The sequence below is a fragment of the Muscardinus avellanarius genome, assembly GCF_963383645.1.
Source record: "Muscardinus avellanarius genome assembly, chromosome: 3".
NCBI lineage: Eukaryota > Metazoa > Chordata > Mammalia > Rodentia > Gliridae > Muscardinus > Muscardinus avellanarius.
This window is the reverse complement of record NC_137788.1, coordinates 62,406,669-63,560,101: the sequence shown is the minus strand read 5'-3', so window position 1 is coordinate 63,560,101 and position 1,153,433 is coordinate 62,406,669. Positions and strand designations below refer to the sequence as shown.

General features: G+C 34.6%; 1 protein-coding gene and 1 pseudogene across 2 annotated transcripts; both read left to right on the top strand.

The window, feature by feature from the left end:
* Positions 1 to 239,697: 239,697 nt before the first annotated feature.
* NEGR1 (neuronal growth regulator 1) lies at positions 239,698 to 1,128,669 on the top strand (the record flags this gene model as incomplete). The annotated part of the gene is made up of 7 exons (XM_080692943.1): positions 239,698 to 239,873; positions 619,036 to 619,268; positions 761,908 to 762,033; positions 832,642 to 832,773; positions 927,186 to 927,306; positions 942,233 to 942,384; positions 1,128,545 to 1,128,669. The coding sequence occupies 7 exons, from the start codon at positions 239,698 to 239,700 to the stop codon at positions 1,128,667 to 1,128,669; spliced, it is 1,065 nt and encodes a 354-aa protein (XP_080549069.1).
* LOC308261190 (ribosomal biogenesis factor-like) lies at positions 808,079 to 808,382 on the top strand (annotated as a pseudogene). The gene has a single exon. The product of its transcript is annotated as a ribosomal biogenesis factor-like (transcript).
* Positions 1,128,670 to 1,153,433: the final 24,764 nt, after the last annotated feature.

The window sequence follows — 1,153,433 nt, the reverse complement described above, 5'->3', positions numbered from 1 at the left end:
GGATCATGGTTCACGGACAGTCTCAGCTACTTAGTGAGGCTTTTTGCAACTCAGTGAGACCTGGTTTCAAAATAAAGAATAAAAAATAGGGAAGAGGGTGTAGCTCAGAGGTCGAATGCTCCTGGGCTCCATCCCCAGACCTGCAAAAAAAATAAAAAATAAAATGGTAAAATAAGGTATAAAATGTCCACAATTTCTGGTATATTTATAATATTCAACATGTATACTTTATTTTTGCAGTTTCTAACATAGAAAAAATCAATGTATATTTAAATATTTATAATGTAGGTGTTTATTTATTGATATAAAATTTTGATTATAGTATGTATACTTTATCATAAGGAACATCTTAATATGTACATTATCATTCAATTCTTTTGAAAAGCTAATATGTTAGAAAACATTTGGAAGAGCATTCATATAATCAATAATGATTATTATTGAATGTGGTATTGTTCTATGCAATCCTTTTACTTATATTCATCTTTTTTGTGAATCTTTAATAACAAAAGTTAATACTTACATCTGCCTCAAATTATTTTAATCAAACTCATAGGAACTTAAATTTTAAAATAACACAATACAGCAAAAACCAAAATATGATCCACAATTGAGTTGTTAAATGAAAACTGAATGGACTAACTTAATAGAAAAACAATGCAATGTTGGCTAGTCATTAATATTTAGTTTTGCTTCATGCTTTCTCTCTGCTTATTTACATGTCATATTCATGTGTTCCTAATTTCCACCTGGCTCCAGTTTTTCATAATAATATACATCCTTATCATGTTAATGGGGTTCAGATTTCACAATCAAAGGGAGCAGAAGACTTGATGAATAAAGACAAAGAGTAATGTAATTCCTTAATTTGTTATATAAATGTAGTAAAAGTTAGAAAAGGTAGAAGGAAACTTTAGAGTTTTGTTTTGTTCCAATAATGAGGATTGAGCCTAGGAGCATTCTACTTCTGAGTTATACCCCCAGCCCTTTTTTATTTTTTATTTTAGTTTGAAAGAGGTTTTCATTAATTTGGTAAAGAGTCTTGCTATGTTACAGAGGTTGTCTGCAAACTTGTGAACCTCCTGTCTCAGCCTGCCAAGTACTGGCATTATGGGAATTTTCCACCACATCTAGCTTGATAGAATATTTTAAAATATCTGGTACAAATTAAATTTTAAAATACTGAATTCATGAAATATTGTGTGTAAAAATAAGTTTTCTCAAAGCTCTGTGAGGAGAGAAATAACTCAAAGAATAAAATTTACTGAAAACAAATAAAATGAAGAGAGATATGTTCACTAAACTGGCATAAGACAATATAATAAAATTTTTAATTATATTGGTGCAATAAAATTGTACATTGTAGTAAGATTTTGATGGGGTGTGTCCATACAGCGCCTAAAGAGATGCAGCTTCCCTCGGCCTGAGCAGCCTGCAGCCTAAGGCAAAGCTTTAGGTAAAGTTTAAGAACTTCAGCAGTAAAATGATTCAGCAGAAAAGGGGCTAAGATGGCGCCTGGAGGAAGCTACGAAGGTGTGGTTTCCACATTCATTATGGGTGGGGAGACTGAGCAGTTTTTCCCTTTTTGCCTTTAAAGGAGCTTCCGCACACATGAATGGCTCATGTACTGGCCTGGGATTGGCTGTGAACTACGTGCTAGTGATCTTTATCCCGATAGGCTAGGCTATTTCCCATGGGAATTCCCCTCATGGTTTTGTGCTATATATATGATTGCTTGGAGAGGAATAAATGAGATCTTGCTTGACTTGACTCCCGGCTCGTGTGTGTGTGTGTGTGTGTGTGTGTGTGTGTGTGTGTGTGTGTGTTTGAGCTGCTGGCACTCCACCTTCCTGCTCAGCCCCGTGCCACTGACGACAGGCAGGACCCCCGTCAAGATTTGAAGTGATGTATTTATATATACATACATCATCTCTTAGTGTGGTTACCTTCTATCCCCATCTGACTACTCTCTCCCCCCTTTCATATCTGGACATAATATTTTTTGGTTTGTTTCAATTCTCAAGCCTCCTTTCCTTCCTCCTCCTCTCTGTATCCTAATCCCCTTTCACTAGTCTACCAGTCTCATTACATATTATCTTTAAGTTTCTTTTCTTTCCTATTTTCCCCTCTAACTCCCATATATGAGAGTATAAATAACCTTGACTTTTGAGACTGTTTGAATTCACTTCGCACAACATTCTTTAGTTCCACCTATTTTTCTAAAAATGACATAATTTTATTCTTTATGGTTGAATAAAACTTCATTGTTGAATAAAACTTCATGTTGAATAAAACTTCATACCACATTTTCCTTATCAATTCATCTCTTGATGGACACAGAGAAAGTAATTCTATCTATACATAATTATTTTTAATGTTTGAGCTAGGAAACAAAGTGTTTTCTAGGTCCATTCCTCCATCTCAAATACAGGCAAAAAGAAATTGTGAAGTACAATCTCAAATCATCTTGAATAAATCTCCTGAAGAGGTCCAGGTCTAAGAAAATAGTGAAAGGTGCCACTTAGTGGCACAAACCTACCCTTGATCACTATTTTTATGACTGGAGCAATTACTCTTAGGAATTACAGAAAATATGTTTGAATTTGAGAAGCATCCACAGTGTGCAATGTTTCGATCATTTCTAGGTAGATTTCAAGGCTCCTGAGAGTGTACAGGCAGCAAACATGCACTCCACATGCCCTGAGCTAACACTTTTGAGAAATGTTTTATGATCAAGTTTCAAATAACCACACAAGAAATGTCTGATACACCAGGAAGTAGAATGAAAAATCAACTGGAGACCTGAATTATATGCTAGCTTCTCAGTAAAAGATTATTTCTACAGACAACTACTTCACCTAAGAGAAGACTGAGACAATTCACATAAACAGTAAGTGAATTTGCATTCAAAAGTCACAGACCTCCTACTACCTGTCACATACTGCTCTATAAACATAACTCATAGGAGGATGCTAAAACATATATGTGTCTATTCCAAAAGGCAAAGTTATTGAGCAAATACTACTTATATTTAGTGGAGAACACATGAAAAGCCAGCCCAAAAAACAAGAAAAATTTAACATCAGAGCTGGGTCTCCTGTAAATAAAATATAAATGGCAAAAGGTAAATAAACACAAGAGGCTCATCTCTAGATTTCTGAAGATCAGGACTCTCTTAAATACCCTTCGCTGGGATAAGAGGTTGTATACAGAGACAAAAGCCTCCCAGAGAACAGAGTCATGGCTAGTGATACAGGCCTGTTATCTCAGTACTTGGGAGTCTAAGACAAGAGTATCACAGGTTCACCAGGCGTGGTGGTGCACGCTTGTAATCCAGCGTTCAGGAGGTTGAATGAGAGGATCGCGGTTCGCGGACAGCCTCAGCTACATAGTGAGTACCTCTGCAACTCAGTGAGACCCGGTTTCAAAATAAAGAATAAAAAATAGGGCAGGGGCTGTAGCTCGGAGGTCGAATACCCCTGGATTCCATTCCCAGACCCCCCCCCCCGCCAAAAAAAAATAAGAGTATCACAGGTTCAAGGACAGTTTCAGCAATTTAGGAAGACCCTTAGCAACTTAGTGAGACCCTGTTTCAAAATAAAAAATAAAATAGGGCTGAGTGTAGTTTGGAGGTAGTATACCCCTGAGTTCAATCCTCAGTACCATAGACATACACCACACACACACACACACACACACACACACACACATTCAAGAATGTTATAAGAGCTTTATAAAAATGAAAATCATTATTGTAGATTTTTTAAAAACTTCAAAGACCTTGAACAAGCTGAGGACCAGATCACTTAGGTCAAAACCTTCCCTTCATGTATTCATTCTTTCTTCTACATATAACTCTGTTTCTGGATTATATAAACAATATTTATATAGCTTGGAAATTTAAATTTTATGAAACATATAATTGCATTGGGATAATAGATGCAAAAATTGAAAATTTTTGTCTTATAAATGATTTTTATATGGATAATTGGCTATGACCTTTCTATTTGTATGGTCTTTCTTTCTTTCTTTCTTTCTTTCTTTTTTTCTTTCTTTCTTTGTTTCTTTCTTTCTCCTTTTTTTATGGTACCCTGTAGTCATACATCTTAATGGAGTACAAGATGGTAGAGGCATACATGCACACATCACTCATTTACCCTTCCCCCAATGTTTACCCCATTCCCTCTCCCTTCCTCCTCATGTTTGACTTACTGATTGACATGTTTGTCAATGTACATCAAGTACATTAGGAAATTTCCCTCTTCCCCCTCACATCCCCCTCAGTTAGTTCACCTTATTTGCTCATCTATGGTTCCTCCTTCTTTATCTAGAGTTCCTTCTATGACACTTTTACTTTTTACCTTCCACATATTAGGGAGACCATAGAATTTTTACTTAGAAATGATGAGCACTTTAGGCTTCAAGTAATTCAAACAATGGGAATTCCTAACAGAATTATTTTTATTCCATTGCAAAAAGTGAAAATAACCCTATTCTCCTGGAATGAAAAATTCACACTTTTGCAATTGGGAAAATGTACATGAAGTTGCACATAATCATTTAATCATTTTTTTTTAATCAAGAGAGTATATTCAAGACTAACCAGAAAGAACAAATAAAGTTTTACCTACAGCAAGATCAGAGATATGTTCTTTTCTGTTTGGGGACATCGTTATTATCTTAATAAAAGATACGTAATATAGGAAGGACTAAAAAAACCTTTTTAACAATTTATAATCAGTAGTTGGTTTTGCTGTTATAAATTATACACGCCCTTTGATTTCGTGAATTGCTTGGAATTAAATAGTTAACTGGATTTATTTGATTTTAGCCAAATATAGTCTTAAAATGTATTATAGTAACCCATAATATCATTTAATAAAATTTCCACACATAAACAGATGATAATGCATCACAATAAATTATATCTAAAAATGGCAAAGATGATAAAAGTCACTGGAATATTTATATGGGCAGATTATATTTAATTGGTATGATCAGAATTATTAAGAAGACTTTAAAAGTATACTTCTGAGTAATTTAGTCTTAAGTACCATTTTTAATTAGTTCAATCAATTAAGAATCGAGTCATAATACTTCAGTGGAAAGAAAAAAAATTTAGAAAGTCTTGAAAATCAAAACTCTGTCTCCTCTGATTTCTAGACTTATTCTCTCCATGCCTAAATTTTCCTTATATAAAAGGAAAATATACATATTTAATTTCTAGAAATGTTTATGAAAATAGATAATCCATATCTCATTGTTGTATGGGTTTTTATTTATCAGCTATGTATATTGAAAATATTTTATCTTCTTTAGATTATTATTTTCTCCTTCAATTCTCAGTTTTACATGACAAATACCTGCCATTTTCATTGAAAACAATTTTTAAATCAGAGTAGGATTGTCAGCATAAAATCTCACAAGATACCTGTTTTGTCTCAGAACTCTATTGATTTAAGGTTTCATTTTTGTTTGTTTTTTTTTTTAAGGTTTCATTTTGTTTGTTTTCAGTTTTGTTTCTATGAAAAGTGTGTAAGTATTTATTGTAAATATAAAGCTATTACAGTGTATGGGACTTTGATGTTTTTAATTGACATAAACATAATAACTAAGTTAGTTGAATGTGTGCTTTAGAAAATGATTTCACAATATTTGAATAAAATCATTTAAGTAGGGGAGTATGGAAATGAATTGAAACATAGACTAGAATTGGCTCAATGAGCATATGCCAGTTTTACTATAGAGACGTTGTCTTTGAATTCTTGGTTCATCGTATAAAGCCTGGAACATACTTGATGTTTAAAACAAAGCAAGTTTGTGGAACTGAAGTCACTGTGTTCATCATATTTGTTATCTCTATATTTAATCGACATTAATTGGTGCTTAATTAGTGTTTCTTGGGATTGTAATTAACCTGAATTAAATTTGAGTATTATTTTAATGACTTTCTTTCATAATCTGTAGTTTTTTTTTTTTTTTTTACTCTTGCTAACAGGCTACCTGATTCTTATTTATTGCTATTTTTTTCTGCACTAGGGATTAAACACAGAGGCATTCTACATTTGAGCTATAGGTCTAGGTCTTTTACTTCATTTTATTTTGAAATAGGATCTTGCTAAATAGTTGAGGCTAGTCTCCAACCTTTAATCCTCCTGTCAGCTTCCCAAGTATTGGGATTACAGGCATGCACCGCCATGACATCCTCTTATTACTGCTCTTTAATCATTTTTTTGTCAGTATACATTTTTTATTAAAATACCTAAAATCCTTTATAATTAGACTAATCACAAAACAAACTTTCAGGTTGGTTCTCATTAGCTTCAAGCTTAGTTTTTATATCATCTTTTTTTAAAAAAATATTTTATGTATTTTTATTTTAATATGATTACTGTGAATTGTAATTGTACATGATGGTGAAATTTATAGTGACATATTCAAATGCACCTACCATTATTGGGACTGTTTCTTTTGCCAAACCTTCCCTTTCCCTCCCCTCCTCCCTCCCTGCTCATAATAAAGAAATTTGAAGTGCTACATTTTTCTTTTTTCTTTTTTTTTTTTTTTGCGGGTCTGGGGATGGAACCCAAGGGCATTCGACCTCCAAGCTACACCCCCTGCCCTAGTTTTTATTCTTTATTTTGAAATTGGGTCTCACTGAGTTGCAGAGGGCCTCACTGAGTAGCTGAGGCTGTCCGCGAACCGCGGTCCTCCAGGTATCAGCCTCCCGAATGCTGGGATTACAAGCTTGCGCCACCACGCCCAGCGATACATTTTTCTTGACTGTAGGAGGAATTCATTCAGACTTTCTCCATTAAGTACAAAATTAGCTGTAGCATTTTTCCGGTAATTCTGGGGTTGAACCCAGGAGTGATCTACTTTCAAGCCCAACCCTTTAAAATTTTTATTTTTAAACAGAGACTCATTGAGTTGCAGAGGGTCTTTCTAAATTACTGAGGCTGGCCTCTGACCAGAAATCTTCCTGTCTCAACCTCCCAAGTACTGGGATTATAGGTATGTGCCACCATGCCTGGATGGATTTATTTATTTACTTATTTATTTATCATAACTGCTTCTTATCATGTTGAGTAAATTTCTTATTACTCTTATTTTTCTAAAGTTTTTCATCATGAAAGTATGTAATCATCTTTTAAAATAATTGTTTTAAAATAAAACAATTGCAGGCTAAGTGTAGTGGTGCATGCACACTTACAATTCCAGTACTTGGAAGGCTGAGACAGGAGGATTTCAGGTTTGTGGACAGCCTTAGCTACTTAGTGAGGCCCTATACAACTTAATGAGATCTTTTCTTCAAAATAAGAAATAAAAAACAGGGCTAGGGGTATAGCTTAGAGGAAGAATGACCCTGGTTTCAATCCCCAGTACTCAAAACAATAAATAAAACTGTTGCAAAAGAATTATATTTTAGTTTTTGTGCATCTTTGTATTCAAATAAAGGGATATGTTTTCTATGGGCACTAGTGTTATGTTTGTCACTGGTGGAAAGAAACCAGGAAATAAGTTTTATTGGCATAGTACCATTAACAGAAGGCTGTAGTACTGACTCTGTGATTCTCTTAGTTCTTTGTGTGTGTGTGTGTGTGTGTGTGTGTGTGTGTGTGTGTTGTGTGTGTGTGTGTGTGTGTGTGTGTGAGAGAGAGTCTAGGGATGGAATCCAGGGGCATTTGACCTCCAAGCTATACACCCTGCCCTATTTTTATTCTTTAATTTTTAGAAACAGGGTCTCACTGAATTGCAGGGGGCCTTACTAAGTAGCTGAGGCTGTCTGCAAACCCAGATCCTCCAGTCTCAGCCCCCCCATCCCGACAATGCTGGGATCACAAGTGTGTGCCACCACGCCGGCCTCTCTTTGCTCGTTTTGAAACACCTTGTAGGAAAAGTAGATGCAGATTCCTCTCGTAACTTTATGAGCAGATATTCTTTTTAAATTGTTTTTCCCTTAGTGGATACTAAGTAGAAAGCTTCGAAATAACTTTCCCTTGTCTACTTAGCTATCCTCTCATATATCTTCCTACGCACATTTAAGCCCTATAATTAAGACCTGATTTTTGAAGCAAGGAAAAGAGTAACCTATTTGAATGATGGCCTTTTAATTAGGTCTGATAAGAATGGAATAGACAAAGCACTTCTGAGGAAGGAGACTTAGATTAGGAAAAACATATTCAGACAAGAAATCTATCTATAAAGCAATCATTAACCACTTGCCAAAAAAATTCTTCACATTATTTGAAATGTGTAATATAAATATTATTGTAAACATGAAATATGAAGCATAATTCAAATGAACTAAGTCTTTGTGTTAGTATTTTTATCCAACCATTCATTGAACAGATATCAATTATATAAAATTATAGAATAGAAGCAATTATAGAATGGAAGCAAATAAAACAGAAGATCAAATCTAGATTTCATTACATTCCAAGAAATATAGATGTGATATTTGCTAACAGATTTTAAAGCACTATTGAGACTTGACAATGCCACTCCCCTGGCTGTGTATTAGCTTTCTGGAAACAATTGGCTCCCTTGTCAGGTTATATGAATAATCTTGTAGAAAGTATTGTTTTTCTCAGTGGTCCACATAGCTTGAAGTTTTGTAGGTGGTTAATATGGAACGTGACAAGACAGTTCATAGAGGGTAAGAACAAAATAAAATAAAACCAAACAAAAACAGGATTAATTGGTCTTGGATTTTAAACCAAGCGAGGAAATTTGGTCTTTTGAACCCTTAAGCCTTCACACCCCAACATGCACACCCTGCCTCTGCCATTCAGAAGTGCTGTCATCAAGCATAAGAAATCCCAACCAGTGAGAATGCCGTGGTTCTTGTAGGTACAGTAGTAGGCCAGAATGTGGTCTTATAATTCCAAGTCACTACTTAAAATCAATCATATCTCTCTCTCTCTCTCTCTCTCTCTCTCTCTCTCTCTCTCTCTCTCCATATATACATATATACATACATAATATATATATATATATATATATATATATATATATATATATAATTTGTGTGTGTGTGTGTGTGTATTACTGAGGATTTGAGGATTAAGCCCAAGGGAATTCTTCTTCTAAGCTACATCTCCAGCCCTATTTTACTTTTTTATTTTTAAACAAGGTCTCGCTAGGATGCTGAGAGTCTTGCTATAGTGCTTTGGATGTCCTTGAACCTGTGATCCTCCTGTCATAGCCTCCCAACTACTAGGATTACAGATGTGCACCATCATGCCTGGCCAGAAGTTATATTCTAATAGTCTAATAGACATGTTCTTATGCAAACTACTTAGAGATCATGGTAATATTACTTGCCCATCATTTCATTTATTTCATAATTTTATATTTAATCTTATTTAGCCAGATATATACATATATAAATAAATATATCTGTAATGCATGTGTATTAGTTTATATTCTCATAAATCTTTTGAGAGTTATGAAGTCACAAAGATTAACTTGGAGAATAACCTAAACCACAATACTATTTGTGTAATGAAAAGATTTCCAGTTTCCAAACAAATGACTAATCAATGTACTGACATGATTCAACCCACTTGTTAAATAGGAAACTGCTTTAAGTGGAGCTACTAAATGAATTTTGCTAAGATGTAGATAAAGAACATGGGGAAACATAATTCCACAAAGATCACAAAAATACAGCATCATTCTGTATCAAAGGAAGAAATGAGAAAAGGACTAATTTTCCCTAAACAAGTTAAAATGATAAACTACTTCATAGTTGCTTTCTTGTATTTTTTTCTTTCAAAATTTGTTTAAAACTGTAGTATCAGGGATAAGATAACTTATAAAACTTTAATATCATGAGTTATTTTGTAGAAAAAATTAATTCACATATATTACCAAATGGAAGTCCCGAATGGTAAAGCTCTTTCTGGAAAAGGTTATTTGTAATGACCATATTCGTCACTGTTTGGAACCTCGTAAAGGTCACAATAGAAGGTTTTCACTTGTTTTAAATAAAATTCTATATTTTAAAAATAAATACGCCTTTCTTCCATTTCATAGAAATATCAATGCTGTTTGCACTATAATTTACTTTTTGAGCCTCTGACATTTACCCAGCTGACTGTCTTCGGAGAACAATCTCTTGACTGAGAAGCACTGTAGGTAAGAAAACTGTCAATTACAAATTACTGTTTGATGCATTGCAAAGTGCAGAAGTCTTTAGATTTAGAGAATAACCTTGTTAAATACTTTTCTGCCTACTACTTTAACTTAAATCTACAGCAATGCCTTTATGCAAATGCAGGGAAGTTGACTAATAAAGATAGAACCAAGGAACAGCAATGCCTTATTTGAAATAGTGATTATACTGTAGACTCAAAATTAGGATTTATTTCTACTAAGTTTATAAAGAGATAAATCGTATTTGAAATATTTTCAAAGCTTCAGTATTACAGACTTGTCTTATATTGAGGTAAATATAATTTTATTTATAAAAATGAGGAATTGAAATCTTGAATTGGAATAGTATGATTGTGGGTGCATATATACACACATATATGTGTATATATACATATATACGCATATATAAAACTTGAATATATTTTGAAATGGACACTACATTTATGCTATAGCAAAAAGTAATGCATAGCTCATTAAGGTCTATGCTTTATATTTAACCCAAACATATTTTATAGATAAAATAACAAAATATCTTCTCCAAAATTAAAGCAAATGTATGTATGTATGTATGTATGTATGTATGCATGCAGGTATTTATTTATTTATTTTCTGTACAGAGGATTGAACCCACATGCATTCTACTTTTGAGCTACAACACTAGTCTTTTTTATTTTGAAAGAGAGTCTTTTTAAGTTGCTGAGGCTGGCCTTGAATTTGCAATCCTTTGTTTAAGCCTCCCAAGATTGGGATTACATTCATGTTCCTCTGCAGCAAGTCAAACTAAATATTTTCTAATAGTAATTCAAAGTGATATTTAAAAGGGGGTAGAGGGCAGCCAGTGGTAAAGGCTATTTTGAAGAGCTTATGGGACTTAATTGAATAAGAACATATGTCTTAAATCTATAACTTTGAAGATTTCTACACTTTATTAAAATTTAATTATATTTTATTTTATAGAGTTGGTAATATATATGTACATATATATGTATATATGTATATGTGTGTGTGTGTATATATATATATATATATATATATATATATATATATATATATATATATATGTTTTCTTACCCACAGTGAGCGCTTAAATGATTATTTCTATGTCATTTTTCTTCACATATTAAATGTATTATGATAATCCATATTAACTTGACAAATATTTATCTCCAAGTATTTTGTTTCATCCTAAAATATGAATGCTATTTCAGATTATATTCCAATTATTATTTAACAAATCAAGGCTGGTTTTCATAACAAGTACAGTCATTCATTTATACTTGCATTAATGCATTCACTCAAAAACATTAAGTAAGCTGAAAAACTCTAAGATACAACTCTAAATAAACCAACAGTTGTCTTCTGGGAAGTTATAATCTCACTGAGACAAAAATCATAAACAGGCAATGCAGATCATGGAGGGAAATTATAAGGCATATCAGAGAGGCAGTGAGGAGCTTAAAGAAGGGTTTACTGTAAATGATTAGCAAGATTCAGGTGAGCAAAACATTTGTGGTTTTGAAGTAGACAAAAATGGTACCTGCAAGCAATATTAATAGTTTTGAAATTAGAAGGAAGATTAAAACAAAGAAGTAATTTACTTACACATTTTCATTTGCCTCATTTCCAAATTCTTCCTTACAGATAGATAATCACTAATTCTAATGTTTTCACCTAAACAAGTTGATGGACTTGAGATTACAATTTTCATGTCTAGACTGTAATGATTTCTACAGATTCCTATATTGACCTATTCCTGATTTCTCTTTGAGCAAGTGGAAAATTTAATGTTTTTTTATTTGGCTTGCTTATTCTAGTGAAGATATTTTCAACTATCAAAGCTATAGTAATAAACAATTCAGATATGATTTATTAAATCAGATTATCAGAATCAAGATTTTCCTTTTAAGGGTAATTTTATTGTGGTGCCGTTGCCAAATGCAAGTTGAAAATTGGACTTTCCCTTTTTCTAGGCCTAATTCTATGTATTGAATACTGTTTGAGGACACACAATTATTTAAGTCACACACCTGCCATGTGCTTCTATGCTATGATCAAAAGTGTGTTTTCTTTTATCAGTTTGTTCTTCCTTGTTATTTCCCTGTACTTTTGGTAGCATAGAGGGCATCCTTATTAAAATGATCATCAAACAGAGGTTTCAGTGCTGCTCGTGTTAATAAAATCATCAAGCATTCTTTTATAGGCATGACAGGGAGACTGCTCACCTATCAGGAGTGCTTCATTCTGTGGCTCAGAGCCAAGAAATCTAGGAACGATGCCAGATTTTAAAAACGAGAGACAGAGAGAGTTTTAGTATCATGGAGTTCCCCTCATTTCAAGGTATTTCTAATTTGTGGAGTTGCTCACCTGTGCATCCACATAGATCTTTGCCACACAGAATTCACACATTTTGATTAGAATTCTTTTGTATTTTTGAATGGATATTTCAGAGGGAAAAAAAAATGCTCCAATCAGTAACTGTTCTTGTCACTCAAAAATGGACATAGAGGAGAAAAAAATCCTAAGTCCCAATTAAAACCCCCTCTACAAGAGCCTTCACACAAGAGCTAATTTTCTTTCAATTATAATTTCATTTTAAGATAGTATTTATGCATATCTTTGCAAAACTCATCAACATAGTATTTATGCATATTCTTGCAAAACTCATCAAAAGTGGGTTATTGCTTACCAGTTTAACCAAAATATTTATATTGAGTTATAGCATTCTAACATCCATTCAAACATCCATAGGTACATCGAGATGAACCACCAAATGTTAGATCCTCCATGATAGAATTATATAACAAAATATTATTTCAAAATAGATATAGCAAATAATTATGTGTATGTTGTCTTTAAATCAATGTAGTCACATCAATAATCTTTTATAGAATGCTATTGGAATCAAATGAATCAAATGTTTCTCTCTACAATCAGTGATGGGAAATTGATCATGTTGAGCCCACAGTTGATGCCTCCAGGTCTTTCCCATGAGGTTTACATTAACTAGTAAAGTCACCCTCCCAAACACCTATCCATTGCACTCTGTTTTGTATTTGTTCCGGTAGTAGAACCTCCAGCGTCCTAGAAAGAAATTCCTAAGCAGGGGTATCCTGAAGGCTGGTGTCTGACTGGTAAGCCTTTCAGTGACAGAGTAGCTGACAGCACATTCTGGGATAAAAGCTTTGTCCTTGAAACTATTAGGAAATATCACAAATGCCTACCACTGTTTGGCTTGGACTATTGCCAGGACCAAGTCTTACATGTGCTGTGAAGCCAGACACTATCCCCGATAGCAGATTTACATTTGTATGTACCTATAACCAACTTCAGCCTCTATTCTGAATGCTAAAATTCTTTCTTTAATAGGTTTTAAGTTAGAAATCAGACTAATGCTTTTGTCTTAGTAGTTAGCTATTATGATGCCATGAGGTAAGGAAAGAGATATGGTTGTGTGCTATATAATAATGTTTCAGTCAGTGACAAATCACAAGTCCAATGGTGGTCTCATGAGATTACAATATAAGCTCAGTGTGTCATCAGTTATACCATTTAGATTTGCGGAAGCATACTCTATGCTGTTCACAAACCAGTGCAATTACCAAAGAGAGCATTTCTCAGGATGCAATCCTGTTGTTAAGTGATATGGGACTATATCAGCGAGGTGAGAAGATAGGATTTGATCCTGAATCTAACACTTCTAAGGAATAAACTATTTAAAATGCCATGTATCATTGGAATTAACACTAGACAAAGAAAGAAATCAAACTTCAATTTGGCCCATAAAATTATCTAAAAACTATAAAACACAGTAAATAATAAATACAGGTTGCATGTACTTAATCACATATTATTATACAACATCCCCTTATCCACAGGGCACACCTTGTAGATGCCTGAACCCTATAGATTTTTATTCTATAAATACATACTTATGATAAAGTTTAACTTACAAATTAGGCACAGTAAGAAATTAACAACTAGTAAAATTAAATAATTATAAGAATATTTTTAATGAGTTATATGACTGTTCTCTTTCAAAATATCTTGTTCTATTACACTCATACTTCAGTGATGATATGAGAAACTCTAAGAAACCAGCTAACGCTAACATGAGGTGAGTGACACAGGCATTGTGATGTAGCATTAGGATATTACAAAAGGGTTACTTACCTTTTGTAATTTTGTAACTACTTCTACAGTTGATCTCACAATTGAGAGAGCTACTGAGTGACTAAGAAAGGGGTTGCATACAGAATGTAGAAACATTGTACAAAAAGATGATTCACATCCTCATGGGTGAGATGGAGCAGGATAGGATGAAATTCCGGTATGCTACTAAGAATTGTCCACAGTTTAAATCTAATGAATTGTGGCCGGGCATGGTGGCACACACTTGTAATCCCCGCGCTTGGGAGGCAGAGACAGGAGGATCGCACAGGTTCGAAGCCAGCCTCACTGGTTTAAAAGACCCTGTTTCCAAATAAAAATATAAAATAGGTATGGGAGTGTAACCCAGATGTAGAAGGATTTCCAGGAACCCCAGAAACAAAAAATAAATATATAAATAAATAATAAATCTAATGTATTTTTTATTTTTATAACTTTTCCACTTAATAGTTTCACTTGGAGGTAACTGCACACACAGAGTGTAACATCTACTATTTGTCTTTGGTTGATCATACTCAAGGATAAGGACTGTGTGTCTTTAACTTGGGTGTCCACAATATCAAGCTATGGGACTGGGGCCTAAAGCTATATAGGTAAATATTTGACAAATGAACACAGTATACCAGGGCCAGCAGCTAATTGAAAATTATATACTCCTAAAAATATGTAGCTTCAGTTTACCCTGAAGCAATATATAAACAGATGCATATACTTACAGCCTGTGAACAAGGGTTGTGTCCAAGTGTTCTGGTGTTCTAAAAGAAAGTAGGCATCAAAAATCAGCTTCCTGGAAGACATGGTCTTTAAACTGAATAAAATTCAAATTCAGTTTTGAATATATTTTGAAGTTTAAACAGGAGCAAGGTCAAGAAAGGAAGAAAATTTACTATGTCTTGCAAACAGATTTGTGAACAACCAAAGAAAGAAAACAACATGAAGCATGCACAGTTGTGTTTGGTTGGAGAGAGAGGTGGTATGTGCTTATTAATGATTTCTTAACAACAGCCAGAGATATAGGTAGATTCTGTGTAGGTCATGAAGAGTCAAGATTTTTGATTGAAGAAATTAGATACTGACTGATAGAGAGAAATCAAAGAACTTTAACAAAGTAAAAGACACAATCTGATTGGCACTTAGATCACACTGGCTATAGAAAATAGAGCTTTGATATATTCATAGGAGATGGCAAGACCAGTCAGGAGAATAAATGTTACCTTAAAATTATATAAAGAGTAATGTGCGTTTGCTCATGATTCACTTTAAATTGTTTAATATAATTTCATTGATGTTCGTATTAAAATATTTATTTCAAAATCAATGTGGCAATTTTAAGGGCTTTTTGTAACCCCTTCCTGTGATAATAAGTTTCTTTTTAATTAACGAATATTGACACTCATTTTTATTTAATAAAAAGGCAATGTTGTATTTTCAAATTTTAATTATAAGTGGTGATTAATATGGAGTGTGCAATTTGGGTGTTAGCTACCTGGGATTAGATAAAATTTGTAACCTTAACCAGAGCCTTGCCATACTTTTGAATTTTCTTCCAAAGCAAAGTAAACAGTTTTTCTTTCAAATTTCTCCCATCAGTGACTTTAATTAGTGATTAGTGGTTATTGCTTGTGGTTTCTGCATCTCCTCTATTAATGAAAGGTCACAAACTAATGATTACTTTAAAATGTGCTAAAATGAATCATCCTTAAAAACAACTTTTTGTTACTGCTCTATGTGTGCTGCTTTCAAAAACAAAATGTGGGGTAAGCTGGGAAGAATGAATAATGTTATATTGAGTTTTCATAACCACTTTTCCTTCTGGGGAGTGGGGGAAATGTATTCATCAAAACCATACTCTCAGAGTGTGACAGCAGTAGTTTTTCTACTCTGAGAACCCGAAGTTTAATATAATGTAAAATGTAAATGATCAGTCAATTCAGGTCAGTCTAAAAGGGACAACAAAGTGACATTTCAATTTAAACAAAAACTAGTATAGCCAACCTTAATCAGATGTTCTAATAAATGAGTTGATGGACAATACTGCACATTTACTAATCCAGAACAAAACAAATTTCCATCACTCTTGTGCAAATGCCACAAAAAACAATATAAAAATAATCATGAGCAGAGCCAACCTGAATATAAATGTGTTATTCTAAATTAGGGAGACTACTCTATTTTTGTTTTCTTATAGATGTCAATCATTCAAAAATTGTGTATTACTTAATATAATTTAACATCAATTCATATAACTTTTACAACAGGTAAGATATTACATTTTGATTAATGACATAGACTGAAAGAGGAATTTGTCATGTATCAAAGTTATTCATTCACCAAACATTTATTGAATTACTGTTATACATTAGGTTCGGTAGAAGATATCTAGGAATTTATTTCAAGAAAGGAACGATCTTGTAAATAACTTTAGAAAGAAATAGAAATATTAATCAAAAAGAAAAATTACCTCACCAACTAAGACAAATTGATAACTACACTAAATACTTGAAAAAGAGATATATACTATAAATAATGTAAGGAGATATTCTAGAGAGAAAGATCAGGGCACTCTTCTTGAGGATTTGTTTCCCTTAGCTGGCATTTGAAGTGTGAGTTGGACTTAGCAAACTACAAGGGGAAAGAAAGGACACCTAAGAGCAAATTAAAAGATGTATAGTCATTGTATAGAATAAACAGCAGGAATTATAATAATTACTATGAATCAAAAAGGGATCTGGGTGATTGGCATGCAGAAACTTGGGGAAAACATGTACATGAATGGGAACTTATTAAAGAGGTTTAAGCAGAAGTAGGAGAATTGGGAGGAAAGGACCTTGAAAAACAATATCAAATTTTAAATTTTGAAAATTCCCTCTCTGGTTACCTTGTAAAAAAATAGATTAGATAAGACTCAGAGTAGTCAGTCTAGTTCAGAGGAGAAAGGGGAGATGCAGAGAAGATAGGTGGTTATTAATGCCCAGGTATGGTTGAGATTATCTAGGAAGAGAATATGAAGTGAGAGAGGAGATGGCTTTGGGTTGAATCTTCAGAAATCTTAAATTAGGAGGGTATGCTAAAAATGTTCTAGGGAAAGAGTAGCAAGCAGGTTAGGAGAAAAGAATGCCAAGAAAACGGAGGGAAACAGAGTGTTTAAGAAGACGGGAATAACTGTACTAAATGCCTCAGAGATTTGAAATAAGGTCAGTTATTTAAAAATATCAACATGAAGTTTATTGGTAACACTGGTTTAGTTATTTTATGAAAATATGACAATGGAATCCATGTTAAATGGATTGAACTCTATGTAGAAGCAAAGAAATTTGAGACTCAGTATAAGCACTATGTAACCTGCTTTCAAAGGGGAGCAGAAAGATGTACCTGTAGGTTGAGAAAAGTGAAAGAATACAATTTGTGTTCTCTTTTTTATTAAACTTGAGTTACATTTAGACTTTCTGGGATGATGACAAGAAGAAAGAAAACATAAAAAATAGAAGAATAGACTTATCTGAGAAGGACAAAGAGCCTATGAATATAGGTGTAGAAGGTATTCATGGACAAGAACAGGCTGGCTAATATCGAGATTGCACTAATAAGTGGGCTCTGTGGATACACAAAATCAACCAGGGAGACCCTTCTACTTATTTCTATTCTTTTTATAAAGTAGAAGATGAGGCACAGGGAGGATGGATCATTGCATCATTTAAGGCTGAGTTTAAAATAAAGACAAGACCTGTATGAGACATGAATAACATTAAGAGTTGTTATAAAGTTCTAACTGGTGAAGAGAAATATACAGCTGAGATATTTAAAAGATGTAGTGGGGTCAGTATCAAAAAAGAAAGCAGTGGTTACATTGCAAAATAATTGCACTGAGTGTACTTTAATGAGAACTCTGAAAGGAGAAATATAACAAAGACCCTATGGATTTTAACAAGGAAGTCTCTACCAGTGCCTATATATTGGGAACTTGGTCCTATGCCCTCTTCTGACAACTGTAAAGTAACAAAAATATTTATCTTAAGAGACAAATAAATACAGCCATAGTTCAAAGAATGGAAAAATATTCAATAAAAGGCAATGTGGTATTGATGAAGTTGGAGGATTGAACACAACATACTTTAATCAATAGCAACAGAACTTGAGGTTGGGGTTAGAATGATGTTGCAAATAAGGAGAATCCCAGTAAAAGGAAGGCAAGTAAGAAAAAGGAAGAGAAGGGAACAAAAGGGAAAAGAAGGTAAGGTAAGGCAAGGCAAGGCAGTCTATCAAAGAGGATGGTAAGCAGTTCCCTTCTGAGGAAGCAGTGGACACAGAAGCAAGCAGTGAAGTGAAGCTTGGTGAGGTAGCTGAGGAGACAGATAAAGTGGGGCTTTCAAGAAACCTAGAAAATAAGCATAATTCATTTTTAAAGGCTTCTGTAGTAAAAGGAAAGTCGGCAGAGATTTCCAAAGAATGTGTGAACAACAAGTACACCAAAAAAAATAGAATGTGTTTGGCCAGATATTTTCTGGATCAAAAAAGGCCAACTGTGGGTCTGCCAAGGAAAGAATGATCAAGGGCCACAAGAAAAATATCAACACAGACACATTTGTTTCATTAAACACTGATTTTCATTGACAAGTGAACCAAAATATTGGCCTTTCCCAAATGGAGTGTCATATAAATTTCTGAAGCAAAAATAAGAAATTTGATCTTTAAGGCAAAATCAGGCATGTAAAAGGCATCTGCTAATTTTAATAAGTTGTATCACAAAGCTTCAAATGAGAGGCTGCTCTCAACTAGAAAGTTGAGGTTTTCAAAGTAAATTTACCTTGGAATCTATCAAAGCCTTTGATGAAATCAGTAGTTCCATTTCCCCTTTTCACATCAAGAAGCTATTGGAAGTACGATGTTGAAGAGGCTGACCATAATTCCCAGGTCTTCCAGATTTTGTCCTTAATCTGGAAGCAAAGACAGAAAGAACGATTCAAATTGCAAATCAGACTGGGAATCTTAGGTACTTTTGCTTTTTCTGGTAAAATGCTTCTGGGAAAAGAAATTGAAATCAAGATTAAAATGAGTCCTTGATAATCCTGAACTGACCATTTCTGACAGGTTACAGGAGATGAATTGGCAGAGTAAATGCAACCCATTTTTTTTCACTCTTACATACTCAGAGAATGCCATTTTGTCTAAAGCAGGTTTGGGAAGATATTGAAGGTCATTTCCCTGCTCATATTATGTGGTAATGGAAGATGAATCGATCTACATTCCATTCTCTTTTATCTGAAATAGTTTCCTTTTAAATAGACATTTAAATTTGACTATGAATTATTATCTTAACATTGAAATATATTTCTTTTTTCATGATCAATGTATTTTTATAGAGATATCATAATATAAAGTATACAAATTCAACTTTAAACTTTTAAAAAATCCATGACAAAATTTATCTGAATTGTCTTTAAGTAAGACAATAAAATATCTGCCTAGTTATTTAAAATGCATGAGAAACTATTTGGAATGTCAAACTTATCTAAGAAATTTCTTGCTCTTCATTTAGAATTATTTGCTTATAAACAAAAAATGTATTCAGATGATGTGATATTTATGACACTCTAAAGTATTTTTGAGGTTCCTTAAATTACCAATACTTTATTAACCACTGGCTTACATTACAGCAGATACTTGAGAAGATATGACCTGCTTAAAATCTCTTTTTAATATTTACTTTAAGCCTCTTAAAATATTCCAAAGCTTACACAGTTTATGAATTCATTTAGGCCTTATTTACTAATCAAATTATTTGATTCAGTTTCACTATATACCACAGTAAAGAGAAAATGGTTACTTTCTGAAATTAATTTTAAAATTCTGCCATTCTTTAGAAAATGCATGTAAAATGACAGCTCTGGAATTTTCATTCCGGATGAAGTAGCACTCACTGACAATCTTAATTTAATAATTATACAAACAAAGCCAATTAAATAAATGCTTAAAAATCCTATTGCTTTGAACAACATACAAACTTAATATATTGAAAATCAAAGTTGGAGTTTTATGAAAGATGCCATTGGGACGTAAGCAGGAGCTTGGTTTTGATGCATCTGAATCTGAGTAGTCCATCAGGCAAAGCCAAGGAAACTCTGAAAACCACATGCTGACAGTGGCCTAGAGTGACTGAAACAGTGCAGAAACTTGACAAAGAACTCTACTACCAAGAGTTACTAGCAGAAAAAAAATAGAAAGTTGCCTTATGTTAGATCATTACTCTGCCTCCTGAAAGTGTCATTATGTGGACCAGTTATCTCTGACAGGTATGAGAAGAAAAACTGTAAAATCTCATTAACAATTTTGCAAACATATAAATATTCAGAAAATGATTAATAACCTGAACTCTTTTACCCACTGGGCATGTTTACATTTGAGTAGGCCAATCAAAGAATTATGTTCACATCTTCAACATATGGAAGTTTCTGTCAGAATAAAGCAATTACTACATTATACTGTTCAAAAGCCTGCTTTGGGCTACAAAATAGCATTAGTTGATGGAGAAAGAAGCATTAAAAAATAAACATACTGAGATTTCTTTGAAAATTTATTTAATTTAAAACAAAATGTTGAAAGAAATGATCTACTTTGCATTTTAGATACTTTGAAAAAATCAGTCATTGAAAATGTCATAAACATAAGAAGTTTCTTACTTTAAAATATTTGCCAATTATTTTCCTCTTTTCATTCCTTTCTTGGCTTCTGGAGTTAAATTGTTTAGTATAATACATAAGACATTTTTTTTTTCTGTTCAGCAAGAGGGAGTTGAAGTAGGGGAAAGTATTGATTCAGAAAATTATGAAGGAGTCTTTTCTGTATGTAATACTGAGAAATTAAGATCATAAAGATACACAAATTATATCAGCCCTTATAAACTTTATATTATATATATGTTCTCTATGTATTTCACATTATATGTTCAATGTGTACTTAAAAATCTTAGAATTATTTATGTGTAAACAATTTCTTTTATTGTGGAATATGAGGAATGTTCTTGATTAAAATTTACCTTCATCCCATACTGCAGTTAGTATTTTTCTACTTTTTAACATAGGGCCTTACTTGATCATTTCAAGAATCAATGCTAGAAAGGTCTCATGGAGTTTTGTGGCTTTATTTGTTAATTTGTTTGTTTGTTTTGTTTTTGGTTACTATAGAAATTGATATTAAATTTATAGTCATCTCTCTGTATCCACAGGCTTTACATCCAAGGATTCAACTAACCGCAGTTCAAAAATATTAAAAACCAGCATTTGTACTGAACATGTACATATTTTTCTTGTCATTATTTCTTATACAAAACAGCACCATAATTATTTACATAGCATTTTCACCATAGCAGGTATTATAAGTAATCTAGCTCTGCTTTAAAAGCATACACAAAGATATGTACAGATTGTACAAAAATATTACATTATTTTATATAAGTGACTTGAGCCCCAACCCAATTTGCTATCTGAGGGGGTCCTAATACCAGTCTCCCACAGATATAGAGGAACTGTATTGAGGATGTATATTTGTGAGGATTGGTGGGAAGTAATTGCCTGTTGGTTATTTTATTATGTAGTATTAACTTTTGTAGAATGCTGCTGAGAAGTTAAAAAGGAGATGACAAAAATCCTTTTAAACTGAAACATGGAGACTGCTGATGGTTTTAAGGCAGATATATTAGTGGTGTGGTACAGTGGACAAGCAGGTGGAGGAAGGGAGGGAGTTAAAATGCTTTTTATTTTTAGGAGACATTAGTATGTGCTTTAAAGTTGATTATGAAAGATCGAATGGAGATGAAGCTATTCATGACATCAGACACAGAGGTTTATAAACAAAGAAGGGAAGACTTGAAGGAAAGAGTCAGGGGTGAGGTGAAGTGAAGCATAACTGGTGTATAGGCACAACATTAACAGATGCTTTGCATTTGATGGTATGAAGTGAAGACTTTAGCTTAGAATGGAATAAGAAGATTGTAGATGTTTGAGGATGTAAGGTGTGTACTTGTACTTGATCTCTGCCATCATAACTATTTTCCAAAGGGGTAAATTTACCACAACTGACATTTGCATACCCTGACCTCTTCTAACTCACTTTAGTCTTTCCCTAGGCCACAAAGCTTCAGCCATACCAATCTTTCTTCTGTCTTTTGATAGGATATGATTGCTGTGTGTGTGTGTGTGTGTGTGTGTGTGTGTGTGTGTGTGTGTGTGTAATGGTACTAGAGATTGAACCCAGGTGTATTCTAACTCTGAGCTATACCCCCAGCACTATTTTTTTAAGCAGGCTCTCAGTAAGTTGCTGAGAGACTCATTAAATTGTTGAGGCTGGCTGAAAACCTGTGTTCCTCCTGTCTCAGCTGGCCAAGTACTGCAATTAAAATAATTCAAGGATTTAGAAGATGAATCTTTCTCCACAAAATAGTTTTCTTTCTATCCTGTATGTGCCAAATCTTAGCAAACAGCTTTCCCTTTTGAGGAACGATTGTAGGACATTTATAATTTTCCTCTCCAGAACCTTTTATGTCATTATTTTATTTTATTACTTTTATAATATTATGCCTGACAGATATTAGGTACTCAATAAATATTTGGTGAATGTATAGAGCTTATAATAATATTCCCCCAAATTTATATTTTCTATTTAGTTTTAGCCTGCTCTTTGCTCTAGATCTAAGTGAAATAGAAGCAACATAAAGGTAAGATAGATTTTGAATCTTTCACTAGTAACGTTGATTCTTGGAACAGCTCCTGTTGTAAAGGTTACCAATGCATATTTGTTATATTTAGAAAAGTGAATGAATCAGGAAAGAATACCAGTACATTTTACAATGGTTTTGTTAAATTTAGAGTCATACGATCAGCTTAAAATGATTACATGATTTTTTTCTCCAAAAAGTAATTGAGCTATTTCATGAATTAACCATGAAAAGGGGTGGGGATTGACCAGTAGGTGAGACAAAGGGAAGGTGGCAAGTTCCTGGTGTTTTCACTGGAACAATTTTAATGTATTAGAAAATAGAACATCAAGATAAGAAGATAGTAGCAGAAAGCATGAAAGAGCAACACAGAAAAATCAACATAGTCAACTGGGCGTAGTGGTGCATGCAGGCTTGTAATCCCAGAGTTTGGGAGGCAAGACAGGAGGATCGCACAGGTTTGTAGCCAGCCTCAGCTACTTAATGAGGTTCTCAGCAACTTAGTTAGACCCTGTTTCTAATAAAATATATTATTTATTTATTTATTTATTTATTTTTCGTGGTACTAGATTTCCTGGAAGCCCTTCTACCTCCAGGCTACACTCCCAGACCCATTTTATATTTTTTATTTGGAAACAGGGTTTCTTAAGCCAGCCAGGCTGGCTTCGAACCAGCGTGATCCTCCTGTCTCCGCCTCCCAAGCGCGGGGATTACAAGTGTGCGCCACCATGCCTGGCCGTAATAAAATATATTTAAAATATATATATAGGTCTGGGAGTATAGCCCAGAAGTAGAAAGCCCCTGGGTTTCATCCCCAGTACTACACACACACACACACACACACACACACACACACACATCAACATAATAAAAAAAATTTTGTTGTTGTTAAAGGTTATAAAACAAGTGGACTAAAATAATAAAACAAAAAATATTTTTGGAGAGATTAATTTTGGAAACTAAGGACTAAGAAGTGGCAGTTTCTTGTAATGACAAGAACTGAAGATAACTCACCTCCTAGAAAATGAGCATCAGGAAAAAAATTGAAGAATTGTTCATTGGAGGGAAAGAAATAACAGGAGCAAGAAGACAGGATCTTAGGATTTCACCTACATAAATATTGAACTCACAAAAATGGAAGCAGGAATAGGGATGCAGAAAGATTATGATTTATACATTGAATTATTAAGGTAATGAGAAGAATGACTAAGAAATCAGAATATGAATAAAAAGAGGAAGGGTAATGGGTAAGTAATTTGAATACCACATGCTACAATACAGTGATTTTGCTTCCATTGTTATTTTGACTTTGATGTTTACCTATTTTGTATACTTTTAAAATGGGAATTGAAACAATTTGAAGCTTGCAACTCTGAGCAAGGAAGAAAATATGCTTATCTCTCTGACTTGAAGTACAAGAAATAGAGAATTAGAAAATAAAAGCAAAAGCCAGATGAAAAGATAACAACAAGAGATCGTAGAAGTAAGGTCTCATACTCTAGCATAGCAGGAGACTGGGGGTGTGGATGAGGGTTGTCACCAGGCCTTCTGGAGTGGAGGTAAACTAACTGGCTTTACTGATGAAAACACTGATAGGATAAAAAGATCCAATGCCCATCAGTGTTCAGAGTGCACTCAAGTATTGAAATGATAAATCATCAACCACAGAATAACAGACATTGCAGCATCAAAAATTATTTGCTTTCTTCTTTTATACTTATTTTTCCACTCAATGCAGAGAATATTTTTAGGCATAGAGTATGACCCAGAAAGCATTTTCCAATAAATAAATATGACTTACCATTATCTTCTTTCTTGATTACATATTCTCTTGTTTGTTAATAAATACCATGGGGGGAGCACAAATTTTCCTAATTCTCAATATATTATTTTCCATCTAATTTTATATGCCAATAATTTCTTATCACGTTAACAGATGCTGTTGTTGCTTTGCATTATCAGTGCCTAATTTTACTAAAATTGCTATCCATCATCAATTCTAGGAACCCTGTGGCATCTTGTGACATTTGAAGATCAATTGCTACTAGAATCAATTATGAAAAGCTTTGTTTTAATGGACTTATAATTGATATTAGTATTTTCTATTTTTATGATTAAATCAGAATATCCAGATCATTGTTTGCAATCACAATATATAAAAAAAGTTTAGATACAATCTCAAACCAATACTTCAAACTCTCTTTTCAAAGAATGTATTTGCATAAAGGACTATGTACTTCTCTGAGTACCAAACAGGAAAGAAGTTACTGTGCTTCTGTCGCATTCTAATGCTTTCTTTTTGCATAAAAAAGCATTCTTTCTCATTCAAATATGATCTAAAAATGACAGAATGAATCACAGTTTAACACTTGTCGGTGTGTCTTTAAGAAAACTGGTCTAATGGAGATTTGAGTTCATGGAATGATCCTCTAATTTATGTTTGTTGTAGATGGGTAAGTTATTTTTGAAGTAGAAGCATTCATATTCCTGTTTTTGTTCAGGATTAACTGGTATTTTTGTATTTAACAAGTATTCATATTTACTAGATGTAATTTTCTATTGCTATGATTTAGAAGCAATAAATGCAGTGGAAAAAATAAATAGAAAGGTGTTACTATTAGTCATTATTGCAGTCTTTTATCAAGTATTTTTGAGTCCCTAGCACTACTCTAAAAGTATTAGTAACACAATACAGAAGAATTGAAACAGGACACCTGCCTTTGGAGAATTTATTGTTTATTAAGAGATAGAAGCAAATAGCCAAAAATTCTAATTGTGCTATGACAAATTACTTGGGTAAATGTTAAGAGTTTTGAGACACAAATAAAATTTCCCAGTTAAATTTTGATTTTAGGTTAACAAAAAATATTTTAATATAAGTGCAAATATTAAATGAGAGATTTACTAAATATCCTGAATCAAGCAATTCTAACACATGCAGAAAATGCATCCAAGCTAAATTTTCTGTATAAGAAAATGTTCACCAAAAAAAGAAATATTACATTTAGTTGGAGAAATCATTCACTTGATAAACAGAGATGATAGGTAAAGGGGGTGTAGTCTTGGGGATTGATGTATCCTGTCTCCTCTTGCTCACTCTTTCTGCTTCTGGCCTTCACGATGGGAGAGTAAGCCTGTGCTCTCCCTCTCTCTGTTTCCCACTGCCATGCCCTGACATCCACAGCCCCCAACCACCAAGGAAACTGAGCAAATAAATCTTGCTTCCTGTATACTGTGTGGTCCATCATTTTAGATTATAGCAGTGAGAATGTTGAATGAAACAGAAGTTGATACCAGAGAAGTGGGGTCACTGCTATATCTATGTCTGACCATGTGTTTTATGAGTCTCTGAAACTGGTTTGTGAGAGGAATTTCAAAGGGCCAGAAAGTAACTAGAAATATGAACAGTGGAGACTATACCCAGGAGATTTTGAAGGTCAAAGAGGACTCCATAAAAAAAATGGAGTAGAGGTCACACATGTTATATACTGGCAAATAACTTATGAGCATTTTGCTTCTGGCCTGAAACTTTGTGTGAGGCCCAATTTATAGATGATGTGCCAATTAACCTGGCAGAGAAAATTTCAAAACAGCAAAGTACCCAAACTGCATTATGGATATTAATATCCATGTTCAGCAAGTTATGCACAGAATTTCAGGAGCAGAAATCAAAGCAGAGACCTAATAGATTTGCAGTTTGGCCAGGAAGACAAGTGGAAAGCTGGACCCAGAAAGATAGTGCTGTGATAGAAAATAAGATGACTGATAGGAGGTAGAATGCTTTCATTAGAAACAAAACAAAACAAAAAAAAAAAAAAACAAAACACAAAAAGAAATACACTCAGGGCAGTTGAAGATTTGCATAAAAAAGAAAGGAATGTTGTCAGGGCAATTTGTAACCATGGAAACAAGGGTGGCCATTTTGAAAAAAGGCACTCAGATTCCTTTCCTGTGGCCTTGATGGAACCAGGCCCTATACCATTCATGATGAGGACTGGCTCAGCCAAGGTCATGGTGGAGGTGGCTCCAGCTGCTCTGATTGAAAAGGGCATGACCATGTTTGCTGCTAGTGATCAGTTTGAGTTCTCACATAATGCTGGTTTTGCTAGAAAAAGGAGGTCATGTAGGTCTCCCTCTAGATTTCAAATGAAGGCCTGGGAAGCTAGGCAATGTGTTGCAGGGTTGGAATTCTTACAAAAATGGAGCATTTTTTTTTAAACTGTGAAGGTGAAGCCAAGAGTAATCTTTGCTATTTAGAAATAAATGCCAGAAACATGGAACAACCATGAGAAATGGCTGCAAGCCGCAAGCCATGGAGCTGGAATGTAAGAACCAGTACACTGCCCATTGCAGCAAACCAGGCCACAGGAGCAGAGCTGCACAGGCCCCTTGAAGATCCCATCTCACCATCATGTGCCCCATGTTAGGGTTTGAGATAATATGGTTTGGGGGAAACTGTCCCCAAGGACCCCTGTTAGGGTTCTGGACACAATTTCCCTCAAAACGCATACAAAAAAAACCCTAACAAAAAAAACAGAAAAACTGTGGGTTCTTATCCTGAGCTAAGGGTAAATACATATTAGCCTGGACTCTTGCTGAAGATTTAAAGAGGTTTATAAAAGAGATAGAAATACAGAAGACAGTTAAAGCCCTATGCCATTCAGAAATGGCACTGGGGGGCTATTCGAATGAATTCACCAAAGATACAACATGTGGACCCGGCTTTTTTATACACATGACCTCCATCTTGTTCACATAATTCTGACCTAGTAAAAACCCTGTAAGGGTCCTCCCATTATTTCCTGCCAAGGTGGAGCCCAGGTGTCCTTTCTGCCTAGGTCTCTTTTCACGAAGGTCATGATCAAAGATCAGGTCGACCCCCTCCTCCCATCCTAGCTAGATTATCTAATTATTATGTAGATCTGTCCTTAGAGAAAATCCTAGTTCCCCTCTCCTTTCGACTTGCTAATTACTTTTAGCTAAGTCAATCTAAGTTTCCATAGTTGTTTGCTTCTTGACCGAAACCAAGACCAAGTCTTCCTTTCCCCAGGTCTGCCATCTTGACACAATTATTTTTGAAATATATCTCTTAATAATCAGAGCTTTCTCAAATCTTCCTGAGCCATTGCCAATACTGGTACACCCCAGATGCCAGAAATGGAGCTATAGGATTATATGCTGACCCTGCTAGATGTCAGTACTGATGTTATATCATTCCTTTTTTCTATGACCCTATTCCTTCCTTTTGGAATGCAAATGTTTATTTTGTGTCATAGTACACTGGACGTATGTAACTTTTTTTTAATAGAAGCTTTTATAGAAGCTCATAACTAAGAGAGTACCTTGAGTCTCAGAGAAAGCTTTGGACTTTGAACTTGGAGTGATGCTGCAATCATTAAAGACTGTCAGAACTCTTAGAGATAGACTAAATATATTTTGTATTGTATGATAGCTATCAAATATAGGGGGGCATGGGAAATTGCAATAGTTTTGATTTATAATATACTCTTAGCCCTCACAGAAATAAGGTAGCAATGTGGAAAGCAGGGCTTGGTTGATAAGGAAAGAGTCTCTGGGCTTGTGACCTTGGGGATAATATATCATTCCTCCTCCTGCTTGTTCTCTCTGCTTCAGGTATCCATGATGTGAAAGTAGACCCTGTGTCTCTTTCTCTTCTTCCCACCACAAATACCCTGAGTTCTGCTTTCTCAGCCTCACATAGACTGAATGCAAAATCTCCAAGGAAACTGTAGGCAAATAAATATTTCTCTAAGTTATGTGGTCAGTCATTTTATATAATACAAGGATGAGCACTGACTGATAATCAGAGAAGCCCAGAAGAAAGAGCTGGGCTTCAACAACAGATAGGTAGTATTGTTAGTTCAAACAAATGCTTCTAAAAGTTAAAATGCATCAGAATCACCAAAAGCTCCTATTAATATTTCTGGATCACAACCAGAGCTACTAAATCTAACTTTATCTCAAATGCTTATATAATTATTGCATATCAATGAAATTGGATAATCCCTGATAAAGATGAGGGATTAAGAAGTGTACCTTCATAATTAATACATGTCAGGGAAAAAGTAGTATGACAAGAATATATAGTTAAGTTCATGTGGAATATTATCAAAAGAAATCTAGTCTAAGAAACCCAGACCTATAAAAAAATATCACAACAAACAGATAAGGATGGTATCAGGGAAACCAAGGTTTTAGTGTTTCAGATTTATGTGTTTCAAGGTAAATATAAAATGCCCTATACTGAATATATATATATATATATATATATATACATATATATATATATATATATATATATATATATATATATATTCTTCACTACATGTTTAGGCTATGTGATTCAGAGACTTATAGTGCAACCTCTAAATCCCAAGTATCTAACATATAATAATACTACTCCAAATTTTGTTGATTAGTGAAGGAATGAAAATGTTTGTCTTAATGATAATAAGCTGAACAGTTTTCCATTAATAATATTCTTTTAGATGGAATTTGTCTGAGGAAGAAAATACATTTTCTTCCTTTAAATAGAAAATTTAAAAATTTTTTCTATTAGACAAGTGAGATAAATGTTGTGTTCTAACTTTATATTTTGTTAGCATACATTCTTCAAGTAAAGATGGTTATTTTATATATACATAATTGGACTTTGATTCTCAGCATTTGAATAGGCCAAAATTATATCACTAAAATTAAACTATCTTTTAGCTATAATTTAATATATGAAGAAGTCATTTAATAAGATGCTAATAGTACTCCTATACAATGATTTATCTTCACTTTTTTATTTTCTCTGTGTTATAAATCTCCACATTGGAGATAAGTGTAGTAGCTTTTCAGGTATACATTAGATGAGCTGGCATGCATAACCCAAGGCTCTATATTTTATAACACTCTTAGCAGGATTCAATTTTTAAAGGATTAAAAAAAGAAAGGAAAGGAAAAGGAATAAAATAGTTATACATATTATATCTCTGTCAGTATATTAATGCACCTAGCTTTTCAGCATCCTCTATTTCAATTTTGATTTGGTCATTCTATGCTATTTAATTCACCACATCCATTTTAAAATTTCCTCACATTTTTCTTTGCCCACTGAAGGTTTAATTTTTATTTATCTCCATTATTTAGCACATAAAATTGTAGCATACAGTGATGAAGTATAAAAAGGCTATGAAATTATTGCAATGAATATTATAAATATCACAAAAATAGTCCTCCTGTCCTGGGAAGGAAGAAATACTCATGTAAATGAAACTTTTCTGTATATTAGTATTTGGGGCAAAAGAAATGACCCTCACTTCTCAGGTGGAAATTCTAAATCTGCATGTAAATAGAAAGATAAGGGTGTATTCATTTCGAGTCACCCCCTCATGCCATTTTGGCATGGGGCTGTATTTCTATTTTCTGTATTTATATCTTTCTAATAAACTTCTTTAAATCTTAAAAAAAAAGAAGATAAGTCCTAATTCCAAATAATTCAGCTACTGGAATCAACAAAAAATAATCTAATGTTGGTTAAAAAGTTGTCTTTAAAGTTATTTTTGAACCACACATAATTGAAGATGTAAGCCTAATCAAATACACTAGATAAATTTTCTCAATGAAATTTCTAATCTTTAATTTAGCCTATGTATTCCCAAGAATAGAGTAGTTTAAAATATTCATTTTAATTTCATTTTGTACATTTAGTTTTGGTTCTAGGTTATGAAGAAAATGTGTCTTCTAAAATAGCTTTTATATGAACCTTGATTTTATGTCTTATTTTTCATAACACTTATCACTGGAAAATCTTCCAGAAACCTGTAAAATAATGAAAATGCCTCATGTGAAGAGATTCTCTAATAACATATCATTCCTGCTTATGTTATCAATATACTTACTTCCAAATTAAACCATCTGTCTATTTAGAAATTATTCCCAACTCTTAAAATTACAGATGCGTAAGTTCCATGAAAATTGAGCTACTATCTAGCTTTCTGGCATCTCATCTCTTGCCCCAGTAAAATAATTTAGCATATTGCAAACACTATGTGATTGGATAAACAATTTTTTTCTTAGAACTGTCCCAGAAAACACCAACATTGACTTTAATAATTTGATTAATTATGTGTCTGCCCCCCACAGAAGAATTAGAAGTTCATTTATTGCACAGTCTGTATTTTGCTAAACTACATATTCTCCACTTGCAGGCTAAAATGCTGACCACATACTATGGTACTCAGTATTCTCTGTTTAAACCACATTTGACATAGGTGATAGACTCCTCTGAGGGGTGTGTGTGTAATGAACTCAAGATGCTTGTTCCTCCGCACTACACCCCCAGCTCTGTTAATTTTTGTTTGGAAACATAGTATTGCTAGGTTGCTGAGAGTCTCTCTAAGATGCTAAGGGTATCCTCAAATCTTTAAACCTCCCGTCTCAGCCTTACAAGTGCTAGGATTACAAACCTGCAATCCTCCTGTCTCAGCCTCCCAAGTACTGAGATTATAAGCATGAATCACAATGCCTGGCAAGATGTGTCAGATTTTTAACTTACCAAAATGTATTTGTCTAAGTTTGACCCTATTTATGATATAGTTCATGCTACTTCTAGCTTAATACCACATATACTCACATAAGGAATTTTTATGAGTAAAGACAAAATTAGTGAGCAGCATATAGCATATTTTTCTGGGTTTTTGAAATATTTGTTAATCAAAGGAATTTTTATTTAGAAAATAATGGGTTCTACTACTATAAGACTACATCTCCTACAATTATTTGTAAGTTCTCCCAGCCTGTATTTTGTCAATTATCCCAAAGTCATTCAATGTATGGATTTATTTGAAAATGTCTTATATAAGCATCAAAATTAACTTTCACACTCATTTAGAATATATATATTACTTTGTAACCTATGATTGATTATGATCTCTTTTAATATCATTATTATAGAAACAAAAAATTAACAAGTTAAGATGCTCAAAACTAAACAGGAATAAAAGCAAAGACACAAATTGAAATTAAAGAAAAAGTTATTTACCTAAAGGAGTAGATTGCAGAGAGAAATAATATTAGTAAGGAATTCAGTATGAAATATTAAGAAAAACAGAGAAACATTTTGGGGCCCTGACTCTAACTCCTGTTATCTGTACCTTTAGGAAATTATACAATTCCTCAGTTTATTTATTTTTAAATAAGAATACTAGTATTTGCCTCATAATCCTTAATGAGATTCAAATTAGGTCATTTAAGTGTTTTGTATACTGCGTGCTTCCTGATAAGCTATCAATACATGTAAGCCAAAATGGATTTTGTTTCCTGGGATAATTTATGAATTTGAAACTAAACTCTGCGTGTAAAAGATTTATGCATTTGAAATATATATTTAAAACACTTAGTCTTTTCCCTTCTAGATAGATGTTAGATGTCCCTAGATAAACAGATAGATGAACATTAAAATGATATCAATTTACAAGATGGATTTTTCTTGACCCTCACAGTATGTAAATTCAACTCCATAAACTTGCATGATGTCTTCAAATTTCTCTTTGGGAGAAAATGTTACATTAATACAGCACATCTGTTATAGTGACCTACCCTAAAATAGATGAGATACAGACTAGATTGTTAGCTTCTCTTTTGCCATTAAGTTGCTAACCATATTTGGGTAAGTTATTTAACCTTTCTGAACCAGTTTGCTCCTCTAAAACTGGCAATCAGAGATATAAATTTCCTCACAATTTGGCTTCAAGCAAATATTAATATAAGCCATTTTAAAACGACTTCTGAATACAAAATGTGACATAATGCTCAGCCACCAAGAACAGCCCCAAATTTTAAGATTATGTTTTTTTTTTATTTTTAATTGCTATCTGCTACAGGGACTATCAGAAAAGCAAGTTGACTGATTAATTAGTTGATTTATTACCTTGTCAGATTAATCTGGAAATGGGAAAGTACGCTCTTATATCTCACCTGGAAGACACCCGCATCAAATTTTCTTCTACTTGAGTGTAAAGTGCACCTATGTTAAAGTACCTCATTTGCAGGGGAAAGAAAAAAAAATAGCGTCCTGCCAAAAAAAAAAAAAAAAAAAAAGTAATGTAACATAATTAGTCATGGCTTGGAAGCCTACTATTAGTTTATTCAATGACATTCCCAAATGGTGCTAGGCGAATTTGACATGAAACATTTCTGTTAGAAAATGCATCTTTCAGCATATTTATAATATAGACACAATAAAAATATGAACAGTGGAAATAAGCCTACGTTTAACAGAGACAGAATACATGCCATGTAAGTTTCTTGGATTTCAAGTCTCTGGTTCTATTTTGGGATTGTGAGTGAGTGATACACAGTATCACACTAGTTTCTGAAATCCAATTAGAAAACAGTAAACTGGATCTCTTCTGCTGTTTGATAGAATCAATTACTGACCTAATCAGATGGAGCAAAAGGAGGGTAACTCCTTTAGAAGAGGAATGTTCTGGATCTGGAAATGACCCAACATTTAAAATCTGGCAATTATTAGTGTAAGATGAGAGTAAGTATCAGAAGAATATAGTGATAACTAGCAAAAAATATAGCAAAGCAATAAATGTATTTATTTATTTATTAATTTATTTATTTATAATATGAGGTCTCTATAACCCTTCTGGTAAGTATATTGAGCTGTTAACACAAAAATTCATGGTTTAACCCTGTGTAGGGGCAATATTCTCCTTTATGGATACAGACAAACTACTTAAAATCTTAGCTTAGGAGGTTGTACAGCCATTGATTTAAATCTGGTTTTGTAACTTTGGACAATTGAGTCAAATTTCTCAGGAATTAACTAAAAAAAGAACATAACAATGATAACTAGTAATGATAACTAAATCTGGAATCATGAAAACTAAACAATAGCCGGGCGTCGTGGCGCACACTTATAATCCCCGCGCTTGGGAGGCTGAGACAGGAGGATATCGCAGGTTCGAAGCCAGCCTCAGCTACTTAGTGAGGCTCTCAGAACATAGTGAGACCCTGTTTCCAAATAAAGTCTAAAAAATAGGTCTGGGAGTATAGCCCATAGGTAGAAAGCCCCTGGGTTCCACCCCCAGTACCACCAAAAAAAAAAAAAAAAAAAAAAAAAAAAAAAAAAAAAAAAGAAAAAGAAAGAAAGAAAAAAAGAAAGAAAACTAAATAATATGCAATTTTCTCACATGGATGGCACATACTGATGCTCAAAACATGATTTTACTGATATTATTATTGTACAGATCTGCAGCCTATACTTTATGAATATGGGCAAACTGTAAAAGTATAAAATATAAAAGGAATGTAGCAAGAGTACCTCAAGGACTGGCAAATGTAAAAGAGAATTTGACTCATCATACTACAGACTTGAATTTTAGGCAGTACAGCAAAGAGCCAATTATAGAAAATAGAATCACATGTTTACAGTATGAACAACAGAAGAACTGATTTAGAAGCATGGGATTACATTAGTAAAAGGGGTAACAGATTTTGTTTTCTTAGTTTCATCTAAGAGAAGAAGAAATACTATGGGGAAATAATAATTGATCTTTCCACAATTATACAGGAAGTCTTGAGACCAGGCTTTAAAATCAATCTAAAGAATATATTCCTAATATGGTATACTGATTAATTGTACTCTGCTAGATTAAAGGCAAAAGCAAGGGGTGAAGATAAGAAAGCCCAGTTATGGAAATTACAAGAATAACATGAATTGGGACAAATATGAGTCTCCAGAAATTCTACAAGCAAAGGATACACCTAAAGATTTTAGCCATCTTGAGGTGTGAAAAGACACAAAGAGTGAGGTATATCAAACCTAATAATAATAATAAAAAACAAAAGTAATCTATACTAGTATAACTACATCCATATATGTTGTCATCGCTAATCATCATCATCATCATCATCAAATAGCATTGATAGAAATATATTGCTTGAAAAAAGAGGGGAGCTGATAATCTTATTTGCTTCTGTTGTCCATTTTGGTAACTACTTTTAAAGGATAAATTTCACAAATTAAATGATGATCAAAAGTCATTTTCCATATACTTTAAAGTGGATCATACATTGCTTAGAGAAAACTAATGTGAGCATAGTTTTTAAAGGGTTGTCATGGCCAGGTGTGGTGGTGCATGCTTGTAATCCGCGTGCTTGGGAGGCAGAGACAGGAGGATCACGCAGGTTCAAAGCCAGCCACGCGCACTGGCTTAGGAGACCCTGTTTCCAAAAAAAAATGTAAAAATAGGTCTGGGAGTAGAAGGGCTTCCAGGAACCCCAGTACCACCCCCCCCCAAAAAAAAAAGGTTTGTCATGTTGAACAGTAATCTATCCTATTGTATTCTTCTACAACATAGAAACTCAGGACTAATGGGTTAATTATGAAGATTAAAATTAATCTAAGTAATATTTCTAAATAAATGGCTACCCAAAACAACAAATAAAAATAGTTGGTAGCATTGAATATGCTTTATTTTCATTTATTTAAATTAACAGTTATAATTAATATTACTTGACAGTTTAGAGATAGAAGTTAGAAAAACTGGGATGAATGATATGGAGGAAATTCAAAAAGATCTGACTTTATAATATCTTCCCATTTTAAACATCATTTGTTAATAGCTAAACCTTATTTATCAATCTAAAATTCTAATATAATGAAGGTACATCTAGTTTACTCTGTGTCATCAAATTTATGTGTAAATGAGCAATATACCATGCAATCATTTTCTTGCAAGGAAAATCTATTTTGAAAGTGCCTCTAAAGTGCTTTATAGTAGCTCAGAGGGGAATATTGGAATCTCTGTTAACCATGCCCACAGTAATCTGCCTTCCCAGGTATACCCTATCTTTGAATCTTGCTGCCCTGGGGACAAGCTCTCCATATCAAACATTTGGGGGCACATTTTAAAGTACGATCATAACAGCTAACGGCTCAAGCTTGAAGTCTCAGCCTGACTGCTAGTTCATCTGATGCTCTCCACCATCATCAACTTGGTTAAGTCGTCTCTCACATGATAGCTCTATCTGCTTCTTTCTCTCGCATTTTCTCATACCACCTACCACAATCCTTACACACAGTAAACAGGAAAATCTGTTAATGACAAAATTAGATTACACCAAAAGCCTGCTCGAAAATTCCTGGGACCTCCCCTAAGCTCACATAAAGAAGAAAATCCAAATCTTTATCAAACTTTACACATCCCCATGTGATCCAGTGCCTGTTTATCTCCCTGACCTCATCTCTAAAGACCTTCCATCTTATCCTGCAGTAGCTACTCTGACCTTTACTCTGGTCTCTCTGTTTGGAACACTGTCTATTCCATTAGATCTTCAAAAGACCGACACTTTTACTTCGCTCAAATTGCCAATCAAAATCGCCATTTCAGATAAACCATTCCTGCTGATTTTTTAAAATAGCATACCACTCCCAAAACCCACTCTTTTTATCACATACCCCACCTTTATTTGTCTCATAGGATTTACTATTACCCCAGATACATTGTTATCCATAGCTTGTGTTCTATCTTTTCCACTAGAACATCAGAAAAAAAAAAACCCTCTATTAGAACACCTGGGATATCTTAAACACTATTATATTTATTAGCAATACACAGTACTTGTCACATGGTAAGAATAAATAAATAGACAAATAATAAGAAGTTTGGTGCTATATGATTTCATGCAGAAGATTATATTAATGAAAAATCAGGATAAACAGAAAATTTATCTTTACCTATATTACAGTTAAATATCACACTCAAAAAGACAGCATTACAGGATAAAGTTTTTAAAATGTACCCTTCTAAGCTGGGGTAGTGGTATACACTTGTAATCTCAGTACTTGGGAGACTGAGACAGAAATAGCATAAATTCACAGCCAGCCTCAGGTACTTAGTGAGGCCCTCCACAGCTTAGTGAGACCCTGTTTCAAAAAAAGAATAAAACATAGGACTGAGATGTAGTTCAGGTAGAATGCCCGAGTTCAATCCTAATACCCCCCAAATATGTATAATATTATATATATATTATTATGTTATACACATAATTATACATATTATCATATATTTATTATTATATTATGTACAATATTATACATAATATTTTGACAATGAGAGAAAATAAAAGCTACCTTTGTTGGGTCAGGACAAGGACACTTTTTAGTCACAAAAATAGGGTAATTCTCCATCTTTTCATTAACACTAGTGATTTATTTTGTAGCCATAAAAATTCTAGGTTCCTTCTAATCTTCTCCCCTTTTGTACATACATTGTTGTTTTCAAAACTATAATACTATTTTTAGAAGAGGTTATTTTTAAGGCTGATAGTATAATTGAATAGGAGTTACAGATTTCCTAACATAGGTGTAGCCTTCCCCATTTTCAACAACTCCTACCAGACTGGAAAAGTTGTTATAACTAACTAATGAATATACTTAGACATATCTTAATCACCCAAAGTTTATAGTTTAGATTAGGGTTTACTTTTGTACTTGTGCATTCTATGTGTTGAAAAAATGTATAATAGCATGTGTTCACCATTATAGTATCATGCAAAATATTATTACTGCCCTAAAAATCTCTGTGCTCTCTATTTATCCCTCCTTCTCTTTTTTCTCTAAACACTAGAAACTACTGGTATCATTGTTTCCATGTTTTTTTTTAACAGAAAATCTATACTTAGAGCCATATATTATGTATTCCCTTCAGATTGAATAATTTTATTAAGTAGTATGCCTTCAATCTTCCCCATGTGTTTACACAGCTTGATAACTCATTTATTTTAGCATTTAGTAATATTCCATTGTCTGGATTTACCACAGTTTATTTATCTACTTATTTAATGAAGAAAATTGTAATTGTTTTGGACTGGATATATATTTTTAAGAAAAATCACAGTATTTTACTCACCTACTCACTTCCTGAGACCACCTAATTCTTCTTTTCTTTTTGCTTGATGTATCAGTGAGACAGCTCACTTTGTTTTCATATAATTTGATAGACAATGTTTTTTCAAGCTACTGATATTTCAAACATTTTAATATATTTTTATATTTATATAAAATATTATATATTTTTAATGTACTGGTGCACTGTAATCATACATCATTATGAGGTACAGGATAGTAGAGACATACATGCACACATTATTCATTTAGCCCTTCCCCAGCTCCCACCCCATTCCCTCTCCCCTCCCTCCTTCTTGAGTTAAGCTTGGTAATTGACTCTGATATGTTTATGAATGTATATCATGGGCATTAGGGTACTTCTGTCTTTCCAACTCTCATCTCTTCCAGTTATGTCACCTTCTTTACTAATCAAGTTTCTCCTATTTTGCCTAGAGTTTCTCCTGTGTCCCATTTTCTCCCTAGTTTCCGCATATTAGGGAGAGTATCTGATTTTTCACTTTTTGTGACTAGCTAATCTCACTCCGTATAATGTTCTCCAGTTCCATCCATTTCCCTATAAATTACATAATTTTGTTCTTCTTTATGGTTGGGTAAGTTTCTATTGTATACATATCCCATAGTTTTGTAATCGATTCATCTGTTGGTGGACATTTTGACTGGTTTCATAGTTTGGCAATTGTGAATTGTGCAGAACATAGATATGCATCCATGAGTTTGATAGTTTAGTTTCAATTCATTTGGATAATACCAAGAAGTGCTGTTGCTGAATCAGATACTAGGTTCATTCTCTTTCTTCTGAAGATCCTCCATACAGTTTCCAAAATGGTTGTACTAATTTGCAGTCCCACCATTGCCAGTATTAGTTGTTGTTTGTATTTGTGTGTGTGTGTGTGTGTGTGCGTGTGTGTGTGTGTGTGTGTGTGTGTGTGTTAATAGGGATGGAACCCCAGGGCTTTCTACCTCTAGGATACACTCCAAGACCTATTTCATATTTTATTTGGAAACAGGGTCTCATTAAGTTGCTGAGAGCTTCACTAAATAGCTAAGGATGGCTTTGAACTTTTGACAGCCTCCTGTATCAGCCTCCCAAGTACTGGGATTACAAGCATGCACCACCACATCTGGCTCAGTTGTTTGTATTTTCAGTGATTGCCATTCTAATTGTAGTTAGGTGAAATCTCAAGGTAGTTTTTTTTTTTAATCTCTTTATTTTTATTTATTTTTTAAATTTTTATTGGTGCATTGTGATCATACATCACATTGGAATACAAGACTTGAGAGGATATACAAGCACACACCATCCAATTAGCCCTCATCCAATCTCCATCCAATTCCCTCCCCCTCCCTGAATACCATGCTTGATTGGTGATTATCTTTGATACATTTGTTTATGCACATCCTGAGTTTTAAAGAGGTTCCATCCTCCCCTATCCCATACCCTCTGATTGGTCACCTTAATTGCTTCGCTCCTATTACCCTTTTTCTCCTAGTTATTGTTAATTAGGGGAAGCATCTGGTTTTTATTTTCTGTGATATTTCTCTGTGCATGCCGCATTGCAAGTTCTGATTCCACTCTTGAGGGCTTGACCACCCGGAGGACTCTGATCCCGACCTCGCTGGCTCCAGCATCGGCTTTGCCTCAAGGCAGGCTCTGATCCCAGCCTCGCTGACCCTGGCACCAGCCTAACCCCTTGGTAGACTCCTATCCTTGCCTCGGAGGCCCCAGCTCTGGCCTTGCCTCATGGCAGGCTCCAATCCCGGCCTCACTGGCCCCCGCACCGACCTAACCCCTCAGCAGGTTCCGATCCCGGCCCCTAAGGCCTTAGTCGCGGCCGTGCCTCAAGGCAGGCTACGATCCCGGCCTCGCTGGCCCCGGTACTGGTCTTACCCCTCGGCAGGCTCCAATCCAGGCCTCGAAGGCCCCAGCACCGGCCCTGCTTCATGGCAGGCTCCAATCCCGGCCTCACTGGCCCCAACACCAGCCTAAACCCTTGGCAGGCTCCATTCCCGGCCTCCTTAAGATAGTTTTGACTTACATCTCTCTAATTGTTAATGATGCTAGCCATTTATATTTCTTCTTTGTGAAGTGCCTATTTATTTCACTTGCCCATTTTTAGATTGGGTTATTTGTTTCCTTAGTGGTGAATTTCTTGATTTATCTGTATATTCTAGATAGATATTACTAATTTCTAATATGATTATTACTTCCCCAAAGTGTAGAATCTTTTAGCACAAACTCAAATTTAAAAGAGACTTTCCTATGCCACTTTAAGCAATACCTATGTGTACTCTGGGACACTTTCTCTATATGCAGCTGGCTTTGTTTGACTACAGGGTGTTCCTGGCCATGTGTAAATGGTGGGCTTTAACACAAATGGAAATTCACCAAAATTCAGTGAAGTCACTTGTTTCTGTACACCAGGACACCCACCGCATTGTGAACGAGTGACACTTTGTAATAATCCATCTATTCAAGGCCGAATTTTTCTGAGACACAAAATAAATTTATGTTGAACCTGACAGATAAGTATTTAATTCATACCTCTTTATTTTATAATTTAAATGAATTTTGACTAATAAATAAATGTAAACATCATATATTATTTTAAACAGAAACAAGCATATGGTTTTTCATAATTACATTATCATTAAAATTATACAAGAGTTCCCATTTCTTCACTTCTTCACCAGCACTGTGAAAGTCAACACGTGTTTTTATTGATAATAGCTACTGTTAGTGGTTGAGATGATATCTCATTATATTTTGTATTTGCATTGCCTCAATGGCTCCTGATACTGAATACTTTTTTCATATACTGGTTGACCATTTGGATGTTTTATTTTGAGAAATGTCTATTTAGGTTTATTGTCCAACTCTAATCAGGTTAATTATTTGTTTCAGTACTGAGAATTGATGCTAGTAACTGAAGCATTCTAGGTAAGCATTCTATCACTGTGGTACATTACAAGTCACAGAAAATATATAAATATTTATATATAAATAAAATATATAAATAAAATATAATATTTATATATAAATAATTATAAATAAATATTTATTTATAATATATAAATAAATATATAAATAAAAACTTTATAACAAATATATGTATATACATTATATATATATATATTTATTATATAAAGTTTTGCAGTTCCTTATATATGCTGGATATCAACCCTTTGTGAATATATAACTTTAAAGTATTGTCTCCTAATCTGCAGTTTTAACTCTCTCTCTCTCTCTCTCTCTCTCTCTCTCTCTCTCTCTCTCTTTTATTTTTGCAAGTCTGAGGATAGAAGCCAGGGGCATTCAACCTCCGAGCTACACCCCCTGCCCTATTTTTTTCTTTATTTTGAAACAGGGTCTCACTAAGTTATGAAGTGCTTCAGTGCTTCACTAAGTAGCTGAGGCTGTCCGCGACCCACAATCCTCAGGTCTCAGCCTCCCAAATGCTGTGATTACAAGTGTGGGCAAACATGCTGGGCTTGCAGCTTTATCTCTTAACTCTGCTCATTGTTGCTTTTGCTGTTCAAAAGCTTTTTGGTTTGATGTAACCTCACTTGTTTCTGTTTTTATTTTTGAACTTTGAATCTTGTTTAAAACAATCTTTGTCCATGATAATGTCTAAAAGTGCCATCCTCTAGTAGTTTCATAGTTAATAGTCTTAAATATAAATCTTTTTATATTTTTATTGGTACTTTAGTATTACATCACAATGTAGTTCATGGTTATTTTGACTTATTTTCACACAGCACTTTGTGAGTGTTTTCCTGGGTCCCTCCCTATTCTCTGCTTCCCCATACAAGATACTAAGGTTGGACTTGGTATTCTCACATATGTATAATAAAGTCAGTGAAAGTGTTTCCTTCACTAATTCTCCTTTCCTCAGATTACTTTCCTCACTCCATGGACTTCTCCTTCATTATCTAAAGTCCTTCTAGTATCCTAATTACTTCCTAGCTTCTCATGTGGGAGAAAATATATGACCCTTCACTTTCTGTGACTGGCTAATATTACTTAACATAATATTCTCCAGGTGTATCATTCTTTGCAAATGGCATGGATGTATAAAAATGCACATCATTAGCAATCAGAGAGATGCAAACAAAAACTGCCCTGAGATTTCACCTAACTCTAACTAGAATGGCAATCATTCAAAACAAAAACAACAAATGCTGGCAAAGATGAGGAGAAGTGGGGACGCTAATACATTGTTGGTAGGATTGAAAATTAGTGCAACCACTTTGGAAAATTATATAAAGGATCCTCAGAAGATTGGGAACAAACTTACCATATGATCCAGCAATACCACTTCTGGATATCTACCCAAAATAATGGAAACCAAGCTACCAAACAAATGCATGCATATCTATGATCATAGCTACACAGTTCACAATTGCCAAACTATGAAAATAGCCAAGAAGTCAATCGACAAATGAGTAGATTACAAAACTATTGGATATATACAGAATGAAATTTTACTCAGCCATAAGTCCTAGGAACTCTACCCTTGGCATATGTTATTTATTTGTTTGTTTGTTTGTTTGTTTGTTTGTTTATAGTGCCCCAGGTTTACTTTACAGTGACATTCTACCTCCAATCTACACACCAGCCCTTAATTAACTAGTTAATAATTACTAATTAATTAATCAACTAGGAACAACATCTTACTAAGTTGCTAAGGGTCTTGTTAAGTTACTGAGGCTGGCTTCAAGCCTGGTATCCTCTTGTCTCAGCTTTCCTAGTACTAGGGTTATAGGTGTGTGCCACCACACCCAACTCTATGTGCCTTTTTTATACCAATACAATGCTATTTTAATTATTACAGATTTGTAGTAAATTTCAAATTCAGGCAGTGTAATGCCCATTTCTTTGTTCTTTTTGTTTATTGTGGTTTTGAGTATTGGGGGTTTTTTATATACATTATGGAATGATTTTTTGACTTATATTATTCAGCATTTTCACACATATAATCTAACAGACCTGACCATGTTACTTACAGGAAGGAAGATTCATTAGCTTTTGGTTTCAGGTTTATTCTATGTGAGACCAGGAGGTGTGGATCTCAGAATATGAAAGCAGAAAGTAGAGGAAAAGCACATGGGCTGTGCTCCTCACATCATGGAGACCAGTAGCAAGAAAGAGAGTTTAAGAGGAGAAACCATGTAGTAAGTCTCAAGACCACAGCCCCAGAGATCCATATTTTCCAGCCATACTCTACTAGGCTGGCCACCACCAAGAGAATGCAACTCTCATGACTTAATCATATCAACCCCAAATATAAATAATTGAGCTCTTTAGGCGACATTTTTATCTAACTCTAAAATTAGGTTTGTAAAATGAACTAGTCTATAAAAGGTTGTGGCATTTTAATAGAAACTGCATGGAATTTGCAGCTCTTTAGGTAATATTATGGATATTTTAACAATATTAATTGTACAGTCTATAAATGTATCTTTCATTCTACATTGTTCAATTTATTTTATCAGTATTTTATAATTTTCGTTGTACTATTTTTACACATTTAATTATATTTATTACTAGGTACTTTATTGTAGATATTATAAATGAGATTTTTTTCAGATGATTCACAGTTGCCATATATCAATGCTACTATTTTTTGTATGTTGATTTTTTTTATCCTACAACACTGCTGAATTTAAAACAAATATGTGACAAGAAAAGAAACTATAGGCGAATAACTGTGATGAACATAGATTTAAAATTCTTAACACAATCCTAGTAAATCTAATCAAACAACAAGTAAAAATATTATTTATTATAGTCAAATTAGACTCATCTCAGGGATGCAAAGATGGTTCAACACATGCAAACCAATAAACATTATACGATACATGAACAAGAAAAAAGAAAAATCATATTCTTTCAATAAATGTGGAAAAATTTTTATAAAATGTAATGTATTTTAAATCCTTCAATAAAAATGGTAAAGAAAGAATATACCTATAATAATATAGGTCATTTATAATGAGCCAAAATCTATCATTATAATGTGGGAAAGAGTTGAAAGCTTTCTTTCTAGGATCTGAAACAAGACAAGAAAGCCCACTTTTATCTCTCCTACTTAATATAGTGCTGTAAGTCCTAACCAGAGCAATGAGACAAGGAAAAAAAAAAAAAGAAAGGGCATCACCATTAGATAAGAGAAATTCAAAATCTCATTTTTGCAAAAGGCATGATTTATGTATAGAAAAATTTAAAGGACTCACTAAAAACTATCCGAATAAATAAATTCCACAAAATTGCAGCCCTATAACTTTAAGTTTTTGACTTTGGAACTTTAGACTCATGATCAAATAATATTTTTACCCCATAAAACTTGATTTAACATGTATCCTATAGTAGATATGGTTTTAGTTTCTTAAGTATTAGTTGTCTATAAAGGAAATTCAGTACTGAGAGGCATACATATATTCTAGTTCATCACAGAGCCAGCCCCATGTTCAGAACATACCATTAGACTAGTATGTCTTAGACATACTTACCTCCTGTGTCAACTTATCCAAACCTTGTAAGAACTATCCTCAATTTTGTTCCTGTGTTCATTAGAACTACTGAGACTTCTATTTTTACAATCCCAGCATAACTCTCACTAGACAGGATAATTTCACTTTGGTGAAAGACAATTTCAGAATATAGTGGACACTTTTTGGAACTTTTAAATAAGAAAAAGAATATTCATTTGAGAAAAGTCTTATATAGGAATAAAATTCTGACTACTCAGTTGTCAGCATGCCTTAATTGGTAGGTGAAGGCTTTTGAATACCATCTGAACTGCAAAACCACTCCCCAAAGGACTTATTAGAGAATGAGAGGAAGAGAGACAAATTCAATTCTATCTTGTCTATTGTATCCACCACTCCCTTACAACCACCTTCTCTGACCACAAATTTAATTTAACCTCCATGTATTTCTTATACATTCTTTCTGTTGAAGTATGAATTAAAATTTTAAACTGTCCATGGAAGAAATTTTTGGATCCTTGACTTCAAACCACAGTCATGTTCATATCTCTTACATTGTTGTGCACTTTTCAGATCCCAAAATAAAAAAGAAAAAGAGTTTTATGGAAATATTCAGATATGTTGTAGATACATTCACTAAGGCCTGACTTCCATCAATTAGTATATCTTTGGGTAAGACCAGAAAAGGCAAGTTTGTTTAGAAAAGATCAATAGATGAACTCTAAAGATTTAAAGATTCATACTATAAACAGAACTGAAATGGAATCAGTAAGGAAAAGTAAAGTGAGACAATGCATTTTTTTATATTTTTATAGGTAAACTATAATTATACATTATATTGAGGTCCAAAGTGATACAAATGTATTTTGAGATTCTACCAAGTAAAGTAATACTAGTTGAAACTTGCAAACGGTAAAATAGTGAAATCATAAAAGAATTTTCAGAAATAGGTTAATTAGTACTGTATTATGATGTTCACTATTAAGTCTGTCTGAAGTCATATATCCCTCACTACTATCTCCAATGTTTCTGTAGGTTTCCTAAAACCAGAAATTGCATATTTGGTATGAAAACAAAACACTAGATGGCAAATCACACTCTGTTATATGAACTCCAACTGCTGGCTTACTATATTGAAGAGAAATTATAGAGAGATTAAGAAAAGAATCTCCAACTAAACATCAGGATAAAAATAAAAAATAAGTATAAAACTTCAATAAGAAACAAAAATCCCTTGTTTTGCGATATTTCACTGGATTTTTAGGCAAAAGGGCAATTAGAAAAATTTTTTTATCTTAATAATAAGACTATAAAGCCTTGAATGTTATAAAAGGAGTTCCAAAAGAAACAGTATCACCCAATTCTCAATGATTTTATTGAACCATAAAAGAGATTTTTCTTCAAAAATAGGGCAAAAGCAAAACTTTTTACATAGTATGGGTGGTATTCAGTCAATTAGAAATCCTACCACTCTGAGTCTTTAAAGCATGATATTAGAATTTTCAAATACTTCTTCCATTTTCCCCTTCATTTCAAGGTACAAAAACAACTTTTAGCGATGTGAGCTAAAATTTATTCTACCTGTGATAACATGCAAACAGTTTATACTGAGAATTCCTTTTATTTTTTAAGATATTTGTTTTATTTCAGTGATGATTGAGGGCATACTAATACATGTCTATCTCAAAATAAAACTGAATTATTTCATACATATTAGTATAATAGTCACACAGATAATAAGGATAGGACAGAAACTACTACACTAGAAAACACCTGTATTGCACCTCAAATTCAAGGGCAAATATTTCTCCAAGTATTCTGAAAGGGAAAATACCCAGCCAGTTAAAAGCTATAAAACTTTGTTTAAGAAAAAAGTGTGTACAGAATAGGCTTAAACCCTCAAAAACCAGGTAGAAATCAGCATTGTAAAACTTCATTTTAAATATAGCTACCAAATCAAGTATTCTTCAGATGGGTTGTCTTTCAATACATGAAATCTCTTATGTGTGATACACATGCCGTTCACATAAGGGGATCTTTGATTTTCCATTCCTGTGTACTTAGCCCATTTCCAATGTGAAAAATTACTTGAAGTTTCTGGCAACCTTTGGGCCAAGGAATTTCTTGACATCTTCAAAATAATAAGGGTTAATCATACCTAAATAATAAGTGATTTGTTATAGATATTATCCAATCTTATTTAATATTCCTTGAAAGCCAAAGAATGAGAAGGACTAGATCTGTTTTGGAAAGTTTATCCCAAGGTCATCCTTTTAGGATCTAGGGATTTAGTGCAATAGAAGAGTGTTGCTGAACATGTACTTCCAACTTTAGCACCAAGACAAACAGAAGAGAGTATTTCATTCTTTGTCTAACCCCTATAAAACTCATGTACTGCTTATAGAAAAATTGAATATGCATGCATATGTTTTAGTGTTATCAATGTTATGACTCACTATTTCCCAGTGGTCTCAAACTCAAACATCAGTTAGTTCTCAATTCTACCTGAAGCCGTCTACTTTCTTATTTTGTACTTGCACTATTTCCTTTTGCTGTCCCTCCAGATCTGAAAAGTCAATATTTATTTGTCTTGTCATGGGAAAATCAGCAACATGCCAGATCTATTTACATCACTGATTTACAGAAGCCCTTTATACTTCTCTTAGCTAAATTCTAGAGAATATAAGGACATTGTGACTTCTTTTATTATATATATATGATCTTTCTGGGACCCTAACATATCAAGTTTTAAGATTATTGACATCTACTTATTAGAAGCATTAATCCCGAAGCCCCGTAAAGCCTCCAAAGAGAACTTATAATTGCAGCAACAAAATTTATTATGAATTACATGATTTTTCAGGAAGGTAGCTCTCTAGCCTCTGATAGGTATACCTATTTAGAATTTTTTCTCAGTCAACTCTAAGAGACAATTTTAGAAATTTTTATGACTAGCTTTGTGTTGAAGGTATGGAATGTCAAGTTGTTTTGAGATCACATCTCATTTTTTTTTTTGCTTTATTTCCAGGCTTTTAATATTCTCCCAGGGAGAAAACATGTGAAAGCTTTTAGAAAATTAAATCATGTTCATGGTTAAAAGAAAAATAACTTTTGGATTGTCTGACTTTTCACATACTTTTTTCCTTGTTAACCATTCATGTGCTGGTCAGATACTAGATGCACTATGCTAGAGGCATATTCTATTAATTGAATCACTACAGTAGCAGTTACAAAGCTTATGGTATCTATAGCAGATTTACTTCAGTGTCCCCAAGTAATTTACTGGTTTCCACTGTGTGCAAACTGCCATTGACAGAAAACATAAAAATATTCACAGTTTGTTGGCTTGCCTCCTTTAAAATGTTTTTGCCTTCCGTATTTATAAATGATTAGCCATTTTTGACCCCCCAAAATTATTTCCTCTTCCTCTATATGAGAAAGAGAAATAAATTTTTGATTTTAGTCTACTTTAAGGTAACCAAATCTGTCCCAAAGATTATGAAAAATTTTTTAGGAAAACTCTGTTTAAATTTTATTTATTGATGATATACACTGAATATTGTTGAACATGTCATGGTGGCTGATATCTATTAATTAATTTCAAATGTCTGAGTTGCTCACTCCCCATAGATTTGTCAGCCATTTGGTAAAACATTTATAAGTAAGCAATTGCCTTATATCATCTTAACCTGGTAGAATTAATACTTAAAGAAGATATATTAATTTATAGATCTTTGATCTGTTTCAGTTGAATTTTGTGCAGAGGTGAGATACAGGGATGCAGTTTCATTTTACTACATATGAATATCCAGTTTTCTGACATTTGTTGGAAAGATGTTTTTCTCCGACATTATATTTTTGACATCTTTCAGAAATCAGCTGGCTATTTATGTGTAAAATGTCTCTGTGTCGTTTATTACATTGTTTACGTGTCTGTTTTTGTGCTGATTCCATACTAATTTTAGTACCATAGCTCTGCAGTATAATTTGAAATAAGTAATGTGATTCCTTCATCATAATTATTAATGCTCAGAATTACTTTTACTATTCTCTTTTATATTCCTTATGAATTTTAAGACTACTTATTTCTAGTTCTTGGAAAAATTACATTGATATTTTTATAAGGACTGCATTGAATCTGTAGGTCACTTTTGGTAGTATGGCCATTTGATGATTTTTTTTTTCCGTCTATGGGAAATCTTCCCATCTTCTACTGTATTTTTCAATTTCTTTCTCCACTGTTATATAGTTTTTTTAAAATAATAGATGTCTTTTACCTTCTTGGTTAGATTTCTTTTAAGGATTTTATTTTTTTGAAGTTATTGTGAGTGGAATTATTTTCTGTATTTCTTCATTGTTCATTGTTGATGTATAGACAGACTGTTGGATTGGTAAGTTTATTTTGTGACTTGCTACTTTGCATAACTTATTAGTTCTAGAAGTCTTCTGGTTGAGCTTTTCATATCTTCTAAATATAGGACTATGTCATTTGAAAAGGTGTGATAATTCCACATTTACTTTCCCTATTTATAAAAGGTGTGATAATTCCACATTTTCTTTTCCTATTTTAAATTGCCTTCTTTTTTTCTAAATCTTTTGCTAAAATTTCAAGTACTATGTGGTTTATGTGGGTCATATTGAGAATTCTTGTCTTATTCCTAATTATAGGAAAAATACTTTCAGTTATTCTCTATTCGGTATGGTGTTGGCTTTTGTCCTCCAGAAAATATGAAATTACTAGAAGAAAACATAGGACTAATTCTCCAACTGTTAAGACTGATATAAGCACTGGTAGAAACTTCTTCAATCAGATCTTTAAAGCTCAGGAAATAAAACTGAGAATCAATAAGTGGAAAGACATTAAATTCAAAAGTTTCTACATATCAAAAGAAACAATGAAGAGGTCAAAGATATAGTCCAAAAAATTGAAGATAATCTTTGCTAACTACTCATGTGATAGAGGAGAAATATCTAAAATATATAAAAATCTCAAAAACTTAACACTGAAAAAATAAATAACCCAAATAATTAATAAGCAAATGAACTTAATTAAAAACTCAAAAGAAGAAATACAAAGGGCCAAAAACATACTAAAAGTGCTCAACATCATCAGCAATCATGGACATACAAATCAAAACTATAAGGTGATTCCATCTAACTCCAGTTAGAATGGTAATTATCAAGAATACAAACAATAATAAATTTTGGCAAGGATAAGGAGAAAAAGGAACTTATATACATTGTTCATGTATTGTAAGTTAATACAAAACTGCTATGGAGATGAGTATGGAAATATGTGACCCAGGTATACCAATCCTATGTGTCTTTCCAATAGAATTAAAATTAGAATACTATAGGGCTGTATGCATACCCATGCTCATAGTTCCACAATTCACAATAGCCAAATTATGGATCCTAGGTATTTGTTAAAGATGAATGGATAAAGAAAAATATGGTATATATACACAGTGGGAGTTTTAATCTGCCATGGAAAAATAAAATTATGTCATTTTCAGTAAAATGGATCAGTCATGTTAAGATCATGGTAAGAAAAATAAATAAAAAAGGTCTAGGGGTATAGTGTAGCTTGGAGGTAGAACGCCCCTGGGTTCAATCTTCAGTACCAAAAAAATTCTGTAATAATACATCTTTAAAATTATCTGAGAAAAGGAGCTGAAGCACACAAGTGAACTAAACCTATAATTAGATATATGATATACTAGAAACAGAGTAAGAATCGATAAAATATAGTCATTTAGTTAGTGTAGTTAAAAAGGATTCCTATTCATTTTGCTACAGTCAAAAATAAGAAAATCTATAGACCTATGCTATAGAAAATTACAAGAGATAAAACTGTTTAAGGTAAGCAGAGCATCTCTACAAGGACTCTACATCCTTGTGCAATTCTAGACTTGCTTAGAAAGATGAACCCAAGAGAAATGGCCCAGGCCCATGTGGAAGTTACTATTTATTTCCAAACCTCCAGGTTGGTTGCCACATTTAGAGACTCCAGAATGTTAGCTTTCAGTAGACGCTAATGTTATCACCAAAGGGATCATTAGTACATAATCTCCAGCCAACTTCTTGGCTTTACTCCATCAGGAAGACCTAGCATGAGAGAGTAATGCTACAGCTTTCCTGAAAACTCCTCGGGATTTATTCTAGGATAAATGCCAACATTTGCTGGTACCTTGTTGCTGTCTTTAGAAATATGTCCTCACTATCAACTTCACTCATTTCCACAGGGCATTTCCTATACAAAGAACCTACAGATCTTTAAGGAAATTTCCCTAAAACATTTTTATAAATAAAAATCTTCCATTACTCACAAAAATTGATACTGACTTTTTTTAAACTAGAATGTGAGCTTAAATAAAATAATATTCACTGTATCATAGAAGTCCACAACCCAAAGAAAGTAGTTAGGAAATAATTTGACTTTTAAAAGTGCTATATTATTTTATAAATTTATGGTATATTAATTCTAAATGAAATTGGCATAAAATGTTAATAAATGTTAATTTAGAAATCTTTGTGTATACTAAAATAATAAGTTACAAATGTTTGATGCTAAATGAATACTGGAATCACAAGAAAGCCTTTCTTTAAAATTGAGAAATGCAAAATAAATAAAATAAAACTGAGAGATGCAATATGAACTCTAAAACACTTATTTATAAAATACATCTATGAAATGATATAAAGAGAGGAACTGAAGCACATCATAACCTAAATCTGTAGTTGGAGATATTAGATCCCAGGAGCATAACAAGAACATATAAACATCACTTAGTTACTGGGTCAGTATAGTTAAAAATGATCCTAATTCTGCCACAGACAATAATGAGAAATTCTCTATGTTTAAACTGTTAAGAAAAAATTGTGACTAAAATTTAAGTCAAGACAGTCAGAATATCTCTGCAAATATTCTACACATTAGAGATATTCTTTCATAGAAAATACTAAATGACAAATTGCTATGTGGTTCATGCATAATCTCCATTCAACATCCAAGGAAATATTAAAATTTTTATTATACACATAATTGTAGTAACTTTATATTACTAAAAGAAAGGACCTTTACTTGTACTGGCATGTAAACTAGCAGAGATTGTCAGTTTTGGGCTTAGTTAACCTGGAGTAGTTGGGCAAAATGGGAATGGGGTGACAGAATAGAAAATTTGGCTTCATTGTGTAGAAAATTGTGATTTGGTAGGTCACTATATTAACTTATATGCGGATGTGAATAAATGCATTTAAATATAAAGGTGGTTGATAGAAAATTCCTTACTCTTCTATTGTTAAGAAATTACTGAGCTGGATTTCTACAAATATTTGTAGTTCAAAGTATAATTACTTTTATCCAATGATCATGTTTTAAAAAGATAAGTTAGTGAACGTCTAATTTCTGCCCAAGTATAGGATAACTCTAAATACTTATACTTTATTATATTTCTTCCCTTTCATTTCACAACTAAATAATAGTAACATCAATATTTAATTGTCCATTTATTTATTTATTATTTATTTTTGCAGCACTGGAGATGGAGCCTAGAGGCATGCTACCTCCGAGCTATACCCCCAGCCCTATTTTTTATTCTTTATTTTGAAACAGGGTCTCACCGAGTTGCAAAGGGCCTCACTAAGTAGCTGAGGCTGTCTGCGAACCAATATCCTCCAGTCTCAGCCTCCCAAATGCTAGGATTACAAGCTTGCACCACCACGTCCAGCTTTAGTTGTACAGTTATATTGTTTAAATATTTATATAACAATAAATATTTCGGTTCTTTTAAATTGTAAAGACATTTCACCTATATTTATATGGTTTATACATATATGTGTGTGTTATATATCTATGCTATAGTAACATATGTATGTTATATCTGTTATATATAGGATGCTATATATAAGGTGATATATATAACACATTTTCTTTTACCAATTTATACTTGCAAATGCCTAAATATTTACATGCTACATATATCTAGAATCCATTTATCAGCTATAAACATATATGTATATAACCAAGAAATTTATAAGTAATTTTATAAATAATTTTCCTGTTGATGCTATATAAAACAATTTTAAAAGTATACTGCCTTTGATTTGATACAAAAAAACTTCTTTTATTTTAAGTAAATGAGCTTTAGGTAGAATATTTTCACTATTTTTATGTTTATTTAGATTTAACTACAAGGCACTATACATACACATGACTGTGTGCTGCTAAAGATCACTGTCATATTATAATTCCAAAGATAATTTTTCCTTCCTGATGGATTAGTCCTGATGTGTCCCAAACCTGTCACAAATCACAAAAAGGTTAAAGATCATGTAATTTCTGTGTTGGACCCTCTGTCAAGTCATGTTTACTGTCACCAAAAGGTTAGGCTAGAGAAGAAAAGAATGAGGTTGATGAACAGTACAGAATGTGTGTCAGTGAAATGAAAGAGATGGTGTGCACCTGTTCTCAGCAGTGATAAGCCATCCAGGCTTTCCCCTGTCACTTTTAGTTTTCCAGGAACACATTCTTTTTAAATCTGGGTCTTGTACATGCCTTAAGGCAGTTACCTTTGAAACAAATACCTCACTAATATGTTTCCTGCCAGTTCTTTGAAGATGAGAGTCTTTTTCTTTGTTGATGTCTGTGTCATCTCACTAGTTATTACCATCTCCAAAATCTATGAGTAAACAGTTACAATTATATTACCCTTTCATAAGGATATTGGGGGGAGTGAAAAACAGAAACAGTGAAATTTATTTCATTACTATTTATATGTAAATTCAAATACTTCTGAGACATGTTTTCAAAATAAAGTCATCCTTTCATCTCTTCACCTCTTTTTAAAGATTTAGTGAAGGATACAGTTCAAATGATGTTATATGAAGTTATCAACACTAATCTCAATAACATGTGAGGATGGAATGAGGTGAGATTGAGAGGGTCACACTACCTGCAGTGTGCATGTATGTTTCTATCACTCTGAATTTCATTATAATGCATAATTGCAATGCACCAATTAAAGCATATTATAAAAATAAGTTTTGTAAAATATAGATAAAATTCACACTATATGCACTATATATTTTTGTACAGTCACAAGTACACAATGAAATGGAAAATTTCAAACTATAAGGTATCAGATTAAATCAAAACTATTTTTGCATAATTGAAGAGAAGCAAGATTATGATGTCTATGGCTTAACTACTCTTAACTATGTCTTAGGCTACCTCACAATAGTAGCAGGTGGTTTAGGTTACTATTGTGATCAGGTTAATTTCCCCAAAATTTTATGAGCAATTTTAAGCCTTTCCATCACAATAATTAATACTAAATGATATAGTCTTATTCCTCCTGCCCTGTTTAAAAAATATGGTTTCCTTCTCTGTGTCTGTTTTTAGACACACTACCTTGTTTTTCTTAACATCTTTCTGAGATGATTCTCCTTACATCAATATCATTGTGTAGATGACACCCACATTTATTTATTTAAGCTTTGACCTTTATCTCAAATTCACCAAACTGTATACTTTTAAAAAAGTATAACATTGATCAAAGCACAGTACTTTGCACTGCCAGAAAAGTAATGTAGCTTCAGAGTGAGGAATGGATTTTGAGACTGGATCAGGTTGAGAGTTAAATCTAATTTGAAAAGAAAGGAATAAATAAGATAAATATCCCAGGACTGGAAGGTGGTTAGAGCAGAGCAGGATTGGGGCTGATTGGCTATTGTAAGCAGAATTTCTGTTGAGATATCAACAGTTAGGAAGAGGCCAAAACAGGAACAGGACTTTCCAAGATACCACTAAAAGAACGGTCATGAGAGTCTCCCATGCCACCCAATCTTAGGAGCAGAGAAAACAGAGCGAATTCACTGGAACTTGGAGAAAAGTGTATCTAATGTTGAATAGCCTCTTTCTTTACTTGAAGGAGAGGAACAGTGCTCTAAAGAAATTTTGTGACTTTCAAAGTTTAAAAGTACTCATGTGCAGTTTACTCAAAAAAAAAAAAATTGGGATATATTCACCATGTGATCCAGCTATGCCACTCCTGAGTATCTTTCCAAAGGAACTGAAATTAGAATATGATAAGAATGCATACATATCCATGTTTATAGCAGCACAATTCATAATGGCCACATTATGGAACCAACCTAGGTATCCATCAACAGATCCATGGGATACAAAATTATGGGCTATATACACAATGGAATTTTACTCTACAGTAAAGAAGAACACAATTATATCATTTGCAGGAAAACAGATGGACCTGAAGAACGTTATGTTAAGTGAGATTAGCCAGGCACAAAAAGTAAAGGGTCATATATTTTCTTTCATATGTATAAACTAAAGAGTAGTTGGATACAAGAGGGACTTTAGATAACAGAGGAGGAACTACAGTGGAGACAGGGAGATAATCTAGAGAAAGGAGCAGAGAGAGAGAGAGTAGACCAATGATGGAAACACTTTCATTGACATTATGAACATATGTGAGAATATCATGTCAACCTCAATACCTTGTATGAGGGAGGGAGGAGAGAAAGTGAGCCTGGGGAAAAGCTCACCAAGAGCTGTGTGCATGTATGCCACCATCACTATGAATTGCATTATGATGTAAAAATATATTGCACCAAGTATGAAAAAATACTACCAAATACTACAGTGAGTTATTAATACTACCGTCTTTGACTCCAATGTCAGCTACATCGTCTTTAAGCTACATTGCCTGGACCAATAACATTAGGATCACTTACAAACTTGTAAGAAATGCAAATTCTTGAGGTTATCACAGAGCTGATTAGAAAATATAGAATATACTCCAAAAAAGTGTTTTTAACAAGCCCATCCTGTTGAGTCTGACATATGCTAAAGTCTAAGGCCCACTGTAGTATGCAAATCACATTGAATACTCATTAACAACCTCAAGATAATTAGGTAGAGTAGTAAAACAGAGCCCCTTCCCTGATGACACACAGTGAAATGAAGGTTCAAAGAAAAATAATATAGAATAATTAAAATAATCTTATCAATTAATTGTTTGTTATACAATTAATTGTTTATTATACAATTATAATTGCATATTATAATCTTATTTTGGAGCTAATATTATTTTATTTGATAGATTAAAAAAAACCTGAAGTGCTGTAACAAAATAAAGGATGCCCAATATACATAGTTGGTTAAAATAGAAATCTTTGTTTCATTTTTGTTCTTCATTTTATATTGAAATTGGCTGAAGTTAGATTCCCTTATCAATTATGGACACGACTATACCCTTTAAGCATCTCCTAGAGATAGTTTAAGATCGGGAAACAAAGAAGATATCATGTATTCCATTTCTTTACCCCTCTGATTTCTTCTCATCCTTTTGTGAGTGCTAATATAAATCAATCTTTACATGTATACCCACATATTTTGACACATGGCATTTCCTTTTACACAGTATTAAGTACCCTCCAACAATAATAGCTCAAGGTCTAAGTATTTAATCAACTTATGCTTAATATCATGTGACTATCTCAAAATGACTCATTACTTAGTTTAGGCACAACATAACAATTTTGTAATATTACAGACTATAGTCACAGAAGAGATTTTGGAGGTTTCAGTCAGGTCTCCACGTTTGCAGAGCATGTTTATGTATTCTTATTTTTCTAAGACTTCTTTCAAATGGTACTGCATTATCCATGTATAAATATCACCTTGTTACAATAAGATTTTTTTTTATTTTTCTTTTGAATGTATATATTCAAAAGGAAAATATCCCATACCTTTTAGATGCAATTTTTTATTTGTAGTGAAGAGCTGGTTCTTGAGGACGAAGCCAGCAGAACATCACATTTGTTCCTTAGCAGCTCCTGAGCATGTAGATGTCACATGTCTAAAGAAAATTACCATTCTCAGAAGATCAAATCGACCTAGGTCAGCTCTTCAGAGTTTTACCAGAATTAGCATTCAAATGACTCAAATGGAGATGATAGCAAGCAAATTGTAATTTTTCTATTTAATGAGTGGAAAACATAAAACTCATAGAAGCTATGTAACTGGCTAGTCCAGCTAGTAAATTGTAAAATTGGTATTTGATCCTCCAAAGAAAATTACCATTCTCAGAAGACCAAATCGACCTAGGTCAGCTCTTCAAAGTTTTACCAGAATTAGCATTTAAATGACTCAAATGGAGATGATAGCAAGCAACTGTAGCTTCTCCTTCCTATCAAGTACGGCAATGCACAATAAGCTCCATGAAATATTATGAGCTTAACAACAAAACAATACTGTGTGTTTTGGAGACATGCAGACCTATCTGTAGACCTCAAAATTCTTCACAACTCTCCTTGGTTTTAAAGTTTACCTAGACATGATGCAAAACCTTTGAACATTATGATGGTCAAAAAAAACCCCATAAAGAATTAAGGTATTTACTTACTACAAAGCTTTCCTTCCTTCCTTCCTTTTTTCCTTCCTTCCATCCATCTTTCTTCCTTCCCTCCCTTACTAACTCTACTCTTCCTTCTTTCTCTTCCTTTCTTTCCTTTTTCCCTCCCTTTCCTTTCTTTCTCCCTTTTTCGTTCCTTCATTACACATTTACTCAAGGAAGCATTCACTTAAACTCTTTCATATGGGGTCTCAAGTTTGGGAGCCAAGTTGTCAATCCTAGCACCAATAAAGTTAATCTTGTGACCTGCGTAAGTTACTTAACCTCTCTAAGGCTGAACTCTTTCTGTGCCAACCTTAGGTAATGGTGGCATTTACCTCCAGGAACTGTTTTAACAACAAAATGAGAGAATACAGATACCATTGCACAAAACCCGCATGAAGAGTTTAGAAACTGTTAGCTAATTTTAATTATTATTTTATAAGTAAAATTTTTCATTATTCTTTTTTATAATTTTATTATTTCTTTCCATTTTTTTGTTCACTGTATCTCCACTGCTATTTAACAGACCTCTAAAAAATATTTCTCTACACTGATAGAAAAAAAGCAAATTAAAATAGTTCTCCCTGTGCTTAAAAAATTTATATTCTCTGAGTAAACATAAAATATACCAAGAAACATTATTTAAATATGCTATTATTATGCTTTTATTGGTGCATTATACTCTCATTATAATGTAAGTCACATTGAGAGTGATGTACATGTGCACAGCACTGGGTGCCCCCATCCTGGACTCTCCATTTCCTCCCTTCCTAATACAGAGTACTGGAATCGACATTGGTATATTCACTTATGTATACATAGTCAATCATAGCATATCCATTAATGAACCTAAGTCTTCTTCCTCATCTTTCCTTAGATCACTTCGGCTCCAGTGAGGTTTCTATTTTATTGTCTGTAGTCTCTTTGGTATCACAATTACTCCCTGGATTGTGCCTATTAGAGAAAATAAATGCCCATTCCCTTTTTGTGATTGCCCAATCTTACTTAATATAATGTTCTCCAGGCCCTTCCATTTTCTTGCAAATAACATAATTTTATTAATTTTATTGCTGTTTTTAATTGCTGAGTAGCATTCCATTGTGTATATTTCCCATAATTTTGTAATTTATTCATCAGTTGATGGATACCTAGGTTGGTTCCATAATTTGGCTATTGTGAGTTGTGCTGCTATGAACATGGGTATGCACACATTACTGTATTCTCTGGTTTGGGCCCCTTTGGAAAGATACCTAGATTATATGGTGGGTCCAATCCCAGTTTTCTGAAGAATATCCACATTGATACTCATAGTGACTGAACTAGTTTGCAGTCTCACCAACCAACAGAGCAGAAAAGTTCCTATTTCCCCACATCCTTGTCATAAATATGCTATTTAAAAATAATTATTTGAAGGACAAATTTGTGGGGAATAATTGAAAACTGAAAGAGAGCAACTTATAGATGTGTTGGATGGCACTGTGCCTTTTCTAGGAGGGATTTCTAAGGCAAGACTAAAAAAAGAGCTACATGCAAAAATAAAAATAAAAATAGAGGAAGCCAGAAGTGGGAGGAAACATCGTGTTAGGTCTCAGATGATGCCATCGTCCAAGGTAGGGAGCAAATTTGATCTTATTTAAAGCATTTCCCCTTATTTTCTAAAGGATTTGGTGTCTGTTATACTTCTTTATAATCCTTAAACCTATTGAAGTGTTTAGAGGGTATTCTGTACTGAATATGTACAAAGACAATACCTGCCACAGAAAAAAAAAAGAAAGAGGAATAAACTATGCACCAAACAAAGAATTCTAAAATCTTTGAACAATGCATCAGTTAAGATTTTAATTTAGTAAAGCTGTTTCCTTAATTCTTTAGGCTTTGCTCACAGATGGTAATATTTAAATCATGGAGTTAACATAAAGTGATAAAAGGAAAAGATCTTGGTGGTGTGATGTATCCAGTAAACCAGAACTGTGCAAACTCACCAATTAAATTTGACAACTCCTTAAAACATTTAATCCCACAGATGCAATATGACAATCCCAAAGTGGGAAGCATACATGAAATATCACATTCTGCTCATTCATTTAGCTGTTCTTTCTTAAGGCGGCACAAGCATAGTCGCATTTAAGGAATAGATTGTGGAAAATTCAGTTAGTGTGCAGACGCCAGATGCAAACTCTTGTTTCTGTCACTTAAAAATGCAAATGAAAATCTTGGGATCTTAAACATTTCCAATTGCACCATTTATATTTCTTCCCATCTTCTTGTTCATGTTAAAATGTAACAGCATAAGGGGATCCAACCCTCCTCGAAATTATTATTATTTTTTTTACTTCTAGGATATTTTTCAAAAACACAATAGAAAAATGCAATCTTATTTGGCTGTGACTGGATAATACTATTTATATTTTTTAAAGCTCTTTAATAGTAAGCGCTAAGACTTAAATTAAGCTTTCTAGGAAAGGTAGTTTTCCATTCTCTTCGGGTAGATGGTTGTTCAGGGCTGTGATTAATTGGTAAGACTGATTCTTTATATTTAGAGCCCACTTGTAAGTGGAAATGAGAAATGAATTGTGCCAAGAGCCTTCAGTTCTATTTTTATTAATAGAGTAGATTACATAGATCATGAAAACAATCTTCTAATTTATAAGAATCAGTCTAATATCTTGTTAAACAGGAGTTATCGTTACTGAGCTTAAACTATTGAAGTGTGTTATACTAAAGGGCCACTTCCCTCACTGAAGTACACTGCTGTGAACACTAGCATGCTAACCACATGCTAATGGGCTCTCCGCAGCCTGATAAGTTATTGATTATCTCAGCTGGCACAATTCGTATCAGAAAGAGACAGTGTAGTTAACTGGAATGTGAGCCCTCCCTTTTTGCAACTTAAAACAGACTTGCATGCTCATCAGTCACTTTAGTCAGGGCCATGGTAACAGACAGAAGGCTTTGTCCACAGGTGGATGGGTCTTTTCAGAAAGGAGCAGTGCTGAGCACCATTAAACTCTGGCCCAGAAAATTTCCACTCCTATTGTACCTATTAATCTAAACAGTCACTGAAATGCCAGATGGAAGAGCAGTTCAAAGCCACTTGCCATTGTTCTCTTGCTAATGTGAATGGCAAAAATTATACTGAATTTTCTATTTTGTTCATTTTTACCAAGATAGAACTGAAATGAAAAAGGATAAAGAGTATATGTGATTATAAAAGGCTATGCTAAAAAAAAAAGCATTCACATGGTAACAGCCAGCCATATTATTTTAAAGCATTTCTATAGAAGTGATTTTTCTATTGTAAATAATATTTAAACACATGCAAAAAAATAATTTTATGGAGCATTTTCCCCACACAAAGTTGTGATCAGTGTGGTTTGTTATGTTCTATGGAAATTGGAACCCTTACAATCTCTGCTTCGGCTGACACCTCTCTCCTCATATTTCTGATTTTTATAATGGGAAGAGAAATGCATGTTGGAAATTGTAAAGAGGCAATAAAATAGCTTTTAAATAAAGAAATATATTATTCTGAAGTTATGTAGGCATTGTAAGTTGGCAAGATTTCATGACACACTGCTATGTCTATTCATTTGCAGAAGTGTTTGAAATTGCTCAAAAGGGCTTAGTTTCATGTTTTGGAGGAATGGTTAAGTTCAGTGTGACAGTTTGCTAAAAGAGAAATAGTAAGAAGAAAAAAATATGTTCTCTTAGTGAATAACTCACCTTTTAATAGTTTCTTTCCAGACATATTTTATGTAATATTTTCCCAAATAGAGAATCAAATTTCAGTTGCAGCCACATATGATAGCTCGATGAATTTTCTTTGCCTAGCATTACTCATTCATATCAGCCTACAGGAGCTTGCTCCATTGTTTTGATCAGAATTTTTTCTCCTTTTATTGAATAACTATTATAACATTCACAAAGTTGTAATAGTAACTCATGAAATATGTAGATTGGAATATGGTGATATTGGCAGCATTGTGAAATAATGAACCACTTAAAGCAAGACAGTACGGTATCTGGGGCTCATTGGTCAGAAATGCCTGGGCTGATGTACTAGCACAGTGGCCTGAGGCAAGGTAATTCAGTTTCACAGCTCTCAATTTGTTCCACAATATAATGGGAATAATTAAGGTACCTACTGTTTTACAAATTAAAGTGGATAATGCATATAAAGTATTTAGATTGCATTTAGTATGGATTAAATGTTATTATATTAGCATTATATAGTCAATTTCTTGAGTTAACAGTGCTGAAGATAATATATTCATATTTAATCATAATTAATCATACAGTTAAGATCATACAATTAATAGCAATGTCAGGCCTTAAATAAGCCTCTTTGAGCTGTGTTGCATTTTACTCTGCTTTACCTACCACATGTGAGACCTAGGTCTTTATATACAAAGGAGTATATTGCAGAATTTTTTTTACCCATATACTTATTTGCCTGTATTATGTATGTACAAGATGTAGAAAATATTATATATATATATATATATATATATATATATATATATATATGTTTAATCATCTGTGATCAGCTATGACAGTCTACAAATGTTAATAGCTTGTCAATAATCTTATTAAGGTTCTTATTAATATTCTTTTCCCCTGGACTCACTGGTTACAAAAGGATAATGTACAGTCTTTCCTTCCCCAGCTCGGTCTTGTTTCTGAATCATTCATACCCTCCACTGCCAACTAGGTCGTAGAGGTATTATATTCACAGGCTGACATCTCATTTTTTTTTTAGTGAGTGATAAAGCTCTTATTTCTGTATATAAACTTTGTTTCAAAGACTCAGCACAGGATAAAGTTATCACACCTGTCAGTAGTTTATGTCTTTAGTGACAAGTGTGCCCTGACCTTTAGTCAGATCAACTGATAGAAAAACCTAAGCCTAAGCCATTTGGTTTCCTTAATATAGCTAGACGATGATGGCTTTAGCACATTCGGCTGAGATTGTCATATCACCTTTGAGCATGTAGTCATTCCTTTTATAAAGAGTAAGAAAGCAATATTTAGAGTAGATTAATTATTCAAAATCTCAAATACAATAATAGGGCAAAAATTCAGGCCAATCAGGTGTAACAATTTGGCAACTCAAATCCAGCACGTCCAGAACCTTAAAAGTGTTTGTTCTCTACAGTAGGATATAGAGTTATTTAATCCAACAAGTCTTCACTCTCACCAATAGTCATGTTAGTAGACTCTAAGAGACAGTGAGGATTATTTATAGTGATTTGTTTAGCAGAAATTTTATGTTTTTACTATTTAGTTTTATTGTTCTACTTGTATATTCTCTTTATTCATTAGTATAAAATCCAATTTAAAAGTCTTAAATAAATCCTCTCTCTGAATTCTGATGGCACAAATAATTCTGTGAAAAACCACAAGAATCATACAATGTATGTTCTTTTTTTCATGCTTGTTCATCTTCCACATACTAGATAATATGAAGTTATTTCGTATGAATGTAACAGTTAAGCAATACATACTAGTGGCTTACTTGCATGTGATAGATAAATTGTTAATTTTGCTGACATTTTTAATTAAGAGCAAAAAGAAAAACTCTAGGAGATAAATTGAATCTTCGAATTGTTCGAAAAGCTTTCACAGATCAACAACTTTCTAAAAGAGCAAAGAATTTAGGAATAAAAGATTTTAATTCAATAAAATCTTCACATGCCAGTGGTTCCAAACATTAATTAATAATCAATAAGAATTAAGCTAGAATATTATGTTGGAGACCTTGGGAAAATGTTATTATCCTGCAGCCTGCTAGTTTCTAACATTGCAATAATCAAAATAGATACTCCTTTGTATTCTGACTTGTAGTTTCTCTTTATTCTTCTCTGTGACATTAGGTGATCTAGGTCTTTATAACTATTAAATCCATAGCTTCTGAAAAAAAAATATGTTTCCCCTCCTCCTCCACCTGCCTCTCTTCCTCCTCTTCTTCCTCTTCCTCCCTTTCAATGACACTGGATTGAATAAAGTATTATCTTAGTGAGCTAATAAATTATGATTTTTGTAGTCTATGCTAACACACATATTTGGCATATTGTTTTCTTAATCTCTATTATTATTTTGCTGTTATTTTGAGATTTTGGTATTATGGATATGGTAATCATCAAAAGAACTGATAAACACTTCTAGAAAAATTTGTTAAAAATAATAATTAAGTATGGCTTAACTTTAAAGTAGCCCAGTTACTTAATCTAGTTACCTTATTTACTTAGTCCTTAGTAACTAAAGTTAGTAATGACTTAGTTATTTGAAATCATTTAGGACTTGAATCTCTTCCTTTTTTTTAAGCCTACATTTCTAGGTTACAGAATCACTGTATAATTCCCAGATACACTTAGAGGAAGTGGATTGTATGTCTGACTTTCCTCCAGGAGAATATGAATTGAAATTTTGTGCAGCTTTTCAAGCCCAAGGATGTTAAGTAGAAAATGTGACACACTAAGTCTCTTTCTCTTGTGCTATTTAGTTACAGATGATTATTTTCAGAGAAGGGAAGATTCTAAAATTAGGGGGGGAAAAACCTCAGAGTTCCTAAAGCAGGATAGGAACTCCCTCCTTTTGAAGTGCATGTTCTTGGGATATATGCTTATTTACTATTTGAGTAATTATATGTGTTGAGTCTAAGTGTTAAAAAAATGTTACTCAAGCCAGGCATAGTGGGACAAACCTGTAATCCCAGTACTTGGGAGGCTGAGACAGGAGGATTCTAGATTAAAAGCCAGTTTCAGAAACTTAGGAAGGCCCTCTGAAACTTAGTGGTGAGACACCTGTTTCAAAATAAAACTTTAAATATGGCTGAGGATATAGATCAGAGGCAAAAATGCCTCTGAGTTCAATCCCCAATATCAAATAAAAGTACTATTTCTACTGTTGTAAAAGCTGAATTTTAAACTGAGATTTTGAAATAACAATAGAAAATATGTACAGCATTGGTCTGGCAATCTAGTGGAAGACACTGAGGTCACAGACATGGCAGACTGGAAAGCTGAGAATCTCAGTCATGCTCTAGCAAGACATTTAGTAAGACCATAAACTGAAATTTTTTTCAGATTTGGACAAAAATGCCTCACAACTTCAGGAAATGTCAGTGTTTTATTTATTTAATAATTTGTTTGTTTGTTTGTTTACTTACTTTTTATTTATTTGTGGTACTGGGGTTCCTGCAAACCCTTTTACCTCCGGGTTACACTCTCAGACCTATTTTTATACTTTTTTATTTGGAAACAGGGTCTCTTAAGCCAGCGTGGCTGGCTTCGAACCTGTGAAAACCTCCTGTCTCTGCTTTCCAAGCGCGGGGATTACAAGCATGTGCCACCACGCCCACGAAAAAGTCAGTGTTTTAATACAGATATTATTTATTTATTTATTTGTGTGTAGTACTAGGGATCGAACTCAGGAACATTCTACCTCTGAGCTACACCCCTAGCCCTATTTTATTATTTTATTTTGAAATAGGGTCTCACTTAATTGCAGAGGTCCTCAATTGTTGCTGAGGATGGCCCTGAACCTGCAGTCCTCTCATAGGCAATCCTCCCATCTCTGCCTTCCCATTTTCTAAGAAAGAGAGATGAAAGACACACAGAGGAGAAAGCTTGAACTCAATTCTGGATTACCTATGCCATAAATTCCCTTCTCTGCAAAGTAATACCCTGTCACTGTGCTACCTTCTAAATATTTGTACAGTAAACAAAATAAAGCAGGTATTATCGCATTGAAAAAAATGAAGAAAGAACCAGAGGTATCATCTTTGATTATGTTTAGGGACCACATACTTATTAATGAAGGAAGGATGATAAATAGGGCCTCTTTGGGGGGAAGATATAAGAAATAATAAAATTATCATGACATAAGTAAAGATTTAGGAAGAAATGTCTTTTCTGCTATTATGGAACATTTTAAATGAATTATATAACATGGATGAAAGAACTAAGAGGAGGTGAAAGGTCAAGTTCGACTCTGGGATTTGGATCAGATGTGCCGAACTGAAGAGCAGAGGAGACAAACAGTAAGTACAGAGGCTTAGTGAAGAGAAAGGATTTATTTCAAAACAGATTTCAGGGGATACTGTCAACAGGTTTAGATGACTGGAACACGGATCTAAATATATTATTTCAACCTAAAAATAATAATTGGGAAGGAGTACATTTTATGAGATGGGTCAAGGGAATGCAATGCAAAACCATTATAGTGAAGGCAAGTCTTTAGAAGAAAAAGAAATTGTAATGCCATGAAAATAACAAAATAGAGAATCTTAGGAGAGCTGAGCATTTAAAGTTAAACATGACCCGGGCGTGGTAGCGCACGCTTGTAATCCCAGCTTTTGGGAGGCTGAGACCTGAGGATCAGGTTCATGGACAGCCTCCGCTTCTTAGTGAGGTCCTCCGCAACTTAGTGAGACCCCGTTTCAAAAATAAAGAATAAAAAAATAGGACAGAGGGTGTACCTCAGAGGTCGAATGCCCCTGGGTTTCATCCCCAGACCCGCAAAAAAAAAAAAAAAATTAAACAAGATGAAAATGAGATAGTAAATATGAAGTCTTTTTGATATTCTGAATATAATAAACACTATGGAACCCCTGATTTTAGCAACAAATAAAAAATATATAGCTTTAGTAGGGTGTTGGGAGTTATAGCCAGATTTTAATGGCCTACCAATTTGGAGGGTGTGGGATAAGAGTAATGTAAAAGTGAATAGCTCGTTTAGCAATGCTAGTTCTTTATTTTTAATTTCTTCCCTTAAGTGGTACCAATATCTGGAGCTGATAGAAAAAAGACCTTTCACATTTTATTTAGTTCTAGACACTCCCCAAAACCATCAAATCATATTTTGCAGGTTAGAGAAAAAGATTGAAAGAGAATTCCACCTGGCTGAGTTTTCCTTAAAACTTGATTAAGTCTTAAATAAAATAGTTTCTAAATCTTATAACATGTTAAGTTGAAATATAGTTTATCAACAAACCTTATTTCTTTATCTGAAATTATTCTTTAAAATATTTTGATTCATTTTAGAAATTGCTAGATTTATATCTGTTTATTGTTCTCCTGTGGAAACACATAACTAAGCTATAATTATATATACTGTTTAAAAGTTCCAAACCCGATCTTAAAAATAAAGAAAAAAATTTGTGAACCTAACATTGCTCTAATAAATAAAGTCTACTTTTAAAAAAATACAACTTTAGGAATTAATATTGTGCACTCTGAATTTTTCTCATAGAAGTCTCTTTGTATCCTATATATCTGGTCTCTGCTAGGGTTAGCTGTGGGTATAAAAGTTAACATCAGCATTAAGAAATGTCTTCCTAAGGGCTTTCTATAGGAGAATATGTCAAAATCACCTTATGACAATGCATTAACAATTTTCTTTGGGACATATTTTTAAAAGATTGTGTATTCTTATCTGTGCTTAATATCTACCTCACAAAGAGTACTTCTCCTTTTCTGTTTCACCTGACTATGTATAATTCAATTTTAAGATGCAGCTTTTATCATAGAAGTTTTTCAGGAAATAATTTATAAGTTTGAAGTAGCACAAATCAGCACTTATCAATTTACTGGCATTTTTAATGCTTTCATAATGCTATGCTTTCCTGAGCCACCTATGTATATCTAACCCAACATATAATGTGTCTTTTTCTATGTCTGAATAATGATTCCATTTCAATGAGTTCTTTTCCTGAAAGTTATATAATAGATTTATTTTTCCCAGTCTTTTAACCTTACCAATAACCAGGCCACTTCATGAATTTCTTATCAGAACAGATTTTGTGCAACAGAAGAAAAAGAGTGAGGTACTCTTGCAGGATAATGAATACAAAAACCTCTCTGATCTATGTTTGGAATAATTTGAAAAAATGACTCTTCATATTTAATTACAGAAAAAATTTGAATGCCACATAAAAATGGTGAACACCCAAAGCCATAAACCACATAAATGGTTTGTCCTTTCACTTATATATTTTTTTCTTTTGCTTTGCACATTTTGTGACCATTCACTGAAGATCTTAGAAGTATTAGACATACTGGCTAGTGACTCTTTCTTGGCATTTTCTAGGTCTTTCTATGCCAACAAAAGCTCCTGAGTGGGTATTTTTACTGAGTATTTTGTGAATTCCAATGAAATGAATCATACAGGTAAAAGGCCTTACATCATTTTCAACACTTTTCTTATGAGATATTGGTTTATCTTAAGCTATCAATAACCAAACGTCTTCAAAACTAGACATATTGACAAATCTTACATGAAGCTTCTTGATTTGTCACTTACTATATTCACTTGCTTTGTATTGAACCACTCTTCAGCTTTCTTCTCTTTTGTTTCCTCAGACCATTCCTAAACGGAGACATTGCTCAAAGTTTTTTATACAGTCGTCTTCTCCTCTATCTTTAAATTTACTCAGTGGATACTTATATCCATATCTCCTGGCTGACTGGCTATAATTCCTTAATCATAACTTTTGTCTCCATTCATTTTTAGTATAATATTACTAAAATGGAGCATATAAGTCTTAATACTATACTTACATATAACTTCTAAACCTTCTGCTTCCTCCTTATACTTAAATGTTACTTTATAACATCATAGAAAAATATTAGCAGCAGCTGGCTGTGGTGGCACATACCTGTAATCTCAGGAGAGGGCTGAAACAGAAGAATCTCAGGTTTGAGGCCAAAGGCCAGCACGCAAGAACTTACAAAAATCCTGTTTCAAAATTTAAAAAGGGCTGGAGATGTAGCCGAGTGGTAGAATGCCCCTGTCTTTAATTCCTACTACTTCTCCACACACACATGTACACACAATTTAGCACGATATTGGACAGATATATGAAAATGGTGAGTCTTGGTTTTACTTTAAAATTCTAATTTTGATAATCTTTTCTACTCAAATCTCAATTATTTGTTTCTTCTTATTTTTTAATATATTTTGTTTTTGCATTATGACCATACATTATATTGAGGTCACGTGTGATAGAAACATGCTTCTTATTTTTCCAAGAAACTATAAGCAATTAAATAAAGACTATCTCTCCACCACCCAGTTTTCCAACCACTTGTATTAATACTTTCCACCATCTTTATATGTTGCTGTGCAATTTTTTCCTATTAAGATTGACTCTTCTACTTATGCTTCTTCAGCTCCCATCAACTCTAAATAAGAAACCTAATTCTGCTGTTTATTGAATCATCCCTATCCTCTCATGGAAAAGCTCCCATTTTAAAAAGAAATAGACAACTAGCTTGATAGTACGTCACTCTAGAGATCTCTACAGATACCTTCCATCTCTTTGTTTCCTGTGGAACTGAATCCTAGAGTGGCCTCCACACTCCATTGTGACTGCCTTGCGTCCCCTTCTCTCCTCCTGTTCTGTACTACTGTACTCATTCATCTACGCAATGTAATCAGTTTGTTCAAGAGGACAGTGAAAGCATCCCGCTGGGTCAAAGCTCATTGTACTAACCCCCTCAGCAAGTTTACAAAGATCAGTTAATCCTTTCAGAAAGGTCCAATTTTGGGCCAGATTCAAAATGGTGACTGTGGGACATAGTAAATCTCAGTAGCTGGAACAAATAAAGTTCAACTATTGAGAATGCAGCATCTTGACAAACAAAATCAAGCAGTGGAAGATACTCACAAACAAAAACAAATGAGAACCACAGCGGAAGAAAATTCTGAAAGCTCTGACAGCACCATGTTTCAGGGATGCAGAAAAAGATCCAAAAGCCCCTGCACTCACCAGAGGCAGCCCCCACAGTGGCGCACTGTGCCCTCCAGAGATCTGGCCCGCAGGACAGTAAGGTAACCATGTTGAGTTACTTGTTACATGGTGGAAGACTGCCCAGAGCAGCCATGGGATTCCGGCAGGCTACAACCTGGTGGCCCTTCCCAGAGGTAATCGAGTTCAAAACTTCAGAGACACAGGAAAGGCCCATAGCGCTTAAGGCATAGGTGTTACCGACGAGCTCAGTCCTTGTGGGGGGGGCAAGTCCACTCGCGGCCGGGAGCCTCAGAAAGATGGGGCAAAAGGCAGGTGATGTCCTGCAGAAACTTATCTGCAGCGATTCTTTCCCCTCTATGAATTCCCTAAGTTTTTAGGTACGACGTTTGGGAAAGAATCTGAGGCAGACAAAGGCTTCTTGAGCCAATGACACTTTATTATAAAAACTCCAAGAAATGTATACCCTTCACCAGTAAAGTTAATAATAAGAGAAAAGGGAGGTGGGTGTAATCATTGTGAAATAATAATGAATGACATGTAAACAAAGGTAATAAAACTAGTCCTTCAGCTGGCTGTTGGCCTTCGAGAGATTGCCTCCGGATTCTTTTCCAAGGTCTTTGCAGATAAGCAGTCCCAGGGGGCCACTTCCCAAAATAAACAAGCATGGCCAAGGCTTGGGGGTTACTCGGGGAATCTTCTTTGGCTTTCTTGGAACTTTCCATCTTTTGGGCTCAGTTCATATAGCAAGTGTGGGGAGATGTGGTGATTCAGGTGGATGTGATAGAGTTTCTCCAGGTGTTGGCATTTTACCTTCTAAATCTGAAAGCTTAAGCAAACTCACAACACAGTTTGGTAGACAAAATACCACAAACAACACCACAAAGTTCTTGGTTTTAACTGTCAGATGTATTTCCTTAACTGCTGAGCACTCTTCTTTAGACAACAGGCCTATTAAAAGCCTACTCATCTTTAATAATCCATTTCTCTGTCACAAACCCTCTGCAACTTGCTTCTAACTTTCTAATTCCTTTCTTTCCCAGTTGGGACTTTCTTATGATAAGCTCTTCTTCATGCAAAAATGCTTTTCTTACTCTTACACGGTATTTCCTTTCCTTCATACATATATACTTAAAACGTCTGTCCTTTATTTTGTCATATTCATTTCTAACCATGCGGTCCGCCTCTCTGTCTTCAGGAATATTTACACTGGGCGTAAAAGTCACCAATCTTTTTCCTTGAGTCTATTGTATTTGGGCAACTAAGTTGTTTATCAACTAAATTGCTTTAAGGTCACACACAAGGTTTTTATCTTTTCTGTCTCTAGGCAGGATCTCAAGGGTAAACAAAGTTACCTTAAACTGAGCTACCTTACCGGAGTTAATAGCTTAACCTATGTTAGTGATAGTGAGGGTCGGAGACCCTTTGTGATTGCTGCAGCTGGAATGCTTATCACAGCATCTGAATTCTGGCCAGTTTTTATTATTATTGAGCAGAGCCAAGGACGTTTAGGCAAATTATTAGAGATTTTATTTCCATGGACTCAATTTCATCATAGTCCTGATTTCACATCATTGGAGCAATTCGTGTAGAGAGTAAAAAGAATAATAGTAAAAGTGGGGGGTACTTTGGCCAGAGACGACACCTCCTTCTCGGGGCTTTTTGCCGAATTAACTATGTGGAGTGGGGTCTCAACACATAGATGCTGAGGCAGCAGGATGTCTTGGCACATAGGGTCACAGGGGGTCACTCCAAGACTATACTGGACACCCTCTGCCAGTGCAAGTAAGGATGCACAGGCCCAGGATGGAAAGGCACAGAGCACATGACCTGAGCTCACAAAGCCCAGGGCAGAGCGCAGAGCCAGCACCAGACAGCGCGGAGCCCAGGGCATGAGAGTGTGGGCTCAGGGTAATAGGGCATGGAATTCAGGGCCAGAGGGTTCAGAGCACAGAGCTGGAAATCATAGAGCCCAACGGAGGAAATGTGGAACCCTGAGATTACAAGGAACTCATTAACAGTGACACCTGATGCCCTTAAACCTAAGCAAAGCTATCAGAGATGAGAGAGGGGCACAAACACTCATAAAGTGATCCCAAAAGCTGACAATAGGCTAAAGAGCAAATGAGAGACATTGGAATATACTCCACAATCTACCACATACAGATATTATACAAGCCTGGGCCCTATATATGTAAATTAGCAGGACTGCTGTTTTTTGTTTGTTTGTTTGTTTGTTTGTTTTTACTCACACTGTCATAGTACCTTTTGTTCTTTTTATTTTTTTATTTTTGTTCTTTCTATTTTATAATTCCTTTTTTTTTCTTTTGGTTGGTGTTTTTGTCTTTGATTTATAATTGTTATTTTTTGTTTGTAACTTGTTTTGTTGCTTTGTGCATGTTTGTTTATTCCCTCCCCATTCCTTTTACAAAACTTCCTCACTCTAGCCTATCTACTCTCTTCTTTCAAAACTTTTATTTTCTTACTGTACCTCCTTGTTTTATATTCAAACTATTTCATATCTCCATACTTAAATACTCTACTAACTACAAGAATCCCACTATCTAACCTTCTCTCATTCTCAACCAGATACTACCTTATTGCACTTAAATTCTTACTCAACACAATTATACCCTCTACTTTAACTGACTCCTGTACACATCATTCCAGCTCCTCCCCCATTACTCAAACATCACCACTGAACAAAGCACTGCATACACGGGCATGAACTTGCTGACACCTCTAAATTTCTACTGCTAAGATTGGATCAGATTACACACAGAATCACACACAAAAAAGAAGATACCAAGACATTAGAAAAACAAGCCCAAGAATCCTGAAAATATGAGAATTAGGAACTGTGAGGAAATAAGGGAAATCATCAATACTGATCTACAAGAAATGCAAGAAGGAGAATTATGAATCCTGATCTTCAATATGATGAAAGGCCTCACAGAAAGTGTACAAGAAATGAAAGGGGAAATGGAGACATTAAGAAAAAAATCAGAAAGAGGTATGAAATGAAATGAAGACAACAATAGAAAGAAATTCTGGAAGGTTACATGAAATTCAAAACAGAATATCACTGTTAGAAGACAGAAAAGCAATGCTGGTTTAATATACGCAAATCAATACACATTATTCACCACAAATAGAAATGAGAACAAAAACCACATGATCATATCAATGGATGATGAAAAAGCATTTGACAAAATCCAACACCCATTCATGTTAAAAACAACAACAACAATGCAGAATATTGGAAGAGAAGGAACTTATTTCAACATCATTAAGGCAATATACAATAACCCCAAATCCAACATCATATTGAATGGGAAAAAACTGAAAGAATTTCTTCTAAAATCAGGAACAGGACAAGGATGCCCACTATCACCACTTCTTTTCAATATAGTCCTTGAGACTGTTGCCACAGCAATAAGACAAGAGAAGGATATCAAAGAAATACAAATAGAAAAAAATAATTAAAATTATTCTTGTTTGCAGATGACATAATCCTTTATCTAGAAGACCCAAAGAACTAAACTAAAAGACTACTAAAGCTGACTGATCAATCCAGCAAAGTTGCAGGATACAAAATCAACCTTAAAAAATCAGTTGCTTTTCTTTATGCTGACAATGAATCCAAAATGAAACAAATAAAGAAAAAAAAATTCCTTTCACAATAACCTCCCTGAGATCTACTGGGACTTTCTAAATCCAAACCATAAAAAACCCAAATGTCACCTTGACCCAAATCAGGTTTCCATGAGTAATAGAACCACCGCACTGCTCAATTTCACTCAGTCTTTCTCTGTCTAACCTATTTTATCTTTCTTCATATTGCTTATGAGAATCTGAAATTAAATATTTTACTTGGTTTTCATTTTTCTCTCCATTAAAAGGAAGTTTTCACTAGAAAAAAAAACAGTATTAATCATAAAGTCATTTCCCTGCCTCTGATAATGTGTATGAACTTGTATAAAGTAGATTTTTCTAAACCTAATTTATAATTTTGACCTCTTTCTTCTATTCTCAATTTTTCTCTTTCAGTATCACATTTATCTATGGAGACTTAGTAGAAATGATGCAACATTTTTGTGATAAAGTTTTCCATGATTCTACCAGCTAAAAATTTGAGCCTCATATTTTTATACAAAACTTCTTTTTGAATTTCTATCATGGATTTATTGCTCTCTATCTACTGACAAAATATATCTGCCACTGCTTTTCTCCCTCATGCAGTTCTGTTTAATTGTATTTTCTATTCTGATTAACGGACACTTGCTGACCCTCTCATAACTTCTTTGTGTGGTAAATTTGCTTCCATTATTTATGCCTCCCAAAGGCCAAACACAGTAACTTGCACATAACAGCCACACAATAAATAACTGTAAAACTGGTGAATCTTTCTATTCATGAAAAGCACATTCACTTTTTAAGTAAATCATAAAGCTTAATTCCTATATAATTTAATTGTTTGAGGAGAAATCTGTGATTAATACTATGGCAAAGCAAATAATGTTTTCTGATCCATTTATTTTATATATTGTGATTTTTGCACACTGATTTCCTTAAGGAGAGAGATGACTTTCTATCATCTATTTTCCCTGGTATTTTGCCTGTGGAATACTGGAAGCCAGATGATGTGTACTCCGTTCTGAGTTTGTATTTATTTAGTGACCCACACTGACTCAGTCAAATTCACAATTGCCATTAACACCCCAGAGAAGCCCAGGCAACTACACTTTCTCTGCATTTAGCAACTGCCTTCCAAATCTCCTTTCCTCTGACAATGACAGGCAGCCTACCTGGAAGTCCCTTATGTCCCCTGGACTTCATCTTCTTAAGCTGACACTAGCCTTGCAGATTAGTTTGGCACAAGTAACAAATGCTTTAGCCTCTTGTGATGTAATTTTTGACAAACTATCTGATGTCTTATCTAAGAGAGAGGAATAGAAATAACATCACAGGGAGATTTTATTTTATTTGTTGAACTAGTGGAATCCAGGATTTGTATATAATCCAAAAATATCTGTCAGAAATGTCAGATGTTTGTTTGCTCAGAGAAACCAATAATTTCTTTTTCTAGATGCATTACATTTTACAAAATCTCAAAAATGGAATACTACAATTACTATAACTTATTAAATTTATATGTATGCCTTATGTCATGTGCTTAGCACAACAAAAATCATCTACAAATTCAAAATAACACAATTATGGCATATACATTTTTCACCCAATAATCCAAATCATTCTCCTGTCATTGTTGAGTGTGTTTGGAAATGGGATTGAATAAATTATAAAATGTCCCTCCTAACTTGCCTACTGGGGGAAAAAAAAAACTCTTCAGGCTTGTTTATTCTCTGAAATTCTTTCTTTAGTTGAGAAATTCCTCATACTCTCTAAGTGCAGCTTTGGGTTGAATTATTTTGACAGTTGTGTCACACTGTTGGCTCCTGAAAAAAGTGTGTGCCAGTAGAATCCATTTGTGTACATGCACATATGTAAGTGTGCTTCTTTTCTCTTTTTACTTTTTTTAAATGCAAACTGCTATGTTGCAAGGTCTCTATAAAATATGGTATATATAATAGATTCATTTTAACCTGAATCTTAAATTACTAGGTCCATCATTCTAGGAAACCAAAAGTTATATTGTCACTTAATTTTATTACCTAATAAAATGGCCACTCCTTTCCACTTTTTGTCATGGGAAGGCCTAATAAGGATAACTTCCACCTATGACTTTTGTGAAATTGCTGAAGGCACAGGAAACAGGACACAAAACCTTGAGGAGCCACTCTGGATTTTTACCAATATATATTAGCTAGATCGATGCCAGGGAAGCTTCCAGGTCTGCTTCTACCATGTTTTGCTGTGTCTGTCTGTTTGTTTCCTGGAACCTTATTATGAAAGAAGATGGAACTTGTCTCTACTGTCCAAAACCTTCTTCTCATTGGTACTCATTGTTAAATCCATATCATATCTAGTTATTTTATCAAGAAAAAAACAATAGTTTGCTGGCCATTGACCCATGCTTAATTCAATGAGTTGTTTTAGTTTCTTTCTGATTTTAAACTTCCTAGAATATTATTACAGTTCCCATATATCCACTTACTTTTTAATATTTTTGCTGGTACATTATAGTCTCACATCATAATGTAGTTCACAGTGATAGTGGCATATAGGCATACAACACTTGGTCGGATTTTCTAGGCTCCCTTCCCATTACCCCCCTTCCCCATACATGATATTGAGACTGACATTAGTATTCTCACATATATTATGTACATATGTCAATGGAAGTGATTCTTTCATTAATTCTTTTTCCCCAGCACCACCACTGTCCCCTAGACCAATTCCTTCTCCCCTCCAGAGTTTCTCCTTCATTATGGAAAATCCTTCTTGTATCCCAATTATTCCCTTGTTTCCACATATGAGAGAAAACATATGACCTCTAACTTTCTGTTCATTGCAGAAATTGAAAACAATTAAAAATCTGTGAAATAAAATGTACTTATAATTCAGTTATATAAAATTGGATATATTTCTTTCTATATTTTCATAGAGAATATAATACATATATTTTATAATGTGTAAGGCTATTACAATAACGTCCTGTAGAGTTGGTTGAAAAGCATCCTCCAAATCATGTCCATCTGGAAATCAGAATGTGATCTTATTTTGAAAAATATTATTTGCAGATTTAAACAGTTAAAGATCTGGAATTGAAATTATCCTGAATTTACAATGGGTCCTGTATTAAGTGACTGGTGTTCTAATAAGGGATAGATGCATAAAGGTAAAACAAGAAAGTCATGTGAAAATAGGAAAAAAAAATAAGAATTATGTCTCTACAATCCAAAGAGTACATGATGCCACCAGAAGCTGGAAGAGCTAAGCAATGATCTGTCCTCAGGCCATAAGAGGAGGCATGTCCTGCTGAGACCTTGAGTATGAGCTTTGGCATCTCGAACTGAGATTGAAGGGCAATCATGCTGTCTTAAACCACCAATTCTAGTGCAAATTTATACAGCAGCCCTAAGGAAAAAAAAATACACAATATAAATACTATTTATTTATTTATTTATTTTGGTAGCACTGGGGATGGAACCTTTCTACCTCCGGGCTATACTTCCAGTCCCAGATCTATTTTTTATATTTTATTTGGAAACAGGGTCTCTTAAGCTAGCAAGGCTGGCTTCGAACCTGCTCGATCTTCTTGTCTCCACCTCCCAAGCGTGGGGATTACAAGTGTGCGCCACCACGCCCTGCCTTCAATGTAAATACTTTAGCATAACTTTTTTAACTTGTGTTATATTTTCCATTCCCAAATGTTCTTCCCCAAATGCACTACTGGTCTCTTCCCCGATGAAAAAAATGTAAAAAGTATTGGAAAAAAGCAGGCTGCTCTAAAGAATGAAGATTTTTAAATTAAATTCATTAAATGATTATATAATAAAACATGAATTATGTTTACCACCTAATACCAAAATCAATTTACTTCTGGGTACTCTGAGAAATTTTCTTTACAACGTGTAGGGCTATCTATGCAAAACTATCAACCAAATGTAATATGTAGGCTAATTAATTTTACATTAAAGGAAATGGAAATATGTGAGTCATTTATTTATTTATATTATAGCTCTTGTTAGGGTTACCAGAAATTCACAAAAAGAGTGTTTGACAATACCCAAGGATGAAGCCAGACATGGTGGTATACACTTGTAATCCTAGTACTTGGAAGGCTGAGACAGGAGGATTGTAAATTCGCAGCCAGCCCCAGCTACTTAGGTCCTCTGCAACTTAGTGTGACCCTGTTTCAAAAAAAAAAAAAAAAAAATATATATATATATATATATATATATATATATATATATACACATATCTCCAAGGTTGAAAAGCTCCTTCACATGTATTTTCAGATTCTGTCATTGTGTAGCTAGTGGTGACCTCTGCAAAGGGAATGAAGAATGTAAGGACTTGTCAGTAGCCCTGTCTGGGGGCAGCTGTGGTTGTAGGCAAGTTTTTGGAGGTAAGATCTCCAGGAAGAACTCACCCAGAGTCACAACCTAGAGGAGAACAACAGTAGCTTTATTTTAAACACTCATCCCTTTTAGGGTGTTCTGAGCAAAATGGTGCACATCACATCAACATAATGTGCAAATTTACATTGTATTACATAATTATAATTGTGCTTATGTAACTATATACAGATCTGCTACTGAGCAAGATGTGTATACATCTACAGCTGCACAAGATGAGTAGGGTCACTTCCTTACCTCCAGAGTCTACCTCCTCTGGGGCCCCATGCTCCACCCCCTACAGGGTGGTGGTACACAGCTTGACCCAGAAAACATTTACACTGAGCTCAAATACCGCAATAACAATAGAGGGTACAAGAGGTGACTATTAATCCTCCAGCCATAGAGGTGAAGATAGTCCATACCTATCTCCAGCAGGAGCCCAGTAAATTCTACCAAGTTGTAAGAGGGTCTTCATTGTAAGACCTTAATAACCTGTACCTTTGAATTCATCTCTGCTAAGACTTGATGTTTCTAATGCTGGTGGTCTGGAATGTATACACAGCATTCTACATTAATAAGAGCACATGTTCTACTCTGTGCAGCAGTGATCATATCTAATTCTATTCTATTATGCAAAACCACCTTTCATATTTGTGTGATTTCGTCCATCAAAAGGGAAAGAGCCCTATAGGATGTATTTAGAGTCAGAAGCTTGTTAGGCTAAGACTTTCACCTGTTGTTCTATACCTATAGCACCATCCCTGGAACAAATGAACCTAAAGAGTAAAATCACTATGCAGCTTCATGTACATGGTGCCAGTGGTGATATACAGGATCCCCATTATTAGACTTGCACTTTAAATAGTTCTTGGGCCAACCATCCAGTGTTTTGATTGAGCAGTTCACTTGCTCTACACAAAAAGGTGCTATGCTTATGAGCTCTGTATGTTCCCTGATTAATAAGCTCCACCTGTCTTCTATAGTATATCTCAAGAAGGGTTAACAGGTACATTACTGCAGTTTTGTCACAAGTAAGTCTTCTACTACATGCCATCATTCATCTCATCCTGGGCCACTGTGGTTCCCGGTTTAATTGTCTGCAGTAACAGGGGTCAGTCACCATGGGAGACCTTTGGCTGCTTCCACTGATAGCTCTATGCAAACCCAGCGATGGGAGGTGTTGTGCAGACTTTAAAAGGTGTGTGCCAGGAAACCAGGTTATTCTCTGTCATTAACCTGAATGATAGGACAAGGCAGAGAAAGAGATCATTATATGTAAGTTCTTCCCTTCTGGGAAGAAGCAAGTGACATGATCACCTTATGAGAGAACAGTAGCTGCTCCAGGACAATGGTACCTCACCAAAACACCCTGAGTAGAAGGTAATTGGTTAGGTACACCCTCTATAGCATAAAATGGAATAGGTCATAATCTTATGACCTGCATATCTTCCAAAATAACCTAACCTTTGGGGGAACCATGACCTATACCAAGCAAGGCCAGGTCACTGTCCAAGTGTACAGTTGTAACTGGGCCTTCTGTCCCAGTGCAATCCATGGCTACTCAGATACCACACATCCCAGGGCCACTCTCAGACATCTTGCCATTTTAGGGCCAAGGAATTAAGTGCAAAGACTAAGAAGGCTTCTTTTCTCACCTCTTTTTGGAGCTGAGGTTCCTCAGAGCTTTCTGTTACCTGCAAATTATGAGGCATTCCTATACAATGGTATATAAAAGGTCTTTCCAGTGTAGTGAGGTAGCTCATTTAAAAGCCACACTGCCGCCGGGCGTGGTGGCACACGCTTGTAATCCCCGCGCTTGGGAGGCGGAGACAGGAGGATCACGCAGGTTCGAAGCCAGCCGCGTGCGCTGGCTTAGGAGACCCTGTTTCCAAATAAAAATGTAAAAATAGGTCTGGGAGTGTAGCCCAGAGGTAGAAGGGCTTCCAGGAACCCCAGTACCAAAATAATAATAATAATAATAATAATAATAATAATAATAATAATAAATAAAAAATAAAAGCCACACTGCCATGAGCACTAGTTCCCTCATCTCTCCAATGGGGGACCCAGGCCTTTAGTTTCTCTTCTAGGAATCTGTTAAAGCATTTAATCATTCCAGTTGCTTGGGGCCAGTAGAAAAAATGCAACTGCCAATGCTTATCACTGTCCTTAGTACAGTCTAAACCTATTGGCCTGTTAAATGAGTATCTATGTCATTTGCCATTACCAAGTGACAATCAATTGTTGTTGACAGCTGTTCAAGCGTAGCTATAGTATGTTACCGGTTGGCCTGTGCTACAGGGTAGGAAAAACCCAAACATATTGCTATATCAATGGCAGTCAGAATATACCAGAGTTCATAATCCATCAGCAATGGGCCAATGCAGTCAAACTGTAACTCCTGCAAAGACTGAGTACTTCAAGGAACCTATCCCATGGTTGTAGAAACCCTACGTCACTGAGGGTGGTGTTCTGCACACCAAGCACACTATCATACAGGATCTTGTGCTTGAGTGTATTTAAGAGGCAATACCTACTACTGGGCTACAAGCCTTATGGTGTAGGCATGTATGTGTCCTGGCTTCTTATGTAGCTATGGTGCTACTGACAAGGGTTCTAGGGATAATCAATGAAGCCAAACTCTCTATTAAGCAATCAGCAGCAACATTATCAAAGGCCTTCCAAGGCCTCTGCCCTGGAATATAATATATAGTAGTTCCTTCCTAGAGGCTCCATTTCCACAGGTCTTCTCACATATTCTTTCCTCACGATGGGTGGTACGCAATCAACAAGTCTTGCGCTACCCATTCAGGCAGCCACAAAGTTACTCCTCATGGTAGACTGAACAGCTATCTTTATAGATATGTAAGCGCCCAGTCTCCTTCCAAGAACTAACAAGACCACTCAGAACTCAATCCCTTGGCTGAAACATCCATCATTGGTCTTATATGAAAATGTTTCCATGGTGGGCTGTAAGGTCACAGCTGCCCAAGTGAGTGACTGATGATGACATGGAGCCATCAGTTTACCAAACTTCTGCAGAAAAAGATCCACTCCCTTCTTCTAACAAATTTGGGGCATCTTCTACTTCTTTAGGTTCTGATCCAAGCTGCCACTTGTGCTGGGGTTCTCTCTTCCTCATAGGGACTTGGCGCTTCTCTCATTTCCGTGGGTTCCGATACTATGCTCCTAAAGATATTGGGGCTTTCCCTTCTTCAAATTGACTTGGGGCATCTCCTGCTTTCATGAGATCCAATATCATCCTTCCATGAGTATTCGGGCTTTATTTTCCTTATGGGGACTTGGGGCATCCTCTATTTCTGTGGCTTCCAAGGGGACTGTCACTTAGAAATGCACCAGGCTCATCAAAGCATTCTTTTCCACATAGGAACTTTGGTCTTCTCCCACTCCCATGGGTTCTGAAGGGGCTGTAACTTAAAACTATACTTGCCCTAGAAAGTATGTAACTGTTTAGACAAAGGACTACTATAAAATCATGCTTGTTGCTCTGAGTATTATCCCTACTTTGTCAAAGTGGGCATTTGGGTTATTTCTGTCTGGGGAGTCTGAGTCCAGGACTTCAGTCAACTTTTAACTTAAGTACTTAAGTATACACCCCACTCTGTCAAAGTGGGTGTTTGGACTATCCCTATCTGGATAGGGGGTCCAAGTCCAGGACCTCAGCCAGCCTTCAATAGGGTAGCTGGTCTGCCCCATTGCTGACCTAGTATCTATAATGGGCCATAAGCTAAGAGGGCTGCATATGCCTCTGTCCTTAGCTGTAACCTTTCCTTAGCTGTGACCAAAACTCAATTAGGCCATTCCTAGTCCCATCTAAAACCTGCATTATCCACTTGGACTATTAGAAATAAAGAAAGGCCAGAGTTTATGCTGGCAGTCTGTGCCTGTGCCACTGCCCTTCTGGTGGCAGTAAATGTAGTTTCAATTTCAGGAGTCCAATCCCAATTTGCCCCTTAGAACAAAGCATTAAAAGGGTTGCATAGGCATAGCTAAGTGCGACATGAACATTCACCCAAACTACCAAGGAACCAGATACATCTGTAGCTATCTGACCAGTTTCAGCCAAAGGCATTCTTGTATCTTATCTAGCACTTCTTAGGGTATCATCTTTGTCTTATTTCACCATAAAATTTTCAAGAATTTGTCATAATACCTAGTTCTCTGGACTTTGTCCTCATTGACAACTGACCGCCTATTCCTGGAGAGTGGCTTGGAGGCTGCATGCAGCTGCTATAACTCTGTAAGAGAATCATAATAGCATCATGTCATCAATATAATGACACAACCATACAGCCTCAGGCTTCCACCAAGCGGCAAAATCCTGTGCTATCCTGTGCTACCAGAACACGACACAAGGTAGATTTATTCAAGATCCCTGAGGCAATACCAAAAAGGTCCATTACCACCATTCCCAGATAAAACAATTTTTTCTTGGCTTTCTGGGATAATGTCATTGGAGAAAAAGACATTTCCCAAGTCTGCAACATAATGCATCTGTTTTAGTTCATATGACAGGTGATCTGAAATTTTGGGTACCACTGCACACAAGTATGGTGTCACTTTATTTAACTTCCTGTAGTCCATTGGTATGTGCCAGGAATGGTTATGTTTTTGCAACAAAGAGTTGATTTGTTTATGAGCTGGGAACCACAGAGAGGCCAGAGGACATATCTCTTCCACCCTGAGTTGTTTCTCCTGGGGCTGTTTCTCCAAAGAGGCACAGAGCCACTCATCTCATCCTGCCAGCTATGCTAAGGGGCCAGGTGTGGTTTCAGGGGGTATTTCTGCAGTGAGATTCCAAACAAGAAGATTGCATGCGTAGTTACCATCTGGAGAATAACAATAACATATTTATTTTGCAGACCCATCCCTTATATAGAGATTCTGGGCTAAATGGCACACATCACCCAGCATAATGTACACATGCTTGTTGTATATTACTTATTCATGCTTACAACTAATCGCTAGTGCACAATTGACAAAATAGAGATTTTAGCACTGGAATATTCTCTAAAAGGTATATTTCTATATATGAACTATCAAAGGAAAGAATACCTGGGCCTTTGAAAACACTGTAGTTATACATAGGAAAGTGCCATAACATAGCAGCAACGGGTTGAGAACCTGCATTCACATTCTACTGCAAAGCATTAGTTGAACAAACTTGGATAGCTTCAAGTTTCAGGATCTAATAAGTTCATAAATAAAGTTACAAATAATATTGAAAAAAGCTGTTAACTAGAAAGTACGATATGAATTAAGCTTCTTAGTGTATGTTTTTTAAGTGAAAAATATTAAGATAACTTATAAAAGATGATACATTTTACATCAGAAAAGATATACTTTCATCCTTAGTGTTTGACCATATTGTTGACATATCTGTTAAATAGGTCATATAATCTCTATTAAAACCAAAATTTGTACATCTGTAATCTTAGCACTTAGGAAGCTAAGACAGGATGATAACAGGTTCAGGGCCAGCCTCCACAATTGAGCAAGGCTTTCTACAATGTAGTGATATCCTATTTCAAAATAAAAACATAAAATAGGGTTGGTGGTGTAACTCAGAGGTAGAAAACCTCTGGGTTTAATCCCCAGAACCACAAAATAAATAAAATAAAATAAAATAAAGTAAGACGGGCGTGGTGGCACATGCTTGTAATCTCTGCGCTTGGGAGGCTGAGACAGGAGGATCACGCCGGTTCAAAGCTAGCCTCAGCTGCCTTAACAGACCCTGTTTCCAAAATAAAATATAAAATAGGTCTGATAGTGTAGCCCAGAGGTAGATGGACCCTGGGTTCCACCCCCAGTACCAACAATAAATAAATAAATAAATAAATAAATAAATAAATAAATAAAACAAAACAAAATTTGTTGGAGTTTTTGCTTCTTAAAAAATAAATGATCTTTTTGAAGTTCTGTTCATGACTCTTGTTTAAATACTGAAAGAGATAGAAAAGAAGAGAGAGAGAGGTGATATAGACATAGAGAGGAACTTTGTGTGTTTGTGTGTGTGTATGCATGTGTGTGTTCATAAGACCATTTAAATATAAAAGATATGTTTGTGATAAGCCTGCCAACATACAAATATATCACAATCAAAATGGCAAATATAGGTAAAAATAGTACAGAAAGTCTTAAATGGTATGAGGATAATTGTTCCCCTAATGTACATGATGTACATTTACAAATTTATCAAGGCCAATCAGTAAGCCAAACATGAAAAGGAGGGAGAGGGGAGGGAATAGAATAGGAACTGTGGAAGGCCTAAATGAGTGATGTGCTCATGTATGCCTCTATCATCTTTTACCCCTTTAAGATATATGACTACAATGAAGCAATACAAATTTTTAAAAGATGCAAGACTATATAAATATTATTTTCAATCAGTAGGTATTTACTATGCATATTTTAGCTGAGAATATATATTATGGATACAAAACAAGTTTACCTATAGGGAAAAGACTTTATTCCTAAAAACAAGGTGGGAGCCTACAAACACTTGAAGCCTGAAAATAGAAGAATTGCCTTATCTAGCATAATTATTGACTTGGCCATTCCACATTGTATTCAAAAGTCAAGTATCACTTTTAATCCCATAAATATGTATAGTAGTTTCTCATTCACAGTTTTACCTTCCACATTTTCAATCACTAGTAGCCTAAAAATATTAAATGGCAAATGCAACAAATAAACAATTCCTAAGTTTTAAATGGCATGCCATTTTTGTGGAGTGTAATGAATTCTCAAACTGTCCTGATGTATCCTGCTCAGAACATGAGCCATTCCTTTCTCCAGAATGCCAACACTTAATCTCTTAAAAGCTATCTGAGTTATCAAAATGGCTGTTGTAGTATCACAGTGCTTGTGTTTAAGTAAAGTAAGTGTGTGTGTGTGTGTGTGTGTGTGTATGTGTGTGTGTGTTTATAGATTAAACCCAGATGTAGGCAAGTGCTCTACCTCTGAACTGTATTCTCAGTCTTTTCAAGAAACTTTTTTTTATACTTAAAAATGCCCCCAAAGCACAAAAAGAGTGATGCTGCAATTTGGATATGCAAAAGGAAAGCTCCATTGTACTTCCTTAAAATGAAAAGGCAAAAGATCTCAAGTTGATAAGAAAAGAAAAAAAATTGTGAGCTAAGGTTGCAAAAATCTGTGGTAAGAACAAATCTATCTGTTAAATAGTTAAGATGGAAAAATAAATGTGCTAGTGTTGCTGACATACCTCAAAGAGCAAAAGTTACTGCCTCACTGTGTGATAAGTCCTTAGTTAAGATGAAAAAGTCATTAAGTTAAAACATTCAGTAGTATCTATGGTTTCAGGCAACTACTCAGATTGTTAAAAGGTATCTCCTGCAGAAAAGACTGTTCTGGTCTGCATGCTCAAAGCCATAAACTAAAAACCTGAATTTAGAGAAAAAAATATTTATTTTCTTACAGATTCGGGCTCAGTTCATGTGACTGCAAATCTCCGGGTATTGTGGTAGGAGGTGGAGAAAGGTAGAGCACATAGGCAGTACGCCTCACATCAGGAAAGATGGAAGCAATAGAGACAGCAAGGGGAGAAGCCATATATAATTCCCAAGGCCAACTCAGCCGGGGCCACCTCCTCCAGCCACACCCTACTGGCCTACAGGGTACCACCCAGGTAAATCCATTACAATAGATTCATCCACAGATGCTGTTACAACCCTCATGGCTCAAACATATCAATGCTGAATATTAATCGATATGCTCTTTAGGGAACATTTTGTATCTAATCATAACAAGGAGACTACTATCCAACTGACATTTTTTTCAATATAGAATAAAGAATAGCTAAGTACACATTTTGTAGGTCTTCAAATATACTAATTTATTTTTGCCTAACACTTTCTGTTAATCAAAGCCATGTTCAGGAATTTCACTAACAGCCTTTGAATATTTGTTTTATAAAGAAGGCACTTAGCTGGGTATGATGTCACACATCTGTCATCCTGGTTCTTGGGAGGCTGACACAGTAGTATTATAGATTTGAGGACAGCCTCAGCAATTAGTGAGACTCTCAGCCCCCCAAATTAATTCCCAGTACAAAAAAAAAATCCCTTTAGCTTCTTTCCTGTTTTTAATGAATTTATAACCTTGTTCTTAGTAAGAAAAAAAGTTAAAATGAAAAGCAAAATACCTGTTGAATTAGATTGGCAAAACACTTAAAAAATCAGGAGTACAAGAAGAAAAGGGAAAAAGGGAGTTCTATATTGTTTTTTAACTTTTATTAGTACATTATAGTCTCACATCACAAGGTAGTTCACAGTGATAGTGAGAGTGACACACACGCACATAGCAGTTTTTGAGTTTTCCCCCAGTTGCATTCTTTATAGGAAACTTTTATCTTGAACTTTTGTAAGAACAGATGTGATTGCAAACATTACATCTTGTTACTTGTAAAATGCACTAGTGACCAAATGTGGGGTTCTGGAAATACATTTATTAAAGACAAAAAATAAAGTGCCTGTGTTGTTAATCTTCTAATTGAATAAGAACTAGATATTTAATTTTATCATCTTTAAAATTATAAATTTTATCCTGCATTTTAGCTCTGACTCCTTGTTTGAGAGTACTGAGAATCTGTGTCAAGAAATTCAAGACCTTTCACAGGGAAAATACAAAAACAGGCTGCTTAAGTAAGTGTTTGCCAGGAATACAATAAGCAGGGCTGGCACACAAATGACATTTAATTGGTAAATTTATGCCAATGTCTAATGTACATATGACCTAAAAATTCCATGGCTTCATAATGGATAATACAGGACTTTGAAGGTAAGTAGAAACCACTGTGATGGGGGAAGATATTTTATAGGTAATAGAAATTGAGCTGAAATAGAAAATGAATTAAGTTCAGAAAGATAAAGATCTAAGAAATAAATACAAAAAAGATATCAATGCCACAATAACTATAAGAAAGCCTGAGTACTACATGGCAAGTTATGACATTCAAGGTGCATTGCACATAGTATTTAAGCTGTCAGACTCTGGAAACAGAATACCTCATTTGAAATAGTAGTCCTGTTGGTTGTATGGACTGCTCCACTGATTCATCAAGAAAACAAGGAGGAAATCTTAGTAATGACATAATAAGTAGATTAAAGAGGAGAAAAGTAAATGAGATGACAATCACTTGATTAATGTTGGCAATTGTGACTTCAGGGTGAAGTTTTATGTAGGGAATCAGTAGAAGTTAAGTAGGGAAAATCAAGTTGCAGTCAGATTATGAATTGTTTTTAATGTCTGGCTAAAGAAAATTGCATTTCTTTTTAGCATTTGTCACATTGTGTTTTCCTGAACAGTGGATGCTAATAGCTTATTACAAAAATATGCATACTGCTGTTTTCTGTAATGGCAAAGTTTCAGATCATTAAATGTTTTTTTTCATCTGCATAGATATAGTTTATTTCAGGGGAAAATATTATGAATGATATTTAATATCAATGGACAAATGTAATTTTAAAAGCCATGTTTAAAACTTAACCCCCCTTGCCAGGCGTGGTGGCGCACACTTGTAATCTCTGGGCTTGGGAGGCTGAGACAGGAGGATCGCGCAGGTTCAAAGCCAGCCTCAGCTCTTTAGTGAGGTTCTCAGCAACTTAGTGAGACCCTGTTTCCAAATAAAATATAAAATCAGTCTGGGAGTCTAGCCCAAAGGTAGAAAGCCTCTGGGTTCCACCCCCAGAACCACCAAAAAAAAAAAAAAATTAACCCCCCCTGTCCTACTGTAGCAATCATTAGACCTCTGTTTGTAATAGCACAATGTGTCAGTAACAGGCACTGGAGCCAGGTACCAGGCTGGGTTCAATACCAGTCACATTATCCTTATCAACAGGCCTAACCTACCCAACTTCTCAAACCCTCAAACCTTAATTTTAAATCGTTGTGCACAGACACACACACACACACACACACACACACACACACACACACTATTTTGCTCCATGATTTATGGATTTCTTTAGTTTCACCAATTTTTTGGTTTTATCGTCTTTACATGGAAAACTTATGAATTTTTGCCCTTTTATTCACCTATTATATCCATCTGGTCAAATCTTAGGCTAAGGTAAATCCAACTAACTGCATTATTTTTCCTCCAAAACCCAAACTGCAGACACACACACATACACACCTCTTGTCATTATCGGAGGCAACAACATTTCGAATGCCAGTCTTGAGCTCTCTTGGTGCTACTCTTTTTTTGGTGCTACTCTTCTTTTATATGAAAATTAGAAAGCCAGGTGTAGTGACCAGGGTTTGTAATCCCAGTACTTGGGTTGCTGGGAGCAGAGGATTACAGGTTCAAGGACAGCCTCAGCACTGTAGTGAGGCTTTCAGCAATCTAGTGAGATCCTGTGTCCAAAAATGAAAAAAAAAAACCAACAACAGAAAAAAACAATTATGTCATTTATAGGGAAATGGATGGAACTGGAGAACAATATGCTAGGTGAGTTATACAAAATAAGAAACTGGATGTTCTCCTTAATATGTAGAAGCTAGAAAGAAAATGGGTCATAGTAGGAACTCTAGACTAAGAAGGGGAAACTATAGATGAGCAAATAAGGCGACCTAACTGAGGGGATGGGAGGGGGGAAGAGGGAAATTCCCTAATGTATATTCACAAATATATAAAAGTCAATTACTAGGCCAAACATGAGAAGGAGGGAAAGGGAGGGAATGGGGTAGGAATTGGGGAAGGACTAATTGTGTGATGTGTGCATGAATGCCTCTACCATCTTGTACTGCATTATGATGTATGACTACAATGCCCCACTAAAAATATTTTTAAAAGAAATAAAAATATCAGTCTGAGGACATAGCTCATAAGTAGAATGCCCCTGCAATCTATTCCAGTAGTACCACAAAAACAAAACAAATAAACAATGACAACAAAAAGAAAGATAACACTGGGGGAATGTACTAAGTTTGAAATAATAATTTCATCATATCCTAATCTGATGTCATCTTTTCAGTGAAGGCCTCCTTGTGTTTGTGTTAGCTCCAGTCACATCCACTAATCTATGTTTACCTTGACAGCTGAAATTGTGGTTTTATATACCTTTTCCTGGCACTTACCATGGTATGTGTCATATGCTAGAGATTCAGGATATATTTACAGAATGGAAAAATGAATGCATTTTGCTTTGTAAAGGGACTCCATCTTACCATATCTCACATAAGCTAAATATGTGACTATTCCTCATTAACAGTGTTCTGTGTCTTCTCTACCTTTGGGGTATTCTCTAAATTCTTGTTATTTAAAGTGTGATCATCACTACAGAATTGTCTCCTGGAGCTTATTATAAAAAGGCTTCCACCCCAGACCTATCAAATGTAAATCTGTCGGGGCCCACTCGGCTGGACCGAGATGGCACACAGGCTTGTTGCCAGCGTGGATTCAAGATGGCGCCTAGGCTTGCAGCCAAGTCATGAGACTCACAAAATGGACGTCTCCTTGAGCATGCGCAGTGTGCCATGCTACGTGCCTGCAGAGTGATCAGTGACGCAGCACCTCGTGCTGCCACCAGCCTGCCTATGAGAGAGTCAGAGATGTGCATGCCCTAGCCGTGGGAGGCTTGGGGTTGGTGGGGAATGGAGGGAGGGATTTTGATGCTGATATATATTGTGCTTGTTGTACGCATTGTCAGACATATTCAGAGACATATTATGAAGAAGAAGAGACATATTAAGGATCCATTAAAGAAGAATTCATATTTCAGCTGAAGAGGTGTCTGTGTCGTTCTCTAAGCCCCTGCGGGTCAGAGTCTTAGGGGACGATAAGTGGTGCCAAAACCCGGGAAAAACAACGTAGCAAAAAGTTCGCAGGTAAGTGACAAAATAAGATAAGGCTTGCGGATAAGCGAGGGACAGCTGTGAAAGTTCGCAGGTAATTGCGACGATAGGCTCGCAGGTGATTGCGACGATAGGCTCACAGGTGATTGCGACATAGGTGTGTAGGAGTTTGTAACAAAGTAAAACTTATCATGGGGTCTAAGGTTGCTACCATGAATGTCAAAGAGGCTCTTTGTAACATTCTGTCTAAGGGAGGAGTGAAAGTGAAAGCAGCCACTTTAGAAACTTTTCTTAACACAGTTAAAGCGATAGCTCCATGGTTTTTGGAAGAAGGATATGTTAACATTTCTCAGTGGAAACGTCTCGGTCAGGATCTTCTTAAGGCCGATGCTGAAGGGGCTCTCCCACCTGGGACATTGGCTATCTGGAGTTTAATTAAAGCATTCCTGGCAGATAAAACAGGGAGGTATAGTCAAGTTCTGGCTGAAGGCTCTAATGCTTTAGAGGAAGCAAAAGAAGAGATTTCAGGGCAAGGACAACAGGCAGATTCTCACAGGGACGAGGAGTCCTCTGAAAGCAACTCCTCCAATTCCTCTGAGGAACAAGAGACATGGCCTGTTCCACCAGAAAGAGATAAGGAGGAAGAAGCTTTGTTAGAATTTTGGCACAGATTCCAAATGTCTTATAAAAAAAAAAAAAAAAGGGAACCTCCTGGACCTTTCGCTCCTCCCCCTCCCTCCCCTAGTCCGCCGCCGTATCTTATTGAGAAGGGAAAGTTTGACAGACAGAAGAAACTCAAGGTTAACCCATGGGCAAAAAATTTTACCCACCCCAGGGGCATTTCCTGTGTGCCTTGAAAAAAAAAATGTTGCCATGGTATCCAGCCTGTGTTGCACAAATAATTATTAAGGCACTAAAGGCAACTCTGACTGTATTTGGAATGCAGCCTAATCTTATCATCACTCCATATACTAAAGAACAGCTTGCCACTCTAGCTGCCACCAGTTCTGACTGGGCCATTGTCCATGTAATGGCCACAGGACAATTCGATAATCATTATCCACAACATCCATGGCTCAGGTTTGTTTTGGCTCATCCTATTATTTTTCCTAAAATCCCTCGATCTGCACCGATTGCTGGAGCGCCAAATATTTTTACAGATGGATCCAAAGGACGTATGGGAGTGATATTTAAAGAAGGCTCAGATCCACAAACTTTTCTTTTTCCCCATTCATCAGCACAGGCAGTAGAGATTTTGACAGTGATTCAAGTATTCATGCTCTATGATTCCACTCCATTTAATTTAATTTCAGATAGCTTATATGTGGTACAGGCACTTAATAGCCTTCAATGTGTAGGACATATTAAGGGACAATCTACTATTCTTCTATTATTGGCTAAGTTACAACAATATATTTGGAACCGAAAATGTTCCTTCTATGCAACCCACATATGAGCTCATTCAGGACTTCCTGGACCACTTGCTGAAGGCAATGCTATTGCAGATTTTCATACTCGAACTGTACTTATTTTTTCAAATGAAGACAAAGTTTTACAGGCTCAAGAATTTCACAATAAATTTCATGTAAATTCCCAAACGCTGAGACTAAAATTTAAAATCACTAAAGAACAAGCTCGACGCATTGTATTGCAATGCAAAAATTGTTTGACATTACTGCCACAGCCTGCTACAGGAGTAAATCCTCCAGTTTTGCGACCTCTTCACCTATGGCAAATGGATGTCACACATGTTCTTGAATTTGGCTCTCTTAAATATGTACATGTTTCCGTGGATACATGTTCCGGAGTTATCTTTGCCTCTGCTCATACTGGAGAAAAGGCCCAACATGTAATTTCCCATTGTCTGCAGGATTTTGCTGCCTGGGGCATCCCTCACCAAATTAAAACTGATAATGGACCTGCTTATGTTTCTCAAAGATTTTCTCATTTTTGTGCCCAAATGGCTATACAATTAAATCATGGATTACCATATAATCCACAGGGCCAAGGCATAGTAGAACGAGCCCATGCCACTATTAAGTCTGCTTTACTAAAACAAAAAGGGGGGATAGGGGCTCTATGGACCACACCAAAAGATAAACTAAATCTTATATTATTTATTCTAAATTTTTTAACGTTGGATGCCAATGGACGAACAACAGCGGAAAGACATTACAGGCCTCATGAGCGCTATGCAGGGCAAGCAATGTGGAAAGATATTCTTACAGGAGCATGGAATGGTCCGGATCCAGTGCTAACATGGGCTTGAGGGTCGGTGTGTGTTTTCCCACAGGACAAAGACTCGCCAATTTGGGTTCCTGAAAGATTGGTGCGCCATGTACAGGAACCAATGGAAGATGCCAAGCAACAAATGGATATGGCTAACTCTGTTGGTAATGTTCAACATTGGAATGGGTGAAAAAGATCTTTGGGGAATTATTTCTGCTTTCCCTCTTCCTTTACCTGTGTCCACCACTGCCACCATTTTTCCTCGGTTCTTTACGACCAATAGTTCCTTAAATTTGCCCTGGATTCCCTTTGAGGAAGAAATTAGGCCTTATGCATTTTTTAATATAACTTTAAGTGGCAGTTTATGTTTTTATGCTAATAAAATTTTGAATGATACCTATGATAGTCCTAATCCATGTGTGCAGTTATATAATCAAACTATGGGAAAATTTCAGCCATTTAATGATTCCAGTCCCATAGGAAATGTTACTGTTTTAGAAGGATATGCTCCTTTAGCATTTTCTAGATATGAACATCCCGAAAATAAGACAGCTCTTTTGCAGCCACGGTGGGCTCCAAAATGTTATAGCCCATGTAGCTGGCCATTTAAATGGACTGATTGCCAAGACTCTAAGGTAGTCTGGGCCTCTTCAGGCTATGATTTAAGTTTTTCTCCAGGCATATCTACTATGCGCAATCATATTTGGGCAGGATATAATTATACATATCAAAATCCTATACAGTATAAGCCGCCCAATTCTTTTAATATTTGGCTTCTCTGTGGGATAGCAGGAGGCTGTACTGATATAACAGCTATGTCTATGATTTTAGGGGGAACTGTAAAAAATTGCAGCTATTCTCAGAATTTTTCTGATACTTTTGAGGATAGCATCAAAGTAAATTGTTCAATGGGACCACAACTCCCGTTTGGACCCACTCCTGTTTGTGTAACTACTCCATTTTTTTGGCTTGTTTCTAATAGTTCCTTGGTTAATGATAGTCTAGGTTGTTTTATTTATACCTGTTTTCTAACTTTCTGCTGGAATGCTTCTATGCACCCTTGGGCAGTAGTAATGCGACTGCCTATAGCAGTTCCTTGGCCAATAAGAGTGGATGTAAATTCCCTTCCAGTTTTGCTGAACCGAGAAAAGAGAGATTTTGGAATTTCTGCTCTTATTGCTGTAATTGTGGCCTCTGTGACCGCAGCAGTTACAGCTGCTGCCGCTTTGGCAACGTCTATAAATACTGCAGCCACTATGAATGCCCTATCCTCACATGTGGCTACTACCATGGCTCAGCAAGCTCAAATAAATGGACAACTTAAAGCTGGCATATTAATGGTAAATCAAAGAGTAGACCTGTTACAAGAACAGGTTGACATTCTAGGGCAAATGGCGATGGTACCATGTATTCATAAATTATCTGGATTATGTATAACGTATGTGCAGTATCAGAATTTCTCCCATGCAGGCAATTTGTCTTGGCAATTAAGCAAGATGCTTCTAGGGACTTGGAGCCATGAATTTGAACACACCATGATTGAGCTTCGAGTGTCCATCGTTGCAATTAATTCTACCCGTGTAGAAGTCACCACAGTACAACAATGGATGGACTTGATACATGGAACATTGGGTTTCTTAAAAGATTGGGGTGGCATGGTATTCTGGGCATTCTTGTTGGTGGTAGCATGCTGTTTCCTGGTTGGATATATCAGGCGAACTCGACAACGAACACTGCAACAACAGCGCATATTGGTGCAAGCTATGGCAGCCCTTGAAGCTGGCTCATCTCCCCATGTATGGCTCAGTATGCTGGATCGGTAGTCAGTGACGGGTAAGATCATCCCCGGGACCATATCAACCTAAGACAGGGAAACAATCATGCTATTGTTCTCCCAATGACGGGTAAGAATGGTCCTTGAGGGTCGACAACCTAAGACAGGCACGATCCCGAGCCTTATTTTAATAAAACAAAAAGGGGGAGATGTCGGGGCCCACTCGGCTGGACCGAGATGGCACACAGGCTTGTTGCCAGCGTGGATTCAAGATGGCGCCTAGGCTTGCAGCCAAGTCATGAGACTCACAAGATGGACGTCTCCTTGAGCATGCGCAGTGTGCCATGCTACGTGCCTGCAGAGTGATCAGTGACGCAGCACCTCGTGCTGCCACCAGCCTGCCTATGAGAGAGTCAGAGATGTGCATGCCCTAGCCGTGGGAGGCTTGGGGTTGGTGGGGAATGGAGGGAGGGATTTTGATGCTGATATATATTGTGCGTGTTGTACGCATTGTCAGACATATTCAGAGACATATTATGAAGAAGAGACATATTAAGGATCCATTAAAGAAGAATTCATATTTCAGATGAAGAGGTGTCTGTGTCGTTCTTTAAGCCCCTGCGGGTCGGAGTCTTAGGGGACGATATAAATCTGCATTTTAATAGAGGTTATTCACATGCAAATTAAATACTCCAAAGTATATTGAAAAATTAAATGCCCAGCATACAGAAAGCTTATCAGAAAAGTGAGTCAAGAAAGCCAAAACAATGGCTATGACGGGTATTGCTATATGATATCAGACATCATCTATTATATCAGAATGTCCCAGAGCCATTGATGTTCTAGTTACATGAAGAGTTCTAAACTCTGTGTTGAGAACTGAACACCAAAACAGAGAATAGCATCTAGGAACTCACAATATATTAAGCTATTCTTTTTCTGTTGAAAATTGCTCCAGATATTTAGGACTGATGTAGAGAGGTCATATTTAAATAATTGATTAAGTAGTATTTTTAACTTGAATCTTAGTGACTGGAAATGAGAGAGAGAGAGAGAGAGAGAGAGAGAAAGAGAGAGAGAGAGAGAGAGAGAGAGAGAGAGAGAAAGAGAGAGAGAATGAACAGAGGCACTTTGTAATGTTAGGTATTTTGTTTATCAACTTGACTCGAGTTGGCCATAGGGTGCCAAGGTAATTAATTAATTAATTTATTATTATTATTATTATTATTATTATTATTTCTAGACTTTCAAACAATTCAAAATCTGACATTTGAATTATTAGGCTGAGTAAAGTAGATTATAGCCTCCAATGTGATTATACATCTTCTAATCCCTTGGTGGTCTGAACAAAACAAAAAAAGATTAACAAGAAAGAATTTGCTTACACTGCCCTACTCTCTTTAAACTAAGACATTGTCCTTCCTGCCTCAGGACTCAGACTGGGACTAGAACTTACACTATCAGCCCTTCTTAAGCTCCCACACTGAAACCTGAACTCAGACATCAACTTTCATGGGTCTCCAGTTTGCTAAATGCACATGAGAAAATTTCTCAGACTGCATAATATGTAATCAAATATTTTATAGTAAATGGAAACATATATAATTGTGTGCCACATAATGATGTGTGAGCCAATGCCAGATTGTATATATAATGGTGGTTCCCATAAGTTTATTATGGAGCTAAAAAGTTGCTATCATGTAGTGATATCACAGCTGTCATAAGATCCTGTTGTAACACATTACATGTTTGTGAACATGCTAGTACAAGCAAATCTATTGTGCTGCCAGTCATATTAAAGTATAGCACACACAATTTAGTATTGTACTAGATAGTTGATAATAAACAATTGTGTTGTTGGTTTATGCATTTTCTATGCTTTTTATGGCTTCTTTGATTGAATTCCTCCCACTTATAATAAACAGCTCTAAAATAATGCATGAATTATGTTGACAATAATATCATCCATCTCAGGTTTATTGTCTCTTAATTGCTTCAATAGACCATGCCGTGTGGATGACCTATACCTTCTAGGTTTGTACAAGTATACTCTTATGTTTACATGATGATAAAATCACCTAAAACTCATTTCTCAGAAAGTATCCTCATTGTTAAGTGAAGCATGACTATATACCAGTAGTCTAGTAATTGTATTTCTCTGGAGATCCCAGACTAACACACCAACTAAGTATGGTTAGATTATTTTCATAGAAGATTTTGAGTTTATTATAATTAAAATTGATGGTTAAATCTTTCAACCATTTAAATAAAATTAAACACTAGGACCATTGCTCTTGATGTTTTTTTATTTCACTTGCATAAATTAACATGACAAGTAATGATGAGATAGAAAATTCAAATTCAAGAAAACCATGTTGATCACATTTGTATAGTAAATATGTAAATATGTATTGTTTATTATTGTATCCATTAGCATATGTGATTCAACAGATTTATATATATTGGGGGGTTAGGGATGGAACTCAGGGGCATTTGACCTCTGAGCTATACCCCAACCTTATTTTTTATTCTTTTATTTTGAAACAGGGTCTCAATAAGTTGCAGAGGGCCTCACTAAGTAGCTGAGGCTGTCCACAAATTGTGATCCTCCAGTCTCAGCCTCCTGAATGCTGGGATTACAAGTGTGCGCCACCATGCCCGGCTTACAGATTTATATTTAAACTAGAAAAAATTATTAACATTAAAATTTTACTTTCTCTGGCATATGAATACATTTCAAGTATTTAATGATGTATGTAAACAGGGCATGGTGGCACACAGCTGTAATCCTAGTATTGTGAGGCTAAGAGAGTAGGATTGCAGGTTTGAGGAAAACATCAGCAATGTAGTAAGGCTCTCAGTAACCTAGTGAGACCATGTTATGAATTAAGCAGGGCTAATGAAGAATAAAGAATATTTTTACCACTAAAGAAAATTCCATTGGATAGTATTTCTCTAAATTATAAATGGAAGCTTTGGGCACCAAAAGTTGTCTTAGAAAATATGGTGAGGTTTAAAAATATTAACAATAATAAAAATAATCTCCTAATTTTGTCTGGGATTTAATGTCACTTTTCATAATTTTATCAAAATGAAAAAGTATGTAATATAATTGTATATGTGATTAATACATGTTATCAAGAATTATTGATAATTTTTTCAAGAATTCTTTAAGAATCATATTTGCTCTTTAATAATGATGACTTTCTTATTAAAGATGGATACCTTAATGTCAATTCCTTTTCATCTTCTTTCATTGTCTAGAAAAAAAATATTAGATAATAACCATTTCAGACTATATAATAATCATTTCAAGCTTTTATTTTATCAAATCTGATAAAGTAAACTATAGAATCTAGACAAAAAAATCAAAACAAAAGCAAAATTTGGAATTAGAAATAAATTTTAGGGGTAGGTTTCTGAGTTCTTAACTACATTTGAAAATTTATCCTAAATTTTAAACCACATTAAGAAAATCCTTTGTTGACTCTTCTAAATTTTTTTCTACAAGTGATATTTTAAAACAAATTTCAATGATTGATTCAAAATACTAAGTGACACTAAGCAATAAAATGCTTTGTGATTTAAAGCTAATTTCTTATTTTCATGGGCTCGATAAAAATTAAACACTGAAATATTATAAAGATTACAGTTAGTTAAATAGAAGTATACTTTTTTCTTTTGAATAAGAATAATTAGATATTAACAACCTCTAATTCTTTATAGTCTGACGTAGAGTGAACTATCCTTGGTAAAATTTCTCAGTGAAATTTATTTATTTTTCTCAATTGAAACTAATCCAAATTCTTCTTGGTCAATTTTGAAACACTTGCTTTCCATTTATCTATTATGCAAATCATGGTTGTAATTCTTAAACCCATTCATTATTGATTTATTACTATTGGTCTCTATTCATCTAGACACTTAAATACTCATGCCTTCCTCTTCTGTTATTTTTTTTCAGAAATTAATTACATTTATTTTACTTGTTTGGTGCAGTGATCTTAGTTCTGGTCTTCAAATCCAGGTTTTGCCCTTTTATTACCCAATTTAGCTAGAACAAAAGGAAGACTGACAACTTTCATTTAAATCTCAGGCCCTGCTAGTGTCCAGTGGCTGCTGTAAAAAGACTACATTGGACTTAACGAACCATGAAGATAGTGAGCCCAATTTAAAAAAAAAGTTTTCATGCCCTTAGAGCAGGAGGCTGGTCTCATTTTCTATTAATACTGTTTAACAGCCCACAACAACTGCCAGACATGGGGGAAAGGTGAAATGGTGATGTAACTGAGCTACTCACTTCCCATAATGTAGCATCTGTTCAAAAATAGAGTGCTCCATCGCAAGGAACTCCCAAGGCAAAGGGGAGCCAACCAGTAAAGACTCAATTAGCTAATATGTGTTCTAATTGCAGGTTAGGAAAAAAAAGTATCAAGAAAATGAAGGGAGCTATTTCCCCAATTTAAATATTATTCATTAGTGAGAATGAAAAGAAATACACAGCCTACCTACTGTTAGAGCAATTAGGTTCCACCCAATTTGGCAAGAATAATATTGAGCAGTAGATGAATTTTCTGTTTGGTTTGTAAACACAATAAAAATCCCTGTATTGTTTCTATACAGTGCTGGAATTTGACTCCCCCCTCCTAGGAATTATTTCTCCTCTTTATGTTTGGGCATATTGGCTATTAAAGAAAAGAGAAAAATAATAGATATGAAAACAGTTATCATTGTGCCTTATGAACATAGATATACTCTTTTCCCCTGGAAGACTTTTAACATCTTATATTTTCTTTCATTTCCCATGGTTTTATTCACTTCATTTTAATTCTGTAAGACATTTCAGTGACTTTTTTACCCAACAGAAATAAAAAAGATGATTATATGCTCAGTTTATATCTATATATAGTTAATTAAATAAACATATAACTGATAACCAGTGACACTACACTATCTAGAGCTCTACAAAGATTGTCATCCTGACTTTTACCTGTACATCAAATTTTCTACTGATAGGCTTGATTCTTTGGATTATGAAAGTGAATTTTTCAGAACTCACCTGTTAAACGTTACTTTCAGAAGATATAATTAATTAAGTTAAACTGTAATTAAGCAGGGGTATTTTACAGAAATTTAATTTCCAAAAGGCATGAAAGTTATTTCTTAGTTAAAAAAAATAATAAAAGAGGCAGAGGAAGGCTACAATAGGCGTCTGGATCAGGGACACCACTGGCAGTCACTGGAAGGGGTATTCCTACCTATAACTCTTCCTGTAAGTAGGTTCCTGATTCAGGGCACAGTCTACACAACCCAGAACCAGGGAAAGATCCAGCCCATGTGAAAGAATTGGTTTAGAGCCCTAAAATACTTCAAAGTAAACATGTTGAATATGGGGCTGCTAGAATGTCAGGCCTTACTATCAACAGTGAATTGATTTTTAAAATTATCTAACATCCATGAAAGGTAGGACAATAAATCGGACAACCAATTTGGTGAACAGTAAAGCAACAAATGTTGACTATTTTAAAATTTAATTTAATTAATTATATTTTAGTGTATGCCATAAATTTGCAGAGGGCTCCCCCTGTGGATATGGGTTCTTTTCCAAAAGTTTTTCTTTTTTTTAAATAGTGAGATTTATTTAAAAGATCTTTAAAGCACATTGGCATCATTCTGAAGGATATAAATTCTATCCTCAAAAGAATATACAGAGTGTAATAAATAGTAATTTTATTATGTTGAGTTCATGTTTTCTAATCAAGCTTATCAAATATCTGCCTTTAGCTTCCTAAAGCAAATGAAAACAATTCTGTTATTTTGCTCATATGGAACTATACATGCTAGTGCTTGCATAATTTCTTTTTGCATTGTAAGTTTATATTAAGAACCCTTTATGGGTGATGGCACATGCCCATAATTCCAGAATTTGGGAGTCCAAGAGAGGAGGATCACAGGTTCAAGGCCAGCCTCCTCAGCAATGTAGCAACACACTGTTAAAAAAATAAATAAAAATAAAATAACACTGGTGGTATGAAAATAGAAATGCACTCTATAGATTTGAATGGCATATGTGTGATCTTTTAAATATGTATCCAGAGATTTTATGGTTTATGTTGTTTATGATCTATCATCCCACAAAAGTTTTACTGATGTCCTAATTGTAAAACACTTGACCCAAAATTTACATTTTCATCTAGAGATGAAGGGCACTTAAAATATCCCTTTAGCTAGTGGCTTGAATAATATAAAATATTTGTTTGGCCTCTAGCTATATAAATGTAGTCAATGTTATTTGCCCTTTAAAATTCTTAACAAGAAAACCATTCATCTAATTTATAGTGAAGTGTTGTACAATAGGCTTAGTATATAATCATCTGCTAGCACCACAATAAAGAGCTGCTATGTATTCATCAGAAGTTATTATTAATCATCAGCTTCTTATAATGGTTATGCTTATGCCTCTCTAACAGCTTCACTTTGTCAATGAAATTATTGTGGACTAAGCTAAGAATTTCATTAAGTGCCTATTTTTTTAGAAGCAATACTTTTGTGAAGAACATGTAGACATATGCACATAGGCAATACATAATTGCCTTATTATTTTATTTCCATAATTATATTTTAGAGCAGGTTTCAGATATTCATCTTTCAAATTAATCACATTGAAGAAAACTAGAGATTTCCTTCATTTTAAAGTGCATCAAAATATTATATAAAGTAGAAAAAGTTTTATAGGAACAATTCTGCCTTAATTTGAGTCAGTCTTTACTCCTTTTAATTGCATTTAAATAGCTAAATGGAATGGATGTTTATAAATGCCAAACAATGTACTTTAAGCCAGTGAATTAATACAGAAAATAGATATAATATCTTAAAATTTAATCCTGGAGGTGAGGGGAGAAAATGGCAGCTGTGGGGCAGCACATTTCAGTAGCTGTAACAAACAAAGTTCAAATACCAAAATGGCAGCTCCTTGACAAGAAAAACAAAGCAAGAAAGGTACTTATGAATAAAAACACAACAAAGGAAAAGATGACAGGAGAATATCCAAAACTCAGATCACGAGATCTGAAGCAACAAGCCCAAGAGCACCACTGACCCGGTGTTGTGGCTGGCACCATCTTGGGCTGCGTCTCGAACTGTGACTGCTTGCTCTGCAGCCCCAAGAAATTCCAGCAAGTAAATAAAGAAATCCAAGTGCAGAAAGTGGTGGTAAAGCTCCAACATTGTTACCAGCACCATGCTTGAAGAATGGAGAAAAAAATCCAAAAGCCTGTGCACTCACCAGAAGCCAGCACCAACAGCAGTGCATTATCCCCTCCAGATCCAGCCCACAGGACAGCAAGGTAACCGCATTGTATTACTCGGTGGGTGACTGCCCAGAGCAGCCACGAGGATTCTGGCAGGCTAAGCTCTGGTGGACCATCCCTGAAGTGGTTGTGTTAGAACCTACAAAGACATAGAAAGAACCCATAGTGACTAGGGTACAGTACCGGCACAGAAACACAGGGGGTCACTTGGAGACTACACTGGACACGTTCTGCTGGAGAAGGTAGGGAGATGCAGGCCCAGGGCTGGAAGGCACAGAGCCCACGGTCAGAAGGTACAGAGCCTAGGTCCAGAGAGCCCAGAACCAGAAGCTAGAAGGCACAGAGCAGAGGGCCTGAAAGCTCAGAGCTCAGGCTTGGAAAACACAGAGTTGAGGGCCTAAAATCAGGGAGCCCGGGGACAGAAAGTGCTGAACCCAGGGTGGAGATCATGAAACTCAGGACTGAAGAGTGTGGAACCTAGGGTTGAAGAGCCTAAAGCCAGAAGGTGCAGAGACTGGGGCCAGAGAGTTCAGAGCATAGAGCCGAAAAGTGCAGAACGTTGTACCTACACAGGAGTGTAGCCCGGAGGTAGAAAGGTTTCCAGGAACCCCAGTACCAAAAAAAAAAAAAAAAAATTAATTGGCTGGCAATATGGATTAAAAAGCGTAATCCAAATATATGCTGCTGCTTGCAAGAAACTCACCTTACAGCCAAAGATATTCATAAACTAAAAGTGAAAGGATGGGAAAAGATACATCATGTCAATGGAGACCAAAAAAAAAAAGTCAGGGTAGCAACACTGATATCCAATAAAAGAGACTTTAAGCTAAAAAACATCAGAAGAGACAAAAGAGAGCACTTCCTTTTATTAAAATGAGTAATTCACCAAGAATATATAATGATAGTAAATGTTTATGCCCCAACTGTGGGTTCTCCCACATTTGTAAAACAAACCTTCAGAACATCAGATCTCAAATGGATCCAAATACAATTATATTGGGAGATCTCAACATACCACTCACTTTACTAGATTGACCTTCAAGGCAAAAGATGAGTAAAGACTCCTCAGAACTAAAGAAAACTATACACCAAATTGACCTAATAGATATATACAGAATAATTCAACCAGAAACAACAAAATTCACATTTTTTTAAAGCAGCCCATGGAACCTTCTCCAAGATAGATCACATCCTGGGCCAGAAAGCAAGCATCAGCAAATTAAAAAAATGTAATATAATTTCCTGCATCTTTTCAGATCACAATGGAATGAAATAGAAATCAACAACAGGAGGACCAAAAGAAATGATTTAAATACATGGAGATTGAATGGTACACTATATAATGAGGAGTTCATAAGATCAGAAACAAGGAGAGAAGTAAAGAAATTCCTGGAATTAAATGAAAAAGAGATACAACATATCAAAATCTATGGGACACTTTGAAGGTAGTGTTAAGAGGAAAGTTTATAAAATTGAGTACCCATTACAGAGAGTTGGCAAGTAAACAACGTAATGACACATCTCAAGGACATAGAAAAAGTGCAACAGTCTAATCACAAAGCCAGCAGAAGGCAGGAAATAATTAAAATCAGAGCAGAAATAAATGAAATAGAGAATAAAAAAATACAAATGATCAACAAAACAAAAAGCTGGTTCTTTGAAAAGATTAATAAAATTGACTAAACACTGGCCAACCTAACCAAAAGAAAGAATCTGCTCAATTAAAATCAGAAATAAAAAAGGAGGCATCACCACAAACAGTAAGGAAATTCAGAGGATTATAAGAAATTATTTTGAAAATTTATACTTGAAAATACAGAAAAGATTGATAGACTTCTAAGCACATATAACCTACCTAAATTGAATCAAGAGGACATAGCAAAATTAAACCAATGAATAGCAAGCTATGAAATAGAAACAACAATAAAACTTCTGTCATCAAAGAAAAGCCCAGGCCACGATGGGTTTCCAAGCTGAATTCTACGAAACTTTCAGAGAAAAACTAATTCCAATACTCCACCACTTCTTCTGGGAAATTGAAAGAGATAGAATTCTTCCAAATTCCTTCTACAAGGCCAGTATCACATTAATACCAAAAACAAGTAAAAATACCTCAAGGAAATTACAGTCCAATATCTTTGATGAACATACATGTAAAACTTCTAAACAAAATACTACCTATACACATTCAAAACCATATCTAGAGAATTATATACCCCTACCAAGTTGGTTTCATCCCAGAAAAGCAAGGCTAGCTCAACATACACAAATCAATACATGTTACTCACCATATATATAGAACTGAGAACAAAAACCACATGATCTTATCAATGGGTGCTGAAAAAGAATTTGACAAAATCCAACATCCATTTATGTGAAAAACACTGCAGAAAACTGAAATAGAAGAAATGTATCTCAACATCATTTCAATATAGTTCTTGAGACTCTTGCCACAGAAATAAAACAAGAGAATATAAAAGAAATTAAAATCAGAAAAGAAAAATTTAAATTATGCTTTTTTGCAGATGACATGATCCTTTATCTAGAAGACCCAAAGAACTCAATAAAGAGTACTGGAGCTGATTAACAATTCCAGCAAAGAGGCAGGATACAAAATCAACCTAAAAAACAAGTTACATTTTTATATGCCAACAATGAATTCTACAATGAAGGAAATAAAGCAAACAATTCTATTTACTACAACCCCAAAACCATTTTTAAAAAACCCTAGGAATAGGCCTAAACAAAGACATAAAAGACTGTTACAATGAACACTATTAAAACATTAAAAAGGGAAATTGAAGACGACCTTGGAAGGTGGAAAGATCTCTCTTGCTCATGGATAGGCAGAATAAATATCATCAAAATGGCCATTCTGACAAAAATTATCTACAGATTCAACACAATTTCTATCAAAACACCAACAACATTCTTCATAAACCTCGAAAACCAATAATGAATTTTATATGGAGAAACAAAACACCCAGAATAGCCAAATCAATTATCAGTAATAAGAATCATCAATAGGCATCTCAATCCCTGACTTCAAATTATACTACAAAGCAATAGTAGTTAAAAAAGCATTGTATTGGCACAAAAACACAGAACAATGGAACAGAATACAAAATACAAAAATAAACCCACACACTTATAGTCAGTTGGTTGTTGAAAAAGGAGCCAAATTTATATGCTGGAGAAAAGATAGCCTTTTCAACAACTGGTGCTGGCTATCAATTTGTAGAAATATGGAATACATCCTTACCTGTCACCGTCCACAGGAACCAATTCGAGGTGGGTCAAAGACCTGGAAATCAGACCAGAGACTGTGAAGCTATTAGAGGAGGGCATAGGTTCGACACTCCAACATATAGGCACAGGTAGTAGCTTCCTCAACAAGACCTCAAAATGCAGAAATTTAAAACAAAAATTAACAAGTGAGATGTAATCAAACTAAAAAGTTTCTGCTCATAAAAGGAAACCATCAAGACCCTAAGGTGAAACCCTACAGAATGGAAAAAGATCTTTACCAGCTACCACTCTGATAGAGGGCTAACATCCAGGATATACAAAGAGCTCAAAATACTCTACACTAGCAAAACAAAAAACCCAATCAAGAAATGTGCTACTGAGTTGAATAGACACTTCACAAAAGAAGAGATACAAATGGCCAATAGATACATGAAAAAATGTTCAACATCATTAGTTATAAAGGAAATGTAAATCAAAACTATGCTGAGATTCCTTCTAACCCCAATCAGAGTGGCAAGGATAAAGAAGTCAAACAACAACAAATGCTGGCAAAGATGTGGGGAAATAGGGACTCTTTTACACTCTTGGTGGGAGCACAAATTTTTTCAGCCACTATGGAGATCAGTGTGGAGATTCCTTAGGAAACTGGAAATGGATCCACCATATGATCTGGCTATACCAATCCTGGGTATCTTTCCAAAGAGGTTGAAATCAGAGAATTACAGAAACATATGTGTACCCATTTTCATAGCAACACAATTCACAATACTCAAAATATGCAATCAACCTAGGTCTCCACCAACAGATGAAAGGAGTGCAAAATTATGGGAAATACACACAATGGAATTCTACTCAACAATAAAGAAAAACAAAATAATGTCATTTGCAAGAAGATGGAAAGACATGAAAAACATTATGCTAAATGAGATTAGCCAAGCACAGAAAGAGAAAGGACATATATTTTCTCTAATATGGTCAAGCTAGGGAGAATTAGGGATACCAGAGGGACTCCAGATCATGGAGGGGAAACCTCAGCAAAGCCAAAGAGAAGGGGCAGGAAAGGAAGGCTGCTGTGGTTAATTGATGAAAAAGTTACATTCAAATATGTGTATACATGTATACATGTAGGAGGTGGGTGGGAGGGCACCAAGTACTCTGTGAAGGTATGCCATTGTCAACACGATCCACATTATGATATGAGACTATAGTGCACCAATAAAAATTTTAAAAATTGCCCGGCGTGGTGGTGCACGCTTGTAATCCTTGTGCTTGGGAGGCAGAGACAGGAGGATCATGCAGGTTCAAAGCCAGCCATGCTGGCTTAAGAGATCCTGTTTCCAAATAAAAATATAAAAAATAGGTGTCTGGGAGTGTAGCCCAGAGGTAGAAGGGTTTCCAGCAACCCCAGTACCACCAAATTAATAATTAATTAATTAATTAAAAATTTAAAAAATACAAATAAATAAAATGAAATTTGTTCCTGGAATAGTAGCCTCTAATTCCAGCACTTGAGAGACAGGAGGACCGCAAGTACAGAAAAACAGATGGATCGGGAGAATAATATGTTAAGTGAGATTAACCTGTGAAAGAAAGTGAAGAGTCACATGTCTTCTCTCATATGTGGAGGCTACAGACTTATTTTTGTTTAAACGCCCAAACGGTCTTTTTTTCTTTTAACAATTTTGTATTGAACATAAATAGTATACATTTAAACTATATTTGGTGCCCTCTCCCCCACCGCACCCATTTTCCCTTTCCCTCTCCCACCAATGGTTGTCCAGGTTAACCATGCCATATTCATAATTTTACACATGTTCAGATATAGACCCTCATTAATCAAGATCAGCTTTCCTCCTCTCCTATCTTTCCATTCAAACTCTGCTGATATTTCCCCTCCATTATCTGGAGTCCCACTGGTATCCTCTGTGTTTCCTAGTTTGGGCATATTAGAGGAAACATATGTACCTTCTCCTTCTGTGCTTGGCTGATCTCACTTAACATAATGTTCTCCAGGGCTTCCCATCTTCTTGAAAATGATATAATTTTGTTCTTCTTTATGGCTGAATAGAATTCCATTGTGTGTATTTCCCAAAGTTTTTCTATCCATTAATCTGTTGATGGAGATCTGGGTTGGTTCCATATTTTGGCTATTACAAATTGTGCTGCTATGAACATAGGCATGCATATGTTGCTGAATTTCTCTGAATTCAACCCCCTTGGAAAGATACCCAGGAGTGGTATAGCTGGATCATATGGTGGATCTATTCCCACCTTTCTTAGGAATCTCCACACAGATCTCCATAGTGATTGAACTAGTTTGCATTCCCACCAACAATTTAAAAGAGTTCCTCTTTCCCCACGTCCTCGCCAGCATTTGTTGTTGTTTGATTTCTTTATGCTTGCCACTCTGACTGGGGTTAGATGGAATCTCAGTGTAGTTTTGATTTGCATCTCCCTGATAGCCAATGATGAAAAACATCTTTTCATGTATCTATTGGCCCTTTGTATTTCTTCTTTTGTGAAGTGTCTATTTAGTTCATTTGCCCATTTCTTGATTGGGTTGTTTGATTTGCTAGTGTAGAGTATTTTGAGCTCTTTGTATATTCTGGATATTTAGCCCCCTATCAGAATGGTGGCTGGTAAAGATCCTTTCTCATTCGCTATAGACTTATTGAGAGACAAGAGAGACCTTAAATAATAGAAGAGAAATTCCAGTGGAGTAATGAAGGGGCCTAGGGAGGGCAAATAAATGAAGAAAACACATCCACTAAAGTTATGTGTGCTTATGAAATTACCAGCACCAATCTCAGTATCATGTATGGGGAAGGGGGAAAGTGAGAAGAGAGCAGAGGGAAAGCTCACCAAGTTTCGCGTGCATGTATGTCCCCATCACTCTGAACTACATTATGATGTAGACTGCAATGAATCAACAGAATTATAGTTTTTAAAAAGTTGATTCGGAATAAATAATGATAGCACCATGACTAAGAAACAGAGCTCCAAGCACTTCAATTTTTGTTTCTTGGTAACAACCTGGAGTTTTTATTTATGTTTCAAATTAACAAAGCCAACTATCAGCTGAGAGACATTAAAAGAGCAGCTTCAGCTATTTAGTGAGACTCTCAGCAACCTAGTGAGACTCCGTTTCAAAACCAAAATTTTAAAAGTCTGGGATATAGCTCAGAAGTGGAATGCCTCTGTGTTCCATCTCCTGTATCACAAATAATAATAACAACAATAATATATTAAAACTTAGCAAAAGCCTTGTGCATATTGATGGGATAAAATTAGACAAGAAAAAACAGTTTCAATCTATTTTAACTTTTAGTGTCTCTGAAAATGCAATCTCCAAAAACACAGCATGCATTTACACGTACTAAGTATGCCAATTCTATACCTAGCACCTTGTCGTAGTATAATGTATGACAGGAGAGAAAAACATCCAACTGGAGCTTTATTTCAAAATACATAGTCTTCCATAGTAGCATTTGCCTGTAATCCCAGTACTGCGAAGACTGAGACAGGAGACTCAGGTTTGAGAACAGCCTCAGCAATGTAGTAAGATTCCCAGCAACATAGTGAAACCCTGTTTCAAGTTAAATAAGTAAGTAAATAAATAAATAAGTAAATAAATAAATATATAGGGTTAATGGAATGCTTCAGATGTAGAAAGCTCCTGAGTTTGAGCCCCAGTACCAGAAACAAAACAAAAAAAAAAACAACAAAACCCAGATTGCATCCTTGCCATGACTACAAATGGATAAACTGATTTTGTGCCAAATGCACAAAGACACACAAGAAACTTTTGGTGCAACTTCTAAATTTAGGAAATAAATCCATTGCTACAAGAATTTGATGAAAAGGAAAGATCAGTGTGGCCTGGAATTACAAATAGAGATGAGATGGTGTTAGGGTTTGGTTTTAGAATGTGACCCTAGACCTCATAGAGACAAAGCAGCTATTCTGAAAGTGGGTCCCTGGGGTGTGGCTTCAGGAATTATATATGGTGCTTCCACCCCTTGCCAACCTATGTGTCCTCTTCCTCTCTCTCTCTCTCTCTCTTTCTCTCTCTCTCTCTCTCTCTCTCTCTCTCTCTCTCTCTCTCTCTCTCTGTCTCTGTCTCTCTCTCTCTCTCTCCCCTCCCCCCTCAGCCGGAGCCAGCCGGCAAAAGTACAGATTCCTAAGAGAGGAATGAGGATGGAAATTATTCAATTTTAAGAATTTGATTCAAAGAATATTTAATTCTGTCATGGAAGGATCCCCCATACAGTCCCAGGTCAATATCTCTACTGACCGATCCCGGGTTTATCACTCTTGTCCTATTTATACAGCTCCAGCTCAATCAACCCTTCTGCAGTCACCACCTGTGCGCCCTGTGCGGGTAACAGTCAAGTCAATCAATTCCACCTGAGCTTCTCTTGGACTTTGAACTTACCATGACCCCAAACCTTATTGGCTCTGGGCAAAGGACAATCAGAAGTATTCTTTTAGGGGAAAACCTTAATGGCTCCCCATACCCCTCCTGTTCTCTGAGCCATGACCTAAGCTCCACAGACTTCATCCAACTTAACATGGACTGAACTCCTAAAATCTGCAGAACTGTGAGTAAACAAGTCTTCTTTCCTCTGAGTTGTGGTCAGTGTGATCAGGTGTTTGGGGATTCCAGCACTGAGAATGCTGACTGAACCAAATGGCAATTGTTTTTAAAGGATTTGAATGGTAGGAAGAAAAGGATTGACAAATGCCAAACAGTCAGAAGAAAAAAATTATTCTGTTGTGAAAAAGTATTTTAAGGAACAAAAGGTGACTGGAAAAGTCTGTGTGCTGGTGCGGGTGTACACTAGGATGTTTTGAGAGAGGATAAAAAGTCAAACTTCTCATTTATTCACAGCCAAATTTTAAAAAATATCCTAGAAATTAAAAATAGAATAAGAGACACTATTAAAGAAATACCTATATTTTCTTTTATCTCTAACAATATATTTTGGCTTTATTTCCTATCTCTGCAATGATTTCCCTGTTTCTTTTTATTTTTTTTTCAAATCTGTGGGGTTTTCTTCAAATATTGATGCTTGATACTCTTTCTTTTTAAATTTACACTTTTCCTAAGGTATTCTAAACATGCTAATTCCTTAAATGACCTTGATTTTTTAATGACTATATAACATTATATCTCCATTCATGCCCTAGTTCAGATGCCTATTCATGCAGGTTTTTATTTGGATAGTGTTTCTATGTAGATGGCATATAATCTTCAATTTGCCAAATTCAAAATAAAACTTACTGAGCTTCCTCAAATCCAGTTGAATAGTAAAACTTCTGGTTACTAGAAAGATACTAAAAATTGTATTTTTATTTCTTTTTTATATTATTTAAATTATGCTTTTTTGTATAATCATCAATGACTTGTACCCTGGTCTAGGCCTATCCAATGATAGTTCTATATACACAATATTGCACACTCACACCACCATACATAACAATAGAAATGTGATTCTCTATTAAAATATCCCGTGAATTTCTTATTATTAAAGAACAACTGAAAACAAAATAATCATATATTTTAAGATAATTAAATCACTGGATAGTTTAATTGCAAATTGCAATACAGAAAATAGTTGTGAAGAACTCAAAGTTTATAACAGTCAATGTTATCTTCATACAGATTGGCAGTTAGCAATGCTAAATTCTCAAGAAAGGTATAAATATTTGTTTATATTTAAGAAAATATTTTTATTTGCTTTCAAATTAGGGTATCAGTATATTCACTATAAAATTCTCAGTTTACAAAAACTGGATCAAACTTAGCCAGTGTTACTCAATATTTCAAAATATTATACTGTTACAGCATGGTCAAACATCAATATTTAATGGGTTTAAAAAATTTTTTCATGCCATGCATGGTGGCACATGCTTGTAATCCCAGCATTCAGGAGGCTGAGATCGGAGGATCACGGTTCATGAACAGCCTCAGCTACTTAGTGAGGCCCTCTGCAACTCAGTGAGACCCGGTTTCAAAATAAAAAATAAAAAATAGGGCAGGAAGTGTAGCTCTGAGGATGCCCCTGGGTTCCATCCCCAGACCCTTAAATTTTTTTTTTCTAATTTTACTGTATTGCCTTGCAGATATGTCTACATACTTGGAAATGTACTATCAAAGTATCTGAGGTATAATAGTGCTTCAAATTCTGTGTATGTCATCTTCCTTTCTTCTTGTTTATAGCATTAGCAAATAGGAATTTTTAATGCTATCATTCAGATTTTAATCTTATTTTCTATGAGAAAACTTCTTCTTATACTATGTCAAATTTTTCAGTGTTTCAGTCTCAATTAAGGCCCTTACATAGAGAAAATGATTGTATACCAATAAATTTTATAAAAGCTGATATTTGAAATTTTATTTTTATTTAAAAAGAAAAACTTGGTAATTTTTCTTTTCCCTCGTTGTCTTTTTCTGTCAATGGAGCTATCTAAATGGTACCTTTATTGAAAGAATATTGCTGTGTTACTTAAATACTATAAGAACACTGTAAATTATTAAGAACTATGAATCTACTATGAAAGTGAGAGAGAATATATCTTGAATTTGCTGTAATCAAGTATTACAGAAACTAAATAGGGAATAAGTAATTGAAAATTCTCAAATTCAAGACAAAAGTGTGATACATTATCCAGGTTTTTTTTTTTTTGAGAACCAAATGCATAATAACAAAATTTCTTAGTTTTTCCCAAAAGGAAAAGTTAAAATGTATGAAAAGAAACTAATAACCCTAAAAGATGTTAGCAAGGTAAAAGTTTGGCCCCCAAATCAAGGAAAAGATTTGATAATAAATGACTGAACTGAAACTACCACTAACAGCTTTTCAAAGTATCATAGATATCATAGAACTCCCTTATATTTTTATCCATACAACTATATGTATATAACCTGAATCCTGATTTTGTATTAACATGGATGAATTCCCTTAGAAAAATTAATTATATTTATTTCACCAATTAGGATCCATTATTCAGCCTCTAAAACTTACAATAATGTGGCAAAAATGCATGCTACTTTACAGTGTTGGACACTCCATGAGTTAAATGAGTTCTTATTGTTATACAAATCAACAGAGCAGTGATGAGTTTCAGCACCAAAGAAATCTGCAAACCACTTAGCCAGATGTATACAGTGAATAAATCATATTATATTTATTATATTATATTATATAAATCATATTATATTTCATCAAGAAATGGGAAATCCTTAGCAGAGAAAAGAATCTTGGCATTATTAGCAAAAAGTGGTCAATGCCCCAGCTGAAAGAGTGTCCAGGTGATCAATATGACTGCCTTCATTGTGGGAACAGTATCTTCCAAACAAAGCAAACCGTGCATGTCCTTTTAGCTAGAGGCATAGCTCCCAAATCTAATGAAACAAGGCTGGAAGCATCAAACTCAGAATCAGAGAGTTTTACTATAAAATAAACCAACAATATATTAAATATGTTTTATATATTCAAGAATATAAAAACAACTCATTAGAGAACATTACTTTTCTGCTCATTCATTTTTATTTCATCATTCTACAAATTTAAAAATAGGTAAGGCTTACTGAAATTATTTAGATCATGTATCTGGAGATCTTAAAAAGTGTTCATTATTTATTTCCAAATTTAAAAAAAACCAGAGTGATAGTATGCATTTGAATAATGTTAGACTAAGCTAATAAATTTCAAAGTAAAGAATAAATATTTTAAAAATCTCTTGTCTTAACACATTGATATAATAATCGCTATGATTCCTCTCCTATGTTTCACCCTGTACAAGCATTTCTATAATCAATATTATATATTATTTTGTATTCGACTTTTTCATCATCTGATTATAGGTTTCTTATACTATATTCTCATATATTTAACATTTTAAACATAATGTACATCAAAGGTATGCCAATAAGTGTAACATAATAGTCTAGAGATTACCCTTCTATCTGTTTCCAAAGCCACTACTACAATTATTGTCACATGTGAATATAAATATCTGAGTTTTGTAGGTTAGTTGGGGAAATATAGAAATACAATAAATTTCTTTATGAAAAACATGATGAGTTCCAAAAACTAGTATACAAATAAACTTTCATAATCAGCCCATAGATGTTAGACTATTTTGCACAAAACATGTCTACAAAAGGTGTTCATAAAAAGAATGAGCTAGTGAGCATGGTGGTCCCTACCTGTGGTCCTAGTACTTCTGAGCAGGAGACAGGAGAATCACAGGTTCAAGGACAGCCTCAACAACAACAACAAAAACCAAACAAACAAACAAACAAAAAAAAAACCTCAGCAATTTAGTGAGACCCTGTTTCAAATAAAAATTAAAATAGCATTAAGGGTATAGATCAGAGGCAGAACACTCCTGGATTCAATCCCCAGTAACAAAACAAAACAACTCCAGCATTTTCTGTTTTTATTTGAAAAAATACACTAATCAATTATAAATGGAAAATATACTATGTAAGTCAATATGTAAGTTAGTTTTAAAAGTGAAATAGGTAAAAAATGCTTATATTTTTCATATACTTTATGTTAAGAATATCCCTCTTTGTTTTTTGTTTGTTTTTTGTGACACTAGGGATTGAACCCAGGAGTGTTCTACATATGAGCTATACAGCCAACCCTATTTCATTTTTTTATTTTGAAATAGGATCTTGTCAAGTTTAACTTCAAACCTGCAATCCTCCTTTCTCAGCCTTTTCAGTACTGGGATTATAGGAATGCACCACCCCATCTGGCTCTTCCTATTACTCTCTTTTTTTCTCAATTTCATTTGTAAATTAAAATAGTTTATAGTGGCAAATGTGTTCTCTAAGTGAAATAAACAAAGACAGAATTCTCTGAGTTCTCAGTGAATAGTTAGATAGAACTTCCATAGTTAAAAAAAAAAAAACAGAATTCAAACTAATAATAATGAACCTCTCCTAAAGAACTATGTGGCCCAATTTTTGCCAAAAGTATTCATTTTAAAACATTGGCTTTGGTCGCTGGGCATGTGTGGAGCACGCTTTGTAATTCCCATGCTTGGGAGGCAGAGACAGGAAGATCATGCAGGTTCCAAGCCAGTGGCGCTGGCTTAAGAGACCCTGTTTCCAAATAAAAAAGTATAAAATAGGTCTGTGAGTGTAGCCTGGAGGTAGAAGGGCTTCCAGGAACCCCCGTACCACCAGAAAGAAAGAAAGAAAGAAAGAAAGAAAGAAAGAAAGAAAGAAAGAAAGAAAGAAAGAAAGAAAGAAAGAAAGAAAGAAAGAGAAGGAAGGAAAGAAAGAAACATTGGCTTTTATATATAATACCATATATTTATTTACTTTTTCTCTGTTGTTGTGGTTCTGGGGATTGAACTCAGGAGTGTTCTTCTGAGCTACATCCATAGCCCTATTTTATTTTTTTTTATTTTAAAATAGGGTCTTACTAACCTGTAGTCCTCCTGTCTTAGTCTCCCTCAGACCGCAATTATTGGTTTGAGTCACCACAACTCTAAATACAAAATTCTTCTTAAAAATTGATAAGGTTAGCCAGGCATGGTGGTGCACGCTTGTAATTCCCACGCTTGTGAGGCGGAGACAGGAGGATCAGGCAGGTTCGAAGCCAGCTGTGCTGGCTTGACACCCTGTTTCCAAATAAAAGAGGTATAAAATTAGGTCTGGGAGTGTAGCCCGGAAGTAGAAGGGTTTCCAGGAAACCCAGTACCACAAAAAAAAAAAAAAATTGATAAGGGTAAAATTAATTTTAAAATATTTGTAAATATCAGTTGTAAATTTTCAAGACCCTTAGTTCTCAGAGTCTAAAATTATTAATGAAATAAAATGTTACATTGTTTTCATTACATATGACTTGCTTGTCCTTTTGTCTTGCCTAGACCAGAAAATAAATTAGAATTATTTAAGCATTTTGAGTCAATGCTTAGCATTTTAAAATTTTGAAAGCTTAATCTGATATAAATATACCTTACACATTAAATGAAAGAATTTGGAACTTACAAAGATAAAATAGGCATATTCATTATACTGTTTTTGTTAGAAATAATGAGGAGCAAGAAACTAGAGTCAAGAAAAGAAAATTATATATTACATATGTAAATTATATATAATTATATATAATATAATAAAATGTATGTAAACATTGATAAGTGAGGATATGAATATAAATTCTAATGACAATATTTGAATATAAGTAAAGGTAGGAGATAATGTTTGATTATCTTTGTTGCTGTAAGTTACAAAAATAAAGAAGTTGAAAGTAGTTCTACATAGAAAAAAATGTTAGTTCAATTCTCCATGTATTCAATTATTTTATTTCTCTGTGGTGCTATATTCATGATTATAATTCTTAAATATTTATGTAATCAGTATTAGAAATTCAAAATTAATAAAATACCCATGCAGAAAATGTCTATAGATAACACAATAGTTCTAGAAATATAGCCTTGAAGACAGAGATGGGAAAATACAAAGAAAGCTAGAATGGTCAAATGATTAACAAAGAAAGGCAAGAAAAAAATGTCAATCAAATATTAAACTACATAAGACATATAGCACAAATAGAAATGGAATAATTATCATTGTTTTATGACAAATATTTTACAACTTAAGGCTAGTGTAACAACTTCATGCCCAAATAAATAAATGAAATGGGGCTAATATAGAAGTGGTTTTGAAACCCATCCCAAGCATTACAGAAAATATTTAGCATTGTTTCTAGAGTATACATTCTTGAAAATCATTATGTTACCTTTATGGAGATTAATTTTAGATAAGTGTTTAGGTAAAAAGTCAAGTAAGATTTTATTAAAGTGGTAAAGATATATTAAATCAGGTGGGATACATTTTAATTTTTTAAATTTAAATACATAAATAAAATTTGTTTTTTTATCCTTATTAATGTCAAAGATTCATATATTTTATTTAAAACCTTACTCTTCTATAAGTTTTTGATAGTGTATCTCATAAAACTATAGAATAAATTGGTTTAATATATCAAACAAAACACTCAGCAATTATAATATTAAATCTAATAATTGCCATTATTTATAATCTCATTTAAAACATAGAAATACAAATCAAAGTCAGCAAGTTAAAAATTTATCTTGCAGTATTTCTCTATGATGGCATTAATGTTAAGATCTTAGCTCTGTGGCTAAATTAACTAACTTTGATTCTTTGGATTGGTTGCTTAATCTCTGTGCTTCATTGCTTTCTTCTATTAAATAAAAGTAATTGTGATAATATCCTTGTAGTGCTGTGTCTAACTCATGAGTTTATACAGGTAAAGCAAATACAAAAGTGTATGGTATGTAGTACATCTTTCTCCAACCCAAATGAAACGATTAATTCTTTCCCATTGTGTTAGAACTGTGTATTTTCTAACACATTTTAAGTTAGCATTTTTATTCTAACTTTTGGGATATTAGTGATCAAACTAAGTATAAATACTCATACATAGAACTTTTAATTTAGAGCTTATATAAAAAAGTTTCCAGTTCCTCCTCCACATCTCCACTCACAATTATTCAAAAGCCTTAATATGCTCATCATTTGCTCCATTAGGATATAGTTTCTCCTTGTGTTATGAAGATCCAGTGTTTCCTCCCACATCTTCTCAATCAAATTCTACTTTCAGAAAACTTAAAAAAATATAAGAAAGACATACTAATTATCCCAACTGTTGTTTTGTATTACAAATTAAGAGTTGTAATGAATTTTTTGCCTTTCTTTCATTTGAGAAAAAGAAATCATTAGTGTTTTCACTTTCAAAACATAGTGCTGTGCATAGTGGTGCATGCGTCTAATTCCAATACTTAGGACAGGTGGATCAAAGGTTCCAGGCTAGTGTGCAGTAACTTAGCAAGACTATGTTTAAAAAGAAAATAAACCTAAAATAGGCCATGGAGTGTAGCTCAGAAGCAGAGTACCTCTGAGTTCAATGGTTCAATTTCTAGTATCACAAAATAAGATCAAATTATTAGTTAATTGGGAGATGTTGATAGGTTAACTTTAACTATAGCATGTTAACTTTTCTCATTGTTGTGTTTTGCCATTCATAACTGATAGGCATGACATTTCAAGTGACTATGCCCTTTAACACAAAAGACAGACTTTATACAGAATTGTCAGAAATTGGAATCAAGTCATAGCCTGATTTAATATCTTTATATTTCACATCATTCCTCTGGGTCATTTGCCACATTCTATTTTGCATTATAGTTTTTCTACCCATTAATTCCTTATTATTAATTACTAAAATAATTAATTTTTTCATCACTGTTTACTTAGGGAACCTACCATAGTATCTTCTCTGGTGTGTCAAAGTCAGGTAAATATTTGTTGAGTGAAGCAAGGAATAATATGCTCACCCTCATGCAGAATGACAGTTCACTTAGTAAAGTTTGTGTCTCTTGAACTTGGTAACTACATAATTTATTTCTGTACCCCTGGCATCCCACAGTTCCTTAAGATGCTGAGGACCTCCCTAAATTGTTGAGATTGGCCTTGAGCCTGTGATCCTATTGTCTGTTATAAAGGCATGTGATAAGACTAATAAATACCACATCTGTTAATTGCCTTTCCAGTAAATTACATTTTCTAGTCAGATGCAATGTGTGTAAATAAAATAGAAATACATAAGAAATTATTTAAAATTATGACTATTGGTATTGATAGATATAGCATGGGCTCTTCTTATCTGTAAGTAGTGCAACTACAATGCTGATAAAAGTGGTCAAAATATTTCCAGGTGGCTATCTAGATTCCTAGAAATAATACCCTGTTGGGGATTAATTAGTCTTTTCTTTTGGCAGATTAGGCACTAAGATCATCTTTGTTTAGAGAAAATTTCTGTTTTTCAAGGTTCATATACTTTCCACCATGACTATTTTGTTTATGAGCATTTGAGATAAACAATGTGACTGAGGGAAAGGCACACTGTGATCCATACAGTGGCCCAGTTTGTCTACCAGGTTACTGATTTCTTGCACCAAAGTGGAATTTCTTCTACCAGTAATTTAGATAGGACTTGAATATCTTCAAACTGTGTTCAACAAGTGTATGTATGTATGTATGTATGTATACACACACACACACACACACACACACACACACACACACTCTAGAAATCAGAAATCTTTGGATTTGGAGATCATTTATATCTTGGTTTTAAAATTCTTTCCCAAATCTATCAAGGATTTTAATAGAAGACAGTTAATTATCCACTCCTCATAACTCATCACAGATGCCTAACTTAGACCATCTTTCCTCCTCTAGGCAGTGAAGTCGCATGGATTTCTATTTGCCACTGTTTTCGAAGGCTATCACAGGGTACAGATAAAGGCAGTCTACTTTCAGCTAAGTTCCATGTATTTGGGACATCTAGCTGGAATAAAATTTGTATTTCACTAATTGGTCACAGGAAGCTCCCTATGAGGTCATATGTGCGGTTTGGGAGAGGCCGTGTAGTAACAGGAGCAGGTTCCATGGGTGAGCCATCTGTTCTCATGGCTTATTTGTGCCTTCCCATACCACTGAGGCCACTCTTATATATATATCATTTGCATTTTACAATGGAATGCTGCAATATGCAACCAACTTTATGGCTCAATGGATCAGACCACACAATTCATAAATATGGTACAAGTTCCAGAGCTGTGCTATTCAATGCACAAGTTTATTCTACAAACTCTAAGTAACAAGAAAGAACTACATTTCAAACGGAGAATGCTTGTTGATGGAAGAAGAAATGGCTTTACTCAAAATATTAGAGGTCTGTACTATTATATTTTTTGGTATTAAGATTGAACCCAGGGACTTCCTACCTCTGAAATACATTTCCAGCCCTCTCCATTTTATTTTATTTTGAAATATTGTGTCTCTAAGGTGTTGAAAATCTTGCTAAATTGCATATTATTGTTAAGATATATTTTAAAGGACATAATGTATGCACAGTTCATCCTCTGTCTATTTGCTTCTCTTCACATATTGATGATTTTGCATATTATATATCTTATCATTACAAAGCAGAATGTATCAAACTATCTTGCCTGGTTCCCTTGCTACTAGAATGCATTTGAGTAATGTGGGTTTTGGAAATCATGTGGCTTAGTTCACAACAGTAGGGAAAGAGACAGGCAATGAGTCATCTGTCTCTTTATGCTGATTTTGGCATAAAAGCCCATTCTCAAATCTACAGCTGGTCTATCAGCTATTGATTTAACAATATATGAATTGTGGCAAAAGTGGTGTAGTTCTGTCACAAGTAGCTAAGGCAGTTCAGTAGCATTCTGATGACTTGGAGCTTCCTGATTGTGATAATAACATCATCTCCAGTGGAGGGCTAATGCTTAATGTAGCTAAAATTTATCTCCCAGTGGGTCAGTTAGTTATATATCTTCATGAAATACTTTTTTATCAAAAAGTTGGTTCTGTTGACAAGTGATAAAACTAAATAAATAATTTTTCATCTCTACATATTCATTTGTCTAGAGACAAAATGTGACACTACAATGGTTTTGTTTACTACATGATTTAAAATCATCTTAGTTTGAACTGATATTTTCACATTCTATTTTAATTAATAATCAAGTATTTGTGGTATACTTTAGGAGAACGTTAGTAAATGAAAGCACACTCATACAATAAACACAAGGGTGAAATCAAAACATAATTGAAAAAAGTTGTTATACTTAGGAGCTTAAATATAATTAGAATAAATTTGAATATTGTTGCAAAATATTTGAAAAAATAATATGTGGAATAAATTTATCTTGTATCATCAAAAAATTGTGACAATTTATTGTTAATATGCAGACAATTTTTTGGCAGTACTGGGGATGGAATCCAGGGGCATTCTACCTCTGAGCTACACACTCTGTTTTTTATTCTTTATTTTGAAATAGGGTCTCACTGAGTAGCTGAGGCTTCCAAGAACTGCAGTCCTCCTGTCTCAGCCTCACAAATGCTGGGATTACAAGTGTGCACCACAATGCCCCGCTCAGGCAATTTATTTTTTATATTGATTCTTTCTCCAGCAACCTTTCTAAAATCAACTTAACATATTGCAGTAGATGTGCTCAGATTTTCTTAAGTGTTTTACATATATTGTTGTTTGCAATGAATCTAATAATACTTCTTTTCTTTTCCAGTCTGTATGACTTTCTACTTTTCTTGCCTTTTCAAACTGGGTAGAATATCTGGGTCAATGTTAAAGTTAAAAAATAAGAATATTTTTAAAAAATTTCTGACGGGGTTTACTCCACATTATGGGTAGTATTTTCTTGATTTAAATAGTTGGTAATTTTATTGTAATTTATATACTGTATTTGTTTTTAAGATTTTATTGGTACATTTTAATTATTTATCAAAGTGAAGTTGAAAGTGAAACAAACATATATACAGATCACACTTGGTGTATTTCATTCTGCGTCCCATTCCACCCTCTCCTCCTCCTATCCCATACATAATAGTTTGGTAGCAGTATCTATATATGAAAATAGCATTATTTTAACTGTTTCAGTCTTCAGTTCCCCTCCCCTTTCTCCCTCCCTCCACAATCCTCTTCCACTATTCTACTGACATCTCTCCTTATTTATATGAAGTTCCTTTGTTTCCTGTTTTCTCTCTTTCACATAATACCTATGATTCTTAAATGTCTAAGACTTATCATGATATTCTCTATTCTACCCACTTTCGTACAAATGGTATACTTTTATCTTAATAAAATTTCTTTTGTGTTTACCTGCCATATTTTCTTTATCCATTCATATGTTGATGAACACCTTGGTTGATTGCAGAAGTTGCAATTGTGAATTGTGCTGCTATAAATATACATATGCCAGTATCACTATACTATTCTGACTTAAATTCTTTTGAAAAGATAATGAGGACTTGTTTAGCTGGATCACAAATTGGTTCCACCCCTAGTCTTTTGAAGAACCTGTGTACTGATCTCCATAGTGATTGTACTAATTTACAATCCCAGGAACAGTGTATATGAGTTTCTTTTCCCCAGCTAGGTATGGTTGCACATACCTGTAATCTAGTATTTGGGGTGAGGGATAAGACTGGAGGATCACAGGTTTAAGGCCAATCTCAGTAAATTTAGAGAGAACACAGTTAAAAATTTTAAAAAAGGGGTTGAGTATATAACTAACTTGAGATAGAATTCCCCTGGGTTCTATCCCCAGTTCCAGAAAGAAAAGAGAGAGAGAGAGAGAGAAAGAAAGAAAGAAAGAGAGAGAAAGAGAGAGAGAGAGAGAAAGAAGTTAGTTTCTATTTATCTACATTATAACCGACATTTATTATTGTATGTAGTCTTGATGTTTGTCATTCTAACTGGAGTTAGATCATATCTCAGTACAGTTTTGATGTACATTTCCCTTATTGTTTATTATGCTGAACACTTTCATATATTGGTCATTTGTATTGTATTTATTCTTTTGAGAAGTGTCTATTTAGTACAATCGCCCATTTTTAATTAGGTTATTTGTTTTTATAGAATTAAGATTTTTTTAGTTCTTTTTGTGTTTTAGATACTGTCTTCTATCAAAAGAGTAGTTGGCAAAGATTCTCTCCCACTCCAAAACTCATAGAAGCTTCTTAATTGATGCCATCAAAGTTTTTTGTTTGTTTACTTTTTGCAGAACTGAGGATGGAACCCAGGGGCATTCTACCTCTGATTTACACCCCGAGCCCTATTATTCTTTATTCTTTATTTTGAAACAGGGTCTCACTGAGTTGCAGAGGGCCTCACTAAATAGCTGAGACTGGCCGCAAACCACAATCTTCATGTCTCAGCCTCCCAAATGCTGGGATTACAAGCGTGAACCAACACACCTGGCTATATACATTTTTTTTATTCTGGTATCCTATTTGTGAAACACCTTGATCTCTGAGGATTCTCAACTTCATCTCCTGTATTCATAAAGTTTTGTTATTTCTTTGCCTGGATTTTTCTCTCTTCTACATCCTAGAAACTCTGATAACATTGAAGTGCTACCTTCATTGGGTTCATCTAATTGTTTTCCATTTCTCAATGATCCTTGTCATTTATTGCTTGATGTTCAGTTTGTTGTTGTTGTTGTTGTTGTTGTTTTTGGTGGTTTTTTTTTTTTTTTGGTGGCACTGGGGTTCCTGGAAGTCCTTCTACCTCCGGGCTACACTCCCAGACCTATTTTATATTTTTATTTGGAAACAGGGTCTCCTAAGCCAGCGCACGCGGCTGGCTTTGAACCTGTGCGATCCTCCTGTCTCCGCCTCCCAAGCGGGGGGATTACAAGCGTGCGCCACCACGCCGGCTCGGATGTTCAGTTTTTTAAAATCATGTTTTTTTGTATTTTACCTGATTTTTATTTCAGACATTGAGATAAATCCCACACTTTCTGTGTTAGTCGGGTTTGTTGTTGTTGTTGTTGTTTGTTTGTTTGTTTGTTTGTTTTGTCCCTGTGTCCCTGTGTCAAAATACCTGAGGAAAACAACTTAGAAGAGGAAATATTTATTTTGGCTCATAATTTAAAAGGTCTCAGTCTATGGCTGGCTGGTTTCATTGTTGGGGCCTGAGGCAAGGCAGAGCATTGAGCAGATGGATATGGTACAAGAAAGCTGATCAACTTCAGGCAGCCAAAAAGAAGAGAACATAAAGGGCTAGGGATCACAGAAGTCCTTCTAGGATATGCCCATTCAGCCACTTTCTTTAGAGAAGGCCCATCTCCTAAAATTTTTACCAACTCCCCATAATATCATTAAAGTATGGATAGCTATGGTTAATTATGATTATAATATTATTTATAATCAATAAATTAATTAAAGTCACAATGATCCAATCATTTTCCAAAAGCCCCACATCTGAACATTGGAGATAAGCTTTCAACACATGAAACTTTGACAGACACTTCATATCTAGAGCATAATATCATGATGTCTGTGGAGCTCAGGACATGGTGGATAAAAAGTAAACAGAGGGAGAGAGTTAAGGTCTACTCTCACATCATGGAAGCTGGAAGCAAAGAGTAAACAAGGGGAGAAGAAAACCATGTACAATCCCCAACGCTACACCCCCAGGGAACCCTCCTGAGCAAACTAGCATTGCTACCTTATTCTGTGAAGGCTAGTAGGACATTCTACGCCCAAACCAGTACAACTTCTAAGCTCTAAATTGCAGAGAGGGGTCATAAATTCAGCCTTAAAATATCTGAGAAAACACATGCAGTTTAATATTGAATTATACAATAGTCTGCATGCACTAAAGATGATGCCTAAACTTTCTACATGCTTTAAACTACATGCTTTAAACTGCTTTGACCAGCATTCCATGGCCCATTCTTATTTCTTCCCACTGTTGTCTAAATTTGCCCTCTTCACTAGAAAAAAAAAAATGGATTCCCCTAATGAAATACCATTTCTCACGTCTTTCTTTACTTAGAACATGCTATCTCACCCTACTCTCTGTTGATACCTCTTATTTCCCCCATATTCCTTAGTTCAAAGTAATCTCTTATGGTAAATGGTTTCTTGACACTCCCTACTCAGTAGAACAGTTTAAGTGTCTGCGTTATGTATTAACACAATACCTTGCAGTATTCTTATAATCATAGACACCACATTATATCATGGGTTCTCCAATTTTTTGGTCTTTTTTTCTAGGTTGTTTTTGTTTTCTAGATCATTTAACCTAGAAATGTCTAAAAGTAGCCGGGACTAGTGGCACACACTTGTAATCCCAGCATTTGGGAGGCTAAGACAGGAGAATCAAGGTTCACATACAGCCTCTGGAACTTAGTGAAGCCCTTTACAACTCAGTGAGACCCTATTTCAAAATAAAAAATAAAAAATACCACTGAGGTATAGCTCAGAGGTAGAATGTCCTTGGGTTCCATCCCCAGTACCACAAAATAAATAAATGAAATAAAAGTGCCTAAAAGTCCAGAGCTTTCCTCATCTTCCTTGTTGGGCAGTTATCACCAAATTAAGCTACTGGTCCCAGAATTGATCTGTAACCATATATAATATATAATATATATATATATATATATATATGTATATTACTAATCATTTTCATATTCTATTATATATATAAATATATAAACACACATATATTACTCATCATTTTTATATTCTATATATGATATATAATTTATATATATAATGCATACTACTCGGCATTTTCATATTCTATTACATCGTATTTTAAAGCCTCAACTAACATCTCAATAGTTTCATTGTTTTCATCATGTTGTATCACCACTCAATTCATATCCTAATTAAATAAAGTGAAGTTCTAAATAATATCTAACTTGTTAAGTTAGAAGAAGTAGTTCTAGTTATTTTAATTAGCATGTCTTCTTCAGATAGCAAGGTAATCTATTAGAATGCAAAGTATGGATTTTAATGAAACAACTGTTTTCAGAGGAGTACCCTTTTGACACATATTTATTAGGTTAATCAGCATTCCACAGAAATACAGGTATCTAATGCTTCCCCACTGCTACCCCTACCTCCCCGGGAGGTTTGTAACACTAATGAGCAACAATGACATCGATGTATGATTCACAAAGAAGCTGGTAATTTAAGCATTAAATCTAGAGAGAAGAAACCAATGTGATTAGAAAAAAAAAATTAACTTCTCCATGTCTCTGTAGTCTTAAGTGTGTTCCTGATTGTTTCCAAATAAGCCTCATTCTTAAAACATCCTTAATTCTCACTTACTGTTACTCGGGAAGCAATGAAACAATCTTATGAAGGGAATGCTAGACAGCCACAAGGTGCTGTTTGTCTTCAAATGTCCCTAATACATTAATTCAGAGTGAATCAGTATCATCAACATTATCCCAAGTCTCCAGTAACTTGAAGACATCATGACTCCTCTACTATTTCAGTTGAAGATGTCCTTTAAAACAGTATCTGTAATTTAAGGCTTGTAGGTTAATGGTGTATTTATTTTAAATAAATTTATAGGCATGCTTTTATTCATCTTCCTAGTTAGAAAAAAAAGCTTAAGAAACTAAAACTCAAATATTCTAAAGTAGCCGGGCGTGGTGGCACACACTCGTAATCCCAGTGCTTGGGAGGCGGAGACAGGAGGGTCGCACAGGTTTGAAGCCAGCCTCAGATACTTAGTAAGGCTTTCAGCAACTTTGAGACCCTATTTCCAAATAAAGTGTAAAATAGGTCTGGGAGTATAGCCTGGAGGTAGAAAGCTCCTGGGTTCCACCCCAAGTACTACAAAAATATAAATAAATAAAGTAGGACGTGCAGGCGCCAGCCAACATATACACATTCCTTCATTCCTTATGTATTATGCAGGGGGTGGAGGCTGCGTGGACATTGAGCTTTAGAGCCTTGAGGTCTTTCTTTTCTCAAGAGTCAGCTCTGTTTTTCCACCAAACAAGCAAAAACCCTGGCTTTTCTGAAGTGAGCAATGTGAATGGTGACTTCAAAATATTAAGCTCCAGGTTTATTATCTGTTTTAGTCAAAATGGCTGAATTCTGACATCTGGAAAATAAAAGTTGTTTTATTTTTAATTTTTTTTTGCTGGATCCTGGATACTTACAAACTATTTTTATTATGGTATTTCTGGCAACACACACTCATGCATATTCATGGCTTTGGAAATGCTTCCTATTTCTATAGATCCCTTCCTCATTTGCAGGTGTGATTATGGATTCATGAATGCAGCTAATCACTTCTAATATGTACAGCAATCCAGTCAGTGCATTGAAATTTTTCTTGATTTAGTGATGAAGCTATGGTCCTGAAGGGAGCTCACCAAATTATGTAATCTTGAATAGCCTTTGAGAATAACAATAGCTGTATAAAGGGGTTATTTAATTTGGGGTTCACTCCTGATTACACTTGGGAAGGCTCTAGCAGACTCTCTTTCCACTCTCACTACCCCACTCCACCTCCCCACTATGTGCAACACAGGAGCAGTGAGCATTCACACCCACATTCCCACATCTTTATGCATTTTTATAAGAAGAAGACAGACATATTCATGTTATAAAATTGATAGCCCATTTATATGAGAAACAACAGGACATTTCATCTACCCCAGGTTAAATAAGATTCTGACCCTCTTTCCATAAAGTCTAATCAAAGTCATTGCAGATAATGTGCAAAATCATGACCTCAATTTACATCCTGGCAATTTTTTTCTTCATTTTAATCAAGAAAAAATAGAAATTTACCTTGCTCCTTTCTGATAATCACTGCATATATGAAATTTCTTTTGATGATAGTGTGTATCTCAACAAAGGGGCAATGAACAGAGAAGGTTTTTCCTTTTATCTATGTCACACAATAGATCCTTCAAATATTTGGAGCTCATAGAATGAAATGTACCCTGACACCATAGAAGATGGCCTTCTGCCGTGAAAGGAAAATGAGAGTCCTTTCTGTGATTCTGTGACTTTCTGATGCTACATTGGTGCAGTATTTTGGAGACCTTGCTCTTGTTAGGTGCTGGGCAGCACCTGAACCACAATGCTGCCAAAGGAGTCAGACACCACAGGCTCCAGGCTCATTAAAATTGGCTTGGGGCAAGAGATGTCAGGCTGCATAAATGAATGGCAGTAGTGATTGCTTCCCCATCAGCAGCTTCCAGTCATCTCACCTATTTTCTTAGGTAACTCCCTTTGGTTTCTCATTCTGGCTCCTTTTTTGACAAGTGTTTTTTTGATCAAACCATACTCACTGGTGTATGTGTGTCTCTGTGCTTTTCCTCTGTGACTATGTCACTTGGATTTCAGTATTCACTTGACTCTTTCTATACGCCTATCTAGTTTTACCCAGTCAAATAGCATGCTGGACTCAATACCTCCAATACACAATCCTGAACAGAGATAGCACAAAGATGATAGGCAGGAGTTTGTAGCTTTTTTTCCTGTATGTAAACTTTTATATTTTGACACAATTATTGATTTTTCTCATTTAGGCTGTTGATTTTCTCATTCTTTCCCTTAACTTTCTTCAAAAAGCCCAAATATTTTTGTTGCTATTGTTTTGCTGCTAATGTCATTGTTCCTTACAGATAAGCAAACTAGAACCAAAAAGGTTAGTCTTCTTCTCAGGGTCACACAACTAGTGAATGATGAAGCTAAGACCTGACTCCTGCAATTGAATATTAAATCCCTTTACACTCAATATATTTTCATTGAGCTGAATTCAGCTGAGCTAGTCAGAGGATGTCAATAAGAAATAGTGTGGGTGCTACTCACTAAGAAAGGACAGTAAGTAGGAAGTCTGAGCATAGCCAAACTCTGTCACGAAGTAATCAGGTCTGCATCACTGGACAGCAATTTTATATTACAAACTGCTCCTGCCTTGGGATGCTGAGAGTACTGAAGCTAATTCCTGGTCTCCAGGAACTTTTATGCCAAGTAGATCAATTAAAACAAAACTCAAGTGCAAAAAATGAGGCAAGCAGGAGTGGTGGCACGTGCTTGTGGTCACCGTACTTGGGAGGCTGAGGTAGGAGGATCACAGGTTCATGGCCAGCCTCAGCTACTTAGTGAGACCCTCTGCAACTTAGTAAGACCCTGCTTCAAAATAAAGAATAAAAAAATAGGGGTGAGGATGTAGCTCAGAGGTAGAATGACCCTGGGTTCAATCCCCAGTACCACAAGAAAAAAATGAGGTAGATAAATTACCCTAAACAAAGATGAAGTAATACTATTCTAGCAGCAAGAATTGGTGATGATTTTTTTTTTTAGTCCTTTTCCCTCAGATCAGAATTTTTCCTTTGGAACTGATAGTAATGAGACTGTGGGAGTGGGAGAAGGAAGGATTGAAAGCACTACTAACAAAATCGTTTTACTTTCCCCAAGTCATATCAGACCTACTAGCATGTGGGCTCTCCCAGGGAAAAAGTGACAGTGACTGAAGTCTCTAAAACATCTTCATGCCACTCCGGGCTTAGGAAACTGACAGGAGGATCACAGTCTCACAGCCAGTCTCAGCAACTCAGTGAGACCGTCTGTAACTTAATGAGACCTTGTTTCAAAATAAAAATTAAAATAGGGCTGGGATGTGTCTCAGAGGTAGAATGCCACTGTGTTCAATCATAGCATTCCTATTCAAAAAGGAAAAAAAAAGAAAAAGAAAAAAAGTACTGTGTTCATGAGTAGTAAGGAGAGGAACAGTTTTACACTGTTATTGGAACTGCTAAGTAGTACAGCTGCTATGGAAATTACTGTGGAGATTCCTCAGAAAACTGGGAATCAATCTACCATATGATCCAGCTATTCCACTTCTGGGTATCTTTCCAAAGGAACTAAAGTCAGATTATATCAATACATAAATGTCTATGTTTAAAACAGCATAATTCATAATAGCTAAAATATGGAAACAATTCTGGTGTTTATCACCAGATGAATGAATTACAAAAGTATGGGATATACACACAATGGAATTCTACTCACCAAAAAATGAACAAAATTATGTCTTTTTCAAGAAAATGGATGGACTTGTAGAACATCTTGTTAAGTGAGATTAGCCAGTCACAGAGAGTGAGGGGTCATATGTTTTCTCTAATATGCAGCAGAAGGGAGTAATATAAATATAATATAAATAAAATAAAATAAATAAAATAAAAATAAATAAAATAAAACATAAATAGAATTTTGATGATGGAGGATAAACTCCAGTGGAGAAACAGAGGTGGTCTAGAAGAAGATAAGTTGGAGACTAGAAGGGGAATAAATGAAAGAATGACCTGCACTGACAGTACGTTTATATATGAGAATATAAATACTAAACTAAATATATTGGATGGCGAAAAAGGGAGAATGAAGAGGGAGCCAGGGTCAAGCTCATCAACTGGTTAGTGCAGGTATATCACTATCACTATGACCTACATTATGAAGTGAGATTATAATGTACCAATAAAAGTATAAAAAAAGAAAAAAGTTGCATACCTAACCAAAGGTTCAAAAGCCTATTCTATTATTTTTTATTAGTGCACTATAGTCTCACATCATAATGTGAATTGTGTTTACAGTGGCATATATTTAGAGTACTTGGTGCCCTTTCCCCCCATTTTCATTTTTCCCTCCTTCCTAATACTGTGTGTCTAGCTTAACAATATTATATTCACACATATACACATATTGAATGTAGCTCTTCCATTAATTAACCACAGCCTTCTTCCTCCCCATCGTTTCTTTCTGGCTGAGGTTTCCACTCCATTACCTAAATTCCCTCTGGTATCCCTAATACTCCCTAGCTTGAATACATTAGAAAATACATACATCCCTTCTCTTTCTGTGCTTGGCTAATCTCATTTAACACAATATTCTCTTGATCTTTCCATTTCTTGTGAAGGACATGATTTTGTTCTTTATTACTGAGTAGAATTCTATTGTATGCATTTCCCATAATTTTGAAATATATTCATCCATTTATGGAGATCTAGTTTGGTTCCATAATTTGGCTATTGCAAACCATGCTGCTATGAACATGGTTATATATTACTGTACTTCTCTGATTTCAACCCCTTTGGAAAGATACCCAGTAATAGTATAGCTGGATCATATGGTGAATCCATTTTTTGTTTTCTAAAGAATCTTCACATTGATATCCACAGTGACTGAACTAGCTTGCACTCCCACCAACAGTGCAGAAGAGTTCCGATTTCCCCACGTCCTCACCAGCATTTGTTATTTGACTTTTTTATGCTTCCCAATCTGATTGGGGTTAGATGGAATCTCAGTGTAGTTTTCATTTACATCTTTCTGATGGCTAATGCCTTTGAACATTTTTCTTCTATCTATTGGCCATTTATATCTCTTTTATGAAGTGTCTATTTAATTCAGTTGCCCATTTCTTAATGGGATTATTTGTTTTGCTAGTGTTGTCTTTTGAGCTCTTTGTATATTCTGGACATTAGCCCTCTATCAGAGTGGTGGTTGGTAAAGATCTCTGATTCTGTAAGCTTTCTCTTCCAATTCTTGATGATTTACTTTGATGAGCAGAAACTTTAGTTTGATGCCATCCCACTTGTTAATTCTTGTTTAAATCTCCTGAGCTTTGGAGGTCTTGTTGAGGAAGTTACTACCTGTGCCTATATGTTAGAGTGTTGAACCTATGTCCTCCTCTAATAGCTTCACCATCTCTGCTCTGATTTCCAGGTCTTTGGTCCATCTTGAGTTGATTCCTGTACATGATAAGAGATAAGAATATAGTCCATCTTTCTACAAATTGATAGCCAGTTCTTCCAGTACCATTTGTTGAAAAGGCTGTCTTTTCTCCAATGTATAAAATTTTCCCTTTTGTCAAAGATCAATTGACTGTAACTGTGTGGGTTTGTTTCTGTATCTTATATTCTGTTCAATTGTTCTGTTTGTCTGTTTTTGTGCCAGTACCAGGGTTTGTTTTAACTACTATTGGTTTGTAGTATAATTTGAAGTCAGGGATTGTGATGCCTCTTGCATGGTTCTCAATCCATTATATTGTTTTTTTATTGTCTATTTCATTTATTTCTGCTCTGATTTTAATTATTTCCTGCTTTCTGCTGGCTTTGGGATTAGACTGTTGCAGTTTTTCTGGGTCATTGATATGTGTCATTATTTTGTTTACTTGATGACTCTCTGTTCTTCTTATGTGTGCACTCAATGCTATCAATTTTCCTCTTAACACCACCTTCAAAGTGTCCCATAGATTTTAATATATTTTGTCTCTATTTTCATTTAATTGAAGGAATTTCTTGATTTCATTTTTTTTTTTATTTATGATCTTACCCACTCCTCGTTCAATAGTGTGTCATTCAATCTCCATGTATTTAAATAGTTTCTTTTGGTCTTCCTCTTGTTGATTTCTACTTTCATTCCACTGTGGTCTAAAAAAAGGTAGGGAATTATATTACATCTTTTGAATTTACTTGTGTTTGCTTTGTGGCCCAGAGTGTGATCTATTTTGGAGAAGGTTTCATGGGCAGCTGTGAATAATGTGCAATCTGTGGTTCCTGTTTGAAATATTCTATATATGTCTATTAGGTCAATTTGGCTTATAATTTTCATTAGTTCTAAAGAGTCTTTGCTTATTTTTTACCTTGAAATTTGATCTAGTACTGTCACTAAGTTTGTTGAAGTCTCATAATATTTGGGTCTATTTGAGACCTGATGTCCTGAACTGTTTGTGTGGTTGCACCCACAATTGGGGAATAAACATTTACTAATATTTTTTATTTTGCTGAGTTGTTCCCATTAATAGGAAAAAGTGCCCTGATTTGTCTTTTCTGATGTGTTTTAGCTTAAAGGCTCTTTTATTGTATATCAGCACTGACACCTATGCTCATTTTTGGTTTCCATTGGCATGATATATTTTTCTATCCTTTTACTTTTAGCCTATGAATATCTTTGTCTGTGAGGTAAGTTTCTTGCAAGCAGCATGTATTTGGAATATTTTTTTAAATCCACACTGTCAGTCTATGTCATTTTATTGGTGAGTTAAGTCCTTTGACAGTCAGTGTTATTACTGAGATATTATTTTTGTTTCCTGTCATTTTGTGTTTTATATTGTTTGATATAATGTTATTTCTTCTTTGCTTAATTGTCTCACTGATTGCATTCATCTCTTCTCTGATTCTGAAATTTGCTTCTTTTTTCTTCTTTATGATTTTTTAAAGTATTTTATCTTGGGCTCACTTAGGATTCATAAAATTTTTGAGATTCTGCTTATCTTGAAACATTTTTATTTCTTTATCAATTTTGAATAAACTTTTCTGGATAGAGCAGTTTTGGTTGCAAGTTTTTTTCTTCCAGGTTCTGGATTACATTATACCAGTCTCTCCTAGCATTCATGACTTAGGTTATAAAGTCTGGCATGATTTTTATCATTTTGCCCCTGAATACAACCTGTTAACCTGTTCTTTTGTTTTCACTGCTTTTAAGTTTCTTTCTTTCTTTCTTTCTTTCTTTCTTTCTTTCTTTCTTTTTTTAGCCTCTAGTTGGTCATTTTGATTATTATATGGAATGGGAGGTCCTTCTTTGATCTTTTCTTAATGGGGTTCTATATGCCTGCTGTAGGTTGATGTCCAAGTCTCTTTCCATATTTGGAAAATTCTCTGAAATTATTTCTCTGAAGATATTATGAATACCCTTGGTCTATGCTTCTATCCCTTCTTCAATGCTTTTTATACATAGATTAGGATATTTCATATTGTCCCATAGTGTTGGATATTTAGGTTTTATTGTTGTAATTTCTTGGTATACTGCTGACTCTGCTTTTAGTTTTGAATAAACTGTATTCTAACAGTGATATTCTGTTTTCCATTTCATCTAATCTTCTAGAATTTCTTTTGATTGCTGTCTTTATTTCATTTATTGACTATTAATTTTCAGGCTTCTTTCTGATTCTTTCTTAATTTCTCAATTTCTTCTTTCATTTTTTGAACACTTTCTGTAAGACCATTCATCATATTAAAGATCAGGATTCAGTATTCTCCTTCTTGCATTTCTTGTAGGTCAGTACTCTTGATTTCCCTTATTTCCTCATGGTTCCTCATTCTCATATTTTTAGAATTCTCGGGTTTGTGTTTCTTTTTTTTTTTTGGTATCTTTTTTTTCCTTTTGTGTCTGAGTCATTTATAGATGTTCTTCCAGATTCCTAGTGGTAGAGATGGTTCCAGCTATTTCTCACATTTTGATATTAACCCTAAAGACTGTGTCCACTATCATTTCACTCTTGTTTTACCTGTAAATTATCAAAACTGAGTTGCTCTGGGGTACATTCTGTTTGTTGTTACGGTGGCAGTGATGGTTTTCAGGTGTTAAGGTCAGGTGTTCTGTTTGATGTTACTTTTATAAAAAGTCTGCTCAGTGATATAGGCAGAATAGTTTGTGACCTATATATTTTTAAAAACTTGATGTGTGGTTTGTTGAGTGCTTTCATCTATCAGCTTTGGTTAGTTTATCTTTACTGTCTGGTTGTTCTTTCCTGTGGATAACCTTTCTGTCCAATTTTAGCAGTAGGATTTTAGAGGTGACAGTAGGTTAATGAATGTGTAAGTAGTGCTGTTTTCAATGGTGAGGGTGAGGTGAAGGGGGAAGGAGCGGGGGTGATGTTTACAGGAGTAGGGTCAAGTAAAGGATTGATTAATTTGAGTAAGAATGAGATAGTGTCTGGTTTAAAAGAGAGATAGTAATATAGTAGGATTATTGTAGTTATTATACAGTAGATATGGAGATATAAAATAGCTTGCATATAAAACAAGAAGATTTAGAAAGGGGAAAAAAGTTTTGAGAGAATAAAGTAGATAGGATAAAGGGAGGAAGCTTGAAAAGAAATGAGGAAGGAAGCAAACAAAAATGCACAAGATAACAAAGCAAGCAACAAAAACTAACAATAATAAGAGTAAATAAAAAACAAACCAACGAACAAAACTAGCGACAGTGAGAAAGAAAAAAAATGCACTGCTAATTTATACATATAGGACCTGTATAATTTCTGTTCACTGTAGTAGATTCTGGAGTATGTTCCAATAATTCTCATTTTCTCCATAATCTGTTGTCAGCTTTTGGACCTACTTTATGAGTGTTTGTGCCCCTCTCTCACCTCTGACTGTTTTGTGCCTAGGTGTCAGGGTGGCAGGTGTACTATACAGGAGTTTTATGTAAGCACAGGGTTCTGCCTTTTTCCACCTTGGCCTCTGTGCTTTCCAGACCTGGGCTTTGCACTCTTAGGCCCTGGGCTTTATGCTCTCAGGCACTGGGCTCTGCACCTTCTGTCCCTGGTGACTGTGCCTTCTGGCCCTGGGCCTTGGTATTCATACCTGTACCAGTGGAGGGTTTCCAGTGTAATTTCAGAGTGATTCCCTGTGACCCTGTTCTGGTAATGCACCCTGGGCACTATGAGCCTTTCCTGTGTCTCTATAGGTTCTAACCCAACTACCTCAGTGGTAGTCCACCATATCTTATCCTGCTGAGGTCCCTGGGTTGCTGTGATGGTTGTCCACTGGGAAACACGATGACCTTACTGTCCTCTGGGCCCGAGTTTCTGGAAAGCACAGTAAGCAGCTGCAAGTGCTGGCTTCTGGTGAGCACAGGGGCTTTTGGATCTTTTACTACATCCCTGAAGCATGGTGCTGGTTGCTTAAGATATTAGAGCTCTGCTGCCACTTCCTGTACTCCAAGTCCTTGGTTTACTTGCTAGAATTTCTTGAGGCTGCAAATCCAGCAGTCATAGTTTGGGCTAGTGGCCCGAGATGGCACCAACCACCACACCAGGTCAGTCATTTGCTTAGGCTCTTTGCTGTGGATCTTGCATTCGGAGTGTTGGATATTCTTTCACTGGTTAACTTTTTTGTGTTTTTGTTCATAAATATCTTCTGCTGCTTTTTTTTTTTTTTTTTGTCAAGGCACTGCCTTCTCAGTAGTTGATTTTTGTTTGTTACAGCTACTGAGATGTGCTGCGTTCCACAGCTACCATTTTCTTCCTCTCAGGCCTACCATTTTAAATTACTTGGAACATGTATGAAATATGTCACAACCTGTCTTTTATTTCTTATTTTACAAAACAGTAAATTCAGACTTTGAGAAATGAGACTATTAGGCTGTGTATTATTCCACTGAACAATTGACATATGGAGATAAAAGAACCTTTCTCTAGTTATGACTTCCAACAAATGCAGATTTGCAAGTGGGTAGGAATTTGGACTAGAAAAACAGATTGCTTAAGTGGGAACACTGTTCACTTTTACTGGTTATTGATATGACTTTGGAAAATTGTTGAAGTTTTGTGTATCCCAGTCTCCACAATTGTAAACTGGGAGTGCTATAAATATGTATCTCATGTGGTTTCTCTGAAGAGGATAGATATTATGAAGTGTCTGCATATAGCATTTTAAAGTATTATCTCGTATTACAATAGTCAAAAAATAAGCATTAGTTTGCTTATTTCCTCCTATCTTTGGCTGCAAAGATAAGACATGTAAAAAACTATATAAATGGAAAATGAAAATAAAAATGTTCATATGTTTTCTAGATAAAAAGTAACTTGTGTATCTCATAAGGATTTATAACTCCTATGTTTTATCCTATGAACATGATAGAAGGCATTAAAATTCAGAAATCAAGTCCCTCGAGGAACCTCATAGATACTCACCTTTCTGAGCTATCTAAAGAATGAAGTGATCACTGTGTTAAATAGCTTTTGTTGTTTTGTTATTGTTAGCATCTGAAAATATCTGCATTACAATGCTACTTAGCACAAAAACATCCAAAAACACCTTTCACAATATTTTATAACTTTCAGGATAAGAAAAAATGACTAATAATTAGTTATATCCTATAAAACAGTAATCAAAAATAAAAATAATTATTTCAGTTATATATTAAGAAAGGTTTTATATGAACTACATGAGTTTTCTCTTTCTCATCAATTTTTTCAAAGACTAGCCATGCCAATGAAGTAAAATATTGTTAATCTACAAAAAGTTTATGGAAATTTTTTATAAGCAAAGGAGACACCAAAATTTAAAGTTCACATTGTAAGTCCATTTTATAAAATACAAATATGAATATATACATTAAATTGAAATTAAAAGTATCGATTTATTTTCTAAACTAGGTATCCATTCTAAGTGCCTACCTCTCTTGATGAGACAGAATAATAGATCCTAAAGACACCCACATCTTTGTTCCTAGAACTTGTGAATAATTTACATTACATGGGTATTTATATTACCTGTCAACTTACATAACAAGTAGTCTGCACATATGATTAATGTAAGACTCCAGAAATACTAAATTCCCTTATAAAAGAGAAGCAGGATAATAAGAGTAGAAGAGATGTAACCCTTGAAGGCAAAGGCCTGTATGATGTGACTTTTGAAATGGGTCCATGAGCAGAGGAACAGTTATCTTCTAAAAGTGAGAAAATAAATACATCACCTCACATGAACTCTTCTAAAATATATATTTATTAGCAACATCTCAAGAAGAGTCCTGTCAATTCAAGTTGGATTGTTCGTTCAACTCAAATCTCTTTGAATGAAATCAACTTTAACTTGTAGTGTAACTGAGGCACACATAAGTATTTGACAGTAAGTTAACTAATATTCAGATGAGATCAATGAGGGTGTTGGCAAATTAAACTGGATCATCAATTTGAGTCATTGCATAACTTGTTAACACAAAACTGCTTAATTCATAGAGTATTGACTTGCAAATAATATACAAGTATGAGGCACTGATAAAAATGATGATCTGGAAATTGAAGGTACATATGATGTATAAAAAAAGGGGAAAGTAAGTCTGTCTATAGAAAAAATGAAAGTATAAAGAAATCAGAGCTATATGTTTAAGACTAACTAGATGCTGAATATAAATTGAGGTTTGAGGCCTGATCTAAAGCCCTTTAGATTGATACTTGTTACATGATCTGCTGTGATTAGTAATCATTAAATTAGAATGATAGAGAATGTGTTTCTATTGCTTCCATCATTCTCTTTGTGGAGAGCCCAGCTAAGATCCCTGAATACTTTGATTAGTCCTTCTGCTTACTTATTTTTTTAAAATCGAACTACTTTTGAGGTATATTTTTTTATCTTTAGACCACTATAAAAGTGTCAGAATCTAAGAGAAAATTGAAAATAGCTCCTTACTTCCTCTGCCTAGGGATGAGGATAAAATGTCTGTAGTTTCACACTCCCTGAAAAAACATATGATAGTATCTAAGTATGTTACAGATGAGAGTCAGAGATGTTTCTATGCCTACAGGGTCTGAAAGCAAGCTCAGCTTATTTTTCTTACTCTTTAATTGGAAGACCCTTTGAACTCACTACTCAGACTTCAATTATAAATTTTAGCCACTATCCATAGCTTTATTTGCAGTCTATAGTAAGTAATGGGGCATCCTGAGATCTTTACTCATTCATACTTTGCTACAAAATAAGATGACATATCTAGTTGAATGGCCCTCATGGACATTAAGTACTAGGCATAATTATAGACAGAAAATATCTTAGGGGTGTTTAAAATTCTAGACCTTCTTTTTATACAGTTTTTTCTGTTTTCACTAATATTCTTTGCTTATACTGCCTATTAAAGTTGTCCCTGAATACTATGACAAAAGTATTAAATTATTAAATATAGCTACCTACTATTTTAGAAAGGATTATTGTGGATCAGGAATCTAGGCTGTTATAATGTAAGATATCTAGAATTTTTTTTATGAGTTGACCTGTACCTTCTAATATGTATACTTTGAACCTTTATATGGTTACAGTTATTCAGTAACATGATTTGATTTGTATAATGACTATCCATTTGCAATCATGGATTTTAAGTTACAAAAGCTATATAAATATCTAAGGTGAGACTAGTCTAAAAATTATAGTGTTCTGAAGTCTAATCAGGAGCACAATAGATATAAAGTTAGTAACTTATTTGTGTTATATTTATTATGTTTTCGTTTATTCCAATATACACATGCAAAAAAACTTGGTAGGAAAATATCCTTTTTCTGTGGATATATAAAGGATGCAATTTTATACATAAGCACAAGAGACCAAAATAAGGATTCAAGTTCAAGATTCTCTGAATTCATTAGATTGTTGAGGTAAACACATTGATGTAGCTCATTAAAAGGGAAGTAGTGTGGATCATTAAAATCCTTCCAAAATTTATCCATTTATAGACAAATCCATCTGTACTGACAGTCATTCAGCAACATGTTTTTCCATCAACATGTGTAAATGTAGCAAGATTTAAATTGTTTCTCTACAACGAAAACACAATTTTGTTCTAGTTTCCTGATTGTATATTATATTCTGAAAATTTCTGTTTGGTCCTTTGAGTTGTAATTGGCATTCATCTCTCATATGTTGTTTTATCATGAGCCTTTCTCCCAGTTTTCTGAGTTTGACTGTGAAAAATACAATATTCTTAGCATCCAGTATTCATATTTTGGATAATACACTTTAAAACATATTAATTTTGATTTAATTTGTATCTTTTTATCTTGACCTAATTATTTTGGATACTTCAAGAGTTAGCACAAATGGTTTCCTGAAATTTATTTGAAGAAATTACAAAAAACATGGTTAATATGGGCATGTCTAGAATACAGTGACATAAAGAGGGCAGGTGCCAAACAAGCTGAAAAAGGAAAAGAATAGAATCTTTCCTTGGTAGCTTTTATGATTGCACACAAGATCATTTTTTTCTTGCCCAGATGGCATAACTCAGCATTGCAAATCTTCAGCTTTAAAAGTAGAACAAGATCAGCAAGCTAAAAAAATGCATTTAACTACTCTGAGGATAGAAAATACCTGATTCAAGAGCAGCATCCTACCATTATTAAATTAACAAATAATATATAATATAAATAATATATTGAAATCAAAATACATTTTTTTCAAAATTTTGATGTTCTTATGTATGTAAAACTTGAAGAGATGGTGAGTAATATTAAATGGATGGTTAATACAGATTCAGTGGTAGCAAAATTACAAATAATGATGAGAAATTGGTTAACTGATTTAGAAAATATTATCAAGTGACATTTAAGTAGAACTTAAAGTAACATAAAGGAAAGGTATCAGGTAATTAAATTAAAATGGTATATCTTTCTTTGATAAGCTAAAAACTTTATATGTACACAGTTGTATCATATGATATAGTAGCTCTCATAATGATTCATAAGAGTCCAGGAGCAAGTTCTGACTCTCATTACTTTTTATATTATTTTTAGCATTCAGACTATTGCCTTCAAAAATAAAATGTAAGATAATGATTATTCATTGAATGTATAAATGAATGAATAAATGAATAAATGAAGTTAAGTAGGAATATTTTTAGCCACTCATGATTCTCTAAATTGTGAAATCTACATAATATTCTACTCTCCAGTTAACATTATCTTTTTAAATATATTTTTAAAATATACATAATGGTATTTGCATGACAAAAATTAATTATATGATCAGCAATAAAACCATATATCAAAGTTTTATTTTAACATTTTAAAATGTTTTTGGTGGTTTAACACCCCCTGGATAATGCTTTTGTTTTCTCTTTCTATCTATGTAGCTTCTACATATCACCCTTGATTTTCTGAGTTGGCTTATTTCACTTTAACATGATATTCTCTAGTTCCTATAGTTTTCTGCAAATAACAATTTTATTATTATTTATGGCTAAATTAAACTTCATTTTTTTCCATAAAGAAAATGACATTTTCTTTATTCATTCATTTGTAAAACAGTAAGACTAGTTTCATAACTTGGCTATTATGAATTGTGCTGCTACAAATATAAGTATTCATATATCATTTTTATCAAACATGTATGTGTTCCTTTCCCCCATATCCTTGCCAAAATTTATTATTTTTTATATTTTTGATGACTGTCCTTCTAACTGGAGTTAGATGAAATCTCAGTGTAGTTTTGATTTCTAGTTTTCTGATTGGTTAAAGATGTTGAACATTTTTTCATATATGTGTTGACCATTTGACTTTCTTCTGAGAAACGTCTATTCAGTTCAGTTGCCCAATTATTGTCTGGGTTATTTTTTGTTTTGTTTTTTATGTTTTAAGTTTTTTATATCTTATGTTCATTAATAAAGCCAATGTTGAGCCGGGCATGGTGGCGCACACTTTTAATCCCCGTGTTTGAGAGGCAGAGACAGGAGGATTGTGCTGGTTCAAAGCTGGCCTCGCTGGCTTCAGAGACCCTGTTTCGAAATAAAAATATAAAATATGTCTGGGAGTGTAACCCAGAGGTAGAAGGGTTTCCAGGAACCCCAGTAACACCAAAATAAATAAATAAATAAATAAATTAAATAAATAAATAAGCCAATGTTGTTAAGAAAATAATATTTCCTATATTGATCTACAGATTGCAAATAAATAAATAAATAAATAATAACAATCCAATCTAGCTTCTTTGAAGAAATTACTTAAAGAAATTGGCAAGCTGGTCCTAAAATATATAAGAATATAGAAAATAATCTAAAAATGCTTAAGAATTTTCATCTAGATGGGACAAAATAGGAGGACGTACACTTTGTGATTTTAATAATTTATGCAGAGCCCAACAATGAATAGAAGTACTGAGAAAATGTAATCGTGAAGTTCAAAGTGTTATGGTTGGATCTAAAATATCCCCACAGTCTCCTGTGTTGAAGGTTTAGTCCCCAATGCAAAAATGCTCAGAGTTGAGGCTCTAAAAAATTTATAGATTAGGCAGATGCTGACCTCAGCAGTAGATTAATCCATTGAAAGATTCAGAGCTAATTGTATTACTGGGCAGTGGTAGCAATGATAGTCTGTGTGACATAGTTGGAGGGAGTGAGTTGGATACCACAACCATATTTTGTCCTTGATGCCAAATCAAATAATCATAAGCAAGGCTTTGAGAAGGAAAATGGCAAATGGTTAATTCAGTGAATCAGCATTCAGAAATGGTTATGTTCCTAATCCCAAGGAGAAAAAATATGATATTATAAAAGAAAAATATAAAGACCCAGATCCAGGTATATTTATCATGAGAGATGATTCATGTAATTTAGTATCCGAAAATCAGCCTTTCTGAGACCCAGGGGCACCTGTTCTTCATTTTTACAGTCAGTGAACTGATGGAAATGGGATGTGTCACTTTTGGGAACTATATCATCTTCTTGTCCCTTTCATATCTTTCTGTTTTATAGATAATCAGCTTTCCTCTGACATGTCCTTACACAGCGATGCTCTGACTTTCTCTAGGCCCAAGGCAATGGAACCAGCCAATCATGGACTGAAACCTCTTAAACCGAGACACAAACATATCCTTCCTTCTCTAAATTGTTTTTTCTCAGACATTTTCTCTTAGCAATAAGAAGCTAATGTAAATTGTATAAAATTAAAATTCAGAAATTTGTTTGCAAATAGATGAGTTAAGAGCTTTACCTCATACCGCATGTAAAAACTAACTCACAGATTTAAATGTAAAATTTAAAACTCCTAAAAGAAAACAAAGATGCATGTATTTGTGTTTTTGTATTAGATAACAAATTCTTAGATATGACTTTAAATCAAAAGAGATAAAATAAATAAATTAGATATTTACTTAGTAAATATCTTAGATATTTACTCAGAAAGTACAGATATGTTTAAAAGCCACATAAAAATGTGATCAATATTATTTGCCAAAATTCATATAAATATTAAAACCACAGGGCAGTACTATTTTATACCCAATAAAAAGCTAAAGCAGAGAAGACAGGCAATAATCAATAAAATTAAGAATATGAAGAAGCCCTAATTGATGGTTTGTAGACATATAAAGTGGCACAGCCACTTGGTAAAATAGGTTGATAACTTCTAATATGGTTAAACATAAATTGATTGTATAATCCATGGTATCTATCAACAGTTATTGCTGTAACACATTTTCACAAGTTTAGTAATTTAAAACAGCACATATTTATAATTTTATATTTCCGGAAACATCTTACACATCTATTGAGAAGTGACTGCAAATGTGTGAAGAAAATCTAAAACTTGATTGTGGCGATTGTTTTACAATTTTCCAAATTTATTAACAATATTATACTCTCCACCAAAAGCAAGTGAATTTTATACTACATGAATTACATCTCAATAAAGCTGATGAATATTTATATAGTCTAGAAGTATTAGTAAATTTATAAAACAATGAGATGTTAGATTAGTCCATTATAGTCTATAAAATGTTTTTGTTAACCTAGAAAAATTGAAAAATTATTTCATTATTTCAAAGTATTTTAGATATACCTGAAGGAAAACATTTTTACAGTCATATTGTGTGAGTTCTCTCTGAAAATAGCAGAAAAAGTTTTCTACTAGGAGATTATTAATGATTTAAATATTTAAAATTCTGATGTTGCTATGACAGTAAAAATAAACAAATTCCACCACAGTATTAATGACAACCTGCTTCTCATATACATATATATATATATATATTTTTTTTTTTAACACAAGTCTAGTATATATATTTACAAAGCTCACCCTATGAAACTAGACTTCTATATGGGATTTGGAGTCCACTATGTAATTGAATTTAGGAAAGAACTTAGTTCAGCTCGCAGTTAAATGCAGAGTGGAGCCAGAGACAGCATGGTTCTGTACTGAACTAATAGCTGATTTCTAAGCAGCATAGTAGCAGCACAGCTGTCCAATTTGGTGTTAAGCTTCTGGGAGTCATTCACACATTTCAGGCTGCATGAGGATCCTCAGGCCTGACAGGGGTTCTGTAAGTCGCATAAAACCCTAGAAACCATCCTTTTCTCCTTTATCTATTGTTGATTCTCTCCTCTGCCACTGAGTTCTGAGTTATATTATAGGAAAAAATAATGTTTAATTTACATGACAGAGAGATATTACTTTTAATGTAAAAAAACTTTCATAAATCAATAAGCAAAAGACAAATGTCCCAGTTAAATGGGTCAATTTATTTAAGAATGTATATTTATAATGATTTAGATATGAGAAGATACTCAATCACCCTCAAAAATTCAATTAAAACAACAATGTTATCATTTTTCACATTATAAATTAGAAACATTAAGAAGAGAAATATTATCCACTCTGAAGAAAGGTATGAAAAAAGAAAGCAATGTTTTATAGTCTTTATAACCAGTATTAGATATAAACTAATGAAAAATGTTAGTAATTTATGAAAATATTCAGTCAATATTTAGTTTGACCCCAAATTTTTATTAAAAATTTATATAAATAACTATGTCAGTTTCTAATCCCTGGTCCATTAAACAATATACCACTTCTGGAGATACTCAATAAACAGTTATTCATCCTCTGTGGAAAGATGTACAGTAGCTTCCTTTATACACACTTCCACTATGATCAACCACATTTGAAAATAATAAGTAGAAAGTTTCAGATATAATTTATAAATATTAAATTTTACACTCTTCATTGTAGTATCATCAAATATGATACTGCCCAGTCTGGATTTGTGCAGCACATGAATTATCCCATTGTCCGTTGTATCTAAAAGTATATACAACCTGATGATTCATTAATATTCCATTTAATTATCATATTGACTGTTGTCTCAAATGTTTTGAATAAACACATATTGAAAGCATTATTTTAAAAATCATTTTAGAATTTAAATTCTGGTCAACAAACAAAAGAAGATATGATCAATATTAAAGATTAGTGAATTAGAATGTTCAGTACAATGCCTAAACATGTTACAAAATAAAGAAAGAAAATGGAACTAATAATGAGAGAGATGAGAAATGCAGACATAGCTTTGGAAAATGTAGCATCTGAATGTGGATATTACAGAATGAACATAAGGATGATAATAACTAAGCAGATAATAAAAGATGATTTATTTTTATAATAAAAAGACTGGATTTCAGTGTGAAAGGGCTCACTGAAATTTTAGTATGATCCTTTTAAAACAAACAAATACATGTATATTATTTTGAAATTCCTGAGCAAGAAATATAACTACAGAATATTTCCAAATTCCCAATTGGGGCAAGCTACTTATTATGGAATAATGATATTTTTTCATATCTATACAAAAATAGGATGATCAAATGTTATCTAATAGTTTATTATGGGGGATGACTCATTGGTAAATCAGAATTCACTCAAAGGAAAGGATTTGACTCTCCATAAAAAAGAAAAGTAGCACTATACAAATGTTAGGCTCTCAAAGCATACTTATTTCATTCTTTTATCTAAGTAATAATTAGTAAGAATATTGATCTAAAAGTAAGGAAAATAACAATAAGCCCAAACACCTATACTTGTGCATATGTGTGTGTGTGTATATATATATATATATATATATATATATATATATATATATAATCTGCATGTATTTGCAAATGTATAAGACTCATATTTAAAAATAATTTTTTGGATCTTTTGTTCTAACTATCCTGTCACTTTTAAATGAGCTCAATCACCTTGGTTACAGTAAAGGGTAAAGAAAAAATTTAGATTATTGACTTGCATTTCTCTGATTGCTAAAATATTGATTTTTCATGCACTTATTGGCCATTTGTATTTATTCTGTGAAGTGTTTATTCAGTTTTGTTGCTCTTTTATAATTGGGTTATTTGTTTTGTTAATATTAAAATTTTATCTAATTCTAGCTAGAATGGTGTCGCGTCCCTAAGGCTCCGTCCTGCAGAGCCCTGGGAAAGAACACACAAACGCCAAGTCTGTTGATGATGCTTCCTTTAATGCACACAGCAAGCAAATATATATCAGTATCATAACCTCTCCCTCGTCACCCCACCAACCCCAAGTTTCCCACAGCTAGGGCATGCACATTTCTAACCCTCTCATAGGCAGGCTGGTGGTAGCACGAGGCGCTGCATCACTGATCATCCGTAGGGCGCCTGATAGGGCTCACTGCGCAGGCTCAGGGCACCGCCAGCCTCGTGAGCCTCGTGACTTGGCAACATGCCTAGGCGCCATCTTGAACCACCGCCCCATCCTGGTCCAGCCGAGTGGGCCCCAACAGAATGGCAATCATCAAGAATACAAACAGCAATTAAATGTTGGAGAGGATGTAGGAAAATAGGATCTCATACATTGTTGGTAGGATCACAAATTAATATGATAATTGTGGAGATTACTACCAAGGGTTTTTCAAAGGACTAGGAATGGAATCACCATATGACACAGTTATAAAACTCTTTGGTATCATTCCAAAATTATTAAGAACATAATATAATAGTAATACATATATATTTATAGCAGCATGATTCACTATAGCCAAATTATTAAATCAAGCTAGGTAATTCTCAACAGATGAACAAATAAAGAAAATGTGTTAAATGTACACAATGGAATTTTACTCAGCCATAAAGAAGAACAGAATGATTTCATTTTCAGGAAAGTAAACGGAATTAGAGAACACTAGACTCCGTTAGGTCAGCCAGCCTCAGAAAGTCAAGGGTCATATGTTTTCTTTCATACATCAAAGCTAGAGGGAAAAATAGAAAACAAAAGAGACATTTGATAATTGAAGGAAGTTATCGGCAGAAGAGCGGAAGGGGATAGAAGGAGGCAGATTGGGACAGGGAAAAGAACTGATCAAAGAAACAAATCATATTATGCTATGTCTATGTATGAGAGGATCATTAAAAATTTCACTGTTATGTACAAGAAGGGGTGGGTATTGGGGTGATTTGAAGAAAAACACAGCAAGGCTTATTTACATGTTCATTTTCATGGCTTTGAGCCTAACTTGTTACAGTGCACCAGTAAAGGTATAAAAAATATTAAAAGTAGCAAGCAGTCATGTGCAAGACAAATTACAAAGCCTACTACTTCTAGGCTAAGAATTTTCTCCTCTATATCTAAGTCAGTCAGCACTTGTTCATATTCACTGGATGAGTCATTCTATGTGAGATACAAATGTTCTGCCATAACCAAGAAGTTATCAAGCTCCCAGAGATTTAAAAAAAAAAATCTTCTCTTATTTGCAACCACAAAGCATTGCCTGAAACCTCTTTTTTTCCCTCTGAAGTCTTATCACAATTTCCCACAGGAATCGTCCTCCAGCAGAGCTAAGTAGACCATCAATTTACACAAAGACTAGTTTTTTACATGTACCTTTTCTCCCCCCCCCCCTATTTTTTATATAGTGTCCTATATATAACTGTACATTGTAGTTAGGTTTGAGTGGTACCCATATTCACTGTCACAGAATTTGTTGTATTTTCTTCAGCATCCCACCCAACATTCCCCTTCTCGTATATGTTTCCCTTTCCTGTTCATGTGAGTGAGATCGGTACTGATGCCTTCATAATGGGACATAACATTATTTGAACTGTTTTCTTCCTTGATCCTTCTCTTATCTTTTCCCTACCTTCTTCTCCTAGTCTCCTTTTAATATTTACTTGTATCACTCCTCTTTTACAAAAAGTATTTGTTTTCCTGTTTTCTTTCTAGCTTCTACATATGTGCATGCAACTTTTGTTAACATACCAGCACTGACATGAGGAGGAACCTGAATTCAAGGCTACTTGAAGTAGACCTGTACTCGACTACCAGTTTCAAGTGGTTGAACTCTATCTTCTTGATGCATCATTTTATGAGCAAAAACTATAAACCAATTGTGATATCTCCCCTTATAATTGTTTATACTTAAAACTCCCTATTTACAATTAAAAACAAACAAAAAGTTAGCTGGCTATGGTAATACAAGTCTATAATCTCAATACTTAGAAGGCTGAGAGAGGAAGGTCCCAGGTTTGAGGCTAGGCTCAGAAACTCTGTTTCAGAATTTAAAAAATAACTGTGGGTGTTTATCAGAGGTAGAATGTTTCTGGATTCAATCTCCAGTATCAATTCTTAATTTATTTTTACATTTAATTTTTTCATAAGAAAATAGCATTCCCATCTGCAAAAATAATTTTAATTTTTCTTTTTCTATTTGAATTTATTTGATATCCTTCTCTTATTGCTCTGGCAAGAGTCTCAAGGTCTATATTGAAAGTGAGTGGTGATAGTGGACATCCTTGTCTTTTTCCTGGTTTTAAAAGAGATTCTTGCAGTTTTTCCCCATTCAATGTGATACGGGTTTGGGGTTTATTGTATGTTGCCATAATGATGTTGAGATACATTCCTTCTATTCTAATTTTGTTTGTTAGATGACATGATCCCACATAAAGAAGACTCAAAAACATCAACCAAAAGACAGTACTGGAGCTGACTAACCAAGTCAGCAAAGTAGCAGCATACAAAACCAACCTAAAGAAATCAATAGCTTTTCTATATGCCAAAATGAATCTATGAAAAAAGACAGAAAACAATTCCATTTATAATAAACTCAAAATCAGTAAAATACCAGAAATAAACTTAAACAAAGCTGTAAAAAATCTTTACAAGCACAATTATAAAACATTAAAGAGTTGTGTGTGATGGTGCACCCTTGTGATTCCAGAATTTGGGAGACAGAAATAGGAGGATCACTACTCGTGGACAGGCTTAGCTACTTAGTGAGGACCTTCACAACTCAGACTGTGTTTCAAAATAAAGAATAAAAAATAGAACTGAGGATGTAGGTCAGAGGTAAAATGCCCTTGGGTTCCACCTCTAATGCTACAGAAAAAAAAAATTAAAGAAATAAATTAAAGAAGACCTTGGAAGACAGAAAGATCTTTCTTGCTCATGAATAGGCAGAATAAATATTATCAAAATGGCTATTCGTCCAAAAGTGCTCTACACAATCAATGTAATTCCTATCAAAATACCAGCAACATTCTTCATAGACCTAGAAAAATCAGTCATGAATTTCATATGAAGTAACAAAAGACCAGAATAGCCAAAGCAATTCTCAGCAATAAGAACCATGCTGGAGGCATTAAGTCCTGACTTCAAATTCTACTACAGAGCTTTAGTAATTAAAACAGCATGGTTTGGGCACATAAACAGGTGCACAGACCACTGGAACAGTATAGAAGATACAAAAACAAACTCACACACTTATAGTCAATTGATATTTGACAAAGGGGCCAAATCCATACGCTGGAGAAAAGACAGCCTTTTCAATAAATGGTGCTGGGAGAACTGGCTAACCATTTGTAGAAAGATGGAACTAAATCCTTTCACTCTACACACAAGATGGATCAAAGACCTGGAAATAAGACCAGAGACTATGAAGCTATTAGAGGAGGGCATAAATTCAACACTCCAACACAGGTAGTAAGTTCCTCAACAAGACCTCCAAAGCTCAGGAGAGTAAAACAAGAATTAAGAAGTGGGATGGCATCAAACTAAAAAGTTTCTGCTTGTCAAAGGAAATCATCAAGTATCTAAGGAGAAAGCCTACAGAATGGGAGACTTTTATCAACTATTCTTCTAAAAGAGGACTAATATCCAGAATATACAAAGAGCTTAAAAGACTTTACACTAGCAAAACAAATAACCCAATCAAGAATTGTGCAACTGAGTTGAATAGACACTTCACAAAAGAAGAGATACAAATGGCCAATAGTTACATGAAAAAAAAAAAAAGTTCAACATCATTACCCATCAGGGAAATGCAAGTCAAACTACATTGAGGTTCCATCTAACCCCAATCAGAATGGCAAGCATAAGGAAGTAAAATAACAATAAATGTTTGCAAGTATGTGGAAATAAGAACTCTTCTATACTGTTGGTGGGAGTGCAAACTAGTTTAGCCACTATGGATATTAGTGAGAAAATTCCTTAGAAAACTGGGAATGGATCCATAAGATCAGCCTATACCACTACTAGGTATCTTTTCAAAGGGGTCAAAATCAGAGAACTACAGTAACATATGCATACTCACGTTCATAGCAGCACAATTCACAATTGCCAAACTATGGAACCAACCTAGGTTTCCATCAACAGATAAATGGATTATAATATTATGAAAAATAAATACAATGGAATTCTACTCAGCAATAAAGAGGAACAAAATTATTTCATTCATAAGAAGATGGAAAGACCTGGAGAACATTATGTCAAATAAGATTAGCCAAGCATAGAAAGAGAAAAGACACATGTTTTCCCTAATATGCTAGAATTAGGAAGTATTTGGGAAAAAGAGAGGGACTCCAGATAATGGAGGAGAACCTCATTGGAGCCAGGGAGGAAGAGTCAAATAGGAAGAAGACTGAGGTTTATTAATGGACATTCTACTTGTGACTATATATTTAGGTGTGAATATAACATTGTTAACCTGAGCACTTGGTATTGGGAGGGATGAAAACAGGGTGGGGACACCAAGTACTATGTGAATATACACCACTGTCAACATGATATACATTATAATATGAGATTATAATACGCCAATAAGTACATATATGTATACATATGAAAAAGAGCATTTCCTTTTGATTCTCACTTCCTTACAAAGATTTTATACAAGTGCTTATAAACAAAAGAAAAACATGCATAACAATCCTAGCCTGAAATTAAAAGTTGAAAACTATTTTTAAAAACTCAAAATTCAGAGTTATGCTATGTGGTCACATTGTTTTCTTTATTCCAAACAATATTTTCCAGACATTATCACAATTGAATGACGCCACTAATGCAGAACAATGAAGTGTGAGTGGTAGTAAAGCACAAAACACAACTGCTGCAATTTCAGGTCTCTTCCTCTGCCCTGGTGACTGAGAGCCATGGGCTGAGTGGGTCACTGGATTCCTCCTCTGAGGGGGCTCCTCCTTGCAGCCACTAAAGCTACCAGGGACTTTGCATAAGTGAAAACCAAACCTAAACATGCTAAAAAACTGAGATTTTATCATTTTTTACTTCCCAGCACAGCCTACTCTATGTTGAATAATACAGGAGACAAAAGAAAGGAGACGTGGAGAAGCTAATGTTTCTAAAGCTTTTGTCTTAGACTGTGGTCAGAGATATGTCATTTGCTTTCATTACTATCACAAAGAAAAATAATATATTAAATTATGATTATTCAGAATGAAAAGATGAGTGCTACCATATTGAAAAACATAGTAAAACATAATTAGCAAGGCAAAAAAGGAAATAACATAAGTGCATTAAAGCCAACCAAATAATAAAATGGAAAAAAAAATCCAGCAAAGTGAAATGAATAGACAACATAAAATAAAATGCAAGTAATAAAAACAATTATATCATTTATTACACTAAATGTGAGCAGGCTGAATTTTGTGATTAGAGATGGATAATTGTTAGAATGGGTAAAAGCAAAATCCACACATATGTTGTTTACAAAAAGTAAAATAAAAATGAAGTGATAAAAACAAGTTTGAAATAAGAGTTTCAAAAGTTTTCTAAGCAAGTATAAACAACAAAAAATAGTCCAGGAAATATTCACAGTACCGAGTAATCTATGAAAAAAGAACATTTAATAGGAAAAAGGCAAAATATTTATTGATTCAAAAAGTTTACATTTATAAAAATTTTAATATATGTCAAGCTCTCATATAAAGGGCTAAATAAGCAAAATTTGGATTAACAATCATTGGATGGCCAGGCGTGGTGGCGCACGCTTGTAATCCCCGCCCTTGGGAGGCAGAGACAGGAGGATTGCGCAGGTTCGAAGCCAGCTGTGCTGGCTAACAAGACCCTGTTTCCAAATCAAAATATAAAATAGGTCTGGGAGTGTAGCCCAGAGGTAGAAGGGCTTCCAGGAACCCCAGTACCACACACACACAAAAAATCATTGGATGATGGTCAGGCATGGTGGCACACACTTGTAATACCAGCATTTGGAAGGGTGAGACAGGAGGATCACAATTCACAAGGAAAGATCCCTTTGCAACTCAGTGAGAACCTATTTCAAAATAAAGAATAAAAAATGGTCTGGGGGTATAGCTCAGAGGATTCCATCCCCAGTACCATATAAAAATAAAATTCATTGGATAAGATATTAGGCATAACTTTTCACAGTAAATTTAGTTCATTATCAGCTTATGAGTACATTAAGACAGGCAAATACTTAGTTCTTTGCAGTATAATAATTAGAAAATTCCTAATAATTGGGCCTGGTCTACCAAGCAGAGATTAGGAAGTTTATTTTTGATGTACTCAGAACTTTCTTCGTTTCTCTCATTTCTAATCTTATTTTTATGAGATAAATTTGAGCAATTTTCACATTTCATGTTAACACGTAGGAATATTTTGCAAAAAATAAAATTCATATAAAACAATAATTTAAACCAGATTTGCTTTAAAAAAAGACACATTCAAATATGATGAGATTGTCAAGATAATAGATGAGTCTAAGCTTATAGAAACAGTTGGCTGATAGAGAAAGGTAACAAGAATTTACTAATCTTCCTTATATGGGAATTATATTTTTGAAGTTATAAGTGTAAGGCAGCATAGATTTTGCTTTCTTAATGCTAGATAGCCCTGATTTTATTTTTAAAAGCATTCTTAAGACATTTCATATCTCCCAATTAATATGCAGTTTAAATTGTTCTGACTTATTCTTAGAAAATGTGAGAACAGAAAACTTGCGTAGCAGAATATAGTAAAAACCATGATGTAAAAATTTGATTATCACCGAGATCCTACTATCTAATCTAAATGTATTGAGACCTACAAAACACCTACCCTTATTCTGAGTATTGAGAATACAAAAAGAAATAAAACACAATGCTCTTTGCTCAAACATTCTAATGGAAATCTCTGAAGCCTAGAAACAATAAAATTAATTGTTATAAAAGAAGTCATAATAATTTTATATAAATGTATTTGTAATATAAAACTCCAATAAACAGAGTTTATAAAGAAAATGTATTTAAGAACCTACTACAAATTAAGTACATTCAAAATATGTGATGAATTTGGCATCCAAAGAAAGCCAATAGTAACTCAGTAGATTGTGAGTTCAGATTCAGTTGTTACTTCTAATAGATTTGGTGTCCTGTTATTTTGAGGGGTGATTTATCTCATCTGTCTGTGTGCCACATCAATGACCATAAAATAACTAGATAAAATAACTTTTTATATTTTATAGAGCAAGGGAATAGACTTTTAATATGTATCAAATAATTCATAAATAACTTTTTAAAACAAAGAATAAAAATTTTACTCTCTTGATTTGATAATACATCTTTTTGTAAGTCTATATTATGCAAGGATTGGTGAACGTATATGCAAAATAAGTATAATATAGTTTGCTTTGTGGTAGGCAGAATGACTGCTCCCCAAGAGGTCAAGATCCTGTGAACACATCAAGTTACATTATTAAGAGGAACTAAGCTGGCCTTAAAATAGAAACATTATACTTGATTATTTAGGTGTGATAGTGTTATCAAGAATGTCTATAAAGTAAAAGAGGAAGAAGGAAAGAGTACAGAAGAAAGAAATGTGAGCATTAGAAAGAAGAAGGAAATGAGAGCAGATAGAGAGGATAGAGGAGAAATGGGATTCCATGGATTATGAAAAATTTCCTCTAAATTCCTTCTATGTTTTGTGATCTATTTTTTTAGGAATTCATTTTCAATTCAAGCACAGCACCTAAAGTATATCCAGTACAATTATATATTTATACAAGATTAGAGAGGGAGATCTTAAATGTAGAATTCTGGGCATGGAAAGAAAATGTAGATTTTTAAAGTCACTATACAAAAAAGGAGTGTCCCATTTTACTTGAATTAGGCCAGTGGCTAGAGTTTTTGAAATGTGCTTTTAGTAAGTTTTGACCTGGTATTATTTATAATAGCATACTCTAATTGGTAGGAAAAAAAATAGTAATATAGGAGATAACTCTTTCTCTTTCCTATAATTTGCCCAGATTTAAAACTATATTCTGCATCTTAACTTTTTATCATTTTCTCCTTTTATTAATTCTATTTTTGAAGTTATGTTCACTCTTACTCTGACTTAATACCATTTATAGCACATGTTAAGAGAGTGATATTTGCAACAGTTAACAACCCATCTCATGAATATCACAGACAAGAGAGTTAAGTGAAAAAAAAATCAGGTTGCTGAATTTGTTGGCATACATTTTATGAAACTTGAATGTTCCTAGAGAGCAAAGTTTACTGAACTTTAAGCCTATTGATATTTACATATGTCTATCATATTCTCAATAGCTTTGTGAATGTATTTGCAAACCATTTTAAGGTCACTTAAAAAAAAGCGATCTCAATCATAAAAGCACTTCTAGAGCTTATATGAAAAAGTAAAGTTCATTAGAAAGGAAAGTTTTGCAAAATATCTCTTATATTATCATCTTAATTAAAAACAAAAGCATACTTTATACATTGAAATATACTGAAATATTTTACATGAGGTCATGCTTATGCATGTATATAAGTAATTTTAAATAAATAAAATATTAAATATTAGGGAATGATGATTTTAAATGATGTTTATATGAATGTTTCTAAGGAAATCTTTATTTTACTTTCACTATGACCTAATTTATTGTTGCATATTTTAAACAAAAATAGCTATATTCACAGTGATTTATTCCATGAAAATTTTTGGAATCTGATTATAATAATTAAGTGGCATTAAATTAAAAATCTTCTAAGTGGGTTTTTGCTGCTTCACATTAACTGGCTCACATGTATTATCATATATTGTTTCCATCCATGATATCATGCATAGTAAGAATATTCTTGAGTTCTGAATTTTAATAAGATCTCTACAGCTGTTCACTGAACATCAAGTAGCTGATGAACAAACATTAGCTAAAGTGGCTTTTGAATCAAATACTAAGCTATAGTTTTGAATTTATCTTTGCTAAAATTTGATCAACTCCAGGCATTAAAGTTAGTCACTTATATTCTTTGAATACTTTATAATTAATTTTTCATTCCATAATCTTTCCTCCGTTAAATCTCTTTCTGCATAAACTGAAACCTTCTAAGTATTCATTGCATTTATCTTTCAATTAGATGGATGTTTCAGTCTTCCTCTTTTCACAATATCATCCATCTACAGAGTTACACATTTTATATAGGCACTTTTGACAGGTGCCAGTGATTTTTCTATCATCCTGTATATTCAGTAGACATGTACTCAAATAGCAATAAAAACATTTGCTCAATTATTTAGATGAGTGACAAAATATGCTCAAACCTTTTCCCAAGCATCACTCTCTGTGACCAAACTTGTCCCCAAATAGAGAACTCCTGAAAGCTGCACTGGATTGTGTGCATACTATATATAATCAAAATAATCAGTCTAAACCTTAATTCCATGTCTTATCACAGATGTCAGAGAATGCATTCCAGAGAAGACCACAAGTGACACTGGAAAAGAAGTGAAATAAAAAACAGACCATGGCTAGTTATCCCATTGCCTAAAGTAGATCAGCATTCATATGTCCACCAAAAGTCGTTACTGGCATGGAGTTAAGAGAGAAATGAAAGAAAGGAAAAGATAATGGAATGCTCTTCACTTTGGGCAAATAAAGCAAGAAAGAGAGTGAAAGATAATATAACATTATGTGCAAGGTCAAAACCACATCTTACAAACACTCTAGAAGCCTCATGAGATTATCTAAAGATGGAGCTATAGCTAATAAGCTAGTGCACTAACCAGGAATAGAAACATATGCATCCCGAACCACTTACGATTTCAGGATTAATACCAAAACCACACTGACTTCTTTCTACATAGACAGTTGATGTAGGGAATTTGGTGGACAGTATATCTCTTTATCTTAGCACACACCAGTTTATATTTGATTTTCTCTTCCTGTACTAAATTCAATTTGCTCAATTGTAAAACTCAGGTTCAAACAAATAAACCTCAATATTTAAGCATAAACTGACTTCACTTGAAAACACAAATAAGCAGGAACAAATGTTAATTTTATTTATTTACTTTTATTTTTTAATATTTTTTATTGGTGCATTGTAGTCATACATCTTAATGAGATACAAGATGGTGGAGACATACATGCACACATCACCCAATTAGCCCTTACTCAATCCCCACTTCATTCACTACCAATCTCTCCTTCCTATGCTTGGCTTAGAGATTGACTTTGATATGTTAGAGTACATCATGTGCTTTAGAGAGTTTTCCTCTTCCCCCTCCCATCCCCTCAGTTAGATTGCCTTATTTGCTCCTCTGTAGAATCTCCTTCTTCATCTAAAGTTCCTCCTGTTATCCATTTCTTCTTAGCTTTCACATATTAGGGAAATCATCAGATTTTTTCTTTTTTGTGACTGACTAATCTCACTTAGCATCATGTCCTGCAGTTCTATCCATTTCCTTGTAAATGCTGTAATTGTGTTTTTCTTTATGGCTGAGTAAAATTCCATTGTGTACATATCCCAGAGTTTTGTAATCCATTCATCTCTTGATGGACATCTTGGCTGGTTCCATAGTTTGGCTTGGGCAGCTATGAACATAGATACACATGCATTAGTTTGGTAGTTTTGTTTTCTTTTTGAGGGTAGACACCCAGAAGTGGTATTGCTGGATCAAATGGTAAGTTGATTCCCATTCACCTGAGGATCCTCTATATTGTTTTCCAAAGTGTTTGCACTAATTTACAATCCCACCAACAATGTCTTAGAGTTCCCACTTCTCCACATCCTTGCCAGCATTTGTTGTTATTTGTGTATTGAATGATTGCCATTCTAGTTGAAGTTAGGTAAAATCTCAGGGTAGTTTTGATTTTCGTTTCTCTGATTACCAGTGATGTTGAACATTTTTTCATGCATTTATTGGCCATTTGAATTTCTTCTTTCATGAAGTGTTTATTTAATACACTTGCCCAATTTTTAATTGGGTTATTTGTTTTCTTAGTGCTGAGTTTATTTGGTTCTCTGTATATTCTAGATATTAGTCCTCTATTGGAGGAGTAGTTGGCAAAAATCTCCATTCTGTTGGATCTCAGTTGAGGTTCTTGACAGGTATTTTTTTCCTTAACAAAATTTTCTAGTATTCAAACTCAAAATTTTAATTTTTAATGTTTTGTTCTATAGTAGAAACGTGCATATTATCATTAAATATAATTCTATACATGTTTTCACTCTTAAATTTTACCTAGAAGCAAATGTAATAGAATATTTTTTTCACTTTTATCAAGTTTACAGTATCCAAAAGTTCTAAGCAATGATGTTTAAAATTATTTTCAGTAATAAATACTGCTATGCAAGTATTTGTCCAAACACACTAGGTCAGATATAATTTAGTAATCAAGAGTTTACACTAAATTGTAATAAGTAAAAATATATATTTATTACATTACTTTATCAAAAAACTTTCATGGGATGAAGATATGTCTAAAATATACATTAATAATCAAGTTTCAAATGTACATAAATAGACATATTTTATAATATAATGTATAGGTAACAATTATACTAATAAAATGCTATATATGCACCTTTTAATATTATATCTTCATGCATTTAATAAACACTATCTCATAGAACCTGTGTGTAATAAGAACTTTGAAAATAATTTTAAGATTAATAAGAATATACTGCTTTGAAAATCTAAGTTTTTTAAATTTTATTTTAATGATTCAAATCAGATCTTTCTCAATTACTTGGCTCTGTTTCATTCATTCACTGGCAGAGTCATTCATGCATTTGACTAATAGTACCTATGTACTCTGAGAAGGCACTGCTTGAGTCCAAGAGGCAGAGGAAAACAACATAGGCTGCTTATCATCTATTGAGAAGCACAGCTATCTCATAATGATAAATATAAGTATTACAAAAGGCAATATGTTTCACTCAGTAGTGAACTTGGTCTTAAGATGAACAGGGAATAACATATTTTAAAGTAAAAAGAGTACTTCAAACAAAGGGAAATGTGCTGAAGAGTCTCAAAAGTACTCCAGAGCAATAACAGTCAAAGCAATTTTTTTTAAATGGGGGGCAGTATTGCTAAAATAGAGATAGTGCCTAGAGGGATTAGGGAAAATATGTTCATTCTTTAAACAAGTTTTTACTTAATGCCTATACTACTCTTCTAAGTGATATGAATATAAGTGAAATAGAGTCCAAGCACTCAGAGATCTTACATACACTTTGGGGAAAATAGAAAGAGGCAATAAAAATTAAATGGGTAATATATGAAGTAGTAAGAGCTGTGGAGAAAAGTTAAGTGTGGTGAAATGTATAAGAAATGATGGAGGAGGGAAGATGGTTGTTGTTATTTTGGAGTGTGTTCTAGCAAAGTGATTAGGAATGCTAGATTGAGTCCAAATGCTTAGAAGGAAAATATCTTATATCACATTAGAACAAAACATGAAGTACTTATACAAGGTCAAGAAGTATGATATGTACATTTAATACATGACCATGTACTTAACAAACATTGTCATCTGTGTCTTCATCATCATCATCATCTTATAATCATCTTTATTATAGTTGTTCTTTAGAAAGAAAACGGAAGACATTATTTGAAAAGTATAATTTTAAATATACTAAAAGTAAACACAGAAAGACGTCATATAAAAAGGAAAATCCTTGAGAAGAATGTGCCAGGAAGAAACACCCAAAGTACAAAGACCTCAATGCAGGAGCTGCCAGGCGAGGTCACAAAACAACAAAAGACTCCTAATACCATACTGGGATGAAAGAAGAGATCTTTTAAAGAGGTAGGGCAATTTCGACTAAATGTAACTTTGAGAGCCCTTGTAAAGAATTTGGTATATATTAGGTGAGAAGGGCCATCTTGGAGAATTTTAAGCAGAGAAGTTACATGATCTGATTTTTGTGAGGACATTCTTGCATTTTGTGGAGAGAAGTGCAGAAGTAGAGTCAGGTATGGAAGAATAGATGACAATTAGTCTGACTGTATGTTGAGAAAAAATAAAAGTGTAGCTAAGAATAGCCCGCATGGTTTGGGCTTAACAACTGAAAGAACAGACTCACCACTTGTTATGGTTTTGGTTTTGAACGTCCGCCTAGACCTTGTGGAAACATGACAGCCACATGGGAGCTGGGGTTTAGCTTCTAAAGAGTCCTGGGGGGGTGGCCTTATGTATTATGTATGGTCCCTTCTCTCTCTCTCTCTCTCTCTCTCTCTCTCTCTCTCTCTCTCTCTCTCTCTCTCTCTCTCTCTCTCTCTCTGCCTCCGTGATGTGAGAGCAGAGCACTGGTATCCTTCTCTCTGTGTTCCCCTTTTTATGCCCTGAGCCTTGCTAACTTTTTCTGGCATAACATGAACTGAAACACAGAAATCTTCAGAAAAACTTGAGCAAATAAGTATTCCTTACTCTAAATTGTGAGGCCAGATTATTTTTGAGGCTAGATGTTTGGATTATAGCAGTGAGAATGCTGATTGAAAACCACTCATTAAAATTCTTAATTATATCAAGAACAGCAAGTTTGGTTGTGGTGATGGGATGCAGGAATTCATTTATAAATGACATTTTATTGGCACACTCAAATAGACTTATGAAAAATATTCTAATATGGATTAAAATTTAAAAAGGCAAGTCATTTGTATGCCAAATCCTCCTTTCTATGTGTGTGTGTGTGTGTGTGTGTGTGTGTGTGTGTGTGTGTGTAAGTATACCTACAAAATCATGTGCCCCTTAACATTTTTTTTTATTTATTGAGAAGTGCTCCTTTAGGTGATTTCTTTACCATGCAAACATCCTAGAGCATACTTACATAAACCTAGTTGGTATAGGTCAATTATTCGACCTGGCCTCTTGATGCAACTAAGAAAGAAAATAAATACACATATATGAGGAAAGAAAAGCAGATCCATTAAAACAGAGCCTTTAAACACTGTGATCTTACAAAGATAAAGGGGAAGAAAAAGGAGTCAAGAAGATCACTAGGAATGAGTTGGTTTTTTTTTTTTTGGTTCGGTGACAAATTAACTTATGACAAGTTTATTCCTTGGAATATTCATATTTTCTCTGTACTCTTTTTTTATCAGATTTCTCACATATACTGAGATCAAGTTTGTTTCACCTAACTCAAACTAATATAGAAAAAACACTAAATGTGTTAAAATAAGATACAAACTTTTTTTTTAATTGATAATTTTAAGGTTCAAATTTAACCACTAAGATTAGGTACAATACTGTCTAGTAAGTACAAAATAAAAAAGAAGCATTTTCTCATAGAAATAATAATAAGAAAAGCCAAAGGAATAATGAAATCGTTGTTAAAGAGTCTAAGAATCTGTTCACTCCTGTCTTGAAAAATATTATTGTCCAATAGTCTTAAAAATATCTAAGTACGCCAGGCATAGTGGCACACGCTTGTAATCCCAGCACTTGGGAGGCTGAGTTAGGAAGATCGCAGAGGTTCAAAGCCAACCTCAGCTACTTAGTGAGGCTCTCAGCAACTCAGTGAGGGCCTGTTTCCAAATAAAGTATAAAATGGGTCTAGGAGTATAGCCGGGAGATAGAAAGCCCCTGGTTTCCACCCCTAGTATAAAAATATCTAAGTACTATAGAAATTTTAAGAACATAATAGACATTCTGTGTGAAGATAAGGGAAGAAACAGACATAAAGAGACCATTTTATACATTTGTAGAGCATCACCAATTGGATATGAACAGAACTATCACTCTATGAGAGAAAAGTAATGGAGGATCTATTGTAAGAGGATTCAGAAAACAGATTATATTAAGTCACAAAAGGTTTATTTGTTGTTTTTTTTTTAACAAGACTTCTCTTCTGATGCTTTTGAGTAACCAATCTCTCACACTTTAGTGGCTTAAGTAAAAAAATACTTAATATCTGTCATTGTTCTGTGGGTTGACTGGTCTCAGCTGTCTCAGTGGGTAGTTTATGCTTAGGTCTTGCATGAAGCTATGGCCAGTTGCTGGGCAGAATTGGTTATTTGAAGACACAACTGGACTAGACAATTAATTAAGATGGTTCATGTATATGTTTGGCAGTTGGTGATGGCTGTCAGCTCCAAGTTGAATTGGTGGTATCACTCAGAATATCTATCTTTGGCCTTTTCACATTGTTTGAACTCCTAACAGCATGGAGACTGGGTTCCAAGAAATAACATCTTAAGAGGAAATATCCAAAGTAAAAGGGATTCATCTGCTGATGGAGACCTCAGTTGGTTTCATATTTTAGCTATTGCGAATTGTGCTTCTATGAAAATGTTACTGTAGTTCTCTGATTTCAATCCCTTTGGAAAGATACCCAGGAGTTCTAAAGCCAGATTATATGTGGTGGATTCATTCCCAGTTTTGTACGAAATCTCCACACTGATCTATAGGGGCTGCATTAGTTTGCACTACCACCAACAATGTAAAAATAGTTCCTATTTCCCCACATCCTCACCAACATTTGTTGTTATTTGACTTCTTTATGCTTACCACTCTGATTGGGGTTAGATGAAATCTCAGCATAGTTTTGATTTGCATCTCCCTGTTGAACATTTTTTCATGTTGGCCATTTCTATATCTTCTTTTGTGAACTGTCTATTCAATTTATTTGCCCATTTCTTTATTTTAGGTTATTTATTTTGCTAGTGTCAAGTCTTTTGAGCTCTTTGTATATTCTAGATATTAGCCCTCTATCAGAGTGGTGATTGGTAAAGATCTCCCATTCTGTAGGCTTTCTCTTTAGGTTCTTGATGGTATTTCCTTTGATGAGCAGAAACATTTTAGTTTAATGCCATCCCAATTTTTAATTCTTGTTTTAATTTCCTGTGCTTTGGAGGTCTTGTTGAGAAAGTTACTACCTGTGCCTATATGTTGGAGTGTTGAGCCTATGCATTTCTCTGATAGCTTCATAGTTTCTCATCTAATTTCCATATTTTTTATCCATCTTGAGTTGATTCTCTGCACAGTGAGAGGTAAGGATTTAGTTTTATATTTCTACATATAGATAGCCAGTTATCTCAGCACCATTTTTTGAAAAGGCTATCTTTTCTCCAGTGTATGAGTTTGGTCCCTTTGTCAAAGATCAATTGACGATAGTTGTTTGGATTTTTTTCTGTATCTTCTATTATGTTTAAGGGGGGGGGCACCAAGTACTGTGTGAATGTATGCAATTGTCAATATCGTCCACATTATGATGTGAAACTATAGTGTACAAAGAAAGAAAGAAAGAAAGAAAGAAAGAAAGAAAGAAAGAAAGAAAGCAAGCAAGCAAGCTCAGGTAGAAGCTGCAAGTTTATTGTGATTCTGAAATAATACATTGTCATTTCTACAACTTTATACTGGTGGAAAACAAATCACAAGACACTCTCTATACAAACAGGAAAGGAGCTACCTACGGACATGGATAAGGACTTTAGTGGTGGAAAGTGTGGCTCAATGAGAGACTGGCAACGATACTATTATTTTTGTATAATTTAAAATATAGTAAAGAAAATTCATGAACTGAAATTATTTTAATTGTGTTATTTTAACTCACAAATACTGCTTCCCTAATATAATAGTAATGCATGCATTCTAATTGATGAAAAGAATAATTATTATCTCTTAGGAAAATGTCATTGTGTGACTATTGTTCTTTAAAATCATGAAGATAAATGGATCTTTTATTTTACCATATGGCTTTATCGATTTTTAATGGCTTTATAAAATACTCTCAATTTTTTCTAATATTCTATACATTGAAAGCCACTTTCATGCTACTTCATAAAATTATTGAGAACTAATTTCCCCTACCAGAAATTGACAATTCATTTGTCAGGAATTCATTATACATTATCTAAAGAGAAAATGCAGCTCTAAAATTACATATGGTGTCATATCTTATACCTTTGACTGTGGTGTAAGAGTGGCTAAAAGCTCAGAGTAAGAACCTATTAGTGAGAAATCCACAATGATCAGAACAGAATGGTCTCAGTCTTTTCCCTGTCTTTCATGGTCTTGCACTTGCCTTCCTTCTGGAATATAGTTGGCAAAGCTGCAGTAACAATTCTTTGCTCTCTCAACATTTATTTTCAAAGCCATAATAATTAATGTAGCTGTTCTGAAGATGCCCTACAAGTTCCAGGAATTAGTTATGTCAGTTTCAGGCCTGTGGACATCTTAAAAAAAAACACTCTGTTTTATCCATCCTCCATCTTCAACTCTGTTTTCTTTTTTCTTGTTCTTCATTTCTGCAGCTGTGATTATAAAACAGGTGTTTGCACATAGTCTGTCACCAAAATAGTGACAGGTTCAGACTAGGACAGGTTCTCAATCCCTTGATCTTATGAATCAACTCTGGAGGAGGATTGAACAAGTAACTAAAGATAAAGTTAGGCAAAGAAAGGATTATTACTGACAAATGTGAGGAGAGGTTCGCAATGATGAATTATAGTCCTTAGAACAACAAAAATAAACAAAAATCTTAAAAACAGTTGGAATCACATCAAAGTGACTATATGTGAACCATACTTTTTCATTATGAACTGATTTTAGCTTTGTTCCTGCTTTATCATTAAAATAGCTTTGATATCTAAAAGAGAGATGGAATTCATTCTAAAGCTTTATTTTAGATTGATGATTTCCAAAAATAATCAGAACCAATAATTTTTTAATCTTATAGATATCACATCAAAGTATTTGCGTGTGGAGGGGTGATATTAAAGGTTGAATCTAGGGACATTCTATCTATGAGCTACATCCCGAGCTCTATGTTTTTATTCTTATTTTGAAATATGGTCTTGCTAGATTGATGAGAGTTTTACTACTTGCTGAGGCTGTCCTCAAACTTGCAGTACTCCTGTCTCAAGTCCCCAAGTACTGGGATTACAGGCATGAACCACCATGCCTGGATAATGTGATTATTTTTAAGTTCATTTTCTGATAAATTCCATTAATCCATATCCATATCTACATATGCCTCTATTGAATTATATCATTATATATATATATATATATATATATATATATATTCCCTTATTTTTCAAATTTTCAAATGGTCCCCTGATTCCTCTATAATAAAAAATACTTATAAAGCAAAAATGTGACCTTCAAAAATCATATTGTAACATATCCCCTAAGTGTAAAACTATAAAATCACAAGCTTAATAATACAGGAAAAATACATAAATACATAAAGCCTCCTCAGGGGTAGATCAACATTACTATAATGCTGTACTTTTTTCCTATTATATCAGAGGGTATCACAATGGTCTCAGTAGAGAATCATTTTCTAGCTGTTTAATAATACCAAGTAACTGGTAATCCAATAAAAAACAAATCAGCAGGACTATTTGATGTCACATATAACTCCAAGAGAGACTATTTCAATGAGTCCATAACCTACGTCTCTAAGTAATAAGAACATTCCATTGTATTATTCAGTGCCTTGCAGAGGCACATTAAATGTTTACTGAAAAGAATTTAATTGGAAGGAAAGCCAAAAGCCTATTGATAAATGTGAATTTGCAGATGTGGTATAAATTCTACATGTTTAATCATTGCGGTCTCCAATTCCCTTCACTTTTATAGCAACAAAAATAAATTACTGATATATACTACCTGTGAGAAATAATGCAAAGCATGTTTTAAAGAGAAGTTAAATGGGTACTAATAATAATGCATATAATCTTTTCATTATCACTTAAAATGTAGCTCTTATGTCTATAAACATAAAATATAAAGTTTTGTATTCATTGGAAAAGAATTTATTCACATTAGCAAGCCCAATTTCCACTTATACATTCATTTAACTATATGTTTATTATTTATTTATATGGAGATTTACTTAACATCTTTCCTGTTTATCCTCTTAATAAGCATAAAATATAAAAATTACAAACATACAAAAATAATTTGCCTCAGTGTTTTTACAAACATTAAAACAATACAAACGTACAAAAATTATTACTTGTCTCATAATGTTTTTGTAAATATTCAATTAGGAAATCAATATTAAGTGTTTAATATACTGTCCCAAATAGTAAAAACTAATGTGTTAATCTTAATATGTGTTGAGAATCTTGTTTGAGCAAGACTCTATGATAAAAAAAAAATAAAATATGTCACCATTTCCACATTATTTTCATCCTGGTAAGGAAAATGAGAAGTCTACCCACAAAATGTACACAAACAATGTGATGATAGGTTCCAAAATAAGTTCTATGGAAGGCAGAGACAGTAGTGCTTCTTCCCACACTGACAGGTACTTAAAATTTCTTTTGGCAGTTTTTTTTTACTGACTCACAAGGCAGCCCATTCTATTTTGGGATAAGTTTAATTATCAGAAATTACTTTTATTATCATGTGAAAACTGACTTCAGTACTTTTCAAAATATTTTCCATTATATTTCTAATTTCTATCAGGTATATTTCAAGCAAATGCAAATCAGATAGGAAAAAAGTGAAAGAATTTTCTTCAATGTCTTTTTTTTAAACACAGACACTAGTCACTGGTAAGTAAATTCTTTTTTCTAGCATGCTGTTGTTTTTATTTCTGCTGACTTTTAAATAAAATGTCATAAAAGAAAGAACAAATAAAGGGCTGACCCTGCCACTTGTTCCCACTATGTATTTTAACTACACAATATTTCCTTGGGGGAAAAATTATCCTGCTATTTCCTTTACATTTTTTATATCAAGAAATATCTGAATTTTACTTAAACCACCGGAGAGAGCTAAGGAAATAAAACTTGACAAAGCTGAGTTCAACTAATGAGAGGTAAGGGAGCTTAGAGTTTTGCCATAAACTCTGATTTTCATTATAGAATTTTGGGAAACAAGATGTATCAAGGAGAGAGATTAAATGACATAGGAAAGGGTGAACACGATTAGATTTCACTTTTGAAAAGATAGATTAGAAAATATGCTGTCAAAATCTGACAGTATCCTTCACTTTTTTCAGTTATAGGCAATATTGTTTCTCTACATATGACTATTCCTGAATATATTTTTTCACTTTGTGTTTTTCAATCTGAGCAAAATAATTGAGTTGTAGTTGACATTATTTGTTAATAGAAATAAGAGATATGAATGTGATATTGCCTCAGAATGCTCATTCTCCTATTCTGCTATTGTGATGTCACATTTTACCTGTCTACATTTGGTGTTGCTTATTACTGCAGGCAGTAAGAAATGTACACGTCAAACTGCCTCCAGCTAGCAAATGCATTTTTAGGAGACATAAGGTTTTAAATAGAAAACACAAGGCAATCTGTGGACAACTAATAAAGTATTTATATGTTACCTCTAGCACAGTAATTTGAAAGTGAAGCCCATACTAGTAGATGTATTATTAATAGTTTTAATATTTTAAAATCAAGTTTAATGATGACTTGGGCTAAATGCAAATTATTCACCAAAATTACTAAATGTGAATTTTTAATTTCCTTTTATGTCAATGAATGTTTTAATACATGCATAGATAATATGTACTTCTCATAATTGCAGGAATGTTTGTTTGTGGGCTACTACTCTTGTTCAAGTTTTCTTTTTCTGAATAGGGCCATCTCTCAATTGGTTGTGTCTGTCTATAGGTTAGTCTATTGCCAGGTTCCATCTGAGTTTTACCTATTCGTATACTTTCGTACTATCACACTAACTTTTTCTCAAGCATTTGCTTCTGTTTTTTGTGGTACTGGGGATGAAACTCAAGGGCATTCTATCTCCAAACTACACTCCCCGCCCCATTCTTTATTTTGAAACAGGGCTTCACTGAGATCCAAAGGGCCTCACTCAGTAGCTGAGACTGTCCATGAAATGCAATCTTCCTGCCTCAGCCTCCCAAACGCTGGAATTAAAAGTGTTCACCCCCATTCCTGGCCATTAATTTCCTTATAGAATACACCACAGCAATTTTTCTATCCCCTTCTGATTCTTCTCAGTCTTGGACTGTCCTCACTATATTATCTACTTCCTAAATCTCACTCTACAAAATAATACTGACTACTTGGACTTAAGCCTCCAAACCTAGAGTAAAAACTCTGAACTACAAAGATAGAATATCAAGAAACAAATAATCAGCAGCCAGTTCCACCAACCACAGAATAGCCCAGAAGATAACCCAGTAAATTTTATCAATAGACCTCCAGTATAATGTCAGTGAGCACTGGAAAAAGAAACACACATTCCTACAAATTGGAGGAAAATCTAAAAAGAACGGGGGCTTTAAGCAACTTGCCCATTATTAACAAAACAGCCAAGATAAAGATGGAACACTCTCCTGAACAGCTATAAATCCTATCCAGATAACACAATAGCCTAGAGGGGATAATAAGGCAAAGCCAATTCATCATCTAGCATGACTAAAACAATTCAGTCATGCCACATGTTACACCCATTTAAGGAAGCAGTGAAGGCTGAGGTCAAACACCCAATTTTAAAAAGAAGGCATTTATGAACTAATTATTATTTTATCATAAGCACTAATATCCCCCAAAATATGGAGAGAGGGAATTCCACCAAAACTACATCTAATTATCACAATCTCACAACAATAAAACCTACTGAAACAGAGTTAGAGAGGATGCCAGATTGGGAATTAAATTTTTTTTGTGTGTGTGTGTGGCACAAGAGGTGGAACCCAGAGGCTTTCTACCTCCGGGCTATACTCCCAGACCCATTTTGTATTTTATTTGGAAACAGGGTCTCACTAAGTAGCCGAGGCTGACTTTGAACCTGTGCGATCCTCCTGTCTCAGCCTCCCAGGTGCAGGGCTTACAAGTGTGCACCACCATGCCTGGTGGGAATTAAAAAATTTTATATTCAATATGATAAGTGGTAACCTAAAAAAATTAAGCTATACTCTGATTTATGATATTCTGTTTGGTGATGTCAGATCAGACCAGCCTTTCTTTGTAAAGAAAAGGAAGAGGGGCCAGGATGTAGCTCAGTGGTAAAGTGCCTGCTTTGCAGGTGTGGTGCTCTGGGTTTGATCCCTGGTTCAGAAAATGACAAAAAAAAAAAGAACACCTTTAAGAAAAGGAAGAAAGAACTAAATATAACACCCAATGTCTAGGGCGTGGCAGTGTCATGTTTGGAGCACTCTATCACCTTAGTGTGGTATTTGTTTCTTTTTACTTTTTAATAAACCCCTTAGCTTTGCAAATGAAAAAAAAGAAATAAATTCATCAATAAGTAACAGAAAATTTGAATAAACTTAAAGTGTCAATAAATAATTACATTGAAGCTGTTACCAATAGAATAGACCACATGGAAAACAGGGTGGCTGCCATAAAATACAGTACATTTGGCCAGGCAATTTGGCACACACTTGTAATCCCCACACTTGAGATACTGAGACAGGAGGATTGCATAGGTTCAAAGCCAGCCTCAGCTACTTAGTGAAGGTTTCAGCAACTTAGTGATACTGTTTCCAGACCAAAAATAAATATAAAATAGGTCTAGGAATACAACCTGGAGGTAGAAAGACTCTGGGTTCCACCTCCAGTACCACCAAAAAAAAAAAAAATACTGTACATGCAAAACTAAAAATGTATTTATGACTTTAGTAAAAACAACACAACAGCAGGATTAGAATATCTAAGAGCTTTGGGATAATTTTTAAAGACCTAAACTAAGAATAATGGGCATTGAAGAAGGCATAGAATCCCGGACAAAGGGAATTAAGAATCTCATTTAAAAAATAATATTAGCAAATTTTCCAAACTTGGAGCAAGATGAGAACATTCCAGTACAAAAGGCATTCAAACCTAAGTCATACAAGACAAAGGAAAAACATCTCCATGCCACATTATAATAAAAATGTGCAACATTGAGACGAAGGAGAAAATCTTACAAGAGTTGATAGCAAAAAACAGCTAAAATATAGAGATAAAACAATAATAATTACTCCAGATTTATCAACCCAAGTACTAAAAGTTAGGAACACATGAAGTGATGCATTTTAAACCCTTAGAGAAAACAACTTTCAAATAAAACTACTATATCCTGCAAAGCTATCCTTCAGAATTTATGTAGAAATAAAAACTTTCAAAGATAAGCAGAAGTTAAGATAATTCATGATGACCAAACTAGCATTTGAGAAAGAATTCAGAGAAATGAATCACAAGGAATATATTAAAAACAAACATACAAACCAAAAAAGAAACAAATACTATCAGATGAATAAGCCAAGGAGATTCATGATCATCTCAAATAAAATATTTTATTGAAAATGAGAGGAAATAAAAATCATCTCTCCATAATAACACTGAACATCAACAGTTTCAACTTCCCAGATAAAAAATATCAACTAGCAAATCAGATTAAAACTCATAATCCTACTATATGCTTCTTGCAAAAAGCACACCTGATAGGGATTTTCACAAACTGAATGTAAAAAGATGGAGGGAAAATTCTCTGCAAATGGAGTCAGAAGAAAAGCAGGAGTGAAAAGTCTCATATCTGACACAGTAGACTTCAAGCCAAAACTTGTCAGAAGAAACAAAGTTGGACACTTCTTACTAATAAAAGATACTATCCAGAATGAAAATATAACCTTACTAAATATTTGATACTAATATTACTGCACATATCTATGTAAAACAAACTCCTCTTGGCTTGAAGACCCAAACAGACCCTTATACAATGAATTTAGGAGACTTCAACACACCACTTACACCACTAGATCAGTCGTTCAGAGAAAAGATTAGTAAAGATAATTCAGATATAAAGAATACCATAAACCAGCTGGACCTAACAGATATGTTCAACAGATTTCATCCAACAACATCTGAATACATATTCTCTTCTCAGCTGCCACGAAAGCTTCTCCAAAATGGACTATATTTTAGGATATACAACAAATATAAGCAAGTTAAAAATTGATATATAATTCTTTGCATTTTATCAGTCTACAATGCTATGAAAGTAGATAACAACATGAATATACAAAGAAAATACACAAATACATTAAAATTGAATTCTACATTACTAAATAAAAACTAGGTCAAAAAGAAATAAAGGGAGACATTTAAATTTTTCTAGAATTAAATGAAAATAAAGACATAACATATCAAAATCTATGGGACACCCTGAAATCAAGAAAATTTGTAGTATTAAATGCACACATATGAAAAACAGAAAGACTTGAAATAATCTAATATTGCACTTCAAAAGAATAGAAAAAAAAATCAAGAAAAACTAACATAAATTCCAGCAAAAGGCAGAAGATAATCAAAATCAGTGTATAAATTAATTAAATAAAAATGACAGCAACAACAACAAAAATCCAGATCTAAAAAACAAAAGCTATTTTTAAAGGATTAATAATATTGACAAACTCTCAGCCAACCTAACAAAAAGAGGTAACAGACCCAAATCTCTATGATAAGAGATGGAAATGAGGATGTCACTACAAGTAATGTAGAAATCCAAAACATTATTAGAATGTATTTTCAAAACTTATACTCCAATGAAATAGCAAGACCAAAGGAAACTGCCAAATTCTTAGACACTTGAAACTTACTTAACCTGGATCAAGAAGAGAGAGAAAACCTAAACAAACCAATGCAAAAAAATCAAAAGAGCAATAGAGGGTCTCACATCAAAGAAGACTCAAAGCCCAGATGGAGTCCCAGCTGAATTCTACAAGACCTTCATAGAAGAACTAACTCCAATGCTCCTCACATTATTCTGTGAAATAGAAAGAGAAGGAATACTACCAATTCATTTCATCAACTTAATCTCCAAACCAAATAAATATACAACAAAAAAATACAGACCAATATCATTGATGAAAGTAGAATTAAAGCTTTTCAAAAAATACTAGTAATTCACATTCAAAACTACATCAAGAAAATAGTTCCCCATGACTAGGTAGCCTTCATCCCAGGTATGCATGGATGGATGGTTCAACATTTACAAATCAATAAATGCAATTCTCCACATTAATAGACTTAAGGACAAAAAACACATGATTATATCAATAGATGCAGAAAAAGCATTTGACAAAGTCCAATGTTCTTTCATGATAAAAACAAAACACACACTAAGGAAATTAGAAATAGAAGAAAGCTACCTCAACATCATAAAGACTATAGACAACATGACCAAAGCCAGCATCATTATTAATGAGGAAAAGTTGATAGAATAGTTCCTTAAAAATAGAAACAAGACAAGAATACCAACTGTCACCACTCCTATTCAACATAGTACTCAAAATTCTAAACTCAGCAATAAGAGAAAGAATCAAAATAATGCAAATAGGGAAAGAAGAACTGAAATTACCTTTGTGCATGACATGATCTTATACACGGAACATCCAATAAACTCAAAAATATTTCTAGAAGTGATAGTTTTGGAAAAATAGGAGGATACAAATTCACCTAAAAATAAAAGATTACTTTATACCAATCATGAATCTACTGAAAAAGAAATAGAGCAAACAATTCAATTCAAAATAACCTCAAAAATAATAAAATACCTAGGAATAAATTTAACCAAGGAGGTATGTGAAAGATCTCTATTGTGAAAATTATAAACCACTAAAAAAATATTTTAGAATATGAAAGACCTCTCACACTTTTGGATAAGCAGAATAAATAGAGTAAAAATGGCCATACTCCCAAAAATCTATCTATACATTCATAGTGATTTCTATAAAAATATTATTGCCATTTTTCATATACATAGAGAAATTAGTTATAAAATTTATATGGAAAAGCAAAACACCCAGATTAGTAAAAAATTATCAAAAATAAGAACTATGCCAGAGGTATTACAATACCTGATTTCAAGCTGTACTACAAAGTGATAATAATAAAAATAGCATGGCATTGGCACCAAAATGAACATAAGAATCAATGAAATAGAATAGAAGAATCAGGAACAAAGCTCCATATCTATAGCCAGTTGATCTTTGATAAAGGTGCCTAATACTTGAACTAGAGAAAGGACAGCTTTTTCGATAAATGCTATTGGGTAAACTGGCTATCAATATGTAGAAAAATGAAACTAAATCCAAGCCTCTCACCCTGCACAAAAGTCAACTCTAGATGATTCAAAGAACTAGAAATTAGACCAAAAACTTTAAAGTTGCCAGAAGAGGGTATAGGACTAACAATTCAACATATAGGTATATGTAGAAGTTCCCTCAATAAGATTCCAAAAACTCAGGAAATTAATGAGGATATGATAATATTAAATTTAAAAGTTTCTGTGCAGTGAAGGAAACCATCAAAGTTCTACTGAGATAGCTTATAGACTAGGCGATCTTCATCACCTGCTCATTAGACAAAGGTCTAATATTTAGAATATACAAAGAACTTGAAAAGCTTAACACTAAAAAAAAATCAAAAATAGGCAACTGAACTGAACTGACACTTTTCAAAAGAAGAAATGCAAATCGCCAACAAATATATGAAAAAATGTGCATCATCTTTAGTAATCAGAAAAATGCAAATCAAAACTACACTGAAATTCTATCTCATTGCAGTTAGGATAGCAATCATCAAGAACACAAATAATAATAAATACTAATGAGGACGTTGAGAAATCAGAACACTATTATACTGTTGGTGGAACACCAAACTAGTACAACTGCTTTCTCTGAAGACTGGGAATGAAATTACCATATGACCCAGTGATACCACTCTTTGGTATCTTCCCAAAAGAAATAAAATCAGAATCTTATAATCACACATGCTTATCTGTGTTCATAGCAGCCAAATTATGGAACCACCTTAGCTATCCATTAACAGGTAAATGGATCCCAAACTTTGGTATGCACATGCAATGGGATTTTACTCAGCCATAAAGAACAAAATTACACCATTTGAATGAAAATGAATGGAAGTCAAGAATATTATTCTAAGTGAATACACCCACTCCCAAAGACCAAGTAGATGTTTGGTCTCCCTTGTATGTGGAACTAGAGAGACCCTTGGCAATAAGGGTAACATCAAACAGATGAGCAGAGACTGCGGGCAAGTGATCAGGGGTGATTAGGGAAGGGAGAGGAAGGCAAAGTCATAAAGAATACAGTAAAGAAATGATGACATGAATATATACAAAATCGTCAACTCTAACCTTAAAGACTTGCAGAGTGAGGGTGGGGGGACCAATGAAGAGGGCAACGAGAATATGTCCATGTATCTTTCTAACAGTACACCCTAATATAATACAAAATTACAATGCACCACATAAAGGAAAAGATCAAAATTTTCAAAAAGTGGATGGAATTATAGAATATAATGCTACAAGAGATTAGCCAACCTCAGAAAGTCAAAGGTCCTATGTTTTTTCTCACATGTGGAAGATATAATAGAAAATATAAAGGACTTTAGATATAAATGAGGAGAGAGATCAGTGGGATTGTGGGAGGGAGGCAGAAAGGTGAAAGAGGAGGCCTGAGGAAGGAAACAGTTCAAATAACGCTGTGTCCATATATGAAGGATCATTCCTTACTAATCTCACTAACATGTACCAGGAGGGAGGAAGGGGAATGGGGAGTAAATACACCAAAGTGATAAATGCATATCACTTTGAACTTCACTGTGATGCATGATTACAATGGATCTTTTTAATAACACTTTTTAAATAATTTAATGAAAGAATTGTGATAAGGACCTATGGGGCAATTAGGATGAAAGTTCCCCTTTTTTCAGTGCCATAGATGTTAATCATGTGTCCTATGGTGTCTTAAAGAACAGAGTATTTTGTCATTATGATGGAGTGATATGCTAACATTCTTTTGACACTAAGCATTACAAGTTGAAAGATAAATTGAATACCTTGAGTGTATATATAATGAGGCCTTTAAAAGCCAACAGTTATTTGGCTTTTTTTACTCAAAGTGAAAAAATCACTGAAGCATCTTACAAATTTTAATTTCTAAACAAACATCAGCCTCCATAATCTCCCAAAGAAAAAAAATTTCTAATCTTTCTTATTCTTCTTATTAAAGTGGAAAAGTCTTGGAGGCCCAAAAGTGAGACAGCCACAGTGGGCCATACCCTACAGTAACCTGGACATGTGACTGTACAAGAAACCATTGTGAGGAAGTTTCTAGGATTGGCTATGTAAGGCCATCACCACTGCTGGGATTTTATTCATTAGTACAGGGAACTCTTGGTGGGGACGGGTGAGATTTCTAGATAGCATTTTTGGTAGATTGATGGCTTTGGATCTGATTTGGTGTTGGGCTTTTGGCTTTATTGTTTTTGTGTGTTTGTTTGTTGGGGTTTGTTATGTTTTGTACTTTTGTTTGTTATTATTTTGTCTTTTTAGCTCTCTGTTTTAGTTGCTATTCCAGCTTTTGATTGACAGTGTTAGGAGAGAGAGTAGAGAGGCCTGGCTGGGCATTGCGCCAGATCCCCCTGTGAGGATGTCCTCATGAACAATTGGATGGTCCTGAGGGACATTGGCAAGAATGGTTTTGCCTAGGTCAAACTGACCCATCGTATCCTCACCAGGCCCAAGTTGGCTTGCCTTCATTTAGGGACAGTCCCTTGATTAAGTATGTTATCATGCTATCTGCTATCCAGACAGCACTGTAACATCGTCCAGCTACTTGAGACTATAGACAACATCTGATTTTGTCTACCGGGGGAATACTTCACAGGGACCTGAAGGTACCTAACATCTTCCTGGACTCAGAATGGAATGTCAAAGTCAGTAACCTTGGACTGAGCTTCTGCTTCAAGGCCAAGCTGACCACTGTCAATGGAACTCCCAGCTATTCTACCCCAGAGATCTATCTCAGGGCCAAGGTAGAACTCTGAGTCTGGAAGTCATCCTTTACTTTATACTCATTCCCTGGCACCATCTGAGAGCAGCTTCAGGAGAAAGTGCTGCAGGGAATGCACTGGGTACCCCCTTCATATCACCATCCAGCCATGATAAATCCTCAGCCATTTACTGACTGTTAATCTGGAAATTAGGGAGACCATCAATGGAATCCTGGAGCACTCTTGGCTGTGACTGGGTAAGGAGCATTCACCTCTTCTTAGGGAGCTGTTGTCCAAACACCTGAACCCTACAATCCTGAGAGTCATATGTTGTCTGGGTTATGACCCACACAGATTTGGCTGTAAGTGTTGTCCAGGACATTTGACAATGCAGTGGCTAAGTGCTTGCTGATCCAGTGCCATGTGAGACATGGGGTAGACTGCACCTGGCAGGCTGGGACCAAGCTTTGGTATGTCACCCCACTTCCATCCCCAGCAGATCCTTCTGCCTTCCCTTTGCTGCCCAAGAGGTGAGCCAGCAAGCCTAACTGTCACACTTTCCAATTCCTGTTCTCTAAGGAGGACACACTGTCAAGGCAAAAGAGACCACTTGCCTGCCATTCTCCAAGCTGCCCACTGAAGAGGACCCCCACTCTCAGTATAATCCTCCAGTATGGCTCTGAGTCTCCCCATGCCAGCACCTGGCAACACCATCATTAGGCTGTTCATGGACAGGAAGAATAGGAAGGGCTATAGGTAGGTCACCAGGAGAATTCTAGCCCACATCATCCACCCCTATTGATGTTGTGTGCTGGCCACTGGAGCCAAAAGAGTCACTCCAGCGAAAAGGAGGCAGAGGTACCCTGGGCTATTGAGCAGTAGAATTGCTCCAGAGACCAGAGAGATGAGGTAGATGAAACCACCTCCCTAGGTCCTGACTTTGGCCAGAGTGGAGTCAGCTGTAGGATGGATGAGGTGCTTCATCTGTCAACTGCCAACTTCAGTGGACTATTCCACACAGATTCCAGTCCAGAGGTCCCTGCCTGAGAGAAACCAGAGACTATTTTTCCCAGGAAATAATTCCCCTTTTTCTGAGATGATTTTTAAGAATTTTTTATGGATTTTATAATAAAAGTGAGATGCTTCTTTAAAAAAAGTTAAGGAGAAACATAGAAAAATATTTTTAAAAACCCATAGTAAATGTAATAAGAAAACTATAAAGATCAGAACAAATAAATGAAGTAGAAGAACTAACAACAATATAAAAACCTAAACTAAAAAGTTGCTCTTTTGAGATTAATAAATTAGTAAACCTTTTGCCAAACATCATGAAAAATATTTTACTATAGATTCTATAGATATTAAAATTAAAATGAATTATGAAAAACTATATATAAATTTGAAAACATATGTAAAATATTAATTTTTTCTCAAAAGTTAAATTTCACTCAAAAATGAATAACTTGAATATCTGTACATCTATTCGAAAATTTAGCCTGGTGTGGTGGTGCACACTTGTAATCCCAGCATTCGGAAGACTGATACCAGAGGATTGCAGTTCGCCGACAGCCTCAGCTACTTAGTGAGGCCCTTTGCAACTCAGTGAGACCCGGTTTCAAAATAAAGAATAAAAAATAGGGCAGGGAGTGTAGCTCGGAGATCGATTGCCCCTGGGTTCCATTCCCCAGACCCACCAATAAAAATAAAAATAAAAATAAAAATAAAAATAAAAAATAAAATATATATTTGTGGATAAAAGCCTTCTACCTAAAAAATGTCAAACTTGGATGGGTTTGCCAATAAACTCTACTAAAAATTAAGCAATAAATAATATTAATTCAACATAAACATTTATAAAATTTTGAAAAATACTGAGTATTTTTATATTTTCACCTATTTATAGACATTACCCTGATATTAAGAGAAGGCACATGAAAACCACATTAAATAAAACAAAGTAATATAAGTATTTAATTTTGTAGTTTATCTTAGTAGAACTATTGCTAATATTGCACTTTTAAAAATTTTTAGTGGTCCATCAACAGATAAATGGATTGCAAAATTATGGAAAATATACACAATGGAATCCTACTCAGCAATAAAGAAGGAGAAAATTATGACATTCGTAAGAGGATGAAAGGACCTGGAGAACATTATGTTAAGTGAGATTAGCCAAGCACAGAAAGTGAAGGGTCGTATGTTTAATTTAATAGGTGTGAGTGGGTGAGTATTCAGGATGCCAGAGTGACTTTGGATAATGAAGGAGAACTTCAGTGGAGCCAGGGAGAAAGGGCAGGGGTGTAGGAAGACTAAGGTGTATTAATGAAAATACTACCAGTGACTATGTGTATACATGTTAATATACCATGGTCAGTCTGGGTACTTGGTATTGGGAGGGTGTGAAATGGAAAGGTAAGGGGAGGCACCAGGTACTGTATGCATGTATGTCATTGTCAACATGAGTCACATTATTATGTGAGACTGTAATGCACCAATAAAAGCAAAAAAAGTAACAATTTTTTATCAAATTAAGAACACCTAACATGAGGCTTGTCCTCTTAACAAGCTTTTTCAATGTATGACACATTCCTATTCATTATAGGTCCAATGTACAATGTTATACAGTGGGTCTCTAGAGCTTTATCTTGCTCACCTGAAACTTTGAGAGTCCTCATTAATAACTACTGTTTCCCCCATCCCCTTAAAATATCCAGGCAACCACCAACCTATTCTTTGATTTTATGCATTTGGCTCTTTTAGATACCTCATAAAAATGAAATCATAAAATATTTCTTTCTAAAACATGGTTATTTCACTTTGCACAATAACTCCAAAATGCATCCAAGCCATATCTTCTAGAATTCATTTAATTTAAAGGCTAAATAGTATTTTATTGCATATATTTGCCATGCTCTTTATCCATTCACTTGTGGATAGATAATTAGGTTGTTTACACATCTTCAGTACTCTGAATAATGTTGTGTGTGATAAACATTAGAGTACTAATAGAAATTTGAGGCCCTGATTTCAACTCTTTTTATCAATACCAAGAAGTGAGCTTGCTGGATTATATAGTAATTCAATTTTCAATTTTTTTGAGCAAGCTCCTTACTATTTTGCTTGGCAACAAAACAATTTTGCATGGCCACCAACAGTGTGCAAGTATTACACCTTCTCCACCTACTCATCATCACTGTGTCTATTGTTGTATCTTAATTGTAATCTTGACAAATGTGATATATAACAGTACGATTTTGATTTACATTTTCCATATTATTAGTAACCTTATCAATTTTCCCACATATTCATTGGATTCTTTTTTGATTTGATCCTTCTTTAAAAATGTCCATTCAAGCCTATTTTTGAAACTAGGTTATGAAATATTAACAATTGTGTTATAGAGATTATATCTTTATGTAATTTAGATATTAACCCTTTATTAAATAAGTATTTGAAAATGCTTTCTACTATTCTATAGGTTGTGTTTATATTTTATTGAATGCTATGAAGAAGCCTTTTAGACTGATGTAGTCCCACTTGTTTATTTTTGGTTTTGTTGTCTGTGGTTTTTGTGTTAAATCCAAGAAATTACTGCTGACATAAATATCAGTAAGCTTTTTCTCTAGGTTTCTTCTAAAATTTTTACAGTTTTAGGTCTGACATTTATGTTTTTAATCTATTTTAAGTTTATTATTATGTATAGGGTAAGATAAACATTAATTTTATTATTTTGCATGTAAATATAGTTTTTCCAGAACAATTTCTTGCGTAGATTATCACTTATCTTGGGTATTCTTAACATCTTTGTGGCAGAAAAGTTGCCTGCGTGTGTCTAGATTGATTTTGGAGCCATCTATTTTGTTATATTTGTCTTTACATTTGTTTTTATGCAAATGCCTATGATTTTGATGCATGTCGCTTTTTTTGTATTTTGAACCAGAAAATGTGATGTGCTGTGCTCTGTATCAACAGGGCATGAAATGGCATGATGAAAAAATACTCTTGAGAATTTATTCCTGATTTCAAATAGGTGAAAAAGAAGAAGGTAAGAAAGCCAACTCCCTGAGTAAGACTCAGCTCTTTCTTTTATTACAAGTTTACACATTTAACAGTGGGTCATCCCATCATTAATTTTGTCTGCTAAGGAGTAGAACATTAAGTTAGAAATGCTTTAGAAGACAAGTTCTTACTGACAGTTTTGCAAGTGCAACAGAGGTTGTTGTCTTCAGCTTTCCCTACCCTTGGCAAAACAAGCAAAAGGTGAAGCAAAATAGAAGGATATAACTTAGCTGATGAAGGGACATCAAGGTCACTGTCTTCAGTTCCCTCAAGAAAGCAGTCTTCTACCAAAGCAAGTAAGAAGCTATAAATCCTTAAGCTAATATTTCTTAGACTTAGAATAGTTTCCCACAGAGATGCGTTTGCTTTGTCCTGTCCTCCTTTCTTAAGTTTACTATGGCTATTGGAATCTTTTGTGATTCGTTTGAGTTTTAGACTTGTTTTTCTACTTCTGTGTAAAATGCCTTTGGGATTTAGAGAGGAACTATATTGAATCTGTAGATACTTTTAAATAGTGTTATCGTTTTTACAATGGTAAAATTTTCCATCTATGGACATAAAGTATCTTTCCACATGTCTGTCTTATTTAATTTCTTTCATCAACATTTTGTAGTTTTCACTACACAAGTCATTTACCTTTTTATTTAAGTTTATTTCTTAGTATTTTATTCCTTTTGGTTCTATCGCAAATAGGATGCTGTTAAAAACTTTTTTAGATATTTTTTGTTAGTTTACAGAAATGCAATTGATTTTGAGTGTTGCTTTTGTTTTCCACAACTTTGCTTAATGTATTAATTCTGACAACATTTTTATGAAGTCTCCAGTGTTTTCTAATGTATAAGGTCATGTATAAGGTCATGTCTTTTGTAAGTAAGGAAAATTCTACTTCTTCTATTCTGTTGTGTAACTATTAAATTTATTTTCCATGTAAAATCATTCTGGCTAAGACTTCTACCTCAATGTTGAATAAGACCGGTGAAGGTGGAAATCCTGATTTTGTTTCTCATATTAAAGAAAAAACTCTTTTCATTGTTGATGATAATATAAACTTAGCTGTGAGCTTGCAGGTGTGAAGATGTATTTCACCTATTTCTAACTTGTTGAATTTTGTCAAATGATGGTGCTGGTATTGTTTTGCATGTATTGAGATGATTATGTGAATTTAATTTTTTAATTTTTATTTTATTTACTTTTTATTTATTTTGTTAATGCGGTTTATCACATTAGTTGATATTTGGTATGCTTACTTACCCCTATATCCCAATAGATCATGCTATATGATACATTCTTTAATTGTGTTATTGGATTCAGCTATGAGTTGAATGTGTCCCCCCAAAGTTCACATATTAAAAACTTGATCTCCAACTTCAGAGATGGAACCTTGGAAAGGTAGTTAGGATTATATGAGGTCACAAGTGTGAAAGCCCTGTGATAGAATGGGTGGCAGAAAGAGGCAGAGAGATCAGTTAAAGCTGGAACACTCCTTTATCTTGCCCTTTTCAATTTTTTCCCCCTGTGGTACTGGGGATGGAACCCATGGGGTGTTCTACCTCTGAGCTACACCCTCAGCCAGATTTTTTATTCTTTAGTATTGAAATAGGGTCTCACTGAATCTGTCCAAGAACTATGATCCTCCCGTCTCAGCCTCCCAACCCTTTTCCATTTTTTAATGCAGCAAGAAGGCCTTCCCCTGTGACCCTTCAACCTTAGATCAAGAACTGTTAGAAATAAATCTCTGTTCTTTGCAAATTACTCAGTCTTAAGTATTATATTGTAGAAACAAAAAATACAGTAAGCCTTTTTTTCCTACTTTTTTGCCTTCTATGACACTGTTTTTCATCCACTGGGTTCTGCTTTGATTCCTTCCTTCTCTCTGGACAATAGTCTTATTCCAGGCCAGCTTGGGAATGGCTGACTTGGCCATGGGCTAGATTCCAAGTTTAGTATGTTGTAGCTTGTCAGTCCTTCTACTGGTTGACACAAAGTCTTCCCACTTGTAGAAAAGACCCTAGTCTGGTCACTTTTATTATTTGAGGAATTGAGTGTGTCAGGAATATAACTCATAATGTAGTTGAATGTCCTCAGGAAAGTGAGAATAGTTAGGTTTCCCACAAACTCTCGAAAAGAGCAAATATGGTTCCTAGAATGAGGTAAATGGTAATAGATTTATAAGTTGACTAATATTTGTTATATTAATCAGCTAAGAGAGAAGGACTTGGAGCGATTATAATACTTGACAAGGTATCTTTGATAATGATATGATGAAACAAATGAGAATAGGGCATATGAACAATAAGAAAATAGCCTCAAGCAAGAGAATTATCATTGAGAATACCTGAGAACAAATGGTATGTTTTTATAATGGTAACCATTGCCTCTTGGTTTTCCTGATGTGTTCACAATTTTGATGCAGTAGTAAATTCTAACAGACTGATATAAATACACCTTTGTTTATTCAATATCCAGGACGTAGCTTTCATTCTTTAAAAATTAAAATAATGAAGCACTATAAGAAAAACCTGTCTCTTCATGCAAATTAATGATACTGGTTTTTATAAAAACAAAAATTTTGTTGACAATATCATTATCAATAGTTTGACTGAATTCACATAATTGAAATTGACCATGTGTCAACTCATCACAGCAAACTCTTTTTAAACACTTTGAATTGATATAGCACCTATGATTAAGTTGCAAAAAAAAACCCCACAACAGTTAGAGGCTATAGTAAAACATCTTTTCTTAAAGATATGGCTTCAGCTGCAAGGTGACTCTAATTTAAGGGAATCTTTAATTATTTATATTTCTTGGAAATATATAAACTCTCTTCCCTTTGCCCTCAATAAAAATAGTTCCTATAGGCAATATATTTTCTAGTACTCTTATTACTTTATCTCTCAAGAGTTTGTTTAAAAAATAAAAAACCACTAACAATGCCAAATCCAGTAATAAAGTCTGCTGGTGAACTGCAATGCTGTACATCTTATTGACACAGAACAAAGATGTCTTAATAATTGGCTTTAGATGAGTTCACAGAGTGATTTCACAGAAAATAGTTCTTGCACATCATGTCTGAAACTGAAGAGAAATTTATATATTCCAAATAAAAAATATATATTTTGAGCACTCCCTCCTACTGTACATAACACAAGGATAAAGAAAACACAGTTCCTGATTACTAAGAGCTTTCAATCTATAAAGAGGTAAATAACTTCAATGGCAGTTTGAGATAATAAAAAATTTGGCATATTGCCCCATAATTAGCATAAACTATGTAGACAATAGCAGCATTAAGTGCCCTAAACATGATGATTTTACATAAGAAATTGATTGAGAATCACATTGAATATGTTTAAGTTTAGTCTAACTTGAGGAGCAAAGTATATTATAAGGCTTTAGTATTAAATATGCATTGAATTGAGGATAATTGTATACTTATCAGATTACAGATGAAAATATTTACATTTCAAAGTGCTTTTATGCACTAATTGTTAAGAATTAAGCGTCAATGAACAAGACTTACTTCTTTCCGTTTACCCCCATTTTTAATTTTTTCCCTCCATGATACCTAATAGGTCTTTTAAGAGCTTTTTATTAGTACAAAATTAATCTGTTGTGAAAAAGGAAGGGAAGGAGAGGAAAAATAAGTGATATGAATATTTACCTGTTGTTTTCTTCTGCTTCCTCTGTTGCTCTCAATCAGAATCATTTGAAAATACAGAAACAGTTTTAGTTATCACTGTGTTTTGGTGACCAGAGTACATAAGTGCTCAATATGCTACCGTATGTGTGAAAGCCATGCAGACAGAAGAATTTTTCTACTGAAAGTACTAATGAAGATGTATTGCATACTTTGCAGGTGTTTGGAGAAGGAAAACATCCCTCAAGTTTAGTAGATATTCTGATATTTCTTTAGAATCTGTAAGTTAACCTGTACTTTGTGCCTTTGAGAGTTCTACTAAGCATGATGTAAATTAAAACAATGTTATAGTACACTAGTGAAGTTTACAAGATCTTTTCACTACTACCCTGTATCCCCATTACTATAGTAGAAATTATTCTGCAAAAATATTTGCTAAGTTTTTCATTTCATCTAGTCATGAGATATAACTCCAAAGAAATGGCTACAAGTATTGTTATCATTAAACAATGATCAATGATACTCATTTGTATAATTCTAAAGCATCAAAAATGTATGTGTTTACATGTTTTCTGCTTAAAAAGAAGATTGACAAAATCATGGATTTTTATATAATGTGGCATGAAAATCACCCTGAACATTTCAAAACAAAAAAAAATTTTGTGGCATAAGCAAAATTATACTCTTTATGTATAGAGAGCAACCAAGAAGAGGGGAAAGTGTGTGCTTTTTATATTATGCTTTGGAGGTATCTTTAGCATGGGACTAAGAACAGAGTTCAGGAACCCAGCTACCTGGGTTTAAACACCAGCTCTGATATTTTCTTTTCTTTAAAATATGAATACAATTCTTATAAATATTAGCTGTTGTAATACATAGCACTATGCCTAGAAATTTATTTATAAGCAATTATGTCTAAATAAAAATAATACCTGACTATGGCCATTTTACTTCAGCAAATTTTTCCATCTATGTTGCTCTCATGAAGCTAAAAAGCAAAGAAGAAAGAAACCCCCATAGAGGAGAACTCATTAAATGCACAATACTATTAATAAAACAGTGCACATAGAAAGCAGTATTTAATAGCATTTTGTAGACTTCTTGTAGCCCACCTTGGAGAATTACTTTTTAATTTTCCTTTAGCCACCTTGGAAATCACAAAATCTTTATGATGCTCAGCCATGGGAGTCAGTCCCAGTGACGTTGCCCTGGTAATGGTGATGTATTGTGTTCTTTTGGTGTTAGATCAGTGCCTCTTCTTTGTTGACCAGGAAGCCAGAAAGCACATAGCAATTAAAAAGATGTACAGTCTAATATATTCCAATTAGAGATGATTACCCACATCCGCCAATGGGTATTCACAAAGCATTTACTAACCCTTTGAAAAACAGGGCTGATTTGTATTGTTGCCATTCATTTTGAGAGCCAAACAAAAGACAATGAGAATTCTGTTAGATATAGAAATGATTTTTATAATTTGCTTTGTTTTTCTTTCCTTTCTTTTCTTTTTTTTTTAATGGGTGCATTATAGTTATACATCTTAATAGGGTAAAAGATGGTGGAGATATACATACCCACATCACCTAATTAGCCCTTACCCATTTCCCAACCCCTTCTCTCCCTATCCCTCCTTCTCATGCTTGGCTTAGTGATTGAATTTGATATGTTTGTTAAAGTACATCATGTGCTTTAGAGAATTTCCCTTTTCCCCCCTTCTATCCCCTCAGTTTGGTCGCCTTATTTGCTGTCTATAGAATCTCTTTCTTCTAGAGTTCCTCCTGTTACCCATTTCTTCTTAGCTTTCACATATTAATGAAAGCATCCTATTTCTTAGTTTTTGTGACTGATTAATCTCACTTAGCATAATGTCCTCCAGTTCCATCCACTTCCCTGAAAATTATGTAATTGTGTTTTTCCTTATGGCTGAGTAAAATTCCATTGTGTACATATCCCACAGTTTTGTAATCCATTCATCTGTTGTTGGACATCTTGGCTGGTTCCAGAGTTTGGAAATGGTGAATTGTTCAAATCTGCCTCTTCAAATTTGAAGACCTCTTAAAATGAGAAACTAAAACAGTCTCATCTTGTTTGGGGAAAATATTATGTCACAAAGGTAGAAGCAATAAAAGAAATGCCATTAATCACATTCTGGTTAACAATAAAAAAAATTAAATAAAATGAAACATACAGTTTCAGGGAAAATAATGTTGTATATTTGTCCTTAAACAATATAAAATCCATTGAAATTGTCTATTTATATTTATTACTGACTAATCATTGTGTCTCACCTAAGGCATCCAAATGAAGCAGAAAGAGAAGAGGAGTAAGACATGAGTGTATTATAGGTAGTAAGCTATTTTCTTCATATTTTAACTTGATGTGGCCAAATCAAAACCTTTGTCCTTCTTATCACCATTCTTACATTCTTTGTACCACATTTTTATCCCTCCAACTTCACATATCACTACCATCTTCCTCAATTTAGAAACCTTAGTCATCATTCTGGATTTTTTTTCCTTCTCCTAACTCCTGACATTAAATAACTACAAAATTACTATCATTTCTCTCTCAAAAATGTACCTCCTTGTGCTTGTTCCCTTCTATTTATTCCCATACCTATCATTCTATCTGGAATGTAAAAACATTTCTGGCTTTTCTCTTCCTTTCTGCACAGACTAAGGTGAAGAATGTTCTATTCCTTGCTAACATCAGGAGGACACAAGAAAATCGTTCACACAAATTGAATGTGCCTCTAAGCAGAAAAGGTAGTCTTTATCTCATTACCATTAGAGCATTTAGAGTATAGAGCAATGCAGAAAATTCTGGGAAGCTGACATGTCCTCAGGAGTTTGCAGCATTCACGATCAAAGAAAATGATACCTGTTTCTCAAATGGAGAAGTCAGAATGCAAAATATTTTATCCTGTAAGCTATAATAAAACTGAAACTGGCAGGAAAAGAATGATTTGCTTCCTATCATACTTGAGAGGCAAGTAAACTGGGGTCATTTTGAAAAACACATCATGTTTCCTCTTAACCCTCCTACCCTCCTATATCCCCAGACTACTAGCTAGAGAAGCCAGAAGCAATTTACTCAGAGAAGGAGAAAGGCTAGGAGTAGATGGAACACTATACCTGCTGTTGACTACTGATGCATAACAAAGTCCCACAAACTCAACAAGCAACATCTGTGTATTAGCTCATAGTACTGAGACAAAAGCCTGGTGTGAAATGGCTTATTTTGCTGGATAGGGTATATCACATGGCTGAAATCAGGGATTTCAAAGAGTAAGTTATCATCACGAGTCTATGGAAAAAAAATTATCATACTCAACTAATTCTTGCTATTGGTTAGATTTATTCCCTGTGGTTATGAAACCAAAGCTTCTGTTTCCTGGACAGATTTCACTCCCAAATCCTAGAGACCACTCTTATGTCCATTTCATATGCCACTTCCCCCAATCTTCAGGCCACCAATGGCATATTAAATCTAACACATAATATAAAGTTCTTTCTAAACTGTGACTAGCCCCCCACAAAAGAAAAGAGTCTGCTTTTTAGGGTGTTTGTGATTGGGTCAGACCCACGGGGCTAATCTTAAATTTTACTGAGTTGGGGCTTTAATCACATCTTCAAAATTTCTTCATAGCAATGTCTATATTGATGTTTTAATGAATGACCAGGGGCTGGGAATGTTGAGAGGTCATCTTAGAATTCTGCCTACCACACTTCATTTTTTATTACAATTCTTCAAATAGCCTCAAATAGCCTAAACTGTTCTGGGAAAAAGGAGGTGTAAGAATTAAGCTTTTTATTAGCTTATGTTTTAAATGTCTGAAAATAAAGCTGTACTTCAACTCAGGAGAACTGTGTTATTAGCAGTGTACAAGGAAGGATTTCCATAGAGAATGCAGTGATAGTCACAGGTCAATGGGTTCCCCTTACACCTTCACCAGTATGGACCATGTTGCCTTTTCATTAGTTCTCAAAAGAAAAAAGCTCTTTCACTTCTTAGACTTCCTCCCAGTTGTTTCTTCGAGTCTCAATTTCAGCTTCTAAGCAGTGATAAGGCAGGAAGATTTTCATACATTTCTATCAGTCTAAGAACTTTCCTGACCACATATCCTAATTAGGTACTATCTTATCATTTCTTTATGGTAATTATCATGATATCATTTCATCCTGATGCCCATATTTCATCATTTTCAAAGAAATCAAAATACAATTGATGTGTCTTCAAAAAATAATCATAATAAAAACACACATATGTTTTAAAAATGGCCTATTCACCAATTACTTGAGTAGCCATTTCTTTCTTTAGTACTACTAAAAATGCTTGATACATTAAAAGTTTTTAATTTTTTCATGATTCCTTATACCTAATTTAACAAGTGTTTCCTAAGTAAAATGTAAAACCAATATTTACATTCATGAAGATATAAATGTAAAAATATTAAGGCTCACTCAGATTTTTTTCTAAGGATTATCAAATTAAGATTTAGAAATATGAGGATGAAAGCCGGGCGTGGTGGCGCATGCTTGTAATGCCTGCGCTTGGGAGACAGAGACAGGAGGATTGCTATAGTTCGAAGCCAGCCTAGCTGGCTTAAGAATATAAAAATAGATCTGGGAGTGTAGCCCGGAGGTAGAAGGGCTTCCAGCAACCCCTCCCCAAAGAAAAAGAAATACGAGTATGAAACTTTATTTCTTGAATCATTTTGAGAGTACTTTGCTTCACTGATTTCAGTTCAAATATACTTATGCTTTGTTTAGATTTATAAAGACACTTCCAGCTTTATGCCATGTACAGATTTCTCCTATTATTATCTTTATATGCCTACCAGATGAATTTTTGTCATAAAAATGTTGTCCTAGAAAATGTCACATAGAAACTATGGGATACTTTCTTCCCTAACACATCTATAAATTGATGCTGCATGCATTGAAAGAGAAAGATCAAGTTTTTATTTTTATGCTCTCCCCTTCACCATCTGATTTCTGGTTAGACAGTTCACATGAAATTTGTAGACTGAAAAGGTCTTAGCCTTGGTGATCAAGGTTTACCAATTTAGAGAAAAAATCAAATCTCACAAGGAGAAATGAATTGGAAAGTATAAGACTCCCAGACTTTCTTCATGTTCCCCTGCAGTGTGAACATATTTCTATACCATGTAGAGGACACACTCAGAATTTATGTCTGCTTAGTGCCATTGATAGTGAAGGAAATTGTGTGCAGCCCCAGAATGCTCAGCCTCAGTTTCTCCAATGTCGAAATAGAAAGGTCAGGCTTTATGTTGACCTAATTTCCATCATGTCATCTAATCTCCAGTGTGTTTATTTCTCTTAGAAGTGGAAAAAAAAATTGCAAGATGGAATAGAAAACTCATGATTTCCTATGTAACTCACCAAACTCTGAGCTTTGTTCTTTTATTACTTTTTTTTTTTTTGGTGGTGGTGGTGGTGGTAGGGATACTGGGGATGAACCCAAGAGTATTCTAGCCCTTCTTGTGTGTGTGTGTGTGTGTGTGTGTGTGTGTGTGTGTGTGTGTGAGAGAGAGAGAGAGAGAGAGAGAGAGAGAGAGAGAGAGAGAGAGAGAGAGAGAGTGTCTGTGTGTGTCTGTGTTTCTTAATTTAGAAACAGGGTCTCACTAAGTTACTGTGTACTGCTGGCTTCAAACTTGTGATTATTAAGTCTCAGCCTCCCAAATACAGAGATTACAGGAATTCACCACTGTGCTTGGCTTGTCCTTTTATTTCTACTTAGGCTTTTCCCTCAGTATTCGGTTCCTTCAGAAGTGTGGCTATTTTGCTCTTAACATACGGCCACTCTTCAACTTTCATAAATTGAATTACACATGAATGTAATCCATTTTTACCAAACAGCCAAATGCAATATAGAGATTCAGTAATATACAGTGTCGTTATTAGTATGCCCATAAAAATATCTTAATTTTTACAGAGAATTCTTTATAACATATTAGTGATATCTGTATATCTCCCATCTTGTCTATTTCTAAATAAGTAGATTAAACCATGGTAGGCAATATTGCATTACTCCCTTCAGGTTGAAAATTGAACATGTGCCTTAACTGCCTTCTCTCATGAGTAAATGATTCAAAAAATCAACACATGAATAAAAAGTAATCATAGAAGAAAAATTCAGCATTCTTAAACTTTGTGCCAGATGCTTTTGAGGAGATCTTTGGTAAAGCTTCTTATAGCTTTTTATTTGGTATAGGTGACATAAATATTGGTCTATAAGCTAATTACTAACCTTATATAGAATAAATGCTCTATCTCAGAGCTCCAAAATGAAGAGTTAAGCCAATAAAAGCTATCCCACAAATCTGAGGAGTCTAAAAAGTGCCATGGCGACTTTATACATGTGTATGTGCCTTTCATGTGCTTAATTCACTCCTGTGCTAGAAGATAGCTCAAGGACATGATCAAGATTAACTATAAAATACTTTTGAGGATCATCTTGATCTTTGTACTATGGGTAGGGGTCATAAAGCTTTTTAGGTAAGTATACAAATCCAGTCCAGATTCAGTGTAAAATGGTTTGCCTAAAACATATTGGCTCTAGTAGCTAATAATAGATTTACTTGTTATACAATGAAAATAAATATAAAGAGAATGGTAACCTTAATTTTAGAGGATAACAGAAATAGAGGAAATTTATATCATTTTTTTGTTTTCCAAAACGTCATTTATTTTGGTATTTATATTTTCAGATTTTGGAGTAGAAGAGTTCTTGCTAAATTAGGAGCTGGCAGCTTAATTATGTGTGATTGATATACTTTCTTTCAAGAAGTCACTGCTGGAATTTAAACACATCTACCTTTATTCTCACTTCTTTTTATCATACTCAAAGTAACACAAATATTGAATGGATATACTTATGGGTTTTTATTTTGAGTCAGTAAAACTTGTTGGAAAAAATCTAACACAGATAAAATTCTATTTAGCAAGTATTAAATTATCCTGTTCTGCATTCCAAGGTTATTCCCCATATGGTATATTGTTCATCTAAAACTGCTATACAGATGTAAATATGACAAGTACTGTTTTAATGAGAAATTCTTTACAACATATTCATTGTCGTGTCTCTAATACTCAATGTAAGCAGCAGGGAAAAACTGCCCATTTCTCTATCTTAGCTAAATCGCACAACATTGTCTGTAAAGACATGCAGTGCTTTAAAGAATTGTGCTTTTAAATATCTGTGTAGTGCTAAGCGCTCTTCATAAAATACCACCATTCCAGATTATTATATTTTCCCATCAGTAGTAGAGCCAAATGGGAATCACATTGCCTTTGGAATAAGAATGACCTGGTTTGAATCTTCACTTTGTTACTTATTAGCTGAGCAAACTTGCCAATACTGTTTAACTATGAATTTCAAGATCTTTCTCTGTAAAGTGGTAACAACTATCCCATTAATACAAAGCATGCTGAGTTAATCATGGTGCTTAAAAAAAGCAATGGTGAGTATACATTGTTTGAAAGCATGTCTGTGCATTGTACACTCCATAAAATTGGTACAGTTTTTATGACTGAATGAAGGGTTACACTGAAGACATTTGATTGTTTCACTAAGTAGTAACTATCTTTTTGTTAAAGGAATCACATTCACTTAAAACAGAGAGAGAGAGAGGGAGAGAGAGAGAGGGAGAGAGAGAGAGAGAAAGTGGTGAAATTGTATTAGAGGCCTAGGCGACTTTAGAACAGACCAGATGGAGAAGGCTGGGAGATCACACAGATGTACTTCTTTGACATTCAAGCTGAGGAGGCTAGACCTGGGTACACAGTTAAATCAGTTGGAATTCTTAGTTGCAAGCAACAAAAGCCCAATTTAATCTGCTCAGATAAATAGATAATTTATTGACTCCTCAATTTATATGTCAGATGGGTGAAACTGGCAAAAGGAGTAATCAGTGTCCTTATGATTTTGTCTGTACATCACTTTGTTCTATGTTGTTTCCCTTAAGTGCCTTCTCAGAAAGATCTTCCACTGTGGATGAACATACATTTGAAAGTTCTAGGTTTATATAATTTTATAAGCATAGATTACACGACACTGTTGAATTTCAAGACCAAAATTGTCCCTTGGTAAAATGATGTTAATAGGCACAACTTGAAACGTATATCCATTACAAACTATCTATTTTCCATGTTCCAAGAAATAAAATTTACTTATCTATAAGCTATTATAAGAATATTTCTGTGACGGGGAAGGAAATTCCATTGCTTGAAGTTCCACCAAATTCAGATGAGAAAGAAATGGAGCATTTTTCAAAGAAAAGGGACATGGTCAGAGAGTAGACAAAATTCATCCTTCATGCTCTCTATACTCCAAAGTACAACCATGCATTAATTAAAAATCATAATACGATTGATGGTTACAAATAAGAGGTGTGCTGCTAAAATCCCTTTATAGAGACAGATTAACTAGTTAGAATGGTCAGAAAAATTGACTTAAAGGCAAGAAAGTAAAAAAAAAAAAAATGCCTAGACATTAGAGGATAAAGAGAAAAAAGATTCCAAATAGACAATACCGAGTGTGCAAGGTTGTGTCATGGGTGGAGGCTGGGTAAGGGTGACACAATATTACATTTGGCTAACAAAACTTAAAGGAGGCTGAGATAAATGGAAAGTTGCTGCATCATGAAATTTATTGTACCAGTATTGGTAATGGCCGAGGAAGATTTGAGAAAGCTATGATTATTAATATATTTCAAAAATTGGGTGAGGGACAAATCTGTGCAAGGACTTGGTTTCTGCCTGAAAACAGGCAACTATTCCAATGTAAATTAACATAACTAAAAGTAATTAACATGTTAATAGGAGAGGAGACTAGGCCTTTCTCTATCTAAAGACAGATCTACATGATAAGCCAGCTAAGATTGTTTGGAGGGGTTGACCTTCATGAAAGGAGATACCTTGCCACACCTTGCTGGGGGAGGTACCTTATAGGGTTAAGGGAAGGTACCTTACAGGGATGTTCACTATGTCAGAATTACGCAAACAAGATGGAGGTCATGGGTATAAAAATTCCGGTCCATGTGCTGTATCTTGGGAGTGGTGAGTTGGCCCGGGCCACCCTCCCCCCTCATGCCATTTTGGCATGGGGCTGTAAATATTTTCTGTATTTCTATTTTCTGTATTTCTATCTTTTTAATAAACTTCTTTAAATCTGCAGCAACTGTCTAAGCTATGCATATTTATTCTTAGCTTAGGACAAGAACCCACGGTTTTTCTGTTTTTGGTCGTTTTGGGTTTTGTTGTGGTTTGAGGGAAATTGTGTCTGGCACCCTAACAGGGGTCCCCAGGAACAGTTTTCTCACAACCATATTCTCCCAAATTTGTAACATTTATCACATAATATTTCTAAATCACCAATATTCTCCAAGTAGACCTATATAGTCAATGCAATTTTTATTAAAATTCCAATTTTTTTTATGTTGTATAGGAAAATTTAAATCTCAATATTTTTTGAAAATGTAAGGGGCTAAGAATAGGTATAACGATTATGAAAAAGGACACAGTTGGAGGACACATACTTCCTGATTTCAAAACTACAGTAATTGAGATAGTGTGGAAATTCGTTAAGAATAAGAATTTAGATCAATGGGTTGAAATGGAGGTGCCAGAAATAAATACCTATGTCTGTGATCAGGTTATTTGGAACAAGGTTGTAGGAAAAGAATAGTCTTTTCAATAAATAGTGCAGGAACAACAGGGTATTCACATGCAAAAGAATGAAACTGAATCCCTCTTCACACCCCTCCAGTGTGAAATTCTGTTATTTGAATAACCCACTGCTTTAAGGTCAACAGACAAACGTTTGTGTTGCCAAGTATTCCAGGTATTTATTAATTCTGGATATCAAAGTCTATAACAGTGCAAGATATCCTTTTGTGTTCTACATTGTATAAAAATAAACATCACAAGTCCCAAAAGCCTATATTCTAATTTTATATACACATTTAAATAAGTATTATGTAAGTTGAATAGTAATGCAAAGAAGGAACAACACATTCTCTTAGAAAAGTTAAGGATTTAGCATTTCTTTTTATTTATTTATTTATTTATTTATTTATTTATTTATTTATTTTGGTGGAACTGGGGGTGTAATCCAGAGGCTTTTATAACTCCGGGCTATACTCCCAGACCTATTTTATATTTTATTTGGAAACAGGATCTCACTAAGTTGCTGAGAGCCTCATTAAGTAGCTGAGGCTGGCTTCCAACCTGTGGGATCCTTCTGTCTCAGCCTCCCAAGTGCTGGAATTATAAGCATGCGCTACCCTGCCCAGGATTTAGCATTTAAAATGAGAAAATAGAATGGAAAGAATTTTGATTGTAAGAAACCTAATAAGAATAAAAGATAGAATCTATTGCAGAGACTGGTAGTAACAAAGAATTTTGATAAAACAACAAATGCATATAAACTATCAATTGGAAACAACACTGGGGAAGTTAAGTTGAAGGGGTGAGTTTGCATATTATTCAGCCTATAGATGAGAGATATTACAGATATTTTCCTCCCAAATATATTATTAATTAAAAATAACTACCAACTACTTATTACTTATTATGTCATTATATTGCCATAGTGTATAACCAGGAATTTTCATTGAAATTTACATCTAATATATATACATATATTTATATATATATATTACATATATATGCATATATATGTATGTGTGTATATAATTTATATATGTGTGTATGTGTGTGTTCACTAGTATGTTTGTAATTTGACCAATAGTTATTAGATTGTCACATTGGTCTTCTGCTGAAGGGACATCAAATGTCAGATTGTTCTGATTTGAAGAGAGAATAAAATAGTATTTAGTGATTTTTAAAAAGCAAAATATTCTATTTGAGAAATTATTGACTTATTCTAAATTGAGTGGTTTCATGAAAGAATAATAATAATACAATTATAATTGAATATATTTTGGATCTGAGAACAGTTATATGACTGTATAATGAGTGATGGATAGCCACCATGATAATAACACAGAGAGTATTTTCATTGCCTTCTTTGCTCTATCACTTCATTCCTTTCTCCACTCTAACCTCTGGCAACCATTGATTTTTTTAACTGTCTCAATAGATTTTCCTTTTTAAGAATGTCATAAGTTGGAATCATATAGCATGTGGCCTTTTCAGGGTAGCTTCTTTCACTTAGTAATATGTATTTAAGGCTTCTGTTAGCTTTCCGTTGCTGTAACAAATGGTTTGGATCATTTATCAGACATAAAATGGATGAAATCCTGTTATTTGCAATAACATAGATGGAACTGGAAGACATTAAGTAATATAAACTGGTCACAGAAAGACAAATACTAAATGCTAAATGATCTTATATGTGAAATCTAGAAAAATGTGATATCATAAAAGTTGATGGTGGAACGAACAGTGGTCCCCAGAGGCTGGAAGTAGCAGGGGAAAAAGACAGAGAAGTGTTGACCAGTAAGTCCTTAGACACAGTTACATAGGAAATAACTTCTGGTATTCTACTTCAAAGTAGGGTATCTATAAATGATAATTTACTATATTTCAAAAAGAGTTTAGAAGAAAGGATTTTGAATATTTTAAGCCCAAATAACTGATGAGTATATGAGGAGATGGATATGCTTTTTCTTATTGAAATATCATAGTATGTATACATCTATCAAACTATCATGATATCTCACAGAAAGTACAATTGTTATATGACAATTAAAAAGTAAAAGAGAAAGCCAGGCATGGTGGCGCACGCTTGTAATCCCTGTGCTTGGGAGGCAGAGACAGGAGGATTGTGCAGGTTCGAAGCCAGCCATGCTGGCGTAAGAGACCCCGTTTCCAAAATAAAAAATATATAAACATAGGTCTGGGAGTGTAGCCCAGAGGTGGAAGGGTTTCCAGTAACCCAGTACCACCAAAAAATAAAAAATAAAATTAATTAATTAATTAATTAATAAAAGAGAAAAAAGCAGCAAAGTAGATAAAGACTGGAAAGAGGAAAAAAAATGTGGTCAGTCAACAGGAATTGTTGATGAATCTGCTGCTGAACTTTAGTTCATCTGCAGACAGAGTTTCAAAGAATGAAGCCAACTATAACGATACCTGAGGTAATCAATTTACAAAGAGATTAAGAATTTGGCCCATGGTTTTGGTTCATGATCATGTGGCCCTAGTTCAGAGCAAGGGCCTGAGCTAAGCTACTTATCTCATGGGCAGATGAGGAGAGAAGGACTGGGATCCCACATTCTCCTTCTATGACATGCCTTCAGTTACCTGAAGACTTCCAGCTAGGCTACCCCACACTTCTTAAAGGTTCTAATACCTCCCAATACTGCTATGGATTGGAAAATCTAGCTCTTAATAAACAGACCTTTAGGGCACATTTCAAATCCAAATTATAGCAGTACTCCTCTGCTTCCTTTCATATCCTGATAGCCAATTTATTTTAAGCATTGATTGATATTCCATTGTCTGGATATAACACATTTATCCACTCACCTTCTAAAAAGACATTGTGTGTGTGTGTGTGTGTGTGTGTGTGTGTGTGTGTGTGTGTGTTACTAGAATTAGAATTAAAACTAGAGGAATTCTACCTGTAAGCTACACCCTCATAAACTACCAGCCCTTTTAATTTTTTGTTTTGAAAAAGGGTCTCGCTAGGTAACTGAGTCTCATGATGGATGTCCTCAAACAGGAAATCCTCCTATCTCAGCATCCCAAGTAATAGAATTACAGGAATGCATCACTACAGTTGATCCTATTAGACATCTTCATTGCTTCCATGTTTGAGCAATCATGAATTCAATTGCTATAAACATCTGTGTACAGGTTTTTATTTTTGTTTTCTTTTTAATACTTTTATTAGTACATTGTAGTATTACATCATAATGTGGTTCATATTGATGACATACTTGCACACAGCACTTGGTGAGCTTCACCCGCTCTCTCCCCACTCCTCCTTTTCTTCATAGGGGACATTGATATTGACATTGGTATTCTCACATATGTATATAATGTCAATGGAAATGATTCCTTCATTGATTCTCCCTCCCCCACTCTCTTCCCTAGACCAGCTCACTTGCTCCACTGATGTTTCTCTTCCATTATACAAAGTCACTCTGATATTCTGATCATTCCCTATCTTCCACATATGAGAGAAAATGTAGGATCTTTCACTCTCTGTGACTGGCTAATCTCACTTAATATAATATTCTCCAGGCCCATCAATTATCTGCACATGACATGCTTTTGTTCTTCTTTTTTGCTGAGTAGAATTTTATAATGTGTATGTCTCATAATTTGGTAATCCATTCATTTTTTGATGATCACCTTGGTTGGTTCCATACTTTGGTTATCATGAATTGTGCTGCTATAAACATATGTAGGCATAATATAATATTCTGATGTCAGTCTCTTTGGAAAGATACCAGGAGTGGTATAGCTGGATCACATGGTGGATCCATTTCTAATTTTCTGAGAAATTTTCACACAGATCTCTATTAGTGGCTATACTAATTTGCAATCTAAAAAAGCATAGAAGATTTCCTATTTTCCCACATTCACACCAACATTTAATGTTGTTTGAATCTTGATGATTGTCATTCTGATTAGGGTTAGATGGAATCTCAGTGTAGTTTTGATTTGCATCTCTCTCATTGCTAATGATGTTGAACATATTTTCATGTATTTATTGGCCATCTGTATTTCTTCATTTGTGAAGTGTCAATTTAGTTCAATAGCCTATTTCTTGATTGGGATATTTGTATAATGTTAAGCATTTCAAGTATTTTGCCCATATATTGGAGAGTTGGACCTATACCTTCCACTAGTAATTTCAAGGTTCTCTGATCTAATTTTCAGATATTTTATACATCTAAACTTAACTCTTTTGCTGAGTGAGAGGTAAGAACTTAATATTTTTCTAAAAGTGAATAACCAACTTTTTTAATTCCATTTGTTGAGAAGTCTGTCTTTTCTCCTACATATGTGTTTGGTACCTATTTCAAAAATCAATTGGCTATAAGTGCATAGACTTTATATCTTCAATTTTGTTCTATTGGTCTACATGTCTGTTGTTTTGTCAATACCATGCTGTTTTATTACTATAACTCTGTAATATAATTTGAAGTAAGGAATTCTGATGCTTCATGCATAGATCTTATTGTTGAGAATTGCTTTGGCCATTTTGGATCTTTTGTTTCTCCATATTAAATTTAGGGCTGATTTTTCTAGGTCTGTGAAGAATCACATTGGTATTTTTATAGGGATTACATTGACACTATAAACCATTTTTTGTGGAATGGCCATTTTCATAAAATTTATTCTGCCTATCCAAAAGCATAGATCTTTCCATCTCCTAAGATCTTTAATTTCATTCCTTAGTGTTTTATAATTTTCACTGTAAAAATCTTTTACCTCCTTGGTTAGATGTATTACTGGGTATTTGTTTGTGAAGTTATTGTGAACAAAGGGAAAACCTAGATCAAAATTCATCAGTAATTATTTTAATGTTTTTTAATTTTTAGTGGTACTGGGGTTCCTGGAAGCCCTTCTACCTCCAGGCTACACTCCCAGACCTATTTTTATATTTTTATTTGGAAACAGGATCTCTTAAACCAGCGCAGCTGGCTTAGAACCTGCGTGATCCTCCTGACTCCACCTCCCAAGTGCGGGGATTACAAGCATGTGCCACCAAGCCTGGCCTTATTTTTAAAATTTATATGCCAAAAAAACCTAAAAATATGGAAGAAATTAATAGATATCCTGACCCAGGCAAGACAACCTACCTAAATTGAACCAAGACAATATAGAAAACCTAAACTTCAAATTACGAAGATAGAAAAAGCCGGGCATGGTGGCCCAAGCTTGTAATCCCCACGCTTAGGAGGCAGAGACAGGAGGATCATGCAGGTTCGAAGCCAGCTGCACTGGTTTAAGAGACCCTATTTCCAAATAAAAATATAACAACAGGTCTTGTCTTGGAGTGTAGCCTGAAGGTACAAGGGTTTCCAGGAACTCCAGTATCACCAAAAAAAGAGAAAGAGAAAGAAAGAAAGAAAGAAAGAAAGAAAGAAAGAAAGAAAGAAAGAGCGAGCAATAAAAAAGCTTCCCATGAGAGAAAACCCCAGGATTCTCAGTTGATTTTTATAAAAACTTTAGAGAACTAAATTCAGTACTTTACACATTATTTTGTGAAAAAGAGATGGAATCCTTCCAAACTTCTTCTATAAGGCCAGTGTCATCTTTTTTTCTCTTCTTTTTTTTTTTTTTTTGGTGGTACTGGAGGTGGAACCCAGGGGCTTTCTACCTCCAGGCTATACTACCAGACCTATTTTCTATTTTATTTAGAAACAGGGTCTCATTAAGTTGCTGAGAGCCTCATTAAGTAGCTGAGGCTGGCTTTGAACCTGTGCGATCCTCCTGTCTCAGCCTCCCAAGCGCGGGGATTACAAGCGTGTGCCACCATACCTGGCCAGTATCATCTTAATATCAAAACTGAATAAAGATTCCTCAAGAAAATAAAATTGCAGACCAATATCCTCGATGAACATAGATATAAAAATTCAAAACAAAACACTAGCAATACACATTCAGAACACTATCAAGAAAATTGTACATCATGACCAATATGGTTTCATCTCAGGGATGTAAGTCTGGTTCAACATATGCAAATCAGTACATATAACTCACCACATAAATAGAACTAAGGACAAAAATCATAAGACAATCTCAGTACGTGCCAAAAATTCATTTGACAAAATCCCAAATGCATCCATGTTAAAAGCACTTCACAAAACCATAAGAGAAGAAATTTACCTCAACATCATTAAGGTAATATACAATAAACCCAAAGCCAACATCATAATGATGGAGAAAAAACTGTGGAAATTCCCTTTAAAATCAGGAACAAGATAAGAATGCATACCATCACCACTACTTTTCAATATATTACAGGAGACTCTTGCCAGAGTGATAAGGCAAGAAAAGATATCAAAGGGTTCAAATATGAAAAGAACATCTAGAATTATCTCTATTTGCAGATTATGTAATTCTATATTTAGGAGATCCAAAAACTCAACCAAAAGACTTTTAGAGTTGATTAACAAATTTAGCAAAATAATGATATATACACTCATTATAAAAAATACGGTGCTTTTACGTATTCCAAACACAAATGCATTGAAAAAGGTTTTTCTTAGGACATGTTTTTGTCTCCTTTGGGTCAATACCACGTAGACAAATTGTAGGATCCCATGGCAAAGGCTTGTGTAATTCTGTTACATTTGAAAAACTGTCTTACAAAATGTTTATATGATTTTTCTATCCCATCAGCAATTGTGGGAAACTGTTTTAAATTTTAAAAAAAATGGCTTAAGGATTGACAGCTTATTACTTGCTTTGACAGAAGATTGCTCTTGATAAAACTGAGGACAGTCACCTAGATGTCCCTTCCCCATTTAAACTATTTCCTTCTGTTTTGCTTGGTTTGTTTAAGAGTGGAAGACTGCCCTAAAGAGGGAGGAGAAGAGAGCAACCTCTGGTGCTCTTGCAAAACTGCCCGATAACTTATTTTCTAAAGCAGTCCTAACACAATGTTTACTCCCTAGCAAGAGACAGTCAATGATTCAATGTCCTAGCCTTAACTCTGTAAGTTTATAATAAAAGGAACAGTTGAGTTTTCACTTATGGAGTTTGGCTCCCTTGCTCTCTCCCCTCTCATCTCTTCAAGACAGAAATAATGTCTTTTTTTTTTTTTTTAATCCTGTCTTCCTGTGCTCTCCTAGTACAGAGCCTGGCAAGCAGTCAGTGAGAATTCCTGTTCCTCCATAAAGTCACCAGGATGTAGAGTCAGTGATGGGAATTTTTGCCATTCTAATAAATGTGTATTGGCATCTCTTGTAGTTTAAGTTTGCATTTCCCTAATGACATGATATGAAAAATCTTTCTATACTTTTATTTGCCATCTGTATATCTTCTTTGGTGGATGTTAAAACTCTTGGATCTTTCATGAGACCTGTTAGACTTTGGCACATTTTTTTCAATTAGGTCATTTGTTTTCTTTGTCAAGTGTTAAAGGTATTTTGTACATTTTTATAACAGCCTTTTTCAATATATGTCTTTTAATATGCTTTCTCTTAGTCTGAGGTTTATTTTTTTCATTTTCTTAACAAAATACTCAGATTAGAATTTATTTAAAAAACATTTAATGAAGTCTGGATAATCAGTTCCTTCTTTAATGTCTTTAGTGCCATATTAAAAAAAATTATCGCCCACCCCTAGATCGTCTAGATTTTGTCCTATGTTATCTTCTAGGATATGTTGTTGTTGTTTTGACTTTTGTAGTTGAGAATGTTCTCTTTAACTTTGAGAGTAGAGGGACTTGATTGAGCTAAATATAATTAGTATTCTTGGAGAAAGATTATATTTATATAGATATAAATAACTGTATACAAGCCATTTCTTCTGTGGAGCTGGCCAATTATAGAAACCTTTGAAATCCCTAAAATTATAATCCAGTGAAAATTTTTCCTCTCAGTTGCTCTTGCCAGATATTTGGGTCAGAGTATATAAAAGTTGATTTAAAAAGAGTGACTTATACTTTCTGAGATTTTCTTCTTACTCTTTAACATCCCTTTCTTTCAGTTTGAAGAACTTGTTTTAGCACTGATTGGAGCACAGTTCTGCCTGGTGGAGATATATTCCCTGGGTTCTGTTTGTCTGGACATACCCTTATCTTTTCATTTCTAAATCTTTGTTGGGCACAGTATTCTAGGTGGGAAGTTTTTGTTTTGTTCAGTACTGTGAAAACCTCATGCCACTCTATCCTAGCTTATAATGTTTCTGCAGAGAAATCAGCTGTCAGGTGAATTCTAGATATCTGTGTTTCTTTCTCTTGCTTCCTTGAGAATGTTCTCTTTAACTTTGAGAGTAGAGGGCCTTGATTGAGCTAAATATAATTAGTATTCTTGGATCATTATGGATCTAGATAAATGTATCATCCTAGAGGTTTGGAATAATTTGTAATATTATCTCTTGGAATAAGCTATTTTATAATTTTGCCATTTCTGAGTCCTTCTTGAACTCCGATAACTCAAATATTTATTTATTTAATTTTAGATCTGATATTTATCTTTATTGTAGAGGCAAACCAAACTTATGGGACATGGGCTCTTTGATGATCAAGCCAACTGTGTGGTGAAACACCCCTTCTTACTGTGAACTTCAGAACTCCACCCCTTCCTCTCACCCAGATTACAGAGCCCTGGAGGATGCCTTTGCTGCAGTGAAGGACATTAATGTTAACATCAATAAGTTTAAAAGAAGGAAAGACTTAGGAAGGAAGAAATATGTGGATTGAATGTTTCCCATGATTGGACTGTTCTGTTTCTGTTTGTGAGAACCAGAGTGTCATGGTCAATGAATGAGGCAGAATGTTTGAGTACAGCTGTTTGAGATTTTAGAATTGTCAACTCTTTTGAGCTTCATGATCTTATCCTAAACTTCTCTCTCAAGACAAAACTACACTCTCCTCCCTAGCCTCTAACCCTAGATTTCAAATGCTCGTGTTCACTGCCACTGCTATAACCACTGAGACATGGCAGTTCTCACAAACAAATATTTATTTTTTAATGTTATCCCAGACTTCCCATTAGATATTTTCTTCTCTATTTTTTTTCATCCAACTGTGTAATTTCAAATAGTTTGTATTTGTGCTCACTAATTCTTTACTGTACTTGTTAGATTCTGATACTGATGCCTTTCATCACATTTTAAAGCATTTTAGATTTGGCTCACTGTAATTTTTAGCTTAAGGATTTCTGTTTTCCTTAAATTTCTTTCATTTATCTAAAAATTTTCTCTTATTCAATAATTTTGTTCTCTACATATCCTTCAAGTTTGGTAAGGTGAATTTTTTTATTTTTCCTTTTGTGGTACTAGGGATGGAACCCAGGTTGGGGTTCTACCACTGACCTACATCTATTTTATTTTTATTTTGAAATCGGATCTCGCTAAGCTACTGAATGATAGCTGACATTGAATCTGTGATTTTCTGTCATCCTCCCAAGTACCGAGATTAAAGGTGTGCACCACTGTGCCCAGCTGCTTTCTGAGTTTTCCTAAGCAGATTTTTTTAATTCTTTATCTAAGATTTCTCCCATATTGGTTGAGACGTGTTTGATTCCTGACAGCTAATAACGACCATTATTTGAAGTCACAGTTCCATGAAAGTTCTTAATTTGTTGGTATATGATATTATCTAAATATTGAAGGATTAGGTACTTATACTAATGTTCATGAATTTATTTGTGCCTATCTTACCAGTAATGTTAAACAAGCTGCTAATTTTCTCTGAGCCTGCTGTCACTTTAGATGGAACCCTACATTCAGATTTCCATGAGTTCGTATGCGCTGTTGTCACTATTTCAGAATGAGAGAGTGATGTAAGCTCCTAGGACTCTGCAAAATCTACAGTTGGGGTATTATTGGGGTATTGCTCAGCATAAAGTGGAGGATTACCTAAAAGTGTAGTTGATCTCCACAAACCTATTTCAGAGGCGAGTGTAGACACAGAAGCCTTGTACCAGTTCCTGAGTGGGTAATCAGGTACCCTATGGAAACCAGCCCACCCTCCACCTCCTCGGCTGTACATACAGTCACCAACACTGCAGTGCTGTGTCATACACCAAGACCAATTTAGCACTGGGAGTAGGACCAATGCTCACACTGCTATAGGATACCACTGCTGAGCTGGACTCGGGCCAAAGACTTCTATAACCAGCCACATGTGATGCTGCCAGAATGGAAATCTGATAGGTAGGTGCTGCATGACTCCAGTGGGCACTGTGGTGATTCACAAGCTCTGTCCATGGGCACTGATTTGACAAGGGAAACATTACTATTTGTCCACTGTTAGGTTTCACCAGCCTTGCACTGAGGACCAAGACAAAGTCCTGTGCCTGCTATTCTATTCTCTCCTACCCCACTGTGACTTGAGTCTTGCCCCATGCTATGTTACCTGAGGTTGGGGTGGTACTAGTGAAAGCAGTCATTTGACCATCAAGGGTGATTTTAAGCTGGGTCATACCTGAGTATTATAGCTATAAGAATTTGCACAGCCTCAGTGGTAGATAACTGTTAATTCACTTCTAGATATAAACATTGGTTTAAAAATAGTATTTTCTTGTTGGGCACGGTAGCACAGACCTGTAATCACACTATTTGGGATTCTGGAGACAGGAGTATCACAGGTTCAAGGCCATCTTCAGTAACTTAGGGAGACCCTCAGTAACATAATACATTCCTATTAAAAAAAAATAAAAGAGGCTGGGCATATAGCTTAAAGGTAGAAGAGGTAGAATACCCTTGGGGTCAATCCCCCTACCAAAATATATATATTCTAATATGTACATGAAACTCTCAAGTTTGTTTTTTGTTTTTTTTTTAAATCTCTGCTCATTCTAATTTTTCTAATTTAATTTCATTATACATTTTCAGGATAAATGAACTGTTTTATAAGGTAACATTTTTGTTTATTTAAATTATAAGCATTCCTGTGAAAAACAGATAAATGTTCTTATTTCAGATTCTAGTCACATTCATTGCATTAGTAAAATAATTAGTTTAATTTGGGGATGGCAAGTGAGCAATGAGGTGTACTTAGAAATGAATATATTTACTGAAATAGTATCACTATTTCTAAAATTAACCACTCTTGTTTAGTTTATTATTGATAGTATTATTAATTTTTACCAATTACTAATCAATACTATCCTTAACTTTATATCATTACTACAAATATTATTAATGTTATAAATGATCACATCCTAAATTTATAGGATCTTTATTTTTGTCGGCTAAGTTCTTAACATTTTAAGTTCTCATAAAATTCTGTCATTTTACAGTTGGAAAAATTGATCCAAAGAACACACTGGTAGTCTTATTCTTAAATTCTATTACATAGCTCTAAATTCCTTCTTTAATTATATTAATCTTTCAGGCTTGGTAGTGTATGCCTGTAATCCCAGTACTTGGGAGGTTGAAATAGGAGGAATCACAGGTTAGAAGATAGTCTTACCAACTTAGGGAGACTTTCAGCAACTTTGTGAGACCCTGTTTCAAAATAAAAAATAAAATAGGTCTGGGGCTATAGCTTGAAAGTGGAACTTTCCAGGTTTGATACTTAGCACCAACAATTTTATATAAATATATTTATATACATGCATTTATTTAGAATTATAAATAAAAAATATTTTTATATAAAAAGTGATGAACTGAATTTTACATGTATATTCCTAAGGGATATATATATATATATATATATATATATATGAATATGTATGTTTTTATGTATATATGTATATATGTATATGCATATATATTCTATGGATGAGTAAAATTAATTTCTTGGATAAAGTATTATCTTCATAAACTAATCCTGCTGCATGTAATATATACACTATTTGAATAAATGACTTGTTAGCTTTTAGTGTAAAAACAATATACATTTTGGTTATTAATTCAAAAGGTTATTAATTCAAAAACCCTACAATTTCCAGTAATTTATTTTTTTATTTCTTTTGGTGGTATTGGGGTTCCTGGAAACCTTTCTACCTCCGGGCTACACTCCCAGACCTACTTTATATTTTTCTTGGAAACAGGGTCTCTTAAGCCAGCACAGCTGGCTTTGAACCTGTGTGATCCTCCTGTCTCTGCCCCCCAAGCATGGAGATTACAAGCCTGTGCCACCACGCCCAACTTAATTTTTTTTCTATAAAGCACATATTAAAGTTATTTTCTCTTTTACAATAATAGTTATATCCTTATACAACCACTCTAGTGAAAATAAATAATAAAGAAATCAGCATATTGAACCAAATCAGAATCAGCAAATCTTGCAAATCACTATCATAAATGCCTCTCAGCAGCAGGGTGCGATGGTACACACTTGTAAACCCAGTACTTGGGAGGCTGAGACAGGAGGAACGCAGGCTCTAGGCCATCCTCAGCTACTTAGTAAGGCCCTCTGCAACTTAGTGAGACCTTGTTTCAAAATAAAGAATAAGAAATAGGGCTGGGTTCTAGCTCGGAGGTAGAAAGTCCCTGGGTTCCATCCCCAGTACCAATAAATAAATAAATAAATAAATAAATAAATAAATAAATAAATAAATAAATAAATGTAACAGCAATCCTACACATAAAGGTATAGATGTCATTTTGTCTTTGGTTATTTTTGTTTGTTTGTTTGTTTGTTTGTTTGTTTTTGCAGTACTTGGGATTGAACCCAGAAGCATTCTACCTCTGAGCTACACCCTCAGTCCTAATTTTTATTCTTTTTATTTTGAAACAGAGCCTAACTGAGTTGTAAAGGGCCTCACTAAGTAGCTGAAACTGTCTGCAAATCTCAATCCTCCTGTCTCAGCCTCCCAAATGCTAAGATTACAAGTGTGCACCACCACACCCAGCTGCTTTATTCTTAATAGAGAGGCACCATCACCAATCTCACTTTCAATGTAGTTGACACCTCTGGCTTCACATTGCTTAAGCAAAAACATGCTGATCACAGCAAAGGCATAGACAGGCTTGAACCAGAATAGAATTTTGCAGGTTGTAGATATCATTAAATCATTCTTAATTGTTATGCTCTTGTTAGTCAGGAAAGCTCAAGCAATTATAGAACATATCCTCTTGGACATATCTTTTCCTTTCCTTTTCCTTACCTAGCCCAAATTCTTCTTACTTCAGTACATTGATTCTATGTTTACATACAGAAAATTATTCACCTGCTATTTAAGCAACATATCCCACTTTTCCAAAATGAAGCCAAATGATTTTCATGCCAGTAGCAAGTATGTATGTGTATACTTACACATATACAAACATATGTCTCTTTTGTCTTAGTGTGGTTTGGTGAAAATATGGTTAGGTCTGAGAGGAGATTTTCATATGTAGAATAGGTATTATATCTAAGCTTATGAATGGATAATAAGTATCTTTAGTAATACACAAAATATGTGAACTCTGTATATGTTGTAGACAGGTTAGATGTCTTCTTTCCATATAAGAAGTCCAAGTCCTCTTCCTTTTTACAAAACCCTCCACCTACTTTAAGAACAAACTCTATGCCAAGTATGATGGCGCAAACCTGTAATCCCAGTATCTTGGGAGGCTGAGACAGGAGAATTGCAGGATCAAGAACAGCCTCAGCAACTTAATGGGATTTCCAGTAAATTAGTGAGACCCTGTTTCAAATGAAAACATTGAAAAAAAACAGGTTCGGGTAAATTGAATGTCCCTGGTTTAGATTACTAGTACCAAAAAAAAAAAAAAAAAAGAAGAATCTCTACGTACTATATACTTTATCCTGGCCTCATGGCTACGGTTAATTGTATTATGACAAAATTATTGATATAAATTGCATTATTCAAATTCTCTTTCTTAGTGATTTTAAATTACTATCCTGGCTAAATGTTTATTTGTTCCAAAATATAATATATTATACTTAGATATTTATATACTTTAAAAAAAATTTTATTGGTGCATTATATTCATACATCATATTGGACATTTATACACTTTTAAATAGACATATTTTACTAGGGAAACAGAGGATATTCCACACAGTGAATTATAGAAGGTCAATAAAAAGATCGGCATGATAGCACGTGCCTATAATCTCAGTACTTGGGAGACTGAGACAGGAGGATCACAGGTTCGAGGACAGCCTCAGCAAGTAGTGAGACTCTCATCAACCTATCAAGACCTTGTTTCCAAATAAGAAATAAGATCAGTCTGGGTGTGTAGCTCAGAGGTTGAATGCCTTTTGGGTTCAATTCCCAATACCACACACACAAAAAAAGGAGTAAGTGCTGACCACTTTTCATCTTCTAATTGACTGTCTCTAGTTAAGGCCCATCTTTTATTCCTATACTTGAGTGCAGAGAGTTACCCCAGTATATAATTATCAAAGTCATCATGTCCTTGAGATGCTTGAAATTGTTTCAGTTATACACAAAGGGCCATAAAATATGCATGATTTGGAAAAGGTAGGTGTGAGAGGTCACTGTACAGACACCACTCTGGCTGTAAGGTATTACATTACTCCTGATCCACTGCAGTCAATGCCTAGAAGACAGCCTCTTTAGCCTTGCGGAATACAACCAATGTGAGGTGTTTTCTATGGAAGAAATATTTTTTTCTCTTTGCTATTAAGATAAACACTCTCAATGTAAGATGTTAAACAAATTCACTGAGGTAAAAGCGTAAGTATTTTCACAGTTGTAGCACATCTAAAATTCACCATTTGTATTTCTCTTTCTGGTTTGCCAACAATCAGTTCCACTTGATTTCTCATCCCTGAAACAGATGTTTCAGAATTAGAGAAAAACTCACTGAATCTAAGGTACAGAAGTCAGCATATCATAGTGAAGAGAATGCACTTTTGAGCTAGCTACTCTAACTTGAAATCCCAGACCCTCCATTACTATTTGCATGATCTTGGGCACATTACTTTATCATTCTGAATTTCATTTTCTTCCTCTAAAAAAACATTAGATGGGTCAGTATGGGACATAAATTAAATGGGATGGCACTTGTCATGTAGCTCAAGTGGTGGTTGATATATGGTAAGTGCACAGAGCATATCAATTCTGTTCTTTTGCACTCACATAGGAAAACCTGTAGATTTAACTCAAAATTTTATGTTAATGCACAATTCAGTTATTAAGGCTGGGGAGCAGTGACAGAGGTCCCCTACATATGCCTTAAAGGTCTTTTAGTGTTAATAGCACCAATGATGAAAACCCTTTTTATTCATTCTAGAATCAATTTTCATTATGTATCTGTCTAGAACATTCCCTATAACAATAATAAATGCTGGTTTATTGATCACTAACTAGGTAGTAATCAGCTAAGCACTATATGATTTATTATACTTAATATTTGCAACAACTCTCTGAGATAACTACTGCTATTTTATTTTAAAATTGTAAAATCTGAGGTATAGAAAGTTTGGTAAGTTTATCCTCCAAAATCACCAGCCAGAAAGTCAGAATCAGAATTCAAAACCGACTTTGTCTCCAAAGACAATATCATGAACAATATCTTTTATATCTAACCCATTAAAGTCATAGTGGCCTGACTTTTCAGTATTTGACAGGAATCAAGGAGATAAATACATAAAATGAAAATAAGTGATTTTGCCAATTAGCATTTAAAAAATAAAAGCAGTTTATAAGCAAAAAAGCATTTTTATACCCACTCTATCTTCTCAACTAATAATTAAACTTCATAATGCCATTTCATGATGTTTTTTCCAATTTCAAAAATGTACCAATTTCAATTTGATTTTGTTTACATTTCTCAGTTTATTAAAAAGTGTGTGCTTGTTTTTGGTGAACAATTTTGTTTTCTTTAGTGTGCTCTCTTTCTCTTGTCTCTTTTTAATAATCCCAACCTATTTGAGCAAAAAATATAGAAGTGAGTTAGCATCAGCTTTTATGGCTTATCCTTTTTTAAAAATTTTAGTATTATCAGTCAACAGTCTCATTGGTATAATTCAAAAGACCTGACCATACAACATAGAGGAAAGAGGATTTATTTGTTTAGATTCTTGGAGATTCTGGGTTCAGTCCATGTGAGGTCAGGGTCTATGAATCTCAGGACCAGTGGTGGGAAGAAGAAAAGACAGGGAGATTATATGGGCTCTGCTCTTAACATCAAAGAGGCCTGAAGGAGAAAGAACAAACATCAGGATGAGGAAGACTATGTACTCCCCATGGCCACATCTGCAGGGTCTCCTTTGCATCTAAGCCCTGTTTCCAACATTGCTACCTTGTTTCCATGAGGGCTAAGGGATATTCTAAACCAAAACCATTGCAGATATAATAAAAAGGCGTATAATTAGGATACTATGTTTAAAAAATTTATTTGATTATTTAACATTAAAATGTTGTAGAAGTGAGTGATTTATTCAGCAAATGTTTGTTGAATATGTACTTTTTTCCAGATGTTGCTAGATTTTTAAATAATAAACAAAATGATGTTCCTGCCTTGTATTAGGCAGGGTTCTCTAGAGGAAACAACCAACAGGATATGCATATGTATGAATATAAAAGGAAATTTATAAGATTCACTTACATGATTATAAGCTGGATAGTACCATAATGGCCATCTGCAATGCAAGGAGTTAGAGAAATAGTAGCTGTTCAGTTCAAGAAGCCAGAGCCTCAGAACACAAGGGACCAGTGATGCAGCTTTTATCCAAAATAGAAAATTCTGGAAACACCCTAGATTGATGAGAGTCACCTTGGAGGAGTAAAGATGGAGTCCTATTTCCAGTCCTATCTCCTCACCTCAGATGAGCATAGATGCATACACTCAGGAAGAAGGGACTATACCTCAGCATCAGCCTTGCTTCCTTTTTTTTTTCCTATGGTTTGTTCCATCTGGGCATCCAGCCTATTAAACAGTACCATCACACCCAGAATAAGACTTTCCCATTCCCTTTGCTGTCCCATGTTTTCATCATCTATGGAAATATTCTTATCAAAACACCCAGAAGTCACTTTCTTGCTTTTGTTTATTTGGTTGTTGTTCTTGTTGTTTGTTTGTTTGTTTGTTTTGGTAGTGGATATTGAATCCAGAGTATTCTATTTCTGAGCTAGTCCCTTAGCCTTATTTTATTTTTTATTCTGAAATATGATCTCACTAAGTTACCATGCACTAAAGGCCTCTAACTTGCAACCATCCTGTTCTACCCTTCTACGTACTGGGATTACAAGCATGGAACATAAAACCCAGCCTTCCCACAGGTCTCTTGATTCTACATGCCTCTAAATCTAATCAAGTTGTCAATCCACATTAATCATGAAAATACCTAATGCCAAATAGAAGGAAAATTTTAAAAATCTATAGTCTTATTAAGAAAAAATTAGTGTTGCTTTCAAAACAAAGCATGGTACTTCACAGTGGCTTAGGCTCAGGAGATTATCAGGCATGCTTTTTTCTTGGTCCTCTTATGTCTAGGCTCTTTCAGTCAATCTGGCTTATCTGTTATAGTTTCTGAGAATCACTGATGTCTTTGTCACCTCATCTATTTTGGGAACCAAATTGAAAGTGAAGTTCTGTTGCATAAGAATTCTGGGATATGGACCTATCAAGACAATTGTCTGGGCACCATTTTATTATTCTGTGTCATTTAATAAAAGTTGAGAAATTCTCTGAAGAATATATATGGCAGGTAGGAGCACAAAACCACATTTCCAGGAGCACAAAACCACACTAAAGGCAAAGAGATATTTGTTTCTGACCCTGCAAAAAATGAAGGGCTGTCAGGAGTTGATCTTATGTGCAACAACAAAGCCACTCAGATGAGGCATGAGTAGGATCTCTGGCTTAAAAGAAACAAAACAGGGCTTATCCTGCAAAAATGACTGTTATTTCTACTTAAAACCACAATCCCCTATTTTAGAACTAATTTCCACACTGATTCTTCTGTATTTTTGGCATTATTTCCAAAAGGAACAACCTACCAAAGCTCAATTTTATAGAAGCAGTTGTATGGTTCATCTGACATGAACATTTCTCCCTCACATTACCTAAGCCAATGCATTGGACTTTAGCCTTGGCAGTGGTAGGGTGGGTACTGGAACCAATCCTTCATGGATACTGAGGAAAAACATTATCGGAAAATATATTTTAAACTAATTATTTGTTTATTATTTTCCTTCCCCACTAACATTCAAACTCAATAATTGCAACTATAACTAATTCACCACTCTACATGCCAGAACCTAGAATATTATCTGGCACCGTTAGCAACAAAGTGAATCTTCATTATAAAGATAGAGAAAAAGAAATGGCTAGGAATCTTAAAGCCATCCTATGAATAAATAAGGTGAAATTGATTAAGCATTTAATTTATGTATAAATGTAGATGAAATTACAACAAGTACACTGCCAAATTACATTGTCTTTCCATTAAAAACTCCTATTAATTTCTTAGTGGAAATTGGCAAACAGTGGGAACTCAGTTATATTCCATCTATCTTATTTTCTTCCCGATTATTCATTTTTCATTGAAGTTTCTCTTTATTTCTGTGTATCAATCCAAATGACCATTGCTTTCTCATTATATCCAATATTTTATAATTGGCTAATATATTTAATACTCATGTTATTCTGAATTTGAATTATGTGATGTTGCTTTTTATTACACATATCTTTCTCTCAAAAATATGGAAGAAGTGATACTCCGATGGGGTGTGAGGGGATTGTGTGTGTATATTTACACATTCTTCTAACACATTCTGTAAATATATACCTGAAAACATTCAATATACCTAATTTATCTAATATTTCTTATAATACTTCTACTGCCAAATAATAATGGCATTAAGACTTTGTATTTGAAGCCATATTTCAAAATACAAATTAACAATTTTTTTCTGTGCCTCACTTTCTTCACTGAAATGAGTGTAAGAGTTGCCACATCATAGTTGTTAGTTAATAAGAATAAAATGTTTATGACAGTGATAGATGTGTAGAAAAATGTTAATTTTTTAAGACAGTTTTCCAAAAATTTCTCATATTTCTGTACATCATACAAGTAGAAGAACTGAAAGTTTTCTTCCAGCTGATCTTGTATAGATATTTTAGAGTGAAAGTCTTAAAATATAGAGATAGTAATATAATGATACTAGTTAAAAGGTGAATTTATTTACAGTTCATAAAATACATATAACATATCCCATTGTAGTTTACATAAAGTTGTAGCAGATTTGCTATAAGCTCATTATAAAGTTTGGGTCCTCCTTAGCTTGGGGCTCTGGTTGCTACTAATGCTATGACTATAAAACTTTCTTCTCTGTCTTCTTGTCTTCTAGCACTCATGAGAACTAATGAAACATGAGAATTAATGAAACTTCATTAAATAAATTATTATTAATAAATATTTATTAAATTATTAATAAATATTTTATTAAAATAAAATATTAATGAAACTTCATTAAATAAAATAGAGTATTATAGAAAAGTAGAAATACATTTTGTATGGTGTCAAATAAGGTAGAATGTCAGATTCTACACGGTTCTTTTTAAAATTATTTTATTGGTGCATTATAGTCATACATCTTGATGGAGTACAAGATGGTAGAGGCATATGTGCACCTATCACTCATTTAGCCCTTCGCCAATTCCTATCCCATTCCCTCCCCTTCCCTCCTTCTCATGTTTGGCTTAGTGATTGACTACTTCAGTTGTAGTTTTGTAAGTTTATGAGGAATGTAGTGTCTTTGAGGATACTTCTTTCTTCCCTGGTTTTTCACTCCACTGTAATCTCTGCTGCCTTTAGTCTTGTTGTGCAATCTCCCTTGCTATAACACATTGTAGTTTATTGAAAATATTTTACCTTCAGGTGTTTCAAATATTCAAAGAAGTAAAACATAGCCAAGGGCTTCAGATTTCTATTCACCACTTGAGTGATAGCACAGAAACAAAGTCAGCAATATTTGTAGTCCAAGATGAGTTACAATGTAACATTGTTTCTATTTGTTTTTATTCAGTCCCTATTCCTTAAAAAACTCAAAATGTCATGCAAAATGGTCTATATTTAAGTCATTTAGTCATTTTCTTATCAATATTTTATGACTCACATCAACAGTTATAAGCCTATCTCCTATGATGTTTCCAGCACAATAAACCATGATAAGGATTACCTTATCCCATGGCTTCAGCAGCAGTTGTTAAGCTGTTCAGTCAACATAACTTGGCAGGATTAAGGTTTGTTAAATGTTACTGAAACAGTATTTATAAGTTACTCTTCATTTTTTAGTAATTTGTTAAGATTATGATAACACTAGCAATTAATATAGAATTATATTAAGCAGTAGCATATTTTTATTTCATTCAATTGAATTTTAAAAACAAATTAAATTTCTGAATCACATCATTTGTTAAAAACAGGTCACTCCAATATTACTTGGTTCAATTTGAAACAAAACTTCACAAAATGGTGTGTTTACCCACGAACACCACATCTTCCCATGCCTCACACAAACAAAAACACACTCCTACACACATAAGCATATACAGCACCAGAAACACCACTGCAATACATGGAGGTAACACAAAAGAGAGGTGAAATGTGGCATAGAAAGAAAGCAGTTCTTCATTTGAATAAACCATTTTTAAAATTCATAAAAACCTTGTATATTTTACTAGGCAAATTTACAGATGAGGTAGCAGAGTCTCACTAGAACCTGAACAAGGACTCTGAGGCAGGAACAGGATTCTCCAAGTGTCAATATGACTTCAGTAGGCATAATATTATCAGTGGTCTAAAATTGAAAATATTATTATGATGGATATTATGCAATGTTTCCCAAAGAGAATTTGAATTTTTATCCTGTCTTTCTAAACTAACAAATAAAAGAAGAAGTTAAGTCATGTTTCAGAGTTGAAAAGAGAAAATGCAGAGAAGAGTTTCATTTTGAAGATTCTGGATATCTTTCAAATTTGGATCATTATATTCAGATATCCTGGTATGTCTGGGACTCCTCACATACTAGCTATGTGACCTGAGTCTAGTTGATTTAAAACCCTCTAATCTCCAGTGCTCCACATTTGTAAAATGGGACTTAGAACTGTGTCTTTGCTGAGAGCACTGAGAGTTAACTAACATGATTGGATTATTGGCACCATGTTTTTTATAAATACTCAATGTGTTATTTCCTGGTAATTTTCTTTGAATTCAAACTATGATTACTTTACTATTCTGTTATTATTACTAATGCAAATCAAAGAGAATATTAATGACTACTTTGATCATTCTGTAGCAGGCACTAATTTTACTCTAACTAGAGTTTCTGGTAAAATCCTCCAGTTAGTCTAGTCTTTCTGGGGCATTAGTTTATGATTCCTTCTTCTATACTGAATTCTCCTTTGTATTCTCTAGATCCTGATTTATGATTCTGATGTGAAGATTTGGATGTATTACTAGGATATTAATCTATAAATTGGTAATTATCTCCAGGCTCTCAACAGATTTTTATGAGTGGTGTATGCAGTTTACTATGGTATGTAATAGAGAAATCTCAATATATTCTTTTTGTTTTCTCAAAAGAACCTTTATATTTCACTGAAAATATATACAAATTATAGAATAATTGTAAAATTATATGTAGAAATGGAAGGTAAAAGAAATAATCAGTATTCATGCTACTCAGAGATAAAGATAATTAACATGGGATTTTAATTTATTCTAGGCTTATTGCTTTATATAGTATTCAATTCTATATTCCAATAAATAAAAACATATATCTATATTTTCAATTTACCACTTACTTTATGCCAATCAATATGCTTAAACATAAATTATCCACAGTGAGTGCCTAATCTATATTTTACTGGTACATTTTAAATATACACTGTAGTGAGGTTCAGAGAAAAAAGTATATACATGCAGTCAGTACTCACAATGTATTTCCCTCCTCCCTCCAGTTTTCTCCCTGCTCCCCACAGGTAATCTTTACATTAGTACAAATAAAACTATCAAAAACCTAACATTATTATAACTACTTTTTTATGCAAACATTATAAAAGTACATACAATCCTTATTTATAGTTTACATAAGCTATGAATTCAACATTCTTTAATCAATTATCACCAAGTTTAGAAAGTTTATCATAGGTAACACCCCAGAAACTCACTGACTACCTCTCCCTCAGCAAATCCTCATTTCTACGTTGCCTTTGTGCTGACCACTTCGATGCTCTTATTTTTTCCTCATATTTTGTTTCATTGTAGATGTGCACTAAGATTAGTAAACTGAGAAAGATCTGAAATGTTATCTCACTTTGTAATCTAACAAGGTTACCAACCCAAGATTTCATGAATGCTGGCAAAAAGCCACAAAACTTCTATACCATAGACAAAAGACAGCATATTGATTACAGCAACAACAGAACCAGAGAATTGGCATTTCTACAAGTTCCCCAAATATCTTTTCTATATGGGTTCTTGAAAAGAGCCAAATGACCACACTCAGTGAAGTTGATGACAGGAGAGAGACTCTGAGCTTAAAGAACCCAGCTTTGTCTTAGTGAGGACCGCAAGTGTGCTTGAATTTTGTCCCAGAAGGCCTTTTCATTAATACAGTATATGGGAAAGTAAGGAACAGGCCTTTTCTGTTTCTTTTTGTGTCAGTTTAATAAAATTTTTTGCTTCTTTGCTTAAGTGTGGATGAAGCCGATGATTAAAAAGACAGCCTCTGACTCCATGTCCCTTATTTATTTTTATTTCTGCCACTCATTAGCTGTATGATGCTGGTCAGCATATTTAAACTGTTCAGTGATCAGTTAATCAATATCTAAAATGTATTCTCTCATATTACTGGTAGAAATGTACATTACAGAGTGCATCAGAAAACTGAAATATATACATAGATATAAATAATTATCAGATATATCTTTACACATGTGAAATAATATTCATATCAGTTTTATTCATAATAGTTTAATTTGGGGAGCATTCCAAATGTTTCCATTACTACTAAAGTGGGTAAAAAACCCCAAAACTGTAGAATGAAATAGAAAACTTCATAGAGATAGAAATCAATATATTACAAATATCCATTGAATATATATCATAGTGACAGTGAATCTAGGTAAAAATAAAATCATTCTATAGTTGAAACAAGTCAAATTAACTTATGATAATAGATGTCAGAATACTGATTATCCTCCAAAGAACACTGATAAGAAAGGTTTATGAGGAAACCTTCTTGAATGACCTGAGTGGTGGTTATATGGGTGTTAATATAAGCAAAAAATTACTTAGCTGCACACATTAGGCTTGTGAAATTTGCATTTGTAAAATATACACCAAATATTAGGATATTTATAGGAGGTAGGTGATTAGATAAAAATCACGTAGATGATTTTTCTAAAATAAAATATCAGTAATATTACAGTATCCCTATATTTCTATTATTCTGTGTCCTACATAGTCACTAGTTATCTGTGGATATTAAAAATAATTTATATTATAAAAAATTTAAAAATTAGGTCCTCAGTTGTCCTAGCCACATTTTAAGTGTTCAATACCAATTGCTATATAGGTAACATTTTTAGCAGGACAAAATTTAGACTATTTCTGTCATTGCTAATATTTCTATGTGGACAACTTTTGCCCTCAGGCCCTGCAATTCTTAAAATCCTAAAGAGAGAAAAAAAACACATGAAAATATAGTGAAATGTGTCTTGAAAGAATCAAAAATTACAATTTTATAAAGGGAGGTCTTCTATATTCACAAAATAACATTCATCTCCTGTTCTTTTAACTGTCATTTTATTGTGTATTCTGGAAGAGAATTTCTAATTTGTTCTTTATGTTACTGATGTGATCTTAAGCTTTATCAGTTTTATCCCATATAGTGTCTTTAATGGAAATTTAAATTTCACTACTGTCTGTCTGGTCTCCTTGCAATTCTTCAGGATGATTCTTTTCCATCTCCCTTTTCATATAATCCTGTTTGTTTTGTTTATGTCCCTCACAGCATATTCTTTCCATAAGACATTCTGATTTTGTTTCATATAAGCATTGATTTCTTTCATTTTATTGAAAAACCCCAGAGTATTCAAAATATTCATCTGTCTGGAGCAGCTGTTTATAGTTCTCTGTGTATTTCTTAAATCTGTATTTTTTCTTTCGTGTCTAGGATAGTTTTAGCATGACTATAAAGACCTTTTAGACTTACAGATCAAAGGCTGATTTGTAAGAACAATTGCCAATCCAGTTCCATTTTTCTACCTGACACTCACCTGATGACACTTTGCATCTATGAAGACATCTCAATACTTAGTTTTTTGAGCCCACAGAGTGTGTGTGTGTGTGTGTGTGTGTGTGTGTGTGTGTGTGTGTGTGTTGTGGTGCTGTTGATTGCACTGAGGAGAGGAGAATTCTACCTCCAAATTATATCCCCAGCCCGATTGTAATTTTTATTTGGAAACAAGGTCTCACTAAATTGCTGAGACCCTCCCTAAATTGTTGGTGCTGGTTGTGAACCTGCAATCCTCCGGTCTCAGCCTCCTAAATTCTGGGACTAATGGTGTGTGCCACCACACCAGGTGGTGCCTACAGAATTCTTAAGAGTTACATTTTCAAAAAAGTACTTTTATAATGGTCTTTTTGTGAATATCACTTCAAACATCAAAACTCTAATTTGGGAGACTATGATCAGAATATATTATAATCAATTTATAACTTTCTAATCAGTTTCCTCCCATCTTTCCACTTTTCGGAAACTACTCTCTTAGATTAAATATAGGAATCGGGATGATTGGGGGAATGAGGCATGGATTCTGGAGAGTGAGAGAATATTTTTCAAGCCCTTATAAAAGGAGACAATTGCAGATTTTAACATTCTAATCAGATTTCATAATATTGGCCAAGAATGGTTTTTTAATATGAAAAGTAACTCTGTGTTATCAGTCTTGTTAAACATCAGAGATTATAACAAAGCCATAACTACAAAAATAATTTATCACTAGCACAATGTTTAAACTGAAATAAAAGACATTTCTCATATAAAAATCAGTGTCTGATAAATAAGACTATGCAGATCAGACAATAAAGACAAAAAGTCCATTTTTGCATTATTTTATATACCAAACAAATTATTCATGAAGTTAAATATTGATAGATTCAAAAGAAAATTATATTAAGATACATTGTACCATAAGTTATAACTCATACATTATTTCATGAACCAAAGAGCTAGCCAAAGGTATTATTTTTATAATCAGTATTCAAATATTGTAAGAGGAATCATTGTGAAAATAAAAATTCTCTCAAAACTGTAGATAGAATGAAATACCAATCAAAATCCCAACAACCTATTTTATACATGTCAGCAAACTGATTGTCAAATTCATATGAAAAATAAAATATAACAGTTAATAAAATACTGAAAAAGGAACAAAATTGGAGAACTTAGACTATCTGTATGACCTTTTATAAAGATACAATAAACAAGACACAAGATAATAAACAAGAATTTGAAGTTAAAATAACGAAATATCAATTTATAACTATTAGAATGATTAATTCCAAATTATTAGCATTAAATGCTGGCTGGAATGCAGAGACACAGGAACTCTAGTTTATGGTTAAAAGCAATGCAAAATGGCACAACAATTTGGAGAAAAATTTAGCAGTTTCTTACAGAGCTAAACATAGTCTTAAAAAACAAATTGCACTCAAGCTTCTAGGTTCTTACCCAAATGCAGAGAAATCTTACATCAACCTTAAAACGTACACAAATGTTTATAAAACTTTATTCAAAGTAACTTGGAAGCAACCAAGATATCCTTCAATAAGTGAATGGATGAAAAAAACTATGGTATATCCATAGCCTGAAATATTACTTAATTACTTAATATGTTGTTAAGCTATATTGAGTCACTTATGAACCTTGAAACACATTGCTACATGAAAGAAGTGGTATGAAAAGGCTATATAATATATGATTTAATATTTAAGACATTCTCAAAAAAAAAGTAATTCAGCCAGTAAACAGGACACTGGAAACAGTACACAGAATATTGTTTGTAATCCAGGCATGGTGGTGCACACTTACAATCCCAGCATTTGGGAGGCTGAGACAGGATGTTGCTGTTCACGGACAACCTCAACTACTTAGTGAGGCCCTTAGCAATTCAGTAAGACCCTGTTTCAAAATGAATAAAAAATAGAGCTGGGAGTTTGGCTTGGAGGTAGACTGCCCCTGGGTTCCATCCCCAGTACTGCAAAAATTTAAAAAACAAGAATATTGCTTGCAAGGGACTTGTAAAAGAGTCTGCATAGATTAACTTTAGGGCACTAAAAACTATTCTGCATGACAGCAATGATGGATAAATGACATTGAGCATTGTTCAAAACACAGAACTCTGTGCCACAAAAAAATGTGTCATTTTTAAGTCTCATTCTGGAGGTCAAGGAATCTTAGAAATGCAAGCAAATGATGATGACTTTAGTTATCTGAAATGTATAAAAGTCTTCACTGAAGGTGGTAGAGAGAAAAGATGCTAATATCAGAAAGTTTGGAGATAATTGGGTTGTAAGCTCAAGCATACTCTGCTTAGTGGTATATACTAGATGCTGCGGAAGAGCTAAACTCTTCTCTCCAAAGCAAACACTGCAGATTCCTCTGTGAGCCATACTTGATTCCTGCCACTTTTGCAGTAAAGTTTTCTAAAGACAAATAAATGTGTGAGACAATTAGACACTTAAGATCAGCCTGGGTCAAAACTGGAGCTGCTACTGAAGGTTCCAATGAAAAGTGAATCCAATAGGAACTTGGTCCACCCAGAGTCATTCTGAAGGGACAAGAATTATGTCTGTCCAACTCATTTTCTGTGTGTGTGGTGTGTGTGTGTGTGTGTGTGTGTGTGTGTGTGTGTGTGTTTCTTCTGAAATTGAACACGTGTGCATCTTAAAGAGAGAGAAATCTGAACCAAACAATGAATAATTACAACTGTTCATATATTATTTTATGTAGTGGTGTGTGTGTGTGTGAAAGAACATGCTAGAAACCTCTGTGAAAATAGGACCTTTATTTTATTCAGCTCTTAATTTCTAAAGCCTTGTAGAGTTCTTAGGCATATATATTACATGTTGACTAAGTAAACTCATTCCATAATTTTCTCAACAAATTATTTCTTGAGTCTCTGAGATATGCAAATATTGTGATAAAATATAGAGGTAAAAGAAGTGATCAAGACACAAGCTTGTAGACAGAAATTTGACCACCAACATTCCTATGTGGAAGCCCTAATCCTCAGTGTGACTGTATTTGGATATGTGGCTATTAAAAAGGTAGTTAAATGGGGTCATAAGGTGGGCCTCTAATCCAATATAACTGTCATCCTTACAATTAGTGGAAGAGACCAAGGGCTGCCTCCACAGAGAAGCCAAGAAATTACACAGTCTACAAGCCAACAAAACAGGTCTCAGGGGAAACTAACTCTCCAAGCACCTTGATCTTAATCTTCCAGCTTCCAGCACTGTGAAAAAATAAATTTGTGTCAAGTCTATACTATTTTGTTACCCTAGTTAATATCTGTATTTCATAGTACTGTTGTTGCCATGGAAAACAAATACATAGCCCATTCTGAAGAGGTTAGTAAGTAGGCAAGAAGCCAAACCCTGTAGTCTGCAGAAGGTGTTAAGAATTTAGGTTATTTTTTCACAGTATAATGTGAAGCCATAAAAATAAATTTAAGAAGGGCAACAAAACAGTGTATATATTTTGAAAAGACCACCCTAAGAGAATAGGGTATAGGTAACCAAAAAAGGAATTTTAGAGTTGTTTAGTTAAGAAAGATGAAAGATTTTCAATTTCTTTGGCCAAAGACATGGCAAAAGCCAGAAAAGGATTTATTTTTAGTTTTCTAATAAATATTAATTAGGACATGGTATAGCTACAATAAAATAAGCCCAAATAAATATTTATATGTAGAAAAATGATTTGTGGATATTATATGTATACTCATGATGAAAATCAAATGATAATAAATTTCTCATAATTGACTAAGAGGAAAAGAAAATAGGATTTAGAACGACATTAAAACAAAATCCTGTTGATCAAATTGCTTTATAATGGCTGGGCATGGTGATGCACACCTGTAATCCCAGCATTTGGGAGGCTGAGACCAGAGGATCGTGCAGGTTCGAAGCCAGCCTCAGCTACTTAGTGTGGGAGGCCCTTTTCAACTCAGTGAGAACCTGTTTCCAAATAAAGAATAAAAAAAAGGGTGCTGGCGGTGTCACTCAGAGGTAGAACGCCCCTGGGTTCCATCCCCAGTATTACAAAAAAAAAGCTTTATAATATTTATAATACTTTAGAGTTCTGATTAACAAGCGTATTTTAATAAATATGTTACTTTTTAACATATATGATTTTTATAAAAAACTATTGTTATTTGTTAATGTCAAAATTATATAAAATAAGGAAATTAAAGTAAATTTACTTTGGCATGTAAGTTATCAGTGAAGGTGGTGGGTTTTATAATTTTTTCCCGCTTTTTATTTGTCTTAAATCTTGCCTCGGTACAGTATTTCACCTTTTAAAATTGTTTCTAAGGCCGGGCGTGGTGGCGCACACTTGTAATCCCCACGCTTGGGAGGCAGAGACAGGAGGATCACGCAGGTTTGGAGCCAGCCGTGCGCACTGGCTTAGGAGGCCCTGTTTCCAAATAAAAATGTAAAAATAGGTCTGGGAGTGTAGCCTGGAGGTAGAAGGGCTTCCAGAAACCCCAGTACCACCAAAAGTAAATAAATAAATAAATAAATAAATAAATAAATAAATAAATAAATAAATAAAATTGTTTCTAAGACTTGACAATGGTAATGGCATCCAAAGAAATTTTGATGAGAAAATTTAGAGAAATAATTAATCATCTACAACAACACTATTTTTAAATAAATTAATCAATGAGACAGAATTACAATGAATAGAAATAAAAATATTTGAAAATTATTATAATAAATATGAACTCATCATTATTTCCCTGTTGTAATATCTCTGTTTTGCAGTGAACATTTTATAGAACATTAAAAAAATCAGTCACAGCAAAATAGAGTTAGCTTTAATTTTTAAAAACCATGTGAACCCATACTGAAAAATAGTACAACTATTATATATGAATAATCCAAACAAATGGGTCATTTGGGAATGCCAGAAGTGGTTTCTGAATGGTGATACATCCAATTGGAAAAAAGCATTTGGAAAAATGAGCTAATCAGAAAAAATTGTGCTATCGTCTGGCCACAACCCTTCTCTCCTTTCTCAGTGGAGACAGAACTAAATATCATTGAGTTAACTGATAGCATCTGAATTTGCTTTTTAGGTAATGGAAAATTAGATCACCCATCAATGATCACAGATATAGCTTACCTCATAAATGTAATTAAAACAGAGATCAGGGTAAGCATACCTTCTAGGCTATAATTACAGAAAAAATAATTTTGTATAAGACATGATCAATTACATGTCTTGTGTGGAAGTTACAGCATCTGGACAAATATACTTTAGATTCAATATTTGTTTACATTATAAAACTATGGGAGCAGGTCCCATTAAAATGGTCTTTAAAGCCAATGCTAAGTCTTAATTGTCTTTTATTATAAATAAGTTATGTGTGTGCACATGAATGTGGATACACATGGATTTGAATATACATAGTAGAAAAGAATATGTACCAAGATAAAATGATAAAAATATTTAATAATATAATAATAATATTTTATTTTCTACTAATATTACATGCCCATATAAATTGTATTTTTTTCTTTTTCTTCTTTTTGTAGTACTTGGGATTGAACCCAGGGATGCTACCTCTGAAATGCATCTCCAGCCCAATTTTATTTTTTATTTTGAAACAAGGCCTAGCCAAGTGGCTGAGGGCCTCACTAGATTGTTTAGACGGGCCTCATACCTGTGATTCTTCTGTCTCAACCTTCCAAGTACTGGGATTATGAGTGTGCACCACCATGCCAGCTATATGTAAATTCTAATTATTTTAATGCAATAAGTCTAGTTTTCACATGTGTTCCAACATTCATTATTTATCCATGTGTGCAAATTCCTATGTCTTGGTCCCAATCAATTTTTCCCTTAATCTCCAGAAAATATAATTGTGTTTATGTATTATTTACAGTGACTGAAGTATTGCTTACAATATAAACTAGGAAACAATTGCCAGGATAGCGCATATCCAATAATAATATCCAGAAGAACTGAAAGATAGGAAGTATAGCATGACATGAATAAATCTCCGGTATCAGAATGTTCTGTGATAATATACGATTTCATATTAGTCAGCCTAAACATCCAATCATTTAAATACAAAGTCCCTCCAGTTGTTCAGGAAGAAGTCTTAGAGATTACATATTACCCTGGTCTTTTGCCTTGCAAGAGGTGAAATGGGAGTTTAAGGAAACAGATCTGTCTTTTCTCTTTTACCACTGAGTGGCTAACAAGTGACAGGAACCAAAGTCTCTTATCCTCTATTTCATTTTTACTCCATTTGAAATGATAATTAAACCCAGTAGTACTGATTTAAAATTTAATGACATTTATAAGAAATTTTATGTTTTCTTCATTTCTAACCTTTGAGTCTTTTTACTATATGTAGCTATCTCTACAATTTATTTACATGTCCATGACATTTTATTTTCCTTGATGGACACAGATAATCAGCAATGGTTACAGAAATAGAAAAATACAGATTGATAGATCCTTACCTATTTCAGTGGTATCACATAAATTCAACTTCAGTGTTTTGAAGTATTTACCGAGTCAGAGAAGTGCTATAACTAATTTTGTTCTACATTGAACTTTTGTTTTAACTTTTGTTTCCCTCACAGGCATCATTACATTATATTCTACAGTGATAATTAACAAGCACAGCTAAAGTAAAATTATAAGATAGAAGAAACCTATGTTGAGCTTACTAGAAAAAATAAATTTACCAGTGATTTGTGATCTTGAACACCTTTTTATCTACCTTTATCAATTTTTATTTCTTCGCTGGAAAAATGTTCATTCAAGACCATTATCAATTCTTTTAAAAATTTTTTTTATTGGTGCATTATATTTATACAACTTATTGGGGTAAAAAACTTGTGTGTACAAACATGTACTCATCGCTGATTTAACCCCTACCCAATTCCCACCCCATTCCCTCCCAGTCCTTCCCTTGCTTTGCTTAGTGGTTGACTTTGATATGTTTAAGTACATTGTGTGCTTTAGAGATTTTCCTCTTCCCCCCTCCCTTCTCCTCCTTTAGGTTGTCTTGTTTGCTCTGCTATAGGATTTCCTCTTTCAAGAGTTCCTCCTATGACCCATTTCTCCCTAATTCTCACATGTTAGGGAAAGCATCTGATTTCTTATTTTTTGTAACTGACTAATCTCACTTAGCATAATGTCCTCCAGTTCCATCCATTTCCCTGAAAATGATGTAACCATTGTCAATTTTTAATTTAGTTTTTTTCCTGCTATTTATTACATTTTTAAGAATTCTTTATAAGTTTTGTTTATAAAAATGATTAGATATAAAATTTGTAAATATTTTTCCCATTCTGTAGACAACCTTTTAATTTTGGGGACTGTTTCTTTGCTATGTAAAAACTTTTCAAATGTATATGGTCTTATTTATTTTTGCTTTTGAAGTTCTATTTTTTGATATGATAGCCAAAAAAATCATTGTAAATAACTTCAGGAAGATTCTCTTTTGTGTTCTCTTTTAAGAGTTTTATGATTTCAGGTCTTACATATGTACATTTATCCCTTTAGAATTGATTTTCTGTATACTGTAGAATAGGGTCTAATTTCATTCCTTTACATGAAGAAACCAATTTTCCCACCATCATTTATTAAAGCTTATCCTTTTCCAATTGTATCCCTTCTTGGTACCCTTGTTGAAAATTAGCTAGCCATACAAGTTTGGGATTATTTCTGGGCTTTGCATTCTGTTCCACAATTATATATTTCTATTTTTGTGCCTACAACATACTATTTTGATTAGACTTAGAGCACAATTTTAAGTCAGGAAGTGTTATGCTTCCAACTTGATTTTTTTCTGGATATTCCTTTTTTGTTATTCAGTGTTTTAGATGGTTCCATGAAATTTTAGGATTTTTTATTTCTGTGAAGAATACCATTGGAATTTTCATAAGCATTGCATTAAATTTGTATGTTGCTTTAGGTAATATAGATATTTTGAGAATTTGATTGTTCTGGTCCATAAACATAAGATTTTTAAAATTTATTTGTGTCTTCTTTAATTTCCTTCATCAATGTTTCATAGTTTTCAGTTTATAAATATTGTACTTTTTGGTTATATTTCTTACTACATATTTTTTGATGTTATAAAAATCACGTATAATCAGGAAAGGGAAATGCAAATTAAAACCACTATGGGATATCACATCACATCAGTTACATTGGCCATTCTCAATAAGACAAGAAACACCGATTTTGGAAAAGCTATAAATCAAAGAAAACCCTAGCATTGGGTTAGTGGAAATGAAGATTGTTGTAAATAATATGTAACACCTTTCAGAGGTTCCTGTAAAAATTAAACTACTTAAAAATTAAACTACTCTATTATACAGTAATCCATCTCCTGGCTATACATATAAAGAAGGTGAAATCACTAGCTTATGAAGATATCCACACTCCCAAATTCATTGTAACAATATTTACTGTAGCCAAAGTATGCAAACAATTTAAACATCTATTAACAAACAAATGAATAGAATCAAATATAGTATATAAATACATAATGGAACATTATTCAGCCTTATAAAATAAGGAAATCTTGACATTTGCTATGACATATATGAATCTGGAGGACAATATGTTAAGTGTAAGATGCAAAACACAGCAAGAAAAACATTGCATGATCTCTTTTACATGGGGAATATGAGAAAAAGGGGAGAGTCAAACATAAGAGAATAAAATACTGTAAATAGTTTATTAACAGTAATAATAACAGGGGCATGGAGTGGGAAGTGGGGAAATGGAAAAGTGTAGGTTAAAAGATAAGATTCTTAGATTAAGAGATAGTCTATGAAAATTTCATATATTTAGTTCATAGAATTTTATTGGGCATAATAGAAGTGGGTGATTAACCATCATTTCAAAGTTGGGATGCCTTTATACTCTCTTTATAGTTTAATGGAGATTCAAATAGTAAAGTTTTCAAAGGTCTGTACTCTAAATAAATCTAAACAATATCAAAGCAAAAAGCAAGTTTTTTTTTTTTAATTATGTTCTTGATCCAATATTATTTTAGGAAAAAAGCCATGAAAATAATCAAATATTAAAGAACAGAGTATCAAAATAATTTACAATTCAACACTGACCTGAAATTTTAGAATTTTCAAAGGGTTGAAGTAGCAAATAAATAGAGTTCATAAACAGCCAAGGATTAATATCATTTAAAAAATTATATTAAATTGAAATAAACTATCCAAAACCATGAGTGAACTAGAAATAAAGTAGTGTGATGATTAATTTTTGTTATTGTTCTCTTTTGGTGTGTGTGTGTATGTTACTGAAGATAAACCCAGGGGCATTCTGCCTCTGACAGATACCCCTAGCCCTATTTTCTTTTCCTTCCTTCCTTCCTTCCTTCCTTCCTTCCTTCTTTCTTTCTTTTTCCTTTTCTTTTTCTTTTTCTTTTTCTTTTTCTTTTCTTTTGTAGTACTGGGGATTGAACTTAGGTGCATTTTACCTCTGAGCTACATCCCCTGACATTTTTTATTTTATTTTTTATATTTATGTGGATCATATTGAAAATAACATACATTCAGACTATGATTGGTGCTCTTTCCCAACCCCCATTTCTCCTTCCCCCCTCCAAACAATGAATGTCCCTTTTGACCATGCTACATTCATACTTCTACACATATTCGAATGTAGCTCCTCCATTAATCAGCCTCAGCATTTTACCTCTTCTAACCTACCATTTTAGCTTTGCTGAGGTTTCCCCTCCATTATGTGATTCCCTCTGATATTCCTAATATTCCCTAGTTTGCATCCCCAGCCATTTTTATTTTTTATTTTGAAACAAGTTCTCACTAAGTTGTTGAGGGTCTTGCTTTATTGCTGAGGTTGACCTTGAATTTGTGATTCTCCTGTCTTGGTCTCCCAAGTACTGGGATCACAGACATGTGCCATCATGCCTGGCTTGATAGTTAATTTTAAGTGTCAACTTAATTTGGCTATTGGACTCAACTCTCTGGTCAAACACCAGTCTGGGTATTGCTTTGAAGGTTATTATTTTAGCTGAGATTAACATTTAAATAGGTAGACTTTACCAGGCATGGTGGCTTACCCTAGTAATCGCAGTATTTGGGAGGCTGAGACAGGAGGATCGAGTAGTTTTGAAGCCAGCCTCAGCTATTTAGTGAAGCTCTCAGCAACTTAGACCCTGTTTCCTAATAAAATATCAAATAGGTGTGGGAGTGTAGCCTGGAGGTAGAAAGCCCCTGGGTTCCATCCCCAGTTTAAAAATAAATAAAAATATCAATAAATAGGTAGACTGTGAGTAAAACAGATTACCTTTCCAAAATTTGGGGTGAGGCCCATTCAATCAGTTGAGGACCTTAATAGCAAATAGACTTAGGAAGACGAAATTTTGTCAGTAGACTGCCCTCATATTCCAGCTATATTGCCAACATAACCCTAGGTCTCCTGCATAACATCCTACTCTGCAGACTTTGGACTTTCTATCTTTCACAATTCCATAAGACAAGTTCTTAAGATACCCATCTCTCTATCTCTCTGTATCTCTTTCTCTCTGATCTGTGTTGTGCAAAGATGCTTTCATCAGGGATGAATCACATACGCCATTTTCATCCCGTAAGATTATAATAAAGCAAAATAATTCCTATTGCCTAATGATACTATAGCTATTGGAACATTAGACTGCAATATAGGATTCATCATTTGCAATGATGCTGGTATAAAGAAACTATGCCGCCAGCTTTATTTTATTTATTTAATTTTTTGTGTGTGTGGTACTGGGGTTCCTGAAAGCCCTTCTACTTCTGGGCTACACTCCCAGACCTATTTTATTTTTGGACACAGGGTCTCTTAAACCAGCGCGGCTGGCTTTGAACCTGCGCAATCCTCCTGTCTCCGCCTCCCAAGCACAGAGATTACAAGCATGTGCCACCACACCCAGCATGCTGTCAGCTTTATAACACACCTGACAAAGGTAATATGTTAATGGTTATGGTTAATAGTGAAAGTTTGATGTAAATGGTTTATGTATTTACTATACAATTTGTTTTGTTAGAGTATAATCTACTTAGAGGCATGTTTAAAATGGTATGCCATGTTATGCCAGTAGTGACCTCTTACATTATGTTTACACTGTTTCTTAATTTCATCATTTTCTCTCATGTTTGATTTTGTCTTGTGTTGCTTTGTTTACCGTGCCCTCTGAGCACAGAAAATCCACTGCTAATTTTTTCCAGTTTGAGGAATTCTTGAGTGATTGACCTGGAAACAGAACTAAAAGTGATTAAGGAAAATAAAGGTAGAAAATCAGTGATGGTTGTAGCTTGCCAGAATTGTCCCATTCTACCTTGGATGCCATGCTGAAGAACAAGAACAAAGTGATGTAAACTGTTAAGGATGTACTTCACTGAAGGTAATAGAACCAATAGTAATCTGAGAGGAGCCTTCATCAGATAGAGAGGAACTTCTATTAACCTGGATTGAAGACCAGACAGATAAACATATCCCTTCTAGCATCATAATGATCACAATCAATCAAAATATAAAAAGAATAAATAAATGATGTTGAATTCACTGCTAGATCTGAATAGTATAAATGATTAAATTTGTCACTAATTATATAACATGAAAATGAGCAATGAATCTGCAAGTGCTGTTGTGAAGGCACCAGAAAAAAATTTTGATACTTCACATAAGCTCATTGTCAAGGAAAATTACTTGTCAGAATAAATCTCCAATATGAATGAAACTCCCTAACCTGAAAATGGATACCTGTATGTGCTTTCATCCATAAGAAGGCCAAGTCAATGACAGGTTTCAAGGTTGTTAAAGACAGAATAACAGTCTTGTTTAGGGGCAATGTTGCAGGGTATATATTGAAACCCTTTGTAAACTGAGACAGAACTATAGGGTCTTCATCACAGTGATACTGACACATGCCAGTGTACTACAGGAACAATAAGAAATCCTCTATAACCCAGGTCCTCTCTCAAGATTACCTTCTGAATTGCCATCCCAGACAAATGAAGAACTCTGGAGATCAAATACTCCTCAAGATTGTGCTTATTATTGATAAAGCTCCCATACATTGTCCTTCAATCAGTGAACCTCTTCCCAACAACAAAGTGCTAAACAGCACTTCAAAACACCACCTGTGTGGCACAACCTATATATTAAGGAGTTAGAGAAACTTATGAGTTCCAATTGAGAAGGACCTTTGACAAGACTATTGCTACAAATTAAGAAGACAATAAAAGATGTAAATGCAATTATGGAATTATTATAGCTATGACAGCACCAACAATCTTACTTGGTTTGGGATGATGTCATCAATAAGTATATGAATAATACTGAGAAGGAGACACACAATACCTTCATCTACAACATGGCTGTGGTTGTGTTAGTGAGCTTTTCATCACTGAGACCAAAATGCCTGACAAGAACAACTTACAGGACAAAGGAACGTTTTATTTTGGCTCTTGGTTTCAGAGGATTCCGTACATGGTTAGCCAGCTCTATTGACTTGGGGCTGAGTTAAGACTGAATATTATGTCAGGAGGGAGTGGCAGAGGAAGGCTGTTCACCTTATAGCAGCCCAGAAGCAGAGAAGGGGAAAAAAAAAAGGGACTGGGGAGAAGATAAACCCCAACAGGGCACACTCTAAGTGACCTACTTCCTCCAAATAGGTCCCACCTCCCTGAAACCCATGCATTTATCAATGGATGGATTCACCCAATGGATTACTCTACTGATAGAGTGTGCATGATCCAATCATTGCCTAAAAGCTCCATCTTTGTACCCTGCTGCAGTGAATACCATGCTTTCAACATGAGACTTCAGAGACACTGCAGATCGAAACATTAACAGGTTGAGATGGAAACACCTTTAACCTTGGCATGAAGGAGGATGACACCTGGGAGCTCCTAGCAAAAGTTCCTGAGGGATTTCTTAAGGAGAGGTTGATGGAAGTGAACTGGAAGGCATATCTGAAGGAAAGAAAAGAGGAAAGGAGATTTCTGGAGAAGAAAAAGAAAACCCTGAAAGATTTTCAGTAAGAGTTTAGCTGAAGCCTTTTTAGACCTGAACAACCTGCTTAAAAGTTTTAAACATGTACCCCAAATCAACACATATTCATGAAGTAATATACAATTAAAAACAACAAGAAAACCACTAAAGATTTTTTTCTGAAAGGAGTGATACATCCTCAAAAAGATCCTTAGGCACGTCCTTCAGAAGGCAGCACTGTTACCTTAGGAAATGACAAACCTATATGTGTTATGTCAGAAAACCTTTTAGGAGGACAAGAGGTGCAGGTAGAGGCCAATGACCCTGTGTAGGCCTAGGGTAATGTGTGTGTTCATATTAGTTTTTATGTTACTATTGTTCCTGTTATTATTATTGTTGTTGGTAGTGGTGGTACTGAGGATTGACCCCGGGGACATTTTACCTCTATCTATACCCCAGTCCTTTCATTTTATTTCTTTAATTTTGAAACAAGAGTTTTGCTGAGTTGCTGAGGCTGGCCTTAAACCTGTGATCATTTTATCTCAGCCTCAGAAATACTAGTATATGCTATCACACCTACCCATGTACTGGTTTTTAATAAAAGTTTCAAAAAAAGTTTAAAATTTAAATTACTCGAAAGTAGAAGCTTATATAATAATGATATAAAGATAGAAAATGTTTATATGGCTGTAAAATATGGTTGTGTTTCAAGGGCACTATAATAAAGGAGTAAAATAGTGTGGAGACAAGATAAAATTTCCAAAGTAAAAACTTATGAGTGAAGGTTAATTTCATTATGGAAGAAACAAAATTGTTAAATAATTCAGTGTAATCTAAGTCTGTATAAATCTCATAGTAGTATATAATAATTCAAGTTCAGTCACCACCCACTCACTGACTAACCCAGAGCAACTTTCTTTTTTTTTTTAAATTGGTGCATTGTAATTATACATTATAGTGAGTTTCAGAAGGAGGAAGCATACATGCTCACAGCATTTATTGTTTTCCTTAGGGTGCCACCCTGCTCCCTCTACCTCCTCATATATAATATTGATATAAATTTGTATATAAATGTTATTTGAATTATTTCCACCATCAGATATCCTCTATTTCCTACCTCCTTCTTCAAATCTGCTTCTACTATTCTACTAGTGTCTCCCCTCATTTATCTGAAGTTCTCTTTGTTTTCCATTTTTTTCCTCTAACTTCCACATATAAGTGAAACACATGGCCCTTCATGTTGTGAGACTGGCTAATCTCACTTATAAAATTCTCTAGTTTCACCCAATATCTTACAAATTACAAAGTTGTGTTCTTGTTATGGCTAAATAAAATTCCATTGTGTGTATATGCCATAATTTAATAATCCATTTATCTACTACAGACATCAAGGCTTTTGTGAATTGAGCTGCTATAAGCATAGAAATGCACATATCCTTACAGTAATTTGACTTCAGTATCTTTGGGAAGACCCCCAACAGTGTCATGGCTGGGTCATATGGTGCCTCCATTCCCAGTCTTTGAAAGAATCTTCACACTGATCTTCATAGTAGCTGTACTAATTTGCAATCCCACCAACAGTGCATAAGGGTTCCTATTTCCCCACATCCTAACCGACATTTGTTTGTATTCTTGATGATTGCCATTCTGACTGGAATAAGATGAAATCTCTGTCATTTTGATTTGTATTTCCGTTTGCTAAAGATGTTGAAAAATTTTTTTCATTTATTTATTGGTCATTTGTATTTCTTTTGAGAAGTATTTATTCAAATCCATTGTCCATTTTCTGATTGGGTTCTCCATTGTTGCTGTTGTGTGTATGTGTGTGTGTAAGTTTTTAAAGTTTTTTATATATTCTCAATATTAATGCTAATTTTTTTTTGCACATCTGGGGATGGAACCCAGAGGCATTTGACCTCCGAGCTACACCCCTTGCCCTATTTTTTATTCTTTATTTTGAAACAGGGTCTCACTAAGTTGCAGAAGGCTTCACTAAGTAGCTGAGGCTGTCTGTGAATCGCGAACCTCTGGTCTCAGCCTCCTGAATGCTGGGATTACAAGTGTGCACCACCATGCCCAGCTGATATTAATGCTTTATCAGAAGAATAGCTGGCAAAGATTTTTTGCCCATTCAGTAGGCTTTTATTTAGATTCTTGGTAGTTTTCTTTGCTACCCAGAAGTTTTTCAATCTGATGTAATCCCATTTTTAATTTTTTATTTCCTGAGTTTTGGTGGTTCTATTGAGAAAGTCTCTACCAGTGCCTTATGTTAGAGAGTTGTCCTAGGCCCTCTTCTAGTAGTTGTGAGGTCTCTAGTCTCATTTCTCGGTCTTTCATCCATTTTGAAATGACTCTTGTACAAAATGAGAGGAGGTTTTTTTTTTTTTTTCCATTCGTCTACATATGGTTAAAGATATTCCTACTACTATATGATGAAAAGGCTATCTTTTCTCCGGTGTCTATATTTGGTCTCTTTGTCAAAGATCAAGTGGCTATAGGTATGTAGATTTGCATTGAATTCTTCTATTTTTTTCTGTGCCTGTTTTTGTACCAATAAGATGCTGTTTTTATTACTATAGCTTTGTAGCATAGTTTGAAGTCAGTTATTTGATGCCTCCAACATGGTTTTTTGTCGTTAGGAGTTGCTTTGGCTATTCTGGGTCTTTTATTTTCATATAATTTTTAGCACTTCTATTTCTAGTTAAGTGAAGAATTATATTGGCATTTTAATAGGGAAATCCAAATCATCATGGTCAGTGTCCTTTACATATAAACCATTTTTTACTTTTTAAACTGCTTTTATGATATTTTTTCTAGGCTTAGATATTTCTAGATATGCAAATATCACTATTGCATCACAGTTATATACAGTGTTCAGTACAGTAACATCTTGTACAAGTTTGTAGCCTAGAAACAATAAACTATACAAATATGGCCTATTTGTAGTAGGATGTAACATTTAGTTTTGTTTAAGTACAGTCTATGATCTTTACACAACAAGACACCTGACAATTCATTTCTTAGATTGTATGCCCATGGTTGTGATGCATGAGTAACCCTGAGGGAATTTTCCAGCACTGATGTACAAGAATGTTTATAACATTACTGTCTGGAATATACAATATAAAACATAACTGTTTGCCAACAATATAACAAATATATATATACACAAATATACATTTATATACATAGAAATACATGTGTACAATATATATACAAATATACATATATATGTATAAATACATATGTGTGTATATATACATATATACATATAAATATATACACACATATGTATTTATACATATATATGTATATTTGTATATATATTTGTGTGTATATATGTATATATGTGTATATTTATTTGTATATATACACATATATATGTATATATACATATACTTATGTATATATATACATACATATATATATATAACAAACATATGTATATATACACACATACATATACATAAATATATGTAATTGCATAGTCATACTGTGAAATGCTACATAGATACAAAAAATGAAGAAACAACATTGCAAAGTGGAACAGAGTGACCCTAACATATAATGTTCAGAATAAGAAACTATTTTACAAATATATATGCATATATTACAAATATATATATATATGTATGTAGTATATAATGTACATTATAATTATGTAGTATATGATATGAAATGGTTTCTTGAGAATATATGTAAAAACAAACTATTCCTTCAGATTCATGTAATATAAGGTGGCAACAAAATAAAGATGAGGAAATTATGGCTATGAAATAATTATGGTGGCTAATTTCAAAGGAAAAATAAAATACAGACTGTGATTTAGACAGGACTTGCAGGGAAACTGGAGATTTGTGCTTTTCAATCAGAATAGAATTAAATGGATATTAATTCAAACTAATACTTCACTGAGAAGTAATATAAATACTTATAATACTTTATATTTTATATAATTTTTTAAAAAATATATTGCAGACTTCCAGGAAGATGGGACTGAGAGAAACAGCACTCATGAGTCCTGCTAACACTGATCTCCATTGCCTCAAAAACAGTGTTCTACAAAGCCAGAAAATACAAATCAGTAGAGGAATAAAAGCAATAAATACAAAGGACAGAGAAAAAGAAGATTAAAAGACCAACCAGAGAGCAGAAAAGAAATCCTCCCTCCTTGCAATGGCAGTCACCGCAGCAGTGCCATCTTGCTTCACAGCACCAAACTCTAGAGACTTAGAAAAGGAAAACAGTGACCTGAAGTAAGCAGCTGCATATCAACAGCTTGTAAGATATCAGTTCTTCCTGTGCAAATACCAGCTACAACTTCCAGGAGTTGAGCTCACCACACCCTCCAGGGATCCAGAGCGGAGGTCAACACCACAAAAGAAACCCACGTCCCTCGTGGCCAAGGGTGCCACATCAGCACCGTTTTTCCCATGGAAACTGAATGATATACTATTGAATGATGAGTGGGTAATATCAGAAATAAGGGGAGAAATAAAGAAATTTCTGGAATTAAATGAAAATAGAGACACAACTTACCAAATCTTATGGAATACTTTGAAGGTGGTTTTAAGAGGAAAGTTTATAGCATTGAGTGCCCATATAAGAAGAACAGAGAATTGCCAAGTAAACAACTTAATAACACATCTCAAGGACCTAAAGAGATTGCAATAGTCTAATCCCAAAGCCAGAAGAAGGCAGGAAATAACTAAAATGAGAGCAGAAATAAATGAAATAGAGAACAAAAAACAAGTCAAAGAATCAACGAAACAATAAGCTGGTTCTTTGAAAAGATTAATAAAATTGACAAACCCCTGTCCCACCTAACCAAAGGAAAGAGAATCAATTCAAATTATTAAAATCAGAAATCAAAAAGAAGGCATCACCACAGAGGGTGGGGAAATTCAAAGGATTACCAGAAACTATTTTGAAAATTTATATTACAATAGACAGGAAAACATGAAAGAAATCGATAGATTTCCAAGCACATATACTTACTTAAATTGAACCAAGAGGACATAGCAAGCTTAAATCAACCAATAGCAAGCAAAAATAGAAACAGAAATAAAAATTCTGCCATCAAAGAAAAGCCCAGGCCCTGACCAGTACCAGCTGAATTCTACAAAAACTTCAGTGAAGAACTAATCCCAATACTTCACAACTTGTTCTGGGAAAATGAAAGAGATGGAATTATCTCAAATTCCTTTTATGAAGTCAGTATCACATTAATCCCTAAACCAAATAAAGATACCTCAAGAAAAGAAAATTACAGACAAATATCCTTGATGAACATACATGCAAAAATTCTAAACAAAATACTAGCTATATTCATTCAAAACCATATCAAGAAAATTGTACACCACAACCAAGTTGGTTTCATCCCAGAAAAGCAAGGATGGTTCAACACACACAAATCAGTAAATCACATAATAAATAGAACTGAGAACCAAAAACACATGATCATATCAATAGATGCTATAGATGCTAAAAGGCATTTGACTAATTTCAACACCCATTCATGTTATAAAAAACACTGCAGAAAATTGGAATAGAAGAAATGCATTTCAACATAATTAAGGCAATATAAAACAAACCCAAAGCCAACATCATATTGAATGGGAAACCTGCAAGAATTCCCTCTAAAATCAGGAACAAGACAAGGATGCGCACTATCACCACTCCTTTTCAATATAGTCCTCGGGACTCTTGCCATAGCAATAACACAAAAGAAGGCAATCAAAGGAATTCAAATAGTAAAAGAGGAATTAAAACTATCTTTATTTGCAGATGACATGATCCTTTATCTAGAAGACCCAAAGAACTCAACAAAAAGACTACTGGGGCTAATTAATCAATTTAGCAAAGTTGCAGGATACAAAATCAACCTAAAGAAATCAGTTGCTTTTCTTTATGCCAACAATGAATCAACGATGAAAGAAATAAATTAAACAATTCCATTCACTATAACCTCAAAACCAATAAAATGCCTGGGGATAAACCTAACCAAAGATGTAAAAACCTTTATAATGAAAACTATAAAACATTAAGGAAAGAAATTAAAGAAGGTGTTGGAAGATGGGAAGATCTCCCTTGCTCGTGGATAGGCAGAATAAATATCATCAAAATGACCATTCTGCTAATAATGATCTACAGATTCAATATAATTCTTATCAAAATACCAATTACATTCTTCATAGACCTAGAAAAATCAGTCATGAATTTTACATGGAGAAAAAAAAGACCCAGAATAGCCAAAGCAATGCTCAGCAATAAGAACCATGCAGGAGGCATCACAATCCTTGACTTTAAATTATGTTATAGAGCAATAGTAGTAAAAAACAGCATGGTATTAACACTACAACATGTGTACAGACCATTGAAACAGAATAGAAAATACAGAAACAAACCCATAGTCAATTAATCTTTGACTATGGGCCAAAGTCATATGCTGGATAAAAGACAGCCTTTTCAACAAATGGTGCTGGAAGAACTGGCTATCTATTTGTAGAAAGATGGAACTAAATCTTTATCTCTCACCATGCACTGGAATCAACTTGAGATGGATCAAAGACTTAGAAATTAGACCAGAGATTGTGAAGTTATTGGAGGGGGGCATAGGCCCAACACTCCAACATATAGAAACAGGCAGTAACTTTCTCAACAAGACCTCCAAAGTACAGGAAATTAAAGTAATAATTAACAAGTGGAATGGCATCAAACTAAAAAGTTTGTGCTCATCAAAGGAAGCCATCAAGAACCTAAAGAGAAAGCCTACAGAATGGGAGAAGATCCTTACCACCCACCACTCTGATAAAGAGCTAATATCCAGAATATACAGAGTTCAAAATACTCTACACTAGCAAAACAAATAACTCAATGAAGAAGTGGGCAACTGAATTGAATAGACACTTCAAAAAAGAGATACAAATGGCCAATAGTACGTGAAAAGATGTTCAGCAACATTAGCCATTAGGGAGATTCAAATCAATACTACACTGAGATTCCATCTAACCCCAATCAGAGTGGCAAGCATAAAGAAATCATATAACAACAAATGCTGGCAAGGATGTGGGGAAAGAGGAACTCTTGTACATTTGGTGGGAGTGCAAACTAGTTCAGTCTCTATGGAGATCAGTGTGGAGATTCCTTAGAAAACTGGGAATACCATATGATCTGGCTATATCACTCCTGGGTATCTTTCCAAAGGGGTTGAAATCAGAGAACTATAGTAACATATGCATACCCACATTCATAGCAGCACAATTCATAAGAGCAAAAATATGGAACCAGCCTAGGTCTCCATCAAAAGATTAATGGATTGCAAAATTATAGGAAGTACACACAATGGAATTTTACTCACCTCTAGAGAAGAACAAAATCATGTCATTTGCAAGAAGATGGAAAGACCTGGAGAGCATTATGTTAAGTGAGATCAGCCAAGCACAGAAAGAGAAGGGATATGTGTTTTCTCTAATATGCCCAAGCTAGGGACTATTAAGAATACCAGAAGGACTCCAGATAATGGAGGGGAAACCTCAGCAAAGCTGAAATGGAAGGGTAGGAGACAAAGAAGCCTGAGGTTGATAAATGCAGGCGCTACATCAGAATATGTATATAAGTATGAATTTAGCATGGTTAACTTGGACATTCATTGTTGGGAGGGGGAAAAGGGGAAGTGGGGGGTGGGAGAGGGCACCAAGCACAGTCTGAATGTATGCCAATTTCAATATGATCCTCATAAAAATAAAAATAAAAATAAATGAAATAAAAATTTAAAAATTAAGCCAGGCGTGGTGGCACACGCTTTTATTCCCAGCATTCGGGAGGTTGAGACCTGGAGGATCGCGGTTCACGGGCAGCCTCAGCTACTTAGTGAGGCCCTCCGCAACTCAGTGAGACCCGGTTTCAAAATAAAGAATAAAAAAATAGGGCAGGGGGTATAGCTCGGGGGTCAAAAGCCTCTGGGTTCCATCCCCAGTCCCGCAAAAAAAAATAAAAATTAAAAATAAAAATGTGGTGCTATAAGTATATTTCAGAACAAAAAATTAAAATATGAACATGTGTGGCATTATAAATTTGGAAAGATTTTTTATATCATTATTTAAACTTATTTCATTTTAAACATGGATAGTTTACTCAAGTCTTAAGCAAAACTAATTATCTGCTTCCCTATGGGTATCATAACTTACAGCAGGAGTAAAAACCTCAATTGTTGATGGAAATAGTCATGGAATGAAAGGGCTATAGTTTCTTTCTGCTTATGGCCATATCTTTATGCTATGGTTTTATTCTCCTGTTTAATGAAAACTATATTACTAGAGGAAAGTATTCAAGATTCAAAGTTACTTATCTGTCAAGATACCTTCATAAGCAAACACAATGAGGTATTTACACTATACAAATGTAAAATAATCATAGAAAAAAGCAATAAATGTTACAAATTTAACAAGTCAAAGTAGAGTTTGAAAGTGTATAAGTAAACATATCTTCAGTAAGAATCAGAAATTTTAGATAATAAAATGAAATAACTTAATAAATTAAAGTATTTATTTGGAAAAATAAGACTTTATATTCTTCATAGTTGAATAAAAATATCAAATTTCATTTTTTAAATAAATGCACTTGTGGTTCTTAAAGACTTTTGGGAAATGAGGAGAATAATATTAAACTGATATTTTTTTCTGGAATTCATGCAAATGTATAATAAGATGTAGTTAAAGCTATAATCATTATCTTCCAAGCTAAAAGAATAAAACATTCAGTACTTAGAAATTATTTCTAACTGTGCTTGCTATAAGTTTATCTTTCTTGTTTAAGTATTTAGGTAAATTTTCTGTGTCATTTGATGGGGCATGATTTTAAAAACTTTGAAAATTGAGTAGGCATCCCTATATTCTCCAAACAATTCATATGCATACTTACTACTTCTTTGCTTACCCTCAGAGCTGATGGTCAATAGACATGATAGATAACTGGTAACTGAATGAATTACATGATTTTTAAATAGAGTGATTTGTCGAGGAATGACTTTATTTTTCTTCTCCCTTATTCAACAGACATTCCCAGTAGTGCATCCCCTGCAGCTGTCATGGAATAAAGAATATCAAAGTTTATCTAAGTGAAATATGGCTGGGAACAAGTTTACCATCTACTCACACTTTTACTTGGAAGTTAAAAAATCAACAATTTATCTTAAAAACAAGAACTATCAATTCAACTCTGACTTAAAGATAAGAGTTCCCCCACCAACCCTTCATTACAATAGCATTTATACTCAAACCATGCAAAACAAAAGTATGCATTCCAACAATCTAGAAGACATTGCAGTTGCATAATTTAGTGGGAGTGTTGTCGAAGCAGGTCTCCTCGAGTACACAGGAAAAATCATACAAAGATATTTAATATAGTCAGCTATTAATTCAAGGTATCTGTGCTAACCTGGGTTACTCCATCATACAGATAGTAAATGCAAAGAATGCACTGATGAGAAGGGACTTCTATAGTTACAGAATTCAAATACAATTTTTTTTGTTTTTTTCACAAATCTGCTTCATTGCTTATTTGAAAAGGAGAATATGGCATATATTTTTGGAAATGTAGCTTACAGTGCAATGGTTCTTAATTTAGGATGATCTATGCCCCCAATCCACAGAACATAGAGCAGTATCAGGAAATATGTTGGCTATCATAACTACTGCCATCTACTGGTGATGCTGAAGCGAGTGAAGGCTGGGATGCTATAAAGAGTTTCCTATGCACAGGGCAGTCCCCATAGCAATCACATGGCTCAAAGTGTCAGAAGAGCCTAGGTTGAGAAATTCCCTAATTTCCTGAGCTTTGCACATCTCACACTGATTTGAAAAGCATAACTAAAGGTCAGATTTAGTTGGCAAGGTGCTCTAAGCTTAAGGCTGTTTAATTCAAATAGTGAATCAATTATAGACCAAGTTAGAGAGCTATTATTCATATGTCTTGTTTATAAGGGCACCCTGACTGACTTCCTTCAGGAATTATAACGTGCTCATTAGGACATTTCATTGGGTTCTGGGTTCTGTCTTGGCTGAAATTGTTCATGCTCAGATATTAATAACAGAAGAGATGGATAGCTTTATTTATTTATTTATTTGTTTATTTATTATTTATTTATTTATTTATTTAACAGTACTGGAGATTGAAACCAGGGGCATTTTAGCTCCTAGCTACAGCTTCAGCCCTATTTGTTTTTTATTCTTTATTTTGAAATAGGGTCTCACTAAGTTGCAGAGGGCCTCACTAAGTAGCTGAGGCTGGCTGCCAACCTGTGATCCTCCTGTCTCAGCCTCCCACGTACTATGATTACAAGTGTGCAACCACAATCCCCAACTGAACAATCTCCTTTATAGTGCCAAATAAATAAGGGCTTATGAACTATCAAAACTGTATAGCATTGCCTTTCCTAACACCAACATTCCTGAAGGACTCAGAATATAGTTCAGAGGGCATGAGGAAAGGAATGGAAATCAAAAGTAAGTAAACAATCAGATATAACATCAAGCCCCACCCATTTCCTTCTGCACTAACTCCACACTGGTTATTATATCTCTATTATGTTTCTTCAAATACTAGAAGTTGAGGTGTAAAAAAACAAAATAAAGCACACAATTATGGCAGAATTAATATCAATGATAGTTTCTAAAAATCCTGGTCAAGAATGAACCCCATTATATCCAATCCAATCTTCACCTTCTGAAACATTGCCTACTCTCAATTCTAAGAGGTTTTCTTTCTTTTATTTTGTTGTTGTCATTTGTTTTTGTTCTGGCTTTTCCTCAAAAGGAGCCAAGACTTCCAGGATTTATGTCTTTGCTTGTAAGAACTCTAGGGCTTCAAAGCAAATACTGGAAACCCTGTAAAATCCTCTCAGATATATGCCCTTAGAAGGGTCAAGGGGAAAGAATGTCATAAAAAGCTTTTAAAATCATTTCCCTCTTTATTCGCAGTATAGCAGAAGTACAGAGGGCAAGAGGGCTGTCCTAACTACCATTCTTGCACTCTAACTAGTAGTGACCTATCTGTAAATAATCTCTCCACTAGTCCACCTATCTATAATCTAGGTGTAGACATTGCTTTCTTTTGGATGGGTTCTGTGAGAATTAAGTGCTTTTTACTCAGTGAATAAAAGCTGAGATAGATACTAAAAATAAGGAAAGGAACTCTTTGCCTTTAAATAAAAATGGCTCCACTTTCTTTTTACAAGCCTGAGGGGTTGTTGTATATATTAAAACTGCTGCATAGCTCCATCCCTGGTCACAGAAACCCCCTCCCCCCTGAGGACACTGGAGATGTCTGATCTCTGGGAAACAGCAGTTAGAAAGGACGCGTTTCAGAGCTTGTACTAGAAATCGCTGGCACTCCCTTCTCTGCATCAAACAGCGCTAAACTGAGTCACCCTGCCAGAAGCTGCGCCTTCTGCTTCTCTTTCTCAGGACCTAGTTTATCTCTAGCGAAAGCACTGAATGATGCAGGATAGTTCTGCCCATGTGTGTGACGCGTCCATTCTTCTAATCCCTCGTTTGCCCCAGATAATTTAAAGCTTTATCCATCAGTATGCCATGCTCGAAAGAAAAAATGTAGTTAACAAGACGACAGTGTCATCTAGGTATTTGGCATCAATATTAGCAAGAGTCTGTCATTTGACAATTATTTCCCTAGCACACCAGACGGTAAAGAAAATGTTTTCATTCATCCGCAAATGACTAACATTTTATTGACGTTCCAAAATGCGGCTGCATACTATTGCACTTTCAATTTCCGAACCGGTTTTGAGAATTAAGCTGGAATACTAATAACATCAGTGACTCCTGCTGCAAACCTCTTGGTTAATTGCTGAGCATGGGGTGTTAGTTTAGCCCTGAGGTGTTGCTGGTTAGAGACTCTTCAATCTAGTCCGTGTGGGTGGTCACAGGTGATGGGAACCCTTCCCTTTCCTCATATATCCTCGCGTCTGGTGATAAACATCACTCTGAGTACCACAACCACCAAGCAAAACGACTCCCTGCCTGCCTTGTAAAGAGCTCGGGCTGGGGAGGAAGCCGGATGGTGACCCCTGCAGAGTTTATTGCTTTGCTGAGCTCTGCCAAAGGACCCGACTAGCATTATGGGGAAGGAGATAGGATGCGCAAGGTTTTGCTTTATTTATTTGGTCTACGAGTGGACTGTTTAGGGTGAGACAAAGAATATATTTTTCAAGCAATGTTGAAGATGCGGGGAAAGGATGGAAGAGGAAAATAATTGGGGAGGTTCTCGTTTGTTTTTAATTACTTGTTTCTCTCTGCTCCCCTGCGTCCCTAACTCTTTACTAAATACGATTGATTGGCATAACTGCTCTGGACTCCAGCCCCAGCTCTCTCATTGATTTGTAAATGGTCCGGAATAGCTAAAGAATCTTAAATCTGAAAATCTGTTCAAGAAGGCAAGAATAAAAAAGGGGAAAAGCGCGGCCCCATGCCCAGCACCCTATTCTGCCCAGGGTGGGGGGGGGCAGGAAGACAACTGCAGAGTGAGCAGTTAAGGGGCTGCAGCGGTGTGCGGAGCCAAGCTTTCATCTCCGCGAGCCTGAGCCTGAGAAAAAACCTGGAGGGGCTGAGGGAAAAAAAAAGAAAAAAAGAAAAAAAAAGAAAAAAACAACTCCGTTTGGAGGACACAAATATATATATATATATATATATATATGTGTGTGTGTGTGTGTGTGTGTGTGTGTGTGTGTGTGAGTGTGTCTTTAAACTGGGTAACTTGGCGCAGCCTTGATTCGGAGGCGCTGATCCTTCTGCCTGATAGGCGTCAATGGGTTAAACTGTCTTTTACATAACGGGGCTGCCTGGCTCTACACAATTAAAACACTTGATTGCGGTCTCTTCCCGACTCTGCATCCCAGCACGGCCCGCCCGTCCCTCCCAGCGCGCCTGCGCCCCGCGCGTACTACACACTCCCCGTCACGCGCGTGCACACACACGCACACACACACGCTCCTGGTTGGCTGTACTCCCCCCTTTACACACACACACACACACACACACACACACACACACACACACACACACACACACACACGGTGGTGTCCACACGCACAGATGAAGGGCAGGTGTACTCCAGTCCCTGTTGGCTGACCCCACAGACTCGCCAGCTGCTCAACCCGCAAGGCCTCACCCCCCTCCCTTGTGTCCCTACCAAAAAAAAAAAAAAAAAAAAAAAAAGCGTCCTGCCAGTGTCTCTATCCTTTCCCAAAAAGGGGCAAAGGGAGAACTAGTTTGCAGCTTGCTAACTGTAGCGCGATCACCCAGGCAAGATTAAAAAAAAAAAAAAAAATATCAACAACAAAAACTCACAGTCGTGATGGCGCCGACCACAACTTAGAGCACTTTAAACTTACGGAGCCTCGGGAGGTGAAAGGCGCCGCGGAGGGAGAGGAGGGTGCCCCTCGCCTCGCCTCGCCTCGCCCCACCCCGGCCCGGCAGACTTTTCGAGCAGAGCATCCCTCCCGCGCCAGGACCGCGAGGGTCCTAAACCTTCAGCCCTAAACCTTCGGCCCACGGCGCATCTTTCACCCTCATTTTGCCCAATTGTCATACACCTCTAAGCATTTTTTCTCGTTTTCTTTCTTTTTCTAATCTTTTTTTCAATCCCCCCCTCCCTGCTCCATCCTCAGTCTCCGGGCGGGGTTGCTAAGGAAACGGCCGCTTGGCAACGCGCGAGCCCGGGGGCCGGCGGCGGCCGCTGCGCCCCGCGCTGTTTCTGCCTCTGTCGCCGCCGCTGCTGCAGCCGCCGCCGCCTCCTCCCCGCTCGCCGGCGCGCTCGCCTCCTAGCTAGATGGTGTGCGAGCCGCCCGAGAATTAGACACACTCCGGACGCGGCCAAAAGCAACCGGGAGGAGGTGCCGCGCGGCGCCAGGGGGAGGGAGGGGAGGGAGGGAGGGAAAGTGAAGAGGAGGAGGAGGAGGAGAAGCAGAAAAAGAAACAACACCCAACAACTAGGAGGGGGGACGAAAGAAAGAAAAGAAACCCACCCACCCACTCAAAAAAAAAAAAAATCCTGTGGCGCGCCGCCTGTTTCCCCGGAAGACTCGCCAGCACCAGGGGGTGGGGGAGCGCGAGCTGAAGCTGCTGGAGAGTGAGCAGCCCTAGCAGGGATGGACATGATGCTGTTGGTGCAGGGTGCTTGTTGCTCGAACCAGTGGCTGGCGGCGGTGCTTCTCAGCCTGTGCTGCCTGCTACCCTCCTGCCTCCCGGCTGGACAGAGTGTGGACTTCCCCTGGGCGGCCGTGGACAACATGATGGTCAGAAAAGGGGACACGGCGGTGCTTAGGTAGGAAGAACGGCGTGCTTTTCGTACTTGTCTCAGTGTGCCTTTCTGTCTCTTTCCACCCTCTTTACCCTCTTTTAAACCGAGCAGGAATACTGGTGGTGCTCACTATCAAAAGATCACATCTCCAGAAATCCAGGTGCTGACGATCCCCGGAACTCAGACCTCTTTCAGCTGGGGCAGGTAGCAAGCTGGGCTCGGGATGCTAAAGCACTTTCCCGGGCAGCCAATTCGCCCCGGGATGAATGAGGTGTCAGGTTTAGGAGGGGCAGGTGCTACTTTGAAACTCAATTGGAAAGGTCTGTGTTCTCCCATCCTGGGGTACTCTTGCAGAGTCTGACAAGTTTGTCAGGTTTGTTTTTATTTTACTAGAGCACAGGCGACTTTTTCAAACTGCTGGTTGTCTGCTCCATTATTTCCCCTGGCTCTTGGACACTTAGGCTCAGCCCCCCCCCCCCCCCACACACACACTTCAGCTTTCTTTCCTTTCGCCAGCTTTTCACTTCTCTTTCTCTTTTTCCATTTTTCTACTTCCTTCTTTCTCTTTTCCCTCCATTCGCCTCTTTTCATCTTATTTTTTCCCCTGTGCGTTTCCTCTTTTATTCTCCTTTTAAAAAAATCTCCACTAAGTGTCTGGTCCACTTATTTAACCTTCTCTCCTCCTTTCTTTACCCATTCCTTTCCCCTAATGTTTCATCCTCATTAATGCCCTTATTCTATGCCTCGCCTTCCCTTCCACTCCCATTCCGCACAGCCCTCTCCCCACACTCTTCCCTGTCTGTCACACCCACATGCAGGGTCCTCTTTCCCCCCTCCAACACCATTTTCTCACCCTCATAAATCTCACATTCTGGGTCACATCCTCACACAGGCACTTCCACCCTCTAAGGACCACTTTCACTAACGTGTGTACAGGTTCCCTCTCACTGTTTTAAAGGCACACACTCCTCCGCTGGTCCACACACTGCCACTCACACATGTGTACACATTCTTTCCCTCCCTCCCTCTCTTCCCCTCCCTCCTCTCCCCCTTCATCCAACCTTCCTCCTATCCTGGTTTTCAGTTTTACTTTCCTCCCCTCTCCTTTCTTTTGATTGAGCTTGAGCATTGAAATGGTTTGTCATTAATGAAATTCTAGCCTGGTTTTACCCCTAAGCAACAGTGCAGAGTGAGCTTCTGGAAACATTTCCTCTCCTGTGAAAACACATATTGATGATCACCAGTGCTTATCTTTAAACAAGCCTGAATGCTCCATTCTCTCATTTCCCAGTACCCTCCCTTCTCTCTGACACCCCCACCTGACATGCACCTCAAATCTTCTTGAAAGATACTCTTTCTCTCCACTGGGTGGTAGTTGGCTTATAAGTGTAGATGGCACAAAATCAGTGTACATGGCGTGTCTAAGGTGAAAGAGAGTGGGGAACATTTCTGTTTGAATCATGCAACATATTTTAAATTTAATGATGTGGGTGGGGCATACGGCTCATACCTTTAGAAACAGGCTTATGAGTCCAAATTTGCATTGAATACTATTGCAACTTCTAATATTTACTAAAAATGTCTGTTTTCATAGTGTGTATTAATCTTTGTTGTGAATACAACTGAGTATACAGAAGTAACAAAATTTTGTTACACTATAGTAAAATAACTTTTCATTGTTAGTTGATAAACACTTTGTCACATGGGTGGACATAGATTAAACCCATAGATCTATATCTACTTTATATAATGTTTCTTTTGTAAGTTTGAATAACAGTGGTAAGGAAAAATTCTCTTTCAGAACACATATCATGGAAGCTATGAGTGTGTGTGTGTGTGTGTGTGTGTGTGTGTGTGTGTGTAGTTGCATATTGCTTCCATGTAGTGAGCAGTACAATTCTCAACCTAAATGATTGGTAGATTTCTCATCTTTTGATGTTTTATCTTGGCATTTTTTCCTAAAGAGAATTCTAATAAATAGTATGGGTAATTAAAATAGCTGGATCAATGTTTTGCTTCCAGAAGACCTGTGTCTAGTTCACTCTTTGCTTCCAACAGTAAAGCTTTCCTAAGCTATAAGGACAGTGCCTTTCCAGTGTTGTTGGTTTGGTGCTATCCTTGTTTACTTTCTGGACACTCTGCCTTATCCATTTATATGCCCTATTCTGAGTTTTTCAGTATCTTATTTTAGACAACTTTTGATGTTTAAAATTTCTTAAAGAGAATAGAATCTTGTCTCTTACCAGTGTCTATAACTAATTTTTAAGTTTTTAAATAAACAGTCATTTTTGTCCTATGATGCAAATTTTATCAGCATCACTTTTTACCCCAATTTGCTTATTCTAATTTATAATTCTCTAGGAACTATCCAATTGCTGAAATTTTTACATTGCCCATAGCATTAAAATAACTACATATTTATTTGTAAGACATTTTTCTCTGCATAAAGATGTTAAATCATGTCAATTATTTTTCTTAACTTCTTTTGCATCTGGTATTTGCTTTGTTCATACACACAAACAGGTAGGACTTAAGGACTAAGAACATGTGGTCAACTCAGGTGCTGTATTTTTCAAGAGTAAAGTCTTATATTTGGGGTTTTACTTGGGTACTTAAAATAATACCTGATACTATTTTTAATTCATTAGGAAACAAAACAAAATCAACCCTTCTTCTATCAAAATATATGAATTGAGTACTTAATTGAATTACATGGTATAATTTATCAAGTTTTACAAAATATATTCTATTTTTATTGTGACATATTCCTCAAAGTGTCTAATAAAAAAAACAAATAGTGGCATAGCAGTTATCAAATAACTTTAAGTACCAAAGGCCTAAAAGTACAAATATGCTACTCAGTGACTCTTATTGCTTGTGGTTACATTAGTGTGATGGAAGTTTAAAGGTCACATGATACTTCTTTTTAATCTTCTAATTGCTGGAATATCTGTTTTTAAGAAGAGAATTGCAAAAAAAAAAAAAAAAACCCACAAAACTTTCTTTAAGTGGAGCTATAACCAAAGGAAAGTCATTCTGTAATATACTAGCTATAGATATCATTCTGTAGATAATCTTTTCCATTTAGCTTAAATAGAAGATTTATAATGAAATTTTATTTAATAATTTCAGCATATTTATCATCTTTAAATATGAATTTAAAGTGAATTTAGTGAATAATGTTATGCATTAATAAATTTTTGAGGGATTTACTTGACCTATTTAGACCCTCGATATTTAGTGGTAAATCTATTGTATATAATAATGTATACTTCTTTTACCTAAACTTAAGTAGATACATAAATGTAAATTACAATTTTCTATAAACACAAAGTGTTTCTATAAACTTATTAAATATGAACTTAGCTATTACAGTTGATACCTATTGCATTTTATTCTTAATAAAATGTGTTACTCTGTGTATGGAAACATGAACTTTTTCTCCAGTTTTCAAGTTGCATTTTGTACCATATGGGAGGTCAGAATTACTGTGTCAAGGGGTGACAGCAGAGAAAAAGAGGTGTTGGAATCACATTGATTATTGATTATACTTTTGGACCCAGGGAGTATTGAACTAAAGAATAGAGGCAAACATTACTCTGGAAAAATACATATATTTTAGATATAATTTCAGAATTACTTTAATGTTAATCAACTATTTTATTCTTACCTTATTAAGAAGTACTGTTGTACAAACAAGTTGAAAATGCTTAACATTCTTTGGAAACAACACTGTGAACAACCTCATTTATATCCTCCTCATGCCTGCACATTTTTAAGCACATGCCATTTTTAAGCTAATTTTTTCAACGTGTTTCTTATTCAGCCTTTCTGTATGAATTTTGTACATTTTTAGCCACCTTCCTGATATGAACTCAAAATATCCTATTATCTGCTTGTCATGCTTTAATCAAGGAAAGAGAAGAGATTCGTTTTCTTAAATGTGATATTCTCATTTATTTTAGCAAAACTGAACACAACTCTGTCGTTTCAGTGCACTGGATTTGAATGGAAGTCATATGATGTATGACATGATGTTGTAGTATGAAATAGCACTTCTGCTTACAACACAGAAGATTTCCATCTGAACCACAAAACTGTTGCAAATAAATGGATATGACAAGTATTTATTCCTTCTCAGCTTATTTGTCCAATACATTTGGCCTTCTGATTAGACTACACTAATTAATATTGGTTTTAAATGCATGCTATTGGTTATAATAAATTAAATGATTAATGTACAAGAATGCAAAATTACCAATGACAGTAAAAGTCAATTCTACAGTACTCTTGGGATTTCATTAGAAAATCTCACACTGTTTAGTTTTTCCTATACACTGATACACTGAATATTCCAAATAAACTTTAGTTATATTGGCACTTTAAATTTAGAACACCAGGGCATTATTTAAAAGCCTATGTTGTTATTAAAGTATCATTTAATAAATATGTTTAAAATTATGAAGTTGTTTCCTTCTTTAAAGGAAAGAGATAAGCCTAGTATGGTGGTTTATGCCTGTAATCCCAGAATTTAGGAGGCTGAGACAGGAGGATCTCAGGTTCCAGGCCAACTTCAGCAATTTAGTGACATTCCAGGCAACCTGAAAATATTAAAATATTAAATTATAAAAAGGGTCTTGGAAGCCAGGTGTGGTGGCATACACTTGTACTTCCAGCATTTGTGAGGCGGAGACAGGAAAACTGTGGTTCACAGCCAGCCTCAGCTACTTAGTCAGGGCCTTGCAACTCAGTGAGACCCTGTTTCAAAATAAAGAATAAAAAGTAGGGCTGGGGGTATCACTTGGAGGTAGAATGCCCCTGGGTTCCATTCCCAGTACTGCAAAAAAAAAAAAAAGGGGGGGGTCTTGTGGTGGATCTTGTAGGTAGAGTGCTCCTAGATTAAATCCACAGTACCAAAAGGAAAAAAAAAAAAAAAAAAAGAAACAAATATAAGGGAAAATAGATTGCCATAATGAGACACATTTGGAAAAATATGTTCCAGAATATAGAATAAAATGCTACAGTGTTACTATAGTCACTTTTCAGAACTGTTCTATATATGATATGTTATTTAGTACATTAATATACAGCCTTTATATATAACATAATAATTTTAACAGTTTTGATTTTTTTTTTTGGCCAGGGATTGATGTTTTAGCTCAGTGGCAGAGCATTTACTTAGCATGTGCAAGGCCCTCAGCTCAATATATATATATATATATATATATATATATATATATATATATATATATATATATATATAAATTTTGCCCTATGTTTTTAGTGCAGAATAATTGAAAAGTCCATTTTGCTGTATAAATATTTGCACTCAAGCATGTTAATGAACCACTAATTTCAAATGAATTGGTTTTGTAATTAAACTGCTTCATGGAATAAGTAGATTCTGTAATACTCCACTTCTAAAGAATTTAGAGAAAAAAATCACATCATGGTCTGCATCCATAGACTGTGAGGCCCCCTGGCCGGGTCTCTCGCTCCTCTGCTGTTCTGTGCCTCTGGGAGTTGGAGCAAGTTAGAGCTAAACCCGCAGGCTCTATTTCCTCCCTTCCAATGAAACTGTCTTCAGGCTGTGATTGGCTAATGGAAGAGAGTTTGGAGAGAGAAAAGCATGATAGATTGAGAGTCGAGGAAATTTCTTCTCTCTTCTCTCTTTAATTATTTAAGCAATGTCTAGCAGTATTTCAATCTCACCTAGAACCTTAGTGTGCTAGCTTCCACTTGATAGCTAGCTCCTTGACTTGTGTTTACTACCTAATTCTTTATTCCTCCAATCTAAAAGTAGTAATAACTTCCTTTTATCACTATATATAATATATTATCTCACCAATATCTTCAGCTTCTCAAGATTTCCATCTCATTTATAATAAAATCTCAGCATTAAATCACCATTGTTTCAAATATCCACAATTTTAGTGTTGTTTTCAGAAGCCCAATTGATACACAGTGAAAAGTGATCATTTTAGTGATTTTAATTATATTTCATGGAATGAATCCTTTACTATTGTACTGTAAATATTGTTTATTAGCAAGAGATATAACAGTCACTAAAATATGTAGAAATTTAGAAATAACAACATTAAGGCATATTATAAAGGCAGATTTATTTTTTCATACTCAGATTATGGGGAAAATAATAAGCCAAATGTATAAGTTTTGAATTAACATACAATTAAATAATCAAATTCAGAAGAAAATATGTAATTTTTATGAGTGAGAAATAAAGAACTTGATGTATTTATTAACTAAACTCAATAGTACAGTATTATTGTTTATCAAGTAAAATAAAAAAATGCTAGGACTAAACTCAGCTTGTGAATATGTGATCAAAATGCTAAGAAAATTTCTATAGTGTTGTCTATTGAAATCAATAGGAATTAAAGGACATTCTTTTATGTACCTTAATACCAGAGAAGCCACCCAGTGTTTCTCATTTCTTACGATGCATATAATTGTAGCAATGAACATTATTCAAATATTTGACTCCTGGAATCTTCTGATCAAAAAAATTTGACTCTTGAAATCTTCTGATGAAAAATAAGGTCACTTCTCTACCATGTTTTACTTCAAAATGTCACAAATTAAGATATTATTTTAAATGATATTCTCATGTTCTCAGAAAAGTGATAGGAAGCTACAAAAGTGGATATATATATATATATATATATATATATTTTTTTTTTTTTTCTCTTGCGCTTAACTAAGGATTGAATGATGTAAGGACAAGTGACTTCCCCTTTATATCAACAGGATACTTTTTGAAAGACACTTATGTTGGTGTCCAGTGTGGATAAGCCACTTCTGTTGGTTCCTATAAGGATAACCAGTCACCATCAAGAACTACTTCTAATTTATTTCTCTATAATTTTGCAAGAAAATGTGATTTTAAAACTATCATTGAGAGCTGAGAATGGCGGCATACACCTATATTCCCAGTAGTTGGAAGGCTGAGACAGAAAGATTACGAGTTCAAGACCAGTCTCAACTTATTGAGGCCTTGTTTCAAAACAAAACAAAAATTAGTAAATAAAAAGGCCTGGAGATATGGCTCAGAGGTAGAACACCCCTATTGGTGTAGAATTCCCTGTACCACACACACAAAAATTATCAATGAGCCTGGCCTGGTGGTATACACTGTTAATCCCAGTACTGGAAGACAGGAAAATAGTAGGTTCAAAGCTAGCCTCTGCAATTTAGTGAGGCCCTCAGAAACTTAGTGAGACCCTTTTTCAAAATAAAAAATAATAATATTAGGACTAGGTGTGTAGCTCAGTGGTTGAATGCCCCTGTATTCAAGCCCTAGTACCAAATAAATAAATAAATAAATAAATAAATAATCATCATTGATGAAATGATGTTCCTTCAGGGATGCTCTAAAAGAGGATTTCTAAATGGGGAGATAAATTGACTTCCTGATTTCTGCCTTTCTTTCTCAAAGCTTTGCTAATCCATTCATATACAGATTTCTATGTATATAGTCAATGAAAAAATAAAAATATCACTTTGTCTTTCTCTGGGAGCATCATATTACCTGACCATGTGTTTTTCTAAAAAAGTTTTTATTTTGTGTCACATTCTATTTTGTCATATATTTTATGTTTTAAGTTAACCAGTAAAAACCAAAAAAGAACTTTGAATCCTACCAGATCCTTAAAACTTAGGTTTTTCTACATAGGAACAATAATTATCAAATTGGATTTCAATTATTCCACTGTTTCTATTATGGGATAAACAACATAACTTACAAGATCCAAAAAAATAGTAGTTTTTGCCCAAATGTACTTTCTGTCCTTTGCTATATTTTGATTGGACAAACACTTAGATCATTTAGCTGGTATGACTTTGTTCACCCCTCCCCAAAGCCCAGCACAATAGCTTGCACATTTGAATGTAATATCCTCAAATTTTAAAATTATTGCATCAGTGGAAGTATAAATGAAGTAATAAATCACTTTTCCTCCAGGCTTTTTTGTTTCACATTTTAATACTCATAACATCTTTAATACTGGTTAGATCTTCAGTCTTAACAAAGTTTTCCCTAGTTGAATCTGGTCAACAATCTCTGTCTTAAATAATTCCTACAAAAGTCTCAAAAGTAGTTTAAGACATACACATTGGAAACATCCAGTGTCTTTGAATAACAAGAAATGTCAGTTAGAAAGTCTTGAAGAAAATATACTGGGTATTAGTGGTATATTTAATATAAGACACACTGTATAAAGTTTAAGATATTGCTCATAATAAATTGAAATATTGTTTAAGTATTTTGCATGCATTTGTGTGTGCACACACGTAAGTGCTATTAAGATTTGACATTTATTTATTTATTTATTTATTTTTATTTTTATTTTTTTGGTGGTACTGGGGGTGGAACCCAGAGGCTTTCTACTTCCCGGCTATACTCCCAGACCCATTTTATATTTTATTTGGAAACAGGGTCTCACTAAGTTGCTGAGAGCCTCACTAAGTAGCTGAGGCTGGCTTCAAACCTGCGCGATTCTCCTGTCTCAGCCTCCCAAGCGCGGGGATTACAAGCGTGTGCCACCACGCCCGGCAGACATGTATTTATTACTGTGGGTTTTAGCAGATGTTTAAAATACAACAGTCCAGCTATAAGATTTTGAGATGTTGTTATAATTTTAAGAAGATTCAAGATTTTAAATTATATAGGAGGGCATTTGCTTTCTGAAATTAAAATAATCAAGCATCATGAGCAGTTCAAAATAGCAAAATGTTTATTCTGACCTCTTAATTTTTCTGTTTTTACCTCAACTCATGGAACCTCCTCTCCTCTTTCCTAAGGCTTCAATTAAAGAAAATCAATAGAAGTAACAGAGGTAGAGAGTATTGGCAATTCTATGTATGGATGAATAACTCTTAACTGTAAAAAGTATCTACACACTCAAAACCAGAGCAGAATTTTGTATCATTCCAACCTCCAACCATCTCCCAGAGGTAGGTTAACAGTACTTTATAAACCACAGGGTACTGATACTAGCTGATAGAATTTTAATGCGGTCATAAGGCTTTGATTTATAATGTTGAGGAGGTTATCTATTAGCATAGTGGTTTCTAAGCCATATCAAGTTCTAAATCCTGATAGAGGACCTTTGATGCTGTTAAGCATCCCTCTGGCATAAGACCTGGTCTCTTAATCACATTCTCTAAGAAAAGGGGAATAAAGCAAAAGAGGAATTTGGCAGTGTTGCCCCCATAAGTGTTGCTCTTTTGAATAGAAGCCAATGCATTATACTTTCCAAATAGCTAGTAATTTGCTCAATTTAAGGAAGATGTTTATAACCCTTTTCAGTCCTGAAACAAATGAAACTGTTCTTTATTTAATCTCACAAAATCTTTTGGACACAGGTCCAGTGCCCATGCTCATGATGCATGATATATTTTACTTTGTTTTACATTATTTGTTGTTTTTTTAAACTGTTGCTACTGCCATAAAACACGGAGAGGTTCTGTATAACTTCATGTGCCATGAAAAATGTGTGCTTTCTTGTCTTCAGAAACCCATTTCCTCCCATGCAACTAAATTAAATTTAGATATATTAAATTGATTTAAGAGATATTACAAATATAAGAACGGTAATAAAAAGGCACTGTATATTCTCTCCAATAATATAATTTTCTATTGTATAAGATTATTAAAAGAATAAATCAAAGGAACCATAAAGTTTTCCTAATCTTATAGATTTGATATTTTATTAAAATATGTTTAGATATTTTTATTTTATATGTCACCTTTTTTCAAATTCATATTTTGAGTAATTGATCAGTTAAACAAAAAAAATGTCAACTTTGCTGCTCAAAATGGTATTTGGCATAATCTTACTGTTCTAATTCTAAATGTGGAGGGAAGAAATGAAAGAAAAAATTAAAAGATCTGGACACGGTGGTACGTGTTTGTAATCCCAGCATTTGGGAGGCTGAGACGAGAGGATCAGGGTTCACTGACAGCCTCAGCTACTTAGTGAGGCTCTTTGCAACTCAATGAGACCCCGTTTCAAAATAAAGAATCAAAAATAGGGCTGAAGGTTCTAGCTTGCAGATAGAATGCCCCTGGGTTCCATCACTAGTACCACAAAAATATTAAAAATATATAAAAATAGAGGAAAAAGAGAAAAATATTAGGCTAGTTGAGTGGCTACTAATCAAATTATTTAAAACTTTAATTTTTTTTGAATCCCGTAAAATTAAGACCAGAATTTTCACCATAGAAAACTACAAAAGAAGAAATACATTACTTTGCATAAGTTATTATCATTAAAGAAAAAGAATTATTCTAAACCTATATCCTTCCCATGATGAAGTGATATACATCATACAAATTACAACTCTGAAATGACATTTTTTACTCAGGTGTATGTCTTTCTTCCAGGAAAGTCCACTAATTATTAGAGGATAGAAACTTGTCTTGCAATGAAGTCAAGGGATTGGGGGGGAATATAGTCACAAAAAGAAATTTTATATGACTTTCTGAATAATAGAATACTTTTCTACCCTATGTCATTGATTAATATTGCACCAATAGTATGATATAATATAAATTATTAACAGATATGAAAAATTACTTTTGCTTGTACGCAAATGTTTTCTATTGTGACTGTTCAGTTTTATTAAAATTGGCCATGCTTTGTTGCTTCCATAACAGGAGTGAACAGAATTTAAGTTCTTGCTTCTCTACTTAACTGGCTACCTCCCTAGCAAAACTCTGTGAATTAGATGAGATGTTGCATGTAAAATACTTACAGTACAAAATGCATAGTAAATACTAAACTTATATCAGTTAATACTTTGGGGCTGCTTTATTCTCATTTAAATTTGAAGTTTACTGAAGCTTCTTACCTACTAATGGGGTTATACTTTCCCTTCCAATTATTTGCAGCCATATGTAAAATAGTCACTGAACATGTTTTATATTTTAAACATTATATTTAATAGATGTACTTGCACGTGTTTTTGTTGAGCCTAATAAGCAAATAAAATGACTCCACATCTGGAAGTAGAAACACACCAAAAGGGACTTTAGCTATTCCAGTGCAGACCCAGAGCATGCACAGGCAGTGGAACCACAGGGTTAATGGACTGACCGTGACAGGACACACTTATCAGTAGTAAGAGGACTGCTTCTGGGTAGTCACGTGAAATTAAAGGCATAAGGAGCTATGAAAAAAGAGAATAAATAAGAGATTAGAAAGTATGATGCAATGGCAGGAAGGAGTCAAAGGTTGGAGATTAAAATTTGTAACAGTTTAGAATGGGAAAGGTGGTAACTGAACAACATTGGAATAGTAGAAAGAGGAGTCAAATTAAAATAAAAAAGACAGTAGTCATCTAAATCCTGTATACAGTAGCAAATAATTATCCAGCATTTGGTGTATGCTTTCGTTTTCTCCGGTCATGTGTATGTCATGCTAAAAGCTATACAGTTCAGAAGCAGTGTTTACGGGTAAGAAACGTCCATTTGTGACCATTTTAGCCAAAGATAATATGCTGAGTATAAGCTCAGAAATTATGTATGAATGCTTGTTCTAGCCCTGCATATTTGAAAATTGCAGAACAGAATATTTTGTGTTCATAATGATGGAGCCATCAACATTATGATTCAGATTCATTAAATATTCCTCAAGTATCTACTATATACAACATACTTTCACAATAATATCCAATACAGTATTGATTTTGCAGTTTAAAAGCCACTTAAGCCTTGAAATGCAAGATAACCTATTTCAGGTGGTACAAGTAGGAAGTGGTCAGGTTAGAATTCAACCCTAGGTTGTTTTTTTGTTTTTGTTTTTTGCCATGCCTTGGGCCTTATCCATTATTTTGTATCTTTTAAAAAGATAATGAATACATTTATTGTTTATTCAGTAATTAAACATTCATTGAGCACTAACATTGTTTTAGTTACTATTATGTCTACAGTGATAAAAAGAAGAATATATGTTATATATATGGGGATAGTATGAAATAATTTTAAATAAGACCTGTCAACATCATACATTACATAGTCATTACCATTTGCTAGATAGGACAGTAGTCACTTTTTAATATTATATATATCATGAAAAAAAATCTTGTACAAAAATGATCTTATTTCTAACAAGGATTAAAAGCTATCAATACCACAAGAGAAAAAGCAAACAGCTTTTTGGTTTACATATGTTAATTCAACATATCCTGACAACAACTTCTGATTTTTCTACTTTAAAATGGGGATAAAACCTCATAGAAGCTGACTGAGTGCATTTCTGAACTTTAATACAGAAGGCAAATACATGGCCAGGATTCAATCTTAGGCCTGTATGTCTACAAAGCATGTGCTCATTTTTTAAAGTGACAATATTTTCAAAGCTTTTTGCATATTGTAGTTTTTAACAGAAAGGAGAAGCAGTATTGCTTACTATAGTAGTTCAAGTCACCAATCTAATCATTTAAAAGGTAATTCTAGTGTCACTCCAAATAGTTGAACCACTTCGATTTACTCCTTTGAAGAAGGTTAGTCAGGCTAGAGTGTTGAGTACCAATTATCTTCTAATATAGGAAAGTCAAAAAATGCAAGGACCTGTAAAGATGTTTTTATTTCAATTTTGTTAACCATGTCAGTAATAGAATACACAGTCTTATGTTTAACTGCTGTCAAAGAATTAAATCAAACATATTGGACATGATGCCTTTTTCTGCTAGCTAGTAGAAGTATATAGTTTTTATAAGAATAATATTATATATTATACACTACATCAAAATTTGTACAACATATCCTGTATTATGTATATATAATATTCTATGTATCCTCTATTACCATATATATGTAATAGGATATTATTTAGATATATCTTTTTGTGTGTGTGGTACTGGGGTTTCTGGGAGCCCTTCTACCTCCTGGCTATACTCCCAGAGCTTTTTTTTAAAACATTTTTTTTGGAAACAGGGTCTCCTAAGCCAGCACGGCTGGCTTCAAACCTGCGTAATCCTCCTGTCTCTGCCTCTCAAGCGCGGGAATTACAAGCGTGCGCCACCACGCCCGGCCTTATTTAGGAACATTTTGATGTATCTGTAGATCTAAATAGGCCAGTCTTTGTGTGCATACCCAAGAGCAGTGTACATTCATGATGGCTACTGCTGCTTTGTACACTCTCAGTATAAAGTTGTATGTTTTTTACACTGTTCAGGACATTTTCAAGCCTTTGTAGTTCAACTTTAGTGACACTTTTAAATTCATACACCATTTTTATAATGTTTACTATGTTAATTGTATGTCATAATCCTTTGCTATTTTATTGGACCACAATAGAATATAACAACCATGATCTAATATAAGACTTGTTATATATTCTTGAAATTTCTTAACAGAATGTGGCATATTATTGTTTGTATAGAACATATTTACTAAATTAAAAGATCTTTAAACTGATTTTTAATTATTTTTATTCTTTGGAAATGTATTTTTCTTTTTCTATGCATTTTATAGTTTTTAATATTTTCATTGCTGCAGTGTAATTATATACCTTAGTTTCAGAGTCATACAAATGAACATTCACATAGTCTTGGTGTGTTTTGTATAGGAGACAGTATTCTTTCACATTTCTTCTTAAGAATATATGTTTGAGTTCTTATATAGTTTACATTATTATAGGTAATCTTATATTTGGCATAATCTGTTCACTTTCTGAGGCTTTCTGAGGCTTACCTAGTTTTGATTCAAGGCAGCCATCAGATACTGTGAAGAATAGAGGTACTTGGAACATGCAGTGACTAACCCAGTCATATTCTTTCTAATATTTGGACTTACTTTTCACCATCTGACGTATTTTGCCTTCATATTGTTTTCTTTTTAATACTTTTATGCATAAGTTCTCTGTTACAGTATTGTCAGATTTTACACATTTTGAATGTTCATGAAGAGTTTATTTTCTTCCTTCAATTTCTTCTCTTATCATTGAGACCTTCTTACCATTGTAATACTTTTCTCAGGCTACTTGCATTAGATGTTTCATTGGTCGGAATTGATAATATGTGTAAGGAAGATTTTATAATTATTACACAATGCCGTATTTGACCAACAAAGTGAACAGTATTTGTAATTATTCTGTAAATAATTCTTTGAAAGCACTGCTCTGCTTTTTTTTTTTACTCTATTTTCTGAAATGTTCTAACCCTCCTACCCCAAAGGAAAGGATGACACTTCTTTCTAATCTACAAAATTGATGAGTTTATTTTCTGGCTTCTCCTGGGACAGTCTAAAAATTCTCTTCATATTTGACACACATAATCAGTTGGTTTCTGGCAGATGATACCTAGACTTTTCTATAACATCTAGATTTACCTAGCAAACAATATAATAGTTATATGGAGAAATCACTAGATTATAAATTCTTATTAACGTTTTACATTCCATTAAAATTTCTATTCATCTTTTATCTACATAAGAGTATTGTGCTACCTCAAATTTCTCATAAAACCTCTCAATGAATTCACCATTTTCCCATGTCCAGCTTCTTATGCATGTGTATCTGGGATTAGGTCTTTACAAACTAGTGGCATATTTTTTTTTGAATCATTTAAAAAACCTTGGATTTGGATCAAGAAATTAAGATTAATTATCCCCCTATATAATGGAATAATGATAGTACCTAACAAATGTGTTGTGAAAATTAAATCAGATGAAGTTTTTAAACTCTTCAGCATCATGTCTAGTACAAAGTAAATAAATATTAATCATTATACTTTTTATAAATGTTAAAATTAAGACTTCAAGCTAGGCATGGTGGTGCACACTTATAATCCCAGGAAGTGGGAGGCTGAAACAGGAGGATCTCAGGTTCATGACCAGCCTCAGCTACTTAGCGAGACCTTAGATAACTTAGTGAGACCCTATTTTAAAGAATAAAAAAGAAAAAGGCTTCATTGAAAATATAGGTAATAACTCCCAGGAACCTTAATCCAAATTCTCTAGTAATGCAGTTACTTCTATAACTTCAACAAAATTTATGGACTGATTTCTTTATTTTAAGCCAGACTCTTTTCTATGATTTTATCTGCTGTGGGGCTTTCTTAGGATTATCAATTAATTTTCTGAAAATTTCAGAAATTTCAGTAGTTTCCAAGTTCTTTACATTCTATAAATTCTATAATCTTAGATCAAATTTATTTTTATATTCTCAAATTTACGCGCGTGCACGCGCACACACACACACACACACACACACACACACACTGAGAGGCAAATTTATTTACCATGTACCTTGTTAATACTGAATATAACAAAATGTGTTTGATGAATAAAAGACATTCCTTTGTTGTAGTTTATTTATTATATACATGTTTTATTTTTATTTTTTATACAACTTTTTTATTGAAAATAAACAGTATACATTGAAACCGCACTTGGTGCCCTCTCTCCCCTGCCCCTGTTTTTCCCTCCCCCTCCCACCAATGATTGTCCAGGGTAACCATGCCATATTCATAATTTTACACATATTCGGATGTAGACCCTCATTAATCAAGTTCAGCCTTCCTCCTCTCCTATCTTTCCATTCAAACTTTGCTGAGACTTCTCCTCCATTATCTGGAGTCCCTCTGGTATCCCCCTATATACATGTTTTATAAAAAGATTTCTATACACCTATGCCTGGTAAAGATAAAATAGCAACTTTAATTTTCCTGGCATCTTTGGGAGCCTTGACTATACTTGGTATTTAGAAAATTATTTGCAGATAAAATAAAATTACTGGAATACTACATAATTTCCCTGTCTGTGGCTTCAGTTACTTGTGGTCAGTAACTGTTCACAAATATTAGAAATCCTACAGTCAGTTATTCAGCCTGCAGCCTTGGATAGTAGTAAATCCTAAATATATTATTTTTTCCCTATATGCCAAGGTTTCAGGTATCTATCAGAGGTCTTAGAATCCCCTGCAGATAAGGAGCAATTAATGTAATTGAAAGTGCAAAAAAAATGTTTTCCTAAATAGAATCCTTCCATGTTTAGTTTGAGAGGGTATGTACTTAGGATATATATGCATTTTTAATTTGTCATTATAGTTTGTCATTAATTTTTTTACATGGATGCCATTTGTAATAGATATTAAGATGAGTATGTATCCACATCTTCATTTCATAGTATTGATTTTAATGTTAAATCCGTCACACACCAGAAGTTTTATGACGCTCGGTACATGTTTTATTCCTGTAAATATCATTGCCATATTAATATCAATAGCATTATGAACTATCACATGCATGAAAAATGTTCTCGCTAAAGATTATCTGAGAAATTAGGCAATGCGTTATTTTTTAAGTGTAATGCTAAATAAAATAGGACTTTTTGATATTTGATAAAATAAAATTACTGGAATCCTAGAGTGCATAGTATGGTATTTTCCTATAATTTTTTTGAATAAAAGTTCAAAAATTGAATGTCACAAGTAGGGAGAAAGAGTTAACTTTTTTAAATGAACCAGTCAAATAAATTTCAAAATTAAAATATTCAGTTGAATATGGTGATGATATTTGTGATTTCTATATCCCCAAAAACTTAATTTTTAATTCACAAAATTGAAAAGGCAGCTAATTTGAGGTTGTCCAAATTTTCTGTAAGTTTCTAATAGGTATATTTAATACTACATGTTTTGAGGATTTGTAAGTTTTTAGTTTGGTTTTAAAAATAAATTTTTATTTCTGGTATCAGCAGTTCATTGAAATATTTAATAATATGTTATTGATAGGTTATATCACATATACTTGAATGCTTGAGCCTCTGACTCCTATTTCTATGGCAAATTACTCACATACTATAAGATCAAAATTAATTCTTTAGTTGTTCAATTAAATCGGGCATTTCTTTTCTAGTGTTTTCCTAAGAGAAAAATGCAAAGAGGAAGTTTAATATACTCCAAAATTAAGTGGAAATACTGAAACAGATTGACTTTTAGTACCATAAAAGTAACAAAGATTAACGGATAACAAAATCATCTTAATGAAATAATCAATTTATTATCTATTTTGAGTGATTTTCATTTGGCATCAGCAAATAGGCTGATGGTCAACAGGCAAGTAGCTATAATCCATCATGCATAATTAAAACAAAATGATTGTCCAAGAGTTTATAATAAGTATAGCCTGGAGGAAAAATGACATATAAATTTTACACAAATTGGTAATTTTGTAAAAAACATTTCATTAAAGAAAAAATGGCAAATATATACAAATATTTGTGTGTGTGTGTGTGTGTGTGTGTGTGTGTGTGTGTATGTTGAACTAGTTTATGAAGACATGGCAATTGAATAAACACTTAAATTTTACCCTGCTACAAAGTTTATAATAACTTCAACATAATTGGGACAAAATTTTTTAAATTTCAAATAAAATTATTACTAAAAAATTTGCTCTTTACAAAACATGCATGCCAATAGAAGCTATATTTTCTGTCACTGAAAGTAATTGATCTATTTAAAAATATTTTCTTTTCATATTACTTTGTATGCATAGTAATAGACACTATAGAAAATAAAAATGTGACAATCATTAAAATATATTTTATCACTTTTGGTTATTAGTTTTCTGTATTTAGAAGCCTTCAATATAAAGTCTCTAGCTATTTAAAAACAGACCTTAAACAATTCCATGAAAATAGAAATCAAGATTTGATGACAAATATATCTTGTAAACTCTGACTTAAATTCTAAGGACATTTCCCTCATTTATTTATCTTAAAATCATATTTGTATTTTAAAATGTTCTATTGTTTATATGCTGTCTTGCTGAAACATTGCAACAGCCTTTTGAAGGAAGCAGGACAAATGTTAAAAGTCAAGTGTGAAAATGAATTAAACACAAACTTAGATGTTTAAAGTCTTCCTTTTGGCTATTATTAATAAATATGAATTACAAGCGTCAATGCTTGGACTGAAACTCACTCTGAGTTCTGTTTTTATGTACTTTGTTACTGATTGCACGGACATCAGCCACTCAAAGTTACTGACCTTATTTCATCTCCAAGGGGAGGTCTAACAGCTTTTGTTTTCACTGTGGCCTCCATATTGAGCATGCCTGTCACATCTAATGGCACCTCTAATTTCTAGGAACTACTGCTTCCCATTTTGTGCTCCATTCCCCATTGTACTTTACCCATTTCCACTGAATAAATTTACATTGAGTAAATATCAAAAACATCCGAGAAATGAAATCATATGAGGAGGAGGAAATTCAGGTAAGAATGAAATAATGAAAAAAACTTTCTCTTTTTCCACTATTAGGCCACATTTTGTCATGGTCATTGTTTCACCTTTCACTTTGAAATTTAAGAGAAAAAAATACCAAGAGAGGATAAATATCTGCTCAACTTGGGTATTTACTCAAATATGCTATGGTGAAATTTTGCTCTTTCCTTAATTGTAGGGGAGAAGAGGTCCAGAGGAGACATCTTTATTTTTTTTAATTTTTTTTTTTTTACAGAAAATGTCATTGTGTAGCATAATTCAAGAGACAAGGAACAGAGACTATTCCAGTGTGGAGAACTCTAGCTCTTATAGGCCGTTTTGTTTTGACTTGTCTACATTCATCATATCTTTTAAAAATTATTTAAGGTTATTTTATTAATTATATATTTTAATTTGGGTGCAGTTTTTTTCTTTTTAGTTAAAAATAAAATAAGTATTACTTGAGGGTAAAACAAAACCAAGGAATTCTTTTTGGAGAAATGAAGTATCTGATTTATATAGAGAAATTCTAGTAATGAAGAAATAAAACACTTTAATCATCATTGATCTGAATTTTCCAAGTTTTCCGTCTATGTAATACTAATATATATACATGAAAGTATTTATGTTTTTTGGTGCAGTATAATAATACATGGTAGTAAGATTCAAAGTGATACATTCATACATGCATTCATAGATGCCTTCACATATGGACATAATATTAGTTGTTTTAATTCCTTCTTCAAGCCTTTCCTTCCCTCTCTTGGTCCCCTTTTACGGTTCTACTGGTCTCATTATCATGAAGTCCCCTTTCTTTCCTATTTTATTTCTAGCTTCCATGCTTGAGAGAAAACATAAAATGTTTGACTTTTTGGAATTGGATGATTTGACTAAGCATAACATACTTATGCTTAGTCAAAAAAGAAAAAATACTCCTGAAAAAAAAATACTCCAGTATACTGACCTATACTCTTTATTTTCTCTAAAAAATTCCACTGGTTCTCACAGCATCTAAGTAAACTTGAATTTAATATGCCCTTTATTTTGTCTTTCTGTTACTTGAATTCTAGCTTTAGCAGAGTCAGTTAAAATCTGAGCGTGATGAGAAAGAATTTTGTCTCTACAAAAATAAAAGTGAATTAAATATATTCAATAAAAGTAATTGTTAAAAATAGTGAACAAAATTTTCATTTGAGGAAAATGGGGGAATGTTATGTTTAGTCAAATCATCCAGTTTCAAAAAGTCAAGGATTTTATGTTTTCTCTCATACGTGGAAGCTAGAAATCAAATAGGAAAGAAAGGGGACTTCATGATAATGAGACCAGTTGAACCATAAAAGGGGACCAGGAGAGGGAAAGAAAGGCTTGAAGAAGGAATTAAAACAACGAATATTATGTCCATATGTGAAGGCATCTCTAACAACCTAACTAGCATGTACAGGGAGGAAGAAAAGAGGTATCAGGAGGAAACCACAACAAGAAAATATGATATGCATGTATGAATGTATCACTTTGAATCTTACTACCATGTATTATTATACTGCACCAAAAAATATAAGTAAGAACTCAAGCCGGGCGTGGTGATACATGCCTGTAATCCCCGCGCTTGGGATAAGAGACAGGAGGATTGCACAGGTTTGAAGCCAGCCGCGCTGGCTTAAGAGGCCTTGTTTCCAAATTTTAAAAAAGTATAAAAATAGGTCTGGGAGTATAGCCCGGATGTAGAAGGGTTTTCAGGAACCCCGGTACCACCAAAAATAAACAAACAAACAAACAAACAAATAAAAACTCAAAAATAGTGATGTTTAACTAGATATAGATGTAATAGTTAAAATGTTTGTAGAAAAATAATTAAAATTTGGAAATATTCTACACTTAGATAAACGTCTTTAAATTTTCAGTTCACTTTAAAGAGCTAGAAATTTAAAGTTTGGTTAACCTCATTGGGAGCTATAAGTGGTATAAGAAAGATAGTGTTTAATTTTTAGTTTAGCTCTAAATGTTTACTAACAAAAGACATTAGGCACATCTTTAAAGTCTGGCATATGGACCTGCATTTACATACTTAAATGAAAATAAAATATTTAGGGTAGGTATATATGAACTACTTTTGAATCAATATAATCTTTACCTTATCTTATAGTGTTCCTTAAAGAAACATATGCCATGGAGAAAATGTTACAAAATTAATGTCTTCAAATAATGAACTCCTAAGTAAACATGCACTTGTTCCCTATATCCATGCAGAATAATCAAAATCACCTAGTATCTAGAATCTTTCAGAAAGATTTGTGTTGATGTGATAAAACATTTTATAATTAAGCTTCTACTTAAAGTTTGTTTTCTAAATCCACAAAAATTATTTGAGTTATAGTACACTTCTCAATTCATTTATGTTATTATTTTTCTTATTTCCTTTCAGAAAGAAATGTTATTATCCAGTCTGCATGTAAATGTCAGCTTTTAAGAATATTGGCTCCCTTATTGCATGATGAAATAATGAATACAATATGAAGTTTTATTGAATTCCAGTTGGAATTCATTTAAAATATTAAATATTAAAATATTCTAATTTGAACAATTGTTTAATACCAGACCTGACATATGCAGTACATTTCACTGGGGCCAGTTAGTGGATTACCTTACAGGGTAACAGAGGAACAGAACGATGCATAGAATATCCCTAAAGTCAGCCTCTTTGTTCTGAATCACATATTTGCTGCCACCTAAGTGCTACTTTGGGCAAATTGCTTATCCTCTTCTGTGCCAGCAGCACTTGTTTTATAGAATTGGGTTGAGGATTTGTTCTTAGAAAATTTGTGTGTCACTCAACCCCGATCTTGGCTCACCATCAGTGCTTAATAAATATTGATAAATTATTACATATTGTTTGCCTATTCAGTTTATATAATTTAATGAGCGAGGAGCGAGTTCCAGTTACAAAATAGGTGTCATGCATATTGGTGTACCAAGTGAGAATCTGTAGTTTGGATTTGCAATGTCCACCAGAGCTCTTGTGCTGGAAACATTTCCCCAGTCTAACAAGGTTCAGAGGTGGGCATATCTGGATGTAGCGTGTACTAGGAGCATGGTCTTGGGAACTATGTATGTCTGCAACCCCCTCTTCTCTCTGTTTTTGACCAGCATGATATGAGAGCCAAGTCACTCCACCACTGCCACCAGGGTTTATGTCTTCAAACTGGCTGTGTGGACTGAAACCTCTGAAACTATGAGCCTCAGTAATCCCTTCCTCCTCTAACCTGTTCTTGTTGAATACTTTTTCACAGTGAGGGGAAAGCTGGCTAAAACAGAATCAAATCTGGGTTTTGGAGAAGTCAAGTATGGAGGGCTTCTCTATATCATTATTTAGGGCAATGTATCATTTTTAAGCTCTCAGATTTTAGTATGACCAAGATTCTCTCACTTCCTAGATGTTTGACTTTAGGTAATACACTTAACACCTCAAAAACAATTATTCATAAAATGGTGATGGGTCCATTTATACAGGGTTGTTTTGTGGATTAAGAGAAACATTATACAAATGACTTGTGAATGACTGATAGTGTTTTGTTGTTTTAGTTTTGTTAAAACTATGTTAGAAAAATCACATTAAATAGAAAAGAAGAAAATGTAGAAAAAATTATATGATGAAAATTGGAAGAATTAGTATGAAGAACTGAGGAAGAACAACATTAAGAGGTAAACAATAGCAAAAGCTAAACTTTGACAGTTTATCAGCTTTATGTAAGATATAATACAGCTTTATTTGTGCCTCATTATTTTCAAAGAACACTGATCGGTCTTCTCCATCTTCTTCCTATTGTGATAATCCATTAGGTAATCCCAGTACTTGGGAGGCTAAGAAAGGAAAATCTCAGGTCCAGGCCAGCCTCAGAAATTTATCAAGACACTCCACAACTGAGATTCTGTTTCAACATAAAAAATAAAATAGAAATAAAATAGAGCTGAGGGTGTATCCCAGAGGTAGAATGCCTTTGGATTCCATCCTCAGTACCAAACACACATACACACACACACACACACACAGCCTTTAGAACTGTATAATAAGATGTATTTTTTTCATGTTTAAACTCCCTTTTCACAATAGACTTGAGACACTGAGAATCTTCACTGTGCCACAGAGATGTAATAAAATAGGAAACTTGGGATGCAGCCTTTAAGTACTATAAACTGTTACCATCATTTAGGTGATGGCTTTTTGAACCGAAAACATGTCTTCAGTTGCCACAAGGAATCATAATTTGATTGACAGTGTGCAGAAAAATAAGGTGTCTGAGAAACAAATAACAAAGGTATTTCAATGCTTAAACAAGGTGGAAGAGAGAAAACAGTACTATTGAGGAGTTATTCTTTTATTTGTTATTTAGACTTACACAGCCCATTTTATCTTTACCTGATAGCCATCTCTTCAGGAAGCAGGCTGTTTCTCTTAGGAGTCTTCAGTACCTAGCCCAGTATCTGAATTAAGGCTAACGGAAATGAAATGACTTGAATTACAATCCCTAGCTCTTTGTTTATAATGTAATTTTCTAATGCTAAGCTTAGTGATTTGACGAAGGCAGACGGACCCAGAACAGCAAGCTTTGGCTTGATAAGACATTGACAAAAAAATTATTTATTTGGTTTTGTTAGAGTTCAGGTCACATGATACCAAAAGAAAAATACAAACCATTAAAAGTGTGTAAGAATAAAAATGCTTGGAGGCAAGTAAACAAACCTATTTTATATTGAGGTAACACTTGGTAAAGACTTTCCATAATTTATTCTTTCTTGTGATCCTTAGAATAGCTCAATGAAATATATGGAGAGATTTGTAAAATAAAAGAGACAAAATAACCAAGGACATGTAACTTTTTAGTAAGCAACCTGAAGTAAGATTTTCTGCTTCTTATTCATGACTTTTTTCATAAAACTAAAAAACCAGTAAAAGGTAAATTTTGTTCCTAAATATACAGGTTAGTGCATTTGAGATTTAATAAGTAGTTTATTTTTAGTTATTAAATATTTTAACATTTACAATTTTTATTATTTTTATGGAGTATCGTATTCTCACATCATAATGTAGTTCACATAGATGCACACACCACTTGATGAGCTTCTTTCTGACTCCCTCTTCACTACCCCCTTACTTACACAAAATATTGAGATTGGCACTGGTATCCTCACATATGTACATAATTTATTTAATTAAAGTATTTGTTTAATTAATTCTTCCTCTCCTCCTTCCCCAAGACCTCCTCCTTTAAGAACTAATATTGTTATATTTTTTTCATGTTCATTACAAGTTGTATTACATATAAACATTTAGTTATATGACTGCCATATGGTGTTCAGAATCATAGCTACTTTATTTCATAAATACCCATAGCTTATTTATGTATAATTATCTCTTCTTTATTTACACTATATGTTCCTATCCTATTTACACTTTAAAACAGTGATAATCAAACACTTTGGCACCATGTTTGTTTCTGATAATCTTAATGAAACTATGGGGGTTTGGTAAATACAAAGACACACACAGCTCCATCCTGTACTTTTGAAAGTTATGCAGTTTTTCGGTTTCCATTTATTGATATTTTGAGCAAGGTGGTTTCATTGCGGTTGTCTTGAGTGTGAGGATATTTAGCATGATAGCCTTTATCCACTTAACATGAGCTGCACACATTCTCTGAGTTCCGAGAACCATAAAAGTCTATTGTCAAATACTCTTTCATAGGCAAAATCATCCTCAGTTGAAAATCACCTAGTAGGCCAATGGCCTTTTATTCATGGGTCATGGATTTTAAAAATTTGTATGGAAGGAGATTTAGGAAAGATAGAGACTATTAGGAAAATATTTTTTTGTAAACAAATACCATTCTCAATTTAGACCCCATAAACTTTTGACTTTTTCTCTGCCATAAAGCAATAACAAAAATAAACTTTTTTCACATTAGAGTTGTTCATATATGGTTTCTTTGCAAAGTATTCAGAGATTTATCTGGGGGAAATAAAACTTTTTATGTAAAATTTGAGTTTTCATTAATTATGGATTTTAAGATATTATTTGGCTTTATAAGTTTCATTCCAGCAAAATGATGGTCTGGTAACTGTTATAGCTACATGTTACAGTTAACATCCCTCAGGCCTGGGAAGATAGAATAGGGCACAAACCAGTGAGTAGGAAGGAGATGCTTCTTTAGTATTTAGAGATGGATGTTAAGTGGCTTCTCCTATGATATTTATTCCTGATAGAAAAATTGCTACTTTATAGTAAATGATGGGAATGTAATTAGATATCCAAATATATAGAGGAAAGACATATGAACAAAGAGGACATATATCAATATGCAATTAAACATATATATGTATTTATAAAAGTGATATCATAGATTATCATTTAAGTGCTCTCTATCGTCAGGAACAATGTAAATCAACTTACAAATACATTGATTTTTTTTCCTTTAATCCTCCCCCAACCTTTGAAGAAATGCTACTATGTGCAATTCTTAGCTGATTAGCCAAAAAAAACACAGACTAAGAAGTTAAACCATAGGTCCTAATTTGGGTTCGAATCAATGTTTGACAACTTTAGAATGGATTCTATTAATCACTCTATTATATTAACTTTACAAATATATTACATTTTATCTTATTAGTTAATTTAGATCCAAATTTTTATAGTTAATACATATTATTTTAATTTTTAATTTTTATTTTTTTGAAGATTTAAAGGAGTTTATTAAAAAGATAGAAATACAGAAGATAGTTACAGCCTCATGTTAGGGGTAACATGAGGGGATGGTTCAAGCAAATTCACTAAATATACAACACATGGACCAGACTTTTTTATACACATGACCTTCATCTTGTTCACCTAATTCTTACGTAGTAAACATTCCTGTAAGGTACCTCTCCCCCCACCAAGGTGTACTTTCTGGTCTAGGTGTCTTTCACAAAGGTCAATCCCCTCCTCCCATCCTAGCTAGATTATTATGTAGATCTGTATTTAGAAAGAGGAAGTCCTAGCTCCCCTCTCCTATGGACTTTCTAATTACTTTTAACTAAGTCAGTCTAAGTTTCAACAGCTGTTTGCTTCCTGACCAAAACCAAGACCAAGTCTTTCACAGATTTGCCCCTCACATAATTTTTGAAATATTCTCAAATCTTCCTAAGCCATTTCCAATGCTGGTACATTCCCTCCTCTGTCTAGTAACTTCCTGATACCTGTCAGGCCAAAGGGAAATACAGAAAATACATTTTGACTTTTATAATTCTATAAACATTTAACATGAGCTAATTTTTCCATCAATGTTCTCCCATTATTGCTACATACCTGTACCCATAGGAAAGGAATACGGATGATGACTTGATTGAGCTTCTTCAAGCTGAACAGGGGTGACATAAGGGGTCCCCGGCTTAGGGTACAGGTGTATGTAGTTGGCATGGGGGAATGAGATGGGCCCGTGCCATGTGCCACTATGACCATCCAAAGGGCTTCAATAGATGTTCCTCTTGGGTGCGCATACTACCATCTGACATCTGAAAGCTTCTTCAACCTTATGAGACAACACTCACAATACAGGTTAACCATGAAAACCTAAACATAGCACTTAAATAAGAAATTAAAACTTGTTTTGCTGACTTAGGCTGAAACACACAAAAGTGGGATGTATTTAGTTTATTTTGTTTCACGTGAATCCCGGAATTAGTACTATGGAGACCTGAAATAGGCTTTGGGGTATTTGAATAAAGATTTTATATGATTTCTTATATGTTATATCATTAGGGTACTGTTTTTGAATTTTAATACACCTATAGATGTCGGTATCTAATAGAGTGGCTTGAGGCTGAATAATAGAAAAATTGTTATTAAAAAGCTTTGACTGATCCGTTAAATATTTAAATCTTGACTGTTGAGCTATATGAGAAAATATTGTTTCTGTATCTTTTACCCATATTACCTGTCCTATGGGAGAACTATGATTTGTCCAGCACTGTAATATTAAGGAATTTCCTATTGCCACTGTATCAGTAAAGGACACTAAAATTTGAGTTAAGCACAAAGTATGTAGTCTAGCTTTTACATAAAATTTAGCTCATAATTTTCCTCTGTGAACTGCAATAATGAAATAGATGCTAGAAAACAAATTATGTTTGATATTTGTAAAGTAATAAAGTTACATGGTTAGGGTAATTATAAATCATAATTCTATTTTAATTTCAAATGTGTATTTTCTACCTTCTCATCAATTTAAACTAGATAAGCTGGATAAACAAACAAAAAACACATTCTTATTTCCTCTGTTGAGAGCAGGGTAGAGGAAAAGGATGTGGCCAGCTGGTGCTGAGTTACAATTGACAGTAAATGACAATGAAAACAGACTTGTTTGGAACCTCCAGCTGGATGAGCATTGTGTCAACACTTCTGTGATATTTCTTTATGGTATCATGTTAGTCTAAAGAGCACTTAGCAGATACTAATTATCATCTGGTGAACATTCTTCATTCAAAAAGGTGAAAATCTATCCCATATGTGCAATGCATGCAAAATGGTTAACCCAACCTTCACATTACTGAGACAAGGGTGTAGGTGCAAGAAAAATCTACTATGCATTGTTCCATAAAATATGTGTTTCTCAGCAATTAGATCCCAGTTTCTATTATTTTTATTGAGTTAGATAATTTACTTCTTCATTACAGTTTGTGATATTGCACAACTACTGCATAAAATGCAGCAAACTTCTGAACTTGTCTTCAGTATATATTTTAAATTATTATTTAATTTAAGATATAGATAATACATGCTTGTACATTTCCATGGAGCTTTAGTGGTTAAAATTAGGATGTATTTTTGGTAAGTTAATAGTATGGATTTTCATGTGATGGTAAAATTCTGAGAAAATCTTAAAGACCACACATGAGACAGAGGATATTGATAATCAATGTAGGCTAAAATGGTATGCTGATATTTTTTATTATAGTCTGAATATCTACTTATATATTCATTTAGTAGATATTCATTACCTTGGTATATACATGTATGGATATATATATGTATTTTTTTATTTATTTTGCAGTACTAGAGATTGACTCAGAGACATTCAATCTCTGAGCTACACACCACCCATATTTGACTTTTAATTTTGAAATAAGGTCCCACTAAGTTTCAGAGGGTTTCACTAAATTGCCAAGAATGGCTGTAAACCTGCTATCCTCCTGTCTCAGTCACCCAAGTACTGGAATTTCTAGTATGTGCCACCACTCCTGGCTTAGATGGTAGTTTTTTAATTGCCATTTCATCTTGGTGGAAACAATGAGTGTTAATAAATTTGATCCAAATTACCACCATATGTTTATTATTTTATGTAAATTATTTATAAGTGAAATGTTCTCCACAATAAACAAAATTGTATTAATAATTAATGTTAGGCAAGCACACAAGGGGTCACTTAACTTTACCTGTATTAACTAGTCAAAAATAGTCCTCACTATCATTTTCCATAATATGTTCATTTCATTTCTGATCACTTTCTGTAATATGTCCATTGCATTTCGGAACCTACTAATTGTGATTTACTAAAGTAGAATGGACAGTTTAACATAATGAAAAATTTTCTCAAAGTTTGAGAAAATAGAAAACTTTATATGGATAATGGTGAAAAAAAAAGCCACAATGAAATAAAAGGTAGATGGATAGAGATACATTTCTACTACACTAAGGATTTGAATGTGTAACTCATCCCAGGGGACCTCTGAAATAATAAGACTGTCTATAAAATTTTGGGGAAAGTTCAGCCAAAAATATATGAAAGAGATGCATGTTTAAACAAAGAATTTAGCTTTTCTTGTAACTACATGGAAAGGAAAAAAGTCTTTTTATGTAAAATTTCTCAGTATTTTACTGGCAACTTAAAAAGGTTGAACCATATGAGAATATTATGCTTTTTCATAGAGTATATGGGAAGTGGAAGCTAAGGTATCAATTGTAAATCTCAAAAGCTTTCAGAACTTTTACTTGACGAATAGAAAGACAGCAACAAATTTTTCATTCATTTTGTCTAGGCTGCAAATGTTTTCTGAGTGTCTCCTAAAAAACATACATTTCTACTATGTATTGATCAAAAATTATATAGCAAGCTGTCAGAGAAAAATTTTATTGTAGCAACAATAAATAGACCTGTGAAAGAGTTATCATCATACTACACACCAAGTACATTATAAAAGCATAATACTTAAATCCAGAAACAAGGAAGGCATGCAATATAGAAAGTAGAAATGTAAGATTCGAGAAAGTCTGGGTTATATATAGGGTTTAGTTTAGGAAAGGATATATTTCGATCTAGGAACTGTTAAAGTAAGTCATCCAACTGTGGTTTGGAAAATTTTTGTTTTAGGATATCTATTGAAACCACTCCAGGTTTCATTTTATATCAATAAAATAATATATAATTTGATTTCTATCACTGAAGATTTCATATCAATTGATTGTTCATTTTAGTGTTAGCTAGTGTCTCTTTGCTGATGATATTTTCTTCCACCAACACATCCAAGATGGGTTCCCAATTACCTAAACCCCCTTTTTAGAATAACGGAATCTGCATTGCTCTTCTTTCAGAATGTGCTAAAATTTAAATAATACTTTTATTGATTCCAACTAAAGGCATTCGTCATTGGATTCATTTTTCTCTGTACTTTATTTCTTACATCCTTTCAATTAGCATCGTTTGACATCTCTCACAGATTTCTCATTCCCATTTCCAGTGTTAACACAATGTTTCAGTATGTATCTCTTCCAAAAGAATACTTATTCTTATAATATTTTTCTGTGTCTTTCTTCATGTTTTCTGGTAGCTGAATGGAAAAGACCTTTATACTTGGCTGTGCCCCCAAGATATGGCATAGAGATTAATATAGTGAAACTGAGTGTTGACTTATTATTTAATCCCTCCCCAGGCTCATTGTCACTCCATAAAAGTATTTTTAATCTGTTATTTCATCAGAAATTCATTGTCTGACTTCCCTGCCTGAACTTCTGGGCATCTAGCCTAATGAGATGGAAATATTTCCTAGAGAGCCCCAAAGCATCTTAACATGAACTTTTCAATTCTTTAAGTATTTCTAAAAGAGATAAAATGAAAATGGAACTATTAGAGCTTTTTTGTTGACAATGAGAAAGCTATGATGGATGAGGCAATGAAACATTATTGCTCAAAATCTTGTTCAGTATAAGAATCAAGCTATGCTATCAGATAATTTGAACAATTTCCATGTATTCAGATTTATAGAATCCAATGCAACAATTCAAGGAAACTTTACCAATATTTGTACTGTCCCAATTATTACTTGAGAGAAAAAGTTCTTAGAAGTAAAACAACAGCAACAACAATCCAAAAGCTGAAAATGTGTAGTCTAAGTAATTGCTATGGTTTGAATTTAGACTGTCTTCCAGAAACCCTCATGTATTGGCAATGTAAAAATGGCTTAGCAATCTATTCTTATCAGTAGATAAGGTCATTGATGGATTAATAGTTTGAATGGGTATGTTTGGTAGTTAAGTAGGCAGATAGGGTGTAGCCGGAGGAAGTAGGTCACTGGGGATGTGTCTTTGGTATTATATCTATCCCTGGGTCCTTCCTCTGGCTCTGGCTCTGCTTCCTGCCCCCAAAGCTGAGAGTAACTTTTCCTTCACCATAGGGTGCTACCATGAAGTCTACCTTGGAGTCATCTGACTATGGACTGAACCTCTAATACCTCTGCAACCAGAAGCCCAAATAAACCTTTCCTCTTTCAAGTTGTTTCTTTTCAATGTTCCTGTTACAGCTATGGAAAAGCCAACTAAAATAATACTTAGCACCAATTGATTGTTCTTTAATAATGTACTTACTTTATAGGCATAGAAAATTTTACTCTGCTCTGAATATACCACATGAAATTAGCAATTTGAACATGGTGTGAAGTTATATCCTGTAGTATTAATCTACAAATCAGTTTACTACTTAGAGTAAGTAATATACTACTTTCAGAACTTATATGTAATAGGACACCAAATGGAAATGCATTCTGATGAACTTAGAATACTCCAAGAAACATTAAATTGACACTCTCCTCTCCCTGTCTTTCCTTTCTCACCTTCTTTCCTCCTTCATTCTCTTTCTTTTATACACGTATACAGATGCTTTTTATCCTCTCTGAAAAATTTTCTAAAGTTAAATTAATACATAATCTATAGAGTAACTATAAAGTTACAGAATTTATTTTCTGAGGAAAAGAAATCAACAAGCATTTCACAGACATATATTACAATTGTCGACATTTAAGTATATCAAACAAAATTTGTAGTTCTAGGAATTGATATAGTCACATATGAAATGTTTTTTCAGCTATGGGACCAACCTGACATGAGACCAAGTGGTATAAAATACTATTTCTCAAATAAAACTTCCTAATTTCTTCTTTTCTGTGTGTGATACTGGCGATGGGACCCAGGAGCATTCTACCTCCAAGCTACACTCTTAGCCCTATTTTAAAAATTATTTATTTTGAAACAGGGACTGAGTTGGAAAGGGCCTCAATAAGTAGTAGCTGAGGGTGTCCACAAACCACAATCCTCCTCTTTCAGCCTCCCAAATGCTGGGATTAGAAGCATGCACCACCATGCCCGGCAAACTCACTAACTCCTTTAGCCAAACATTTAAGCTGTTACATTGCATATTGTCATGTAAAAATTTATAAATGAGTTATCCATGAAGATTCAAAGAAAATACAGTCAATGAGAAAATGCGTTCTTATACTTAGTTGACTTTTGTAAGCAAAACATCATGATATCTATATAATAAAAAATAGAATGCTGAAAAACTTTTAAATAAAAACCTTACTATTATTAGTCATCTTTTAGAGTAATTTACAAAATTTGACTGAAATGTATCCTGCAGAACAAAGGTAAATTACTTCGAATAAATATTGTAAGAGATAAATTTCATCATAAACATATAATGAAATGAAGCGAAATAGCTGATATTTGCATTTATCTTTGTGTAACATTGTGTTTTCTTTATATACTTTTGTGAAGTAAATACTTATTATTGTCTATTAATTTATTATACTAATATACTACTAATAAAGAATATCATTCATTGGGAAATAATATTTACCTAATTCATGAGGCATATTTTGGTTAAAATAATCCCTTGCTTCAAAAAGCAATTTAAAACTAGTATTGAAAAGGTAGTGGTCAGATACATAGTAAGCCCCCACTGTGGTATCCTATGACTTAACAAGGTATAATATGTTCTTAGGCTACTTTTTCTCTACCTATTCATATGAGAATTTCTAGTAAATTGGAGTCAATTTTAATGTACCATTACTCTGCCCATACATTTTCTATTTTGCCAAAGGATCTTCACATAGGCATAAGATGTCCTCTGGTGAATTTGACTGGGGTTTTCTACAATAAAAGAATTCATGAGTTCATAAATCTTTCAGTCCCTTCAATTTATCTGGAGAGTTATGGATAGCATGCTGGGTAGCAGTACAGGGAGCAGATCATCTTGAAAAGTAATGCCATCTCCATAATGGGGAGGTTGCTATTTCCCAGTGGGGTTGAGTGTTTAGACTGTACTGATAGGGCCCTATTGCAAATTGCTGCTGGCAGGGAAACTCTCATTCTTTTCAGTTTCCATAAAACTTCAAGTATATTTCAGGGCCTGAGATTTTAATTAATTATATAAAAAGAGCACATGTAATTCCTATCAAGGTTCTAATAAGGAAGAAAGGAATTTCACAGTGAATGTATCCTTTTTGTAGTAAATGCCTTTAATATATTTAAAGTATTACAAGATCCTGGAACTATAAAACTATTTTGTGCTATACAAGCTGTGTCTTTAGGCATAATGATGAATAAGAGAGAAATCTTTTTCACTAATTCATTTTGTATATTTTTATAGATTTATTTATTATTTAAAAATATGTTTTTGCTTAAAAACATCATTGTTTTTAAGCAAAATAGCAGCTGCATTTCCAAATAGTTATTTTTATAAGAAATTATTGTTTCTCTTTTGTCTAAATGTCACAACATGCATGTACATGTTAAGGTTTAAAATAGTTATTTTTACTAAGTAGGAAGAAAATTAATTAGTTACAGACATAAAGGTGATATATTAGATTTATCCAGTGAAACAGAATAAATAGGAGATATGGGATGAAAGAGAGAAAGAGATTTCTTTAATGAATTGTCTTGAATTGTTTTATGAAACCATGAAGGTTGGCACCTGTGAAATTTATAATGCTATTTACCAAGCTGGAGATTTAGACACTTTCTATTTTGTAGACTTGAGGAATATTATTTATTTAGAAATCTCAATATTTGCTCTTAAGATCTTCAACTGATTGGAATTAGCCAATGAAGTTTTGTTAGTCGGTTTTTTGTTGCTGTGACCCAATATCTGAAAGAAACAGTTTAAAAGAAGGAAAGGTTTACTTAGGTTCGTGGTTTCAGAGGTTTCAGTCCATGATGGTTTGACTCCATTTTTTTGGCTGTGTGGTGAGGTGAACATCATGAAAAAGGTGTGGTGAATGGAAGTTATTCAGCTCAAGGCAGCTGGAAAACAGAGCAAGAGAGAGAGGGAGAAAAAGGATGAGAAGGAGGAAAAATGGGGGAGAAAGAGGAGAGAGAGGAGGGAGAGGGAGAGGAAATTAGGAAGAGGTCAGAGAAAAGTTAGCACCCACTAGGGCGTGCTCCCAAGGACTCCATATCACTAAGTCTCACCTTCTCAAGTTTTCCTACTATTGCCCTTCCAAATACTTATCCACCAATTGTTGGTCCATTGATGTACTCAGAGCCCTCATAATCTGATTACTTCCTCAGACTCCCTCTTCTGAAAATGGCAGCTGTAATGAACAAGCCTTCAACATATAAATTTTTGGAAACAGTTTATACCTTGAAATCATAAGAAGAAGGAAGAGCAAGAAAGCAATGAGCTCCCACAACCCTACAATAGCACAACCTGATAACATAGAATTGCAGAAATCACCAGAAGGACAAATCAGCAATTTATAGTAGAAATGATACAGGATTTAAAAAAATAATTTAGAAAGAATTTGAAAGAAATAAAGAAACAAAGAATCTGACACTCTGAACAGGAATCAGAAAGAAGTTCTGAAGGAAGTGAATGATGTCATCATTGAAGGAAAGGTATCAACACAAACTATAAACACTATATTAGACCACATGGAAAACGGAATCTCGATATTAGAAGATGACCATTCCAAAAATGAACATATAGGATATAATTTAGAAAAAATAATTCAGTGCTGGGTGTGTTGACGCAGGCTTGTAATCCCTGCACTTGGGAGGCGGAGAAAGGAGGATCGCGCAGGTTTGAAGCCAGCCTCACTGGCTTAAGAGACCCTGTTTCCAAATAAAAATATTTTAAAAATAGGTCCGGGAGTGTAGCCCGGAGGTAGAAGGGCTTCCAGAACCCCAGTACCAAAAAAAAAAAAAAAAGAAAAAGAAAAAAAAAAGAATAAAGAATAGGGCAGGTAGTGTAGCTCAGAGGTAGAATGCCCCTGTGTTCTATCACCAGTACTGCAAAATAATAATAATAATAATAATAATAATAATAATAATAATAATAATAATTCAACAGCATGAATTGGACATCAAAGAGGTATGAGCTCATCTTAAAAAAGCTAACATAAGAATAATCAGAATAGAAGAGGGAATAGATAGTGAAATAAAAGGGATCAAAAATCTCTTCAAAGAAGTAACAAAATTTCTCAAACATATCTAAACCATATCAAAGGCTGACTTTCACAATGCAGGGTTATCGGCCTTCCTCAGTGTCTACTGAACTAAGTGTTAATAACATCTGAGAAATAACCATCACACCAAAATCTAGGCTACTATTTGGTCAAACCACCTGAGTGTCATAATCTAGCAAAATTTACATATAAAATTAACCATCACTTTTTAATAAAAGTGAAGTTTTTATCCCCACTTATATCACTATATATCTTTCACAAAAATTGAAAAAAATGTTTGGAGTATTTGTAACAAAAATATCAGGTATAAAATAAACATTGATTTGCTTTTAATAAGAAAGATTTCAGAATAAGTCTTTTTGTGGCCACATGAGTATTATTCCTTTTTATTTGCCTTTTCTTTTTTCCTTGGAAATACATCACTCCTCCTTATTCAATTTATTTAAATTTAATGCAATTTCAATTTCAATATAAATGTTAACTTTCATTTAATATTTTACGGTTATATTCATCTCTTTCTCTGGAGTCATATAACATGTATAATCTCTTCCAGAGTTTGGTTCTTAGTTCTCCATTAATTTTACATACCTATTTTGTATTTCATCTGTTAATGTAAACTCCTTTGGGTCAGGAGCTTGGATTCACCTTTTTTTCTGGTAGTACCCTAGATAAATCATGTGACTCCACTAGATATTTTTGAAAGTTGTTATGGATTGAATACTATTCCCTAAAATGTTTATATGTTGAAGTTGTAATACTCAGAGCCTCAGAATGGATCATTTTTAGAGATAAGGATTTTTTTAGAGGTAACTTATGTTCTAATGAGTTTATTAGTGTGGGCTCTATTTCAACATGACTTGTTTCATTAAAGAAGAAAGCTAATATAACATAATGGGAAAATAGACACTGATGAAGGAGAAGAATAAACCTTTCCCTAGTTGACTCAGAAGGAACCAGCGCTGCCTATGCCTTGATCTCAGACTCCCAGGCTCCTGAATGGTGAAGAAGCAAATCTCTGGTGTTTAATCCATTCAGTTTTATGGAAGATCTACCAAACAAGGGTCACCAATGTGTAAGTCTTGTACTATAGCAAGATGCATGTTAGTAAAAGGACAAATATCATATACTTCTTTAGCTTTCATATTAGCTACATCTACATTAAAATGTGGATTTGATAAAGCATACTGAAAATCACCAGCTCCTTTGTTCAACCCAAGAGCATTATAATACATAAGACAGATTTTAGAGATAGAAGTGCCAGGTTATAAATATTAAAGCTATGTATCAATTAATAATTAATTAATTCCCTTATTAGATAAAAATAAAGTCTGCTTCATATGGCAGGTACCAGGATATGGAATTTTACTCCAGCTGTAGGTTTTTTTACTTTTTCATTTTTAGAGCCGGTATTAGTCTAAGCATTAATGAAAGTTTCTTAAATTGCTTTTTACCTCAAAAGCAATTCTGAGAATTCAGGTCACAAGGAACGAATTCAAATATGTGATTTTTTTTTTTTTTTTTTACGAACAAAGGGAGATATCTTGGACTCTTCCTTTATTATAAAAAATTCACTATTTACATTTTCAATCTTTAAAGCTTTTCATTGCACATATTTTAAATATTCAAAAATAATCAAACTAATATAGTAAATTTTAATGTGTTTATTATCTAGTTTCAGTAATTATCAGAATTTTGCCAATCCTGTATGCCATAGGTGCATACATTTTTCTCTTGCTGAAATATTTTAATAAATCCTGGATATTATATTCAGCCATCCACAAATTACTTTAGGAAAATATTCACCATCACACTCTGCAGGCAATGTTAATAAGAACTCTGTATTCTAATAACCATTGAATAAATGGAGGAATCTTAAGATCACCAAAAGTATGACTACCAGAAACAACATGGTTCCTGAAATGGTGAAAGAAATATTCAGTCCTAAGTATTAAGTAATTTTGACAAAAACAATGAACCAGAGACATTTCAATGCTCTATAGTTAATTACCTATTTATAAAAATATAGGTTGTAGAAGACAATTTTAAATGAAACTATAAAGACAAAGAATCAGTTCAAAATATCTACTGTATGTGACTAATATTAATTATATTAACTAATATGACCATAACTTCAGTCAATAACAATGCATTCTAGACTTGAAAATTGCTAAGAGAATAGTTCTTAAGTGTTGTCACCAAAATAAGTGTCTGAGGTAATTCATGTCTTAATTCACTCAATTTAGCAATCCTATAATGTGTACATATATATGTTACATATGCATATACATATATATGTTATATATAAATAAACTATATATGTATAATTTATACTGTCAGTAAAATACAATGATGTATTTATCCAAACCCTAACTGGAAAATTTCATATGAAAGTGATGTTTCTTTAGTGACTAAATGGCATGAGAAGGTTAAGCCTGTAAAGGGGTTACTTCCATAGTATAAAAGAAGATGAATAAGTATTATCAACCAAATGCTATATGTGAGCTTTTGTGGATATTGAGCTGAATAATCAGGTGTATACATGAATTTTAAGACAATTGAATCCAAGAATACAAAGAGTGTAATTTAGTGCTTAATTTTAGCAGCAACTTGTTTGTAAGGTTTTTGCTTATCATATTCATCTTTTACCTGTTGGACTACTTGATATGATGATGCTGTCTAATCTTGGACATGTGTGCTATTATATTTCTCTTTATAAACACCTTTGTCTTCAATTTATTTTTGTACTGGTGATAGACATGATAACATCTACCTGATTTCATGCCATGAGGATTAAGTGAATTAATATAGCTCAATTTCTTAGAAAAATGCCCAGCAGATAAAAGCATTCTTCAGTGGCTTCTAACTGTTCCATATGTTTTTCATCTACGATGATATATGTTTCAAGTATTTTCTAAGTAGTTGTTTTATAAATCTAAGATAAAATAAAATGTGAGATAGTTCAACTAGTGATGTTTAATGAACTAATCAAACTGCAAATTCTTTTAAGTTTTGCTAATACATATAATAAAATAAATTCCCTGTTGTCTCTGTTACTACTGAATTTTGTCTTTTTTTTTTTTTTTGGTGGTACTGGGGTTCCTGGAAGCCCTTCTACCTCCGGCTACACTCCCAGACCTATTTTTATACTTTTTTATTTGGAAATAGGTTCTCTTCAGCCAGCGCAGATGGCTTCGAACCTGCGCTATCCCCCTGACTCCACCTCACAAGTGCAGAGATTACAAGCATGTGCCACCTGAGACTGACCTCGAATTATGATCCTCCTGTTTCAGCCTCTTAAGTGCTGAAATTACAGGTTGCACTGCTACAGCAGGCTCTGAGTTTTCTTTTTGAGGAGAATTACCACCCTACTGTCATGTTGTATATTAAACCAAACATAAAATGAATGTGGAATGAACAAAGGTCCCTTTAATTACATTTGTCTCTCAGCACAATTGTTGGTCATATGCTTTGTGATAAGGCTTGTGCTAATTATTTAGGTTAAAAATGTTATAAAATAAATATTATTAATAATTAACAAAACATTCTAAGTAATTTGGAATATTATTACAAAGTAATAAAGGCAACAAAAATGGATGCTAAAATATCTAAAGTAGAAAATTAATCAAACATATTTCTCAAGTTGGCCAAAGCTTTATAGAGAAGAAAATGCTTGAGGTGATTTTGAAATAGTTCTTTAGTGAGAATAAAGGGAAAAGAATTGTAAAATACAGATTTAGGGCGTGGAGTCATTGAAAGTAACCTGATTTGGGGTGAGTTAAAGTAACTACTTTACTGTGTGGACCTCCTGGGCAAGCCTTGAGGACTAGGCAGGGACGAAGGAATCGAGGATGTTTAAAGCTCCTTTGTACAATACAAATTACAAGAGTCTGTGCTTTATTGTGTTGGCATGAATTGTTTCATGCATTAAAGTGATCCATTTAGAATTATATTTTAGAGGAATAAGGAATGGAAAAAGAGATAGCAAAAGACTGGAAGTGGGGTTGTTTGGGTTATTACAAATAAGCAATATAGAGATATTGGTTTAGCATGGGAATTCTCAATGTTTGTTTTTCCTATATTTGTAAAGTCACTATAATTTATCTGTGACCCCAGAGTCACCTTTGTTTACATGCAAAGAGGAACCAAAGTTGCATGCTCATCAATGTTCTAGTTTCCATCAGATGATATCAAATAAGGGTGTACTGCTTTCTTAGGCCAATTCTCATACTGCAAAGAAGTATCCATTTCAGTCTATTTTATGACTTTTTTCTATTTTTGTGCTTTATGTTTGTGAGTTCACTGTTTAAAATGACCCAGATATGCATCTGAAATACTGGCTAGTGTTTCTCAGGTCAAGAAAGCTATGATGTGTATTATGGAGAAAATATATGAGATAAGCATCAGGACGTAGAGTGTTGGGGATAATGAGTTCAATGGTAATGAATCAATAGTAGATATTAAACAAGAACTGTTTAAACAAAGTCACATCTAAAACAAGGTTATATGTTAATTAGTTAATGAAAATACTTTGAACAGAGACTCACAGGAACCTAATAGGAAGTGGAGGAACATAGCCCTGCATTTCTTCCAGAATTGATGGTTCAGTATTTGCTTATGTGAAGTTTGGAATGACTTTAAATAAAATAACTACAATAAGTACTGAGAAATGACTGCTTTTGTAATTCCCAACGGATTGTTTTGGTAATGTGAAATGGAAGGTGAAAATCATGTTCTAATTTTATGCATAATTGTGTGTGTGTGTGTGTGTGTGTGTGTGTGTGTGTAGCTTAGTTAAAAATGTATATGAATTCATATTTTGGGCTATAAAATTCCTGAGTCATTGATCATGTTATATGAAGTTAATAAAAAAAGCATTACAAAATTCAACAAAACTAAAGATAATACCTTGGAAAGTTAATAACATAGAAAGTTACAAGAGGTCTAATTTTCACAATTGTTAACCAAGAAGGTTAGGGATTTATAGCTGCTTGGATTCAGGAATCTGGTCTTGCATCCTGGAAAATATGTATTTTGAATATACAGACATGAACAAAATCACATGTATTTGGAAAGAAGTTATTTACCATATATTGTTACTAAAACAAAAATAAACAAGTTCAGAATGCTGAATAAATAAATAGTGAGACATAGAATTAACTTGGGATCAGGGACTAAATTTGGTGTACTGGAAAATCAGATTAAGATGCTATCCTTAGATAAATCTGAAAGGATAAATCTAGCTTTCCCTATAAATCACCTATTAACCTAAAACAAAAAGAATTTAATTTCCAATTCAAATTGAATTTTAAAACCTTGTTCAAATGAGTTCTAATAGTACATTGCTATTTATCCAAACTTCATGCTATAGATACTAAATGTAATTATTTAGAAACAATTTGAAGTGGAATAAAATTAACACATAGAATTAATGAGTTAATTAGAGCATATACAATCCAAAAATGTATGTACAGCACAGACTTCATTTTTTAGGTTGTGATGATAGTAATTAAGTTATAATTTTATGCTGTTTCTTAGAAAACTAACTTTGTCACTAACGAATATACCTAACATCAAAACTACCTGAAAAGGAGCACACTGAGATAGATTGGCTCAAATTCCATTGGTAAAAACAAACATATAAATTATTCTTAAAATTCCAGATTACTTTTTGATCCTTAAAATCACTCAATGAGATATATATTATTTTTGTTTCACACTGTTGCAGAAAAGGAAATGGAAGTTTATGCATCTTCCTACTTAAGCAGCTTACCTTTGAAGAAAATAAAATAACTTTTGTAAGATTAGCATTTAGAAGAACACTGTTAGTGATTTTAATTGAAATAAGAAATGTACATTTATGGTACACTATTATAATTTGAATTAATTCTTATCATCTATTTTGATTAAAACTTCATTGTTAAATATTATTCTAAATATTATTATAGCCATAGTTTGGTGTTATCTATGTGACCATAGATAACACCAAAATTAGAACATGGGTCTCTCCGTCAACAAAATTCTTCTATTCCACCCAGCCTTCCTAACAAAAAGAATCTAATAAGAGGAAAGTACAAATTTTTTACTATAAACTTTAAATGACTGGCAAAAGGTTGTAGATGTTTCTTATTTTATGGTCTGTAACATATACAAATTGAATTTCCTTAGTCTGATCTATACTTAATTGATGCTATGGTCTGATTTTTTGTGCCCCAACCCCCTATAGTTTATATATTTAAATCCTAACCCTGAACAAGATGGTTTTAAGAGATGGCCTTTAGGGAAGTTCTTAGACCAGAAAGACAGGGCTTTCTGAATGGGATTGGTGACCTTATATTAGAAAGCCCTGAGAGCTGCTCCACCCCTTCATCACAGTGAGGGGATAGTGAGAAGCTGCCAAGCAGAAAGTTGACTGTTACCATAGTAAATATGCTGGCACCTAAAGCTTGGGCTTCCCAAGGTCAAAAACTGAGAGAAGGTCATGTCTTTTGTTGGCAAACCACCCAATTAATGGTATGCTTTCTTACAGCAACCAAAACAGACTAAGTGTGACTTTGAATGTATGATTCTCTGGTTTTAGAATCACTATCAGGTGTCTGCTAATCTATAAATTAAACTTCAAATGTAGGAGAACAGTACAGTATTTAGATTAAAAAATTCCATGGAAACTGATAAAACCACACTTGCTTTATGATTTATAATTCTGACATTTACCTTGAATTTCCTAAGAAGGTTTTACTATGAGAAAGTAATATATATATATATATATATATATATATATATATATATATATGTAGTCACTTTCTTTGAACATACTACCATATATTTTTCTTAAATCTGAACAGTTTCTTCACAAATAGGAATAGGTCTCTGGTGAATCCATGTGCTGATACTATTCCCTATTTTTATCCTTCATAAATTGTGAAAACAAAAATAAAAAATGAATGAAATATGATACATGAAATAAGAAATAAAATGTGGATAGTAAAGATAGGTGTGATAGTTTGAACCTGAAACATGTCCCCCAAAGCTCTTGTGTTGAAGGCTTGGTTTGAAATCAACACTGTTGCCGGGCATAGCGGCACACACTTGTAATCCCCTTGGGAGGCGGAGACAGGAGGATCGTGCAGTTTTGAAGCCAGCCTCACTGGCTTAAGACACCCTGTTTTCAAATAAAATTATTTTAAAAATAGGTCTGGGAGTGTATCCCAGAGGTAGAAGGGATTCCAGGAACTCCAGTACCACCAAAAAAAAAAAAAAAAAAAAAAAAAGAAAAGAAATCAGCACTGTCTAGAGGCAGAGCTTTGGAGGAAGTGATTGGACCATCACTGGATTAATCCATTAATTATTGATGGACTACTGGAAGTAGTAGAAACTAGCCAGTTGAATGCATGTTTGGAAGAATTAGGCTGGAGAGTATGTATATTTTGTCCCTGGTGTGTCTGTCTGTCTGTCTGTCTGTCTCTCTCTCTCTCTCTCCTCTCTCTCTCTCTCTCTCTCTCTCTCTCTCTCTCTCTCTCTCTCTCTCTCTTACTCTCTCTCTCTCTCTCCTGCCAAGAGTTGAGCAACTTTCCTCTGCTACACCTTTGCTAGGATGTTCTACCTCATCCCAAGCCTGAAGCAATGGGGCCAGCTGACCATGGACTTATGCCTCTTAAACTGTGAGGAAAAATAAATCCTTCCTCCTCTAAATTGTTATTCTCAGATATTTCTCATTTTCTAATTCAAGTTAGAAAATATATTTTATGTGAAAAATTACACACAAAAATACTTTCTACCTATCCTAAATAAATATAAAATGGAAGTATATTAATACACTGTAACCTTGGGTTAGAACCCTGACATATAATATCATTCAAATCTTAATTCCTGTTTGTTCATATTATAAATATCTCTTATATATTTGAACTAGCACTAAAACCTGAAGTATTAGAAAAATGAATCTTATGTCATTATACAGGGCCCACACAACTGAGAGTGATGTTCTGGTGCTCAAGTATCTCAGTGGAAACAGAATTGAAATCAATTTGCTAATGCTCTTTATTCCCTAATTTCTCCTTTACAGGAAGAAATAGCCTATAACAAAGAATTAACACTGAAATGTTAAAACTATATTTTAAACATATAATTTAACACATTAAGAAGAACAAACTATTGATTATTTCCAATTATGAACTAGGTATTAGTGTAAGTACTTTAACATTATATCTAGTTCAAAGTCTTCATGTATGACTTTTTAATAGACATGAGTTCATATTAAGCTTCATATATATGATTTGCTCAAGATTATTTTGACTTTTTTTCTTAAATACATATGCCTTGTTAGCTACCCCTTCTAGTAACTTTCCTATTTTTTACCTGTTCCAAATGTTATAATCATGTAACTTCTTACACAATGTAGAGTGTTTTTCTATTATGAATGAAATAAGTACTGGACTCCTCAGAAATTGCTTTGTTTACTTCTCCCTGCATTGTTTATTAAGTCAGTTTGATTCTCAATAAGTAATTCTTTTTACTACTGTAAATACCCTTCTTCCTTTTTGCACCTGCTTATTGAAAACATGAGAGCTATTTTACACATGCTTTGTACTTCATGTTCCACAGAATGTTTTTGCAAAAATTAATTCATACTCTCTTATTATTCTCAAATTTATTCCATATTCTGCTCACCAGAAACTTCTTTAAAATTCATATCCCATTTTGCTTCTTTACCCCATTCAAAAATTAATGAATTTCCATTGCCTACTAAATCACATTTTTTTTTTTTAGTGTAGATGTTCCTACCTTCATTTTCTAAACTCTCTCTCCAGGTTGTTTGTTATCCAACAAACATCATAGATCCCCCATGTTCCAACCACAATATATATTGTTCTACTCTAAGCACAACTTATGCTTTCTGGTATTCTAAAGCTTAGCTAATGATCTTCTGTCTGCTGAATGTACCTTGGTACCTTTCTCCCTCTTATCGTTTTTGTACATTCTTCATATTCAGTGTACTTTTCTAGGCCAAGAAGAAATGTCTTTTTTTTTTTTTTTTTTTTTGGTGGTACTGGGGTTCCTGGAAGCCCTTCTACTTCCGGGCTACACTCCCAGACCTATTTTTACATTTTTATTTGGAAACAGGGTCTCCTAAGCCAGCGCGCGCGGCTGGCTTCGAACCTGCGCGATCCTCCTGTCTCAGCCTCCCAAGCGCGGGGATTACAAGCGTGCGCCACCACGCCCGGCAGAAATGTCATTTTTTTTAATTAAAATTTCCCTGGTAAGGGAACTTATAATGGATTGCTACTTTCTCCTCAAGCCCATCTTAGCTTTTAAGTATTGCTTTTTGCAGGAAACTTCTACATGCACAAACACAAACAGACACATTCATGTATGTGTTATTTTCTCTTTGTAGTTTTCCAATTCCTTGATAATAGAATCTCCATTACATTTCTATATATTTTAATAAATTTGCATTCTTCTGTATATAATCAAATTATAAATTTGTATTAAAATTTAATTAAAGATGAGTTATTTTTTTTCTTTTAACTCCATGTATTGTGAAAATATGGCCACATAGCTAGATGACTATTTTCAAGATGTTATTGTGTACCCTTTTAATTTGCTGTCATCTTCCTGTCTCTCTAATTGTCTCCTGTCCTTTTGTTGTTTTATTTAGAAGGCAATAAAAGTACCTCTGAAGAGGTTGGCTGATTAGCTCTAAATTTGTATAACAGTGAGGTTCACAGAGCCTAAAGATGGGTAATGACCTACCTTTAGAAAATCTTGTACATTCACCATACTTTTTCATTTGCCCAGGCCCCGCAGTATAGCATGTATTTTAACTTATCCTTCCAGACAAACAAACAACACTTGATAAAGATGAAAAATCAGGACCCTATTCTACAATTGAACTATGTTATATTGTTTTAAAGGAAAAGGTATTGCTTATCCATCTTTCACAGCCGAGAGTTTCACATACAGTGTTTTTCAAGGCCAGACTCTAACATAGTTATAGCCATGGTGACAGTTGGTAACATGGCTCACTCGGGGATTTAAAAATATTTTTTCTATTTTACCTTCTCTCTAAGGAATAAAAATACACTTACCTGAATAGATTAAAATGTAACATACACATGTGATTAGATTTACCCTGAATGCTTGTCAAAAAATAATTTTAAAAAATATAAGGCCACTCCATGAGATCCTTATTCAGTGGCCATATGCCATGTTTGTACTTTAAAAATGTCCCCCATATAAGCCAGTATGTAGTAAATTCCCGCAGCATCTGTATCAGGGAGATAGTTTGTTGGTGAATTGTCTGAGAACCTTTACCAAACTTATGCTAAAAGGACCAAGCTCTTACTTTCATGATATATTGTATCCTATTTATTTCCTTATTTCTTATCTGTGTTCAGAAGATTGTGTTAAGTACATAACATGTTTGCTGCTTTCAAGTTCTTCACAGTGTAGGTAAAGAATCACAGAAATTAACAACACAACAAAATATTACATTGCTGTACATTACGGAAAACAGATGCAAAATCATTTGGGAGGAAAGGTGGTAAAAGCATTTTGTCCAGGTGGACAAGATATCATGTAGCATCATTAGCTATAACACAAATAATAATAACAATTACTTAACACACTGTGGTTTTACATGCTTTTTGTTTGTTTTTTTGGTGGTACTGGGGATGGAACTCAGGGGCCTTCTACCTCCAGGCTACACTCCCAGACCTGTTTTATATTTATTATTTGGAAACAGGGTCTCTTAAGCCAGTGGAGGCTGGCTTTGAACCTGTGGTATCCTCCTGTCTCAGCCTCCTACAAATGTGTGCCAACACGCCCAGTGTACATGCTTTTATATATGAATTCATTTGATGTTCAGAACAATCCTGAGACAAGTTGTTCCATTTTTCTTGTTTTAAATGTAAGAAAGCTGATGCAATCGTGGATGGTGGAGCAAGGTCTGCAGGCAATATCGATTCAGAACTTGTGCTCAATTAAAATAATCCATGTAGGAGGTGACATTTGAGCAGGTGATAAGGGTAAGGAAAACTCACTTGACAGAAAGAAAGAAAAGAAGTGTGCAAGAGACTGTCATCAAAGGAAGCTAAGAAAGTTATTAGCTCAGCAGTCTGCAAGAGTAAGAGTAAGGGACTTGATATAAAATGCATGTAAATACATGGTAACCTTTGTTCCTTCTTTGGCCTACTTTCTTAGAGTAGCTTCTCTAGCTAATGACTTTCATGCTTTCATTTGTCATGAATTTGTTATTTTATGGTGGGCACATGAATCAATTCTATGGACATTCCTTATTACCTTTGGAATGCTGCTATAACTTTTACAGATCATACCCAAAAAAGTTAGACATAACAATGATTGTTAGAAAAGTACACATCTTTTTAAAATACCTTAATAATATATATTTATGAACAACTCAATGTTGCCTAAATGGCATATAAATCATAGATGGAAGGATATATTTCTAGAACAGTATTATTTAGTATAATTTATTATTGGGGAGGCAAAAAGGGGAGTATGATTATTAAGTTTTGGATGATAGGAAGTTGGACACAGTTGATAGAATTTAGTGTGTAATAGGATTAGAATTCAAGTTAACTTTGAAAAATTGGACAATACTCAGTTTTATATTAGATGAATACGACAAATCCAGAATGTACTTTGATTACAGAAGAACCAAAAATGTAAAAATATCTAAGAATGATATTTTATAAGAAAATTCTGAGAATCACAAATTAGCTAAAGACCATTAATACTTCATTTGTAAGAAGAAATTTAAATAAATGTTTATAATGAAAAACATCATAATTTATTTACATATTTGATGACTTATGAAACACACTTAAAGTCCATCCAGGTTTACCTTTATCAACAACTCCATTTCTAGAGATAAAACTGTAAAAATAACTTCCCAGGGCCCATTTGTAACAATGAGTTCTTTCATCTACATTTTCTTCTTTTTTCCTCATTGAACACAGGGGCATTATAATTCTAAGCTACACCCTCAGCCCTTTTTACTTTTAGTTTTGAGAAAGTATCTCAACAAGTTGCTGAAGAATCTCACTAAGTTGCTGAGACTGGCCTCAAACCTACAGTATCCCTGTGTCAGCTTCCCAAGTACTGGGAGTACAAGCATGGACTATATACCTTGATACTACTTCTTTTTATTAAGTTGGATGTTAGGTACAAATCATTTCTTGTAATCAATTATCATATTATTTCACCAGTGATAATTTTAGGAATTTAAGTAACCATTCTTCAGGATATTTTAACTTTCAGTGTGAACTTTCGACTGCTTGCTTTGCTAGAATTAGATTGGCAAATGATTCATGTGATATTTCCAGCAGTGAAATCTGCACAGTATCTGACCCAATGTGGTTGCTTAAACAGTTAAATCCTCTGCAATCAGAGAACTCCCACTGAACTAGTGATTATCTGTATGATGTATTCTAATGTACTGAGCAACTGTGTAAAGATCATGTGGATTGATTGTTCATTTTACTAACTTCTTAAAGGGATTGAGTGGAAAAATTACACAGTACACTACTCATTGTACAAAATCTGCTTTTTGATAAAAGCAGAAGGTCCTGGAGAATGTGGAATTTAGAAATGTAATTTTCATTACTTGTTGCAACAGATTTTATTTGTGATAACATCTTTGAAATAACAGTATGAATCTAATTCTGTAAACAAATTTTAATTTAACAGTCTTTTTAGAAATAACATTAAAACCTTTGATCATTAGCTCTCTTTATAAATCAACTTTACAAAGAATAAGAATATATATTGATTGCCATAAATATGATACTCAAGAACTTAACGATTAGTTTAAGCATATACTTAAATTGTAATTTTACTTTGTTCAGACTTGAACACTATTTTTGAATAAAGATTTAAGACTCATAATCAATAACTATATTTGAAAAAATATGAATTATTAATTTGGAAATTTTTGAAATTCATTATATAATTCTTATTTGATTACATTGAACTTCACTATAATATTTAATTACAATGTACCAATAAAAGCATATTATTAAAATTAAGTAATAGAGCTATTTACCATAGTTTTAGAATGGAAATACTACTTTATGTATGTGCAAATCTAGGCATATATAAATAAATATATATTTATTTGTTTTTAAACCAAAACTATTGATTAGAGTTAAAACTATATATTTCTGTATTGACCTGCCTAAGTATTATAGCTGTATGGGGTACTATTTGTGTCAAGACTGTATAGTCTTTTTAAGAAGTTGGATAGGAAGAATAATTTTGGTAATGCTTTCAGTAATATAAAATTTAGGATTTTCTCCAGGCATGGTGGCGCACGTTTGTAATCCCTGCACTGGTTCGAATCAGCCTCAGCTACTGAGTGAGGCTCTCAGCAACTTAGTGAGACCCTGTTTCCAAATAAAGTATAAAATGGGTCTTGGAATATAGCCCGGAGGTAGCAAAGCCCCTGGGTTCCACAAAAAAAGGAAAAGAAAAAAAACTTAGGATTTTATAACCTACATATATATAAATGCAAGTCCCCATATTTGCTCCTTCAACTAAGAATTTAATTTTAAGGGAGTAAACATTGTAACTTGAGAAAAGACAGGTAGAACTGGTGGATTAAAGTCGAATGCTAGTTAGACCCTTCTTTACAATTTGTATTTTTAAAAATTCTTGTAATGGGGACATAATAACAATTTCTGGATAGCCGTATTCTAAGGAAAGTAAATTTTCATCATAATTTCCTTACTCCAGTTTCCATTGCCCTAATTCTGAACTTCCCCTTTAAGAAGGTAAATTGTAAGGAGCAAAACTTTATTGAAATGCCATGAGATTAGATTATTTAAATTTCATTTTTCCTCAAAGAAAGCCAAATGAAGAAAAGAGAGCTTTACCACTCAAAAGTCTCTGATCACACTTTGTTCTTTAGATGTCTCCAGATTTCTTTTTGATAATTTTTTGGAGCTTTAGGCCATTATAAAATAAGGAGATTTATTGTGAAGAATTGGCTCAAACCATCATGGAGATTGAAACATTCCACCATGTATATTTGCCACCTGGAGAACTCAGAAAACCAGTGGTATAATTCTGGTATGAATCCCAAAGCCTGAGAACTGAGTCGATTCCAGTCCAAGGGTAGAAAAAGACTTCCATTGCCATTTCAAGCAGGTAAACAGGAATCAAAAGGGGCAAATTCAGCAGGCGAGGAGTGCACACCTGTAATCTCAGTACTTAAGAAGCTGAGACAGAATGATCACAGGTTCATGATCAACCTTGGCAACGTAGCAAGATTCCTAGCAACTTAGTGAGATCCTAATTCAAAATTAAAAAAAAAAAATAAGTAAAAAGGCCTGGGAGGGTAGCTCAGAAGTAGAATATACCTGGGTTTAATCCCCCCTCCCATACCACCACAAAAAATAAAAATAAAAATAAAATAAAAAGGACACATCCCTCTCTCCTCTACCTTTTGTTCTATTTAGGCTCTCAGTAGACTATAGAACAGGATGATACCCACAACTATTGGGAAGAACAATCCCCTTAACTGAGTCTACCAACTCAAATTTTAATCTCATAATTGTCATATTTTCATTACGTTATAATCACAGCTGTTGTGATAAAGAAGCTGAATGATAGAGAAATAACTTTCCCCAGGACACACTCTAGTAGGAGAAGCCCTTGTTCTAGCTTGGGAGGCTAATTCCAGTCTCTGGAAACTTTTTATTTATTTATTTATTTATTGGTACTGGGAATGAAACCAGGTATTCTACCTTGGAGCTACAGCCCTAGCCCTGTAGTTTTTATTTGGAAACAAGGTCTCAGTGAGTTGCGAAGGGTCTCACTTGGCATCTTATTCATGTGTGTTCTGGATAATGTTTGCTGGGATTTCAAAGCCACATTCTGTGGTGTGCAAAGCTTTCTCCAGTACTCTGAATTACTAGTAAGGTTCTCTCTCTTCTCTCTCTTTCTCCCTCTACACTTTCATGGTGACCTCAGCTTCCTTGTAAGCATAGTCACTTATCCACATGACAACAAACCTGTGTCTCCTATTTGCTTTTGTTTTGCACAAGGGAAAAGCCCTGCTCTGATGAATGTTTTGTATAGATGATAAACGAAGAGTCTAAACTTGGCTTTGCAAAACCAAACACTTCTGATGTAACCCAAACATTCTCATCCGCAGAACACTTTTTATCTCCTTCACTCCAAGACTGCGCTCAGTGCCTGTTAATTTCTTTCCCATTATGATTTCTTTCTCCTTTCTTTCTTCATTGAGGTAAAATGTCTTTGCAACTTTTTCTTTCTTTTTCTTTTTTCTTCAGAGCACACCATTTGTCTGTCAGTCCACCTAATATATTTCCCCCATATTTTTAAACAATGGTATTCCCTCCCATATATAGTTTGGGATTCAGAAAAGAAAGTGAGAAACTGAATTGTTTTTTTGTATGTGTAGTTACTTTTGTATTTCTGAGCTCAATAGGAAACATGTAGCATCAACTCAGCTTCATCAAAATCAAGAGTAAGGCTCATGTGGTGGTGCAAGCTTGTAATCCCAGCATTTGGGAGGCTGAAACAGGAGGACTTTGGTTCTCAGACAGCCTCAGCTACTTAGTGAAGCCCTTTGCAATTCAGTGAGAACCTTTATTAAAAAAATAAAATAAAACATGGGGCTGGGGGTATAGCTCTGAGGTAGAATGTTCCTGTTTTTCATCCCCAGTACCACCAAAAAAAAAAAAAAATTAAAAAACCAAGAGTAATCTGGATTTTTTTCTAATTCTTGTGAAAAAGTAGTTGAAAAACTACTTGTCATATTTTCATTACATTATAATCACAGCTGTTGTGATGAAGAAGCTGTGATGAAAAGTAGTTGAAAAACTACCTTGCCCAAGGTAGTTTCATTTGATTTCTCTATCTTACTATATTTTAGAAAGTACTAGTTTTAAGAAGAAATCAAAATTACCAGTTAAAATAGAATATACATTAAAATTAATTAAAGTATTTCAGTTATTAAATGTCTATTAAAGATGTGGAATATATATTCTAATGTGTATATATTTGAATGTTAAGCAGCCTTAAAACTTCGTAAATTCCCAACCTTAAAAAACTCTAATTCAGGCATGGTGGTGCACTCTTGTAATCCCAGCATTTGGGTGGTTGAGACAGGAGGATTTGGGTTCGCTACAGCCTTCGCTATTTAGTGAGGCCCTTTGCAACTCAGTGAGACCCTGTTTCAAAATAAAGAATAAAAAAGTAGGGCTGGAGGTGTATGCCCCGGGATTCCATCCCCAGTACAGGAAAAAGAGAGAGAGAGAGAGAGAGAGAGAGAGAGAGAGAGAGAGAGAGAGAGAGAGAGAGAGAGAGAGAATATAAAAGTACTCAGAAGGATGCTGTTTCAGTTTGAAACTCCTTTTCTCCTTTTTCTACCATTTATTTGATGCTAATTATTTTTTTGATGCTCTGTTTTACAAGACTGGTTCTCATTCTTACGACTTTACCATTTTTATTTCCATTTTAAAAATGAGGAAACTTAAGTTTCGAGAACATTGCTCATTTTTATGAAGTCTCAAAGCCATTAAATGCAAGAGTATACATGTCAGCTCTGATTCCAAAGCCCAGATTCTTTAGTGGTGTCTTTTCATTTAGGTCATGAATGTTACTAAATGCATTATTTAAACAAGGTATTTCAGTATTAAACATTTTGTATGCATATAGGTTCCATTTTCTTCTGAAGGAAATCAACTTGTTAGTTAGCTATTTTGTAAAAACAGGTGGATGACCATTTTACCTATCCCAGTATTATAATAATTGAACCCTCATATTTCTTAGTATCATTTGTAAAGGAACATTATAGAAACATGACAAAGAAGAGAAAGTTTTGGTTCCTATTGAGCTCAGACATACAAAAGTAAATATGCATATGAGATAATTCAGTTTCTTAGTCACTTTCTTTTCTGAATTTCAAACAACATATGAGTGAATATCAACATTTTTATCAAGAAATTAAATAACCCTTGAAGAGCACACTGGTAAAGATTATTTCTACTAGGCATTTGTAAGTGATAAATATAGTTGGTTATCACCAAAGGCCAACTATAGATTCCAATGTAACTTGAGGATTTTAGAAAATATAAATTTATATATTAAGTCAAATGTAAATATAAAAATATAAAGTTTATATATATATATATATAAATTTAAAAATATTAATAATAAATGAGTAAATATGACTCTAAATAATGAATATAAATTAATACCTTAACTTATTAAAATATTTAAATTTAAATATATTTTATGTGAAATTCTCCCTAAACAATTAGAAATTGAAGATTATGACATTTGCCATTAAGAAGATAATTCTCTTGATATTCAATAAAATCTGTAACCTGTTAACACTGATGAGTCAGAAAGCAGGTATATGCCTTCTATGAAATACTGGTTTTGAAAATAAAGAGGACATGTGTGTCATTTATAAAGTGTAACATTTTGGATCTTAGGGTTCTGATTGCTCTCATGTTTTTATAAGCATTCATTTTGATGTTCCTATATTGGAAAAATCTGTACTAATAAAAGAACATTTTGTAACATGTTTACAAATTTCTATTTTAACAAAAAAAGACACTTTGAATAACAAAAATATCCCATACAACTGATTTTTAGTGATATATAAATATCAATTTCTATCAAAAATCATTTTTTATTAAACCAGTAGGTATATTGACGATTTGTCATTATTTTATCTCCGATTCAAAAATACTTTGGCTTTTTAAATTATAATACATTAATCTTTCATTTTTTTTCTGACTTTTATCTTTTAGCCTGCAATGTTATAGCCTGCTGAGTCATTCCTCTAAATATATATTACATCTTAATACAAAGCTAAAATCATTTTTAAAAACATATTTCATTTCAAATTCACCAAACATCAATTTAGCTTTGTCAAAACAAATAATCTGGATAAAAATTTATTCTAATTTTTGTGAAAAGTAGTTGTCTTGCCTAAGGTAGTTTAATTTGATTTCTCTGTCTTACTATTACTACCTAGGTGATGCCATTTTAGAAATGATCACTTTCTAAAATAAATTATAATTAGCAGTTAAGATATACTATCCACTAAAAATTACTGAGCATATCTAAGTTAAAAAATTATAATATGCAAGGTTTGGGATATATGTTAATATATATGAACATCAGGCATTTGCAGTAGTTGTTTCTTAAATAATATATTTTTCATGTTTTTAATCTTCTATTAATTAGCTGAGCTCAAAGCAATAGTGTGTGTAGCACAATTTATTGTTATGAGAATTCTGAAGAATTTATTTCATGAAGTCAGTGTTGTATAAACTAATAATTGATTTTAAATATATTTAAAACTCTATTTTATATTTAAAATGTGATTAAGAATTTTCAAATTTATTATTAGTGTAGAATCTATTTTTAATTAAAATAATAGATGTCTTTATTTACATGTGACTATCATAAACTAGCTTTATAATATAAAATATACCATAGCATTTCCTTATTTAATGTGGTGTCGATCAGAAATGAGGGTCAGGAGTGATATGAGTCATAATTTACATTTTTTAGGATATCTTAATACAGAGTGTATTAATAAAAGCTCAGATATTTTCTTCTGAAATATTATAATAAACATTGTCTAAACCATATTTCTGTTTGTTTTCAAGCAAATATGATATATTCAACATTTAAAATTTTTTGGCATAGGAACATGATCTAGTATTGATTCTAACTCTTTGTACTCATACAAATAATAGTGAAGATTGTTAAATAGTGTCATTGTTTTAAATATAAACAGTGATATTCTGGACTGTAGAATATAGATTCTGATCTGAAGGCCTCTGCTAATATGCCTGTGTTTAGAAACATTTTCACTTACTCAATAGACATCTGTTAAATTTTTCCCTTCATAGAGATGCCATGATACAGAGCTTGTTCAGGCTGGTATGGCTGTATTCATCAATTCCCTACTCAAGATTCATATGAAAGTTCCAAATAAATATGAACAAAGTTTTTAATGTAATTGAAATAATAATAACCTAGAACATAAATTGCAATTTTAATTAAATAACTAGCATAATCATTCATGTGTTATTCACATAATGCCTTTCCTAATACATTATATATTATATTAAGCCTAGATATAAACTGTCCCAGAAATAGATCAAAATAATCAAGATCAGTAGGTCAATAGATCAATAATATGCTGGTGAGTCTCTTTTTTTATACATTGACTCTGTGTGGGTCTCTGTACCCATTTCTGCCTCTCTTAAAAATCAAAGTTACTGTTAGGACAGGCATGGTGCCCCACATATATAATCCCACTACATGGGAGGCTGAGATAGGAAGATTACAAGTTCAAAACTAGTTTTGGCAATGTAGCAAAACCCTCAGCAATTCAGGGAGAACCAATTTCAAAATTAAATAAATAAATAAATAAAAATGGCTAGAGGTATAGCATAAAGGTAGAATGCCCTTGGGTTCAATCCCCAGTAAAACACACACACACACACACACACACACACACACACACGAATCAAAGGTACTCATAATTTGTAGTTAATATAATATACTCATTTAAAAATTTTTAAAAAGCTTCTTTTAAGCCACGGATGGTAACACATGCTTGTAATCCCAATAACTGAGTGATTGCAGCTACTCAGTGAGGCACTCCACAATTTAGTAACACTCTGTTTCAAGATAAAAGCATAAAACATGGCTGGGGATTTAGTTTGGAGATAGAATGCCCCTACCCCTGGGTTCAATCCCCAGTACTGAAATTAAAAAAAAAATACATAAAAAGGACCTCCTTTTAATCCAGATTTTCAATATGCTACTTATGTAACATTTGGTATATTGCAATATATTTATGTAAATAAGCACGGACACCTTCCTAGACATGCAGGCCTATAGTGAATAATAATTAATAATAATAATAATAATAATAATAATAATAATCAGACACACTTCATAGAGAGGCTATGAGGATTACATTAAATATTGCATGTATGGAGCAATTAATTCTATGTTTTTGCATTTCCATATCCCTTGTGTAGAGTACTCTGTGCATTGATAGTCATCAGAGAACATTTTCCTAGCCTCATTTTAAATAGCATCCTTCACTTTCCCACCTCCTTTCATTACATCTCAAATAACATGACCATACATTAGGAAAAAAGTCAATGAATTTGACAGCTTTCCTAATCAGTTTTCTTACAGGGTCATTTCTACTGACATAGTTCTCAAGAGGAATGTTATTAAAGAGGAATCTCCTTTTCAGAACCTAGTCAGAAAATGTTGAAAACCATACATCAATGAAAACCCAGGTTCTTGGGGGATTGACATTCCTATAGTCATTTTGGTATATTTAAGCTTACAATAGTTTTTAATCTTCATCAAAATAATTTTTAATTGCAGCAGTTGTCATGCAGCCGTGATGTTGTCACTTATCAGCATAATGAATTTAAACTGAAGGCCAGCCTCACTGTGAGGGTGAGCTGATTAACTGGAGAGATTGCATTGGTAATAATTAGTCAGAAAAGTGCAGTGGTGCAAATCAATATCTTGGTGCTGAGACTTCCCTTGGGGAAATCTAAACCATAACAAAGCTGTCAAGCAGCCAGGAGTTGGGGAAGTTGCTGATTTGTGTTGCTAATTTATTTTCTGATACTTTTAATTTCTATACTGAATCCATCAAAAATGAAAAGAAGATATTTGACTTAATAAGCCATATTGAAGCTTTAATTGGTGAACCAATCACAACATTTTTTTGAAAAGGGAAGAAGCATCAAAGAGTACTAAGAACAATTATGTTTTTCTTTTTGTCAATATTTAGCAAATATTCATTGCTTGCTCTTTAGTGTTATAACACTTATAGATGTAATGTTATTTCAAAATTTTGCATTTTTTTTAGAGAAGGCAATATTATAAAGTAGGTAAGATCTTTACTTGACTAATGAAATTATAGTCCTTTTATGGTCATTTTAACAGCATGCTTCAGGAATGAATTACACAGAAAATAACTGTCTCATGCAAAAGTTTTAGGCTACCCAGTTTAATAACTTGTTTTCAAAGCTATTTTGATATTATTTTCAAAACACTCTTTCCTGCTTTATATACTGTTTTATTATAACAGTATAATAATATTATACTGTTAATTTTTCTGCAAATAAGTCACAAAATTCTGTGCAAAGCATACATTTTTGGTGCTTCACTTATTTTAAGAGATTGGAGTTCTATTTGATTTATCTATTGCTACAAAGCAAATTATACCCAACTTCATGAAGTAATGCAAAAATGCTTATGAAATCTCTAGGTTATGAATTTAGATAAGGCAAAAAATATCTTATCTTTGTCCATAGTCAATAATATTATAACACTTATAGATTAGGTTAAATATCTAAAGGCCAGAACTATCTGCCCACTGTTCAGTAAGATAGCCACTAGTAACATTCAAATGTACAGTGAATAAATAAAGTTAAATATAATAAACAAGTTATTTGGTTACACTAATATTATTTTAAATGCTCACTAGAAACACATGCTAGCTACCTATTTAGACAGTACTGATATATAAAACAGTATTGCCATTATAGAAAATACTTTTAGACATTACTAATTTAAGACATTTCACTCATATGTTTAACCACTGGGCTGGGGTGACTCAGAGCCTGGAGCAAGTGAAACTGTTGACTTAAGTAAACAGAGAGTCATTTTCATTTATAGTTGCTAGAGGATGGAAATTGAGTTCTCAGAGGGAGATTTTCAAGAGTATACATTAAAAAACAGAAGGAAACCTGTCCTTTTCTTAATTAGCATTATAATGCACATAGGGTAATCATATCTTGTTTTAGTAAAAAATGAATAACAGTCTTACCTAGATATACAATGTAGGAATACAAGCTCTACCTCTAGAAGTTTTCTGCCTTAAAACAATTCTTAGGCCATTCATGCATCTTCATTTATTTGGGTCAGTTGCTGATGTCTCATTTTGTTCTTTTGGAGATGTCATGTTTCCCTGCATGTTCTTAGCCCTGCACTGGTGTCTAAGCATTGGAGAATGAAGACTTATTTCAGTGTTTAAAGATGTCCTTCATTTGAGAAAGACCTTTACAAGTCAATCTATCCAACAGTTTTGGGCAGAGCCTCGCATAGTGGTGCACACCTGAAATTCCAATGCTTGGGAGGCTAAGACAAAAGAATCATAGGTTTAAGATTAGTCTCAGTAGTTTGGGAAGGCTGTCTGTTATGGGTTGTGAGGGGGTTGTGGTTGAAGTCTTTGGGCCTGGTGTCTGGTTTGCAGGGTTGGGTGCAGAGCCTCAGTAAAATAGAGTGGAACTGTTTATTGGGTTCATGGGGGCTGGCCTGGCAATGAGCAGGCCTGGATATTGCATCCATTAAGGTCAGTCTGAATTCTGGGACGACATATATTGGCCTGATGACTAGGGCTTCAGGAAGAGCCCATTGTTGGGGGCAGTCCAGAGCATGGAGCCACTAGAGCCACTCTGGATAGAGACTGAATTTGTGCTCTAGGTCTGGATCCTGAATGTGAGGGGGTTGGTCTAGTTTTGCAGCAGGCCTGAGGCATAGAGCTACTTGGGCCTAGTTAGCTTTACCTCTGAAAGAGAGGACAATCAAAGATTCTGGAGCTATGATTTAATATCACCACTGGCTAAACATTTTTATAAGTGATGTTTTTGAAAACTAGGTATTAATATCCATAATGGAAATGGCTCAGTGATCAAGTAAAAGTTCTAAGCTTAAACACTTAGAGGGACTTCAAGATTTTTGCATATGTTAGCAAGCTAATGCTTAAGGTTAATATCTGAAGTGACATTGGATGTCATGTTTACCAATTATATTTTATCACTGCATTATTTCTTTAAATAAGACCTATTCATATCTAGTAAAATAAAATTCCCAAGGGCAAAATATGGAAAATAAAGGACTGAGTTTTTTTTGGTTTTAAAAATCCTGATTCTATTTTTACCTTTGTTTTCAGAAAATATTCTATCAAATCAGTTTAATTCAGTTATTAAGAGTGATTTTGCTAAATATAACCACTGACCCTTTTAGATTGAATGTATAGTACCAAACCCTATGTGTACTATGCTTTTTACTACATATATACATATAATTTAATTTATAAAGTAGGCATGGTAAGAGATTAACAATAATAATATAATAGATCAATTATAATACTATAGTATAATAAGTTATGTGAAAGTGATTTATCTCTTTTTGTCATTCTAAATATCATATTTTCTGTATTTTCCCTTCTTGTGAAATGTCAAAGTACATTAGGGTGGGTAAGCATTACTTGAATAAAAGTCCACAGATACTTGAGTGACTACTAAGTGAGTAATGGACTGGTAGTGCATAATATGGCATGGATATACTGGAAAAAAGGTTAATTCATGTTCTGGGTGAGAAAGAGAAGGATGATGTGAGATTTAATTATGCTACTCAGAGCACCTTGGAATTTAATATTTATAAATTGTTTATCTCTGTCATTATTCACTTAGTGCTTTCAAAAACTTTGTTGATGGCAGATAAATGAAGTCATAGAAAGTAAAACTATGGATAAGGGGGAATACTCTATTCGATGGAATTTTGAGCGACAGATAAGATAGAAATTACATGAGAAATCTTAACTGTTACCAATGCAATTTAAATTTGTACTCAAAATAACTAATTGTCTTGGACTTCCTCCACTTAGAAAAGGGTTGCAATACTATTATATCTCACTATTTGGTGATTATTTTGAAATTTCTGGATTGACCACATTTATTGATGTTTGAAATATTTTGTTATCAGTACTTCCTTTCCTTTGTAATATAATATAGCTGATACTTTCTAGTAAGAGAGCAATTTAACAGTTGGTGCTAATTACAGATGTACTTGAAAACAGAAGTATCTCTTTTGCGGATTACATGCATGAGTGTCTTCATAATACCTAAAAGAAAAAAAAATTATTAAGGATTTTTAACTGCATAATTTATCACCATGTCAAACCCATATATATTTATGTTGGGAAGAACAAAAACAAACCAAAAATGTACCTTTTAAGCATATGGAAAGACTGAAACAGTTTTGCAAATGTTTTACAAAAATCAACAGTACAAAAATATATTTTCCTCAATGAGCACTGAATTAGTACTCATTCATTCTTATGAATTGCACCCTGTTTCCATAATATGCTTACCCTGTCTTCTACTCCCACATGAAATTACCAGAAGAGACTATGAATATTTGCCTGCAATTAATAGCCTTAGAAATCTACATAACTTTTGACCTTTTGGCCATGTTCCTTCACCTCAGATTCCTCTTCTCCGTTCTTTTTTATGTTTATTTATTTTTTGTACATATTTTTATTGAAAATATGATATATATTTAAACTGTACTTGGTGCCCTCTCCCCCCACCCCTGTTTTTCCTTTCCCCCTCTCACCAATGATTGACCAGGGTAACCATGCTATATTCATACTGAGGATGTAGACCCTTATTAATCAAATTCAGCCTTCTTCCTTTCCTATCTTTCCATTCAAACTTTGCTGAGATTTCCCTTCCATTATCTGGAGTCCCTCTGGTATCCCCTATGCTCCCTAGTTTGGGCATATTAGAGGAAACATATGTCCCTTCTCTTTCTGTGTTTGGCTGATCTCACTTAACATAATGCTCTCCAGGACTTTCCATATTCTTGCAAATGACATGATTTTGTTCTTTTTTTATAGCTGAATATAATTCCATTGTGTGTATTTCCCATAATTTTGCAATCCATTCATCTGTTGATGGGGACCTAGGTTGATTCCATATTTTGGCTATTAGGAATTGTGCTGCTATGAACATAGGCATGCATATGTTGTTATAGTTCTCTGATTTCAACCCCTTTGGAAAAATACCCAGGAGTGGTAGAGCTGGATCATAAGGTGGATCTATTCCCAGTTTTCTAAGAAATCTCCACGCAGATCTCCATAGTGGCTGAACTAGTTTTTGCATTCCCACCAACAGTGTAAAAGAGTTCCTCTTTCCCCACATCCTCGCCAACATTTGTTATTTGATTTCTTTATGCTTGCCACTCTGACTGGGGTTAGATGGAATCTCAGTGTAGTTTTGATTTGCATCTCCCTGATGGCTAATGATGTAGAGCAATAGTAGTAAAAATAGCATGGTATTGGCAAAATAACAGGTACACTGACCAGTGGAACAGAATAGAAGATACAGAAACAAATCCACACACCTATAGTCAATTTTTGACAAAGGGGCCAAACTCATACGCTGGAGAAAAGACAGCCTTTTTAACAAATGGTGCTGGGAGAACTGGCTATCCATTTGTAGAAAGATGGAACTAAACCCCTATATCTCACCATGCACAGGAATCAACTTGAGATGGATCAAAGACTTAGAAATTAGACCAGAGACTGTGGAGTTATTAGAGGAGAGCATAGGGTCAACACTACAACATATTGGCACAGGCAGTAACTCTCTGAACAAAACCTCCAAAGCTCAGGAAATTAAAGCAAGAATTAACACGTGGGATGGCATCAAACTAAAAAGTTTTTTCTCATCAAAGGAAACCATCAAAAACCTAAGGAGAAATCCTACATAATGGGAGAAGATCTTTACCAGCCACCACTTTGATTGGGGGCTAATATCCACAATATACAAAGAGCACAAAAGGCTCTACACTAGCAAAACAAACAACCCAGTCAAGAAATGGGCAATTGAACTGAATAGAAACTTTACAAAAGAAGTGATACAGATGGCCAATATATACAGGAAAAGATGTTCTACATCATTAGCCATCAGGGAGATGGAAATCTCCATTCTTTTTAACCACCATTCCTTTAACTTTATGATTCCCTACCACAAATAGTTATTCTTATCTATTTTTTTTCTAATTTTCTATTGTGGTATTTATTTATTTATTTATTTATTTTTTTATTTTTTATTGGTGGTACTGGGGTTCCTGGAAGCCCTTCTACCTCCGGGCTACACTCCCAGATCTATTTTTACATTGGTTTTATTTGGAAGCAGGGTCTCCTAAGCCAGCACATGTGGCTGGCTTCGAAACTGCGCGATCCTGTCTCTGCCTCCCAAGCACGGGGATTATAAGTGTGCACCACCACACCCTGCCTATTGTGGTATTTAGTGTCTGTCAAACACTCTACTCATAACATGGCCTCTATTTTGAAGAAAGCTTCTTTGGCACCTTTCATGCCAACTTTTTTTTTTTTTTTTTTTTTTTTTTTTTTTTTTTGGTGGTACTGGGGTTCCTGGAAGCCCTTCTCCCTCCGGGCTGTACTCCCAGACATTTTTTATTTATTTATTTGGAAACAGGGTCTCTTAAGCCGGGCGAGGCTGACTACAAACTAGCACAATCCTCCTGTCTCTGCCTCTCAAGCACGGGGAATACAAGTGTGTGTCACCATGCCCGCTTATTCCAACTTTTTAAGTCTTACCATTCATGTTAAAATGACTTTCATTTCAAGAATTAGAGATATTTTCTATTTCCTTTTGTCTAGCCTGTAGCACTTTTTTGCCCTTTCGAAGGAGTGAAAAAAAATTAGAATTGCTATTTATTGTTTCCCAGATTCATATTTATTGCTTTCCATACCTGTGCATGCTATTTTCATTATCACTTTCTTATTATAAATAAAAAATTTAAACAATGTAGTGCTTTAAATGTAAGTGCAAATAAAGGGTAAGTGTAACTACTTCAAATTATAAGAATACCCTCATAAATTGAACATTTGTTTCTTTAGTAATATTCTTGGATTCAATTGTTGAGTTTTTGATAAATGTGTTGTCCAGCTGCCTACTACCAAACTTGGCTTCCTGAGATGACTTCCAGCCAAATGTGTTAATTTGGTCCTGTCCATTTCAAGATAGCACCTAACCAATGTGCCATCTGCTACCCTAGACGTAAGAAAAACAGAGAAAAAAGTTATTTCAAAGAATAATATGATAATAGTTCTTGCAATATTGGGGCAAAAAATCCATTAATAGAGTTTACTGATTAATCATGATTTATTTGATGATAACCTGACAAAAAATTTTAGGATAAACTATCTTCTTTTTCTACAAAATGATAATCCTTATTCATTTAATATTCTTAAATCCTGAAGTTGAATGAATCCAAACAATGTAAACATCTTTGCCAATATCATCACTTGGTAACTGGCAAGAATCAGAATATGTGTATCACGAACACTTTTATCCAGGAATAACCATTTTATTTGATAATTTTGTATTTTTGTATTCCACAATTCCATGTTTGAGTAAAGGAAATCCCAAATATCTCTTATTCATTCATTACTTTTTGTTGCAAATGAACCTAAAAAATATTTTATTCTAAAAGGAGGTAATAAAGAACTAAGATATTATTATAAAGCATTATCCAGAATTATTGACCTCTTCCTATAGTGCCTATGTTAAAGTGAACTTTTTGCTTCAGCACAGAAGTTCTCAAGTATTTTTGGTCTCATCAGCTTTATACTCTTAAAAATTATTTAAAAAATTAAAATAATTTAATTATTCTTGAATAGGTAGAATGTAATTTATTCAATGCAATTTCTATCAAAATACCAAATATTATTCTTTTTGGATATAGAAAAAAGATATTAAAATGAATATGGAGGTACATAAAACCCAGAGTAGTCAAAGAAATTCTAAAAGTGAGAACCATTTAGGAGATATCACAATACTTTATTTCAAATTACACACACACAGCTATAGTAACAACAACAGCATGGTATTGGCATAAAAACAGACTCATGGACCAATGTAACAGAACAGAAGATACAAAGACAAGTTAACATACTTACAGCCAGGTGATTCTTGACAAATTTTTCAAAATTATATTTTGAAGAATAGAAAGTCTTTTCAACAAATGGTGTTTGAGGAACTATATATTCATATGTAGAAAAATTAAACTAGACCTCTATCTATCAAGCTGCACAAAAATACACACAAAATAGACTAAAGACATATAAATTAGAGGAGAAATTTTTAAATACTAAAGGAAAACATATGACCAAATATCCAACATGTAGTCACAGGCAGAGATTTTCTTAAGACCCCTAAATCTCAGGAAATAAAACTGAGAAACAACAGATAGGATGACATCAAATTAAAACGCTTCTGCACAGCCATGGGGATAATCAAAAGTTTGAAAAGAGCCTGCAGAATGTGAGAAAATTCTTTCCAGTTTCTCTTCTGATGGAGAACTAATATCTAGAATATATAAAGAACTCAAAAAACTTGACACCAACAATAAAACTAAAACCCAATAAAATGTCTGAATAGACACTTGGACTGAATAGACACATCACAAAAGAAGAGATACAAATGGGCAAAAAATACATGAGTCAAAGTTCAACATCTTTTGCAGTCAGGGAAATGCAAATCAAAACTATATTGAAATTTCATATAACCCCAGTTCAAGTGGAAATAATCAAGAATATAAGCAATAATAAATACTTATAAGGATGTGGGGATAGAGAACTTCTCATACATTTTTGGTGGGACTACAAATCTGAACTATGAAAATCACTTAATGAGGTCCCTCAAAAGACTAGAAATGGAATAGCATGTGACCTAGCTATACCACTTCTAGGTATTTTCCAAAATAATTAAAATTATAATACTTTAGTAACACACATACCTATGTTTATAGCAAATTATAATTCACCATAACCAAGTTATGAAACTTACCTAGGTATCTATGAACAAATGAATGGATAAAGAAAATGTTGTGTTTATATATAATGAAGTTTTGCTCATCTGTAAAGAAGAATAACATTGTGTCATTTGCATGGAAAAGGATGAAACCAAGTAACATTATGCTAAGTGAAATTACCATTTTCAAAAAGTTAAAGGTCTACATGCTTTCTCTCATATATGGAAGCTAGAGAAAAAACAGGAATGAAAAGGTACTTCATGATAATAAGGAGTGAAATCAGTAGAATAGTGGAAGATCAGAAGAGAGAAGAGGAATGGTAGGCTTGAGGGAGAAAGCAGAACACATGGTATTACGTCCATATATGAAGTCATCACTAAGAAACTTACTAGAACATTCTGAAAGGGAGGAGTAAAGTTGCAGGATAGGGTACAGAGGAAACCATACCAAGAGATATTGTGTACACAAATGAATATATTACTTTGAATCTCACTACAATATATAATCATATTGCATTAATAAAACTCTAAAAACATTATTTAGGACACCAAATAGATTCTGTTTATGTAGGTTATGTCTATTAATATTTATCTGAGTTGCTGTTTGTGAACAACCTCAGCTACTTATTGAGGCCCTTTGCAATTCAATGAGACCTTGTTTCAAAATAAGAAATAAAATATAGGGCTGGGGGTGTAGCTTGGCCATCTCCAATACCACACACCCACACACACAAAAAAAATTACCTGAGAAAGTAAAATTTGAAATAAAAAAATTAGTTCATTTACAAATGAAACAAATCCATTTTATGTTAATGTATTACAAAATAATATACACACATACATTGTGTACACAAGATGATTGACATTTTCTTAATGTTTTGCATATCTTGTTTACATCTACCTTTATAGTAGACATCCTGATTCTATTCTGAATCTGCATTCACTCTGTGACAATAAAAGATTTGGTCAAGCATAGGAAGAAAATCTGGCCTACTTATTTATACATTTGAAAGAGGATGAAGAGGATAAGTATGTTAATAGCTTTTTCAAAAAATTGTGACTCTTCTCATATATATATAACTTTCTTGAGTTATAATTTGCATATAAAAGTACATAGCTTTAATTAATAGTTTTCTGAATTTATTTGTATTCATACTTCTATGATACCATTAGTACAATCAAGGAAACAAATAGATCCATCACTCTTTTTTATAATACACTAAAACTTGGAAAATAGTTATTTCTAAATTATTAATTGCAATGTTGAATTTCATAGTATATCCGTGAATTCTTTGTATAATTACATTAAAATTCATTGGTTTTCATTGCCTTTTGAATGAAACTTTTACCCAAGTATGATTTTGTAATACTATGCATTGGTCTCCAGTGAGCTATGTAGCTGTCCTATAGCTACATTTACCAATATATGAACAATAATTACATCGATTAATATCACCACCAATAAAATCTTAAAAATACTACAAGAACTGGAAAGTCTTCAATTCCACAGTGGCAGAATCAAGTTTTCATAAATTTAAAATTTTTGCTGGTTTATAGCTTTGTAAAGAAATTCTCATGAAGTCACAGTGCTTTGTAATAAAGCAGGTATCTTCTACATACCTGCATTTAACTTTAATTTTGCCCATTAATTTTTCAAGAAAATAATGTTGTATGGAAAAATGTCACTAGTTCTGTTTATTTAGCAATCACTTGGAAACTGTAATACAAATAAGAGCTGGGCATGTGATACAAATAAGAGCCGGGCATGTGGCACACACTTGTAACCCCAGCACTTGGGAGGCTGAGGCAGGAGGATAGCAGGCTCACATCCAGCCTCAGCTACTTAGTGAGGCCCTGTGAAACTTAGTGAGATCTTCTTTCAAAATAAAGAATAAAAAACTTGGCTGGGGCTGTAGCTTGGAGGTAGAATGCTCCTGGATTCAATCTCCAGAACACATTAAAAAAAAAAAAAATGGGGAGAATAAGGCCAATCCAGGAGATGGGGCAAAGCACTGAAGACATGGAAATCACTGGGGAATAATAGGAAAAGATATTTTCATGTTTCAGAATGGGTTCGTAAAAACGTATTTCTGTCATCCATGCAGTCATGGAGTATTTTTCTAAATCACATGGGCCAATTTATTTTTGATGCATTTTCAAGAAATTAAATAATGAGAAAAAAATTCTAAATCTCTTGATGTTTTGGTATATTCCTATGTATACGCCTGAAAACAAATGTAAGGGTTCAGTGAATTCCAAATATGTACTTCTATTTTTTTTTTTTTTTTCGGTACTGAGGATGGAACCCAGGGACATTCTACCTGGATCTACAACCTCAGCCCTACTTTTTCTATTCTTTATTTCTGAAACAGGGTCTCACTGAGTTGCAAAGGGCCTTACTAAGTAACTGCAGCTGTGCCCGTGAACCATGATCATCCTGTCTCAGCCTCCCAAATCCTGGGATTACAAGTGTGTGCTACCACAGCTGGCTTGTACTTCTACTTTTTCAGCTTGTTTAACATTTTCATGAGATAAATTAAAAGGTAAAATTTGTGAAGGTTTACAAATGATTAGGTTCATCAGTAATCACTGTTTTGAGAAAAGGAGAAACAAGGAAGTATACTGATTTGCTTTGTTTCATTTTTGCTGATTTTTAAATAAATGAATCATGTATTGATTCGGTTTTAATCATTTCTTCATTCCTTTTTTTCCCCTTTTTGTAATTGAACCCAGGGACATTCTATATCTGCACAACACCCCAAGCCCTATTTTATTTTTTATTTTATAATAGGTTCTCACTAAATTGCCAAGGCTGGCCTTAAACCTGGGATTCTCCTGTCTTAACCTTCCAAATACTGGAATTACAGGCATATGTCACCACTCTCCTCTTCTTGATTCATTTTAAACAATGAATCAACCATTGGGCAAGATACTTTCTCAAAGTATGCTGTAAATTGCTAAATTTTGCCCATGTAATCATATATATCAATTTACTTTCTAGTAACACTGAATACAGAAAAGTACTTTGTTGGAATATAAGCACAATTAAAATACCTTATGAAGAAAACTTTAAATCATTGCAGAATCATGAAAAGTAAATAATGATATATTTATACCTGAAATAAGGTTTCCCTCAGGAAGTTGGTGCAGATTGAAATGGAGAGGGGACAAAACATTTTTCTAGTACTTAGTATGACATGTTTTTACATGTGTTATCGAAATAATCATCTATTTTAATGTAACATAAACATAATTTCTAAAATGCTAGTGTTTTAAAATAAGCCTTATTAAAGATAATTCCAGATTTTTAAGTCATCCCATGCAGAAAATATATTGGAGGAAAAATACCTGCAGATCCATATTTGTATGGAGAGGTGAAAATGTGACACTCAACTTTTTTAATTAAATTAATAAATCTAATGTAAAATAAAATTAAATTCCATTTCTATTCAGAGACTTCATAACAAAAATCTCATCACAAGATAACAGAAATACACTGACATAACACTAAAGGTATACTTATTCTGGTTTATCTGGTCTTTAACATTTAAAATTATATAAGCTAATATTTGGATATATCAGTTTCATAGTTTGTCAGGTTCTATAAATATGCATGTGTCCCTCCCATTGTATTACTGAATTCAATGCACACAATATGGCCAGGTGACAGTTAAGATCTTTACTTTCTAGATAAGAAAAATATTATTTTTTTCAGAACCTGCAAAATTATTTTCTGTAATCAGAGTGAATTATTTCAGTTTACTTGTAGTTCTCTTTCATTTGACTGTTTTATTGAATCTCCACCTTTGATTTACCATTAAAATCAATACAATTATTGAGAAGTATTTTTATAAAGGAAACTGTTCGATTTGCTCTCTTAGGTATAGTAAATCAATTGAATAAACATTTGTCTAAAATATAAGAAAATGTAAAGTATTTGCTAGAAGATCTCTTTGGCAATTTTTTTTTAATCCTGAGGATTTAAATGACATTCATTTAGTAAATGTTTTACCTGAATTGACCATTGCCAAATGCTTAGCAACATGACATTATATCTCAACATTTTTCCAACAACCAACTTTCTTAAAGTAAGTATGAGAAGCCAATATATTGTTAAACTTGGACTCCATGCATTTGTAACATTTTGAAATACTTATAAAATGTGATTTAAATCAGTTTTATATTAATGGATTTCAAGTCATATTTTATCAATTATTTGATTTACAAAAAACTGTTTATTTCTCATAGTTTTCCCCTAAAACCTCTTGTCAATCTTAATTCCATAGCTTTCTAGACGTTTTAAAATTTTTCTACCTTGTATAATTATTTTTATTTCTATGTTATTTGGGACGTCCAAGTCCTTCTTGTGAGAGCACTATATAAGGTGTGTGTGTCCTTTACTGTGTTCTCTCTCTCTCTGTTTTAACTTCTTTCTTCTACTTGTGTTAAACTATATGTGTCCTCCAACTTATAGTTTTTTACTTGTCTGATATTCGCTTCTTGGAATTCATTCAATTTCTTTTTCTACTTTATAATAAACATATTTGAAGTGCCTATATATTGACTTGTTTGATTGATTTTGGTCTGTTTCTTTTCCAGCTTACAATGTCTTTCTTCTTCTTTGTAGCCAGTTATTTTGAGATAGTTTTTTCACTTATTACTTTTGTTTATTCATAGATTTGTCCCCAATATCTTCTAATAACATTTTTCTTTGATTCTTCATGGCCCTGCTACTTCCTAGGAATAACTTATGTCTCTAATTTCTACACTTCTAAATTAACCATTCTTGCTCAAATATATCTCATTAATCTTTATAATTAATTTCATGGATTTTCCTTGTTTTAATTCTGCTCCAATCTCCTTTACTATTTATTTTGTTGTGTTTCATTTTTCTCTTTTATAAAAATGAGCATGTTACCAAAGCCAAATTTTTAGGCTTTCCTTGGCCTTTCAACAATTGTGGCCACTTTAATGTTCATCTTTGTGTTGAAGTATAGTGATTATACACCTGTAGACATCATATTTTGGGGAAACAAAGTCTCTGTTCCATAGGAATGATATCCCATTGTCTTAGAAACAAATGTTCAAATCAGATGTCTTCGATCAATCGCATCTTTGATCAATTCCAAATTATTTTCTAACCAAACATTGTATTTCATGTTTTCACACTCTGCGTTAGTGACATAGTGTATGAGGCATTTAAAAAATGAATAAAATCATATCTATTCTATGGATACATAATACCATATCCACTAAATAGTAGCAGCACAGTCATATCATGTCTATAAAAAAAATGATGTGTTGGCTTTTAATCATACCAGCAGTTCAGTCACGAAAATATGTCCACAGATGATTAAAAACAAATTTAACTTGTTAGAATGATTTAGTGATTTTATATGAATTACTTAATTGCTTACTAATGAATTAAGGATTTATATTAAACCTAATATGTAATTTCTTAGAAATTTATATAAGAACATTAATACAAGTACAAATTTTTCAGAAATCCTAGTGACATATACATATCTTTAATACTAGCATGGATTTATTATTTTTTTTCTGTACTGGAGAATGAAGAAGGGGCCATTCTATCTTCAACCTACATCTCTAGCCCTTTTATTTTTATTTTGAAACCATATATTGCTAAGTTTCTGAGAGTTTTTCTAAATTGCTGAGACTGGCCTTGAACTTGTGGACCACATGTCCCAGACTCTCAAGTACTGGGATTGCAGGTGTGCACCACAATGCATGGCTTAGCATGATATTTGACCATTTCTTTCCAATACAGATTATATAGCTGGATTCAGAAATACATACAGTTATGTACTCTTTTGCATTTTTATCTTGATCTTATAAAATGTTTAATAAAAAAGCATCTATTTTGTGATAATTAATTTGTATTACCTAAAGAAAATATTTTAGTAAACATTATTATTGAAATATTTTACAACTTAATTTTTATTTTTCATATAGTTTTCATTTCTGTAATAGTACATATCAAAGGTAAATTAAAGTGAATGCAAGGTATATTTTATACGTTATATTTTTCTATTAATTTTCAACTTGATTATCCAAAGCTCACTTTATTACTCATCTGTTTTGAAACATAGGTCTATATATACCTCCTAATTGTCTTGTAAGTTTGTCCTTAGACTGAACATTCACCATTGGATACCATGGTTCTCTAGTATTTCAACTCAAACTGAATTGCACTGAGCACTCTCTTCATTCTCCAGCTGTGCAGATGGAATATGGAGAGACTTTGACAATTTATATAATCAATTTCTTCTTACATACTTCTATCTATCTATTCTTATCCTATTAATTCTGTTTCACTAGATAACCCTACCTAAGATAGCCTTCAAGGGTGAAGAGGAGGTCATAAAATGTAACAAGACTTCTCCTAATTTTAATCAGTCTTAATAAGAGGACCCAGCATTTCTGGTTTCCAACTTACTCATTGTCTCCATTTACTGAATAAATTCACATTTGAGTTAGAACAAAGTAAACTATGAAGGTTAGTTCATTGGGAAATGTGGCCATCAAATAACATCAAGACTGTAAACATAGAAAGACAGTAAGTCATGGAAATAGGAAGCACTTTTAAAATGAAGGTCACTGAATATTGCTTCTCAACAAATGTCAGGGCATTGTTATTTTTTGAATATTTATTTTTTCTATTTATTCAGGTATTTTCATAAGCATTGCAATTATTTCTGTTTTCTTCTCATAGTATGCCACGTGTTCAGAAATTGATTTCTGCCAAGACTCAGATATAATTGTCTGTTAATAATGTGTAGTTGATGCTTTTAAAAATAACATTTTCCATACACATTCAAAAAATTGCTTGACCTTCCTCCCTCACAGAATTAATCATTCCATCTGTGCTCACATATCACTTCATTATACCTCTAGTAAAACATTTCCCATATTACATTGTATTAGAGTTAGTTATATGTCTGTCTTCTCCACCAAACCATGTATGTGCTCCTGAGAATAGGAATATCTCATTCATCTCTGTATCCCCAGCAACTGGCATCATGTTTGACATCTAGTAGATATTCAATAAGATAGTATCTGTATTGTTATGAAAAGCAACTGAGTAAGTGAATGGAAGCATTGCTAATTAACAAAATCACCGGTTACTCATTCTCCTTAAATATGAACCTAAAATTGCAAAGGATTGTGAGGAGAAGCAAGCTCAGAAGCCTAACAAACTGAAGTTCTAATGTCGGTCTAGTATAAAGATAGCTGGGCTTGAAATTGGAGTTTTAGTATATCCTTGGTCTAGTACTTTCTTGAAGCAATGTTTATGTAAATGAAGACTAGGTTCAGCCCTTTATTTCTCTGGTTCCAAGCATCTTGCTGTGTCAATCCAAATTGGCTTTCCCATTCCTGAACCTTCAAGTAGGGAGTAGCTCTGGAAGGAAGATTTCTGATACCAGTGTAAGGGTTGGGTGAGAAAACTCACCAAGTGTTGTGTGCATGTAGGACACTGTTCCTGTGAACTACATTATGATGTGACACTATAATGCACCAATAAAGGTATAAAATAAATAAATAAATAAATACTATTAAGAAAGTCAAAGGAACCTGCTCAATGCAAGTTGAGACTTGGTAACATAAAATCACTTTCAAAATCCATATTAGCAATCTGATCTAGGTGCTTTTCTTCTCTAAAAATAAAATCGTTTTTGTTCTTACCAATTATAATTCTATGACAGGAACATCTCACATTTGCAATGTAATTAAGTTTTCCATACTTCCAAGCCCTTGGCTTGGACTGTCATCAATACAGTTTTATAGTTGCTTATTATTGTATTCTACATAGGCATATGATTTTATTTTTCAAAATTGTTATATGCCTTTACAGATCTAACAACCTGATTTATAGTTTCCATGAGCAAATGTGAAAGGAAACAAAATAAACCGCTTTTCTCGCAAATCAAAATCTGAGGATTCTGTTATTATATAACATTTATTCTTATTTGAAAATTAAAATTAAGGATCCTGATGATTCTGTATAATAGTTTTGAAGTAGAAGTTACAATACATGTATATATGCTTGTATAAATCATAGCTCATTAATACTGCCTTGGTTATTTTTATACCACATTTTTGTTGCTGTTTTCTATAACCCAAACTATAACAATACTGGGAAGAAGTCAGCATGTAATTAGTTTGGATATATGAAAAACAGATTGCATTGTTTCACATGCTGTGAACTGTCAGTGATCCACAATGCTGTGAAAGATAGCAGACATCAACAGATTTTCCCCCTTAAAGCTCAACATTCTTGACTTTTTACACATCACTGCTTGGGGAACAGAAAAACACAGAGGTTCCTCTGAGATGATGACTATTGACTAAAGTGGCCGGATTGGTTAGTATTTATTGGCTTATGGTTTACCTCCCTAGACATTCTTATATTCTTAAAATCAATTTTATTCTTATATGGCAAATGTATCCTGCAAAGAAAGAAAGAGGAAAATTATTAAGAAAAATGAATAAGGTTTTCTTATTTATTTATTTATTTATTTATTTACTTTGGTGGTACTGGGGTTCCTGGAAACTCTTCTACCTCCAGGCTACACTCCCAGACCTATTTTATACTTTTTTAATATGGAAACAGGGTCTCTTCCACCACGGCTGGCTTCGAACCTGTGAGATCCTCCTGTCTCCGCCTCCCAAGCTCAGGGATTATAAACCACACCTGGCTTTCTCATTTAAATGGGATGGAAGTTTAGTAAAACTAAATATTAATTTTCTTTGTGTTTTCTTTTGTGTGTATCTGTACAGCAGATTGAACCCAGGGAGCTATACCTCTGGCCCTTTTTATTTTTTATTTTGAAACAGCATTGTTGAGGGCCTTACTAAGATGCTGAGGCTGGCCTTGAATTTACAATCATCCTTTATTTTCCTCCCTTCAAGTATTGGAATTACAGGTGTGTGCCACCACTTTACAAGGAACCAATTGGATGATCTTTGTGCTTATAGTCAATAAACACATTATTTGGTCACCAAGTTGTCAATGTGTAACTTCATTTTATGTAGATTTAGGCTTTTAGAAATTTAGCTCTTATTCTGTCATTTCACTGTCTAGATATTTGACATGATTTAATTCAGAGTTGTCTAAAGGGTGGTAGATGTAGTGATTTCGACAATTTCCACTTTTATTTCTCATGTATTTCCACTAAAATTAGATGTTTCATAAAGATGAAGTTAATCAACTTGTGTGTATAAATAAGACAACTATTTAGTAAAAACACATTTCCTGGATTTTACTGTTACTATGACACATCCCTCTCTCTCCCACATGTCACTATTTTTGAAATTGTGACAGATCTTAAAATCCATGTGACCTACCATTTGTGGTTAAACCAGAAGGAGAAACAGCATCAATGTCCTGTGTGTACAGACTGTCCAGGCTACTCTTTTCTCACTTCCTTTGAGTAATGTGCATTGTTGAGAGTGTGCATCTAGGGAGATTGTTTGCCATTTAAAATGTCCTCAGCTACTGCACTGATAGGTCATATTAAAGTAAAATTATGAACATTATGTTCTCAGGAAGCTCTAAAGAAAGAACAAAAAATATAGATTTGATACTAATACAGACAATATTCAGTATTAAAGGATTCATATACTTTCACAACCACAAACAGATAACTCATAAGACCTAACAAAGGTGAATGCTATGAAATGAAGATATATTATTTTGTTACTGAAATATATGTAACATGATTTTTGTCATTTCTAAATGATGAAAGGATGACATTAAATATTGTCTAGTTTTTGCCAGGCATGTTAGCACATTCCTGTAATTCCAGCACTTGGGAGGCTAAGACAGAAAGGTTGCAGGTTCGAGGACAGCCTTAGCAATGTAGTGAGACTTTCAGCAACCATGCAAGATCTCATTTCAAAACAAAATATAATAATAATAACAATAATAATAATAATTAATAATAATAATATAAAAAGCTGGGGGTATAGCTCAAAAGTAGGATGCCCCTGAGTTAGACCTCAAGTATGCCTCCCCCAAATATTCAATTTTTTAGACCAAAGGAAATAGATTTTGAAGTAAGAAGAGCTAATACTACCCATTTGTATTTCAAGTACAACTATTGCTAAGTCATTTTTTAGTAACATAGGTAGACTTTTTTACTAGTGGTACATTTTTTATCATTAGTAGTAAGTATATAAAGATGCATCTTACAATTAAAAAAAATTTAGAATTTGTGAAATACAAGTCTAAAAATATATGTAAGTGTCAAAATGAAAAAAAAAAACTCTGAACTCATTCTTTATTGAAAATTAAGGTTGAAAGTTCATTAAAACTGAAAAATAGCATTCACTTAATCTTAAATTGGTGTCAAAATTCTCAACTGTCTTTAACTTCTAAATACTTGGGATGATTTTCAATCTTGCATTTTATAATATATTTTTATTTAAGTATCAGTTAACAGTGTCATTCATTACCTCTGTTGCATTTGAGAAGCAGCAGGCTCTCCAAATTTATCAAATTAATTTCTCTGCAAATATGATATCTTTCTCTAGTTGACATTGTCGTCAAAGATAGCACAAAAGAGAAAAATATAGAGAAAGGAAATGATAAACCAGAAAACACCTTATCTTTAAGGACAATCAACTTCAGAATTCACTTCTAATTCAGTAGGACATGTGGCTACAAGTGAAACAAAATAGTGTATAGTAAATTATATAATATCATTTTTTGTCACACATTGAGTTCCAGAGGTAGGTGGTCTAGGGCTTGGATGGTACTCCTATCACAGAATTAGCCTCCTTCCACATTGATCCTAGGGCTTGCATTTTTCTTATCCTTAATATCTACTCATGGCTAAAGTTCTCTCTAGGTTCAATATTGCATTTCATTCCAGCAAACAGGAAGACAGGGAAGGAAAACCTCATATATCCTTCCTTCCTTTTAATTCCTTCTAAACAAACTGTTTTTTCCCCTTATTCTACTCCAGTCCTTTGGCTGGAACTTGGTCAAATGTACACTCCTAAACTAGGAAGGAGGCTGGTAAATGTGGTCTTTATTTGAACAGCATTTAAAAACTGGAAGTTAGTTTTCAGCTCAATAAAGAGAAAACTTAGGGAAATAGCATTAGCTACTGCCTCCTTCTTTCACTAAGGATATCTCTTTTAGCTACCAAAATAGCAGTGGAACATTACACTCTCCAAAGAGAGAAGATATTTCATTGTAATTTTCAAAGTATTTGAAATCAACATAATTTTCATAAAATACAAAATTAATTATTCCTTATTGTATTTATGGTCATATGATTCAATAAATATTTATTATTAATTTTATGCCTGGTAAAGTACCATCTTGTTGGATAGTTCCAATACTACAATTCAAATTAATAGTATATGAATAATTCCCTTGTAGTTGTGTATTAAAATGGCCTTGACACTTAAATAAAAAAATGAAAACTAGCCGGACGCAGTGGCGCAAGCTTGTAATCCCTGCGCTTGGGAGGTGGAGACAGGAGGATCTCGCAGGTTTGAAGTCAACCGCTCTGGCTTAAGAGACCTTGTTTCCAAATTAAGAAAAGTATAAAATAGGTTTGGGAGTGTAGCCCGGAGGTAGAAGGGCTTCCAGGAACCCCAGTACCACCAAAAATAAATAAATAAATAAATAAATAAATAAATAAATAAATAAATAAATAAATAAATGGAAACTAAACTACTAATTTGTAACCCGTTTCATCAAAATATCTTTTTGATATTAATAATCTAAACTGACTTCTTTGCGTGTGGGGTTTCTAGAGACTGAACCCATGGGAATTCTACTTTCAAGAAATAACTGCAGCTCTTTTTATTTTATTTATTTTAGTTTTTTAAATTGTATTGGTGTATTGTATTCATACATTATAATGGGATAAAAAACTTGTGTAGATATGCATGCACACATCACCCAGTTAGCTCCTACCCAATCCCCACTCCATTCCCTCCCCATCCTTCCTTCCCATGCTTGGTTTAGTGGTTGACATCAGTATATTTAAGTACATCCTGTGCCTTAGAGAGTTTCCTTCTTCCCCCTCCCATCCTGAGTTAAGTTGCCTTATTTGCTCCTCTAGAGGATTTCCTTTTTCATCTAGAGTTTCTGCTATGACCCATTTCTCCTTAGCTTTCACATATTAGGAAAAGCATCTGATTTCTTTTTTTTTTTTTGTGACTGACTAATCTCACTTAGCATAATGTCCTCCAGTTCCATCCATTTCCCTGAGAATGATATAATTGTGGTTTTTTTTTATGGCTGAGTAAAATTCCATTGTGTACCTATCTCACAGTTTTGTAATCCATTCATCTGTTGATGGACATCTTGGCTGGTTCCATAGTTTGGGGATGGTGAATTATGCAGCTATGAACATAGAAACACATGCATTGTTTTGGTAGTTTGGTTTCCATTCTTTTGGGTAGATACCCAGAAGTGGTATTGCCGGATCAAATGGTAAATAAGTTTCTCAGTGTCTTCCTAAGTTGCCCTAAGTTGCTGAAGCTGGCATCAAACCTGCGATCCTTTTGTCTCAAACCCCCAAGTAATAGGATTATAGGCATAAGAAACCATGCCCAAGTAAATTGGCTCTTTCTTAACCCATGTCTAATGAAAAATGGAAATTTCTTTTATCCTAGAATCTTATAAAATGTAGAATTACCTGCTCCATTACTGAGCAAAATATTTTAATTTATTCATTTATTCTGAACTTCTTAGTTCTAGAGTTGGAAATCAAAATGCTTTTCATGGTTGGAATATTGTGTAGCAGATAGCTTATTAGAGAGATGAAAATAAATTTTCAACATTTGGAAGTACACATACTCACAGATTGGACTGTAATTGGACCCCTGTATTAGTGAATGAAGTGGCAGGTTTGTAACTCTATGTTGTACATCAGTGTTTCAATAATTCCTTTTAAAAATATCATTTTAAAATATTTGATTTTCTGTGTACAATAATCTAATTTTTCTGTCATAAAGATAGCTCATTGTTTCAAGAATTGTGATTGCTAAACAATTAGCTTTCCAACTTCATATATAAATAAGATTTCTAATATTTGTTCACTATTTTAACACTCCAATAATTAAATTTAATTTTAGCACTTATTTTCTTATATCTGGCTATCATACCAGTTTGGGGGAATAGTTATAATATATTGACTGTAAGTGAAACACAAAAAACATACTATTAGCTCTGTGTGCTTTCTTCAGTTTCTTATGGCCCAGGTTTCTAACTGAAATTTTCAGTTAATTTTATCCTTATAGTCTAAGAAATTTCTTATAATTTTCTGTTAAAGTAATGTTTTTCTGCTGGAATAGAATTGTATGCCAGTTAAATTCTCTGATTAATTGTTCCAAATTATATGGTAGGTTGTCCCAAATTTACATGTCACTTTTATATGGCACACAGGAAAATGAGAAAATGGTTATTATAATTTTAATTTCATTCTCAATTATTAAAATGACTTTTTGGGGATGATGTTTTATTATCTCAATTTGCCAGAGATTTTTTCATTATAGTTACATGTATGTCATTTTCTCTCATGCATTTATTATTTTCCTAAGTACAAAATTATTTTATTCAGCATTTTCACATGCATTAAATTAAATTAAAACAAATATAGCATTTTGGAGGTTTTTAAAAATACTTTTATTGGTACATTATAGTCTCACATTATAATATGATAGGTGTTCTCCCAGCTCCCTCCCTATTCTCCCTCTTCCCCATACAGGGTATTGTGATTGACATTGGTATTCTTACATATGTACACAAAGTCAATGGAAGTGATTCTTTGGGTGATCCTCCCTCTTCCCACTCTCTCCCTCTAGACTACCTCCAGGGTTCCACTAGCTTTCTTCTTTTTTTTATTTAAAATCCCTCTATTATCCAGATAATTCCCTAGCTCTTGAATATGAGAGAAAACATATGACCTTTCATTTTCTGTTCATTGTCCCTACTTATATTTAACCTAAATCATGGAAGAGAGAAAAAGAAAGGGAGTGGGTAAAGCTGAAAGAGAAAGCAATAATTTGCTGATTTAATGCTTGAAACATTTGGGCTGCTGCTTCTTGCTCTCAGTCTTCTCCAAATTTAAATCACTACCATCACAACAGTAGAAGAAAAATTACATCAGAGTGTTGATCTTTAAGATTCAGTGTGTAGTACCTTAAAATTAATGCACATATCAGATACTTAGTATTTTTCAGTGTTGATGAAAGATATTAATCATTCCTATTAATCAAAATTATATTTAGAGTTCAATAGATTTTACATTATGTGGTAGATGGATATTATAATATAAAGTTAGAAATACGTGTCAAGCCACATAAAAAAGTTTCTCTGCACCTTATAAGGTTTGACAAAAATATTTTTTACATTTCATTATTTTTAAAGATATATTTATTTTTAAATTTTTATTGGTACATTATAGTCATACATTTTAATGGAATTCATTTAGCCCTTACCCAGTTCTTAGTAGTACTGGAGATTAAATCCAGGGGCATTCTACCTGTAAGCTACAGGTAGAAATATTTTGAAAGAAGGTCTTACTAAGTTGCATAGGGCCTCACTAAGTAGCTGAAGCTGCCTGTGAACCTGTGATCCTTCTATCTCAGCCTCTCACGTACTGAGATCTCAAGCATGTGCCACCATGCCCTGCTTAGAAAATAATTTTTATGTGTCTTTGAAAAAAAAATTATATGTTTGTGGAAAAAAAGATTTTAACTTTGGTTTTGCTTTGTCAAATTGCCCATTTTAAATAAAGGTAATTTATTATAAATAAAAACTGAATTATTATATCTTAGAAGAACAATGCTAAGATTCAAAAGAAACTAATGAGGAAGCTGGGTTTGGTGGTACATGCTTGTAATCCTACCATTTGGGAGGCTGAGACAGGAGGATCGTGGTTTGTGGATAGCCACAGCTATTTAGTGAGGCCCTTTGAACTCAGTGAGACTCTGTTTCAAAATACTGAATAAAAAATATAGGGCTGGGGGTGTAGCTCAGAGATAGAATGCCCCTGGGTTCCATCCCCAGTACTGCAAGGAAAAAAAAAAAAAAAACTAATAACTTAAAACTAAAAATATAGAAAAAAATGAAGACTCCATTACCTAGGAAAATAATGTATCTGTACTGTTTACTGGAAATTTGGAATATATTGAGAGAGTCACGTGATAAAAATCTGAAAATATTAGAACAATACTAAAATACAACCATGGGGGTAAAAATTACATTCAAATGACAATGGGATTTTGGAAATATTTTGGTAGTAAGGGTTTAACCTTCTCATGGGTTTCCTTCAATTAGGCCTTTTTCCTATTGCAATAGTTAAAGGTAGATCTGAATATAGAGCTATGTGATTGTTCTTCATAAATCCCTGTGCCTCGTTGTTATGATAGGACAGAGGTATGATTCACAAAAAGACACCAACAGACACGTGCATGACAGAGAAGTGTTTAAGACAGTGTTTAAGACAGCACAATCTGTGCACTCTGCTGTGTTCTGTACATATGCCAATCTCCAGACACAGGCAGAGGGCACAACAAGAGTCTTTCCTATTTGGGCCCATCCTGTGTGGTCCTTCCACACGTGGGAAGGAGCTGAGGCCAAGGAAAACAGGAGATACAGCATGGAGGTTTGACTAAGAGCTCTGAAAACACCTTTTGCCATTCAAATGACTTGTGGTCATGATACCAGAATTTTTGGGAAAACAGGGATAAAGAAGAGAAATACAGCAACCCCTGCAGGAAGGGCAAAGTGAGTCCCCCTAAAACCTACCCAAATCTTTATGGTTACCAGGTGCTCCAAGTGTACCTGAACCTCCATATGCTGAAGGAAAGGTTCTGCTATGAGCTAACTACCATGTTTTTTGTCTGCTACCCCTCCAAAGGAAAATAGTTAAGTGTGCTTGTAGTCTAGTTTCAACTCGAATAATTGATTTTACATGTGTTTGAGGAAATCAGCTAAGGAATTAGTAACTTCCCTAACTTGCTTGCTCTGGACTTTCACTCCGAAAGTGATTTCTTCCTGATAAAAATCTCCTTAATTTGAGACAGAAAATTTGATGGCAAAAAAGTGTTTATTTAGAATAGAATGCTTCCACTAAAAATAAAAACTTTTCATTTGTTTTATCCTCTAATACTCTATCAAAAATATGCAAGCAAAGATAGTAGCCTACTTCACCTTTATCATTCTTGCATATGTATATCTTTCATATATACACCTCTCTCTCTGAGGGAGAGAAAGGAAAATAGGTCCTCTGCTCACATGTATAGGGAAGTGATACGCAAGACAAAAATTTGGACAGATATCAATGCCACTTATTGTGTTCAAGTATTTTCTTCGCTGAAATCATTTTAATTTTCTTATGATTTTATGCATTTGGCAGCTCTATATTATTTAAACTTTAATATTAAAATTTTCATTTTATGTTCTATTTTATACAGAGATGGTGCTCATTAAGTGAAAGTAATAAAGTAAAATGTTAGACCAACTAATTAACAAATCGAATATTACCTGTAGATTTTATGCTCTTTAACGGTGCTTGTATGATACAATCATAAAACTTCGGAGTTGATACATAGAGCTATGTTCGAAGGAATTACAATGGTGTATGATAGGTAGGTTCTTAGATTTATAACTTGGACTTAGATACTTTTAAATATAATAGAAAAATAAACTATTTAACAAAATAAACATATAGTTTTCTATAATAAAAGAATGTCATATAATCTAAAAATAACCAATATTACTTTAAAATTATAGCCTTGATTCTGGGTTAGAAAAAGAATTAAATGGCATCTCTGTTCTTAAATTATATTTTTGTCTTTTAAAGATTCTTTTTATATAATTATTTTCTTCCAGTAATCCCAGCATCATAGATGTCTTAAGGAGTGATGGTGCTGACGTTAGGAGCTATTAACACACCCATTAATCCTGATTGATAAATAGCTTTATAGTGCACAGATACTACACATTTGACACAGTAATGCAGTCTCCAAATTTACAATTTTGAATCATACCAAAACTAAAGACATCTTACAGACTGAATGGCTATTTAACGGATACTCTATCCTGCATTTTATTTGTATTGATTGTTGCTTTGTGTGTATGTGGGGGAGAATAAACCCAGGAACATTCTACCTCCAAGTTTCATCCCCAGCCCTGTGACATATTTTACTTTTTATTTATTTTATTTATTTTTTAAACAGTCTCATTAAGTTGCTGATGGCCTAAATTGTTCAAGTTGGCCTAGAACCTGTGATTCTCCAGTCTCAGTCTCCTAAGTACTGGGATTATAGGCATGCACCACTATGCCTGGCTAAGATTTTTTTTAATGTACTGTAAAATTTCTTGATTAACTGTATGAAATTATAGCAAAAATGGAAAAAGAAAAACGTGTTTTGTTTTTCAATTACAAAGCACCCTAAAATTAGTGTTATCTTAGTGACACAGACAAAACTAAAGAGCAAATTCAATCACTTGCAAAAATAGATAACAATGAATATTTTATTGTCTTACAGATTTACTTCCTCCTTTTATTAAAAATGTAGAAAGGTTAAGTATATACTTAACACCCAAAGATAGCAAGTGTCTATCCCTTACTAGTTCCATGACCTTATAAATAATATTTCTCTACTTTCTTGTGATATTCAGTACCCATAGCCTAGAAATAAATGTTCTTTTCCCTGTAAAAAAAATTGGCACCTATATTTTTATTATCTAGAATATTGCACTTTTTCTGAAATATATACTGAATGGGAATAACAAACAAGAAATACATAATGGAGCCATTAATAATCTAATATCTTTTAGATGTTAAACATAGGAAATAATTTTAAAACCAGGATCTCAAACTGAAAGAAAACCATTCTACCATTCATTGGTAGAGTCCTCAGACATTCATCAAAATTTGGCATAATAAGACCTATAATTTCTAAACTATGACCTGGTAGAACAAAATAACAACCAGAAAAAACTCACTATTCTATTTTGGCAATATACAATTTGACTTTATACAGGTAATACATAGGAATATTTCAAGCTTAATTAGTATTTTAGTTTCTGAAGTGAAATATTATTCTTCTTTCTGAATCATTGCTAAGAATGTATCTCATAAAGACATATGCTTATGCCCTCCTAGACTGTAATTTACATTCTTAATATTTATAATTTGCAATTAGTGCTATCATTACCTTTTATTTCAGAGGTATACTGGATTAGTACTCTAAAAATTAAAAAAAATCCTTATTTTGTAATGTTCTTCCTGGAGTATATTACACTGTGATGTATTTTACTATCTGCCAGAACTGCTCTCCTTTACAGCAGAAGATAAATTGTTCTTTATCTCTGAGCAGCGCCTTTTTGCTATAGCCAGTGGGATTCAATACCACTGATTCTTTTTACAATCTTGGTTTAGAAAATTAAAGAAACTTGAGTAGCACTGCTGCAATCCATTCATGGCTAATACATCTTGTCGCGCATGACTGAGGACAAGTGCCCTCCAGATTAAATTTTGCTGCTCAGCACCCTGCATTTTCATAAAATATAGTCCTCATGCAGCTCCATGAATATCCCAAGCATGTGGTTTAATTTAAACCAACATGCTTGAGTCACCCATTTAAATAAAATGTTTGTAATGTACCAAAACTATTTTATGAATGTACCTTCTTAAAATAAAACCAGCAAATGCTATAATTTCAAATGATATAAAACAATATCCACACTCAATAAGTAGAGCTATCTTTTTTTTTTTTTTTTGGTGGTACTGGGGTTCCTGGAAGCCCTTCTACCTCCGGGCTACACTCCCAGACCTATTTTTACATTTTTTAAATTGGAAACAGGGTCTCCTAAGCCAGCGCGCGCGGCTAGCTTCGAACCTGCGCGATCCTCCTGTCTCTGCCTCCCAAGCGCGGGGATTACAAGCGTGCGCCACCACGCCCGGCAAGTAGAGCTATCTTTGAGAAGGATTTTCTAAGTTACTGTGGGATTAAATATTTGTTTCTGAATTGACATGTAACAGAGGAAGGTTGCGCTGCTAGCAGAGTCTAGCAAGAAGTCAATGTGCTGGATGAACCTACCCTGTTTCCCTGTGGTTCATGGCCAAAGCATTTGAAATGTGGTTGATATGAATGAATAAGCAAGAGTGACTTTTTTTGTGATGGTATGGGCTGCATAGTACCCAGTTGTATTACAATTTTAAAGATGATCTTGGTAGATGTTGTGAAAAAAATCTTCATGAAATGATAATTTGTTAGTTTAAGGGTATTCAGGACAGAAATAGGGATTCTAGAATGGATTAAAAAATGCCACTAAGGAGTTACTTATTGTGATCTATCCATGTACATACTTTATGCATGGTTCTTACTATAAGAAGATATTCTGAAATCGAAGGAAGCATTTTATACTTGTATGCTATTATTAGAACAAGCCAATTGAAGTGGTCATTATCTGTTATACTCTTACAAGATTCAGTGTGTGTGTGTGTGTGTGTGTGTGTGTGTGTGTTCTGGTCTCCATGTAATTAATTGATCATATGATATCTTAGAATGATACAGTTTTATTTTAGGAACTATTCATAGAAATTTCACAATAATCTGGCTTAGTAGACTGGGGATATTGAGGCAGGGAAATAAGTTTGAGGCCATGCTCTCTTGGCAATTTAGGGAGAACCTATTTCAAAATAAAAATAAAAAAGGGCTAAGGGTGTAGCCCCATGAACTTAGTTCCTCTAAGTTCAATCCTCAGTACCAAAGAAAAAAATTGACTGCATAGAATCACTGATGAGATTAAAATAAATCTAAATGTTTAAGAAAAATCAATTCACATTCAGTTTGAAGGACAGTACGACCTTTATTATTAGAAGATTGTCAGAACTTCATGCAGGAAGCCTGGATATGTTGAGCACATGAAGGAATCATACCAAATGGTCTCGAGGAAGAGGGATTCCCAGTGATTGAGTCATCATGGGAACCTGTAAGTAAGCCTTTGACTCACATGACAAAAGAGTTATAAAATTAATTGAGCCACGATTTAAACATAGTTGAGAGTATCTAAGTCCATCAAAATGAAACAAATAATTAGCAGAATCCAAATAGTGAACATAGAATAATTTGAGTCAAATGCTTTGATAATTGTATATAATATATATTGTTACATATCAACATTTTAACATAATTTTCACATACATATAGAAAACCATTTTAAGAATTTTGTTTCCTAATGGAAACAGCAGGTAATTTATTTCCAAAGAGCAGTGTAGTGGCTCCAATATTCACTTCATGCATAATTATTAGTTACTCAAGTACATTAGCTGGATAACTAACTTTATAAAGTTTCACCAAAGTATTAATTTTATAAGCACAGTGATTTGATTGATATGTTACATTAATGTAATAGGAAACAAATAAATTGAAATGAATGTTTAGAAATAGCATTACTTTGTTGGCAAGAAGTAAAAATATATGATTACCCATGTGCATTATGAATTAATAATACTATTTTTTCACTTTAAGTGGAGTACCAAAATTAAACATACCCTCCCATTTACATATCTGAAGCCATGTTTCTACTTAAGTTTCTCAGATATTGACAATTTATTAGAATTATCTGTAGGTACTTTTCATGTCATTATTTCTCAAATCATCCTAAGTAACTTAAATGCTATACTCTCACAAAAGCTTGTCTATAGTTTTTGTAACTGTAGAAGAAAATACATAAATATACTACACACAAGAATGCTCACACACACATACACAAAATGAGCATTAGAGGGGTTAAATTGACTTTACCAAGAAAATATGCATAATATTTGGTAGAGTTGCAAAAGGAATTTCCATATTCTGACTCTGCTTCTCATCAAGTTCTTTTTTTTTTTTTCAGTACAGGGGATGGAACCCAGGGACATTCTACCTCTGAGCTATACCCTTCTCCCCATTCTTTATTCTTTATTTTGAATCAGGGTCTCAGTGAGTTGCAAAGGGCCTCACTAAGTAAGCTGAGGCTGTCCTCAAACCCCAATCCTCTTTTCTCAGCCTCCCAAATGCTGGGATAACAAGTGTGTGTTGCCACGCCCAGCAAGTTCTTCTTAATATTAGCTATGTTTAACCAATGAAATTCAAATTCCCCATTCATTTGCAAATTATTTCAGATGGTATGCCAATATTTTTTCTTCATTAATATGATATTTTAACATATTTTATTAAATTAAGTGCTTCTAAGTCACTGAATTATTCATGCTATTAATTAAAAAGTAAGTGAGGATTAGGAAAAGAAACAGATAAAATGTTAAATAAAATGTATGCATTGTACATGTTATCACTTGACAATCAAGATCAATATACATTCTTAAGATGATATATCTTTGAATCTTTTTTGTGTGTGTGGTAGTGGGGGGTAGAACCCAGGGGCATTCTACCTCTGAGCTATACCACAGCCCTAATTTTTATTTTGTGAAACAGAGACTCGCTGAGTTGTGAAGGGCCTTACTAAGTAGCTGAGGTTGTCCAAGAACCGTGATCCTCTGGTCTCTGCCTCCCAAATGCTGGGATTATAAGCATGTGCCACCACACCCGGCTGAATCTTTCTATAACTCTTTAAACCAGTGTGCTCTTTAGAAAATGATTTGAGGAAGAATAATCTTGTATAATTAGCAGTAACAATGCTAGTTGTTTATATCATGTGTTTCTACTATTATTCTTATTTGATTTGTAGGTATAAGTGTATGAAATATTGATGCCTCTCAATCACTGGAAACTTTAACTTCCTAGGCATGTATTAACTTATGATTTCACTAATCCAGTCATTGAACAAACACCATTTCTTGAGGTGCTTTAATGGCAATTGTATTAGTCACTCAAAATATAGAGATAAAGAAAATGCATCTGGACATTTAAGAGTTCATTATCAAGCAAGAGGAAACATTTATACAGTGAGAGAAATACAATACAGTACTATTTGGTGTATTCAGAACAAACGTACATACCACAGCATGTGAAATCAAGAAGACTCATGCTGAGCCTCAAATGAAGATTGGAAACATGGTGGCACGCACTTGTAATTCCAGCCTTTGGAAGGCTGAGACAGGAGGATCGTGATTCAAGGACAGCCTCAGCTACTTAGTGAGGTCCTTTGCTACTCAGTGAGACTCTTTCATAAACTAAGCAATAGCCGATGGCGCACACTTGTAATCCCCACGCTTGGGAGGCAGAGACAGGAGGATCACGCTGGTTTGAAGCAAGCCTCGCTGGCTTGAGAGACCCTGTTTCCAAATAAAAATATAAAATAGGTCTGGGAGTGTAGCCCAGAGAAGGGTTTCCAGGAACCCCAGTACCACCAAAAAAAAAAAATATATATATATATATATATATATATATATATATATATAAAATAAGCAATAAAAAATAGGGCTGGGCATGTGGCTTGGAGATAGAAAGATAGAATGCCCTGGGTTCCATCCTAAATAACACACACACACACACACACACACACACACACACACACAATGATGAATTGTAATTGTCCAGGTATGTTGAGATATGAAGTAGCCTGAAATTCCAAGTATATGAATTTTATTTCATAATAAATTATCAGAGAGGGATAAGAAGGGCTGCCTAGATGGCCTTTGGAGAGAACATTCTGTAAATGTTCAAAATCATAATCCTATATTAAAGAAAATATGCAGTAGTATATTTTATAATGTGATAAAAATTACAATTTGTCATTTGACTAGCCAGACTTTTTCTGGAGGAAAAAGATGAGATAGTGGGCCTCAAGCTAGACTGTTGACAAGCGATTAAGAATGTGCAAATATATTACATCAATAAAATATCATATTTTCATGTGGGATTATGAAGAAAAGACTCAGTGCCTAATGAAGATGTATTTATGGAATTAAGAAAAGATACTGAAGAAAAGGTACACATTACAATCAATTACTTCCTTCTTTTTTCTTTGGCTATTATCAAGAGTAGTATATAAATCATTCGGAATTAAGGTGTGCGTCAGGACTTGATGACCCGAATGATCATTGCTTAAATAAGATCACAATACTTACTTAATTCTGATTGGAACAGTAATAATGTAGAACTCAAGGAATTGTTTGCAAATTCAAATTTAGTATCACTATGAAACAAAAAATGTGATAGTTCAGTTTAATATACCAAATGATAGTTGTTTCTTGAATTTTTGTGTATCATGTTGAAATAATATACAATTAGCAAACACCCACTAAGACAAGTAATAATAATATAAAAGGTTCTTCTCTTGTTTAAGCACAAGGCTTTAAATATTATCTCAGATAGTCAATAGAAATCAGTTGTATTGACTTTAAGTAGAAGACACTGAAAATAAAACTCCCTTTTAAAAGTATAAGCACTATTGTGAAGTGTCTATTCAGTTCAGTTGCCCATTTGTTGATTGTGTTGTTTGTTTTGCTAGTGTAGAGACTTTTGAGCTCTTTGTATATTCTGGATATTAGCCCTCTATCAGTGGTGGCTGGTAAAGATCTCCCATTCTGTAGGCTTCCTCTTTAGGTTCTTGGTGGTTTCCTTTGATGAGAAGAAACTTTTTAGTTTGATGCCATCCCACTTGATAATTCCTGCTTTAATTTACTGAGCTTTGAAGGTCTTGTTAAGAAAATTACTGCCTGTGCCTCTGTGTTGGAGTGTTGAGCCTATGCTCTCCTCTAATAACTTCATAGTCTCTGGTCTAATTTTAAGTCTTTGATCCATCTTGAGCTGATTCCTGTGCATGGTGAGAGGTAAGGATTTAGTTCCATCTTTCTACAAATGGATAGCCAGTTCTCTCAGCACCATTTGTGAAAAAGGCTGTCTTTTCTCCAGTGTATGAGTTTAAAGAGATACAAATGGCCAATAGATACATGAAAATATTTCTACAACATTAGCCATCAGGGAGATGCAAATCAAAACTACGTTGAGATTCCATCTAACCCCAATCAGAGTGTCAAGCATAAAGAAATCAAATAACAACAAATGCTGGTGAGGATGTGGGGAAAGAGGAATTCTTTTTACACTGTTGGTGGGAGTGTAAACTAGTTCAGCCACTATGGAGATCAGTGTGGAGATTCCTTAGAAAACTGGGACTAGACCTACCATATGATCCAGCTATACCACTCCTGGGTATTTTTCCAAGGTGTTGGAATCAGAGAAGTACATTAACATATGCATACCTATGTTTATAGTAGCACAATTTGTAATAGTCAAAATATAGAACCAATCTAGGTCCCCATCAACAGATGAATGGATTGCAAAATTATGGGAAATACACACAATGGAATTCTATTCAGCTATAAAGAAGAACAAAATCATGTCATTCACAAGAAGATGGAAAGACCTGGAGAACATTATGTTAAGTGAGTTCAGCCAAGCACAGAAAGAGAATGGACATATGTTTTCTATAATATGCCCAAACTAGGGAGTATTTGGGATACTAGAAGGACTCCAGATAATGGAGGGGAAATCTCAGCAAAGCTAGAATGGAAGGACAGGAGAGGAAGAAGGTTGAGATGTATTAATGGAGGAGTTACATCCAAATATGTGTAAAAGTATGAATATAGTATTGTTAACTTGGGCACTCATTGTTGGGAAGGGGGTAAGGGAAAATGGGAGGGGGAGAGGGCACCAAACACTGTTTAAATACATACCATTTTCAATTAAAAAAAGAAATAAAATAAATTTTAAAAGTATAAGCACTGAAAGAAAGAACATGATTCATTTTACTCCAGTATATAAACTATTGCCAAAAATTAAATAATGCTATTTGACCAGAGATAATAATCTACAGGATAGAAAGATTATCAACATTGAAAAGATGTACCATTGGTAAGAAGAATGGAAGAAAAATTTATGCCATATATTCTAAAAGCAGCCCCCAACTTTTTTTTAACTCTACAAGTTTATAATTTACTGGTAAAATCAAACCTTTTGAAAGGTTCATATTTCTAAAATGTCTGGCTCAAAACTTAACTTTAATATTTTGAGGCACCAATAGAGCAAGAATATGACATAAAGTTGCCAGTATGAGTTTCTTCAAATTGATTCCATGAGAGCAAAGAGGTCATCACTCAACATCAATTTAATATTCTTTTAGATTAAGGAACCAAGAGAATTTTTAAACTTAGAATGATTTGGAATTGTGTGTTAATATTTTACTTCCTTATATATTGATTAAATTCATTGGAGTGGAACAGTAAAAAGCAATACTGCATGAGGCAAATCTGTAAGTGATATAGTGTATCATAGTAGACTTGCTTGGATTTGAATACTGGCACATTCTTCACTCCTTTATGGGTCTAGGCCAGCCGTTTCTCAAAACAGGATTTCAAAACTGAATTGTAGTGAGATTAACTAAGACCAGATAGGGAAGCCTCTAATCACTGTACTTGGCTTGTGGTTTGGTAAATGTTAATTATTATTATTTATTATTATTATTATTATTATTATTATTATTATTCCTTTAAGATAGACTAGCTTTAAATTGTATGTTATAAAGAATGCTCTTTTTTAAGAGCACTTAAAAATAGTTTTTACTATTTTCAGATTTTATGCTTATTTTTCTTTTAGTCTGGGACATTCAATAAGTAAGAAGAAAAATCCAAAGAAGCTCAAAATCTTACTGCTCAAACCAGGAAAACACAGTAAAATGAATAGATTGAATTATAAGTGGGCAGCTATTTTGAGTAGCAATCACAAATGTATGGAGCCCAAATCTTTAGTGATCAAATCAAAGAAGCCTAGAATGAAGATTAAACAGCTATTGAATATTGAACATACAAGTATTTTGTTAATACCTGCCTTATACAATTTTAATATTTTCTAGAAAACTCTAATATAAATTAGATTTAAATTAGAATTTAATGGATGATACAACTTTTGAGTTTGCTGATAAGATTTTGAAGGTTAAAAATTAATATTAAAGGTTGAGCTCTACAGAAGGGAGAAGTTATCATCTGGTAACTTGATAAGGATGAGGAAAAATGCTAAGTAAAGCAACATATCTTTTAATTAAAGAAAAAAAATCAAAACAAAACAAAATACTGGAACAGCACCACCTCTTTTTTACTGTAACAGTCCTCTGTGCCCTGTTAATGCTCCTCTTGAGTGGTTTAGGATATAAATTCCTATAGTAGAGAATCAATGTAATATTCATGATGAACCATTATTCAAAATATTAACTCTTCCAAAGGAGAAATTATGTTTCCAGTGCATTGAGATTTGTCATCTACAATGGTGATATCCTAAATCCAGAGTGGTCGTTAGGTCCCTAACCAAAAGAAAAGAAAAGAAAAAGAAAAAGAAAATAGCCAAAAGAAAAAGAAAAAGATATTTGATTGACCCAGATTTTGCTGACTCCTGATAAGAAGGAAAACTGTCAAACACTTAGACTGCAAGAGAAAGCAATAGCACACAATGGGTATCGCTTCCCTCTAGTGGTGAGTGAAGATTCCACAAAGCACGCCAAGGGGTCTGCTATTAAAGACTGATGACAATCTTTTGTAGAACACTTAATCGTTTTCTGCATTCTTTTAAGTGTGTATCTCATTGCATTTTTAAAGAAATTTGAAAAGATACATTCCACTTTAAAATGAGATAGCAAAATCTGGGTGCAGTGGCACATCTCTAATCCCTGTACTCGAGAGGCTGAGACAGGAGGATCCCAGGTTTCAGCAACAGAGTAAGGCCATCAGCAACTTAGCGAGACCCTGTTTCAAAATAAATAATAGGAATGGGGTGCTGCTTGGAGGTAGAATGACTCTGAATTCACTCTCTCCAGTATAAAAATATTCTTATTATTTTTATATTTCTATTATCAAGGTAACAATAATGATAATGTAACAGAGCATGACACAAAGAAGTCTTAGATTAAGATAGTAGGTGTTAACATTAATTACTTTTTGAATTTATTTATATAAGTGGATGTAATAATCTGGGTAGCATTTTAAGCCACATAGCAATTACAAAATTACTTCACCCTGTCTTGTTTCTTTGTCTAGTAAATAAACTGAGACTTTAGTATGTGTACCATATCATCTGTCCCAATCCATTTCCCCTTATCACTGATTTTTGTTTGAATTGCTCAGGAATATCTTAATTTATCAAGAATTAATGAAATATCCAAGATGAACCAATCTTAAGGTCATAGACACACTAGTATTAGCCACTTAGATTGAATAAGGGAGTGAACCAAATAAATGAGAAGCATTATCTCCTCCTCATTGTTGACTATGGAAACTCAATAATTATATATTCTCCTGAGAAACACATTTCCTGAACAAAGTAAGTCTCATAATAAAATTTATTTTAGTTAACTTTCTTAAAATAATGTAGGCAGTTGTCAAAAGGCATGGTTAAATTTTAGTTGGCCTGACACAAATCAGCAGGTAGAAAAATGATCTAAACGTTGTTCCACAATGTTTTCCAAGTTATAGATGGATAAGAGTTACCTTGACTAGAAAGGTAACTCCTTATTCTGGGTAGAGAAAAATCTACTACTTTCTAAGATTAGTTTCTGGGATGACAAATTACAGAATGAATACTAAATTATGTCTCATGATTGTAATAATTGCAGCTTATATTCTGTACAAATTTAATGTAAAAATCTCATTATACTTGATCTTTTTAGTTCACATTAAATAAAAATTAAAATGTTGTTGAGTACAAAACAGAGCATTTGTTTATTTCACCTATAAATGAGAATATAGTATGACATGGTATTTAATTTATCATTGATACAAAGATTTCATTTATTTCCTCAGTTTAATTGAGTGTAGGAAGACTTACCATAAATGTGGATCTTGGGTGTTTCTGCATTTTTTATACAGCTGAACAACATATTAAAAAATATCCATATAGTAATTTGAGAATAATTCCTACCAGAGACTGCTTTTCATCTCAGGTTCTGATCTCATAAATTACTAGGCATATTTTATTTTTTTTTTCGTCTAGTCTCTTTCCCTCATTGCTGACCTCAAGTAGGAAATATAATCTTAATGGTAGAAAACCCTATTTAATGCATGAAATCATTTCAATGAATTCCATTTCCATTTGTGTGGCTTTCTTCTCACTTCTCACTCAACCATTCTACCACTCTCCTGGGAAAATACGGCTCTTTTTGTTTCTCTAATTTTCAGACCCTGCACAAGTAATTGCTAAGTTTATGAAGTCAGTCACAACAGGTGTGTTCACATTTGATTGATTTTTTTTGGAGACTTCAGCCTGTGCATTAGGCCATATTTTGTCGAACTGTTACGCAGTTTTTCCCTTTGCTTAAAGTTATTTGGCACAAAGGTAAATATAGCTGTAAAACAGCATCATTTAATTTATCTAATTCTGAACACTCTTCATATAATTGTGTACATATAAAGGTTCAATTAATTAGTGACAAAATAATAAAACAATATTAGTAATAAGATTGGGAAGAAGGGAAATGAGAGAAAAAGAAAGAGTAAAAGATGCAGGCATTGGAAGCCTGCCATGTGCCAGGCACCAAGCCAATCACTTTGTCCTCATTTTCCCTAATCTCTACAATAAGTGTTGTGTTATCTTCTCTTTAAGATATTATGCATGGTTATAACACAATAATAAAAGTAGATTAAAAATAAGATAGTTGGAGTTCAGCAAGGTCAAGTGACTTGCTAATTATAATTACACTAATATAATGGCTAACATTTGTCGAGAATACCCTATATGGTATAACTGAACCACACACATTATCTTCTTAAATTCTCAAAATAACCCTATGAGGTAGGCATTTTTTAAAATCCACATGTAGAGGCAAAGATAATACTGTGAAGGATTTAAAGAATTGCTAGTGATATGTACACGTATGCATCTACCATCTTGTACCCCATTAAGATGTATGACCACAATGTACCAATACAAAAATTTACAAAAAGAGAATTGCTAGTGTTCACAAATTAATGTGCAATTTCACAGGAATTCAGAGCTAGCTAGGACTTGAACTCAGTAAATAGTATAAGACCAGGTGGTTCATAATGATCAACTAAACTTTTCAAGACATTTCCTGTAGTTTCTCTCATAAAATTGTCATAGTATAGATACAAATAGTGTGAGTGAATTTTAAACATATATCTAAAACAATAAGAAAAAGAAATCCATAGGGAGGAAAGCCAAGGCTACCCCTCAGGTCGATAACTAGTATCTTTCCTGTCCAGTTCTGCCATCTTCTTCTGTCATTTTAATGGACTGCATGAAGCTGACTCTTCAGTTACAAGGGACACAGTCATTTTTATTTCTCTTACGAGTTGTTTTCCCATAGTTATAGTTTATCATACTCTTTTTTGTGGTACTGGGGATGGAACCCAGGGGCATTCTACCTCCAAGCTACACCCCAGCCCTATTTTTTATTCTTTATTTTGAAACAGGGTCTCACCGACTTGCAAAGGGCCTCACTAAGTAGCTGAGTCTATCCTAGAACTGAGATCCTCCTGTCTCAGCCTCTCTAATGCTGGGATTACAAGTGTGTGCCACCACGCCCAGCTATACTCTTTTTTAATGTGTGTAGGAGGTACAAGGGAAGGCAGAGAGGAAGGAAGGGAGGGAGAGAGAGAGAGAGAGCTCAGAAAGAGGAGAGAGGAGAGAGAGAAAGGAGAGGGAGGAATACATGTGCTTCTTCAACACTTTATATCAGGTGCTTTTTGCTAAGTCTTCTTGTACATTTTCCTAGTCTTTTTTTTTTTTCAGTCTAGTGGTCTTATCTGGTACCTCCATTGCTAAGTGCCTTTCTTCTACCATCTTGTCAATATCTTTTGTGTCCTGTAGTTAGAGCTCCTTATATTTCGCCAGGGTTATTGCTATTGTTCTTTCTGGTTCCATTGAGCTAAGAGAAGAATCGTTATACTGAAATCATTATGTTGTTTCTTTCATCATTGTTCATGAGGTAGGAAGCTCAATGTTATTCCCTGAAAGCTTCATCCAACATTAGTCTTAAAATTGCCCTCTACCATAAAGTATGAGAGCTTTTCATAATTCCAGACTGAATGAGAGTGCTGTAGAGAGAAGGTACATTTGTCTGTCAAGACAATTAAAAAAAAGTTTAAAGACCATAAATCAATTCAAGTTTAAACTTGCAAACATTTTATGTGACTGTTCAGTTATTTCTACCAAAATGTTAAAGTTGTTAGATATCCCTTAATGTAATGTCATTTACATTCATAGGGATTTGTCTATATTCATCTGGATAGTCATATTTTGAATAGCGTCTTTCAACTTCCTTTTCCATTACTATTTTCAATTCAAGAAAATATTACTCAGGCTTGAAGGCCAAACTAAAATGTCAACTAATTTATTAAATCTTTTATAAGCTTCTCCTCTGGCAGAAGAAATTATGCCTCTTCAAGTTATTTTGCAATTTGTAGACCTTTGAATTGTAGGAGTAAGCAAATTATACTTAGAGCTATACAAATAACCAGCATCAATGCTAAATTTTGAGATTCTTAAGTTGAAGTTTTTCTAACTCACCATCTTGTTCTTAGCACCTACTATTACACAGACATAGTTTCAATACTTGTTCAGCACGTTTGTTTATATCCTTCAAGGAGTAGTCATCAATTAAGTACTGACTATATAATGTTGAGAAGTCTAAAGAAGATAGAGCAGAGTAGGCAGGAAGAGAAGGTAGACAGAGACATAGTTCTGACACCTATAGGAGAGACAGAGGATGGAAGATTAAAAAGAGCCTCAAAATACAGTATAGTCCTGAGACACCTTGTTCCTAGCTGATGTGAAGTATTTGAGCAAAGATCAGAAGAATCCCTCAACAGTAAGAGATGTAACAGTTGCAGTACCACCACCAAGGCATCCCTTTAGCTCTTGACTGGAAGGAGCCTAGGGAGAGCTTGACCTTACCATAAATACCATGGTCATAGGTAATCAATCACCTATGCTTCCTGCAGCAGAAGCTCTTACAGGGGGTATTCAATAGTAGACCCCCTTCCCTACAAAGTCTGTCCTTCAAAAGAATAATTTTCTTAAGTTGCATTAGATTTATGTGTTGGAGAATGGAGCTTTGCCACTAAAATCATTGTATAAATAAAGGGAGGTAGGATTCAGGAGACCTAGATTTTGCTCTTGCTTTTACTATGTAGACACATGTTGTCTTTATGTCATATGTACCCTGTACTCTTGATTTCTTTTTTATAATACTACATTAAAATAGTTTGGTTTATAATTATATGTGTATGTCTATCTCACACACAAACACATACATGCATAAGCACATATACATACACATATGCATGTGTCTCTATGTGTGTATATATACATATATATGTATAAATAAATATATATAACAAAATTTTAATTGTGTAATCGTTATTCTTCCCAATTCTTCTCAACAGATCTGGATGTTATGCTTAAGAACTGTATATAGGTTATTCTTTGATAAATTGCTTTATTATGAATGCATTCTTCTCTAGAATACTCAAACTGGAAATAGAAATCACATTATCTTTTGATTAAAAACTAGTATTTGGGAGGCTGAGACAGGAGGACTGTGGTCCGCAGACAGCCTCAGCTACTTAGTAAGGCCCTCTGCAATTCAGTGAGAGACCCTGTTTCAAAATAAAGAATAAAACATAGGGCTGGGTGTAGCTTGGACGTTGAATGACCCTATGTTCCATTCCCAGTACCACACACAAAAAAACCCTAAAGTTAAGCATCTACAATTTTATTTTATGTTAATCTAGTTGATGGGCTCATAGATCCTTATTAAGCTTTCCTAAGAACACCAAATACTTTCTTAGTATTCTGGAAGGACAGATGCAGATAATTAAATAATGCTAAAATATGTATTACGCACATGCCATACTCTACAGAAGCACTTTTCTGAGCCTTTCACATGAGCTAATGGATGTTTCCTAACTATGCTGCATTTGGTAATTATTACCACAAAATACTCCATAGTAACCACAGAATCTCAGAGGCATTTAAAAGTAAGTATATATTTAGACTGAAAATCTCCAGAACATTTTTAACTTTGTGGTTGAAGAGTCAGGTGATCTAGACCAAGCAGTTTTCTCTGATTTCAGTTTGGCTCATTCAGAGGACTATGGTTGTCTGAGGGATGCCTCTGATTCAATCGCCTTTCATCTTACATCTGAAACCACTGGGCTGGCCCGAGCATGGGATTCTCTTGGTTATGTCAAAGTGCAAGAGTCCAAATAAAAACACTGATGCCCCTTTAAAGCCCAGGCTTTGAAATAGCATACTGTCAACCTCATTTATTGGCCACAGCAAGGTGAAGTACTCAAGTCAGAAGAGACTAAGCTGTATCCACAGAGGGGTTTTCTGCAAGTTAAATGGTGGCATGTGGCTATAGAAGGGGATGGATTACTGAGACAAAGGGTCCAATATACTTCAGATGCTCAGAGACAAGGGACTTTTATTGTATGGACAAAGAAACTGTGGCAAAAAAAGAATTTGAAACTTTCCCCAACTCCTAGGAAACCCTACATGTAGTCATATATATTACTGCAACATAACCACAGCATGTAAGTAGTATAAAATTTAGGGCAAAGTACTTCAGAATTTTCATTTGAATATAAAAATAGTTGAAATAACAGCAACAACAACAATAATAATAATAATAATAATAATAACAATAATAATGAAATACAATGATTAACCTTTTTAGGAAATTCTGTCTGATGCACTTTCACAATATTCTTTGGTCTATTTTATCAGATGGCTGAGTAAATCCTATTAAAAATCTCAATATAGAATGTACCTGTCAGATAATAAAAAATGTAACCAATATATCTAGCATGCAGATAGGTTTTAGAGCTAGGGATTCTTCTAACCACAGGAGAAAAGGAAGCATTGCACTACTGCTAGAAGCAATCTAAACATGAAGCCTGTAAGAGACCTCAAGTGTCTGTGAGTCATTCGTGTCCGGATTTAGCCTACTTGTTCATGCGAGCTGTCATGGAGAATCAGTAGAGGACAAAGGAAGTGCCATGACAAGGTGCCACTGAGGAGTCAGCTAATTGGGACTCTGCAAACCAACGGATGTGTGAGAAACAGAGAAGAAGTAGACCAGTTGTTGGGTTGCACTCTCTTTAGGGGCTTACCATAAAAGTCATAAAATACAACTGATCACAGATTCAACATCTGTGACTTTTAAAAATAAAACTAATTGTTAAAAATAAAATAAGGGAAAAGCTGATTATTTTAACAACACGTGATGAATTGTTTCCTTGAGTATAATCTTCTCATCCCACTGCAAGAAATTAACAAAAACAAAATAGGAAAAATTATGTAATTTGATATCCTTGATTACTAGTTTTACTGTATTAATTATTTTCATGTTAGATATTCTAAATAAACTTTCTTCTTGAAGAATTCTGAAAGTGAGTGTAATGCTATCCTTCCTAAATTTTAAAATCTTGAGATTATAGAAAGATAAGGCTGTCTCAAATCCAGTAGTTAGAATCTAAAAGCTCCAGGCTGTACTTCATCTCAGTGAGACATTTTTCAATTCTCAACAGAGATTTTATTATTCTTCCTTAGAATATCTGTATTTCAGGTATCCTATGTACTTGTAACAATAACCTGTAAATGTATTGAAAATTTTAGAAGGGTTAGCCAAAAAAAGAAAAAAAAGATATGTTTGGCAATTAAATTTAAAGACAGTTTTTTTTTTCTTTCTGGAAAAATCTTAATGTTTTTGGAAGGAAAAGAAAAATATAACCAGTGTGAATAAGCTTGTTGAAGAAATTTTAATAAGTACTGATTTATATATTTATATAAAATTAAATAATTTAAAATGGAATTGTATATATACTCTGATGCTCGATGTAGTGTTATGATGATAAAATAGTGTCAAAATGAAATGAATATTTAGTAATAATAAAATGATTAAGTCTGATATGTACTGCACTATAAATATGAGCTTCTCCCATTGCTTACTAACCTCAGAGGGGCACACTGCATCCTATTGAATTTAGTAAGAATCGGGTACTTTGTCTTCTCCTACTTCTTCATTCCATTTATCCCAGTGCTCCTGTCTGGGTTTTCTATGTATGTTGCCTGAGAAATTTTTTCATATTCTTCTCCTTTCCTTAATTTTTTTCATTGGGAAAAGAGTAGAAAGAGCAGTACCTACTTCATTGGTTTTGTCAAGATAGTATAAATACAACACTCATATCAGTGTTTGACAAAAAATAGATGCTCAGTAAATATCAGATTATCACTATTATGAGATCATGATATTATCATCGCTGTAGGTGTTCCATTTTGCATGAAAAATGTTCATTGAATCCATCTTTAAAATGACTTTTCACTATTTCCAAACTATAATCCTTTTACACTAAGATCCAACTCCTATTTTTTAGCCACTAAGATCTAAATCTGGGAAATTCACTTTTTTCATTCACACTTGTCAATTACCAGGCATGATAGCACACAATTTATAATCCTATCTACGGAGCTGGGTGTGGTGGCGCACCCTTGTAATCCCAGCATTTGGGAGGCTGAGACAGAAGGATCGCAGTTCGTGAACAGCCTCAGCTACTTAGTGAGGCCCTATGCAACTCAGTGAGACCCTATTTCAAAATGAAGAATAAAAAATAGGGCTGGGGGGGGTAGCTCGGAGGTCAAATGCCCCTGGGTCCCATTCCCAGTACCTCAAATCATCATCATCATCATCATCATCATCATCATCAATATCATCATCATCGTCGTCGTCATCGTCATCATCATCATCATCATCATTATCATCATCACTACTCAAGATGCTGAGGCAGGAGGATCTTAAGTTCAAGGCCAGCCTGGCAAGCTTAGCAAGATCCTATCTCAACATGTAAAATAAAAATAATTCAGAGTGTAGGCTCAGTGGCAAAGCACCCCTGGATTCAATCTCTAGTACCATAAAAGCAAAAACAAACAAAATTCTGTCGGTGGCTGCCCCTAGCATATATGTCTGCCATTATTTGGCCCTGTTTAGATCTACAAGCATTGTTATCACTGTGCCTTTCTCTTTTAGGTTTATCTAAAAAAATTTATTGTATCCCTTGTAAAATGCTGTGCCCTTTTTTGTTTCTTAAGCCAAGATCTATATCTGTGTCTCTTATACTTAGAAATACTCAACTGCTAACATGACTTTACTCATCTACTAATCATTTAATTCAGTGATTTTGGCCAATTTACCAAAGTGCCCCTTCTCTAGATTGTCAAAATACTGTGTGCCTATTTCTGTCACCTCATCTACTATTTTGTATTTGAATTGCCTGTGTTGGCAATTCAAATTTGAGATATTGATGAAAAATTCTCAAGAAAATGTGTCCATAGTGCATAGCATAGAGTTTATTTAGATCACAGTAGTGTTCTAAAAATACTTTGAACAAATGAATGTTGAGTTCATATAGTTATTGTGAACATTATATAATGATAATTGTGAAAAGTTATACAGTCACAAGGAAATGTTTGTAGTATCCTGTGAGGTGAAACAAAGAAGGTATAAACTTTTGTATATAATTCTACATACTGTTGTTTGAAGTATATAAAAACATCACAGATAAGGTGAATGGCAGTTGACTTACAGATAATTTTATACTAATTTTCCAATTCATTTCCAATAAAATTATTTAATATATAAGTCAGTACTCGTGCAATTTTTTAAAACAATTTAGTCTTTTCAGATTTTTTACTGTCTTCTAAGGCCCACAAAATATCGCACAGTGCTCATAAGTTTTCATTCCTTGGTATTTCATTCTTAAGGTTTACAAATGTGTTAACTTTGTGTCGCTGTGACCAAAATACCTGACAGGAAATACTTAGATGAAGAAAGGTTTATTTTGGCTCACAGGGAGTCAGTCTAAGTTTGGCTGGCTCCAAGGCAGAAACAGCATGGTGATAGAACTTGGTGGAGAAAAGCTCAGCACGTGGCAGCCAGAAGCAGAGTAAGAAGGGGAGAGAGAGACAGAGACAGAGACAGAGACAGAGATCAGAAATAGATATAGTCTGAGGCAATCCCCCCAGTTAATCACCTTCTTCAGCCAAACCCTACCTTTCTACAACTACCACGCAATAAATCTATCCAAATTATTAACCCACCAATGCATCGCTGACAAGGTTAGATACTTCATGATTTAGTCATTTCACCTATGAACATTTCTGTATTGCCTGAAACATGACTTTTTGGGGCAGATTACTAATTCAGATCATAACACATGCATACATTCAAACTGATGGCATATCATATAGGATTATAAAATGTATTGCTTTTTACCAGTAAATCTAAAAACTTAAATGAAATTGATAATTTATGTAAGAGAATGTGTCCAGGGTGCCAATGTAAAAATATGGTGAAACAATATGAAAGAATTAGAAAGTGTTTGGATAAATATAGTAATTGCAGAAAGTTACAAGTTTATTGAGTATTGTCACTAATTGTTGTCATCTATATTTTTATTATTTAGCAGAATAGAAATAACTATTGAAATGATGTAAGGAGAAATGTAATCAAGATTTAAACTGGAAATAAAACTGTTAGAAACTAACCTAAAAATTTAAGGGGAAACTGTCTAATTAGTTACTATAGACATCTTATTTTTCCCCACTTGTAATTCCAGTACTTGGGAGGCTAAGACAGGAGGATTGCAGGTTTACGGCCAGCCTCAATTACTTAATGAGGACTTCTGCAACTTAGTGAGACCCTGTTTTGAAATAAAGGGTAAAAAATAGGTCTGGAGATATTGCTCAAAGGTATAATGCCCTTGGGTTCAGTCCTCAGTACTGTAAAAAACAAACAAACAAATACAAAAAACCTTGAAGCTGGGCATGGTAGCACACATTTTTAATCCTAGTACACAAGAGACTGAGACAGGATAATAGATTTACCACCAGCCTTAGCAACATATCAAGGCCCTCAGCAACTTAGTAAGATACTATTTCAAAACAAAAAACAAAATAGGGCTGGGGTGTAGCTCAAAAGTAGAACACACTGGGCTCAATCTTCTACAAATCAACTTTGAAAAATATCATACTTTAGGGAATACATTTATAATGGCTTGAATTTAGATTGTTCCCCTAGACCTCATGTAGACAAGGCAGCCATGTTGGTGCAAGGCGTGGTTGTTGAGGAGAGGCCCATGGGTAAAGTGGTCTCTCCTCCGATTGCTCTTGTTCTTGCTTCTAGCCTCCTTTATGTGAGAACAGAGCACTTGAGCTCGTCTCTGACTCCTGCCTCCAGGTCCCTAGCTCTGCAGCTCTAACCTAACCTAACATGGATTGAATCCCTGAAATCTTCAAAACAGTGAGCAAGTAAATCTCCTTATTCTAAGTTGTTGTCTTCAAGTGTTTTGGATTACAGCAGTGAGAATGCCAACTGAAACAACATTTATGATCATTTCATGAAAGCTGAAAGATTATATTAGATTACATTAAATTATATTGCATTAAAATGAATTCAATCCCTGGAGCATCTGACTATATTAGTTTATCTAGCAAAGGAAATTTCATGTTTCAGATGGAGTTAAGAACAGTGAAAAATTGCCTTGGAGATGAGGAGATTTTTCCGAATTATCTAAGTGGGCCCAAGTTAATAAAAAATTCCTTAGATGTGGAAGGGAGGTGTAGAAGAGAAAAAACCAGAGAGAGTGAGATCTTTCTGTTAGAACTCGGTTTAGCATTTCTGGTTTTGAAAATGGAAGAGGGATCTATGAATTAAGGGAAATCAGATGCCTCTAGAAGCTAGAAAAAATCAAACAAACAGAAGTAACCTTAGAACTTCCAAGATCAGTGTAGCTAATTTTAGCCTAGTGAGAATCATTTTAGATTTCAGACTTCCATAACTGTATTAAATTCATTCTTCTTCAAGCCACTAAGTTTGAGGTAAATTGTTACTACAACAGTTGGAACCATACAATATGCTGAGCATAAAAAGTGAAGAATATAACATCTTTTTCCATCATTTTTTATGATGACAGATTTTCCATCCCAGTGTGAGGAGTAAAGGAATATTTAAGCAAATTGATTTGATGCTGAGTTTTTATTTATCAAAAAGGCAATCATATCCTCATTACTATTAATATTATATTTACTAATTATATCTGAGTAGAAAATTTTTAAAGTGTTTTTTAACGTTTCATGTTGTTCTGCTAATGTTATCTCATGTTTTGTTGAAAAATAGTAAATTATTTCAGATGAAAACAAATGTGATTTTCTTTTTCATTGTCATGATAAAATATTAAAATACTTGATATTGAAAAAGAACAAGTATAGGTATTTTACTAGACCTGCCTATTGTGCAATTAATGTGGGAATATTCTATTGAGGATGTTTATATTGTAAGACAATAATATTGGTTAAATTAAAAAAGACTAAATCACTAACGTTCTATAATTTATAACCCAGTGACTGCTCTATTCTGCCACCCACTGCTTGTGATTATTTCATTATCTGAAAGTGCTTTGTTTTAATCCACAAGTTTTTTTTTTTTTTTTCTGTTTCCTGTTGAGACAACTTCACTTTAAAATTCATGGCCTGAAATTATCTCCTTAAAAAAAGTCATTTGACCATAAACAAAAATTTAAATATAGGAAATGCAAGAGTCACATGAAAATCAGCTTTTTGGTAACTTGATAAAAATGTTCAGTTACTGAAAGAATAGTTTATAATTTTAATATGTATATCTTATATTTTTGGTATTTATAGAACTTCATAGAGATATTATTACTCTTGAAACAGTTCTTAGACATACATTGACTTTTCTCTATCAAGTAAGAAAACTAAAGTTGTTTCTAATCAAGTTTGGTAACATTCAAGTATTGATGTCTTCATAAATAACCTTTGTCCTTTATATAGGTAAGATAGTGCTAGTACTTTAAAATAGTAATGTATAATATTCTATCTGTGGCAAAAAAAAAACTCAATGCATTAGAAAAAATTAAATTAAGAGCAAATAAAGAACTTCAGCAAAGTTAACATGACTAAACTACAAAAGTCCTTAGAATTACAGCCGACAGAGAACATGTAATTGCCAGTGATATTTCGGCTTCTGAACTTATCCTTACCCGATATGTCTTAAACAATGGCTGATGTGTATTTGCAATGTATATTTATATAATGACCCCATAGATATTTTGATGCTCAGTGTATATTTTCAGTTGTAGATAGAAATGACATTCTAATAACATTACACTGAGATTCCTGCAATTGTAATAATGTTTGAAAGAAAACATTAGCATTTGCTTCTGTCATGTTACTTGTTTTTTTTTTTTTTTTTCTGAACTCGGGAGAAAAAAAAAAATTCCACCTGCTCTGGTAGGAAGGAGCAAAACAGTGATTTTTAAGTAGGCTTAGAGTATCCTGCTTCTCTTAAGAAGGTCTTTCCTCAAGTGAAACTGTTTTGCCAGAGTTTATTCATGTGAGGTTTTAACCATAAACTAAAAAGAAAAGGAAGTGCTCAAAGTCAACCACAATAGCTTTCCCATCTTATCTACCAAGGGTAGAGGAGAGGGTATAGTGAGAAATCTTTACTAAGATCAAAGCCCAGAGCCACACAGCCCACTAACAGACTGAGATCCTAATAAGACTCCATGACTCTACCTGCTCACACATTACCAACACTCCAATAGGGCCCCTGTATAACAACTACATTTCTCAGACTTTATTCAAAAGCCCAATGACAACAGGGAGTACAGAAACAAGGACATCAGAGGAAATATTGGCCTGATACCTAAAGCTAGAGTAAACAGTAAACATGTTGAATTAGCAATCTGAGAACTTTGCATAGAAAACTGTAAACAAATGAATTTTTCCCAGTATTTGTTGGAAATAAGCATTAGACTTTCAAGGTTTTACAGTGGAAAGATAAAATGTTTTCTGGATGTAGCAGCAACCCCCCAAGCTTCTGAGTTCCAAGACTGATAAAGCTTACATTTATCTGATGATTCCACATTTCATTTTGAAGCCCTGTCATGTCTCAGACGCTGGCATGATTGCAGAGAACACAGAAGCCCAAGCCCTGGCCCTTACCTCCTATCCAGGGAGACAGACAATCAGGAACAATGAAAAAAGTAAGCTTGCAATTCTAAATAGATTGGCCAAGGAATTTTTTACTAAAAAGATATTTAAGGATGTGTCTAGAATATAGATGCCTGTCAACTAAAAGGCAACAAAGATATAAGTGAAACATACACTCTTAGATGCATGCAACAAATATCTTCTGAGTGCCTGGGAACAGGAGTCCTGGGCACAATGGAAGAGCACAGAACTCTCTAAGGCAGAGATTAGAAAAAGATTTCCAAACCCTGAAGGGTTTACCATTTATCAGGGTGTATAACATAGCATTTTGCAATAGAGATTTTAAAAGAGGTCTGAAAAATTAATTTTGAAGGTGTCTAAATGAAATCATTTATATTACTGAGCATAAATAAATCTAAGTTTGATTTTCTTGATTAAGTTTTTGCTCCTAAAACTGGTATTCCTGGTTCCATGGTTTTGTAATTATTCAGTTTGAAGGTCTCAAGAGCTCTGTCTTCTCCTCAACTGAACATTTGTGCTAAAGTCTTTCATTTGTCTTTCTACTCACCTCCAATTTGTCAGTGAACCTTTAACTGACATTTGTTAAAGTTCACTAAATTTGGAAGCAATTTTCAAGGATTAGGAAGTGTCAGGCATAATTTTATGTTAAAAACAATGGGTCAGAAAGGGAAGCCTCATCAGTATATATCCATTTAATGGAGAGTTTGGCATAAATCCTTGATCACATAAAAAGCCTCACAAAAAAGGCATTATTTGCATAAGGAGAGCCATTAGAGAATTTATACTTCATTAACCTGTTGAATTTTGTAAAAGGTCAGAGGCAGAAATAATATTAAAAACCATAAAGGAGAATTCAGTAGAGACAATATACTTAATTTCTAAATTATAAGATTACACACTAAGACTAGGCTTGAGGCAAAATATCTTAGAATAGATGATTAACTTAAAATCAGAATTAAAATGCGATAGAGAAATCTATCTAGTATTAAATTAACATATGATTTAATAAGTTGTTTATTAGAGATATATTAAGCCCCTCAAAATTCCAGTGTGACAATGTTTAATAGAATCGCTGAATGTTTTACCTTGAAATTTCTTAAGCTATGTGATAAATATGAATGATTTTTAAGTCCTGATTTATATCTAATACTTTGCTAATATAGACCTGAAAAGAATTTTACTCAACACTTAATGTCCTTTCATGGTGAGCTAGTGAATATGTATGAGTATCTGACGCCTTACAACTTCCTAATTATCCTGATTTTTTTATTGTGGAGAGTTTTTTTATATATTGTTATTTATTTGATATATTTTCTTATGAAAAATATTTATTTTTAATTTAAAAACACTTATGTCATCTTCTTTTTCTCATTTCCATCATTCTCAAGTGATTCCATTTGAGCTACAGTGCATTTGATGAAGTTTCCAAAGCTCTTCATAAAATTTGCAGTTACTGTCCTTTTCTAGGATGTCAATGTTGTACCAGTGAGTAAGGCTAATAGTGTGGGGTACTTTCTTCCCTTGTCTCACTAATTTTACCTAAACCAATATTTAGTATACGTGTGTGTGTATGTGTGTGTGTGTTCAGAGAAAAAAAAGAAAAAATAAGGACACCAATTTAACTTTCATCAGTTTCTTTCCAAAATTTAATGTAAATTTCTGCTAAATATTATTTATTCGTGTCACATTTATGATGAATTCATATAGAACAATAAATATAGAACAACACATTTATTTGAGTAAAAGTGATTGATCTAAATGTGAGAGTTACATATAATCCATAATATTTTGCCTTATATAGATAAAGTTTAATTAAAAACAACTGTGATTTTGGCAAACAAAAAATTTTGTTGAGAAAATATAAGAAACCCCAAATTAGAATGCAGTTTTACAAGAACAATATAAATTACTCAAAAGAAAACTATCATTTAAATGTACCCCATTTGCTTTAGGGATATTCATCTGATTGTTTTATTTCTGAATCATAATTGAGAACTGAAGAATTTTAACAAAACCCCTCTATTTTCTAAGTAAGCAAATGTTTTAGTACATGTAATAAAGTGGTTAATTTGAAGTATAATATATAATGGTATATAATAATTAGATTAATATAATTAAAGCAAAGGGTGTAGATTTAAGTATTTTTCTTTTGAATAGCTGTATTCACTGTAAAGCTGCTCTCTCTTTTGGTGTTTCTCACATCTTTTCAATAAAATATTTTGTTTGCAAAATAACAATGATTTTTATTAAGCTTATCTGTTTTATTGATTGTACTTACAAATTTCTTACTTAGAAAATATAGTTACCTTGTGTAAAAGTATTCATTTCACAATTATGATTTACAATTCAATAATTTTTTTCAAATTGATTCCTGAGGTGTTTTTAACATCTTTATCTGAAAATTGTTGAGAGTAGTTTTTTCAAAATTTTTTTTCTGTGAGTTTCCATCTCTCTACCATAACAAGACAAATCTAAGCAAATAATAAAATGACTAGAAAGAGACTTGGCTTATGACAAGTGGTTCATTGGCTTGTTGTAGATTGGCCAAATGCCTTTCTTATGCTTGGAATAGCATTTTTAATTCTGAAGCATTGCTTTCCACCTGAAGCTAACAGTATCATCTGAGTGATAACCACCTGGATTTTATAAGACCCCATGTTTGTATCACCAGTGATTGGCCAAGGCAATAGTTTCTAACTTAGTCTAGATTAATCATGGCTATTGGCCATTTCTGGCCATTAAGATTTATTCTGGAGTCAGTCATGAAAAGCAAGGCACTTAAGTCTTCTCTTGGACATTATTTTAAAATATATTTTTATTTTTAATTGACATATTAGAATTTTTATATTTGATGTATTTTCAGATCTGATGTGATTGTATGTTTGGATATCTAGATGTGGAATATTAATTAAAGAAAATTAAAAATCATCTTTTCACTAATTTATTATTTTTATGGTGATAGCATATGAAATTACTTTTTTTTGTGTGTGTGTGGGTCTGGGGATGGAACCCAGGGACATTTGAACTCCCAGGTATACCCCCTGCTCAATTTTTTATTCTTTTTTTTTTTTTTTGGAAACAGGGTCTCACTGAGTTGCAGAGGGCCTCACTAAGTAGCTGTCCGCAAACCAGGATCCTCAGGTCTCAGCCTCCCAAATGCTGGGATTACAAGTGTGCACCACCACGCCCAGCTGAAATTACTCTTAATAGTTCTGAAACACATAGTATCTTATTAACTATGGTCACCATGCCATGCAATAGATTCCTCTCAAAATTTAATATACTTTTATTCATGTATCATATCATAATGACGTTTAGTGTGGTAGAAACATACAAGCACATAAAATAGTTATTTCTCCTGTCTAACGGAAATTTGTACCTTTTAATAAACAGTTCTCTACCCTGCACCATTTTCGAGCCTTTGGTGATCACAATTCCTTCTCTCTGCTTCTGTGAGTTCAAATATGTTATATTCTACATGTAAATGGGTTCACATGCTATCTCACTGTGCCGGCTCACTTAAGTTAGCATAATGCCCCTCAAATTCATCCATTTTGTGCAAATGACAGAAATTTCATCTTTTTAAAGGTTACTAGGTTTCATTGTGTTTAAATTCCACATTTTTTAAATCAATTCACCAGTTGATGAATATGTAGATTGATTCCAATCACGGCTACTGTGAATAGTGCTGCAGTGAACATGGGGATATCTCTTTGACATACCAGTGTCAAATCTTTTGGATATAACCAGGATGTGGGATTGCTGGACTAGATAGTACTTCTATTTTTAGTTTTTGGAGCAACCTCCATACATTCTTCCCTAATGACTGTATGAATTTACATTCCTATCCACAGCACAAAAGGAAGAGTTCTTCTCTCTCTTCTCTCTCTCTCTCTTTTCCACCCCTCTCCCTCCCTCCATTGCTCCCTTTCTCTGTATTCTTTCCAAGAAGTGTTATCTTTCATCTTTTAATAATAGCCATTCTGACAGATGCAGGATGATGTTATTTTTTTAACCTTAAATTTGACAATAAGAGTCCTTTTCTTTTTGTTAGTGAAAGTATTAGTACAGAGCTCCTGTCTCCATAATTTGAAGATAAATCTCTATTTTGAGATATCTTATTTGAGAGAAGAAGTGCACAGAGAAAAGTAGAAAAAACATAAAAGTATGTTGTCTCTAATTTCAGTCAACTCTGGTTATACCTTTGCCTTTCCTGATTGTATCTAGTAAACCAGTCTTGACTAACATAATTAAAATTGAATATATGACATCGGGAATCAAAAGAGCCTTAGAACAGCCATAAATTTTCATTCATACCAAACATGATATACTAGTTGGAAGGAGCAATAAATATTTAGTAATTATTCGTAATTCTCCTTTTCCTTCTCATTATCTATCAGGCTATCTCCTCAGCTACTGCCATCTGAAATTTAAGAACAGTATGAAGGATAATTCCCAAAGTACAGAAGATGTTTCACTCAACCACTATAGTGCTATGACTAGTTTTATAAATATATTGGTGCTCAAATGCTCATCTCATCTTGCTAGAAAAATGTGTTTCAAGCTTACAATATGCTAGACTTCTTAACAAGCCTACAGGGGGTAGGGAGAGAGGGGAGGGAGGGAGGGAGGGAGGGAGAGAGAAGAGAGAGAGAGAGAGAGAGAGAGAGAGAGAGAGAGAGAGAGAGAGAGAGAGAGAGAAAATAGTTGGCCAGAAAATAGGAAGAAATATATCCTTTTCTCAAATGGACACAAAAAGGAAACACCATAAAAAACAGCACAACCAGGTATAAGTAGCAAGGTAAGGATGGAAGGAAGATACCCTGTTCCCAGTTACTTCCTCTCTAGAACTCCCAGCCATGCTGTGTGATGATCTTGGAATACAGGAGGCACAGCTTTAGTAGCATCATCAATTCTGAAACTCTGTTGGCGGGTTCCGCATATTTGCCTTCTGCCTTGTCTTTTTAAAGTTCTTTATTAATGTTAACCTATGTATTAATATTTGTTTTGACTATTTTGCCTCTATGTAAAAAATGTGTCTTCTATATATAAAAAATTGTTTCACCAGAACTATTATCTCAACATGAGTGACCTTTCAAATTAAAATTTATAATGCTGTATTCTACTCCAACATGTAGACACCTGCTGATACCCTGTCGTTTCCTTTTCCTGTATTGTTGTTGAAAATGGTTATTTTCTAGAAAAAATTTGTTCTGATAAAGCATAATTGTTAAATATGATTCTCATGATAATAAATTCAACATATTGAACTATGTCAAGATTGTAATAGCCTAAAGGACAAAAAAAGATGGTCATGCTAGTTACTTTTTAAAAATATACAAATTTTAAGAGGTATTTTTAAGAAAAGAGAAAAATATTTTATTCACATCTTATTGGTTGTTGTTCATGATGATACTTAGCATATCCAAAGAATAATTTTAAAGCATTGCACTTTTTATAAGGTTTTCAGTATTATAACCATAAATGTAACCAATACATTAATTTAAGAATCTCCAAAACATTTCATTGTATTCTTCTTACTTTAATTTTTTTTTCCATAAGCTAAAACAAAGAAAAAAATACAGCAAGAAAAGAAAAACAGAGCTGAGTGTGGTGGTGCACACTTGTAATCCCAGGATTTGGGAGGCTGAGCCAGGTGGATCGTGGTTCAAGGACAGCCTCAGCTACTTAGTGAGGCCCTTTGTAACTCAGTGAGATCCTGTTTCAAAATAAAGGAGAAAAATAGGGATGGGGTGAGCTCGGAAATGGAATGCTCCTAGATTCCTTCCGTACTGCAAAAAAAAAAAAAAAAAAAAAAAAGGAAGGAAGGAAGGAAGGAAGGAGAGAAGACAGGAAGGATGTAGGGAAGGAAGGAGAAAAAGAAAAGAAAAGAAAACCTAAAAGCTGTGAATAAAAACATTTGACATACTCATGGTCTAGATAATTATAAGCATCAGGTATTATAAAGAAGTGTAAAATTCTAAAAAATATATAGAATAGCATAAGTTTCATGAGATTTTCAGTTTGATCATAAAGTATACATACATATTAGCAAAATGATAGACATTTGGAAACTAAAAAGCAAAAATGGTTATTATTTGAAGCTGAAACACAAAGTACAAATCAAAAATTTGGAGGAATTTCTGAGCTGCTTTCAGATATTTGTGAGGCAGGGCTTGAGATGAGTAGAACCTACAGTCGAAGAGAGTTGGTGTAGATGATAAATAGAAATGATTTACAGGTAGCAATACTTTATCTCTTAGAGTGTTCAAAGTTACTCTATACCTATCGCAGAAATGTAAATAAATAAATAAAACATTCAGGTTCAATGAGTTACATTTCAAATATAAGCTTCTTCCTCTCAGAATTTCATTAGACATTTTTCAATTTATTTACCTACTTGTTTATTTGTACTGGGAACTTACCCCAGGAAAGTTGTACTGGTAAGCTATGTCCCTAGCCCATTTTTTTTTTAAATCAAGGTCTCACTAAGTTATTGTGCACTGGCCTTGAACTGGCAATCCTCCTATCTCAGCCTCCCAAGTACTAAGATTATAGGTGCATGCCACTGTGTCAGGCTCTTGGAGTATTTTATACTTTTTTTAGTGCGTTCTAATAATAATAAATGATGTAATTGATCCTTACAACATAGTAAGGCTCAATGTGATGCAAATATGCTTTTAGTGTGCCTCCTTCTGCATCCTACCTTGCCATCCCCTCTTCTCTCCCAATAGTGAAATTTATAGTAAAACCTGAATATTTCATAGTGTTATTTGAACTGTTTCATTCATCAAGCCTCCTTTCTTTAATCCCCTTGTACTATTCTGCAGAACTCTGTCCACATGGCTCTAAAGTCCTCTGTGTTTCCCATTTTCTATCTTCCACATATGAGAATAAACATATGATTCATGACTTTATGAGACTGGCTGATATCACTTAGCATATGGTCTCCTGTTATAAGCAATTTTTTACACAAAGGATATAATTTCATTTTTATGTATGGCTGAGTAGAATCCAATTGGCTGTCAATATCACATTTCTTTATTTATACATCTATTGATGGACACCTGGGTTGGTTCTATATTTTGGCTATTGTGAATTGTGGATGGATACATGTACCACTATAGTATTCTAAATTTAATTCTTTTGGAAAATACATAGGAGTGGTGTAGCTGGATTACTGGTGGTTTCATTCCAAGTCTTTTGAAGAACCTCCATACTGATCTTCATAAAGGTTGTATTAATTCACACATTCCAGTGAGAATGAATCATAAGAGTAAAGAAAGTTGGTGGAGACAATTAAATAGGGATGATAAATAGGTAAAAATACCCTCTCTTAAACTGTTCAAGGTTATTCCTATATCACAGAAAAAAAACTATATTGATGTATTGATATAGTAGTTTAGCTTAAATTCTTTTGAAAAAAATCTATGATTAGGATTTGATTTGTATTCATCAAGAATACAAACAATTGTAAATGCTTTTGAAGATGTGGAGAAATAGGAACTCATTTAGGTTTTTACTAGTCATTTATGGGGTGACATTAGTTCATCCCAAGGTAAACTGTAGTTTAAATAAAATTATAGAATCCACCCAAAACTCAAAAAAAACCACTTGTTTAGTGGCTTGCACACATATGGATGGACGTTTGCTTTCCAACAAAGTCCTCTAGTTTCTTTTTATTCTTATGTCCTTTTATTAGTGCATTATAGTCATACATCATAATATAAATTATGTTGACAATGACTTACATTCCCACAACACTTGGTGTCCCCCATCTCTCCGTTTCCCTCTCTCCCAACACAGAGTAGTCAGATTGACATTGTTATATTCACATGTATACACATAGTTGATGGTAGTATTTCCATTAAAGTATCTCATTCTTCTTCCTCCCCTACCCTTAAACCTCATCCCTGGCTATACTGAGATCTCTCCTTCATTATCTGAAGTCTCTTTTGTATTCTAATTACTCCATATCCTGAACATATTAGAGAAAACATATGACCCTTCATTCTCTATAATGGATTAATACCAACATAATGTTCTCCAGGTCTTTCATTTTTTTTTTTTTGCAAATGATGTAGTTTTGTTCTTCTTTCTTTCTGAGTAGAATTCCATTGTGTGTATTTACCATAATTTTGTAATACATTCATCTGTTGATGGACACCTAGGTTGGTTCCATAATTTGGCTATTGTGAATTGTGCTGCCATGAACATGGGTATGTAAACATTACTGTAGTCCTCTGGTTTCAACTCCTTTGAGAAGATATCCATAGTGCTGTAACCAGACCATATGGTAGATCCATTCCCAGTTTTCTAAAAATTCTCCACACTGATCTCCATGGTGGCTGAACTAGTTCCTATCATGTATCTATTGGATATTTCTATCTCTTCTTTTATGAAGTGTCTATTCAATTCAGTTGCCAGTTTCTTCATTGGCTTGTTTTTCTAGTCTGAAGTCATTTAAGTTCTTTGTATATTTTAGATATTAGTACTGTGTCAGAGAAATACCTGGTAAAGATCTTTCTCCGTTTTGTAGACTTTCTCTTTAGACTCTTGATTTCATTTGATAAGCAGAAAATTTTGAGTTTGATGCCATCTCACTTATTAATTTTTTTTGTGAGCTTTGGGGGCTTTGTTGAGGAAGTTTTTACCTGGAAAAAAGTTTGGAATGTTGAACCTATGCCCTTCTCTAATAGCTTCTCAGTCTCTGGTCTAACTTCCATGTCTTTAGTCCATCTCGAGTTGATTCCTGTATAGGGTGAGAAGATTTAGTTTCATTTTTCTACAAATGGAGAGCCAGTTTTCCTAGCATCATTTGTTGAAACAGCTGTACTTTCTCCAGTGTGTGTATTTGGCCCCTTTGTTGAAGATAAATTGAATATAAGTGTATGGATTTGTTTCTTTATCTTCTGTTCTGTTCCATTGGTCTGTGTGCCTGTATTTGCGCTTTTACTATTACCTTATAAAATGTAAATTTGAAGATTTATGCAATTCTCAATTTATACTCCTTATATCCTGGGAGAATCCAATTCCATATCTTTGAACATATAAAGCATATTTTACTTACAGAAATTTATTGACCTTCTATAGTGCCATTCTTATTTTGTAGTTTATATTTCAGTTTCTAGTAGAAAATATAATCTATGATATTACAATTAAATAATATATTATGCTCTATCTTTTGAATCAAAATATATCTCTATATAAATCCATATCTATATCCATATCTATGTGCCAAGAAGTCTATTGTTTTATGTGCTTTAACATTGTTTCACAGAAGGGTAAAATTTATTTTTGGAAATCTTTGCCTGGATTTCGTATAAGCAGAATCTTTAGATAATTTAGCTAAATAAGGTAAAATGTTCACAATCTTTACTGAGCCTAACTAAGCAATTTATTTTATTTTACTTTTATCGAGACATTATAACTGCACATCAAAATGTAGGTCATAGTGATAGCAGTATACATGCACATAGCACTCGGAAGATTTTTTTCCCTGTTTCTCTCCCTACTCCTCATTTCCCCATATGGGATACTGAGATTGACATTGGTATTTTCATATATCTACAATATCAATGGAATGAATTCCTTTGTTGATCCCCCTCCCCATGAACCACCTCCCTGGCTCCATTGATGTTTCTCCTCCATTATCTGGATTCCCTCTGGTGTCCCAAATACTCCCTAGCTTTCATATATTAAAAACAAACACATTATCCTTCACTTTCTGTGACTGGTTAATCTCACTTAACACTATTATCAAGGTTTATCCATTTTCCTGCAAATTACACAATTTTGTTCTTCTTAATAACTTAATTGTCCTAAAAGTATGTTTTTATGTATCCATTTGGTTAGCATGATTTTTAAACTTTCAGCTTATTTTTAGTAATTAATTCTTTCGTATTTGTGTGTTTATGATGCAGGGCATGGCATGAAGAAAACATATTAAATAAATACAAGAAGAAAACATATTAAATAAATATAAGCAAAAATGCCCTCAAAAATTTTTGTGTGTGTGGGTCTGGAGATGGAACCCAGGGTCACTGGACCTCCAAGCTACACCCCCTGCCCTATTCTTTATTCTTTATTTTGAAACAGGTCTCAGGGCAATAACTTTGAAGTGCCTTCTGGAGCATTAAAACCCACTCAATAGGAGATATTGATCAGTTTACCTATAACACCTGAACTACTCCAAGGCAACAAACACCTAGGAATCTCAGCCAACCTTACACAAGCTTCTACAACAGAGAGGGTTTGCCACATATCTTAGGACCATTATCTACTATCTTTGCTCTCCCAGGAATGGGCTCTTTCTAAGTGAACAGGAGTATCCTTGAGTTTTCCAAATTCAGTCTCTCTCAGACACTATCCTGGATTATGATAAAAATGCTTTAGGGCTACATATTCCATTGGCTTGGAAGCTATGGAGTTTCTGAGACAAAATTCAAAGTTGCACATAGAATCCTGGAAGCATATGACAAAAGTATCCACCAAATTGACATTACTAAACACAGCAACTTCTGCTTCTTTTTCAGAATTCAATTTGTCTTGAAAAATGGAGAGATTTTTAAAATATGTAACAATATAAATAATAGTTATACCATGTTGGTTTTGTTTTCCTAAGAACCAAGGGGCTGATAATAAAAATTTTTAAAAATCCAAGTCTTAGCTTTAGAAGAGAGAATTTGTTTGTATATTTTAGTATGACACTTTTTACATTCATATAATCTTAAACTCTAGCCTTAAAAGAAATTTTGTTCTCCATAAAGTGATAATTTTTTAACTTTCTGAGAAAACTCCATTTATATGAGCCTTTCTATTAACTTTTCCAGAAAAAAATACAAGTAAAATTTCTTTTTGTTAGTATTTTCAGTGATAGTGTCATGGTACATTCTTTCTCTCTCTCTCTCTCTCTCTCTCTCTCTCTCTCTCTCTATATATATATATATATATATATATATATATATATTACTGAAAAATGGGTTATTTTAAACTTTCAAATTTTGATTTCAATGCTTTAATTATTCTACTTGTTTCTTCTGCCACTCTCATCTACTATTAAAATAATCTTTTTTATTTTGTAATATTTTATACAGAATTATATAAACAATAAAATTCCTTAAAATATTATTCTCAAAATTGCACTTTAGATTTATAAAAGAATGAGAAGTAATGAAACTACTGAAATATTTTTAGGCATTTTAAAGTTTAATTTGCCTTCCCACTTGGGCACTTTAGGGAATTTAAAAGTATTTTGATATAATATTCCTGTGAGAAAAGTCATCACCAAATGGTCTGTTCTTTTTAGTGCTAATATTGTTCACGCATCAACACCTGCTTCTTCGGAGATGGTAGCAGCTGTTTGAGTTGGAAAAAGGAATGAAACCTTGATAGTTTCACACTCAGTACTACTGTGTAATGAGCTAAGTCAGCTTCTGAAAATCCCTCTTATCTTCTGGAGTTAGACATTGCCTGCAGAAACTCCAGTCATTGAAACAAAAGAAAACAAAAGCTACAAAAAATATAAAGACAACTTATATAAAAATGAATAAATAATTTGTGTAGAATTTATTAAGTTTAACTATAGTTATAAAATATTTTTGTTTCAATGAGTCAGTAAACACTTTAGGCAATTATAAAACACCTTAACTTTAGATTAATCTATAATAAAGTTTGTGTTTTGATTATAATGTTAAATTAAGTAAAATATGCAAAATATAAAACCCCAAATGTTTTTCTATTCATAATATTTATGTGCTCATTGTGGTCATATATGTCTTCTCACATCTCATTTAAATTTTGCCCCAAATTAAGTCTCCCCCAAATATTTCAAAATGCTTAGAAAATAATCATAAAAGGAAATAAATGAATTCAAATAAAATTTGTGGTATCAGGCACAAAGAAAACTGGAATGCACGATGCCTCAATAAAGTTTTGCATTCTTCCACATTATTTAAATTACTGGAGACCACAAAATTTTATTTGCAGAGAATGGGTATTTGGCATTTCTTTAGGGTATTTGATGTTTGAAGTTTGGCAGCAATTGTGTTCCTTACTGAAGCTCTCTTTCACTTTATACTTAGAGTTGTCCTTGAAATCCGTGGGAGGTTTTGTATTGTGCAGAATTCAGTGACCCACTTACTTACAAATGTGAACTCAATATTGCCCCAGGCTCTGCGGTACATGTTTTTACCTCTGAGTGATATTCAAGGTGTGTGTTTAATCAGCCAGGAACTATGTGGCTTGGTCTGGAGTTTTCTTAGTATAAGAGTTTCTTCTCATTTAGGAAGGATAGAGGTTACAGAAGAGCAAGGAGACTTTTGCAGACTCCTCCTACTCATAAATACTATCAATATATACCAGAATTAAAACCTTATACCTGAGAATATACCCTTTGGTTTAAGCAAAACACCAAAATTGGCATAGCAAGCGATATCTACAAACACACAAGGAAATGATTTTGTCTAACCTTTAGTAGACAGTTAGGATCCATTACACTAATTTCACATTATCTAGGCAAAGTGTTCACCACCTGCAGCTGCAGCAGATGTATTTTTCAGCCTCACGAGGACCTTACACCTGTGTTTGATTTTGCTTCAAGTTCAGTTTAACATGTTGAATTAGATTATCTTAGATCTCATCTTTATCAACTGAATTCAACTTTTCCCAACACAGACTATTGATGATTTTAAAAAATCAGCATTATATCAATTCTAATTATAGTTATCACATTTTTAAGCTCAATCAATCTAAAACATGTGAGACACTTGCTCAAATAATATCTATTATATATTGTATGATTTATTATTCATTTCCATATGCTATCTCAGTTTATTGTACAAATGGTCTTCCAATCTGGAATGTGGTGACAAAGAAATAGTCTTCAACTGTATTTCTATACAGACAGCTCTATTCCAGTTCCATCTGATTTTCAATTTTGCACAAATTTTTAGAAGCAAATGCATTAAGCAGGGGCAGAGAAAAAAGAAAGAGAAGAGTAGATGGTACGGGCCATGGAATTGGCTGTGTATAAACAGGTGGGGTTGGCTGGGCCACTGGGTCACATGGAAAACATTAGCTTGCTCCCTGGCACCAGCTCCTTCAACTCCATCATAATCTGTGGGCCTGTTGCCCAAGTCTGATTACAGGGCAAGGTAGTAAGTGGGCGAGAGTTACCTACATCAGACCTTGAGATCTACATGAAAGAGCATATATCCAATGACTCCTATTTCCTGTAGTATGTTATCTAAGATACTTTATGACTTGCCAATATCACAGAATATTATATTCATAAAACACATCCCCAGGAGATCTTTTGGTCCAATGCCAATACTTTAGACACTCAAAGTATCCATCTTTCATGGATGACAGCATCCCCACTCTCTCAGGTGGTGAAGAATGTCTGATATTTGTGCAGAGTTTCTCGATTGTGCTACTAGAGGAATATTCCAAAATTTCGGCCACTTCCATGGGTAATTCCAGCATACGTTTCTCATCTAGACCTACATGGTAACTTTTAGGGAGCCAAGGACTCTATCTTCCATACTTCTGTGGTCTGATGGTGAAAATGGGAGAGGTTTATTCAAGTAAATAACCCTTGATATTTGTTCTGACAATGACTGCATTTTTTATTCTCAGGGTCTCATGTTTGTATCTTGGTTCTTAAGTAGGTATGTGGCAACTGTGTCTATTGGGTTCGCTTCTGTGCTTGACTTGTACAAGGCCTAGAAAAGTTTTCAAAGAGAATCAAGCATCATGTATGTCAGTTGTGAGGAATCTCAGTCCTCACATGATGAGGGGGGTGCTGCTATGGACCATAGCAATTAGTCATCATAGTCAAGATCCCACTGCCCTCCCTTGGTTTATGTTATCATCATGGTCCCCGGCTGACATGTTCATATCAGGTGGAATGTTTAATCTTCCCTGGCTTAAATTTTTAAAATACCATCTTCATAAAGTAACAGTGCTTTAATAATTATATATGAGCTGTAAGTATAAAAGTTGCCTTACAATGGCCACATGGTTAAACTTCTGATATTGAATTCACATATGTTTTTAACAAGACTATGTGAGAGTCATAATATGTAAAAACTTAAACTCACTATCATGAGATATAGTAATCAGAATGCTATAATTAGGGTTTGTACTGACATCTACATTAAATATTCTTTATCATAATGTTTATCATTAGTACGTGAGTGAAAGTACATTTTTCAATTTTGGATATCAGTGTGAGATATTTCATTATATCCAAAACCGTATAAAAACAAACAGATAAGTCTTCATATGGAGTATAACAGGTAATTAAAAGGTAAGAAATTTTACATCAGTTGAGATATAGAAAATTCTTTATTATCAAAAGCCTAGAAAACAGACAATAATAAAAAAATATATTCAGAACAAAAAAAGTAAACCACTTTTCATTAGGCTTACTTATTTGTGTGTAACTATCTGTTTTCATGGTCTAGTATATTAATGATGTCTCATTTGGGTGGAAATTATGAAATCCTTCTCAGTTTGGGTTGAAATGATGAAATTAAAGCTCTTATCACAGACACACTGTGGTTTCTTGATTTACAAAAAGACTATGGTAGTAACAGCAAAGGCAAAAGCAAAAAAAAAAAAAAATCACAAATGTAACTTTTGTAAAAAGCCTGTATGTATAGCAAATGCCATAAATATGGTATAGTTCTATCAAGAAAAGTCTAATTACTTAATAACAAAATCAATTTGAAATATAAAACAATTAATTTAGCTGAAATGAGATGATTTCTTTCACTGCTTGCAAAAAAAATGTGATTATTGTTCTTGTCTAAGACATATGTTGAATAATTGCTTTAAAACCTTGTGAAATGGAGCTATATGACTTTACTGGCACCAAATTCCCATATAGTGCCAAGGGTATAAGAGTAATTTATATATTAGTTTGATATTTAAAACAGGAATCTGAAAGATTGTTGAAAATGTAACACGCATAGCATAAAAATGATAATTCCAACATATAGGGTCAAAATATATCTGTGCTGGTTTCTAAAATCTTGTACACCTGTAATATAATATGCTATAATATAGTATGTTTCTGGCAGAATCTTCATGTTAATTTTTATAGAAGGTTGCAGTTATTAGTATATTTAAGTTACTTTTCTTCCATGTGAAAGTCTTTTATAAATAAGAATACCCTTATGCTTTAACCTAGTCATCATTCTCTAAAGAATTCTGTTTCTCTTTTAGTTGATTATTTGACTTGGCTTTATTTAGTCATCTTGATTTGATTTGTGTGAGAGGTAATAGTTACTTAGCATTAATAAATATTTATCACTTAAGTTTATAAGATTTATACAAGTAAGAACCATGTATGTGTAAGTCATACCTAATACTACAGGCATGAATGTGCATTTTGGATATCCAAATTGCCTAGGACCAAAAATATTTCAGATTTCATAGCTTTTGCTTTTCTAGATATGTTCATAAACATTGCTGGTTGTGAATTCCTAATCGGAAAACATACAAACCCAAATGTTCCCACATCTGAGATTTTTTGAGCATTTTCAATTTTAGATTTTCCAATGAGGGATGTGCAACCTGTCATTGAAATACAATTATAAATGGATGTCAGTTCTAAAGGTTTTTTCCACCATTAGAAAATCTTCAGGCAACAGTAGAGACAAGGAGTCTTTTTAGTTAACTGTGCAAGGAATATCCAAATGAACATGAATAGGTAGAAGATCTGCAGTGCTAAATGCAGAAATATCAAAAGTACACTTTCACTACTTCCCAGTGATGTTGAAGGTATCTTGTTTCTTGGATAAATTAAATGTGACACTTAATTTATGTCTGCTTCCTCGCATTTTCTCCATCTTTCCTGTCAATTTAATGTTCAATCTGTTTTGTTAGTAGCTGCCCACTATTGAGTATGCTCTATGTGTTAGGTACCAAGGTTTTATTACCTTTATGACCACATTTTATATATGTGAAATACTTATCCTCATCTTTTTTTTTCCTTTTTGCTAATAAGAAAACCAAGGCTTAGATTAGATGAGGAATTTGTCCAAGTTCTAACATTATTTTAAAAAGTACTAGGTTGGTGTACAGAAAATCTTCTGATTTTTTAAGATTGATTTTGTATCCAAACACTTTGCTGAATTTGTTGTTCAGTTATATAAGCCTTTTGGTTGAATGTGTTGGGTCTTCTAAGTATAGTATCATCTACAAATAGTAAGTTTGAGTTTTTCTTTTCCTATTTGTACTTCTTTGATTTCCTTCTCTTGCCTTGTTGCTCTGGCTAGAGTCTCAAGTACTGTATTATAAAGAAGTGGTGATAATTGACATGCTTGTCTTGTTCCTGATTTTAGGGGAAACTTACAAAGTTTTTCCCCGTTTAATATGATGTTGGCTGTGGGCCTAACATCAATTGCTTTTATGATGTTGAGGTATGTTCCTTCTATTCTGATACTCTGCAGTGCTTTTAGCATAAATGGATGTTGAATTTTGTCAAATGGTTTTTCAGTGTCTACTGAAATGATCATATGATTTTTGTCTTTGGTTCTGTTTATGTGATGAATTACATGGATTGATTTTTGTATGTTGATGGAACCCAGGAGCATTCTACTTCTGAACTACATTTCCAGCCCTATTTTACTTTCTATTTTTAAATAGGATCTTGCTAAGTTCCTGAGAGCCTCATCAAATTGGTAAAGCAGGCTTTGAACCTGTGATCCTCCTGTCTCAGCCTTCCAAGTACTGGGGTTACAGGTGTGTGCAGCCACACCCAGCCATGCCTTTCTATTTAACACAGCATTATGCTTATACAGATTGAAAACCTAAATTGTATCTACAGATATTGGAATAGATTATTTCTGATTAGCAAATATCTTAAGATATTGGTATAATATGAAAATGAAGATTAAAATGTTCTATTTTCAACTAATAACCTGAATAAGTTAAAAAAAACCCTCAAATTTCTTGTGAACTAATTTGTAGATAATATATCATTTTTGAAGAATTTGAGTTGTGATGAAGTGGCTAGCTATAAAGAAATATGATCCTTGCCAAAATGTTAATTATTTCAAAATGGAAAGCGGATTATTTTAGGATAATTGACTAAGCCACTAGTTTATGTGACTTGGGTACTCATGGCATTTCTTCCTTTAAATTGTGATTTGGAAATATTATGAAGGATGGGCTTCTTTGGCTGAAATTGATAGTTAATTTTACAGTGTCCTTTAACTGCTAACATTTGAAGAGAGCATTTTTATTACTAAGGAGAGAGGCTCTTGGAACCACTACTGGGATAAGAGTCACGGTGGTTTTAGAAATGATAAAAAGGTTAGAACAATTAGAAAGTACTCATCACATAATTGAGATATATAAATTTCTGGTACATCTGTATGAAACAGTTTTAAATGACTTTCAGAAAAAGAAGAATTTAATTTATAAGATAAAAAACTAATTTTAATACACAAAGCTCATTTAAGTACTATTATTTCTACCATGTATTTCCTCCCAGCATCCAGGCATTTGCAGAATTATTTTATATTTGTCATTATGTGTACTATGTTTTTATTTATTATTATATTTAAATACTAGTTACTCATAGTCATCCCTATATAATAGTCTCATTTTTAATCCATCCTACTAAAATATGACATGCTGAAATTCATCCTGAAGCATAATTTTTAATGTATTAATGTACCCAGTGACCTGTGGACATCTAATAATAGCTAAAGCAGCAAGATTCAGATTTGTCCTGTGAGTCATATATAAAAATATTAATTTAAAAGTATGAAGATCTTAGGATGTAACCCTAAGATGTCATTGTAAAATACTACTTCCACTTTGAATGTACATTTTTGCATTTTAGCTAAAGTGAAACTTTCTATGAAATGCATAATTTCTAATAATTCATTGATGTTTAAACCAGTTCAAAAATATTTCAGATTTGGTGAGTTATTTGGTGATATATTTCTACTTGAGTTGGGCATTCCCCAAACATGTCCCAGTAGGATATATGTTAGGATTCTGCTTTAGAGAAGTATATATCTCATTGCCTGGTGGTAATGAATAACTTTCTGAGTTACACTAATGATAACAACAAATTATTTTTAAAAAACTTTTTATTTATATTTTTGTTATTTTATATCTATTTTATTTTTAATTTTTATACTTTTATTGGTGCATTATAGTCTCACATCACAATATAGATCATAGTGACAGTGACATACATGAACACAGCACTTGGGGGGCTTTCCTCTAGTTCAATCCCCACTGAACTAGGCTCTAAGCGACAGGTTCAGTACCAAGAGGCCAGAGACTACAAGCCACAGAGAAAATTGGGGAAGTTCTGATTTGAAAGTCACTTTCATTTATATAAATTCCTGGCTTAAAAGACTTTATAATTTCACATTATCCTCCTCCTCCTCCTCCTCCTCCTCCTCCTCTTCCTCCTCCTTTTTGTATTGAGAAAGAATTGAACTCAGGGCAGTTCTACCACTGAGCTAGCCCCCCCCAGGCTTATTTTATTTATTGATTTTATTTTGAAACAGGATCTCAATAAGTTGCTGAGGGGCTAAGTTGTTGAGGTTGTCTTAGAATCTGAAATCCTTGTTTTATGTCTCCCAATTATTGAGACCATAGACATGTGCTACCACACACATCTGGCTATTCTTTATCCTTTAAACTGTATACTCCCACATCTTAAATTTCTCCCAAAACTTAAACTTATTGCATCCAGTCCATTGGCATGTTCATGTGCTCACGGCTTGCTAAATTTGGATTCAGCAGATTTAGATTCAGCCAGATTTACCCACTAATCTTTTCTGAGTTCAAATCTATACTGGATACTCAACTGCTACCTTATTGGTGCCCATTCATCTAGCAAAAGATGCTCACACCTGATGTCCCCACCCACTCAACTCACATTCACTTGCCAAAGTTTTACAAGATGGCATTTCTTTTGGCTACTACCCAGACACTTACTTGATAAGAATACTATCTTCTTTCTATAACACAAATCAGTGAACACTCTTCAGATTTAGTTTATCTATTGTCTAACAAGTCTATATAAAACATTCCTTAATATTTAGAACTCTTATTCTCATGTCTATGCTATAGTCTTTTAATGAATTTAGTTCCACTCTTCTTAGTGTACTTCAGTATCTTTTATCACCTATATTTTAAAATATTATGCAACCAAGTTTTATTTTTAGTTCATATTATCACTTTACAACATGGATAGTTTATGAATGGCCTCATTTCTATGAATAATTTTAATTGCTGTTTATACATCATATATATGTGTGTGTGCATATATATGCACATATATACATTTATTATCTATTATACTTAAACTGTCATAAATCACCATATCTATACCTTATATCAGTTCTGACCTTTAATTCTATATAGTTAACTGTTTCTTTGAAATCCTTATTCAGAATAAAAATCCAATTTTTACTTATCCAAATTTAAAACAATGTTTCCTCAAACTCTGATTTTCAAATTAGATCTTTTCCTCAAACAATAATACTTATCTAAATTCTTTTCGGAAGTCCTGTATTATTTCTATATACAACAAATGCTGGCAAGGATGTGGAGAAGTGGGAAATCTAATACATTGTTGGTGGGACTGCAAATTAGTACAACCACTTTGGAAAACTGTATGGAGGATCCTCAGAAGAATGAGAATGAACTAACCATATGATCCATCAATACCACTCCTAAGTATCTATTCAAAAGAATGGAAACCAAACTACCAAACTATTGTATGCATATCTGTATTCATACCTACATAATTCGCCATTACCAAACTATGGAACCAGCCAAGATATTCATCTTGGCTGAATGGATTACAAAACTATTGGATCTGTATATAAAGAAATTTTACTCAGCCATAAAGAAAAACACAATTATGTCATTTACAGGGAAATAGATCGAGCTGGAGAACATTATGTTAAGTGGGGAGGAAATGGGTCAAAGGAGGAACTTTAGACGAAAAAGGAGATAAAATAGATGAGCAAATAAGGTGACCTAAATGAGGGGATGGGAGGCAGAAAGAGGGAAATTCTCTAATGTTCATGATGTACATTAACAAACAAATCAAAATCAATCACTAAGCCAAACATGAGATGGAGGGAGGGGGAGGAAATGGGGCCAGAATTGGGTAAGGGCTAATTGATCGATGTGTGCATATATGCCTCTACCATCTTGCATTCCTTTAAGATGTATGATTAAAATATACCAATAAAATTTTTTTAAATAAAGTTAAGTGCAGAAGAATATATTTAAAAATACTACTATCACCATTCAGTTTCCAAATGATGTATCTGTTATCTGTATTATGTTAGACTTACATCTATCTTCTTACTTCCTAAAATTGTTTGCATGCGCCTTTTCTCCCTTTCCCTTAAAAATCTCACTATACATTTGTTTGTTGAATGAGGGCTTTTCAATAGATCTTTGATCATCTCTATTATCTTTTTAGTTTCTTTGCATTTTTTATTGTAGATTCTTTGTGCTTTTCTATACTTGTAGTTTTCTTAAGTAGATATTACTGTTTTCTCATTTATTAAGTTGGATACTAGTTCACTTTTCTTTGCCCTTTTTTCTATTTATTTAAATATATGTATAATTTTTGGTACCACTTTCAGCAAGTTCCTCAACATTTGATCGTTAATATTGAGTTCTCTGCTTTAAAAACTATTGTGATTTCTTTGGTGATGTTTATTTCATACTTATATTTCATTCCCAAATATGTAATAGTTTTAACATTTATTTTGTTATATTTTTAAATTTAATTGGCTCAGTGTCACAAAATGTGATTCTATGCCATTTTCTTAGGTAAGTTTTATGCTTCAGTCCTGTATATAATAATTTTATAATTGCTTCAAATAAGCTTAATCAATCTACTATATTGTATTCCCTCAATGGCCATCAAATCTAAACTCTAAGTTACATTCTTTAAGCATCTTATATCTATATTGTTTCTTGACATGATCTATCTATATTGACATAAATATATTCCTATCTCTTACTTTATTTATTACATATATTTATTCTTTTTTATCAATTTTTTGTGTAAAATTTTGGCTAGTATATTAATTTTAAAAATCTTTGGGATTACCAAAAATTCTGAAATAATTGATCCTTCTATTATTACATAAATGTTCTTGTATAGTAATAACATTCATACTTTTTATGATATTCCTCATTTTTGTGTTATGAATTTGTCTTTTATCGTAATTACAATTCTCTCCTTTTTACTTTTTGTTGTATTAACTAAAATTTAGAATATGCTTTATATAGTAAAAATAATAGCTTATCATTACCTTTTTAAAATATTTATGTTAATTTTGAAATGTTTTAATATTCTTACCATCAAATATCATGTACTATTTGCATATGTGCACCCACTGGGTTGTGAATGAATACAATTTTATGTGTCATTATAATCTTTATTTTCTTTTTAATTTTTTTTTTTTTTTTTTTTTTTGTGTGTGTGTGTGTGTGTGTGCGTGCGCAGGAATTAAACTCAGGAGCATTTTACCATTTTACCTCTGAGCTACATCCTCATTCCTATTTAATTTTTAATTTTGAAACGGTCTCACTTAATTGCTATGGGCCTCACTATGATGCTGAGGCTGTCCTTGAACCTCAGATCCTCTTTTCTCAGACACTCAAGTACTAGGACTACAAGCATGTACCACAATGCTTGGTTTCATTATCTTTCCAACAAGCAATAAAGATGTAAAGTTCATAAAAGCAAATCTTTTAAAACCTATTATATCTGTATTACCTAGTATGATAATGAACACCTGGTATATACAGAAATATTTATTAAATTTTAAAAATGAATAAATTAATAATTTACTTTCAGAAGGAAATGTTTGTGTACTCAAAAATAATATTTGTAAACCACTGATCTTTATTTTGGGAAGGTTTTATGGTAAATTCTTTTTTCTGCTTTTTAAAATTCTTATTTTGTGAAAGAGATGTTTGTCTAGTTGGAAATCTTGTTACTACCTTTTTCTTTTTTGTTTATTCCTTTCTTCCTTCCCTCCCTTCCTTTTTTCTTTCTTTTCTTTTTATGTACTTGCTAAAAGAATTAAAGGAGTTATTGATGGACCAATAACTAGACCAATCAATCAGAAGACTGGAGAATCAGAAAGACGGTGTCTTAGCAAGCTTCGTGCTAATGTATTTTTAATGTTCAGGTTGTTGAATTACATTGTAAAATATATGTGAACAAGTAAAAATACCTCAAAATGTTTTGTAAATATAAATATAAATATATATATACATGTAATTTTTTTTATTTTTTGTGGAACTTGACTATGAAATTCAGGAGCATCCTACCTCTGGGCTACACCCCAGCCTTTTTTTTTTTTTAATTTAAATTTTGAAACAGGATCTTCCTAAGTTGTGGAGGGCCTCATTAGGTTGCTGAGGCTGACCACTAACCTGCAATCTTCCTATCTCACTACTGTCTCAGCCTCCCAAGTACTGGTATTACAAGCATGTGCCACCATGCCCAGCTTAAATGTGCATATTTTAAAAATGTAAAACTTACCAACAAATTGTAGCTATTTTCTGGCCAGTTTGGTTGCAGAAGCCCTGGTTATCAAGAAATAATAGTCAATCATATCCAAATATTTTACAAATAGCCAAATACCACCCAAAATATCACTATTCCAAAATTTAAGATTCAAAATAAATATACTATAACTTGGTGTATCATCTATTACATTTAAAAACATCTCAGGAAAATTCGTTTATTTGTTAATCCCCAAATTTGATAATGAAGAATCATCTTCAAATCTATTTCTGTTCAGTTTCTCAACAGTACATGTACTCATTGTAGAAGCAAAATATCCCATTATAGCTTCTTAAATTTCACACCCTTATGAAGAAATCTCTGCCATATTTCCTTTCTTATTATGTATTCCTTTTTAAAAGAAACAATAAATGTCTCTTCTTTCCAAGTGTGTCAGTTACAAATTCAGAGTATCTTTGTAGCTTGAAAGCCTTGTACTTCGTGTGACAGGTGTCAGGATCACTGGTGATGCAAATTAATAATAGATAATAATAAATGAATGGCAGAAGAATCTGCAGAAACCTAAGGCACTCAGCTTTGGGCCTATTTTAATGCCCATGAAAATGAATTGCAACTTGGCATAGTACAAGGGGATTCAGAGTAGTAATATGTAAAGGGAATAACACAAAGACGCACAATAGGCTTTTGAATATGTCTGATATTTAAGTTACAAACTCTTTTTATAGTTAGTTGTTGTGTAAAGATATTAGTAGTTAGTGGATTTATTGTTTGTTTGTTTGGTGCTACTGGGGTTCCTGGAAGCCCTTCTACCTCCGGTTTACACTCCCAGACCTATTTTTTATATTTTTTTAAATTTGGAAACAGGGTCTCTTAAGCCAGCGAGGCTGGCTCCAAACCAGTGCAATCCTCCTGTCTCCGCCTCCCAAATGCGGGGATTACAAGCGTGCGACACCATGCCCAGCAGTTAGTGGATTTAAATACCAACTTTACAGACTGAGTTATTTGTTTCCCCTTATCTTAAGAAACATAGTTAAAATATGTCATTTCTCAATTTCTATTTTATATTTAATGTAAGATCATTTGGGAATATTCTCTCAATTAAAAATCTTTTTATTAACTCATTTACATTAATTTATTTATTTATTTATCTATTTTATGTGGACTTCTTCTTCATCTAGAATTCCTCCTATAATCCATTTTCTCCCTATAGATGAGCAAATACGGTAACCTAACTGAGGAGAATGGGGGGGGGATTTCTTAATGTACATGATGTACATTAACAAACATATCAAAGTCAATCACTAAGCCAAACATGAGGAGGGAAGGAGGAGGAAATGGGGTGGGAATTGAATAAGGGTTAATTGGGTGATGTGTGCATGTATACCTTTACCATCTTGTACTCTATTAAGATGTATGACTACAATGACTCAATACAAATTTTAAAAAATAAATGTGGACTTCCAAAATGAAGATTTAATTTACTAAGTATGGTATATTCCTTATGCATACAAACAGAAACACATTCATGTGTGCTGTTTCTTTAGAGTAAAAAAAATAGATTTTGTAAGTCATCCAGATTCCAAACACATTTATTAGGACTATAGGTCAATGAATAGTGCCTATAAAGTCCCTGAGAATTTGAAAGCAATTTTACATCATGACATAGTAGGAAATTCAACTTTCCCTAAAATTCTACTGTATATTCCATTTATAATTACAGTCTCTGAATTGTGTGATTGCATATGAATGGCATTTGCTTTGTACATTTATGCCACCTACCCACAACTGTTGAAACATCATTTTAAAACAGATTTACAGACACAGTACTACTATTGACTTGATGAAATAATTTTCTTCTGCCAGGAATTAAAATATGGTTTGTGAAGACACCTCACTCCCCACTCCCCCACCACCATAGTCAATATTAAATAGAAATAATGAGAATCCTATAACATGTGAAGACAAAAGTAACTCTGACAAATTTTTCTCAATAGTATACTTGAACTTACAAAAAAAAATACTGTACTTCAATTCCAGAATAATAATAATATAAGTCATAGAGAGGAAGTTCTTCAATTTGATCAGAAAATCAAGTTGAGTATTTTATTTTTTATTCAAAAAGAGAAAACTGGATGGAGTTAGTACTAAGAGTGGCAATCAGCAGGGGTAATTTTATTGTTTAAAAATGAAATAATATTTTAGAGTCTGCTTTATGATAATTACAAGTAAGGAAAATAGGATTAAGTGAAATAATGAAAGTAGTTTTTATAAATAAGAAGGGAATCACAGGAATACACAGTTAAAACAGTCTTCTGAGGACAATGAACTCTTTTATAAAGTGTGATTTGTACCTCCAGATTCCCGTCCACCTAGGAAGAGACAAAATGCAATCTACCATCCCAGTCTATCTAAACTAAATTGCACAGCACTTGGCCCATCTTGTAGGTAAAAATAACATAAATTTCAAAAAATCATGATGTATACATACTCACCTGTCAGCCTGAAATTTGCACATTGCTGCTTCAGTATCCTGAATAGAACTCCTTTGCATAACACATTGCAAACTTTATCTTTTGGTATTATATTTAGCATTCACAGGCAATAAAAATGCTGTACAACAACTCTACTTAAACTGAACTCTCAATGATTAATGTACTTGGAATAAAAATAAAACTACATAGGTATAGTTTAATGATGTTAGAAGAAGACATATACATTTTTAGTAGTTGACTCTGAGTATATCTTTTTAATATCTCTTTCTATTTACTATTAAAAATGCTTGAGATGTTAGTATCATTTTGTCTAGAATATTTGAACAAATTCTCATAATAACTTTTATTTCTCATTAAATCATTTTTTTATTCATCTGTGTACTACATATACATTTTTTTACCTCTCAGTGAAACCCCAGATTTACTATGGTTAAGGAAACACTTTATATGTCTTTCACGGAATTCTTTATTAAATCTGAAAACGGTGTGACTGACATACTTTTAACATAAGTTCATTTTGTAGGTATTTAAGCAATATATACAGAGAATGGAAAGACAATACAAGCCCTGAGGAATGAATTGTATATCATATTTGCATGAAAGACAAGATCAAGTTTTCTTTTGTAATTTTCCAAGGAGATAATTAGTATGAAGAAATCAAATTATATATATATATATATATATATATATATATATATAAATATTTCAGACATATGAACATATGGAGGATCACTCTAGGAAACAAGAAACAAGAATATATTTTTAAAGAATACAGGTTACTACCTTCTAAAGTATAATTTTTAATAGGCACCTTTAGAAATTTAATGCTTTCTTCTTTTTCCTTAAATTTGACGTTCATCAGAAGGGTGAGAAACTTTCTTTGATAAAAGGGTTCAAATCTGTAGTTTGTTTATATGTTGTGTGCTATTGAGGAATATCAACCGTGGTGAAATTATAAAACATTTCTGTTCTTCTTCCCTCATGTGTGAAATATGTGGCTACTGGATTATGGGCGTGAATGCTCTGTGCACATATAAATTCTAGTTTTGAATTGCCAATTCACATCCCTTAGCAATTACAGTATATGAGCATATATATAGTTAATTGCTGGTCTGTTTTTCACAATGCTTCTTGTAGTTTTGTGATTACATACTCTTCACATCAGTAGAAAATACCTCAGATGCAAATGGTATTAAAAATCAGATAATATTACCGGGCATGGTGGTGCAAGCTTGTAATCCCCATGCTTGGGAGGCAGAGACAGGAGGATCACGCAGGTTCAAAGCCAGCCTCGCTGGGTTAAGAGACCCTGTTTACAAATTTTAAAAAGTATAAAATAGGTCTGGGAGTTTACCCTGGAGGTAGAAGTGTTTCCAGGAATCCCAGTTCCACAAAAAAAATCAGATAATATTAAGTAATTAAGTTTTTTCATTAACCATTATATTCCCATGTGTTTTATAGCTTAGTATATGCCTAACTACTTAATAATTTTAAATGCATGCATGCATGAATGAATGAGATATTATTTAGAATGCTTTAAAGACCTATAAGCTTTAGAGCCAACAAGATAGTTTAGAGTTAACAAGAGGATCCTGTATGTTTCTGAAATATTCTATTCAGAGTTGATTATTCACTTGTTCTTCAGAACTCTATTCACTTAAGTAGTAATTTTCTTTTTTTAAAAAAAACTCTACTCCAAAACACCCCAGAGATACAATACTTCTCCATCAATAATAGAATTGATGGAGAAGGGGAAAGGGCAATGAGAAAGTATGAAGTTATTCTGACAAGTCCCTCCCCAGTTGAAAAGCAGTGAGTTAATGAATATATACATTTAAAACCATTTTCTTAGTTGTCAAGACATTTTTTTCTAAATAAAGACACAGTGACCTCAATTTACAATATAAAGAGCCACTAAAAACTGTACATATTCAATAAAATTTGTATGTAGGACAAGATATTGCTTTTTATAATTATTTAAAATGCATTCACTATTAGATGGAAAATGGCTACATTAGAGAGTATTATTAATCATGTGGATATTTAATCATAAGATACAACACCTGCAAAATAGTTTCTCAGATAAATAATATAGTAACAAGATCTTTACAAATTACATAAATTTTAAAAACTAACATGATTTTCATTTTATTGGAAATTCCTACTAAATCTGTGGACTTAATAATGTTTTGCCAGATTAACTCTTATTTTCCATTCATGATGTTTCCTCCAGCATGGAGGAACATTGATTTATGCACCTTTCTTTGTTCACTCTTTTCTCTCTCTCACTCTTTTTCTTCCGGCATTGTGGGGACAGTAAAAACATGGTATTGGGCTTCTTTTTCTCCTTCTTATAAAAGCCACTGTTATATGAAAAATAACCAAGCATGTCCTCTAGGATGTTATATTGCTCCAGCTATCTGCCAACTTTGTTAACTGGAACCCCACACATTGCCACCTTTGTTCTGCTTTGATATATTAACTAGACAGAAGCTGTCCACTGCCTGGAAGTCCTATGCCGAAGTCTTATAGAGTCTTTTGTCCTTAGTCATCACTGAGTAGAGGAGGCAACGGCCTCCTATTTCAGCACTCTATAACTGGAATAAAAGGCATGTATCATCCTCTTCAGCCCTGGCTTCTTTTTCAGACTGACGGGACCTAACATGAACCCCCCCAATCTAGATTGCACAACACATGGCATAATTGGTAGAATAAGGCACTGTCTAGTCTGTACCCTTCAGCTGTGGAAGGACTGGCCAGGATCAAATGAGTAGCACTCCATGACCAGCCTTCTGAGGGAAGGGGTACCCCTGCAGCCATAACCTCAAGTGGCCAGGGCCTTCATCTAACTTGAAGAGACTCTCTAGTAGCTGGGAGAGATGTGTGTGTGTGTGTGTGTGTGTGTGTGTGTGTGTGTATTACTGGATATTGAACTCAAAGCTATCTCCAAGCTATATCTCAGCCCTATTTTATATTTAATTTTGAAATAGGCTCTCTCTAAGTTGCTAAGGGTCTCCTTAAATTGCGGAGGTTGGCTTTGAACCTGCAATCCTCTGTCTTGGCCTCCAAAGAACTGGAATTACAGAAGTGCACCACCACATCCAGCTTGGGAGAGACATTAGGTACACACAGAGCCCTGGAAGAGGCTGGGGCTGTGGAATAGGTCTTTCTCACAGCCCTTAGCGAGCTAGTGGGTCCCACACTGAAAGAAGCAGAATGCGCAAGAAGACCCCTATGCTGTGGAAATCCAAGAAGGGGTGAAAGCAGAGAAGTACCTGTGTCTGTCCTTCAAACCAAATGGTTACTGGAGAAATAGGTGCACTCAGCACAAGCAGCCTCTTCTTGCTAGTCGGTTGTGTTTTCTGACTCCTCAGAAAAGGAGGAGGATGGTGACCTATCCCACATGCCAGGCATGTGGCCATGCAAAAGTTGAATTCCCAGCATCCCCAGGTTCAAGGGGAAACCCATAGACCTTCTCACCTCATGGTAGAATATATGATGTACCACTTTTATATGTAGGTGGTACTTGTGGGATTGGCAGGCAGTTCTATCAGAAGCTCACCACACCACCAGCTGCTTGGCTGCTGAGAATACGGGATGTCGGAGTGGGTGACATTGTTCTCAGTGAGAGGAGATGAAGAAGCTCATTTCTGTGACAACCCATCCCTGAAAGAGGCTGAAAAATAGCCGTTAGTACCAAGAGGGAGATCGTTCTCTACTCCATTGGTTTCTGGCAACTGTTCACATCATGTGGATGAATGTAGGGCATCTCTCAGGCTACTACACAATTAAGTGCCAAAGTTATGCGAACCTGACTAGGCGGTACAGAATTGGGTATGAAAAAAAGGTCATCTTTAATTTAGACGCCAGGAGACTGGAGGATAAAGAGTTCATGGTGTGAATGAGAGACGCAGTGTTCCAGAGCTCTCCTCCAGCCTAGTTTGAGTCCTTGATATCTATCTCTATCTCTCTCTCTCTCTCTCTCTCTCTCTCTCTCTCTCTCTCTCTCTCTCTCCTAATAACTCACACAGGGCATTTGCAGAAAATGGGAATTTGTGAAGACTGTGAAGCAACTCAGTGCCTCAGCACATTGCCACTTCTGTTCTGCTTTGATATAGAAATTGAATAGGGACTGTCCACTGCTTGGAAGTCCTGTGTGAAAATCCCATGCAGATTTTCTTGCTCGGCCATTTTATACTAAGCTAGTTCTCCCTGAGCAGAGAATGTGGAGACCTCCTATTTCATCCTGTTCCAGCTGGAATAAAAGACATGTCTTATCTGTTTCATCCAACATTCTCAGTGATGTAATTCAAAACAAACTGCCACACAGCTTAGAGGAAGGACAATTTATTTGCTCACAGTTTTGTAGATTTTAGAGGTGAATTCCATTTCAAACCAGGTCTATGGAGCTCAGAGCATTGCAGATAAAGGTGGAGAGAGAAAGAGCATGGGCTCTGTTCTCACATCAGAGACCAGAGGGTGTGTGGGGGGGGAGGGAGGGAGAGAGAGAGAGAGAGAGAGAGAGAGAGAGAAAGAAAGAGAGTCAGTCATTGGGGTTTGGGCCTCTCAGCCACCAACAAATTTTTTTCTTCTAAAACTTAGAAATAATTTGTTTTAAAGAGAAATAGAACTGGGCATGGGGTACACACTTGTAATCGCAGTACTTGGGAGGCTGAAACAGGAGGATTCAGATTCGCAGCCAGCCTCAGCTACTTAGTGAAGCCCTCCACAACTTAGTTGTTGGAGCCAGCCGGCAAAAGTACGGGTTCCGAAGAGAGGAGTGAGTATGAAATAATATAACTCTTAAGAATTAAATTCCAAATGTGATTTATTCCTAAGCATGGAAGGATCGCCAGTCAACTCCCGGGTCAATATCTCTACTGGCCGACACTGGGGCTTCTTCTCTAGTGGTATTTATAGTTTTTTGCTTTAGGTTACCCTGGAGGGAAAATTCCAATGTCCGGGCAGGTCAAAGAATACCCTGATGCAACACAAACCTAGTCTTAGCTCAGACTCAGACAGAACAATATCATCATTAGCATTAGTAACCTTGAAGCTTTCAAGGCCCCAATCCTTGTGGACTCTGGGCGAGGTCAGTCAGAAGTATGTTTTTAGTAAAGATAAGGGGAAAACCTTAGTGGCTCCCCACAGTTCCCCCTTTCTTATAATATACAAAAGAAGACTGTGCCTGTCTTAGGTTGTTTCCTTCAGGTTTCAAGGATTACCCTTCTTTGGATAGTACAGAGCTAAGCTATACTATCCTGTCTTAGGTTTCCTTGTCCTAAGGAAATCTTACCCATCATTGACTATCAGCCTCTTAAATGGGGGTATTTTTCAAATGTAGATTGTGCACTTCTGCTGAATAAAAATGTTCACACCTTGTCCAAGGACCACACTTTGTCCCGAGTCACTAATAAACAAGGTCATACTTGGGGTCAATGTACACAAAGCCATATTAGCAATATTATGCAAAATAGGTATTTCAGTAAGACATTTCCTCCAATTAACACTAGGATTTTTACATGTTAAATCAGCTTAACAGGGTAAACAAGTTATTGGTAGGCTAACATTTTTGTCTTTTTTCTCTGTGTAACCAGGGCCCCACAATACTACACCTTTAATAGCACAATTACTATCAGTCTTTTTGTACTTGTCTCCAATACCACAGGCGTCAACTGCAGACATCCCATCTTTTTGACATTTTTAGAAAAAACATAAGTGTACCAATTCTTTGTCCAAAATAATTAAAAGTTTCCACAATGAGTGTAAAGTTCAAAGCAAGAAGTCCCAGCAATCTTGAGTTGTCACTGAAAACAGTGATCTCCTGTTGTTCCCAAACAGCTGGATGAAGTATGGGATGATCTGGAACATAAGTCCATGTTTCAGTCATCATTGGAGCTGGGAGCATCATCAGCATTAATCCGAGGGTTTTCCATTTTTACTTGATCCATATGTCACACCAGCCGCTCAGGTATCCACCGTGCATTATCTTCATCCTGTGAGAAAACACAAACATGCCCTCGTCCCCATATTAGTACGGGGTCGGGACCATTCCAAATTCCTCTGCAAGGATTTTACCATTTTACTAGAGCAAAATTGTTTTTGGAGGATGGATGCCAGTATCTCTCTGCTGCTGTGCGACCAGTTTTGTCAGCATTTAAGAAATTAAGAATAAAAAGAGCATGATTTAAAGAATTATGTGGTGAACAGGGATATAACTCCCCCTTTTTATTTATTTTTAAAAGTGTTGTTTTCAAAGAATTGTGGGCACGTTCTACAATGCCCTGTCCTTGAGGATTATAGGGTATACCTGTAATATGTTGAATATTATATGTATTGCAAAATCGTTTAAAAGCCATACTAGTATATCCTGAACCATTATCTGTTTTAATGCAGGTAGGAAGTCCTGAGAAAGAAAAACATTTTAAGCAATGGGAAATCACATGTTTAGCAGCTTCCCCAGTTTGGGCTGTAGCCATAATAAAACCTGAAAAAGTATCAATAGACACATGAACATATTTTTGCTTACCAAAGGCAGAAATGTGTGTAACATCCATTTGCCATAGATTATTGGGGACCAATCCCCATGGATTTACACCTAAATAAGGAACAGGCAAATACTCTGGACATACAGGACATTGTTTAACAATTTGTCGTGCTGCTTCTCGAGTAATTTGAAACTGTTTATGCAGACCAGCACTATTTTGATGATGTAAAGAATGTGATCATTGAGCTTGTTCCAATTGAGAGGGGCAGACAAATTTTGTAGCATCACCAGCAATTTGATTACCTTCTGCCAAAGGACCAGGTAGGGCAGAATGTGCTCTTATGTGCCCAACAAAACAAGGATGCTGCCGTGATAAGATCTGAGTTTGAATCTGAAGAAATAAATTACCTATCAATTTATTATGCGTATCAATATATGGTATAGTTTCCAATACTTGAATGGCATTAGCTATATATAAACTATCAGTATATAAATTAAAAGGTGTACCAGATAGACGTTGAAAAACAGCCGCTACTGCATGCAATTCAACAATTTGAGCAGACGTATAAGATGTCTGAATTGTAGTACTATGTTTATTAATTACATAGGATGCCTTACCATTTGAGGAGCCATCAGTAAATACCAGAACCACTTGAGATATGGGAGTAGCATGAATTATCTTAGGAAATATAAGAGCATGTTTATTAACAAACTGTAATAATTTATCACGAGGTAAATGATTGTCAATTTTTCCAATAAAGGATGCAAAAGCAATAGCCCATGAATCAGCATTCTGAAAAAGCCATTGTACTTGCTGTTTAGTAAAAGGAACACTAATAAGTGAAGTTTCTTTCCCAAAATATTTTATAGATTCTGATCTGACAGAACATACCAAGCAGGCAACTAATTCCCAGTATGGCATTAAGACTCTGCTTGGAGTAGTGGGTAAATGTATCTACATTAATGGTCCATCCTGCCACAAAACAGCAGTGGGTGTATGTGCCGATGTCAAAATATAAGCAGCCCACGCTTTAGTATAATCAATGTACTGTTTTCTTTGACATTCAATAGCCAATTCAACCTTTTTAAGAGCAGCACGTCCTTCCTCTGTTAAGATCCGAGAGGAAGTTGGGTCTGAGTCACCTTTCAAGATATCAAATAAAGGTTTTAATTCTCCAGTAGTAATATTTAAAGACGGTCTTAGCCAATTAATATCTCCTAAAAGTTTTTGAAAATCATTTAAGGTTTTTAAATTATCTTTACATAATTAAACTTTTTTTCTTTTTTTGTGTGTGGTACTGGAGTTCCTGGAAGCCCTTCTACCTCCGGGCTACACTCCCAGACCTATTTTTACATTTTTATTTGGAAACAGGGTCTCACTAAGTTGTTGAGAGCCTCACTAAGTAGCTGAGGCTGGCTTCGAACCTGTGCGATCCTCCTGTCTCAGCCTCCCAAGTGCGGGGATTACAAGTGTGCGCCACCACGACCAGCCACAAGCTGTTTTTAATTCTTTGAATTGTTTGAAAGGAAAGGGTCTGTGTCCTCTAAGAACACCTCATTGACCATCAGGGTCTTCAGCGACCAGGAAAACTCTAAACCCTCTAGTATCTTCTCCGTTTTTTGCAGCCCAATTTATAGCGGCTTGAAGCAGGGATAGTAAAGAAAAAGGTCTGGGATTTTCAATACTTTGTTTAGCAAGTGCTACATTAAAAAGTGAAAGCAAAGCACTTTCCTGTTTTATCTTAGTTCTCCTAACACCAAGCATAACTCTTAACATATGTACAAAAAACAAAAATCTAATCTTTTGACCCATTGTATATTACAACTCACACATTAGGCGCCTTCATTTTCTATCTTAGTTTCTCTGTTTATTTTCTGTCTTAGTTTCTCTAGCACAAAGCATCTCTTTTAACATATGTACAAAAAGCAAAAAACTAATTCCTTTGACCCACTGTATATTACAACTTTCATGTTACTCACCGCCACCACGAGTCTTCGAGCGCGCTCTCTTTCTATTCAGCGGTGTCCTTCACTGGGCCCTCAGTTTCAGAATCTCCCCATAGGGGCCACCACCTGCCGGAGCCAGTCAGCAAAAGTATGGGTTCCGAAGAGAGGAGTGAGGATGAAATAATATAACTCTTAAGAATTAAATTCCAAATGTGATTTATTCCTAAGCATGGAAGGATCGCCAGTCAACTCCCGGGTCAATATCTCTACTGGCCGACACTGGGGCTTCTTCTCTAGTGGTATTTATAGTTTTTTGCTTTAGGTTACCCTGGAGGGAAAATTCCAATGTCCGGGCAGGTCAAAGAATACCCTGATGCAACACAAACCTAGTCTTAGCTCAGACTCAGACAGAACAATATCATCATTAGCATTAGTAACCTTGAAGCTTTCAAGGCCCCAAACCTTGTGGACTCTGGGCGAGGTCAGTCAGAAGTATGTTTTTAGTAAAGATAAGGGGAAAACCTTAATGGCTCCCCACACTTAGTGAAACCCTTTTTCAAAATAAAGAATAAAAAATAGCGCCAGAGGTGTAGCTCAGAGGTACAATGCCTTGGGTTCAATCCCCAATACCACACACATACACCAAAAGAAGAGAAATAGCCAGGCATGATAACACATTTCTGTAATTTCAGTATTTGGGAAAATTGAAAGTTTGAGGCCAGCCTTAGCAATTTAGACCCTCAACAACTTAGCAATCCTATTTCAAAATAAAAATTTTAAAGTCTGGGGGTTTAGTTTGGAGGTAAAATTCCCCTGAGTTCAATCCCCAGTACAAAAGAGAAAGAGAGAGAAAGAGAGAGAGAGAAAGAGAGAGAGAAAGAGAGAGAGAGAAAGAGAGAGAGAGAGAGAGAGAGAGAGAGAGAGAGAGGGATTTGTTTTTGTTTATTTGTTTTTAATCAGACCACTATTGCTCATGAATTTCAAAAAATTTACTTCACGCTGGGCGTGGTGGCGCACGCTTGTAATCCCCGCGCTTGGGAGGCGGAGACAGGAGGATCGAGCAGGTTCGAAGCCAGAGGCGCTGGCGTAAGAGACCCTGTTTCAAAAATATAAAATAGGTCTGGGAGTGTAGCCTGGAGGTAGAAGGGCTTCCAGGAACCCCAGTACCACCAAAAAAAAAAAAAAAAAAAAAAAAAAAAAAAAAAAAAAAAAATTTACTTCAGTCAGATTTCTTCAGATATTTAAATTTTAATTAAACTTCAATAAAAGTTTTTTCCTTTGATCTCAAGGAAAAATATGCACAGACAGCAAAACATTTCTGATATACATGTGTGGTGTGAACGTTTGTGATACATGTGTGTTTGTGTGCTGTCTTGATCTCCAGTTTGATCAATGGGAATGGAAAATCTGCATTGAAATAATATTACTGAATGATGTTGCCCTTTTTATCACCTCCTGGTCTTATGCCTCCCAAAATCATATTCCTTTTTCATAAAGAGTTAAATATATGAACACATGTTTTATTATTGTCTAGCAGAGCTGATAAAATCTTGCTAAGCATAGTTTCAAAATGCTGACAAAATGCTTTCCATGCTTCAGGACACATGATAAGCTTTCAGTACATATTTATTGAAATAATAAATATATAAAATAAATACATTTTTAAACTCTGATATTTTCATGAGCACTTATGAGAGAAGAAAATAAACCTATCACCAGTTCAACAACCCTAAAAGTAAAGCCTAAAGATATTGCTATAGCAGATGTTTTTGTGTTTTGCATTTACACTTTTGTTTTAGAAAAAACAAATCCATCATCTTCTATCATAGTATTTATGTACATCTGAATGTAAGAGTGGTGAAAATTCAGCTAAACTAAAATCTACATGTCACCATAAAGTTTCAAAAAATAGAAAAAATCTGGTAAGGATCACAGCATGTTCATCTATAGCTAACTTTATATTTCTGTTAATTCACTTAAACTGTAAAATGTTTATCACCTGCAACTTGAAAATTAATAGCCTCACAAGTGGACCATTTTAAAGATGTTACTTTATTTTATATACAGCCTGAATGAATATTTATGTATCCAAATATGTATTCTCTGCAATATTACTTTGATTCTTGCTGCAATTTTTATCAGGTAGGCACTATTGTAATCCCCAAATAAAATGGGCACTGTCTTAATCCACACAAGAGAAATGCAGACATGTAGAAGTTAATAAGTTGACATATATTTTGTAGAAGTAATTGTTAGTCTAAAATCTGTGATCTTAACACACTAAGTACTACTTTCCTGAAAGGTCTTTAGTAAATATGTGATTGTGATCATGGATGAGTAATGATCCCTCGGTTTTCTTTGTAGACAGTTTGGTTTGTAGTTGTTATGGTTTCTGTTCTGTTCTTTTGCTACTCTTTGTAATAAAAAAGTATCTGTCTCTAAATAATGAGAGGTATTTGTATACTTAGCAGTAATTGTCTTCAGGTTGTATTCGTCCATGTATTTTTACTCTCTCACTCACCAAGTACATCCCAGGCATTCGTCTCTGTGATATGAATTAAGCAGAACAAGAAAGGTGCCTAAGCATCAGTAACTTAAGAGCTAAGGAATATTCAGAGCATTAGGTTTTTTTATTATCAAAGTCAATAAAACCAAAATAAAACAAAATGTAATAATATGTGCAGTTTCATTCTGTATGATGCAGGGATAGTAAAATTAGTAAAGTTAATCTTATGTAGTGACCTTCATACTGACTTCTCTATCATTCATTAGAAAATATACATAAAGTATATATTTTCTTTACTGCACCAGACATTGAAATAAAACAAATATTACAAGATGGATATAACCCTTGTCTCCAGTAATAGCATCCACTAGCATCTCTGCCACCTGTTTCCAATTCATTCTCTGCTCATCAGTGCTTTCCTGACAACCCTTACCTTCTATTCTTTTTCTCGACACAAATACAGTATCTACACATGCATATATATGAGCACACATTCAGGTGTTATAAGTGACCCTACACATCCAGTCATGGCAGGGAAAATTTTATAGAAAATATGTAACCAGAATAATAATTAATCAGAATGTGTTAGTCATACAATTTTTAATAGACCTTAGATCTCTCTTTCTTAGGTATCATGTGCTTTATTTATCAGTCACCTATTTATTTTGTTGGTGCATACTAATTATATATAGAAGAGGGGGATTCATTTTAATATGCATATGTATACATGTATTTATATTCATGTATATATAAACACTATTTGATTATATATGTATATATGTGTATATATATATAAACACAATTTGATAAATTTCATTTTCCCAATCCTCCCCTACCCTACCTTTCTCCTCTACACTGAATCTCTTCCTCTACCCTAATAGCTTTCCTTCTACTTTCATTACATCCCAATTTATTCCTATTCTTTCCTCTTTATCTTCCACAAAAGAGAGAAAGCATATGATGCTTTTCTTTTTATGACTTATTTTGCTGAACATTATGATCTCCAGTTCCATACATATCCTGCAAATGACAATATTTCATTCTTATTTAGGGCTCCATAACACATTTTTATTAATTTTTGATAGGCACTGAGGCTTATTTCCTAACTTGGCTGTTGTGAATTTCAGTTCTATAAATATATAGGATATGCATGTATCTGTATGTAATGCATGCTGACTTTAAATCTTTTGGACAAATACCAAGAAATGATATATATGGATCATATGGTAATTCTATTTTTGGCTTTTTGAAAAACTTCCATGCTGCTTCCTATAGTGGCTTTCCTACTTTACATCCCCATCAATGGTGTAGAAGACATCCTCCCTAGTATTTGCCATTAATATTCTTGGTGGTTGCCGTTCTCTCTGAAGTGAGATGGAACCTCAGAGTTGTTTTGATTTGCATTCTTGTAATGGCTTAAAAGGTGAACATTTTTTTTCATACAGTTGTTGACTATTTATGCTTCTTCTTTTGAGAAACATCTGTTCAGATAAGCATCTGATCAGTTATTGATCAAGTTATGTTTTTAGTGTTAATGTTTTTAAATTCTTTATATATTCTCAATACTAATTCTCTGTCAGAAGAGTAGCTGACAAAGATTTTCTCTCATTTAGTAGGATTTCGATTTACTCAATTATTTCCTTTACCATACAGAACTTCTTAATTTGATACAATCACATTTACTGATTCTTCTTCCTATTTTTTGAGCTATAGGGGTTCAGTTCACAAAGTCTTTTCCTACACCTACATGCTGATGCACTTCCCTATTTTTTGTTCTAATTATTGCAGGTTCTAATCTTAAACTTAGGTCTTTGATCCACTTTGAATTGACTTTTGTAGAGGATGAAAGATAGGAATCAAGTTTCATTCTCCTACATATGGATATACAGACTTCCCAGCACTATTTGTTCAAGAGGCTGTCTTTTCTTCAGTATAAGTTTTTGGCACATTGGTCAAGAATCACATGACTGTGGCTGTTTTGATTTTTCTTGGTGTCTTTTATTCTGCATATCAGTCTGTGTGTTTGTTTTTATGCCTCTATGGTGATGTTTTTGTTACTGTGGCTATGCAGTATAATTTATAATCAGGCATTGGTATCCCTTGCTCATTTTGCTCAGGATTTCTTTGGCTCTTCTGTTCTTCCATATGAATTTTAGGACTTTTACCGATTTCTGTCAAGAAGAGACTATCATTGGTATTTTCATGGAGATTGTATTGAATCTATAGACTGTTTTACAGTAATATGGGTATTTTAACAACATTGATTCTGCCTGTCCATGAACATGAGAGGTCTTTTTTATTTTCTACTATCATCTTCACTTTCTTAACTGCTTTATATTTTGTATTGTGGAAGTCTTTTGCCTCCATGGATAGTTTCATTACTAGATATTTTATTTTTTGCAACTGGGATTGTTTTTCTCATTTCTTTATCAGTGAATTAATTATCAGTGTATAGAGAAGCTATCGATTTTGTATGTTCATTTTTTATCTTGCTATTTTGCTGAATTTATCAGCTTTATGTTTTCTGGTAGAAACATCAAAGTCTTCTATGTGTAGGGATATATATTCTAAATGCTATAGAATAATGTTATAGAATCATACCACATGGAAATAGGGATAATCTTACTTCTTGCTTCCTATTTATATTGCTTTTATTTTCTTGTCTTACCTAATTGTTCCGACTGAAAAATCAAGTACTATATTGAATAGGCATGGTGAAAGTAGACTTTAACAAAATGAATACGATTTCATTAAAATCACTAGATCTAATGCCGGACTTGGTGGCGCATGCTTGTAATCCCCACGCTTGGGAGGCAGAGAAAGGAGGATCGCTCAGGTTCGAAGCCAGCCATGCTGGCTTGAGAGACCCTGTTTCCAAATTTAAAAAGTATAAAATAGGTCTGGGAGCGGACCACAGTGGTGGAAGGGTTTCAAGGAACCCCTGTACCACCAAAAATAACCCACAATAATAATAAATAAATAAAATAAAATCACTAGATCTAGACCAAAGAGACAAATTTAAATTCTCATTAATTAATGGAGTTACTGATGCTATTAGGATTCAGTGAAATTACATATATAAAGTAGCCTGGACGTTAATAGTCTCAAGTTCATTATTTTTTAAATGAGACAAAATACATGAAAATACATTTGTCTACCTGTATCCACAGGCTCCACTCCCACAGGATCAATCAAGTGTGGATCAAAAGTACTTTTTAAAAATTTAATCTGTACTGAACATGGAAAGGCCATTTTTTCTTGTCATTGAGTCCTAAACTATCCAGTTTAACAATGATTTATATTGTATTATGTACTAGAAGTAAAGATGTTTTAAAGTATACAAGAGTATATACATAAATTATATGCAAATAGTATATATTTCATTTTAGAGATTTTGAGTATCTAGAGATTTTGGTATTTGTGGGGGCCCTGGAAATCATCCTCCACATATTATTAATTATTATTATGTTTACTTATATTTAATAATAAATATGCAGAGACAACTGTATATTTAAACTAAGAAAATATATACATAGTTTTATAACAGTATATATAATATATAGTAAATGAATATGCATGAAATGAACTTATATACTTATACACTATATAATACATGGTTGCATACTTATACATTTATATATTTATATACTATATAATATATTTTTATAGTATATAGTTTATAAGTATGAATGTATTTATCTACCTTTTTGTGTCAGTCAGTTTTTCTTTACTGTAATGAATTACCTGAGATAAGCATCTTATAAAGGGGAAGGGTTTACTTTGGTTCACAGTTGTGAAGTTTCTAGTCCATAGTTTATTGGCCTCATTGATTTTGGACTTGTGGCAAGACAGCACATTATAGCAGGGAGCTTAGAGAACAAATATGTTCATATCATGGCTAGGAAGTTTAAGAGAGGAGTAGGAAAAGGCTGGGTATAAATATTGTCTTTAAAGGAATGTCCCAGTGACCAAAAGACCTCCTACTAGGCTCTACTAAACATTCCACCACTTCCCAGTAGTGTTAAGGGCTGAGGACAAACCCTTTAATCCATGAGCACTGGAGAGATACTGGTCCAAAACCTAACCTTGTCAAACTCATAATCCATCAGATATTTGAGTGTCTAAAGTGGCTTGTCTTATTGCAAACTAACATGCTAATTATAGGAAAATCTGTCCTTTACTTTGAAAAGTGAACTTCCTTGCATCACCTACCATCTAGCCAGTGAAAATTGGGTTACTTATGTTAAAGATCAGCCTCACATTTTTCATATCCATACATCTTTATTTCAATGAGTCTGTGATATCATTCAGAATTGCTTTTTTGCTTAGAAAGAAAAAAAAAATCACACTCTGACAGAGTAGAACCTTCCTAATGAAGCATTAAATTATAAAAATCTAAGTACCAATTACCTCCTTGGGCAAGAGGGCATGGAGCTGGAGTGTGGTGAAGTAGAATGAATAATGAAATACAGGTCCCTTCCAGTTCCTAAAGTGCTTCTCTGATATAGAGGGGCATTGTTAAAGGGTAGTTACTCTTTTAGTTTATTTATAAGGTTGCCTGGGTACAGTGTTCATGCACTTACTTCATTACTTTTCTTTATTAGCCACTGACTTTTTTATTATTGTACTTTCCCCTTTTGCTATAAATAGTTAATTATTGCCTTGATGACACTGGGTAAAACTTCTATTAACTGTCACTGTTTGAATAGCAGTTATGGAGATTTACTTTTTGCTAAACTCCTACTATACTAGACAGTCATAAACCACAAAGCACAATGTATTAGAGAAAAGCTTTTCTGCTTTTGTGGCCTTCAGCTCAGGGAGATGTGTATGTTTCCAGATGTATAAATAAATTGTTTATGAGGGCCCTGTATATTTTGTCATGCAGGTATAGTTACCATCATTTAAACAAAAGATTCTTCCAATAGAATCTTAGAGAAATGTGTTGCTTTAATTAAGCTGTCACCTTTTGACCAATATTATTGTCACTGATTTGCTAAAATAAAGTTTAATAAAAGGTAACAGTAAACTGAAAAACACTTCCAATTGATTGCAGAGTGTTTTAACTTTATGGAATAACTTATTCAGATTTTAGTAATCAACTTTTAAATACAGTTCAGAATGGCATAGACCATAAGGTTGCATGACTGATTCTACTTATTGAATGTACAACTTTGATATCTTTTGTTCTAGCTCCCTAGTGTAAATTCATATTATGTCAACATTAGAAAATATGGATAAATTATAGCTTTTCTATTTTCATAATTCCTTGAAAATGACATGTGCATAAATTTTACTCCTTTTATAAAACACTCTTTCCACTCCAGAGGATGGGTTGATGTGTTTCCAATTACATCTTTGATATTAATGGACTGTATATTAATAATACCAAACTTCTTATGCCTCCCTGAATCTATTGTGTTATACATATGAGTCCATTAAAATAGTGAAAGGTGACAGAAGGAGGGTCCTGAGGAGGGAAAAGGGAAGAACTTGTGAAAAAAAGACAGTTTAAATTATGCTGTGCTCATGTATGAAGATATTGCCAGTCTAGCTGTTATGTATGGAGAAGAGTAGGTAGTGAGGTGGGACCTGAATAAAATCATACCAAGACTTATGTGATATCTACTAATATGATTTTGATACTTACTATAATGTAAGTTTAATAAAATAAGACTTTACAGTCTTTAGTAAATTAATGCATAATTAATTATTTACTTAAGGCTTAAAGTCTAGTTTATTTCTTTAGTAAAATAATTAATTTATAGTCCATTAAAATATAATGCACCAACAAAAATATAAAATAAATATAAAATAAGAAAATTATTTTATTCCCATTTTATAATGTACAATTCATAATATGCTCCCAAGTACTTTGTACATTAATGATATGTTAAGATTTATTAAATTTATGTCATAAATATAGAATACTACTGTACATCATGGTAGGATCTTCATCTTTAATCATTAAGCACAGTCAAAAATTGTTTAAAGAAGGAAAGCTTTATATTACTAATTCTACTTGGTATAAAACCAAATTTTCTATTTAAGTATACATATATTATAAATTATCCCTAAAATATTATTACTAGAAACATAAATGTCTTTTTTTCACAGTTGGGGTTAGATCCCTGCCTTAAAACTTACTCCATTTTTATATAACCTTAGTGTTAATCTCATACTCTCTACCATAGTACATATACGAAGTGACAATTTAAACTCCCATCACTTAAAAAAGAGATTTATCATTTTTAGGCAAAAATATGCCTTTCATAATTAAAATATAGAAAAAATTCCAGTAGATGAGAACGTTCTAGTTTCTCAATAAAGGCAGTAGGGAGGGCCCTCAACTACTTTGATATGGTTTGGATGTTTGTTCTTTCCAGACTTACGTTGAAATTTGGCTGCTACTGTAGCAGTATTGAAGGGAGGCATGTTTAATAAGCTATGAGAATTCCATACTCAAGGGTGAGATTGGTGCCCTTATAAAAGGATGTCTTTATCCAGGCGTGGTGGCGCACGCTTGTAATCCCCGCGCTTGGGAGGCTGAGACAGGAGGATCGCGCTGGTTCGGAGCCAGCCTCGCTGGCTTAAGAGACCCTGTTTCCACATAAAAAAGTAAAAAATAGGTCTGGGAGTGTAGCCCGTGGGAGTGTAGCCCGGAGTTAGAAAGGCTTCCAGGAACCCCAGTACCACCACAAAAAAAAAGGATGTCTTTAGAAACCCTGATCTAGAAATCTTTCTCCATCTCTCCTTTTCTCTTCCTCTTTCTTCTTCCCTCCTTCTTCATTCTCTCTCTCTCTCTCTCTCTCTCTCTCTCTCTCTCTCTCTCTCTCTCTCTCTCCTCCTCCTCCTCCTCCTTCTCCTCCTTCTTCTTTCTTTACCATTTGATGAGGCAACAAAAAAAAAATCTCTCACTATGTGTCAACACCTTGATACTGGATGTTCTAGCCTTCTGACCTATGAGCCAGTAAATTTTATTTATTATTTACTTATTATAAAATTATTTATTATAAATTACCTAACCTCAGGTACTGTTGTAGCAGCACAAAGCATATTAAGACATACTCCTTCTATTCTTTTTGCTATTTATCCTAAAACATAGTCCTCTTAAGTCATTTGGAGCTCAGAGAACAACAGAAAAAATTTTCAGTGGGAATTGAAAGAGTGGCTTATGAGTTTAGAAATGAACTTCTGCCTCAACAAACAGTTTCTCTATGTAGACCACTTTGGTATTTGTTTTCAGAATTAGAGGTCTCTCTCCAAATGACCATAATCATGGCATTATTCTACCACAGATTACCAAAGTAGGAGATACTACTTTCTTGGGGAAAGGGTTGCTGAAGCAAAATATTTTGCGACTTAAAGATAGACCTGTTATGTCACATCTGCCATGACTTTGAAAAATAATTATATAATGTTTAAGCTGTAATGGTTCAGATTAAAATATTTTTCTGATTATTAGAAAAAAAGGAAAACTATTAAAATAATAAAATTTCTACCTGCTGAACAGATTAAGCAACTGTTGCTTTGCAATATTTAATTCATATCCTTTGTTGATAAGGAAATAAAACCTATAGCTGTAAGATTATAAAGAATACAATATTATAAATGATGCTAGAAACATTTCAATTCATCTAATTTCCTTCTCCCCCTACTTAGAATTATTTCATAAGCAACGTGAAGTTAGAGTGTATCTTTTCAATATAGTGTATAGTACAAACTATTTAATGTGCTTTTAAAAATATACATAAAGTATACCATAAATAGGTTTATTTTAGACATTTTAATTTTCCCTAACATGCTATTTTGATTATTCATTTATGTTCAAAGTGATGGCTTAATACTAATACTTAATAACATTCATGTTATTTTCTATTTAATATATTAGTAGGTTAATATATAGAATTGTATGAATATTTTCTAGATTCTTTATTTTTGAAAAAAGTGTATTTTTGTTGCTGTTTTTCATTTAATGAAATAATTTTTATCCCTGTTTGCTTTCCTGCACTACCAGTTTTAAATTACAAGTTCTATTTTTGACATCATATTAGTTAATCATTTTAGTAGATTTTTCATATTAATATACAAAACTTCATCAGGGGCTCCAACCTGCAAATTCTAACATCAGAATACTTGAACACTTAACAGGCAGGTACACAGGAAAGCCCTGTTGTTATTCTGTATTGTTTTAATTCTACCTTGTTTTTCTTCCTCTTTTGATAATTTTACAGACAATAACACATGTTCAGATTTACCAAGAAGTAAGAATGTCTTTGCTTATCATTTTTTCATTCCACTTTCTCTCCTGATTTTGATTTCCCCATTTCTTCTTCCAACCTTTATGATATCTTCTACAAGAACACGTGAAGGATAACCTTCCCTCATTCATTGGAAAAAGCCATTATTTCATCTTGACTCTTAAATGATAGTTCAGCTGGGTCTAGAATTCAGTAGTCACATTTACCTTAAGCACCTTGCAAATGACCTTTTAGTATATTGTTTTTTAATGCTGTTGATTAAAGGTCACCATTAATCTAATTATTCTACTATCAGTGCTCTGACCTTTCCATCCCTCTTTGTCCTTGGTGTTCTGCCAATGTTACACGAGAGACTGTCCAGCATGGATTTTTTTCCTTTTGAATCTAACTTTTGACTGAATATGCTTTTTCAACCTAAAGACTTAATTTTTAATTCTAGATCTGCTCTATTATTTGCCTGACCCCATTTCATCTATTTTCACATTCTGGAATATATATTATGTTAATTATGATGTCTTATGCTACCCTTTTGTTTTTTTTAGCCATTCCTTGACTGTTTGCTGTTATTTTACATTTATTTTCTATAACATAGATAATCTCAAACTACTTGCAAATTGAAATATTAATATCAATTATTAATATTAATATAATATAAATTATTAATATTGGTATGCTGTTTGTTTTATTGAATTATAATATTAATAAGACTGTTTTTTTCATTTTTAACTTTTCCTTCTTTCAGTGCCTTGGTTCTCTTGGTGAATTTTTTTGTTTGTAATATTAATGATTATATTTTTATATTTAGCTTTATTCTTCTTTCAATGCTTTTAGTTCATTTGATGAATTTCCTCATTTTGTCTTATTATCATGTTGTATACTTTCTTCATATACTTAATTTAAATGTAAATTATTTCAACTAGCCACAATCTGTTGTATTTTCCTCATACTAATTGTCTTTTACATGATTTTAGATATTCAGTTAATGATGACCAGTATTTTACTTTGTTTTCTATTTGCTTATTTGTTTCTTTGTGAGAACTGGGCACCATGGATTTTTTAAGTGTATTCCAGAAAGGTAGTCACTGTCTTTCTAATACAAGCCATAGGTAGAGAAAATTTCCTAGATCCTTCTGATGGGAAAAGTTCTCTTTCTTTCTTTTCAGTCTTTTTCATCCCTCCAAGTATGGGAATTAAAACTTCTGTTCATATGTACCTTCTCCTTCTGTGCTTGGCTGATCTCACTTACCATAATGCTCTCTAGGACTTTCCCTCTTCTTGCAAATGACATGATTTTGTTCTTCTTTATGGCTGAATAGAATTCCATTGTGTGTATTTCCCATAATTTTGCAATCCATTCCTCTGTTGATGGAGACCTGGGTTGGTTCCATATTTTGGCTATTATGAATTGTGCTGCTATGAACATAGGTATGCATATGTTGCTGTAGTTCTCTAAATTCAACCCTTTTGGAAAAATACCCAGGAGTGGTAGAGCTGGATCGTATGGTGGATCTATTCCCAGCTTTCTTAGGAATCTCCACACAGATCTCCATAGTGGTTGAACTAGTTTGCACTCCCACCAACAGTGTAAAAGAGTTCCTCTTTCCCCACATCCTCGCCAGCATTTGTTGTTATTTGATTTCTTTATGCTTGCCACTCTGACTGGGGTTAGCTGGAATTTCAGTGTAGTTTTGATTTGCATCTCCCTGATGGCCAATGATGTAGAACATCTTTTCATGTATCTATTGACCCTATGTATCTTTTCTTTTGTGAAGTGTCTATTTAGTTCATTTGCCCATTTCTTGATTGGGTTGTTTGTTTTGCTAGTGTAGAGAAGGAGAAGGTACATTTTTCCTCTAATACGCCCAAACTAGGGAACGTAGAGGATACCAGTGGGACTCCAGATAATGGAGGGGAAATACCAGCAAAGCTTGACTGGAAAGATAGGAGAGGAGGAAGGCTGGACTTGATTAATGAGGGTTTACATCTGAATATGTGTAAAATTATGAATATGGCATGGTTACCCTGGACAATCATTGGTGGGAGGGGGGAAGGGAAAACGGGGGCAGGGGGGAGAGAGCACCAAGTATAGTTTAAATGTATACCATTTATGTTCAATAAAAAATTTTTAAAAATAAAAATAAAAAATAATAAAAAAATCTGTTCATACTTCCTCTGCTTCTGCAAGTTAAGCACAATTTTTTAAATGATGTGATATGTGCATGTATGCCTCTACCATCTCCATTAATATGTATGACTACAATGCACCAATAAAAAATAAAGTGTAAAAAAAGTTTAGGATTTCTGTATGTTTGAAATATGAAAGGATGCCATATCAGCTAAGAAGGTCATGCCATTAAGTACACCACATTACAGTTTACCTCTTAGTATAATGCCCACTTCACTGACTGAACAATTCTTGTCACCACGGCAAGTGACATGGTATATATGAGATCCTGAGCTTTATGTCATATTTTATTAGTACATGAGTGTTTATTTCTGAATGAGTGTACATTTAGATCAATGTTTTGAATATTCCTTTTGAATACATATATTTAAAACTTTGGGTTTAGATTACTAGTTCAATTAATCATCAGTATCAAAGCTCTTGTGCTCAGAAATACGCTCTTGGAAAAATTCCCTGAATGCTTATTTATACTGAAATAAAGACTTGTGAAGAAGGGAGGGGAAATCAGACTCCTATATTCTTCTTTTAATGTTATGTTTAATACATATTTGGAATATTCTTAATTGCTTAATGTTATACTTAAAAGACTTTAGAGATGGAGTAGATGCTTCAGCTTTGCTTTTAGCTATCAGTCAAACTTGCATTCATTTATTGTTGGCTTTTTCATAGGAGGAGATTTTGTTTTTGCTAAGGCATACTGACCAACATTTCATTTGAAAGTAAACAGTTTTGTGTATCTGAATGAATATATACAACTATAAGTCATTACACTCATCATAATAAAAAGCCCATGAATCCCCTGAAGTTTCTTCATGCCTCACTATTAATCTCTCCCCTTTATCTCTCATTGTTAAAATTACCAATCTCAGTCAAATGCTGGTCTCATTTCTGTACATAGATTAATTTCTATTTACTAGAATTTTACATAAATAATTCCTTATATTATGTACTTTAATAGACATAAGAATATTCAAGTTATTTGTGAGTATGCCTTGATGGTTTGTATCTTTCAAAAGAGTTTATTCATTTAATCAAATCTTTGAATTTGTTAACAAAAGCTACTCATATTATCCCTTCTTTAATTTAATATCTGTAGAATATATAATAATGTTCTAACATTTATTCCTAATGATAAAAATTTATATATTTTCTTTTCTATTGGTCATTGTGATCAGAAGTCTAAATGTTTCATTATTCTTCTTATATAACCAACTTCTGTTTATCTCTTGTTTTTCTATTTTTATTCATTGATTTTTGCTTTGGTATGTATTATTTCCATTATTCTGCTAAATTTGAGTTTAATTTTCTCCCTTTTTTCTACTTTTAAAAAGAGAAAACTGAATTCATTAGATTAAGATTTTTTTTTTTCAGTAATGGGGATGGAACTCAGGGCATTCTACCTTCAAGCTATATACTTAGCCCTATTTTTTATTCTTTATTTTGAAACAGAGTCTCACTGAGTTGCAAAGGGCCTCATTAAGTAGCTGAGGCTGGCCATAAACCTGAGATTCTCCTGTCTCAGCCTCCCAAATGTTGGGATTACAAGTGTGTACCACCATGCCTGGCTTGAGATCTTTATTTTTAAATAGGCCTTCAGTCTAGGCATGGTGGCACAAGTTTGTAATCCCTGCTCTTGGAAGGCAGAGACAGGAGGATCCTTGGAAGGTGGAGACAGGAGGATCTCGCAGATTCAAAGCCTTCTTGGCTTAAGAGACCCTGTTTCCAAATAAAATATAAAATAGATCTGGGAGTATAGCCCAGAGATAGAAGGATTCCATCCCCAGTGCCACAAAAATAAATAAATAAATAGGCCTTCAGATCAGTAAAATTCTTCTAACTTCTACTTTAGTTTCTTATTTCCTCATAATTTTTTAATTTCATGAGTTATTTATGGTGTATTATCTATTTATTTTCCAGATAGCTTCCTTCTACTGAATATTAATTTAATTTCATTGTAGCAAGAGAACATATTTTCAATTACTTGAAGTTTTTTTAAATTTTGAGACATTTTTATGACCTATAATATAAATGACCTTGATAAATAATTAATACACTTTTGAAAAGAATGCACAGCTTTGTTGTTTGGCAGAATATTCAACAAATGTAAAATTATACCAAGTTATTTGGTAGTGTTTCTCAAGTATTTCATAGAATTGATGATATTATTTCAAATTCTATTATTATTGAAAGATGGGTTCCCAAATCTTCAATTATAAGTGGATACAGTTGTGGATTTGCCTACTTGTTCTTGGAGTATATGCAATTTATCATTCATGTATTTGTGCCCCTGTAACTAGATAAAAATAGTAGGTTAAATTTACCCATTTTAATTATAAAACAACCCTCTATTTCTTTTATATTTTGCTCTAAAGTTATTTTTTTCTGTTTTTAATACAACCATTCCAACTTTTTCTTTCACAACTTAAATTGCATGCCATATGTTTGCCTATCCCTTGACCTTTAACCATTAAATGACTTCATGTTTAAAGTATCTTTTTGCTTGACAGCATAGAATTGGCTCTTGCTTCATAATTCAGTTTCACAATATTTAACTTCTGGTTAGGGTATTTAGAATACTATGTCAAATGTGATTACTGACACAATTACATTTAGATCTATCTTTTTGCTCTGTGACATTCATTTATCTTGTTTCTTATTTCTGTTTTATTCTATTTTTCTTGTTTTCTTTTACTTTATATCTTAATTTGATCCTATGGACTTAGAATTTTATCAGATTTGGCAATCTTTTACCCATTATTTCTTCAAATTTTGTATTCATCTTTCCATTCCTTGGAGATTTCACCAACTTGGATTTAGGCACTTGCAGTTGTTCCCAAACTCATTTAAGATATTTCTTCTCAAGCCAGGCATGGTGGCACACGCTTGCAATCCCAGCATTCGGGAGACTGAAACAGGGAGATAGTGGTGTGCAGACAGCCTCAGCTACTTAGTGAGGCCCTTTGTAACTCAGTGAGGCCCTATTTCAAAATAAAGAATTAAAAAATATGGCTGGGGGTGTAGCTCAGAGGTAGAATGCCCCTGAGTTCTATCCCCAGGACTGCAAAAAAAAAAAAAAAAAAAAAAAAAAAAAAAAAAAAAAAAAAAAAAAAAAACTTCCTTGTCATATATTTCACTTTGGAGAGTTCCATTGCTATCTTTTCAAGTCATTGGTCATTTATTCTGAAAAGTCTAGTCTACTAGTAATGTTACCTTGCCTGTTTTTTACCTTGAATATTGCAGTATGTTTTTATATCTTCTATGTTTCTATTCAACTTTTTAAACATATGAAATCCAACCATATTATTTTAATACACTTGCCTGAAATTCTAATATCCTTTATTTCTGAATCAGTTTTGATGGATATATATTTTATTATATTCTTGTAGATTGATATAAATATGAGTAAATATCCTTGAGCAATGAAAAATGATTTTCTTAAAAGTCAGATCTTCATAAACACATAATTCCCTCTCAAGAAAATTTATTATCTAATTTTCTTTTGTTTATTTCTCATCTAATTATTTATCCATTCGTCTGTCCATTTATCTTTTCCTTCCGTCACACATCTCACAAATGCTTATGTACTATTTGCTAGAAGCCTTTTTAGGTGCTAAAGATAAAGCACACAGATTCTTAACCTAATGCAGCTTCTATTATAATGGGCATGCATGGCAGAATTTGGGGTTATTTAGGGAGTGCTGATGATTTTAGAATAGTTAAAAATAGCAAGAATGTCATAATGAATGGAATTCCAGAAGTAATAGAGGTTGAGGAGTCCAGGATTGGTATTAGAATTAGCCAAACGTACTAATACTAAAGTCACTACAAAAGTGGTAGAAAATGACTTCCTTCAAAGGACTGTCCCAAACAATTTAAATATGTGTTCAGTTGAAAATCCAAAGAAAGAAGCGCTAAGCATCAGGGTGGTCAGCCCAAAGCACTTATTAGGAGACCTTCCTTGCTGCAGCGGTGATGTCTTCATAGCAGACAATGAGAAAAAAAGATGTACCCAAGAATGTCTGTTATGGGCTTCATAGGAATGTTTAAAGACTTTGACTCAGGGTGGATACTCATTTCTACATATGTAGCAACATGTTTGATTGTTCAGTATTTGAGGCAACGGTTTAAACAGCCTTATCAGTGCATGTGAAAATGTGGGAATGTTCAAGGCAAGGGCATAGGTTCAAGCCTTCAGGGAATCGTGCAGCTAACCAGGTCACAGACAGTTTTGAAGCTGTTTCTTCTGTCAGGACAAAGCAAGCAAGCATGGGCAATTGAGGGAAACTAAATGAAGCTCCATGTCCATCATTATAAGGACATATATTTTGAGTAAAAATGAGATGGGACAGCATTGAGAATTTGAGCAGTGGGGGTAACTATCTGTATCACTGATTATTTTGGAGGTGGGACTGAGAAGAGGATTCATGAGTGAAGAAACCACTGAAGTGAGAGTACAAATGACAGACCATTGCTGTCATCAGGCAAAGGGCCATGGTGAATTGGCCCAAAACATCAACAGTACAGATAGTGAAAAGGAGGTTATATTATGTATATGTTTCTAAAGCAAAACATAACGGTATTTTCTGATGAATTCAATATGGAGTGTGAAAGCAAAAAGAGGTGGAAAGGATCACTTCCAAACTATTTCTCCTGAGCAACTTCAAGAGACTAGAAGTATCATTATCTGACAGAAGAGTCGATATTATCTATTTTCATTCCTTTTCATTCATTCTTGTGGACCTTGCAATTTAGATTCTACATCAAACACTCAAATAAATTAGACCTCTAAATATCTTCCTACTTGCCTACCCTGCAAAATTGTATTATTTTGATCCCTTAGCAAAGGATTTTCTCTCTCTAAGTCAAGATCACTACTTTTATCCTTTTTTTTGCCCCAAGTGTGTATGCTTTGTATTTTCTCTCACCTTACACTTGTATCTTCCACTTATTTTGATATATGCCACAAGAAAGAACTTAAAAACTATACACCACTAATAAATGGGGATATTGTAGACTATTATCTGGATAGTCTATTTTATTTTTCTCTAAGGTATATATTGTGATTAACACGATTAAATACATAAAAGTAAATGCATTTTGGAGACATTGCTAAACTGTATATTAATCGAAGTATATAAATGTGCCTTCAGAAGCTCTTACACTTATTTAAGAAATTTAATAGTAGCATTTGAAAGGATTGAGCATGTTTTCATTAGGGTTTTCCTGGGAAACAGAATAGAAGACAGAGACAGAAACAGAGACAGAGACAGAATTTAACAAACTGGCTCTTGTATTAATAAGGCTGAGGAGTCCCACAGTGTGCTGTCTTCAAGCTGGAGATGCAAAAAAGCCAGGGGTGTGATTCTAGCCTGAGTATGAAGGCCAAAAACCCAGGAGAGCCAATGGTGTAATTTCCAATACAAGTCCAATTTCTGATCAACCAGGAGCACTAGTGATGTAAGTCCCACTCTTATGACAGATGACCAATGTCCAGTCTCAAGCAGTCAGGACATTTAAGTGAATTTGCCCTTTTACCAAATTTTGGTTGTATTCAAATTGTATGTTTTATACTTACCTTACCACATTGAGAAGGGAAATACACTTCATTCAATATACCAATTTAGATGTTATGTTACCAGGAAATACTTTCAAAAACACAACTGAAAATAAAGTTTAACCAAACACTTGGACATTTTTGGTTCAGCTAAGTTTATACATGAATTGAATATCATAATACTGAAACCATTACAATTTAATAAATTTTTATACCTTTAAAGACAATTCTATTTAAATATATGTGTGATTTCTGACTCTAGTATTTAGTGTGAATGCTCAGTTTTATATAACTGCCATATGCATTTGCAGATCAAGTTAATCTCATTTTTAACACATATATATTATCTGTTATTATGCTTCAATTTCAAGTTATAACTTTCAGATACGTGTACTTTATGGTACCTGTATTTATTTTATTTCACACTCTGAATAGAGATTTATTTTTAGATGAGCAGGTTTCCTGATTTGTTGCGACACTTTAATACTTTCTTGTTTGTTCAAGTCTTCCACACCTATTCTTTATGAATATGTGTTATTTTTAAAGAGATTTAACACCATTAAAACCTTTTATGTAACATATTATCATGATACAATGTGATTATTTTGTATAATGTATTTTAGCTTCTTATATTTTTATACTATATCATGTGTAAAAATATCCTATGCTTACTTAGTATGGCCATCAAAAGAAGATATGATTTTTGTCCAGATTATTTAATGATCAGATTTTATAGTACTTTTAAGATTTTGCTATGAGTGTATAATTTCACTTTTCTTTCACTTTAGTTTTTCTTTTCACTTTCATTATGCCTACTAGTAATGTTTATAATATATATTACCTTACCATTTGCCTTCTGCCTCTAATTTCATTCCATATTATTCCTATAATATTTGAATATATGAATGTATATTATCTACTTTTGTTTCATAGTTTTGTTTTGGTTTTGTCCTACAATAAGTTAGAAATAATATTTGCTTCTGCCTTCTCTTTGGACTTATGGAAAAGATGATATAGAAGTCTAAATAAAAGTGTGTATATGTAAATATATTCTCTCTTTTAGAATTAGAATCATTGTGAGCCAGTTATTCCCTGATTATGATAAACTGTGTGTCTTTCACAGTCTGTTTTATCTAAGAAGTGAGTGCACTGAGGACAGTTAATTACTTATTTATCTATTTATTTTATAATGAAATATGTTCAAGGTATGTCAAGTTTTATTAAAAATACCTAACAAATTAGATTTATGTCATTTATAGAACCCTCTTACTTTTCCACATTTCATTAAACAGGAACATTTTATAAAGTGGCCATACTACATAACAAATTGCAATGTTCACATTTTTAGGTGGCATTAGTCATACATCAGTAATCAGACTACCAATAGTCACAAAGATGTTACTATTATCTGCTAAGGCTTTTTTTTCCATGACATTTATACATATCTTGGAACAACTTCTGTCCATTTCCTAACAATCTTTTCAAGATGTTTCTAGCAAGTTTAGTGGAGAAGAGTAAGTTTCTCCCTTCAGGGCAAAAGGCAGATTTGCTTACAGACCTGTATAATCAAGATACTGATTCATCTGGGGTAAATATTTGAAAAACCTCTTATAAACTTTGAGTTTGCTAAGTGCAGTGATCCTCAACTACTACACAAGGCTATTGTATAACATCTGCCTAGGCTATTCCATATCACCCTAGAGATGATTCTGGCTTGTGGGAAATTAGTTTATGAGAATACGAAGTTCATGCAAAAATAATAAAATCCTTTGTCAATGAATCAAGAGTCTTAAATCTATTACCTGGTTTTATGAAAATGTGATTGAAATAATAGCATTCAAATAGTATACTATCTCTGACTTTAATTGACAGGACCATCATTTTATAGAGGAAGTGGGTTTAGGGAGAGTGAAAATCTAGCTTAAGAGTTTAGTGACTCCGAATAGAGAACCTAGAACTCTAGCCCTGGGCTAATTCATAATGTGATGCTGTTTCTGGTGAGTGTTCTTTCAGCCAAAATTATTGAATTTATTCTCTCTTTAGAAGTAAATGAAGCTAAATAGAGTTAGGACTCTCTGTAGTAGTACATGTTTTTATAGGTGCATATTTAATCAGGAATGGATAAAATAATACATAGTCTTTAAAAAGGAAAAGTAGAAAGAACTTTTAAACTTATTGTTTCAGATTTTTGTAGATTTAACTTCATAATTGAAATTTGGTTTTAAAATGTGTTATTGGAATTTGCTAATGTCAGAGTATAATATGGAGGTATTAATAAAGAAACTCATTTCTAACACTGCCTCCATTCCTTTTTTTTTTTTTTTTTTTTTTTCTCCAGTACTGGGGATAGAACCCAGGGGCATTCTACCTCCAAACTACACCCCCAATGATATTTTTTATTCTTTGTTTTGAAACAGAGTCTCACTGAATTGCAAATAGCTGCACTAAGCAGAGAAGCTGAAGCTGTCCTCAAACAGTGATCTGCCTTTCTCACTCAGCCTCCCAAATGCTAGGATTACAAGCTTGTGCCACCATTTCTGGTCTCGGTGTCTCTCTCTCTCTCTCTCTCTCTCTCTCTCTCTCTCTCTCTCTCTCTCTCTCTCTCTCTCTCCTCTCTCTCCTCTCTCTCTCCTCTCTACCCTCTCCCCCTCCCTCCCTCCCTCCCTCTTCCTCTCTCTCTCTCTCTCTCTCTCTCTCTCTCTCTCTCTCTCTCTCTCTCTGTTTTTTTCCATTCATTAATTCACACACAAAAAAACACACATGGAAGCATGCATGCACACATGTACACACATAGCCACACACACAAGTATTCATTGATGACTTCAAGAGAAAATTACATCACATAGCAGACTATCCCTACTAAGCTTATTAGTTTCTAAGGATTGTGCATTATTGCTTTTACAAACCAAAATTATTTCTTCATTACGAAATCAAGAAAGCTGTCTTTGAGAAACAACAAAATTTAATATAAATTTTGAGTTGGAAATCTGGACACCAGAGTTGTAATCACACCTGTGTCCTTAGCTATGGGGTCATTGCCAGATCTTCTAAATTTGTTACTTTTTACTTTGTTCTGCTGGGGAAATGAAAGGTTATTACTTTCAAGAATTTAAAAGTATCTGTTCAATTTTAAAATTCTAAGTTTTTTTAATTTTCAATGAGAAATATAAAAACTTTCAAAATGATCAGAGTTCTCATTATCCTACTGCATTTCTTCATACTTTAAATAAAATAAGCATTAGCTGTTATATTTAATTAGTTATATAACATTAGTATATTTAATAATTACCTTTGCTCTGTGTTTTTCTATTTATTTTTTTGTTTGTTTGTTGTTGGATTTTTTTGGTGGTGCTGGGGTTCCTGGAAGCACTTCTACCTCCGGGCTACACTCCCAGACCTATTTTTACATTTTTATTTGGAAACAGGGTCTCTTAAGCCAGCGTGTGGGGCTGGCTTTGAACCTGCACGATCCTCCTGTCTCTGCCTCCCAAGTGCAGGGATTACAAGCGGGCGCCACCACACCCGGCTTGTGTTTTTCTATTTATAGTGATAATATATCTGCTATTTTCATAGAATATGGACCAACTGAACCAACCATTCCTTCGTATCTTTCAAGATAATTAAGACAGAATACCACAGCAACACGTGCATATCCATGTTTACAGCAGCACAATCCACAATAGCCTAAGTATGGAACCAACCTAGGTGTCAATAGAGGAATGGTTAGAGAAAATGTGGTATATGCACATCATGGAATTTTACTCAGCCACAAAGAAGAATAAAATTATATTATTTGCAGAAAAATGGACAGAACTGGAGAATATTTTCCTAAGGAAGATCAGCCAGTCTCAGAAAGTCAAGAAATGTCATATGTTTTCTCTCACATGTGGAAATTAGAGCAAAAATAAAGAACAAAATAAACTTAAGAAAAATGAGTAGAAAGACCAGTAGAATGGTGTTAGGAGATTGGAGCATGGAGGAGAAGAAGGGGGAAAAGAATTGATTAAGGATGTCATAGTGGGCATGATAGTGCACCTTGTAACCAGAATTCGGGGGACAGAGACTGGAAGATTGCGGCTAGCGGACAGCCTCAGCTACTTAGTGAGGCCCTTTACAACTTAGTGAGACCCTGTTTCAAAGTAAAGAATAAAAAATAGGGCAGGGGGTGTAGCTTAGAGGTCAAATGCCGCTGGGTTCCGTCCCCAGTACCAAAAAAAAGAAAAGGATGTTCAAATAATGCTCTTTCCATATATGAATGTATCACTACCATTCTCTTACAATCTCTTAATAATAAGAGGGAGAATCAGTGTAGGATCTGGAGGGAAACACACCAAGTGCTGTGTGTAAGTATGTTTATAATACTTCGAAACTAACTGGTGTATAATTATAAGGCACCAATAAAAATAGGAAAATGTATGAAGAAACTGCCATTGTATTTTGTAATGAAATTTCTGAATTATACAATGTATAAGTAACTCATAAATAATGGGTATATTTAATCCAAAATATAAACTATGAGCTGAATTTAAATTTTTAATTCTAATTTGTGTTATACTTTATAACAGTACAGTATATACATTGGACACTGAATGATGATAGTGCTATGAATAGTGTATTATTCTACTGTTGTTGCTGTGTAAAAAATGTGACTAAATTTATTTTTTATCTTACAAAAGCAGGGGCTATTAAAATATATTTGCTCATGTAGACTATTATTTGGGATTTTAAGTTATCCATGATTAGAATACATGTTTTGTATTTCCTGCACAGTAATATTTCTACCTATTTTTATTAGATAGGTAGAAATTGGAGTGATTGTCATGGAATATTTTAGAAATATATTTTTATACAGTTTTATACAACTTTTATATTTTATTAGTTTTTAAGTAACATGCAATGATAAAAATTGAGAGCTAAGTAAATTAACTTATGATTTATATATAAATCTTATAAATTTTACCATTAGTAAATATTTGTTGAGAAAATTACTACTCATTCTAAATTTTAATTGACCTGGTATCAAATAAATTAACCATTAATATGACTTTGTGTTTACAAATGTAATTACTTATATCAATATTTTTATAGTGTAAATGGTAGCTCAAGAGATTAGTTTAACATCAGCCAAGCCTGTTGGCACACACTTGTAATCTCAGTACTTTGGAGGCTGAGACAGGAGGATCACAGGTTTGCAGGCAGCCTCAGATACTTAGTGAGGCCCTTTGCAACTTAGTGGGAGCCTATTTTAAATTAAAGCATATAAAATAGCGCTGGGGGTGTAACTCAGTTAAAATGTTTCGGTGTTCAATCCTCAGTACTGCAAAAAATAAAAGAATGTAGAATAAAAAATATGTCTGGAGGTGAATCTTAGAGGTAGACTATCCCTGGATTTCACCCCAAATTCTGCAAAAAAAAAATTAATTTAACATCAATGCTAAAAATGAGCTAACATCTAAAATGTTTAACAGACATGAAGACAGTTATTAACCTTACAAAGAAAGGCCAATAGAATTAGCTTTGTTAATCTTTTACTTCTAGAAGACAACCTAAATTCATTTTAATTCAATTAATTCCAAATGTGGTATTTATTTTCTACTTCTATGTGCTTATGTATTACAAAGTCACAGTCATCTTTCTTTATGCATGCATTGCTCAATGATTTTTTGATATTGTTTTCTCATGTTTTGAATGTTTGTTCGTTTTTTTGTTTTTCCTAACCCATTATTAAAGTCTTAGATTTGCTTTGGTCCAATCTTTCTTCAGTTCTCTTCAACTCTATTCCAGGGGCTTCCTCAATATTCTTTGGGAGCAGATTGCGAAGTTTTGATGGTCATAATGGTAGAAGGAGGCCATCTAGGAAATTTATCTTAAATCTGTAGTTAATAGAGAAGGCATACTATATTTACTTAAGTATATATATAGTTAGAATTAGGGAAAATTCTGGAAATTACGGAAGCCTTACAAATCTCCTTGGTGATGGCTTTCACTTTTTAGTAATCTTCAGCAAACTCCAAGACAAGAGTTTTGTAATCTCACACTCTTCTGGCTGTAAGGAGAAATATGTTTTCTATTCTTTTCCTTTCCAATACTTCAAATATTATACCTCCGATTATATAAACTATATAAGGATAAATTTCTAGTTTCAATGAGATGACATAAACATAACTTAAACAGAACATCTATTTCTCCTCATGGCTAAAGCAGAAATACAAATGAGTACATGGATTAAAAATATGTATACTCATTAACAAAAAAAGAGAATACAAAAGGAATCTGTCTACCTATAAAGTGTCTCACTATAGGTTTTTTCTTTAGACCAAGCCTATGGGAACTCTTTGTATTTCTGAAATTTTACTTTTTTTCATCATCTAGCATTGAATTCTTCATCCATTCTCTAATCATTTGCCTTTATCTCTATAGAGATAACTAGAATCTCTAACTAGAATTGATCATCATTATGATCCTAGTGCATTTATGAAGCACTTTGTATCATGTGGTATCAAGCAAAAGATATTTCTTATCCTACTTATATGCTTCTAGAGGAATTTTGTCTTTCTACTTGTATACAACTACATGAATTACACAAATTTAATCTAAAGATTACTCATTATAAATTAATTTTTGTGGTATTGGGGTTCCTGGAAACCCTCCTACTTCTGGGATACACTCCCAGACCTATTTTATGCTTTTTTTAAAATTTGGAAACAGGGTCTCTTAAGCCAGCAAAGCTGCCTTCGAACCTGAGCAATCTTCCTGTCCCCGCCTCCCAAGTGCGGGGATTACAAGTGTGCACCACCAAGCCCGGCATATATTAAAATTTTTACAGGAATTATTTTATTCATAATATTTGTGGTACTGGAGTTCCTGGACACCCTTCTACCTCTGGACTACACTCCCAGACCCATTTTATATTTTTATTTGGAAACAGCGTCTTTTAAGCCAGCAAAACTGCTTTCAAACTGTGCGATCCTCCTGTCTCTGCCTCCCAAGTGTGGGGATTACAAGCGTCCACCACCATGCCCGGTGTTTTATTCATAAATTTTTATATAGATAAAATCACTCTCAAACCATTATTTCACCATAACAGAAGGTGCATGGAAATAAACAATAGCAAATAAAATAGAAAATATTAGAATCTATAATTCCAAATAAGAATATTAGTATTAACATAAGAAACTCGTGAGGAGTTTGAATCATGCTGCCAAAATATAACATTTGAAATGAAAATAACTATTCCAGAAGCTGTTATATGTCTTCAGTGTCTCTAATCAGACATATTGAAAGTATATCTAGGACTCACATGTTGCCATTATGGACTACAGTTATTTTATTTTATTTTTATTTTAACTTTTTATTAGTGCATTGTATTCTTACATCATAATGGGATAAACAACTTGTGTAGGCATACATGTACACATTGCCCAGTTAGTGCCTACCCCATCCCCACCCCATTCCCTCCCCATCCCTCCTTCCCATGCTTGCTTTAGTGGTTGACATCGATATGTTTCTTTAAGTCCATCATGTACTTTAGAGAATTTTCTCCATCTCCCTTCCCATCCCCTCAGTTAGGTTGCATTGTTTGTGCCTCTATAGGATCTCCTTTTTCACCTGGATCTCCTCCTATGACTCATTTCACCTTATCTTTCACATATTAGGGAAAGCATCTAATTTCTTACTTTTTGCGACTGACTAATCTCGCTTAGCATAATGTCCTCCAGTTTTGTCCATTTCCGTGAAAATTATGTAATTTTGTTTTTTTAATTGTGTACATATCCCACAGTTTTGTAATTAATTCATCTGTTGATGGACATCTTGGCTGGTTCCATAGTTTGGCAATGATGAATTGTGCAGCTATGAACATAGGTACACATGGATTAGTTTGGTAGTTTGTTTTCTTTTGGATAGATACCCAGAAGTGGTATTGCTGGGTCAAATAGTAAATTTGTTACCATTCTTTTGAGGATTCTCTATACTGTTTCCCAAAGTGGTTGCAATAATTTGCAGTCCCACCAACAATGTTTTAGAGTTCCCACTTCTCCACATCCTCGCCAGCATTTGTTGTTGTTTGTGTTTTGAATGATTGCCATTCTAGTTGGAGTTAGGTGAAATCTCAGGGTAGCTTTAACTTGCATCTCTCTGATTGCCAATGATGTTGAACATTTTTCATGCATTTATTGGCCATTTGAATTTTTTCTTTTGTGAAGTGTCTATTTAGTTCACTTGCCCATTTTTTAAATTGGATTATTTGTTTTTTTAGTGTTGAGTTTCTTAAGCTCTCTGTATATTCTAGATATTAGTCCTCTATCTGAGGAATAGATGGCAAAAATCTTCTCCCATTCTGTTGGCTCTCTGTTGAGCATCTTGACAGTTTCCTTTGCTGAACAGAAGCTCTTCAGTTTCATGCAGTACCATATATTGATTCACATTTTAGTTTGTTGTGGCTTTGGGGTCTTGTTGAGAAAAATTTTATCTGTGCCTATATGTTGCAGTGTTGGACCTATGCCTTCTTCAAGGAGTCTCAGAGTCTTTGGTCTAATTTCCAAGTCTTTGATCCATCTTGAATTGACTCTTATGTGGGGTGAGAAAGTGGGATTTATTTCCATTTTTCTGCATATGGTTAATGAGTTTAGCCAACACCATTTGTTGAACAGGCTATCTTTCTTCCAATGTATGTTTTTGGCACCTTTGTCAAATATCATTTGGCTGTAAGTGTGTGTATTATGTTGCTGTGTAATCAAACTTCAATAGTTTGTTATTAGATTTCTCTGCTTTTAGTTAGGGTGAGTATGTAACTACAGAGAAGAACTGAACTCCAACATATGAAATAGTTGTCATTTTCTGATATTTAAAGAGTATTTTAAAAGGATAACATCTTCTAAAAATTTCTGCCATGCCAATGAATCTGCTACCAAGCATAGTTTCATTCTATTTCATGCCACACTCGTCTTTTCTATTAACTAAAGAGCTCATTATACCTTACATGCCCTAAGAATTGCTGTTGAATCCCTGCATATATACAAATGTATCACATATATTATACACACACACACATATATATATATAAATATACACACACAAGTGTGTGTGTTGTGTGTTTGTGTGTATCTTCATAAATACACCCAACATCACAAAATTGTGCATGTTTCTGTATGTGAAAAAGCATAAAGTTACTTAATGGTTTGGGAGTACAATTCACAAGTTGCGTTTTTTTGCCTAGTATGAAACATTTGTGCATGTTCTTACAAAGGCCATTTCTTTACAATTAGGGTCCTGGAGAGTTGCAGAATGATGCTTCTTGTTTATTCACTTGTTCTGGGATTTTCCACTTTGCCAGCACAACAAGTGCATTATATTATAACTGAGAACAGCTTGTTGAGAGCCATGTTTTACATGTTCATATTCTGAAAATAGACGAAGACAACATATTCTGACATTTGTAGTAAAATCCAGTTAGGAGCTGGTTTAGAATGAGAATTCTGTGGGCTTGCATTGTTGTTTATTTGAATGAACATAGGAAATTAGGTTTTGTAGTGAAGTCATTGATAATTACAACTTCTTTCTGAATAAGTAATTTTGCATATTTTAGAAGAAACATAGCTTCAGGGAAACAGTTGATATTCAATTTGAAATATAGGAGAAGAGTATATTAAAATGCTAGAGTTTGTGTATGTACCTTACAAATCTTTTGCACTGTCCCTTTAAAATGTGTGAAATTAGTACTTCTTATTGTTATAGATAATTTCGCACACTCTTCTTAAAACTATCCATCCATTATGATAGATTTTTAATAAATAGCCAAAAACTAATTACTTTTCTTTTCAAAATAGGAAGAAGGTAAAGTAAATTCTACTGAATTACTTGCCAACATAATTTGCTTTCTGTACCTTTTTTATAATTTTGGTTTTTTCATAGTCCTGAAACGTTTACTTTTTAAGAAACTTTTACTAATGCCTTTATGGAAAACTAAAGATACCTTTATTTTCTCATAGAGAAAGAAAGCCTAAACTTGATGCCAAGTGCTGCATACATGTATATTCCTATCACTCTGAAATTCATTATGATGTGAGATGAAAATATACCAATAAAAGTATTTTGAAAAAAGATATTATGTATTTATTATAGTTTTAGCCTATATCTAAAGTATATTGACCTTTTCTTTGGGATTATATGTATAGGTTTGTTTACAAATGTCAATGTAAAAGATAGATCAAAATACAATAGTATAATTTTGGGTAAGGTAGTTTATATAAAATAAATGACATAAACACAAAAAAGACTGGAATGTAAAAGAAAAATTACCTCTACACACCCTGAAAATTAAAGTTTGAGGATTGTCTTGGCATATATAAATGTGCCAAAATATGTTCTAAGCTCCTCCAGTGAATTATGTTTCATCAAATGTTGGCACCTCTGCCACCAACCATTTTTTAAAACAAAAATTATATGACAACACTGTGCATGAAAGTGAAGTATAAAATATTTTAAAGCACATAACTTCAGGATGATGCATCATTCACTGAAAAGTGCAAAGTATAAGGGGAAAATTGAAATGAATTTATAAAAGATGTTAATTTCATCTTTTGAAAAATAGAGTTTGTTAAATGAGCATCTTAAGAAGTGTTAATTATGTACAGATATGTAAAACCTTAATAGGATATTTGTATTGAGTAGCTAATTTTGTCCTTAATTACTGAGTTTATTTACAGGATACATGGAACCATTCCAATTTCCTATCTTTTCAGATATACTCTTGAATAACATATTTTTCTAAAAGATTCTACTTCATCAGCAAACCATTCTTTTCATTATAAAATATATTTTGAGGTTGACCTTTTCTCTTTTAAAATGAAGCTAAATACTTGTTGGATGTAAAGAAACATATTTTAACCCTGCTTTTCTAATATGTTTTTTGCCATCACCCATTAATGAAAGTTATTTTCAAACTCTACCATTTCCCCAAAGTTCACTGATCTAGATTCTATGTTTTGTCAATAATATTCCTCGGGAAATAGTTTAGTTATGACACAACCTTAAAGATTTATTTGATTAAGATTATATAAAATCCCAAAGGATCTGAACTCATTAGGTGATGGCTTAAAGTGTCATATCCATGTGACTCATTTCTCCTAATTAGTCACTCATACCTGATTAACTTTAAACTCACCATGAGGCCCAGTTAAGTGAAACTGTTCTTTTCCAGCATAACGGGATACTTCGGGAAATGGGAATGTGACCAAGTTGTCATTTCTCTTGAAGTTCACTGAGAAAAACTCCCTTTGATGATGCTCTAAGAATTCTCAACTAGAATTTATCAAGTATTGACACTTGGAGCTCCTCACATTTTGTTGTTAGGATCACTGCAGGTCCTATAGCAGCATCCAAGTCCTATATATTCTACAGGCCAAAAGCAATCTTCTGCCACATTGTGACAATCGAAGTATCTTCAGCCATTGCTAAATGTCCATTTTGAACAGAGGAGTACAAAGTCATACCCAGTTGAGATCCATTGATATATCCAAATATTCACAACATAAATACTACCTTTGGATATATTTCTCCCAGGAGATACTCCATGTAATTTCTTTTATCGAAGACATAGCAAGTATTTCTTCCAATTTGGCATATTGTCTAGCCTCATAACCACCTGTCTTTTAATATTGAGGTATTCAAATCATCCAGTCTTCCAGATGTATTCCATTTTGAAAGAGTAGTTTTATTTTTTTAAAAAAGAACATTCTTGAAAGTTATTCATATATTGTAATCTAAATACATTTTCTGGTAAATCTTTGACTTTTTAATTTATAAATGAGACCATTTTATTTCTAATAAAATAAGATCTAATATAATATTGTTTTCATTTCAAATTACCTAGTTATTTCTTGAGAATCTTAACTGTTAAGCATAATATAAGCAAGGCACAGAAAGACATATGTTATATGATCTCACCCTAATCTATATGTTGATACATTAACAAATATATCAAAGTCAATCACTAAGCCAAGCATGAGAAGAAGGGAGGGAGGAAGGAATGGAATGGGAATTGGGGAAGGGCCAAATGAGTGATGTGTGCTTGTATGTCTCTACCATCATATACTCCATTAAGATTCATGACTACAATGCACCAATAAAAAATTAGAAAAATAAAAATAAGTAAAATTATAAAATAAGACTTTCAAACACATCACTGACCAAATTTGTTTTAATACCTGTGCTTGAATCAAATTCAGCAATTTAAGTAAATAGTAATCACTTTGGTCTCTCTACTATAGTGTTCAGCTTCCCAACATTTTACTCTACATCAGCAAGTGTATTGTTCATATAAACATTAAAGCATACAGTCATGAAATGAGGCAATTCTGACTCTAAACTATGTCTGTGTCAAAGTACTGTTACCCTTCCCCCAAATATACACACATACTGTTCTTATTCATAGCTGTTCACTAAAACCTCATGTGTCCCTTTATTGTTAAATATGATTGACAACATAAACCAAATATTATAATTGTTTTTTATTTAGTGTTTATCATTAGCTATTTCTTTAAGTTAATAATCCTTAGTTCAATGATTCTGGAATTTCTTTTTAAACTATCCTTATTTTGCATACACACATATAATATATATAAATTATAACTATACATTTATTTGTCATACTTAGTACCAAAAATATTTGCAATGATATTTTATACTTAGGAAAAAGACATCAACTTTCATACAAATTGAAAAAAGATCTCTGCTGAATAAATAAGACCTTTAATAAAGTAGACACAAAGATTAAACTTTCTTTCTACGAATTTACCCCTGAATGATTCCTGATCCAGGAAAAAGTATTTCTTGATGAGTTTCAATGTACCCTTTCATTATTAAAATGTTTTTTTTCAAAATTTTTCTAATGGTTAATAAAACAAGTGGCAAATATAATTAATAATAATAATAATAATAATAATAATAATTACAGAATACAATAGTGGCTTCCAGAAGCTGGGATTGGGTGAGCAGTTTGGAAGAGGGAAGATACTGGGCAACAAATACAAGGTACATGTAGATCTAAGATATACATTTCAGAGTTCTATTGTATATTACATGACTATAGTTAATAATAATGTATTATATTTTCAAGAGTTAAAAGAGAGAATGTTGTATATTCCCACCAAAATAATGATAAATACTTGAGGTCATAGATATAGTAATTAATATGATTTGATCATTCCACAATGAGTGTAGGTATTTAAATTATTACATTATACTTTATTAATACCTACAATTGTTATTTGTCAATTCAAACTAATATAGGTTTAGCCAAGTGGTAGACCTCATGATTAACATGTATGAGGCCCTGGGTTGGATCCCCATCACCACAAAATATAGCAAAGTAGCTAAATAAATAAAATAAAATAAAACAAAAAAGTAAAATAGCCGGGGATATAGATCAGTCTTAGATTGTATGCTTAGTGTACACAAGGTCATGAGTTTGATTCCTAGTACCACAAAACATAAAAATAAAACTATTGTCCTTAGCCGGGCATGGTGGCGCACTCTTGTAATTCCTGCCACTTGGGAGGTGGAGACAGGAAGATCGAGCTGGTTCGAAGCCAGCCTTGCTGTCTTAAGAGACCGTTTCCAAATAAAAATATAAAATAGTTCTGGGAGTGTAGCCCAGAGGTAGAAGGGTTTCCAGGAACCCCAGTACCACCACCAAAAAAAAAAAAAATATTGTCCTCAATCAAGTCCACACACTTTTGTAGACAGGGCACTCAGTTTAGTGTTATGAAAGACACAAATTTTGGGGCACACAGAGTGATAACTTCATGCTCTCCCAAAATGTTTCTAGCTTTAAGAAGCAAGAACAAGAAAGTGCTTTTGAGCTCAATAAGATTTCCTAGCATGGCTCCGTGGCTTCTTTCCTTCCCACCTTCAGAAAAGCAAAGCTGACAGTGTTCTCGAGGGGGTAGCTTCAGTGGTTAGACAGTCCTGCGTAGTCACAAGATGTCTTTGCCATACTTTCTGCCTCTTCTCTTAAATAACATTTGGCTACAGTTTTTAGAGCAGGTGGCACTTGAGAATCAAAAATACCTTGAAGCAAGTGAACATCCCTCTGCTTAGAGTCTGGCCTATATAAAGAATGCTAAACTAGCAGGTGTCCACCCCCAGATGCATTCTGCCTACAAACCAAAAAGAGATACTTCTTTTTCATCCAGGAATATATTTCTGGCTTGCAGGGATTGGCGAGAAGAGTAAGTTCCAGGAATATTAACAATATAGGGTCATCGTGAGTATAAGTGAAGATGCTGTCCCAAATTCAGGATCTCACTGTGGAGAGGAAATCTGCCCCAGTACCACTGGATTTGTTTTCCTCCCCTCCTCCAAATAGAACAGTGTTGAAAATCTGGTTATAGATGTTTTCTTTGTGTCTGGAACACTGACAGATTAAAAGCACAGAAATCATTGTCTGTGCTGTTACATTTAGTTTACCTTAAATCTTTTATCCTAAAGAGATAATTCACTGTTTTGTTCAAAGAGCTGCTGATACACACAAGAGGAACAAATGTAGTCACTGAATCTTGTGTGGAGAAATTGTTGAGGACCCAAAGAAGCCACGCATAAATAACTCTCCTTTCAATAGAAGTAACAGACTTAATTGCACAATCCTTTATAAACCACACATAAGATGTCCCAGAACATGCCTTATAGTATGTGAAAAAATGAGCTTTCAATAATCTGTTGCCTTTAATATGAATTAGTATAATTTATCAATTAGAAATAAAGTGTTGAAGATAGAAAGAAGGAAACAAGGAAACACAAAGTGTGTTATACAATCTTTCCTTTCCTTTTGAGCAAAAATTCTCAGAAAAACACTTAAGCTTTCCTCTGAGCTATCAGATCAGCACTAATAGCCTCAGTTAAAATGTATTCCTAGACAAATAGAATTCTAAGCTATTAGTGAACTATTTTAATATCACTTAGTAAAACATTTCAGCTAATATTCTTATCAAAATCATTGAAAACAGTTTTCTACAGTAGTTATTATGAGCACATTTAATGTTAGCAAATTTGTTTCTAAAGAAATAGGTTGAAATAAATAACTAATATAAACACTTTTAAAGACTCTTTTATTTAAAGATTTAAATGTTAATCTCTATTTATACAATTAAAATGTGTTTTTAATTAAGCTATTATCTGAAAGTCAGCATAAATACTTCACATAAAGCAAACTAATTAAAACAACAGTAAGGGGTTGCAGGGTGGAAATCATGTTGGGATATTTTATTTTCACTAAGTAGGAATTAAATCAACTGTGATTAGCTTAGAACCACTTCTGCTTATTTTCATATAACAAATATTTATTGATTATGTGCTGTATGTACAATGGTTCTGCTAATGATCATGAAGTTAAATCATTAAGGCTATATATGACTTTAAAAATATCCAAATTTCTAAAGCTTGGGTTGTGAATTGAGTGTTATTGTTCATGATTCAAAGGGATCTTTGCCTGGCAAAGCAATTCTTTTAAAATGCCATGGATAATGCATTTGCTGCTTTACAGATCATAGGTACTTTTCAAAGAGATTTGATGGATAGATACATTTAACGTGAGGTTTATGTCTTTACTTTCTTTCTAAAATATCTTTTAAAGTGTACAAAGCTAAAAAATCAAAAAGTATAGAATGTTATTAGATAAAAAGTTAAAGTCTTTCCCTACCACACCTCTCTTTTTACTCCCCAGAGTGGGACTTTTGCTGTCTATGTTTTGAGAATTAAAATATCTATTATCCTTCTTTTGAACTTCTAAACTTAAAATACTATTATAAAATCTTGCAGGTGGCTCCCTAGCTTATAAAATATGCCCCATCTGTTTTAAAGGATCTGATCAACTTTCACATGATTTTTGGTTAAAATACAAATAGCATTGCTATTTCCTTTTTACCCAGATATTTTTAAATAAAGTTCCATTATTGAACAGTAATTGTTTTCTATATTTCAATTGGACTATATTTATGGTATCAGAATGGTTTTATCACCTACTGTACCATCATAATACCATCACAGAAGAAACGATAAGCAAGGCCTGCTCCCTTTGGAAGGCTGAGAGAAGAGGTTGAATCACTGGTCGAGCCCACCAACAATCTAATGAGACTTTATTTCAAAAATAAACAAAAATAAATAAATAAATAAATATATAAATAAATAAATAAATAAATAAATAAATAAAAGGTTCTGTACCATCAACATCAACACTCACACTCTAGATTTGAAACTTCCTTCCCTTGAATGAGTGTCCCATACTTGACTTCAGGCTTGTTGGTGTATCACCTGGACTCATCCTGGATATGGCAGAAGTAGTAGCATCCCTGCTGGACCACTAAGTGCTTAGAAGGCTATCCAGTCAGGTCAATCATACCAACATCCCCCACAGCCATCCAAAAAACTTTGTATGTCGAGATTTTACAGGTATTGCTCTAATGTGAGTCTCTTGTGACTGGCTTCCTTTGTCAGGTTGCTGTCTTGTGTTGACTCTCTTCAGAAGCCATGCTGATGACAGGTCTTCTGGTACAAGTAATGCCATTTGAGTCATTGGTCATAGTTTCCCACTAGCCCTAGAAAGATTCTATACCCACACTATTGAAACCAGGCTGAAATACCAAATAATATTTTTCAGACAATATGTGAAATTAAGAGAGATATAATACCTTTCTTGGTTCCTTTCCTTAAAAACAAAAATGTGGTGTTTTTCAGAATGTCTACCAAAAGCAGAATCTATTTTTGTCTGTGTAATTATTTCAAGTCCTAATTATAACACATAGCATATATCACAATATTGTGATATAACACATAGCGTATTGAGATTTTTTCCCTTAGACGCCATTAAATGCTAATGTCTTTGAATACCCATGTTGTATCTTACTCATCTTTGCATATCATACTTTATGGAACACTGTGCCTAATGATTTAATAAATAGTGAAAGAAAATGATTTAATAAATAGTGTTTTATGCAAGTTGCTATAATTATATTAATGAATCATTTTCCCATAATATCACTTCTGCTCTACTTTGAGAAGGGAGAAAAATAATAAAGCCAAATTATTAATTTCTCTAACACCTACAATGAAATGTTAAAATAAATCTAGTAATTATAACAGCTAGTATTCTTTAGTATTATCTACATGTGGGCCAAATGCTACCTAATTTTTATGGGTTAGTGATTTAATTCTCAAGACAAATCCATGAGGTAGGAACTACTGTTACTACCAGCACCATAAAGAGGAGAAAATTAAAAATTAAAAAGGCTAATATATAGAGAACTTAAAAAACTCACAGCTAAAAAAACAAATAACCCAATTAAAAATGGGTAAGTGAACTAAATGGATAATTTGCAAAAGAAGAAATTCAAATGACCAATAAATAAATGACCAGTAAATGTATAGAAAAAGCTCAACATCATTAGCAATCAGAAAGATGCAAATCAAACTACCTTGAGATTTCATCTAACTCCACTATAATTACAATTATTCAAAACTCAAACAACAACAAATGCTGAGGAAGATGTGGAGAAGTTGTTGGTGGAATTGCAAATTAGTCCAACCACTTTGAAAAATAGTAAGGAGAATCCTCAGAAGAATGGGAACAAACCTACTATATGATCCAGCAATACCACTCCTGGGTATCTACCAGAAGAATGTAAACCAAACTACCAAACTAATGCATGCATGTCTATGTTAATAGCCACGTAATTCATCATTGCCAAACTACAGAACCAGCCCAAATGTTCATTAACAGAGGAATGGATTACAGAACTATGGGATATGTACACATGGAATTTTACTCAGCCATTAAGAAGAACGAAATTACATCATTTACAGGGAAATAGATGGAACTGGAGAATATTATGCTAAGTGATATTAGTCACAAAAATAAGAAATAGGATGCTCTCACTAATATGCGGAAGCTAGGGGAAATGGGTCATAGGAGAAACTCTGGGTGAAGACGGAGAAACTATAGATGATCAAATAAGGTGACCTAACTGAGAGTGACTGGGGAGGAGAGGGAAATTCCCTAATGTGCATAATACACATTCACAAACATCAATGTCAATCAGTAAGCCAAACATGAGAAGAAGGGAAGGGGGAGGGAATCTAGTAAGAATTAGGTAAGAGCTAAATGAGTGATAGGAGCATGTATGCCTCTAACATCTTGTATTCCATTAAGATGTATGACTACAATGCACCAAAAAATATTTAAAAAGCAAGGCTGATAAATAGCCTCAGGCCATGCAACTCATGTTCAGTATATAGTGGAGTTTGAGAAATCTCCATACTGATATATAAAATTACCATCCTGTTTCTGTATGTGGTACTGGGGATTGAACCAAAGGGCATTTGACCTCTGAGCTGCACTCCCAGCCTTATTATTATTTTTTTGTCTCTGTAGAAATAGGGTCTCTCTCACTTACCACATACTGTTGGCCTTTAACCTGCAATCCTCCTGTTTTAGCCTCTCAAGAACTATATTATAGGCATGTATCACAGAGCCCATTTTAAAACTATTAAATTTGTTACTAGCTTTGATTTCTACTATACAAATCAAAATTAAAGTCATAAAATTAAATGATGTTTGTAATAGTATAAAATGACTATATTTCTTCTCCATTTTTGTGTTTCAATAAGTAATACATGTATTTTTATTATGTTTGTTATATCTTAATTGCTATGAATTGTTAGGGTACATATTATTATTAAAAATAACAAATTTTATACCTATAATATAAAAATGTTAAGAATAGAAGTAGAATGGAAAGCTGTAAAAATCAGGCAGGTAGTATTCTTTACAGTCTGCAAAGGTGTCTTATCTCTATTCATAGGTTAAATAATACACCTAACTTTTTAAATTAATAGAAATCTTCTTTGAAGAAATTAAGAATTAATTCTATATCTTTTTTGGAGAAGAAAGCTTTTTCTGGTTTATAATATTTTTAAATTAGGCTTAAAGTGTATTAAAGTAAATAAGCATCACAAAGAAGATAATTTTTAAAAGTAATTTCTCCTATGGATACCATAAAATAAGTATCCTGAGAAATTTTTCTAACTTTTCCATTCTTTCAGTGTTTTGTTAATATTTGAAACCTACCACATTATCATGTGCATTCATTTTAGTGACTACACATAAAAAACAAAATAATTATTCTCACATATCATAGACAGGCATGCAGAATCTTTCCTACCAGAAAGCAAGGATCTTGTGCATTATACATCTTTTTGTACACATACACCTTTAAATTTCTGGTAAAAATATGTGAGTAAATTACTTCCTTTTATCTCCACATTGAAGTGAAAATTAATTGCCTGGTACTTTGCAATTGTCTCATATCTCATGGTTTCAAAGACAAGGAACAGACAAATTCCAGAGGTTTTCATTCTTTAACTTTTGCTTTTTCATCAAGGTAAACAATGGAAATTCCACCCTGTGGAGTTCTACGTAATGAAATCAGTGTTTTAATCCTATCTATGTGCTTGATGTGTGTGTGTGTGTGTGTGTGTGTGTGTGTGTGTGTGGAATAACTTTATAAAAATTCAAATTAAAATTTGAGAATTTTTATTAATATAGATGGCCTTTTTTGTAGAGCCATAAAGAAGTTTGATTGTTACCATTGTTTTATTGTCCCAGTTTCTTGCTTTGAAAATATGATAATATGAAGAAGGAAACAGTACAAATAAAACTATGGCAATTTGTGAAGGTATTGGTACTAATCTTACTAACTTGTATGAGGAGGGAGTGGCAGGAAGCAGGGCAGACTATGGAGAAAATACATAAAGAACTATATCAATATATGTTTTCATCACATTGAACTTCACTATAAAGTATAATTGCAATGATATAATAAAATAAATTCAAAAATAGCAAAACATAGTACTAAATATGTTCTTTGTCAATTAAAATGTTGGTTTGGATAATTAAAGTCAGTTAGGAACTGATAAGTAAAGTCATTGAGTTTTAATGTTCTTCCAGTGTTCTTGGTCTTAGGAAAGAATTAAAGATAATTCTCAACATATTACGCTCATAGTAAGAACAAATGAAGTCTCTCAGGCAAAGATAAAGATGAAAAATATGATACTTATGTATAGTTTTGAAATAGAAAAAGGATCTTCAAAAATAAGTAATCAGACAAAGAAGGAGAAACCTTTGATGAGTAAAGAAGGCAACCAAACAGGAAGATGGGAAGGGGAAGCGGGGATGTGCATGATGTACATTCCCAAACATATTAAAATCAGTCACGGATGGAACCATGAGAAGAAGAGAGGGGAGAGGGAATGGGTGGGAATCGGAGAAGGCCTGAGTGAGTGGTGTGTATACATATGCCGCTTCTATCCTATGCCTCATCAAGATGTAGGATTATAGTGCAACAATAAATTAAAATACAAACATACATACATACATACATACATACATATATACATATAACATTTGCCGGAGAATGGCTCCATGAAATCAACTGAAGGATAATATATTTTAGCTACTTTTTAGGAAAATATGCATTAAAATGCTCATATCTGTAGGTCTTAAAAGATTAGGTGATATGCTTATTGTGCTTATCACATGTTTATAATTAAAGTATTTTTGTTTATGGCCCTTTATTTTTTTCTGATCCATTAACCTCTGTCTTCCTTTGAATGAAAGGAAGGATTCAGATAAAGCAAAATGATAATACCATACACTGAAAAGTTTTTAAATCATCTTGGAGTTGTATTTTAGTATTTAATACAATTTTTAAAATTTAAGATCACCACTACATTTCTCTAAGCTTGTAATTCTATGCTTAGTGCTGTCAGAGTAAGGAATTTTGTCCAGTTAATCTGCTTACTAAATTATTTTTTACTTGAAAGTGTGTTTATGTGAAAATGAGATTAAAGTAATAGAATGTCACCCATTTTCTAGTTATGACAACCTTTGCTGATAATGTCACTTGCTTACTTGGGAAGTCATTGACTCATTACAACCAACATGAGAAGACTTTAATATTAGAATCTATGAAAAACCTTTCTATATTAAGAGGGAAAATATTTTAAGGTTAAAAATGAAATTACTTCTGTTTACCTATAAAATATATTAAAATGAATAAGCAATACAGCAGGCTGGAAGATCTTTCAAAAAATAGTAGCACACCAAAGTTTAGGAAACTCAGTTCATTTTAGTTATGCTATTTTTTACTTCTGAGACTTGGGCTATGTCTATGGATTACTAAGGAGGTTCAGATATATGATTTGTAAGATCTATTCTAATTTACCATGATTATGCTTTTCTTAGCAAATAACTGTTTATATATTCTTGAAGTCTGTAAAATATTTTAATTATTATTTATTCTTATAAACAAGTGTTATGTCATTGCACTGATATGAAATAGCTCTTTTGTTAAACTTATATACAGAGGGATGAATAATGTTGGGTTTTTTTATATACACTCATACTACACTCATATCATAGGTATAAATATGTATTATTTATGTAGCTCCAGAAAAATTAGTCATATTATACTTATTTATCATATCTGCCACTATAATGATATGACTCTGAAAATACACAAATTACCCTATAACAAATATATATAAAACAATCGCAAAGGGTCTCTCTGGATTCTTCTAATGAACTTAGTAGAGAACATAATAATTCACGATATTAAAATCATCCCTTAAATAATGAACACAAAGTTGTAACAATGAGAGAATCTTTCTGAAGTTTTTGTCATGACACATTTGAACTTATGAGTTCATAAGTACGTGAGAGGATAATATAAGATGATTTGCAAAATGTTATTTGCAATCACCCATTCAGTTTAACTTACACATTAAGGTGTTCTAGAAATTGTTCACATATAAATTTTCCTCAAAGCACTGAATTGTACTGAAAACTGTATTCTCTATTCTAGAAATCCTTGCTGCATTAAAAATAGTAATTCAGCAGACTTAACTGCTGATTTCAGAAAAGGAATGAAGTAGAATAAAAACTTAGCCAAAAGCATATTGTTAGTTTTAAAGAAAAAATGTCTCATGTATGGAATGGTACAGACTTATTAAGTCACAAACACATTCACACACACACACACACACAAACACACACACACATACACACACATACACACACATATTTTACATTCTATTGGCATAATTATGTATTTGAATAAGCAAAGAAAAATAACTTCAAAGAAAATGACTAGTTTTAGAGATTTTATATATAAAAAAGAAAAAATAGTAAAAAGAAAAATGAATATGACATCTTTTTGCCTAAAACATGCTAAAATTAGTTTTTCTTTGACTACAACTAGAAACTTAGCCAAAAGAAACATATCAAATTTGGTTTTAAATAGGTAAATATATTTAGCATATTTTACATTTAATGTAAAATCTCCTAAAAAACTTTTATGTATCTGCTATATGTTTCCCATCCTTTTTTTTTAACTGTTATTCAATACAATATTTTTTTCAGAGTAAGATCTTGTTTTTTTATTAGCAAGGCAACACTTTATATTGGACTTACCATGAAATTTCGAGAATAGATTATTCTATTAATAACTGTGGTTTCACACAACTTTATGTGGTAATTTAACATAATGAAATTTATCATATTCTCAATGTAAGTTCATTTCCTTCCTATGTTATCATTGCAAAGCAGTGCTGCAATCAGTTGATTCATTTTAACCTACTTTTCAGAAGATGTGTGATTATTTTCTACCCTAATAATATTTCATTCATATCATTGTATACAGACCTAATAAGAGGAGAAATTGCTTATCAGAAAAATTGGTTTCTTGAAGAGGCTCTATAAACCAAGCTTGAACCTTTAGGGCTTCTAATTTTCATGAGTTGTTGCCAAGTCCTGAATGTATCTGACCTGTTACCATAAGAGAAAATAAGAAATGCTCAAATATCTAGTCTGTATATTATAATGGCACTTGTGATTTCCAATTGTGAAGGAACACTGAAAATCTTAATGATACTTCACTCACAATTGTGCCTAAAGATTAATCCAAAATTTAAAGGTAGTAAATTAGTCTCTAATCTACCATTGCTCCAGGTCAGTCAATTCTTCTTTGTTGAAAAGTTTGATGGAGTTCTTATTCTAAATGCATGGCTGTCTTCCTTATTCATACAGGCAATGGGAAGAAATGTATGACCTGTCATTTTAGAGGTATAATCCTATCATCCTAGAAATCAAAACCTTATTATTCATGTCCATTTTTTTCTTTCCTAGCCTCTTTATTTCATAGTTGAGATTGAGAATTGATATCTGAAATATGTTATGAGTAACTTAAGCTAACATACTTGGCAATATCTACTAAACTTTTTCTATATAATGAGGCATGCCTAAGAGCAAAGGTCTTTGGTGAAGCATACAGTGAAATCTTCCTATCATCATCCTGGGTCACTGCTTCCTCAAAGTGAATTTGAGCATTCAAGGTTGCTTTCCACTGTGCTGCTGAAAAGTGCAACAGAAAATAACTGAGAATGGACTTCTGTTTCTTTCCTCTGGTGATTTTTTTATGTAGTTTTTAAGGCATCAGTCTTCTATGCTACCTTACATTTCCTGTTTTCTTAGAGTTTAAACTCAGTCTAAGCCGGGCGTGGTGGCGCACGCTTGTAATCCCTGCTCTTAGGAGGCAGAGACAGGAGGATCGCGCAGGTTCGAAGCCAGCCACGCACTGGCTTAGGAGACCCTGTTTCCAAAATAAAAATGTAAAAATAGTTCTGGAAGTGTAGCCCGGAGGTAGAAGGGCTTCCAGGAACCCCAGTACCACCAAAATAAATAAATAAATAAATAAATAAATAAATAAATAAATAAATAAAATAAAAATAAAATAAACTCAGTCTATCAGCTATTACTAAATTTTACATTATTATTTTAATTGGTGAATTGTAGCTGTATAACTTAACTGAATAAAAGTTGGTAAAAGTATAATGCACACATTGTTCCATTTATCCCTGCCTCAGTTCAACCCCATCCCCTCCCCCTCCCTCCTTTCCATATTTGGCTTAGTGATTGGGTTTGTTAAGTTTGTAAACATACATCATGTACATTAGCGAATTAATTTCACATACTTACATTTGCTTCAAACCAATGCAATAACTCTAGAAAAGAAGTTTTCTAATATTGTTTTCTCCTGCTCAAAAAATTAAGTTTAGATCCTACTTATTCTAGGGCAAAGTCATATTTATCTTAGTTATAACTAGATTTTCACTGCCATCTGGCATCTCTGATGAATCTTCTATTTTCCATTAAGCCTTTCCAAAAGTCTTCTGTTCTCAATAAACTTCACACTGTCCTCCCTTTAGTTATAAAAAAAACTTTCTTGATTATGATACTAAAAGACATCTATTATCAACCAGGTCAGTACTCCCATTTTTGGCTATAAAACATTGACCTCTCTCCTTCATTCTGTTTTTCTATCCATGCCCTTAGTCCTTTTCTGTGATGGATACTTATACAATTCTCTCTCTCCTTTTTCCCCTCCCTCCCATGGTCTCTCCTTTTTTTCCTCTCCATATTTAATATATGTCCAAGTTTTCCTTATCCTAATATTTATTTTATTGTTTTAATTTCTTTCATTTATTTCCCCCACAGTTTAAAAACTTTATATTAAAGTAATATTTCTGCCAACATTTTCTAACTAAACACTCCTTACAGTCAGATTCTTGACTTTGACTTCTACTGGATTTGTTCTGTTCCGTCAGTGATGACTTTATAATCATCACATATCTCTTGTTCTCTACTCAGCTCTTGTCTCCAAGACATTCAACACTGGAATCTCTTTCTTTTCCAAAAAATCCCTACATCATGTACTTCTGTGATTCTTCTGTACAATAGTATTTTTGAGGACATCCTACATTACATTACAGTAACAGATACCACCAAATCGCATTGGCTTACCAAAGTCAGGTTTAATTTTTACTCATTCTGTACTGAAGTTGGCAGGACTTTATCAAACGCTGTCACTAACATGTCCAGGCTGACTGAGGGTTCATTATCCGAGAGCCTCATCACCTGCCATATGTGGCACTTCAGGAGTTGTCTCAGGGAAAAGACATGGGAACTTTACTACATGCTTTTAAATGGATTCATGCCACTTCTTCTGCAGTCCGCTATCCAGAATTAGTCCTGTGAACCTGTTTGTGTAGCAGGAAATTGAGAATTTGAGGAGGCAAATGGAAGGTTAGGTGATCCCCGCCTCTGCCACACCAGGCCTGTTCAATAGAATTTAGCTGCTCTTCATTTATTTCTGAAATGCAAACTCTCCCTAAGGCTGTGCCTTGGACCCACTTGTCATCTCAATAATTCAACTACCATTTGTATGAAGTAGATGTCCATATTTTTTAATCTAACTTTGCTTTTCTAAGATTGTTATAACTTTATCAGCACCTAAGAACTATTATCCTTGACATCACCCTTTGAAGACAAAACAATTACTTAAATTTTATATATTCCTATTTCTTTAAATTGTCTTCAATTAATGTTCAGTATACTCTCTGCTAACGTTTTTCTACCCCAAACTTAATTCAAGGCTTTATCACTACTCTGGGGGACTGCTAAAATAATCCCAAATCTTCTCTCATTGAATAAATTATTTCCTGACATCTTTTTGTCCTACAAAACAATGCTATTTCAATAATCTTAAATTCCATCTAGAATTTCAAGTTACTTAGCTTGAAAAGAAATGCTGATTTTTAAGATATATAAAACTTAAGTATACATGTTAGTGCTGTTTTACTCTGAAGCGACAAGAGTGACTATTCTGCTCGTTTTCTTCATCTAGAATATGAGGTACTAAGCAATTTTCTTGATTAAATATAAGGGCACATAAACTTCTTGTATTAGTCTTGGCAACCCTTGTGCAGTCTCAAATTGCAGTTATTGTGTATTAGTCACAAATCAAAGAAACAAATATTTTTAAAGATAGGAAAGGACTAGTCAATACTTCTAGCTTATAATCTATAGTAAAATTATGATAAAATAATTTTTGGTTCACAAGTTGAATTGACCTTGAGAAAGAATTATTTACTAGTTTACACAGTACATTTATCTCAAGAGCAGGGGATATGTATGCATAAAGTCTCTCAAATATTAGGATAAATGGTTTTATTGTTGTTGCTATTTACTTAACAATACAATATATATTATGTCCTGGTTGCTGTAAGTTTGGCTAATTATATCCTAAGATGAGGTAAATAAAAGATAGAAAAAGCCAACAGCTTTCTGTCAGTTCTCTTAATGGGTATGCTTTCCCTGTGATATTTATCTCCCATGAGTGTTTAACATATATTTATGAATGAATGATTTTGCACAGTGAAATTGCCACCCCTAATTTTTAAAACTTGTTCAGTATTCTACGTCCTGTGTAACTATTTACATAAAATAAGCATACTTCTTCATGTATAAAAAGAATAAATTAATTAAGTTAATGATTCATTAAAAATCATTTTCATGGGTTAAATAAATTCATTTGTTTGGAACCTAAAGACAATATAATTACAATTAAATAAACTCCCACAAAGAAATTGTATAATTTCATAAAGTTAGAAGCTATAATGTTAGCTGGGTGTGGTGGTGCACACTTGTAATCTTAGTACTTGGGAGCCTGAGACAGGAGGATCTCAAGTTTGAGGACAGCTTCAGCAAGTGGTGAGACTCATCAACATAGTGAGACCCTGCTTCCAAATAAGAAATAAAAAATCATGCTAGGGGTGTAGCTCAAATGTAGAATGCCTTGAATTCAATCCCCAGTACAAAAAAAAGCTACAATGTCGATTTTCATTAGAAAAAAACAAGCCTGTCAAATATTTGTATACTTATTTAGATGGTTAACACATTTCAAAGAAATTCACCAAATATCTATATTAGATCTATCTAAACATATCTTATTTTATATAAACAAACTGAATTAAATATTTAATAATAATAAGTGGTAGACACTTGGATAGGCCCCGAGGGAAGATGTGAACCAAATGCAATTTCCAACTACTTTCAGAACTTTATATTTTTTTGTCCTAAAACAGGATCTTGATAGAGTGCTAAGAGCCTTGCTACACTGCTGAGGCAGTCCTGTAGCCTGAGTTCTTCCTGTCTCAGCTTCCCAAATACTGAGATTATAGGCATGGGCCACCACATGTGGCTATTAGTTCCAACCTTGAGAACTTTATGGTCTCCTTAAATGTGGGGAGGAAAGTGAGGAATAGTGTGAAGTTGTTGTCAGCATTATCACTGCTATGACTCAATTAAGCCTGACAAATACAACCTAGAGGCAGGAAGATTCATTTGCTCACAGTTCTAGAGATTACAGGGGTTCAGTTCATTTCAGGCCAGGCTACATTGGCAGAGCTCAGGGAATAACACTGGGGGACAGAGAGAATAAAGACTTTGCTCTCACATTGTGGAAGCTGGAAGCAGAGAGAGAGCAAAGAGGATTCAAAGACCCAAAGGGGATTCAAAGATCCAAAGGGGATTCAAAGACCCAAGCACAGTCACTGAGGCCACACCCCCAGTGATCCACCTCCTCTAGCCACACTCACCGGCTCATATTACAACCCAATAAATCTATTATAATGGACATATCCACTGATGAGATTACAACCTCCACAATTTAGTTATATCAACTCTGAACATCAATGCATGAACTCTTTCAGGGGACATTCTACATGTAATTATAGAAGAAATTAACAGATAATGATAGGGAAGATCATGGGTCCAGGCTTGCTAAACATTTCACAGAGGAAGTCAGAAATATGCTCTGAATAAGGGAAGTCTAACATGAGCTTCAATGGGTAAAACAGTAGCTATGTAGATATATAGGATGAAAAGATAATGTAAATCAACACTTGTTCTGGGAGACTGTAGAGCTCCAGCAAATTATTAGTATACACTGTATTCCAGAGAAAAGCTGGAGAGAGTTTGTTTCCTATTGGTTGAGCTGTATGTTTATAAATAGTTACATTTTATTTAAAAAATGACAACTTGTTTTTGTAATTAGAAAATTTAGTGTTGTCTTAAGAAATAAGAGACAAAGACAAAAGAGACAAAGCATTATTTCATAAAACTAAATGGGATTATATAATAATTAGAAATTTAAATTTCCTGATTCTACCAAATTAGTTGAAGATGCCATAATCATAGAAGATACTGGAGAGAGGGATCTATTAGTTTTCTAGTGTTACTGTATATAGTGCAGCAAATGTATTAGGTTAAAACAAAAATTATTATTGTATAATTCTGGACGTCAGAAGTTCAAAATTAGTATCAAGGGTCTAAAATCAGTTGTCAACAAGGCCAAGTTTCTTCAGGAGAGAAAGGGCGATATAGTACTTCCTTTTTCTAACTTCTAAAATTTCTCTGCATTATTTGGCTTGTGGCCCTATTTCATCTTCAAAGAAAGGCAGTCCTTTGGACTTCGGTTTCAGTAGTCTTATCTCCTTCTCTGATTCTTACCTTCCTGCCTCCTTCTCTGTGATTACATGGGGGCCAACCAAATAATCCAAGATTATCTCCAAATCTCAAGATCATTAATTTAGTCATGACCACAAAGTTACTTTTCTCTGTTGCAGGTTCTAAGGATTAGGGCATGAACATCTTTTGTTAGGGCCTATCATGAGGAGATAAACACAATTATAAGGAATCTGGATTTAACCTGAAATTCCACCGGGAATAAACCAAATGTATAAACAAAAGAGATACATAATACTGTGGTTGGAAGGAAGGAGGAAGAAGAGAAAAAAGAGGAAGAGGGAAATAATAAAGTAAGAAAAGGAAAGAGGGAAAAAAACAAAGGGAGAAAAGAAGGAAAAAAGAAAGGAAAAAGAAATAGAGGGAAGAAGAAAGGAAAGGAGAAATGGAGGGATGGAAATGGCAATTCTTAGAACACACATAAAAGACTCACAGCCATCAGTACTATACCAAAATGCACACATGCTATAGCTTGTTAGCATGCTTTCTTTTCTTTTGTTTATTTTTTCTTTCTTCTTTCATACATCTATCTTGAAACAGGTTCTCGCTAAGTTGGCGAGGGTTCTCTCTGTGTTTCCAAGGCTGGTATTGAACCTGTGATCCTCTTGTCTCCGCCTCCCAAGAACTGGGATTGCAGGTGTGCTCTACCATGCCCAGCTACACACTTTTGAAAATTTACTCAACTTGATCTTTAAAACAATCATTTCGCCAGGCGTGGTGGCGCATGCTTATAATCCCAGCATTTGGGAGTCTGGGACTGGAAGATCGCAGTTCAAGGACAGCGTCAACTACTACTTAATGATGCCCTTTGCAAATCAGCGAGACCCTGTTTCGAAATAAAGATTAAAAAATAGGGCTGGGGGTATAGCTATACCTATTGACTTATAAGCAGCTGCTAGATGCAGAGGGTGGGCTGTAAGAGTATTTTGTTAAGAGTTTCCCTATTTCATTATCACTTTTCTCACCACACCTACTCCCCGCCAGGACTGGCCCAGTTCCTGGACAGTAGGAGGAAGGGGACCTGAGAATGAGGGAGAAACTAACTACTCTCTCATGCTCTACTGCAGGAATTATTCCAGCTTGAGACAGGCCAAAATCCAGGCTGGAGGTGACTTTAGCACTAAACCATGTCCAGAATGTTGATTAATATTTGCGTTTGACATTCTTGGCAAATTGAGATGATGACCCAATGACTATTATCTATGAATGAACAGAGAATGTGTGCAACATGCTGGGTATTTCACCCATGAAAGGAAATATTGTCCTCATACATCAAGTCTGATGGAATAAGTACATTAGACAAAACATTAAAGTTGCATTTTGATTACATAATGAATGCTTTTTAATTATTACTAATTATGTTATGTCATTTTGCTATATTAGGAAAGGAAGCTCAGGCCCACAGACAAAGGAATTGTGAATAATATATTTAAAATGTTCTTCATTCACTGTGTTGGCTCACAGTGCCTCAGTACAGCACAGCATGAAATAAAATAAAAAATCCAAGCTTTCAGAATCTCAGTATTTTACTGGTCAAGCATCTATGACCAGTACAGTTTATTAGCAGTTTAGTTTTACTTTGTAGCAACTACAAAAGACATGTGTGATACTTGGTAGTGCACACCTGTAATCCCAGTACTTGAGAGGCTGAGATAGGAGGATCGAAGCTTAGCAACCAGCCTCAGCTACTAAGTGAGGATCTCTGCAACATACCCAGACCCTATTTAAAAAAAAATAAAATAAGGCTGAGGGTGTAGTTTGGAGATAAAATGTCCCTGGGTTCAAGCCCAAGCACTGCACGCACACACACACACACACACACACACACACACACACACACTTAATAATAATAAAATAAAGAAAAACACATTTTTTGGTGGTACTGGGGATGGAATCCAGGGTCCTTCTACCTCCAGGCTACATTCCCAGATCTATTTTATATTTTATTTGGAAACAGGGTCTCTTAAACAAGCTGAGGCTGGCTTCAAACCTGTGTGATCCTCCTGTCTCATACTCCCAAGCTCGGAGATTAAGAGCGTGTGCCACCACACCCCGTGAAAAACACTTTTTAAAAGGAAGATAACAAACAGTGCTTTGTGGTACACATCTATAACCCCAGTAACTAAGAGGCTTAGATAGTAGGATCCCAGATCCCAGATTCAACAACTGGGATTTGTTGTTGAGGGAGGCTCTCAACAATTTAGTGATATACCCTATTTCAAATTAAAAAATAAAACAAAAAGTAGATGAGGTTGTAGCTAGAAATTTAAATGCCCTTGGATTTAGTCCCCAGTACCAAAAATGACAAAAAAGAAGGAAGAAAAATACAAATAAAAACCACAGTTGCAAACAATTATGAGAATTGTACCACAAGAACAAAAAGATGGCTTATTGTCAGACCAATGAGATCACGTAGAGGGTTTGCTCATATGTAAACTTTCTCCATTAATATTGACTATACTTTACTATAAGTAATTGCCACTAAGCTAACAAAGCAAAATTTTATTTAAAAAATCATTTCATAAAGTAGGTTGACTGCTGAAGCTGCTTGCCTACCTCTTAAATATTTGGTTCACTTACTGAGACAGATTTGGATTCATTTCATATTCTGTATTATTTCCTCAGAAATAAAATATGCAATAATTAGGTAAAAATAACCATGTAAAGCAATATAAACATATTCATAATTCATATGAATATATTTAAAACTATATAAGTAGAAATATATTCATAATAATAAATATGGATGTGAATATATGTGTTTATATGCAAGTATATGATATATTATTTGTTACATAACGAGACGTGACACTTCATCTTGCTTTGTGAGGATGAAGCATGCAAAAACTTTACTTTAAAAGCTTTTCAGTTATCCTCTCATTAGCAAAAACTTACATAGCTAGCATATTTACTGAGCTAGGCTAATTTTATTATCTTCCAAATGTGAGTAGTTCATTACACTTGATTTTTTTCTTCATTTTATAGGTGCAAGGGCACATTTATAGCATAGAATGGTGCATATTATCATGTTTCTGGTAAAATAGCAGGGACGCATATTTATGCAAATTGTCACTTTTTTGAATTTAGCATTTTAAGTTTGAAGGTCACATTTATAAAATTCATAGAGCATTTTTACCTTTAGGTTTCTGAATTTTTTGGAGGGAGCATAATTGAATTGGGAGTGGAGATTAAAATATCAACCATCTCATCTAAGTTGTCATATTAGACTATTTTTATCATTTAAATAAAATGTTTATAAATATATGCTAGATTTTTTCTTTCCTTCCTCTCTCTCTCCTTTTCTTTCATCCTACCTACCTACCTACCCACCCACCTTTCTTCCTTCCTTCCTTTCTTCTTCTTTCTTTCTTCTTCACTAATGATTGAGTCCAGGTGTTCTCTACTTCTGAGCTAGATCCCTAGCCCTTTTAACTTTTATTTTGAAATAGCATCTCATTAAACTGGTGAGGTTTTCATTAAATTGCTCAGGCTGGCTTGGAACCTGTGATCCTCCTGTCTCAGCCTCCCAAGTACTGGGATTACAGTCATGAGACATTGTCACCAACTAATATGATTTTATTTTGAAAACGATTTAGGATTCTGTGTAAGGCAGGTTTGATTGAGAATCATTGAAAAAACCCAAGTTTCCTTTTGGCTTTTATAATAGTATTTTCTCTAATCGTTCCTCTCATGATCAGATGTTCTTATTAGTCAGTGTAGCAATTTAGGTTTGTCAAGATTAGATTAAAGGTGAGAGAATGAATGGGAAGATTAATAGAGGGATTTCAAAACACACATAAACAACACATTAATACTAAAATAAAATGAAAACAGCTTAAGAAAACTATAGGCCTATACCACTGATTAACTTAGACACAAAACTACTAAACAAAATACTAGTATCACACATTCAAAACCTCATCAAGAAAATCATAAACTATGACAAAGTATAGTTCATCCCAGGGATGTAAGTCTGGTTCAATATACAAAAAAAAAAAATCCATATAATTCATCACATAAACAGAACCCAAAACAAAAATCACACGATCATTTTAATATATGCTGAAAAAGCATTCAACAAAATCTTACACCTATTTGTGCTAAAAGCATTGCAGAGAATCAAAGTAGAGGGGATATATCTCAACATCATAAAGGCAATATACAATAGGCCCACAGTTAACATCATATTAAATAGGGAAAAATTATAAGAATTCTCCCTACAAACAGGAACAAGACAAAGATGTCCATTATCACCACTTCTTTTCAATATAGGAGTTGAGACCCTAGCCAGACCAATAAGGCAAGAGAATAAAATCAAAGGAGTACAATAGGAAAATAACCTAAATTTATCCCTATTTGCAGATGACATGATACTAAACTTAGAAGACCAAGCCTACTCAAGCAAAATGTTTATAGAACTGATCAACAAATTTAGCTAAGTATCTAAATACAAAATCAATCTTAAAACCTCAGAAGCTTTTCTATATTCCAACGATAAATCCACTGAGAAAAACAATCCAGAAAGTACTTCTATGCAGGATGTCCCACAAAAAAATAAAATAATTAGGAATAAACCTAACCAAGAGGGTTAAGAATATTCAAAGAAAATTATAAAACATTGAAAGAAGAAACTGAAGAAGACCTTAGGAGATGGAAAGATTTTCCATGTTCTTAGGCAGAATAAATATCATCAAATTGGCCATTCTTCCAAAAGTGACCTATAGATTCATGGCAATACCCATTAAATTACCAAGGTAATTTCTATTACCAAGGTAATTTCTGTCTGTGTCACAGACATAGAAATATCAGTACTTAAATTCATTTGGAACAACAAAAAATCTCAGAATAGCCAAAGTAGTTCTTAGGGGACATCACAATATAGAACAACAAACTATACTGCAAAGCCATAGTAATTTTAAAAAGCACGGTACTGCCACAAAAATAGAGACATATACTAATGACGGAGAGTAGAACACTGGGAAACAAATCCATACACTTACAGCCAAGTGAATTTTGACAAAGGGGGCAAAAACATATGATGAAAAAAAGATAGCCTCTTCAACAAATGATGTTACAAAACTGGTTAACCATATGCAGAAAAATGGAAATAAATCTCACTTTTTCAGCTTGTATAAGAGTAAGTTCAAGATGGATTAAAGACTTGAAAATCAGACCAGAGCTCTTATAGATCCTTGAAGACGGCATAGGTCCAACACTTCAACACATAGGCACAAATAAAAACTTTCTCAACAAGATCCCAAAGGCGTAAGAAACTAAAAGGCGGATCAATATGTGGCATCGCATTAAACTGAAGAGTTTCTGTGAAGCAAAGGAAACTTTCAAGAACATCGAGAGAGAGCCGACAGAATGGAAGAAAATTTTTGCCAACTATTCCTCTAATAGAGGACTAATATTTAGAATATACAGAGAACTCAAGAAACTCAGTGCTAAGGAAACAAATAACCCAATCAAAAAATGGGAAGTTGAGCTCAATAGATACTTCCTAAAAGAAGAAATTCAAATGGTGAATAAATGCATGAAAAAATGCTCAACATCATTAGAAATCAGAGAGATACAAATCAAAACTCCCCTAAGATTTCACCTAACTCCAATTAGAATGACATTCATTAAAAACACAAACAACTACAAATGCCGGTAAGGATGTGGAGAAGAGAGAACTCTAATACATTGTTGGTGGTATTGCAAATTAGTGCAACCACTTTGGAAAACAGTATGGAGGATCCTCAGATGAATGGGAACAAATTTACTATATGATCCAGCAAAACCACTTCTGGGTATCTACCCCAAAAACATGTAAACCAAACTACCAAACAAATGCATGTGTATCTATGTTCTTAGCTGTACAATTCACAATTGCCAAACGATGGAGCCAGCCAAGATGTCCATCAAAAGATGAATGGATTATAAAATTATGGGATATGTACACAATAGAATTTTACTCAACCATAGAGAAGAACAAAATTATGTCATTTGCAGGAATAAATGAAACTGGAGAACATTAAGTTAAGTAAGATTATCCAGTCACAAAAAGTAAAAAATTAGATGCTCTCCCTAATATGGGAAAGCTAGGGAGAGAAATGTTCATAAAAGGAATTCTAGAGGAGGAAGCAGAAACCATATAATAAGATGACCCAAATGAGGAAGATGGGTGGGAGAAGAGGGAAATCCCTTAGGGTATATGATGTACATTCACAAATGTATAAAAGTCAGTCACTAAGCCAAACATGAGAAGGAGGGAAGGGGGAGGGAATAGGTTGGGAATTGGAGAAAGGCTAAATGAGTGACGTGTGCATGCATGCCTCTCCCATTTTATACCCCATTAAGATGTATAACTACAATGAGCCAATAAAAAACACACACACATAAAGATCTAACATAGATTTAAAAGGACGAAATAATATTGTTAAATCTCAAAATTTTTACTTTAAAACAGAGTCTCACTAAGTTGTAGAGGGCCTCACTAAGTAGCTGAGGCTGACCTCAAACCACAATCCTCCAGTCTCAGCCTCCCAAAAGTTGGGATTATAAGCATGCGCCACCAAGCCCAGCTAAAAAAAAAAAAAAAACACCTCAAAATCAATATATATGGAAACAGAATATCATGACACCTCATTGTAAAAACTGTTGCCATTCATAATTTGATTTCTAAAATTTAATAGGCCTCTATATTACGTGGTCCTTCTACCACCTATCCTACATATGGCCAGACTTCACAGCATACATTCTTGGCTATGTTTTGTTTTTTTTCTTTGTGGTACTGGAGATTGAACCCAGGGGCATTCTACCTCCAAGTTACATCCCTAGTCTGTTTTTTATTCTTTATTTTGAAACAGGGTCTCACTAAGTTGAGGAGGGCCTCACTAAGTAGCAGAGGGTAGCTGTGAACCTGTGATCTTACTGTCTCAGCCTTTGCTATGTTTGAAACCAGAATTTTGCTATTTCTGAAACAAACTGAAACAGGACTCTCAATGATGGGGTTCATCATTCCCTATTAATCATATCTTTTTTTTTAGCCTTTTAAAAAAGCCATATCTTTTTTATTAATTCCAAAAGATAAAAATGACTCTTCAAAACTTCCTGAAATCTTGATGAATTTAATTTAATTTTATTTAATTTGGATAAATCAAAATAATAATGGGTTTAAAAACAGAAATTTGTTCCCATTCTTTTGAGGATCCTCCATAATGTTTTCCAAAGTGGTTGCACTAGTTTGAAATCCCACCAACAATGTTTTAGAGTTCCCACTTCTCCACATCCTCACCAGCACTTGTTGTTTGTGTTTTGAATGATTGCCATTCTAGTTGGAATTAGGTGGACTCTCAGAGTAGTTTTGATTTACATCTCTCTGATTGCCAATGATGTTGAACATTTTTTCACACATTTATTGGTGATTTGAATTTCTTCTTTTGTTAAGTGTCTATTAAGTTCACTTGCCCATTTTTAAATTGTAATATTTGATTTATTTTGTGTTGATTTTCTTGAGCTCTCTGCATATTCTAGATATTAGACCTCTGTCTGAGGACTAGGTGGCAAAGATCTTTCCCATTCTGTTGGCTCTCGTTTGAGGATCTTAGCAACTTTCCTTTGCTGAACAGAAGCTCTTCAGTTTCATGCAGTCCCACGTGTTGATTCACCTTATAGTTTCTTGTGCCTTTGGGGTCTTGTTGAGAAAATTATTATCTGTGCCTATGTGTTGCAGTGTTTGACCTATGCCCTCTTCAAGGAGCCTCAAGGTCTCTGGTCTAATATCTAAGTCTTTGATCCATCTTGAATTGACTCTTGTGCAGGGTGATAAGGTGGACTTTAATTCCATTTTTCTGCATATAGATAACCAGTTTAGCCAATACCATTTGTTGAACAGACTGTCTTTCTTCCATTGTATATTTGTGGCCCCTTTGTCAAATATCAGTTGGCTGTAAGTGTGTGGTTTCATTTCTGAATCTTCTAATCTGCTCTATTGGTCTCTGTATCTGTTTTTGTGCCAGTACCATGCTGTTTTTATTACAGTGGCTTTGTAGTATAGTTTAAAGTCAGGTATTGCGATTCCTCCTGCATGGTTTTTGTTGCTGAGAACTACTTTGGCTGTTCTGGGTTTTATTTGACTCAGAAATACCACTTCTGGGTATCTATCCAAAAGAAAGCAAACCAAACTGTAAAACTATTCCATGCGTATTTATGTTCATAGCAGTGCAATTCACCATTGACAAATTGTGGAACCAATCAAGATGTCCATCAATGGATGAATGGACTATAAAACTGTGGGATATATACACAATGGAGTTTTACTCAGCCATAAAAAACGTACAATTATAGCATTTTCGGGGAAATGGATGGAACTGGAGGACATTATGCTCAGCGAGATTAGTTAGTCACAAAAAGTAGAAATCAGATGCTTTCACTTAAATGTGAAAGCTAAGGTGAAATGATCATAGGAGAAGCCCCAGGCAAAAAGAAGAACCTATAGAGGCAATCTGACTGAGGGACGGGGAGGTGGGAAAAAAGCTTTCTGAGGCACAATCACTAAACCAATCACTAAACCAAGAATGGGAGGTAGGGCTAGGGAGGGAAGGGGGTGGGGATTGAATGGGAGCTGATTGGGTGATGATGTGTGCATGTATGTCTACACAAGTCTTTTTTTTATTATCCCATTATGATGTATGAATAGAATGTACCAATAAAATAAATAAATAAATAAATAAATAAATAAATAAATAAAATTTATTTCTCATGGTTTTGGAGTCTGTTGGCAAGCTACCCAATCTGTGGTATTTTGTTAGGGAAACCTGAGCAAATGATAAAACAGACAGTGTCACCATAATATCAAACACATGTTCTGTAATTATTAGCTAATTTCATTCTCAAGAGAGAGAAGTTCTACATCATAAAAGACATTCACTCAGTAATTAATAATTAAATAATTGTAACTGTTTCATTTGTGAATGTGATGGAAACCATATGAGACCACTTCCACAAACTGGAGCAACTCGACGAATTGCACTTGAAATTGACGTGGTCACACTAAGTAGGTTTAACTGCCTACTAAAGTGCAAGGTCCTAGAACAGTACCAATATATTGAACTGTGCCAATCCCTGAATAAATATGTGGCTAACTAGGTCTTGGACTGGCTCTTTTTGTGAGCTGAGGTATAATAAGTTGATAGTGTTATGAAATTGTAATAATAAAGAAAAAAGAACTGAAATCAGATAAAATCAATATCAAGTAAAAGTTGAACATGCTTCTACGTGGTTTTCTCAGCAGTTATTAGTATAGAACTCTTGTGCTGTATTTCTAAAACTTTCCTGGTGGTTATTTTAAAATTAAGTATTGATTTGGTTTTTAGTTATACTCTTGGGTCCTTGGTCATAGCTATAGTTTCAAGTCTCGTTTTATTTCTCAGAATAGAGAATCAATGAGACAAAACTTATAAGTATATTTCTTAAAGTTATTTTAGTCCTTAGAAGAAAATGAAGTGACTTTATTTTTTTGGCATTACCATATTTAAATTTCAATCTTTTATGCTGACAACGCCAAGATCACTATTTCTGTTTTATTTATATTTCAGCTAGCATGTCATGGTTAAATATAAGAATGTTTGCCACCTCAAATCCAATTCTAGAGTGCTATACCTACAAAAAGATACTCAAATTTTGTTTAGTTAATTTTTTTGTTAACTTTCTGTATTTTTCTATAGTAAGAGCCTTCTGTATTTTTAGAGAAGATAATAAATTTAGACAAACCATATTTAAAATAAAATCTAAGTTTTATAAACCAATTCAGATGCTATTATCAGCAAGATTTAAATTGTCTAGAAAGTCAGACGACTTATGTAAATGAAGTAGAATAAGTCACTATAAAAATTAAGCTAAATATTAGACTTGTAAAAAGAAAAGATTCCACCAAGTTTACTTACTAAGCCCAATGTATATGATAACTCATTTATGTTTACTCCTAAAGAATATAATTTATAAGTATAAAAAGTTTTATTCATTCTGTAAAGCTAATGTCACGTTAAAAATTAGCACACCAAAGCTTAGATAAACATCTGTCCTTTTGCATTTTCCACTTAAGAAGAAAACCACAATCTCAAAACTTTCATGAGTAATAAACATATTCTTTAAGCATCTCCCTCACATTAAAAAATAAAGTAGAATTAATATACAATGCATGTATGTTATGTTAGAAGAAAGCTATATTTTGAAATAAAATCATACTTATTCATAACCAAGAAATTTTAAATTCTTTTTGAAAAAAATAACAAAATGTATAGGAAATGCTATGAAAATTCTTTATTCAGAACAGCTCTAACTTCCTGAATTTTTTCTATGAAACGTCAATACAAAATATTTACATAAAATTAAAGACATTCTTTAATAATTATAGTCTATTTCAAAATAAATGCTAATGATTAGGATACTTTTTGTAATTAAATATAATATTTTTATTAGTTATAACAAGTTGAAAGTATTTTAAAAATATAAATTTAAAATTACAAATCTTACATTGTTTCTAATTTCAAAGTAAAGTAAATTTTATAACCTTAATAACTAAAGTTAAAATTTAGTTTTATTTTTAATTTTTTGTATGTTTTTGAGAGAAAAATGACATTTTATCCATAGGGACTGCAGTCTAACATAGCTGAAACTTTGTGGATGATTTTATAGACCTATAAATTTTGTGTATGTGTATGTTAGGTTGGTTTAAAAAAAGAATTTGTCCTGTGACTTGAGTTGTTGTTGTTGTTGTTGTTGTTGCTGTATTTTGGGGAATTTTTTGTTATAATGAGCCATCTTCAGAATAAAACTTCTTTTGTAATTGCTTATTTTCAACTTACTTGCTATTATTAGTTCTTAAAGGGTGGAGCATTCTCAAATACTAGTAAAGAAACTTACTAAACAAGGTTTAGATTTAATTCATATATTCCTAAAAGATACGCCAAACAGAAAAATCAGAAAGGATATTTAAAGGTATCTGGGTTGGGTGATTTAAAACAGGTTTCACAAATAGTTAAGTCACTAACATAATAGTTTTGGATTATTGGTTAAAAAGTGGCAATATGTTGATGTGATTCATGATAAGAAACCAGTTTTATCTCAAAGGAAAAATTATTTCCTAGGGTAAGTGCCTATAATTTTTTTTAACTGGCCCCCATCTTTAGCAGAAAGAAATTGGATGTTTAAATACAGGGCCAGGAAAGTATGAATAGCCCCAGTATTCTTTTTTATAGATAAAAGGAAATATATTGCCATAGATTTGAGTCTCTTCTTTTGGTTATTATTCAGCCTAAATAGAATAATAAACCAATATATTTCCAAAACAATCTGTCCAGGCCTGCAAAGTTGTTTGACTGTCTCAGTCATAGATGGATGATCTACGGGTAGTTTTCTTCACTTTTAGTTCTTTTTATTGTCAAAAGAGAGTTTATTCTGCCATTTTGTAGAATGACAACAGCATTTAAAACTCTGGAAGTCACATTTGACCATATAACACAGAGGAATACTAAGAGAAGGATTATAATAATAATTTTAAGCCAGCAGCCAAATTTTGGCAAAGTAAAGAAGGAGCACAGATCCCATTTCCAATGCAAAGTTTACACAGAAAAAAAATGTGTGGCACTACTAACACGTTTACCTACATTCTCAATTTCTTTGGCCATTTCCATAGTTATCTCAATGATCTAAAAGGTTTCTGTAAGCATGTGAGAACAGTATTCTTACTGTAAGGATGAGTGAACATGTGAGACCAATATTACATGTAAAGCAGCTTGTCCTATATCAGGAAACTCGCAGGCAAAAAATTGTCTGGTCTTAGTGAAATTGCCTGGTTCTCCTGCTATTCTCTGAACAAAAGCAGGTACTATCCTTCCTAATTTGTGTTGTTTTATAAAGCATGCCATGGGAAGTTCCAGCAGCAAAAGAATACAGTTCAAAATGTCAATCAGTGGTTAAAATGTTGAACTCAATTTAAGGCCCAGCTTACTTCATTTTCTATTAAGCCATTTATGATTTCCTTTTCTAAAAAAGGGAAATTAGTTGGTTAAAAATGGAGCCTGGGCGATACAAGGCACTGTTATACAGGGGACCTCAGAGGTGCAGGCCATGGAGAATAATGCGGCAGGACAGAGAAAGCCTAGCAGCCTTCCTTAGGAAATCTGCATTATAAAATAATCTGTAGAGTTTATTAATGATATTTAGTACTTTACATTTGTGTAAAAATCACATATGTTGCAGCTGCTTTTTATTTAGTATATTAATCCTCACACCAACCCTGAGAGGTAGGTTTTGTTACAATCTCTATCTCTGAGATAGAGTGAAGTTGAAAAACCCCCCACTTTCCACTTAGCTTCTAATCTAGGTGGTGACGGGCAGGTTTTATTTATTTATTTATTTATTTATTTATTTATTTATTTATTTTTGGTGGTACTGGCATTTCTGGAAGCCCTTCTACCTCCAGGCCACACTCCCAGACCTATTTTTTATATTTTTTTTATTTGGAAACAGGGTCTCTTAAGCCAGCGCGGCTGGCTTCGAACCTGCGCGATCCTCCTGTCTCCGCCTCCCAAGCGCGGGGATTACAAGCGTGCGCCACCACGCCCGGGGGGCGGGCAGGTTTTAAACTCAGACACACTCCAGGGTCTTTATTTTTGACCATTATAAAAATATAACCTATCAGAAATTAGCATGACATTAAGATAAAATAAAGTTAAAATTTAAGAACCTGCATAAGACTTTACAGAAATGTATCAAAATTTAACACTAAAAATTGAAAACTTTTACTTGGTTATATGAACTTTAAAAAGATCTTTGTAAAAGAAAATCTAAATTTTCTCTTATATTTGCCTTCTTTTTAAAGATATATTTAACTGCAGATAGAAATGAAAATGTAATTATTAGGTTATTAATGAATTCATTTATAATTTTCTAATTTATGTACAAAACAATATTTTAATATGTAGTTTTATATTAGTTGTTTTGAGTTCATTTCATATGAAAATAAATCAAAGTTATGCAAAACTTGATAGCTTTTTTATCTTTGATTTTTATTTTTTTATTTTTTTCATTTAGTTTTTTTCTTTATTGAACATAAGTGGTATACATTTAAATTATACTTGGTGCTCTCTTGATAGCTTTTAATTCAACCAATTATCTATTTTGAGATTTTTCATATAGTAAAATAGGCAGAAATAATTATTGGCTTTATTATTTCTTCTACTCAAATTTTTGCATGCCCAAATTCTAGGAAATGTTCAAACCCAAGAATGAAATCAATTGGGGCATTTGTCTGTTTAAGAACATTCAAAATAAAGTTCAGGTTCACCTTGAAACATCAAACATCATTTCTAGTTATTTGGTGTATTTTCAACCTTAATTGGAAAATTGATCATTTAAGACTTGTATTTGAAGTGTAAAGAAATGTGATCCACAGAGAGAAGAAAGTTCCTGCAAACGGGTTTTGAGGCCTTATAAAAGTCTTAGTGAGATGCTTAGTCATACTTTAAAAATCATATGCTCTGGATCAAAGCTTAAAGAAAAGGACATTTCTAATCCATGATTTTGGTTATTAAATTTAAATGTGGGAGTAGGGGTAGCAGAGTTAAGATGTGGGAGAGAAAACTGGGGAAGAAAAAGATAATTTCATGACTCGTTTGGAGAGAAAGAGCAATTCTACTTTCATTAAAAATAAACCTTCGTACCAAGACCCCTGTGCATGTGTGGTTGTATCACTTTGAACCTCACTATAATGTGGAGTTTTAATGCACCATTAAAAGTATGTTAATCAAATAATAAATAAGCCTTCATAAACTTTCCTCAACCAAGATTGAATTAGGTTAAGATTTGCTTTCATAATAACAGTGCTTTTAGAGTATGTGGATTTTAAAATTTTATAGCTTATGAAATACTTTTATACAAAAGAATCAAAATATTAGACAATGACATAAAACAATAGCTTCTTTTTTTAAGTACTAATTATAAAATAATGACAATGTGAGACACTGGGAAGACATGTTCTGACTTTGAAAAATGTAACCGGAGTGCTAAACTTAGCATTCACAAAAGAACAGAACTTAATCTAAACAGGATTTTTTAGTAAAAGGGGGTAAATAGAGGGCAGAGGCTTAATTAATTAATATAAAGCATTCCAAGGAAATATACTACACCGATCAATTAGTAGGAGTGCTCTTAAATCTTCTGTTTGATTCCTACCATAAATGAATTAAACTCTTAAAGGTAGTGTAATTTTGCCTAAAAAATACCAAATAGGAAATCATTGATAAAATAAGAAAAATATGACTGCATTCCATTATATCAGGCATCAGAGAATATGATTTCTTGTAGATTTTCAAAGTAATATTTATCTTTGAGTGCAAAAGTAAACATGAATTATTATTGAACAATTTGGGGTTTATTTTTGTCTAAATCCACCATTAATCTAAGTATGCATTTTAAAATGTAAATCTTATAGATAGTTACATGAATAATGTAAAAGGCTATGATGGAAAACTGGAGTATCATCTTTCATATACATACTTAAGTAATTTCATTAATTTTAACTTGCTAGGTTTTATCTTTCAAGCATCTTCAGTTTTAGAATAATTTTGTTTGAGTATGGTGAAGGTTGGGAGATAGTAAAAGTTGCTATATTCAGAAGAAAACCATGAAAATATGCATAAAATTTATATGTAACATTTTTGAGAGTCATGATGTAGTACTAGCTATTATCCTTTGTTAATTGTAATACTTTTAAAGCATATAATTTAATGTTTCATTTATTGCACTGATTTACCCATGTTACCTCGGGTCCACTCACTGTAATTATAAATGTTTTCAATTCCTGGTGAAGATGATCTTTCATATTAATTTTATTTAAGTATCTGTGACTTTCGAAGTTACTATGTGTTAGATAATGATTCTTATGGAGACATTGTTATTGAATAATTGAGCTATATTGTTTGTCTGGTTTTATTAGTTTGAAAATGTTTCAGTATACTCGGAAGGAAGAAAATAGGGGAAAAAACCTCCTGGTCCTCATTAAAAGGCCATTATGTTTTTTTTAAACATGTTTAACTACTGCGACTATTAAATTGAATAAAGTGAATCTGAATTATTACTGAGATATCCTGAATCTGAATAGCTTATATGAGGTGAAAACTGGGGGAAGACACTTGAGTGAGAGATATAGAACTTGGTAAGTATTAAGAATCTTTTCTTAACTGGGCATGGTAGTGCATGCTTGTAATCCCAGTACTTGGGATGCTGAGAAAGGAGGATCATGCAGATTAGAAGCCAGCCTCAGCTACTTAGTGAGGCTCTCAGCAACTTAGTGAGACCCTGTTTACAAATAAAAATACAAAATAGGTCTGGAATTGTAGCCCCAGTTTCTATCCCTAGTGCCACACACACAAAAAATTATCACTTCTTATCCAGACCTGGTAGTGCATGCTTGTAATCCCAGTACTTGGGAGGCTGAGACCAGAAGATCACAGGTTCACAGCCAGTCTCAGCTACTTAGTGATGTTCTCCACAATTTAGTGAGACCTTGTTTCCAAGTAAAGAATAAAAGGGCTGTAGGTGTAGTTCAGAAATAGAATGCCTCTGAGTTCCATCAGGGGAAAAAATGGTATCTTGAGCTAATCACCCAGTGCAGTAGCTACAGATCATCTAATATCTAAATACTGTGTATCCCAGGGCACAGGAAGAAGTGTCTCTAAATTTTGTAAGAGAAGAAGAAAGAAAAGAGAAGCACAGAAAACCATAGAAAATAAAAAAAAGAAAAGGATGCTAAAATAAGTTGATGATTAAATACGGAGAGTGAATGCCAGGTATTTGATTTAAAGCTAAAACAGTATGATTAGGTACTCATAGCTTAGACTATTTTGGAAGAAGGATGAGGATCAGGCTAGCCCTTGTTTAGGGAGGTTTCTTGTGTCTGAAACAGAAAGTAGAGTATTTGGCTCAAGAGAAGTTATCTCTGAGGTTGAATGCCATTATTAAATGAATATATCTGTGTTTCTAAGAAATCAGTTAAAATTTACTGCCAGACACAATCGTCTTAGTGGGGAAAATGGAATTATAAAACAGCCAAAGACTTTCAGAATTGCAATAGAAAAGTAAGAGAGATCTAAAGGAATTTTGGAAATAAAGGTATTTAAAAGCTACAAATGTAGATTTAGGCAATATATATCATGGAAAAACTCAGTCTGTGGTTGGATCTGACTAATCCTCAAGTGTGGCTTTTCTTTCCTTCTTACAACTGCAGCATCTTTATATAAGTCCCTCTTAAAATCTCTGCTGCTGATAAACCACAACAAACCACCCATTAAACACAATTATAATGCCAGCCTAATTCATTGTGTCTGGGGCTTTCATCTGTTAGTCTAGATGAGGGTTACAACATACCTTCATAATGAACATTGAGCTCCATAATTAACCGGTCCAGTTACTGTCAATTCACATAAAAGCTTGCCGTATATGTGAAGCATGTGAGCTCACTGAAGATGCCACGAGACAGAGCAGAAACTTAATTTCTTAGCTAGTTCAGGGCCTTTGCACAAGTTATTCTCTCTGCTTGACACATTCTACCCTCTTTCCTAGCTTCTCCTTATTGATTCTTGAGATTTTTGTCTTTTTTTTTTATTCTTCAACAACACAGAAATTAGTTATCTCTAGCTCCCTCCTCCTCCTCCTCCTTCTTCTTTTCTTGTTCCTTTTCTTCCTCTCCTCCTTCTAGTTTTTTTTATTTTTTATTTTTCATTTCATACTGGAGATTGGACCTAGGCACATTCTGCATCTGAGCTAGACTCCCAGACTTATCGTACATATTTTTTGAACCAGGATCTTACTAAATTGCTAAGGTTGGCCTTGACCCTGAAATCTTTTCACCTTGTCATCCCAAATAATAGGATTATAGGATTGTACCACCACTTGGATCTCTTTCTCTTTCTCTCTCTCTCTCTCTCTCTCTCTCTCTCTCTCTCTCTCACTTAATTGTCTGATACTGTGCTTCATAGCCTTTTCCCTAATTTGTAGTGGTGGTGGATACTTTCAAGAGCTCATTTAAAAGTCATTCTCCTCTATTTGTGAGCACCAGGGGATTTTCAGACTGCCTGAGAAAACTATCTTAAATTATTTGAGGCTATGTATGATCTTTTACTTACATGAAAAAATGATATCATTAATTAGTTAATTGACTATTAAACAGGAAGGAAAAGAGCTGAAATAAGTCAAAATACTTTTAACTAGATGCCTTATTTATATTGACTTTTAAGCAACAAATTTCTACAAAATACATTGTATTACTCATTTCCTCTTTAAGACATGAATTAAGCACATCTGTGATGCCCTTTCTACTTGGAAGCTAGATGGTCATCTTCCCAGAAATGCTAGAATGTATTCTGGTTGAAAAAGAACATAATAATTATCTAACCTTTTTTATTGTAAGAGGCTCACAAACAAATAAGAACATTGAATTGAGAATATTACTGACAAGATTTATAAATTTGATCTAACCAAGCTGTACTTTTATTAAAATGCTGATTTATTAGAAATGGTTTAAATGAGATTCATATTAATAAATTTCTTTCTAAGTAGAAAAGCATTTTACCAATATAAGCCAGTGTTAGGATGTTCTCATATTTCATTAGGTTTTGATATGTAAATATAGTTTGCATTTGGAATAATAAATACCCAACATTAAAATAATGGTCATAGAATTATCTTGCAAGAACACATTTGTAATCTAATGATTATTATTAATATGACTTTCACATACCTTTCCCCAAATCTGTGAAGACTCAGGACCCAAGTATGTAAGGATTTTTTTTACATTGTTAGACTTATAACTCTAAATAAAATTTTTAGCTTTTCCCTTTAACTTCCGGGCTTCACATTTTTAAGGAACTGTCCAAAGTAAAATTAAAAAATCACCAATAATGATAAGAATTTAAGAAAATTGCACACTATAGTGCAACAAAAAGGAAGATCTCATCACTAATGGATTCATTATGGCTTGAAAATGAGGAAAAGCATGATTGCACTTCACTTGTGGATTGCATCCTTTGTACTAAGTAAAACTTTGATAGATAAATAAAAAGTATAGAGCAACCTGCTTTTCCAAAAGCTTGTTTCTTTCAGTGGAGAAAAAAACACAATAAATGAATACATGTTTTTTGCACAGCTAAAGATCTTCCCCAAGTGCATCTCCATCTCCTGTAGCGCTATTAATAAGAAGTGAATCTTCTCAAGCCAGGGAGCTGAACTTTTTAGTGGTTGGTGGAGAAACAACTTGACTAGAAAGAAGCTTGCTGGTGGTGTTGGCTGTGAATCTTGACAGGTACAGGATCCCTCCATTATCCTGAGGAAAGCATTTCAAACTTGTCCCCACTTTTCTTGTCCTTTCTTTTTTTTTTTTTTTTCTTTTAATGCTTGACTCCTGACACTCTCTCTGCCCCCTAGCTGTTCTAAAGGCATGTTATTGACTACAACTTAGCAAACACTAATACAACCTCTGCCACCACTCAGATTGGCTCAAGATTTTTTCATCGGTTTTATGGACTGAAAGTTTTTCTTTACAAAAGTCCTAATGTTGAAGTCACTATATTATAAAAGTAGGCCTATGATGAAGTAATTTTAAGTGAGATAATAAGGATGAGGCTTTGATCCATTAGGATTAGTGTCCTTGCACACACACACACACACACACATGAACACACACCTACACGTATCATGTGAGGACATGGTGAGAAGGGATCTTCTATGACAAGATCATAGAAGAGGCCTCAGAATGACCTACGTTGCTGACATGCTGATCTTTGACTTCTCATCCTTTGGAACTGTTTCTGGTGTTAAATTCCTCCATTCAATCTATAGTATTATAGCAGTCCAAGAAGACTAATACACTTGATCTGGTGATTCTTTAGAAGTAAAAGTTAAACTTTTTTGTAAAACGTATTAAGTATTCCCTGCATTCAAACAAAGCAAAATTACCCTCTCCTCCACCCAAAGTTATAAACTCCAATGGGATTTGAATATAACTATAATATGATAATAAATGTATACTATTATAATTTTATTCATTTGTGTTATTCAAAGATATTAATCTTTGAATACATCAAGCTCACAATCTGGCACAAGGGAAGAAAAGGAGAATAAAAGAAAGTTTGAAAAGGGGGAGGAGAGAAGTCAGGAAAAAAAGAGAGAGAAAAAGGAATGTAGAAGGGAAAGGAGGAAACAGAGTCTAATAGATAAATCTATAACATCATCATCAACGCCATCGCCATAGATTTCTAATGTGCATCATAATGAATACCTTAATATATCTAAGAGAATATATTTTAAACATCTTAAGTGTGTTAAGATGTTCCTCTCTAGATAAACTTTTCTAGGTTTCTAGAAGGATATAAAAGTTTGATTGAAACCATCTTTTGCAATTTGTGGGTAAGAGGATTATCCAATAAATCTGAGATGTATTAACATATCAGAGGCACTGAAGGATATTTATTTTCAACAAACTTCATAGTAAGAAATTACATCTGCATGGATCCTGAAAGCTATTAAAATCAACTCAAACAGAATCCCTAAAATATTGTAAGCACTCTTTCAGCATTTCATGGAATCTCAGTTTGATAGTGCCTTGGATATTAGCCCCATCTCTTATTCTTCAAATGTGAAAACAAGTTCCAGAGGTTTGCATGACTTACCAAAGACCCAGAGCTCTCTAGTCTACTCAAGAAGAGCACAAGCAGGCAAGTGTCCTGACTCCCTCTGAGTGGGCCAATTGCCTGCTGAGAATGTGAGTATTTTAATGTTCATGAATCCAGACTTGTCGTTAGGCAAGCTTAGCAAATGTGCTCAGTGAGCAGGCTTGCTTCCTGTTTAAAAAAATTATCTAAATTATCAGGTAGATGATCCTGGAGTTATTTTAATTAAAGGCAATGGAGAAAAAAATTAGGCACTTAGATATGTTTCTTGGATTCATAAAATTAAAGAAGCTATTCTGTCAATATGTAGGTTATAGTAATTCCTGTAAATGTGAACATAAATTAACTGTGTAAATTTCCCATGCATATTAATTATGAAATAAAGCCTCACTGCATTATCCATTATTTCCATGATGAAAGCACATATTTTTAAGGGAAAATTCTATAAACTAGAGTTGGAGTATTTTAAATCTGTTTCCCTTTTGATCTTCTTTGGATTCAGAATCTGATATATAATTACTCTTTGATGAGCTTTTTGCCTTAAGGCATTCTGTGATATAATGTTAATAAAATACCTAAAGGACTCTCAGTGGCAAATTCTGGGGAGTGATTTAATCTCTAGGCACTCCTGCTCATAGGTATACTTATAGAAATAAATATACAACTATCTTCTTAATAAAAAAAAGATGTGAATTAGTTATTTGGAGCAATAATGAATGATTTTATATTTTTTCCTACATTTTTGATAGAGGTTGATATATAATGTCAAGCTCTTGATCATCTTGCAAATCCCTAACTAACAACATTAATTTCTAGATTGGCCACTTACAGGATTAAAAGACTTATAAAATATAACAGTAATCATCTTTCTATTTAAAAATTACAAGAATCTCCATTCCACAAGTCCCTGAAGTTAAATATAATTCAGTATTTCTTATCTCAACCAAATTTAAACTTAATCACTGAACTAATTAGTTATATATATTTAATAGTCCATAATTTAATCTTCTGTCTTCAGGGCAAGAAATTATTTAAAATGCCCCAAATGGACATAAGACTATAACAAATCAGATGGTATTAAAGATGATATTAAGACTATCAGAAAGATGAAAGGTTTATTTAAAACTTACTGGTAATGTCATTGATGGAGAAAGATGTTATTATGTATATATGATTTGTGCTAGTCAAATGATATTTCATAAAGAATAAACTTTCTTTTTCTACTAATTTAAAATTAGTCATTTCTGCTGTAGAATTTGTTGCTTCAAGTATAATAGTTTTGTTGCTTTATCTGAATTAATTATTTAGCTGAAATCATGCTTAAAATGACTGATTCACTTTTATTGAGAGAGAATTTCTTTTCCTAATGATATTAGCTAAAATTAATGTGCTTTTATGTGTCAGTCACTGTTTTAAGCATGTTGTATATATTTAATCATTTAGTCTGACAACAAATATGAGGTAGACACTTTTTTACTCTCATTTTATACATAGAAAGATTTACTAACCTGCTCAGGTGTACATCATTAGGATTGGAAGCAGGTGATTCTATTCTGGCTCCAGAAATGGTCCTATTAGTCTCTATATGCCCGATATACACTATGGTCCACTGGGTGATTGGCATTTTCTGCAAGTTTATTAGAAAAGCAGAACCCAGACCCAACACAGTGATTCAATATCTGAATATAGTCACAAATTATATAATGACATTGTGGTCAACAATGAGCTGTTTATATGACAGTGGTTCCATGAGATTATATCACATACTGATATTGTAGTCTTCTTAGCTTGTGGAAGTGCACTCTGTGATGCTTGAACAATGTTGAAATCACTTAATGATGTATTTCTCAGAGTTCATTCCCATCATGAAGTGGTACGTGACCGTGCCGTCTTCTTAGCATCTATAACAACATTTGGGCCTATTAAATTGACTTCTAAATAAAAACAGTATTGTGGGATGGCTTTGTTTTGGGGTCTTTTCTAAAAGACAGCAAAGGCTACTGAAAACCAATGTTCAATCAATGTGGAATTTTGTGTCCATTGCTTTAATGGGGACAACTATCCATTCTTTTACCTGAGCACCCAAAAAATCTGGAGATAATGATCAGACCAATAAAGCACTCCTGAACAATATTTAGCTGATAGAACTGCATGAATATTTTTAAACTCTCTTTAAAAAAAAGGCCAAATTGTACTGGTCCAGATGCTGAAATACACTGATTGTCAGTAACTGGGCTTTCCATCCTGAGTTTCATTCCTTTACTTCTTTACTGGCCAGCATACTCAAAAACTGAACACAGATAGAATACGGACCTTCCGGTTTGCAACAAAGGGAAGTCACAGACAGGCAGCAAGATGAAATGCAGCTATTATAGATTATATGTGACCTGCATTTGAAACAAGTGCTGACTCTAGGTCTTGCTGGCAACAACCATGAGTGCACACCTATGTAACTAGCAGTTGGAAAAAGGTGCTGACTCTGTGTTAACTGGTAGCCATGAATAAATCCAGTAGACTTGTTCTGCCCATGGCCATGGGTGAATAGGAGTTAAGTTCAGTACCTAAACATTGTGCTTCAGGGCACTGAGAGAAATTAAAAGGATGCTTTTTTTCTCCTCTGTCTTTCACATTGGAAAAACTCCTTATTTGCCAAAGTCAATAGTACCTTCTTAGATTATATCTTTTAGAACTGTGGGATACATTGACCCCAAACACTAAAGAAAAAATGTCTAGTCTTTGTCTGTGCCTGAGTTTGGTATTATAGATTAAAAAAAAAAAACAGAAAATGTCTATCAGAGGGAAATATAAACAATGACACTATCTTATAGCTGGATCTGTTTTGCAGGAGAAATTCTAAAATATACCTTAAGAAAACACTTTACTAAGATAATGGCATCTGAATAAAATAGTGAGTAGTGATAGCCTTTCCAGGTTTATATTTTTAAAATTATACTATATATGGTTATATAGTTATAATCCTTAATTATATGTTTGCACTTAAAAAAAATTGTGGTACCTGGTATTGAACCCAGGGGCATTCTACCTCAGAGCTGCATCCTCAGCCCTATATTTTATTCTTTATTTTGAAGCAAGCCTTCAATAAGTTGCAGAGGACCTCACTAAGTAACTGAGTCCAGCCACAAACCTGTGATTCTTCTGTCTGATATTAAAAGCCTATACCACCATGCCCAGTTTTTTACTTTTTTAAAGGAACACGAAATTTCCCTGTGGTTAGCCTCTTCAAATTTTGTATCAATTCACACCGGGCATGGTGGCGCATGCTTGTAATCCCCATGCTTGGGAGGTGGAGACAGGAGGATCTCTCAGGTTCGAAGCCTGCCTCGCTGGCTTAAGAGACCCTGTTTCCAAATAAAAAGTATAAAATAGGTTTGTGAGTGTATCCTGGGGGTAGAAGGGCTTCCAGGTACCCCAGTACCACCAAAAAAAGAAAAAAAATCTATATCAATTCAAAGATATGGCCTAGGTGTTGAACAAGAACTTATTTGAATACTCTTGATCATATTGTGTAATGAAGATTGATAAGTATACATTTTAATCCTTCCGAACAAAGATCTGGGTTCTACTTCTTGCTGATTGACTGCCAATAACCTAAACTTTGTTTTCAAAGGTATGAAATTTGATACAAATTATGCCCAGTGTTTCAAAAATATGCCACATGGGGAGCCTCTTCTTTATTATTCATAATGATAGCCTACTTTGATCATCTCTATTAGTCATTCTTTAAGCTATTTTTCTGAGAAACATGGGGCTCTTTTGGACTGTAGTATTGCTTCACTTCCCCCCAAATTTCTGATTTCATTACGTTCGGAATGAGCTCCAAAGTTTCAAATTCTAATGAATCATAGGTGATGCTTCTATAGCTTGTCCAGGGATAACACTAAAAGTCACCTTGCTGCTCTCTGGTTTTATCTATATTGATCACCAACTGCATTTCCCAAGTTAATGTGATTAGCCATTAAAGAAGTCTCTAGGCTATATTAATCTTCTTGTACACAAAACAGCACTGGTGGTAGAAACTCAGTGAAATAAGTCTTCCAAATGGGGTAAACTTTAACGCCTCTTGCGGTCAACCTCCTGGGCACTTGAGGACCACCTAGTATTATGGAGATATACACTTAATACTTCTCTTCAGTGATCCACTTTATCTCTCATGTTAAGCAAATGTGCTCTTATAAAGTTGTACTGATTGTTTAATTTTGATTCTGATTGGTAAATGCTATTTTGTTTTTAAATATTATACATAACATAGCCCTTCCATCATGTGTGTTATTTTTATTATAAGGTTAAGCCATAAATATTCCAAGTATGTGTAGAGTCATAGAATTTTGAGATCCTTGGAATGTATCTATCCTAACTGTTCATATATAAGATGAATAAAATATAGAGAGGAAATCTTATAAAAAACATATAACTAAGTCATGATATTATTTAAATATAACAAAATAAATATAAACCAAGATTTCTAAACTTTACCATGTGTTTTCTAATATAGTTTACTGTACTAAATGATTACCTGTTCTTATTGTCATAAAATATTCATTTAAGTTGATAAGTATGCATAGAAATAAAAATTGCAATATCATATATATTGGTGATTAATACATCTTAGACAAACAAAATATAACTAGGAATATTTTTATAGCAAATATAGTGTCATCTTACATCAAGATCACTACCATAATTTTATGTTTTATATTGTTCTATGAATAAATTCAAGATTCAAAAAATTATCAAATAACTTGAACAACCTTATTTTACCTTCTTAGTATAACATTTCTACAGCACAAATATGGATATAAATAAGTCTAACAGGTTACCTTAATTCATTTAGTAAATAAAATGTGAATTCATATTATGAATAAAGTTGGGCACTCAGTATTCTAAACAACAAAGAGAGTAGTCTAGCAAAGTTTTGAGCTCTTCTTGTTTTTAATTTCTCTATCTCTCTCATTTTTAATCCTTTGCAACTCAGACCCTGTTTCAAACATAAAAAGGACTAAAAATTAGGACTGGGGGTGTAGCTCAGAGATAGAATGCCCCTCGGTTCCATCCCCAGAACCGCAAAAATAAAAAAAAAAGTACTGTAAGGATGCTTATCAGAAATATCAGGAAAACATAAAGTGAAATACAGATAGTGTAAAATTTAAGGACAGTGTCACATATGCACTTGCAAATGTAGGTGAGACTGATGTAAAAGCAAATAACAACTGTCTCTTGAAAAAGCGTATTAACAGATCATATTGGCAAGTCAAAATGTATTCTTATCAACTTATAACTGGTCATTCAAATATTTTCATCTCAATATAAAAATTACCATAAATCATATGGATGCTAACTGTGCACTGGTTTTATAAGTGATTTATGAGAAATTACTGTGTTGAATTTATTAGCTGGGACAATTTGCTCTTGTAAGTCTTTAGTATTGCTGGTATAGACTCTTACTCTGAACTCTATTTCCCAGAAATAAATTCATTGGGAAATGTAAAATTTAAGGGAGAGATATTGATGTTTATAATTTATTTTAGTTTCTGGTCTCCTTATTTGTAAAGTGTTCAGTAGCATTATTAAGAAGGAATATGGAAAGAATACAGATGATGTAGTTCAGAGATGTGTGTAGGATACAAACAATCTGACAATGGCAACTCAGGATATTAAGAAAAAATTGATTAAAACTTATTCAAAACTGATACTAAAAAGCATACACTGCACACATTTCATTTAATAAACGGTTATGTTTATTAAAGCAATCCTACTAATACAAAATCATCCGATGTAAATTGTGTGTGTGTGTTGCCACGTTGAACAATTATCTAGAAGTTGCCTAAAATGAGTTTTATCTATGAAACTCTTAAAATCTGTTCAACCCTCAAGTGTCTTACATGCTCATCTTGACTGGAAATCTATCATGCCATTTGCATAAGGTCTTGATCTAAATCATTGTGTTGATTCCACTTAATTGCCATCCCCTATTATAATTGCTCTCCACAATTCCAAATATGCTACATTATCATTTTGTGATCTTATTAACATGACTTTTAACATATATTTTAGCACATATATGATTTGTATGTGTGTGTGTGTGTTCAAAGGATCATTGTGGGTTCCTCTTGAGATAGTATCATTAATTTAAAAAATGTGGTCAAATCCTACTTTTCTTAAAAGTACTATTTCAACTGCATTAAGTTTTTTGTAAATATTTAATTCCTTTATTAAAGCATTATTATTAAGCAAATTAAATATTAAGCAATAAAATGACTTTAGGGTATAGTCATGAACAATTAGACAAAACTCTAAACCTTCTCAGACGTTCAAGTGCAAAGATACAGACAAAAATGTTAAATTAAGTAAAGTATTTTGATTAATAATTATAATTAAGAATTATGAGTAAAATAACCTTTAAAGCTTTAAGGAAATATTTACATCTTTATATTTTAGATGGAATGTCCAAAGCAGGTTTCAACAAGAGGGCAAGATTTAAATAACTCTGAGAAGAAGGCCAGGCTGATATGTTGAGATGGATCAATAGCTTGTGCTACTGTGAACAAGGTATGATCCTATGACCACTGGGATCAGGTCATTGGTTTAAAGCATCAGAAGCTGTTCATGGAGCTGAAGGTGTCACCCTGTAGCTGAAATGGAGGGGGGGGGGATAAATCTCTCAAAGAAAGGAAGAATAATACTGAAAATCTAAACACATACTGTATGATTCCAATTATGTTTTTGGAAATTTTCACTGTCTTATAGAAACAATAAAATTCAACTTTGTGTACATCTGTGAAAATGCCACTGCCAATCCGAGTAGTCTATATGGGGAAAAAGGGAATGGGGAAGGAGCCATGAGGAAGACACCAAGTACTCTGCATGAATATCACTATCAACATGATTTATATTATGATGTGAAACTATAATGCAGCAATAAAAGCATATAAAAATTCTCAGTGGGTTCTAGAGGTTAAATGGGGAGAGAGAATGAACAGGCAGAGCAGAGGATTTTTAAAACAGTGTAAATCTTCTGTAGTTATAGGATACGGATGGATACATATCACAAAACATTTCTGATAGCTCACAGAATATACACCAACAGTGTACTCCAATGTAAAATATGCTTTCTGGTTGATAACGATGATGGTGCAGGTTCATGGAATCTAACAAGGGCACCACTTTGGGCGAGGCTGTTCATGTGCAGAGACAACACTAATTTAAAAACTCTCTGGGCTTTCTACTAGATTCTGTTGCAAAATTAAAACTACTCTTTAATCAAATCATAGAATAATTCTGGTTTTCTCCTCAAAAATAATGCTTATAAGAGGAGAGGGAATATTTATGGGGAGGTGACTAACAAATGGCCACTATTACTAAAATAAAGTTGGACAATATTTTTATTATTCAACCTTATTCTAGAAGTTGTTATTATGCCAAATTTTAAACTTTGTTTTAAAGACAAACATAGGCTCTACAATTTTATAAAGATGTATCTTAATTTTTGATCCATATAAAATATTTAAATATATGTAGGTAGAGTTAACTTGTTCTTTAATACAAAATGTTGATCCAAGATTTTTAAATCATGGACTATTGATATTTTAATTGATTTTATTTCATGCTGTAGAAAAAAAATATAGCATATTTTGTGTTTTGACTAAAATTATCACTATAATGAAGCAAATGATATGCACTCCATAATTCCATCTTCCAATATTGAGGCATACAATTAAGTATCAAGATTATAGCTTGACTTTGGTTACTATTTTTTGTTTGTAAGTGAAGTTAAGCTTGAAATTAATTGTAAAAATTGGTTAAGAAAACATTTAATTAAGCAATATTTTATATGACAGTACAGTAAGGCTCTAAATGAGATTAAAGTCCCTTTTAGTATGATCCATTAGTTTTATTTTGTTTTTGTTGTTTTGTAAGCATAAAATTATATCATGTATAGTATCAGCATTTATTCTTATCTGTGAATAACCCAGGGAGAAGCTTTGCTGAGGAAACAAAATACCAGTATAATAGATTGAAGATTTATTTTCTGCCAGTTTTTCTTTTTGTGTGTCCTTAGATAACACAATGTTTTCTAATGCTAAGATGCAATTGTAGTTTAAAAGAAGAACAAATGTCTTTATATGGAATGTGGATTCCTTTATATATACAAGGAATAATAAGTAACTTCTGGAACATAAATTTATTCATTAAAATAACATTTGAATTATAGTAACAATGCTGTAGCTTGGTCTTGAATGTTCCCCAAAGGCCCATATTTTAAAAGCTTGGTTCCCAGGATGGGGCTATTGGAAAGTGGTGGAATTTTTAAGACATGGGACCTAGTGGGAGTTCTGAGAGTCACTGAAGGCATATCCTTGCAAAGGTCAGTGGAGCCTGGCTACCTCCGAGCTCTTTCTTTGTTCCCTAGTAATGGGATGAACAGCACTGTTCTACTCAATGTTTTAGCCGTAATCTACATCATCACAGGCCAAACTAAATGACAACACATTGTAATGAATGGCAGCTCAAAAACTGTAGCCAAAACAATCCTTTTCTTTTTACAAGTTGATATTTTCATGTATATAGTATAGTAATCTTAGGGAAGCTAACACAATCATTATTATTCCTTATTTTAATCTCAATTTTTGTTGTCATCTTTTTAAGAATCATTAAACAATTACTGAACAGGGCATGTTTGTGTGTGTGTGTGTGTGTGTGTGTGTGTGTGTGTGTGTGTGTGTGTGTTAATAGCCATCACTAGTAGACTAGTACACAGAATCAGATATTTAATCGGTATTTACAAAAATGACTTTAAAATGTGGTTAAGTGCGCTGAGAGGGAAATTACAGGGATGTGTAACTAAAAGCTGTGTGACGTCTAAGGTTACATAATTGATGGGGATTCTCTTTTTTAGATTTTAAAACATTACAGAACAATAATTACACAACACTTGCTACAGCAGGAGATGCATTTATGTAGTAGGAGGGGGGACACTTCAAGATTTACTCATTCCATTCTTTGGACAAACTTCTGCCTTCAGGCAGGGCAAGGCTTGAGAAAGGACCAGTTATGCTCAATCACTGTGCAGTTTTATTTGATTTTTCAAGGATATACTGAGTTTGGGACTTATGATCACACTGTCCTTCGTGTCATCAATTCCTGGTATCTTCTAAAGGGAACCCAAGTCTTGCCTATGTTTTTCTGACTACTGTAACTTAAAAGGCCAGAACCTATTCACAGTTCAGCCTCACAGATCTTCTCTGTCTTTGAACTTACTTTTTCATCTCCCTGTCCTTTTGGTTTAACCTATCCTGTAATTTTTTTTTATTGGTGCATTATATTCATACAACTTATTGGGGTAAAAAACTTGTGTGTACAAACATGTACTCATCGCTCATTTAACCCCTACCCAAATCTCATCCCATTCCCTCCCCGTCCCTCCCTCCCTTGCTTGGCTTAGTGATTGACTTCGATATGTTTAAGTACATTGTGAGCTTTAGAGATTTTCCTCTTCCCCCCTCATTTCTCCTCCTTTAGGTTGACTTGTTTGCTCCTCTTTTCTCCCTAACTCTCACATATTAGGGAAAGCATCTGATTTCTTATTTTTTGTGCCTGACTAATCTCACTTAGCATAATGTCCTCCAGTTCCATCCATTTCCCTGAAAATGATGTAATTGAGGTTTTTTTTGATGGCTGAGTAAAATTCCATTGTGTACATATCCCACAGTTTTGTAATCCATTCATCTGTTGATGGACATCTTGGCTGGTTCCATAGTTTGGCTATGGTGAATTGTGCAGCTATGAACATAGATACACATGCATTAGTTTGGTAGTTTGGCTTCCTATCTTTTGGGTAGATACCCAGAAGTGGTATTGCTGGATCAAATGGTAAATTTGTTCCCATCTTTCTGAGGATTCTCCATACTGTTTTCCAAAGTGGTTGCACTAATTTACAATCCCACCAACAATGTCTTAGAGTTCCCACTTCTCCACATCCTCGCCAGCATCTGTTGTTGTTTGTGTTTTGAATGATGACCATTCTAGTTGGAGTTAGGTGAAATCTCAGGGTAGTTTTGATTTGCATCTCTCTGATTGCCAGTGATGTTGAGCATTTTTTCATGCATTTATTGGCCATTTGAATTTCTTCTTTTGTGAAGTGTCTATTTAGTTCAGCATAGGTCCAACACTACAACACATAGGCACAGACAAACATTTCCTCAACAAGACCCCAAAGGCACAACAAATTAAAAGGAGAATCAATACATGGGATTGCATGAAACTGAAGAGCTTCTGTTCAGCAAAGGAAACTATCGAGAATCTCAATCGAGAGCCAACAGAATGGGAGAAGATTTTTGCCACCTACACCACTGATAGAGGACTAATATCTAGAATATACAGAGAACTCAAGAAACCTATCCTGTAATTTTAACTAGCTTTTTTCAACAAGAGATTGATTGATAAATCTTTTCATTCATTCATTCATACATATGTAGGTTGATATATATATATATATATATATATATACACAAATTCCAGTCATAATGTCCATACTGGATGCTGAGAGTTTTAGGAAGCCTTTACTGATTCCTCCTGGAAAATTTGGTTATAAATACCATGTATATGCTCATCTATAGTATCTCCTTCTTCATCTAGAATTATTCCTATGCGGCAACCTAACTGAGAGGGATGGGAGGGGAAAAGAGGGAAATTCCCTAATAAACAAGATGTACATTCATAAACATATCAATCACTAAGCTAAACATGAGAATGAGGGAAGGGGAATGGAATTGGGTGGAAATTGGGTAAGGACTAATTGGGTGATGTGTGCATATATGCCTCTGTCATCTTGTATTCCATTAAGATGTATGACTATAATGCAACAATAAAAAAATAAAAAATAAATATCATTTATAGAAGGTTGCCCATGCCTAGGTTTCTGTGATAAGCATTCTGCCTGTGTTTATTCCATCAAAACCTTGTAACAGTACTATGGTATTTCCTTGTTACTTCTTATTTCACAAATGAAGAAAATGCAGCCATAGCTGGAACATGGTTAGACCAGAATATAAATATAGGCATATAATTCTAGAGTCTTGACTCTTCACCATCACCCTTGTCTTCTTTCCCCTTCCTAAGCATTTAGTTCATTGTCTACATGTAGTTCTTAGCACTTATTTCATTATGCTCTTCAAAATTTAAATATCATTTGAATATCATTTAAATATGAAATTCTTGTTAACAGTCCTCATATTACATATCTTATTTTTATTATTTACAGTCTCTGGGAAAGTAATCTTGTATGTTATCCATGAACATGAAGTATCATTGATAATATATATTAAATATATGTTTATGATTGAAGTAATTAGTATCATGAGTTTATTTTAATTATACATATTATAACCTCTCTTATCATATAAACTCTTATAATTTGAATTCAGAAGAATTATATTTTGAAGTATAAAAAAGTTAAATAATATCAATATGTAAGTAAATGAGTATATATAACAAATTAATATAAAAATTAAAATGTTCATATTCTTTTAATTTATATTGATGGTTAATTTCCTCACACAAATAAGTAAGTATACATTCTTCTTACTGATATCAGTCGAATTTGTTAAAATTGTTTCGAGGACAAAATTATATCTTTAGAGTATCCAATCTTCAAGGTTATGGTTTTCACCTATGCATATGGGTATTTGTGTACATGTCTTTTCCAAAAATACTGTGTATGAACTTCAATTGGACGTTTACCTCAGCTGTAAAAGGTGGAGAGATGGTGTGTAAGATTTTTTTCAGTCATTTTTATGGCTTTATATTGAAGTAAACTCAGTTGTTGGAATGCTATTGTTGCTTGTTCTGGTTGAGATGTTACCACTGAACACATTTGACATCTCTACTGTGTCTGTTTTAATACTATGTGGCTTGGATAACTCTTTGGATTAAATTAAAGAGCAATAAATTAATACTCATAGTTTATCATAAATGAAAAGATAGCCTGTCTAATGGACAGAGATGTCAGAAGTATGCTCACTTGAACCAAGACATTGTTAGTTCCAAGCCAATAAACAAGGGATGTGCATCTTCTCAACAAGGCAATCATTAGTTGTTTCCCATTTTTATCATGTTCTTATTTTGATAATTATTTTCTGTATTGGATCTATAGAAAAAGATGTAAACCAATATATGTTTTATCCTAATATCTAAAGACCATCCACAATTCTTTTCTAGATCTTTCTTTCTTTCTTCCTTTCTCTTCTTCATTTCTTTTGTTCTTTCTTTTCTTTTTTCTTTCCTTTTTTTCTTTCATGCTGGATTTGACAAAAACCTTTTTAAGATTATTAAGTAAGTGAGATTGTTATAAGAGTTTATATTTTTTCTTTATAACTTTTTTTTGTAAAGGTCTTATGTGAAGAAAAAGAGAGCTTAAATGATATTACCATTTACTATTAGGTCTATCTAAAAGCAATGGAGCAACTTCCTCACCCCCTCAAAAAAAAAAGAAATACTAGCACTCCTTTGATCTTTCTCTTCCACCACCTTCAATACCTAGTTGCCCATCATGGCTGTTTCAACTGTACATATCACATTAATGTTCCATTAACATGTAGAAGAAAAAGGTATAAGAAAAGCACATTTTTAAATTTATGCTGCCTAGAAATTAGCTATAGATTTTGGTTATATTTCATTTACCACAGTTTCTCATATGGTAACTTAACCAGGATTCAACAAAGAAACAGTCCCAATAAAATTTATGTATATATCAAAAAACACAAACATATATACATATACATACATGAACACATATTATATATGAGGAGGTTTATTATATTATTATATCAATTAGTTCATCCATTATGGAAGGCATGAAATCCCAGTTTGCCATCAGCAAGTCAGCAAACTGGAGAATTGAGCATCAAATTATGTAACTCAAACTTGAGGTCAATGGAGGAGTGGGGAGCAGGTTAAGATTCTGTTTTAGTTATTCAGTTTACTAGGACAAAAATGTATAAATCGGGTCACTTATACACAACATAAATTTATTTCTCACTGTTCTAAAGGCTGAGAAATCTGAGATCAAAGTTCCAGGAGAACTTTTTGGTTGGAAAGAGGCTATTTTCTGATACATAGATGCTGTATTCTTAGTATCCTCACATGGTGTAAGATACTATTTGGGGAGTGGGGTTTATTTTATAAGGATACTAATTCCATCATGATGGCTCTACTGTCATGAACTTATGACATCCCCAAAGCCCCTTTAACTTATACCTTCACGCTTGATTAAGGGTTTATTATGTAAACTTGGGGGAGACAAGTATTCAATCCATAGCATATGGCTAAAGCTAGTTTCAAAATAATGCCTGAAAATATAGACTGAACTGTATTTCCAATTTGAAAATCAGGTCTTTTTACTTTGGACAAGGTGGAAGATGAATACTGGGAGAAAACTAGCAATTTTTTCCTCAAAGTATTATTAAAAATGCCAATCAAAAACTAAGTTAGGACTTAAAGAAAGAAATACAAATAAGAAAGATTGCTGGAAGAAGAGGGAAATGAACAGTCCAATAGAGAGATGGTGCTTCTGCAGGGTCCTCCAACCATCGGATATACAAGCATCTCAGAGGGAAAAAAAAATTAGAAATAACGGCATTGGGAATTGTGATGAGTAAAGATGGACAACAGAGGAGAGAATATTTTATCCTGAGACCTGCTTTTTGTCTGGAAGGACCTTTAAGAAAGGGTCACTTTCTGACTCAGGCTAAGCAAAGACCAAACTTGAGGGGTCTGGGGAAAAGAAACATAACCAATGTTTGATCAAAAATACCTTTTTTTTCTGAATGATCAGAAGACAGGCCACTTATCCAATCTTTAATGGGACAAAGGATAGAAGTTTATAGTCTTTATCTGGCCCTGTCTCATGTAAGTCAAATAGGAAAGGATATTCCTTTCCAGTGAGTTCAGTTACTGAAAATGTAGGATGGTGGGGTATTTCATTAACCTCCCTGTTTGCTATGATCACAGGGGTTCAGTAAACTAAAACATTGTCACTGGTATAATGTCTAAGTCTGCTAATTTAAAGTAGTATTGACCATCACACTGATATGGTGGTACAATTCAACAGGACCTGAAGTGATAGTAGTACTGTGCATTTGTAGTATTTGTAAAAGATGTGAGATAAGTCATCTTGTGAAGGACACATCCTATTGAAGCCATGGGTTCAGCTGATGCTTCTTGGGGCGCACTGCCACAGATCATCCCTAAATGAGAAGAGCTGCCACTCCGAAAAGCTGTAATCCAGACAAGGACAGGAAATCTTCAAAGGTGGAATCTTTGTCTTCTTTTTTTAGTTTACTCAAGGTTTTTTTTTTTTTTTTTTTTGGTGGTGCTGGGGGTGGAAGTCAGGGTCTTTCAACCTATGGACTATACTCCCAGACCTATTTTATATTTTATTTGGAAACAGGGTCTCACTGAGTTGCTGAGAGCCTCACTAAGTAGCTGAGGCTGGCTTTGAACCTGTGCAATCCTTCTGTCTCAGCCTCCCAAAAGCAGGGATTACAAGCGTGCGCCACCATGCCGAGTAAAGCTTTTAAAATGAAGTCATTTCTCAAGTTTAAGCTTTTGCTACGATAATCAAGAGGCTACCATGAGGACAACTATCATGATTGAGAAAGCAGTTGGGCATGATCACAAGCCACCCTTCCCAATTGAAAAATACCCCTGTACTGACAAAGCTGTTTGTGTTTGGATTACTTACACAGAGTTGGCTGTCATTCTTAAAATGACATTTTATTTATGCTGCCTCAGCCAACACATGCTAGTAGAGAATATGAGGGAGACAAACAAATATAGTTTTAACCAATTAAAAGCATGAACCAAAAATTAAGGTAAAAGGAGTTCACAATTTAGAGAGGTACTAGGTTGGAAGACATACTTTGGTATGAATGAAAATAAGTTAGCTAATTCCCTTTCTCTTTGGAATATTATTTAAGTGTCTGGTGGAAGAGTACAAAAAAGTAAAAGATGAAATCATCTACTCTAGCAACCTTAATCAAATAGGTAAATATAATAAAATGGCTATTTATTAATTTAATATAATACTATATAACTATCAAACCATATATTCATATTAACATGGGCAAATCTCAAATTAGCCTGTTGATTGAAACCAATGTCTATTGACCACAGTAAGTTTATATCTATAGTTATAAAAGACAAATTTTTGCCTTCATTTATCAAATGAATCTTGTACCCTTTGGTTGTTATTTTTCTAACTCATCTAATAAGGCGTGGTAGACTCCCATCTACAATTTTTGACCCAGACTCTAAAATAAATAATTTATCAAAGGAGCCCTGGTATATTTTAGTAGGAAATGAAATTAGAAGTCATAACTAGAAACCAGAATAAGTAATTCTAAATATGAAATACTAAATAAGATTTTTTCTAAGTCTAGTTTAAATATTCATAAATGTATGAGTTTTATAACTACTTTGTGTACTGTTTCTATTTTTATACAAATATCTTTTATTTAAATTATATAACAAGTATTCAAATAAAAATGTTGCCATAATATGGCACACATAATCCAATATTAAAATTTTGTAATATTTTGCCAGGCGTGGTGGCACACACTTGTAATCCCTGAGGTTGGGAGGCAGAGACAGGAGGATCGCTCAGGTTCGAAGCCAGCTTCGTTGGCTTAAGAGACCCTGTTCCCAAATAAAATATAAAAAAGGTTTGGGAGTGTAGCCCGGAGGTAGAAGGGTTTCATCCCCAATACCACCAAAAAAAAAAAAATTGTAATATTTCTCATTTGTATTATAACTTATAAACAATGATATATACAAATGTAACTATCCAAAATCTGATGTGAATTATAAACATTAAAATTAATGTGTTTTGTATTTAAAATATACAGAAATAACAATAAGAGGGATCCATATTTTCTCAACTTGATTTTTAGTCATGCTTTAATTGTGATATGTGTGTGTGTGTGTGTGTGTGTGTGTGTGTGTGTGTGTGTGTGGTACTTGGGTTCCTGGAAACCCTTCTACTTCTGAGCTACACTCCGAGATGTACTTTATATATTTTTTATTTGGAAACAGGATCTTTTAAGCCAGCAGCTGGCTTCGAACCTGCGCGATCCTCCTGTTTCCGCCTCCCAAGCGCGGGGATTACAAGCGTGCGCCACCACGCCCGGCTTTAGTTGTGATTTGCTCATGTAAAAATGAAGATGTGATTTGATTGACATACTGTGTTATATTAAGTTAATAAATAGGTTATCTATTTTCATCTGTGAAGGTATCTCTTAAGAGGCTGTTAGAAATGTTTCTGCTATTTTCTCTTATTTAAAGGAGTTCAATAAAGCAATCTATGTCCCCTTGTACTCAAGTATAAGATTTTCTCTAAGGAAGAAGCCTGAAAGTGGAATTGCTGCCTTGGAAAATACATATTATTTACTTTTACTAATCATTAAAATACTTCCTCTACAAGATGGTTACACACTCTACACTCTTACAAGTTTGTTTCCATTACTACAAGTCCTCATTAATATGTATTGTTTCAAGACATTATTATCTGTGGAGTGATACTTTGATTTTTATTTATATTTTCCTTGTTACTGCTAAAACTCTGGAGATTTTTATGTCTATCAGCATTTCTTCATCAAATGTATATTATTTGAGTGGTGTAGCATTAGTCAGGTTTTCTCTTTAATCCTAAATCAATTTTGATAACATATTTTTCTAAAATATTACCCACTTTATTTGAATGTTCCTATTTATTTGCATGAGTTAGTTCTAGCACTTATGCTTTTAAACAATGCTACTTTTATTTTATTTATTTATTTATTTATTTATTTATTTATTTATTTATTTTTGTGGTACTGGGGGTGGTACCCAGAGGCTTTCTACCTCCAGGCTATACTCCCAGACCTATTTTCTATTTTATTTGGAAACAGGGTCTCACTAAGTTGCTGAGTGCCTCACTAAGTAGCTGAGGCTGGCTTCGAACCTGTGTGATTCTCCTGCCTCAGCCTCTCAAGCGCGGGGCTTACAAGCGTGCGCCACCATGCCCGGCTATGTATCTGTATTTTGCGTTTTAGTAGATATCTTTAATTGTTTGGCCTTTTCTACTCTTAATAAGTCCTATAAAGCTTATCAGTGTTGTTAGTCTTCTAAAAAAACAGCTTCTGCTTTTATTATACTCACACTGTTCGATTTGATCTGTAAAATGGTTTTGTTAACTCTGCACTATTGTCCCCTTTAAAAGAAGATGGCAGTTTAGAAAGTTTGATTTTTGTAAAAATCAATAACAATAATCAGAAACACTGTTAAATCCCAAGTCACACCAAGGCACTCTGACTCCAGTCTTTATCATTTTACCAATAATTAGGAAATATTAATTTTGTTTATACTGTTAACAGAAACATAAGTTAATATGGAGAGTAAAATTCCTATGTAAAACATATCCAGGCATGTTTCCACTTGCAGGATGTTAACAAGCGGACTACCTGAGGCTCAACCAAAATATCTTTTTCCATAGCAGCAGGCATAACTTTAGCTCTGTTGAAAGGACCTGGGTAATCATCTGTAGCGTTCATTCATCCAGATGGTCAGCACCATAAAAATTTGGATGAAATTAGGATATGCAGATGAGATGTAGATGCTTCACAGCTTGACACTGCTGAATTTTTTTTTTTTTAATTGTGGCTGAAAGCTCACTTTTTCTTATTTTGAAACAGAGAAAAGCCTCAGTTTAAACCTTACTGGGTTTCATTCCAGTACATAATCTCAATATTTTATTGTTCAGTGCTTAAAATACAACTTTTAAGCCCTTTGTTTGGTAAATAAAAATTTAGAGTAAAAATAGTCTGCCTCATCAAACTGACCAGACTGTTTTCTGGAACACTGTGCAGGTACTTATACTTTTAAACAGTAGACAGAAAGCAGCTTTACTTCAAGAATTTATAAAATCTGTACTCCTATTTGCTCCCTACATACTTTTTCAACATAATTATAATCATGTGGGTCTCTAACTTGTAAAAATAGTATTTGCTAAGCTTCACTATGTCTATTTGGCATCTTATATATAGTAACATTTACAAAAATATCTAAAGTTGTTTCAAGAAGTTTATAGATGAAAATGTTAACTCATTTTCTTCCATGGTAAAAGTGGAAGAGAGCCATGGGGATAAAATTAGTTGAAGCTTTAGTGTTTTAAGCTCAAGATAGTACAAACTCATGTCCTTAGAGTTGAATTTTAATAAGTCTGATAAAATGTGTTTATATATACATTTCCCTTAGTGTGTGTATGTATGTATGTATGTTTGTATGTATGTACATATGTTAAGGTAAAAAACCTGTTTGAAATAATAAATCTGTAATTTAGAATGAAAATAGAGAAAACATAATTAAGTAAGTAAAAATAGAGAATAAGTAAAAATAGAGAAAACATAATTTTTTAGTTTTACTATGAGAATGATTATCTTTATAAATTCCATATCATATGTGAAGATTATTTGAAAATACAGAATGAAGTAAAAACAAAAGCATCTTGGAAGAGTTCATGAAGTATTGAATAATGTTAATAAAATCTGTGCAAATTAATAGGCTATAATAGATATTTAGGATTTTGCCATACAATGCTCAAATAATAAATGCCAAACATAACTTTTCTTTATATATTAACATCTTTGTATTGTTATAATGAAATACTTGAGAAAATGCCCCTGTAAGAGAATGAATTTATTTAGCTCCCAGTTCTGAAGGTTCCGGCCAGAGATCATGTACATTCATGGCATCAAGCCTTTGATGGGGATGATAGATGTCAACGGTGAGGCGCCCATGACAGAACAAACATCTCACCTCATGGCCAGGAAGGAAGGGAGAAAGAGGAAAGAATGTTGAGGTGTGTTGGTTATAGTGGTGAAAATGCCGACTAAAGCAGAAGGCTTTGGTGGGTATTCAAGATTCAAACTATAGCACCTCACTTCACAATGCTAATGCTCTTTTAGTGCTATAAGACTAGGAGCACAGATGTTCCTTTGCACTGCAAACCTGGAGGAAAGATGGCAAGGTTTCTTCTAGAACCTGAAAGAAAAGTGGAAAGACATTGTTTCTCCTTCCCAACTGATATATGTGACACATTACACATAGGTATGCAAAATGATGGTGAAGAATAGTATTTATAGTAGTATAGTTAAGCAATATAAATTTAGCTTGGATACTTGGAAAACTATCAACTGTTTTGTACTAATTCTTATATATGTAACTTAGTTTATAACAGACTGGCCAATTAATAAGCTTGGAGAATAAAAAGTCATTCATACATATGTCAGACCCATTTGATCTAGTTTTTTTATTTCTTTTACATATGACCTTGTGATCTCACCATATTTCATCAAATTCAATATGTTATATATTTTAATATATATTTTGTCTGTCATGATGAAAGAAAAAATGTCCAATTAAATGACCATCCCTTGAATCTAAATTCACCTCTAAAGTTTCTTTTTTTGTGTGTGTGTGGTACTGAAGATGTAACCCAGGGGCATTCTACCTTCGAGCTACATCTCCTGCCCTATTTTTTATTCTTTATTTTGAAACAGGGTCTCACTTAGTTGCAAACGACCTCACTAAGTAGCTGAGGCTGCTGCGAACCATGATCCTCCTATCTCAGCCTTCTAAAGGCTCAGATTACAAGCATGTGCCACCAAACCTGGCTAAATTTACCTCTAATTTCAAAGATGGCATAAGGTGAACAAGAACATCATTAGAATTGATATAGTCTTATCCTGTATTTTTAATACTATCTATTGCTTTTAAGCTCTCATTTTCCACTTGAAATGTTTTTATAAATCTAGGATACAGTACCTGATATTATTTGCCATTCTGTAACTTTCTTTTTCTTTTTTTTATTATGTATCAAATAAAATCCTATAGATGTGCCATAATTTTGTGTTCTTTTTTCATGCCATGTTTTGTTTATAAAACAAATTTTTATTTTATTGTACTATAGCAGCCCTTTAGTTAAACTTAAGAGCATCTCCTGCAGTGCAACTTTGGAAAAATTGAGTCTACATGTCCATTTAAAAATGAATCTTCAGCAGTGATCTAGTTTATTTGTGAGAATATATTGACATTAGGTTTACATCTTGAAAGACAATCCAGACATATTTCTCCACAATACTTCTTTTAATCAAAATATAATGTTTTAGAAAATGCATATATGTGTGGAACTTAACATTAAATAAATATGTTGGCCGGGCGTGGTGGTGCACGCTTATAATCCCCGCGTTTGGGAGGCGGAGACAGGAGGATCGCGCAGGTTCGAAGCCAGCCGCGCTGGCGTAAGAAACCTGTTTCAAAAATATAAAATAGGTCTGGGAGTGTAGCCCGGAGGTAGAAGGGCTTCCAGGAACCCCAGTACCACACTAAATAAATAAATAAATAAATAAATAAATAAATAAATAAATAAAATGTTGTTTAGTTAGACACTTAACTAGCCTTTCTATTTGGGGATGTTGCTTGAGATTGAACCCAGGAACATTCTAACGCTGAGCTAAACCTCTAACTCTATTTTATTTTTATTTCGAAACAGTCTTGCTAAGTAGCTAATAATCTTGCAAAGTTTATGAGATTGGCCTAGAATTTGTAATCCTCCTGTCTCAGCTTCCCAAGTATTGGGATTACAGGCTTGCAACACTATGCCTGGCCGTTGTAATTGATATATCAATTTCTATACCCCTTATAATCATTATGAACCTCTTATAATATTATTGTTAAGGGTTTTTTTTACTATAAATTTCTGTTTCTAATCATATACCTTAAAGAAAATACATGGGTACATAAAAATATGAATAATAAAAGAAACAATCATGTAATGGAAGCAAAAAAAATGGAGTGATTATGGCCAAGTATTAACATAGATCATGTTAGGAATAAAACCTGTTGCCTTAACTCCTGGGATTTTTGTTAGAACTCCTGGGATTCCTCAGTGTCAGCTCATAGAAGAAAACCGTCTTATGCAAGGTCAGGCATCCTTCTATGGAAGCCTGCAACCAAAGGCTGAGCATCACGGAGTATGTAAAGATATCGTGCTTTTGACCCAAATTAGTATAACCAAGAAAGGTCTGCCATGGCTCCAAAGCTCTCTGTACGGTTGACTGAGATCATTTTATGCACTTTATCACTGCTCAGAATCTCTCATTTTTGCCTCCTCCCCCACGCTTCCATAGGCCTGGTGGTGCACGCTTGTAATCCCAGGGGTTGGGAGGCTGAGACAGGAGGATCACACATGTTCGAACAAAGCCAGCCTCAGCGACTTAGTGAGGCTCTCAGCAACTCAGTGAGACCCTGTTTCCAAATATAGTATAAAATAGGTTTGGGAGCGTAGCCCAGAGGTAGAAAAGCCCCTGGGTTCTGCCCCCATTATCACAAATAAAATGAAATAAAATAAACATATGAAAATTTCCTAATAAATAACCTATCTACAAATCTCTATCTCATAATCTGCATCTAGGGAAACATGGACAAGAACAAGCTAATCTAAAATTTATGAATAGAACACATAAATGTTCTCTTCAGCCAGGGATATAAAACACAAGGTGAGGATGTGTTGAGATTATTGTCTATATTTTGAGAGAGAATAAAAGATGTATTTCCTCACCAATTATTAAGCAACATTTAAATTAGACTGCTAATAGTTGTACTAGTAGCAACAAAAAGGGAGTTTTGTTCTATAAACCAATGGATAGGGAGTTGAGAAATGAGCTCACTGATGCATTTGAGAGTACTTAGATAAGGATTTGGAAGGGAAAAGCACCAAGACTCTCAGCCTTTGTGTTATGCAGAAAGCCCAATAGAGTTCCCTGAGAAGCTAGCTAATATCTATTGTTCTTTTTTTGTTGTTGTTCTTTTTCTTAGGAAAGGATTGTATGCAGAAATATTTAATTTGTTCCTCTTAAAAATTAAGAAATTGTTCACCAAAATAATTGATGGCTATAGGAAAAGTGATCCTATTGCCACTTTAGTATCCACATTTTATGTAGGTTTTGTGCAAATAATTCTTACTTTTTGACCGGGCTTGGTGGCATACACTTTTGATTCCAGTACTTGTGAGGCTGAGACAGGAGGATCATGGGTTCATGGACAGCCTCAGCTACTTAGTGAAGCCCTCCACAACTTAGTGAGACCCTGTTTCAAAATAAAAAATAGGGCTGACAGTGTAGTTCAGAGGTAGAAGGCCCCTGGATTCAGACCCCAGTACTACAATAAATAAGTAAAATAAATAAATAAATAAATAAATAAATAAATAAATAATAAATAAATAATAAATAAAAGCCTTACTTGTAAATTGCATGCTATGCTGTTTTTAAATACAATTTTGATACAATAAATAGTTAGCTCCTTTGAATTTTCTCTTTATATCAATTTATCTTTAATATTTTCTTTCTCCTTGTTTTTTCTTATTGCTCACCGGGTAATTTTTTATTTTAGATCTAGCTTTTCAGTTAGCCTATTTTCTCAACAGCTAAGTTTAATGAGATATTGAATATATTTGAGATTTGTGAAGTTTTTATTTTAAGAAATATATTGAGATCCACCCATCGCTCTGATCTTCATTTCTCATTGTTGCTTTTGGGATCTTAGAGAATTAAATTTTACGTTCAAGTTCTGAGTGCTATTCTAGTTGTTAACAAAAAGAATATTTCACTTATTCTTCTCAGGTTGTGTATATAAATTTTAAAACATTGTTTGGGTTTGGAAGATTATGAGCCTTAAAAAATTCAGGATGGATAAGTTTATATAAAATAAAAATGCACTTTGTATGAGAAAGTAGCATAAACCTTTACATCAAATATTTTTACTATACAAATATAACTCTGAGATATCTTAGATTGCAATATGCCACCACATATGCTATAAATTTAACAAGACTTTTGTTTAGTATCCTTAGAAGGTAGCAAATGGCAAAATATAGCAACCAAAGTATAATTAGATGAGTTTGTATAATTGTTATATTTTGTTCCTTATTTTATAGGGAGTCAGGTACTACCATTACCAATGTTCATAACCATGGCATTTTCTGCATTTTAAAGTCATACTGTCATAAAAATTAATATAAATTACCTGATATTTGAATGTTTTATATTTAAATATTTAGATATTGATTTTGGAAGCTGTTTTTATTAATATATATTCACATATATATGAAAGGGCCATATATTTATTTATTCTCTATCATCTCACAGAATTCTACTACATGAAGCAATAAAATTGAAACACAGGAAATTACAATATTAAACATAAAATCTTTTTGACCAAGTCACAACTGATAGCTACTGTTGACAAGAACTTCAAATGAGAATCCTATGACTCTTTTGGGAAGCGAGTGAACAAGTACAAGAAACATAGCCATTAGGAAAGAAATTTCAATTTTGCAAGTGCAAAAAGAAAACATTAAGCTATAATTAAAAAAAAGTTATTGGAGACCGCCAGAAAGCTTCAAGCCAATTTAATTAATGCAACCAATCTCCTTTCCTCTGTACATTATGAAAAAAATAAGTACTCTGAGTACCAGCTTTTAAAGTTTATGGAATTTGGTAATCTACAACTTAAAAACTAAATAAATTTTTGTTTTCTGTAGAATTAAATGAATATTAAAATTATGTCTATATCATAATTATCCTGGATTATATATTATGACATAAATTATAATTTATTAATAAGAATCATAAGAAGCCACTAGATTAATAATTAAGGTATTTTGATAAAACAAAGAAATAAAGGCAGACATATTTGAATTTAACTTGTGAGTTTTATATGTCCATGAAAAACTATAATTACATGTCAAAACTGCAAGAAACATGTAATTCTGATATGAACGGATCATTAATGTATCACAGGTTACCTCACATGTATGATCAGTGCAGTATTCAGAAGTCTAATCTAAAGTAGTTTCAGTGTTAACAGAAGACTTCGTTACAGATACAAATGAATTTATCTTCATTAGATGCCAATTTCCTTGCCCTGAAGAGTACATCTTTAGGGAAACCTACTGGGGAAGAGTACTGAATAGCAAGAGAATCATTTAAGGAAACTATTTTATAATTGGTATTACATTAACTACCAATAGTCACATTCATTTAGGCAAGATATTTTTAGTTTATTTATAATGTCTTCTATTCTGTTCCAATGATGTAATCTTGTTCTTCTTTATGGCTGAGTAAAATTCCATTGTGTACATATTCCATAGTTTTGTAATTCATTCATCTTTTGATGGACATCTTGGTTTATTCCAAAGTTTGGCAATTGTGAATTCTGTGCATCTATGAACATAGATACACATGTATTAGTTTGGTGGTTTGGTTTCTATTATTTGGGGTAGATACCCAGAAATGGTTTTGCTGGATCATATGGTAAGTTCATCTCCATTCTTTTCAGGATCCTCCATATTGTTTTCCAAAGTAGTTGCACTAATTTACAATCCCACCAACAATATATTAGAGTTCCTACTTCTCCACATCCTCGCCAGCATTTGTGGTTGTTTATAATTTTAATGATGTCCATTCTAGCTGAAATTATGGGAAATATCAGATTAGTTTTGATTTGCGTGTTTCTAATTGCTAATGATTTTGAGAATTTTTTCATAGATTTATTGATCATTTGAATTTTTCTTTTGTGAAGTGTCTATTTACTCCACTTGCCTCTTTTTTGATTGGGTTATTTTCTTAGTGCTGAGTTTTTTGAGTTCTCTGTATACATTAGATATTAGTCCTCTATTGGAGGAGTCGGTTTAGATAAAGCTTTATTTACTTCAAGAATTTCTTCTTTTTTTATTGTGGTACTGGGAATTAAACTTAAGGGAGTTCTACCTCTGAGCTACACCCCCAGCTCTATTTTTTATTTTTTTATTTTGAACCAGGGTTTCACTAAGTTCTGAAGGGCTTCACTAAGTATCTGAGTCTGGCTGCAAACCTGTGATCCTCTTGTCTCAGTCTCCCAAATACTGGGATTACAAGTGTGTACCACCACCCTCAGCTTAGGAATTTCTGTCATCTTATGCAACCTTTGAAAACATGGATGTAGACGAGCATGTGCAAAAATTCATGAGTGTTTCCATCCCATCATTCTCTTATCCATCCATATGTCCATTCACAAAATCTATTGTACTGTAAAATAATCAGAGAGCCTCCAATTTTATTTTGTGATTACTGAAGAGAAATGATTTTCCTTTAGATCTTTTTCCTGTACATTGTGCTGTCAAAGAAGAACTTACCAATATATATTTCACAACAGAATGTTCAAGCCTATATATAAGATATAAAGTAGCAACACTTTGGTTCATTCCCACAAATATTTTAAAATATAATTTTCAGCAATGATAGAATTATAATTGAAATTATACTCAGTTCAGCCAAATTTAAAAATGGATACCACCTATTTATTCCTATGTCCTAAGGTAAATAAATCATTTAACATATTTATGTAAATGACACATTTTGAGAATTGCTTTCTTCAGGATGCGAAATCTATTCAAATCCATAAACCTGATATTATTATGCATCACTTACTATGTTTTTTGTTAGATGGACAACAAAACTGACAAGCTAGAGAAAAGATTAGAAAAATCACCCAGTATAAAACTACAGTTCAAGTAGGATTTGTAGCAAGCAAATTGTCTGTAAATTTTGGTACCTTATCTTCAAAGTTTTATAAATTGAATAAGTTATACTTCCTAAAATTGGATGAGACATCTAGTCAAGGTATTTTTTCCTGAAGTGAAAAATGGGTATAGGGCTAAAATACACATTTTATCTCCTGTTTGATCCTTCAGGTATGACAAGATGAATCTCATCTTTCCATAAAATCAAAATGCAGTTCATACTGTGAACTTCTCACAAACCAGCCTGAGCAGAACACTCATTAAGAGTAATGCAAATTGAACACATACAGACTCTGTTACACCACAACAAAATTTAAATCTCTAATGTACAGGATATTACCAAACATGAAAGATTCATGAGTTGAGTTAGGATCTTAAAATTAAAAGATATATAATTTGGTTTACAAATCAAATCGATCTTCCTCATGTTTATAGAACTCACTACTTTGTTACCAAATGTTACTCTAACTAGTAAGGTAGTTCTTTACTGCTTTAGCCAGGTGCAATAGACTAAGCTTGCAATAAATGTAAGGTAAATGTATATTGGGATTTATAGCAAAAATTTTAGTGTGTGCCTCCCTACTCTCAAAATATTTCACTAGCATTCGGCTTACTTTACAAACTTCCTTCTCATGCCATCCTCACCATAGATAAATGTTCTTTAGTTACTAAAATGTATGCTATTTTGCTTATGGCCAAAATTTATCTTAGTCAGCTAGGGCAGCCATAACAAAATGTCACATACTGGGTGGCTAACCGGCCAAGATGTCCATCAACAGAAGAATGGATTACAAAACTGTGGGATATGTACCCAATGGAATTTTACTCAGCCATAAAGAAAAACACAGTTATGTAATTTAGAGGAAAATGGATAGAACTGGAGAACATTATGCTAAGTGAGATTAGTCAGTCACCAAAAAAAAAGAAATTGGATGTTCTCCCTAATATGCAGAATCTAGAGAGAAACGGGTAACAGGAGGAACTCTAGATGAAGAAGGAGATACTGTAGATGAGCAAAGAAGGCAACTTACTGAGGAGATGGAAGAGGGAAAGAGGGAAATTCTCTAATGCATGTGATGTACTTTAACAAACATATCAATGTCAACGACTAAACCAAACATGAGAAAGAAGGAGGAAGAAGGAATGGGGCAGGAGTTGGGTAAGGGCTAATTGGGTGATGTGTGAATGTATGCCTCCACCATCTTGTACCCATTAAGATGTATGACTGCAATGCACCAATTAAAAAAAAAAAAATTCCCTTCTTATAGTGCTTTAGGCTGTGAGAGTCAGATCACAGTACTGTAACTCCTGTCTGTGACTCCTGTCTGAGACAGGAAGATGTTCAAGGCCAGCTTCCGGAACTTAGCAATGCTTTCAGCAACTTAGCAAGACTCTGTTTCAAAATTAAAAAACCAGAAACAATAGCTTAGAAGTAGAATGTTCTTAGGTTCAATCTCCAGAGCCCCTTTCCCTCCAAAAAAAAGTGTAAGCAGGCTTTGTTTTCTCCTGAGGCCTCTGTGCTTGGCTTGTAGATAGCTATCTTCTTTCTGTGTCCTAGCAAAGCCTTTTTCTCAGTGCCTGTGTATCCCTGGTGTGCCGCTCTCTCATCTTGTAATGAGGCCAGTGTATTGGATTAGAGCCCCAAACTTCTGTTCTCATTTAACCTTAATTACCTCCTTAAAGGTTCTATCTCCAAACACAATCTCAGTGGTGTTCAGGGCTTCCATATGGATTTTGGAAGGATACAATTCAGTGCATAATGGTCAATCACTATTTATTATTCCATTTGTTGCTCTAAAAGATAAAATTTGATCACTAGTTCAGGCCTCCAGAGGATGTAGTCCTGAATATTCAGTAATTCTGAATATTTGGATCTTAATATACATGATTATTTTGGTCAGGGAAAATGTATACATTGAAATGGATGCTAATAGCAAGCAGTGTTTCTTAGCTGTTAAGTCTGTGGATCTAGGATTGGCTGTCTGAGTTTACATCCCAGCTTTTATCAGTGAGAGTTCTTGGGTAAGTTACTTAACCGCCCTGAGTTTCAGTCTTTTCCTGTACAAAATTGATATAAATTATGCTTTAAGGTTAATCCATAAGCTGGGTGTGGTGGCACATGCTTATAATACCAGCATTTGGGAGGCTGAGACAGGAACATTGTGGTTTGTGGACAGCCTCAGCTACTTAGTGAGGTCATTTACAACTCAGTGAGATCCTGTTTCAAAATAAAGAATAAAAAAATAGGGCTGGAGGTATAGCTCAGAGGTAATGCCCCTGGGTTCAATCCCCTGTACTGCAAAATAATAAAAAAAATAAAAATTACATTTTTAGTTAATCCATAAAGAATTAAAACTCTTGGCAAACTGTAAATACTTTATAAGCATTAGTTATTAAGTGTTTTTCTGTCTCTCCTGATTATATACAAGTATACTCATATTACTTTGTAAAGTGAAGGGGGAAATTGTAAATGTTTTTAATTTATGGTGATTAATTGTGTAGACTGTGGTCACAGGCTTCCTTGGTTTGTGCAATGGTTGTGTTTCTCCAGGCTGGATGCCCTGTGACAAGTCATTCAACATTTCTAAGTACTATTTTACTTCTGGACAGAAAAACCTAGAATTTGAAATAATGTCTTATGGTGGTCTTGTGGGCATCAAATGCAATAATGAAAATGTGATGCTTAGAGTGTTGCTTGATACAAAATGAGAGTTACTTTTAAATATCTATTTACTTATGCAACTATTAATATTTAAAACACCCCCAACTTAAGTTTTTGCTAGAAGTAAACTTCATTCATTTTTTGTTGTTTGGTTTTAATTCAGCCAAGTCTAAACAATAAGCCACACTCTTCTCATTAGCCACTACGGTGGTTCAAATACTTCTACTTTTTAGTACAGAACTGAGCAGGCATGTGGAGAAGGTGTTCAGCTACCAAAGCAGCCACTGCAAATCGATTTTCTTTGTTTGCTCATCTGTTTTGAAGTTTGGATAAATAAGCAATGGCAATGATTCACATATAAATCTGGGAGAAAGAAACTGATTCCCATTATAATCCAAATTTACCCCATTTAATACCTTATCTAAGTGCAGTAAAGTCCTCTATAAAAATATACAGATTTAGAGGAAGTCTGGGCGTGGTGGCGCACACTTGTAATCCCCACGCTTTGGAGGCGGAGACAGGAAGAACGCGCAGGTTCGAAGCCTGCCTCGCTGGCTTAAGAGTCCCTGTTTCCAATTTTAAAAAATAAAAATAAAAATAGGTCTGGGAGTGTAGCCCGGAGGTAGAAGGGTTTCCAGGAATCCCAGTACCACCAAATAAATAAATAAATAAATAAATAAATAGTCTTTTTGACTCCGAAGTTGAATATCTTGTAATTTATTTTATTTAATTAGTGACTCTGTGTGTGTGTGTGTGTGTGTGTGTGTGTGTGTGTGTGTGTGTGTATGGTGCTGGGGAATGAAACCAGGGACATTCAATCTCTGAGTTAAACTGTGATCCTTCTGTCTAAGCCCCCCAAGTACCAGGATTACAGGTATGTACCATCATGTCAAACTTGTAATTTATTCTTAAAATATAGCAATGTATCAACCTCAGCAACCTAGTGATACACTGTTTCAAAATAAAAATAATTTATAAAATGGGCTGGTATAGCTTGAAGATAGTATTTCTCTTGGTTAATCCCCAATAACCTACAAATAATGATAATAAAAATAGGACAAGTATACAAAAATATATATAAATATAAAGATGTTCAGTAAAAAAAAAGGAAAAGGTAGTTTACAGTCTGTATATGTTTGTGTGCCTGCTTTCAATGTGTACATATATGGAAAATACACTTTTGTATTTTCGTGTATCTACATGAGCCAACCTAACAGTGGTGATCTTGGGATTCTTAGAATTCCTTTTCCTTAAGAATATTTATATTTGATCTAGAGTTAGATGAGAATGTAACTATAATTATAGCAACATTCCCTCAGAACCTGGAGTTCATAATCATTTACAATTCAGACACTGTACCTAAATATTGTGACCTTAAGCCAAGTCGTATACACTCTGTGTTTCTTATTTCCCTCATTTATGGAGAGCAAACAAGAAAATGCAACTTCACTATCTCAACATTGCTGTAGGAATCCTTTGAGATGAAAAATAAAAAAACACTTTACAGTGCTGAAAGAACAACTTAAATGTTAGGTATTAGGGTTTGTAGCAATAAGAAAAATAAAGATGATTTTCGTCCGAGTCGAGGAATGGTTACTACATTTGGGGGATTTTGGGTTGGTTGTTTTGCTTTGTTTTTGTAGAGCATATTTTTTGGTAACACAAATTATATTCAAAATTCCATTCTGAAAGGAAATTTACACTATAAATTGACAACAATGTCTGTGTGGACACCGCTGATCAAAGAATGGGGCCAGCAGAAAGGAAGCTGTTGGGGCTCAAGGCCACTGCGCTCTGGTTTGATCCCAGCTGTCCAAACCACAGGAGCTTTTGCTCAGACACTATCAACATATTGCTTGTTCAGTCAGAGTTTATCTTGCTCCAGTTATTGGTGCACTAACAAAGCCGCAGAGGTAAAGGATCCTCAGCTCCTCTACATGCCTGGAGAGAGGATTAGAGGCTTTCTTTTCTTTAGGTAACTGTGTCTGGTTTCAGTATTTGGAGGGCTTATTTTTAATAACTGAAGAGAAAAAGGCGAAGTGAGAATGTTCTTTCTGAGAGACTGGAAAGGCAAGACGATTTGTGATAAAGGCTTCTTTCTACAAAATAAATGACACAGACTTAATTACCCATCACTTCTCTGCCTTCAACTTAAATCCCTTTATTTTCTGGCTAGCACAATTTTGAGTAAAACAAATGCAAGAAGGAAGGGAATTTTTGGTACCTTTTTGATATTTCTTTTTTGCACCAATATAAAATAACTTATAAAATGTACCTCTTGAATTGTTCTTTAAGCAGAAATTGAGTCTGTAAGCCATCTCATCACTGAGCATTATTTTACAGGATGGTAGTTGTCAAAAATTAACATTAAATCTAAAACTTAGAAGACTACATCTTACAGGGAGATTCTATGAGCATTATGTCTTAGAGATAGCACATAGCCAGGGTGATCAAGCAAGCCATCTTGGCTTTGCAGCTAGTTACCACACTGAAGGCTAATAATCATGATTGCAACTGTGCACATATGTGCATGGTGTGTAATTCCCTGGATGCCTCTTTGAGGATATCATTTGGGATAGATTTGTGAGCTGCTAAAATTTTAATCTATATATTTTATAGATTAAATCTATATATTTAAGTCTATATATTTAATCTATATATTTTACAGATTTAATCTATATATTTAAGTCTATACATTCATAATACAAGATACACCTTATATTCCTAGCATGTTAGAAATAAAAGTGGGTTTTAAATAAGTGAGAATCAGTTTCAAATTCTGGGTGTGACCCTCAACCATTTATGAGCTAGAGAAATTGTGTTAATATCTGAGCCCCAGAATCCTCATGGACTCTTAGGGAGTTTTAGAGAATTAGAGAATATGCATGTAAAAGACAACATCTCTTAGTTTACTGGGATAAAAGATTCTTCAGAGAAAATATTTGCTTCAAAATTTATACATTTACACTACAAGGCTACTTTTCCTAATGCCATTTAAGAAATAATTTGGATCTGGATAGATTTTATTTGTTTTAAAATAAATGACTTACCCTCAATATAGTAGTGATCTATTGGTAAATGCTTCCATAATATTACAACATACATAAAGCTTGGTTCTTTTTCTTTCCTTCCACTAGTTTTAGTACCATTGATAAGCAGAGCTTCCTTCCACATATAATACCTATGTGTTACCTTCTGAACAGAGGAAGAAGACAGAAGCTGGAAGTAAATTCTCCCTGGAAGTGGCCAAACATTTGTTGATTGGTTAATAACACCATCTTGGCAGATCTTGATTTCCTTTCCAGGATAAATTATCTTGGGTAGATATGCCCACTTGCAGTTTCACAGGCATCAAGGACCATGGGGTTGGTTCAGTTGACAAGTTAGCTCTTGCTCTGAATTTTGGAGGAGCAGCTGCTCTGAGCTTACTTATCAGGAAGTAAGCTTGCTATTGAAACACTGGGTACCAGGGATGAAAAGAGTACAACAAGATGCACATGTCTTTGGAGAGCTCATCAGTTTGGTCACTGAGCAAAATATGTATGTCCCCAAAGTTTTTGATCACTACTTTATTTCATGCTCTATTTGTATTTATTGAAATAATTCTACTTCTTTATACTATTCCGGATACTGGGCATTTAAAATCAAGTAAGAATAGCCTTTTTCTTCTCAGAAGAGGGAAGGACAAAAATGAATGCAATACAAAGATATAATACCTAGTAAATTTTGCTGGTACTGGATGTAGTTGGTACTCTCATAAAATTACATAGTAAATATTCATGTCTAAAATTGATATTTCTGGTGGAAATTCCAATTAAATGTCCCAAATACATCCATTTTAAGTATAATTTTAGAACACATTTTTTCCATTATACTTCATGAAATAATAACACAGTGTTAGTAATAAAAGTGATGACCTTGAACTGGACCATAAAACCAATGAGAGGTTAGTCATGTTACTGTGTTATTGTACATCAGTAAATTCTGGACCACAGAAGACAGTCTTTACATCTTTAGTTCAGTGTAGGAAAGAACATGTTTCTTTCTGTTTTTTTCTTTTTCTTTTGCCATAAGTAATTTCTAATAGATAAAACTCCAATGATCATAATGGACCTCAAACATTTCATAGGTGTTGAAGAAGGGGCTGTGTCATAGATCTTAGCCCTCAGTAAGGAAACCCACAAATAATCATTTATTTTCAATTTTCAGATAGATTCTCTTTAAGCCACCAAAGCCTTTATTTTTTCCCCCAGTGGAAGATAATTTGAGAGTGGGTGCAGCATTTCAAAATGCATAATGGAAAACATTTAAATAGGTTTCAACTGATCTATTGCTGAGGTGAGTAGAGGAGTATCCTCTAAATAATTATTTATCCATGAAGTAAATCAATTTCTTAAATCCAGTTTTGTCAAAATAGCCCTGTTTAATAGCCAGAAGTCTGGAGTTTACAGAATGAAGCATAATGGGTGACAGTAATGTATCCATCTTTGTTAATTACATGGAAAGTTTTGGAAATTGAGTAATGTTTATTGTCGATGTCCATCTCCTGCTGAGTACTGCTCCAATTGACTGTCACAGAATTTTATTTATCCCCAATTTTAAAAGAGAGTTCTGTAATCCAGGAGCTTATCGTATTAACTCCTCCTCTAAACAAGGGCAGAGATGCAAATAAAGAGGTTATTAAAACCGGCTGTAAAAGACATAGATCTTTCATTAAAAGTTTCTACACAAGCAGAAACACACAAGCTTAACTCAAGGAGATTAACATGGTTAGGTTAGAGGCTAATTGTGTTTTGCATCTGAAATGTAATAAAAGTTTGTACCCTTCGGGGGGAAATACAGCTAAGGTTCATCAATTTTTACCATCTTTAATTCTGCAAACCCAGGAAAACTAATTCAGAGCAATGGTACAGCTAGTTAAGATGATAAATCTCTAATTAAACAAGGAGCTATCTGCTTAAATGAATAATCTGTATCTAGATCTCAATGTGTCTCAGCATATTTAACTTTCTTTGTGTGGGTTGGTGGGGGCTCAAGGTAGGTTCATAGTCTTGGAGGTAGAGAGCTTGAGTTATTTTGGAAATGCTATTGACATGAGTGTAAATTATTAATACAGTAATTTCCTAAAAGCAATTTTTGCCACTTCATGAATATGAACTTTATGAAAATTTTATTATAATTTTTCCAGCCAATTACTTTGTCAGAGGACTGCAAGATGGATTCTTTAAAACCAGAGTTTCCAACCAAATCATATTGAAATCTGAAATGCTGAAGGCACAGTCCTGGAGAGAGCACTGGTCTGTGTGTGAAACAAAGATTACAGGTCCAGCAGGAATGTTTCCATTGTTTTCCAAATGTGACTTCCCCTGCTACTCTTTTTGTGTTTGCAAAACAGCTATTAATAAGAATGTGATTTAGCATTTGTGTGTATGTGGTACTGGGGATTGAACCCAGGGACATTCTACCTCTGAGCTACACCTCCAGCCCTTTTTATTGTTTTTGTTTTAAAACAGGGTCTTACTAAGTTGCTGAGGCTGTTCTTAAGCCAAGATCCTTCTATCTCAGCCTCCCAAGTCCTGAGATTATAAATACATACCACCATAATCAGCTGATTTAGGATTTAACACGCCTAGTGTATAAATGTATTAAAAGTTGTTGCTTTCTTGATTATTAAAGCATTTTGTTGAATGAATACCCATGGTTATTTTCAATCTCCTATGGACTAAAGCTGAGAACTTGCCCAGTATGTGAATAAAACCAGCCCAAATAGAGATTACCCTCTCACTTTGTCACTGTTTGTATCATCATTCAACCATTAAAAATTATTTGTCCGATTGTCTATTTAGAATTGTATATTGAGTGTTTGTTTAAAGTCAGCAATGCTTAAAAAAGAAACAATGCCAAACTCAAGTAGATAAAATTTTATTTATTTATTTATTTATTTATTTATTTATTTATTTATTTTTGGTGGTACTGGGGTTCCTGTAAGCCCTTATACCTCCGGGCTACACTCCTAGACCTATTTTATACTTTTTTTTTTAATTTTTGGAAACAGGGTCTCTTAAGCCAGTGCAGTTGGCTTCGAACCTGCACGATCCTCCTGTCTCTGCCTCCCAAGCGCAGGTATTACAAGCGTACGCCACCACGCCCAGCAAGTAGACAGAATTTTACTTAAAAGAGTATCTGTATCTGATAAGTAGTAACTTGACATGTCAAATTTAAAAAACTTTGCCCCCACCCTCAAGAAAGAATAACTGGTTTGTAGCGGGCACAGTAGTAGCACATGCCTATAATCCCAGTATTTGGGAGGCTGAGACAGGAGAAGTATAGCTTTGAAGTCAACTTCAGCAATTTAGCAACACCCTATTTAAAAAAAAATAACAAAATAGGTCTGGGATTGTAGCATGGAGAAAAATGCCTCTGAGTTCAATCCTTAGTATCTGAAAAAAACAAATACATTAAAAGAGCTGGGAGTATTGTGCCTCTGGGTCCAATTCCCAGTACCAAAAAGGAAGGAAAGAAAGAAGGAAGGGAAAAAGAAGAAAAAAGGAAGGAAGGAAGAAGGAAGGAAGGAAGGAAGGAAGGAAGGAAGGAAGGAAGGAAGGAAGGAAGGTTGGTTGGTTGGTTTTGAGTCTATAGTAGAAGAGGTTTAAAAAAAGATGGAAGGAGCTGGGTGTGGTAGTGTACTTTGTAATCCCAGCATTTGGGAGGCTGAGACGGAAGAATTGTGGTTCTCAGCCTCAGCTACTTGTGAGGCCCTCTGCAACTCAGTGAGGCCCTGTTTCAAAATAAAGAATAAAATAGGGTTGGGGGTGTAGCTCAGAGGCAGGATGCCCCTGGATTCCATTCCCAGTACCGCAAAAAAAAAAAAAAAAAAAAAAAAAAAGAAGAAGAAGAAGAAGAAAAGAAAAGGAAGGTTTTTAATGTTAGTGTGAACTAGCTTTATGGATAGAACTTTATGGCTTTGGATGCACATAATCCTCTCCTCTTGGTTTAAAACTATGAAATCAAGAGGACCAATAAAGAAGGCTTGCATTGCAACTAGATGCTCGCCTCTGGAGCTGCATTGTTGACATCTTATCACATTAAATTCACTACAAGTTGGAAGAGAAGGACAACAAGAAAAATAAAAACAAGAAGAAATCGACATGTTTCCGTAGATCAGAAGACCAATCTGAACAACAAGAGTCTAGTTGAATTTCCAATGTGCCTTTTCTATTTTGTGCTGCTGTAAAAATAAAGTCTTCATTAGATACCTCTGGTGTTTACAATCCCCACAATAGAAATAAAAAGGAAATGAGATGTTCCATTTTTAATATTACACATACAATCATTTTGGAGTATAGAGGTTAATTCCACCCACAAAAGTGCATGAAAGGAATTAAAAGAAACAATATGAACATTTTAATTCTTTTCATGCATTTCATGGAGAGGAATTAGGCACCAAAACACAAAACAATTATATGTGTAATTTAAAATACATACTGATTTTTTTAGAGTAATAAATAGGGAATGGCACTGAAGTATAAACCTTAACTTCCATAAATAAAACATCTGCTTACAAATAATATAGAACTTTAAGGACAGATTCAGCAGATTTCTAAGCTGCCAACATAATATCCTTGTAATGGCATGGTTCCTAGTCACTGTCATTTTAGGTATACATAAGAAATGAACTAGATGGAGCTAAACCTACCACTTAACATTTTCCTTCTAATCCACTTTATTTCAAAATGTATTGCTGTACTTATTATAGACCACTTGAATTCTCAGAAACATTTAATAGAACCCAAAGTCTTAAACTCTTTAACTTGCTATTAACCAGGTAAAATGCCAGATATCATATAGTAGTATCTAATGAGAGCATTTTGAGTTCCTGAATTAGAGATTATTTTATGAGTGTTTCTTTTAGTTCTCTTTGCCAACTTTCTTTACTTTTGGCACTTTCAAATACAAAAAGAAAAGAAAAAAAAGTTGTTAGCTTCATTGATGATATTTTGTCATTTCTTTTGAAGTTATCAAACTGAGTCATAAGGATCCTTCTTATAGTGGCCATGGTGAAGTTTCATGTGAAGGGAGTAACAGGACCTTGAATCTCAAAAGAAAATGTATCAGAAGAAACATGCACGTTCAATTGAAAATACCAGATGTGTCAAATTACATCACAATAACAAATGTCTTTTGTGTTCTGTAGACTAAATTTTGTTCTCCCTAAATTCATCTTTTGTGGTCCTAACCCCCTTCATGACTGTATTTGGAGATCATGCCCTTAGAACATAAGTAAGGCTAAATGTAGTCAGCAAGGAAGAGCCCTGATCCAAAAGAATTGGTGAACCTATAAAAATAGAAAGGAACCCTGGAGCTTTCTGTCTCTGCCATAAAGCAGGTTAGAGCAAGTGAAGATAAAGCAGGCCAGTAGCACCTGCAATCCAAAGATAGAGCCCTTGGTGGCCTCTCCAAGACACCAAATGCCATCCCTGCTGGCACCTTCATCTTGGACTTCCAGTCTCCATAACCGTGAGGAAATAAACATTTGTTGTTTAAGGTTTCTATTGTCATATTTTTTATGTTATTTGCTGTGACTATCTGGGCAGACATACAGGATGGTGGGCTGTGAGTCTTCCTTTAGATTATAAAGATCTAGCAAGGATGCCTCATGTTCTTTAGGTCCTTCAGGTATTGAGGCACACCTAAAGCCAGGAAGTCAAGAATGGAAAAACATCTTGTTTTAGTGGTCTGCAAAATCCTAAATAAAGTAAATTGCAAAACTGAACCTTGCTTATAGCCATGATCTAAGAAAACTGTAAAACCATGACAGGTATAAGCCTTTGGATGTTTGAGTCGATTCCAGCCACGTGAATCAGTACAGGGCATTATCCATTCCAATCTAAGGTATAAAAGCTAAATAAATGCATAAAAAGCAAGTAAAGTTGAATGTCGATGTGTCTGATAATATGTTATCTGAATTCTGTAGCCAAGAAACTTAAGGACTTTTCTTCCTCTTTAATTTGGACTGCTGTAAGCAACTTGTGTCATTATTTTATTCAACCTTTCATCCACTAAATAAAAACATTATGCATTAGCAGTCATACTACACACTTAGGAGGACTCATACGGTACTGCTAATCCTTTAAGAAGTTGTTGAGTAAGGGGATTTTTAAATCAGAATAAGACCTTTTGAGATAGAAACTGTGTATGGAGTGTTATGGATGGGGTCACAGGGGAGTTGATTGTCCCTGCCTCTATGCTGAGAAGTTGGGCAAAGAATATACCTACATGACCTAACAGTTAGTGGGCATTGAGGAACCTGTGAAATCTACCCATATTGAATCAGAAAAACAGTTCAAAGGAAGTCAATAGAAATTAGTCATGCATTGGATATATTAATGAGCAAGTAAAGAAAATATGGTATAAATAGACTTCAAAACAAAAGTTAACTTTCACATTCTATTAGTTCTTATTTAAAACACTGTTATGTGTAATGAAATGAAACTAATTTAATAAAAATAAACTGCTGGCTTTGTACTGCATTTTAAATGTAATCAAAAGACATGGATCAGTGAAAATAATATTAATGAGCATAAGGAGACTTTTTTTTCTTAAAATAGGAAATTAGTGAGAATCTATTGCTGTTTTTATTATTTTGATGAGCTTCGACACTAAACCATTATAATCCTAGCAGGGCTTTCACCTACCAGACTATTAGATTATTCTAATTTCAATTTCCATCACAGAATCTGGAAGGACACTATTTCTAAGGCATCCACAACAAAAAGCTATTCTCTATACTCTTACCCAAATTCAGCCAAAAATTTCCCTTTCATCCTCTATGTAGACGTGAATAAAATGACCCTCCTTGTGCTGCCAGAAAAAAAATCAATAATGAGTAAATAGATTTCTGATTGAATTAATAGATTGCTTTTGGTAGTACATCTATTTTTCCTACCCAAAAACATGGGTGGTCTTTCTATCTCCTAAGGTCTTCTTCAGTTTCTTTCTTTAGTGTTATATAATTTTCACTGTAAGGGCTTTTACCTCTTTGGTTAGACTTATTTCTTTCTAAGTACATTTTTTTAGGCTATTGGTTTTCAGATTTATCAGTGGATTTGTTATTGGAGCTGAGAAAAGTTATTGATTTCTGTAAGTTTATTTTGTATCTGGTTTTTACTAAATTTGTTTATTACCTCTAGAAGTCTTCTGGTTGAATTTTTTGGGAGGGTATCCTAAGTATCTACAAACAAAGAAAATTTTACTTTTTCCTTTCATATTTGTATTTCTTTAATATTCTTCTCTTGTCTAATTGTTCTTGCTAAAATTTCAAGTGCTGTATTGACTAGGAGTGTGATAGTGGACATCCTTGTCTTCCTTATTTTAGAGGAAATATTTCAGTTTTTTCCCATTCAGTATGCTAATTGCTTTGGTTATCCTTTATTGTATTTATGATGTTGAAATAAATTTTCTCGCTCCTTCATTATTTTTAATGTTTTCAGCATAAATTGGTGTTGGATTTTTATGTATCTATTGAGATAATACTATGATTTTTGTCCTTAGTTCTATTTATGTGCTGAATTGCATTTATTGACAAGAGTATTTTGAACCAACCTTGCATTCCTTTGATGAAGCCAAATTGGTTTGATGCACAATCTTCTTGATGTGACTTTGAGTGTGAATTGCTAGTTCTTGCTGTAGGGTTTTAGGTTGATTGTTTCTTTGGTGAGGGACACTAGATGCTGAGCCCAAGAGCTTTCTAATCTCAAGCTGCACTCCAAGCCCTAATTATTTTATTTTATTTTATTGAAATGGGATCTCAGTAAGTTACTGAAGTTCTCCTAAATTTCTAAGGCTGTCTTCAAACCTGAAATACTCCTGTCTCAATCTCACAAATACAAGCATTACAGGTGTGAGCCACTATGGACAGGTGCTAGATTTTTATTAAGAATTTCTGCCTCGATATTCAAGTTTTAGAATGCACAAATTATAGCTTCTTTCTTTACTCACCTTCTCCCTGAACCAAGAAAGATTTGCACAAGAGAAAAACAAATGTTTAATTTACTGTTTTTTAAGAGTGTAGGTTATTGCCAGGTATGGTGGTGCATGCCTGTAGTTACTGTGTTTGAGAGGGTGAGATAGGAGGATTACAAGTTTGAGACCAGACTTAGTAACTTAGTCTGACCCAGCTTCAAAATAAAAAATGAAAAAAGGCTGGAAATGTGGTTTGGAGAAAAAAAAATATTCCAAGGTTCAATTCCCAAGCCAAAAAAAAGAAAAGAAAAGAAAAGAAAGTACTACATTACTGGCCAAAATAAAAATAGTGCTTTTGTGCTCATTAAACACAATTACTCTTTTAGGAACCATTAGAGATGAATATTTCAGGTTTTGTATAGTTAAAACTCTCAAAAACATTACTAATTTACCAAATTGAAAAGAAATAGGAACTAAATTGAGTGGATCATAAATTTAACTCAAGAATTTTAGAAATGATGGAAGTGAAACTCATTTAACATCTAGATATCTAGACATTTTTAATTTGTTTTCTTGTTCTTTATGTCTCAAAAGAGCTAAATAAAAAGATTATGGAAATGACATGCAGAGTATGAAATTATTTTAAAATAAGATCTTGAGCAAACTATATTTTCTATTTTCCCAAACACTTCTAAATTTGTATTTGTTTTTTTAATCAAATAAAAAAGAATACTGCCATTTTTTTCAAGTAAAATTATATATTGCATATATGTATGCACAATGCACACACACACACACACACACATGTATACATATAGCATTTGATGTTTCTAGGTTTAAAATTAAGGCATAATCTGTGTGGTATGCTGTTTTCACTGACTATCATTTTTATTTCAATGAACTTAAAAATGGTTTCATTTTATTTCCAAAAAACTTAGGAAAATAACATGTTTAATCAATAAATTATATAGTTCCTTAAGCGGCATTGTGAATCAGTGGAAAACTGACAAAATAAATGAAGATAATTTGGTTTTGTATACAGAAAGGCTTTCATCCTATTTGTTAGTTGAAACTAACTGTGAATATCTTTCTCAAAAGGACTAGTCCATTACCCTAAGGATAAAGATGATGTAAGCATTATCTCCAATGTAAACCTATAAACTTTGTCAAATATTCTTACACATTATTCAAACTTGAGATATAGATAGTAGAGATAAAATATAATATTTGATATTAGGAGTGAAAAATAAGTATATATGTTATCATTAACTATTTTATCAAGAAAAACATCTGGTCCACATGTCACTTATCAAATATGTAATCTTGCTGAAAACTTAATATTTGGAAAAGGCTTTAAATATGAGAAGTGCTATACTACATGTGTTAATATTATTTGTGTACTATAGCCTAAATAAATTGAATGTATTTGCAATTAAAATGCCATTCTTTTTATCTTTAACACCAATTAATGGATTCTGCCCTCTTCTGAAATTATAAATCATAACTTCAAAATTTATATTAGAAGTACAGCTTACTAATGCAGATAGAAAATTTTTGTGTATATTGTGTATATTCATATATACATATATGAATATTAGGGCAAATATATGTTATGTAGAGAAAACAGTAGTGTTTTAACTATATGAATGGTATAGATGGTAAGTCAAATATTAGGTAAAATTGGTGATGAAATACCATTTGCTTATGGTGAACATTAAAACAAGATGCAAAGTTTGGAGCTCTAGATTTATAAAATAAATCTGTCATCAAAACACAAATAAATAAACATTCATTGCTAAATAGGTTATCATAGTCATACATACATACATTCATACATACATACCATCTACATGTAAAATTATCCCAAGCACATCTAACTTACATATATATAATTATATATAATTACATATGTATGTATAGTTTGTGTGTATATGTCACAAATTGGATGTGCTTGGGGATCATTTTTAAATAAAATTCTCTTACAATAATTAATTGCTTGAAATTATGCACTGATGTTATTATTTCAAAGAATCTGTTGTCTACAACTGAAAGTTCAGCAAATTGATCAAGCCAAGGAAGAAAAGACAAAGATAGATGGAGAGTGCAAAAATATAAAGATCAACAGAGCTCTACATAAGAATATTCACAGATTCAGACACATCATTTATTTATTCAGTAACAGAGAACTTCCTAAGGGGTTTCCATGTGTGCTGAAGGGTTTCTGATTTAATGTGAAAAATCTCTGATGATTTACTTTACACTAGGGAAGAAACACATTTTCCCTACAATTTTATTTTTTCCACAGCTGTTTTTTTTTTTTTATACAGGAGATATTTTGCTGTAATTTTCTCTAGCAAATGTACCTATTATTTTAAAATTATTTCCCAGAGCTAATTACCTTCAGCAGGTTTAGATTCCCTCATCTCACCTATGGCTTTATACTCTTTTAATTGCCTGAACAATGTCTTCTGCCAGAAAAAAAATGGTTTCATTCTGATCATTTGAAGTACTAAGTTAGGTTTAACAAATATTTAGTTGAGGTCATAATATACCTGAGGTATTAAAAAATTCTTAAACAATTCCAAATATGTGGCAGTCTTCTCACATTATATTTTGGGTAAATACAAAGCAAGAAACCAGTGTATTATTAGACAAGGTTCTAAAAGAAAGAAAGGCATGAAAAACTTGTAATAACTAAGAAAAATATAATTTTCTAATTTTTTATAACTTATTTAATAAGTTATCTAATTAAAGAAAGACTTTGGCTGAGGAAGTATTTTCACATATAAAATCATGTGTCCTGCAAAACAGGCTGCCCCTCAAGTATCAAAACAAAGGAAGACTTGTATTTATTTGCATTTGCATTTATTTGCTCATGAAATGTTTCATCAACTGTTTTGCATTTCTGTTGATGTTTGCTTTTGCTAGTGTGGGGCCTCTAGTGATTCCATCAAGATATTGTAGTATTTCCAAGTTACTTTACTAATTAATATGTACACTGAATATGAATATATACTTTCTTTCCTGAATAATACAACTATCTAGTGACAAGAGAAAAGAAAAGGACAATAAAATCAGATACACGATCATAGAAGTAGAAACGGTGAGGGGTAAGAATGCAAAGGGAAGCAACATCGACTCAGCCTAGAAAAATTAAAGGAAGCTCCGTCCAAAAGATGAAGTATATGGCCTTTAATTAGTGCAGACACCAAATCCATAAAAGATCTGATGAAATCGCTAGAGGCCCCACACTAGCAAAAGCAAACATCAACAGAGATGCAAAACAGATGACAAAAATCTATGTAATGCTTTAGGATGTATTTTAGTCATATGCCAAGTTTAACTATTCATAAAGTCCTTCACTCTTTGTATGTTAAAAGTTAATGGTCCAGTACTAAAAACAAGAATAAAGAACAGGAAATCAAACTTGTACAAATTAAAAATAAATTAAACTTTAATTCTGCTCAAAATGAATTTTCTTGATGAGATAGCTGCTTGAATACAAATTTGAATTTGTGCTTTCTTTGTGTGTGTGTGTGTGTGTGTGTGTGTGTGTGTGTGTGTTCTGTTTTACACACACAAGCAATTGATGGCTTGACATCAGTTGAGATTATCCTCCTTTGAACTGGAAATGTGGGACCTTTAACAGTTGTAATAGAAAATTAGGACTCCTAATGCCAGCTATATCCATGAGGGGTAAGCTATTTTCTACAACAGATTTCTCTCAGAGTCTTCATTTGAATTCATTTGAGCAAACTACTGCGGTCAGATTTGGCTAGGACCAGTTTACTAATATTTCCTATATCAATATTAAAATTATTCAGTCTGTACTCAATTTTAAAGCCATTTCAGTAGGAAGAATAATCACAAGTTTTGATGTGCCAGATGTGGTGGCACATACCTGTAATCTCAGTACTTGAAAGGCTGAGAGAGGAGGATCACAGGATTAAGGACAGCCTCAGCACCACGATGAGACTTCTTGCAAACTACTGAGACCCTGCTTCAAATAATAAAGCTTGAAGGTATAGCTTGGAGATAGAATTCCCTTGAGTTCAATCCCCAGTACCACAAAATGAACAAACTAATAAAGTTATGTTGTAATTTTGAGATATAAAGGCATTTTTCACCTGGAAGAATTTAGCATGTTTTTGTCAATATAAACTTGACCCCAAAGAAACACTTTTTATAGCATTGAAAAGCTCACATAGTTGTCCAGCTTCAAATTTCTATCTCCAACTAGCAGCTTAGACACAAGAGCTCATCATTATTATCAGAGCTCTCTATAAACTACAGAGATACCCTCCTAAATAAGTCAAGGAACCACAAAGTTCTACCAAATTGTTTTGAGAATATGATTTCTAGCTTGAAGTTTGATTGAAAGTTGGAATTAGTGCTCTGGTAAATTGGCAATCTTCTTTTTTGTTTTGTTTTGTTTGATTTGGGGGTGCTGGGAATTGAATCCAGGAGCATTCTACCTCCGAGCTACACCCCCAGCCCAATTTTTTTTCTTTATTTTGAAAGAGGTTCTCACCAAGTTGTGGAGGGCCTCGCCAAGTAGCTGAGGCTGCCTGAGAGCCCAGATCCTCCTGTCTCAGCCTTCTAAGTGCTGGAATTACAAGCATGTGCCTCCATACCCGGCTGGCAAACTTCTATTTGGGACAAACTTAATACTTTTGTTCCATGTTATTGACACGTTTCCCAAAAGGGCAGTGTTTCAAGATCCTAGCTCTGATAAAGTTGACAATCTTTTTTTTTTTTTTTTTTTTTTTTTTTTTGGTGGTACTGGGGTTCCTGGAAGCCCTTCTACCTCCGGGCTACACTCCCAGACCTATTTTATATTTTTGAAACAGGGTCTCTTACGCCAGCGCGGCTGGCTTCGAACCTGCGCGATCCTCCTGTCTCTGCCTCCCAAGCGCGGGGATTACAAGCGTGCGCCACCACGCCCGGCTGACAATCTTAAGGACAGTAGAAGGAAATTCTCTGATGATTACTGGCTGTGCCTTTAATGCCAGTGCATGCCAACTTAGAAAGCACTGAGTCAGCATCTTGTGCTCAACTCCTTTCTTCAACAAAGCAGCAGAGATTGCAAAGGCTCCTAGTTGGTTTTTCTATGCACTGAGTTACATGTCTTTACTTCCACGCTAAGTTTTCCTTGGCAATGACACTTTTCATGCTCTCATGGATGTTATTGGTCCTTCTGGTTTTCAAAGAGGACTTAGAAAATACAAAATCTTTCTCAATTCAATAAAACAATACAACATTATAGAAGTGCCAACAATTTTCTAGATATAATCACTGAAGATATTTTTTTGTTGTTGTTCCAAACCACAAATGAGATGGATTCTTTCCAGGGTTCATAGCCTTACCATGATCACTCCGAAAGAACTGATTTCTTCTTTTTCTTGCTAATATAATGCTTAGAATAAAGATATCTTTATATTGGAAAAATCCAAATCAAAGAACAAATTAATCCTTTTCAAATCAAGTTGTCTTCTCATGACGTTAATTTTGATTTTACTGTATACTTTGATGGTGGAAAATGCTTCATCAAAAATGTTAGTTTTTAGAAACTCCTACTGTGCATTAATGCTAATTATGTGTTCTCTAAAATTTACTGATGAATAGATAGTCATCAGCCATTCAGAGAAAGGTTGGGCTTAAAATGTTTAGGAACCATCACATGCAAAACCATGAAGTTGAGGCCGGGCGTGGTGGCGCACACTTGCAATCCCCGCGCTTGGGAGGCGGAGACAGGAGGATCGCGCAGGTTCAAAGCCAGCCACGCTGGCGTAAGAGACCCTGTTTCAAAAATATAAAATAGGTCTGGGAGTGGAGCCCGGAGGTAGAAGGGCTTCCAGGAACCCCAGTACCACCAAAAAAAACAAACAAACAAACAAAAAAAAAACATGAAGTTGAGTTGAGTGTACACATGGGATTTTAAGGAGAATGGGAAATTTAGTGGGCTGGAAGATTAGCCTATTTGGGGAAGAGATACAAGGGAATCTCAGAATGCAAGACTCAAGGGTCAATGAGCAAGAATCTGAGGTCTTTGAAGCCAGTACCAAGAAATCATAAGTGAGGGCATTTTTTTCTTTAATTAAGAAAAGTAGTTTTATACTAAATGCAAGTTTTATGTTACATGAGTTTTGTGTTAAACGAGTTATTCCACTTCCACTGTATATAATTTTTGATTATCAAGGGTCATTACTACTTAAGTTCAGATCTGAAGGCCTGGTTGGACTGAGGATCTGAATCTAAGAAGGCTCACTCATGTGACAGGCAAATTAGTGCTAATTCTTAGAGGACTTCCATCTATTCTGTGTATACCTCCTTATACAGCTGCTCAAGTATGTTTATGGCACTAGCTTCCTCCCAGAGTAAGCAATTTCATATATCCAGATAGATTCCTGAGTGTTTTTTCTGACCTCACCTCAAAGGTCACATGTAGTCATTTCCCTAATATCCTATTGGTAACACAGTCAGCACTCAGAGAGCCAGGGGAACTATATGAAGGCAAGGATGCCAAGAGGCAAATGTTATTGAGAGCTATTTTGGAGGCTGACTGGCACATCTAAGAATACACAACTGGTGGCATTACACAATAGAATATCTGAAAGACTCATGCATAGATAAGTATTAAAATTCCTTTTTTATATTAGTTATAATTGAAGTGGACAAAATGTTTAGTGATTCATCAAGCCCTTGAAAGTATCCAAGTATGGCAGCTAATAGACTCAAAAAAGTTCTTTCAGTGAAATTTCTGTTCAGAACCCAAATAATTATTCATTTCTTTTTTAAATTGCATGGACTATATAATCTCATAACAATTCTTGGTCACAATTTGCAGTTTAAAAATAAACTTAGATAAAATTAATTATTTGCATTATAGAAATACCTGTCAATATCAGTGAATGCATGTGCGTAGTAACTAATTCATTTACAAATAATTTAATTAATTAAATATTTTATTTATGAGATAATTTTAACATTAATCATTATCATTAGGAATATATTATATCACATGTACTAAAAAGTTATAAAATTTATGATTTTCTTCAGCTATATTATTTTTTCCTTTTAAAATAGAAAATATTAATACCCTATATAGAAAATCGGTGACCTTGAACTGAATCAAATATTATAATGTAATTGAATTTTTACCCTATATTAGGATACATTTTTCTCCATCATAATGAAAATACTTCTATCTATGAATTAACAAAAGACCTAGAACAAAAATCAGAAATACTTTTCTCCACATTAAACCAGAAACTGAGATATCTTACCATAGACTTTGAAAATGGCTATTTCGAAAGCTTCAACCATTCTGGAGTTTAGTCTATTTAACAGAGTAAAATTAGATGTAATGCAACACAATTCAGATTTTACTAATGTTCTACAGTATGATAAAGTAAGAGGTGGTGCTTGCCAAGAAAAAGTTCATCTTACAGTGGGGGAAAAGAGTATGTTCTCAGTTAGGTCACTTCCTAGTTTAAGGTTGTGTGGATTTGACCAAGTGAACAGAGAAAAGAGCTTGAGTTTAAATCCTCTGCACTGTGAGGCTCAGCATACAAATGAAAAATGTGTGCACATAGCATTTCATTCTATAACTTTCTCTGGTTCATTTGTTGCATTTTAAACCATGGAAAAATCCAGTTTCTTACCAATAAGCCATGCTGCCAAATGTGATCATTTGAACATACCTTTGCACATCCTGGTTTCTTTCTCTACGTTGAATAACCTTCCTAAGATTCCTTCTGAGGCTGATGCTTTCATCTTTCATTCTCAAGTTAAATATCACTTCCTCAAAGAAATTTTAGTTTCTATCTGAGTGAGTTTTCAAAGCATTTTCTACTTCATTAAAACATATATTTTCCTAATAAAAATCACAATATGAATAAGTATCTTGATTGTTTTCTATTACTTTGTTGGTTCCTGCATTAGAGTGGAAAAGTTGTCCCATGTGACTTGGAGCAGATGGTATAAGGCTGATACTTGGAGAATCCCTACTTTGGGATGTTCTTTTTGTTCCTTTAAGATTATTCAATAGTTTGATTTAATTTTTCAGAATGTCTCAAATTTATAGAAGAAAAAAAGTCAACCTTTTGAATGAGTGCATCTTCCCTTTGAATATGGCATAGGATTAACCACCATAGTTTAGAAAAGGATAACCATGTTAAAAGCAATATCATTTCTTATCAGATCATTAAAAATTATTTTACTCCCTATTTGCTTATCCCTTCCTTCCTCCATCTAACTCCACTCGTCAAATACTCAATTGTCTTTCCATACAAAAATGTTGCTGTGTAAATATATATTAAGGTGTTATGAAACTTGAAGAAATATTATACATTTAAAATGGTAATGAATTACATATAGAACCTGTTCAAAATACAAGGCAGAACAGAAAGTGAACAAATAGAAGAAATTTAGTCCTTGTTTTGTTTTGACTCTAATGTTGTGCTTTTAAGCAATCTACTTACGACCTGTTAAAAGATTTCAGTTTTCTGAAGTTCTTTAGAAAACAAGAATCATGGGTGAAATGAACTCTAAAGTTGTTTATATATTACAATATGAGATGTTATAAAGAAGAAGATATATGGAAATTCAAATTCAGTGCTTTATGTATCATGTCTGACAGGAAAATAAGAAAAAACTTTAAGAAAGAAATTATTACATTTCAGTAGAGTTTTCAAGTATATAAAGAGTGGGCTAGATTTTGAACACTTAGAGATAAAAGTCAAAAGTGAGAAGCAGGGAAGAAAACTGCAGATGGATGGAAGGACACAAGAAGGGAAAGGTGAAGTCAAAGTAGTAGTTGTTCCATTTTGTCTTCAACATTACCTATCAGGTAGATTCTGGAGGCCTTCAAGGCCTGGTAAGCAAGTTTTATTTTCTTTCTGTACACATAAAATTTATACTTGGTACTATAGTTTTTATATATTTCATCTGCTGAGGGAAAAAAACTGAATGTCCACTAATGTGCTATAAAAATGACAAGTTTAAGTGCTCATAATCCGAACAGTAACCTTTGCAAATAAATACAAACTTCTCAAGTAAAGATTTTTTATTTTTGGATTTTCTGTCTTTGGTGCATGAGAATTGAATGATTGCTTACAGTAGCAACACTCCTTTAATTTTAAAATAAATACTAAACAAAATTAACCTTTCAAGAAGAATTTTTAAGTTTGTTTCAGAATAATTTGTTATAAGGAATTATTTATTTAACATTTTAGGGAATTATTTGTAATACGTGAAATTCATGTTTACTAGTATCTCACTGATGTATGATATAAAACTTTTACATTAGTTTTTATATTAAAATGCACACATTTCTTTTTATTTTTCAGGTTTATAATGTAAAAACCACATATTGAGTACACATTTAAAAAATAGACCATCTAGCATCATTGGTCTTTATAACTGAATGACTCAGCCGGACATGGTGGCGTACACTTGTAATCCCAGCATTTGGGAGACTGAGACAGGAGGAACTTAGTGCGGCCCTTTGCAATTCAGTGAGACTTGTTTCAAAATAAAGAATAAAAATATAGGGCTGAGGGTGTAGCTTATAGGTATGGAACCTGTGGTCCCATCCCCAGTACCACCAAAAAAAAAAAACAAAACAAAAAAAACAAACAAACAAAAAGAAAACCTGAATGATTTCTATTTAGATTTTTTTTTAATGACTTTTTTTCTGCTCTACAGTATCACTTACTTGATTACTGGATAACAAGAGATATTTGTAAATTTGAAATGGTTTTTTAAGGATTTTACTTTGGATCTCTTAATAATATTAAAGCAGATCCTTTCCCTATATGCTTGAAATGCTTCTGAAATGGATGAAAAAAAAATATATATATATATTCAGCTAAAAACAGATTGCTGGTACAAAATAAGTAGCAAAAACTAATCTTTAAAACAAACTTGAGCAGAGGCCAGGAAAAAGAGGATGCTCAACTTAAAAGACTGAGCATTCTTGATGCTAAGTGTGAATAAGGTGGTTAAACTTTTCTTACAATCTGTGTACCAATCTGCCTATTTGAAAATCAGAGATATTAGAAAATGATGTTTAAGCCAGGTGTGGTGGCGCACACCTGCAATCCCAGCATTTGGGAGGCTGAGACGGGAGGATCTTGGTTTGTGGACAGCCTCAGCTATTTAGTGAGGCACTCCGTAAGTTAATGAGACCCTGTTTCAAAATAAAGAATTAAAGGAAAAAAAAAAAAAAAACAGGGCAGGGGGTGTAGCTCAGAGGTCGAATGCCCCTAGGTTTCATCCCCAGACCTGCAAAAAAGAAAATTAAAAAAAAAAGTAAATGGATGTTTATTTGTTATACTAACTGCATCCCAACTAGCCTGGAAGATAGCATTCCCATATTTTTGCCTGCAATTTTTTCTTTTGTTTCTTGTTTTAGAACTTCTGACCATTTTATTAGGATTTATCTTCTATACATGAACTGATTTCTTAAAATGTTTTTTATTTTGAATTACTATCTTCTTTTATAACTTGCATACCTGAGATTTTATTATGATAAAATAAAGCATATTACCAAAAAAAAAAAAAAAAGAAAAAAGAAAAATAAAAGCCGGGCGTGGTGGCGCATGCTTGTAATCCCTGCGCTTGGGAGGCGAAGACAGGAGGCTCGCGCAGGTTCAAAGCCAGCCTCGCTGGCTTAAGAGAACCTGTTTCCAAATAAAATATAAAATAGATCTGGGAGTGTAGCCCGGAGGTAGAAGGGTTCCATCTGGAAAAAAAAAAAAGATATTACATGCATAGAACTTTAGAAAAGTTTTACAAATGTACTTTCCTCTAGCATTAAAAAAAAAGACTTCTTTTTTTTTAAACAACTAAAGATTATGTTATTTGCTGTTAAATAAATTTAATCATGTACCTGCTTTAATCTGTTTTAAAATAGATAGCTGATTGCTTCATGCCATTTATCTGGCTATACTCTTGAACCTATAATTTATTTATCATTTCAAAGGCTTGCAGTGCTCTAAATTCGATGTCATTGAACTAGAGTAAAGATCCATCTCCGTGGAGTTAGCTCATTATTCCTTGTATATTTTTCCTTAGAAAAAAATATTTTTAAAATTATAAGCTTATGCATTTATGTTTCTCAGTTCTTGCTTTGTTTTATTTTTAAACTACTAAGGAGATTTTCAAAGAACGTTCATGTTTTAATTATGAAATGAATAGTTTTCAGTCTCATAGAATTTTAATGCAACCATGTAAAGCTGGGTGAGGTCAGAATTATGATAGGAAGGTAGGGCGAGAAATTCCTTATGCGCAAGAAGGAGTATGGGGACATAAACATTGTTAGTTTTTGACCACATTTTTTTCCTTGTCAGAGAGTGCAGTGAGAACCCATAACTGTACATCTGTTTCTGGTCCTTGTCTTTGAGCACCACAAAAATAATCTCAGATATGTACTGTTATGAAGTAATGCATTAGTTACTTCTATTCTTTCTGGTAGAAAATGAGAAAACTCTGAGGTGTGTGTAGCTTTATTTGCAAGCCATTTGTCAAAAACAAGAAAAGGCCAACATACATCTGATAATTTCCTTTGCTCCAAACAATGCTATATATTATTTATGATTAATCTTTAGTGGTAAATCAAGGCGTAGATTTCTCAAGGGACTATGAAGCATTGGTTTTTAAGACAGTTTATGTTTCTTTATTGCATGAGATCATGAGTTCATGATTTTTTTGGTTTGTTTATGCAATACTTTTAGTTGGTACAACTCCTCTTAATTGTTCTCAACATTGTATGTTTCTTAAATAAAACCTGGATGTTTCCAAAGCTCTGTAGTTAGGATATGGCTACAAAGATAGTGGGTGTACACTTGCTATTTTGGGTTACCCAAATCTATTTATTCAAGTAATAGTAGATAGACTTTTGGAATAGAAAATACCCCACAAGAAAGCATAGTCTCAAATTTGAAGTATTGTTCTTTTTCTTTGCTATTGTCATTTTTGTTTTTAAATAAAACCTTTTCACTAACATTGTTTAATTCGATTTACCATTGAACGTATGAGGTGTTGGTTGAGGCTTTTTACTTAGTAGGCATTTCTCAATTCTTTCAATTAATTCACTAGTAATCACATCTTACTACTATTGACTATTATATGTGGAGGAGCTATATTTTAAACACTGTGTTCAGTACTTCATGAATAGTAATTAAGCTCAGATAAATCAAATGTTTCTCAAAACTTCAATGGCAAAAACAATGTCTGCATATAGATCCGTGTGAGGGGCTTCATAATACACAGTGGTAAAGCCTTTTATTTCTAGAGTATTTTACTTACATATTTGTTTTAACAGTTGCCTTTTAATTTTAATTTTTTAATTTTAATTTTCTCTCTTATATCTTTGAGAAATGAGGGATATTTTTTCTGACATGTTTTTCTTTTGGATATGGTTAAACAGCAATTGTGAAAGTCCAACTTCCATATCTGTATTATCCTTGCAGGTACTTATGCAACATGAGTCACTGAACAGTGTAATTCCCACTGTACTATTCCAAGTGCCCTTACCCAGTAAGTCAGTATATGGCACATTTATCCCAATATAATTCAGACCATTTTAGAACACAACAGAAAACCTGAATTTAAAAACCACAAATGGCATGTAATTGAAAACACCTAACAGTATAGTTCTGGGTAATGCCAACACAATTATACTAGCTTTTATCTGTAGAATATATAGTAGTTCATTTTAAAGAATCCAGTGTTCAATTTGACTTTTAATTTTGGGGGTTGATTTAAAATTGTTTCTTAACATTTATTGCAAAGTCACTTTAAATTTATTTGTAAATGAATAAAAATTTGTCAACATTTATTTCAACTATATTCTCCAACATCTATATTTAAATTCACACATTCATATATGCTATATAACACAGAATTATAATTATATTGCTTTTGTTAGGTACACAAAGCAAGGCTGACTGTTTTAAACAGAGAAAATTTGATAGAAGAAATTATAAGAAACATTGGAAAGACTGCAGGAGAATAAATCTAAGAATGAGAAAATACAGATTATTAATTCCAGGGCAAAATTTGTTAAGAAAACTCAGAGGAAAACTTGGGACAGTTGTTTCCACCTGGATGCCTTAGTGGAATAGTCCTTCTGATTGAAGCAGGTTAAATAAGATATTGAACTAGACAGCTGGTACTGGTTCTTAGGGTTATGACCTGGTAGGCTGACCCAAAAAGAGAAATAAAGATCCATGAATATATAACTAAGTAGGTGTTTTAAAAGAAAAACTTTGCAAAGTGTAGCACAAAGCACTTTTATCACATTCCTATCTCTGTGTCTGTTTAGAACTGCTATAGAAGCTGGGCATGGTGGCACATGCTTGTAATCTCAGCACTTGGGAGGCAGAGACAGGAGGATCACAGATTCATAGTCAACCTCAAAAACGTAGGTCGTCCACAACTTAGTGAGGCCTGTTTCAAAGTAAGAAAAAATAATGCAATAGGGCTGGGAGTAGCCGGACATGGTGGCGCACGCTTGTAATCCCAGCACTCGGGAGGCTGAGACAAGAGGATTACGGTTCACATACAACCTCAGCTACTTAGTGAGGCCCTCCACAACTTAGTGAGACCCTGTTTCAAAATAAAGAATACAAAATAGGGCAGGGGGGTGTAGCTCAGGTAGAATGTCCCTGGGTTCCATCTCCAGACTAATAATAATAATAATATTAGGGCTGGGAGTGTAGTTCCAAGGTAGAATGCCCCTGGATTCTATCCCCAGTACCACCAAAAATAAATATATAAAAATAAAAATAAAAACTGTTGTAGAAGGGGAAATATTAGATGATACCTACTATAGTATCTTTGGATTTCCTGGTTGGTTTACAATAATAAGAGCAGATAATATTTAGTTGGAAAACATGCCTATGCTCATAGCTAGTGTGTACAGAATGCAGTGTTATATGCAAAATTCCAAATTTTATTCTCATAGCTTTGGCTTGTTTCAAGCTTGCAGTCTTTGTAAAAAGGTAGAATAGGTAGGTGACCTTGTATTCTCCTTTTCTAGTTGAGGAGAGATAAGAAGCAAAATGTTATTTTTTAATTTTAGTTTGTGCTTTTATGAACTTGATGATCTGTGTTTGTCAGATATTCAAAACTCATACATTCTTTAATATTTTCCTTGAACCTATTTGGGCTGGGCATATGCCACTGAACTTGTTTGGGATATGCATTCTCTGTCTGAATTACTTTGGCTTCCCCTTATGCTACAGTTTGTGCACGTTTTCCAAGATGCCACAGGCAATTTTCTAAGGAGGAATGCCCCTAAATCATCTCCGGCTGGCTTTCTCTATATCTAATCTACAAATGGTCTAAGCAAAATACTCATCCCCTCTTGCCCTGGCAACCCCAGGAACTAGCCAACACAAAAGTGATACCTAGTGTCTTTTGTGTCTGTGGCTCAGAGTCTGCTGTATGAGTAATGAAGGCCCTCACACGAGGTAAAGAGATGCACCCATGTAGACATGCAAGCACTTATGAAGAAACAAAAAAAAAAAATGCCCTAATCTCTTCACATCATTCCTTTTGTATCCTTAAGTATGAATCAAGAGGCTTCATTAACACCTCGTTTGGGGACATGAAGGTACACCACATGCTTTAGTGCTTAGTCTTTGAGTACACAAACAATTTAAGAGAGGAAACTTCTCATTTTAGTAGAAGGGGACTTCTATTAACTTCAGGGGACAAAAAATACTGCAAAAGGAAACAAACTATAGATTAAAAGGAATATAAAATAAAGCATAGAATCCTGAAAATTTTAATGAAGATAATAAAGTATTCTAAGTCTATAGTAGCAGGTGCTAGTCACATGAGAAAGAAATTTGTAAACACTTGGAAAATATTTTAGAAGAATCTATAGGAATTAAGGTAGTAAAGGGACAAATAATTAGGGTGTTAGGATTGGAACTCAATCTATTACCAACAAATATAAAAAAAAAATACTAGTCAAAGTTAAACTGACATGCATGAGGTACATTTAAATTATTTTATGCTTAATTTAACTTTTAGATTAAATTAGTAATACTTTGTTGGGAGATTGTTAATCTCAAGCAGATTTATCTTTTGTAGCACATTTCAATTAAGCAACATTATCATCGGCTGCTTTGAACATACAGTACTGACATATGGATGAGCTTAAATAGAGACTAGATTATTAGTTTTATTATCTAATAAACTGGGAAGAAGCTTGGCTTAATGTCTAATAAAAAGAGGGATAGACAGTTTCTGACTGGGGTTCCCTTAACTCATAGCTTTTAGTGGAAAGATAAATGTTAAAGATTATCAAATTGATATCCTAGAAATAGTTGCAAGCCATAATTTGAGTTAGATTTTGCTTTTAGCCACATTTAAAGTGCCATTTTTCACAACTTCCACTGGAGTTGTCTTTTATATGCATCACAAGCTACACTTAGTCACAGATTTTATTACAAGAATCTTGTAATGATCATTACATCTTCCTATTTTCTTGCATGCACATGCCCATGTACACACACACACACACACACACACACACACACACACACAAGCCTGCACGTGCACACATGTGCCGGCACTCCTGATTTCTTTCCTTTCACTAAGATTCATAGTTGATGGACTTGTTCTCTGATATTTTTTTTTTTTTGTCAGTGCTCCTACTGCACTTGCCAATTTAACTGCCGAGGGTTCGCAGGCTGACAAGTTCATCATAATCAGCATCTATTCCATTTCCATTTTGTACTCAAGGTCTATTGTTGCCAATTCATTCAAGAAGGTGTTTTTATTTAAGTGGTGCTTAAGTGCTGGCTTCTGTGCTCTGTGAATGCAGTCATCCTAGGGAGTGATACTGCAGAATGGTTCACTCCATGTGATCTGAGGCTCTTGTCTATTTCTATTGCAGATTCATCAGAGAATTTCCTTTCCTCTAATGTAACAAGTGTTTACCTGGCTAGTATTACCTCTAGCACTTTGCAAGATGTGCTCTAGGATTCAGGAGAAGACTATGACAAAGCCTTTGGCATCCAGGTATACTAAATACATTTGGGGCCTGACAATTATATATCAAATAGGTATATGCAGATTAGATAGAGATAGAGATACATGCTATATAATAAATAGTTAAGTTTAATAATATGTGTAGTAAGTATTTAAATTTTTAGAAAACTAAATTGAGAGCTTTAAGAATTTCTTTTTTGTTGTTTATTTGTTTATTTGTTTGTTTCAGTACTAGGGATAGAGCCCAGGGGCATTTTACCTCCAAGCTATACCACCAGCCCTATTTTTTATTCTTTATTTTGAAACAGGGTCTCACTAAGTTGCGGAGCGCCTCACTAAGTAGCTGAGGCTGGCTGCAAACCTGCAATCCTCCTATCTCAGCCTCCCAAGTACTTATATTACAGCATGTGCCACCATACCAGGCTTAAGAATTTCTTAATAACTTATTTTTTTCAGCTGAATATTAGACACACATTATTTTTCATAGCTATGTACTTCTGTCCTTCATTTCAGACTATGTGAGAAATACATTTTTTAGTAAAGTGCTTATAACCAGTGTTTGATCTCACCAGAAACACTTCTTAAATACATATTCAGAATTACCAATGGTTATCAGTGTAAATAAAACTGGAATAAGTCTTTAGGCCCCTCTAATCATAAAAGAATTCCAAATTTTTGTGAATCTACAAGTCTCTTCTCTACATTCTGGGCATGCTATTAGTATTTGCACTTAATACCAGAAGATAGTCCTTGAGTATTTATTTATTCCTTTATATCATAGTCATTCTTCTTATCAAATTGCTGAGAGTTTCTCTATTACCTTTTATATCCTTCAGGGATTCTGTCTAGTAAAAACTCCAAAATCCTCTCTGTTCTCTTGATCACAATATTGAGCCTGCTATCCAGAAACACTAAGACTTTTATTGTTTTCTCTCTCCAACACTCAGAGGGTTCTTACTACTAAATGCAAAATATATTAGTGCTGGAATATTAGAAACCTGAAGAAATATGATTCTGCATTTTATTACTTTTTAGAGGATACTGCTTCTGAAGTATGTTATATGATCTCCAGCTTACCTTTTCATTGTGGTAGCAGAGTCATGCCTGGACTCCCGCAATGATGTCTCCAAGTCCACTAATTCATCTTCTGCCTTGCTTACCTAGTGATTTGGATAACTTCCCTGACCAGAAACCCCAACGGCTTCTCAGTGTTTACAGGAAGAAGCTAACCTTCTTAGCATAGTATTCACATGCCTTCACACCAAACAACCATCATTGTATCATCTATAGTCCCCTTAATATGCACTGAGCTATCATCACATTGTGCAATTTGTTTCCTGAAGCTTTCCACAGTCTACCTCACCTCGCTATCACGAAACATTCTTTTATAAGTGCTTAAAATGGCCATTTCCTACATTGCTACCTGGAGATAGTTTACTAATTCTTCAAAGTATAAGTCAGCTTCTTCTGTCCTTTTTTTTCCCCCCCTTTAAGAAAAATATCTCTTTCATGTACTCACAATGTGTTTTGTTTATTTTCCTAATACAGAAGTCATCGTAATCTGACCTATTGTTATTAGATGTGAATGTTCTGCTCTGCTTAATAGTGAAATCCTCATGAATAGGCAATGCATCTCTCAAGGAAGTCTTGTGCTCAGGGCCTGTGCACGGTGCTATGTTGGAGTCCATTTATTATTAAGATTTGTGGAACATCCATACTAACACCTTTTCTGTTCCTAATTCATGTTTTTTTTTTTTTCCAGAACAGAAAGATCTTTGTGTGCTTAGCTCAGTTTTCATTCCTGCTCAGTGACAAAGTGATTGTTTTAAATGATTATAAGCTTTGGAAGACAGAGTTTATCTGTTTCACCTTTGAATCCTGATGTTTTATGAGCAGACATCATTTTCAAATGGAAATGTTATGTGAAAGATTTTAAAATAATATGCATGAGCTTCTACACTTAATGGCAAAATGTAGTATTTCAGCTGTCTCCTGGCTTACTAAGGAGTTTCCTTGATGTTGAAAAATATTTTTAATTGAAAAATTATGGTATATTGAAAGGAATATAAATTTCCCTTGGAAATATGAATTGGAATAACCCAATTTCATACTAATCTACAACTTGTTTTAATAAATGTAATCATTTATTATGTAAATAATGTTTTTCTACTATCATGGATATTTGATACTATATAATATTACATCATGGATTTTTATCCTTGTTAGTACATGTAGAACTACTTATCCTTACTTATCACCTGAACATTCAATAGTATGGATGTATTAACAGGCTTAAAGATTTTTCTAAGGAAAAACCACTGTACCATAATGGTTAACATCTTTGGTTAGATTCAGACTTGAAACTTTTAAGCCTTCCTACTGACTAGTTATGTGACATATTTGCTATGTCCTGATGTGTAAAACTGGGCAAAATTCACCAATGCCAGAAAAATTCTTAGCCACAGAAACTTTAGTTCTTTGGGTATAAGAAAATACTACCAGCAGGTGGCAGCAAGTTTGAATGTTGGCCATAAACACCAGTTTAGAGTTTGTTAATTACTGAAGGCTAAGGGAGCAAATAAAATAAATGACCTAGCAAGGATATATCTTGGAAGTACCTATGGAGTTCTGTTACATTGTTCCATATTTTGTAGTATATGTAATAATGAAATTGTATCTGTGCAGCTTATGATGGAATTCCATTCAGATGTTTGCAATGGTCAAGATGGAGTAAGAATCCTATACACAGAAATACAGGAAATAGTTTATTGCTAGCTTATAAGTATAAAATGAATGAATTCCATGGTTTTGTTTCTCAGTTAAAGTAAAACTAATGCCAAAGAATAATAAAGTATTTTTAGTTTAAGTGGGAAAAGCAAGATACTGTCTAAAGAATTGCTATAACACAGTTGGTTAATAAAGGGCAAAAGGAACCCTGACGAGGCTAATTGTCTGGGTTTATATGCTGGTTCTATCGGGTGTTACGTGTATGACTCAAATACATGTTTCCTCATTTGCGAAGCAGTAATAATAATATCGATTTCATAATGAGATTATAAACATTAAATGAGATAATTATGGAATAAGTTGTTAGTCATGCCAGGAATATAATAAGTACCCAATAAATGTAGCAATTTTCTTTTGAAACATGGTCTGAAACTGTATTTTAATTTTTTTTCAATTATTTAATATGTGTTCCCACATATCTTTAAAATCTGAAGTCCTTAGAGCCATGTTGGTTATTTACCTTTATTTGGCCTGCTTTCACCGTCTTTAATCATCTTACTCCTAGTCTTACAGCTGAAGAAACAATTTAGAAATATATACATGTGTGTGTGTGTCCTTTGAAACATCCTAATATACTAGCATAATAGAAAACATGTCTCAAAGCAATATGAATCTTTAATATTCCATCTGTGTAATTTAATATATTTTAATGGTGACTCTGTAAATGTGCACATGTTTTATTCTACCATAGCCTAGGAGGGCATAGAACCATATAAGCATTTGTGACATTCAGAAATGTTAAATGCTTATTAGCAATGCTTCACATTTTTCCATGGGGATTTTACATTTCAAGAATAAATTCATATATATCCATATAAATAAGTTATATGGGATATCTAAGCAGTCTAGGAAGATAGATTGCTGGAGTGAGTTCTCTCCTGACAGCTTCACATCAGTACTCACTAAAATGTACTTACACTAAATCAGAATGCAGTCATAGAAATTCTGAGTTGTTGACAGGGTATTTGAAGGAATCAAACACTTCTGGTATCTGAGAGGACAACTTTTGAATCATGTGTCTTTAAAATTTTTCAGCTGTAATGCAATTCCTTACATTCAAAGTTATGTCTAAATCTATCCATCTGTGATTTGTGAAACTACTACAATACAGTGAGTAGGGATAGGGCAAGATCTCTCTTCAATGAAAAAAAAGGATAAATGTGAAGCACTTATAATTTCACCCACTTCAGGGTCAGGTAAGCTTTCCCAAATTATTTTAACTCCTGAGTCTTTAATTTTTTTCATATGTAAAATAGAGGTTATAAAAAGACATAGCTGATAAAGGTTTTGTGATGAATTAATAAAATAATAATGTGCCAAGAACAGGATCTGGCTCCTAGGCATTATCAATTCATGTTAATGTTTTTCATTTTTATAGAACACTTTAACCCCTTTAAACATTACCTTTATGAAGATGCTTCTCACAAAGGAGCCACTGGTATCCCCTTTCTTTCTTTGTCCCTTTCACATACATATATCCATACTCAAACTTCTTCTTCACTTATTTTGTTGTTGTTGTTTCTAGGATGGAAACCAGGGGCATTCTACCTCCGAACTACATCCCCAGCCCTATTTTTTATTTTTTTGTTTTTAAGCAGGACCTCACTAAGTAGCTGAGGCTGGTTGCGAACCTGCAATCCTCCTGTTGCAACCTACCAAGTGCTAGGATTACATGCATGTGCCACCATGCCCTGCTCCATTCTCAAACATCTATGTGTACCATATGGAAATAGCTCTAGACCCACGGTCTAAAACTTAGAACTTTGAGTTTGCACTCCATTTCATTAGCTATTCAAACTTAAGCCAAATATTCAAGCTTTCTAATCTCTATATCTTTATCTCTGAACAAGGGAAATGATGCTTAGCCCAGTGGGATCTTGAGGAGTTAGAAACCTGAGTCCTAATAATGTGAAAAATCATCTGTAAACTATCATTAACTATTATGGTTTCTTATTTTTTTCTTCCCTAATCTCTTCTTTTTTCTTTTTTCTTTTTGGTTTTATTTTTTCTTTATCTTTTTTCATAGTGGGGATTGAACCCAGGAGCATTCTACATCCAAGATACATCCCCAGCCCTTTTCCAAGTACTAGTATGACAGGCATACATCACCATCCAAACAACTATTGCGATTTCTTACTGTAGTTAAGGACCGAGAAAACAGACACCTTTCCTAACTTACTAAAAGGCCTTTTGAACCAGGGAAGTAGCAGCAGTCATCCACTAATTTTCTAGTTTCTTTCAGACAAGAGATATTTCCTATTTCCTACCTGTTCTATTTGACATTCTGTTTAACATATTGTCACAAAGTAAGATTTTATGGATGAAAAGGAAGTAGAATAGGATTACAGAAGAGAGAAACTGAGATTTAGAGCTTGTGCTTTTGCTAAAGTGGACCACCCAGTAAATTAGTAGTAAACAAGAGAGTAAATACTTGAAAACATACTTCTCTTTTTTTTCCAGCTCACCTAAAAAGAGATACAATTTATACTCCACAGTGGGTGATCACACCTGCATGTACAATAGAACCCCTTCTGGTGTTTTCCAAGGACCAAAGAAATAAAACAATACCGGAAGAAGTAACACACCTGTGTGCTTTTGGCTAGTATCATTGTGCATTGTAACGGGCCAAATGTTTTTAAATAAGAGTATTCTGAAGTTAATTTTATACAAAACCCTCAAAACGTCATTTGGTTCTACACATATTACTCAAGGGTGCCTTGGCTATATGGTTACCCTGTAAACTAGTAAGAAAGGGTACAAGAAAATAATTCAGTTCAGTTTGTTCCAACTTCCTGAAATGCAGGCAGTAATTGAGATTTCATTCTTCAATAAAAGGGCAGCCTTTTTTGGCTTTCCTGTTTAAAGCAAAAAAATATGAAAATTAAACAATAATTCATGGCAGGCCAATGTTTCTGGGTGATTATACCACACCTTAGGGGGTATTTTAAAGCCTGAGTCCCAGAGGCTTTTTCCATTTCAGAGATAAATAGTAATAGTAATAGTAGTAATACCCCAGAAATGCACTGCCAAAGTGTTGTTTAATGTCATAAAATAGAATTCACACATAAAAGGGAAATCATATAGAACTGTGCTTTTACTAGGTAATATATACATTGCAAAACAGTAACAGGTTTTTGAAATCCACATTTTTAGATGTTTTGTTCATAAACCCCATTAGAAATCTCATACTGCTGATGTATCAAAAGGTTTAGTGTTAGAGATATAGCTCAGTGGTAGAGCACTTACCTAGCATGTAAAAGGCACTGGGTTCAATCCCCATCAATGCAAAAAGAAAAATAATGAAATAAAGAGTGGCAGAAGTCTGTAATGTTTATTGAAACCAATAAAAGTATTAAAACTAGATAGTTATAAGATGATTGCCTATGTTAATATGGTTTAAAAGTCTTAAGATATATGAATTTACTTGAACACAAAATGCTGCAAAAGCTAATGATGAATGTTCTATATTTTAAGAAATAGCATCATTTGCCGGGTGTGGTGGCGCACGCTTGTAATCCCCGCGCTTGGGAGGCAGAGACAGGAGGATCGCACAGGTTCAAAGCCAGCCGCGTGCGCTGGCTTAGGAGACCCTGTTTCCAAATAAAAATGTAAAAAAACATAGGTCTGGGAGTGTAGCCTGGAGTTAGAAGGGCTTCCAGAAACCCAAGTACCACCACCAAAAAAAGAAAAAAGAAAAAAGAAATAGCATCATTTAAGGAAATACATGGCTTCAGAATACCTGTATAAAAATTTCCCCTTTGACAGTGCTTTAAAAAATCTTTCTATTATTGCAGGGTAATAGCTTGACTGTAATGTCTGCTGCTAAAGAAGCAAATGCCTGTACAAATATTAATCTCACATTATTACTGCTAAATATTCAGCTGATTTGAATATTAAAATAGCCCAAAGGCTCTTCAATAAAATATGTGATTACTGAAATTGTACAGTCCCTTTTATCATGCCGGGCATATCCCATACATATATTAACAGATTTTATAGTTGCTTAAGTTAAGTAAATATATTAATTTATAATAGTGGCAAAGCCTGAAGTCTAATATTGTGCTTTTAGAAATGTTCTTGCTATTATACTTTGACTTTTCTAGGAGATTGTAATAAAATCTTGCTCTGTGACAATTTAACTGTTGAAAACTTACATTTCAAATTGGAGAAATATTTTTAATATTTCTAGAAATGATATAATTTTAAAATATCTTCTTAATAATAATTATAGCTAATGTTTATCTAGGAATTATTGTGAGCTAGGCTCTTTTCTAAGTACTTTAAGATATTGAACCTTTTTATTCTTGCAATAAACCTATATGACAATTTTTTTTTCATTATTCCCATTTTATAACTTAGGAGATCAAGTATGAGGATACTTAGTATATCACTCAAAACCACCCAGGTAAGAAGTGATAGCCAGTATTATAGTCAAGGTGGTAAGAATTTGTATCTTATGTCCTTACTTGCTAAAATTTATTTCATGAAGTTGATTATCAAGTAAGCAGGATATTTTATTAAAGAAAAATATAGCTGTATATGGTGTTTCATTTCTATAATGCCAGTATTTGAAAGGCTGAAACAGAATGACCGCCATTTCAAGGCCAGCTCAGCAACTGGGCACAGGCCCTTTGCAACTTAGCAAGACCCTGCTTTAAAATAAAAATTAAAATAGAGCTGGGAGTGTAGCTCAGAGTTAGAATGCTCCTGGATTTAACCGCTAGTCACACACACACACACACACACACACACGCACACACACACACACACACACACACGAAAACATACGTATGTGCAAATGCTAAGACTGTGTGAATAATACCATCTTGCAAAAGCATTTTATGGGTATGAAATGTCCTCTTTGTTTTGAATGTGAATAAACTGAAAGAAACATGAAAATCAATTGTTGTGCTGAATGTTGGTATGGCATTTTAGAACACATAACATACAGTCTAAAAAGAATCTGTGATGCTGATCAGAGTACAGAAAACTTGAAGAATTTACTATAAGTCCGTGAGGTCCAGTCTTGTCTATGCCATTGCAAGATTGGAGAGTCAATCAGCCAGGATAGTTTGAGTTGGATTTTAAAGCTGGCATGTGTTCCTGGGTCCCTTTCTGCACCCAGTTCTATTACTCTGCACACTAAATTTTCATTGCTTCCTAATCCTTCTGTTCCTGAACGTAGAGTCTTCTCCATGTGATTTTAATTCTTTAGGATATTTATGAGAACTTGCCCCAATGAAGCCCCTGCTCATAGAATACACTTGTTAAGAGACTGAGAACTGGTACACTCTGCTATCTGAACCTGGTGGAGTCAGTTACACAAATGTCTATGAGAAATAAGTAACCTTAGACATGTGAGAGGCAAGGTGGAAGCAGTGTTTTGAAGTCAGACAAATCTTAGTTTATTTTCCAGCTCTTCGACTTTTTAACTCTGGGAGTTTGGGTAAGTTACTTCATCAATCCAAATTCATTTTCTTATCTTTAAATCCAGAGAAAATAATGTCTACCTCACTGAGCTCTGTGCATTAATTATTTTAATGCACATAAATCACTCAGTATTTCATACATACTCCATAAGTGACCCTCCCTATCCTCTTCTAAAGGATTCCCAGTGGTAGAAAACATACCACACTCTGAGCAGTGCATTCCACAGATGGCTAAGGACCAGGCATGTCACTCTCCAGACCATTTCTACCCTTTCCTACTTCACCTCTAGGTCCTGTTTGGCCTCTGACTCACACAACCTCATGCAATCTCCAGAACAGCTCTGTCTTCACTGTTCTCACCTTAAAATGCAAGGATTTCTTATATTGTCTCCTTCTTCTCATCTATAAAATTTGGTGATAGTTGTATGCTCTTTATGTATAAATATTTCTCACTTGTCACTCAATAAGCTGTGACGCTGTGCTCAATGTGCATGCAATTTTGTATTTTTATTTCTGAACCAACCCTGTCGTTTTGGGGATCAACATTAAAGAGACAGTTTTCATGATTATGTTTCAGGTAAGAAATGAATTTAATTTTCAAACAAAATTTTAAGGTGGACTTTTAATAGCCAATACATGTAAAGTGAAATGATACCTGGACAAAGTGGAGTTGGGTTAGGTAAAAGGAGTGCAACTTGCTTGATTTCTTTGCTTTTTAGACTCAGGTACATCCCACCTGTACCTCTTCCATCATCAGTGGTTCTTCAAGCAGTTCCATGGAGACTTTCAATTTCATGAAACATAATTTTACAATACTGCTTTAGGCCATGTGATGGCCTTTATAGGGATTCCTTCCATTTCTCTGGAAAACTGAGATAAGCATCCCCTTTTGCTGGTACTAAAGATACAGGAAGAGCCCAGTTTCCATGGAGATGCAGGTAGCTATGTTTTCTTCTTTCTTACATGTTAAAGAACTGGTCATCCTAGTCATTAATAACAAAGCCTCATAGTGCATATTCAGTTGTATATAATATATTACCATCTTTCTTCATTGAACAGAAATTATTTTTTCTGTTATTATGATGATTGCATATCACAGGAATCCTGTTTGCTTCATCTTACTTGTATAGTTGTTGTATTACTCTATTACTCCATGAATAAAAAAAGAAAACACATTGCATAGAATACCGTAACTTTAACTGATAAAATTTTTTTTCTAATGAGAGTTTTATACCCCAGGTAGCATTATATGGCAGTCTGTCTTAAATATGCTCCCCCATAGATTATTAGCTATTATATTTCTAAAGCTTTAAACAGATGGTAGCACCTCAATAGTATTCCTACTTGTCACCTTACAAGTGAGAATATTACATTCCAGATTTTTATTTATACCAAGTGAACTCTAGAGAATGCTAATTAGACATATTCTGCAGGTACATGAGAATTTGTTTTGTATATTTTACTACCAGTTTACAAAGTATAAAATTTTTCCAGTATTTCAAATATTTTTTGAAGATTTAAAGGAGTTTATTAAAAAGATAGAAATACAGAAGACAGTTACCGCCTCATATTACCCAAGAGAGGGTGCTTCGAGCAAAATCACCGAAGTACAAAACACTGAACAGTGCCAGGCGTGGTGGTGCACACTTGTAATCCCCACGCTTGGGAGATGGAGACAGGAAGATAGTGCAGGTTCAAAGCCAGATGCGGTGGCTTAAGAGACCCTGTTTCAAAAAAAAAAAAAAAAAAAAAAAAATATATATATATATATATATATATATATATATATATATATATATATGTCTGGGAGTGTAGCCCAGAGGTAGAAGGGCTTCCAGGAATTTCAGAACCACCAAAAGAAAAAAACCATGGAACAGACTTTTTATATACATGACCTCCATCTTGTTTCCTGTAATTCTGATGTAGTAAAACTCCCTGTAAAGCTCCTCCCCTTACTTTTCTGCCAAGGTGTCTCCTTTCAGGAAGATTGACCCTGTCAATCAATCTATCTGATCAATCTGTCTGATCAATCTGTCAGTTGATTCATTTTCTTTGTTCATGAATATGTTGGAGATATCCATACTTATATTTTCCAATTTTTATGTTTATTCAATTTTTCTATTTTATGTCATTCATTTTGTAAAAATATGTCATGAACATCACTCTCTGAGTGAGGGCAAGAAGACATGGTTCTTCCTCTTAAGAGTTCAGACTTTCACAAAGGACATAAATACTAAAACTCTCATAATTTTAAAGCTGTTATAATAAGGAGATACATAGGCTACAGTGAGCATATAAAGCAAAAGAAAAATGATGAACTTTGTCTAGAGGTCAGAAGAGTTGACAAAGGTACAACTATTTGAGCAGATTCTTGAAGGTTAAGTAGGCATATTCCGCATTTAAAAGGGTGGGAGAAATCATTGTAGGTAAAGGTATCAGTGTGTACAAGGACAGTGACAAGAAATCACTTAGTGCTCTGAACTCAGTGTGATGTGCCCAGGAAACTATAATTTGTGGGTGAAGTGGTCAGAGATGTAGGGAGAGGTGGAGGAGATGGTTATTTGATCTTTTTTCTATAGGCAGAAATAAGTAATAATTTTATATACATTTTTTTCATATGTCAAATGTTTTAGTATATCAAAATATGATTTTCATATAGATTCTATGTATTTCTATATAAAATTAATATTTTATGTGAAAGCCTTATATCAAAGGATTATAAATAAAAGTCATGTTTCTGAAAAATAGTGTGAAAGATAAAATAAGTATGATGTAGAGTTAATTTGAAAGTTGTTGCAATGGTGAGAGAAAGAACCAATGAGGATTTGGATTACTGCTGTACTGGAATAAAAAGAGGAAGAAACAAATTTGAGGTCCATTAAATTTGCCAATCTAGTAGGATCAGATACTGAATAGGATGTGTCAGATGAGGAGGACTCCAGATAATTGAGAAATATTTTAATAATTTGAATCTGTTGAAATTGAAGTATTATATGATGTGTTGATAGAAAACATAGGTAGAAAAATCTGTTTTTTTTTTTTTTTTTGTAGTACTGAGGAGTGAACTCAGGGACATTTTACCCCTGAGCTATACCTTCAACTCTATTTTATTTTAGATTTTCATTTGAAAATAGGGTCTCACAAAGCTTCTAATGGCCTGACTAAATTGCTGAGACTGGCTGCAAACCTGTGATCCTCCTGTCTCAGCCTCCCAAGTACTGGGATTACAAGCTTGGGCCACTAAGCACAGCAAAAATCTAAGATTTAATGTAAAAACAGATTACTTTAGAATATTGTTCAACATGCCGATTTTCCACTAAATTTGAGATGGGTCACAAAGTTCTGCAGTTATGGTAAATAACCCTAGAGATGGCCATGTAACTGTGTCTAGATCACACTTTTAGAAGCCAGGATCTAGAACATAGATGAATTTACTACTCTGAAAAGAGGTACGAGAAGCTGGAGATAAAAATTGACAAGTTCTTGCCATTTTGGTAGCAGCTAATGCCGGGCTAATGATTCTGTATAAAGTTTAAAATAATTTTAAGAAATCTTTCATGTAAAATCAAAATTTGAGAGATGAATTTGAGAGACAATTTGAAACTTATATTTCAAATTACTCTATTTTTTTAAATTTTAAGATTTCACAAAGTATAATTTGTGATGATTTCTACCTTTTACTCATTTAGCCTATCAATCACAGTGGCTCTTATTTGTAATTTATTTAGGAAGAAATCCATAGATATTTTTAAATGGAGTCTGGAAAGCTAATAGAGCTATTCTATGCAATCAGTAAAGGCTGAATCTTACTTAAATATAATGACATTTTAAAATAATTTAAGTAACTTTAACTCTTATTTAAATATTCTTATATCAATAAGATAAAAATCTTCCTCAACATATCAAAAAAGCAAACTGGCAAATGAAGAAACCCAAAAATTCAGAACAAAAGTACTTGAATATGGGATAATATATAAAATGAAAAGAAATATAAAACCAAAGATGAATTCCCTATGAAGCAAGAATATTTGAGTAGTAGGTAGAAAAAGAATAGCTAGATAAGCAAGTGAAGGATTGCCAAATAATATATAAAGCTAGAAATTAATCAAATCAAATATTAAAAACAAAAGAAAAGGGACATTAAGGAGAATTTATCAACACTATAATATTTGTGAACGATTATAGCTAAATCAAAAAAAGATAGGGAAAAAATGATCCAAGACTCTTGCATTCCGATTTTTGATTTTTGCATTATTCAGTTGATGGTTGTTTCCAGGATTATATAAGTAGAGACAGGTCAGAAGAAGCCAAACCTCTGAAATGTAAGTATTGGATGAGAAGTGAGGAATTAGCAGGAATAAGGGCAAATTCATTTTTTTAAAAAAAGGAATGTTATTATGAATAATATAAAAGAGGAAGGAACCGTGCATACAACTTCTTTTAATATTATATTTTAATTTAAAAGTTCAAGTTTGCTGACAACTTTTATTCTCTTTCATGTGGACATTCCCATAACTTAGGAAAAGAAATAGTCTTGGATCAGAGACAAGAGTTTTAGTTTCTATTTCACCACTAATAATCCATTTAATAGAACTAGAAAATGTTGGAATTCCCCAATCCGAATACTGCATTATGAGCTCTTCCCCATCTTCCCATTCTTAGCAGTAAATCAGCTGAGATAAGAACCACTCTGCAGGTGGAGCAGAAATAATACTTTATGTGACCCAATGAACTATCTGCTTTAGTCATGTCACTCCTTGAAAGTGGGCCTCCCTTCAGATTTGAAGCTTAGTTTTTGGCAGAAAGAAAGATCAAAATTACACTGCCTCTTTTGTGAGCAATATACTTAAATGCTGCTAGATAAAAATCGGATTTGGCAGATGATTCAAGGTAGAGCACAGGAATTAAAACTCCCGCATTCCTAGTTTGATCTCAGGCTTGTTTATCTTTAGTGACTCTTCCAGTGTTGATGCTACTCACTTTCCTGGGATTGATTGTGAGCTCAATTTGGAAGATACTTTCTCAGCTCTTGATTCCTAGGGCCTGGAAACATGGAAGATGTCCTCTAGGCTTACTGAATCAAACAATAAATTATTTTATTACTAAAGAAGACTTACATGTACCATTATATCGTAGTAGTAAGCTAGTTAAAATGAACATTTTTAAAAATGTTTTGTATTGTCAACAGGCACTTTAGAACTGCCTAGTCTCTAATATGACAGGCATGTTATATAAGATAATTTTGGTTCAGTAAAAAATTCAGCATTGAAAATTCAGCATCAACACTATACTTGTAGTGTTGTTTTTAATTTTTATTATTTTATAATATAATTTTTTAAATGTTGTAAGAACAAAGAATTTGAGCAATTTCTTGTTTCTGTGTTAAAGTCAGTCAGTGTGAAGATTATAATACATAAGACATAAAAACTTAGCAATTTGGTGTCTAAACTTAAACATTTTCTTTGAAATTTTAATAGACATTTTTGGTTTGAGGACCATAATTCATTTGTAGAAAAAGTGAAATTGAATTGTTTTTCTATATCTCCCAAGTGGCAAATCATTTCAAGAGTCCTACGAATAGGCACATTTGCACAATCTGATTGGCTACCCTAAAGGCAGAACCAATTATATTATGCTAATGTGCATATTATGTTCAGAAATCTGAATTTTCCATTCTAGAACATCAATGTATATTGTCTTTTTAAGAGGTAAGCTTATAGCTGTCAAGTTTGCAATAAAGAGAGGTTTTAAAGATTTGCAGTTGTCAGGTTTAAGGAGCTTGAAGCATTCTTACATTTTATAATAATGACTGAGTCATTCCTTTGACAGTAAATACAAAGTAGAATATAGTGATAACCTTGATTAAATATAACATGTCTGTGGAAGCATTCTGGAAAAGGCTTTTGCATCTTTATGTGATGGTTTTAACAACCTGAAGAAAATTATTTGAAAATTTGCTCATTAAGAGCTTAGTAGAGAAGTGTTTTGTTTGCATTGCCTAATAAAATAAACTAGTGGATACATAATTTTTCCTAGGGCATATAGTTTATGGCTTAAAATATTGTCGTAATTTTGTGACACAATTTACCAAAGGGTTTTATTTTATTTTATTGCTCATCAGATAGTCTAACATGAAGAATTTCTTCCAAAACTGAGTAAACAAAAGTAAATTCTGCTAATGCTCCTATTTATCAAGATGCCCCAAAACACCCTAGGATGCTCTAATTATCTCAAAAACTAAGAAAAAATTATATAGATACATACGACATATGATAGACTTTTTGATTATTATTTTTTGATAGAGTGAAAGAAAAATGATGTGGTTAAAACTTTTAAACATTAGTACATGTATTTTTCTCAAATAATGTCTGGTTGTTATTCAGTGATGAGTCGTGTGGCCAGATGACTAGATGAAATCACCTGTGTAAAACATTTTAATCTAAATTTTAGCAAGGGTGATGTCTTGAGTTAAAGAAAGTTAATGTCTTTCACACTAGAACTGAGTTATTAATGGTGATCTTAGGATATATGATAGCTTATTTAATTATTTTAAGGATTATCCTTAATATAATGAAAGTAAAAATGTGCACCCTAGTTGAAACAACCCACTCAGTTCACTATGTCTCTGTCTATGACTGTGGTTATTCTTGTAGGTAATACACTACATTGGGGTGGGATAGCACAGCAAAATTTGATAGGAGAATATAATAAAATGTAATGACATTTACAAGTCCCTAATACTCCTACTATGTTATTTTTGTTAGTTCATTAAACGGTTTTCTCTTCCACTTTAATGTTCATTGATCCCCAGTGTATATGAAAGCCTTTACATAGCTCAACTCTAATTCGTATTTTAGTAATTATTGTTCTTGTGTTATTTATTAAGACTTTTTTCATCGAAATGTTTTAAACATGGAATGTAATCTAGTATGGAGGCATGATATTAACTTTAAAAAAACTCTCGCTTTAATTTACAAGATATTTTCTAATCTCATTATGGAGGATTTAGCAGCATAACTCTCATTTACACAGAAACAGTCCTGTTGGCCTCTCTGTGCAGAAAAAATTGCATCTGCATTTTAAAGCACTAAGCCTTTTTAATATTCCCCTGATAAATCAGCTTTTAGGATTCATCCAGCAAATAGGTGTGGAGAGAAACTGTAAACACTTAGCTAAGTGGTTACAGATACACGAGCAATTAAAATGAGGTAATTTTATTTGTGTAAAGGGTTTGGGCTTAATTTGAATCAGACAAGTGTCAAGGGCTCTGCTCAGGCTCCAATACAACCACAACAATAAACCTCTGCATGGGAAAAGACAGAAAAGGAGCTAGACTTCTGTCTACTTTCTTTTCAGTAACTTCCACCCCAAACATGGCCATATTGAGAACATAGAAATACAATTAATTTAAGACATAAAATTCTATGTAATAAAATAATTGAATCTTTATAAATTTTATTCTTACTTCTTCATGTGTTCCTATCATTTCAGGGCATTTCATTGTATAATAATGTCATAGTTTGTGGAAAGGAAATAATATTTAGTGAAAAGAGTAGAATTTTTTTTACTATTTTAGATATTTCTATTGTTTTATTTCATGAGTCCTTATCACCTTTTATTTATTTATTTATATTTTTATTGGTGCATTGCAGTCATACTTATTATTATTATTATTATTATTTTTTTTTTTTTGGTGGTACTAGGGGTAGAACCCAGGGGCTTTCTATCTCTGGGCTATACTCCCAGACCCATTTTATATTTTATTTGGAAACAGGGTCTCACTAAGTTGCTGAGAGCCTCACTAAGTAGCTGAGGCTTCGAACCTGTGCAATCCTTCCTGTCTCAGCCTCCCAAGCATGGGGATTACAAGCATATACATTTTAATGAATAAAGGATGATAGAGGCATACATGCACACATCATTCATTTAGCCCTTCCCCAATTCCAAGCCGAATCCCTATCCCTCCTTCCTTCTCATGTTTGGCTTAGTGATTGCCTATGATATGTTTGTGAATGTACATAATGTACATTAAGGAATTTTTTTTCTTCCCTCTTTCCATTACCCTCAATTAAGTCACCATATTTGTTCATCTATGGTTTCTCCTTCATCATCTAGAGTTCCTCCTGACTCTTTTTCTCCTCTTAAATATTATTAAATTATGACCTTAGAAATTGTCATTATGCCTTGAGAGCTTTTAAACTCAGTGGGTTTATAATTTTGATTAATTTAATTTTTTTTTAAGCAGGAGCGAAAGCATATGGATTTGTTTGTTATGGTTTGATGTAATACAGGAGCCTTCAGGTTGAAGGCCCAGAGGCCCAGGGTGAGCACTGCATGTTTATGCTCAGGTTCAATGATGCCACGTAGAATATGACTGGACCAATAGGAGCCCATGGAAAAGGGCTGAGGGGGGCCCCGTGAGGCCATCTGTACAGGTCTAATTTAAAATCTTTAAACACGTTTTTTAGATATCTTCTCAAATTTGTTCTCAGAAAGGTTATATCTTTTTATTATTATATCAGGTATCATTTTAAAATTAAATTTTATAAATATCTATTACTACTGCACAAAAAGGGAATCTATTTGTTATATTGATTTTATATGCAGCATTCTACTAAATACTTATTGAACTTAATTATAAATTTGTATATTGTTTTGGTAACTCCATCTAGATAATTGTGAATAATGACAACTTAGATACTTGAATTTAAAGCATTTATTTTCTTTTCTTGTCATATATTTTTTATTGGTACATTGTACTCAAACATCTTAACGGGGTACAAGATGGTAGAGGCTGCATATACACATCACTCATTTAGCCCTTCCTCAGTTTTCACCCCATTCCCTCCCTTATTCCTCCTTCTCAATTTTGGCTTAATGATTGGTTATGATATGTTTGTGAATGTACATCATGTGTATTAGGAAGTTTCCCTCTTCCTCTCTAATTAAGTTTCCTTCTTTACTCATCTAAAAGTTTTCCTTCTTTGTCTAGAGTTCCTCTAATGACCCATTTTCTCCCTAGCTTCTGCATATCAGGGAGAACATCCAATTTTCTAATTTTTATGACTCCTCTCACTTAGCATAGTTTTCTTCAGTTTTATCCATTTCCCTGCAAATGGCATAATTTTGTTTTATATGGCTGAGTAAAATTTCATTGAGTAGATCTCTCACAATTTTGTAATCCACTCATCTGCTGATGGATGTCTGAGGTGATTCCATAGTTTAGAAACTGTGAATTGTGTAGCTGTAAACATAGATATACATGCATTAGGTTGGTAGTTTGGTTTTCATTCTTTTAGGTAAATATACCCAGAAGTGGAATTGCTAGATCACATAGTAGGTTCATTCCCATTCTTCTGAGGATCTTCTATACTATTTTCCAAAGTGATTACACTAATTTGTAATCACACCAACAATGTTTTAGAGTTCCCACTTTTCCACATCCTCGCCAGCATTTGTTGTTCTTTGTGTGTTAAACGATTGCCATTCTAGTTGGAGGTGAAATTTCAGGGTAGTTTTGATCTGGATCTTTCTGATTGCTAATGATGTTGAACCTTTTTTATACATTTATTGGTCATTTGTATATCTTCTTTTGTGAAGTGTCTATTTAGTTCACTTGTCCATTTTTGATTTGGGTTATTTTGATTGGGTTTTTTTTTTAGCAGTGGGTTTCTTGATTTCTCTGTATATTCTAGATATCAGTTCTCTAATGGACAAGTAGCAGGGAAAATTTTTCTCCCATTCTGTCAGCTTTCTGCTCTTCAGTTTAATGAAATTCCATATATTGATATGTCTTTTAATTTTTTGTGTATTTGGGATCTTGTTGAGAAAGTTTTTAACCTGTGCCTATGTGTTGAAGTATTGGGACCATATATGCCCTCTTCAAGTACCTTCAAGGTCTGTGGACTAATTTCCAGGTCTTTGATCCATCTTGAATTGACTCTTATGCAGGGTAAGAAAGTGGAGTTTATGTCTATTTTTCAGCATATAATTAATAAGTTTTGCCAACACCATTTGTTGAAGAGGCTATCTTTTTTTCCAGGATATGTTTCTGGGCCCTTTGTCAAAAGCCACTTGGCTGTGTGTGAATTTCTAAGTCTTCTATTCTGTTCCATTGGTCTATGTGTGTGTTTTGTGGAAATATCATGCTGTTTTTATTACTATGGCTTTGTACTATAGTTTGGAGTCAGGTATTGTGATGCCTTCTGCATGGTTCTAGTTACTGAGATCTACTTGGCTATTCTTGGTTTTTAATTGTTCCAAATGGATTTATGGACTGATTATTCAATGTCTGTGAGGAATAACCTTGGTAATGTGAAGTATTGTATCAATACTGTATATAACTTTTGGAAAAATGGCCATTTTGATGATATTTATTCTGCCTATCCAAGAGCATAAAAGGTCTTTTCCTCTTCTAAGGTCTTTGATTTCTTTTTTCAATGATTTATTATTTTCCTTGTAGAGGTCTTTTATTTACTTGGTTAGGTTTATTGCAAAGTATTTTATTTTGGGGAGGGATATCATGAATGAAAGTGATTTCTGGATATTTTTCCCCTCCAGTATATTTATGTTTGACATACAGAAAAGCTTCTAAATATTTTAAGATTGATTTTTGTATCCAGAGATTTTGATGAATTTGTTGATCAATTCTATAAGCCTTTTTGTTGAGTCATATCTTTGTAGCTCAACTCCTTCTAAAATGTTAAGAGAAGTGATAATAGCAAATATTGGTTCATACTCCAAAAATATTTAATTTTTAACTATTAATAATACCTATTGTAGTCTTCAGTTTATATCCTTCATAAATGTAACCTTTTTGTCAAGAAAATCATCCTTCAAATTTCCTTTATAAAAACAGGGCTTGATTTTCTTTAGAGTGCAATGTTTTACTAATGATTTAATTTCTTTAATAGGTGAACAAAAACAATTAAATTTCTCCTTAAACTTTTCAGGCAAGTTTTGAGCCAACTTTTCTAGGGCATTGATCATTTTGTCTGAGTTTTTTTTTTTCCTACAGTTTTGAACATTGATCCAAGGGGTCTCTTATATACCAGGCAAAAACTTTACAACTGACTTACATCTCTGGCCCCTTGCCTAGATTCTTAAATATATTAACAAGAAGTTTTACAGAATATCATTTATTATCTTTTTAATTTCTCCCACATCTTTGTGTACCATTTTATTTACAACATGGTTTTTATGGCTTTTCTCTTTTACTAAGTTTGCTAGATATTTGTTAATATTATGTCTTACTTTTTTGAACTTATTATTTTATTCTTTTACGAGTTTACATATTTAGTTATTGAGTGCATCAATTTTTATCCTCTTATAATAGTCTATATTTTTCTTTAAGTACTAAACATATAGTAGCCGGGCGTGGTGGCGCACGCTTGTAATCCCCGCACTTGGGAGGTGGAGACAGGAGGATTGCACAGTTTCTAAGCCAGCCACGCTGGCGTAAGAGACCCTGTTTCAGAAATATAAAATAGGTCTGGGAGTGTAGCCCGGAGGTAGAAGGGCTTCCAGGAACCCCAGTACCACAAAAAAAAATAAAAAATAAAAAATAAACATATATATTTGCATACATTCTTCAAGTTTTATGATGTAGTATATCTAATTGTTGTTAGAATTCAGTTATTTAAAATATGCATTGTTATTTATTTTTAATCCATATATTATTTAGTAGTTTATTATTTTTGTTATTTTCAAAAGCAATTAAATTTTAAAACTTAAATTTTCTTCAGGAAATCCAGGCATGGTGGCTTGCAATCTCAGCATTTGGGAGGCTGAGACAGGAGGATCATGGTTCATGGACAGCCTCAGCTACTTAATGAAGCCCTTTGCAACTCAGTGAGACCCTGTTTCAAAACAAAGAATAAAAAATAGGGCTAGAGGTATAGCTCAGAGGGAGAGTGACCCTGAGTTCTGTCCCAAATACTGCCAAAAAAAAATCTTTAGTAAAAAATATTCCAGAAAGTTTCAAACATCAAAACTTGAATTTTCTGTGCTCTAGGCTCTACATTGAATATATATAAATAAAGAAATGTGTGGGCATCTACACATCTGCTATAGCCACCTGCTGTGAAAAAAAGAAAATAACATTGCTGCTGGTCTTTGCTTTATATCTATACTGAACAGGACCAATAGAATATAACAACTAAGGTCATACCCGCCTATTTATTGAGATGGACTTCAAAACCCATGTAAACACCAAAATTCATGGATGCTCAAATCCTACATAAAATAGTTTAGTATTACATCTAGTGTACATGCATCCTCTTATATAATTTAAATATTCTCTAGATTTCTTATAATACCTAATATAATTTAAATGCTTTGTAAATATATATACTAAATTGTTTAGGGAATGATGACAAAAACAAAAAGTTCTACATGCTCAGTACAGATATCCATTCCATAGTATCTCTCTCTATGGTATACATCAACAACTACTATACGAGATTTTCTTTCTTTGCTGGCAGGGGACTATAGCAGAGTATGTCTACATATCACTTCATGTGTGTTGCTTCTAGAAGCATAGCAAATTTGTTTTGATTTTGGAACTTTCTGGGATTTTTATTTCAAATACTTCAGCTCATAGTCATTTGGATTTGCAAATGTAGAATCCAGGGATATGTATTTACATGCGTTTACTCTGTATTTGTTATTATATGTGAACAAGAGATGATGTAAAGTATATTGAGCATATGAGTAGGTTATATGCAAACACTGCACAGTTTTATGTAACCGACTTGATCATCTGCACGTTTGGGTGTCTGCTAGGATTCTCTGTTACCAATACTCTATGCATACCAGCAACGATATGTGTTTAATTTTTTATAAACATTTCAATGGCTCTTGTAAATATGTTTCTTTCAACTCTTTGGGGTACAGTTCAGTTATATATTGATTCAGTTTTACTAATTAACTTGTTCACATTTTCTGTATACTTTTCTGAATTCTTTCTTCTTCTTCTTCTTCTTCTTCTTATTATTATTATTATTATTATTATTATCATTATTTGTGGTACTGTAGGTGCAACCCAGAGGCTTTCTACCTCTAGGCTATACCCCCAGCCCTATTTTATATTTTGTTTCAAAACAGGGTCTCCCTAAGTTGCTTGCTAAGAGCCTAAGTAGCTGAGGCTGGCTTTAAACCTGTGAGATCCTCCTGTCTCAGCCTCCCAAGTGCGGAGATTACAAGTGTGCACCACCACGCCTGGCTTGAATTCTTTCTCTTTAAATCTGATTAATCTAACAATGACCAAAAGAATTGTGTTAATATTCACTGCTATAATGATAGCTTTGTTATTGTATTCCAGTAATTTTATCAGTTTTGGTCTAAATATGCAGTAGTTATAAGTCCATCCAAAATTAGGCTGTTTAAGTATTTTCTGTAGAATTAAAACTTATGTAAATACATAGCTTATAATTATTTTATCTCTTCTTTTTTTGGTCGGTGGTAATAGTGGTGGTTTATTTCACTGTAATTTACTTTGATATCAATATAATTATATCAGATTAATTTTGTTCAGAAATTGCATGACATCTCTTTCTGACCTTTAACTTCTAATTTCTAGAATACTTATGTTCTATGCATTTGTTCTAGTAAATAGTATAAGATTGGGCTGTTTTATTTTATCTAGTCACAAATTTTTGTTTGGTCTATTAATAGGGCCTAATATAGCAAGTATCTCCACTATTCCTTTTTCTGGGAAAAAAGAAATTCTGGCATATTTAATGATTGTACTACTTTATAGAATTCGGGGATTATGGCAGAAAACTCTGCCAACCTCTTGGTTCTTTTCCCGTCCTAGGTCTTGTCTCTTGCCTTCAGAAATGGCATGAAATACACAAACCACGCTATTGAAGATTAAAAGAGTATCAGAGTTTATCTCTGTTACTTTAGACATTCTGGAAATTTTGCTTCCTGAATATTCCCTCATCTTAATTCTCTTTTTTAAATTTTTTTATTGCTGCATTGTAGTCACACATTTTAATGGGGTACAAGATGGTAGAGGCATACATGCACACATCACTCATCTAGCCCTTCCCCAATTCCCTTTCCATTCCCTCCTCCTTCTCCTATTTGGCCTAGTGATTGACTTTGATATGTGTTCATGTAAATCATGTATATTAGAGATTTTTCCTCTTTTCCACTCCCATTCCCCTCAGTTAGGTCACCTTATTTGCTCATTTATAATTTTTCCTTCTTCATCTAGAGTTTCTCTTATGACCCATTTTATCCCTAGCTTCCACATATTAGGGAGAGCATCTAATTTAATTTCTTACTTTTTTATGACTGATAATCTCACTTATAATGGTCTCCAGTTCCATCCATTTTCTTGTAAACAATGTAATTTTGTTCTTTTTTATGGTTGAGTAAAATTGCCAACTATTCCTCTGATCAAGGACTAATATCTAGAATATACAGAGAGCTCAAATAACTCAATGTTAAGAAACAAATAACCCAATCAAAAAACGGGCAAGTGAACTAAAAAGACACTTCACAAAAGGAATTTAAATGGCCAATAGATGTACAAAAAAATGCTCAACATCATTAGCAATCAGAGAGATACAAATCAAAACTACCCTGAGATTTTACCTAACTCTAACTAGAATGGCAATTATTAAAAACACAAACAATGGCCGGACGTGGTGGCACACGCTTGTAATCCCCGTGCTTGGGAGGCAGAGACAGGAGGATCATGCAGGTTCGAAGCCAGCCTCTATGGTTTAAGAGACCCTGTTTCTAAATTTAAAAAAATATATATAAGATAGGTCTGGGAGTGTAGCCCGGAGGTAGAAGGGTTTCTAGGAACCCCAGTACCACACACACACCAAAAAAAAAAAAAAACCCACAAACAACAACAAATGCTGGCGAGGATGTGCAGTGGGAACTCTAATACATTATTAGTGAGGTTGCAAATTAGTGCAATCACTTTGGAAAACTGTATGGAGGATCCTCAAAAGAACTGGAATTAACTTACTATATGATCCAGCAATACCACTTCTGAGTATCTATCCAAAGAATAGAACCAAACTAACAAACCAATGCATGCATATCTATGTTCATAGCCACACAATTCACAATTGCCATACTATGGAACCAGACAAGATGTCCATCAATAGATGAATAGATTACAAAACTATGGGCTATGTACACAGTGGAATTTTACTTATCTTAATTTTCTACCAGCAAAACCATACATCTAATATTTATAGGTGACCCATACAGTTTTTCGAACAATCTATGATGATTTATTTTCAAAAACAGATTTTTATGTAATATAAAAATCAGACTCTTAGAAGTAAATTTCCCAACATTTTAATTTGTTGAATGCCTCTGTTTTTATCATTCATAAAACAGGATTTCTGATACTTATAAATGCCTGTGAAGTCTTTGGCTCACACTTACCTATATAAGTACTCAATATGTGATAATTAATAATTAGAACGTTTTATTTTAGTAAAAAGAATATTTAAGTAAAGAATGACTTTTAAAAAAATGTGGTTATGGTGAGACAAACTGTCAGTAACAATATGGATGATTTTAGGTTAACACATATAGCTTCAAATTTACAGAGCTGCATGGAACCAAATGGGGAAATGTGATATCTTATGGCAAATTAGGTATGGTAATGAAGCTCGACCACTATTCAGCTTTCATCAAAAGAGAAGTGGCAACTTAAAATTAAGACAAAGCCAATTTAAAAATTGCCTTCCCCGTCACAAAGCTTCCACTGGGTTGAATGTATTCATTGATCTGATCAAGGCTTCATTTATATCTTCATGGTACTTTTCTCACTGAGGTTTTTCCTAGCTTTTATTACTGCTAAAGAATTTCCAGGTTCATACTGATGGAACCAGCATATGGCACAGATGCATTGTAATACAGTATTGTCCTCTATTTTCTTTTTTTCTGTCACTATTTTCTAACGTGGAACAAGAAAAAACTCTTGATTTAGGAGCATTTTATAGCTGTGCATATGATTATGCAAATACGCGTGTATGTCATGTCCATATGATTAACACTATATATATACATTGGAAATAAAAAGAGAGCTCTAAATAGATGATCTTACCATAGTATTTTAAGTCACTAGGACCCTTGTTCTGTCACTTCAGTTAGATGGAAACACATAAGCACATAACTCCAAGAGTGATGAGCACCGCACTGCCATTCACTTTATTGCTTGAGGTTAAAACTCTTGGAATTAACCTCAACTTCTCTCCTTTTCCCTTACATCAAAACATTACAGTCCATGAAAATGTATTCACCTTTTGTGGGTGGGAGTACTAGGGTTTCTGGAAGCCCTTCTACCTCTGGGCTACACTCTCAGACCTAGTTTATATTATTTTTATTTGGAAACAGGGTATCTTAAGCCAGCTGGCTTCGAACCTGCGGCCTCCTGTCTCCATCTCCCAAGCGTGGGGATTACAAGCGTGCACCACCATGCCTGCAGCCATTTGCTTTTTTACTCTTTGGTATAGAGAACTGAACCCAGGAACATTCTGAGCTACACCCACAGTTCCTTTTACTGTTTATTTTTATAGTATTTGTAATATTTATTTGTTTGTTTATTTATTTATTTATTTATTGTGGTGCTAGGGATTGAACCCAGGGGCATTCTACCTCCAAGCTACACCTTCTGTCTCAGCCTCCTAAGTACTAGGATTACAAGCGTGCACCAACACGCCCGGCTCAATTTTATTTTGAAATAGGGTCTCACTAAATTTCTGAGGGTCCTGCTAAGTTTATGAGGCTGACCTCAAACCTGTGTTCCTCCTTATGCAAGTATGTGCCACCACGCCCAGCCTGTTTTCTCCTTTGTAACATCAAAATACCTATCGAGTCATATTTCTTGATTCCGGTGCCACCATGCCCTCTGAGGTGCCATTATGACTTGTCTCCTAACGGGTCGATGCTGCTTCCACTCTTGTTGCACATTCTCTGAAGAGCTTGAGGGTTGCATTTGAGACCTATGCAAGATTGTGCTGCACACTAAGAGTCCCCGATGTCCTCTTACCACAGTTAAATGAAAGCACAGAATCCTCACAGTGACCCTGACTACTGCTCGCCACGCCTCACTGAGCTTTGCTATAACCACACAGGTTGTCTTGATGATGCTGGAGCATGCCCTGTGCTCTCTTGCAGCCCCTGCAATGCTTTGCCTTTCACCTAACAGTCATTAGAATCTGATATTATATTTTGTGATTTTATGTTTATTCCAGATGTTTTGTGCCCTAAAATACATATCCGAAATATTTGAGAAGTTATCAAATTATATATATATATATATATATATATATATATATATATATATTAGAATTACCCAAGATCCTTTTCCCAGATAAATTCAATAAAAATCTCTCAGTAAAATGGGGAGGGAGAAGTCCTAGGCTTTGATAAATTTTATAAACTCTTCAACAAGAGCCTAAAAACACCATATTTTTTAAAATTTTTGGCTTTAGCTCTTCTTCACTTAATATAGAAGACATGTATGAAAGCAATAATGTTATCTATTTTATTTATGCTATAATCCTAGCCCTTTGAATAATATCTGGGTTATAGTAGGCTTTTTTGGAGGGGAATACTAGGGATTGAACTCAGAGCCATTCTTCCTCTGGGTTATGTCCCCACCCATGCATTATATTTTTATTTTGAAACAGGATCTCACTAAGTTGCAGAGAGCTTAAGCAAATTGCAGAGGCTGGCCACAGACTTGCAAACCTCCAACTACTAGGCCCGTGCCACCTAAATATGTATCATTAGTATAGGCCATACATAATTTAGTAAAATCTATATCTCTAACTCATTTTCTAATCTATGAAATAACACAAGTTGAGAAATAAATAAGTATCTCTGTTATGTGGGGGTTTCATGTTCAGTTCCCTTCCTGGTGGTAAAGTTATATACAAGATTATAGTTTTGAAAATAAGAATATCTAAGCCTCTTTGGGACCAGTTGCAAAATTTCTTTAAAGAATCTCTCTCCTTAATTCAGTACAACTGAAACTGTTATTTTTGTGATAATGCTTAAAACAACTTTCTAAAGTAATTTCAGAAGATTCTTTTTTAAACTATGACTAATTAAAAGAAAGCCAATTTTCTGCAAAAGAAAATAATTGGATTGTAATAGATTTACAAGAAAGACCCATTATATCTGCCTTAAGAAAAGTGCATAGTCTGCAGTATAAATTCAGATGAGATGATAGCTTTGGTATATACTAGATGGTACAAATCTTGGGATGGTTTGAGTTTGGGAAAAACTGATCATTCTTTTTTTTTTTTTATCCAGTCATTCAATAATCATCCTCAAATGCTAAAAAACATCAGGAGTTTTGTCAAGTTCTAAAGTTATACTACATGTCTTAAGGACATACTCTTAAGAACCTCACTTTTTTTTCTAGAAGCCTGACTTTATGTGAAAATAATGATAAATATTATTCTGAGGTTAATATAAACTATAGATTCCACAATGCAAAGAAGCACACATAGTTGGACATTGCCTTGCACTTAAACTCACAAAATATGTCTCTCTGTTGATATTCAGTAGCATTCACCTTGTTTTCTGTTGACTGACATAGTCTGATTTCATTCTAGTTATTTATCTGATTCTGTTTTCTAGCCCTTTAAATTCCCTTTAACTTACACATATATGTATTATATTTTACACATGTATTTTACACTTACATGTATATGGATTCACATTGTATTGTATGCCATATTCCTTGAATGCATATATTTTTATCAAATAATATATAAAAACTTCAAATCACTAAACAAGGTTATAGTCAGTATCATAAACAGCTAGAGCAATATTCAAAAAGTCAAAATGTATAACATTATGCTTGAAGGCTGCCAAAGAAACTAGATAAATTCATATGAATAACTGTAGTTATAATTCAGGTATAAAACAGAATCCAGAGGTTGTAATTAAGTAGATACAAAACCATGATCTCTAGAAAGGTCAACCTGCTTGTCAAATACAATTTGGTAAACTCTGTACGTTATTTCTCAGATAAGGACACACAGCAGTGTTTTGTGAAGTGAACCCAAACATCTCAGTTCTTAGAATGTGGGGTTTTATAAATTGCTTTCCATCTGCCTCTAAGCTTATAGTTTTTTTTTTCCATACATAAAAGCAAGTTATCAGCATTTAAGAGTAGAACATCTTCCATTCCTTTTAGTCCTATTAACTTTATCATGCAATTACTTAAAGTAATTGCACAAAGCATACGTTTTATAATTGATTGCCTTTTATAATTGATTTTCAACTCTTGGTTATCTAGCACTTTTTATTTTATCGTAGGAGAGAAGATGGCTTCCAAAGGCCTGGGTGTTAAACTTGGTTATCATACTCATTATTTTCTCACCTTAGAAGTGTTAACTTCTCTAATTTCAAAGTTATCTATATGTGAAATAGGGACCTATTTTTATATCTTACAAGGTCTTTTTGTTATGCTTTACTTGGATTGACACAGAATAATTGTAGATGCTTATGGGGAATAGCATGATGCTTAATTCAACTATACATTGGGTCATTTTAATGATTGTATTAAGTATCTTTGTGAAGGATAGTAGATAGAAAATGCAAAGTTTCTCTTATGTTTGTCTTGCTTCTACATTTCATCAATTATTACTTTAATCTTTTTTCTCATTTGGGTTAGTCTGGGTTACTCATATCGATCAGTGTTTAATCAAGAAATTTATTTAAGAGGGCATTTAGATGCAAATATGTAAGATGGAATGATCTTTGAATGAAGAACAATTTCATAAATTGAAAAATAAAAGTCACTACATTCTTCTTGCTCTTCTTATTTTTCTTTAGATGAGACAAGATGTCATCCTGGATTGTTATTTATACTTTGAACTGACTCAACTTTGGAGGCATATTTTTTTTTTCTCTGATACTTGTTGAGATTTTTTTGTAATAAAATCCAAAACACATCAGAAATGTCGATGGTCATGTTTTCCCTAGTAAACTCTGAAGGAGAAGGTTATACATTACTTATAGGTCTGCTATTGCCCCCACCATGACTTTAGTAGAATAGTATAGATATGGATCCTCACACATACAGAATGGTAAAATGTGTTTTTTGTGAATATGGAATTTTAGCACATCTATGTGTTTTTTTTGAAGAAGACAGACAAATTTTTGTAAAGACAAAAAAGCTAACAATTTTTTTTGTGTGTGTGGTACTGGAAACCCTTCTACTTCTGGGCTACACTCCCAGTACCTATTTCTATACATTTTTATTTGGAAACAGGGTCTCTTAAGCCAGCGCGGCTGGCTTGGAACCTGTCTCCGCCTCCCAAGCACAGGGATTATAAGCGTGTGCCACGACACCTGGCTAACAAAATTTAATTAATGTTTGTAAAAGCATCATAGTAACAATGCATCTTGTCATTCAATATGTTTCTTCTAAGAATCCCTATTTGTATGATAAATTCAAAATTTTCAACTATTTAATTATAGACATATATATTAAATTATATTTTCTAGTTTAACTCATATTAGTGCTATTCTATGAACAATCTCTTCTGAGTTAACAATAATTGGAACCAATAGGTGTTGTCTTACTTAGTGAGGCTCTCAGCAACTTAGTGAGACCGTGTTTCCAAATAAAATATAAAAAACAGGTCTGGGAGTATAGCCGGGAGGTAGGAAAGCCCCTGAGTTTCACCCCCAGTACCACACACACACACAAATAAATAAATCTTAATAACAACTAAATGCCTAAATTTTGGTGCTTGACTTTATGAAAGAATACCTTTTTCTGGCCTATTTCAGAATCTTCTTGTCACATTTATGCTCAAATTATGAGTTAGGAATAATTTGTCTGTATAAAACTATCTTCATTGTACTATATAAAAAAGTAGTAGACATTTCTGGTTTAATGGAGGAAAGCATAGATAAATGAAGAGCAACCATTAAAACCCAGTGTCCACTCTGGTTTAATGAGAATATAATATGTTAATACTCATTTCATGAACTGGACATAATTACTTAAATGTGTTATTTAACCAGATTTTGATATTCAAATATAAATTATTATGCATTATGATTAATAGGTAGGTGGATTATAGGTAGGATTATAGAAATTCATTGATTTAAAGGTTTCATGCCTATTTTAATGAACTTTACATAGTATGCTGGGTACATGAATATATACTAGTATGGCATAGAAAGTCATTCACTAATGTAAATTTAAAGATAAATTAGAAATAACAATAATACAAATAGAAGTGTTACATCAGTATCTCACAAATAATTTTTCAATTGAATCAAAACACATAAAATTCTTGTAAGTAAAATGGTCTTAGTTACAGGCAAGAAATATAGCTGTGAAACTCAGTAGTTTTCTATCCAAACTTCGCTCTGTTATTTCCACCTGAATTTTTAGGTAGTTCCTTACATTAGGCCTGGGTTTCTCCAATGAGAAGATGTATAATAGCCTGTGAACAACATAATTATTAAACAAGATTGTTTCTGCTGCAAAATACTAAGCAGCAAATAATAACTCAACAAAATAATAGTATTATGATAATAAGTATCGGTTTAAAACAAGAGATGTTATATCTTTAAATCATTTCAGAACTGCTGCATAGGAAAAGTTTGAACAGCTCTTTTTTTCTTCAGTGATCCCTAGAGCTTTTTAAATGCTAATGCACATTGTGAATCTCTTGAAATTCTACAGTTCTCAAACTTAATTAACTATGAAGCAGCCTTCCTTTTTTATTTCACATCACATCTCTTGGGACTAATATTCTTCCCACATGCTTTCTTAAATAATTTCTTAGGTAAACACCTACCTATTAATCATAATGCATGCAAAATTCATATTGCTTAGGTTTTCAATGGCATACATTTTTTAAAAATTAAGTAATAAGCATCAAATATTAGAGTAGGGAATGTTTATAAAACCTTATTCATATATATGACAGTAAGTTAACCAGCATGATTACCATTTAGCTCAAAATTATTTAGAAACTTACCCCTTCTTCTATAGAGAATGAGCTGAACAGAGACTAGCAGGAAACAGTGAATAATTTTTTAGGGTAACAAAATCGGTTTGAATACCAAGGAGTAGAAAAAATCAGTTTGGCCCACATAATCCACAATGTCTTATATATCATTTTCTTTGGGACAAAAATAGAAGATAGTGACAAATGTCTGTCTAGCTCTATCCATAGACTTTAGTCTTTCTTCTTGTATGAGTTTAGTCAACAGAAACTCTAGGAAGGGACCAAAAGAATTTGTTTTCTTCCTCTGAGGCCAAACCATAAGCAAAGGATGAAATAGAAAAGTATAACATCTTCCAGCCTCAAATATTCTCTAATTTTCTTTAACTGAAAACAGTCAGCATGCTGAGTCATATTTGGGGAAGGGTGACAGTACTTGGACTCCTTGTTTATTTACTGTCATAATTCTCTTTAGATTTAAACAATTTATCTTTTTATAAGGAAGAATTATAAAAACTAAGAAATGTAAGTTGATTATTATGGAACCCTTGAAAAAGTGAATTGATTCCTAATATAATTTACTATAAATTCAGGCTGTTAGAATAAGTCACTGGATATAGTATATCAAGTTGAAGATTACATGTTAAAATCTCAACTACTGTCTTTGCTTTTGCTACATTTATTCTAATTGGTCTGTCTATTCTTTTGAAAAATATGCCTTCCACATTGGCCAAAGGGATACACAAAGAGCTGATTGCCTTTACCTTCAATATGACTCAAGTTCTTTAATACAAACTTGACTCTCCACAGACTTGACTGTATCTCACTCTCTATCATCTCCAAAACTCTATTTTATCTCTATATTCTCTCTTTACTTAGGTTTTGTCTGTACACTTTGTGTTATTTTATTGATTCACCACTATGCTTTTGTATATTGGTTTTATTAGCAGCTAACTCCAATTTCATTGTTCCATATAGACATTGGAGTTCTAAAAGCTTTCTCGAACCCTGAATCAAAACCTAGATGTAATGTCATTCAACTATGTACCCATTTCTCATTATCATTCCTACTATTTGCAGAGATTATGCTGTACTATAATAATCTGTTTGAGTACCATTTTATTCCCCAAATTGTCAGCTTTTTGAAAGCAAATATTGTGGCTCATTAAATTCTAGCATCTCTGTGGTATCTTTCTTGATCTGTGGTTATTTTTGTAATTGAACTCATTGTTAGAAAACTTTTCCATTAGATGGATTAACCCTAAAAATCTGTGAACCCTCCGAGTTACCCACCTAATATCTGAGAGTATTCAATCTGACAAATCAATATTTCACTGTGAAAGCTATTATATAGCATTGAAAGATCATCCTTTCAAACCCTAAACTTCCCTTTCCCAAAGATATCAGCTCACCCACTGATTTTCTGAATTATTCTAATGCCAACCACATCTTACTCAGGCACTTGCTGGTAATGAACTTCTCAGACATGCTGAGCCCACTAATATCCTGTGAATTCTTATATTCTCTCTCAGCCTCCTTTCTGGGTAGAGTCTTAGAATGTTCATCAGCCCCCACAGTGCCCAAATTGATCTTCATTGACATGACCAAAATCATGCAGAGGATACTATGTTAGGTAATTAAGGGAAACAAGAACTTGAAAGGAATGCTTAATTTTAAATATGTACTCAATTTTTTCTCTTGTTACTTTATTTTTTAGCCTGAATAAATTCTAGTGATGTCAACTCTCCATTTTCAACTATCAATTGCACTGGAATGTTACTTCTGGGGCCTTTTTTGAGCAAGGGATCTCAGGATGAAGGCAGCAATGGAAGTTAGGGCACATGGCCATGGTTTATCATGTGTATCTGTTTTAATATCTCTTGTGAAATCTAACTAGGGCATCATGGCATCTTGGGCTCAGAGAAACCACTTCCATCCCTCCAAGTCCATCCTAGATTCCTACCAGCAAGCAAATGCCTGAATCCTTCTCCACTTGTTGGCAAGCCCCTTAGACTGGCAAATTCTTTGAGTACCATACCATCCTACTTTCACGGAATACATCCTGCTTTTTCCATCAACATGGTGGGGATGGGAAAGTAGAAAACTATGGGAGAAAAAAAAGAAATATAAATAGCTAAGAGAGAATATTGCAATGCTTTAGTTGAGCCTGGCAGGTACATAGACTTGTTTACTGCACATAAGGCAGAAATTTCATTTTTATCCATTTTCATCACATATTCTTTGCTGAACAGAAGGAGGAAAAAGAAAGAGTATGACTTCCTACTAATTAGAAAAATAAAGATAAAATAGGCATTTTGAAATTGGACATTCTATGGGCAACATTTGTTCTTTCTTTTCCTTCTGTTTTTACCCAGTACTACTTTTTGTCTGAGTTCTTCCCCTCCCTGGATCCTACTCTCATTTTACCAACTGTCTTTAACTGCTTTTGATCTACCTCACAAGCAGGTGATGTGGTGACCACAGGTGTCAGCAGTTCTTCACAGCTGGCAGAGCTGTGCTTTCACCTGATTTCCCCCCATTAAAAAGAGAAAAAAAAAGGAACACCTGTTTTGACTCTTGTCTCTTCCTGTTCTCTGATGGCAAATTAAACTGACAAGCTGGCTGGACAGTGGCAGGGGGGACTTTGTCTTCAGTCAAATTATTTCTAAATCTTTTTTTTTTCCCAGTGTTTTCTCTTTCTGTTATTTCATCCATGTATATTTTTGACAGCTGAGATTAGCTTTATTGTGTATTTTAGTTGCTGCTTTTAAAAGCTAAGATTTAATTTTTTCCCTTCTCAGATTTAACTAGTAGTAGATGGAATTTGCCTCACCTCCATAATTAGCTTTCTCCATGGTTACAAATATCTACATGGTATTTGCTTCTTTCTCTAAGAATGCAAATGCCTATGATATGCTGATGCTCTCAGATGTTGGGGCCAAAGATATGAATAACTCATGATTCCTGTTACTGAATAGCTCAGCATGTGATGGCTGACTGGATGTAAATAGTATAGTAGATAGAGACAATACTGGAAGTCTTGAATGGATATCCCCATAGGCTACATGTGAAGGATCACAGAACATGCCCAGCCCTGAATGTTAGGATGCTACTTGTCTATGTCTAGGTGGTAACAAGTAGAGTCCTTGAGAACTGCTTTGTCCTGAGTATTTTTATCTTAAGCTTGTGCTTCTTATAAACACAGCAAAACTGCATTTAAAAGCAGAATGATTTTAAAAATATGGAAGAAAAAACATGTTTGGTAAAACTGCTAAATTTGGATATAAATGAAATCAAAATTAGAATATTATATAAGAATCCATATGTTAACCTTCACAAAAGCATAGACTGAGAAGAGGAACTGTCCCTGACTTGTCAAGGGAAATGAAATGGCTTGGTGCATCTGATTTTCTATCTTTAATAATGAAATCATTTGAGTTCTCATTATTTTTTCTATGAAAGATAAAGGGTTTAGGAAAGAAATATTAAACTTGTTGATAATCCACTACATAATATTGCATAAAGTATTTTGTCAAGAAATTCAGGTAGGATTAATTTTTCTTAACAATGGTATGTATTGGGACCAGCTTTTAATTTATGTATGTTTGTTTTAATGTAGGTTTGTAGGTTTGTTACTAAAGTACTTGCTGAAGATGTTTTTTTTGTTTGTTTGTTTGTGTTTTTTTTTTTTTTTTGGTACTGAGGATGGGACCCAGGGACATTCTACCTCCAAGATCCACCCCCAGTCCTATTTTTTTATTCTTTATTTTGAAACAGGGTCTCACTGAGTTGCAAAGGGCCTCACTAAGTAGCTGAGGCTGGCCGGGAACCGTGATTCTCCTGTCTCAGCCTCCCAAATGCTGAGATTACAACTGTGTGCCACCACGCCCAGTTTTGAAGATGCTTTCTAAAACATTGGCCCAGTAGTATACCCTTAGCAAACTCTTTGGGTGATTCTAATGGAAATGATGCAGAGGCGAAACACTACGCTAAAATCTTGATTTGCTTTTTGCTTGACCATCAATCTGTCGCCTCCCATCCAGGGCAAGTTACTTTAAGCACTGCATTAATCAGGGAACTATGCACAATATTGAACAAAGATAACCATATAGGTTAAGGCTCGACTTTCAGTGTGTTTACAATCATTGATAGTTATGGAAATTTAGAATAATAATATTTAAAGTGTATGACCATTTACTGTTTCCCAGGCCCTGTAGCAAGCTTTTTTTTTTTTTTTTTTTTTTGGTGGTACTGGGGTTCCTGGAAGCCTTTCTTCCTCCGGGCTACACTCCCAGACCTATTTTATATTTTTGAAACAGGGTCTCTTACGCCAGCACGGCTGGCTTCGAACCTGCGCGATCCTCCTGTCTCTGCCTCCCAAGCGCGGGGATTACAAGCGTGCGCCACCATGCCCGGGTAGCAAGCTTCTTATATATGGAATCTCATTTAATTCTTAAAACAGCCCAGTGTGGTAGGTACCACTGCTATCCCTATTTGTAACTATGTGACCTTAAACACATCATGACTGCTAAACTTTTTCTTTATTCTTAAATGTAGATAATAAAAATTGGCATCCATTCAAACCAAAAGCAAAGTTTTATGTCCACACCATCTTTACTTCCTCATGTAACTAAAAGCAGTGTTTCTGTTGGGGTAACTAAAATTTCAGGGAAACCAAGCCCCATTTATTTAAATAGTAACATATATGGAGATATAAAAGATTAATTTTTAAAAATTTAGAAATTTTAATAGATCTTCTAATATTTCTTTTTTTTCCCTTTTATGGTGGTACTGGGGTTCCTGGAAACCCTTCTACCTTTGGGCTACACTCCCAGACCTATTTTATACTTTTTTATTTTTGGAAACAGGGTCTCTTACACCAGTGCAATTCTCCTGTCTCTGCCTCCCAAGCGCGGGGAATACAAGCGTGCACCACCACACCCCGCTAATATTTCTTTATAACCTAAAACTAGTACCTCGGTCCTTATAAGTCTCCCTATTTACACATAGCATAGCTCACTTGGCGTATTTTACTTGAAGAAAATTATAAGATTTAAAACCTGGACACGGTATTATATTCATATACTTGAAGATAGAGCTAACATTTTCATAGATGATAGAAAATTGCCTTTATCTTCATAGAAAACTTTGGAGAATTAAATTCAGTTTACCCTCAGCTCCCCAAACCTCAAGGACATAACATCTGAACAACAGCAACAACAACAAAAAAATAAATGTTTTTTAATTAGTTCACTTTTATTGAGGAACCTGTTTAATTCTAGCTGTTAACCCTTCTTTTTCTAAACTGGCTGTAATGTTGATTTTTATATGCAGCCTTGCAGCTGGTGGCCACAGGACAATTGGTTACTTAGCATGGCAGTGACAGAGAAAAGCCAGAGCCAGTGGAGAGCAGTGACCTCCTAGAGGAGCACCCTGGCTTCCCCTGCTGCCAGTCACAGAACTCACACTGAGCTTGACCCAGAAAATTGGTCAGCTTAGATAGGAAAGGACGAAATTTCTTTCTTTTTTCTTCGTGTGTGTGTGTGTGTGTGTGTGTGTGTGTGTGTATTATCCCTTGGACTTAGCAGAAGGGAAAAATTTTTAGAAGGATTTAATGCCTGAATTCACTCTGGGATGCTTATTTCAAAAAAGATCTCCAAACTGGGAGAAACATATATGAAAACTAATAAAAGAAACAGTCAATCCTACACATACGCCCAAAGACATTTACTAGGGTACATGAATTCTTATGTTTCCTTCTAGGGTGAACCCAGGTATTTAAGTGACACCTTGAAGAAAATACCCACCTGGTAATGTTTATTCTACTTTTTTTTTTAATAAAAGGAAGTGATTATTTTAGACAGAGATTTTTTGCCTTTGATAGGAATAGAAATAGACCCTACTAACAGTAAAGAAATATATGGAGAAATATAGGCTTATTAAAACACGCAAAAACAAACAAAAGCATTTGCACCATTAACTTTGACCTTGATCTCTCACTTTACAATTTCATCAAAAAACTGTTAACATTGTACTCCCCACTGTGCTCTGTGAGAAAGGTAGGGCGCTGCAGAGACTACTGAACTCTGGGTCACAGGGACTTGTTAAAGACAGTCTAACCTTGTATGTGCAAGCTACCCTGTTTTTTTTTTTTTTTTTCATTTTTCCCTCCTGGAGTGAGTCAAGGTAATCCTTAAGAAATGGAGATTCACCTCCACATTATTTGGGTTGCTAATGCTAATATTTTTAGTGGAACTTTTCTGAGATGCTTTTCTTTTAATGTAATTGTCATGTTCTCCCTCATCACATTATGCAGTTAGGAACTTGGCTAATTACAGTGTGCTTAATGTCAAAATGCATAATGTACCTGACACTTAGAGCTCGTTCTTTCCAATACCCTGAGCTGCATTATTCTGGGTTCTGACCATTAGAAAATGTGAGCTGGACAGTTGGTTTGGTGGTAGTGATGCTTATGGAGGGAAATAATTATTCTGCTGGAACATACATTACATTCTGTGATGGAGAATTATGATTATAGGCATTTAAGATGCATGGAATGTTTCTGCGATACCTACGTGGTTCAGAAGGCCTTTTCTATACAAGGCTTATTTACTCTCAGAACTCTAAATTTGCCGTGTCGTTTTAACACATTCTTGGGGGCTGACAGAGCCAGGGATACTTTCATAGACTAATGTAAGTGGACACACAGAGGTGCCAAAGTGCATTAGGAAAATGGAAATCTATTCTGCTTCACGCTTGAATTTACCCTTCTCTAGAGACTGAATTTATTTGCATATTTTATTTCAAATATATTTGAGTTACACCGAGAAAGGTTTGAAATTAAATAAATGCCATGGTTAAATGATAGACATAACAATGGCAAACCTGGTAGCACATCATGAATTTTCCTATCCATAGGAATTTAAGTATTTGTTACTTTTTATTAAAAAGATACCTGTCCTTTAAAAGTGAGTGAAATTGTATTGGAAAAGGTTGGACAGCTGAAAGGTATATTGGTAATAATTATACACACTATTCTTACATGTAAAACTAAAAAGATATATAGAATGAAAATATAGCTGACTATATAGTTGATTTCCTTAAGGGGTTTTCTTTTTCTAAATATTCTTCTTTGAATCTATGCATGATTGTCTTTAGCTAAATATTTTGAAATATTAAAATCACTAAAAACAGTTTACAGGTGATCATTTTATTTTTAAATTAAAAAATGGAAAATTGGTTTATAAAGCAAACATGTATTTTGATGACCAAGGTTTAAAGACCTATCTCATCTAAAATGATCAAAAGCGGTTTGAAACCAAGTTTTTAAAATAGTCCTGTGTAAATTCCAAATAAGGACAAATCTGTATCTGTTTACTTAAGAAACAAGAATACTTAATTTTTAAGATTATTATCAGCTTTGATACTTTCATATTTTAATTTTATAAATGACAATGAGAAAAATAATATACAAGAAAGTCACAAATATACAAAAAAGTCAATAAGAAATAGTCTTATTTTGACTATCTCATCATAGTCAAAATATGTGTTTTGATTGATGACTTTGATTCATACATGCATTTTGTTTATTGACTTCTTGATTTTGCTTATACATTCTTTGTTTGAACTACTATTCTTTCAATTTTCATGATATATTGGGGTATTGTTGTGCCCTTATTTTGCCTGCTCTGATCTATCTCTATTTGGTTCTCAATATATAGAAGCATAAATTTCATACCTCAGTATGGCCTTGACTTACAAAGCCTAGCTTGCTTTTCCCAAGAAAAAAGGCAAACTGCTAAATAAGTATAGTAAGAAATGGCATGTGGGTACACCAAATTTCCCATGAAGTGGAAGGAAATTAATACAGTAAATCTTAAAATAGGACCACCATAAGATCTATTATGAAGTGCTCCACAGACAGTTGTTAAATTGTAAGATTTTTATTCTATCTTTATTATTAGGGATTGAACCCAAAGACATTCTAACTCTGAGCCACCACCACCCCCAGTCTCCTGGCCCTATGATTTTTGATTTTTTATTTTGAAACAGGGTCTTTCTAGGTTGATGAGATCTTCACTATTTTTTTTCCCCCTGTGGTCCTGGGGATGGAACCCAGGAGTTTTCTATCTCCGGGCTATATTCCCAGACCTATTTTATACTTTATTTGGAAACAGGGTCTCACTAAGTTGCTGAGAGCCTCACTAAGTAGTTGAAGCTGGCTTCAAACCTGTGCAATCCTCCTGTCTCAGCCTCTCAAATGTGAGGATTACAAACGTGAGCCACCACACCCAGCTGACCCTCACTATTTCTGAGGCTGTCCTCGAACCTGCTATCTTCCTTTCTCAGCCTTCCAATTACTGGGGTTACCAGCTTGTGCACCATGCCCAGCTTTTCTTTTCAGACTTTAAAAGTTCTTAAGACTTAATGAAGCCTGAATCATCAGGACACTGAAATGAATTAGGCAATGTGTTTTCTAAGTATCAGGTTCCAACTCAAAATATTTGTTCCTGATCTTCGATACAAAGAACTAACTAGGGTTCAATCATGTACACCTGTAATTCCAGCTACTTGGGAAGTCTGAGCCAGGAGCTTCCCAGCCTGGAAAACTTAGCAAAACTCTGTCTCAAAATAAAACAAACACCGGGCGCGGTGGCGCACGCTTATAATCCCAGCACTTGGGAGGCTGAGACAGGAGGATCACACAGGTTAGAAGCCAGCCTCAGCTACTTAGTGAAGCTCTCAGCAACTTAGTGCGACCCTGTTTCCAAATAAAATATAAAACAGGTCTGAGACTATAGCCCAAAGTTAGAAAGCCCCTGGGTTCCACCCCCAGTACCACAAAAAAAAAAATAATAAATATAATAAAATAAATAAAAACGGCTAGGATATAGATCAGTAGTAGAGTGCTCGCCTAGCATATGTGACACCCTGGGTTCAATCACCAGTACCACAAAAATAAGTAAATACATATATTTTAAAAAGAAATTGTATAAGTGTCAATTATTTTATTTTACCAGACCAAGGACATCATGGTACATATGTGTGTATGGGGGACCATAGCCTGGATAAAATATTCTATATAACTTGTCATGTAGACTTAAACTCTATTGTTACAATAATTTTTCTATTCATTTTTTGAGAATAAGCTCTCTCCATATATACATATATATTAAGTATTTAAAATATATAACTATAATAAAGTGTATAAACTGAACAAAAGAAAACAAAATTAAAAAATTGTGAAGAACTGTGTATCTTTATTTTCCACCTATAATTATCTCATTATTGACCATTCTTTTTTCTTATTCCATGCAAAGTGGTTCATGTAAATCATAAAAGTGGCTCATGTAAATTTGTCATAGCATGTGTTAACAACACAATGCTATAACAAAAATAAATTATATGCTTTATAAATGTATTCCAAAATGGAGTAAAACATGTTAGTTCTGTTAATTCCAATACTTCAGGTGATCCTTATATTAAATTGTTTGTGGAAAAAAGTCCAAAGTGTGTATTTCTTCAAGTTAATTTTTTCTATGTAAGATTTTATATCAGTTTTATGCCCTGTTTATTTACATAAGACTAACTTGACTAGGAGAGTCCCTGAGTATAACTAAGTTCAGTTAATATGGTCTACAAACAAAATTTAACCTTATCTTTCAATAATTTTATGGCTTTCTCCATTTAGGCCTTTTATTTTCCATATTCCCAATTTTCTACCTACTTAAGAGTACCCAAAGGTAAGCATTTTATTTTTTTAATGTTTTCAATTTTATTTGCTAAGCCCTCCTGCACACTTTTCTGGCGGTCTCGTTTTCTATCAATATTTCCTCTTTGGCTATTTAATTTTCTACTCAGATCTTTCCAGTTGCCTTGCATGTTGCTAGCAGGCTACATTTTGCTGTGTCGCTTCAGCTCGAGTTCAGGTACAAAAATGTTTATAAAGCAGTCTGTATAAGTCAATATTGAATCAGACAGATCAGAAAAGTAGTGGGTTATTGAGCCACATCTGCCAGCCCAACACTCAGATAGGACTGCTCAAGAGTGAAAAGAAACCTCCAGCCTTTGGATATTGTTATAGTCTGCACTGAGACTATCCCCTAGACCTTGTAGAGATGAGGCAGCCATGTTGAAGAAGGGCTTGATTGCTGAAGCAAGCTTCCTGGAGGTGTGGGCATGGGGATTATATATGGCCCCTCCTCCCCTCGCTCTTTCTCTGGCTTCTGGCCTCCTCCGTGAGTTGAGAGAAGACCCTTGCTTTTGTCTCTCTGCTCCCCACACCATCCTCTAAGTGCCACAGACATCATCTGGCTTAGCATGGACTGAACCCAATCTCTCCAGAATTGTAAGCAAATCTTTCCACTAAGTTGTGATGATCAGGTGTTTTAGGTTCTATTAGTGAGAATGCTGACTGAAACAAAAAATTATTTTAGTTAATTTTTTTCCCTGAATCAAAGAAAGTTTTAATGGATGTGCCTAGCTGAACACAAACCTCAGTTTCTATCTTTTCTTTAAATCTACAGTTTTTTGGTTGCAATTTACTAGCCATGAAAATGCCTATCTGAAAGTTACCGGATTTTAAGTGCTACTTTCAAGACGCTTTTCAGGTTAATAACAGGTGTAACCTCTCAAGATGTTTTTATTCTTATGATATTTAAATTGTAACCCATTAGCAGCAATTACTTTTGGAAAGCTTAGATGTATACAACATTTTTCATTTGATGTGTCTGCATTGATTCAAGGAAATCACGAGAGATCTGTGGTAAACTCTTTGGTGCAATTTGTAAAGAATAATTAATGAATTGCTGAATTGCATTTTTGAAAGCTAGTATTGATTTACACTTAAGAGTAGACAATCTATATGACATTATTGATTAGTAATAAGAATACTAAATTTTTTATATCATTTCCTCCTGCTATATAGTTTTGTTATTACAACATACCTCTACCCTATTCTTTAAACTCTTATTGAACATTTAGTTCATAGAGTATATTAGAAAATTCTGCCCAACAACTATATGCTTGTTTTTACTGCTATCTAATGACTTTATCTATCACTTCACTGGAGAATGGGCTCCTCAAGGCTGCAGATTTTATCACAATGTAATCACAGCCCAGGTGTTGAAAAGCCTCAGATAATTAGCTGGTATTAGAATCATCATTTTACTTTCCCAGGTAATGTGAATTGTGCTTCACTTGTTTTCTACAGTCTGACACTGCTATTCAATGGGGGAATTAAGGGAGAGTCTTTAACTCAAAAAGGAACAATAGTTAACATCACTATATTTTAAATTTTATTTCATATTTTTATGGTTTTATTATACATGCCCCATGCCTTTTATATTAAAATTTTATTAAAATTATTTTAATAGATCCTCCTCCAAAGAAGAAATGCAGCTGGCCAACAAATTTATGAAAACATGTTCAATATCATTAACAATCAAAGAAATGCAAATCAAAACCACATTGAAGCCAGGCAAGGTGAAGCTGGGCGTGGTGGCGCACGCTTGTAATCCCAGCATTCCGGAGGCTGAGACTGGAGGATTGCGGTTTGCGGACAGTCTCAACTACTTAGTGAGGCCCTCTGCAACTCAGTGAGACATGGTTTCAAAATAAATAATAAAAAATAGAGCAGGGGGTAGAGCAGGGGGTGTAGCTCAGAGGTCGAATGCCCCTGGGTTCCAAACCCACAACGCAAAAAAAAAAAAAAAAAAGATGCCGGGCACGGTGTTGCAGGCTTGTAATCCCCACGCTTGGGAGGCAGAGACAGGAGGATCGCGCAGGTTTGAAGCCAGCCGTGCGCGCTGGTTTAGGAGACCCTGTTTCCAAATAAAAAAATTTAAAAAAATGTAAAAATAGGTTTGAGAGTATAACCCGGAGGTAGAAGGGCTTCCAAGAACACCAGTACCACCACCACCAAAAAATAAAATAAAATAAAATAAAAGAAAAGAAAAGAAAAGAAAGAAAGAAAAACACATTGCGATTTCATCTAACTCTAATTAGAGTGGCAATCATCAAGAATACAAAACAAACACTAATAGATGCTGGGAGAGAGATGTGGGGAAATGATAAATCTTATACACTGTTGGTTGAATTTATGTTAGTACAACCACTATGGAGATCGGTATGGAGGTTCCTCAATAGACTGGGAATGAAATCATCATATTACCCAGCTATATCACACCTTAATATCTTTTTAAGCGAATAAAATTAGAATACTAGGGTGAATGATGCAGATCCATGTTTTTTGCAGTACAACTTACAATAGCCAAATTATGGAAACAGGCTAAGTGTCTGACAACAGATGAATAGATGACAAAAACGTGCTATATTCATGCAGTGGACTTGTATTCAGCCATAAAGAATGGCAGAATGACGTCATTTGCAGAAAAATGAATGGGACTAGAGAACATTATGCTGAGATCATTCAGTCTCAGAAAGTCAAAGTTTGTATGTTTTCCTTCATGTTTAGAAGCTAGAAAGAAAGTAGGGAACAAAAGGGACCTCGGATAAATGAGGAAAGAGATTAATAAAATAGTGCGAGGGGATTGGAGGATCGAGGTGGGGAAGGAAATAGGGGAAGATTGAGGAAGAAAGCACTTCAAGAAATGTTGTGTCCATTTGTGAATATATGATTACCAGCATGTAAGGGAAGGTATGCTGGGTAAACGGGTGGAATGAAGAAAAACCCACCACCTGTGTCCTGTTTAGATCATGCTGCACTTCTCCATGATGTAAATGCAATGCAGCAATAAAAGTATAATAATAATGATTACAATCAATAAAGGTAACACCATTGGTAGACTTCCAAATCACTGTCTACTTGTACTGCATCATAAGTCAACGTAAAGGCAAGAAAGAAATGAGTTTAAGTCCAGATTCAAGTTAATTTTCTTCTAAAACAGCTTAATAGTTTTCACTATAGTAAAAAAAAATAAAAATATTTGAACTTCGAAAAGCTGTGACAAGAAAAACTCCCAAGACTTTTTTTTTTTAATATCCTAAACTTTGGGAAAAAAAAAAAACTTGATTTTAAAAACTGCAAATTCATATAAACTCCTTTGGAAATTGTTGAACTTATAATCAAGATGATTGAGAGCACTCAGGAAAAAAAGTATATGTATAGTGTGTGTAACATAAAAAGATAACTTCCTTGGAATGGGATTCTTAGATATTAGTTTATTTTTTGCCCAGGGTAGTGATGAACATCTGGAATCCCAGTACTTGGGAGGCTGAGACAGGAGTATCACAGTTGGGATGGTCAGCTTCAACAAAAACCTCAACAGTCTCAGTCAGACTCTCAACTTAAAAAGACTTTGTTTCAAGCCTGGCTTGAGGCGCACGCTTGTCATCCCAGCATTCCGGAAGCTGAGACCGGCATCGTGGTTCGCAGACAGCCTCAGCTACTTAGTGAGGCCCTCTGCAACTCAGCGAGACCCGGTTTCAAAATAAAGAAAAAATAGGGCAAGGGGTGTAGCTCGGAGGTCGAATGCCCCTGGATTCCATCCCCAGACCCACAAAAAAACAAAAAACAAACAAAACAAAAAAATAGAAGTTAAAAAGGGTTGGGAGTCTGGGCATGGTGGCACATGCCTGTAATTCTAGTATTTGGGAGACTGAGACTAGAGGATTGCAGGTTCAAGACTAGCATCGACAATTTAGCAAGACTGTCAACAACTAATTGAGACCCTGCTTCAAAATAAAATAGGGCTAGGAGTGTATCTTGGAGATAGAATGTTCCACGGTTTAATCCCTAATAGAAAAAAAAAAAATTATACTTCTTTCGGGATAGCTCTTAAGAAGGTACATTCTAAGACATTTACTGGCAATCACTTTCCCATTCTCTTCAAATCCCTTGGAATTCAGAGTCATCACTGGGCTACTCTTTTTGAACCAATTCATACCATAAAATAGCATACAAAATTTATAAAGCCCTTTTTAATTTTAAGAGTCGAATGCCTCAATAGCTATCTTTTATTTTGTTTAATTCTGCCTTTCCTAGATAGCATATACTATTAAGTCCTATATTTTAATATTTAGCATTTTTCTTTCTTTCATGTCCAGAACATTCATGTAATATTGTGATTATCATTCCAATTTGATCCCAGTATTAATGTGCATGTAAATATCGAGGGAGCTAATTCTGCATTTTTTGTTTCTCTCTTTCTGTCTCTTTTTTCTTTTTCTTTTTTCTTTTTTTTCTTTTTTTTTTTTTTGCTTTTCAATGGACTTTTAAAATAATTTATAATGTGCTTTTACTGGTACATTATAGTCTCACATCATAATGTAAATCACGTCGGCAATAACATATATGAACACAGAACTTGGTGCCCTCCCCACTCCCCATTCCCCCCTCGGTACTAATACAGAGTACTGAGATTGATGTTGGGATATTCACAAATGTACTCATAGTCAGTGGTGGGTATTTCCATTAATGAACCTCAGTCTTCCTTCTCCCCTTCCCTTTATGGAATTAACCTAGGTGTCCTCCAACAGATGAATGGATTACAAAATTATAGGAAATACTCACAGTGGAATTCTACTTAGGAATAAAAAGAACAAAATTATGTCATTTGCAAGAAAATTGAAAGACCTGGGGAACATTATGTTTTTGTTTTTGTTTTGTTTTGTTTTTGTAGTACTGGGGGTGGAATACAGGGACTTTTTGACCTCTGGGTTATACACCCAGACCTATTTTTTATATTTTATTTGTAAACAGGGTCTCACTAAGTTGCTGAGAGGCTCACTAAAGAGCTGAAGCTGGCTTTGAACCTGTGTGATCCTCCTGTCTCAGCCTCCCAAGCACTGGGGTTACAAGCATGCACTACCATGCCGGGCTCTAACATTATGTTAAATGAGATTAGCCAGCCACAGAAAATGAAGGGTCATATTTTTCACTAATATTCACATGCAAGGGATGAGTAGTTGGGATACAAAAGGGACTCCAGATAATGAGAAACCTCATTCTTCATTTCAAATGAGATCCCAGGTGATGAATGTTTTAAATTATCTAGAACCTAAGATTACATAGTAAATGGCAAAAATAAGTGGTAGGATAAACAAGGGTTGCTGCAAAATACCCTCACCTCGGGATAGTGTGATAAATTGTTTATGAGTCCATTGTAGGTATTATTTCAATAGAAAAAGGATTTTGTAGCATGAGTGTTAGAAAATTTAATAAGGTGCATTTACAAATATGAAATGCAATAAAAATAAAAGCATTGCTTTCTTCTGATACAGTGTGGTAACCATGAACTAAAATAAAACAAAATCATGATTTTAAATTCACAAAACCAGCCGAGCGTGGTGGCACACGCTTGTAATCCCAGCATTTGGGATGCTGAGACAGGAAGGATCGCAGTTCGCAGACAGCCTCAGCTACTACTTAGTGAGGCCTTTGCAACTCGGTGAGACCCTGTTTCAAATAACAAAGAATAAAAAATAGGGCTGGGGTGTCACTCAGAGGTAGAATGCCTCTCGGTTCCACCAAGTACTGCAAATTAATTAATTAATTAAAAAATAAATTGACAAAACCAAATATTTTTAAAAGTTGAAATAAGCTTTCAAATTATATACTTAGAGCATTTATATACTTCTACATTTACATACTTAAAGCATTTATAGTTTTGAAGTTACTAAAACTTAAACCACATTAAACTTTTTCTCAACTCTTTCTTCATCTGTAAAGTGGAAAGAATATATAGAATGCATAATATGATTTTACAAGCAATATTCTTAGCACATGATAAGTACTGAAGAAATAGTACTCATTTTGACTATACTCATGATTATTTCCTTTGTCCAAAGTCAAAACTCAAGGAGAAATTTAGGGAATTTGTGAGGCAAAATGTCCTATCTAATGTCTTTTCTAGAACAGTGGTCGCACAGTATTCAAGTTGGCAGAGTAAATTGAAAATCTTTACATGTAGGCTTTGACATTAGGTTTGAGTATACATTTAGGACCTTCATTATGTTGCTTGGCCCTCCTCAGCCACGGCTTTAGCATCAATCTCATAGTGTTATTATGAGAACTAAACAAGACAGTGCACATTTAGCTCACAATACAATAACCAACACAAAATAGAGACTCAATTGTGGATGCCGCTTTTATATCTCAGAGCTTTTCAGAGAAACAGCCAAAGCAGACAAAGAAAATGAAAGCAAATTACTTAGTGACAAAGTAAGCAAAGCACTAAACATAGCTGAGGCTAGATTTTAAAGTTATGTAGTTTTAGTTACTAAAAGTGACAGCCATGAAAGACGAAGGCCCAGAGATCAGAGGGAGAAAACGTCATATTGATCAAGTACAAATTTACCAGAATCACGGGATGAAGAAAAAGGATCTTAGATACTTTCCATAGACAGACTCAATGAACTGAGTGAGAATAGATGCTTAAAAATGGATGAAGAGCTTCAATTCTGAAGACTATACCCAATTGTCAAAGTCTTTGCTTATTCTGATGTATTTAACTTTCTTTAAATCTCTGGTGTTATGTCATCTTCCCAGACAGAAAAAAATGGTGGGGGAGGGGAGATAATGGTTCAATTACTGTGAAAAATAATCTTGAGACTGTCTGCAGGAGCTAATAATGGACATTATTAAACATGAAAGGGTTGAGTGAATGGGGCAGGTTATAAAATCGCATTCAAAGTTGAACTCTTTTAAAATAGAAGATATTTTCCCAAGTAATGATGGCCTCATTGAAGCCTGGAGTGGGCATTCTTGTATTCCTTTTCAGCCCTACAATTTTGTGATGTCAAAATAATTGGGACTCAGAAAGTACATTTTAGAAATTGATATCTGTCAGTGAGGCAAAACTGAAAGCCAGAGGAAAAGACTGGCATTTGTGTTTCATAGATGATGGAATAGAAACCAATTCGTTCAGTCATGTATTTTTGTGTGGAAGGAGCCTCTTTGATCATTTAATATGCGTCAGATGCTGTACTAAGGTATATGCTTCACAGAGCTTATTATGTAGTAGAAGAGAAAGTTAAATGCTAGAATTTTATGTTTCCAAGTGTTTATATGTATTACATATATAGTTTAATATATAAGTGTGTGTGTGTATATACACACACACACACACACACACACACACACACACATATATATATATATATATATATATATATATATATATAATCCTTGGTGTATATAATAAAATGTTAAATAATACTCATGTTTTATATCTATATTATATACAGACATTTATGTATATACTTGGTATCATATATTATATACTATATATTCTTATATATGAAGGGATTATATAAATGTATAATACCTATAGAGCAAAAATGCAAGTCTATATGAGGATAAAACATGAAAAAGTTAAGCTGGGCATGGTGATGCACACCTATAATCCCAGTTCTTAGGAGACTGAGACTGGAGAATCACAGGATCAAGGACAGTCTCAGCAAGCAGTGAGACTTTCGTCAACTTAGTAAGGCATTGCTTCCAAATAAAATAAATTAAAATAGAGTTGGGGGTGTAGCTTGGAAGTAGACTATCCCTGAGTTTAATCCCCAGTGCCACACACACAAAAAATGAAAATGTCATGAAAACAGTGACCTTCTATTAAGCAGTCTTCTGAGATATGAGTAAGAAAATATACAAGAAGCAAAAGGGAGTAGACCCGGGAAGAGGATAGCTGAGAGAAAAAACTCACTAGGCTTTAAAGTACATAAAATTTCTTTTATGTGGCCTCCGCGTACTATATGTAAGATAAACATTATTGATAGCATTACAAGACTGGAATGGTGAATTAGATTCATACTATGAAATGTATTGAATTCTGTGCCTACAATTTTGAAATTTATTTTGTGAGCAGTAAGAAGCCATGTGAACTTTGTAAGCAGGGGAGAGCCATGATCAGGACTGTGTTTTAGAAAGATAACTGTGGCAATTATGGAAGAGATTGGAGTGACATATCTAGAAATTTATTTTGGTAAGTCAGGTTATGGATGATAGTAGCCTGCACTGAGGTTCTGATAATATGAATGGAAGAGTGAAATCCCCAGAATTGAAAATCAAATTCATTTTTATAAACATATTTTCCCTTTTAACAATAGACCTTTGCTGATCACAAGAATTCACAGTTATACAGGGACCTGCATGGTTACCTGGATGCTCCAGCTTGTTTAGCCCCTTAGATGTGATAGTCACACATTATATATACATGAGGCTTTACCTAAATTTAAAACTAGAACAAATTGCTACAATATGAATTTTTATAAACTGGCTTTTTATAACATTATATAATACAATTATTTTCATTGAAACAGTCCCCTGCCTAGAAGATGAGAAGGAGCAAAAAGCATATGTGGATTATTGAACTGTATGCCAAAAATCATGGAAACTACTTTATATACATTATTTTGTTTAATCTTCCCAAACCTTTATAAGTATTATGATTAGCCCCACTTAATAGATATATCCAGAAAGAAAATTTATATAATTTTCAAATATAGGTTATTTATTTGAAAGACCTGGTAGTGGGGTGGAGATACAGCTCAGTGGTAGAGTACTTGCCTAGTTTTCAAAAGGCCCTGGATTCCATCCTCAGCACTCCGAAAACTTTATAAATAAAAATGGACTAGTATTTATCCCTCATGTAGGACCTCTTATCTTTAATTATAGCTTCTCAAAATTATATTCTTAGGGGAAACTAATATCTCATTTCCATATAGTTCATTTTTACAAACAAAAGATAAATCTATTAATGCTAAGAAATGGTAATGCAAAGCTTAGTAATGTTAATTAAATCCATAAAATTTATTTATTTACTTTACTTATTTATATAGTACTAGGGGTTGAACACAAGGTAATCTTACATGTGATCTATATCTTCATCCTTTTTGTTTTTATTTTGAAACAGGGCCTTGCTAACATTGCAAAGCGTCTCACTAAATTGCTGAGGCTGACCTTTAACATGCTATCTTCCTGTCTCAACTTCCCAAATACTGGGATTATAGGCATGTCACCACACCCAGAAAAATTTGTAAATTTATGACTAATGAAACTGTTAGAGATTAATTTGACTAGGCACCTAACTCAATGGCTTTGAAACTAAGGTCACTGAACATTACCAACTTAATTGAGAAATAAGTAATTTATGCAAGGGGAAAAGGAATATTCAACATAAATATTGTATTCATATGTAAGTTCTGGTTTCATGCTACTGTGTGTGTGTGTGTGTGTGTGTGTGTGTTTGTGTGTTGTGTGTGGTGCTGGGGATTGAACCCAGGGGCATTCTACCTCCAAGCTATACCCTTAGCCCTATATTTTAATTCTTCATTTGGAAACAGGGTCTCACTAAGTTGTGGAGGGCCTCACTAAATAGCTGAGGTTAGCTGTGAACCTACAATCATCCTGTCTCAGCCTCTCAAGTACTGGGATTACAAGCATACCCCACCACACCTGTCTTCATGCTACTTTTAAGAAAATTAATCCAATAAAAATTCGAACTTAGTTTTGCAAGGTACTGTAATGGATTCTTAGAAATAAAAATCTTGTGTCTATTGTGATAAAAAAAATCACAAGAGAGTAAAACATTGTATTTACAACAAAGAGACATAATATAGGAGAGAAATTGGTAAAAAAAATTAGAAAAATAAAGACAATGTTATAAGATGTATTTGATGATTCTTCATGAAAAAGAACATTGTAGTTTAGATGACAGTTGTATTTGCACACTTGTTGGGGGTAAGGGCAACGTACTGTCTTTGGTAACAGTTTAAAGATTGAGCCATAGGAAGTAGGCTATGATTTAGGAAGTATAAGGGGGAGATAGTAGTGGAATTTAAATATGAAAAGGCAAATTGAAGACAGATTATGGAAACCCTAAAATAACTTAAAAGTTTAGGTCTTGCCAGGCGTGGTGGCGCTTGGGAGGCGGAGACAGGAGGATCGCGCAGGTTCGAAGCCAGCCTCGCTGGCTTAAGAGACCCTGTTTCCAAAAAATATATAAAAAATAGGTGTTTGGGAGTATAGCCTGGATGTAGAAGGATTTCCAGGAACAACCCCCCCCCCGCAAAAATAAAGAGTTTAGGTCTTATTCCATAGAGATTGTGGTTGTATGGATAATATAGGTGTTTGAACTCAGAGTCACCTGACCAGAAGAATTAGGATAATTACTTTGTCTCTAGGTATAGGAATCATAATATAAAAGAAGATATTAAAGTTTTAAAAATCAGTTGGAAGGATTTTAAATTAATATACACCTGAATTCAAAAGATCCTGAGGTATGAGACAAAAGAAACATGAAAAAGTGAAATTTGTAATATAATTACCTTGTAGAATAGAATTCAAGAACAGTAGCACAGTGTCAAGGTTGGTCGACTTGGATAACTTTATTGGTATTTAGAGAATTTTAAGGGTAAAATGAGAATTTGGATTCTAGACATATTGAATATTAGACAATTGGCAAGTTATTAAACACTGATTTGAGAAAAAACTAAAGCTGAGAATAGAAATATCAGCTGAATATTTAATTTCAGGAGACATCTAATAGAGGTAGAATTAATAGCATACAACTGTATTATCTAGACAAGATTGAGAAAAAGAGAGAAGGGAAAATTTCTGTTTGGAGAGCTCTAGCAGGGAGATGGAAACAGCAAGCAAATGCAATTTGGTAAACAGTCTTACAGAAACAAAGAAGGAGCCTGTTTCCAAAGGGCTCAAGGAAAACAAAGTCTGTAAAAAGGGTGAATTGAGAGATCACGGGTAACTTTAGAAAGCACTTCACTCAGAACATAAGGGTCAAAGCTCAAAAGCAAGATGTGTGTATGACAAAGAAGGTGAGCTCTTTTAACGCAAAGGTAATCTTATTTATTGTTATGTCTCCCGATCCTTTCAATAGTGCCTGGGACTTTGTAGGAAGAAAAGATGAAAGGTTTCCTGAGGTGAGGACTGATGAGAAAAGGCAAGAAGGAATGAGATCATGGTAGTGCTGGATGTAAGGACAGTTCCCTGAAGGGAAGTGGAGTAGAAAGACAGACATACTTCTGAGAGGGTTAGAACAATTGTGAGAATAGCCAGTGTAATGACTTTGATTTTTTTCCCCTGTGGCATTGAAAAAGGAGTCTATTAAAAATGATGGAATTGATTAGGCCCTCGGGGGTTTTAGAAAGGGCTCAAGACATTATTGTGAGGAAATAATAGACACAAATGAATAAACAGAAGAAATAGCAAGGGTTCTTTTGCGGTAAGACAACAAGATCCTACCATGTCTCAAAATAAGCTTGTGACTTCTTCTCATAGCTCTGTTTGGATAAACATGAGTGAATGCATGTTCTTAATTATTTCATTAAGAGATATAAAGTGTGTTTTGTTTTATAAAATGTCAATAAATTGGATCAATTTGAAAATACACTCATATTTATTATACACATTTATTATATGTCTAAGAAATCTGTAGGGGACCATATAAAATAGCTATTTCTTTAGAAAGGCAATGAAGTAGTATTCATTATTTTTATTTTTCATCAAGTTAATACTTATTCCTCTTTGCAATTGCAAAGTTAACAGACATAGGTAGTCCTAATTTTGAAGGAAATTTATTATGTAAACTAATGCCAAATCATTAAAAACATCTTTAACAAAGCAAAGGGGATTTTTATAGAAGTTCATGAATGCCATTAAAAAGAAAACTTCAATTAATTTCATTTAGAAAATTGTTCTGGAATCTTATGTTTGAGTTGCAATTGGTGACTGATGAAGTGATCAGAGAAAGAAAATGTTGATTGCCTGTGGCATTAAAAATGAGTGTAAGTTTGTTGCCATAATTACCCACACATAGAAAGCGCAAGCTGTATCTTTTCAGCATTTTCTTGAAAATGTTGGAGGCCTGAATGATGAAGTAGAACAGAGAAAGCAAATCAAGTTTCATTTAAGTCTTGTACCAAGACACTCTGAATAGACTAATTTCAGTGAGTCCTTAAGTATGATGAAGATGGCAAAGAACAAAGGTTAGAATATAAAAATCACCACCTTTTTCAGACCTATAATTATTTTGCCTGCTATTATTTTTTCTGCTATATATGCTCATATCTTGATTTTTTTCTCTAAAAACTCTCTCGGATGGTATAATTGAAATGCCTAGGCTTGTGTCTCAACTTATCCATGCACATGGTGAGTAGTTTCAATCATCAATTATCCCTAATTAAGCAGAACTGGACAATAGGAAGCAGGGTATCCTACAGAAGCCTCTAATGTCGGTGATCACCCTTACCAACCAATGTTGGATACACACTCTGAAGTTTTCTGATATGGATTAAATCAGCCACTTACAATGAAGGTCGTCTCTGAGGGTATAAGTTCTTCTGGGACTTGTTCATTTTATCCTTGATCTCATGAATTAGGTTTGAATTATAAAATTATAGGCTGTTTGTTTGCCTTGTGGTACTGAAAATGGAACCCAGGTAACTTTTATCGCTGAGCTACACCCGAGCCCTTTAAAATTTTGTTTTGTTTGGTTTTGTTTTGAAACAAGGTCTCTCTAAAATGCCAGAGACCTGCAATCCTCCTGTGTCAGCCCCCAAAGTGTGGAGATTAAAGGTATGCACTACCATGCCCAGCCAAAATTGCAGTTTTAAGGTTCTCCCAGTGTTTATATTACGTTGACACATATACTAGAATATAAATTCCTGGCAAAAGTTTTAGGTAACTACTGATATTACTGCACAATTCAAGGAAAGGATGAAAGTAACAAGTCCTGATGCCATCTGACTCTGGGAAAGACTGACACTATCACAGGAAATTCACAGAGTAACACCATGTTTCTAGGTCCTGAGAATTGAAATAAGCAGTCAGTCTAAGGATGGAGGGATCTTACTGAAAAACTTTCTTTCCTTTACTGCCAAAGTGTTGCAGGTAGATGGCATCTGAAAAATAAACAATGACCCTAAAACTTTTGTAATATGTATTACAAAAAATATGTATTACTATATGTGTGTATATATATATAATTTGGTACTGGAGATTGAACCAAGGGATGTTATACCTGTGGGATATACCCCAGCCCTATTTTACTTTTTATTTAGAAACAATGTCTCACTAAGTTGCTGAGGGCCTCCCTAAATTTCTGAAGCTGGCTTAGAACCAGCAGTTCTTCTGTCTCAGCCCCCCAAGTATTGTGATTACAAGTATGCACCACCATTTTTGTAATACTTTCATATGGATTTCTTGGATTTGAACAGATGAAATAATGATAAAAATTTTTAGTGGATTAGACATTTCAGCATTTGAGTGCTCATGACAAGGGTGTGAGCCTCATATTTAATGCCTGTGGCCTATAATTTATAATTCTATATGAAATGTTAGCTGTTTTGCTGCATTTGACTTTCCTGTATCAGTCAACTGAAGGTTGCCATTGTTGTGAGTTCACAATATATTCTAAATGACAGCCCTTATTCATTCAGTGTTCACATATTCAGAAAATCACATTGGATGTTCCCTAAACTATTAGGAATATAAAAGCAAATTCCTACTATTCAGAGACTTTATCACACTGTAGGTGATATAAATGAAAAATAATAAAAAAAAGCAGTCCCAGGGACCAGGTAGGATATGCCTAAATTGAGAAGAAGGACTCTTCTGAATACTGGTAAGATTTGAAAAGTTCTTTGTATCTCTGGGTGGGCCTCTTATATAGTAGCCATAGGTAAGATAATGACATTGGAGTGATATAATTAAGTCCAGGTCTGCCAATTGGTAATTTGTTTTGAAGGGGGTTCTTTATTCTCTCTTACCTTAGTTTATTAGTCTCTGCCTGAGAGACAAAATGATAATTCCTACTGTTTGGTGTGGCCACATAGATTAAGTAAAATAATGCATTTAACTCATTTTGGAGCACATGCTAACCCCTTAATATGTAGCTATTATCATTTGCACTGCTATTACTGCTGAAGTGCCATTTTCCTCTAAGCAAAGATAATATCCAAGCTCATCTTAGTAAAATAATCCATTCTCATATAATATTTGGCTTGCCAGAGATTTTAACCTTGATGGCTTAACATTATTTTTATTAGTGATTTCTGTCAGCATAGTAAATAAGACATTGTTTTCAAAAGTTTAGTTTTTTTATAGAATGAGGCACAGAGAATATAAATGACTTGAAGCCACAAGTTAACCCTGTTTCCTCTGTTATGCACCCAGTATATCATACATTGCTTGCTTAAATATTACTTTTACACCTGGAAGATTCTTTCAGGCTTTCTAAGAAAGTTGCCAGGGAATAACACACCATCCTAAACATTTAGAAATTGGCTTAGCTCTGTTGAGAAGAGTGTGAACTGCCAAAGTCCTTCACCAGTTTGTCTGGGAAGTAACCAGCTGAGCAATTGTCCCTATAGAATACACCACCTTTGCTGTTATACACTGCCTCCAGAAAGCTCTCCCAGGGGAAGATGGTTCTTTCTAACTTGTTTGGAAGTCTACACTCAGCATAATTGGTCCTTTGGTATAATTTAGGATAACAGAGAAATTTTATGTAATATTTCCTGAGTCACTTTTTTTATCCTAAAGATGTCTTTTTAAGTAATTTGAATTGTGTTTTGGTCAGCACTATTGATACTGAAAACAGAGAAAGGCAACACTCAGTTTCCTAGCTACAACTCAGATTTCCTTCAAAGATAAAGTGTAATTTACTTAATCACTACATGATTTGCACTGTCTATGTGAAGTTCCCAGTAGAGTCACCACAGTCACATGTGACCCTTGAATACTCTAAGTGTGACTACTCAGAACTGAACTAGATTATAACTGTAAAGTTCAGAAGATATATTAAATGCCTAATATAAAATAAGTTGTGAGCCGGGTGTGGTAGAGCATGCTTGTAATCCCAGCACTTGGGATGCTGAGACCCAAGGATCACGGTTCATAGACAGCCTCAACTACTTAGTGAGGCCCTCCGCAACTTAGTGAGACCCTGTTTTTTTTGTTTTTTTTTTTTTTTTAAATAGAGCAGTTGGTGTATCTCGGAGGTCTAATGGGTTCCTTCCCCAGACCCACAAAAAATTTAATAAAATAAAATAAATAAAAATAAAATAGATTGTAAAATACCTCAATAATTTCAAGTTACTATATGTTGAAATACCAATAGTTTGCATATGTTGAGCTAAAAATATTTTTTGAAAATTAATTTTGCCTGTATCTTTTTACTGATTTTTAAAAAATATATCTACTGGAAAATCTAAAACTACATGTAGGATCACATTGTACTTCTATTAAGCAGTGGTATTCCATATATTCTCTTATGAACACTTTCAAGAATATGTTGGTAACCCCTTCAAATATTTAAGAAATTTTTAGTGTTTCAATATTGGGGTCATGTACTATTTTTAATATTTATTTTAGTCTCATTTTTAATATTTATATATTTATGAATTTTCACCTTTAGTTCAATTTACATATTGAAATAAATATGTATACATATATATTTTAGATAAGAATACCTGTGATGATAATTATTCCCCCAAATTATCACAGTCATTTATATCCATATTAGAACATAATGTTGCATACTCGTTTGTTAGTTTACTGATATTCCACAAACAGCACAACAGGTTAGATTTAGAATGTAAGTTGGATACTTGGTTTTTGCTTTCAAATAAATTGCAATCTATTAGATAAAAGAGGTAAGAAAATGTTAGCGAGAATGTTAAAAAAGATGAAATTTAATGACTATAATAGTCATAAGGAGCGTAGATAGGAAAATCTACTCCAAAGGGAAGATGTGCTTGCGGAGCTCCATAGACAAATTAGTGTTCGTAAAATAAAGATTTATAAACACACCAGGTGCAGCATTAGCCAAGGTACAGAAGCATAAAACATGCGGTTTGGCCAGAAAATGTAATTTCTATTCCGCAAACAAAGTATGGGCTTGGTGAGAGGAAGTGGGAGCCGAAAGGGAAGAGCGTCGTGGCAAGAGCTGAGGTTGGATCAATATGCGATTCTTAAATATGAAATCCATTGAAAAGTATTGAGTATTATAGAGGGAAATCTGCTATTTCAGGACTTACTCTAACAGGAGAGTAGAGGGTGGATGCTAGAGTGGAAAAATGGAGGTGAGGAAATCTTTTAGGAGGTCATTACAGCAAGTCTGGACAGGCATTTATAATCGCCTTCACCAGGGAATGTTTATGTTAGGAGAAGTACTATGGGGAATAAATAAACCGGAGAGCATCTAGGAGAGGACTCCACAGGCACTCAGCTTCTAGTTTGGGTCACGAAACATTTTAAAATACAGTAAATAGAAGGAACAGGCAAGATTGGTTCAGGGAGTGAATGTGCAATTGAACGTACTGAATTTAGAGCATCTGTCATATATGTGTGTGTATATATAATCTCTCTCTCTCTCTCTCTCTCTCTCTATATATATATATATATATATATATATATATCCTGTAGAGATATATTGGGGGACTCATTACTGTATTTAATAAATAGTTCCTTTAAATGTGAATTCCATGCTCTCTCAAAAGAAAAATTCAAAGTAGACAATAAGAGGGGCCAACAACTGTATCTTTTGATGAAAAGTAGTAAATATTAGACATATATCCAGAAATGATTTATATACATTTTTTAAATTAACATAATATGTGGCTTTGGTAGGTCAGGACTATTCTAAAAGGCAGCTGTTTTATAATTTCACTAAATTATCATCATTTTACCAGTGATGAGTGATGAGAACCATTATTCAAAATTATGCAAATCAAATATAAAATATATTTGGCACACATTTTACGGCTATGTCCAAGAATTTTCCCATAATGCCATAGTTGATGTGAATATCACATATCAATATGATCTTTAAAGATGAATGGGAAGACAGGATGGACTTATCTAAAGGATACCCAAACTATAACCCTCAACTGTACTATTGGCATACATCTTTGAATAAAAAACATGTATATAACAATAAACAAGAGTAGTGTATGTGTTTCTCAGTACTAAATAATAATATTTTTAAAGAAATCAAAACTTCTGAGATATTCCAGCCTATTTAACCAATTCTGGTAACCAAGACAGATGGAATGAAACTTCTCTATGCAAAATTAACAACTTCTGTAAAGCTAAAATGCTATTTGCAGATAAAAAATAGTGCAACTGTTTTTTGGAACCATTTGGACTGTGAGAAAAATATTATTACAGACACTGAAAACTAATTTTGATCTTATTTCAATAGTTAATTATAAAAGTGTTTTATGCAAGAAGATGAAACTCTTTAATAGTAAATTAACATAATGACTCCATCAAATGATGTACCCTTGTTGTACAAGATCCATGTTAAATTATTTTACTTCAAGATGTGTATCAGAGATCAAGAATGTTCAGAGGAAACAGCCAGGATAGTCAGAAGTACATTCAGATTTGCAGATAATGAGCAATTGGAGAAACAACAATTACAATAATAGGCAAATGAAAAAAGAAGATTTGATTTAGAGTCAGAAATGTGAAATTGACATTAGAAAATTATCCCTGTGTTTTTTTATTTCATTACATAAAAAATAGAGGCCCCTTGTTGAGTTCATTAGAAATGTACTAAGCAATATAATTTAAAGGGAACACTTAGTAGTATTCTTAGTAACATACTTATCAATTCAATTTATGGTCTGCTATAAGCTTTATTTTTCCAAAGTTCACAACACAAGTATGCTGGTAGAATTTATTTAATGGACTTGGGTCATTTTTAAAGACGGATTAAAATCATTAATAACATTTGCAGGTATGTAAGCTTGAGCCATAAAATGCCATTACTCATTTGTTCTACTTAGGCAACACAAAATGCAGTTGCTGGATTGATCAGATCTGCAGCTGGATCACTTACTGGCTCATTAATTTTTATCATATATTGAGTATTCTGACCTAGAGTATCAGCTTTTGAAATAGCCACTTGTCTTTTTTCCCTGGGCAAATTGTTACTGGATGCATTTTTAAAATGTTGGTCTAATTTATTTTGTTCTCATTGAACATCTGTGGGAGTGGGAAGCTGGTAAACAAGTGTTTAGGTTTACATGTACTTTGGGACTCATAGCACCTCTGTGTACACTCCTACAGGATCAACTTAGGCAAATTTGTTTAGGTGGCAAAACAGGTCTTCAATGTTTTACCTCTTTTCTATTCTCCCTTCTCTTTCAGCACCCACCCCCTCCTCCACATTTGGTTTTTGTTCTTTTTGCCACTTGCTAGTCTCAGAGAAAAGTATTTTGGATGCTTGAGTTGAATTTTTTCTTTTTTTGTAATACCATTCTTCTGCCTTTTTATTCTCCCCAAATCTTGTCCTGGGCAAAGAAAACCTTCTTTTCTACCCAGCAAAGTGAAACCCATTGCCTTGATATCATGAAGCCCCACCTCACAGATTCAGTGTCTCCTTCATGGGAGTCCTAGGATGAAGGCCAGTTGTTTGTCACAGGACAGTTTACGTTAAGAACTCCAACTAGCCGGGCATGGTGGCGCATGCTTGTAATCCCCGTGCTTGGGAGGCAGAGACAGGAGGATCACCTAGGTTCGTAGCCAGCCACGCTGGCTTAAGAAACCCTGTTTCCAAATAAAAATATAAAAATAGGTCTGAGAGTGTAGCCCGTAGGTAGAATGGTTTCCAACAACCCCAGTAACACCCCCCCCAAAAAAAATCTTTTGCTGGGCATGGTGGCACACGCTTGTAATCCCCGCGCTTGGGAGACGGAAACAGGAGATTTGTGCAGGTTCGAAGCCAGCTGCACTGGCTTAAGAGACCCTGTTTAAAAAAAAAAAAAAAAAAAAAAAATATATATATATATATATATATATATATGTGTGTGTGTGTGTGTGTGCGTGTGTATGTATGTATATGTATATATGTATATATATGTATATATGTATATATATATGTATGTATGTATGTGTATGTATGTATATGTATGTATATATATAAAAGAACTCCAACTACTTCCACAGCGTGTTTTTGCTCCTACACTGGCCACTTTGATTTGATTTCTCTTTTTTAATTCCAATAGTATCTCTCATATTAATTTACACCAGGCTGTTAGCTTTTCCATACAACTCACTTAAAATCTCTGAAATGGTAAAAAGAATAACCCCAAAGGAAATGATGCTTAGCACAAGAAATGTCTCATGTGATTTCAAGTGTCAGTGATAATCTAAGCCTATGAGATGATATGTCACTTTCCTTCATGGCCTAAACCATATATGTCCACTGGCATGGCCATAGCCATCATTTAACTAAATCATATATTAATATAGCAATGTTTTATTCTATTTGATTTTTCTAGCCATGTAGTTTTTTTATAATAGACATATTTTGTGCATCTAACATTGTAGATAGAATCTCTCTATATATTAAACTTAGTACTTGGCTCCCCTCTTTTAATTTAGCCTCTCCACTTTTTATACCACCTTTCATTTTATATTGGCTTTACCTGAAAAATTATTTCTATTTTCCCTCTTATTTTCTATCCTCTTACTCTTCATTTCATGCCATGACACATTATTTCTCCTTCCTTTTACATAGATGTCTCTGGACTCTGTGTTTTGTGTATCTGTTTCACTGCAGGGGAGAATTGAGTTCTCAGAGGGTACTTTAGTGACCAAAAGATGTCAGCGGTATCCTGAGTCCCCTTTGCTGTCAATAGAACCACAAGAGTCAGAGGTTCCAAGAGTCAGGGGGTCCCAAGAGTTAGGGGTCCCTTTTATGTCTGTTCATCTATAGCCTCAGAACAATTGGTTATAGAGAACAAGAAACAAAATACTTCCTCAGGGCTGGAGAAGAATTTCCAAGTGATTTTATAAACAGCCCCCAGTTCATCCTTTTTGGATGAAGGACTACTATTCGAAATTGCATGTGGCAAAGTTGATTATTTTATACACATCCTTTCAGTGAGTTAATTGTATAGGAAAGGAACTAAGAAAAGATACAGAAAAGAGGTGGCTTTGATAAAAGAGATTTTTTTTTTATGAAAATCCCTCGATTTCTTCAATTCTTCATAATATTCCAGAGATTTTCCCCTGGCCATGAATGGATGCAATTTTCGCTTTTGTGCCACAAACGGGGGTGTTTATTTTCTTCCTGCTCAATAGTAGTTAAAATGCTGTGGGGAATGTGCTTCCGTGGTATCTTCTCCAACGTGCTCTGTGCCTGTACAATCAAATAAATTGGATCATCGAGGACCACTGGGCGCATTCATGTTCCCGCAGTAGTAAGTGAGAGGGTCAATGTCCTGCTTTCTGTTCCTGCCCCTTTCTTTCTTTGCTCAGCAGTGTACTATTTGGCTGGCATTATTTAGTCTTATTTCTGCACTGTCTCCCCCTCTGCTTACCCTTTCCACAGATCACTACCATGTGAGTGGTTTGTATTTCTCCCTGGTAGCCATTGCTTCCCACTCTCTCTCCCGCCTGTCTCTTTATCTCTTTTTTGTGTGCCAGATGTGAAGCTGACACCAGGCCTTGATTGAAACCCTCGAGTAGCTCTTTCAGTACTTGCTATTCCTACATCTTGTTTCTTTTATCTGGATTCAGTAAGTGAAGGCTAGAGAACATACAGGATTAAGCAGGTCTGGGAGAGAATTGGACATTAACTCTTTAGGAATTCTAGTGTGGCCGATAAGGCCATCCTGCTGAAAAAGCAATCTCGCTACTTTCTAATCACCTTGATTCCAGGGACAGCAAAAAAAAAAAAAAAAAAAAAAAAGTGTCCCTTTCTGGAAATCTCTTGCTCACAACACTCAAAATTCAGCTTGTAGAGCACTGAATCTCTGAGTTAAATGTTTCTGTTTCAAAATACCAATATCAAGGTAGACATTGCAATTTTTGACTTTATGGATCATTATTTTGACCTCTAGGTTGTACAATTCCTTCCTGCAAAATTGCCATTCCCTTTTTGCACTCATGACCTTTGCTCTGGGGAAAAGAGTCAGAAAGACTCTTCAGTCATCTCTGACATGAGAATTATAGTATGAGATATCAGCACTTCAGAGATGATGGTTAGAGTGGACTTTTAAAATCTGCAGATCTGACACAGTCCAGTGAAGCCCCTGTAGCAGGTCAGGGTGTCAAGGGAGGATCAAGGTCTTATTAAAAGACAGCTCAGAGCCGGGCATGCTAGCGCAAGCTTGTAATCTCAGTACTTGGGAGGCTGAGAAAGGAGAATCACAGGTTCGCAGTTAGCCCCAGCCCCTTAGTAAGGCCATTTGCAACTTAGTGAGACCCTGTTTCAAAATAAAGAACAAAATAGGTGTGAGGTGTAGCTCAGAGGTAGAATGCCCCATGGGTTCAATCCCCATTTCTGCAAAAAAAAAAAATAAGATAGCTCAAAAAGTCAGAGATTTCTGACTGACCTCTCTTAGAATACCCTTCCCTCTTCTTAGACTACCTTGATTTCATTGGTAATTATCATGAAGCCCATCTGCATGTGTCTCAAATTTGGTACATGTTCTCAGGGGAGAACTTAAAGGGGGGAAAGATATGGGAGCAGGACTAAGTGGTAGAACAGGACAGCTGCAAAAGTAGTGGAGAAGAAGCACAGATCGAAGGCAAGTCTGTAGGTCTGCGTTGGACATGCCAAAAGGATATCTCAGTAATACTGACTTGTAGCATCCAAAGTCATGGCACCCAAAAAAGTAGAAAAGAAAACTTAAATATTCACTCAGCCAAGACAAATGTTTCTTTTAAAGTCTCATAATGCACCATTGTTTGGAACATATCTGGTAGATTAATGACCAGCTGTGGTGAAGGCCTGGAGCCCAAATTTAAGCTAGTGATAAATATCCTGGATTTGGAGGATTAAATGTTTTTTGTAGCTGGGCTATATTTTATGAAACGATAAAAACAATTACTCTACCACATATAGAATTCTCCCACACTGAAACAAAATTTAATTAGCTATATCTTTCCAGAGGAGATTGGAGAACAAATAAATATAAATATATGTATTTTCAGAATCATCAGTACTAAAGAGTTTCCTCCCTAGCTCTTTTCTCAGTATTGTTTGTATACCTTCTCAGTTAATATATTTCAACTACTTTTCTTTCCAATTTTCTCCTCATGAGCAGAGTTATCATCATTTCAAACATAAGAATCCCTGGTGGATGGAGAAAAATTATTTCATCAAGTTTGATGCATTTGCAAGTATGCTAAAGCAATTGCAAGTTGTCCAACAATTAGGGAATGAATAAGCAAGTCTAACAAATACCCTCACTCTCTAGATAATCTGGAGAGCTGCTGATGTAAAATAAATGGAACAAATAATGGATTCAAAGAGATAAAGTACTTTTGCTTCTTTCCTTTACATTACTCTATGGCTACCATTTTTAGAAACCATAAAACTGTGTACATATGTAATTTAGCAGATTTGTCCATACATGTCCAATGGTATTATATGAAAAGCCTAGTATATGAATATTCTTATCCTCTTCCCCTAGAAACGATATAAACCATGACATGCAGTTATATGGACTCTGACATTAGGCTGCTCACATGTAAGTCCCAATTGGAAAGTTTATCTGTTGTATAACCCTGAGCAAGTTACTTAAGCTCTCTACACTCCTGTTTTCTCATAAAAATCCTATGAAAGTTAAATGAGCTATTCCACATAAAGTGCTTACCACAACAATTTGAACATATTATATGGACATACAGGGATATTTTCATGACTTAAAAGGTACAATGAAGAGGAAGGATTCAAAGACTATCAAGCGCCTCTTCACATTTTCACAGTATTCTGAACACCTTCATATGTGTGATACTTTCAAAATTATTATGATTTATGTTCCTTTTTATTCACGATCATGATTTTGCTTATGAGGAGGAGATTATCATTCTTGTAATACAGAAGTGGAATCCAAAGCTGACAGGAACGAATACAATGTGATACAGAGATTCAGAGCACAGATCATAGAGACAAATAACACATATTCAAATTCTGACTTTTCCAGAATTTGAAATTTTTAAAAGGGGCATCTTGGTTGATTAAACATCTTTGTGCTTCAAGTTGTTTATCCGTAAAATATAAAATAAAATACTTATTCTTTATGGTTGTTAGAAGTATTAATTTAGCTTATATATAGTATGGCTCAAATGTAGTGCTTGGCTTACTCCTCAATGGCTCGTTATTATTTTGATATTATAATTGTCACTATTTAAATCATGCTTTACCTCTATAAGCATATCATGAATTTCTCTGAAAAATAACAAAAGGGCTTTTTGGTGGCCTTTCACTATACCTCAAGCACATTCTTGTATGCACTTTATATGATTTATTTTAATTATTCTTTGCCACAGATATGTGAGATAAGACATTATGCCCATTTTATCCAACTGAGACTGAAAGATTAAACTATTTGCCTGAGGCCAACAAACTTCCAACAAAAGTAACCTAATCCCAGAGCATGCATAACTCTAAGCTTATATTTAATTTTATTGTTTTTCTCTATAACTTTTGTGGTTTCCTTTAATGGATCTATGATAGTTTTTACAAGTGAATATTAAAAGTTTTTTCAACAGAATATTTTTTTAAGTGGTAGAAGCCTAAGAGGATTGTCCATAATTGGCAATAATTTATGGAGACAGAAGGTAGGATTATGGGTATGCAGGTGGCCAGGTGGCCATAAAAAAGAAGGAAGAGAAAGAAAAGAAAATCAAACGGTGATTGGCAGCAACTGAAGTGGAAAACTTTAGCTTCTCAAAGTATTTACTAGGAGCTAGATTTACATCACAGAATAGAATGGCACAAAATGCTTCTAAGACATGTGTCATTGTTGATAGACTAATGAAAGTATCGACAATCTTGACATAGTAGTTCTATGACTCAGGACCGTTCATGAATGTTTTAAGTCACAGCTGTTTGAAGAATATTTATTTTCAGCAAAAAATCCATGATTACTAATTTTTTAAGTTATGAATTTATAAAAAGCTAATAAGGGCTAAAGTGATGTGTGCGTATATGCCTCTAACCTCTTGTACTCCATTAAGATGCATGACTACAAGGCACCAGTAAAAGAAAAGAAAGAAGAGTAGAGCTTAATTCAATATACCTTATCTGAATTAACTTCCTATTATGATCAATTTTCTCCATGGCTACAGACATACATGCACTATTACACATGTTTGTATATATCTGTCCAATTCTTTTTGTGCAGTTCATTTTTTAAATCCTTCTTTCTCTCTCTTTTTCTTTCTCTTTCTTTCTTTCCTTCTTTCTTCTTTCTTTCTTCTTTGTGAGGCCCTAGTGGTCCGCAACACAGCTTGAACCTTCTGAAACAAGAACTGTTGAAGATGGCTGAATTGGTTTTAATCGGATTCTATTTGCTGGACGTAAAAGCAATTAAAGTCCAAGCCTCTCTAGAGGGTGTAGAAAATTTTGGAAGGTGTCAAATTATTCTCTGTTCAAAGTAGCCCCTCAGGCCTCCGAGGCTGGGATCGGAGCCTGCCAAGGGGTTAGGCCGGTGCTGGGGCCAGCGAGGCCGGCATCGGAGCCTGCCGTGAGGCAAGGCCGGTACTGGGGCCTCCGAGGCCAGGATAAGAGCCTGCCAAGGGGTTAGGCCAGTGCTGGGGCCAGTGAGGCCGGCATCGGAGCCTGCCTTGAGGCAAGGCCGGTACTGGGGCCTCTAGGCCAGGATAAGAGCCTGCCGAGGGGTTAGGCCGGTGCTGGGGCCAGCGAGGCCGGCAGCGGAGCCTGCCGTGAGGCATGACCAGTGCTGGGGCCTCCGAGGCCGGGATCGGAGCATGCCGAAGGGTTAGGCCGGTGCTGGGGCCAGCGAGGCCGGCATCGGAGCCTGCCGTGAAGCAAGGCCGGTACTGGGGCCTCCGAGGCCAGGATATGAGCCTGCCTAGGGGTTAGGCCGGTGCTGGGGCCAGCGAGGCCGGCATCGGAGCCTGCCTTGAGGCATGACCAGTGCTGGGGCCTCCGAGGCCGGGATCGGAGCCTGCCGAGGGATTAGGCCGGTGCTGGGGCCAGCTAGGCCGGCATCGGAGCCTGCCTTGAGGCAAGGCCGGTACTGGGGCCTCTGAGGCCAGGATAAGAGCCTGCCAAGGGGTTAAGCCGGTGCTGGGGCCAGTGAGGCCGTCATCGGAGCCTGCTGTGAGACATTACCAGTGTTGGGGCCTCCAAGGTCGGGACCAAAGCCAGCTTAGGGGTTTGACCGGTTCAGGGGCCAGCGAGACCAGAACTGGGTCCTCCCATGAGGCAAGGCCGCTGCTTGAGCCAGCGAGTTCTGGATCAGTCCACTGAGTAGCCAGGCCACTACTGGGACCATCAAGAGTGGGATTGGTACTTGCAATGCAGCATGCACAGAGAAATATCGCAGAAAATATAAATCAGACGCTTCTCTTAATCAGCAATAACTAGGAGGAAAAGGGCAACAGGAAGAGGTTGAGCTATAGAAAGGGCCCTATAGTGAAGCAACTAATGTGACCAATCAGAGGGTATGTAATACTGGAGGACAGAGCCTCTTTAAAACGCAGGAGGTACATAAACAAATGTATCAAAGTAAATCACCAAAAGTGTGGGACGGAGGGAGGGGGAGGGAATGGGACGGGGGCTGGAGGAGGGCTAATTGGATGATGTGTGCTTGTATATCCTCTCAAGTCTTGTACTCCAATGTGATTGATATATGACTACAATGCACCAATTTAAAAAATAAATTAATTAAAAAAAAAAATAAAAATAAATAAATTGCCAAAAAAAAAAAAAAAAAAAAACAAAGTAGCCCCTCATGACATAATCCAAAAAATGAATTCAGGAAGTAAAAAAAATCTCATTTTTACTTTACTTTGCAACTAGATTGTAAAACTATCTGATCTGATTTTCCTGTTTTGAAAGATAAGTATATTATTTTCATTTTTTCTGATATTATTGTATAGAATTATTCATCAGTATAATATTAGTGAAATTGCCACATTTAACTTTTTATTATTTTTTATAAAATTAGTAGTTTTAACAATATAGAATTTAATTTTCAATTACAGTTTTTGCCTGGATTTTACAAACAATTCCTACTATAGGCAAAATAATTTAAACTGCAAAGTGCTTAATGATTAACAAATGAGTATGATTCATGTTGTGCTGTTTTCTATATGACTACACAAAACTATTAAACATAGTTTGAAAAGAACAGTTATGATCATAAATTTTATCAAATCCAGCTTGCACGTGCAGGGGTTTTGTTTCATGCAGAGGATTCGTAAAAACTGTAATGATAAGGCCACATGAACACCAAGACAGTTTCTGAAGGGAAAGTTGGGCAAATAATTAAACAGGTGTGAAGTAGGAAGCACCTCTGCTTCCATCTGTGCTGACCCAGGGAAGATTCTCATCATTGCTGGATGTCTACTCCTTCAAAAATTTCTTCTGAAATACACTTTTGGGAATTGTATTTCATTTGTACTTATTGATATCTTCATGAAGAAATCTTTGTGGCAGGAACTCTCTATTTGAAATACATTCAATTAAATAATTTTGTTTCCTTTTGGTTGCCCCTTTATTTGAGTATCTGAATCCACTTGGAGTTTAAATATATCCAAACATTGTGCAGCATGCTCCAAGGAAACATTTATTTGAACTACTGCTACATGCACTGCAATGAAATAAGAATTGTGGAACTCTTGGAAGGAAATAATAGATTTCCTTCTTTATGCAACTGGAACACCAAATGGAAAAGAGGATTCAGATGTTTTGAAATTGATTAGTTATGCTATTTCATTTGCGAAGGCAAGTTTAACTAAAATTTTAAAAGTTAGAATTCTAGTCTGTCTGTACTATGCCATAAAGGTACTGTGTTTATTGTTCTATGCCAAATAAAAGAACAAAGGAATCCCACTCCTAGGTGACTAGAACTGGCAAAGATTAATGAGAGATCCCGTGTGTTGTGCTAAAAGTTGGTTAGAAGAAAATCTGTCATGTAAGTGTTCATAGGTTTAATATTGAGCTTAGGAGCTCAAAGTTTTAACATAAGGTGCTATTTATAGTTTGACTTTAGTCTGAATTATGAAGCTTAAAGAAAAAAAAAGACTTCAATTTTGAAAATTAGGATCTTATGCACTATTGAATTGTTTAACTTATGTATCTTGAAACTCTTATTTTGTTCTATAAATTTAAAGAAACAGTAAACATGATACAAATTAATTTTTATAGGACTTTCTCACTGGATGCAAAGAAACAAAGCAGATATTAAACATTATTTTTTAATTCCAGAACCTATACAATACTAATATACCTAATATATTATTCAAATTGAAAGCCAAATGAATCTGAGTGTGAATTTAAGGTGCTTAAATAATTCACATCATGAATATAAACGGCATGGTGTGTTCCCTCTTTTAACTCTGATGCATGGAGCCTCTAACCTTTTTTACCCTTCTAAATCTCAGTAGATGACCTCATTTTATACTTACTGGTAATTCTGAGGCTATCAGACACAAATCATACTATTGCCCAAGTGCTGTATGTCTTGGGCAATGAGATTCAAAACCTTGGATCCATAATGAATCTCTGTCTCACTAACATTACACTTCCCCAAACCTTGGAAAACCTATCACCTGGCTGGTCTTCCACAGTTATTCTACTTCATTGTTCTCTGCCATTCTACCTTGAAAACATTTTTTTCAATTGTTTTTTCAAGTCTAATTTTCCCTACTTACTCTATTCTCATTCACAGAGTTTCCCTCTCCCCTCCCATCCCCACGTGTCAAAATACTGACTCAAATATCAACTCTGTTCGTGATGTTCAAGTTCCGCCAGGTTATGGAACTAAACCTTCCACCCTACATAGTAGTAAAACTGCATTAGTCCTCTTGCTTTCTAATGCCCGTGCCTACTTGTATCCTACCCTGGGTACTTTATCCTCTACTTAAATTACAGAAAAAGCCTTATCAAAATAGTTCACATAAAAAACCCTCCAATAACTCCTATCTTCTTTTTTGAATATTTCAAAGAATGAGAAACTTGTATTTCTCATGTCACTTCTTAGTGTCTGCATATAATTATAGCTTTCCAGTTTGTCTTGGCTCTGTCTACTATTAGGTTCTAAGTACTCTGTACAGAATGTTGCCATTTGTATACCCAGTTTCACAAAATCTTTTACACATAAAAACAGAAAAATAATAGGCATTTTGTATGTAGGTGATATGGTAGATGAGGACTTTATTGTTAAGGAGGCATAAAATGACATATGACTCAATTTCCAAATTTCTGAAAGCTTCTTGGAAGAGATCACACATAGACAAAATTATGTAGAATTTTAAAAGAAGGCTGAATAAAGTAGGATGGGAAGAACATTTGAAGCAGAGGGAATATCTTGGGACTACAGGAACATGAGGCTTGAGTAGAGAGGGTTTGGTACTAATAGAGTTAATATGAGAGGAAATGACCAACAATAAGCTAAACAGTTTGGACCTTGGGTTGCGTATTTGTGATATGGAGCTTGGTCCTTATGATATTATGTTAAATACCATGGGGCTTGTACTTCAATTTATAGGTGAAGCCACTGAAAAATATAATGTGGGGACTGGTTATAACAACGGGACTTTTAAAACAAACAAATATTTATATTCCTACTTTGACAATGGCTCTGTAAAAAAAGGGAGGCATTCTTTATCTGTAAAATGTGTAGAATAACATTCAATCATTTTAGAAGAATTAAATGAGATAATATTGGCATCACATACTCTGAATACTATTTTTTAATTTTTTATTAGTGAATTGTATTTTTACCCCATTATAGCATAATGGGGTAAAAAAAAAAAAAAAAACTTTTGTAGACATAATAGAGGTACATACCACCCAGCCAGCTCCCACCTAGTCCCCACCTCACTCCCTCTCATGCTTGGTTTAGTGGTTGTCTTTGATATGAATAAGTATATCATGCGCTTTATAAAGAGTTTCCCTCTCCCCTCCCATCCCCACAGTTAGGTTGCCTTATTTACTCCTCTATAGGATCGCCTTTTTCACCTGGAATTTCTCCTATGACCCCTTTCACTTTAGCTTTTACATATTAAGGAAAGCATCTGATTCCTTATTTTTGTGACTGACTAATCTCGCTTAGCAAAATGTCCTCAAGATTCATCCATTTCCCTGAAAATACCGCAATTTTATTTTTTTCATGACTGAGTAAAATTCCATTGTGTACATATCCCACAGTTTTGTAATCCATTCATCTGTTGATGGACATCTTGGCTGGTTCCATCGTTTGGCTATGGTGAATTGTGCAGCTATGAACTGTGGGGAGCCATTAAGGCTTTCCCCTAAAAGAATATTTCTGACTCAGCTGACTGTCCTTCACCCAGATTCAACAAGGTTTGGGATCATGGAGAGTTCAGGGTAAAAGGTTTGAAAGAAGATCAGGTGGTGATGTTCAAAGTAAAAGGTCTGAGGGAGGATCAGATGGTGATGGCATGAGGGTACTGATTAACCTATCTATAATGTAGTGCTTTGGATTGGTCTGTATTGTATTCCGGTGGGGGTAGCATGAGGCTATCGATTGACCTGTAACTGTATAAATACCTCTAGAAAAACAAATCCAGCATTGGTGCAGTACAGAACACTGACCCAGGAGTAGTCGGCGACCAGTAGAAAATATTGACCCAGGGGCAGGGGTCGGCCAGTAGAGATAGTAGGCTGGCGGTCCCCCACACATTATAATAAATTAAGTATTCTGAGAATCAAATTCATAGAGTTGAATTCTTCATCCTCACGCCTCTCTTCAGAACCAGTACTTTTGCTGGCTGGCTCCGGCAATGAACATAGATACGCATGCATTATTTTGTAATTTGGTTTCCTTTCATTTGGGTAGATACCCAGAAGTGGTATTGCTGGATCGAATAATAGATTTGTTCCCATTCTTCTGAGGATTCTCTATACTGTTTTTCAAAGTGGTTGCACTAATTTGCAATCCCACCAACAATGTTTCAGAGTTCCCACTTCTCCACATCCAGTTGTTTGTGTTCTGAATGATTGCTATTCTAGTTGGAGTTAGGTGAAATCTCAGGGTAGTTTGGATTTGCATCTCTCTGATTGCCAATGTTGTTGAGCATTTTTCCATGCATTTATTGGCCATTTGAATTTCTTCTTTCATAAAGTGTCTATTTAGTTTGCTTGTCCAGTTTTTGATTGGATTATCTAGATTTTTAGTGTTGAGTTTCTTGAGTTTTCTGTATATTCTATATATTATTCCTCTATCAGAGGGGTAGGTGGAAAAATCTTCTCCCAGTCGTTGGCTCTTGGTTGAGGTTCTTGACAGTTTCCTTTGCTGAACAAAAGCTCATCAGTTTCATGCAACCCCACGTACTGATTCTCCTTTTAGTTAGTTGTGCCTTTTGGGGTCTTGTTGAGAAAGTTTTTATCTGTGCCTATGTGTTGCACTGTTGGAACTATGCCCTCTTCAAGGAGTTTCAAGGTCTCTGATCTAATTTCCAAGTCTTTGATCCATCTTGAATTGACTCTTGTGCAGAGTGAGAAAGTGGGATTAATTTCCAGTTTTCTGCTATGGTTAACCAGTTTTGCCAATACCATTTGTTTAACAGGCTATTTTTTTTTCCAGTGTATGTTTTTGCCCCCTTTGTCAAAAATCAATTTGCTGAAAGTGTGTGGACTTGCTTCTGGGTCTTATATTCTGCTCCATGGGTCTATGTATCTGGTTTTGTGCCAGTAGAAAAGGTTCTGTTTTTCTCATGATTTAAACTAAACTCAAGTGCGTGGAAAATTTACAGGAATCTTTGTTGAGTAAGCCACACTCCTATGCATAAGAGGTCCTGTGTTTCATGGCGTTGCCAACTAGTAACAAGTTACACTCAAACTTTATTTTTGTAGTTTGAATTTTAGTTTTTATCAAATTAACATATATACATAGCTCAAAAGTCAAAGATTAATACAAGCATTTCCACTACTATGTCTGGCTCCTCGCAGATAATTCTTGTCTCTGTTTCTTCCTGCATGTATGTCCCTTTTTCTACATAATATACATATTGTGTTATTTGGAGATTTTTCAATTTGAAGTATTTATAAGTTCCAGATATGAAAGATGAAATTTTGACTATTTTTTTTGTTGTGTGTGTGGTGGTACTGGGGTTCCTGGAAGCCCTTCTAACCTCCGGGCTACACTCCCAGACCTAGTTTTACATTTTTATTTGGAAACAGGGTCTCCTAAGCCAGTGCGCACGGCTGGCTTCAAACCTGCACGATCCTCCTGTCTCTGCCTCCCAAGCACGGGGATTACAAGCGTGCGCCACCATGCCCGTCACAATTTTGACTATCTTACCCCCTCTCCACTACTATCTTATTTGCCTACTTCTTTTGTTATCCATCTCTTAGAGGTATGCTACATCTAGGGGTTAAATCAATAATCAATGACCTTAACATAACTGCTATAAAGATCATTTGCACCTAAAAAATGTAGCATAATATGATTACATTTTTCATTTATAGCTTTTTAAAAGCACTATATTTAATAGGCATACTGTTTTCATTTGCATAGTTCCTTGTATGTCTGCACTTAAAGTGTCTGAAGGTATTTCAGTTTAGTATTTAAATATTCTAATGATTCTTTTAGCATCTTAGCGCTCTCCAGTAACACTTGCTTATCCATCGCTATAAAATCTAACGCCCCCTTTATGAAGTCATTATTTTTCTATTTTTTTCTAATTATTTTTTTTGCATCAATCTGGAAATTTAACTTCAGCACATTTTATAGTTACAAAATACTTTTACACAGACCTCTTAATTTGAGTCTCACCATGGTTTGGGATGTTTGACAGGTGAAATGGTTATTATATCTATTTGATCAGTTGTGGAAATGGTTTCTCAAGTTGATTTTAGTAGTTGTAGGCTAGAATTTTCAGAACTGTGATTTGTTTTTATCACTATAGCTCTTTATAGTATATCATGGAGTCCAGTGTAGAAAACATGGGGGCATTATTAGAACCTCAGAAATAAATAAGCATAGAAAATAGAAAAATAAAAATTTATCATCACAAGGGCCTTGAAATCAAAAGATCAATCCATTTGTATTTAATTCTGGTATATTCAAAGAGAACAAAACATTTTTCGTATTTAAATAACGTGTTGGTTCTTACTTGATCTCATATATTTTTTAGGCAGCACTTGGACGACACAGTTTAGCAAGACCTGTGTCTCTCTCACCATTTTGAAGAAGTTCCTGATTACTGAAACAAAAGGCTCTTATTATCTAAGTGCCAGAGCTCATAGAAAAGACTTTCAGGAGACCTCATCCTTTCTGAAACACACCTTTGATAATGTAGCTTTCGCAATCTGAGAAATGCTCATCACCAACAAGTTTAGTTTACCTAGCTTACCTGTGCTGTCCTATTGAACTCATCTCTCAGACTTTTTCCCATCTTACTTTAAACAACATCAGCAGCAACCGAGGAGACCCTGCTTGGAGAGAAATTTGTTCCGGCAGATAGTGAAATTGGATGGTGAATTATCCCTTCAAAGGATGTGACTAATTTCTCTCACTTTTTTTTTTTCCTTCTCTTTGTTCTATGCCACAAGACTCTTCTCCCATCCCCCTCTTATGTCACCACTATTTTCCCAGTGTTTTGTCCAGTATGATTTTTGGGAAAGAAAAACTTATGGTAAAAACTATAATGAAGCCAGTACAGTGAAAGTATGTAAACTGATGCATGCTCTATAAATTTTTTTTTAGTGATAGCTAAAAAATAAATATACTTAGATTCATTTATTATAACTTCTAAAGAGTTCACCTAAAAAATATCAGTACCAATCCGGGCGTGGTGGCGCAGGCTTGTAATTCCCACGCTTTGGAGGCAGATACAGGAGGATCCAGCAGGTCGAAACCAGCTGTGCTGGCTTAAGAGACCCTGCTTCCACATAAAAAAAAAAAAAGTATAAAATAGGTCTGGGAGTGTAGCCCATGGGATTGTAGACCAGAGATAGATAGAAGGGCTTCCAGGAACCCCAGTACCACTAGATTATATATATATATATATATATATATATATATATATATATATAGTAAGTACCAAGATATTCCTTTTGACTATTATTTTTATTTTGTGTGTGTGGTACTGGGGTTCCTGGAAACCCTTCTACTTCCAGGCTACACTCCCAGACCTATTTTATACTTTCTTTTTTTTAAATTGGAAACAGGGTCTCTTAAGCCAACGTGGCTGTCTTCGAACCTGCGCGATCCTCCTGTCTTTGTCTCCCAAACTCGGATTACAAGCCTGCGCCACCACGCCCAGCTAGACCATTTTTAAGGTGCCTGCATTCTCCTCAGGTAGAGAGTTTACCTCAACAATAACAAATAGGATCTCCAGAATTTTATAATCTTTGAAATCCAGAGACAGATACTTTCTAATGTTAGTCATTTTTTTTTACTTCATAATTCCTAACATTCTATAAATTTTCCAGAAAATAATTTGCTTTATAAAAAACTCTAAATAGATGAAATAGATTGTAAGACACACGACTTAGTTAAATGTTGCATCACCATTTTTAAACAATATGTATAAACTTTACATTTAAATCTATTGAAGAACATAACAAAAATATTTTTTCCTTTGTGACATTTCCCTCGAAGCATATCCATTACTTTTAGAGGCAGTAAGATTAGAGTGTTTGGAAAGAAAGATTTCTGCTTTAAAACCCTACTGCAAAGACAAAAGCAACTTATAAAAAGAAACTAGCGCAATCATTTTTTTTTTTTAATTTTACTTACAAACGCAGAAAGCATGTTACTTTTTTTTTAGGGTGGGGTGGGTCTGGAGATGGAACCCAGAGACATTTGACCTCCGAGCTACACCCCCTGCCCATTTTATTCTGTATTTTGAAACAGGGTCTCACTAAGTTGTGATGGGCCTCACTAAGTAGCTGAGGCTGTCCGCGAACCACAATCCTCTGGTCTCAGCTTCCCGAATGCTGGGATTACAAGCGTGTGCCACCACGCTTAAGCATGTTTTTTTAAAAGTATCTTTTAAAATTAAAAAGTCAGAGAAAAGGAAGAGTCATATGTTTCCTATTGTATGAAGAAGCTCAGGAGTAACTGGGCTGTAAGAGGAACTTTAGATGATGTAGGAAACTCAAGAGGTGGTCTGGGGTGGGGGGAAGGAGAATTAATGAAGGAAACGCTTCCACTGACATTATGGACATATGTGGGAATATCAATCATGTATGGGGAAGGAGCGGTGAAGGAACCTGGGGAAAACTCACCGACTGCTGTGAGCAGGTATGTTCCTATCACTATAACCTAACATTATGATACAAGACTCTAATGCACCAATAAAATTATAAAAATTTCCAAATCCTCAATACTGAAAGAAAAGTAACTGTCTGTAGTTAAGTTAAAACACATATGCACACACACACATGCATATACACACATACATTTTGTCATCTTTTATAATAATGAGCCCATCTCCCTCAATTAGATTCACCTACCAGGTATTATAAATAAATGATAGGAAAACCCTGTGGCTCAACCCAGTGCTATCCAAGTTTGCATTTTCTCAGGGAATCTTATAGCAAAGCACAAAATCAAATAGTAGCACCAAAATTTCAGAACAATATCAAAGATACCGACCTTATTACTCCTACACATGCTCATATACATACTACGTGAATCTATGAGATCCACTGTGCTTTCTATCATTGGGATAGAAACTTAACTGTGTTACAAGGTCAATTTGTAGTCATGTGGGTACTTGGAGGAAAGCAGAAACAAATAAAAAATGAAATTAAAAATCTTGAAAATAGAAACTTTCCTTTTGGGAGTTTTTACTAATTTATTCAATGTTTTGTGGTTATATATCAGTTTTACATTTATGCTATTCTATTTATGTGAGTAAATATGATTATGGAGCCCAGAAGTAGTATACTAACAAACACTCAGTTGTCTAAAATAATATTTATAGAGAACCTATGGGATACTAAGCATCATGCTTCATGGCATGGCGAAGGCAAAGGCTTTGCATTCAGGAGAAATTACAAATAAGTAGTTTTCTTTTTCCAAAAATACATAATTAAATTCAGTGCTACTCTATTTCCCAAATGATAAATTGATGCGGGTACATGGTAAAAATGTACCCAGGAATCAACAGTTTTGAGATAGAAGGGATCTTGGATATTATTTCATTTTAAAATTTTGTCTTCTAGAGAATAATCTAAGCTACAGGCAAGTGCCTTCAGTTGTTGGGTTAACAGCTCACACATCTGTAGTGAAGAGGGTATGGGCTAGAGTCAAGTGTACTTCCTGCTCTACAGACTCCATTTTATGAAAGATTATAGATAGGTAGTATCAGATCATATTCAGGTTGATTTTATTGCACAGGCTTAAGGAGCTTCTGCAAAAGTAGTGCCAGAATTCACTCTACAAATACCACAGATTTTCAAATTTCCAAATTTTGCATGAGAAAAGGAAAAGAGAGGAACCTATAGAGGTGGGAGAGATGATGATTGAGGGCATAATACTACTCCTATCACATCATTCCTAATCTAATTTTCTATATGTCTTTAGGTTGCAGTATTCTTAAGGTACTTAGACTTAAATCTTGGTATACCTATGGAAGACTATGGAGAATGAGAAAATTAATATAAGATGCCTAAGAAAATCAACAGAAATGTACCATAAAGAAAATAGCCACTATCCATGTTCTCCCTGCTACTTTGTCAAAAAAGGCCATATTGTGTTTCTACTTCTGAGATTATATAAGCTATATTCTACCTTGCCAAAGAAATATATTTGAAATCTTTTATGTGCATCTTTAGAAAAATCTAGATTATCTCATATTTAAAATACTTATTGAATAAATTATTCCACATATTTATGATAGAAATAGCTCTTTCTAGAATAAAGAACAGTAACTGAAGGAAACAGTTGGTATGTCCTCGCCTATTGTCAGGTTTCCTCCACTAGAATTCTGTTATCATGGTATCTTGTCTATGAGACCAAAATGAACATTGAAAAGCATTAGTCAAGGCAACATCAATACAAATGTACATTCTATCTTGTGCTACTCTTGAGTTAGTTAAAAACTTTCATTAATTTTAAAGAGAACTTGAATAAAGATGGTATAATACCATGGTTAAGGTATATACCTTTTAATAGATCACCTATATTAATTTGTCATGTTTATGGAATAAACAAGAAATGATAATCTCTGGTGTTGAGTAAATGAATTCAGATGTAGACATTTACAAAAATAATTAACCTGCCACTGAATATAAAACAGGCTATTCTTAAAATAAAAAGAACTATTAATTATATAAGATTCAGAAATATCTTGCCCTTAAATTTTTAAATATTGCTAGCAGATCAAAACACTCCACTATTACTTTTATTAATTTTAGTGATTATCTCATTAGTGCTATATTCAACACTAATAAATGGTATGTTTAATTATAATTGTATACATCATCAATATGTGGAATATTTTTATTTTGAATAATCAGATTATTCAAATAGTTACATTTAATAGTCTACAACAACTCAAAGAAAAGTATTCAATAATGTAGTTTTAGAAACTATATAAAAAGTAGTCATTATTTCTAAAAGTGTAGAAGCATGATTATTCTACTTCTTTACTTACACATGAACACATGTTATTAATCAGGAGCTAATTTGGTGAAAATATTACTAGAATAGGAAAATGTTCACATATATACGGTAGAAAAAAAGAGATAGTAAGCAATTTAATAAAATCAATGTCAAATCAATAGTCATGAATACCTTGAGGTATTGTGGTTAATGTGCATGAGCCGTGAGGTTTCAGCTGGGTTACTGAGGCCATGCTGTGAGAATCTGCAGGAGAAGCTGAGAGCACCAGGCTCGGGGAGATGATAGCTTGCTAAGGAATCTGCTTCCTTGACCGCTGTCTATAAAAAGCTAAATTCCCATAGTAAAATTTATTTTTCACACTGAATGGTATAAATGAAAATTACAGTGGGGAAGAGAGAAAGAGAGGGAAGGAGGGGAGGAAGAAGAGAGAAAAAAAAAGACAGAAAAGGAGGTAGCAGAAGAATCTATAAGACAAGTGACAGAGGTTTGACCCAGGCAGCCTCTTCAGGACATACTCTTGGTTTTTAACATTCTTGTTTTATACTTTGTGGCTACCTTTCTAAATAAAGGTAAAAATAGTTTCATTTACTTTTTTAGGACATATTTAGCATCTACTTTCTTATCATCTCTTGTGATACTCATTTTAGTAGGAGGAAAAAGAGGATGATCATTCTTCTCTTTTCTTTCCATAATATTTAAATATGGTCAAAAGATAAATGTTTCAAGTAAATTCTCTTATCCCTTCTATTCCGCGTGGTAGATAAAAACTGGAAATGGTTTCTGGATGAAAATGAAAATCAGTATTGGGTTCCTGAAGCTTCTCTAACAAATTTCTACAAACATAGTGTCGTATAGGAATGGGAACTTATTCTCTAGGGGCCTGGAGGCCAGAACTCCAGGTTCAGATAGGAGACTCTTTCTTCTCCTCCTTCACCTCCCAGTGGCCCCTGTGTTCTTGGTCAGTGTGCTATCACTCCAGTCTCTGTCTCTAATCACACTGCCACCTCTACTTTCTGTCAGATCTTCCCTATGTGTGTGTGTTTTTTTAATAAGGCTGCTTATCACTGGAATTGAGGCCCACCTCCATAGTTCAGGATAATCCTTTTGGGGAGGGTCGCTGAGGATTGAACACAGGGACATTCTACATCTGAGCTACACATGTATGCATGTACGTATGTATGTATGTATGTATGTATGTGTGTATTTAGTTGTGGTACTGGAGATTGAACCCAGTGGCATTCTAGCTCTGAACTCTACCCCTAGCCTGCTTTTTATTCTTTTTATTATGAAACAGGTTATCATGAAATCACAGAGGGCTTTACAGTTATCAGAGGCTGGCCATAAACCTGAGATTGTCCTCTTTCAGCCTCCTAAGTCTAGGGATTACACACATGTACCACCATACCTGGCTCAACATATTTAGTTTAATTATATCTGCAAATAATTTTTTCCAGATAAAGTTACATTCCTAAATTCCAAGAATTAGTGGGTGAATACATCTTATTGGGGATCGGATTTTGGATTATATTATTTAAAAATATTTCTTTCTTTAAGAAGATATAATCAATATACCCATAAGAGGCATGTAAGCAAAATGCTGAAAACATCAGCCCTAGACTCAAGAAGAACCCGGGTTTGGATTATAATGTTCTTCACCTCTTAGTTATGCAGCATCAGGTAAAGAAGTCGATAAAGATACAGAGTAGAGCGGTCCAGGCATCACATTACTTGGTCTGAAGCCCTTGAACTATGATTCAAATACCTATGGATACATGATAACTTTCAAGACCATTCAGGTGCAGTTTTAAGCAATTGTTTGATCTTAAATTCTCATATCTAAACTTCCCTAGAAGTGACTTGCATGAGAATAAGCCTTTCACCCTACTATTCCAGGTACCATATCATTGAATTGTTGGTAAAATTAAATGAGATAATATGAAGTACTTAGTACCATATTTAGATGCAAAATATCTACTTATAGAAATATTTGAGTGCTTAACATAAACATAGTAGTATTCATATTTGAATTTCTATTAAACCATTCAAAAACATTACTACATAATTTTGACAACATGCTGCTAGTATGACTTAACATTTGTATTACACTTCTTTTGGTAAGAGGAAAAAAATCAGTATTTGTTGATCAGTTGTGTGCCTGTGTGTGTGTGTGTGTGTGTGTGTGTGTGTCCACACATCATACCAAGGATTGACCCCAGGGACATTCTACCTCTGAGCTATACCTTCAGCCCTATTTTATTTTTGAAACAGATTCTCATTCTTGCTAAGATCCAGAGGGCCTCATTAAGTTGCTGAGGCTGGCCATGAACCTTTGATCCTCTTGTCTCAACCTCCCAAATACCTGGATTACAGGCACTTGTAACCATGCCAAACTTGCTGATGAGTTCATTAAATATATAAGAATATCAACAAAACTGGGCTTTGTGGTGCACACTTGTAATGCCAGCATTTGGGAGGCTGAGACCAGAGGATCATGGTTTGTGGACAGCCTCAGCTACTTAGGGAGGCACTCTGTAACTTAGTGAGACCCTATTTCAAAATAAAGAATAAAACAACAGGGCAGGGGATGTAGCTCGGAGGTCAAATGCCCCTGGGTTTCATCCCCAGACCTACCAAAACAAAACAAAACAAAACAAAAAACCATCAACCAGCCTGGAGTGGTGGCCCGTGCTTGTAATCCCAGTACTTGGGAGGCTGAAGCAGGAGGGTCACAGGTTTGTGGCTGACCTCAGCTACTTAGGTTTTCCTTAGCTTAGTGATATTTTGCTTCAAAATAAAGATTAAAAATAGGGCTGAGGATGTAGCTCAGAGGTAGAATGACCCTGGGTTCAATTCCTGGTACCATATACACACACAAGAAAGAAATTCAGCCAAATCATTTGAGAGGTACAAATATAGAGCAGAATTCTACCTCATCAAATGTTAGCTATTGCCAAATCTCTATTTGTTAGATATTAAATATATTTAAATGATTTACTTTATAAAAATTGTGAAGTAACTTATTGAAAATACTATGTTGAACTATATATACACAGGTAGATGACACATAGTCTCTGCAAGAGACTCATGAAAAATGAGATACATTAATAAAGACAGAGAACTAAATATGATTTGTGCCACAGAAATGTTATATGCATAAATTCAAAAGGAAAAATTTTCCATATAGTTTCTAGAAATTAAAATATATAAAATCACTTAAATTTTAGAAATTAAAATACATAAAAATCACAATACTGTAGCATTTTTTATATATTTTATAGGCAAAGAAATATTGAATTTTTAAAAAATTTCTAAATTTTATTTTAATTCAAAGTAGTATTGCAAAAAAGTGCTTAAATAAGTTTTAAAAAGATAATTGTCTTTTTTCTGCCAAAAATTGATTTCTTAGGAAGAAGTCTGATGTGGAGAGGGGTGCAGATCAGAAACAGAGCACATGATTAGCATGAGTGTGCCCTGGGTTCTATCTCCAGCATTCAAATAAAATAGCTTTAAGGTAATTTACATAAATAAAAAGCTTTCCCAGAAAAAGCCATTACTACTTTGGCACATATATTTTCTTTGTCCTAATATTAACCAGACCAATTCAGAGACATAACAGAAAGGCGGTTTGTGAAAATCAAAATAAAACCCAAGAACTGTAGGCCAAATAGGCAAGTCAGAATAATTAAAAATTTAACAGTTTATAATTTCTCACTTTGTTTTATTGTAAGAGGAAAATACGTTACTTCTATTTTAAAATTTTTGCGGTCTTGTATTTTTATTTTTCCTGTGTATTCCTATGTTCACTCACCTGTGCAAATAAATCTTATAATCGCTCTCAAGATGAGACTTTGGGGAAAACACTATTATTTAAGTCTTACTATTTAAAAATACATTTATTATGTTTCTACCTACCAAGTAAAAATACAACAGTAAGCTAAAATATATAGAATACCTCTTGATGTAAAGAATTGTCTTTAAAAGAAACATCGCTGGTGTAATATCAGTGAGACAGGGAATAAAATTGTACTTATTTTATAGAATTTTGAAATCTTCTTTAGAGAAGCAAATATTTTTTGTTTGACTACCAGACAATGGAAAGTGACTTTTTTTTCACACATCAGAGAAGCAATATAAATAAAATTTAAGATGTAAAAAGGAAAGGATAAAAATGTAGCTGAGATTATATATACCTAGGTTCTTCCTAAAGTTAGATAAAATAATTTAGTTTGATAGAAGTATTTCTGAAGAAAGGGTCCACGTGCAGAAGGATTCATTTTGTTCTTAGTTTCTGATCCCATTCACTTTTTCTACCCACCCACCCCTCTATTATATTAAACTTAAATATGGGAGGCAGGGGTGGTCATTGGTTTTTAAGTATTTTACTTTGTAGAGATAGGTGTCCCAACATGGTGCCTATTTATAAACCTGTCATTTTTAATTTGAAAAGCTTTGTCATACACCAGTAATAAATGCATTCATAACCACATCTTCTCTAATCACTACAGCGCCTGCACTGCTATTTGGCACTCATTAGCTGAAACTGCCATTCACCTATAATTTATGACTAGCATACAATTATGTGTTATCACTACTCCAAGTGATTACTACACTGCATGTTTTTGAGATAATGGTATGCAACACTCTATGATAAATTGTACTGCAATGGATAGTTCATTTCTGTCATTTACGCTATTATTTCCCTAAAAACAGTCTCAAGAGAATTATATTGAAGTTTAAGTACCTTTTTAAAGAAGAATATTGGGTTAATGTTGTTCCTACAAGAAGAAGAGAAAACTACATTTAAGACGGAAACAGGCTTAGTGTTAAACACCTTTGAAAATACTCCGATAAAAGTCAAATATGGAACGTTAAGGACTTGCTTTGAATTTTGCTTTAACATTGCATGATTACATATTGATTAAAATCTGAACATAATCTACAAAGAAATATGACAATGAAACACACATTTCAACACTAAACATCATGGGATGTTTACTGATCATTGGAAAAATCAAAAAGTATTAATCAATTGGGTTGGGTTGTGTCAAATCCAAAATACTTTAATCATTCAAATATTTTGTTTTATTATCTGCCTAATACTTTCACAATAGTTGTAAGAACTAACGAATTGTTTACTTTGTGTTAAGCAAAGTAAGGCACTAAGTATTTCACAGGTATAACCTCATATAGTTCAAAGAGTGACCTTACAAATAAGTATTAGCATCTTAATTTTACAAAGTATTAGCATCTTAATTTTACAAACAAGGAAATGAAGTATAAGAGTGTAGACTCTTCAAGAGTACATGGTTGTGTTAATTTTGTAGAGCTCCTGTACAAAAGTATCACAAACTGGTTTGCTTAAAAAACAGAAATTTATGATACTCTCTGATTTCTAGGGACTAGAAATTTAAAACCAAAGTCCTGCTAGGGCCATGCTACCTCTGAGGGTTCTAGGGAAGAAGCTTTTCCTGCTTCTCCCAGGTTCCAGTGGTGCCAGGCATTCCTTCGCTTGTTGCTGTAGAAACTCTTCTCTACTTGCATCTGTCCACGTCCCCTCTATGTGTCTCTGTGTCCTCAACTTTCTTTGTAGGGACACCAGTTTTTAATTTAGGGCCAATCTAAGATGATTTCATCTCAATATCCGTAACCAATTATACCTTCAAGGAACCTATCTCCAAGTAAAGGTACATTCTGAGGTTCTGAGTAGAATTAAGTCTGGAGTGCACTCTACCTCATTACAGTGGTGGAGCTGGAGGCTGTACTCAAACACAAACAGACTCCAAAGTCTGCTCATTGAAATGTGTGTGGTTGTGCCAGGAACTGAGCTCAGTATATATTTCACTTAACCATCCCAACGCTGTGGGGAAATGTTCTCTCTCATGTACATATACTATTACACAAGGTCATGTACCTCAAAGTAGCATCATTAGGATTCAGAGTGACTTATCTAAAGCAGAATATGCCATTCTCTTGCTTAATTGTTTTGATGCATTACAATTATCTTTAGAATAAAAATTAAATTCCTTGAAGTAATTTTTTGGGCCATCCAGATCTGGTCCCTGCCTGCTCAAGTCTATTTGTTCTCCCAGTACCTCTGTGTTCTCTACCTATCTGGCCTACAAGCTTTCTCCATATTGTCCCCTCTCCCTACAACATACCTGACACTTTTTTGCTTCTGGCTACTCTTTTGGTCTCATGTTGTCACTTTAGAGGGACTGTCTCTTGTGTCTCAAATAGATTTGGTGAACCTTCTTTGGGGTCTTAAAAGCAATCAAGGAAGCCTCTAACCTAACAGTCATTGCATTCTGCAAAGTTTGCTTATTTATTAGTTCTTAACTTTGTGGGAGGAAGTACCAAAACTAATAGTTCTCAGCTGCACTTTTACTACAGCTATACAGCACATCTTCAATATATACTATTATAAAAGAATAGTCGCTGATGCTAAATTATATATTGAATGAAAAAAATGAAGAAAATAAAAGAAAAATTGAAGCCAGGATATCTCTATACAGGAGATGAAGCAGAGGCAGAAAATTGCCTAGGAGTACATGATTCAATGTCTTCATCTTTTTCCAAAAGGGCTTATTCTGAGTTTTCCTCAAGAAGGAAACACATCTGGATTTCCAGGGAACAGCTGAAAATCAAGAGTCACTTGTGGATTCACTTACTCCTGCTGTTGCTTCATGAGTCTAGAACTTCCTAATCATAAAAATTAGAATAAAACCCATTGCACCCACTCTTGCATGGTAAGTGTCGAAGCCCTGTAAGAAAAGCATGCAGTAATGTTTTCATGATGGAACAGTCATGGTAGAAGGGGTGATGGATGGAGTTGCTTGATCAAGGTCCTTTCTATACCCCGAGGTTACACAAAGCTTAAATGTGCCCATACACTCTTTCCCAGGACTCACCAAAATTGCATGATGCCAGAGGCAGGGAGAAACCATATAACAGTATTTAAGTTGAAGAATCTGAATTCTGAGAACGTGATGATGCATCCCACCTGCAACGTCAGATGTGTGGGTGAGCCACAGCCCCAAAGCGTGGGAGCTCTCACTTTGAATTCAATCAAAATAACTTATCAGGAAGACACCTCCCCTGTGACAGAGAGCACGATTCTAAAACATCAGTTCCACAAACAGATTTTTCCATGAGAAACAATAGTGTCCATAAAAGCATCTAGTTCATCCATCTTTTGCTAAAAAATAGCATTTATCAGCATGTAGATTGACTGTAGTTCTAACATGTGGTCTTTCACATGCTTAAAGCCTAGTTGTCCCAATTTAAAAAATACATCAATTTTATAAAAGGACAACTTACACTTCTTTTTTTTTTTTTTTTTTTTTGTATGTGTGGTACTGGGGATGGAACCCAGGGGTATTCTACCTCCAAGTGACACTTCCAGCCCTATTTTTTATTCTTATTTTAAAACAGGGTCTCACTTAGTTACAAAAACCTCACTAAGTAGCTGAGGCTGGCTGTGAACTGTGCTCCTCCTGTCTCAGCCTCCCAAATGCTGGGTTTACAAGCGTGCGCCGCCTCACCCGGCAGGACAACTTACATTTCTAAAATATATATATATATATATATATATATATATATATATATATATATATATATATAAACAAAAGCCTATGAAGTGTTATTGATTATTGAGTTATCATTATACTTTGTAAAACTTTTACACAAAAAGGTAAAACATTTTTATACTTTTCCAAAATTTTCCTATACTTTCTCTCTCTCTCTCTCTCTTTTTTTTTTTTTTTTTTTTGTGGTGCTGGGGATTGAAGTCAGGAGCATTCTGCCTCTAAGCTATGCTACTGACACTATTTTATTTCTTGGAAACAGGGTCTCACTAAGTTGATGAGAGTCTCACTAAATTGCTGTGGCTGGTTTTAAACCTGCAACCTTCTTGTCCCATCCTCCCAGGAACTAGACTTATAGGCATTCACCACCTCACCCAGCTTGTACTATTTTTATATGGTGAAACTTTCTTCCTAAAACATTAAGAAGCACAGTAAATATTATTCTCCTTGTAAGGTGAATTAGAAACTTGTGGATGGAACCTCTAGAGTTGGTATGTAATAGGTACTCAAAAAAGATTTTGAAAAGTAAACAAATATTCAAGAAATGTGCTATGATTTTAACTCATTCATTGACCGCAAAATATATGATATCTCAAAGCCATTTTTTATACTTAGTACATTTTAATTATACATCTTACTGAGTTTAAAATCATACAAATCAATAGGCACATAAGTCTTCAGGTCCCACCCTGCTACTCACCTCTCCCCAAACATAATAGTGAGATTGGTAGTGGCATCTTCATACAGGAGCAGAACATAGTTGGAACTGTTCCTTTCGCTACATCTTCCTTTTCCCTCCCCTCTTTTTCCCCCTCAATCCCCTTTACTATTTTCCTGGCGACTCTCCTGAATTATCTAAAGTCCCTTCTGTTTCCTATTGTCTCTCTAGTTTCCATCTATGACAGAAAACATTTGCTTTTTGACGTCTAAGACTGGCCGAACTCACTTAGAATAATATTCTCTAGTTCCATCCATCTTTCTGCAAATTAAATGTTTTTTTTTTTCTGTAGAGCTAAGTAAAATTCCATTTTGCCTATATACCACCTGTTTGTTGTTCATTCATCTGTTGATGGACACCTAGGTTGGTTCCATAACTTGTCAAAGCCATTTTAAAAACCTTTATTTTTTATATTAACACCAGAATCGGTGTGATGGTCATTAAGTTAACTACCTTTACATACACCAGTGAGGTGTTGTTTTATTGTTTGTTTTTTTTATTTGACTCTTTTCAGAAGGCTTTGTTGTGGTAAAAGATTGATATGGAAAGTCTAAGTAACACCTGCCTATTTCTTTTTGCCAGTGAAACTTGTCCATTTTCTTATAATTAAGAAAAAACTTAGATTCTGAAGGGAAAGTTGATTAAGTTTCAGAGTTATTAGAAAAAAGAAGACAATTGGAGTGAAATGTTAGCAGACTGAAGAGTGAGTGAGATCCTTGAAAGCATATTTGTTAAAACATGACAATCTGAGAAATCCACTTTGCTCTCTTGGAGCTGTTATCCATAGTTGGAGCAACTGGCTATTTTTCAAGTGTTTTGAGTGACTAATCACCATCATTGTTATAAAGTGTTTTCCTTCCTTGCTGCACGAATCTATGAGCAAAATGTGGCCACTATACAATATAAAGAACATCACACATATGCACTGTTCTGAAACTATGTAAACCACTTTGACACATATATTTAGAGTTTTTTCCACTCTTAGGATTAATATATATATATATATATATATATCATCAAATATTTGTACTATATGTTTTATGAAGGAATGTAATGTTATGAATTAAATACATTTGAGGTAAAAACATGTAGGCGAACAAGAAATAATGGTCAGTGTTATCACCTGGATAAATTCATTTATATATTTTGTTTCCCTGAGAATGTATCAAGCTAGAGTTGCTGACTATACAGAGATACTGTTCATTCATCATATGCATAACTATGAAAGCAAATTAATTTTGCTTCAAGATAAAACTCTAAATATAAAATTGTCATCATGTATGTCTTCCAGTTACTGTATCTGTCCATCCTTTTAATAGATTCGGTGTAAGATCAGATCATAGTCTTTAACACTCAAGCTTGTAATTCCTCCTTCTCCACAAAGGCCTGTGGTGATATAAAATTTATATGCAGCATGGTGTGAGAGCATCTTAGAAGAAAACTGATTGGTGTCTGGTGCCTTTGGAGGGTGGTTGGATTGAACTGTTCTATTTTCTTCCTCGAGCTGCTTATGATGAGTAGGAACACCCGGCACAGAATTTTCCCACCATCATAAGCCATTTATTACAGAGATGTGGCATTTATTTGAATTTTGCAAGTATAATATCAGTTCTCCATTCATTATTTTTTCATAAGTGCATCTTAGTGTAATAATCCTCTGCTCTCTGTTCTCCTGTTTATGTCAGAACCTATTACATCAGTGAAGAAATCTTTGTTTCTTTCTTAGCCCTGAATATACTCAGAGCTCATTTATGTTTTCTAAAACTGAAACAAATGCAGCTAATTATTCCTTGACCTGTATTAGCAACCCAGCTGGTTGAGCCCAAATTTAGCCTACTGAATATAAAATTATAATGAAATTTACTTGCACCCTTCTTCCAAGCATGAGCATGTGAAATATTATGAAGAATTTTCAGAGCTGTTGATTTTCTTGTTTTTAGGCATGAGCAACTACTTTTCTATGGTTTTAAACCATATGTTTTTAACCCCTTTAATTTCTGTTTGTCTGCCACAGAACAGAAAATCAGAGGGGAGAAGTTGCCATCTGTATTGGCTGTCATCACCTGCAGAAATTTTTGATTTGCCTACTGATGTGATTGAGGCATGGTTGATTTTCTGTGTGCTACAAAAACAGCCTTTGTTTCACTGAAAACTCAGTAGATGAGGTCTTATATACATTCTAACTCTTTAAAAGACCATACAATTGTGAATTGTGTGTGTGTATGTGTGTGTGTGTGGTGGGGTAGCAGAGGTTTGAAACAAGGAATTCTGCCTCTGAGATATACCCCAGCCTTTTTATTAAAAATGTTCTTTTATTGGTAAATTTTACTTATATATCACAGTGAGACTCAGAGTGATAGGAACATATGTGCAGTGCGCACAGCAGTTGGTATGTTTCCCTCTGGGCCTCACGCTCCTGGTTTTCATTCCCCATACATGTTATTGAAATTAGTTTTGATAATTTTGTATATGTACATAGCATTGTTTGAACTATTTCCTTCATCAAATCTCCTCCCCCTTCCTCCTTTCTTTAATATCTTCCCACTATTTTGCTGGAATCGCTCCGCACTTAACTAGTTTCTTGTTTCCTAATTTCTTTCTAACTTCTACATATGAGAAAAACATACCCACCTTCACATTCTAACACTGAATGGTCTCACTTATCAAAATATTCTTTAGTTCCATCCATTTTCCTGCAGATGACATAATTTATAATTAGTAAAATTCCATTTTGTAAATATACCATAGTTGCATTATCCATTCATCTGTTGACAGATGCCTAGCCCTTTAAAACAATATTGTAACAGAGTCTTCTGAAGTTGCTGAGGGTCTAAGTTGCTGAGGCCTCAAACCTGCAATTCTCTCTCAGTCTCCCAAGTAATGGGATTACAGGAATATGCCATTTGATTTGTTTCTATATTAGAAAAAAATAGAAGTTCATCATTTGAAAAACATAAATGAGTAAAATTTTAGAAATCCAACTATAAGCTCACATTTAAAACCTACTTTTGAGGAATTTTGTAAAAAACGGAAGCCATTGATAGGTATAGGAAAAGAAGTACATAGTTCAGATAAGAATAAGCATCATAAACACTCGTCTACCCAGTTTGGTTGAAGGACCATTAGGATTTATTCTATTTTTCTGCCCATTGCATTGATCACTTTTTTTGATACATGTACATATAAAAATTATTGCTATATACAGAGAACATGTATAATAAGTGAGTGAAACATTAACAAGTAAGTCTGCCTTATTAACTAGCTATTATTTAAAGAGATGGTTGTACTGTGGTGAAACAAAGGATATCTGCTGCCGGGGTCCAGCCCTAGCAGAGTCGAGGTTCGTGTGTTGGTGAGGGAAGCTGAGGTCGAATGAGAGAAGAATTGCCACACGAAATCAGATTTAATCTTCTCCATTTTATTCAGGATTTGTTACAACTTTTATACTTTATTTTTTGGCAGAAAAGCAAGGGCATATAGCCATGCAAGCAGGATCTCCAAGGACAGAAAAGTTTTATTTTTTATATAGAGTTTAGGGCAAGGGTGTCAGACATTTAAATAATCATAGTATACTTTGTCTCACTTCACAAGGCTGACTCAAACCTAATCTTATACAGTGGCTCAAACTAAGGTCAGTTTGAACTTAATGTTTGTCCCAAACTTTATCCTTGGGAAAAAAATCTTTGCTGCCTGAGTCTCTCACAAGCCACTGCCCATCAGTTTTAGTTATAATGCTTATACATAAAATTCCAATTATACATATTAATCCAAATAATTATAAAATAATTTTCTGAAGAAAGGAATGCTACACATACTTCATGGGGGATCTACGCTGTTTGTGGATCCCCTGATCGAGCTTTCTCAAGATCTGCATGAGATGCTGTAGCAATCTGCATTTAATAAAGTTCTAAAAATTATGAACTTCAGTTATATTAAAATTAACAATATATATATATATATATATAATTTCAAGCATGGAACATTATTCTTGGAATCTACTAACAAATATTTGAATGACTGGTGAATTATTAAATTTAGTGGCATAATATTAACATTCAACACCAAAGTTTGCACATGGTTATTTAATGAATGAATAAATCAGAAGATGGAATAATATACTTATTCCTAGATTGACTATTATATCACATGAAAAAATACATAAACCCAGCAAAACATTGATACAGTTATAACCACTTACACTCTAAAAATGCTAAATATATTTTTTATTTTCTTTCTGTACTTTATTACCTGGACAAAAATGGAAATGATATCTCAGACATGGATACAAATTAACCTCTTCATATATTTTCAAATGAAATAGAACTGAGTTCAAAGTAATTTCCCAAACATAACTTTCCTAATTCTAATTTATTATTTTTCCTAATCAAAAGTGAGCCATTAGATACTAACATGGGAAGCAACATGCAAAATTTCAAAGTAAAAGAATAGGAAGAGGTGCAACTTGGGTTTTCTTTAACACTTTTCCATGTATCTATGAAGCCCATCATTGATCTAAAAACTCTATTAAAAGCAAAAAGCCAGGGACTAGGATATATACACCATCTGGGAATTTTAAGGGAAATCAGCTATAACTATAGAAGTTAGGGGAAAAAAAGACTCCAAAGCACTTTCCCAAATAATAATTTTCAAAAAAGAATGATTCACCAAAAATATAAATGTTGGGAGCCAGACGTAGTGGTGCATGCTTGTACTCCCAGAATTTGGGAGGCTGACAAGAGGATCTGGGTATGCCTCAACTACTCAGTGAGGCCCTTTGCAACTCAGTGAGAGCCTGTTTTAAAATAAGGACTAGAAAAATAGGGCTGGGGGTGTAACTCAGAGGTAGTGGAATGCCCCTGGCTTCCATCCATCTCCAGTACTGGATTTGGGCTACCTGCTCCATAATTAAATAATTTTAGAAACCTAGAATACTCTTGACTTAAAAGGAATGATTTTTAATTGCTTAGATGGCATGCTATTAGGAATGCATATAATAATAAAAGAATATTTAGATTGCAGATTACAGGCCTACTGCACTGTACCAATCCAGTGATATTACTCCCATCCTATATCATGAAACGTTGACTCTATGGCTATGTGGGAAGGCTAACTGTTGAAACACAATGATGTATTTATAACAGTAAGCAAGAAGTAGCAGGAAACGTGACCAGAGTTTAATTAAACCATATAGGCATATTGGCATAACTCCTGGTTTATTATGGGAGTTTATTTTTTTTCCCAATTCTCAAGGATCCCATGCCTCTCTACACTTTGGCCCAGAATTCCTACCATTTTCTTTACCCTGCCTTTACATTTACTCACTGGCCCCCACTGTCTTCATATGGCAAAAATTTAAAGTATTAAGGTGGTGATGGCCAAGAACGTTGCAAAATAACTGTGTGAACTTTGATTATTTAATCAGAGAAGGAAGGTATTCCAATTAGTTTTGCCATTGGATCTAGGCTCTGCTTTCTTTGGTTGGATACAACCCACTGTTAAACCAATAACCAACAAAGAGAATACCCTGCTTTACCCAGATCATTTATTAATCACCATCTGGGGTTATTAAGTGGACCACTATCCTATTATACCCCATGTTTCCTAAAGTTGGACATGGAATCCTTTTTCACAAACTTCCAATCCTTAATACACTTTGGGGACTGTTTTATTTTAATGTGACTTTTTATAAATATAATTGGTAAATATTTTTCATTTTTAAAAATATAAAGCAGTATTGCAGTGATTTACCTGTGCACCCTCACATAACAAACTACTACAAATATTGTGTCATAAGATAGCAATCATTTTATTTTGCTCATATATATGGTGGATCATGAAATTTTTCAGGACACACTGAAAGGACACTCAGAAAGATCTGGGGTTTTAGCTAGGGAGAGCTATGGGAAGAGGCAAGAGTGGCTTAGAGGTTGAAATTAACTAGAGGCTTCCTCATTCATACGAGACACCTAGTTGCAGGAATCAAAGGCTCAGCTAGGGCTGTGGGTCATATCAGGGCATTTGTACTTGACTTCTCCCTGGCAACTGTATTCCAAGAAAAAAATTATCCTGAGTGAAATAATGTGCAGAGTGAGCATTACAAAGGAAACAGCTAGAATCCACAGGGTTTGTTTTGACTTAGCTACAGAATTCATGCTTTATTATTTCAATTCTGTTTCACTGGTTACAGGCAAATATACATTTCAGAAAGGAACATGTACTCCGACTTAAATCAGTATAAAGATTTCTTTTTTGTGTGTGGTACTGGGGTTCATGGAAACCCTTCTACCTCCGGGTTACACTCCCAGACCTATTTTTATATTTTTTAATTGGAAACAGGGTCTCCTAAGCCAGCATGGCTGGCTTCGAACCAGCGCAATCTTCCTGTCTCTGCCTCCCAATCGCGGGGATTACAAGCGTGTGCCACCAGGAGCGGCTCAGTATAAAGATTTTAATGTAGAAGAAGTAGAGAAAGATCATGGCCATTCTTAAAAACTGTCTTCCATAGGTCACCGGTGATGGAGGTGAGAGAAAGTGGGAAAAGCACTGACAATGGCACTGTGTGATGATATTTTAAACATTTTAGATGTAAATTTTGTAGAACTAGAACTTCCTTTTTTGCAAGTAATACATGTAATTATCTAATTTTATGTGTGTTGAGCACACTTCATTAAAGATTACTTCAGTTCTCACATTTGATAATTTATGATTATTAAATACCTGCTTTCAAGTTATATTTTGGGAAAGAAACACCACTTCTCATCATCTGGCATTTATATGAATCTAAAGCACAGTGGACTCTGATGTAATAGAGGGCAGGTTTTCTGAGCACAGCTGTGTAAATCACATGAGAGATGTATCATATATACTTTGGTATATTTTGACTCACATTTACTACAACACAAATTTTAGTGAACATTTTCTGTGATATGTATTTGTATAATAACTCTAGTAATGTTAAAACAGTGATTACTAAATATGCTTAATAATACTATCTTAAAGCATTTAAGGAAACCAGATGTAGTCATAGAAATTTTAAAAGTAATTATGTATTATATAGCCTCTCTTTACAACCAACACAATGTGGAAAAGTTAATTGGGCAAAATTAAAGGAGCTCATAGCCTTTGAGCCAGCAGTTCTACCTTTATGAACTCTACTTAGGTTGTTACATTTAAGACTAGTAACTGCATCATTGTGTTATCAAAATATCTCCTAGGAGAAAACTAGCCATTCTCCACCTAAAAGACATAAAGATTAACAGTGTGTTGTATTCTCTCTATAAAATAGAATGACTATTGATGACTCTGTAAGCTAGTAGGGTTCTTCCTCTTTAGTATACCTTCATGCTGATTAACAGATCATTTATATACAGGTCTCCTGTATACAGTGTGTGGATGAATCTTCAGGAATTGAAAAAGAAGGAAGCTGTACCTACATGTGGGCATTATAGAAAGATATACTAGATATATTGGAAATTAAAGCAAGCTATAACATATGTACAGGATAATAGTATTTATGTTAAAAATGTGAACACATAGATACAGAAAAATATTCTTGCTTATAGAATTTCTAGAAATACATGCAAAAAATAGTAAACAATTCCTTGGAAGAGTGACACTGGAAGGCATGAAGTAAAGATTGCATATTTCTATGTGATTTAGCATTCACTACTTTTGAAACAGAAGGCAAGGCTCTTTTTTATACTGCTTATAATGTTTCACAGGTGGTTTAATATTCATTTAGGGTTGATAACAACTGTAACTAATGTAACTCATTTATTTTTTTAGGCAAAAGCAAACAAAAAGTATGCATACAAAAATAATCCTGAGAAAATTTGGAAGCTGGGTGTGGTGGCATATGCCTCTAATGCCAGTACTTGAAAAGCTGAGACAGGATATCAAAGCAGAGAGGCCAGTCTCAGCAACGTAGCACCAACCTGTTTCAAAAATAATAAATAAATAGCCGGGCATGGTGGCACATGTTTGTAATTCCCGCGCTTGGGAGGCAGAGACAGGAAGATCATGCAGGTTCAAAGCCAGCCGTGCCGGCTTAAGAGACCCTATTTCCAAATAATAAAGTATAAAAATGGGTCTGGGTGTGTAACCCAGAGGTAGAAGGGTTTCCAGGAACCCCAGTACCACCAAAAATAAAAAATAAAATAATAATAATAAATAAATAAACAGGGGTAGGGATATAGCTCAGAGGTAGAATTTTGAGCTTTATTCCCAGTTCCACAGAAAGAAAGTGAGAGGGAGAGGGAGGGAGAGGGAGGGAGAGAGGGAGAGAGAGAAGAAGGAGAGGGAGAAAGAGAGAGAGAAAGGAGAGAGGGGGGAGGGAGGGAGGGAGAGAGAGGGGGGGAAGAGAAGGAGAAGGAATAGAGAAAAAGGAAGGGAGGTGAGAGAAAAAATTTGGAAGGAATAAAACTTCAAGTTTTAAAATGGTGCATCTTTTGGCAGGAGACATTTTTATTCTTCTAAATTAGCATTTGTAAATGCAATAATCAGATATGCTTTAACATATCATTATCTAAAAGATAGGTGCAACTTAATTTCTAAAGGATTTTTAAGTATCTTGAATAGAGTCAACTAGGGCAGATTTTTATTATAATGTGATATCATTATACCAGTGATTGCAGGCTAATTCTCCACTTATACAATCTGACCACTGACCATGCTAGATCAAGAGGGTTTAATTTCCTTTGTAAATGTTCATTCCTGCTCATTTTACTTGAGAGCAAGTAAAATGGTAGTTTAATAAGGGAAGAAATCATTTTTAAAGGAAGAATATATAAAAGCAAATGATGTGGATTTTTGTCACAATAATTATACACTTCTCTTTACCAGCATCCCCTGACATATCTGTGTAAAGCCAAAAATAAATCATGTTTTCTGATTTGTTTCCAATAACCTTTTAAATGATGCCCACGATTGTACTGACCTTTAGTGTTGACAAGTGCACATTGGACTCTTGTCTTCAGGAAATAGGGTATAATAATAGATCCTTTTCCCTCTGTCTTATCTGACATTTTGGCATTCATCACTTTTTAAGACTGCTTTGGACTTTTTTCTTGAAAGCATTATTTTATGCTTGATAATAGTCAACTTTGTCATTTTCTCACATTTATAAGAATTTATTAAGAATCCTAAGAATATGAATATTAATAAAAATAAGTTGCCCCCAAACTTGAGGTTATTTTATTAGAAAATGGATATCAGGGTTGTTGCAGTTGTATACACAATTGAAACTAATTGGAGCTCAGAGAAGATAGTGACTCCCAACTCACATTAAGAATCAGTGGCAAAATGAGATTTCAATCTCCGTGGTTTGTTTAACTCCAAATCTCTACTGATAGCCATGCTTTCCTTATAAGGATGATATCTTCACAAAGTACTTTACAGTTTACAAAGTATTTTCATAACCATCATCTTATTTAGTCAAGAAACAGCTCTGAAATCTAATGTCTAATATGAGCATTCTAAAGAAGTATAAAACAAAGGACTGAGGAATGGAGAGAGATGTCCAACATGACAGTAAGTATTAGCTCTGGGATGTAAACTTAGTCCTCTCATTCGCCATGACTCTGCCTATTGTGACCCACCTCTCTTACTGCTCTTGCGCCTACTGTATCACCTAATTCGGTACTCACTACCGCCTACTCAGACCCAGACTTTGTAATCATGATCAGATGTCCTAGGAAATCTGATGCTTTGAAGGATTAAGGATGAGAAATAGTAAGTGACAGTCCTAGGGGCCAGATATTACATCTACTGGCTCCAAAATTATTTCCTACAAGACCTCTGCTTACTTAAGCCTCATTTCTTTGGCATTTTACTCAGCAAACACAATACGGATATATAAAAGCTATAGAATTTTACTTTTTAATCCTACTTTCAAGAAGGTGCATGCCAACTGATTGTAACATTGTATCTAGAATTACAACTAGAAGAGGGAATACTTGACTTGAAAGCAGAACCAAACTTTGGGAATATAAGTATTCAAGGTTGTTCCTTACCTAGACTTGGACATGGCCTTTGGTCCACCCACAGGTAGTGTTGGTGATTTCATAAGGGAGTGATGAGTCTTACTGAGCTGAAAATGTGACTAGATAATTGCCTGGGCAATTCAAGAATGTGGTAGAATATTCCCATGTGTGTATTTGACAAGTCTGATCTATAGGCATAATAATAATTTGTTTGTGGAAAAGTTAAAAGTCATTGGATTATATACACCATGGGGTTAATATCATACTAAATGATACCTGAGGAAAATAAGCATAATTTCATTTTGTATTATGGCTTTTAAAGAATTTTCTCTCATTGGGGGCATCTTTGCATTTCTACAAAGCATACAGCTCATTTTCATAAAAGATAATTTTATAAGAACCGACTGAGTTAAATTTACTACTATGACCTAGGCAATGAAATTATTGAAAATTAGATTCTGCTTATTTCTAAATCCCAGGAAATCAGGTCTTAATGATGAAACAAATGTTTAGCCCTGTGGATTAACTGTGAGCCTCTTAATGAGCCACTAATGTTCAGGGGAATGCTGGACAAAGTTTGGGATAGATACAAGAAATGAAATCCTAACAGCAACAAAATGATTAATATGAGGATCTGTCCTGGGCATTAAAGATTCAACTTTAACAGGAAATAAAGGAAACTTACATCTTCATTTTGTGCTATGATAATTTTTTAGATTTTTTAAATCTTTGCAAAATCATATGTAATTGTTTTTATCAGTTCAAATTCTTGTGACAATAAACCTTTGAAAGGATCTACTTAATTAACAAATAACAATATAACTTTGGCAGTATGATATAAAACAAAGCACAAAAACTGGTGACATAGTAAGGTAATTATAAGGAAATTTTTATTCAAGAATAAGTTCAAAAAAGGTTAATAGGGCAAACATAATGTTTATTTTATTTTTACATAGAAAGTTATGAGTAAATGTTGTTGACCTAAATTGATTGAAAGAGATATGCAGGAGTTTTTTTAACTTTTATGTAAAAATAAAAGATACCTATAAATACACTATGCTTTAAAAAAGTTTTACAGTCTATTTGCTACAAGAATACCATGCATGAATACTAATGGCATTTTTATACAATTCTGAGTGAATACATTATTTCCTTCAAGCCCATGAAATATTTAAATTTGTAAGTCGAGGGCTAGAGAAAAGTCTTTGTACATGTATGTTATTTCCATTTGTATGTTTCACATTTTTTAATTCGTCTTGTATAAAAAGCGTGTGATATAATCTAGACTAGTCATCTCTTCATGATGCTATTTCCAGCTTCTTTCTTGCTTTTTTTCTTTTCTTTCTTATCAAAACTGTTCTTGAGCCAGGCATGGTGGCACACACTTGTAATCCCAATACTTGTGAAGTTGAGACAGGAGGATCCAAGTTCATGGCCAGCCTCAGCTACTTAGTGAGGCCCTCTGCAACTTAGTGAGACCCTGTTTCAAAATAAAGAATAAAAAATAGGGCTGGGAGTGTAGCTTGGAGGTACAATACTCTTGGGTTCTATCCCCACTATAAAAAAAAAGGAAGAAAAAAGTTAATCTGTCAGGAGGCAGTGTTAAGGATGCTTTCCCAGGATAACAACATTAAGACCAAGAGGCTGAATCTTAAAAGATAAATGAGATCTTAGCAGCTGTAGAGTAGTCCTGATGGGAAAGACCATATTACATGAGTGGGTGCCAGTGACATTTTTGAGACAGAATAAAGTGTTCTACTTATCAAAATATTGAAAATAATGAATCAGTGTTGTATTCATTGTTGTTCTTGGCAGTCCTCGAGTCTGAAAAAGTCTCTCCTTAGTCTTTCTGTTTTCTCCTGTATTTCAATTTTAACCTGGATTCCTTTATTTAGAGAGTAGAGTTCCATTTCTGGTTTTAAATTACATTTAAGCAACAAATGTCTGGTTAACATACTGATGTGAATAAATGTATGTTTCAAAATCTGTTCACTCCTACTTTAGGGAAAGTAAAAAATTGGAAGCTGTTGATGCTAAAAGAAGGGATTTCCCTAAGGGAGAAATGTAGTAGAAAGGAAGGACTACACGCAGAAAAATGTGTCTCATATTTTTCTCCTGAAAATGCTATATGTATCCTTAGTGGATGTGGGAGAACAGAAAGATATTTTGCCATGGCCTGTATTAATTGCACATACTTTAGTGGAAATTATGTCCATGCAGGATGGTAAGAAAGAAGAATTTTACAGAGGATATTTAAAAGGAATGTTAAGAGATAAATGAAGCTGGACATGTGATAAACAGAATGAGGATATTTCAGCAAAATCTACCATTAATGGCTCAATAATAACTACTGAGAAAAGAGAAAAAAGACCAAATTGCCTAGTATGAAAAATTTATATTAAAAGTTTCTTATAAAATAAATAGAAGTTGAATTGTAAAATATCTTTGATTCCAGAGTAATGCCTCCTCAGACTTGATTCTGTGGGCCATGAGGAGTCATTTAATGGTACTGAACAAGACACTGTAACCAGAACTTCAGGACAGTTAATCAGATAAAAGTGGGTAGAATGAAGATGAGGCAGTAAGGTTACATGTAAGTCCTCTGAAGGGAGGGACTTTCTATGCCTTGTTCACTGTCTTCCCCTTGCATTTGGTGGAGCCAGTCACAGCATTCTGTTTCTACTTATTGATTTACCAGTATTAAGTCTTTCTTCATATGGACATTTGAGGCATGTTAAACAAACTCATAATAGAAAAGAGATTAGTATATATGGCTTCAAATCCAATAAATATTTTAATATGATTATTATTTAAGAGTAATCGTTGAGAACCAGTTTGGTCACATAGAATGTTAATCATTTACAAAGAACTTAAGTTTATGTTTTAATTCTCTGGACTCTCTGGCTATTCATCTTCAAATATCTTCTATTCAATTCAGTAACATTACTTTTGTATTTATTCTTTGGTGGTGGTGGTTGGTGCTGATAATCAAACTAAGAGCGTTGCAAATGCTAAACAAACTAGTACCTTCAAATATTTTATATTTAATTTATGTTATATTTCTTTATGTAGAATGTATTTCTCTCTCTTTCTCCCTCCCTTCCTCTTTCTTCCTTTCTCTTTCTTCCTTCCTTTCTTCTTTCCTTCCTTTCTTCTTCCTTCCTTCCTTCCTTCCTTCCTTCCTTCCTTCCTTCCTTCCTTCCTTCCTTCCTTCCTTCCTTCTTTACTTTTCTGTGTGGCACTGAGCACCAAATCCAGAGCCTCATGTATTCCAGGAGAGGGATCTACCACTGAATTACACCCCCAGCCCTATTTTGTATATACTGATCATAAATCTTTATATTGATATGCACTTATTCACAAAACTACCAACTATATATCAATCGAGCTCAGTTCTTTTTTATATGGAGTGAACTAATTCTCAGCCTAGCATTGGTTTGAAGTACCTTCAGTGCTTATAAAACTGGATTTTTAAGCTTCAAATTACCTGTGTAGAGCAAATAGCTGATGATATCATTCATACCCTTGAATTTAATCCTAGTGCTGTGACTACCAACATTTAGTTTTCTGATCTATAGAATAAATCTCTAAATGAGTCAGAATGGAAGAAATGAGACTTTCTGAAGTATGCACTGGATTACAGGCATGACTTTGATTTTGGCATTTTTTTTACCCACTTGAAATACTAATTCTGGAAGATTAACTTTGGATACCATGTGCAGAGAAAAAAAAAGTTTAGGAATATATGAACATTAATCCTCTCTTACTGAGTTCTCATGAATATAAGCAAACTGAATGGTCTGAGTATTGCTTCAGTGAAGAAATATCATTATTTTAGTCCATTTATATGCCCATGGGAGTGAAGAGATACTTGACAACATCCTAGGGAAGTAGTTCTATCATATCCACTTTGGAAAATCCTATTTAACTGATAAGGTACATAGGTCTATAGACATTAAGTTATGAATTAATTGGTGCCAAAATAAGTTTTAGAACTCTTTAAGATGCATTTTTTTAGTCTCTTATACTAAGTAATGTTATCAAAAGTCCCACATTCTCAACAGACTTTAGACCAAATATACTTATATAACCATTGGCGTACATATAAGGTAAAATAGGAATAGTCCCTGCTGATATGACTGGTATGTACTGACAGAAAATTTCACAAATATGGTATAACTTTAAAAATATCAGTGTTAAAAACATTGATTTTTACTTCTTGCCTTGGCTTTGATAGCAAATTTTTGTAAATCAAATATCATGTTACTTATTTCTCATTATTTTCATTGTGTATAGAGATTTTACTCCCCAGACTACCTAAAGCTTTGGCAATAAATACTTTTAAGAAAGAAAATTGAAATGTTAGGATGTAAAGGCTGGGGTGTAGCTCAGTGGTAGAACACTTGTCTGAAATGAATGAGGCCCTAGGTTTGATTCATAGCACCAGGGGAATACAAAGAAAAGAAAGGAAAAGAAAAAAGGAGAAAGAAGAGAAGTTAGCATTTAGGTTTACAAAATAGTGCTATTTCATTATCATTCATTTGGTTTCACAATTTCTTAAGTTCCATTATTACACTTGAATATATTTCTCACTTATAGCATTAATAGTCATGGTAGAAGCTAATTTATTCAACTAGTATTATATCAAACCAGTAAATCTTCAGTACTCAATAGATGTCAGACACTGGTAGGCTCTGTGACTATACTGGCTTCAAGAAAATATTTGTACTTAAAGAGTTTGTAAATAAGTTGACATACTGAAGTATGTTTAAAATTGAAATAAATCAGAGAACAACACATTAGTTCATTTTAATAGCATCTGGTTACCCAAAATAATCAGTACTACGTCTGTCATTTTAAAATATTTATCTATGTACTAGAGATATACCTATATTTCTAGAAACACAAATGAGAAGAAATTAAATTTACCCAACTTAATGTTGCCACCATCATCAGCATATCTTCAGTTTTAAAATAGAGCAAATGGCCTGGCGTAGTGGCACACGCTTGTAATCCCTGCACTTGGGAGGCTGAGACAGGAGGATCACACAGGTTCAAAGCCAGCCTCAGCTACTTAGGCTCTCAGCAAGTTAGTGAGACTCTGTTTCCAAATAAAGTATAAAATAGGTCTGGGAGTATAGCTTGGAGGTACAAAAGCCCCTGGGTTCCACCCCCAGTACCACAAGAAAAAAAAAAAAAGAGCAAATGTTTTCTACAGACAAGGCGTGGACATAAGATTCCACAGAGAAGTATGATTTGTTTATAAGCCTTGCCTTTCCTCAGCAGCAGCATGGTTAACTGAATCAGGCTGAAGGTTCTGTGAAAACTAAATTTCATGCTCTCAGCCACAAAATCACAAAAGGAATTGACAACAAAGATGTGTATCATGGTCAGTGTCACTACTGACCTATAATTGAGAAATTTTAACAGGTATTGCTCTAATAATTTCCAGTGCTGAGTTATTTTGGGAAAAGTAAGTGTAAAAGTACAAATTATAAAAGTAATAAAATTTATAATTTTAATGCTTAGACAGAACAAAGGTCCATGCCAAGTGATAATTTTGCATTAGTCTGAAGAGTATAGTAGAAAGGGTCAGGAAGTGGGGTCAGTTGTAAATATGTGCAAATCCCAATTCCAACTATATCTACTTTGTTACTCTGAACTATTAAGTTCCTTAATATGCACCTTTTTTTGTGAAAAAATTAGAAATAGCACTAACTTTATAAATATAACTTTATATTTTTACATATTTTGACTAATGTATATCACTAAATGCTTTTTATAAGATAAGTCATTTCAGTGTTGCTGGTATTTCTCATTTGGTCATTAATGTATGTGGCCAACAGCTACCAGTCTGCAACACTTTTATTACAATTGGTTGTATGATTATACTTTGTATTCTAAGGAATGTGCTTGTTTGATTTTTTACTTTTAATATCTTGATTACCCTATCTTATTTTTTTGGAAGTCAGAAAAGTATCAATTATTGAAAATGATAATTATTCCAACACCTCATTCTCAATAATTCTGAGGCTACTATATGTGTGAAATACCCTTGTAATTGCTTAGGTCAGCAAGAATATTTTTTAATCTCCCATTTTACTAAGGTTTATATCCAACCAACTTTAATATGTTTTCATTCAACTTTTCAACATCTGAATTTATAATATGTAGTGCATAGTCTATCAAAATGTAAAAGTTGGACTCATGATAGTTTAAAATAAATAAATTTGTGTGGAAGTGTTTTTCCTTAAAGAGAATGAGTTCTTTCTTCTTTGTTTGGTTTTCTCCAAATATACACAGAATGGCTAGATTTGAAGTAGCATCTTTATGGGCATAGACTATGTTTATAATTATTTGCTGTTGAAAAAAACCCTTTATATACTAATTAAAAATGTAATGATGAATGGTGATGGTACAAGCCTATTGTCCCAGTACTTGGGAGGCTAAGACTCAGCAATTTAGTGAGACTCTGCTTCAAAATAAAAAATAAAAAGAAATGGGGTATAGAGTGGTATAGCTCAAATATCCCTGGGTTTAGTCCCCAGTTACAAAAAAAGAAGAATGGATGAAATGTTTAACCATGATTCTATTACTCCTCCAAGGTCCTGAATGAATAATAAATAGTGTCAGACTCTATCCTGCTTCCATACATTTAAAATTATTCAAATGAGTCAAAGGAAACTGAAATAAAGTATCCAGCAATTATATTATTTTAAGGACAGCAATATTGATTAGACTCTAAAGAAAGTTTAGTACAAAAATGTTGGTTGGCTGAAGAGAGACTTTGAATACATTTTTAAATAAAATTGTCAGCAATTAAATGATGCTTGCCAACTCAACAACAACCAAATAAGCAGGTTGTGATTTGTAATTTCAGAAACTACAGACCATACAGATCATCTAATTGCTCAGTTTTATCTATAAATAAAGCATGCTATATATAAGTAGTAAGCTAAGGGAAGTAAACTTAGAGACATTAAAATGCAATGAGTTCAAAAAGGAAGAGGATTGGAAAGCTATTAAAAGTTTCAATTTTACATGAATCTCCTTCTGGTAATAAGACTAAGATTGAGCACTGATGAAAGTGGGGTTTCTGATGATCTTCCATCTCTTCCCTAAATATTCTTTAAAGTCTCACATCTTCACATTGCCCCTACTCTGCCAACAATGCTCTCAATAATGACACTGAGAAGTGATCCTCCAGTTAATGACTCCAAGTCTTTTTCCTTGGCATCCCTGCAATGTTACACACAAAAGAATACCCCTTCTTGTTAAAATTTTTCTTGCATTTTGTGTTAAAATATCTTCCTTTGTGTTTGCAACACCAAAATATGCTGTACCTACAAGATTTTGTTTTTAAGATAGTTCTCTGTGTGTAATGCATCATATTATAACCTACTTGACATCTGTTGCAAGTAATTTCCCAATATATCTCTTTCCTAACAACTTAATTTGGACTTACTGGTTGATCATCTCCTCTTTCTGATATTACCTATACCTCAAATACACTAAAAGAAAATAATTATCTAATTAATTTTCCTAGACTTAAGTAGTACTTGAATTTTTTAAAACAACAAGTTTATTTAGTTATAAAGAGTATAATCTATTCACTTTGTTTTTTTTTTTTTTTCTTTTGGTATCCGATCTCTCATCTTTGAAGACTAACAATGCAATCTTGACCATGACTCTCCCATCTACCTTCTTTTCTGAATTTTCTTTATTGATGAATCAGTTCAAGTTTTTGTGACTTCTAAGATAGATGATCATGCTTGTTTCTATCCACATATTCTGTCTACTTTAAGAATACTTATTTCAACATACACCACACAAAAAAGGACTTGTGCATTTACTCTTTCATCTCTCTGGACTTTTTAATCTACCTATATTATACTACTTATACCAGTGTGTTTTTATCATGTTTACACATATGCCTCAATATTTAGAAAATTTCTTGTATTTCTAGGGTCATATCATTACAACTCAGTACACTTAGCCCAAAAGACAAAACTAAAAAAAAAAAAGATTATGGTAAAAATAACAATTGGAAGAATGGATGAATGAATGAATGAATGAAATGAATGAAAAGATCTAAAACTGCTTCTTTATGATTTGATTCCCCTACCTAAAGAAAGTTATTGCCAGCTCTGGACCTTGAGATAGTTATTGCCAGCTCTGGACCTTCCTTTTTAGTCACACAAAAGAATAATGCCCATGGTATGGAAATCATCTATCATTCACTTCCAGATGACTTTACAGACTTTCACTTCTCTCATTCACTCCTATTCATTATATCAGGTTGCACATGATTATACAACTTTAAACCCTATGTTGTATCTTTTTCTCAGTACTTCTCTTGTCTTTCTTACTGAGAATTGTTCTGTTGACAGCTCTTACTTATGCCCCCTTTAAACTCTCTAAATTATTTCTGTCAGTAAAGGACCATCTCACATAGTATTTCTCCAGGTAATCTTCCTAATTCTAATACAGTGAGGTATGCTCTTTTCTATAAAACATCGTGCCAAGCCAGGCAAGTTGGTGCACACTTGTAATCCCACCATTTGGAAGGCTGAGACAGGAGGATCAGGGTTCACAGACAGCCTCAGTGACTTAGGCCCTTTGCAATTCAGTGAGATGCTGTTTCAAAATAAAGAATAAAAAAATAGGGCAGGGAGTGTAACTCGGAGGTAGAAAAAATTTGTTTCTTTTATGATGCTTTTATTGTGTGTGCCATGGTGATCGTGATATATTTCACTTCTCATATTTCACTTCTCTGTCCTTTTAGTGCATTTCCTAGTATACTTACATAGAAATTTTTAAAAAGTTTGTTGAAGGAATTGAAATAGGAATTGACTCAGATTCTAGCTCAACATAAAAATCTTGAATTCATTTGTAATATGGTTATTTCTCAGTAAAAATAGGTAGGTGTTTCTCAGTTTCACCTTGTTTTCTCTGTTTAAATACAAAAGTGGACTTTAATTAGGGGTAATATCAGTGATTCGCCTGTTCTAGTTGCCTGTGCATTAATAGCTCATTGGAATGACCAGCTCATTTCATGAGGGTCACTGAGCATCTGTTAGATAATGATGACTTTCAGCCATTGCTAAAGATGAAAGACAAATGTTTCTCATTATGTGTAAGACAATTTGGTGTTTGGCAAAATCAAAAGTATGCTTTGCCAAAAATGGTTTCCTCTAATTATTGGAGCAGTGTGTATTTCAAAGAAAATTTAATATATTCATTTGCTTATAACTCAATAAAATGCCACTTTAAAATCTATTAGCTGTCCATAAAGCTCTATATTTATTTTATATCCCATCTCTTTCTTTTGTTACTAAGTGCGTGAAAAAGAAATTAGTCCTTTAAAGAACTGTACACTATTGATCTGAAATCTTGAAAACATATACATGATAGACTAATGTTTTAGAGAAAACAAAAAGAAAAATAGGATAGCTTCTTTCAAAGGCTTGTAATTAGAGAGGCCAAAGAGAGAGGGAGGGAGGGAGGAGAGAGAATGAGAGAGAGAGAGAGAGAGAGAGAGAGAGAGAGAGAGAGAGAGAGAGAGAGAGAAGAGAAGAGAAGAGAAGAGAAGAGAAGAGAAGAGAAGAGAAGAGAAGAGAAGAGAAGAGGGGTATATAGATAGTATGATATCCATGAAGTCCTTAAAAATTAAAAGCGAGTAATGAATTAAGGAGCTCATGAGACAAACAAAGCCAGAAACAATAGACCTGTGTGTTTGGTATTGATTGCCAAAGACCATTGTGAAATATTAGTAAGAGAATAAAAGCTAGGGAAAGTGTGGCTGTATTCCTAACGTGATTTTACAAGGCAGTTTGTGCTTAACTAACTTGCTGGGCTGCTTGAAAATAATGCACTGTGAAAGATAAGAAAAGTGGATATAGTACATTTCGATTTTCATAAAAGATTTTGACAGCTTCACACGAGAGATTAATGGCTGAGGTAGAAAATTGTAGAGAACACAGCAAGGAGTTCCTTATAGGAAACCAAGAATAAGAATTCAAGAAAAAAAAACAGAATTTGAGGATAAAAAACATATCAAAGGAATTTCAAATGTAGGAACCATTACAATATTTAGGGCAAGAAACATTTTCTATTTTTAATTTTTAGAAAGCATTCAGTTTCCATTCTTCTTTCTTTCCTTCTCTAATTTATAATTACCACACATTTGTTATATAATTACATTAAAAGTGATTACAAGTATGCTTAACAAGAAAATGGAGGTAAACGTGAGTACAGTGAATGACAGATTTACCTTCGTGTGTGTGTGTGTGTGTGTGTGTGTGTGTGTGTTACTTGAGACTGAACCTAGGAACATTCTATCTTCAAGCTACACTCCCAGCCCCTTTAATTTTCTTATTTTGAAATTGTCCCACTAGGTTGTTGAGAATTTCTCTAAGTTGCTAAGGCTGGTCTTTTACCTGCAACCTTTCTTTCTAAGCCTCCTGAGTCATGGAGTACAGGTATGGGCTACCACATTTGGCTTAATTTACCTTCTTCTAATAAATGAAAGAAAGAAATTTTTAATAATAAAAATAACTTCTTTGAAATAAAAAATAACTAGAATTAATAAACAAATAAATGAAAGACACCTACCCATGAGGTAGAAATTGTGATCTACATCAAAAGCATTCACATTTCACTAACACCAAGTTTATAGATCATCAGAAGAAAGCAAAACAAAATCCAATGCTTGCACTAGTAAGAATGGCAAATTAAGACTCATATTGTTTGATTTAAATGAAAACCAATGAATAAAGTTTCCCCAAATTCAAACAAAATACCTGTTCATTAATCAACTCCTCTTCTCCTCACTCCCTAAGTACTGAACCTTGCCTCTGAGTTCTCTTCATATTTTCAAGGGACATAAGAAACAAGATATCACCATATGAGTGGTGTTCACTTATTTTTTCTAAGACAAATAACAGTTCACCTTACTTTCAGTATGCAAAGTGAGAATTTAACAGCACGAATTTATATTTAGAATAATATTAACAAGCAGGTTTAAGTAAACTGTGTAGATGGTGAGTATTCCTATTTACCTCAAATGCTTCAAATAATTCAGTGTTTTATTTTGGAAGGATAGAGGAAATCAAGAGGAAATCAAGTGCTTCTGTTTAAGGAGGGAATGATGTGAACACCAGAGGAAGGCGGACATCAATGCTGCCTCTGTACTGACCCTGCCCTGACCTATTCCCACCCAGTCTTGTTTATAGCAGAATGTATCTTGTCTTCTATTTATCATCCTCACAGTTGTTTGTTTTTTTTTTTTTTAATTAAGAGTTCGAGCCTGGTGTGGTAGCGCACGCTTATAATCCCAGCACTTGGGAGGCTGAGACAGGAGGATCACACAGGTTCAAAGCCAGCGTCAGCTACTTAGTGAGACTCTCAGCAACTCAGTGAGACCCTGTTTCCAAATAAAATATAAAATAGGTCTGGAAGTATAGCCTGGAGGTAGAAAAGACCCTGGATTCTACCTCCAGTACCAAGTATTTTTTAAAAATTAAGAAAATTAAATTTAGAGTTTCCATTGTATATATTTCAACATCGACCATGTGACAAAAAAAAAAAAAACTATACTCAGCATAAAAATGAATAAGTCTAACACTCTTTTTCAGTTTATCAGGAACAATAGTGATTAAATGAGCGATTTGCAGTACAGTGTAATTAAGTACCTAACATAGTTTGGCAATGCAAGTTTTAGGAGAGTTTCATCAAACCTAGAGGCAAGGAATAGAAATGCCAGGGAGAACTGCTCAAAAATATGAAGGGTAGGGTTAATTGCTTAGATATTATCACATGAGACATTTCAGTCAATCCTCACAAACTAGTCCTTTTCAGTATGTTTCTATCCCTACTTTATAGAAGCAGCTGTAAAGACAGAAAAGTTTCGACCCCAAATCCATAATGCTAGTATATGGCAGAAAGAGTTGTGATTCAATCCAAGGTTGTTCTGAATTCAGAGTCCAATCATCTTTGGAGAAACTCTATCAATCTCTCTTAGATTCTGGCTCACCTGATTTCAGATCATTAGCGTTATGGATGTTTTCTTTGTTCTTCGGGTTTATATTTTCCAGTGACTCAGAGAACTAATGACTATTATCACAAAATTCTGACCTTGAGAGATGATTAGTCATGGGGATAGGGAAAGGCAGCAATCTAATAAAGAGAGGTCCAGCCAAAAATTCATGGATGAAATCTCTGCTCTTCCTAAATCACAGTGGAATTTTACATCCCTTGGAGGCACTTGCTTCCCTGAGCTAGCTAGGCACTGAGATATGACAGGTCCAGCTGTCCACTAGATGCTGCTGCTGGGTGAGTCTGCTATAGGGGAAGGATCAATATTTGGAAAGATTCTACTACTTTCTGTAGGAAAGAATTCCGATTAAAATTACATTATATCTTGGTTACTACTCAAGTTTTGCTTATTTTTAGTATGCTCATACATATTCATTTTTATTTTCTGTTCATTTTTGCACCATGATAGATTCCTCTCTATCCCACATGCCCTCTATACCTCCAACACACACCCTTTCTTTTTGTGTTACTGAAGGTTGAACTCAGGTGGATTCTACCTCTGAGTTATACTCCAGATGTATTTTATTTTCTATTTTGGAACAAAGTCTCACTGAGTTACCACGTGCTAACCTGTCCATTGTCCCGTCTCAGATTCCCAAAGACAGGTGTGCACTACCATGCCAAATTACACACACCCTATTTGAATCACACACATATCTCAATAGCTAAATAGTTGATTGCAGAAAAAGGTAAATTTAAAAATTCTTATATGAAAAAGACTATCATATATTTAAAAGTAAATATTTTAAATGTATGAAAATTGGCTTAAAATTTCAAATGCATTTCACTATTGAGGTAAATTCAAAGGATAATCAAGTTCAGAAGATTTGGGAAAATTAATATTGCACTATAAGTAATTTCAAGGGGTAAGATAAATATTAACTTAGTGATATATTACAATATATCGCTATTCCAGTTTTATTTTTAACACATTTCTAGCTAACTTTAAAGTCTTAACTCAGAATGAAATAAAAAGACTTGTAAAGCAACTGTATTAGAATAGTCAATTTCCTTCTTAAAGAATGTCTTCAGTGTACTGCCATAAATATTTAAACTAATAATTCTCATATGTATGTAGGTTTTTTTTTCTTACTCCTTGATAAACAGACACCAAAGATTCAAAGGGGCAAAATTAGAGGTAAATATACTGATCGCTTAGCAGTAGAAAAACCACAACATTTCACGTATTTGATCAACTTAGTTACATCATACATAGCCTTTGTAAGGGCTATATAGGAGCCACTAGTTCTAAGAAAAGTTTTTACTTTAAATATTTATATGCTTTCTTTCTTAAGATTAGCCTCCTGTGAGTATGTTTAGGGTTTGACTGGTTCCTCTTCCTATTATCTGCTTTCACTGTCTTCCTCCAATAAACTTCTTCAATGTGCAGAGTAAAACCCCAAATGTAAAAGGAAACTAAGAGATTAAGTAAAATATTCTTGCTGAGATAATAAATATCTAGAGTTTGGCAAATTCCTCTATAATATGGGAGTTTCCAACACATCAATGAAGGATATAATGTATTCTTCAACAAATAGAGCTTTAGGAATAATTTCTGGTGATAGTAATTTTTGACGTATCACTTTATGAAGAACTGAGTGTCTTTGGTGTAACAGGAAAACTTCCATTTTATAGACTTATCTATGAAAAAATTCTGTGTGTGTGTGTGTGTGTGTGTGTGTGTGTGTGTGTGTGGTATCGGGGTGGAACCCAGGGGCATTGTACCTTCGAGCTACACCCCTAGCCCTATTTTTTAGTCTTTTTATTTTGAAACAAGCCTCACTGAGTTGCAAAGGGCCTCGCTAAGTATTTGAGGCTATCTGGGAACTTCAATCCTCTGGTCTCTGCCTCCTGAATGCTGGGATTACAAGTAAGCGCCACCAGCCCAACATGTCTTTTAATCTAAAAAGCAAATTTGAGAAAGAATTGATATAGTACACTTTCATGTAAGCAAAAATTTACTCACTTGAGTAAGGAAATTTGTATATCTACATAAAACACATTATTAACACATCCATTGTCAACTTAAAGTTAAATATATCCTTAATAAATATTTATCAAAATGTTTGATATATGATCAACTTTATGCTATCAACAACTACAAAATAATCACTAATTACTTATAGTGATCACAAAACTTATTTAGATTTACATATCTATAGCAGAAAAAATTTATCAACAGAAGACTATAAAGAATAAAAATTAGATTAGGATCAAATTGTGTGGCAAAAATGGTATGATGGTATTAGTTTGATGAGAAAAGGAAATATGTATTTATTTTTAAAAGTACAACTTGCCTATCTTTTCTTAAAGAACATTAAATGAGCATTAAATCACTGAGTTACAGACATTTCTTTGGGCACGTTTAAAATGAAAATTTACAATTTTATTTTAAAATAAACAGATTTAATAATATAAAATGTAGGTTTAAAAAGGTTAGGATGAAAATTTTAGGTGTCAAGTTCAAGGATATACATATATGAAATTGCTTTATGGGCATAAATGCAAAAACTTAAAATTGCTAAACCTTTACATTGTTTCCGTAGACTTAGGAAGATAATTATACTCATTTAGTCTCCAAATACAGATTCAAAACCATGTCCTGAAGTTATGAAAAGTATTAACCCATAAAACATTATAATAATTATGTTATTTACATTTAGAGTTCAGTTTATAACTTCATAATTTTATAAACATATCTGCTATGCACAGACTCTTTGATCTCATACCAAATTAGTAGTCACTTAGTACAGGTGGTGTTATCTCTCCTTTGCAAATAAGTAAATAAAGTCTTTGTAAAAGCTGAATTATTTGCCCAGAACAATTGCTAGAAAGTCAGGGAGTTTGTTTTTGAATGTGGGTTTTGAGTCCCAATATAACATTTTTTTTTTTTATTTTTAAACACCAAGGCTGTTTTTATCAACATGTTCTTCTTAAAGAATGGGGAAATATTTTTTAAAATTAAGACTTTTATGGAAGTTCAAAAAGGATAAGTAGGAGATGTACTTTAAGAGTAAAATCTGATTATCTGCAAAATTAATTCTGTGAACCAATCTTTGCCCTGACAATATAAATAAATAATGTTTTGCTGTATTTAATCATACTCGATGAAGGCCTCTTTTTCTTCTCTGGATTATTTTATAGAACAGAGTTCTGTAATAGATGAGGAAAAATGTAGTTTTGTTTTCTTTTTTAATACAAATTTAACTATAGTAAATTAGAAAAATAAGAGGTAACTTTAATTTCACACTTACCAAGTGCCTGGCTCCATCCTAACCATGTAAAACCAAGTGAATTTTTTAATCCTCATAACAATTTTTTTCAGATAAGTACTTTTACTAACCCCACCTTCCGGGTGAGAAAACTAAGGAAAACTAATTTACCCAAAATTCTGCAGCTTGTACCCAAGAAAGAAGACATTTGAACTATTATACTATGCAACTTGCTGATGATTAATAATAAAAATAAGATATACCAAAGATTCAAAATTGAGATTTTTTTTTAACTTTTAATGTCTTTTGAGAAAATGCAATCTCATTAATTTTTTTTTTCTTTTTTTTTTTTTTTTTTTTGTAGAGAACTAGTTAAAAGTACAATAGCCAGGCGTGGTGGCGCAGGCTTGTAATCCCTGTGCTTGGGAGGTGGAAACAGGAGGATCTCGCAGGTTCCAAGCCATCCTCACTGGCGTAAGAGACCCTGTTTCCAAATAATAATATAAAATAGGTCTGGGAATGTAACCCAGAGGTTTAAGGGTTCCATTCCCAGTACCACCAAAAAAAAAAAAAAAAAAAAAAAAAAAAAAAAAAAAAAAAAAAAAACATTTTTTTTCTCTGGGGTATATTCTCCGATTTTATTTTAAGGCATAGCACACTCTGAATTATGGTTTAATTTCCTCAATAGAGGACCTATGAATATGGATTACTGGCTACTTTAGTTAATGATTGCAGGGCTAACTTTAGTTAGTTTGGTCTTTAGCCATTCTTTATTCATAAAACAAAATTTATCCTCACAATACTTCTTTCTAAAACAAAACAAAACAAAATTGCAGAAAGAAAAATATCCAGTCATGGGCATCAGGAAGTTTGAAGACCAAAGCAAACAGAAAGAGAGAAAACACATTTTGTTTTTTACATGTCTCTATTCAGTAATAATGTAATGTGGCATAGATTTAATTAGGTTAATAAAACACTTTTATACAAAATACTTTTGTATATCTATTTTATGTTTCTTATTTTATAATTTTTTACTTAAATGCAAATATAACACTTTCCATGACTTAGACAAAAGGATGCTTGATGGAAGGGAGCTGAGTTGCTGGTACTGTTTTAATAGAAAATCTATGTTGTTTGTTCCAATGTTTGGGGAATGAGGTGTCTGTACCATCTCCATCCAGGAGGTTGGATAAAAGAGGCTTCCCTGGAGCCTAGAGCTTCATCTCTGTCACATCTCCAGGCCCAACTGCACTCCTCCTCCCTGGGACTGCTATTTTAAACACCTCCTGCATGTATTTTGAATGTAGTGTTCATTCCCTTTATAGCTCCTGAGGTGAAAGTCCAATTTCTCCACGAAGCAGCTGCCAGGGAGACAGCACTGCAGACAGAGCTCTCCCCACAGCGGTTCAGAGCACCTGCCAGTTAGCAAAAGGCTTGAAGCGTTTCCAGATCCAAAGATCTCACATTCAAGTCCATGTGGGAGAAAGCAAGCTGGTTTAGTTGAATACGAAAATTAGAAAGTAGAAATGACAAAGAAATTTCCAACTCTATCCAAGTTTAAAGCTGTGGAACAAAGCTATCTAAACTCTCATCCCAACTCCATGACACCGCCTTATTTTGAGGACCTTTACATTCTCTGTTCCACTCATCAATCGTATATGCACGCACGCATAGTCCTGAAAGTGAGGATAATAAGACCTACCTGCCACTCAGAATATTTTTGTGAATGCTGAATGAGATCACACACTAAAGTGTTTTTCTTGCCTCTTGATTCATGGTAGTTATTCGACTAGAGAAATATATTATTGTTATCAGGACATGATGATGATTATTAAACCAGCTACAGACCAAAAATGAAAATTATTTTGCCATTCAAACTTTTCTGTTTTTTTAGTCATAAAATATAGGGAAAGTTTCACACTATTCATATTTATTTTACATAGTAAATGCTCATTTGTATGTCAAATTATTTACAAATATTCCATTGAAACACCTGAAATATTTGACTTTGCCCCTTCTGAACACAAAAATATATTATTCTATGGAAACTTGAACTAAATATCAGCAGAAAGAGAGAGATAAAGCAATTTGATAGTGTAAGAAAAAATGATTTAGTTATAAGTTAAAGTGAGTGAGTCTAATGTTTGAAAATGTAACTAATCCATAATTAAATTGTAATGCTTTCCTAGGCATTAAACACACACACACACACACACACACACACACACACACACACACACACACTTAAATTTTGTTTTAAAGTAAGACAGTAAGACTAAAGTTAAAAATTTCTACTATCACTTTATTATATTAAATATTTCAGCTTTTAGGAAAGAATAAGATATAAATTTATATACCAACAAACAAAATACCACAAAGTTGTTTTTTTTTTTCAAAATTTTCCTACTACTTTACATTATCAGAAATATTTACAATGTCTTAAGAATTTGGTCTTACTAGCAGATAATAGCTTCTAATACTTTATCCAAGATATTTTAAAGGGTTTATAATCTCAAATAAGTGCTCCAATAAAATATATCAGAAATGGAATTCTTTCCCTTATAGAATAATAAATCAATGTTATTTTTGTGCAGTGTGTTTTTCTTTTTGTTACTATGTAAGAAGAAAATATGATCAACATGACATAATCACTATCATAAAAATAAATGTATATGTTACAATAGTATTACCTAGGTACTTAGGCCTGGAGGTTTAGTGCAATAATGTCATAAAAATGTTATTTATATGCATTACAAATTTCAATTAAGCATGTCACCTATAAGTTACTTAATGTCTCTGTATCGCATGTTCATTATTGTAAAATGGGCCTAATAATAACTTTTTGTGTGGTACTCGGCATGGAACCCAGGGGCAATCTACCTCCGAGCTGCACCCCCAGCCCTAAATTGTAGTCTCTTTGTTTTTGAAACAATGTCTGAGTTGTGAAGGGCCTTGCTAAGTACTGAGGCTGTCCATGAACTGTGATTCTCTGGTCTCTGCCTCCCCAATAGTGGGATTACAAATGTGCACCACCACGCCCGGCCTCTAATAATAATATTTGATAGTACCTATTCGAATAGTTGTGTGAGGCTTGATTGAAAAATATGTATATTGTGTTTGGATAAGTATCTGGCACTTAGTAATGTTTGTAAATCATTAATATTATCTGCATGACAGAATTTAGTTTATACTTGTAGAACTGAATTTCTCACCAGAAGTCTTATTTGAAAAAAGTATTTAAAAATATAATTCATATCTGTAAGGATGAATAGTTCATTGAATAATTGAACCTCATTGGGCAAGTTGCTAATATTATAGACTTCCCACCCTGGACAATGTTTCCTAATACAAAGATGTCTGAGATTAGTTTTTTCTTTTTTCTTTTGTGGTGCTAGGGATTGAACCTAGGAACATTCTACCTCTGAGCTACACCCACAGCCCCATTTATTTATTCATTATTTTGAAACAGGGTCTCACTAAGTTGCATAGGGCCTCACTAAGTAGCTGAGGCTGGCCGTGAACCTGCGATCCTTCTGTCTCAGTCTCACAAGCATTAGGATTACAGGCATGCACCACCATGCCTGGCTTTGTTTGAGATTAGTTTTTAAAGAGAATTTAAAATAATAGGTTAATCAAAATATTTAATAATATGGAATCTGGAGATGGTGGTACATGCCTGTAATCCTAATGCTTGTGAGACTGAGACAAGAGGATAGTATTAAATTCAAAGGCAGCCTCAGCAACTTAGGGAATTCCCAGTAACTTAGTGAGATCCTGTTTTAAAATAAAATAAAATAAGACTAGGGGCATAGCTCAGAAGTAGACTATCCCTGGGTTTAATTCCAAGTAAAAAATTTTAAATACATATACATAAATAAAATGCTATTAAGTAGAAAATATGTTATATGGCTTATATATACATAAATTCTATGTAAATTTATGTAGATTTACACAGAGTGACTTAAAATGAAAAGCAGTTGAGAGAGGAGTAGAATTTGTTCTGTTCCATCTAATTTCCACTTTACTTCTCTTACCTCACTTTGACCTATTAAGATATTAAAACTTCTTTGTGTGCAGAATTAGAATGAAGATTGTACAGGGATCTGAAGAGTGTGTGTGGGTGGGGAAATACTGAGGATTGACCCCGGGGACATTCTACCTCCAAGCTACACCACCCCTCAGATCTTTTTATTTTTTATTCGAAACAGGGTCTCCCCGGGTCATTGAAAGTATCTTTAAGTTGCTGAGTCTGTCCTCAAACCTTTGATACTCCTGCCTTAGCTTCCCAAGTCCTGGGATTACAGGCATGTGCAACTACTCCTGGTTCTGAATTTTTATAAGCTTTTGAAGATTCCCCTTCTGCCAAATTTAGGACTTTGTGATGCAATGAAGTGACAACCATGTACAAAATTGGACAGTCCTTTCAAAAAGCACCATTTTTACACAAACTAGCTTTCAATGCCAGGGAAACTGTACTCTCTTTCTTATATTAATTAGTGCCTTCAATATTTAGGTGCTTTTGTTAAACTGTATATCTGGAAAAGAGCTGATCTAGTTCCATAAAGCTGAGTAAATCCTGTGAATGCTCATCATGGCACTCGGTCTCATGTTTTGGAATGTGTTACAGGGAATTAGTAGTATAAAAGGAGAAACGTACTTAACAATCACACACTTTTTTTCTAAACAGAGCTTTAAAATTAATAAATAACCCAAATAGGCTAATTTTCACTAAACTCTCTGATGCCCACCTTTCAAATGTAATCACTGTGGGAGGTAGTAGCACAGGCAGAGTCTGTTAGTGATGCCAGTGTCAGTTTGAGCAACTAGCAGTCCATCAAATGGGACTTCATACCCCGCTTTGGGAATTACCTAATGTGGAGTAGTAATATGTAGAGAGAGACAGGCTCTTTAAAGGAGTTCAGAGGCAGCAATGCCATCCTTCTTAGAAGAGCCTTCACTTCACTCCTGCAGCCTGGGTTTATATAATTAACAGCTGCGAAACAAGATGAAATATTCAAGCTATGTTTTGTGCATTTTCCAATAGCCAGATGTTTGGCACTATGTATACAAAACATCCAGATGATTGACTGACTATGTAAGTATTTGTCATGATATTTGGTATGGTGTGAACACAGCTTCTGCTGAGGAGCATATTTTTGGAACTTTTTATGCATCTCCCTACAAAGTAGGTAGTCTAGCAAGTTTTTCTTTTTAAAGTGGAAATAAAAAAAAAAAAACACTTTCAAGAAAAGCCAGGCCATACTCAATTAAAGAACATATTCATTATTGAGCACTTTTACTCAGATTACTTCATTGTCTCTACTTCAAAGAGATCATAAGATCACTAGCTGCTGAAATGTTCCATTGTGAAGTGCAGAGTGGGGGGGCATTATCTTAATCTGCAATCAGAGAATGGTGGCTTCATCTTGCTGCATTAGTGAGTGATGTGACCACTCTTCCCTCGCCAGTCTTCTCCCTTGGACTCTAGTGCCTCCATTCGGAGAGAGAAGAGCCTCTCACGTTGGCTGCAGTCAGTGGCCATGGTTAAGCTGCAGGTGACTGCAGTTTTCTTCATGTCACAACCTATTAGTCCTTTGTTTTTCATCTGTACAAGGAAGATAATGGTAGTAGTTGGCTCAAAGTATTGTGAGAATTAAATGAGATAGTAAAAGGAAAGTGCCTAGCAGAGTGCCTAGCACACACTGTGTAGCTTGTCTGCTGGTTTAAAAGAGATTCTGAAGTAAACTCGAAAGGTGTAGCTCTTCGTATTTCAAGACTGTATGTGTACAGCTGGTTCATTCCCCTGAGCTATGCCCACCTCTGCCCCTCACTTAACATATTCCTCTGTTTGCTCGATGCTGAGCTCAGTACTTTCTGGGGTAACACAGATGGCTTAGCACATTATCTGTATCATACAACAGCTATTGTTTGTGCTATACATATTTGCATCTATGTTTTATGTTATGGTATTGTATGTGGGTGGGATTTTGCTTTCCCAAATATGTTGCATTTTGGGAATTTTGAAATACTTTTCTATTTTATTCCTTTCTTGAAAATTATCTGAATTTTGCCTTCATCCCTGTGCTAAACACGTATTTATTATTCATTATGAGTAGGCACTTGAAATATACAGAAACAACTAAATGCACAATATCCATGGACCTTATAGCCAGGAGGGGTAGAAAAGCATCAATCCAGTAAGGAGACAGTGCGTCTAATGAAAGTGTTGAGAATAGTGGTGTTATTTTTGCTTTTTAATACCTTAGGCAATTCACTGAAGATCTAAATTAGATAGAGAAAATGTTGTGTATAATTCTTGGAGAAGAAAGACCCAATGGAAGAAATAGTCAATGCAAAGTTGCTTTGCATTGAGTAAGCATTTCCAGCTGGTTGAAAGTGAACCTAAAAGTCTAGTCTAGAGCAAAGTAAGAGAGAGAAGCATTGGGGACCAGCTTGCAAAGGGGCATGCTAGACACCATCAGCATAGGTGTTTTTCTTATAAATGAGTTACAAAGGCTGGAAATTATCTACTTTGAACTCCAAAAGGTTCATTCCATTTATTGTGGGGAGAAGAACCTGGATATAGGGTCATGAGCAGAAACCAGAGACTCTCAGAATAATCCAGTGGAAATGGCAGTTTAGTTACTACATATATTACTTACACTTCTAAATGACCCCTATTCATGAACATGCTTTGTCATTCTTGCTACAACATAAACTCTGTGTGGACTAGGACTTAAACATATTTGTGCACACCAGAGTTCATAACCCAAGGGGGGAAAAAACAGATTTCGGAGCATAAGGAGTAGAAAAACAAATTGCTTTCATACTATTTTATGTGGCACTCACCCCCACCCCATCATGCCCTATATACTGTCTCTCCTTATTCAATTGTCTAATATAGCAGACATATGTCAAGCAGTGTCTCTTTGTGTTGTAAAGGAAAAAAGCAAATAGGGGAGAAGTGTAGAGCAAAAAGGAGGTGAGAAATAGGTGGCACAGTCCTTTTATTCTTAAGTAATCTTTATAATAATCATAAAATAAGTCAAACATGAGCAAATACACACAGACACACACAGAGATTATTTCATCTATTTTATATAATCATCTCATAAATACTTTACCTTAAAACTATAAGCACATAAGTATCATATGAATTTAGAAAATAGAAAGCCACGACTATTCTCAATTTGGAAATTTCCATATATGGTAGCTTGAGTTATTTAGGTTCTAACTCATACCTACAACTTGAGAATAAGTGTACATAAATGCAAGGAAGCAAGAAAAAGCATACTTTTTTTCTGAGTTTCCTTCAAGTGTACTTCTGAATATATATCTTGAACTACTTTGTATTGGAACCAGTGATCATTATGAAATCTATTTATCCTAACCAAGGAGACATAATGACCCCCTCCCTTCCTCTCCTCTTTCCTTTATTCTTTTCTGTTTCTTTTCTTTTTTATTATTAATTAATTAATTTGTGTATTTATTTATTTTGCAGTACCGGGGATGGAATGCAGGGGCATTCTACCTTAAAACCACACCCCCAGCACTATTTTTTTTTTATTTTGAGACAGGGTCTCATTGAGGCTGGCTGCAAACCGCAATCCTCCTGTCTCAGCCTCCCAAATCCTGGGATTAGAAGCCTGTGCCACCACATTTGGCTTCCTTTTTTCTTTTTTTTTTTTCTTCCTTTCTTTTTTTTCTGACAGTTAAGAAGTTAAAGTCTATTCTTCTTTGATGGTCCCTGACATTCCAGAAAAGAGAGGTAATACTTATGCTAAACTTACTAGTTAATATATCTGTGGTCTTCCTGACACCCCCAAGATATAGGTAAATCTCTTATGTCTCTTGGGGAACGGAAATGCTCAGCATACTGCTCTAAATCAGACGTTCATGGTAAAATATCCATTAATAATTAATTTTATGCTTCTTTTTGAAAAGGACAGGTTAAGCAGTTGGTCACATTCGGTAAATAAGAAATTACTTGCAGTAATAACTGCAACATTCTAATCATTTTTCCATTTCTGAAACCCATTTTAAAAGTCTTTGATCAGCATTACAGTGGAAAGGACATTGAATGTGGAAAGAGAAGACTTGATTAGAAATTCAACTTTACCACCCACTAATCATGGGGCTAGGAAAAGTCATTTAACCTAAACATCTCCATTTATTTTCCAGTGATGAAGGGCATAGCAATCCATACCTTACAGGGTTGTTATGCACACCCAATAGGATAAAATGTGAAGGCCGTGAATGCAGAAGTCACAGCATAAACACCTGGCAAACCCAGATGCCACATGACACCATAGAATTGTCAGTTTTAGGTGTGGCATTTCAGAATCCTCCCTATACCAGCACAAGCATGATCTTGCATGATGAGAAATATGCCCCCTCTATCTTCTTTCTGCATATTATTAAAATTGTAATATACTGTAATTGTTCAATTATATCATTAAAAGGGTTTCATTTTCTTTTTAAAAATATATAAAGAAAAGCATTTCAATTAACAATGACCTTCAGGACTTCTAGGGGTTTGGCGTCTGTCCATGGTGAAGCTGTCTGCAAATTAGATTCTGCAGTGTACCTTGTTCCTTACTTTTTCAACCAGTGATTAGTTTCATAGAGTTGGCAGCAGCCTGCCCGGTTGCCTTCAGCTTGCAATTTTATAGCAATCTCAAACACCGTGTTCAATCCCCCAAGGTATTCTGTAGAAATGCTGTCAAACTATTTCGATGTATGTGTGTTTTCATTCTGTAGCTGTGCTTTGTACTCATTTAAGAAAACCAGTCTTTAATTTGTAACAGAACGTTTTTTAGATGAAACGCAGAATTCCAGGCCTCAGCAAAATCACTGGCATATGACCATAGCCTTCTGTTCTCAATCCTGAAGTGCCTGACTTCTATTAGATACAAAGCTGTGTTTTTGAATCTTGTTATAGGAAATGACTTTGAATAAATGGCTTCAAAATTGGACTTAAAATACATCAATTGTATACATCCGGCTTTAGTTTATCTTTCCAGTCTTGTCTGCCATATACCTCATATGCTTATTTGTACTTCCATGAAATGCCTGGCTCTCTTGCTTTTACTTTTTACCTGATACAGTAGTACTTCTATCAATAGTCCAGTGTCTGTCACTCATTCCCTCAAGCCTTTCCTATTCCAGAGGGCTTTCTCTACACCCTTAACACCTTCTTTTTAAAGTTTTTTTTTTTTGTTGTTGTTGTTGTTTTTTTGTTTTTTGTCTTTTTGGAACCGGGGATCGAACCCAGAGCATCGCACCTGCAAAGCAGGCACTTTGTCACTGAGCTACATCCCAGCCCCTAAGGCCTTTGCTATTTATTTATTTTGTGTGGGGGGGAGGGGTCTAGGGATGGAACACAGGGGCATTTGACCTCCCAAATACACCCCCTGCCCTGATTTTTATTCTTTATTTTGAAACAGGGTCTCACTAAGTTGCAGAGGGCCTCACTAAGTAGCTGAGGCTGTCTGCAAACCGCGATCCTCTGGTCTCAGCCTCCCAAATGCTGGGATTACTTATTTACTTACTTACTTACTTACTTACTTACTTATTATTTATTTATTTATTTATTTATTTATTTATTTATTTATTTATTCTTTTTTTTGTGGTACTGGGGTTCCTGGAAACCCTTCTACCTCTGGGCTACACTCCCAGACCTATTTTATATATTTTTATTTGGAAACAGGGTCTCTTAAGCCAGCAAGGCTGGCTTCAAACCTGTACAATCCTCCTGTCTCCTCCTCCCAAGCACGGGGATTAAAAGCGTGCGCCACCACACCCGGCCAAATGCTGGGATTACAAGCATGTGCCACCACACCTGCCTGCTCTAAGGCCTTCTTTAAATCAAATAACCTTCTTCTGTGTCTCATGTATCTTGTGTATGATTTAATCAAAATATTATCTTTTCTGTATGATAATAGTTGGTGGCTCAACTATCTTCCTTACTAGACAAAACTTTAAGAGAAAAAATAATACCTTTGACTCCATAAACAGGTATTTTATTAATGGTTGTTAATAAATGCTTTCTAGAAAAAAATGTTGGACCATTTATTGAAAAGATAGCAAAACTTTGCTACTGAAAGCATTATATTAGCTTTTCTACACTTAATTACAGCAGCTATCAGAAAAAGTAGTATATTGTTTTTATCAATAAAATGAAATTCATGGTTTTAGTGTACAGGCTCCCACTAGGCAAATATTTTTTAAAATATATTTAATACATATGGCACTATCCTATGCTTTCTATATCTGGTACATTATATCAGAATTGGATTGGATTAAACAAGTCTAACTCATAGACCTTTTCTACTTCTTATAATTTCAAACAAAGAAATCTGTTCTGATGTAGAAAATTGTTATTTGAATGAAAAACCTTATTTAGATTTATTTCTCATTCAGACAGAATGAGAAAGGAATTTGGTTCTGTGTTGAAATATACACACAGACATACACAACACACACTTAAAAAGAGAACTGTATGCAGGTACTATTTCCCATTTGCATTGAGAATTGAAGATGTATTCGTATGTGAGGCCTCTTGAGCTTATGTCTGATGTTTGCATTTGATGCTGTGCTATTTTTCAGCATGTGGGAATAACACTCAGACCAAAGATAATGTTGTCTCTCATTTTCATTTTGATTAACAGTGTTCTATCTCTGGTAATTTGTAGGTGTTATTTGGAAGATGGAGCTTCAAAGGGTGCCTGGCTGAACCGGTCAAGTATTATTTTTGCCGGGGGTGATAAGTGGTCAGTGGATCCTAGAGTTTCAATTTCAACATTGAATAAAAGAGATTACAGTCTCCAGATACAGAATGTAGATGTGACAGACGATGGCCCCTACACGTGTTCTGTTCAGACTCAACATACACCAAGAACAATGCAGGTCCATCTAACTGTGCAAGGTAAGCATTTCCAGAAATTCTATATTGTGAAGGACTATATTTTAAATAGTTATTATTTAGATGTTAACATGAATCAAAAGTAATTAATACTAGTTCTCATCAATTTTAGTGGGCACCGTAGTTATGGAAATCACCACTTACAAAAATAAAAAAAATTCAGTAATACCACATATAATTTATATATATGATTTTATTTCTATTTTTCTTTCAATAATCTCTTCAATAAGTCCTTGAAAACCTATAATTGATATATTAAAATAAATATTTAAAACCCTACAATAGGTTCATTGGAATATTAAATTTTTTGATAAATTCTTATACTGATGCATGTTATTGAAGTAATATATATTATGTAGTTTTAAATATATATTACTTACACAAAATCGTAAGTTTCATTGTGGCATATATTGGTACATACATAAAAATACAATTTGTTCAGTTTTGTCTCCCAGTTTCTCCCCCACCCTTTGGTCTTCCCTTCCATGGGTCCCCTTCCTCTATCTTAATGTTCTCTCAATATTATATCTCTGTCCAACTTCTGTTTACTTTTATTTGAGTCACAATTAAAAGTGCATGCAAACATTCTAAAATAACTTTATTTAAAGTTATAGGGTAATTTAAAAAGAAGGTATGTGCACATGCATTATATTTTTATTTACTTGGAGTGTATCATAAATCATGCTAGCTAAATTATAATCTCCAAATACAAACATAATCATCAGATTATTTAGTTTCACTTGCATACTAAAATATAAAAGCTTACATACTCCTAGTACAAATACTTTATAAAAAATGCAATTATAATGCTAGTAAAGTGGGAAATATATATATTTTTACCCTTTTACATTATTTATTTATAACCTACAGATTAATCATGTGTTGGTTTTATAGAAATACTATGCTCTGTGGGACTCAAAATAACATTGCAGTACTTCTAAATAAGATTAATGACAAACTATATAACAAGGTGGTGCTAGCATACGCATGTTTAATGACTAAATGGAAAGTGAAGTGAACGAGTTTGTTGTGTCATATCTGAGTTTATCTTTCAATTAGTCAAGGGTAAAATTTTGTTAAGTACATGGCTCAATTCTGGATATTGTTAATATTTAACTTTTCTGATTGATCTTTATGCTTCTACCTACAAGTAAACCTAAATTCAAATACAACTTAAATTATCACTAAATATTATGTTGTAATATGATTAAGCTTAAGTAAAGAATTTGTTTTAAGGAGGAAATTATAAACTGAAAAAAAATTAATGAATTTCCTCGATGGTTCTTCTTATTGCCTGCTATAGTTTGTCATAACACTATGATAAAGTTTTCAAGAGTCCATCTTTATTTAAAGATTACTCAGGGATTCCCAAGGGCACGAGTTTGTCCTGCTTGAAAACCCAACATGAGAGTATAAAACACACACACATTTCTTGTTATCCACATCTATCCTCTTGTTTGGTTGTTTGCCTTTTAACCTTAGTTTCCAGACCAAAGACTACAAAAGATTTTTATCATATGAAAAAAAGTGTACTTAGTCATACATTCGCATCACTTAAGATACAGACATTTTCCTCCTTGGATATTATAAAGTTGGGAGTTTAAATGTTATATTCAGAATAATAAATATATTGCAGTTTCCTTTTACTATTTTCTCTCTCTCTCTCTCTTTCTCTCTCTCCCTCTCTCTCTATCTCTCTCTCTCCCTCCCTCCCTCTCTCCCTCCCTCCCTCCCTCCCTCCCTCTCGTTTTTGTTTTTGCAGTGCTGGGGATTGAACCCAGGGGCATTCTACCTCTGAACTACACCCCCACCCTTATTCTTTATATTCTTTATTTTGAATCAGGGTCTCACTAAGTTGCAGAGGGCCTCACTGAGTAGCTGAGGCCAGCCAAAACCTTGCCAAGGTTCAGCCTCCCAAGTACTGGGATGTAAGCATGTGCCACTATGCCGGGTTTACTATTATCTCTTATTCCATGTTATGAATCTATGTTTAAACCAGAATAAGAAATGCAAGTCTTATCCAGGCACATGTTCAATTCTCAAAGGACTTTTTTTATCTTTATGTGACATAATTTGTTTAATACAATTAGATAATTTTTAAAACTATTATGTGACTTATTATTGTAGTACTCATTTCTGCTGGCCATTTGCTAACGGTGAACTTTTGAGCAAGCCAAGAATGCACTTATTGAATGTTTTGTCAGTATATTTTATTCTTCTAGAAAAAGAAAATCTATGCTACTACTTTGAAATTATGTGGTTGGGTCAAATTAAAAGCTAATAATTTTACAGCATTTATGAACATAATTACTTATTCAAATTGATTGACATGTGGGCTATTTTCCAATTACATTAATAAAGTTCAGGGAATACATTAATAGGCTTGTCAGTCAATTCAAGAACTAAATAAATGTCATAAAAAGTCAGTCCCACTTAAGCTACATTTCCTCTCAATGAACAAAAATAAACTGATGTGCACATCCCTTCAATCTCTAAGTATGTATGCCTGGTGCTCAGGTATATCTGGATAGTTGTGAAGCATAAAGCTTTTTGACTAAAAATGTGTCAGTCTTTTATTCACCAAGATAAAGAAGCTCTGCAATTGAGGGAAGCTGGTATGAATCACTGATGTCAAACATACATTGATTGGTCAAAACAAAGCTCATCTTCAATTATTGCAACTCTGTACTCAAGGGAGCTAGTTTTTAAAAACTCACTTTAGAAAGGGGATAACAAAGGGCATATCTTTCTAACACAGCCAATGTGGAAATGTGCTGGTGCTATTGATTCCTTACAGCTATTAATATAAATGGATAAAGCAATAGGGAAAGAAAGTCTAGAGTAAAAGTCAGAAAACCCTAATTTTAATCCTTAATTTTCCTTCTGAATGCTAGTTTTGTCACTTGAGTGAGCACTCAAACCAGGAGAACCTCAAGTCAAAACCAAAAAGAACAAGACCACAAAGAAAATAAAAACAAAAGGCCACCTTACTGTGATTATTTGCTTTAGATTTAAGAGGGTAAAATGTTTAAGTATTTAAGCTAAAAAATAGAACTATTTCGTAACTCATATTGAGCAATTGAGTTGAAAAATTTATGTACTCATAGAAGTTAAAGAAAGTAATAATGTAAAGTTTGGTTTTCAGATGGCAGAAACTGGCATACACACACACACACACACACACACACACACACACACACACATATATATTTATATAAAGAAAAAAATTTTCAGTACCTTTACACAATATGGTGCTGGGAAGTCAAATTAACTATTCAGAATTTGAATTACATGATGAAGCATTTTCTTAGAGCATTCTTTCTTGTTTATAACTATAAAAATGTGCAAGAATGGCTGGGCATGGTGGCACATGTCTGTAAATATGCATATTTACTTGGGAGGCTGAGACAGGAGGGTCACTAGTTCAAGGACAGTGTCAACAAGTAGTGAGACTCTTGTCAACCTAAGGAGACTGTTTCAAAATAAAAATAAAATAGGGCTTGAGGTGTAGCTCAGAAGGAGAATATCCCTGGGTACAATCCTCATTTCAGTAGCACACATACAAAAAAAAAAAAAAAAAAAAAAGAAGATGCAAGAATGGAGAACCGTTTTTGAAGCTAGAGCTCCCAATTTAATACTGAATGATAGGGAATGTGGAATATGTTGTGTTTATATGAATACATGTCTAGAATACTTTCCACTTTCACTTCTCTATAAAGTCTAAAGACAAGGTTACATATAGCATGAAACAGGCACTCAATGATTGTGTATGTTAAACGAGAGTATGTGACATATTCTTTACTCAGCTCAGTCCCTTTCAGGTAAATATACTCTAGATGTTCTCTGGGCAGAGTAAAAGATTTGATGAACACATAGGTCTAAGAAAATAACTTCTTGAGGATATGTGAGATGACTAGTTGAAGCAGAGGGTACCAAAAAACCCTTCCTTTGTAGTCTAATGTAGGAAGACTCTGATGAACCATTTTAGTCCCAAAGCTCCACTGAGGCAGCTGAGACTGTTACCCAACATGGACTGCAGCTCAACCTCTTGTTCTCTTTATAGTTCTATCTTTTTCATTTTTCCCCCAGGGTTTGGTCACAATGATATGCTTTAATAAATATCCTTCACTCTAAACTCTGTCTTGTTTCAGAGTCTGCTACCAAAGATCCCAAACTTTAACACTGTTAATTTCTAGTATGTCTTAGTCAGTGTTCTGAAAAAGGATTTGTAAAATAGAAAGGCAAGACAAGTAACATTTATGATTACCATTTTATTTTAGGTTGGAAGGAATTTAAAGTGGCTTAAAAGGAGTATTTAGTACACTGAGATCTGTAGGAGAAATAGGAGACAAAAATAAAGGAAAAGGTGAAGCTATATTTTAAATTTTATGTCATGATACCCATATACTTTCAGAGCTCTATAAAATACTTAGTTCTAATATTTCGAGAAGCCAACACAGGGAGGAAAAACAGAATCGGTTATTCATTTCATGGTCCATAAGGTTAAAGCATTTTTCTTAGTACCCTGATCCTGTTGTTTGGTGTGGAGAAGTGTTTTTACTGTGAGGCATCTCAAAGAGTCACTGATGTAAGGAGGGTCTCAGCAGTCACTGTTATAAGCATACAGCACTTACTCACCAGGTTTTCCTTCATAACACCTTTTCATAAAATCTAAAGTGCATGGAAGCAAAAATAAATTAAAAATATAAATTCAACAAGATGCTAATCTAATAACACAGAAATAGCTTTCTGATTATTACTTTAGTCTATAAATAAGTTTTGGAACTTATGTATCCTGAGCCAGACCTCCACAAATGTAATTTCTCTCAAGAGTCTTTCATTTTATCATATCAAATGCAGATGTGTTAGAAGTATACTTACCAACGAGTATCAGAAAAGCAACTATTCCTTGTGGACACAAATACAAATATATATTCTTTAAAGACCAGCACATCTTAATTTAATGTTCAGATTTTTTTTTCTTGAATAATACAGCCTTGAAAAAATACATATCAGAACAGGGAGACCCCACATTTTCACTAGGTTGAGCTGATGGACATCCTACGACATTGATCTGCCTTGCCCCAAAGACCCAAAGGGGAAGAATGCTACAATGGTCAGAAAAGCATGTCAAAATACCATGTGCATTAGAAAACGCAAGGCATTGTTCTGCAACAGTGAACACTTCAAAATTTTCAACAAGCAACAAAATGAAACCAAAGGGAAATTATCAATGCCAGGAAAGTTTCCCAGAGCCCACAAATGTCAAATCATCATTGCCTGCATGCAATGAGAGCCCAGGACAAGACCCTCACACTGGTACCCACTCTGTTTTATCTAAGCTCTATTCTACCTGAGAGGAAGATGAAGATTGTACCTAAGCATCAAGTTTTGCACATGCTCAAAAGCGAGAAGGACAAAGATCTCTTATACATGCTTTTAATGTTTTTAGTATGGGAAGGAATAATAAATCACATAAAATAAAATTGGCCCCATAATTTTGTTTTATGTCTTTACCCTGCCCAGATAACCTTTAGCTTTAAAGGAATGTAACTTTATGGCATGATTATAAGATAAAATAGTTACTAAATATAATCTTAGATAAGAGGAAATAGTTGTCAGTTACTACAAATAAAAGTTAGAGGTAAGTTCTTTACAAACTATGCTTAGTTTTTCCTATGATCTATATATTTATAGCATAACTAGATAACAGAGATAAATTTCTAGGAATACTTTACCTGTGCTGATACACACATGATATTTGCCTGTTAGAAAACATTCGTCATTACTTTTTTTATTTATTTATTTTATTGGTGCACTGTATTCATACATCATAGTGGGATACATACTTTTGTAGACATACATGCACACAATGCCCAGTCAGCCCCCACCCGATCCCCACTCCATTCTCTCCTTATCCCTCCCTCCCATGCTTAGCTTAGTGGTTGACATCTAATATTAAAGCAATTTATCCAAAATTAAAAATGATAATCTCACATAACAGTTTCAGTTGTCTGATACCAAGCTTTTGATGACTTAAAGATAACTTTTCAATATTTCTTTTTGCTTTCTTTCTTACCAGAGAAATTAAAAATGACATTGGATAATTAAGATAATAGTTAATGTTGATCAGGAAAACCTATTCGTTGTCATCTACTCCTCAGCAAGGAGTTCTACTATAAAACAACCTTTGATTACTCCCATTCACAGTATATTGCAGATTCCAGTGTGAGCCACAGAATCTAGTTAATACGTGGGTGCTGCCAATCACAAGGCCAAAGATCTAATAAGTTCCACAAATGATATGAATAAGCTCATACTAATTCTTACAATGTAACCATACTTAAAAGCACCTCCATTTTCCTATTTTTGTTTGTCTGAAATATCTATGTTTGCAATTTATGAAGATAGAGACTTAGCAGCGTTTTGGAAGATAAGCTTATCAACAGGTAATAAGACTGTCATTATATTCCCCAGGTCCTTTATCTAGTAAAAAATATTTACTCTGTTGAAATAAATATATGATAGTATTACTGAGGTCTAGAGAGATATTGGTCTTCTATCTAAACAGTTCAGGACAATTATGCCCAATTTGTGAAACTTGGAAAGAATAAATATTTCAAGTATCATTTGTGCAATATGATTCCCCCTAAAATACTTTCACAGATAAACTAAAGCCCACTCATCTATGCCTATGAAATTTTGAAAAAAAATTAAAAATAAATGCTTTTATTTGTGGTACTGGGGTTCCTGAAAGCCCTTCTATCTTTGGGCTATACTCCCAGACCTATTTTTATATTTTATTTGGAAACAGGATCTCTTAAGCCAGTGAGGCTGGCTTTATTTAAACCAGCTCGATCCTCCTGTCTCCGCCTCCCAAGCTCAGGGATTACAATCCTGCCTCACCACGCCCAGCAAATAAATGCATTTTTGTTGTTTTTTTGTTTTTTGGTTTTTTGTTTTTGTCATGAAATCTAGTCTGGCTACAGTAGTTATGGATACAAGGCAGGGTGTATCAGGCCAGCGCCTAGAAAACCATTTCCTCACTTCGGACTATAAACATATTGACATTTTGTAGGTAATTGATTTAGTTTGTATGGTCCATAAGAAATAAGATTAATTGAACTATACTTTCTTCCTTCCTTTCTTTTTTTTCTCTCTCTCATATTATTTTTTTTTAACTATGGATAGAACCCAGGGTATTCTACCTCAGAGCTATACCCTCTATTTTTTGTTTGTGTGTGTGTGTGTGTGTGTGTGCGTGTGTTATTTTATTTTGAAACATGGTCTCTCTAAATTGCAGAGGTTCCCCTTGAACCTACAATCCTCCTGTCTCAACCTCCCACGTACTGGGATTACAGGTATGTGCCACCTGGATTCCTTTCCCCCCATTTTTTCCCCCTTCTTTTTTGGCAATTGATATAAATGAACTCAGCAGAAAGATAATGTAACTTTCAAAAAGTACTATTTTTCTTCTAAAACTATTTCCTCTATAAGTGTAACATTTTTCCTCATGAAATTTAGTACATAAAGTTTTCTTTGTTATCTAGTGTAAGATCTGATATTAGAACACTAGTGTTGCTTAATATTGTCCTAGAATCCATCACATACTTCTTACTGCTTCCAACTAAACAAGTGTATGGTATTTTTATGAAGTTTCAGTGCACTGTCATTTGCTAATGAGAGACAGGTTGGACAGAACAAACAAACAACAAAAAGAAAAAAAACAGCATCAAAGGCTGCCCTGCATTATGGGTGTCTGAGTCACCCCTTTGCCCACAGGAGCTCTGTGAGCTGGTTACAGCAAAGGGCAGCCTGCTGAGATCTGAATTAGCCTTTCTGCCTGCTGGAAAGCTGTGCCCAGGAGGAAAGATTCACTTCAGTGCCTTGTGCTTGCTCCTGAGCAGGTATTTTGAGTTTGTGTAAAAAGAGGGGCAGGAAACAAACACGCATGTAGTTTGTGGTATCGTTTGTATTTAGGAGAAACAATTTTTTCCTACTTTTTCTTTCCCTACATTTATCTTTTTGGGGGGTTTACTTGGAAATGAGCTTAGAAGCATTCTACCTCCCGGCTACACCCCTAGTCCTATTTTTTTATTTTATTTTGAAACAGGGTCTCCCTAAATTGGTGAGAGACTCACTATTTACTGAGGCTGTCCATGAACCTACAATCCTCCTGTCTCAGCCTCCCAAGTACTGGGATTACAAGAGTGAGACACCATGCCCAGATTACTCTTATCTTTTGAATCACCTTGGCAAAAATTAAATAAGATATCAGGAAATAGAATATATAAGAAAGAAGAACATTATATATTATTCATTCTGATATCAAGTCAAACAGTATTTCTTCATTTGATAATATGTACTTCAAGATACAATTTGACTATATGTGTGTATATATATACACACACATATATATACATATATATACACATATATACATGTATGTGTATATATGTGTATATATATGTGTGTATGTGTGTGTGTGTGTGTATATATATATATATATATTTTTTTTTTCAGGACTGGGGATGGAACCCAAGGGCATTCTACCTCTGAACTACACCCCCAGCCCTAATTTTTATTTTTTATTTTGTATGAGCATTACACAATGGCTATATTTGCTACTTGTCACAGAGTATCTCTTCCCCCCTACACAAAATAAAACAAAAACAAAATAAACAACTGAGTAAATACTGCATTATGTCAAATCTCAGTGTAATATGTGTTCTGACTATGAAAACCTCTTTAGAAGAAAAGATAATCAGCATTAAACTGGCCCCTTTATTTTAAGAAACACTGCAAATAAAATCTAAGTCAGGTAGCTGGGCGTGGTGGTGCACACTTGTAATCCCAGCACTCGGGAGATTAAAACCTGGAGGATCGCGGTTCGAGGATAGCCTCAGCTACTTAGTGAGGCCCTCTGCAACTCAGTGAGACCCGGTTTTAAAATAAAGAATAAATAATAGGTGTAGCTCGGAGGTTAAATGCCCCTGGGTTCCATCCACAGTACTGCAAAAAAAAAAATAATAATAATAATAATAATATTAAAATAAAAAATCAAAGTCAGGTAAAATAATTTGTCTTCTAGGAAGTCAGTGTAATGTAATTTAGTCTATGCAATAATTTTCTATTTTCTTTTCTAAATCATGCATAATTAAGATATTATCACAGAAATAAATGTGGTTTTTTCTATTTTCTTTTCTTTTTGTTTTACATTACTAGGAATTGAACCCGGGGCATTCTACCTCCGAGCTACATCCCCAGCCCTATTTTTTTTTTTATTTTTGTGGCACTGGGGGTGGAATCCAGAGGCTTTATACCTCCGGGCTATACTCCCAAACCTATTTTATATTTTATTTGGAAATAGGGTCCCACTAAGTTGCTGAGAGCCTAAGTAGCTGAGGTTGGCTTCGAACCTGTGTGATCCTCCTATCTCAGCCTCCCAAGCGCGGGGATTACAAGCATGTGCCACCATAACTGGCTCCCAGCCCTATTTTTTATTCTTTATTTTGAAATAGTGTCTCACTAAATTGTAGAGGGCCTCACTAAGGAGCTGGGACTGGCCACAAACCTCCTATCCTCTGGTCTCAGCCTCCCAAGTACTGGGATTACAAGCATGTGCCACCCAGCTCAGCATTTTTCCTATTTTCCTTAGCTAAATTCTTAATGACATACTCTTTATAAGCTTGATTTAGGGCAAAATAAAATGTGGAGGGGAGAAAATTTAAGTCTGATAATGATACTATTTATCTTATGATCTTAACAGAAACATAAGAACCTGTCATGCCCTTGGTACAGTTAGTATAGTTGAGACTAGTGGCAGAGTTTTCTTTTCAGGATCAAAGTGCTCCACGACCCAATGCCCATATGCACCACACTTCACCTGCCATTCCTTCCACATCCAGTAACTAATCTAACAAGAACAGTGGAGAGACTCAGGGAGGTCGACTCTGCACCTTCCCTAAGCTGTTGGCTTTCTGATCAATAATGGTAGGTTTGCCTTTATCCCAGTGGTCCTTGAACAGTTTGTGGTCATGAATTCATGTGAAAATAGGAAACATCTCTCAACCTTGTCTCGAGAAAAATAATCATACCCTTAATATTTTACATATTTATTCACATGAGAACAAGATTCACAAACCCTCTAAATCTGTTCATAGACTTCAAGTAAGAAAACACATGAACTCTTTGAAGATGAGGACTGAGCTTAATCTTTTCAGAGTCCCAAGCATCCAGTGTCTGATAAATGTTAATAATCCCATAGAGCTTTTTTGTTAGTTGCAGTACTGGGGATGGAACCTAGAGGCATTCTACCTCCGAGCTACACCCCCAGCCCTATTTTTTATTCTTTATTTTGAATCAGGCTCTCACTGAGTTGCAAAGGGCCTCATTAAGTAGCTGAGGCTTGCCGGAACCCAGATCCTCCTGTTTTAGCCTCCCAGATGCTGGGATTACAAGCATGCGCCACCATGCCCGGCTTAATGAGCCTATAGAGTTTTATGGCTGATTACATGTACATAGTTTGTTGTTGTTTGCTGTTGTTTTCTTCTTTGTGGCTTCCTCTCAATCACTTTGCATAAGCCATGACTTAATGCATTGATGCTATCTTTGGGGCACTAACATCAGGAATGCTGACATAACAAGAAAAAAATTTAAATTAAAAGGATTAGTTAGGTATTCATGAGTTAGGTTACTTATTTTCATTCCAGGTCATAGCATCCTTATCCTCTGCTAATCCTCATGTTTTTACAAATGCTGAATAGTGATTACATGTTGTATTTTTTTAAAAAAGTAAGATACCAGCATTTTACAAAATGAATATTTTTCTTCAAGCAATGGTATTTTCAAACAATATAATTTATATGCCACAGAGTTAGTTATAAAGATTATAGCCAAGGATCTTAATGTCTAACCCACATACGAGGCTGAAGTTTAAAAAGAAACAAGAATTGAACAAAAATGTATCTTAGTACCTCACTCATCTTTTCGGGGTATTTTGGTGTGTGTGTGTGTGTGTGTGTGTGTGTGTGTGTGTGTGTGTGTGTACACATGTTACTAAAGATTGAATTCAGGAGCATTCCACCTCTAAGCTACACACCCTCAGCCCTATTTTATTTTATTTTTTAAATTTTGAATCAGGGTCTCACTAAGTTGCTGAGACTGGACTGAAACCTGTGATCCTCCTGTCTCAGCATCACAACTGCTGGGATTACAGGTGTGAGCCATCATTCCCAGCTCCTTTCAGGTTTTGATTTGAGCTATGGTGCATTAACAACTCTTAAAAATAGGGTGCTGAAGATGAAGAAGGATAAATTTCAGAGCCACTTTCTTAGTGCATGGCAAGGTGACACAAATATATTGCTAATACCTCTGCTTTTTTTCAATCTAAGTTATTCTACCTTAAAACTATGCCTGGAATTAGTGTTTAACTCAGAGTAGGCAGTCAATGGATATTATGATCTTTCTTTTTCCAAAGAGCTAATAGTGTAGAGATAGGTCCGCTTCTCTGTCTTTCTTTGAATTGAGAATAACTGACACTGTTCAAAATGACTCCAAAAGATCTTTAAAACTACAGACAATAAAGTTAATTTGTAAAATATTATTAAAATTAATTATGCTCCATTCCCATGGAGAAATTCTATGTGAAAAGGATATAATAAATTCTTACCAATGTTAAGATTTTGAGCTAGAGTAATTGGAAATAATTTTACCTTTTAGGAACACTAATTGCTACCTAAAATTAAATAAAAGCTATTGTGCATTAATTTTTGCTTATTGGATCTCAAAGTCACTCTTTGTTCCTCTCTTGCTATATTCTGTATCACTCCCAAAAGTGTGTTCCTGGCCTACTGTTTTCTGACTTCAGGCAGGATTTACCCAGTAGGAGACTTTGGCAAGAATCTCTAGGGATTGAGAGAGGAGGAAGGAGGTCAGGCTGTTTTCCCCTCCCTCATTGCCCCAGGCAGTGGTGTCTCCTGCTAGGCTGTTCTCCTCCTAAACTCTAGCTGAGGCTGGACAGCTCAGCTTGCTATGGGAATACTCAGACCAGAAAGATCCATGCTGGGGATGGGACTGCCTAGAAAGAGCCCTGCCTTCAGGCTCTGGTGATGGTACCAGCTTGGAGGAATGTCAGACTTCTTGTTCCAAGTCTCTTGGTTGCCTCCTTTTTAATAGGCTTTGTCTTCTCAGCTCTTCATCACGTATGTAAACAACTACCCCTAGTAGGCCCTATGAACTGAAATACTTTGAACAGTTTCTGTTTTTCTCACTGGATCATACCAGATAACCATCTTTTCAAGTGTTCCCTACTCATATTCTCAAGAGGCCTGTTTCTTAGCCCTGTCCTCTCTATAGATAGCCATTTTATCTCAAGATAATTACCTATTTACCTTCTGGGAAAAATATATATCTCATTCCTGAGTCTGAAAACTCAAATTTAAAAACAAATTTTAAAATTAATTACTCATATGTTGGGAATCTCAGATTTACTAAACTAATTATCAGAAAGTAAGATAAATTAGGAGGGAAAGCTAAAAGTATGCATAATTATTAAATGTTGGCATTTATGTGAGCCTTGGGCTTCTCTTTATTAGCTTTTTGGGTGCAATTATCATTAACATTTCAGTTGCATCTTTAATGAATATTAGAGCCACAAATACACAATGGCATGAGTGGAAACAGCAGTGTTTCATTATCTACACAGACAGCAACTTTAAGAATAACCTAGAGAGAGGATGTAGAGCTGCAGTAGTGTATTTTCCCTGGGAGCTACGAGCGGTCCAGCAATATTCTGGGCCTGGGTTTTTATAGCTGCACCTGCTCCTTGTGTGAAAACTAGTGAAAGCAATTTGATGCTCTTCTCCCGTAAACCAGTGAACACTAACTCTATCGCAGCCTAGGCACATACATTCCTTTGTGCTTAGGCATTGTCATAGATGTTGAAAAGCAAATATCTCAAATAAGAATTAGCCTTTCTTTTCAAACAACTTACAAATCAGAGGGTTAATGATGGCATGAAGGCAAATGAGTGCACTCAAGTTGGATAGGGGCCAGAATGGACATATGTGCAGGGCACATAAGGACACAGTCATCATCTTTTTGGAGGGTCATAGCCACCTGTTTTGGATGAAGTAATTGTTTGGGAGAGGGGCTTGAAATATAATGACAAAGGAGGAAGCGATGGTTAGCTGCAGTAATCTGGAAAGTTGCCTCAGTGTATAAAATAAATCATTCAGAGGTGAGTGAGAAGCTACTTCAAGTCTCAGCAAGTGCTGAGGAAGCCCCTAGAAGGATGAGACAGCATTGTTTTGTTCTGTAAAGTGGAATGATTGGGGGGAGGTGTGGGAACAGGACAACTCCTTCAGATTGAAGGAATAGCTTGATCAGACCTATCTTTTGGAAGCAATGCTGACAAAGGCACGCTCAAATGCGCATCTCTGGAGAGATGGAGATGCTGTTGGAGGTCGTTTGAGCATGTGAGAAGCAATGGGACTCTTGGGGAGCAGCAGTAGGAGGCTGTAATTGCTGGATTCCACTGCTGACTGGAGCCATTCATTGCTGAGAGGAGCAGATGCAGAGAGCTTAAGCAGGGAGCCCTGGGGAGCCACAGCTAGGAGCTTCCCCAGACTAAGAAGCTGCCAGTGGAAGCAACAGTTATAGACTGTCTCCATAGGGAAGCTAAAGTTATCCATCCAGCTCCTCCATCTCTGCAGTTGGTAATGGTGGAAACACAGTCTCACATATATAGAGATATGGTGAAATATTGATAACATTGACAAAATAGATTTGATATTTTAACAACTTTTCTCAAATTCTGATAAAAGACTCCTAAGCTGATATCACACCACCTTTTGTGGCTGTTTTTTATTGAAAGAAAATTCGACCCTGGAAAGGAACTGTTATATTGGCCCAGACAAGAAGGCTCAACTTTAAATTACAAGATTCTTTAACCAAAACAAACAAACATAAAAACCCACATGAGAATATAAACAAAATTTAACACTTTTGACATATTTTTCTCTCTGATTCAAATTTTCTGATACTAAAATAGGCTGAGACACTTTGTGTTAAGAAGACAGAACATAAAGTCAAGCAACAGAGGACTTGGCAACACCTGTCAACTTATCCAAAATGACACTGTTGTTTAACTGAAGAGTTCATGTAATCATTATGAGCACAATCTAGCATTACTATGAGCCTGCCAATTCACATATTATGTAAGATAACAAACTCTGGTGTATAGGTGATTGGATCTACATCTTTTGAGAAGTTTGAGGTAGATTCAGCATAACATTTTTATGGGGTAAGTCAAAATGGTGGTTTAAGGACTTGAGAAGAAAAATCTAGTTCAAAAACCATGGCATAGGTGTATTCTTGAATAGGAGAATGAGAACTAGAGTGGACATTGTAGAAATAAAAGGCAGAGTATGAAGCAGAGATGTTTAACTTGGGAATTTGAACACTTGTAATTTTTAAATTATACCTAGTAATATCCTTTGTATTGTTGAAATCTTATAATACTGTATACTATTTTTTTCAAAATTATTCTATCCAGGAAAATTTCATATGTCTTAAGCCACATGGGAGTGAGTAGCCCTGACTTCAAAGATACCTCATTGCTGCAGGTTTTAATCAATAAACTTGACCTTCAAACTTCTCCTGCTTTACGATCTCTTCTGAGCAAACAGTGGAATAAAGTGAAGTGAGTCTGGCTTTTGAGTGTATTAGTGAACTGGGGTTTGAGTGACCAGGAATGAAATGTCAGGATAACAAACAAGAGAGAAAACACATTTTTTAATGTTCAGCATACTTGATTTTTTTTTTTTTAATTTAGACACAGCATAGCTAACAGGGCATTTTTAACAGAAAAGCTAGGTGCATTTTCAAAGTAACATGTATTCACCCTTGAAGCTTCTGACCTACTAAAGGTTCCTGGAAATAGTCATTTTATGTTTACTCTGGACAAATGAAAAATTGTTCTCAAAGGTATTTATTTAGCTAATGAAGATGCCTTGCAGAGCATCTGAACAATTATTCGAAGGCAGAAAACATTCCAAGGCTCATCCATCTCTTGTGGAAAGTTGTCGGCTTTGCGCACCTAAGAGTATTTTTTTTTCCATCTCCAAAGGAGACACTGTCCCACTTTCTGAGACTTGGCATGTGTGGAGATTACTGCGAGGCTTTTGAGCTTGCAGTTCACACAGCCCACTCGTCTCTGACAGTATGATGTGTTCCTCTTTTAACTTCACAGTACACAGCAGTGAGGTCTTCCTTAAAGGCAACCATATGCAATATGTGCCTTCTGAAGTGTGGTTTGCTATTCAATTTGTCTGCTTCCAAAATATGATAGGGCTTACTTTTTGCATTTGCATGCAGTTAACAAATTGGTGTGGCCTGACCAAGATCAAAGAGAGGAATATATATATATATATATATATATATATATATATATATATATATATGATTCATTTGAACCCACAGAGACTTCTTGGAATACCCCTCAGACTTAAAATACAGAGTTAATCAAAGAGGAAGAGCTCTTTATCTCAGGTGTAAAATTATCTTCTGGTTTCTTCCTTTGAGGTAAGTGAAGGGGTCAGATTTCTGATTCATCATCTTCTGAAGAAAAGAAGGGCTATTTATTTTACTTATTAAAATGTTATATTACTCGTCAAAGATAACTAAATATACCAGTTTGATTTAGTAGGCTCCACTTTTTTTTCAGTTCTTTCCTTTCCTACTGCAGAACTTAACATACCATGTTGTCACTGTCAAGTGATATTTATGAGTAGCTATGGGCACAGAGCAGAACACAGCAAGCTATGCCAAGTGCGGCCTCAGTCCTCTCTGACTCCTACATAAAACAAAGAACATTGACACAGATGCGGGAAGAAAGAGCATGTGTGCACACACATGCAATGCCAAGGAAGAGACTTTATACCCACCCTGCCTCTCACTTTTTTCTAGACTGATTATTTCATCAATCAAATAATCAGAGTTTGCGCATCATTTCCTGCCCCATGTGTCCTTTTTACTTGAGACCAGAAAGAAACCGTTTCATTTGGTTGAATAAAATTCTAGACCAATCATTGGAAATAGTTTGTCTAGTGAAGAGTTAACATTCTCTGAATTGGGAAATGAAAACAATTCCTGGGTTTTGTATTTTGGCATAATGAGTCCACATGCCCAATGTTTCTTAGTGCATTGGTATTTTTTTAGGATCTCTGTGTCATCTGGAATCTTGCTACCAAATTACTGTTTCCTTTCCTAATAGTTAGAAAAGAAGAATATAGCAATTCATTTCTATTGAGACTCTTTATGCTTCTAACTTTATACTCTGATTTTTACATTAGAAAATTAGTAAAGATTTATTGAAGTGTCAAACTGATATAAAAATGGGCTTTTAAAGAAATGACTGGAGTTTAGAGACATCTTTGTGGGAAGAAGTATGGCCAGAACTACATGAGACCCAGCCCCACTTCCCAGCTCTCCCAATGCAATAGCCATTCTGCTCCCTTTTTCTTGGAAATACTAGACATTTTGAGGTCCCCTTAAAGAACCTGAAGTTTCATGAATCTGTATTCTTTCCTCAATATTCTTCCTTTCTTCAAAGAAGAATGAAACATATCTTCTCTGAGTCATCTTTGACGCTTTTTACCCTTCTATCATAATCCATTATAATCAATATGTCTGCTTCTGGACAAGAGGCAAACTACATGAAGGTAGATAATATGTTTGGTTATGTGTTAGCTTTCTATTATTCTAATAAAATACTCAAAATGGTGCATTTAGTCAGATATTTTTTATTGTTGTGACCAAAATAACTAACAAGAACAACTTAGAGGAGAAAATATTTATTTGAGCTCATGTTTTCAGAGGTTCAGTTCATGGTCAGCTGACTCCAAGTTGGAAACTTTATGGCGAGAGGAGAGGAGAGGAGAGGAGAGGAGAGGAGAGGAGAGGAGAGGAGAGGAGACTGATTGGAAAGGGCTAGGAACCAATGTAGTCCTCAAGGTCACATCTCTAAATCTTGCTGCATTCTCTAACATAGGAAGTTTTGAGGGACATTCCAAATCCAAATCATAATAATATTTAAGTTAAAAAAAGAAATATTTATTTTTGTCCATAGTTTTCAAGTTTATATTCCACGGTCAATTGACTCCATTACTTGAACTTGTTGTGAAACAGCACTTCATGGTAAAAGCCCATGATAAAGCAAGTTGCTTACTTCAGGGCAGCCAGTAAGCAAAGAGAAAGAGAGAAAGGGGTGGGGGTAATTCCCTGGGAAACACAGACGTCCATTACCTTAGACTTTTCATTAGCCATCACCTCTTAAAGGTTCTCACCACCTTCCAACAATGCCAAACTAAAGACTAGACCTTTATCACACTTTGGGGGGATATTTCAAATCCAAACTATAGCAATCTATACTTCTCAGTAAAGTTTTTCTTAATGAACCAATCTATGCTGTCAGAGATTATATGAATCATCTAATAGAACCATGTTTTGTGGAGATAGAGCTTTTCCAGAATTATGAAGCCATCACACAGGCTTACACAGGGGAAAGAGTAGAGGTGATAGAGCATGACTACTATAAACATGGGCCTTGACTCTGCCACTTAGGGGCTGTGGGAACTCAGGGTTGAGACACTGTCCATTTGAAGGTTGGTGGAAAATGAATCCTATGTTATAGAATTCCCTTAAGAATGAAGGCATAAAATGGACACAACTCAATAGATGAGATTATTATGATTATTTGCCATGGAAGTCTTTTAAGAAATTTGTATATGTGTTTATAATCAGATAACAGGATCAGTGACCTCTTTCAACTCTTCAATTTCACTTCTTTGTCAGTCTAATTTCTTATTTAATATATGTTTTGAACTACAATGTCATAAATATTAGCAGCCTCTCTCTGACTTGCTGTTATTTATTATATTTAGTGATGGTAGCACAACATAAAAAATACATATGCCAAGCCATTTTTCAACTTTATAATGACAAAAAGACATTTTATCAAATGTAAATATGTTAAAATGCCACTTAGCCACTTTCTTTACTAGAATTAATGAGATTCTTGCTAATCTTTCTTAAAAAAATTTAGGCCAATCATTTTGTAGCCTTAGAACAAGTATTTTTTAATTGGTGCAATGTATCATACATCTTAAAAATGAACAAGATGGTAGAGGCATACCTGCACACTTAACTCATTTAGTCTTTCTCCACTTCCGCCCTCCCTTTTCCCCTCCCTTTTTCTCATGTTTGGCTTACGGATTGATATGTTTGTGAATGTATATCATGCACATTAGGGAATTTCCCTCTTTCCTCCTCCCATCCCCCTTAGTTAGGATGCCTCATTTGTTCATTTAAGGTTTCTTTTTTTTCATCTAGAATTTCTCCTAAGATTCATTTCCCCCTAGCATCTGCATATTAGGGAAATCATTTGATTTTTTAATTTTTATGACTGACTAATCTCACTTAGCATAATGTTCTCCAGTTCCCTCCATTTCCCTTCAAATGATGTAATTTTGTTCTTTTTTATGGCTGAGTAAAATTTCATTGTGTACATATCCCATAGTTTTGTAATCCATTAATCTGTTGATGGGCATCTTGGTTAGCTCTATAGTATGGCAATTATGAATTGTGTGGCATGCATAGTTTGGTAGCTTGCATGCATTAGTTTGGTTGGTATGCATGCGTTAGTTTAGTAATTTGGTTTTCATTCTTTTGGGTAGATACCCAGAAGTGGTATTGTTGGATCATAGGTCATAGGGTAAATTCATTCCCATTCTGCTGAGGATCCTCCATACTGTTTTCCAAAGTAATTGTACTAATTTGGAATCCCTCCAACAATGTATTAGAGTTGTCACTTCTCCACACCCTCACCAACATTACTTGTGTTTTTAATGATTGCTGTTCTAATTGGAGTTAGGTGAAATCTCATGATAATTTTTTTTTTTTTTTTTTTTTTTTGGTGGTACTGGAGTTCCTGGAAACCCTTCTACTTCCAGGCTACACTCCCAGACCCATTTTTATACTTTTTTATTTGGAAATAGGGTCTCTTAAGCCAGCATGGCTGGCTTCAAACCTGCGCGATCCTCCTGTCTCTGTTTCCCAAGCACCGGGATTACAACCCTGCACTACCATGCCCGGCAAAATCTCATGGTAATTTTGATTTGCATCTCTCTTATTGATTGCTAATGACATTGAATACTTTTTCATAAATTTATTTGGCTTTTAAATTTTTTCTTTTTTAGTTCACTTGCCTATTTTTTGATTTGGTTATTTGTTTTCTTAGCAGTGAGTTTTTTGAGTTCTCTTTATATTCTAGATATTAGTCCTATATCAGAGGAAAGTAGTAGTTGGCAAAATTTTTCTCCTATTCTGTTGGCTCTCTATTGAGGTTCTTGATAATATGTAGTTTCCATTTTCCATAATGACAGAATAATTATGGACCAAATTGCTGGGGGGGGGGAACCTTAGCATCAACTAAAGGAAGAGAAAAGACAATAGCAGACAAAGAGACATGTATACACAAAGTGATTGCCATTACCAACAGCTACAACAAGAATATAAGAGCAAATAAATCCACCCAGTGAAAACAATAGGCAGTGATTTCATAGTCTTATGGTGGCGGCATGAGTATATATGTGGAACTCCTTAAAAGGGAAAGACCATTGTTTCCTGACTCCTTTGATATTATGGCATAAATGAGAGAGGGAGGGGGCGGGGAGAGAGAGAGAGAGAGAGAGAGAGAGAGAGAACGAACTGACTTGAATGTGTTAGATCCCAATTCCTACTTCCCATTAGGAGGCTATGCAAAACTATTTTCAGGGAAAACCATATTTTTTTTTTATAAGACAGAATACAGTAATGCAGTAGTAATTGGATGCTTGCATTCACTTTGAGAATAATAAAGCAGCAATCTTATATTTCTGTAGAAAATGCAGAAGGGTATAATACTGAGTAATCAGGAAGAGCAGTACTAAGAGATAACATCGGATTTAAAAACTTATGAAAGATGAGATGATCAATTGAACAGTAATAATTTAGAATATTTAGTTGTCATTGCTTGAACCAGGACCATATCATCCATTGTCTGGACCAGGACCATATTAGTAGCAGATAACCCTCTCATCCTAGAAAAGTTAATGGAAGAGGAAGGTATCCAAACTATATTTTATAACTATACATTTACTTAGTATACAAAGATCCTGAAATGTCTCTAGAGTCATTTTCTATGTAATCTGATTAATGTGGAAAATGTATGTGTATATTTCCTGTTTGTATGGTTTAGTTTGCTTTTCAGTTGTCAGCTGCCCTTATGAGTACTGTTTTTAAGTTCTCAAATTTCCTAAAAGGTAGCCCACAGAGACATTATTACTCTGAAGGCAGATTATGGAAATATAGAAGCAAGTAATACTTCTAGTTAATCTCCACTCATAGCCAACAAATCTGTGTTTTATTTACTTCTTTGGTGAACTGTGGAAGAAAACACAAAAAGGGTGAATTTGATTAGGCATTAAAGTAACAATCACTTCAGTTTTGACTGTTGGAATAAATAATGGATAAAATGTGTCTACAGTGGCTGGCCCCAGGATAAATCTGAACCAAGAGCAATAATATATCCTTATGTTCATGGGTTCCCTGCCAGTGTTTTTCGGGATACAGAAAGTGGCATGGGTTGGGTCAGAAAGAGTTAATTTCTGCTCTGGTTTGGAACTTTATAATCATATCCTAGGTTGACCCAAAACTCTGATCTCTATGGCAAGAAATATCTGACAATCTTCTTTTATTGCTCAAATTAGAATGGCTTTGTTTTAAATTTAGCCATTCTTATGTTAATGTTGGAGCATGTTGGTATTGTGATCAACTCTTCACAAAGGAGTTTAAACCACTGAGGGATTAGATGCATGCTGAGAAAAATAGTGTTTGTCTTTGTATACCAAGGAGTATACTTAGTTATCACTATTTCTTTTCTTTTTTTTTAATCTTTTTTTCCTTTTCTTTTCTTCAGAGGAAACACTTTGTGTTACTAGATATTTCAGCCATGAGTTAAAATAATGGAATTCCGTAATGGCAGCTCTATTTTTTTTTCTTTTATGTGTATGCATTCCTTTGTTATAGATTAGAAAGCACTGAACAACTAAAAATAATAATTGGAAATGAAATCAGGGTAAAATGAATACGAGGACAATTCTAATCAGTTGATGAAGACGTATCATTTGGCATTGGGTCTTTTTATAGTTAACTCATTTTCTCATCCTTCAAAGTCTAATCCTTAAGAAAAAGAAATCCAAAAACAAGAACATCATGGGAATAGTACACACAAAATATGCATTTAGAAGTGATATGCAGAATTCTTTTCTTTTGTTGTCAATACTAAACTGAAGTGGAACATGCATTGCATAAAGGGATTGATTTTATTGGTTAGTGAATATAAGAGAGTAGAAATACATGAATTTAGAATCCAGTGCACCTTTATACTGATTTAAACTAATGAGGATTTTCCCCAGAGAATTTTACTCAATCGTATGTATCAAGCAATTAAAATTAGTGCTAAAGAAATGTCAAGAAAAAAATTGTTTAAAAAGTGAAATTGAGAATTATTACAAAGTATATAAAATAAAAATACATATCCGAATGGTAAATTTGCATATATGCATATGTATACCTGCATGTGCATATATATTCATAATAAACATTTCTATCAATCTATGTATGCTCATATATCCACATCAATTATTCAATCTATTTGTCAATCTGTCCTGACAGTATTTTTTTAAACAAATATATTGGAAAGAGTCTGGTACAACATATCATTTCTTAAAGTGCATTCTTTGGATTAATAGTTTCAAAAATTATCTGTAATAACAGGTAGTCAAATAAGTTTTAAAATTCTGAATACTATATTCCTCTCTAAAATATACATAGTAAATGTACCTAGGATATCTAAGGATGAGTTCCTTCATAGCATAGCCACTTTTGCTGCCAAATGCTTATATACTCATGGTGAAGTAATCTTGTATCTTGGTCCCAATTCCTTCTGGTACTGATGTTCACCAAACAGTACCAGTTCTCTTGGGTCTTAGAATTCATTTCTTAGCCTTACTCATGCTTACAGTTGAATGTGCTTCACATTATCTCAACAACTCTCTGAGGAACAATGAATAGGTATCTTATTTCCATTCTCAGATAAGAAATTGAAATGGAGAAGTTGAGTTTCTTGCTCTAGATCAAAAAGATTAAAAGTAGCAGAAGTCTTATCTAAGTAGATTTTTGTTTCCTACCAGGAGCTCTTTCCTCTATACTACCTTTAATCACATTTTAATAAATATCACAATACAAAATACTTATGAATGCCTTGTGTTTATACCAATCTAATCATTGAAAATTAATACATAACCAGTAAATGAGAACTTTAATAATCAAATACATAGGAGAAATATAATATTGACTGATAAAATTTATAACTAGAATATGATTTAATAAAGGAAAGCAAACAGCATATTTCTTCTACAAAGTTGGTGTTAATATTTGTGTATTTATATTTTAAAGTGGGGCAAAGTTGTACAATCCTTAATCCCAGTACTTGGGAGGCTGAGACAGGAAGAGCTCGAGTTTGAGGACAAGCTGTGGTGGTACACGCCTATAATTCCAGTAGCTGGGAGTCTGAGAAAGGAGGTTCACAGGTTTGAGACCAACCTTAGCAACTCTTAGTAGCCTAGAAAAACCCTGTTTTAAAATAAAAGATAGGGCTTGGAGTATAGCTTCAAGGTAGCATGTCCCTAGGTCCATTCCAATTACCAAAAATAAAAAATAAAAAAAGAGAGCAGTCAGATAAAGGGCTGAGAATATAGCTCGGAGGTAGAATGCCTTTGGGTTCAATTGCCAGTACCAAAATAAATAAGTAAAATGATAAATAAAGTATGGCAGGAAGTTCTGATGAGAATTCAGGTCTCTAGCTGGGCGTGGTGGCACACGCTTGTAATCCCCGAGCCTGGGAGGCTGAGACAGGAGGATCGTGCAGGTTCGAAGCCAGCCTCCACTGGCTTAAGAGACCCCGTTTCCAAATAAAAACTATAAAATAGGTCTGGGAGTGTAGCACGGATATAGAAGGTCCCTGGGTTTCATCCCCAGTACTACCAAAAAAAAAAAAAAAAAAGAATTCAGGTCTCTAGGAGATCCTTAGACAAGGCCATTCTACCTGTTCTAGAGACCTTTATTATTTTTCCTGGATAAACTAAATATAACTTTGAATGACATTTTATTCATTAATTGAATGGTAGGCAGTGCTGTGGAGTAGAATTGGTTTTCAAGTTGAAATGCCTGCATTTAAATTCCCATACCACCATGATTAGCATTATTACCTTTAAAAAACAATTTCAAGTTAATCAGGCTCAGTTTGTTCATCAATACAAAAAAAAGTAATCATGTCTGTCTTTGAGGGTTACGACATTTAATAGGTATCCAGATATTTAATTGCTTGCAGATTTCCAAAATTGATTTGGACCAAGAGCCTTTCTGAAGTCTTCCAATTTTTAAATGCTTAAACGTTCACACTACTATAGCAGTTGCGTGTTTGCCTATTACATACTGGATTCCAAGTCTTTTAAAGGTTAAGATGATATTTTATTTAAACTTTACCACTAGCATATGGTCTAGTCTTTGATACACATTAAATATTTGTAGAATGATTGGGCACCTTCACCCAATATTATCTGGCTGGCTTTTAATATCTGGGTTTGTGGGATAACTTCAAAATCAATGATGAGGGAAAGAACTTAAGAGATGTGCTGTCCTATTCCATCTGTTGATTTTTGTTTTAATTTCTTTTTTGTTTCTTGTAAGCTTCATAATCATACAGTAGGATGGATAGGATCTGTAACATATTTAAGTAAATCTCTACACTATAAAGTCCATGGACAACCAAAGTGATGGCTTGGATTAAACATGATTAATATTTCTGATATAATATTTGTGGTCTTCTTGTGGTTAATAAGTTTTTCAAATACCTCCTCAATATTAACATATTGAATCAGTCTATATAATGTTTGAGAAGACTAATTATTTTCAAATTTGGCCAAAGAGACTTATATTTGGCACTTACAAGATAAATCATATTCAGATTTATATAAAGTGCAACAAAATAATATTCAAAAACTTCTCAAGTTACATTAAAAAACCCTTTCCAGTTAAACCTGACAACTCATTACTCCTTCAAATTGGGGACACTTAGCTGGGCTTGGTGACATATGCCTGTAATCCCAGTGCTAGGGAGACAGACAGGAGGATCACAGGTTTAAGGACAGTTTCAGAAAGTAATGAGTCTCTCATCAACTTATTGAGATGGTCTTTCAAAATAAAAATAAAACAGAGCTGGGGATGTAGTTTAGAGGTAGAATGCCTCTTGGTTCAAACCCCAATACCATAAAAATAAAAAGAAATTGGGGATACTTGAGTAGGATGTCAGTTTGGGTAATAAGATAAACTCACTAGTGTCAGCCACTGACTACATCTTGTCAGACCTCAAAATAAAAAGAGCAAAATTCTCTTGAATTTGGAAATGGTTTAGTGAGATTAACCAAACAATAACAAAGCTATCAAGTTCATGCGACACAAGGGATATTAAAAGATTCTATATTAGTTCAGGGTATATCTTTGAAGAATAATAATATTGAATTTTCAGAATCATGCCCAGTTTCTCCACATTCTTTTGTTACTTCCTTTCCTATGTTGCCTGATTTGTGGAATACTTTTTGAGAAATAAAATACCAGCCTTTTCAAATGAATGACTGCTGATATGCCCTGGCACAGTGCAGCGTGAACTAATGCCTTCTCTAGAACGGACTCTCTGAAAACAGACCACCGCATCTTTCATCTTTAGAACTGGGCCCACTGAGTACTGTAGCAAAGATTTAATTGTTTTGAAAGTCTCACAAGCAATCCAAAGGGAATTCTCCAAGTAACTCAGCAGCCAGAGCCCTTAAACTTCATTAATATTGGGAGTTGAATGTTTAAAAGCCTCAGTGATTTAAAATGATTTGCCTTCTGTCGACAGTGTTAACACTACTTAAAAATATATACATATTAAATAAATACAAGAAGAAAGTCTGCTTAGTTACCTGATTTGATTAAAGGAAAATATAAATAATCTAAAAACTCTTTCACATCTAATTTGGTAACTATAAATAACACAAAAATTGGCTTGGAATATGGAAGAGTGATAATTTAAATTGTTCTCTAAATGATTATAACTAATAATTTATCATATAAATTGAAAAGAATGGATTATATACTTAGAAGCATCTTTAGAAATTAAGACTCTCAGCTGGGTATGGTGGTGCACACTTGTAAACCCAGCGCTTGGGAGGCTGAGACAGGAGAATCACACAGGTTTGAAACCAGCTTCAGCTACTTAGTGAGGCTCTCAGCAATTAAGTGAGACCCTGTTTCCAAATAAAATATAAATATAAAATAGGTCTGAGAGTGTATCCCAGAGGTAGAAAGTCCCTGGGTTCCATCCCCAGTACTACAGAAAAAAATGAAAAAAAGAAAAAAAAAAAAAAGAAATTAAGACTCAGTTTATAGATAAAAGTGCCCAAACCCACTGGAATTTAATAGCTTTGGTAGCTCATAGAGATAGTAAATGAAGTCTGAAAGCCCTAAGTTTATGAGGCCTTTTAGACATCAGGCTGGGTTCATGTAATAGAGGAAATATAACAGGTCATATTTCCCTTACCTCTCTGGCCTTTTCTTTGGAAGTTTTCCAACTATAGCACATTTGTTAGAGTTGTTTCAGATTTTGGATTCAAATATTGTCATAATCCAGATTAGCAATTGTGGTTAAACTTTTGGAAACATTTGCATTAAATTAGAATGAAACTCTACTGGAAAAGATTCAAGGTAATATTGTGGAGAAGAGAGCCAATGGCTATTGCATATGCATTTAACTGGTGTCTTCACAAATTTTCTTTCTCTCATCATTTGATTTCTGTGTCTGTTCCAAATAAATTATTTGATGTATTTAATAAATGCTAAATTCGATGTCTTGGCCAATTAATTATATTATCTCCTGGAGTCGGAGTCCAGGGGAATCCTAGATAATCATGAATATAAGAATATAGAAATTACTATAAAATCTTACTATAAAATTAATTAAATTACTATAAAATCTTATGAAATGCCATGTCTTTAGTCTTCATTAAATGAGAAGAGAGATTTTCTCTTTTAAATATTGGCTACCCCTTTTAGTTTATCTCTTTCAAATGAAGACAAATACAGATAGAACAGACTATAGCAGAACCAGGACTAAATGATAGATCCATAACATCTTCCCCTAGAGCCAACTGCAGCTAGCCAGTGGGCTAGTAGCAGCAGCCAATACAGCAAGAAAATCCCAGAGGTTAAACAAAAGGAGAGTCTTCATGCAGTCCAATTTATTCCACCAACTTTATCTTTACTAAGTGTCCCTCACGGTAGGTAAGAACTTGACATGGCTAAGAGCTAGCTTAGGTTTATATCCTGGGCCACCTTCTGCAATCAAATCTAGCAATATGCCAACCATCTACCTTCACCTTAGACTATAACTTATAGTTTTTTTCTTGTTTTATTATTTCTTATTTTTATTTTCAAGAAAAGAAATAATAGATGTTTCCAATGAAGCTTGTTAAGAGAAAAACTTCAGACAAATTAAATTGGACACTTTATTGGGACCAAGAACAACTCATGAATCAGGCAGTGCTCAGAACTGGAAGTTTTTCAGAGAGATCTCCTTTCGCAGCACGAGGCACAGGCACTTAGCGGCAGCACATGGAAGCAAAGTTGAGAAATGATTTTATGGTCTACAGTTAGTCATTTACCTTATTTGGGTATATTCAGGTGGAGTTTCCTAGATAGAAGGAAGTTGGTGACCACTCATTTACATTGGCCTTCTGTTTGATTTATTATGAATCTAAAGCTCTAGAACCATCCCAACGTAATGGTCTTCAAATGAGATGTTCACAACCTATCAAGTGTCATTTTATCAAGTTACAAGTGAATTTTAATGTTCCAATTGGCTTATGTGTTAAACTCTTAACATACATGGCTTCATTTCTTTGGCAACTCTTTTAAATGCATTTTCTTTCTCTGAGCTGTGTTTCTCTTCTTGAATCACAAAGATTATCCCCAACTATTGATAAATTCAGATTCAAATACATTTTGCTTTATTTGTTCCATCTAAATACTGAAGGGGTGGGCATGATGGTGCAAGCCTGCAATCTCAGTACTTGGGAGTCTGAGACAGGAGGATTGCAGTTTCAAGGAAAGCCTCAGTAGTTTAGCAAGACTCTCGGCAACCTAGTGAAATTTTACTTTAAAACAAAAGATAAAAATAGGGATGAGGATGTAGATCAGAGGTAGAATGTCCCTGGCTTCAATCACCAGCACCACGTACACACTTAAACACAAATATACAATCCTGAAGGAATAATTAGTAACCAGAGAGGTTTAATGTTAATAAAAAATCTTTAAAACTTTTATTTTTTATTGATTGAATTTATAGTTTTCCAATATAAGAGGAAAATTTTAACTATGTAAAAATTTCCTTACTAAATTTAATATATAATAATATATAACTGTAATATAATGTATAACTGTAATATATATATAATATAACTGTAAATAAGATGATATGTAACTATAAATAAAAGCAATTATCTAAAACATGTTTAGATAGGAATTTTTTGTTTCATTTATTTATTTATTTATCTTGGTGGTACTGAGGTTCCTGGAAACCCTTCTACCTCGGGGCTACACTCTCAGACCTATTTTATACTTTTTATTTGGAAACAGGGTCTCTTAAGCCAGTGAGGCTGGCTTCAAACCTGCACAATCCTCCTGTCTCTGCCTCCCAAGTGCGGGGATTATAAGCATGGGCCACCACGCCCGGTGAATTTTTCATTTTAATTCATCAAAAATATTCATTTCATCAAAAAATTATACTTTAAAATAAATAAATTATCCCCATGCATAGCATTTGAAGAAAAAATTAAGCTATCTGGGCATGATGGTGTATACTTGTAATCCCAGAATTTGGGAGGTTGAGACAGGAGGATTACAGGTAAGTAGCCAGCCTCAGTAACTCAGTGAGGCCCTCTGCAACTTAGTGAGATCTTGTTTAAAAATAAAATATTAAATGGTCTAGGAGTGTAGCTTAAGGTAGAATGCCCCTGGGTTAAATCACAAGTATCATACAAGAAAAAAAAAAGTTATGCTTATTAACTTTTGTGTTTGCATACAAATAAGCATTAGAAATTTATTTGAAAAACGTCATTTCTTTCTGGTTGTTTAGCTCTTCGTAGTATTTAAATACTTCTCCAAATATCTCAATAAAATATTAGATCCAGTATCTTGGCAATTAAGATTCAATTATATAATGAGTAAAAACAATTAGATTATACAAAAAATATTCTGATAAAGAAGAAAAGCCTTAGCCAGGCATGGTGGTGCACACTTGTAATCCCAGTACTTTTGATGCTAAAGCATGGGGATTGTTGGTTCATAGCAGCCTTAGCTACTTAGAAGGCCCTCTGCAACATTTTTTTGAAACAGACCCTGTTTCAAAATAAGGAATAAACGCCGGGCATAGTGGTGCACGCTTGTAATCCCCAGGCTTGGTAGGCAGAGACAGGAGGACTGCTCTGGTTGGAAGTCAGCCTCTCTGACTTAAGAGACCCTGTTTCCAAATAAAAATATAAAATAGGTCTGGGAGTGTAGCCCGGAGGTAGAAGAGTTTCCAGGAACCCCAGTACCACCAACAAAACAAAACAAAAGAAATAAAAAATAGTGCTGGAGATGGAGCTCAGAATTATAATGCCCCTGGGTTCATTCCCCAGTATAAAAATAAAAAATAAAAAAAAATTTTACAATCTTTGGAGAATGTTCTAATCATACAGAAAATTAAGTCGGCTACTAAAGCGTTCATTAAAAGGCTACATTTGGATGGATGGAACTGCTTTGTATGGGAAGCTTTGTATGCAGCAAGGGACTCCCATGCAAGCTGCCATTTTGGACCTGAACTATATTAGAAGCTATACTACTGACTGTTAGCTCACACAACTCTGCTCTTCTGTAAAATGTATGCATCAACAGTGAAATTGCCAGATGCCACTTTCATCCTTAATTGTGAGTTCTTTCTGGACACCAGATTGAGTGGGTGGGTAGCAAATCAGTAGAAGTTACAAGACAATTCATTAGTAGTCTGCTTGAATGAATGGGCAATTTTATAAGTATTTGGCTTACACAAACACTAAAGTTGTTCTTAGCCACTTTGATGAAGATAGACTTACACTTTCCTTCTCAAGAAAAAAGAACTGAATCCTGTAAAATCCTCTACTGGAAGAGGCATAGAAGTAAAACTTGAATGAAAGTGCTCAAAAGTTTAAGGACCACTGCTACTGAGTTAAGATTATATTACTTTATTAGACTTTACCTCTGCTTTGGCAATTATATTCTTTAAGAGTTATAGTGATGCTGAGTACCAAGCAAACTCAAATATTTTTGGAAATCATGTTACAAATATCAAATAATTCTGGACAGTTATTAATAATGTCATTTTATAATAAAAATAGTTTTGATTAATGATAAGTTAATTTTATTAAGCAGTGTCTATTTGAAATCAAATTATTAATAGACATGCCCAAGAACTCTCTTTTTCTCATTATGCCTGTTGATAGATGCAGTTGCTGTCTTTCGCCATACCATCACAATTGCTTTTGTTCCCTGAGGCTCTGCTTCATACTAGATTTCATTTTGACTAGATAAAAGATATACTCAAGGATTTTAATATAATATGTAACAGAGTGATGACATGGAGTCATCATTATAAAGCTTTCATACCATGTAGATAGAAAAAGAAAAGTAATAAGTCAATTGTTATTAAATGAATGGATCAAGCTCATAAAAATTATAGTCCAGAAATTTGTTTCTGTACATTAACATTGAAGTCCATAAATAATGGTATGCATATTACACATCTGCCTAAGAGGTGGAAAGTTAATGTTATATGCATAACATATAGAAAGGGACAGAAAATGAGAAAGAATCCTAGATGAGAGAAATATTATAGATATATAGATGCATGTAGATATTAGATATACATATATTATAGAAATATGGATATACATATAGAAGGCATTGTAAATTAGTGATATATGTTAAAATAAGGGAAGCATACAATAAAAATGTATTTGGACACACCAAAATCCATATATGATCACTCTTGTAACATGATTAAACACATCATTTCCGTCATGGGACTTCTAGGACATAGCTAGATAAAAGATTGAGGTCATACTGGTGCTCTTGGATTGATTTTAAGTTAACAATATCTGACATATTAAATATCTTAGTTGAAATGCTATCATCATATAAAACTCTTTTGTCAAGTTTGGTTAATATTTTATAGAGTAAAGTACTTAGAAATAGCATTGAAATAAAATTACTACTATAGTATTTCTGAGAGAAGAACTTTAAGTAAAGGTATTTCTTATTCAGTAAACATAGGAATTATATGAGCAGACATTTTCAAAAAGTGGTTAGCTGGGTCTGGTGCCACGTACCTGTAACCCCAGGACTTGGGAGGCTGAAACACAGAGACTGCAGGTTTGAGGACAGCCTGAGAAAACAGTGAGACTTTCATCAACCTAGTGAAACCTTGTTAACAAGTAAAAATAGAATATGTAGCTTGAAGGTAAAATGCCGCTGGGTTCAATCCCCAGTGCCACAATAAATAAACAAACAAAAAGCAGTTAGGTACTGTAATACTGTTATCAAAAGTCAGCAAAGCCTATGCTGGCACACAAAGGTGAAAGTGGGCCTGAGTCATGGTAATGTGAAGACAACTTCATTTTTTAAAAATTAAGATCTCAGGAGTTATACATATTTTGCATCAAGTTTCTTCATTTTAATTTAATCTAAAAATTCCTAACAGAACGAAGTCTCAGGCAACTCTAAAAATGAAAAATTAGGAAAACAGGATTAATCATAGCATTTCAGTAATTCAGTGTTTCAAATAGTTTTTTCTGTTTCAAGGAAACATAGCTAATATGTCAGTATAACAAAAATACAAATATAAGTGATGGTTACCTAGAAAAGTATATTTAATTACTTTTATTTAAATAAACCTACATTTAAGATAAAATAATTCTATATAGACTGAAAGATAAGATGAACAAACAAATAAACCTTCCATCTCTAGCATCTGTAATTGTAAATACAGAATAAATCTTATGTTTCTTCTAAAATTTATTAGAATATTCAAACATTCTTTCTACATTAATTGGAGCCCTGCCCTCATTTTCCAGTATATAGTTGGCTGCCCTGGAAGTGAAATAACTCTAATTATTAAGATTCAAAACATTACATGAATCAGTGAAGGCAATTAAGATGATTTGAATATTATTAAATGAAAATAAACTATTTTTGTTTCAAAAAACTAAATAAATATGCTTAGAGTTTTTTTACATTGTTAAATTGCTTCAAAAATAATTGGACAATTCAGTATAATAAAGTGAGTGCAATAAATAATTTTAATTTATAATAACAATAAGTAATGTGCTTATTTGCATGACTGAGATAAAGAATGATTGTGCAAGTACTAAGCAGAGACTAATGGGGGAAATCAGAGGTTATTATACTTCTAGTTCATAAGTTACAACACTTTGCTATGGTTGAATTGTCTCAGCTCCACTGTGGCATCCCTTGGAAGAATTTCTAATACCCTCCCATTTACCATGTGAGAAAATCCCCATGTAACAAACCAAAGAAAATGTCTAAGACCTTCCTTAAGCAGGATTTCACACTCAGTGGTACACTAAGTGGCTCTAAGTAGAGAAATAGAAACCATCTCAGAGTTCAGGGCATTGGATGAGGATTTTATTGGTTGCATACACCCCAAATGTTTTCCTTCACTAGCCATGTTTTCTTTGAAATCCTTGAAAAAGAGTCCCAAGTTCTCTAATGGCTATTCTATCAGAAGGACTTAGAGAAGCCAGAGGATATTTACCAGCAGCTAGAGAGTCCCATCAACCAATGGTACTGACATTTTGGACATTTAGTAAAATATTTAATGTTTGCTAATATTTGGATGAAATTGAAAGACAAAGACAAACTTGAAAAATTTTAAATAAGTTTTCTAAAAAAAGAAATGGTTGCCCATCAAAGGGAATGGGCAGTTCATAACTATGAATGATATCCTTTTATTAAATACATTCCAACACTAATCAAAAGTGTTTCTACTGTGAGATATTATATTTAATTAGAATGATAAATTTTATTTTAAATTGGGTAAATGAGGCTATTTGCAGATACTAGAAAACTGAAATATTCACTTTTGTAATGCATTATACATTTTAAAGAGTAAGTATGTGCTCTCAACAGTTTTGTCCTCCCTGTGTCTTCCTTTATACTGTGGCTGTACCCAGTTCAAGTAATTAATCTCTCAAGTTCCCTCCTTCTTTTTCCAGCCTCCTTGCTATGGTCTAGTATCCAAGAATTTCCATTAGTTGATCCCATCTACAGAAGTTTCTCTACACATTGCCTTTCTTACAGTATCTTCCTGCTCAAACTCTCTTGCATCATTCCTAGTACAGTGAAATTCAGAGGTCAGTATCACCCCAAACTTGAACCCACCCTTTTCCTGTGGTCTCAATCTAAGATCTACATTTTGGATTCTTCTATAACCACGTATGTTGTTTAGAAACCAATGACAAAGCCAGAAGTGGTGGCGCACGCTTGTAATCCCAGCGCTTGGGAGGCTGAGACAGGAGGATCGCACAGGTTCAAAGTTAGCCTCAGCTACTTAGTGAGGCTCTCAGCAACTTAGCGAGACCCTTTTTCCAAATAAAATATAAAATAGGTCTGAGAGTATAGCCCAGCGGTAGGAAAGCCCCTGGGTTCCACCCTCAGTACCACACACAGAAAAAAGAAAAAAGAAACCAATGACAAATGCCTTAGCTTAGCACTTAAGCAGATGTCAAACATTTCAAAGCAGGGAACCAAAGTTTAATTGACAGTAAATGTCAGTACAGGAGACTAAAGTTTAATTTCTCACTTTTCTGAAAGAATTTACAGTGTTGATAAAATTTATAAGATGAATGTATGGTTAAACCTATACTTTTAGATGAGCATTTTCCAGAAATTTTACAGGAATTTAGTACCAAAAAGATAAGACTGTTCGTTCAAAATTTAAGTAAAAATAGAACAAATAAATCAACACAACCCTTATGTTTTTATGTACTCTGTGTTCCTTTCATTTTAGAATTATCCTGAGTTTTAATTATGAGTTCTTGTACTCGGCAGTAATATATACAAGTTAAAATACAAGTTAGGTTCCTTTTAAATTCTAAGACTAATATGCTTGTATCTGTATTTTATAAATACATCAAATACAAATTTATATTCTTTATACAAAAATACCTCTCAAATTAGGATTACAAATGCAGAATGGAGTTTTGGTATTTAAGGATTTTTTTTTCATGGAAAAGGGTAACAAAGAAGTTTAATAAGAAGCAGGTAACTATAATTAGATGCTCAGCTGAGATCTAAGAGCTTTACCTTTTTTTCTGATATTGGGCTAGAAACAGATTTATTTCTCTATACTATACCTTTAACCTTTTTTTCTTCTTTCTTTCTTTCTTTCTTTCTTTCTTTCTTTCTTTCTGAGACAGGTTCACACTAAATTGGTTAGGCTAAACTGCTGAGGTTGATAGACTTCCTGTGATCCTCCTGTTTCGGTCCCCCAACCACTGGGATTATAAGCATGCTCCATCATATCTGGCTGGAAAGCTTTACTTGTGTGTGTGTGTGTGTGTGTGTGTGTGTGGTACTGAGGATGGACCCAAGCAGCATTCTACCACCAAGTTATACCCTCAGTCCTATTTTTTATTCTTTTATTTTGAAACAAAGTCTCACTAATTTTCAGAGGGTCTCACTAAGTAGCTGAGGCTGGCTGGGAATGTACGATCCTCCAATCTGAGTCTTCCAAGTACTGGGATTACAAACCTGCACCACCAAAAGAGGATAAAGAACTTTACTTTTGATTCTAAATTCCACAAAGAGCAGGGTGTGGTGGTATAAGCATAAAATCCCAGCACTTTGGTTGGGCATGAGGATGCACACTTGTAATCCCCGAGTTTGGGAGGCAGAGACAGGAGGATTACGCAGGTGCTAAGCCAGCCTCGCTAGCTTTTAAGAGACCCTGTTTCCAAATAAAATATATAAAATAGGTCTGGGAGTGTAGCCTGGAGATAAAAGGGTTTCCAGGAGCCCTCGTACCACCAAGAAACTACAACAACAATCCCATCACTTAAAGGCTGAAACAGGATTACAGGTTTTCAGAGCAGCATAAGATAACTAGGCAAGAGATCCTAGAGAAAGAAAAAAGAAAAACACATTGCTGGGCCAAGCTCAAAGAACACTTCTGACTTCAATTCTCAGTAGCACGAAAACAAAACAAAAAGACTAAATTTAACAAAAAGTAATTGCTTTTTTTCTTGACTCATCTGACATTTGTGCTATATTGGGCACAGTTCTTACTAGCTGATTATATTAGGGAATGGGAACAATCTTCTGTATTTAATTTTTTAACTTTTTTAATGGAAAAAAGGGACAGCAATACTTTAAGCTATAATAATTATTTGACTATTCAAGTTATAAAACTTTAAGTATAAATATGTGTGTATTTGTGTATATGCACTCATGCATACATGCATGTGTACCTATGTGAGATTAAATTTGGACAGAGAAAATCTATCACAAGAATGGGAGTAGATATGAGGAGTGTTAATTCATATTGCATTGCTATATAAGAATACCTAAAACTAAGTAATTTATTTAAAAAAATATTTCTCACTGACCTGGAGGCTAGGAATTCTAAGACTGAGGGGCAGCATCTGGTGATAACATGGCAGAGGGTATCACTTTTCAAGAGAGCTGGTGCTTGCAAACTCAGGTCTCTCTTCCTTGGCAAGGCTTCGTATTCCATTATAAAAGCACCGCCTTCATGCCCTCAATCTAACCCTAATTACCTCTGAAAGGGCCCATGTCCAAACTCCACCAACATATGATTTTGGATCATTCTTTCAAACACATGAAATTTGGGGGACATATTCAAACCACAGTGGAAAATAAGAAAAGAAAGAATGAAAAAATTTACATTTTGGAAAGCTCCCAAGCTTATGGGTAAATAAATCCCTATTTTTCACAACAAATGGAATCATGTTCTTAGCATTGGCCAATACAAAATAAACCAGGGACAAAGATAGGAGACATAGCCTTTCCTTTTTTATGTTGTATCTCTTTCTTTCCTATATCAGAAAACAAAACAATGTAATAAATGTAAAATTGTAACTGTAATCCATATCATTCAGATGGTTTTGTATCTGTTATATTCCCTGAAGAGATTTATTTCTGTTTAAGGCCACATGAGAATGGGTGAGAGGAGACAGTTAACATGTCTCATACCACTTTCACTACCCTGTTGGAAGCTGACTGGTGTTAAAAAACTGAGACTAAATGTTTGACCCAAATAAATTACCTGATTATATGTTAAGAGCCAAGTACTAGAACCCACTGCTAATTCCTATTTCCGTCTCTCTCTTCTTTCATTTTTTCATAAACCTTGACTAAATACAAGCTCTGCCACGACCATTTTAGTATATAATCTAAGGGCACAAAGAAGGGTAACAGGTAACAGCCATTCTCATGAAATACTCGGGTTCATATTATGGGAGAAAAATCAAGTAGAAACTCTAGGTCTGATTGTTTTTAGATTAGCACTGCTAAAGCAAACACTAACATTTTCATTTACTAGTCACATTAGGGCATAAATAATAATCATAATTCTCAAAAGAGAACATGTTTAGCAGGTTTTGAATTCACGAAATTTCCCTGGACTAATCTAAACCCTTTTGTTATAGTTTTCAACACCTTTTGTTCCTTTGTGTATAATTAGCAACTCCTTTGAAAGCTTGCAAACATTAGAGTTCAGGCTTGTCATGAGGACTATTAATGGTTGATAGTCTTTTCCCAGAAGTGCATAAGTGAAAAAGCTGTCTTCTTTTGATATAGAAACTTCATCGGCAGATTTAATTAGCATCTTAAGCATAAATCTTTTCATCTAAGTCTTCTACTGGCTTATTAAAGTCAATTCTATAACTTAGTCTATAACATAAAGACACTCGTGAAAATATACTTTATAAATGTTCATAGTAAACAAAATAACCCTATTTGTTTTCTTTTGAAAAATATTGTAGTAAACCTAAAACAGGTAAGAGTATAAATAGAAATATGTATTTTACCAGATATTTGGATAAGTCATAATAATGCTAATGTGTATAATTGAGTGAAAATAATTCCCTAAAATATTGAGAACTTTTCTATTCTCTAGTGTTTCTGTGCATATTAAGTATTATGTTCATGTGATTAATTAATGGCTTGTGAACCATTTTGTAGGAAATTTAGAGATTTTATTGCATATTTTAGTTTTTATGGTAAACTTCATGTGTTTTTAATTCACCCAGATTCCCTTACTTACAGTTGAATTGCTACTTTTATGTTTTATTACAGAAATTTTTTAAAGAGCTAATGTGCAAATTTTCCTTATAATAAAAATCGTTTTAAAAAAAATCAAAACAAGTAGAAATCCTGCAAGAAACATTGCTATGTGAGTCAGGTCTTTGGGGAGAATTGCAAGCTGGCATTTTTCCCACTTAAGCAGCATTTCTTAATTTGTTCTACTATAAAATAATGTGAGTGTTCTCCCTAGCCATAAGTACCTCCCTGGTTTGAAATGCAGGAAGTGTAATTAGACTTGAAGCTGAAAAGAAAGGTACCTTGGAGAATCCTGGCTCTTATTAGCTTTAGAGCTAGGGACAAACAGATGCCACAGACTATTTGAGGGCTGTTTCTTGGATGATGCTAATTGTTTATTGTGCTCATTATTCTGTGACATCCTTAAAATCACCCAGGTGGGGAGATGTCAGGCTAAAATTACCAGTATCTAGTGCTGAGACAAACTCACACTTCCATAATGTAAATCCATTTTGACCAAGGCAGTGGGACCGAAAACCAGTTTGACGTTTATGAACAAGAATAAGAAAGCCATTGGGAGTGGTTTAAAGCTTTTAAAAAGGAGACCTTCAGAAATTGTTTCATATTTACATTCTTATTTGAAACATATAGACAGAAATGTTTACAGGAAGAAATAGAATAAAGGACAAGTCTAATCCTTCTTCAGGTTAATTTAAACATTTTACCAGTGACACCTCTACCTTTGATTTATTGGGTGGGATTGCCTATTAACAGGTCTTCCTGTCTTTTTTTTTTTTTTTTCTGCAGTACTAGGGATGGAACCCAGGGGCATTCAACCTCTGAGCTACACCCCCAGCCCTATTTTTTTATTTTTTTTATTTTGAAACAGAGTCTTACTGAGTTGCAAAGAGCCTCACTAAGTAGTTGAGGCTGTTCACAAACTGTGATCCTTCTGTCTCAACCTCCCAAATGCTGGGATTACAAGCATGCACCACCATGCCTGGCTTCCTGTCTTATTTTGAATAATTATTAAATTTTTAATGTAGTTTTTTTTGATGTACTTCCTTCATGAAAATGGTGTGTGAACTAGTTCTCAACTGCACACATGTGAAGTGCCTGTTTCCATATTCCACAGATATTGAGTAAGACACTAAAACCTCTAATCAGGGGTAGGAAGAATATATATTTAAGTTTAGACAAGTTGAATTTTGAAACACTCTTCCTTAGTTTACAAATTCTATAATTTTAATCATTTATCTGATTTTGCTATTTTTTTCTGGCAAGTAATCAAATTAGAACTTTAAAAAATGTTTTATAAACAAGTTGATCAAGTAAACTAACATTTGAGTAGTGTATTGTACAGTGGTCAATTATGGTCTAAATCTAGGCTAGGAGTAAGTCTGTATGCAGAAGGGAGAGGAGTATAGTATAGTTGCAGTGAGTAATATGTAACTTTCAGAACAACAGAAATCCTTTGAGCAATTTTTATGCCACCCTCTCCTGAAAAATGAGGTAAAAAATCAATTCTGAAACAAAGAAAAGAAGGAACAATGCAAAACAAGATATAAGCTACTGACAACCTAAGGTAGAGGAGACAATAGCCAATTAAAGACAGCATTAGGAAAGCTAGGGAACAAGGAGGGAATGAACCAACTTACCTTCAGTGGATAATTTAGGGGGCCCTAAGCAGAAACTGAGAAATTTGATTTCATTGATTTGAGAAAAGATAAAGTTAGAATGGTGTGGTGGTTAAGGATACAAAAGAGTCATAATGTAGAAGAGAGTAAGAAAATCATTTTAACTAGGGTATTGTTAGGTTGTCTACTTACTCTTTCCAAAAATTTTATCTTGTTTAAATCTGTTTTGTCTAACGATAATAAATGTATATGTGTTTATCGAGCTGAGTCACAATTAACTTTAAGAAGTAATCTCTTTTATGTTATTTTATTGTAAAATACATTTTAGGATAATAACCTCTGATTATAGCTATGCTAAATAGTATCTTTTTGGGGGGACTTTACCAAATGGTCAGGTTTCTGTGTTGAATTATAGGTGGCATAGCTTCTTGTTAAGCAAAAAACAAATCAGCTCTTTTATTTTTCTATTGGTTCACAAAACTTCCAAAATTAATCAACAAGACAGCATAAAAAACAACAGTGGGAGTTTAGTGTATACATAACATGTATATGTGTGTGTGTGTGTATATATATATATATATATATATATATACACATATATATGTCATATGGTACATATTCTATATGTGTGTACTGAATATATTATATATACACATTATACAGTAAATCATGTATTTCGATGTAGAGGAAGTTATCAAAATTATTTTATTATTGCTTATAATGCCTAATATTATAAAATTAAAGTAGCAGTTTTCTTTTCTGAATGAAATATGATAGATAAAGTACACTTTTTGAAATGAATAAATTCTAGAGTAGTGGTATGGATAAGATGAGCTAATGCGTTTGATTTGTATTGTTGAAGTAATGCTCTGTGCACAGGAGAAACTAAGGCCGCGAAAGATATTAAATGCTTCAAGGCCAAACAGTATCAAAGTGGAAATTATGCTTTATGAATGTATATATGTGGAATTGAGATAAACAAAAGTAAATATGTGGCAATAAACAGAGACTCCATTTTAGTATTTACAGAGGTTAGATATTTTATATATAGTTTCTCCAATTTTTGCAGGGTAGGTAATGTTGCTTTCAAATGAAATGAAAGAACCTCAAAAAGCAAAGGAAATGACCCACAGTCACACAGCTAGTGAATAATACCAAAGTATTGCTGTAACCTTATCCAGGTCTAGACTCAGAACTCTGGAAACCGAATCATGAAAAGAGCTCAACATGTGTTTTTTTTTTTTTTTTTTCTTTCTGTTTTTTGCCCCTAAAGGTGAAGATTTTTTAGTACATGAAGCTGATAACCTGTTATCACGACTACTGAGTGGTGAGAAAGCAGGGATACTAAAGATAGGCCCCTTTTAAGCCTTATTAAATTTCACAGTGTCTGTTTAATTTTTAAGGAACTAAAAATTTTACACATTGTGTTTGCAAGAAAGTCAGCCATGAAAGATTCAGTGTTCTTATGGGAAACATTCTCTTCCCTAAATGAAAAAATAAATTCTCTGTTAACTCTCTTGAAAGGTCTTCTAATTGAGGAAGTCCATTCTTCCCTCAAAGCACGTGGGCAGTTCCCATTAATAATAAAGCCCTTAGGGGAAAAATAATTCCCTGAGATGCTATAAAGTGCCCAAACAGGATGAAATTTTCTGCCAAGGTTTATACTGACTCCGAGTTTCGATATAAGCGACTCACTGAACCTTCCACAGGAATGAGGGAAATTTTATCAGCAGTTATACAACTAACCGAATTACATGGAAAGGAGCAAATATGAAAGTTGATGGATTTAAATTGCACCCTCCTACTACAAAGCAAAGTTTCTGTTTATTTAGACGACGGCCCATCTTTGCGCCATGCTGGAGGATCCAAGAGCAGAGGCAGGGGAGATAACGGAGCTCTCCAGTTCCACAGGAAGACAAAGTGCTTTATAGAGAATATTCCCAAGCGGCTTTAATGGGAAGACATCTGTCAGTACAGATTAATTTTCTTTACAAAGTTTCTACCTTTAGAAACATCTGCAGCTGAAATGTATTTCTCTAAAATGTAGATTACAGAGGTCAACCAGTTTATCAGCCATGCTAAGAACTGGCTGTTTTCTGTAGTACACAGATATAGCTGAAATAGCAAGACGAAGTGCATACCCTTAAAACCACAAGCAAAAAGCAGCAGCTGGGCAACGGAAAGAGACTTTTAAATAAAGAACATATTAGGTCTAAAGTAATTCAGTAGGGAATTCACGTGTGGTCTGCCACATTACTTTCACAGAGGAAAGTCATGTGATATTCATTACATTCAGAAAATATTTACAGAAACCGTCTTTCACACGTACATTTTTATAGTAAAGACACACCCTGTCAAATCTAATAGTCAATAATCGAATGAAAACAAATGCACCTTGCAGAATCTTTGTTCAAAATGATTTATTTATAACTTTATACTTAAATATTCTGTATCTTTAAAAATAGACATTCACAATAGAAGATTGGTTAGGAAAATGTAGTGGTAGAAATTTGTGCAAAGGCCTAATTGCTTAGCAATTAACAGTTACAATTTATTTTAGACTAAGATTTAAGACTCTTTAGGGAACTTGCAGCAAGTGCCAAGTGGCCTGGTGATGTCACTAGCATAGAAAGCAGGCAGTATTAGTAGAGTTCTTATCAAAAGAATTTGTTGTGACAAAGAAATTTTTCTAATTATCATTCTGTGTGTATGTATGAATATGTGTGTGTGTGTGTGTGTGTGTGTGTGTGTGTGTATGTGTGTGACTCTTTGCTGCATCAGATTCCTACTGTCCCAAACAAAAAAAGTCTTATAAAACATCTGCATATGTGTAATCCTATAATCTCTACAATTTCTTTGAAGCTTGAATTCTGATGTACATAGGAAGGGATTTAACAGAACTCTTAAAAATTCTATGTAGATAAAAAAAAAAATGTGAGAGCCGGGCGTGGTGGCGCAAGCTTGTAATCCCCGCGCTCGGGAGGCGGAGACAAGAGGATCTCACAGGTTCAAAGCCAGCCGCGTGCTCTGGCTTAGGAGACCCTGTTTCCAAATAAAAATATAAAATAGGTCTGGGAGTGTAGCCTGGAGGTAGAAGGGCTTCCAGGAACCCCAGTTCCACACACACACACCAAAAAAAAAAATTGTGAGATATCAAGGGAGATTAATGTACTAGTTAGCTTTTTCATTGCTGTGACCAAAATACCTAACAAGAACAACTTAGAGGAGGAAAGATTTATTTGGCTCACTATTTGAGAGTTTAAGTCCATGATTGGCTCATCCAAGAGAGAAACACCGTGGCAACAGGGTATAGCAGAGGACAGATGCTCAACTATGGGCAGCTGTGAAGCAGAGGTAGGCAGAAAGAGACCAGGTATTAGATACAGTCTTCAGGGAAACTTCCCCATTGACCTGTCTCCTCCAAAAACTCCCCACCTATCTACAGTTACAACCCAGTAAATCCATTCAGATTACTAATCTGTTGATTTATTTCTGATGAGGTTAAAGCCCTGATTCAACGATTTCACCTCTGAAGATTTCTGCATTGCCCACACATGAACTGTAATGAGGATGTTTCGTATCCAAATAATAACAGCGAGTTCATAAAGTAAATTGCTTATGTATAAGAGCATATACACAACTCATCTTATGCCATTCTGAGAGTTTTCCACTCTTATTATATTTACAAGATATGTTGTCCTTCAGTCTTAATAAATTCCAGGAAGATTAATTTCAGGCTGGGAAGGAAATCTAAATATTAGTCAATATTAATAATTCAGTAAATATTAATCTTCCACCTGTTTATTCCTTATTGTATCAAGATGTGAGGTCTTAAAGAAAATGCTAGCAGCTGTAAGCACCAAGCCCTTGTAAAAAGCTCTTAACCTTGTTTTGAAGCATTGCATTTATGGGTAGGAAGAAAAATATTTATGCATACAGCTAGAATTGAAGGCAGTAGGTTATCTTGGTAGGAAGCTGCAAAATAATATTTTACCAGAGGGTAAAAAAGTGCTTTGAAAGGCTCCATTGAAAGTATAAGGTTTTCTATCTATATCAAAGTGCTTGGAGCTCATTTCAAAGGAGCTAAAAAAATATTTGCAAAAAGAAAATCCATCTAGTACCAAAGGATGTCTTAAATTTGAACAGGGAGCAACAAACAAAAAATTCAACAAAGAATATTTGTTCCTGCTAATACTAGCTTGCATATATTCTCAGAGAATTTGTTTGGGTAATTGGGGACATGACCATTTTTATCTCTAGAAAAACACTTTTAAATGAATTAAAATGATAATTTTTATCAAGCCTAGGAAGAGTTGGTGCAATGTGGTATTTTAAAATATAGGCATATTTTTTAAAGTATGAATAGTTTATTTTATAGAAAAGATACTGACAAAATATTAAAAATATGGGTTTCCCTAAATAAAATAATTAATTTTCTTTTAAAACATAGCCTTAAAAATTTCCACTTTGATAACCTAAGGAATTTTCAAAAGAAGGACACAATAGTCTATTATGAAATTATAAAGTTAAAATGATATATTTCTGAAGATATTATTGAAAAGGTAATATTTTAGATAATTAGCTATTTTAATAATCTTGAAATAGTTAAAAGGAAGAAATACTAAGGTTAATATATTTTGCTGCTATGTCTTTATAAAACTCGTATGAAAGCTTCAGTTTCTGATGTTACTGCTGAAAATAATTGTATATTAAAACTTTCATAGCTAGGCGTGGTGGCACACGCTTGTAATCTCCACACTTGGAGGCGGAGACAGGAGGATGGCGCAGGTTTGAAGCCAGCCGCGCTGGCTTAAGAGACCCTGTTTCCAAAAAAAAATGTATAACATAGGTCTGGGAGTGTAGCCCGGAGGTAGAAGGGCTTCCAGGAACCCTAGTACCACCAAAATAATAATAATAATAATAATAATAATAATAATAATAATAATAAAACTTTTATGAGTCAGTTTAATGATTCTGAAGTGGACATTCAGAAAAGAAAAAATAGTACTTTTACACTTTTATTGTCTGTAAATTGATTTTTAATTTGAAGAAAATTATCTAAAGTTTTAATCAGTGCTTTGTCTGAATATAGAGGCAAAAAATTATGTAGTCCCAAGAAATGCTGTGAATGCCATTTTAAAAACCTGACATTTCTAAGATTTTTGTGAAATGCTTTAGTAAAGAGCAAGGAAATCATAATGTTTTTCCTAGAGAGGGAAAAATGATTCATTAAACTGACTTACTGGTGAACTAGACTCTTGCATACTTAGGAATCTTTAACTCTGGAATTTATTGTGTATTTATCATGGAGTATTTCATTAGCTTTTGACCTATATCATTAGCTTGAGGGTGAATTAATCCACAGATTCATAAATATGTGGTTGATTGGCCTCCCCAAAAGTATTTGGGCATGAGCTAACTTACTGATATGTCTTGTTTTCTTAAAGGTACCCTTAGATTTTAAAAAATGATTCTCTTCTCATATACTGAATTCTGTGCAAGCTTCTAAACTATGTCCTCTCAATTTTTTCTTTCATTGATATGGAACGAGGAAAGGCATTGTTAATATCTTCATTTTTATCCTTACCCTTGATTTTAGGCCAAATAAAGCAATACTTCCTACCACTCATCATATTTTGCATATCTTTATAATTTACCTAGTGGTCAAAAGGTAGGATGTACTTGTATTATACTTGCTGTTTTCAAGCTTATAGTTTTGTGTTCTATATAAAAAAATTATAATCAGTAAATTGATGTTTATTTAATTGACCCAGATATATCTCTTATTAGAGAAATTCATGATAGAGTGATTGATCTGTGCTACTTTTTCTTGTCCTCACCACAGTGTGGCCAAGGCCATTTGACGCATGGGCAAGTAACAACTATTTTTAATATACACTGGCTTCCTAGGGTAATTAATTCCTGAAATTGATTCTGGGTGATGATAATTGCAACTGATTTCATATCTTGTGCAATAATATACATTTCATGATTATTTCTAGCAATTTCTCATTAATAATGAGTGACTTAAATGAATTTATTTAATTAAAACTAGATATTTTCATAATAGAAAAATACTTTGTCAAAGCAAAATAACATAATTTGTTTTTACAAGCACAAACATCAGTGTAGAGCAGAGGTTTCCAGAATGACTCTAGACTATCAGTGTCAACATTACTGAGAACTTATTAGCAATGTAAAAATCTCAGCTTTCACCCTAGACTATGAAGCAGATACTGCGGGGGGAGGGGGCTAGTTAAACTAGTTTCTCAGGTGTTAAAATGTAAGAATCACTGCTGAGGAAAATAATGGCAGCACTTGCAGTATATGCAAAAGTGAATAATCTTTTCTAAAAAATTTTATGAGGAGTATATTTAGACTTACTATATAAAATTTGAAAGAAAAAAGTTATATTGACTGTCGACTTCATTTAAGCTTATTGATTTAAAAAAATACTCAATTACTTCTTTCCTCCTCATCCACCAAACAATACTAAAATAATAAAAGTAGGCTTTTTTTTAGTGTTTGATATTATTACCAGGAGAAGATGATTTTAAAGTCATTTCTAATTTGTGTTAGGAAGACCAAAGGCAGTAGATCATTACCCTGACATCTCTAAATGAAGTTTAAATGAAGCCTAAATGAAGTTCAGGCCACATCATGGCACGACATGGTGTATTTTGTTTCAGTCCTTAAATTATAGTATAAAATGTGCAAGATGACCTCAACTAAGAACTAGAATCAGTTTTGAGAGCTGGGGGCAGCTCAACCATCCAAATACTGCAGTGTGGATTATATGCATAGGGCAAATACCCCTAAGTGATTTTTCCTTATTCTCTCTTTTTTTTATTTTAATTTTTTTTTTGAGAGGATATGCCAGGGAATGAACTTAGCCCTTCCTTCCTTCCTTCCTTCCTTCCTTCCTTCCTTCCTTCCTTCCTTCCTTCCTCCCTCCCTCCCTCCCTCCCTCCCTCCCTCCTTTTTTCTTTCTTTCTTTCTTTCTTTCTTTCTTTCTTTCTTTCTTTCTTTCTTTCTTTCTTTCTTTCTCTTTTATTTTGCGAGTCTGTGGATGGAACCCAGGTGCATTCAACCTCTGAGCTACACCCCCGGCCCAATTTTTTATTCTTTATTTTGAAACAGGGTCTCACTAAGTTGCAGAGGACCTTACTAAATAGCTGAGGCTGTCTGTGAGCCATGATCCTCTGGCCTCAGCCTCCAGAATGCTGAGATTACAAATTTGTGCCACCAAGCCTGGCTTCATTATTTATTTTGAAACAGGGTCTCACTAAATTGCTAGGGCTGCCCTTCAGCCCTTCTATCTCAGCCTCTCAAGTACTGGGATTTCAGGCATGTGCCACCCCACCAGCTAAAGTTACTAAAACCATAGACAATTTTAATCTTTGCTCTATTCAGTTTTCTTGGTCTCTAACTGTAAATTGTGGCTCCATTCATATGTTAAAAATCCTAATCCCCAGTAGCTCAGTGACTCTATTTGGAGACTGGGTTTTTAAAAAGATAGAGTGAATTGAGGTCATTAGGGTGTGTCCTAATCCTGGATGACTGGTGACCCCGTATGGGTTGAAAATAAACTGAGGCACAAACACTGAGGGAGAACCTTGTGTAGACAAAGATGGCAATCTCCAGGCCAAGGAGGAACTCCTCCAAGGAAACCGCACCTTCTCACATCTTGATTTCAGATTTCTCACCCTTTGAACTGTAAAATAACAACTTTTATTATTGAAGTTACACAGTATGTGCCACTTTGGTACAGAAGTCCTAATAAACTATTAGTTACTACTAGTGATTAGCTACTCCTTATCCTGAGACCATACACTGTTAGTTTGCTGCACTCCAGATGGCTCTTACCCTCAGACCCAATTTTTTTTTTCTTTTCTGTTTCTACTATGCTTCCTTCCACTCTGAGTGCTCTCTGATCCTTTGATCCAAGGCACTGACATCAGGTTCCACCCCTCAACCTGAACATTCTTTGTTGCTTGAGTTAGATGTTATTTCCATCCTCAGTGTTACTACTCTGATTCATCATCTCCCTTCTGGACTTCTGAAACAGTCTTCCTAAAGGGAGGGTACACTTTCTGTAAGTACCTTTCCATCCTAGCCAGCTTTCAAAATTCAAGTAACATGAGAGTTCTAAAACTGAGATTTGATTTATATCATTTAATCACTTTTTCCCTATTTTAGAATTTAATGTGTAATGTGTTTTATCTCCTATGAATTATATATGTTCTGAAAGCCCCAACATGAGATCATGTCACAACTATAGCGGTATTTTGTTTCACCCCTTATATACCATCTATGTTCAGGCAACTCAAATCTATGAGCTTTTGCCTCCAGCTGTAATACCCTCTCAGTTCTTTTGTTTTTCTAGGTAATTTTCACACACATCTGAAGTCCTCAGATTGTGAATTGTGAATGAATGAATTTGTATCTCTACACCCCAAAGGAAATAAACTACCTAGAAATGTCTTTCGAGAGCTAATGCAAGTGCAAATCCACAGCCTTTCTGCTTTTTAGTATAGATTTTTATATTATGTTGGTAATCATAATAAAGGCAGGAAGCAATAATGGAGAATTATAAGGTTAAAAAACCCAGATAATATTGCATGTATTATGAAAATAGCCATCCAGTTTTGAGGTTGAAGAAGGTAGAGACCCACAAACCTAGCTAGACAGGGAGAATACAAATAATAAGCACCATAACTATTTTATATTCAAAAATAATAAATTTTATTTCCTGTTTTCCAAATTATTCCTGAATATAGGGCTCAATTCTTCTCTTTTTTTCCATTAATGAGAATGTACTTACATAGAGTGCTTTGAGATCCTTAGATGAAAGGTACTGCCTAAGTGCAAATTAATGTCATTTAAAAGCTGCCTTAATGACTTTATAAGCAAGAGTGGAATGGCTTCCAATTTAGTTCTAAATAGGTGTAAATCATTTTACATGAAGAACCAAGTGAATTAATTGCAGAAGAATAGTTCGGCATGCACCAAACCTATTAGGATACTTGAACACAGCTGCAACTCAGAGGATAAACTAGATTAGAATACTGTTTGCAGAAAATAGCAAATCGAAGCACTCTTTGAGGCAATTAACAAAATCAGAGCATCCTTTGAAGCAAATAAGCATGAAAAATGCCTTTCTTACTCTGATTTTTCCAAATGCCTAATTTTACTACTGTCTTGAGTGCCTTGGATTATATTCAAAGCCCAACACAACAGAGTTTCTGTCATACAGATGAGATTTTGTTTTGATGTGAACTATTCAACCACAAATAAATTCACATTTTCAACCATAGCAATGATGAATATGAGCTTGTGCAGTAACACCCACTACAGTTTGATTCACGGTGGCATCACTCATCACATCCTGCTCATGGCTTGCTACTGATTTGGGAGGAGGGGATTAAAGGGAGAACTAGAAAATGTCAACAATAAAATATAAAAATACCTGCATTAGTGTAAGCAGATTATTTTTAATACATGGTGTTTTTATAAGCAGTATCATAATTTCATATAACCATAGTATGATTTAATAAGGTAGATATCACTTTCCTATATAAATTAAAAGGGAATACTATTTTATATACATTAATTATCTAGTCTAGCATCATATAGTAAGCTAATTAAAAGTCATAGTTTTAACCTATTCCAATTAACCTATATTCCAATTAAAAAAATCCATGCCACAATAAAATTTTTAACTTTAAAAACTTTGTATTTTATATCAATGAATATTTGAGCTATTATTTGAAGTAATGTCAGGGATTATGTTTTGCCATTGGGCATTATAATTGTCCTATATTTATTTCTACATTTTATTTATTTATTTTTAATTTGTTTGAGGTACTGGGGATGCAAACCAGGGGCATTGCACCTCTGAGCTACACCCCACCCTATTTTTCAAATCTTTTTATTTTTTGGAACAGGGTCTCACTGAGTTGCAAAGGGCCTCACTAAGTAGTTGAGGATGTCCATGAACTGTGTTCCTCGGTCTTCGCTTCCCGAATGCTGAGATTACAAGCATGCACCACCATGCCTGGCTTCTACATTTAAATACATTTTTAACCCTGGAGCTCAAATTATTCTATAAACATAGTAGTAATTATTCAATTATCTATAAATATGTACTATAGAAATAGATAATTAAAATTAGAAGAAAAATAAATATTTCAAATCATATTAATTATCCTTTTCCTACTATGTTTTTAGAAATTCAGTTTCAATGACTTAATATCTAAAATGTAAAAATTAAGAAATAGACAAAGCAAGGAAAACTACATCTGAATCATAACTGCAGCCTGTTTTATCTTTGAATATTGAAGCATCGGTAAAGTCTAAAGATATTCTAGTTTCCACTAAACATCTACAACATTTACAGGAGAATAATAAAGAAGAAATGAAATAGAAAGAGAGAAAAAAGAAAGAACACTCATGGTAATATTGTTTATCATAACCAAAATTTTAGTCACCATATATCGTCACTTACACTTTGTCCCACTGCTAAAGCTGCTCTCTCAGCTATGTGGCCAGGAGTGTTTTACTGATGGATACAACCTCAGGCTGGTATTGAGACATACCTAATTTTTGTAGCTTAAACTAACCAAACTGTATGTTTTGCTCATTATGTTGTATGTCCAACATGGTGAGTAAAAAAGCTTTATTCATGATTTTTCCCGAGAGGTCCAGGAGGACAGAGAATTCACCTTCTTGAACATCATGATATGCTGGAGGGGAAAGAAAGAAAGTTTTAGAAACCGCCAACCAAACAGGAAGTAGCCCACATCACTTCCAAATATGATACTCCCTCCAGGCTCCTTGGAACTGGCGTGTCACAGACATGCATGGCAAACAGAGTTAATGTCTACAGCATAACAGCACTGCTTTAGTTCTATGAATAGCCTGTAGAATCATGACTTAGCAAAGCACAGCTTAGAAAAGTAAGTAGTTGCAGTAGTTCCTCTTTATCTGCAGTTTTACTTTCTGTGATTTTAGTTATTCAGGGTCAATAGTGGTATAAAAGTATGACATAGAAGAGTCTAGAAATAAACAGTGGGTATGCATCATTGAAATACTGTGAAAAAAATCTTGCACTATTCCTCTCTGTCCCAAAGATGTCATGAATCATCTTTCTGACCAGCATATACACACTGTATACAATACCCACTCTTAGTCAATTAGTAGCTCTCTTTATTATCAGATAGACTGATATTTCAGTGGTATTGCAATGTGTTCAAGTAACCCTTATTTTACTTAATAACGGCCCCAAAGCACAAGAGTAGCGATGCTGGCAATTAGGATATGCCAAAGAGAAGCTCTAGAGTGCCTCTTATTTATATGAAAAGGTGAAATCTCTTGACTTAATGAGGAAAGAAAAAAAATCATATATCAAGGTTGCTAAGAGCTACAGTCAGAACAAATTTTCATGAAACTGGAGTAGAAGAAAAAAAGAAATCTGTGCTAGTTTTTCTATCATACCTCAGACTGCATGAGTTACAAGCACAGTGTATGTTGAATACTTAGTTAAATGAAATGGATTATGTGATAAAGTTTCATACTACCCATGGTTTTAACCGTGCATTGCAGAAGATATCCTTGTGGGTAAGGGTGAATTAAAGAATTCAGCCGAATTCTTTAAAACTATCTCAGAAGATCACAGTCTTCCAGTTAAGTGCATCTGCATCTAGAAGGAAACATCCTTGGCTTCCTGTTTAAAGTAAGTTTTAGACAATATTTAATCATATAATTATCATAAGGTTAATTCATAAATTTTTAAAAAATTAAATGTATTCTCGTTTTTCCACTAGTCATATCTCCTATGACTTCCATATTTTTTTTGTAATTTACACTATTTAGTTGGCCAGATTACTAAACTTTATAGACCTTACCACCTAAAAGTGCTAGGCTGATGCTACCGAATTTGATTCCATGCAAAAGAAAAGTAAGACTAATGTGACTAATACATCCCATAATTTTTCTCAAAAATGATGTTATTTAGTTGCAGAAACAGATCATTTGAGCTTAAGTGAGAAGAAACCTCAATTCATTGATCAACTATAGTAGAAGCAAGGAAAAAAAGGAGTCTAAATAGGTAGTAGAGAAAATGTTTCTTTTCAAAAATATAAAAGAAAAATACATTTGAGTCTCAATAGAAAGTATTTTACTGGCAGTAAAGAAGGTGCAGGTAATGTGATCTAAAGCTTTTATTGCCATTCAAAATCTGTTAAGTTCTTATTTGTTTAGTGAAAATCAGTTTAACTTGTCATGCATTGATATGTCAATATAAACCATACTGCTTCATGACTGCCAACAAATGTAATAGGTATGTAGAAAGTGGGCAGCTGACAGGGTTGGTTAATATGTATTGTGAGTTTATAAAGACTATTAAATGACCACTCCAGTGGAGCTGCCACACAAAAAAGTGTTTGGTTCTAAGATGCACTTGCACTGACTTTTCTCATGATACTTAGAGCAGTGCTATTAGAGGTACCTTGACGAAGCAAAATCATTCCCAAGCACTACAGCCGGCACACAAAGTAAACCAGAAATACTCTATCAGTTTTGAGTCTGAAAAATGATTGGAATTTTGGAGATTTGAGACTAAGGTAAAATTTTTCAAAATGACTAGGTCATTCACTTCTGAGATTACCCCAAGGCTATGTCTTTCTGTTTTCTCAGAATAATATATCACCTACATTAGTAAGCCTACATAAGTGGCATTTTAAAAGATAAATTCTGCACTCCCAAGTCACTGAAACATTGATGATAAATAGAGTATTTGATATTTGTAACACCTGATAGAAAAAAAGTGCTAAGACGTCTGGATGGCTCTTCTACTTAATGCAATCCTGCAATAGAATTTAACTTCTGTTAGACTTGCTTTTCACAGCTCTCTTACCTCCAGGTATTCCTATGATAGCTGAGATTCTTACAAACAAAATATTCTAGCCTTCAGGAGAGTTTTGAAAATCCTGTATCAGCGAGGCATATGCGTTATCTGTGAGTTTATTGCATTTGGGGTGCACATTGTCTCTTCAGTGTTTTGAACATTCACCCCTTCAGGTTAGCACATTCATTAAAAAACATCTCATGAGTGTGATACAAACTAAAATCTGAGCACACAGATTTGAATGAATAAAAAGGCACTTACAGAGCCAGATAATAGTCACGTTCATAGGTTTGTGATTTCTCAACCTAGCTCCAGGCCAACATAATTTCACACAGTGTAACAGAATGAAGAATAAAATTATTAACTGATTTTAAGACATTATAATACTAAATTATGAAATTAGAAATATGAGTCAGCAATATTTACCTGTTCTTCCCACCAGCTTTAATCATGGTACAAATAAAGTCTGTTTTTTTTTTTGTTTTTTTTTTTTTGCGGGTCTGGGGATGGAACCCAGGAGCATTCAACCTCCGAGCTACACTCCCTGCCCTATTTTTTATTTTTTATTTTGAAACATGGTCTCACTAAGTTGCGAAAGTCCTCACTAAGTAGCTGAGGCTGTCTGTGAACTGAGATCCTCCTTTCTCAGCCTCCATGCTGGGATTACAAGAGTGTGCCACCACACCCAGCTATAAAGTCTGATTTTAATTTAGATCATTTTTCTTTTTTTATTAGTATCATCAACAGATTTCTAAATTTTAAAGTGTTTTTCTTTGATCAATGGTGATTTTATTCAAACTAATATCTGTTCTTTTACCGATGTCCAGGAAGAATTTGTTTATCATTCCTTTATCATTAATTAAGTAACATTTTAAATGATTGTGTATTAACTATTTTAATTCCTTGCTTTGGAATTAGTCATTTTAAATTGTATCTCTTTCTAGCAGATCTTTGTCAATATCATATGCCTATGTCTAAAAAAGCTTAAAGCAAATAATGTGGTTTGATGGTATATTTTTTGGTATATTCAAAATATAGTTCATAAAAACTTCATAAAAACTATGAAAATGCAGAGTGTGGTGGCACATGCTTGTAATCCCAGCATTTGGGAGGCTGAAACTGGAGGATCATGGTTCACAGACAGCCTCAGCTACTTAGACCCTCAGCAACTTAGTGAGATTGTGTTTCCAAAAAATAAAAATAAAAAAAATTATAAGGCAGGGGGTATAGCTTGGAGGTCAAATGTCCCTGAGCTCCATCCCCAGCCCTGCAAAAAAAAAAAAAAAAAAAAAAACCTATGAAAACAATTATAAGTTATTCATTAAAATGTAAGATTACTGTTACATATCATAGATTATCAAAAATGCTAACTTTCTTATATTATTAAGCAAGAGAGAAGAAAAAGGAAATCAAAAGAATTATTCTTTATAAACATTGTTTTCTAATGACATGACTATAAACTTTGTATGCATTTTTTTCATGTTTTCATCTTTACCAATACAAATATTGTCTAGGCAAGTTTTCAACCTCGAGTCTGTTTAGCTGCCTTGTCCATAATACTTTATTATCCCAAAATAGTAAGCTTTATATAGCACTGTCAATATTATCTAGTAGTCATATCCATCACATTAAATAAATGTGAGACTAGTTACATTTTCCTTATAGACATTCTATCTTCCAGAACTCCTCTAAGGTGATCACGTTTTCATAGTGCCTTTTACATTAGGATGTATTTGACACCTCGTAACAATATATTAGAATATTTTAATTTTATAATTATTCGTTACTTTTTCCTCATGAAAGCATAGCCTTAATTTATGAATTTATTACATTTGTCTCTATCAATTTACTTTTCACATAATTAAGGTTTTGGAGACCTGTATTAGTTGACTTACAAACTAGTTCACCTAATTTCATTTAGAATTTCATCCTCTCTTCTATTCACTCATTTAGCAAATATTTACTTAAAGGAATATTTTAATCCTGTAGCTCTACTTGGTTCTGCGTACTCATCTCTGAACAAGACATGGAAGGATCCTTCCTTTATAGGAAATAAATTGGTGATGGATGCAGATAAAGAAATAGGAGTTTCTGGTTTGGTGTAGAGATGATAATATGCCTAAAATACTCAGAAAATGCCTATAACTGGGATTTTGGAATTAAGGATATACTCCTTGTAAAAATTAATGTGTATTATAAAACATAAAGAGTAGGATGGAGTGAACCAAAAGGCATGGTTTCTAGTAAATACAAACTTATGTAAAGGGTGGGGAAGAAAGGAGAAAAGTGTGTGTGTGTGTGTGTGTGTGTGTGTGTGTGTGTGTGTGTGTGTGTGTTAAAGTAGGGGGAAAAGAAAGGAGGAATACAGAGTTCAGAAAGAAGAGAGAAGAAGAGATAGAATTATGTTTCAGCAATAAATTTTATCTTTTGATGAGCTAGGAGCAATGGTTGGTGACAGAATTGAATGTTCTATGAAGTCAATGAAAGTTAAGCTTCAGAGGCCTTCTTTGCTTCCAATGCCTTAGAAATGCCTGTAGCAATGGGTTTATATAAGCAGATCTATCTATCCTCTATCTATCAATCATCTATCATCTATCTAGCATCTATTTTAATTAATAAAAGAAATTATTTTACCTCAACTGTTTAAGAGGACTATGTCTTCCTGTAGTTTGTTTTGTATCACAGGAAACTGGAGTGGCCACCTATAAGGAAATTGAGATTAATGTTTATTTGATTGAAAAATAAGTGGGAAATTTTAGGTAATTCAGTTACTTCTAGAATAGTAGATATTTTAATTATTCTCCTAAGACTATTTTAGAGAAATATTCCTACTAAGCTGGGCGTGGTGATACATGCCTATGATCCCAGTATTTGCGAGGCTGAGACAAAAGAATGGCAGGTTTTAGGACAGCTTCAGCAAGTATTGAGAGTCTAATCAGCCTTGATCCACACTGATTTTACATAAAAATAAACTAGGGCTGGTGGTATAGCTCAGAGGTAGAATGCCCCTAAGTTAAATCCCATTACCCCCTCCACCCACAAACACAAAGAAATATTCCTAAGTAGAAATCAATTCCTAAAGAGGAATAGATTTTGAAAATGCAAAGAAAAAATATTTACATTTCTTACTGATTAGACATGCAATGATGACATTGACAGAGATTATATGTAATACATATATTCCACTACAATAAAAACATTGATCGTAATTCTTTTAGTGGTGTTTTCCATTCAAAAAGCAAATACCTGATTTCAAACATGTTATATGTGGCAGACAACTGATGGACTTCTTTTTAAAATTGATAACAATCTTAAAATAATTTTAGGATAAAACCAATAATGGATTGATGACTAAAACATATTTTTCCAAGTTAGCAGTAGTGAAATCAAAAGTTAATAGTTTTGCAAAGGGAAATTCTAAATAAACTTTCTCTTCTCTTTATAGAAAATATTACAAAGTAACTTTATATTTTTATTTTATTTTTAATAAATTTTTATTGGTGCATTGTAATCAAACATCTTAATGGGATAAAAAACTTGTGGAGACATACATGCACATATCACCCAGTCAGCCCTTACCCAATCCCTGACCGCTTCCCTCCCGCCCCCTTCCCATGCTTAGATTCTTGATTAACTTGATATGTTTAAGTACTTCATGTGCATTAAAGAGTTTCCCTCTTCCCCCTCCCATCCCCTCAGATATGTCACCTTAATTGCTCCTCTATTATAGGTTCCCTTCTTCATCTAGAGTTCCTCCTTGTTACCCATTTCTCCCTAGTTTTCGCACATTAGGAAAAGCATCTGATTTCTTATTTTTTGTGACACTTCACTGTAAGTATCATAATTTTGATCTCCCATGGCTGGGCAAAATTCCATTGTATACATATCTCATAGTCTTGAAATCCACTCGTCTGTTGAAGAATATCTTGGCTGGTTCCACAGTTTGGCAATGGTGAACTGCGCAGCTATGAACATGATTGCTCATGCATTAGTTTGGTATTTTGGTTTTCATTCTTTTTGGTAGATACACAGAGGTGTTATTGCTGGATCATATGGTAAGTTCATCCTCCTGCTCCTGAGAATCTTCCATACTGTTTTCCAAAGTGGTTGCACCAACTTGCAATCCCACCAACAATGTATTAATGTATTAGAGCTTCTTGTTCTCCACATCCAATCAATTACAGTTCCCCCCCCCCCCCCTTGGAAGTCCTTCTTTTAATTTCTACACTGATTCTCACTTACTGAAATCCTGAAAGCTAGAAGGTGAGTAACTTTGACAAGATGATCCACTCACAACCAATTTTTTTTTTAATAGAGATCACTTGGATCTGGGAATCTGCTGAGAGATGAGGTGACGTAGCAGAAGCTTCTAGTGCTTCCTGACCACACAGTTGCAGGGACCCGCAGGCCTTTTGCTGTGGAGCTGGCCCCAGTCCCAGCCCTGCTGCACGAGAGGCTCTGGGCCCAGTCTCACTGGCTTCAGACCAAAGTAACTTTTTAAATAAAGGCAAAGAGCATCTAATTTTTAGAAAATAAATGTCATCTCCTAAAATATTGAGGTTCATGATATTTATTACATGTTTGTCTGACTTTTGTTCTTTTAACTTTATGTATTTTTTCTTACATAAATACTTACAATTTATGTAATGTCCTTCAGATTCTTAATCCTCCCCTGCTTGGCTAATAGATAAGTTCAAAAATACTAGATCTTACTATGTGAAATTAAGTCAATTCACCATATCTGTGGATTCTTTCCTAATTGTCTCTGCCCCAGTGTTCTCTCCTTCATGAATTTCTATGATTGTTGTCACTGATTTCTCATAATAGGACTATTATGGCCTGTATGTATATTGCACTTGGTCAATTTGTAGCCAATTGTAAACTCATAGACACAACTCTAGATTCTCCAAATCCAGCAAAATCCTTTCAATAACTTAAAAGTTTGGTCTCTTCACCACTGCTTTCTAAACTTAATTTTCTTCTTTGCTTAAAATTCTATTTCAGATTAAATTAAACACCAGTTCTACTCAAAGGAAATCTCGGCATTTTTGTTATAGATTTTTTTCTCATTGTTAAACCCATACGTTAGGTTATTTGATCCTTATTAATCTTTATCAGTATTACTATAGTTGCATCTGTGTCCTTAAAAGTATTGAATAGAAATTATTTTCTACATGAAAACTTACAGGGGCCAATATTATTTAATTTCACTGAGTACATAGAGTTCTGAAAATGACAAGCCTTAATTTTTATTTATCATAAATATAATAGATCATCTCTAATTGATTTAGAATATTGCTACTTATAAATAAAATAATTTGGGTTTTTAGAAACATATCTGTAAGTGGAGTAGAATTGTTTTATTTTTAGAGAGAGATGGCAGCTGGGCATGGTGCCCCATGCCTAAAATCCCAGTAATTGTGAGAATAAAACAAAAGAATTGCAGGTTTGAAGCTGGTCTCAGCAACTTAGCAAGGCTCTCAGCAACATAGTGAGACTCTGTTTCTAAATTAAAATAAAATGAAATATGGCTAAGTTGAGGCTTTGAGGTAGAATGCCCTGGGTTCAATCCCCAGCACTCCTGCTCCTACCCCAACCAACATGGGGCTTCTCAAAGTAATGATTTAAACTTTGTATACTTTTTTATGTGCTTCTATATAAAACAACTAATTGGCATTACATTTTGAGATGAACAAGAACTAAAAAAAAACCAAAAACACTGGTATTACTTGAATTTAAAGTATCTTGTACTGTTAACATTGAAAGGGCACTTAAATGTCTCATCATATTAAACAATCCTCTCTGTCTTTAGCATGTATGACAATTCTCCATTTGTTGCTAGACCATGTCCATGGACACAGAAAGTCAGCAAGGCAGTCTTATCATGAGGGTATTTCAAGCCACACTTAGTTAGAAGTCAGAATGCTGAGAAACCACCAGAGGTAATAATCAAGTAATATTAAAACTTTATTTGATTAACCTTTGGATATTATAAGATAGCTTTTATGTATCTGTAAATTTCTCTAATCAAGTTATCTAATTTAAAGAACCTCAATTTCTTCATTATTCCTTATATGGAATAACAATCTAACAATTTAGTTTCATTCCATCCATTCTAGTAGATTTGAATTCCTTTTGGGAGAGGTATAATATATCTTTGTTTTTAGTATTTCCATTTTCTAAGGCACAATCATACTGAAACTTCATTTATACTACCTTTATACTTCACATATAATTTATATGTACACTCTCACATTTAATCATAACAGCACAAAAAATAGGTATATTCCTATTTCTCAAATATGGAAACTACACTTCAGAGACACTAAGTAATTTATCCAATTCATTGCTCTTGGTATAAAACTTTGACTTAGTCATTTGACACTACACCCACAGTACCTCATTATCCAATCTCTTCTACAACATCGATGGGGTTCCTACACATTGTAGGACACTTAAAAGATCATAGGAATTTATTTTGGTACTAGAGGTTGAAACCAGGGACATTTTACCTCCGAGGTATATCACCAGCTCTTATTTATTTATTTATTTATCTATTTATTTATTTTCATTTTGAAACAGGTTCTCACTAAGTTGCTGAGGCTGGCCTTAGACCCATGATTCTCCTGCCTCAGTCTCTCAAGTACTAAAATTACACCCCAAAGCCACCAGGCCTGGCTTAGAGGAAATTTTGATAAAATAATTTAATATCTCAATCACTTTAATGAAAATGTACAAAACATTGTGGGGTCATATATTTGTGCAATTATTTAAAGTACAACTTACATTATTCGCAATAGCTATGGCCTTTTATCATTTTTAAATATTGAAATATTAAAAGAATTAAATGGCTGAGAAAGTGTCTGCTCTTCATTATTATTTGATTAGCCTATTCTTGCTGACATTATAATGGATGATTATGATATGTTATGGAACATCATGTCAAAAACAATTCTAATGCTGCCTCTGAAGCCAAAATTCCTCTTTCTAATAATTGCTAATGGTCTACTTAGGGGATATTTTACTCTTCTTATAGTATTTAAAATTATTGTTCAATTAAAGATTTTTAAATTATTCAAATAGATTTTTTAAAACCCAAGACAGTGTACCTTGGAGTATTTCTTGCTCCTTTTCTGTTTTTATTCTCCTTTAAGTTAGAGGAAAGTTTTTTGTTTGCAGCCATTTTTGTGTATGTTCATATGTTAGAAAATAAGAGTATTTTAGGCCAGTGCTAGCATTTGAGTCAATTCTGTTTTATTGACAAACTACCTGAAATGGATAATTTATGAAGAAAAGATGTTTATTTAGCTCATAGTTTGTAGACGGTCTAAGATTAGGTGTCCCCATATGTTTTGCTCTCGAGGGCCCCTGAGCTTAATTATAATCTTGCAAAGAAGTGGGAAGGAAAAGAGCTATGCAAAAATCTATCACATAGGATGGCCTTGCTTTATAATCCATCGCATTGATAACAAAGTCTCTGAGACCAGCATTAATCTCTTCCAAGAGCACCATTCCCAAGGGCCTGATTACTTTGTACTTGGTCCCACCTCTTAAAAGTTTTACCACCTAAAAACTATTTCCAGCTCATGCACTTTTAGGGGAAAAACCACATCAAATGACATCAGTTAGGAGCATTGAGGTCTATTTAACTTGTTGACATTGTTAAAATAACACAACACACAAAAGAAAATAGTGGATTATAATAGTGTGTGGCATAAGATATCACACACATAAATATGTATATACATACATATACATATGTATGTATCTTTTTTTGAATATTTTTACCTTTTTATTGGTGGACTTTAGCCATACATCTTAATGGGGTACAAAATGGTAGAGGCATACATACACAATCACTCATTTAACCTTTTCCAAATTTCTACTTCTTTTCTTTCCCCCTCCCCCTTCTCATGTTTGGCTTAGTAATTGACTTTGCTATGTTTGTGAATGCATTTCATGTACATTAGAAAATTCCCCTCGTCTTTCCTTTCATCCTCCTCAGTTAGCTTGTTTTGTATGCTCATCTATGGTTCTCCTTCTTCATCTAAAGTTTCTCCAAGTCCCCTTTTTCTAGAACATCCAATACTTTAATTTTTGTGACTGAGTAATCTTACTTACCGTAATGTTCTCCAGTTCCATCCATTTTCTTGCAAATGATGTAAATTTATTCTTTTATGGCTGAGCAAAATTCCATTGTGTACATATCCCATACTTTTGTAATCCATTCATATGTCGATAGACATCTTGACTGGTTCCACAGTTTGGCAATTGTGTATTGTGCATCTAAGAACATAGATACCCATGCATTAGTTTGGTTATTTGGTTCCATTTTTTGGGTGAATACCCAGAAGTGGTATTGCTGGTCATATGGTAGGTTCGTTCCCATTTTTCTGAGGATCTATTTTCCAAAGTGGTTGCACTCATTTACAATCCCACCAATAAGGTATTAGAGCTCCCACTTCTCTACATCCTCACCAGCATTTTTTTTTTTTTTTTTTTTTTTTTTTTTTGCGGGTCTGGGGATGGAACCCAGGGACAGTCACCTCTGAGCTACACCCCTTGCCCTATTTTTTATTCTTTATTTTGAAACAGGGTCTCACTAAGTTGCAGAGGGCCTCACTAAGTAGCTGAACCTGTCTGGGAACCAAGATCCTCTGGTATTAGCCTCCTGAAAGCTGGTATTACAAGCATGCACCACCACGCCCAGCTTTGTTGTTTGTTTTTAATAATTGCCATTCTAATTGGAGTTAGGTGAAATCTCAAGGTAGATTTGGTTTGCATCTCCCTGATTGCTAATGATATTGAACCTTTTTCATATATTTATCAGCCATTTGAATTTCTTCTTTTGTGAAGTGTCTATTTAGTTCCCTTGCTCATTTTTTGATTGGGTTGTTTTCTTAGCAGTGAGTTTCTTGAGTTTACTCTATATTCTAGATGTTAGTCCTCTTTTTTGAAGGAATAGTTGGCAAAATTTTTTTTGTTTAGTACAGAAAACAGAAATCACTCAAGACATTTTAAACTCAAATAGATACATACATACATTTATTTATTTATTTATTTATTTATTTATTTATTTATTTATTTATTTGTGGTGCTAGAGATCAAACTGGGGGCTAGGCAAGCACTTTACCACTCAGTTTCTTATTTAGAGAAATAATATGCTTACACTCTAGCTCCACATGAGACCTCCAGACATGGCTAGGAAAACATTTCAGATTTTATCCAGCCAGAAAATAATGCTAAAAATAAATAAGATGGGAGGAATCAGGAGGCCACCAATGAAAGGTTCCAACTATTTTACCTTCCCTACTGATTTCCATATTTTAGTCAGCATGGGATTGGTTCTCAAAATAATGTAAATATCCATCTCTAATCTGACCTTGAACTTTTCTTCATTGAAAAACTTGCTGGAAACTGTTCCCTCTAAAAAGTAGCTCATGGAACTATTTTTAGTAGTCTCTTCTCTTCTTATGAAGTAAGCTACACTTGTTCTCAAGGTGTCCCTAAATCAGAAGCTCCATGGGACACTATGTCTTGTTTCTCATATGATATTCAACCTGGTATATAATTCCATGTGCATCTAGAGCACTATATAAATAATAAATTATATATATATATATATATATATATATATATATATATCTTATTCAGGGAAAGAATGAAAACTTTTTCTACTTTAATTGAGTTCTTCTGTTTGTACTTTTTGATGTTTTATTTATTGTGTGCTTTCTGGGAAGGGTTTTTCTGTTTATTGTTATGGTTCCTATTCTATTTCAGCCCTGGAAATAGGTCCTGTCTTGTGTTGCCCTTTTCTTTGAAATTTTGTTTAATTTCTGTCAGATGAAGGTGCTTTGGATGCTGGAGGGCACTTGGGTCAATAAATTAAGGATATAAAAAATGCCATCTGCCACTTTTTCACCTACCATACAACATTCATCAATGTATCAGGAAAAATTACTTTAGTCACAATTCCCTCACAGAGAAATTTATTTTCTTGTTTTCCTCTGATGACCTTCTAATTTTTAGGCATAATCAGATTGTAGTGAAGGCCAGTAAATTATACATGTTATTAAGTTTAAAAATCTAGGCATTGCTAGATCACTCAGAGCATGGCGCAGCGACAACTCCTGGGTTGAAATGGAAAATGAGAAAAGCCCATCTCTCTAGATGCAGCGATGACCAACAACTACAGGCCTGTGTCCTCCACAATGAGCAAGCTGCACTGTCTCCATGACTCTAAATCACTTAGCATGAGTACAGCCAATAGGTGATGCCACTAAACCTGTGGCCTGGGTGATTACAGCCTTTGACAGCCATGTGGGCAGTCCAACAGTGCGTGACTGTGGGAGAAAAATTCCCAACACAGGGATGTGATTTAGTGATGCTGGGACAAACTTTCTTGTAAAACAGGGTCAAGGCAGTATCTGAGTTCTGTTATGTGACTTTTGGCAAGTTGATTACCTTGCCAAGTTTCAATTTTCTTGCCTATAAAAACATGGGGAAAAAATGACACCTTAAAACATTATCAAGCAGCTTGGTGCAGTGTGCATGCCTACAATCCCAGTACCATGGTGGCTGAGACAGGAGGGTTACAGGTTCAAAGCCAGTACTCAGTCACTTACAGAAACTATGCATGGTTCACAGTAAAATAAGAAAAGGGGGGCTGGAGTGTAGCTCAGTAGTAGAATACCCCTGGTTCAGTCCCTATTATTTTTCACACACACACACACACACACACACACACACACACACACACACACAATGTGGGAAGGATTAAATAAGATAACATATATAAAATGATTGGCACATGACTAATGTTGGGAAATGATATTTTAATGTCCTATTAATAATGGACAGTCTTCCTGTTCATTTTATATAACCATCACTTTGGGTGGATGCCAGACTATTCAAACTTCTGTTCTCTGAGGAAGCCCTGGAAGACTGGTACTTTCTATTCCCAATGTAGAAGAATCCATCTGTTTGGGAAACACAATAATCACGTGTGATAAATATAATGTAAAGAGAGAGAGAGAGAGAGAAAGAAAGAACCAGTATTCTTTCAATCACTTGTATATTCAAATACACATTTGTGGGCAAATAATGTGCTCAGCATTGTACCAGATACTGGGTCTCCAAAGATGAAGCAAGGTGTGACTCTTCCTTTAAGTGCACAGAAATGTCAACAGATTTATATCAGTGCAATATAATCTAAAATGCAGTATATTCTAAAATACACAGAAGAGAGAGGAAAGCCACTAGTTCCTTAATGGAGGTGCCCAGCGGAGGAACCTAGGGCAATGTAAGATTTACCTTAAGCAGGTTGAGGTGGTTTTGTGAAATTGTTAGGCCAGAGTAGTTTTGGTGGAAAATATCCAGGAAGTGAAGGAATGAAAGAAAGAGAATAAGCTGTCCCATCGTGATTTTTTAAATGGGTGAATGGTGGCATATTAGAAATAGGGCCAGAATGGAGACTGGAGTATAGTTTGTAGTAAAAAGTGTTGGGATGTGAGCTATGTTGTCAGCACACCCAAGTATAATTTCTCTTGTGTCTTTCCGTAGTGGTATTATTAATTTTTTTTTTTTTTTGGTGGTGGTTGTTCAAATTTACTTTTCTTGTAATTTGGAAGGTTGTTGGGAAGATTAAAGAAGGTGTTTGTTTATTTTTATTTATTAGGAGAGGGCTTGCCTATGATACGTATTCAAAACAGATGATTGTTACTTACATTTGGAAAAAAGTAAGACATTGATTAGGAAAAAATGCACATAAAATGTAAACGTGGAGCCGGGCGTGGTGGCACACACTTGTAATCCCGTGCTTGGGAGGCAGAGACAGGAGGATCGCGTAGGTTTGAAGTCAGCGGCGCTGGCTTAAGAGACCCTGTTTCCAAATAAAAGTATAAAAGAATAGGAGTGTAGCCCAGGGCTAGAAGGGTTTCCAGGAACCCCAGTACCACCAAAAAAAAAAAAAAAAAAAAAAAAAAAAAAAAGGAAACGTGCTGGCGTGGTGGTGCATACTTGTAATCCCAGCATTCAGGAGGCTGAGACAGGAGGATGGCGGTTTGTGGATGGCCTCAGCTACTTAGGCCCTTTGCAACTCAGTGAGACCCTGTTTCAAAAATAAAGACTGAAAAATAGGGCTGGAGGTGTAGCTCGAAGGTACAATGCCCCTGGGTTCCATTCTCAGTACCACAAAGAAAGAAAAAAAATGTAAACACATCCTTCTAAAATATTGAAATATATCCTATCTTCTGTCTTAAATAACAAGATTATGTCTTTAGATTTTTACCTCTGTGTCTATAAAACTGCCATAATTTTCTAGAGGAGATAGTGCAACTTTTATAAATGATGTCCCGGCAGAAGCTACCTTCCCTAAATACAGAGCTTTTCTTTTTGGAGTAAAGTCTGTTGCAATCAGTTCAATTTTGTTGAGTCAGACCTCTTAAATGGTTAAAAAGAAAAATGGAAACAGTGATAATTACTCACTAACTTGAATTAATGTGACTGCATTATGCCCTAATAACTGCAGTTTACTCATGTCTCCCCTGTAATAATCCAAAATTAATTTCATTTTATGCTTGCAAATAATCAGTTTATTTATAAAGGTTAGCCATCTTTCTTAGCACAAGTTATTCCTTTCTCATTACTTACTGGATTGTGCTAATGAACTCAAGGCTGGGGATGCATACAGATCTATTTCTCCTGCTCTTTTGGGTGTTGAAACAGCAACACAGGAAGGAAAGAAGAATACAGAAATCTGAGTGGGGCCTGGAAGTCTGATTCCAGTTTCAAGTATTGGTGAGGCATATAGATACCCAAGTATTTCCTAGCATTTTCTGGGGAAGGGATCCAGGTTGCCCCCAGGGAGAGAGAAAGTAAGTACTCTGAACTCAGGCAAGGGGCTCTGCACTTGACCTTCTTTGATCTTAATAAAAGCAGTCTTCTAAAAGTATTACCTTAAGTCTTGTGATGACTCCAGGAGGTAGATGCCAACATTCTCATTTTAACATTGAAGAAGCTGAGAGTCACAGTTTACCGCAGTGAGGCTGCTGGCTTCCAGAATCTGTGATCTGATGCACTTTACTGACTTGCTTATTACTTTACAGAGTCAACAAAACATTCTACAATTTACAGGTAACCACTGCTTCCCTGATGTAAAATAAAAATGAGCCATAGTTAAAAAAAAGAATAACTTCTTAGCTTTAATGTTTAGCAAACTAGTGTTTATCCTCTCAATGGCTTCTTCTCAGACTTGGTTTTACTGGATACCCAATTATACTATTTTAATTTGATTATGCAGATACGCTATTCTGTAGAAATAATCTCCAATTTCTTCACGCCCATATGTTCACTATTCCCAGCCACAGAAATGCTTTATGACTTGGGAGATTGTTTATCTTTTCTGGGTAAGGGCTCATTTTTTTTTTTTTTCATCTGTACATAAAAGACAGAGATATAATTAAAATCGCTGAAGACTTTCAAGTATAAAATGTAATCCTTCTATAATTCCTTAAGAATGAGATAGAAACTTTGTATTGTTCTTTTTTTGGCACTTATGCATTCCAACAAACAAGTTCATAATTTTTCACATTGTCAATTTAAAATGTCTTATTGTCATTGTATTCTATGGTAATCTAAATTCTAATCTAATCATTTTAAAACATTATCCTTATTACATACTAAGATTTAGGAGTGACTACAATGAAGCACACATTAAATCTGATCAGAATTTACTGAAATATAAAGTGGCCCAAAAACCACCTGCCACCATATATGAACAATACCAGCTGGTCCCCAAGACCTACTGGACAAAGACTGGGAATCAATGACTAGAAAATACATTGTAAAGAGGTATGAATAAAGAGTACAGCTCAATTTAATTATTTCACAGTGTATTTATAAATTAAAGCATCAATTTGTACTTCCATAAATTTATACAATTATAAATTGTCAGTTTACAGAAAAAATAGGGGAAAAGTATGGTTATACTGTACCATGATCTTTTCTACTCTGTAACAGACTTGTAAAGTCATGTTTGCAGAAGTAAGGGCTGGAAGGAAAGAATGTAAGAGTGTATTGTCTTTTTCAAACCCTGTTTATGGACAATTCTTCAGTGAGAAGTGAGAGGAATTTCTACCACTATCCATCAGCCATACATGAGCACCTACACCATCGGTCTAGGAGTTTCTTGATGCAAGCAGAAAGATAGCAGGGTCATGTAGGACCTGGTTTGGCAGAATTTGGAAAGGAATTCTAGTCATATTTGCACAGCAGTAAGGATTTGGAAACAGACTGTTGGCAGCTCTTCCTCCTTTATTAATCATTGTGAGAATGGCAGATGGTCCTTGGTAATTTTCCAAGGGAAGTGAGAACAGGGTATAGAATGAAGTTCTTCTCTTCTACCATCCCTGTTCAGGAATGTGAACTATTACCTTGAGATTTGGATGAATAAATGAAACATTTTTTATGGGACAATTAATTAGATGCATGTCAGCTTTATTCCAAGTACTGTTGTAGGCAGCAGCAAAAGGGCAGTGAAGCTGGGTGAGTAACCCTATTACTTATATGGCTAAGACAGGAGAATCACAGGTTCAAGTCCAGCTTTGGCAACTTAGCAAGACTCTATTTCAAAATAAAAAATAAAATAAAAATAGGACTTGTGGGTGTAGCTCAGAGGTAGAATGCCTTGGGTTCAATCCCCAGTAATACACACTAATGAATGGTGAGCCTGACCCTTGCCATTGTGGAGTCAGATCTTAAGTGTGACTAGAAACAGATGATTGGCAAAATAAACAAATATATTATATACTAGATATAGGTTCAATAAATTCAGCTTGCAGTCTAATCCTTTCTTCCATCTGAGTTAGTAAATAAAGTTTTACTAGAGCACAGCAGTATTCTTTTGTTTACTTATATAGTCTGTTACTAATTCATTGCTCTGATGAAAGTGTAGAATAGTTGCAAAGAAACAATAGGGCCTGCATCTGTCCAGAAAAGGTTGTTGACTCCTATGTTAAATGCTAGTAAATAGCATGAATAAAAATACATACAGCAAGGGGAAAAGGATCAGGTTGTGTTTTAAATTAGGTGTCCAGGACACAAGTCATTGAGAAACTAGCATATATGTAATGCACAGAGGCAAGAGAACAAGTCTTGCAACCTTTAAGGGAAGCACAATAGGACAAAGGAGTAGCAAGTTCACAGGCTCAGAGGCAGCAGAGCACTAGGAGTGCTGTGCTAACAACATGGAGGCTAGAGTTGCTGGGGCAGAGTGGGTGGAAGAGAGAGACGAAGAGAGGACAGAGATCAAGGAATGGATAAAGGTCCTTATACAGGGCCTTATCATACGTCATGTTCTGTGCCTTGTTTTCTAAGTGAGTTGTGAGGCCTTTGGAAGGTTATGAGCAAGATCTTCTCCCACTGTTGAGTTGAGAATATTCTAATGGACAGCAAGGCCACAAATAGGAAGGGGAGACCACCCAGTAAATGTTATAAAGAAACAGGCATGAGAGATTGGTGATTTGAGAAATAGGAGTGAAGGTGGTAAAATATGCTAAATTTTGGAATGGTTTTTCAATAAACATCCCACCCCATACAAAGAGAACTGATAGAGAACAAATTTTCAAATAAATATTATTTGTATTATTTAGAATAATGAAATAATTTCATTTTGAAATTAAGTATTATTTCTTTTTTAATGTAAGTATATTGTTCCAGCCAACATTCTCACTGCTATAATCAAAAGCACTTGATTACCACACAACTTAGAGGAAGCCAGACTCATTTGTTCACAATTCTGGAGATTTCTGGAGTTCAGTTCATATCAGGCCTGGTTATGTTGGTGAAGCTCAAGTCATGGTGGTGAAAGGCAGAGAGAGGGAAAGACTAAAGTTTCTGTTCTCACATCATGAAAGCTGAAAGCAAGAGAAAAAGAAAGAGTATTCAATGACACAAGCACAGTCCCTAAAACCACATCTTCAGTGACCCACATTCTCTAGCCACACCCAAATTGCCTCAGTTACCAACCAATAAACCCATTACAGTGCATTCATCCACTGATGAAATTACAACCCTCATTATATACTTATGTCAACTCTGTACTCTCTCAGGGATATTCTATATGTGACCATAATGTACATTTATTATATAACTTTTTTCATACACACACACACACACACACACACACACACACACACATATATACACATACATGTATATTCTCTCCAAATAAATAAATGAATACATAAATACATAAATATATCTAACTTGCTTAAATAAACCTTTGTCATATATACATAGAGGGAGGAGGTTAGATATATTTATGTATATATATGAAATTCATATATACATATATATACATATATATTTCCCAGTGTATGTATATATAATAGGTTAGCCATTTAATATTCCTGATTAATATTTAAAAGTAATTTTGTTTGTTCATTTGCTTTCCATAAGAAGCCTGTGATTTGAATGTCAACTATGGATATGCAGGCAGCTGGAAAAAGGGGGAACGATCAGCTAAATACCTTTAGATTCTTCCATTTTCCCCAATTATCACTGAGAAATTCGGCAATTTAAAGATTCCCCATCACTAACATGTGTTAGCAGGTTCCACTATAATAATTTCCCATTAAAATACATGAAGTTCAGGTTTTACATGATGAACTCAGAGATGGCTATACAAATGTGTTGCTCTACAGGCAGTCTATTTAACCTAATTTCAAAATCATTGTGGTTTTTGAGACTTACCTGCAAGGATAGGTGGGAAAATGCAGCCTGAGCAATAGAGTCCTGAGTTTAGCAAGGGATATTTTAAAAGAAAAAGAGAAATAAGAAGACCACATTCCACTGTGAGTTTGGGATAGGTGGGGGAAAAGGACATCTCAATAGTAGCTCACCAGGCTGTTGACGGGAGGGACCAACTAGTCAAAAATGTGTTGTGATGCTACAAAGAGTGACCATTGATGATCGCCACTTCAATAGAACCCCAGGGAAAATATGTTTAGAGAAATGGAAATTAGGACAGAAGAAAGTGAAAGCAAAATTACAACACTCAGTGTTAGAGAGTTGAAGGGAAAAGCAAAGCCTGCCAAATTCAGTGCCCTAGGGAATACACTGAGGGAAAGGGGATCATGCACAGGTCTTTAGTTATATAAGAAGGAAAAAAGAAAGGCTTATATAGCAAGACACAAAAAAGAAAAAAAATCCATAAATTATATTCTTCTAAGGTGGCATAGAATTTTTAAAACATTTGAGATAGAGGAAGAGTATTTAGTTTGTTAAAACTAAACTGGACACAACTAATCTGTCACAATCAAAAGATAACTGTACTGTGTTGTTCTTATGGAAATATATCATTTATAAAGCTTTTTCACAAAAATTCTCCAAAGAAATCAAGTAAGTTTGTAAGTCTGAATTTTTTTATCTAAGAAAACTATGAATGAGAAATAAATATCAAATAGTTTTGGAACAAATATGACAACCTAGTTTTTCAGTGTTCATATATAGGCTTCTTTAAACATCTGTGTGCCCTTTGGTGTCGGTCAGTTCTTTATAATATTCAAACTCACTACTGGATTTTTACCATAGCCCAAAAGTTAGAGGGAAAAGAATCACTAATCACAGGCTTTTGGTTTACACTCTCCCCATTGGTTCAATCACCCCTGGGCTATACCACTGCTCTTATTATTTACAGATGAGGAAAATAAATATGAGGTAATTACATAAGGTCAAAGGACATATAAATTCAGGAGTAAAAATTAAAATTCTATATCTTCTGACTTCATATCTTTTACTTCTTTCATTATGTCAGAACTTCATGCACGCACGAGCACACACACAAACGCATGCGTGCGCGCTCGTGCGCGCACACACACACACACACACACACACACACACACACCCTGACTTAACTCATGAAAATGTGAAAGATATACCAGCAGATCCTAGTGACATAATCACTGATTTTAAAAAAGATAGTTTACATTACATTAAGGGATTCCTTTAGATTCTGATTTTTCATGGAGGAAATAAAATTTAAGAAGTCACAGGTGGATTTGTTTGTTTGATTGCTTATTTTTCTTGTATCAGGAATTGAACCCAGGAACATTCTACCTTCAGGGTAAACCCATGGCCCTTTTTATTTTTTATATTGAAGCAGGATGTCACTAAATTGCTGAGGCTAGCCTCCAACCTGCAGAACTCTTGTTTCATCCTTCCAAGGTTTAAAATTCTTTTTATCTCATTATTGGTTCACTTCTTTCTTTGAACCTTTTTTTTTTTTAAACAATCTCCTGATAAAGCTAAGAACTGTAAGGTGCAAGTTCTTTTATTTTTCTATAAGGGAAGATGTGTTAAGCCATGAATTCCATTAACAAGGAACTAATTGAGAGAGAGAGAGAGAGAGAGAGAGAGAGAGAGAGAGAGAGAGAGAGTGTGTGTGTGTGTGTGTGTGTGTGTGTGTGTTACTCTGAATGTTACTGTGGATTGAACTCAGGATGTTCTACCCTGAGTTATATCCCCCAGCCCTTTCTATATTTTTATTTTTAAATGAGGTCTTGTTATGTTGCCTAGAGTATCATTACATTGTTGAGACTGTCTTTGAGCCTCCAATCTTCTTGTCTCAGCCTCCAAAGTACTGGTATTAACAGGTATGTACCACCACACCTGGCTAGAACTATATATTGCTAATCCCTAGATCCAGCACATTCTAAAGAACACATTTTTTAAATGAATGAATAAATAGACAAAATGAATGAACTCAATGGATAAATAAATGGAGCAGCATTTTATCTGGGATCATGAGTCTCCTGTGAGCATTCCTCTCATGAGCGTTTTTCTGATGTCACTTCCATGTGCAGAAGCTACCCCTTGTAATCCCTCAGGCTGTACAGAGAGCTCCTTATGAATATGTGTCTTTTTATGTGCATATTTCTTATTAGGGTACTTATTTGGATAGGTAATTAGTGTATTTTTACTAAACCAAGTCCAAATCCTCTTTGAAATAGGCACTCATTATTTTGACCTCAGTATTATGAATATAGGCATGTCATAAATATCTGCACTTTTTCTGTTCCAGCCTTCTTTTCAGCCAGAAAGGTATGTAGTGGTAGAAGTGTGCTAGGTGCATCAAATGTGGTAGGCCAATTGTAAGAGCTATGTTTGAGGCCAGAAGGAGGGCCATGTGATGGGCTTAAAAACTAAAATGCAGCAATATCTGTTTGCTAGAATCCCGGTTCATAATTAAATTAAATTTCCAACATATTTCAATGTAAGACATTAAGAATGTATTTCTGTAAATTCAGCTGTTTCTTGGTAGAATTAATTTTACCTCTTGCCTCCTCAATCATTTGTTATAACAATGATATTTTTTCCATGGTGGCATAAATATTACCTGTGTCCTCTAAAATGCTTTGGGTATCTTAAAGGAAAAGCATAATGAAAATTTAAGAGAGTGTTATTAATTTTAAGACTCTCTTAAGAATGCATAACTCAAAGTTATGGTTACTGTACCATAAAGATGATTAAGCATAATCAAAATCACAGGCTTATTGTTCTTAATACAGTCTGGTCTAAATATTAAACATCTTTTCAACATCTTCCAAATGCCTATAAACATATCTTATAAAGGACTTTTTTTGTTTTTTCTTTTAGAGGTTAAATGGCTATGGCAGCTTCCCCCAGAGTGAAATTGGCTATTTCCACTTCATAAATCAACAGCTTTTCTCCTAAGACTAAGGGAACCTCCAAATCCATTTATTTTATTTTGAAAGAAAAAAAATATTATTAAGGGTCTTCTAAATAACTTCACTAGTGGAAAAAGAATGAAGTTTCTTCAGTCTACCAGGGAAAACCAAAGATTATACAAATGTTGTTTGTCAGCAATTGCATATTGACTAAATAAAAGTTGTTTTGCTTTCTAATTGCCATGTTTCCTTACAAGGAACTTGGCAGGTCAGGGATTTGAAGTTATTGAAAGAAAATGAAACAGGTTGCAGTTTGACCTGTCAGACTGTATATGGGGAAATACACAACTGAGTTATATTTTTCGAAAGGGACTTTGGGCAAGAAAGTGATTTATAGAACTTCTACATGGCTAAGCTTGATATTCATTGGGGAGAATTTAAAAATAAGTGTGGGGGATCTTAAGTTTAAACATCAAAACTCTTAGGTCAAGAACAAGGTGAACTCAAAGACTTAATGTAGTGAATCTTGGGCTATAGTAAAATGTTCCACAATTGATTCTTTGTGGCAGTGAACATGGGCTGTCTTGACTGGACTCATGTTTTGATATTTAAATTATAATTCGAATCACCTCCTGAATGCTCAGTTAATTGATTTATGATATTAAGTTTAATATACTTTTATTTAATCTCTTAAAATATTAGATGCTTTCTTGGAAATATATAGACAGAATATGTGAGAGAAAATAGAAATACAACAAAATATAATTTTACCCAGTTACTGATTTACTGACACTGTGTTTGTTGAGTACCTACTGTATTCTAAGTACTGTACTAGGTTTTAGAAATATAGAGATTAGTAGATTTTTTTCCTCTCACTATAAGAAATAATAGCTATCGTAAGTAATTCATAGCTGACAGAAGGAGTGATATATAGTCAGCAAGTCAGCTACTCATTTTGCTCTGAACTAAGCACATTCATATCAAAACAGGCATCTAGCAATTCTAACAACCAAAGTGTGGGCTGGCTTATAAGTGTAACCATCTCCAAACACCATCACAGAACATTCTGAGTATTTTTGTTGTTGTTGTTGTTGTTGTTGTTGTTGTTGGTGTTGGTGTTGGTGGTGGTGGTGGTGTTGTTGGTGGTGGTGGTACTGGGGATTGAACCCAGAGACGTTCTACCTTCAAGCCACACTGCCAGCTCTATTTTACTTTTATTTTGAAATAGGGTCTCACGAGGTTGGTGAAAATCTCATTACAGACACTGTCCTGGAACCTTTGATTCTCCTATCTCAGAATGCCAAGTACTGGGATTACACTCGTCTTCTGGGTACCTTTTATAAAGAAATTTTGTTCTGAAATAACAGATATTCTAGCTATTTTCTTCCTCAGTGTCTCACCCATTTCTGGATCTTGATACTATGGGCTAAAAATCTATGAATTCAGAGACTAAGAAGAATGAACTAAAGAAAATAAAGCTGGGATATTCAGTTATCCTCCAGTTTTCTCTAGTAAAAGCCCCTAAATTTTTAGCTGTTCACAATGAATTAAGTACCTAGAATTTTCAAGACAGGCACAATTTGAAGGGATTCTACTTCATTATATTGAACACAAAATTTCAACACCAGCATGTATCTTTCAATGGGCTTCTAAACTTAGCTTAAGAGTCACATAATGATCACTCCACAAAGTCTCATTAAATTCCTATATATCATATTCATTTCATGTAGAATAATTAAGAAGGGTATAGTATCTAAAAATTCATTAAACTCTGGATTTGAAAACAGTAAATCATTATCTTTTACTTTTAGCAAAATCATGAGAAGAAATCATTCAAATATGCCAACATTCTAAAGATTGATAAAAAATGTATGCAGATTTCCTATAATTTAATTGAATAAACTTTTGCTAAGGGCATTCTCTTTGCCAAAATCTGAGTTTATAGAAACAAAAATATTTCTATATTAGCCCCGAAGAATCACAGCTCATTATTATTGATTAGAAGCTCCAAATACTTTTGAGGGTCAGCATAGATTTTTACCATGACTCAAGATTATTGGAAATTTGCTTGAATTAAACTATACAAAATCACTATGTCTCAGATTAAAATTTAAAAATGTTTTACACTGGTTTGTCCCATTTCTGTTAAGTACATCCTCATCCTGGAGTTATGCCAAACTTTGATTTTTATCTTTTTTTCATTTCACAGTCATTGTAGCAAAGTTCTCTTGTTTTTCTTAGAAATAACTTTCATATCAACTATTTGCCTCACCACTTCTGCATTGAGACCTCTTTACCATCCATACTAAGTGAAGGCCTTGTGTTTACTTGACCCCCATCTTGTTCTTTACTGTCAAAATCTACAAATTGCAAAGATGTAATACTCATGAAAATATTTATACAAGCCATCATCTATTATAAAAAAATTAAAAATCAGTCATGGATTGAAGAGTTTTATCCATTTCCTGATACAAGGCATGTGCTGTGCCTGAATGTAGTAAAATTATTAATTAAAACCAAAATGTTTTTTAAGAAGATTTGCATTTTCAACCTACCTTTTGCTGGTGTTCCTAAAAATTTTGGTTTAGTATAATCCATCAAAACGGCTTATTAAATTATTTAGAAAATAGGCCCAGGATGTATTTGTAAAATATTAGGAAGGAAAAACACATTTGGTCAGGAAATAAACCCGAGCTTATGTATGTGGGCGATAATGTCAACATGCAAACCAATTCCCCTGGTAACACATTGCATAAAAACATTTTGTTCAAACCAGGATACCCTGCTGTGTTGTATAGTTTCCTGCCAAAATATTCCTTGGCTGTCATGTAGATAGCCAAGGCGATCTGTTAGGAAAACTCCCTTCTCTGCACAAATAGCCCAACTCAGCACTTTGAAAGGTTCACAGGAAACAGGTGCTCATCTAGAAACTTTCAGAGGTGGATGATTAGGACAAACACAGGCAGCCTGCTCATACTCACAGAGAAGACCCTCTCCACAAACTTGAATCAGAAATGACTTTAAATTATATGCTAGGGTTTGGATCTGGACTGTGCTTTAAAGCCCACAGTTTAGCAAAATTTAGAGGTGGGTCTTTCAGGCAACAATTGGATTATGAGAGTTCTGTCCTCTTCAGTCCAGGAATTCATTTGATTTTTTAATGCACTGGTACTGAATGGACTACTAGGAGGTAGAACCAAATTGCTGGAAGAAGTAGGTCCTGGGGTCTGCTCTACAAGGATTTATCTTGTCTCATTCCCTCTCTCCCTTTTTCATGGTTGCCCTTAGCTAATCAGCTTTCATCCATCATGCCCTTGTGTCAAGGAAATATCAATCTTGAGTATTTCATCACTGGGCTTATTTATTTAGGTACAAGGAATTAACTCCAGGGCCTCACATATTGTAGAAAAGCACTCTGCCACTGAGCTATGTCTACAGCCTTTTTTAAACCATTATTTTATTTTGAGACAAGATATCTATACTTGTCCTTGGCTGGCCTCAAACTTGTGATCTTCCTCCCTCAGCTTCTCCAATAGTTAGGACTATAGGTATACACCACTGCACCTAGTTTGTACTCATTTTTAAATGAACTTTATATGAAGAAATTTTCCTAAACCAGTTTGAAATATTTATAGGTAACTATCGCTCTCCAAGATAATAATTAAGATTATATTCTTTAGGTATCCTATATTTTAAATATTGTCTGAATGTATGATGTGATGACAACCCTTTCCCATTTCACTACTCTCTCTCTCTTTTTCAATGTTACCAAGAAAGGCATCATAAAACCTAAAAAGTATAAGCATTTAGATATAATTATTCATAGTTTCACTCCAAAATAAATCAGATAAATAAATAACATCAGGCACATATATATTGACTTAGCAGGGATTTGTTTGGTAGAGATGTTCCAACTGGGCTGTTTATTTTGCACTATGATTAAGATATCCTCTACTAAGACAGTACATTTTAAGTCTTCTCATCATACACACATGCACACTATATTTGTGAGACAAATGATATGTTAAGTAGCTTCATTTAGTAATGCCACAGTGGATGCAACATCCTGTTTTACACCACATATATGCATATATATGTCACTTTAAACTAACCAAATAAATAAGAAAATTTCATTAACAAAAAGATATAATGACACCACAGTATTATTCTTCATGATAGTATAATGTTTTTGGCCTTGAGGCTACTGATTTGGTATCTGATGCAAAGTTTAGTCAAACTGTCCTCACTAAGGGATGCGAGTTTTGGCCTGATTACAGTGGGGGAAAAGAGGGACAATATAGAAAGAAAAAGGAGAAATGTGTTTTCTGAGTAGAGTACCATATGCAGAAGAAACATTGGAGGAGATGGATTTAGATATGTGCTATGGTATAAAGGTTTGTGTCTCCCCCAAATTTCTATGTAGAAACTTAATGCCACATGCAATTATCCTTAAAAACAGATATTTTTAGAGGCAACCTTTGCCCAGATGATTGTATTAGCATCCACATAAAGAGGCAGAGAAGAGCTTATTTGTCCTTCTTATCCCATGAAAACATAGTGAGAAGGCACCATCTATGAGAACTGGACACTCACCCAGCATGGAACTTGCCAGTTCCCTGATCTTGGACTCCCCATGCTTCAGAAGTGTGAGAAATAAATTTATGTTTAGTTACTTGGCCTAAGTATTTTGTTACAACAAAAATACTAGGACATAATTGAAAAGAGTGAATAGCTAGTTATAATCTATGTGAAAGTGTTGGGTTGCAATGATTCATCAAGATAATTAAGGTAAAAAAGAAGGTACGGTGAACAGTGGCCATGAAGTGGCCAGTGACTACCTTCACTACATGCACAATTCCTGCTCTTCCACCAGAAAGCTTATCCTTGAAAGCTATGTCAGCAATCTTTTAACTTCTATAGCATACTGTTGTGTGTATGTGAGTCTGTGTATATAAATCCCTGTGTATGTGTATTTTAGCTCTGAAGAAAAAAAAAAGAGATAATCATGCAAGTAGTTAAAACCTCTTGCTGTATTAGAGAGATGTAGCTAATAGTACTCCATAGTACTTGGTACTAGAGCAGCAATTTGATTTCAATTGTTCTCTATGAGAAAAATTTTGATTAGTTGGGAAGACAACTTTACATTTATTCAGCTCAGCTTCCAAAGATAAGAGGGAACTTCCTAGATAAGAGGGAACTGCATTGCTGGCTCTCAGTTCTATAGCAGAGAGAAAAAGGACATAGGCCCAGTGGTCAGAGTACATGACTGAAATCCAGCTCTCTTGCCATTTTGCTGTGTGAACTGGGCTAGCTTAATATCTTTCTGTGCCAGTTTTCTCACTTGTTTACCAAGGAGGATAAGAGTTCCTAGTCTTGGGACTATTGTGAAAATAAAGTTGAACATTAAGTGTCTAGAATAGGGCATTTTAAGTAATGGATATATAGTAACTATGATTACTTATTAGTAGTTAGTTTTGTTATCACTACTTAATTTTGGTGGCACCTGATGCCGAAATTGAGAGCCCTGGTTTCTCCTGAGTTAGAGAGCTCCATTTAGGGAGGGGCTATTTCTTTTATTTTACTTTCTCCTTTCTGTCCTTTTTCTAGTTTCATAACTATGATGATAATTCTCATTTCAATTACTTACTAAATTTATTATTATTTATGCCTACTTATTTAGCACAATATGACTTTGTATACCATGAAATATATTTTGTGCAGATGCACACAATTCTATAATTCATTATCAAAAGTAATAAAAGTTAAGCTACTCTCTCAAAATCAATATAACAAATGTTTCTGCATGACTGCTTACTTTGCAATTAAAGTGATGTAACTATTAGAATTATTCTCATGAAAATTTAGTGATTACCAACTGGATTTAAAAAAGGAATCATATGTTATTCCTAACATTGAAACTTTTTCTGGTTGGAATTTATATTGACTAATATTAAGAAAATTTTTAATAGATATTTCTTAAATCCCTCAAACTAAAGTCTTTTCTAACTACAAATGTGAATTCTCATGGAAGTTCCTTGGCTCTATCATGAGTATGTCTACAGTGGCAGGCTTGTTTAAAGATGCCCTTTAGGGTGTCCAGTTGGACAAATTGTCTTTTCATTGCTTGGGCCAATGCCAGTCACATGTTAGTGATCTGACTTCCCTCATTTCTTTCATCTCTAAATTCTTGGCATCTTTTTATTTTAAGTGTATCATGAGCTGTTGTGTATGGGTTGGTGGAGAATTTCTTATTTCTTACCAAGTCTAAAGTATAGAATCTCTAGTTCATGCCATTTTTACCAATCTAGATTTAACACGAAGGCAGAACATCCCAGTGTGGTTTTAATATGTTCAAAAGGCCCAGGACAGCTTCCAGGGCCCCACTTGTAGCGGGATCCTAGTTTCTATACATACTTCCTCTCTCTTAGCAACTTCTACAAAATGTGAGGCATCACCAAGGAGGTTTACGTCATTAAGATGGGTTTTTAAATGCTTAATTGTAAGAAGGTGAGTGTGATCTTTTTTTTTTTTTTGCCTTAACTATATGTAAAATTGATCTTGATTCAGCAGTATGACCCTTGCTTTCAGGGAACATTAAAGGGTTGCAAAGATCAGGAGGCCCTGATCTGCACACTGTAGTGTGAATCAAACTCAAGTGGTCATGAGGGAAGGCCGACTACATAAAATTCTTTCGTTCTACTCCTTTTTCCACTGAGGCATTATGTCTTTGTTAAGCTATGGCTACATCTGAAGTTCTCATTAGTTTGATTAATGGTATACTTCTAATAGAGGCCGCCACCTGACATTTGGGAAAAAAATACATGGCAGGTAATTTTTAAAAATACTGAACCTGTCCCCTTAACCTAGTTTCATTCCCCTTGGTAGGGGTGGCAATTGGATGTGACACTCATCAATGAGAGCATCTTACATTCTCTTTTTTCCTCACTCACCAGTTCAATTAAAAGCATAGCTTGACTTCTGGGAGATCGAAAGAAACATAGGAAGCGACTATTTAATATTCTCAGTGTACTATTACAGTCACCGATTTTAAACTTCGCATTTCCTGTCAATTAGGCACGTTAAGGTTTCACTAGAATATTGAATTGATGGAGTGGTTCTGTTCCTAATAGATAATACATCTAGTGCTTTGCTTGCCTTTTCATGTAGAAAAACAATGAGATGTGAAAATATGCCAATTTCAAATTTTTCAAATGCTGAATTAAAATGTATGCTTAAAAGCCCTGCTTTGGAGTTGGCTTTGGGTCTCACTAATGAGACTACCTTCCTTTCTTTGGGTCTTTAAGACTATTACAAGTGTTTTCTAACCTTGATGGTTATCGACTGTCTCTTGCAGTAACACAATGTAACCTAAGTTTGAGAATCTATTTTGTTCTGAGATCAAGCCCTTTTAATGCTCAGAAGAAATAGATGATATAAAACTGGCCTCTGATAATTCATTGCAGGTTTTCTCAGTCAGTATGAACCACCAAAAGCACCTTGTCTGATGCCATTTCAGTGCATAGGAGTCAATACTCTAGATTTCTTCTCCTTTTATTACCTAATAGGAAATGGATTTATTTTAAAACTACCAAAACAAATCACAAGTTCTTTTGATTTATTTATTTTTTGCTTGTACCTTTGATGTATTTAGATATTTCTCTCCCAAGATTAAAGAGTTCATGTTTCTGTGTAACTGTACAAGCCCTCCCCTGTCCCCATGCTACAAACAGGCTGTTGCTTCAGCCTGGAAACGTATGACAGCAGCTGTCCTTGGGCATGGATGTCCTCTTTAATCAAAGTGAGTTCCCTAATGGGCAGTATAATGACATTCATTTGCCATTTGGATGTACCTGATGTGACACTTGAGGCAATGCCATGATTATTTTCCCTTAAAATGTGAAATAATTTTACAAAATAAAAAGGACTAAAATATTGCCCAAGGAAGAAATTCAGTTTTAAAAATAGCAACATTATCCTGAATTCAGAAAAGTGCTATAATCCTCTATCTCACAAAATGATAATGGGGTCATTTCATATTTAGGTTGGTAACAAAATTCTGTATTTGAGAATAACAAATCTCTTGATTGCAAAGATCAGTCTATAGACTCTGTAACATTTTTTCCTAAATTAAGTTATAGGATAATGAAGATAACTTAATGGTAACCTTGTTAGACACATATTAAAAATAAAGTATTTGACTCTACTGAATTTAAATGGTGCTTTATAATGGAAGATGTCACTTTGCTCTAGAAGTAGTATTTAAAGTGAGATTACTATTTTCAAGGTTTCCTTTTATATGAAATTTCTAATTATATTATAACCAAAATAAATGCAAGAAAGCATTCCATGAGAAGTAGAAGACATATTAGAAACTATAGATGAAAACACCTGTTCAGTATAGGTTATTGTAGATTTTATTAGTTATAATAAAATATTCTTAAAACTTAGGTACATCTCTTAATAGTTCCTTATATTTGATCAATTCTCAAACTCAAGTGTCTGGAAGAATCCTTAGGACATGGACAATTTGTCTTCAGCTTGATAGAAGCAAGCAATGAAGGATAAATGCTGCCCATGGTGAGTTTGTTTCTTGATCAAACATGATGAATCTAAAAATTAAGCTCAATAAATAGAAAGTGAATTTGTGTTCTCAAAAAGATCACCAGGGAGCACACTTTCACAACCTTCCCTCTTACTCTGTCCTACTGCCTAACAAGCTGGAACAGCTGGACTTCCAGCTCCCAAAGTGGGACATGGCCAGAACATCAAGCAATGTGGGAACTAAATCAAAGGACAGGATATTGTGATCAATGGCAACTTCCCACCTGATTTCCAAACTAACAAATTCCTATTACCTGTCATTCAGAAGGCAATGACAATGAGTTGCAAAGCAACATGTGTAGTTTTGATTCAGATTTGAGTGAAATGCTTTCACTACTGCTAGGCAGGCATGTGTGATCTTCAAAGCTATGGTTCTCAAGGTCCCATGTTCTGTACACAAAAGGGGATAATAGTGCCTACAGCAAAGCAATTTCATCAGGATGAAATTTCATCTTAAAAATTCACTTCATATATCATAAACACACTCAAATTGGTATTGATTGTCAGTAGTTATTAACTGATGGACTCCATGTAAAACACTAAGCCAAGTGATCTGTGGAATGGAATGGAAATTTTCCTTTAAACTGGGCTGGAAGCAAGCGTGGTTCTCCTACAATATGCTATATTGAGAACATTGTATATATTATCTCATAGTGACCCTAGGCAGTAGGTATTTTTTTTATATTTTTCCTGAACTGTGAGTTTAAGTGACAACCTAGCTTCTCCAGCAGTGGGACTTGAGAATAGGACAGTGACTTGTCTTCAGAGCAAAGATAAGCAAAAATATAACTGGAAAAGAAAGCAAGTGAGGGGATAATTGTTGGTACATAAAGGATAAGTTCTTCTCTGTTTCATTATTTCAATTTTGGGACTGAACAGCATGGTGTACAGTGAACCAGTAAACCAAATCTAAGTTTGGGGTATATTCTTTAAAAAGCCATTTCTTTAAGAGGAGAAATTTTAGCAAGTAAGAATTCTTCTCTACCTTTAGGGGACCACATTTATTCCAAACTAGAATAGATTTAAACTTAATTTTTGAGGTTTATGCTATTTTATAAAAGTTGAGGAGATATTCATATTTTATATAATTTTCTTCTCCAAGGATTCCTCATGTGACCCTTTGTTTCTTCTCCTGGGTACCTGATGATTATACAGATTTTGTTAGTCAAGGTCTTAAATAGAAAAAGAACCAATAGGGTATGCATATATACAGAAAGGTTTACGGTAAGGAATTGGTTGACATAATTATGGAGGCCGTCAAGTCCAGAAGCTTGACAGTAGGCTGGAGGATTAAAGGCTCAGGAAAGAGTTCATGTTGAGTAGTTCAAGTCCAAACACTTTTGAATTCCGTCTTGCCTGTCAAGGTCAATGTTTTGTTCTATTCCAGCTTTTTAACTGATTGGATGAAGCCTACCCATATTATGGGGTCCATTTTTTATTTCAAGTTCACCTATTATATGTTAATATCACCCCCAAATTAAATATTTGGATTAATGTTTTATCAAATATCTGGGTACCAAGCCAAGTGTAGTGGTGCATGTTTGTAATCCCAGTGCTTGGAAGGCTGAGACAGGAGGATTGCATAGGTTCGAAGCCACCCTCAGCTATTTAGTGAGGCTCTCAGCAACTTAGTTAGACCTAGTTTTCCAGATAAATTATAAAATAGGGCTGAGGGTATAGCCCGGAGGTAGAAAGTCCCTGGGTTCCACCCCACCAGTACCACACACACAAAAAAATCTGGGTACCACATCCCAGCCAAGTTGACATAAAATTAACAATCACACAGTTTCTTGTTGTATCACTTATCTATCTAATCCCATTCTGAATTTCCTAATGTGGTCATTCATCCACTATAATTGTTTAAGCTATGTTACTATGGATATTATAACTTTTATGTAGTAGAAATAACTTTAATGTAAAAATTAAAATCAGAATGCTGAATCATTTATTTTTAATATTTCATTATAATGGTGGAGAAAAAGAATAGTTAACGCTTTTGTTTTGTATCAGAAATACAACAGACATGTACTAATGGCATTGAAAAGAGACCCTGTCACTATCACTGATGGACTTTATATTAGAATGACTGTGCTTAGAAATCATTTATTTTCTAAACTTCCCAGATATAAAATAAAAATTACTTTGAAATATACAAAAGTAATGATTTTAACATATATCTAATGGCATGGTGATTCTGAACATCTTAGAATATTTATAGTACCAGAACCCTACACATATTTGCTTTGTTGAACTGTATTTTGCCCACTGAGCATAATCCTGCAGATGTTGTTGATGTACAATGTTTCCTGATTTACTTAAATCAGGTATGATAGAGAAACTCAAACTGAGCATACATCTATAGTCCTCTAAAGCAAGAGCTTCCAGGAATTATATTTACAGAAAAAGAGAAATCTGCTCTGGAGATAATGCATATAATCACATTTGCTAAAAGTGGAAGAGCCTTATTACATTCTTGTTTAGTATCTTTTTACATCGTCACCTGCAGCTATGTTCTGTTGCCATTATTCTAATACTAGTAAGAAGAAATCACCACTAAAAACCTCCAAATAGAGGACTTATTTTGTAAAGCTATAATTATGTAACTTGAGTTTCAGCATCTCCTTCAAAGAATAACAATGCAAAGGCTCCAAGACATTGCAAAAGAAGCACTTTGAAGAACCCTTTGTGAATATATTTTCTTCAAAAATATGTTTACATCTTTGCAGAAACAAGGGATTTTTTTCCATTATGAGAAGAATTTAAATGTCCTAGTTAAAATTAGTTCCTGTGTAATGTTTGTAAATGATATGCCCAATTCGGCAAATAAAGGAGCAGCCCAGCCTATTTTATCATAATAAAAATTATATACTTTTATCTAAGCTACATCTGTTTGCTCTCTTGATTTTGTTTTCCATAATTTTAATTTTGATTACCTCTTTAGAAACATTCTGATCTTTTGAAAAATTTGTAGAAACTTGTTGTAACAAATCCAGAATTTAACCCAATTGTATTTTTTATTTCAATCCTGTTTTCCAAAGATTCCTCTGAAACTAAACAATTTATTCTCTTAGATGGGGTCCTAATAGAAAAAGAAATGTTTTGCTAAGGTAAAAATCCATCCCATGCATTTTAACTTTCCCAGTGAGATAAGATGACTGGAAAATTTTGTTAACTTATTACTATAAGGATTTCAAACTCATTTCTATTGTAAGAAATGGTTTATATTTTTCTCAAATTCCATTAGAAAATACCAAATCAACTTCCTATATTGGATATATCTCTTTATTGAAACCAATTTTTAATTCTACTTCAACATTTAGTGGATCTATTTTTAATCAAATACTGACCTTTACAGTTCAAGATTAAATCTCCTTTGATTAATTTCAGGCTACTTTTTTTTCCAATTTTTTTTCTGAATTAAGATATGATATCTCATCGTTTGATATTCTCTCTCATCTGAGAATTTAATGTTATCAGCAACCATTTATGAAGATGTTTAACAGAGTAGAGTTCAAGACTACTCTGAATGAAACAAAACACTTCACATCCACTGTCAAAAACTCACAATATGCCTTTATATTCCCAGCTTAGTTTATAAGCAACCTACATCTTACCTTCTCTTATGATCTAAATGCTTTCCAGCTGGGTTTTCCATATCCTAGTTTATCCATGGTTTTACTTGACTCAAACTAAGAATTTTTTACTTGACATGATAACAAGACTACTTTTCCTATAGTAGTCTTATTTATATGCATCCATACATTTTTCTACAGGAAGAGTTCGTATATACTTTTTAAATTTTTTGCTGTACTTGGTATTGAACCCAGGAACAGTCTACCTCTGAGCTACAACCCCAGCCCTATTTTTTTAGTTTTTAACTTGAAATAGGGTCTCACTGAGTTGCAAAGGGCCTCACTAAGTAGCTGAGGCTGTCCGTGAACCATGATCCTCCTGTCTCGGCCTCCCAGATGCTGGGGTTACAAGTGTGGGCCACCATGCCCATTTGCATTTATGCTTTTATAACTCGTTCTCAAGATTATATAGCTCCCCAAATTATAAAGCCATGTGTTGTCTTACATAATTATATTTTAAAAATAATGTATGCTGCGCCGGGCGTGGTGGCGCACGCTTGTAATCCCCGCGCTTGGGAGGCGGAGACAGGAGGATCCCGCAGGTTCGAAGCCAGCCGCGGGCGCTGGCTTAAGAGACCCTGTTTCCAAATAAAAATGTAAAAATAGGTCTGGGAGTGTAGCCCGGAGGTAGAAGGGCTTCCAGAAACCCCAGGACCACCAAAAAAAAAAAAAAAAAAAAATGTATGCTGCATTTACTTGTGTGATACTACTATTTACCCCTTAGTGTCTAACCTATGTGTTATTTGTATCATACAAAATGATTTTCTTGGAAAATGAACATTTTTCTCAAAGTATATATTTGTGATTTCTTAACAATATTTTTCAAATACATATTGTAAATATACACATATCTTTAGGTAAGAAAAGAAAAAAATTAGCCCTAGAAAGTTAAAAAATAAGATCATATTTTTACCAATGTGCTTTAAATAATGTGAACAAATGGAGTATTATCTAGAGATTATAAAACTTTTAGAAAAACAAATCCTGTCAGTCTTATTTAATAGTCTTTCCTGACATTAATATTTTTAGAACATCAAGAAGAATCAGAACTCATTTTACTTTTAAAATGTACTTCCCATTGATTTATCCAGAAAAAGAGAAAAATAGAATATATATTTTAGTGCTTCTTCTAATTAGATGAATGCCCAATTGTGAGTGATTACTATAGAGGAACAAATAAGGCATCCTAACTGTCGGGATGGGAGGCGGGAAGAGGGAAACTCTTTAAAGCACAGGATGTACTTATTCATATCATAGTCAACCACTAAGCCAAGTATGTGAAGGAGGGATGGGGAGGGAGTGGGGCGAGAACTGGGTAGGGGCTATCTGGGTGACACATTCATTTATGCCTACACAAGTTTTTTACTCCATTATTATGTATAAATACAATGCACCAATAAAAAAACTCAATAACTTTATCATGGACCTTGCTTTGCTGTTTCAGATAGATGTTAATTAAAGCTCTGCCAATAAGAGGGGGCTAAAGTTGTACATTCAGTAATATTAAATATTAAGAGCATTTCATGTAGGAAATAAGGTTATCTGCTCTTCATTTAATATAGGGTAAGTGAAAAGTAAGGGCCTGAAATTAGAGATATGGGGGCTGTAGAAAACATTAGCAAGAGGATGACAAACAGGACTGAATGTCTGGATGAGATAAAGAAGAATGTTTTTTTTGTTTGTTTGTTTGTTTTTTGTGGTACTGGGGTTCCTGGAAGCCCTTCTACCTCTGGGCTACACTCCCAGACCTATTTTTACGTTTTTATTTGGAAACAGTGTCTCCTAAGCCAGTGTGCGTGGCTGGCTTCAAACCTTCGTGATCCTCCTGTCTCTGCCTCCCAAGCACAGGGATTACAAGCATGCGCCACCACGCCTGGCAGAAGAATGTATTTGAAGTAAAAAAAAAATAGTTTGAGGAGAAATGTAATGTCAGTTCAATGATTTTTGCACTAGGATAATGAGGTCTGAAAGAAAAAAGACCTGAATATAAATGTCAGATCCTCCTCTTATCAACAGGTGGATGTGTTCATTTATGCCTACACAAGTTTTTTACTCCATTATTATGTATAAATACAATGTACTACATTGTATTTATTTATACATAATAAATTCCTTCCTTCTTCCTAGTTTCTTAGAAATATCACTAAATGTAATTTAATGTTCTTGCTGAGAACTTACTCACCAGCTCTGACTTGGTCATGTTCCTTTGATCAGAGATAGGCATAGTAGAAGGCCATGATGCGTTTCAAAGGACTTCTACTCTCTGCAAAACAGGAATGATACCAACTTTGCTGGATGATTGTTAGGAGTCAGGATGACATAAATACTATGCCTAGAATGGTGTTGGGCATATATAGAAGTCTTTCTATAAATGATAGCTGTTGCCTCTACTATTTTTAGAATTGCATATACCAGATAGCTGGCATATGCAATTCTAAAGCAAAGTCATGGAGCCCTCTTGGGATTGCTAACCACAGAGTTGCTTATGATCAGGTTAGTGTTGGTAGAGAATATAAAGTGATAAACATATGAGGAATGCAAGAAATACTAACACAAAGATGAGTTTAGCAGAATTCAAATTTTATGGAAACAGGCATCTCTCCTTCCTCCTCTTCTTCCTCTGCCCTCCTTCCTCTCTCAATCCCTTCCTTCTTCCATATTTCTTAGAAATATCACTAAATGTAATTTAATGTCCTTGCTGAGAACTTATTCACCAGCTCTGACTTGGTCATGTTCCTTTGCTCAGAGATATGCATGGTAGAAGGCCATGATGCGTTTCAAAGAAGGAATCAAGCAATGGTTAAGTTTTGTTTATTGTTCTTTATGTAACAATAGCAAGGAGAATGGCCTACATTGAAATGTTGGCAAAATTTTCAGTATAACATTATTTAGACTAAAGTGAGCTCTTACAAATAGGTATTTTTAATTATTATTTCTTATTTTGAATGGGAATCTCAATAGGCCCAATTTTTTAAGGTACCCTTGACATATACTAGAAGAAACAATATTTCATACACTGCATTATTTATCTACTGTGCCTGCCCTAAGAATATTGACTTTAAATAATTTTGGCAAATGTTTTATTTCACTCCACTTGAAGAAAGTTAATTTCTCATAGTTTCTTATGTTATCAGTACATATATATATATATATATATATATATGTATATATATATATGTGTGTGTGTGTGTGTGTGTGTGTGTGTGTGTATATATATCTGCTACATAATTGTATATAGTCAATCCTTTCTATAGTGTTACAGAATAAAAACTTTATAGGAAAATGAATATAGAAAGTAAAATTTTATGAACAATAAAAGCTACCAAAATAACTTAAAGTAAAAAATTATATATTGTTATATATATTATATATAACAACATTATGCAAGCTGTTAAATACTATATATATTTAATATCCATGGATTTTTAAAATAATATATTATCATATATTAATATGTTATATTAATATATTATGCAGTACAAATGAAATAATATAAATTTTGCTAAATTATGTATATATTATATATATTTCTCATTCATAGATTTTGTCTATTTGAGTTTAACTCAAAAGTTACTTTTCTCAAAATAATATATATATAATATACATAATAATGTGTGTATGGTGTGTGTGTGTGTGTGTGTGTGTGTGTGTGTATTTGACGTTTCAGGACTCTATCTATTTGAGTTTAACTTGAAAGTTTAACCTGCAGCACATAAGCAGAGGTGAGAGGTGGGAGCAGCCCGAGATAATGAGCCTAGTCAACCATTCAGCACTAGCTTTGCTTTCTTTTCTGATCACCAGAGGCAAGGCATACTATGATTGTATAACTCACTGAAACAAATTAATTAATTAAATAACACACACTTAACATATACCTGACACAGATATTGAACTTTTTCATAACTCAAGAGCTTCATTTTATGGATAATAAAACTGAGCTACAAAGAGATAAACCAACAAGCACAGGTCACGTAGTCGTAAATTGACAGACTCATAATTCAAAACAAAGCAGTGTAACTGGAGAGATTGCTCATATCGTCATTATGCTATTATGCCTTCCTTGGCTGCAACAGAAAGATTTAGAAACTACAGGATTCAAGAAAATTACAAGAGCAATCCTTAGTGATTACTTCTTAAAGCAGTTAGGTTGGGGGACTGGCAGGAGGGAATCAGAGCAGTTTCCTAATCAACACTGACCATCTTCTTCTGTTAGAACTGTGGAATTGCAGACATAAAAGGGAAGAGGTAAGAATGAAAGGAAAAGCAATAAAAACAAAAAAACAGAGGGGTTGTAAGGTAATAACTGCAATGTATGAGATTTATTGAATGCTTTTGCATGCAGGCACTATATTTTTCATGTGGCAGATTACAAAAATGAGCATGATTTCTCTACTGCTGCTCTGTCTTTGTTCCTTTTCATTGAACTAACAATTCTTCCATTAACAGGTTGAGTCTGTGTTCCCAGTCTATGACCATTGGCTGCCATTGTGATTTGCTTTGACCATAGAACATAGCAGAAACAACATTATGCCAGTTCTGAGATTTGTTTAAAAAGATTAGAGGCCTTTATAATTTTTCTGTCTTAAACCACTGACATATCATAAAAAGATAGATAGAAGAATGTGGTCTTTTTATCTCCATCACCCTGTGGGCATCCAGTCAAATATGGGAACATAATAGTCACCTATCAAAGTCCATGAGAAAGCTTAGTTGAAATTAGCCAAGCCTGCTCCAGATTAGCAGAACTACCCAGCTGAGCCAATCTGTGAGCAAAGTTAAATAGGCCACTACATTTGGAGTGCTTTCTTTTTTTTTTTTTTTTTTTTTTTTTTGGTGGTACTGGGGTTCCTGGAAGCCCTTCTACCTCTGGGCTACACTCCCAGACCTATTTTTATATTTTTATTTAGAAACAGGGTCTCCTAAGCCAGCGCGCGCGGCTGGCTTCGAACCTGTGCGATCCTCCTGTCTCCGCCTCCCAAGCGCGGGGATTACAAGCGTGCGCCACCACGCCCGGCCTGGAGTGCTTTCTTATAGATGTGTTATAAGATCCATAAGGCAGCACTACTTGGTAAATATTATTATCCTTTCAGTAAAACAAGATAAAACTCTATAATGATAACACAGTCATAATTGATACCAGTTATTATTCCCAAATTATATGATTTCAATCCCAGGTCTTATCCTGCTCAAAAGGAAAAAAGGCTAGGAAATTACCTGTTGTATTAGTCAAGGTTCTCCAATGAAACAGAGCTATTAGGAGAGATGTATGGCCTACACAGTATGGAGGCCAAGAAATTCCATTTGTCATGGAACTGAAACCTGGAGACCCAGGAGAGCTGGAGATGTAATACATTCTGAATCTGAAGACCTGAAAGTCGGGGAAGCTGATTCTGTTAATTCCAGTAGCAACAGAAGATGAGATTTTATATTTTGCTTAGGAAGTGAAGCAAAAAAGGAGGAAGGGGTGAATTCCTCTTTCCTTTGCTTTTTGTTTTATTCAAGCCCTGGATAGACTGCATGATGCCCAACCATAATGTGAAAGACAATCTTCTTTACTGAGTCCACAGTTTTCAAATGCTATCATGTTTGCAAACACTTTCACAGACATATCCAGAAATAATGTTTAATCTGGGGACTCCAGGGTCCAGTCAGTTTGACACATGAAATTAAACTTGATACCACCAGATGAAGATCTAGAAACAAATGTCTTTCTATTTCCAGTCCAAATCTTTAAACCACAAAAATCAAACAAGTTAATGAAGCAAATGCCAATATCAGTGAAGATGGTTCCACATTCTAACACAAGGAAGTTTATTTGGTTAACATTGTAAAAAGGTAGGCCAAAATCCAAGACTGAAATGAAACTCGTTTATTTATTCAGCAAACATTATATTATGTGTCTGACATATGCTAGGCCCTGTGATTGGCACTATTATGCAATTAACTTATGATATCAGAAACAACTCTAATCTGAATAGACAAAGTAAAACAGGTTATTCACAACAATGCAAATTAGTATTCATAAAGAAAAACTAGTTTAAGTGCTATTCTTACACTTTAGTAAAGGTACTGTGGATCTGAAGGGGAATGGTAAAATTCCCGAAAAAATATCAAAATAATTAAGCATATGAAGAATGGCACTTTGGACCAACTTTATTTAACCTACTCTGTAGAGAACACTGTATGAATTTGGCACAAATGGTTTATAATGTCATAAGCCCAAGTCAAGTGCTGAGCTACAGACCCAGCTTTATATATTGCTGCAGACAGAGAGGAAATCACTCTAGATACCAGGATCCTAGAGCCTCCACCTCAAAGCCTCAAAGTGGCTTTGCCATTTGTTTTATATGCAGCTTGCTTTCTCCTCCATTGTCTTCAGCTCATAAAAAAAAAAAAAAAAAACTAGTTTCTTTCAGAAGGATTCTTCCTGTACAAAATCCTGGGCTAGGCCAACCATGTAGAAATATATTTTCTCTTCTCTCACAGTGTCAGATTTTTTTTTTCTCCACTCCTGAAAAAGGACCATTGGTAAGAGTTAACAGACAGTTACTTGCCTTTAGAAAACAATGGTGTCTGACTCAGAATTTCACAAAATCTATTTTATTTTCCTATTACAAAGAAAAATCCTAGCATCTTGTCACTGCTAAGTATAAGATACTTTTCTCAGTTAAAAATGATTTTTATCATGTTGAATATATTTGTATTTATATTACTGTAGGTAAGTACATAGTAAACAATAGCAACTTTTATCTTCTAAGTACCTAAAAAATACTGTTTTGGAAAAAAACAGGCAATTCTTCTTTACTGGTTGAGATAATGAAAATGCATTCCCTCTGGCCACAGCTCTGGATTCACAAGTCTGCTTCTTCTGATGCTGTACTCTGCACGCACACATCATTGTAGCTTCAGGACCCAATGCCTGTTCTTTTCACTTTGATTTCATAAAGATATAAGTAATTATTCAATAATATTGTCTGTCCCTTTTCTGTTGTTGGTAGTAAAAATCACTCAGCCAAAACTGTCCATTTAAGCCGATCAGATTCCAGATAAGAAGGACTTTCCATGACATTACAATACACTTGATGCACAAGTTTCAGGAGAGGCCATCTCATTGTGCCTAGTTGGGCCTCGAATCTGTGATTTATTTTTTTCTCCACTCTGTTCACATGGTATACAATGCTAAAGGGGACACCCGCTCTCCACTGACTTGTTAACCCCTTTATCCTCAGACCAGTTCAGCAAATCTTTATCGAGGGCCTACCAAGTGTTGTTATTTGATGTTGTACTGTGGTTTATAGGTGACCTGGATGAAACTTCACAAGAAGAAATGTGATACCTATTTGCAGTTCTAAATTGTATAGACTTCAGAGCTGACCCTCACTCTATGGGCCTTTAATTTGGTTTGACACATGAGGTCACATCAGCTAGTGCCTTAGAGGGCTTCTTTTTGTAAGAGTTCATCATTTGCCCATGTACTCCTGAGCGAGAAAAATCTAGAGATAACTCTGCTTTCAGCTCTGCATCTCTGATGATGAGCTTTCAGACATATGGCACAAGTGAGTGGTATGTCACTTTGATCATCTGGTTGTCAGTTCGTAGTGCTATGTTGATTCTGTCACTGTATCACTGTTCTTCCAAGACTGTCTTTTACTCTTCCCTCTCATTCAAACCTAGCATTCGATCTGTCATTGAGACCTGTCATTTTTCCCTTTGAACTGTCTGTCTTTCAGTATCGGCTCTCCTCTCCTTTCCCCTTCCCACCACATTAATCTTGGCTTGTGATTGTTGCAGGGTTGCTCATTTGAGTCTCTACATTTCTATTCTATCCTGTGCATTTAAACCAGCCCAGTGTTCCTACAGTCCTATTTTGCTTCTGTCAATCTCTTTTCAACCAAAATTCATTTCTTTTTTTTTTACCATTTAGCAGAATGCATCAATAACTGTATATCTTGATTTCTTCAAACCTGAGTTTCTATTAATCAGAGACACCCTATGTATACTACTCTTAAAAGTAGCAAGTTCAATTTTACCTCATTGTTTTTATGTTTAATTCTAAATTTCAAATTTACTCAGTCTCCCCTTTCTTATATAAATCCTATGTTCTTAGAGACCAATAAAAATACCATTCCTCCTCAAGCCTCTATGACAACTTTTGCCCACATCCCCATCCTTTCTGATTCTACAGCACATGCCTATATGTTTTCAGCTATAACATATATCACACTGTGCTATAATTGTATACTGACATGATTGTTTCTCACACTCAATAATGAGCCCTCTGATGACCCAAAACCTTCTCTCTCACTCGGCCGTGTAACCCCATGTTCCCAGAAATATTTGAGAGTAGATTTTCAATGAAAACTTGCCAAAATATTTAATAAATTTCTCCCTTCTTTAAGTGTTCACCTTTAAACCAGGAAAGAAGTTTAACAATAGGCTGTGTATCTAAAGATGAAGGATTAATGAGTAGTGTGCGTGATCCCAGGCTAAAGGATCATTTATTAACTCAATCAGATCATTTGCAAATGTTTTCTTTTTCCTAACTTTCTAGAAGCAGAGACCATCTCTTATTAGCCCTTTGACCCTTTGATAGTAACTATCACAGTACCAGTAACTGAGTACTTGGTGATTTGAATGTTTAGGCTTCTAATGCATATGATTCCCCATGACAAAGACATAACCCAGAAAGACAGCATACTGCTTTTCTATTTACATCTTTGTGGACGAACCATTCATATCAAAGAAGACTATTACATTTCAATTTTTATTTTCATTACTCTATATGGTGGACTCATACTTAGAGCTACATTTTGAAACCTATAAGTGGGTTCTTTAGAAATGCACATGATGTACATTTACAAACATATCGAAGTCAAATCACTAAGCCAAACATGAGAAGGAGGAAGGGATAGGAAATGGGGTTAGAATTGAGGAAAAGCTAAATGAGTGGTATGTGCCACTATGCTTCCACCATCTTGTATCTCGTTAAGATGTATGATTATAATGCACTAATAAAAAAATCACAAAGAAATGTTTTCTAATTGGACAGGTTGAACTATCTCCAGAACTCCTATGGTATAAATTTTTCTCCCCTTCATGGATGGTATTATTTTCTTAAAGATGCAAGATTGGGCTTACATAATTATATGTTCCCCAACACAAGTTATCTTTCAGATAGTAAATGCTAAGATAATATTTGCTGAGTGAATGATTGAATTGTAACAATTCAGAGCAAAACTTTGTAATGGCTGAGAGAAGAAAATATCAATATGGAGAAAAGTAGAAATATATTCTAATGAAATGGTAGTTTTAGACCTCTTCACAACTATATGTTCTTTATACTCATTTGTGCCATTATTTTTCTCCCAACACTTATGAAGACTGAACAGTTTTACTTACATATGTGGTATACAAGCTCCAATAAGGCAGAAATTTCTGTTCCTTTTTGTTGTTGGTTTACCACTAGTGTCAAAAACAAGGGGTCAGAGAAGCATCTTTTGCAGGCCAATCTGTTCCAAAGTCTGTTTTGTTTGTTTTTAATTAAAGTTCTGTAGACCAAAACCACTAGCATTACATCTATTGTCTGTGGCTATTTTTGTGCAACAATGGCCAAACTGAATACCTGTGAATTAGAATATGTCTTACAAAGCTGAAAATACTTGCTACCAGCCCTTTATAGAAAAAGTATTTTCACTCTTACTCTAGAGCAGTGCTTTACACCTGTAGATATTCAGTAATTTCTATAAGAATGAATTAAATAATAAATAAGTGAGTCAGAGATAAAACTCAGATAACACTTTGCCATCTTGGCTCCAATGGTCTTTTGTGTGTCTTGAAATGTTTGTAGACCCTGGTATACATGAACAGTCATATTTCTTTACCTATAGGGGGCACAGTGTCCAGCAAAAAAGAATTTAGCTCTCACTTAAAATTGATTTGTATAAATCTTTTGGGATTGCCTGGTATGTTTGCAGATTAGATTAAATGCTGGTATGTTTGCAGATTTGATTAAATGAGACTACTCATAGAGTTTCTACAAGAAATTCTCCATGGAGTATATAAATTTGATAATATTAGGCACACTAGGAGTGGACTATACAGCAAAAAAAATACTCTGAGTAACAAGAGCATGGGCCAGACATTTCCTTGGCCCCTCCAACTTGAGAAAGATTGTTTTAAAATATCAAGGAAAGAACTAGGCATTTCATGAAAGACCCGGAAACTGGGCTGAAAACTATCCTCTCCTCTCCTAAAGAGCTTAAAAAAGCTCGCTTTCTTCCTTTCTTCCTTCCTTTCTTTCTTTCTTCCTTCCTTCCTTTCTCTCTCTCTCTCTCTCTCTCTCTCTCTCTCTCTCTCTCTCTCTCTCTCTGTTTCTTTCTTTCTTTCTTTCCTTTTTCATTTTCTGTCTGGAGAGGAGGGAATGCTTTGGTTGCTGCTTTTTAGGTGGAAATGATCACCAAATTATGGACTGGACTGCAGAGGTCAGGAGACCAGAAATGTGTTCAGAACCTTTGAATCCAGACTCAAGGGATTGCAGAGTTGCAGGCAGCAGCTCTGATTACATATCAGCACCCCCTGCCAGAAATAATTGGAGTGTGATATCTCTGAAAAGACTGGCTGTCTGCCTCATCAAGTTGATAGGAGCTTATTGCATTGAGATTTGGAGTATTGCTGGAAATGTAACAGAGTTTTACTTACTAGTTAGTGTTGCCAGAGATTTGCTGGATCCAATATCTGTTAAACCTCAAAAGAAATGAAGACTTCAGTTTAATTTTTCATAAAAAAACTGCAAGGAACTTATAATATGACAAAAATATCTTTGGGGATTTAATACTAATTGATTGCAATATGATTTCACATAATAGGCAAATCTAGTAAAACGCCTGCATCCTACAAACTCAGGCATCATTTAAAAAATCATGAAGTACATCAAAGGCTTGTTTTCAACTTTATTTGGATTCAAGCTTTAGATAGTAGCAATACACTGTGAGATAAAAAGGAGGGTTAAACTATGTTAATGTTACACAATTTTTAAATGTGATTGTGCTTCCCTCTTCTTTCCTTGGAAAACCAGCCTTCCCTGATAACACATACACAGCCCCTTAACTCTCTGCCCTCAGTCTCATCTCATCCCTCAGACATCAGCAGTGCTCATCGTACATTGATTGAAAGGAAAACATAAGCCGAGCCTTTTTTCCTTGAAGGAGCACAGCTCACACTGCAGGCAATAAATAATGACATGGAATCAGAACAAACAGCAACTCCTGTGGAGTGCAGGACAGCAGGTGCACTTTGCTAGAAAGTTAGAAACTTGAGAGTTGGGTCTCCGATGGCAGTAGGCATAGGTTTCTGGGAAAGACAAAGTGATGTGGACTTGCATCCCACAGACATGACCAACATTCTTAGAAGAGTGAAAAGAGCTGCATAGATTGTAAAATGGTATCTGGAAAGAAAGGAGAGAGAGAGAGAGAGAGAGAGAGAGAGAGAGAGAGAGAGAGAGAGAGAGAGAGAGAGAGACTGACTTATCTCTTATAGTTTGAGGAAAAGAAAAGGTCAACAGCCTATAGAGCAGCAACCGTGTGGTTTGAATTGTTCCCTAGGGGAACCAAAACGCAGGTGTTCTGCTCTTTAAATGACATCATTTCCTTTGTTTGATATCCCTATCCCCACACCCCATATGAACAAGAAAAATAGAACTAAGTCAGGGCCAAAGAAAAATCTTATTTATTGAGAACTAATAGTGAGCAGAAAACTGAACTAAATACTTTGGAAATAAAGAAAAAGACTCTTGTTCTGAAATTTTCAGCTTCCTTGAAGCAGAAGCAAGGCTAAAGTATTATAATACAGAGTGATGGCAATCAATTAGTTATTATATTTCCATTAATTCAAGATATTCAGTTGCCATTTTATGCCAGTTAATACACAGTCTTACATGCTAGAATCCCATAATTAGAATATCCCTCTGGTTTTGGAAGAAAATGCTGCCCTTTATCTGATTCTGAGATTTTAAATGTACTAGGAAGAAATTACTGAATTCTTATAGAAGCTGTCAGAAATGAAATATTTATTTGCTGAACTGCTCATTTGACCTTACATTTGTTTCCACAAGTCTTTTTCCCCCTGATCTTTTTACATCCTTATAGTTCACATGAAATTTATATTTTTATCTGGGTCAACTGGAATAAAGAGAACATCTTTTAAATGCTTATCTCTTTATATAGTTACATAAAAATGTTTATTCATGGAGGGAGTAAAACTTTGGATAGAACAAAAAGAAAAATTTTGTGTTGCCTGTTTTTGTCTTCATATACTTAATTTTGTAAACAAATGCTTTAGAGAAGAACACTTGGTTGTTTTATTTTCAGTTTCTGTCCCCAAGATATAAGTTAAGCATTCTAGCAAAAAGAGCACGAGGAACTGATGAAAGGGATTCAGTAAGCGCCATAGCTAGTTTGATCTCTATTGGCATTTGCCATGAAAACACTGAGTCACAAACTGTATGGAAAAATAGACGGCATCAGAAATTGAAGAATGATTATCTACATTCTTTCAACTTCGTTTTTGATTGAACCAGGTTGCATGACAAAATAACTGTTGGTAAGTGATGTGGACCCTTCAATTTACTTGGAAAATGGAAAGCTGGTCATTCTTGGGAGAATTTTCAGAAGCCTATCAAATTTTACCCATCAGTGACAAAGTTGGGATTGTTTCTATCACTCAGCAGTAAAAAGCTTTATGTATTTTTCAAGAAAAGACTGTTTCTTTTCTCTCTGCTCCATTTCTCCATAAAATAGAATACAATAGAACACAAAAATAAAGTCTTCCTTGCTTTTCTGTTATTGGTGGTTTACTGGGTAGCTATACCAACCTGGATGTCACCATGACTCTAATCTTTTGGGAAACCTCTGTCAAAGGAGAAAAGCCAGTAAGGGCAAGTGCTGCGAGCCTAAGTGCAAGCTTAAAAGCAATAACCTGCTAACGGCCCTTTTAAAGGATGCTGGTTGTATTCATCTCTCCTCACTAAAGGGATGTTGACTGTCATCAGTAATAAAATGTTATTTGTAGACGAATCTCTAGTTAGTTTAATGGCTATTCCCTTCACCTTTGCAATTATCCCTTGGTCTCACTAATGTGTTAAAAATGATTCCATGAAGGAGGTCACTGCATTTTGGCATTAAGGAAATATAGTTATGTAGATAACTATCTAACTCTTTCCTTGTCAATAAGAAGAAATTTTTAGCTGTTTTTCCTTCTTGGGACATGTAATTTTAGGACAAGCAAATAACAGACAACTATTCTGTGAGGTTCAAACCAAATCATTCCAAACACACACCTTTTTGCAAAGAAAAGGGCAACAATCTTTCTTTCTTACTTCTATGGGCTAGCATGTTATGTTAAGTAAACAAAAATGTACTTGAATCTCTTTTTCGAAATTACATAAAGATGTTTATGCATTATTCAGCTAAAAGAAGAAACATTTAAATAGGTACAGTTAATTTTAAAAAACAAACCAACAAACAATAAAAAGCCAGAATGAATCTCAAGTGACAAGTTTTTCTTAAAAAGAAAAAAAGGTTTAGTGAAAGGAGTGATTAGCAGGTTAGAACCATGATTATTATAGTAGGAAAAGAAAACTTAATTCTTATAATCAAAAATAACATTGTGAGAAGCTGGGCGTGGTGGCGCACTCATATAATCCCAGCATTTGGGAGGCTGAGACAGGAGGATTGTGGTTCACGGAAGGCCTCGGCTATTTAGCGAGGCCCTTTGCAACAACTCAGTGAGACCCTGTTTCAAAATAAAGAATAAAATATAGGGCTAGAGGTGGAGGTTGAAGGTAGAATGCTCTTCGGTTCGTTTCCATTCCCAGTACCGAAAAAAAAAAAAAAAGAAAAAAAAGTAAAATAACATGTGGGTATTCTTCTGAGGTATAGATATGCAAATACATAGATGGGAAACACATGGAAAGAACACAGAGAAATGCAAGAGATCTCAGAATCCAGAAACTCAGACCAAGTAATACTAAATCAGAACATCTGATGGAAACAGGGAACTGGGGGAGGAAATCAGAGCTCATTCATGAGACCTTACACTAGTAAAATAAACAGCAGATAAAAGTGCATTTCCTACCACCCATCATCTGTCTGGGTCATAAAAATTGAGCAATGCCAAGACCTGGGACAATGAGAGTGTTATGGGTGAAATAAAAGTTGCATAAAGGAAAGAGGTTTATTTTTTATTTTTTACTTTATTTTTTTGTAGCACTGGGGATGAAATCCAGGGTCTTCTACCTCCAGGCTACACTCCCAGACCTATTTTATATTTTATTTGAAAACAGGATCTCACCAAATTGCTGAGAGCCTCACTAAGCAGCTGAGGCTGTCTTCGAACCTGTGTGATCCTCCTGTCTCAGCCTCCCAAGTGCTGGGATTATAAGTGCACACCATCACGGCCGGTTTAAAGAGGTTTATTGAGAGAGTATCTGAATTGAATAATTAGGCTGGTCAGTAGTAGTACTAAAAGGGCCTTATATAGAAACTCAAATTAGGTGTTTTGTTGTTGCTATTGTCTTTGATGAAGAAGATGATGATGATATTTGGCTCTTTATTTATTTTTTTTTTTCAGTACTAGGGATGGAACCCAGGAGCATTCTACCTCCAAACTACAACCCTAGCCCTATTTTTTATTCTTTATATTGAAACAGGATCTCACTGAGTTTCAAAGGGTCTCACTAAGTAGCTGAGGTAGGAAGACATCCATCATCATAGTTGACCTCCTTCAGAAATTTATGAAGTGAATGGCAATTACTTTTAATTTATAAATGAAGAAACAGAGATTTTAAGGGAATACAGAATTTGCCCCAAATCTCATAGACAGCAAATGAGACTAGGATTTAATATCCAAACTTCTTTATTTTAAAGTTGATATTCTTAGGTACTGCTCTAGATTTTTCTTTCATGAAATAATAAGCACATTGATATTATTAAATAACTGACAGGTACCTGAAATGCAATCATGCTTTATTTTTGAGTCAGAACCATATTTCAAAGAGGCCTTAGGCTGGATCCTTTGAATTAAAATGTAAGTGCAACTAAAGCAAATATAGTTTTACTTTTTATTTTTATTATATTTTGCGGTACTGGGTATGAAACCTAGGAGGATTCTACCTTCGAGCTACACCCCCAGACCTATTTATTTATTTTTATATTTTTTATTTTTCTATGGAACATATTGAAAATGACATACATTCCAACTGTGCTTGGTGTACTCTCCCCCTGTCCCTCCTTCCCCTTCCTTCCCTCCCAACAATGAGTGTCCAGGTTAACCATGCTATATCCATACTTTTACACATATTCGGATGTAGCTTCTCCATTAATCAACCTCAGCCTTCTACCTCTCCTATCCTTCCATTCTAGCTTTGCTGAGGTTTCCCCTCCATGATCTGGAGTCCCACTGGTATTCCTAATAGTCCCTAGTTTGGGTATATTAGAAAAAACATATGTCCCTTCTCTTTCTGTGCTTGGCTGATCTCAACATAATGTTCTCCATGTCTCTCCATCTTCTTGCAAATTACATGATTTGTTCTTCTTTATAGTTGAGTAGAATTCCATTGTGTGTATTTCCCATAATTTTGCAATCCATTCATCTGTTAATGGAGACCTAGGTTGGTTCCATATTTTGGCTATTACAAATTGTGCTGCTATGAACATGGGTATGCATATATTACTCTAGTTTTCTAATTTCAACCCCTTTGGAAATATACCCACGAGTGGTATAGCTGGATGATATGGTGGATCTATTCCAAGTTTTCTAAGGAATCTCCACACTGATCTCCATAACAGCTGGACTAATTTGCACTCCCACCAACAGTGTAAAAGAGTTCCTCTTTTCCCACATCCTCACTAGCATTTGTTGCTATTTGATTTCTTTATCCTTGCCATTCTGGTGAAAATTAGATAGAATCTCAGCATAGTTTGGATTTGCATCTCCCTGATGGCTAATGATGTTGAACATCTTTTCATGTATCTATTGGCCATTTGTATCTCTTCTCTTATGAAGTGTCTATTCAGTCCAGTTGCCCATATCTTGATTAAAACAGGTCCTCACTGAGTTGCAAAAGGCCTCACTAAATAACTGAGATTGGTCTTGAATCGCGATCCTCCTGTCTCATCCTCCCAAATGCTGGGATTACAAGTGTGTACCACCACACTCAGCTTCTGCAAACATAGTTATTAAAGCTACAGAGGTACATTGTAAAATTTCAAGAGAAAATAAAGGAGGACAATAATATCAGACTGTTTTGTGAAGATCTAAACCATGTTTCAATTTTGCATGGTTTACATGTAAAAAGAAGCTCAGTCTCTTGAGTCCTTTGGGGAATTTATATTAAAACCCTTTTAATGACTAAAATAAAAGAGATGGAAATTACTAAGTGGTAGGACAGATGTGAAACAACTAGCATTGTTTGCAAGAGTATAAAAAGGTATCATTTCTTTGGAGAAATATTTGGCTATTTCTTATAAACCCATTACCTTATGACCTAAAACTCTACGCATGGACATTTACTCATAAGAAACAAAAACATATTCACAAAGACTTGTAGAGAACTATCCACTACAACTTAACTCAAAAAATTTGAAAAAAAACATCCTGAAACAACTCAGATATCCACAAGTAGGATAAATAAGCAAATTATTATATATTAAGATATTGGAATACAACTCAGTAAAAATGATGAAAAATTATGGATAAATATTATGAACATAATAATGAACAAATGAAGCAATATGGTTCCATTTATAAGAAATACAACAATAGCCCACATTAACATCTGATAACAGAAATTAAAAGTTATTACTTCAGCCGGGAATGGTGGCACACGCTTGTAATCCCACGCTTGGGAGGCTGAGACAGGAGGATCTCACAGGTTCGAAGCCAGCCTCAGCTACTTAGTGAGGTCTTCTGCAACATAGTGAGACTCTGTTTCCAAATAAAGTATAAAAATAGGTCTGGGAGTATAGCCCAGGTGGAAAAGCCCCTGAGTTCTACCTCCAGTACCACCACAAAAAAAAAAAAAAAAGTTATTACTTCTCCACTATGTAAAGAATAACAGAGATTTAATGGAGAGAGCCAAGATGAAATTTTCTGGAATGATACAGATGTTCTATATCATGATTTAGTTGATGGTCATATGATAATATACAATTTACATTATTGATTGAACATTTAATACCTAGCAATCAAATTATACTCAAAATCTAAGTAATTCAATCATCATCCACTCTTTCTGTAGGAGAAAAAGAAGCAAGGAGCTTGAGTAATATTACATAATTTACAGAATTTGCATTAGAATCTAGATGTCCTAATATGGAGTCTTATATTTTTTCCACTTTCCAATTACTTTTATTATACTAATGAATTTCTCCTTCATATGCATTTACATAATTAACAAAACACATGAACTGAAAACTTTTTCAATAACAAAAGTGATGAAAAAAGATAATTGCAGAGACTAAAGCATCAAAATTAACTGGTATTGGTGTCGTTCTCTACAGATATCTATCACCAGTTCTGAAATCTTCTTTATATAGGTGACACTATATTTAGTGCCTAAGAGTAGCTTTTTGTTTATTTATTTATTTAAATTTTTTCTGGGTACTGAAGTTTATACTTCTAAAAAACAACCAAAGAAGATGACTTGGCATCTTTCTCCCAATTGCATTTTAAATTTTAGGAGTACTTCCCATACTGGTAAATGTAATGAATAGTGTACATTTTACCTCATCAAATCGGTTCTGTAGGCATTCACAAAATATCAGCTTCTGTTCACTTCAGTCAGACATGCAGTTATGAAAGTGCCATAAAACCTGTGTGATCACCACCTGCAATGTAAAAAATGCCAGCAATAACTTACCAAAATATTTGCAGAGAAAATACGACTTTGACCCAGATGGCAAAATAGGCTGCATTGGCCATAAATCTGCAGGCAGTGAATGGGCAGGTGGTGAGTCTGCTATCATTGCTACTGTTTTCTCAACACTTTATCTGTACAGCCTTTTCCTAAGAAAATAAAAATTCTGGAAATATGGAAGAGACAGAATACTGATTTGCAACTCTAGTGCAAATTTGTAAATTTTTTGAAATTTAAGTAGCCTGTCCTTGCACCAAAGGTGCAGGTCTAAAATGCTAGGAAATAGGGGAAATATGCTGAAAACAGTTAATATAATCCATAAAGGATGCCAAGTTCATTTTCTATTAGGTTTGGCAACAAAAATCATCTTGAAAGTGGAAAATTGTTTTCCTTTATGTAGAGAAACAAATATTTCCTAAGTATTAAAAATTTCATTACCTCCAAACTTCAAATTTTTTTATCACAGTTGCCAATACATAGAATAAAAGAAAGAATATAACAAGGTTATCATGGATATGGTAGAATGAACCATAGTCAATTTAGGAATAATCTGTGATCATGTTCTGATTTAAGAGAAGGTGCTTGTGAGTGGAGATCCTTTTTTTTTCAAGAAGGGAAGGGTTGTACTCACTATCCATGATACTTTGAAGAAATGGTTAATCTGAGGTGAAAAATGGTGCAGAAATTTGATCTCTGGGGGAAATATTTCCTCTATAATATGTTTGAGCCCAATTCTGAGACAGGTATCCCAGTGGTTAAGAGGAGTGGCCATGTCTATATGGAGTTAGTTTAGGAATCCCACCCCTTGATTTCTATACCTATGTATGCATCTAATCAAGGACACAGTACCATATAAAGGTCTGTAATTCAGTGAAGTTTCAACAACTTAGACCTTCAGCAACGTAGTGAGACACTGATTCAAAATAAAAAGTAAAATTGGATGAAGATGAAGCTCGGAGGCCTAATGCCCCAGAGTATAATCCCTAGTACCAAAAAATGAAAATCTACTTTGATGCTTATTCTGGGCATTGACAATGAAATCCTTCTTCCCCAAATATTATCTTTGTTCTGCCACTTCAGCTGTGTTTTCAGCAAGCTTATCTCAAATAAGGTTATCGGTCTGAATCAAGTATATGATAGAATCCTGTTATGGGTCCCCTTATGCTTCTTTTTTTTGCTATACAAGGGAAACCCTGATGAATGGGACTCCATGGTAGTGGCCCAAAAGTTTGCACTATAAACCTTTGAATAGTAAAGTTGACTTAGGCCCTGAGTGCAGAAAACATAAACATATATAGGGAATGTATTTCATTTCTATAGAAACAAATCACTGACCTTTCCAGAATGCAAGGGAAATAATATAGTCTACTTGCAATTAACGGGCTTACGTTTTCAAGTAATGGCTCCATGTTGAGGGCTCAGCATTAGTTTTCTCTGAGCACTTGGACACTTGGCAGCAAAGGAGCAAGATCAACCTTGATAAGTGGGAGCCAGTGCTGTCAGAACCGCTTGTATTAGTCACTGAATTTTTCATCATGACCGTTTTATTGATGTGCCTGTTGTATCAATTATCATTTGGCCAATAATAGTGGCTGCATGGCAATGACTGGCCAGATCACTTAATATCCTTGATCTTTAGTGCCTATTCTACCGCATATGTTTTCTAGTAGATATTTACACTTGATACAAAGCTGATCTTGCTTTTTGCTCTCTCCCATGGAACCATCCATGCTCCTCCTCTTCATACTTATTACTTGTCTATGAAATTCTATTATTTTACTTTCAGGTCATCTGCATAAGACATCTATTTACTACTTTTTGAGTCACTTCTTTTCCCATACAAAGTTGATGACCAGTTGCCCTGCCTAGAGCCCCTAACCTTGAAGAGAATTTTTCAGGGCTATCTTTCTCACCACTATCTTTCAAGGTTGTACTATAAGTCTATAGTGCATTCACTATATAATTTTTGCAATCGCTCAGACATAAATCTAACTCTTCTGGAAGCCTTCTCTATTCAGTTGGTCGTACTTGAAATCCTCGGTGGCCTAGATGAAGGGTTGCTTGTACGAGCATGCTGCCAGTGGGGTACCAAATGGTCTATTTAAGGAGATTATCTGATTGCTGTGTCTTCTTGTCCTGTTCATGTTCCATCTCAAATACACTACTTCATTATAATGGTTGTAGCAAGGGTCCAACAATTCTTAAGTCTGGTTGGTCCAAAAGGACGAGGGTCATGATTTTGTAATTAGAATAACTCAGTCTATGCCAGGAACCAGGAACCCATGAGAAAAGGTTTTTCAAAGGGCATGTAGTTCTCCCATTGAACATGATATAATGTTTCCTCAGAATTCTAGGAGTTTGTGTTGTGATTCTTCTACTAGAGGTTGCTACAGATACCATGTGCTATACTTTTTCATCATCAAAAGCTTTAGCACTGTAAGGTATTACCCAAGTGATGGGACCATTGGACTTGAGCCCAAATCTGTGTAGAGCCCTTTTATGCTTTGGGTTTCACTCAGCTTTGTACCAAACAATAAACTCATCTCAAAAAATCTTTTGGGTCAATCAGTACATTTCTAGGTATAGAATATGTGCTATTTTAGAACATGAAAAGACCCAGTAGGAAATTGTGCTTCCTTATTTGCACAAGGAAATAGAAGATGCAATCATTTATGCTTTATTTAGGACTCTTTGAATTGTTCGGAACAGGCTGTCCCCATAATCTCCACAGAATTAATCTCCAACCCTCTGGAATGCATGTGTTCTAACAAGGCCTCCAGAATGTTAGCTACCTCTTGTTCATCTGGCATGATCAATACAATATTATTGATGTAATGGATTAATATGAAATATTGTGGGTTGTCCAGATGGTCCAGATCTCTTCAGGCCCTATTATGATAAAGGACAGAAGAGTTAACATAGCCCTGGGGCAACACTGTAAATTAATATTGCTGTTAAATCCATGTAAATGTGAACTGTTTCTGATTGTCTTTTCTGATTGAGATAGAAAAGAACACATTTTCCAGAATAATGGCTTTGTACCAAGTTTCTGAGGCTATATTGGTCTGCTCTAGCAAATATAGCACATCTGGCATGGCAGCTGCAAAGGGACTATTATTGGGTTAAGCTTGCAGTTATCTTCCAGGATCCATCCTGTTTCTCCAGAGTTGAGACTAGTAAATTAAATAGTGATATTATGAGAACAAATAACCTTGCATTCCTTAGATGCATAAGGCTGAAACTAAGCTCCACCCTCCCTCCCAACTCTTAGGATTAAATAGTGCTTTTGGTTTTCTTTTTTTGGATGAGAAGATGAAGTGAACAGGTTCAGAATTTTTTTTCTTGGACTTAAACGATGTGATAGCTCTTACCCAAGCCCCTGGAAATCCAATAGGGATATTTTACTGACTGCCAGGTATTATTCATGATGAGGCATTCAAGGACAAAAAAAAATGGTAGACATACTAAGTATATATTTATCGCAGCTCCATTTATTCATTTTTCATCTTATCTCTATATGCCCTCAGTGTAATTGAGAAACCATGATTATTGTCTCTGCATGCCAATGTCCACTTGGGTCCTATGTGCAGCAGTCATCAAAATATTGATGCATTTAACTTCTCAAATCAAATGATCATACATAGCCTGTTTGGGGAAGGGTTGAAGAGATTCTTCCTATCTACACATACAATACAATTGTGGGATACTTATTCCTGGAGCCCTTAATTCATTTTCTCTGAAAATTGGCTCAGGTCTGGAAACTGGATAAGGGATAATGATAATGATTTTTTACTGGTAGACTTCTCTGGCCTTTTTAATCACCTAAACTTGAGTTTCTGGTACAAGCTGAGGAATACCCTACAGGAAGAATGGCTAGTTTTTTTCTATGAATTTTTTTTTCTACTGACATCTTCATGACTGGCTGTAGGTCAGGCTATAATTGCTATATAATTGCTATAATTCAAAAATAGTTTAGTTACAAAAATTTAACCCCCTTTGGTTCTGAAGGTTAAGCACTGCCACTCAGTTCCTATTGTATTCTACTTCTGAGCTACACTTCATAGCCCAGTTTTATTTTTATTTTGAAGCAGGGTCGCACTTAGTTGCCAAGGCTGGCCTCAAACTTAAATCATCCTGTGTCAGCATCCCTAGTAATGGGATTAGAAACGTGAGCCTCCACCTTTATTCCTTTTTCAATAAACATAAACTTAGGATGGGGGAGATGTGGCAGGAATTGGGGAAGGGCTAAATGAATGATGTGTGCCTATAGGTCTCTACTGTCTTGTACTCCATTAAAATGCATTACTACAAGGCACCAAGAAAAATTGAAACCCATAAATTTTTCAATTACCCAGTGCCAGATACTTTTTTAAGCTGAGAAACAACAATAATTGAACAAAAATTGAAAAGTTCTCCTTTCTCAGATCTAAATTCTAATGGTAGTCCATTTTTAGAGAATAAAAATCATACATGAGCAACTAAGTATGCAGGTAATTGTAAGTGTATAGAAGATACAATGTCAAATTATAATAAGTGCTATAAAAATAAAATAATGAGAAAGCCTCTGACTTGGACCAGGGGTGTAGAGCAACTATTATGTAAGGTGGTTAAGAAAGACCTCTCTAAGTAGGTGGCATTGGTGCTAAGATCTGGATGACAAGAATCCACCTACACAAAAGAAATATTCCAATGAGAGGAGAAGGCAGCTAGCTGTCATCTCAGATAAAGACCTAGAATTTTCTGAGACTTAATTTCTTCATTAATAAAAGATAATAATACCCACCCAAAAGTTGCTGCAAAAGGTAAATGACATGTGACATAGTGCCTGGTTGATAGTAAGTAATCATGAAAATAGGATTTTCCTTCAGTATTTGTTCACAGACCTGGCATAGCTTCGCCAGCTATTAGCTGAGGTTCTGAGGAAACTCTATCACAGAGCCTGTATCAGTATCATTTACTTATGTGCCTGTTGGCAAATACTACCAGAATGTCAATGAAAGTTTTGTGTTGTTATTTGTTTTTTTTATATCTAGTTCTAGGAATGTTCTTTTGATGAAAAAGCATATTTGAGGAATACATACATTAATAAATAAGAGTTAGCACTTTGACAAGTGTTATCCAATATCACTGTTTCAATAAACTCATTAAAAAGCTTTGAATGTGTTTCAATATTGTATTTTTGACATGGTGTTATAGTATTAGTACTATCTCAGTTCTATCCATGGTGGTGATTAGATTATCTGACTGGAAAATTGTGAGATTTACTTTAAGGCAAATGGCTCAAAAGAATACTGGAGATTGTGAAGGGAGAGCACACCAGGCTGTCAATTCTCTCTGAGTAGAAGGAAAACTGTGATTTAAAAATGTTATTACATTATAATCGGACATGATTTTCTCAATTGTAAAATGAATCAGAGAGCAGCTGTTTGTTTCTAGAGCACAGAGAAAAGCTTAAGCTTACCTAAGAGCAGTAACTTCATTGTTCCTCTAAAGCTATGACTGCGATTGCTAGTTAAGCTAGAGCTTTAATTATTAGTAATAGTGCAAATTGCTAGCTTGAATAAAGGAAAATTTATTCAAAAATTTTCTCTAACATAAAAGAGTTCATGGCTGATAATCAACTTTAATTTTTTTGAGTGTGTGTGTGTGGTACTGGAGACGGATCCCAGGTGCTTTCTACCCCAGAGGCTACACTCCCAGACCTATTTTTTTTATATTTTTTTTGGAAACAGGGTTTCACTAAGTTGCTGAGAGCCTCACTAAGTAGCTGAAGCTGGCTTAGAACCTGCGCAGTCCTCCTGTCTCAACCTTCCAAGTGCTGGGATTACAAGTGTGCGCCACCACACCCGGCGATAATCAACTTTATTTAGATCAAACATTCCAGTTCACCGACAATAAAACTCTTTTAAAAATCTTTTAAAAGACATAACTATTTGTCTCAATTTGATTTAGTTTCCTTCCATACAAAACTTTTGTGTATTTTCCTTGACTTTTCAAAGCAATCAGTTCTTAAGGGTCACCAGAAGGCAAAATACTTTGAGAAGTAAAAGTATCTTTGAGAAGTATCTTTGAGAAGATAAAGTATTCTTTATCCCTAACTAACCGCACTGGAGTCCTCTCCTCTATGGTGTTGATCAGGCACACACACACAAACACACACACCCGACAGATACGCACAACTTCTCAGTGCCATTTTGGATTTATGAGCTTCCTTTCTCCTGGCAGAAAATTATATGCTATACATAATAATGATATTGCTACCAACTCTGAGAATAGTTAATAGAGACTGTGTTGTTTTCTATAACTCAATACTATAATGTGTAACGACCAGCTTGGCCAGAGCACTGGGACCGTTAGGACAGGGGTCTTGGAAGGTGGGCAAGGATTTGGCGATGAGTGACAAACAGACACAGACAACTCAAGGATGTTGTATCTGAGTGTAATTTGTAAGGTAGTGAGCAAGGAATATATACAGTATAAAGAAATTGATTATATTATTGGATAACTTTGGCTTACATATAAGTTATTATTTTTAGATCAATGATTTTTATGTACAGTCTGATTAAGATTTTTATTATTGTACATGTTTTAATTTGGCAGCACATGTTGACCAGCTGTTAGACTTGTAGTACAACATTTTTTTGTATGAAAAGGTCAAAGCTATAACTAGAAGTTATCATTAAATTTTTTTATATTTTTTATATATTGTAACAAGCTCTTTTTTATTATATATATCTGAATACTTTTTTTATTTTTAAACATTGTAAAAAACCAAGTCTAATGTAACCAGGGAGCTTTGTACAGGCTCCTTTTCCAGTAAGTAAACACCTCTTCTTCTAATTGTTTTGTCATTTTTTTTGGGGGGGGGCATTTGTTAATAAACACCAAACCAGTCTTACTCTAGTTAATTTAAAATAGGATACCTTTTTGTCATTAATATTAACCCATCTATCCCCTATCTTTGTAAACATTAATGTATGTCTTTGATAATTGAAAATAATTTTATATTTAATAATACTTTTTTGGTCACCTAGATTTATTACACTGCAAGGATTTGGAATGCATTAGTTTATCCTTATAGTCTCAGTACCTAGTGCAAAGCCTGAGAAATAGATGGTGAACAAGGACTGTTTTATGAATGAATGAATGAATGATCGAAGCAACTTAGCTTATGTTGTTTCTCCATGTGGGTGGCACTTAAATCACTCTTTGAAAAGTGAGATAAATGGGCCAGCTACCTGAATTTCCATGGCAGTAAATTTCTAGAGATGAGAGCAAGGCCTATTATATCTGTTTACTTAACCACCTTGTGTAATGATGATGGGCGACGTGTGATGATGCAGGTTAATCAAAACTTCAGAGAAGCAGGACTTTCCACGCAGAGCCACGTGCTTCCGCAACACCAAGAAATTGGAAACAAACAAGGAGAGGAGGCAGAGCTATTTTTCTTCCCTGTGTAGCCATCACTTATCTTGTCAGTCCCCCTGCAGCGGCTGCTCTCGCACACATGGAGATGTATGTTTAATAAGCAATAGGTGTGGATCTTCAAAGGGATGCTCTTCAATCACGATGCTGTTAAGGATCTAATCATGTAAATAGGGGAAAACACATACATACACTTTTATTAGGTTCCCCGAGTCAGTGACGAACTGGCACGTATAGAAAATAAGCTACAGGTCAACGTGGATTGTCACTGTCATTTTTATTTGCTTCAAGCTAATTTGGTGTGCACTGCTTTAAAAGCTCTAGATAGCTTAAGAGGAGGAATTACAAATTTTTTCTGGGCGTCGCCCACTCTGAAAAATCTCATTTCCCCTATTGTTCTCTTTTTTCTGAAATAACAATATGTAATAAGGAGGAGGAAGCAATTATTCAAAAGACCCTATTCATTTTCACGTTAGTGCTTTTTGAAGTTCAAAACTAATAGCACCTTAGATTGCACAACAGATGAGGTACATTCTCTTGTTTATTCAGAAATCATGCAACTATAGTAGAAAGGATAATACAGACTCCTTTGATCTGTATGTGTAGAATACACCTGCAGTCCTGAGCCAGCTGTGTGACTAATAGCTCCCTAACCTCTCTTCTTAGGCTTAGTTTCTTCATCTATAAAACAAGGAAAATATTTATCTGGCACACTGATGGTGGAAAACAAATAAGATATTTAAATCACCTAGCCACCTCCATATAGTACACATGGAAAAATTCCTGTTTTCATCTCCACCATACCTAACTGATAACAAGAAAACTACAGCTTACCTATCCTGACTTCTTCAAAACAGAACTTGAAATACCTGTAGTAGATAGTGAAGGATTTAAATAATGAGTCTCACCATGGCACATATGTTTCTTCTCTTTTGATTGGATTCCAGTCCTCATTCCCAGCCCATGGCAGAGCAGATTTCCCTGTTAGAGTTATAACTTAAAGTTTGCTGGTGGTGCTCCTCCAGGACCCGTTTGTATGTTTTGTGTTTCTTTGTAAAAACTTGTCTGGCTGGGGGTGGTGGCGCACGCTTGTAATCCCGGCCCTTGGGAGGCGGAGACAGGAGGATCACGCAGGTTCGAAGCCAGCCTCACTGGCTTAAGAGACCCTGTATCCAAATTAAATATGTATATATAATAGGTCTGGGAGTGTAGCCTGGAGGTAGAAGGGTTCCATCCCCAGTACCACCAAAAATAAATAAATAAACAAACAAACAAACAAAAACGTGTTTGATGCCATTTGAAAATTTGTATGTTAGTGACTTTTCTTACAGGCATCGTACTCCAATTATTTCCAGTTTGGTGAAATATTAAGACAACATCTTTAAGTGACATATTCAAATCTTTTAAAGGATACTATGTGCATATTTATATAACAATTGAGTAGATGTTTCCAGGAATAGTGGAACAAACTAAGGAGATATGACCAATCTCATCTTTTTGTACATTTTTCTTTTTATGTAAAAAAAGAAAAGCATCTCCTTGTAAATTTCAGTGCTTCCTTGAAAGTACACATTCTCTTCTCAGTTGCAGATGAACTTGCATAATATGATAGCTACTCAAGTGGGAAGTGGGGAAAATCTCTAGTAAGAAAAATTAACACTGATTTGTCCCCTCTAAATTTAAAAATTTCATTTCTAATCCTCACTTTGATCTCCTAGGTCAAAGTGTTGATAAACAAAACCCCCCAAACAAAAACAAAACTCTGAAATGACTTAACTTTGACTTTGTAAATGCAAGAAAAAGTATAAACTAAGACTGATCTGCACCATAGAATAAGAATCAAAGCCTGATATTCAATTGAACTAAACATAAAAATTCCCCAATAACTTTAATTTCTCTTCATAAGCATTCATTAAATTGATTTGGAATGTAGTATCACTATCCTCTATATTTTCATCCATTGTAACATCTATTTATAGCCACTCATGATCAGTCTTCTTTTAGGATACTTTGTTTGAGTTGTACTTTCTAAGCTATTATATAAATGTTCAATTTTTCTTTCCATAATTTTGCAAAGTTTAATTGTAAATTTAAAGTCTTTCAAAGCTGAATTTTTGGTGCTAAACTGTACAAATTCAAAGTGATATGCTTCCTAGTAATATTAAAATATCTTATGTAGCTGGGCGTGGTGGTGCATGTTTGTAAACCCTGCACTTGGGAGGCGGAGACAGGAGGATCGCGCAGGTTCGAAGCCAGCCGCCCTGGCTTAAGAGACCCTGTTTCCAAATAAAATTATAAAAAAAAATAGGTCTGGGAGTGTAGCCCGGAGGGCTTCCAGTAACCCCAGTACCACCAACCCCCCCCCCAAAAAAAAAACATAGATGGGTATATTGATCTATTGCTCAAATTTGTTTGGTATACTGTCATTACAGAATGGTTAAGAATAATGCACTAGAGCCAAAAAATATCTAAATCCAAGCCCATATCTGATATGTACTAGCCCATAATATGAGAATATTTTTAATTGCTCATTTAAAAATACAAATTCCCTAATTTACATGATGTACATTCACAAACACATCATAGTAAATCACTAAGCCAAAGATGAGGATGGGCGAGAAAAAGTGGTGGGAAATGGGGAAGGGCTAACTGAGTGATATGTACATGCATGCCTCTACCATCTCGTACCCCACTAAGATGTATGGCTACAATGCATCAATAAAAATAAATGAATAAAAATTAATAAAAAGATGAAAATAGCTACCAAATAACAATAATACGAATATCAACTTAGAGGGCCATTGTGAGGAATAAGTGAGATGATACACACAAGTTACATACCAAAATCCTGGTAATATAAGTTCTCCATAAATATGAACAATCGTATAAACCAGTTAATGGTTCTGACATAAGGAAAATGAAGATGAAGTAAGAAAAGTGTGCTAAGATTTTAATTTGGAAGAATGGATTGGGACCATTGCCAAAAGGATTTTGAGTTGGAATTATTTCTACATTGCATTGACCTGCACACTCATTTGAAGCTTTTTGTATTACAGAATTAAAAATCCTTATTAACATAGGGCTTTACTCTTTAACCATGTTAAGCCCCAAATTATAGGGATTCCAACTGCAGTATGAAAGAGAGAACTTGAAAGTAATTTTTAATTTAAATGATACTTAACTTTAGGAGTTAGATTTTAAAATACATCATAATGGTTCACAGCCAGCCTCAGCCACTTAGTGAGGCCCTGTGCAACATAGTGAGAGCCTGTTTCAAAATAAAGAATAAAAAGTAGAGCTGGGGGTGTAGCTCGAAGGTAGAATGCCCCTGGGTTCCATCCCTAGTACAGCAAACAAAATAAATAAATAAATAAAATACATCATAAGGTATTATCATAAAATCTTCAGTATCACTCTAAGCCAAATTTATCTAACAACTGGTTAAAACATATAAACCATGGAATCAGCCTACATGGGAAGTGCAAAGGGTTTGTTTATTGTGATTTAATTTTTGTGACATAATATATTATCCAATCCAATACTATGATTTTTGAGTTATATCTTGCTTAATTTTAGAAATAATAACAGAAATTCCTAGGTAAATGTGATAGAGACGTTTTTCACTCAAGGTCACTGAAAACAAAGTAATAGATTAAAATTCTTACATTATTTTTGAGATTATTTTCAAGTATTTTTATTTGGATAACGAGAACTTGAGAGGTTGGCAAAAGCAATGACTTTATATTTGTTATATTTTCATTAACCACTTACTTTCTGTTTGCTTTTTCAATGCCTATTTCTGAGAACATGAGTAAAAATTGCCATTTAAAGCAACCAAATGCATGACATCTCCATTCTGTGACCATCATACAACATGGCAGAGAAGTAGTTAAGCATTTTACAAAGGAAACATGAGAAATTATAAATATTGTTTGCGAACTGTGATGAGCTTGCAATGAAATCTCTAGCTAAACACAACATTCCAATTATCTCTAAAACCATGTTAGTGTGTTATTATCTTTGAATGTGATATTCAAAAGGAGTGCTAAGCCAACTCTATGATTTCACGTGAAAACCTAAATTGGATGATGTCTACATATGCAATATGTACAAACACAGTACCATGAGGCCACAAACTGGACCATGGCCAGCAGATCTCTTAGAGCTCATTCTATGCATGACATCTGTTCTTACTAATTAATTCACCTTGCAACATTCTACTGGCAACAGGACCCATGGTAGCTGTTTATTATCAAGTTTATAATACATGAGTAAACAAACATGCCCTAACATAAGTATAATATGCCTGGCAATCTTTTCCAAATATTATACAGAAAACTTGTTTCATATATATATATATATATGTACACATATAATTATATGAATGAAATGAAAAAAAATTCTAGACTTCTGATTTCTCCCTTTTATATCATCAATAATTGACATTTCCACTTTCATTTATTATTTTATGTTAATTCTGTTTATATTTAATAAAATGTAAGAACTTTAATGAAAAGTATGTGTTTTATATTTATAATATAGGCATTATAAATACAAACATGAAGATCATTATTCTTTGACTAGCAGAGAATATATATTTCAATTAATTTGACAAATTATAGCTACTGAGAGTTAACAGTGACCAAAAATAGATATAAAAGTATATAATTCAAAGAAATTTTATTTTAATGAGAGCAGAAAAAATAAAAATACCTAATCATACACATAAAATGGTAGAAGTTGATAAGTCCTATGAGGGAATGTTTATCAGGGGCCATAGAAAGGTACAATTTGTAAATAAAATTATCAGAGAAATCAGTTCTGACAAGGTGACATTTGAACAAAGCAAAGAACCCAATAAGGCTGTTGGAAAAAACAGTAGTAGATGATATTAGAATGGAATGAGGAAGGGGAAGTCCACTGTTAACCACTGAAAAGGCTTTATCTTTTTTTCTGAGTACAATGATGTATTATTCTGCATGAGCTGTCATAACAAAAAATCACAGACTGGGTAACTTAAAAAGACAGACACTTATTTTCTCACAGTTCTGGAGTGTGGAATTTTAAGGTGCTATGGATGGTTCTCAGTGAGGACTCTCTTCTACACTTGCTGCTGTGTCTTCATGTGGCTATTGCTCAGTGTACCTGCAGGGAGAAAGAAAGCTCTGGTGTCTGATTTGTTTTTTAAGGCCTCTGGTCATCATTACGGCCCTACCATTATGGCCTCACTTACTTTTAATTGCCTTCTCAAAGACCCTCAGTACAATCACATTGTTGATTTCTTGTGTGTGTGTGTGTGTGTGTGTGTGTGTGTGTGTGTGTGTGTGTGTGTGTGTGTTTTACTGGGGGCAGAACCCAGGGGCTTTTCTACCTCCGGGCTATACTCCCAGATCTTTATTTGGAAACAGGGTCTCACTAAGTTGCTGAGAGCCTCACTCAGTAGCTGAGACTGGCTTCCAACCTTTCCGGATAATCCTCCTGTCTCAGCCTCCCAAGTGCTGGGATTACAAGCGTGCACCACCACGCCCGGCTACATTGTTGATTTCTAAATACTTTCATACTGTAGATTAAGGATTCAATTGGGAATGAAACAGATAATGCAGTTCATAACAGTTTCTTTCTTTGATTTACTAAAAATTTATGTTCTTCTCCCTTGTACAAATGCATTCATTCATCCTAAGGGCATGGAAAATATTAAGTATTCTAGCCTCATATGACTAGAGGTATGACTTATTGTGAGTTAAGTTCTTCACCAGCTGTGAGGCTATGAAACAATCTAAGTTATGCTTTTGCAAAATACAATTGTGGGAGAGAAATAAGAAAGATACTCCCACTTAAAAGGGAAGAAATTGGAAAGAATAAAAGGGGCAGTGAGTTCCAAGCAAGCCCAAAACCTTGCAAGGCAAATTCTATTACATCTTATGGTAGAGAAGATAATTGCAGAGGATTAGTGGCAGTGAAAGTCTAATTAGGGTAAAATATAGAGAGAATGGTATGAAACCAATTGACATCATGAGTATAAACACTATTTTGAGGCATTTTGCAGAAAAAAATAAGCAATATTTAAAAGTCTTGGAAGAAGGCTCAAAAGATTTTGTTCTTGTTTTCTATTTCTGGATTTCTTTCTTTAATGATTAGAGAAATACAACACGTGTTGTAGGAATGAGCCAGTAAAGATGAAGCATGGAGTGATGTAAGAGACAGCGGGAGAATTAGTGTAATGAAGCCATTGAGTAGTTGAAGAGTAGAGATCATTTTTAGGTGGAAGGATGGGCCTGGATTGGAGTAGTCGTCTTCATTAATAAGGAAGAAGGCAAAACATACAGGCACAGAGTCTTGTACATGAAAGGAAGCAACTGCTGTTGATCGAACATGGAATATGAGGATATGAATGGTAAATTATAGAGATAAAAAAAGGATAGGAAAAGAAAAAATAAGATTTTTGTGTGCCTACAACATATCAGACATATTCTGAATGATTAAAACAGCACATGGCTCAATGCATCATCTCTTCTCTTACCCTCAACAAGCTCACAGTCTAGCAAGGTAGTTAAGCAGGGAACTAAATTTATTCAGCAGTGTCATATCTGAATATAGTAGCTGAAGCTACTTACCTAAACTGCGTTTACATCCCTATCTAGGAATACATTCACAATCACAGACTAGGGGATTTTAAGAGGAAGATACAGGATTTTCTCAGCCCTGTGAGCTAAGATTTCTTGGTACGTTACACTTCTCTTCTAGATCTGTTTCATACATTTCTATTATTTCTCTTTTCTGCCAATGTTGCAATAGAGAAAAAGAGATAGGTTTTGGAGTCAGACCATTTCAGTTTGAATCCTAGATAAGTCGTTAATACCTAAGTAACCTGAGCAGTTAATCCATTTGCCCCAATCTCCCTGTCACCAAATCGGGAAAAACAGTGACACACACCATTATTGTGAAGATGGAATTCTGTAATATATGTAGGACTTGGGAGAGACACTGGCAGATTGTGAATGTTTAATCAGTATCAGATATAATTTATCTTTTTCTTTTATTATACATTATGTTTTAACTCATCTTAGATTTCCTTATTACTTCTTTTTATCATTTTTTTTTTACTTTTTAGTCAGAGCTCATTTTCTAATGTTTGCTCCCTGCACCTGTTTTTTCTCATTTAAGTCAACAAATAAATAATTTCACCATGAACTTCCCCCTTAAGATACTGCTGAAGCCTGGCGTGGTGGCGCACGCTTGTAATCCCCATGCTTGGGAGGCTGAGACAGGAGGATCACACAAGTTCAAAGCCAGCCTCAGCTACTTAGTGAGGCTCTCAGCAACTTAGTGAGACCCTGTTTCCAAATAAAATATAAAATAGGTCTGCTGGATGTGGTGGTACAAGCCTCTAATCCCACTACCTGGAAGCCTGAAACAGAAGAATCACAGATTTGAGTCTAGCCTCAGCAATTTAGTGGGATTCTTAGCAACTTAGACCTTACTTAAAGCAAACAAACAAACAAAAATAAAAGTAGAAGGAAAGCAGGAAGGAAGAAAAATAAAATAAAATAGGGTTCAGAAGTGGAGTGTCTCTGAGTTCAATCCCTAGTATTAAAAAAAAAATAAAGTAAGATTATTCCTACATGTTTATGTTTGGTTTGTTTGGTTTGTTTCATTTGCTATTTTTCTTTGGGCTGAATGAGGGGACTATGATTCTAAATGGGCTGGGGACAGTGGCACTTTCAAGAAAGCCAATTGTAGTCATATATGGTTCAGGGGAGGGCTTCTCTATGTCTGATTCTTTGAGGGGAGATGGCCTAGTAGGGAAGGATAAGAATGTTTGGCTCTTTGTGTCCCTTAATATCAATGACAGATTGGCCCATGTTAAAGACCCACAAGCTTCTCTATTATGTCAAAGAATGTTATCTAACCAAAAAATAGCAAAGAGACTTTATACTTGAGCCCCTTCTACAACTAGATACCACAGTCACTCAGATTAAAAAAAAAATAATCCCTGTTTATTTTTTCTAAATATATTCAATAAAATGATCAGTACAAATAGAAAATTTATGACTAAGGTTATGGTATAGTCTACACAATAATAGGAGGTGAGTCTGCCCAAGAGTGTTATTTAGAAGGAAATAAGGACAACTAGATAAATTAAGAGAAATGTATACATTATTCATAGCCATTCAGCAACTTAAAAAAAGAACACAGGAATCAGAAAAGACTGCTGAAGCTATTCAATGCAAGAGTATTTAAGTGCCACTTCCATAAAGCTATCATTTATCAAGTATATAATTTATGTCAGGTAGTTCTATTTCTGTACATATATTATCTCACATAGTCCCACAAAAGTGCTGTGATGTATATTGTGTAATTATACAAATTTCACAGAAGGAAATCAAGAATCATACAATTTAAGTCATCTGTTCAAAGTCAAACAAATAGTATGCATCAAAGTTCCAAAGAAGCCTTTCTCCAGAGCCCATGGTTTAATGTGCAGATGGTGTGATTTCGTGACAAATCTTATTACCAAGACTTAATGGCATAGATCCTATGAGCAGGCGGCATGTTTGGTATAGTAACATAAGCTTTAGTGGAAAACAATATTTGAGTAAGACCAGTCTTACAACATTTGATAAGTTTGGTTTCAGGTTTTTAAATTAGTTTAATATTTTTTAATTCCTAGCATGACCAAAAGTATTGTGAGGCATATTGCTAAATGAAGTAATGGGTGGAAAATACCCAGCACAGTGGTTCACTGTGAGGTATCCATTAAATAGTTTTTTTTTTAATCTCTTTTAGTATTTCTAGCTATCATTTTGGAAACCATGTTGGTGTGTCTGAAGCCCCTTCTTTGCTTCTTTAATGGTAAAAATACTTTATTTTACCATTTGACAAATCTAATGGGTTACAATTATAAAAGTACCTGCCATAAAAATGACTATATATATATATATATATATATATATATTCTTTTTTATTATTTATTTATTTATTTTATTGGTGCACTGTATTCATACATCATAGTGGGATACAAACTTTTGTAGACATACATGCACACATCGCCCAGTCAGCCCCCACCCGATCCCCACCCCATTCCCTCCCCATCCCTCCTTCCCATGCTTGGCTTAGTGGTTGACATCTAGTATTATAGCAATTTATCCAAAATTAAAAATGATAATCTCATATAACAGTTTCATTTGTCTGATACCAAGCTTTTGATGACTTAAAGATAACATTTCAATATTTCTTTTTGCTTTCTTTCTTACCAGAGAATATTTTTTTTCTATTTTTTTAGGTGAAACTATCATATATTTATATATTTATTTTTCAGAAAAAAATCTATCCTAATATGGAATATGGATTCTAGATACCCAAAACGATCTTGAAAAAGAACAAACCTAGAAGATATATATTTTCTGATTTCAAACCATATAAAGCTACAATAATTGAAACAGTGTAGTACTGTTCTAAAGGCAGATATATAAACCATTGGAGTTAAATACAAGCCTAGAGCTAAATTCTTCCCTATATTATCAAGTTATTTTTGACAAGGTTTCCACGAACATTTGGTGGTGGAAATAATAATCTTCTAACTAAATATTGTTGAAAAATAATAATTACATGTAAATGAATAAAATTGGACCCTTACCTAATCCCATATACAAGTATTAACTCAAAATAGAAAAAAGAACTAAATATAAATCTTAAGACTATAAACTTTTAGAAGAAAATCTGGGTCATAAAACCTCACAACATTGAAATTGGCAGTGATTTCTTGGATATGATTTCAATGGCACAGGCAACAGAAGAGTATACAAACTCCCTAAAAAATAAAAAAATATTGTATATCCAAAGACAATGTAAACAGAGTTAACAGTTACTAATAGACTGGGATAAAATATTTCCAAATGCTGTATCTGAAGGTATATTAATATTCCAACTACAAATCCTAAAAATTAACAACAATAAAGGCAAACAATACCATTTAGAGATAGGTAAAAGACTAACATATATAATGAATCTCCACAGATAACCAGTCTTAGTTGTCTGTTGGATGGAAAATCTTGTTTCTCTGGTTCTGGTGTGTGTTACCTATTTCTTCTTTGTAGTTAATCTCTTTGAGTATTTTCTCTAGCGCTGGTTTTGAAGACATAAATTCCTTCAGTTTCTGTTTGTCATGGAAGCTTCTTATTTTTCCATCTAATTTGATAGAAAGTTTTGCTGGGTAGAAAATTTTGGGTTGGAAGTTGTTTTCTTTCAGAGTTTGGAATATGTTACTCCAAGCCCTTCTGGCTCTCATGACTTGGTTTGGGAAGTCTGGAGTGATTCTAATTGGTTTGCCTCTGAATGTCACTTGGCCCTTTGTTTTTGTTGCCTTTAAGATTCTCTGCTTGGCTTCCACAGTGGTCATTTTGACAATTATGTGGCGTGGGGATCCTCTTCTCCGATCCTGTCTAAAGGGAGTTCTATAAGTTTCCTGGATCTGTGTATCAACCTCTTGCTCTATGTTTGGAAAATTTTCTGCTATTACTTCCTTGAAGAGATTGTTGATCCCTTTGGTATCACTTTCTTTTCCCTCCTCTATTCCAATTATTCTTAGGTTAGCTCTCTTATATAATCTTAACACCTTAACATTCATTATCAGGCCCCCATATAAATGTATAAAGTCTCTAAAAAAATCTTCTCTAGTATCCCACACAAAAAGTCTTCTCTCTACTTATACAAAACTTAATTTTCACTTTCTTTCTTGGTACTCAACCATTTATTTGCTTTATTTGTGATGATTCCTTGTACATGTCCAGTCCCTGGCTTTCTAAGGACATTTCAAGGAAAAATGACCCTTGTCTTTGTTAAGAGCAGAGAGTGCCTTAACATGGTAGGTATTTATCAATTTTCTGATGGATAAATACAAAATATTTTTATTCTGGAACTTATTTCAAGAAACGTTTCTAGGTAATTTTATACCATTATGTTATAAAAGACAGGAAAAAGAGTAATCTGGCCATCACAGATTATGGCAATCTAATCACCTGAATTTTTCTTCTGTCTTGTGATCTCAACTCATTTTTAGATTATTTTAAAAAGTAAAAGTACAAAAATAAAATCAAAATTTGTTTCTGAACGCCTTTCTTTTTATTCTTCAAAAAAGAACAATGACTTGTCTATAACTTTCTCCAGAATTGAAAACAATACAAAAAAATCTGTCTGATGATAGCACTGCACATTGAGGACATCCTCTTCTTAGAAATACATATCCTAGGGAGAAGTGTATAAATAATAGGACTGCTTTAGCACAGGACTGAAAGATGGCCCAGGTTCAGCCATTACTCCAGAGATGGGAGCATAGTATACCCAGAGAATAAATGCCTCCATATGTTCACAGGAAAATGATGTGTCTGCATGTGTGTGTGCATGTGTGTGTGTGTGTGCATGTGTATGTACACGTTTGTGTCTGTATGTGTGTGTGTAGGGAGGGAGGTTGAAAATCAGGTGAGCCAAATGTTAACAACTAAAACTCAAAACTCTATTAATATATGGTGTGGGAGCATTGTTGCCTAGGCTAGATTTTAATGACCACAGTCTGGCTTCTCTACAGTCTACATATACACTCAGAATTCTAGCCTCCCTTTGGGACTGACTGACACTTTTGAAATGATCCCCAAAGTTTGCTCCAGTCTAAATTAAAATTGTTCTTGTTTCAAACTATATCATTAAACAAACACTGCTTCTTTCTGAAAGAATGTAGATGATTTGCAAAATATTTGGGAAAATCATGTTTTTTTGTGTGTTTATGATACTGAGGATTGAACCCAGGGACAGTCTACCTCTCAGCTATATTCCCAGTCCTTTTTTTTTTTTTTTTTCCATTTTGAAGCAGGGTCTTACTAAGTTGTGGAAGACTTCCTAAGTTGCTGAGCCTGGCCATGAACCTACGATCCTCCTGTTTTAGCCTCACAAGTACTGGGATAAAGCATATCCCAGTACATATCTTCTCCTTCACCTCAATCCATTTGTCTGATATTTGATGATACCCACACTATAGAATATGGAAATCAGTCAAGATAAAAAAACAAGTAAAATGTTTAAAAAAAGGAAATAGAGAAGGAAAATATCATAAAGAGCAAAAAGCAAGTAGTTATAGAAGAAAAAACAAAGAAGGAAGGAATGATGAGGTAAGCAATAGGAAAGGAAAAATAGATTGAAAATACAGATAAAGGTAGAAAAGTATAAAAGAAAAATAAGTCATTACAGAGAGGGATGTGTTTATAGGATGGAAAATATTAATGCTTTCAGTTCATTTTATATTTGTTTCATTTATATGAGAAATAACAGCTGATATTTGTGACTTCCATTTCAGTTTTTGTTAGAACAGTTTTTATTAAAAATGACAGTTAATATCTATTTAGCACTCACTTTACAAACTAGTTCTTCATCCAAGCAGCAAATTGTCTTATTTGCAGGTTCATAACAACTCATGAAATAAGGACTTTTGAATCTAGATTTTTATTAAATTTTATAATTTGTGTTGTCTGAAAAATACAAATAAGTATTAAAATGATATTGACAACAATGTAGTAATACATAGTTTTAACCACATAATTGTGTGTGTGTGTGTGTGTGTGTGTGTGTGTGTGTGTGTGTGAGTGATTGGGTGATACTGGGGACTGAACTCAGAGGCATTCTCTCAGGAACTACAGCTCTTACATGATTTAATTTTTTTGTTTTTGAAAGAGTTTTGCTGGGTTGCTGAGAGTCTCACTATGTTGCTGAAGCTGTCCTTAAACCAGAAATTCTCCTGTCTCAGGCTCCTAAGTAGTGAGATTATAAATATGGGCTACCAGCCTGGCTCATTTAATAATATGGATTCACTTTATAACATTGAAGCAGGAGGCTGAGCATGGTGGCTTATGCTTGTAGTCCCAACATTCGGGAGGCCGAGACTGGAGGATTGCAGTTCCCAGACAGCCTCATCTACTTAATGAGGCCTCTTGCAATTCAGTGAGACCCTGTTTCAAAAATAAAGAATAATAAAGAATAGGGGTGTCTCTCTGAGGTAGAATTCTCCTGGGTTCCATCCCCAGTACTGCAAATTAAGTTAATTAATTAATTGAAGTAGGGTATAGGAAAAGTTAATGTTTATATTTTATAATTTTCTTTAATAATTTCTAGATGAATCTACTTATTATATGTCCTTTATATTCATGTTTTTGCATGTTTGCAATAGATATAATGATTTATAAAAGTTTTATATATTTTTAGTATTTTCATAGATTGTAACGTGTTTTTATATTGAAATCTTTCCCAGTTGACTTTGTGCACTCAACATTTTATTTTATTTTATTTTATTATTTTTTCTTTTGGTGGTGGTACTAGGGATGGAATCCTTCTACCTCCGGGCTACACCCCCAGACCTATTTTATATTTTATTTGGAAACAGGGTCTCTTAAGCCAGTGAGGCTGGCTTCGAACCTGCACGATCCTCCTGTCTCTGCCTCCCAAGCATGGGGATTACAATAGTGCACCACCACGCCTAGCCATTTTTTATTTTTATTTTTTGCTTTTTTTTTATTGGTGCATTGTAGTCACACATCTTAGTGGGGTACAAGATAATAGAGGAATACTTGCACACATCACCCAATTCCTGCACCATTTCCTCCCCTCTCCCTCCTTCTCATGTTTGGCTTAGTGATTGACTTTGATATGGTTGTTAATGTATATCATGTACATTAGGGAATCCCCCCCAAGTTAGGCCTCCTTATTTGCTCATCTATGATTTCTCCTCCTTTGTCTAGAGTTCATCTTATTTTTTAGAATACTTTATATGGATACACAGGAGACCAAGTTAACTAATCTGTCTTCAGTTGAGGATTCTATTCCATAACCTAAGGTATTATTATTAGTCTTGAGAATACCCTAGAATAAGATTCGCTCTTTCCTTGTCTTTAAGAATGTTTGTCTTGGCTACTCTTAGTCTTTCTTTTCTTCAGTGTTATTAAGTTAATTATGTTGAATTCTTTAGGTAAAATGGATTTTTGTAATTTTATCAAATGTGTAGATTTAATCTGGGTGGAGTTAGCATCTTCACTGTAAAATAATTGAACTTTTTATCAGCTCTAATAGTATATAACTTCTTTTGAATATTTTGTAAAAACTACCTCTACTACCTATCATCAATAGCTTATCTGTACCTTTGTTTTCAATACTTATAATTCAAATTTATTTTTAAATCTTAATGAACTGGCTTGGAACCATAATACTATGTAAGATATAAATAGTATAAGTTGGTATACCATGTTAAAGGGTTTTTTTTTAGAAAATTGGTTTTCAATTTTTTAAAAATATTTTTATTAGTGCATTGTAGTCATACATCTTAATGGGATAAAAGACTTGTGTAAACATATATGCATATATATAATCCCCATCCTATTCCCTCCCCAACCCTCCTTCCCATGCTTGGCTTAGTGATTGACTTTGATATATTTGTTTAAGTACATCATATGCTTTAGAGAGTTTCCCTCTTCCCCTCTCTCATACCCTCAGTTAGGTTGCCTTATTTGGCCCTCTATAGGATGTCCTTCTTCATCTAGAGTTCCTCCTGTTAACCATCTCTCCCTAGCTTTCACATATTAGAAAAAGCATCCAATATCATTTTTTGTGTGTGACTGACTAATCTCACTTAGCATAATGTCCTCCAGTTCCATCCATTTCCCCTTAAATGATATAATTGTGTTTTTCTTTATGGCTGAGTAAAATTCTATTGTATACATATCCCACAGTTTTGTAATCCATTCATCTGTTGATAAAATCTGCCTAGCATTTCACAATTAAGGACAGTGAATATTATGGATTTTTGTTTTATTCTTAAATCACATAATGAAACTTTCTATTCCTTATTTGCAACATTTTATTTTAAATTATAGTATTTTTTATTTAATGCTTTCTCTAATAGATTGACAAGATAACATACACATATAAATATATTTCCTCTTAAATATATTCCTATAAGACATTAAATTAATAATTTTTTGGTGAACCTGGGGTTCCTGGAAGCCCTTCTACCTCTGAGCTACACTCCCCCACCTATTTTTTATCTTTTTATTTGGAAACAGGGTCTCTTGAGCCAGCGTGGCTGGCTTTGAACCTGCACAATCCTCCTGTCTCCACCTCCCAAGTGTGGGGATTACAAGCGTGCACCACCGCACCCGGCTGTAATAAATTTTTAATAATCTCTTCATCCTTTAGATAAGGATTCTTATTTAGGCATATATATATATATATATATATATATATATATATATATATATATATTTTTTTTTTTTTTTCAGTTCTGGGGATGGAACCCAGGGGTATTCTACCTCCAAGCTATACCCCCAGCCCTGTTTTTTATTCTTTATTTTTAAACACGGTCTCACTGAGTTGCAAAGGGCCTCACTAAGTAGCTGAGGCTGTTTGTGAACCTGTATTCTCCTGTCTCAGCATCTCAAATGCTGGGATTACAAGTATGTGCCACCATGCCTGGCTAGGCATAATTTTTATATACATTGCTATATTCACTTGATGGAGTCAGTATTATAATTTAAAATTGTATGTACTCATAAATAAAATTTATTCTTCTTGTACCTATTAAATATCACAATATATCAGTTTTGTAAAATGAATTGGTAATATTTTCATTTTATTTTTAGGGACGAGGTTAAAAGGATCATAATTATCGCCTTAATTTTAATTCTTGAATCTTCATTTGAGTGGGTTACATGACACAGAAATTAGTTCCTTAAATATTAGTTGATCTCTTCTAGAAAACTGTATGGGCCTAGTATGTATCTCTTGCTAATAGAACATTCAAATCAATTGTTCCTTGTAGGCAACTGAATTATCTAGAGACCAGGATTTTTTCTACACTGCATTTCTGCCATCTGCAACATGTTATTCCAATTTACAAGGGTGTGTGAAACAATCTTCAGGAAATAGCATGGAGGATCACCCATGGGAGATTTCCGTGGACCAAATCTGGGAGTTGCACACATCACCTCTGCTCCTATCCCATTATTTAAAAGTCATAATAAACTGCAAGGGATTCTGGGAAATCATCTAGGTGTGTGCCAAGAGGAAGAAATTACTTGAAGTGACCCATTAGCAGACTTGCTACACTCAGAAAGGAACAGATACTTTTTTTTTTTACTACAAAAGAAAAGTTTGCCTCCTTCTATAAATTTTTGTTTAATCCTCTTAAAAAGTATAATCACTAACAAGAACTCAGTCCCTTAAGATACTTCAGTCTCTCAGCCTGATTGAAACAGTTTGAGTATAGTCACAGCACAGTTCTGTGATTCCCCACCAAAAGCAAAGTATTATATACATAATAAATCTCATCAGCTGTTGACTCTGCTGCCATTTGGTATATGTTTTCCTGAATAAAAGAACTGACTGGCAAAAATCATCTGTAGTCACTGCTGTTTTTGCAATATGCTTGAAAGGCAGGTGGTCATCCCATCTCTGGAGATTTAAACCAATTCAGAGATAAATGTGGAAGAAAAGAAAAACTGGGGCAGAAAGTGTGTGGGTTTAGGTGTTTGGTTAAATATGATGAGAAGGGCTCTTCTGTTACTCATCAGCTGAGAAACGTGTTTCCATCTGTTTATACCAACACATCAATCTGCATATATACACTGTGACTGCTTTAATAGATCTAAGCTCACAAAAAATGTGTTTAGGTATAAACAATTAGTGTAATATTCCTATAATGAGAGAAGGGCAAATATAAAACTGGCCAATGGAGTTTCTAAATGGCAAAAAATAATCTCTTCCTCTCTCATAAAAACACTCATAAAGATATTAATCAAATGTTCTTTCTATCCAAAGAATTAAACAAAAACGTATTTGGTCCTATTAAGTTTTAAGCCCTCAGAGAGAACACAGTAAATAACCATTTATGACATGTTTGCTTTTGCAGTAGTTTGTTTATTTCATCAAAGCTTAACTCAAGGGCCTCATAATTTATTCCCATCCTACTATATTAATTTCGCTTCCAACTAAATTTCTTTATGACTCAACTGCCTGATCCATACATATGGCCTATCTGTGTGTATAACTTTACTTCCAGATACTGAATTCATCATTCATGTCCTCCCAAGTACAAAGTTACTCTGTTATCCAAAGATGAGCTGAAAGTTTACCTCTTCCACCAATCATTTTCTTCTTATTATAGCTAATCATTCTCTCACCTATAATTCCACAGTCTTCTTCTCTGATCCTTTCTTATAATCATTGGGCTGCTCCACTTTTGGTTATTTATGTTCTCATAATCCTTCTAAATTAGATCCTATACATTTTGAGAGCAAAACTATACATTTGGTTCCTTCTTATAGTCTCAATACCTGATAAGATGTAGTGTAAACATCACATAATATCCCATTATTAGGAAATATTTGAATATTTGTTAAATGTTTTCACTAATATATATGGGAAGGGATGAGTAGTAGGGTAGGATCTGAAGAAAAATAAACCAAATGTTGTGTGTGTGCCTATACTACTTTGAACCTCAGTATGATGTATAATTACTATGCATGAATAAAATATATTAAAATGATTAACTTTTATTTTAAATGTTTTCTTCATACATATATGGGTAAAGGTCAGCGGGTTACTTAAAATATTTAATAACCAGTTACCCGGACAAATGCCAAGATTTATAGCATTTGCCAATTTCCATACTGGAAAGAACCACAATGGCCAATTTCAGGTCACCACTGTGACATTACTAAACATAAAGATGGTAGGAGATATGCAGTGTCAGATCAGTAATTCTACCACATAGTTGCAATACAAAGTAATAACCCCAAATGATAGGCAACATTAAAATATAATACAATCTAGCCAGGCGTGGTGGCGCACACTTGTAATCCCCGCGCTTGGGAGGCAGAGACAGGAGGATCACGCAGGTTCGAAGCCAGCCGCGCGTGCTTGCTTAGGAGACCCTGTTTCCAAATGAAAATGTAAAACAAATAGGTCTGGGAGTGTAGCCCGGAGGGGTAGAAGGGCTTCCAGGAACCCCAGTACCACCAAAAAATAAAAAATAAAAAAAAAATATATATATATATATATATATATATATATATATATATATATATATATACATATATATATGAAGTTATATATTTTAAGTTTTTTAAAACTTTTGTTTTTACATAATTTATTCAAACTTTACTGTTGCATCATTTAAATTTAACAATGGCCATGCTTAAAATTCAAATCATAAAATTTCTAAGAATTCAACAATTAGCTTCCAATTTGGTATGACCTAGCTCCAGTATACCACTGAGTGAAGTATACTCTGATTTTGACAATTTCTTTCTTTCTTTCTTTCTTTCTTTCTTTCTTTCTTTCTTTCTTTCTTTCTTTCTTTCTGGTGGTACTGGGGATGAAACCCTTCTACCTCCGGGCTACACTCCCAGACCTATTTTATTTTTTTAATTTGGAAACAGGGTCTCTTAAACCAGCAAGGCTGGCTTCAATCCTGTGCAATCTTCTTGTCTCCACCTCCCAAGCATAGGGATTACAAGTGTGCGCCACCACGCCAGGCTTAGATAATTTATTTCAATGTACTCTTTTTATTTACGTATTTTGCTTACAAATACTGTAAAAAGGGGAAAACCCATATGTGAAATTCATGAATGACGTATAAGAATATATTTCATTTTCCTTTTTTCATGGACTTGTTCATTTTATCATTTTTTGTTGCTTTTCTCTAATTTTCTTTTCCTCTTTTCCAATATCTACTGATCCTATTGCCACATTTATTTTAGTCAGCTTTTTAAAAAAATCACTGTGACCAAAATATCTTAACAAGAACAGCTTAGAGGAGGAATGTTTTCTTTGGCTCATGTTTCCAGAGTTTGAGTCCATGTCTGGTAAGATGGCAGGGAATGGCAAAGGCAAGCTGTCCTGCTCGAGACAGCTCAATACACACATGTGCACACACACATGCGCACTCCTTCCTTCAAAGGAAGGAGCCAAGGGCATATGTAACCCATAAATCTACACCCCAAGTGACCTGCCTTCTTAGGTCATGACTCGCTGCTTCTAGTTACCACTCAGCATATGCAGCAGTCCATTTACCCACTGAGGGGGTAGAGTCCTGATTCCGTTATTTCGTCTCTGAACATGTCTGCATTGATGACATGTGAGCTTTTCTGGAACACATTCATAGCCAAACCATGCCACCATTCCTGAAACCATGTGTTTTCTCATCTGTCACTTCTCCCGTATCTCACTTTCTATTAACCCTAGCCCATTAGTGTGATCATGGTGGATTATTCCAATTTACCTCTTCACATATACCCTATACAGTACGGCAATAAGTCAAAGAACTTGCTTTGAAAAACTATAACAGCATATTTGGTTCAGGCACTCACTCATTGTTGTTATACCTTCTCTATTCCTACTGTTGTTCTATATTCTCTGAAAATCTTTTTAATGGCAGAAAGCTCATATTCTTTTAAAATAGTCTCATTTATAAGGGGGACACTTTTTGTTTAGGTTACTTCATTATAATGACCTGATATTTATCATTATTTTCTTCATTAATAAATAGAATAAATCTGGAAACCCATCCAAATACTTTTTTCCCCCCCTTAGGATTTTATCCCTAATGCCCTCATTAGTGTCCTGATATGGTATTATATTGGGGTATTCCTATTTTGGCTGACCTTGAATTGAAAATATATCAGTCTGTCACTTTTATATTGATGGGACTATAACTGAAAACATAACCTCTAGTAGTCCTATCAGTACATATCTCCCCCAAAGATTCACCAGAGTTGATTAAAATTGAGTAAAGGAGCCAGGCGTGGTAGCACACACTTGTAATCCCCACGATTGGAAGGTGGAGACAGGAGGAAAGAATGAAAAGATCCAAATTACCTAATATACCTTTGGGATAGGTTAGTTAGCTTAAGCAATAAAGGAAAGTGTATGAAAATTTTGAATTATGTAGTTTTCAGACATGGTGGCACACATTTGTAATCCCAACATTCAAGAGGCTGAGACTGGAGGATTGTGGTTTACGGACAGCCTCACCTACTTAGTGAGGCACTTTGCAACTCAGTGAGAGCTTGTTTCAAAAATAAAAAATACTAAAAATAGGTCTGAGAGTGTAGCTCAAAGATAGAATGCCTCTGGGCTCCATCTCCTGTACCACACACACACACACACACACACACACACACACACACACACACACACACAAATAAATTATTGCAATTATGATTGTGAATTTTTAACAAATGCATTAAAGACTAAGTGACCAAATAAGAAACATTTAGAACTGTTCAAAATATTCCCAATCAGAACTTTCTAAGTACTTACTGTGTACTGAGTAAGATCCCCTAAAGTACTTGAGGACCAATAAACAATAGTTCTTGCATTCATCTAGATTCTCCAGAAATATGTAGAGAAAAATAAATGTATTCATGGCTTGAGAGGGATTATAGGAAACACCTTTACATGTAACAAACCAAGTAGTTCAATCAACTATGGCAGCTATAAGATGACCACAGGCTCTCCAAGTTGGTACTGATCTTTTCCAACTCTGCACCCTCACACGTGTGTCATTGTAGAACGCATGTCTCTTTTGAGATACTTACAACATATTATTCCAGAACCTATATTGTATCTCCAGCACTATACTTCCATCTCCATTTGGTTGGGGTGGATTTCCTTTAAAGTAAACATAATATTATACATATCTATATATATCATAAAACTTGATATAATGATATTTTAATCTTTTTCAGTGTTTGTTTTCTCCCATAATACATAACCTACCAGAAAATAGCAACTCTCTTTTATTAAATTTTAAATCACTAATACCTATCACAGTCTCTTGTGCTTAGAAAGTGATAAATGAAACTTTTTCAACAAAATGAATTTACATAAATCTGAAAGAGAGAGACCTTTTGAGGTTATGTTTCCTATAATTAGATTTTTCCCTTTATTATGTATTCCAGCATTAACCAAGGTATATGTTACATGACTCATATGCACAGCCAATGTTTTATATGACATGCATCCAACTATATAACAAATAAGAACATATCTATTCCCACATCTCTATGTATAATCTATGTATGTATAGATGTGTACATATATCATTCACTGATTATATAGTTATAAGCATAATACCATATTTTAATTACATTATTTTTATATTTCACCCAAAACATTGAATTTCAGTCACCAAATTTCAATATTTTTCTATGAGCTCGCTAGAGCATTTTATCATAACTTATAAAGATTACCTAAACTTATTTTTTCTACTAATGAGAATGCTCATTAGAATAGCAATAGCTATAAGACAACATATAATATTTAATCCACTTGAGGAAATCAAGGAGTTAAAGAGAAATACTTCTTATTCAAGAAGACTAAGGAAATTATGAGTCTCTGAAGTTTTCAGAGTTTTGTGATTCATATTTAAATGTAAATCCCAGAAGCTAGCCCCAGTATAAAACAATTTCTGTCAAGAGACTGCCTTTTTTTTCAATGAATAATTTAAAACTCAAATTTTTTCATGTGAACTGTCTTATATCTTGGCAGTAGGCATAGTATTTCAATAATTTATATAATTTTGAATATAATATACTTAATGCCATAAAAGCAATTTCTTTGATATTGAATTATAAGAGAATGCATTTAGGCCACTGTGACTAATGATCTAGGGTCCAGCAGCATGGCAAATTACCTTTTAACCCAATTTCAGAGAGAATCTGTGTGTGTGTGACCACAGGACTATACTGTCTCTTGGCACATAGCTGCATGATAACATTTGGTTGTAATTTTTTAAAAAAGCATAAATAAATCATTTTCTTTGGGAAAAGTAGAGAAACATAATTATTTAAAAAGTGTTGATGATAATTGTATTTTGGAAGTTCAGTATTAAGAGGAATTATGATTTTTATCATTCAACTTTATGAATAAACTTCTCAGAATATTTCTTAGGCAGGATTCTAGTCACTCTGGAGATCTAATCTGATTATGGTTAGTCCACCACAGGTGATCAGCCACATATTAGTGTGATAATGTATTACTTTTATAAGAAACCCAGCAATGTAATGTACAAATGGATTTTTGGGTCTTCCACAGCAAAAACAGGCTGAAGTTTTGCCAGGATTTAAGACAGATATCAAGATTGTAACTCCCTGGCTGGATCCGGACCACGCAGGGCTTGCAGCATATGGTGAAGATTTTGTACACACATAAATCTACAGGCACTGTTTACTTTCATAGACCATGTAGATTTCTGTATTATGAAAATTTTCCAGCATGTGATGGTGAAGTATCTTTTTTAAGAGCCAGTTCTTTTTTTCTTTCCAATTCCCCTAAAGGTACCATTTGGGTTGGTGCAGGCTAAGCCCACAGATATTTTAATGAGATTGTGCGATACAAAAAAAATTTTTTAATCAATTCTAAGGACCTAGTAAATCTGGATTTTTGTTTTCTAGAGGAAAATTAATAGCGGTAGCCAGGCTCTATAGACGGGGATTCTCCCTTAATCCCTACTGCTCATGATATATATATATATATATATATATATATATATATATATATATATATGTATATGTATATGTATATGTATATATATATATGTATATATATATGTGTGTGTGTGCTTTGTCTTGACCCACATTATACATGTATGTTCTTATCCTTAGCTTTAACTATTTTAGTTTTTTAATATAAGTAATTTGGTTTTGAACAAGGTAGGTTTTGACACCTATTTCTGGAGCCTGTGTTTTGTTCTATTGCCCATTCTTATGTCTACACCACAGTCTGCATTTTAGCTTTGTAAATTGTGAAGTTGAGTAGTATAAGTCTTCCAACTATTATTATTTTTAAAAATCCATGTCTCAGCTTCATGGCTGTAAACACCACAATTATTTATTTTACTCACAAGGCTGTACTTTGGGCAATTTGGACATGATATTTGGGACCTCACTGGGATGACTTGAACAGTTAGGGCCTGGATGAGCTGGAGCGCTTCCCAGGCTCTCTCTGTTCTTGTTGTCTCAGAATCTCTCCATGTGGCAGCCACATGTGGTATCTCCATGTGTTCTCTCCAGCATGGTGAACCCTGAGGTGGTCAGACTAATTGCACAGTGGCCCAGGTCTCCAGGAGTGAGTGTTCTCAGGGAGGAAGGCAGGAGACTAATGGCATTCGTCATGACCCAGTTTGGAAGTCACACAGCTTTACTTCTTACCTCAACTCTGATTTTTGAAGCAGCCAAGAACTTCCTCAAATGCAACTCAAGGCAGTATAGGGGATAGAGGGAGCCTATTCTTAGTGAGAGGACTGTTAAAGAATTTATAGCCGTGTTATAAAATTGACACCCAAGCCAACTACCACAAAAGCAGATGGATGGGTTGAAGGGGTTGGGAACTGGATATATAGAACTATACAGAATAATAGATGCCACTCCTGCCAACAACAGCAAAGACATTAAGCCCTTACTATAGTACATATGTCAATGTTCAATAAATATTAATCCTTGGGAGGACATGTTCCCAATATAGAAATCAGAAAGCCATAATGTTCATTCTGACATGCCTGCCCAACTACCTCCTAGCTCATTTCCTAAATCACATATGAGAAGGGAACACTGCTAATTTCAGGCAAGGTTTCAGCACTAATTCCTGAATGAGCTTGTTGGACCATGTGGAAATTGCTATAGAAAAATGCATGTCTAAAAATAATGAAGAGAAATATATCAAAGTGTTAATAGTGATTGTCACTAAATTGTGACATTACATTTAATGAAACTATGAGACACTGCCAGTATCCATTTGTTTTTAGCCTACCAAAGGGCAATTTTTAGGTGTTGCAACCTATTATATATTTTTTCCTATTCTTTATATATTTCCCCCATCCTTTTTGATGAGTGCATACTACCTTCATAATTAGGATGATAAACATTATTTGCCAAGAACAAAGAAGTCAGAATACTTCAAAGAGGGCATAGTTTTTCTAATGGTGTTAAGATGACACATATACTACGAGTACAAAAGACACATTAGCAGCTTTCAGAAACAAAAGTCAGCTAAAACACATTTATAGAACCCTACAGATAACAAGAAACACTCATATTGAACCTGAACGGGCTTGCCTCCTGAAATCCAGAGACAGGTGTTACATTATAAACTCAATGACTCCAAGAGTAGACATTGGACTCTCCTGTGTTTTTAAAAACCCCAAAGCAAGCTTTTAGCTATGGGTAATGTTTGCAAAGAAGGCAGCTGGGTTCTAGTTTCACACAGCTGGGCTGTTTCCTCTGGTTTATATGGAAAATAATTCACTGCCAAGGATGAGGCAAGAGAAGTTCACGCAGGCCATTCTGAAGGGTTTTTGTTGGCACATCTCCAAACAGAACAGTGAAGCTGGCCACCTGGTTTATGGGAATAGCGACTATACAGAAAAAAGGTACCTATTTTCCTTATGACAAATTCCCAGAAGGGGAATCACTGGATCTATGGTTTCAAAAAGTGTCAATGTTCTTCAAATACAATGCCAAATTGTTTCCAGGAAAATGCTCATTATCAATTCTTAATAAAATGTTACTATCACTGCAGGTTTGGAAGTTATGAAGTTGATTCCTTAAGAATTCTGCCTGAGGAGGAATAGGGGCCCACACTAGTGTTTTTCTAAGAAATTTCAAAATCCTAGGATTTTCTTAGCATTGTTTACTAAGAAGGAGTGTGAGTGTGGCAGGCATTGTGGAATCCCTGTGATATACAGCCTTGCAGTAAGAGTGCTTTAGTTTTCCTGCTGCTGCTGCTACTGCTGCTGCCTGAGGGGTAGCTGCTATTATGGTCCTGATTTTAAGCAGTATTTTATATCTTTGAATCATCCAAGTAAGTGAAGCTGAAGCTAGCCTGAGGAACAGCAGGGATCTGAACTCTGGTGTATAAACATTCTCCTGTACAGGCCAGCTATTGATCCTTTAGCCAGAATGAAGCAAAAATAACAGTCTTTACAGTGCAAAGTATTGAAACCCTTACATAGCAATGTTGTATTTTTTACTTCAAAATGTTTTTATGACAAGTAAGAAATTTGCCTTCAACCCAAAATTTAAAAATTATAACATACATGTTAAACTATCAAGACCTTTTCTAAAACCAAGTAGCCTTTTTTATATTCTTGCATCACATTTAATGTTCATGTATACCAAATCTTTATGTATATTTTCATTTGCCACTGAAGATCTATCATTTCTATCTAACGAGTAGTTATGATTTTCTTCAATGAGAAAATCTGTCTTAAAATGTAGAGATTCACCATTTTCTTTAATTCCACAGGATTCATAATCCAGGTTTCAGAGTCAAGAGGAAAGAGAAAGGAGGGGAAGAGAAAAGATAGGGAAGTGATTTTCATGTTAATTTTTCCCATAATTCCATGTCCTGTGGAGTTTATCCTTCTCAGAGGCTTACTTTCTCTTTTACTTTGCTAGTTTTAACTCACTGCTATGTAGATTTTCCCCAAATAAAAATAACACAATGGGAAAAAGTTGCCATGGCTCCTTTCTACTGGGAATATAGTATACCTTCTATTCTCACTATGCTGTTGCCTGTAATTTGAAAACAAATGCAAACTATTAAGGCATTCTCTTTTCTGGGGAGAATTACATTTTAATTCAGGCCCTTAAAAGCAAATATCTGCTATGAGGATCCTAGGGAAGACCTAATTACAGTGCAGATTTTAAATAAATAGGAAAGAACATTTTATGGAATGGTCTTCTCAGAATCCTGTAAATCTTTATTTTCAAAATCTATATTTTGCCAATCAATATATACCTATTGCTCTAAAAGCTCCTGTTAGCCCTTCTCCTATGGCAAGTGGAAAACTTATAAGATTATCCCTAATGATTAGCTGTATATAGGAAACTACTATTTTAAGCCATCACATTCTGCTCAGAATCCATCTGCTTCAAAACTCTTATCTAATATCAGCATCCTCTCTAATTCTGACTCTATAGAAAGATTTAGATTTGTAACTCTGTTCCAAAAACACCTTGTGTGTACCTTTTTGAAGAAATTATAAATAAATTTGTATTATAATTAGTAATTATGTCTTTGCTTTTCTTTTTTTTTTTTTTGGTCGTAGGCTTCTTTAGATTAGTCTCCTTGATAAAGTTGTTCAGTAAATGTCTGTTGATTCCATGAGTGGATGAATAAATTAAAACACATTACTACCACTTTGCCAGGTTTTTATAGCTCACCCCCTAAAGGACACAACAGATTGATTAAAATTTATGCATAGTTTTTTTTTAAATAAGTAAAAACACTAAGATAAGCAACATGATTCAAAGTTGGAAAGGGAGTCTGAAAGATACATCTTTCTCAAACATGTTCTTTACCCCCTAAGTTTTTCTGGCATATTCCATCTGTAGGCAATCCACGAATCTGGCAAGTATGCCTTTACAACTCATGCTTGGGTATTTTTTCCTCTGAACACTATCTTTGAGTGATGAGATGAGGGGAGAAGCCATAGAAATCTCTGAAATGCCATAAACTATAATAAGTCAGTTATCGTCTATCAGCTAGAGAAAGCTATGTTGCTGGTTAGATGCAGGCCATGAAGGCATCAAGCACCCACAAGCTAACCAATTTAGAGGAAAAAAAAAGTCTTGAAATGATTTCTTCTCTCAGTTTTTGATTAGCACCTTTTCCAGGAAGTTCACTATAAGGGAAATCTGCACTCACCTTCTGTGTGCTGGCCAAGACGGAAAAGGGAAGTGCCAGCCCAGTGATGGGAGGGATGTTCTTTTGATATTGCCAGCCATTACCAGGTATGGGAGAGCAAAAATAAATAAATAAGCTAATTCTCCCAAGATTTATTGACTCATGCAGCTTGGAAAAGCTTCAGAAATATGGTTTATTTGAATTAAGTCAGACTTAAAGCCAGGGTTAAAAAAAAAAGGAGAACTAACATGTACATATTATTAAAGTCAAATCCTTTTGACTCTAAATTTACATAATTTCGAGAGTGAAAAATACTTCAGCCAGCACACATAGTGCTACCTAAGATATGACCATTTATTCTGTTAAAAATAAATGTGTGTGGTTATCTTCCAATTATTTCTCTGGGTTTATATCTCAAAAAGTATATGGAGCAATGGAATAACAAAATACTGTATGAGTTAAAAAGAATACTGAATCTCCAAGCTCAGAAAAGTCATGGAAAATATCATGCAGGACCCTTGGAATTATAATTGTGTTTCATCATATTTTCAGAATATATATTATGTCATTTTTCAAAAGCTATAAAATTTTATAGGACACCTTCACTGAGAAGCTAAAGAAGTATTAGCACATAAAAGGACAATAAATATTTATTGAATATCTCATATGCACTAGGTCCTTTTTAAGGTGCTGGTGATATACTGTTGAATAAAGCAAACAGTTCCTATCCTAGGGACTCTGCTTATGTTCTATGTAGAGAGGAGAGGTAGTAAGCAAGAAAATAAATGCCAGTGACAGCAACTGGCAACAAAAAATTGCTATAGCAAATATGCAAATGATTATTTCAAGAAACATAAAATTATCTTAGTATGTTCAGGCTGCTGTAACAAAATATCATAAACTAGGTGGATTGTGTGTGTGTGTGTGTGTGTGTGTGTGTGTGTGTGTGTGTGTGTTACTGGGGATGGAACCCAGGAGCATTCTACCCCTGAGCTAAACCCCCAGCCCTATTTTTTATTCTTTATTTTGAAACAGGGTCTCACTGAGTTGCAAAGAGCCTAACTTTGTAGTTGAGGCTATCTGTGAACCGCTATCCTCCTGTCTCAGCTTGCACCATGCCTGGCTCATAAACTGGGTGGATTTTAAACAATATAAATTTATTTCTCACAGTTCTAGAGGCTGGAAACTCCAACATCATGATGCTCAGATGCCCAGAAAGTGCCAGCAAGGGCCCACGTAGATGATACTTTCTTGCTGAGTCCTCACATGGTAGAAGGGTCTAGATAGCTCTCTGAAGTCTGTTTTATAAAGACGTAAATTTTACATATTATCTAACTACATCCATATCCTAAAACCCCACCTCCTAAAATTATTACCTTGCGAGTATGATTTCAACACCTTATTTTGGGAGGGATAAAAACATACAGATAATAGCATATAGTCAGAAAACAAAATCTACCTTGCTTTAAGATGATCAAAGTCATCAGCGACATCATGTTTTTTAAATCTAATTTTGTTCTTTAAATATCTGCTCAGAAATTTACACTCCACTCTTTTTTTTTTTCTTTCTGGTAAGTTTTTGGTCTGGGTGAAGTTTAACAGTAGAAAGAGATAAGTCACATAGGACATCAAGGAGATGGAACCACTCATATTTATATTTGTTTGTCCTAGTGAACATATTTGGAGACATGTTCTCATCGGATCTACTGATCCGATGTATAATTCAAATAGATTTATGACAATCTCCAAGGGTTTTGGTAATTAGTCAATACCATCAGGGAGTGAATGGGAGGATGCCGACTGAACTTGTCTATAAAACATTGCCCTGGTTTCACACTGTGACTGAGGAAGCAGTTGGTATTGATTCCAGATATATTGTGGTTACAATAAATGCTGAGTTGATATTTGCAATAATCCATGAATATTTGTGGGCCAGATTAAATAAATATGTCATCTACTTTTCGGCCCCAGCATCCTAAAGAACACCTCCCAGTGAATTAGTATTTGTACCTTTGGTTGTTCATGGTCTCCTACAGTGTAAGAACTCGGTGAGGCACTTAATTGGTTCCAGTGAGCCATGTGACTGTCCAGATCCAGAGTCCATGTCTTGTCTTCACAGTTGAGATAACCATCAAATGCATCCTGTAAGGGTTTTCAATCAGATGTGTGACCCAACCTCATATGTCATTCAACTCAGTGTAGGTGCAGATTCTTTTATTTGTTACTGTCCCAAACCACCTGCACAGATTTTCAGCATAATAAAATACCCTGTGCTTATATAACTCTTGTGATGTACATATTAGTCACCCTTATGTTGGCTTCTTATACTGTTGATGCTATGTTCCAGCCTTCATGAGAGAAATTAAAGTTAAATCTGTGAAGACGGCTCACTCAACTAACAAAATTTATTTCTATAGATCAGAATATTTGCGCTGAGGGTGTAGCTCTGTGATGGAGTTTATGCTTAGCATGTAAGAGATCTAACACTAAAACAAAACAAATCCATGCAACTACTCACAAATTTAATTGCTCATTGCTCATTATAAGTGTGTGTGTGTGTGTGTGTGAGAGAGAGAGAGAGAGAGAGAGAGAGAGAGAGAGAGAGAGAGAGAGAGAGAGAGAGAGAGATTCCCAAATTACTGATGCTGCCCCTTACTCTGCTGAGGATACTGTAAAAAATGACTCAAGGGAGGACAAGTCAGATTGTCTAATTTTTTGCTGAAAATACCAACAAGAAATATAAATTATTTTTAGCAATTCTAACTCTATTATAGATACGTCTAACTATACCTCATCCTCTTACTATAGAGCTGATTAAAAAGGAGTTAAAGAGGCTGGGCGTGGTGGCGCACACTTGTAATCCCAGCATTCTGGAGGCTAAGCCTGGAAGATCACAGGTAGACAGCTTCAGCTACATAGCGAGGCCCTTAGCAACTCAGTGAGACCCTGTTTCAAAAACTAAAAAGACTAAAAATAAAAAAAAAATAGGGTTGAAGGTGTAATACAATGGAGTTAAAGACTGGGTGCAAAGTGACAGTTGAGTTTGAGGTCAGAGGACAATTAAAGGCAAAGCAGATTATAAATTTGAGAGACTGAGTAACTCAATTAAATGGATCTGGGTTTTTTAAAAACACTTTCCCCACCCAGGTGTGATGCCAGTAATCCCAGCCATTTGAGAATCTGAGGTAGGTGAAATGCAAGTTTGAAGCCAGCCTGGGCAATTTAGCAATAAATTGTCTCAAAATAAATGAAAAGGAGATGGGGAATGTTGCTCAGTGGCAGTGTTTACTTAGCATGTGTGAGGCCTCGTGTTCAATCCCTAGTACCAGCAAACAAACAAACAAAAGTATTTACCCCCAAATCAAACTTTAAATCCATGTTCAATCTTTGTTGCTTAAAAAACATCCATTGTTCCTAGATTTCTATAACTGCTGATGGACAATAATTAATTAAAAATATGTTAGAAAAGTCTTATATATCCCGAATTACAGTCTCACTGGGAAGGAGGTATTCTGTGATTTAATTTGAAGTCTAGTACTTTGATCTTTCGTTACTTTTATTTATGGTATGATGATGATGATGATGATGATGATGACAACGTCAGTGGTGAAGATGATGTTACAATAACTCTTTCCTACTTGTCAAACAAATCTGCATTTGCATAAATAAGCTATGTGTGTATTATCTTGCCCTCAAACATAACTATTAAACCAATGTGCACAATAATAAAAATTATTTCTTAAAAAATATGTACTTATTTAATGGCTTGATAATTATTGAATTGAACATGTCTTCCTATATAAATTATTTTAAAGTATTTTGAAAAGTATTTGAGGGAGGGAGTTTGAATTAAGGGATATAAAAAAGAAACATATATCTAGAATGCTAAGTCATTTTAAAAATAACTTCTCATTTTTCTATTTCTCTGTGTAAGTGCTTAGAATATTGGACATATAATAAGACATGGCAAACATTCTGAAAACTTGAGAATCCTACCCTCCTGTGCTAATATTTTAAACACACTACCACCCAGTAATTGCTACCAGAACCCACAGTCTTCAGAAGCCTGAGATATCCCTGCTCCTATAGCAAGGGTAGAAACATCTCTCCCATTTCCCTGTAGACTGTTGTGCCCTGGGACTATCGCAAACCTTTCCCCAGTGCCATATCTTATTCTGGTGGCAGTGCTCCCAATTGTGAGCACTGTCTTGTTAACCAGTTCTTCAGTCCTCCATTTCTATTGTCCTACATTGAGTTTACTATTAGTTTTCTTCTAATATATATATATATATATATATATATATATATATATATATATTCACTGCACTGAACAACACTAGGCATAAGCTTTACTCTATTATTCACTTAAAAAAATCAACATTGGACAGGTCTTTACAGATTCAAAGCTGGAGCTGTACCTGTACCTGTTGGATATACATTACTCACATACAATGGAAAGAAAAAAGCAGACATTTGTCTTTTCTTAATTACTTACCTATCTGCTTCTTGCTTTTGATTTTAAGTTTCTTGAGGGCAAGGATTATGCTTTTGAAAAAAAAAATGTTTGCATTTCCTTTGGGCTCAGGGTTATTCCTTTCATTATAGTCAGTAAAATTTGGAAGGCTTGAGTGCTGAATATGCAATTACTTTGAATATTCAGCAAAGCAACATTTGTTTTGCCTCTGTATGCCCCAGCGCAGGAGAAGCACAGAAGAAGGATTTCACTGCTCCCTTTACACAGCATCTGCTGCCAACAGGTGATGCATTCTGGGGAGAAGAGCCTTGCCAGAGGATTTTCTCTTACTAACATCCTCTTTCCAGATGTTTCTTCCCTGTAGCATCTCCTGAATTATGAGGCCCTTGGAGGTAATTGCAATCAATGAGATGACATATCACACCTGGAATTCACTACTCTTCTCCTACCACATAATTTCCCATCGTTAAATGTCAAACCTGAGTTTATTGCTAAGGGACTTGGTTGTTTCTCTATGCAGTCAAATACTAGTGCTTCTTGTTTACTTATTATCATGCTTAGTGCCCCAAACATAAGTATATGTATAAAGATGCAACAACTAAACTATTTTGTGTTCAGATAGGGTTAACAAAATAATTTGTAGAGGGTAGAATGTATGTCCGTGTGGCACACCATTATTTCTTTTAAATATCCATACTCGGGTCTAACTTGGAATCCGCTATAAGTTCGAAATATGTAAATAGAGTAGCCACACTATACTAACTTATAGAAAAAGGTGTTAACTACTGTATAACTATTTTAAAAATTTAATAGTGGACATTGATATATATGTATTCATGTTCATACATGTATGTGAGTGGTAAATATATTGATATGTATTTACATATTTCTATGTATTTATTCATATTCAGGTATATATATTTTTATATGTATTTCACATTTATTGTAGCAGACTTGTCCCCATATCCAAATATCCTCATAATATTATTTTTAGTATTGTAAGTTTATTTTTATTGACTCCCCTACTCACTAATAGGCCTTGCAAATTTTTCTCAATTCTTTTTCTAGGGTCTTTTAATGTCTTTATATCTGTTCTGTTTCAGTGAAAATAAAGAAAGTCTTCTGTTTGGAAACTAAAGAGTCTGATGATGATATGTTTGAAATGCCAATTAAAGTGTGTCATTTAGAAACAGTTACAATGGTATATCACATAGGAGTAGGTCTTTTCTTCAATCATGACAACAATTATATATAATCAAATGCTTTATATTTGTAATCATATCATCCTTGATTTTTTGTTGCAGAGTATTGGTTCCATAAAAAATGAAATATGTGATTACCCAAGTATGGTTAATTTGATTTATAATCACAACAGATTTTAGTTAATGGCTTTAAAAATAACTGTGAAAACTCATTTCTTGCATAAAGAAATAGGAGGCAACAACTAATGTGATACCAGGGCCAGGCGTGGTGGTGCACGCTTGTAATCCCAGCATTTGGGAGGCTGAGACAGAGGACTTTCCATTTGTGGATAGCCTCAGCTACTTACTTAGGCCTTTTGCAACTCAGTGAGACCCTGTTTCAAAATAAAGAATAAAAAATAGGGCTGGGGGTGTAGCTGGGAGGTAGAATGATCCTGGGTTCCATTCCCAGTACCGTAAAAATAAATAAATAAATAAATAAATAAATAAATAAATAAGATTCCAGCTAAAAATTATATTTTTATATATCAAAGTTTCTAATTACTATTTATATATTTTTATATATCAAAGTTTCTAATTACTATTTACTAATATTTACTAATATTTTTATATATCAAAGTTTCTAATTACTATTTACTAACCTGGGGCATTAACATGCTATAATTATTTATAAAATAAACCAAGCAAATTTTAGCATAAGTCACTTATATGCTCTATTAAAGTGATGAAGTTGGAGAAAAGTTTTAAGGTTTGCAAAAAGGGCATTACTGAAATTAAGTTCAAGCATCATATATGTGGTTTACAAAATCTAATCATAACAGTAAATACTTGTACCAGGTACTTTTCAAAGTTCTTTAACATATGTTAACTTATTTAATCCTCACTAAGGATATATAGAGTTTATATTATTACTGTCTGCAGCTGTTCAGATGAGACTGAGATAGATTATGTACTTTGCCCTAGATAATGCAGCTAGCCAGTGCAGAATCATGCTGTTTGGGATTAAATGAGAACAGTTAGTTTGCCAGAATATATCCACACATAATCCTGGAAGTTAGTTTAGAGATTTTCCTACCCAGCATTTACAAATCTTCTTTCATGATCAAATTTTTGAATAAAAGCTTCAATAATCTAATGCATCAGAAAATATACAGTATGGTATTTTCCCTATCATTCTTGTAGATTCACAATGCATAAGGGCATAAAAAAGGTTCTGGGAAGTTCTGAAGATAGGTCATCTCTTTCAATCAATATTTTTCCATCATTACTGATGTAAATATCATTGAACCTACCTTTCACAGTCCTTAGGATATATATTCCCTAGAACATAAATTCAGAGAAAGTCCCATGCCACTGCCTTCCAGGTAGAAGAACAAAAACTGAAATATGTCTTGTGACCCTGAAATCTTACCCTCCCATTCCTACACATGTCCTGCTCAGACAGCTGTTGAATCAACTGGTAGGCATACCAGTTCTGCTCTTGTGTCTTCAAGATTTTCACTTTTTATTTAACCATTTGAACAGGAAAACAATCATGACAGTGAAGATACTTGGATGAAGTAGGCAGATTGGTTATTAGAAGACAGCGCATATTATTCACAGTAAATATTAAGTCAATATTAAAACTTTTTGATACTAAGTATCCCATTCATTTGAAGTATTCAATATCTAATAATTAGATGACAAATAAAACCAGAAATTTCTTAGAGTCTTAAGATTACTGAGAATTCATACTATAGATGAGGACCAGAGAACATTTTGTTACCATACCTTTATGGCAGGATATCATGGGGTTCATTACATGCATTTCAAATTTTTTTCATTTATATATTTTTTTTCCTTGACCACTGCCTTTTTTGTCATTTCAGTTCCCCCGAAGATATATGACATCTCAAGTGACATGACCATCAATGAAGGAACCAACGTCACCCTGACTTGTTTGGCCACTGGGAAGCCAGAGCCTTCCATTTCCTGGAGGCACATCTCTCCATCAGGTACAGTAGGAGGGGACAGATCTGTGTTATTTGTACTGCTCATTATTCTCTTGTAACTCCACTTACTGTACAGAACTTGAGTCAACATCTTTAAATTTTTTGTCCCTTTTTTTTCCTGAGGTAGGCAGGATTTATATTTTTATACTAATACTTCAGACCCAAAGGCACTGTAATTACAAAAGTCAAATGAACACTGTCGCTCAGAGCCCAAAATAACCCTATCTTTTGATGCCTAGTCAAGGTTATTTTCATTTTAGGATAGTGGATAATCACAAATCAATAGACAAAGGGCTCAAATGGAAATATCACAAGAGAAAAATCTTCATTTAAATGTGTAAGGGACTTATTCAATCGGCATTCACATGTTAATAGGCCAGCATGAACTGCTAAAGTAATCAGGGGAGAATGAAATTATACAAATTGTGAGGTTGCTGAGTCTAATTTCAAACTGCTGCTCAGAATCAAGGATTTGGGAGTTAGAATTAAATTTTAACTGATGAGGGTTCTGAGAACCCCAGAGTTTAAGTAACGTGTGCACACAGTTCACACAGGTAGGTGAAATGAAGGGCTGTGGCATGTTTATGGGTTTCCGGTGTTTCTGCTACGGTGCACATCCTCCCAGTGAGATTAAGTCAATTTTAGGAAGTTACTGATAATCATCATCAAAATAGGTCTGTTTTCACAGCCAGGGTTCTAACGGTTGCGTACAATTTAAAAGTCCCAACTATGTAGCTGCTAGCATTCCCAGGAGGTGAGACTTGGTACTTTCAGTGAATAGAATTGCACCTCATTTCAGATAAATAAAATTTTATTCAATTTTAATTTTCTTTTATTTTGGTGGAAATAACTCTAACAAAGCTGGTGCAGTGAAAATGCTTTTAATGAAATCAGAAAGGAACATTTTATGTAGGCGTAGAAAGAGCACAATTGGAACATCTATTTTATCTGCTAATGCTTTCTTTAATATCATTTATCCTTAAGTGTCTTTCAGCTTCCCCGTTTATGCTGCAGATCTAATGAGACTCACCCACATCACATGCTTCATATTACTATTAATGTGAGAGAAAAATCAATATAGCAACAGTATGCATTTATGCAATATGCATGCATTATGGCCTCTATAATATTTCTAAAGTTTGGTTGTGCTCTTAACTGCCAACATTTCACTCTCTAGATCTGCTGCAAAATCATCAAAGTAGTATCGGAGCACTGAATTCTCCATGGGGCAGAAGTACAACCAACTCTGGACTAGCACTTAGTTAGATAGGCATGCTTTTAAGCTAATTTTACTTAGGCAAAAATTCAGTCGATTCTTGGGCAAATCATTTAGCCACCGCCACCCATAGCTGTTTTTCTACTGTGGCTTTTTTTTTTTTTTTTAGGGACAGACAAAATTATATGTATTTATCATGTACCACATGATGATTTGAAGTAAAGTACATAATAGAATGGTAAAAATCTAGCTAATTAAAAACTGCATTTCTTCACATATTTTTGTAGTAAAACATTTAACATCTACTCTCTGCATTTCTCAGGAATACAATATACCACCATTAATTATAGTCGCCACGTTGCACAATAGATCTCTTGAACTTATCCCTCCTATCTAATATAATTATGCATATTTTGATGAACTATCTATCCTGGCTATTGTGTGACTCTAATAAATTAATAGTTGCAAATGTGTTTTAAAATATATAATGTGATATGCAAATGTACAGCCAACTCTTAATCACCTTTCCAGGATATAAATCTGACACAGCAATATAATTTTAGAAGAAGGAAGCACATCACCTCTATCTTCATATAATTTAAGATTACTATTTCTGACAACTCTCCTGCTCTGCAGTGCTCCTTATATACATAGTCTTCTTTTTTAAGTGCTTGAATACATTTTTAGTTTAATTAAATAGCAGAAATGTTGGTTAGTGAAGTTATTAGAATAATGATAATAGATAGCATCATAAACTGAAAGAAGACAAATTGGGTTTATAAGTTAAACTGTGCATAGATTTGTTTTTCTGATCCTGCCATACTGAGCAAGTGAGTAAAATTACCATAAATATTAACTACTATCCAACGAATAGCTAGACTGGGAGGATATTTTAATAAATGCTTTCAATAATTTCAAATTGTAATTCACTTAATGATCTATATTAAAATGCACCGCACTGTGGAGTTTCTGCTTTAATTAACATGTCTGATAATCTCATCAGCTTTCTTCAATTTATATAATTTTATTTGAATGCAAATTGTCAACTTCATTGATCTGTTTATATTTTTCTAAGAAACATCAATATTTTACATGTTCTTCTTTATTTCTTTGCTATCTAATGAAAGAAAATGTGTCTCAACACTTGTCAACATACGAAGTTTTGTGTTAAAAACAGGTATAGATATGCTCTATCTTGAGATTTGAAACAATGGCTATTTTTTGTACACAAAATGTTATTTGCAAATAACTTTTGTGATTCTTTTATAGGTTATACCAGAAACTTTGATAGTTATTAGCTATTCATTCATGGTATATTCTAGTTTTAAAATTCAATAAAAAATGAGTAATCAGTGGGTTATAGCCCATCAGAGCTTCTCCCTAAAATACAGAAAAATGAGGCTATGTGTTCAGCCACATCTCAAACCATACTAGGGCCAGCTGGAGTTGTCATCCTACTTGTTAATTTAAACAACTCAGTGTACTTTCACCAAAAACAACTCCTCTGAGAAGTTTCTAGATATCCAAGTTTCAACTGAATTCATTCATACTAATGATAGATTTCTTTGGATTTTTCTATTCGATACTTGGAAATTAGTTTCAGATATATGCTTAAAAAGGTTGCAGAAATAATACAACCACTCTGTACTTAAACTTAGTTTCATCCTCTATCATTTTACCTATTCCTCATTGTGTGTTGAGTATGTAACATTATACAGAAGCTCCTTGACTTACACAGGGATTATATCCTGATATACCCATCATAAATTGAAAACATCAGCCCAGAGTGCATTTAATGCACCTAACTTACAGGATGCCATAGCTTAGCAACACAGCACACTGCAGAGTATCAGTTGTGTACCCCCCCAGCTGACAGGAGCTCGGCTCGCTGCCACTGCCCAGCATCCTGAGAGTGTCCAACCACACACTGCTAACTCAAGGAAGAAAGATCAAATTTCAGACTCTAGCTTCTGCTGAATACAAATCATTTTCACATCAATGGTAAAGTTGCAAAGTTTTAAATAACCATCACTAAGTCAGGGACTGTGTTTGTGTGTGTGTGTGTGGGGGGGGGGTATTGGGGATGGAACCCAAGGGCATTCTATCTCCAAGCTGCAGCCCCAGTCCTATTTTTTATTCTTTATTTTGAAACAGGGTCTCACTAAACTGCCTCACTAAGTAGATGAGGCTGTTCCCAAACTGTGATTCTCCTGTACAAGCATGAGCCACCACGCCCTGCTGTGTGTAGTTTTTAACTCAATGATTTGAAAGCAATAGTTCTAGACAAACATATTGGTGTTTTGTTTTCTTTCTATCTATAGATATTCCAGCATATCTTTCTGAATAAGGGCATTTTCTTTATACAACCATAGCAATTTTCAATTTCAGTAAATTCAACATCCATATACATTTATCCAGTTAATCCATATTCCAATCTGTTGATAGAGCCAATAGTGTTCTTTTTTTCCCCTAGGACAGAATTCAATCCAGGGCTCTGTCTTTTATTTAATAATAGCCATACCTCTTTAGTCCCCTTTGCTCTGGGGACTAATTCCTCGGGCTTTCTTTACCACAACAGAGCATTGACAGTTTTCTACAATGTTTGTATGCTTGTTAAAAATAGAATGTTTCTCATCTGGGGGTTTGCCTCCTGTTTCCTGATGATTATAATTTAGTTGTGGCCATCTGGAATTAAACAAGTAGAGTTGTATCCTTCTGAGAATGAGATCCAGTGCCACATGATAGCCATCTGTCCCTCATTTGTGATGTTAATTTCAATTGCCCAATCAAGGTGTAGTCTGATTTCTACATTCTATTTTTTTCTTCTTTTTCTTCATGCTACCAATAAGCAGTCTATTGGGAGAGATTTTAAGACCATGACATGCAAAATGTATTTGTCAGTCTTCCCTTATCGATACAAGGACTTTTATGAACCAATCTACTCTGATAATCAAGCTGGTGGTTTATTTTCTTGCTTTAGGAACCTATATATTTTTATCAATTAGTCCTTGATATTCCATAGACCAAAAATTTTTCTCTATCCTTTTTCTTATTTCTTTATTTATATATGTTTATGATATCAATATGGGGTTCCCTGCTGTGAAAAATTTGCTTATAATTATTCATAATTTATTAGTGTCTTTAATTTCTTTGATCTCCAAATTGCCCCTAATCTCCAGTGTGAGTCACAGAAATCTGACTCCTGCATCCCTGTCCCCTACTCCCATCATTGTTTTAAGCACTTCTGTATTTTCTAACATCACAGATTGGCAGGAATATCTCGAATCTTTACTGCCTCACCTCTGGAGCCCACAATTTCACTTCACTTTACTTCAATGATTGGATACACTTGGGGTTACACTTGGGGTTAGAAACATTACATATTGGTTTAAATATATAGCACTACTGTTCTCCATTACAGTAAAGTGATCAGGGACTCAGGAGTCTATGCTACTTTCTGTGATATTCTTCTAAACCACAAGAACTTGAATCACTTTAAGGCAAAAGATAAAATATATTTTGTTTGGCTTTATATAACAATAATTCTGGAACAGAGCCTGGGTATGTATGCAAGAAGTGCTTGTGGAATTAATAGTATAAACATACTTAAAAAGAAACAATTGTTGGATCTATGGATGTGCTCATAGGTTTTTATTGACACAGATTTTTTATGCTTCCATCAATACATGACTAGTTTCTTGTCTGAATATTTTTAAGGTTTTTTCAAAATTTATCATATGAAGTATATGATTCCTTTTTATTCCTGCTTATAATCTAAGTACCAGATGGTTATTACTGGAGCTCAATGATTAAGATAATGAAATTTGATCTGTCAAAATGAATTTGAGATCCAGCTTCTTCTCCCTATCAAAAATAATATCTAACACAAAATGACTACCTTCTTTCAACTCAGATATGTTTGAAGTGATAATAATTGTACCCATTTCACAGAATTGTTGTATTTAATGAAACAACATAAAACATTGGAGAGGGTTGTGACTTGTACCAAACATTCTATGTTAATTAATTATTAATATACTACTAAAATGTGTTTAATTTTTTTTACCATACTGTCACTCTTTCTGAAATTAGAGGCCTATTTATGACTCTTGAATGTAAGCCACATAGCTGTTTTCTTTTTCTTTTTTCTTTTTTGTGGTACTACTGGAGATGGAACCCAGGGGCATTCTACCTCCAAGCTACACCCCTCACCCTATTTTTTTTTAATTCTTTATTTTGAAACAAGGTCTCACTAGGTTGCAGAAGGCCTCACTAAGTAACTGAGGCTGACTGTGAACCACAATCCTCCTCTCTCAGTCTCCCATGTACTGGGATTACAAGCCTGAGCCATCATAGGGATAACTCATGTAAATGACAAGAATGTAAATGTACAGGCATCAGAATATATATATACTATTAGTTGAGATAGAAATTTATTTTCTCTACTTTTATACATAGTGTTTCTCTTACTAGAAGTATGCTTTGTCCCTTTATCCAGTTGATAAACTCCTTCACATCCTGCATTTCTTCATAAAACCATTCCTTAGCATTTCAGAAAAAACAGTCATCCCTTCTTTTATAGTTATATAGAACTTTGTGCCAACACTTGTTTGAAATCCTCCCCCCAAATTATGACTTTGGTTTTATTTGTGTATAGGGCGGGGGACTCCTTATGTCTTGATCATTCTGATCCTCTTCATACCCCATGCCTTAACATAGAGTTTGGCATAAAGTATACGTTCCATAAATATTACTAAATCAATGCATAGGCTTCTCTGTTCCTAGTTCACATATTGCTTCATAGAATTAGAGAATAAAATTGGAAAAGAGATAATGTGGCGGTGGCAGAAACAAGCATTTTCTTTCTAATGTTTCTCTATTTCCCCTGTTCCTCTAATACCAACATACTCTAACATGAATCAGTCCCTTATTTATCCTACAGGCTCAGCATGGCTATACCCATTCACACAAATCAGCTCTCACTCAAAGACTTGGAGCCAACATGGTTCAACTAACATTTATGAATTACCTTTCACACCATAAGCAATGAAGAAAGTACTCTTACATACTTGTCTCATTTTAGCCTCAAAACTAAACTTATTGTTCAGGTAAACATGTTCAGATTAGAACAATCAGAATGTTTAGATGAAGCCGCGTGTGGTGGCCCATGCTTGTAATCCCAGCATTCGGGAGGCTGAGACCTGGAGGATCACGGTTCGCGGACAGCCTCAGCTACTTAGTGAGGCCCTCTGCAACTCAGTGAGACCTGGTTTCAAAATAAAGAATAAAAAATAGGGCAGGGGGTGTAGCTTGGAGGTAGAATGCCCCTGGGTTCCATCCCCAGACCCGCAAAAAAAAAAAAAAAAAGAATGTTTAGATGAATTGTCCCAAAAGAGTGTGAATATTTTTCACTTTATACCTTGAAATACTTTATAGACTCAAAGAAAGATGCAAAATTAGTAGAGTTTTCATGTACTATTTACTTGGTTTCCCCCAATGGTTACATCATACATGATTACAGTATGACCTCAACATATAAAATGGACATGAGTACAATGAACACTTTGGTTCTATGCCATTTTTAAAATCGGAGTCATTTTATGGAGCCAATCCCACAATCAAGATGCAGGAATATTTCCTTAGCACAAACATCTCTCTAGTGTTCCTTTACAGCCAAATCCACTCTTCCTGTGTTGAACACCCTGACCTCTGCTAACCACTAATCTCTTTTCTAATTTGATAATCTGGTTACTTCTAAAATGTTACTTAAATGAAATTATACACTACGTAGCCTTTGATATTGCCATTTTAAATTCAGAATAATGCCCTTCAGATTCAGCTAACTTGTAGCATGTATCAAGGTTTACCTGTTGGTCTTATTGTTGAGTAGTATCTTGTAATATGAATGCTCCACAATCTTCTTAATAAGTCATCGATTATAGACTGTTTACTTGTTTCCAATTTTTTTTATTACAAATAAAGCTGTTATGAACAGTTGTTTTTCCTTCATTTTCAATCTGCATGTATTATTATATTCTTTTCAATCTACATGTTATTATACTGTGAGTCTCTTCCAGTCATCATATAGTTGAGACAGCATTTGTTTATTTACTCTGTCCATCTCTATATTGATTGGTATATTTAGAACACATGCTTTTAAATTAATTATTAATTTTTAGAGTTTCAGTCTGACATATTTTTACCTTTTATTTTTGTTTGTTTTATCTTATTTTTGTTTTTATTTTATTTTATTCTGCCCTTTTGGGGTTGCTTGAGAATGTTTAGAATTCTGCCTTATCTGTAGTGGGCTTTTTTTTTTTTTTTTTCCATACTGAAGATGGAACCCAGGGGCCTTCTACCTCTGAGCTACACCCCCAGCCCTATATTTTATTCTTTATTTTGAAATAGAGTCTTACTGATTTGCAAAGGGCCTCGCTAAGTAGCTGAATGCTGGGATTACAAACATGTGCCACCACACCTGACTTCTATAGTGTTTATAAGTATAATAATTTGCACAGCTTTTTTGGTATTTGCTTTGTGAATATATAACTTATGCTAGGTATAGTGGTGCATGCTTGTAATCCCAGTACTTTGGAGGCTAAGAAAGAAGGATTGCAGGTTTGCAGCCAGCTTCAGCTATTTAGTGGGTCCTTTGCAACTTAGTGATTCCCTGTTTCTAAATGAAGAATTAGAAATAACCCTGAGGGTATAGCTCAGAGGTAGAATCCTTCTGAATTCTATCCCCAGTACCACATATACAAATATATATATAATATATATAAATATGTATAACATATATATTTATGTATTTATATAAAATTTATTTTATACATATTTATATAAATTATATAAAATTTTTATATATTTATATAAAATTTCTTAATATATTTATATATATTTATATATTTACATATATATAAATGAATGTGTAATTGTTGTCAGTTTCATGTTCCAGTCAAGTATGAAGTCTTGACTTCCCTTACTCTGCCCTGTTTAAAATATGCTTATATTAAATATTTGCTCTGAATACTTGAGAAAATATTTTCTGATGGGAAAGTGATACAGTTTTTGTGTTACTTCAAAAGAAAATTTTGATAAGTCAGGAGAAGGAAAGTATTTTGTATTTACCTATCTTTTCACTTTTACCATTTTTCCTTCTGTTTTCCTGATGCTTTGAGTTTCCTTCTTTATTAAGTCATTTTTCTTCAGAAAACTTCCTTTGGCCATTCCTTTATGGTAGCTCAATTGAGATAAATTCTCTGGGTCTTTATTTTTCTGGTAATCTTTTCTTTTTTTCCTTTATTCTTAATATTTATTTACTGAGCTTAATAAAAGGTGCCAGTCATTTCTTAACATTCAGTTATTCTTAAAAAATGTGTAAAGCAATATTTATAAATTATGTGAATTAAAGTATAAAAGTTTTCAAAAGTAAAATGCATTATTATTTTAGTATTGTTGAGTTGACCTCAGTTATGTTAAATAATATAAACTTTATCAATCAAGAATATTATTTTGGGGGGGTACTAGGTATTGAACAGGGCATTGTACCTTTAAGCTATACTCTCAGCCCTATTTTCTATTTTTTTCAAAACCGGATCTCACTAAGCTGCTGAGGCTAGCCTTAAACCTGAGCTCCTCCTTTCTCATCCTCCCAAGTACTGGGATTACAGGCATGTGGCACAATGTCCAGATGTATTTTCTATACTATGAAATGTATGGACTTTGAAATTGTGCAGTGAGAGTAGTTTCAAGATAAAGAGTAAGCAAAATCAGTGATTCATTATACCAAGAATCAGTGATATAAGATCTTCTGAAAAAAACTATCCTTCTGTCTGCTGCCCTTTTTCCTAATAATGCTTTTCTAAATATTGCCATGCCCACAGCCCAATTCTTTATATATTATCTATGGTTGATCTTGCTTCGTTGCGGTAGAGTTGATGAGTTGCAATAGACACAATATGGCCAGCTAAGGCTAGACTATTTAACATCTGACTTTTAAAGAAAAAGTTTGTTGACTCCTGTATCAGATATTTTAAAAAAAGAAACATGTAGGTGTAGGCCACTGGAACTTCCATAATTATGGAAAATAACACCATAAGACAGAAAAATGTTAATTACTTATTATCAGAAAAAAATAGGAGACTGTAAAAAGTAAATATTATTAGCTAAAAACCATACATACTGCTGACACCTATTGTTTAAAATAATTCTGAAAAGCCAAGCATGGTGGCACACACTTGTAATCCCCATGCTTGGGAGGCTGAGACAGGAGGATCACACAGGTTCGAAGCCAGCCTCAGCTACTTAGTGAAGGTCTCAGGAACTTAGTAAGACCCTGTTTCCAAATAATATATAAAATAGATCTGAGAGTATAGCCCAGAGGTCGGAAGCCCGTGAGTTCCACCCCCAGTACCACCAAATAAACAAACAAACAAACAAACAAATAAATAAATAAAATAATTCTGCAAACAATTCAAGTCATCACAGTTACAAACTTCACAGTATGAGTTCCCACTCATGTTCTTGTGATCTTCTATGACATTTTCTAGTGCTGGGCCAACACCCAGGCGATGTGATAAAGCGGCTGTGTGTATGTGTTCCTTCCAAGCTAGCATCCTGTCACCCAAACACTGCAGTTCTTTAAGAATTTGCTTCAGGTTTGCAGTTTTTCCACTGCACTTTGCTCCTTGAGGGTAGAAAGAAAATAATTTAGTAAAACTGGCAATTTATGCTGATGACCTTTCAATAATACCATGACTTCAGATTACAAGCTAGGGTTCCAGTTCTACTATAGAATCTCATGTTGTGTAGAGCTTTTGAGAGCTTCTCTAATGGCTTCACATAATGGATAATTATATAATGAGCAAATGTACATAGCATGGCAAGGTAAACTTTTACCACAAGATTGCATACCAATAAGTTATACATGCAGTTAAAACTGTCCCTTTGTTCTGAGAGTTTTCTTAATAGTTTTAACTTTCTTTTGTCTGTTTCCAAAGTTCTCTTTACTTTTATCCAGTTAGTGGTAGGCTATGTTAAATTATTTATATTAAAAAATGTTAATGCCTACAATTTAATATAGAAAGTAAGAAAAGCTTTAGTATTTTAACATTTATACATATATAATAGTATATACATATTAATATACACATATCCATATTTATACATATATTAGTATATACATATTAATATACATATATACTTATATATATGCCAGAGAATGGGCCTGATCATTCAATATAAAAAAAACAAATCTCTATTCTCAGAGTAAAGTGCTAACTCATATAAAACAAAAACAAAACAAAAAAAAGAAAACTCATGAAGATGATAATAGTAATATCACCAGGCTCTAATTAAGAAAGACATTATAGCCCGGTGTGGTGGAGCACACTTGTAATCCCCAAGCTTGGGAGGCGGAGACAGGAAGATCATGCAGGTTTGGTTCAAAGCCAGCCTCGGTGGCTTAAGAGACCCTTTTCCAAGTAAAAAGTATAAAATAGGTCTGGGAATGTAGCCCAGAGGTAGAAGGGCTTCCAGGAACCCCAGTACCACCAAAAAAAACAAAAAAAAAACAAAAAACAAAAAACACATAAAAAATTAAAAGACTTCCAATCTTAGCTACTATTATTAAAAGTTCTCTTATATTTCATTTTTACATAGAAGTTGCTTGGGGTAGGTAACAAAAAGATAGTTATAAATGCTGTGTTCTTATTTGATACAGCTAGGTATATGTGATATAATGATTGCATTTTTAAACTAGTAACTTGGTATTTAGTATATTGTTTTTCCTACCTAGGAAGAACAGGGATGTTTACTAAATAAGGCCACAAATGACTAAAAACCAGAAGTTTGAATTATTTATTCAGATTTCAATAAACTGAAGGAGAGAAGAAAAGACAAGAAACAGTAAACTGGAAGGGTACATTTTAAAAAAAGAATTTTTTTCTCTAGTTTCATTAAAAAAAATCTATAAAAATAAAGAACATAAGAAGAAACTTTTATACAGCAATATACTCCTAAGAGATTAACATCGGAATAAAAGAGCCAAGACTGAGGCCTCTACATAAACACTGACCTAAACATAGCCAAGGTAAAAGGATACAAAAGATACTATGACTAGAAAATGAAGAATAATGGTACCATGTTTTATTTTTATTATTATTACCATCATCTATAACCTGTTTATTGTGAAAACCAAATGCATCCTTTCAAAGCTTTCAAACATTCTATGGGGTTTTTTTTTTTTTTTTTTCAATCAAAAGGTAGCACTTTTCTTCAATCCCCAGTACTGCCAAAAAAAAAAAAAAGAAAGCATTTTCACCCTTTTAGAAAATGTTACAATGGGAATTTTGTGAAAATGAACCAATTGTGAAATGTTTCCTAGTGTAATGAAATGGTGAGAGACTAATTTTTGCTAAATCAAAAAAAGTGGTTAAAAATGAAAACGTTTTTGAACATAAATTTTGTGTGTACACATTGCCTGGAAGATTTCAACTTAAAAAATATATCATACATATCATTTTTTTGTGTGTTTTTGTTTGGTCCAACTGAGACTGTCATAGAAAAACACAGTAACTTCTATGGTTCTTGGCTTCCACGGTGAAAAGAATTTCAACACAGGCCTGTCAGTGATAAAGTCAGAGGTTACTTAGGAAAGCAAGGGATTCGAGGGGGAAGGCAGGCCATCTGAAGAGGTGAAGAGCAGCCTAGCAAGAACCAGAGCAGTCTTTAGTTCTTTTATAGAACTTCAAGGAGCTGGTGGGTTGGGTCCCACAGTGGAGGTCTGAACTTCCTCAGCAAAGGAGAGGGGTGGTAGGTGGCTGATGTCTTTTGTCCTTTGACCTTTGTCCTCCTCCTCCTCCTTCATCCTTTGTTTACCTGGCATCTCAGGAATTTCATTGTGATTAAGAGTGTGGGCCCCTGGAGGCTTCTTCCTAAGACATAACCTATAGGGGTTAGAGATTATTACCTTTTTAGATTTTAAAACCATATTTTACTCTCTTTTTCAATTCATCTTCTTTTCTACCTAAAATTTTATTTCTTCTTTTCTACCTCATCAAGGCTACATTTTAATCTAAGCTTCAGAAATTTATCAAAATTATTTTTATAAATTTACAAATTAATAACAAGCCATACTAAAATCCTATAAACTTGGCTTCAAAGAACACAGGATTATGAAATTCATTAAAATAACTCTCTCTTTCCAGAGTTCTTTCTTTCCTCCTTTTTTTCTTGTTAGCCAAGATTTTTTTAATGTTTCTTTTTGCATTAGGTTTGAATGCAAGCCAGTGCCAGCTGCATTGTTTCTGGACAGCACCGAGGCTCTGAAGATGTATTTCTCCCATGCATCATCATAGCACTGTCATTCTGACGATATATTAGTGTAATACATCTTCAGAGCTCTCAAATGAGAAGCTGGCAGGAGGAAAGGGGCTAGGAGTGAATTCAATTCAATTACAGGACAAAAGAACCAGCTGAGGAGAAGGAAGGACCTGTGTGAGCAAGGTTCTCTGTGAAGTTGATTATAACTGGGTATTTTGTGGAAGTATATTCCATTTTTCCTTTGGTGACATGACAAGGAATAATTGTGGATTTTAAACACACATCTAAGAAATAAAATGGATTCTCAATGCTCTGATTTTAACTTAGTAGAGGTTTGATATGTTGTGGAGGCATTCAAATGATTTTAAGGGGAGGATGTAGAGGCGGGACTATTTATTTAGTATTTAAACCTATGATATACAGTTACTCTAGAGATTAATTAATTAAAATTAATTAAGCAATCCACCAACAATGTATGAGAGTTCCTATTTAACCTCATCATTATAGAGATCAGTATGGAGGTTCCTCAAAAGAAAAGAAGTGGAACCACCACCGTAACCTAGCTCTACAAGTTCTTACTATCTTCTAAAAGAATTAGATTGATAATAGCACATATATACCCATGTTTATAGCAGCACGATGCACAATAGCCAATTATGGAACCAACCTAAGTGTCTGTCAAGAGATGAATGAATAAAGAAAATGTGGTATGAGCACACAATTTTTTCTCAGCCATAAAGAAGAACAAAATTATGTCATTTAAATGAAAATGGATAGAACTAGCGAATATTATGCTGAGATCAGCCAGTCTCAGAATTGTCAAAGCCCATATGGTTTCTCTCATATGTGGAAGCTAAAGAGAACACAGGGTATCACAGAGACTTCAGATAAAAGAGGATGAAGACCAGTAGAATGGTGGAAAGGGATTAGAGGTAGGGATGGGGAGAAGGAGAATTGAGAAAGGAAGTAATACAACTGTTATATCTATCCATGAAGTATCACTGTCAATCTCACCATCATGTACAAGGAGGGAGGCCGGGGTGGGGGAGCAGGGTGGGATGTGAAGGGCGTCATGCCAAATGATATGTTCATGTAGGTCTGTATGACTTTGAAACTCACTATGATGTATGACAGTGCACCTGTACAGGTATAAAAAAAAAAGTGATAAACAGGGCATGGTGGTGTAAGTTTGTTATCCCAGCATTCAGAAAGGCTGAGACCTGAGGATCGCTTTGCTTGTTTGTGGCCAGCCTCAGCTACTTACTTAATGAGGCCCTCCACAACCCAGTGAGACCCTCTTTCGAAATAAAGAATAATAAATAGGGCAGGGGGTGTAGTTCAGAGGTGAATGCCCCTGGGTAGTACTGCAAAAAAAAAAAAAAAAAAAAAAGTGTGATAGGCAAAAAGAAATGCTAATTTCTTTCTTTTCTTTTCTTTTCTTTTCTTTTCTTTTCTTTTCTTTTCTTTTCTTTCCTTTTCTTTCCTTTTCTTTCTTTTTAGTACCGAGGATGGAACCCAGAGGCATTGTGCCTCTGAGCTATACCCCTAACCCTAATTTTTATACTTTTTTTTATTCTTTTGAAACAAGGTCTCACTGAGTTGAAAAGGGCCTCAGTAAATAGCTGAGGCTTTCCAGGAACTGTGACCCTCCTGTCTCAGCCTCCCAAATGCTGGGATTATAAGGGTGCACCACCACACCCGCCTCAGGAATGTTAATTTTTTAATTTTTTAAAAACTTGCCTGGTATGGTGGCACAAGCTTGTAATCCCTGCGCTTGGGAGGCGGAGACAGGAGGATTACGCTGGTTTGAAGCCAGCATAGTTGGCTTGAGACCCTGTTTCCAAATAAAAATATAAAATAGGTCTGGGAGTATAGCCCGGAAGTAGAAGGGTTTCCAGGAACCCCAGTACAACCAAAAAGAAAGGAAAAGAAAAAAAAAAATTTTTATGTGGATCATATTTAAAATGGTATACATTCAGACTGTGCTTCATACTCCCTCCCCCCAACTACCCCCCCAACAATGAGTGTCCAGATTAACCGTGCTACATTTGCATTTTTACACATATTTGTATGTACCTCCTCCATTAATCAACCTCAGTTTTTTTCCTCTCCTACCCTTCCACTCTGGCTTTGGAAAACAAATAACCCAATCAAGAAATGGGCAACTGAATTGAATAGGCACTTCACAAAAGAAGAGATACAAATGGCCAATAGATATATGAAAAGATGTTCTACATCATTAGCCATCAGGGAGATGCAAATCAAAACTACGCTGAGATTTCATCTAACCCCAATCAGAGTGGCAAGAATAAAGAAATTGTTACGGTTTGAGGGAAGATGATGTTATGGTTTGGGAAACTGTCCCAGGGACCTTTGTTAGGCCCCTGGGAATAATTTCCCAAATATACCACACACAAAAAATAAAAAAGCACGGGTTCTTGCCTGAGCTAAGAATAGATAGGCAATAGCCCGGACTCTTGCTGAAGATTTAAAGAAGTTTATTAAAAAGATAGAAATACAGAAGACAGTTACAGCTTCATGTTACCCAAGATAACATGAGGTGGTGCTTCGAATGAAATCACTGAAATACAAAGCACGGAACAGACTTTTTATACACATGATCTCCATCTTGTTCAGGTAATTCTGATGTAGTAAAAGTCCCTGTAAGGTTCCTCCCCTGCCAAGGTATCTCCTTTCATGAAGGTCAAACCCCTCCTCCCATCCTAGCTAGATTATCCAATTATGTAAACCTGTCTTTAGAATGAAGATGAGGAAGTCCTAGTTCCCCTCTCCTATAGATTTGCTAATTACCTTTAGCTAAGTTAATGTACATTGGAATAGTTGCCTGCTTTTTATGGCAGAAACTAAGTCCTTTCACCAATTTTGGAAATATATTAATAATCAGAGCCTTCTCATATCTTCCTAGGTCATTTCCAATACTGGTACAAAATAAAATAACAACAAATGCTGGCAAGGATGTGGGGAAAGAGGAACTCTTTTACACTGCTGGTGGGAGTGCAAACTAGTTCAGCCGCTATGGAGATCAGTGTGGAGATTTCTTAGGAATGCTAATTTTTAAAATAAAGTCTTAGATGACATTTTGAAAGATTCAGATATAAATAAAGAGGAACAGTGGCTGACTAAAAAAGTGACCAGTAGGCAACCAATGAGAGAACACACCCTTTCTAGTCACTTCATGACTATATTTAATAAGCCGAATTAGAGCTCCCTGGAGTGAGCAATAAGTCCCGTTGTCAGGGTAGATTTTCTGGTGGATATCTCTTATGTATTAAAATGCGAAGAGAGAAGCCGGGCATGGTGGCACGCACTTGTAATCCCCATGCTTGGGAGGATGAGACAGCAGGATCATGCAGGTTCGAAACCAGCCTCAACTGGCTTAAGAGACCCTGTTTCCAAATAAAAAGATCGAAAATAGCTCGACCACTTCCTTTTGCCCCTGTATTCCAATGTGATGTATGATTACAATGCACCAATAAGAATAAATTTAAAAATAAATAAATAAATAAATTTCAGTTAAAAAAAAAAAAGATAGAAAATAGGTTTGGGAGTGTAGCCCAGAGGAAGAAGGACTTTGGGTTCCATCCCCAATACCACCAAAAAAAAAAATAATAATAAATAAATAATAAATAAATAAATAAATAAATAAATAAAATGCAGAGAGAAGCTGGTCATAGAGGTGTACAATTGTAATCCCCATGCTTGGGAGGCTGAGACAGGAGGATCGCATAGATTTGAAGCCAGCCTCAGCTACTTAGTGAGGCTGTCAGCAACTTTGTGAGACCCTGTTTCCAAATAAAATGTACAATAGGTCTAGGAGTATAGACTGAAGGTAGAAAAGCCCCTGGGTACCACCCCCAGTACCATAAATAAATAAATAAATAAATAAATAAATAAATAAATAAATAAATAATAAAATGCAGAGAGACTCTTACTTTTATTATAGCACAAATATATTTATAGTGTAAAGATTTTTTTTTTTTTTTTTTTTTTTGTGGTACTGGGGTTCCTGGAATCCCTTCTACCTCCGGTATACATTCCCACGGGCTACACTCCCAAACCTATTTTTTAACATTTTTATGTGGAAACAGAGTCTCTTAAGCCAGCAAGGCTAGCTCCGAACCAGCGCGAACCTCCTGTCTCCGCCTCCCAAGCACAGGGATTACAAGCGTGCGCCACCACGCCCGGCCAGTGTAAAGAATTCTATCTAGCCTACAAGTTTTGCAAATACAGATTGTTTAAATAAAAAATTCCCTAAAATCATTATATAACAGTTATAAATATTTATTTTATATCTTTTTTCCTTCAAAAATGACCTGTTGCACACTTAATATAGCAGACATCATGCTAGACTTGAATATACACTGGTAAGAGAAAACAATTCTGCTACTAGTTTCAACGAGTTTACAATCTTGTAAAAGAAGACATCCATGAAGAAAGAGACAATTGCACATTAACTAGAGAAAGGAATAAGACATCTTTGAGATGTTTCTTTTTTTAATTGAGCCTTGAAATTTAAGGGCAAGAAATCACTATTTGAGGCAATCCTATGCATTTTAATTGATAGAAATAACACTTCTAAATCCTTGAAGGCAAGAAAAAAAGTTGTTTCCTTCTCAGACTAAAACCAGTAGGCCTGGAAGAAACTGAGAGACATGTGACTAAATATGAGGCTGGAAAAGGTTATTATATAGGTCAGATTCAGTATAGGTTGTAAGTCATAAAGAGTTTAGTTTTTTTTTTTTTTCATTTTTCCTCAAAACAAAAGAAAGCAATAGAAAATTTCTGAGCACAGGATGGTCCTGATTTGATTTATTTTAGAAAATATTTTTTTTTGGTACTATGTAGAGTAGGAATTGCAAAGAACACCTGAAGCAGAAGTAGGAAGATCTTTTAGGAAATGTTCACTTTATTAGGGGCAATAAGAGATAAAGAGCACTGAGTGGACCCCATAATATCACACTGGTAACCCTAAAAACACTGACCGATTGGGAAGAGATAAAGCCTTTTAGGTTTCTGGCTTTATCAACTTGCAGATGGGACCATCATTAACTGATATGAGATAAACTACAGGAAAAATATATTTCATTAAAAAAATAAAAATTTCTGTTTTGGTTTATGCTATTATAAGGCACATTAGAAGTCAAAGTGGAAATGTCAGTGAATAGCTCCATATATGAGGTCCAATCTTAAGGGAGAGGCGAGAATGAGAAGTGAGACTTGGAATCATGCCTATCAGCCTGTGCTTAGGAGGCAGAGGAGACAGATGACCAGGCTGGATACCAGTGGCTGTGAACTTGGAAGACAGAATTAGAGACTGATAAAGAGTTACCGGGGCAACAATAAAGACCTAGGAGAATGAGGCTCAGGGAGTAGGATCTTTACCCTTTAGAAAGTGACCTTAGGAATAGAATACGACACAGAGACATGCCTGTTGTGTTGGACAGTATGGAGACCATTTTCACTTGGTGAAATCAGTTTCGGTGAAACTGTAAGAACCAGAGCCAGACTGGATGCGTTAAATAGTTACTGTACCCCAACTCCCCCAAAAGTAGTTCGTGCAGGTGTAGGTTGGTGAACAAGTGGGGAAATTATTTGGGAGATTGAGTAGGAACATGGAAAGGAGAATAGGGTGTTTACTGGATTGTTATTGGGTTCAAGAGAGGGGTGCCTTTTTTTTTTTTTTTTTTTTTTTTGCAGTACCACAGATGGAAACAAGGGGCATTCTACCTCTGAGCTACACCCCAAGCCCTTTTTTTTAGTCTTTTTTATTTTTTATTTATTTTTATTTGTATTTATTTTTATTTTTTGTGGATCTGGGGATGGAACCCAGGGACATTTTACCTCCGAGCTACAGTCCCTACCCTATTTTTTATTCTTTATTTTGAAACCGGGTCTCACTGAGTTGCGAGGGGCCTCTCTAAGTAGCTGAAGCTGTCCGAGAACCACAATCCTCCAGTCTCTGCCTCCCGGATGCTGGGATTACAAACCACCAAGCCCGGTGAGGGGCGCCTTTGAAGGAAAACAGTACACCAAACCCAGTATAGTCACTCTCTAGCTTCCACAATTATATATTGAATTGTGTCCATGTACAGTGCTTCTCTCAAATTTGGGGAGAAGAGTTAATAATCAGGTGTGTGCTAAAAGGAACACAGGCAACAATAATTTCTGAACATTGAAACTGAACTTATCATAAAACAGAGAGTAAATAGTAGAAATGGTAAAGAGATCTCCCTTTTATGTTCTCTTCTTAGCCTGTGAGGTATAGGTTTCTGTTTGGCCAATACAAGATGTACAGAGGTGGAAACTGCTGACAGTCTCTTCCCTCAACTTCCTCTCACTTTTGAGGAACATAAAGTTTCTCAGTCACAGCTCTTTCAGTAACACTTCTAGTCTCCTCTTTTTGATAGCATGCTCTGTCTCTTAGTTCTGTTCCCTTGCTCTGCCTTGAATTCCTGTGTCCTTTATGCCCAATTCATCACCCCAGGTGTCTGCTGCCCCTGACTGGGATGTCACCTGGCAGTTTATTGCACAAAGGAATCACATCTTTCTCCTTCCTTGTGGTCCCTAACAGGAGGTGCAGTCTTGGGAAAAGTCAGCCTTTCTCTTCCCAGGTGTTCTGCGGTGCTGCCTTCGCACACTGCCAACTGCTCCCGTCACTTTTCTGAAATGTTACTGAGCATATGTTGGATCCACAGTTAATCAGGAAGAAGGAAGGAAGATATTGGGTGCAGTTTCCAGATAATTAAGAGGTGGGGGGGGAATGCTTCTGCCTGTTGAATTTGATTTTGTACCATAACAAATATACTCATTCATCTGAATAAGAAAACTACTCAGCCAAATACAATTTATAACTTGAGCCATGTGTAGTGGTGCTTGGGAGGCTGATATAGGAGGATTTTAGGTTCAAAGGAAGGCTCAGCAATGTAGTGAGACTATTGGCAACCTAGGGAGACTGTTTCAAACCAGAAATAAAAAAGAGCTGAGGGTGTAGATTGCCCCTTGGTTCAATATTCAATAACACACACACACACACACACACACACACACACACACACACCTGCTGAGCCGATAACTTCAAAAAGAAACAATTTTGCAGAGTGTACTTGATAAACTTATTAGATGTTTAAGTTTTGGGTTTAAATGTATTTTCTGTGTTACGTTGGGTCCATGTAATCTAAAAATATTAAGGTGCAATAGAATTGTATATCAGTTATTTTTGGCTTCACTTGCCACATATGTTCTATCTAGGATTTCTTCCTACAGATGGAGTGGTAATCAGATGTGAGGAGGTTGAATAGAATATGATTTTTATAAACCTCTCTTAGATTGAAGGACACATGTTGAGCATGTTCAGACCACGACATAATCATCTTTAATCATGATGTCTAGACTAAACACCAAACATGCCTCGATTAAGATCCAATTCAGATTGCCTTTAGACATCAGTTTTCTTATACTCTGCTTTTAAATTTTATTATTTTAAAATTATTCTTTCATTTATACCTCTAAAAATTAACAAATTTGCTTATGGGCAGTGATATGGTTCAACTACATATACAGTAGCAGCCCATTTTCAGAAAACAAAGAAGGATATATAATTACTAAAAAGGCAGAGGAAGGCTGGGCGTGGTGGTGCATACTTTTAATCCCTGCACTTGGGAGGCGGAGACAGGAGGATCACACATGTTCGGAGCCAGTCGCTCTGGCTTAAGACACCCTGTTTCCAAATTTTAAAAAGTATAAAAATAGATCTGGGAGTATAACCTGGAGGTAGAAGGGTTTCCAGGAACCCTAGTACCACCAAAAAAAAAAAAAAAAAAAAAAAACGGAATTTTATTAATAATCTACAAGAAGAAGACAGTCTTGATATTTGTGATTCTCTATTATTATTTTGGAAAAGGCAGTAGATCTATAATTGCTAATGGGGATGAATATTATCATGCTGGACCAAACATTCAGACATGAGCAAAAGATTTTTTTTATGTAGGTGTATAAAACACTATCTTTTACCTCTCTGAGGATATAGAATCCATAAAAGCTGAATATACTTTTGTCCCGAACCTCATTATACTACCTTGACATACTGTGTATCTAATACATATTTTTTAATTAATAATAAATCCTGGAATAGATTTTGGTCACTTTGTCTAACTATTTGATCTTTTCTTCTTCCACTAAAACTACAAACAAGCATTATAACAATGGCATCCTTTTGTGAGCACTTAATCCTTGCTAGGAAATTTATATTATTTTAGTTAAGCCTCAAAAACGCCTATCTTAAAAGCTGAGAGTATTTACATTTTGGAGTTAAAGAACCTAGATCTCTTAGTATTGAGTAATTTCTCAGAGGTCTACAGTTAGTATTGTTCTGAATCAGGGTTTACATTCAATACTAATTGATTCCAAAGCTCAAGCTATTACCTATCACTAAAAGAAGTATATAGAATATGAATTACTGGCTGATGAAAATGCTAATAATAGATTAGAATCTCCAACTCAGAAGCTTACTTTTACAGAGTGATGCTCACATCAAAATAACAAAGATTACCTAGAAGATTTGCCAGCAAAAGAGCTATTGTAAAATAAAAATTGGAATCCTGTTAAGTAACTCCCTGTTACTGTAAACAATAACAAAGACCTCATAGTCTACTATCAGGAGTACTGCCTAAGTTAACACTGGCCCTTACAAGTGTGAAAGGTGTACTAATGATTGAGTCGAGAGTATTTAAATTATAGATCAGGAACATATTTTTTTTTTAATGCAGAAGAAGATGCCTTTACCAAGTAAAGAAATACATTGAACAAAATTCTGCCATGTGTTCATACTGTTATTCCATAAACAAAAGATACATAATGCAATAAATAAATAAAACAAGGCCTACATTTAAAATAAAAGTTAGTTCTATCCAAATCAATGATCTCGAATCATATTTGCATCTTTATCTGTTTGATCTAGATATCCAGAAAGAAAAGAACAGAATTATATATTTCTTGTAGATAAGGGGTCCAAAAAGTACAAACTGGGACAAATACCTATCACTCACTATGTGTTTCATAAATATAGTTTTATGGCACATAGCTATATCCCAAAGTTTCTTTATTGTCTATGGCTTCTTCCATTCTACAGCAGCAGTAGTAACTGCTGAGTAGTGCAGCAGAGAATCTACAACCTACACACAAGAAGCTATTTACTATCTGCCCCCAGCAAGAAAAGCTTGCTGACCCCCGACACAACAATAAAATGATCACATCTCTCACTTTTTGTCTATGTTTACTTCTCAGACTTACACAGAACAGGGACTCCTACCACATTTTAGGATGCCAATATTTGATTTCATGGTTAATATTCCAGACATTTTATATAATTTCAGCAGAAAATAATTTTAATTTTCCATTTTTCTCCAATTAATTTGTTAAATAGATCAATATATCTTTTTGTCAAGTTCAAGTTAAGCAGTGAGCCCGATGATCACTACATCTCTTCAAATTCCTCATTCTTATATATTATAAATTCTCTTTCACACAGTTCTCTTCACATCTATGTCAGGAAAAAATTTTATTACAGAATTCTGAAGAGATATATCCTCAACTGCATTTTTCTATTGATAGAGAAAATGTGTCTCTGGACTTCTCTCTAGGAAGAATGCTGCTCTGAACCAATTTATGTAACCACTTATGAGTGAGGCAGGATTTTTTTTTTCTTGGAGTAGGAGCTGGGAGCTGGCACATTTGCCCAGGAGGCCTGTCGGCCTCCATTGAGTGACAGTCACAGAAGCTGCTTTGGGCTGAATAGCTCCTGCAAAGATAAAAGTCACTGTTTGATCAACATCCAATGGGTAGAGAAAGCACAAGAAATAAACAGTGGGGGAAAAACTTGTCAAATAAAATCAATAAAGTCTCTGTCTGGGATTCGGGAAGTCAAACAATGGGAAAATGTGTGATTTAATAGTATTGATCTTCAGAGACGTCCTCGGCAGAGCCTCTTATGCCCTTAGCAGGAATTCGTTGTGTTAAAAGTTGATCATTCACTGTTCCACGAGTCAAATACTTTTCTTGATGTGTTCAAATTATACTGCAATCTAAACTATAATAAGCACTATCTCTATGCTTTAGAGGTGAAACAATTAAACTGTATAAATAAAATTGAAATGGCAGATTAAAATAACAGATCTTAGGCTGCTCATTACTGACCTTAGTTAAGAGTTTGTCTCTGACTGAATAGAGTATAAAAACTTAAACCACAGAATTTTTGAGTCATGCTGGATTTTATACTACATTCAAGAAAGCAGGCAAATAAAAAGAACAAAAGCACAAACAAAGGATGATAGATTCACAGCAATATTTTGCCATGTTTTCACCTCTAAAGTTAAAGCAATAAAATAATTTCTAGAGTACTTCGCATTCCAAAGTCTTCTAATACTGTGATCTAAGTCCTAGCAAAAATTCCATAGATGGAATGAACATTACCTTTCATTATTTTTACAATACAAATACATGAAAACATATGTGTGTGTATACATAAGCATAGAGTTATAACATAAACATCAAAGAAAATTTTGAGGTGCAATAAAAATGTTCCTTAAAAATATGAAAGACAAAAATAAAGTGGCAGTATTCTTTCTGAGACAAGCAATAATAGCAACTTCCTAAAATCTAAAATATGATCATGCTTGCATGTAGAACAAAGAGTACTATTATAGCTTATTGTCCAAAAAAAAAAAAAAGAGAGAAAAGGATTTTATCAGGATAGGTTGATTTTTATAAGCTTTGAGAAGCATTTTTTTCATGAAACTAGAAACAAGGAATACTCAATAGTCAAGAGGGGTCTAATGTCACTTTCTGTATTAATTGTTGGTGAATGTTCAAGATAAGCAGTTAGTTGGGAAGGGCAGAATAGTCTATGTGTGTGTTACTTTATAGTGCTCTGACTTAATAAAAGAATATAGCACTGAAATGTTGGAAGAGAAGATGGCTGAAAATTATTTTAAAAATGGTGATTTTTTAAATAAAAGAACTCATCTTAAAGAACTTAAAAGTGGAGTTGAAACCATCTGGTAAAATTTCATGAAAAGAGCAAGATCTGTAATTTCCTGTCCAAAGTGAGAGTAGCTGTTGCAGGATGGAGAAACAGCACAAGCACCGGGAAGGGGACATGAATAAAAGTTAGGGTCCCCAAGTAAGAGTCAAAAGTAGAGTGTCAGAGACAAGGCACCAAATTAATTGTATGAAAGACTGCTGTCTCATAGAAATGTACACCAGGAAAGACAGTATCTAGATGCTTTAAGTTTGCTATGTTACATGTTCTGGTAACACAGATATATGCTACTAGTATTATGTCTGTCTTACCACAAATGAGGAATGTTAGCTAAATAAGAGAAAACATTAAATTAAGAAACATTATTACTGTATAGTTTACTGGTATAAATTTTGAATTTTCTTCCATTCAAATAATATTACATTCAGTGTTTTACTCAAGATTAAATTTACTAAAGAGTGATTCAGCGAATTCTTGTGATCCCACAACAATAGTCAAAACAGATAAAATTATTTCTTGAATTAAATACCCCCCAAATGTTGCATCAAACTGTCATATTTCCAATGCTATAATTATAATAAAAATATGTTAGTTTTTAGTCACAGAAGTATGCACTTTGCTAGACATATAGTATAGTTTTATAGGCATATTAATAGACTTATTTTGCCCTATAAATTGGATTCAGATGAACCCAAATTATATTTTCAAATTTTGAATCCTCTTTCTTATCTTAAATGAACAAAACTTCATGATTTCTGGATAAACAAAAGAGTACTATGAATTTGTTATATTTATAGAGAGTCCTTTTCTTAATATGGCTACATTTTCCTTGTGCAATATTTCAATGCAATATTTCAATTTTATTTCCTTTGGATAATTTTCTTTGATCAGTCTCTAAGTGGCTTTTTTGTTTCTGTTGTGTGAATACTAAGAAGCATATTACAGTTCTTTATAGAACTTAATCTCTCTGTATATTAGAATTCCAGATACTCTGTCCATTTTTCATGCCCAAGTCAAATTGTATTTAAATTCATTAGTTTTTTAAGTTATGCCACCATGTCATCACCAGATAGTTCATGGATTATGATTTCCTGGAAATGATAATAAAATATGTTTAAAGGCTGAGAATTTATTTCACTATAAACTAACTACCCCACTAAAAAACAAAACAAAAGGGCACACATAAATTTAAAAAAGGGCATAGCTTCTGCAGTCTCCATATATATATATATATATATATATATATATATATATATATATATATATATATATATTTGTTTTTTTAGAATACAGATATACACAGATATTGTGATTGCTAAGGTCTCAATATGTCACCACATTTCTCCCTTTATCTGGAGACTAAGATCTTTTAAAAACATAAAAAAAGATAGCTAATATATCTTTTAAGTAAAAGAGAGAGAGAGAGAGAGAGAGAGAGAGAGAGAGAGAGAGAGAGAGAGAGAGAGAGAGAGAGAGAGAGAGAATATGAATGAATGTACACTCAAGGAATTAATGCAGGCACACAGGCATCTTTCATCAGAAATGAGCATCACATTTACCCATAGATAACTATGTAGTAAACCAACATAATCTTTGTAACACTGATGATGAGGAGTGATGAGGAGATGCACTTTACCAAAAGACAAATAATACATTGTCGGGTGTTATGCAAGGTTAGGTAGGGAAAATAAGAAGAGCAGTGGACTGAAATCAAAGGAGCTGCTTTTTCTAGATCTTCCTTCTGCTGTGCTTTGTAGGTTAAGCCAGATGTTTAATCTCTTTGGTATTTAATCTTCTTAAATCTGTAAATGGAAAGTTTCACTTCTTCAGTGGATTTGTTTTTATGACAAAATAAAATAATGAGCACAAAAGCATTTATAAAATTATAAATCTTTAATATTGTTGAACTTACTATCCTCTATAAAAGTGAATTTTTTTTCTTTTTTTTTTTTTTTTTGTTGGTGGTACTGGGGTTTCTGGAAACTCTTCTACTTCCGAACTACACTCCCAGATCTATTTTATATATATTTTTTTATTTGGAAACAGGGTCTCTTAAGCCAGTGCATCTGGCTTCGAACCTGTGCTATCCTCCTGTCTCTGCCTCCCAAGCGTGGGGATTACAAGTGTGTGCCACCACACCTGGCTATAAAATTGAATTTTGATGGACCTGAATGAAAATATTAATTCACCAATCCTCTACTTCTTCCCTTAAAACTTTGTAACCCATATTTTTCAAATTAAGCATGAGAATTACCACAGAGAGTGAAAGAGCATGTTGGGAAATAATTTAAAATTATATTGTAAAAATGAGAAATCAGTACAACCATATCTTCTGTTATGATGTTTCTATTATTATATAAAGATGATGTAAGAAATTTTCACCAGGTCAAGCTTTTGACTAAGGAGAGAGACTAAATGATTCTTACATTTACTTTTATGTGTTAATATTGATTCCAGACTATATGCTGAGATGGATTTAATGGAAGAAGATTGACTTATCTGCATATTTATGATATCTGATCTCCTCTAGTAAATATCTATAGAGGAAGTACTTTATCCCTTTATTGTTGTTTGTTGTTAATGAGATTTATATGCCTGACTTCAGAGTAGCTTTCTTCCAGTGTGTCTATTTGTCACTAAGTCAATTGCTCCTTGATATGATAAAAAGCTGATGTATTTTACTACTCACTAGAGGAAATCATCTTAAGGAAGATAGCCTCCCTCCTACACTCAATTTAATAGTCATTTGAAAGCCAGTAATGCAACCGAATCATTTACATTGGCAATATCCTTTATTTTAGGAAGAGGGCTAAAAACTTCAGTGACCCTTAGAATCCAATAAGCTCTTTATATAATTGAGACAACCAGTATTCCATTTATTAATGGCTAATATCCCAGCTGTCTGAAAGGCATTTGAAAGAAATAATTTATCATGCGATTAAAAAGGGAAGGGGACTATGGAAAACAGCCATATATTTTATTTTGGAAATTTTAAAAATATAGGTGTATATGTATATCCATTTCTTTGTGTGAGTTTTGTGATAGACATGGAAGAGCAGAGAATATACATACACTGAGAAAATAATTAACTCATCTGTGATGTTGGAAGTTAACTGCCCGGGTGATTTAACAGAAAAAAAAAAAAAAAATTCCAAGTACTAGTCACTTATGGACTTAGATAAGGAACAGTTGAAGATGGTGGCATTTACTTTCATAAGAAAATGTAAATTGCGTGGTATGTTATGGTTTTCATTTATAACCCAATAATATGAAACTAAAGGATATTTCAGAATTATTAAAACAGCTCTTCCAAATTTGCTGTCTTCTGTTAAAAAATTCACTACTTCTTCCGGGTACTCTTTAACACTTTATGCTTGTAGTCTTAATTTCTTTTTTATTTATTTATTTATTTTTCTTTTTTTCTTAATTTCTTTTTTAAATGTATTATTATACATCAATTAATATGTGAAGCTGAGACAAGGCATTATGTATTTCAGTTGCCATTCGTTCAAATTTCAACCTCTGTAAACCAAAGTAACACTATTTTTAGTGCGCAAATTTTCTGTATTTCCTTATAACGATTTTCTCTCAATTATCACAAAACTTGAATCAGAGAAACTAGCCTATTATATGGCATAATAATGGCCTTGTTACATTTTAGTCCCTTTCAGTCAAGTCAAAGCTTTTCATTTCTTCCGATCTTTAGCTTTTTTATTAATTTCTGCAAGTACTACTTGTCTCATAAATCATTTACTTTTTGAAATCAAGGAACAAATCTTTTGAAACCAAAGAACACATCTTCCCTGTAATCAAGTTGAAATGTATCATAATATATCTTGATAGTATTCTATAAGCAATATTTTCAAATGACTGGGGTTGGGGTTACAGATGATTATGTCAATAATAAAAATAGATTGAACTTTTCACTATGCCACTTTTGGCAAGTGCTTTCTTTAAAAAAAAATGCATAGCTGGACATTGTGGTATATGCCTGTAAGTCAGGTAGTTTGGAGACTGGGAGAGGAAAACCCCAGGTATGAAGCCAGACTCACAACTTATTAAGACTGTCAGCAATTTTGCAAAACTCTTTCAAAAAATAAAAAATAAAAACGGGGATGGGAGTTTAAACTCAGAGGTAGAACACCCCTAGGTTCAATTTTTAAAACAAACAACAACAACAAAAGCAATTTTGTGTGCATTTTACAAATGAATGTATTTGGAAATGTTTGTATTTTTATTGATGCACTACAATTATGTGTCATATTGAGATTAAAAATAATACAGATATAGATGCACATACCAGTTGGTATATTTTTGGAAAATTTAAACTATAATTCAAATATAATACAATAGTATTATTGTTGTTGTTATTATTATTAGCTACTTTTTGACCCTCAGCACACAACTTAAAGCTAATATTGTATTTTGGTTCACAGTCTTCTCTTGGCTCAGTTATGATTCTTTTTACTTTAATTTTCGTTTTTGTTATTTATTTCCAATTCCTTTTTTGCCCTGCCTCACACCACCTACTTTACTATGTCTGGTGTAGATTCATAAATGAGAATGCATTCTTATACTATATATAGAATCATGACAAGATGCTAAGTTTACATAATGCTAGCACTTCAGCAAGACTTGGTTTTATATCAGTATTGTAATTCTGGCCAATTTGACTGGAATAAGATGTATTTAATCTTTCTTAAATGTGTTTTATCTGGTTAACATTGATTTTTATTTATTTTATTTTTATTTTTTTGCTATACTGAGGTTTGAACCCAAGGCCATTCTACCTCCAAGCTATGCCACCAACCCTATTTTTTATTCTTTATTTTGAAACAGGGCCTCACTAAGTTGCAAAGCGCCTCACTAAGTAGCTGAGGCTGGCGTGAACTGGCAATCTTCCTGTCTCAGCCTCTTAAGTATTGAGATTACAAGCCTATGCTACCACGTTCGGATTAACATTGAACATCCATTCACACATAGTATTAGTTATTCATATTTCTCACTTTGGAAGTTACTTTTAATATATTTGTCTATTTACTTGATTTTAATTTTCATGTTTTTCTTTAGAACTTGATGGGACTTCTTATAAATTATAGATATTAGTTCATTGTTTGTGCTGGGATATGAGAGCTCTACTACTGAGACCTTGCTATTTATTTTCCTATTAGCCTTATGGTTTTACATATAATATACAGGTAGTTAATTAATCAAGATATTTATATATATATTTGTATATAGAGTGATGTAAATGAACTATTTTTCTTCATATGGTTTAGAAAATTCCCCCAACATCATCAAGATAAATGATTTATTATTTTCTCTTAATCTATGTGGTGCTCTGTTATTCTGAGCAAACAGTTCTCTTCCATTATTATAAGTTTCTGTTCCTGTATTTTTTCCAAACTGTTTACTAATGACCTTGTAGCCTACATTGGTTGAGGTAAAGTAATTACCCACTCTGCTTTTATTTTATGTCAACTTCCCTCCTTCTGTAATTTTACTCCTCCCCTTAAATATATGTGAAAGATTCTGTGTGTGTGTGTGTGTGTGTGTGTGTGTGCGTGTGTGTGTGTGTGTGTGTGTGTGTGTATGTTGTGTTGTGTTCTGAGTCTGGCCTTGAACCTGTGACCCTCCTGTCTCAAGTGAGCACTATCAAGCCCAGCTTATGTGAAAGTTTTTAAAATTTTCTCAACAAAACAATAACAACAAAGAGCCTCACAAAAAAATGTGTCAAATATAGGAAGAAACCGGCATGTTTTCAACACTGTCATTGATCTATCCTTTTATAAAATATTATCATCTTTAATAAAATGCTGGACATTTGCATGTAAATGTAATAGCCAGAGGTTATATTTCCCAACTTACTCTTTATATTTTTCAATAAATCACAAAGTCATTAGCTGAGAGTGAGGATGAGATAGAAATTGGAAGTTGAAAGAAAAATTGAATAAACTTGAAAAAGTTTAATCTTGGTACTTGAAGGAGGATTAATTGGGGGGGATCAACTCCATTTTGGTTTGTGAATGATCGCCATTATCAAATATCAAATACTAAGAGGTTGTTACACTGATAAGATACATTATCCTAGAGGGTAGACCAAGAGCCATCAATGTCCTGTAAGGAAGGTAGGTTTTTACACTTATGTAAAAAATATATTCTCCATTAAAAATGTAAAAGCCATCAGGTTTTCATTGATATAATAAGGTTTAAAACTGTTCAAAGCAAACATTTTGCCTATTTGACTACTTAATGTATGTCAGGAGGAAGTTTGTGTATGGGTTAAGAGCTGAACTAAAAGTTCTTACAGGTCCAAGTCACTACAGAAATATAACTACCATCTAGTAATGATGTGTTTTCTTTTTGAAACTAAAATAATTTAGGACTACATCTGTTGGCCATATTTTTTTTTCATTTGACAAGCAGCAGCAACAATGAATAGATCCAGATTTTAAAGTGATCAAGTAAATTCATTCAAAATGATCTGTATTACCTATCATTACCAATCTCTCATTTAAATGTTTTAACACAAAAAAGAAAAAAATGATGAAAAGGCTGAATAAAGGGATACTTCTAAAAATATCTTTATATTTTGAAAGAAATCATTGTAATCTCTAATTTCTCTGGATAAGAGAAATATAGGCAGTCACTGGTCATTTTACTAGTTAGATTTAGCAGCACCATGTAGAGATATATGTATTAGAGATTTTTGTAGAAATCTTCCAATGATTTAGAACAGAGTTGGCTAATTATAGTTCACTGATAAAATCCAGCCTTCCAATAATTTTATATATAAATTTTTATTGGAACATGACCCTGTCCATTGATTTACACATTATTTATGGCGGCTTTCCCAATACAACACAACCAAAGAGTTAAGTAGGTATAATAGAGACCATACATCCTGCAACTTAACAATATTTACTGTCTAATTTTTTTAGAAAAAGTTTTCCAGTCCTTTTTGTAAAGATGAGGATGAATGATGAACATATATGGCACTGAATAAAACTCATCTATTATGAATATAGAGATATGGTAATCACTTATATGTTTTAAGCCTGCATGGATTATGAATATTAATATTTATGGAGCACTTAGTTATGTGCTATATTTGCCAAAAACTTTATATCCATATCTCATTTAACTATCACAAATAAGAATGATAATCATTCTTTCTCTAAATGAAAAATTAAGGCCAAAGAGAAGTGTTATCATTTGGACCCTAAGCTTTAATTATAAAATCCATGCTCTTAAGCTTCATTTGATAACCTGAGCTAGAAAAAAAAATAGTAGTAAATAAGGCCCATATCATATGTTGAAGCTTGGCAACTTAGTTTCCTGGATAGAGAACTACATCATTGCTCTTTTTTTTTTAATAATTAATCCTCAGATCATCTAAATCACCATTGGAAGAACAGTGCAAAATTAACTAGATGGAGAAGCTAAGTAACTGTAAGACAGATCAACTTCCCAAGTTTTGACAGAAAAGATAGCTTATTTTTTTTATATGATTTACAGTGCAGAGATGATACTTGAATGAAGAGGAGCAGAGTGAGGGCTGATACCTCAGTTATTGACTATTGGAGGACAATTCAATTAGTAATATGTAAGTACTAATTAGATCCATGAAACTCAAAAACATAAACCAGTTTCAGGGCAGAAAGACACTCAGAAAGATAGCAGAGCTCATCCTCTGTGAGCTGACCTTCAGCCTCACAGACCCAGAGGCCCAGGAAAGAGCTAAACATTGAAAATAATGTTACAGGTTCCAAGGGCCCTTTTAGGAAGCCTGAGAGTATAACAGTACCACTTCAAGGGACTCCATACATAAGGTTCTGTTTTCAGCATGGATGAAACTGTTATTAAAAATGCCATATTGAAGGACATTTCCATAGTCAATATACTCAAGCATTAATTAAAACTATGATTTTTTATTAACAAAGAGGCTGATCTGGTTATACAAGTTTGTCTCAGACTGTACTTGAAAATAATCAGTGACAGGTGAATTATGAACTATCTAGATTGAAATCTTACTGAAAATAGAAAGTAACGAAAGTGGCCCAAATTATTTATACTGTATATAGTAGTCTAACAAACCTAGAAAATACTTCAAGTTTTCTCTTGTAATAATGGAGTAACTAATTCACTATTCATTGAGAACCATTCCTATTCTCCATTAGAGGCCCAACTGGGGAATAATTGCAAAATAAAAAAAAACATATTGACTTCCATCAAAAGTTTACAAAATATTAAGATAAGGATATAAATAGCTATATTATAGAAATTAATAAGCTAAATTTCAGAAGAAAAATAATGAATAAAACTCTAGGGAAGTCACAGAAATGATAGACCACATCTAAATAGAACACACAAGTCAGGTATCATTAAATATTTGAAACTGATAATAATCCTTCTCTACTAGATCCTGGGAAGAAGAGACTGTCTGTGGTGTCTTCTCATGAAGTAGTAATGTGCAAGGAGTGTTTGGGAAGAACATGGAAATGTTTAGGACACATGATGAAGAATATTAGACTTTTTGTTTTAAGTAGGTAAAATTGAAAGTTATTAGATTTTTGAGCAATGCAATTGTAGAGACATGCTTCATAAAGATAATCCTACAGGGTACAGGAACAGAAAGAAAAATAATCTATTGACTTCATGAAGGTAGCGATTTCTGTTTGGCTCACTATTGTACTCCTGACACCTAGATCTTAATGGGTGCCCAATAAATGTTTTATTGAATGAATGAATCAATTTTCCAATTTTGTGAAGTCTATGAAGAGAAGGTAAACTCTTATTTGATCTCCTAGAATTCATTGGGAAATGTGTAATTGCACAGAGATAGAATATGAAGAAAACATCCAATTTTGTTGAAAGGAGTAAGAATTATTTAAGAGAGCTTAATTTTACCTGTTTGATTTTTTTTTTCATTTTCATTATCAGTGTTGTGCTCTTAATTCCTATCTATATATAAAGATAACAATTTGGGTAGAATAAGAAAAACAAGGGGCTCATATCGTGATATTATCTTCAGCAAAGATATTCTCAGGTCCATAAAACGCTTTGCAAAGAGGACAAGGGAGGTAGAGGTTCATTTCAGGGGCAAGTAGATGGAATAACAGTAACCCAGAAGGGAGAGACAGGAAGGATAATAAAATGGCATTAATCCAACTTGGCCTACTTTCTCCGTAGCTAGCAACGAATCCTAACGTCATCTGACGTACTCAGCAAGTGTTGGCTCTGACAAAAGGCACAGTTGCCTAAAAGGATTGTAATCCCTGCCACCCATGCAGCCTGAGCATCTGGACCAGGAAGGAGCAGGGGATATTATGTGTACAGGGAAAATTTGCTATTCAACTTCTACCTTCCTAGGAAAATAACCCTTTAAGAAAATGAGCTACCTTGCTTTGTTTTGCCTGAGGAAACAAAGATTGAAAAGAAGAAAATAAGTTTTATTTTCTATTTTATTTGGTATATTTCTACCCCCTATTAAAATCAACAAAAGCAAATATAAGACAAGTGATCTCTATTTGGAGAGAGTTCCATATGCTTCTCTTTTTATTTTAGTAATGGTAACATTTCTATCCCTTAATCTCTACTGTAAAGGACTGAACAAGCTAAATCCTAAACCTGCAGTCAACATTAGCATTCCCCTCCAAGAAGGCTGTCTAACAGGGATACGAATATGAACTATAAAGGGAAATCAAGCCCATAATTTGTAATTCTAGAACTATTGAAAAACTGGTTGAGTGAAAGGTCACAGTTTAGCAGATACTTTGGGATATAATATGGTTGAGCCAATTTAATTTCTTTCTTCATAAACTGAAAAAAATCAGAAATATTTCTTTTAAAATTCAGGACACATCTCTACTTTTGCTTGAGGTTTATTATAGCTGAAAGAGTAGTTTTACACGTAAAACTCTTTTTTGCTTAAAACATGGATGAATGGTTTCTGATTTCTTCTCATCCCAATAGCCAAGAACGATTTTAGGAAGCACTCAGCTTCACTGCATCACATTCTTGAGTGTTCCTTCCTGACTTCTCTTACAAAGCCCATCCAAAATGTGTTTTCCTGATGCTAAATACCAGTTGGCATTTTTAGTTCCATTGGAATAGAACTGCAGAATTTTGCTTTTCTTAATTGTGAAAGAGGCACATTTATCTACATTTTTCTCCTTCCACATGTCTAAAACAGCATTCAGTTCTTCAGTAAATACTTGGTTCTCTCATCATACCAGGAAAGTGATAGCATCAATCCAAAGAATCGACTGTGGTGAAGATGGCTGATCATAATATCATATCCAGGGACATCTTTGGTCCAGGAATATTTTTCTGACTCCATACAAGCTGTGTCCCAGAGGCAACAGGAAGTAGCTCACAACTTGAGCAGTGCTAAGAGGTGGCATCTTTGTTGGCTTACGCAGGAAATGTACATTTTAAAGAAACTGTATTGTGTGCCAGTTACATAGTCTTTATCAATTACTCATTGCTTCAAGACATATTTTTTCCCCAAAATTGCTGCTCAACCTTAGAGGAGAAAAGTACATTATGAATTATAAGTGAATGAGCTATATAAAGTGAATATCTAAAATCAAATTTGTTGCTTATATTTTTAAACTCTCTAAATGTACACAAACAAAAGAAGAGGAAAAAATAGTTTTGTAAAGGTATAAATGTCAAATCCTAGATATTATTTTGGACAAATATTCATGTAAGTATTTTAAAAAAGGGTAGAAACTAATGCTATGATACTTGATAGAACTAAAAAGATAATAGTAAGAATATTTTAAAATGTAATTTTAAAAGTTAAGTATGTATGTATTTTTATGAGACTGACGTGCTACCTACTGCACTAACGAGACACGTAAGTATGTATGTATTTTTAAATAAGACAATTGTCTAAGCCAGGTGTAATGGCGCACACTTGTAATCCCAGCATTTGGGAGGGTGAGACTGGAGGATTGTGGTTCACGGACAGCCTCAACTACTTAGTGAGGCCCTCTGTAACTTAGTGAGACCCTGTTTCAAAATAAAGAATAAAAGAATAGGGCAGAGGGTATAGCTTGGAGGTAGAATGCCCCTGGGTTCCATCCCCGACCCCGCAAAAAAAAAAAAAAAAGACAATGTCTAGCTAGATGGTTAGACTGCGTTAGGTAGGCACTGACCTTTTATACAGAGAATGATCAAAGTATTGAAACAATCTAGAAAGGTTATAAAAATATATTTTCAGGAGCTTTCTATTTTCTGGGTTAATATTAACTGGTTATTTCAAAAGAATTCAAAAACTTTCCACCACATAGCAAGGTTTTTAAAGTAGATGACTTTCTCAGTTGTTCTTAGTACTTTGATTTTTATGGAACAATTTTAAAATGATTTTTTCTCAAATGCCCTTGAACACATAACACTTTAGAATGAGTCATTGCTAGGTATTCCCCACTAGCACCGATTATCACCAAAATAGCACAATTAACATGGAGCTGAAATACCACAAAATTTGTGTTTTATCATTGCCTATATTTAAATAGGTATGTATATAGTTTGCATTTTATGTGTTTAATCATAGGTATATTTATTACATAAAATATTTGTGTTAAAGTTCTTATGATAGTGACTATAAACTCAATAACTTTTTATTCCAATGTCTGTAATTATGCTCTATTGTGCTTTTGTAAAAATCATGCAGTCAGTCCATCTCATTTTCCATTTTAAGAGATAAAGTCTTTTTTTATATTTGTTCATGCACGTCAGCAATCAATCACCCAATATTAGATCTAGATTCACATTTATTGTTGAGTACTTTGAAAATTATATTGCTGTGGTTTGAATTAACAATAGTATATAGTTGATGGTGGATTAAAAAATTACTAGGCACATAAAAATAACCATAAATAAAAAGAAAATCAAGCAAATTTTGGAGAAGTAATGAAATTTAACTTAATGCTCTTAGGAGACTTTGTAAAGGAGTTTCAATTTGAAGTGTGTCTTGAAGGACCAATACTTAAACTGGTATCATAAGAAATGAATGAAAGTATCAAAACATGGGAAAATGTCCGCTGAGTTAGAGGTGCTGGTGGGACATCTATGTGAAATGTCATTATAACTAGTAACTGAAAATTAAGAAACAGGCAGCATCTAGTGAAGAAAATTTGGAAGTTGGCAAAATATGACTAAGTAAGAAAAAGAGATTTTCCGGTACAAAGTATGTTGATTGAACTTAGCGATCTGAGTAAACGTTTGGGAAAATGACTATAAAATAGATCTAAGTTGAGGCAAAAGCCAGTTAGGCGACTGAAGAGGAGCAAGCGGGGCAAGAGAACTGAATAGAACAGTGCAGAGGAGAAGAAAGCATTCTAGGTCATCACAGGCAGCAATGGCAAAACCATGAATGACCCACTAAATTTAAATTAAGTGGCCACTGGTGAGTTTAGTGGAAGCTGTTTTAGTGGTGCTTTAGGGGTCAGAATCAGATTGTAGAAATATCCCTGCAAGCTGGGTATAGTGGTGCATTATATCTGGGATGCTGAGACAAGAGGATCTTGGTTCGTGGCCAGCCTCAGCTACTACTTAGTGAGGCCCTCCACAATTCAGTGAGACCTTGTTTCAAAATAAAGAATAAAAAATAGGGCTGGGGTATAGCTTGGAGTTAGAAAGACCCTGGGTTCCATCTCCAGTGCCACAGAAAGGAAAGAAAAGAAAAGAAAAGAAAAGGAAAGAAAAGAAGGAAAGAAAGAAAGAAAGAAAGATCCCTGCAGACTCCAGACTCCATTTAGGAGGTTCGAAAAAGACTAGTCTTGCTGGGCGTGGTGGCGCAGACTTGTAATCCCAGCACTTGGGAGGCTGAGACAGGAGGATCATACATGTTCGTAGTTAGCCTCAGCTTCTTAGTGAGGCTCTCAGCAACTTAGTGAGACCCTGTTTCCAAATAAAATATAAAATAGGTCTGGGAGTATAGACCAGAGGTAAAAAAGCCCCTGGGTTCCACCCCCAGTACCACACACACACACACACACACACACACATACACACACACACACACACGGATGGGGGTGTAGTTCAGAGGTTAAAAGACTAGTTTTCAGTGTTGTGTAGCAGTGAAGGAAAGGAGAAAGATGGGATTGTAGACTATGTTCAAGGAGCATTTATTCTTACGTTTAGGCAATTAGACTAACAGGGAAGAGTCAATGTGGAAGGGAGAATAATGTAGGAAGAACAAAAGGGAATAATTCATGGAGAAATGTTGCTTGAAATAGTCAAAATAATGATAATTATTAACCTCTTTCTATATGATAGGCAGAATTCTAAGAATTTTATGCAAAAGAGTAGTCTTAAAACAATTCTCTGAGGTAACTACTATTATGATAATACCCATTTTATAGATAAAGAAATTGAAACTTGGTTAAGAATAGCTCCTCTGCTAGGAGAGGATAGAAATTTAGTATGAACTGAGGACATCTGATCCTAGTGTCACAGATCTATAATTAAGTCATTCTGAACTACTTCTTCAACGAATAATTGCTGGTTCTGTTATTTTTGTGATGTCATAAAATTCTGAAGCAGAGAGGAAAATCAAATGCCTTTTCCTGTTTATTCAATACTCTACCCCATCCTTAGTGACTTAGTTAATATTTGTAATGTATCTGTACTGATGTTTCCGTATGATAATAAGTGAGTCAATTGCTCTGAATAATATGTGCAAGCCATAGATCATTTATGAGTATCTCATATATTTAACAAAGCATGAAAAATAGGTTGTTTAGATATTAATAGTGTAAAAGATTTCCATATTTCTATATTAGATTTCAATGTAGTGGTTGGAAAGAACAAACAAGTTGTCCATTTGGGGGTGAGGCAGGATAACATTGTGATGGTTAATCTGGATTGTCAACTTGATGGAACCGTGAGACACCTAGGATTAATAGAATTCAAATTCTGTCAGTGAGATGACTGGCCTTTGAAACAACACATTGACGAGGATCTCCCCATCTTGAATGTGGATGGCACTGTCCAATGGGCTGGGCCCAGGATGGAACAAATGACAAATGACGGGAGAAGGAGGAAGCTGTGTGAAAGCAAGCTCCGTCCTGCCCGATCCCATGCATCTTCTGATGCTCTCTCCTGAGGATGTCAGGCTCCAGTTTCATTCTTTCAGGGTGGACTTAACCCAGCCATTCTCGGGGGAGGTTCCAGGTCTTGTCATGTTGGACAGGGAGTGCATCATTGGTCCCTTGCATGCTGAGGCTGCAGCTTCTCAGATGGGGCAGCTGCTGGTTCCCTCCAGCTCTCTGGCGTGCAGGCAGCCACTTGGGACTACACCCTCAGAGTCTGTAAGCCATAGGATCTGTCTTTTCTAAAAGGGGATTCATCAAATTGTCTTACATGGCTTGTAAGAATCTGTCATTGGCATGCTCATCTGGAATCGGCACTATCGATACAGTTAGTTGAGACATCGAATTATGTGCCATTTTATTATGGTATACTAATATATTATTAATGCACAGTCATGCCTTAAGTACCAGAATAGCTTCTAAAAAATGTTATGATTAGGGGGTTTTGTAATTGTGCCAACATCAGAGTATGTTTATACAAACCTAAATGGTAGAGCCTATTACACACCTGGTTTGTGTATGTGTGTGTGTATGACGTAGTCTGTTGCTTTTAGGGCCATGATGAACAAGATGATGCTGCTATTGCTGCTATAACAGGGCATTATATTTTGCAGTAAGGTCCATTTATTTACTTATTTATTTATTATGGTATTAGGGAATGGACCCAGGCGTGTTTTGCCTCCGTGTTATACCATAAGCCCCATTTTATATTTTTTTAAATTCAAAACAGGGCTTCCTTAAGATACTGCTCACTGGCCTTGTACCTGTGATCTTCCTATCTTACCCTTTTAAGCACTGGGATCACAGGTGTGGCACCCGGCAGCATTTTTTTCTGATATAATCAGGAGTAAACTCTAAAACATGACAAATATATTATATAATAAATATATAAATAGTAAAATAGTTGTATATTTTCTTACCAAGTATTCTACACTGAATATAAATGTATATGCTACATTTATAGTACTAGCAGTGCAATGTGTTTGTTTACAGCAGCATTAGCACAAACATGTGAGTAACCCATTGAGCTATGTTGTTACCATGGTTACAACATCACTAGGGGATGTGAATTTTCAACTCTGTTATTATCTTATGGGTCCACTGGTGTGTATTCAATCTATTGTTGACAAAAATGTCATCACGCTGTGCATGCTTATATTTTGTTTTAACAAAGGAACTATAGTAACTATATCATTATTTACTAAATTTTTCCTGGTTCCCTCATTTTCAATCTACTTATCCTATCTTCTCCACCTTTATACTAATTTGTATTATTTTTGTCTTATTGAAAAGTTTTTAGAGCCTTGGGCCCTTCAGTTGAAAGTGTTATATGGAGCAAAAATATAAATAATGCATGAGATCTACTTTGCTAACTTCCACTCAGTCTGGGCTAGTGACATTTACAGTTTTAACAAACTGGAGGCACGGTGGTGAATCAGAGAATACTTGGACTAGAGAAAACTGCAGTTAGAAAATGGACTGAAAATTCTCAAAAAGTTTTCTTTCTCATTTGGCTAATAAATATAATTCAAGTTCACTACAAAATGTTTAGTCAAATGCTAAAATGCACATCTGTAAATAATTCCCACAAAACAATGCCCACCCTCAGAGGGGCACTTGATTCTTATCATTTTCTACAAAGACATTTTTTTTTTTTTTGTCTTCCAAACAGCAGCAGATATATCAGATGTTTGGGTATTAAAATGTAGATACACTTGCCTTTTAAATCTCAGCCTAATCTCTGAGGCTAACAGCACATGGTGCAGCATTTTGAAAGGTGTTTTCTTTGGAACAATAATTTCCATGAATGCTCCATAGGAAGTAGAAGAAAAAGGAGCTGTCCTGAGACCTTACTTGAGAAAAGCTGAGCACACCTGTCTTGGAGATTCACTATGCTCATTAACATATTCAAGGCTTTTGAAGTCCAACAATAAAATATGCCTTTTTCTCTGTTTAATACAGTATTTCTCAAGCAAACATTCTCTCCATAATCCTATTAAGAGAGCTTCGGATAAAATAAGTTTTTATTGGTGGTGGTGGTTTTGTGGTCTTCTTCCTAGCCTTGAAATCAGATACTGTGGAATGCTACCATCTTTGATTTGCTCCTTTTTGATACAATAACACATAGAAGAAAATTCAAAATTCTTGAGCATTTATGAGACAGTCATATCTGCACATTTTTTAGTAATATAAATGGAGAAATCTTTGAAAAGTGTCAGAACAGTAAATTTGATTTTTTTTCTAAAACCAGCATATCCTCATAGGGCTTTGAAGATAACTAGCAGGGATTACCTGCGTTTTATCAATGCCAGTGCAAATGCCTTTACAAAACTTTGTGAGTTGGGGGTATAGCTCAGTGGGCGCACTTCCCCAGCATACACAAGGCCCTGTGTTTGATCCTCAGCACCAATTTATAAACTTTCGATAGAAAAATGATGCATTAAATTTCCCCCACATGCATCTCCAAAATGATCAAGCACCAGACCAAAGACAAAAGAATATCTGGAAAAGACAACAGCATTATAGAACAATTAATTTAGTAAATAATTTATCATAATTTATATTCCTAGCATATAAAACAGAAGCTGGCAAACACATAAGTAACTCTATAATGTGTGTTGAATGTAGCATTAATAAATTTAAGGGATAAAATTATTAGTAAAAATATTGGACACATAGGTAGAGCCTGGTTCTCTGCTATCAAACATCATCTAACTTGATTTATTAATTCTGCATTGTATTTATGAATCATATCATTTTGTCCTTCATATATTTACACAATTATAAATAATCAATTTGCAATAAAGTCAAGATATCTTCAACTTCATGCACAGCTGGAAAATTTACATTTTTAATCATTGCCCAGGAACACCAGTGTCTCATGAGAATTGGAGACTTCAATTTGAATAATTAGTATCTTTCCAGTAGAAGTATAAATAGAAATTGAATCGATGACTACTATATTGATTATCTTTCTTTTTTTTCTCTCTTAATTTGTGAATAGAGGCAGATGTCAAACTTTCAGAAAAAAGAGACTCCCAACCTTCTATCCACCTTAAAATTAAATCCCAGCAGTTTTAGACCAGTGCTGTGTAATGGTTCTGTGCTAGTAAAGCATGAGTCTTCCAAAGATGCCTTATATGAAAACAATATATCAGTGTTGCCTCTCCTCCTGCAGAGGATATAGTGGAAACAATCATTTTAGGCAAGTCCAATTTTGCCTGCTCCATTGGTGGGGAGCCAAGAAAGAAACAGTGTGATTTTTAAATGAAATTCTTATCAAACAACAGCAACAAAAAAAAAAAGGAAAAAGAATTCTCATCTTTATACTTCATCACACTGAAGAAATTGTCCCTTTTCACTTATTGCCTTTACAAAAAAAAAAAAAAAAAACTCTAATTTGGAATAGTTCTGCTAAAATGAAACAAAAGCCCCCCTGAGTTTTCTCTGCTCTTTCAAAAAGCCCCCAAGTGGTTTTTGGAAAGCATGATTTCAGACATCAGGGTGAGTACTTCTTGCCCTAAGTGCTAATCACAGGAGCTGAATCCCACCACCATGCAATCAGGCAGTGATGGCCATTTGGCAGGAGGGCCACTCTGATCAGAGTGGGCTTCTTCCAAGAGCAGGGCATAGAGCTGAGTTCTGTGCATTATTCTACAAAAATGTCATGTGTTGTTTTAAAAAAAATGAGCAGAGAGGCTGGGGCTCACACGCCACATAGAATTCATCATATGAAATTTACCTTCCCAGCTTAGGTTTTAATAATAAGAATTATAACCTTGATCTTGTCTTCATTAAATTGTTGAATTCACTAATCCATTTAAGAACAAAATCCCACAAGTTTCTTGTTTTCCAAGCCTCTGTGCTTATTAGGAACAGAAAAAGTAAAAAGTATAATAATGACAAAATTAAACCATTTCTTACCTGTTATTGACTTTTCACTATCTTTTCATGCTCATTGCTTATATAATCAAATTATATATATATACACACATATACTTTTCTCTAATAGTAGTTTATGTGCCTATGAGATCTAAAACGGTAGAATTGCTCAAGAAGTATCTTAGATTTAAATGCCAGACAATTGGCTACTAAAGTTAAATTAAAACAGATGTTTGTGAGTATTGATCATTTTTATTTATACTTTGTGATTTCTAATTCTAATTATCCATGTTAATGATCTATCTGATATTGTGCAAAATGTGGCAATGAATGTAAAATGCTCTTCAAATAGTATATTTTCAGTTTTGAAAACACCACAGATTTTCTAACACATATACATACAAATAAATTTTGACAGTATGATACATTCATCCACATGACTTGGAAACTATCTCATAAACCATAGTTCAAACAATGTGACCTGTAAGTTTTAATCAAATAAGAATTTTACTTAATCAGAGTAATCTTTACTATGATCTCAGAGTGAATTACAGGCTGGACACATAGGCCTATTTATATACTATGATTTTGTCTCTTTCACCAAATCATTTTCTATTTCTTCACCCCTGATGTTATCAACTCCTCAGATAAGAGTGAAAAGCAAGCATTTCTGCAGCTTCATCTCTTTCTCTTTCTATAATTCTTGCTACCTTTTTTTTTTTTTTTTTGCACCTAATAGTCTTTATTCTAAGAAATCTGTAGACATCCTAGTGATTTTTCCAACTGAAGAGTCTGGGTTGTTCCTATCTTCTTATTGTAAAAATTATTGTTTTTGGAGGCTTTCCAAGTCTTTTTATATTAGAGCTTGTATCTGTCACCAAATTAAACTTCCTGATCCCCTATTCCAATTACCAGATTTAAGAGACTCTTTCCCACCTAGAAATTACTTTGGTTGATTTTTATCAGATTTTATTTCAAAGCCAGTTTTGGAGTCTCTCTCATAAGTATTGTCTCCCAATCAATGAAAAATTTTTAATTAATTATTTTCTCATTAAAACTACTCAGCCATATCTGTTAATGAGTTTTGCTAAGTTTCTAATATAGAAGTTCTGCATTTCATTTTGTAAATCACAGCTGTTTGTTAGTTCAACAAGTGTTTAAGAATCTACCCTGTGCTTTAGCTTGGAATACTATAATGAGAAATGCTGGCCAAAGCTTCTTTTTTTTTATATAGAATTGTCATTCCAGTAAGGAAGGTGATAATAAATAACAGACATAATAATTAATCATGCAGTATGTTAGAAGGTGCAAGGAAAAAGAATCCTCATCTTTATACTTCATCACACTGAAGAAATTGTCCCTTTTCACTTATATCAGGTTAGGAAAGAAAGTGGTAAAGTGGATTGGGAATGCTAGAGAGGGGAGGGAAATAATGCAATTTATTTACTAGTGCATTATAATATACATTATAATGAGGTTCAAAGGAATATAGACATATATGCACACAGGTGTTTCCCTCAAGATACAACCCCTGCTCCCTCCCCACACATGTTAATGAGATTGGTAATAACTTCATATATGGATATAGCATATTTGAACTATTTCTTTCATTAATTCTCCTTTTTCTTTTTTCTACCTCCCTCCACCAGTCTCCTTCCACTATTCTGCAGATCTCTCTTCTCATTTATCTCAACTCCTTTCTGTTTCCTATTTTCTCTGTGGCTTTTACATATGAGAGAAAATACATGACTTTCTGAGACTGACTGATCTCAAAACATCTTGACTTTCTGAGAATGGCTCAAAACAAAGTCTCAAAACATCTTGACTTTCTGAGACTGGCTGATCTCACAGCTCACTCTATTTTTTTTTTTTTTCTTTTTCATACTGTGAATTAAACCCAGGGGCAATCTACTTCTGATATATACCCCCAGCCCTATTTTTTGTTTGCTTGTTTTTTAGTTATACTGGGAATTGAATACAAGGGCAATCTACCTCCGGGCTGTACCTCCAGCCCTCTTGTATTTTTTCATCTGGAAACAGTCTCACTAAGTTGCTGAGGCTGACTTTGAACCTTCAATCTTCCTGTCATAGCCACCCAAGTACTGGGAATACAAGCATGTGCCACCACACCCGGCTCCTATTTTATTTTATTTATTTATTATTATTATTATTATTATTATTATTATCATCATCATCATCATCATCATCATCATCATCATCATCTTTTTTTTGCAGTACTGGGGATGGAACCCCAGGGCATTCTACCTCCGAGCTACACCTCCAACCCTATTATTCTTTATTTTGAAACAGGGTTTCTCTGAGTTGCAAAGGGCCTCGCTAAGTAGCTGAGGCTGTTTGCAAACCCAGATCCTCCTGTCTCATCCTCCGGAATGCTGGGATTACAAGCATGCACTCACACGCCCAGCTTCCTATTTTATTTTTGAAACAGAATATTGCTAAGTCTCTGAAGCTGGCCTCAAATCACCAATTCTCTTATCTCAGCTTCCCAAGTATTAAGATTAAAAGCCACACCACTGAGCTTATTCAATAGTAATTTAAATACGTTTGTCAGAGTAGCTCCTTGTAGAAGGTGGAATATGGACAAGGTCAAGCATCACACACAGGTATTGTAGGGAAGTTGGTGTGATGCAGAGGCAGGAGCCAGAACAAAGGCCCCGTGCAAGAGGATCTCCTATTGACGGAGAGAGGAGAAGGCCTATGTAGCTGGAAAAGTGGGAAAGAGGGAGAGCATGTGTGCAGATGGAGCCAGGGAGGTTGCAGAGTGGGTTTTAAGCCATAGCAAACATTTTTCAATTTCTCTCGTATCATGTTCTCCCTGTCAGAGTTGGACACTAGGTCTCCAATGCAGATCCCATCAAAACTATTTCTGGCTCCCAGCTCCCTGATCCTTTTCTTCCTACCAGATTATTTCCCCCCCATGGGTGAAACATTATGGGAAGAATAACATTTGATTTGGCTGTTCCTTGCTTGTTTTTTTTTTTAGCTCCTACATTTTTCAGTATGTGGAAGGGAGAAGAAGGAAGGGAAGAAAAGTAAAGCAGTGAAGAGCCTAAAAACACTTTAATAAGCATGTACTTTGTGTGACTCTCTGCTGTTTACCAGGATATATTTCACATTTAATCTGAAAATTTTTGAGAGGCAGTCAATGTTTTCATATTTCCAGAGAAATGGAATGAAGTTTAGAGAGGTTACTTAAGTTGTTTAAAATCACACAGTCAATTTCTCACTCTAAAATCAAAAGGGAAAAATGCTGCTGGATTCTGGTGAATGATTTTTTTTAAAAATAATATCAATAAAAATATGTTGAGAACTTGTCAGAAAAGATAGAAAATCAAAACAGAGAACTGTTCCTCTTGGTGAGCTCTGTGGTGTCAGTTCCAACTCTGAGCAGTGTGGTCTCAATTCCAACCCTGAGCAGGGAGGAAGAAAATGACATAAACCTCACCTGTGGTTACCTTAGCCAGACCCGTCCTGTTTCTTATTTTCTCATATAATTCATCCTTCCAGTTACTCTGCCCCAACCTGTTGATGTATCCTGTGTGTCTTCAGTTTGTTTGCAGAGTCTCTTCCCTTCAGATCTTGGCTACATATTTGTTGAATTGATTTGAAATGAGCTGACATTCAGCCCTCCCTGTGGATTCCTGCCTTTAAACCAACCCACTTCAGTTATTGCTTCCTTGCTGACTAGATGCTCCTGGTGTTGGTCTTCCTACTCAGACCAGGAGATTTTCTGCCCTGTTTGGGATCCAGGAATGAACACATATACTGATTTGACCATGTGGATCTCATATGCTTTTCCTCATATTGGGTGGACCAGGCTTTTGACTCTTTGCTCAATGACCCTGCGCCAAACATTAGGGCCTTTCCAACAAGTCTCTTTCTATTTATGACCTGTACACTTTTTTTTAACTAAAAAGCCTCACACCCTACCTGTAGTTTTTGGGTATTTTTTAATTTTTTAAAATATTTTGTATTGGTGCATTGTAGTTATACATCTTAATGGAGTAGGAGACAGTAGAGTCATACATGCACACATCACTCATTTCAGGTTATTTTGTAGCTTTTTTTTTTAACATAAATAAACCTAATATTCTACTCAAGCAGACTCAAGAATATCCCTTGTAACAAGTGAAGTAGGCTGATTTTTTTTTTTTTGCCTCTGAATTTTTGAACTTTGCTGGTACAATGACAAATGCCCTCCATGGATATAATGCCTTTATTTCAGACTGAACAAGTTTTGCTTTTCTCACCACAGTGCCCCACTATGAGGACTTCACTTCAGTTTATGAATTTCTGTCGTATGTTAGGTTTCTACCCCAGCACGTGAAAAGTTTACTGTGTTTCTTTGATACATTTGCACTGGTCATGGTGCACACTTTTTGAGAACTAGATTAGTGATCACTACTACCCTTGATTTTTTTCCTCCATACACTGGCCAATGAGACAATGGCCAAGAGCAAATTAAGGGGGCAGAGTCTAGGAATGTATTTCATATAGACAGCCAAAAAACAAATTTAAGGCTAATAGCAAAGCAAAACCAGTTACTACTAATCTTAAGAAGATAAACATTGTGAATGATGAGAAATTTAACAGAGTGAATATAGCTTTTGTCAACATACAGAAGGAACTTGCAAATTTCTCAAAAGGGCTTTCTCTGGAACATCTTCAAAAAGAGCTGATCCCTCAGCAGCAGCATGAGAACAAACCAGTTAATGTTGAGGAAACTAAAAGATTAATGGCTCAGTTGTAATATAATGGTGGTATATCATATTCCCCCCAAAGATCAATAAATTAAATGTCTTATACAAAAAATAAAATAAAACAGAAGGACATCTAGATAAGGGACTAAAAGGAAAGGTAGGTAGATTATACAGGGATAAATGATGAAGTTTCACCAGAGTGATGCAGAAAATAAAAGTTATTCTCAAAAATTGTACCTAGTTGGCATTATTGATGCTTGATAAGAGATGACACAAACCAGATGTCAGGAAGCTCAACATCTTGCTGATTTTTGTAGAGCTCAATCATGTACTGACCAGAGCACAGGTGCCATATTTTCTGAACACAGAAGGATCCAGGCCACACACAGAGAGTTGAGGTCTTATAGAGTAAAACATGTCACAGGTGCATATGACAAGAAATAGTGGTTGGTATCTGTTATATATGTATGCTCAGTATTTCTTTTTATTCCTTCGGAAGTCATATTTTTATGGGAAGACCTAGTCCAGGTGATTATAAAATGTTCACTCTACTGCCAGACCAGGATTGGCATGGCATGGAGGCTTCAGTTCTGTTTCCCCATTCCTCTGGTGGTGTTGATTACGAAAGAGATGGAACCATGACCACATCAGGCTTGCCAAAGCCTTTGGAAATAAATAAGTGTAGATGTTGGAATAAAGATGGGACTATTTCTATGACCACATAGAGAGAGACTGCCTGAGAGTAAATAAACTTGGAGGAAAGCATTCTCAAGAAGTACAGATTTTGTGAATTTTGGTGACAATATCTGAGTTCTTGGAGCTAGCTCCTAACTTCAGATTCTTTAGTTACTCAAGACAGTAAACTTCCTTTTCTGATTAAGTAGTTTAAGCTGAGTTTCTGGGACTCTGAAAAACAAAACAAAATCCTAGTTAATGTATTTGTACATGGTGCTCTGCAGAGCAAAAATCCATTGTATTTTTAGGATGAGCAAAATGAAATCAGAAGGAGCTCTCAGAATGTCTCTTTTACTCACTCCAAAAATGGGTGGGGATAAAAACTCCATACTTTTTGATTACTTGCAAGAAACATAAAAGAACCACTCAGAGTCTGGGCTTTATAGAAAAAAAAAGAAAGATTCCAGCTAACACTTGACAGTAACAGCTGTACTTCAATAAGGATCACGTAAGTACTGTCTAAGTTTTCTAAATACTAACTCCAATAACTCACAACAGCAGCAATTTATCATCAACATTCTTTCCCAGCATCAGTACTAAGAAGCAATCTTTGATAAATTCTTCAGCACATGTCCAGTTGCTGAAGATAGCATTTTGCTATTTTTTCCAACCAGACTTGTGACAGACACAAGAACAAATGTCACTTTTAGAGAAGCAGAGAGATGCTGAGCAGATAAAGTCAATTCTTCTATCACTGAGGAGCTGTAGTGGCACCAACCTCACTTAGAATAGCGTATTATCTTATTCAAAGCTTCAAATAACAGCTAGAAACTGTGTAATTATCTAATACCAAGTGAATCAGAATGAAAGGGGGAGAGTTGAGACTTGAGTCGCAACCTGACATGTGCTAAAGTTCTCAGAAAGCGTTTGCTGGTCTCGATACACTGTTGGGGTCAGTCAGTGCCCTCATTAGTGCCAAGATGGGAAACATGCTCTACCCTGAGTACAACAAAGTTTGAGTTTGTTGCATTCCTAATACCCATCAGGGAGCTGGTGTTGTAAATTCTTTTATTTTTTTCTAGAATAAAATCAAACATTTATAGAACTGTGAAAGAAGGGAGGGAAGGAGGGAAGGAGGGAGGGAGGGAGGGAGAAAGGAATGAAGGAAGGAAGGAAGGAAGGAAGGAAGGAAGGAAGGAAGGAAGGAATAATAAGTTTATATTCATGTAAGATTTTTTTTAAAGAGAATAATATAGTAACAACCAAAGGTCAGCATACAGAATATTTCAGATAATGGGCTCTATAAGTAAACTATCCACAGATATTTAGAAAACAAATATAGTGTTTTAAATAGTCCATTTTTTGTATTGATTTGAAGATGATTTTTAAAATAGAAAATTAATATTAATTCATCATATTTCCTTTACGTGACCCAACTATATGTTCCTAACCAAGGATTAGATGGAAAACCAAAGACTTTCAGAACTAAACAATATTGATAATGCAGTCAACTCGTGCCCTTAAAGTTCTTTAGCATGATGAAATTTCAAGCCAAGGCTATATGCAAAGCAAAGAAATGCCATTGTACAGGTCTTATAACTGTAAAACTCACCAAAATTGGAAACGGAAGAGATGAGTAGTTGGGGAAGGGCATAGGGAAAAACACAGCACACAAAAGAGTCATGATTGGTTCTAGAATTCCTGGAAACCAAAAATAAAAAGATATCATACATCTTAAATTTTATCTGTTGTTCACTGAGATCCTTTCATGTACCACATCTTTTGAAAACATCATGACTTCTGTTTCCAGCCAATACATGTTAAAAACTCGATTTCCTCCACCTCAGTAAGTATTCTCACCACTATAATTAGAGAGACTGAACATGAAGTTAGAGGAAGAAATATTTATTTACTCACAGTTTTTTTTAGATTCCAGGTTGTCCATGTAAGGCCAGGGTCTGAAGCTCAGGGCATGGTGGCAGGAAGCAGAGGGAGAGAACAAGGCTCTGCTCTCACTTCATGGAGGCCAAAGGAAAGAGAAAGCAAATAACAAGGACTTTCAAAGACATAAGCACAGACTCTAAGGCCATATGCCCAAGGACTTAAATTCCTTAGCCAATGGCCTAAGTTATCACCCATATATACCCATTCTAATGTAGTAGATAAGCTCATTGTAATGAATTTATCAATTAATATATCAATTAAGATGAGATTACAACCCTCATGACTTAACTATATCAACCCTGACCTTAATACATGAGCCCTTCAGGGGACATTCTATAAATAACCATGACATCTTCTTTCAATGAAATAACCATAAAATAACTAAGCATATGAAACAAAAATTTAGGAGACATGACATCAGGCAGTGAAGGACAATGACTCCCTAGTGGCAACAATTAAAGGAGAGTCCTCTGCTGCCCAATTTTATTGTTCTAAATATTGAACAGGCTGTGGGGCTATTGTCAGGGAGATGAAACCCAAGAAGAATCTGAAACCCAAGAAGAATCTGGCTGACTCACTAGGGGAGGAGGTGAATTTGAGGCAAAGGGGAGCAAAGTGGTTAGAGTTTACAGGTTTATAGGAAAAAGTACCATAAAGAGAGAGAGAGAGAGAGAGAGAGAGAGAGAGAGAGAGAGAGAGAGAGAGAGAGAGGAAGTGTAAGACAGACATACAGACATGCAGATCATCTTCCTTGACATATAAAACAACCCCCTGAAGCAAGAAAGGAGTCACACAAATAGATTGAATAAAACTGTGGCTCTTGTAGTGGGGAAATACTTAGGTCTAGACTAAGCATTGTATTGGTCCCACTGAAAAAATTCTTTAAGCAGAAATTTTCAAATAATTTTAATATACCCAAGGACAAAACTCAAGAATATTTGTAAAAATACCAAAAAAAATCTTTCAACTAATCAAGTAAAATTAGCATTATGAGAGGGGCTTTAGAAGAGGAAAGAGTTAAAAAGAAAACCGAGGAGTTCTAATGGTAAATCTTCCTCCAAATTTGGTGAACATTATAAAACCAATAAATGATTCCACTTTTCCTCTTCCTAACACCAAATTCATAACATCTTTTCTAACACCACTTTTCTAACTCTCTAATATTATCTATGTGTCCAACAATTCAATTTAATTCTGCTATACTACCTGAAGTTATTGTCAAAACCCACAAAGTACATGGTTCTGTAAAAGACTGTCCCGCTCAGAACCAATTACAATGATGTACTTCTGTTAAAGTGGCTATAAATTGGGGTTTCAGGTTCTATAATTTGCTACAATGTCTCATAAAACTTAGGAAGGAACTTTATTATGAGGCATGTTGATTTATTACAAAAGATAGATATAAATCTCCAGATAAAGAAGTACACAGGATGAGATCTGGGAGGTGCCTGAGCACAGGAGCTTCTGTACCTGTGGAGATGGGGTGTGTACTACCTTCTTGGTATGTAGATGCATTCACTAACTCAGAAGATCTCAAGCCCTGTTGTTTAGGGGATTTACATGAAGCCCATATGACATGCATGACTGATTAAATTGTTGGACGCTGATGAGTAACTCTATCTCCAGCCCTCTCCCCTTCCAAGAGGTTGGGGAGTTAGGCTGCAAGTTCCAAGCATCAATTCCAGGATTAGTCTTTCTGGTGTCTGTTCCCCATGTGAAGCTATCTAAGAGCCTACCAAAACTTTCTCACTAGAACAAAAGATGTTCCTATAACCTGTATCATTCAGGACATCCGAAAGGTTTAGGAGCTTTGTGCAAGGAAATAGGAACAAAGAGCAAGTAGTTTTATATACTGCTACTCCCAGACCAAAGATGTCCAACAAGAGCAACATCCAAGACAGAGGAAAACAGCAATGGCCACAAAAGTATCACAAACAAATTGCTAAAACCAGTGAAATGAGACTAAGATAATAGCAACCAGAAAGGAAAAAGGACAAGTAAATAGGAGAAAAAAGATAAGAATCTCAGATATTTTTTGTCAGAAACTATACAAGAAGAAATTCCGTATGAATCCATTTATATAAAAGTAATATATGGTGATAGAAGAATCAGTAGTTGCCTGAGAGTAGGAATTACAGGGGTGGGCAGGACTGTAAAGGTGTAGTTCAAAACTTTAGGAGTTGGTGGATATGTTCTTATCTTGAAAGAGGAAGATGATGTAAAGGGATATCCAGGGTGTTTTGCTATATTAAAACTTATGAAATTATGTTTAAATATGTATAATTTGTATGTTAGTTGAACACATTTGTTAAAAATTAAAAACATGCATTCAAGCCAGGTGTAGTAGTGTGAACTTGTTATCTCAGTACTTGGGAGGCTGAGATAGGTTCTTGGCCAGCCTCAGCAACTTAGTGAGGCTTTCATCAACTTAGTGAGACCCTGTTTACACACACACACACACACACACACACACACACACACACACACACAACCCATTTCTGTTTTTTTTCCTTTCATTTTATATACCAATGGGAACCGAAGTCTTATCTGTATTGTTCAGTCTTATATTCACCATTTTTTAAGCAATGAGTGGGCCAGAGTGTTTTACCAATAAGTACTTACTGACTGGATGCCACCCACATTTTTCTTTAAAAGTATCACATACAACCTGTTTGCATGTTCTGCAACTCACCTCCATCATCAGCAGAGAGCATGTTTTCATCAAATTGTGATTTGAGTCTAGTGGACAGGGGACTCAGCTTTTTATTATAAGTTTTAAAAATTGTTTGATATTATTATTTAGATGGGAGGAAAGTAACTAGTATGCATGGTTAGTGAGGAAAATGGCTTTAGTAGCATTAAAATAAGTCTATTTTCTTAAATCTCTGGCAGCATCACTGATTTCTGTTTTTGTTTTTGTTTTTTGGTGGTACTGGGGTTCCTGGAAACCCTTCTACCTCCAGACTACACTCCCAGACCTATTTTTCTATTTTTATTTGGAAACAGGGTTTCTTAAGCCAGAAAAGCTGGCTTTGAACCTGCACAATCCTCCTGTCTCCACCTCCCAAGCACTGGGATTACAAGTGTGTGCCACCACTCCTGGCTCTGTTTTTTTTTTTTTTTAATTTAGAATTTTTAAATTTATTTTTTGTGCTTTTGTTAGTGCATTATAGTCGCACATCATAATGTAAATAATGTTGACAATGACATACCTAGAGAACATTATGTTAAGTGAGATCAGCCAAACACAGAGAATAGAAACAGACTTAGGTTTATTAATACAAATATGGCCATAGGCTAGGTGTATACATGTGAATATATACCAACGTCAATTCTATTGGGAGTAAGGGAAATGGGGAGGAGGGGCACCAAGAGAGTATGATTTGTGTTTATATATGCAAGCTCATCACATGTTTGAAATTTTCTCTGTCATACTACAAGTAAATCAATACTCTGTCCAACCTGATTTACCTCCACATGTTATATTTGAAAAGATATCTCAGTGCCAGCTGATATTTTCTCTGGAGAAATGACTATTGTTCTTATTAAAGTTTTATTTATTTTATTTATTTATTTATTTATTTATTTATTTATTTATTTATTGTGGTACTAGGGTTGGAACCCATGGATATTCTACCTCCAAGCTATATTCCCAGCCTTATTTTTAATTATTTTGAAACAGGGTCTCACTAAGTTATAGAGGGCTTCACTACATAGCTGAAGCTGTCTGCAAACTATGATTACTTCTGTGTCAGCCTCCCAAGTACTGTGATTGCAAGCTTGTGCCACCATGCCTGGCTAAGGTAATAGCTTTAAGTGTTGACTTATTGTAGTGAATAAACACAGAAGGAGCAAGGACTGTGAACAATGGTGCCCACATTTAAGTGAACTATGATGAATCTTGAAGTTTTTAAGTTATTAGAACGTCCACTCAGTAACTCTCATAAAAAATGTGGTCCTACTTTATTTTGCCAAATATCTCATCTCAAGAATAGCTACTGGGGTGTGACTGATTTGTCAGAGACAAAAGCCATAGCTATTGAGATGAGGTCAAGTAATTTACTGAGGCTCACTGAGGGGTGGATTTAGGACTTGACTTTAGGCCTAGGGAAATAAATACCAATCAGCTTATATGTTTTATTTCTTAATTAAAATATTTTCACATTAAGCAAGAGTTTCTAAGAAAAAGAAGCCTTCAACTAAAATGATAATTAATATTATAGAGACGTCAGTCACGGGAGAACATGCAATGGATGTATCAGATAGCTGACAAAGATATCGTTGAACCCTGGAAAGACTGGGCAAATGGATTCTCCCCTACACTCAATCTTCTTTCATTCTAGTGTCTCATTCACTTACCTTCCATTCTTTCACTTAACAAATCAAAGGAACACTTATCATGTATTAATGAGCCAGAACTTTTTATTTCTCTAAGTTCCCAAGTTATTGGCTATAGCAAGTGTAGGGAGTTAGAACCTTCCTAAGCCTTGTGTATTACCATGTTGGTTCAGGATGAAAGAGTGAACTCAAATGATCCTTTTGCAGAAGCCAAAGGCTTAATGTGTTAGGAGCAAAAACATGAAGTATTTTAGAACTCCTTCCCCAGAGAGTGACACAATTGTGTTAACTAAAACTTTTTTCCAGTATGCTCTATAACACAAAACCTTAGTTTATCCATTTCCCAAGCTCTAGCTTCACATATGAAGAAAGTAGTACTTTTGGTTCATAACAAAAAAAATCTTATGGATTTTTTTTTCCATTGGACTTGGTTAAAGTTTTATAAAAGGGATCAAAGGATTGGTACAAATAGGCAGACTCTTAAGCATACAAATAGGAATAACAAGTTGACTGAAAAGAAATGGAGTATAAAAATACAGATGAAGGAGAATATAAGGGAGACATATGGAATGACAAAGAATTACAAATTTGAATATTATTTTACATGTGTTTTTTAACAGAAAAATCAAGTGTATTAAAAATAACATTTTTTCTCTGAAAAAAGTCTCTTATATATTTGGTACACACTTTAAATTCTATTTGAGGATAAATAAAAATAACAAATACATTTTAAACTTATAAAAATAAAATAAAAAGTCATCCAGTGTGTTAAAAAATAAAACCAATAATGTTGGGATCTTAATTCATTTGTAGAGTATTTGCCTAGCACATGTGAGGCCCTGAGTTTGTTCTCCAGTACACACAACATAATAATAAATAAAATAAAACAAAATTAAGTATACACCAATATGCCAAATTTCAAACACTTTGAATATAATCAGTCTATTTCAGTGACCAAGCATTTCCTTTACTGTTTTCATTTGACATCCATATTAATTTTCTAGGGCTGCTATAACCATGTCACGAATGGCTTAAATAACAGAAATGTATTTTCTCAAAGTTATGAATGCTGGAATTCCAAGATCAAGATGTTAATACCGTTAGTGCCTTCTGAGGGCCACCAAGGGAAGGATCTGATCCAGATCTTTTTCCACAGTGTATAGGTGGTTTCTTCTGTGTCTTCACTCAATCTTCTCATACTTTCTCTTTTTATGAGAACTCTAGTCAAACTGTATTAATGTCCATACTAATTACCTCAGTTTCATTTAATTCCCTTTTTTTAAAAAAGATCTGCCTGCTAATATAGGCACATTCTGAGGTTCTGGGGGAAAGAACATCAAGTTAAAAATTTTTGAAGTGACATAATTCAAACCATAACATTATGTAAAGCAGTATCAGTCTAAGAGCATTTATTTATTGAAAAATTGTTCTATCTGGAAGCGAAGTACTATTAAATATGAAGTGAAGCTTTATTTATTTAGGTTTCTTTTTTTGGTACTAGGCATTGTACTCAACGGCATTAGTTGCTGGGTGTCTTGCTAATTTGCTGAAGCTGGTCTAGAATCTGTGATTCTCCTTTCTCAGCCTGCCAAGTACTGGAATCACAGACCTATACCACCAGAACTGGCTTGAAGTACAGATTTTAAAAAAGCAGCTGTGTGTGGTGGTACACACTTGCACCACTGGCATTCGGGAGGCTGATAAGAGGATCACAGTTTTTGGACAGCCTCAGCTACTTAGTGAGGCCCTTTGCAACTCCATGAGACCCTGTTTCAAATTAAAGGATAAAAATCTGGGCTGGGGGTGTAGTTCAGGTGTAGAGTGCCCCTGGGTTCCATCTCCAGTAATGCAAAAATAAATGAAAGAAGAAAGAAGAAAAGAAGGAAAGAAGGAAGGAAGGAAGGGAGGGAGGAAGGAAGAAAAAAAGAAAAACCACTATTAGGTTAAGCCCCTGACCTTGATGAAATTAGGAAAATGTATAGATTTTTAGGAGAAACACGGTTATTATTATTAGGATCAGCTTTATAGATCTCCATAGGGTGGTTTCACACAACAGAGAAGAGTGCCTGTGAAGGGGTTCACTCAACCAAAATATTAGTAGAGACAAGACTTTATATTTTGCAAATTAAAAAATAGACACAGTTATCCTGAAAGACATATATTGCCAATGCTGTGCTACAGACATAATGAGATTATAGACAATATTTTCTGGTACCCAGTTGAATCTTTTAGAACTCAAGCTATCTGTCATTTGGAGAAGCTAGTTTTATTAGACTACAGCATATGTGGAGAAGTACATTCAGATAAGTTATAATACTTATAAATGGAACATAATAGGGATTTCACATAGTGCAGACCAATAACATATGGCTCCATTCAGAGAGACAGTAAATAATACGTTGCTAGTAATGGATTCAACCTGGTCACAACAGAACTTGGAATTAACAACCACAGAAGCAGTAACAGCCGGTTTCTGTTCATAATTTACCCTCCTTGAGTAAGGTGTGTGTTTTGAGTGATGGGGGAAAAGGAGGAGGATATTTTCTTACAGCATAATGCACAATATGTTATATCACTTTTCTCATTTTGCAATTTAAAATTTTAAGGAAAAGCCAATGACTATACTTCCAAAGAAAAATTAGCCTCAGACCATTAAAAGGTATAGAATGCAGAGAGACCAAAATAGTAATAAATCCGAGCGTGCCATAGCAGATAAAAGAATTCTATAGTTCTGTCTGGAATGACAATAATTCTATCCAATAGAATAAGCATACATGTTATTTGTTCTATTTTAAACTATTAAGCTTCTTTTTTTAGGTCTGTAGGTTTGGCTTTACAGAATCAAATTATGTTGTGAGATCTAGCAATATAATTCTGACCTTTTAAGTGCAGTATTATAGGCCCTGAACAATGTTTCATGATTTCAATATTATTTTTAAGAATAAAAATTTCAATTTGGATTTTTTCGAATTTTGCACAGTGTCCTATGTATTTTCTGGTGTTTAATGCCCATAACAATCCTATTGTGTCAGTATTGTTTTCTTTGTTCATTTGAAGGGCAATAAATAAAAAATATTACTTCAGATCACATGAAACACAGTGAATCTTTTCCAAAGTCTACATTCTTAATTATATCTTTTTCTACCAGTGTTTTAAATCATCCTCTTCTATTTTATTTTGACAAGGGCATTCATAAGAACATATTTTGAGTTACTTCTTGATATATGTCTAAATCTTCAAGTTGCTACATGGCTTTTAGAAGCCTTTCCATGGCTGATTTATTAAATGCTAGTGGGTGATGTCAAAGTTGGATCATATGTACATGGCATCTTCACTACGTACCAGAGTTCTTTGCTTCATGTATGTGAAACAGATATTTCTCCTTGTAAACAAAGTGAGATTAAAAAACTCTATGGTAATATCTAATAGGACATCATCTAAAATCTGTAGCCTTAGCAAAGTTCTGTTAAATTATTTGTAATTTAGCTATTTTCTACCTTTTTTGATTTTTATTCTTTTTATGATGTCCTGATCTATCTACATATTACATAAAGATGATTGAAACACCATTAAGAATAGACATTAAAGTGACTTTTTCTATACCTTTGCTTTAAATTTCCTAATGGTTTAGGAGCAAAAGGAAAACAATTAGTTTTTAGGATTACAGATCATAATATAAAAGGAAGATAATATGTCAGAAGCAAAGTTTTTAGGTATACTATCACACACAAATAATTTCTCCCATTGGTCTTCGTCCAGTGGATAAAATGATAGTAGATAAAATCCCAAGAACGTTTCTGATTCATAGATGACAGAAAGTTTCATATGGCTTTTCTTCCCTTATCTCTCAATGAAGACTGGCATAACACCAAAGCAATATTTGATAAAGATAACTTCTAGAGGCACCAAAATATGGTGAAGAGGACAATTCTATAATATGCTGGCTTACTTTGAAAAGAAAAAAAGTTAAAATGGTTAGAGAAATGATTAGATTCCCTTTATGTAAACCTTTTTGAATATAATTTCTCTACATGTACTTATGATACAAATTAAACTCCAAAGAAGTCAAAGTTCTATTATGTGGGCGGACCATGGAGCACAGAATATATTGCTGGAAGAGGGCTCTGAGTCACAAAGCTTATCTAATAAAATGTTAAAATGAACCTAACCCTTTCCTCCACTGTAGGACTGAAAGGATTGAGAGATTCTGATGTCAGTGTATAGGAAGGAGCTATGCTTTGTTCTCCATTCCAAGTCAACAATTCATATGTAAATCATTTTAATTTTGACCATTTTAGTGGACTGTAGAAGTATATCAATATGCTTTTGCCTTTACATTTATATAAGGTCAAAGTTAGTTTTTGTAGTATATAGTTATGACTTTTTTTTGTTTTGTTTTGGTGGCACTGGGGTTCCTGGAAACCCCTCTACCTCTGGGCTACACTCCCAGACCTAATTTTATATTTTTATTTGGAAACAGGGTCTCAAGCCAGCGCGGCTGGCTTCGAACCTGCGCGATCCTCCTGTCTCCGCCTCCCAAGCATGGGGATTACAAGCGTGCACCACCACACCCAGCTAGTTATGACTTTTGACAAAGCATATTTATATATCTACCACCTCAATAAGATACAGAAAAGTTTCACAATCCTAGAAAATTCTCTCATACTGCCCTTCTGCAGTCAGTGAGCTTCCCTTCCCTAAGTCCTGGCAAAAAAAAAAACAAAAATAAAAGCAAAACAAAACAATACAAAAAACAAAAAATCTCATTTATTCTCTAACTGTATAATTTTGCCACTTACAAATTTACATAGTATACAAACTTTGGGGTCTAATTTCCTCCATTTGGTAAAATGTATTGAAGATTCATCCATGTGGTGTATATGTGAATAATTTTATTGGCAAATAGTATTAACTGGCAACTAGATGTATCACAATTTGTTTACTTATTCACTGCTTGGAGTATTTTTTGGTTGTTTCTAGACTTTAGGAGTTATAAATAAAGGTAATATAATTACTTGAATACAAGTTTTTGTTTAAATATTTTCACTTTATTCAGGAGCAAGACTTCTAGGTAATCTAGTAAACATATGTTTAATTTTATGAGAACCTGAAAAACTTTTTTCCAAAGTGACTTTACCATTTTACATTGTCACCATCCATGTAGAAGAATTAGAGCTTTTCTAGTCCTTATAACCATAAATCTTTTTTTTTTTTAATTTTGGACTTTCTAATACATATGCAGTAGAATTTTATTCTTGCTTTGCATTGTATTTTCCTAATGACTAATCATGCTCACCATTCTTTGATGACTTTATTTACCATCTGAGACCCCCTCCTTTTCCTTTTTCTTCTTGTAGACTTTTTTTTATTCTAGTACTTGGTATTGAACCCAGCGAATTATGCCTGAAAGCCATACCTCCAATCCAATTTTATTTTTTGTTTTGAAATAAAACTTCCCCAGGTTTCTGGGAGTCTTGATACTTACTGAGGCTTTCCTAGAACCTGCCATCCCAATTATGGGGAAAACAGGCATATACCACCATGCCCAGCTTGAGTATCTCCTTAAGAAACTATCTGTTCAAAATTCTGCCTATTTCTTGTTTGGTTTGTATATTTTTACTGAGTTTTGAGTACTTTAAAAATACATTCTATGTACAAATCCTTTGTCTGATATATAATTTGTTGTTTTCTCTCCTTTATTGACTAAATTTTAATTTAATTAATAATGTCCTCTCATAAGCAAGTTTTTTAAAAAAGTTGGTGAAATCAAATTTATCAATATCTTATGATTTATGCATTTGGTGTCATATCTGAAAACGACTAGCGTAATCCAAAATCAAAGATTTTATCCTTTGGTTTTCTTCTAAAATGTGATTGACATTTATATAAATAATAAATATTGTCTTAATTTTATATTAGATGAAGATGGTTAAGAGTAGATGAGCCTGCCTTTCATCATTAAATATTATGTAGATGAAATTGTCTCATGGAAGTCTTTGTTAAATTGAGAATATTCTTAATTTTTAGTTATCTGAACATTTGTTTTTATCTTGAATATGTAGAGTTTTTAATGGTTTATTTGCATTTATAAATAATGTATGTTATATGTTAATGGAGTAAGTTACATTGTTGACCTTTTTCAGTTGTACAACCAGATTTTTAAAGAATAAACCATACTTAATCAAGGTCTTTCATTTATATTTTGCTGTATATGCTACTGAAAATGTGTTGAAAGATCTCAGATCTCATAGTCTATTTATGTCAGTGGTATTATTTATACCTGTAGCTCTGACATTAGGATATTGATAGCGGCATAAAATTAATTGAGGGGTTTCCTTATTTGTTTTCAGAAAGGACTTGTGTGTGTTTGGTGTTATTTTGCTCTCAAAAGTTTAATGAGCATATGCTCCTAAAGTTTTATGAATGGGTGATATTTAATTATAAATTCAATTTTGTATAATTGAGTATATTGAATATTGAAATATTACCAAGTAATCTTGGAAATTTTTAAAGAAAATTGCTCATTTAATCTAAACTATTGAGTTGTCACATTTTTTTCTTCATACATCTTTAGTAGCTATTCTGTTTTTCTTGGGACTAAAGTAATGCTCTCTCTTTCATATCTGATTTTAGTAACTTGTGTTATCTCTCTTTATATTCTTTGTGTGGCTAATCTTTATTGATTTCAATGATCTTTTAGAGTGTCACCTTTTTTATTCATTTTTCTCAAATGATTCATTATTATAAATTTATCTTACATGCATTGTTATTTTAATGATTCAATTTACTTTAGCTATTTATTCTCCTTTTTTAGTTCCTTAAGGTTGAAGTTTGGAATACTGACTTTGAACATTTATTCTTTTATTACTATTGTTCTATTTTCTTCTGGCTTACATAGTTTCAAACAAATAGTCTATATTCTTATTTCTGTTTCTCAGTAGAAATATGTCTTATTCCTTGTTGCTTTTAAATTTTCTCTTTCCCTCATGTATTCATAATTTGATTATGATGTTGTTTTGTATGGGTTTTGTTTACTTATCCTATTATTTGATTAGCAGATTCTTGGATTTGCTATTGTATCATATGTATCAAATTCAGAAATTTTTATTTTGTGAAATGTTTTTACAGTATACTTTATGGGATTCATAATATCCATATATAAAGCCATTTAATATTTTTCCACATATCACTTAGGGTCTGTTTATCTGTTTGTGTGGTTGTCTGGGTTTTTGTTGTTTTGTTTGTTTGTTTTTTTTTTTTTGTACTTTTTTCCCTCTCTGCTTTCTCCTGAAAAATACTTTATGCTCTTGTACAATAATTTTCATTGCTGCTTTCTCTGTTTCTTATTACTCTATTGATTATTTTCATGTGTTTTTCTTAAATACTTGAATATAGCTATAAAAGGCATCTGACTTTAAAACTTGCCTGATAGTTCTATTATCTCTATCATTTATAGGATTTATTATGTAGACTAATTTTTCCTGAAGGTCACAGAGTCTGGCTTTTTTATTCAATATGTCACTATGTTGTTTTATTGTTGAATGAATAGAATTTATTCATTTAAAGAGTGTTGTACTTTTTCTTATTGAGAGCCATATTAATTGCACATCACGTTGGTCTACTGAACCTGTATCTTAGATTTAAGAAGGAGGTTAATTCTTCAGATTTTCTTTAGTCCTACATCTAAGGCATATGGTCTCTGATGTCTTCATTAAAATTTCTGATGATCACATAGTTGGTGATCAGAAATCAATGTCTCTCCATCTCTTTTGCTCTCTACATAATTTTATCTTATAACCTCCCAGTTGTTCTTTTTACAGCTTTATGAGACTTTTCCCTATAAATATACAGACTAGTACTCAATAAGACAAGAGAACATGTTGCTTTTTATGGAGTTTGACTATGTTCCTTTTCTTAAACCTTTGCATCATAACTTTCATATCTCTTGTCTGCATAAATTTCAACATCCCTTTCCTCACACTTAAAAGATCACTAGGCTCTGGCTTCCATCCACTTACACTGGAGTTTGGGAATTGCCTCTAGATAGAAAGTCATGAAGATCAATCAGGAAACACTTTGCTTCCATTTCTTTAGAGATCATAGCCTGTTCTTGCTGTTATTCAGTGTCTGACAAGAGTTGTCTTAAAGGTTTTGCCCATTTCTGTAGTGGATAACAGCAAGAAATTAAGTTTGGTTATTGTTCAAAAATAGAATACAGAGCAGAAATATATATATATATATATATATATATATATATATATATATAATATTTTAATATTATTTTGCCTTTAGCATCCTAATAATTCCTCAAGTTACAATCCAGATTAATCATATGGGATATGAGTTCTTCTATACTATGATTTCTGCTTATGGGTCTAGACTCACTTATATCTAATCATGAAATTACTGTCATGGCCTAATTGAACTTTTATAACCTTTCTTAAGATTATGGTAGCACAATTATGACTTAATAGCATCATATATTTATTCTAAATGATGGATTTATCAGACTTTACTAAAATTACTTGTTTATTTGTTTGTTTTCTCAATAAACTATAAGCTCCTTGAATAAAATTAATCATGTTTACTGGTTAGAGATCCTGTTGCTATTAATATCCATTGAATGAATGGAAGAATGGAAGAATTGAAGGCAAGAAGAAAGACAGGAGGAAAATAACAAATTATGATCTGAAGATTTCCTTTCAATGACATCTGGTGGGCCTTGAAATTTATATAAAATAAAAGAATCAAGCTTTTTATTTCCTGGATACTTTTATTTGATTCTGAAATCTGTTGCCATCATCTCAGTAGATGCTTTCCATAATTTCATCTACTTCAATACATCCTTCTTTCATTGCTCCCTCAAATTTCTTATTTTCTGTGTTATACAATATTTCTCAAAATTATATTAGCTGATATATTGATGGTGCATTCTCATTAAGATTTTTTTTTGCTTCAGAAAGAATAATTTTTTTCTGAAATTCACTCGTATTATTCAGAAAAATTAATGGCCCCAACAACCTTATACATTACATCATAATATATCTTCTATTGTATTAAAATATATACAAATTACAATTTGTATGTGCGAGTAGAACTACAAAGTATACAGAAAACTGAAATTGATTAATGGCTACCAAAGATGACTATTCTTTGGGAGCTGTGGCTATGTTTTCTTATGTGGTAAAAGACACTTTGCTGACATTTTTCAGGTTAAGGACTAGAGGTAAGAGAATTATTGTAGAGTATAAAGTTGGGTTCAATTTAATCACATGAATCCTTAAAGTGGAAGAGGAAAGCAGAAAAGTAGTTCAGAGATATGAGACTAGATTCAAAGTAGAGAGGCTTAATGCAACATATACTTGTTTGGAAGATAGCGGGCAGGGAATAGAAGCCACAGAATAACAGCCTCTAGAATCTGAGAATGCTCCTCACCCGACAGCCACCAAAGAAATGGGGACTTCAAATACCACTACAGTAGAAACTGAATTCTCCCAACAACTTGAATGTGTAAATAAAAAAGCTCCCAAGAAGTAACCTTGTACACCTAACACTGATTTTAGTTCAGTGAGATCTGTATTTGTTCTATAATCTTGCTTTAAAACATTATCACAATCTTCCTGAAAGGGCACAAATGTATTATGTTACACTTCTGCAGGTCGGAAGTTCAGTACTCCTCACTAGATTTAGAAGTAAAATGTTGTCAAGCAGTATTCCTTTTGGAAGCTTTAAAGGAGAATTAATGTTTGCTGTCAAGAGGAAGGACACTCCTAGTTTCTAGAGATGACAGCTGTCCTTGGCTTATGCCCACTTCCTCCATATTCATAATCAACAATATTTGGTAGAGTCATTTTTATGTCTCTATTTTAAAAATCTTTTCTTCTAATCTTCCCTTCTACTCCCAAATCCTCATGCATTCAAAGATTTGGTTTTGAATCCATTTCGATAATTTGACTTATTTCATACATATATAACATTTGTTTTGTCATATAAGCTAATTACACCAGTAATTAGGATGTGAATATATTTGAGGGACTCATTGTTTTGGTTATCAAAGACTTATATTGGACTTCTGACCTAACGAACTCTATAAGATAATAAATTTGTATAGTTTTGAGCCAGTAGGTTTTGTGGTAACATTTTATGGTAGCCATACAAAACTAATATAAAAAACAGATTAAATTAGCATCTGTATTGTGCTTCACAGTTATAAATAGGAGTTACATATATATATCTTAATTTAGAACATTTTTATTACTACCATTTGCAAATAGAAAAAATTAATGTATTTCAGTCATGTGCAGATCAACATTTAGGCTTCAGAGTGGGTTCTGGATCTTATATCTGTCACTGGGCTCATTAGCAAGGTATTTAAGCACTTTAACTATGATAGTCTTATTTTATCTAGAGAAAACCCACCGTATCTGTGGAGAACTGATTCTAGGACCACTACGGCTGCTAAAGTTTGTCATAAAAATAGCACAATATTCACAAATATTCTGAGTATGTTCTTCAATATATTTTAATCTCCAGATTACTTATAGTATCTAATTAAGTATAATTCTGTCTGTGGAAGTAATTGTTATACCATACTGTTTAGGGAATAATGGCAAGGAAAAAATTGTTCATGTTCCATACAGACACGATCTTTTCTCACTGTATTTTCTTTTGGTATGTGTAATCTGGGAATGGAATCCAGGGGCATTCTAACTCTGAGATACACTCCCAGTCATATTTATTTATTATTTTGAAACAGAATCTCACTAAGTTGCACAGGGCCTCACTAAGTTGCCGAGGCTGGCCACAAACCTGCAATCCTCTTGTCTCAGCCTCCAAAGTACTGGAATTACACGCATACACCACCACACCCGACTTCTCACAATCTTTCAGTCCATTGTCGCTTGAGTGTATGGACTCAGAACCCATACATACAAAGAGCAGACTGAAGATGAATATACTTCTTAAGTTTATTTAAAGTTCACTAAGGAATTAATTTCAAATAAAAATTTGCCTGACAGCTCATACATAATGACTGAATAAAAGGTAAATATTATTAATTTTATTTATGGTGACATGGTTAATCATTATTGGACTAAGAAATCTATCTTTCCTATTGAAATGCCAAATTTATCAGACTATTATGTCTGTTTTATTTAATCATATAGTCAACAAATATAAATGCCACAATAAACAGAATAAACATGGCGTTTTATCTCCCAGATTTATAGAAAAATAGAAAAATAAACATTTTAAAATTGAAAATAAGTAAGTTAATATCAAGTATGTATATATATATATATATATATATATATATATATATATATGTACACACACACACAGGATTAGTATAAACATTCTTGTTTATTTTTCAAGATTTTTTCTTAAAGATTTAATGTGGAGCTACTAGATTGGGAAGTGAGGAAGTCAGAAAAGGTTTCCGGGAGGAGATACTGTTTAAGCAGACACCTGATGGATGAGAAAAATTTAGCCGAATGACTCAGAGTAGAGTGTTCCAGGCAACAGAGAAAAATCCAGCGACGGCATGCTCCCAAAAGGACTTCATCACAGTTGATAGTTTTTATCAGAAGCTTAATGGTAGAAGTACACACAAATACACAAACACACATATACACATATTTGAGAAAGTAAGCTGGCAACATTAAATTGTTATTGAGGATTCAGGTAGAGAAAAAGTGACTCCAACCTGAGGCCAACCTAACCTTCAATTCAATCTTCAATTGTGTAAGACATATGTTGTTAGCTGGGTGTGGTGGCACACAACTGTAATCAAGGTACTTGGGAGGCTGAGACAGGAAGATTGCAGGTTGGAATACAGCCCCAGCAAGATAGTGAGACTCTGAGTAACATACTGAGACCCTGTTTTGAAACAAAATAATAAAAAGGTCTGGGAGTACAGTTTGGCTATTCTTACTGTTTCTTTAAAATATAATGTGAAGACAGAAGAATGAATCCTTGAATATAGTAACTTGTCAGTCTAAATATAATATTTATCTAAATAAAACTCTCTGGCATGACAAAACCTATGCTTTACAACAATTGCCAATGACTATTTTTTTACATTCTTAATATGCATTGCAGTGTTCTAAGCATTTCACTTGTATTAACTCACATCCCACAACAACCACATGAGGCAGGATCTCTTATTATCTTCATATATTTCAGATAAGTAAACTAGAAGATTGAGTATGTTATACAAGGTCCCATAGTTAATAAATCACAGTTTTGTCTAGAACCCAGCCCACATTTCTGACCATTGAGTGTGGTACAATGAATGCACATAAGAGATACTTTTATGGTCTCAAATATGCTATTGGATGTCAAGCTGATGAGAACAAATTACTTTTATAAATTCAAATGAATTATTTCAAGTATATTTTATAAATACATGTGCAGAGTTCCCTTGAAAAATAAATAGCTGTGAGACCCTAAAAACACATCTTTCTGTAAGGCAGCCATGAAAAATGTGATAACTTTCTGAACAAAGGTTTTGAGAAGTGATTGAAGTCACTCTGCAAAGCAATATGCAACCATTGTTGTACCATATGAGTATGTGCACTTGAAGGTTAATACTGAGGCAAGAGCTCCTAGGACAAGTTGGTGAATTCCTTAGGAGGTAAAACTGACAGCATACAGTGACTCACAGATGACTGAGCTCAGAGGTGTTGTCAATGTGAAGCTTTCTGGCTTGAGCAACTGGGTGATGATCAAAGTACTCACTGAGACAAAGAACACAAGAGGAATTGCAGATATGGCAGGGAAGGTAAATCTGATTTGGGATGCACTGTCTTTGAGATGGCTATGAGACAGTCAAGTGACAATGTCATGCTAAATATATGTGTTGGAGACTGAAGATGCAGACAAATGCTAAAGAGACCACTCAGGGACTTGTCAAAATATACTGATAGCAATGAAATGTAAATGAGTAAACAAGATTCCTTGAAAGAGTATACTGAATTAAGAATAAAGAAAAGACAAGACAGAAACAATATTTGAGGGATGTGAGAATGTAAAAGTTTTGTAAAAGTGAAAATAAATATCCAGAGAAGTGAGGAAGACTGATGGTGAATAAAATCTCAGAAATTAAAGGTAGAGAATTTTTTTCCTGAAAATTTTTTCTGAAATATAAAGTTACTCCTGAGAAATACCAATGCTATTACAAACAATTTTTCCATGTAACATAAAGAAATGTTCAAGCTGGGTGGTATTCTAGAGCATGGTGGTACATGCCTAGAATCTCAGTACTTGGGAGGCTAAAACAAGAAGATTGCAGGTTTGAATATATCCTAAGAAACAGACTGAGACTCTCAGCAACCTAGTGAAACCCTGTTTCAAAACAAACAAACAAAAAATGGCTGGGGAGGTGGCTCTGAGATAAATGGTCCTGGATTCAACTTCTAATCCCAGAAGATTAAAAAAAAATTAAACTGCCTCAACAAACCATAAAGCCAAATCAGTTAACAGAAAGATGATATAAAGTATAACTACATCCTATTTATCTACTTACCTTTGAGGATAGTGGAAATATTGGCATCAATGAAAGCTTGTGGAATTTATTTTATATTTCTCTATTTTTTGAGAAAAGTCTATCTCTGCTTGAAAGAGACTAGATACAAAGGAAAACCATTTAGACTGTAGGAGTCACTTTTCTTTTTTCCTCAAAATTGCAATAATGGTTTTGTTAGTGTTCATAATCTCAAAAAGGATCAGTGGTAACCATACAGACTGTTCTCATCCCTGTTACCACTTATCACTTGAAGAGGTCAGCAAAGATGATGACTGTTTTTTGGTACTGGGGATTGAACCGAGGGTGAGTCTACCTCTGAGCTACTCCCAAGCCATATATATATTACTTATTTATTTATATATATTTGTAATTCTTTATTTTGAAACAGGGTCTCACTGAATTGCAGAGGGACTCACTAAGTAGCTGAGACTGACCACAAACCATGATCCTCCTGTCTCAGCCTCCCAAATGTTGGGATTAGAAGTGTGCACCACCATGCCCAGCTAGATGATGACTTTTTAAAATTCTTTTCCTTCAGGATGCTGAAAGGAAAGAGGCAACTCCTTCAAATTTATGCCTTTACTCGATGAGTTTTTAAAAATTTATTTATCAAAGTATTTGCTTTTTCTATAATTTATAAAGTTTTAGGCATTATATTAGAACTAGGGACATGGAAACAGAACGAAACAGAAACTACACTGCACTGAAGGAAAAGGGTAAGACCTATGATTAGAAGTGGGCCACCATACCATCAAGTGTCCACATCTCATCAACATTGATAACAGGCATGCCTGGAGACAATATCACATCACAATGTATAGGTTTATAATAGACAGACTAGTATAACACCTGCCCTACATAAATACTGCAAAATCTTGATTTGGCGAAGGGCTTCATGTCTTAGTTCACTATTTCTTTTCAACCTAGTGTTTCTCTCACATTTGAAGGATAGGTTGAGTTGTATTAAATGTATGAACTGAAATGTCTTACGGTGTATCTTAATGTACTGTTCCCAGAAGGAAAATGTGATCTAAACTAACCATTGTTTAAAGACAGGATTGATTTTCTTACATATATAACTAAGGTAAATATTAACTCATACCCACCATATTTAATGATTTATTTTAGGATTAATAAGAGTGAATCATTCTGATAGGTTTCATTGTATGCCAGGCACTTAGAAGTTCCATTTCTTAAATGTGTGTCACAATTTTAAGTACATAAAAATAAGAATATTCAAGTAATATTTTAATATTAAAAATAAATTAGACCCTTATAAAGTCACTTTCACAGACTTCAATGATAGAACACCTTCTCCCTTGTGATTGGCTTTATTTTGTACTTCGAAATAAGGTCATTTAATTCTGTTGTAATATATCAGCACTCCTCATATTTCATATTAACACTGTTTTTACCTTTGAATCAAATTATATTTTAAATACTCTAATATGAAAATAAGGAATCAGCCCTTTGTATTTCAATTGTTTTTGAAAGCATATTTTAGTATAACATATCTTCACTGGAGAAATGAAAATAAGAGAGAAAGAGGGAGCAAAAGGATATAAATATTCTGTTAATATACTAAAGTCAGGTAAAAGTACTGAGATGAGAAAGAAAAATGAGTACTAAATCATAAGATTTTGGACTGTGAGGATAACTATTTTTTTTCTGTTATGCTTATATCTGGATACCTGTAACAGTTTATCAATCAACTACCATCTCTGAAGTTTAACTCTGCCCCAGGCACAACTTGGATTAGCTAGATAAATGGATATGTAACAATTCTAAACACTCAAGGCTTTGATTAACAAAGTTAAAGTTACTTGGATGGCAGACAGTGCAACATCTATCCATTGGCCCCAGAAAAGGGAACCTATAGGGAAAGAAATTAATTGACATGGATTTTAGATTTGGAAGGTCATAACTAAATTTTATTTGTTTTTTTTTGTGTGTTTAAATGGCCTTGATATTTCTTTTTTTTAACAATTTTTTTATTGAACATAAATAGTATACATTTACACTATATTTGGTGCCCTCTCCCCCCCCGCCCCCGTTTTCCCTTCCCCCCTCCCACCAATGGTTGTCCAGGTTAACCATGTCTTATTCATAATTTTACACATGTTCAGGTGTAGACCCTCATTAATCAAGATCGGCCTTACTCCTCTCCTATCTTACCATCCAAACTTAGCTAGTATTTCCCCTTCAATATCTGGAGTCCCACCGGTATCCTTTGTGTTTCCTAGTTTGGGCATATTAGAGGAAACATGTGTATCTTCTTCTGTGCTTGGCTGATCTCACTTAACATAATGTTTCCAGGGCTTTCCATCTTCTTGCAAATGATATAATTTTGTTCTTCTTTATGGCTGAATAGAATTCCATTGTGTGTATTTCCCACAGTTTTTCTATCTATTCATCTGTTGTTGGAGATCTGGGTTGGTTCCATATTTTGGCTATTACAAATTGTGCTGCTATGAACATAGGTATGCATATGTTGCTGTAGTTCTCTGAATTCAACCCCTTTGGAAAGATACCCAGGAGTGGTATAGCTGGATCATATGGTGGATCTATTCCCACCTTTCTCAGGAATCTCCACACAGATCTCTATAGTGGTTGAACTAGTTTGCATTCCCACCAACAATGTAAAAGAGTTCCTCTTTCCCCACATCCTCGCCAGCATTTGTTGTTGTTTGATTTCTTTATGGTTGCTACTCTGACTGGGGTTAGATAAACCTAACCCAATTTTATTTGTTTTAAAATTAAATTGTCTTATTAGTTTCCTAACACCTATGTCATTACAATAGTTTTGGTAAGACCAGTAAGATGGAGACAAAAATAACATTGACTTTTGGAAGTCACTTAATGGAAGTATTGCTTTGCCTCCAATTCCCTTTTGTATCCATTGAAATGTGAATTTTCAAGGCCTGTACAAAGAGGGAAAAGGTTCGCTGCTCTTGAAATTCACACATGCAATCTTTCTTTGCCATACCTCTGGTAATCAGGGTCCCTAATGTCCAATCGTTCTCTGCTTTCAATTAAATTAAAGTTCCATTATTAAAGAAAGAAGACTATTTCAAATATCATTCACTCAGGGATATTCTTTTATCTGTGATTATATATTTCTATTTTAAATCAACTACTATTTTTAGTCAAATAGAATGCTTTCCCTGGAATATCGCAAACTAAAGATAGCTTTGTTTTTATAACCACTTAACTTCTAATTTGGAAGGTATACATTTTTTCCCCTGAACTTTATTGGGAGATTTATATATAGTATTTACAGCATAATTTTCTTAGCAAGATTAATAATTTTAGAAATAGAAATGTGGTAATGGTTTTATAGATCTGTATACTCTTATCAAGCCTTCTGGCTTGAAACCTCCAGTATAGGTAAGAGATTTCTCCCAGAAGAAAAGTAACATTTAGTTAGGTTAGGTGTCAAATTGCTAGCTTACACTGTATAAAAGTCAATATGTACCAAGTCATATTAGTGAATTTCATCTACACTGAGAGGAGGTTGTTGAACTCAATTACAGAAATGTGCAGAGCTCTATTTGATGTGTGAGGAGGTTAGGAGACCACAATCAATTAAAAAGAACACATGTATATCCTGTTCTGGGAAAACAGTTGTTTTAGTATCCCTTGTTCTGCTATTGCTTTATTTATCTGAATTTTCCTCTGAACACAGAAGAACAAAGTCTATAATAATCCCCCAGTTCCATTTGGTATTGTTTGTTTTGTCAGCAATATCTAGTAGGAAGTCATGAATTTGTATTTTACTTGAATAAAGCCTCAGGCTGCTACAATTAAATATGCTGTATTTTTTGTAGCAAAATCATTTGAAAATGGACAATATTTGGACATTTATGGAATTACAAGGGACCAGGCTGGGGAATATGAATGCAGTGCGGAAAACGATGTGTCATTCCCAGATGTGAAAAAAGTGAAGATCATCGTAAACTGTAAGTCTCATCACGATTTATCACAATACCTTCTAAGGAAAGATTCAGCGATGTAAAAAAAAAAAAAAACCATTTGAAATTGTTGTTGCTGCTCTTTCAAAGGTGGCTTGATAAATACCACCTGCTGATGGTGAAAATGTGTACATGTAGGAATATTGATCAAATTGTTTTATGTAGCACCGACTGTCACAACTAATTCCTCAGTAATTCAGTTTGATGTATAGACTGAAAGGTTTCCAATGTTGTCCTTGTCCCCAGAATTTGATACCCTTCTCTCTAAAGCACTGTAGTCACCCGCTGTTTTCTTCCTCATGAATTTTCTTGGAGGGCACTAGGACTAGCTCCCAGTCGGACATGATAGGGATGAAGTGTGCTGGTCTCTACTCAAAGAGAAGAGCTGTAGTGTGATGCTTATATTACTTGGTTATTTAATTCCATTTAATTCAGAAGATATTGAGTGATTTAAGAAATTATTCCCAGGAACATCATTATTATCAAGTTAGAATATAAGTTAGATATTTGCAGAACCATCCCTGCTATTATTTTGTACCCTTCCTCTGATGCCTCCAAATATTTAAGATACTTTTCTAATAATACTCTATGGTTCATCTTATTATCCCAATAGAAATGACTAGAGAAGTATTTATCTTTCTCTTAAAATGTCTGCATTGTTTAACTTCCTCAAATAAAACATTTATATAATGGTATTTTACTAAAAGTGTATACATGTTACATCCTGCATTTTTTTCATTTGATTTCAACATTTTTCTACACTTGGCCCTTGCAAATAATGTGTACGTTATTATACAAAAAATACCCCAAAAGGAATTGTTCCAAATATATCCAGAAATTCTAAAACTAATCAGTAGTTATTTTATATTAATATGAGTCTTTCAGTCTCTTGGGACAAAAGAAACTTTTGAAACATGCCTAGCACTCGAACTTCCTACCAGAGTAAATTATTGTCATCAACTAGTGACTAATCTATACACTTGGGGTTGTACTTTTCCTATTAAACTGAACAGATGTGCCTGATATCATATTAGGAAGCAGATTCTAGTTTCTGGAGCAGGACTTACCAGAGCACTCTGCACATAAACCACAGTGGAATAGTAGGATCACCCAAGAAGCTCAATACACATGGGATATTTCTGGGCACCACATCAGCCCTATCAAATTGGAATCCTTGAGATGTACGGCCTAGACTTATTTGTTTTGATAAATTCCCATGATTCTCAAGACTTATTGCAGAGGGCTGCTCACCCTTCTGTAACTCTCAGAAATAAAGGTTAGCAAACAAGAAGAAATCTCAATAATTTTGTCACTGACCATATTTACATGAATATATGTGTAGCACTTTTGTTATTGTTGTTGTTGGAGAGCTGGAGGATTGGGAAGAGAGAAAAAGGGCAATTGAGGAGTACTAATTTTAGCAGTGAGCACTGGAAAATGAAAAGTAGAATTAAAGGTGTCAAATAAGCCAGGCACCCAGCCCAGCAGCACAGCCGGATCCTGAACTTTTACCCAAGAGATATTTAGAAGGATGTCTGTTAACAGGTGGCATTGAAAAACCACACTGCTGCATAGATTTGCATAGGCCCATACATCATGCATAATCTCCACTGTCCTTGGTTTTAACATACTATTTTTATCTCTCTAACTTTGGCTCATTGCCAATTACATTTTTTAAAAATGATGTTCTTAATTGCAAGTTATTATTTAGAAAGATATTTTATTTTAGATTATAGTGATGTGTATTTTTAAATTATGAAAACAGCATGGTTAATATAGCCCAAATATCTGTGTGGTTTAACTCACATTATTATTTTTTAAATTTACTGGTGCATCACAATCATACATCATTATGAGGTAACAGATGATAGAGGCATATGTGTACACATCACTCATTTAGTCCTTCCCCAATTCCCACCTCATTCCCTCCCACCTCCCTCCTTCTCCTCTTTGCGAGACTGAGACTATTAACTGACTTTGAACTGTTTGTGAATGTACATCGTTTGTATTAGGGTGCTTCCTCCTTCCCCCTCCCACCTCCCTCAGATAGGTCACTTTCTTTACTCAACTAAAGTTTCTCCTTTAACCAATTATTGTTTAATCTGATTCTTTATTTTCCTTAAAAAGTATCGATTTTAGACTGAGAAAGATTAAGGCAAGGAGGCAGAAATTGGAGAGAAGTTAATAGAAAGAAAGACATATTCACTCAATTAAATAATCCTCTAAAGGGGCTAGGTAGAGAAGAAAGTCCATCCTATAAAGTAAAAGGACAAAAATTGGGAAAATAAGATGTTGATAACTATGAAACTTCTTCCAGTTTCATGGATGCTGTCAGAAGATAGAGACAAAGGACAGAATTTTGTTCCTAGTAGTAGTAGTAGTGAGAGTATGTCATTTTCTTACATTGGTTCCTCAATCTCCAGTTACTACAGGCTGATATGATGAAGACTAGGTAACAACCCTACACACAGTGGGCCTGTGCCATAGTTGAAGCACCCTGAGCTTCGACACTCAATTTCTTTATAATGGCAGAAAAAAACCTGCTTTTTATTATAGGAAAAATGATCATTATTGTGTTGGACTTTAAACACATCTGCCTGCACTCCACATAGAAAACTATTTCTAAGATGGTGAAAAGTTTGTGAAGAACAAAGTCTATCAATTTCTCTGCTTGCAAGATGCGCAGAAACCAGAGGCTCAGTAACTATAACACAGAGGGGAACAGGAAAGTTTGGAGCAAAATTACGTTAGCTAGAGAAGGTGCTTTAGTGTCTGCTGAAGAGATATCAGAAACTTTAAAATAGGTAGTATAGACAACTCAGTTAATCACTTTAACATAAGAAGGAAAACAGGAAAAAAAGAGAAAAGTTAGGAAAAAAAGGCAGGGAAATACTTTTAAACTTATTACATAGACTACATTTTTAAAGGACTAACTTCAGGCAGATATAGTCATAAGAAGAGGTATTACGGCAGACATAATATTAATTTATCTCACATTAAAATGGACTCAACAGGCTTTTTAAATGATTTTAAACAATTGATTTCATCTTTTGCCTTTCTCTGAATTATACCTTTAATAACTCATTTTTATAATTATTCCGTGAATAATTTTATACTGATTGTGTTTAACTGCAATAATTGAGCTTAATACGAATTGTGTTGTTTAATACTGATGTCACACATCTACATGTGATATCTAAGGTGCATAGGTACGTGAGTGTGAATATATGCATATATGTTCCTAATTGTGATAAAGTTTGCGAAATGTTAATTTTGTGAAAATTGTCTCTTTAAAAGTCAAAGATCGAGAGCTACCTATAGATTTTACTGAGCTGATTTCCCAAAGGAAATTAGCTAAGGCCCACCGAATCAACTTTAGTTCATCAAAGCCCAGAACTGAGCACAGTGGTCTATGCTGCCAGCGCGAGCTGCACATCCCTTGATAACCATGGGTTCCCTGAAGATGGAAATCATGCCAGGCTCAAGGCAGCCCTCCTTCCATTGCCATTAATCAATATTGATTGTGCATATGGAATTGCAGTAGCTCTGTGGGTTATAATTTGAAGTGAAACTCTGTCCTTTTTCCCAAATGGGGCTCAAGATGAAATGTAATAAATTTTCATAAGCTCCCGTATGTTCAGATATGTGGTAAGTCAATTTGAGAAAGTGATTTAGGTCCCCTGCAAGTTTAAAATATCTAATGTTTCGCTATTTGTCTATATGCCACATTTATTATATATAGAAAACACACATAAAATAAATGACATCATATCTGGCACATACTTTATACTTAACACCACTATAATATGAATTTCTATTCATTTTAAATAACAATTTGGTGAGATGCTTAATATAATTGGCATTTTATAGAGATTGGTTTTATTTATCGATTGAGTAAATCAGTTTGAGTTATTTATATAATGCCTTATTATAGAGAAAGAAGAAAAGTTGTGGACCACTAACGGTTAATGCAAAGAATTATTTCTGAATTTGGGAATTGTAAGTGATTATCCTCCTTTTATTTATCTGTATATAGTGTTATTATCATTGTGTGTTTGTGTATTTCTTGTCAAATTGAAAAACAAACAATAATAATGAAAAAAGAATCATGTAGCTTATCAAAACTACTAGATCTTGGGAGACTAAAGCAGAGAAGGATTTTAGAGCCTTTGCTAAACCAGAGGAAGCTAGTGGATTTAGATTTGGACAGATTCACCATTTGGTTTGCATGTGTGTTCCATCCTTAGCGGCAGCTGAGTTTCTGTATTTTTTATTGTTAACTACAAAATGGAGAATGCCTAAGTTTTAGAAAGCTCAGAGATTTTACTGAATGGGGGGGAAAAAAAACAGGAACCAGTAAAGGTCTTTGAATAAATAAAAGATCAGAATTTTAGAATATCAACAAAAGTGACTCTTTGGAAACCAAATCTAGAATCTAGACAATTTATAAAGTATGATAGAATAATCAATCATATAAAATACATCTATTCAGAAAAGCAGAATCCCAGGTCTTCCAGCTTAGAAGATCTAGTCCTATGTATGGGGTACTCTGACTTTGTGATCTCTTTTTCTCTACGCTTTTTAATGTATTCTTTAAGTTAAGCGTGACTGTTTCGGAAATGTAGCTCTTCTAGTCAGATATAATTTACTTCGCTGCAATTACTAACAGATAATTTACCATTTCATAGTTAACTGTGCTTTGAAACTTTGAACAAGGTTTAGTTTATCTGAGTTACAGTTTCTACCTTCATAAGTTCAAGGCAATAATATACTATACATATAAAAATTTTACAAATGTGTAATTTTATACAAATAAACATAAGCTTAATATGCCTTAGAATGTAAGCTCTATGTGGAAAAAGGTTTTTTGGTTTTTGAAACTTGATATGCTCTTGTCACTTAGAATAGTACCTGGCCCAGGCAAGACACTCAAAATATAATTGTTAAATAATGAGTGATCTAAGAGATTAGAGTCTCCCATGTGAATCACTCTATTAAGCAAAATTCTTTTGCCTAGTAGATTTTTTCTCTCCTAGGAAAATGAATAGGTGGTGTGTGACTAACTTTCTTCTGATATTTTTTATTTTTTTTTCTTTTTTTTTTTTTTTTTTTTTTTTTTGTGTGTGTGTGTGTGTGTGTGTGTGTTACTGGGGGTTGACCCCAGTGACATTCTACCTCCCAGCTAACTCCCTAGCCCGATTTTTTATTCTTTATTTTGAAAAGAGGGTATCACTAAGTTGCACAGGGCCTCACTAAGTAGCTGAGGCTGGCCATGAGCCTGTGATTCTCCTGTCTCAGCCTCCTAAGTACTGGGAATACAAGTGTGTGCCGCTGCCACACCTGGCTCAGATACTATTTTTTCTACAAAAATTTCCAGGTAGATTCCATAAAGATAATCTGATGTTTATATAGATCATACTTTCAATCAGAAATAAGCACTAATTCTGTAATTTTACAGAAAAAACAATTGAAGTACAATGAGATTAAAACATGTAATAACTTCCCTAATTTTCAAGAACTAAATAAATATGAATATCAAAAGCTATTAACTAAGTAAAAAATATAGGATCAAGCATATTGAGGTGAAAAAGTTTTCAATTATATAGTCATATTCATATATTGACCATTTTACTTTATATCAGAAATGGTTTTGTATACAGTTTTCAGTAAAAGGAAATAATAATAAGTAATAAGTAATTCCTATGGTCAAATAAATAGTAAGAACATTTTTGGGTGTGCTGTGAACTAAATTTTTATCCAATATATTACAAGCACATATTTGTGTGTTATTTTGCACCTGCTACATATTCATTTATGCAAATGTGCACTTTATCTTTCAATATAACTAGCTCCAAACATGTGGAATAGAATGTTCCAATTAGTATAACTTAGTGCAGTTGTATCAAGTCCTGAAATGAAGGCCCACAGGGAAGAGATAGGAAGAAGAGAAGGTTTTTAGAGAAAAGACCAGTTTTCTCATGCTATTCATAACATTTTCTTTAAAATTCTGGTCAATTCAGGTAGACCTGTCAAATTTAAGAATAGAAAAAAATTTTCAGATGACTAGTAGCCACCACCTTAAATAAATAAAAAGAAAATTGTGGCATTCAGAATTTAAATGGAGCAAAGGCCCTTTTGTGAGACCACAAACAAAACCAGCATTGATTGAAATTGTAGTCCCCACCTTAGTTTTTATTTATGGCTGCATATTATAGTCCATTTTATTTTCTGTTCACTTCATCTTTAACATGAAAGATGCTTATAATTTAGGCCATTTTATGTTTCCTTTTGCATTGCTGTATTTTGTTTCCTTAAAGCAAATGAAGACTTATTTAACCATAACAATTCAGAGCAAAATTGTACATATAGTCGCCTTCTATATAGAGTTCTAGTTTATATTCTATCTCGAGGATAATAAGGAAGCACTACAGTATTACCTACAGCTATACAGTACATATATATGAATACATATATTCACTTAGTTATTTACGTATTGGTTACCATGAGACAATAATAGTTCTAGAATCTGTTATACTGGTCTTTTGCATGTTCATTATCTAGGAAAGGAAAAGGAAAAATAAACCTGAATAGTTCTAACACAACATGACAAGTGTTTTGATAAACCAATATAAGGTGTTATGCAAGACTATCAAAAATACACCAAACACAGCCCTGAGGTGTCACTGAATCTGTCGAAAGGGCCTTGACCCTAATGGAGTTTGAAGGATGAAATTAAACTTGACAGATATTTAAAGAAAACAAACAATAAAAAAAGAAAAAGAATTGGAAAGCAATGGCATTGGTTTGTCCTCATCAGAATCAGGAGACAGGGCATCCTCTGTGATTCAGACCACAATGAAATAGGAAACAGAAAGTCAGGAAGATGGGTACCAGAAGGGAAAGAAAGACCAAATTAGGTGAAAGTTAACTAATTCCACACAAAGATACTTAGATCGAGCTCTTCATAATAAAAAAGAATAGATTTGAGTTGATAGAACTATTCATAAATACATATGAATATTAAATAAATTTATTTATTTATTTATTTATGTATTTATTTATTTATGTATTTATTTATTTATTTATTTATTTATTTATTTATTTATTTTGATGGTACTGGGGTTCCTGGAAGCCCTTCTACCTCTGGGCTACACTCCCAGATCTATTTTTTGTTTTTTGAAACAGTGTCTCCTAAGCCAGCGGCTGGCTTCGAACCAGCGCAATCCTCCTGTCTCCTCCTCCCAAGTGCGGGGATTATAAGCGTGTGCCACCACGCCCGGCTTAAATAAATGTATTTAAATATTTGTATTTCCTACACCTGTGGCAAATTCATAGAAGCTTTTTGTTTTTCCATGGCAAGGTAGGGACGATGATGCAAATGGTAATGCTGAGGGAAATAACTCCCAGTAAAAGAGATACGAGAAGCTAAGAAATCTAAAGGGAAATCCCTGAAGTTTTTGAACAGTGAATATTAGAAACATATGGATAATCACCCCACAAGCATGTTTTTAGTAAAACATTTCTTCCCAACAGGATAACATAAAAAACTAAGATTTTTTTTTCTTTTTCCTTTGAGACTTTCATGATATAAAAATTTCAAATCTAATTCTATGCTTTATATAATTCTTCACCTGAAGTAAATTTTTGTTATTAAACATATGATTGAGGAATATGTTATTTCTATTGTTGAGAAAGACATATATGACCCTTTGTTTTAAATTTTACACAGATGCTTCAATTAATGGCTAGTGCCCCAAGACTCTTGTTATATAATGAGTGTGGGACTCATGTGAATCTCAATATATTCTCCCAAACTTTTATCTAAATTTTGAAAGGAGTTTTAGTGTGAAGTGTCTATGAGTTATCTTTCCCCCTTTTTGTTTATGGAAAAATCAAAGTGAGCCTTGTAGTAATGACATTTGCATAGTTTTACTATTCTACTCTTTCTATAAGTGAAGGGTGAAATACTTTCACTGCTTTAATACTTGTTAGATAAGAATCTGTGTTTGGTTTTATTTATAGTTCTTTTTTGGTTGACATTCATCACTTCAAGAAAAAAATATTATAGAAAGTAGTCGATAAAATAAGAGTTTGACCATCTGCTAGCACTAAGCAAACAATTTCTAAAAGGGTGAAAATGATACTCTGGGTTGAAAATGACTTCATGATAAACTTAAAAAACAGTGTAATTCATGTCATAGTCAACCACTAAGCCAAGCATGAGAGAGAGGGATGGGGAGGGAGTGGGGTTCAGATTGGGTGGGAGCTGGCTGGGTGATATGTGCATTTATCTCTACACAAGTTTTTTGCTTCATCGTGTGTATAAATACAATGCACCGGCCGGGCGTGGTGGCACACGCTTGTAATCCCTGCGCTTGAGAGGCAGAGACAGGAGGATCACGCAGGCTCGAAGCCAGCCGCACTGGCGTAAGAGACCCTATTTCAAAAATATAAAGTAGGTCTGGGAGTGCAGCCTGGAGGTAGAAGGGCTTCCAGGAACCCCAGTACCACACACATACACACAAAATAAATAAATAAATAAATAAATAAATAAATAAATAAATACAGTGCACCAATAAAAAAATATTGTTAAAAAGTGTTAAAAGTCAGGAAACAAAAACAAATCATTATACACACAAACACACATGCACACACACACACATACACACATTGTGATGGTGTACTCATCTAAATTTACTTTCTCATGTTCTAGTGAACAGAGCATCAGACCAAATATCACAAAGTGAATCCTTCTGAATATATTCTTCAAAGTGATCTCAAAGTTGCAAACCTTGCATTAGTCCCTACAAACATAGAATTTATAAATCTATATTTACCTAAATCCAGCTTTATCAGCATGCTCCCACAAATATAAAAAAAGTAATTTATGGAATAAAGTTATTTTAACTGAAGCCTTAAGAACCCTTCATAAAATGGAGCAACATGGAATTAATCTTGGGTCTTTGCCACATCATCATGATTGAGCTTCACAGGAATCACCAAATATATTGTACTAATTTAAGTGCTCCATGTATGTGTGTATATGTGTACAAAATTAGAAATGAAATGATTAGGGGAAGAGTATGGTAGAAATAACATAAATAAAGGCAATATGTAGAAAAATGTGATAGAAAAAATAGGAACAAAAGCACCTAAATTGAAGGCAGATATTATACATTTGAGCTTGCTTACCGAGTTCCCACTCATTTCTTTCTTCATTTATTCATTCATTGCCTTTCTTCCTCTATCTCTGTCTTTCTCTCTCTCTCTTTCTCACTGTCATTAGCATATCACCACCTTTTTTTGGGTGGGCTTTTTTGGTTTTTCTTTTTCCTTATCAATATATAAATATGTACACTGTGATAATATACTCATCGAATATTCTTTTTATCCTTATATTTCTTCACATGTATAGCAATTCCTTGTGAAAGTCATTCATATAATAAGAAGTAGTAAGTTTTTTAGTTTTTCTCATAATAATAATAATATATCAGTAATTATGGCATAATAATAGTCTTTCCCTTTTAAACTTTTATTGGTGCATTATAGTCTCACATCATAATGCAGTTCATAGTGACGTGTCTGCACCCAGCACTTGGTGGGCTTTCCTCTGGCTCCCTCTGCATTCTTCCGCTTCCTCATACAGGGTATTGAAGTTGCCACTGGTATTCTCACATAGGCACATAAGGTCAATGAAAGTGATTCCTTCATTAATCCTCCCTCCCCCATTCTCACTCATAGACTCTTCACACTAAAACTCCTTCTTGACAGCAAATTTAATATACAGATTTTAGAATAACCACTCACAAAAAATGCTGAGTTGTTCAGTCTGTATTATATTTTCTTAAAAATAAATAGCTATAATTTGTCTTTGGAAGTTTACTAGGCAATAATAAAATTTTAAGTTTAGAGATGACAGAATAAATAGAATAAGATAACAGAAAGGCAGAGATCTGAATTCTATTTTTAACTCGGTTACTTAACCAGTTATATAACTTTGGACCAAAAACTGTAAATTTATTCATCTCAAGTTTTTTTTTTTTTTTTTTTTGGTTGTACTGGGGTTCCTGGAAACCCTTCTACCTCCAGGCTACACTCCCAGCCACCCATTTTTTATATTTTTATTTGGAAACAGGGTCTCTTAAACCAGCGAGGCTGGCTTCGAACCTGCGCGATCCTCCTGTCTCCACCTCCCAAGCGCGGGGATTACAAGCGTGCGCCACCACGCCCGGCTGTTCATCTCAATTTTAAATGAGGGAACCACACTATAGTGTCATTGTGGAGATTCTGATATGTTTCTCTAATAAGTACCTGAGCTTTTCAGAGACTGTAAAGAGTCAAGTATGAACAGGCAGGGAGCAAAGGCTTAGAGCAACTGCTTGACTTCACTGTTAAATGATTCTAATGTACTTTGGCTTTGTGAATTCTTTTAGAAAATTTTGAAGAGGATAATTTAGTTCTCTCATACATTGTTTGAAAATTTAGACAAAGGTTTTGTCTGTTTCCATGTAATTTATTAAAAGGACAAATGCAGCAATAGAGCAATGAATCTCCAAGAACTTCAAAACGGGAGTGCTGTTTCTGCAGTGCAGTGTGGGTAACAAAGGCCGTACTTAGAATCTGAAAAACCTGAGTTCTAATTCTGGTTCAGTCATTTGTTAACTATGGAAGACTTGTGAAATAAACCTCTCAGGGGCTCAGTTACCCTATGTAAAAAGCTGGAGACGATTGTACCCACCTTACAGATCTGTTGTAAAGACTGTTAGAATTAATGTAGAACAACAGAGTGACTATACAAGGCCAGTAGTTTTCTATATCAAAATTATTAGTGTATAACACTCATCATATCACACTGCTTTATTTGTTTCTTCTGTGGCCCTTGAGTTCTTTGAGAAGGGAGCGTCCTCTAATTCCCCTCTGAGTTTGAGGCAGTATGACATGGTAGTCACAAGTTCAGGCTCGAGATCTGGTCACCATATACATGAATCCTAACTCTGCCAGTTACTATTATGTGAACTTGGTCAGGATAATAATTAACATTTGTGTGTGTCAGTTTCTTCAACTGCAAAGTGGGAGGCATGAAGATAAATTGTGGTGATATGCTTAGTGCATATTATTAATAATCATAAATTTTCATAGTGCCTGATGATAAACTTTTGTCCGTTGAATAAATAAGCACATTAAAAATAAACATATATGGAATTCTACAGTGGGTAAATTGTAGAGTCACCCCAATTTTTCCATCCTATGTATGTATACAATTGAATCTAGATAGTTTTGAAAATAAGATCACAGGGCTCACAGAAGGACTTGGACAGGAACATTAAAATACTGATTCAAGGTCTAAGGCTATCTTCATGATACCAGCCTGCCTCCATGTAAATTGAAAATGGAACCTAATTATTTTATATAAACTGTGTAACCTCCAGAGACTTTTTAGGAAGATAGTAGAAGCTGAAGGATGAGAAGATGGAATCACTGTGTGGAATGAAAGATTTGAATCACCAGAATGTGCAACAGTGCTGTCAGAATAGCCGGCACTGAAATAAAGTGAAGACCCAAGAAAATTAGAATCCTAAGTGAACAGAGAAAGCAATTACAATAAATAATCCTTGGGAACAATGCTGCACTCAAAATAGGTTGGCTCACATATTGTCTGAAATGAAAGCTTTTGTCTAATAGTGAATATAATGGAGCCCAACATCATGTAACCTGCCTCCTTGTTGCTCTACAGTAAAATTAACAGCAGTGCAAAAACAAACAAACAAATAAAAACCAAAAAGAATAACCACAGTTCCCGGGGCATTAAGGACTTATGGACTGCATAAGTAAAATGAAAGATAACAAAGTTCTATTTAGCACATTCTGGCTGTGCCTCTATATTTAAGATTCACAGCTGTACTCTAACTGCCTTAAGGTGATAGTCTATTCAGTTTATCAAAAAATATAAATGTGGCTTGATGACAAATAGAAAGAAAAACATCTTATGACTACCTCCAAACGTTTCTAAGTTAGAGTTAGCAAGCTGGATCAGATTTCTAAGTTAATATAATGTGACATACTAATCTAAACAAATAAGCGTTCTCTATCTAAAACAGATGCTAAAAATGTCTTTTTAATTTACTACAAACAGGCAATATATATTTATAGGGTAGAATGGCAGGAATTTTATCAGTAATTAGCTAAGGTTCACAAATGCTTCATAGGTTAATACCATTTCATCTTGGTGAGCCTATTGGTTTTGCAAACTCTTATGTTTTCCTCTGTGGCTATTGAGAGAACTTTGAAGCTCTGTATCATTCACCTACGGATGTAGTCTTTGCAAAAGCCTGTCATGAACTGTTCTGCACAAACAAGAAAGAGGTTAAGCTTATGATTTGTGAATTCTCTACAAGTTAAGTTGTGTAAGTCTAAGAATGCATTATTCTATTAGCATTTTCTCAACAGTCTAACATGGTAAAGATTTTAAGTTTTTTAATCAAAATCTGGTTTTATCTCCTTCCTATACACACTGCTTAGACCACCTCATCTAACTTGTCTTGAGGTTAGTGGTAGCCCTGTGACTGGGTTCCTTTGAAAGCAATGTAAGCAGAAGCAATGTGGCCACTCCCAGACTCAGCACATAAAAACTTCCCATGAATGCTCTGCTTCAATGGTTTCCCCCTCTTGCTAACAGGGGTAGTAACCCAAAGTATGGCTTGAATTTGAATGTTGAAGATGACAGTGCTGCCAAGACCATGAACTCCTGAATGACTGTGTGCAGTGGAATACTTCCACCCCGCCCACCTACACTATTCCATTCACTGTCTTCAATGATGCACTTTCATGGGGATGAAAACTAAATTTCTTTTATTTTTCTTTGACCTATTGCACATTGGACTCTCTTTGTTCCCAGAATTTAGCCTTTTCTGACTAATATAAGTCCAAATACTCTGTATACAATACACATTTTTCCTTTATTGGCCTACTCCAAAAATCTAGCTTAAGCCAAGTGTGGTAGTGCACATCTGTAATCTCAGGACTTGGGAGGCTGAAACAGGATGATCACAGGTTTGAGGACATTCTTAACAACTTAGCAAGGCAAATAAAATAGGGATGGTGGTGCAACACAGAGGTAGAATTCCCCTGGGTCCAATCCCTATTATCATGCATGCGCGCACATACACACAAACACACACACACACACACACACACACACACACACACACACACACAAGAATAGCCTAGAAATAATCATAAAAGCTCTCTAAGAAGAACAAAGAGATAGTGGGTCTCTCTTTGTCCTTTGTGAAGCACAGATGACAGGATTCTGATTGTAAATGTTGTGAGTCATAGTAGAAAAATGAAAACATAAAAAACAAAAATCTCTGAGTATCGTGCCTTTAAAACTACATATGATTATGCCCCAAACACAATTGGATTCAAAATAATCATCTAGTTATCAACCTCTGACATGAACTTTCCTGACAAAATATGACTGAAGATAAAAAAAAGAAACAGTGGTATATAATGTTTTCAAACTAAAACTAACAAAAAACAGAAACCAGAAGAATTTTGACAAATTAGGGTAAAAAAAAATGATTTGCCCAACTAACTCCATAGAAGAGAGAAGTCATGCCTCTTTCAAAGAAAAAAGAATTTATATCTCTGAGCTTGAGTTTCTGACTAAGGAACTTCTAGAAAATATTAAAGAGGAAACTCGACATTTCACTTTCATGCATGCTAGCAACTCTTGAAGGCAGCCTGAATATTTGCTTTTAATGCTCCTTTATCAACGAGCCCCTTGCATTTCATGGGGTATTTTTTGGGTGTGTGGTACTGGGGATGGAACCCAGGGTTATTCTGTCTCCACACTGTATCTCCAGCCCTAATTTTTATTCTTTTATTTTTGAAACAGGGTCTCACTAAGTTACAGGTGGCCTCACTAAGTAGCTGAGGCTGGTCACAAACCTGGGTTCTCCTGTCTCAGCCTCCCAAATGCTGGTATTACAAGCATGCACTCCCATGTTGATTTATTTACTCTTGGCTTATGGGGTGTTTTTTTATCATGTAAATCTTTTTTTTTTTTTTTTGGTGGTGGTACTGGGGATCCTGGAAGCCCTTCTACCTCCAGGCTACACCCAGACCTATTTCTTTTTTTTTTTTAATTTTGAAACAGGGTCTCTTAAGCCAGCAAGGCTGGCTTCAAACCTGCGCAATCCTCCTGTCTCCACCTCCCAAGCGCAGGGATTACAAGCATGTGCCACCATGCCCGGTGCTCATGTAAATCTTTATACATAAAAAGAAAAAGATGAGAAAAGGACTAAAACCTGAACATACCTATTGGTTCTAAATTTTGTGGTATCAAGGACCAGAGTCAAAAAAGAAACTCAAGTTGATCCTGCAAATCCCCTTTGATTAGTTGTGCTAGACATAAGAAAAGGGAGAGGGCTTATGGTCATAGACTTGATTTGTACTTGGCTTGAAAATACATCCAACCAACATTCAGAATGATAATGAATAGATTCTTTTTTTGAATGAATAAAGTCTTTTTTAAAATGAATTTTTTTTTTAAACTTGGGAGTGAGCATCTTATTGAAATGATTGCTAGCAAAAGTAAGAAAAAATTTTAAAACTTTAAAACATACTCAATATCAATCAAGAAGAGATTTCCTCCATAACAATGCCACAACACCATAAAGAGAAAAGAGCCCAAGAATAAGAGAAAAAAACTACAGGGTGCTCTATAAAGATAACCAATTTCAGGGAAAAAAGCTGGTGACTTACTATTTCCTACCAACAACCATACTATGCATATAGAAATATCTCTCCAATATTAAACACGATAAGTTGATAGAAAATAAAGTCTTTCACAGAATAGCTAAGCTATGGCAGTTTCAAGCACATTATAGTTAGAAATAAAATATCCCCAAAATGTTTGTTTATTAATACTCAAGGTTGATATAATTAAGTCATGGAAATTGTAATCCCAGCAGTAAATAAATCTATTGTAATGTATTTCTTTTGGTATAGCTTGAGAGGTGGGTCCCTAGGGGGAGTTGATCTTGGGGATTATATATGGTTCCAAAATCCCCCCACTCTGCTGACCAAAACACAAAATAGGACAGACAGTGGGGTTGCTGCTATATCTAAGTCTGGCCATGTGAATTGTGACTCTGGAACTGGTTTGTGAGAGGAAATTGAAATAACCAGGATGTGGCTAAAAATGGCAAATGGTAGAGACTGTGCATAGGAGATTTGGGGATGGCAAAGAGGACTCAAGAGGAAAAGAGAGTATAGGCCATGTGTATGATACTTTGGCAAAAAAATTATTTACATTTTGCCCATGTCCTGAAACTGTGTGAGGCCAAATTTAAAGATGGTGGACTAAATAAACTAGCAAAGGAAATATCAAAACAGCAAAATATCCAAACCATTTTATGGATATTGATGTCTGTATTCAGCAAACTGTACACTAAATTTCGAGAGCAGAAAGTACAGCAGTGAGACTGTATGGATTTGCAGTTTTGCCAGAAAGGCATGCGCATAGCTGAGTCTTAGATGATGTCATGGAGGGAAGCAAGGTAGCTGAAAAAAGGAAGCGGTGGCTATGGTGGAGGCAGGGATAGCAACAGCCAAGATGGATGTGGCAGATGGAGTTGGGACCAGGGGTGGCCCAGATGGACTTGCAGCCAGTGGCTCTCTGCATGGAGCATGCCCAGGAGCTTCAATTAAAAAGACCTTAGCAGCTGGGTATGGTGGTGCGTGCTTGTAATCCCCGAGCTTGGGAGGCAGATACAGGAGGATCGCGCTGGTTCAAAGCCATCCCCACTGGCTTAAGAGACTGTTTCCAAAAATAAAAAAAGTATAAAATAGGTCTGGGAGTATAGCCCAGAGGTAGAAGGGCTTCCAGGAACCCCATTACCACCAAACACAACAAAAAAAAAAGACCTTAGCAGCAATGACTAATCAGGATGTGACCACCTTTTCTGTAAGCAGTTCATCTTAAAGCACATGTAATGCTGGCTTTTCTAGAAAAGGGGGACATGGAGGCTTCTCTCAGATTTTAAAGGAAGGCCTAAAAATCCAGGCAACATGTGGTAGGGTTGGAATCTCTGCAAGTAGGTCCAAATGGGGCACTTGGTGAAGTAAAGTCAAGGTTGCAAGAAAAACTCCCAAGATTTAGAAACACCAGACATATGGAACTACTGTAACAAAAGGCTGCTAGCTGTGAGCCAAGGAGTCAGCTGGAAGAGGCACTAAATAGCCCATTGCAACAGGCCACAGGGCCAGAGCTTCCAAGGGAGGTCGCTTCTCCCTCCCATGTGCCACGGATGCCAGAAGTGGAGCTGCAAGATCCGATGCTTGTCCTGCGGAATGTCATTACTATTTTGGTCTCATTCCTTCTTTGTATGGTCCTATTACTCCCTTTGGGAATGCAAATGTTTATACTTTGCCATTTTATATTGGATTTATGTAACTTGCTTTCTATTTTGATCTTCATGTTTTATAGGAGCTCACAAGAGTTTACATTGAGTCTCAGAGAAAACTTTGGACTTTGGGACTTTTCAGTAATGCTGGAACTGTTAAGACTATGAGAACTCATGGAGAGAACTAAATGCATTTTACATTTTGAGCTTGGTAAGAGCTCTGTAGGGCCCAGGGGAAGAATGTTATAGTTAGATATAAACTGTCCCCTAAAGAATGTATTTATTGATATTCAGGGTTTATATAGTTGAGTCATAAGGTTTGTAATCCCAGTAATAGATAAATCGATTATAATGGGTTTATTTGGGTGTGGATGGAGAGGTAGGTCCCAAGGGGGGTTGGCTTTGGGGGATATATATGATTTCTTCTCCCCACACTTTCTTTCTCTCTTGCTTTTGGCCTCCATGATGTGAGGAACACAGCCCATGTGCTCTCCTTTTCTCCATCTCTCATAGCCATGCTCTGAGATCCTAAGTCCCCAGCCTCACATGAATTGAACGCCAAAACCATAAGAAAATAAGTCTTCTTTCCTCCAAGTTACATGGTTAGGTTTTTAGATTATGGCTGTGAGAATGCTTACTGGAAAAATGCACAACTTGGAAGCCAGAAGGATCACAATTTGTGTTCTATGTGTGAGCCAGAACAGCTGGTCCCTGGAGATGTGGATTCTGGTTTTAACTCTCCAGAATTGAGTGACTGGACACAAAGTCTTGCCCCTTATAGTAAAGAAAATCACAGTAGTGCACCCTCCCCTTCACAGAGATGGAGCAATGAAAGCATAGCACACTGGGCATTAATTAGTAAACAAAATGTCACCTTATTAGGCTCTTCTCACACATGGCACAGGGCAAGAAGCAAGGGAGGGAGGTGTGGGAATGAAAGGAATTCCTCTGAGAATTCCTAGCCTAAGGCTCACTGATGGAGATCTGGTTCTGGAATCCTACTACCTTTAGAGTTTAAGAAATGCCAAGTAGAAAGTGAGGCTAAAAGTGGTTCCAGAGTGACAAGCTTCTTAGAAGATGGATGTAAGAAAAAGTAAAACATTTTGCAGAACACCTTGTGAACATGGGCTCCCACAATTACTGTAGATTCAACTCAAGAAGCATGAGTTCTCATTTGAAAATCCAGTGCATAAAAAAGAAAATAAGCCAACAGTAGGAAAGCAAGGAAGCAAATAACTATAGGGTAAGAGATACAAATACTGAAAATGCTAGAAATATTCCAAATAGAACATGGAAATGGTTGTTATTATATTTAAAGAAATCAAAGGGGAATTATAGCATGATGAAAGAAAATAATTCTATTGAAATTTCTTGAACAATTAAAAATATCTTTATGAGCCAGTTGTGGTGGCTCACGCTTGTAATCCCAGAATTTGGGAGGCTGTGACCAGAGGACTGCAGTTCGTGGACAGCCTCAGCTACATAGTGAGGCCCTCTGCAACTAAGTAAGACCTGGTCTCAAAATAAAGAATAATAAAATAGGGCAGGGGATGTAGCTCGGAGGTTGAATGCCCCTGGGTTCCATCCCCGGACCCTCAAAAAAAAATGTATATATATATATATATACACATACATATTTACATACTACTAATATCTTAGCTAAAAAGGGACTTCTACAAACCTCATAGAAAATTCCATACATGTAGATTAAATGTAAATACATTTTCTTTAAAACCAGCTAATCAATGATGATGCATTCTTAACTTTTCTTAGCCAGGCTAAGATAATACAATTAGAAAAAAAAAAAGTAAGAGAATTTGAAAGAAAGAATGAAAATTTCCATCCTTACCATATCATGCCACTGCTTACTATATAAAAAACCTAGAAGGATTTACCAATAAATTAATAGATTTAGTAAGTTTATTATGTTAATAGTTTTATATTGCTATAAAGCACTAAACAAGGCAAGTATAATTGAGAAAATATTATTTGCAGTGTGAACAAAAATAAATATAATTAGGGCATATATAATAAATAAATATGGAATCATTTAAATATAATAAGGACGAATTAAATAAATGGATAGGTTTAACAGAATCAAGGATATATTGGATATGCCATCACTCTCATATTTAATTACATGTCATACTTTAGAAAACCAAAGTCAATTTTTATGAAACTTGACAAGCTGTTTCAAAATTTATCTAGAAAAACTATATATATAAAAGCATCAAGTAGATAGTATGCCCTACAAAATATCAACATGTGTTATAACTATATGGTTATTATAAAGTGTATGATCAGTTACAATAGACAAAAATAGCCAACTGTAACAGAAGAGAGAACCCCAAGCAGAACCATGACCATCAAGAACTGTGATGTATGAAAGAGAATGCTTATAGACATATATAGAGAAAAAGAGCTGCAAGCTATGAAATGTTTGTGGATAATTCATTTTCATAATTATATTTTTCAAAAAGGAAAATGGAATCCTGTCTTAGAGCATAAAAATGTACTCCATATCATTGATAATATAAATGTGAATGATTAATAATGAAACCCCAAGAAAAATATAGAATATCTTCTTCCTTTAATGTTGACATATGTCATACTACATTAAGGTTAATAATTTCTTTTATAAAAGAGGGCAGAACAAAATTGATTGGTAAAATTATTAAAATATAAGCTGGGCGTGGTGGCGCATGCTTGTAATCCCCGCTCTTGGGAGGTGGAGACAGGAGGATCGTGCAAGTTCGAAGCCAGCTGTGCTGGCTTAAGAGACCCTGTTTCCAAATAAAAATATAAAAATAGGTCTGGGAATGTAGCCCGGAGGTAGAAGGGCTTCCAGGAACCCCAGTACCATCACCAAAATTATTAAAATATATAACACCAATAAGTATTAAATATCTAGAAAATATACAGAGCTCTTATGAAAGAAAACTAAGCAAATTCCTAAAATATGAGAAAAAGACATAATAGATGTTTCACAGCAAAAGAAAGTCTACAAAATTATACAGATATGAAAATATATCTAAACTCACTGGTTATTAAAGAAATACAAATTAAAATTATACTTATATATGTTTTCTCTAATGTGCCCAAACTACGGAGCATTGGGGATGCCAGAGGGACTCCAGATAATGGAAGGGAAATTTCAGCAAAGTTAGAATGGAAGGATAGGAGAGGAAGAAGGCTGAGGTTGATTAATGGAGGAGCTACATCTGAATATGTGTAAAAGTATGAATATAGCATGGTTAACCTGGACACTCATTGGTGAGAGGGGGGAGGGAAAATGGGGGGAAGGGAAAAGGAACAACAGGAGGTCTCACTAAGTTGCGGAGGGCCTCAGTAAGTGGCTGCGGACTTGTGATCCTCCTGTCTCAGCCTCCCAAATACTGGGATTATAAGCATGCATCACCACGCCCGGCAGGTTAACAATTTAAATGACATTTAATACCTTATTTTTGTGAGAATGTAATATAAAGAGAACTTTTACATACCCTGAGGTGAGTTGAAACAGTGATGTAGTCAAGCAATTTTGAATCATCTGGAATAACTGATATATGCATACTCTACAAACCTGGAAATTCCCCTGAGGTATAATCAATCCCTGCAGATGTGTTCACATGAATAAAAGCATGCACAAGAACATGTGTAGAGGAGTTCTTTATAATAGCAACGAGACTGAGTGCAACCCCAATGTGTGTCCACATTAGATTGGGTGTGTAAATTGTGTAAATTGTGATAAACCATATGATGGGCTTTCATGCAGAAATGAAAATAGATCTATAATAACTACCAGAATCAATATGGATGAGTCTCGAAACTATAATATTAATTAAGAAACAACTTACAAATAATAACAGATAATAGGAAACTGTTAATACATAATTCAAAAATAACCCATTATATTATTTAGGGATGCTTGAATAGATGGTAAACTAAGAAAGTGTGCTCCCAGAATATGGAAGAAAAGGCCAAAGACATAAAAACCATAAAAGGAAAAATGAATGATTTATAGGGCTTTGAATTCATATCTAATATACCAATTAGAAGTGCTTCTCAGGGAGAAATAAGAACAACTGAACTAGCAATATTCAAATTAATAATTAAATAACACTTTTAAGAATTGAAAACAATCCTGAGTATACCTGTGAAAATAGCCAAGAAACCTAGATGCATATTTTTAAATTGTTCATAAATCATTTCCATAAATTAAATATTATATGAGAATTTAGTCCACAGAAAATAAATGTCATTCCTACAGAGAAGCCTTCTAAAAATCAGGTTATCCTCAGATTTCTTCTGTACAGTACATAAGTAACTGACAGTAGAACTGTGTTTTTGGACTCTGATCAGATATAAGGTGGGACTTAAGACCCAATCATGAATGTGTAGTGTCAGTAGGAGGGTATTACTGCCATGTAAGATTTCAGAAGCTATACCTTCCATAGGCCTCTCTTGCTTTTGGTCAATATATTGACAGTAACTTAGTAATAGAAAACCATAGTGTCAAAGTACTGATGACAGGCTAAACTTGAAAACCAGCCAAACTCAGAAGCAATGACAAATAATTGATAGGAGCAGAATTTTATAAAATTCTTCCAAAAGCTTTTTCTTTCATATTTATGTTCTTTAAATATTAAAATGGAATAAAAACTCTATATATGGAATATAAAATTATATTTTCAAAAACACCAGTAATTAAGAGGAAAATTAAAGTGAAGAAAATAAGGGAGGCAAAGTTGTTGGGCTTGGGTGAGAAGTGGAGTATACTCACAAGCCCTGAAATCACTCACTTCTTAAAAAAATGACATCAATTAACTGTTGAATCAGAACAATTCAAGAAATATAAATTAAATAATACTACTCAATTCTAAAAAAAATTTCTGTTATAAATGGAGTTCAGGAAACCCACACACAAGACTTTTTCACATATAGTAAAGAGGAAAGGAAAGTAATAAGTATAAAACTTAGAACCCACACACAAAAAGAAAAGCAAAAGAAAGCACCAGTTATAATAACAATCTAATATGATTAATTGATTTGTTATAGGGCAAATTATGGTACCTAAAATACTAATATCTATTATATGCTAATATGCTAAGCTATATTGCTTATATAAGGCAGACCAAAAGCAAAATAACATAAAAATTAACGAAGTAGAATAGAGATGTATTAAAGCAATTCAAAGAAAATAAATCACTATTAAGATTTTTTTTGTGTGTGTGGTCCTGGGGTTCCTGGAAACCCTTCTACCTCCGGGCTACACTCCCAGACCTATTTTATTTATAGTTGTTTATTTGGAAACAGGGTCTCCTAAGCCAGCGCGGCTGGCTTTGAACCTGGGCAATCCTCCTGTCTCTGCCTCCCAAGCACGAGGATTACAAGCGTGCACCACCATGCCAGGCTTTATGATATTTTTTTTAAAGTATTATTTTTAAAGGAGCAAAGTACATGGTCTACTAAGTTTCCCTCAGAGGTTTGGAACCAATTTAGAGATGGATACAGGATCATAACAATTGGAAATCGCCTCAAATATGGTGAGGAATAGATGCTGCATACTAAAAAAAAAAAAAAAAAAAAAAAAAAAAAAAAAGAATGGATTTAAACAAAGAAAGCACCAAGCGGCAAATCTAATTCCTTCTTCCCATCCCACATTCTGATAACTTACTCTTCTAGGAGCAGCAACGCAGGTCAGAAAGACTAATCTAAACTCTTCACAGGAACCACGAGGCTCTGAAACGGATATTCCTTCTCCTTACATATCAGTAAGAAACATGTATAGGCAAACAGTATACAATACAAAAAACACATGTATATACATAGGATAGGATGCATACATAGGATAGTGTATGCATATGTATTGAGATAAAATCTTAGAAAAAAACATGAAAATATTAACAAATTCACCAGTATTCAGAGAAAGCTTTATTTTTTGTACTAAAATAACTAGAATGGTAGATAAATTTCCCACATGTGCTATATAATGCATCATTGTTATTGAATAAATTCTGAGCCAAAAATTTATTAAAATGAAATTACTAGGAGATAAGAATATAAGGACCTAGTGTTTGTCTTTTACCTCAAAACATCTGATAAATTCTTGAGATTTTAAGCATTCATTTTTTTGTGTGTGTGGTACTGGGGTTCCTGGAAACCCTTCTACCTCCGGGCTACACTCCCAGACCTATTTTTATATTTTTATTTGGAAACAGGGTCTCTTAACCCAGAGAGGCTGGCTTCGAACCTGCGCAATCCTCCTGTCTCTGCCTCCCAAGCAGGGGGGCGCCGATTACAAGCCTGCACCACCACGCCCAGTCTAAGCATTCATTTTGATGGTAAGATAGATACAGTAGGCAGGAGATAAAGTCCAGGGACAATTAAATTATGGGAGATTCTGCACATATAGAGATAAGAGCCTTCAAAAGTTATACCTATAATATAGAAATCAATGACAAATATACTCCAAGTTTCAGAAGAAAATGTAAGAAAACTTTTCTGTCTCAAACCTGGCCCTAAATTCTCTGAGACACTATAACTTTAATTTCCTCAAAAAATATGTTGTCAGCCACATTTTAATTTTATTTAAAAAGAGAAACCCATAGGATATCGTCAAACAATCACACACATACACACACACACACACACACACACACACACACACACACACACTTTTCTTTTGCAAAGTTCCAAATAATATGAAAACCTCACAGGCAAAATTCACATACCTTACAATGAAATAATGCGACTGAGGCAAGAATATGAATGAGAATAAGCAAAAATAACAGACAAGAAAAATAAACTTGCATAAGCTTTGTCCAGTAACTAGAATTATCAGACATAAATTTGAAGAAACAAGAGTGAAGATTAAATATGAGCAAAAATTGAACAATTTTGATGAAAATATTAACAGGATTTTCAAGTATAAAAATTAGAATAATTACAATAAACCTCATAACCTATAAAATGAGTTAGATATAGCTAAAGATAGAATCAGAAAGTTAGAAAATTAGTGAGTGGAATGTGTGTGTGTGTGTGTGTGTGTGTGTGTGTGTGTGTATCATGCTAACCAGAGAAAATATAAGATATTATTCCACAAGGACATAGATATTAGGTAAATGGAGGATAGACAGCATTCAAATAAAATTATGTCTGAAGTTTTCAGAATTATTGAAAAATTCTAATTCTCAATGTGACACCTACATATAGACACATCATATTGAATCTACAGAAGGCCAAAGAAAAGAAGATGTCAGAAACAACTTAAAAGAGCCAGGTGCAGTGGGACACTCCTATAATTCCTGTACTTGGGAGGCTGAGGCAAGAGGATCACAGATTCAAGGCCTTTGTGTGATACCTTACCAAGACCCTGCTTTATAATTTTAAAAGGTTGGGGCAGCCTGGGAGTATAGCTCATAGATAGAATGTCCTGGAGTTCAATCCCAATACTGCAAAAATGAACAAAGAAACAAAAAACAGCAATAACAACAAAAACAATAATAATAACAATAATAATAAACAATATCAAACAACTTAAAAGATATCTCCTATAATGCAAAAAGAATCAAACTGACAGTCAATTCTTTAATAACATCCCTGGATGTCAGAAGACAGTAGGATAATAATAATACCATAGCTGCACTGAGAGAAAACTTAGATTTCTTTATGCTTCAAAATAGAAAAAGATCTTCAGGGAAGCAGCAGATAAGCAAGATTGTCCTAAATGATTCTCATTATTTAACATAAGCATTTCTGTTGCACAGCAGTAGTATTCTCTTCTTTTATAGGAACAAAAGAAACTTCAAGAGGATACTTTTCATTAGACATATCATTAAGATATGTCTGTATATTATATATCTATATATATTTAAGTAGATATATATTAATATATATAAATTTATATATAAATATGTAAATATATATAAATATATACAAATATATACATATATTTGAGTGGTGGTATTAGATACTGGTATATGAAAGTCCAGCCCCCTTTTTGACAAACTTGATAATCATAGGAGCATATGTGAGTATGGATGTGCCATACTTAATGCAGTCTGAACTGTTTATGTAACACATGGAAAACTGTTTTAGAGAGTTACCTGAATCCACAGATGATTTTATGTGGATAAAGAATAAAGTGTTACTATATATATATATATATATATAATCTCCAATGAAATTTGGGGGCTTTGTCTTACTGTAGCATAATATGGCTTATCCCCTCTAATACATTCTGAATCCCTAAAGCATCAGCAAAAGGATGCCCTGTGGAAGGTCTGATATGCAGGAAAAACATATTAGGCAAATATATTGGTAATTAAATAAACCTAGATAAATATTGATTGTAGCTATCTACAGCTATCTGTCTATATTTAAATATCTTGTCTGAGTGATGAAATGGTCTAGAATTAGACAACAATATCAAAAGCAAACAGAAAGAAATTATATTAAAGTATACTAAGCCTGTGTATCATTAAGGAAAAAAGGTAAGCCTATTGATTAGCTTAGATTGAAAATTAAGAAAAAAGGAAGATACAGTAGAGTAGGACAAAGATAAATACTACTTATAGACAAGATAATGGACAAATTGCTTATAGGATTAGTTAAAAATGAAAGTCATAAAATTCAGAATAAAAGGAAGATATGGAATACTAGATCCTGCAAAGATCTAACATCTTAAGAATATGTGAAGAGGCTATCATTAATAACTTTATGATGATAAATAGGAAAATACGAATGCATAAATTTCTAAATTTTACTCTCGAAATAATACTAAGAAAAAATAGTGAATCAGAATGGTCCTGTATTAAACCAGGCATGATGGCGCACATTTGTAAACCCAGCATTTGGGAAGCTGAGATGGGAGGATCATGGTTTGCGGACAGCGTCAGCTACATAGTATGGCCCTTTACAACTCAGTGAGATAGAGAATAAAATAAAGAATAATGAAATGGGCTGAAGGTGTAGCTTGTATGTAGAATGCCATTAGGTTCCTTTCCCAGTACCAAAAAAGAAAAAGAAAAGAAAAAGAATAGTCCTATATTGTTAACAATACTGAATCATCTTTCCTAAAAGATAGCATAAAACTAGGATGTGTACACTAATTTGAGCTAATATTTAAGAAATAGAGGGCTAGAAGTTACACAAATTCTTTAGAATAATTCTCTTAAAAAATGGAAAAAAGAATCCTTCAAGTCATTCAAGTAGCAAAATTTATATAAGGAGATTAAAAACAAAATTATAAACCTCATTCAAAAGTAGATACAAAATTTCTGAACAAAATATTAGCATACTGATTCCAGGAATGTTCTGAAAAAATCACAATCAAGTTAAGAGTCCAACATTGAATTACACTACAGATGAAAGGAAAAAACTCATAAGGAAATTTTAAAATATTCTAGGGAAAAAGTCAATAAAATTCAACATATAATTATCATAAAAACTCTTAATAAACTGCAAAGAGGAGACTTAACATGATGGAAGGCTTGTATAAAATAACCCCAACAAACATCTTTGTAGAAATAAAAAAATATTGTTTTCATTTAAGGTCAAGAAGAAAAATAAAGAGTTGATCACTGCCATTTATACTCAACATTTTACTAAAGGTACTTGTAATAAAAGATAAAGAAATAAAAGATGTAAGAATTTTCTGTGGTCTGAATGCACTAATCTAAAATTCTTGCAGAAACCTAATTGTCTTTGTGGTGGTCTTAGTAAGTGAGGCCTATTGGGAAACGATCCAGTAACCTCATGAATGAGATTAGCAGCCTTCTAAAAGAAATTAAAGAGTGTTCCGACCCCTTCTGCCTCCTGGAGTCACAGGAAGAAGATGGAAGTCATCTCTGGGAAACAGGCCCTCCCCAGACACTGGATCTACTGGGGCCTTGGGCTTAGACTTTGCCACCTCCAGAACTATGTATGAGGAATATAAATATCTACTGTTTATAAATTCTTCAGTCTCAGATATCTTTTTTTTTTTTTTTGGTGGGTCTGGGGATGGAACCCAGAGGCATCCAACCTCCAAGCTACACCCCCTGCCCTATTTGTTATTCTTTATTTTGAAACTGGGTCTCACTGAGTTGCAGAGGGCCTCACTAAGTTGCTGAGGCTGCCTGCGAACCGTGATCCTCTGGTCTCAGCCTCCCAAATGCTGGAATTACAAGCGTGTGCCACCACGCCCAGCTTGAATAAACCAAAAAAGAACTTAAAAAGAAAGAAGAGATACAAAATTGCCTTTATTTGTAGATAATATGCCATAGACTCTCAAGCCAAGAAAATCTACATGAAAATTATTAATAAGAATTTATCAGTGGAGTTGACCAAGACAATAATAAAAACTGAATTTTTAAAATATTCAATTTATAGTTACATATAATTTTGTCTTAGACAAAATAGGTGAGTCTTCTATAGAAAATAAATCTTATTAAAGATAATTTAAGATAGTTTAAACGAAAGATTTTATATTTTGGTATCTGAAACTCACGCTAAGTATGTAATTATAATTAATAGGTAGGAGCAAGAAGTCAATAAGGCTCACCAGTGTAAAGCAGAGCCAATCAGGAATATAACATCATTGTAATTAGACAGTCTGGTATTAATGGAAGACAAAAAAGAAAAAAAACCCAACAAAACGATAAAGAGACAAGAAAAAATAATGAGTGATGTGTGCATGTATGGAGTACTCCATTAAGTGCTTATACTCCATAACTACAGTGCACCAATAAAAAATAAAAATAAATAATGGGCAAAAATTGCAATGGAAATTAAAAGCCACATCTGTTTGATTTCCAAGTTTCTCCACATAACTTCCAGAGTCATCTTTTAAAAATCCATACTCAATACTCTCACTGGCTTAACATCTTTTAATAGCTTCCCATTCCCATAGAGGTGCCAGCCTTTGGAGACACACAGCATTTTCTTGATCTACCTCTGTTTGCTGAGGTTTGGGTTCCTTCCAGTGTCCCCTTGCCTTACTCTTCTTAGTAGGCATCCCAGCCTTACCAAGGCGCTCCAGTTCCCTATGCTTGCCATCCTTGAAGCTATGACTGATGAGATACAAGATCTTGAAAGGCTTTTTCTGTTTTCATGCTGATGACCAAATTCCTAATGCATGGCCTCGCACCCACTAACACTTGAGTGAAAGGGTGAATAAATAAATAAATAAATAAATAAATAAATAAATAAATAAAGCTACATTTCTGACAGTTCATTCACAATGGAAGAAAATTTTTTACACAGAATTGTAGTGTTCATACACAGTTGAATCCTGTGGTATGGCCATTACATGAGACTTGCTCTGGTTGCCCTAGACAAACAGTGAGGTTATTAACTGTGTGGACACATTCAACCAGAATGTGTCTGCATGTAAGTATGTGAGATAAATTTTGAAAAACTACTTCATTACCTCGTGCATTATACTAATTTTGCTATAGCATAAATCATATTCCCACCACACCATGTAACTGACAAATGAAATAGATGTTAAGCTTTAGTGTAATATAGTAAAGAGAAAAGCTTTTAATATCAATTTTCATTTAACATGTATCGTAGTTGTTCAGTGTTCCAAATACATAGCAAAATTTATCTGGTTTAAAATTACTCTTCTATCCCTTTGATTTATTCTATCTAGATATAAATAACTAGTTCCTTATCTTCTTTACACTATAAATATAATGACGCATACATTTTTCTTTGCTTGTATAGGTAAATTGTTTTAGGAGTATGTACAGTACTTTTCCTTTCATTATCATTTAACAAATCCATCACTGTGCCTATGTATGTGCTCTGTGAAAGAAAAAACATAGCAGAATCCAAAACTCAGACCATATCAGAAAAAAAACACAGTGGTATTCAGAGCTCAGTCCATATCAGGACACAAGTTGGGAGGGCAATTTCCAAATTGACTTAGAATAGGTAAATTATAATCCAATTTCCTGCTTCTTATGAGTCTTATTAGCATTTTCCATTACCTTTTACAAGGGAAATGTTGACTGGTGCTTAATAATTTCTATTCTCTCACAACCTGAGTCTCAGATTAACAAGATTTTAATGTCATCGGAAACTAGACAGCAAGCTATACATGCATTACGCCAGCCTCACTCACGTTCCCATTTGTAAATTATGTTTAAGGACATTGCTAAACACCAGCACCAGTGTGGTCGTGCTGAGACAGTGAGGAATGAGACACATGCTCCATGAAACAGGCTTTTGTTTTAATTTATGTTAAATTGTCAAATCTAAAATTAATGAATAGCAAGTGTGAACTTCCAAATGGGCTCATGTGGAAATATTTCTATTTGTGGTTATCTTTTTAAATTATGTGAAAGGCTTTTCTTTTGTGGCTGTAAAATATAACTCCACACCAGAACCTGATATGCACTCCATGAGGAGGATAGGAGACATCAAATAAAAGCAGCCATGCAACCAAAATTAAAGTTCAATATCATTAATTTAATTATAGTATATAATCACTTGACAGTGGTACAGATTGGATTTAAAGGATGATATTGTAATTGATTGTTAATCATTAAGAAGCATGCCGTAAAGATAATGCTGCCTGGGTGGTGGTAAAATAGGATTTTATCCTACCCAGGGACCAGATTGTGAGAAAGAATGGTGCCTGTTTTTGCCAGTGAGTCATGGAGGTTGGGAATGGAAGCAGAGGACAATCTGGTGAACAGGTGGACAGAATAATGACCACCATTCCAGAGGGCTAGCAACGCACCAGCCTGTGGCTGAATACTTTGCATACGTTATCTCATTTGGTCTTTACAATTAAGTGTGGGGTAGACATCATTCCCTTTGTGTTATAGATGAGAAAATGAAGTTCTGGGAGTTTAAGCAAACCACACAGGCTCATGCACACATATTGGAGAGGGTGTGATGTCTGATTGAAAAGTCTGAGCTTTCAGCCCCTCCTCACATTTCCTCCAGTGCAAATCTACACAGAGTTTGTTGCCCCAGTCCTGATGTGTTTGGTGCTTGCCAGCTATGACGTTCATCATTTATATTCTGACAGCTGTTTGCTAGGAACATTCTTCGTCCCTCTGAATTCTTTCAAGTCTCTCTTCTACTTTTTATTCCATTATGTTATCATGATTTATTGGGGGAAGATGCTAGAGGATAAAAATTTTGCATTTGCAGCTCTTGTTCTTCTTTATGGCTGATTTATCAGCTATGCCTGACAAGAGGAGAGTAAGAAAGGTACCATGATACACCCTTCGGGTTACATTGTGAAGGGTGTTAGCAGACTGGCGGAGACTACTGACTGAAAAAGGCTTCTTTGTTTTCCAAGCAAGGCAGAAAATAATGCCTGAAGGAAGTTCTGAGGAAGCCGAGAGGCCAGTGCTTGTTCTTGCTGCTTCCCTTGCCTCATGGCTCCCACTGTCTTTCCATTGGCTGAGGCTCCCCGGAGTGTGGGGGTAACAGAAAATATGGAATGGAGCTACAAGATCACTTTTTCCTTTTTTTTTTTTTTACTATACTTTTATTGTCAGATTGTTAGTATACATCATAACAAGGTTCAGATGATAGAAACATACATGCACACAGTTGGCATGGTTGGTTCCCTCTGGCTTCCACCCTGCTCCCTTCATCTCCCCACACATGTTATTGAGATGAGTGTGGATAAGTTCACATATATATGTCTGACTGATTTTGTATGTATGTATATTTGGACTGTTTCTTTCATCAAATCTTCCCTACCTTCTTCCCTCCCTTACTCCCTTTTTTTCTATTTTACTGGAATCTCTCCTCATTTATCTAAAGTTTCTGTTGTTTCCCAATTTTCTAACTTCCTCATATGAGAAAGAACATATGATGCTTCATTTTCTGAGACTGCCTAATTTCATTTAGCATAATAATCTCTAGTTTCCTCCATTTTCCTGAAAATGACATGATTTTGTTTTTCTCTCTGGCTGAATTAAATTCTACTGTGTGTCTGTACCACACTTTTATAATCCATTCATCTACTGATGGATACTTTGGCTGATTCCATAGTTTGGCTAAGGTGAATTGTGCTGCTGTAAGCATAGATGTGCATGTATCACTATAGCATCAATTCCTTTGGAAAGATACCCAGGAGTGTATAGCTGGGCCAGTTGATGGTTCTATCCCCAGTATTCTGAGGAATCTCCATATTTTGTTTCATCAGATTCTAATAGTACTTAGCTGAGAGATCAAATTTATAAGATATCAACTCCTCTTATTTTTATAATTAAACTACAAAACCTTTGAGGCATATTGGAAGAAATTTTTTCTTGACAATTATTTCCAGACTAATGATTGTTCCTAATTTGCAATATGTTCACACATACCCTCAGGCAAAAATGTCCTTAGTGGCTTGAAATACTTTTCCCAAGTAAGAATGTAAGAGTAATTAAAATTTAGACCTTCCTAAGCACATCCATATACATTTTCGTATTTTGTTTCTCATAATCATCCCATATTGTTAGTAAAAAAAAAAAAAACTTTTCCTGTTTTATAGGTAGAATAAATGAGTTCTGTAAATATTATCATGTTTAAAGCTAGACAGCATTTTATCATCAATATAAGAAGCAAACTATATTTTTATTTTTATTATTTTAATAATCATCTTAATTTTATTATTGTGACTGAATAATTTTATTATTGTGACTGTAATTTGATTATTACAGCACAATGAAATGACTGCTGTAAGGCAAGACTAACAACATCAATAACACAAATTATGAGTGGCTCTCAGGCAACAGTCATTCTTCTTAGTTTCTTATTCTGTATACCAGATGCATGTTTGAGTTCCAGCTGGACCACAGAACGTAATTTTTTGCATCTGAAATATATTCCTAGTAGTAAATATTAGTTTCTCACTATTCCTTTGGAAAGTGTAATCTAAATTGAAACTCGTAATCCTAGGTGCCAGGAATAGGTTTTTCCGTCATGCTTGAAAGCAATGCCTTCCTCTTTCTCGTTGCTGACTTTGTGGTGAATGAGAAAGTCTTCTCTCATAGAGTGGCTCAGGATGCCATAGTTGTTTCTGTGCAAGGGACTCTTCTGGCCCTGAGCATTTCGGAAGACTCACATTCAGAGTGGGTGGCAGGTCTGGTAATCAGACTTGATATAGTTCAGTTTCCCTACTTGTTAACTGGGACTATGAACTCCTGTTTTAAATACTCCTCTAAGAGCCGGGCGTGGTGGTGCACGCTTGTAATCCCCATGCTTGAGAGGCAGAGACAGGAGGATGGCGCAGGTTCAAAGCCACCCGTGCTGGATTAAGAGACCCTGTTTCCAAAAAAAAAAAAAAAAAAAAAAGTATAAAATAGGTCTGGGAATGTAGCCCAGAGGTACAAGGGCTTCCAGGAACCCCAGTACCACCAAATAAATAAATAAATAAATAAATAAATAAACAAACAAACAAACTGCTCTAAGAATTCTAAATCTCTTACCCCCACGCTATATTTGTTTTTATTTATGCAGTGTGAGAATGTTACCAGAACTGCTAAAATGACTAAGAATATAATACAGTTAAGTTTCAATACACTTACATTGTGTTGGATGAAAATATATAATGAACACATATATTATATGCCAAGTAATGATTGGTGGGCTGAAGGAAAATAGATGTAAAAAAATGAAAAATATCAGGGAGGAATTTAGTTTTAGGTAGTCAGAGAAGGCTTCTCCAGTAAAGTTACATTTGAGTTACAATTAAATATGAGATAGAAAGAACCATGTGTATATCTGGTTCCTTTAGGCTATCTTATTGAAAACACTTGTTTTCAATAAAAGGTTATTATGTAGCTCACTGATAAGCCTGTCCTGAACATCATACTCTTTACAGTCCAATACTAAGTAGAGAACCCCTGTATACATATGCATGCCCTCTCTGTGAAATCTTGCAAAATCTGTTTATCAATGAGGCCAAGGGCATTATGAAAGATTCACTACATCATAGAAGTGTTATACAGGTTTCACAATATAAAATTTAAATAGTAAAGTAACATAATATATACCATCTTTTATTTTTTAAGTAAGGAAGAGTTTAGTAGACTAGGTGGAAAGAAAACTTTCAATGAATGCAATAATTAAATGCATAGGAAGTACCCATGTGCCCTAGTTAGAAATTATCCTGCATATGTGATTTGTCGGACGAGAGTTCATTATGCAGTTTTTCAAGATCATGCTGCTGGTGACAAATTACAAAATTCATTATTTTGACCTATTTAAAATAGTGGTATTGATTTTAGCAATTAGGTTGAAAGAATTTAGACTTCCAAATAGATTTGGAAATATTTTTATTAACAATATTGGTTACCTTATGTCTCGATCATTTATTTGTCTGAGAATAGTAGGATCAAATGATACTATTCCTTATGAAAAATATGCTTTTTGAGAAATGCATAAATTTTCCAAGGCTTCTGTGTGTAGTTTTAATAAAAGATTGAGAGATTATTTTTCACATTAATACCTACAATGACATTCTAGATGAATATAATATTAATATTTCTCTGTATAAACTCAAAAATTATGAAAATGTGAGTCTTCCAAAGGTTGATGTTCTCCATGAAGACTGAGCTCCATTAAGTTGTGGCTGGACTATTGTATGAGCTCGACAAATATTTATTGAATGAGAAAAAATTAGTGGAAATAAATACTCAGTATAATTATCAAAAGCATTGATTTCATTGTTTCATATATTGTCAGAAGTCAAGTGAAACATGGTCACTAGTGTCTTGAGAATGATTATTTGAGACTAAACATGCACCGAGGCTTTGCCATTTTAATAAATTTGAATTCCAATATTGAAAAAAAGATGTCCCCTCTTAAATGAAATAACGTTTCCAGTTTTTATAAGACTGATATTTATGAAAAAATATTTGCAAGTCAATAATGCTGTATTAGAGTAACTTGCTTTTACAGTTGTTTTCCATATTAGATCATGAACTCCATAAAAGTAGAAACCAACTTGTCTTTGTCTCTGTATCTTAAGTTCCTGAACAAAGAAGTAACTAAACATATTTCAGTTGAATGTTAATTCTATTAAGATTCAAGTTAATAGAATGTGAACAAAGGATTATACATTTGAGTTCTCTTTTCTATACCTCAATGTCTGGTTGACTTTCTTACAGAAATATCTATTAGTACAATAATAGGCTAATGCCTTAGACATAGTTTATGGATATGGTTCTGAAGTGGTACTTGTCAGGTTCAGCCCTAAAATTGTGGTCATTGGTAGGCCAAGCAAGCAATTAATTGTGATGTGATGACTTCTAAAGACTTCCAGTTTAAAATTTCTTCTATGATTCTAAAATTTAATCTATGATGTTAGTTTGTTGTTTAATAATTAGTTGATACCAAATAAGGTTTATCTTTAGGAATAGGCTTGAGTTTATTGATCTTTTAATTTTTGTGTTTAAACTTATTCTTTCAAAGTAATTACTACAATGTATTATTTGAAATTTAAGTTTGAAAAACACTAAACAACCTCTCCCTCTATTATGTAGTCACAGAGCAGCTCCCCTATTAAAGGCTATATGAGATGATTAAGCATAGATCTCTGAGTTACTCTGTTGACCCTCACATTTCTCTTTCATTTAGTTATTCATTTAGCAATCACATATGAATCACCTATGTACCATTATGCAGGGACTAGGATGTACAGTGTGTACAGTAGTAAATGAGATAGATGTAGTTTTTATCCTAAAAGAACTTGTAACCTATTAAGAAAGGATATCATTTGGAACACTAAATAAAAATAACATTCATAAACCTCAAAAGATTCTTGTGGATATCTTTTAGATTCATTTTTAATGAATATAACAACGTTACCAAATTTAACTTTGTCACTACCTGAAGCATTCTTAGTTAAGAGAGAAAATGATAATATTATGATTATGGCTTATATCCCCTTATTTTATCAACATCAAGAAATTGACTTTAGAAACTAGTACTGAATCGGTAAGCCTTTAATGCTTGGATATACTTAGCTATTCATAGCACATACTTGGCATAGTTCATATAATCAGTATGACTTTCAATCTAAGAACTTATGGGATAATGCACCTAAGTAGAGGGCATAAATAAAATGTGCTTTAAAAATATGAAGCCAGCTGGGCGTGGTGGCATATGTTTGTAATCCCCGCGCTTGGGAGGCAGAGACAGGAGGATCACACAGGTTCGAGGCCAGTCTCGCTGGCTTAAGAGACCCTATTTCCAAATAAAAATATAAAAAATAAAAATAATAAAAATATAAAAATAGGTCTGGGAGTATAGCCTAGAGGTAGAAGGGTTTCCAGGAACCCCAGTACCACCAATTAGATAGATAGATAGATAGATAGATAGATAGATAGAAAAAAGATGTGGTGGTACATGTGTATAATCCCAGCATTTGAGAGGCTGAGACAGGAGAATCTCAGTTCATGGATAGTTTCAGCTACTTAGCGAGGCCATTTGCAACTCAGTGAGACCCTGTTTCAAAATAAAGAATACAAAATAGAGCTAGGGTGTACCTCGGAGGAAGAATGATGCCTGAGTTCCATCACCAATACTACACACACACACACACACACACACACACACACACACACACACATACACACAAAGTGAGAAAAGCCTTGTTCATCAAAATTATCAGGATATAAGTAATTAGAAACTATATTGGAAATTTAGGGTAAGCTAAGTGTAAAGGATAGAAGTCCCACATGGAATTGAGGTTGTCATGAATTTGCCAAGATGGCAGGCCTTTGTAAACAATGCCATGGGAATCACTGATGGAGAATAATAGCCTAAAACAGGAATTTTTCCCATGTAAAGTAATTTTTATTACTTTTTGTATAAATTATTTAACTATTATTATACTGCCTTGCTGTCTACTTTTCCATCACTTTCAAATAATTTTTATAACCATAACCCAGGATTGTGAGTTTCTTCCCTTTTCATCTCAAGTATTATATGAAGCAATATGAAAGGTGGTCTTTACTGTATTTTCCTCTTATGTCCTCTCTGGGTGGGTGGGCTTCAGTATGATGTGGAGCAAGAACATGAGCTACATTGTGTTACAAGAGTTTCTTAGGCTCTGGAACCAGAAACTATGAAGAAGAATTGTTCTAACTTTCCTTCATCATGATACACCATCAATGTCAATTAGACTAACAAAGCTATTAATGATGCGCACAGAAAGTTCTGTGACTGTAAAATTAAAGGAATAATATGTAAATAAAAAAGATTCATATATAGCACATGGAAACTTCAGCTTATTGGAGTTCTGCTTCCAACTCTGATGAAATACTTTGCGTTAGACTCATGAAGTACATGGAGAACTTTGAGATGACATGGAAGAACTGCAAAATGCCAACAATTTGTTTACACTTATCAAAGAGATGTGAAGACAAATACTTATGAGTGGGGGAAATGACCATTTTTCATTCTGAGAATCAGATAACTTGATGATTAGATTTGGAGGTTGAGAATCTGGGTTCTTCTTGGGCAGAGGGATATTGCTTTGGAACAGAGAAGTGAAGAATGGCTAGAGATCTCAAAGAGCCAAGGAGACAAATATTGTGGTTTAAGGGTTGAGAAAAGACAAATAAAGTGTTAAGCCTGACACACAGCTAGTTTCCACTATCTGCCAGTTATTTATATGAAGAATACAGGGATTTTAGAAACAAAATGGAAAGACAAAGACGAAAGCAAGTGGAAAAGTTTTCATCAGCCTTTCTATGCTGAATGGGTGAGATTAGCCATTATTAAACCACCCACTCAAAAGACTCAGGTAAACACCCAGACTTTCATTTGGAATTCACAGAGAATTGAGTGGAATGTACATGTAGGCTTGAAAATGTTCAAACTTGAGATTAGTTATATTTGATTACAAATAAATAGTTTCCTATTTTATTTTTCTAGCTGAAAAAGATGAACTATTTTTTGGATCTAGGTAGAGCTTGTGTAATTTTTTTTAAATAGACAATGTAAGGAATTCAATTAAAAATAGCATGTCAAAAGACAAATAAATGGCAAAAACCCAAGAGACTGAAAATAGACAATAAGCTGAGAAACTATAGTAACAATAACTATAATGTCACTATAAGGAATAGTTTCAAGGAAGCAGATGAAGTTGTACAGAAGTTCATTAGCTTATTGGAATCCATAAAAAATCAAGTGGAAATTATAAAACTGCAAAGTATAATTTAAGTTAGGAACAAACAGATGAGTTTAACAGTGTGTCAGCCATAGCACAAGAAAGGATTAGTGAATTATAAATGGATCAATAAATAGCAAGTATCCAAAATAAAGTCAGATATTAGAGAAGAGAATATACCTTATAGAAGGCACAGTTCCCATTGTGCAGGATAATTGGAGTTCCAGGAGAAGAGAAAGATAATAGTACAGAAGAAATATTTGAAGAAATAATGGCTACATCTTTTCCAAAATTGATTGAAGACATGAACTATAAAGTCAAAAACTGTGTGAACTACAAGGAGGATACAAAGAAGTCTATGGTAAGTACACTGTAAACAAACTTCTAAAAAATCTAAGATAGTGAAGAAAACCATAAAAGTAGCAACACCCACACACAAGAGAACAAAATACATTCAAAGATAACTAGAATGCTTTCTGATAAACCAAAGCTGTAATAACTCATCATGGGTAGATTAGCACTATAAATAAAACCCAAATCATGTTCTTCAGGCAGAAGTAAAATGATCACAGGCAGTAACACAGAAATGCAGCCAGGGATGAAGATCAATGAAAAGAAAATTATGTGGTATATGTAAAACATATTTACCATAAAGAAAATCAATAATAATGTTATTGAATATTAAATATATTTATAAATATACCATAGCTATGGAGATTCATCTCTGGGACTTAGGAGAGAGAGACCTGAAATGAGGACATGGACAGCTGCCTAATGGGCAGCTGACCTGAAATGAAGGCACGGACAATTGCCTGATGGGCAGCTGACAACTTTATTCTCTAGGACTAAGTTTTTATACCCTTTTTCAGGTATGCTAAAATCATGACTTCATGAGAAAGAAAACATCAAAGTACAATACAGAGTGATTGATATAGAACATACATCATGTGCTTATAAAATTCAATTATTAAAGGGAAATTACAAGAGCAAGGGGGAACAAAGAGACCTGGTTAAAGATTATTAAAAGTATGATTGCGGCCAATTCCTGCTCTCACCGGTGGGCAGGAGACATGAAATTCCGGAAAGACCAGGAGTCACCCAGAGTCTCCAAAAATTTGACCTTTTGCCAAACCACCTTAACTCTCTCAGAACCGTTTGTTCCTCAGGCTTCGTCCATGTCCTCAATCACATAGCAAAACATACTAGGGAGCTGGGCGTGGTGGTGCACACTTGTAATCCCAGCATTCAGGAGGCTGAGACCGGAGGATTGCAGTTAGTGAACAGCCTCAGCTATTTAGCAAGTCCCTTCGCAATTTAATGAGACCTATTTCAAAAATAAAAAAAAGACTAAAAATTAGGGCTGGAGGTATGGTTCAGAGGTACAATGCCCCTGGGTTCTATCTTCAGTACATAAAACAAAAACAAAAGCAAAAAAGAAACATAAAGGAGAAAACAATAAGACTAGTTTTCTAAAGTCATAGTATTGTAAGTGAAACGTTGAAAGTAATATTTTAAAATACATTGAAATATCTCAAAGATGCATGCTTGACTAAGAAAAACACTAAAGAGAAAAACAAACACTAAAAAGGTAGTAAGATATTATAATCTAGAAAAGTATGGAGGAAAATATTAAATAATAAAAATGTTTGAAGAGGGTAAGAAAGAAGAAAAAAATAAAATATTAGGTAAACAAACGGTAAAATTATAGACGTATACCCAAATATTTCACTAGTTCAAATAATAGAATATATAGATGATATATATATAAAAGATTGTAGAGACACATCTTAAATAGAATTAAGTTTAAAAACATAAAAAAGACATTGAAAACTGAATCAAAGGAAAGTTTAATTTTACTGTCAGAAAAATTAGCTTTAAGGAAAGAAACTTTATTGGAAATAGAGGGGAAACCAGGCATGGTTTTGCATGCCTATAATCCCAATACTTGGAAGGCTGGGACAGAAGGATTTCAGGTTCAGGGACAGCTTTAGCAATGTAGCAAGATACTACTTCAAAACAACAACAACAAATTGTTTCCAAAGGCCTAGGAGGTGGTGTTTGGAGGTAAAATGCCCCTGAGTTCAAACCTCAGTAACGTGAAAAAAGAAAAAACAAAAAAAAGAGGCGAGAGAGTCAGCGAGAGAGTGAGAGCGAGAAACATTTCAAAATGATTTCATAATGATAAAGGGGTCTACTAGTCTACTATTAGGAAACATATGGAAATTCTGAATCTACATGTAGTCAATAACACAGAATCAAAATGTACAATGAAAATTTGATGCTACCTTAGAAAGGATATATGGGCAAATTATAATCATATATAAAGTATTAGTGAATTTTTTTTGTCCATCTATAGTTTTATTTTTTAAATTTTTATTGGTGCATTATATTCATACATCATATTGGGGTAAAAAACTTGTGTGTACAGACATGTACACATCACTGATTTAACCCCTACCCAATTCCCACCCCATTCCCTCCCAGTCCCTCCTTCCCTTGCTCGGCTTAGTGGTTGACTTTGATATGTTTAAGTACATTGTGTGTTTTAGAGATTTTCCTCTTCCCCCCTCCTTTCTCCTCCTTTAGGTTGTCTTTTTTGCTCCTCCATAGGATTTCCTTTTTCATCTAGAGTTCCTCCTATGACCCATTTCTCCCTAACTCTCACATATTAGGGAAAGCATCTGATTTCTTATTTTTTGTGACTGACTAATCTCACTTGGCATAATGTCCTCCAGTTCCATCCATTTCCCTGAAAATGATGTAATTGAGTTTTTTTTTTTATGGCTGAGTAAAATTCCATTGTGTACATATCCCACAGTTTTGTAATCCATTCATCTGTTGATGGACATCTTGGCTGGTTCCATAGTTTGGCTATGGTGAATTGGGCAGCTATGAACATAAATACAAATGCATTAGTTTGGTAGTTTGGCTTCCTATCTTTTGGGTAGATACCCAAAAGTGGTATTGCTGGATCAAATGGTAGATTTGTTCCCATTCTTCTGAGGATTCTCCATACTGTTTTCCAAAGTGGTTGCACTAATTTGCAATCTCACCAAGAATGTCTTAGAGTTCCCACTTCTCCACATCCTGCCAGCATCTGTTGTTGTTTGTGTTTTGAATGATTACCATTCTAGTTGGAGTTAGGTGAAATCTCAGGGTAGTTTTGATTTGCATCTCTCTGATTGCCAGTGATGTTGAGCATTTTTTCATGCATTTATTGGCCATTTGAATTTCTTCTTTTGTGAAGTGTCTATTTAGTTCACTTGCCCATTTTGTTATTGGATGCTTTGTTTTCTTAGTGTTGAATTTCTTGAGTTCTCTGTATATTCTAGATGTTAGTCCTCTATCAGAGGGGTAGGTGGCAAAAATCTCCCATTCTATTGGCTCTCGATTGAGATTCTTGATAGTTTCCTTTGCTGTACAGAAGCTATTCAGTTTCATGCAATCCCATGTATTGATTCGCCTTTTAATTTGTTGTGCCTTTGGGGTCTTGCTAAGAAAGTGTTTATCTGTGCCTATGTGTTTCTTAATGAAAAAAGACATCCATTCTCAGTTTTCTGAAGAATCTCCACAGAGACTTTCATAACTGCTGGACTAATTTGTAATTCCACCAACAGTATAGAAGAGTTCCTATTTCCCCACATCCTCACCAGAATTTATTATTGGAATTCTTGATGGTTGCCATTCTAATTGGGGTTAAATGAAATTCCAGTATAATTTAAATTTTCATCTCCTGATGGTAATGATGTTGAACATTTTTTTAATATATGTATTGGCCATTTGTATTTCTTATTTTCTTAAATGTCTATTTAGTTCTATTTCCCCTTTCTTCGCTGTTTTTTCTTAATGTTAAGTTTTTAAAGTAATTTGTCCAGCTATACCACTCCTCAATATCTTTCCAAAGGGACTGAAATCAGAATATTATAGTAATACATTCATATCTATGTTTATAGCAGCACAATGCATAATAGCAGGATTATAAAACAACCCAGGTGTTCATAAACAGATGGATCATAAAATTATGAAATATATACCCAGTGGAATTTTACTCAGCAATTACAAAGAACAAAATTATGTCATCTGCAGAAAAATGGATGAACCCAGAGAATACTATGTTAAGTGATATTAGCCAGCCATAGAAAATGAAGGTACTATGTCTTTTTATCCTAAGGGGAAGTAAAAAGTATTGGGGATATATGAAAGGACTTTAGATAATAGACGAGAAACTGAAGTGGAGCGAATGGGCTAGTTTAGGGAAGGTAGGGAGAGGGGGAGTTAATGAAACACTGCCACTGCCATTGTATAAAATTTGAGAATGCCCATATCAAACTCACTATCCCTTACGGGGAAAGAGGGGAATGGGAAGGGAGCTGGAGGAAAGTCTACCAAGTGCTGTATGCATGTGTTTTACTCTCACAATGAATTACATTATGTGAGACTATAATGTGCCAATAAAAGTATAAAAATGATAGAACAAGCAAATAAAAAAACTCATTAAAGCCATAATAGATAATAGTAACACAGTCAATACATGTGACCTAAGATGGTGGCCCATACAGAGCAGGCTGCTCTTGAGAGTATTCCTCCATCCCTTGCCTGGTTCTTCATCTCCATCTCACATAAAAGTTCATCTCTCTGAAAGATTTTACCCCATTTCTTGGGAAAATACCAATGCTTCTAAAGGAGGCCTTCTCATTTTTGTCCCTTTCCTGAGTCTCCAAGAAGTACCAGGTGGCATCCAGGTGACTGGTATTTTCAGGCTACAAGCAAATGATGGACCCCTGTCCCAAAGAAAAAGTGAATCAAGGTCCACTCAGATTATATCTGTTTTCTCATCACTGAGAGCTGTGGACTGCTGTCTCGTTTGATTATGACATAGCTAATGAGATGTATCTCTTACAATCAATTATCCTGTCAGTTAAAGGAAGAACATATATCCAAGAATAAGCCCATACCCTAATTTCAGTAGGCTTTTTTTAGTAGTCTTATACTCTTATAATTGTGCTATTATGTAGGCTATTTCCTCCTTTATTAGCCTAGCAATAACAAATAAATAAACAACCAAATGACATACTAACTCTCAGTGGCTGCTTCTACTGCTACTCTAGAAATGGTCCAGGCTTTAATTACCTGAGTCTTCCTCTAATAAAAGAAAGAAAAAGGAATTTCAGTCTCCTCTGGTCAAGTAAGGTTTCATTCTTCTCCCAAGAGAAAGAAGAGCACGGGAAATGGGCAACAGCTAAGTAAATCTCTCTGTAATACTCAGAGCTGTTGAAACATATCCAGATGACATACAAAAAAGATTTTTCTATCAGAGAAGAAATATTTGGTTAAGCCCAACCAAAACAATAATTTTAATTGCTACTACCTAGAACATATTTAAAAATTAAAAACAAAAGTAAAAAAAAAATTACTCCTGTAAAAAGAAAACAATTAAGAGTAAACTGATGATTAACTTATAATCCATTATGACTTTCATACAGATTAACAATATTTATAAATAATAATAATATTATTATTAATAATAACAAAACAGCTAAAATGCATATATTATCTGAATTGTACCAAGCATTTTTCTAAAGACTGAACAAATATTTACTGCTTTTAATCTACCATGACCCTTATTTCATAGACAAAATTTATACCAGAAGAGTTTGAAAAACTTGTCCAGAACCATAGGACCAGTAAGTATAAGGAAGAGTTTGAACCTAGGGAGTTTGGTTTTGGAAGCAACACCCTTAATCATTTCACGGCACTAAATTCCAATGCAAAGGAAAAGTTACAATAAGATTTTTGTCAACCTATTTAATTTTGAGACACGTTATTCTGGCTTCCTATTTATCCTGAACAAAATGTAAAGATTTTCCTTAAGACCATCTCAGGAATATATCTGTACTACCTGATTGTTCCTCCAGTTGGCCAATTTTAGAATTGGAACCAGAACCCAGATTTCCTGACCTCATGGAAGTCTCTGTGTAGCATGGCACTTGATTACAACTCTCATTTTTCCATCTGGCATGATTATTTCTAAAGTTATTGTTCACATTCTCACCTGTGTGTTTCACAGACATTGATTTTATTGCATAGTTACACAGAAGAGCTCCATTCATTACTGCAGTTTAGAAACCAGCGTTACTGTCACTTGTGGCAATTTGCATTGAATTACTCACAACATTCAGAACAGATATTTCAACTGATTTGCAACAGTCACGCTGAAAAAGAAAAAAAAAAAACAAACCTGTGTTTGTAGCTTTAAAGCTACCAAGGAATAAATGATATAATTTTTGCATTTGTTAAGATTCTGTGTACTCTGCTTATTGTTTTCATCCTTTCTGTTAAGGGAACACTCATTATTGGAAAATTTTATTGTCTCCTCTGTACCGCCCTGCTCTCATTTCTTTTACCTTATGGACTTCATTTATGACCAGACATAATAATAATTAATTCTTTCTCCAAGAAAATTATATTATAGTAATATTATAAATGTTAACACTGGACCAAATATTTGTTAATGTCTATAGACAGATGCCTGCCCAGTACTGGAAATTGGTTTGTTAAATATGAGGTCATGAGACTTTTTTTTATTGGCTCCTGTAGTTGGGAAACAATAGAATAGCTTCAGTAGCAAAATAAATCTCAGGTTGGAAGGCAGTTTACAATGCAACTTAAAAAAATCATTCAAAATTATGCTTTAGAAAATGATGAAATGCAGAAGTTACCCAGCTCTGTCTGCAGAACTTTTTCTGGTATGTTAAACATTTGAAGTAATAATAAGAGCTATACTTTGGCATAAAATTACAGAACAAAAGAAAAGTGAGCTTTTATTTCTGAGTGGGTATATTTCTAGATAGAAGATTTGTAGTAAATCCCAACATAATTGCAGTTTGGGCTTAAAATGTTTCACCATGGATGTGGTGCTTATATCTGAAAGGTTCGAATGGCATTTCCAAAGATAAACACTGCCTATTTTATACCCCAATCACAATAAAAGATCTTCAGTAACAGATCCAGGTAGGTGTTAGTATGTTTCATTCGTAATGCTGATTGAATACCTATGCTTTGGCTTCTAAAAGGACTATTCTATATCCTTGCTCCCCACCCCCACCCCATGTACACTTCACAATAGAAGTTAGACAAATGAAACACCTTCAAGTGCTTTCTTAGCGTGTGGCTCCCATAAAGGAATGATTTGGTTTAAGGCTCATGGTTTGAATGCAAAGGAGAATTGTCAGGAGTAGTCCCGAAAATTTTAAACAAGTATTTTTTTTTAAACTGTTCAGAACAAGAAAATGATATAAAAGTTAGAACCATTGCTTAGGTCATAACCAATGTTCTTAAGTGAAGGAGAGATTTAGAACATCAGATTCTTTGAAGGATTTAGATTCATCATGCATTAATTTGTACCTTGAGAAAAAGTGTGCCTGTTTTGTGTGAGGGGGAATGAACCTGAAATTATACAAATGACTAATTGAAATATTAAACACAGAAATTATTTCTAATGTACTATTTTATCCTAAATACTCAGCAAATCTGTCAAATAAACAAATACAATTATTATTTTAATTAATGCATGAGACCTGTGTAAGTAAAATTTGGACTCTATCTTGTAGGTAATAGAGAACCTTCAAGAGATGCGAATGTTAAGCGGAAGTTAAGTAGGATGTTACAAGCCTGAAACATGTGTTCTATGAGTTATGATTTAATTACCTGGGAATAATTTGTCCAGAAAAAAAACCCACAAAGTGTTTTTTTAATTTTATTGGTGGATTATATTCATATATCATATTGAGGTAGAAAATGTGTGTGTACATACCTGTACACATCACTGATTTAACCCCTACCCAATTCCCACTCCAGTCCCTCCCCATCCCTCCTTCCCTTGCTTGGCTTAGTGGTTGTCTTCAATATGTTTAAGTACATGAGTGTTTTAGAGATTTTCCTCTTGCCCCCTCCTTTCTCCTCCTTTGGCTTGTTTGCTCCTCTATAGGATTTCCTTTTTCATCTAGAGTTCCTCCTATGACCCATTTCTCCTCAGCTTTAGATTTAGATAGCTATAGTTAGTCTGCAAATAAATGAAACACCACTATAGGAAACACAGAATAAACATCTGGAGTTTCAAATAGAAGGATCAAAGTCAAGGGATAAGAGTTCTAGAGAGCAGTGGAGCTCAAAATCATTGCAAATTAGAGCTGTCCATCACTGGAAGAGGCTACATATTGGGCATGACATCACTACAAGTATTGAAGCTCACATAAAAGTGAGATTCTAGACTGGGAGCCACACCTGAATCTTTAGCATCTATCACCATTTCTATCATGTATTCAGATTCCATGCCTATTTGTAGAGTGAGTGTGACACAGGCTCAGTGGAAACCTCCCAGGGTTGTTGTAACCCTGCTCACTTCCTCCTGCTTGACATACATATCTATTGTGTTTGCAGGAGCCTCACCAGTCCCCTGCACTTTAAAGTCAACAGGAAGTACATTAAACTTAAGAATTTAACTGAACTAAGGTACATTTTTGTCCCCAGATGGCTAAGGTGGATGAAAATTATGTGTAAAAAAACTATAGTTTTAGAAAAATTAATTTTATTATTACAGACCATTGTACTCTTACTTCCTAAGTATCCCTCATTTGTCATATGGAGGCCTATCTTAAAGTGTTTAATATATTTTCATGAATGATTTAACTTTGCAAATAGCTTTAGTAAATATTTGATATGCTGTTATTAAATTTTTCTTTTGCTGACCTAACCTTTTGACAGTTATTTTACTTTGGCCTGATATTGTTGGATTTAAGTCATTTCCACATTTGGATAGTCATTCTAAAGAAAGGTTTGATAGAAAATGTATGTTTATACCTTCTTATGAAAGGTTATCTATCCCAGAAACTTACATTTTTCTAGATAAAGTAAGTCCAAATGGCAGGCTACTATTCTGCTGCTATTCTGCTGCAATAATAGGATCAACTTAAACAGATCAAGGAAAAAAGAGCGTCAGAAGCACAAAGAGATATTTTGTACAATATACCCTAACCTTGCCAGAGAGATATGATCTTTTCTTTTGTTCCCCAAGAGACCAAATAACACAGGCAAGGTTTGACTGATAGCAAAAAAAAAGTAACTTGATAAATTCTCACAAGATTTCATTTAAATTATATTTCAAAGTAAATTTAATAGATTTAATATTATTTAGCACAAAATACTAGATCTAACACATAACTACCCTCTTTCTCTTTTGAATTTCTAAAATCACCAATAAAGAAATGTAAAAATACTTGAGGGAATCGTAATGATCTTGTTGAAAAATAGGAAGATGGAGACAAGTTGAAACTTCTGAGGACATCTTTGACAAAATATTGGATGAAATTTAGTTGATGTAGAAAATAAGTCACAAGTATAGGGACAGGAGCTACCTTTTCCAAATTATCATGTTCACATATCTTTATAATGAAACTTAACTATTTACTTTAAAAATAATCTGAGGGAAACTGAAGGATTTTAGATGAAAATATTTTGTAAGAATATGTTGATATATATTTCCATTTCCTTTTATAGTATAATATGTATATACTCTTCACACATATTTTCAGAGGTTATAAAGGGAATCACATGTATGCTGTGGTTGACTGTATTCAAAAGGCTTTAAAAGACATTTTGATGGACATATAGTAACTATGTGATTATATCCATTATTAATACTCTTTTTCAAATAATAAAAAACCTCTTTTTTGTGTCAAGAAGTGGTAGGACCAAGATTCAGCCTATAAATTTAGGTTATGAAAATGCCTGACTATAAGAATACTGTTCAATTCCATACTCCAAACATAACTGCCACCAAGTTCCTTTACATGTCATTTATTGGAGAGTGATAGTAACAAAAATATCTAGGAGTGTGAATAGTTCAGAATGCTACTGGGAGTATGTTAATTGCATTTGATTATATAATTACTTATAATTTACTATAAGTTAGGTAGTTATTATTTCCATTTACTAATGAGTGTAACTGAGGCTTAGAGTAGGTAAATACTTTGTTTAGGGTCTTGTACCTAGTCAGTGGTGGAACTTTGATTCTTTCACAAATTCTTTCAAAATCCCAAATTTATTTAATTAAACACAAAATCATTCTGTTTCTTATGAAAAAAGTATTTTGTACCACTTATTATGTGCCGGATAGATTGTTAACATCTCTTTATTTATTGTTTCCACTAAGAAGTAGAATGGGAAGAAGTATCTTGATAGCATTGATATAATTCGGCAAGACGAGAGCTTGGAAAGAAAAAACAGACATAAGCATCAGCTAGGTTCATGGTTTGATTCTCATTTTTCACATACTGACTGTCTGACTTTGATTATTCACTATATTTTCTTTGTTCATTTCTATTTTTAACTGGACATAATAGCAACTATATGACAAGACTGCCTGGGAATTAGAGATTATGTACATAATATCTGTTCCATGTGGTAGAGGACCAGTAAATGGGATCAATTTTTATTGCTTTTCATTTATCATTCTTTGGTTATACACTTATACTAGAATTAGTTTAGTTATTTATAGAATATTTGAAATGAGTTTGCACTACCCATACAATGCTCATTTTTATTATGCAATATAAATTAAAGCAGAATTAACTGGTTCACTGATGCAGTTCCAATGAAGTACACAGTAGATTACCATATCAAAAAGCCAAAGATGTTTAAAATTAGATACTTTATATATATGTAAAAAGTTTTCAGATATGGGAAATGTCATGTGTGCATGTGGGGTGGGGTGTTTCATAATCAGGGCACTGGCTTGCCCATCTTTGGCAACACTGAATAGCTTTTCTGGGTAGACACAAACCTAAGAGTAAATGTCTCTTTAAGAAGATGGAAACGTTGCATAAAAAACTACCTTCTCTCTTCTTGATAGAGGGAGTCCATCATCAGGACTCAACATTGGCTACTATAGGACACAAGGTATGTCAAACATCTTTGTTCTCCGCTATGGTGCCTTTATACAACACACAAATGTCCCAGCTCTCTATGGTTGCCATACTAAAATAACAGAAAAGATTAAAAATCTTTGGTGTGGTAGTTTATAACCAAAATTCAGAGATATTAAGTGCTTGTCTAGATTCAAACAGCTAGTAAGAAAGCTCACTCTCATGACAGGTCCTCCACCAGCAAGGTCAAGTAACCACCTCATCAGAGTGGAAGATTCATTAGCCTGCACAGTTACAGGGCAAAAATAATAATCAGGACCTTGAGATATCTCTCTATTAAATAAGACTTCTTGCTTCATGTTTGGGTTTTACTCAATAACTAGCTTAATAATATTGTGGCCTACAGAATATTTACACATGACTTTTCAAGTATAAAATTTTTCAGACAAGTTACATAAATGCCCAGCAGATAGTAGTTCTCTAAGATTTCTCCAAAGTGTTTTTTTATTCTTTTCTAATTGTTGATTATTATTTTTTTATTTTTATTTTTTTTTTTTTTGCAGTACTGGGGATGGAAACCAGGAGCATTCTCTCTCTGAGCCACATCCCCAGTCCTAATTTTTTATTCTTTAGTTTTGAAACAGGGTCTCATTGAGTTGCAAGGGGCCTCACTAAGGAGCTGAGGCTTTCATTGAACCGCAATCCTCCTTTCTCTGCCTCCTAAATTCTGGGATTACAAGCATGTGCCATCACACCCAGCCATATTATTATTTTTAATTGTGAAATATATATAATTAAGGTCCTTATCTTAAAAATGTTCTACATAGAAGAAAAATAAATTTCAGGTATGAGATGGAAATACAATAACCACCATTTGTCCTAGTAAATATAAATAATCAGCATCTCTCTAGCACATGGCTGATATTAAGTGACTGAAAAATGTAGAACATTTAGAGAAAATATTGACACAGACTTAAAAAGGCAGGTTTCTAAATTATTGAGTACAGACAAAAGAGAAATTTAGTTTATTCCTTCCCAGAAAAGATAATTATTGCCAAATTAGTGCAAAATCATAAAACATCTAGATAACAGAAATTTTATTAGGAATTTAATTTTATGTCTATTTTTTTCTAAATAAACAAGCAATCCCATTAACCAGGCCAATCTCTATGCGGTATGTACTACCCTGAGTATTGTGGATCTAGCAATAAATGAACAATTTCTGCCTCTAATGAGCTCAGTCTCTAATATTGAGTCAAATACTGTAAAAACAATTTTTTATCAAATATAGGGTACGCAGATGGTATGAATGCACAGAGAAAGGAGCAGTTAATTATGCAATTGCAGGGGTTGTTCAGGGATCATGGAACAAAATGACATTTGAATTGTGATTGAAAAGATATATCCTTTGGCAGAAAAGGAAAGAATGCCTAGCAGTGGGACTTGGGACACGGCACTCCACCAGCTTGGGTTAATGTTACTACACAGGAGTACGTTAGTATGTGATTTTAAGCCACACCGCTGTACTTATCAATTTAGTTCTAAACCTGGAACAGATTTTTTAACAGATTTCTACAGATTTTGAAAACATTTCTTTTCTCCATTGTGAAATCTTTGTTAAGAACTACAAATAGTTTATAACAAACTTTTTCCTCATTATCAATTACCAAAGGAGTCCAGTCTCCAGGGAGGATCAAACCATCAAAGCTGACATATGTAAAGTTCACACGCAGCATCCCAGCCTGCTCTTCCTAAGCTTGTTTTCTTACTTGTTGACATCTGCTCCCTTCCCCTGCTGGCCCCTAATATTTTCTTGCTTTTTTATCTTTGCCATTATTAATATCTGCTTTCCCAAATGATCTTTTGCCTTCTAAATTAGTTTTTTCATGTTGGACATTTTTAACAAGTACAAAACTATTTCTCTCTTAATGCAGTAACAAAACTTCAGGGCATCTTTGTGACTTGTGATTTGGTTTCACAATGACAAAAAGCAATTTAAAGGGTGTGTGTTCATATTATTTATTAGTGTGAGGTTGAGAGACCAAAATGAGAATTTAATTCCCCAGAGAACAAATGTTTGGCAGAAATTTTTTATCTTATTCTTGGCCTGCAGACTTTTTTCCCAACACTTATTATGGATTTTATAAAGGTCGACATAGAATCTCTTTGAACCATTGTTAGAGCCCATTCCCAGAGATGGTTCCTGTGAAGAAACATGAGGTTTTGTTTGCCTTTTAAAGAATTCACTAGTTCTTTATACTATTGTGATTCACTGTCTGAGTGTGAAGCTATTTCAAGACATGCTTTGTGGACTGCTGTTTCAGATCTCCTTTATCAAACTACAGTGGCCCATGGGGTTCCTTGCTTACTACTCTTGCTTCTTTCTATATTCTGTAGAACAAATCCTGGCTATTATTTTTAAAGCCAAACCGTACTATTAGATGCTCATGCCACAATATGGTGACCTTGGGGCCAATTTAGGGACACTATTCCATTTGCCAATAAATGAATCAGACACATATTGCAATAATTTGGAAAATCCAGGTCAAAAGTCTTTCTCAAAAAACTAACAAGATGCATCCCAATAAATAATTCAGAAGGCTTTATTTAAATTCCCAATAGAGCTGGGCGTGGTGGCGCACGCTTGTAATCCCCGCGCTTAGGAGGCTGAGACAGGAGGATGGCACAGGTTCAAAGCCAGCCTCAGCTACTTAGTGAGGCTCTAAGCAACTTAGTGAGACCCTGTTTCCAAATAAAATAGAAAATGGGTCTGGGAGTATAGCCCAGAGGTAGTAAGCCTCTGGGTTCCACCCCCAGTACCGCAAAAAAAAAAAAAAAAAAAAATTCCAATAGAGCTGGGAATGGTGGTGCACCCGTAATCCCAGCATTTAGGGGGTTGAGACAGGAGTATTGTGGTTCACAGACGGCCTCAACTTCTTAGTGAGGCCCTTTGCAACTCCATGAGATCCTATTTCAAAATAAACAATAAAAAATAGGGCTGGGAGTGTCACTCAGAGGTAGAATGCCCCTGGGTTCCATCTCCAGTACCACAAAAAGTAAATAAATGAATAAATAAATAAATAACCAATAGAGATAAAATACCAAAATTCTCCCATTTATGAGAAGAGTTTCACTTATTCAGAGCTATAAGAATTAATAAAATTTCTCAAAAAGAAAAGCCTAAGAGATATCTAGTCTAACCTCTTACATAAATAAAACATGGTTCAAAAAGTTTAAAGAATTCTTTCCTATGAGAAGAGACAAAACTCACATGTCTTATATATTCTCATAGAAAATTCTATTATTCTTTCTTATTTTACAATATCATGAGAGTTTAATGAGAAGATTCCATATTATATCAATGTAGTAGATGTTTCAAACTAGTGACATGCCTGATTGGAAGGCTGGGTATAGGGATAAAATTTGGAGTCATTCGTACCAGAGTAAAGACTTAATTTGTGTTAAAAAATATTCAGAAATTGAGCAATATTCAGAAATTGAGCAATATTCAGAAATGAGGTCTAAAGATTTTTCCTCTTATAGAATTCAACATAGAATGGACACTTGAAAAAAAATGGTAAAGTCTGGGTGTAGTAGCACACATTTGTTATCCCAGCATTTGGGAAGTTGAGAGAGGAGGATCTCAGTTCAAGAAGAGCCTCGGCTACTTAGTGAGGTCCTTTGCAAATAGTGAGACCCTGTTTCAAAATAAAGAATAAAAAATAGGGCTGGCGATCTAGCTTGGGGTAGAATGCCCCTGGGTTCCATCCCTAGTACTTAAAAAATGGTAATATGCCTTATTAATATCCCTAATGTACTTTCTTTTACTAAGCAGAAGCTCGCTAGGATAGCTGCTCAAAAGACTTTGGCATAAGATTAAATTATAATGTTCTGAAATAAATCATTATGGCAATTTTGACTTGTCCTCTGTGATGTCTTTTCAACTCTAACTAGGCAACCATTTGTGCATTTATTTTCTTCATACTTTCAACACCTCTAGACTGTAAACTCTCTAACGACAAAAATGGATCTGCTTTATCATTATATATCCCCCACCGTCAAGTAACTGGAACAGTGCCTGGCAAATAGACAATGCATATGAGGATTACTGTTCTGCCTTTCCAACTCTGAAATGGCAGAGTGTGTGTGGATTCAGGGAGGATCCTTCCAAACAGAGGTAGATCATCCTATGTTTATGGTCTGACTCACTAATGTAAATCTTCATTCTACTCCCAAGGCCAGTAGAAGAAAGTAATTTGAGTCAGTTTAGTATGAAATCATCCCATGCATTACAAAACTGTGGGATATGTACACAATGGAATTTTACTCAGCCATAAAAAAATACAATTGCGGTAGTTACAGGGGAATGGATGGATCTTGAGGACATTATGCTAAGTGAGATTAGTCAGTCACAGAAAATAAGGAACCAGATGCTTTCCCTAATATGTGAATCCTAGGGTGAATGGGGTCATAGGAGGAACTCCAGGTGAAAAAACAGATCCTATAGAGGAGCAAATAAGGCAACCTAACTGTGGGGTCCAGAGAGGGGGCGAGGGAAACTCTTTAAAGCACACAATGTACTTATTAACATCATAGTCAACCACTAAGCAAGCATGAGAGGAAGGGATGGGGAGGGAGAAGGGTGGGGACTAGGTGGGGGCTGGCTGGGTGATTTGTGCATTTATGTCTAACACAAGTTTTTTACCCCATTATGATGTAAAATACAATGCACTAATAAAAAGTATATTTAAAAAACTTCCCATGCAACAGAAATACGCACAAATTGATGTTTGATTAGTACACCCCTACTTTTAGGGATGTAGGACTGTTGTTATACAAGTATTCTGCTTATTCTCTCTGCTTGTTCTCTATGCAAAATTTGAATTCTGTTTATATATATGAATGCTTGGGGAATGCCAATATTAAAAAAAAAAAAAACCTCTAGGAAGAAAAGAAATCGACAAATACCCTAATACTGAATGCAACTATTGGTGTGGAAATGTTTCCATGAAATTTTCTTTTAGGAAGTCTACTCTTTTTGAGCTTTTCTATATCCAGCAGAGATAGATAATAGGGATCCCTTCCTTTTCAGTATATCTGGTCTGGTCATGTCTCTAAAATGTACCTTCTTGGATATTCTAACACATCTTTTGCTTGTGATAACTCTTCAACTTTTTTGTAAGCTCTTTAATGGTTCAGAACACCACTATATTTTCTGTTAAGCCTTACACCTTAGCAATTAGTTCTGGACTCTGCCTAAATGAAGACACTTAATAAGTGCTCCCTGAATAAATGAATGCAAGCATACTTAATAAACTTTCTTCTAAATGGAATTAAAGAATGTAGTTTTGATGCCACAGGAGGAGTTTCAGTTGGACCTAGGCATAAGCAGAATTGAGAATTCATTTGACAAAACACAAATTCAAATACATACTGAGTAGCTGTGATGCGTGATTTTATTTTATTTGTAGCTCTGAAACTCACAATCTAAAAGGTATTATATTTCTCCATCACTCCTTAGCAGGGGAACATTTTTTGTCAGCTGGAAAATGCTTAGTATTCCATTATTGAACTCCTATGTTAAACAGTCCCTCCCAAATTTATGTTTTCATTGAAACCAGCACCCCATAATGTCAAACCTTTATTTATGCTTTAAATGTATCCACTTTCATCAAAAGTATCACTTGTCATTTCTGTCAGAAGGAGTTAGGAAATTATCTATCACTTGACCTATTTAATATTAACCTATAATAAATCTTGCATCCTATCTCATAACTGACACTGTCTTTCCACACCCCACTGAATATATTCAGGGTATAGAATATGCACTTTCCAAGAAGCCTCAAAAGAGACAAAAGAAAAAGTCAATTGTGAGTGAAGTTACAATGATATTTACATCTTACTTATTTTATTTTGAAGATATTTTATTTTTGAGCAGTTTTATGTTTAGAGAAAAATATGCATAAAGTATAGAGGGTCTCCAACGATTTTTTCTATTCCCACCCCACTTCTAGTATTATTGACATCTTGCATAAGTGTGGTAGATGTGCAACAATTGTTCAATTGAATTGATATTGATACATTAATGTTATTTAAGCCTATAAATGAACATTGGGTTTCACCCTTGGAATGGTATACATTTTGACAAATGCATAATGTCATATAATGTATCTACCACTACAGTATAATAGAGAACAATTTCAGTGCCCTAAAAATGCTCTGTGCTCCATATATTATCCTCACTCCACCCCAACACCAGTCACCCAAAACACTGATATATATATATATATATATATATATATATATATATATATATATATTTTTTTTTTTTTTTTTTGGTGGTACTGGGAGTGGAACTCAGGGCCTTTATACCTCTGGGCTATACTCCCAAACCTATTTTTATATTTTTATTTGGAAACAAGGTCTCCCTAAGTTGCTGAGAGCCTCATGAAATAGCTGAGGCTGGCTTTGAACCTGCGGGATCTTCCTGTCTCAGACTCCCAAGTACTAGGATTACAAGCATGGGCCACCATGCCTGGCTCACAGCCACATTTACATAATAATTATTTTCTAATAACAAAGAGGGTAGGTATCTGACATCATGTAGCAGAAAGGAACTTGGATCCTGATGCCCATGTATTTTAAAAGTGTCTTTGCGACATTTTGGCAATAGTACCTTGAGAAATTTAATAAAGATCTCATAGCTACAGATTTTCCATCTCCAAAATAAAAAATGTTGATATCTAATTTTAAATGTTCATGCAAAATCTCAGCACAGCACCAGTTATTCCAGTGGCAAAGCAGCAGCCATCGTGGCCATGGAGGTAATATCATCACACATGATATACAAAAAATATTTTCTTTTTGGTGATAATATCTTCTTTAATAAACAAGCAGCTGGGCATGGTGACACATGCTTTTAATCCTAGCATTTGGGAGGCTGAGACAGGAGGATCGAGGTTCATGAACAGCCTCAACTGCTTACTGAGGCCCTTTGAAACTCAGTGAGAGCCTATTTAAAAAAAAAAAAAAAGAGTAAAAGATAGGGCTGAGCATGTAGCTTGGAGGAACAATGCCTCTGGGTTCCACCCCCTAGTACCAATAAGTAAGTAAGTAAGTAAGTAAATAGATAAATATCATGTATTTCATAAATACAGATAGACTAGGCCAACGATGTCTAGGAATCAGGAAAGATTATACAGAAAGTTGACAAATACATACAATAAAAACTAAAAGACGGCCGGGCATGGTGGCACATGTTTATAATCCCCATGCTTGGGAGGCAGAGATAGGAGGATAACACTGGTTCAAAGCCAGCCTCACTGGATTAAGAGAACTTGTTTGCAAATAAAAATATAAAATAGGACTGGGAGTGTAGCCCAGAGGTAGAAGGTTTTCCAGGAACCCCAGTACCACCAAACAAAACCAAAACCAAAAAACAAGCTAACAAAAAAACCTAAAAGACCTCTGTTTAATACAAAGAAACAGACAAGCAAAATAAAGGAGAAGTTAGGAGGGAAGAATCCTTATTTAATCTATCTAGTTGGCTAGGCATTTATGAAATGGGAGCCTTCCTGAGTTGTCAATTAAAATATTTTTGTTTCAAGAAATAAGATTTTGTGTACATGAATATTAGGCTACTCTGAAATACTTTAGATTGCTTCACATTTTCTAGGTATGTGTGCATAATGTCATCATAAATACTCCAGAGAATGTGTTAAAGTGAGGACTGTAGACAGAAAGCAGAACTGCATTACATTTTCACAGAGTGCATTTACAGAGAGTAATAATTCTCTTTTTTTCTTCTCCCTTTGTTAAAATTGTAATAAATAATAAGCCAGAAGAACCCTGACTATTTAAATACAGAAAACTGAGAAAAGCGTATATTTTTCTTTATTTAAAAACATAGGCCAGCTGTGGTGGCATACACTTGGAATCCCAGTACTTGGGAGGCTGAGGCAGGAAGACCACAGGTTTGTGGCTATCCTCAGCAACTTGTGAGGCCCTCAGAAACTTAGCAAGACCCTGTTTCAAAATAAAAAACAAAATAGAATTAGGGGTGCATCTCAGAGTTAGAATGCCCCTGTATTCAAACTCAATCCCAGCATCACACACACACACACACACACACACACACACACACACACACACACACGGCTAGATTTGACCATGGTGCTGATTTTGGGTATAAAAATAATTGAATAGAATTAATCAGAAAATGTTTTATTTAGTTTACAAACTAAAATGACTAATCAAACTACTTTCTACTACAGCCAGAAGTGGTGACACATGCCTATAATCCCAGTACTGACATCCCAGGAGGACTTCAGGTCCCTGGCCCACCTCGGTAATTCAGTGAGGCCCTCCCCAATTTAGTGAGACCCTGTTACTTTTCCTTTATTTTATTTTATTTTATTTTATTTGCGCATGGTTGTCATACATCTTAATGGGTTACAAGATGGTTAGAGGCATACATACACAGATCACTCATTTAGCCCTTCCTCAATTCCCACCCCATTCCCTTCTTCCTTCCTTCCTTCTCATGTTTGGCTAAGTGATTGACTTTGATATGTTTATTAATGTACATCATGCACATCAGAATTACCCTCCTTCCATCCCCCTCAGTTAGGTCACTTTATTTGATCATCTGTGAGACCCTGTTTCAGAGTAAAAAATAAAATAGGGCTGGGTTTGTAACTCAGAGGTAGAATGCTCCTAGGTACAATTCCCAGTATCACAAAAAAGAAAAAACACTATTTTTTAACCAACAGTGGAACATTTTATGAAGAATAATAAATTAATATCTAAGATGAATATGATGACACAAGAGAAATAATTATATATATATTAGAAGAAATACAACTTTCCCTGAGCACTGGTAGAGACAGGACACTGCTATTTGCTGTACAATGGATGAATGCAGGGTTGAGGACTGGTGCTGGTCATACCTTAATTTCAGTCTTAATTGTCTCTTGTATTATAAAAGTGCACTAACTACTTATGCTTTCTGCATCTTAGTTCCTCTATTTGTAAAATGCATTATATACGGTAATCAAAAGCGCTTGTCAATGTAATTTCTGGAACACAGCTGGTGCACTCAAATAATTAACAGGGAATGGGTTACTTGTTGGATAAGTTAATTTTCAACATGGAAAATTTAAACAAAGGTTAAATAATGTTTGGTACCTTGTGAAACTGAGAGGAGTAAATCTGAAGATGCATGAAATGTACCTAGCACAGAGCTTGGGACCACGACAGTGTCCAGCTGATGTGGCTTATGCTGGTGGTGGCGGTGGTGGTGGTGTCATTAAATACAGCAAGGTGTGGATATATACATCTGTAAGTGAGTTCAACATGTACATGATAGATTATGGCAAATGCCCTGACACAGACACAGAAGTCATACCTGACTGAAGGAATGAGAAATGGAACTCAGAGAGAAATGACATCTGAGCTGTCTGGGAAGAGTTAATGATATTGCAGTTAAAAGGAGCTGAAAGATATGAATGATAAAGGATGAGAGCACAAGAAGAGAAGAAGGGGGTTGATAAGCATGTGTGCGAGCAGGGACTTCATATCATGTTCTTTGTAGAATATATACCTCTCTTATCCAGACCTCAGAACAGTCCTGTGTGATAGACATTATTCTTTACACTGTAGAAAAACAATCTCAATTCAAAAGATTTAATGATTTTCCTAAGATCACTTAGGTAATGTATTGCCAATCCTGGAATCAAACTCAAACCATTCCCCCCTGCCCTAAAGTCCCTGTGATTTGCACTCTGGCATTCAGGCTAACAGCAAGTGGAGCTTAGTGAAGGCTTGATCTCTTAAATGTAGGTTAACTGCTACTCTGAGATTATAAACACTTTTATATCTCAGATTCATCCACTAATCAAAAATATATCCTTGAGTTTTATTTTCAGACTGAATTCCAAAGTGTGTGTGTGTGCGTGTGTGTGTGTGTGTGTGTGTGTGTGTGTGTGTGTGTGTGTGTGGTCACTTGGGTTTGGACCTACGGGCATTCTACCTCTGAGGTACACCTCCAGCCCTATTTTATATTTTTGTTTTGAAACAGGCTTTGAACCTAAGATCCACCCGTCTCAGCCTCCCAACTACTGGGATAACAGGCATACTCTACCATACCTGGTTTCCAAAAATATTTTTAGTACCTATTATATGTCAGGCATTATTCTTGGGCCTGGCATACATCAGAAAAGAAAGTAGATAATATGCCACATACTATGGGTTTCCATTTGGTTTACTTTTTGGAAAGTATTTTTTTTTTCAAGACTGGGTTAAGAATGCATTATCCAAACAATGTTACTATTTCCCTCAGAGGAAAGCATAGTCATTTGTTATCTAATTATCATTCTAGTCCCCTATATAAAGATATTAAAAAACTGATGCCCCAAAGTCATTAAAATGCACAATGAGATATCATCTAATAGCAGCTATTAGTTGATACTACCTTTAAATTTGTTTTTCCTTTAATGCTAAAATTACAATTTTCAGAGCACATGATGACAACATTACATTATTCTAATCAAAATTTTAAAAAAGCAACTTAAAAATAAAGTCTTATTTATTGATAGAAAGCTTTCTTGAGCCAGGCGTGGTGGCACTCAATTGTATTCCCAGCATTTGGGAGGCTGAGACTGGAGGATCACGGTTCTCAGCCAGCCTCAGCTACTTAATGAGGCCCTTTGCAACTCAGTGAGACCCTGTTTCAAAATAAAGAATAAAAAATAGGGTTGAGGGTATAGCTCGGAGGTAGAATGCCCTTGGGCTCCAACCCTAGTAAAACAACAAATAAAAGTTTTCTTGAAAAAAATCAAAGCCTCCTCAAAAGAAAAAGAAGAAAGAAGAGAAAAATATTTTTAAAAGCATAATAATAACCTTAGATGAGCTCTTAATAATAGCAATAAAAACACAAGGTTTCATTGTAATAAGGCAAATGTGGTCTACATTTTCAAATTTTGTTATCTACGCATTAATATGTTCACAGTTTCAAACCGCTTTTTAAAATGTGAAACTTGTGCTTACTAGTTTTAAGTCCTAGAGATGAATATCTGCATCTTCATCTATGGAACAGCTGGATCTAATTAGAACCCAAAGTTCTGATTCCACTTGATCTGATTTCCCCATCTGTATGGAGTCATTTCACCATAAATAGCATAAGCTATAACTTCAGTTCATAAAAAAAAAAAACTGATAATCACTGTGCCTGTTATTCAGGGGTCACTGAAATTTCAGTTTAACATCATAGCATTTCCATATGGGCTGGGCTTCATAGTTTAGAATAAACAAAGAAGGCTTTATTCTATGCATCTACTTATTTATTTTTATGTGAAGGTACTCATAAATCTAAAGAGTCAGAATTAGGAGTAAAATATTATCTAATACCACCAGCTGCTTACTGTGTACTTTCCTGCTACTTTTGTTCCAAGTTTCACGTAACTCCTTATGTTTTCTTTTTAAATAAACTGGGCATTTAAAAGACCGAGAGAATTAAAATATATTAGAAATGTAAAACACATGATCTTTTCCTGATCCCATGATTTTTCTGATAGAGACCGAAGCTGAAAGACATTGTCTGACTTTCCTTCCACTCACAGGGGACGACTCAGGAATGAAGCGGAGACTTCCAGGTTGTCAGCCACATCTCATCTCAGCATCCATCTTGGCTAGGCAAGAAAACTCTGCCAGGGTTTCTCTACAGTTAGTCTGACTTCTTATTATGTAATACAAGTTTACTGTCGGTTTAACAAATTAAAAGATAAAGAGGGAAAAACATTATCTCCCCAAACAGGCAGTTAAATGACTGGATTTTATGTTGCCATGTATTCTGTGCATACAGTTGTGTATCCTTTCCACAAAAATTAAGCAGTCCTCGGGAACATGTTTTTTAATGGCTAAATGTTATCTTATATAAGTGTACTTCAATTTAAAATAGCATTTTATTGTTTGGTAGGTTATTTCCAATTTGGTTATATAATATGATGATAATCCCTGTACATTGTTGTTTTGTTCTTGTTCGTTTATGTCCTTAGGATAAATTCTTTGAATTGGAATTTTTGGGTCATCAGATAAGCATTTTGAGCCTTCTGATATGTATTATCAAAGTATTATTCTGAAAAGGCTGTAAAGTTTGTAATTAGGCCGGGCGTGGTGGCGGATGCTTCTAATCTCCTTGCTTGGGAGGCGGAGACAGGAGGATCGCGCAGGTTTGAAGCCAGCCTCACTGGCTTAAGAGACCCCGTTTCCAAATAAAATATAAAAAAGAGGTATGAGAGTGTAGCCTGGAGGCAGAAGGGTTCCATCCCCAGTACCTCCAAAAATAATTAATTAATTAATTAATTAATTAAAGTTTATAATTATACTCAGAATATGAAAATTTTGTTTTTCTCTAAGTGCAACTAACCCTGGATGCTATCATTTTTAGATAATTTCATGTTGAGTAAAATATTCCTCCTTGTTTTAATTTATCTTGATTAAAAGCAAAACCAGATACTTTACACATGTTTCTTGGATGTTTCTACATACTGACATATAACTACATAGGCTGGAAAAATGAGGAACTTACCCAATGCATAGAATAATTGATTTCAGCCAAGAGGGTCAGAGAATACATTTAACTGGAATTTAGAAAGAATACTGTGAAATCAATTTGATCTGTGGAACTAGATGTAAAACGATGAATTGAAGCTAGGTATAGTGGCACACTCTTATAATCCCAGTACTTGGAAGGCTGAAACAGAAAGATCCCAGGTTCAAAACCAGCCTCTGCAACTCAGTGAGACTCTCAGAAACTCAGTGAGACCTGGTGAATCTTACAGGTAGAATGCCTCTCTCATACACTCACACACAAAATGAAGTAATAAAAAATTTAGGTTTCATTAAGTAAAGGTAACGGTAATAACGGAACAGGGTGGAGACATAAGCTAAACCGGCAAAGTAAATGAGTAGATAATAAATAAATAAATGACAAGGAAAAGATTCCAGATTCATTCTTTGGTTGATGAACAGAAGGGCTTTGGTTGGAGCATCATTAAAGGCTCATGGAAAAACAAATTGAAGAAAGGAGAAATAACCAGCCGTTTCTGTGATTAAGTCGTATATCATTTTAGATAATGCCTCTGGAGATGCTCTAGCCCACCTATGCAGTTTCCACAGGAGGAAAGTCAACAGTTCAGTACTGTGCCTAGAGTCTCGTCTTGATGGAAGACCCAGAATAGAATCCAGGTCTCCTAATTCCCAGCTGAATCCTCTGTGCACAGTCTTCCAGGACTAAAACCTCTTTGAGCAAGCAGTGTTGTGTTGTTAGGTTTGTGTCCACTGAATCATTTACTTCTCTGAAACCCAATTTCCTCATCTCATTTAAAATGAGAGAACAAGACCAAATGAATAGGAAAACTCTGTTCTTATCAAAATTATTGAATTTCATCATAGCTCATATATAAGTTGCTTATTTATCAAGAAATGTTGATTTTTAAAACCTCTGTGTGCATACACTTTCATGTTTCCCTACATATGTGCTTGGAGAGAGTTGAACTGCTTTTTTCTACCCTGTGGTCAGGTAATGCAGAAACTATTCTAGTTTTTGGCTTAAATTGAATTTTCTGAAAAAAATTGTTTCTTGGCCAACATGATTTATAAGATATTTTGGACCCCAAAGCTTTCTTTTAAGAAAGTCATAAACATCTGCAAATAGGGACAGTGCCAGTTGACTACATATATTTCTTGCTCAAGGAAAACTGGTAGGATATATTAAATATTATTTTTCATTGGAATGAAAGAGAAGAGGTCCACCATTGCACTCCCCATATATATATTAGTCTACTATACACACACACACACACACACACACACACACACACACACATGTGTGTGTGTGTATACATATGTACAGGAAAAATATATATGGATATAAAAGGTATGTATGTATATGCATACATATGCATACATATGTTTTGGACCTTCTCCCCTTTCTGTGTTTTTATGGGTAACCTTTAAGTGAGCCATGATACACAGTTTTATTTTCATGGAAATATGTAAGTGGCACAGCAGCATTTTGACTGTGCTGAGTACACATGAGCCAGGTTGTTTAATGTTTGTAGGTATGAAGTGACTCCTGTAGTTCAAGGCATGGTTGCTAATAAGACCACAATCATATTTTCCCTTCCTTTTTTTTTTTTTTTGTAGCTGGCTTGAAATAATGGCACCAGTGGTAAAGGTGATTTAAGGAGAAATTATAGAGGACTCAGTATAAACCTATCATAGGGAAACTAAAAATGAATAAAAGCTCACCCATGAATCACTGAATGTTCATTCTAGCTTGTCAGGAGGGAGGGAGAAGAATGAAAAAGAAATGGTTTCTAGGTAGTTCATCTACTAGCATAGAACTAAGATACCTGTATGCCGTCAGTATTTATTACATGCAAAGAACTTTCTTCACCAATGAAATGAATAAGAACGTGAGGAAGATGAACCATTGTCCTTCCTTACCAGAGATGAGACCAACACAAATTCTATTAATTCAGTGGAATTTGGGTTGAATACATTTCTGACAGTTGTTTATAATGCTATGTTAATGGACTCATGGATTGAAAGAAAAGGAGACCCTAGCAAGCATTTAGAAACCCTATGCAGTATATCAGAGGACCCAGCTGGTTCTCAAGGACTGGAAATGGTGATAAAAGAAGCCTTCCTCTGGTCTAGACTTGAGACTGGATAGACCTTAGGAAGAATTAATGGATTGAGTAAAAAAAAGTCCTGAACACATTTGATCTGATACAGAAAAATCTGTTGATGCTTTTTACTGTATAAAGAAGCTACTCCATTAGCATATCTTTTTAAATAAAGTTAATTTGACATGACTAGAACCAACGTATTCTAAACATGATGATTATTTTTGCTTAAGGTTAAATATCATATCCATAACTATTACATTAATATATTAACTCATTGTATATCTATAATAATAATTATTAGTATAAACATTAATTCATCAAAGGCAATATTTCAAGTTGAAAATATTATTTAAGTACTATATAAATTCTTCTATTTGATATCATTCACAGGCTTTCAGTCTCTGTTCGTATGTCCCTGAAGATCCTTCTCAGTATGACAACTGAAAAAAAAGATGTTTTTTTTCTCTCAAAAACTTAGATATTACTTCTGGTCAAGGGTAAAGAGACTCAGTTATAGTCTTCTTTAAAATAATATAGGTATTTCCAAATATGAAGAAAGAAGTGATTTTTCAAATTTGTGATTATTAATTTTTTACTTTTTTTTTTAAACAGTGTCTTCCTATCTAGTACCATTTTAATTTAGGAAAGCCAGAATGAACTAGTGTGTTATAAGATCTGACCTAAGATCAAACTTTTCTTTAATTGTCATGTTCTACACCTCTTAGGGAGAAAAAAATCAGCTAATTTCATGATATTTCAAGTATAATTTCCTAAGTAACAAAGATTTAGATTAGTTATATTATGAAAGCTATTATAAATGCCTAGGATATGCTTCCTTTTAAGAGGATATATTATGACAGTTCAGGGTAACCTACCAATTCAGATGTACCATATCTTAGAAGATTACAGAAAAGAAAGTAAATTCAATGCTGCACTAAAGATTAATTTGTATCATATATCATTCATATATTTGGATATTAATTTATAAATGTATACAAATGTAATACACACATTGCTGAAACTGGCAAATAACACATGTTAGTCTATAAAAAAATAAAATATGGTAATGGCAAACTTGCACATTTTGGGGATAACTGTCATGAGTATTCCTACCACTGTAAGGTAAGGAGAGCAATAAAGAAACAGCATAAAATTCCAAGAAGTAGTTTTTCTTTTCTACTGATATTATAATCCAGAAATACCTGCCTACAGTTCATGACCTAGGCTATGCATGACAGCCAAGCAGTGATTAAGTATGGAACATCCCAGTCATTACTCAACTTCTCTATAGCCCAGTGTGTCAGCTGATTACCCTTGATTGAAATTTAATGCCCATTTTTCCTACTCTACCTAATCTGTCAAAGGACCACAGACAATGAAGAGATAAATGCTAGACTCTTACTTCCGGTATATTCTTCAAATGTCCAGAAACTTTAGACTTAGTCATTTCCTCTAAAATAAATTAAATCTTAACCATGGGCTTCAAAAATGGTTCTTTTACAAATTTAAAAAACTGAAAAATTCCTAAGGTAGTGATTTTATTTCCACTCATTGGTTATTGCATTATTAAAATTATTCTTGAAACACTACTATTTTTGCTTCTGTCAGAGTGAGAAAAAATCTAATTCAAGAATATATTGTATTCCTTTGACTGTTTTTATTAAAAAAAGTAGGTGATAAATAGAATTATTATAAAGTGCTCAAATCAAAAATTAAATTCTTGAGGGAACACTGAGGTGTTGAACGTTTAGTACAATGAGCAATTATGTCCCAACTATATCATAAAATTTGACTTACTTAGCCTTCAACAAATGTTTATTCCATGCATATAATGTGCAAAGAACTTAAAGTGCTTGCATTTTTCACAAGTTTGAAACTTGTAGTTGTTCTAAAAATCCTAGATGAATATAATCTAAAACTTCTGCTCAAATTAATAAATGCAAAAATTGAAAGGTATGATGCAAACCTGACATATTAAGTAGGTTGGTTTCCAATTTGGATGTGAAGGGTGTGGTTTATAAAAGAATATCTTCATATGGATTGTCAACATAGCAAAACTACTCAGTTTAGGGTTACAATATAAACTGGAAACAGTCAGTAGGTAATCTAATAGATGATTTAAGGAAGAAATTGTATAAGAGGAATTATTTTTTCCTTTTGAGTCAACTTCAGAACCCTTCATTTATAGTATCTGAACAGATTGGGTCTGGTAAGTTATCAGAATAAGCTTCCAGATAAGGTTTCCTTGGGTTTTGATAATGCCACAGGAAACTTCTGGTCCAGTGAAGATCCTTAGAATAGATGCCTTTTATATTTCTATTAGGCTTGATGTTAAGCACTTTGACATGTATCATTTATATTCCAAAAATATAGAAATTAAAATATGTATATTAAATACATTTTTCAAGGTCTCACTGAGCACTTATTGTGTATCAGATGCTGCCTTAGGGTTTTGGGATACACGAATAAATAAAAACAGATTCTGTTTTTATGAAGCTTTCACTTCAGCAGTAGAAGGAAGACAGTTAAGTATTAATAATGAAATTAAGATAAAAAAGTAAATTATACAGTAAGATGGAATAAACAGTAAAGGAAAATGAAAAAAGTAGAGAACGCAAAGGAAGATCAGATTCCATGAGCTGTTTTAATGGAGTTTCCAGGGTTAGCCTCATTGAGTGGGGGGGGTGCTTAAGCAGGGACTTGAAGATGAGGAAATTGGCCACATGTATCCCAGTGCCGAGGCCCAAAGGTGAGATGATGGGGCTGGAGAGGAATGAAAACTTAATAAAGAAGAGGCAGTCAAAGAGTCACAGTGTCAAAATACTGGATCATGGGAGCCATCCGAGTTTTTTGTTGTTGTTGCTTGTTTGTTTTTAGCTTTTGCTCCCCATGGAAAACAGAGCTTCTTTGGGCAGCTAGAATCCACATCAAGACCAGACAAATGGCAGAGTGTCTCAACTGAGCAAGAAAGGAATTCTCCATCACTTTGTATTCCTTCCCCTTGGAAAGAAAACATTGAACTCAATGTTTTCCCACAGTAAACTTAGATTATGTTTCTATAAGTAATAAAAACTGCCATCAATTGTTTATTGCTTAAATTGGATTCAGATTTTGCAAAATTCATGAGGAAATCTAATGAATGACTTCTGTTGACTTTTTATGATTTCATATCTTATCAAATATCAGTCCTGAAAGCATTCTATTTACCACCAGATGAGTCTAGATTGTTTTTGAGGTCTTATTGGATTTAAGAAAATTATAATTTTTCTGAGCCTTAATTTCAGGAACCATGGAGTTTACAAATTGTGGCTACCACCCATGTGCCTACACATTTATGTTTGGAACATGATTGGAGCAGTGCGAATTTTCAGGCTGATTTTCTCCTTGTTTTAGTTAGATTTTCCATGGCTGTGACCAAATACCAATAAGAACAACTCAGGAGGAAAGGTTTATTCAGGCTCATGGTTTCGGAGGTTTATCCATCATCACTCATTCCAAGGTGGACATCATGGTTGTGAGAAGAGAGAGAAATAGGAAGCATCCAGGGACAGATACAATCCTCAAAGGCATGCCCTGATTCAGTTATTTCACTTCAGAACATTTTTTTTATTGCCAATATAGGATATTTCCTGGGGCACATACTATATCGAAACCATGACATTCCTCTATTGATTCTGCTTCCTAGGAGTAAGTCTCAGAATCATATAGAGGCAACATAATAGACTGAGGTACTGTCTTTCTTTCGTTGGGGGAGGGAGAGTACTGAGGATTGTACCCAAGAGCACTCAACCCATGAGTTACAACCCCAGCCTGATTTCATTATTTTAAACAGAATCTAAGTTGCTGAAACTGGGGAGTTACTAAATTTCTTCCAGAGAAGTTTGGTTTGTACATTTGAAAGGTCATTGAAATGTATATCCATTGTAAATATGTAACTTGGCTTTGCAATGTATTCTCAAATTCCACTACCAATTTTCCAACAGCCTAATTTTGTGCTGACCTAAGAGTCTCCATTACCATAATATCACTGATTCCATTACCTCAATTAAAAGACATGTTGTCTAAAACAGGTGGTCTCCCCTGCCCGCTTAGGGTGTATTGATGCACTTTGGCAATGGTGTTCTATAGACTTGTTGACAAGACTAACATCACAGTGAGAAATGGGCAATTCCAGGTCAAATTATAGGACGGCAAAGGTGACGATATGGGGATTTGTATGGTTTTACATCATCAAACATCTCTCTAAAAAGGCTACCTACTTCATTAGGCTGACTGGTTGCCCAAAACAGAAAAGCAGTTCTCTGTATTTGAAGGTATGGGCAACACTAAACCCATGGTTTCACTCCTGTGTCAAGTAACTTTTACTTCCCTTCTGTATTTTAAACTTTGTTTGCTCACTCTTGAATATCTTTAGCTCTGCCTAAAAGTCCCAGTGATTCCCCCCAGCTCCATTTCTGAATGAAAGAATGACATTCTGCCTGGGACTTACTGCTATAACTTTCAGAGAAAGAAATATCAAAAGAGAGAAGAGAGAAAAATATTCAATTTTTATAGAGCAGATATTTACAAATTGGCTGTTGTAAGCTAGAATAAACATTTACACATTCTCCACTACATACTGAATACTAAAGGACGAATAGTGTACGATGTTAGTTCTAGTGAATGAATGAATGAATGAAGGAGAAAAATAAATAAAACAACAGAAACCTATCCCCTTTAATTAATTTGTGATCTCATTATCATTTTAAAACATTTCATGCACACAGAGCTAATCCTATCATTTCTTAATCTTTCTCTCCATTCTACCTTTTCTCTCTTATGTCCCCCTCTTCTAATTCACTGAATTATACCTCCTTTGTCACTCTTTTTTTTTCTAGCATGATCAGCTGCATCATTTATCTTTATTCCCTAGTTTAAATATTTCAACATTGGTTCAAACCCTATTCTCCCAGCCATGTTGCAGTCATAATTAGCATCACCTGCACTAAGAGTCGTTGCACTCTCCAGTAGTGAGAGGTGCAGCCCTGCCAGCCCACCCCAATCATCATTTGAGTGTAGCTGCTGCTGCTCCCCGACCGGCAGGCATGTTGGTTATTCTGATCCTGTCTCTCATTTGAATAAAGGCCAGAAACTCTGCCAAATTATGTGATGATGACAAATGGGAACCTGGACAAAGCCATCAGGTAAAAGCATTAACTCACTGTACTTCCTAAGGCCCTAAGCATATGGATCATTCTAAGGAAGAGCTTCGGGAACATAAATTAGTGAACCTTGCAGAGAAGTCCAAATGAGTGAATCTGGTGCTTCTTGTTGTAGCGAGATGTCATCTTGTCACTTTTCAAGTAACCCCAGAATACCTGAACTATTCTTATCTCCACGTCTCTACTCAGGCAGAAGCTTTCCAGCATTGCGATGCGTTGTCAGACTGGGGCCACGTGGCGTGCTCCACGCCTGCCTGCATGCTCCCTGGCTGGCTTTGCTTGCTGATGTGCTCCCCGCTCTGCTCCTGGTACTTCCACCCCAAGTTCAAAAAGAGGGTGATTTTTTTTCCTTTTACATGTATCTTATGACAATCTGAAAACTTAAGAAGTTGGATGAGTGTTTCTCTCCCATAGATCCTATGTTCACTGGGGCTGTAGGGCTTTATTTAATCTCTTATAATGTGAAGGCCACTTTAAAGAATGATTAGAAGAAAACTTCTCACTGGCTACCCAGCATGTGTGTGTGTGTGTATATGCTGTTGTTGTGTTGTTTTGTTGTTGTTGTTGTTGTTGTAAGCAAAATATTTTTATACAGTGACAGACCTGCTTCATAGGAACTTCACTCTTTTATAATGTAGTTCAGAGAGTGGTAGCTTCTCAACCTTTCATGGGTATTCAGCAACTGTCTCGTTTTTCATGAGATACATATGTATATCAGCTATAGCACACTGACAGTGAACAGTGGTTTTCAATCAAATAGGCTGTCAGTAAAGCTGATTCACTAACAAGAAAAGCTGTCAAGCTGTGACAGCTGCTGTCTTTGCTACCAAAACAATCTGTTCTGTGCTAATGGTGACTTGTGCACTCCCATTTATTATACAGTCATAATGAGCAGTGTCCTTAGAAGCACAATCTGAATTAGCAGCTTTACGTACTTTGTTGTGTGGGCTCTGCAGAATCAACACCAGCACAATTGGCAGCTGGCTTGCTGTGGAGATTTTAAAGGAATTTCTGTTACTGAAGTTTTGGTTAATTATCCCATAGTGAAGCATCTTCTACCATCCATCCCATCGGCCTCTTTTGAGTTCATACTATAGATTAAAATTCCTTAAGTATCAGTAATATAAAAATATTAGATATTTTACCCATGTGTTTCAATATTAAGGTGCATATTTAGAGTGATTAAACATATTGTCTAGTCAGAATCTCAGCATTTTTAATAAATAATGAATGACTTCTTAATCTTGCTTTCTGAGCTGGACTCTTTAGGCCCTTTTATAGTCAGTTTTTGCAATAACTCCTCTAGTTAATATCGAGTTATTAATGATAAATTCTACTTTTGAAGTGATGGTCTTCTTGGAAGATCTTTAGATTGGTGAGAATATTCAATAAAAAAAACTTGATACTTTTATTAACAAAGGAACTTCCTACCATTTAGAGTGTCCAGGATATTTCATTCATGTTATTTCCCTGGCTTGAGTCACTAGGGGAGACTAGAGAAAGGTGTGAAGGAGAATAATTCACATTGACACACTCTGAGACATTTCTCCTTCACAGTGTATCTTTTGAGGCCAAGAACATTGTCTCAGTTTCAGGGGAGCTCCATGTTCCAAGCAGATTAGAGGTCTATACCCCATGAGTCTCTACAGAGCCAAATTCTGCACACTGCACAGCTCTCCCCACAGCCAAGAATTCCCGCTCATTGTGGTAGCAGTGTGGCCACACATAATCCAACAGAGAATTCCAAGGTGAATTAATTTAGCACTTATGTTCTTGCACTCAGACTAGAAACTCTTGGCTAGGCAGCAGTTCATTTGCATTGCAAACATTCTTAAAGAATAAAACACTGCAAACATTCATAAAGAATAAAATTGGGGAACATTTAACAGGTCCATAATTGTGATAATGAAAATATGATATATAAGGGCAAGCAACAGAGAAAGCTGGCATCGACCATTTTAGAAATTTTTTAGAAAAATCAACCATTTCTGCCTGGATCTATGATGTTTGTTTGCAGAGTAGAAAACATCCTTGGGACTAAGAGAAGGAAGTGCATGAAAAATAGCCTTATTTTTTCTCCTTGGATTATACTGGTTGGCTTCAAGTCCTCCCATCCCCATCTCCCACTCCTCCACTAATATATTGTAAAATCACGGGACAAAATGTGCATCTCCATTTATACTGCCTCTGGTACTTGGGTGCATTTATGTCATGTGCTTGTTGGGTCTACACCAAGCTACTTGGAAGGTCACAAATGCCTGAAGCCCAAACACAAGTGAGTAATGCTTAATGACTCTAATTTCTCCCTTCAGGAGTGCAGCATTTGTTCTGAGAAAAGCTTTAATATACTAATATGTTTTATCTTCCAACTTCCTCCACAGGCATGTGCATGCACACATATAGACACACGTGCACGCGTACACACACACACACACACACACACACACACACAATTCTCTACTACACCACCAGTTCACAGTCTCCTGCAGGCCACCTGAAACACAGACCAAGAAAATATTGACAAAATGTCTTCAGCAAGAGCAGCAACAAAAGAAATAGGAATAGCAAGCCTTTGAGATAAAAGGGACTTTGTTGAGCAAGCTCTTTGAGCTTCACACTGAAGAGGAGAAGAAATGCCCTGTAATTGTGAGCCATTTTATTCAGCTGATGAAGATCAGAAAGCATAAACTCACCTAGTTGACAAACACTATGAATGGGCACAAGGAACTTGTTTGGTCCCATTGTTTTCCTCTTCGTGCACATCTGTTTATCTTCTAACACATATAAGTATCCTTTACAAAAGGCTATATATTTTTTTTCTGTTCACTCACAACATCAGCACATGTGGCAAAGAAAAGAACCGTGCAAACACAACAGTACTTGCACAAGAGAGGCTTCTGCCTTCGTGAGGGACTATGGATTTGGAGTGTAGGCTTATTCTTATTCTCTGGTAATTTACTTTATTCTTCATCCTTGACAGGTGGAATGAAGAGTATAACTGTTAATAGCTACAATTTTCCCCTCCGTAGTTAGACACTGTGGTATAACAGTAAAGGTTTTGAACATGAGGAACAAAAGGATCTTAAAAGGAATCCAGAAAATACTAACAGCCAGCCCTGTGGACACATGTGGAGACATTACGAGATGCCACAGTCCATTAATAATGTCCCTCTCTGAAAATGTGAAGGGTTATTAAATGCAAAGATTCACCATCCATAAGTCAGTCGTGGCTAAGGGCATGACCTTGGATCCCTTCTCTCTCTTTGCCTCCACTCTAAGATGGAAATTATAAGAGCACTTACAGAAATGTTGTACAGGTTAACTGAGTTGGCACATGAAAAGTTCTAAGAATAATTTCTGGCATAAAACAAATGTTTAATCTATGTTCCTACCTCTATGCAGTTCACAACCCATCCCAAAAATCAAACATCAGATATTCTTTTCTTTAGGTTCTTTCTTGAACCAGATATTTGCTTTATTTTCACATTTTATGATATTTACAGCAACCCAATGGAAGAATACACTCCCATTTTATTAATTATTACACAGAATTATAGAAGTTAACGAACTTACGTAGACCCACATAGAATGTAATTCTATTCCAAAGCTATACAATGTTGACTGCTTCAAATCCCAAAAGATCTGAAATCTCACTATGGGGAGGGATGGTATCTTTGTGGAAGGACTTAGCAAGATTGCAATGAAGGGGTGGTGTCAATTAAGAAGAAAAAGCTAATGTCTCGTAATGAAATTAATTGATCAGGAATAGCCATGTCAGAAGTACTTACTTAAGTGTGGCAGTATATGCATATAATTCCAGTATTTGGGGGCCTGAGACAAGAATGTTACGGGTTTGAGGCCAGCCTCAGCAACTTGTCAAGACCTTATTTTAAAATAAAAATTTTTAAAAAGCTGGAGATATATCTCAGAGGTAGAATGCCCCTGGGTTCAATCTTCATGACAAAAAAAAAATATTTATGGAATAATCCATGTTTGTCGGCATGATGAGAACTTTTTGAGTAAAACAAGCCTGGATTTGAATCCAGCTATCTGCTAAGTAAATGGGAAGATTACTTAACCTCTCTAACTTCCAGCTTTCTCATCTAAAAGATAAAAATAAATAGCACCAGACATATGGGGTTCTTAAATAAGAAAATTTATTTTAGGAACTTAGTAGTGTTTCTGGCACGTAGTTTGTGCTTAGTATAGATTAGTTATCATTATCATTTATCTAGGGACTCTATGTGTAATGAGATTGTGTCACAAAACCTGAAGATATCCAAATACATGGGTTAGGTGACGACTGTGATTCTCTTACAGCCTTATTATCTTGATGATTCTTCTTCTTCCTCCTTCACTTCTTTGTAGTCTTCCTTCTTTTTTACATTCCTCTCTTCCTTCTTTTAGAGAAAGACATGCATTATAAATATTGATTAAATGTAATATCAGTATGACTGCTTTCCTATTGTACTTTCATTATGATTATAATTACATAGCATATGAAATTCCAACTTATAAGGATCTGCATATATACTCTTGTTTGTTCTTCCCCTAAATTTAAAGTGTTGAGCTTCTATTTAAAAACAGCATCTTGGGTTTATGGTAAAAGATTCCTCTAAGGACACAAGAAGTGGTGTGTACCTGTAACGCCAGTCACTTGGGAGTCTGAGGCAGGAGAGTCATGAATTCAAGGTCAGCCTGGGCAACACAGCAGGTCCTGTTTAAAAACAACAACGACAAAAATGTTTCCTCTAAGGAGCTCTAAGAACTTTAATAAATGCTATCTAGCTTGTTGCTGAATGGAACAATAGAATACATTCAGCAACAAGCCAGATAGCTATTTATATCTATCATTAAAGTCTCCATAGAACAATATTATTTTATGAAAATAGTCACTTTTGCAAATTTAAAAAATGAAAATAATATGATAGCTCAAAATACTACAATGATTATTTCAATTTTATAAAATTCAATCTAAATACCCCTGAAGGTCCAAAATTATTATTTAGTGATGTTTCTTGGAAACTATTAGAAAGTGGTAGAATTTTATAGACTTCTCCAAAAATAGAGAAGCTACCTTCTTGATAGCAACAATTCACTTCTGCTTCCTGTCAATCCATCAGTTTCTCCATCCATGAATAATTTTGACTGGGTTGAAATTCTAAGCTTTCAATAGTTTTGCTTATTATATAACATTATAATTACCCTTGCTTTTCAAAATATTTAATAATAAAAGTAAGAACAAAAAATTAAAAACAAAATGGTTTAATAAAGACCAAGGGGGAAATGAAATACTTATTAAAGACATTCCAGATTATTGAGCTTCCTTCTAGTTGTTAGAATTAGAAATTATTTCCTCATATCTCTTGGATTTTAAAATTCATTCTATTATTTACTTTCTCTTTTGGCAAAGCCAGCCAACAACATTTCTGTGAACTTACTGCAATTCCTTTTTTCTTTTTTTCTTTACTGGGTATGGAACCCAGGGGCATTCTACTTCTGAGCTACACCCCCAGTCATATTTTTTGTTTTTATGTTTTTTGAAATAGGGTCTCACTGAGTTGCGAATGGTCTCACTAAGTAGCTGAGGCTGTCTGTGAACCATGATCCTTTGGTCTCCGCCTCCCAAATACTGGGATTATAAGTGTGTGCCACCACGCCCAGCCTGTAACATATTTTTAAACAAACATTTAACTACCTTTTGGTGTACAATAACACCACCATTCTAAAGATTCCTATGCAGATAATATTTAAAAGGTATGAAAAAAGCATCAATAGTTCCACTATATAGATCATTTTAAGAATATGAGAAAGATAAAGGCACTTGTAAAATTCCAGTTACTCCTAATTTTGATTTAGTTTGGTTTTGAGAGCTTGCTTATTAGCTTTTAGTTCTAACATTCTCTGATTTTATGCAATGATATTTCTCCCAGAACAAGAACCTAAAATGTTTACTAGTATCATGTCATGTGAGTATCATGTTTTAGATAATATATATTAAACATTCTTTCTGATACTTTTATTGACACATTATAGTCTCACATCATAACGTAGTTCAATAGTGATAATGGTGTACGTGCACACAGCCATTGGTCACAAAAAGGAAGGCAAAAAATATAAGAAAGCTCTTTCTCATTCTCAAAATCTCATCTCTCACCCATGGAGACTCAAACTTTCATAACCCCAGCCATCTTTTGCCTCTGGCCCTATACCTTTCTCTACATCTCTTCATCCAATATTGATAACTGGATGTCTTAATATCATCTCAAACTCCATGTTTCCAAATTGAACTTAGGATTCCCAGCTGCCTTCTATCATTGACGACTTAGTGTTCTGCACTGGAATGGCAAGATCATCCATCCCATTGTGCTAGCCAAAAACCCAGGAGCGACTTTAATATCCCCATCTTTCATGCTCTCATATTCAATCTATTACAGACTTTGTCCATTTTGCCTCTTAAATAATTCTTCTAATTCCCTTCTCATCTTGCATCTCTGTCACTGTGGCTCTGCTTCTGTTCCTCAGACTTGCTTGTTCAGTGCTCCTTATAGTTCTCCACTGTGCTCTCTGGCTGCTCTCCAATATTAGATCCAGGCTGCCTTCCAAGTGATGGTTTGTCTTATTTTTGCGTCTATGTGGGACTTTTTTTTTTATAGGGGAGGGGGCTTATTTGTTTTGTTTTGAGCTACTAGTAACCAATGTGCATCCCCTTTTTCTAGTACCCTGGTTAAAAACAGTGAACTCAAGTATTCTTTTCTTCTACTTACCACTGTCTTCTGTCTTTTAATATGTCATTGTCCTTTTAATATTATTTTGGACTAGACAGTAAAATTTCAACCATCTTTTTCTGAGACTCTTTTCTACCACTTAATTATTCTAGATTTTTTAATGTTTTCTTTTATTCACTGCTCCTCAATTAGATGACTAAATCAAGTACTTTTTCCCTGAATTCTTGAAATTCCTCACTCCTACTCCAGGCTTTTTAATCTGACTTTAATATCTTTAAATCTGTAGCAATATTATTGAGTTGTCTGTGCCTCCTCCCAAAGAGATCATTTTCTTTGTGATAAGGGTCCTCATTCTTTTTATATATTGTAGTAAAATCTAAGACCCATTTATGAATGAAGCTACAAAATTTGGATATGCACAATGAAAAACTATCTTATAAGACAATTTTGTTGATAAGCACAGGCCCAACTGCAGACCATAGAAGTGTGGAGTGACTCTCAATAGCCTATGGAAAAGCCTCTTGTTTTCTAAAGTTAGCCCAATTAATGCTCTGAATTGCTTTCAATCCTGAAAGAAATTCAGAGCATTAAAAAAAAAAAAAAAACCCAGGATGCGTAGAATCTGAATTAACAGTTTCTATTTGGGAACTCAGGATTTTTGTGATGGAAAGAATTTGGCTTTCTATTCTGTAGATCTGGCTGACAATGCTACCAATATTAATACAAATAATAAAAGCAACATAGAAGATCCTTTCTCATCTTCACTACCAGAACACATGAACCAGCAAAGTTGAGAGTTAAGCTTCAGCAGCCCACACGTTTCAGCCAGGTTGCCTGCCGCCTGCCAAGGCCTTAGTGCCGCCTGTGTTTGGCTATAGTTGGCTTGAGTTATTTTGCCCATAGCGTTTTGCTGAGCTACCCACTGGGTACACCTGCTCTTTGCTTGAGGTCAGGCATGGCTCACTGCTGGCATAGGACTCTTCTATAAAAAATGATTCTTTTTAGAGAATATATCTGTCTACCTGTAATATATCTGTCACTCTCCTAGGACAAAGACCCACACAGTTTTGTGAAAATCTCATGTGGCCCACACCAAAAGACCAAATCAACATTCTTTTTTAGAGCAGCTCAAAGACAACAGACAATTACAGAATAACCCGTGAGGTACCTGTAACTCCAAGTCCAAAACAAAGTGTTTTATTCCTAAACCCCAAATTCTGTATGTTTATTTTGTTGCTTCTGTTTTTCTCCTTGTCTGTGTACCTCAAGGTTTCTGACACATTGGATTGAAACACGTTTTAGACACAAACTTCTCTTCCAGTCACAAATGCAACTGGAAAACCACAGTCCTCCCCACATAGACTGTGTTCATAAAACATCCCAGTGGAGACACTGTGCTGCAGAAGGCTGCTATCCTTCTAGAAGCTAGCTCTCTAAGAGAAGGGAGAATAAAGGAGTCAAACTGAAAATGGTAATTTCCTTTTCTGTATTTACAAGCATTAGTTATTTCTACTTGTTTGAGTAGGGGTTAGCCAGAGGGTGGAGGGAACTCAAAGTATATTAATGTAATTAAATCAAGTGCAACAGGTGTAAAGTGTGACTCAACCCACAGAATTCTGAGAAAAATATTAAGTGAAAAATCTCTCACTCTTAATGTCCCAATAAAATAAAGGGCTTCCTTATAACTTCCAGGATCAGTTATTCCTTTTTACTCAGAATCTCTGTTCCTACTAACACCATCAGATTTCAGCAATTGACTCCACTCTAAAATGAGAAAACTTTCCTGTTTTTAAACTCAAACCGCTTCAGGCCACCCTACCCATAATATAATGAGAAAAAGATGCAATGTTAGGCACCAAAAAAATCACCAGCAGTACAATTAATGGGCCTTTGAAGTCACTCAGTGAAAGTTAAGAACTCTAAGCATTAAGCCTGTTGCTGCCAAGGGCCTGTGTTATATAATTGCCGAGGAGCGACAACAAAGAATCTCTGAGGCATTCTGATACCAGAAAGCACTGAGCATAAAGATACAAACTGGTCACCAAAGTAGGCAGCTCTTCCTTGAAATAATGCTAATTATGTATATAAAATTACCAATTCCAATCTCAGAGGCATGTATGGGGAGAGGGAGGAGCGGGTGGGCTCTAGAGGGAAGTGCTCCAAGGATCCTGTGCGTATTTCCTCCTATCACTCCATATTTCTGTGTGATGTAAAATTGCAATGCACCAAGTATAAAAGAAAAAACAAAAGAAACTAGGCAGCTCATAAGTGAGAGTGGATATATTGGATCAAATTCCTGAATGATAAGGGAGTGGGCTAAAAGGTAACATTTGCATTTACTCTAGTTTCCCATATATTACATCACCAGGAACAAATTACAGTTTGCACAAGCTCAACTGATTCCATCTAACATCAGTTAGAATGGCAATCTTCAAGAAGCCAAACAGCAATTAATGCTGGTGAGGATGTGGGTAAATAGGAACTCCTCTACATTGTTTATGGAACTGCAAATTAGCGCAGCGACTATGGATCAGGGCAGAGATTCCTCAGAAATCTGGGAATTAATCCACCATATGAGCCAGCTATACCACTTCCGGGCATCTTTCCAAAGCGACTAAAATCAGAATATTATAGTGATACATGCATAATCATATTTATAGCAGCACAATTCATAGTAGCAAATTATGGAACCAACCTAGATGTCCATCAACAGATGAAGAGATCACAAAATTATAGTATATGCACACAATGGGATTCTACTCAGCAATAAAAAACAAATTTATATAATTTTCAGAAAAATGAATAGACTGGAGAACTTTATATTAAGTGAGATTAGCCAGTCACAGAAAGTTAAAGGTCATATGTTTTCTCTCCTATGGGGAAGCAAGGGAGCAATTGGAATATAATAGGAACTTTAAATAATGTAAGACAAACTCCAGTGGAGTAAGAGAGATGGTTTTAGAAAGTGGGGAGAGGAAGAGGGAGAATTAATGAAGCAAATACTTTCACTGACATTGTACATATGTGAGAACAGCAATGCCAATTGCAGTAACTTATATGAAGAAGGGGGATAGTACGAAGGCAGCTGGAGGAAAACTCACCAAGTGCTGTGTGCACGTATGTCACTGTAACTGTGAGTTACATTAATGTGAGACTATAATTACAAAATATTAAAAATAAAGTTTATAAAATTAAATATGATTAGAGAAATTTTAAAAGAGGTAATATTTATATTTACCTCATCAAAGGACTTTCTTAATCATTTCAAGAACTTAAATATAGAGAGAATCTTGCAGTGAACTTTTGAGTGGACTGACAAGAAGTTCCACCTATCTCTGCATTATTTTCATCTCACCCAGAGCCTTAGCCTATTAAAGAAAATAATAATCTTAGAAGAGCTTTCCCGTAAGTCAACAGAGTGTCTAGTAGAAGAAATATATTTCACTTATCTGTTCACTCATATGGCAAATATATATTATATCCATTACATTGTTACAGGTGCAGAAGCTATTTCATAGTAACTGATATGCAGTAAGTACTCAATTAATGTGTTTAAATTTATAAGATAAAGTGATAAATAGGGAATAAATTCTACCTGAATGATTATATTGTGCATTAGGAAAAAATAGCAGAATTTTAACAATGGTTTATAATAATATGCTACATTAATGAGTTGTCTATACTTTCTATATATAATTTTGTGATATGACTCATATGAAATATAATTATTATATATAATGGTTGTATTAATAGTACTGCTATCAGAAATGCACTCATGTAATTTATATGCTATATAAATAGGTATCATACCCATCTATAGATCACTTTTCTTATAGGAATATGCAAAAAGTAAAAATCTAAGAGTTCAAATACCTATTAAGAAATGGCATAAATTCATAGGAAACAATGGCATGGTATATGAGATTATTATATATAAAATGGTAAATAAATAGCATATCAGTGGTTATTAATAAAAAGGATATGCAGATATACACATACATTTTGTATCTATGCATATGAATATGTACTATGCACACATAGTTATATATGTACAGACACATCATGTTCATCAGTGGGTAGATTCTACTGAAGGATCTGAGGAGAGTGGGAGACACTTGTGTTCTGCCCAGCAAGCAAATGCTCACTTGACTCAGGGCTGCAGTAATATTTGTGTGAGAGCACCTTGTGTTTCCAAGTAGTAACGACACACATACATTCCTCATATTCATTCCTAAATGCCTTCTCTTATTTGCCACAAGTCTTTCAGGTAGATTGTATCACCGCCGTGTTGCAGAAGCAATAATTAAAGTTTTAAAATGCTGACACTCTTGCCTAGTGCCCCACAACTAGTCACTGGCTATAATCTAAGATTATGGTTAGATCCTAAGTGGGTTGCTCTTAATGCAAATATCTTAACTGCTACGCTATATGGATGTTCATACGTAGGAATTTTTCTGATAAAACTGTCCTTATTAACTCGATTGATTGATTGATTGATTGATTGATTTTTGTGATACTGGGGATGGAACCCAGGATCATTCTACCTCTGAGCAACACCCCCAGCCCTATTTATTAGTCCTTTTGTTTTTTTAAATAGGGTCTCACTGAATTGTGAAGGACCTAGCTAAGTAGCTGAGGCTGTCCATGAATCATGATCCTCTGGTCTCAGCCTCCCAAATGCTGGGATTACAAGCATGTGCCACCATACCCAGCTTTTCATGAATTCTTATATGATTTTTTTATTTTATATATTATTTTGTCCACTAAAGTTAAATATTTTCTAGGTCAGAAATAAGACTATATGGAACTCAAAAATACAGACCGCATCTGATAACATTATGGTTTTACTCACAGTTAAGTTCTGGTTAATATTACTTTTCTCTATGTAGATGTGATTTTTTACAATAAAATATTACTGTCATCCTAATTATCAACTAGCATGCATTGATTGTTCACCAGATACAGAGCCCTGTATTAAATTTCAAGAATGGAAAATTAATCTGGAGCTATTTGTAAATGTGTTAAGAGAAACAATTTGGCAAAGAATTAATATCAAAGATTTCTGAAAAAGCATTATGCCAGATGAGAAGAGAATTCTTGCAGATAGAAACCAACTAGTCTTAATGTTTAAAAATGTGAGAATTATTTTTTAAATCTATCTTTGTGTTTGAGATGACAATAGATGGCCTCTCAGAAAACCATGTAGCTTTACTTGCCCTAGCAGAAAACTCCTAATCATGATAGTAGACTTTCTATTAAAACATCAACACATTGTCTATGAGATATTAAATAATTCAGAAAAAGTAACAATATTTACTTAAATATTTTGAAATGAACTTGTCTAGCAATGAAATAAGCTAAAGAAACTGCAAAATAAAATTTGATAAGAAATGACAAAAAGAAAAAAGGTGGACCTTTTCGACATTTATAATTAATACCACACAAATATTTGTTTAATCAGACAATGTGGTTAATCACCAAGGTGAAATTGAAAGTTACCAACACTGAATGCTGGTGTAAAAGTTAATAAATTCAGTTCATAATCATTATGCACATGCTAGTTATAATAATTTACTGTCCATACCAAATCTTTATAAGCATTGTAATTAAATATAAAATGCACATTAGAATTATAATGAGTAATTAGGGCAACATAACTAATATGCATGAAAGTCCCAAAGCTCATTAAAATGTTAAAAGACAAAACCTGTTCTACCTAGAGTTTTTGCATATTTTCTATAGCTAAATGAATGCCAGTAGTCTGTGCATTCTTTTGCCTTTTTTGGTTCTATGAATTATGCATTTTAAATGCCCTGGAACCATTTGGTTCAGTTACCAAATACAGCAATATTTCCATTTTGGAAGAAACAGATCACACACACATATTGACTTCACATCACATCAAAACATATTTGATGCTATTAGGAGGCCATTTAATAGGATTACTTCAGTAAGAAAAAGAAGAAAACTATCATGGACTATTATTTTATGGTGCACATGGCGGAACACATTGGAAAGAGTTTAGAGATAATAAACCCAATGGGAAACATCATCTTGACCAGTTTTTACACTCTTTCCAACATAGTTATATTTAATTTCTACTAAGAATTTCCATTTTAAAAACTGGTATAACCAAAATGATAACACAAGTAAGACACAGCACTTCTTTTTTTTTTTTTTTTTTCGGGTCTGGGAATGGAACCCAGGGGCATTTGACCTCCGAGGTACACCCCCTATTTTTTACTATTTTTTATTATTTAATTTGAAACCGGGTCTCACTGAGTTGCACAGGGCCTCACTAAGTAGCTGAGGCTGTCCGCGAACTGTGATCCTTGGGTCTCAGCCTCCTGAATGCTGCTAGGATTACAAGCGTGAGCCACCACGCCCGGCTAACACAGCACTTCTGACACCGTTTCAGAACCATAGATCCTGTGTCATTCATGAACAACATAAACTGTTTCTAATGTGCCTAGTATACACAGATGAAGTTTCTAGTCTAAAATCATATCTTGTGATTTATACGCAAATGCATAGATTATTTGGACTCCTAAATACACTCCAGAATCACCTGATTATAATGATTTCTTGAAAAAATATATGCTTATAGCTTTAACAAATAGAAGGATAAAAAATATGGCTGCTTTGATTAAAAGTACGGCTCTATATGTCTAGAATATGCCATATTTTCAGGGAAATTTTAAACTTTAAATTATAGCAAAACATACAATGAAATTCTGTTGTAGCCATATCATTACTCATTAAAATTTATTAATTAAAATGCCTTGAGAAGTATATATATTAGAAAATGGCATTGACCTAAATATATAGACATATAATACATATGTTTAATTATCATATATATTCCTTGAACACAGCAAGACTATCCATATTAAAAATAACTCATTGGAATTTAACTGTATTAAGTTAAAAATTATAAAGCTTAAATAACAGGAACAAAGAATTATAATATTTTATAGAGATAATATATTCCATCATTTATTACATTCCTTTATTCATTACAAACATTTAAATATATCTACTATGCCCCTAATACTAGCATAGGCTTTGGAGAAATCCAGAAGATTATTACCCAGAATTAGCAAGTTTCTAATTTGATTAGAATCTTGAGCTTCTCTAGGTTAGAAATAATTTCAATCTATCCTTGGTTACTAGAACTGAGTAAATACATGAATGAGAATAGACAATAATTTAGAGTAAATATGGAGTCATTTAAACATATGAAAATGAAAAAATATCTTTCAATTTCCAAATATGTGTTCATTGGAAATTTGGAAAGTCTTTTGGTGGCTCTCATCAATGTTTTTTGGAAGCTCTGATAGTACTTTCATGACCTGAAAGCTTCCACAGACCTTCCACACAGAGCACTTGCTGTTTTTCTGTCTGTCTGTCTGTCTGTCTGTCTGTTTGTTTTCAGGGTCATCTCTATTATTAGAGTATATCATCATTCATATAGTCTTTATATTGAATTAGTATGTAATCCACAATTCTCTTCAGATACTTTAGATAATTCACTTCACTTTCTTAACAGAGAACAAAACTTTTTCCTCAGGGTAGATCCTCAAAGCTCTGGCTTTGGTATGGAGGAGATTTTTAAACTCTATAGCTTTAGAAAGTTCTATGTATAAGCAGTAGTCTAAATGGTTCCTTGCAAATACTGGCTTCTCTCCATCTCCAAATGTAAGAGGAATAATATTCCCCAGTTCTGTTGATGGGGTTCATATTATGATTGCTCTAGCTAATAAGCATTATAGGTATGATAGTTAATGGACATATGAATGAGAAATAGATGCTAATCATTGTATGCGATTAGAATGTTGTGGAGGAGGATTGCAGGTTTGAAATCAGTCTCAGCAACTGAATGAGGCCCTCAGCAGCTTAGTGGGACCTTGTTTCCAAACAAAAAATAAAATAGATCTGGGAGTATAGCCTGGAGGTAGAAGGCCCCCAGCTTTCATCACTAGCAAAACAAGAAAAAAAAAGAAATTAAATTAAATTAAAATGGAGCTGGGAATGTAGTTGAAAATAGAATATTCTTGAGTCCAATTCCCAGTGTCACACACACACACACACACACACACACACACACACACACACACACTCACACAGAAACACATACAAAAGGGATAAGCATATACATCATGGATGGAACAGCCTTGGGTTCAGTCTCTAGTACTGCAAAACATTAAAATAATTAATTTTTTAAAATGAGCCTGTAAGTCCAGTTACTTGGAAGGGTAAGAGAGGAGGATCTCAAGTTCAAGGCCAACCTCAGAAATTTAGGGAGATCTAATCTCAAAATAAAAAAGGAACATACTGAGGATGTATCCCAGTGGTAGAGTGCCCCTGGGCTCAATCCCCGGAACTGTTAAGAAAAGAAAAGAGATAAGATGGGCTTGTAAAATAGTCATGAAGTACATGGTGAGGGGTGATAAGATTCCAGATACATTTTCAAGGCAGAACCAACAAGATGATAGTGTCTCTCAGAAATGTTCCCCTAATGGCATTGATGAACAGGTATTAGTAACTGTTCAACACATGCACAGCAAATGATCTACATAGGTTGAAAGTCATGACTAGAGAGGACCCGGTGATGTGGGCGGAAGGGCCACTAGATAAGACTGAGAAGAAAAAGAGGGTGTCAGCTCTACCTTATATAAATTTCAAGCAAAGGGGAAAGAGCCCATGTACGTCTTTCTAGTATTTTATTCATATGCTGCTCTTGCTGATACGGGATTTCCTTTTCTGTCAGTCAGACTTTTCTTTCTTGATATTCTCTTCAGTTGTCAAATTACTTTTGTTGTTAGGCAGAGTTTTTCTCATGCCCTGTTTTTATTTAATCGTTGTAGGAAGAATGATATTGACTCTTTGTAAAATATTCTTAGTCCCAAATAAACTCATATTATTGTTTTTGAAAACTGTACTTTCCCTATCATCTATCCTCCAACTTCTTCTGGTTACTTTGAGGTTTGCTGTTTGTAGGTAAAATGTCTCTCCTTTTTGTTGTCTCATTCATTTGCTCTTAGTTATTACTGTATTTGCTATGATTTAGCTTTCTTTCTTCATGAATAGAGTAATATTAAACACTGTTTTTTAGTGAGAAGAAAAAAAATGATCTTTCTATTCTACAACTGCTATCACTTCCCATTTGGTTATTTTTCTCTTTGCTCATAAGCTTGTTAAGACTGTGGTCATAGCACATCTGCTGAACAGCCTTTACTCTTTGAACTACATAGAAATACCATAGCATGCTATCCCCCAGGATCCAGAGATGAACATGGAACTAATTCCTGCCTCTAAATAAATGAAGACATAAGAGTGGGTCACTTTCTCATCCTGCATAAGAGTCAATTCAAGATGGATCAAATACTTGGAAATCAAATCAGAAAACTTGCAGCTCCTTGAGGTGGTCATAAGTGCAATACTTCAAGACATAGACACAGGTAAAAACCTTCTCAACAACACCCCAAAGGCACAAGAAAATAAAAGTAGATGAATATGTGGAATTGCATGAAATTGAAGAGCTTCTTTACAGCAAAGGAAACTATCAAGAACCTCAACAGAGAACTGACAGAATGAGAGAAAATTTTTGCCAACTACTCTTCTGATAGAGGACTAATATCTAGAAAGTACAGAGAACTCAAGAAACTCACTGCTAAGAAAACAAATAACCCAACAAAAAATGGGCAAGTGAACTAAATAGACACTTCACCAAAGAAGAAATCCAAATGGCCAATAAATGAATGAAAAAATGTTCAACATCTTAGCAATCAGAGAGTTGCAAATCAAAACTACCCTGAGATTCTACCTAACTACAACTAGAATGGCAATCATTCAAAACACAAACAGCAACAAATGCTGGCGAGGATGTGGAATGGTAGGAATGCTAATTACACTGTTGGTGGGGTTGCAAATTAATGCATCCACTTTGAAATAAAGTATGGAGGATCTTCAAAAAAATGAAAATGAACCTATTATATGGTCTAGAAATACCACTTCTGGGTAAATATGCAAAACAATGGAAACCAAACTACCAGACATGTGTATCTATGTTCATAGCTGCATAATTCCCAATTGCCAAATTATGGAACTAGCCAATATGTTCATCAACAGATGAATGGATTACAAAACTATGGGATATGTACACAATGGAATTTTATTCAGCCATAAAAAATTACATCATTTGCAGGGAAATGGATGAAACTGGAGAACATTATGCTAAATGAGATTAGTCAGTCAAAAAAAGTAAAAAATCAGATGCTCTCCCTAATATATCGAAGGTAGGGAGAAAAATGGTCATAGATCTAGATGAAGAAGTAGAAACCATAGATGAGGAAATAAGGTGACCTAACTAAAAGAGATTGAAGGGGAAAGAGGAAAATTTCCTAATGTATATGATGTACACTCACAAACATATCAACATCAATCACTAGGCCAAAGATGAGAAGGAGGAAAAAGAGAGGGAATGGGATGGGAATTGGGTAGGGTTACATAAGCAGTGAGTGCATGTATGCCTCTACCATCTTGTACCCCATTAAGATGTATGACTACAATGCACCAATAAAAATAAATAAATTGGAAAAAAAGAGCATTTCTAGTTTAATGTCCATTTTGTTACTAGGGAGTTTGTGTTTGCAGTTTTGGAAAATCATTTACTTAGCATATTTTTTGTAGTCTTGCAAGACTTCTACCATTCTCCTTCATGCATTTGAGAGAAAGGCAGAGAGAAACGGAGTATACAACTGAATTTCTATTATATAAATCATATTTTTACTTTAATTTCTCTTTTTCCTTCTAGCCACTCAAAGCTTTCTTTTCACTCCCTCTAAGACAATGTGTTTAGAAAGTAATTCTTTAGAATATATTAGTAATATGAATTATTCATTTTTAAGAATTAAACAATTGTAATAACTGAATTTTAATCAACTTTTTAAATGTTCTATTTTAAGATTATTGAAGACCACAGTAACCAGAAGAAATAATAAATTATTCAATCAACTAAGGAATCTGATCTAGGGTTAATTTTATGAGAGCAAAAATTATAGCAGTCCAAGAGTCCTTGATACCCTCAGATTCACCAACAGGTCTTTGGTGGAGTCTAGCCCTAAGGCCAGAACAAAACCTGATCCAGCAAGAAATTGACCTAAGGAATGATTTCACTAGTGCCATCTATTTGTTAATAAGTATATCATTACTGTTACCTTTTTTAGATTGTTTGCAAGAGTATACACAAGTCTAGTTTGCTCACATTTTGAGAATACTATTAATCTATGAAAGTGTAACATGACTTAAAGCATAACTATAAACATAATGGAAATTCAACAAATTATCTTGACTGGTTATTACAATTTGACTGATTAATGCAACATTTTCCCCTTGGAGAATATTTTCAATAATTTTCTCATGTTTTATAGGTAAATCTAAAGAAATAATCTGAACTTTTCTAATCTTTTCTAAATTGAGAATTCACAAAAATAATTTTTTATTAGGAAATGTATTATAACTTCAATATGAAAGAAGACAAAGGGATGTGTAAGGATTCAAAAGGCTTGTACTGAAGTGTAACTTCAGTTAGAAGAGTATACGTGCTGAAAATAGAGATGCCTTCAGAGAATCCCAACTTCACAATACTTGCAAACGTGTCCAATGCATCTAAATCAATCATGTACAGTTATAATTTCAGCATGACTGACAACAGAGAAGAGATCAAGTCATGAATAAGTCTAAAGAAAGAAAGTTTGGAGAGCAGCTAGAAAAACAGTGAACCATTTAATTCCTATTGATACAGCTGGTGGCCCAATAAATCTCAAACATATTTTACAGTGGATGCCTCACTGGAGTGAGCATTGCTGAAACTAGGAACATCTACTTCAAGCTGTAATTTCAGCAGCACTGACCCTTGTCAAAAGCAGGATATGAATGGATTCTGCCTAAGCACCAGCAAATGACTCATTATGTAACCTTTTTTTCACCTTACTGCATTTTTATCTACTTTATGAGTCACAGATCAATCATCCATCCATCCATCCATCCATCCATCCATCCATCTTCCAGTGGTCTCAAAAGATGCAATGCTCACAATCAATACAACTTTATGTTATTAATACTACAATATAAGTGACTAATTAAAGGTTACTATATGCAGTGCCTTAAAATGTTAAATATTATATTAGCATAAAACATGAGCTTAAGAAAAGAATCTTATGTTTTATCTTCAAAAGATGGACAGATTTTTTTGAGGCTTTAAGAGACCAGTTCAAAGTTCTTTTGCTAATTCTCCTGAAATCAAATTTTATATACAGTCATACATCTTAGCTTTATTAAATATCTTACCAAATAGTCTGCTTTTATCTGTAGCTTGAGAAGTATGAGAAAATCAGAGATCACAGCTTAGTACACTGTCATATTGAATATTAAATGTTTAATAAAACCATTAAGGTCAAGTTTACATTGTGAAATTTCATTCATCATTGTCTTTCTTGTGAAAAGAAAATTACCTCATCATATGCTTAACTGAATCAATATATTGATCTTTTGTGTTTCTGAACGAATAATGCGCCACCAGAACTGAATATCTTTCTAGAAAAAATACCTTTTTGTCGCATATACATTGCATCTTCTGTTATATCATGAAGCTTAAACCTCCTTGGACAGGAGAATAAAAAAGACAAAGTCTACTAGATCTTTCAGAAAACATTTTCCTTATTAATTACTCTTAAATACAGGGCATAGATAAAATTCTGGGGGAGTGAGGAGTAATATACTAGCCTACCTCCTTTTAATTAAATTAATCATGAGTTTACAGTATCAAGGCAATGGATTTAAAAAAAAATCAGTTTTCTCTCCTCTGCATATCTTATCATCATTCCGTACCCCTAAATGAAGCATAGATGGCCTACCGTATTCTCTTGTAATAATTCTTGTTTTAGATAATATTTTTATTGACTGCTAACTCAGGGCAAAGCAGTAAGGTAAGCACTTTCTATGAATCATTTTATGTTGTCTGTAGAGCATTCCTGTGAAGTAGGTAGTATTTATGTTACAAATGAGGAAATTGGAATTTAAAAGAGTTAAGGGACTAAGCCAATGGCCCCTCTTGTTTGATGGCAAGAGGCTTCTCACTACAGGTAAATGTTTTACTTTGGAGATAGCTGGGGGTACCTTACAGACTAAAATTGTTTACATCCTCTGTGAAGCTAACCAGAGGTTTAATTCAAAGTAAAAGTCCTTAAAACATACAGATTATAATTCAACTATATTTTGGTCATTGGATTTAAAAAATACATTAGATGTATTTTCTGTTACATTTTCTTTTCTTAGCAACAGCATGCGATTCTTAGCTTTCTTTAAAGTAAAATTAATCCACAAACAAAGAACAAACTTCACAGAAAGGGTTTGTTGACTTTGAGATTTTTTCCTGTGAAATATTTTATAACCTTTGAAAGACTGTCATTATTTCCTGCACTGAGTTTCCACACACCTTAAAAGAAGACATTTGCAACTACTTATCACCATCCTCACCCATAACAATAATATACTGAAGGGTTGGTAGTATAGCTCAATGGTAGAGCACTTGCCTAGCATGCCCAAAGCCCTGGGTTTGATCACCAGCACTTCAAAACCAGCAAAACAAAACAATAATGTATTGAGCATACCTTATATGTTATATTCTTTGAAACGTGGAAACTTTAGATTTTTTTAAAGACTATCTTTTTGATGAGGCTGCCTTAGTTTAACCCTTAAATTCTATATTCTAGACTAAGCTCAACATGCTTACTAACTGCAGTATTACCAAACAATGTAGCTTCTATAAAACTACATTCTTCATGACTTTCTTATCTTTAGGAAATCTAAGTTTGCTGTTTCTCTTTGGACACTCCTCTTTATTATTGCAGTTATTTGATGTGGCACTTTCACTGTGGCCCATCATTTTGAGGCCTGAGGGTGGTGGTCACATTTTTGGCTATTTGATCTATAAAGCTTCATTTCAACTCCCTCTGCTTAGTAAAGCCATTAGAATAACGGTTTGACTTAATTATGTTTTGATCATGGGACTCTGCATAACCAAAGCTCCCACTGAAGATAGCAAAACAGAAAAGAAAGTCTTTGTGGCTATTGTCTTGTAACTAAGAAAGTGAATCTTGATTTGGCTCGTCGAGTGCCAAGTATGGAGTTTCTGTTGCTTGCACCTGCAGAGCCTGGAGTTTTGGATGAAAAACCTTTCATTATCTTCCTCCTGAAATGGATGGCTAAACAATGCAATGAAATAATTCCACCGAGTAAATTTTTAAAAAAAAGGTTCTTCTTTTCTGAGCTTCTAATCACACAGGTGTTAAATATCCTTTGCTGATATCTTTGCTGGCTTTTCCTGATGTCTGTTCATTGCTTGTACCTATATCTGTCTAATAACGGTCCTCTGAAAATCGATTTTTTTTCACTGTGTAATTGCTTCAGCTCACAGTCATATGCAATTCAGCAAAACTATGGTGTACTTAAATGTTAGCAGTTCGCACAAACCAGTCTCTTCCAAAGGATGCCATTGTGCTTATGAATGGAGCACTTATTTTCTTGATACTTTGGTGTTATTAAATGATTGTATTTGAGCAGAACAACAACAACAAAAGCATCTCATAATAGTTTATGAAGTATAAACACATGAAGATACAATTCCATATACTTCTGCTTTCTGTAAATACAACTTAGGTTGCTAGTGCCAGGCCAAAATCCACAGAGCAAAGGTGGGAGTGGACTGATGAAAGAAACGGGTTGTGGAAGCGTCATTCAGTGTTATCACTTATCATTCGTCCAAAAAAGGGCCCAATATTATTTCTTAGAATATGTAATGTTTTGGTGTAAAATGACTATTTGGGACAACTTAGCCAAGCATACTTAATATTTACACAGTTTGAGCTCTAGTTGGAAGTTTAATCAGTTGAAATTATTGTCAGCACCATCTATCTTATGCAAGTGAATGACCATATTCCTGTAACTCAAATAATTGAAACTTTTTTCTTACACAAAAAATTGAAATTGTAAAAACAGAATAGATTCTGAGCACTGGGAAGCTCATTGAACTAATGATGATTGTACATCTTAAAAGTAAAGGGTCACATAACTGAAGATGTGTGATAGACCTTAGAGATACAATGGTACAGCATACTCAGAATATGCCTCCAAGAAATAGCAAAGCCACAAGATGATCAAATAAAACTTTCTGGAATCCTATGATCACATAGTTTCACTTTATTTATTTATTTATTTATTTACTTTTGGTGGTACTGGGGTTCCTGGAAGCCCTTCTACCTCTGGGCTACACTCCCAGACCTATTTTTACATTTTTATTTGGAAACAGGGTCTCCTAAGCCAGTGCCCGTGGCTGGCTTTGAACCTGCGCGATCCTCCTGTCTCTGCCTCCCAAGCGCGGGGATTACAAGCGTGCGCCACCACGCCTGGCTATATATATATATATATATATATATATATATATATATATATATATATATTTATATTTGGAAACAGGGACTCTTAAGCTAGGGCAGCTGGCTTCAAACCTGCGTGATCCTCCTGTCTCGCGAGCCTGCATGATCTTCCTGTCTCTGCCTCCTAAGCGCGGGGATTACAAGTGTGCGCCACCACGCCAGGCAATCACATAGTTTTTTTAAGGTTCTGTCCTGGGAGAGATTCATAAGACATACATTGACAACACAATCTCTGAGAAGTAGTATATGAAAGAATGAAAGAAACCTACTTGAAATAATCAGATGTTTCTATGGTCGGTCATAGTTCCCTTTTACATACACAAAGTGATAGAGAGTTTAGAATGGTATAAAGATGGAATTTTACTAAAATATTTGGTCATTGCCAGTTTACTAAAATGAATTGACATATCCTGTATGGCCCACAAACTTAGTTTTTTTCTCAATTCCTGCCCTCTCTATAAAGTTTGCCAATTACTTTCTCTTCATCTCAAAGATTTCCACCCCAGACCCTAACTGCTCTGCCTATTTCACTTCCAGCCTCTCTGTGGACCATATTTTACACCATAGCCAAAGAGTTTTTACTGGATTCTAATCAAACATCACTCTTCTCAAAATCTCCAAATATCCATCTTCAAAGACTCCACCCTGGGCTACAAGACCTTACAAAATCTTGACCCCACTGGCCAGCCATTGTCTTTTCTGAATTTTTTTCACATAATTTGCTCAAGCCTTTCATGACCATTTTTCTGTGCTTTAAACAGATAGCTACACAAACTTAAACCCACTGAGCATGTTTCTCCCTCATATGTGCTCACTGAACAGGGCCTGTATGTTTCCTGTTTTCTTGTAATAATTCCAACAAATAGCCACATGACTCTTTTCCTCACACCATTTAGTTCTCTGCTTAAATATTACTTAGAAGTAAGGAGCTCTCATTACCCATTTAAAAGACACACCATAGCTGGGCATGGTGGCACATGCTTGTAATCTACGTGCTTGGAAGGCTGAGACAGGAGGATTACACAGGTTCGAAGTGAGGCTCTCAGCAACTTAGTAAGACCCTATTCCAAATAAAATATAAAATAGGTCTGGGAGTATAGCCCGGAGGAAGCCTATGGGTTCCACCCCCAGTACCACCAAAACTAACTAACTAAATAAATAAATAAATGACATACCATGCTATTATTTTTTCCTTTTACGATGCTTTATTTACATCTGAGTTTGAAAGTACTCTGTATTAGTTCCATGAGACCAGAAATAATGTTACTCTTTCATTAACACAATCTCTGATACAAATATGTATTGAGTTAATGAAGGAATGAAGAATTATTAAGTAGATGAATCCTCTGCCTCTCAGTCATTTTCAACAGATGTATAGTAACATGAATAGGCAATATGAATTTTCTTGATTCTAAGAAAAGTCAATAGAGCCTTCAGGTTCAAGTTGATGATTTTAGCCACAAAATGAAATCCATATGAGGATCTCCCCCTCCCCAGCAATGACCTCACAGTCAATATTGCTTTAACTCTCTACCACACAGAATGCTCTTAGGAAATTTGTTTATGCATTAATTATTGATTCAACATTTATCCATGCTGCCATATGACATTATAGGTATCCTTCCGTTTACAGTGTCCATTGCAGCAGCCTGAGAACTCCTAAAGAGCAGGATCATGTCCCTTTAACTTGTGTGGTAAAACACCTAGTGCTGAGCCATGTGCATGCTGTATTGCATAAAAGCCTTTTAATGACGAATTAGATTTTTATTTCAGTTCATTACGCCTGGGCTTTCAGGCAATGTTCCGGATTTCATGCTTTTGTTTGTAATGAGTCATGGCCCCCTTGACAAACAAGAGAGTAATTAAACTAACCAGGTTATCAATAGAAGCTTGTGATAGATCTCCTGTTACATATGGTTATTTCATCTTCAATAATGGTTGGATATCATAAAAGATTACAGCCATTTGTGCGACAAGAAGCAGAAGATGAAAGTCTACAAGAACAATAATGGAAATGCAATCTTGCCTATACCTTCTCACAGACAAAATGGTGTCACCATCATTGAAATGAGTGGAGTTTTATTTATAGATGCATTTTTTATATTTTACCACTTCCTCTAAGGAGGCATGCTTAACAAAAAATGTTAAAAATTATTAAATAATTTCTTATATTTATGTGTTTTATGTATGTTTATATCTATGTATGTGTATTATCATGTAACATTTGAACATTTGAACATTTTTAGTAAACATTTTTTATGCTTTGGTTTGTAATGAGTCATGGCCCCCTTGACAAACAAGAGAGTAATTTTTTTAATGATTTTTCACCAAGTTACTAGCAAGTGCTTTAAAAAAGAACTTTTTGCAATTGTTTTTCTTAGACTATAAATTGAATCTTTGCTATTAAGAATAAAACACCATAGAGATATTAGAGGTGTTATAATTTCAAAATGAAGGATCACACTTAATAGAAAAGGATGGATTTACTAGATAGGTATTTTTAAAAGAAAAAGCAGTGGTTTGTTTATAGTTCTCAGATTCCCTGCATATTGAAAAAAACATTAAACCCTGTACCTTTTTATTGCTTTCCAAAGGAACCTTAAATGCATCTGGAATACACAATGGCCCAGGTTATATTTCTGAATGAGCGAGGTATTTGCATCTTCAAGCTTGCAGTTGTATTAAACCCTCTTCTGTAGTGGTATTTAAAACATGTTAAAAGCTTAATAGAAAAGGAAATACTTAGGAAAAGTCATATGCATCCAGCTTCTACTGACTCCCTCCCAACTCCTTCTATTTATAGTTTTCTGTGTCTAAGTGAATGGGTGTATTCTAACATTCCAGTTACTTACGCCAAATAAAGTCACCTGGACTCATCATTTTTTTGTACACCTTACTTCAGTCAAGAAATCCTTTGAGCTCCAACTTCACAGCCAAACTCAACCCAATCACTTTCCAGCACTGTTTCACTGCTGTGTGAGCCACCAATATCCCTTCCCTTGATCTTACCTGTTCCCTACAGGCTTTTTTTCAGCACAGAAAACAGAATGACATTTTTTTTGGGGGGGGGTACTAAAGATTGAACTCAGAGGCATTCTACCTCCAAGCTACATGCCTGGCCATTTCTGTTGTTTTCATTTTATAACAGGGCCTTGTTAAGTTGCTAAGCCTGGCCTCAAACTTGTGACTCTCCTGTCTCAGCCTCTCAAGTACTGAGATTACAGGCACATGCCACCATGCCTGGTTTAGAGTGATTCTTTTAAAAACAAGCTGTTCTCTCTTCCTGGAAGGCTTTCTCCAGATTTCAACACTAACTCACAGGCTTCCACATGGTCTTTTTGTGTGTGTGTGTGGGGGTCTGGGGATGAAACCCAGGGGCATTAAACCTCCAACCTACACCCCCTGCCCTATTTTTTTATTCTTTATTTTGAAAGAGGTCTCACTTAGTTGAAGAGGGCCTTGTTAAGTAGCTGAGGCTGTCTGCGAACCGGGATCCTCCCGTCTCAGCCTCCCGAATGCTGGTGCTATAAGCATGAGCCACCACGCCAGGCAACACATGGTCTTTTTTTAATCCTTCCTTCTCAGTGAGGCAACTCAGATTACTCTCCATAAAAATGCATCCCATCCCTTGTCTAATTCTTCTCATTTTGCTTCTGTAAGGGTTTTTGTTTTTGTCCGACCATATTGTTGATCACCTTCCAACATTGTATTTAAAATATTTTGTGGTTGTTGCTTTATATTGACTGGTTGTAGTCTATATCTCCTCATGCTCCACCACCCCCTGTAGAACTGATCATGGAGGGACTTTGACTTCTTTGTGCTTGAGAAGTTCTCACACATCTTGTTGGCTCAGCAGCCATTTGATGGTGGTAAAAACGGCCAGGCCGAGGTAAAGCGTTGTAAGCATTGCTCTCTGCTAAGCGATAGGCACTCTGCTTTGCTCTCTGAATGTGCAAGGATGAATGAGATGTGTACCCCAGAATCAGGAGATGACTAGGAAGCTGGAAATAATCATACAATAGTTAGGAAGCAAGAGAGAAGATGGAGGATAGTACTAATTCAGATGCATTACTCAGATATTGAAAGCTTTTCTAGCTAGAGCAATAGTAATGAGTATGGAAACATGACCCCCAAATGGGGATTGAAACTGCAAAAATGGAGAATAGCATCCAAGCAGATAGAACACATCATAAGATCACCGAATTGCTAAAGCACAGGCATTAGGCAGGGGAAAAGATAGAATATCCTAAGGGTCCAGTCTTGAGTCAACATGGCTGGCTTCAAATACAAACTGCAGCAAAGAGCTGTGTGACTCTAGATAAATTATTTAACCTCTCTGAACTTCTGTTTTCATATTTTTTAAATGAGGATAATACCACCTAGAGCAAATATGAACTTCCGTTTTTATATTTATAAAATGGGGACAATACCATTCAGAGCATTACAGTGAGGGACATAAAACATGGGCTCATGACTAGCTTCCGGTGCTCACTCAACGAATGAGAGCTGTTATTGGGTGTAGTTTGACTGGGTATAGATGAAGTGTTCCCTTTGCCATGCCATTTTTCCAATAGGAAGCAAGGCCAAAATGTATTACGTTTACTCTGCACTCCCTGAGAACATTCATCTATTGTCCAACTTGAAAAATGAAGCTGAAAATGACTAGTCTTGTATTTGAAGCATAAAACATTGAAAATGTGATGCATTGGCCTATCAGGCATAAGATTGCTTTGAATATAGAAGGAATAAAAATATGTGCACATTATATTTCTGTCAAAGATTATTTTTTCCTTACCAACCAGGGTTTTCTTCTCTTCTTTTCATTTTGCAGTTGCTCCTACCATTCAGGAAATTAAATCGGGCACTGTGACCCCTGGACGCAGCGGACTGATCAGGTGTGAAGGTGCAGGTGTGCCGCCTCCGGCCTTCGAATGGTACAAAGGAGAGAAAAAGTAAGGACTTTGAGAATATTGCTGTGTGGCGCACACTGGGAGCTAAGGTGTTTGTGTTTCAGATACGTACTTGAAGCGATTTCTTTAACTGGCTTGAATGATTCTCAGCAGCCTCCTCATGGCCAGGCAAACTGAAGGGGTCCATGTTGGAGGGATGAGTAGCTAATAGCTTCCAGAAGAAATGTCCACATTGGTTTATATAATCCCAGAAATGCCTGCAAATCCCCCTTTGCTGATGCCTTTCACTTCTCTCCCTCCCTCCTGAGCGTGCACACCAGCTCTGCCTGAAACTCATGTACTTGGGAAGTGAACCTGCCTCTGAAGGATCTGGGCAGAGCTTCCACAAGAGCACTTCAAATGCAATTGGAGCTGCTGTCCCTGCAGCTTCCTCGAGAAGCCGCAGCCCTTTCACCTGCCTTCCTCCTCTGAGACAGAGGGACTTTTTGTTTTATAGGACTCTGTGTTTAAGATATTCTAGCACTAAGGAGGCTGGAGAGGAGATAAAATACATCATTAAAGGACTAACCAAGGGGATTTTAGGGCTACTCCAACATCAGGTCTGTATGATTGTGCCCTTGAGTAACCCCAGACACCTTGGTAAGAGCCGTTGAATAAGAGAGAGATTGGGAACTTTCTCTTTCCTTTCAATCAGTAGGCTCATTCAAATCTCTTGAACTGCTTTCATCAAGCCATCAAAAAAGCATGAAACCCCTGTTGGTTAAGCGAAGGATATAATGCAGAGGGGAGGTTATTATCTGTACCATATGTATTTTGCTTCAAATTGGAGGGAAGATAGCTTAGCCAGACATGGTGATATACTACTATAATTCCAGTACTTGGTAGGCTAAGGCAGGAGGATCATAGGTTCAAGAGCAAACTCACCAGTGTAATAAGACCCTCAGAAAATTAGTGACATCCTATTTCAAAATTAATTTTTTTAAAGGCCGGTAGTATAGCTCATAGGTAGAATGCTCCTTAGTTCTATCCCCAGTACCACTTTTTAAAAAATCTAAGTAATGGACATATTCAAGAAAATGTTATAAGCCAGGCATAGGGGTGTGCATGCTTGTAATCCTACTACTTGGGAAGCTGAGACAGGAGGATCACAGGTTCACAGCCCAGCCGCGGCTACTTAGTGAGGCCCTCTGCAACTTAGTGAGACCCTGTTTCAAAATAAAGAATAAAAAATAGAACAGGGAGCATAGAACAGAGGTAGAGTGCACCTGGGTTCAATCCCCAGTACTGAACTTTAAAAAAAAGAAAATGATATGCTGGACCATATGAAAATTGCCATATTTTTAGTCTTTAAAAAAACAAATAGTAAGAATTACATAGAATTCAGTACATATATATGGAGTTTACATACTCAAGTCATGACTAATTACAACTAATGTCTGAACAGAGAACTGGCAAAGTCACATAAGAACTTATTTACATATTGCTACAATTGATGTGATACAAGCATGTACTTTCTTTCTGAAATTGGAATTAAAAGGTGATCTGTGAAAGAATTATTTCTTGTAGTTTCTATAAAAGATCTGTAGCTAAAGGCCATCTCATTTCTAATATTTTGTGATGTCCTAGATTTTTTTCCTCTCTTATTCTGTCTTTTCTAAATTCAGAAACTATTGTCAAAAAAAAAAAAAGTCTACAGAGATCCTCAGTCCACTTTCTTGGCCTGTACCAAATATAGCAAAGAACTGGTTGGTACTTATATTCATAGTTTCATTGGTATTTTTTCTCTATTGGGGTGATAGACTGTAACTTTTATTAGATTATCAAAAAGTATATGAACCACTTATTCACAAGAAAAAAAATCAGATTTATTCTTCCCAATCATTCAAACACCTAAGGAAAGTCTAGCAGTTGTGAAAATCATATAAACTTGTGAAAGACACCCATAAGTATAGTCATAATTTTTAGAGTTATATTAGAGAAAATATACAAATTCTCAAATATTGCTAGAATAAAAAAATCTTCTCCAAACTATAATAAAACAAAGTAAATACAGAGAAGAGGAAAGAAAAGGATGCTGGTCACTGAATTGTTGTTAGTACATTCACTAAGCAGATCTACCATAAAGTTCTAGCTCATTCAAATACTGTCTTCATCAAGATGAAAACTATCCATTGCTACTCAACAGGTAGTGTTCTAAGATACTAACAAATATCACCCCATTTTATTCTCATAACAAACTCACAAAACAGATATAATAATAATAATAATAATTATTATTATTATTATTATTATTACCTTTTACTTGGGGAAACCAAGGCATAGAGTGATTTTAAATTATTTATACAAGTTAATACAGTTAGTGGCAGAGCTGAGATTTAAGCCCAGGAGCTCTTTTTACTATGTTACCTATTGTACTTCATGGCCTCTCAGGAGAACCTATTAAAAATAATTTAAAATGTTAACGATAAATACCAAAGATAGACATTTCTGTTTTTCATTAAAGATTTGCAAAATAAGATACTCTTTACTTCCCAATTTATTTCATCAAGAACACAAGAAAATGGAATTAGGTGGACACACTGCAGAGACAGATACATGTTTCAGAGTTGTCTTCTTGACCTCTGAGACCCTATCTGGGAGCAAGGTGCTGTCAGACCTTGTTAGAATAGAGTAAGTTTTTGAAAGCTCTAAAGAAGTTTGGCTTCCCAGAGATCTTTTGTACTTGGAGCTTACATTAATAATTAGAAATAACGTACCTATCTTTTACTTATATTTGTGGAAATATTTATAAATATCCATTTCTCCTACATCAAGATCTTTTCTATATTGTTTAATTTTTATTTATTTTAATTTTTTATTGTTGTATTTTAGTCATACATCTTAATGGGGTACAAGATGGTAGAGGTATACATATACTCATCACTTATTTAGCCCTTCCCCAGTGCCAACCCCATTCCCTCCCCACTCCCTCCTTCTCATGTTGAGTTTGATATGTTTATGAATGTACATCATGTACATGAGGGAATTTACCCCTTTCCTCTCCCATCTCCCTCAGTTATGTGTCTTATTTGTTAATCTATGGCTTCTCCTTATTAGTCTAGAGTTCCTTCTATGACTCTTTTTCTCCCTAGCTTCAGCATATTAGGGAGAGCATCTAATTTTTTACTTTTTGTGACTGATTAATCTCACTTAGCATAATGTTCTTATATTATCCTGCAAATCCACTTCGGGGTATCTACCCAAAAGAATGAAAGCCAAAATACTAAACTAATGCATGCCTATCTATGTTCGTAGTTGTACAATCCACAGTTGCCAAACTACAACAAGATCCTTAAAGCCAAATTTTCATTCAGATAAATACACACAAAAAAAAATAGAAGTGGAGCCTGAATATCCCTACCCTCCTTTTGTCTATAGTTCTTCAGCATTCTATAAAATGTATTTTTGTGTGCTATGAATAATTAGCTTGAAACTACTTAAAAAGAAATTCTGTAAAAGCAAGCACAACTGAAAGAAAATATTTTATATATATATATATATATATATATATATATATATATATATATCACATTCAAGGTCCTTTAAATTATTTTTACTCATTTATTCTTCATTAAGATTCACTGGTTACACATTTAAGACATGAGAGAAAATAGCCAGTCCGGTGGCACTAAGCTTTAAGTTTACTTCAGTACACATTTTAGATTTATCAACCACTCAGCCTATGTTTTTTCCTTATATCTCCTCCCATTATTAGTTATCCCTTGCTATTTTAACAGATTAACCCTAAACTCAACAACTTAACTCATACACATTTATAATCTCAAACATTTCCAGTGGGTCAAGAGACCTGGAGCAGTTTGGCTTGATGGTTAAGGCTCTGAGTCTCTGATAAGGCTGTAATCAAGATGTCACCTGCCTGTGGCCATCAAAGGCTTAATTTGGGCCAGGGGATCTGCTCCTAAGGTAACTCACTTACCTTTCCAGCAAGTTAGTGCTAGTGTTAGCTATGGGCAGATGGCCTCAGATAATTGCCATGTGGCTATCTCCAGAGGGCTGCTTGAATGTCTTTGTGACAAGGCACCAGGTCTCTTACAGAACTAGCTACCCAAGTTATCTTTTATAACTTGGTCACAGAAGTCATGTTCTGTCATTTCTGTCAAATCTTATTAGTGACACAGGGTAACCCTACTTCATGTGGAAGGGGACAATATGAGAATATAAAATAAATATCAAGAGATAGCAGTTGTCAGATACCATTCTCAAAGATGGCTCCCAATCTCTTATAGATTATCTAATTGCCTTTCATATCAACATTAGCCATTTGACCTAGTTTATTGCACTGTTTAAATAAGCATTGTGATGATAACTAAAATTTATGCTTACTATAAAAATATTATTCCTTTGTTTAAGATAGTCATGTTTTAGCACTATAGTTTCTTTCAGCACACTTAGAAGGGATAATCACACCGGACTTAAATTTTACTCCCTAAACATTTTAGTATTAGTAAAATCAGATCTTGGCAATCAGTTATATAGAGAGCCAAAATTTTAACCATTTTCTCAAAAATAATAATGGTTTATAGTAAGAAACATACTTCTTATATGCAATAAAAGGACAATTTCAGAACATCCAAAGTACCTTTAAGCAAATAATATCTCTAATGATATGAAATAAAACTAACCTATTGCTTAATAACAGTATATTATTAATAGAATGTTATCCGTAACCTTAGGGTCAAGAGTAAAAGCATACATTTAATGGACTACATTTCAATAGATTTTTCAGAAGCATGGGTAATGTATCACTTAAAGCTGACATTACTAACTAGCTTTAGATTAGAATTTTGCTCTGTCTATGAATTCCCTCCTCTTTTTCTAGATTTCTTGAAATTCAAGCCTGAGGGCTGGAAAGTCATGCCTTCTGATTTCTCACAACCAGTTTAACTGCTCCAGGCTTTTAGGTGATGGATATGTTAATTAGCTTGATTTTCTTATTTCATAATCTATAAATATATTAACATACCACATTGTATCCTACAAATATAAACAATTATTATTTGTAAGTTAAAAATAAAAAGATGAGTAAATGATATTAAATAGTAATATATTCATTTTTTCTGTTTTTAGGTAAAGAGATGATAGTAGCAATACTTTATGGAATTCTTTAATTTCCACTGTGTTTATTTCTTAATCCTCTATCCTAATTTCAGTTAAGAAGGCAGAAGTTACAAATGCTATAAATACTCTCATGAATGAAAAATAAATATACATTAACATATTGAAATTATTAAAGCATCAGTAAAAAACTAAAAAAAGCATCTAAAATTGATTATTTTTATTTGACAGTATGGTAATTATAATATCTTGACATTGTAAATTACATATTTTAAACTTAGTCTATTCATTTTTAAATCACTCTTTACAATTTTGTTACTGAGAAAATGCAATGACCATTAGCAATTTTTCTTGGCATGAAGGATGAGTTATAGATATACATAAAGTATGCATGAACAAACACACAAAATATATTCAGAAATCACTGAAAGGATAGAAAAATGCCTACAATAAACCATGTAAAGTATTTATTTGTTAAGATATTCCATGTGCACTTTGCACAAAAGCATCATGACCTATTTAATCAGGTTAATGTTACGTTTCACTTTAGATAATGATCTTTTATTCTTGGCTTTACCAAGGTAAGATCAACTTGAGAAATCATAACAAACTATAGTTATCATTCCTCTCCTTCTCCCTAGTCTAGAATATTTACTAATTGTCTAGGAAGGCCATACATTTTATGTGAATATTCACTTTGTTGAAGGAATATGGTAAGAGGGGTCTTCTCTATTTTTCATATTTTTAAGAAAACCAGAAAATAAACTAGAATATTTCTTTGTGTCTTCAGTGATCCTCTTTCTTTATTGTGTTTATGCAATTTATTTTTGTCAAAATTATGAGCACATTACATCTGTATAGTGTATTCTGATTTTAAAAGCATTATCATATATAGTGGCTTGGCAAATTGCACTTTATTTATTTATTTATTTATTTTTGGTGGTACTGGGGTTCCTGGAAACCCTTCTACTTCCGGGCTACACTCCCAGACCTACTTTTATATTTTTGAAAGAGGGTCTCTTAAGCCAGCTGCTGGCTTCGAACCTGTGCGATCCTCCTGTCTTCGCCTCCCAAGCACGGGGATTACAAGCGTGCGCCACCATGCCTGGCCACATTGTATATTTAACTTACACTGTCAAGTCTTTAAGGTTGGGTGCCATATGAGAAAGAAAGAAAAAAAAGAGGCAATTTAAGTGGAATACACACCCACAAACATACGTACATACGTATATACTTACCTTATTATTCCTTAAATTGATCAAATGGCATTACACCTGAGGAATTAACTCATGCAGATAAAAGTATTTATTGAGGAAAAGTACAGGATGAGAAGTAAAATAAATCTCCTGACTTCCATGTCAGAATCTGTCTCATTTATATTTTACCCAACTTTGATTACTCAGACGTCACATCACTGAAAATCTATTTCTCTCTCTCTCTCTCTCTCTCTCTCTCTCTCTCTCTCTCTCTCTCTCTCTCTCTCTCTCTCTCTCTCCTATTATCTACAAGGTCATTTTTACCAGAGTTAAAAATTATTTTTTTATTTAGAAGGGCATTGAAAATAATTTTATTACCTCTTTAGGTTAAAAAATGAATTTTCCTGGGCTGGGTAAAATGGTGAGCAGCTATAGTCCCAGGTGCTTGAAAAGCTGAGACAAGAGGATAGCATGAGCCCATGAATCCTAGGCTACCCAGATAATATTGTAATACATACATGATCTTAAAAAAAAATTCCCTCCTAACTCAAGACATTACTTCTTCAGCAAATTTCCAGAATTGACAAAACATGCATTTCTAGTGTTGTGTTATCTCATTTTTATGTTATGTTATTTATTTCATTCTAGTGATATTTCTGTCATGAAGACCAGGGAGGTAAAGGAAGACTATGTGAAGCAAGTGAGAGCATTTTCAATTACTGGAAATGAGGACACACATGCCCACCTGAGATACAAACACATAGCATTCTATCTAGAACATGGGTCAGCCAAACAAAGGGAAAAGTGGGTCAACTCCAGTTGGGATTCTCAGATGTAGAGTATAGAATTTGTCATAAAAGTCACTAAAATGAAATAAGCACTAAGTTAGAAAATCCTAAGGAATCCCTTGCTGGAGTCCTGTGAAAAAACACAGGTAGAGTTCTTCAGCTTGAATCAGAGGATTAAAGAATTCTTCAGGACAAAGTTAGCTTTTGTGCTAGACAACAAATGATAAACACCACTTTCAAACATTATAAGAGGAAAAGAATAATCATGGGCAAAGAAATAATATAGTCAATGCCATGTGAGCATTGTGTAGTTGTTTCTTAATGCCTTGGGGTAAAGGATATGAATTCAGGTGTACTAGGAAGTAAAGTTAGCCAGGTGCCTTAGAGAAAGACTTAGTCTAAAATATGATAAGACATTTGTGCTGGATTACATGAGTACTAGGAAGCTTCTGAAGGTTTTTTTTTTTTTAATAGTACAGCAATTTAGACCCTACCATGTTTTTTAGGGAAGGTGGGAGTAATGGATGGGAAAGATACAATGTGCCTTCAATTAGAATACTGACTGTGCAGTTACAAAGCAAGAGAGAGAAGTGGCAGCATTTATACACTTCCATGACCAATTAGGTAGGAAAACAGTTTGACAAGAATTCAAGATTTTTCTATCCAGATGAGAAGATGAATGGTAGGCCCAGTAGCTGAGGCTATAGAGCAAGAAAAGTGGACTGGGAGGGACCCTATTGAGTTTGATTTGAGACAGACAGGAATCAGGGTGTGACTACTGCATGCATAGTACATCAGTTGTACTCTGGAATTTGGTTGTGTTCTAATATTCATATTGATCATTTCAAAATAAATTTTGATCTTATCACTTTATAAATGAAGCCTATCAATGGTTCTTCACTGTACTTGGATAAAATAACTCCACAGTGTGGCTGGGGAGGCCTTTAGCTTCTAGCCCTACTCATTTCTCTTCCTTTGAATCTTGCCATTTTTCCCTCTTACAACTTGAGCCATAGCCAACCTGGAAGACTTCAGCTCCCTAATTGTACATGATCACTGCCTTCCAGACCTAACCATGTGTTGGCCCCTTTGCCTCTAAGCCCTTCCACGCACAGACCCATCTGTGGCTAGCTTTTGGCTCTCTGTCATCCACTAACTAGTCTTTCAGTCTCTATGCAGATGTCACTCCCTCCAGGAAAGATATCCAGAGCCTTCCCTATTTGGGGAGGAAGGTCTTCAAATGCATTCCCATGTGCTCACCTCTGTCCAAACACTAAGTGATCCTCAACTCTGTTTACTTGCCCATCTCTCTTAGTAAACTCTTACCTTTCTGAGAATTAGGATTCTATTGTTCACACTCATATTCCCAACACCTAGTGGCATTTGGCATGAATAACACAGTGTTGCAAGAATCAATTATAGCCTTCAAATAATTATAAAATAAAAACCATTGTGATTTTTATTCATTTTAAAGCTCCGTTAAGAGTATTCATACAGGTGAATCCTGTCAACCACGATTGTGGGACACTGTAAATCCTATATGGCAATAGAGAAAGAAGGTGGTTTCTATTGCTCAATTCCGGCTTCCTTTTTTTAAGTAATCACAGCAAATGGTTGTATTGTTATACTGTAGGATGAAATTTGGCATTACAATCATGGGCATATTGATATTAGAAAAGCAGTTCAAGCAGAGGGGAGAAATGCAGTCATAGGCCAGGTTGTCAGGGATACAGGAACTCACTGTGTCAGGGGCTGTTTGTCACCTGTACTGTAGCCTTTGTTTATTTGATGTAGGGTTAAAAAAGATGATCCTCCCTGTGCAAACGAAACCATCACAGCCCAACAGTCTCCTATCTAAAATTATGAATTTCATTAAAATTGATAAAGTAAACAAGACATAAATTTTAAATAGCTTAATAAAGTCTAGAATCATTAAAGAATCCTAATGTATTATAATCACATTAATTTATTCAAATGCACAACTAAAGATAGATACCCCTTGGGGCTAAGACAGTGATGAATGATATTCTCTAGTCTGTTCCTAGGAATAAATGATACCATATTGCTTTTAAGCCTTAAGTATTGAGCCATACAATAAACCAATAGGTTGCTATAGCAGCATTTTCACATAAATTTTCATTTCTCTCTGATTTCTAGCAGTTTTTACTCCTCCATTTTACTTTTATTATTTTTTGTTATCTATCCTGCACATCTGTGAAAAGCCTAGATGAAGTTGATATTGTGCATATAATTGATACAGAATTTGGCACATCTTGAAATCCTGATACCATAATCTTTCCAGTCACTCTCTAGATCTTTAGATCTTTTCTTTAAAAATAATTTCCTGTATGCTCAATATTTAATATTTGGCTGCCATATGAGAGGAAATGTATCTGTTCTGTCTAAGAAACACACTCTGTCATTGAACAATAATATCACCTATCATAATCTGGTGTCTACTGCATTTGTTATATATGTGCATGAATATTACACATTACATATTTTAAAAACACTCATATCACTTTGTTATTGGCTTCATTTTACCCATTTCACAGATGAAAAACTAAGAACTACAAATTCATAATAGCATAATTCATTCAGTTATGCATGCAAAAATTACTTCCTGGGCATCCAAATTTTTAGAGAACCAAGGGAAGAAAAACTAACAATATTTGTGTGTGTGTGTGTGTGTGTGTGTGTGTGTGTGTGTGTGTGAGAGAGAGAGAGAGAGAGAGAGAGAGAGAGAGAGAGAGAGAGAAAGAGAGAGAGAGAGAGAGAGAAGTAGTTTGAGGAGGGAGAAAGAAAAAATCTATTTTGTGCTTCTTATCTGAAGCTGAGTATCCCAAGAGACTGACTCCATTGGAGGTTCACCCTAGCTGCTGTAAAAGTAAAAATCATAATTAAGTTCAAATAAATAGTCGCAAGGGAGCCCTGAGAAATATGCAAATAGCTAGACAAAATGAAGCTTAGTTAGTTAGTTTGTTGGTTGGTTTGATTTTCTATCCCATTAGACTCACTCCTTGGATGGAACCTGGTTTTCTTGGCATAGATGTCACATATCAGTTGGCTATTAAACTCCATTGGTTTACTCCCTGGCTCAGCTCAATTTTCTTAAAGCTCCCATGATTTCCAAACTCAAACACATCTGAGGTTTCCACCTGATGATTTGAATTCTATCTAGGATGAGAGGGTATCAGTAGTAAGGAGACCTAGATTTGAATGTTGGTTCTGCTGATTGTCAGATGGTAAAAGATGAATTAGCTTAATCTCTCTAATGTTCTTTTGCTTCATTAGTAAAACAGGACTAGTAACACCTATGTCTTAAGGTTGTTGTGAAGATCAGTTGATATAAACATTTGAAATTGTTTATGTGTCTTCTGAATGACAATTTCATGTGTTCTTAACACATGAAATTAACACCTTTGTATACAATGCTATATTTTTACTGTTAGGCTACTTCAGGCATAAGTGTACTGAGAACAGCTAACATTTCTCATGTATATAAAGCAATCCTGCTCACACTGAAAAGAATAGAAGTACAGTAAGGTTGCAGAGCCTATAATGTGTATTGTTATTCCTGACCTGGAAAGACAGATAGTGAACAATAATCACAAAATATGGAGTAAGGTTGGATTTATATTTAAAATGAAAAAAGGTGGAATGCGGCTGCTCCATTTATTTTTGCAATCTTAACAATTGCTGCTCATGGCTATGTGGTCAGGTTTTCTGTGGTGATGTTGCTACAGGCTCTTCTGGTCATCCAAGATAGCTATGGCCTGAGGGAGATTGTGATTGTAAAGTTCATGAGCATTTCATGAGTCAGAAATGCAGTGTCTAGTTATTAGCATGCTTCCCATGTGCTACTTCTGACTGACACTAGAAAATATAGGGACTATTCTAATTCAGAACTAGTTAGTGGGTCGGGCTGTGTCACTTATGTGCTGGCAAAGCAAATAGCCTGCAGTTTACAGATTTATGAGGTATTGGCAAGAGGCAGAAGGAAGAAAAGTGAGAGGTAATGGTCCTCGATATGGAGCAAACTTCTATTGGTGTCAGAAGGTAGAGGACAGTGAGGTCTACCGTAATAGAAGGATCTTATAACCACATCCCCTATGGTAAAAATGCATCAGAGAAAAATGACCAGGTATTTCCTAGAAAGCTCCGTATGCTGCTGATCTACTGCTGAGGAAAGAAATGCTGTATTTAACTGCTAGCTCAGTAGAATTTCTTGCTTTTTCAGTGGAAGGAAAAGCTACAAGAAAGCATCTTTCATTCTGTAATCTGTCAATACAGGAATGAGTCCTTTTGTAGAAAATATTGTTATAGCCAACCATCTCAGAACAAATCTGTTTCAACAAGAAAAAAGTCATCAACTGAGTTCTTTTATTCATATTTTTAATGAGATGAAGGCCATGAATTCTGACACTTCAAGACATGGCTCAAATTTCTACATCCAATAATTAAGGGTGGCTATGTTGGTCTATTATAAATACTTTTTTCAAATTCTGATTCTTCTTCTCAACTTTGACCTTCTCAAGGGCAGAATTCATGTACTGCCCAGCTTAGTTTCAAATAACTCAGCATAGAACTCATTATTAACAATTTAATTAATATTTTCAGAATTGATCTAAATATTTGAAAAAGTCCCCAGCACCAGATACCTTCAAGACAATAATAGAAGTATGTCCTCTAGAGTTGTATACCATCTCAAAAGCATCTTTAAAAAGGCCCTCCCAGCCATCTGCCAGGCCCAAACAGGGTTTTGTTGAAGTTTTGTTGTGCTGAAAAGATAAGGTCTTAAATGATGGGTGATAAGACAACACTTCTAAAACTAGCAACTGTAGGAGAAAGCAATTTTTGAACTTTCTAAGTAAGCTCAGAAAGGTAGTTTTCACTATAAGGAAGAAAGTCCCCTAGGAAAAATACATTTTTTTTAATTGGCCATAAGGGCCTATCTGGGTGATCTAAGTAGCAGGGGTTGGAACACTAATGTGACACTTTGGTAGAGATGCACACAATACTAAGGGCCAAAGGACCAAAATGGGCCAGTGAATACAAAGATGCTGATGACTCAGCAACATCTGGAGCTTTGCCTCCAGGTACATTCTAGAGCAGATAATGCAAAGGCAACTCATTCAGGAAGTCAGCCATAGAGAACATAAACATGAGGTGTCTAAATATACTTCATTGAGACTGTCTCCCCAGAATCAAGCCAGTTGAAGATACTGGTCAATTTCTTCTAATTCTTTAGCAACAAAATGATCTCAATTTTGGTAGATGGGGCACAAAAGTGATTTAGTAGTCCAGGGAGTTGTTGATTCCTCTGGAAAATGTGTTTATAACAGAGGTGTAGGTAAATTGATTTGAGCCATAATGCTGAAGCTTGTAGAGCTACAAAAACTGTGCTTTTATATCTAACTAACACTTATAAATTAAAAATGAAGTTAATAGACAGGTGTGGTAAACATGCTTGTAGTTCTAGTACTTGGAATGATGAGACAGAAAGACTTCAAGTTCAAGGCCAGCCTCAGCAACTTATCAAGAGCCTGTTTCAAAAAAAATGGATGAGGATATAGCTTAGAGGTAGAGTGCCTGGAGGTTCATTCCCCAGTAGTATTTATTTGTGTGTACACATATACTAGCTTATTAATGTAATGCATAAAAATAAGCAATAATCACTGCAGGAATTTAACATGAATGATAATATGCTTGAAATATGAGAAAGAAGAATAAAATTGCCATATATTAGATGTTTAATGTCCTATTTTCTTGTGTCAGGTTTGGGGATCACTAGACTTACTGCACAAATTAAATTTTGTTTGATATTTACTCAACTCAAAATTTTGTTATTCTGATTGAAGTTTACATGTTGGGTGAGTCAAATTTAGCTATTATGTGAAAAATATAAGAAATTCCTGAAATAATCAAGTATGACTACTTATTTTAATCTGCATTTTACTATGGTATATTTTATATAAATTTAGGTATAATTCACATAACACAATGCAAAGGAGTTTAATTCTCATGGGATATCACTTATTAGTATCTTCATGTAAAAAATATTTAGTACTAAAACACATTAAAAAAAACTAACATACCATTTGGACAACAAATTTATATATAGCTCACCTTGGGAGCAGTACATCCCTCAATGTAAATCCGGGATTAGTCAAGGAGAAGTTAAAATCGTGTTGGAATCTTCCTTGTAGCAGAATTCACATATAGACAGAAAATTACTTAAAGGGGCCACTGAAGAGAAGTTTAATAAACGTGTGTTGGGAGAAAATTGCCTGGACTCCCTTGGCCTGTGTACTACTTATTATGTACCAGGGATAGTGCTATAAAGAGATATGTATGATCCAAACATCAAGGAAAGTATTTCCACATGGCCTTGTCTTTTTAGGAGCTTAAATAATTAAATTATTTGGTTCATAAAAGCTGTGTATGTGAAAATCACTAGAAGAAAAATGCAAGGAAAGCAGACAGAGAAGAAAATAATTTAAGAAGTATTAGATAAATGGAGAGAGAGAGAGAGACAAAGAGAAAGAGACTGAGAAAGATATCGATAGACAGACAGACAGACAGACAGATAGATAGATGATAGGGAGAGACAGAGAGATCTTAGGTCAGGCCTACATCATTAGAAGGGAAGAACCAGCTAGGGGTCATGGCGTACGCTTAAAATCCTAGAATTCGGGAGGCAGAGACTGGAGGATTACCATTGGTGGACAGCTTCGGCTACTTAGTGAGGCCCTTTGCAACTCAGTGAGACCCTATTTCAGAAATGAAAAGACTAAAAAGAGAGCTGGGGGTATAGATCAGAGGTACAATGTAATAGAACCAGGTGTAATGGCACATGCCTGTAATCTCAGAACTTTAGATGCTGAGACAGGAGGATCACAGGTTCATGGCCAGCCTCAGCAATTTAAGAGGCCTTCCACAACCTAGTGAGATCTTGTTTCAAAATTTTAAATAATACAATAAAATAGGACTGGGAGTACAGCTCAAAGGTACAATGTCCTTGGGTTCAATCCCCAGTACTGTTGAAAAAGCCTTCACAGAAGAAAAAAAGAAGGTATGTAAGAGACAGACAGAAGATTCAGGAAGAGGGTTAAGTAAGAGTAGACATGGTTTGTGCCAGCAATGTGAAGGCATGCTAAGTTGAGGGTGGAGGCTTTTGGAGCTAAGCCTGGAGACAGATGATTGGATAGCCAGAGTAGAATCAGAATAAATGTAATCAGACTCATATGAAAGACAAGAAGTTTAAGAACTTTCTCTTGTGCCAATTCTTAAAATATGGTAGAAATGTGGCTCAGTTTTAGATGTTATACTATAATGCTATCACTTTCTAGGTTTTATGGAAATCTGGGTTGTCCATGATAATAATAAAGTAGTATTGACTTTGAATTTAAAACCATCCTATTATGGTTGTAGGGATCAAGTTTCCTGGGAGTTATCCAATAATTTTACCTGAAATACCCTAAACATATTATCTATAAACCATCAGTTTCTTCCTTAAGTGGAATCTTTATATCTCTTTCATTTCACTCTTTTTGACTTTAATAGATGTAATACCATTGCTATGGTGTGTTTAATTTTCTAAAGTACAAAACAGTGCATAAATAGGACATGTGAATATCCATGCTCAGTTTGTTGTAGAACACAAATAATCCCATAGGAGTCTCCAGCTGTCATGCAACTCTCCTCAAGTTTACAAGTGCAAAGAAAAATAATTGTAGTATTACACTGCTTTATGCCAACACTGGTATTATCAAACTGTCTATGGGTTGGCATGACTATCTCATCTAAGGTAAAAATTAAACTAGCGTTCATAATACATATTTACCTGCAAATTATTTTGTCTTCTAGGCTCTTCAATGGCCAGCAAGGAATTATTATTCAAAATTTTAGCACAAGATCCATTCTCACTGTTACCAACGTGACACAGGAGCACTTTGGCAACTATACCTGTGTGGCTGCCAATAAGCTGGGCACGACCAATGCGAGCCTGCCTCTCAACCGTAAGTAGCACGATGTTGCAAAAATGTTCCCAGGGCCACCTGGCTCCCATATATCCTCAGAGATAAAACCTAAGAAAGGAGTGTACTTATTTTAGAACTCATTTTGATATGACACATTTCTTTCACAGAGGACATTTTGTCTCCAAGTAATATGAGTATTTGAGAATTAGAAATTCCTATATAAATCTACATGTGTGCAGAAAAGTATCTTAGAGCTAAGAGAAAAAGAGGAAAAGGATACATAAATAATAGGGTAGTTGAATCGTCTTTTGACTCAGGATGGTTGGTTTAATTGGAGTTTTTGTTTGTTTGCTTTTTTGTTTTTTTAAAAATGCATATGTTATCTTGAAGCACAGATTAATTATGGCTTTATGAGTTGAATTTACTCTTGGTTGGTTTCCTTTAGACACTCATCATGGAGTAGCCAGAATTTTACATGTCATAAATAAGATGGAATAGTAAGTAAATTAATCATGGACAAATATTTATATAGATAGCATTTTTATTTAAGATTATATTTTGAAATACAACTTAATGGATTACTAAAAAAACTTCATTGATAATGTTAGTTTCTAAGGATAAGGATGAGATATGAATAAAAAGGGGCAAAACAGACATTTGTTAAAGGGAGAGAAACTTGTATCATTTACTCCTGAAATTAATTTTTGTACTTTTTAGAAGTCAAGTAACCAACAAATTGTTGTAACTATACAATTTTCTAATTTTTAAACAATGTTTCTCAAAATGTTCAAAGAATACTAAAGTACTCCTTCCCTTTAAATTTCACAGTTATAGGCAATATATATATAATACTTTTGTTATAACATGACATAGATATTCATATTATCATCCTCTGATGGTAAGCTATCTCTGAAAATGCAAATTTTGGATCGTTTATCACAGAAATTATCCTTTCCATTTTTTGAAACAATGATAGAATATGTGACATCCAATCTACTTAAAAATGTACTATTACCATTACAAGTCCATGATTTAGGAACTTTGAATTACTACCATTTAAGAAACTCTGCTACCAAATAAGATGTCTCTATTTGCATACTTTTTTATTATTTAGCTTTGTATTTCTTAATATTCAATTTTGAATAAAATATTTGCTTGCCCTGCAATAACCATAGTACAACATACTTGCTTAAGTTTCTTCCATGACTATGATTTATTTAGTATGATTATAGACAAAATAAACCATTGACTATAGTATGGGAAAGTATAAATTACAATTCAGTATAAATATTGATACTTCTTTGGTATATTATTAATATTTTAAGTAGTTTAAATATTCAAGCACCTGAAAGGATAAATGAATTTAAAAGGCAAAGTAAAGAAAAATTTAAAGCTTAAGAGCATATTAACTTTTATGCTATCTAAATTCTAAATCACATCTTCATTTTCAAAACTGGAATAGCAATAAATGTGACATATTAAGAACAAATGTCACTTACGTAAATGTTTCTTTTACTCAGACAACTGTAACATAATGACCTGGAAATAAGGTAGTACTGAAAGGCTTCTAGATGTGCAATATTCAGAATGGACCCTTATGATCTCTCTCCTCTCTCTCTCTGCAACTGACTTTCTTTAGGCTGAGTTACCACTAAATATTGTATAATTTTTAATTTCATAAATAAAAAAATGTGCAAATTATATAGGTAATTATGAATATAATGTGGAACTTTGATGAAATGTCTATATATGAAATTTTGACATCTGAAAAACTTACTACATTACGTATTTCTAGTCTGTATTACAGTAATTATTTTGTTTGTGGGATTACAAGTGTGCGCCACCACATGCAGTGTATTCTGATTTGTATAGGAATTTGTTTACTTAATTCTCATACAACTCAAATGTTTAGGTTTTATAGTTCACTACTTACAGATAAGGAAACTTAAAAAGATATTTTGTGACCAAAATCAAATAGTAAGTGACAAAATAAAATGTCTGGCTTCAGAGTCCAAGCTTTTAACCAACACACTGTACTGTTTATCAACAAAGTTGGAAATCATTCATATCATTTGCAACATATACCTCATAAATCTCTGCATATAATGTAATTTTATTTTTTGCACATTTTATTAGCTTTTTCTTAAGAATTAAGGTGCTAGTCTTTTATGTATAATAACTCGTTCTTGAGATAAATGCTCAAGTTGGGCATAGTGGTGAATACCTGTAATCCCACTACTTGGGAAGCTGAGAAAGAAAGATCACAGGTTCGAGACCAGTCTCAGCAGCTTAAAAAGACTCTCAGCAGCTTAGTTAGACCCTATTTCAACATAATAAATAGAATATGGATTGGTAGATGTAGAATGTTCCTGAGTTTAACCCCCAGTACCACAAATGTACATATGTCCCACCATAAGAACTTCTATCACATCTTCAAAGTCTCTGAATGGGAAGGTGTTCAAACTTTAGAAAATTAATCCAAGAATAGAAGCTAGTCCTAATGTGATCCAATATTTAGTGTGACTATATATATATACACACACAAATAACAAAAAGCTAATAAAACCTACAAAAAGCTAATAAAACCTACAAATATATTTGATATGTATATATATATATATATATATATATATATATATGTCCTAAAGAAAAGTCATTTCTATAAGTAAAGAAGTATATAATGTTAATTGCCTGTTTTCTTGTTCAGGAGAAAAAAGGTAGACCCAAAAGACCCCCCATCGGTGTACATGATAATACATGATACATGTTTTGGGGTGTGTGTGTGTGTGTGTGTGTGTGGTACTGGGGTGGAACCCAGGGACTTCTCTACCTCTGGGCCTATTTTTTTATTATTCTCTATCTCCCAGACCTATTTTTTATACTTTATTTGGAAACAGGGTCTCACTAAGTTGCCGAGAGCCTCACTAAGTAACTGAGGATGGCTCTGAACCTGTGCAATCCTCCAGTTTCAACCTCCCAAGCACGGGGATTACAACTGTGCACCACCACGGCCAGCTATGATACATGTTTTGAATAAGAAAATTGTCATGCTTTCACCAATAGTTAATAAATCCAAATATAGGATGATTGGAAATGGGAATTGCCTGCCATAACACTAATCAATAACCAACATTCAGCCTGGATCACAACATTCCAACAGAGCTCTAGCCACTAGAAATGAGCTCTTCAGTCATACTATTAGGATAAACCCAGAGACTATTACAAAACTATTATCATCTACTTGTGGCTTATAATAACTCATATTTTTCAGATCACCAAAAAGATTGGCAAGCTATAATTCGTAATTCATAATGAATGACACTGTGATAACTACTCATAGAAAATTGCTTTATTAAGTAAAATGTTTGAGACTCAGAATTCTTCATTTTATTGTTTTTCACCTGTGTGTTTTGCTTCTTGAACATGAACAATCAAATAGATGATTCTTTTATGTCTATCTGTTTCTTAAAGAATATGGACTGAATAGTCCCATCCTGCCATCTATGGGTCCAATTCATCAAATGTGCACCATCATTTTAGAGGGAAATCAGAAACTGGTAATTCACAGTCATTTCTATAAGTAAAACATATCATATATTCTCTGCTTCTTGCTTTCACAAAAGAACAAATATTTACTTTAGGACGTGTATTAAGGAAGGAAAATTAAGAAGGAATAAAGCTACATAAGCAAAGCAAAGTGTTAAGATTCACACATATTTGGTTTAATACAACCCTTTTCTGAGACCTAATATATGAAAATATGGGACAAATCTAGCCTTACTGTTGACAGAGTCTTTTCTAATAGTTTATAAACAGATAATAGTAGCATTGCTACACTGTGGATGCCAAACTGCCCTTGAAGATGTCCTCACAAGTATGGTGTGAAATCTTTTGCTAGAAAATAGGTCCTGATGATGCTGTAGTGACTTTTTTACCTTTGCACATACATGCATTTATTCAAAGTAGCAACACATTTATCTCAGAAGTATTATACATAAAACATTCAAAGGACTTACCGAAACTTATTTACTTGCCTTGGCTACCCTGTGGAGACAATAATGAAGTTCTGATTTTAAATGCTATGTACAGTCAGTACTATTTAACTCACCAGAAAATCTCCTCTCAAAGAGTATTTCTTCTCAGCCTATTTAATTTGATGTGCATGTCTGCTTTTGAAATAAAAAGTATGTCAGCACCTGGCATCCAAAAGCTAACTGGAAGAGGCAACCAGAGAAAGTAAGAATGTAGGTAGCATGACAGCTTTTCTATGTTTAGATTCAACTGATAAAAGTAAACAGTACTTATTGACTGATTTGTTGAACCTGCAATCAACTGTGCACTTTGCAAGTGATATACTCAGCTCTGTGCTTACTTCACCTGTCCCTAAATGCCAGTAAGCTACTGTGTGAGCTCTTTCTTACTTTACCCTACTTTAATGAACCCTGATTCCTTGTGAAATGTGATACTACACATTTAAATGATGCATGTTGTAGATAAAAAATTATTTCCCTGCCAGGAATTTAAAAGAGATATAGGGCTTCCATTTTGGTCAAAAGAGGCAGTGATAAATTTAGATCTGGTGATTACTGAGAACAGAGTGCTGGCTGAGCCAACTTGCTTTATCCTCACAGCATTGAGATGTTAATGGAAAGCTTTTTTTTTTCTGGATGTCCTCATAATAAATACTTAACAGAAATAAAGGCCACAATTGTAGGTAGATTTTGGTAGAGATTTACAGACCTATCAAATGGAACACTGTCAAATAGAACACACAGAGACATAGTCACCAAGTGAATTCCCTGAAATGGAGCATGTGTGAAGCAAAAGGATTTTTTCTCCCCCTAGAATCTGTGTATTTTGAAGAAGAGAATTACAAAATGACCATTCTGTGCCATATAAGAAAGATGATCCCTAACAGGCTGAAGCAGTCAGAATGACTGTTGGCACCTGAGATATTCCACATTACCAATTGCCACTAGCAGAAAGCCAATGTAGAAGATACCAGAAGTTTAGTTATCCATGTCAGTCGACAGAACTTTATAGACTATGATATGAGCTAGTCAATTTTATTCCCATTTTCTTAAGCAATGGGATCTTTTCTTCCAAAGAAACCTTATAAAAACATTTACTGTCTAGCCATGGGTCCCTAATAATGACACTGTGTTCTAGGAAATGCATTGTTAACCAATTTCATCATTATACTAACACCATAGAGTATACTTACACTAACCATGTTACTGTATCATATTATATACCTAGGCTATATGATGTGTGTGTATGTGTGTATGTGTGTGTGTGTTCTTATGATATAACTTTTTGTTGCATTGCCATGATGAAAAAATCAATGAGATTAAATCAAGCACAAAAAATGAATGATATAGTCAAGAGACACAGTCAACCAAAAACACATGAAATTGTGCCAGTATAACAGTACATTCTGTTTTTGATAAACAATTATTTTTATTAAGTAAGAGTATACTCGGAAATAGTGATAAAATCCATAGTAGAGTAAATACATAAACTAGTATCTTACTTATCATTTTCAAGTATTATATAGTATACTTATATGCTATACTTTTATGAGACTGATGCAGCAGGTGTGTTTACAAATCACATGAGTAGTGCATTTTGCTAACATGTTATGACAGCTATGATGTCAGGAGGCTGTATCAATTTTTCAAGTCAATTTTTCATAGTCTTATGAAGCCACTATCTTCTATACATTTCAACATTGACTAAAAGGTCATATGCTGTGCATTACTGCATAACAAAGATAAAATTGGAAATTGGAATTCATTTGGTTTTCTTGGCAGTAAGATTGAGAAACTCTTTGTTATGTTTTTCTTCCTGTCACACTGCATAGTGACACGGAACTCTGTCAAATGTCAAAATGATTCAGAGAATTTGATTTGAAAACCTCTAGGCTAGAGCAGTTTTTTCATTTTATAGATGAGGAAACTAAAGTCCTGAAAAGGTGAACCAGAGCCTAACCTCAAACACCGTAACTGGAACTGGAACAGCATTATCTAGCCTTTTTTCTGCATTCTTTCTCTTTCTATAGTTGGAGCATCAAAAGCTTTGAATTAAACAGGTATGAGTTGAAAGCATAATCCTGCTGAAGAGACTTTGGACAGTTCCCCAGTCTCTACTTTGAGCTTTCATCATCTCCCTTAAAAATAGAAAAGGAAACAAAACTTCATTGTTATAGGATTGTTATAAGGATTAAATGAAATAGGACATATAAAATGGCCAATACGGTGCCTAATACAAAAAGTTAAAGATTAAATATTACTTTCATTTTCTTCCTCTTGTTATATGTAATCTAAGCATTGAAGAGTAAAGTAAACATGAAGAAGCTCAAATTTGCATAATCTGAGCAACTCTATAACGATCTCACTTTATATCCAAATTAAGAGCACTGGTTCTTCAATTCTTAATGTATCTATATATACTTATGCTATTGTACTTTTTATTAGAATTATTAATTAATTCAGCCAGGCATATAAGCACTCATTTGTAATGAATGAGAAAAAGAATGGGAAGCTTGATAGAGAGGGCTGGACAAGATTAATTATCCTACCGTTGTGTTTCTCTGAGGTTAGGAGGTAATTCGACAGCTGCATCTTCAAGCTACTGGTACTGCACATACATCTCCAGGCTGACAGGGGGTCAGTAAATGCCAAAGGGAGAAGAGAACTTTGGTATTTGCTGTTGTCATTGATCAGCCTTGAAATGTTGCAAGCTTGTGAGAATTAGGTATTAAAAGACATAGAAAAAAACAAATTTTAGTCATGGGATTTTACAAAGAACCCTGGGAATCAGTATAGGTCTGGCCTTAAATAGGATAGATTTTTATCACTTAACTTCCCGGCCTGAGTTTATTCATCCATAAAACAAAGAGACTAGAAAAACTAAATTCCAAGTTATATTTCAGCAATACAAGTGAGCTTATATGTAGTCACACCTCTCTCACACACACACATACACACATACATACACATACACACACTCACATACACACACATATGCACTTACTTAAAAAGTTGTACCTACTCCTTAACAAGGTGAAAATGCTACTAGAATGTTCCCTCTAGTGCATTTTGTCATGGAACTGAAAATTATTTTTTATTGACAGAAGAAATTGCATTTTAATGTGTTTGGCTTTGTGGTAAGTTTCCATAAAGTTTAGCTCAAAAGCTCTGTTAGCCTAATCATTTTGTCATCTCTACAAAGAATGTTACTCTCCAGGGAAATTTCCTTTATGTTCACAGTTTCAATTCTGTTGGTCAGCAACCTATGAAAAGGCACTGCAGTAGACCTCCTTGGCTTGCTCTTTTATTTCACACGACTCTAACCCTATAACAAATTGGGCCAAAATGTGACCCTGCGTCTATGGGGGTTGTGGCTATTAGGGCTTCATAAAAATGAAAACTTGCCAACCTTTTCAGCCTGAAGGAAATGTTCTAACACACCCTTCCTTCTACAGTGAATTTTCTTGTCTTTTCTCTGAGAGAGACTGTAATGGATGCCGTGTAAGAGATTTCCTTCCCATTATTTCTGAGAAGTCTCTTTAAACATACCCCCCCCCAAAGTGCACTGTTTTTCCTATATCTGTGACTAATTAGGAGCATGATCTAATTATCTGAGCACAGAAAAAGGTGGTAAAGACTGAGCTACTCTCTCCTACCTTTACTTTGGTACTTTGTTTCTCTGAAAAATGGAAATATTTTCTCTAAAAAATGAAAATATTTTCTCTGAAAAATGGAAATAAAAGACCTTGTGATATGTGCGGAAAGAAAGATAATTATTATCAAATGATGAGTGCCATGAATATTAAACTTGTCATTTCTCCAAGTATAAAGCACAATTAATAGAATATTTCACCAAAAAAGAAGTAAGATGAAATTGATAGGCTTCGTTTTTGTATCATTTTGATATTTCAAATACAGGCAAAAGAGGAAGGATTAACTGTGAAAGCAATAATATTTCAATGGGCCATACTTTCTCTAAAGCACTGTAAATTCAGTTTTAGTATCCATAAAACTGCTAGGGAAGGGACTAAAAATGGTGTGTCCTCATTGAATGTGTCTATTCAGCACAGGCTGGATTTCCTTGCTTGTAAGTGTAATTCAATTGAATTCCTCTACAGAGACACAAATTAGCTATCTGCCCAGCATATCCTTAAATAATATTTAAATAAATCAAGAAGACTTGCTTATGTGAAAATGTTATTTCACCTATGCCATGACCAGACATTTATAGGAAGTTGAAATTTTTCCCAATTTTTACCTTTTTTTAAGCCAGTATTTTATTGCAACAGTTATAAGGCAAAGAATCAATTTGAGTTACCTAGTTCTAAAATGTGGTTTTAGATAGTTTTATACACTTCATTTCCTTCCTTTGATGTTTTAAATCAATCCAATTAGTTGCCTAATTAGTGAGGCAGATCATAATTCTTGTCAAAGATCCATTCAGGTTACTACTCAGTCCACTTAGAAGGAGTCACAGGTTTTCTAAAATAATTTGGAAGACAAGATATAAGAGTGTATTTTCCTAAAACAGGCAGGATATTAATAATGTTCTAGGAATTAGTGTCCCTATCTCCAGGAATATTTTTATTTTCTCAAATAGCCATAACTTCATGAGAGCACTATAGTTTAAGATTATAACAATATGCTTAAAATTGTAGAAGAATGATAAAACCAAACTGAGTCATATTAACAGTGTGAACACATTTTTAAAAAGACTTGCTTAAGCAAAGGATGTACAACAAAGAGCTCTGCAGGCCTGGCTCCACTGGAAAAAGACAACTTGAAAGGATTATTTTTCTCAAATTAGCATAATGCCTGCTGAAGCTCAAATTTTACATCATTTCTTACACCCATTTTGCTTCTTGTGGCAGAACCACCTGTATTTCCCAGACATTTCTTCTGCCAACAGCATCGGAGAGAAGGGGCCTCATGTGCCAAAATAATTTTAGACTGCCACACATCACCACCACAATAATCTCTCATCTACTATTTTATTTTCCTTACTACCATACTCATTGATTCTTTCCTTCCTTTTATTCCTGTTATTATTATACTTTTCTGTTTTTTTTAATTTTATACATTTTTATTGAAAATATATAGTACACATTTAAACTGAACCCCTGTTTTCCTTTCCCCACCTCCCACCAGTGATTGTCCAGGGTAACCATGCTATATTCATACTTTTACATATATACAGATGTAAGACCATCATTAATCAAGTTTAGCCTTCTTCCTCTCCTATCTTTCCATTCAAACTTTGCTGAGATTTCCTTTCCATTATCTGGAGTCCCTCTGGTATCCCCTATGCTCCCTAGTTTAGGCATATTAGAGGAAAGATAGGTCTATTCTCTTTCTGTGCTTGGCTGATCTCAGTTAACATAATGCTCTCCAGGATTTTCCATCTTCTTGCAAATGACAAGATTTTGTTCTTCTTTATAGCTGAATAGAATTCCATTGTGTGTATTTTCCATAATTATGCAATCCATTCATCTGTTGATGGGGACCTAAGTTGGTTCCATATTTTGGCTATTAGGTATTGTGCTGCTATGAACAAAGGTATCCATATGTTGCTGTAGTTCGCTGATTTCAACTCCTTTGGAAAAATACCCAGGAGTGGTAGAGCTGGATCATATGATGGGTCTATTCCCAGTTCTCTAAGGAATCTCCACACAGATCTCCAAAGTGGCTGAACTAGTTTGCATTCCCACCAACAGTGTAAGAGTTCCTCTTTCCCCACATCCTCGCCAGTATTTGTTATTTGATTTCTCTATGCTTGCCACTCTGACTGGGGTTAGGTGGAATATCAGTGTGGTTTTGATTTGTATCTTCCTGATGGCTAATTATGTAGAGCATCTTTTCATGTATCTATTGGCCATTTGTATCTCTTCTTTTGTGAAGTGTCTATTCAGTTCAGTTGCCCATTTCTTGATTGGGTTGTTTGTTTTCCTAGTGTAGAGTCTTTTGAGCTCTTTGTATATTCTTGATATTAGCCCCCTATCAGAGTGGTAGCTGGTAGAGATCTCCCATTCTGTAGGCTTCCTCTTTAGGTTATTGATGGTTTCCTTTGATGAGAAGAAACTTTTTAGTTTGATGCCATCCCATGTGTTAATTCTTGCTTTAATTTCAGGGGCTTTGGAGGTTTTGTTGAGAAAATTACTGCCTGTGCCAATATGTTGTAGTGTTGAGCCTAAGCTCTCCTCTAATAACTTCACAGTCTCTGGTCTAATTTCTAAGTCTTTGATCCATCTTAGGTTGATACCTGTGCATGGTGAGAGGTAAGGATTTAGTCCCATCTTTCTACAACTGGATAGCCAATTCTCCCAGCACCATTTGTTGAAAAGGCTGTCTTTTCTCCAGCATACGAGTTTGGCCCCTTTGTCAAAGATCAGTTGACTATAAGTGTGTGGATTTGTTTCTGTATCTTCTATTCTGTTCCACTGTACCTATTATTGTGCCAATACCATGCAATTTTTACTACTATTGCTCTATAGTATAATTTGAAGTCTGGAATTGTGATGCCTCCTGCGTGATTCTTACTCCTGAGAATTGCTTTGGCTATTCTGGGTCTTTTCTTTTTCCATATAAATTTCATGATTGATTTTTTTAGGTCTATGAAGAATGTCTCTGGTATTTTAATGGGAATTGCATTAAATCTATAGATCACTTTTGGCAGAATAGTCATTTTGATATTTATTCTGCCTACCCATGAGCACGGGAGATCTTTCCATCTTCCAGGATCTTCTTTAATTTCTTTCTTTAATGTTTTATATTTTTTGTTGTAGAGGTCTTTTACATCTTTGGTTAGGTTTATTCCTAGGTGTTTTATTGGTTTTGAGGTTATACTGAATGGAATTGTTTTCTTTATTTCTTTCATTGTGGATTCATTATTGGCGTAAAGAAAAGCCACTGATTTCTTTAGGTTGATTTTGTATCCTGCAACCTTGCTGAATTTGTCAATCAGGTCCAGAAGTCTTTTGGTTGAGTTCTTTTGGTCTTCCAGATAAAGGATCATCTCATCTGCAAATAAGGATAATTGTAATTCCTCTCTTCCTATGTGAATTCCTTTGATTTACTTCTCTTGTCTTACTGCTGCAGCAAGAGTCTCAAGGACTATATTGAAAAGGAGTGGTGATAGTGGGCATCCTTGTCTTGTTCCTGATTTTAGAGGAAATTCTTGCAGATTTTTCCCATTCAATATAATGTTGGCCTTGGGTTTACAGTATATGGCCTTAATGATGTTGAAGTATGTTCCTTCTATTCCAATTTTCTGCAGTGTTTTTAACACAAAAAGGTGTTGGATTTTATCAAATGCCTTTTCAGCATCTATTGCTATGATAATGTGGTTTTTGTTCTTGGTTCTATTTATGTGGTGAATAACATGAATTGATTTGCCTATGTTGAACCATCCTTGTTTTTCTGGGATGAAACCAACTTGGTTGTGGTGTATTGTTTTTTTATATGGTTTTGAATGCATATGGTTAGTATTTTGTTTAGAATTTTTTGCATCAATGTTCATTAAGGATATTGGTCTGTAGTTTTCCTTTCTTGAGGTATCTTTATTTGGTTTGGGGATTAATGTGATACTGGCCTTGTAGAAGGAATTTGGGAGAGTTCCATCACTTTCAATCTCTTGAAACAAGTTATGAAGTATTAATATTAGTTCTTCACTTGTTTTGTAGAATTCAGCTGGAAACCCATCTGGGCCTGGGCTTTTCTTTAATAGAAGAATTTTATCGCCATTTCTATTACTTTGTTTGCAATTGGTTAGTTTAGGTAGATTAACTATGCTTAAATATCTATCAATTTCTTCCATGTTTTCTAGTTATTAGGTTCTTTACTTGGTGACTCTCTGTCCTTCTTATGTGGGCACTCAATGCAATAAACTTTCCTATTAATACTGCTTTCATATTCTCCCATAGATTTTGGCAAGTTGTGTCTCTGTTTTCATTTGTTTCCATAAATTTCTTTATTTCTTTCGTAATTTCCACTCTTACCCATTCATCATTCAATACTGTATCATTCAATCTCCATGTATTTGAATAGTTTCTTTTGAGTTTCCTGTTGTTGATTTCTACTTTTATTCCATTATGGTCTGAAAAGATGCAAGGAATTATATTACATCTTTTGAATTTGTTGGTGCTTTCGTTGTGTCCCAGGATGTGATCTATTTTGGAGAAAGTTCCATGGGCTGCTGAGAAGAATGTGTATTCTGTAATTCCTGGCTGAAATATTTTGTAAATGTCTATGAGGTCTATTTGATTTACAGTTTTCCTAAGTTCTAGATAATCTTTACTCATCTTTTGCCTTGAAGATCAATCCAGTGGTGTGAAAGGTGTATTAAACTCTCTCAGAATTATTGTATTTGGTCTATTTGAGATCTTTTGTCCAGAAGGGTTTGTTTTACAAATGTGGTTGCACCCACATTTGGGGCATAAACATTTACTATCATTATATCTTATTGGTGTATTGTTCTTTTTAATAAAAGGAAGTGCCCTGTTTTGTCTCTTCTGATGTATTGTAGCTTAAAGTCTGCTTTGTTGGATATCAGGGTTGCTACCCTGCTCTTTTTTTGGCCTTCAGTTGCATGGTATATCTTTTTCAATCCTAGAGATATTATTGAAATATGATTTTTGTTTTCTGTCATTTTGTGTTCTGTATTGTGTTTGGTAGTTTGGTCTTTCTTCTTTACTTAAATGCTCCCCTTATCAATTTCCTATCTTCTCTGATTCTGAAGTCTGCTTCTTTTTTCTTCTTTATGGTTTATTTCTTTAAGAATTTTCACTAGTGGTGGCTTTGAATTCATGAATTTTTTGAGATTCTGTTTATATTGAAATACTTTTTTGTTTCTCCTTCAATTTTGAATAGTAGTTTTGATGGATATAGTAGTTTTGGTTGGAAGTTATTTTCTTCTAGTGTCTAAATCACATCATACCAGTCTCTCCTAGCATTCATGACCTGGATTGTATAGTCTGGGGTGATTCTTATTGTTTTGCCTCTATATGTCACCCATTCTTTTGTTACGACTGCTTTTAAGATTCCTTCCTTGGCCTATATGTTGGTCATTTCGACTCTTATATGGCGTGGGGAGGTCTTTCTTTGATCTTGTCTTAATGGTTTTCTGTATGTCTCCTGGACATGAAGATCCAAGTCTCTTTCCATGTTTGGAAAATTCTCTGAAATTATTTCTCTGAAGACATTATGGATGCCCTTGGTCTGTACCTCTATCCCTTCTTCAATGCCTTTTATCTGTAAATTAGGTCACTTCATGTTATCCCAAATTTGTTGTATGTTTAGGTGTTTTTGCTGTAATGACTTCTGTATACTGTTGACTGTGTTTTCGGTTTTGGATGAATTGTCTTCAAACGGTGAAATTCTACTTTCCATTTCATCTAATCTTCTAGAATTTCTTTCTATTGCTGTCTTCATTTCATTTATTGACTCTTTCATTTCATTCTAGACCTCTTTCTGTTTCTAACTCATCTTTCATCTCCTCTGGACTGTTTTAAATCCTTTCCTTATATTGTAAATCAAGATTCAGAACTCCCCTTCTTGCATTTCTTGTAGGTCAGTATTTGTGACTTCTGTCATTTCTCCAGTTTCTGGTTCTCATATTTTCAAAGTTCTCAGGCCTGTTTTTCTTATGTCTTCCCATTGTTTGTGGGTATTATGTTTAGTCCAGTCTTAGTAGTAGGAATTTAGAGGAGTCAACAGGTAAGCAGTACTTTTTCAAGTGGTGAGGGTTGGGTGATGGTGTAGTAGCTAGGGTAATGGGTGCAGGAGTCAGGTAAGGTAGAGGATATAATTAGGTTGTGGAAGAATTTAAATATGATAAGGTTGAATCAGGTAGAGAATGGGAGAAGGTTAGATAGTAGGACTCTTGTATTTATTAGAATATTCAAGTATGGAGATGTGAGAAACTTTGTGTTTTGAGGGAAGATAATTGATAATCTAAGTTGTAGACTTTTGTAAAGGAAGTGGGGAGAAAGAGCAAACACAAACAGATAAAGTAACAAAATAAAGTAGAAAGACTATTATACATCAAATATAAACAACATCAACAAAACAAAAATAGACTGCCAAGAAAGAACAAAAAGGGTTAAGAGAATAAACAGGATAAACATACAATAAAATAAACCGAACTAACAACCATGTGATACAAAATATAAGATCCAAACAAACAAGAAACCCAAATAAAAGTTAAACAAAGAATAACCCCCCTAAAACTGAACACCAAAACAACCCAAAGACCAAAAGAACAAAATAAAACAAAAATCAGTGTAAAATGAAAAAAAAAGACAAGAAAAAAAAAAAAGTACTATATGCCAATGTCTCGTATTTGTTTGGAGCGACCCCTTGTGGCCCTGTGAAAGTATCACGGCTTAAGCGCCTTTGCTGTGTCAATGGAATTGAAGGTGCCCCCCTGGGTGCACACTGGCGCCCTCAGTTATCGCGGTGTCTGGTGGCACTCACTCTGTGCGCCCTGACACCCGTGTCTCATCTGACCTCACAGTTACCTGGCAGCCCAATCTTGGGCTCTGAAATACTGGTAGCTCTTCCATATAATGCTGATTCTCTGGGGGCACAGTAGGTCCTGTCCGGGTCCCTGAAGGTCTCCCAGCGCCCTTGAGGGTGCCTCCCTTGGTGTGCAAGCAAACTGTGCTGCTCAAGTGCTCTGGTGAACTCGTAGTTTAAGATGTTAGAGCTCTATGGCTTGTCAGGACTGCAGTGCCCCAAAATCCTTTTTGGGCTGGCGGCTCGATATGGCACTGGCAGTCGCTGCATCTGTAGCTCAATTGTGCTTTTTTTTGTGTGTCTTTTGCGGTGAATATCACAGGTCAGAGTTACTGGATTTCTTCCACCATATTCCCGAGTCTATTTTGGGTTGTAAGCTGGGCCAGGCCGCGCTCTCTTGTGGCTGGGTCTTGGGCCACCTGGTTGGGAACGCACAGGCTTGGGCTTGGGCTCAGGCCAGAGGTGATGGCGGCCGGGCATCGCTGGGCAGAGTGGAGGGCAAGCCTCCTTGGGCCCCAGACAGCTTATGGGCGGCAGGGAGCCTGGTGCTGCAGCGGCTAGGTTTCCTGGCTCCCTGGGTCCTGGAAAGACTTTTCCTCTTGGGTTATTTTGCCAGTTGGTGTCAGTCAGGTTCAGGGATTGCGGTTTGGGCCAGCAACCTGCTCTGGCGCCAGCGGCCCTGCAGCTGATCCGATGCTGGAACTCGTGTGTGTGTGTGTGTGTGTGTGTGTGTGTGTGTGTGTGTGTGTGTGTGTGTTGGATCTCACAGTTCAGGGTTTCTGGATTCCTTCCGCCGAGGTTCCTGATCCGATGCTGGAACTCGTGTGTGTGTGTGTGTGTGTGTGTGTGTGTGTGTTGGATCTCACAGTTCAGGGTTTCTGGATTCCTTCCGCCGAGGTTCCTGGATTTGTTTTGGTTCTTGAGATATATTTATTTTGTTGTTTAAGACGCTGCCTTCATGGTTGTTGAAATTTATTTATTTCAGCCACTGAGAAGTGCTGTGTCTCGCAGTCGCCATTTTGAATCTCTCATTATACATTTTTAAAAGGATAAAAACATGACTGATTCAACATATTAGCAATTGTCTCTCCTCTGCTATTTACTCAATTCTTACTTTATTATTGCTTTCTGAATCATTCCCTTTTATTTTACCTTTTCTCCTTTCTCTTCAACTCCAAGATTTAATCATCATCAAAAGATAGATAGGTGCTTCTCTAACCAGAAGCATAGTTTCAAGACAGAACCAAACAGCCTCTGAATAGGCAAGTTCAAAATTGCTTTTGAAAGCTTCATCACTGAAAATGTAATCAAACTTAGCTTACCCAAAATTGATTTAAGCTGCAGCCTAAGGGCCAACCTTTGACCGGGGTAGCGTTCATACTTGCATCGATTCTGCCTGCAATTGAATTACTCAGGCGATTCTGTGCGTTTTCAGTTTTAGCCCTGGAGTACAAATGGCCAATTTGGGAAGCAACTTGGTTTTGCTTGAGATTTGCAGGAAGATTTTCTCATACCTTCTTGAGGAAAAACAGGCTTACTTTTTAAAAATATTCTTAGTCACAGAATTGGTTGCCCAAAGGATATTTTGTTTGCTCGTCTTTATGTTTGTTTTGATTTGAGAAAACTCTGCTTCCTCTAAAGAATGTCTTCTGACTTTGAAAAGATGAGCACTTACCCTCCAATATGGGAACTAATGTTTGGGAAGAATAAAAAGTAATGAGAAAAAAAACCATGGCCATGTAATATGCTACTAGATAGAATGAAATGTCAGAAATAGATTGCTTTTAGTAGTTCTAGAAGTAGAAGTTAAAAAATTACAGTGATTGAAACAAAAGAATTTTCCTAGGTCTCTATAGAATTATATTCTGTGACAACACCACCTTCTCTTCCTCTTCGAAACATTTGATAAGATTGACAGAAAATAACATTACAAATGCTATTCTGAAGTTTAACAGTCTTCTTGTAAGCATTTCTATTTTTCATGAGTCTTCCCCTTGTACTGTATACCCATTGCATATCTATGCTCCTCACAAAATTTCTATTTCACATAAACTGTGTCATCTTTATGTATTTATTTTACATATCAACAATTATAAGATAGGTTTGACTTTATACCTTGTAAAAGCATCTTCATATTTCAGTTCAGCTTCCTAAATAATACTTTAATGGTGTCACTATTATGCATTCTGTTGTGCATGGTATTTATTTAACTGAAAGAAAGAATATAACATTAAAAATAATAAAATATGCTATTCTCTATTGTAAATCCAACATAGCTGGTTACTTCTCATACATGCTTTGCAACGATTTTTGCCCATCTGCAACCAACCTATGGTTGCATGTGACATATGAACCTGCATTACAACCATTGAGCATCATTGTAACAACTGAGTTGAAAGTAACATGTGTAACTTCTTTGTGGAACCAGAGAATAGTCTTGGAATACTGCAAAAAAATCCCCTCAAATTTTTTTGGTATGTGTTATTCCCAAAGTAATAGCTACAGATCTGACATACTTTTAGGTTTAATTTCCATTGACATTTTTGTTATTAATTTTTAATCTAAGCAATCAAAACAGAACTATTTGTTTGGGACATTTTAGAGTTTGTATGGTATAAAGATACATACCTTGGGTGATATAAGGCTACCAAGGTGATGTTACTCAATGCAGGTTTGGAAAAAATGTGCCATATCATACCATTATGTAATATTTCCATAATAGAGTTACAATAGCTATAAATACCAGGTTTTAAATAATAGAAAAATGTAAAATAATATGGAAATGATTAATTTTCAGTAATTACTGAATATATTAATATAGCTTTATTAAATTATAAGGATTCAGTTTAGTTTGATAGTGGTCATGTTTAATGAAAAGTTTACATATTTCATATATATGATAACACACACACACATATATATATATATATATATATATATATATATATATATATATATATATATATTTGTTTGCTAGGTTGATGAGAGTCTCAGAGTCTCACTTCTTGCTGAGGCTGTTCTTGAACCTGTGATCCTCTCATCTCAACTTCCCAAATACTGATTATAGGCATGCACTAACACAACCTGCTGAATTTCTAAAAATTTAACTTGTTTCTCATAAACTGAATCAAGCCAGCTTCATCATTCCATTACATGTAGCTATAAAGTACATTACATGTAGTATAAAGTACTTCAGTAGCTATAAAGAAAAATGTGATTCTTCCACTTATAAACTGCCTGACTCTGGATAAATTATGTAATATTTCTTATCTTTCACTTGCCCAGCTATAAGTTAAAGGTACTAATACTTAACATCACACATAATCGAAAGAATCAAATAAAATATGTGTAAATAGCTTGGCACATGGTAATTGTTTATATCTTACTGGCTTTTCTTTTTCCTCATAAAACTTCAATCCCCTCATTATTACACACACACACACACACACACACACACACACACACACATGCACTTTCCTTAATTTTATTTTGAGGTAGGGATTTGCAATTTATTACCTCTTAATCCATATAATGTACCTGATACAATTAAGTCTTTTATTGTCTCTATAACAAAAACATGCATAAATAAGTATTTTTACATGAAGGCTGCATTTCTTGTTTAAATTTGCTGCAATGCAAAACACCGCCCTCTTACATAATTGACTCTAACACTGTACTTCATTCCCACACTGTGCTAGGTTTTAAGCAACATTTCTTTAGACTTAAGTTATGAGGCCTCAGGGGATGCTTATCTTGTAATGTTTTAATCCTATGAAGCCAGAGGGAAAAATATATTACCTAGTCATAAAAAGCTTTCAAGGCCTCATATTAACATCACAATGGCATCCAAACCCATTGTTATCTCTCCATTAACTTGGCCAGAGTCAGAAGAGGAGGAATACATATTTTGAGCTGCTGTGAAATAGGTGGAATCAGTTCTCTTTCATATCATCTCCTCCCCTCAGAAGCACACTTGAGTAGTTTTATTTTCTCATTCTTCTTACTTTTTTACAGAAAAAAAACATAGTTTTAAGTTGCATACCTTAGAAAATAAGATTAGCCAGTTATTTCATAATTTTAAATTTTCAACACTTTTATCATTCAATTTGTTGACTTAAATGTCTGTCTCATGCTGTATTGGGAATGTAAAGATGAGATAAGATGCCTTGATTTCTAAACTTTCAAAGATTGCTAATTTGCCTAATGGGGGGCCAATTTAAACTTTTTAAACTGATAAATAAAAACTTAAGATTCATATGTGCCTATGGGTATCCATGTGATATTTCAATACATGTATACATTATACATTATGTAATGTTTAAATATTTAGACATATCTGTCTCCTCAAACAGTTTCCTATTTTTTAATGGTGAAAACATCAAAACTCCTTTCATCCAGCTTGTTGAAATAAATACTATATTATCATCATCAATAGCCATTTTACTATGCAATAGCACACTGGAATTTCTTGCTTCTAATAAACTATTACCTTGTAAACACTTATCAACCTCCCAATCTAACTCTCTCCCCAGCTCTTTTAACCTCTGGTTATTGTTACTCTGCTTTTAACTTCTATGAAATCAACTTTTTTAGATTTAAATACATGTAGTACTTGATATTCTGTGACTGGTTTATTTAACTTACAGTGATAATTTTCAGTTCTGTCCAAGTTACTGCAAATGACAGGATCTCATTCTTTACATGGTTAAGTAGTATTCCAGTGTGTGTGTGTGTGTGTACCATATCCTCTTATCCATTACCATTTCCTCGTTATCCATTACTATTTATCAGGTGCTTGTTTCCATTTCTCAATTATAAATAGTGCTATAATAAATAGGGAAGTACAGATGTATGGACATACAGATGTCTCTTCAATCAAATAAATTCATTTCCTTTCTGTATGCACACAGTAGTGAGTTTGCTGTATCATATGGCAGCTCCTTTTTTGTTCCTTTTGTCATACTAGGAATCACACCGAGGGCCTTGTACATGGCAGGCAAGCACTCCAGCACTGAGCCCCTGAGTTACTCTATTATTTTTCACAGTGGCTCTACTACTTTCCATTCCCACTAACAGTGTGCAAAGGTTCCTTTTTCTCTACATCCTTGACAGTACTTATCTTTTGTCACTTTAGTAATAGCCGTTCCTACTGGAGTAAGATGATGTCTCATTGTGGTTTGGCTTGCATTTCCTTAATGGCTGGTGGTGTTGGGCATTATTTCATATACCTGTTGGCCATTCATATGTCTTCTTTTAATAAATATTTATTTCAGTCTACTGCCAGAATTTAATTGCTTTTTTGTTGTTGCTGCTGTTTTTTGTTTTTGTGTTTATTGTTATTATTTGTTATTGAGTTTTTAGATTTCCTTATATATTCTGGATATTAACCCCTTATTAGAAGTATATTTCGCAATCATTTTATCCCATCCTGTAGGTAGTTTTCTTACTCTGTTGATTGTTTTTATTGTTAATCAGAAGTTTTTTTAGTTTAATAAATCCCATGTGGTGGGCATGGTGGCACAGGCTTGTAATCTCAGTACTTGAGAGGCTGAAACTGGAAGATCACGGGTTTGTGGCTAGCCTCAGTTACTTAGTGAGGCCCTCTGCAACTTAGTGAAACCCTGTTTCAAAATAAAGAATAAAAAATAGGACTGGAATTGTAGCTCAAAGATAGAATACTCCTGGGTTCAATCCCCAGTAACACACACACACACACACACACACACACACACACACAAGAAAACCTCACTTGCCTATATTAACATTTGTTTTCTGTGGTTTGGAGATCTTGTCTAAAGAATCTTTGTCCATTCCAGTGTCCTGACGCATTTCTCCAATTTACTTTTTTTTTTTTTTTGAAAGAAAGTTTAGAGACAAGAGCAAAAAGCCCAAAATGCAGTCAATACCTAGAGGTGAGAGAATGACAAATATGAATGAATGATAGAAATCTCATGTGGCAGGAGCACAGAGGTTCCCTCACTGCAGGTGAGGTGAGCAGACACCTGGAGGCAAGGAAGGTGATGCTAGCTCATGAATGGACTTGCAAGGGAATGCTTGCCTTCTTTAATGTTGGCAGCCAGGTCACTGTCTCATATACTATTGATAGCTTTTAAAATTCTCAATGTGGGTGACTATAAATAGAGTAAAATAGAGTTACTGGAACATTGTGTTTTCTCTCTCTCTCTCCTCTCTCTCCTCTCTCTTTTTCTTGGTACCGAGTATTGAACCCCAAAGCATTCTGCCTCTGAGCTACACCTACAGCCTTTTTATAAGTTTTTACTTTAAGACAGGTGTTGCTAAGTTACCGAGGGTCTCACTAAGTTGCTGAGGCTGTCCTGTGACCTATGATCCTCCTGACTAGCCTTCAAGTATTGGGGTTACAGCCATATGTCACAGCACCTGGCTAGTACTTTGGTTCTTAAGATGTTTTATTTTCTGTTATTCTGTACAACCAAAATGATGTAAAGTTACAATGTACTAAGTAGTAATGAAAAGAAAATATACCTAAAATACAAATATACAAAAATAGTAAAAATAAAATAATGATTAAAAGGAAAAAAAAGATGTTTATGGCACCTGTGAAACAACTCCAGTTACTTAAATGGAAACTTTAGTTATTTTTCTTAATTCCTCTACCTCTCTTAGCATTACTTATATCCATACACTTATTTATCATATTCTTATGTTTCTAGATAATCATACATATTTGTGCCAATTTTTATTTAAAGGAAGAGCAATTATTTTACTCTGTTGGCATTCTGTGCTGATCAAATATTAAGGTAATTAGCACTGAACTATTTAATGAGATAGTTAACCTTTTACTAATATATTTTTCTCTGTCTATTTTTCAGTAAACCACTAATATGTTCACTAATTTATACTACAGCTGTTTGGGCCAATCTCTCTTTTTTTTTTTCAAATTATGCAGGATGTTGCAACAAGCTCCCCAAAGACACTTAAGAGCAAAAATCTTTTCCTCTAAGTATGCAAGAAAATTAAGTGTTTTTGCCTCTGAATGAATACATAGAGATCTTCAAAATATAGAGTAATAACACCTTGTCTTCTGCTTAGAGAATTTTATGATTGAGAATGGCATGGTTACAGCTGATTGATAAGTATGATATACATGTCTTAGAAAGTATCCTATAAAGGTAATTTACCATTTACTTCTAGTTTATTTTTAATCTGGCGAATTCTCTGGCATATTTTATACTGCCCCCTACCAAAAGAAGAGCTCAGTTCTCTAAAGGAGAACTTACCTGTGTTCCCTATGATTTTGTTTTACTTTGCTTTTGTTCCTAATAGCCTATATCACTAGTTAGTCCCAGCCTGCTCTCTTGAAACTGATTATGGCAGAAGCAAGGTGAAAGACCTGAGATGGTTCAGTGCCACACGATCCCCTCTATTAATAAGTAAGTGTAATATAGATAGATGCCTATGAATATACATTCTACTAACTATTGGGTATGTGAAATGAAAAGTATTAGGAGAGAAGTATAACAGTCTTTATTTCATATAGCTGTTGTAAAATCAAACTTAGTGGGCTCAACGAGAGAACGAAGAATGGCAGAATGGATGCAGCACTGTGTCTAGATACAGATAATCATGGCTTTAGGAATTCAGAGAGTGTATATGGGTATTGGGGAAAAAATAGCTCTAAGCAAGTGATCTGCTGATGGTGATTCAGAATCATTATCTTCAAATGTAAAGACAACATTATTATCCTTTGTAGTTTGACAATAGTCGAATTCAACATAAGATAGACCTGGCTTTTAACAGTTTTGAAAAATATTATGTTATGTTGTTGTGGTTATTGTTATTCTTCATAAAGGAGAGTGCAGTAGTGACAAACTTTGACAGAGAATGATTTCAGATCAGAAATAGAACTGATTACTACTTAGATAATGGGAAAAATCTGGAACCTAATATAAAGTTTGTAAATGAGAGAGAGAGAGAGAGAGAGAGAGAGAGAGGATGTGTGTGTAGCTAGATTAAAAATCCCCAGTTTCAATTCCAGTTCTTCATAACCATCATTCTAAGTATTGACTATAACATACTTTCTAAAAACCCTTAGATACATAGTCATCTGAATACTTGTTTATAATTTTCATTTCATAAGGATTTGACTCCTCCCCCAACACTATTGGTAGATTTTTGAAGGCCGCAGCCATTTCATAGGCTTCTTCATAGGTGCTCCTGTAAAGCCATGTGATTCTAACATTTACCTCATTTAAAAGACATTTGAGCTGGGCCGGGTGTGGTGGCCCACGCTTGTAATCACCATGCCTGGGAGGCGGAGACAGGAGGATCGCGCAGGTTCGAAGCCAGCCTCTCTGGCTTAAGAGACCTTGTTTCCAAATTTAAAAATATAAAAAAATAGGTCTAGGGGTGTAGGTAGAAGGGTTTCCAGGAACCCCAGAACCACCAAAATAAAATAAAATAAAGACATTTGAAATCTCATTATATAAATTATTAAGAGATAAAAGCAAATTACTTTTTATTTTACCTACCATTAAAATTCTATTTAAGCAAAATATTTAGAAACACTCCCCACCAGCAAAGCAGGAATATTCTAAGAACTAATTTATCATTTTTATTCATTAATATTAAAACCTTTGAGACTTGAAAAGAATGAACAAAAAATCCTGAAATATTGTGAATCACTTTTCTGGATAATTTTTCTACAACATCTATGTTTGTTAAGATTAGAAACAGTTGCAAATAACAAAATTCAAAATAAAAAATGGCTGAAACAAGGTAAAACTTTATCTCTTTTGCAGGGAAACTTGTGAGAGACAGGTCAGTGCTAGAATAGCTTTCCTGTATCAAGGATGTAGCCTCCTTCTACGATTTTGTTCCACTCAGGAGGATTCATTCCCAAGGTTTGAGACAGCCATTTCAATTCAGAGCTTCATATCTATACTTTATGATGTAAAATAAAGAGGGAAGAAGGTCTCCAACTCTCCTTTCATAAATACTTCTCAAAATTTATGCACACTATTTACACTTAAGTCTCACTGTATTGACACTGCCACAGTTGACTGAGTTGGAGGCCAGAAATTCTGTTCTTTGTTGTGTTTTTGCAAAAACGTGTGGTTATTTTATTATATGAAAAGCATATGATGAGTACTAGTCTATACTGTAATCTATCCCTTTGTAACACAAATATCCAGATATATGCTCTCTCTTCCTATATGTAGGAAGAATGTATGTCTATATATGTATAAACATATGCATGAATTTATGTATATATTTATTCATGTATGTATGTATGTATGTCTATGCACTCATTCCCATGAAAGGTAGGAAACCATCTTTATTCTGGGTCTGAGATCCTGAATCTCTGGTTGATACACAGTTTTCCTTATTTCTGTCTGAAGATGATACTTCTGAAACTTAGAGTTAAAACATATTTTCTGTAGCACAACAACCAGAAAACTGCAATACAATATGACTTTTAATTGAACAATGGGAGAAGAGCAAGCCCACAGAATCTACTTGTCTCTAGCAGGAATCAGTTCCTTCCAGTTGGGAGAGTTGGGATTCCCTTTTCAAGAAGTGTAGAATGTTCCTTGAGAGCTTGTTTGGAGGTTCTAGCAGGGGAGTGCAGCTACTCACATACCATTGACCGAAGACCTGTCCTCTATTCAAGACCAAGCACGCAGCTTAGGGAGGGACACACATGGAGCGATGAGGGAGGAAGGAGACACCTACCTAAGCTGGCCAGATCAGCCAAATCAACCCTGGCAATCAGTGGGGTGACAGATGTCACTGCCAGATCACCCTCACATCCTAGAATGTTCCGTAGGCAACTTCTGAGCAGCTATTCATTCTGTGCTCTTTGGAAGAACTCTCAAACTTCTTGTCCTCTGTGATCTTTTTGTCCTCTCAGAAGTGGTTTCTTTGGCACTATGCTCCACGATAACATCCAAAAAATGCATCAAAGGATAAACAGGTTGTATGGCCCACTTTGTATCAGTGCAGACTGGGAACACAGAATTTTCTTCAAGGGTTGAACAATTATAAATGTAAGTACAGCTTGTCAAAACACTTTGCTCAAAAAAAAAAAAAACTTAGTGGGCTTCTAATGTAGTCAATTCATCTGTTGGAAACCTTAGGGAAAATTTTTTTGATAGAAGGGTTTTGCAAACCAATGACTTCAATATTTTACTTAACTCTGCTATATTCTGTATCAATCAAGCAATAACCACATTGAAGAGACCTCAAATGATGTGCCTGTTTGGAAGGCAATAGGAGAGTCCCCCTATCTGTAGTGGATACCATACTCAGACCTCCAGTGGATGCTTGAAACTTTTGTGTCAAGCCTTATGTGTACATATTTTTATATGCCCTTAAATTTACCACAAAGCACCAGAGTTCATCTGTCCTTCTTTGTGCTGTGCCTTATGCCTCCTTTGCATCATTATTCCTGCACTTTGGATCACTATTAAATAAAATAAGGATTACTTGAAAACAGGCTCTGCAATACTGAGAAAGTTGACCTGGTAGCTTAGACAGCTACTGTGTGATTAACAGGTGAGTAGTACATACAGCATGGACACCCTGGACAAGGGGACAATTCACAGCCTGGAGGAACAGAGCAGAACAGCACTAGATTCTCTGTGCTGCTCAGAATGGTGTGTAATGTAGAACTGCTTGTTTATGCACTTTTCCATCCCAGAAATCCCATTTTAGGCCATGTTTGACTGTGGGCAACTGAAATCTCAAGAAATGAAACCATAAATGGGGGCTGGGTTGCTATTGTTCTTTGTCTCGTCTGTGCCCTTAGAGCTCAAAGACTTTCCATGAGAAATGCATTCGTCTTCTTTGACCCAGAGGTTGATGCTCTATATCCTTTTCTTTATAGTTTTAGTTGCAGTCAAAAGCAGTTTGCTTTTTCAGTGTCACAGGAAATAAATTACCAGACTCCCATCAGTTTATATTATAGGGCACAAGCAGCTCTTCCCTTAGCAGAGGTGTATTCTCCCCACCTCACAAGAATAGCTAATATTACACTGAGTTCATGAATGAAAGTAGCATAGCTTATGGACAGTATATATTAGCTCTCTAAATTTTCCTGTTGTTCTCTCTTCCTTGAAAATCATCACACTGGATATTTAGTCATACAGAATTTTATATTGAATAATGAACAAGTAGTTTGTCTTCCAAAGATGTCCACATTCCTAATATCCCTAAGGAATAAGGATATGAAAACTATCAAAATTGAACTGACACAGAGATAATCAAAATGATTCATGTATTTTGAATTCAATGAGGAGTTAATTAACTTCACCAAAGAAGGCATCGTGTGTGCACAGAACATATGCACTTCCTTTAATGTAGAGTTAGGTGGGCTAAGCAAAGTAAATTATTAAACTTTTCTATGAAAGTTTCAAGTTTCTTGAGCTAAAATAGAAAATAAATTTGTCTTCAAAGGAAAGAAATGTGCCGAATCTTAGGGGAAGGACATTAACAAAGGATTTTAAGACATTAATGCTGACCTTAAGGAATGAACCAACTATAAACTCTATTGTCTGTTTCATCTCTTCCCCTCCTCCTCTTATTTTGTATGTCAAGAAATCATTCCAGAAGAAGAGATAATTATTCTTGCCATTGCTAGTTAATGGTAAAAACTAGATAAAAATCAGTTCTTCCATCTCTATATTTTGCAACTGTGCTAAAAAAAAAAGGACTATAGAAATCTGTGTCAATAACTGTGAAGTGTCTGAGATTTTACCCGACTTACAAGCTAATGTTAGCTTGCCACAATTTCATGGCTGCTGGCAGAAAAAAACCAAGACTCCTGGGTTCAGAGATATAAGACTTTATTACTCACAGCAGCAACAGAAGGCACAGAGTCAGCGTGTTTGTATCAGCTTCCTGAGCCCCAATTCCCACAGGGGTAACATGGATTTCCTAGATGGATACCTGTGCATGCAGTGGTTTCTGTTATAGCAGACCTGAGATTACAGGACCCAGTGTTTTATAGCAGCCAGTAAGTAAGCCTACTCTTCGTCTCAGGAGACATTACCTCATCCCACAAGAAATGGTCTGAATAAGAGCATTTACTCTTATCCTTTACTCAGGTGTTTTTTATCCTTGGCATTCCCAACAAACAATGTAACAACAAAACATGGAGGATTGCAAGAAACCCAATGAAGGAGTGTCTCTTGATAGTCTATACACAGAGAGATAACCAAGGGTGAATCTATCCCAGAGCACTTTTCAAATTTTATTATGTATAGAGATATACTGAGAACCTTGGTAAAATGCACATTCTGATTCAGTGATTCTGGGTCAGAGGCTGAGATTCTGAATGTCTTTAAGTCTTCAGGAATATATGATGCTGTGGGTTCAAGGACCTCACTCATTTAAATAGCAAGACTACAGTTAAAGGCCAGCTGGGCTTCAGCAGGGCTGAGTTAGATCAACATAATCTAGGCCCTAGACCTGTACTTATAAATCCCAGATGATCTGTCTTGTCTGCTTCCTAAGACTTAGACAATTCGGAAAGACTGATGCTATCCTAAGAAAATATAAGACCACAACATGTATTCTGAGTAGACCTTAGAGTACTGATTTATCAATTCATAATCTATTCCTTGGGTTGTAAAATTCATGTTGTCCTGATCAGCTCATTCCATCCCTCACGGAAAGCCACAGGAGAAGCCACATCAGAGTCAGAAGGCATTTCAGTTCATCAAGATGAATCACCTGTTTGAGGACAGTAAATGAGTGAAGTCCTGGGAATCTGTTATTCTCTCCATGTAGACAAATCTGGATAGGACACTAGATCACAATGAGAAGGCTGTATGGTAATCATGAAATTAAGCGAGGGGGAGACAAATAGATCAAGTCTAAAAGCAACATTGGTTCACTGATCTCACAAAAATGGCAATTTTATCGGTAGGATGGAATAGGCATAGCATCCAATAATTTTGGCTCCTTTTTCTCTAAGTGGTATATATTGTCATATCCATCATTCAATCCCCCTAAATTTTCCTCTGTGGCTTTCCTTTGTCTATGCATGTGATTTACAAGATCCTAGATCTTCACTTCCTTCCCTTTCAGTGTAACATACAATAATCCATGCCCACATTTTTAAAAATAAGTGCAGGGTCCCTAAACCAGAGGCAGTGTCAGCTTGTGACTTCATATGTAGGAGGGGGAAGCCCTTGGCACTTGGGGGTTCTTAAAACAAAACAAACAAAACAAACAAAAAAAAACCTGAAGAGAATCTGGGCTCTGGAGGCTCCTCTAGGAGCTCTTTCTTCACCAATCTTCACAGTAACTGAAAACTGCTTTTAAGACCATATTAGCAAACCTATCTGAATGATCACCCTTTATCAAGTGTTTATTGATTACTCCCCTAGGGGTCCCTTTGATGATGCAACAAACCAGAAACCCAGGTGCTCTATCTATTCATTTATTATTGTCTAACACAATAACATGTGCAGTCAGGCACATTGATTGACTAGTGGTGTTTCCATAGCAATAACTCCAACCTTGAGTAAATTAATACCCTTACACATCTGCAAAACAAGTTTGCACAAACACAGTGAACATATATGCATAATTCTGTTGTTGAAAGTCTTCAGATTCCAAGCATACATGTCCCTCCCCTTTGTTGGGAATCCATGCTTAAGCAAGAGTTTGATGTGGTATAAAATGCCTGGCAATTGACAGTCACAGATACCTTGCTTTTGCCAACAGTGAGAAAAGAGTTAATGTGAGAAGTACCAGTGCTGAACATATTATCCTCTGCTTAGAATACTGAAAAATACACTTGTTACAAGCTTAGACTCACTGGACACAGAGAAGCCCTTTGAAACAGTACCAATGCAGGTGTGGTCCTGTTCTGAACAGAGCATTGAATTTCAGTTATTTACTGTCCTCTTCCCTGGGAGCAATTAGAATTTTTCAGAATCCCAACAGCCTTTGTTCTGCCTTTGTTTAGACTTGCTGTGTGTAACAAGCCTAATAGGCACTTTCAGTAGTTGTGATTAAGAGAAAGGAATGGGGATCGGCGAGGTCACCAGTGCTTAGACGGCTTGTTAGAGTTTTAAACTCTAATGAATAATTTACAGTGGGCTAAATAAAGCCTATTTAAACTCAGAATATCATCAATATTCTAATATAAAAGACAAGGCTGATACTCAAAGTTAATTTGAAAAACAAAAGCTCCAAAGCAGGGGAACAAACATGAAGGACAGGAACTGTCTGTCTCCTCTGCCCAATTCTGATCTTGTACTGGACATTGTGTGACAATTAGCTAGGACTTGGGCAAAGCACATTTATTTGTGTTATTTTCATACCCTTGACTTTTGAAAAATGTATGTCTCAAAAAGTGTGCTTTGAAGATACCTTCTCTGTGCATAATGAGCTTGCATTTCAGATTTTAAAACATTATTATTGTTTCATATGTTTTGGTCGATTACTTTAACTCATATCTTGGCAAAATTGATTTATTAGTTATACAGAGAACTACTATTTTTTTCCTAAATGGTAATCCAAGGTAAAAAAAAACCCTCAAAATATGACTAGCAATATATATATATATATATATATATATATATATATATATATATATGTATGCATATACATACACACACATATACATATATACATACTTGGGCTTTAGGAAATTATAAGGATAGTTTCATTTGTGTGTGTGTGTGTGTGTGTGTGTGTGTGTGTGTGTCTGTGTGTGTGCCTGTGTGTATGGTGCTGGGGATTGATTCAGGGGCATTTTATCTCTGAGCTCCACCCCCAGCCCTATTTTTTATTCTTTATCTTAAAATAGGGTCTCACTAAGTAGCAGAGGGTCTCACTAAGTAGCTGAGGCTGACCGCAAACCCATGATCTTCCTGTCTCAGCCCCCCAAAAGTCTCATATTGATTAAATAATGTGATGACAACTTTCCTATATATGCTCTGTGAGGCAACTAAACACATATGGCCCCTTCATTTCATTCATTTTGTCTTTCAGACTTTAGATCAGTCTGCCTCAAAATGTATTTATAAATAAGGAAGTGATGACAAAATGTGTCCTACTTTCAAATATTAATTGTTATAAAATATATGAGCCTTTAACCTATTCATGTATTATGTTTCAAGATCTGAAGTGAGGACTTCCTTTGACTTCTTAACACACCATCAATTTAATGTGGTAATTACCTAACATGCTAGACTCCAAGCCAGAAGCCAGGAGACTGATATTGTCCCACAGGGGCTGAATGTGGGTTTAGCATGCACATATGCACAGGGCTGGGATTTGGTTCAATCACCAGCACCAAAAAAAAAAAAAAAAAAAAAAAAAAGATAACAAGATAGATATCATTGAACAGTGTCTTTTCCTATGAATGTAAAAACAAAACAACACAAAACAACAAAGAATTACAAAAGCATTAGATTAAGCAATTGGCTACAAATTAAGTAGTTAAACTCCTCATTAATTTGACTAAAACTTATGTTTTCTGTGAAGTAGGATGACATCAAATTTGTTGTTCCTTCATATATTTAACAGAAAGAGGTGACTAGAGTCATACATTATTTCAGAATGCTTTCATTTAAAAAGTAATAATAATAGTAAGTACCTAGTATAAACAAAGTTTATAGATACTATTAAAAATATTTTACTGTGCATCAGGAAATAATTAGCCCCTGAAAATATATACTTACAAATATGAAAGGTACTTATATGCAGTTATTTTATATTGTATTTTATAACTAAAATGTATTAAGTTTATAAATATAGTTTTATTTATTTTAGAGACATAAAGATCCAGAATATTATCACTCCAGTTATATGTACAAGAATGTACAAAAGCCAATGAGTGTGTATGTGAGGGGAAGATTAGGTCAAAGTATATTCAGACCACAAAGAGCTATAGTTGAGGTAGGAAGAATGAATTTAAACTTCTATGAGGGTGTCTATGGTACTGTTGTTCAGCTATATGTTCCTATTGAAAGGAAATAACAAATGTAAAAATGTCCAAACCTTTAATAATAACAAATTAGAAACAGGTTCTTGTTTTCAAAGACATAGAAAATTACTAAACAATTTCTTTTCAGAATCCTTTTCAATTATGGGCTCCCCTTGGAAAAGTTTGATGTCTGTCAACAGATTATGAGCAAGCAATAGATAAGATATTTCCTGTGACACCAAGTGCTTAATACACTTGTTTGGTCCTCAAATTGCCTTTTTAGGAGTGTGTGTGTGTGTGTGTGTGTGTGTGTGTGTGTGTGTGTGTATAAGGAAACACACATCCAAAGCCACAGAACTAGTTAGCAGTGATAGGAAGCCAGACCTTGTTTCGTAAATTCAGTGCTTGGTATTACTCTTGCTGCAAAAGAATCAGACAGTTCTCAAGGAAGAAAAGAGGAGATAGCATGGTCCCAGTGGTGAGCCACATGTGTGTCTGACCAGTTCTAAGGGTCACCTGAGATATGGTTCATGTCCCCAGTTTACTGCTCACCTGGAAAGTGAAACCCTCCAGGACTTTAGTATGACTGCACCTCAGCAGTCTCCATTTGCCAAGGAAGCACTGCTGCTCCCTGCTCCCTGGCCCCACTCCCCATACTCTGAATGATAAGTCTCAAATACTAAGGACTTGGCCTCTCAGCTCTGCACTTAGTGAGGGCAAGAACCATATGTAACCCCAGTAAAACAGGCCTATTTCGTTTTATTAAATAAATAAGCATTGAAGGCCTTAAACAGGAATCTAGGTCATTACTGAAGATTTTCTTGATCATGCAGGAGAAAAACCAAATTATTTAAGCAATAATAAAGATAAATCTTTTTATCTCTTTCTACCTGAAATGCACTCCACCTCTTGTTAACAGTTCAATATATTTTCATCTCTCTCTTCAAGCTCAGGTTGTGCTGGCTATCATCATTCCTTTTTCCTTTTTCTTTCTCTAAACCCCTCCTTCTACCACCAGATTATTTTCTCTTTTTTTCTAGTCAGTGTCTTTATTAGTGTGTGTGTGTGTGTGTGTGTGTGTGTGTGTGTGTGTGTGTGTGTGTGTTTCTGGGGATTGAACTCAAGGACATTTTACCTCCATCCTACACCTCAGCCCGGTTTTTTATTCTTTATTTTGAAACAGGATCTCACTGAGTTGCAAAGGTCCTCTAAGTAGCTGAGGCTTTCCGCAAACTGCAATCCTCTTGTCTCAGCCTCCCAAATGCTGAGATTACAAGCGTGCGCCACCACACCAGACTAGTTCCTTTATTATATGAAGATCCTAAATTCATTATTCTAGTAAAGAGATAACAAAGTTATATATTATATATCACAAATATACATATAAATGTACTTATAAAATTCTTATAATTTTACTTTAAATATGCATATATACTTACTATATATATATATATATATATATATATATATATATACTTATGTATGTAAATGTGTATGGGTTTTTCTATTTTTATTTTGAGGTATGTGTTCCATTCTCCATTTGTTTTTGTTTTTTAACCACTGAATATCTAATACTTATCCAAGGATTGTCACATAGAACTTTGATAAACATTTGGCTACTAGTGAACAAATTACCTGTTTTCTAAATCTGCTCCTGTATAACACAAGAAAAACCTACAAGGTCCTTGGCGGCCCCTGTATCTCACCACTGTTCTTCTTTCCCAGGTTTTCTGCCTGAGTTTGAAGACAAATTCTCATGGGTGAAAGAGTAGACTCAGTGGCACATGGGCTGTGTACTGAACAGAAAAGAGTTCTCACTGGAGTTCATTATACCCAAAGGTAGAAGGGAGTGCTCTCTGATTTAGAATGCATATTTCCCACCAGAGGCCCATTTCATAGGCAAGTTAACAAATAAATAGAAGTGGATTTTTGGTACATATAAGATGGAAATACTATCAGTTTATGATCTCTATAATGGCACATTGCATAAACTGATAGTTCAGGATGCTATAGCAAAGTACCATAGACTGGGTGGCTTATTAACTACAGATTCTTACTTCTTACAGTTTTGGTAGCCAGAAGTCCAGGATCAAGGTGTTATGTGGTTGAGTTCTGACAAGGACTCTCTTTTGGTTGCTGACTGTAGACTTCTGATTGTATCCTTACATGCTTACAAACGCTTTAGATTTTTTAAAAATAGGACACTAATTCTATTCATGAGGGATCTGTCTTCAAGACCTAATTATTTCCCAGTGCCTTACCATCTAATGTGATCACATTGGAGTTTAGGGTTTCAACATCTGAATCTAAGGGAAAGGCAGATATCCCAAATATATTATACTGATATACTTTATTGTGAGCAGAACAATAATGGAAATCAATTATTGTATGAAGTCTAAAATAACACAAAAAACTAAATTTATGCATATATATAATTTAGAAATAATAGTAGAGCAAATGTATACAGTTTGCCTGAATTGTGTTCTAAGTGTAAGAAAATCAGGAAAGAAAAAGGCCATATATAAACATTATTACCAAAAAGTGCAACTGTTAAAAAAAACACTATTTGATTACAGCTTAGGTAATAGAAAATACTTATCAATTTCTATATCATTTCTGCCTTTTGCTAGAAATACTATTTTTAGAACAATCTTTCCTCGAGCCATTTTTCTAAAACTCAGCTACTACATTCATAACAGATTCTATATAAAAATACACTTCTGAAATTGTACCAAACTCTGCAGTACTTAATCAATTTTATCTCAAGCAGATAGTTTTAGAATATGATAGAAATAGGGATAAAAAGAAAAAAAATGAAAAAAGTCAAAGATCTGCATTCATCTAAATAAAATGGAGACATACTTTCTTTTAGCATTTAATATCCTTTTCTCCAATTGTCCACAAAAAATCAGAAAGCTTATACTAGACTTCTGCTATAGATTGAATGCGTCTCTTTTTTTTTTTTTTCAATACTAGGGGTGTAACCCAGGGTCATTCTACCTCTGAGCTCCACCCCCGTCCCTATTTTTTAATTCTTTTTTTTAGAAACAGAGTCGTACTGAGTTGCAAAGGGCCTCACTAAGTAGCTGAGGCTGTCTGTGAACCGCGATCATCTTGTCTCAGCCTCCCAAATACTGGGAATTCAAGTGTGCGCCACTATACCTGTCTGAATGGTTCTATTTATCTTAAATTCATATGTTAAAATTCTGACAGGGCATGGTGCCACATGCCTGTAATTCCCTATTTGGGAGGCTGACACAAGAAGATCACAGGTTTGAGGCCAGTCTTAGTAACTTAGCTCACTCTCAGCAACTTAGTGAGATACTGTTTAAAAAAAATAATAATAACGTAAATCTAAAGGGCATATCTCAGGGGCAGAATGTTCTTGAGTTTCATCCCTACTACCAAACAATTTTTTAAAAAATTCTTTCCAGGTTCCAGAACTGTGAGAAACAGATTTCTATTGCTTATAAACCAATGGTATTATCATAACAGCCTGAGTGAACTGAGACAAGTCCTAATGTCTAATCTTTTGCCATCATACTTTCCTTCTGCATCAACTTGAAGGCTTTTATGTAGCCACACATAGTAGAACATGCTATTATTGCAGTATTTGGGAGGCTGATACAGGAGGATTACAGGTTTGCGGACAGACTCAGCAATTTAGTGAGGACCTCAGCAAATTAATGAGAACTTGTTTCAAAGTTGAAAAAAAAAAGGGCTTAGGGTAAAACTCAAAGGTAGAATGCCTCTGAGTTCAACCCCAAGTACCCCACAAAAAGGGGGAACTATAATAGATTATCTTACATTTACAATTGTGAATGTGATTATAAAAAGAAAAAATAAGAGATGTGAGTTAAACCATAGATTTAGGATACTAACCAGGGAGAAGGACTAAATATCCCCTTTGTTCAAACATGTCACATTTGTGCTTTGTGCTGTCGTAATGTCCAAGTCTAAAGGCTGAGGCTATGGCCTCCTGTTATCTTAACTAAGGTGGCCAGCTCTTATGGTGATATGGTACCTACATGGGTGAAAGGAGGCCAAAATAAACATCGGCATTTCTCATTTTACCTAGGATTAGTCATGCTATGTGTGTAAGTGAGGAGTCAAGGGAAAGAAAGTTTGAAGTTCCTTCTTGCTGATAGAGTGGGACCGATGGGCTTCTGCTCTGCTTGCAGATATTCTGAAAGCAGGACTCATACTGGCAAGAAGCCAGGTTCTAGATGGCTTCTGGTTCCTCCAATGATGTTTTTTACTGGCGTCTCCCAGCATCTCATCACCTTACATTTCCTGAATCACTTTCTCTGCAACCCTGTATTAGGCAGCTTCTCTTCATGATGACCAAACTACCTGACATAACAACTTAAAAGAGTTGATTTGGTTCAACATTTTAGAGGTTTTAGTCCATGGTCTCTGACTCTATTGCTTTGTGTGTGAGGTGAGGCAGAAAGTCATGATAGAAGAGTGTGGCAGAATCTGCTAGGCTCTTGGCAGAGATGTGTAGGGGAAGGACAAGAAATACCCTTCTGGGGCACACATCGAGTAGCCTACTTCCTACAAATGCCATACATTCTAAAGTGCTCTCTGCCTCCCACTGGTCCATCCAGCCACCAGTGCATCCATCCACTAATGAGGTCAGAGAGCTCCTAGTCTGACCACATCCCCAAAGCCCATCTCTGAGCATCACTGCACTGGACCAAGCCATTAACACACCATAATGTCTGCCAATGCTCCTTCCTTGACAACTCCCTCTGGTTATGTGTGACACAGGCCCTATTTCTAACATTCTCCTTGTTTCTTAATACAGCGGTCTTCTTTTGCCCACAATTTCAGTTTTCATCTATTTCAGTTATCCAAAGTAAGTCTGGATCTGAAAAAATGACATGGGAAATTTCAGAAATAAAGAATTGCAAAAATAAATAATATATAACATCATTAAATAACATTTACTACAATATATTGCTATGGTTATTCTATTTTCTTCTTTCTTTTTTTTTTTTTTTTGGTGGTACTGGGGTTCCTGGAAGCCCTTCTACCTTCGGGCTACACTCCCAGACTTATTTTATTTTTGGAAACAGGGTCTCTTAAGCCAGAGCAGCTGGCTTCTAACCTGCACAATCCTCCTGTCTCTGCCTCCCAAGTGCGGGGATTACAAACGTGCGCCACCACGCCCGGGCCTAGTTATTCTATTTTAATATTAGTTATTTCTGCTCATCTCTTAATGTGCCTAATTTATATATTAAACTTTACCATATATATGAAAAATTATAGTGCAGTGTGTGTATGTGTTTATCATACATATATACATATATGTGCATTCATGTGTATTTATTTATTTATTTATTTATGCTTTTTTCAGTACTAGAGATGGAACCCAGAGGCATTCTACCTCCATGCTGCACTCCAAGCTCTATTTTTAATTCTTTATTTTGAAACAGGATCTCACTGAGTTGCAAAGGGCCTCACTAAGTAGTAGGTAAGGCTGTCCACGAACCGTGATCATCCTGTCTCAGCCTCCCAAATGCTGGGATTACAAGCATGCACCACCACATCCGGCTTTATACTTAAACGTTCTTATTGAGAGTTAGCTTTAGCTTGTCCTTGAATCTATATACCCTAAACTAGGATTCAGAAAACCTGGGTTTTACCCATGGCTCTATAATATAATATATATAATGATTCTGTACCATCCATAATTTTAGGCACCAGAGAAACATCTTGGAAAAGGGCACTCCACTATGAGCAAATGTCCCCCATTCTGACATCCTCTCTACAAAATCCATATGTACTTTTCTTTCACAGGAGACATTAATAACCAGTTCAACTTGACTCTGACATTGATATGGAGAAGAGTGGAAGTGCTTGTACTCTTTGTTATAAGGCAAATGTGCCCCTTACTTAAAATTTTTGAATTCTTAACATACAACAAAGAAAGAAAACTGAAACCAAATACTTGTTTCCAAATTCAATTAGTAAAACCCATATTATACTAGAGTATATTTTAAATTTTATTTCCCAGAACATTCATGGCTAGTCTTCTCTGTCTTATTATCATTAATGCAGGTTCTAGCTACTATCTATGAGCTATAATTAGCTACCTCCAGTTATTGTGTGGCCTGTGAGCTAAAAACAAACTTCACCTTTTTAAATGGTTGGAGAAACCAAAAGAATAATATTCTATGATACGTGAAAAATCATGCAATGAAATGTCAATATAAAAAAATTCATATTATTATAAAATAATGATAGTCTTGCCCATTTGCTTATGTCTTATCTATCTCTATCTCTGGTAATTTATAATCAGAATTCAGAAGTTGCTGAGTAGATCACTTGCCCTGCATAGCAAAGAACTATTTGTAACCTGGCTGCCTAAAGGCAAAGTATGCTGATCTCTGTTCAAGAGTATGCTTAATTAAACTAGAGAAACCTGAGTTCAAATTCAACTCTGTCACTTGCTTTTTACTTAATCTGGAGGATAAAATACCCATCTCACAAAGTAATGTTTCTGGGACTAAATTAGAAGATATAAACATAGACAATCATAGCAATTATGTGATGGAGAATAACATTGAATAAATGTTTTTTATTTAATAAAAAATGGGCTAAGGTCAGGCCTGTTGGCATAGCCCTATAATCACACTACCTGGGAGGCCATGATAGGAGGATCACAAGTTTAAGGCCAGTATTGGCAACTTAGTGAGTTCCTCAGCAACTTAGCAAGACCCTACTCAAAGTAAAAAATTAAAAGGGCTAGAGGCATAGCTCAGAGGAGGTGAGTCCCTTTGGGTTCAATCCTTTATACCAAATAAACTAATTAATTAAAAGTGGGCGAAGACTATCATCACTAATTTCTGCCTTCTGTCTACCTCAGTTTCATTGTATATAAAATACACACACTACTATAGAATATTTTGCCCTAGCTTGTTGATACCATTTTCTAATAATATAATAGCACATTAAAAATTCAGATACTTTAAAGTTAAAAGTAGTGTCAGAAATCCATATGTCTAACTATATTAATTTTCTGGCCTGCAATAAACAAATTATTACAAACTAGGTGGCTTAACACAACAAAAATCTATTCTCGTAGTTCCGGAGCCAACAGTCTGAAGGCAAGAATTTGGCAAGAGGAGACCCTTCTGGAGATTCAGGAGGAATTGGTCCTATGCCTGTCTGCGAGCTTTTGGCAGCTGCCAGCAGCCTTGGTGTCCCTTGGCTGGAGGCAGCATGAATCCAATCTTTGTCTCTTGTCTTCACATGGATTTCTTCTTCTCCATTTGCCAGACACGATGTTAAATCATGGCACATATTTTTATGACCTGTCTTACACAGAGACATAAGACAGCAAGAACATATTATCAAATTATGCAGAATTTTTAAAAATAAATTTACAAAATATTAACACTTTGATCATCAATTAAAGAGGATGTTCATGCCTGAAGTGTTCCTAAAAACATCATCCTCATTGCCCTAAACCAGCTCCTTTGCTTCAGGATTATTCTATGTTTTCCTCTATCTTCTACTTCCAATTTGTCCATTGTATTTATTGCTTGTTTCTTTTCTTTCCTTAAGTGCGTGTTCCGTTTCTTCTTTCCGTGTCTGCACTGTACCTGGTGAACATGCTGAAGAGTCAGCTGGCTCTCTCTGCACGCTCCTGTCTGCATGCCAATACTTGTTGCTCTGTCCTATTTAGAGGGCCTCAGTGCTTGATGAGGAAATGTGCTCTGCACAGAGACCAACATGATTTTGGCAATCATAGGGAGAGACACTTATTTTCCCTGCTAAGCAAATAGCTTATTACTGAAAAACCACCAAGAACCGAGACGAAGTCTGTATAAAGGAAATGACATGAATCATAAAAGTCTTAGCCGGGCTTAAGCTATTGTGTATACATACATAGAAGCATGCACAGGCACACAAACTCCAGCTGTTTATTTTTCCCTTTTCTTTTCTTCTGAATATGCCTTAATTCCCTAGTAACCCCAAGCCAAGGATTAAGTCAAGTACGATCTCGGTGGAAATCTTATCCAACCCTGTTTAGGGATAGAATTAATAGAGAAGCTCAGAGCGGGGAAAGCATAGCTTTCTCTCAGGACCCATCAGGGAATGTTTTTGTTCCTATATTATTCTACTAGATTTTTATTAGAACTACTTAAATTTATTGGTGCATTTAATCATACATCATTATGAGGTACAGGACGGTAGAGGCACACATACACACATCACTCATTTAGCCCTTCTCCAATTCAATTCACACCCTATTTCTTCCCTCCTCCCTCCTTCTAATGTTTGGCTTAGTGACTGACTTTGATATGTTTGTGAATATACATCATGTGCATTAGGGTACTTTTCTCTTCCCCCCTCCCATGTCCCTCAGTTAGGTCAGCTTCTTTACTCATCTAAGGTTTCTCCTTCTTTGTCTAAAAACCCTCCTATGTTTCATTTTCTCCCTAGCTACCACATATTAGAAAGAACATCTGATTTTTCACTTTTTGTGATTTTGTGACTGGCTAATCTCACTTAGCATAATGTTCTCCATTTCCCTGCAAATGACATAATTTTGTTCTTTTTATGACGGAGTAAAATTCCATTGTATACATATCCCATAATTTTGTAATCCATTCATCTGTTGATGGACATCTTGGCTGGTTCCATAGTTTGGCAATTGTGAATTATACAGCTATAAACACAGCAAATGCACCAGTGGCTGGTTTGGGAAGAGGAGCTCATTACTGATTCTTTACCTTATAATACCATGCCAAATGTGTTTCCATTAAGTAATTCTAATTGGCAATTAACCTCAGCTTGTCCTTGAAATGAATGCACCCTAAACTAGGACTCAGAAGATTTGGGTTTTAACCATGGCTCTGAAATAGGAGAGGTAGAAAAGTCACGTAAGGTCTCGGGGCGTGGGATGAGATTATCTCTAAATCCCCTTATAGCTCTGAGTAGATGATTATATTACGATCTGTGGATTCCAGTTTTATCTTTGTGGGACACAGTTATAACTGGTCTATCATATCCACATACTATTTGTTGCCTTGACAATTTTATGAAAACATTGGAATCCAGAATTGATAAGCTATAGTTATCTATAATTTTTTCTTTTTTTTTGAACTATGAGTGGAAATTGTGATCAAATTTTTGAGATTTTTTTTTGTGTCTATCTACATTATATCTTTGAATTTGTGAACCCTGAGAGAGAAGAGGAAGGCAGGAGAGGAAAAATTAGAGGCATTTGTTTGATTTATAAAACAGTGAGGTCCTGGATAAAAAAATAAAATTAACAGAACATCAGAATAAAAATTAGAGTCATAGAAATGGGTCTGAATCCTTCTGTATATAGTATTGCCCAGTGCATAAGAACTAAGATTATATTTTCTAATTCTTCAATTTTGGAGAGAATAACTATGAATCTGTGGTGCTGATTATATAAAATAATAAACATGCTTTACCTGGCAAGGGGCTTCTCTGTGTGGAACAGTGTTTCTGAAATCAAAGATACTTAAAAGGGATCTTGTTAAATTCTCATTCGGTAGGTCTGAGCTGAGGCCTGAGAATCTGCATTTTGTCAGTCTCCCAGGCAATGCCAAAACTTTGGATCAAACGTGTAGAGGCATTTAAATGTAGAATGTCTTTGCTCTTCAGTCCTCTTTCCAGGCATAAATACATATTTAGTTTGAGATGCTGTTTATTTTCCCTCCCTGCTGTATGCCTGTTCTAACACAGTCATCTGTCACCTATAGTCAGGACAAAGGACAACGACAGTGTACCATTTTCAAGTCATTTTGTGTCGACCTGCTCTGACAAGTCCCCCAAACTTTCCTAAGTACTGTGAAACTCCCTTTTCTTCTTTCAGTCATCACCAGCTTTCAAATGCTAAAAATATTGATTAGATTCCTCTCTCTCTTTTACACTAAAAAGCAGTGTTTTCAGTAAAATTATGTTTCTTTGCTTGCTTCAAACTTCCCTTTGTTAAAAAAAATATGTAATAACAAGAAAATATTGCACCTACATTTCTCTTGACTCATGGTTTACCATTTTTAAGGCTCTTCTGTTTTTCTAAATAATAGGAAAGGGCCTAGCAAGAGTTTATTTGTCTTTCTAGGTCTTTCAGTCAATACTAGATGATAATTTACTCTCCCTCTGTATGATTGCCGCATATTTAAAATTACCCAGTTAAGCTTGGTCTGTAATTAAGATTATGTGGGTATTTAGGACATTATTCAGCAACAAACATCAACCCAACTCTGTGGGCTTTTTCTCATCTAGCTCATAGAGTCCAGATGCAAAGCAGCATAAAAATATTGAAGGAAAAAACAACCATGCCTTGGTTTTATGTACTGGCCATTTAACTGCCATCTTCTGGGCAGAATCTATAAATATGTCTTTCCAGGAAATTATCTCCCAGAGTAACCAGGAAACAGAACCTTCTCGTACATTCCTTAAGTAGAAGGTAGACCTGTCTCTCTTTGTTCTGATAGATTTTATATATGTTAGTTTGAGCCTCAATTATTATTCACAAATATTCGCTTACCTTCCTGTAAAAGGATTAATCATCTCTGCCCATTTCCAAATGAGGTGCAAGGCCTCTCATTGACAGGAGTAACCATGTGACTTGTTTGGCCAATGGAATAGCAGAAGTGATGCACCACAGCTGAGCAGAAGCTCCAGAAAAGACTAATAGTTTGGTATCAGACTGCATCTCTGCTATAAAAATCATCTGAGCCAGGTAAATGAAGTATTTCGACCCTGGTCATAGGAGAGACACACAGAATGGGAGCTGACACCCAGTCAACATATGACATGAGCAATACATTGATTTTGTTGGAGACACTGAAAGTTCGACTGTTACCAGGGCACAATCTAGCAAATGCTGGCCAGATCAGTGCTTTACCTAGAAACATGTCTTTAAGAAAAGGAGGATGAAGCCCCACAACTATACAGGAAGAAAAGGAATGGACTACAAAACTAAGTAATTTGCTAGCAGTTTTTCAAGGTAAATGAGAACACAAAAGTCACATTCAGCCTCATGCTTGGGTCAATCTATGATAGGGAGAGTAAATAGACTCCATCAGGATTCTAGTGCTGTTTTTTAATGATGGTGTGAAAGAATGAGAAAAAAAAAAACAAATTATTAACATCTGCAGACAGATGCCCTGCAATGTGTTTACAACTCTTGTTCTAGAACCAAGAAAAACATCAAGGTAAACCTGAAGCCTTATGTACAGTGTCCTGAAGAAGGAAATGAGATCTCTCTAGACTTGATAAATTCATCAAGATAATGACAGTAAAAGTAACAGAGTAAATTCTACTGAAAACATTTCATTGTCATTCATTATTATTATCTTATTATTATTATTGTCAAGTATCTTATATTGTTTATGGGTGGTTACTAAGAAGTTTTTCAGCCACAGAAGAATCTAAAGAACTTTGGAAACTCATCAGTGACATATATTTACATTTCTGGTTCACTTCAACCAGGAAGCTGGAAGTGGAACAGATTAAAAAATGACCTCTAAAAAAGGGATTGTAACTGTTCAGAGTCAAAAGTCTGGTTATTCATATGTTTTTTAAACTCCAGCAAAAATGAAATTTAACAGTCTCCTACATCTCAGTGATTCATGAATGCTATATTTATGCATATTCATGAAAGGAAGACCTAAAAAAATACTTTGTCACTTTTTTCTCCTCTTGATGTAGGCAGAACTAAACAGATACTAAAAGGACACCTAAGCCATCTGTTCAACTCTGAAAATTGTAGAACTCAACATGATTGGCCCACAGGACTCACGTATCTATGCTTTCAGGATTCATGGTGTATACAAAAACAATGGTGTCCAAAGCTTGTGGATCTAAACATTTTTATTTCAAATGTCTAAGCATTTTAATAGTGTTCAAAACTTTCTTTATACAAAAAATTTAGTATTACCTATCAAATTTAGCTTCAGATTGGTATATTTTAAATTCAAACAAGAACAATGAGTGATATGTGCATGTATACCTCTACAATCTTGTACTCCATTAAGATACATGATTACAATGTACCAGTTAAAAATAAAAAATAAAAAAAATTTTTAAATGAACATAATTTTATCAAATTCAGTAAGTTTTGGTTTATCTTTTATGAATAAAACACACTAGATCTAGAAATCACAGAAAAAAATTTCTTTTAAAGAGTGTGATCATATAGTTTATCAACCAAACTGAGAAGTCTTTTACAGTAAAAGTGGGCCCTATTAAAATTTTGATGAAGATTGCCCCAAACAAACCAAGCTATATAATCACACTGGCTTTGAAAACGTTTTGGAGTTTGAATGCTGAATCAAAGTTAGTAGCACTGGATGGACATGTGGCTCAGCTGTGGAGAATTTTCCTAGTATGAGTATAGACCCTGGGTTCAATCCCAAATATCATAAAATAATAATAATAATAATAATAATAATAATAATAATAATAGCACCATTGATCTTAGGTACTTTTTAAAAAAAATCATATTCACAATAAACTTCTAAAACTCCATATATCTCCTCATTGGCTAACAGGAAGTCAGGGCTGTCTGAATGACTTAGTGCATTGAACATTGTCTGTTCTAAGACCAGATCTCATGATCATGGCTAGGATGTGATATGGACTCTATGTACATTGTATTATTTGGTCCTTAATACAACATGATGAGTTAGTTTCTCAGTTTTGCAGAATATAAAGTCAAATCTCAGAGATACCATATAAGTTGTTCAAATTTGTCAGCTAGTGGGAACTGGAAACTGATTCAAATCTATTATTATCTATGTAGATAAAGATACATTCTTTCTTAAAGCTCTTGATAGTCTTCCCCTTAGTCTAGCCTTCAGAAGGCCAGACGAAAAATTTCAGGACAATCTCTTCCCCACTTCAGACAAGTGATACCAAGTTTACCCATTACATAGTACGGCATCCATCATCGTGTAATGACTATTAAAAGCTTACTCAGTTCTTCTTAGGGCACAACATATTGCATTGAGATATAAGGATATTAATCACCATGACAAAAATTTAGTGTGATCTAGTGGAAAAAATTAAATTACACAATTTTGGACTGAAATATACTGTGAAACTTTAGTAAATTGGGTAAGTTTTATAATGGGAAATACTAAGGCCTAGGACATATTAAGATCATCTATTGGTTTTATTTATGCTCCCCCCACCATAGCACTGAAGGAATTCAACACTTATAATTGGAAGAGTGAGAAATTTGAAAAGAATATCTGGGTTTAAATTCTACCTCTGCTATTTATTAGCTTTTAAACCTTGAGATAATATCCTGGGCTCAATATCTTCATCCTTCTGTACAGAGATTGTAATAATAAATGTCCTTCATATATTTTAGGATTGCTGTAAATTTAGTATTGAAGAAATATAAAAGTTCTTCTTTGTAAGTGATGGCTTTCAAATATAGCTACTGTCTCCTCCTCCTCCTCCTCCTCCTCCTCCTCCTCCTTCTTCTTCTTCTTCTTCTTCTTCTTCTTCGTCTTCTTCGTCTTCTTCTTCTTCTTCTTTTAAGTAGACTCTTAGTGATCAGACACTATCTATACCATTGACACTAGACTTTAAGTGAAAGTGTTACAGCTAGACAATATTTTGAGAACCACTGGGAAAGAATATGGTAGCCAATGGGAGAGATGATAGTATATAAGGTTGAAAAAGCAATGCCATGTCTAGATTGTGGGAAGCTTTTGAACAATGTATGCATATTATTAAGATTCCCTGACAATTTTTTTTACCAGAATAGTAATCTGAACAATATTGTGATTTGAGGAATATTACTATTGAAAAAATGTGTGCAATTCAGAATGTTTTGCTAGGTAGTAGGTTTTCTCAAAATAACAGGATCAAAAAAGAGCAAATTCACAGTTCAACCCAGTAGGTGCTTTGCACACATGTTTTAGGGATTTTATTAAACCTTAAAGTGTTGCTACTATTTTGTATCTTTATTCCAAAGTACCTTCCTGAGAACTTTTGGGGTGATGGAACTAATCTGCACTGTACTGTGGTAGTATGTACACAACTATGCATTTGTCAAAATTCACCAAAATATATACCACAAAACATGAACTTTATTGTATGCAAATTTAAAAATCAAGTAGGATATCAGGGAAACCCAAGATGGAATGCAGACTCTGACAAAAGAGTCTGATTCTGTGTAACAAATGAATCGCATAAACTCTGAAATGAATGAAGAAAGGAGCTGATCTAAGTAACTTTGTAAAATTGTCTTTGATTTGATACTGTCAGGAAAAAGGTTAAAAGAAAACTGTACCCTAACCGGTAAATTCAATTTTTCAGAAGATTATAATTAGCTATTCTGAAACTAATATCACGTATATGCCAGGGTTAAATAAATAAGTAAAAATATTACAGATAATGACAATTAAATTTCCTACTCTCTGCAAAACAAATTATAACTAAGCACAGGAGATGAATGATATATGCACATATCATCCTCAACACTGCCTACAGAAAAGTCTGGAAACACCATCACACCAGTAGGGACAAATACTAATAGCACTAGCACTCAGATCTTGGTCTCTAATACCATTTTTTTTAAATAAGAGGAGCCAAGAATCCTTGAAGAAATGGTTGATTCTTGGGTTCAGTAGGAAAAATCCCCAATAAACCTAGATATTTTGTGACTCTGTGATGTAAAAAAGTGCTCTAAGTAAATAAATAGATACATGAGGGTCATGGAAAAAGGATTCAGAACCAGCCTAGAGCTCCAAGTGAGAAAAAACATAGGAATAAAAGAACTAGGAAACCACCATCAGAACAGCGTAGTAATAATGGCTACAAGTAAGATCTACTAATTTATATTAAAATTTTATGTGGCAAAATGTAAAGAGTAAAAGGGTATTTGTATGTCCTCAAAGTTTCTCTCTCCAAATATATATTAATTAACTTTTATTATATGTCCACAAATTTTATTATATGTCCACAAATTATTTGATAATATCCCCAGTATAGGTGGAGCTTATTTTTTCTCCCCTTGGGTATGGGTTGGACTTGGTGAATAAATGAATATTGTACAAAAAGAAATAAATAAACAAATAACATAGGAGAGGAATATGACAGGAGCTATTTTAACCAAACGATTAAATTTAGCATCAATAGGAATACGATATATTTAAATAATATACGCTTGATATGATAGAGAATAGCACATCATTTCTGTTGTATTCTTCCACCAAATATATAAATTCATTAAAAGTATAAGAAAGCATCAGAGAAACCCAAATTGAGGAGTATTCTGCACAAATCTAACCAGTACACTTCCAAGTATCAAAGGAATAAAAATCACAGAAGTATCAAAGACAGGAGGAGCCTAAAGCTACATGAGAACTAAATGCAATATGGTATATTGGATTGAATCCTGGAATACAAAAAACAGCTTATACACTGGGACATTTGTCCTCTTGCCAATTATATTGTACCGAGGTTAATTCATTTCCAATGATGATTTCATTGTTTGTTGGTAATTTATATTCACTAAATGTTCCATGATGATATAAGGTTTTGACCTTAGAGAAATCTGGGTGGAGGATATGTAGGGATTCTCTATTCCCATCATTGCAACTCTTCTATAATTCTAAAGATGTTCAAAATAAAAAATTTAAGAAAACTATTGAGGTAATGACTTTGCCTTATTAAAGTGAATAACTTAATATAATCCACTAGAATTAAACTGTTATATTTTATCAGTATTTGATTTCCATCTCATTTGATTTGTGTTGTTCACGTGTATGATCTTCATTATAACTTTCACAGTGTTCTGAACTTGACCTCCTGCCTCCCCCACACTCTCTCTCATCAAGCTAACATTTGTCTGGAACAGAGCCAAATTTCCCAAGCTTTACATTCTCACATATTGCCAATTCCAAGCCCTCAGGTACTAACTCAGAATTTAAGGCCCTAATGAAGGTCTTTGTATTCCAAAATAAAATGAAAGAAATGAATTACATCTACCTTAAATGACTAATTCTTTAAGGACAGACTATTTATTAGGCTTCATAGTATTTGAAAATCTGTCATGGGGAAGGCTTTTTCGGAATACTTCAAAGAAACTCATAAAATGTTTCCAAAACTATTCCAACTCATAGCTTTCCTAATGTAAGAACATTTTTATGCTTTGCAGAATGCAGTTTTGAAATTCCTATTCATTTCATGCAAAATAAAAATTAGACATCTGTTCAGGTGTTTCTATTTTACTCCTCTACACATCTGTTGTTCTATGACCCTTCTTATTAGGCATATTTATCACTATACATACTCATAAAAGGAGACATGAGAAATAGGTTAATTGAACATTTATGGCTACCTTCAAAACACAATACATCCTACTTCTCTTTGAGGTTGACTTTGGGAAATATAACTCCCTCTGTTTTCATTTTTCATTTTCTCTGAGTGTAGTTATATGTGTGTGAGTTTGTCTATGTCTATGAACTTATATGCATATATGTAATTATGAAATGAATAGAAACTCATTTTAAAACATTGTCACTAGCAGGATAGAATGATAAATGGTTGCACTTTGATGGTTTTTCTTAGAATGTTGTGTATATCCAAGATAAGATGTGCATAATACATATACATCATTATAAAAAGTGCTTCCAGAACCAACTAAACCTTAAATTTTAATTTGATATGATTGTAATATTGTTGTAATTCCTCAGACCATCAAGATTTTTCCCCCATGAACCAAGTGAGCAAAATGCACCTGTCCTCACCCCTTGCCACATTCTGTCCGGCTGTTCTCTTGACTAGGCAATGAGCAGGTGGTCGCAGACATATAAGGCACAGGGTTTGCAGATATAATTCACAGAAATATAAAATAGTACTTCTGTGCTTCAAATGCTAAAACCAAATAGGGAAACCCAAGAATCACTGTGATTTAGGGGCTGCTATTTTTCATTAAATTTGATGTATCTGGGCTCTCAGAATTCATTCCAAAAATATCTGATTTTCATTTAAAAACAATTATGTCTAGAAAATGACATCTTTCAGTATAATAAATATCATTTTCTACATATGCTAAGTTCAGAAATTTGTACCATTTTATGATTTAGTCATGCCAACAATCTGTATTCATATTTTCTTAGATTATTTTGCATCATATGAAAATTTTTAACTAAATTTGCTGGCTAATATGTAAAGATGCTTTTAATAGAAACATGATAGAAATCTGAAAGAAGTTCTCAGCGACATCTTCTTCAAGCCTATATGTCAATACTCCAGCGAGGGCAAAAGAGATTTGAAGCTATTATCAACTCCTAGGGCTACAAGAGATAAAGGAATGTCAGAACTGGTCTCCATCCATTTAAAAATTGATGGCATACAGTCTTACTAGAAAATATTGATTTCTTTTTAATAGATCTTCATTGACTTTATTTCCCCCAAGTTACCTATAAAATATTTGGAAAAATATTAAACTCTGAACATTGAAACTGGACATACTCAGTAGTACTTTATCAAGTGCTTAGAAGTAAATTAATTTATTTCCTCCTTGTGAGCAGGAAGAATGATATGCATAATATTTATATATCCCTTCAGGCAATAAAAGTTTTTAAATGCCTATTGTGTGTAGAAAATAACAACAGGAACCAAGATTGAGAAAGAAAATTCTGTCTTTCTAAGGCAGAGAAAATGATATGGCGTATGGGCAGCTTCTTCCTACTCCTGTCCCCTTGCAAACATTGCTAATCAACTTTAGAACTCTTAGCTACTTAACCCAGTTGCAGCCTCCAAATGCCTGCTTACTAGACAGAAGCAGCATACAAGGAATACTTATTTGCTTAGTGTTAAAAATGGCTTAAGTTTTTGAACTTAGGTATGAGAAAAATAATAGGTAATCTGTAATCTGGGAGATAAGGGGTGGAGGATAGCAATATTCAAGTGGAATTTCTTAGTTCATTACTCAAAAGGCTAATAACACTTTGTCTCAAAGTGAATCTCAAGGTGCCGCTCGATAGGGATATATGTATGCCAATTACTTGTTTATTGGAGGAAAAAAGATTCATTTCAATAAGTGTACTTTCAGGAGGGATGGGGAGAACCAGTATTTTTGAGTACTTTTGGAATGGCTTTTTGGTATTTTTAACTGGGGACACATAAGAGATTTTAAATTTAAGATTACTGGATTCATGAAACTTTAGTACCACAAAGTTTCTCCTTTAAATATTTAACTGGATATCATCCTAATCTTCTAACAGGTTACACATGCAGGGCACCTAGTAACATAACTGGTGAAATCCAGAGAAGAACTCTAGGAACTTGATGGTCTAGTTATATTCTCTAATAAATAGAAACAATAAATCAGGCCTCAAGTTTTTCATTCTAGGCTATCCAAATCCTTTTAACACAAAAAAGAATAGGATCTTTGAGGAACTTCTGTATAAATAGAGATTTAATACCCAATGCTGTATTTCTTGAAAATTGAGGGCAATTATTGGGTGCAGTAGGGTAGGAGATTCAAACATAATACATGACTTCTCAGTTGCAAACTGTTCCCCTCTTGAACAATCAAGTAACTACTTCTTTCTTAATGTAGAAACTATCCTGGCAACAAAAATGAAATACTTCTCTGTAATTATGAATATGATAGTCTCATTAATAATTAATGTATCTATAATTAACAAGTAATATTGATTGACACCTGTTTGGTGTATGTGTGTGTGTTTTGTTGTTGCTAGGGTTGAAGCCAGGGACATTCTATCTATAAGCTACACTACCACCCTTTATTATTTTATATTTTGAAACAGAGTCTCATTGAGTTGCTGAGGCTAGCCTACAAAGTACTAGGATAATAGATGTGTGCCACTGCACCCAGCTTGGTTTATACTTTTTTAATACCCATATTTATAATAAGAGAAAAAAATTAACATTCTGAAAAACAAATCCTTTTAGGGATGAAAAGTTAACTAAGGTTGTTTATATAATAATAACCCATTTTTATTTGCCTACCCTAGTATCTAATATGTTTGAAAGGCATAAAGATGAAAGCCAAACAACAATTTTTTTATTAATCCTCAAAAGTATTAATAAAAGCAATGAATTTTCATTTAGGATGCTGACTTAGTTATTGCAATAAAATAGCCTTTTCTGCAAGCCTAACTTACTATTAAATCTTACTTTTTAAATGTTCTATAATGAAGATATCTGATATTAACAAAGCAAATATATTAAATAAAGGATTTTGTTCCTAATTAAATGTAATTATTACTAGTATGATAATAGTATAAAAAACATTGGGCTGTGACTACATACTCAGACAAATCTGAGTTCAGTCAAACCAATTATTTTAAAAGACACCGACTTGTCTGACATGGTTGTACATGTCTGTAATCCTGATATTTGGGAGTTTAAGATGGGAAGATCTCAGGCTTGAAGCCATCCTCATCAACTTAACAAAACCTTGTTTCAAGATAAAAACAAATTAGGGATGGGGGTATATCTTGGAAGATACTGCCTCTGAGATCAACCCCAAGTACCAAAACAAAACAAAACAAAAATCAACTGGAAAATATTTTTTCTCTCTGGATTGGTTCATATGTACAACCATAGTTTGTGTAAAAAAATTTAAAACTATGCACAAACAGATGTGATTCTTCCTCTGTGTTTAATTCCTCAAAAAGGATGGAAGCTGTTATAGCAATATATTTCAGATGAGTTATGTCTCAGCTATGAATAAAAAATATCTCCATTGTATCATTTCTTTTAAACCTTTTCATCTAAAAGGTTTATCTTTGAGTCAGATTTCTCCACTTCTGACATATTCTGATAGTGTCTGGCCTACTTTTAAGGCTTAAAGAGTGTTCATTAAAATGAAATACATTAACATATAAGCCACAGATGGGGAAGATGAAATTGCCTTAAATAACTACCAAGGAAGTAGGTGTAAATGAAAACAGTTATAAGTTGAAAATTAATTCAGGCATTAATACTTTGATACCAGACAGATTCCAGGCTAGGCAATTAATTATTCATTCTGAAATGCTAGAAATAGCCTTATTACTTAAAGACAGAAAAATTCAGAAATGACACTGGTCATTCAAAAAGAGGGTAAGTGAAAATTATAAGGTAGGATACTCCGGTACCTCAAGTTAGTAAACATATGCTATGGGGAAAAATGCAGTTTCAAATGTAATCTCATTTCTAATTTTTTTTTACAATTTCTAGTAAATTTTTAATAATAGAAAATAAAATCGCATCATAAGAGTATATAATTTTAAAAGGTAGCACAATTCTTTTGTGGAAGAATACATATTGAAAATAAGTAAAATCTGTGTTACAAAAACCTAAGTATAGAAAGGTCAATATATGTCCCTGTAGTTGGGTCAATTGCAAAGAAATACCTTTTTCCTGACAATGCCAGTTCTCTGCAATGTCAAGAGATTTGGCAGTTTCAATTGATAAATTCTCCTGAGAATATGCTGTAAGGCAAAATGCACTTTTGCTTACTTATACATCAAAGAAAAACCAGAGCTGGCAGTCACTGAAGCAGTAAAAACAGATTTTATTCGGGAATTATTACAATAGGGGGAAGACTCAGTGTGGAACTGGGCTAACTTCTGAATACAACAAGGAAAGGTAGGGATTTATAGTGAAGTAGGGAACAGATGCAGTGGGTGGAAAATTATTAAGAGGAAACATCAGTGCTAAGGGGTACACTGATTAAACAGACTTAACAGATTTCTTGGTGAAGGCAAACCAGGGTGACCAGATATCTCCCGAGGGATGATAGAGCTTAAGGAATTTGATCAGCTATGGAGAATTATAAGAATTTGAGGGTGAGGGATTTGCTCCAAACTGGCTAACCAATACTCCTGCTACACCTGAGCAAAGCACAGCTAGAGCAGATACCAAGGTGGCCTAGAGGAGCCAGACTAGAGTCAGGTCAATAAAAGAGTCTTTGCCAATGCAGTGGGTATTCTCTTTTCTCAAAAGAAAGGAAAAAGCATACTTGTAAGCAAGGATAAAGAAGTTTGCATACTTTGGGCAACTAATAAAGTATTCTCAGGCTCCAAATCTTTATAATATTGAGATCTATTTTTAAGATGAGCTTGCAGAAGGAGCATTTAAGGTCTTCTGCCTGAGATAACCAGTGGACTTTATCTCAGGTGTACAATCAGATCAGCTGGAGTCACTACCTGGAGATCAGTACTAAAAAAAACTTTGAGACTGACATCCTGGCTAGCAGAAAAGGGATCTCTGTTTGTTTAGCCATGTATACCACATGTGAAGATGGGACGCTGACACATTGGGGTTTTTTTACTCTTATTTAAGTTTTTTTTTTCTTTTCCTATGGCTGACCATCAAGTTAGGCCTCTTGCCTGGGATCTTAAACAGAAATAAGTGTGGGAAAAGAAAAGGCATCAATTCTCTTGATTTCCAGTCCTTCTTTTACAAATCTCACCAAACCTACATGAATATATTTTTCAAGTACATATTCAAATACTACAGACATATATATGTAAATATATACATACATGCCTGCAGGGATTTCTGAAAATGCCATTGGAATATTCAATTATATGTAGTTCATTAGGCAATTTTATTCTAAGTTTTATGACTCATTATCTATTTGAAAATAAGTAAAACTATGAATGAGATTCCTCCCCAACTTAAAGTATGTTTGATTTTTCTTTCATGATTACTTGTAATGGGATCTGATCTTATTTTTTTAAAAAAACTCTTAATGCTTGAATTTTTGAAGAAATAAAGATGACAATATGACTCTGAAAGAATCATATTTGCATATTAGAAAAGAATAATGCTTGCGTTTTTTTGCATGTTAATGTAGGAAAAATTCCATTGGCAATTCTGATGGAGTATGCAGTATTATTTAATTAAAGTACTTATAAACAATATCTATAAAAGTTCTTTTTAAAATCATAAAATGTTGAGTACCACACTATGGTATAGTAAATTCCTTTTATAATGCTGGTCTCGGAGACAACATAAACGTCTAGATATAGGTATTCTAAGTTATACTCAGAAGGATGTATTATGTATTTAAAACTTAATACATAGGTAGGGTTTATCTCATAATTTTCCAGATGGTATATTTAAAGATTCTAAAAAGAACCAAATTCTTGTTATCTCTTCCAAGAAGTTGATTGTTTCCCTATATACTACAAGTAGATTTTTCTACATTCATGCAAAAAGTATGGTCTAATTTCTCTTATCAAGTAACTCAAATAATGAACAGAAAATAGATATTAGAGGCATTACATGTATACCTAGCATAGGCTGAGGTCACAGGAGCAAGTTTGGTGGCTGACCTTGGCTTACTCCATTGCAGAAAGGTCTACAAATTTGTTAAGTCAGGCGTCTCAGGCCTGAATGAGGGCATAGATGTCCCATATATGTGGAAGCAGTGTCTCAGTGACTGAATTCAAGAAAACTCTTTAGCAATAAACAGGGAAAAGTCAACCCAAAACCCTGAAAGGAAGAAGTGTTAGTTAGAATGAAGGTCCTTCGAAGGAATGGTACTTTTAGAAAATGGCAGTACCAGATCACAAGAGAAGAAAGACCTCTTGAAGACACAGAGATTTTGCCATTTAAAATGTTATATCTCTTAGCTGGGCGTGGTGACACGCACTTGTAATCCCAATACTTGGAAGGCTTGAGACAAGAGGATCACAGGTTCGCAGCCAGCTTTAGCTACTTAGTGAGGCCTTTGGCAACTTAGTGAGACCCAGTTTTAAAATAAAGAATAAAAAGTAAAACTGCAGATGGAGCTCACCCCCAGTGCTGTAAATAAATAAATAAATTAATTAATTAATTAATTAAATGTATGTCTCTTAATAGATGAACATGACTGAAAAAGAAAAAAAAAAACTGTGAATGGCTGGGAAGGTAGTATATTCACCATAGTTTGCTAGAGTAACAGAACTCCCAGGGTGTATATATGGTAAAATGAGAATTATCAAGTTAGTTTACAGTCCAAAGCCATGTACTTCCAGTGGTTGCCTGCACATGGAGAGCCAGCAGAACCAGCAGTTGGTCGAGCGGTCCAAGATCTGGAGTTTCAGAACAGGAGTGACTGATATTGCAATCCTAGTCCAGGGTGGAAAGGCCAGGAAACTCTATGAACTCTCTGAAGAAACAGTGATGAAATTCCAGTTCAAAGAGCTGAAAGTCAATATCCCAGGTGAGAGTAGACACACTTTTCTTAGGAAGAACCACACATTTTTTAAGCACCTTTCTCCTTTTTTATTGGGCATTGCATCTGTCAGAACAGTGCAGACCACATTCAGGGCAGGACTTCCCCATCCAATCTTCTATTACATAATCCAATCAGCTCATCAATACACCCCAAATCACATAATCTTAGGTATTTCATAATCCAGTCAAATAGATAATCTACATTAATCATCAGAGGTAGTATGCCAATGAAAATCCTCTTTGATTGAGAAGTTGATTTTTGTTGAACTTGGGAGCTCCAAACAACAGTCATGGGTGGAAAAGGAGAGAAAGGATTCTCCCATGGAGCAGTGGGTGATATATAAGAGCTTAATATTTCTGAGTAGTCCAGTGCTACTCTAGGCTGGTAATTCTCTCCTCTGTGTGATTAAGAGCTTTGACATTTTGTCATACAAATGAAGAAGGAAATATATATTGGAAACATTATTTCCAAAATAATACCAAATGTACACCTTGAATATATATTTGAATAGTGGTAGAAACAATAGCATATACTAATATTTGGAACTAATTAAGCATGCAGTCTATAGATTTCAACCAAAGTTAAATGAGTGCTCCTTTATTCCTGACACTGTTGTAGAAATTTGAGCTTTCAGTGGTCCTGAAATATACCATGCCCTCATTAATTTAGGGGATAGGAAGTAAAGATTTGAAAGACTCTATGAAGTATATTATTCAGGTAGAATAGATATCATATGACTCACCACCTCCCTTCAGTCAGTGCCATTCCAGGCTGGTAATTCTCTCCTCCATGTGTAGTGTTTAAGAGGCTTGGGCTTTGGGATTTAACAGACCTAGGTTTAGATCCATACAGTTCTACTACTTTTTAGATAAATCCCCTGAAAAGTCACTTTACCTCTCTGTGCTGTGCTTTCTGTACCCATAAAATAAATTTAAGGAAACTATTTCAGACTTCCAGGGCTTATCTCTTTCTGATTCTCCTCTCCTTCTAGGCAATTGGGAAGATTTTAGACAAGATCATGTGAATTTTTCTGAACAATAGCATTTTTGTCTAATGTGGTATGTGAGGCTTCCAGATCAAGGCATGAAACCACTGCATGTAACAAATTCTCTTCCAAGTTCAGCAAGAACTATGCTCTTTCACATAGTACAAAAACACAATTGTTATCTGAAGGATCTGCAGTTATACGAGAACTGTGATGATAGATACACACTAGTTAGGTTAATTTTCTGAGACTTTAAGGTTGATTATTGCAGTATTGTTTAATTTATTCTTATGTAGCTTTGGATTAGATAAGAATGCCTAGGATGTAGTCAGCACTCGATAAATGCTAACATGGACTCTAGACACAGGTGATTTCTCTGAATTGTTTCCGTGGTTTCCGGAAGGACAAAGTTAGAGACATTTGTCTTAGCATAAGAACTCTCCTATTCTCAGTGTAGTGAATCTATCACCCTTTATCCATACAGACTCATATGAAATGACTAGCTCCTTCTTTTATTTAAATCACTGTACGTTGACAATATTTGCTGTACCAAAGGGGCTCATGTTATTCAGCTCCACAAAGTCGCAAATAATATATATTTGAAAACAAGTGGTAGCTGATGTAAGCACCAGATGGCTCAAACATAAAATCAAGGGAGCTTCTTTTAGCTCTACCCCAGGGCTCTTAAAGCCGCCTTCTCAGTGCTCCTTTATATGTTGTAGTTTATTTCTGAAGTGACAATAAAATTGGGAACAGCAGAATGGAAAGGAGCACCACAGCCTCGGCATGTTTTAACAATCTGCTGTGCATATGAGATGAAACGTTGCCATCCCTAGAATCAACAACATCTTGACACATGATTCAAACGTCAAAAATATCCAAGAATGGAAGATGTCTTTGAAACAGCGACAAAAAGCTAAAATCAAATCCAGATTGGAGCCCAATCCCTAAAAGGCTCTTGACTCCTTTTTTTTTTTTTTTTTTTTTTTTTTTGTGGTACTGGGGTTCCTGGAAACCCTTCTACCTCCGAGCTACACTCCCAGACCTATTTTATATTTTTTTTTATTTGGAAAAAGGGTCTCTTAAGCCAGTGAGGCTGGCTTTGAACCAGTGCAATCCTCCTGTCTCTGCCTCCCAAGCACAGGGATTACAAGTGTGCACCACCACGCCCAACTTGACTCCTATTTTCTGAAAGCTGAGAAATTTGTAAGACACAGCTTGGCCTTGGGGACTAAGGTCCTAAGATCTCCATCATTACAATCTTTTGTGTTTGAAGGCTGACTTTGTCTGCAGAAGCAGCACCATCTCTAAAGGAGTGGTGCTGGTGTTGGATTGTATTAGTTATGTTTTGCTGTGTAACAGATGACCCCAAACATAGAAGCTTAAAACAACAAATATTCATTACATCATTTTCTGTGGTCAGAATTCCAAGAGTGTTTTTTTTTTCCCCTCTGGATCATGCTCTCATGCAAGGGTATCATTACCATGGCGGCTGAAATTGTAACTGTCTGGAGTTTGATAAGTATAGAGGATTTTCTTCCAAGATCCCAGGGTATTATTGGTATGAAACTTGAGTTTCTCACCATGTAGCTTTTTCCATTGTGCTGTTCATGTGGCATGAACAGCCATGAAGTGGCATGTTTTCCATGCCTTTCCTCAAGCCTTTGGTCAGAGGAGATGAGCAGTGGGTGAAACATGGAGGATAGGAATGGTAATGACTCTTTTACCCCAAGCCAAAATGAGATATCAGACCCTTTGACATATACTACCTGTCAAACATACCAACCCTAATACAATAACATGAAAATCAAGAGGTCGGAATCAGAGTCCATGGTATAAACAGGCTACCTTGGGTGCCATAGCTATAGCAGAACTGACAGAAGAGTGTTCTTCTTCATGCCTCTTCTTTTCTTTGCTGCATTAGTGTTCTAAGATGTGCTGCAATCTTCACTTCTGTTTGGGACCACACTGACACGGAAGAACATTCCATGATTTAATTTCTCATGTTTAGCTGTGCATGGTAGTACATGCTTGTGATCCAGTCCTCAGAAAACTGAGATAGAAAGATCACAGATTCAAGGCCATTCTCAGCAACTTAGAAAAATCCTATTTCAAAATAAAAAATAAAATGAAAAGAGCTTGGGGGGGGTAACTCAGAGGTAGGACACACCATGTGAGTTAAATCCATAGTAAAAATTAGTAAATAAATAGCTCATGTTTATTTCTTAAAGTGTTAGACATCTCTAAGTTATTCTTTTCTACTTCTTTGTCAATTGTTTTTGTTTCTTTTCTTCAAGGGATGATAAAAGCTGAAGAGCTATCAGGGCAGTGTTTAGAAGCCATCTTCCCAAATAGACACAAAAACAGACGATGAATGGCAGAAACAGCCTATCCCTATTCCACTCCAGTGACCTTGCTAAATTGCCAAAGACATGTGCTCTCATTTTCAATTAATTATCTCAAAACAAATACTTCTCGGTCTATTGTATCTGTCTCTTGACAAATGAACAAGTTAGATGGACAGTACCAGACAGCAAGAGAAAGGATCGTTGCTTTGAATCAGCAGTGAAATTAAAAGTCAAACAAACAAGGTGGAGAAAGCCAGGAGAGCTATTCGTAAATAATTTTCCTACCTCCTACTCTAGCGATATAAAAACATAAAAAACATAATAATATTGAGGAAATAAAGAAGTTGGTAGGCACAATTCTCCATCAGTTATTGTTGGACATCATAAATAGTGAGAAATATGTATTAACAATACACATTTTTCTAAGCTTTCTCATCCTTTTCTGGTGTCCCTCCTGTGTCCCAATTTCTCTTTATCTTCCATATATGGGGAAAAATATTCAACCCTTCACTTTTTGTGATTGACTAATCTCACTTCATATAATCTCTAGTGCTATCCATTTCCCTGTGGAAGTTAAGGAGAAATGGGGACACAGGAGAGACTCAGAACAAGGAGGAGACACCTTAGTGTAATGAGAGAGAGGACCTACCTGAAGCGAGGTAGGGGGGAAAAGAAGACTTGAATAGGGAAACATTTCAATATACATGACGTACATACCCAAATTTATCAATTCCATTAAGTGTTTGGAGCACAGGAAGGTGAGGGAGCTGGCAGCTAGGGGAGGGCTCAACAAGTGCTGTGTGCATGTATGCCTCTATCATCCTGAGCATCACAATGTATGATTATGATGCACCAATATCAATAATTTTTTAAAACAATAAATTTTAAGAAATAAAAAGTAAATAAAACAACTGTCTTAAAAATATAACCAACTTAAGCAATGATGAGTATCAAACTAACTTGCCAGCCTCCTTCTAGTTCTTTAATTTATTATCATCCATCAAAATTTGTGACCTGATCAAGTAGTAGCTAGCAATTATATAGAGAGGCATCAAAAAAAATTTCTTCTTCTATAGAAACCTGAGAGTAGGTAATGCAGTTCTAAACCCGTATTGATGTTGTTCCTCAAGTCTTGTAGGCTGTCTTTTCACTCTGTTATGCTAAGGGCCAGCCCTCATCCAATACCTAAGAACCAATGGTTTACCTGTTAAGTACACATACTGAAGATCTCAAACACCCTGAATTTGAATTCTACCTGTGGCTTACTTTTTGTTACCTTGTAGAAGGACTCAATTTCTCTCTGTTTGGTTTACTTCCATCTAAGAATTATGATAGTAATAGCATTTTCCTTGTATTAATACATTTTATTTTATTATAACTCAATGCTGGAGACTGGGTAATATATAAATAAAAGAAATGTGTTTGTTACCATTCTAGAGACTAGAAAGTCAAGGGGCCACATTTGGTGAGGGTCTCCTTAAAATAGTGATGCTACAGAGTCTTGAGCAACACAGGACATTACATCACAAGACTGAACTCACAAGCCAGAGAGAGCTAGACCCTCACACCTACATTGTATTTTATTTTGAAACAGGGTCTCGTAAGTTGCTGAGGATCTCTCTAAATTTCTGAGAATGGCCTCACACCTGTGCATTGCCCTGTCTCGGTAGCCCAAGTACTAAGATTACGGGCATGTGCCACTGCTCCTGGTTTATTTGTATATATCTTAAGCAAAATATTACTTTTACTTTTGGTAAATTACTCCCATACACTTATAAGTCTTATATTTTTCTCCACAAATGTAATAATTAGAACTGTAGAAAAATATTTTAGGTTGTATTACACCATAAACATCATATATTCAGGTTGATAATTTTATAAGGAAGATAATAGCAAATGATGGACTAGAGAGAAAAAGAGGAAGGGAAGAAGGACAGAAGGAAGGAAGGAAGGAAGGAAGGAAGGAAGGAAGGAAGGAAAGAAGGAAGGAAGGAAGGAAGGAAGGAAGGAAGGAATGAATTAGAAACTGAAAAGTGATACTGCACACTGAAATTGACATGGGACATTGGCTTCCAAAAGAGGCTACTTACCTCTAAGCGAGTAGCATTCTGGAAAGAATTTCTGTTCTACAAAATATATTTGTCAGTTGCTGTGGAAATCAATGAACTTCAAAGCAAATATTTTTAAAAGATGAGGTGGGTAGGTAGGTTTTGTGTAACTGATAAGCATAAAGCATCCTTCATTCCTTCTGTGAAAAAGTCAAAGGAAGGTGGATCTTTAGTTTTTAAGCTCAGCCAAGGATCTCTAAATTTTGTGAGACCCCATAGCCCATACTACCCCTCGTGACTAGACAAAGCTTCAATGGATACTTACAACATTTTTTATGCTATTATATCTGTAGCATCTAACATAGCACTTGATATAAATAATTAATAACCCTTGTGGCATGTACTAATGAATAAAATGTTTCAGGTAGAATCAGCAGCCAATTTGCTGTTAAAGTAGGAGGCCTATTCTGGCATTCAGGAGACCTGAACTCTGACCTTGGTTCTGATCCCAACTACCATTGTAGCAACTGACATGTTATTCCCTCTCCCCTTATTTTCTACTCTACTTTTTTGGATGAGGAAATATCTCTAGTGAGGTAAAGTAGAATATATAAGGCTGTGAGTTAACAATCAAAAAACCAGCATAAATTTTCAAGTGAACATTCTTTTCCATTGTACCCTGCTGTGTTATTATAAAGTAAATTGAATTTCAGTGAAATTATAAACTACTCTCATTTATACCATCTCAACCAATCACTACTCAGACTATTTCCCACCCACTTCTTCAATAATCTTCCATTTGGGCTGTCACTAGACAGAAGACAATAATTGTAATGCTTAACGCATAACATGCATGCAATTTAAGTTGCATTAATAATGACTGTAACTTTTTAAATGCCTATTGTGTACCAGAAGCTATGCTAAGATCTGTGTAGAAATTATTTCATTTTCACAATCCCCTTAAAAGACAAGCTGTTATTTTCCCCATTTTATAGCTGAGTAAATTGAAGTTCAGAGGAGGTATTCAATTTACCCAGTGTCACAACTGTGAGATAAAGTAGTCAGATCCTGTGTGGTTTCTCCATTTTTCTAGGTCACAAAGTAGAGCTCAAGCATGTGTGACTATACCAAAACTAAAACTAGTAAATGTGCAGAGCATGTGTGTACGTACAAATATCCAAAACCAAAACATTCATGCATGAGAAGATGCATTCACATACATAGACCCTATTGTACATGTATTCTTTCATTCATGTAATAAATATTTATTGAGTATCTACTATGTTCCAGGAGTGTTTTGGTAGTACCCATTCCAAAGCTCAAGTTTTATGGCTCCTACTGGAGATTTTTTAAACCAATTTCTTCTAGATATTTGTGATATAAAACTTTTGTTAATATGTTACAAAAATATGCTATTTAAATGATTCAGAAAAATGAACATTGAACAAATATCATTTAAGATATACTATTTCAGCAACTCATAGGAATACTTAATGAGCAGAAAAGTAAAGGCTAAAAGTTGGCAGAAGCTTGAGGAGTTGCAGAATTTGATAAGGCAAGATATAGATAAGGTTGGTTTCTGACAGTTGCCCTCATGCATACTCCTCAAATACAGCTTCAAAGGACAAAGAAAGTATGAAACAATGTTAAAAAATATCTTCTGACTTCTTATTAGTTCCAAAATCTCATCTGATTTTTACCACTAAACACTATCCAGCTTACCTACTTGGTGATGTATCCTGTATTCATTCCCGGGAGTTTAATTTTGTGCGCATAAGAATATCTTACTTCTATGAAATATGTAACATGGGTAAGAATCAATCATGGCTGGTATTTTACTGGAATAAATTGTTTATGGGACCATTGAAGGTCTTGGAATTTAATAATATCTACTATAAAATTCAGACCAAACAAATTCAGATTCATGAAGCTTGGTAGACCTTTGTTCTCTAATATCAAGTTTGACTTAAATTGTATGTATTTCTTTATGGATGTACAGTAGATTGTGCAATTAGGACACATTTATATCTAATTATTCCCTCCTAAATTATCTATCTATTCTTTCAGTGTGATAATGAATCATTTTGTAATTAAGTTGCAGGAGAATAGAAAAATTATGATATGGTCAGGGAAGCAAGCATCTTGGTTAGATGCTACTATTTCAGTTTGCATGATAGAAAATGCCTCATTTTAAAATGTCATTTGTAGGAAGACCAAGATGAAAGTTTCATTTGTATTTAGTAATGGAAATTTCATTGTCTTGGGATAAGAATAAAACTATAATATGTTTTGGGTCTGTAAGTTAATATTATCCATAAATATTTCTCTTTTAGCAGATTTCTGAGGGTTGTCCCATGTATATAACATACATGGATAAACAAACTAAAATATTTACATATGAGCAAAGGCACCACATATATATTCAATAATACACATTTTTTCATGTATTTATTTATTATATACCATATACAGGAATATTTTAGGCCTAAAGATTGTAATTGCAAAACAGGCAAAATTTCTGACTTTATAAAACTTTCATTATAGTGAAAAAAATACAAATGAACAAGCAAAAATGTTTATTATACCTTGTATGTGCATAACATATCACACACATTCACATATATGTGTATGATTAGGCATATCTTCACATTATGTTCCAGTATAGATATGCATACATATTTGTATATAGTCTGGTCAATTTAAGAAAAGTGACAATTTTTTTTTAACAGTTAAATGTGCTTCAGAGTTTCTGGATCAAATTATGACACAAAGAACAATTGTTCTTTATCATCAGTTCATTTGTTTCCTTGCTTCATGAAGTTATGAGAAGCAAATGTTATCATAGGAGTGAAATTATATATGCCACCTACCCTGGCATATCACTAAAAGGGTTCTTGTTGATTTTTTTTATATTTAGAGAGATATTATTGAGGGAAAACATTGCAAAGATTTTCCTCTTCCTTTTCATTGTCACTGTGTTGGAAGTGAAAAGACCTTGCTCTAATTCCAACCCTGCAACTTTCAGGCTATAAGATTTTGGTACAGTACTGTATCTGTCTGGGCCTTCCCTCCCCCACCTCACCTATAAGATGTACTGTACTAGTGGGGTCAGAAAAGCATTTAAAATGTCTTCAGGTTGTAATGTCCTCCATCTCTAACTGGAATCATTTACCCTGGTACCTCACTGCTTATAAGAGAGCATTACATTATCCCTCTCAATGGCTTACTACTCTCCAGAGCACTTACCAAAATGAACCCATCAGCTTACTCTTCTGTTGTCTGTTACGAGCCTGAGCAAAACATATGATTTAAATGTGGAAACTAAGGTGTACTATGGTAGTCTGAAGTGTTCCCCAACCCTTTGGCCATGAAAAAGAATACCTTACTGCATGCTCCTATCATAACCTGGACTTAAGTTTCAATAGTTCTTACTACTGTGTCATCTATGTAATTATTTTTATTGTTTTTAGTTATTGCCACTCAACTGTACAGTACACTTTACAGAAAAGAGATTTTGTCTTATTCATCTTTGTTTCTACAGCACCTAGATAGTGTCAGCAGGACAGAATATCCTCGAAAGGTGTGTTGAAAAGGAATGAGTCATTTCAAATCAACCTGATTCACCAGGGTGATGGCTATCAGACAGCTCTTCTGCAGGAAGCCTCCCAATTCACCTCTCAGGGCTTTGCCCTTGCCTCTTGTAGTTTTCCTTAACTGAGCCAATAGTACAGCTGCTCCTGGCAGGCCTGGTTTTCTAGTAGCACTAGGTTCCCAGACAGCTGTATCATTGCCACATTACTTCAAATAGAGTGCTGGGATGACTGCAATACAGGAATTCTGCCAGCCTGCTATATTCCTATGGTTCCATGTTGAACCTGTCCTTACCTGGCTCACAGAAACAGCTCACAATTGCAACTCCCTTTGTGCTTGTCCTGCGCATCTCATAGCATCATTTTTTTTTTTCTTTTTCCCTTGCCAGGGAGTTTGCTATTGTATGCCATTTCTCAGTGGCCAACTGGCGAGCTTGCTTTCTTATCTTCACAAGAGAAAACCAATACTCCAGGGACATTTATCACCATCTTCAAGCTGCCATTTTTTTATTGCTAGTCTTCAACTTCTTTGTTTGTCACTCAGTCATTTTCAAATATATTGTTCAAATAGGGCATGGAGGTGGCTAGAGGTTTAGCAATTTCTTCCATGGTATCAGAAATTCTGGATCAATATCACAGGGGAAAGATACAGAAATTATATCTTCCTACTATATGCCAGTCACCATGCTAAGTATCTCATCTTGTTTATCCATCTTTAAAAACCTGTATTACCTATTATCACAGCTAGTTCATGGTCGATATTTGAATCCAGGTCTGTTTGACTCACACTACATTAATGTTGTGACTTTATGACTTAGTCTTACAAAGAGTATTGATTTGAATTTATCCTCCTTCAGAGCCAATGTGTCAAACAGAAGAATAAATGTGCTAATTCAAGGCAATAGGTTTCTCAAACCATCATGCCTTTTGCCAGCTCCTTGAAGATCCCTCAAAAACTGAGCAAATAACCTGATTGTGGTGGCACATCCCTGTAATACCAATTCTTGGAAAGCTGAGACAGGAAGATTGCAGGCTTGAAGCATATTTTAAAATTTAAAATAAAATAGGGTTGGAGGTATAGCCCAAATGTAGAGTGCCTCTGGGTCCAATGTCCAGTACAACAAAAATAATTATAATAATCATAATCATAATAATTAAACCAAGAAAATCCAGTCAGTAAGTAAATGCCATTATTCTTTACAGTCTTATGTGAGGAAGAACTGGAAAGAAGTAACAAGTTCTCATTCAGTCTTTGGAAATAAGTAAGATTTTGTTTGCTTAAGGCAGAAAGACATGGTGGCTCATACCTATAATCCAATACTTGGATACTTGGGAGGCTGAGACAGGAGGATCACAGGTTTGAAGCCAAACTAAGCAACTCAGCTAGGCTCTCAGTAACTTAAGAAAGCCTTGTTTCCAAATAAAAAAATAAAATATGACTATGGGTATAGCTTAGAGCAACACACACACACACACACACACACACACACACACACACACACACTAAACAGACCAACTATTAATTACCAGGTGTCTATACCCCTTGTATCTTTATATTATATCAATATAATGGACTTTCATGAATATAGCAGAGGTTTTTTAAAATGTATGATTTATTCATACTTCTCTTTTGGGTTCTTTTTGTATCTTTGACCATTTGACTACGTTTCCTTTGTTTTTATTTCCATTCTAATTAGTATTAGAAATAAATCCAAGTGTGTTTGCTGAAACCTGAGATATTTATTCTTATGTGATATTTCAGCATGTTCTTGAAATAAAACCAGTCTCATCAGATCCTTTCCAGAGATTAGTATCTATACAACAGATGAAAGTCAAATAATATTTTGGCTCCAGAATGTTATGTGAAATATTCACTCTAACCAAAATACCTCAATGGTCTTTTAACTCAATATTGTAATTACTGAAAGTGAGTAGTACTAGAAGATATCTGGAGCAAGCATCTCAATTGGTTGTAATTCATATCCTGAACCAAAATTCCATCAAAAATTTTCCCTCACATCTCATCTAGTTGGAAATATACTGTAGCACCCTTAATATAAATATAGAAAGTTATTTTATAACACCTAATGCACCATTTGTGATTAGTGAACCTTCATTACTAAAGAAAATATTTTCCTCACTCTAAACAGAACTGGCTTCTGGTTATCTGAGAGGCTGTTTTTATATTCAATAAAATGGTTTTGACCAAGAGTAAGTATGGCAATATTTACATTGTCTCAGGACATGTACTGAGATGATAATATATATGAATCCCTTCTCAGTTCAGATATAGGTTTTGTCTTTAAATGGATATTGGAAGTATATATATAGAGAGATGCTTATGGAAACATTCTAATTCTTATCCCTCTGAGAGTCTTCCTTTATTCCATCACATATACAGTATTCAAACACATGCAACAAGAATGGCATGTAGGCACAAAAGTTTTTTATACAAAATAAATGCAGAATATCTTGCAAATTTGTAAAATTACAGTGACATTTAAGTGGAGTCAATGTTAACCTGTAAACTCCCAATTGTAAATATTTTGCAGTCTTTTTATTAATAGAAACGGTCTTGAGAAAAAATTACTTTTAAGGTTGAATTATACGAGAGTAACTTATAACAACATAAATTGTTGATAATGCTGTAATGGTTTTAAAGTCATTTATCACAATGCGATTAAAATAAACTAACATTTATAGACACATGGCTATTTGCCATTTGCTGTGTTAATTTATAGGCATTATCTCATTTACTCTCTCTACAATGTTGAATGGTAGATATCATTATTATATCCATTTATAAATGCATGCACAGAAAGCTTCTAACTATTGAAGACAGGGTTTGATTCTTTTTTTCCCAAGATGTCTATTATTAATCAGTGTGTTAACCTATCTTTTCTTTTAAATAACAAACATATGATAGAAAAAAACCCAGTGAAGCATGTGGACCAACGATCACAACCTCTTAATTACCTATCAGAAAAAATACAGAGTTTGCTTTAGAATTTCAACCTACGGTTACAAGAAGGATGGATTCTAAGTCTTCTGACTGCCAGAAAAGTGTTGACTGTATGAGAAAGCAATACCCTGTGGTCTCTGATGTCAGCTGTGACCACAAGAATGTTCAGAGGTACCACATTTTTTTCTTTGGAAGCAAAAGTACGATTCCTAAATTGTATTCTATACAAAGGCACTGCTATTTCAGGTCTCTAAGAAGTCTTACATGCTTTTCCATACAAAGGGGAAAAGCAAGGCTCATATTTTTTTCTTTTTACTTTTTCTGTTTTCCATTTTCTTCTCCCATTCTTTCTTCTTTTTCTTTCTTTTTTTCTCTTTATTTCATTGTCTTCTGTGTTCACCTTGGCTCAGTCTGTCTTCTGTGATTCTATCAGCACTAACTTTGGTCATTCCAGAGCAATGTCCTCGTCATTCTACTGTGAAAATGACATTCTTCCACTCCACACTGATTGGGAGTCGGAGCTTTTACAGGAAACCATGGCAACCAAAAGGATTGATTTCTGCGAGTCTCCATAACACAATCATGTTATCTCTCAATAGCCTAAAAGATAACTCACACACACCACTGCTGTATAATAACAGAAAGATAAAATAACAACTTAGAAATAAAATGTGACCTTCCCAAATACACAGAAACAAAGCAGTTTGATACTGGACATTTCTAGTAAAATATTATGTATGCAGAGTGATAAAACAACAAGTTATGCTGTCTATAGAAAGGGCCATTACCAATGATTCCTTCCTATAACACACTGTTTTCTCAATTCCTTGTTTTAATGGAATTCCCTCTGGTTCTAGCCAAAATCACATTTACTAAAGAAATAAAATCTTGTTTTACATGATGCCTCATTTTTCCACATAGCTGTTGAAAACGTCTGTCTTGGTGAACTTTCCTTCACCCTTCTTTTATGGACAATTAAAACTATCCCTTTGCTAACACTATTCCCCACAGTGGTGCAGTGGCCCACAATGATAGATTCTGCTGTTAACCCTGGCATGCTCACTCTGATGCCCCACATAATGAGACAAACAGAAAAGACTCACAGAGGACCTTTACTGCTGCTTATCGGGAGGGCCCACTCAGCACCTTGTGGAGAATAGCTCACTGCCTACGAGCTGATTACTAGGACGACTGAAGAGCAGCTCAAATCTGATCCATATACAAACAACTATTTTCTTGACTTCTCGGCCATCTCTTTAAACTACTATGTCAGTGGGCAAGGGGTGTGTGTGTGCAAGTTCAAGTTTCTTATGTAGTTCCGTAATTCTATTATAATATTGTGTGTGAACTATTTGAAGGAGTGCCCTTCTCTGGCACCAAGTCTCATATAAAAGCAAAGTACTCTAGTAGGGATCCGCTCATTCTATGAGAACAAAATTGGAAAAGGGTGTGCAAGTCCTTTTCTCAATGCAAAGTCCCTTAAAGAAGCCTCTGGGAAGGAATCAATTGACTGAGTTTGCCTCTTTTCCAGTTTTGATGACAGAAGCCACTCATCTAATTGGAAGATCCTACTATGGGAGATGCAGGGGTAGTGGAGGATTATAAGGTCCCTTATAGGGATGTTTGATTTAAGTAATGATAGACATGTTGAAAGTGGATATGGTTTCTTTTGGAAGGAGAAAGAATGAAATGCTAAGACTTAGCATCCCTCCCATCTCCACTCCATGTAATCTGTGTGACTATGAGTAAGAAATGTAACTTCTCTGTGTATCATTTTCTCATCTGTAGAAGTAGAATTCATAATATACTCCACTGCATAAAGTTTTTTGGGGGGTAAAATTAATTAATAAATGGATACATTCATATCTGCTTGGTACATAATAAGAGTTTGATAATTTACCCAGTTGTAATTAACATAATTTAAAAATACTGTTAATGTAATGGATGGTAAATAAGTAGTTACTGAAACACTGAATCAGTGATTTCTGAAGAATAAAATGAAATCCAGTGCAGATATATTGGATCCTATCAGTTTCCACTATAACCCAGACTAGATTTTATAAGTAATTAAATTTAATTTATTTAAAAAGTAGCTTAGGCTGGGTGTGGTGGCTCACGCTTGTAATCCCTGCACTTGTGAGGTGGAGGCAGGAGGATGGCACTGGTCCAAAGCCAGCCTTACTGGCTTAAGAGACCCTGTTTCCAAATAAAAATATTAAAAAAAAATAGATGTCTTGGAGTGTAGCCCAGAGGTATACGGTATTCCAGGAACCTCAGTACCACCAAAAAATAAACAAATAAATAATAAATAGTAGCTTCATTATCTGCAATTAGTGCTATCATTCAGATTTATTTAAAGATAAAGAAGAAAACATTTGCTTTTAAGTAAATGCTTGTATCCATTAAAATATATGCTTACAATTTCACACAAAAATCTTATTTTAGGATTAAAGTGTTTTTTTCACTCACAAAAGTTACTAGGTCTTGATCTACAAATTTAAACCTTAAATTTTCACCTGAATTGGAACTTTTAGATATATCCTTGATTCTGTAATAACAAATATGACTTTCAAATAATTATCCTAAATCAAAATATTCACTACTTTTATTTGGAAAAGTTAGTATCAACATTTTATGTTTATATAGTTTATATATAGATATATATGTATATATATACATATATACATATATATACATATATATACATATATATCTATATATATATATACATATATATCTATATATATAAAATTTGGATGTGTGTAGTACTAGGAATTAAATCCAGAGATGTTTTACCTCTAAGCTGTACCCTCAATCCTAGTTTATTTTTTTATTTTAAAATATGGTCTCACTAAGTTGCCAAAGACCTTGAAAAGTTGCTGAGGCAGGCCTCGAACCTGTTACCCTCTTGTCTCAGCCTCCCAAGTACTTGGATGGCAGACAGGCATCACCATGCCTAGCTATTTATATATACTTTCAGTTGCTCATGTTGTTCTCCATCTTTGTTTCTATTTGGTGAAATCAAATTATCCCTACATTCTAAGACTCTATTCAATTCTTTATTCATTGATTCAGATACATTTTTTTCAATTGAATTTGTATAATAACTACTACTGCTTTTCACTCTCCCTTGGCTTTTTGTATATCTTTATCTAGCAACCCTACAAGTAAGAGCTTTTAACTAGGTTTGATAAGTGAGAGCATTAGGGCTTGGAGGGTTAGAGGATTTTATTAACTTGCTCACTAGCCTGCAGCTAAACCTGGTCCCCATTTTACTTGAGTCCTGTCTAGCAGATTCTTATCACCTCTACCCTCAGCACCAGCTCCTCCCATCCTGAGGGCTTTGGCCTCATCCTGAGTTCTCTTCCCTCATATCTTTATAATCAAATTCTCCAACTCAACTAGCATCTCTCTTTCCAACTCTTACTTTACATAAAATTACCTGGGGATTCTACCTTATCTTGGTCTATGTGGGGAACAGCAGTAAATATAACTTGTATTGGCTGTGAAGCTAAAATTATGGAGTGGATCTTGTGGGCAACATAATTTTTCATGCACTAAATTCCTGTATTCTTTTAAAAGCCGTTTTATGAGACAATGTGGCTTTACATAAGCAATTTAGCTCTACATAAACAAGCACAATGAAGAGCCTGGTTCACTGGGATAGCTTTTTGTTTCTACCATCCTTTCACAGAGATGAAGTTGTAGTTGTACACCACCTACCTTTTTCAGTGGTCTCTCAAATCAGCATTAGGAATTCAGAACATTGGAGGCCAAACAGTTGAAGAGACTGAAGTTCAAATGTCCAAATTACTTAAAAAAAAAAAAAGAAACTCTCACCACTGTCCTATTGAACTTAGTTTTTGCCTGAGTAAGTTTCTCCACCTTTTAAGTCATGTTGTGCTTTATTTCTGTTTTGTATTGTAAAACCCTTTCTTTGAGCACATACACTAAATTTATATTTCTAGATTTATTATAAAGCACTAAATTAATATTTTCCTTACTTTGACGAAGCAACTTTTAATTTAAAACTATAGCTATCATAAAATCATTTGAGATTTTATTGCTAGCCCCCAAAACACAGTGCCCAGCAGAACATCATTTTTCTTTAATACTTTTTGATGTAAAATTGTATTATTTTTATAATTAATGGAATGTTGATAAGATTATTGAATGTACTTATATTTTAAAACTTCTCAAAAACAATAAATTGCACTGTCTGATGGATATCTGGGCTTTAAAGTTTAATTGTGGCTTATTTTTTGACTGATTCTTCTGGCATTTGAGAATGTCTGTTAAAAAATATCCCCATATCACCTAAAAAAAGAAAGATTAAAAAATAAAAAGCATATTCTCAAGTCCCAGGTCCGCTGTAACTGGGGCCAGGATCCTACTCAGCTGTCCTAAATATCATGTATGATCCACTAGCCCAGAACAGTCATACAAGTCTCTTTATATAAAAAGAGAGAGGGAGAGGGAGGGAGGGAGGGAAAGAGAAAGAGCGAGAGCGAGAGCGAGAGCGAGAGCGAGAGAGAGAGAGAGAGAGAGAGAGAGAGAGAAAGACTGACTCCTACCACACAAGAGTTTTATTGTTGAAACCAATAACCAAAATAGGTGAACAAAGAAGTAATATGAGTTCATTATTAAGTGGAATTGGTAATTGCCTAAGAGTCCCAAAAGGTTTTACAAAGAAAGATGTTTGTTGTTGTTCTGCACCATGTCTTGTAGGTCATGGGAAACAGTAAATAAGCAAGAGGTTCCCAGAGACAAGATTTTTATGAGAGTCTTTGCTTTTACCTTTTATAGCTACACTCACTGTGATTAAAGAATATAGTCATGTGTTATTCATATCACCTATTATAGAACTCTTTTATTATCTGTATTACATAATAATAAGAAAACATAACTAGATTCTCAGGCCACTACATTATTAGAGTTCCTCAAAAATGCATTATTTCTCTAAAATTTCCATTCTTTTTTATTAAATCTAGTTCATATCCTTTAGTATTATCAGTTGTGGTGTTAGTCTTTTTATCACTGCTATTTTTATTATTATCATTACCATTTACTACTTGTAGTCTTTCAAAAGATAAATGAAGATTGTAAATCTTAAATAAAAGTACTTACAATGATTTAAAATGGCATAGAATTTGTTAGATGCTTACTGAGAAGTATATTGACAAGCCAATGATATGCTTATCTTTCATTATACCTGGGATATAGCCAGATGTGCCTAGTACACATTCAAATATATTTCAGGTAATTCAAACTGTATACATGTTTTCTATGTATGTGTGTGGGGTACATAAGGGTGTCTGTATGTGTGTGTGTTTTGATTTTTACTTTGAAAAATAAAAACGGACATAACTTGCCCTCTAACTGGCCAAGTTCTGTAATTATGGTTGTAAAAGACATTTGAGGCTAATTTGAATTTTATAATTCTTATTTTGAGTACATATTAAGAAGCAACGCTTGATTGAATGACTGTATAGCAACTGGTGTCAGCTCTCAGAAGAAGGAATTCCATATGTAGTTTTTAGTATTTTACTGGAAGGAAACTTTGTAAACAGTTGCTTGAGAACTCTAAGGGGATGCCCCTAACCTCTGCACAGCATAACTGGATGCTATTAATGAGAATGTGGAAGTGTTAGCTCAGTATAAAAGATGAGTCAATCGTATAAAGGAAAGTGACAGGTTGCTGTGTAAATCCCAGAGGTTGTATGTTGATCAGTCGTCTCCATAGTCAGGGAAGACTTCAAATCAAAGACCACCTGTGTATACGTTGCATGACTGTTGATTGTCTTCATGAGTGTTTGTCTTTTATGTATGATTAATACACAAAATATTTTTCTTTTCTTTCCTTTTCCCCTTTTGTAGAAATTATTGAGCCTACTACCTCTAGTCCTGTCACAAGTCCAGGTCAGTATCCGCATACATTCACAAAGTATGTCTGGGTACTTTTTCCATTAAACAAGACCTCCACATCACTGTGGAAACAAAGTGTGTTGACTCTGGGCCGCACGCTTGCGGTAGTGCTCTCATGTCTGTGCCTTGTGCCTTGTCCTCGTCTACCCGTGGTTTGTCCTCCCTTTGGATCTTGTGACTTGGTCCTGATTTGAGCCTGATTTGAAGATAAATCTTTTACTTCATTCCGTTGGACTTTTGCAGTAAATATGTGTCACCTTATAGAACAGTCGCAAGGTGATTATGTCCCGCGGTACTTTTGCAAACAGAACTATCAAGTGTCCAGGGTTTACAAGGTTTCCTGAGTAGCTATTAAAAAACTATTTACTTTGGCTTGGTATTACATTATTATAAAATCATTATAAAGCAGGAAGGCATTTAGTGCTTCCAAAAGGAACAATAGCTGAGGAAAAACCTATACTTCTGCTTTTGCTGTTTACAGTAGGAGATTTTGGTCTCTTGAAACTGTCAAGTCAAAGGGATTATTTTAGTTGTTGGGCTTTATTTTCAGATTGTTCCTAATTCAACCACAAATACTGAGTCTGAAAAGATAGGCCATTGCTATAAGTGCGTTTTTAAGAGTTGTTTTCAATGGCGAACATTTCTGAGTGACACAAAATCGAGATAAAAGCTATTGATATTAGAAACAACCTTTATCTTGTTATATAGGAATTTAGCAGTTCATTTTGAATGTTGGCTGCTGGCTATTTAAAGAAGAAAGTGTAACTGCTAAAGTTATTTAGCTTTGAAAAGTTCACAGGGATTTCTCCTAACTGCTGAGTTAAAGGATTTGTTGACGCTGCCTACCCACAAAGAGGTATAAGTTAGTTAAATAGTTGTTTCTCCTCTCATTCCAGAAATGGCACTAAATTTTAGTCTAAAACAGGATTTGCTGATCTGAGAAACTGAGTGTTTTAGAAATGGAAAAAAAAGTCTATCTCAAATTGTAATCAATCAAAAATGCTTTAAATTGCTTTAGATGATTAAGAATTACCCCCACCCCCAAAATGAAACGAGTTTGAGCAAGTCTATGATTTTGTATTTAAAGAAGCTCATAATATAACACTTTCTGGTCAAATTATAGAATACATTTTCATAACCTCTCAAAATGAAGCATATTTAAATAGTCTGTCCTAAATTATTTTATAGCTGATGCATATAAAATTTAAGTTATATGATTAATAACAGTTTCCCATTTAATAGATGAGGCTAATAGCCCCTCAGGTTTAAGCAGCACATTGATAGAATTTGAACTAGTAAATGTGAATTTGATTTTTCTATTGCTTAAAAAGACAATTAGGTCTGAATCCTATGAAAATCCATGGTGCCCACAGAGTAATATAACCTCAAGTTCATTTGAAATTTTAGTAGTAAATGTATTAAACTTTTGTATTTTCTTCTTCCATAAATTTTAAAGAAAAATATTATGTACTATTCATATAGCTGTGTCAACTAGTTGGTATAAGTGAAGATTAAATAAGTATTTACTTTTCTTCTTAGACCACTGCACATATTATTGGACGAGGTTAAATTTAAAAAGACAAATAAGGACAAAATACTTTCTTTATCTACTCAAATAAAGACGAGTAGAATGAAAAATATTTTAAAAGGAGGTATCTAATAAAATTTTAATAATATATTTTCTGACTGTGATTGTGGAAACATGTTTATATAGAATCAGTATTTGTAGGATAAATAGAACAAAATTTCTTTTCAGTAGGCCATCTAAATTCAGATACTTTTCAGAGGTAAGTTCTCATACAAAAGAAAAAAAAATTAACCTGTCATAGAACACCCAGAGAAACTGCACTTACTTCTTAAAAGATTCATGTTTCTTCAAATAATGCATATTCTAAGGATTAAGAATATAGACTTTGGCTGGGTGTGGGGTGCACTGCTGCACGCTTGTAATCCCAGCATTGGGAGGCTGAGACAGGAGGATCATAGGTTTGCAGCCTGCCTCAGCTACTTAGTGAGGCCCTCTGCAACTTAGCGAGACCCTGTTTCAAAATACAGGATAAAAAATAGGGCTGGGGGTATTGCTTAGAGGTAGAATGCCCCTGGTTCAATCCCGAGTACCACACACACACACACACACACACACACACACACACATATACACACACCAAAAATAAATAATAAGTAAATAAATAAATAACTGAATAAGACATATAGACTTTGAAGCCAACTGCCTAAGTTTGAATTCTAGCCCTGTTACATTTTACCTGCATAAACCTTGTCAAATTATTTAACATCTCTCCAACTCTGACTACTCACTGGTAAAATGGGGTGTGGAGGGTGCAGCAATGATAATGCTTATTAAATACAGTTACTATGAAAATCAAGCAAGTCAATATGAGTAAAGCACCCATGTGAGTGCCAACCACAGAGTCAGTAGCGTAAAAGTGTGGGTAAAATCTTGAAAGACTACACGTGTGCTGTCACTGTGATGGCCCGAATAGAAAAAAATAACTTGCTTAAAGGCAGAAATTGGACTATGGAGTCTCACATATATTCCAAGACCTCATAATTGTTGCCACTGCCCATAAGAGGCCTTTGCAACTGCCATCATATTTCCAAAGTGGTCAATTTGTGACTAGGGTTAAATGTTCTGAAACGGTGAATGCATGAAAAATCGTCTAAAATTGAACTCCTTAGCATTGCACTCTTTGACAAAAGCTAAAGTAAGCCTTTAAGAAAAAAGATAAGGGAACTTAATAAATATATGTTGAATTGAATTGATAAAAACCAAATACAGCTATAAATGAAACTTACCCTTCATTAATTGTGAAATTTTTAACGAACAAAGAACAGTTTGATTAGACAGGGATTTGAAGAGTATGTCGTTATAACAGGATTGAAAGAATGGCATATATGATAAACAAAAGCTTTTAAAAGTATGCAGTCTGCTGAGCGAGATACAAAGGAGAAGGATTTGACAATATATAACCATAAGCGAAAGATCATTCTAGACAGATGGGAAAGTAATTTCCTCTATGAATACAACCAAATGTTAAAAGTTCCAGTTGTTTAAAACAAAGTTTTAAAAAGTATTATTCAAATAACAATAGTAAATGAAAATTCTCACCAAAGTATACAGAAGATAAGAAACATGAGATTTGCAAACTCGCCCATTTCCTGCTTCTATGTAAGTGGAAAAGAGAATATAAAATAACACAGATCTCATATTTCCTAATATTACTGCCAGAGAGTTAAAACAGAGATAAAGTGGTTACAGTTATGAAAATACTGGACAAAGAAAAGATTGAAGAAAGTAGATTTATATCATTTATGTCTATAAGTTTTAAAGAAATGAAGGTCTTAAAGTCATAGCTTATATTTTTATACATTCTTGAGAAGCCAATCTCTGTTATAATTCAAGGGAATGAAAACTGAATTATTAACATCATTATTCAAGAAAAGTGCATAAAAGATAGTATATAATAAAAAGAAACTATTATTTGATCAATCTTAGTCTCAAAGTTAGAAAGGTAAAGGACATTTTTCATGATGAATGAGATATGCACTGAATTGGAAGAGTAAGACTACTGTTATTGTAATGGCCGTGCTGCAACAATTACTCTAGGTAATGATCATTAAGCTAAAAAATGCTCCCATTAGGTTAATAATACCAGCATCATATTCAACTACTTGTACCATTTCATTTACATTTATTTATTTATTTATTTATTTATTTATTTATTTATTTATTTATTTATTTGGTGGTACTGGGGTTCCTGGAAGCCCTTCTACCTCCGGGCTACACTCCCAGACCTATTTTTACATTTTTATTTGAAACAGGATCTCCTAAGCCAGTGCGCGCGGCTGGTTTCGAACCTGCGCCATCCTCCTGTCTCTGCCTCCCAAGCGCGGGGATGACAAGCGTGCGCCACCACGCCCGGTTTGTTTTTAATTTTACAACAGGGGCTCACTAATTTGCTGAGGGTCTCTCTAAGGGGTTGGGATGATCTCACTAAGTGATCTCAAACCTGTGATCCTCATGCCTCAGCCTCCCAAGTACTAGAATTACAGGCATGAATCATCATACTTGGCTTAGTTATATTCAATTTGTGATCACCTTTGAAGTAAAGTTTAATATTAGTATTGGACTTCTACATTTAAAAAGTGAAAAAGAGGCTAAGGCAATCTACATTGAATAAGACAAACTACTTATTTAGTGTACCTGTCTGTCTGTCTAAGGACACTATACAGGATTGCAGTGTAACCTTGATCTCAAAGCCCGATCTGAAATTTTCAGTCCAGAATCAATTTTTAGTGGTGTCCTAATTCTGGATTTATATTCCCAAGTCATAACTATCTACATAACATCACAATTACCATCCCCAAACTTAAAATTCCAGTCAAATTAGCATTCATTTGGCTTCATATAAATTCAAAAAAATTAATTAACAGTAATTTAGCCAACCCATTTTAGTGAGTAGGGGAAAGATTAAAATTAGGAGTTTGTTAGCCAGGTATGATGGCACACATTTGTAATCCCAGCATTCGGAGGCTGAGACCTAAGGATTGCGGTTTGCAGACACACTCAGGTACTTAGTGAGGCCCTCTGCAACTCAGTGAGATCTGGTTTCAAAATAAATCAAAATTAGGGCAGGGAGTGTAGCTCAGAGGTTGAATGCCCCTGGGTTCCATCCCCAGACCCGCAAAAAAAAGAAAAAAAAAATTAGGAGTTTGTTTAAAGCAACACAGATGCCCTATCTGGTATTTGGCCTTACTTTTCCCTAGAAATAATCTTTAGCCCACTGAAAACTTTTATTCTGAAAATAATTAAATTTGAAGTGCATGCCACTGATATTCATAGTAAAATGGCTTTACTCACATAGCCTTAGACAATTGAAATCATTTTAAAATGAGAATTTTCCACATATGATAATAAGGAAGGAAGGAAGGAAGGAAGGAAGGAAGGAAAGAAAGAAAGAAAGAAAGAAAGAAAGAAAGAAAGAAAGAAAGAGAGAGAAAGAATTCAACACAGAACCATCAACTAGACTTGGAAAACTTCACTATTTTTATATACATTTAGAAGACTGGCTATTTTTATGCACATTGTATCTATATACCTTTTAACATAATTTTAAGTCCATGAAACAAACCAAGTTCCATTTGACAGCCACCAGAAGAAACAGAACAATCATCTTACCAAAGGCCACTCAGCAGGTATGTGACAAAACTAAAATTAAGTGCCCAGAACTTTACTGTCAAAAACACGTGCCTCACTTTAAACAACACAAAGTGTTTTTGAAAGAAGAAATGTAATCTTTGCAAACTGAATCATTTAAATGCACCAGAAGATACCACATTATATAAAGAAATTCCACTGTGGATTGAATAATTTTTATTTGATAAATCTACTTATCAGATAATTTTTATTTAATTTTTATTTTTTATAAGTGGAACATATTGAGAGTGGTATACATTTACATTGTGCTTCATGCCCTTCCTCCTCCCTTCCCCCACAATAGAGAGTGTCCAGATTAATTATGTTGCATTTATGCTATTACACATATTCGTATATAGCTCCTCCATTGAACAACCTCAGCATTCTTCCTCTCCTATCCTTCCATTCAAGCTTTGCTGAGATTTCCCCTCCATCATCTGGAATCCCTCTAGTATCACAATTGCTCCCTAGCTTGAACATATTAGAGAAAACATATATCCCTTCTTTCTGTGCTTGACTAATCTCACTTAACATAATGTTCTTCAGTTCCTTCTATATTTTTGCAAATGCTATTATTTTATTTTTCTTTATAGCTGAATAGAATTCCATTGTGTGTATTTCCCATAATTTTGCAATCCATTCATCTGTTGATGGGGACCTAGGTTGGTTCCATATTTTGGCTATTATAAACTGTGCTGCTCTATGAACATGGGTATGCATATGTTAACATAGTTCTCTGATTTCAACCCCTTTAGGAAGATACCCAGGAGTGGTATAGCCGGATCAAATGGTGGATCTATTCCCAGTTTTCTAAGGAATCTCCATACTGATCTCCATAGTGGCTGAACTACTTTGCACTCCCACCAACAGTGTAAAAGAGTTCCTCTTTCCCCACATCCTCACCAGCAATTGTTGTTCTTTGATTTCTTTATGTTTGCCTCTCTGATTGGGGTTAGATGGAATCTCAGAGTAGTTTTGATTTGCATCTCCCTGATGGCTAGTGATGTTGAACATCTTTTCATGTATCTATTGGCCATTTGTATCTCTTCTTTTGTGAAATATCTGTTCATTTCAGTTGCCCATTTCTTGATTGGATTGTTTGTTTTGCTTGTGTAGAGTCTTTTGAGCTCTTTGTATATTCTGGATATTAGTCCCCTATCAGAGGGGTGGCTGGTAAAGATCTTCTCCCATTTTGTAGGCTCCCTCTTTAGGTTATTGATGGTTTCCTTTGATGAGAATAAACTTTTTAGTTTGAAGAAATCCCACTTAATAATTTTTGCTTTAATTTCCTGCGCTTTGGAAGTCTTATTGAGAAAGTTACTGCCCTGTGCCTATATGTTGGAGTGTTGATCCTATGCCTTTCTCTAATAACTTCACAGTCTCTGGTCTAATTTCTAAGTCTTTGATCCATCTCAAGTTGATTCCTGTGCATGGTGAGAAATAAGGATTCAGATCCAACTTTCTACAAATGGATAGCCAGTTCTCCCAGCACCATTTGTTGAAAAGGCTGTCTTTTCTCCAGCGTATGAGTTTGGCCCCTTTGTCAAAAAAATCAGTTGACTATAGTGTGTGGGTTTGTTTCTGTATCTTCTATTCTGTTCCACTGGTCAGTCTGCCTATTGTTGTGCCAATACCATGCTGTTTTTACTACTATTGCTCTATAGTATAATTTGAAGTCTGGGATTGTGATGCCTCCTGCCTGGTTCTTGTTGCTGAGAATTGCTTTGGCTATTCTGGGTATCAGATAATCTTTTACTTTGCAGACTTACTGGGATTTCTTTAAAAGTAAAATGCCTTTATTTGATGTACCCCAAGAAACCCCATTTTCTATTTCCTCTGATGAATATAGTTCATCATTTAACAAATATATTGAGTAACAACTGTTTCAGGAACTGAGTTCTGGGATCATAAGGCAATTATCTTAAAGGGGTTTATAACCCATTAAGGAGACAGGCATCTGTGTGACTAACCATAATTTAATATAATATATTCCCTAATTTTAGTCCAAAAATAAGAAGCAAACAATTTCTTCCTGGAGGAAATGTTAACATATATGAATAGGGTCTTCACAGATTAGGAATGGTTAGAAAGGAATTGGGATACTATACCTAGCAAGCAAAGGAAATGATTAAAAAGTCAAATAGGTGAACACTGTAGGAGACTTAGGGTAACAGTATATTTGAATTCAGTATATCCATTCTACCAGTGCCTGGTACTACACATATGCCAGGTGATTTTAATAAAAATACTGAACCACTTAATGAAGCATTTGACCACTATATATTTACACATATAATATACAATATATATTAATATGTAATAATATACTAATATGTGCCAATATATAATTAATATATAACATATTAATATAACTCAATATACATATATTTTGAGATTTTCTTAACATTTGCTACAAAAATACTTTTAGTTTCACTTTTTTTTTTGGTGGTGGTTGTACTGGGGTTCCTGGAAACCTTCTACCTCCGGGCTACACCCCCAGACCTATTTTATATATATTTTTTGGAAACAGGGTCCCTTAAGCCAGCGAGGCTGGCTTCAAACCTGTATGATCCTCCTGTCTCCACCTCCCAAGCTCGGTGATTACAAGCGTGCACCACCACGCCCGGCATTAGTTTCAAATTTGATCATATCTCACCATTATTTTTAAATTCATGTATGAAGAAGTTAATACAATAAAAATTACCATACTATTAATTGAACCCAAACTCATTCTCTTGCATCAGTTTATATATAACAGAGGTTCCTAAATATTTTTATGCTAGTATTTATTGTGGTCATTTAAATGAGCTATTAAATCAGTTTTTCTTACATTTCATCAAAATCTATGCTGGGGGAAAAATCCCACAGTTAAAAAATTTTATTTTCTCAAGGAATGAATGAATGGTTTAGAAAATACATATGTAGTTTGCAGGGGTAGAGTATAAGAAGAATCTCACAGGTAGCTATTGTGTACACCAGATAAACTAAAAAAAAAAAAAAAAAAAACAAGATAGCAAAAAGATCAGGTAATGTATCCATTTTTTTAAAAAAAATTAAAGTCCCAAAGTCTAGATCAAATGCATATCCCTGTTACCCATGGATGAGTGGACGAAGGGATAATGAATGGATAGATGGGCAGATGGATAGCTGAACAAATGGGCAGTGGATTGTTATGTGGTTCATAGTGATAGACCATAAGAAAAGTGGAGAAAATGGTAGAAATTGGAAGTAAGTTAGCTTGTGTGGCTTGTCAGTCCCCAAGAATTCCCTGAGCATTTGACTGTTCACACGCTGAAGCTGTGAACCTGAAGTTCACCTGCTTTACAGATGCAAAAGTGACTGGTTTACTGCATGTCACCGAATCTCACTCTTTAATGCATGAGAGAGGCCTAGAGAAGGAGAGATTAATCTATAATGCAACGTGTGCTATAATAAAAATATGTAATGCACACTGGGAACTCTGATCTAGCCTGAGGAATATCATATCCGAAAAGGCTTTCTAGAGGAAGGGATTCCTGAATTCAGCAATATATAAGGCAAAGGAAGAAAGGCAATTTAGACTGAGAGGTCTACATGAGGCAAAGGAACAAAGGCATCAGGCAGCATCCTGCACTTGAAGAGAACTACAAGTAATTTCTGGATTGCAAACTGAGGCCAAAGTGCAGAGGGGTTAGGCAAGTTGACAGGATCAGACCACGAAGGGTCTTTGAGTACATTCCTTGGAATCTTGGTCTGTTTAACCTTAGACACAGCTTGATAGCCAGGTGTCCTGTGTCACTTCGAAGGTTAGCATGAAAGATTAATTGGTATGAGTAAGTTTAAGGTAGGAGAAGGTTATGTGTAATACCAGGAAAACAATGTATGGGATGGTTGTAGTAGCACCGTGAGAACAGGGCTGATTCATAATTGTTTAGAAGAGAAACAGAATCTGGGGACTGATTAGATTTGGAGGATGAGGAAAGGGTAAGACAAGAATGACTCCCAGCTGTTTGTGCTGAGGACACCACCCTATATTCAGAAAGACCTAAATCTTTTTGTGTCAAATGGATTTTACTTTATTCTTTTGTTTGGGAAAGAATTTGGTGTTACATTTTGTTTTTTGAACAGGGAAATAATATCACTGTGTGTGTTTTGCAAACATAATTCTATAAAAGTTAGAAAATGAAAATTAAGAGTGGGGAGCCCCCAAGCAAAGACTTTAAAATTCAGTCACTAGCTGCAGGTATGGTGCCCTCTCTTCAGTACACAGATACCTGAGAACAAACTTCTCTACAAGTTGGGTGATCAGTTCCTACAAAGTAATTAACAAGCTTGCGTGTTATTTCAAAACTTATTTTAAGGTTCCTAGGTTTTTGTTCCTAATTTAAAACAATCAAGCTGCCATTATTCTCTGATTGTTAGAGTGTAAGGAATTTAAGATAGCTCAGAATGTATTTCAAATTCCAATTAATATTCTTCAGCATAACGAATTCAAATATTAATTATAATTATCCATAATTAGTTGATTAATTTCCAGATACATGGAGAGCAGAAAACTTTTGATGCAATTTAGAATATGATGTTTTTAAGAAATCACAGAAGAGTGGGGCGTTCACTAATCTCTGCTTCTCACCATTTATTCCGTTCTCTCTTGATGGTATATCTTTAGCCCTGTCTCAAAATATAAATTTAAAACATTGTTTTTTACATTTGCTCTGGGCTCAGAGTAAAGCACCACCATACATATGACTTCATGCCTCAAAGTCAAACACCACATGTACTAATTACAAGTCCTTAATATGTTAAGTCAAATGATTGGTATATAGCAGAAGTATGAAGACTACTGATGATTACTACCACTGTGCTCTCTCTGAAAACAAAAAAATCACATACTTATGAATGTGAGTCCCTATTAAGTACTTACCAGGTACCCCATAGTATATAAAAATTATAGTCATATCACAATCATCAAAGCACTTAATGCCTTGCATTATATCCACAGGTATATATCAACCACAGCTCTAGATTACAAGATCCTTTAGGGAAGGAAGCAAGTATTTTTGTATATTCTTTTTTAAAGCTCTCTCTGAATGTCTGAAAGAATGACTGGAACATGGTAAGAAATGAACTCACTGCATGAACGTGTAAATAGATGAGTGGGTTAATGTGAGAAAGATTTCAGTTGGATGAGAAATTAGAATATTTGAAATCTATGTCTTCATATTTTATATTTAAAATTTAAAATGCATGAATTATACCAAGTACAGCATGGAGCTCAGATTTACATTTAGGAGAAGTTGTCCTGATATATATATTCTCAAAAACTGACAAAATGAAAGGCTGATAGAAAATAGAATTTTCTCTGAAATCTCGATGAGAAAGTTTCTTCCTCATCTCACTATTCCTGGTTTATCAATGCAAAGAAAACATAGAGGAAGTTAACAAAATGAAGCTGTCCTGGCTAAACAATGATTAGATGAATGTGTCTGTATGTTGCACTTAGGAAGTAAACAAGGTGTTTTCAATGAATGAATGGGTGGGTGAATGAATGATTTTATAGGTATATTAATTCCCTGTGGTTGTTTTTTTGGGTTTGGATTTAGAATGTCCATTCAGACCTCATAAAGACAAGGCAACCATGTTGGAGGCGGGGCTTAGTGCCTGGAGGTGTGGCCTAAGGGATTCTATATCCTCATTTTTCCCTAACCTTTTCTCACTCTCTTGCTTCTGGCTTCAGTGATCTGAGAGTAGAGCATGAACTCTCACTCTCTCTTTTCTCTGCGTCCTTTGCAATGCTCTGAGCTCTGCAGACTTTACCATGGGTTGAATTCCTGATGTCTCCAGAGCTGTGAAGAAATCAGTCTTCCTTCCTCTATTTTGTGGTCATCAGGTGTGTTAGCAATAATAATGTTGACTGAAACAAATTATCATAAACCTGATGACTTAGAATAACACACATTTATAATCTTATAGATTTTTAGGTTAGAAGTACCAAATGATTCTTATTGGCTAGACCCAAAACATCAACTGATCCCAAAATACCACTTCTGGGTATCTACCCAAAAGAATAGAAACCAAATTACCAAACTAATGCATGTATATCTATGTTCATAGCACAATTCACAATTGCCAATCTATGGAACCAGCCAAGATGTCCATCAACAGATGAATGGCTTACAAAACTATGGGATATGTACATAATGGGATTTTACTCGGCCATAAAGAAGAACAAAATTACATCATTTACAGGGAAATGGATGAAACTAGATAATATTATGCTAAATGAGATTAGTCAGTCACACAAAGTAAAAAATCAAATGTTCTACCTAATATGTGGACGCTCATGTATCTTTACCATCTTCAAATCCAGACGTGGCCACTCAAACCTTTCTCAGTGGACACTGCTGTGACATGGAGTCTTCTCCCTCTCCTTTTCACATTGAAGAACCCTGTGACTACATTGAACTCACTCAGATGATCCAGCATAACCTTCCTCTTTAAAGTCAACTGTTTAGCAACCACAATTGAACCAGCTATTTTAATTTTTATTTTTATGTAACAAATATTTTGGAAATTGTCATATAGATACTTTTGGATAGCCATTATTTTACCTACTGTATCAAGACAAATAATTCCTTTTGACTCTATCTAAACATTCCCCCTTTGGAATCTACCATTACTCCCTAGACTTTTTCCAACATTCAGGTAATAAGGTGTGTGTGTGTGTGTGTGTGTGTGTGTGTGTGTATTACCTGGGATTGAAGCCAGGGGCATTCTGCCTCCTAGCTACATCTCAAATCCTTTTTGCTTTTTGTTGTTTTTGTTGTGTTTTGTTTTGAAATTGGGTGTCATTAGGTTTCTGAGTCTCACTAAGTTACTGAGGCTGGTCCCAAACGTGCCATTCTCCTATCTCAGACTCCCCAAAACTGGAATTATAAGCATGTGCCACCACACTTGGCAGGCAATGAGTTTTTGAGAATACAGATTATCTGAACATTGAATTTTATATTAAATGTTTATAATCAATTGTTTCGCTATAGAAAATGTAAAAATATTTATTACAAGGATTATATTTGTTAGGCAACATTGTTTCAACAAATAGTACAATATACTGTTACGTAATTGATCTAATGTTACACACATACAAACACACACACACACACACACACACACACACACACACACACGCTTGCATCTATATAAAAAGACTAAATAATCTTAATGTAAGAAAGAAATCCCAACTGGTTAACCGATCAATAAGAGAAGGCTTATAACAGGAAAGAATCAGAAATGCTAGTTAATCTTGAAACAATTGGATTTAATGACTTTTCATCTAATAAGTGATTGGCCTTCAATAATACTTGTAGGAAACAGTTCCTTTCTTGGACACAGGATCCTAAAAGGCAGTAAGTAAATGCCTGTTTGTAGGTGTACAGAGTGGGAACACATGTATATTTTAAGTTAGTTTTAATTATGAAATATTAAAAATAAATTTAAAAAAGAAAAACTGTGTTTTAATAGTGATTTTTGCATTTAGGAGAATAGGGTAAAAATGCTTACAAAAGGAGCCTTTGGTATTTGCTTTCCACTGTCACCTTTGAGTGACACGGTTTTCTTTTTACCGCGTTCTGCCTCCCAGCCCAGAGCTTCTCACAGTACTGGGAATCAAGGACAAGGTTGGTAGTCAGCAAAGAGCTGATTCATCCAGTTGTTCTAGCAGATCAGTTGTTAAATCAATACATGCTTGTGTGATAGTCTGAATGATGATAACTTCAAATATGCAAGCACATGGGGATATTTGTGTTTTAAAAGAATCTATTGACTTTGCCCCAAATAACTTATTTCTAATAAGGGAAATTTCAGAAAGCGAAATGAGCACTTTGGGAGGATATTATTACTATGGAGGAACTTTCTTTTGCAATATAAATCACAAATCCAAGAATTCACATCCTCAAACTCTGCCTGCTCATCTAGCCAGCTAAAGTACTGGAATTTGCCTTTCTCCATTGTTTTTCTTTTGTTTTTTTTCTTTCTTTTTCTTTTTCTTCTGTGTTTTTTTGTTTTGTTTTGTTTTGTTTTGTTTTTTTTGTTTTTTGTTTTTTTTTGCGATACTGGGGATAGAACCCAGGAACATTCTACCTCCGAGCTACATCCCCAGCCTTATTTTTTTTTTTTATTATTCTTTATTTTGAAACAAGGTCTCACTGAGTTGCAAGGGTCTCACTAAGTAGCTGAGGCTGTTTGCGAACCATGATCCTCCTGTCTCAGCCTCCCAAACGCTGACATTTTATAAGCATGCACCACCATGTCCGGCTCCATCATTTTTTTTTTTTAACAGAGAAGTAAAGATTTTGCAGAAGGAACTAGACAAGGCTATTTTGTGTTTTGTTTGTGTTTAATACTCATATTTCAAAGTGAGTTAGTTTAAAATTTTTTTGAAGTATCATACCTATGTCTTAAAATAATCCTTTATGAATTATTTGTATCAATATTTTATAGATAAGAAAATTCTAAATGCAAAGTGCTTAAACAACTTACCCAAATACCTACAGATTCAGCAACTACTTTCTGTTGTAGGACTCTTTTTACGTTACATTAGGCATTTCCCTTATAGTCTCATGCCATCTCAGAACGCCACAACACAATCTTATCTGCTGATTGGCCCCTGGATAATGATCACCAACATAAACCATCATTATAAAAGAGAAATCCCGTTTGGCCATTTTTATTCTAATAATATGCCAAGTAGTTTCTTTCTGAGTTAACTATCTTATATTCATCAAAATAAACAAATCACGTAGTCTTTCAAGCCACACTTTGTTTGTTAGAGGTTTTGGAGAAACACTATGTTCGTGGCTTAAAATTTTTTCTTTGATTGGTTCATGGGCATATGGACTTTCTGCCTCTGGTCATGCAGCCAGGCAATCAAAATCTTTCCAATTCATGAAGTGCCCATCACTTTTACTTATTGCTTTTTACTGTATCCGAGTAGCACCAATCAACTCAGCAGGGCATTACAGTTGTTAGGCAACCACACACGTGAGCCTGGAAGTCTATGCCTTTACTGTTAGGCCTTATTGTTTTTAAAGAGTATTGTGTGAGGCAGGGGACAGCAGCATCCTCTATACTAACTTTATAATTGATCATGGCAATTGGACTAAGTCTGCATTGTGGAGGTAATTTTTGCTGCCAGGCAGAAACGGTGGTGCATTTCACTTCTCATTTCATTTCTATTGCTTTTTATGTCCATTTTCTTGCTTTATATCTTTTTCTACCACTTGATCCATCAAACTCCCTTCATTTCAGGACTTCTCTCCGCTTTCCAATTGAGATTATTCTCTGATACCTAATTTGTTCTCATACGTAATAATAAAAGTACTGAGGACAATTTGAGCCACTTTTTGAGGTAATATCTTCTCTTGAAATTTCTGAAGTTCAGAGGTTCATGGAATCTCTATTCATTTATACATTCAGTCACTCAACATCCTTTATTAAGCATTGATGATGTGCTACATGCCAGGTTCCACAGAAAAAATAATAATCAACTTAGACTAATCTTAGGAGGTAATCTGAAAGTCTAACAGTGGAGGCAGGAAGGCATCTATGATTTTTCATTGTGTTGTATGTAGAAATGTTGTTTATTATGTTTATTTAGAACTGAAGAGATGTGCACTCATAAGGAGCAAAGCATACTGATACATATTCTATGCTTTTGTTGTTGTTACTCTTGTGGCTTTTACAGGTTTGCAGGCCATTACTCATTTTATCTTCTGAATCTGGCAGAGCGAGACACAAACTGTGAATAGACGTTTTGTGTTACAATGCATTTAAGGGTGACCTGAAATGCATACAAATCTCCTCCATGCTCACAAATCTGTGCTTCTTATAGCTGGAAGGATGCAGTCACTAGGTGGCACCTCTGTGCTATATTCTCTGCTGAAGATGTGCAAGAGACCTTTCCACAGGAGCATTGGCTCCTGTTGGAGTTTTGTAACATCGTCTTTCTGACAGAAGCATTTCATAAAGCTGTGATTTGCTTTAATCCCTTCAACAAGGATTGCTCTCATAAATATAATAATAACTTACCTATATTGCACACACTCAACACACACACACACACACACACACACACACACACAGAAAAATTTAGTTCTGTTCCTGGTGTCTGAAGCAATCTATGCCACACAATCTATTTTTCTTTAACATTTTATTTGTCTGAAACTAAGTCATATAGGATGATGTACTTAAAGAAATATATAAGACAAGTTTATTCGAAAGGTCTGTTAATTATGTCTAGGGATTTAGATGTGTCTCTACTTACTCAACCTCAAGAATGAAAACTATGCGGTCCTAGCCTTCAACAAACTCCCATTCCTTTGCAAATAAAGACTCTTACAAAATGGGATGATTGGACTAGAGGATCTTCAAGCTTGCTTTCAACTCTTAATTTCTCTGATTTTCCTATAAATTGAGTATAAAAGGTCTATGGATCTAAATCAGCTGTGAAATTGCTTTGGTTGTCCCTATGAGCTTAGTTAAATTGACTGCTTCCCAGTCAGATGGATACATATAGCACTTTTGTGCTCTGAAATATCTGCATTGAATCTAGGTGTTAAGAATGAGGAAGAATCAATTCAGGCCTAACTCTGAGGACCACAGGTCAGAAATTCTGCAATGAAGCTTTTCAGAGAAAAGAATTCTATAAATTCCCAGGTTATTAGTCTGTTCATTAAAATGCTCAAGAATAACAAGTCACAGTTAACTTATTCCTTAATCTGGCATGTTCCCCAAATATGGATGGCTTACAAATGCAAAAATTTCCAGCGGTTTTCTCTAACTCCAGACCAATGAGCCTTTTAACTCCTGCTGGATCTGGATGGCATGTCAGAAAATTTCTGATGACAAATAAAAGTAAGGTAGCCTGCACCTTCTGAAATCATATTTGATTTCCTTCTCATTTTCTCCATCTGTTCTCCCCTTTCCCAGCCATGCCTGTAAACAGTACGGAAGAGCTATGGATTTGTTGATTTTACAAATTGTTCACAGAAGTTATTCTTCATATTAGATAGTGCACATAAGCCAAAATGAGGTACTACACAAAACTAAGCATATATATATTAATATATTATATATTATTAATATATTAATGTATATTATTTTGCTGATACTAGGGATTGAACTCAGAAGTGTTCTACCTCTGAGCTATACCTCCAACACTTTGTAACTTTCGCAGACTTTTATTGGTACATTGTAGTCTAACATCTTAATGTAGTTCAGTGTGATGGTCACATACATGCACACAGCACTTGGTGAGCTTCCTCCCATTCCCTCCTCACTCCCTCCCCTTCCTCATACCTGATACTGAGATTGGCATTGGTGTTCTCACATATATACATAAAGTCAGTGGAAGAATGTTAGAGTCCTGAGAGGCTCCCTGCATTGCTGAGGCTCCCTGCATTGCTTGGGATTCTTTCGTCTACGCTTACCAAGTACTGGGATTATAGGCATGTCCCACCAAGCTCAGCTTAAACACTATTTCAAATAAACAAACAAAAAAGGAGTTCTAAGGCTATTGACAATATTGTAAAAAGTTTACAGATTTTAAAATATCTAATTAAAGAATGTAGGATGTGGATGTATGAATGAGTAATCTAACAATAGGAACCAGTGAAACAAATACCTTTCCCTGAAGTACTGTCCAGAAGAGATTTCTCTAACACACAAGTGCAACAGGGTCTGACTATCATGAAGCAATGGATGCTTGGGGATAAATCTGATTCCATGCTTACCAAGAAATGTTATGATACCCGGAGGGAGGTCAGCATGTCTTACTGGACAGCACTGGGATGGAAATTCAAATCACAGTCATTACCATTTATTAAGCAATTACCCAGTGGCAGACACTGTGTTAAATAATTTTAAATGCATTATCTCAGTTAACCTTCATGACAACCCTAACAGTGGGTATTTATATCAAAATTTACAGAAGAACTGAAGCTCAGAGAACTAGTAAGTGATCAAATCACTGAAGCTAGGGCTTATCTGACTCCAGATCCTCTGATGTTAAAAATTAAGCTAGCTTCTCAGCTGACATAATCACCTGTACTCTTAGGAGCCATCAAATTCTATAAGAAAATAAAATTTTTTTCTTACTTATGATAACCTTTGATTTTTTTACTATAATTTTCTTAAGGAAGTTTCCTTTTCCAATGAACAATGAATAAATTTTAAAAATCCCAGGCCCATGCACATGGTTTATGATCATTTATATTTTTCTCTGAACAAAACTCATACATATCTGAGTTTAGTAGCAGTGTATCAAAAGAGACTGAGACTTCAGTTTGAATCAGACTTTGCAAATTACTATGTGATTAAGCCTTCTCCTGAGCCTCAGTTTCTCCTATAAAATGGGAATAAAAATATATACATAATAGTACTTTGAGATTTTTTATTTTTGTGGTACTGGGGTTCCTTGAAGCCCTTCTACCTCCGGGCTACACTCCCAGACCTATTTAATACTTTGTATTTGGAAACAGGGTCTCTTAAGCCAGCACAGCTGGATTCGAACATGCACAATCTTCTTGTTTCTGCTTCCCAATTGCTGGGATTACAAGGGTGCACCACCATGCCTGGCGCGTACTTTGAGATATTTTAAGAAATTGTTGCCGGGCATGGTGGCACATGCTTATAATCCTAGAATTTGGGAGACTGAGACAGGAGGATTACAGTTTGCTGACAGCCTCCTCTACTTAGTGAGGTCTTTTGCAACTCAATGAGACTATTTCAAAACAAAGAATAAAAAATAGGTGTGGGGATGTAGATCACATGTAGAATACCCCTAGCTTCCATCCCCGGTATGGCCAAAAAAAGATAAGATATTGTCTATAAACAGTACTATATTTAAGAAAGATGAATATTAATGTTAATGTTGGCCTGCCTTTAGAAAAAGATATTTATCAACCAGTTTTTATTATACATCTATAAAATAGCATGTATTCTTTTATCTTATTCTGAATTTACACAGTAAGAGTCTTTCATCCAATTTATCAACTAAAGAACATAGAAAAAAATGTTTCTGGTGCCACAAAACTGAGATACATATCCTAAATCCTGGCAGATTCGCTGAGGTAAGAGCCACTCCATGTCCTTTTCCACATAGTTCACTTCATTCTGGTGGGGAAAGGTAAATTTCTCTATCAAACAGAAAATGGGTAGAAAAAACTCAGCACCAGGGTGAATCAAATACACCTAGTTAACACACACACAAAAATAAAATGTGTCTCAAACATTCAATTTTTGAGCTACTATATATAGTTTATTTATAATGTAACAAAATTAATTTCTATAAGAAAACTATTTAAAAGTACATTGACTGTACAGAAAGGAAGAACCATTTGGTTTGGGTTTGAGAATAAAGAACAATAATAGTATTTTAAATGATCTATTGTGAAGTTTTTCATATATCATTTACTTGCATCTAGAATTTCAGTAAGTCTAACTTTTTATACATTTATAATGTGTAAAGTATATAATTATACTGTAGGTGTTACATGATCCCTAAATTGAATGCTCTTTTAAATTTGTTTCAACTTATAAATTCCTAATGTAGACTTTAGCCAATTTAAATTGGAATGTAAAGGAGGAAATATATGCCTAATCATATTTTCTCACTAAATAGTCACATAATAAATATTTAGTTATTTAATAGTAATATTAAATATTTATATTTAATAGTAGTTCTATCTGTCTTTGACTAATCAACTCAATGCCAATACAGATGTTTATATTTTGTGATCACAGAATATTAAGGACAAAGTTCTCTTTGGTTCATCTCAACACAACCATAACAGTCCTATCAAATCATTTATTTTACAACTGATATTGACCTACATAGAGTTGAAATGTTAAAATAATACTCCAATTCATAAGGCTTCTGTTTAAGTCTCTGAACTCTTAGAAACTCAGTTCTTTCCACCTTGTCTAGCTGAGCCTCAGGCGAACAACAGGATATAGTTCATATAATGTGCAGTAGTGAAATAAAGGCTTTCTAGAAAGAGAGGAATTTTATTCTTTATGGAACATGTTAGCTTCTAACATTGTTGGAGATGAAGTGATTTTGGGGTCAAATAGATTTGGAAGCCCTGCATATTACATCATTCTCTTAAAGATTCAAGTTAAACATTAAGCACATTAGCGACTCTGAGAAGTTCAACAATAAAGAAACCAGGTAAACATTTTAATTCAGGATTTCCTAAACTCACTTAAGCACAGAATCTTACCCCTCTATTTTATTAACCACATATTTTTGTAGAGCTTATTGAGCTGAATGGGAGTGTCAGCTACAGTTAAAATGGCTGAAGAGCAGTTGAAATGCTATATGTGTTTTACCCCCTCTTCTCTAAGACAGTCCAAAAGTTATTCCTAGTCCAGATATGTAAAATTAGCCACTCCCAGATGTTTGCTACAGACTTAGGGAACATTTTAACATTATTTCAGGCCACAAAATTTTCGCTGTCTAAACTGTGCTTTAGGAGACATTTCATAGCCTGAGAAAATTATGAGAACACTCAGAGTACTGGCCTTCAGGTTTTAGGTGTGACTTTCTCTCCCAAAAGATCTGGTCTTTTACCAAATAACTATAGGGCATATATAAGTATATACTGGATTTTACAATATACTTTAAGTAAAATCGCCTTTATCTCATTGTTGGTTATTCCAATATATCTTGCTTTCTGAAAAGAAATCAACAAACTTCATACACATTGCAAAGTGCTTATCAATATTTAACTTTTGAATACATAAGTAATTAATATGCTTTATTTTAACAACAGGTTTTGTGCAACCTGTAATATATTTATTTAAAGCAGTTATATAGATTCCTTTTATATTTTAACTCCTTTTCATCTGTAGCTATGATACCTGAAACTTCTTACTGATGATGTTTTTATGAACATTATATTTTCACTCTCATATTGTACAGTTTGGCATTATTTAAAAATATTATCAGTGAGTGGACATATTTGTATTAAGATAGAATCACTGATTTTTGTTTTTAAAGAGTCCACAAAGTTTGCCTCTTGTTTATTTTTCAAATTTGTAAAATAAGGTTTGCCAATTCTCGGTGACTTTTCTGCTACTTTTAGTAGCAGCCAGATGATAGACCCCATTTCTGATTACTGAACCGATGCCAATCAGTAAAACAACACATTTTGCAAAATGAAAGGAGTTTATTCTCAAGGCAGTCGAGTATGGAGGGAGAGAACAAGGTTCCTAATCTGCCTCCCCAAAGATATGATTTGGGGGAATATATATATATATATATATATATATATATACACATATACACATATATACATATATACATATATACATATATACATATATACATATATATATACACACACACATATATATATATACACACACACACACACACATATGTTTTCAGTTGTCCTGTTTTTTTAACAAACATATATATATCCCCATATATATGTCTCTGTTAAAAAAAAAGCAACTGAAGACATGTGGAAAGGTGTGTGTAATGAAGTAATGAGGGGTTTGTACATGCATAATTAAACTTCATGCTTCCACATGGGATACATGTTCATAAAATGATAGCATGATCTGAGGGTGGAGTTTCCAGCCTCCTGACATTGAAAATTCACCTGTTGGGTATCTGCAGAGGCCCAAGAGTCCATGGTTTGGACAAAAATAGTCTTCAAATCCCTGAAATGTAGCCTACTGTAGGTAACACCTCTGATGTATCATAACTCATACATCAGAGGTGTTACATCAGTATAGCTAGCAAGAGACTGATATTATATAGCTCAGCTGTGTGACCTTCAGAATTAGTCATTCTTAAACCAATGAAGAGCAAGTAATGAAGGCAGGAACATGGGGAATCTGAATAAGAGAAGTAAATGGTATGAAGCATTAGTTAGTATAAATGTATCAAGGCCAACTGTGTTTGTTGGCTGGTGGTTATCAAGGATTCTGTCCTCCCATAGGATCTTGGAGCCTGATGTTTTGTGCTTTTTATAGTTAAATTCTTGAGAATGGCTGTCAGGCCCTTGAGAGATGTGTTTGAGCCACAGAAGATACATATTTACAATTTTAGACCTTAGTAAATGGCCAATGGATGACTGTAGACTATTGAACAAGTGCTTGCTTTTAGTTCAACATTTCCCAATTTATAACAAATTTATTTTACAATAACATAGAAAAATAATGGTTGGTTCTTTAGGCAATATCCCAGACTATACGATCATTCAGCTTACAATATCAGTTCATTATAAGGTCTCAAATAAATACCTTTGTGTGACCATACATGACTACAAGTGTGCATAGAGTACATAGATAATTAATACCTAACATGGAAATTATGATACTCATTTTTGGTATCATTTGCATATTACTGCCAATCATCCTATTGAGTAGACTTAAAATCTGTGACAATTTTATAAGGTTACATAAGAAAGTTATGATATAGTATTTCAAATTAGCATGCTTAAATATACTATTACTGTTACAAACATTAAGTTCTAATCAAGCTTAGAAAAGACTACTGCAGCCAGGCATGGTGGCGCATGCTTGTAATCCCCACGCTTGGGACGCGGAGACAGGAGGATTGTGCTGGTTCGAAGCCAGCCTGGCTGGATTAAGAGACCCTGTTTCCAAATAAAAATATAAAATGGGTCTGGGAGTGTAGCCCGGAGGTAGAAGGATTTCCAGGAACCCCAGTACCACAAAAAAAAAGAAAAAAAGAAAAGACTACTGCAGCTGTTTAAAATGATGCAGGAAGATCTTGAAGATAAGGTAACACCTCCATCTGATTGGTGCAAGTTCAAAAATATTTACACAGGCAAAGAAGATGGGACATTTTATGTAATATGAGAAAAATTTACTAATTCCAAAACTAAGACATTACTGTTGAAAAAATAAGTGTTCAGGCTTGGAATATAGCTTAGTAAAAGAGTACTTGCCTAGGATCTGAATAGTCCTGGGTTTTACCCACAAGAAAAAAAACCCAATTATTTAATTATTTATATATACTATACTACATATATTTGAATGTATGTTACAAAGAGATTAAAACAGCAATAAAGAGCCTACCACCAAAGAAAAGCCCAGAACCAGATAGTTTCGCAAGTGAATTTTATAAAACCTTTATAGAAGAGATAATCCAGATACTTCTCAATCTATTTCATGAAATAGAAAGAAGACTCACCCAAATCTATGAAGCCAACATCACTTTAATACCAAAACCAAAAAAAGACAGCTTAAGGAAGGAAAACTACAGGCCGATATCTTTGATGAACTTGGATGTAAAACTGCTATATGTTACATATATTCAAAAATGAGTTTTAATTTTAGAAATCTTATTAAAAGATTAAGATAAGGTTCCCAGTGAACAATTCAGACCAAGAAAATCTGAACAGTTGTTATTGTCATTTCTTCATTTGTATTAATATACAATATAGATCATTGATTTGGCCATGTGTGGCTTTACTCATTCCTAGCTGACCCTCATAGCTGGAGCTAAAACTTTCTTAAATCATTTAATCTTTGACAGTAATATAGCCAATACAATTTTAGCCATCTTAACTTATGACACAGTTAAGTTAAACAAATTTTAACCACAGAAAATTTTTAAATATATTTATATCAACAAAGAAACTGTACAACTGATAATTTTGGTATTACGCTCGATTTTTAAGGTCACAACATATATTTCTAAAATTGGACCTTAATTCAATAAAGATAATTACTTCTTTTTTTGTGTGTGGTACTGGGGTTCCTGGAAACCCTTCTACCTCTGGGTTACACTCCCAGACCTATTTTATACTTTTTTATTTGGAAACAGGGTCTCTTAAGCCAGCAAGGCTGGCTTCGAACCTGCGTGATCCTCCTGTCTCTGCCTCCCAAGCTCAGGGATTATAAATGTGCGCCACCACACCTGGCAGAATCACATTACTCTGAACACTGAAAATGGCAGTTTAGTAAGATTCAGTGTTAAGAAGTACTGGTTAAATAGTGATGACCCACACATTGATCTGGCATTTATTATGATGAAATATTTTGATTTTGATTCAAGTGTTTCAGTAACATGTTATCTGTTTTGCAGATCACATATTTCTTTATCGTTAGCCATTTGTGCTAGATCAGAAAGGACAAATAAATCACATTCTATCTGCCTAGTAATATTGATTTATTGTCATTTTCTAGAGTAAATTCTGAGAAGGAGTATGTGGCTATGTCAGGGCTCAGAAAGAAATGATGCTATAATAAAGTTATAATATTTCTGTCCTCACTAGAAAGCAAGTACCCCTGAGGGCAGAAAATTTGCATTCTTTATTCTTCGTAGTATCCTGAATGAATATACAAATGATCAACTATAATATGCATTATTATACTGGATGTGTGTGTATGTGCTTGCACTCATGTGCAGAAAGAAAAGAGAAGACAAAATGGCAGTCCATGTGGCATATTTTTACCTCCTCTGCTCTAGGTGATTATAAATTTCCAAGATCTTTAAGCCATAGTCTTTGAGTATGTGTTAAAATATGATGAATGAGTCCATTCTTAAAAAGAAGTTTCTGAATGTAAAAAAAATAAGTGAACAGTGGCATATATATGGAGAGGTATATAAGCCAAATAAATCTCGAGGGGCCTGATTTTTAAAAGACTATTCTGTTAGACACCTAGGGAAAGTTCATTTTTCTACACAGAAGAAAATAAATTCTTGCTGAAAAATAACATTACTCATTTCTTTTTTAAATAAGAGGAAAGAAAACAAAGGAAGCTTGAATTGTGAAGTGTCCTCAAGGTCTTTGTATTTATTTATCCTGCTGCCTCAGAAGCCAGTAGTCGGCAGAGTATTTCTCACTAATGGAGAATGGATTTGCCTTTGAAGCGACTTTGTGTAGAACTGACTGCATCCAGGAGCTGACAATAATGGAAGCCAAGAGCCCTGGCAGGCAGCTGAGTAGCGGGAGCCTCCACAACAATCTCCACTATGTTCTCTATGGTTGAGTAATGACCTAAAGGTCTCCCATGATTAAGGCAAATGATCTCATGAGTGGTCATGAGTATGCACATTGATTGGGCTTGGCAGATTTCATAATCAACTGCAAATTAGCTTTTGGAAGTGACTGTCTATACCCAGTGGGCAGAAGAAATGGAAGCAAGAGGATCTGGCAGACAGCAGGTACCCATAGCAGCTGTATGAGTTACATTCCCATAATTTACTACTGAAGAGAGCCAAGCCTGGACCTTTCATAGCTGTGCTTTTTATTTTGATATTTGGAGGGACTACAGGAGGGAGATGCACACCCAAGCAATTTATCTTTAGGGTAGCAGAAAAGCAGAGTGAGAATGTCCCACTTACATTGGTTCACCTCTTAAGTCATGGTATACACATCCCATTTCTTTTCATACAGAAGAAAAGCACAACATCTGCTCCACTGATAATTGGATACCAGACTTGTCTGATAAAAGAATATTAATTTTCACCTCATAAATTAATAGGCTTTGGGAAGCCAACTAGTTCACCACACACTTACCGCAGGAACTTTCTGAACCAGAAGGAAGTATTTGAAAGAGATAAAGGCATTGTGTTAGGCTGCTCTGTCATTGCTGTGACCAAAATGCTTGACAAGAACAACTTAGAGGAAGGAATATTTCTTTGATTCATGGTTTCAGAGTTTCAGTCTTTTTTAGGCTAGTTCCAAGACAGAAACATCAAAGCTACAGGGTGAGGCTGAGGACAGCGTACCACCTGTAGCCTATGGTAAGCAGAAATAATGGAATGGACCAGGAACAGATGCAATCTCTATGGTCCCCAGGGCCCTACCATCTCAAGCCATATCCTATTTGCCTACAGTTTCCACCTAGTAAATCCATTCAAATTATTAATCCATCAATGAATTTACCTTCTGATGACTTCAGAGCCCTGATTTAATTATTTCACCTCTGAATATTTCTGCATTGCCAACACATAAGCTTTTACAGGGAACATTCCACATTCAAACCATAGCAGGCATGTCTCACAATGTTATGGTTTTGAATACTATAAACTTCATCTTAATGCATGGAGAGAAGAATCATTAAATCATTCTAAGGAAATGGACTATTAGATGGTAATATCTTCCAGCTATTAAAAAGTCTATACTTTCATGTTTGTATGTTTTATTAGACAAGGCCAGGTTCTGGCTTAACAGAAAAAATAATCTCACTCAACAAACATTAACAAAATTGTGTTGTTTTTGGAAATGTTTAGGAGTCCATAGTAGCTGTTGTATGTTTTGTATCAATATACTATACATTTATTTCTATAAAGGAAAATTGTATAAAATGTCGTATATTGATGAAAATATAAAAAATAAAATTTAGCATCTTATCTTGAATAAAACAGATATTCACAAATGAAAAGGGAAATTATATTCAGAAAACCTCAGTGTTAGCTTTTATTTTGCCTAACATATTGGTTTGATCTATATATCACCATCTTATGCTTCACATGTTTACATGTGTGTGTTTTACATTTTATTTTTCTTTATATTTTAGTTAGCTTCTTGAAAGCCACTCATTGTATTTATTAGAAGAACAACATGAGTTCTTAAAACATTTCAATTTAGAGGAACAATAAACCATACCAATCCTTGAAAGTTGTTAGTCAAATTTCCATCACTGTGAACAAAATACCTGACAAGAACAACTTAGAGGAGAAGATATTTATTTTGGCTCATTATTTCATAGAACTCAGGCCATGGCTGGCAGGCTCCATTGCTCTGGGCTTGAGGTGAACCACATCACCATGGCAGAAGGCCATGGTGGGGAAAAGCTGCTCAACTCATGATACCTAGGAGTCAGAGAGGTAATAGCTGCGAATAAGACCAACTCTTCCAGGGGACACCCCTAGTGACTTTTTTTCATACATCAAGGTATCACCCTCCAGCAGTCCATTCAACTGTCATTGGATTAATCCACCAAATGGAGCTATACTCTGAGAAGGTCAGAGGCCTCATGACTCAATCATTGCCTGACAGCAATACCTCTGAACCATGCTGCTTTGGAGAATATGCTTCCAACACATGAGCTTTGGGGGGCTATTCTAGATCCAAACTATAACCAAAGCAAGTTATTGATAAGAAAGTATTGAAATTTTTTCAAAAACTATCTTTGAATTATCTTAAGAAAAGCACATTTTAATTTTTTAAAACTATAGAATGACAGTGTTTCTGTTTTAAAGTGAAATGTATATTTCAAGCAGTGCACAGAGTAAATTCTGACATTCGAATATATATATTTATAATATATATATATATATAATTATGAGGTATTATCTCAGAAGACTATGAGCACAGGAAATCATAAAGATTTTAGACATTACTTACTGAACACATGCATCTCTTTCTAACAGAAGGGGTAGTCTCTCTTGCTTAAAAAGAATAGAAACATCATGTGTCAATTAATGAGCATTTTACCCTGCCCACAGTTAGGTAAAGTAGTACTGACTGATATCACTACAGCTAGAGATGCATTTCTTATTGGAAATTTCAGTATTCATAAGCTCTTCTCTCTGATTCTTTCTAGTATATTGGAGTCAAATAGAGATATGGAAACTAGACACGCTACACTTTGCTTATCTGATTCATAAAAGCTAATGTTTTAAGCAGAAATCAGATTAAGCACAACAAAACCTAATGCATTATTTTGACTAATCAATTTTCCAGTATTAAGGATGAATGTTAGCAAAGTTTCAAGTATTATGACTAACTTTAAAGGTGTAGTAAAATGTGAAGAATGCTTATAAGGTGGGGATTTGCATACTTATTGCATTGATAAGTTAACCTAGGACTCTAGCCAAGTTGATTATGAATTATGCCTTGTTATCAATCTATTGTATGTTTTCCTAGCTGAGCCAAGATCTATCTGTAGTGCGATATAAACAGAACAAGAAATAATCAAACATTCTGTTTTTATAAAATTGTCCCAATTTGTGGCCCTTCAGGGCCCTCCAAGATGCCTATTTAAGCTGTTTTTTTTTTTTTTCTGAAAAGTATTATCTTGGGATATAAAAAAGAAAAAAAATGTAGTCTTTTGTAATACAAGCCCAAAGAAATAAGAATCCTGGTTTTCTTCCCATTTTCAGAGAATTAAAATAAATCCAGGTTGTATTATACAAGGGAAGAATATCAAACTTTTGGCCAGTGAGCACCTTCATTATTCCCATACCCTCCACAACACCTGCTGCTATTTCAAAATAAGAATCAATCCATCACTGCTTCTGATTCTAGATTTTTTTTAAGTTTCTGGGAATATCTTCACTGAACTAGTTCTAGACAACAAAATGAGCTCAATAATGGTCCCTTAATTCCTATTTTCTTTCAGGTTTCTTAGGCCTTGTTTCCACATTGCTCAGCTTATATGCTATGAATGACTGTCCTTTCTGGTTTTTCCCAGTCCATTTTAGAATATCTCACATTACTTAGGAGTTGTCAATCTGAAGAGGAGTTGCTGTTAAACTGAACAGGAGTGCCAATCTGGTAGTGACACCTTTCTTATGAAAAAAAAATAGGAAGAAGTTATGATTAAGAGGTAAGCTACCAGTCATAGCAGTGACCATATAGATTACTTAGTTAAAATTGTAGGACAATGAAAATCACAGATCTGTTTCCAAAGCCTGAAGCCTCTGGATTAATTTTCCATCAAATAAAAAACAATGAAAGAAAACCAAAAAATAAAGCAAAGTAAAAAACAGATGCAATAATAATTAGGTGCTCTCTTCAGATATTTATTATCTCTGGAGAGTTGGTAGTACACTTACACTTATGAGCATGTACTCAATAAATGTTGCTAGAAATATTTAACTTTTTTCATCAATGCACTATTTCCTTCTGAAAATGCTAATATCTTCTTATACTTGTTATATCTCAGATATATAGTTATATGTATAATTTTATTAAATATATAATCTGATATATATGCATATATATATATATATATATATATATATATATATATATAATAAAATATATGGTCATGGAAAGCTTTACCTCTTCAGAGTCACAGTGTGTAATGATACAGAATATTGCCAACCAGGAAAGCTCAATCAACCCTTTTGTGGCCCAAATTTTTATTGGAGCTCAATCACATCCTGATATGATCACATCCATATATGGCTAACTTTTAGTCCCCAGAGCCTCACAAAGGTTAGCCTACCTTCAATCATCAACTCTTTACAAGGTTGGAACTAAAAGAGCATCTCAAAACCTTCATCATGAATCACATTGTTAGACTATCTGGGATTTGGCAAAAACATTCCTATCAGGACGTGCCAGGGAGGGGCTAGAGATTGCCTCCCAGTGGCCAAGGGCAAAAACCAGACTTCTCTTAAGGTGAAATCCAATTTCTTACTACACCATCTCCAACAGTAATCAAGATGTTGAAGTCTAAAATTTTTTATGATACTCAATTATGAATTAGTTTATGTTTGACCAGTTTTTAAAATATGACTTAATATGAAATAACTTGCTTTAAAAGCTTGAAGAGAATTCCTATTTGCAAAAAAAACAAACTAGTATTCAAAGAGGAAATAGTACAAGAAAGATCAAGTACAGATGTACTCCTAGGAAGAGATTCATTATCCCCCCCTCTTCATTTTAAATATTGCATTCAGTAAATAACATCTTTCTTTGAAAAATAGGGCATCTAATCAAGTAGTTCAGGTTGTAGATGGCTATTCATCTAAATTTTTGCAGTTAATTTATGGAGATTTTTGCTTTTGAGGTCAATGTCTAATCTCATTTTAGAATTCTGTGGTTTTTCAAAGTACACAAGATGATTTATATGAGGAAGACCTAGATTCATAGACATCTGCTAGGAAATTGTGGGAATGAATATAGGTGGGAAGTGATCACATTTGGGAGTATATTGGCAATAAATGAACATGGGACAAAAGGTTAAAAGGATCTTTCAAATGATAAATGAACAAAACTTGGGGAATGGCTAGATGGAGAATATAAATCTGTAAGAAATCACAAAGAGTATCCATCCTTCAAGCGTGAATGACGAGACTGAGACAGCTGGTGGAAACAGAATGATCACAATACAGAACAACTGTGTATATGGGGGGTAAAGATTGTCTGTTTATCTTGAACATAGTATGTTTGAAATGGGAAGGATGTATAGGTAGTAGACCAAAACAGTTCACATTTACACTACAGGTAAAGGCAAGTTCCTTCTCCTTTGATTGCTCAAAGATATTTGTTGTGGCACTTACCGCAATAGACCTTTCATTAGAACCATCTAATCATCACACTCAGAATGAATTCCAAGGTTCTCAAGAACAAAGTTTTGTGCCTCTTTTCATGTAACTGGACAAGTTTTGTGCCTTGCACATATTCAGTTGTACTAAATTATTTAAAGATAGAAATCTGAGAGAAATAAATAAATGTAAAACTGAAGAGAATATAGAGGAAAAAATAGCAAGTGGCTACTAAATGTTTAAAGAAGGGAGAGGTCAAGGGCCGAAGAAAGTGCCATGGGAAGTTGGAGAAATGGGTAAAGATCAGGGTCATGCATTGACATGAACACTCTAGGGCAAGTGATTCCAGGTCAGAGGCCTGGTTAATGAAGAGCTATATAAGAATGGAGAAAAGGCCCATATGCTATACATAATACATGTGTGTGTGTGTATATATATATATATATATATATATATATATATATATATATATATGTGTGTGTGTGTAGTTTTTTGAAATACACAGGATAATTAGATGAGGGAGGCTTGGATTCATAGACATCTGCTAAGAAATTGTGGGAACAAATATAGGTGGATATATAATGTGTATATATTTTTAATAAACATACATGTTTAACTAAACATATATATGTTTAATTGATTACTTTCAAGAGGTACTGACACTAATGTAAATAGTTTAGAATTTTCCATTATAAAGAAAATTAAGTCTGGTCCAAAGGATACCCTTAGACAGGTATTCCATGCATTTTAGTTTGTGTTTCATCCTTGCCCTATATATTAGTCCGATCATACCCAAAATACCAGCAACTGAGTAATTCACACATAATAGAAGCTTATTTCTCTCAGTTCTATAAAATCAGGAAAATTCAAGATCAATGTACCAACAGGTTCAGTGTCTGGTTTGGGTCTTGTCTCTACTTCTAAAATGGTGTCTTTTATGTGGCATTCAAGGGGTGGGGGAGGGGCTCTCTGAATCCCCTCTATATGGGTGCTAGTCTCACTCATGAGGTTGGAGCTCTTAGGACATAAACACCTCCCAGCAGCCTCACCTTCTAGTATCATCACCTTGGTGTTTGTAATTTAGGGAGAATAGCTACATTCCTACCATCACACTTTATTAGAGAAACCCTTAAGACACAAGTTTCCCTCTGCTAAAATGCTGATTGAAGAGAAAGTCAATAAGCACATTCTTTTGTTTTCCATTTTATATACCTGGTGTATGTCCTATTTTTTCCACTTTTGAAGGTATAGCCTTTGGGGAAAGCGAGATCATTTGGTAATGGGGTCCCCACAGGCTAGAAATGGGGCAAAGGATCTGGCTTTGCCTTGGCAGGGTAGATTGACATTCACACCAAGATGAAAGGTGACAAGAAATGCTGTTTGTGTTTTTACTTCATGTAAAAAAGGCCAGGCCCTTTTTTAGTGAGCTGGTCACTAAAGGCTCCAAAATGTGCCTTTTCTTTACTTATCGGCATTATAATTACCTGTTGCTGCCGTTTTGAAGAATGCCATTTGCCATTCACATTGCATCCTTTTGTCTCAAAACTCTTTAGGTCATAATAATGAGATTTTATATTAAGTGGAAAGCAAATGCATATTAATTCTAAAGTTATATTTTAATTTTTAAATATATAATGGTTATTTCTGCCTTTGGCTAGATTTTATACATTCTTGATATAAGCAAAAAAAAAAATCTTTAAAAGAGTAACTTAGAAAATAATGCCCCTTTATTGAAAAATGAGAAATCTGTGCATGTGTGCTATAGATACCGCTGATATTATTTTATTTTATTTTATTCTAATTTTTTAAATTATTATTTTTTTGTAATCACACATCACTTTGGAATACAAGACTTGAGAGGATATACAAGCACATATCATCCAATAAGCCCTCATCCAATCCCCATCCCATTCCTTCCCCCTCCCTCGATCCCATGCTTAATTGGTGATTATCTTTGATATAATTGTTTATGCACCTCATGAGTTTTAAAGAGATTCCATCCTCTCCCATCCCCTCCCCTCTGATTGGTCACCTTAATTGCTTTTCAATAGGACCCTTTCTACTACTCGACCTCCTCCTGTTACCCCTTTCCTCCTAGTTCTTGCTAATTAGGGGAAGCATCTGGATTTTATTTTCTGTGCTATTTCTTTGTGCATGCTGCATTGCAAGTTCCAATCCCACTCTTTTTTTTTTTTTTTTTTGGTGGTGGTACTGGGGTTCCTGGAAGCCCTTCTACCTCCGGGCTACACTCCCAGACCTATTTTTACATTTTTATTTGGAAACAGGGTCTCCTAAGCCAGCGCACGTGGCTAGCTTCGAACCTGTGTGATCCTCCTGTCTCTTCCTCCCAAGCATGGGGATTACAAGCGTGCGCCACCATGCCAGGCTCCAGTCCCACTCTTGAAGGCCCCAGTAGTGGCGTGGCCACCCGGAGGACTCTGATCCCGACCTTGCTGGCTCCAGCACCTGCCTTGCCTCATGGGAGGCCCAGATCCTGGCCTCGCTGTCCCCCACACCGAACTAACCTCTCAGCTGGCTCCTCTCCCAGCCTCAGAGGGCCTAGCACCAGCCCAGCCTCATGACAGGTTCTGATCCTGGCCTCGCTGACCCTAGCACCAGCCTAACCACTTGGCAGGTTCCTATCCTGGTCTTGCAAGTCCCAGCTTACTCCTTGCCTCACAGCAGTTTCCGATCCCAGCCTCGCTGGCCCCAGCACCACCCTTACCCGCCGGTAGAGTCCGATCCTGGCCTCATAGGTCCCAGCACCGGTCTTGCCTCACAGCAGGCGCCAATCCTGGTCTCGCTGACCCCGGCACTGGCCTAACCCCTCAGCAGGCTCTAATTCCAGCCTCAGAGGCCCCAGCACCGGCCTTGCCTCATGGTAGGCTCTCATCTGGGCCTCGTTGACCCCGGCCCTGGCCTAACTCCTCAGTAGGCTTAAATCCCGGCCTTGGAGGACCCAGCACTGGCCTTGTCTCACAGCAGGAGTCCGATCCTGGCCTCGCTGGCCCCAGCACCAGCCTAACCCCTCAGCAGGCTCCGATCCCGACCTCGGAGGCCTCAGTAGCGGCCTTGCCAAACATCAGGCTCCAATCCTGGCCTCACTGGCCCCAGAAACAACCTAACCCTTCGGCAGCTCCAATCCTGGCCTCGGAGGCCCCATCACTTGCCTTGCCTCATGGCAGGCTCTGATCCTGGCCTCACTAGCCCCGGCACCGGCCTCACCCCTAGGCAGGCTTCGATCCGAGCACCCTCTTCACCCAGCAGGTTGTCCCACATTCCCAAGGGTGCATGGTGGTAGTATTCTGCCTCTGAGGTAATTTCTTCAAAAGTTCCAGGTGTATTACATCAGATCTCTACCTCCTCTGAGTACTTGCCACTACCAATGCAACTGCCTCCACCATTTCAAATCTTTCCCAAGCTCTTTACCCATACTGCATAATGGTCAGTGTTCCTAAATATGTGTGACAGTAGCATTCGACCTTTGGGGTAATTTCTTCAGAGGATCAGGGTGGGTTGGATCAGATGTCTGCCTCTCCCAAATCCAAGTCTCCACCGCCATCTCGGTCAGTAGTAATAAAAATTTTTCTTTCCGGGTGAGAAGGGTCACCTAAGGGTGCCCCACCCACGCCCTCCCACCCTCCCTGGGTTGGGGCCATGCGGCCTGGACCTCTGGGGCCTTCCGGGTGTGTGTGGGTTGCCTCAGGGTGCCCTGCCTGTACCCGCCCACCCTCCCGGGTTCAGGGCCATGTGGCCTGACCTCCTTTGGCCTTCTGGGTGTTGGGGAGTCACCTAAGGGAGCCCTGCCTATGCCCACCCACGCTCCCGGTGTCTGGGCCATGTAGTCCTGACCTCCTGGGCCTTGCTGATATTATTTAAATACAATGCATAAATGGTGTTTAACATGCCTCTATTCAAGTTTTAAATCATACAATTAAATTTTAGGTGGGCTATATGGATGAATGGATACCTAAGCAATATAAAAGTTAATTTAATTCATAGATTACCCTAAGGTTATTGCTTATTTGGAGTTAAGGGAAAAAGACTTCTTCTGTCCAGCAAGTATAATCATTTCAATTTTATACTCTTTTGATGCCAACATGTGATGATTTGAGAGAAATGTAACTAACCCCCCTCCTTTATATAACCTATAGAACCCCCTTTATAACTGTTTATAATTCTTCCTTAAATTGCTTTTGTTTTCTGCCCTTCCTGTTTTAAAGTAACTCAAATTGTCTTTAATAAAATCTTCCAGGATATGCTCCAGGGAAATAAGAGCAGTTAGACAAATTTGTGCTTAGTGAGACAGCTCCGTGTAAGCAGAAAACCAGTTCAATTTAAGTAGAAAAATGGGTTCTACAGCCTGAAAGACTTGACCTTAAATCATGATTCTGTTCGTTGATAGCTATACAACTTTGGTTTAGTAACACGAACTTTCTTTGGCTTAGTTTCCTCTTTAATGGTGTAGAAAAATACTCTTATTAATCAGTGTTCTTTGTAGCAAACAACAGAAACCAAATCTGAATACCTTATACAAAAAGATACATTTTAGAAATAGATGTTCAGAGCTAACAACTTCAACAAGAGACTAGGGGCAAGAGCTTTGAGAGAACACGGAACAAGGGAACACTGGAAGTCTAAGGATTAGAAACGGGAAGTCAGAGTGACACAGCCTGGACCAGACTCCCCTACTGCTGCCTTTTCTCTAATAAACACTCTATCTGGGAGATTAAAAACCCTTGGAAAGAGTTCCTGTTCTCACTGAACATAGGTTATTATTCCTGCTCCTTATATTACCTGAGAAAGAAAAAGGAAACATTTTCTTCCTTTGGCTTCTGTCATAGAACTTGTTTATGTTTAATAGTTCTGTCAAAACTACATATAATGTGGAATGAGTAATTTTCCCATGGGAAAAAACATGGGCTATGTTCATATGCCTATATCATCTCATTTAATCTTTACAAGAACCCTGTAAAGCGCTTGAATCTCAGAAAATAGACTCACAAAAGTTAAATGATTTCTAAAGTCAATAGTAAATAAAATGCTGGAGCCAGCTTCAAAGACTGGAATAAACTGTTTTTGCATTTCACTATTTAGGTGTGTGTGTGTGTGTGTGTGTGTGTGTGTGTGTGTGTGTGTGTTGACCATGGAAAAGCTCTGCCTTACTTTGAATCTTGAGACAGCAAGGCAATGACCAGCCCTGGGGAGTCCAGAGCCACGCCCATGCTGTAAGATCCCCATGTGCCAACCACCACTCACTCTGCTGCTCTCTCATGTTAATCTAAGCTTCGAATTCAAGTTTTGAGCTTATACTTCTGATTTATGAAACAAAAATCATGCCTGGAAACCTAACTTTAAGGGAGTCAGAGGATACTATTTTTAGTTTTTCAGTATCTGCATGCAGTACAAGAAAAAAATTAGAAGGATGTTGGAGAAAAAAATGTCAAATAAGCTAATGTGTTCTAGCTAGCACATCATTGGTGTTTTTAGAAAGTGTGTACATCAAACAGAAAGACTATGGGATTAGTTATTACCAATTCATTGCATTGTAAAGAAAATTAATGAGAAAATACAGCTTCTTACATTTCAAGGAAATATACATTTTGCTTACAAAGGGAAATGTTTGCTCATTTTTACCAAAATGTTTTTTTCCCTCCCCAAATTCATGCTAGGGTGTGTATGCATCATAATAAACTACTCATACAATCAGCAGTTTCTGAGCAAAACTTTGTCACTCATAAATCAGAAATATTTACTCCTCAGCTAGCTCATTATTTTCATTTTGAACTATTCTGGGAAGATTTCATAGTACTCACTTTGGCTAATGTTGCAGAAATGGGACAAATAGTGTGGAACAGAGCATGCAAACTCAAAGAGGCTTGAAAGACCTGGATTATGAGTGGATAAATGACTCATAGAATTTAGAATAACAATGTGTAAAAGGCATGAAACTCGGGAGCAAAAATGACTAGGGGGCTACAACTGGAAAGGGTTCAGAAAACAAAGTACACATCAGGAGAAGAGCTCTTGAGTAGTCACAGATATCATGCTAAAATCATCTGCTGGGGAGTCAGCCAAGAAGAAAGAGGAAAAAAAGCAGCCATGTGGTAGAAGGGGAAGAGGGTATATCCTCAGAGGTCATCATGGCTTTAGATAAAGAATTAGCTGTAGGGTGATTGCAGTAGACCTTCTGTTTTGCTACACTGTCATGATGATCACTAGGAATTACTTCCCAATGATGTGGCATGGTCTTATCAAGAAGAGACTGTATATTTTTAGGGAAGATTTTCTTTCATTTTCAAATAATTAAAAGGTTCAAAACTTTTCTATGTATTTTTATCTCAGGACACACACACACACACACACACACGCACACACACACATATGTGTGTGTGTGTGTATAGTGTGTGTATAGTGTGTGTGTGTGTGTATTGGTGTAGAATTGGTCAAGATCCAATTATTGCAACAAATATTGTAATGCAATTATTACAATTATTACAACAGCTATATCACTTTGCTATTTTTTTTAAATTAAGTAAACAGTTTCAAAGGTGTTGTATAGAACACTGGGGAAAATAAAAGTAACTGGAAATATTGGGGACTTTATGCTTTCACATAATACTAAGAAGAAACATAACATTGTTAGTATTTAAAGTATTATTAATGCTATTGAAATCATTTATTGAATTATTTTTGTTAGGAACTGTGCTAAATGCATTAATCATCATGCTTGCTTTTATCTCTCCCTCTTCTGTTTCACATTTAAAAACAAAAAATTGTTGAAATGTCTCTTTGGGACTCATATATCAGACCCTTTAGAAAAATTTATTCTGAAGCAACATTTTAGCAGTAGGAACTGAATTAGCAACAGAGAGTTCTAGAGATCAAAAGTGTAAGACCTGCTTAGTGTTGTGTAGGGCATGCTTGACTCTGAATATCACCGTGTTTGAGGATCTGCTTACAATAAATGAGTCATCAGCAAGACCAAGAAAGATGATTCTCCCAATACTTTTAAAAAAGGATCTTCTTACATCTAAAGAAATGGAATACATTTTGCCTTCTTTTCTTTCACCATGAATATTATTTGGTAAAGGATAGGAAATATTCACTAAATATACATCAGATGAAGGAATACTATTCAACATATATAAAGATCTCCTAAAGTTCAACAAACAATGACTTATTTTAACAATGGACCAAAGACTTTAACAAACACCTTGCTTATATGTATGCAATATATATGCATGCATATATGTATATATATAAAAAACTAAACTTATATATAAAACTAAACATAGAATCCAGAAGTTACATTATTTGCTATCTATCTAAAGGAGTTGAAATATTATGTCTATGCAAAATTCTGCACCCACCTGTTTATAGCAGTTTTACTCATGGATGCCAAACCTTGGAGGCAAACAAATGTCCTTCAGTGGGTGAACTGATAGACTGTGGCATACTCGAACAATTGAATATTATTCAGCCCTGGAAAAAATGAGATAAAAACCATGAAAAGGCACAGAGAGAACTTAAAATTTCACAGTGCTAATTAAAATATACCAATCTGAGAAAGCTAAATGCTGTATGGTTCCAAATACAGGACATTCTAGAAAGGTAAAACTATGCTGATGGCAAAATATTGGTGGTTGCCAGGTGCTAGGGGGAAGAAGACATGGATATGTGGAGCATAGAGCCTTTTTAGGGTGGTGGAAATATTCTGTATGATGTGATCATAGAAGATACATGTCATTATACATTTGTCTAAATCCACAGACCATATGACAACAAGAGTGAACCCTGATGTCAATTATGGACTGTAGCGGATGCATCTGTGTGGTCAGTGTGGTTTCTCAGCTCTAACATATATACCTCTTTGTTGGGAGATGTTGACAATGGGGCTGACTATCTATATGTAGGGGCAGGGGTATGTGGCAAATCACTATTCCTTCTGCTCAAACTCTGAACAAAAACTTCCTTAAAAATAAACCCTATTTCAAAAAGATTAAAATAATCAAGAAAAAGAGTATGGCAAAGGCTTTGACCAGAGCAAAGGAGGATGAGAAATAAGGTAAGTTTCCCTTTCCTTTCTTCTCCATCAACTCCCACATGAAATCATCTGCTAACCAAACAAACACAAAATTTATCAAGTTCAGAATCCTATATATCACCTGACCAGCATAACCTTAATTTTGAGCACACTTATTCAATTAATAATTTGTGCAACTGCTCTTGAAAAATACACTGAGGGATATTTTTATTAGGAAATAAAAACTAGCCAAGTCATTACCTCCAAATAGTAAAGGTTTATTGTGTTCTATTCAGTTTATCCTATAATTTTGAATTCGAGTTTTTTATTAGGGAAATTTTGACCAAATCAATAAAGTATCATGAACAGCTCTGAATGAGTTAGAAGCAGTACCTTGGCGTTATTTTCCCACTAATTCTGTCATTTTACAAGTATCACCCATCTTCTGTGCTCCTCAGTTTCTTTGTCCCTATAAAAAGTTGCACTCGAAGAGGGAGCTTTGCGTGATTCCACACTGACTTACTCAGTCACTAAAGGATGGGAGATTATTAATACAATTGGGTAGATGCTGATAATATCTTTCTGCAAAGAAAACCTACACTGAGAATTCAGCAATAAATCGTCATCTGAGAACATTTCAGTTGCACACATTTTCTGGTAATATCCATTATATTAAAGGCCATTTGTAAGGTTTCCATATCTTGATTTATTCTAGTCTGGGATTGCTTTCTGAAGGGATAATCTCATTTATGATATTGCATTTTTAAGATGTAGCAGCATTATACAGAAAGATAAATTTGCACTGCCAACTAAATGCAAATGATCACTATTTTGAAGAAATAATTTCAAGCCTTTCTTTTATACAGCTATATATGGAGATTTTTAGATGTTTAAGGATTACAGGCAATGGCAATAAATAAAATTAGCTAACCCTGGGGATAAAAAATAACATTGCATGAAGGGGAATAGTATTCCAACTGAACTAGAGGTTAGTACCCAGCTATTATTTCATCCATGCACTCAAATAGAGTCACTTCTGAATGAGAATGTTCAAGTCACCAAAGAAATGCCATCCATAAAGTCTATTTAAGAAGCTGAAACATAATGGAAAGTCAATATTAGCAGAGTTAGTTCTCAGTCCAGGTTCAGTGTCCACAGTTACACAAAGGAGAATATGGTAGTAGTTGTTCAGTTTGTAAAAATAAAAAAAATATATGATTTTCAAGAGCATACCAGTTATTTTTCAGAGTGTAGAAAAAATAACCTATAGGGTTTTGTTGTTGTTGTTGTTCTTTACTGCTAATGAATATGAATCCAGGTGAAGGCAATCCTTTATGAAAATGACATTTTAAAAAACCTTTTTAGATACTGCTATTATAGAAATTACTGCTAAATGCTAGACCCTTTCATTTATTTTATCCATTTAAGCTAAAAGCCAGGACATCTTAGCTATTTAAAATCTGCAACTGACAACTGCCTTTGAACAGAGATGGCACAGACCTGCCATCTCTGCTGCTCCTTTGCCTGCCACAAATACAGCCTTCTTTCCCTTGGTGCCTGAACATGACCTCATAAGATTTCTCAGCATAGCACACCTGGCAGTCACTGCCCATGGGTAAGAGTTGACACTAAAGATAAAACCTCCCAGCCATGCATGCATACCTTAGAGTCTGATATATTTGAATGCATTGACTTACAAACATACATGCACACACTAACAGGCATGTACACATGCACACACAGGCACACACAGGCACACCTCACTGAAGTCCAGCCATCTCTGGAGATTAAGGAAGAATGTATATACTTTTACCTCTATCAAGGGTTATTCTGGTACTGCCTAAATGAGCCTCATGCTGCTGCTTTTGCTGACATTAAGTCTGTCCCCAGTTATTTAAACCTAAGTTTTATCATGTCCTTCCTCGCCTCAAAACTCTCCAGATTGCTCTTTCTCTTCAAGTAGAGACCCAAGACTTTACAATAGTCTTCAAAACCCTCCATGATCTAGAACACTGTTACATCTGTCTTCATTTCCTTGTCCCCTCTCCCTTGTCCACCCTCCTGCAATCAGAGTGTCCTCTGTGCAATGCCTAGAACAGGTCAAACTGAGGGACTCCTCTTGGCTTTGACAAAGCCTGCCCCCTGCCTTGAATACACTTCCTCTAAATGTCCACAGAGCCTCCCATGGATTCATTAAGCCCTTGCTGAGATCTCCCCTCTGAGTGTGCCCCCCACACACACACTGGCTGCCTTTTGTCTAATTGCATGCAGTCCATTACTTTCAATTTCCCTTCCTTAATTCATTTATCTCATACAAAAGGTTTTTTTTGTTTTTTTTATGGTCTTTTTTCTTCTCAACCAGAATGTAAATTTTACTGGGATAATCCTTTATTTATGACTTTATCCCCAACACCCTATTACGGGGAGGGGGGTATAAAATTAGATGTCAATTATTTGTTAACTTGATGTATATATGAATTAATAACAGTTATTCCCACAGGAACTCAAATAAGTACAGATGTAAAGCAAACATAAGAATAATCTCGATAAAACATACTTCTGTTTGAAAATTCCAGTTTTGAGACTTTCTATTTCTGGCTTAAAATATGGTCTATCTGACAAAACTTCTACTTCTTAATAAACAACCTCAAAATCCTCCAATGTTACAGATTTCTTTGAAAAACTAAAGAAATAATAATTAAAAATGATAAGGCAAAACATTCACAAAAAAGCCTTAGTCATAACAATAAATTCTGGTCTTGACAAGAATATATGAAAATATTTTTAATCATGAAAGATTTTGTGAATTATGTAAACATATTTCTTAACCTTCTCATCACTTAGTCTTGTTTGTTCTATTTTGTTTAAGATGAGCTTTGGCAAGTGTTTTTATTCTTCCTCTTTTAAAAAAATGTTCTATATATTCAAGGTATTTCTCAGTGACTAAGCCCAAAATACTCTTTTGTTACTGTTTCCAATTTTAGGGTTCTTTTTTTTTTAAATATTAATGTGATTCTGCTTTGGCAACAACAAAGATTAATGGCTATTTGAGGTGTCGATTTTATTTCTGTTTTTGGCTATTTAGTATACAAAGGCATCAGAATGAAGAGTTAACAGAGCTTTAAAAAATAAGCAGGAGTTTAATCGTCATTGCTCTTGGTTCGGTGTTTCATCTTTATCAAAAGACCTAGTGCTGAAAATGAGATGGTACATTAGTCCTAAAGCTCGATGGTCTATGATTCGTTAGAGGATGTGGGCCTCTGGTCTTGAGGATTAGGCTACTGTCCAAATGCTAAAATTACAGAGATTCAAAAAAACAAAGCTCAGAGAACAGAAAGGAGAGGAGAAAAAAGAGAAATTAATAAGTTTTAAACCAAAGGCATGAAATATAGCTTTTATCTATAGTGACTAAAAAGCAAATCTTCACCAAGCAAATGATAGAAATAAAGGAGTAAATAATATAAATGAAAGTTCATACTTTTAAGAACAACCTCACAAATAAATTTTTGTTTGGTTTGGTTTGTTTGTGGTACTGGGAATGGGTCATTCACCCTCAGCCCTATCTTTTTAGTCTTTGAAACATGGTCTCACTGAGTTGCAAAGGGCCTCACTAAGTAGATGAGGCCTTCCACAATCCCAGATCCTCCTGTCTCAGCCTCCCAAATGTTGGGATTACAAGCGTGCAGTTTTTTTATATTAAGATTCTATATTATGTGTTACCAAAAAAGTTCACAAAGTGTTTTATTCGTTATGTTACTGCGATTGAACCCACAGGCACTCTGCCACTAAGGTTTACCCCCAGCTCTATTTTATTTTTTATTTTGAAACAGTATCTTGCTAAATTGCTGAGGGCCTCTCTAAAATGTTAAGGCTGACTTCAAATCTGCAATTTTCCTGCCTCAGGTTCCCAAGTACTGGTATTATAGTCATATGACACTGTACCAAGGTACAAAGTGGTTTTATTTTGAAAGAGCATACAGTGAATATTAAAAATACTTGTTGACCCTAGGTGCAGGGGTACACACCTTTAATCCAGGTGCTTGTACTTAGGAGGCTGAGACAGGAGGATTGCAAATCAATGCATAGTAATTTAGAGACTCTTTGAAAATAATAATGGTGACAATTCAGAGGGCAGGGGTATAACTCAGTGGTAGAACACACCTGGGTTTAACCCCTAATACCAACCAACAAACAAACAAATGAAATACTTGTTGAGCTGGGCATGGTGGTGCATGCAAGCACTTGGAAGGTCATAGATTTGTGGCCAGCCTCAGAAATTAAGGAAGAAACTGTTTCAAATTAAAAAACAATGGAAAAGGCTGGAGGTGTAGCTCAAGGTAGAGCACCCCTGGGTTCAATCTCCGGTATCTCCCCTCTTCAAAAAAAATAAATAAATAAATACTTGTTGAAGTCTTCCTGGATAGAAATATCTAGACCATTCATATAAAACATGCTCCAAGGAGCAACACTGGCTCAGAACTTTTGTTGTGCTTTGCTGCTCCTTAGGTTCCTTGGATCATTACCAGGGCTGCTGTGCAGGAAGGAAAACAGGAGGAAGCATAGCTAGTCAACTGCATTTACATCATCAACAAGGACAGTTCAGCAGAGGGGCTACAGTTATGCAAATGATTTAGGTCCTGACAATTCTTCCTGTGAAAAGCAGTAGTTACACCACAAAGAAAGAAATTTGTTCTCAAAAGTCTTTGTCTCCAGCAGCTCAGTTGATAGGAATTTGCTCAGTTCCTTCCAGCAAGCCTGTGAGCAGGGCTTTGGCACCACTGCACCTGACTTGGGCCTGCTGGAGGAGGCGGCTTGGGGCAGCTCAGGGAAGACTCAGCTGTTCTGAGATCACACTGACCAGCTTTGACTCCTCAAGCAAAAGCTGCAGTCATTTCTTTGCCCAAGAAGGGCTTAATCATAGTATCTACCTCACTGAGTTGTGAAATGGAATTTTTTACATGAAATAAGCATGCAAAACAGTTATAACGATGCCTATCTTTTAATAAGCATTAGCGATTTCTATTATATAAAATAAAAGAATTAGGCTTAATAGAAAGAGACAGAGATTTGAATGTGAAAAGAAGAAATCAGATGCAATCTTTAGTCTATACTAGTATATGATGATGTTTAAGTAAGTTATTTGACCTCTTTACTCCCCTGTTTCATTAATTCTAAACTAGGAATAAGTATTCGTACCTTTCTGATTTTTCTTAAGAGAAACTCAGAAATTAGTATATACGATGAAAACAAGAGTTCCTGGTGTGGCCAGGATTCATTAAATCCTCACTGAAATTTCTCTTTTGTTTTTCCTTGTGGCATAGTTCCACTCGTCTGCCAGTGGGTTCTAAGGCAACGTTGGTATGATGGAGAGAAGTGAGGGCTCTGACACCATGCACCCTGTGATTTTATATTGGGATACAACTTCATTCATTCATTCATTCATTCATTCATTCATTCAGCAAAAAGGCACTGCCTGCCTATGAAGGGTTATCATCCTGGAGGCTCTGGTTACAGCAGTAAGCACAGAGAGCTAAGGCCTTCCTGCCCTCCTGGAGCTCCCCCCTCTAGCAGCAGGGGACAACCTATAAACATAAATAAGTTATATATAGTAGAAAATGATAAATGCTTTTAAAGGGCACAGAATGCTGGAGAAAGTGGAAGGAAGGTATACAACAGAAAGAACACAGTAAGGGCATGGAGATTCGATGTTGTGATTATTAGGTGCATATTATTCTAAAACCTCTAAGTTAGATAACCTTTTGGCTCCAGAATATTCATAAGGAAAATGGGAATAAATGAAGGACAATAATGTTGTTAGGTTGGAAGGATATTTTTGAAGCTTAAATGAATTACTTCATGCAATGCAGCATTATTCATAATAGCTGAGATATTAAATCTATGTGTTCATCAATGGATGAATGGATAAGAAAACGTGACACATATATGCAACAGATATATTATTCAGCCTTTAAAAAGATGGAATCTTGTTGTTTATAGCAACATGAATGAACCATTCTGTCAAAATAAGCCAGGCGCAGAAAGATAAATACGACATGCCCTCATTCATATATGAAGGTGACCTCGTTGAAGTAGGAAGAAGAGGAAGGATATACTAAAGGCTAGAGTGGGCAGGAGATGAGGAGGATAGGGGGACATTGGTGAATGGGTACTAAGTTAGAGATAAGAGGAATAAATTCTGGTGTTTTTGTATATAGTAGAAATATGGTCAATGGCACTTGAAAATAACTATAATAGAGAATTCTGAATGCTCTTACCATGAAGAAATTATGAAAGTTACAAGGTAATAGGTATGCTAAATGCCCTGATTTGATTGTTACACAATTTATATATGTATTAAAATGTCACGCTGTGTCCCATAAATATGATTTATACATATACCAAAACATCACACTGTATGCCACAAACACAACTATTATGTGTTAATTTAAAAAGACAGAGAGCATAGAAAAACATCTGGGACAGAGTAAATATCGAAAAGGAACTAGGTATTAGTATTAGGAGATAGAGAAAATTGGCCATTCTAATTACTAAAGTTGACTGAAATATAGTCTATCAATTTCATTGTTTTCAAGCCATTTTAATTATCCAGTGTCTACTATTTCAAGACCTAAGAATGTTTGCATATAAGCCCTCCTGGAAAATTTCATAACCAAGTAAAATATACATGAACAGTAGAACAATGTGAAAGAAGTACACATATTCAACATGCACCTAACCACTGTCAGTAGTTGCAATTATTTGCACGCCAGCAATCATGAAGTTAAGAAACTTTAATAAGCAACAAAACCATTGTAGATAAAAACTAATGACAATATTAATCACATATTGGCAGGGATAAACGATCCCCTACCAACCAGGGTCTCTGATTTCTCCCATGAACAAGAGACTGCAAATACTGTAAAGTATATTAAATGCACATCCATAAAGGTTTTACACAAGAAATGTTGAAGTCATAACTCAGCTGGACTTGGATTGGTGTGAAAACAGTTTCCCAGAAGCAAAATTTTCTCCCTTAAACATATATTTACCTTAATTGCCCATCACAATGCAGGACTGGGTGTCAGAAGGACCTAATAAAAATGAATAAATAACACCCAGATTGCTATTACATATTTAGCCTGTCTGGAAGAGAAAACAAGCGAGTGAGACATTCTTTTCTAATGACTTTTCTACTGATTGATTCTGCTGGGTAGTGAGTTTATCTGGATTTCATCCAACCAGCTAAAATGGGATGCTGGTTTTCTGATTTGTTTTTGCAAGCCCACGTCAGGGCTTTGCCACCGCACAGAAGAGAGTAGGAGAGATGCAGCAGGTGGGTAAAGGAGTGGGCAAGATTCAGCCAGTAGGAAACTAATCCCGGCCAACTACAGATGAAAACCATTGGAACTGAATCAACGAGCAGCACAGCTCTTCAGGCCCTAGAAGGAGAGTTCAGAATTTGGAGACGCATAAAGCCAGGTCAGGTTCTCGGTTTTTATAGTAGTAGAGTAGAATGATTGTTTCTGCCTAATTCACACAGAAAAAAATATTACTAATAAAGTAGCAATGTTTATACTTCTGTTGTACCATGTATGATATATATATTATAAATTTTATATGTAATATTGTCATACATATTATATATAAATTAATATTATATTTTTTTCTGTACCAGGGATTGAACCCAGGGGCATTTTACCTCTGAGCTAAATTTCCAGCTCTTATCTTCTTTTATTCTTTATTTTGACACAGGGTCTCACTAAGTTGCAGAGGGCCTCACCAAGTAGCTGAACCTGCAATCCTTCTGTCTCAACCTCCCAAGTACTGGAATTACAAGTGTGTGCCACCGTGCCTGGCTACATTTATGTATTTTAAGCAGTAATTTGAAGGATTGCAATGGCTCAGACAAAAACTTGAAGTGTCTTAATAAAGTAAATATATTGGAGCCTGGCGTGGTGGCGCACACTTGTAATCCCAGCATTTGGGAGGCTGAGACAGGAGGATCACGGTTCTTGGACAGCCTTATCTACTACTTGGTAAGGCACTTTGCAACTCAGTGAGACCCTATTTCAAAATAAAGAAAAAAAGGAGTAGGGCTGAGGATGTAGCTCAGAGGTACAATGTCCCTGAGTTCCATCCCTATTACCACAAAATAATGTAATTGAATAGATAAAAACTCAGGCTTCAGGTGAGGTTTGATCTAGCTGCACACAGAAAGCCACTGAGACATTTTCCCCTGTCATGCATGATATAAGCTTCATCCTCAGTCACCACTGCCTGAAGATGGCAACCCTAATTATCCTTCTGTCATAGAAGAATGAGACACCAGTTTCAGGCCTCCCATTCTCTCATAGTACCACCAGGGCAGGCAGGGAGGAAAAGCTATATCTCATCTCTCCTGCAGATATTCTGGAACTTGCTGTCCCTCTGTGGTCCAAATTAGTCCGTATTTACTGTGTCCAGAGGAACAGGATATATGTTTAAGTCAGGTGGAGGCTCAATCCCATTCAACCTAAGAACAAAGGAAGAGTGTAGTTTTCAAACAAGTATCAAGTTTCTATTGGCAGAGGAGAAGCAGATAGATACTGAGAAAGCAACAAAACTCTTTTTGTTTGTTTGTTTGTTTGTCTGTTTGTTTTGCAAGGACTAAATTTATCAGTCTCTAAAACTGTTGTTTTGTATAATGGTTGAGAATGTTGGTACACTCTCTAATAACTGAATTATTTTTCATAAAGTTGGAAAAGGGGGTTTCAGGGCCATATTATGTAATGTTTCAGATACCATAACAAAGAATTTGTGGGTTTGCCCTTGCTTTGAGGGTTTTAAAGGATTTGAGTCAGGGGGATATCTTAATACCTTATGTTCTTTAGAATGGCCAAAGTATTTTTATACTATACACACCTGTGTGCACACTACACTGTTAATTTACCACTGTCATTGTATCTTTTCATAGCAAAAGAAATTAAAGTATGAAAAAGTGTCAGTTCCTTGAGAACAAAGTAGCATGGGATAAAGGCCTAGGTTCATCTTGTGAAAACCATGGGAAAAAAAATCCCAACTCAACAGAGATAGACTTTGGCTTATCTTATTTGAAAGAGAGCACTAAAATAAATAAATAAAAACTAAACAAGAAAAATATACGATCAGTGCAATACTTTTTACTCCTCATGCCCCCGGGGTTCCAAAAGATTTTGATGTTTAGCTTTGTGTATTAAGAATGTAATAATTCCCAGAGTGAAATATCATTGTCTGACTTTTGAGATACCTCCTCAGTCTCTCTGTAAGACATCTGCAATCAAGTGCCAACATGTGTAGAGAAAACAAACATCACAAGGCATCGATAGTCTACTAAAGAAATAAGGGAACAAATTACCCTGGAAAGAAGGGCAGTAGTGTCTCACCAAGGCCTTCCCCTTCTACGAAACCTGAAACCTGCTTTTCTTTAAAAGCGCCTCTCCGATCACCTAGCATCGATGGCAGCTAACTGCACCAGCATAACTAGACACTTGCTGTCATCGATTCAGTAACTGGACTAAGTAAAGGGTGAGGAGAGGAAGTCCCAGGAAAGCAGGCAGGGTGGCAGCCACCCGCTGCAGGCACAAACAGGAGGCAGAAAGCGTGGAGGCGAGGTGGGAGGAGGAGAGAGTCAGGAAATGCTAACTTGCCTTCAGCGCTCAGGACATCTCAAGGGAGACAATTAACGCAATGTCACCAAAAGCAAACCTCAGCCTTTGACCAGTCCCTGTGAAAGGCGAAAAATAGCTTTTCATACACAGTTGTCAAGAAACCTGCTGAACAAAAGCATCTGCCAAATTTTCTGCCCTGAAGATGGATTTTCAGTGAATGTCTAAAATTGACATTCTGAGGGGCTAGAAATTGACTGCTAAAACACACAGAGAAGCAGCCTTTCAGTACCTGCCAGTTGCCTCCTATCATCAATATTAAGCAAAGATGCCTGTTATTATTGCTTTAACACTTTTAAACTGTCCAGGTTAAGCAATTTTTAAAGATTTGTGGAATGTTCTCCAAAAGTCTTAGTTGGAATTAAAATTGAGGAGAAAAAATATTCTCTATTATGTGCGTATGAACTTGCTACTCAGCAATACTGTCCTTTTACTGACAAGCCAGAGTGAAAGAAATAACTCTGTAATGACATGCATGGGCATATGTCATTTGGTTTGGTTTGGGTTTTGGGCCTGATACAACTCTTGAGTCCCAAACTATCCTCAGTTTTGCAATTTGCTGGGAGAGCTCACAGAACTCACTGAAAGCTGTGGTACTCACAGGTACCGGTTATTTTAGCCAAAGGGTACACATTAAAATTAGCCAAGGGAAGACTAGTAGGAGAATAGTCCAGGAAAGCTCCAAACCCAGGAGTCTTGGGCAGCATGATGTCCCAGTGTGTGTGTGTGTGTGTGTGTGTGTGTGTGAGACAGGGGATTAAACCCAGGGGAATTCTACTTCTAAGCTGCACCTCCAGCCTTATTTTATGTTTTATTTTAAAACAGGTTTCACTAAGTTGCTGAGGGTCTCACTAAGTAGCTGAGTCTGATCTCAAACTTGTGATTCTTCTGTCTCTTACAGTCTCCCAAGTAGTTGGATTGCAAGTGTGCACCACCACCACCACACCTGACTACCTCCCAGAACTAGTATGTGACAACGTGTAGGTAGTACTTCCAGCTAGGAAGCTCATCTGAGCCTTGGTGCTCACAGTCTTTATTGAGGCTCCATCATGTAGACACCATGGACTGTCCACAGGGCTGACATGAATTTCTAGCCCCTCAGAAGGTTAAGCTGATACCATGTGGCCAGCACTCCACCCTAAATTTCATCGTGGCTATGGCTTAAAGCTCCCATCCCCCATTCCTATTAAGGACTGACCCAAGGCCCCTAGGCCAAGAAAGACCCTTCTAGCAGCAGATCATTCCAAAAACTAAGAAACTACTTTCTAAAAACCAACATCAAAACCCATACCTCTCTTGGGACAATGTTAAATTATTACATCCCTGATGAAATATGAAGAGTTGTATTTTGTTTAATTTAGATTTTAATCTTTGTTGTCAAAAATGACAAGAAAATGTAGAGAAAATATAACTCAAAAATAAGTTCTGCAAGCCAGGCATGGTAGTACACACTTGTAATCCCAGCATTTGGGAGGATGAAACAGGAGGATCGTGGTTCGCGGACATCCTCAGCTACTTAGTGAGGCCCTTTGCAACTCAGTGAGACCCTGTTTCAAAATAAAGGATAAAAAAATTGGGCAGGGGGTGTAGCTCGGAGGTCAAATGCCTCTGGTTTCCATCCCCAGACCCCCCCCCCCACACACAAAAATAAGTTCTACAAACTTTTAATGCTTCAGGATGCTCTTCTCATGTTTTTCTTCCCTGCCATTCAAATATAAACCAATCAAGTAACTCCTTTATTTTGTCTTGATAGGCTGAGGTGATATAAGGAACAATTCATAAGTTATTAAAAATGTATAATATTAAGGATATTTAAATAATACTTAAAGAAAATATATTAAAATCACTGAAAAAATCTTACTAAAATAAGAAGAACTCTCGAAGCCTATTTATAAAAACAGACTATTATAAAATTAAACTGAAATCTTGAAAACTAAAGACTAAATACTTAACTGAACATTAATCAAATAGAGAGTAATTTAAGATACTATATCATTTAAGAAAAATGGTATGAAATTAAAATGTAGCACTAACTTTTTAAAATGTAAATTATACAAATTAAATAATATCAATTTTTTCATAGAGGAAAAGGGATATAAATACTGAATTGACCTCTTTCATAACGCCATGTATTTTAAATATTAAGCCAGCATTGGTTGCTTAACCCAATAAAATATATATTTTTAAATGTTAAGTTTTTTATTGTTTTTAAGCATATATGTGTGATATCTTTTATCAATTTCTAAATTTTTTAATAAATATTGTATTAAGACCTACTAAAGTTATGCTATAGCTGTTGTTATTATTGTTTTAACTTCTATAATTTTGATCAAAAACTTACATGGCAAAATAGAATTAAAAATGTTTATTCCATATTCAAGAAAAATATTTAAAATTATTCAATGATAGCATGCAAATATACAAAACAACCTATTTTTCCACAAAGATTTCAGATAATGGAACCAATTCTTTATATATATATATATATATATATATATATATATATATATATATATAAAATTTTTTTTTGAAGACTTATTTAATGACTTGAATTTTTTTGTGTGTGGTACTGGGGGGGGGGGTGGAACCTAGGGGCTTTCTATCTCTGGGCTACATCCCCAACCCTATTTTATAATTTATTTGGAAACCGTATCTCAATGAGTTGCTGAGACCCTCACTAAGTAGCTGAGGCTGGCTTCAAACCTGTGCCATCCTCCTGTCTCAGCCTCCCAAGTGCGGGGATTACAAACCTACGCCAGTATGCCCAGCTTGACTTAAATATTTTTCAAATACCTTTCTAACTTGTTCCACTGAATTTTAAATCACATTTTAAAAAGCACTTAACAGCTATCTATAGAAAGTAATAGGCTTTCACTTTTTTAAAGTAATAAATTGTTCATTTATCAATAAAAGTAAAAAATAGAATAAATTTTACCTATCCACCAGTGATACTTCTCACGTGTCCATGTTTACTGACTGCTACTTGCTTCAGAGCTTCTTTTGTGGTGAAGTTGAAATTCCCATTTTCCTACTGACTCGCAGTACCTGCATCCTGAACATAGGATGGATCTTTTGCAACCATATTTATATGTACCCATGAAGAATATATGTTTTGAGATATTGTAATTTAATCTTTATACATTTTTCTCCTTACTTGACCTCTATTGATTTTCTAATGCTTTAAATTTTTGCTCTGTTGATTTGAAAGCAACATATTTCGTATTTTTATTCTCTTAGTGGTGTCTCTTATACTTTGGCATGCAGAGTTAACTACATTTTTCTGGAAAAAGTTCAAATGTATTCAGCAACCTCTTCTCAAGGAAGAGAAAAAACAATATTATTTACTTATTCACTGAGCAACTTATCTCCCATTGTCACATACTCATGTAGTCTTCCTGTACTATTTTGAGTTTTTATGTGTTATTTTAATCGCAGATACATACACATACATGTACACACACAAACACACACACACACACTCACAAGCATAAGTTTGCTATGCTTTATTTATTCCACAGTTCATTAACTTTACCAATGTATAGAACTTTCTGGTTTTACCATTTTTCCCCATTAGATTAACATTTTCATTTCTTTTGTAAAAATAGTTTATAGTTCATCCAAGTGCTAGTCTGTGGATGGCAAACTTTCTTAACCTAGGTATGTATAAAAATTTGTTCAAGACTTTTGGATGATTTTTGTGTTAATCCAAAGAGTTGAACTGTCAAAGAACACTTCTGCACATTATAGATCCCACTCAGCACCAAACTTTATTAATGATTCAAAAGATACAGGCAAAGGGCAGGCTCAGGCAGGACATTCATTTCCTGCAGGAACTCGGGCCTAGACATAGCTTCCAGAGTGATCCCTTTCCCCACTGTAGGATGTTTTTTCATTTCAGATGAACAAAAGAGCATTGAAAAATACTTGCACATTTTTCACAAAGGCAGCAATTCGGAATTTGGAGCTCTTTCTTTTTATTCTCTGCACACTATAGAGGTAGGGCAATGCTTGCATGACTACCAGTTCTCCTCCTCATTATCCAGCAAGCCATGTCCCATACATCAGTAAGGTCCATGTTTATTTTTTATTTTTTTATTTTTAATTTTGGTGATACTGGGGTTCCTGGAAGCCCTTCTACCTCCGGGATACACTCCCAGACCTATTTTATATTTTTTAATTTGGAAACAGGGTCTCCTAAGCCAGCGTGAGCGGCTGGCTTCGAACCTGTGCGATCCTCCTGTCTCAGCCTCCCAAGCGCGGGGATTACAAGCGTGCGCCACCATGCCCAGCTGGTCCATGTTTATTTAAAATGAGCAATCCAGTTACAGCAAATCTCACTTACAAAAAATATTTTATTTAGAAAGACTCCCTATCTGCAGTAAATATTATTTTTATAATATAAAGAAATTTGGTCTGTACATTGGCATGTTTGTAAGAAGTATGCTGAAGATCATTTGTTTCCCCTCAATGGCCTCACTAGAGACTGAGTTATAGATCTATTGACACCCCTTTTCCCTCAATTGTTTTATAAGAGTTATAATTCCAAGTTGATATATTTGTTTTTCCCTCAGCACTTAAAAATGCTCCTTTTTCTCTTGACATTTAGTAGTTGCTAATGAGAAATCTGTTGTTCACCTAATTGTGTTCCTTTGTAGGTTATCTATTCTGTATTTCTATTAGTTTTAGGATAGTTTCCTTATTATTATCCTTTGGAAGTTCCTTATAATGTTATAATGCATCTGAGGATGCATTTCACTTATCTGACTCGTTTTCATGCTGCACTTTGAATTCTAGCACTTATATGTTTAATTAACCTTTTATCAAGTATTACTTCCTTTTTATCCCCCATTTCTTTTCACTGAAATTTATTTCAGACAATTGTTGGAGCCTTTCAATACACTTATATTTCCCCTAGCTATGCACATATTCATATACATACTTTTTTTTGAAAATTATCTGTCTCACTGTGAATTTCTCTATGGTGTACTTTTTCTCTGTTCCATTGTTCCATTGTCCTTTACTTTAATTCTTCTTAAGAACAGTATACTACTATAGTTTCCATATTTATACAATACTGCATTTATGCTTTGTGTTTTATAATTTTTCACTTTATAATTTTTGTGCTTTTGCTTTATAATTCTTTATTATTTTGAATAGATTCCTATCTGAATTCTCACTTCAAAAACAAAATCATATTCTTTTTGCAAGAAACAAAAATGGCTCTTTTCCCACCACTGCTTATATGATTTGTTTCTTTTTGTTGTTGTTGCTACAACCCAGTAACTGATAAGGGTGGTTTATATAGAAAAGAGGTATATCTTGGCTTATGAGTCTGAAGGCAGGGAGGTGCCAGGAATGTGGTACTGGCATCTTTTCAGCTTCTAGTATGGGTCTTCTGCTGCTTCCACTCATGATAGACAGCTGAAAGGGCAAAAGACATGTGAAGAAGAGAAAAAAGAGGGGGACCAAACTCCTGAGATACTGTCTTAAGAAAGGCACTAATTCATTCCACGATACAAACACTCCACATGAGTCCCACCTCCCAACACTGCATCACTGAGAAAGTAAGGCTCTAGCACATGAACTTCTGAGATATGCTCAAAGTACATCCACCATACAGTCTAAGGAAAGGTTTCAAATGCATCACCTGTTTAAAACAAATAGATGCCAAAGAACAGCCACAGATCAGTCAGCTTGAGTCCCATACCTAGAGAAATAATGGAACTGCAGATAAATCAGCTTGCTCCCATTCTCAAGTCCCCAACAGATCTTAGTGTACTAAGAAATAATCAATGCATTTTTATGAGGCACAAGTCCCACTAGGCCAAAAGAATTTCATCTTTCACACTAGAATTGTGATCCTGGAGAGAAAAAACCCAAAGTTTATATATCAAGATTACAGTAAGGCTCCGTTTAGGCAGACTTAATCAAAAAACAGTGAGAAGCAAGGAATAAATGAAATCTCAAGTTTTTCACATCTCCGATATTTTATAATTGGGTGTGTTGTAATTTTTGCATTGTATTGGGGTGCAAAGTATTAGAAAGATGCATGTACACAACTCTTATTGCCCTCCCCCAACAGGTACCTTCTCTCTCACTCTTTTTTTTCTTTTTTTGTGGTACTGGGGATGGAACCCAGGAGCATTCTACCTCTGAGCTACACCCCCAGCCCTATTTTTTATGCTTTACTTTGAAACAGGGTCTCACTGAGTGGCAAAGGGCCTCACTAAGTAGCTGAGGCTGTCTTCAAACCTCAGTCCTTCTCTCTCATGCTGGGGTTACAAGTGTGCACCACCACATCTGCCTCCTTCTCCTGCACCCTTAACCCCAGAAGTCTTTTGAGATTGGAATTGGCAATTTTGTATTCATTCATGGCAGTATTTCTACAACGTGTTTGTTATGACTTCATCTCCCCCCTTTCATAATTGTCCTCTGTCACTCCTCCAGAGTCTTTAAAAATTAGCAATTCATGTGACTTTATAGTAGACATATTTATATCAATGTCATTCCATCATTTTAGCCAGTACTCCTTATGTCTCTCATTCCTTCTATCACGGCCCACATTCAAGGAAGACCTTAAAATTAAGAGTGTCAAGGACTACAGAGATCATCTAATCCAATTGTCTGATTGTAAATTTCCCATAAATATTGATCATGAAAACTAAACTGAAGAGAATTTTTAATTGAAAAAGAATAACATGAATCCAGCTTTGGTGGTGCACACTTTTCCCAGCATTTGGGAGGCTGAGACAGGAGGATCGTGGTTCACATAAGTCTCAGCTACTTAGTGAGGCCCTGTGCAAGTCAGTGAGACCCTGTTTCCAAATAAAGATTTAAAAAGTAGGGCTGGGTTAGGGGTGTAGCTATAGGTAAATGTTCCTGGGTTCCATCCCCAGTACTGCTAAAAAAAAAAAAAAAGGAAAAAGAATAATGTCATAAGAAGGTTTGACAGAGTAGAAGTTTTCTCAGAGGTACATACTATATGGTAAACAAAAGAGAAGGGTAAGCTATAAGGTAAGAAAGAGTTCAGCCATTGGCAAGTCTGGAATGTCAGTCTGGGAAGGGAGCTCGGACAGTGTTCTGTTCAGAATCCAGGACTGTGGAATACTGGGTCTCCAACTGTCACCCACGCAGCCAATGGGTAAGACAGTGCTGAGTTCATTGCTTCTCTGGGTGACTGAAAAGACTATCTTTCCCAGGAAGAAGTCAAGGTCAGATTTTACTAAAAACTTAATGTGTGGTTTAAAATAGGTTTCTCAATGTGGAACTTAGTTGAGATTGAGTGAAAATGGCAATATAATCCTTTGAGATTGATGAGCAGAGCAAGTGAGAATTTTGATGATTTTGAGGCGTGACATTCAAAAAGTCCTATAGTATGTTTTAGTCAGCATCCCATCAAAAACACTTGAGATGAATGACAACATAGAGGAGGAAAGATCGACTTTGGCTCATGGTTTCAGAGGTTTCAGTCTATGGCCCACTGGCTCTGCTGCTTTGGAAATGAGGTGAGATGGGACATGCTGGAGGAAGGATGTGGGAGAGAGAGAGAGAGAGAGAGAGAGAGAGAGAGAGAGAGAGAGAGAGAGAGAGAGAGAGAGAGAGAGAGAGATTTGCTGGAGACAAGAACTATCCTTTAAGGTCATGCCCCCAGTGACTGACTTCCTCTGATAAGACTCTACCTCAACATCTCTACCACCTCCCAATAGAACAATTAGCTAAAAACCAAGCCTTCAGTACCTGAACTTTCTGGTGACATTTAAGATCCAACTGTAATAGGGTATAAACTGTTGATGCTTTTTATTGAATAATTGATGGATCATTCAGAAAGTCTTATAATGAAAAATAAAATTGCATTTATTTATTGGGCTACAATCTCCTTGTGTTATTAAAGACGATGGAATAGTAATGCTGCATTAATGGAATAGTGAGGTGTGTGTGAGGATAGATGGTTTCAATTCTTGATACCAGTAGAGGTTCTTGAGCAGGATGTAGCTTGAGAGTTGTATTTTATGAAGATTTTTCTAGAATATACAGATGGAATGTACAGCTATGTGAGAAATAAACAGCAGCATTAGCTGGGAGATTGTTTTGCAGTAGTAATTAGTAAACGTGTCATACATATGAAACAGAATGAGGAGAGAGACAAAGGAAAATCAAAGAGGAAGAATAACAATTGAGTTTAGTAGTGATGAGGTGAGGGAAAGCTAAATGCTATTACAAAGAGCTAGAATTTCAAGCTGTCTTAAGTCTGAATAACAATGGGAGAGCAAATTCTCCCAAGAGATGGAGATCTTTTTCACATTTCTCTTGAGGATTGCCCCTTTCACTCAACATTACTGGAGCACTGCCTTGATCAGTTCAGCGCTTCTTCACCTTGGTTGCAAAGTAGAATGTAAAACACTAATCCACTAATGCCTGGGTCTTATTACTGAATAATTGAAATTATACTTGTAGAGATAGTTTCTGGGCATCAGGACCTGTTTTTTAAATCTACATTAGCAATTTTTATCCACTGTGAGTGTGTATACCATGAAGAAAAATACTAACATCTAATGCCTGATCCTTGACTTTAGGGACTTGGATTGGAAAAAGATACTGTCTTTATTTTACACAAATTTGTGATCTTGCCAAGCCCTTTCAGGTTTTAGCCCTTTTGATAGTAATAAAAATAAAATGACTCTACTTTTCAGTTACAAAAGGAAGTTAAGGATATTTTTACATTTTTAAATTTTTTGCTAACATTCCTATTCTTCATTGGGTAATATTAACAAAATCTAGTCACCTCCATATCACTGGAAAAGGATCAACTGTACTGTAATATTCTATGATTGTTAAATTAATTTCACCTACTTGACTTGAGCACTCCAAAGCCTAGACACACTGACTTTTAATAATTTTCTAGCACTAAAATTAATACATTTTAATATTATTTCTTCCACATACAGATGTCTTTAGAGAAAGATTTGTGATCTCTGCTATTTCCTCTACCATTCACCAGCTGTCCCTTTCTCTCTGTCCCAGTCTATCTGTGATTGTATTATCCAGGCTGCAGACAAGGTCTCAGCTGGGTTTGCAGTGATGGAAGCACTTCTGATGAAAGACTTTCTGCCCCAGATAATTCTAATGCTTTTCATGTGTAGCTCCTATATTTCTGTAGCCACTAAAAGCAACTGGAGGATTTTTCTCTTCTCAGAAAGTTAAACATCTGTTAATGAAAAATGACCAGAAGTAAAGTACTTATTAGAGTTTAATTACAGAGCAAATTATGTTTTTTTAATAGTTTACAATGTGATCCTGCTTACTAAAAGTGGTGCACTCTCTTTTACAAATTTCAACTTTCTCCCTATGCAACAACCAAATTATCTTAATGGGTGTCCAAGTGACAAATTAGATGAATGCCTTCCCCCTGAGTCATTTTCTGATAAAGACACATCGTTTAGTTGCAAGATGACAAACTGTGTGTTCAAAGTGACAAATCATTTAATTAAAATTTACAAGCGGTTAAATACCGTTTGACCCAAACGAAGACTGTTATCATGAATCAATTTTCAGAGGAGAAACAGACTTTTCAGAAAAATCAATCCCAAATCATTCTAGCACTTTGGTGATATTATACAACCTCTTTAGCATGTTTCGAATAACTCTTCAGGTTACCGGCAGCATTTACCTGGTTCGAAAAAATTTTTAATCTATTTGAAAAGAAGTTAAGAGTTTTACTTAGTACTTCGATTCTATTCAGGTTCATGAATATTTAATATCACGTTCAATGTTCAAGCAAAATGTTCTTCTATCTTAAGAGAAAATAGCTAAAATTTTGATGAGTTATGGTTTTTTATTGCATATACAGGCCAATGGAAATTGCAATCATCTTTCATGAAAAGGCTGGGTAGTTTTTATTGTTTGAGAATAAGGGTAGCCATTGCATTTACTTACTAATACAGTAAATGTAAAATTGCTTAAGTAACATGCTTTATTATTTATGCTGCCAACCACATAATGTGAGGGTAGTTTCATAAAAAATATAAATTAGAGAAATTTCACATGCCAGTAGGCCATAGATCTGTTTTATGGCTCTGACTTAGCAGGTGCCCTTCTATTTTAGTCGTGCCCTGTAATGAAGTACATATTTAAGCAGTATTGAAATGCACATGAATACACAATGCATAGATGGCAAGTCAGTTTCTTCTGCAGTGACACTGTACTTCACAAGCTCCATCATTAGTAGTTAATGACTTTGGATTCTTTTTATTAATTAGACTCAGCTTCTTGCTCCAGGTTTTTTTTTTATGCCAAGGTTGATAAGTCTTAAGAAATGTGTCTGCTTTATTTTGGACTAAGACTTTTAATACTGATGGATTAATCAGATACGGAAAACTCACCTAAATAAAATTCATTCATAAGGTTAGATACAGTCCATAGCACCATTTTATAAACTAACCTAATAAGCAAAAAGGATCAGAGAAACATAAAAATAATAATCTACAATATATATACAAGCCATGCATGGTGGTGCATGCCTATAATGTCAATACTTGAAAGACTTAGACAGGAGGATCATAGGTTCAGGGCCCGCCTCAGCAATATCATGAGGCTCTCAACTTCTACAACTTAGTGAAACAGACACTGTTTCAAAATTAGAAAGATAATAATAGTAGGGATGGGGATGTAGTTCAGAGATACTTCTGGGTTCAATCTTCAGTACCACAAAAAAGTAAAATAAAATATATATACAATTTTCCCCCCTCCCCCAGCATAAATTGGATTATAAGGAAAAAAAAACAAGTGGCACTTCTGGATCACTTAAAGTTGTTAATGTTTTAATTGTATAATATTATTTTCAATCTGTTTTCTTCTCATCTATAGAAAAAGAAACAACTTTTTCAGCATTAAATATGTTGAAAGACATTGTAATTAAACATGCTATAAAGCAGAGGATTTTTACTAGAACATAATAATTAATTATTTATAATATGCTCTATGACTCCATTTAAAATATAAAAAGTCAATGAAGCTTGAGTTATGAGGACACTATTAAATGGTTACCACTAATACTTTAGATTTAAATGTGCTGTATGGAAGTCAGGAGCTTTTTTGCAGTTCCAGGTATCAAATGGACAGATAGCTATGATTTTGACAAGCAATTTGTTCCAAATAGGAGAATATTTTATAAAAGGTCAAAAGTATAAAATGTTTTATCCTGAGTTGAAATTATTGGTTCAACTAATGTCTATAATGCTGTTTATGGTATTCTGGAAAACATACAACATCTAATTATCTGTAGTAGTCATAAATAATTGTCAAAAATGCAAATTAGAAAAATTCTGCCAAATTAAAATTATTAGTTCACTAGTTAAAATGTTCTCTTCTATTAAAAGCTCTTTACTTTCTAAAATACAACACTGAAAAATGAAAGAATTCTTTAGTATACTGTTACTGAAGCATTATTGAAATTTGATTCTCTAATACAAGCACAAATTAAAGATAAATATAATATATATTATATCATTTTCTGGGAATTCATTTATTACTTTGTTTTCTATTTTTACACCATGACACCTACATTAACAAACTAACAGACCTAAGGCATATTTCTCTCATACCATAAACACTACTAACACAGTCTCGGGATTCATTCATGTAGTTCCTGCTAAATTTGACCTACTGACAAACCTAACAAAACAATCCAGCCTTCAACTTTCTACTGAAATGCATGACTTCTGATAAAACAGGCCAATTTTGTCTTATTTCCCTTTCATTTATTATATTAATAAGTCATTTTTCTATGACTATATATTTTTACCATTGCTACATAAATACTGACAATGGATAGATAGTAAATCTGGCCATGGCATGTAAAACAAAAATCCATTAAAGATAAAACTGAGGTTTACAAATTGAGTAGGAGCTGCCTTAAGGACCACCCACAGTTTGTACTTCAGATTTGGAAATATTTTATGAAAGGCAGACTGGATCTTTGGATCATTCTGCACCATCAGATTGAGACTCTTCTTTCCTTTAGAAGATAGATCCAAGGTTCTTAGCGTGTAGTCTATGAACCTGTGTAGGTTCCCATCCATCACTGTCTCCTTGACTTATCTCTAACTCTTTTGCCCCTCACTCACTCTTCTCCGCATACTCTCACTTCCTAGCCATGGCTACACCCCAGGGCTGCACACTACCTCTAGTGATAGATTCTCCCCCAAATATCACAAAACTCACTCTTTTCAAATCTTGATCCAGTTATCATCTCAATGAGACCAGCTCTGACCAGGCATGTATATTGACTTCCAGCACAATCTCCCTTTCTCTGCTCTATTTTTAATATTAAGGTAATATTCTAATATGCCATTTATCTTAACTATTTATTATATTTGTGGTTTATAATATTTCTGCTCTCCCTAGCACTCAAGCTACAAAAGGGAAGGGACTAGAGGGTGAGGAGTGTTAAATAAATATATGCCTAGGACCTAAATCAGGGAGATCTTGGAAGAAAATAGTGGTAAATAAGTATTTACTGAGTGAATGAATTAAAGACACTAAACATATGCTTCAAGTCCTGAATATTGATTATATGTGGTGATGTGCCATTTTAGCATATTGTTGCAACTACTACTATTGCTTCTTTTACTAAGAAAGGTCTTGCATATGGTTCCTATTTCATGTGCCAGGCACAATAACTCTTTCATACAAATAATTGTATGTTGTTCAATATAATAATTGAATATTGTTACTTGCATATTGCTAAGTACATATTCTGTATATAACTCAATTTAATGTGTTAGCTTTCTGTCACTGTGATAAAATACCTAAGAGCATCAACTTAAAGGAGAAAAAGTTTGTGTTAGCTCAAGGTTTCAAAGACTTCAGTCCATGATCACTCGGCCCATTCCTATGGGCCCGTGATGAGGTGGCGTGGTGGAGAGCACACAGAACAGCACTGCCCACCTCGTGGCAGCTGGGAAGGAGTCAGGGCCTCATCAAGGCCACAAGCTTGATGACTTACTTGCTCCCACTAGCCTCCACTTCCTGAAATTTCAACACTTTCCACTAGCACCACCACCAGGGGATCAGGCCTTCCTTCAACACCTGAACCTTTGGAAGACATTTCTGATCGAGACTATTATACTCACCAAATCATAGAGCTTTCTCTCTCCATTCACACCTCCCCAATAAAAAAGCTATTCTTGAAAACCCAAGTAATGACAGGGGTAAAATTGATTTACAGAGTTGATCTCTATACGCAACTCTGGGTTCATGAAAATAAATCCAGATTTTAAATAGAATGTGAATCTTCTGTCATCGTTACCTTCAAAAGATTGTCACTCTTTTCCAAATCAGCATATGTGCACACTGTGAATGAGTTACAGAAGACTAGGTGTAGACAACAGTATTCAGACCATAACCACATAAATAGCCAGCAGGAAATCAAGCATGGTGGCTCATGTTTATAATCCCAGTACTTGGGAGGCTAAGAAAGGAGGATCTCAGGTTCACAGTCAGCCTCAGCAACTTAGTGAGGCCCTCTACAACTTAGTGAGACCCTGTTTCCAAATAAAAAAATCTAATAAGGCTGGGAGTATAGCTCGGAAGTAGAATGTTTCTGGGTTCAATCTCCAATACCACAAATAATGTCACCAGGGAGCTAGTTGTCCACAGGTTGCAGCACAACCCAGATACTAAAATAATTAAGTAGATAACTTAGGGCTCCTGCTTGGGAAGAACTGTAAACTCTGTTAGGTCAGAGATTTTTTACTCACTGCTGAATCTCCATCATCACTCCAGAGCTCCATGGAGTAAAAATAAGTCCTGTTTGTTTTTAATGCTGTTATTCTCACTTAAGCTCTATATTCTTTTTCATTTATATTCTGTGTATTATAATTGCAAAAACTTTTCAGGAGGTTCAAAATTTTGAAACATTTAATGAAATAATATTTACAAATTCTAAGATCGGAAAACCCATACATGCATTCTTAGAATGATCCCAGATTCCCAGATGAAATACAAGAAGGTTCTCAAGTGTCTTTCTCTGTCTTGAATCCAAACATTCTTGTGAAGATAACTGACAAAGATTTTCTTAAGAGCTAGGGAACAGCTGACTCTATCCTCTCCTGAATAACTACGTACCAGGGGACCTTTCTTGTCACTTCAACTATTGGAGATAAGGTTTTTGTTTGTTATTATATTAGACCCCATCATGTAGACTTCCTTCAACACCAAGACCCTGCAGTTCACAGTGTGAATTGCTCTGTCTAGTCAACAACAAATACAGGAGTGAGGCAGCATGTTTTTATTAAATTATGGAGAACACAGTTTCTCAGACAAGCTGGCTCACAGTTGCTTTTCATTTTCTGTGCTCTCTGATGGAAAAAGCTCTTTAATTCATATCCATCTAGGTTTTGTATGGACTTAAACCTGCAACATAAAGGCATCTTTAGGAGAATATAATACTCAAATAAAATCTCAACCATTCATTTTCCCTAACTGATACTTTCTAAAAATGACTTATTTGGAAAAATTAGATCAGAATGGAATGGTACTCATGCAGATAGAGCTATAATTTGATCTACATATCACTTTTCTCTTCTTTTTCCCAACCCTTTCTTTCAGTGTGTGATACCTAGTCATCTTTGTCTTTAGTTCGTTCTGTTTCCTTTTTTTAAACATACTTTGTTACTGAAGATGACTAAAAGCCATCACAATCTTTCCTAGTGCAGTAGATTTGCTGCCCTCCATTATTTAGTGTGAGGCATGCTTAAAATTAGAGTTTACCCAGCCTAGTAACATGTGGCACTTTTGCTTCCTTCACTTGACGACACCACATTGGATCAACTTTGGCTTCTGATACTGTTTTGTTTTGCTTCTCCTTAATGAAAAGACTAGATAGCAAGCTGTTGACGGAAGATTAAAACTTGACTTTAATCTATTTTTATTAACTACATGGAGCCTTTGCAGATGTCTCAAAATCCAACTGGGGTTTAAATGTAAAAGCAGCAGCCCAGGAAAGAGATGAATCTAACTCTGACCGTCTCCAAGAAGAAATGTCCCAGTTGTATGTGAAAATTCTCCCTTGGTTTCCCAACTATATACTCATCTAACATAAGCTCAATGTAATATTCTTTGGGGCCAATTCTCTCTAATTAGAGTGTAAATTTTTTGAAGGTTAAGACAAGAGTCTAGCATAGAGCCTTGTACAAAATATGAGGCTGCATTATTTTGTCCCCAAGTGGAATTGCTTTATTTGAACTATGCATTTGCTTTCAACACACCACAGTAAGACATGAGTGATTAAAAAGTGGTCCTAAGGAACTTGTTCACTGTAACTCGTGAAGCAAATTGACAGCTTGGCTTTGGCAACTATTTAAAGTTGGCTCTGATTCTCTCTACTTATCAGGCTGGGCCATCATGGTGCAGGACCAGTCCCATTAAGTCTGTGTTTTTTGCTTACATTACATCAGGTTCAGCAGACACACTGCTTCCTGATTCCTTATCCCTGGACATAGCAACCTCTATCACCAAATGGTTACTGTTTAAGAAAGAAAACTTGGAGACTCTTGAACTTCTCAAAGAAGTCTATTTCTTCAAAAGTGCTGTATATAATTATGTTCACATTCTATTGAACCAAGAAAATCACATGACCCTGCCAAAATTCAATAGAGCACCAAAAGGCCATTATCATGTGTCTGGAAGATAAATAAAAATATAATTGATCACCCTAATGAATAAAACAGCACTGTTAATTGTATGCCCCTCACCCACATTCCCCAGTCTCTTCTTCCCTGCTTAAGTTTGTGCTCTAGCTTCTGTCACATTTTCACAGAGCATATATGTAATTGACCTGAATATTGTGTTCCCTGACTTACTCATTCAATCTGCCTTGAAAATATAGGAGGATAGAAAGTTGTACCAGCTCTGTTCATCATGAACGCCTAGAGGCCTAGAACACTGTTAAGAACATAAGAAGCATTTGGTAAATACTTGTTGAGTGAATACATGAACCACACAGGTTTCTAACTCCAGATAGACAACTAACTTCATCTCATTTCCTTACCATGGCTAATAATATCCAGTGTTACCATAAACACACATTTGTGAGTACACTGTTGTCAGTTTTCTCAATTCTGTTAACACTAATATTTCTTTTGATAAATGAAATCACAAGTGAAATTTGCTACCCAATCTTATTTACCAATTCATTGAATGACTGTTTTTTTTAAGTAAATGGTGTCCAAAGATGAGCAATAAAAGTGCTTTTTATATTCTCTTTTAAAGGAATTGTTGGAATTATTGTTCTCATCAGGACCAAATACCTCCTCTAACTGCTTTTGCTGTGTAATCTCTGGCTTTTCAAAGCTTCTCTTCCTTCTTCCTCAGGACAAATCATTTGAAGTATCTTCTTGATGATTGCCAGGTGCTCTCAGTCCCAGGACAGGTAGGGGGCTGTCCTGCTGAGCCAGGCCTTGCTTTCTGAGGCCTGCTTTGCACTACAAAAGAGAGCCACCTCCAGATCACGTATTAGCCCTTGATTTTCCTCCTTGCATCTCCATTGCTCTCTAACTGGCGTGCTATCATGAAAGGGTCCTTCTTCTAAAAGGGTTTGCTGAATTTTCCAAATACCACCTATTAAATCTTTATTTGATCTTAAACCATTTGTTCTATTCTGAGAGAGAAGGATAAAAGGCATCCTTAACAAACTTAGGCCATTCCGACTTAAGGAAACAATTACCTGTTTCAGGCTAATGCTGAGCACCCCTCCCCAAAGCATTAGATTCCATCACTGACATTTTTTTGTAGGTGGTTTGATTTCAAGGCTTTATAGGGATTATTTACTACTCAGATAATGCTACTTGTTCTATGAAACCTTGTTTATAAATGATAAGGTTGCTAGAGTAACTTAACCAAACACATACATGATTTAATAGCTCAAATCATGAACTCAATAATGAGAAAGCCCAGGGTTTGAATCTCATTCTGCTATTTGTTGTACACTATTATAGCCTAGGTTGTTCCTTGGCCTCTCTAAGACACTGTTTCCTCTCTGGTTTAGGGGTCTTTGAAGATCAGATAAAAACAGTCTATATAAAGAATTAACAATAATGCCTCACATATAGCAATCAGAGAAAATAAAATCCACTATTTTTCCAGGAATGTTTTTAGTTCACATTTTTCTGAATACACACCTTTCATCAAAGCTTTCTTCATACTTTTCTGCTGCCTTCTCTCATACTCAGTCTCTTTCAAGCTACCAACACAAATTTCTAAGCAGTCCTAAATGGAGATTGCCTCTTCCCTGACCCATCTCATGGATATTTGACATTGGACACATGTCTGAGATTCATTGGTGACATTTGTGTAAGTCAGATGGGAAGATTAGTCATAAGCAAACAATGTGTCCTTCTATCAACATTTGTTCAGCCTTCTGTGGGAAATACCAAGAGAACTTATTAGAGTAATTTGCAAAATTTTGTTGGGCCAGTTTGCTTATTCAAATTAGGAGCTGATTATGCATTCAAGCTTTATAAAGAGAATAAATTAGTTCAAACTCCTTTAACAGAAATGTAAGACCTTCAAATTTGGCAATCATGACCAAGTTCAGGTAGCTAATTTAGCTTAGCTAATTATGCAAATCTTAAAGACAATCATTTAGAAGTTATCTGTCTTATTTTAAAAAGTATGCATTAGAATAGATGTATGATATTTAGAAAAAAATACTTTAATGATGTAATAGATTGTTAAAAATTTCACAAGATTTTTGTTAAGTTGACCAAAGATTTGAAATAACTATTTTTTTTAGAACATCAGTGGTTAATTATGTTTATTATACATTAAAGAGTTCTATAATCGATATTGAAAATAAGTAACATTAGATGAACACCGAATCCAACTGGAAAATATAGTAGAATATTTTCAATCATAAATAAAAAAGTAAGCCCTGAGTATAAAGTTTACTATTAAGACTGGTTAACTTTCTGTTCAGGTACCAGCTAGTCTCAATTTAAAAAGAAGAAAAATAATTTGGCCATGGTATAGGATAAGTAAGTTTAAAAAATTTAATTACAGCTATAATTAAACCCAAAACAAAAACCTCAATACTTGTTTTTACTTTTAGTATAAATGTCCCAAGCAAATGGCAAGTAACAATAATAGTTTGTTTCTGACATTTTCTAGAAAACTACTACAATGATACTGCCCTACCACAGAAATACAACTAAGATTCACCAATTGACAGATCACCTTAACATTATACTTTCTAAGAAATATCAACCCTGGCCTGAAATTAAATTTATTTATTTAACTAATATCAATTAAGTATTTGTTATTGAAGTAGAATTGAAGACAAAAAATATTCAGTAGAAAGAAGACAAATTAGGAAAGAAAGGGAAAATATTGTTTTAAAATCCAGAAAATTCATAATCTCCTAACTCCATCCTACAAAGTGTATTCTGTTTTAGGCAACCTTAATAGGCCCAAACCCTTAATTACAATGGCCCCTCTCCCCACTTGAGATTCCTGAGATAATTAGTAAACAAAGGATCCAAGAGGAGGATCAAGGTCAGACACCAACCAGCCACTACCCTTGGATGCTGGGAGCCTAAAGATTAAGAGGAAGTCCAGACCTCCACCCCTGCTGTGGGACTCTACCCACCACCTCATGGGAAGTTTCTATAAAAGAACTGTGAAAGCTGCAAAGATTCTCTCTCTTGGACAGACTTGCTCTCTCCCTCTTTAGATTGCCCATGAATTTCTAGCCCCAATTTTCCTAATAAAAACTCTTTGTCTCTGACTGGTATGTGCTGAAGTTCTTTTTGGCCATGAAAGCCAAGAACTCCATGGAATTATTTTGTTTTCCCATGACGCTATAATCCAAATACTGTGCCTAGTTAGTGGTGCATTCATTGGTGGAATGAAAAGAAAAAAATAAAAAAGAGGGACATAGCACCAGAGCACTTTCTTTTGTGGTACTGAACAGGCTAGAAGGAGAAGCAAATATTGAACAAGTAATTAGACAACTGAAAGTAAACTGTAGCTATGACAAGTACATGAAGAAGTATGTGATGTTAAGAGCATAAATGCGGCTGATACTTATCTAATTGGGTATTCTTAGAAAGAGTACTAGGAAGTTATGAGTGTGCCAATTACGCAAAGGATGAGGAAATTACTACATGAAGAAGGCAATAAGAAAATTCTAGGTATGGGGGCAGGAAGAGAAAACTGCATGCACAATTTGTATATAATGCAGAAAGAAATTATGCAAAGAAATCATTGTGGGTGTCCAGATTAAGGGTTCTGGATTGTAGTAATTATGTGAAGTCCCATGAAGGCATTGGCATTTAGCCCACATGTTGGTGGATGGGCAGGATGTGGACATACAGACATGGGGCAAGGGACACATTCTAGGCAGAGAGTTTAGTTATAGCAAAGGAACAGAAGTAAGAAAGTTTAGCTCGGTACAAAAAAGAGTTTCCTGGATAATGGCATGATATATAAAGAATAATGAGTAGATTAGAATCATGAGTGGTAGCATATGTATTGTCTTTAATAACAGTACTTGTGAGGCTGAGACAGAAGGATCACAGGTTCGAAGACAGCCTCAGCAACTTAGAGAGATCTTGTTTCAAAAAAAAAATTTTTAAAGGGTTGGGGAGCATTGCTCAGATATAGAATGCCCCTGGGTTTAATCCTTAGTGTGTGTGTGTGTGTGTGTGTGTGTGTGTGTGTGTGTGAGAGAGAGAGAGAGAGAGAGAGAGAGAGAGAGAAAGAGAGAGAGAGAGAGAGAGAGAGAGAGAGAGAGAGAGAGAGAGAGAGAGAGAGGAGGTTAGGATTAGGTTATCAGTAGCTTGAAAGTATATTGAGTAGAGAAATGACGTATTTGTCCATATAACTTACTCAGGCCTCGTTTACAGAACAATTAAATTGAGGTATGAGTTCACTCTAATCTCAGATTGGTGAACCATTTCTAGATCAAAGAAAACTTTATGGAAGAGAGAATCCCAGAACTGATCTTTCAGAGTTAAGATGGCTGTTACTAGGAGAAAAGTTATCTTTAGCTTGGAAACATATTTTCCAAAATAACAACGAAAAGATGGAAGTGGGAGAGCTTACTTTTTTCTTAAGGAAAGAAGATGCCTACAGCAATGAAAAGAAATAAGAGTCAAGATTTTTTTTTAAAGAAGTTTCCAGGGCTGATAAAGAACTTGAAGCTCAAAGTCTGTAACTTGGTTTGATTTTGTGTATCAGGGGAGGATTTTGAGGAATGGGGTGACATGATCAAAGCGGCAGAGGGGAGATAACTTTGTCAGAGACATATGGGATTGATGGAAACTGGAAGATACTAAGGCATAAAAGCTGATAAAGAAAACTTAAAGTCATTCAGTTAACAAATGACCAAGATCTGGATCCAATGTAATTCTATGTCAAAGACGCATTTGATTAACACTTAGAAAAGAACATAGAAAGATGAGACCCTTGTTACTATAAGAAGTAGGAACTCCTAATTCATTCATTCATGTACTCAATGAATATTTATTGTCTGCCCGGTGCACCAGACCCTTTGATGGGAAATGTACGCACAGAAGTTCATATGGGAGGAGTGTTAGCTTTAAGGTATGCACGCTTGTATTGGAGGAATACAGGTTCAAGGACAGCTTCAGAATGTACAGAGGGTCTCAGCAAACTAGCAGACCCAGATTCAAGATAAAAAGTAAAAGGGTCTGAGAGTGTAGCACAGAGGTAGAATGCTTCTGGGTTCAATGCTCAATACCATAACTAAGTGAATGAATAAATGGATGAATGATTAAATGAATAAATAAATGTAAATTCATAGCTTACTTTATGTTAAAGCTATATCAAAGCTGAGTAGTGAGGAGACAACTTAATGAAATTATATAGAACATAGCAATGCAGCTTGATAAAAAATTTAATAAAAAATTGTCATGTGTAAAGTACTAAATGGTGGGCTTTGTAGAGATTACTATTAAGTATACAACTCAACTCATACAGTTCAACTCATACAAGTCAACACACAGCAAAAAATTCTCAAGCCATTTGACTTTGCAAGACACAAGTACAAAATATATTAAAACAAGACAATGTTTAATCTAATAAAGGAGTGGTGTAGCTATTAAGAGATTAGGGAATATAGAGCATTTGTAGAATACAAGGACAGTAAACAAAGACTTTATATAATAGTCAGGTTTCAAGATGCACCATCATGAACCAGTTGGATTTACATCCAGCCTCGCTAAAAGAGCCATTTCATCTGGAGATAAATAAATGAGCTCTTTGGAAATCCCTGCAGGACAGCGAGAAGGATGCATGCTTTGCAATCTGGTAGATCCAGAAGAATGCACTGAGTATCTGTGCAAGAGCTTCTTTGGTCCTAAGTTACCTTTCTCATAAAACAAAATAAATTTCACTTCATCTAATTGCTGTGAGAAAGGAAATAATTTATGTAAAGTCAGGTACAAATATGTATGTATAAAATGTCAGTTCTTTCACTAAATTTGCAACATGAAAAGCTTGCTAAACAGTAATCTGTATAAGGACAGTGACTCACTCTTTCTTCTTTTCCCTAGTGCCTAGAAAAATCTCTATTTTATAGGGATATTGAACATGTGATGAATGAGTTAAAAAGCTAAAAGTGTGGCTGGGTTTTACATGCAGACCTATCTATGTGGCAGAGTTCATGCAGGAAAGATCTGAGAAGAAACACTTAATCTTGAAGTAGGAGCCTGATCTTATTCTTGGGAATCTCAGATTTACCTTTAAAACAAAAAAAAGCATCATTGAAAACCTTTAAGCAGATTATCCAGGCAATAAGATGGGACATTACGAATACTGTTCTGGAAGCCAGTGACAAGGTAGAAAGACATGACACTTTTTCTCATTCAGGAGGGGCATGCTTGACACTCCTATAACAAAAACAGGTTAACAAGGAAAACACAGCCAATTTATTCAATCAAAGTTTTACAAGACACCTGAGTCTTAAGAAATGAAGACCGAAAGCCCCAGGGTGTTTTTTAACTAAGTGCTGTGTGCATGCATGTTCCCATCACTCTATACCTTATTTTGATGTATAATTACAGTGCAACACTAAAAGCATATTTTTAAAAAAATAAAATTTAAGTTCCAAAATAAGAAGGTGAACTCATGAATTAAGGCTGAAAAGAAAAAAAGCAAAGGAACTGGGCAGTCAGGGGCAGTGTTTATGGTTAAATGTGAGACTCACATTTGCAGTGTAATTGTGGCTCCATTTAGAGCAAAGAAAAAGGACAGAGGTTATTTCTTTTGTGCACAATTCTGATTTCTAACCTTTTGACTGCTGAGTGCGGGGCTTCCTCTATTTAGTGGTGTTCCTCGTCAGAGAGCAATCTGCTCAGAACCATTCCAGATTCATGCTGATCCTTATTAGCTTTCATTTCCCTAGGAATCTCTCTCTGACATGAACAATACTTTGCAGTTACAAACAGTTCTGTGCAATAAAATATCATGAAAGGCAGTAGCACTTGTTTGTACTTCTTTCTCCCAGGTCATATTGAAAAAGATGCTGGTGTTATTTCAGCTTCTTCTTCAGTTGGGTAAAAGTGGTAATTTCACCACATGATGAGCTGATTTGCTTCTGGCTTTTCAATTTCTTGACTATCTTGGCATAAAAACTTCCACCAGGCACTGTTCTCTTCCATAATATTAAATGCCAATTTATGTAGGTTCTGAGCCTTAAATGATGTTTTACACTAGCTATACTATGCTGAGGAGATTGACTTACTCATCACACGGCCAGAGAGTTGAGGATCCCATTCCCAAAGCTTATATAATAGTGCAGTCCTATCCTTGCAACGGAGGACAGCTTTGTATGTCATGAGAGGAGTTGCTGGGCAAAGGGCCCATTACAGGTGCTTGATTGAAGCTTGTACAGGTAGAACACAAAGATGTCACAGAACTTGTAAAGGACAAGTGGGAGGCTCTCCTGTTTCCTAAATCCATAAAGCAGTCCTCTGACTCCATGTCCATATCATCTGCCTTTAAAGTTATAATGGCTTTTTCATTTTCCAATTGTCACTGCATTTCTGAACTTTTAAAAATATCTTGAGATACTTAGGGTATAAAAAATGCTATATAAAACCAAATTTAATTCCATACTATTCCAGTAATTTGCCTCATAAATACTTCTTGAAGCGGTGAAATACTTTCAGTTATAGAAATAAAACTTCTGTATTCATGACCTATGTATTATTTCATCTTCTTGGAAGTCAAAGGACTCTTCCTGTGTTTATGCTACTGAAATAAATCTGCTGCAGATATTTTTATAAAGGTTATTATTACAAGTGACATTGTTGTTGGAGCTAGCACTATTGTCTGTTATATTTTTCTTAGCAATTACTTTGTATGTATTCTTCTTAGTCATTTTAAGTGCCTGGGCCCAAATTTTTCTTCATTAATAATGACTTTATTTCTCCCACACCTCATAATTTAATAGATGGCTGAAAATGATAGCATGACCTTGATGGCCAGGAAAAAAAAAAACTCATAATACAGATATTCGCCAAGGATCTCCTTCAAAATCTCTACTGAATAGACAGCATGAACCCTGTCTGGCATTGAAGCAGGTCTATGTTTCTCCCAGTAAATACTGTGTGCATAGCATCCTCTGCTCTAAGCATGTCTAGTAGTGATCTTGCCTGCTACATTTAAAGAAACTTTAAATGAAAACATTCAACACTTTAGTTGTACAAGTCAGAAATGATTTTCAAAACTTTTAGCAATATAGATTGTTACTTTAGCAAGGATATTAAAAGTAAAAAATTAAAACATTCTTCAGAGTTTTATGTGTCATGGTATCATTGAAGGTTGTCTTTGCATTTATGTACCAGAAAAATTTAAGTTTAAGAAACAATCAGCCACCCAGTTAGGTACTTAAATGAAAAAAAATAAAATAAAGGGAGGTTTGTGTTAATCCTAAATGTGTATGTGTGTGTGTAGGTGTGCTGGGAGGTTTTTTACAAATTGGCTCAATTTATCAGATATCAGTAACTAGTTTGCCCCATAGTAAGATGACAGCTATCATTGAAGACTGTCCCATGACTTTAAAATGGATTTTTATTTGTCTAATTCAGGTCCCAATTTTGAGCCCCCGCTGGTGCTAGAGAAAGAGATGTGGATTCAGAGGTACTTAAGGTTTATTGACCTAAAAGAATTTAAGGAAGGTCTAATGAAGATTGAATGTTTAAAAATAAAATCTCCTTTGAGATTCCTTTTCTTAATTTTTTTCAGGATTCTTTCTTAGATCATAGAATAGATCATGGAATATTTTAATAGCCACATACCTTAAAATATCTTATTTCAAAGGAACTTTAAATACTTTCTTTATAAACCTGCAACATAATTTTCACAAGATCCTCAGGAATGAGGAAATGGTGCTGGCCATTATTATATGCCTAGTATTAGCCTCAAGTTCAACAGCCAGTCTATAGAATGAGTGGTGATTCCATCTACAAGAAATATGGAACACTGCTGGGTACATCTTGGCTCCACTTTTCATTATAAAATTGACAAAAGTAAAAACAACAAACTTGCAAAGTTGTTGGAATGCTCTAGAATAACTTAAGAATAGTGATATTAGAGCACCTATCTTGAACCAGCTAATCTGCCCTTTCTGGGGGGAGCACTTATATACTCAAATCATAAGGCGCATCTTCAAGGGAAAAATGGGTATAACTCATTAACAAGTAATAGGTGATTAATATTCTGGATGAAAGAACATTAGAATTGAAACTTCTTTGAATTTTTTAAACTTTCTTTGAATTAAAAATTCTTTGAAATTCATTGCACTAGAGGTTAGACCTGGCAAAAACATTTAAAAAACACTGATGATCATAAAGATGATATACATATTGCTACCCAGAATCAGCCTCATTTTCTTTTAAAAGATCTATTTTCTATTCTCTAAGTATTACATATTCATTAAATATTACCTGGAAATAATAGACACATAGAAGAAAAAAAGCAACCTGCATGTTCAACAGCTAAAGATAATTGCACTGACACTAAATCTTCTTCACATTATATATAAATCAGTAATTCTTCCAAAGATGGTTCTCGTGTTTTTGTTATTTCAGTATTTAAAATGTAAATGGCACATTATATCCTACCACATTATGCCACAGACTTTACTGTGTATTGAACTAACAACATAAAGAATGCTTGTAAACAATACCAATCTGTATTAAATTTCAATAAATTTCTAATTTTTTTAAAAAAGCAAATATAAGGATATTTTAATTCAACAAATTCTAGTATATTAATTAATGAGAATACCAAAAAATGAATAAGGAAAGAGAAAGAGAGACTAAGAAAAATAAAAAGACTTTCCAGGCTGAGGAGAATATATTCAACCATGTGATTCAGAATTGAAGTTTATAGACATCGATCTGAGTCTTGAGTCTATTTAATGATTGTATAATTCTCAGCACATCAATAAATCTCCTTGAATTTCAGTTCCATCATCTATAAAATGGAGGAAGTGATAATTCTTTCCTTAAAACCATGTTGTGAGAATTAAGTGATAAAATGTATATGAAATTCTATTATAAACTTTGAAGTGCTGCTGAAACATTCCGAACAATTTAGTAAGTTGAGTTTGCAATTTAGTTCTTCAGTTCTTAACACTGAATTCCATCCGGTTCTCTTTATCTGTCATTGCCTAAAAAAAATCTAATTTAAAATTCATACTACCAATAAGGCCTGTCTTCCAAATCTAAAACTTCAAAGATGACTTGTGTGGTATGAGCATCACTAAATGAGCCTTCCTTCCAACTAATAGCCTTGAATACAGTTTTGTCTTATCTTTCCCACAGTTAATTGTTAACAATTTCACAAGTTTTATATGTAAAAAAAAATCCCTGGATATAATTTTAGCTGGTATAAATAAAGTTGATTGATGTTAGCAGTTTCTAATCTGATAGTTTATTTTGTGAAATGATACAATCTCCATGTGAACAATTGAACATGTGACTTTCTCCTGCATCTTATGCTCTAGATATTGTAATGGTGAATCAAAATTCTAATATGATGAGGTTAGAATGTTCTGAGTCGAGGGGAGCCACTGAATGACCTTCCAAAGCATCCTGTGGACAGTAGGGCCTCAAACCACACTGTGAGTCCAGGTATGCGAGCGCTGTATTTTCAGAGCACCCCAGTGGCTAGCTCTGATTACACTTTAACAATTCACATAAAGTTGACAGTCATAGCATCAAACCATATGATAACCCTCTTGCAAAGGAGAAAAATGAAAAGTAATGAGATTTTTATCCTATGCCCTTTTATTGTACAGTAATCACTAAAATCAAAGATTCTAGAAAGCTCCTTGTGATGTAACTTACAATGTTTGCTACAGTCCAGTTGGATTGAATTGTATATATTACATCTAAGTTGGGGAGTGCTTGAACCTTCTTTGTGTTTTTGTCAGACTGTTGTTGTACGCCTGCCCTGAATCCATTGTGAGACCATGCCCTACGGCCTGCTCTCAGAGTTTTCTGCCTCTAGAATGTCACATCATCTTCTCTAATCTCTCTCAACCTCTTCCTACCAAGGACTTCTCTTATCTGTCAGGACTCAAGGAATAATGGCTTTTTTTCCCCTCTGCAGGCACCTTTTAGATGTTTTCTTCTAAGCTCTGTTAAGCCTCATTTCTACCCTTTTCTTTCAACATTGACCAAAAAACCAAACTCTACAATTTCTAAATCACATTCCAATGACCGGTAAACAGGGCTTCTCATGGTCAGGTGGGATAAAAAAGAAAGCTTTTGCTGATCTTCTCGTGGGTTACTTTCTTCTCTTTTATGGCATTATCATTCAGTTCTGTGAAAGTATCAGAAATGTAAGTATATTGAAATTTTTCTCTTCCAGTACCTGTAGCAAATATTTGCCAGTGTTGTTCCTTTTAATTTTTCTTCATTATACCAGACATAATTTCTGTGATCAAATTTCATTGATATTTAAAAGTTTTTTAAAAAGAAAAATGAGGTGAAATAATAGTTTTTTCATTCATTTACTTGATATGATTATACTGGGCAGTTTATTAACCTCTTTCTAGTCACTGTGAAGACAAAAATGAATAAGGCGTAGTACCTGTTTACAGTCTCCTTAAGGACAAAATGAAATTATGTTCAAACATGTGGGGAGCACTGATGATGGAAATGACTGTGCTTGGAAGGTCAGAAAAGGCTCTTCAAAAGCGGTGAGACATGAGCAAGAGGAGGGGGAGTTCAGCAGTCAGAGATGATGGGAATGAAGTCATTCCATTTGCAGAAGTACAGCACTCTCTGGCTTTTCCGAAACTGCAAGTAAAGCCATGTCATTGAACGAGAAGCAGCAAACACATTTATGGACTCATCTGTTGGAGTTGGAGGCTGGAGTTGTATTTTAAGACTTGGAATACTTTGAGCCAGAAGTGCTTTCTTTTCCTGTGCCTTTGCAAAGATATCTTCTGAGGCAGCTCTGTTGTTCCCTCTGGGTAGATTAGACCAAACACAGCAGGGATATTAGTCAGGAAGATAATGCAAAATACAAGAAGTTTCAAGAAATCACCTAGAGTGAATGAAGAAATACTGAAAGAGAGACACATTATTTGTATTTCAGTGAACTTCAAGTCTTTTGAAGACTCATTGATATTTAAGATGAAAAAGGATCATATTTTAAGTAGGTGAATTTAAATAATTGTAGACTGAAACATGACCAAATTAATTTAATGTTTAAAAAGATAGAACAAATTTTACATGGTCTGATTTTATTTATTTATTTATTTATTTATTTATTTATTTATTTATTTGTGGCACCAGAGCTATCTACCTCTGAGATACACTTCCAGCTCTATTTTATTCTTTTATTTTAAAGCAGTGTCTCAATAAATTGTGGAGGGCCTTACTAAGGTGCCAAGGCTGGCTGTGAACCTGTATCCTGCTGTCTCAGCATCCCAAGTGTGAGCCATCATACCTTACTTTATTTTTAAATCATACCTTTGAAACAAAATTTCTAAAAGGAATTTTGGAATATGAGCCAACATTAAAGATTCTGAATAATTAATCTTCCTATTTATGACTTCATAAGACTTAAATGCACAATCTACTATGGTAAATGAATGAGAAAAGGAATAACTGAAGATATTGAAAAGTGACATTTCTTTATATAGTAATATGGTTCAAGACGACTCAATAATAGGACATAAGAAATCATAGAGTGTATCAGCAAATTACGATTTTGGAGAAGACATTTGTAATGCATGTACATCCAAAAGCAGACTTTTCCTCAAATATATATATGTTAAAAAATCCTATATGCAGACCAGGTAATAAGGAAATAGGTAAATAATGTGAATAGGCACTTCACTAAAAATTATATTCAAGCTGGGCATAGTGGCACATGTTTGTAATCCCAGCATTTGGGAGGCTAAGACAGGAGGATCATGGTTCAAGGATAGCCTCAGCTATTTACTGGGACTCTCTACAACCCAGTACCTGTTTTTAAAAATCAAAAATTAAAACTAGGGCTGGGGGTGTAGCTCAGAGGTAGAATGCCCCTGGATTTCATTCCCAGTACTACATAAAAATTATATTCAAATAGTCAATAAGTATATGAAAGATATTCAATGTCATTTATCATCAGGCAAATGCAAATTAAAGCCACAATTTAAAACCTTTTCATACTCATCAGAATGGCTAAAGTGAAAAAGTACAATGGTTGGCTAGCATCTCTTATGAGCTACAGTTATAGCCAACATCATGAATAAATTTTACAAATGTAATGTTGAATGAAAATATGCCAGACATGAATGAATTTATTGTTTGATACCATTTATTTAAAGTTAAAATATTGGCACAATTAGAAGTCACAATCATGGGGATGGAGATTAGAAAGGAAACAAAGTATTTCAAATGCTGTGGTAATACTTTCTTTGGGACAATTATCACACTGTACAGTTAAAACTTATGCACTTTCGTGTTATATGTCAATGAAAAGTTTACATTAAAAAGAAAAACTGAATAAAATATCATGAGTAACCAGCTTCCATTATGAATACACGGCAACCTAATATTATCATCTTTAATTAAAATCTAAACCTGTCAAAAAATTCATAGTCACTTAAATTGGCCATAGGGATATAATCCATGTAAAACATGTCATTTCTGAATTATTTCTTCTTCTCAGTAGTATCATGTGCAATTCTTGAAACTCAATGTTGCCAAAAGCAATTCCTCTCACCTCCTCAACATAATGAGCACACTGTAGAGGCTTGCCTCATGGTGTTCATTCACTATTTCTTGACATTTAAGAAAATATAGCTATTTTTTCTTTTTTTCTTCTAAAACAACACAAAACCCCCATCTTTCTTTGCTGATATGGTTATCTCAGAACAAACTAAACAGAAATCTATTTGGTACACAACTGATTTGAAATGCCTCCTATTTCCTCTTCCTCACGGTTTTCTGTGAAATGATTTCCAATGAGTTCATCTCAAATGAGGCAGCCCGGCTTCTGGTAAAGGGAGAAATATCTTCTAATGTGGTCATAGATGCTCTAAAGGCCACATAAAGTCCCCCATACCATTAACTCCTCATATAAATATTATTCAAATTTTAAATTCTGATATGTCTGGACTATTTTATAAACATTGGTAGTTTGCTATTTAGTGCTATTTTTGAAAATTTCTTATAAAAGTATAACATAAAAATATGATAGAGAATTTGAAAACAAAGAATTATAAAAAAGAGATGACTTTTTTATAATTCTTATAATAGCTAGGAAAATCAGTGACAGGGTAAGTTCAGTGCTTCAGATTCACTCTGGGTAGTACATTTACTAAGTGTCCTTGGGAATGTCCACTATGTCACAGACCATAGACATTTTCCTTGACCATTGGACTTGCTACATGCAGGTTCCCATCATGCAGCCAGCTGCTTGCTGAAACATAAGAATAAGCATATTGGGACTTTCTAGTTTTATTTAAAGTCATGTACATTTCCTAGGTCTTGTTCCCCCAGCATCATAAATTGAATTCCTCCCAGGTATCTGCTGTGTAAAGTGCCCAGTGAAGAACTTTATTAGAGACAAAACTCTCAGTAGTTTGTTGTGTCAAACTCTAACCACATCACTTACCCTATCTCTAGACTACATTTCTAATTCAGCTTTTTATAGTACTTCAACCTGCTCTAGTGAAGTCATAAATATTCAACTAGCTTCAATCATTTCACAATATTTAAATATATATTTTACCACTAGATTTTATGACAAATTCCAAGTTTTTCTAATTTTGTTGTTCCATTATCTACCGTCTATGTTTAAGACAATTTTGACAGCCTAAGCTAATTTAAAAAGAAACTTGAGCCTGCGACTTAACCTTGAGTTTATATTTTCTCCTTAATTTGTTGCGTTTCTGAGAAGACAAGGTTAAAGGTTTTCCTCATGATAAGTCATTAACCCTAACCAGAGTTTGAATGAGCAGGCTTGTAGCACCATATATGGATAACCCTAAAACTAGATTGTTGTTGCTGTTCTATCATTTTGTATTTTTGCTCAGAAGCTGGAAATATTTAGGAGAGTCAGTTTGTCAGTATGTAACATTTTTTTTCCCTGTGCAAGTGCATGCCTACTTGATATTTTTGTGATCATATCCAAGAATGTAAACCCCACGGGGGCAGAGATTATGCCTATTTGTATGCCTGGACTATGGTATCTCCTGTGTTCACAGAAAAGTTTGGTACATATTAGCTGCTCAAACTATATCACTTGAATTCATGAATATTCTTGTGTTAGAATGCTGCTTGCCTTTTGAGCAAAAACTGTGCTTTGTATTGTACTTTGTATAACAGGTCATGTGAACACCTACTGCTTTTAATGAAAATACATTATTGTCTAGACCATAGATTGGCAAAACTTTTCTTGAAGAGTTAAATGATAGTTTTTACTTTGTTGGCTTTAAAGTCTCTGACAAGTACTCATCTCTGCTATAGGAACTTAGTTTTTCTGAAGCAGGAGCACTAAAGTAGCCACAGACAATATGTAAATGAATAAACAGGCAGCCAGCCCACCCTCTTCCTGTTTTTGTATGGTTCCTGAGATAAAAATGTTTTTATGATTTTTAAATAGTTATAAAAATCAAAAGAAGAATAATATCCCATGATACTTGAAAATTATATAAAATTGCAATTTTAATGTTCATAAATAAAATTTTATTGGAACACAGCCATGCCAATTCATTTACATAATGTCTACGAATACATTTGCATTGTAATGGTAAAGTTGAGTATTTGCAAATATGAAAAAATCTACACAGCAGAACTTTAGAAAAAGAAAATAGAGCTAGAAATGATAGGGGATTTTCTTTTATATTCTCTGGTTCTAATTCAATGTCCAGAATTTTAGTTTCAGGGAGACTGGTTCATGCAATTAAAACTTGCTAGTGATAAAAAAGAAAGAAAAGATATTATTTCATAACTGTTGGTGAGAATCATTCTGCTATAATTATTGATTCAAGAATCAAATGCAGAAATGATCTACAGAGGTGATACTAGAGTCACCAACATCAACAGCACTAGGCTTCTCATCTCTATCAACTTTGTGATTCTTTACAACAATTTAAAAATTAACTTCACACTTTTATTTTTCTGACACTGTTAAAAGGGTTAATGAAAAATCTAGAAAATCTATATCGAATTAATAAAAAATCAGTCATAGATTATTGTCTTCTAAAAACTATAAAAATAAAATGGACATTATTTATGTTTATTAGAAAACAAAAAACTAAATTATATTCCTCACAAATTGTTAAGAAATTACTAAGATTAGGCAAAATATATCCAACTAAAACTACCAGAATGTGAGCTTTTTTTCAATTAGAATCTGAGTTTCAGGAGGACAGAGACTATATCTTACTCATTCTCTACCTTCAGCACCCAATAATTTAATAAAAAAATTAATGATGATGGTCACAGGGTCATTCATTTATACATTTGGCCAAAAATTAATTATTTGTTGGCTATTCTGTGCTAGTTGTGGGAACATCAATTATATAAGAAACTGCTTCTACCCTCCAACACTATTTAAACAGAAACGATAACATAGAACTAATAAAAGTGAACATAATGAAAAGTAATAAAATGAATTAGAGGGCAAGACCTTTTTTAAGTGCTAAATAAGTAAAACAAGAAATAAAGACTAGAAGAGTTGTGGGGAAATAATGGATCACTGAGAGGCAGAGAAGTCAACGAAGGCTTCCTGGTAAAAGAATGACTTACAAAGAAATTTAAAGGATGCATAAACATCCAGTAAGTATTTGCTGAAGATTAAATAAGTCTGAACTAGAGATAGCTAAAGAGAAAAAAAGAACACAAATGGGTAACATTGCCAGCTTTCTGGACCCTCTCCTAGATCCACTGGGAGACTCTAAGAGAACAAGTATCTATTGGTAGCAGGTGTATTCAAGTCAGCTCTATCTCCACCCACCCCAACCCATGGCTAAGCCTCAGTATACAGATCTACAGATTAACCCACAGACCTACAGATTACAAGGTCTAGAACAAAATGATAAAGGTGGACATAAGATTTTCCCTGAACATCAGACCTTTATTTTACTTTATTTTTAAGTAGTTTTAATGCTTTTAATAACATCTTGGTTGGCTAGAAGACTAAAAGTAAAAGTAAAGTAGCATTTATTTTGAGCTCAATGGATTTATGAGTAGTGCTTGCAAGAGTAATGATGATACATTTAAAATTACTAACATTTTCTCTTCAATTAACTTAGTAATAGAAAAAAGATATTTTTCCCTCTTTGGGGTTGCAACTCTCACTAACATACTCATTTCCCCTCCATTTGAATTTTTATTATTGTAATTAAATGCTATTTTATAAGAAATATGTTTTTTTATTTACGGGTCTGGGGATGGAACCCAGGGGCATTTGACCTCTGAGCTATACCCCCTGCCCTATTTTTATTCTTTATTTTGAAACCGGGTCTCACTGAGTTGCAAAGTCCCTCACTAAGTAGCTGAGGCTGTCTGCAAACCGCGATCCTCCAGTCTCAGCCTCCTAAATGCTGGAATTACAAGCGTGCACCACCATGCCCGGCTAGAAATAATTTTAAGATAGATGTTTATTGATTTGGCACATTCACAATTTTTTTTTCGGGTCTGGGAGTGGAACCTAGGGGCATTCAACCTCTAAGCTACACTCCCTGCCCTATTTTTTATTCTTTTTTTTTTTTTTTTTTTTTGCGGGTCTGGAGATGGAATCCAGGAGCATTCAACCTCCGAGCTACACCCCCTGTCCTGTTTTTTATTCTTTTTCTTTTGAAACAGGATCTCACTAAATTGTGGAAGGCCTCATTAAGTAGCTGAGGTTGCCCACAAACTGCGATCCTCCAGTCTCAGCCTCCCAAATGCTGGGATTACAAGCATGCGTCACCATGCCCCACTTCAAAATTTTTTAAATATAAATTTTTAAATGTTTATTAGAGCCAGGCATGGTGGTGCATGCTTGTAATCCCCCCGCCCCCTCTGCTTGGGAGGCGGACACAGGAGGATTGTGCAGGTTCAAAGCCAGCCTCTCTGGCTTAAGAGACTCTATTTCAAAATAAAAATATAAAATACGTCTGGGAGTATAACCCAGGTGTAGAAGGGTTTCCAGGAACCCCATTACCACACACAAAAAATTATTGGTACATTGTAATCATACATCTTAATAGAGTACAAGATGGTAGACGCATGGGGTACACATTACTCATTTAGCCCTTTCCCAATTTCTACCCTCTCCCTCTTTCTCATGTTTGGATTACTGATATATTTTGATATGTTTATGAATGTACATCATGTACATTAGGGAATTTTCCTCTTCTCTCCTCTCATCCCCTTCAGTTAGGTTGCCTTATGTGCTCATCTATGGTTTCTCCTTTGTCTAGAGTTCCTTCTATGGCCATTTTTCTCCCTAGGATCCACATATTAGGGAGAACATCTGACTTTTTACTTTTTGCGACTGACTAATCTCACTGCCGCACCTTCTTCTCAGTCTAAACTTGAGCAAGGCCCATTTTAGCAGGAATGCTGCACAGCAGACATTTCCAGGAATGGGTGCACGGCATCTCCTTCTGGGGAATAGTATTAGGCATGGGTATTTCGGGATATTTTTAAATTGACCTTGTTACGAAAAAGGTATTTGAGATTTATGTTATCAATGGCTCCAAATTGTTTTAAATAATTCAAGATTTACCCCCTGAAGCTTTAACATTTATGTATGGGTTGCACTAGAATTTCCAAATGACCAGCCTAACAAAAATTCTATAAAGACTCAGACAATTATAGTCAAAACAAGCCTTAAAGGTAACTGATCCTCCTCAGGCTTTTCCCAAGCAAATATTAACAATAAACCTAAAACAGAGCCAAGACAAGTTGTTCCCACCGTCATGAGTTCTGAGCAGCCAGCATATGTTATCAGAGGTAGGCTATGGTAGAGTGCCTACTAACCCCCCAGTAACCCTACCTCCCTGGTCATACAATGGGTATGTGGACAGCAACAGAATAGATGGGTAGCCAGGCAGCCTTGGAACATGGGAAAGTATAAAATGTTCCTCTCCTTAGTAGTACCATTGATTAAAAAAACAATGATGTACATCAATCAGAGAATTCAATGCATATTATAGGATATTATTATATTACATTAGTAGCTAATAATAAACTTCTGATCTTTACCTTGGTTTCTTGTAAGAGGAAATGTTCACTTAAAAAAAAAAAGCTGTACATCTGCCACCTGGCCTTGATATATTAGTTTTTTGTATATTTACTGATGTATTAATTCTGAAAAAAATTGTAAGAGTAGAGTGTAGCTGCTTAGGATAATGTTCTTCAGTTCCATCCATCTCCCTTAATAATGTAATTTTGTCCTTCTTTATGGCTGAGTACAATTCCAATGTGTACATATCCCATAGTTTTGTAATCTATTCATCTGTTGATGGACATCTTGTCTGGTTCCATAGTTTGGCAATTATAAATAGTGTGGCTATGGACATAAGTATGTATGCATTAGTTTGGTAGTTTGGTATCTATATATTTTGTGCAGATATCCAAGAAGTGGTATTAAAAACACAACAACAAATGCTGTAGAGGATGTGGAGAATTGGAGACTAATACATTGGTGGGGTTGCGATTTAGTGCAACCATTTTTTGGAAAATGGTATGGAAGATCATCAGAAGAATGGGAGTGAACATTAGACCTTTAAATCTAAAACAATGACTGAACATAATAACTCTTAATCACTTGTGACAAAAAGTAAGAATAAGCCAAGCCGGGCATAATCCCAACATTTGGAAAGCTGAGACAGGAGGATCACGGTTCATGGACAACCTCAGCTACATAGTGAGGATCTTTGCAACTTAGTGAGACCCTGTTTCAAAATAAAGCATAAAATATAGGGCTGGGGGTTTAGTTTGGAGGTAGAATGGCCCTGGGTTCCATCTCCAGTAACGTTAAAAAAAAAAAAAGTATAAGCCATATACTTCTCTCAAAACAAGGCCCTGTAGACAGATGCCTAGTGCTGTCTAACTAGTTTCACCTTATCATATGCCTTTCCAACCATAACTAATTTCTGTTATCCCAGTCTAAGATCACTGGAGATTGTTACAATTGCTGTAACATTTGTATACTGTAGGTTAAAGCTACGTGATGTTAAAATGTTTATTTAATAATGGAAAATTTTTTCTGCATTATTTATTAGAGATAAAGAAGAAGCATATGTCTGGTTTAAAAAGAAAAGTAACTTTACTATTGTATTTTAAAATGTTTTCTGTTTGAATGTTCATATATTTGCAAATGAATTTATGTAGAGTTGATATTTTCTCAAAGTAAATCATGGTAAATTCCTAGCATGGTAAATGAATACCCTATACTTCTTATGACTTCTTATGGTTCAGTTTCATATAGAAATAACCATTACCAATATTTTTACTATCATCTTATAAATTGCATGCACCAATTTCAGATATCTCTTGACATATTTATGAATATCAACATCATGCTAAGCATGGAGTGTACTAAATGTTGAATAATGTAGATTTCCATCTTCAAAAGGTATGACTAGAATAAAATAATCTTTTGTAATTTTGCAGGAGGTTCTTCTCCAATTTGATTGCATTTTTTGTAAATGCATTTACATGTTGTATTTTTGGTAAAATAATATATGTATTCATTTAAGCTACCCCTTGAAATATTTACCAACCAAATTGAAAATATTCTGTGATAGAAAATACAGATTCTTATCATCAAGGAGCTAAAAATTCTACTCAGAGGATGGCATATACTCAGTTATGCTGCAGAGCAGAAAGAAACTTCTTAAAAATTCAGGGTTAATTCTCATTTCGCTAACAGTAAAATCTAATTTCATTTCTGTTGTCTGCAAGATTCTAATAATCTGGCCACTCATCACCCATCTCACAAGAATATAGTCTTGCTCACCATGGCTCACCAATTTCCTTGATGCTTATGTTCACAAATAACACATTGTCATTTCTATTTCATTTCATTGGCTAAAGACTATCTCATAGCTGAATCAAACCCATGAGGCAAGGAAGTACATACTGTATACAAGGAGAGAATTCTGAAAGCACAAGGCATGTATAAAAGGAAGACTAAAAGAGAAGAAACAATACCAATCTGCCACAACAGATTATGTGCAGATTTGTGTGATTTTGTGTTCTATGGGTTACATTTTTATGTTCCCAGACAAATTGATTTTAGACTAGTTGAAATTCTCACTTCTGAATGGTTTTTGACTACCCACATCTTGTTCATGTAACCACATTCCAAAATATGGCCATGCGTTTTTGCATAAATGATGTATATTTTGGCCTCATTTGTACTGATAATGACTTAAGAAGCGTGTACTACATTCTACTGTAGATGCCTTGAAACAGTTTTCATTTCTTGCATAATGATCCTGAGAATTTCACCTACATTTCTGCCCAAAGCAAGCACAATATAAATGCTACTTTTTAACTGACTGATTTATCCTGTTTTAAGATTTGAATGACCAATATAATTCCATGATTCTGATCATTTGAAAGTATTAATATTCAAAACCTTACTAAGCTGCTCACCTGCATCAACTAGGCTGATTGAGATTGTAGGACCAATCAAAATCTAGACACAACAAGACTTTCATCTTTCATCTCAAAATATGGCATTTCTAATTCCAAGGACAGAAATAAGACTTACAGCAGTGTCTGTCAAACTTTAATGTGCATTTGAGTCACCTGCAGCATCTTGTTAAAATACAGAATCTTACTTAGTAGTCTGGGGTAAGACTTGATGGTTGACAGTCCTAATGAGCTCCCAGCTGATGTTGATGTTGTGAATGTGTGGACCATACTGAATGGAAATGGCCTAAAGGACTCAGTAGTATCCATTCTGATACAATCTTCATCTATAAGTTAAAAAATAACTGCATTTAAAAAAAATGAAAAGTGACCTCAGCATGTAGAATTTTATAGATTTTCTTCATATGCCAGAGGCCAGTTATACTTTTGTTTGCTTATCATTAATATAATTTATATTTTGGAAACATCACTAATCAAACTAAAATCATATTCATTAAAGAATGAATACTTTATTGTTTTATGGCAGGCTGTGGTAGTTGGCAATGAATATAGAATTACACTTGGACAAGTAAATTCTAAAGAGTTTATATAATATACTGGTAATTCAATATTTCTGAATTTACAGTAAATTACCAGTTGTGCCCATCAACGAACAAAATATATCGATTTTCTAATGAAATAGGTATAATATATTTTGAGTAAAGATATTAAAATAATATTTAGTACTTATTAGGACACGACATGGTGATAGCTACTGTGTATAAAACAGTGATGGTTGACACATGACACCTGTTCTCAGAGGGTTTGCAAATCAGGGGACAGAAATAGGTAATCCTAAAGTAAATGAAGTAAACCCTGCAGGGAGAACTGAGTTCTTTGAAAAATGATCAGAGGTCCTAAGAAAATTAATGAAGGAAAAAAATCACTTGAGGGTAAAGAAAAACAAGAACAAACTAAAGTAAGAGTTTATGTGTGCATGTGTATGTGAGAGTGAGAGAATAAGAAAATATGTAATTTTGTCTATATCCATATTGAGATTTAGACAGAGAAATGAAGACCAGTAGAATTATTAAAATAACAATCCCTATGCCAGAGTCCTGCATTTGAAGCCTATCAGTTTTAAGTAGAACTATTTAGTATATTTTAAAGTTTACTGAAGAAAAGGAAATATGCTGAAAGCCCATTTGGACCCTATAAATCCAATAAAGCATTATAGTCCCACCTTACAAATTTGATTCTACATGAACAATTGCTTTCCCACCACCTCTCTCAGTTTGGGGATCTGTAAGATGAGTTGATTTTCTAATTCATAGAGACTTACTCAGGATCTGTTATAGCTCTGTACTGTGTTTGCAAAACATGATTATTTGGGGTAGTTTGGAGAAAAATAAAAATGGTAATACAAAATGTAATAGGGAGTGAAGATTAAAGAAAAATGAGATTTGGGAATTTGCTCACTTAGAAAAAGACTGTAAGGGTATTTTGATTTTATGAATGTTAGACCAAGGATGGTGAGCAGAAATTTGCTGATCTGGGCAGGGCAAGAGGATGTGCTTCATTAAGACACAGAAGTAAGCACCTATCCACACACACTTCTGGCCAGTACTATTTGCCCCTACTGGGAATGGAGTAGAGCAGAGTAGCTTTTCTCTGTCCCATAACTAATTAAAAATAATTGCCAACCTTTTAGCTCAGCACAATCAGGTTCTGGCCATATCACCAAATGGGGTCAGGTGCTCTCAAGAATGTTTGGCTCCATTTTACTTGGGATAGTCAATATGAAATTTGTAAGCTTCCTCGATGACCAGAATTATGAACTTCGATAGAGACCAGTTTATTTCAGAACCCTAACCTAAAGCCTGTTAATGGCCCTCAGCCGCTACAAAATATTATCATGCCTAGGTATTATTTTCTACCTGAAAACAAAACAGACAAAACAAAACCAACTAACTACAGAAACAAACAACAACAAACTTTTCTTATTGCCTTGAAAGTGGTTCTTCATCTCTCTTTTCAGTAGGATTAGAAGGTGATTATGTTTATTTAGGGAGCTTATTGTTATGCAAAGCAAATTTTCATCACTACAAAAAATGAAGGTACTAGGATCCATCAAATTTGAAGTGTTATAATTTGATAGAAATGCTTTATAATAGAAAAGAACCTAAACGTCTGGGTGTAAATACAGATGTATTTTTATAAGAAACAAATTGAAATATTTCTGCATCAGCTCTATTGATTCTTGGTGCCAAATTTAAGCATAACCCCAAATATGAGAACACCTGCTATTTTGTCATTTGGATATCATCGACCTCGGCAATCTTGACTAAGGGCTCAGAGAGAACATTTATGCATCTTCAAATCTACCCAAACAGTTTACATTGAAACTCACCATGAGTATTATAATTTGATAGGTGACTGGTTTGAATTGAAAATTAGTGGCTATATCTAATAGAAACAGATTTAGGAACCATGTTCAGTAAGGCGTGCAGCCCCAGTGAGACAGTTTTTCATGGGGAAAATATTAATACAAATGAGAATCCCTGAGATGGCTTTGAAAGACAGTATTGCTTCATGAAGTTCATATTTGAGGTAACTCTCTTGTCTTTGGATTCAAGAGAAATCATACTTTGCTTTCTCAATATTTGATCTGAATAGTTCTTTCCTAAAATTTACCAGAAATATTGAGAAAATGTCAAATCATTAAGCTAAATCTTAGAAACACAAATAGGCACTTAATTCCAAATAATAATACATTTTAGGCAGTCAATTAATAATATCTTTCTTCTTTTCAAAGATCTCATCCTCAACCCTAACTCCCCACTTGAGTAAAGGATTTTCCCAAGTACAAAATATAAATGCATAAATGAACATAACCCTTCATAAATGCAAAATAGGTTTATAAACATTTTCAAAATAAATATTTGCTTAGAAACACCTTCATTTCTTGATTTGCTGATATGTTAATTTTTAGAACATGGATTTATATATCTATACTGTAACCTTTACTTCCTATGAATACAACTTCTATTAGCTTTATAATTTTGTAATAGCTTTATTGAAATAAAATCCACATACCATAAAATTGGTTCATTAAAAGTATACAGTTCATTGTTTTCTTTTTATAGAGTTATGAAACCATCACCAGAATTGATTTTAGAACATACTGTCAAAAACAAACTTTACACCCTTTAGCTATAATTCTTCAAATCTCTCATCCTTCTTAGCACTTAACAATCAGCTACTAACTTTTGTCTTTGTCTACTTGTCTATCCGTCTACACTGGTTATTTGATAGACATGCAGTCATAGGTTTTATAATGATTTTACTGATAAAATTTATTCAGGTAAATGTATCTCCTACTCTTAAAGCATTTTTTGTGCCATGCACCTACAATGGATAGATCTACAAAGATTATAGCAGTACTATTGCAGCCAATATTTAAACTATGAGGCTGCAGTTGTGTGTAGCTCAGTGGCAAATATGTGCGTAGCATTTGCAAGACACTAGGCACAATCCCCAATGCAAAACAACAACAACAACAAAAAAAAAACCACCCAGAACCAATAAAAGCTCTATGAATGTGTATGTAATTTATATATATATATATATACATTATATATGCATCTATATGTACACAGAGATATATACACTTTGAAATTAAAGAAATTCAAAAATTTTAATTTGATTTAATTTTTTGTTAACTCACAACTGATTTAACCTCAATGTGACTTCACTTTTTAAAAAGTCTTTGAGTAAAATGTATTTTTCAGCAGTTTGTTTGTTTATTACATTATTTTGAAATATAGAGGACCACTATGTTTATTACCAGTAACAATGAACCTTTAGTCCTGTAAAGTTAATTTCTCTGTCTCTCTCTCACACACACACTGGGCTTGACAATGATCCTGTTTTATTGCTCAGAGACATTTCCAGGCAGTGTGAAGTACAATGGATTCACTGAGTCCACTTTGAAATTCCTTCAAAGCAAATTCTATCAGACAATCATTTGTGATGATGTCTATGCTAATTTGCTCAACTACATTATCCATTTCGCTGTTGCCTTTGTTTCTTTGTGCTCCTGCAATAGCATACCCGAGACTGGGCAATTTAATATCAATAGAAATTTATTTCCTGCAGTTTGGGAGGCTGGGAAGTCTGGGATTAAGGCTCCAGCCTCCTTGTGCGGTGAGGGCCTTGATAAGTGCTCACGTGGAAGAGCAAGGGGAACAACTCACCTCTTCATGCCATTTCATAAGTATTTAGTACTTTCATGAGGGTTCTGCTTTTAGGAACCGGTCTCCTCACAGAAAATCCTACCTCTTCATACTGCTGCATTGAGGGGGAACAAACTTTCAAAGGGTAGCAAATGTATTGATAGACATTTACATCATGTTGTAAACCTTACTAGTACTTTTGTTGGTGCATTACAGTTTACATCCTGATGTAGTTCATAGTAATGGTGATGTACATTCACAAAGTACTTGGTGTATACTGTAAACAAATACAACAAAATCATTTCTTTAAAAAAAGAGAGACCTGGTCTCACATGCCTGTAACCCAAGTTCTTAGGAGGCTGAGACAGGAGAATCACAGGGCTTGGGGCCAGCCTCAGTAACTTAGTGAGATACTGTTTCAAAACTCAGGAAATTAAAACAAGAATTAACAAGTGGGATGGTATCAAACTAAAATGTTTCTACTCATCAAAGAAAATCATCAAAAATTTAAAGAGAAAGCCTACAGAATGTGAGATATTTACCAGCCACCACTTTGATAGAGGGCTAATATGCAGAATATACAAAGAACTTAAAAGACTTTACACTAGCAAAAAAAAAAAAGTTATCAAGAAATTGGCAACTGAATTTAATAACACTTCACAAAAAGAGATACAAATGGCCCATAGATACATGGGAAAATGTTCAATATCATTAGCCATCAAGGAGATGCAAATCCAAACTACACTGAAATTCATTTCTAACCCCAATCAGAGGCAAGCAAAAAGAAGTCAAATAACAACAAATTTTGGTGAGGATGTTGGGAAAGAGAAACTCTTCTACACTGTTGGTGGGAATACAAACTAATTCAATCACTATGGAGATCAGTGTAGAGATTCCTTAAAAACTGGAAATGGATATCTCCTGGATATCTTTCCAAAGGGGTTGAAATCAGAGAACTACATAAGCATACCATTTTCATAGCAGCACAATTTGCAATAGCCAAAATATGGAACCAACCTGGGTCTCCATCAACAGATGAATGGATTGCAAAATTATGGGAAATACACTCAATAGAATTCTACTCAGCAATAAAGAAGAACAAAATTATGTCATTTGTAAGAAGATGGAAATACTTTGAGAACATTATGTTAAGTGAGATTAGCCAAGTGCAGAAAGGGAAAGGACATATGTTTTGTTTCTAATATGTTCAAGCTAGGGAGTATTTGGGGTAGCAGAGGGACACCAGATAATGGAGGAGATCGTCAGTGGAGGCAGGGAGGAAGGATAGGGAAGGAAGAAGGCTGAGGTTCATTAATGGAAATCCTACCTGTAACTATATGTATATATTTGAATATAACATTGTTAACCTAGACACTTAGTGTTGGAAGAGAGGGAAACGGGGAGAGGGGCAATAAGTATGCCATTGTCAACATGATCTATATTATGATGTGAGACTATAGTGCATATATATATATATATATATATATATTTTTTTTTTTAAGTGCTGGGAGTATGACTCAAAGGTAGAATGCCCCTGGGTTCAATATCAATACTAAAAACAAACAAACTGAATAGTAACTGCTAATACATATAACCTGGCTCTTGCTTGAATTATTGCTATAATCTCCTAATTGCCCTCCCTAGCTTCTCCCATTACATCGTTTTAGTCATGTCTACATCACAAAGAGCCCAATGATATATTCAATATATGCTACTCTTCTGCTCATAACCATTCAATATCTTCTTCTTTCACTAAAAATAAATCCCAGAATCTCCTTTATGGCCTTCTGTGATCTTGTCTCCTATTCTCTCACTTTTTGTCTTATACTCATTATCTCACTGGGCTCTCCTGTTCTACTATGACCATTCTGGTTTTATTTATTTTTTAAAAATAACAATCATGTTTTTGTATTACTTTAGTGCTAACCAGCCCTCTTCCCCTCAAATATTTTTAGAGCTCATATAATTACTTCATTTGAATCTCTCGTCAATGTCTCCAAACTCACTGGCCACACATAAATAGCACACTTCCTTCCTACTCACTTTCTAGTTCTTCATTCTATTTTATCTTCTTTACATCTTTTTTGTTCATCTATTCCTCTCCTGCTGTGGCCTAAGTGTTTGTCCACTGCTATATCTCCAGTGCTTAGAATAGTAGTGAGTACCCGGGCGTGGTGGCGCACGCTTGTAATCCCCACGCTTGGGAGGCTGGAAGAGGAGGATCTCACAGGTTTGAAACCAGCCTCAGCTACCTAATGAGGCTCTCAGCAGTTTAATGAGACCCGTTTCCAAATAAAATATAAAATAGGTCTGGGAGTATAGCTCGGAGGTAGAAAGCCTCTGGGTTCCACCCCCAGTACCACCACCAAAAAAAAAAAAAAAAAAAATAGTAAGTATTTAATACATAGGTATTGAATGAGTCAATGGACAAATGGATGGATGACTGGATGGACTGGATAATGGACAAATAATTTAAAACAAAAAAATCACCCTCTTAAAACAATTACAAAATAAAGGTGTGAAATTTCTACAGACTTTTGCTTATTTAGAGTGCAATTAAAAATGCTTATTTTCAGGGTAGCCAATAGCACTTAAATCATTCTTTATATGCTAGATGACTTTGAATAGTAAAAAGAATGAGTGACTTGATTTGACCTAAAGAAGACTTCACAAAGATTACTTAAATAGCAGTTTTCTAAACAGACTAACTAGAATTGTGGCTTTAGATCTGACATTTTATAGACATTGGATGAAACATTAGAAGCAAAGAAAGAAACAACAAACAGACTCTTTATTACTGAGTTTCTGTAGTAAGTTCCTGCATAGACACACTTTCTCTTCTCTTCCATTAATGTACACTTTGCTAGAAAAATTAGAAGCTACAGCCATTTTTTACTCTATTCAAACTTTATATTACTTAAACATTAAATAAACTGAATTCATGATTTATGTCTTAATATTTTCATTTATATTTTCTTGTTTTTAAATCAGTATTTTTTGGTTTTAAATATCTAAACAATATCAGAGATTTTATCTATTGCCTGGTTACAAAAAATAATGTCCCGTTTTTATTCTTATATGGAAAATTATAGCTATAAAAAAGCTGTAAAACATACCACTCCTAAAAATTCAGTAAAATGTGTATATTATATATTTTCTAAATTACCAAACTAAAATGTGGATATTTTATAAGCAACTCTATACTCTCAAGAACATTGGAAAATATAGCTAATCTAAAGCTTTTGAGTGAAAACACAGAGTGTCTGCACTAAATATAAAATATCATTAAAAATCAAAATGTTACATTTGAATTTTAAAGAAAAACAAGGAAAAAAGGCACATTACCTCTCCCAATCACCTAGTTGAGCCCCAAGGCAAAAGAACAGAGAGCAACAGAGATATGGCGTGTTGTATGAAGGCAATCTCCAGAAGGAGCCAGAGCAGAGACAGCAGTCAACACAGACAGAAGAGAAGTTAAAGTCCAAACACAATCAAAGGCCCAAAAGCAGAGAGAAAAAATGTCAAGCCAGAAGGCAAAACCTACACCGACCAGGGTTTGCCAGAAGGTGCAAAACATTAAGTTTAAGAGATGCATTGTCCCAGTTGTTTAGGAAGATAGTGTGTCCTTTGGACACTGAAGTACCAAACTATGAACTGTGGCTTTGCAGTTGTAGGAAGCGGTGGGACTTGGAGTTTGTGTAACTTTTACTTGTTTATTTGCTGTAACTGTCCTACCAGATGATCATTGTTTTCAGAAAAGAGGCTTGCAAAGAGCCTTGAACATAAGAGGCGGTCAACACATGTGTTGAATAATGAATGTACATTTTGTTCCCCTCACACCACTGAATTCTTCATAAATAAGTATAAAGTATATTTTCACTTTAAAGTCAAATACATCTCTTACATATTTCTCTGACAGAAGCATTTTGAACTGAAAGCAAATATAAAGATTCCATAGGGAGACTATTTTGAGTTATAAGTATTGCAAAGCAGTGATTTTTAAAGTGGAAGTGCCTTCTCAGCCATACTATAGTACATCATGCCTACAAGAATGTTTTAATTGCTACCATTTGTCTGGCTGCAGAACCATGATGTTTGGATGGGCCTGGAACTGGCTGGAGAGTTCCTAGAGTGAAAACAAAAATTTTTGTACTATACAATGGACCTAAAGAATGGAGAAATCCTCTGATGCATGCTTCTCTGAACAGACTGCTCACAGACTACTGGTTCTAGAAGACTTGGTTCAGACTATTAGCAAAAAATGTATTACTTGGATATTTCATCAATAAGGATTTTTATCATGCAATCCATTGTGCATTTGAATTAAAAGCTGAATGCAATATAAACTTTGTATCAACTTTTAGACTTTTTTAAAAAATTAGCTGTACCTTTCATAAAAATATTCTAGAATACACAGAGATATATGTTTCTGATTTATAAAATAATCCATTTAAATACTGGATGGAACTGGAGGACATTATGCTAAATGAGATTAGTCAGTCACAAAAAAGTAAGAAATCAGATGTTTTCCCTAATGCACGAAAGTTAGGGAGAAATGGGTAACAGGAGATACTCTAGATGAAGAAGGAGATCCTATAGAGGAGCAAATAAGGTGACCTAACTGAGGGAATGGGAGAGTGGAAGAGGGAAATTCTCTGAAGCACAAGAAGTACTTAAACATATCAAAGTTAGTTACTAAGCCAAGCATAGGAAGGAGGGATGGGGAGGGAATAGGATGGGGATCATGTCAGGGCTAATTGGGTGATATGTACATGTATGTCTCCACACGTCTTTTATCCCATTAAGTTGTATGACAACAATGCACCAATAAAAATATTTTTAAAAATAATGATAGTTTGTTCTCCTGTTTCTCTTTTTACTATATTTTACATGCCTTTTTCTGTTACATGCACTGCCAGTTTAATTTATAAAATAAAATTATTGATATTTCAGAGGGAAAGTTTGAATTTCCCTATATTAGAAACCCTAATTTAAAAATGAGTAAAAGATTTGGTCAGACAATACACCAAAGAAGACAGATGTAAAAATTTCAACAAAGAAAAATATGCTCATTATCATCATTTATTAGGAAAATAAAAATATGATAACATTAAAAATAAATACTGGGTGGTAGTTTGTTTTTTCTTTAGAAGTAGCTTTTTCACAGAATTTAATTTCATCAAAAATAAACATGGCGGGTGTATTCATTCGAGTCACCCCTCCATGCCAGTCTGGTATGGAGCTGAAGCTATCCTCTGTATTTCTATCTTTTAATAAACTTCTTTAAATCTTAAAAAAAATAAACATGGCTATATTTGCCAGTACTCAAAGTTCTAGTCAGTGTAGTTTATAAAAAAAAATCTAAAATATCTATAGGTCACCTCTTAATCAAAGAACCAAAAAAGTATGCATCATGCCAATGTTTCTCCTTATCTCATACTGGCTTGTTTATGAAAAAGAACACTTTAAAAAGGTTACCTGTATGTGATAAAGATTTTTGAAGTACTTTTTCTTTATTTATTAAAGAAAATCAAAAGGGATTTTCTCCATCAATTCTTTGTTTTTTAGTGGCAGATCTTATTCTAACCTCTTAAAAGCATTTGCTTGTTTGCTTATCTCCAAAAGGCAGCATAGTAAAGTGGTTAAAAGAGATATCTTAAACCACATAGACTAGATTAAATCTGAGATCTAATGTTTATTTGTCTTAAATGTTCTCCATCTATAAAATTGGACTATGAGAAGTATGTAAATGTATGTATGCAAAAGTAAGAATAAGCTATTCTTATTATTTTGTTCTAAATTCCAGAGGTCCTCATATATGCCATTTTCCCTTGTCATTTGCTATGTATTTCACTGAGAGCACATTGATATTATATTCTCCGCATTTGAATTTATTAGGGATTATTCCCTGCGCCACAACATTGCAGCAGGTTTATACACAAATGAAGATGAGTTGTTTTTATTTTTGTGAAGGGTTGATCTGAACTGTGTTGTTACATATGTACTATTTAGAATAGGACTTAACACAGATTGTGTGGACAGCAGGTGTGAACCCTTCAGACCCCAGGCCAAACAAGCACCTCAGCTTAGTGCCATCGGCACAGAAGGGCAAGCACCAAGAGCTGGCATTGCCTTTGTACCTTCTGCTGTGAAAAACGAGAAAGGCATTGCAGTCTTTTGGAGTAGTGTTCTATAAGTACATTAGCTGGAGCTGTTTCCAACACATCTCATCCCCCAGCATAAGTATAATTCTCAGCCTCTACCCTTTAAATGAGTGGCTTTGTATACCTCTGAAATGTGTGTGTGTGTGTGTGTGTGTGTGTGTGTGTGTGTGTGTGTGTGTGTAAGGTCACTCTGTGCCTTGTATGAGTGAGTGCATATTCACTTTGAGCACATCTCTTGTTAGCATTTGTCCAGTTGCCTTTTTTGATCATTTTCTTTTAGTTCTTAGGCCACCAATCTCCATCCTTTCCTACTGTCTGTCATTATCTCCGACTATCACTTAAAATTCTAGAAGTTTGAATACGAATGGATTATTATCTTATTTTACAATTGGCACAATTTTTTACTATAGAACCCAAAGTTATATTTTACTGCTTACTGAATTTTTTGACTAGAACTCAATTATTTAGCAAATAATTAACTATGTACTATATATCAGGAACTAGAAATAGTTTGCTTTTATTTTCATTTTTAAGGTTCAGAAAATATGAACTAAAACAAATTAATATTGAAAATATATATTAGATGTATATTTCCAAATAGATTAGAATATGTTAATGTAGGTAAATACACATCCACAAAAGCAATGAATTTAATTAACTAACTTTAACATAAAAGATATTACTTCTTCAGGATCAAGGGAGAATGAGGCCAGTCTGTCCCATCGGCAGGGTTATTGACTTGAGATGCTTGCACCCTCTGCTTCGGAGCTTTATCTTCCCTTCCTCTCATCTTACTCTGGCAAAGCATTGTGTCATCTTTGCAACGCAGATCTCTATGTCTGCAAAGTAGACAGTATATAAGATTAGGCTCAGAGCAATCCTCAACTATGTGCATAAGCCTCTGTGCTATGACATCTCAAAGGTGGGCGAATGTGGCTGGCATTTTTGAATGTGCCAGCAAAGTAAACACCAGGCAATAAGTCTAAACAGGCCTAAAGGGGAAGGGGTAAAAACCAGCACAATTTAGGGAACAGATGAAACAGAACTTCAACATGGCAGCTGTGTGGGCTTCCTGAGCCCCCACTGATGTTTCTTTGATAACGTGATTTTCAGAGCAGGTGCTATTCTTATTGCAATCACATTGTCACACTCCATTATGAAGAAGCAATTAAGCCCATAATAAGTTAAGAGGTGATGTTTTGTATTTTTTTCTAATCTCACACAACCGTTGATTTGTTGGCTTTTGAAAACAGATAGGAATTTTTCAATTACACCCTGCAAAATACCTTTTCTCATTCTGAGTGTTTGAAAAGCAAATGTATCTTGGATCCAGAGCCTTTGTGTTTACAAATCTGGATATGATTTAGTAAGCTTTAAAGAGATAGTGAGCGCATAGTAAGGAAATCAGATTTACATAATTTTCTGCTTGCTTACAGAACACAGCAGTTGAGATTATCTTTTACATTTGGGAAGACTGTTTTAATATGATAAGATGAAACACCACCTACAGTACACTTGATCTTGCTAGTTTGACTTCTTAAAATAAATTGTGAGCTGATTTGTCATCGTGACTTTTAACATAGATTGCTATTATAATCTAAAGAAGCAATTCTAACGGAGACTGCTTTTTACCTCATCTACATAAAAAGATTTAGGTTATTTCCACATTTATTCTTGTCTCTGTGTAGTTTATTTGCTGTAACTTTACATGGCAGGAACAACAAAATTCACGCTTTGTTCATTCCTTCCATTCTTCTATTCACGCATGATAAGTAGCAAAGAGCAGCTCAAATGGAGAAATGGCAAAAGTAAAAGAAGTATGTCGACTTACTCTTTGCATTAAAAAAAAAAAAAGGATTTTAGTGTGGGAGTGTGTGTGTGTGTGCCCATTTTCTCCTGCTGGAAACACAATTAGATTGCAGCCTTGGGGAAATAAGAGAAGCTGAGGGCTTTGCTCTTTAGCTTCTGTACTATGTATGTATGTATATATTCTTGCAGCTTCAATAGTTGTTGCAAATAATGAGTGTTCTGGTCCAAGCATCTTTTAGCTGTAGGAGTGTGATCGCCAGGGAAAGAGGAGATAGTGCTAAACCAAAGGACCCAAAGGACTGCCTTATACAATCATGAGCCTTGGGGAAATGTGTGATGTTATTTTGCCCTGGTTTCTGCTTTATGTATTGTGAGCATTATGCTTGACTAAGCTTTTTGTCACTGTCTCTAAATTCTATTTGTACAAATTTGCCACGGTGCCTATTTTTTGTATTTATTATTTGACCACAAGAGTTAGGGAAACAAACATGGTTATGGGCTTCCTGGGATTACTTATTCATTGAGATGTGTTCAGATTGAGGTGTTTTACATTAAAAAGGTGCTTAGAGGGGGCACATATGTCTTTTGGTCAAGCTTTCTTGCTGTATTCTGTACACAGATTACACATACATGTATATTATCTCATTCAGGGCACAGCATGGAATTGGAGTAATCTTGGATTTATAAGTGTCTGATGATTACTTCCTTTCAACTCAGTAGAACAATAGTGCAGACTCCCTGGAGTCTCTGATTGGAGCCTTTGTTGTTACTGTTTTCGTAGGTGGAAAAAGGTTTGTAGAAAATATGAGTAATCGATGTAGTATGGGATTAGAAAGTGTCATCTAAATAAGAACTTAAATTAAAGATAAACAAATGTGTTCAAAGGGAGACTTATTTGAAGCCTGTGTGAAGAATTGCTGTCCTGCCAAGCCTTCCTGGTTTCAAGCTCCTGATCTAGGAAGAACTTCTCAGAACAGCACAGCCCTCTGTTAAATGCCTTCTCAAATCTAAGAGTACTTACCGTCTGTGCCGCTCTCATGGTACTTACCCATTTCCTCTTGACCTGTCTTTCCAATTTTTATTTCTACCTTTTGTCTCTTTAACCCTTGCACTGTCTTTCATCAGCTTATGTGGCATGCCCTGATATGAAAGGAGGTTGTTAAATTGTATTAGGTGTGTGTGTTTTTGTGTAGGGGGGTGATGAAACCCAGGGGTATTGTACCACTTAGGTAGACTCCTAGCCCTTTTTATTATTTTTTTATTTTGAAACAGGGTTCTCACTAAATTGTTGAGGATGGCTTCAAACTTGTGATCCTCGTGTCTCAGCCTTACAAGTACTGGAATTATAGTCATATAATACCACACTGGCTTTCACTGGTTTTTATTTTATGAGTAAATTACCAGGAATGTATGGCTAATATCAAAACAACTCTGTTAGCCCACAGTGCTCTGGATTTGATGTGTCAGCTAACCTGGGCTATTTGTCTATAGCTATAGGGAAGGGACCACTTTCAAGCTCATTAAGGTTGTTGTCAGGATCTAGATCTCTGTGGGCTGTTAGACTGAGGTGCTCATTCTTTACCTGCGCTCAGGGAGAGGATGTTTACTGCTTCTAAGTCACCTGCATTCCTTAATGCATGGGACCCTTGGCCCTCAAACCAGTAAAAGCAAGAAAAATCTCTTTCTGTGTTTAATATATGACTTCTTTGGCCACCAGTAGAGAAAACCACCTGTTTTAAAAGGAGTTTACATCATTAGGTTAGACCCATCCAAGTCATCTTTACACTGTAATTTGGCACCTGAATTATATCTGCAAAATGTTCACTGCAGTACATAAGTAAGTGTTTGATTTATTAACTATGAGTAGGAATCCTGGGGGAGGGAGGACATTTTTATTATTTTCCCTAGCATATTGTTCATGGTTCATTATACCCTGTGATACTCAGCTCTATGCACAGGTAGACACTATATAAATATTTATTAAATGAATCCACAATGTATGAATGAATGCATGACAAAAGAGACACTTTTAGAAGTCAGCTAGCTTACCATACAGATTACTAATAGGTAAAATTGATGCTGTAGGTAAAGATAATTTAGTTTATTTAAATAAATTAGTCTGAATAGTTACATTTAACCTTATCTTCATGATTGAGTTGATTTATCAGGTAGACTTAACATTCACTGGTGAGAATTTAATAAATGACAACAAATTTAAGAAGGATTTTTTTCTTAAAAGTCCCAGTTATCAGCACCTGAGACTTATGCCCTGGGATCAAACTGCTTTCAAAAGAGATTTATACATTACAAAGCACAGTCACAAATATTATCCCCTCTAAAACAAAAATACCCAGGGGTATTAATAAGCCCATCATGTAGATAGAATTTTTTTGGTGGTACTGGGGTTCCTGGAAACCCTTCTACCTGCGGGCTACACTCCTAGACCTATTTTTATACTTTTTTTATTTGGAAACAGGGTCTCTTAAGCCAGCATGGCTGGCTTCGAACCTGCATGATCCTCTTGTATCCACCTCCCAAGCTCCAGGATTACAAGCGTGTGCCACCACACCCAGCTGTAAATATAAATTTGAGGTTATGATACTTCAATCGTTTGTTGGTCTTACTTCTTTATGATCAAAACTTTCTAAAAGCAATTAACTTTGAAAAAAAACAAGGGGAGGGGAGGTAATAATATTGATAGAATGATAAAATTAAATGGAGAATTTTTGGGGTCTTTGGCATGTCTTGCTCAAATGTTTGAAAATTCTACCTAATATTTAACATTTGTAATATGTCTTCTCAGGAATTAAAATAGTAAGCTACAGGAGTCTAGTTTTTCCAGTGTTTTGGCTAACCGGCTGGAAAAGAATCTCTGATCTTTACTTACCAATGAAGTGATAAAAATGTAACACTTCCCATCACCTGTAATTCCAGTATTTGGGAAGCTGAACAAATAGGATCACAGGTTTCAGATCAGCCTCAACAACTTAGCAATACCCTGTTTAAAATTTAAAAAAAAAGAAATAAAAAGAGCTGGAAATATATCTTGAAGATAGAATGCCCAGGTTGAATCCCTAGTACCAAATAAATAAATAAATAAATAAGCAGCATTCATATATCTCTAACTGGCAAACAAAAAAGAGTGACTCAGTGTTTTCTTATGGAAATGTGCCTATTGTTTTCTTTATTCAAAAATAAAACTATACTTATGTTATATGGTTAGTTTTTGCCATAATTTAAAATCTAAGCAAAATGCAAGTTCATGGTGAAAGATTTATTTTAATGAGGATCTCAAGGGATAAATGGAATTAGTAGACTCATAATTGAGTAAACATACCTAGGAATGGGAAAAAAACCTCAATCTCCAACATGAAGAGATATATTTTCAGGGTTTGAAAATGAGTATGTTTGTGATTTTTATGAAACTTTCAATCATAGGGTCTCCCTAGACCACCTCTCAACATTATTTGTTTCAATATCTTTTTCCACTATTCACTTCTCAGCCACTCCCTTTCACTTACAAAATCTTTTTCATATTATCCTCACATCATATTTCATTTTATTGTCAGCAAACAATAACATAAGGTCTTTCACGAGTTATTTTCCCATACCTGCTAAGTCCAGATTTTGTCTGTGATGATTTTCCTACTGTATAAGTTTGACCTAGGCCTTTGGCTTTGAGTTGACCTAGGCCTTTGTCTTTAGCATTCAACTGCAAGGTTTCACAGGAATTGTCACCTTGCTCCTTAAAGAATAAAAATGGCATTTTGGCGATCTTAAATAAGGAAAAACACACAAAAACCATTATGACAAATTGAGGAATATTGAACTAGTCAATTTGTGCATTTCATTGAACATTCTGAACCATACAAATTTGAATGAGGCTTTCAATACACAAACAAGCCAGTTCTGTAACAATAGGCATTGCCATTGTATATTAGACATTATGCATCGTGCAGCCAGCTGCATCAAAGAGATGAGGGAATTGGGATTTGTTTTCAATGCTAAATTGAAATCCAAAAAAAATTATTGTTGTTGCTCTGTAATAAACAGGAATGCTGCTTAATGAAAACCTCTATTTGTATTATTGGCGAGTTTTTGTTCCTAATTCAGCCATGTGGATAAAGCTGCTCTATTACTCTTTGTAAGGAGGTAGATGCCATTATGGTTAAACTTTGCAAATGATCATCTTGTTCATGTCAAGAATACCTGATGAATAGTTTAAATAGTATATCCAAACATACTAATATAGGAGAAGAATCCAGGAAGACCAGTAGGAAAATGCACAGGGCCTTTCATAGCCTTCTTTTATCCCTCTATCTTCAGAGAGGTAACAATGAGATATTAGCATTTAACATTTTTTCTCTTTTTAGTGAAGGGATATAATAACAATATGTCCTTTCTAATTTTATGGTTTAAAAAACTCACCCACATGCAGTTATGAAGTCCAAACCATTTTATAGTGACATGTTCTAAGAATACACCAAAATATATGACTATTTTCTTCAAGTCTTGAACATAAATTTATGGGGAACTTTAGGTATTTCTTTTGACAATTAGAATGATGCCAGTGTCCCTCATAATTATAATTATAGTTAAATTTAGTGTGAAAGAGAAAACATTTATTAGAACACACATATTTAAATGTGGCTCTCTGATTTCATTAACAATTACTCTTAGATATTGGTGTACTAGGAGGCAGAAAAGTTACGGCAGTAAAACCAAATTGACACATTTATTGTTTTTAAACTATAGTTTTGCTCTCTAGGAATATATTGTTCCCTTAATCCCTTTTCCATTTTTCAAGTTTTCAAGTCCTGACCTCAAGCATGAATAATAAACTGAAGCTGCTCCTTCACTTGAAAACAAAACACAACTGCATTTTATGCAGAGATGTTCTGAATACTAATTTGCTGATTTTATGTGTAACTTTGAGAAACAGAGAAACCAACACACAGTCACATAGCAGAATTTTATGGATCCTATTCTTTTGATTGGGGGAAATTTTTCTCCTATACAAATAAATTAAGCATATATAATATATTTCCAATATAATAGTTATTCAACTATCACAGATATTTGATCAATAAATACTTATTATGAACTTTATGGGCTTCAGGCACTGAAAAAATTCTACATTCAATATATTAGGGAAAAGAAAATAAAACATACTTCACACTATAGATCTTAGATATTATTTTCAGCATTTTATACATCACAATATAATTTTAATGCTTCTAAAGCATATACAGAAGCAACTCATTTTGTATTTTATTGGTTGTAATGCCATTAATTAGAAGTGTCTGTTAGATACTTTACTAGACAATGGAATTATTTAGATTATATTAGGCTTAAAAGCATTTAACAATTGCATTTGATACATTCAATATTAATAAGCAGTGAGAATTGCAAAAGCCTGAAACAAGGTATAATGAATATTAATGTATATTAATGTGGGCAGTGCAGTATGCTGGGAAGGGCATAGAACTCAAGATCTGAACACTTGGTTTGAATGTTCTGCATTCAAGCCTTAGTCTCTTCTGGATTTAAAACAGGACAAGTCTTGAATGTTTTTTTTTCTAACTAGATGTCTGATTCAATTATACTTTAATAATGAAGAATCAATTATTTCAAAGTTTCTTTTAACCCCCAAATCCTAATAATACATAATATTATTAGAATACAAAATTCTAATAATACATCCCTTTCTTCTAGAGTAGAAAATTTTATTTCAACTTGACTATACATTCCTTAAACCCCAGGAATAAGTCTTGTTTACCTTTGTGTACTCAGCACCAATCACAATGACTAACATGTACAGGTGCTCAATAAACATGTGTTGACTAAATAATGTGATTACTGGTACAAAATTTAGTTGCTCCTAAGCTACAAGTTTTTGACATAAGTCCAAATGATTACTTGTCCAACTTTAATTTCAAATGAATATTCTTAGGTGAAGAAGAATTAAAAATACTTCTACAGGAGAGGCATTTCTCAATAAACAAAAGGTTTTGCCTTATGAAATGACAAGTCTTTCCCTAGTGTTGTGTGACCAAAGGAATTATGGATGTAAAACTTAATCTTGACAGACTAAAACATTAAAGCAGCAAGTGCTATTTCTGTTACAGTCAAAATCTCTTTAAAACAATAATATAAATTTTGACTTAAGTATACACATTTGTGTGTTCCCAAAAATGTAAAGTATGACATTTTGATGTACAAGTTTAAAAATGCCACTCTTCTCTTTTTGTATACTTTCTTGGTGCATTATAATTTCACATCATACTGAGATTCGGAGTAATACATTCATACACGCATGCCTCACTTGGTGTGCTTCCCTCTGCATCCCACCTTGCCTCTCCCTCCTCCCTCCTCATGCATGCTAGCAAGATTGATAATGATACCTTCCCTTCAGATATGGACATAACATTATTTTAACTGTTTCTTTCATTAACCCACTTTTTCCTCTTCCTCTCTTTCCTCGCCTAATCCTCCTTCCATTATTATGTTTGAAAGAGATTTTTCACTGTAACATAAATAGCACTTCCTTCCTGCATTAATAAGTAGTTCAGTCTATCAACATTTAGTTTTGCATCCATAATTCCTTTGGTAGCAGAACACTCGGAAAAGTCTTATCATTTTATAAGGTAAAACCTTTAGTTTATTGAGGGATGCATCTACTTTAGCAATAGTTTTTATCAGACTAGCTTATCTCCTCAATTATTCTAAGTCCCTTTTGTTTTTCCCTCCCTAGTTTCCACATATGTGAGAAAAAACATAGGACCCTTGGCTTTTTGAGACTGGCTGATCTCACAGCATAATACTCTCTAGTTCCGTCTACTTTCCTGCAAATGACATAATTTTGTGATGTATGCACACAAAGAAATTCCACTCTTCTTTTTGAAATATCTTGACTATTAAATGTCTGGAAAAATTATGTCCAACATATTGTCTCTTTTTTGGAAGGATGTTTAAAATCAGATTGGATTTAAAATCAGATTGCAAAGTGTGTTCAATGCTGGATTCACTATCTAAAACTTAATCTTTTGCATTCTTTGGACTAGAATTTCCTAGTATTTGCTTTTGTGTGCATGTTCCCAAATTTTTCCCATAACACTTGCATTTCCTGTTTTTTCATTTACAAGTTGATCACCTTAGGCAGAAATAGAGCCTTGGAGGAAGCATTTCAAGGTTGTAGGGGATAGAAGCATTTTATAGTTGAGGTTTAATAAAAATATAAGAACCAGGAGGACCTTTAAATATTTAAGAAATACAACAGGAGACAAGACTTTCATTAGACAATGTTGCTGGTATAGCAGAAACCAAAAGGATGATAGTATAAAAACAGTGGGGGATATTCCTGGAATAAAGTCTATGAAAAAAACCGACAGATTTAATTAAGATTTTAAGACTCCTTTTTCACTATTAAGAGTATGTGCCCATTAACAATATTATTAGCGATCTTATAAAAGTGACAAAACTGAGAAAATTATTGTGTGACAAGAAGACCAGTGACAGAGGTTGAACAATTGATCACTTTCAGTTGATTTATTTACTCCCAATTAATTTATTGTACACCTACTATGTTCAAAATACCATGTTCAACAGGAGGATATGGAGTTATATTAGACACAGCATTCACAATCAACTCCTTTGGGTCTCCCCAGTCAGTAACTGGCTTATAAAAGGGATTATTTAGGAAGGAATTTCAAGGAACACCTGTGGCCAACTGGACCAAGGAAATAGGGAAGGGGCTGGTCCTTGCGGTGGGTAACTGGGCTCTGTTCTACTGGGGACACTCTATAGAGCCATGCGGAACCTACTTACAAATCATTTGCTCTGAACACAGTGGTTGTCATAGCAACGGTTAAAGTAATAAGGTAATGAGAGGATGTAAGACAAGACACAAACAGTGTGTAAAACCAGTATATTTTGCAAATTTATCTCATGTGGAGATAAAAAGAGCAGTTGCTTATTAAGTCTTTATTATATGCAGTCACTGTGCTAGTCACTGTGGAAGAGGACAAAAGAAGAAAGCCAAGATGAGAAATCCTGAAGAGGCAAGTCTGTGAGAATGGTGGCCACAGAGGAGCTTAACCTGCACTGAGGCCGCCAGGGAGGGAGCAAGGAGGAGAGGGGAGAAGTGACTTATGGGAGCGGGAACCCCAAACTAGGTCCTTAAGGAGAAGGAAAAGAATGTGGAAAAGAAGCTGAAGAACGGTGAGGAAACAGTGGAATTTGAATCCAAGTAGAAGAAACATGGTTTGCACACACAAGAAATTAATTGACTATGGTTTGTTTAGACTTTTGTGGTATACTTAGAGCAATTATATAATAACCTGTGCACTGCCCCCATAGAACAGCACCCTGGGAACAATAGGTGCCTTAGTAAGTATACATAGGTATTCAAGCATTGTGTGTTTAGTGAATAAATTTTCTAATCTGTACTTTCAGAGCCATGATTTAAAAGTAAAAGATTATGGTGTGATTGTTACTATCTCAAATTTATGGAACCACATGGTATATATGTCTGCATTCCAACAATTAAATATTCCTTCTTAACCAAGGGAGGGGCTTACTCTGGTACATCTTATATAAATATTAATATGCTTAAAAAGCTATCATTTAATAAACATTTAAATCAATTTTGTGTTAAACATTTCATTTAGTTGTCTCATTTACTTATCACAATACTAGGAGGAAAATAATTTTTTTTTTATCTCCTGTGTTGAGCTCAGAAAACTGAGGGGAACTATGTTAGTACACATTATGCTTGACTGCAAGAAATAGCCTCTTTCCATCATTAACACATTCAGATAAAAGTCACAGACAAAAGTGATTCTTTGACAGTTCTCTTGGGTGTGTGTTTGTGAGTGTATGTGTATGTAAAACTTTTTATTATGAATATGATGTCTTTAGAGACAGATAAAAAGGCAATATCTTCTTTTTTTTTTTTTGCAGTACTAGGAATGGAACTCAGGAGCATCCTACCTCCAATTACACCTCCAGCCCTATTTTTTATTCTTTATTTTGAAACAGGGTCTCACTGAGTTGCAAAGGGCCTCACTAAGTAGCTGTCTATGAACTGTGATCCTCCAGTCTCAGCCTCCAGAATACTGGGATTACAAGCATGCGCCACCAAATCCGGTGACAGTATCTCTTTTTCAGTAAAATAAAATCAGTGTTACACTACAATGGTGGTCAATGTTTCTGTCCTGAATTTTTGAAAACTAATAACTTCCTCCTTATAGCACCCCACTCTTATTTTTTCGAGTTTATAGTAAAGCCTCATTAAAATGAAGAAATTAAAATAACACATCTATCCAGACATGGTGGTGCACGCTTGTAATCCCCGCGCTTGGGAGGCAGAGACAGGAGGATCGCGCAGGTTAAGCCAGCCATGCTGACTTAAGAGACCCTGTTTCCAAATAAAAAAGTATAAAAATAGGTCTGGGAGCATAGCCCAGAGGTAGAAGGGCTATCAGGAACCCCAGTACTACCAATAAAATAAAATTACAAATAAAATAGAATAACACATCTATAATTTGGTCCTCTATAATAAATACTTGATAGTGTCATCCCTTGATCAAGTGGCTGTGAGTAATATAAAAGTAAATTAAATATGATCTTTGCATTCATGATACTTTTACTCTAATAAAGCCAATGAACATGAGAATAATAAAATATAGGTCAAAGTAAATGACTATGGGAGGAAAGAGCAACTGACAGATTAATTCCAACTGGAGTCGGGCAGTGATTCACAGGAACTACATAGAAATGGAAGCGCTGAGAAACGGCATGCCTGCATTCCAGTCTTATTTTTTTACATCTAGCAGAAGCACAACACTCAGTGTCCACCAGCCTCCTCTCATCTGTAAAGCTGAAGGGTTTCTCTAGAACTCTTAAGAGTTCTGGCAGATTCTAACTCTGTGAGCAGATTGCATTAGGAATGGAGACTTCCAACTCATAGACCCCAGAGACACAGAATCCAGTCTAGATGAAGGCAGTCTGTGAGCAGATACACAAAAGCAGCAAAGACCTGGCCCAGCCCTGAGAATGGACACATCTCCCGCTTGAGTGACTCAAGAGCAGAGGGTAGCAGAGGGCAGAGAGCTGGGGCTGGAGAAGTAGCTTGAGAAAAATCTGCAAATTCCCATAAAGTCATTTGAATTTTACTAAGGGTTCTGCATGGTCAAAATATGAAATAATAATTAGAAATTATTGAGAATAATTGAAAATAAATCTAGGGCATAAGGAGTCGGAAAGTGTAAGGGATTTAGAGCTGCACGGTGCATCACTGGCCTGTGTTGCATTTGAAAACTAAAAAAAAAAAATGAAGGTATATAGAATATTGTAATATTTTGGAAAATATAATCAAACTTTATGAAATTCTTGATCCTTAATGTTGAAAGAACAATGTTGCAGAAGAACAGAAAAGCAGCTGGCTTAGGGCAGCCTTCCTAACACAAAAGGTATAAAGAATAAAATTTAATAAACAAGACAATGTGATCATTAAAGCGCCAAGCTTAGACTCCTGTATAAAATCTTAAATAATTTCACACCCACGTAACCACATAGATAGAATCTTAAAACTCCTCCAACTTGCAAAAATGTTTGCCGGTCTGCAATTTCTCCCATTTTTTACCACACTAGCAGTGTCACAGTAAAGACACAGCTGATGGCAGCGACTATTAGTGACCTTAAGAACACAGCTGGGTTTCTATTTTTATTTCTATAAAGCCCTCTTTTCTTCAGCCAGATGATGCCTTAAAGGGCAAAACTAAAATCTATGTAGTAGAGGCAATTTGTATGCCTTTTGTGTACATATATATTTCTTGCAACAGAGCCTGCTTTTCAGAACATACACACACATACACGTGTACACACACACACACACACACACACACACACACACACACAAACATACACACATACTTATTTCCCTTATCTCAAATTAGAATAATGGTTTTCGAGAGTTTCATCTGGCTATTTTCAGGTCACTGTATGTATCCTCAAAAAGGCATATTTCTGAATATGGGTAATAACAGAGACAAATGTATGTTTAAAATCCCTAATGTAATTGATGCTGAGTAGAGAGGATGAACGTTGGCAACATGGCTATTCAGCAAGCAAAATGGGATTCAAGGATGCCATTTGCCAGAGACATAGGTTAGTAGTTGCTAAGACCAGGCTGGCAGGAAAATTGCACTAGTAAGAAAGATTTTTTAAAAAAGTAGTTTCTGACTATTTTCTTTATTGTTTGTAGCACAATAGAGATTTTTTAATAAAAAATATATTTTTATATTTTTATTCTTGTGAAAGCTCAGTTTGTCAAAGATGTTGGAAATTCTAGGCATTCAGTTTTAGATAAAATGAAAAAAATTTTTAAATCTGAAACATTAGAATGATACAGATTTTTCTATAACCTTAGGCTTGGAATTTAAGAAAAGCACAGTAGTATGTACTTGTTAGCCTGATTCCTTCCAAAGAAAAGGTGAAGGCTGAGTGCCAGAAATTTGAAGCCACATGGCCAATTCTTACATTCCCTCCCAAATATCAGAGGAGCTGACTGTGGTAGGGGCTTATAAATTAAGCCTTCCTCTACCAGTTTGAGAACTGCTTGAAGAAGCTGGAGAGACACATGATGTGTCTATCTTTATACATTCTTAGAAAATAGTGTGTGGCACAACAAAGTTGTGTTAAGTAAAAACATGAACTGAAAATCTATACGTTGTTAGCTTCACCACGTAACAACTCTGTTCAAGAAGCACAATTCTTCCACCCCCAAATCTAGGAGAAGATCCCAGAATGCCTATAGCATAGAAGTATGCAATATTCACACAAACACAGCCCTCTCCCTGGAAATCACTGGGCCACAGGTGTGAGACGGTGTATGAGAAGATGTAGTTTGTCTGTTTTTACCTGTAAGGTACTACATATCAGTTTAGGCCCTGGGCCATTTGATTGCAAATGTTATAGGAAAAGAATAATGAGATTATGACATGTATGATGACACCTACAGAATTTTTTAGATACCACAATTAAAAATGATGCATTCAGTTGTAAACTATATCCTACCTGCTGTTTCTTCCACCCTTAAATTCCACCCGGTGTTTTGATAAAATTAAATGATACAACAAAGTGAAGTATAATCAGAGCCTCCAGATATGTACCTTTATGCACCTACTGGTGGCATAAAGGGTTGATATTGTTTAAAAGAGGATTTAACTGTGCTTTGAGGAAATTCCTCTGACACTATGTAATAAAACATATCATGCTGTCAATGGGGCATAATCAATTGCATATAATTTTTACTATTTTTAATGTGTTTTCTATTTTGAGTATACACTGATCACTCTTTCATGAAGCCAAATATGGGTTACATAATTCGCTTCTTATTAAGGTATACACTTCCTTAGAAAAAATGCAAGTCAAGGCCAGTCTTGAATTCATGTAGCTTAAGTAACTACTTAAGATTGTGACAGGAATCTTAAATATATGACTCAAAGCTAGTTTACTTAAACCTTGAGTAATTTAAGGAAATTGCCTAGGCAAGTAATTGGTATTGTACCAAAACTAAGTATTTCACAGTTACATTTGCTCTTGCCTAAAAATAAAATCTAGAGCAATACAAGGGAGAACTGCCAAGACTGAAAATAATATGCAGCAGCTGTAAGTAATTGGGAGTGATAATCATAATTAGACAAGATGTAAGATATGTGTTAAAACCCAGATTGGATCTTCCTGTTGATAACTGGAGAAATCCCAAAAGCTTAGACTCTACACTTAACCTGGGCACTTCTGCTTTAGGCCTGAGAGCTCCTCCAGACCAAACCTAGCATTAGGTCAACCACGAAACTCTCTAAATGCACATGGTGTTTTGTTCTCTGGAAAAAGAGGAGAAGAAAGGAGAAAAGGAAGATCTCATACTCCCTGACTTTGAAGAGACTGGAAACCAGAAGAGACTAGTCAATCATCTACAAGTAACTAGCATTTTTAAAAAATCTTTCAAAAGAAGCCAAGGAAAGGCAGAAAATTGATATTTTTGTTAACATAAAGAGGTGTACATCTTTGTAAGGGCAGAGGAACATTGATTTAACTATACTTTAAGAATAATGTTAGAGCTGGGCATGGTGGTGCACGCTTATAATCCCAGCATTTGGGAAGCTGAGACAGGAGGATTGAGGTTCGTGGACAGCTTCAGCTATTACTTAGTGAAGCCCTTTGCAACTCAGTGAGACCCTGCTTCAAAATAAATAATAAAAAAAATAGGGCTGGGGGTGTTGCTAGGAGGTAGAATGCCCCTGGGTTCCATCCCCAGTACTGAAAAAAAAAAAGAATAAAGTTAAAATATGCTTCTTGCATAGAAAGAATGTGAAGCTAAAAAGAAAGTTTTGTGGTGACTGAGGTTAATTCTGTTTTGCCCATTTACTCGGACTAACTGGCACATAGCACACACTAAATTTGTTAAATAAACAAGAATGGGGAATATTTTTATAATACTTGAGGAAATGTTTGTGCTTTATTAATCACTGTACTAGGTTGTTTACATGTTTGGACACATTTAATCTTTACCATAACTTGAGATATATCCACTAATATTCATTTGCAAATAAATATACCAAATTAAGCAAAGTTAAGAAACTTGCAGTTTAATCTGGTTAGAAAGGGGTGAAGATGGAATTCAAACCAATGTCTGCTGTCTCCATAGTCAATATATTACATATGATGGTATATTTAAAAAACTAGAATGCCTTATATTTCCTAAGAAACTAGGAAAAATGACATGATTTTGAAATTACATAAAGTTTGATCGACAAACCACACTGAAGTGGTCTCTTGACATATCCCATTTTCTCTTTCTCTTCTTTTTCTCTTAAAAATGATGAATATGAAACCTTCTAATACACTGCTCAGATGTTTTAAAACTTCAGTCTTTTCTTCTTTCTCTATCCCTTTCTTTTTCCTTTTCTTTTCAATTTGAATTTTTCTTCTTTCTTAATTCTATACAAAAGCAATTAAATAGATGTAGGAAAGAAAACAAAACAATTTTCTCATATTACATTTTGCCTTAATGGCAAAAAATTATAGAAGCAACTATTGAAATAGGTTATTTTATCAAGTAATCTTGGGCTACAAAAAATTATATAGTCTTTAGTTTCTTTATATCAAATGGTTAATTGAAATTTAACATGCTAAGCAAATCTAATTAACCTAAATAATACTGAGATCCTTAATTTTAATACTATTAGCATTTTTCTTTTAATAGTTTAGTTCAGCAGTCCTAGACACATATAAACACTACATATAATGAATGCCAATCAATGAGAATAAAGTTATATAATGATGGCATTTACCAACAAAGGCTGCTATATCGCCATTTTAGGAAATAAGATGTATAGGTACCAATTGTGTAACACTGCACTTTGTAAAAACTAACTCCATTTGTATCTGTTGCCTAAACTATTCCCTTTTCATAGCTTCTGAGAGAGCACTCCAACAACTGTGCATTATTATTTTACTGGAATTTGAATCCAGAATGTTCTACCTCCTAGCTGCACCCAACCCCTCTACTATTTTTTTTTAATCATTCTCACTAAGTTGCTTAACTGACCTAGAACCTTCAGTCCTCCTGTCTCACCCTTCCAAGTGAAGAGATTACAGGTGTGCACAACACCTGAGTTGTGTTTACTCTTATAGTTGCACATATACCGTGTTCTCTATTTATCTATTCATTTATACCCCCTACTATAGTGAACTTTTTTTCGTGGTACTGGGGTTCCTGGAAGCCCTTCTACCTCCGGGCTACACTCCCAGACCTATTTTTACATTTTCATTTTGGAAACAGGGTCTCCTAAACCAGCGCGCACGGCTGGCTTTGAACCTGCCCGATCCTCCTGTCTCTGCCTCCCAAGCGCGGGGATTACAAACGTGCGCCACCACGCCCGGCTAGTGAACTTCTTTTTGAAAAAGAGGATTGAATTTTATTCCTCTGTTTGTGTGTTGTTCACTTCAACTCCCAAGCCATAAAAGACAAAAGCTATTATGTATAAAGAGTGTGGGTAATGATATATGACTTGCTACTGGATAGCTGCCTCACCTTCCCTTGACTAATTTTGCTCTTTGGTTTTTGGCCTACTGATTGTTCATAATTATTCTGCAGTTCATTAGTGATAATAATTGCTGGATAACTATGCAGCACACAGCTTTTAGTGTAGGACAAATGGAAGTATTCTATTTTAGGACAATTAAAAGGTATATTGGTTTATGGCATCAGTGATAAAATGTATGCTATTTTAACTAAAAAGTGATCACTAATTTTTAAGTATACTATGGATAACATCTTCTTATGTTTAAGCCTATAGAAGACTGAGTATAGAATAAGACAAATTTATTTTTAAAAAGGAAGTATGCATAGGAATATGTAGAAACAAGTAATGAAAGAACCATATCTATCTTATGAACCATTGTATTCCCAGCACTCAGTACAGTTACTGGTACCTAATTCAATAAAAACTTGCTGAATAAATGAATAAATGAGTATAAATGAAGAACAAATGAAGATATAAGTATGTGGCTTGCTCCAAAAGAGATTTGATTCTATAAAATAGGAATATATATTTTAATAACAAATTACTTATTTCATTGGCTCAATCACTGTGATCTTTCTTGAGCATCTACTATACTATATACTAGACTTTGCATCAGAAAACACAGTATACCATGGATGCTGGTATACGTGTCTTACCTTACCAGTATAGTAAGACATGGCCTGGTGCTAGAAAGAGATAGACAAATATTTAAAATGTAGCATGATAGTGGGATAATAGAAGAATATATACCATGGTCTAATGACACAGAAGGATTCTCAGCTCTGCTTTTAGGAGAGGGGATTCAGAAGAGATTGCTCTAACATGCATTTTAAAAGATTGAAGAGTTTTAAGAGTCATTTATATACTGTGTATCTATACACTATTTACTTTGTTATAGTAACACCAATAACTTATCTTTCTTTGTATGCTTAGCTTTTAAAATCATTTTTTACTTATAAAATGATTTTCTAAATTTTTTTACTATTGCTCCTTTACTATTATACTAATTTTATTATACTCTATATTCTTTTTTTTTTTTGGTGGTGGTACTGGGGTTTCTGGAAACCCTTCTACCTCCGGGCTACACTCCTAGACCTATTTTTTTATACTTTTTTATTTGGAAATATGGTCTCTTAAGCCAGTGAGGCTGGCTTCAAACCTCCATGATCCTCCTTTCTCCACCTCCCAAGCGCGGGGATTTCAAGCGTGCGCCACCATGCCCAGCTGCTCAATATTCTTTAAAAACAACTCCAAAATATTTTTCTTTGAGGTCACATGATAATCAAATATTTATTTATATGTTAAAAATATTTCTCTACATCTTTATCAAGAGAAAATAAGGAGTTCTATCGTTGTAATATTAGACTTCTCATATATCAGATATTGAAAAGCTATCTGTTTAGCAATAGAATTTATTATTATTATTATTATTATTATTCCAGGAATTGAGCCCAGCAGCATTCTACCTCTGAGCTACACCCCTAGACTTTTTTCATATTTTTGTTTTAAAATGGTCTCACTAGGTTTCTGAGAATCTTGCTACTTTTATGAGGTTGGCCTTGAACCTGCTATCATCCTGTTTCAGCCTTCTAAGGATTATAAGCATGAGCCAACATTCCTGGCTCTTTCTTTTTTCTTTTTTCTTCCTATTTTGAAAACCTCATTTTGCTGCATATAGATGCATTCAATATTTGGCTTTGCTTTCTGTTTATTAAAATGTCATCACTTCAGGCGGGCGTGGTGGTGCACATTTGTAATCCAGCATTTGGGAGACTAAACCAGGAGGATCACGGTTCACAGGCAGCCTCAGGTACATAGTGAGACTCTGTTTCAAAAATAAAAAAGAAAATAGGGCTGGTGGTATAGCTTGGAGGTAGAATGCCCCCAGGATCCATCCCCAATACTGAAAAAAATAAAAGTCATCACTTCAGTATTGGGATCCCACTCATCTGGACTCAACAACAACATTGATAAAAAGGAAAGAAAACTTCCTTTTTATCACAGTCATTCCTCCTGCCTCAAACTCCGATTTTAATTCCTTCCAGTTCAGACCTCAAATGTAATGGTCCAGGCCAGACTGGACTGCTTCCAGGTCCTTGAACTATATCTGCTTTTTCTTTTCCTTGTGCCTTTGAATGTGTTATTTCCTCACTCAAACTGGTGATTCCCTTCAGCAAAACACTGTTAAATCATCCCTCCTTTGCACAGGCAGATTTAAATTCAGTATATCCGGTGTCACTGCCATTTGCAAGTACAACTCTAGTATTCCTAGGATTGTGTTGTAATTGTGTGGATGTCTTGGGCCAGGCGTGGTGGCGCGCTTGTAATCCCCGCGCTTGGGAGGCGGAGACAGGAGGATCGCGCAGGTTCGAAGCCAGCCGCGCTGGCGTAAGAGACCCTGTTTCAAAAATATATATTAAAAATAGGTCTTTGAGTGTAACCCGGAGGTAGAAGGGCTTCCAGGAACCCCAGTACCACGAAAGAAAAAAAGAAAGAAAGAAAGAAAGAAAGAAAGAAAGAAAGAAAGAAAGAAAGAAAGAAAGAAAGAAAGGAAGGAAGGAAGAAAGAGAAAGAAAGAAAATAATTGTGTGGATGTCCTTCCCCACACACATACAAAAATAGTCCTTGGAAGGAAGAACCTCATTTTTGTTTTCCCAGCATTTCATACAACATTTGAAAGATAAGAAAGCTTTACAAATATATGCATGAATGAATATTGTCCACAACTACAAATATTTGCAATACATATAAGAGGAATAAGAATGTTAGTGGCTGTTTACTGAATACTTAGCGTGTGTCTGGCCTATTGCAGTATGCTGTATGTGTTTCATCTCCAATTCTCACTGGCACCTCTGCCAGGTGGATTATATTATTCCTGTTATTTCTATTTTGCCCTTGAGAAAACTGCATCCCAGAGAGTTTAGTCAAATAGTCCATACATTCTCCTAGAGCAGAAGCAGATGTGAGCCTAATTCCATCTGGCTCCAAAGACAGTGCTCTCCCCAGAACACCCAGTAGTCTTTTGATTATTGTCAAGAACCTGAAAGACACAAATTAGATTTTGATTTAATCTTTTCCATTTCTTTCCAGCTCCAAGTACAGCCCAGTATGGAGTTACCGGGAGTGCCGACGTTCTTTTCTCCTGCTGGTCCCTTGTGTTGACACTGTCCTCTTTCACCAGCATATTCTACCTGAAGAATGCCATTCTACAATAAATTTAAAGACCCATAAAAGGCTTTTAAAGATTCTCTGAAAGTGCTGATGGCTGGATCCAATCTGGTACAGTTTGTTAAAAGCAGCGTGGGATATAATCAGCAGTGCTTACATGGGGATGATCGCCTTCTGTAGAATTACTCATTATGTAAATACTTTAATTCTACTCTTTTTTGATTAGCTACATTACCTTGTGAAGCAGTACACATTGTCCTTTTTTAAGATGTGAAAGCTCTGAAATTACTTTTAGAGGATATTAATTGTGATTTCATGTTTGTAATCTACGACTTTTCAAAAGCATTCAGTCATGGTCTGCTAGGTTGCAGGCTGTAGTTTACAAAAACGAATATTGCAGTGAACATGTGATTCTTTAAGGCTGCAATACAAGCATTCAGTTCCCTGTTTCAATAAGAGTCAACCTACATTTACAGATACGCATTTTCCTTTTTGATAAAAAAGCAAATAATATTGCCTTCAGATCATTTCTTCAAAATATAACACATATCTAGATTTTTCTGCTCGCATGATATTCAGGTTTCAGGAATGAGCCTTGTAATATAACTGGCTGTGCAGCTCCGCTTCTCTTTCCTGTAAGTTCAGCATGGGTGTGCCTTCATAAAATAATATTTTCTCTTTGTCTCCAATTAATATACAATGTTTTGCTAAACCTTACAATTTGCAAGCAAAACCAAGAACAAAGGAGCTATTGGACTATATTCCTTCATTATCAGTGGGGGTTGAGAATTTTTGCCCCACAGCAACTCAGTTTTCATGATAAAGAAAACAACTTAATAACATAGTATGGTAAATGTACCTTACAGTTTCTTTTGTTGAAATTACATTGTTAGAGCCACTGTGGGGAATAATTCCCTTTAAAAAGACAGCACAGTCCACTCAAGGGATTGCCTAGCAGGACAATATTTTTTTTTTCTTTTACTATTCCAAGCCAAATTTATAAGATGGTTTGTCAGAAAGGACACAAAGTCCTATTACCTAGTATTACATGAGGTGGTATGTACTAAAAACTAATCTGGCTTTATGATAGTAAGTTAGTATGATAAAGACAGTGCTCCAACAGACAGGAGCATTTTGTGTATTTTCTATCTGAAAACATAACTAGGTTGATAGACTGGAATGTATGTCCTATGTTATAAAAGTTTCAAACTATATTATAACAAATATTCTATATTAGTATACAACAGATCAATCCCTGAAGAAGCTAATTCTTCAATAAAAAGTTTCTTTATAGCCATTTCAGCTCAAACAAATGAAGCCAAATATGTAAACAAAACACTCTTCTTACATGAGAGATGTAAGATATGATCAGATGAAGATACCAGTGATGAGAATATCTTAAGATATAATTATTAAATTATTGTAAACACTCATTTTTCTATTTAAAGAATGAAAACTACATTTTTGAAGGAAAATGCTGTTAGTCTATTATATTACAGGAATAGGCTGATGGTTTTACTCTTTACCAAAGAAAGACCATAGCCTTGAAAGCCATTGAACAGGTTTGATGAAGTTGCCAATTTCAGCACACCTAGATTTCTACAGATAGTTACCTTTTTTGCAAGTCATATCTATAACAAACATCCTATTAATAAAAATTAGATACATAAATTTTTACAGGGGTTATACATATTTAAGATAGCTAATATTTTGCCCTAGAAGAGACAGCTAGAAAATTGTGATTTTTTTCAGTAAAATTTAAACCCAAAGTACACCATAAATTTATTTTAATTAGAATGAATCATAACTGAGGGGAATGAGTATACAGTCTTCCCACAAAATGGCCATAATATGGCATAATGCTATTAAATTTAATATCTATAATAAATTTCTGACATTTTGACTAATATAATAAAAATGAGTTTTAAAAATATGGCATTTAAATTTATTATTTACTTGCCTTTTAAAAAATATTATTTGTGGATTTGGTGATAAAACTACAAAATTTTTTTGTATTGCAGCTTTAAAGTGGCACACTCCATAATAATCTACTTACTAGAAATAGTGGTGCTACCACAAAAGTGTTAACCATCTGTACATTGTTTGGAAGAAAGAAACAGATCAAGAATGCACATTATACAGTGACCGTTTTCCTAGAGTTAAACATACCTCCTCTTTGTAAGGTTTGTAGGGTAAATGTGAGGTAAATCGAGGTATAAACTATGGATGAACCAAATAATTAGTTCAAAGTGTTGTCATGATTCCGACTTTGTGGAGTCTGGTGTTTTTCCCATAGGATGTGACAGAAGTACAGTCATAGCTCAGTAGCTATATGTATTTGCCTTTATGTTAGAAAAGACTTTCTTGAGTGACATTTTTAAATAGAGGAGGTATTCACTATGTTTTTCTGTATCACAGCAGCATTCCTAGTCCTTAGGCCCCTGGACAGAGTGAAACCATGAGTATTTATGAGTTCAATATTGTTCAAATAAGGCTACAGTATTTGCTTTTTTGTGTGAATGTATTGCATATAATGTTCAAGTAGATGATTTTACATTTATGGACATATGAAATGTCTGATTACTCCATTTTATCAGTCCTGACTGTACAAGATTGTTGCAATTTCAGAATAGCAGTTTTATAAAATTGATTTATCTTTCAACCTATAAAAATTTTTTTTAGCTATTCATTTCAGTATTACACTTTCCACAAGTTCCATTTGTGGGATTCCTTCTGTTGCCCCTAAATTTTTTTTAAAGAAAGGAAAATAAAGAACAGTTGAGAGAGTGGGGAGAAGAGGATTTAAAAGGAGGTAAAGAGAGGAAAAAAGAAAAGAAGGACAGAAAGAGGGAAGAAAGGAACGGAGAGGGGAGGAGACAGAAGAAAGACAGGAGAAAGGAAGGGTTAGAGGGAAAACAGAACTGGAATGTTAGGGAAGTTAACTTGTTCAATTGCATTTTCAGGTTAACTGCCAAGTGGTGTAATTATGTTTTACAATGATTTCATTCAAAACATAAGTCCTGTTACACCATTAAGTTTCTATTAATCGGCAATCAGATAATGAAAAGTACTGCCCAAGTTATGGTATCGTGTATTTTTTTTGAGACACTAAGATTTGAGAGAGAGAATTTCAAACATAAAGCCACTTTTGGGGGGTTTATAACTTCACTGAAAAATTAATGCTTCATCATAACATTTAAGCTATATCTAGAAAGTAGACTGGAGAACTAAAACAATTACCCAGGTATTTCAGAACAAAAACATACATAGATATAAATACCCCTATGTGTGAAGTCAGAAAACTCTGAGAAACTGAATTATCAAAACAATCATATATATTGATCAAATTACTGAATAATTGTTAATTTATCCATTGTGCTTACCTTTGTGACACAGCCAAAAGTTACCTATTTAATCTTTTCAATAAAAATTGTTTTTTGAAATCCAGAAATGATTTAAAAAGAGGTCAGGTTTTTAACTATTTATTGAAGTATGTGGATGTACAGTATTTCAATAGATATGAATATGAATAAATGGTATGCCTTAAGATCCTTTGAATATGTATTTACTTTAAAGACCGGAAAAACCTCTTCCTGTCTTTTAGTAAAACATCCATATTTCATAATCTGATGTAAAAATATGTTGTACTGTTTCCAATAGGTGAATATAAAGTCGGTTTATCAATTAAAATTATGTATTTGACTCATTTTAAAACTATTTTAGTTCAAGAGGAAAAGAAAAGCAAGAAACAATAATATAAACGGGCTTCTCTTATTTCTATCTTCATTTTATGCTACATCTGTTGTGCCACACTCACATCTTTCTGATTCTCCAAAGCTATACAAGGTGCAAAGTTGCGATACTACAGCCTCAAAGAACTCCACACTAGTTTCACTCACTGTTGCTGATTCCCAGAAGGTATGACAGGTTGTACTCCATCTAGCCTAAAAATAATATTTTTGGAGATATTTTACTGTAATTACTTAGAATTTTTACTTGCTAGAGTATAGCAGAGTTAGTTAGCCACAGACACTGAAGATGGGAGAAGCAACTGAAAACTCCAACACCCATAGCAGCTAGACAGAGTATAATATAACTCCTTAAAAGAACTGGGTAGAAAACAATGGTGAATGTCGGCTTCCCTTAAGCATTTAGCTACAATTCCTTTTAAAATACCTTGTTTTCCAAACAAAACAAGTGATTTGGCTGATAGCCTTTAGTTTGCGAGTTTGGGTTCCATTCTAAGTAAATGATTTAAGCTCTCTTTTTCAAATCTGCTCATCTACAATGATCAAGCAAATAAATGAGAACAATTGGTTGATCAAACAATACAACTAACAGTGAAAAAAATCATAGTTGGTTTAATAATTTATTTTGAAATATGGATGTTATTGCTGTTCTGGAAACACTATACACCACCCCCATTCCCAACACACACACTCTACAAAAAGTAAAAACACACTAATGTGTCTAATATTTTTACTGCCCCATTTTTTGTGTGTTTTCACCTTCTGTCCTGAACTTAATTACAAAATAGAAACAGAAGCACCAAGTACTAGACCTGAAAAGTCAGCATTTGAAACAGAGCTGGTTATTCTATGAATATAATAGTTCAATACATAAACACTTCACAACTGCATGCAGCTATTCAGCACATAATTACGTACTTTAACCTGTCAGTAAAATATATGAATAAGAGTTTTAAAAATATGTATTTCAAAAATAATTCATTTAAGATAGAAGAATTGGCTCCAAGCACCAAAGAGTTGATGTTCTTCCTCTGGACTTCCCAGGAGGCATATGCCTTCCCATTCACATGCACTTTTATCAAACAATTTCAAAGTTACAGAAAATATTTGGAAATTGATAATTTTAGTGAAAGAAGGATAAACCAGCAAGCAAACCAACTAAATACTTCACGGCCTTCCTGGAAAGAAAAGAATATGAAATAGTTTTCATTTTGCTCCAGAGAAGCTTTGCCCACAGTCATCATAGGGCTAGATCAAACTGACCTACAGCCTTAGGTCGAGGATACGTGTTCCACCCTGGAGACAGATGGGAAGCTAGAGTTACACACAGGGTCACAACTCTTCTGTGTTGCATTTTATAATGGCGGAACACTTTGGCAGACATTCCTACTTTGGATTTCATAACACTTTAAAATAACTTGAAGTAGAAAATGCTATTATTGTCATATATTGATGCTGAAATGGGATTCAGAAATTTTAATCACTTGCTAGAGATTACACTTCTACTAAGTGGAGTATTTCAACCAAATATGCTACACAAAAATACTCACAATTGGCTTCTAGTCCCATTAGCCTTCCTAGGAATAGGCAAAGGATATGATCACATTACTACTTCACAAACAGCTATGTGTATATTTATTTTTATATAGGAACACTTTCATGTGTGTATAAATATGCACACACACACACATGTATGTGCAATCTGATTTTCCTTTAAAACTAAAACTCTCTGGAGGCACTGGAATATGGAAGCTCATAACATGTTTGATTTCATGGGACTAGTAATTTCTTATTTCCAAATAGTATCTTAAAGAACATGAATTTCACAACGTGTGTATAGAAATTAGACCTTCAAAGTGTTCATTGGAATATGTAGTGAATCGGATATGGGTGAGATTCAAGACATGGTTCATTCTGAGACAAATTACTCTCTAGCTGTGAGCCTATGAAATCAAATATGTTATAAGCATCCATAATTAATGCTTCCAGAGGACCTGAAGTTTAAAAGAAAATCAGATTGTTCAGCCCATATAAAACATTCAGAATGTGAAACATACAATGCAATTGGCTTTGGACACAAGGTGCTTGGTTATATTAGACCGGACACATAAAATGGATGATCTTCTCATAATCACAGGGATCATCTCCCTTTTTATGCTTTTATTGGTGAATTTCAATTATGCATCCTACTGAGGTATAGGAATGATAGGAATATACATGTACACAATATTTTGGACTGTTTCCCTCCAGACTCCACCATCTTTACTCCCCTTCCCCATACATGTCATTGAGATTAGTATTGATAATTTCATATACATAAATAGCATTATTTAATTCATTATATTTTTATCCCCACTTTTTTCTCTCCTAAACCCCCTCCACTGCTCCATCTGACTCTCTACTTCATTTTCTGAAGTCTCTTTTGTTTCCCAATTCCTCTTTAGCTCCCACATCTAAGAGAAAATCTACAAGTATTCACTTTCTGAGACTGGCTAATCTTGGTTAGTATAATATTCTCAAGCTCCATCCATTTTCCTGCAAATGACACAATCTTGTTCTTTTTTATGACTGAGTAAAAGTCCATTGTGGGTAGATACCACAGTTTTCTGATTCATTCATCTGATGATGGACACCTAAGCTGGTTCTATAATGTGGCTACTGGTAACTGTGCTGCTATGAATGTGGATATGCATGTAACAATATAACATTCTGACTTCAGTTCCTCTGCAAAGATGCCCAAGAGGGGTATCTATGAGTCATATGGTGGTTTCATTCCAAATCTTTGGAGATACTCACTGATCTCCGTAGTGGCTATAGTAGTTTATAGTCCTACAAAAAGGGTATACTATTTTCTATTTCCCCACATCCTTGCCAGCATTTATTACTGTTTGTGCTGTTCATGTTTGTGCTATTATTTTTCTTATTTTTATATATCATTTTACAAAAGACCTGCCAAGTTTTGAGTAACAAGACTTTTCCTTGGATACCATGAATCAAAAAAATTCTTAGAGAAAGAGAATTCAGAACACACACACACACACACACACACACACACACACACACACACCTTTTTTAATTTTAATTCCCAATAGAATACTGATATTTAATCTTGAGTTATGTTTGAGCCAACTAATTTGAAAACACTGTTTATGTATACATGTGTTTTTGTTGGGGCAAACAAGAGAGAAATTCTAAGTGTAGAAATAAAACTATATGCAAACTAAAAATATACCTTTGTATTTTGTTGTCAAATATAAGTGTAAGGCAAATCCTACTAACATCATATTTTAACTTGAAAAATATGGAAAACTTTCATACATTTATAAAATTAGTACATTAGTTCACTAATAAGAGCTGGTAAGATATTATAACCAGATAAAAGGATAATCCAAAGAATGTACACATTTGTAGATCAAGAATATTGAAATTAATATACTAATAGAGGCAAAACTAGTCCCATCCAGAATGAGGAAGAGAATTCAAATTAATCTTTAGTCAAAATATTTTATTTTCATGTCTATAAGTAAGAAATATTTTGCCTTAGTATCACTTATCTACAGCTTGGAACAGAGACCCTGTAAAATCAGAATCAAGTATCCTGAATAGGTATATTCTAAACAATGTATAGTTTTCCATTGCACTAAAAAAATTTAAAACAGTTAAATTAATTGCTAATAGTTTGAGTTTTTATGCTCTATTTAATGATAAAAAAGCCCTTTCAAGTAATCTATAGGTCTAATACTATACATTCTTTATATTCTAATTACTCTCTCTTCTTTATCAGTGTTTCACAAGCCATCACTCAATATCCTGGGTCATGGAGAAGAAGTAAATAATTATATTAAGAAATTCCTTGCTTCAAGAATCTACACTATTGAAAATTAATACATTTTGGACACATATTAAAAGAAATAAAAAAGTTATCATGGCGTGGAGCATTTAATTTATAGTGTAGCACATTTTTATCAACAAAAGAAAAAATGAAGTAACAGTTGAGAAAATTTCATCAACCAAATGCAATAGCATTGGTAAGAATTTAGCAAGAAGCTGTAGCAAGAGCTGGGTCATCTGCTTGTACTCAATGCTAATGAGCCCAGTCCTAGCACAGATTTGAGTTGGTAGGAACTACAGGAGGTAGCACTGCTCATTAGGCTTTCAAAGCTTCAAAAGATTAAAGGGGGTGGTTTTCCACCTTTGGTTCAAGTGGATTCTTAAAGCATTGGGATGTTCCTTAGTGAAACTTTGAATTTGCTAGTTTCTTTATTAATTTTGACCTTTTTACATTCAATAAAGTTAACTTTACACTAAGCCCCAGCAGACTCATACTTCCCACAGTTTCAAATTATACTTAAACAACTATGCCAAACAGTGGAATTTTAGGAGGAAAGTTGGGAACATATTTTAGAAAAAGGACTTATAAAATATTCCTTTAAGACTATAATATGCTAACAAAAAAGAACAAATGTTTCTTGATTGTTCTAAAACACCTAATAACATTCATAGAACTCTTACATAGTTTTCTAAGTAGTTTCATAAATGTGGATCATTATTGCCCAGAAATTAACCTCTCCACTATACATTTGACAAGTGACCTAGCAAAAATGTGGATAACAGCTCATTTTTACAACTCCTTAAGAAATTTTTGCCAGAGGTTTGAAACTACTTCAAGCTAATTTCTATTGAAACAAAACACACACACATACACACACACACACACACACACACACACACACACACACATACACACACACACTGATATTGCTTTCAATGATTTTTTAAAAAATCAGCTTTCAGACAGGGCATGTGGTGTTTTGTATTTTTTTAAGAGTAAAAGAAATGACAACAGTACTACCAACAGTTTCTGTTTAAGTTTCATTTGCTAAGATTTTAGCATAAAGAACATCTTGTGATTTAATTAATCAGAAGATGGCAACTGCTCGAAATACTGACATGGTGAAAAGCAGATTCTTAAAATTTTTGGAATAAAATTTGTTTCTGGAAATACATCCTTCCTGTTGGTAGACAACTATTTTTGTTTTGAAAGTCTTACTGTCTAATACCTTTAAATGTTGATGGGATAAAGACTGGGTTTGGTTTTATTTTTTTAATTTGAAATAAGTTCTTTTTATAGAAATGCATATTTCCAGTTTATAGATAAACTAGTGTATGCATTAAAAAATTCTTGTTTCTCCCAATTCAATTTTTAAAATGCACTAACAGAGTTTTATGGTTTTTATATATGACACACACAGGAACTTATACAATGCTTTCTATTTTCAAGTTGAGGTATATTCTCACCTACTATTATTTATAGAAGAGCATGTTATCTGTTGACTTTGGAAAATTCAAACTAAATTCAAATTTAGTTTCAACTGAAAAGAGACTTACCTCAAATGTTTCATCAGACAACTTGAAATGTTCACGAGGCATCCATTCTTTCACTCATTCATTCATTTGATAACATAATAAAGTATGATTTGGTGACCTTTGAAGGGTTATCTAAAAGAAATGATCTGCTATGGTTAAACTGGATGTTTAGACAACTATCACCAAATTGGATAAAGAGGCATCTGTTTCTCTAATTGTCTTTCTGACAAGTCAAACTTCACCTTAAGACTGAAGGAGGAGAGATAGAAAGAGAGAGAGACCAAGACCAAGCCAAGAAATAATTTTTTTGAAACATTTTCAGGAATAAATATTTTTCAGCAACTATTATTTCAACAGAAAATGTTTCTCTTTCTCTCTCTCTCTCTCTCTCTCTCTCTCTCTCTCTCTCTCTCTCTCTCTGTCTCTCTTTCTTGATATCTGGGTTAATGGAATGTGGCTCCATTTTCCACATTTATAATTAGTAAAAATAATAATATGAATAAAAGTTTTCTATATTTTCATGTTGTCATTCCTTCTCTAAAAGTTTAAAAGTTTGATTATCATTTATTTAAAATTGGATTTTGACAGTAAAATATCACGATTTTTAATAAAATATGACACTATTCTATTGTATTCACAACATGAGAGAGATAGAACTTCCATTTCTCTATGACCACAGTAGTAACAATGACTTCTCAAAAAAAGTTGCTGAAATTGCTTAATAAGAAATAAAATTTGAATTTGAATAGGTCATCACTTTATAAACATGCACAGTAAAGATGGAGAATCATATCTTTTTTTTTTTTTTTTGGTGGTACTGGTGTTCCTGGAAGCCCTTCTACCTCTGGGCTACACTCCCAGAACTATTTTATACTATTTTATTTGGAAACAGGGTCTCTTAAGCCAGCGTGGCTGACTTTGAACCTGCACGTTCCTCCTGTCTCCACCTCCCAAGCACGGGGATCACAAGCGTGCGCCACCACGCCCGGCCAAATCATATCTTCTATAATTGTCAAGTAGAAGATTTTGGTGATGTTGGTAAAAAATTTTTTTCTAAGTTCTTGAGAATTTGACTCTCATATCTTGAGACTTCAAAAAAATAAAAATATTGTTAAAGTAAATAAAAATAAAAACTTGTTTTAAAGGGCCTCAATGTTTCATAAATTGGGATATAAATTAGTTTATATGTCATTGTGGGGATAGTCAAAACATGAATTATGTTAGGCTTCCTTGACTCCTTCTTGTTAAGTCTGCCATTACATGAAAAATAGCTAAGCACATTCTTAATGTTATCATATTGTCTTATGTAACTCTGTTTCCTGCTAGTTGCCACTTTTGTTGATTTGGTATATCAACTAGACTGACAATCCAGTTGCACAGATATGTGGACATACAGAAATATAATGTGTTATGTCATTGTCATATGTGGGAACCTTCATGTAGAACTCACATGTACCCAGTCAGCCACCAGTGGGTGTAGCCTCCTACTTCAGCCTACTGAAGCTGAAATAAAGCCATGTCTCACCACCACCCTCACCACCACCTGCCACATGCCATGCTTCTTTGATGAATGACCAGATAGAAACCCACAACTTCCCAGCCTTGGTCAGTTGCACAACACTTGGTGTAGTTGGCAGAATCTGGCACTGTCTGGTTTGGAGCTATCTATGCTGGAGGGAGAGTTGGAGGGCTGGATAGCATAGAGTGAATGTCACTTGATAACCTGGCCTTTTGGAATCATGGACACTCCCACAAACATGACCCAGAGTGGATGGAAATCACATCCAGCTTGAAGAGGCTCTCTAGCAGCTCAAAGAGATTTTTGTTAAGTGCAGCCTCTGAATGGTGGCTGGGGTCATGGTATGGGTCTTTCTCACAGTACTCTATGGGGAGATAGATCATGCTCTTGGAGAAACAGCCTGTGTGGCAAAACTCCAGGAGGAGCTGGAAGCAGAAAGGCATCTGCAGCAGGTGTTGAAAGATATAAGATGCTTTCTGGAAAAGGAGCTGCATGCAGAACTCCAGAAGGTGCTGAAAACACAAGCAGCTATGGTGAGTGTTGGAGGAGACTAATCACTTACTCGAGGAAGAAAAGGGTGCTGGCCCCACCCTATGTGTCAGAATGGTAGTCATGCAAAAGGTAAAATCCCAGCATCCCCAGGCTCTAAGTGTTGGATGAATTAGGTTGCACCCCACTTCTCTTTTAGAACTCATGGATATTTCTGAATACAATGTTTATTGCTTTTAAAGGTTTTTCTTTGGCACTGGAAATATATATTGCTGTGATGATTCTTTCTACCACACTTCTCTGCCTTGGGTAAAGTTTTATAAAACCTGTATATCTATGGAATATAACATTTTAGATATTTGTGTTCTGAATATGTACAGGCCTAATTCTGCTTTATGTTTTCCCCAAAAGTGCTAGATAACTGTTCTGTCACCTGCAAGGCAGCTTAAAAGACCTGGTGGAACTGACCTTCTGGGTCTTCAAGCTGAGGCTAACGATAAAATTTGGAAATAAAGGACTAAGGTAAAACAACCAATATTTTGGCCTTAGTCTTCTAAGGTCAAATGCAATCCAGGGAATAAGTGATGGGACTTCTAATGGCTTTGTAAATTCTGGGAAGTCACCCAATTCCCCAAAAAGGGAGATTGTGGAGACCCCAGAGCTAGAGCCACCAACCTATGCTCTGCAAAGAAATCCTCTTATGCTTTGAGTAAAGCAAAATGGTCAGCAGTACCATGATATGACCTGTCCTGACAGAGGGCATGACTGGTAGAGGTGAAGCCTCACCAAGTCCGTAAGAGTAAACCTGAGGAGCCTTGACTGACCTTAACAGCAAAATTCTTAAAAACATATTTCCCAGCTTGGCTTTGAAGTCCCAGATAAACAGTATAACCAGAGGCAAATATGCTATTTCAAGGGTGACAAATAGGATCTGTATTAAAGCCATTTGTAAGTTTCACAGGTCCAGGACCATCAGACTTCTAACAAAAGTGAAAATTCCTATATGTGTAAACTCCTAGAGGATTTGAGTCCTGTTCAAAATCTTACAAAACATGCTGAATCTTTTTTCAAGATTTGCATGACAAAAGCTTCAAGGTGTTACAATCAACCTCATTGCACCTGTTCCCTGCAATACCCTCATCCAAATTTGCTTCTTTTCACCTTGATGTTTTGTCCCTTGCCCATATTTAATAGAAAAATAGGGCAATGATAACCTGCTCTTACTCCTGCTCTTACTCCATCCTCTGGGATGTCAGAAATTTCCTGTGGTATGTTGTTTTAATATTACTGATAATTAAAAGGCATAATTAGTTTAATATATGATGTGTAAGATAACTGGACATTACCTGCCAATCAAATAAAATCTTTGGGTATATTCCTCCTGGATAACATAGCTTTTGCTCTTTCTAACTCCTTACCCCTCTTCATCCTACTTTTTGGGCCATGCATAATCAACCTGATTAGGTCACAAGTAAAATAACAAAAAACAAAACAATAACATCAACAAAAACAGAACAAAACTCACTAACTGCTCTGTTAAGAAGCTTCCTCTCTTGCAGACCAGAGGCCAACATACCCTCCTCTCAGAAGCACAGGACCTCTGAACACCCTTACAGTGCCTCTGACGCAGCTCCTACTTCTTGGTCTATCTTCGCCCCATTGTTATGCAGAAAGTAGCCAGAGAGAAAATCCAGCTGCCCATTTCCCATTCCTAACCAACTCCCTGCCCGCAGCTCAGATACCTACCTGCTGAGCCCCTGTCAAAATCACCAATGGGGATTTCAAGCTTTCTTTCCTCTCCACTATTGTTCTGTATTGCTTTCTCTCTCAAGTCCTCCTTAACGCAAAACTTCCCAAGAAAAGACAAGGTCTCCCTCTCCATCCCCATATCCACAGTCCCAAAGCCTCTGTCTGAACATCTTGGGGCACTTTCACATCCCTTTTCACCCTCAATCCTCAGGTAAAGTTGAAAGGACCAATCGAACTCTCAAAAAGTTCTCCCTAAGCTCTATTTCGAACTTCACCTTGATTGGGTGAAGATAAATTCTCACACCCCCCCAAGAAAACCTTTATCGCTGTGCCCTTTTGAGGCCCATGTTCAGGTGTCCAGCCCTCCCATCTGGAACTGCCCCAGTTAAGGGCCCTTGCCCAAGGATCTGTCTCCCCACTTCTTACCTTTAATAAGGCTCTAACTCTAGAAATCTTAGGATACACTGCTGCCCGACCAAATAGGCTTGCCTCCCAGTTTCTGTTAACACCTGGATCTTGGGTCCATTTATCTCCCCCTCGGGACTTAAGAAAGGTTTCTCTTGCTCCAAAATGGAAAGGCCTTCTCCAAGTGCTCACTGCTGCTAAGCTGCGTGAACCCTCTGGAACCCTAATGTCCTGGATTCACATCTCCCAATTTAACCCTGCTGAGAGTGACAACACAGACCTTCCTAAATATCTCTCACCCCTTTCCTTTCATTTTTCTTGTACACCCTCTCTAGACAATCCCCTTAAACTCCACTTCTCCCATGCTCATACCTCTTCTCCCATCCCCAAAAAAACATGATTCTAAAATTTTTTGGCCTCTATTTCCTGCCCTTCCTACATCAGTTACACTGCACAGTGCCTAATTGTACTGTACCTCCTTGCCAGTATGTTTTTGAAGTCTGGCAATTAGATAACTAGGAAGACAAATCTGTCTTCTTGATAAAAATCATGCCCATTTGATAATTGCCCACATATTCTCATGTTTGATGCAGTCTCCACATGTGCTCATCAGTGTCTGCCACAATCTAAGAGAACAAGTGGGATTAAACACCTCTGCCTCCAGGAGGACCAGGCGGATAACACTAGCAGAGACCCTGGAGGATGGGAGGAATGCCCATGTTGGAAATGCAGGTACTACTGGTCCTACCCATATATGGGAACAACTAAGACCTGGTAATTACATCAACCCAGTTACCATCAAAATGGGGTGAAAATAATGTAACTTTTAAAATTAACAGCCTTACTACCTGGCAGAGCTGCATTGCAGCCATAGGATTTGATAATTCCATGGCCGAGAAAAAATTAATTCTTGCACACCTAAGGCTCTGGAAGCCCTCAGTGTCAGTAGACAACAGCCAGTGGCTCAGCTCAAACACTTAAACCTCACCCTCTCCTTCTTGTGGGACACACATCTCTCCCTTTCCCTATCCTTATTGGATAACTTTTCAGACGTCAGTCAGTACTTCAGCCTGTTCCCTATGTGTGGCGCTCCATAGGTCCTTGATAATTCCCATTCCAGTGATGCCCTTTAAGGTTATGTCCACCCCAACCTGTTCATAGATGCCCTTACTCAGCTCTTCCCTCTCCTCCATCCCCTCTTTTCTCAATCTAACTTTCTGCTGGGCCAGGAACAGTTCCTTATGCCTGCCTGTGACCCGATGGATCCCTTTAAATAGGAGCTTAATTACCCTTCACCCATACATGCTTTTCCTATGCTCCTCTCAAGTCTTCACTTGCCTTGAGCCTGCCACAACGGGACTCTGTCATTCAGTACCCTGATTTCAGCCTGACCCTCTATACTGAGGCCAAGGTCACTGACCTGCTCACCACTCACCTGCTCACCTCTCCCAAGACTGACAACTTACCTGGACTTAACTGCGACGTATCCAGAACACGTGATGGACAGGCAGCCACCCTAGCTATCCTCGTAGGTGTTAGTTTACTTACAGCAGTTACAGCTATGGGACTGTCAGCATTCTCTTATCCAGGCACTCCAACTACAACTTTCTTCTTTAGCTGAGGTCGTACTTCAGAATACTACTTGCCTTTTCATAGGAGAGAAATGTTACTATTATGTCAATAAATCAGGTCAGGTGGAATATACCTACAGCATCTTAAAGGAATAGTACAAGACCTAAAGGATAAAAGGAACTCATAGCACGGAGAGGCCTCCTGGGGAATATGGAAGGGGCTGGTCCCATGGTTATTACCACTCTTGGGACTCTTTCTAACCTTAGGCCTAATCTTGATGGTGGCCTCCTACATCATCTGATGCCTTCAAGATCAAATTACCCAAATCTCTAATCAAACATTCAACTAGCTTCTTCTCAGGGATTATCAGCTGCTCCTGACAGCAACACCAGAAGACTGCTCATGGGGAGAAGCGATCACCCCGATATGAAGTCTCCATATCCATGAGCAGACACCAACTTGCTACCTCATTGATTTGCCCACTGCTGGCCTTACCTACTTTCACCTCTTCACTTGAGCGAGGAACAGCATTCATGGGACCTGTATCAACCTCTTTTGATTGGTGCCCTAGCCCCTGGATTTTGGGGCTTTATATCCCCCTAATCCTTGTCCTTTCTGTTAGACTGAGTCCACTCATTTGTTTCCTTTTCCTTGGTATTTCTGTTGGATGTGATAATCATCTTGTTTTCACCTCCCTGATAGATGCTGACAGATGCTACCTCTGACATGCCAAGGAGTACTATTCCTATACAGTCTCAGGCAAGGTGGCTGGATGATTCCTCCTATTAATTCTGTCGCCAATTGGGCCGCCGTCCTTGAAGATATGTGGCTACAAGCTTTTTCCAAACTTACACCTTGTGAAATTTTTGCCTTTGGTGCCTGGGTCCTTGGACTACTAGCTGGACTCCTAGTCACTTTGAGACTGGACTTTCTTCCTGTTAACTCCTCCCTAAATCCCCCCACATCGTCGTGCCCTTTCAGCTCAGAGCATCCAGACTGATCAACGATGCGCCATTTCCACAACCAAAACAAAAGGGGAGGAATGTTGGATGAATTAAATTGTTACTACAGAAAACCCCCGCCCATGAGCTTAGTTTCCTGAGAGCTCCTGGTCTGACCAGTTAAGCTACCATTCCTCTCTGACCGCACCTGGTCATTTACCTGAGAGACCTGCCCTCTACTGGTGCCCTTGGCCAGTCGGTAAAAGGGATATTCCCCGCTGACCCCGAGCCAATTACCTGGCTACACGACCCCCTCCCATGGGACTCTAGCCAGTTGGTTCAAAGGGCATTTCTCCTAGCCTATTAGCCCCCAGTCCATAACCCCAAGCCCCTATATAACACTGACTCCAGCACATGCTCCCTCTCCTCCTTTATCTTCTTTCTCTCTCTCCCCCTCTGTCTTCCTCTCTTTCTTTCTCTCTCTCTCTCCATTTCTTCCTTTCATATTGGCCCCTCCAAGAAATCTCTTTGCTACAAGGTGGTCTCTGGTGTGGTCAAACTTTGTCCTTTCACTAAGGAGAAGGGACTCATGAGGCTCCCCCTCACATGGTAAAAAATCTGATATATTCGCTCTGAACCCAGAGGAAGCTAGTGGAACTGGGCAGGGAGCTCCCTCAAAAGCCCACCACATCATGAGCTATTTGGCTGCTAAGGTTACAGGATCTGGGGATGGATAGTATCATCCTCAGTGGCTGGGAGATGGAGAACCTGGCAACTCACCCCCTCTGTGCATCAGAGGCTGCAGAACAGTGAACAGCCATTAGTATGGACAGGGAGCTTATTCCATATTTGACTGGATGATGACCTCTGTTCTCACAGTGTGGAGAAATGCAGAGGACCTGCTTAGATCCACAAGTAAGTTGCAGAGTTATGCTGAGCCCAGGTGCTAAGAGAATTGCGTATGAGAAATGCCATTTACAATTTAGATGCTAGAGGGTCAGGAACAGTTCGGTTCACTGTGAGGATGAGAGTCTTAGTGAACAGACTTTTCAGATCCTTTGATTCCTCTCCTGGAACCCTATGAGGGCCATGCCTTGAATTAGTTAGCTGCCATGCTTAGACTGGTAGCTAAGACCTACTGCTGACAAAGGAATTTGGGCAGTGACAAAGGTCAAGGCAAAAGAGGCCCAAGAAGGGTAAGGGAAGCCAGTTAAGGTCATTGGTCACAGATGTGGATGGATGAACTGGCAGCAGAGAGTAAACCCAAAAAGAACTGACCAGAAGCCTAATGCCCTGCTCTTGTCCCTCTGGCAATAGTTGATACCAGAACAGAAATTCCAGCTCCTAAAAAACACTTATAAGGGACTGGAGAGGGGGGACACCTGGTGTCTGAACATGAAATTGCAGGAGTACTTCCAGGAGGAGGAAGCCCCCAGCCTCAGTCACAGTTTGCATAGAGGGAGAACTTAGAACACTGCCCGCAGGTGTGTGACAGTGACTCCAGGTGCTGCCCAGAAGCAAATGTGCCAGGCTGGCAGAATTGTGTGGCTGCCCAGAGTTGCCAGGCCAATTCAGACATTCAACACCCTGTCCCTTCAAGGCCACATATTCTGGGGAAGTTTTGTGTAGGAGCTGATTTCCAAGGATACACCTGGAAGTCCCAGGTGCTGCTGAGAAGAGAGTGAGAAGGGGAGAAAACTGGCTAGTTTTCAAGAGCTCTGGAGGCCTAGCAGGTGACCTCATTTGGGGAGAGCAGTGGCTGGGCCCACCCAGTGGAAAAGACTGAGTTAGGGCAGACTCTTCCCAGGCTAGTGGAAATCCTGTCCCTGTAGACCGGGTTGTCCTGGCTGCCCCTGCTTCTATCCATCTCACTCCTGCAGGCTGAGGAGCAGGCAGTCCCACAGCATCAGGAAGAGCACAAAGTCTCAGGACTGAGGAACCTTATGTGGTACTGGAGAGAGCACGGAGGAGTCTTGGATGCCAGAAGCCTCGAATGACACCAAAACAAGAAGTTCTCCATAGCCACAGCTGCCAAGAACACAGCAGTGGACTTGAAGCATGTTCCCAGGGCTGTCTCCCTAGGAAGTGGGTTCCTTAGGCTGCACTCTTGGGAACTGTGTCCCCTAGACTGCATCCCTAGCCAGATGTGCTTACCGCATGTTAACAACCTACTGTGGGTTCCAGAGCATATCTTCAACATTTGGCAACCACCAATAGATATGCAGCGGGCAACATTGAGCATGGCAATGGCCTTTGAAGCAAGGCCTGTGGGCCACTGGAACCACATTGACTTTGGTGGGGTAGACAACATGGCTCTGGTCCATTTTGTTGTTGTTGTTTAACTGAAAACTTATCAATACTTATTATGCCAAAGTCAGTCATTAAGACAGTGACATAGTGTATTTAATACAAACAAAAATATATTACAAACAACAACAATCTTTTTTTTTTTTTTTGGTGGTACTGGGGTTCCTAGAAGTCCTTCTACCTCCGGGCTATACTCCCAGACCTATTTTTTATATTTTTATTTGGAAACAGGGTCTCTTAAACCAGCAAGGCTGGCTTCAAACCAGCGTGATCCCCCTGTCTCCACCTCCCAAGCATGGAGATTACAAGCGTGCGCCACCACGCCCGACACAAACAACAATCTTTTTATTTTTTAATTCTACCTTATAAAAATAGATTTGTAAGTGTCCTGGCAACCATACCAACAACAATTTTGCTAAACAAATAAACTAACAGACAAAAATGTCTAATTAAATTATGTACTGATATAAAGAAGCAAAGAATTAAAGCAGATGCCTTGTATAGTGGGGCATGCCTGTCATCTCAGTACTTGGGAGGCTGATACGGAAAGATTGCAGTTTGGGGGACAGCCTCCATAATCCAGCCACACCCTGCTTGAAAACAAAAAATAAGAAGGGCTGACAATGTAGCTCAGAGGTAGAAATCCCCTGGGTTAAATCCCTAGCAACACACACACACACACACACGCACACACACACACACACACGCACACACACACACACACACACATACGCACACATACACATACACACATACACGGAATTAAAATCACTTATTCTCATTTTAATATACTTATTCAGAAACAATTCAAAGCAAGCATCTTTTCCCATATATTCATAATATTTTTTCCTCTAAGGAAACTAAAATACTGTTGGGCATGGTGGCACACACCTGCAATCCCAGTACTTGAGACAGAAGGATCACAGTTTTTTGGGTTTTTTTGGGTTTTTTTTGTTTGTTTGTTTTTTTGGTGGTACTGGGGTTCCTGGAAGCCCTTCTACCTCCGGGCTACACTCCCAGACCTATTTTTACATTTTTATTTGGAAACAGGGTCTCCTAAGCCAGCACATGCAGCTAGCTTCAAACCTGCGCCATCCTCCTGTCTCTGCCTCCCAAGCGCGGGGATTACAAGCCTGCGCCACCACGCCCGGCAGGATCACAGGTTTAAGACCAGCCTTAGCAACTTAGCAAGACTCTCAGCAAACTAGCAATATCTTGTTTCAAAATTTAAAAAAAGCCTGGCTGTGTTTTATTTTCTGAGTTTTGAATAAGTGAAGCTACAAGGGAGGCTCTGCACAGCAGAGCAACATTTTTCTGCCCACCCCCACTGATGATTGCAAAGGACAGATGGCTACATGGACTTGGCCCTGGAAGCACAAAGGCCTACACTCCCACCCCTACATGGTAGCCCTTATAGCTCTGGGTGCCTCCTAGGTGATAGGCAGATGGCCCCTAGTGATCCGTGTTAGTTTCCCAGGGGCAGCAGATGGCACCACTGTATGGCAGAGAACTTTTGTCTATTAGGAATTCTTCTTTGCTTTTGTACATAGAACCTGCAGAGTTGCAGACACAGGCAAAATGAATATACTAGGCTTGGCCAGTTCTCCCACCCCTGCCTGCCACAGTCATCCTCTGAGAAATCTCTCATTCATACTCTGCCTGATGGTCGGAATTTGGGATGGTCATTTGCAATGAACCTTCCCAATTGTTGGTATGTACTGATAGTTGGGCTGTTGACTGGGGTGTGACAGTGTGGAGAGCTACTTGGAAGCCTATGATTGGCTGGTGATGCATCGACCCCTTTGGGGTAAAGTCCCTTGGCAGGAATTATGGGAACTATGCCACCAAAACACACGACCATATATCACTGATACCTTGGCCCAGGTACGGTGGCTAGAGACAGCACTTCTAGTAGATGTGGCCTAGTGGATGCATCATTCTTGTAAGCAGTATGTTGCTGTTGTAATTTGTGTTGCTGTTGTGGCATTTAGTTGCAATGCTCCTCACCCTTTGCACGAGGGTATTCAAAGAAAATGAGAATCTCGTAGATGATGAAGTGATGAAGTAGGGAGCTCCAATCGGGTAGAGTGTGAGGACAGTCAAAACATGGTGTGTTAGGCTTCCTCACCTCCTTCTGGCAAAGCTCGCTATTATATGAAAAACAGACGTGTCCCTGAGGACTCCATATCATCTTATGTAACTCTGCGCCCTGGATAGTTGCCACTTTTGTTCTGATTTTGTGTATCAGCTAGAAAGTGAAGGTCCAGTGCACAGACACAATGTTAGGATATGCAGAAAAGCCTTGTGCTAGGTAGTAGTCCTGTGTAAGAATCTCCAAGTGATGCTTGCAAATACCCACTCAGTTTCCTCTGGGTGTAGAGTCACAGGCCTCCTACTTTAGCCCAATGCAGCTGAAATAAAGTCATTCCTCACCCTCTCTGCATGACTTACTTCTTTTACTGATGGATGACATTGAACTTGCAACTTCCCAGCCTTGATCAGTTGCACAACTTTCATAGTCTATCAGAAACAGGAAACACTGGCTAAATAGAGCAGAAAAGGAATTCATTGGGAGGTTCTTGGGTAGCTCTCAGAATGATGGAAAATTCAGATAGCAAGATGGCACCAACACAGGAAATATAGCCAAGACAAGAAATAGTCACTAGTCAGCCAGACTACACAGCAAAGATCATGCATGAGGACCAGGTAAGGACACCTTATTGACAGGTTCAGAACACACTACGTCAAAATATGGCACCTTGGCATATTGATTTGAAGCTGAAGGAATTTGGAAAACCATTGGAGCCAGTTGAACCCATGGGCCTCTCCCTTCTCCCCTAAAGCAGGTCGTAAGAGTCTCTGTTAGCAGCATTCTCTCTATTCCCAGAGGAAAGAAGCAACCTTATCTCCAGAGACAAAATGAAGCCCAGAAGATTCTAAAAGAATAGACCTTGCTAAGTGTCCCCAGTTTACCATCCTTAGCTTATGACTTCATTGCCTATCAAAGCATTCCTTTACTTGCCACTTTCTCTAACCAGTACAAAATGCTCAGGTTTTTTTTTTTTAATTTATTTTTATTGGTGCATTGTAAACATATATCACATTGGAATACAAGACTTGAGAGGATATACAAGCACACATCATCCAATTAGCCCTTATCCAGTCCCCATCCCATTTGCTCCCCCTCCCTCAATCCCATGCTTGTTTGGTGATTAACTTTGATACATTTGTTTATGTACCTCCTGCGTTTTAAAGAGGCTCCAACCTCCCCTATTTCATACCCTCTGATTGGTCACCTTAATTGCTTCCCTATAGGGGCCTTTCTATAACTCAACCTCTTCCCCTTTCCTCCTAGTTATTGCAGATTAGGGGAAGCATCTGGTTTTTATTTTCTGTGATATTTCTCTGTGCATGCCGCGTTGCAAGTACTGATCCGACTATTGATGGCCCCAGTAGTGGCCTGGCTACCCGGTGGACTGATCCAGACCTCGCTGGCTCAAGCAGAGGCCTTCCCTCAAGGCAGACTCTAATCCCAGCCTCGCTGGCCCCAGCACTGGCCTAACCCCTTGTCAGGCTCCAATCCTGGCCTCGGAGGCCTCAGTAGTAACCTTGCCTCACGGAAGGTTCTGATGCTGGCCGCTGGCCCCAACACCGGCCTAACCACTTGGCAGGCTCCGATCCTGGCCTTGGAGGCCCCAGCACTGGCCTTGCCTCATGGCAGGCTCCAATGCCGGTCATTGGTCCCGGCACCGGCCTAACCCCTTGGCAGGCTTCGATCTCGGCCTTGAAGGCCCCAGCACTGGCCTTGCCTCATGGCAGGCTCCGATCCTGGCCTTGCTGGCCCTGGCACCAGCCTAACCCCTCGGCAGGCTCCAATCCTGGCCTCGAAGGCCCCAGCACCATCCTTGCCTCACGGCAGGCTCTGATCTCAGCCTCACTAGCCCCAGCACCATCCTAACCCCTCTTCAGGCTCTGATCCCAGCCTTGGAGGCTTCAGCACCGGCCTTGCCTCACGGCAGGCTCCAATCCCTGCACCTTCTTCGCCCAGCCATTTGTCCCACGTTCTCGAGGGTGCATGGTGGTAGCATTCTGCCTCTGGGGTTATTATTTCAAAGGTTCCAGGTGTAATGCATCAGATCTCTGCCTCCCCTGAGTACTGGCCACTGCCACTGCCACTGGCTCCACCATTTCAAATCTTTCCCAAGCTCTTTTTCCACTCTGAATGTTGTGCAGTGTTCCTAAGCATTCGACATTTGGTGTAATTTCTCCAAATAATAAGGTTGGTAGGATCCGATTTCTGCTTCTCCTGAATACAAGTCTCCACCACCATCACGAAGACCACTTCCAACACCGCCTTTCTCCTAGGTCTCCGCTAAACTCTCTCCTTATAGGTGATGTCCAAGATTCTTAAGAATGTAGAGAAGAAGCAGTCCTCCTTCACGGGGAATTTTTCCAAAAGTTCCAGTTCATTTGGATAAGTTTTGTCTGCATCTCCAGTATCCTGGCATCTGCCATGGCCTTTTTTTTTTTTTTTTTTTTTTTTTTAATAAGAGAAGACAGTGTGTGTGGTTTGAGGAGGTTGTGGGATCAGGCACTCAGTAGAACTGTGACCCGAGCCCGGTTTCCCCATGTGTCCAGTGTGTTCCGCACGACTCTGCCTGGGGTCCAGAGTCCTGCGACCTGGGCCCCAGCTCTTCCAGGGGTCTGGCGTGCCCTGCCTGACCCCCACCCGGGGCCCAGGGCCTTGCGACTGGGCCCCAGTTTCTCCAGGGGTCTGGCGTGCTCCACATGATCCCGCCTGGAGCCCAGGGTCCTGTGACCCATCCCCAGTTTCTCAGGAGGTCCGGCATGCCCCAACTGACCCCCACCTGGGGCCTAGGGCCTTGCAACCGGGCTCCGGTTTCTCCAGGGGTCTGGCGTGCTCCGCACGATCCTGCCTGAGGCCCAGGGTCCTGCGACCCATCCCCTGTTTCTCATGGGGTCCAGCGTGCCCCGCCTGCCCCCCGCTCGGGACCCAGGGCCTTGCGACTGGGCCCCGGTTTCTTCAAGGGTCTGGCATGCTCCGTGCAATCCTGCATGGGGCCCAGAGTCCTGAGACCTGGGCCCCGGCTCTTCCAGGCTCCAGTGTGCCCTGACTGACCCCCACCCGGGACCCAGGGCCTTGTGACCAGGCCCCGGTTTCTCCAGGAGTCTGGCGTGTTCCGTGTGGTCCGGCCCGGGGCCCAGAGTCCCAAATGCTCAGGTTTAACTGTTTCTCAGGTCTTCCTTTCCTTGTGAAGGTTCTCATGTCACATAAAATATATGCTAAATATATTTGCATACTTTTCTCTTGTTAATTTTTATGTGTATAGAGCTCCTGCCAGATACCATCAGAGATTAATAGGAATTTTTTTTCTCTTCTACAGCCTCCAGGGACGTCTGTCAGCTACATTGAAATCTCAACTCTAGTCCTGTTCCCCTGACTAATTTTTTTTACTGTTCCCTTGTTTGCTTCACATTTCCAAGATCTGAAGTCCTGACCAAAGCTAAGTTTATGAATGAACAACTAAGCCAGGTGCAGAAAGTTATCTATGCCACCTAAGTTTTAGAAGTAGTAGTTTTAGAAGTAATAGATGTGAACTTTTCTTCTAACAAGATCCATGCATAAGAAGTATTTCCAAATAGAACGAATATCTAGATATATTATCCCAACTTTGAAAACTATTCACTATACATTCTGTAAGCAGGTAAGTTTAGAATACATTGTATATGGAAAGCCATTATATATTTGCTTCCATGAGAATTTAGTAACAACTTTCTATTTTAACTATAATCTTAGAAAAAGATTCAATTATACCTATTTACTTAGTGTCTTCCATAGGCAACTTCTTTGCTCAATAAAATGAACATAAGGAACAATTCATCAGAATGCTGTATTTTATTTGATGTAATATTGAAGAACACAGAGTTCATAGAAATTCTAAAATTAATAGTGGTAAAGACAATGTAAGGATATAGGTAGATAGAAAAGCATAGACTTAACTTTTTCTCTCAAGATAGATATTACTTTTTTCCTCAAGACCAACATTCTTAGTGTGCATGTGTGTATGGGAGGGGGATGTCCAAACATTTTCTTTGCTTAAGGCTTTCTTTTTTTAAGAGCAACAGTGAAAACTAACAAACATTCTTCCTCATTCAACATTTTTAATGTTATTTAAAATTGACACATCATACTTTCTTCAACCTATATACTTACTATACTACATAGGGTTTTTTGTTTTTTGTTTTTTTTTTTTTGTGTGTGTGTGGTACTGGGGTTCCTGGAAGCCCTTCTACCTCCGGGCTACACTCCCAGACATATTTTTTATACTTTTTAATTTGGAAACAGGGTATCTTAAGCCAGCGCTGCTGGCTTCGAACCTACACAATCCTCCTGTCTCCACCTCCCAAGTGCAGGGATTACAAGCATGCGCCACCACGCCTGGCATACTGCATAGGTTTTACAAAGGTTTTCTTAGAATATTGTTATTTAAAGTGTAAAGTAATCCAGATATGGTATGTGCCTATAATCTCACTATTTTGGATGCTAAGACAAGAAGATTGCAGATTCAATGCAAGCATGTAGTAACATCGAGAGAGTCTGCTTCAAAAATAAAAGTAAAAATAAAAAGCAACTATGAGCTCAACTTTCAGTACCAAAATAAATATAGAGTAGCATAAAAGAATTTCTATGC